The 1153433-nt window shown below is 38.1% G+C and overlaps 12 protein-coding genes and 2 long non-coding RNA genes across 63 annotated transcripts; 9 read left to right on the top strand and 5 right to left on the bottom strand.

Moving 5' to 3' along the window:
* Positions 1-4026: 4026 nt before the first annotated feature.
* Positions 4027-17945, top strand: SGO2 (shugoshin 2). The gene is made up of 9 exons (XM_026707763.2): positions 4027-4281; positions 6394-6549; positions 7795-7970; positions 9920-9997; positions 11846-11934; positions 12122-12390; positions 13335-15164; positions 17466-17577; positions 17697-17945. The coding sequence occupies exons 1-9, from the start codon at positions 4032-4034 to the stop codon at positions 17830-17832; spliced, it is 3096 nt and encodes a 1031-aa protein (XP_026563548.2). The 5' UTR covers positions 4027-4031; the 3' UTR covers positions 17833-17945.
* A 1756-nt stretch (positions 17946-19701) lies between these two features.
* On the bottom strand, positions 19702-41403 carry IDH1 (isocitrate dehydrogenase (NADP(+)) 1). Of its 3 annotated transcripts, none has more exons than XM_026707769.2 (10): positions 41242-41403; positions 40693-40885; positions 35396-35523; positions 31650-31941; positions 31167-31272; positions 27322-27499; positions 26574-26725; positions 23032-23172; positions 22350-22512; positions 19702-20454 (listed from the first exon to the last, which is right to left on the bottom strand). In XM_026707769.2, the coding sequence occupies exons 3-10, from the start codon at positions 35515-35517 to the stop codon at positions 20361-20363; spliced, it is 1248 nt and encodes a 415-aa protein (XP_026563554.1). In that variant the 5' UTR covers positions 35518-35523; positions 40693-40885; positions 41242-41403; the 3' UTR covers positions 19702-20360. The 3 variants fall into 3 exon arrangements, with proteins under 3 accessions (XP_026563554.1, XP_087775776.1, XP_087775777.1); XM_087919650.1 differs by lacking the exon at positions 41242-41403 and adding an exon at positions 40983-41189; XM_087919651.1 differs by lacking the exons at positions 40693-40885; positions 41242-41403 and adding an exon at positions 39301-39387.
* Positions 41404-43876: 2473 nt separating this feature from the next.
* On the top strand, positions 43877-152746 carry PIKFYVE (phosphoinositide kinase, FYVE-type zinc finger containing). 5 transcript variants are annotated; one of them, XM_026707762.2, is made up of 42 exons: positions 43877-44064; positions 59934-60115; positions 61062-61250; positions 68066-68181; positions 69394-69565; positions 70308-70515; positions 77691-77780; positions 82489-82624; positions 84325-84482; positions 85078-85189; positions 87278-87425; positions 87976-88143; positions 92310-92372; positions 94786-94915; positions 98703-98883; positions 99383-99457; positions 101299-101406; positions 102724-102864; positions 104284-104410; positions 105712-106871; positions 108364-108464; positions 109767-109838; positions 115009-115180; positions 116825-117003; positions 117250-117363; positions 117976-118084; positions 118610-118764; positions 119164-119254; positions 121738-121798; positions 122110-122265; positions 125523-125643; positions 126927-127022; positions 128753-128836; positions 130264-130355; positions 132064-132228; positions 138473-138532; positions 142499-142675; positions 142873-142976; positions 145639-145767; positions 147857-148118; positions 149673-149747; positions 149953-152746. In XM_026707762.2, the coding sequence occupies exons 1-42, from the start codon at positions 43982-43984 to the stop codon at positions 150066-150068; spliced, it is 6438 nt and encodes a 2145-aa protein (XP_026563547.1). In that variant the 5' UTR covers positions 43877-43981; the 3' UTR covers positions 150069-152746. The 5 variants fall into 5 exon arrangements, with proteins under 5 accessions (XP_026563547.1, XP_087775779.1, XP_087775778.1 ...); XM_087919653.1 differs by lacking the exon at positions 87976-88143; XM_087919652.1 differs by lacking the exon at positions 132064-132228.
* A 5564-nt stretch (positions 152747-158310) lies between these two features.
* Positions 158311-219536, top strand: PTH2R (parathyroid hormone 2 receptor). The gene is made up of 13 exons (XM_087919649.1): positions 158311-158923; positions 170289-170394; positions 181374-181487; positions 181583-181704; positions 182658-182755; positions 184590-184776; positions 188176-188329; positions 194352-194412; positions 203112-203178; positions 207292-207386; positions 211255-211393; positions 213537-213578; positions 218670-219536. The coding sequence occupies exons 1-13, from the start codon at positions 158867-158869 to the stop codon at positions 219072-219074; spliced, it is 1647 nt and encodes a 548-aa protein (XP_087775775.1). The 5' UTR covers positions 158311-158866; the 3' UTR covers positions 219075-219536.
* Positions 219537-292586: 73050 nt separating this feature from the next.
* Positions 292587-547225, top strand: MAP2 (microtubule associated protein 2). 25 transcript variants are annotated; one of them, XM_087919625.1, is made up of 19 exons: positions 292587-292694; positions 340615-340665; positions 358890-358962; positions 399222-399290; positions 453204-453491; positions 481981-482094; positions 483358-483435; positions 496019-496261; positions 503247-507080; positions 507279-507485; positions 508334-508468; positions 514052-514113; positions 517224-517400; positions 518577-518727; positions 520084-520427; positions 534386-534478; positions 535617-535698; positions 540906-541018; positions 542595-547225. In XM_087919625.1, exons 5-19 carry the CDS (start codon positions 453230-453232, stop codon positions 542808-542810), a joined length of 6111 nt encoding a protein of 2036 aa, XP_087775751.1. In that variant the 5' UTR covers positions 292587-292694; positions 340615-340665; positions 358890-358962; positions 399222-399290; positions 453204-453229; the 3' UTR covers positions 542811-547225. The 25 variants fall into 25 exon arrangements, with proteins under 25 accessions (XP_087775751.1, XP_087775762.1, XP_087775761.1 ...); XM_087919636.1 differs by having other exon boundaries at positions 453201-453491; positions 481984-482094; XM_087919635.1 differs by having other exon boundaries at positions 453201-453491; positions 483361-483435.
* A 21375-nt stretch (positions 547226-568600) lies between these two features.
* UNC80 (unc-80 subunit of NALCN channel complex) lies at positions 568601-754381 on the top strand. 3 transcript variants are annotated; one of them, XM_087941060.1, is made up of 66 exons: positions 568601-568992; positions 571685-571733; positions 582481-582637; positions 583499-583803; positions 585706-585829; positions 590022-590095; positions 590557-590687; positions 596738-596999; positions 597829-597963; positions 600243-600459; positions 601752-601871; positions 602533-602801; positions 606176-606574; positions 607847-607978; positions 611764-611911; positions 612244-612392; positions 612877-613046; positions 615038-615139; positions 615695-615903; positions 616274-616380; positions 622841-622997; positions 626973-627145; positions 633935-634147; positions 638968-639139; positions 642457-642587; positions 643358-643523; positions 651080-651283; positions 652760-652860; positions 655957-656154; positions 656728-656835; positions 659185-659323; positions 659983-660164; positions 663424-663555; positions 668389-668575; positions 670920-671051; positions 672780-672923; positions 675581-675681; positions 677555-677641; positions 679475-679658; positions 680855-680949; positions 681648-681737; positions 686140-686241; positions 687078-687258; positions 687748-688016; positions 688236-688370; positions 689831-689969; positions 694677-694773; positions 695423-695593; positions 696756-696848; positions 701702-701737; positions 702072-702290; positions 707768-707968; positions 710849-710972; positions 713711-713836; positions 715116-715239; positions 716314-716520; positions 716690-716874; positions 717182-717347; positions 718711-718890; positions 721943-722081; positions 723582-723638; positions 735788-735869; positions 736095-736206; positions 746008-746219; positions 747524-747592; positions 748840-754381. In XM_087941060.1, exons 1-66 carry the CDS (start codon positions 568901-568903, stop codon positions 749110-749112), a joined length of 10146 nt encoding a protein of 3381 aa, XP_087797186.1. In that variant the 5' UTR covers positions 568601-568900; the 3' UTR covers positions 749113-754381. The 3 variants fall into 3 exon arrangements, with proteins under 3 accessions (XP_087797186.1, XP_087797130.1, XP_087797248.1); XM_087941004.1 differs by having other exon boundaries at positions 642457-642590; XM_087941122.1 differs by lacking the exons at positions 651080-651283; positions 723582-723638 and having other exon boundaries at positions 622841-622937; positions 638968-639103; positions 642457-642590.
* Positions 754382-755826: 1445 nt separating this feature from the next.
* RPE (ribulose-5-phosphate-3-epimerase) lies at positions 755827-801311 on the top strand. Of its 6 annotated transcripts, none has more exons than XM_087942015.1 (7): positions 755827-755980; positions 759906-759985; positions 761825-761964; positions 764623-764757; positions 764928-765014; positions 800238-800281; positions 801198-801311. In XM_087942015.1, the coding sequence occupies exons 1-7, from the start codon at positions 755859-755861 to the stop codon at positions 801208-801210; spliced, it is 621 nt and encodes a 206-aa protein (XP_087798141.1). In that variant the 5' UTR covers positions 755827-755858; the 3' UTR covers positions 801211-801311. The 6 variants fall into 6 exon arrangements, with proteins under 6 accessions (XP_087798141.1, XP_087798100.1, XP_087798204.1 ...); XM_087941974.1 differs by lacking the exons at positions 800238-800281; positions 801198-801311 and adding exons at positions 794307-794397; positions 796117-796212; XM_087942078.1 differs by lacking the exons at positions 800238-800281; positions 801198-801311 and adding exons at positions 794883-794998; positions 796117-796205 and having other exon boundaries at positions 755827-755969.
* KANSL1L (KAT8 regulatory NSL complex subunit 1 like) lies at positions 767563-816510 on the bottom strand. Of its 10 annotated transcripts, XM_087941378.1 has the most exons (17): positions 816316-816504; positions 812513-812595; positions 808318-809423; positions 801141-801282; positions 798031-798225; positions 796078-796199; positions 793878-794082; positions 790874-791024; positions 789540-789650; positions 787957-788091; positions 782799-782917; positions 781157-781281; positions 778360-778414; positions 775132-775241; positions 770724-770889; positions 768699-768993; positions 767563-768615 (listed from the first exon to the last, which is right to left on the bottom strand). In XM_087941378.1, exons 2-16 carry the CDS (start codon positions 812519-812521, stop codon positions 768754-768756), a joined length of 2991 nt encoding a protein of 996 aa, XP_087797504.1. In that variant the 5' UTR covers positions 812522-812595; positions 816316-816504; the 3' UTR covers positions 767563-768615; positions 768699-768753. The 10 variants fall into 10 exon arrangements, with proteins under 10 accessions (XP_087797504.1, XP_087797608.1, XP_087797732.1 ...); XM_087941482.1 differs by lacking the exon at positions 812513-812595 and having other exon boundaries at positions 816316-816510; XM_087941606.1 differs by lacking the exon at positions 812513-812595 and having other exon boundaries at positions 787957-788073; positions 816316-816500.
* Positions 816511-816549: 39 nt separating this feature from the next.
* LOC113441002 (uncharacterized) lies at positions 816550-832254 on the top strand. 2 transcript variants are annotated; one of them, XR_015739533.1, is made up of 3 exons: positions 816550-816858; positions 820055-820332; positions 832082-832254. It is a non-coding gene; the product is annotated as an uncharacterized LOC113441002 (long non-coding RNA). The 2 variants fall into 2 exon arrangements; XR_015739530.1 differs by lacking the exon at positions 832082-832254 and having other exon boundaries at positions 820055-822645.
* ACADL (acyl-CoA dehydrogenase long chain) lies at positions 818969-847907 on the bottom strand. The gene is made up of 11 exons (XM_026707753.2): positions 847338-847907; positions 843376-843537; positions 842230-842367; positions 839657-839821; positions 838479-838545; positions 831701-831865; positions 829331-829432; positions 827627-827740; positions 825603-825730; positions 820953-821039; positions 818969-819867 (listed from the first exon to the last, which is right to left on the bottom strand). Exons 1-11 carry the CDS (start codon positions 847418-847420, stop codon positions 819774-819776), a joined length of 1305 nt encoding a protein of 434 aa, XP_026563538.1. The 5' UTR covers positions 847421-847907; the 3' UTR covers positions 818969-819773.
* Positions 822916-827755, top strand: LOC148127902 (uncharacterized). Its single transcript, XR_015739540.1, has 2 exons — positions 822916-823391; positions 826281-827755. It is a non-coding gene; the product is annotated as an uncharacterized LOC148127902 (long non-coding RNA).
* Positions 847908-855336: 7429 nt separating the features above from the next.
* On the bottom strand, positions 855337-885223 carry MYL1 (myosin light chain 1). Its single transcript, XM_026707782.2, has 7 exons — positions 884978-885223; positions 868712-868739; positions 863266-863409; positions 861709-861882; positions 859373-859450; positions 856475-856529; positions 855337-855748 (listed from the first exon to the last, which is right to left on the bottom strand). Exons 1-6 carry the CDS (start codon positions 885098-885100, stop codon positions 856501-856503), a joined length of 576 nt encoding a protein of 191 aa, XP_026563567.1. The 5' UTR covers positions 885101-885223; the 3' UTR covers positions 855337-855748; positions 856475-856500.
* A 23418-nt stretch (positions 885224-908641) lies between these two features.
* On the bottom strand, positions 908642-946504 carry LANCL1 (LanC like glutathione S-transferase 1). Of its 3 annotated transcripts, none has more exons than XM_087940807.1 (10): positions 946381-946504; positions 946141-946234; positions 943180-943297; positions 927271-927478; positions 921196-921331; positions 920141-920287; positions 917326-917508; positions 914109-914285; positions 912901-912973; positions 908642-911971 (listed from the first exon to the last, which is right to left on the bottom strand). In XM_087940807.1, the coding sequence occupies exons 2-10, from the start codon at positions 946219-946221 to the stop codon at positions 911895-911897; spliced, it is 1200 nt and encodes a 399-aa protein (XP_087796933.1). In that variant the 5' UTR covers positions 946222-946234; positions 946381-946504; the 3' UTR covers positions 908642-911894. The 3 variants fall into 3 exon arrangements, with proteins under 3 accessions (XP_087796933.1, XP_087796891.1, XP_087796977.1); XM_087940765.1 differs by having other exon boundaries at positions 946414-946504; XM_087940851.1 differs by lacking the exons at positions 946141-946234; positions 946381-946504 and adding an exon at positions 944163-944216.
* A 67258-nt stretch (positions 946505-1013762) lies between these two features.
* On the top strand, positions 1013763-1151322 carry CPS1 (carbamoyl-phosphate synthase 1). The gene is made up of 37 exons (XM_087923032.1): positions 1013763-1013785; positions 1015028-1015172; positions 1015721-1015810; positions 1016382-1016438; positions 1017995-1018087; positions 1023752-1023841; positions 1024832-1024960; positions 1033628-1033734; positions 1037504-1037645; positions 1038513-1038590; positions 1044551-1044649; positions 1046675-1046770; positions 1048681-1048870; positions 1050083-1050240; positions 1053401-1053529; positions 1060077-1060221; positions 1061082-1061292; positions 1062943-1063141; positions 1069444-1069620; positions 1072207-1072325; positions 1099161-1099302; positions 1104436-1104501; positions 1107296-1107359; positions 1108332-1108513; positions 1109651-1109845; positions 1110300-1110367; positions 1116452-1116527; positions 1123435-1123512; positions 1125110-1125217; positions 1126956-1127045; positions 1128675-1128845; positions 1131307-1131381; positions 1136494-1136592; positions 1142637-1142696; positions 1145571-1145683; positions 1146382-1146511; positions 1150755-1151322. Exons 1-37 carry the CDS (start codon positions 1013763-1013765, stop codon positions 1150851-1150853), a joined length of 4293 nt encoding a protein of 1430 aa, XP_087779158.1. The 3' UTR covers positions 1150854-1151322.
* The last annotated feature ends 2111 nt before the right edge of the window (positions 1151323-1153433 follow it).

Raw genomic sequence — 1153433 nt, 5'->3', positions numbered from 1 at the left:
ATTCATATTATTTAAATAATGAATAAAAAGATATAGTAAATATATAATGATAATGTAAGAGAAAAGAGGATTTAAAAACTTTGTTATTCTTTGTTATTCTTATACATTACTTTAAAAAGTTTCGATGGACTTCTGGTTGAAATAAAAAAAATAAAAAAAAATCAAACAAAATATGATAAATCAGTAAGGGAATGAGACCATTTTAATCCATTTTAAGAGTATTTTTAGAACAGAAACTGCCTTAAATGCATGGGTGGATGACCTTTGCCAAGTAAAGAGTGGGGAAGTTCAGTTGCTGATTGTCTTTATGCTCTTAGCAGCTTTTGTAATCATATTATGGTGGTTTGCTTCTGGCAGTTAATATATTACTCTGCCATGCTCCCCTTTCCTAACAATATGGTTGATAAATTCATTACTCTGCAAAATATGTGTATTGCTTTGTTTCTAACAAAACATACTGTAATGATAACAACACTACCGATCTTTTTTCAGGAGACATGCAACTATTCAGTAGTACAAAATGGAGACTTAGTACGGACTATTCATTATACATATTGTCTGATTGTATTTTATTATCCAATCAACCTGCTTCATTCATAATTTTCATTCCATTGGCCCTAATTCATCAGCTGAAGAGTTTGTAATGGGTCCCAAAAAAATGGGAGTAAAGAAAGAGAAGGGCTATATAAAGCATAGAATTTTATACGGAAGTAAAACTCAGATTTGATGGAATGAAAGTTCTGTGTCTTTAACTTTACATAAATTAATTTACATGAGGTATACTTAAACCTAAAGTGGGGTGGGGGTTAAATGTTTTTAGGATCAAGCCTCAGATAACACATCTAGATTGCTGCCTCTATGACATCAGACAACCAAGATTATCAATTATATAAGACAGAAAAAGAGTATGCAACCAAATGCAATGAGGCAATTAATCATGGCATTTATTTAGGTCCTAGTGCAGGGGTGTCAAACTCATGGCCTACAGGCTGGATGTATCACGTGCTAGTCAAGGGGGGGAGTTGTGATAGGTCACATGACATGACACCATGAGTTTGACATCCCTGTCCTAGTGGGTTGTATTGCCTTATTAAAAATCAGGTCTACATTTATGTGTTCCTTGATTAAATGGTCTTTAGAACCGCCTCTCTTCCAGATTTCAACAAGATGAAATTCTCCCATTAGCATCTTTACCACATGAGGACCCAGGCACATGCAATTAAATATAAAGGGAGAAAAACACAGAAAAGTAATTTCCCCCATTCAACCTGTTAACACATATTTTTAAATATTTCATCTTAAATTTCATCTTAAAAATATTTTTAAAAAGAACAAAAACAACTTTAAAAAACAATGGATTGAAACTGACTTTTTTGTTCTTAAAACAGAAAGGTAGTAAATCTGCAACACAATTCTCTCACATTCAATTGCATTTCCACTCAGAAACTACATTTAGGATTTCAAGACACCTGCTTGATTAAGAAAGCACAAAAAGAAAATTAAGCAATTACAAACATATTGTTTAGAAAGCAAAATGGGGGGGTTGAACTTCCCCGAAGACGGACCGCTAACTGCAATCGTCTGTGGCTTTGGTCCATGCTTCTTCATCGGGAGACCCTCGATCGTTAAAATTTGGGGCAGAAGCCATCTCATAGGGGTGGCGGAGGAAGGGGAGACCGCCAGCCAGGTAGAGGGAGCTGCATATCCCCTCTCTGGCTTGGAAAACATCCCCCCCCCCCCGAAGACATCTGAAGTGGTGGTCTAAAATGGCCACTCTGAAGGAGAAGAGTCAGCTGGAATAAGATTGTGCAGGAGAGAGAAAGAAGTGGACAGCACGAGAAATGGGATGATTAGACGCTACAATTAAAGGAAAGGTATCCAGGATTAATCTTTAAGAAATTTTAAGAAAGGAATTAAAGCGGTGAAGATAAAGGAGGGAAAAAGGTGAAAATTGTTTTTTAAAGTTGTGGGGCTTTGAATCGAGAAAGGTAGAAGCTGGAAGAAGCCATTTAACTAATTTGGATAAATATACTTTGACACTATATAGGCACTAATAAGGCTGGACTTGAGAGTGTCAAAGGGAAAATTTAAATACTAATTGGAGATTTGATTTTTTTTCTTGGAAGATTGTGGTTTGAAAAGCCCTGAATAGATGAACAATAAAAAAGGGTGAAGATTTGCTATAACAAAGAGTGCCATCTAGTGGTTAAATTCAACTTGTTCTTTTTTTTAAAAAAAGATACTGTTTCTTAAAAACTTTAAGGAATATTGATACAATAAAAAAAGTTTTCGACCTGGTCTGGTATTTCTCACTCATACTGGCCCCATCTTTTTAGGCCCATCTGCCCTATGCCACAATCATAAGCATCTATACCTAACAGTCCCTAACCCCTATTAGGAATCAGGCCAAAACTGGAGGCAAGTGGCAGGTGATCAAGCAAAACTAGAACCATCCCCCCACCCCAATTGTCTTTCTCAAAACCATTTCCTGATGGCAAAAAGATTAGAGGCTGCTGCTATAGAAGGTACTAACATAGAATATGGCCTCCCCTCAATGGTCACATTCTTCATTATTCAGGGAGCAAGCCTGAATATTTCTTTTTGAAAGTCTTGCCTGTTCTCAAGATAAAATGTGTAAGAAAGGAAAGGTCTTGAAGATGTTCATCAGCAACTGGCATTTGGTCAGGTAGATTCCTCATGGGTTCAATCTTTGCTACACCTAAGTATTCTATTTCTAATGTTTATTTTTAGATGTAAAGTTAGTTATGTTTACATGCCCAGATAAATAGACATTATTTGGTTAATCTGATCCTTTTCTAGCAATGTATTCCACAATCAGCCTTTTTCTTTCCATATTATGTACTCATTACAATACCTTGTCAAAAGGTTGCAAAAGGTGATCACATGACCGTGGGACACAGCAACGTTCATAAGTAGGAACCAGTTGCCAAGCACCTGCATTTTGATCACATGATCAAGGACCGCTACAAAGGTGGTGTGAAAAAGTCATGTCACTTTTCAGTGCCATTATAACTTTGAACGTCACTAAATGGATTGCTCTAAGTTGAGAATTACCTGTATTTCAAATTGTGAAAACTGCAGTTAATTTATTAGAATAGTTCTCTTGGATTATGTTAATCATCTAGTCTAGCTTTCTGCTTAAGTGACCAATTGGAAGCACTGAGGACCCTTGTAAACTTGGACAGGCATTTTTCTTCCAGTTATTCAAGACAGTAAACACATGAACACTACTGTAATACCCTGATGGATCATTAATTTAATCTAGTCCCTTTTAAAATCACATATCTAAATTTGTGGCAGTGAATTCCAGTTTTCACTTGGAAGAGATTCTTAGTACCCGAATCCTGTGTATAGCTTTAATACATAACTGCAATTCATATGGAGTTAAGAACTTCTGTTTTCCTACAGTACACATTATATAGTACTTTATGTCTTCTATCTGCATTTTTAAACTCCCATTACCCTGCCTCCTTTTCCACTGTTTTTCCAAAGGAAAGCTTTTTTCCCCTCAGGACCCTTCCCAATTAAAAATTATGGGTGTCCCCCCTATTTTGCTACCAGTTTTTTGTGCATTATATTACCAATATTGACTTAAATTTTAAAATGGATAATTTACTGCCGTTATTTTTCACAATTTTTTATTGGGATTTTAACACTGTTGTTTTTTAACATAGGCTGGCAAATAAAATTGATTTCGCGGGCGTCCAAAATTCGCACTTTTAGAAACACTGGCCTAATGAAACTATCACTGCGTGCGTCTTGTTGCATAGGATATATAATGCTGCGGCGGTTGCATCTGATCTATACTGGAGGATCTCAGATCGTTTACCAGAAAATCTAAAAAAATAATGGGATCAGGTCTGCAACCTAACTATGGCAGTCTTCCAATCCTTCTGCTCCGAATACAGGGAGAAGCGCTGCGAATGTCCGCTTATTCCTTTTGCATAGGAGCTCCGAGTTGGGGACGCCCACTTTTTGCAAACCGCTGTACTCCCGAGGTTTGCAGGTTGATGACGGCTGTCACCCGCAGCCTCCCATGCCACAGAGGGAGGGGAGGGCTGGCTCCTTGCGCTGACTCCCGGAGCGAACCAGTCACTGCGCTTATTTCCTCCTCCCGAGATAGGACCGTTGCTGAGGGCGGCAGGGGAGGAGTCACGTGGCAGATTTCAAATCAACAAACGGCAAAAACCGGGAGCCTCCGAGTAGAGAAGTGGCTGTTTGCGCCTGTAGGGCAGCCTGTAACCGAAGGGGAGCCGACAGGCGAGTAACCGGCGACTTCTTCCAACATTTCCAGTGGGGTTGAGTCCGTTTCAAGATGCCGAAGGGAGAAAAGGAACGGGTAGACCCGAAAGGTTTTTTTGTTTTTAATGAACGCCGGTCAGGGTAGCGTCTCTTCCTCAGATGGCGTGGGAGAAAATGGCGACCCTCTTTCCCCAGCCGTCTGCACAAACGAGGTTTTTTGACCATTTTAAGATGCCGCGGGGCGCTCGATTGGGAAGGGTGGACCTGATATGCCTGTTGGGGCAACTGTTGCTGCCGTGGCCTCGATCGTTCGCGTATATTTATCTCAACTTCTTTATACCTTTTTATACTTCTGTGTCTGCTGCTGAGAAGGCAAAGTATTTCGCTTAACTTTATCTAAGCCAGGGTTTCTTAACTTCAGTAGAATAATCCTAACTATGTGGACCAACTCCCAGAATTCCTCAGTCTGGGTTGCAATGTCAACTCCCCATTGATTTATGTTACAAAGCTCTAAGCTAGGGAGTTCTCAGATGATAGCAGGAAGCTTTCTTTTCTACCATCTAATGGTCATCTGTAAATTTGCAACCATACGCCGTAGCCATGCATCTGAACATCATACCTGTAACATATGGTAGGTTGGGTTATGATTGATCCATATTAGGTTGAAATTCTGTTCAACCTATGTTTTGGAAGGCCTTTCAACTATATTACTAACTTTCCTGCAGACTTTTTATGTGAGAGTGTTATGGGGTTATATTACCTATCACCAGATCAAGAACTTGGGGCAGTGTGCAGGATCTGTGGGTGATGCACATGCATTCATTTAGGGAGGTCTTTACCATATAAGGTGGAACTACTTGGATCAGGGTCCCTACTCGCTTAAAGCTTGTATGTCTTTCTGTAAGGCCAACTATGAAGTGGAAAAGAATTATATAGCTTGTGGCTTGACAGAATCTGAGTTCAAATGAGATCCTTACCAATCTGGTGCATTCCTTATTATTAAGGTATTTACACTTCTCAGAAAAGCCAGATAGGAGCTTTGGGGCAGTGCTTATTAGCAGGTCTTTGGTTGAATAAAGCGAAAGAACTTTACTCTTGTATGTGAATACATCTGTAGTATGATTGGAGATATAGATTTCAAGACCAAAGGAATGCTCTCTGATGTGTAATATTCCCTCTAAAATCAATACACGGGAATTTAACTTCACAAACAATTTTCTCTCCTTTTTGTTAACATGATCTTAGGTAGTCACATGTGCTCACACATATATTCAACTAGCAGCACGCTAAGAACTATGAGAAGCTATTAAATCAGATGTCTGAGTATATTTTATGAATTAGAGTGGGATATCTTGGTGTATAACTCTACTTTGACCAACTTTCTGGATTTAACTTACTTTGAATACATCATGATACTTTTGTTCTCAAACTTTTTATTATGGCTACGGAATGACCTGGATGTGAAATAATCACCATAATTTATTAAATGTGTTTGGCACCTGATTCCCAACAACTCTGGGTAGCTCATAACAATCAAACATAGAAAGTACAATAAAATCAGTAAAAAAAATAAAGGTAAAAATTGCAAGTGAAAGGTCTAACTCTGAGTGGATATGTATGACTCACTTGTTCTTGCTTTAGAGTTACACCTAAACTCTAAAGAAACAAAATAAAAAGATCAAAATGAAATAATGATTGTAGCAGTGGTGGGATTCAAATATTGTTGCCACCGGTTCAGTGGGCGTGGCTTGGTGGGCGCAATTTGCATGCATGCACACTTTGCATGCACGTGCATGCCAAACGCACACTTTGCACAGGTGCAGAGGCATTGTTACTCGCCTCCTGCAAGCCTGCGCTCTCCCAGTCGCTTCAGCAGCTGCCGCGTGGCACTCTTCTGTGCTGCGCAAAGCAGCTGCGCTTCAAATTCAGCAGATAAAAGTGAGTATGGGAGCCCGGGCAAGCGGGTGGGCCCAACAGCAGAGCGGTGGAGAGAAACGGTTAGGTCTCCACTGCTCATCACTCCTACCGGCTCGCCAGAACCAGGCCAAACCGGTCGAATACCACCACTGGATTGTATACTAGAAAAAGAAGATGCTGTCTGATATTTCTGTTTCTCTATATGCTTGGCAGGACTGTTGGAAAAAATGTTCCAGGAGTGCACAGAAACATCCTCCATGTTCTTTAAAAATGGAGTCAGGGAACGGATGAAAGAAAAGAAAAATGGAGTATTAAAAACAGCAAAGATGAATGCTTCCCTTGCATCAAAGATTAGAACAAGAACAATTAGTAAGTAGCATTAATGAAGAGTTGTGAATGCTGCAAGTCATGATAGGAGAAAAGTGACAGTTTTTGCCATTTTCAAGTGAAAGTGAATTAAATAATCCATTAGAGACATGGTATTTTGCTTCTTGGGTTCTTCACCTTCTCATTTTGAGTGTTGAGGCCTGAAACGGATTTGGTTGCTTGATCTTGAACAGCACCCTCTCTGCAAGAGAAATGCTGCAGAAGCAAGTATGTCTAGGAATATTGGGGAAGGACAATGGTGCACAGGCTACCCCACATAGGTTTAAATATTCTATTTTGGTTCTTAGTATAAACTGAATCTTTTTGTATGACTATATGTGACTGACTTGACACATGCTCAAAGAGACTAAAATGCATGTCTGGGATATCAAATATTACTTCCACCTAAGTCATGCTTATCACAAATTCTGTTCAACAGCTATAACTGATCAAGGTCCTGTAAGAGTTTTGTAGAGTGAATACCTTTTGGGAACTTGGCTTGAAAGAATACTAGAGAGTATTTAATTATATCTGAAGCAACCACAAAGTGAACAAAAGGAAAACTCACTCACTGATAGGAAAAGCTGGCAACCCAAAGTTTAGTTTACTTTATTGTCACTGCACCTCATACAATGAAATCAAACACCATCTTCAGTGCACATCATGACCATGACCATGAAAATAAACACAAACACACGTCCTTCACCCTTCATACATTGAACTGGAAACCCCTGACACACCACACCAACACTGCACTATACAGCAGAATTCAAAGCCCTGGGATAGAAGCTGTTTTTCAGTCTATTTGTCCTTGTTTTTATTATTTTGTACCACCTGCCAGATGGTAATAGTTCAAAAAAAGAGTTCCCAGGATGAGATGGATCTTTGAGAATGTTTTGAACTTTCTTAAAGCAGAGGGAGCTATAAAGCTTTTCCAAAGAGGGGAGAGGGCAACCAATGATCTTCTGGGCAATGACGTTAACCCTCTGGAGTGCTTTCCTATCTGCCACTGTGCAATTGGCAAACCATACAGAGGTGCAGTATGTTAAAATGCTCTCTATGGTGCAGCGGTAGAAGGTCACCAGCAGTTTCTCATTCAAAGCATTTACTACTTAAGATGAGGAAAGTTGTTGGGGAACTTCTCCCAAAGAAACAAATTTCAGAGCTGCCTAACTTAAAATTGGGGATCAAATGTGGCAAAGATAAAAAAATCCCCTAATTTTTGTTTCCCCCTTTTTTTCTGTATAGATAATTCCTCTATAATTAAGGTCTCCCTGAAACAGAACAACAAAGCATTGGCTCTGGCCCTCAATGCTGCCAAGATAACTGCTCAGAAACTTACTGATGAAAAGATGTGGCTGCAGAAAGAAGTAGAGTTGGGTCACTTTGAAAATGCTTGCTTGCGCCAAAAGCTCTCCTCTGTGGTAGGATATTAGCAAAATTCTGTGCTTCTGGAGGAACTGGAATCCTTTTTTGTGTAAAATTTGCACAATTTAGAAGGGGATTTTGAAATTCTAAATCTAGTCTAGATTATTTGCATTCTCACAACCCCACTGAGTAAAAAACTAGAGAAAATATTAAGATAATGTATTTTTCGGGTAAATGCACTATTAAAAATATTGTTGTTACCACAGAATGGTGTAGATCAGTGTTCTCCAACCTTTCTGGCTTGGCAAGGGGCGGGGAAAGGGAATGGTTCTATGCGAATGGCAGGCATGTGTGCTTGCATACACAGCTCCATTTGTAAGCTCTATTTACAAGTGGAGCTACACATATGATGCAAGTGCTCACACAAGAACCCACTGCTCCCTCACAAGAACTGCGTGTTCCCTCACCTGCTGCTTGCATGGCCTGGTAGTGGACTGTAGCCCAGGGGTTGGTGACCCCTGATGTAGATTGCTAAAATCTAGGTTAAAAAAAAACCTTGGTAATTTAATTCCGAACTTATTTTTTTTTACAGTCACGATCTTTGTTATGTCAAATTACAGTACAAATTCAGAAATACCTTTTCTAACTGTTGCATGAAATCCAGTTGCTGCAACTACAGTCAAATTGGGAATATACAGAGGTAGTCCTCGACATACAATCATAATGGAGACTGCCCATTAGGGTTGTAAAACTGTTTTATGATTTTTTTTCCAAAAGGATTTTATGACCTTTTTTGTAGCAGTTATTAAGTGATCTCTGCGGTCCTAAAATGAACCTGTAGTTTCTATGGGCACAGTTTTGCTGTAAATGCAGCGATGTTGCCAAGCACCCAAAGTTTGGTCACATGACTGCTAAGGGGACCCAATCATCAGAACTTTAAATCCAGGTCATAAATCCCCTTTTTTGGGTCATCATAAATTCAAAAAGTCACTAAGCGATCGATTATAAGTTGAGGACTATCCATGTACAATACTCTATTATTAAGGCATATAACTGTTGCTGGCGAGTTAATTTTACAGAAACTGATGAGACTCCCAAATTTTGTCTGATAGATCAGATTAAATCTCAGTTACAGAGCTCTTAGATTATACAATTTACAAATTATGTTCAACCATATCTGGAGAACAAGTTAAAATCATTGCCATTCAAATAATCTTGTTAGACATATAAGCTCAAAAAGGTACAGCTTTATGCGGCTGGCAAACTGAAATGGGTGTACCTTTATAAACGCATCTTTCAAATTTAAAAATACCTAAATACAAAATGTTCAGTTACCTCATGAGGTATTTACTTGAGTGTGATTTGAACATTTAGGTAGAAAGATTAAATATGGAGGGTTTAACCAAGTTCATGAATGTCCTTGTATTTATGATGCTCCTCAGATTGAGGACATGTAACGTACTGCATGTTACTGAATGCCAGCTGTACTATATAGCAAAGTGAGAGATCAATATCTACAGCATATTGAATGAATGATTCATTAGGATCTATACATTAGAATAAATGTAAATGTAGTTAGAACCCAAATATTAATAAGTCTTTATTTGAATAAAACAATATGAGAACTGCATATATGGATTGGCTTGGAAAAAGCTATTGGGATAATAAATACATAAAGCATTTTCTTCTAGTTTTGCCTTTCACGTTAGCTTATTGTGTTTTGATATGGCCTCGTGACTAAGTACATTATTGTTCATATTCATATGATTTCTCCAGATTTCTAATGAAATTTGTGTCATTATAAAAATTATAAAACAATCTATTTGAGAGGTAATGGATTCTTTCTAATAACTGCAATATTTTGAAAGGATATAATGAATAACATTATTTTAACTGCTGAACTGGTGGGCACTGAATTGATCCAACAGCCCAAAATTTTATTCTGAGTATTATTACAATAAATTAAAACTAAAAAGGTCTAAAAAGATTTGTTTGTCGTGTGCAGAAAAAATATATTGATGAACTGCAGCTCTTTATGAACAGCGGCTTTCAAACTGCAATCAAGCTGACCAGATTTTCTGAGGTGAACAAACAGACAATATTTTCAGAATACATTTCTTTGGTTTGTAAACATCATTTAATCTGATTATATGCCAATAAGTCAGTGTTAATTCTTTAGCAGCCACATAGACAGGATGATTTCTTCCTAGACTGACCGTTCAGGTCTCCCAGTAGTGTAACTATTGTTGCTGTAATCAAGTCCTTCCACCTTGTTACTGGACTTTGTCCTTTCTTTTCATCTTTTCCAAATTTAAAGATTTATTTATTTAGAAAGATTTCCCAAGATCTTTGCACAATTTGTCCAAAATATGATAATTTGAGCTTGCTCATTTGTGTCTCATGTGAGAGCTCTGGATTGGTTTACTAACTAAAGTGTTCTCAAGATCCAGAGTTTAGTCTTCTTCAGCACCAAAGTTGAAGAACGTCAATACTCCTTTTCTCTTGATTCTTCAAAATCCAAGTTTCACGAAAACTTGCCTGAATGATTTTAATGAAATAACTTTTCCAAGACTTTCATTGGATTGGCTGAAATGGATAAGTCCTTCTGCTTCATTTCTGCTTCCTAGGCCATTCAGTCCAACTATATTTTCCTCATTATTTCCAGTTTGGGCATTCCACTCTCTAACCACAAACAGAACATCCTGTCTACATGTTCTCTTGCTTTCAGATTAAACTTGACCATAAAACTTGTCAATGTTTTTTTTGTATTAGTGGTTGATAATTATAATAATAAAGGATTGTCTGTGAAGTCCAATTCATATTATTCAATCATTAATTACATTGTACCTACATACTGTCCTTCCAGTATCTTTCCTGACCATGAGAGCAATGCTGTTCCTTCTTTGTTTTTACTACTCAGATAAGAGTAGTAAACAGATTCGAATCCATTTCAATTTGCTGATGCCCAAGGGGTTGATTTCTTTAATCTTTCATTGTGTTGATTTTTTTTAAGGTCATGTATCTTACATTCAATGTTCCCACTGTAATTCTGTCTTTGTAGCCTTAGACTATCTTTTCTTTCAAGGCAATATCAGCAATCAGATGTCCTATAAGCTTTAATCAATTCATAAATCCTCAACTTACAATAACAGTTCATTTAGTGACTGTTCAAAGTTACAACAGCATTGGAAAATGTGACATGACTATTTTGCACATTTACATCCATTGTAGGATTCCATGGTCATGTCATCAAATACAGATGCTTGGCAACAGACTCATTTATGATGGTTGCAGTGTCCCGAGTCATATGATTACTTTTAGTGACCTTCTAACAAGCAAAGTCAATGGGGAAGTCAGATTCACTTAACAGCCATGTTGCTAACTTAACTAACTTAAAGTGGTATATAAGTCTAGGTGCTATTGCTATCTATCACTTTATCTTATCTATTTGCTGGTCAAATACAGAAGTCATTTACCATTGCCTTCTATTGAGTATGGAATTATTCCTTTCCCGTAGTCACAAAAACAATCGTCCATCTCACAGATCTTTCTACACTGTTGCTGCTATATAGGTATCTACTTGCTTTAGGTGACATTATTTAAATTATATATTGTTGTAATATACTACTGGCATTCCTGCTCATCCTTCCCAAGAACATCTCCCTGCCGCAATGAGGCAGCAATAGGGTTCTATGAACATTTAAGCATCATTCTAAAATATACAGATTCATACTTAATATTATGCCAGGATTTGAAAAAGCTACAGTAATTCAATTTACACATAATAGTCATCTGTAGTGGGTAAGTTCATATATGTTGTGCTTAACAAAGCATGTTAGAACTTAGCAATATATATGAACTAGGCTAAACTCTCACATTTGTTGCACAAAATTTAAGAGTTAAATCTTACATGGTCTTTTCTCCCATATAGAACAATTCCTATTCTTCATTGCTGGATGAAAGAGGGCACAATGATACTCATGATATTTCTCGCAGTCAGGAAGAAAGCAACTGTCCTAGGTATGCACAAAAGCAAGTTGTATTGTCTTTATTGAAAAAAAAGATAAGTATATCATATTCATGGGATGTTAAATAGTTGATGATCCTACTTTCTTTCTAAAATAAAGTGGTATCATTGTCATTAGCATTATTTAACAAATATAAAATTAACCTAACTTTGTCATACTTTTTTCTTTTAACTTTCCAGAGTGGCATCAAAATTTATGAGAATTCCACTGTCTCACGTGGATGATGATGGAAATGACAGAAAGAAATCCACCAGTCTCGAGAAATTCCCTTTAGATCCATTGGAATCTGCTTTTGGTGAGACTTGGAGAAGTATGCCTTTCCATGAGGTAAAGAAGTCATTCTCTTCTCTCACTGATAAATTATTGGCAAACTGTGTAAATAGTGATCCAGGATTACATGGAATGGATGACTCTATTTCGGCATTGAATTCAAGCACAATTTTTGGAGGTATGTTCTGGAACAATTTTATCTTGTACTATACCATAGATAACTTTGTATGATTCAAATGAATATTGAATTGTGAAATTATGTTCTGAGCAGCACTTTTATATTAGCTTATTTGTTCTTTGGGATTTATTTCTATGTAATTACATATTCTCTATTTACATAGAACTAAATCCCAAAATGCATGTTCTGCTAATGTCCTGAAGTTAGATTGTAGCTGATGCGTACCTCTTCCTTCTTTCTACAAATGTGTTGTATTCATTATTATCTATACCTTGCTCTTTAAAATGGAATTTAGAAGCATTGTTTAGCTTCAGTTAAATCTAATATACCAGCATACTGATAAGTCCTCAACTTATGACTATAATTAGGACTGGAGCTCCCATTGCTAAGCAATTTTGATTAAGTCAGTTGCACCTGATTTTGCAATCTTATTTGTCGCAATTGACAGTGAATCACCATGGTTGATAGGTGAATCATGGGGTTGCTAAGCAAATATAGCTCCCCCCTTGACTTTGCTTGTCGAAAACTACCTGGAAAGGTCACAATTGGCAATTATGTGATTCTGAGATTCAGCAACCATCATAAATACATGCCAGTTGCCAAGCATCCAAATTTTGATAATGTGATGCAGGGATACTATGATACTTGTAAATCCAAGGACTGATCATAAGTCATTTCTTTTTTAGTACTATTGCAGCTTCCAATGGTTTTAAGCTAAGGACTATCTATAGTAAGTTACTCCATAATCTCCAAAGCAAAGGACTGGGAAGTCAATTTATTAGTAGTATCTGGCTGATATCTGCTGGAAAAATGAGTAAAGTAAAATGATTTTTATTAGATAGAAAGATTTCTTTTTGTATTTTTACCTCATTTAAGTTTTTTGAATGGCATATTTTGGAGTGTGAAGAATTTTTTTTGCCTAATAAATATAGTTATCATTTTAGACAACCTTTGGAATGTGCCACAGAATTCCAGGAGCTGCTCACTTTCTATCCTGGATAAGAATTATCCTGTCCATCAATGTAAGGATACTGCACGATCATACAGTGATAGTATATTGAGTGAACATGTGACTAAGAGAAAAAAACAAAAAACAGGCTTTCCTGCTACACTTGGAAACAACCTAGAGGCAGAAGTCTCAGACATTGACAAGCTGCAGGGGACGAAGGAAACAGAGTATCTTATTAAAGAGAATCTTAAAATCAGTCAAGTTGGTGAACTTATTACACCGAGTACCAAAAGTGAAAGCTGTATAGAGATCAAAGCAAAGGAAACAAAAACTCTAGAAGAAGATAATGCTGAAACAAAGAACACAACTTTTTCTACCAGTCAATCAAAATTTATCTTGAATAATAGTAATAATGGAAGACTGGATATTAATGTTGCAGTGTCAAAAACCAGTGAACTGAACAGTAGTAAGATAAAACTTCCTAAGTCTGCCTGTCATGTGGAAAATTTAGATCAGGATAGGAAGGAGAAATGTAGTTCCCAGCACTTTGGCCAAACAGCACGAAACAGAAGAACCTTTGTGGTGGAGCCAAATTGTATAAATAATTGCACAACACAAGAAATTGAAAAGGGAATATTCGTGGAAAAAATGAAGAATTTGGAAAATCAATCCAAAAGTCCAGAGTCTAGATCATTAACCAATGAAATTCAACAAAATGAGAAAAATTGTAGTTTTAGTATAAAATGCCCTAATAAGACAAAAAATTATAGAAAAACCATTGTGCTACATCCAGGGCCTTCCAGTGATAGGAATGATTGTGCTTCTTTTCAACATAGTAAAGAAAAGACAGGCTTGGAAAACTTAGATAGTTTAGGAAGACGATTCCAAAGACCAGAGTCTAATTCATTAAACATTGTGAATACAGAACATTCATTTGATTTCCAGAAACAAGCTCCTAGTCAAGAAGCTATTTCAGACCTAAATGTAAAGCGTAAATCAAAGAAGAAGGTGTATGAAAATAATGGATCCCATAGATTAAGTGAGATGGAAGAACAGAGTTTAGATAATATAGATTCGGACCTTCCACAATCAGAAATTAAAAAGAAAAAACATAGAGATAAAATAATGAATTTTGATAGGGATATCATACAGAGAAAACATTCCAGTGCCAATGCAGATGTGCTTGATTTGAAAGAAAAAGCTCAAAAAGTCAGTAAAAAAAAGAGAAGTAAATCAAAATGTACACCATTTGTATTTTCAATTTCTTTGGATGATGAAGATAACTTTTTTGAAGGAAGTAAAGTAGTCAAAAAGAACTGTGAAACCTCAAGCACCCTAAACAGTTGCCCTTTAACTAAAACAAGTAGCCATTCAGAGAAGACAAACTGGACTGCCAACAGCAATGAGGCTGGCTTAAAGAAAAAAATGACAACATTTAGCAAGAAAATATGCGTTGTAAATGATTTGGGCAACAAAGGTATTGATTCTGAGCCACTCCTTCAAGATCCAGAGGAATATGAAATCACTCAAACCACTCGGACAAAATGGAGTTTTCTCCAAGTTCCAGACTGTAGCACTTTGCAAAAGCCTATTGTGGATACCAAGACCTTGCCTTTAAATTCTGATTCTTCTTCAGTTGGCCTTTCTAAAATCTCTAGCTATGTTGAAATCCAGAAAAGCCCAGAAATAGATTGCGCTTTGTCAATAACCTCAACTGTCTTCAAGAAAAATATTAAGCAACTTGAAACTTCTGGAAAAGAAGAGAAGCAGCCGATACAAGCCATTCCAGAAACAAGTTCAGAAAATGCAGCCCTACAACAAAATGGTGAGTATTAGAAGGTTGGAGTCAAATGAAATTGATGGTTTAAAGGAGTTCCACCTGGTTTTGCCTTTGGCTTTCTTTTTGTGTAATCAAATATGCTTTCATTTCTGATGACCCTATTCTCCTGCAATTTAGATCAAGATTTTTTCACTTATCGTGATTTAGAGTGCTTCTCTAATTGTCCACTATTGAATGAAAGAATATCCTGGAAAGTAAGAAATTTGTAATACAACAGATGCTTGCCTCTATTCACTCAAATTGTTTCAACATAAATGGTGGATAAACCTAATTTTGATTTCTTTACCATGAATGGAGAGTTTTGGGATTCCAGCAAAAAAAAAACACTTAAAAGCTTTTACTATAAGAATAGCAGAACAAACATGAATTGTATAAATTAATTAATAAATTAATTAAGGTAAACATGGTCTTTATTCCTACACTTATCTTTTACTTTACAAACTATAAGATACAGTGACTTAAGAATTGTCACCTTAATTCTTACTTTGTTTCTTAATTTAACTTTGTTTGTTTTTTTAATCAGATTGTCATTAAAATATTTCTAAAATAACATTACTGGCAGTTAAAAGGCTGTCTACATAGGAACTTTCTACCATGATTAAAAAATCTGAGCAGGTTAACTCGGGTTTCACACAGTTGGCCCTGTAGGAATTGGTTACTGTAAATCTGCTTGAGAGGAGTGTTGGCTAGAAAGGAACATACCTGAACAGTATCCTAAATAAGAAAATCAGGTTCATATTAATTTAAAGTTAATGTTTAACTACAAACTATATTTAACTTGCAGAAGAGAAAGTTGAGAGGGCCTGATATCTGTCTTTAGATATTCACATTGTAGGTTTGGACTAATTTTCACTTCCTCCAAACAGTAAAGAGTTGAACTAATGGGATGAAAGTTCTAATCTGTAGATGCAGATTAGAGATTAGGAATAAGGTATTCATTGATTTACACCATAGTGACCATTCAAAGTTTCAATGGCATTGAAAAAAGTGACCAACTGGTCCTTGCACTTGTAACCAATGCAGCATCCTAATAAATAAACATGATTAAAATTTGGATGCTTGACAACCAGCATGTATTTGCAACAGTTGTAGTGTTCTGAGGTCATGTAATCACCATTTGCAATGTTTCTAGCTGGCTTCCAGCAAGCAGTCAGTGGGGGAAACCAGACTTGCTTAATGATGATTCACTTAACAACTGCACTGATTTACTTAGCATCAGTGGCATAGGAGATCACAAACTGGGCATGACTTATTTAACAACAAAAATTTTGGTCTTAATTGTAGTTATAAGCTGAGAATTACATGTAACTTCTTACAATATGAGCTGTTAGTAGAATAGGTTATCAACATGAGATGGCTTCTTCCCTTCTGAGTGGTTTTCAAAAAGAAGCTGGATAAACATTTTGCAAGGATGGTGTAGTGAATCCTGCAGGGGGTTAGACTTGATGGCTTCTTAAGTAATTTTTTACTCTAGGACCGTAGCACACAGAGCCATTTGTGCAGGCACGCGAGCCCCAGCCAAACTTACCTGCACTGCGCATGCATGTGCCTTCCAGCTGATTTTCTGCCTGTTTGAGGCAGTTTTCTTCCTCCTGGAGGCTCAAGAAAAGCCTCTGCAACCTCAGAAGGCCAAAAAACAGGCCTTCGGAAATACCAGTTTTCAGCCTCCCAAGGCTCCAGAGGCTTCCGTCAAGCCTCTGAGATGACAAAAATGGCCTCCCCAGGGCTCCAGAGGCCCTCCAGAGGCTGAAAATGGGCACTTCCGGTATTTCCGGAAGGCCTGTTTTTCGGCCTCCCGAGGCTGCAGAGGCTTCCCTCGAGCCTCCAGGAGGCCGAAAATCAGCTGGAAGGCGCGCACATGTACAGTGCAGGTAAGGGGGTGTTGCACGTGCATGCTTAGGAGGGGCACATTGCATTGTGGATGCCAGCATGCACGTGCTTTCAGCATACCATAACAAAAAGGTTCACCATCACTGCTCTAGCACTTCTGTTCATCTCCTTGGAAAGAGGTGAAGGATAGCAACTAGTAATACCTTATTGGTAACTAATAACTCAAACCTACTGAAAGCTGTTTGAAAGACCATGGCTATAGAATATCGTATAATCTTAGATACATATACTCAGAAATTATTGGGACTTACTCTCAATTAACAGGCATAGAGCTGTAGTATAGTTAAAAATGAAAAAAAAAATATTTTACTTAATTGTAATCTACTACTGTTTAGTAATTGAATTCACCTGGAAGTATTGACTTATCATAAGCATTTTACCTTATTCTGTTCACAGGGAACAAAGTACTGAAAGATTTGACTAATTCCATTCCTCTTGAAACTTCTCCAATATATCCAAGCCGGCGAAGAAAAAGGGATGTTTCCTATGCAGAGCCTAGCCTGAATAGGTTAGTTTTGCATTTTGTTTCACATAATTTTTTTAGTTGGAATATACAAATTGGGTGCTATTTTCTGGCTATGAAGTCAGTATAGTGTTTATAACAAATTATATGTTTCTTTCCTGCAGAAAACTGAGGCGTGGTGATCCCTTTACAATGACTGACTTCCTCAGTTCCCCCATCTACAAAACAAAAAAGAACTTGACAAAAGGAACTAAAATGTCCAGGAAAACCAAGAACATCAAAAAAGGAAATTCAGCTTAGATTTGGTGATTAGTCTTTAGACAAAGAGTAACACAATTGTTTCCTAAGTATGGCTTTTTAAATTCACCTAGTTTTAGTTATTTCATTTTAAAAATAAAATTCTTTTCTACAAATATGTTTCTCAAACTAGGTCTGTTGAATTACATCAGATTTATTCTATTTCAAGATGCATTGGAAGACCTATATGTAAGTTTGATAAAATGTCAAAATAACATGAAAACTAAAATCAGGTATTCTATCACCTTGCATATCTTTTATATTATTATCATTATTATTTACTGCAATAGAAGTGTGCCTTTAAAGCTTTATACAACAGCAGAGGAGTAGAGTAATCCAAAGGAAAAAGACAGTCAAGATTCATTTTGGTTGGAAAGCAGATTTCATGTAATCACAACTTATTTCCATGAAAAAATACATTATGGAGAAGAGCTATTTTTGTGTAACAGATTAATATATTCAGAGATTTTGGAATAATGTTTCAGTAATTGGTATAAAATTGTTCACTTCTTCAGTCGATAGAATTGTAAATGATATTTTTAATATCCAAATGAATCATCTTCATTTTCAAAGAAAGGATACTATAGTTTAGTTTAGCTTCTACTGTATTTTAAAACCTTGAATGTATTAAGACAGCTTTATTATTTTTTTGAAGTAACTGTCATCATTTTTTAACAGAAAATAGTAACAGGATTTTCCCAGTGGGGGGATGCTAAAATACATCCATCTCAAATCTAGATCTACTTATTCAGAATTTGTTGTGGGGGCAGGTAAACACAATTTTTCAATATGTTAAAAATACCATATTTTTTGGACTATAAGACACTTCAGAGTATAAGATGCACCTAGCTTTTGGGGAGGAAAACTATCTGCCTCTGCCTCCCAGCAATTTGCCTCCTTGCAGCAAACAGCAAATAGCCTGGTCAGCTTCAGCACAGCCTGATTAGCACAAGCAGGCGATTGTTGAATTGGCCTCCCGATGATCAGCTGTTTTCAGGCTGCAGGTATCGCCAATTGGTATCTCCATGTGCCCCATTTTCGGCCTCCACTCATCCCATTTTTGGCCCATTCCAGGCAGCAGGGATTATCCCAATGTATTACTTTCAATTTCCTAATTTTTTTTAATGAAATGGGCATGTGGTGCGTAGCAAAGTATTTCAGTAACACTGTTTCCTCTTCCACCCCGCAATCGTTTAATGTACTATTCTTTGAAAATCGTTCCAAGGAATTAAAAATAGAATAGTTCATTTTGAATACTTGTATGCAAACATTTTATATAATTTACCTAATCCTTTTCTATTTCTGATGTGGCATGTACAACATTATGATAAATTTTCTGGATAAAATGGAGCAAATCCAATGTGTTGCCCGTATACGATTTCTATCTAATCTTAAAAAATTAGATGATATTCCAATTCTATGCTTGGTTGAGAATGGGAACTGTTGGACAGAAAAAGATAAATTTGAACTGAGCATCCTGGAAACTGGAAAGCATGTTCCCACCATGGTATTTTGCCCTCCATGAATGGATATTCTGTGATGATGGCTGTGTACACTTTAATTTGAAAATGTACATCAAATTTTCAGTTCTGTCACAGATCCAACAGCGATGCCTATCTTATAGAAAAGTTGAATGTAATCTGCAGTTCCCAATTTTGTTCAGGTTCCTAGGGAACAAGAGATGCTCATACTTACATATCAAGATGGTACTATTGTACTGTTATGTCAGAGCTAGATCTTAGTCTGTTACGCACTGGGTTAAAACTTGTCCAGCCTTTTAAAACTGAACATTCTATATCCTTTCAGGTGGCAGAATAAATGTGCAAGTTGCTGGATTTTAAGTTACAGTTCAAAGACCACAGGACACAAGGATGGGTATTAGTGTTTATTTCCTGCTTTAAAAACCAATGTTACTGCCAATTCAAATTGGGTGACAAGTTAGTTTGTAATGCTCCATCTTAAGTTACATGTGCAAGCAGGAAGCAGTTTTTCATTCTCTTTAATGAGCTCCCAGATGTAAGGAAATTCAAGGATTTTTTTTCTGCCTGTACTGTGTACAAGGCTATGTCATAGTAAAGATTCCTGTAAAACATTTTTCCCTTCTCCCCCAACAAAAGTAATTAAAATCCTCTTATAACATTACCCATACTAAGCTGGATATTTTTTAATTTCATTAAAATGGTTTGTCAGAAAGATGTTTTGCATTCTATATATAATCTAATGAAAGGATAGAAAGTAAAATTCTTAAAAATGACTTAATTTAGAACTCATTCCTCTTCAACAAATATTATCCTAATTCCTGACCTGGAAAAAGCTATTTTCCATAGAGAAACATCAGTTCTGCTGTTATCTATGCCTTTCCCACTCTTAATATTACGGAAAGCTAGGGGGTGAGAGTTCGATCATTACGACATTTAGGTTGATTTCTTACTTTTTGAAGTGCTACCCTTATTTCTTTTATGTATGTATATATATTGTCATCCATCCATGAGGCAGTTGTCTTTCCAGAGCAAGTACTTCAAGTCCAGCTCTTATAATCTTGGCTGAGAAGATAATTTTGTCTTCAGATTTTCAGCAAGTTTATCCATGAATTCAAATGTGTTCAAATAATCAGAGCGTTTTACACTGTGATTAAAACAAAGCAAAACAATAGTGTAAATTCAAAAGTATAAGAAATGCTCTTAACAAGGTATCTTTTTTTATACAGATAGACCTTGACTTACAACAATTTGTTTAGTGACTGAAGTTACAATGGTCCTGACAAAAGTGATGTATGACCATTTTTCACACAACAGTTGCAACATCTCCATTGTCATGTGATCAAAATTCAGAGGCTTGGCAACTGAGCCATATTTATGATGTTTGTCCTGGGGTTATCTTTTGTGATCTGACAAGCAAAGTCAATGGGGAAGCCAGATTCACTTAACAACAATGTTGCTAACTTAACTGCAGTGATTCACTTAACAGCCATGTTAACTAATCTAACAGCAAATCACTTAACTGTAGCAAGAAAAGTCAAAATGGATCAAAATCATTTGTCTTACTTAGAAACAGACATACATGGATACATATATATATATATATGTGTGTGTGTGTGTGTGTGTTATCTTTCAAATGAGACAGTTACACTAGTAGCTCCTAAAGACTTAAATCTCTATTAAAATATAGAAGAGACATCGGCTGCAACTGATCTTGACAAGGCATTGCAATCATTAGATTTTATAATGTAGTTCTGTCTCCCAATTTTTAAAATGATTTTTATTTATTATTAGTATATTTAGAATAGAATAGAATAACAGATTTGGAAGGGACCTTGGAGGTCTTCTAGTCTAACCCCCTGCCTAAGCAAGAAACCCTACACCATTTCAGACAACAAACTTCCAGTGTTGGAACATTTACAACTTCTGGAGGCAAGTAGTTCCACTGATCAATTGTTCTAACTGTCAGGAAATTTCTCCTTAGTTCTAAGTTGCTTCTCTCCTTGATTAGTTTCCACCCACTGATTCTTGTCCTGCCCTTAGGTGCTTTGGAGAATATCTTGACTCCTTCTTCTTTGTGGCAGCCTCTGAGATATTGGAACATTGCTATCCTGTCTCCCCTAGTCCTTCTTTTCATTAGACTAGACATACCCAGTTCCTGCAACCGTCTTCACATGTTTTAGCCTCCAGGCCCCTAATCATCTTTGTTGCTCTTCTCTGCACTCTTTCTAGAGTCTCAACATCTTTTTTACATCCTGGCAACCAAAACTGAATTCAGTATTCCAAGTGTGGCTTTACCAAGGCATTATAAAGTGTTATTAACACTTCATGTGATCTTGATTCTATCTCTCTGTTTATGCAGCCTAGAACTGTGTTGGCTTTTTTGGCAGCTGCTGCACACTCTGCTGGCTCATATTTAAATGGTTGTCCGCTAGGACTCCGGGATCCCTCTCACAGTTACTACTATTGAACCACATATACTGTACCAGTGCATTTGATTTTTCTTGCCTAAATGTAGAACCTTAACTTTTTTCACCATTGAATTTTATTTTTTTATAGCACCCAATGTTCAAATCTGTCAAGATCCTTCTGTATCTTAAGAGTATCTTTTGGAGTGTTGGTTATTCCTGCCAGCTGGTGTCATCTGCACATTTGATGAGTTCCACATCTACTCCTTTGTCCAAGTCATTGATGAAGATCAGTGGTGGGATTCAAATTTTTTTTTACTACCGGTTCTGTGGGCATGGCTTGGTGGGCATGGCAGGGGAAGGATACTATAAAATACTGTAAACACCTATCATTTCATCTCTGTTAGTGAGAATTAAGTCCAATATGGCTGATCCCCTTGTCTCCTTCTCTACTTTTTGGGAAACAAAGTTGTCTGCTAGGTTTGTTATTTATTAAAACATTTCTCAGAAGCAGATAGGACATTTTAGCCACTCAGAGTCCTTTATGTGAGATGGATGCCCTATACATTAATTAAATAGCTAAATAAATTTTAAAACATTTTATTCTGGTATGTCTCTGAAACGGATCACTTACTTAGGCAGCCCTTTAATGCAAGCAGACAAGTCTTTCGTCATGAAACCAGCTTCGATTGTCTCTATACAGACATCCTCCATGGCTGACGCAAAATTCTGGAGGTCTTTGTTATTATCTAATTTTGCTCTATGAGCTAGACCTCTGGTCCAGGCAAAGATGGATGCTAGGAAGAGCGGAAGAGAAAACTCGATTAACAAAACTGTTCAAATAGACATCTGTATTGCCTACATTATTATTTTTTCTATACTCTCAATCTAAAAGAGAACCTAACAATATATAGATTGTTCAATATGTCTATGGATAATGTTCACTGAAGTAATTCCACTTTGTTCTTGAGCAGATTTTAGAGAGTAGCCTGTGGTTACATAGCCACAGAGGTTGTAAGAATTCTACTTCACATTGAATGGTGCTCATCACATTACTGTAACACCAGTGAAATAATTAAGATTGGTGAAAGATTGCTTCAATTCCAGAAGAAAGTCTGGCTTCTACATTTATTTCAATTTAACACCATAAATTATGTAGCATGTTATGTAACATGCACAATGCAAACATTCCATTTTTTTTCCTGTAATCTGATAGGTCCACAGGATTAATTTTATGATTTCAAGGATTCATTGGAGTTAGCTGTAACATTTATTTAAGACACTAGGTTAGACTGGGAATGGTACAGCCCACTTACCTATGGGATTAGTGGAGGTCTCTTGGCCTTTCTGATGCAGGCGATAGTGACGAGTCACTGTGCCATGAGCAGCTTCAGCCTCAACAGTTTTGCCATCTGGGCATATCAGGACACTTGTCATCATTCCCAAAGATCCATAACCTAGATTGGAGAATAAATTAGGCAATTAGTGTACTTGAAAATGTATCGCTCCTTGTTTGATAACTGCCTTGACTCCGAGCAGCTTTAAGCAGAGAGACACAACTAACCTGACCACTTATTTTTATCTAAAATGCTAGGCAGACTACCAATTTGGGGGGAAATGATTATGTGGCATTACTGATAACTGTTCTTGCTATCAAATGGAAAGTGAACTTTTTTACAATTTCATTCTTAAGGATTTAAAAAAAATATTAATCTTTTTTATTTTGCATTTAGTAAGAGCTAATTTAGATATACAGTTTTCCAATGCAAGGATAAAAAAATTGTTACACTAAATCTGGTTTGATTCAAACAGAAATGTGATGTGTGCTTTTGGATTTCACATACAAATTGTATAGAAAGAAAAATACCTTTGAAGTAAGAAGTGAACAAATTTGTTATCACACAATAATTATGTGTTAACCCCCAAAGCAAGTAGTCTTAATTTCACTTGGAAGATGTAGCATATAAACTGGGCTTTAAACATTAATAAATTCAAAGGAACAGCAGCAGTATTAGAGAAGAGGCGATATAGACCAAATGCTGAATTTTCAGCATTTATATTATTCTCAAAAAAGATCAATTGTAAAACTATAATTATGAGCTGAAGTTGCCTAATAAATTATATACAAAGCTACTTCTCTCAAGACATCTGTAAACTTCCTGAATATAATTGAGTAGTTTAATGGCCAACATTAGGAAAATCATATGGTTGCCCAGTAATTTTGTACTACATACTGCCATTCCTTCTCTTTTCAAACAAGGCTAGCTCCTTAACTAACAGTGACATACAAGTAGTCCTCAATATACAAGAGTTTGTTTAGTGATTGTCCAAAGTTATGACAGCATTGAAAAAACTGACTTGTGACGGTTTTTCGCACTTAAACGTGCAGCATCCTCATGATCATGTGATCAAAATACAAATGCTAGGCAACTGACTTGTGAGGGTTGCAAAAGTGAGGGTTGCAATAACCTTGGATCATGTGATCAACTTTTGCAAGCTTCTGGTTAGCAAAGTCAATGGGAAAATTAGAGTCACTTAACTATCTTGTTAAGTCGTGTTACTAAACAACAAATCAGTGCTTCATTTAATGGCCTTGACAAGAAAGGTGATAAAACATGGCAAAATTCACATAAGAAATTCACTTAACAACTGTCTCTCTTAGCAACAGAAATTTTGGGCTCAATTTTGAACATCGAGGACTGCCTGTATTTGGAATTATACTGTTAGTGAGAGCACCTATATGTACAGTATTACCTTCCATCCTTTTACAAATCTGAGTAAGATAGTTGAAGTTCTGGAGTATACTGCAGTTGAGCACCATTGCCTAGGTGGGATGATGATAATCTACATCAGCTGTTTGCTAGTGCTTATAACTTATTTGCCTTTCTATGTAATTTAAGTTGCCAGAAGGTGGCACTACCTAGTTAAACCTAGCTGAGGTTAGATAGAGAGAGATAGAGAGATAAGATAGAGAGCCTGATCATTCTTTGGATACAAGTCCTAAGGTTATAGGCCAGTGATGGCTAACCTTTTCGGCATCAAGTGCCCAAAGCACGTGTGCATCCCCAAAACACAATATGTGCATGTCCCCCGTGCATGTCCCTCCCCGCGCATCCCCTGCACATGCACACAGAGACCTGAAGATCAGCTGCCCAGTGGGAGGCATGTGTACGTAGCAGAACTGAGCTGAGGCGATGGCTCACGTGCCCACAGAGAGGGCTCTGCATATCACCTCTGGCATGCTCACCATCACGAGTATAGGCTATATAAGGAAGCTGAAAAAAGCATTCCAGATTTTGACAATGGCTATCTTCAAGAATACTACATGGACATACCCATGTTGACATCAAGAATGAATTTTGAATTGAAGGAGTTTACATTTCGTATAATTTTAAAATGAAAAGCAGATGCAGGCCAGAAGTTCTCTCTAAATCTCTAATAGGCTCCAACACTTATTTGAAAGCCATAAAGGGAAATATTAAATTACCTGGAAATAAATTATATTAGTTTATGTCATCAAGTTAACTTAAAATGTCAAATATTCTTTGGAATATAATCTGGAGTCAAAGCATTAATTCTCACCTATTGAGAATACTGTACTTCTGAAAGTAGACATACAACAGTTACATTCTCTCAAATTCTTTAATAAGAACTTATTCATTCAAGATTATTCTATTATTATTTGTATATTTAAAATGTTAGACTTTAAGGAAATAATGGGGACAAAATGTTCTAATGTGAAATAATCCCTAGAGTCCATCAAATCATCAAACCCAAGACAGTAGCAATGTTTACAGAAATTGAAAGAAGCATGTTTAGAATTATTTCTTTGTTCTTAATATTTCAAATTTCTAGGCCATCCAGTTTCAACAACTTTGGTTGGCTTAATATTTAAATTAACAAAAACTCAAAACCCAAACGTATCATCTGGAGCCCACCCTCCCCATGACTCTCACCCAAGGCCTAGAGAAAGAGCCTGCCCTCTGGAATGAGGATCCAGAATGAGGTTCCCCCTAAAATTCAGGTAGATTCCAACTTGAATTCTAGAGGGCCTTAAAAGCCTGGATCTTCTAGATCAGGGGTGTCAAACTCGTGGCCTGTGGGCCGGATGTGTCACGTGCTGGCCATGCCCACCCCTGTTTAGCGAAGGGGGAAAAAGTTGAGCTATGTCATATGATGACAATGTGTCATCATGAGTTTGACACCCGTTTTAGATTTTGGATCGGGGTGGTTGTAGCCCTTGCTGGGTATATGATTCCTGTTCTATATATTGAGTGGATCTGACATTTGTGTAATGTTTTATGTTGAATGTTACTTATATATTGTCTGCTATTTTGAGTATCAATCTGGAGTTGAATAATACCTAAATTTAATGAATCAATACATTAAAAAAATAATACTCTTTTAAAGGCTGGCAAGATAGATGCCACTGAATCTGCAAGGGATACTATTCCAGAAGGTAAGTACTACAATAGAAAAGGAACAGAGAAGTCCCAATCACCTGGGTACTACTAGATGTATTGCTTAATTGATGGCATCATGAGCAAAGTAATCTACCGGATCTTCCAGTATTGGCAGAAAGTATCAGAAACAGTTGCTTAATAACCAGGCCCTATGATTTGTGAATTGGGAGGGCAGAAGGAAAGAAGAAAAGCTCTTACCTTCCTATCTAGCTTTAGTCTAGGCATTTGGTTGGCCTTTGCTGAAGTACTGCATTGAGCTGACTTACAAGACAGAATTAAAACCTAACAAGATGATTCTGCTTATATTTGTAATTATTCTGGCAAGTTATTCTATGCAAACCTATACATCTCACTGGTAATCATGCTACCAAAACAGACAGAGGCATTAAATATACCTTGGGCAACTGAGTCAGATTGTACATCACCATCATAGTTCTTGCATGCCCAGATAAATCCTCCTTCAGACTTTAGGACTTGAGCCACCATGTCATCAATCAGTCGATGCTCATACCAGATGTTTTTAGCCTCAAACTTTGACTTGTACTCTCTGCAGGGGAAAGAAAACTGAATGTTATCTGTGTTTGTCACAGGTCTGGCCCTTCTCATGCTTTTGAAAGTCTTTCCATAAAAAGAAAGTAAAAGAGGAACTTTAAATTCTTTCACTACAACATTTTCTTTCTGCATTTAGTGTCCTCTGGGAGATGGGCATTTTATCTGAGCAAACAACTTTTTTTCCAATATAGTGAGAGCTGTTTAAGGCAACTAAAGACTGGGAAAATAAAGGGAATGCAGAGGGATGCAAAGAAATTATATTTGTGTGTTATCAGGGAACTGAATGGGACAGTTTAGGCACCTGTATATCTTATCTACTGTATCGAGGGTTTTTAAAAACAGAGTTTCCTTATGAGCAGTCCCACAAAAGTAGTTTTCTTAATTTTATATTTGTAATTCCCTTCCGTTCATAGTTTAATGTGCACAATCGGTTCAGTATCTTCTGCATTAAATTTTGAAGAATTCATTTAAAAAAAAACTTCTGAGAATAAAATTTCAAACTCAGGAATTAGTATTAGGAAAGCTTACAAAAAAACAGTACATTTTTAAAAGAGGTAACCTTGCAAGTGGAAATACATAGTAAAATATTACTTGTCATAGATTTCCTGAAAGATATCCTTAAAACGCCCATCATATTTTTTCAAAATGGTGTTTTTGGTGCTCATGTAGAGAGGCCAGGCTTTAGACAATGCCATCTGGAAAGAACTGTGGGCAAACTCCCTGATGGATTGGTCAAGGTTATACATCCCCAGAGCCACACCTCCGCAGCCTGTATCACCGAAAAGAGAAGCACGAAGTAAAGAGGGACAGCATATAACAAAACTTTTGCTTCCTAAGAGTTCACAGAGTTCACAGACTTTTTTTTATTTCATATGAACAGTATTTTCAAGGGTTGAATGATAACTAGTTCATGTCACTATTAGCTATTAGATGAAAAAAAAATGTCATGTAGCCTAAGGCTCCAAAAAGAGGCAACAAGACTCCTTACTGCATGTAATACCAAGTTGCTCACTGATGTTCATATCCATTATTAGTGTACATATTATTACATTAGCCAGGAAACCACAGTGCTATTGCAGAAGAGTGTGTCAATTTACCAGCTCTGTTGTAGGACATGCTCGCATGCTTCCCAAGGTGCGCCACAGGAGGCCGAACTGTCTTTGCACCAGAAAGAAAGAAGAGTGGCTCTTCATGCAGCATTATCCAAGCCCCCTACCTTCCCAGAGCCATCTTATAACTGGGTGCCACAACGGGGAAGATTCAGAACTGGCAGGAATCTGACTGCTTGTATGGAGCACCAACTAGTCTCCCCACCAAAAGTGATACCTATTTATCTACTTCTATAGAATATTTTTATGAACTGTTAGCCGGATAGGAGCTGAAGTGAGTGACAGGAGCTCACCCCGACATGCAGTACTAGGATATGAACCACTGGAACACAGATCATCTCCACTGTCATTAAGCTACTGAGCAACCGCGCCTCCCTTCATATTCACGATTCCAAGTCAGAAAGAATGAAATAAAAAGTATAGAAATTACAATTCACTTGCTTGTCATGTGCAATCTTTTTAATTGGCTAAATTTGCAGCTAAGAAACATCAGGCCTCTCATTTCCTCTGAATCGGTAGCAAATTATGAAGTACATTTGAAGCCACACTTGTTTTGGTCATTTGTACCCTGTTGAACTTCAAAAGGAACATGCTACGACTGAGCAGAATTAGAACTACCAGTAATATGAAGAAAGACAGGCCCATGCTGAGCAAAAACCTGTTTCTAAAATTATGCAGAACAGATCACACACTAAGCCAAGAATATAAGTAAAAAAAAGACTTACTGTATTCCTAAACCAATTCCTATCTGGCATAATAAACCTATACTGTACTTATTCATAATGCTATTGCAATTACAATGGTTGCAGCATCTTGTGGTCACATGATCGCTATTTGCAACCTTCTCAGATGCTTCCAATAAGCAAATTGGGGAAGCTGATTTTGCTTAATGACCATATGATTCATTTAACAACCATGTGATTTGCCTAACAACTATGGTAAAAATGTTCCTAAAATCAGATCTAGTCATAACTCACTTAGTGACTGCATTGCTTAGTGATAAATATTCTGATCCAAACTGTGGTTGTGTGGAGAATTATTTTTATTTTGTGATTAAAATATGAAGTTTCTGTCTTTTTTATTTTTTTCACTTTGTATTAGTTTTTATTCTAGAATCTTTAATAAAATTACAATGCAATAAAATTAATAAATTAGTGGCATCTACAAAGAAAAAAACTCTCTAAAATATTCATAAAATAACAAAATTCAAAGACAAAGTCCAGAAATCAACATTGCTATAGCAATATGAACAAAGGTAGCAATTGAGAGCAACACTGGTCTATATTACAGGAATACTGTTAGAAACTATTAGGAATTACTACCTGGAAGCTGTTAAAATTATGGATGGCCTCTAATTGCCAAACTGAGAAGCGTGTAATTACTTTGGCTGGAAATGAAATACAAAGGATATAATATAAAATATTATATATAAAATATAATATGCCTGGAATTTTCAGTCATGCACCAGCCTGTACTTGTCACTCAGTACAAGTTGGCACACAGCATACAACTGCTTATTCATGGCTCGACTGTAAATCAGTATACATACTAGAGCAATTTTATTGGCTGTACCATAGCCATCAGTTGTTCATTTCTTAATGCATATTTTATTAAGTTGCACAGATATGAAACATTGTATGTCTATCAGTTAATACAATCATATCCTGCTGATTAACGGAAAAATATACAGGAAGCGTGAAAGGAATTTGGCTCACAGATGATATAAATCAAGTGTCTTATTTATATAAAGACCTAATGCAACAAAACAATTCTATTATTTCACACACAGAATCTGTAGTATCATTCGCAACCTAAAATACACTTGGTCATCACATCAAAATAAGGAATCTGGTCACAATGTTGTGGATAGGTGAGTGTAAGCCTTCAAACTGTCTTCAAGAAAGATTTTGCAGGTTATTATTACTACAATACATATATAATGTAATATAAGTCACCCTGGATGTTCTAAGTGTTCTAAGTGAAAGTGTTCTTACTCAACCAAGTAAGTCAATATTATGTTATCTATGGCCAACACTGGCCAAAAAACTCTGTAATTCAGAGGGGATTCAGAAATGGAAGACTCAGAAATTCCTTGGATATCACAAGAGTACTCTCTTATCCAGGCTGTTAAACTTCCTAAACTGCATAACTTTTATTAAGACTTTTGTAAATCATGCATAAGCTATGAAACTTTACGTAACGTATGTAGAATGTGAAACCAATATTTTAAATGGTCGAAAAGTTGGGGATCTCAAGATTACCTTTGTAATTCTTCCTACAATGCCTCTCCTACCGCTCCATTTTATGACCTGTTTCTACAGAAATATACCTCTCTCACTTCAGAGTTTTCAGCATTTCAAAGGAACCTGATTATGAAGATTCTATTTGTGCCTATTTGCCAGTTTCCAGATTTATCTCTAAAGCATCCCTTCCCAATCAATCTACTTTTAATGTAAGACAGCTTTCACTATTTCCAATCAGAGATCAGGCTTGTTCAGTATTATGGGAACTGGAGTCCCACACATTAGAAGATATATTGGGGAAGACTCTTTTAAAAGGACCTGGAAAGCTTGCGAAGATTTCCTTTACCAAGCATACATTAGAAAACTTCAGTATTTGCTTCTTTTCTTCTTTTAAATATAGGCATTGCAGAATAGTATATGAATTGTGTACATGAATTGTAGAAATTCTTCAGCTATATTTAATTTTGTTACATTTGATATGGCTACCCACTCCAGAAGACTGCATGATTTCTATAAAAGTAAGGCAGATTTAGATGCAATAGGTTTCACAACCATTGTTGCAACAGGTTTCACAATCACTGAAGTCAGTTTTATAACTATTTGTGCAACATTGACGTAATCTTGGATTACTCTAATTTTTAACTTTTTCCACTTAAAAAAAGGGTTGGGATAGTGAAAAGGATAGGAGAAGCAAAGTGATAACAGAATCTATTAAAAAATCCAGGAAAATTACTTTCTGTACATTTTTATGCTGATTACCAAGCACCGGTTTTATGAGAAAGCAACAGTGAGATTTCTTATCCACCCAAATTCATATTGTTATTAATTCCTCTACATTTATATTTTCAAATTAGCAACTGGGAAATTGGGCAAACAGTACTTTATAGAGGCTTACATGTAATTGATGCCAGTTGCTAATCTCGATTATGGACCCAACTTCTTCCATTATTTAATAGTTTAACCCACAATTCATAGAAAAGCTTACAGGAAAATAACTGATTAGTTTATTGTCATTTTTTATAGCCTTCACCAATTTTCCACAGACAGCTATTTTTTGATCAATACTTTAATTCAAAATACCTACTTTCAAAATTATGGATCAAATAAGTTACAGGTTTGCCTCCATCCACTGGTGTGTACGTCATCTCTACTTTTCCAGGACCAGGAACCACAAAATCTGTAGCTCTGTACTACAAAACAAAAAATGGAGTACCAGTTTTAATCAAACGTTCTTCTACACAGAACCTGTCATAATAATGTACCATATCTATTTGGAAACAATTTCTATTGCTATGCCCTGAAGATGGCTTCCTATAGTGATACCGTCAACTTCAAAAGTATTTTGAAAGCGGGCTCAAACTATTTTAATCATTAGCCAAACCTGCAGTTTGCTACTCATCTATTCTAACATAAATGCCATTATATGCATGCTTTATAATAATATAGTACTGTAAACCAGATTGCATTTTGCTCCCAAATACATGTATTCTCTAATCAATATTTCTAATGATGGTAAAAAGTCATGTAAGTTAAAAGATAAACATAAAATATTGTTCAAAATACTCACTTGGTCACCATAAGCATGGCGGCCAATAATAATGGGTTTTGTCCATCCAGACACTAATCGAGGGATGTTTTTGCAGATAATGGCTTCTCTGAAGACAGTACCCCCCAAAATGTTTCGAATGGTTCCATTAGGTGATTTCCACATCTGTTTTAGCTTGAACTCTTCTACACGCTTCTCATCAGGGGTGATTGTGGCACACTTGATTCCTACATTGTACTTCTTTATAGCTTTAGCAGCTTCCACTGTCACCATGTCATCTGTTGCATCACGATTTTCAATGCCCAAATCATAGCTGCAAAGAAAATCCCCAATGAATGACATTTAATCATAACAACATAATCACTTCATTTATGCATGGCTCCATCTCCCAGATTTATACCTTACTAAGAAACCATTTTTAAAGTATCCCTGGAAAGGAGGCAAGATCTGGACACAGAAATCCATGGAGAAATCCAAGATTTAAGCCCAGGAAAGCCAGAGCACAAGTAAGCCTATTCAAACTCCTATCTAAGCAAGTGGCAAAAGGGAATGTCTTCCTTTTCCAAACATTGGACAAAACAGCTTTGTTAAATCAGTTCCAGAGCAAAGATTGCCACAGGAAGCTGAGAGAGAGAGATGGAGCTTTTCTGGCAAAGAAAAGCTGATGTTTGATCTGCTAGGTGCATCAGGTCAACCTGGATTCCTAGTTACTTTATGGGCAACTCATAATAATTATTGAAAGACAAAATCTCAGTGGTGTCCAACAGCCCTTCAAAGGAACTGTATTGCATTTGTATTGCAAGTGGACTGAAAATAAAGAAGTATCTTAACAAAAACTGTGCTGCCTTTATCTACTGCCTTTATCTCCAACCTTCAGACTGATTTGAGAGAATACTGCACAATTACTCAGTAGAGTCAGTAACTTTAATACCCATACAGCCAGTTGAAGCAGGTCAAGGTTTAGAGACAGATGGGTTTATTGCATTGCTTGTATAATAATAGAGGAGTGGAGTGGAAAAAAGGATAGTTTGAATTATGAGTCAAAAAAGCAAAAGAAATAATCTCTCTTGTGTTATTAACAAGGGTAATTTATTCAAATATTTTAAGATCTAGACTGCCTCTTGGGTAACCTTCAACAATTGTACAGGATCTTATACTGGTTATACTTTTAAAACACTGAAAACTGTTTTAGAAATATTACAAATAATATTTAAAGCAGAGGCTTTTGTCTTTGGATGTGAATTTATTTTTCTGCTGTCTCTTAATCTACAGTTCACATTACATGAAAGTTTTGTTTTCATTTTTATTACTTGTAAGCAACCTAGAGTTCTTAAGGAATCAGATTGCCTTAAAACTGAATAATTAACATATCACCAACGAAGACATATTACAACACGAGGCTGCCTTTGAAGGGTATTGAAAACTACAGCTGATCCAGAATGCAGCAGGATGGACAATTTTTGACACATTTTAATACCTCAAATACCAAGTGGTCCTTGACTTGTGACCACAATTGGAACTAGAATTTCTATGGCTAAGTAAGGCAATTAAGTGAGTCATGCCCAATTTTACAACTTTTTGCCACAATTAAGTGAATCACAAGCGAACCATGCAGTTAAGCTTCCCCCATTGGCATCATTTATCAGAAGCTAGTTGGGAAGGTCACAAATGATCATATGACCCAAGGATGCTGCAGCCATCATAAATACATGCTGGTTGCCAAGTGCCCAAATTTTAGTCACATCTGTCACACTGCTGTGACAATCATACATTTGAGATGAGGATCAGTCATAAGTCACGTTTTTCAATGTCATTCTAACATTGAATAGTTCCTCAACGAACACATATAAGTTGAGGACTACTCCCAGATGGCTTCTGGGTGCAATTCAAGATGCTGGTTGACTACAAAACATAGGCCTAAGCTATTTGTGGAATTGCCTCTGTCCCATTGTTTCTACCAGCAAATGGGTCAGGTGCTTTCTAAACAATGTAATCATGTTAGACTTCAGAGTCATCCCTTCTATGCAGGGGGCCTTTCCTCAGAGATCCAGGTGTCCCTGATCCTGTTAGCCTATTGTAAGGTACTGAAGTTTTCCCAGGTGTCTCAGTCAGGTGGTAAGGTGAACTCTGCTACTGTGATGTGCATTTTCTGTGATTGAAGCAATTTGTTTTATCCTTGGTGTCATTGCTTGTAGGCTGTGATTTGTTTTAACACTTGTACAGTGCTCAGAATCACTGTTATGAGTAGTCATATAAACAATTTAAATAAAAACTTTAATACTGAAGTTTATTAGTGCCACATACAAAGTAAGCTGCAGAAAATTTATGTAAATGGTCAATTTCAACAAAACAATACTGGAAAACATCACTAATATATACACCAAATTCTACATAAACCAATGTATTGCCCTAAATTGTATTGGTTAGTATGTTTGCCCTTTTAAGAAGAAGGCAAGGAAGAAATAAAAATATATTAGCTAGGCTCCACTATGTCATAGAAATCAGACCCTGGTAATATTTTAGCAGGTTCAAGTGCTTGCAAAACAGCACATCTTGTTAGACAGGCAATTGCCTACCTTCCTTTTGCCTTCTGGGAACAAAGTATGAGAGAAGTAGGGAAAAGTTCAAAATGTTCTGGCTTTTGTTTATGGCTGACGCAATTAAAAGAACTTACTGTCCTTTTATCAAGGAGGCTCCTTTAATGGCCTTGATAGCTAATAGAACAACCAATTGATGAAATGCCATGTGATGTCACCTCTGCCACTGTAGCTTCTGAGAGTTTATGGAATATCTGAACTACACGTAGTCCAAAAGAAAGGATGCAGGTTTACAACTCTCCACAGTTAACTTATATTACCTTGCCTTCTTTGAATTAGCAGAAAATGATATTAGCATGAAAGCTTGTCAATACCTGACTTTTTTGTGCTTATTTTTCAAGTCACTGCAGTTTGCTGAGTTTCTTCTAAGTTAATGGGTTACAAAGCTTAACAGAATTTACACACCTTCAGGCTGCCTTTGGACTTTATGGGAATAAGAGGAAAAATGGTAACTCAATATGGATAATTTAAATTTAAACCTGTCACAATCCAGTCTGGGATGTAATGAAGGCGATGTATTGGGAACATGACAGAAAAAAATGCTGTTGCCAGGATATGTCTCTGTTACTATTAGGTGCAAGTGGAAAGATCCAGGCAAAGAAACCTTATCTATAGGATAATCTATAACATTCAGAAGAGCTACTCAAAATTAAAATATGGCCCAAAGAAATGAACAAAACAGTAATCATCTAAAAGCTAAGAAAATCAAAGGGAGGACACCCACAGACCTCCTAACTTGTAAGGTGGAGGGAAAAGCTTTTATTAAGCATCTATTTTCCATAGTGCAGTGATGGAATCTATTACATTTCTCTGCTGGTTATAGCACTTTAAAACATATAAAAACAAATGGTGACCATTCAGTTAATTTGGTTAATTTAAAGCCACAAGACAGCCTTTGAAACAGCTGGGCTTTGCAAGAGCATCTGAATGAATGCTGGCAATGTGAAAACATTCTTATCTTCAGACCAGTTGTTCACGTACCTGAACCTTCCAGTTTTAAAATAAAGGTTTGGTTAAGGGAATGTCACAATTTGAAGAGCAGGGAGACAGTTTTGAAAATATACATATGGAATAAAGTGTTATTTCTTCAGACTTTTTCAAGTACCAGAACTAACACTTAATAAAAACACATGTAAGCTGCATTTTCCTCATAGTCGAGAAGATATGTACCTGTGGAGATCCAGGTCCACAAAGGGAAAGATCAGCTTCTCCTTAATCAGGTCCCATATCACACGGGTCATTTCATCCCCTTGCATCTCAACCACAGAACCTCCATTGATCTTTTTAGACATTGTAAGCTAATGGAAAGAAAACACAGGAATTTCTGATTCATCACCAGCTCAACTTTTTAATTAAGCCCAGAATCTGTTCTTAAAGCAAGTTAATTCAGTATATGTGTACATGTTTAGTACTTCTTCTATACACTTCGTTGTATCCCCCATCCCACAATATCGACCCTAAATTTTTACAGTTTCTTTGAATGAAAGATATACATGTGGATATAAAATTATGATATAGGATATAAAAGAGCAAAATAATTTTATTCTTCAAAAATTATTGGAGATATATGGAATGTAGTCACAAGGAATCTGTTTCAATAAGCTATGCAGTGAAAGACTGTGATTTGAGACTTCCAAGTACAAACAGATCCTATTTGTATATCATCTCTAACGGGATCAATAAGAGGGGGATAATGTGTTATGGAAGATCAAAACTAGTCCAGTCAACTAGCTCTGAAAGTTCGTGAGTAGACCACCCCTGAATTTCAGTTGGATGGGTCTGAGACAATTCATGTCCTAGAAATCAAATCTACATCAGTTGCATGTAAAATGAGGTTACTCAAATTGCTTCCATTGTGCTAGAGACAGAAAAAAAAAAGTTGATGCAAAAGTTGGGAATTGAAGTTGAGAAGAAGAGGACATCTTTGATTATGTAAAAAGACACCCAAAAACAAATATGGATGGAACTTAAAAATTGGAACTTAACATGAATATTGAAATAATGCAATAAAATATGAACTGAATGCTGGCAAGGAAAAGCATTACACCGTCAACTTCTACAAAAAAAACAAGGTGAAAATGGATAAAGATAAAATGGCTTACAAAGGTAACATTAAAAAGAGGCTTGATTTTTGCTGCTCAAGAATAAACTATTTAATGCAATCAAAGTCAGAATTGGAAAAAATTGTCAAATTAATTCAAAGTCAGATTTTTCAAAAAAAAGCAAAAAAAAGCCCAACAGATCATATACTCAGCTGGAGCAAGATCACAAAAACTGATTATAAACAACAAAATACAGTCACCAAAATGATTCACTGGAATATCTGTAAAATTATCCCATACTAAGTAATGAAAAATTGGTGGGAACACATAGCTGAAAAGTAATAAAAATGAGCAGGTTAAAATATTATGGGATTTCTAAATACAATGTGATAAAGCCTTGATTTATATCACATCAGATTTAACTATGGTTGAAAGGAGGAAAGTATGGATACATGAGGTGACAAGACCAAGAAACAGTAGATTAGAAGACAAAACTGAAGAAAAACATAAAACATCAACATCTGAAAATTGAATGATTATGGCATAAACCAACCAAGTTAGACCCCGTGGTTATTGACACCATATGAATTTTTTTGGATAATACTTACAAAATATGTGTATTGATAAAATTTCCATCTGTCAATTACAAAATGCCATACTGGTTGAATTGTCACATATACTATACCAATACATTTACAACATCCTGTGTTTTTAGGAGGAACTCAGAGTATGAAGGCCAACACTAGCTAAAGAATTGGCAGCTGTGATTTTGCATTTTTGTATATATAAAAGTAATAACATTTGCTCAGGTCCTTGGGAAGGCCTAGATAAGTGAATTAAAATGCAAGATCCAGTCTAAATATCTGGCTGACTAACCATAGATAATTTCAATGTGTATGCCTCCCTAAGCAACTCTGGGTTAAATAACTGTTCCTTTATTTACAGATCACCTAGTAGCTGAATTATATTACAGAGAATATCCTGAAGCTTCATCTGGTGCACATATGCACATAGAGTACATGTTACACCTCTGCTTCATGAGCTGCAATGGTTATCAGTTTGTTTCCACAAACATTTCAAAGTGCTGGTTCATGGCATGGGACTGGGTTATTTAAGGGACTACGTCTACACAATTACACCTTCCCAGCCTATCGGATCTGGTAGAAGTGGCTTCCATCTGTGAAGAAGTTCCATTTCACGGGACCCAGGACATAGACCTTTTCTGCCATGGCATCTGTTCTCTGGAACATCATCCCCTAAGAGATGAGATCTCTACCACCTTTCTGGAACTCCTTTAAAACCTGGTTATGTAAAAAAGCCTAGGAATTGCAAGGAAATGGTAATTTGATTAGTTGGTGTTTATAACCTGTTGTCTTAACTTTTTATACTAATATTAATTTTTGTACTTGTACTTTGAGATTTTTATGATTGTTTTGTATGACATTGTCACATCTGTAAGATGGACAGCCATATAAGTTTAATAAATAAAATAAAAATGCAGAGCTTGTTCTGATTGACACTACCATACTCTGCATTTTGGAGAAGCCTAAACATTTGTACTCCAGGCACCTGCTTGTATAGCCAGCACATTGTTTTCCTTTCCTTTCCTTAATAAAGTGTATTTGGTTGCTAAACAGACCCCTTCTATATATTTACTTTCTGAAAATGAGACTCTTCAAAGGAAGATATTCAAGGAAATAAAATGCTCCTACCTGCCCCTTGACCTTAGTCAACAAAAGCATAGCTTTAAAATGTTCTGTGGCCAATCGATAATCCCCACAGGTATTTGCTTATGGGTGTTGGTTATGAAAGAGCCATGACTTGGCAATTTTACCTTCAGAAAATATCTAACACTATGCAAGAGTCAATGAAAGAAGCACATGCTGTAGTCTCCACTCTAAAATTACTTTTTGTAGTACTATGCAGTAGTACTACTGTACTGTTTGGGCTAGCTGCTAGGCTAAAGTCTAATCATATGAGTATATAAGAATAGAACATTCCAAAATAATCAAAGTGGCAGAAATACTTACTGTATTGCTGCAAGATACATTTTACAAAAATATTTTAAAAAATAATTTTCCTTATGGAGATGTTTGAACATGAAATCAAATAAACTGTTAAATGACACTATTAAATTTAAATCAGATTGTCACATAGAGATTATGTGATAAACTATGACAAAAACGTCATTGTGAAGCAAAGTATTCATTCTGGCATAAGCTTTCAAGATCAATGTAATGAAATGGCCTCCAGTCCATAAACATTTTGAAGTGCAAATGTAACTCATCATGTTCATGTTAGAGGAACATTATATACAATAGCTCAATTTGCTGCTTATGCCATTAGTCTTGTAAACTCGCAGGATTCTTCTTTTTCCCCATGTAATGTATACATCTCAAACTAGACTGATGTTTCTGTCATATATCTGTATGTATGTGGGTATATCCATAATGATTATCTTTTGAAAGCAGAATACAACTAAATTTCATTTTAATGTATGCTGATTAGTGTAATTTAAAGTGACAATAAAGTTTTTATTCTATTTGCATATTTTACTAAGCCATCATTCGACCATGGCTGGTTCAACTAACTATAACTATCAGGGCGCAAAGCTGCTTAATCAAGTCCAAATGAACCATAAAGTGGCTTACTGAAAAATGTAAACCTGATTACAGGTACTCAATTTCAAACAGTTCATTTAGTGACCATTCTAAGTTACAACGGCACTGAAAAAAATGACCATTTTTCACACTTTACAACCATTGTAACATCTGCATGGATGTGATCAAAATTCAGACGCTTGGCAACTGGCTCATATTTATGACAGTTGCACTGTCCCAGGATCACCTCCTACAACCTTCAGACAAGCAGCCAATGAGGAAGCCAGATTCATGTAAGGGCTGTTACTAACAACTGCAGTAATTCACTTAATAGCTATAGCAAGAAAGGGTGGGAAACGGGGCAAAACTCAACAGCCATCTCACTTAGCAACAGAAATTTTGGGCGCAATTGTAGTCATAAGTCGAGGACTACCTGTATAGGTTTTCATTTGCCTGGGGAAATAGTATCCATCTGCAAAATAGGTTCTCCTTCCTTGTGTCCACCCTTAAAGACTTAGTGCATGTCTGGGAAAGGGATTTGAAAAAAAAGGGAAAGGTGTTGCAATTAGAAGAGTGCTTGCATAATGTTGGATGTTGAAAAAAACCAGTATTCTGAAATCCATAATTAAACAGGCCTTATTGTGTAAAAGGACTAAGAAAAAAAATTGTAGGCAAGATTATAGTTCTCAGAGATATTTTACATATTTTTCATCATTACCTTGCTGCAGAAATTGGATGTCAATATATGTCACCTCACAGCAAAATCAGTACAAATGAGCAAGGCTATAGAGTCTTCGATAACTGGCTGCTTAAAATGATCCTTTTGTTTCCCGGGATTTTCTACCATTCTTTCCAAAACTACTTCTTTATGTATATTTAATAAAATAGTAAAATCAGTGGACATCAATAAAAGAAACCTTAAATATGCCACCTTGAATTATATAAAGTGGGATATAAATCTAACAAACAAAAGAAATACACTTAAAATTAAAATGCTGATTTTGTTGGGCAGCATCCAGCCACTCTCTTATCTCAATCAAACCAAAATTGGGACCAGTTGTTTTGAACATTTCCACTTCACATTTTCATGGCCACATTTGTAATGGAATCGTTGGTTACCAAAAAACTAACCTAAATGCAGAATACCATAATGTAATTATGATATAAAGCCATTATCTTACACAGAGACTTCCAAAACTCAATCGGTTAAGGAATAAAGCTGAAATTGATTTTATCATATTGAATTTAAGACAATTTCTGAAATCATTTAATTGTGAAAATATTACTATAACTATCCCACAGTTCTACACATAAATCAGGATTAGATTAAAAATGTATCCATTTGGCTCTCTTATTCTAGGAGCAATGTAGTTGTTACAACATGCTATAAAGGAAATAGTCCACAATCAAACTTAACCAGACCAATATAACACAAAAGGTGAAAAGCTTTCTCAGCCATTTTGACTTCTACAATTTTGAGAGTGGGGACAAAGAGTCAACAGGGAAAAGCAACTGGAAACAAGAAAATTCTAACACAAATAAGAATTTTGTACAGTATATGAAAGAGGCTTTTCATGTCATTTAAAAAAAAAAACTGTCCAAAGCCGCAGTCAGACACTAGATAATTGCAGTAAAAACCGCAAAAAGGATCGTCCAACCCTATAATAGCATGTTAATTTTTAAACTATTTGAGGCTTCAGCCTTACAATAATCCTTGCCAACCTTTAAAATACCGCAAGACTCGTTGCTTTTACACTAAGCATTTGGAGCCGAGTAATGTATGCACCCCAAAGAAGTGCCAGGCGAAGAAATAGAGGAGACTCACCTCTTTGGGCAGATAGGAATCACTGGGCGACTTGGAAGGCTTGGAAAAACAGGACTGGAAGATCCCAGGACGAGGAGGTCTTGGGTTGTCACTGCTCGTCTCGCTCCCAGTGCCACGGTCGAACTCTACGCCTGGGTAGCTGCTGCTGCTGCTGCTAGCACTACCGCCGTCGTTTTTACTCGGGGCGTTGACTCTGCAATAGGTCAAAACAGAAGAGCGGGCTGAAATGAAAGTCTGCTAGGGTCACACCTCCTCCCGGTCTCGGTAACGCCCACAATAAAGCCTGATACTTCGTCCCTCCTTTACTCTCCAGTTGCCCAATGGAGAAAACGAGGAAAACCGCTTCGCCAATGCGCTCTTCCCACGCGCCTGTCACGAATCAGTGAAGGAAAATGACTGGAGAAGCTTTTTAAAGGGGCGCGGGGGGGCTACCCGGAATAAAGAAGAGGAGTAGAACAAAGGTGATGTTATCATATTCCCGAGGATAGATCGGAGACAAGGACGGGGGTGGCGCGCTAAAATGCAAGCTAGATATTGCCGCGAACACACATGCATTTTTTTCTTGCTCTGTCTTGCCACCACTGACAAGCGTAACCTGTCGCCTGGGCTGAGTCGGACGGGTGCGGGATTGCAAATTGAGGATTTCGCAGAGAGTCTCCGTCTTCTGAAGGTTTAACAGAACAACAGCGCAGGCTTCAGATCCTTGAAATGGCAGGATTTGATGCAAAGAGGAAGCTTGACTGCCGTTGCTCTTTGATCTTGACCCTGATTGGTCGTGAGCGAACAGAAGTTCTCAAGCACAAGCAGAGAATCCGCTGGGCTTTATTTTGACATTTGCCTACTTTTCTACATACAAGAACGCTGAAAGCTTTGCACTCAGATAGCTGGCCTCCTTCCCGCAATGTGTCATTAATTCGTCCCCATGCAAGCCAATTTGTATGAGAAAAAGGAAAGCAAGAAATTAATTAAGGGGTGTCATGGGAAGGAATCACATGATTGACTTTCCAGAAGTCATGTTTGCTTGTCTAACTACATATTCAGGCCTCAGGAAAAAGCAGAGCGCAGTTTCTCAGCCTTGACAGCTTTAAGATATGTGGACTTCTGTGAACTGAAGTCCACATATCTTATAAAATTGTCAAACACTGAAGCAGACAATGCAGAACATTGACTCCTTCCTTGTAGATGTGGAATGGACATCAGGTATTATCCCTATAATTCTGAAGTGTTAATGGCAGCAAGTTTTCCATGACTTCATAAGCCTATTCTTTTATATCAAGGGTCTTCAAACTTTGCAAGTTTAAGATTTGTGGACTTCAATTCCCAGAATTCTTGAGCTAATATGACTGGAGGAGGAATTCTGGGAGTTGAAGTCCACAAGCTTTAAAGCTGTCAAGTTTGAAGACCCCTGATTTATATAGACTGGAGAACTGAAGAGTGCTGCTATTCAAATGCCCCAAATTAGCTGGGTTTTGTGTTCAAATTGGACCTGTCCGACATTAGCTGTGGGTAATTGGCTTATAAGATTTCACAGACGATTGTGGGAAATGCATTAGGGCTGAATTACAGCTCCCTGCATCCTACGGTTTGATATTATATAGCATCGGTTTAACCGATGCCCTATTCTTTAGGAATTCATCTATGAGGTATCTATGATAAGTTGACTGATTTAGATAAAATTTTGACAGGTACTGATGAAAAAGTAATCAAAAAACTTTATGGACATTTGCTAGAGTTTAAATTAGAGGAAGAACAACTAAAAGAAACGATTGCGTGGGGGAAAAATTTCGGATATGGGATTGACTTAGATAAATGGCAAAAATTGTGGTCTCAAAATTATAAAATGACAGTGTCAACTGCATATAAAGAATATTTGTATAAGATGTTTTACAGGTGGCACTTACCCCATGAGAATTGTGAGGATGTGAGGATGTTCAAGAATCAATCGGATAAATGTTGGAAATGTCATCAGATACCTGGTTCATATTACCACATGTGGTGGACATGCTCAGATGCAAAAAGATATTGGACTATAATCCACCAATGGTTGGAAAAAATGACAAAACAACACATAGACTTTAAACCTGAGATATTTTTATTGGGAATTATACCAGAAATATATTGTAAAGAATCAAAATATTTGATTGTAAATGTTTTAACAGCGGCTAGAATTGTATTTGCTAAGAACTGGAAAAATGAAAAAATACCTATGCAGGAGGAAATTATTAAGAAAATTATGGACTGTGCCAAAATGAGTAAATTGACATTTGAAATTAGAGAACGAGGATAAGCAATTTTATATGATATGGGATTTATTTTATCAATGGTCAGATAAAAAGATATGGTAACAAAATAGATTAGTAAGCCTTATAATAAAAGTTAATAGATTGATAAAGAATACAATATAAAATTTATAACCATTGGATGAATGTATAAGATTAAATCATAATGAAAATTAGAATATCTCGTATAAAATGATGGAAAAATAGTTAAATGAACGTTTAATAATTGATATTAAATAAACACAAGCTAGACCGATAAGGTGAGTATATAACTTGTGAGCAATGGTAAAAAAAAGGATAGCACAAAAGATTGTAACCAACTGACACACTGTATGTATATAATTGAAAGAGGGTTTTGTTTTTTTGCTTTGTTCGTATGTTTGTTGTAAAAAATAAAAACTTTGGGGGAAAAAAGGAATTTATTGGATCAATTGTCACTAAGAAACTAAATCTGAGCCTGGGGTGCATATTTTACAAAGGGAGACGTGCACATCATGACGGTATGTTCTCTGTTGGCTGCCTCAACTTTCTTCCTTCAACATACACGCGAGCTGACAGTGACGGGTTCTTATGTCATCGCTCCCTGTAATATTGCTCTATGATTGGACCACCCGTTTTGCTGCGGGGGGGAGGGGGGGAGAGAACATGGTCGCATTGAGAAGCTGCAAAGCTTGAGACCCAGCCCCTTCATCAATGAGTATTGGTTCCCCCTTTCTCGTACACACTAAGGGCGTTACCGCTCATTATAGTATGGTACACTCGAGCTGAAGAACATAGAAAACTTTGGTTGATGATTGCAGGGTCGTTGATTAATCCCTGTGTGCGGTTTGTTCCGGCATCAATTGGGCTGCCTGCGGGCGGCCGGTGCAGATGGCGCTGGAATAGCTCCTCCTCCTCCGCTTTGCTTTCGCGGTGGAAGAAACAGGAAGTGGATGGTGAGGAAGGAGCGCGTCCAGGCCGGGTCAGCTGTTGTGTTTAGCCGGGCGTCTTGACACCCTTCCCTTCCTTTGATGGTATTGCCTCTCGGAGAACAGAGCGCAGAAGATCCGTGGCGGGAGACGGAAAGAGCCTGCTGGAGCCTACCGAGAGGCGGGTGAGAGGCGGGCGAACAAAGTGATTTTTTTCCTTCGCGAGGAAAGGAAGTGGAAAGGCGAAGGGGCGGGGGGGCTTTCACGTCGCCTCGTAGTTTCCGTGTTTTTAGCTTTATGGGTTTCAGCCTGTCTTAGATCCTAAGCGTGAAGCTGGAACGTAGCCATAATAGTTCTTTTTTTTAAAGCTCGTTTCTGTGCCCTTCCGTCTTTTCTACTGCGCGGTGTGTAGTAGTTCATTAAACCGGATTTGGGGATGGGAAAGTTAGCCTTTGCGTCCTGCAGGGCGTATCGAGGCTCTGGGGGTGGGGGGGGTGGGGAAAGATGGCACGAGGTGTTGCTCCCGCGAAGGAGCAGCCGTCGCGTCTTCTCTTGTGGTTTGTGGGGAAAGGAAGCCTCCCCAAAAGCTTCTGCTGAAATGAACAATTGCAAAATAGAAGATTGTTGCATCTTTAGAAGTTGTGCAGTGGAGAGAACATTTTGCTCGGTTTGAGATTTTGCCCTTGTATGCTGAGGTGCCTTGAAAGGTGTAAGAACCCTTATCTTTGCCAATTACCGTAGGTGAATGAATGAATGAATGAATGCTTTTATTACAGTCACTGATCCGAATGGCAATAAATTGCTCCTATCTATTCTGAATTGTACACTTTTGGAACTAAGGGTGACTGATACACAGTACATTTCCCAATAGTTTTCCAATGTTGGGCTTCTATTGGGATAGGCTAGTAGAGACACTTTGATTTAAAACAGGGTGGAACTACAATTGCATAAGGGATACTGAGAAAATTTCAGGTCATATTGCACCCACATTCTAATGAAATGTGTAAGATAGTGTTCCCTTTTGAATTGATAACTGGATACATTAAATCTAGGATGCTGTTACCCTGATTTAGAATAGAATTCTTTATTGGCCAAGTGTGATTGGACACACAAGCAATTTGTTTTGGTGCAAATGCTCTCCGTGTTCATAAAACAAAAAAAAATGCATTCATCAAGAATCATAGGTATAACAATATTAGTCAAAGGGTACAAATAAGCAATCAAATCATACTAGGAAACATAATAAGTGATCAAATCAAATCAATTTATACTTGTAAAGAGTCAATAAAAAAGGATACAAGCAACAAAGTTACATTCATGCAATCATAAGTGGGAGAAGATGAATTGTAATAGTAATAGTAATGCAGACTTAGTAAATAGTTTGACAGTGTTAAGGGAATTACTTGTTTAGCAGAGTGATGGCGTTCAGGAAAAAACTATTCTTGTGTCTTGGTTGTTCTGGTGTGCAGTGCTCTATAGCGTTGTTTTGAGGTTAGAAAGGTAGTATGGGAATCCTTCTAGAAATAAAACTCCCTGAAATCCTGGTTGTTAGCATTATTTTTAAGAAATGAAACAGTTGACATTAATTCAGTCTGCATCTGACTTTTTCAGGATAAGAGGCTGCGTGAGAATTGTGTTTTACTCCTATTTTCAAATGTGATGAAGGAACAAATAAGTAGGAAGTGAATTATATTTTCTTAATGGATGCTCTTGTGTGGCCAATCCATGCCAATTTTATGGTTTTCATTAGTCACAAGATACTGTTTATAACTAGTCTCCAACATTTAGTATATATTTCAGTACAGTATTATGTATAAATATTACTTTGATAATGCATTGATAACATAATATCCTAAGACTTCCTGTTTCAAAAGCATTTTGGGTAGAAATGGAATGAATAAGAGATTTTGCTTGAATATGCTGCAACACTTGAGAAGAGAGGGATGTTTAAAAATAAAAGAATTTTATAAAAATAAAAGAATAAGACTAAGAGACATTAAGTCCAGTTCTCAGGGTCTGACAAGCAAGCAGTTACTTTTTCATAGAAAGTTTACAAGTAAAAATTTGATAGTGGTTGTTATCTCGATTTATCCTAAAGCCAGGTATGAAAACTGCTGTGTATAGGACATCTGTGACCATGTTTGCATGATATACTAACTCATGGTTAAATGATCCATAATTTACTGAATTAGTTAATTAATTAATTAACCCACAACATGTTAAACCCAAAACTAACTATTTTGGTTCCAAAACTCATTGAGCACAAAGAAGTCAACTACACTTTAGCTAGTAAATTGGAGGGTATGTTTGGCTGTCAAGATTGCTAGAAAGTGGTAAATTTATGGAAGTTATAATTAAAATTTGGAATTATGCAAGCTGCATATTATTTTCAGAAATACCTTTTTTTCATCCTGGCCTTGTTGGTTAGATGAAGAAAGAGGAAATATGGATTATCCGTTTGCTGTGAGAAGTAAGCACATGCAAATGAACAACAACACAGACAGTTCTATTGTTAGATGTTTGTGATGTAAATTGGATGGAACCTCTGGTTAAAGGTGCAGAGTGTCAATGTTTTTGACTCTTGAATTAAATTATTTTACCTCTTAAAGTACAAAATCTTTTGAACAAGAGTTTTTAGTTAATGCTGCCTGGTTAACTGACATTCAGTATGTTTGTATATGTTTGGAATATAATATACTTTTACATGTGGTATTTGTACTATACTTATGGACTCTGATTATGAATGTACAATGTTTTGGATTTGATTCCAGAAAGATGTTTCAGAATGTCTGTAGGCAGGGCATGAATGTAATGCTTACTGTCCTTTAGTTCTTTAAAGCAGTTGCATCTTTTCCCAGGTTCTCATGGCAACTTTAGGGAACAGCTGAACAATCCTGGGAAAAGAGGCTGGTACTTTCAGGATAAGCCCTACATTTATGTTCTGAAGTACATTTTTAGAACTTAATAAATGTTGCATAGCCTTATACTAGTTTTGGCTTGTTGTTGGAAAAAATCTGGACAACTTACTTAGTTATGGACAAGGAACTGGAAAATTATTCTGTTCAGAAATGGTTTTGAACTGTTTTTCCTCTACATTTTTATCAGGTTCAAAAGCCAAGCCTTTGTGTACTTGCTGAAGATCAAGTGTGTGAGAGACTGTAGGCCTGACTTTGAGAATCTAGAAGGGATGAGTCAACCAACAAGGAGGGACTTTTAGAAAGGATTACTCAGTCCTGAGAAACAGAAAAGTGTAATTGTTTGACATAAGATAGGACAGAGAGTCATTCTGACTTTCAAGATTTCTTTTATTTTACTGTACTTGACAACAAAAAACATTTCTTGAAATCAACGCTGTGTCTGTTTTGGCCTTGCCTAACTTGAACGGCTGACATTGTAACCCTAACTAGCAGTTGTGATGATGGAAAATCCTATGGTGGCTATTTTCTGGAAAAGAAAGGGACCTGGATGTTTTTTTGGAAATATTGCAGTCTGTCAGCCTTTCCAGGTAGACTAGACAGGAAACACAACCAGATGAGCTAATTCTACTTTATTGTAAGGCTACATTAACAGAATCTTGCAAATCAGGCAGTACAGATCCTCCACCATCTGTTTTACAATATGAGAAGTCTGGGAGGTTCCTTTCTAAGTTTCTTTCTCTGCCTGTTATACAGTTGCTGGCTATGCCCTCTCTTGTCTATGTAGCATCTCCCCATCCCACCCACCTCCCTGCGTCATTCCCTCATACCATTACATCATCTTTGAGTTGAATTGTTATTACTTTTTGGCTTACAACCCATCTTTCTGCCTACATTGTTTTGGAAACTTTATAACATTCTTATAGAATTAACCTGATTTGTAACATTCTTTTGCCCATACTACTCTCTGAACTAGTCATAGTTTTGCTTTTACATTGTCAAATGGTAACCTTTTATTTCCTTAATTCATACTTGGAAACATGAAACATGTCTAAACTATTAATCTGTAATTGAGTAAAATCTGGATCCAGGAAAAGAAATATCTGCAAATGTTGGGAAACTAGCTTATTTTCAAAATGCTAATGGGATTGGATAGTCAGGTGGCATCAAAATATACTTGACTCTTGGTATCTGCATGAAGAAATGCTCACCACCTCGACCTGCTTTTAGCAATAACTCATAGCTTTTCAAAGACATTGTCTTTCCTGTTTTCTATTTCTCGATATAATATCATACATAATACCTTTTTCTGGTCTATCCTCCACTTGAATGTACATTTGTGAGTTTTTGTTTACTGATAATTACCTCCTGAAAAGAAATTGTTCTTCGGAGAAGAATGTGAAGTTTCTTGAAGGTAAGATGCTAGAACAATTCAGGCACTTGCTTGTTAAGGAGTCTGCAATTTGCAAATGATTCAGTGATTTGTGCTTGGCTAGATGTCCTGGTGCTCCATAATAAAAATATAAATCAAAGTCTCTTCTCTGTTTCTCCAGCATGCTGATTGAAGAATCCACACACATGGGTTGATTCATGCTTTTCTGCCCAGAGAATGAGTCATCAATCTTTGCCAAGCCTCTTCCATTTACATGTCAGGACCCCAGTCACGACTCAGTCTTGGCCCTAGAGAGTTTTGGTAAAAATTAGCTCCGTGTTTCAGAAGAAATAGCTACAGGCATGTGGATTCTCCAAACAAAGCATTCAAGTTGGCAAGGGGACTGGACGACAGGCTTCTTAGGAAGCTCTAAATCATTGCTTCACAAAGCTAGAACAACGGCTTAGGTAGGCGCAGAGTCCCGCACTTCAGCAGAGCCAGCAGATAACCAGGGCCCTAACAGCAAGGTGCTCTCAGAACCAACCATAATGCAGCAGGATATTCCCTGTCCTAAGCTGTTCCTCGTTGTTGTCCAGAGACAATAGAGTCAGTCAGGTACCTTTCCCACCCCAAGGGGAAATGATTAAAAAATCTTCAATATGGCTCCCCTCCTCTCAGAGGCACTTCAACTACCAGCTTTGGATGAGCCATTGGCCTCCCTTGTCTCTCCCTCCACTGTGTCTGGAGACACAGTGGAGACCCTGAAAGCTGAAGATAAAAAGACATAATTAAATTTCCACAGAACACATCAGGCCAATGCATGGGCAGTCAAGGCAGCTGCCGCCTCCTCCTTTTTCACTACCGTGTTTCTCATAAAATAAGGCCAGGCCTTATTTTTTTTTTGACCCCCCCCAAAATGGCTAGGCCGTCTTTTGGGGGGTGACTTAATTCCCCCCCTTTCATCCTCATCTAAAGCACCCCGCGGGCAGCCTCACCACCAGCCACTCCTAACGGGTGATCATGGCGAAGCTCAGAGAGCTCCCTACTCCCACCAAACACCTTTGCTGCAGACCCAAGACCTTTGGCACCTACCGCTGTTGCTTTCCCTTTTGCCCATTCCGCTGCCACATTTGGAGCTTCCGTGTTTGGAGTGCCGCTGCCATTTGGAGCACCGCCGCCACGTTTGGAGCCGCCGCTTCCGTGTTTGGAGCTGCCGCCGTGTTTGGAGTGCTGCCGCCATTTGGAGCACCCGCGCCACGTTTGGAGCTGCCACTTCCATGTTTGGAGCTGCCGCTGTGTTTGGAGTGCCGCCGCCATTCTCCCTCGAGCCGCTCAGAGCATCCAGAGAGTGGGAGGTGCTTCTGAGTCCTCTTTTCACAGGCTGAGCTTCAATTGAGGAACGCTCCGCCCCCTCACGTGGCTCCATGCAGCGTTCCCCAGTTTTTGCTCAGCCTCGGAGAGACAGGCTGTTCGCAAAAAAAGCTCCTTGGCTGACTCAGGTTTTTCTTCCTGTTGCTACTGATTTATCGATCCTGCAAGTAATTAGGTTTGCTTTTGCCTTCCTAGCCCCTGTGCAAAGGGTATCGACCTAGGGGGAGGTTTTTCCCTCGTTCCTAGGGGCTTGAGCGGGCGGGATCGCAGCGCTTCGTGCGAGCCCCCCCCCCCATCAATCTCGTCTCTGCCTCTGCGACGCCTCAGTGGCTCGCTAAATTCGCGCCCAAGGGCGCTGCTGGTTTTCCCCCCACCTGAACGCCGACCTTGGGAAGGGCTAAATTCCTCCTCACAGTCCCTCTAGGCACGCTGAGCTAGCCGGAGGAGCCCTCCCTTCCGTCCCGAGAGGCCCCGCTGGTAGCTCAGCTTGCGGCCGCTATCTTGGCTCCGCCTCGTGGTTGGGCACCATTTTTCCTTATTCTTGAGACGGGCCTTGCCCTTACTCCGCTGTGGTGGATTCAGCTCCCATCTGACCCCTTGGGTCATGAGCTCTACTCCTGGGTGCTAACTCGACCAACCTGCTCTAGCACGTTCGTTGGCCTCCCGCAGCTCCACTCGGGGCGAAGTTCAGCAGTCCCCTCCCCCTCCAGTCTTTGTCTGGAGGCCTACTGCTAGGCCTCTCTGTTACAGGCCTCAGGCGTTCATTTGGCAAATTCGGTCATTTACTCAAGCCAGCCTTTGTTTTTCTGGCTTGCATAGTTGCAAAGTCCAAAAGAAGAAAGAATTTGTTATTAATATTCAATCTTAACGACTATCATAAAAAAATAAAAAATAAAATAAAATATAATAATAATAATAATAATAATAATAATAATAATAATAATAATAATAATATATACAATTCCCTTTGTATATTCATATCCTTTGGCTATCTTCAAGTAATTTCCTCCTGGCTTCATAGTATATACTAAATTCCAAAAGGGGGTGTGGGCCAGCTCAGAGATCACCCGGCCTTAGTCGTAGGCCGAACTCTAGGCGAGCCAACCGCCTCTAGTGAAATTTTTACATTTTCATTTATTAAAATGGCAGATGACAATTCCTCTAAACGCCCTTCTTTGAAGGCTAAATCGAAGTCTTACCACTTGCGCAGGCAGGCTAAGGAACCTTCCAAGGCCTCTCAGCGAGACGCCTTAAGGCGCCATAAGGCGTTGGAAAAGGAGTTTGATGGGCATTCCAGGGAGTCACCCCAGGTGCCTCCAGCCCTCCCTCCTTCCATTCCCTCCACCTCTACTCAACCCCCCCTCCAGACCTTTCTTCCCGATCCAGGCGCAGCTCCCCTCAGGGTCATCAGGCCCCGGGACCACCGACCAAATGGACTCCTGAAGCCACCTTCACGCCTATGGCCGCTGGTCTGCGCCAAGAGGATCCTTCCACAATGGAGGTTCCAGCTCACATCAAAGCATGGATGGAACTGGCTATCCGCCAGGGTATTGCGGAGGGGCTGCAACAAATGTCCAGACCCGGCTCCTCCCCAAGAGCCCCCAGACACGAGTCTCTGTCCATCAGATCCCTTCCAAGATCGGATCCTCCTATCGGTCAGGTACTCTTACAGAGGGATAGCCCTCTTCTGGAAAGGGATCAAGAGGAGGAGGAAGGGGCCTTTGACTATCAGGGAAGAGGAAGAGGAATCCCAGATGGGATCTTCCCGCTACAGCGAGCCCCTCCTAGAGGGAGATCTGAGCGAGGGGGAGATGTCGGAGGATGAAGGCTTTCCCCCGACCAACCTCCACTCGTGGGGCTGTTCAAGCCTCACATGTTCAAATCCCTTCTGTTTAAGGCCAAAAACATTTCTGGCCTACTTCCCCAGTCTCCCTCCGCCCCCCCTCCACATCGGAAGCCCCAGAGGACTCCATATTCAAGCAACCCGTGGTGGAGGCCGAGGTCATCCCAGCCCCACCCATTTTCTCAGACCTTGTGGCAAAGCAGCTGGCTTCTTCCGGGGCCCCCCCTGCGCCCTCCAGCCAGGACAAGAGATTCTTCAATCTCGACTCGGACTTTGCTAGTCTATTAGACATCCCTGAGGTAGATCAGCCCATTGTGGGCCTAGCATCCTCCTCCACCCCCAGTGAGGCCCTGGAGGCGCTGAAGCCCGAGGACAAACGGGCAGAACTGGCCTTACGCCGTGCCCACCTATCCGATGCTTGGGCCATTAGATCAGCCACGGCCACCTCCTTCTTCACCAGGTCCTCAATCCGGTGGCTTCATCAGTTGAAGCAGCACGTCCCCCCCTCCAACGTACGTGCACATCAGGATATAGCCAAGCTTGTAGCAGCAGCGGAATTCTCAGCCAACGCCACCTACCAATCAATGAAGTTTTCCTCTAGAGCTATAACCTCCCACATTACGGCCTGCCACCTGCTCTGGCTCAAACACTGGCAGGCGGACATTAAAAATAAAGTTAAACTGGCCACCGCTCCCATTAAGGGAGACAAACTGTTCGGCCCAGCCTTAGATCCCCTGCTGGTTGAGGGCCGCAGTAAGAAAAAATTTCTTCCCTCCCTCTTTCAGAGGTCAGAACCAAGAGGCCCTCAGCCCTTTCGGAGAGGCTCCCCCGTCCCTTCTATCAGCCCCCCTTTCCGCCCAGATACCCGAGACCCCCTTCTTTCCGATCCCAAACCCAGGATCGAACTGACACGGGCGACAGAAACAGAAGGGGCGGCAACTATAGGAAACCCTTTAGGGGATCGGGGGAAGACCCTTCCGTTGTCCCAGATAGTGTACGTTCCTCCCTTCCCATTGGTGGCCGCCTCAGACACTTCGCCGCCCAATGGGATGCATCCACCTCCGATGGGTTAGAGACACCATCAGGTTCGGTCTCGCCCTTGAGTTTCAGTCCGCCCCCTCATGACATCTCCCCCCTCAAGGGACCCCGCCAAATGCCAACTGATGGATGCCGCCATCCACCATCTCCTCGACATTCAGGCCATCCAACCCATTCCCCCAGCCCAGTGAGGGCGGGGATTTTACTCCCACCTCTTTGTGGTCCCCAAACATTCTGGGGGATGGAGAGCAATTTTAGATTTAAAACGTCTTAACCGTCATTTAATTCAGCGCAAATTCAAGATGCACACTTTGCAATCTATCCTCTTGGGTACCAGGCAGGGAGACTGGCTATCCTCTATAGACCTTTCTGAAGCCTATCTACATATCCCAATCTGGCCCTCCCACCACAAATTCCTCAGATTCTGTTACAACAACCTTCACTTTCAATATGTGGCCCTCCCCTTTGGTCTAGCATCGGCCCCGAGGACCTTCACTAAGGTCCTCGCGGCTCTAGCAGCTCACCTCAGAAGCCCTCCCGTATGCCTCCATTGCTATCTGGATGATATTCTCATCCTCTCCTCCACCAAACGCCAGGCAGAGAGGGACACCAGGGCTACCCTCTCCGCCCTCCAAGCCCACGGATTCCTTATCAATTGGAAAAAGAGCCAACTGGCTCCCTCCACCCGAATTACTCACCTGGGGGCCGTAATCGATTCGGTCTCAGAAAAGGTCTTCCTCTCCTCAAAGAGGTTCCTCAGTATCCAGAGTTTGGTCAAACAAATCAGGCCCCTTACTTGACCTTTCCAAATTGTTAGGTAAGATGGTCTCATGCATTTCCATTGTTCCCTGGGCCTGTTTTACACAGCAGATCCCTGCAGTGGTTCCTGCTTCCATTCCAAAGATCCGGAAGAAGCAATTCGAAATCCAGGGTCAAGGTACCTCCACAGGTCCTCACATCCCTCCTCTGGTGGACCAACCCCACCATCAACAAGGGCCATCTCTTCAAGGAGCCCCAGAGGCTTACCCTTACCACAGACGCCAGCTTATCCGGATGGGGCGCTCACATCAACTCTCTCACGGCACAGGGCAGATGGTCAAGGATAGAACAAAGATGCAGCATCAACTGGCTGGAGCTTCACGCCGTCCATCTGGCTCTGCGAAACTTCCTCCCTCAGGTGCACAGACGTCATGTCCTCATTCTCATGGACAATGTCACGGCCAAGGCACACATCAACAGGCAAGGGGGCACCCAGTCTATTCAGTTGATGAGGGAGGCCGAACGTCTCTGTCGTTGGGCAGAGTCCAACCTCCTCTCATTAAGAGCAGACCATATGTCTGGAGTTTCCAACATCCAGGCGGATTGGCTGAGCAGGGCCAAGGTGGACCAGGCAGAATGGCGCCTCCACCCATCCCTGTTCAGGAGGCGTCCAGAATCTTTGGTCTACCGGTGGTGGACCTTTTTGCATCCCCGTCCAATGCGCAGCTTCCCAGGTTCTTCTCCAGGTACCCGTCCCTCGGGTCGGAGAACCACAACGCGCTATGCTGCCCCTGGCCCCCAGGGCTCCTGTACGCCTTCCCCCCCTAGCCCTAGTGCCCAGAGTGGAAACTCATACTCGAGAAGGCGGATCTGCTGCTGGTGGCCCCCTATTGGCCCAGGCGCCCATGGTTTGCGGACCTCCGCAACCTTTCAGTAGCGCCCCCTTGGAGAATGCCCCCGGACAGGATCTCCCTTTCTCAGGGACCCCTTCTTCATCCGGACCCTCAATGGCTCCAGTTAGCCGTCTGGAGGTTGAGCGGAACCGTTTAAAGAAAGAGAAGTTCTCCAGTCAGGTAATTGACACTATCCTGGCCGCCAGGCGGCCCTCAACCACACGGATTTATGATGCCACTTGGAATGGCTTCTGCAGGTGGTGTCATAGGTCCCAAGTCAACCCCCTCTCCCCCTCTATTGCCCAGGTTCTGGATTTCCTACGAGAGGGCCTGCTCAAGGGGCTTTCCCCTAACACCCTGAGGTGGGAAGTCGCAGCCCTGTCAACTGTTGTCTCTTGTGACAGCTTTGGTTCCCTCTCCCATCACCCTCGGGTCAGGGCCTTCCTCAGAGGTGCCACCAACCTGTGCCCTCCAACCGTTCACAGATACCCTACCTGGGACCTCAACAAGGTCCTCGTTTCGCTCACAAGGCCCCCGTTTGAACCCCTAAGGGAGTCCTCCCTTCAATTTTTAACGTTTAAGGTAGTTTTTCTGGTGGTCATTACATCTGCACGGCGAGTTTAAGAGATCGCAGCCTTATCGGTTAGGAAGGACCTCTGCGTGTTCCACGCCGACCGGGTGGTCCTTCGTCCCGACCCTACCTTCCTCCCCAAGATCAATTCAACCTTCCACAGGTCACAGGAATTGGTCCTACCAAACTTTTGCCCCAGACCCTCGAGGGACAGGGAAATTCTTTGGCACACCCTAGACATGAGATGGGCCTTGCACATCTACATTAAGCGCACCCAACCCCTGAGAAGGTCGGAATCCCTTTTCCTTTCCTTTCAGCCCAGGTCATTGGGGCTCAAAGTATCCCCCTCAACCATCAGCCACTGGATTAGGGCAACTATTTCCAAATGCTACCTATCACAATCCCTCCCCACACCCAGTGGAATCACCGCTCATTCCACTAGGAGTGCAGCTACTTCAGCAGCCTGGGCCACACAAGCCCCAATCGCTGACATTATGCCGGGTGGCCACCTGGGCCTCCCCATCTCCCTTCATTAGGCATTACAAAATACACGTATATGCCTCAGTGGAGGCTTCATTTGGCCGACGAGTCCTACAGAGGGTCATCAGTGACCCGGAGGGGCTTCCGGCCCAGACGGAGTCCCTCCCATAGGACTGCCAAGCTTTGGTATGTCCCACTCTGGATGCTCCGAGCGGCTTGAGGGAGAATGGGCGTTGGTTCTTACCTGATATGCCCTTTCTCGGCGAGCCGCGAGGAGCATCCAGCCTCACCCTAATTTCTCTGTCTGGTGGGGGAACTTGTTTCAGCCAAGGATCCACTAGTTCGCTAGGATGAGTACATAGTTTTTCCTTCTTGTCCTCTCAAAAACTGGGGAATGCTGCATGGATCCACATGAGGGGGCGGAGCGTTCCTCAATTGAAGCTCAGCCTATGAGAAGAGGACTCAGAAGCACCTCCCACTCTCTGGATGCTCCTCGTGGCTCGCTGAGAAAGGGCGTATCAGGTAAGAACCAACGCCCATTTTGAGCACCGCCGCCGTGTTTGGAGCTGCCACTTCCGTGTTTGGAGCTGCCGCCGTGTTTGGAGTGGCGGCGGCGCTCCAAATGGCGGTGGTGCTCCAAACAGCGGCAGTGCTCCAAATGCGGAAGCGGCAGCTCCAAACGCGGCGGCAGCTCCAAATGCGGACATGGCAACTCCAAACAGCAGCAGTGCTCCAAACAGCGGTGGGGTTCCAAATGCGGAAGCAGCAGCTCCAAACGTGGCGGCAGCTCCAAATGCGGAAGCGGCAGCTCCAAACGTGGCGGCGGTATGGGCAGAAGGGAAATCAACAGCGGCAGGCACTGAAGGTCTTGGGTCTGCCGCAAAGGTGCTTGGCAGGAGTAGGGAGCTCTCCGCGCTCTGCCATGATCTCCCATTAGGAGCAGCTGGTGGCGAGAAATTGCTGCCCACGGGGCGGTCCTAATGGCAAGTCCCCCCACTCTTCCCCCCATTTTGCATGTTTTAAACTAGGCCTAAATTTGGAGGGAGGGGCTTAATTTGATTTTATACCTAGAAAACCCTGCTGGGTCTTCCTATTGGTGGAGGCCATATTGTTGGAGAAACATGGTAGGACATCCTTACTCTCGCTTCAACAATTGCAAATGGAAGGGAAAAAAACTATTACATGAAACTACTTTGGGAGCTTAAATAGACAGGATGAAATAGAGAGGGGGAAGATAGATCAATACCTTAAAAAGAAAGGATTACGTACAATTACAGAGGAAAGTAGAGAAATGTTAAATAAGGAAATAACACAGATTGAACTGAAAAAAGCAATATATAAGCAGAAAAGTAATAAAACTCCAGGACCAGGCAGAATCCCAGGGGAATACTATAAGACTATGTTTGAAACAATGGAACCCTTGATGTTGGAAGTATATAATGAGGTACTGTTAGAAGCAAAATTGCTGAAATCATGGTTTGAAGCCTATATCACCCTAATACCGAAAGAAGGTATTGATCATCTACAAATTCAAAGAGAATTAGAAAAGGAAACAGAATTGCAAATTGCAAACAGAATTAAATATCTAGGAATTTGGCTGACAGCAAGATGTTCATCAATAACGGAGGATAATTACAACAAACTAATGAATCAGACAAAGTTTTGGAAATGGGAAAATTACAACTATCATTAGTAGGAAAAATGGCTTCAATTAAAATGAACCTGTTACCAAGATGGTTGTATCTATGCCAGATGATGCCAGTAAAATTAGATATTTTTGGAGGGGGCGGAATTGAATAAGGTGATAACTAAATTTGTATGTGCTGGGAAGAAGCCCCGAATAAAGTTAAAATTACTATAGGACAGTAGAAGTAGAGGTGTCTTTGGAATCCCTGGCTGAGAATTATACTATCACACAGCAGCACTTGCATGGATTAAAGAGTGGATATCCCTAAATAACAAGAGAATAATAACTTTAGAAGGACATGACCTACAAATAGGATGGCATGCCTTTCTATGGGAAAAAAGAACAAAACACATTCACACTTCCAAAACCACTTAATTAGGAATGCATTATTACAGATCTGGGACAAAATTTAAAAAAAAACCCACCACATTGGCTTTCAACAATGGAAGCAATGATTTATCCTAATATATTAGATATAACCAAAATGATTAGATATAACCAACTGCTAGACAATCAAGGAAGATTGAAGACGAACCAAGAACTGAGAGAAGAGGGAATAATTATAGATTGGTGGCCCTACCTACAACTGCAGACAAGGTACAAAAAAAGATAATAGATGAATTTGGGATAGATAGAGAACAACAGCAAATCGACAAATTTTATTAGAACCAGAAGAAAAATGTATGATTAAAATGTATAATTACCTACTTAAATTTGATAGGGAAGAGGAAGTAGTCAAAGGAACAACGATAGCCTGGGCAAGAAATTTTGGTTATAACATACAATTAGAGGAATGGGAAAAACTGTGGAACAAAAACTATAAATTAACAATGGCTGCTGCCTATAAAAACCTTTATAAAATGTTTTACCATGGGCATCCAGCACCAGCAATACTGGCTAAAATATACCCTAACATAAACCCAGAATGTTGGAAATGTAAAAATAAGCACATTTCATGTGTGGTGGTCCTGCCCTAAAGCAAAAAAAAAAAAATTGGAATAAAATAAGGAAATGGTTGCAAGAAATTACGGTCTCCAAATAGAATGTAGGCCTGAAATGTTTCTTTTAGGGATAATTAGAGGGGTATTTAAGAAAGAAATGAAATATATTATAATACATGTACTGACAGCAGCAAGAATAATTTACGCACAAAATTGGAAATTGGATAGTATCTCCACAGATAGCATGATAATAAAGAAAATAATGGATTGCGCAGAAATTGTCAAATGCCCACTAGAATTACAAGATAGAGAAGACATGGAATACTATGTGGTATGGGGAAAATGGTACAATTAGTTAGACTGTAGAAATAAAAAATAATGTAAATATATATATATATATATATATATAATGATTTAAATGGAAATGTTGATGTCACATCATTGCAAAGACTGTAAATATGTTGTTTCTATATGTGTTGTTGTTTTATGTGGGTTTTTTTAATGTGAAAAGATTTAATACAATTATTTAAAAAAAAAAATATTCTAGGGAAATGTAAAAACGTCCATCCATCTGTCCGTCCATCCATTATCTGGTGACTATTGGCACATCCTTAGCCAAAAAGCATACATACGTTGACACTGTTTGAGATTATGTTGCAATTTTATTCCCAGACTTTTGACACAGAAATAAAAATGGTTGTAGCAGCTATTCATTTGTACTGTTAAAATGGACTGAACTGAAATCTGATTGGAATCATTAATGAGAAGAGCTTCCTTTGCAATATGTTATACTATGGTTTCTGTTTTGCTCATAGAATCAGAAACTGGATAGCTGCTGCAGCTTTTAGATTCAATGAAAGTTTATGTGTGGGGTTGTGGCTTGTAATTATAGTAATTATTTGCAAATTGAAAGGTAAAGGTAAAGACTCCTCGCAGTTGAATTTGAGTCCTGGTGACTTCATGGATGTATATCCATGTATATCCATTACATTACATTAAATTTGATGATGTAAAAGTAGTTTGCTGCTTCAAACTCAAGGTCTGCGGGCTGCTTAAATCTGGCCTGTGGGACTGGCCTGGAAATATCAAAGGAATAGCATGTGGTGCCTCTGCTGGCCAAACAGGCTTCATGGAGGCCTCACGAGGCTGCCACTGGCCCATTTTTGTCCTCCCCAGCCTCCAGCAGCACTCTGCTGGCTCAAAATGGGCCTTGCATTCAGCCTGATTTAAATCCACATTTTGTCTAATGTTACTGTCTTGCCTAATCTGATTGATCGATCATTTATATATTTTATTTGCTGCCTGTTTTGTTTCAAAGTGACTCAGGACAGATTTAATTTAGATTATTACCGGGTGGATTTTTAGAACCTTTTTTTTTTTTAAACTGACCATGTCCATTTCCAAATTGCTAGTCTAGATTATGTGGGTCTCATACTTTGCTTCAAAGTAAATACATTAAATAGGCCATTATCCATGCTGTTCCATTTATTCATTTTATTCAATTTGCTTATGATTGGTACATTGTTTCCTTGCTCTATGTGTACAGTACCTCTGCTGGTAAGTTGTGCTCTTTTAATACATCTTTAAAAAGTTGAAGAGTACTTTATTTGGGAGATTATGCTGTGCCATTTAATACTCTTATTTCAATATGGCTTTTTAGTATTATTATAATCATTATAATAAAACATTTGAAAGTACACCAGAAAGTACATCTGATAATACTGTGGAGGATATTTCTATGGGTTGCCCAAGTACTTCTAAATTCTACTTTACTATTGGAACTCTATACCTTCCTCCCTATTGATGCTAATACCATTTACTACAGTATAAACAATTAATTTTATTGTGCCTGTATACTAACTCCCTTCACAGACAAAAGCTAACAATCTAGTTTTTATTAGTTTCTCTCTTCGATTTTCCTCAGAGGTTGCTCACTCCTTTTTATGCTTCTATACCGTGTATGTATTATTAACCTTCCACATAGGTTTTCATAGTACATAAGAGGAAGCATGTAATGCTGTGCTTGGATTAGTTTTTTTCCTTTTGATAGGAAAGTGAAAAAGATTTATTGAATTCATGCTTATGATATTGTAGATTCATAAAAGTCAACTATCATTGGACTTTCATAGACTTTTATTGAAATAAAAATGAGTGAAGTAGTAAATCTGCATTTTCATTTTTTAGGATTCATGAAATGGCTACAGATGACAAAACGTTTCCCACACTGGAATCTGTGAATGATTTGCCTTACTCTCCTGGCAGCCCATCTCACCTTACACACTTCAAACCGTTGACTCCTGACCAGGAGGAGCCTCCATTTAAATCTGCATACAGTTCTTTTGTAAATCTTTTTCGCTTCACTAAGGGTACGTGCAAATTATCTTTCATGGTTTCATTTCTTCATTATAAATGAGGGCTTATAGTCACTTGTGATTCTGAATCAGCCTCCCTCTATTTGGTGACTTCCAGAGTTATGAAATACTACTAGTATTAGCCCTTGGGCCGAAGCCCAAGAGTTCTGTGTTCCTTTCCTTTCTCTTCTCTGGAAGAAGAGGTTAGAAGTTCTTTCCACAGGTAAAAATGTCAAATCAGTCCTTGAGGTCAATACCTGACCATCATCAAATATGATATGGCAATATGTGGCAGAGCTTCTCAGCAGTAAACAATCTGTCAAGTAAACAAAAGAGTATAATATCCCAGCTCTTCTAAAAATTTTTATGATTTTTATGGTATTTTTTGCTTAGCATCCCATTATTTTCCTCTGCCTGAATTATAATTTTTAACTGGCTGATATATGTTTGAGTTTGAAGAGGGAAATGCTACCAGCTTGTCCACTTTCTCACTTGGTACATAGATGCAGAACCAATTACGACGCTCCCAGCACCCTTTCGCAGTTTCTGAAGCTCTTTGAATAGGAATAAATGTTTTATTCTTTTCTCTGCGGACAGTTTGTAATGCTTGAACAAGCAAAATGAATGCTTTAAACTTGAAGAGGCTTAATACACCAATTTTTGCCCTTTAAGAACTGTAAAAATAACCTCAAAATCAGGTACATTTTTCCCATGGAGGGGCTTATAAGCAAAATGTGTACCTTAAATCCTTGAAAGTCTTAAGGTATCTACTTTATTTCTTAATTGCCATCAAATCAATTGGTGATCAAATTTGCCCTTGGCTGCAGGATAAAAAATATAGACCAATGTATAAAAGGTTGAAGGCAACTGGTTATATTTAAAAATTAAAGAAAAACTTGTTATCTTTCAGACTAGTAGAAAAATATAGCTTTTTCACAGTCTAATAATTTTCCTTTTCTAGATGATGGACGGCTTGCACCCTCTGTTGAGAGAGCAGAGATTGGAAAGGGGGATCATCAGCAGACACTGAATGCAAATTGGTCAAGCCCAGAACATTCCTCAAGATCGCAGTCATTGCGGTCATCCCCCATAGCTTACAAAAAAACACAACCGGCTGGGGAGCTGCAGCGACGTTCTTCTACATCATTAGGTAAGAGATTGAGCTTGAAAAGGAGCCTCTTTTGTAAACTTTTATCCTCCTCCAAAATTTTTCAAATATTCACTCTACATGTATATTTCAGGAGCCCTGTAATTCAGTACTTGAAAAATATCTATTTTTAAACTCAATAGAATAGAAAATTGTTAGTTGAGAAAAATCTAACACAGAGGGAAGCTTATATAGATACCTGTCAGGTGCAAAAGAACAATTGTGAATGACCACAGGTGACGTTCCAATTAAACAGGTATTTATCTGTCTGTCTATTAAATTCATTTGCTGCCCATCTTACCACAAGGCAATTCTTTATTGCTCATACCTATGCACAGGAATATTCCCCATTAAAAGTTAGCATCTGCTGGAAGTTAGATGAGACTCAATGGAATTCAAGGGTTGGACTTAGTACATTTGTGACTATGAATTTTAGGCTGATTCCCTGTTTGACCCTGTCATCAGGCTCTTCATCTCGTACAATATCCTGATTAATAACATAATAACAGAGTTGGAAAGGACTTTGGAGGTCTTCTAGTCCAACCCCCTGCTCAAGCAGGAGACCCTATACTATTTCAGACAGGTGGCTGTCCAGACTCTTCTTAAAAACTTCCAGTGATGGAGTACCCATAACTTCTGAAGACAAGCCATTCCATTGGTTAATTGTTCTCACTGTTACAAAATTCCTGTTCTAGGTTACCTCTCCCCTTGATTAGTTTCCATCCAATTTTGTTACGGTGCATGGTTTTTATAATGTGACAACATTAGAATTGAATTTTGGGAGAATAATATATGTGTATGAACAAATAAAGACAATGCCATACTCATTTAGATCAATGGCCTTGACTGCCTTTTCTTACTGTGTAATAGAAGCTGGTTGTATGAATATTCATTTTTTTTAGAATGCATAAATATATATGTTGGTTAGTAAATGAAACTAAAAATGATGTGTATGATTTATATATAGGATACCATTTTGATTTAAAATTAAAGTTCATGCTTCTAATTATATATATGGAAATGTTGCCAATGAAATCTAAGATAGTTAATTAAATGTTATGTAATTGTAAGTGACTGATTTCTAAGTATGCATGGTGTATGGTTTCTGACATGGTTTCAATTATAAATAAAAGATTCTTAATGTACAACATCCATTGGCACTCTAAGGGGAAAATAGCTTTGTTTTAAGGAGATTCAAATAATTCCCATGTTAAAAGAGCAAAAAATTCCTTGGAACTAGATAACTTCATTTTGAATAAGAGACTGCTAATTTACATTATATCCCACAGTTGCATTTAAGGCAAACTATTATTTGCATTTAAGGCAAACTATTATCACAATCAATGGTTTGAGGTGGGTGGCTATCCAAATGGAGGGATGGATGAATAAAAATAAGCATTTAACTTGATTAAAGGTAAACTTTTTAAAAAACGTTGAAAACATACTTAAAAGCTCATAGCTTCTCCTATCTGAAAATGTAAATCACCTTAGCTTTCAAGTCTTACCTAAGTAAGAATGTACTTTCCTTGCTAATGGAAGCAAGACTGATAGGAAACTATCCAGCTTCCTCCTTTGGCAAGGGGGAAGCCACTGGAGAGGGCTCCTTTTTTGCTCCAATCAGACATGTATTCCCTGGTGCATGATGTTGACAATTCATATACCATGATGACTTCATACAGATTTTAAACAGCATGAGGAATAAGACATTCCATAAGAAATTTGGTGTGGAACAGAATAGTAATCCTTAAGCAACATCTTCTGGAATGCCTTCAGCTCATTTGAAAGCCTGAAGAGTATCAACAAGGCTGTGCATGTCTCCTACCTTTTTCATCCAACAAGATGGCTAAAACAGTACCCCAAATCTAGCCTTAAAGCTGTGATGAAATACATTTTGAAAATGAAGCTTAGCCAACTTTTCTGGAGTTTGAAGGCAACTACTCTGGAATCTCCTCCTGAAAGAAGTTAAGAGGCCAAGGGCCACTTTCTTAGGAACAGATTATTTCTTCTTTCAAGATTGTAGTTCCAGTTCCCCGTAACAGGGGAATTATCTCTGTGGTTGGCCATCCTCTCTTATTAGCATTAACAAACTAAGCAAGGTAATGGTCACTTAAACACATGACTGTTGAATTTGTCCAAAGAATGTTTGTTATTCTTTGGGCTCTATCATTGGAATTCATCTAATACCATCCGACAACATATCGTTGTGCTTTGATACAAATTAAAAACTGGTTTGAGGCACACAGGTCATCTTTTGATGGATTTTAATTGCTGCTGTGGAAAACCTGGCAGCATTGTGTATTGTACCAGGATTAGTATCTGTAAGCAGCAAGGAGGTACAAAATTATCTGGGTATTTATATAGCGTTGGTGACATGAGTTCCAGTATGAATATCTCTATAGTACAGGCATGGAGGAGCACATGCACTGTGGTTTCTGTGTGTCCAGAGTCACAGGGGCATTGTCTCTCTGGATAGGGAATTTTGATGTAGTGCTCTTCAAGGACAGCTGAGAGAAGGGTGTGAAATTGTTTTTATCATTTCAGCTACCTTACCAAGGTCCATGAAGCTCAGTTTTTATCCAAGGTATCGTACAACTTTCAAAATAATCACATTAGCAGTTAGGTTTTCCATTCATATGAAGGATAAAAGATTATTATGACCATTAATTACCTGAAGAGTTTCTTCTACTCTGATGATGATTTAACTTACGTTTGGCAAATTTCAGTCCCTTTGCTATAGAGAGATGTCTGCAGTGATAAGCTGAGTTCATACAATGTAGTAAGTCACTGCTTTATGATTTGCTGAACACATGCAACACATTATAATGTGCCTTAATTCAAATATAATGCAAAGGCATACTTTATTTATAAATTACAGTGGTACAGATCATACATAGTACTAATCCAGAATCATACAATTTTTGCTTTATCCATCCCAGTAGATTTGGCAGAGTGAGTGTACTCCAAGTCTCTTCAGTGAAATATCGTTGCTTGGCAGGTCTCATAATCAGAATCATTCCTTCTCTGTTGTGGCACCTATTTATGGAACAGCCTCCTCCACCCCAACCCAATACAGATGGGACTGACTCTTTTAGCCTTATGGAAAGCAGAAAAGATTTCCCCCCAGCACTGGGATCAGGATGTTGGTGGAAGTGGCACAGTATGATTAATTGATACAAGTTTTACTAGGGCCTCAATATTGTTTGCTTGTTTGTTTTTGTAAAATGGTTTTGTTCACCTGTCAAAATTCCTATTTGCCTATACTGGTGGCTACATAAGTTTGTTAAATAAATAAAATGTAGTTCTGAAAGCTTTTGATTAATGTGCATTCTTCTGTTGCTATTTGATAAATGCTTCTAGCAAGAATAAAGAGTATTTGTGCTGTTTTAATATTAAAGCTTTTGTTCAGGGGACTTTCTAGGACATGCTCTATCATGTGGGGCCTGATTTAGCAGATTTATAAGAGATTTCATAAGCCCTCAGTCTGGCCTTTGTGTTCTACATTTTGGGCAAAAGCCACAGTTTCCTACTTTGTTGGTTCATGATGAAAAAATGTTGTATATGTATAACATGGTGCTCTGTAAACACACTCTCTTTTTTTGCTTCCAGATTCCTTTGTATTAGAGATCTGAGCATACAATGTGATTGCAGGTCAGCAGTAACTGGATTACTAGCCCTATACTAACATTGTACTATGTAAAAGGAAAGATAGATGAGGAACGGTAGCTGCAGTTAGTCGATCTTTATCTTCTTATCTTATCTCATCTAATCTTATCTATATATAAAAGTGAAATAACACTCATGCATCATCACAAAATCTCCAGAACTGTAAAGCCTACAAACTTGAAATTTGGCACGTATATTCCTTTTGGCTTCTAGGTTCTCACTAAGAAAGGATTTTTCTAAATGAGAGCATTAGCATTTCATATATTATTATTCACACGCTCTGATGGTACAGAGTTCTACTCCCCCTCCCCACCTGAAAAGAAATCTGTTCCAAATGCAAAACACAAGCAGAGGAGAGGAATTTCAGTTTCAGTTTTAGGTTCACAGCAGCAACCAACTTTAGTACAGAACAGTTGAGCTAAGCCACACCCAGGCTCCTTGCTGTCTCCTTACTCACACAGCAAATACTGCTTCAGTTTCCAAACAGCCCTCAACTCTCTCACACACTAACAGGATGCTAGCCAGATGAATACCGATGGATGCTGATAGGCAGAGGCACAATTTTTTCTCTTATTTTCCTCCTCAAAAACCAAGGCCAATCACATAGTTTTGCAGCGAAGCATGGGTATAGAGCTAGTTCAGAATAAAAAACACTAAAAACATTTCTTCATTATCTCAGCACATGGGCAGATTTACCTCTCAGGAACTGAGAGCAGTTGTGATTTCTGGATTGTACAGGGGTCTCTCCACAACTGCAGCACAATCCTGGCAAAAGACATACAGTATGGAGTTGCCAACAACTTTAAGTATGTTCCCATACAAGCTCCAACACATTTTTAAAAATTGAATCTAAAGCATTGCACAGTCCTAAGACCCAGAGATGGCTGCTTTAGTGATATCCCAGTTTGTCTACCATATAATTTTAACGGCAGATAATCCTTTATTTTTGCCAAACTTTTAGATATAGTCTTGATCCTATAGTGCTGTCTGTGTGGTTTTAGCTTATTACAATATTTTATACATTACTTATGTAGTGTTTGTATTGTTTTCATTAACTAGTCTTTTGATCTTTTAATAAAACTCTGGAAAGTGACATTCATAATAAAACAAGCACCTGTTATGGCACCTGTTGAGTAGGTACTGGTAGTTCTTCAAGGTACAATGTAGTTGTTCCTTACATAGACCTTGATTTTGATGTTTGTTCTGTCATAAATTCCACTCAAAACTGAAAAGCCTAAGAAATTTAAATTATCACACTGGAAGGTGTAGCAATGCAATTTAGGAATGTTGACAGAAATCATCCATTATCAGCCAGAGAAGTGGCACCATGCTTTTCCTCAGGACTTGGCTGGCAAATAGATTCTAGCTGGAGATGGCTGTTAGTAACACCTCTGGCACAGCTTACAAAGACAAACCTTGTTTCTTGCTCTTCCAAAGTTGGGAGCCTGGCCATTATACAGCAACAGTTATTGTGCCTGTTTTTTGGCTGTGCTGCCAGCATTCCACATAACATGAGTGGTATATAAAGCAGTGCATTCAGCACAGCCATGTTTGTTCTGCTGTACAAGAGAACAAAACAAAATGCTTGACTAATGGAGAACTATGGAATTGGTAAGAAACTTGAGGCACTTTTCTTTTTAAATATGAAAGAGTTCTTAATGGGGAAATGCAACAAAGAAAAGGAGGCTTGCAAAACTGGGGAATCTGTATCCATATAGAATAGACAGAGAATAGGAAGATCATTGTCATTAAGGAACTTTGATAAAATGCACAAAATCTTTCTCCTGTAATATGCTGGTGTCGCTGTTAATATGTGGCTGGCTGGTTGATTTAGTTCAAGAAATTCAGTGGACTAACGGAAGGTTAATTAATTGCTATAATGCTGCATACAAAGCCACCATTGTGACTAAAGAAAATGGATATCAAGTAGCTGGCTTTAAAGCAAGTTAATATTTTCTCCCTGAAACTCAGATGAATAGCTTCCATGGACTCCTATGCTGCTAAAGTGCAGGTTTGAGGCTAAACTGTTTAGGTTTGTGTGCTTATAGCCTTGATTTCAAAAATATTTCTAAATCTTTTGATCTATCCCAGTCTTTTTTCCTCTTTTTTAAAGTGCTCAGAATTGGTGAGGTCTTTTCCTATTTAGCAATTAATACAGTGTCTGTATTCTAACTCTCAAGACAAAGCAAAATAATAAAATTTTAATAGCAAATGTTGTATGATGTTAGCTGACTTTTCTCTGCAATATTTATTGTTCCAACCCTCCTTGAATCAATAATCAGAGATTTTTGCTGACTTAGCCCTAGGGAGTGAGATCTAAGGTTTTGATGTTCATAATGGCACACAATCAATCAATGGATCATAAACTTGTAAACACCTATCAATACAGATTGTAATATTTGGGATATTAATACTAGTTCTTTATCTACAGCACATATATTTTTTTGTTTAATAACTTGGTTTCAAATTGGGAATCTCATTTGCCTTTTGTTCCTCAGACTTTTATTGTTATTTTGGGAAAGAACCCAAATAGACTTGTAATTATTCAAGGTATCTCAGTCCTTAATTAAAATAAGGAAAGCCCAGGGCTGTGGATAAGGTGAAAAAAAATCTTCAAAGAAGGAAATGGCTGCATCTGTATTGTTGCTGTGAGAATGGAGCTGCATGGAGTCAGTTGGGGTCAAGCTCAACTTGAAGATGACTTTTTTTTTTGTAAATCTGAAATATTCATGGTTGAAACCAAATGTTGTGTTTCTGAATTGCATTTTCTGGAAGTGAGGTCTGTTGAATCAATACAGGTTTCTTTGAAATAAATAAATGTGCCAATTTATAACATACAACTTTTCTTTGAACTGACAAATGCTTTTTATTGGTTTGTCTCTTATTTATTTAAAGATGATTGAATTGGCTATTTGAAAATTGGCTATAATTGAAAATGACTATTTTTCACAAAACTTGGCTTTGGATAAGATACTCTGGATTACAGGAAAGATATTCAAATTCAGGAAGTTAACCACTGCCTTGATCTTAGTTTGAAAAAGAGAGAACTGAAGTTAAAGTTTCTGTATATAACATGAAGGGAAAGGGATTTACGTTCATTGTCCGTTCATTGAGAACCAGGATCTCACATGGCAACTATTGTCTTTTGCTTCCAGACAGTCGAAGAAAAGATCCTCCTCTCAGTGGTCATGATCCTAGGACAGCTGTTCAACTTAGAAGCCTCAGTACAGTTTTAAAACGCCTCAAAGAAATCATGGAAGGAAAAAGTCAGGTATTGCTTTATGTCTGATTTAATAGTTTTTGAGTAATCCTGAAATCAGTTCTGTGTTGTGTTGTGTTTTTTTTTAATAAAATCCCATTTTGTACTTAGAATTTGTATAGGGAATTATGGAACTCTGCTACTACTAAATATATTTTCAAGCAATGGAGTAAGGGCTGTCTGCTAATTTTGACAATAATAGCAAATCAGTTTTCATACCTTTCCAGTGTGATATATTGGGTTTCCTTCTCATGTGTGAGTTGGAAAATTTTCTTTTCTCTAAATCAAATCCTACTGCTTAATGATTAAATTGAGAGCATTACATAAGTGAAAATGTTTGGCTTGGGTAAACTATGCAGGGCATAGTTTTTTAAAAGAGGAGCAGTACAAATGTATTACTATATTTTTCGCTCCATAAGATGCACTCCTCCCCCCCCCCCACCCCCCAAAAAAGTGGGTGGAAATGTCTGTGCGTCTTATGGAGCAAATATTGCACCACAGACTGGGCCACAGCGGCAGAGTCCTTTTACAGTGTCAAACTCACTCTGGGGGTTTGCCATACCTGGGAGTAGGGGGGCGGTAGCAACAGCAAATGGCAGCAGCGATCCCCGTCACCTGGAACAGCTGATTGGCGGTATTCTGGGAGGCTGATCCAATCGTCGACCAGCTCCTTGGCGGCAAAGGCTCCAGAATTCCCCAGTGGAGGCAGCAATAGTGGCGTTTCCGGTCAACCAGCCCACTGATCGGCAGAGCTACCGGGGGGGGGGCTGGGATCCAACTGTCGCTTAGCTGACTGGTGGTGGGCACAATGGAGCGGACCCCTGACGAGCCATGTGCTGGGGCTACAATAACGTGCTGAAGCTGACCAGACTATTTGCTGTTTGCTGCAAGGGTGGCAGAGGCAGATTTTTTTTTCTTGTTTTCCTCCTCAAAACCTGGGTGCCTCTTATGGTCAGGATCATCTTATGGAGCGAAAAATATAGTAATTCTCCATTATCAATTTTATAGCAACTATGAAGATTGGAGAATTTTGACACCTTATAAACAAGCTTGCGTATGGTCATATTCTGAATCTAATTTGAGTTTCATACTTCAACTCTATTCAATCTGTAAATCAGTATTCTAATTTAATTTTGGATTTGTGAGATCTCATGGTATACATTCAGAAATAGAAAGAACACTGTGAAACTGTTTCCTTGACTAAACAGCAAATTTCTTCCATAGGACAGTGACCTCAAACAATACTGGATGCCAGATAGCCAGTGTAAAGAGTGTTACGACTGTAGTGAAAAATTCACTACTTTTAGACGCAGACATCACTGTCGGTTATGTGGGCAAATTTTCTGTAGCCGATGTTGTAACCAGGAAATCCCTGGAAAATTTATGGGTTACACAGGTAAGATGAAATGTAATCAAACATCTAGCTTTTGAGAAAATGAAGAAATGTTCCTTCTGCTGGAATTGGTGGGTGAGGCTGAATTTCATATTGATGCAAAACATAATGGGTGAAACAGCTAGTAAGAATTCATGAGCAGTAATATCCATACTACCCCCAGCTGAATACTAGGAAGATTTTTGCAGTGAACCCATGGATATACAACCATATCATGCCTTGCCATTCCTGGTTTCTCTAGACACAATGACACTTTCCAGAAATTGTCAGGATAGTCATCCATCTTCTTTCTTGATCTGCAGCTGTTCTTCCAAGTAATTTTACTGGGTTGAAGAATGGGTTGCAAGTATGGAAAGGCCAGGTGAACTGAAGTTCCGTGTGCTGAAGCCAACATTCTGATTGCAACACTTTGGTTAAAGATTAGCATGGCATGTGGGTGGAGTTGAGGTTGTCCTTTTGCTATGAAACATGTTTTACTTGGTTGTCTTCAGCTCTTGTATGTATTGCAGACCGTGGTGCATGCTGTATATGCTTTCTGTTCAAAATCTAGCTCACATTCTGCGTAGTGGTATTGATCTCAATGTTTACTTTAGGTTCTTGATACAAATGGATGGGTACAAGGCATGATAAAAAATTATCCTACATTTGAAATAAGGCCAATACAGTAGGAACTACCTGTTTTTCATGTCACAATTTTTAAAATAAAATCTTCAGATTAAAAAGCAATCTCTTCTATTTTTCATAGGTGATCTGAGAGCCTGCACTTATTGTCGCAAAATAGCCTTAAGCTATGCGCACTCCACAGAAGGTAACACCATTGGGGAAGACTTGAGCGCTTTATCTGATTCATCAAGCTGTTTATCTGTATTGGATCCTGGGGAACCCCGTACTCCTGTAGGTAGCAGAAAAGCTAGTCGTAATATTTTCCTGGAGGAAGATATTGCCTGGCAAAGGTATCATATTTACATGTTTAGAAAATCTGTTCTTTGTTCAATCTTACACTAATTTTATAACCCCCAATTAGAAAACATTCTTTGGACAACTTTAGTTATCAGTTTGGCATTCTTTAGCTATGCACTTGAACATTATTTCAGGATGCTATGTCCTCTGTCAATAGTATGCAATTCCTATATTATCATATTGAAAATTGGTCATATTTCAGTCATCCCCCAATGACTTTTCTGTGATCCAGTGTTGACATTTCTCATCAATAAAATACTGTCACAGACCACCATCTTGTAGCCTGAGACGTCAGTTCTGTTACTTTCATTCCTTGGAATTGAAAATTCTATTTTTCAACAACACAGAACTGTATTATCCACCAGCATATTTATCATGTTGTTGCACTGAAAATTGGAAGAGGTCTATGAGCATATATGGGTAGTCATCACTCAGCATCTATCTTTTCGAAGTTACAACAGCACTGAAAAAATGGTCCATGAAATACAGCTATTGCAGTGCCCCTGTGGCCATGTGAACAAAATTTGGGCCCTCCCTATTTACAACCACCCTCCCACCACTGCTCCCTCCAGATGACCTTGTCTCCCTCTGTTAGGCTTATCATTCTGGTCACATCCAGGGGAGGAGCTGTGGAAATGTCCTGTGAGCTGGTGAGTGAGAGTTAGAGGCAGCTGCTGTGGACAGGCACAGGAAACAAATGTGTGTGCTATGGCACAGTGAGCCACTATCAGCCAGTGCCTTCTCCTCCATGCTGTAGTGAGAGCCCAGGATGGGTAGACTCCTTCTTATGACATCATTAAGCTGAGTCTGTACTTGTATATAAAAAGCCAGCCCCTGGGAAAATCTTTGACTCAGCTTCTTTAAGTCACAAGCTGTATCTCTGAAAGCGTTAGCGTTTTATTCAGTGATTTTCTACAGAAGCTACCTTGCTTCAATCAGCTCCCGAGGATTTGGGCAGCTGCAACTTCAGGAGAGGGGGCTCCGTTCTCCTGCAACGTTGGGATAAATGTTTTCCCAAGCCCTGCTAGGCAAGCAGGGAAGCGTCTGAGACCTTCCCCATAGCCTCAGTTTGTCCGATCATAAAACTGATTGGCAAACTGATAACAGAGCCAGCCAGCTGATCGTGTGGGAGGCAGTCTCTTCCTTCTCTGGCTAATCTGATTGCTCGGGGCTCGCAATAGCCTAAGGAGTGAAATTCACTTCTCTGAGCCATCGACGAGCAGCGGCCATCTTGGAGTGCAGTCTCTTCAGACACGAGGTGAGCAGCCATTTTAGGTGGCCTGGTGGCCATTTTCAGGGCTCCAAAAACCCAATTCCACCCTCTGCAATCCTTAAGCACTTTTGAGAGCCATTCTCTCAACGCTTGAGCCTTGCTTATTTTAAAATGGATCAGGACAGTCTCATACAGAGCTTCCCCCCCCCCCCAGTGGAACAGGCCCTCCAACCCACTAAAAGGAAAAGATGCAGACAACGTACTGCTCAGAGGGAAGTGGCTGCAAAAATCAGAGCTAAGGCTCTAGCCCCTAAGAAGACAACTCAGGCTGAGTTGAAGGCAGAGAAACGCAGACATACAGCTCTAGAGAGACAATTTAACAAGACTATTCAACAAATGAGACGGCAGCTACAACAGGCTTCCCAGCCAGCTGAACATCAGGGTTTCCAGAGAAGCCCCCCCAGGGGAGGGGAAGTTGTTCATGGAGCCTTTGGAACCTCCCCCCCCAGGTCTGGTCCCCTGAGGGACCAGATGAACAAGTAGATCGTCAGGATTTCAGCAGGTCTGGGCCATATTTCCAGCAAACCTCTGGGTCCTATGCCCCCTCTCTTCCCTCTAGAGTTCAGGCCTCCCAGATCAGTCCAGAAGCTACCTTCACTCCCACTGCAGCTGGCCTTCGGCCCTCCACTACTTTGATAACAAGCCCAGGGAGATATAAGATGTTGTTTCCTTAGCCATTAGACAGGGATTGGCTGAAGGTTTTCAACAGATTCTTCCTCCTCTGGAAAGGGTTCAGGCCCTTCTCCTTCTCAGTCTATGGCTTCCTTACCTCTACAATGAGATTTCCACAGACCCCAAGACCTCAGGATCCATTCTTCACAAGCAGAATGGAGGGAGTATGAAGGGGAAGAAGGTGCCTCCACGTCTGAACACAGTTGCTCCTCTCGTTCAGAGTGCAAAGAGGGAGAAATCTTTCAGAGGAAGAAGACTCTCGTCCAGATCAGCCCTCCTCTGCATTAGTCTTTAAACTAGCCCTCTTTAAACCCTTACTTAGCAAGGCCCTGGTCACTGCCAACTGTCACTTGAGGAAGCAGCACCTGCATCGCAAGGGGAACCCTCCAGGCAAGGAGACTCGTTCTTCTCCAAGCCAGTAGTACACACGGACGTTTTGCCTTCTCCCCTTTTGTTTCTCAACATGGTCAAGGAACAGCGCGCTTCCCCTTTGGCAGGTCCTCATCCATCATCTTTGGACAAGCGGTTCTACAATGTCAGCACATCCCTAGCCAACATCCTTGCAGTGCCCTCGGTAGACACTCCGGTTGTGGCATCATTCTCCTCTTCTGGCATTCCCACAGAGCCAGAGGATGTCCTTAAACCAGAGGACAAGCATTCCGAACAGACTCAAGCGCCAGCCACCAAGCAGCTGCATGGACTGTTCGGGCTTTGACCACTGCATCGTTTTTCACGAGGGCATCTCTACGGTGGCTGCACCAACTGCAGGACCAATTGTCTGCCTCTGACCTCAGGTCTCATCAGGACCTTAACTAAATTATAGCAGCGGCGGAAGTCATTGCAGATGCCACCCTCAATTCCGCCAAATTTGCATCAAGGGCCATGGCATCTTCGGTGGCAGCAAGAAGGCTTCTCTGGCTCCGAAATTGGCAGTCAGAGTCACACCGCAAATGGAAGCTGGCCTCTGCCCCCTGCGCAGGAGACAAGCTTTTTGGCGAGGCTCTAGAGCCGTATCTCATCAAGACCAGAGATAAACGTAAAATTCTTTCGTCCTCGGGGAAAAAAGCTAACTATCGCCCAGCCTGCCTTTCGGGCAGAGTCCACCTCCCGCTTTCCTCGGCCACAGAGGGTGTATTTTCAATGCCAAGATCAATGTCAAGAACCACCTGGCGGACAACAACCTTCTGCTGGTAAACGGCCCTTTCGGGGGAGGGGGTCATGCCTTCTGTCGCTCTAAGTAATACCTCGTTCTCCCCACCCATCGGAGGTAGCTTAACCTTCTTTGCCTCCAAATGGGAGGAGTCAATGACGGATGCCTGAGTATTCAACACTGTTAGTTCAGGGCTACAATTGGAATTTCTATCATCGCCCCCAGAAATTTTCTTGATTTGTCCCATTTCACGGGACACTTCAAAGAGAGCCCTTATGAATTCGGCCATTCAACACCTACTCGACATAAGGGCTATTCAACCAGTTCCCACCTTACAACAGGGACGTGGATTTTACTCTCGTCTTTTCATTGTTCCCAAAGCCTGGGGGGAGTGGCGAGCCATCCTTGACCTAAAATTTCTCAATCAATTTGTCAAATACAGGCGATTTAAATGCAGACACTGCATTCTATCTTAGCGTTCAGGAGGGCAACCTCCTCTCTTCCATTGATCTCACGGAGGCTTACCTCCATATCGCCATTTGGCTTCATCATCGCCAGTTTCTGTTTTTGTTACCAGAATGCCCACTTCCAGTATTGAGCCCTTCCCTTCGGCCTCTCATCGGCTCCAAGGATCTTCTCAAAGATTCTAGCAGCATTGATGGCTTCACTCTGTTCTGTTCCAGTGAGGATCCAGTGCTACTTGGACAACATGTTGATACTGTCCTCCTTCCACTCGGCCCATTGGGACTTACAAATTAAGTCTTGCCTCCAAAGCCACAGGTTTCCCATCAACACCAAAAAGAGCCATCTCTCTCTCCCACAATCAAATTGCAACACTTGGGAGCAGTCATCTACACGACTTTGTGCCAGGTTTTCCTGTCTCCAGATCGTGGAAAAAGTCTTGGAGAGATATCATCAGCCAGATTCAACAACAACAGACTCTTCCCCTGTCGCTGCTGTCCAAACTACTGGTGAAGATGGTCTCCTGTATTGCCATCGTCCCGTGGGCACAGCTTCACTCCCGAACACTCCAATGGTCCCTGCTCCCCTTTCAACGAGCAGGAACCAGCCACTCATCAATCAAGGTCCTGCTCTCTCAACATCCCCGGCGGTCCCTCAGTTGGTGGCTCTCCCCGTCCCTCTGGAAGGGGCTCCAATTCAAGGAACCAGACAGGCTAGTAATCACCATAGATGCCAGCCTTCTGGGTTGGGGCTCCCATATGGAGGGTCAGATAGTTCAAGGGGTTTGGTCCAGATCAGACAGCACCCATCTCATAAATTGGTTATAGCTCAGAGCTATCTCTCTGGCTCTCAAGCATTTCAGAGCCTCGGTGACCGGCTCCCATGCTCTCATGTTGATGGACAATATGACTGCAAAGGCACATGTCAACAGATGGGGGGGAACAAGATCCAAGGCATTTATGAGGGAGGCAGAACGTTTGGGGTTATGGGCAGAGAAACACCTGCTGTCAATCTCAGCGAATCACATTTCTGGAGTTGACAATTCCCAAGCTGACTGGCTGAGCAGGAGTTTAGTCGACCAGGCAGAATGGTCCATTCCTCCGTCCCTATTTAGGGATCTTTCCCTCAGATTCGGAACTCTGGAAGTAGATCTCTTCTCCACTCCTCAAAATGCCCAAGTCAACAGATTCTTCACCAAGTTTCCTTGCCAGGGAGCGGAGGGGACCAATGCTCTTCATTGCAAATGGCCCACGGGTCTCCTTTACACTGTTCCCCCTCTTCCCATCATTCCAGCAGTCATACGGAAGCTGTTGGCGGAACGAGCAGAGCTAATTATCCTGGCAGCCTGTTGGCCAAGGAGGCTCTGGTTTGCAGACCTGGTCAACCTGTCTGTGGCTTCCCCTTGGAGGATCCCGGCCCATCTCATCTCCCTGCACCAAGGGGCCCTGATCCATCCGGAGCCCCAGTGGCTCAAGCTGACTGTGTGGCGCTTGAGTGGCAGCGGCTAAGGGAGGCTAATTTCCCAGAGGGAGTTATCCTCACCATCCAGGCGTTTCGCAAACCTTCTATGAGGCGCCTCTATGATGCCACCTGGAGGGTTTTCTCCCAATGGTGCCTCAAGGAGGGTCTCTCCTTCCTCAGCCCAGTTGGCAGAGGTTCTTAGATTCCTTCAGGATGGCTTGGAGAAAGGTTTAGCCCCCAATACCTTACGTCGCCAGGTAGCGGCTCTCTCCTCAGTTCTTTCATGGGGTTCGCTTCCTTGCTTGTCCCATCACCCCTTGGTCAGGAGATATTTGAAAGGGGCTTCCAACCTACACCCTCCTGTGGTGCACAGGTATCCTTCAGGGGACCTTCACTTGGTTCTTAATGCCCTTACGAAGCCTCCCTTTGAACCCCTTAGAACAGTGTCTCCAATTCCTAACTCTAAAGGTAGTTTTCCTCGTTTCTATCAGAAGGGTGTCAGAACTGGCTGCCCTTTCTATCAGGCAGGATCTTTGCAGCTTTCACAATGATAGGGTTGTTCTCCGTCTGGACCCCTCCTTTGTCCCAAAGGTTAACACTTGGTTCCACCGGTCCCAAGACATTGTTACCTGACTTCTGTCCCCTTCCTCACCATGACTTAGAGCACAAGTGGCATATTCTAGATGTCAGCAGGGCTCTTAGAATTTACATCAAGCGCACTTCCCCTTTTAGAAAGACAGAAGCCATGTTTGTCTCCTTTTCCCCTTCTCACTTGGGGAGCAAAGGCCTCTTCCCCTACTATTAGCAGGTGGGTCAGGACGTGCATCGCACAAGCCTACAAAGCGGTGGTTCGTCCAGTACCCCGTGGTCTAATGGCGCACTCTACCAGAAGTAAGGCCACTTCAGCTGCCTGGGCCACCCAGGCATCCTTGGAAGAGATTTGCAGAGCGGCCATGTGGACATCCCTGTTTCCCTTAATCAGACACTACCGTCTGGATTCCTTTGCCTTGGCGACGGCGGCCTTCGGCAGACGGGTTCTTCAGTGAGTGGTTCCACCATCGGAGTGATTGGCCAGATGAGGACCCGCCCGTGGACATGCAAGCTGTGGTATGTCCCATCCTGGGGTCTCATTGCAGCATGGAGGAGAATGGGCATTGGTAAATTTACCTGTGAACACCCTTTCTATCTATGCTGCGAGAGAGCCCAGCCCCTCCCTTGGTTCGTCTGGAGATGGTAAGGCATGTTAATGTATTGGATTGTTTGCTTTCAGAGACACTTCTTCAGTCTGTCAAGTATCTTCGTCAAAGCTGGGGATTCTCCCGGGGCTGGCTTTTTATGTATACAAGTACAGACCCAGCTTAATGACGTCATATGAAGGAGTCTATCCATCCTGGGCTCTCTTGCAGCATAGATAGAAAGGGCATTCACAGGTAAATTTACCAACGCCCATTCTTTCTCACCTTATTATTTCATGTCAGCCTTTTGTGCACAAGTCAGAGGGCTGCAAGCACAGCCAGCTCTTTCTTTTATGCTGGCTTTCTTTTGTATCCCAGCTGGGTCCTTTTGTGAAAGAAGGCTGGTGGGAAACAAGGCTCTGACTCGTCTCCTAAAGTGGAGGCAGTCCCCTACCTTCTTTCAAAACTGGCTTGGATTTGCCTGGGTCCTTGCTTAAAGACCGTGTGGATTTCAGTCAGCAGCAAGTGGGATTGCCACAACTGCAGTCTCTAAGCAGGCGGTCATGTGACATTTCACTTAATGATTGCATTATTTAGTGTCCAGATTTGCAAGAACTAATTAGGGTTATTAAGTGAGGACTACCTGTAGAGACTTCTTTGCCTTGCAGCATCACTGTTGCTCAGTTTCTTGGCAAAAGATTTTATATAGTGTGGTGCCTTACCTCCTTTTCCAAAAGTACCAAAGTTCCCCCCTCCACACACAGTTTTCCAATAAATGGTATTAATAGCTATAAAATGTCATACCCATGAATTCTGAAATACAGATTATCCTCGACTTAACAACAACAGCAACACCCCTTCCTTCATTTTTGGGGGGCACAGAATGACTTGCTTCTTCAGCCTGTGCCATTAGTCTTTTTAACTTCTCTAATGCAGTGCTAACTGATGCTTAAATGTAATATCCTTAACTTGCAGCTTGATTCACCCAGATTCTTCATCCTCTGCCTTATCAACACGTCTTGGATCAGTTCAGGAGGAAACAGGAAAGTCTCCTGCACGGAATAGGTAAGTGATACAAACAGAGGTCACCCTCATACTAAATAGTATGCTTTGAAGCAGCGTACTGCTGACTGTGCAAATAAACAACATAATCCCTGAATAAAAAACACATTAGTACAATATTGGAATAACTGTATATCTTGATGAAAGTGTCTCCATGAGAGAGTGCAGACCTTTTGTCTTCTGTTCCAATACAGTGTATTATAATAAGGTTTATTGTTTGAACATAAGTCTATCAGTCTGGCCTCACCATCATTTCTTTTCAAAAACAGACTTCCTGAGGTGACACCCAATGAAATGCCTCATGGGGGGTGTCATGTTTTCCTGAAAATAAGACCCGGTCTTATTTTCTTTGACCCAGAAAAAATGCTAGGCTTCTTGGGGGGGTCTTAATTTTTTGAGGTGCAGGAGGCGGGGAGCGCAGTCACTCATGGCTGCTCGGCCTCTTAATCACGGCCCATGGATCACCTGAGCCAGCAAGAGCAGAGAGTTTTGTCTGGGCGCTTGGAGATGTTTCCAGCATACTCTTGCTAGCCCCAGCCCTGCCCTTGGCACCAGGCAAGCTCGCAGCCAAGGGCCACTCTCTTCCACAGCTCACCTTGTGGCTCTGGAGCAGGTGGTGAACACAGTTTGCGCTCTGCCAGGCCTCAAGTGTTGCCCAGGCTACAATGAGGCAGAAAGTCATGTGGCCCGTCGGAATTGGCTTCCCCCCGCCCCGCCCCACCTCTACCCAGCTGCTGCTGTTTGAGAAAATTGACAGTCAGTTTTCGGGTGATTGACAGGCAATTCTGGAAGATTGTGGGAAGCATGTACTTACAGGAGAGAGAGAGAGAGAGAGAGAGAGAGAGAGAAGTGGTGGAGGGGAGTAACAAAAATTACAGGCAGTGCTGTTTGAAAGGGTTTCCTCTTTATCCATCTCCCTCTCTCTCTCTCTCTCTCTCTCTCTCTCACACACACACACACACACACACACACACATATACACACACACACACACAGAGAGCGCGTTCAGCCTCTCACAGTAACAGGATTTGCAGGCAATTCTGGAAAATTGTGCTTATGATAGATAAGCACATGTTGCTTGAGAAAAGGATGATCAGCAGGAAATTGGGAGGGGGATTTTCCTGCCTATTGCTCTTTTCTCAAGCCCAGCAGATGCATATCCCAGGACTAGAACCCTGAAGGCTTGGAATGGAACCTTTTTGGTGATTGGTGGGAAAATGGAGAGGGGGATTTTCCTGCCAGTTGCCCTTTTCTTACATGACATTTGATGGCTTGAAAGGGACAGGCTGCACTTTGCTTCTACCAGAAGTATACACTTGCCACAATCTTCCAGAATTACTTGCCGAGGGAGCGGGGAGCCGATTCTGACAGACCACGTGGCTTTCTGCCTCATCTTAGCAGCAGCCTGAGCAACACCCAAGCTCCAGGCCTGGCGGAGTGCAAACCGTGGTCTGCACCTGCTGCAGAATCACAACGTGAGCTGTGGAAGAGAGTGGCCCTTGGCTGCGATGTTGCCTGGTGTTGTGGGCAGGTCTAGGGTTAACAAGAATGCCTTGGAAACATTGAAAACATCTCTAGGTTCCTGAGGGGTTCCCGCCCCTCACTGGCTCAGCTGATCTACAGGCTGCGATTAAGGGACTGAGCAGCCATCAGGTGACCAGGGAAGGAAAGGGCTGCCTCCTATGCTGGCCACGATAAAACACTTCACTAGGGCTTTTTTTTTTTTGAGTAGAACTTATATTAGGACTGCCCCAAAATATCTGGCTAGGACTTATTTTTGGCCTAGGTCATATTTTGGGGAAACACGGTAATTAATCCATAAGATATTTAAAAATCAATTTTATCATTCTACTACTATTAATTTTATTCCATTAAATTCTACTTCTAGTTTCTAAATGTTAAACATTCATAAATTATTTTCAAAATTATAGCCATTCTTAGATACCCAAATCATGAATCAACTTACAGATAAGCAAAATAACACATTTTCCCTCCCCCTGTTGTTTGTTTCTGCCATCATCACATTTGCTCTGGATTCATGGTGTTCTAAAGACCTTTATGACACTGAAATACTAGGATGGGTTCATCATATGATCTCATTGATTCTTATTGGCTATATTGCAAAGGGTGTGTATACTTATGAGAGTATAATACTTCACTTGAGCTGGGATAGTAGTGCTTTGATGAATTACTATATGTCAGCAGTAGGATGGGAATTATATTTGTAGTTCTAACTACAAGTAGTTCTAACCATAGAGAACAGTTGATTGACAAGAATAGAGTCATTCTGTATTGATTTTTGCTCTCTTTATAGCACAATATCATGCAGACCTAATTAGTATAATATAGATATAGTTATAATGATTGCTGTGTCTTATTTATCAGTTTTGTTTTAAAACTTCCTTTTTGATTTTCATTCTTTTTATATTTCTTATTACATTTGGTGTAAATCTTACATCACAATTTGAAGACAGAAAACGTGCCTAGGGAAGAGTATAAAATCTTCCCACTCATACCAAACTTTCTGCTTCCCTCCCTTCCCTATTCTCAATTTATTTGGATTGTAGAGATGTTCTCTTTACATAGTGAAAGCATTATCCTGGCCAACATTAATACAAGTAATTTTCAAAATATTGCTTCCTTAGGCAGAATCCCTCAGGAGCTCTTCCTTGTCAAAGACAAATCATGGTTATTTGACAGAATACATGTATATCAAATTTAAGTTGTCTATAACTGAATGGAAACTGTATATTGCAAGTCTTTGAAAAGGATGCAACAGTTTGAGAGAATTTACTGTAAGCAAATTACTTGTAGTTGGTAAATATCAGTATCTTATAAATAATTTCAGAAACTGAATGTTCTCTGCAAGAATCACTTCTCAGTCAATTTAAATAGCTATAAATATAAAAGTAGTGGATGTAATTAGAAATGCATTGTTAGAAAGAGAACAAGCTAGGATAAAGATCACCAGCCTCTTTGGAGCTAATGGGCACATTTGGAATTCTGAAAGTGTGTGGCTCTTACAGAATGGCTGCTATGGTAAGTAAGGCCATTCACAAAGGCAAATTTGCCAGAAAACAAATTGATGAGCTTGATTTCAATTGGCTCTTCTAGCTTTTAGGATGGTCTTAGCTGTCTTTTTGGGAATGATGTGGGTATGCTTCCCAAAAATCCTGCCCCCCCCCAAAATAAATCACATACAGACCTCAGAAACACTCTTTGGATAAAGACTAGAACACTGCTTTGCAGCAGGAGAACTTTTTATGTAGGTGTTATTCCTTTAATATATTACAGTTATTTACTTTCCAGGTAATGTTGCTCAACCTACAGACCTCTGCATGCTCAGAGTCAAGTTGCATGCATGCTTATTCCTAAGTCTTTCTCATTCATTGTTCTGAGTGTGAGAGAGATGTGGTTTTTGCAGCAATTTAGAAATGAACTGTTTAGGAAATACAAAATGTAAAATGGCAAAGTACAAAGAAAGTAAAGTTGAAGGAGACATTATCTCCCTACAGGAGGGCAGCTGTTGGATATATCATTTGAGATTCCATTTTATGTGTGAAGAAAAAAATAGCTGTGAACTAACACAGCTATTCTGGCTGGCATTTCTTGAAGCACAGACCATTTGAGAAAAAGGTTTCCACAATATGCTCTGCTGTTCCCTTCAGCAGTTTTCATAAAGCTGGTAAAATGTTTCATACCCATTTGTTTCCTAGTCCAGATGAATGGAAACAGATTTTAAAATGGCTGATCTGATAGAAAGATATTTAACATTAAAAAAAATAGTAATTGCTTTGAAACTGTTGTATTTTCTTTGTCTACTTTTGGTATGCCCACTGCTTTCTTTAAGGACAGTATGCTTGGTTTATTCTCTGTGAAGTACAAAAAATAAAAGTTGTGAATTTTAATGATATCTTAAGCTAATCAATTGTCTGATGGGGTATTTATCTCATTATTAATAGCAAGAGTAATTATGGACAGTTGAGGAAAAAAATGCTTATGCTCAAAGATACGCAATAGCCTCCTGCCTTGCACTTTGTTCTTTTGCTTCCTGGCTTCTTGTCAATATGCTGAGATTCATTCAAAACACATTACATTGTCTGTAATTTCTGTAATGTCCATCCTTGTAAGATCAAGCCAGAAAAAATCTCTTCATTTGAACCAGGTAGCCAGCATTTCCTAATTTGAGAGAAGGTGTGGTTTTGTTAACTATTTATTAAAAGAAGGGGATCAGCAAGAACACCATGTATAGGGATGTGGATATTGATGCTTATTTTCCTGACCTTTGTACATTCAAATCTCAGCCCCTGTATTTGAAGACTTAGTATTAATAAAGCAGGGATTACAGGGAGTTCAAGGTGAAATATGCTTTCTAGATTGAAGATCAGAATTCAGTTCTGATTGTTTTCTATATGATTTGAAGCTAAGGAAAATTTGGGGCTCAATCATGGTCAAAAGTCAAGGACTACCTGTACTGAAGTTTGGCAGCATGAAGCCACATAGACTAAATCAAGCAGCTTAATTCTTATCATTTGGGAAATCAAGAAAGGAGAAATTTATATGGCAAAAAATAGTTTCTAGCCCTTTAAAAAGTTCCTGTGTTCGGTGTGTTTCATTTGGTGAAGTTTTGCCCTGTTCTGTTAAACGTTAATTTTAAAGTACAGCTGGAGTGATCTGAAGATTACAAGCATTGTTCTGTTCCACCCACCAGATCAGCTAGCATAACTAACCTGTCTCTGGATCGATCGGGGTCTCCCATGGTGCCTTCTTATGAGACATCCGTCAGCCCACAAACTAATCGAACCTACATGAAGGAGACCAGTGAGGATGAACGCAAACTTCTTCTGGTACAAGCCAAGCTTTTCTTGTATCTTGCATCCTTGCAACAGAAATAAGTAACATCTTACTGCTGTTTGTGGTACTTGACTTCTTAAGTTTACCTGTTTTATATTGTCCTCTTGTGTTTTGCATTACTTTTTGGCACCTCACTTTTCCTCAAAGGATATGCAGATTATGTCATTTTATATCATTATAATCTTAAAGTTTGAAAAACTATTTTCATGAGATCATCTACTTGTGAAGAAAGTGTATGGTCTTTCACCACAAGACAATTAGCATTAGTTAGAAAAAAGAAAAGCCTTATTTTTAAGAGCATATATTTAGGTAGGCCTAAAAACATAGCTATGCAATTCTGAATCCCCTTTGCAGGGGAAGAAATAAGCAACATGTATGTGCATTGCTTGTGCAATTCTTAGTTCTTGGTATGGTATTTTCTTTACATAGTACATAGTCCAATTTAACATAGGAGCTTTTGCATGAAATATTTTTTCAATTATTTAAGGATTAACTCCAAACAGTCATGAGAGATATATGAATTGATATTTCTCATGGCTTGCAATTGCTTTTGTTGACACAACTCTGAATTTTGTAACTTGTGATTTATTTATTTATTTATTTGTCTGTGCAATCATTTGTATACTGCCTTACTTAATGGATTCACCTTGGATGTTCTGTTTCTTGTGCAGGTCAATTTTTGATGTTGCAGGGAACTCCATTTCTGAACTCCCTCAAACATGTTAGTGTTAGAAGATATATTTACTAATATGATATGCAATGTGTTATAGTGTCTTCTATGCAAGCCTGAATAACTTACATCAAAATCCTGCTTGTTCTTTGCCAGGCCTAAAGAACAGAGAAAATGCCATAGGCACAATCTCCAGATTGATTCCTGTGGTGGCCTGCATAATCAAAGATACATAGCCATAAAAAAGAATATATAGGCTATTAACCCTTAGATTGTTTTAAAACACTGCCACATTGCAAACCTCCCCACCATGTCCTGATAAAACAAAATCCTTCTTTTAAGCACATGCAAACTGTTCAATTTATCAGTAGCAGAATTTATCTTTTTTTAAAAAAAAGAGGATTGATTCTAATTAGTAGGTTGAGTTCTCTGGAGTTTGATTCCCCAACTGCTATAATTTTCTTCCTTTCTGAAAAATGTTTGTATGTAGATATACACCAGTGAAAGCAAGGAAGCGGATGGAGTAGGTAAAAGAGAAAGAACTGCTTTTCCATACATTTTAAGTGTTAAAAAATAAAGCAGGGCAAAAGATTTGACGACAATGCTTGTGTGTGTTGTGGAAGTACATAGGCACTCTATAATGCCAGCACCCATACCAGTCACGTTGTCCAGTCTAATTCTAAAAACCACAAAATCTTCAAAAAGGTTCTTTAGTTATTTGTCTTAAAAAAAAAAAGAATCAAGAGACTTTGCATCACAAGCTCTCTGGAGTGTCAGAAAGCCAACAATCCATTTTTAAACATTCTCAGTCAGAAGAATAATGATTAAAATTCTGAATTAAATAAAATGTGCATTTGTCCCTTGTACAAACTGTCTGTCTTAACAGTATATCCAGGAAAGGGGAGGGGCAAGACAAGGAATTTTGTAAATCACTTGGAACAGCGTAAACAGCACTCCTCAAGACAGAACACTTAAGCCCTCTAAATGTGTGCTATCTCGAAATGTCATTATTTTGTCTTCTAGGACTCAGTTCAGTTAAAGGATTTGTGGAAGAAAATATGCCATCACAACAGTGGGATGGAGTTTCAAGATCATCGTTACTGGCTGCGTACCCACCCCAACTGCATTGTTGGGAAGGAACTGGTCAATTGGCTTATAAGAAATGGCCACATCACTACTAGGTACTGGGGTCTTTCATAAGTATGTTCAGTGTTTGTTGATGTAGGTTAGTAAGATAAAAATAATTGGGCTTATTCCAATTCAGGGGTTCTGCAAATGTAAAATTATTCATAATTAAACTCCAGTATTTCGTATCCAGTCAAACCCACCCTTCCCCATACTACTTATTTTTTATCTTTTTTGTTCTCGATCTATGCCTGCTGTAGTAAATTCTTTTGGGGATCAACTTTTAGATAAGAATAATTGTTTTGATCCATTAATTACCTTCTAGTAGTATATTGTTAATGAGTCAGAAAATCCTTTGTATTTATTAATCTCAAATAGTCCAAATAACATCTGTCAGAAACTGAGGATTGTGTGATGATGATTCAGACAGGTTACTAGTCCAGCACCTTAACTAATTCACCAAACTGGTTGTTGGGTTGGCTGTCCTTTGGTTGGAAAAGGGTTTCTGAAGCTCACTTTTAAAACCATCTTAATCTTATATCTTCTATATGAATTATTTACTTCTGAGCACTGTAGTCAGAACACATCTCTACAGTAAGCTGAAAACTCATGTATTCATTAACATGGGGTTTAAAATGGTCTTATTTCCAGAGCTCAAGCAATTGCAATAGGACAGGCTTTAGTAGATGGGCGTTGGCTGGATTGCGTCAGTCACCATGATCAAATCTTTAGAGATGAGTATGCACTCTACAGACCATTACAGGTATGGATTTCTTTTGTGAAAAAGTTAGGTGTGGGTTGGGTAGCTTGGAAAAAACTGTGTATCATTGTCTTGTGGCTTTGGAATCTTTTGAGCCAGAAATTTCAGAATAGCAACTTTTGTAGTTTCATAATGACCTTTGCATTTCATTTAACAACTATTCGGAAAGTGTGTCCATTGGTTCTTTTGAAAACGCGTGTGAAAGCAATTTAATTTCTGATAATTAAAGAAGGAAAATAAGAAAAATAAGGATAATTTCTGCCCAGAGCAACTTTTCCAAGTGAGATGTGTGGCATATAAAATAAATGTATGTACAAGTGAACTTATTTACCTAAAGTCAAGAAATAAAGTTAAAAATTTATGGAACCTTCATTGAAAAAAAGGCACTTTCCACGAATTTCAGAAGAAAAATCAACGGAGAGATATTTTTAAAAAATAAATCAAGACTTTAAAAAAAACTCTGAAAGCTTTAAATATACTGTAGATATCAAACATGTAACCGTTTAGATCAGCCAGTCTGCAAAACAGCCTTGTATGGCTTGCCGACTTTTTTTGAAACTAAATTAACTCTACACCCACCTAACATTGCTGCCACTAAAAGGGATCTGCCACCACTTTGAAAGATTTGCTACCAAGCACCTCTAATACTTCCAGGCCTCATCAATGCCACCAGCTCCATTGCTGCTGCTGATTGGTGTGCCAGCTATTCCTTTGTGGTCTACAATTAGTTTTAATTTATCAATGCAACTCTTTCCTTTGATCTAGTTTAGACTTCTTTGTCATATACAGGAGGCAGGCTGATGATAGAGTTATTTGCTCAATGAACATTTTTGCCACCCTGTATTTAATGACTGCCTACAGTTGTAAAGAGGTAATTCGAAACTCTATGTATTATAATCTATTTCTTGTCTGTCTTTTGAAATCAATAAAATAAAATAACTTCAGTAGTAGGGGGAAAATATAAAGCTTTTTTTTAACTGCCTGCACATTTGGAGAAAAATAAGGATAACTCACATTTCCAGTTTATACCAGGATTATTCCTTATCATAAATATTGCTTAATATTTGTTCCTAGAAATTCTTTCTCTTCTGTCTACAATAATGTTTGCTTCAGACTTGCATTTGTAGAATTCATCTGTGATGAGGTTAAAATTGACCTTTTAGATGCAACAGATTAATGTCATTTTTGTTTGGTTAGCTAGAAAATTACTCAATTAATGCGTATGTATCTGTCCTCTGTTGCAAAGGTTAGTGTACTAAACTTGAAGCAAAAATTGAGTTTCAGCAAAATTACCTTGACTTGATCCCAATATTTCCAAAGCTGTTATCTGAATTGTGTTGCAAATAAATATAATAACTTTTCTGTAATATTATGATGGTGACCAATCATTAGTAGAGCTATATTTTCTAAAGAATAATATGTGACTGAGTAGGGGAGTGAGTTACTGACTTTCATTAAATATCTTTATGCCTGTGAGAGAGGACAGTAAATTAAACAAACATGTAATGGAATGAAGTGGCAAAAACTAGGAACTCTAATGTATGTTAACACCACATATGTGTCTGAAAGCATGTATTTCAAAAACACAAATTCTTTGGGCTGTCCATTGGGTGGGTGGTAACATTCTCATTTTCAGGGATAGAATTTGCATGGATTTGTCATCATTTGAATTTCTGGTGAGATTTATTAGCATGGCAAAAGATTTTCTCCCCATTTAGAATAGCAGGGAAGAACTTTTAAGAGCAAGAGAGTTCTGAAAAGAACAAAAGTTTGACAAATTATGATTCCTTGTGCCAAAAATAAACTTCCTGTTTTGTGGATCAGAAGGCTGTTACTCATCATTGGTTCCTAACTTTATTTGCATATACTGAAAAACAACTATTGATTTACTTTTTTTGTTTCTCATTGTTTTATTTGTGAGTTCTGATTTTATCAGAAAAATGTTACTTAAAATATATTTGAAAAGATACTCTTACTCGTTTTGCTCATTTTTTTAATTTCCTCTGCAAATGTCCTATTGATCGTGTTAATCTCGTATCTCCATTCTGCATAATTCATGTTCTAGTATTTCTTCCCTCATTAATTTTATAGAGCACAGAATTTTCTGAAACTCCTTCTCCAGACAGCGATTCTGTTAACTCCGTGGAGGGTCATTCTGAGCCATCATGGTTCAAAGACATCAAATTTGATGACAGTGACACAGAGCAAATTGCAGAGGAAGGAGATGACAACCTGACTAGTGAGTTTCTGCGTCTGTCTTTTGAGGATTCCATTTTAGCTGCTAGTCCCATTGCCACTGCTTTCTGCCTGCTCTACTGTAGAAGCAAATGCTTTCCCCCCCTAATCCTTTTATGCCAGTTGCCTCCAACTCCTGTGTCTAATTCTTAGTATTACAACTCCCATTAGGAAAAATGGGATTTGTAATCCAATTGATCTGGAGGATACCAGACTGAGAAGATTGCTTAAACAAATGCAGCATTTTCTGTACAGTCAGCTAGACTGTTTTAGTTTTGTTTTCAGGCTTTAAATATGTATAAGGTGTTTGCAGTATATCTCTGTAGCACGATGGTCTCATAAAGTAAATGGTTCTCAAAGACCATCAGAATTTTAGAAAAGCCATGAAATACAAGTGGATGAAAGTACTGTCTTTTTTTTTTTTGCCTTCTCCAGCAGTCAATTTTGTGTAATTAAGATAATGTCTCTCCTCTCCTTGATATCCTCCTGAAACCTGTTGTTTGCACCCACCCTCTCCTCCCTGTATTTTTCTTCTCCTCACTGAAATCCAAAAGATTCTGCCAGCCCTAGCAAGCGTACCTCAGTCAGCAGCTTCCAGTCTGCCATGGACAGCGACTCAGCTGCTTCCATCAGCCTGAATGTGGAGCTGGACAACGTGAACTTCCATATCAAGAAGCACTCCAAATACCCACATGTGCCCCCTCATCCTGCTGATCAGAAAGGTAGGAGGTAGCTGCCACTTGGAGTCGCCCATAAGAGAAAGCAAGGCTGATGCCTCAGTTCAGATATGCCCCAAATAACCCTGTAATCTTTTCACAGTTAGGAAACTCCTGTTTTTCATTTTTACAAACAACAAGTGTTGCCTATGCTATCAGTGAGTTCTTGCATAACTCCTCTGACAGATGCTTTTTCTCCTTGGAGCGTAAGAGTTTTGATGAACATCTACTGTGAAGACAGCAGATATAAACACAGATCATCCTAGATATAGCTATGACAGTCCTATTTTGGGTAGAGTATTGAGATAGAAAACACTAAATTTAGATTTAGTCTCATAAAATTATAGTGTTAAATGGAGTATTTTAGAGTTTGTTCAGACCAGTGCAGGAACCTGAATTTCCTTTTCTTTTTTCTGTCTAAGACAAAATGCTTTGGGGTATTTGATCTTTCCTTTCTTAAAAGAACAGAGAAGACATTGTCATATATATTTTCCAGCTATTGAGTAGCTTAATCCAGGCCTCTTGCATGTTGCAAGCATAAAGCATTTTAAACTTTGATTTTCTTTTAATTATAAGAATGAAGGCAATGAAGGATCTCCCCTTTAAGTTCTTAATATTAATATTTATTTATTAAATTTATTTATGTATTAAATAAATACTTAACATTTATTTAAATGTTAAATAAATACATTATTTATTAAATTTATTCAGAAGATAGGTCAAGATCCAGATGGATCTCAACAAACTTGAACACTGGGCCCTGTCTAACAAAATGAAATTCAATGTAGAGAAAAGTAAGGTATTATACGTAGGCAAGAAAAATCAAATGTACAGGTACAAATTAGGTAAAACCTGCTCAACAGCAGTAATTATAAGAGGGGTCTTGGACTCCTTATGGACAATCACTTAAATAGGAGCCAGCAGTGTGGCAGCAGCCAAAAAAGGCAACACAATCCTAGGTTGCATTAACAAGGTCACGTGAAGTATTAATACTGCTTTATGAAGCCTTAGTAAGACCATACTTAGAATACTGCATCCAGTTTTGGTTACCATATTATAAAAAAGATGTAGAGGTTCTGGAAAGAGTGCAGAAAAGAGCAACAAAAATCATTACGGGACTGGAGGCTAAAACACATGAAGAACAGTGGCAGGAATTATGTATGTCTAGTCTAGTGAAAAGAAGGAGTAGAGGCAACATGATAGCAGTGTTCCAAGAAGATGCTACCAACCTATTCTCCATGCACCTGAAGGCAGGACAAGAAGCAATGGATGGAAATTAATCAAGGAGAGAAGCAACCTAGAACTAAGAAATTTCCTAACAGTGACAACAGTTAACCAGTGGAACAGCTTGCCTTCACAAGTAGTGGATCTTCTGCTTATGCAGGGGATTGGACTAGAAGATCCTCAAGATCCCTTCCAACTCTATTATTCTGTTAAATTTATATGCTGCCCACCTCACTGCTAGAGGGACTCTGGGAGATTTACAAAATGATTTTAAAAAATCGAGATAAGGATGAGCTTTTTGTCTAATCTTTTCTTTTAACAACTTTGCTTCACAAAAATCATCAGAGGATTCTGTTCTCCTAAAGAAAATAAAATAAAAAGGTAAATTTTCCTGTGCCCATGCTAATGACAAAAGCTAACAAATAACCTTAGATATTGTAATTCAATATTTGATTCTGCTGCTTCATGCATGGAATAACAACACTGTTCACTAAAATTAATACTAATAATATCGGTTCCCGTGAATGATTTTCATTTTTCTAATATTATTGCATGATACTAATATACCAAATGTTTTTGAAAATATTTCTTGGTTTTCATTGGAAGGGAAAGGAATTTTGCTTCTAAGCAGAAAAACCTTGGCAACTCAGTGGGAAATGTTACAAAAATGTAACTTAGTCATTTATGAAACCAACCCAATCTCTGCCTGGCACTTTGTTCAAGCCCTTGAATTTTATGCTGATTGGGACATTAACTGTGACTCCAAGTATTTATCGTTTTACTTATTTTGTTTATATCTCACCTTTATTATTTTTATAAACATCTCAAGGCAGCGAACATATCCAACAAATTGTGCAAGGCATATATGAAGATTTAGCCACTATTTGATTACCACTTTCTATTTTAGTAAGAACTATAAGTATTTTGGAAGAGTGCTATTTTGGAAGATAACTCTGTTCCAGCAATTACTTTTTTTGAAGCAAGGAATGATTCCTGATGTGGGGTGTACAAATTTGAGGGAAAAAATAGGAAGAACATATAAGAAATAGAAGTAACCTTCACTTTGTATTTCAGAGTAAGTCTATGCAATATATAGCAATGATAAGAATATGCAAGCAGTTGAATGATCCTTGCTGTGTAGAATGATGAGCTGTTACAGCATGGCATCTTAAATATCCAGCCATTTGTAGTTGCTTCCTTAGCAAATAAATTTCTTTGAAACTAATATAAGGCTCTTCCTCCCCAACACTGTTAGTTGCTGGGCAGAAAGTTGTGATATTTGATCAGTAAATCAAATGAATATTTGGAAATAAGCCCAGGCTTCCAGAAATAAAGCAAAACTAAGTGGTATGGCAGATAATATCTTGGGAGGATAAAAGCAGTAGCATCAATCCCATGCACTAATAGCTATTTTGCAATCGGCCATGCCATTTGTGACTAGGCAAGCTACCATAGCAGTTATGTTTGAGAGCATCTATGACAGAACTCAGCACTTCAAATGTATTTATAATTAAAAAGATTGCCTACCTCTCCTGAAAACAACATGATGTAAAGACTTGTTCTCTTAAGAGAAGATTTTTGGCAGAATATTTATGTAAGTAATTTGGAATTATGATAGATTGACAAGTTCAGATCTCTAACTAAAATATTGCTTTTAAAACTATACTTTGTAGAATATTCCATAGTTACCTGGGTTTATATATCATGGTTCAAAAGCTAAAATAATACAAATAGGCATGATTATATTTTAAATTCTTTGGCAATCAGTTCATTGTGTCAGAAATTATGTTGTGGACCATACATCTAGTTCTAGGTGGCTTGGCAAATCAACACTTCCTCACTAAAAGTTTTCCAAATGTAGTTTGCATATGCTGTATGTCAAACTTCACCCTGAGTATTTAGGATAACTGGGAATTGTGTTTGAATTGTGTTGATGCTGCCTTTACTTCTAGAATCTTAATAATGGTGTTAGGGACCATTTGCTATGGCTCTCTAGCAATGTACAGTATATACTGCCTCATAAACTCTCTTAAGTGTAAAGTGTACTTGGGGTTCAGCAAAATCCCATTCCAGAGAAGGAGCAGAGGATCACAAATATGTAGAACAAAATGAGGGCTTAAAATAGGATTTAAGCTGTCTTTTTGTAGCAGTATATCCTATTTTATACTAGATGTATGCATATATGGTATGCAAAAAAACCATCAGTCCCATTCAGATCTTTGAAATGGTGAACAAAGAAAGAAGAACTAAATGGAAGTCTGAAGTAATTGAAGTGGGCAATGAGCTCTCCCTTAAAGCTGTCTTTCCTGTTGTTTGAGATACCAGCGTAGCAACTTATGTAGGAGAGGCATTATTTCTTTTAATCATGCTTCTGGCAGTATTTGTCCTATGAGAAAGAGCCTGTGCGTGACAAGGCAAGAATACAAATTTGCTGTGCCAGTTCTCTCATGGAATAAATTATCCTCTTGTAGAATGTCAAGTCCAAAGATGGCTGGGTTTTTGTGTGTGTGTATTTTTGCCCCCAGCCATTAACTGAGGAAAAAGTTGAGTAACTGAGTTGTCAAGGGAAGTAGGGAATGGATATGAGGAATGTTTAACACATCTCTTGTCCTAGAGATGGCAACCAAGAATCCACTTTAAAAAGATAAGACAACTCCTTGTGTTGTTTAAATACTTGCCATAAAAGAAGTTAATTAAGCCTCACTGGAAAAAGATTTTTATTCAGTATCTTTTTCATAACGTACAGATTCTATTGAACGATAATTTAGTATTTATGCTGACACAATGAAGGAGAAAAGAATGAGACAAGTTCTCTCAGGACAGGCTAAATACATGACTCACGTTTCTTATTAACCTCCTAGAATGAATGGGTGTATATGGCATATAATAGCATACAAGCATAACCTGTCTTTTCTCCTCCCATTTCTCTATTTTCTATCTTCATTCAGAGTATATGATTGCTGACAATGGAGGACAACAAATGATCTCAATAAGTGATGCTTTCATCAAAGGTAAGTTGAATGTGAAAGGGATGCCCCCACACCACAGAAAATGGGATCTTACAACATTGGTGAATGTCTAATTAGTCTCCCCCCCAAGTGTTGTGAATACAATTGGAGTAAAGACAGTCTTACCTGTGGAAGTCTTTCAGTACTTAAAAAAACCCTGCCTTTCCTTCTGGCTTCCGTTTTTGGCATTTGTCTTTGAATCTAACTAGTTTTGTTTTAAGCCTAAAGCTGTAAAGTTCAGCTAATGTTTTAACACATTAACTATGTTTACTCTGTTGAACAATTCAATAAACTTTATAGCTTGCTAGGTTTCATCGTGTGCTATTTGAACAAATATAAAGCACTATCTTAGCTTATAAGAAATTTTCCCATATGAATTAAATTTACTATATTTAATCTACAGAATAATGAAAATAGCAGACAAATCTTAAAAGCAGAAAATACTGGTGTGCTCCAGGTCTTTACAATCATAATAGGTTTTTAAAGTTTTAAAAAGAAACTTTTTAAAAACAAACAATATATATTGAAATAGTTTTGGGATTTATTCTTTTAGTTTACTTTCTTATATGTAAAACAGAAAGAGAGAAAAGCACACAAAACCTATACAAGATTTCATTCGGTCTAATTTTAATAAATAATTAAATATTGACCTCATAATATCATGTTTCTCACAAAATAAGGCCAGGCCTTATTTTTTTTTTGAGCCCCGAAAAAACGGCTAGGATGTCTTTTTGGGGGTGAATTAATTTCTCTCTCCCCCCCCCCCGCGCACCAGCACCGTCTCCAGCAACAGTGTCTGAGTTGCTCCTGCTTTTCCCCCGTCCCCGTAACAACAGGAGAAAAAAGATTTTGAGGTACCTGGGAGCGCCACGCGCTGCATTTTGGTTTAATCCCGAGCGGCTGGGTGGGTGTGAGAAGAGCCGAGTGAGCGTCTCTGCTACTGCTACACTTGGTGCTCCAGCCTCGGGCTCTGCAAGTTTGCAAAAGTCCTGGTGTGCAGCCCATTCCTGCATTCCAAGCGCCCAGGCCGAACTGCAGCTGTCCTTCTCACCAGCGCTATCACCAATAACAGCGGCAGCAGCGGCGGGAACCATGGAAGCGTTTCAGCTGCTTCTCGGGTGGGGGAGCCACCTCTGTAACTTCCACGGTTCTCACCGCTGCTGCCGCTGTTGTTGGAGATGGCGCTGGTGAGAGAGGGACAGCTGCAGCTTAGCCTGGGTGCTTGGAATGCAGGAACGGGCTGCGCACTGGGACTTTTGCAAACTTGCAGAGCCCGAGGCTAGAGCACCAAGTGTAGCAGCAGCAGAGAGGCTCACTTGGCTCTTCTCACACCCACCCAGCCGCTCAGGATTAAACCAAAACACAGCGTGCGGCACTCCCAGGTACCTCAAAATGTTTTTTTTTTCCTGTTGTTACGGGAACGGGGGAAAAGCAGGAGAAACTCAGATGTTGTTGTTGGAGACGGCACTGGTGAGAGAGGCCCCAGCACCGGTGGGAACCGTGGAAGCTACGGAGGCCTGAGAAGCAGCTGAAACACTGCTGGACATCCATGCCGCCGCCACCTGCCTGCTGACCCGGGTAAGGGAGGGGTAAGGGAGCCCTCTGTGCTCCACCATGGTGTTAGGAGTGGCTGATGGTGAGGCTTAGCTGCCTGCGGGGCACTCCTAATGGCAAGTTCCCCCCGCCTCCCCCCCCCCCCAATTTCTCATGTTTTAAACTAGGCCTAAATTGGGGGGGGGGTTAATTTCATTTTATGCCTAGAAAACATGCTGGGTCTTTCTATGGGGGGGGCGTATTGTTGGAGAAACACGGTATTCTTCTGTCTTTCCATTGTGTTAATAGATTGTATAAATGAAAATTGAACTTCTATGTATAAATCTAAGATTGTAGATCCAGAGTAACTCCTATCTTTTCAGTCTGAAATAATTATATTAGTTTAATTTTTTCTTGTTCAAATTCAGATGCTTTTAAAAGTTGATTTTAAGGTTTATTTTTCACATTTCTGAAAACTGATTTTGATTTCACATTTATAGAGTTGATTTTGCAATAGCTCATGATCAATGCCTCATGACTTTAAAAAAGACTGGAGTTATCACAAAATATAATAAAATATAGTAAAAAAATAAAATAATAAAATATAATAAAGATGGAACCAAGCACCTATGATAATATCAAATAGGTCATAGTAATTTTTCATGAGGAGAAGTGATACATTAAGTGCAGTTTTTCCCCATATTTAGGACTTGTGGGAGAAGACTTCTTTAATCTTTGTCTGACTCCAGAATACAGCAATTTTTCCAATAATGCCTACTCTCCAACTTTGCAAAACTATACAAGATGAACTGGTGATCAGTATTTGGTGCACAAATTAATATGCAAATATGCAATTCCATCTCTATTTTTGTTTGTTTTTTAGAGTCACTTTTTAACCGAAGAGTTGAAGAAAAATCCAAAGAGCTTTTCTTCACACCCCTAGGCTGGCATCACAGCAATCTGGATCTGCTGAGGGAGGAGAATGGGGAAAAACAAGCCATGGAGAGGTTGCTGTAAGTTGAGTGAAGAAGAGTGAAACCTGGAGAATATTTTAACTTTTGAGCGTAGTGACTACAGCCCCCTAGTGGCACCAATTTACAGAAATTTATTATATATTGTATGAGAAGTAGAAAACAGAAAATCTGTTCTTAATGTCTGTAGTGTGGAAGGGTTGAAAAGAGTTTAATACTAAATACATTTTCTAAAATTTGTTTCCTATATTAAAAAAAACAAGTTCAAAGAAACTTTTCTATATCAGACTAAAATGTTTCTCATTACGATCTTGCAGAAAGAGAAAAGTGGTAAATAAAGAAATGGATTGTTTTGCTAAGAATGAGAAAATATACAGACTTTACTTAACTTTCTCCCCTGACTCAACTTTCAGTATAATCCCAAAAATAATATAGATAGTCTTTAGGATAGGACTGGTCATTTAATGGCTTTCAAATTTACGACAGACCACCAAAACCTACATACAACCCCATTTCAAAGTCATGATGGCTACAGCGCTGCTGCAGTCATTCACTCTTACCACAGACTATAGGTGCACTGCAGTGCCCCCAGTATCCCCCCACTCTGCCAGGATGCCACACTTGGGCCTGCTGCCCATATGTCCATCACCATTGCATTTACCTTTTGACTTCATGTTGGGGAAGGAGGACGGGCCACATGATTCTGCATCGTCATCTCTGAATCGCTGTTGCTTCTTGGAATTGTGCCCTGCAACTGGCGATAAAGCAGTCCATTTTATTTTATTTTATAAATTTGCCAAACATACAGGATAACAAGTGTAGGTATGAACATAAACATCTCAAAAGAAGTAAATACATGTAAATAGGGACAGTAAGACAGGAATGGCAGGCACGCTGGTGTGCTAATGCATGCCCCGTTTACAGACCTCTTAGGAATGGGGTGAGGTCCATGGTAGACAGTTTGAGATTAAAGCTGTGAGAGTTTGAGGCTGTAACAACAGAGTCAGGTAGAGCATTCCAGGAGTTGACCACTCTGTAGCTGAAGTCATATTATCTGTAATTGAGTTTAAAGCAGTTTACCTTGAATTTGTATTGATTGTTTGCCCATGTATTGTTGTGGTTGAAGCTGAAGAAATCGTTGACAGGCAAGACATTGTATACTATGCTTAGACCGGACTGCAGGTAGCATAGTTCCAGATTGTCCAAGCCCAAAATTTCAAAGCATAGGGAATTCTATTGTGGGTAGAGGAGTGGAGTACTCTTCTCGAGAAATACCTCTCAACCCGCTCAATTGTGATAATGTCCAATATACAGTGTAGGTTCCAGATGAACGAGCTGTTTTCAAGAATTGGTCTGGCAAAGGTTTTGTATGCCGTCGTTAACAATTCAGTGTTACTGGAGAAGAAGCTTTGCAACTTAACAACTCTTAATGCCTTTTTGGCAATGCTGTTACAGTGAACTGTGGGGCTTAGATCGTTTGAGATGAGTACTCCTAGGTCCTTGACAGAGTGAGGGTTGCCTGTGAGATGGTTTCCGCCCAACTTGTATTTGGTGTTCTGATTTTTATTGCCAATGTGTAGGACAGAGCATTTATTAGTTGAGATTTGGAGTTGCCAATTACGCGACCATTCTGACACATAGTCAAGATCACTTTGAAGGGGAGCAGCATTGTCAGTGGTGTTAAATAATTTTACGTCATCAGCGAAAAGGATGCAGCTGCTTTTAATATTGTTGCATAGGTTGTTGATGTAAAGCAGAAAGAGTATGGGACCTAAAATGCTGCCTTGCGGGACACTGCTGTTAACTGGTGCCGGATTTGATAGGGCCTTCCGTATTTTGACCATTTGTTGCCTATTTGACAGGAACATGGCTATCCACTTGCGTAGGGATCCAGAGATGCCATAAGAGCTTAGTTGCAACAGTAGTTTGTCATGCACCACTGAATCAAAGAAGTCTATGTAAATTGTGTCTATTGCTTTACCCTGGTCAAGATGTGTGGTCCAAATGTTTCTGCAGGTGTAGGAGTTGCAGGTTACAGGGCAATTTTTTCTCTCAAACCAAACTATTTGTTAGAAAGTAGGTTGTTTGTTTCTAAGTGGAGGGTGATCAATTGGTTTATAATTGTTTCCATGACCTTACAGGTGATGCAACACATTGAGATTGGTCCATAAATTTCTACGAGACTGGGGTCTCCCTTTTTAAAGATAGGTATGACCGTGGCTAGTGACCATAAGTCAGGCAAGGAGCCGGTTCTGAAAGATACCTCATAAATTGTGCATTGAGATTCATCTAGGGCAGTGGCAAGTTTTTTCAAGTAGGTACGTAATCCATCAGGGCCAATAGATAAAGATGGCTTTAGGTTACGTAGTGCCTTTTCAACATTATCTGCTGTAAAGTCAATATGTAGTAAATCGTTACAATTTGTTGTGGTACGACTAGGAAATGGGGGCAACAGCCATTGCTTTCGACAAAGATTGAACTGAAGAATGTATTAAGGAGGTTGGCCTTAACAGCTTCATTGATACAATCTTCCCCGTGAGGCCCTTTTAGGGGTGGGATAGATTTCAAGTCTTTTAAGTTTGGCATTTACGAAATTATAGAAGGCTCGGGAAGAGTTCAAGTTTAACAGCTCTTCCTCCTGTTTTTAATGGTGATTGGTACATTGTGCCTTTATCTGGCGGCATAAAGTTTTGTAGCAGTTTTAAAAATTAGCTATGTAGCCAGTTTTGTTTGCTCGCCAAAGAGACTTTTTCTTGGATTGTAACTTTCTTATTGTAATGGGTAATTTATTTTTATTACAAATGTTATTGCTGCAAAAGGTTTCTGCAGTACTGTGCAAATCATATTAAAGCAAAATGCAGTATTCAAAAGTGCCTGCAGTCCTGTACAGATCTTATTAAGGCAACAAAATGGACCCCTTTTTTCTCCATTTTGTGAGTGGGACAAAATAATGTTTGCTTCTGGAATTGTGCCATGCAGCCTTGCGATAAAACGATCTATTCCAAGCACTCTGGAAGCCTTCAGAGCTCTTCAAAAGGGACAAGAAGTGTGTATGGCCTGATGGGATGGAAATCAGGCCTAAAACTTGGAGGACCCAGTAAGAGTGGGAAAAGGCCTGTAGAGACCTAAGGGGCAGGAAGCAGAGTACAGGTAGAATGTGGGAGGTCTTGGGAGGACCATTGCAGGTGGGCCTGGCCCTATACTAGGCCTCCAAGGGCCTCCCCGAGCCCTGAAGTACTCCATAGTCTGCATAGCGGCCTGCACTTTCACTTAGCAATTCATTGGGGAATGTAGGATGTTGGCATTGTTATTGAGATGCTTCATTACAATCATATTTTGAGGACTATCTGTATTAAACATACCATCTGAACTTTGAGATCAGTGCAAGGCAGAGCACTTGTGTTTATCACTGCTTGGTTACTGAAAGAGTTATGGTTTATTTCTATGGAAATAAACCTATTTGTTACTTACCTACAATTAATGTCTCACCAAGAACTTATAATTCCTTTAAAAAAAATTTTTTTTACTCTAAGCCAGAAATATAAAGACGTTTTTCAGATAAATGGTCTATATACCAGATATTAATATCTAACGAAGTCACATATTTTACATAGACTCTTGAGCACTTGTTTTCACATTTGGAAGTATTTCTCCTGAAGCTACATACATATTTTTTTTCTACTGTCCAAGTTTTTGCAAATTTTGAGCATTTGCAATTGACATTTGAAGTTCACCACTGGACAAAAAGTACATATATTTGCACAGGATCTGCCCCAATATCTGACTGTAGTTCTCCTCTCTCTTGAACCTTTATCATGTTTATCTGCAGCTCTGCTAATCATAACCACATGATGGCTCTGCTTGAACAGTTGCTCTACAATGAAGCATTGTCCCTCTCCTGGCGTGATATAATTGTGCCAGTGGTCTGCCAGGTGGTTCAGACCGTTCGACCTGATGTCAAGAACAGAGATGATGACATGGACATTCGCCAGTTTGTCCATATCAAAAAAGTGAGTTTCTGTGTGTGTTTAGAACTGAGAAAGAAGAAAGGAAGGGGGACCTGCTTTGAAAAGATGTCCCTTCTTAATATTATTTGTGCTGACCTATTTGTGACATAATAATCCAACTATACTCCTATAGCAGGGATTTGCCTACCTTTCTGTTTTTCACTGTCTAGTCATGTAAAACAGGACAGAGTAAAGCATCAGGCTGGCTAGTTAATTAACTCTATTTGAGAATTTGATCATATTCATCCTACCTTAAATCTGTACTTTACTCTGACATAATTTTTAATGTGCCATTTTATGTATTTAACTTTATTGTATTCTTTCTCTCTTCTCCCAACTATCGATATAATTGTGTTGACTACTGCTTCATTCCTAAGAAAGCTGTCATCCACAACTCCCATTTTCACCAGTCAGTATGGATAGGAGAATTAGTTTGTTTCCTAATTTAAATTTGAAATTAGAAAATACAAACATAACATAATGTTTTATTATAATTTTGCAGATTCCAGGTGGAAAAAAATTTGACTCGGTAGTGGTGAATGGCTTTGTATGCACCAAGAACATAGCACATAAAAAGGTATGGGAAAAACATTTTTATATAATATGTGGGGGGGGATAGAACTGTGACATTATGAATGTCCTATGCAATTCTTAACAACACAGCATCTTTTGTTCTTATTATTACACTTCGACACAGTTCTGTAAAAAAAGTATTTGTGTCCGCCCTTTTTCGTTGAATTTTTGGATATGATGAAATGTCACCTAGAGCCTGAAGCAGCAAAGGCATCTCTAAATAATGCGACTATCATCTCTGTTTGGCAGTTGGGATAGTGGAATGCAGCATTTGATTTCTGCCATATATGACACCCATTTTTTCTATAGAACATTTATCCATGAGTCTGAAGAATCTCACATATGCTTTTTGATGTATTTTTGATAAGCATCGATTTTCCTTTTAATGAGTTGTGAGCATTCTGTGCTGAAGTCGTGAACTCTAATCACAGTAAGATAGATCGCTGCAGATACCTGGATTTTGTTCCGGCTTCTTTGTGACTACCTGGAAGATTTTATGCTACTCTCTCAGAGTGATTTTGACAGTATGGCTCCTTTTGGGAAGATTCAATATTGTTGTATAAACTGTGACTTTGTGGATGTGACTGAGCGCTGGACTTAAATTTTACAAACTTTTTTAGACTGATGGAGATCAATTACTTTTTTGGTAGAGAAATTTACTTTCAGTGGATTATGAAGTGCTTGCAGAATCTCTGTAGGAAGAACTTATCTATGATGAAGGGGAGCCAACATTTGTAAGAAAAGCAGAATAACAGAATAGGAAGGGACCTTGGAGTTCTTCTAATCCAACCTTCTCCTTAAACAGGAGACCCTGTATTATTCCAGAGAAATGGCTGTTCAAACTCTTCCTAAAAACCTCCAGTGATGGAACACCTAGAATTTCCTGAGGGAAGCCATTCCACTGATTAACTGTTCTCACCGTCAGGAAATTTCGCCTTAGTTGTATATTGGATCTCCTTGATGAGTTCCCATCTGTTGTTTTGTCTTGCCCTTAGGTGCTTTGAAGAATAGGTTGACCCTCGCTTCTCTGTACTGTCTCTCAAATATTGGAAGACTGCTATAATGTCAGATCTAGTCCATCTCTTCATTAGATTAGATTTATTCTTGCAATCATTCATTGTATGTTTTAGCCTCCAGTCCCATTATCATCTCTGTTGCTCTTCAGTGCACTTTTTCTAGAGTCTCAACAGTTTGTTTAGCGGTACTAACAGTTCACGTGACGTTGATACTATTTTTCTGTAGATGCACCTTAGAACTGCATTGGCTTTATGGTCACCTGCAGCACACTGCTGGCTCATACTTAAGTGATGGTCAACTAAGATACCTAGATCCATCTCACAGTTACTGCTATTGAGCCAGGTACCACCTATTCTATACCTGGGCATTTGGCTTTTCTTGCCTTATTTTTCTCACCACTGAATTTCATTTTGTTGAATACGGCCCACTGTTCAAGTCTCTCAAGATCCTTCTGGACTTTGAATCTATTTTCTAAAGCATTGGCTATTCCTCCCAGCTTGGTGCCTGCAAATTTGATAAATTCACCTTTTATTCCTTCATCTAAATTGTTTATGAAAATGTTGAAGAGTACTGGGCCTAAGAGAGAGCCTTGGAGTACCCCACTGCATGCTTCCTTTTATGTAGATACAGTTCCATTAAAGACTATATTGAGTGTGGTTGATCAGCCAGTTATGAATCCATCTGATGGTGATGCTGTCTATCCCACATTTTTCTATTTTGGAAGTTTCAAACTTTACCTATGTGACAATGCGCTACAGACTTGTTTTATTAACATTGCAATACAACCTTGCAGAGGAATGCATTTAATATTTTTTTATCTAATTCCAGATGAATTCCTATATTAAAAACCCCAAAATCCTTCTGCTGAAGTGTTCCATTGAATATCTTTACCGAGAAGAAACAAAATTTACATGCATAGATCCCATCGTCCTCCAGGTGAGAATAGTTTTATTTTGCTTGTCCTATTATTCAAGTTAACATTAAATCAAAACCTAATCAATTAGTTTGTTTATGGATTTTTGAGGTTGGTTTTAGTAACATTTTCTTTGTGCTCGACTAGCTGTTCTTAGGCTCTTTTAGAAACTTTTTGGCTGTGTGCAATAATAATAATAATGTTTATTATACAATTATAAATACACAGTAATATTTTTGTAGCTCATTATATTTGGGAATTTTACAGGAAAAATTTACAGGAAATAAACACTTCTGCCACCACCTTTCTTCATAACAAATTTGATATGAAAAGCCAATGCTGTGCACTTTATGTTTCACATGTGCTTAGAAAATGTTCAGTAAATGATACTGATTTTAACTCTTCTAGAGTTCAAGAACATAGTATTCCAGCTCCTGCCTACCTAGCAGTTTTAAAGCATACAAACGGAATAGATTAATAAGTTACCACTTTGGTGGGAAAATAACAGTGTTCCATGTGCCTTTGGTGTATAGCCATGGTGGCCACATGACCATAGAAAATATCCTTGGACAATGCTGGTTTCTTTGGACAAGAAATGGAGATGAGTACTGTGTTCTAGAGTCGGACACGACTGGACAGGGAAACCTTTACCTTTAGTAGTATTCAAGAGCTCTGTGAAGTATTCTCCGAACAATTTTATACATGTTAACTCAGGAACACATTATGGGGTTTGTTAAGTTTGAATGGGACAAGAGTTCTAACAATTAACATATCAACTATGTGCACACTTGCGTACACATACATTTGATTTTAAAGTCTACATAAAGCTAGTCTTTATGTAACCTATTTATATACGGGTAGATATTTTATATTATTCGGCCAGTTCCAAAAAGGATAGGAAAAAATAGTGAAAAATATTTCTCATGGTTTTGAGATTACACGTGTGAGAATCTGTAAATATATTTTCAATAATTTAATTGTGAACCAAAAATGAAACAATTTTTGAAGCATTTCTTCTCAATCTTAAAAAGAATGCGTCCTAACATTTTGAATATACAATGTTTTTAATGAGTGAACTGAAATTTTAGAAATGTACCTGATTTTTTAAAATTTATGATCCAATTATATAAACTGTTGTATGCACAATTTAGATGATACGTAAATTATGATGGTGCTTACTTTCCTCATCTCTCCCATCCCTTGGGAATATCCCATAAAAAAAGAAAAAAACTCTCAAGTTTTTCAAGTTCAATCTTGAAGAACTCCAGAAATACTCTTAATTACCCTTTCTGATTGTGCAATGCTCGGTGTATGACTGCAAAGTCTTTTTTATCATTTAGGAAAGGGAGTTTTTGAAAAACTATGTCCAGCGAATAGTGGATGTCAGACCTACTTTAGTCTTGGTTGAAAAAACAGTGTCCCGTATTGCTCAGGACTTGCTTCTGGAACATGGCATTAGTTTGGTCATTAATGTTAAGCCTGTAAGTACTAACATTTTAAATTGTATTATGATTGTGTACTTCAAAGTGCTTCCGCATTATTAAAAGCTCATACATCTTAAATACGATAAAATATAATGAAATGTATAGATAAATCATTATTTTTGTGTGAATGCATATGTAAATAAATTTTTGTATATTTTTGATAAAAAGAATTGTAATGCTTTCATTTATTGGATGGAAAAGAGAATTTGTATAAAAATGTTTAAAGGCTCTAGAAAGGGATTGAACCAAGAAGTAAACATTAAACCCCATAAAGTACCCCATAAAATATTTTTCCTTTTACAGGTCTATTGTCTTGCCATTCTGCCATTTTTAATGCTTTGTTCTTTCTGACATTGACACAAGGCTAAATGTTTTATGTGTTAATATATCAAATTTATATATCCCCTCCCCCATTCCTCAAAAATCGTATTCTTGTGATATCACTTACCTTTGTAAATAGATCTCTTGTTTTTGTCATTTTTTCCCATTTGTCTGTAGTCTGAATCCAAATACACTTTAGCTTTTTTCACTTTTAGTTGGAGGTCTGTATTAAGTTCTCTAGTTTCTCTAGATGTCTAATGTGTTCTTCATTTTCTTTTCTTTCTTTTTTGTGATGTAGTTTCTGGCTTCCTCTTTTACAATAATTTAACCTCTTCCCATAATTTTTCATATTTTCTGTCCTTTGGATCTTTGAATCTCTTTCTAAGCTTCATTTTATATTCTTCTGGAATGGGTTCTTCATTATATCTCATTTGAATTGGATCATTTCTAATCTTTTTTAGTTTTATGAGTACTTCTATGATTAGATCTGATGTCTGTGGAGATTCTCAGTCATGCAGCTCATAGTTGTCTCAAGGGTGCTTTTTCAAGAGGCAACTGACTTCTTCAATTTGGATGAGAAGCTAAACGTCTTCCCACCCCCCCAAAAAAAACAAAAAAAAAACAAACAAAAACAAAACAAAACCACACAACCCAAGAAAATCCAGTTGCCTCTTGAAAAAGCACCTTTGGGACAATTAGAGCTAATGGTCTAATACATGGTCAGGACCCAGCAGTATTTTGCAGTTCAGCAATACCTAAAGACCTTAGGCAGAGAATGTTTATACAGGGCTGTAAAATGGCTATGCCAATAAAAATACTGGAGACTTTTGAAAATGGAATCAGAAAACAATACAGGTAGTCTTCAACTTATGACTCTTCGTTCAGCAACTGTTCAAAATTAATATGACTCTTGAATGAAGAGAATTATAACCTCTGCTCAAAGTTATGGCTGTTGCAATGCCCTCATGGTCACATGATCAAAATTTGGGTGCTTGGCACTTTATGTTCTTGGGAGAAAATGTGGGATATAAATCTGATGAAGAAGAAAAGACACACAAAGCCAAAAGCAGTCTTTATCTTATTCATGTTTTGCAGCATGTTCTGGATCGAGTAAGTCGGATGACCCAGGGAGATGTATTGATGTCAATGGATCAGTTGTTAACCAAACCGCACCTTGGGACCTGCCATAAATTTTATATTCAAGTGTTCCAGTTACCTAATGGTGAGTAAAGCCAAGAAGTTCTGTTATCCTCTTAGGTCTGTCTGTCTAGAGCAGTGGTGGCTAACCTTTTTGGGCTCCCATGCTGAAAATGCCAGCACCCAGAAGGCAATACGTGCTTCCCTCCCATGCCCCCTGGCATGCATGTGTGATCCCCGCATGCACTCTGTGTGTCTCTGTGCATGTGCATGAGATCCCCCACCCCCTGTGCGTCTGAGCATGCATGTGCGTCTCCCACTCATCCTCCGCGCACACGCGCCAGATACCCAACAACTGGCTGTTGGGTGGGTGGCGCCTTCCGGGCGACCATAGGTTCGCCATCATGGGTCTAGACTAATATGAAGATATAATAATTTTTATATGATTGACAACATTAATAAAACATTGGAATTTATGCAGTGCTTTTCTTACACCCATCTTCTAAAATTAGGACAAAATTCTTATTTGCAAGTAGCAGACTTAAGGTTGAGAGCATTGCTCTCTTCTATTCACCAAGCCCTGTTTGCAGTAAGATATTAATTAGGTCTTCTGGTTCAGCCTTCTAATCATTATTTTCATTAACTGGTTTTATTGAAATTATATTTACTCTTCTGGATTTTTATTTTTATGTATCTCATTTTCTTCTCCATAATGACTTGCATTTGTTTGACATACTGTAAATACACATTGACTCACTAAAGCCTGTTTAGTACAAACTCAGAGCACAGACTGTTATAAATAAGAAATGTTCAAAAAAGACGTGCTTACTCATCTACCACAGTTAAAACAAAATAATAAAGGGTAACATACAATGTGACAAAATATTTCATGGATCAAAAGCTCACTTTGTCAAAGGCATAAGTTTGTGGAAGTTAAAAAAATACAATTCATATGAAATACGCAAACTAAACGGAACATGCTAAAAACCAGGAAGCCCTTTTCAGTAGCTGCATCTTCTGCTGTATTATTCTTGCAGTTTTATGGGAAGTTAACCACACATTATTTTGCAAAACATTCATGGTAGAACAAGTGACGTTACATAAAGATTTCTATTCTCTTTTACTTGATGTGTATTTGTGTGTGTATTTATATTTCATGTTATTTTCACAGTTTAAAAGTATTTGTTCAATCTATAAGTAAAACTCTGGAACTTGATGGATTGAAAGATATAGTGGAAATCAGTTGCATTTCTGATTTGACTGTGTTTTGAATACATTTTGAATCATTAATAACTTTAACTAACTTATACAAATTGACCAAAGCACCACCCTATGTAGAGAGAGTAAGCGCCATTATGTAGTAAGCATCATTCTCTTCTCTTTCAGAGCAAACCAAAACTCTGATGTTTTTTGAAGGTTGCCCTCAACACCTGGGCTGCACTGTCAAGCTGCGTGGTGCAGGAGAGTATGAATTGGCTCGAGTGAAGGAGATCCTTATTTTTATGATCTGTGTGGCCTATCATTCCCAGTTGGAGATCTCTTTCCTTATGGACGAGTTTGCCATGCCTCCTCAGTTGAATAAAAATGGTTCCTTCCAGAGTCTGATGGAAGAACACGGAGAAGAAGATGGCCAGCAAGATCTACTGAACAGAGAATTTGACACAGCAGGAAAAGAGGCTGAGGCAACCTCAGATAAGCTGCCTGTTATAACTGAATCTATGTCTCTAGATGAGATAGGCTCTCTTGAACAACGGACTTTGACAGAAGAGGATGACCAGATCAATGGTGATTTAGAAGAGGCTCCTCCTCAGAAGCAGCAAGGGTATTATCTGGTGGATTCGTTATACAGAACAAAAATAATTTCTGAAGCCCTTTTACCTCTTGACTTGACTGAACAGCAACTAGGAATCTTAGATACTGAACAACTGGAAACTCTAGGGGTAATTAATGACTACCAGGAACCTAAAAGTCAGGCCAGGGAGTTTAGAGATCCTTTGCAAGATGACACTGGGTTGTATATCACAGAGGAAGTGACTTCCTCTGAAGATCGCCTCAAAACTTTTTCTTTAGCATTTAAGCAAGAACTGAAGGATGTTATTCTCAGTATTTCCCCAGTAATCTCATTTCATGAGCCATTTCTGTTAACAGAGAGAGGCATGAGATGTCCCACTAGAGAATATTTCTCAGAGCAAGTTTTTTTTTCTCCTCTGCTCAACAAGGAATACAAAGAACTGGATATCAGAAGGAAGAAACAATTGTTAAGGGATCTCTCTGGACTACAAGGGATGAACGGAAGTATCCAGACCAAACCTATCCAGATTCTACCTTCCCATGAACTTGTTAGCACCAGAATTGCTGAGCCTCTCAACAATAGCTCAAACCTGGCTAGAATGGTTGCTGACTTCCGAGCCAGAGGAGGAAGGATTGTGCAGAAAAATACAGACCCATTTGTTCAATCTAAAGAAGCATCAGCTGTGAAATTAGGAGTCAAGAGTGAAGATGATGAAAATATGTTCATTCAGAGTGAATCTCTATTTTCTCAAAAAGTGAGTGAATATTCTAAATAGTTTGGTGGATTCCGGAAACCTAAGAAATAAACTGTTCTAAGTATCTTTCAAAAAGTATTGTTTTCAAGAATGTTTGAAATTAAATTCTATTCTTGCCCAACTCTCTTCATAATGTTTTAATCTTGGTTTGGTAAGAGTTAGGATTAGAGTGTATTGTAGCAAAAGCTTTGTTTGTACAGGTAGTCCTCAGGTTTTGACAGTTGGGGCCAGAACTTCCATTACTAAGCAATGTGCTTATGAATTTTGTGGTGGGGTACACAGGTACCGCAAGTAGGTTATTGGGCGCCTTGGCAGGCACTAGGGAGCACAGATGAGTTTGTAGGAGATGTGAGTGGCCAGGGCTGCTATGAATTATGAGATACTTGGAATCTTGTATTCTAGTCTCCTTGGGAAAAAAGGTGGTGGGAGATGCCCTACAGGAGTGATTTGTGACCTTCCCTGCAGGCATCCTCATATAGGAAGCCAGCACAGAACATCACAAGTAGCAATCACATGACCATGGGGGCATTTATGTGGATTGATGGCTGCAATTATGTGGATTGGTCATGAGTTCCCTTTGTTCAGCGCCATCATAATTTTGAATGGCTGCTGAACAAGTGGTTGTAACTCAAGGATCACCTGTAATGATCATCTCCTCAGAATGCCTTTTGCTCCTTGTAAAAGTATAAGGCACCTCAGAACAAAGATGCTGAAGAGGCATTTGGCTGAATGGAAAAGTATCTCAAGAGAAAAATATAGTATGTATATGATAGTATGTTTTGGTACTACGTTCTGTACAACTCTAAGGACCTCTCTGGAGCTAGTGAAATTAACTTATGTGGCTTTTTTATTCCAATCCAGACTGGCTTGTATTTCAAAGATGTTGAAATTTCGCTCAGTTGAAAAATAGCAAAGCATTTTGGTCCCTTTACAGTTTCTAAAAATAAACCTTGAATGATGGATCCCTATGTTCATCATATTAGACAAAGAAAGAGTTTAAATTGAAAAAGAAAGTGTAACATGCATGGCAAGGGGGTGAGTGCTGCCAAAGAAATGGAGAGAGACATGAAGCAAAGATTTCACATACATTTAAGAAAGGAATTGTGTGGTTCAGATATCTTAAAAGTTTATCATGTTTGGCATAGCATTATCCCAAATTGTACTCCTGCATTTCTTTCACCTGTAAATATTTAATTTGCATAAAGTCAAATTAAAATACTATTATAGGTATAATAAATTGTGTAGCTATGTTTCATTTTCTTGTCTTGCACCTTTATTTAACTTTTTCTTACTTCTTTACTATGCTTGGTATATTATTGTTTACCTTGAAAGGCATGATGGGTATGCATATAGGTATGTAAATATTGATTATGATTTATGTGCCATCAGGTTGGTGTTGATTCTTAACAACCATATAGATAGACCTTCTGTACCCAATCTGGCTCTTCAGATCTTAACATAATAACTGTTTTACATTTACATGTCTTCCCAGGTGGACTGTCTTAGCTGTGCAAACCATCAGAGACTGTGCGTTTTGTTCAGTAGTTCTTCAGCCCAATCCGGCAATGCTCCAAGTGCCTGTGTTAGCCCATGGTATGATACTAACTTTATTTATTTTAATTACTTAAATGTGTGCCCTAAATATTTCCTGTCTATTTGATGGAGAAATAGAGAATATTCCTTAGAGGCCTGTTACTGGTTTCTAAACATGCAGCTACTTACTACTACTATAACAACAACTACTACTGCTGCTACACAACACATTTTATAATCCTGGGGGAGAGGCCTTTTTGAGACCCCACCTTCTTTTTTCTCATCCTATGCTTTTATTTCTCCCCCTCCATGGTTTTGTGTCCATTGAATGGTCCATCAGTGACCCAAAGAACAGGACTTCAGGGGAACTCAAAACACTGGGCAGAGTACAATTAAGAGGCGTAAGAGAGCACCCTCTTCAAGAATTCCTCATCAGCAGCTACCCTCCAGGTGCAGCCAGCAGAAGATCCCTGTTCAGGGTTGGCCAGTTATCCATATTATTCTCTGTGAGAGTACCACACTTGCAGCAACAACAAGTGGGCGGTGGTTTTTGTATCAATGTGTTTCCCTCCCATCTCAAGGACAGGAGGAAAGTCTATTGCCATCACTGAGTGGATGAGCTCAAATATTCTTTCCAAACAATGTAGCAGTGAATCAGGTTAACAGTTTTGCTCCTGTCCCCACTACCCCAAAGTCTGATAAAGCACTTAATCTTCTCCAAAGGATCATATAACACTGAGGATGGTGCTGCAATTTCAGTGCATCTCATTAAAATCAAAACTGGAACAGTGTTTTAAAAATTTGGAAAGATAGGATTCAGCAAATTTAAATTCTTTCTAGGATACAGACATATTTTTGTGCTACTTAAAATATATATTAGCAGTTTGTTGAACTCACACTTTGCAGCATTCTTTTATCTATCTATTTTATTTACTAACTGCTTGGATCCTTATGGACCCTAGGCAGTTTGTGTTGAATGAATGACAGACCAGTATGCAGTTGTAGTGATGCAATTTGCTGCTTCTATCTTCCAAATCATAAATATGCAGCAGCTGTGTTTGCCCTCAGCAAATTAATTGAATAACTGAATTTATATCTTGCTATAATCTCACAACTGTTAACTATTTGATTTATTTGGTTTTGTTCGTTTTATTGGGCTTACATTGCAAAGAAGCAAGAGAAAAACAGTAATTGTCTAGGGCCAAGAGGGTAATGTTTATAATGAATAGGAAATCAGTTAAATTCTGTAGAGCCATATTTTTTTTTGATATTTGGAAAAACAATAAAAGCTTCTTGCATGGAGGAAATGTCCAATAACTCCAATTATTTTAATGGTAACTGTTATGGTTTCCATTTTTTTAGGATGGTAGTAATGGAGTTCTATGGGAAGAATGACCTCACTTTAGGAGTATTTCTAGAAAGATATTGTTTCAGGTAAGAATATTTGATTTTAAACTATCATGAAAATAGGCTCAGTATATATAGGGGATTGTTTCATTTCATTCTTTTATGAGGTTCCAGCCATGGTATATTTCTGATGCAATAGCGCACTTCATTTTGATGTAGTAGTGATATTTACCAGGAATGTTTTTATTTAATTTGCTTCATCAATCTGGATTTTTATTAGAAAGATAAATGTGGCTATTTTATCATGTTCCTAGGAAAAGAAATGTGAAAATATACAACACAAAAATAAAATTAAATGATGAGATAAAATACTAACATACTCTATAATAAAAATGTCACATATGCTACCATAATAGCACCTGTGCAAGTGTAAATCTAAAGTAGTATAGTCTGTGACTCACCTAATATCAGATAAAGCAAAATAGCTGATATGTATTAACACTAAGTGATGAACAAAACAGAAGTGGCTATTTCTATTACCAGTTATGTCTTAATTTCATTGCAGCAAGACAGAATTTGGGTACTACAGAAAAAAATAAAAAGGATCCAAATCATCTAAAAGATGGTTCACATAAAAATTGTCTGGGCTTCCTGGAAATGTACATATTAGGAGCAAAATATAAAGGGATCTGATATCCCTGTAGAATTTACAATATAATAATACATATGAAATTATTTTGATCATGGGCAAGCTATGCTCAATTAATGATACTTTGCAAAATATATCCCTTGCAGCAATAACAGATAATCAGAGTTGGAAGGGACCTTGTAGGTCATCTAGTCCAACCCCCCACCCAAGCGGGAGACCCTACACCATTTCTGACAAATGGCAGTCTAATCTCTTCTTGAAAATCTCAAGTGATGAAGCTCCCACAACTTCCAAGGACAAGCTGTTCCATTGGTTGATTGTTCTCACTGTCAGAAAGTTTCTCCTTATTTCCAGGTTAAATCTCTCCTTGTTCAGTTTCCATCCATTGTTCCTTGTCTGGCCTACAGGTGCTTTAGAAAATAGCTTGACCCCTTCCTCCCTGTGGCAGCCCCTCAAATATTGGAAGACCTCTGTCATGTCTCCCCTGGTCCTTCTCTTCACTAGACTAGCCAAGCCCAGTTCCTGCAACCGTTCGTTGTATGTTTTAGCCTCCAGTCCCCTAATCATCCTGGTTGTTCTTCTCTACTTTTTCTAGAGTCTCAACATCTTTTTTATAATGTGGTGAACAAAACGGGATGCAGTACTCTAGGTGTGGTCTTACTAAGGCTTTATAGAGTGGTATTAGTACTTCCCTTGATCTTGACTGTGTCCCTCTGTTAATACAACTTAGGATTGCATTAGCTTTTTTGACTGCTGCTGTACACTGCTGGCTCATATTTAGCTGGTTGTCCACTAAGACTCCAAAATCCCTCTCACAGTTACTACTATTGAGCCTGGTTTCACCCAGTCTATATGTGTACTTTTGTTTTTTCTTGCCTAAGTGTAAGACTTTACTTTTCTCTATATTGGATTTCATTTTATTAGATATGGCCCAGTGTTCTAGTCTGTCAAGATCCATCTGGATCTTGAGCCTATCTTCTTGAGTGTTAGCTATTCCTGCCAGCTTAATATCATCTGCAAATTTGGTAAGTTCCCCTTCTATTCCCTCATCTAAGTCGTTAATGAAGATATTGAAGAGTACTGGGCCTAAGACGGAACCTTGTGGCACCCAGCAGCTTACTTCCCTCCATGTAGACTTAGACCCATTAAGGACTACTCGTTGAGTATGGTTTGCCAGCCAGTTGCGAATCCATCTAGTGGTGGTGCTGTCTATTCCACTTTTTTCTAGCTTACTAAGAAGTAGGTTGTGGTCTACTTAGTCGAATGCCTTGCTGAAGTCTAAGTATATTATGTCCACGGTATTTTGCTGGTCTACTAATTTAGTCACTGTGTTGAAGAATGAAATAAGATTGGTTTGGCATGATCTGTTTTTAACAAACCCATGCTGACTGCTAGTTATTATTTTACTTGTTTCTAGATGTTGGCAGATCTGTTTTTTTATTATCTTTTCCAGTATCTTCCCGGGTATTGAAGTTAGGCTGACTGGTCTGTAGTTTCCTGGGTCTGCTTTTTTTCCCCTTTTTTGAAGATGGGAACCACATCAGCTCTTTTCCAGTCCTCTGGTAGTTCCCCGGTGCTCCAGGATTTTTGAAAGATATGGTGAAGTGGTTCTGAGATGACCTCTGCCAGCTCCTTTAAAACTCTGGGATGTAAGCCATCAGGCCCTGGTGATTTGTTTTCATCAAGATCAGACAGGTGTTCTCTTACTATTTTTTTGCTTATTTCAACTTTTATTTCTAGTCTATCTTTTACAGTTATGTTTTTGGTGGGTTGAGCTATAGTTTCTTTTTGCCTGAAGACAGATGCAAAGAATGAGTTAAGCAGTTCTGCTTTCTCTCTGTTGCCTGTTACTTCCTTGCCATCTTCCTTGCCTCTTTAATGGACCGACTGTTTCCTTGATTTTTTTCTTGTTATTTATATGTTGGAAGAAACTTTTTTTTATTATCTTTGACTTTTATTGCAAGTCTTTGTTCGTTCTGAGCCTTTGCTATCCTGACTTCGTCTTTGCAGATTCTGGCTATCTTCTGATATTGTGCCTTAGTTGTATGTCCTTCTTTCCAATTTTTGTACTTGTGCTTTTTTTCTTTCAATTTGCCAGAGAGATCTTTGTGCAGCCATGCTGGTTTCTTCTTGGATTTCTTGTTTTTCTTTCTCAATGGTATTGTGCTGGTCTGGGCTTCTATGATAATACCTTTTAGAGTTTCGCAAGATTCTTGAGTTGTTTTCCCCTTTAGGATTTTCATCCATGGAATCTTTCCCAAGTTCTCTATGAGTTATTGAAATTAGCTCTTTTAAAATCCAAGACTCTGGTGTCATTATGTTCTGTTGCATGTGTTTGTGGTATGTTGAATTCTAGTATAGCATGGTCACTCTCACCCAAGGTTCCTGCAGTTTCAACTCCCTCTATCACTTCTTCTCTGTTTGTAAGAATTAAGTCCAGTATGGCTGTCCCTCTAGTTTCACCCTCTACCTTTTGGACAACAAAGTTGTCAGCTAGGTTGGTTAGGAACTTATTTGATTTCTCACTTGGTGCAGAATTAGTTTTCCAATTGATATCAGGATAATTGAAGTCTCCTGTTACTATTGTTGTGTTTCCTGCATCTATTTTTTCTGCTTGATTGGATGGCCTATAATATACACTTATGGCCATGTCATTCTTTTTTTCTTTTATATTGACCCATATGCATTCTAGGAGGTTTTCATCTTTGGTTTCATGCATTTCTGTAGCAATAAAGTGGTCCTTTACATACAGTGCAACTCCACCTCCTCTTTTATGGGGTCTGGTTTTTTTTGAATAATTTGTATCCTTCAACCAATGCAGATGGTAATATGTTACACCTGGCTCTGAGAAATGCTATTCTCCAATTGGAGAAAGTTAAATTTGTTGGAATCTTGCTGGTTCCCAAATACTCTTATTTATCCAATTTCTGGCATTTTGACCAGCAGCCTATTAACTTTGGCATGAAATTAGGAGCAGAAGTACAGAAAACTCATAATGCCAAATTCTTTTGTTTCCAGGGAGAAAGGAAAATTGTCTATAAAAACTGGAGAGATCAGTATACTGTAATTGGAAAGAGTTAGATTTTCAACTGGTAGTTTGTCATTATTCCCCAGGCTTATGTTACCTAGGAAGGTCCATAGCTCAGTAGTAGCATACATGCTTTATATATATGAAAGATCTGTGGATCAATTTCTAACATCACCAGTTTAAACAAAAGCAAAATATAAACTTTAATGAAGTTTAGGCATTGTTGCTATTTGAACGAATGTTATTAAAAATATGGACCCTTACACTGATGTAGTGTGAAGTCCAAAATAAACATCCTGTCAGTTTTTTAAAAATAATGCTTATGTTCTGATTTAAATAATGTTCTGCTATTTTTACTCCTTATGGATTTTTAAAAATTATTTCAGATACTATTCAATGGCATGGAAATAAACTATAATTATAGCAGGGTAGTGTAAAATACCAGTTTATTGGGGTAAGTTTAAAAAGAAATAGTAAGGAAGAGATTGTAGAGGTGTACAGGTAGTCCTTGATTTGCGACCCTGATTGAGCTTGCAATTTCAACCATAAGTCGTGGCAGTTGATAAGCAACTCATCATGTGACTGGCCCTAAATTTGTGACCTTTTTGTGACAATTGTTGAATGAACATGATTGTAAAGCAAATGTGGAGATCACAGAACGAATACAGAAGTTATGTAGCAAATCCATGAGCTGCTTTTTCCCAGAAACTGGAGGTAAATTCAGGTTTCTGGAAAAAAATGTAAATTGCTGTTACAGGACTGTAGGATACTGCAAACCACCATAAATGCTGACAGGTTGGTGAGTGCCCAAAATGCAGTCATGTAACTGCAAAGGGGAACTGGACATCAGAACAAATCTGGGTCATAAGTCGTTTTGGGGGCGGGGGTCTGTTTTAACTTCAGCCAGTTGCTAAATGAGTGTTTGTATATCCAGAAGTACCTATAGAATGAAAACGAAGAAATATAACGCGAGACGTGAATGTTCCATGCCATGGTAATACAAGTTAACCATTCATTTCTTTAGAAGGAGTAAAAATAGAATCGAGCAGGATTTCTCAAAGTTTCTCTGATCATGGATTACTAAATAAATATTTGGAAAATGCAGGACCCCCCCCCCCCCCATTTTTTTCATCTTTTAAAGCATGGGAGTTCTTGTTTTTCAGTGAAGAACTTACATTTTTGTATGCCTTCCCAACTGTCCATTTCAAAAGGCTCAACATTGTAATGCAAAATTAAGTATTTATTGACCACGAGACTTAAGTGGGCTTTGTGCTGTCCACCTGACTAGCAATGAACAGGAAGATATGCTAATGGAGATTGTGAGCAGCTGATGAATGAACTGATGAGAGAATGAAGGATGTGATGGTTTTAAGAACCATTGCTATAGAACAGGCATGTCAAACTGGCAGTCCACAGGCCAGATATGGCCCATGAAGGCCATGCCCACCCTGGCTCTGCAAGGGCAAAAAACTTCCCAATATGTCACTATATGGGCTATGATGCGATCGGTTTTGACACCCCTGCTATAGAACATCAGACTAAAAGAACTAAATTTCTCACAATTATTCTTTTGCTTGAAGGCCCTCCTACCAGTGCCCAAATATGTTCTGTGAAACACCAATGGTGCACCACATCCGTCGCTTTGTCCATGGACAAGGCTGTGTACAGATCATATTGAAGGAATTGGACTCTCCAGTGCCTGGTTATCAGCATACAATTCTCACTTACTCCTGGTGTAGGCTATGCAAGCAGGTAAGAGGAGATCCCAGTTGTATTTTTGTAAGGTCAGGTAGTTCATGTTGGAATTCAAATGCTGGCAAATTTACAAGAAGAGGCAGAAGTTGAGGATAGTGGAGAGAGACAAAGTCCATTTTAAATGCACTACAATGCCACTTTTAGAGCATTAATTCTTCTCTAAAAGATATTTCTAGATTTGCACAAGACAATTAATTACAATAAACCTGGGTTTATTCAGAATATATAGAATGTATTCTTTTAAAATCAAACAAAGCCCCAGCCTCCTGTTTTGTAGCATTTTATGAGTAATGTTGAAAGGCATTTAGTTTCATAAAATTTCATGTAAAAAAATCCCACCTGAAAATAAATGAAGTTAGGAAATCTGAGTATAATAACAGCAGTGCTTTGTTTTCCTACAGTGATCTCATTGAGTGCAAATATAATATTATGTCACCTTAGTTCTTAAAACAGGCATTATTGTTATTGTTGGTTGCACAATCAGCTAGATGTTTAGACTGGATGGGGCATTTTTATCCATCTGTCGTGTCCTTTCTAAGGACCTGGGATAGGCAGATGTTCTTAGATGGTGTTAAAGGATATGAGGTGTTCCAAGTAGCTTTACTTGAATACTATCGGCATTGACAAACTCAGCTTTGCCTTTTGCAATTGACTGATGATGAGTTTGTCAATGCCGATGGTGTTCAAGTGGTGCTTCAGTTGTTTTGGGATTGCACCCAAGGCACCTATTACTATTGGTACTATCTTTGCTTTCTTTTGCCACAAGCATTCTACTTCTATTGCAGGTCTTTGTATGTTGTGATTTTCTCCAGTTCTTTTTCTTCTATTCTGCTGTCTCCAGGTACTACAATGTCCACTATCCAGACTTTATGTCTTTCTTATCAACAGTTATTTCCAGATTGTAATCTGGGAAGGACAGGGAAGGACTAAGATGGAGGGGGAATAGCCCATCTAGGAATAAGCAGTGAAACAATGGAGAGATTTAGTCCAAGAATTTTCTAATGCAAACTTTATGCTTTAGAGCAGCATCCTCCATATAGTCTTCTCCAGACATGCTTGGCCTCCAAATCTCATTTAAAGTCCAACCTATCTGGAAGGCATCTGTTTGGAAAAAGCTGCTCTTATGCAATGGAGCTCTCTGGGGAATAACAATTTTGGTTGTTATGAGCAGGAGATGTTCAGTTACCAAGTGGGTGAGAAAGCTTGCCGTGGCTTAAGTTATTTGCCCTTTAAAAGGCTCTATATCAGGGGTCTCCAATTTAGCAACTTTAAGACTTGTGGACTTCAACTCCCAGGATTCCTCAGCCAGCTTTGCAGAAAGATAGGAGGAGGATAGCCAGCTTTGCTGGCTGAGGAATTCTGGGAGTTGAAGTCCACAAGTCTTAAAGTTGCTAAATTGGAGACCCCTGCTCTATATGACAGATTAAGTCAATAGTTTCATTTCTTCTATGTAATGCCATCCCATCTGAATATAGATTACTCCTAATGTTTTCTTGGCAGCTGCCAGCATAAATTTAAGATTAACTGCTTGTTTGCCTTTGTCACATTCAAATATTACTGAAATACAAAATCAAATTGGTTTGAGTGGATCTGGGGGCAAGCCAGGAGTTCCTGGGTATAAAATTACAGTAATTCTTCTAGGTAACACCTGTGGTTCCACTTTCCAATGATTCGTGGTCTATGTCCTTTGCCAAATACCTTGAACTCCGCTTTTATGGCTATCAATACACCCGAAGAGCCAATGCTGAACCATGTGGCCACTCCATACATCATGACTACCACCAGTATTTTTCCTACAATCAGATGGTGGCATCTTTCAGGTAAAAACTCTCAATTACCCCTTTTTTAAAAACAAAGCATATCTTTTTAGATACCTTCTGTCCAATATCATCACTGCTTATATTGTACAGGTTTTAAATAACTTTATTTTTATGTAGACATTTCTTAAAAGCATGCTGAATTAAGTATGATCAGTTCTTTCATTAATATTAAAATCTATTTACTGTTCACATGGCATGATGTTTGCAGGCCTTAAGTCTCAACCTTGTGTTTTGTTCTCTTCCTAGTTATTCTGCAATACGGTTATTGGAGGTATGTGTCCCTCATCCTAAGATCTACATCAAACGTCAAGTACCACTGAAGATTACCATGCTTCAAGATCTGAAAGACTTTTCTCAGAAGTAGGTTTACATCCCCACCCCATGTCCCATTTGAAATTTGTGTTATGACTCCTTCATTGTCCCGATATTGAAGGATAGCAAGTAACTGCATTGTGCACTTAATGCTATATGCAGCAGACAGTGGGATGATCACCTCACAGTCTCAAAACTAAAATATAACATTGTATTTTTTCCCCTTGAAATTCACAGTGTTTTCTGTAGAGCTTTTCTAGTGTTTTGCTAGTTGTACTATGCTTCTGGATAGAAATTGAAGAGCTCCCTTTTGCATGAACAAGTTACAGTTTGGAATTTTCTGGCAATACCTATTAACATATACATTCAAATCAGTTGAAATTGTTAGCAAACAGTAATAATCTTTTGAACAATTATCTTTTGTATTATTTATGATTTAAGCTACTTTATGTGTTCCCTCTGAACATTCATTGAACAAATACATAATAAGAAAATTATACTTGTTAAGTGTTTCTTGGCCTAATATAGACCATTAGGTTAGTTTCTTTGAGAAAGTGCAACTTGCAGTACATTGGATAAAATTCTTAAGGAGAGCTTGTAAGAGTGCAACTTCTGAATGGTTTCGAGTTTGGATTCAGAGTATGCCTATTGTTGTTACAGGATATCTCAGGTGTACATTGCTGTTGATGAGCGCCTCACTTCTTTGAAAACAGACACATTTAGCAAAACAAGGGAGGAGAAGATGGAAGATCTCTTTGCCCAAAAGGAGGTATAATGCACTGCATGTTTATAGGAATTGAAGTTCTTGTTCATTACAGAAGGCATAGGATACATGAAGCTAAAGAAAGCATTACACCCCTAAGGTGATAATTATTCTGAATCCAACATCAATCCAGTTTTCAGTAATTGGAAAGTAGTGTGGACAGGGCTGAGTTGAAACTGAGGTACCATATGTAAGTAGAAGTCATCAGTTGTTACCATGCTGCTGAAAATGTAACTTGTTCCTATTAAGGATTCTGCAGAAATAGGTATTCTTTAACTCATGGATGTCAAACTCGCGGCAACACGTTGCCATCACATGACATATCATGACGTTTTTCCCCTTTGCAGAGTGGGTTGGGCATGGCTTGCGCATGACGCATCCAGTCTGCGGGCTGCCAGTTTGACACCCTTGCTTTAAAGCAGTAAGCTATGAATATTTGATTGATGTTTGGCAGCCCCTTGGAAGATAGTGCTGGATAGGAATGAACCACCATCTGAGAAAAGTCAGTGTGGGCTTGTTTTTCTTTGATAGATGGAGGAAGTGGAATTTAGAAACTGGATAGAGAAAATCCAAGCAAGGATGCTTTCTTCTTCACTTGATACTCCTCAGCAGCTGCATTCAATTTCTGAATCTTCAATAGCCAAAAAACAAAGTCTCTGTGAGATGTTGCAAGCATGGAATAACAGGTAAGAGAAGGAGTGCTTCCTCAAGTGGAAAATTAAGGATTATTTTTTTCCTACTGGTTATTCTTCTTCCAGATAGTTGGTTATGAGTCATCATTGGATTTCTTTATTAAAAATACACCGATAGCGTAATAAAATATGCATTCATCAGACATTTGGGACATTTTGAATAGGCTGCTGCATTGACTGCAAAATATAAAAGAAGGACTATATTGTCAGTTCAGTGTGGTTTTCAATTAACAATCTAATAAATATGACTTGAATGAACTCCAAATAAAAGGCTTGTTTGTCTTCTTAAGGTTTGTTCTCTAAATGGTTTATCTGAGGGAAAAATTGGTTTCTTGTTAATATGATTTTTGTGACACTAGATATAGCAGAATGATAATATGAAATCTGTTATAGGCTGCAAGATCTCTTCCAACAAGAAAAAGGGAGGAAGCGCCCCTCAGTGCCACCGAGTCCTGGGAGATTAAGGCAAGGTGAAGAGAATAAGGTAATGGATTTTGTTAATTGTGATTACATATTTAAAATTGCAGTTGTAAGTAGGAGTAAGCAGTACAAATACTGTTTACTCTTAGTAAATAAAATACTGTTCATTTAAATATTGGCATTTGCATACATTATTGTAGTGCCTGAAACAGCATCCCTATATTGATTTTATTTTATGTATTGATTTTATTGTATTGTATTGAGAAGAGTCCTCCACTCTCCTACTCACAATAGAATACCTTATACCACCAGACTTGAAATTTTGGGCTTAGACAACTTAGAACTACGCCGCCTTCGGTCTGACCTAAGTATAATACACAAAATTATCTGCTACAGTGTCCTATCTGTCAATGACTACTTCAGCTTCAAACAATACATGAGCACAAAATAGATACAAACTTAAGGTAAACCTCTCCAAACTCGATTGCAGAAAATACAACTTCAGCAACAGAGTTGTCAATGCCTGGAATGCACTACCTGACTCTGGTTTCTTCCCCCAACCCACCAAAACTTTCACCTTGGGCTGCCTACTGTTGAACGTACCCCATTTTTAAGAGGTCTGTAAGGGGCATGCATAAGCGCACCAATGTGCCTACCATCCTTGTCCTAATGTCTCCCTTTTATTCGTACCCATTTCACGTAATAATAATTTTCTAGTTATATTTGTTATCTAATACATGCGTGACAAATACATAAAAATAAATTGCTAATTTAGAAAGCATCTGTTTCTAAGTGCATAAATTAGCATAATAAATCTAGAATAAAATTAGGTTCTGTTGAATTCTTCCTACATGCAGGAGGAATTTATGAAAACCTGCAATGCTTTTTATAAATTGCCAAACTGCAGCAGAGAGTGCATGATGGTTGCATGACTTTGGATTACTTTGGTAAGAAAAAGTTTGAGAATGCTTTAGAACTATTTATAATTCTACAGTACTGATCTATGGTGTGATCAGAGCTTCATCTCTGTCTTATTAATAGAAATTGTTGTTAAAACAATATAAATAATATAAAACAATGTAGTGTTCATACTTTCATTAACGTACTAAGCCAAAACTCACTATGTTTGTTAGAAAACAAATGTGGAAATCTTAGGGGAATGAAGGCAATAAGTTAAATAAAATATTCTAATTGTTGAGATAACAATCATGTCTGCTCCCTCTGCTTTCGCTATTTAAAAAAAAGATGGGTTTCCATAGTCAAGAGTTTTATCTTTATAACATAGATATGTTGAATTATGTCCTGATCAGAAGAGATCTTTGCAGACGTATGAGTCTGAAAAGGACTACGAAACCATTGCCAAAGTCTTTGGCCTCCATCAGTGCACAATCAGGTTACAAATGAAGAAAATGAAACCCCATTGATTCATTGATTCCCAGAACAGTCATTCATCACAGGGCAAGGCATTCTACACACCAGGAGACTGCAAAATACTCAGAACAATGGTGAATGATTTGTAGGCCCTTCTTTTATTGTCTGATATCCATGTTCATCAAGATGCTAATGAAACAGTGTTCTGTGGATAGATGATATGAAAATGGATTTTTTGTCAAATTTTATTTGAAAAAAGTAAAATGTTAATGAAAAAAGTAAAATTACAAACTATTAAGCATTAAGTGTCATTTCTTGGTTTGGGATTGCTTTGTAGTCTCAGGATTGATTGGTTTATTGAGATAATAATGAATTCTAGACTCTACTAGGAAATTCTATAGGATATTGTTACAGCATCTGTCCCTAAGTTGATGTTTAAACAGACATGTGTCATCCAATGTAATAACTATGCCAGCTTCAAATATTTGCAATAGAATAGCTGAAGCAAAAAAAAGTTTCTGTTTTGAAATACTAGAATTAAGATCCCTCTTCTTAACCCAAGTAAAATATTGCAGCGTGACCTGAAGTATAGGCATGTATAACAATTCAAAAATGTTATTGATTTGAATCAGTTCTTTAAAAAAGAATGGGCTAAAATATTACCAGGTTGATACGCAGAATTGATCAACCAATATAGGAAATGTATGATGTCATTGCTGCTGAAGGAAGTATAATCAGTTACTTAATTTGAAGTTCTACATTTTTTTAAGAATGGTAGTAAATGTTTTCTCAATGTGTTCAGTAAAGGTGTGACAGTATATTTATTGTAAAGATTGTTCATTTAAGCAGAATATTTATTAACATGACTTAGATGAAGAACTACAGATCTCATTATAAATCACAGTATTACAGTGCCTCAGTTTCTCTGACAACTATTGTACTTTTTCATTGAATGGAGATGAATATCCAATTACATTTCTTAAAATGAGAGATACTTCATTTGTTCTAGAAAAACACCAAGAATAAAAGTTTTGTCCATTTCTTTCTTTCAGGAGATTGCATGTTTTCATGTTTATGTGCATTGAGAAGGAGTGGTTCGGTTTTGTTTTTTAGCAAAATGGTATTGATTTGGAAGAAAAATTCTCAATATAAAAGAAGTAACTCTTTGTTCTACAGATCAGTTCAATGGATGCATCTCCTCGTAATGTTTCTCCAGCACTTCAGAATGGTGAGAAAGGTATGCTGCATATTTAAGAAGACATGCCATTGTATGTTTAGCTTGTGTGTTTGCAGCTTTTCCATTTTCTATATGGAACCTGCAGCTTAAGAAAATCTAATTTTAATATTTATGTTGAAATATTTGAAAAATTAGAAAAAACACCTGGCATGGTTTTCAAAGAGTATAAATGCTAATGAGTGCTTGTCCTAGTATCCATTTATCTTATTTCAATCTGTACTAAAACCCTTTTTGGTGGTTTCTTAAAGCCCACATACCTTATTTCAAAGGCATTCTAAGAATGCTCCAATGTCTGTATTTTTCTTCCATAGAAGATCGTTTCTTGACTACTCTGTCCAGCCAAAGCTCCACCAGTTCTTCTCTACTCCAGCTTCCTACTCCTCCAGAGGTTGTATCTGACCAGTTAACAGGAGGGTCCACCTTTGCCAATGTTGTCTCTGATCCAGATGCAGCTGGCAGCTCAGAAGGTATCAGTGGGGTCTTTCTCTCTTCACTCCTGCTTCTATGAAAGTCTAGGCTACCTTGGATGTCTGGTTTAGTTTACATCTTATTATACTTGCTACTTTCAAAACTATCTGACTAGAATGACATTATAAGAAATTCCATGTTTGTTTATTGCTCAAAATACATATGAGGTCATTTGGCTCAAAAAAAAATTCACATTAATTTTTCTGCTGAACTTATTAGATAATCTTGTGAAAGTTTCTCTTCCCTTGTCTTAGTCCCTTCATTTGCTCTAAAGAATATAGAAATACAGGGTTGCTTTTGGAAGTACAGGTAAAACTCAAAAAATTAGAATATTGTGCAAAAGTTCATTTATTTCAGTAATACAAGTTAAAAGGTGAAACTAATATATGAGATAAACTCATTACATGCCAAGCAAGATAGTTCAAGCTGTGATGTATCATAATTGCGATGATGATGGCTTACAGCTCATGAAAACCCCAAATCTACAATCTCAGAAAATTCGAATATTACATGCAATCAATAAAACAAGGATGGTACATAGAGCAATATCGGACCTCTGAAAAGTATAAGCATGCATATGTACTCAGTACTTGGTTTGGGCCCCTTTTGCAGCAATTACTGCCTCAATGCAGCATGGCATGGAAGCTATCAGCCTGTGGCACTGCTGAGGTGTTGTGGAAGACCAGGATACTTCATTAGCAGCCTTCAGCTCTTCTTCATTGTGCGGTCTCATGTCTCTCATCTTTCTCTTGGCAATGCTCCATAGATTCTCTATGGGGTTCAGGTCAGGCGAGTTTGATGGCCAATCAAGCACAGTAATCCCACGGTCATAGAACCAGGTTTTGGTGCTTTTGGTAGTGTGGGCAGGTGCCAAGTTCTGCTGGAAAATGAAGTCAGCATCCCCATAAAGCTCGTCTGCGGAAGGAACCATGAAGTGGTCCAAAATCTCCTGGTAGACGGCTGCATTGACCCTGGACTTAATGAAGCACAGTGGACCAACATCAGCAGATGACATGACTCCCCAAATCAACACAGACTGTGGAAACTTCACGCTGGACTTCAAGCATCTTGCAGTGTGTGCCTCTCCATTCTTCCTCCAGACTCTGGGTCCTTGGTTTCCAAATGAGATGCAAAAGTTGCTCTCATCAGAAAAGAGGACTTTGGACCACTGAGCAACAGACCAGGTCTGTTTATCTTTAGCCCAGGTGAGACACTTCTGACATTGTTTGTTGTTCAGGAGTGGCTTGACAAGAGGAATACGACATTTGAACCCCATGTCCAGGATCCATCTGTGTGTGTGGTGGCTCTTGATGCACTGACTCCAGCCTCAGTCCACTCCTTGTGAAAGTCCCCAACACTTTTGAATGGCCTTTTCCTGACAATCCTCTCCAGGCTGCGGTCATCCCCGCTGCTTGTGCACCTTTTTCTTCCACACTTTTCCCTTCCACATAACTTTCTATTTATGTGCTTTGATACAGCATTTTGGGAACATCCAACTTCTTTTGCAATTACCTTTTGAGGCTTTCCCTCCTTATGGAGGGTGTCAATGATGGTTTTCTGCACAACTGTCAGGTCAGCGGTCTTTCCCATGATTGTGCTTCAGGAACCCTTTGCAGGTGTTATGGCTTAATTAGCTGATTAGAGTGGGACACTTTGAGCCTAGTATATTGAACCTTTTCACAACATTCTAATTTTCTGAGATTGTAGATTTGGGGTTTTCATGAGCTGTAAGCCATAATTATCTCAATGATGACAAATCACGGCTTGAACTATCTTGCTTTGCATGTAATGGGTCTATCTCATATATTAGTTTCACCTTTTAAGTTGCATTACTAAAATAAATGAACTTTTGCACAATATTCTAATTTTTCAAGTTTTACCTGTACATGGACCTTGAAGGCTATAATAATACAGTGTGGATCACGCACTATTACAGCAAAAGGTTTCTTTTTGAACTATGTGATAACCTGGGGTGTGGCACAAAGGCAACACAGTCAGATAATCAGTAGGAGTCCCTTTATTAGCTCCAACTTTGCCCCCAATGTCCTGGTTACCTTCTGGCTAGAGAAAAACACTCCCAGGAACAGCCTTTGGCTTCAGAGGATCAAGTCCAAAATGTGGTCAACAAAAACTGTAACTATAAGTCCAGTCAAGGCAAAATGAGGTTCAGCCGGGCAGGAGCAAAGAATTCCAGATGTGAAGGCACGGCAATAACTCAATGGTTGGGATGACACCAGAAACACAGATAACCCAAGATAAACTCATGTTTGCTCCCAGCAGCTGCTGCACTCAGCATGCATTTCTTTTAAACTCTCATTCCCAGGTGTGTCTAATGAAGGGAATCAGGGCCCTTTCCTCCCCCGTAAGCCATGCAACCCACGTTACTCTCTTCTCCATTCCTCCCTGCATGCCCTAGGATGAAGAGGGGGTGGGTCTGGGTCTTCCTCTGAACTCCCTCTCCCTTGTTCTATTTCCCCCCTGCTCTGCCCAGCTGGACTTTGCCCTTCCCCAGCTTCCTCCACAGCCAATGGAGCCACTCCCACTCCCTGTCAGCTGTTTGTCTTCCTCCTCAGATTCAGACTTATAATTAAAATGAAGAGAATATGAAGAAATCAAGAGCTCTTCAGAACTTTGCTCCCGTGCAGTGTAATTAGTGTTCCTGTCTTATTTTTTCTATGACAACTACCACCACTATTCTGTGATGTGGGCTGGCTGAGAGACAATGACTGGTCCAAATTCACCCACCTAGCTTTTGGGCCTAAAGGAGGATGAGAACTCTGAGCCTCCTGGTTTCCAGTCCAGCATCTTAACTACTACACCAGACTAACTTTCATTATCTTTTCATTTGGGACTAGAAATTTCTGATTACACCAGATGGAGCAGAATTCTCCAACTGGTATCTTCAATTTGTGTTGCCCATTATAGAATTGGTTAACATTTGTAAGGTTCTGAATACAGAAAGAGAGACAGATTTCACAGATTGTCCTTTTGCAATGATCATATTCTAGAAATCTGGCCTTGTTTTTCTCAGAACTACAGAACAACAACTAGTTGTTGTTGTTGTTATTGGATTCTAGATTGATAAAGGTTCATAGCCTTATTGACCATTTTCCAGAAGCAGCAGTATATTTCAAAATTATTGAAGTTATCAATTTGAGACAACAAATTATCTCTGTAGCACCCTAAGAATCAGCATTTTAAAGAAAACTTGGAACTCTAGTAATATTAAAAGTTGTACCTTCCTTTTTTTTTCCAGATGTATTTGATGGGCATTTGCTGGGGTCTATGGATAGTCAGGTGAAAGAAAAATCCACCATGAAAGCTATTCTAGCAAATCTGTTACCTGGAAATAGCTACAATCCAATTCCATCCCCCTTGTAAGTAAAATCAATTTTAGAAGGAAGATAATTTCTGTACAAGGTTTTTTTTGTGTGATTGTTTTGTTCATATTGCTCCTTGGTTGCAAAGCCTGTTGTCATGTGAAAAGACAGTAATATTTAATTCATTGGCTTGTATAAGGTGTAATATATTTCTGTGGAGTAATAGTTAATGTAGAATTAATTATTTATTAGTCCCACGGGGACCTTAATATTAGTTTAAGAAGAAAAACTGGTGTTAACTGGCTGTGTTGTGGTGTGTGTGAGTGTGTGATTTTCTTTTTTGGATTTTTATCCTAGTTTGGAATTGTCCTTTCAGTGAAACATTAGCATCAGGAAGTAAAAAAAAGAACAATTTTATCCTAATCCAAATATTATAGCTAATGTCATAGCTAAATTAAAAGTTATTTCATGTGTTAATTGTAGTTGGAATTTTATTGGTCTGACTAATAGTGAACTTTTAAGTATGTATGTTAAGAGGAAGTTTAAAAAAATGTATTAAAACTTTTTTGATCTTAGAAATATTTTTAAAGAAAAGTATGGTGTTTTAAAATGGATGGAAAAATAGTATTTTCCCTTTAAGGTTAAAGAATAAAGAATGAATACAGTGAATTTTGTTGTTATAAATGGTGATGGTTTATGAAGATTATTAAGTGCAAACAAAAATATATTATTTCCACAGCGAGGAAGAAAAAGCAGAAATGGTTAAATTTGAAGAGGGGAATATATTTAATTATGTTTTTTGTTTGGAAATCACTTTTGGATTTTGTGGATATGATGAAAAAAAAATGAAACTTTGACTTTGGTTTTGCCAATTAGATAGATTTGTTGTTATAGAAATGGCCAGTATATATGTGTAAATATAAAAAAATTGAGACTGTAATGTTACCTTCTACTGTGCTAAAAAGAGTCTAAAGTCAACGCTCCCTCCCTTGTATCTCATATTTTCTTCCCCCCTTTTTTTCTCCTTCCCCTAATTTCCTATTTCTATTTTCCTTTATATTTTATACTTGGATAAAACAAAACAAAAAATCATAAAGGCCACCCCAATTGGCTTTATTGCTGTATTCACTTGGAAGGAGCTCTGTATTTCTTCTTCTTCCAATAATTTACTTTTAAGAATATAGTGAAAGAGGCCAATGAGGTTCTTCTGCTTAATTTTCTGGTTTTTTGGGGGAGGAATTCTTTTACATTCAATGTTTTCTTGCATCTGAGAAATCTGTGACATAGACTTGCTTGTTGTAAACAAACAATATGCTGTGATTTTTGTGTTCTTAATGTAGTGAGCCTGACAAGCATTACTTAATGTATGAGCACGAACGGGTTCCTATTGCTGTCTGTGAAAAGGAACCAAGCTCCATCATCGCCTTTGCTCTCAGGTAAGTTGGTTTCCTGTTTTGATCCAAGAAATCTTTTTCAACCCAGTGGTTGCCTGCTGGGGATTATGGGAGTAGAAGCTCAATAGATTTCTTTTTCTATATTCAAAAAAACAAATTCTTTACTTGCTTTGGAGTTTTTAAAGCACAGAGCTAAATAATTTGATTCATCCTTGTTTAATTGACTGCTGCTTTTACCCTGTCCAACCTCCTTTGAAAGCTTTACCAAGAGCACCCTTCTAGACTCCACCAAAGTATTTCTGACTGGGGGGGGGGCAATTTGGCCACTGAAGTTCACACAGCTCTTTCCTTTGCCATTTCATCAAGGCTGGTCATCTTTCATTCAACCTTAACTATTTTCTTAGAGCTGACTGGTTTTGTACATGTTAATATAATATGCTTTATGGAAATCTTAGTTAAGTTTGGTTTTAGGGAATAAAGGATAAAGCATTTGACTGTCCTCAGTGAGGCAAGGACTTACTATGTTCATTAGCATACAGATATTGTATGTTCCAATTGAACATTTTATTTCATTTCTATTGGACCTTGAGATAGTTTGTCTGAAGAACAAGGCATAATAAATAAATAAAAACCTTACATAGCCTGGAAATAGGATCTGCTGCTTCTTGGATCTATTTGTTGTTATCCTTCAGTGCTTTATAACACGAGCTCTACTAACTTTCTTAGTGCCCCAGATGATCTGTTTCCTTTTGGTGGGTCAGTTTAAGTGCTGCATAGTATAGCTGCCAGATTAGATTAATATTATTTGATTGGGTCATTTCCTTAAATAATATTTCATTTGTTAAAAGGCTGATAAAATTGGAAATGGAGAATTTATTCATGCACATTTCTTAATAAACTCCATGCCTTGAGTTGGCTTGACTTTTGTTAAGCCTCTCTTAATTATTATACTAGGAGAAATATGGCAACCATTTCTCCAGAGAAAGACCCTGTGTGTCTGCAGTTTTTAAATCATATATTTAAATTGGGCTTCAAATGTTCTTTTAGAAATAGGTGGATATGAACATTTCGTATTGATCATGTACATCTTTATATTTGAACACGTATCTTCTAAAGTTTTCATAAGCCATTTCTGTTTATCTACATGAAAGTAGGCAGGGCAAAATGTTCTTGTCTCATCTGCACATCAGCACTGATCCTAGACTGATGTTACAGTCTAGTATACCCACAATTCCTGACGACTTTGGAAATTAAGCATTTTTCTGAAGCTGTCACAGAGGCGGTTTTCTACAATTGGGAACTCAGGCTTTGTCACAGCTCCTTGAATTCTGCTGTATTCTACTGAAGGCAAGGTGCTTTTGCACCATCCTCTAGATCTTTTGGAATGATCAGACAGGTCGCTTTGTTATCTCTGGTCTACAATCATTGGGAAGACTAAAGTACTTATTCTCCCTGCCCTCCCCTCAAATTGACCAACTTGATGCCCTTTCTGTCATCCTCTTTCAGCCGATCCAGAGAAGAGAAGACACTAATAGGTGTAAGCAGAATAATTGCTTGAGTATTTACATTATAAAAACATGGCTGTGTCAAAATTCCCTCTGCATGTTCTCCGATGCCGGAGTATTACCTCCTGAAGTTGTACTAAGTCTAATTCAACCAAGAAACAAGTTTATTTTCCCAATAATACTTTAACTATTTGTTTGCATGGTGCCCACTCATACTTTAAACTATAGAATCAAGCCATTTGAATAAAACCTCTTGTTTATTTTCAGTTGCAAGGAATACAAAAATGCCTTAGATGAATTATCAAAATTATGTTTGAAGAGCAGTGTTGACGAAGGATTTCAGTCAAACAGGTAACAAACTCATTTCTCTCTTTTAGTTGTACGCTCAATTAGGACTCAATAAGAATAATTCAGATCCTCCTGTAGCTTTGATAATTGCCGGCAGAGGGTCTTTTTGGTTGTTCTTTCAAATCAACAACAGTGTGTTCTACTTGATCCATTGAGTTTCTTTTGGCAACATATACCTGAAATATGCAGACTTTGAAGAGCACTTTTATGGATTTCAAGAGCACTCTAAATTGCAGAACATCCAGCCATCCTTTGAATTTGGCTGGAAATTCTGGGAGCAGAATTCCAGCATATCTGGAAAGGCATGAGGTTAAAAAAGGCTGATCTAGATTCTTACTAACATTTTCTCTTGATATTGTATTATATAAAATTGTGCTATTTGCATAATCCAGCATTCTGTTTATATGTTCAATATAGCTTTAGCTTCTGGGATTTTCCAGGAGATTTACTGTATGAAGCTTTGGATTGTTACACATACCAGTGCGTTCAACCTATAATCACTCGCTCAACTTGCTAACAGCCCTGGTCAATAGCCACGCTCAAATCACTTTCTACCAAACATTAAGACATAACCAGTTTTTTGGAACACATAGAGATCCAGTGAACGTTAACTAACAGCAATGTTTATGTACATTTTATGTATAATGTACATTTGCTCTTTCCCACCCATCCACAGATATACTCACACTTAATCTACGTTCTCAACTAGGCTTCCAGGTATTAGAGGACAGAAACTGCCATGTTTGAGTCTAAAGATGACTCAAAGAGTGGGTGGGCTTCAGGATCTCTTTCATCCCCCAAAGTCCTTGCTTTATTGATCCATAAGACAGGTACCTTCTCTTGCCATACTGATTTACAGGTCCAGTAGCCGCTGATAAGATTTGGGCAGGGATTTCATGTGCTAAGGCCCACCTTCCTTTGATAGGCCTTAGCATATGGTCTGGTTTTTGTGACATGCTTTCCTTTGTTTTCCTTAACAAGTTGATTCCTTAAACAAGCTTCCTGACTTTTGCTCACTCTGCTTGTTTGTCACTTTCATCTTTTAGGTATGACAGGTTCAGACTAGTGTCACTATAGCAAATTCCTGGAAGCCTGTCTGTGGATTTGTTGACAGCTCTTTATTAACCAAATGAAACCTGAATTTCAGAAGCAGCATTCTAATAGCATTCATTCTCAAAGGCAACCTCTTTGGGAGCAAATTTTCTCTTTTTGTGGGTTTTAGAAGGCATATATTGGAAAAAGTATACTAGCTTTTAGAGAATCATATTCTAATCCAGCAGAGTTGTTTTTATGTCCACTAAATTAAATATGACCCATATATATGTAGGATGGTACTTCCGTAAAATTTAGGCTTCTGTATTTGATTCAATCACATTTGCATCAGGTGGTTTTAAGTAAATTGTAGCCAAAAAACTATTTTTGATTTCCAGTGTGGCTGAGAGCAGAGTGAAGACCAACAGCCCAGTTCGACTACCTGAAACGAATGTGGGGCAGGCAAGCCAAACAACTGAAGCTGAACAGCGTAAGAAATTTCAGATCCATTTATCTGTCTTACTGCAGGACTCCAAAAACAACTTGTTCAAATTAGATCCTAAAAACTTCAGTATATCGTTGCTCAGATTTATCTAAAGTTCTGTTCTAACCCCATAACAAATCTAATGGAAATATTGTTTCAATAAATTTAATAAGATCATTTAATAAAATCAATGAGACCTATTCATTCATTAATCTCAGAGTTTGTGCTAAAACTACAATTCATCACATAGAAATGAGGCCTTTGAATTGAACTTGGCATCTTTCTTTTTTTTTTGCAAAAATATCTTTGCTGTTGCCTTCTTTTAGGTGGTTTTCCAACTTCCTGGTCTAATCTACACTGTTGGTTGTCTGATGATCTTCTATATAAGTATTCATCAGATCCAGTTTTGCTTAGCTTTTTTAGATCAGTCAAGGTTGACTAAATACTGCCCCCTGCTATAATTAATCCACTTTTGCTTTAAATATATGCTACTAGTATTTTAATGCATTCTTAGAAAAACTGTTATCTACTGGCTCAGTTCAGGAATCAAAATTAAAGGATCTCCTGCAGATCCTTCCCTATCCTATCCTCCCCTCGAACCCATCCAGTCAAGGAAACCAACCGTCTTTCTTGATAATTAGTTTCATATCTCAAACTGCTTTTATTGCTAGGAAGTTTTCCTGATGTTCATTTGGAGTCTGTCTTCCTATAACTTCCCACAAATATATGTTAGACAATAATGTATAGAAAGAATTTCAATGTACTATGTGCTATCTCATAGGAATAGTCAGAAATTTGTATCTTAACAAAATCATTATTAAGGAACAACAGTAGACCAATTCAAACAGATAATTTTCCAGTTTCTGCATGAAGTCCTGCAACAAGGGACTACCCTTCCACATAAATGATTTTGTTATTCTTACTATTAGTAAATTTTGGCTGTATATGAAGCCCTTTGATCCAATATTACCCTTCTTCTCAATGATGGCCTGTAAGTATTCAAAGGGTGCAATCATATCATTCCTTTGTTGCCATTTTGCCAAGCAAAATCAGAGTTGGTGTTTTCCTCTTTCTTTTATGGGACTTGCTTTTCATATTTCTGCCTATCTGGGAGAAGCCTGCATTAGGGAGAATTTCTTCCCTAAATGGAGAGTATTTATTTGTTTACAGTAGCAAATCAAGTGTAAGTTTAAGTAGTCCAGTTCAAAGGCAGGATCTATGGATCAAATCCACTGCTCAATGGTGATAAAGATCTGTGCAGTCCTAATGCAGTTTAATGAGTCAAAGTTTGAACAATATATGTATGCTTCCTTTTTATTTCTCTTTTTGAATGAATACATTTGAGTCATATCTGATCATTTAATCTGCACTGTACCAGGAACAAGCCAGGCTCCTCGCCTATCAGAAGGATGGTTTCTTGATTCAAATAAGATGGAAACCAGGATAATGAGATATTTTGTGATTAAACCAGAGGTTACATGTTGTTTATTAATGTGAGATAATAGATGATCTTTTGTCACTGGTGTTTGGTAAAATTTAATCCTGAACTTTTAAAAAATAGTGTTCTTGCCTAACACTTCCATAGAATTTCTCCAAGCTGCTATGAAATGACACGGAGCAACTGTTAATCACTTGGCTGGAATCACTTGGCTTGATGGCAGAGTAGATAATGAATGAGCCTCCCCAAAATGTTTTCTTGTGTTCATGTCTTTAGCAAAGAAGCCATATGGAGTTCTGTCCTTCTTCCGTGGCACAGGAGGGAAAAGTCCAGATCTGTCGTCTCAGAAAAAGGAGACCTTGCGTGGAGCTGACAGTGCCTACTATCAGGTTGGGCAGACAGGAAAAGAGGGGGCAGAAAACCAAGGAGCAGAAAACCAAGGTACAAAATATAGAAATGTCATTCTTGCTTTCCTCTTCCCCGCCCAGTATTCCTAGATTAATGAAATGCACAAAAGTTTCCATCTTCTGAAAAATGATATGAATAGTAGCAAAAGTTAATTGGCGGGGGAGGAAGAGGAAAATACATGGTTGGGATAAACAGGACCACATTGACGTCCAAAAGCAAAAGCTTCAGATCTTTTTCAAGACAAGTGGCAATCTTTTTCAATTTGGATTGCCTTTCTGATTTTTTCCTGTCCATTTCAGTCTGAATTATTGATTTGCATTGTTTGTCACTGAAAACAAGAAGGGAGGGAGAAGAAAAATTGCTCTCCTTTTCAGAAGGAAAATAATTTAGCAAACTGGCAGAAGATCTGGCACCTCTAGTGAAGCTGTGTCAGATCCAAATGAGAAAGAAAGAGAAATTGAAGTTGCTTTAAAAACTCTTCAGTTCTTGCCCCTTAAAAACTATTTCCTATGATTTACAAATGTTCAGAATGACTGAATTTATGTGGGCAAAAAGTACATCATTTGAATCAGAAATGTCAGGATTTGACTCATATTTTATGCTTTAAAACACAAAAAGGTGGAGTTGAAAAATTAGGCAGATTAATTCACATAAAATGAGAATAATTTTAGATTCTAGTATTTTTTTTGCTTCATGTTAGTTTCATTTAATAACAGAAGGCCTACAAAATTGATTATAATTTGCTAGGGCTTTGTGTTTTATTTATTAATTGCTACATTTAATAAATGTCTTTTGGGATTGGAGGAAATAAAGTTAATGAATGGTAGGTTATAGCACTGATCCAGTTTCCTTCATGTTGTTAATATTGGCCAACCTAGCAACTCCTGAAAAATGTAATAGTTCAGAAATTGTTACAGTGGTGGGATTCAGGCAGGACGGCCCAGTTTGTGCAAACTGGTAGTAAAAATTCTAGCTGGCCCCTCCCCTCCCACCCAGCTCAGTCACTCCTCATCTTGTTCTTGCTCCCAGGGGACTGCAGGGAGACCTACTAGGCTGCATGACTGTGAGCCGGGAGGTGGCAATGGAACAGCAGCCCCATCAGCTGCGAGACTAATCAGTCATTTCAGTCAGAGCTTACAACTTCGGGAGATCTTTTTCACCCTCAGAAGTTGGAAGTCTGATTGAACTTTTTTAAAACTGGTAGTCACATGGTCTTCTTTTGTTGCCCTGCACACAGGAGCTGAAAAGCAGGTTAGTGAGGGAATGGTGGTTGCTCTGGAATGGGGTGGAAGTGAGGATTTTGTATTGTGATTGGTTATAAGTACCGTATATACTCGAGTATAAGCCAAGTTTTTCAGCACATTTTTTGTGCTGAAAAAAAACCCCTCGGCTTATACTCGAGTCAGATTCCCTCTGAAAAAAAAAAATGGTGTGGAGCTCCGGAGCTGGGCAGCCGCTTCCCTGCTTCCGTGTTTCCTTTGCAACTTGTAAGCATGGGGGTAATCGGAAGCAGAAAAGTTCTTGCATGAGGATGTATTGTTTTTCTTTATTTAACTGTTTTTTTTGGGGGAAGTCCCACCGTCATGTGAGAATGCTCAGACATGAAATCTATCCGCCTGAAAATAAGTGTGTGTGTGTGGGGGGGATTTTAACAGAGGGAAGACATAGGGAGAAGGCAAAAGTGACAGAAGATCCTTCAGGGGAAACCGAGGGGGAGACTCACCCTTGGTCCAGATGAGCCCCCTTCCCCGCCCCTAAGGAAGCAGAGGCAGCCAGCAAGGGCAGGCAAGCCCCGCTTCGCGGACTCTGTCCGTCCTCGCTCCCACCCACCCACCCAAAGCCACGAAGTCCCCCAATCGCGCAGCCCAGAATTGCCCTCCCCTCAGGGGGCAGCAACGACGCCCGGTGTTTCCTGAAACAAGAAGCTCCGCCGTGCAATGAAAGCGCCCTGGCTCTAGGCTCAGAAAACAACGCGAGCCGAGGTGGCTTCGTTTCCTCAGCCCTAGCTGCTTTCAGTCCGCTCGGGAGGAAGAGGGGGAGGAGGAGGTCGTGGCAGCGGCTTGCGATCTCAGAAAACAACGTGAGCCGAGGTGGCTTCATTTCCTCAGCACAACATCCTCAACAACATCCACAACAACGTGAACCGCTGCCACCACCTCCTCCTCCCCTCCTCCTCCCGAGCGGACTGAAAGCAACTAGGGCTGAGGAAGCGAAGCCACCTCGGCCCATGTTGTTTTCTGTGATCTCAGAAAACAACCTGAGCCGCTGCCACCACCTCCTCCTCCCCCTCCTCCTCCCGAGCGGACTGAAAGCAGCTAGGGCTGAGGAAACGAAGCCACCTCGGCTCGCGTTGTTTTCTGAGATCGCAGAAAACAACCCGAGCCGCTGCCACCACCTCCTCCTCCCCTCCTCCTCCCGAGCGGACTGAAAGCAACTAGGGCTGAGGAAACGAAGCCACCTCGGCCCGTGTTGTTTTCTGTGATCTCAGAAAACAACCCGAGCCGCTGCCACCACCTCCTCCTCCCCCTCCTCCTCCCGAGCGGACTGAAAGCAGCTAGGGCTGAGGAAATGAAGCCACCTCGGCTCGCGTTGTTTTCTGAGATCGCAGAAAACAACGCAAGCCGCTGCCACCACCTCCTCCTCCCCTCCTCCTCCCGAGCGGACTGAAAGCAGCTAGGGCTGAGGAAAGCAAGCCACCTCGGCTCGCGTTGTTTTCTGAGCCTAGAGCCAGGGCGCTTTCATTGCACGGCGGAGCTTCTTGTTTCAGGAAACACCGGGCGTCGTTGCTGCCCCCTGAAGGGAGGGCGATTCTGGGCTGCGCGATTGGGGGACTTCGTGGCTTTGGGTAGGTGGGTGGGAGCGAGGACGGATGGAGTCTGTGAAGCGGGGCTTGCCTGCCCTTGCTGGCTGCCTCTGCTTCCTTAGGGGCGTGGAAGGGGGCTCATCTGGACCAAGGGTGAGTCTCCCCCTCAGTTTCCCCTGAAGGATCTTCCGTCGCTTTTGCCTTCTTATGTCTTCCCTCTGTTAAAATCCCCCCCCCCACTTATTTTCAGGCAGATAGATTTCGTGTCTGAGCATTCTCACATGACGGTGGGACTTCCCCCCCCCCCAAAAAAAAACAGTTAAATAAAGAAAAAACAATACATCCTCATGCAAGAACTTTTCTGCTTCCGATTACTCCCATGCTTACAAGTTGCAAAGGAAACACGGAAGCAGGGAAGCGGCTGCCCAGCTCCGGAGCTCCACACCATTTTTTTTTTCAGAGGGAATCTGACTCGAGTATAAGCCGAGGTTTTTTTCAGCACAAAAATGTGCTGAAAAACTCGGCTTATACTGAGTCAATAAGTTTTCCCAGTTTTTTGTGGCAAAATTAGGAGCCTCGGCTTATATTCGGGTCGACTTATACTCGAGTATATACGGTAAGTAAGAACCAGTAAAAGAGGAATGGAAAAATCCCTCTCTGTAGATTAGCATTTTTCAGTCTAGGCAAGTTTAAGATGGGTGACCTACATGCTGCCTTGGGAATTCTGAGAATTGAAGTCCATGCACCTTAAAATAGCCAAAGTGGAGAAGCATGGGTCTACACTGCAGTTTAGGATTTTCAATTCCTGTTTTATTTAGAGTTTGGTGCAATTAAATAAATCAGTTGTGGTTTCCTTAACAAATGGGTATTAAAGAGATATGAACGAGTTTTTGTGAGAAACTGAAATTAAAAGTTGATCTGGGCTTTGATGATTAGATATGGGAGTATGAAAATAATGTACACAAATGTTAATCTTAGAATAAGAGTTTGATATGTACTAAAGAAAATTGGAAGTCATTCTTTTTCAGTTTTCCTTTTTCTGACATTTTCACTCTTTCTTTCCTGAGCCTTTTCTTTTTTTCAAATCTGGTTTTTATTTGTTTATCCCTTAGCTTTGTATTTTTTTTTTTTGATGTATGAAGGATCAAATACTCAGCCATTATAATTCTATATTCCTTATTTACAGAAATCTTATCAAAATTAAGACTGAAGTCCACTGGGAGCCATCTCATATAACACAGGCTCTGAGTCCCTCTAACCAAAAAGTATTTATCGATAGAAGAGAATATTTGTAGCTAAGGGTTGAATTGTGGGGTCCTTGGTGCTCTCTGAGCTTGATGGTTTTCTTGCAGATGTTTCATTACCAAACTAGGTAATATCATCAGTACTAGAAGGGAGTGGAGTTTGCTTTTATTTTCATATGCTAGTGGCTTACCATGTCAGTGTTGATCAATTGCCTCACAAACAGTGTTTTGATTGGTGCCAGGTCTCTACAGCCTCAGGCAGAGAAGGGTTATTCTACACCCCTCCCTCAAATGTTCTTTAAAATACAGAGTTTTCCAGCATTCCTTTAGGAACCTCCAACATGCAAACTGGATTCTCATCCTAAAATGAATCTCTTTAGCTGGAGCTTCAAAATTTTCTGTTTGCTGGGAAGATATGTAGTTAAAAATTAGTCTACATTTAGTGTTCATCTGACTTTGGGTTCCAACTTTAGGTGACATTTATGGCTGCTTATTTTGTTTCTACTACTAGTAAAGAAATGAGTGAGAAATCATATTTTTTATAATTATTCCTAAAGTGGTGTGTGTGTAAAAGGCAGCACTGATAATAACAGCACAAGAAGAGGCACTGAACACCTGATCGCAGAAGATTTACCACGCTAGATAGAAGCTAAGGGGTCAGTGTCTCTCAGCTGAATGGACTTTAACTCCCAGAATTCTCCAGCCAGCCATCAAGGAGTTTCCACAGAAGATTGTGGAGAATAATAAGAGCTAAGAATCTGTGGAAGTTCTGGATCCAGAAGGACAGGCAGGCATTAGATAATCAATCAGAAAGTCGTCTTGGCTAGGAAAGATTTTTGTGCCAATATTGGCACAAAATAACAAACTCTCTTGGTTTGTTAATTGTATTTCCATTTTAAGTGTTTATTTTTCGATGAAAATATCAGCCATTCTTTTATATATGCAGTGTAACATCTTTTTTATAGACTGTCATTTTCAAATCCACTTTCAGCTCAGTCTGTCTTGTCTGGTGAAACTTGTTCCTCTTCTATAACATCTTTTAAACTCTAACTATAGTGTTAGACACTCTTAAAAGTAACTGAATATTACTGATATCCGCTCCTCGCCCTCTTTCTTCGCTTGCCAGTCTTTACCACTCACTTAATTTTTGGTAAGTTGCTCTGTCCAGGGACTGTGTGACACACACACACACACACACACACACATACACACACACACACACCCATGCTGACAGTGAGAGCAATCAACCCATGGAACAGAAGTTGCCTTCAGGAGTTGTGGGAATTTCATCACTGGAGGCTTTCAAGAAGAGACTGGACTGTCATCAGTCAGAAATGGTGTAGGATCTCCTGCTTGGGCGGGGGTTGGACTAGATGACGTAAAAGCTCCATTTGTTTTTCTGTTAAAATAAAGAAAGGGGAGGAAACTGGAGCCCATACTGGCTGACCTGGTGTCAGGACAGCTGGGCCTCTCCCACCCCTTCAGACAGAGTCTACTTGACAGGTGGAAATTGGTCCGGCGAAGAAAAGCAGACTGGATTATTTTAAAATAGCTGAAATTCAGATATTTTTTCTCTTCCCAAATAAAGTTCGGCTGTTGTTTGGGGTGTTTCAGAACATCCGGCTGGACACAATCCTACTTCATCGCCTACTCTACACATAGGGACTATTCAGAGGGCTGAAAAAACTGATTTATGACTGGTCTTCGTACTTGCGACTGGTCCTCACATTTATGACCATCACAGCATTCTTAGCAACCGTGTCACTCATTTCACAACTGTGGTGCTTCACTTCACCATGGTGACAAGATAGGTCGTAAAATGGGGGTAAAACTCACTTTGAACAAACGTCTCACTTAAGCAACAGAAATTTTGGGCTCAGTTGTGGTCGTGAGTCAAGGACTGGCTGAGTTTTATTTCCCTATACAAGGACTATTCAGAGGGCTGGAAAAAGTGAATATAGCCACGCCCACAGAACCGGTAGTAAAAAAATTGAATCCCACCACTGCATAGTTACCTATCTGTCAGACTAGATAAAGCACTCTGTTCAGGAGTAAGGAAACCTGGGATCATTTTTCTGAGAATGTAAAGCATCTTTCTCCAAATTGCTGCCTTTTAGATGTGTTAAACTAAATTTCCAGAATTACAAACCAAGTCAAGGTATCGGGTTAAGAAAAATGGCCCTAAAAGATTGCGTACTTAGTCGACTTTTCTTGTTCATATTTTTTTCAGATGAAATAGAGGGAAGTGATGCACAAAAGAAGCAGCTTGGAAATCCACATGTTGAACTTCGTAAGTAGATAATAAAACAGTATATACTACAAAGTCCCTTGTAAATTATATAGTAACTATAAATTCACACTGTGATCTTGACCATGTGATATCAAGGTGAATTCAACAGACCCTTGAAATTGAGATGGAGCATATATATTTTTGTGCAGAGTAGGTCATTTTTCTGTAAGATGTCTTTAGTTCATTATGTCACTGCTATTTATTCTTATTGCCACAAGGAGTCAGAATACTTAGGTGTTTCATTTACTAACTTTGCTCAGGCTGTGTTGTTGAATACAATATTCCAGTATTCAGATCTTCCTTTCCTCTCTCCATTTTCATGAAATGTAGCCCATAAGTGATTTGAAATGTATGTAACACATTATATTAGACAATGTGGAACAGAAGTATGTAGGTGCTAGTATGCTAACAAGATAACTATGAACAAGTTACACCATCATCAAAACTCAGAATAGTAATTGAAGACCTTTTAAGGAAACAAAAAGTCCTTCTCTCCATGTGGATATGCATACTTGCACAAGACACTAAAAAGCAATCTCATAAAATTCATTTTACAGCCATTTCAGAAAATATTATAGATAGTCCGTAGTTAATATTCAGCAAGCTTTCGAAATAATGGTGGTGCTGAATAAATGGTACTTAAAACTGGTCTCATAAATTATGGCCATTGCAGTACTCCTGTGGTCTGGATGTTTGGATGCTTGTCAGCCCATCTACACTTATGATCACAGGGGCATTTCAGCTCCCTGTTAGGTACCTTACACAATGGCACTCCTCAGTGGCAGAGGCACTGAGACTAAAATATAGGCATGGGAACTTCAGAAGTCTCAGCCAATTGCTACCACACACCAATTGCTACCACACTTCAGATCTTGCTCCACCAGTGACACCTCAACCATGTATCACAGCCAGCCCTCACAGCACAAAGCCCACACATTCTGCAGGCCCAACCAGATCCACCCTGACATACTTCATAACCTTTTTTCCTAGCGTTAACGAGGTGTGCCCTGACTACTGGCTTGCCAGGCCTTATACCCAAGTCATTTGTGGTGTACTTCAGATAGCGTATAATTAGTGAATTCTCTTTTTGCAATGCTTCAGAAGGTTTCTGAGGCCTTCTGAAATTTCACAAGGAGGCTGCGCACAATTTGAAAAACAGCACTGTGCTATTTGAGAACCATTTGGAGAAAAGCTAAGAAGAAAACGAAGTCCTTCTCTCCTGCAGCCAACACAGATAAGCATATATTAACACCAGGCAAACCATCAGGCAGAAAAGAATACCCTAATCCAGGAACTACTAGGAGAAACTGTACCCCACCAACACAGGCAAGGCAAGCTATTGTATATAAGTAGGGAGCAAACCCCACACTCACTCACATGATTATATTTCCAAATCATTTCTAAAAAATGCAGTGGAGTAAGAAGAAAAGGAATGAGTACAAACAGTTCAGTTCTGCAAATACTGAGATTCCTTTTCATACTTTTTAATTGCAATTATAATAAATGACTATGTATTATATGACAAATAATACTTTCCCCCTTCCATACTTGGCCATTTTTTCATGAATAAAAGGAACCTCAGGTCTATAGCTCAATCACCAAAAACATCTTTTGCCTGAACAAAGTCCCAATTTCCATAATCTCCTGGAAAAAAAATTCTTCTGTAATCCTGGCAGGCCATAACTAATCCATTTTAGAGAATATCGGGTACATGCATCAGTAGACTGAGACAGTGTAAGACAACTTCCTAAAGTTCCTATGTTTTTTACATTTTGCAATCTTGTTTCTTCCTCTTTAAAAGTTTAGGCCTTGCTGCTGTGTAGTGCTAAAATAAATAACTTGTGGATGATGCTTTGCAGTCTTACTGGCAGTGTTCTGATTCTTAATTGTAACTCCAAGCCTGTATTCATTGTGTTACATTTTTTTGAACAACTAAAGGTAGTTCACTAGGTGCATTCTATATATTATACATTCTTCCATTCCTTAATAATATTTTATGCATGCTTCCCAATAATTGAATCATTTAATTTTCCCCCAACTATTCACAGCTTTGTGTTTCCTTTGACTGTAGGAATATGTAATCTGTATTAGTACCTAAAACAGTGTTTCTATTTAGCTTGATCTAACCTGCCCACAGCTGTTTTTCAAAACTGCTTTTATAAGGCACTGTAGATTCCAATGCCACCAAACTCTTTGTATAACCAGGGGTGTCAAACTCAATTTCATTGAGGGCCACATCTGGATTATGGTTGACTTTGGGGGCCGGGCTGTTCATAGCCAGGGCAGATGTGGCCAGCTACTACTCCCTCTACGCTCGCCCTCCTTAGACAGGTCGCGCGGGAAAGCAAAGTGTGTGGGTCAGAGAGAGAGAGAGAGAGAGAGAGAGGAGGAGGGCTCTCCAAACTCTCTTTGTGTGTGTTTGTATGAGAGAGAAAGAGTGATATTCAGCCAATCTTCTGGCAGCAGTGTGGGCGGCAGGAGCCACCTGAGCAGTGAGGTAGTGGGGGGTGGAGTACGAAGCAAGGCAGGGCGGTTGAGTGGAGCCCCCACCACACACCCCACCAACTTACTTGAGCGCCGTGCCAGCCAGGCACTGAAGCGCCGCAACTGCCGCTGCAAAGAGAGAGAGACAGAGAGTGGAGGGGGACTCTCCAAATTCTGTGTGTGTGTGTGTGTGTGTTTGTATGAGAGAGAGAGCCTACAATCCCTGCTTTAGTTGGAGCATTTAAGCTGCTGGCAGGGGCAGGGGAAGAGGGCAGGAACCGTTTTTCTCCTCGTCCTCCCCACTGAAGCAGTGGCAGCCACCTAATGATTGCCCCCTCCCCAATCACCAGTCAGCACCGCCTGACCTGCTCCCTGCCTGGCCAGGTGGCACAAAGCCTCACTGTTCTTCTCCTCCTTGTTCTCCCTTCCCAAGCAACAGCAGGCTCCGTGGGACAGGGTCTCATTCCTGTCCCAGCACAGCGAACTCTGGCGGGCTGGATGTGGGTGTGAAGGGCCTTGGCCCCACAGTGCTTGCTCAGTTGAAGACTCCATTCAGCCTCCAAACAGCAAGGCTGGCCCAGATAAGTGAGCAGCGCACCAGGGCCATGGGCGGCATTGGTTCCTACACCCAGCCAATTCTGATTCCACGGCCAGCCTTATTGTTTGGAGGCTGAATGGAGCCTTCAGCCGAGTGAGGAAGCACTGCAGAGCTGCCCCACCCGCCCCGCCCCACTGAGGGCCCTTCAGCCAGGTCAGCCAGGCCAAACTCTCACACACATACCCGCCACCCAGGGCAACCACATCCCTCTTCACTAACATTTCCAACTCCTTTTGCCACCGCCTTGTGCAGAGCAACTAAAGTAGTCTGTGGGACTACAGTAAAAAAAAATACTTCAGACTTTCCAACTTCTCCTTAAAAAAAAAAATCTCATGGGGTTGGAAGGTCTGAACTATTTTTTTTAACTGTAGTCCCACAAGCTACTTTAGTTGCTCTGCACGCGGCAACACATGGGCTTGTGCACATGCACGCATGCCGGGATGGCGTGGGCTGAGCCAAAGTGAGGCGGAACGGATCCTTACAGTTTCCAGTATGGCCATGTGGGTTGGATTTGGCCACATCATGGGCTGGATTTGGCCCACGGGCCTTAGTTTGACACCCCTGGTATAACAATGAGATAATCTTTAAAAAGAAGAGAGTGACTAGATTGAGATTTTGGGTATGTATTTAGGTTACCTGGAGTTTGAAATTTGATTATTTAAAAAAGGGAAAATATAGCTATGTATTTGTTTCTCTCTTTGTATACATACACTCACATACTGCAGATTGCTATTGCGCAGTTGAAATAAAAAAGTTCTGATGAAGAATATAGATCATCTCCCAGTCTGAGTTAGGAAAATAATGTAAGCATCTCATCTAGAAAATGGAGCTTCCTTTATTTAATTCATTAAAAAATAAAATATTTATTTTGTGTGTTTTTGCAGAATTCTCTGATGCTAATGCCAAGTTTTACTGCAGGATTTACTATGCGGGGGAGTTCCACAAAATGCGTGAAGTAATTCTTGGAAGTAGTGAAGAAGATTTTATCCATTCTCTCTCTCACTCACTGCCTTGGCAGGCAAGAGGAGGGAAATCAGGAGCTGCTTTTTACGTGACGGAAGGTAGCTAACTTCTCAATACCTGATGGACATGGGCTCTTCCTTGTTAAGGCATGTGAACTACGACTCTAGCTATCAGTAGCTAGAGGTAAAACTTGAATCAGAGAAATGGTGGTACCATTTTCACTGATGACGTTTGAAGGAATTGCATAGTTATGTCTTCGTAACTATGCAACAAATCAACATATTTTCTTCTTTAGATGACCGATTCATCTTGAAACAAATGCCTCGCCTGGAAGTCCAGTCCTTCCTCGACTTTGCCCCGCATTACTTCACATACATTACTAATGCAGTTCAACAAAAGGTAACATTTGTGTTACAAATAAACAGAAAAATGAATTGATGGACAAGATGGGCACCCAGATAACTAAAAAAAGTAAAATATTTAGCAATCTGGTTAATAGCAAGATACTATTAAAGAAAATTATTATCTTAAATTAATACAACAAATAAAGTTAGATATGGAAAAATCTACAGTAGTCGATGGTAGGAAGAATTGCTACAATAAAAATGAATATTTTACCAAAGCTATTATTTTTGTTTCAAACAATTCTGATAAAAATAGAAAAAAAGTTCTTTGAGGCTTTAAACAAATTGATTTTGAAGGGTTTTTTTGGCAAGAGAAAAAAGCAAGAATAAAACTGAAAATGCTACAAGAAGCTAAAAATAAGGGGGAATTTGGGTTACCCGATTGGGAACTATACCACCAGGCCTCAGTGCTTACATGGGTGAAAGAATAGATAAATTTGAGAAACAAAATAGTATTGATTTTAGAAGGACATGTTTTACAATTGCGGTGGCATGCATTTATGTGGTATGGGAATAATAAAATACATAGATATTTTCAAAGATATTATATTAGAAAAGCTTTGTTTTCAATATGGGAAAGAATTAAAGAGAAACATTACATGAAAATACTGATCTGGCTATCCACAATGGAAGCACTAATACATCCAAATGTTGTTGAACTGGGAAAAATCACAAGATATAAAGGTATCCTAAATGAACAAGGGGAATTAAAATCGAAACAAGAACTGGAAAATCAAGGAATTTTTTGGCTTGGTGGCCACTCATGCAAATACGTGGCCACCAAGCCAAATCAATTCCTTGATTTTCCAGTTCTTGTTTCAATTTTAATTCCTCTTCAGAACTAGACCAGATATTTTTAGGGACAGATAATAAATTAATAAAAAAATATAGCTACTTATTAAACTTTAAAATGGAAGAAGAACAAGTAAAAGGATAGTATGGTCTAAAATTTTTGGATACACTATAGAATTGGATAAATGGCAAAAACTTTAGAAAAGAAATTATAAATTGACAATGTCAACAGCCTATAAAGAAAACCTTTATAAAATGTTTTATAGGTGGCATTTGCCACCAGCAAGAATGGCAAAGATGTTTCAAACATCTCCCAAATGTTGGAAATGCAAACAGCTACCTGGTTCTTATTATCATACGTGGTGGACTTTTTCTATGGCAAAAAAATATTAGTTAAAAATAAAACAGTGGCTAGAAGGAATGATAAAACAACAAATAAACTTAAAACCAGAAATATTTTTGTTAGGTATTCTACATATTTAATTTTACATGTGATAACAGCAGCAAGAATTCTGTATGCATAAAGTTAGAAAAATGAAAATATACCTACAGATAAAAATGTAATTAAGAAAATATTAGAATGTGCTCAAATGGATAGATTAACTTTGAAGATTAAGGATAAGGAAAAAACAGAATACTTTTTAACTTGGGAACTATTTTATCAATGGTTTGAAAATAGAAGTAGAAGTTAGAAATTTAAAAATGAAGTATGTAATTAAATAATGAACGTTGAATAATTAGGATAAAGAAATATGATTAATAGACTTTGGAAGATAATGGTGACAAATGTGATGTTTATAAGGTTTGACATTAACATAATTATATGATAAAACTGAGAGACAGTACCAGACAGTACACTGCCATTGTGGATATGGACATTTTACATATAACAAAGGAAATTGCATCAATAATAATAATAATAATAATAATAATAATAATAATAATAGCAAAATCACGCAAACTGACCACAAAGATAGACATGATCGAGTTGCTAAATTAATCCACTCGTCATTATGAAAAAATACGCCCTACCTGTATCTGAAAAGCCATGGGAACATAAAGTAAAAAAAGCTGTCGAAAATGAGATGGTGAAGATCTTGTGGGACTTTTGAATACAGGCAATCACCATTTGGAACACAATACGCCAGATATCATAGTTGTTGAGGGCCGAAGTGTACAATTTTATTGATATCGCTGTACCAGGAGACACCAGAGTCAAAGAAAAAGAACTGGAAAAAAATCATGAAATATCACGACCTGGCCATCGAAACTACACAATTATGGATGAAAGATGTAACAGTGATACCCATTGTTATCGGGGTACTTGGTACCATGTCCAAGAACTTTACAAAACACATCAAGAGATTGCAGCTTCCTGCAATAACACCAGCGGAATTGCAAAAACAAAATGCACTACTTGGAACATTGCATATTTTAAGAAGATACTTGGTTGATACCTAAGACGCTGACAGCAACCTGTATCAACCATTAGCACCAGTCACTGGTATTTGTAATACATTTTTAAATGTTTAGTTGACTGAGTTTCTTGTTTAATGAATAAAAGAGACAATAAAAGGTCAGATTTGTGGAATATTTTATCCCTTGCCTTTAAAACCAAGAATGAAGCATCAGGATTAAATAGAAATATGGGACAGAAAGAAACAGCTTGTTTACTTATTTACTGACTTATCTTTGAATGACATCAACTGAGAGTGCTTTTTGAAAAAAGACATTGGTGACATTGTATAGTTCTTTGTATTTTTTTTAACTTGTGTCTATATTCTCTCTTACTAAATCTAGGTAAACATTTGCATTGGGGAGTAGAACCTTGAGCAACTGATGAATACATTAACACTTTGTTTCAGAAACCCACAGCTTTGGCCAAAATTCTTGGAGTTTATCGAATAGGCTATAAAAACTCTCAGAACAACACAGAAAAGAAGCTTGATCTGCTAGTCATGGAAAACCTCTTCTATGGCAGAAAAATGGCTCAGGTGAATAAGTGTTCTGTTACAGAAATGGAAAGTGTTGTCTTTCTTCTTGGTTGCTGTGTTTTTTCCCACCGAAAGATTTAATAAGACTATTGCTTTCAATAGCAATGTTATATTTGAGAATTTTGCGATATTGAGAATACCGGCAATGTTTTGCTCTGCATCTCCACCGGGAAATTTTGTTCCAGTTTAATTGTTTTAATGGGAAGTTTTGACGTGCCCTACCTTGATATAGTGTATTAAAAGTTTTATTAAAGTTGCTTATCTACTGCTTTTTGCATTGAATCATTAAGTGGTTTTTACAAGGGCAACATCACTTAGAATATATTAGGGTAATCCATTCTGGAGGTTACCAATGTATGAATCATTCTGGCCAAATTTTCTCTGACCAGGAAGGGGCAGAGTTGGGATACCATTCTAAGTTGACAGTCAGCATTCCTAGATATAAAGATCACCTGCTCCTCTAATGACAATGCGGGATTTGAGAATATTCCTAACTGCAACTGGGTTTCTGCAGAGGAATATGTCCTTCACTAAAGCAGACCATTTTCTTAATTTCTGGACTCAGGAACCACTTACCCTTAGTTCTTTTGTTAGGTTTTAGTTTTAGTTCTTCCAGTTCACTATTGCAGTTAAGGACAGATTGGCTTATGCAAGGCCTCACCTCAATCAGAGAAGTAACTCTTACTATGATTAGCATATCCTCCAAATCCTTTAATAACCACATCACATGGCTTCATGTAGACCTGAACAGCACTAGAAAGAGGATGATTCTTTGAGATTCCCCATAATAAGATTGCCAATACTGTTCACTGGAATCCCTCACATAGAGAGGAATAGAAATACTGACTGAAAGTGCCCTAAATCTATGGGATGTTCTGCAAGAATACCTTGAGAAGTGGTAGAATTGAGGTGTTATATTCTCTGCCCCACGTCAGAGAAGGTCAAAGTGACCAAAGCCTCTTCTGCCCTGTAACCAGGCTGGAATTCAAGGTAGAATAGATCTGAAAACTCAGTTTTCCCCAAATGGGCATGTAGTCAAGTTTACTGCTGCTGTATAAATTGAGCAACGTTTGTATTCCTTTGGGACAGAGAGTTTCTTTTCTTTTCAGGAAGGTTCATTCAGTTGCCCCTTTAAAGGCAGCAGCCATTATCCCTTCATGAAATGATGCATGCAGCAATCCATGGACAAAGGAAAACTTGATCAAATAAATCACTACAAGCATCTGGGTCCACATTTTTAGACTGAAAAAAGTGGAACTGATCTTATGAACTTGATCAAGCAGGCATTGAATACTTGGTTCCTGGCTGCCACCTGTAACAATCACAGTTCTATCCTTAAAATGTTCTGAAAATCTATCCTAGCAGAAGTGTGACTATTGAAAAGTAAAATTGACTGGAATAAACTGATCCCAGAATTATTTAGAACAGTTCTGTTGAATCACTACTTGAGGCTTCTGGTGAAAGCAGTGAAGCAATGAAATAAGCCCTTTTTGCTGCCTTCATTACCAAAGAGCAAGTAGGATTATGGGTACAATAGCACTTTCCCACATTGAAGCAGGGGTGTATCTGCTCCCTAATTATTGGTAATTGCAGAACACTGAAGGATGGACTGAACCAGTCTCCCCATTGCTGTGGGGGAAATACTGTAGATGCCAGGAATCTAATTTTTACCAAGAAATGTTCTGATCATTTTATCAGTGAAGACATAAACATAACCAGTACTGATTGTACTGATAATCTAACAGAGATTTAAATAAGCTCTAAATGAAGGATTTTGCGGTACCAGAAGTAGCCATGTGAGCTTTTAGTTTTTTTAGACAGTTGTTACAATTAGTACAATATTAAATCTAACATGAGTGGGAATTAGATTTATTTATTAAAATATTAAATTTACACACTGCTGTTCTCACGAAGTTATGCTTTTTAAAAATTTGCCAAGCTTATAAATTACAATGTCTGTAATATGTATAGTACAGATTTTTTAAAATCACACAAATTAGCCAGAAATTAGTTTTGCCTTTTGAATTTAGAATTCTGAAACAAAAAGCTTCATCTGTTAAATTAATATATTGTTTCTTTTTACTATTAGGTTTTTGACCTGAAAGGATCTCTGCGAAATAGAAATGTGAAAACAGATACAGGAAAAGAAAGTTGTGATGTGGTTCTGCTGGATGAAAATTTGTTGAAGTTGGTGCGTGATAATCCCTTGTATATCCGTTCTCACTCCAAGGCTGTGTTGAAGGCTTCCATCCACAGCGATTCTTACTTCCTCTCCAGCCACCTCATCATTGATTATTCTCTTCTCGTAGGCAGGGATGATACTACTAATGAACTTGTTGTTGGAATTATTGGTATGTTACCTTTGTCTGCAAATTACCAAGATGTGATTGTCCATAAACAGTTGATTTACATAAGGCGTATTATTTGGATTGGCTGATACTCTGCTTAGATCAGTTGTGGCCTATAACTTGACTATCTCTATTACATCAAAAAGTGTTACAAGGAAAGTGATGGAGTGAAAAATAATTCTCTAGATGTTATGTTGTAAACCAGTCTTGACAATACTTCAGTCAAATATAGGTAATCCTTGACTCACAACTGAAATGGAGCCTGCACATGACACAGAAGTCATGATGGCTGTTAAGTGAAATGCCCACATGATCACCTCCCGACACACATCCCCATCCTGCTTTTCCTAATACAGTCATTAAACAAGTAAATCATGAAGCAGAGCGTGAATTGCCTCAGGCCCTGAAATAAGTCCTGGAAGGTCTAGCACAGGCCCTGCCCTAGGCCTCTCGAGGCCATCCTCAATTCCTGAGGCATCCTTTGCTCTTTATTCCACCCCTTGAGGTCCCCAGAGGCCTTGGTCCTGCTTCCCATCCCACCAGACCCTCCCACACACACCCTCACTCCATGACACCTATTCTGGACTTGTCTTTCAAAGATCTCTGGAGCTCCGGAGATTGGGTTAGTGAAGCAAAGAAAGCCGCTCTGTTGCTGGATCATGTGGCACAATCCCAGAAGTGGCTGCCATTTTCCAAGTGGCCATAATTCAATGCAGATGTCCCAAAAGTGGCCACTTCTGGGATCATGACACCTAGTGCAACAGAGCAACCTGTCCTTCCCTAACCCAAGCTCTGCAGCTCCCGAGATCTTTGAAAGGTAAGTGAGGAAGAGAGTATGGGGCCTGGTGGGATATGAAGCAGGCCCAAGGCCTATGGGGACCCAGGGGGAGTGTCACTGTAGGGTTGCTGCACTCAGCTGTAAGGGCAAACAACCTTGGGGGTGTTGCAGTGGCCATAAGTTTGGGACTGAGATGTCAGTAGCTTTGGGGGAGGGGGGTGCTAGGTGATTGTAGTTAGATTATAGCAATGTACTCAAGATCTAGCTTAATAATATACATTTTGATAGTTTGTTTCATTTAACTCAAAACACATATTTCTTCAGTTAACATTTGTTAAATCCTTCAAATTCTGGTTCTGTATATCAAATTCCTTAGAGCCCACTCTTTACAAAAAAAAGGTAGGCGTTAAATATCTGAATCCTCAATATAGAACCCTGAGGAACAGTCTCCTTGTGGTGGCTATGTTGTAAAATGGAAGTCTTAGTCTTTCAGGGTTGGGTTCATCTTTGTTGTCCATTGAAAAACATGTTTTATTTTAATGAAGGGCAGAAGAATGCACTGGAGAAAACTTCTCTGAGTATCCCTTGAGTATAATGAATTGTTACTGTATAAAATGTATAGTTTAAGTATAATTTATACTTTAAAAGGCATTTTGGCAAACTACTAGAATTTGATTGCAATCTCATAACGCCTAGGAAAAGACAATAAATGTATCCTATTTTACCAAAGTGTTCTTTGTGTAATTACCTAATGCTATGTACTTTTTTAAAAACATTAGATTACATTCGCACATTTACTTGGGATAAAAAACTTGAAATGGTGGTGAAGTCAACAGGGATCTTAGGAGGACAAGGTAGGTCCAAAAGGTTTTTGTAATCAATATTGATAGCATTTTCCGCCTTTCCCAGCTGCCAAATGCTAGATATTTTAAAGTATTCTTTATTATAACATTTTCAAGGATCTTTTGCATACTGACATAATGGTTTACCATGTTAAGCTACTGAGATTATGAAATATGTGCTAATGTCTAATGTCTTTTTCTTCATTTGCATTATTAGGTAAAATGCCAACTGTGGTGTCTCCAGAATTGTACCGTACTAGATTTTGTGAAGCAATGGATAAGTACTTTTTAATGGTGCCAGATCATTGGACAGGCCTGGGCCTGAATTGCTAAGATAAAGTGGTGCAATGGAATGATTTCTTCTGATTTAAAAAGGATATAACAGAAGCCTGTCTTTCTACATTGCCATCCACAGCTTGCCTCTGATAACAACTCCTCAAGGGTCTTCTGCAACAGCCTTCACAGCTAGGCTTTCTTGCCATGTGAATTTGTCCTTGAGATGTCATCACTGCAGTGGAAGAAACATTCAGTTCTCTGAATCAGAATGTCACTTTCACAAAACCTGAAGTAGACAAGTCTGGGACCAAGGGGGAGCTTGCCAGAAATTACATGACCTTGTATTGATGCACTGAATAACTAGTGGCTTTTGTGAACAATCGAAACAATGGTCTTAATAATAGGGGGCATGCTGTCCTCACTGATTGCAGATCTGATACTGTTGTCTTTAATCATAAGGAAACAAGTCAGCCTGTTAATAGTGCTGCCCTTGTGATAGGGGTTTATTTTGTGTTATTGTATATTGTGTGATTTGTTATGCACTGGATTTATTTTGCAACTTTCCTTTGAGCAGTATTTTGATTATTTTAATCATTTCATACATCCCATAAGGTCATTTGAAGCCCCCCTTTTTAAAAATGTTGTACAGTTTTTGTGTGGTCTGATATTTTATCGGAGGGCTACTTCTCTTTTTGAATTCTAATTTAGACTTCAAACAAATTTCAGAAAAGTTCAGGTTCAAATATTTATGTATCCCAAAGGTAAATTTTCTCAAATGGAACCTCCGTGGTTGAGTGTCAAACGGTCTCAAACCACTAGGTGTTACTTTAAAATATGCCTTTAACTCTATTGCATTGTCTCTTTTTGTCACAGCAAAATATTGGGATGTTTTTGATCAGATTTTGTTTTAATTCAGTAACCAATAGCTACCTGATAAAAACATTATCCTAGTTTCATTTTAGCACCATTTGAGGAATGTACTATTGATGTTGCTGTGCTGCACATACTCAGGTTGTATTAATAAATTAGGCTGTTAAATCAGTAGTTCCTTTGGCACCACAAAACATTTGCAGTTGCTCTGAACAAGAAAGGATGCAGGGTGGGTGGCAAATTAGATTTCATGGTAAAGATTTGGGTACTTTTACAAATTGAGATTAAGCACTTTTTTAGTATTTTTTTTGTAAATACAAAATGTTTACTACATTAAAACAGATGTGCCATTAAGGAGATAAGATTTGTATCCTTACTGATTGTCTATCTTTTGGGTTGAATCCAAGTAGTTGGTTGAGTTGAGGTAGGTTTTCCTTTTTGATTATGCTTCTAGTTGCAGCCAGGAGCCTTAAACCTACACTGTTTAACATAGCCTAGAGAAAGTTACAGCATTCCAAGAAGTCATTACATTCTAGCTTAGAGACAGTTGATGATGCATGTGTGGACTAGGTTGTAGATTGGATTTTTCATAGGGAAGTTCAAATCTTAAATCTGCTTTTGTGGCTAGTCTTGTTTAAATGAATGTCTGAAATAGTAAAGATTTTTATATGAAACCAGATAATAATTTGAATAAATTAATGTTTATAACCAAGTTTTTATTCTGCTTATATTCATTTTATTTATTTATTTATTTATTTAGAACTTTTGAGCAAAAGTCATTAGCTTTGATATCGATGAAAAAACACATTCCTTAATTATTCATTACTTAAACAGCAGTGTTAGTATTTAGGTGGTACAAAGTAATTTGAAACAAATGTTTTGCCTGACCTTAAAAAACAAATATAGTATGAAGTGACTGTCTTTTGCTAATTATCCAGAGGCTGGAATATTTGTATGCAGTTGTGAGTAATGAATATGCATATTAATATACAAGTAGCAACTGAAAATATTATATTCCAATGCTAATGTATCTTCCTTGCCACAATTGAAGCACAGAGATATACACCATACACATACATTTGCCCTATTACATAGTATATCCAGCTGATGTAACTTCTAACAAAAGTTAATGGTGATTGGAGTTCTGTATCATAGAAAAATATTCAGGAGCACCTTAGCTAGAAAGCAAAGCAGGTTTTTTATTTTTGTAATGAATTCTGTTGAAGATTGTTCATAATATTTCAAATTCTGTTAATAATGTCTTCTTTACATTTGAAAAAAATAATAAATGCCATTCATTTTTATCAGAAATTTGTGTGGTAGGCCCCCCAAATCTTGATACGTTATTTAATTTATGACTTAATTATGATTTAATTAAGGTGAGGTGTTGACATAGTATTCTGGAAGCAAATATTTTAAACAGTATTCAAGTTGTGCTCACTCTGATGTGTTCCTTTTAATTTTGATGTGTATATATTTGTTGTGTCTTTTGTGTCTAATTAAGTCTACAGTTGTGGGAAAGATATACTTTATTAACAATTCTGTAAGCAATGGTAAGAACGGGTTATGTGCATATCACACAACAATAGGTGGTCCATATTGCTGCAACCTGGGTATTGGTATGGGCATTAATACACTCCCAAAAAGTATCTGTTACAATTAGGGAAAATAATTGAATCAAAATGTTAAAAATTATCATGTTAACCATTAAATATTTTCAGATTATTTAATGTATATAATGTGCATATTTTTATCTTAGTTGAGATGTGTTTTTTATGACTCTGATATGTTAAGCTATTTAAATACATTTTCTCCATTTACAAAATTATGTATATAGAGAGTAACAATAAAATAATCAAAATATTGTCTATTGTGCTCATCTGGTTTATTTCATCCTTGCCTCAAAATACTAATGTTGGCATTGTAACATGAGAAGATTGATTTGAATCATTTATGTACTAAAGTTATGGATAGAGATATTGCATAAATTTGTTTGCTATATCTTGCTATACAGGGGTGCAAATAGACAACTACCCGCTTCACCAGCTCCAAATGTCTTAACAAAATTTCAACTCAAATGTATAATACATATTTGGAAATAAGTAAGAAAGGGGAGGCACAGACTGTATTTAACAATATAAAGCCGCATAATGAATGTATCCATTTATTGCATAGGCGTTTGGGGCATGTAAATTTTAAAATGCTAAAACGTACAGTAGAGTTATCTGATGGAATAAGGTTAAAACCGTGTGATAAATATTTGCGTTGTAATGTCTGCTGTGAAGATAAGAGTAAAATATTGCCTGCAAATAGGCTAAATGGTTTCAAAACTAAAGAACCTTTAGAAGTAGTATTTGCAGACATTATAGGTCCAAAGAAACCCAGTATGGGGGGTGCTCGATATATACTGAGCATTATGGACCATTATTCTAGATATGGGTTTTGCTACCTAATGAAAAGCAAAACTGAAACATATCAACATTTCTTCGACTGGTTAAAATTTGCAGAAAGAAAGACTAAACGGCAATTGATAACCCTAGTGACAGATAATGGTACGGAATTTGTTAACAGCAAATTCCAGAATAGATTAAAGGTAGCTGGAATAGAGCACAAGAAATCTGCACCATACAGACCACAACACAACGCATTTATTGAGAGAAGAGGCCAAACACTACAGGAATGGTTAGAACAATGTCAACTGATTCTGGATTACCTGATTCTTTGTGGGGGGAGGCCACAATGTGTGCTAATAACATATTGAACAACGTTGTTAACACAACTACTGGTGAAATACCATTCACCATGTGGCATGGCAGGAAGCCTGATCTGAGTTACCTGCACACATTTGGTGCACCAGCATGGGTGCATATCCCTACACAACTCAGGCGTAAAGGGCAACACAGAGCTAAACAATTATTCTTCGTTGGTTACCAAGCAAACCATAGGGCATATAGATTTTGGGAGAAAGGCACATCTAAGGTGTTATGTAGTGCCAATGCCCAATTTCTAGAGCACGTAGGATGGGATAAGTTAGAACAGGATAACAGTAAAGAAGTAATTATTGAATCCTATAGAAATCCCATTAATTATCCCTGTAACTTTAAGAATAAAGTAAAGAGACAAATACAGGCAGAGATAGAGCCCATAAAGGAAGAAATAGTACCAATAGCTGAGCAAGCTGAGGAACATGAACAGGTAGTAATTCAAAAAAGTCCTCATACTAGCCCAGCAATTCCCAGAAGAACTTCATGAATATCTAGACCGCCTGATAGATACCAGGCTAATACAGTGTGCCAGATTAATAAAGTTCCATATACTGTAGATGAAATAAACATGTATCCTACTAAAGATAAGGAAAGTTGGTATGCAGCAATGAATAAGGAATTAAAATCCTTAAAGGATATGAAAGTATATGAAAATGCGAGATTACCTGTTGATATAAAACCCATTGGCTGCAAATGGATTTTTAAGATAAAAACTGAAAAAGATGGTAATATAATCCATAAGGCACGATTAGTAGCCCAAGGTTTTAGACAAGATGCCAATGACTATGATGAGGTATTTGCACCTAGCCTTAAAGCAGCAACATTAAGGGCAGCTTTAGTGTGGGCAGCAAGTAAGAAATATATAGTCAACCATCTAGATGTAGAAACTGCTTACTTGCACGCTCCACTAAGACATACTGTATACATGAAAAACCTATTGGATTTAAAGGTGAAAATAATAATGATTATTGGTTGTTAAAAAGAGCCTCTATGGTCTTAAACAATCAGGCTATGAATGGAACCAGTATATTGTAAAGGAACTAAACAATATAGGGTTTAAAGCTGGTTTAGCCGATCCATGTCTATTTAAAAGGGAGACAAATGGGAAAATATCATTATTACTATTATTCACAGATGATATTGCTTTGATTACAGAAACTAATGATGAAGCCAATAAAATAATAGCATCATTAGCTAAGAAAATAAAAATCAAGCAATTAGGGAGATAAAGAAATATCTAGGTGTGAATATACTGAAAACACAGAAAGGTTTTAAGATATCTCAGGAGGATAAGATATCTAAATTGCTAATAGATTATAAGATGGAACTTTGTAAGACTGCAAAGACTCCAATGAGTCAGGATATTTGCAAAATGGATACTCAAAGTCCCAAGTTTGATAAGGTAATATATCAATCTTTGATTGGTAGCTTATCATACATTAGCAATTGGTCAAGGCCAGATATTGCTTATGGTGTTAATCAACTGGCACGACATAATAATGATCCACTTCAATGTCATTGGAAGGCATTAAAGAGAATTTTAAGGTATCTTAAAGGAACATTACACCATGCACTGTATCTAGAACCAAAAGGTGATCTAATACTGAGTGCTTATGCAGATGCTAGTTTTGCATCAGAAAGAGACACAAGAAAGTCGACTTCAGGAACAGCCATAATGCTGGGTAAGACATTAATAGGTTGGAAGTCAATAAGACAACAGCATATAAGTTTGTCTACTATGGAAGCAGAATTCTCCTGTTTGTCGTTATTATGTACTGAATTAATCATGTATAAGCAGATGATGAATGACATGGGATTAACTGTAAATTATCCTATAATTGTACATGAAGTTAATCAGGCAGCAATTCAAATGGCCACAAATATTGCAGTAAAAACTAGGAGCAAGCATACAGATTTAAGGTACTTAAACGTTAGACAATCTGTAAAGAGTAAAATGATACAGCTGGAGTACTGCATGTCGGAGGACAATATAGCTGATAACTTTACTAAAGCCCAAGGTGCCATTAAGCACCAAGAGAGTTGTGTAAAGTATGGTTTTAGATTGTAAGGGTATTGTATATTTATATCACCCAAAAGGGGAGAATGTTGGGTATAACATTGATACACCAACTAAGTTTGGGTGAATAAATATATAAAACCAAGGTTTGGGTGTTTGTAACTTGTAGCTTTAAGCACCAAACTGCTTGTAATTAACTAATTAAGGGTGCGGTTACAAACGGCAATAAAAGGCAGTAAGAGAAACGTAACCTCTCTCTGCTTGTTTTTGTCTGCTTGCTACTGTTTGTTTGCTACTGTTTGCTACAACTGTTTGAATACCTGAACGAAAGGACTATTTCATTGATGTGCTGATATCCTGTGAATACTCAGCGTTGTCTTCAAAAGGAAAGGTATCAGAGGAGAAGATATCTTTACAAGCAGATAAGGATATAGAACTGACTAGTGAATGAACTAAGTTACTGAATGAATATATTTGTGAATGACATATGGACTGATTGACAATGTTTAAACTCTAATTGGATTAAACAACTATTTAAACTACAAAAACAGTGTTTGTCATCAGTGTGTGTAAACTCTAGGGCCCTTCCTCTCTCATTTGGCTGCCTGGCTTGACTGCTGCTGCACATTCTGTTTGGGGGTTTGTCCCCAATCACTAACATACACTGAGCTTATGCACCGAAGACAAATTCCTTGTGAGTCCAATCACACTTGGCCAATAAAGAATTCTATTCTATTCTATTCTATTCTATTCTATTCTATTCTATTCTATTCTATTCTATTCTATTCTATTCTACTCTACTCTATTCTATTCTATTCTATTCTATTCAGCTTGCCAACCCCTCTGTTGGCCACAAAATGACTGGCAACTGGAGCACTGTTGCAGTTGTCTTCCTTCTATTAGAGCATCTCGTGTGTCATAGAAGCAGATCTTCTAATCTAAAGCATAAAATCAGGAATTTGCATCTGATGAAGTGAGCTGCAGTTCATGAAAACTTATGCCTTTTAATGTATTAATTGGAAAAGGTGCTACAAGAGTAGATTTGTCACCGAAGACTTAAATAGTTTTCTTATAATGCCTTCATAGGCATACAGAATCTACAGCTCCCAGAATTCCCACTTGTTGTTTTTCTGGGAAATTAGTAGGAAAGCTGCTATAATATGGGTTTTTGTCAGTTTTTCTCTGCTTCTTTGTGTGGAGTCAAAGAAAACAAAGAACTTGTGCTTAAATAATATATCATAGTTTGGGTTCTGCATCATCCAAGCCTAGAAATGTGGTTGATTTAGTTATGATCCTAATTATGATTCGACTTGTTCTGAAGAGTTAGTTTTCCAAGTAACAGGTTGTCGGATGCCAACTGAAGCTTCTATTGCTTGCTATTTTCCTCTTCTCTGGATTTGTTGGAAGAAATGTCCATCTGGATTCAGTTCCAAGTGGGGAGAAAGACACTGGAAACATGGAAGCTGTTTGGAAAGATAGTTTAATGGTGGACAGCAGGACCACATGAATCCAGGTCCTGGGCAAAAAAAAGGCACATGAGGGAGAGAGATTTATACCTTCTGTTGGGCTTTGAACTTGCTTCCTGTTCCTGTGGCAAGAAATGTATCCTGATTGGTTACTCCCATGGGGCCATGCTTGGGGAACTTTGTAGGTTGTCTTGAGTTGGTTGAATCTTGCTGAGTGCTGTAATGAAGGGGCTTTGGGCAATTCTTATTATGGCTTAATGGCTTTGTCCTTGTTTGGATCCGAGTAATCCCATCACCCTGGAGCTGAAGGTCTTTTATGTTGTCTTTTGTCTTTCTGGGGCTATTAACAAAGGTGGAGGCTGCTTTCCAAGAGCATGTTTCTCCTTTTCTCATCCAGGGGGGTATAATCTGCCTTTTTAATATTTCCGAGAATATTTCATTTTTCTAGGAGGGGTAGGGAAACCTGGCTCTTTTATCACTTATGGACTTCAAGTCCCAGAGTTCCTGAGTGAGCCATAAAAGGTTCCCCATCCCTGGCCTACTGGTTTTTCAGTTGTGGGGGAAATCACTTTTTGACTTGAATGGGACTGTTCCATTCAAGTCAAAAATTAATTTCCACCACAACTGAAAAACCAGTAGGTCAGGGATGGGGAGCCTTTTATGGCTCACTCAGGAATTCTGGGAGTTGAAGTCCATAAGTGATAAAAGAGCCAAATTTCCCTAGCCCTGTTCTAGGAGAAGGGTGGGTTTTAACTTTCTACATTCAATCCCAATCTTATCAGCAAAGGTGTTTTTATTTTAAAAATTCATAGGCTAGAAGCCCGACTCCTTCAGCTCTAAAAAGGGATGGATTTGGCTCATGTAGACCAAACCGGGCTTTTTTGTTGCTTTTGCTTCAAACTCCTGTGTCGAAAAGGTCGGATTCGGTGGGAGCGCTCGGATTCCGCTCACAGCGACGTCGATGGAATCATTCAGCTCCTCTGCAATCTCCTCCCCGTTCACCACGTTTGTTTAATTTTTTGTAATGCGCTGTGTGGCTCTGCAAGTCCTTTTCTGTCCGGTCTCGTTATGTATTTGCCTTTTCACACCATCCTTATTGCAGGATGGGAAAGGGGGATTAGCAGTAGATAGGCCGGGGGTGTGTGTGGATTAGGTAGCTGGTCTCCCCAGGCCCGCCGTCTCCCCTTCCCAGAGCCAAAAGTGAGGCTGGCAAAGGGAGCCTCCCTGCACCTGTCTTCCTCTGCGCTCGAGGAGTTCGGGAGTGGGTGGGAATTCCGTTCCAAGAGAAAGGAAGGATTGCCGCTGCCTTGAGTGGCGAGAGCGTCCCGCGTGGACGCGGAAGAGTCCGGGTCGATCATCAGCCCCGAAAGCGAGGCAGGAGTCGCTAAGCAGCTGGCCTTCCTCCACGCTTCCCGCCGCTAGCTCAGCCCTTTGCCTGACCTCGGCTCTGACCACCTCTGGCTGAGTGGAAAGGGAGAAGCTCCGTCCGCGACTCTCCGGGCGCGCGTCGCTTCTCGCCTCTCCTGGGGAGCGCCGGTGCCCGGGAAGTTCGCCGCGGTTTGTGTGGCTCAGTCCACCTCTGCCGCCCGATTTTGGACGCCTCGGGCGACAACAACGTTGCTCCGCCGCTCAGCTCTGCTTTTGCTTCGCAGCTGGATTTCCCCCCTGCTATTTAGCTCCTTTTCCTTGGAGCCCTTTCCAACTTTCCTCAGGGTAGAGACCAGAAACGACCCGAGGATGACCGCCGTCCTGGCATTCCTCGCGGTGGGCGGCTGTTTCCTGGCTCTGGCAGAGGTAAGGAAGCCCTGGGAACGCCTCGAACTCCTCACCCGAAGCGGGTCTGTGGGGAAGGGATTGCGAGGGAGCGCTGCTGGGTAGCGGGCGAAAGCATTTCCCTTAAGACACCCCCGCCCGCCCCCTTGGGAAATGGGTTGCGCGAGCCTGCCGGTGGTCAGGATCGGGGTGCAGTAATGGCCCCCGGTTCAAATGTTGGGACGATTGCGGTAGCCTGTGGCTCTGAATCTCGGAGATGAGCCATTTCTCTCCCCCTACCACCACCACCACCACCCCAAAGCCCCTCAGAGAAAGAAAAAAAATCTTGCTAAACTTTTTCCGAATCAGTTCTCCAAGTACTGTTATATCTCCACCCAAAGGAAAGAAAAAACAGCAAGTGAACTCCAGCATCGGTTTCATAGCAGATCAGTTCTAAGACAATTAAGGTTGAGGGTTTAATGCCACTGGCCCTGTTTATTGTTTTGCTGAACTTTGGCCATTTATCTGAAACCTCCATGCTTCAACAGCTAGGAGGCCAGCACACTAAGTGCATGTGTTTCTCTCCTTATAAAGAACAATTTTAAATCCGTGTCAGGTAAAATCAATGCTGTTAGCTAATGACACATGACTTCTCCAAGTTTAAGATCGATTCCCTATAATTTACTTTCCTTCAAGTCCAATAATGGTTGAACTATGATCTTTGGAGCTTCAGTCCCTTCTTAATCCTGTCTGGTGGGGTTTATTCCATTTCCACTGTGCTGCAAATTGCTCCTGTCAGTTCACTTCCCCCATAGCCAAAGCTGTTTCTTTCCAACAGAAGAGTAGCTTTGCTTCTTTGGGGCTGGAAGTGGAGGAATCTCTTCTGTATCACAGGTTGCATTTCATTCTGACCATGTGCTGTTTTTGGCTGTGGCTGATTGTTGGCGCAGGTTGCAGGGGATAGACGTAATGAAAGTATCTTCAAAGAGAAAGGTGCAAGAAGGGGTTCAAGCAACCACAGAAGAGGCAATGCATGTAGAATAGCCAAAGCAAGGGGGAAGATCTGAAACCCGGCCTGATCTTTATCGTGAAACACGATTTTTCTGTGAAACATTACACAGGCTTGTCTGAAACATTGGAGAATGAATGATGTGGTAACATCATCAGCTCAGAATGAGACACGCTTCAGAAAAACATGTTGGGAAAAACTGAATGAAACATGAAATTACTTTAAAATCTTATATACATTCTTCTGGAATTATACATGTTTGTGAGACAACCTTTTTGTTTACTCCAGCTAACTGATTTCATGCAGTTGTTGTGAAGATATAAATTACATGGATTTATTTGCAAACAGCTGGTTTGTAAAATGCATCTTTTAATAAAAAAAATCTAAACAATAATTGAACACGCGATAGGTACATTTCTACAATATGAAAATACCTAAAAATACAAAATTGGTAAACAATATTAGCAATGTCAGCAAAGTACCTGTTATGGAATACATTTTTGTTATGATGGTGAAATCTTTGAGCAACAGTCCTAATTATACTTATTGGGGAATAGAACTGGACTAAGTAAGAGGCATTTAAGAAATATATTGTTACTATTTTATATACTACATAATAGAAACAAATATTCATCTACTAAACCTGAAAGATTGACTTTGCGGGCAGAAAGAAAAGAAATGTGAACCATATATCACCATATTCTCTTTTCACTCAGATTCATCCTTGTTATGATCACCTTTATCCGCCTTTTTTCTCTTTTCTCCCCCTTCCATTTATCACATATTCACTCTCATCTTTAAATCTTTCTTTTTACTGTCTTCAGATTTTTTTTGGGGGGGGGGGTCTGGTAGGAACTAGTAAAAAAAAATCTAAAAAATGGGTCTGTTTTCCTGAATAGCAGGGATGAGCTGTGCTTGTGCAAGAGATCATTTTTAAAGAGTTTACATCCTTAGCTTTGAATTAGCTAGAAAAGAAGAGAAGGAAGAGGGAAAAATGAAACATGGGTAATAAGAAAGAAAAGCACTTAGCTGGTTGATAAGGCCAAAGACTTCTAGTATGCCTTTGGCATAGGAAAATAGTATTCCTCTGGAATCCTTGCCAACTTTGGTTGGTCAGTGGAAAACACTTCATTTTCCCACATTTTTTCCTCTATCGGATCTTTCTAAAGTTTGTACATTTTTCTAGTACCTACAGCTGCCAAGCAGCTAATCTTGTGGGGGAGCATTCTCCAGTTTGGCTCCTCCCAATTTAATAGCCATATAAAAGACCCAGGGCAGCCCAGCCCCATGTAATCAAGCAGTTGGTGGTTCTGCCAGAGCTAATTGTCCATGGTGCTTCTCCTCCACAGAGCCCAGTCTGGCAGGAGAAAGTGTGTGTGTAAGATGACCCCAGGAAAAAGTTGGTGGTGAGAGAGATGCCTGTGCTGGCAAAACAAACAAAAAGTGAATTCCTTAGTGAAGTGGAAGAGCTAAGAAGAGACTTGAGCTGGGAGATTCATATGCATGAGGGATAGCAAAGGTTGCTATTTTTCCTTTGGTAATTGAGAAACAATTTCTGATTTTGTCATTTCTCGACAGGATGATATGCCTGCTACATTCAGACTGCTACCTATTGTGAAAAGGTACTAATGTTTAATTAGCATGTACCCTCTTCTTGCCTTGGTTGAGCTCTGTATGTACAACAAAAAACCTGGGCTGAATGAAAGTATTAAAATCAGAACTTAAAACTGTAGGTATCTATAGAAAGATGAATCAGTGCTGGGTCATTTCCTTTTGAAAACTGCAGATATTTAAGGTAGGTAGATAGCAGCAGTTTTTATTACAGTTTGATCTTGCCAGCACAAGGTCAAAGAGAGCTTTCTTGGTTTAGGGGGATTTCTAGTGCTAGCTGAACTTTTCAACAAGCACTTAGAGATGGGTAAGAGGAAGACCAGACACGTCATTTGGAGTGGGTCTCATTGCTAAACATTGCTGCAGGAAATCTGATTCCATTCAACCTCTTTCTTGGGTTAGTATTGTAATAATGCTGCTTGTATTGAATGGGCATAATGGCTTAGTTGAATTATTTAATATTAGGAAAAGGACACACAAGTAGGCCTTTTCTTTTGCTGCTTGATTTAAATCTGGTGCTACTGTGAACTGATATGTACTCACCTTTGATAATTCTGCATGAGTTCAAGACAATTAAAAAATTGTGTGCATGGAAAAACAGAGGATATCACCAGAAAAGATGCACACTGAGCATAACAATCAATAATTAAGTCATTACATTCCAAGAGGTACCACAGCATGTATTACTTTACAGGGTTTTTTTATTTTTCCAATTTTAAAATTAATCAGAGAGCTGAGCCACAAGTTCAATTTCAAGTAGAGATTAAAGTTATAAATACATGCAACAAATTCCATTCTGAGATCTCACCATTCAAGAGGGAGAATCTTGGGTGGCGTGTCCTTCACTGACGGACCGAAGACCATGATCGTGCATGGCTTCGATCCATGCTCTCCTGTCGGAGGGCTCTGAACATCTGTTCTTGGGGCCAGAACCACCCTGTAGAGGTGGTGAGGAAGGGGCAGACATCCACCCTAAAGAAGAAGAGCTAATCGGGACAAAGATCATGCTGGAGTGGTGAAGAAGAAGACAGTGTGAAAACTGGGCTAACCAGGCACAACATTTGGATATAAAGGTACCCCGGAATTAAAATCTTAAGAAATTTCTAAGAAAGACAGTAAAAGCGGTGACCAGAGAAAATGGGGGGGGGGGGGAATTGACAGCTGAAAGTGACTTTGAACTTTGAAAGGAGAAAGCCAGAAGAAAATACCTGTTTAAATTGGATAAATACATGATTTTGGCACTAAATAGGCATAATCAAAAGCTGAACTTGAATGTGTAAAAAAAACCCCAATAACTGATAATTGGATTTGTAAGATTTTTGAAACTTAAAAACCCTAAATAGAGATAAGAAAGTGGGGGAAAAAGAGGTGGAATTCAGATATAACAGAGAGTGCTACCTAGTGGTAAAGAAAAATTTTTAGTGACACTTTAAAAAATCAATGCCTGGTTCTGTCAAAAGTGGAATTTGATACAAAATAAGAGAAACTTTGTTACAATAAAATAGAAACCGTGAAAAGTGAAAATACAGAACATTAAAATAAAAAAAAGAAATATGAAGAAATTACTCTGGGACTGTTTGGTGATTTTGGCATAAACTGAAATTTATGGATATTGGACTATTTGATGAATTTGGAAAAATCTTAAAGAGGAATTAATAAAAGCTGATCATTGGAAATAAATATAAAAGATGCTGGTTGAATTAAATTACTGGACAATTGGTTTGGACTTAAAGATTAAAGAAAGAGATAAAGAAAATATGAAAGAAGTGTTTAAAAATGGCAGAAGTTTTCTTGGAATTAAAAATGGAACTAAGGAACATAAAAGAAATGCTACATGAAAGAGGTGAGTTGTGCTGTCTTGCCTTACAATAATTAGAAATGGTGATTCTGGAGTATGAAGAACAATAGAGTGCCAGAAGAGGAGGAGCTGACCAAAGAAGAAGCCAGCTTCAACGAATGATTGGAGCAACGAACATTAAAGCAAAGGGGAAAAAGAATGGGAAATAAAACTTGGAGATTTGAGGAGGCAATAAGAAGGGAAATGTCTTGAAAGCCAAACAAAGTAAAAGGAAACAGCAGAAACGGGAATTACAGAAGAAAACTTTAAAGAGGGAGGGGGATAAAAATTAGAGTAAGAAAGGGAGGGAAAAAATGAAAGAAAAAAGAAGTAATAAGAAAAAGGACCAAGAAATAAAGAGATATGGAAATTGAATAAAAATGAAAAGAAATTGTTTAGTTAAGAGACATAGAGATAATGGGTAGATAAGGATTAATAAAGGGGATTCTGCAAGGTGATATGGTGTAATATAAATGCATTTGAAGTAATAAATTACTTAGAAAGTAGGAAAATATAGATTTTTAAAATGAAAAGATTGGAACTGATTATCTTCTTTTTTGTTAAATTATACACAGAGATAAATGGAATAAATGTGAAAAAGAGAAACTATGATAAGTATATTGAATATGTTTAATAGATTTAAGACTATAGTTAAAATGAATCATGAGGATTGTTATAAAAAGATTAACATCAGTTTTTACAACTGATTGAATAGATGAATTAATTTGAAAGTATAAATGATCTAATGTAATTGAAGGGAAAAATACCATGCGGAATCTGGCCTAAAATGCATATGTGTTATGTAGTTGTTAGGAGATTATTGTTATTAATTTTTAAGGTGATAATTAAAAAGTGACTATATTGTGATAAATTATTATTATGAATTAAAGAGGAGCTAATTAAATGATGTATAAAGTAAAGGGGTGGTACACTCAAAGGGGGGAACTTTTTTAATTATTTGAATTAGGATGGAATTTTTGGAATAATGAAATAAGAATATGCGATAAATTTGCAAATGTGACAGATAAAAGTATAAAGTATAATGAATATGAAGATATGAGAATTATTTAAAGTAAAAAGAAATGTTAAGAAATGAATAGAAAATATATAAAATAAGTTTGAAGAATATAAGAATTCATGTGAGAAAATTTATAGAAAATATGTAATGTAAAGATATGATATGAAATCAAATGTTAAAGATGAATATGTAACCGAGGTCATGTTTGTATGGAAATATGAAAACCTGGAACCATGCTGTTCACTAAAAAAGATGTTTTCGAAATATAAAAAAAATTAAAAAGTTTTTACAAAAAAAAGAGGGAGAATCTTAAGGGAAACATGACTCTGATGTTGCTATTAGATCCATACTATTATGTTTTACATTTTCTTATTTTTGAATATCCTGCAAAAGGCAACTGGAAACACACAACACACACACACACACACACAAAGCACCACCTTCAGCAGACATAGGAGCAAGATTAAGGAGAGGAAATACCATGGCAAGAAAAGAACCTGCATGGAATGTACCACTGACTACTACTACTCCTACGGCTGAGGAGGCAGACATTGGAAGATGCTATCAGTCACTGGAAAGGGCTGGACTTAAGGACTAAAACAGTAACATCATGGAAAAGAAATATGAGCAGTTGGAGAAGTATCAGGGCCTGGAGGAAGCACTGGAGAGGATGTGGAAACTAAAGGCCAAAATGGTTCTAGTAGCAGTCGGCACACTTGAGGCTGCGACTCCAAGCAGAGAGAATAGTTCCAACAGATCCAGTCCCTCTTTAAAAAGACAATGGAAGCTCTTCACCCATTTCTGGCTTAAAAATGCTTGTTTTAAAAGCCTTTTTTTTTTTACTATATGTGAATTTTCCTCCTTTTTTAAGAATCTGAAAGAGGCCCTTTAAATTTGAAGCAACATATAAAGAAAAGCTAGGTCTGAATAGAGTGTTATTTATATGTTTAAATGTGAATCTGCAGGCCAGCAGACTTCATGCAGATCTAGAGCAATGGTCTAAATGTAGAGAAGACAAGGGAGACTCTTGCCTTGTGATATGCAAGGATATATCACCCTTGTCACCCAATTTTTATCCTTTGCCTTTAACAGACTTAATGCCCCAGGATAAGATTTCCATATCTGGGCTCCAAAAAATGTGGACAGCCACAAGACAGCAGAAAAGAGACTGTGTTTTCTCCTGTCTGCCCTGTCTAAGTAGCTCCTGTCTCTGTAGCTTTGCTGCACAAGTGCAGGGAACCCTTGCAGAAAAAGAATGGTGCAGACAGAAGGCAAGAAGAAAGGAAGAAGGCAAGAAGGAAGGAAGAAAGAGCCCCAGTTGCTATGGATCCCATTCCTGGCTGCTCTCTTCCAACTCTCACCTTCTTCCTGTTTATGGAGGAACAAGAGGGGAGAGAGAGTGAATTATTTTAGTGCTGTCTCCCACCAAAGATCATCACTGCTCCTTTCAGGATTTGATGCTATTGTATTTATTTCCAGAGCTGAGCTCCTAAGAAAATCAAGGTTGATGGTTTTTCATTCCTTTCTGCTGGCATCCAGCCTTCAGAAAACAACTTAGATTCATCAAAATCCGGGGCTGCTATCAATATATCATCCATATAATGATAGACTAAATAGGAAGGAAATTTATTCCGAAAGGGTTGAAGGGCATTATCCACAAAATATTGACAAAGTGTAGGGAAATTAAGCATTCCCTGAGGCAACACTCGCCAATGATATCATTTTGTGGGCATGCTATTATTAAAAACTGGGACAGTAAATGCAAATTTTTTTTTGTCTTGAGGCTGCAAAGGTATAGTAAAAAAGCAGTCTTTAAGATCAACTACCAATAATTTATAAAAATTAGAAATTAAGTTAGAATTTGGTAGACCACATTGTAAAGGACCCATGGGTTGGATACATTTATTAATTTCTCTTAAATCCTGAAGGAGACGCTATTTCCCATTTTTCTTTTTTATAACAAAAACAGGAGTAATCCAAGGACTAGTAGAAGGTTCTATATGACCAGCAGCCAATTGTTCTTGAACCAATTGTTGTAAAGCAGCAAGTTTTTCCCTTGATAATGGCCATTGTTCCACCCAAACCGGTGTAGAACAGAGCCATTTAAGAGGAAGAGTCATCATCAAGAATCAAATGGGCATTAAGAAGAGAAAGGATATAACAGCCCCAAATATTAGTATGAATATCTAGAATGTATGGTTGTAGGAAAAAGGACTTACCAGCAGATGTTTTAACATTAATTTCTTGAACACTCTGCCAAGCAGCTGTAGAACCTCCTATTTCCCACAATGAAGAAACTGTCATTTTTGGCCACTGTACTGGCCACTGTAAAGAGGAGATCACAGTAACATCGGCTCCAGTATCCAATAACCCTTGAAATGGTTGTTTATTAAGGAAGAGCGTTAACAAAGGATGAGAGGAGTTCAGCTGATGAAGTAAGCCTACAGATAAAGAAGTTGATCCAAATCCTGCATCCCCACGATTACCTATACCAGGAGATGGATTTTCATATGGAAGAAGAAGCAATTGAGCAACAGAAGAATTACAAGGAAGAACTTAAGGAAGATTCACCCAAATCTGAATCATGAGAATACCAGTGTAATCTGAATCTATTACACCAGGCACAACAAAACAGCCCTTTTTGTGTGCAGAAGAATGAGGCAAAATTAAGCCAACTAATCCCGAAGGAAGAGGACCTTTAAATTGAGATGGAACTATTTTAACTTCCATGAGAAATTTAAACTCAATTTCCTCTTGAATGATTAAATCGATCCCAGCGCTACCGGCTGTGGCTGGGGAGGAGTGAGAGAGACTGCTGGAGGAGTCAGAGTGATGGGAAAGGCACGCTTTGGATTCTGGGTGGGTGCCACACCCATTGGCAAGTTTCCCGACTGAAACCGACATTGATTGGCCCAATGAAATCCCTTTTTACAAATAGGGCACTTCTTAGAAGGATGATTCTGAGGCATAGAAGGTGTAGAACAACAGTCCTTCTGAAAGTGGCCAGGCTTCTTACACTTAAAACAGTTACCAATTGGTCGCTGTCCTTTCTGAATAGCAGCTGCTAACATATGCATTTTATAAGTTTGTGATCCAATATCCTGGCAGACTCACAGCATATCTTTCAGAGTGTAATGAGCAGTAGCCTTTAATGGCTGTAAAGCTCTTTTACAATCTGCATTAGCATTTTCAATAGCTAACTGGCGAAGAAGTTCACCAGCAGCTTCCTGAAGATCAAACTGCTGTCTAATTGCTTTGGACAGACACTCAACAAAGTCAGCATAAGGCTCATTGGCATTCTGTTGAATGTTTGAAAAATTTGCTCTAGGTTCTCCTGCTTGGGGTACCTTAAGAAAAGCACAAAAGGCACATTCAGAAACAATAGTTAACGTAGCTGGAGGAAAAACAACTTGAGCAGGAATTGTACCAAATGGTCCAGAACCAAATAGCTGCTCAACTGTATTATGCTCCTCCCCCTCCTAAAGCAGCAGCTTGAGCATGCCTCATATATTCACTCTCCCAAACTACATATTGCATGGATGTTAAAATCATGCAAAATATTTGCTTCCAATCTTCAGGGATCGTTGTATAACCATTTTTTATTCCTTCTACAAGTCCTCTTGTAAAATTACCACTAATCCCATAGTCTGTAACTGCCTTTTTGATCTGATAAGGCAGACCCTCCCATTCTGCTACTTGCAGTCCAAGCTGTGGCCCCTGACCAGGACGATATTGTACTGGACAAACAGACAGTAATTCTGCAAGTTCTGTTCCTGAGACAGAGGCATTCCTTTTACAAGTCTCTACCATTTTCTGAAAAGAAGACTGAACAATAGAGTCAGGAGGCTTTTGCCCTGTATCTGCAGGAGTTGAGGGAATTGAAGAAGGGGGACAAATGACAGCATGAGTATAACGTGAAGGTGGAGGCGTACGATTTATTGTAGCCCCCATGATGACCGAGTCCATCATATTGGGATTTGCCTGGCTCGACAAGTGGGTCCCTACCAGCAAATGGGAAGATGGCTACCAAAAGATCATAATAGACATTGGCCCACCTGACAGGGGCCATCCATCCAATTCTTTCCAGCCATCAGAAGCAGCTGCATCCACCAATTAATGAGTACCGAGGCATTGGGTTTTGCTGTTATGTAGCAGATCCCTGCTTTGTTGAGTAATGCATAATGGGTTTCAGACACTTCGGAAACCAGTTAGTTCTTGGTGAGTTCACACAAATCAGGAAATGCAAACTGACTTTTTTGAGGAAGGAGAGAGGCAATTAACTGAAATACTCTTGCAGAAGACATAGCTTGTTAAATGCATAATACACTACGTTTTCCCATTATTTCTATACCAAGAAGCCAACAAGTTAATAAATGTGAAGTTCTTTGAACATTTAGGCCAGGATTCAGAAACTTTTCCTTAATGTGGACCATTATATCTTCATTATTATCATCTTTTGAGGTTCAACATAGAATCCTCAGCGAGCATATGGTACCTGTGGGCACTGGAGTATACATGGTTTCCCCTATTATATCCATAGGATCCCCAATTTATGATTTTTTAATTAAAAGAACTAAAATTTCCTTATATTTGGGGCATATTTTTGGTGTGGCCAAAATCTAATATCAGAGACTTTCTAAGCTGGGAACTACAAGACATAAGGAAAGAATTACACTGAAAGTTAATGGCATTATCAATGTTTCTATGAACTAGATAAAATTATATTTGATTATAATTTTTCCCATATGAATGGGAGGGGAGTTTCTGATTATTTAGCATATTGATAAATGATAAGGACACCTATGCACTTTTTTTGTTTTTGCTGAATTTAATCTTTCCAACAATGTTTGAGAAAATTAGCAGTAAGGACCATAAACAATCAGGACTTCTTAAAAATACTACAAAACTACAAAAACATTTTTCCTGAAATGTTTTTGCAGTTTTGTATTTCTTTATAACATATAGATGGGACCAGTGGTGGGTTTCAAAAAGTTTTCCTACTGGTTTGGTGTGAGCGTGCGCTTTGTGTGCGCGTGTGCAGCATTTGCAACTCATCTTCTGCTGCAAGCCCTGTGTGTAAAACAGCTGACGTGCAACAATTGGCTGTGCTGAGGTTGAAAAGCAGGAACTAAAGGTCAGTATAGAGCTGGAGAGGGTGGGAGGGCCAAGCAGCTGATTTTCGGAGCTACCGGTTCAGCCAAACCAGTAGAATACCACCACTGGATGGGACAAAAGCCCATACATTCTAGTACTGTATTAAAGTGAAACAGGAATAAATAATTTTGGGGAGATACGATCAAGATCCTTATATAGGCGAAACACTTTTTTTTCTCCTAAATAAGAATCTTGAGTATATTTTTCCAAAATTATTTCTGTTTCATCTTAACTTTAGAAACTGATACCAAGTGGAATGTTAGGTAAGAGAAAGAGTCTCACTTTCTCAGGATAAAGTAATTCAAACAAAAGAAAAAAAGGGTATGGAGGACATAACTGTGATCAGATTTTCATACATAGGGTCATTTTTTTCGCCACACTCAATTTATAGCATACCCTCCCTGCTGAGATATAACCATAATTCTGTTGGAACTTTGTGCATAATTTTATTCCAGCATGCCTTCAGTCTTTCAACTGAAGTTTAATTTTAAAAGTCTCCACAACGCTTAATGGCCCTTAATGGCCCTTAATGATATTACTTGAACTGTTTACCCGACCATTTAGTTTGGTCTTCTTGTTGTTTTTGCAATCGATGTCACTGTATATCCCCTGGGGTCCATTAGAGCAGGGGCAGGGTATCAATACTATATAATTAAATGCATACTGTGAACTTTCAGAATGGGTGTATTAAAAACTCTTTTCCTTCTTTTTTGTATCTCTCTACACAAAGAAATGTATTCATCACTCACTTGATTTCCACACGGGTTTTCTTTATTAGGAGGAATTGGATAATACCATTACAATGGAGGATCAGATTTATCTCCTTCTGGAGGCCAAAGCTCAATGTGAACAAAACCTCACAGCTCAGGTACAAGAAGAAAGAGGTGAGGGTATTTTAGTAGTTTAATTTTTTTCTTATTCTGACCAATTATTTTAAAATGTAGAAATGGATGGAATGCAAGAAAGCATACCCTTATTGTTTGATGTATAGGCTTCTGTGCTGAGAACATGGATGTTTTCATTACCCTCCTGTCTAAAATTCAGGTACAAGGATTGTTTAAAGTCTCCTGATAGCAGCAACTCTCTCTGCCCCAACCATAATATTCTCCTGGCCTGCCTGCAGCATTGATGTCAGCTTTAATCAGGGATGAGCCACAGCTTTGCCATAGCTTTCCTTCCCAGAAGCAAGCGTCTTTTAATTCCTTGTCTGCAGTCCCCATCTGCTGTGATCTTGGAGCCCAGGAAAATAAAATTGGTCAACTCCAATTTCCAATAACTCCATTTCTTCCCCATCTATTTGCCAGGAATTGAGAGGGCTGGATGCCATGATCTTAGTTTTCTTAATGTTGAGTTTCAAGCCAACTTTTGCACTTCTTCACCTGCATCAAGAGGCTCTTTAGTTCCTCTTCACTTTCTGCCATTAGAGTGGTATCATCTGCATATCTGAGGTTGTTGATATTTCTCCCAGCAATCTTAATTCCAACGTGTGATTCATCTAGCCCTGCCTTTCTCATGATGTGCTCTGCATATAAGTTAAATAGACAGGACAACAGTATACAGCTTTGCTGGACTCCTTTCCCAATTTTGAACCAATCAGTGGTTCCATGTCCAGTTCTCACTGTTGCTCCTTGACCCGCATATAGGTTTCTCAAGAGACAAATAAGAAGGTCTGGTACTCCCATCTCTTTAAGAACTTGCCACAATTGAGAGTTCCGGTTTGTCAGGCTTCGGAGGCAGCAGGAATTCACGTCTGTGCACAATCCCTGCTGCGCTCGCTGCTGGAGTGCCTTTGATCCAATTGGATTAGGAGGCTATAGTTATCCTGTAGGGATAACTGAAGAGAGGAGAGATCCGGGCAGGGGTCGGGACATATCGCACCCCACTTTCCCAGCCGGCTTAACTCCCTTTTCCAAAGGTGGTGGAGTGGCGGTCAGCAATGGCTGCCACAAAGAACCTCTTAGCCGGACAAGTTGTGTGCAGGAGGAAGTGAAGAAAGAGAAGGCTTTTGGCTGAACCGGGATGACAATTAACATCTGAATACCCTGGAACTTTGGCTCTTTAAGTGATATATTGTTTCCCAGAAGATTGTTAAGCTGTGGTGGAAAGTAAAGGGAAAGTTTTTTTTTTTGTTCTCCTCACTTTCCTTCCCCAGGGAGACAGCAGATGGAAATCAGAAATACCCGCTTTGGCAGCAGAAGGTACTAACTTTGAAAATTAAAGCCAAGGGGACATTAGATTTCTAAACACTGACATTTAAAAATTAAAATCTTTTTGCTTTAAGTGGGAAGGAAGAGAAGTAAATGACTTATACCAACGTTTGTTGAAGGAGACTGCTTGGAGTTTTATAAGATTAGAGATTAAATTGCAATAAAACTTCCAAAAAATACCTTGGAATTGTGTAATTGAATTCTACCCCAGGAAGAGAAAGTAGAAGAAACTGCTAAATGAAACAGACTGTGCTGATTGTGCTGACTTTGATTGCTTGATGACTTTGGGACTTTTGTGAATTATTTTTTGAAAGACTAAGAAAACATTTGGATTGTTTAAAAAAATTTTCACAATGGTATCTGTTGAAGAACTGAAAATGCAATTTGAAAAATTAAAAGAAGAGGAAGAAGAAGGTAAGGGTTCCTTTGGATCTATCCTTTGCTTCTTAGAAATGGCGATTTCTACTTATCAGGAAATGCAACAAGAAAAAGGCTGGGATGATGATGAAGAAGCCATCTTTAATGGACATATGATTTTAAATGAGAAAGAAAAGGGCAAAAAGGAGAAGAAAATGAAGAATTTAAGTTCTAAAAAAACAACCAAGAAAGGGAAAAATAAGGTGAAAAATCGATATAATGTCAGAAAGCAACAGAAAAGAGGAATACAACAGAGAGGGGAGACTGAAAGGCTGGAGATTGTGGGGGGGTAAAAAGGTTAGATTTGACAAGGAAGGAAGGGAAAAATGAAGGGAAGTTATAAAGGCTTAAAACAAGATGCTAATAAACAGGGTTTTTTTAGAGATAAAGGGTAAAACATAATCTAAAAAGAGATTCTGCAAAAGTACACAAGATTGTATTGTAGTATTTGTATTTGAAATATGTGTTAATAGAATATTGTAGGGAATGTGTAATAGAGTTTAATTAATTAATTTTTTATGGAACATTATTTTTAATATACTATAATATTATGTTTTATATTTTAAAATGTTATGTAGAATGTACTAAGCAGAATCAGAATAGAAACTATGTATTATTTTAAGTGTTAAATTTGGGGGGAAAATAGAAAGGTGTCATACTTCAACCAGTGATTACAGGAAAAAGTTTGTGTTAAAGAGAAAAGATAAATGGATAATTGAAAAAGAACGGACAAAAGATACAAGTATAATGATTTAAATTGAGATAAAATAAATAAAATAGAATTAAGAGAGTGAAAAGAGGGGAGAAGACATATGGAAAATATAGAATGTTAAATAAGATATGAAATAGTATATAAGGTGAGCATGAATTTGATTTATGTATGTATAAAAAGTTATAACCCAGGGTTAAGCCGCTTTCTAAAAAGAAGTTTTATGTTTTTATGTTATGTATTTTTTTAGCTTATGTTTGTTTATCGAGGATTAATGGTGTTGGATAAGAACATATGAAATAGTAATAATATGAAATATAGTAATATAAAATACATGAAAGTATAAGTTTAATGAATAAAATGGAACAGAAATAAAGGAAGAAATAGTGAGAAGTTGGAAAAGAGTAATAAGATATGAAGTTGAATATATAAGATGCATATTAAATTGTGTGTGGAAACGTGATAATTTAGAATTATGTTGTACTTAAATGAGATGTTTTATTTGTTTTGTTAAGCAGTTTTTTAGAAAAGATTTTCTATGTTCTTATGTTTTATGTTTTGTTTGTCTGTGTATTCTCTTTGAAAAATTAATAAAATTTGTTACAATAAAAAAGAACTTGCCACAAATTGTTGTGATCCACACAATCAAAGGCTTTAGTCAATGAAGTCAATGAAGCAGAAGTATATGTTTTTCTGGAACTCCCTAGCTTTCTCCATGATCCAGCGTATGTTGGCAATTTGATATTTAGTTCCTCTGCCTCTTCGAAATCCTTCCTGCACTTCTGGTATTTCTCGATCCGCAGCTTTTAAGCATAACTTTGCTAGCATGTGAAATGAGTGCAATGGTGTGGTAGTTTGAACATTCTTTGGCATTGCCATTCTTTAGAATTGGAATATAAACTAACCTTTTCCAATCCTCCTGAGTTTTCCAAATTTGCTGCCAAATTGAGTTTAGAACTTACTGCATCATCAGCTGGAATACTGTCATCTCCACTAGCTTTCTTGTTGCTCAGATTTCCTAAGGCCCATTTCACTTCATATTTTAGGATGGCTGGCTCGAGGTTAGTGTCCACCCCATCATGGTTTTCAGGGATGTTAAGCTCATTCTTATATAGTTCTTCTGTGTAATTTTGCCACCTCTTCTTAATCTCTTCTGCCTCTGCTAGGTCCCTGCCATTTTGGTCCTTTATCATGCCCATCTTTGCATGAAACGTTCCCTTCATACCTCCAATTTTCTTGAAGAGATCTCTGGTCCTCCCTATTCTATTATTTTCTTCCATTTCTTTGCACTGTTCATTTAAGAAGGCATTCTTATCTCTTCTAGCTATTCTCTGGAATTCTGCATTCAATTGGGTGTATTTTTCTCTTTCTCCCTTGCTTTTTGCTTCCCTTCTTTCCTCAGCTATTTACAAAGCTTCCTCAGACAGCCATTTTGCTTTCTTGCATTTCTTTTTCTATGGGATGATTTTAGTTGCTACCTCTTGTACAATGTTGCGAACCTCCATCCATAGTTCTTCAAGCACTTTATCTATCAGATCTAATTCCTTAAATCTATTTGTCACCTTTACTGTCTATTCATCAGGGATATTATTTAACTGATACTGAGTGGCCTAGTGCAGGGGTCCCCAACCACCGGTCCCCGGACCGGTACCGGTCCATGGATCATTTTGTATTGGGCCACCTATTGGGCGCTTGGGCGCCGCCATCTTGTTTCGACGGTGCTTGAGAAAGTGCTCCCGGGTGAGCTTGTCAGTCGTCGGTTGGAAAGCGGCATTTGGGTGCTGAAGGAATCCTTGCACCTTAGTTTCGTCGAAGAGTGGGGGGGCAGCTTTGAACAAAGAGCTGTCCTGATGGCGGTGGAGTCTCACGTTACTCAGCAGGAGATTAAGAAAGAGCCCGAAAAGCCCATCGACTGCGAGAAGGTACAAAGGAGAAGTTGGCGGGGAGAAGCGGGGGACAGCTGGCTGGCCGGTCGCTTGGCTCGCCTTGCCTTGGTCGTGCGTGCTGATGCCAGTACTGGTCCGTGGATCATTTTCTACATTTTGTACCGGGCCATGGTACAAAAAAGGTTGGGGGCCACTGTCCTAGTGCTTGTTCCTACTTTCTTCAATTTAAGCCTAGATTTTGCAATAAGAAGCTCATGATCTGAGCACAGTCATGGATTTATGTTTACTGACTGTAAAGAGGTTCTCTATCTTTGGCTGCAGAGCACATAGTCAATCTGATTTCTGTGTTGACCGTCTGGTGATGTCCATGTGTAGAGCTGCTTCTTGCGTTGTTGAAAAAGAGTGTTTTTTATGACCATCGTATTCTCTTTAGAAAATTCTATCAGCCTGTGCCCTGCTTCATTTTGTACTCCAAGGCCAAACTTGCCTGTTATTTCAGTTATTTTTGTTATTTCAGTTATCTTTTGGCTTCCTACTTTAGCATTCCAATCCCCCATGACATCATTTCTTGGTGTTAATTCTATAAAGTGCTGTAGGGCTTCACAGAACTGGTCAATTTCATCCTCTTCAGCACCAATGGTTGGGGCATAGACTTGACTACTGTGATATTGAATGGTTTGCCTTGGATTTGAACTGAGATCATTCTGTCATTTTGGGGATTGTATCCCAGTGTTGCTTTTCCTACTCTTTTATTGACTACTCCATGGAAGGCTACTCCATTTCTTCTGAGGGATTCTTACCCACAGTAGTATACCTGATGGTCATCAGAATTAAATTCACCCATTTCTGTCCATTTTAGTTTGCTGATTCCTAAGATGTTGATGTTCAGTCTTGTCATCTCTTGCTTGATCACGTCCAGCTTGCCTTGATTCATGGATCTTACATTCTAGATTCCAATAGAGAATAAATCTTTATAGCATCAGACTTTCCTTTCACCACCAGATGCATCCACAGATGAGTGTCCTTTCAGCTTTGATCCAGTCGCTTCACTCTTTCTGGCGCTACTAGTACTAGCCCTCTGCTCTTCCCCAGTAGCATATTGGACACCTTCCGACCTGAGGGGCTCATCTTCCAGCGTCATATCTTTTTGCCTTTTGGTACTCTCCACAGGGTTTTCATGGCAAAAATACTGGAGTGGGTTGCCATTTCCTTCTCCAGTGGATCACGTTTTGCAGAGTTCTCTGCTATGACCTATCCGTTTTGGGTGGCCCTGCACGACATAGCTCATAGCTTCATTGAGCTACACAAGCCCTTTTGCCACAACAAGCCAGTAATCCATGAAGGGGCAAATATAGACATAAGAAATAAATAAGAAATGTGGAAAATAAGCAAGATCACGTGTTACTTTCTATGTAATGTTGAGATGCAATAGCTTGCTACTACAACAGATAATATAACTATTCTATAATAAATGTTGTGGAGCGGCGTAAGGAAGAGGCAAGAGCCAGAGTGAACAATGAACAGGCTTTATTACAGGGAATAAAGGGTTGCCGCGTCTGCCTTCTAACTAGCAGGTTAGCTGGCGGCAACGGGCTGGCTCTGCTTGACAGCCGGCTTTTATAGCCAGCTGTCAAACGGAGCCAGCCAATGGGAGCGGCTGGTGCTCCCGCTCAAACAGCAGACCTGGTTGGGGACTCCAACCAGTTCCAAAGACATAACACTCCTTTCCCCCAGCTGGGCACATGCGTAGTCCTTTAGGTAAGTCGGTTGTCTGCGCTGGCGACAAGAATGTCGCAACCCGGGTAAACTGCTGGCTGGCGTCAAGTCCTTGCCCCCGGGAATTGCCTCGGAGGTTGTTGGGGAATGGGCTAGGTCAGGTGTGGTGTTCTGTGAGTTCGGTAAGTCCCCCTGTTCGGGCTGACCTTGGTGAGTCGTTAGGTCCGGCTGGCAAACAGGTTCGCTTGGCTGTTGGTTCGGTGTCTCTAGTTGGAAGCTCGGGTCCTCCAGCAAACTCTCCTGGTCGACGGGGTAGACCGGGTCCTGCAGGGAGCTTCCGTCTGAGCAGACTGGTACTGGCAGGGAGTCCTTGGTGCTGGAAGGTTGGGCTGGGTCGGCATCAGTCGCACTTCTCCATCGCCTTCTGAGTTGGTCCACGTGTCTCCGCCACAAGCGTCCATCTTCCAGGAGGACCCTGTAGGATCTAGGACCTGTGACTGACACAACTTGACCTGGTACCCACAAAGGATCCCCTGCATAATTCCTGGCGTACACCAGGTCATGCAGGACAAAGTCCCTGACCAGACTGTCAGACCCTAAAGGGGCGTCTGTGCAGTAGTGGGGATGCAACCTGTCCAGGGTGGTCCTAAGGCGTCTCCCCATCAAGAGTTCGGCAGGGGATTTATTAGTAGTGGTGCATGGCGTCGTATGTTGGCTCAGAAGGTAACGTGACAGTTTAGTGTGCCAGTTTTCCTGGCCAAATCTGGCGAGTGCCTCCCTGGCTGACCTGACTGCCCTCTCAGCCATCCCGTTGCTAGCGGGGTGAAAGGGGGCTGTAAGTATGTGTCTGATGCCCAAGTTAGCAACGTACATACTGAACTCACATGACGTGAACTGCGGGCCATTGTCAGACACCAGCGTGTCAGGGAGTCCATGGGTAGCGAATAAGTGGGTCAGAGCCTTAACTATTGCTTGAGTGGTAGTCGAGGGTAGCAGGGCCAAGTCTATCCATTTGGAGTAGGAGTCCACTACCACCAAGAAGGTCCTGCCATGCACCGGTCCAGCCAGGTCGATGTGCAGGCGAGACCAAGGGGCACTAGCACTCTCCCACTTGGTGGGCATGGCAGCTGGTGGGGCAGCCCTGGTTTCTTGGCAAGGTTGGCATGAGCTTACCCAGCTGGCGATTTGGGCATCCATGCCGGGCCACCAAATGTAGCTGTGGGCCAGAGCCTTCATCCTTACGATGCCCGGGTGGCCCTCGTGAAGCACCTTTAGGATGGGTACACGAAGAGTGGCTGGAATGACTACCCTTGTACCCCACAACAGACATCCTTGTAGCTTCGATAGTTCCTGCTTACGGGTTTTAAAAGGAGCAAAGTCAACGGTACATTGAGTTTCCGGCCACCCCCTTCCCACCCAGTCCAGTACCTGGGCAATTATCTTCATTAACTTCAAAAATGGCGTGAACCGGTGCTGGGTCTTTGACTGGGACTGGTAGGGGGCAGCGACTAAGGGCATCGGCGTGACTCAAGTTTTTGCCAGGTCGATGCACCAACTTGAATGAGTAAGCGGCCAGGAACAAAGTCCATCTGGTCATTCTAGGTGATAGTACCTGCGGGGTTTGCTTATCCCCTGATAAGAGTCCCAGGAGAGGTTTATGGTCAGTTACAAGTTCAAAATGGTGCCCAAACAAAAATTCGTGAAACTTTTTAACTGCAGCCACCGCAGCCAGGGCCTCTTTATTTGACTGTAGTTCCTTTCTGCCGTAGAGAAGGTCCTAGAGAAGAAGGCAATTGGTGCCTCGGAACCGTTGGGAAGTCTGTGGCTTAGGACAGCCCCAATCCCAAAAGGGGATGCATCAGCCGCTAGGACCAGGGGAAGTCGTTGATCAAATTGAATTAAAACTGCATCCGATGTGAGTAAGGATTTGACTGACTTGAAAGCATGGGCTTCTTTGGGTCCCCAATGCCAGGGGGATTCTTTGTCTAACAGTCTGTGTAAGGGTTTAGCGATAGATGCTTTGTGCGGGAGAAATGAAGCGTAAAAGTTTAGTAGCCCCCGAAAAGCTTGGAGCTCCGTCTTGTTAGTTGGTGTGGGCGCCTCATGGATGGCCTTTACCTTGGATTCAATTGGATGGATGCCAGAGGCGTCTATCCTATATCCCAGAAAGTCCACTTGCCTAGTGGCGATGGCGCACTTCTCCCTTTTAAGTTTGAGGCCATGCTGCCTAAACTTCTCTAGAACCGCTCTGACCCTCTGTATGAGCTGAGATCTGTCAATTGCTGAGACTAAGATGTCATCGAAATAAGGGACAACCCCTGGGAGACCTTGGAGAATCCTTTCCATGAGTGATTGGAATATACCCGGGGCTACACTTACACCGAATTGGAGGCGTTTACACTTGAATGCCCCTCTATGTGTGACTATGGTTTGTAATTCAGCTGTCTGATCATCAACAGGGAACTGTTGGTATGCCTGGGACATATCTAACTTGGCGAAAATGGTGCCGGGTTCGAAGGTGTGTAACAGGTGTTGAATAACAGGGACAGGGTATGCGCTGACCTGCAGGTAACGGTTGAGGGTGGTTTTATAGTCTGCGCAGATTCTTAAACTGCCATCTTTCTTGAGTGGGGTGACTATGGGGGTCTCCCATTTGGCAAAATCAGTTGGTTCTAACACCCCTTGCTTTAGTAACTTATCTAATTCTGCATCTAACTTGGGACGGATGGCGAAAGGCACCCTGCGCGGCTTAAGGCGCAGAGGGATTGCCTGGGGGTCCACAGAGAAGGAGATGGGGGTGCCAGAATAGCAACCCAGCTCGCTGCTAAACACATCAGAGTAATCTGAAAATAGTGCATCTACGTCAGAAGTTGAGACAGCATGGATCCCAGTTACACTAAGGCCGAGGGAGGGGAACCAATCTAGCCCCAACAGACTGGGGAGGGCACCATTAACAACCACTAAAGGCAAATGGCCTTTAAAGGCTTGGAATTGAACTAAAAACTTGCCTTTCCCGAGGACAGGGATGTTCTTGCCCTGGTAGTCCCGCAGTGTCAGGTGGCATCTCTGTAGCTGCTTCTGCGACAGTCTGGGCTGGATCTTCTTTAGGGTTTCCCAGGAGATGATTGAAAGTGCAGATCCCATGTCTACCTCCATCCTGCAGGGTTTACCTTCTAGGGAAACAGAAATTTTGATTTTATTAGGAGTCTGGGAAGTATGGTTAGCGTGGTAGCAGGTATAGCAGTCCTCCACTTGCCTTTGGGAATTAGAAGGTGGTGGAGGTCTTTGAGGCAAAGTACGCCCTGCTTGGCAGACTCTAGCGAGGTGACCCTTCTTTTGGCAGTTCAGACAGATGGCATTCTTAAACCTGCAGGATGCCCTAGAGTGGGAGCCTCCGCAGGTTAGGCAAATGGGAGTTTGTTTGGGGGCGAAGTTGTTTCTCTGCCCCGCTCCTACCTGTGAAGACCTCTGTTGCTTTAGGCGGTTAATGTCTGATGAGTCTGTGGGGTCTTCTTCATTGAGCACTTCCTCTGAATGGATGGTGGAACTGCTGGGCTTTAACGGCGTACCTTGAATTTCAGCTGCTGATTGGGCAGAGAGCTCAGCAGCTTGGGCTTCCTCCATGGCTAAAGCTAGGTTCAAGTCCTTTTTTGCTAACAAACGTCTTTGGAGCCTCAGGTCTCTAACCCCACAGACGATCTGGTCCAATAACATGTCTTCTAAGTAGTCTTTGAACCCACACTGCAAGGCAGCTGTCCTCAGAGCTGCCATATACTCGTTGATTGACTCTCCCTCCGCCTGTTTTCTGATTCTGAAGGCGTATCTCCTGGCTATCTGAGATGGTTTTGGCGAGTAGTGGTTGGAGAGGATTTCTTGGAGTTCATCCCACGGTACGCTTCTGATAGCGTGAGGGGCGACTAGTGCTGTAGCGGTGTCAAAGACTGCAGCTCCACAATAGCTGAGGAAGTAGGATTTCTTCCTGTGTTCTGCAGCGTCTGCTAAACCGATGGCATCAAGGAAATAGCTGAAACGATTTTTGTATGAGTCCCACGTTTCCTCGGTTGGTTTGAATGGTGGGAATGCTGGATTAGCATTCATTTTGAAGATGCAGGGTTCGTCCTCTTCAGTCGTATTTCGAAATTCACGGTCTTAGAAGAACGCTGACGGTTTGCGCTGACAGGCGGTGACTGTCTCTCTAGGCTACGGAGGCTTTTTTGAATTTTGCGCTCTTTGTGAGCGCCGGCGGCTGCGGCTACAGCGCCCGTGGCTTCGCTTTCAGTGACTACAGCTCAAAAGGCTACGGAGGCTTTTTTAAAATTTCGCGCTCTTTGTGAGCGTCGGCGGCTGCGGCTTCAGCGCCCGTGGCTTCGCTCTTCAGTGACCACAGCTCTTTTGAAAAACACGTCTGGCTAGCCTTCGACCAAATCCCACCTTCGTCGCCAGTGTTGTGGAGCGGCGGAAGGAAGAGGCAAGAGCCAGAGTGAACAACGAACAGGCTTTATTACAGGGAATAAAGGGTTGCCGCGTCTGCCTTCTAACTAGCAGGTTAGCTGGCGGCAACGGGCTGGCTCTGCTCGACAGCCGGCTTTTATAGCCGGCTGTCAAACGGAGCCAGCCAATGGGAGCGGCTGGTGCTCCCGCTCTGGTTGGGGACTCCAACCAGTTCCAAAGACATAACAATAAACATATATACAATCAAGTGAGTGTCACAATTATTTACCAAAATGAGCTAAAGTGCCTGCATTTTTGTTCCCCATTGTTCATAGCTTCAGTTTCTGAAGTGGAAGGTATTCTCTCTCATTCATCAGTAACATTTTCCAGCTAATTTGGATAAAATATTCTAAAAACATTTTTCATGTGCTTTTTAAATGAAATTCTTCAAGCAGTTCCATGGCTTCTCTTCAAAGCTACTTTCTTTCATTTTTCAGCAGGAGAGGAGTGCTTTCCAGAATGGGATGGTCTAATCTGCTGGCCCAGGGGGTCAGCAGGGAAAACCTTAGCCATGCCTTGCCCTTCTTATATCTATGATTTTAATCACCAAGGTATGCTCCTTTCCCTTTTGAATCATTGACCTTACATGATACTAGGGAGAGAAAAAGGTCTTCAGAGTAATGGAAATGTTAATTCTTTCTTATAGGTATGGCCTTCCGTCATTGTAATTCAAATGGAACATGGGCTTATGTGCACAGTTTAAACCGAACATGGTCTAATTATTCTGAGTGCCTCCATTTCCTGCAAACAGAAATCAGTCTGCAAAAGGTATGGACTCTTACTCCAGATAAGGAGAAGAGGAACAAAATGGGCTATTGCAGAAATATTGGGCACTTAAATATCTTTTATGATACATGATGCTGTCCAGTGATGGGATTCAAAAATTTTTACCACTGGTTCTGTGAGTGTGGCTTGGTGGGCATGGCATGGATTTGTGGGTGTGGCTTGGTGGGCGTGGCAGGGGAAGGATACTGCAAAATCTCCATCCCCTCCCCACCCCACTAACCTGCTTTCCAGCTCCATTCTCCTGTGCAGGGCAACAAAAGAAGACCCAACCGATCAGTTGGGACTTGGGAGGCAGAGAATAGATGTGGGCAGAGCCAGTCAGTGGTGGTATTTGCCAGTTCTCCAAACTACTCAAAATTACCACTACCGATTCTCCAGAACTGTCAGAACCTGCTAAACACCACCTCTGATGGGACATTATGGGACAAAAAGAATTTGACTGGTTATATCTTCTTTTCTAGGTCCCTTAGTTATTTTCTTTTTTGTTACAGAAGAGATCTGGCACATGCTCAGAAAAACAAAATAGAAATTAAATGTCTAACATACTATTTCCTGAGAAACTTTGCCTTTATGTGGTTCTTTAGAATATGACATCTTATAAATGAATTTTGAAATTAGGCTCTGATCACTCAACAATATTAAATAACAATGGGAATCCATGCATAGAAATTGTGTGCTCTCCAAGAGTTGATCAAGGCTGATTTTTGGTGCTGGCTCAGGGCTCTCTCCCTATACAAGAAATTAGTAGACTAGCTTTGAACATTGCAACTGTAGTCGTTGAGTGCATTCCATGCTCAGTTCAGTTCTGTAAAAATATACATTTAAGAAATTATTGATTTTTAAGATGAAATAAATTAAAGATAAAGTCACATCTAACAATTCTCTACCCAAGTAAAACTGATATTTAGAAGTTCTTCTGCTGTTTTCTTCTTCAGAGGAAATTCTTTGAACATCTCTCTGTCATGTACACAGTGGGATACTCCATTTCCTTCTCCTCTCTGGCTGTGGCTATTTTCATCATTGGCTACTTCAGGTGAGTGATTTACTAAGGTAGCAGCAAGTGGAGCTAGGCCAAAAGCTATGTAGACATTGCATTCACAACACACAAATACAAAGACACACAGAAGCACATCTCACCTTTATCCTCATACCATTACCTGATTAGGTTTACTCATCAAATTGAATCAAAACACGGTTTGCTTTTCCTTGATATGAAACGTGAATCCAGACTTTGTATTTCTAAGTCATGATTTATGACTTAATATGTGATTGGTGGTAGTTTATGCAACAGACCATGTTTAAGGCAATCTATGGCTTAATATGATGCAAATCTGGTCTCTTTTTTCCTTTCATTTTCTCAAAATATTGCATTGTAGAGAGAAAGAAATCAAAGCTTAAGCCATGTCTTTGAACAAGCAGAGGTGATACTGAGCGGGGACCTAATTAGGTGATAGAGAGAGTGGGGCAAAGTGGAAGGAGCAAAGAGATATTTATTTCGTTTTTTTATTTATAAAAACAATATTTTTATAGTTATGAAAATTTATATAGCAAGTTTATAATGGTGTAAAGCCCAAAGCAGAGATAGATACGTCAGGGGAAAGGGCGTAAACAGACGAGATGAGATGACTTGAGTGGGATGCACAGAGAGGCTTTCTGAGCTGATTGTGGCTTGTAGGCCACTGATTCATAATTTCTGCTTTAAATGAGCTCTAAAAATCATCCCCCCATTCATCTGCAATTCATGGTCTTCTGCTGACATTGATAAATGAAACAGGATAATAAAATCGAGTTTCATGGCTTAGAATTAAAACCTATATTCAACAAAATATCTTTGATGAAAATTCATTTCTTTTTCTTACACACACACACACATGCATGGTAAATTACAATTTGAAACAGTAAAAAAAATCAGAAAGAAGAAATGGGTATATCAGTGTTTATGAAGATGAAATCCTAGGATTCTGAACAAAAGAAGTCTGAAAAGGATTAACCTTATTCTCAGCTCCTTCTGCGGCTGAAATATCAACCTCTCAAACACTGCTTAGCACCAAACTTCTGCAATTACAAACAGTCGGGATTCACCCAATACACTAAACTTTTATTTGCCTCAATGATAGGTTGTTCAATAAACCATGGTAGATGGGATCACATATCATTCCATCAACTCCAAGCCATGATTTACAAGCACCAAGTGCTGGGTTGAGCATAAACTGGAGCATTATGGATTATTCAGCAGAGTGTCTTTTTTTCGGAGACGCTATATGCTCTCTGAAAAGACATAACGACAGAGCTCAAACTCAATACTTCCTCCTTAAATTTATGTGTGTAAAATACATCATTTTACAGTTAAATCATTTCTGGAAGCAATGTGAAATATATAATCCATGGAATAATTAATGGAGAAAATGTTTTTGTGGTAACAGATATTTTTGATTTAGAATATAGAAAAGATTGATCAAATGATCTTGGGCAAAAATAGTTTCTGCTTTTAAAAGAGCAGGCTCATTGAACTGTATTATGCACATATCCTTATTAGTTGTCCCTGTTCAAAATTGCCATTTTGTCTTTTTTTTTTTGTTATTAAGATTAATACAGCCACTTCACACCCACAAGACTATGTGATGCCTGTTGACCTGGCTCTTTTTTTTAAAAAAAATCCAAATTCAAGAAGAAGACTAAATAATGTCTTATAGGTATTTATTAAGATATCAAAATAGAACTACCATGTTCAGAAATAGTGCGCTTTTAAGCAATAGATGCCAGAGACGAAAAATAAGGAAGAGTTTTAGTTTTACTGCCTCATTGGAAATAGACACTAAACAATATGATCCTTCTATGTCCCTTAAAAAGTTTTTCCCCCAAACTAGGAGGCTCCACTGCACCCGGAATTGTATACATCTGCATTTGTTTGCCTCTTTCATGCTCAGAGCTACCAGCATTTTTATTAAAGATAAAGTTGTTCATCCTCATTTTGGAGACAAAGATTTTGACTCACTACTCACAAGTGACCTACAAAATATTATACAGACTCCGGTAATGGACACATCTCAGTATGTAAGTATTGCTCTCTTGTTGTTTTTCAGTGTTTCCCCAGTCATAAAAACTATTAATTTCAGGGTCAATGTCTGTTCCATGAACAGTCCCAAAAGTCATTCCTGGTCCTTTAAGTGATGCATTTCAACAGACCTAAAATCAATAGTTGTTAGTTTCTATCCATGTGCTGAGTATTTCCGTGTAAATATATGCCTTTGTTTAAAGTAACTTAGGATCAATAAATTTTAATGGCAATATCTGAGAATATATATTAATTTAAATTGCTTCCCAATTGAAAATACAGGGATGGGAATATAATTAGCCAGAATTAGTGAAAGTAAATGATAACCTTTTCTTGATTACATATTACATAGATTGGAAATGCCATCTGTCCTGACCTCCTCTAGCATTTTTTAGCTCTGGCTTACATGCTGGAGCATCTGAAGAGTCTTTGACCCATCTTTGATTGGAACAATAGCAGAAACCCTTTCTTTGCTTGTAGCTAATCTGTCCAATTTATACAACATCTTGTACCGATATTTCTGTTGGCAATACTTTTTGGCAATAGAGTAGAAGAAGATCAATTTAATAGATTTTGAAATGGATATATCAAATATAGGGTGGTTGTCTGAATTTACACTGTTCAGAAATCAAACTATGAGGTCTGCTTTGCTTGATTGGATTATCATGCTATAAAACATTGAGGAGTTCAATGCTTGTGTTGGGATATACAGAAAGCTACTTCACGTTAGCCACATTTTTTCCCCCAGATTGATGAATGAGCTTTGTCTGCTTACGTGTACATTTGTGAACTGAACGTTAACTTCTCAATGGATATTTGTTTTTTAAAGAAACAAGTCTCTGAATATATAGATAGATGCGGGGGGAGGGAAGGGAGGGAGGGAGGGAGAGAGAATATTTGCCTCCCAAATATTTTGGGCTGTATTTCTCACTTTTGGGGGCTATCTGGGGTTAATGGTAGTTGGTACAATATAACTTGGTTGCTCATTATTGCTGCCCCAGTGAACTATTTTATTTGTTTAGTTTAGTTTGTCAAGCATGTATGAGAAAACAAGTATAAGTATGAACATAACATATAAACATGTAGGTATAAACAGGTATAAAGCACAACTATAATGACGTGGGAAAATACCCAAACAAAGCTGAATACCATACATGCCACCAAGTACCCACCAATACCACCAAGTACCTGCGAAAACAAACAGGTATAAATATATACATAATAAATGAGTATGAATAAATGGGAACAGTAGGACAGGGACAGTAGGCACCCTGGTGCGCTTATGCACGCCCCCTTACAGACCTCTTCGGAATGGAGTGAGGTCCATGGTAGACAGTTTAAGGTTAAAGTTTTGGGGGTTTGAGGATGTAACAACAGAGTCAGGTAGTGAGTTCCAGGCATTGACCAGTATGTTGCTGAGGTTGTATTTTCTGCAATCAAGTTTGGAGCAGTTTACTTTGAGTTTGTATCTATTGTTTGCCCATATGTTATTGTGGTTGAAGCTGAAGCAGTCATTGACAAGTAGGATGTTGTAGCAGACAATTTTGTGTACTAAGCTTAGATCAGACCATAGGCAGCATAGTTCTAAGTTGTCTAGGCCCAAAATTTCAAGTCTGGTGGCATAATCTATTGAGAGCTGAGGAGTGGAGTACTCTTCTTGTGAAATACCTCTGGACTCATTCAATTGTATTAATGTTCGTTATACAGTGTGGATTACAGGCAAATGAGCTGTATTCGAGAATTGGTCTGGCGAAGGTTTTGTATGCCCTGATTTACAGTTCAGTGTTACCAGAGAAGAAGCTTCGCAAAATTAGGTTAACAACTCTTAATGTCTTTTTGGCAATGCTGTTACAGTGAACTTTGGAGCTTAGATCTTTTGAAATGAGTACTCCTAGGTCCTTGACAGAGTGAGAGTCATCTACAAGGTCATATCCGCCCAGTTTGTATTTAGTGTTCTGATTTTTGTTGCCAATGTGTAAGACAGAGCATTTATTGGTTGAGTTTTGAAGTTGCCAATTGTTCGTCCATTCTGACACATAGTGTCAGCCTTCAAGATTTTCTCCCTTTGCTTTGCATCTTTCGGCTGTCATAAGTAACTGGGGGAGGAGGGAAGAATGGTTATGGGAAGTGAGCTGGAGGTGCTACAAACCAGAATTGTATAAGCTGGGAGGGGTAGATTCTTGCTTAGGCTTCTATCCTATACTATGCGCAGCTGCAACTCTTTATCAAAATAGATCAAGGTCAACGGACAGAGGCCTCATCACCACCTGGAGATGCCCACATGATAATATACACAACTTTTAATTGGATGAGCCAATTGAACTATTGGGGATGGGAACACTGCCATTACTTTGTATATGTGATTTATGTGCTCATTTTCTCAGATCAGAATTCTTTCGTTGCTACCACTTGATTTCCAGTAAAAAATATCTTTTCTCTGATTAATGGAGTCAAAGTATTTCTTTCTTGGATTTTGAATGGAGCACCAGTTGACATATAGTCAAGGTCGCTTTGTAGGGCAGCAGTATTGTCAGTGGTGTTAGTTTTACATCATCAGTGAAGAGGATGCAGTTGCTTTTAAATGAGGTCATTTATGTAAATTAGACAGTGGCTCCTAGAATGCTGCCTTGGGGGACTCCGCTGTTAACTGGTGCAGGGTTTGATAGGGCACTCCTTATTTTGACTCCTTGTTGCCTGTTTGACAGGAATGCAGCTATCCATCCCTAAGAGCGCAGTTTTATCAGTAGTTTGTTCTGTACCACTGAATCAAAGGCTTTGCAGAAGTCTATGTAAATTGCATCTATCACTTTACCCTGGTCGAATTGTGTAATCCAAATGTTTTTGCAGTGTAGGAATTGTAGATTACAGGGCAAAATTTTTCTGAAACCAAACTGTTTGTTAGAGAGTAGGTTGTTTGTCTCTAAGTGCAGGGTAATGGATTGGTTGATGATTGATTCCATGATTTTGCTGATGACACAACATAAGGAGATTGGTCTGTAATTTTCAACTAGGCTGGGGTCTCCCTTTTTGAAGATAGGAATGACCGTTGGCTAATGACCATAGGTCGGGCAAACTGGATCTAAAAGATATCTCATAGATTGTGCTTAGTGGTTTGGCTATAGCAGTGACTATCTGACTATCTCAGACAAGCAATATTGGTAACGAATGGGGATGTTTTTCCTATTTAATTCTCTTATTTTAAAGAAATAAATTTTATAAAATTTAGATGAATTTTAAATATGTCTGAGAAAACAAAAAAAAAAGGTAAGTAGCTCTACTCTTAGTTTTAATGCCTCACTATATCTATTTAATGTTTTTGACGATGAAGTTAGTAAACTGTTAGATTTAATTATTTTCCCCAATACACTTCTTGGACATTTTTTGTTTTTGATCAATAGGTGTGGTGCAAGATTACTGTGGTGATGTTTATTTACTTCTTGGCAACAAATTACTATTGGATCCTGGTCGAAGGTCTCTATCTCCACAGCTTAATATTTGTGGCTTTCTTTTCGGAAACCAAGTACCTATGGGGTTTTATCTTAATAGGCTGGGGTAAGATACACTGTTTTTCATTCAAAAATTGGTTTTCTTTAAAACTGAGATAATACTGTATCTACTCTAAATTTAATTCATTGGAAAGATATGTCATTATAGTGGCCCTTAATTATATTATTGTATTCAGAAACAAAGGTTGGAATCAATCATTAATGTAGTCTAGATCAATATGTTGCATTCATTTAGGCAATTTAATTTTTGCACATTCACTCAGAGCAATTCCAGACTACCATATGTCAAGTAAAAAGCCTAAATTAGTTGTTCTTAGGTTCCACTGAAATTAAAATTAAAACTCTCAGTAAATATCCCATTAATCTAAATGTGATGTAAGTTCCTATAGGATTGCATTTTAAACTTTAACATTTGCTTTCATCTCATTTTGAAAATAAGCTTTTATTAGGTGTTGGGTGGTGATGGTCTCTGAGTTTGGCTGTTTTCTTGCAGATGTTCTATTAGCTGGTTAGGTAATATCTTTAGTGTGCACTGATGCTACCGAGCCAGAAAAGAAAATGTTTGAAAGTAAACGATCAAGCTCAGAGAGCACCAAGAACCAAACAGTACAAATCTGAGCTTCATAGATTGTTTTCTACTGGATATTCTATTGTCAGAGACTGTGCTTGTTCACAAAAGAATATCACTATCACTCATATAATGTATCTAATAATTTTATTAAAGGAAATAATGAATCAAAGTAAACAATGACTTATATCTCAAGATTTTATAAAGTTATTTTTTCCGTTACGGTCTGGACAAGTAATCAGAATTCATTTTAACTGAGATAAGCTAAGATCTTTTGGTTTTGCTGGTAAGATAATATAAAAATCATTACAACTATAAACAGAATAAAGTTGTATCAATTATGTTTGCTAATCAAGATTTTGCTATCCTCTTGCATTTTTCTAACAGAAAGAGAAATAAAGAAATAATACGGCCCATCTTTCCATCCTTCTTATAGCTAGCTTAGTCCCATGCCTCTGTTCATTCCATTCATTTTTTAATATAGGATTTGAAAACCAAATTCGGATGCTTGTAAACCTTAAATGCTGCAAGGACAAGAAAGTCCAAATCAAAATGTATTTCTTAGTTAAAATAAGATGAACTAGTAAATGAAATTAATATGATTAGTCAGTATATCTTTAAGTTCTGCATTTGCCACATTAAATATTATAGGTTAGCTGTAATGTTTGAAAAGTCCAAAACTTTTGTAGGGGATGGAATGTGATCATGTGTCTATCCACTAATAGTAAATTTAAAAGTCAGTGAAACACTGGTGAATGTATTTAATAGTGGCATTTTGCCCTTCATTATTAAGCTTGGTTTTAGACCATAAGGTAAAAGAGCTACAAAAATCAAGAATGTACATTGAATATTGTCCATCTAGGAGGGAGACAGGATCATCCAGTATTTTAGAACAAAGCTTTGAAGTCTTCTGGCTGATCTTGTCTCAGTTCTTTCCAAGGTTAAGGACTATCTTCTTTGCTTTGGATTTGGAATTTTATTGTGTAATTGGTAAGTGGAAACTGTTTTCAATTTAGGTTTTAAATACATTACTTTTTATGAAACAGATAAAACAAGATTCATAGATACATAGAATCATAGAATCATAGGGCAAGAAAAACTTTGGGGGTCTTTTCATCCAATCGCCTGCCCATGGCAGGAGACCTTATACCAGTGATGGCAAATCTTTTAGGGACCGAGTGCCCAAAAAGGTAACGGTAAAGGTTCCCTTTGCACATACGTGCTAGTAGTTTCCGGCTCTAGTGGGTGGTGCTCATCTCCATTACAAAGCCGAAGAGCCAGTGCTATCCGAAGACATCTCTGTGGTCATGTGGCCAGCATGACTAAAAGCCAAAGGTTACTGTTACCTTCCCACCAAAGTGGTCCCTATTTTTCCACTTGCATTTTTACATGCTTTTGAACTGCTAGGTTGGCAGAAGCTGGGACAAGTAACAGGAGATCACTGTGTTACGCGGTGCTAGAGATTCAAACCGCTGAACTGCCGACCTTTCTGATTGACAAGGTCAGTCTAAGCCACTGAGCCACCACGTCCCTTTTTTTTGAGTGCCCAAAATGTAACCCCAAACCCACTTATTTATCACAAAGTGCCAATTCAGGCAATTTAACCTGAATAATGAGGTTTTGTGAGGAATTTCAATCACTCTTTGACAACTTGACTTCTCCCTGATGGCACTGGATTTCTTTAACAGCACAATTCAGGAATGTTGGGAGTGTAGTGCAGTAGCCTCTGGAGGGCCATCACATCCTTATTCCTTCCTTCCTTCCTTCTTCTTCCTTCTTCTCCCCTCCTTCCTTCCCCACTTCTCTGATTTCACCTTCCTTCCTTTAATCCTGTATATTATGGTTCATTATTGTTAGTATTTATTAAAGAATGCTGTGTAGCTTCAAAGCTCTCAGCAAAAACAAAAGCAGCTGTTGTTTGTGGCTGAAGCTATCCCGGGCTGTTATTTACACACACACACACACACACACACACACACACACACACACACACCTATTTTTATTTCACTTTCCCTGGGCTCTTGCAAAAGGAATGGCATCTTTTCCCCATCCCTGCTTTTAATAAATCCTAAAAAAAAACCTCAGCCTTTTAGCTACTATTATCCCAACTTACTATTATCCCCCTCCTCTTAAAACAAGGCTAGGGAAGAAAGCCGGGAGGGGGGAATTTAAGGGGGAGGGAAGAAAAGACCCAGGCATATCCCTGTCTGAATAGCCTCCCGCCCAGATTTCACCTGATTTCCTATCTGATTCTCTGACAAACAATCCTCACCCATGTTTTTGGACTGGACTGCCGGGTCTTTATCTTCCCCATTTATTGGATTTTTATTGAGTCTTTATTGAGTCCCTACGCCAAAGAGAAAGCCACCTGGGCTTCTCCTCCTAGAAATCCCCCTACCCTTCTCCCTGCTCCCTTCTCCCTAGCCCCACTCAATACCACTTCAGGACAGAGGAGTGTGCACTGGAAATGCATGTCAGGATGACATTGGAGCACGCCTTTTGACCCTCTGGCGCTTGATGCGCAATTCTCTGTGCTCCTCCACAACTCTCTTGACCCACAACTCTCTGTGTTCTGTTAGGACTGCTCCCCCACCTCTATGCTGAGGAGGGGGGGGAGCAGCCCTGACGCCTCTGCTGCTCCCCCCCCCCCCATGGCCCCAGCTACTGCTGCCCGGCTTCCTCAAAGGCACAGTGCATTTCAAAGGTGGCAACTCATGTCTGGAGGAGCTGAACAGTTTCCCACTGTGAGAGCTGGACCAGGCCTCTCCACCATCCAACTTGCCAATGGGGGCGTTTCTGCTTGGTGCTCAGTGGGGGAGGGGAGCACTTCCCCACACTGCCCCTTTCTTTCTCTTGGTCCTGCTGACAAGGGAGGAGGAAGGCCAGGCTTGGAAGACAGCTCCTGCCCCACAAGATCTGCCCCTGCCATTCTCTCCCAGGCCTCTTTGCTGGCAGCAACAGCAAATGTATCACGAAGAAGGTGGAATCCTGTTGCCGCACAAAGGCAAGTACAGGGGTACTTTGCTCCAGCTATCGCCACCGCTGTGACAAGGTGACAGCTTTTTCATCCCTCTGCCACGACAGGGCAACAGGGAGCCACAGCAGAGGGGTGAAAGAGCCGCATGGGTTGCATTGTGGCTCCGCATCATAATGGGCTTCAGGAGCAGGATGGGACCCTGTCTCCAAGAGGTGGTATTCAGCAGGTTCTGACCAGTTCTGGAGAACCGGTAGAAATTTTGAGTAGTTCAGAGAACCGGCAAATGCCACCTCTGCCTGGAGATTTTATAATATCCTTCCCCTGCCACGCCCACCAAGCCACGCCCACAGAACTGGTAGTAAAAAAAATTGAACCCCATCACTGCCGTCTCCCCCATTGTGAAGCGTGCAAGTGAAAAAGTTCACTCAATAAATTCCAACTTCATGAGATCTTTTTCTTTTGTGAGAAGTTAGAATTGACTGGGTGAAACGCGATGGAGAAACATGATTGGAGCGACTGCACACGTGCCCACAGATAGGGCTCTGCGTGCCACGTGTGCCATAGATTCACCACCAAATGGTTGTGTAGTCTTTTCTTAAAAACCTCCAGTGAAGAGCCAACCACAATTCTAGGAGGCAAGCTGTTCCATTGACTAATTGTTCTCACTGTCAGGAAATTTCTCCTCAGTTCCAGATTGGATCTCTCTGGAATGAGCTTCCACCCATTTGTACTCCCAAAGTTGTGAAGGAGCCAGCAGATGTGATCTCAGAACCACTGAACAAAATCTTTCAAAGCTCTTGGAGCCAGAGGATGGAAAAGAGTTGATATAGTTCCAATTTTCAGAAAGGGGAAAAAGTGGAACCAGGAAACTAGAGACCAGTCAGTTTGACATCAGTACCTTGGAAAATTCTAGAAAAGATAATGAAGCAGCAAATTTGTGAGCACCTGGGAAGGAACATGGTGATTACTAGAAGCCAGCAATGAGTTTGTTAAAAACAGATTGCATCAAACAAACCTTACTGCTTTGTTTGATAAAGTAACTAAATTAGTGGATCAGAGAATTCCATTATCAATTTTTTTTTTCATAGGAAGCCCTAAGAATGTAATGGATGTTTGGGAAGTTTTTGCTAAATCACTCTCTTCAAAGTCTTGCTTAGTGTTATACTACTTTAAATATTAGTGCTATTTGGTATTCTCTATGAATAGAAAGTTCTTTCATTCAGTAAATGTCCAATTTCATTAACCAGATACAGCCCTGAATTTCTATGTCATTATTTCCTGTTAATTTTCATTTTGTGTGTTACATACCATATTTCTTTGATGTACTTATGTTTTTTCTGGTATAACCTGATTTTAGCACTTAATATGGATTATCACTGAATTATTAGACTTTTTCTATTCTATAAATAAAATGAACATTTTAATTACTTAGAGAAAGATCTATATAAAAATTAATTTGTTACCATACATGAATTTTTATTTCCAGAAAAAGCAGTCTATTCAAAATTGTACATCAAACTCTAGACTCCTTAGATCAGATCACTCATGCCATAGGGATTTTGAAGGCTGAGACAGAAGCTAAACGTTCCTAAGTCAGAGACAGCTGTAATGTAAAACACACAACAACTGCTAGGGTCCAAGGCGTGATAAATTTCTGAGAGCATAAAGTTCATCAGGGTAATTGGAAGATGGATTTTATTCAGTTTAATTTGGATAGTATACGTTATTGGGCTATAGTTCAAATAATTATTGCTCACTAAATCAAACCCAAATCACTATTGCAAAACATAGGAATTTTTCTTAACAAAGTGTGGTTTGGCAAATGGGACCCAGACACATCCAAAAATTGTTATTAACCTGTATTTTTAATATGACAAGAAACATTAAATCCATACTGGAACATAACTGTATTAAATCTATTCATGTTAATTCAGTTTCAGTATAAATTAAATCAAATTTGGTTTTTGTCTCAGTCCCACTTGTTGTATCATACCCTGAAAGTCAGATGGAACCCCCATGCCAGAAAAACATTGTGAACATCTGACCTAGAGCTGGTTCCTCTGAAACAGCTCTAGGTCAGATGTTCCTTTACTATTTTAAGGCTAGTTGGAGGTGCTACTTCTTACAAAAGGGTGTGTTGCAGTTGCTCTCTACACTGAGTGACAGTCAGCCTTTTTCCCTGCACAGATTTCATTGGAAGTGACTAACATTGCAACGGATCACTCTCCTCCTCTTCTCCCTCTCCTTTGTACCTTGTGGGTAATAAATATCTGTGCTCAGAATGCTAATCCCTTGCAAATGCTGAGTGTTAGAAGCACCCAGGGCTATGCAGTTGTTTTGAATAATGACCTCTTGGAAGTTCTACTCCACTGAGCAGAAGGCCCTTTGTTCTCTGGGGTAGCCTGCTCTATGCAAATGCTTCTGTTCCTTTTCTTTCCCCGGGGGAAAAAAGGGAATATTCTATTTTTATTTCATTTCTCAAGAAAAATTCAACAGCAAGCAATCCATTTTTCATATTTATAGGTTTCCCAGCTGTCTTTGTAGTGGCCTGGGCAGCAGTCAGAGCAGCAATGGCAGATGCAAGGTAAGTGGACATAAGGACAATAGCTATGTTACTGGTCCTTTCCAGACACTCTGTGGGGAGAAGGGGAGAGAGACAATTGTTCTGAGGGTGAATGTACACAAAAATAAAAGGCTAGTGGGGAAAAAAATTGCAGTGCATATTTCTGGAGAGCATTGATATATATTTCAAGCTGAGAAAGGTGCTTTTCCAGCCTGTCATCTTTTTACCATGAGTCTTCATCGAATCATCCAGCCTTTTACTGGAAGTCATGCATGAAATGCTGCCCCAGCCTAAGAGATTGTGATCCCTGCTATGCATGCATGCACACACAAGTAGATTTTCACAGCAATTAATTAATATATTTGCAACTTCCCTGTTGCAAAATACATTTGATTTTACTAAACACTCCTTCAATCCTTGTGCCTTATGGTTCAGACTTTTTGTATCTTCTCTGATATTCAAAGTTATCATAATAGAATATGCAAATATTTCAGAATTAGATGATGCTCTCAGTGGGGGTAATAGTTGTCAGGAAACGTCTTTTTTTAACAATCCAAGATGAATTATTCCAAGGAGGCTAGAGAGTAAATTGGAACAATAACTGCACAGTTGTACGGACTGTAACATTTTGCCACCTACAGTCTCTTAGATAACTTCCAACGAATGTGTGAATCACAATCATGAATAAAAAAAAATAGACAAATATATGAGATATGGAATAGAGGTCTGAATAGAGGTACTTAGGTCTGGCAGTCTGAAATGTATTAAGAAAAAAATACATGCTTTCTATATATAGACATGTATTGATTCATGCAGTATATTATTTCATACTGATTCATGCATTATATTACTTTTAGTTGGCTATTTTGGCATATTCTAATCACTGTATGGTAGTGGTGGCCTGCCTCAGAAAGGAGTATGTTCATATTTATCCTTATCTAGATCATCTTCTCATTGGTCTTCACCAGGATCAAAACCTCGGGACTGATTTATCTTTCTAGTGAATTGGCAGAGCAGTACAAGAGGAGACCAATCTTATAGAGCTTGTCAGGTAAATTTAGAGTGCTGAACAAATACTATTACTAAACTCTGTAGTCTGCAGACATTTTACAACAAGAACAGGCTCCCTCGTCCTTTGATTCAGGTATATTTTTAGGCAGACATTGCTCAGGGGATTCACATGACAGTCCTCATTTTGACTGTAGTGCAATGGTCTTTCTATCTCTAGTCATAATAGGTGTGGAACCCACTCCATGAGTTAGTCAACATGGCTGTTAACCAGTGGTGGGATTCATTTTTTTTTTTACTACTGGTTCTGTGGGTGTGGCTTGGTGGGTGTGGCAGGGGAAGGATACTGGATAATCTCCAGTCAGAGGTGGTATTTGCCAGCTCTCCGAACTACTCAAAATTTCCGCTACCGGTTCTCCAGAATTGGTCAGAACCTGCTGAATACCACCTCTGCTGTTAACCTCTGAAGCTGGGACACTCATTGAATGGTCAAGATAGCACAAGGGGTCTGGTATGCCATGGAAGCCAAGCACAATATACATTTTCTAGAACCTCTAAGAATCCAGTTAACATTGGCTGATCTCTAGTTATTCCACTTAGATCAGGGGTGTCAAACTCGCAGCATCACGCTGCCATCATGTGACGTATTGCGACTTTTGCCCGTTTGCTAAAACGGGTGGGGGTGGCCAGCGTGTGATGCATCTGGCCCACGGGCTGTGAGTTTGACATCCCTGACTTAGATCAACAAGTTTTTGTTCTTATAGACCAGAGGTGTCAAACTTTTCCCCTTATTTTCCCCTAAATTCAGATTGGAGAAATAAGGGTGCAAATGGGACAATTGGACAGGTTTATGAAGGTTTGTTTGTCTTGGGAAGATGAGTTTCATAATTTATTTATTTCTTGAAGTCCATACTTGGTTGAAAGTTATCCATAGCAATGATCTCCAGATATAGGAGGACTTGCATTTCTTGTTCTTATGGGTTTTAACTGATTGATGTTCTGGAAGGAGTCACAGCTCAGTTTTCGAAGACTGTTGTAACTTCATCTTTTTTTTTACATTCTTGGCCAAAACACTCTTGAGTGTGTTTTAGTAAAAGATATTTCCTCTACTGTAGGAAAATAGAACAAAGATACATGTGTGTGTGTGAAAATGCTATAGACTTTCTGCTATAAATCCTGAGAGTGGTGATCTCATGAGTGTTCTCTAATGTGTTGGCATGTTGTCCATTGAACTGAAAGTAGGTAGTGAAACAAAGGTTGATGAGTTTCATGAATTTGGGTATTTAAATATTAATCTATTTGGTTAGCTTGCTGTAGTAGATTCTTTCTTCCCCTCTATGAGATGTTCAAGCTTTTTAATGAGTTCTTTGGCTAATTTATAAGTTGGAGTCCTGGTAATGATAAAATTGGACAAACTAATATGTCTGTATTTTGCAGCCTCAATGAAGTACGGAAGATTCACTGCTTTTCATCTACCACTGTCCTTTTGTGATTTGATCTTTCTTGGTGAGGTTGTTGACAGTTTTTGTTATTTACTTGCTCAGTTTCTATATTGAGTTGGTATTTACTAGGACGTAAGTTTCTTTGCCCCTCACTAGTTCTTTGGCTTTCTGTATGCATTGCATTCTGTCCATGATATCAGTGCTTTAGCCTTTGTCCGCTAAGAGGGTAGTGAGGGTAGGTCCTTCTTTGGAGTTCTAAGGGCTTCTCTGTGTTCTGTTTCAAAGTGGCTCTGTTTCTATATTCTTTTGAGTTGCAATACCATTATATAATTACGTTTTCTTGACTCTTTGTGGTAAGCCCTGTAGTTTTGAATGCTGTTTCCAAGGCTGCAACTATTATATTTGGCATCCTCTATTTTGTAGATGAGACCTTTTGGAAGATACTATGTTTTGTGGTGGATAATGGGCTGCTGGTGTTTTATTTAGTCTAAGGTGAACATCCATTATCCATTAGTTGTACCTTTCTTTAGCTGCTTTGCTGAGCTATTTTCCACACAGTTGCAGAGTTGTAACTGGCATTGGTGGGCAAATATAATAACAGTAATTACTATGAATGCAAACATAATTTAATTTTAGAGATATGTAGGGGTTTTGCACATACACTGTTTGCAACCACATGACACTCATTTAAAACCATCCAGTCTGGAGCTTCCCAGGTTAGTTAGGTTTGGCATGCATGTAAGAGTTAATTTTAATAAAGCAAAGATTGCATCTTCTGTAAAACTAAAAAAGCATGTCTGGATAATTAATCAACAGCATAGACACAAAGCTGCAGTGAAGTTGGATTCCTCTTTCATTAATAAAGAGGTTAGATGCCATTGTGTAAACCAGGGATTGCCAACCTTTTAGACCTCAGGGACCACCAAACTCATAATTTTAAATCCCAGGGACCACTAACCGGTTCTGTGGTGTGGCCTAATTTGTGGATGTGGCTTGGTGGTCATGTGACTGGTTGGGCATGGCTTGTATGTAAATATTATAAATATTTATATAAATATTGATTTTTTTATAAAAAAGAGCAACTTTTACCCAAATTCAGGCAAAGCAGGCAGGCAGATTGAGTTGCTCACAGAATCATTCAGTGATCTATCTATCTGCCATTGGCTAGCTCAGTCTGCCACATAAAATTTGCATGCCGTGAGTCTGCACTGAATAATAGAACCTTCAATCCTAAGGGAGGTTCGGCTGTGCTTAAAAGCAGAGCTGAAGATCTAAAGACTAGCAAGAAAACAAGAAATCCAACCATTTCCAGCTTCCTAGCTAATCTAAATCTCCCAGCATAGCAGAATAGCTGATGGTCAGAAAAAAAAAAAAGGAAAAATAGCAATTTAGCAGGCAAGTTTTCCGGGTAAGGAGTGAGTGGGCGGGGAGGGTTCCCACGGGCCATGTGGGTGGTGCAGCCTTGTGTTCCTGTGCAGCCTGGATTAATTGTTTTGGGGGGTGCTCTGGGGGTGAGATTTCTCTGCATCCCACCCAAATTTTCTCATGGCCTACAGAGAGCCACGGCCCACCGGTTGGTGACCGCTGGTGAAAATCATGTTTGGTTATGGGCTGATTTGCCTTCTCAGGAGAGAGAGCTTCTCTTGCTTACATAAAAACATTCTTTGATTCATCTATACATACTAATAGGTGTTTTTGTGTTTTCCATTTAAACCTTTACTTATTAAATCTACTGATAAGGTCTTCATGGCTTGTTCCTTGCTTAAATTCCAATTGCTATTACTTTTAAGGAATTCTGATAGCAGCAGTCTTTAAATATAGGGGTGAGTTTTCACTCACCCCTAGTGGGTGGGGAGGGAATGGAGATTTTGCAGTATCCTTCCCCTGCCACGCCCACCAAGCCATGCCCACAGAACCGGTAGTAAAAAAAATTGAATCCCACCACTGGTCTTTACCATTCAGCATCCTCACCTAATTTATGTGTCTGATAGGTATACAGTCGCATGTTGCTGAAGACTGATAACACTTCAGCCAGTCTAAAACCTTTGCCTGATCTCATCCAAAAGCTTCATATAACTTTTTAAGAATGTGGGACATCAGATAGAATGTCACAGGAATCCACCAAAAGGTTCTGTAGAATCTGTTTAAAATGGTCATTAATTCTGCCTTTTGAAACTTTCTCCTAAAGAAAAGAGTGAAATAATTGCATCCAGCCTTCAAATATTGTTCACTAATGATGCTACCAATACACTGTAATCAGAATCATCAAAGCTGATGATGGGTCTTGGAGAATCTTCAAGACTCTGTTACTTAATAGAGACCTTCTATCAGAGAAAATCAGGCTATTTTTGGTACCAAGCCTAGATAAAAAAAAAAATGAGTCCATGTAATTTGCTCCACACAAAAGTACCTGGAGGAAAGAACTTGAGATTGGATAAATAGTTACTGTCTAGAATTTCTTAAGGTGCTGGCCTAGAAACCAGGAGATTGTGAGTTCTGAGAGGGTGACTTTGGCTGGCTATGCATGAAAGCCAGCCAAAGTCACCCTCTCAGCCCATCCTTTCTCCCCTCACCAGGGTTGTTGTGGGGAAAATAGGAGGAGGAAGGAGTATTATGTATGTTTACTGCATTGAGTTACTTATAAAACTAATAAAGGCAGGATTTTAAAAAATCTAATAAAACTGCCAGTTTTAAAGCATCTGGACCCATTCCACATTACAAAACAGCATCTATAAGTCTAATCGGTCAGTTCTACCTGGTTTAGTGAAATTACTGGAATCAGTATGGATAAAACTGCAGGTGGTTTAATCTTATATAATCCAAATGTCTTGTTTACATTCCCTGGCATCATGGGTGGGATTCTACTGATTCTATCCGGTTCTATAGAACCCCTTGTTAACTTTCTAAGCAGTTCGGAGAACCAGTGGTTAGAAGCAATCTCCTTTTGTTTTTTTCCACCCTTATTACATTCTTGGCAGACAGCTTAGACTTACTGTCTCCGGAGCTTTTGGGGCTTGGCTTTCTTAAAGGGGAAGGGTTGTTTTAAGATTTTACACTGCTGTTGGGAGGAAATACTTCCCTGGACAATCAGCACTTTGAAGAAATCATTGAATAATGAAGCAAAAATTTTAGTGACAGGGAACCAGATGAGTGATATTCAGCAAGGCTTTTTGGCTAGCTAGAAGGATTAACATTCAAACATGAATTTACATACCCTTTCTGAGTTTTGGTCTAAAAGTGGTTTTTGGTGAAGGTTAATTCTGTGCTTGGTGAAGTTTAATCCTGTGTTTATTGATGGGATAATTTTCCCTATTCAGCTTCAACAAGCAACAGTTACTGTTGCGATTTAATTATTTGTATTGTGTTTGGATTTTTTCTTGCCTCATGGTTTCTTTTTTTTATTTGGGGAGGGGGATCTTCCTTCACTGCTTTAATACTATCTGGCACTGTCCTTTTGGGTTATACTTCCAAGAGGCAGGATGCAAGCTTAGCACTGATTTTTTTACTGCCTTTCTGGGGGGCATGTGACCTTTCCTTAAATCTGGGTGATTTCCTTAGGATGTCTTGTGAGGTGAGTGAGATCAGCTGGTATTTTAAATGGTGCAAATGGATCTAAGGATTGCTTTTCCTGGGTCTGCTTTTTCTGGAGAGCTTAAATGACCTCTCTGCTAAAGGGTTTCACTTTATGAGCAAGAGTTGGCTGCTTGATAGTTATCACTGCATTTTAACTATTTTAATTCCTCAAGGTGCTCTGGCACCCTGCCTGATTTGTAACTCTGGCTTGCAGGTATTTTTCATCTAATGATTGGTATTTAGGGCAGCTTTTTGCAAGCAAAGAAGCTTTTTGTATTTTTGTATAGGTAATCCTTGACTTACAACAGTTCATTTAGTGACCATTCAAAGTTACAATGGCACTGAAAAAGTCACATGACCATTTTTCACACTTATGACTGTTGCACACTTATGATAACTGCAACTGTTGTTCTTGGTTCTGATCTGGTTCAATAGCTTGTGATCCAATGTAAGAGGGATGTTGTGGAACAAAGAGTGAAAGGGTGCAGAAGTATTCATCCATAATTGAAGGTTGGGCTCCTGAGGAGAAGGAGCATCTTTGGGACTGAAACTCATGTACTGTAGATACAATAAGAAGCATCATGTCGGGCTTCACTGATCGTGCCCGACACATTGCCAGCCACCTAACAGGGAGTGGGAGATGAGTCTCCAAATCTGCGCCTCCTACCCGACTAGCTGTTCCCCTCGCTGAAACAACACGGGACTGTTGGCTGTTCCAGTTATAGCGTGTAATGATGTGGATCCATTGCAAGTTCCTGCCGAACTATCTTTAATTGCAGGGCGCGAGGATTGTATTGCATTCCAGCGATGATGGGGGGAACTCATCTTATTGTGGTTTCCTTTTCTTTGGCTTATGAGTTAGCACTTCGGGGTTAGGTGTGTTCTGGGCATCGGATGTAGTTGCGATTAGGATTGCGGGGCAGTGGCGTGTGGGGTTAATTAGTTAGGCGGATGCTAGTTTGGGAATGGGAAGGGGATGGGGAATAAAAGGCGCTGAGAGGCATTTGCTCTCAGCGCTGGCTTTGCTTGGGATTGCCGTTGTTTGCCCACTGGAAGAAAACAATCTACAATAAACTACTTTTCACCAAACCTGTGAGTAAATGTGTTTGTTGACTGAGTTTCTGGATTCCCGAAATAGGGCTTACACATCAGTTGGGTCTAGGAAGGGTCACCAATCTGAAACGTTAAAGGCTGCATAATTCTGCAGCCCTCAGTAGGGTGGTTTCTTCTTTCTTTCTTTCTTTCTTTCTTTCTTTCTTTCTTTCTTTCTTTCTTTCTTTCTTCCTTCCTTCCTTCCTTCCTTCCTTCCTTCCTTCCTTCCTTCCTTCCTTCCTTCCTTCCTTCCTTCCTTCCTTCCGTCCTGTTATTGCCTTTCTTCTGGGCTGTTCTTATTCTATGATACTGTAGAACTGGGGTTGCTCTGAGCATCTTCTTGTTTTTAAGCTGCCTCATTTGTTTCTGGTGATTGCATGTATTTTTTTTTAAAGACCCTGCACAAAAATTAAAAAGCACAGTCCCTGCCTGCAGGCTTATTCTCTGATAGGCAGAGTACAATAGAACAGGGCCAAACTGGGAGAATCCCACCCCTGTGTGTGTGTGTATGTGCGTGTTTCAGGTGGGCTTCCTAGCTTTAGAAGGAGAGAGGGAAAGAGGAAGGGACAGAAAGAGAGGGAGAGAAAGAAGTAGAGGGGGAGGGGGTAGAGAGAAAGTTGAAAGAGAAAGAGAGAAGAAAGATACAAGAAAGAAAAGAAAGAGAAAAGGGAAAGAAAGAAAAAGGGAGAGAGAAAGGAAGTGAAAGGAAGAAAGGGGGATGGAAGGAAGGGACAGAAAGAAAGAGAAAGAAAGAAAGAAAGAAAGAAAGAAAGAAAGAAAGAAAGAAAGAAAGAAAGAAAGAAAGAAAGAAAGAGAGGGAGAATGGAGAAAGTGAATGAGATATATGTATGGATAGATAAATACATGGAGGGAGGGAGGGAGGGAGAGAGAAAAAAAGGAGAGGAAGGAAGGACATAAACCCTGGCTTCAGAAGACTTTGAAGCAGCACAGCAATCTAGGGCTGGCCTGCAAGGGATCTCGGAGGTCATCTAGTTCAACGCCTTGCTCCAGCAGGAGATCCTTACAGAATCACAGAATAGCAGGGTTTGAAGGGTGTGTGTGTGTGTGGCTGTGTGTGTGTGTGTGGCTGTGTGTGTGTGTGGCTGTCAAAACACCAAAAATATAATATAACATTATATAAAATATAATATAAAACACCAATTCTAATATAAAATGAACAACTAGCCCTAAAAACACATATAAGGTGACTGGGCTCAGAATAAACTGTACTGAGGCTCCACACATTCCTCCACACATATTTTTTCAAACTTTAGCAGCTGGACAGTCCTCTATGTGAACCCTCTATCTTCCATCCCAAAACTAGTCCAACTAAGAAAAAGAGTTTATTATTAATTATTTCTGAAAATTGCACCTTCGTTTTCTTATTTTTTGTGGACTCACAGCAAAGATGGGACTTGACATATTTATTTATTCTTCTCCATGCCTGCCTTCATTTACAAAAGATGAAAGAACCCGAAATCGTTTTTAAAATTCTGAAACTTATTCTGTACACTCCAGAATGAATCTAATATAACAGAAAATTAATATACGTTGAGGCTGTTTATTCTTACCCTGTTTATTAAAAATAGATTATTGATTTCACAGATGCTGGGAGCTTAATGCTGGAAATATAAAATGGATATACCAAACTCCAATTTTAGTGGCTATTGGGGTAAGAGTACTCATATATAAGTATCTAGTAAACATTGAACCTTATTGTTGTGTATATTAGCATCTGCAAGATGCTGGATGGTAACAGAGTTCAGAGAAGAGCAAGATGATCCAAGGCCTGGAGACTAAAGCATATGAAGAACAGCTGCAGGACTTGGGTTTGGCTAGTCTAGAATTAGTGGTGACATGATAGCGGTATTCCAGTATTTGAGGGGCTGCCACAAAGAAGAGGGAGTCAAATTATTCTACAAGTACCAGAGAGCAAGACAAGAAACAATGGTTGGAAACTAATCAAAGAGAGAAATAATCTGGAATTAAGGAGAAACTTCCTAGCAGTGAGGATAATTAATCAGTGGAACAGCTTGACTTCAGAAATTGTGAATGCTCCATCATTGGAGGTTTTTAAGAAGAGACTAGACAGTCAATTATCTGAAATCATACAGGTTCTCCTGCTTGAGCAGGGGGTTGGACTAGAAGACCTCCAAGGTCCCTTCCAGATTCCTATTCTATTCTATTCTATTCTATTCTATTCTATTCTATTCTATTCTATTCTATTCTATTCTATTCTATTCTATGAGATATAGAAAATGACATCTCTTTCTTACCATCTAATGATCATTCATATTTTTGCAGCTTAGTTATGATAACCCTAGTATTTATCTATAGACAATTGCAAAATAATGTTATGTATAAAATGAGATTAGCATCTCTACCCTCTATCCCACATCATTTCATATCTAAGCCATGTGACACCTGATCATCCTTATTTGTTATTTTCTCATTTGCATATTATTTTAACAACTCAGATTGTGACATAGAAGGCAGACACCAACCATTTCCCCACCATTCAGCATACTTACAACTCTTATTTCAATAGTTTAAATGTCCCTATGCTATTCTTTCAAATTTGTTGAGTCCTATAATTATATTTACCCATTAGAGAGAGGACATTTAGTTCAGTGTTTATATGCTTCTTATGCAAATCTTAGGCTCAATTCTTGGCTCCTCCAGATTGGATTGGGAAAATGCCTCCATCAGCAGGCAGACAATAATTCTGAGTGAGAACATCTGACTTCACTTAAAGGTAGTTTTCTATGTCCTTGTTTTCAAAGAAAGTCTGAAAGTTGAAGCCCTTTATCCTTTTCTAGTCTTTCAAGGGAAAGGAGAAGAGAGTGGTTTAAAACTGTAACTTTATTGCAATCAGATCTGTTCCGCAGCTACAGTATTGCTGTTTTTTAAAAAATTTAGGAGCTTGCTCTCGTTTGATAATTCCTCTTCCATACCCCTAGACAGTTTTTCTCTGTGCAAGAAAGCATTTTGGCAAAGAACTGAGCAATCACTTTTATTGATGCTTTTCTTTTTGTTGTACTTTATGGAACAAGAGATGACATTTTATGTCACCATCAGGAGTGAGATGCTGTGACTGCTTTTGATATGTGAGAACAAAACACTCCTCTACATATGTGCCAAGTTATTTCACTGCTTTTTTATTCTTTTGAGATGCTTGAATTATTTCAACACTGAACTCTACATCCTTTCAAAGCTGCCACTTTAAATTGCCTATTGAAAGATGCAATTACATTTCCCCCTTTTAAAATAGTAAAAGATTAAAATATGTTGTATTTCTTAAAGTCCTATTTTGTACTTTTAAGGTGCAAGGTGCATTGTTTTGTGGACTTTGTACATTGCTGGTGCATTTTGGGGGATGAATCCTGTTTCACCATCACTCCTCTAGAACAACTTGCTGCGGCCAGCTTGTCACAACCGACTCACACTGGCTGATTCACTCTGAGATAATCACCGCAGGATAACTCAAGAGAAAGACAAATTAATTGCAGCAGGCCTTGTCCTGCTTTAGATTTTAATCTTCTCAAATTAGAAGTTCTCAAGGTTGGGGTGAGCTGCAACTTTACTTCTACTCTTTAGTCATGTGCTGCAGCGAGTCGTCCTGTGGTGAGTTGGCCACAGTGAGTTGTCCCATTCCTATCCCTGTGTGCCTGTTCCTGGTCTGGCTCACTTAGATAGCAGGGTAACTCAATACTGTTGGCATTCCTTGCTTTCTTGCAATTGATTGCAAATGGAAGTATAAGTATACTGGATTTTTTTACGCAGCTCTAATACAGTGATGCATCATTTATTTTTTCATAAGACTCTTCCATCTTTGCTCCTTTCCAGTGCTCAGTGTGAAGTTCAGAAAAGATGCATTTGGCAACTATGTTATTATTTATTATAGAGATCAGAGACTTAATAATAAAGGAATTAGTTTAGGAAGCAGTTAAATAAATATGGCTGTCACTATCTTGGCCAGTTTTATTCAAAAATATGCAGACTCATGTATTTTTCAACCAACTTCTCAGAAGTTGTGTAATAGCTTAGATCAAAATTGGAGAGCACCTAGAAAGGTGGGATACATTAAACAAATGTAATAATATTGGAAGTGACTAGATATAGATTCTGGACTTTTTATACTGGTTCAGCTTTGCTGCCAGTCATCTTGACAGTTTTATGTTCCAGGTAAAAGAAAGGGTTGAAATTATTGCATTACTGCTTCACACAGGAAGGCAGTGGTGAGGATGGCAGAAAAAAACCATTGGTAGGTAGTTCACTTCCTTTTATCCAGGACATAGCATATAAGCGAAGCTTGAGCAAGATCTACAGTATTGTCTGGGACACTATATATATCCTCTTCACAACCTGTTTTCCTTGTTACCTTCTGGGAGGAGACTTCATCTAGATTCAGAACATCTAGATTCAGTCACACTTTTATTCCATATAGTATCAACCTTGTGAACTGTCATGTTTCCTCATTCCATGATGTATTCAAAATGGACAGTGATCAGAGGTGGTATTCTGCAGGTTCTGACCATTTATGGAGAACCAGTAGCAGAAATGTTGAGTAGTTCGGAGAACAGGCAAATACAACCCCTGACTGGCCCAACCCCCATCCATTCTCTGCCTCTCGAGTCCCAGCTGATCGGTTGGGTCTTCTTTTGTTGCCCTGCACAGGAGAACAGAGCTGGAGAGCAGGTCAGTGGGGTGGGGAGGGAATGGAGATTTTACAGTATCCTTCCCCTGCCACACCCACCAAGACATGCCCACCAAGACATGCTCACAGAACCGGTAGTAAAAATTTTGAATCCCACCACTGACAGTATTTAATATTGAATAAAATTAGATTAGATGAATAGAGTAGAGTAGAGTAGAGTAGAGTAGAGTAGAGTAGAGTAGAGTAGAATAGAATAGAACAACAAAGTTGGGAGGGACCTTGGAGGTCTTCTAGTCCAACCCCCTGATTAGGTAGGAAACCCTATACCATTTCAGACAAATGGTTATCCAATCTCTTCTTTAAAACTTCCAGTGTTGGAGCATTTACAACTTCTGGAGGCAAGTTGTTCCACTGATTAATTGTTTTAACTGTCAGGAAATTTCTCCTTAGTTCTAAATTGCTTCTCTCCTTGATTAGTTTCCACCCGCTGATTCTTGTCCTGCCCTCAGGTGCTTTGGAGAATATCTTGAATCCCTCTTCTTTGTGGCAGCCTCTGAGATATTGGAACCCTGCTATCATGTCACCCCTAGTCCTTCTTTTCATGAGACTAGACATACCCAGTTCCTGCAACCGTCTTCATATGTTTTAGCCTCCAGGCCCCTAATCATCTTTGTTGCTCTTCTCTGCACTCTTTCTAGAGTCTCAACTTCTCTTTTACATCCTGGCAACCAAAACTGAATTCAGTATTCCAAGTGTGGCTTTACCAAGACATTATAAAGTGGTATTAATGATCTTGATTCTGAACGTGATCTTGATTCTATCCCTCTGTTTATGCAGTCTAAAACTGTGTTGGCTTTTTTGGCAGCTGCAGCACATTGCTAGCTCATATTTAAATGATTGTCCACTTTGTGCAAGTATATATTTATGTATATATAGCATGTGTGTTATGTATATGTTTGGATAGATAAACACTTTCTCTTGACAGCAGGCAACAGAATTTCATTTTTAATGTGGGCCAGTGTGCTCACAGGAAAAAAAATGATAATAAAAGTTATCTATCTTATCTAAATATGTCCTCAAAACATTTACCTCTAAAAAATGGTGGAATAAAACAATTCTGTTTTACAGCTGAACTTTGTCCTGTTCCTGAATACTGTGCGAGTGCTGGCCACAAAAATTTGGGAAACTAATGCTGCTGGCTACGATGTCAAAAAGCAATATAGGTAAGATGTATTTCCAGAAGCTGTCTCTACTAGAACTGATTTGATCAGATCTGATGTTTTTTGACTTTTAATGAAGAAGTCTTCTATTTGGAAATACCTTGGTTATCTTTTGCCTACAGAAAATCCAAGTTAGACACCTGAAGGACTGGTTGTATAAAAAAAAAGGCAAAGATAATTTCCCTACTTTCTCAGATAGCTGGACTAAATACTGTATCATGAGCTCAAGGTATAGGAGGATTAGCATTAAGAAAAACTTGTTGTTTAAGATAATATAGTAGCCTCAGTCATGGATGTTCTCAGGCAGAAGACAGGCAAAAATCCTCTTCCCTGAATTTTCTGCATCATCTAAAAGGTTGAACTGGATGGTCTACATCACAGTTTTCTAGAAGTTCTGGAAAAATATGCACACACAATGTCTGTGTATATATGCATCACCATGTTTTCTGTTGGCTTTAAAAACCCATTTAGGGATACAAATTGCTAGCAGGCTTTGTACACCAAGCTCTGTATGAAATTAAAAAGAAAGTGTCAATGTTTGGGGATGTGGAATCATTTTTGACTCCTGGTATTGGCTGCAGAATTTGATTTAAATCTGGACATTTCAATGTTTGACATACTTCTTTCTGATTCTCGTCTTTCTAAAAATGATTACAGAAACAGTATAGTAACACAGTGAAACATATATTCTATAATCAATTTATCTTTCATTTTATTCAACTTCAGGGGTATTTAGCTCTACGTAATTTTTCCACACCAAAGTGCAATTATTTCTTAGCAATTCTGCCAATGTGTATTGTTTCATAAAAGCTTTTCTTGAATATTGTAAATGATTTATAAAAAGAAAAAAAGGAGCACACTTTAACAGGAAGAGGAATCAATACTGTCTTCATAGAATTACTAATCTATGACTTAGGTGGATCTAATTTATGTTGAGGTGCTGCTGAATCGATTAACCCCAGGAACATATTGAAGCCAACTGATGTCCTAAGCACAGCCCTTCCATTGCTTCACTGATGAAATATTATGAGTTTGGTGATTTCCTTGCAGATGTTTCATTAGTAAATTAGGCAATATCATCAATGCACTGATGATGTTACTGTTCTGACCTAGGCTTCCCCAAAAAGCACTAAGCAGACTTTTTGTTCTTTTATTAAATGAAGGTGAATTTCTTGCATTCACATTCAGCCAAAGGCCTGGCAAACAGTCTTTCAAGGGTCTAATTAGGAGCACAAACCTTATCTAGCTTGGAGAGCTGCCAAGTGAATATTTTCAAATGCTGTGCTGACAAGGAAGAGTCTCTGAGATTCACAGTCATCTTCACACTGCTGCAACGAATGAACTAATTGTTTCCTGCAAAAGCGCCCTCCCCGTTTGCTCCTCTTTTAATCCCTATGGAAGGGGCCATTCACCATTCACCTGTGGCCTTATTCCCACATCAACCCTTAGTTCATAATTGTTCTTTTCTTTTGGCAGCTCTGCGCATACACATGTTCGGAACCGGCTCCAGCTGTCCCCTGCCTCACTGCTGTCCAACTCCGAAGGCAGCTGATAACTACCAGCCTGCCGTGGTCCCACCCCTGCTTCTGATGCAGAGCCCTCATCCGAGCCTTCCTCAGCCTCCAGGACTGAGGTTCCTCCCCAACCTCCTCACTGTCCAACTCTGCTGCCAGCTCTGCTAGCCGCCAGGCCACAACAGTTACCTAATTCAGTAATAAAACCTCTGCAAGGTTTTATCAAGCTCAGAGAGCACCAACGCCCCCATAGTTTAACCCCAAATTACAGAGGTCTTCTTTTATGGGAGACTTTTGAATCAGTAAATGCTGAACAAAATTTGAATGTGGCAGGGAAAGAATTAAGGGCATGATAGCTGGGAGAATAAAACTCTGTGGTGCCGCTTCCCTTCCTGCTCTAAGAACGTACTTATTTTGCATAATAGTTAATGCAGGACTAATTAAACCACAACTGCAATTTCTGACAACAGAAGCAGTCTTCTAGCAAATAAACCTTTTATTCATCTAGCTCTGCAGGATTTTAGACAATGGTCTTTACTAGTCTCCTCTAAAAAATATAATCATTGAATCTTCTGCATGCAAGGAAGCACTTGATTTCTGAATGATGGCCCTTACCATAATTGCTCAAACAATCTGCATATTCCTTCTTCTTGTTGGCCTATCTAATAGTAATCATATTTAAGTCAGTTTTACATGGAGATTCATGAATGTGTTAGATTACTGGCAGTTAATAAACTGGTAATTCCATTATCTGAATTTTCCAGTTGTATTTGATGAATAAAAGGGAATCACTACTCAAAAGAGATGATGAAGACATCTAAAATTTATTCTTACAATACCTTGGCATGCTGTGTCTCTTTTGACCAACTAGAAAGCAGCTAGCAACAATTTTAATTAAGTAGTTTCACAGATACAGAAAGGACATATAGAATGAGATGCAGACAGATTGTAAATCTATTTCATAATAAGGTTTTCAAGTCCTGTCATGTTAACTATTAAGATCTGTTTGTCAGATCACAATTCACAATCAGGTTGAAAATAGTACACCAGAACTAATACTTACAAAAGTATCCCAGGTCCTCATACTGATTAAACATTCCTCCTACACATACACCCTGCACACAAATAGAAATAAAAAGATCAAATTAATATTAACCCAGGACAAGCTGCTGACATGCTGTGCTTTTTACACAATGTGTTTTTGTAGTTCACCAAACTTTATAAACTGGAGCTCCCAATTAAAACTAGAAGTCTTTCGGTGTGTTGTTACTATTTTTTTTAGTCTTGCTATCAAGTTAATTAAAGCCAGACATTACAAGGGTGGATGGATAAATATGATTTACTAAGTTCCATGCTGCAAACCAATTACTCTTAGGGGAAAAATATGAAGCAATGATATAAGCCATATTTAACTATGCTTGTCTGATAAATAAAATCAGAGGTAAAGCAAAATAAGCAGTAATGTTCTGAATGGTAAACTGCTACTCTTGTTTCAGTTCTACAAAAAAGGAAATGTACAGGAAAAGATAGTCCTGAGATTATAGCAGTAGGAAGAATGACAAGCATCATAACAAACAACTCTAGAAATATTCTTCCAGCATCAAAATGAAGAATAGAAAACATTTGGTCTGTGATTTAACCAGACTATCCTATAAAGATTTCTAGGCTCTGAGTGAGATCAGCAAGTACTCAAGGTAGAGCAGGAGTCCCCAACCTCTAGGCCCCAACCTCTAGGACTACTACCAGGCCTTGAACCAGTGGTGGGATTCAGTTTTTTTTACTACCGGTTCTGTGGGTGTGGCTTGGTGGGCATGGCAGGAGAAGGATACTGTAAAATCTCCAGTCAGAGGTGGTATTTGCCGGTTCTCTGAACTACTCAAATTTTCCTCTACCGGTTCTCCAGAACTGGTCAGAACCTGCTGAATACCACCTCTGCCTTGAGCCTTTCAGAACTGGGCTGTGGAAGTGGTGTGTGGGCAAGCACATGCGCATGCATCCCCACTTGCACAAGCAGTGTGCGAGCACAGTCGATTTGTGCAAGCGGCAGGCACACGTGCCTGTCCCTTGCACAAATGAGTTACACACATGTGTGCGCTTGCCCACTGTATATGCAGAACCATTTCCTCTCCTCCCCCCTTCATTGATCCGCAAAGCCAAAAAGATTGGGGAACTCTGAGGTAGAGCTTCCATAGAATTGACTCTGCTTTTTCCAAATTTACACATTCGGACATTCCCCTTTGGCAAACACCCTTTATAGCTAAGAAACCTGGAATGTGTAAGATTGCAGGTTATGTCATATTCATCTTATACAACATGTGACAGTCTCATAATTATAACTTCTCTTAACTTTCTTCCAGAAAACTAGCAAAATCCACTTTAATTTTGATCCTCGTCTTTGGTGTGCATTACATTATCTTTGTGTGCCTACCTCACACGTTCACGGGGTTAGGCTGGGAGATCCGGATGCACTGTGAACTCTTCTTCAATTCATTCCAGGTCTGGTGGCATGGTACTACTTTTTTATTTATGAACCACTCAAATGTTCAGTTACAAAACTTGGGCCACATTGCCATATTGCTTGCTGCAGGGCAAGAGATATCTAATGAAAAGGAATGGCATGCTCCAAAATTCAGCAGTAATTGAAAAACAAATTATACTTGTATTGTAAGCATGCAATTTAGTCTGCACAAATTTCTTAAACTCTGAAAAGTAACCCTAAAGTCCTCTGGATAAGACTAGGAACAGAGATGATTCCAAAGGCTTCTTATTTTCCTCTTTTCTGCTAAAGATGCTGCATAAAAGAAGCACCAGCTTTCCCATAATTCTCCGATGTAGCTAGCTTTTGATCTTCCAGTTTGACCATGGGAGTTGGTACGTATTTGTAGCAAAATTGATTACAGTTCTTAAATCCCATACCATAAGACATCTGTTTGCTTCTAAAGCTCTACAATATCCTTCTGTTGTTTTCTCAAAGGATTGGCACAAGAAAGCCCTGAAAAAATATTTATTGGTGGAGTTTCTTTTGTAAAAATCTTTTCTATGTATCTGGCGATCCAAAACTCTTTAGCAGTATTTGCGCTTAAAATCTTTTGCATTAAAGATGTGAAGTCTACTGAAACAATATACTGTAGTTCTTGAAGAAAAAAAAATACAGCTTCAGCATAGTGATCATGCCATAACATTTAATGCCTTCCAATCTCTGTTGCATGAATGAAAAATACAACAATCCTGGAGGAATAGAATAGAATAGAATAGAATAGAATAGAATAGAATAGAATAGAATAGAATAGAATAGAATAGAATAGAATAATAACTTTATTGTCACTTTGAATGTACACTAAACGGCATATGTTAAAATGAAATTTTGTTGCATACAGCTCCCAAAGGGTCATCACCTTCAATACACACTACATGAAATAAATACATACTTATGCATATATTCACATATATTATATGACACAGAGAAATTATTATGCTCCATCAAAGTCTGCCAATTAAATATATTTTGAAATGAAATGTATTTATAACATTTCAGAATCTCTTCTGTTTCCTCTACATCTTTTCCATTGCATCATCTGATCATTGAAGATCAGTTTAAAATTATTTTTTGAATGACAGAGTGGAATGATATCTTTAAGAAATTACCTCTTGCAGATCAAGCTATATTCTTGCTGAGGTTTTAAATAAATCTAAGAACTCCTAGTAACACATTGCAAATATTGTACACATTCTATCTTAAAAGAATGAGATTATGTGCTTGCATTATGCTACAAAATTTATTGAGTCTAGTTTCCCCAGGGTATTTATAAATCCAAAACCAATCTTAGATCTCTCACAATCTCTTTCTATTAATGTTTGATCATTATACATTCAAAAATAAAAATAAAACCCACCCAGACAGGGTGATGGGAGTCTGTTACCCACTTTAATGAAAATGTTAAATTTACATTATAAAACCATTACTAAATCAATCATAAAAATTTTTAACACTAACAGCAGAACTAACTGTAAAACTCTACTGCTACCATAATATGGTAGTAAACGTGAACCCTAACACCAATATTGTCCAACCCTTAACTTAGCATTGTTTTAAACCTTGCCAAACTGTAACACTAATTTAATCCTAATAACCTTAGATTTTGTTAGCATTACAGTTCAGCTAACCTTAATCCCAATTTTGCTCTAACTAGACACAACAAATCTAGCACTAAATCTGAACCCAATCAAAACTATTTAATCCTATCCTCCTAATCTTAACTCCAACCTGAGCCAAACCTACTTGTAATTCAACCCTAAAATTCAGCCATAAAAACAAATACCAACTAAGCCTTAAATCTTACAAAAACTTAGCACTAAAGCCCAACTGTAACTTAACTCTGTTGTCAATACTAACCATAAACTTTAACACTTACATTAGCTATAACTTTCCAATAATTAATACAATAATCCTAATGCCTAATGGTAGTCATAATCCGGATTCTTTAGTCCTTATAACAATACTAACCTTATCCTGGTGACATAAATCTGGCCCCTGCTTATAGGTATAGATTTCATTGTGAAATATATTTATTTAGTTTATGGTTCAACGTAATGATAATTATGTTCCTTTTAAAATTCTTATTCTCAATTCTACTTTCAGGGCTTTTTTGTCTCTATCATCTATTGCTACTGTAATGGAGAGGTAAGTTTCTAGTAGATAATGGATGTGCAGTTGGTGTGTGTGGTGTGTGTGTGTGTGTGTATTTTCATATTTATGCACAGGGATGCCATGGATTGCCCCTCTGTCTTTCTCTCGGGGGAGTGGGGGGTTCTTATCCTCCCACCACCTCCATGTTACACTCTCCCAACAGTCTTTTCTCCTGTATGGAGAAAATTCATCTGTGTCTCTTTATTTCAAGGGGATGTGCACGGAAAACTACCTCTGCTTGCAGCTATCCTTTCTGTAGCTAGCAGAGTGGCTGGGGTGTATCGTAGGTTACATTTATTTTCAAAATGAGTCTGCTGAGCCCCACAAATATGCATTGCTTAATGTTGATTAAGATCAAGGAGCTAATATTGGAAGTAAGTGAAAAGGAAAATATTAAAGAACCTGCAGGATTTAATTCATAATACATTTTTCAGGCACAACAAAGGGGGATATGTTAGAACTATAGAGGTTTATTTACAGTTGGAAGGGAACCATAGATGTCTTCTAATCCAACCCCCCTGCTCAACCCTATACCAGTGATGGCTAATCTTTTCGGCACCGAGTGTGGGAAACTGAAAGGTCCCTGGTACATGTGTGTACATGGGAGCACCAGAAACCGGAAGCTTAGCTTTCCAGCGCACGCATGCTCACATGCGAACACTAGAAGAACAACGGGCGACAGCTAGCATGCCCAGAGAGATAGTTCTACATGCCACTTCCAGCACACATGGTATACCACTTGCCCTAGACAAGTGGTAACCAAGCACCCACAACTTCTGAAGGCAAGAGCTGTTCCATTGGTTGCTTTCACTGTTAGGAAGTTTCCCCTTAATTCTAGGTGCTTCTCTCCTTGATTAGTTTCCATCCATTTTTTTTAAGACGTTCCACCATCTCTGATTGGATGGTGGGGAATGGAAGGATTTACGTATACACCTTGCAGACAGCTGGATAATTGCATTCTTTTAGCGAGTCATTAAAGTCACCTGGAGGTTTATCTTGTCATCAGGGTCAGCTAAGTGGTGAAATTGGTATGGAGCCATTTTGGAATTGTTGAAAGGACTGTGTTGTAGATTGGAAACAGTTGATGTTGTATTCCTCCCCCTCTGTTAAGAGAAGGCTGCTCAGTTGTGACATAGATGGCTTCTGTTCTTCATGTTTTAGTCTCCAGGCCTTTAATTGTCTTACTTGTCTTTGCTGTTTTTCTCTGCACTTTTCCCAAGTCTTAATATCTTTTTTGTAATTTGGTGACCAAAACTGAATGCAGAATTCTAGGGGTGGCCTTACTAATGTTTTATAAAGCAGTATTAATACTTAATGTTATCTTGACTCTATCCCTCAGTTTGTGCAACCAGCGGTAGCATTTACTTTTTGGGCTGCTTGATTCATGTTTAAGTGATTGTCCATTAGGACTCCAAGCTCCCTCTCACAGTTATTCTTTTTGAGCCAGGTTTTGCCTAATCTGTACTTCTACCTTTGGTTTTTCCTGCCTAAGTGTAAAACTTTGCTTTTCTCCACATTAAATTTCATATTGTTGGATGGAAACAACTTGGATCCATCCATGAAATGAAACTGGAAAAAGCCAAGGTTCAACATTTGCATGGATGCCTGTTTCTTTCCAATTCTCTACCTCTTCTCCAAACTGGGATGGATTTCTTACCTAGTTGAAGGCAATTAGGGAACAAATACCATCTCCTCCAGAGAGGGCAGCAAAAGAACAAAGGCAAAACAACGCTGGCCTCTTCTAAAAGCTCACCTAGAGAAGGGAACTTTTCTGTTCCCAACCGGTTGCCTAGAATGAGAGTTTCCTGGGTGATGAGCTACAAATATTCTCCTTGATTAGTTTTCCAGGTTTTGCTTGTCTCTGCCGAGTCTCTAGAACAGCAGGTTTAGGTTTGATCTTTCACTTCAGAATTCTGGGAATGTTTCCTTCTTCTTTGCTGCAGAATATATTAATTTACCTGAAATAAATTTCTTCCTCCCTGACTGTAGAACAGTAAACAGAAGCAACTATGTCATTTGTCTTTGTTTCAATGATTTGTATATATGCATGTTCATGTCTGAAGAAGCAGATAATTACAGGTTCAGAATAGATTTCCATAACCGTATTAAATCCAAATTATTCATGCTTAGAGTACATTTATTTAAATCAATGGGATTTGTTAGTTACAAAGTTACATAGCGCAAACTATATTTGATTAATGTCAGCTAGAACTTTCTCTGCATGAGCGGGAGATTATATATGGGTTGCCCTGACTCCTAGCATTTATTTATGATTATATTCCCAATGAAATGTTGCCATGGAAGGTAATAGCATGCTTTGTAAGTCAGGTATTATTGCATTTATTTTACAAAGAAAACCCTAAACAATTTAAGTAATAAAAGGTGAATGATGTCCATCTTAACTGAGTGGTCAAGTAGAAGAATAAGTGGGAAGCAAAAGTATGCATCAGAATCTTGCTTATGATTCAGCTCTCACTTTTAAATACCTGTTCACTTGGTTAATTATCTCTTCAGATTTATTTTGGGTATAGAAAGGAAGTTGAGAGGTCTGACTAACACATTAAGTATCAATCTTAGTATCTGCACCCAATACAAAAATTTATTCTTTTGGAGACTTGTAATTTTTCACAGTCACTAGAACCAATATATACATGTAACTTTTATTCTGGAACATTTCTTGTTTTGCTTAAAATCAATTCTAATCCTCATGCCAATGGGAATAGAATTGAAATTAATTCTGTCAGCAAAGCTTGTGCTCTTAGCAACTCTTTGTTTTCCCATGATATGTGCTTTTAGTACTGCTGCTCCATATTCTTTTAGTTGTAGTCCCCTACTACCTATTACTTATTTTTAATTATAATACATTTATTATATTTATATCCATATTTCCTCTACAGAAATGGTTAGTAAATATATTCTTCCAATTCATCCACAACAATAACTGTTGAATTATTGGCTAAGTGATAGTAACTGGTCTAAAAGCATCCAGATAATGTTTTGGTTGAGGAGAAACCTGAACCTGGCCCTCCTTAGTCCCAATCCAATACCTTAAGCCAGGGGTGTCAAACTCAATTTTATTGAGAGACAGATCAGCATTATGGTTGTCCTCCATGGGCTGGGTGTGTGTGGCCAGGGGAAGGGGCAACCACTTGACTCACATGGGTGGTGCCTGTGGGTTTGGGCAGGATTGGGTCTTGCCCTTGGCCTGTGCATGGAGCATGTTTCCCTTGTGCACCTAACTGCAGTGGTGGATGCACATCAGGGGTGCTCCACCAGCAGTCCCTGCAGGAAGCAGGGGAGGGAGCGGCATTTCCCTATCTGCTACCAGACCAATATGCAGCACCTGGCTGGGCTTCCCTGAAGTGGGGCGTGGTGCGTGGTAGGAAGCGTCTCCAGTCCTAAGCCTGGAGGAAGAGGACCTTTGAGTCCCAGACACCAGTTCAGACAGTGCCCTGCCAACTCGCCTGCTCACACGGAGGGAAGCCCTGTTATCCCTAAGCTGCACCTTCTGGGAACACCGGCCGAGCAGGGAATTTGGCTGCAATCCTCAGCTTGGAATGGAGATATGGAAGGGGGGGCGGTTGTAAGACAGAAGGCTACCTTCAGCTCAGGGAAGGGATCACAGCCTTGGGAGCTCCATCTGAAGGAGCTGCATCAGTCGGGCAGCACCCCAAAAGTGCTCTGGAGCTGCTGCTCACAGGACAGGGTGGGGCTCGGCTTTCTTTACTGAGCAGCCCCAGTGAAGGAGGTGCATCATTACAGGTCTCTACTCCTGACAGCTCCTTGGTAGCAACTCCACCACTGCCCTGCAGACCCAAACTCCCGTAGGAGATGAAACGGCCATCTAGAAAGTCTGAGTAGAAGTGGTAAAAGCACGCCCATTCCCAGCAGTCAAAAGGCGGCCACTGTGAGCAAGGAAAGCTTAATCTGCATCAGTACTCTGGCTGCCCAGCAGAGATGGGGGGAGGCATGCGATCCCTGCTGGACTTGGGCGGCCATAGCGCTGATGAGATCAAGCTTTCCTTGCTCACAGTGGTCACCTTTTGCCTGCTGGAAATGGGCATGCTTTTACCACTTCCGCTTGGCCTTTCTAGCTGACCGCTTTGCCTCCTTTGGGCTGGGTGGACCTGGCAGCGATGGCAGCAGCCTACTGGACCTGCGCAAGCTGCTGGTGGCTTTGGTGGTGCCAAAGTGCATTGGATGCATGATGGGAACACATTCCACCTGTGGGACAAGGGCAAGATCCACAAGGGGCCCAAGGAAATGACTAGTGGCGACCTGCTCTCCAACCGCAAGCCAAAGGGGATGGGATGGAGCAGGCACGTCTGGTGGTCCACATCTCATGCCTCCCCCAACTCTACTGCCGCTGCCATGCCAGTTTCTTGGAGGGCCAGCTACAGAGTCCCTGCTTCTGGACATCTCCCCCCACCACGCACACACACACCTGAAAGGCTGGTAAGGGCGGCCAGCCTGGAAATAGTAAGGGACTGGCCAGCATCATTTTAGTCCTGCCCTCCTATCCCAGCGGGCGCGCGTATCACTTCGCTCGACCCATGCCATCCCAGCAGTCATGCATGTGGACAGGATGCGGGTGCATCCTGGAAGACGCTCATGGGCCCGCCTACTGTAGGGACAGGCCTGTGCACATATATACTTGCCTTCTCCTGTGCACACATGTGCCTGCCGGGATGGTATAGGCTTGGCCTACGCGCGTGTGCACCTGCCACCTCCTGCACACATGCATGCCCACCGGGATGGGTGGGGCTGGGCCTATGCGGCTGTCCTGGAAACAGTAAAGGTCCAGCCTGTGTCACTTTAGGACCTTTACTGTTTCCAGGAGAGCCACACAGGTCAGCTCCAACCATGTCATGGGCCTGGCCTGGCCCACAGGCCTTGAGTTTGACATCCCTGCCTTAAACAGTGTGCAACTCCAGCAAACTGTACATTCCTGTGGAAGAGTACAGCATATTCAGTTGTAAATATAATATTAAAGGAAAAGCTTAATTTTAAGTGAAGGTGAGATAAACTCTTCAAAACACTGGCTTCTTCCTGGCATTCTGATCTGGATATTTTCTATTTCTTTAGGTGCAGGCTGAGCTGAAGAAGACATGGGCTAAGTGGAACTTGGCCATGGACTGGAAGAGGAATGTTCCTTGTGGGAATTCTCACTGTGGTTCTGTCCTCACTAACATGACTCAGAGTATCAGCATCCAGGCTCAGATGGGTGCCAGCTCCCGTATGAGGCTGGTTTCCAGCAAGGCATGCAGGAATGGCCCAGGACAGATTGATGCCCATATAAATTTGCCTGGGTATGTTAGGAGCAACTCTGAACATGATTGCATGCCCCGGTGGGCTCAGGAAGAGGCTGATGAAGAGGAAGAGAAGAGGCTGGATGGTATTTCTCTCAACAAACCTTCTAGACTTCAGAACAATCATGCATGTTTTCTTGAGGAAGAAGCAAACCAAATGGAAATAGAGGCCTCACTTTAAAATGTTGGGGTGCAGGCAAAGGATTAGAAATGTGAAAATGTCATCACAACTTCATATGAGTTCATTTCGACTGACCTAATTCAGATGCATGTACAAATTTCTTAGTTGGAGGCTTTCTCCAACCAGCAATGTATTCAAAATCATTTTGAGTGAAGATTATAGTTCTTCAACATCTGAACTCTGATTTCTTCACAATGATTTTTTGTTGCATGGTATTCTTGTGTTAGCAAGAAGCAAAGATACTTATAATGATAAATGTAGAGTTATTTTGAGTCAACTGACATTTAAACAAGAACTTTCAGAAGCAAAAAGAACCTATATTTATCAGTGATATTCAGTAACTTTAAATCTTAATATAATTTTGACTTGAAGTCTTTTCCTTTCAAAATGAATATTAATAAATCCACACGTCTATATTATATGCAGATTTATGATTTTTACTCATGTTTTTATTTAAAAATGTATCTGAATTGAATTTTCTTAATTGTACTAGTATATATTTTTCTTCCATTACTGCAAGCTCTGCCCCTTCCCCCTCCATCCTATCAGGTATCCTCATACTTTTCCACAAAGAGTAATGTAGTAATGTAGATATTTTAGCCACAAAGAGATATAATGTTAAGTTATTTATACTGTTCTCTTTTCACAGTCTTTGTCTACTCCTTAGCAACCTTGCCTTACTATTCAAGGAACAAATTATTTACTTGCAATCCAGCATTCCACTGAAGTATACCAGCTAATATACAATATACTAAAAACAATGCAACATACAATCAAATAACATCCAGATGATCCTGTCTTGGTTAGTCTTTGTTAAAGGCTTGGCTCTTCCCTCAAGTGTTGAGGCCAAATTGTAAACTGAACCTGGCATGGATGACATTTTGACTATATATTGTAGTCTCAAAGGCCTCAGTTACCCTGAAGTGTTTTTTAAAAAGTTGATAATGTCAGATGTGCCTCCATTCAAAACCCAAGAAAACCCCACAACTCCATATTTGTAGAGAAAAGCTACTTTTATTGGGTATGAAGTGATAGCAACAAAAGAAAGCAAAATCTGAGACAATAGGTACGAAAATTACATATTGAAAGTTATCCTAAGTTCCCTCTCCCAAGGGTCCAGATTGGATATCTAATCTGAAGTGCATATAAGTGTCATGCGAGGTACATCTACAGGTGGGTGTTCCCTCATCTGGTATGCCAAGATGGTTGACCTTGGCTGGGCAGAGATAAGTCCATGCAGCTGCGCAGAAGCAGGAAAGTATCCCCCCTCCTCTTGGTTCACACAAGAACCACTCTACTTTCCACTCTCCAGCAAACTTCCCCTCCCAAATACCAAATTCCCCCTCCCCCCATTTCTATGGCAGACAACAGTAAGCAAGCAGCATGAGGTCTCATGAAAGTGTCATGGAGGCTGACAGATATATTGTGCTTTACATTTTTGTGTTTTGAGGTACCTAGTATCACCAAGTTGAGTTGGGTGACCAGACAAAATTTACAAACAATATAGCACAAATAGAAAATACAAAATGGAATATAGACCCCCAAGTGGCAATTAATATAGAAATGATAAAACCAATGAATTCTCTCTCTCTCTCTTTCTCTGTGTGTATGTATGTATGTGTACACACACATACACTTTTAGAAAGTAATTCCAAGTATACTTCCAGTTATTAGTGCCTTTGACTTTTCAAATGGGCACACATTTAAAACTTATTAATTTCTCAAATAAAAAAGCAGCAAAATCTAAAATTTAGTGCCATTGTTATAAGTTAAGGACAACCTGTATGAATTATTTTGCACTATAAAAAGTTAGGTCTTGCTTTTAGTGAAACACTTTACAGGAATGGTCTCTTAAGATTTCAGTGACTTCATTCAAAATGTACAACTATTTGTCTTGAAATGGTACAGGATTTCCTGCTTGAGCAGAGGGTTGGACTAGAGGACCTCCAAGGTCCCTTCCAACTCGGTATTCTGTTAGTCATTTATCAAGATTACTCAGAATAAACTTTAGCTCTAATCTGGGTCAGTGACTAGGACCAAAGATTTAGTCTTCCGCGCTTTCAGATTTGTGCTGGAGCCCATCATAAGGGAACTTCTCTCTAGCAAAGTGTGTGCTTTGGGCTGTTCATTGTGTGGCATTTACATGGTGCCTGTTGTGTGTGGCTTTTTAGGTGTTGATTGGAGTGTTGATAGCTAGGTATTAAGTCTATTGGCTGTTGTTTCTTTGTGCTACCAAGCCCTCACCTCTAAGTACTTGATAAGCTGGTGGTAAATTAACACTCCTGTTGACTGACAAGGGGGCTGTTTTCCAGGCTTCAATCACTTCCCTGGCTATTTTTGTGCCTGCTCATCCAACAATCTTAGTAGCTCCAAAATTGAATGTATTCCTTGTTCATTGCAATGTGAGGCTATCAATTAGTTAGGATCTCCAGCACATGTCTCAGTGGTATTGTGCTGCTTACCAGCCAGTTGTCTGAATTGGTTGGGACTGAAGCATGTGCCAATGTTTGGGGTGAAGCATTTGCCCCCTAAAAATACTTCTGAGAAATCTTACTGATCAAAAGGTAAAAGTGCAAAAAGTGAAATAATTTCAACAGTGCAGCCTAGTCATATGCCTCTGGTTAAGTAGAGTAGCTATATGTGACTAAAGATGTTAATCCTTCTTCCCTTCTTTGGGAGATAGATCAATCTCACCTCATTTTAAAATAATAAAATAAAATAAATCAATGTGTACTCAAAAACTACGATAGTAATCAGGACTGGAAGAGAGTTCCTATGGAATAGATGGGAGTAGCAGGGACCCTCTTTCCTGGTTTGTTTCTGGTAAATGGGTTTCATTGTTGAAATGAGATTTGACTTACTAATATCTTACCTTTTAATGCCAACATGTCAGGGTATGAAACAGAAATGAATTTCTTATCATGTACCTCATATCCTGTATTCCCACTTGAGTTTTGTCTCTAAGTACAAATCAAGAAATAGGTTTAAATAATGAGAGCTTGCTGAAGATGAAGTGGCATTTATCTCTGTGGAAGAAATATTTCACAAGCATACCAGTAAGCTGATGAAGTGGCTGTTATACATGCTTATGTATATTTTTTGCCAATTTCAGTTCCTGGAAACATTTTGCTTACTAGCTGACATAGTGAAACTGTCATTCATAGGGAAAAATACTCTGAAAATTCGGCAGTTATTCTTCTGTCACTTAGTTGGGTGAATTGATTGTTACCATAATTCTTGTTTATATTCTAGTCTCTCAAGAAGCACCAATTCTCATAGCAAGTCTATTAATTTTTCTGTAAATCCTTTAAAATGTAGCTTTATTAAAATTTGGGGTACATATTCCAACTATCATAATCTTGATGTCATTCAAATTAATTTTCCATTTCTTCAAATATTGCCACAATCATCAGTCAATATTAATTTTTGTTATAATTGTGAATTTAATTTATTTTTATTTATTAAATTTATTTGCTGCCTATATTGATTTAAAATGACTCTGGGCTTATGTACAAAACAATCTTGTTTTTCTTACTTGCCCCTATCAAAATAAATTTCTGTCTCAAATTTTTATAAATCAAATATTTTGTATCTTTTTTCATATGTATGTTTCCTATAGATAAATTACAAAAGGAGGGCTGTGAAAATATTTACAGACCCCTCACATCCCAGACATAAACTGTTTCAACTCCTTCCCTCAAGATGACCCTATAGAGCACTGCACACCAGAACAACTAGACACAAGGACAGTTTTTTACCAAACACCATCACTCTGCTAAATAAATAATTTCCTCAATACTGTCCAACTATTTCAAAAGTCTGCACTACTATTACTGTTAACCTTCTTATCACTCCTTATCACTCATCCACTCCCACTTGTGACTGTATGACTGTAACTTTGTCGCTTATATCCTTACAGTTTATATTGACTGTTTCCTAGTATGATTTGATTGCTTATTGTACCCTATGACTATCATTAAGTGATGACTCTTGACTCTCCACGAATGTATCTTTTCATCTGATGACTCTTGACTCTTCACGAATGTATCTTTTCTTTTATGTACACCGAGAGCATTTGCACCAAGACAAATTCCTTCTGTGTCCAATCACACTTGGCCAATAAAGAATTCTATTCTATTCTATTTGTTTTATTTTTTTCAAATAATAGAATATAATTGTTTCTTTTTTTGTGATATTTTGCCCGTTTATATTCCATTGTACACATTTAAAATCCATATTTATGCTCTAAGTTTAAAAAAACGATGTATCATTCCTTCTGGCCCATTTGGATTTCTTCCAGTTCTTTAAACCTTTCAAATATATTTCTTACCCCTAGGACTAAATTCACCCCAGTTTTCGCGTGGCTCTGAACGTTCTTGGATACATTGCTGAGGATTCCCTCCCAGTGATGCTAAATATATTCCTACTTACTTCATGGAAAATTGTATATGGAACACAGCCTGGGTGTAGAAGCCAAACCCAACTAACTGTTGGCTATAGCCACCTTATCTGTTCTGGCAGAAGCTCCCCAATTTACTGTTCTCTGTGGTTTGAAGGGCTCTAAATCAGGGCCCTTGACTCAGCTAAATGATGACTTTTACTAATCTGGGATACTTAGATTGAGAACAGAAAAGCAGGGCCAAGGACAATTCCAATAGTTCCGGTGCTAGAACTAACCCAACAGAGCCTGAAATCTCTTTATTTTCCATGCATTTTCCATTTCGTTTGCTATCAACTCTTCTTACTGCGCTTCAAAGACAAACCAGTGGAGTCATATTTCATTGTTCCCGTTCTGCTTGGATGTTTGATAGGAACTGTTAAAATCATATAGTTTTTAAAATATTAATCTGCAAACATAAACACAACACCCTACTCTTTTGCTTCTGAAGCCAAACTACGTAAAATGCATTATTTAGAATCTGTAGGTAGAAATTTTTGTGCGTTTACCAATACTGCTGATACTATTAATACTTTTAAAAATATTTTCAGACAGTTCATCCTGAAACTGAAGACATTACCTGTTTTTGTTCTTGAAATATGGATGATTTTATACATCCACAGACTGAACTCAAAATAGTTCTGAAAACTGCTTGACAGCTTTGCTAGAACAGACTGTTCCTGATCCAAGGAAATCTAATCAGTCCTTTAAACTGTAATATGACAGTTTTCTTTTGAGGATGATATTTGAACCTTTTTAACAATTATCAATATTCTCTATTAACTAGCAATATGGCAAAACGTTTCACACAGAATAAATGGGAATAAGTCTAAATAACTTGGCAAAAATATTTCTATGGAAATCTTAAAAAATAGTTTTTGTTTTCATGTTCTGCTAAATATTTTGGGTTTATTTTGTGGATTTGAATATTTCACATTGTCTAATGCAACTTAATGGTGACATTACTAAATTGTTGAAAATACCCATGAATCTCTTGGGAAAAATAAATGTTATAAAAAAGAAAATAATTTAAGAATTGCTATTTATTAGGCTACTGTAAGTGAAATTAATAATTAAGATACAAATATTCAATCATAGTCATGATAACGAAATGGTCAGCCATATACATTGTTCATATAAATTCCCAGTTTCTCCCTTTAAAATTTGCTACTTTCAAATGAAACATTAAAAAAAGCATTGGGAAAATCTAATAATCTCCTACTCAACTGAAGATGACATTGATTATATACCATTGTACCAGTTACACTGAAGAACTATTACTGGTCACCTCTGAAATCTTGACAAGTGATTGGTCCTGAAAGTTCAGTACTAAAGGTGTCAAGATCTAACTGGACAATGTTGGGTAAGAAATGAAAAAGTAATTCTTATTCTCATAAGAGACTGATTCTTTGGAATAATCTTTGTTGTAAAATGATGAGTTACCCTTAATTAGCTAATCAGTTAATCAATTTTAAATGTATAATTTGCTTTAGAAGAATTACAAAAAATATTTGCCCAAAATAGCTATTTGACTTGGGTTTTATTTTTATTTTGAATGTTATAGAGAAATATTTTTTAGAAGTTACAAAAATATTTTTATTGACAATTACTTCAATGGATGGATATGAATGGAAGTTTTAAAAGGTTGGTTCTTATATTGGGAATGTAATATATTAAGTTTTGTCAAGCTCTTACCTCTCATTGACAGACTACTCTTACCATGGTGACCAGGTTCTTGGAAGTTAAGATTTAAAATGTTTTTAAACTGTATTCCAGAATGTTGGCATTTGTTTAGTTTTAAAGAAGTTTAGATTAACCGTGTTTATATTCATATCAAAAAAGATTATCATGTGCTCCTACAAATACATTTGTATACAAAATACCAGAATCAACTCTTATATCATTTTATGTATACATTTTTAAAATTATATTAATCCAGTAAAATAAATAGGTCTCTCTTCTCATGATTTACTATGTTTGTATGACCATCAATCCCAACCATATCTAAACTGATCCAACAACAGCATCAAATTATACATTAAAGTCTATGAGCACTACTAAATAAAATATGTGATATCTTTATATTCAGATACTTCCCAACCTCAAAAGTGGCAAGCAATTTAAAGAGATAGAATTACATTGCTTTTCTTCAAATTACAAAAACAAAACCCCAAAACAACCTTTGCTTAATATTTTCTGTGTAATGCTTTATGCTTCATCAATTTTGAGCCAAATAATAAGAGCAGAACTGCTTTTTGGATGCAGCCAAAGATTCCCTTCTGTGCAGTTACCTGGGAAACTACCTAGAAGGGCAATGTGAAATAGTTCAACTTATTCAGAGGGCAATGGTTAGGAAAAATTGCAAATTTAAGTTGCTGAAATTTATACTGTGAGTCAGATAATGTTGCACTGGAGTACCGCTCCTTGTCTCAACATCAAGCATAAGCAGGTCAGCCATTTTAGCAAACAAGCTTGTACTTTATTGAAGATTTCAGAAGGAGTTTGAGTGGATTTATTAGGATTTATTTAAATTACAATTTTTTAATATAGTTATTATTATTAATCAGGATCTTTAAATACTAACATATTTAGATTAAGCTTGCATCTGCGGTCTGTGCCTTGCCTGCTTTAATTCTAGAATACAGAGATTTATTTGCATACTTTCTATTTTAATCAGAAAGCTAAGAATTCATTCAAAAGCACCCAGAGACACTTATAACCCACTGTCCCCAATACCAAAGACCAAACACTACCTTAAGCCCCTTTACTGAGCATTGCCAAAAAGCTGCTTCTTCCAAATGCATGTGCAATGGTTATCCAACTATGAAAATTCCCTCTATTTTGTCCCTGTTGTTGGTTAGCATGCATTTTTGTTTGTTTATTTGGCTTTTATTATTCCTAGATTTATTTACCGCTCACTCACTTGCCCCACCCGCCCGATGCTTGCTCAACCTGCCTGCCCCACCCACCCACTGCTTGCCCCATCCAGTCATCCTTCCCCTCCTATGTGGCAAGCTGGGTCCTTGTGGCTTGTCATTCCAGCCTTCCCACATGGTGCCTGCGCCCCAACTGAGCAGTCCTGATGTTCCTGCTCTCACAAGTAAGCCTGTGAGTCATGCTAGCCCCTCCCCCACCACCCCCAGACTTTGCTATCCCCTTTCCTACCATCCCTGGACTTTTTCAGGCCTTCCCTGCCATCCCCAGGCTCAGCTGGCTGACTAAGCCGGCATGGCTCCATCCCACACGGTAGTTTCCCAGCTTTCCCTACCACATGGTGGCCACGGTGCAGCGAGGGCAGGTGGATGTCCCAGCCCGGGACTGTACATGTGGTGCACAATTTTCAGCAGCCCCGCACCGTGGGGAGAGGGGGTGCTCCATGGCCCCACCATCACTGCCTCCCACAAGAAAGTGAATGGCTAGAGGTCTTTAGGAGGGAGGGCAGGCGCTCCACGATGATGCCCATTTTCTTCCTTTTCCTGCCGTCCACTGCTGCCTGGAGCTCACCGAATTATTCAGTTCATCCCAGACCAGGTGTATGTGTGAGAGAGAGGGGGGAAGGGAGGGAGGGAGAGAGAGAGAGATAAGAAAGAAAAAAGGAAGGAAAGAGGAAGGGAGAGAAAGAAAAAGAAAGAAAGAAAGAAAGAAAGAAAGAAAGAAAGAAAGAAAGAAAGAAAGAAAGAAAGAAAGAAAGAAAGAAAGAGAAAGAAAGAAAAAGAAATAGGAAGACAGAGGTAGGTGTGTGTGAGAGTGAGAGTGAAAGAGGCAAGAATGAAAGAAAAGGGGAAAAGAAAAAGAAAGGAAGAAAAAAGAGAGAAAGAAAAAGAAAGAAAGAAAAAGAAATAGGAAGGAATGTGGGGGGAGAGAGAAAACTCTGTGCTATTATTTTTAATTGTTCCATTACTTATCATGTGTTAATATTTTACACTGTCCCTACACCTAGAGTGATTTTACTGCCTTTTTTGCCCAGGGCTACCACATATTTTTCAGGGATTTACATACATTCAATGTCTAGTCCAGAGCATAAATATGTGTGTGTTTATTTTGTACATCAGGTTGCATAAGTCCAACTTAATATGCTTTTCCTAGTTTGTGATATTTTGTATATATACAGAGAAAGAAGCACTCTTGTGATCTTTGACTTTTAGGCTTTCTGCCATAATTACTGTTTTGAATAATATGCAGGTTGTATTACACAGTTGGCTATTTTATATGTGAAATTGTAAAATAAATTTGAGTAGAGATCCTGGGAAAGTGTCAGAATAACAAAATAACCCTTAGAGGGACCTTGGGGGAACCCTATACCCTTTCAGAGAAATGGCTGTCCAGTCTTTTCTGAAAAACTTCCAGTGATTGAGCACCCAGAACTTCTGGAGACAGGCAGTTCCACTGGTTAATTGTTCTCACTCACAGGAAGTTTCTCCTTAGTTTTAGGTTGCTTCTCCCTGTTCAGTTTCCCTCCATTGCTTCTTGTTTGCCTTCTGCTTCTTTGGAAAATACATTTCTTTGTGGCAGCCCCTTAAAAGCCTGTTGCCTATCACACTCTTGGGTAAAGCAGGTGAGCCATTTCCTCCTCTCAGTGGTCCATAAAAGTACATCTATAGTATGCAGATAATAAAGTCAAAAAAGGTGAACAACATTTTTACAGAACTATAGATAAGTTGAGGCTGGTTGTGACAAGGAATGGCTGGGAGGGGAGGGGCCAGGTGACGTGAGTGACATTGAGTTGGCCATGACCACCCAATCACATGACCACCAAGCACACCCACCCAGTCACATGACCACCAAGCCATGCCCACCAAATAAGCCATGCCCACAGAACCAGCCCAATCCCACCACTGTTGATAATGTTATTTGTTGTCACTAAGTCCTTTGTCCTTTCCCCCCTTGCCTCTTGTTCATATCTTGCTGTTTCTCCACTTGCTTTTAACTGCTTTTGTCCTGTTTTGGCAGCTAAAGGTCAGCAAACATAACTCACAAAGACCAGCTGAAAATCATTATATTGAAAGATAATACTATATTATATTGAAAAATAGAACAGAGCAGTTCAGAATTCCCAGTAAGTTATAACAAACCAGTAAACAAAATTCTTGAAAACCTCCATTGTTTATCCTCAGCCACACCATTTTATTTCCTATCTATCTATATTTGTTTTATACACACACACACACACAAACCAAACCATTCTTACACACACACACATGCATACACACACACCTGTTGAATGTGACCCAAAAATGGACCACCTTTACCCCAGTCCCAACATAATTCTGTCTGTGTTGTCTATTTCTAAATGGAATTGTTATATTCAGATTGAATTTTGAATTCAACTTAACAACAGAGAAGCTAAATGAACAACAGTGACTCATGATGCACTGTAAGTCTCGGTCTTCAAACTGAAAGACTCTAATAGGCAGCAGTGTGGAATTTCTAGATAGCCACCATCCTTTACAAGTACAATATATTGTTCACATTTTACATATTTTTATGAGGAGATCCACACAACACAAATGTTCACCATTTCACAATATGGATTTGAAGTATTTCAAATCTTAATAATCTAATTTATTGGAAGGGACATAAAGTAGCAGGTTATTCTGTTGCTCCAATGGAAACAGATATTGAATTTAAAATGAACCTTCCTCCACTGGATTCGAATTTCCCACTGGGAAGTGATGCCGGTGCAGCACAAATTTGAACGGAGCAGTTGCTGAAAGCAAGGTCTTTATTGTTGTAGGAAGAGAGTACAGGCGGCACAAGCGGCAGCATGGACACACATTCCTGGGCTAGCACCTGAACTATGTGTGACTGGATGATTTTATACCCTTTTATCCTTTGAATTCTGATTCTCATAGCTTTGTGCTGTTCGTGTTAATGTCTCTGGCTTTGTGTGATTCCTGCACTTAATGGTTTCATTCCTGTTCTGCTCTTTGTGATTCTCCTGTCTGGAGGGCTGGTAAGGAAGTGCCTGCTAGTGTTTAATTGTGTTTATAATTTAACCTTCTATTTGTCCCATATGTCTTTCAAAAGCTGATATTGTGATCGATCCTCTTTGCTTCCCCCTTTGCATTGTGGCCCATTTCTTCCTGTATCTGCATTTCCTGCTTTTCCTTTTACTATATTGGAATGGGTTAATTACTCTATTTTGTTTTTCCTTTTGGGCTATCTGTTTCTATAGGGGTTTTCTAGTGATTCTCTATTCTAATGTGTTTTGGTGCTGACTCTTGAATAGCTTTCTATTTTAATATGTTTGGAGCTACTTTTGAAATAGTTTCTCATTCTCAATATGTTTAGAGCTGTAGTTTCCCATAATTTAAATAGTATTTAGCTATAATTTTTGTTTTTCTAGAAACTTCTAATGATTCTCTTTCTCAGTTTTAAGGTTTTTCTTATGGTCTCTCCATGTTTCCTTCCTACACAGACACATATGTACATATGCAAAAAACTACACCTGAGGTCAAAATGTTCAGGTGCCAAATCCAGTGTGTTGACTACCAAGTAGGATACTTGTTAGGGACTGTTCACAATTTGATCCATGTATTTCTTTAAATACATTCTTCACAATGTCTTTTTAATACGCATAATATCAAATTCTTATGCATATTTCCCTTTCAGCACCTATTCATCTGGATATGTACAGGAAAATCTTGATTCTCTAGATGTCTAAGGCTAGATTACAGATACAAAGGATGGCATTTAATTTGGGCTTCATCTGCAAACAAGGGGCAAAATGTGTTGTTTCCCAAGCTGTCCAGAAATTGATGGTTGTCCATTCAGATGGACTAGTTGTGGTAAAATTGAAGTGGATTCAGAGCTGTTCTTGCAAAAGCCTCTTAAGCGTTGGCTAAACAAGGCTAAGCAGCCAGCTGATGATTAATTTTCAAATCTCAGGTCCATGCAAATCAAATGCTAGGGAATTTCTGGAAGCCTGGCATTCAGACAAACCAGCCATGAACGGAGATGCTGCAATGGTTGTGAATGAGATGACCGCTCTATGTCAGTTTTTCCAGAGCTGTTGTCATGAATGGTCACTAAATGAATGGCTATAAGTTGAGAACTATGTACATTATATATAAATAGGAAGCAAACCTTCAAACACTGGCACTGATGCTTTCAATAATCTGTTGGAAGTTACGATTCTCCTCTCTTCTAGGAAAACAGCCCCCACCCTTTGTCAAGTAGGCTATTAAAATAGCTGGAGTCAGCTTACTTTTCACAATAAAGGAAGGAGAAAATTACAGGCATGAGATGCAGAGAAAAAACCCTACAAACTAGCTAGGATCCTTTCCCATAGAAATCAAATAGATTGCAAGCTACAAAAAACTTGTGAAAAGCAAACAGCATAACAGGAAACTCAGGATATTGCAACCAGGTGCAAACTGATAGCTACAAAGGATCAGGGAAAAACTGTTTGGACTATAAACCAATTACTCCTACCAAGATCCCAGGAAGAGATCCCAATCTCAGACAGGAATTCAACACACACAAACCAAAGACTTCACTTACAAATCAAAGAACCTGAAGTGTATAAGAGATAGGTTTTCCTACTCACTTATTAGATTAATCCTAGGAACGCTGTGAGATTTCTTACCTGCCTTCCTATTAATAAACTGATTCTGACTTTCAACGCAGCTGACCAAATCATTTTGCATTTCTCCTAGTCAAGAAATTTGAATCCACAAAAGGAAAGAACTTTGCCTATTCCTTAACGGGCAAGGCTTCTTTTTTCCTTTCCTCAAATCAAAGTGTTGGGTAATGAAATGTCTGTAAACAAAGAACTGAGCTCAGAGAGCACCAAGGACTCCCCATTTCAACCCTATGCAGCAGAGATACTCTTCTGTTGGATCTCATCCTGCAAATACAGAAATGAAGAAATTGCATTTTCCACAGTGTTTCCTATGTGGCAAAATGATGGTGTTCTTTCATTTTGTTCAACAACTGTAATATTGATTTAACTTGAATTCTTGGTACCTTATGCTTTCTTGTATTTAAATTACCTGCTAAGGGGGCACAATAAAGTATGACATCTCCTTACTCACCAGTGTGTTCTTCATTGTCTTTAGATTCTCAAAGAATCTGGCATGTGGCTACTGCCTGGCATTTGGTAAAAGACACACATACATGGACACATAGACACAGAAGATTTATCATCTCAAATGTATTTGGTTTGAGCAAGCAAAAACTGACAACCAAACAAGGGAGCCACCCAAACAAATTTACTATTCAGAAGCAATTGTGCCAAAGGACCAAGACATATTTTTCTGTGACCTCAAGCAAACTGAGTTAAAATCACACCTTAGGCATGAAAGATGGTTGAGTGTCTTTGGGTCAAGCAGTTGGAGACTGTGAGTTCACGTCCTGTCCTAGGTATCAAAGGCATATGGGTGTCTTTGGCCAATCAGCAGGAGACACTGAGTTGTAGTCCTGCCTTAGCATGAAAGCTGGTGTCAGGTTACAGAACTTTTCCCATTCAATCAACTAGAATGAACTTCTGGAAACATATCAAAAGGAATCCTTTATTGAGATGAGACAATTCATGTAGGGGGTCAAAAGCAGCGTCTAAGGTCTCTCAGGCATACTGGGACAGATAAGGGAGTTTAAAACCCCTCCCCTTATCTTGATGTGTATTTAGTAAAACAAAGAGCCAACATGTTAATTCCCAGCCACCCCACTTTTTAGAACGATCTTTTTCAGAGTTTCCCAGGACACATCTCACTGTGGAATTTTTATGGTCTCTTCATCTCCTGGCTGTCTCTCTCAGAAATGATAGGTTCCTGTTATGACTCCCCTTCAAAATTCAAACAAACAAAACAGAAAGCAGCCGTTTCACAATTAAATCAAACGGAAAGAAGTCTTACAAGATAACGGCTGGCAGAAATCTCAATCCACAGCATAAATCTTTACTCTGTCCGGCAAACCAGTCCTGGCAATAAATCTCCAGTCTCAGAGCTTCTTGCTGTAACGTCCTCACTCAATAAGTCACTTTGTTCCTGGCAAATTGTACCAGCCCAGCTGTGTCGTTTTATACTCATTGAGGCAATGTGCTAATTTACTGACTCGCTCTCCTCCTTCGCTCCAGCTGATTTTGCCTTCTCAACCGTCTTCTGTTCCTTACATTTAACCACAAATTTTCCAAGTTCTCATCTCCACTAGAAGACTCTTGTGGTAATATATTTTATTCTGTGGGTCCTTGTATAGCTTTGCATAGATCTAGGGACTAAAAGATGCCTCTGGTGGGGAGGGGCATTTCCGCCTGCTATGGGTGTTTTTGTCCTGTTAGGACCTGCGAAGCTTAGAGGACCAGATATGTCGGTGAAAGGTCATAGTATATAGCTGAGCCATTCCCAAGGGAATAGCTGAGCCATTCCCATGGGAATTTCCGCAGATGTATATTCTCATCCTGTTTATTCTCATCCTATATATCCTGTGGAAATAACATCCTGTTGAGGTCACTTGTTCTCTGTATATGCATTTTGTTCTCAATAAAAGCTGGTACCTGGGTCTACTCGGGGCTGGCATCAGCTCAGACGTTTTCCCTGCGTCTCATTTCGATTGTCAGTCCACCACAAGTGGTGACCCCGACGTGATAGTTTGGAAGGCTATACGTTTTGGCGTGATAGCTTGAAAGCTATACGTTTCCCGCATCCCATACTCATCGTCGCGGACGTCGACTGGGCCCTCATCTTCTTCGCTGGACGGAGATAGATTCTTTTCGTAAGTATGGGAGGAGATTTCTCGAAGGCTCAGACAGGGCACATTAGGGAAATGAGAGAAATCACGGGGAATAGGTTTAAGTTTGGAGTTCATAGTAGAGGACATGAAGTAGGAAAGAAAGAAATTGAGGACTTATTACAGTATGTTTGGAAACATATTCCGTGTTATCCAGAGGGAGGTAGTATTAAAGTAGAGTGCTGGAGAAAGATAGGGAAATTTTTGCACGAGGAGCCTCGTGCCCCTTCTTCAATTTTGTTAACCTGGAGGGTGGTTATGGATGCATTAGCTACTCATGAACAACCGCTCCTAGCACCCCTGAAGAAGGTTTGCCACCTTACCATGCGGTGCGTATATTGCCACCGACAGCACCTCCAGATAAATCCAGAGGACTGTCAGGCACTGAAAATACTTTGTCAGAAGAGAAGAGTTTGCCTTTAAGAGTTCAAGTAGATGCAGTTACTGCAGCTATTCAGGAAGCAACAAATAGAGGGGAATTATCAGGAGATGATTTGGTAGAATTTGGAGTGGAGATTCAACTTAATCCAATAGAAATTGGTGTAGATGCTGCTTTAAATCCACAGAGAGTATGGAAGCCTCTGCCTCTCAGTGTTTTAAAGGAAATTAAGCAAGCAGTAAAAGAATATGGAGTTAGATCGCCATTTGCTCAGGCATTGCTAGAAGCAGTCAGTTATGGAAATAAAATGATTCCAGCTGACTGGAAAGCTCTGTTAAATATGATTCTAACCCCAGCTCAATTTTTGGTGTTAGATCAGAAATGGAGACAGCTGGCAGTTCAGAGGGGAACAGCAAATGTTACTGCAGATCAGCTTTATGGAGCTGGTGATTTTACAACAGTGGAACGACAGCGAGATGGAATGCCAGAAGAGGGATTCGTTCTTCTCCCACAGTTAATTTTACAAGCCATAGGGGTTCTCCCTGATGGCGAAGGTGGTGAGAAGACCTTTACTAACATCAAACAAGGAAACAATGAACCCTATGAAAATTTCATTAGCAGATTGAAATTGGCTATTGAAAGGCAAATTGACAATCAATTTGCCCGAAATGAATTGCTTTTGAAATTAGCAGTAGAACAGGCAAACGCAGACTGTAAAAAGATCCTGAATCCGCTTATCGCGAGCGGAGAGCGAGAGATCGCAGATTTGATAAACGCATGTAGAAAGGTGGGGAGTCAGACTTTTAACATGGAAACTTTAGCTCTGGCTCTGCAGGCAGGAAATGCTAAAAAAGGGACTTGTTTCAATTGTGGGAAGCCTGGACATTTTAAAGCGCAATGTCGGGCTCCTGGAGGGGGTCAGAGTCAGCAAAAAAGGAGATTATTAGGACAGGGTGTTCGTCCTAAATCAGTGTGCCCGAAATGTAAGAAAGGATACCATTGGGCAAATCAGTGCAGACTTCATTCTGAAGGAAAAAACTAGGAAGCGGGGATCAGGGCATTCTCCCTACTCTAAAGAGTGAAGTAATGTCCGAAGGGTTGGAGCCACCAGAGAGAGATAGGAATCAAATATGGTCACCAGCTACAAAAGGTTCAGCAGGAATTGATCTTCCATTAGCTGAGGATTTGGAATTGGGATATCCACATGTAGTTTGTTTAGGGTCAACGGATTTCTATGGACCGTTGCCTCCGGCTTCTGTGGGTCTTCTTCTTCCTAGATCATCAGCTCATAAGCGTAAATTGTTTGTGGTTCCTGGGGTTATTGATTCGGATTATGAGGGTCAGATCAAAATTCAAGTTCATTCACCTGTTCCTCAATCTTTGAAAAAAGGGGATTGTTTTGCACAGCTTTTAGTTTTGCCATATCTGTCTTTGGGGGAATCAGATAGAACTCGCCAGGGTGGATTTGGATCTACAGATATGTTTAGTGAGTCTAGTGTGTTTTCCATCATGCAAAATGTCAAGGCTGATCAGAAACCAAAATTAACTCTTTTGGTTGAAGGCAGACAGTTTATTGGATTGCTGGACACTGGAGCAGATGTTTCGGTGATTAGCGAAAGTGAATGGCCTAGGGAGTGGCCGACAGATCCTACACCGTCTGTTCGAGGAGTCGGAGGACTTCAAGACGCACGGGTTAGTAGGAGGATTCTTTCTGCCAAAACAAAGCAGGGAAGTGCTATTGCACATTTCCAACCGATTGTTTTGCGCCTTCATATTAACTTGTGGGGCAGGGATTTGATGCAACAGTTTGATACAACAGTTGTCATTCATGATGACTGAACACCCACCTGTGGAGTTATTAAAATTACAGTTACTCCAGCAGGAGCCAGTTTGGATAGATCAATGGCCTTTGACTAGTGAGAAATTAGTTCATTTACATGAATTGGTTCAACAACAATTGGAAAAGGGACATATAGTGCCTACCACTAGTCCTTATAATTCTCCAGTCTTTGTTATCAAGAAGAAATCTGGAAAATTGAGATTTCTTCATGATCTGAGGGGGATAAATTCAATTTTAAAGCCTATGGGCCCACTACAGTGTGGGACACCTAATCCTAATTTAATACCTGATGGATGGAACATAAGAGTGTTAGATTTGCAAGATGCTTTCTTCTCCATTCCTCTGCACCCTGAAGATGTAGATTTGTTTGCTTTTACTATTTTGAGTATAAATCAGGGGCAGCCCGCTAAGCGATATGCATGGACTGTCCTTCCACAGGGAATGTTAAATAGTCCTACCATGTGTCAAATGTTTGTAGATTGGGCTTTGCAACCTTTCCGGAATAAATTCCCGGATTGGAAGGTTTATCATTACATGGATGATATTTTAATAGCTGCTAATATTTCTGATGCTGCAATGGATTCTGCTGTCATTCTTTTAACTGCTATACTGAAGGAGAAAGGGCTGATAGTCAGCCCTGAGAAATTGCAAAAGGAATATCCCTTTGCCTATCTAGGTCATAAATTATTCTTGAGTCACATTACACCTCTGAATTTGGAATTTATTCTTCCTGATCCTTTAACTTTGGTAGGTTTACAACAATTTTTGGGTCATATAAATTGGATCAGACCGTATTTGGGTTTAACTACTCTTCAATTAAGTCCTTTGTTTCAAGCTTTGGCTAGTGCTAAGCAAGCATCTGACATAATAACCCTGAATAAAGAACAGAAAGGGATTTTGTCATTGATTGAGCAAGCTTTGAGTCGAAGGTGGACAGATAGATGTTTGCCAGATTGTCCATTATCAGTGATTTTAATCTCAGAACGAAGAGCTACTGCATTGATAGTTCAGGTAAAAGAAAAAACAGCTTTAAGGATTCTGGAATGGATTCATTTGTCTCATACACCATCGAAATCCATAAATTGCATCACAGAACAGCTTGCTGATATTTTTAATCGTGCTCGTCAGCGCTGCAAGGCTATTGCTGGTATGGAACCAGTAACATGTTATGTTCCTTTTTCTTTAGCTACCTGGGAACAAATGATTTGCAATAGTGAGTTTTTGCAAGTTTTGGTAGATTCTTGGCCAGGGAAGTTTTCTTGTCATCCTCCAGCTGATCCTAGGTTATCTTTGTATAAATCAGTTAGAATTAATCTAGCAAATCTTTTTGTGACTCAGCCTATATCAGATGCCCCTACAGTCTTTACTGATGGAGGGAAAGTTTTTGGTGCTTGTGTTTGGAAAGATAAATCTGGAATTTGGCATACAAAAGTGACATCAGAGCAGAAGTCTGCCCAGCAGGCAGAACTTGCTGCTGTAGTTTTGGCTTTTCAAAATTTTCAAAATCAGGATTTTAATCTAATAGTGGATTCCTTGTATGTATATAATTTGTTACCCTTTGTAGCAGGTTCTTATTTGTCTCCTGGAATATCACCTAATATTCTACGTTTGCTTTTGTTGTTGCAAGGATGTTTGGAGCAGCGTGTGAATGTGTGTTTTGTTGTCCATATTCGTAGCCATAGTAATTTACCTGGAATTTTATCACAAGGCAATGCCAAAGCTGACAGTGCTGTAACTTCAGTTCTCACTGTCCAGCCATGGGACAGCCATAGTTATTTTCATCAAAATGCTAAAGCGTTGGCACATCAATTCAAGCTTACTGCTGCAGAAGCTGCTGCCATAATTCAGCAATGTCCAACTTGTTCAAAACAGGGCACGGCTATTCCTATGGGAGTCAACCCCAGGGGGTTGAAACCTTCAATGATTTGGCAAATGGATGTTACTCAGTATCCATCATTTGCACCTTGGAAGTATATACATGTGACAGTGGATACTTATTCAGGATTCCTAATGGCTACTCCTCAAAGAGGTGAAGCGGTTAAACATGTCATCAATCATTGCATTAAGACATTTTCAGTTGCTGGTACGCCTCAAACTTTAAAAACAGACAATGGTGCAGCTTATCGGAGCACAGTCTTTGATCAGTTTTGCAAACAGTGGTCTGTGGAACATAAATTTGGAATTCCATACAATTCCACAGGACAGGCTATTGTGGAGCGTTATAATGGCACGCTCAAGAACATGTTAGCTAAATTAAATAAAAAAGGAGGGAAGCTCCTGGGGCTTCCGGCAATTCAAGATCATTTAAATCTTGCTTTGTATACTTTAAATTTTTTAAATTTGTCTGGTAACCCCCTGCGAGTGCGGCCAGCAGGCATTTTTCTTCTCCTTCTACAGATGCAGTGAGGCCTCGAGTGTTGGTGCGATTCCTTCCGGATCCGGCATGGGTTCCCGCTGAGCTGATTACGTGGGGACGTGGTTATGCAGCAGTAGAACATCTTGGTCAAATTCGTTGGGTTCCTGGTCGATGTATTCGGCCTGATCATTCACAGGCGTCTTCGCAGGTGCCAGTGAGGGAGGTTCCTGATTCTCAGGATGGCATTTCTGTGGTTCCTGATTCCGTACCTGTGGTTCCTGATTCTCTTGATGCCGGCAATCCAGGCGTGGCGCTGTGAAGGCTGGGAAAAGATGACTGCTTATCTGAGATTGCCAACTTGTATGCAGCAGGTTCCTTTGGGGAATCAGACTAAATTAATCTGCAAACAGCGGCATCCTTTGATTTTTCCAGCATATTGGTCCTGGCATAAGGGTCAAGACATTCTTTACTCGGGACCTGATAAGGATATTATATCTTCAACCTGTGCTACAACTCTGATCCTGTTTAATGTTTCTGTTTCAGACTATGGACAATATAGATGTCAATTGGAGTTACCTAAGTTACCCTACACAGACTCTCTTTCCATTCGTCTTATGCCTCCACGGACTCTAATACGGAGGCGGAGAACTGCTATTATCTCAAAAACTAGAGACCTTGGTGATAATTTATGGAAAGAAAATTCCTACATCAAGGACATTCGGATGGCAGCTAAGGGTTTAAATGTAACTAATTGTTGGCTTTGTATGCATGTGCCTGGGTCTGGGAAAGGTGGAGTTTTGTTACATGGTATTCCTTTGAATGAGCAAAACAGTGCTAATTTTGATTATAATGATTTTAAACATTGGCTTTACTGGGGTCCAGACCCCGAAAAGTGGAATCAAACATTGTTCACAACAAAGGTAACTTTCACTACCAAAGCATCGGTTTGTTATTACCGCCCCCCTGTAGGGACTCAATCTATTTTGCTGGGAAATACCACACCCTGTAAGAAGGTGATTCCTTTGGAAGGAGGATGTATGAAATGTGTAAAAAGCATTACTAGTAAGAGCAACTGCATAAATCGGACATCTTCTACGTTATCCAAGGCTTTGAAAGTTTCCCGTGACTGTTGTGTAAATCGGACAACCACTAAGAGGCCTGACATTGGTCACGGGGCATATGTTCTCTGTACTTGGATGTGGCTAATGTGGGGTTGGGAAAGTCAGGCCTCCAATAATATCTATCATAAGCATTTAAAATACTTTCCTCTTCCGGATGGGTTATGGCTGCTATGTGGGGATACTGCTTATCAACAATGGCCAAAGGATTGGTCTGGGGTGTGTACGATTGGGCATGTCATCCCAGTAATATATAAGTTAGACCAACTGCCCAAGGCCCGGATTCGTAACAGGAGGGAGGTGGATTCGGGTCTCACCACGGGAGGGTGGTGGTTAACTCAACTTTCCAGGGCGGCATTACCACCTTTGGGAGTGGCTATGAATTATCGGGATCTGCATATTTTAAATAATTTCACTGTTGCTATGTTTAATAATACTGTTAAGAGCATTAAGATGTTAAATGAAGAAGTGTCTGAAATTCGCCAAATTACTTTACAAAATCGTTATGCTTTAGACATAATATTAGCTGCTAAAGGAGGAGTTTGTGCCTTAATTCATTCACATTGTTGTATTTTCATACATAATTATGAGCCTAACATTACAAAAACTGTTCACGATATGGAAGACCGCATAGCTGAACACGAAGCAGGAAAAGATGGCTTTGATAAGTCACCTTGGGCTTTGCTATGGGATTGGCTTCCTGACAGCTCATGGTTACGTTCATTGCTTCAATTAGTTGTGACAATTGTTATTATACTTATTATGTTATGTTGCTGTATTCAATGTATTCCTAATCTATTTCAAATATGTACCTCAGTTTTTCAACGTATGGGACCAAGTCGCGAAAGTCGCGAAGGAACTGTGTATTATGCCACTAAAACACCCCCTATCTTTGAATAAATAAAAAAGGAGGGAATGTGGTAATATATTTTATTCTGTGGGTCCTTGTATAGCTTTGCATAGATCTAGGGACTAAAAGATGCCTCTGGTGGGGGGGGGCATTTCCGCCTGCTATGGGTGTTTTTGTCCTGTTAGGACCTGCGAAGCTTAGAGGACCAGATATGTCAGTGAAAGGTCATAGTATATAGCTGAGCCATTCCCAAGGGAATAGCTGAGCCATTCCCATGGGAATTTCCGCAGATGTATATTCTCATCCTGTTTATTCTCATCCTATATATCCTGTGGAAATAACATCCTGTTGAGGTCACTTGTTCTCTGTATATGCATTTTGTTCTCAATAAAAGCTGGTACCTGGGTCTACTCGGGGCTGGCATCAGCTCAGACGTTTTCCCTGCGTCTCATTTCGATTGTCAGTCCACCACAGACTCTCTCAAAACTTCCCTGTCAGCCATTCCCGGCTGTTGAGCAGATAAGGAACCAGAGGAGGTCAAAGGTCCTGACAATTCTAATACATCAGGTCTGTCGTCCTTTGTCACGTCCATCTCCTCATCCTGGTTACCAGTCCAATCACTGAGCCATGCCGGCTCATATTTTTCTGCCATGACCTCCTCACTTGAACTCATATCAGTCACAGGAGCTGAATCCAAGCCCGGAGCCACAACAGGTTCCGGCTATCTGGGTTTCACCTCTCCATTGTATCATGTGTAGGTTATACAAATGCGATATAAGACTAAATATATTCAAGTTATATCAAGAAAGATATCTTTATCAGTCTCCCCCCACTTTTCTTCTTCCATTGAAGAAATGACAGATACATGGATCTGACAGCTGGTTTGGTGAGTTTGTGCCAAACACCATGTAACCAAATCGTTATCATGTGATCATGGGGATGCTGCAGCATATTCTCCATAAGCAAAGCCCTGTTCATCCATCCCCTCATAGTCCTCATGTTTGCAAAACCATTAAATTGCCATCTCCACTGAAAAATCGCAGGTCTTGTGCCTTGACATAATGTGCAGGGAAAATACTATGGATTTTAGAACATGGTGCAAAAACACACACTCTATGTATATTTTAACAAAAAATCTTTTGACACACTGATCTATACTCTAGTTCAGAGGTGGGAAACTGGTGAAGTTGGCAAGGTTTCTTCAATTGCCAAAAATCTCCTCATGGTTTGGGGAGATTGTTCCTATTCTAATTGTGTGCCCCCCAGATAAACAATTCAAAATATGATTGCGTTCCTGTAGCTGATATACTATCATCCATTGTATCACTTCCTAAACCATCTACTTTGTTATGGAGAATTGTGCAGATCAGACCAATACATTTATGTTTCTTAGCAACCAAAATAGACAATCCTGAGAAATCAGCTCAGTATTCTTTTGGTCAAGGAAACAAGAGCTGCTCCTGATCTCTCCAAGCACTGAGCATCTAGATTACCAGGGATAATACTAAACCTTGTGACCTTGTGGCTTCCTTTGGGCTCTTCTGGAGAGAAAGGTGTTGAGTTTAGCCTCTGTAAGGCTTAATATGTTTATTTTGTTTTAAAAGAATGCCCATAGAGTGGGGAGAAACCAAGACGAAAATTTTGACTTTGAGCTCTCCAGCGATGACTTCACTGCTTGTGTCCCATTGTGTTCCTTCGAGTACAGAAAAGTGCTGCTCAAAGAGAAATAAATTCTAATTTATGTTTTTCTCTGTTGGGTAAAGTAAAAGAAGATGGGACATTCTTTCCATATCAATCCAAGGTGGAAATAAAGAAGTAGACTGAGATTCACTTTTGTAACTGCAATTTTGCTATGGGGGTCCTTTAGGGATCTGACAAAGGTTTGCCTTTTTTGCCTTAGAGAATCTTATTCAATCACAGGCAATGAATGTGAAATTACAGCGTAAGTCTAGATACATGTAAGCATGTATGCAGGGAAAACCATATATTCATACTGTACATGTAATACTGTACAATTGCTTTCCACTCCTTTATTTCATTGTGATGGCTATAGTAATAGCTTTAATCTCCATTTTTCACACACTAAGATTTCTTTCTGCCTCCTCTTATCAAGTAGCTAAAGTAGAAATTCACAAATGTTAAATGGTGAAAGCAATGTCCTACATTTACTTTTCATACTCTGAAATTCTATTCAGTCTTTATTTCTATCTGGAAATAAAACACACACTACCGAGGGGAAGGGAAACACACACACATGAAATTTTATTCATCATTGGTCTGAGTTTATTGAAATTTCTGTTGGTCTAAGACATGGGTTTGACTATTCTCAGCTCCTACCCCATAATATCAAGAATTCTAGCACTTCCCACTCCTCTCCCCCCTCATCCCCCCAAGTTCCCATTACTCTCAATATGTCTACTATTATTAGGCTTAAGTCAAGGATTCCACTGTGCCTTCACTCATTTCCAGAGAAATTGCTAGCAAGACAAGTTAGGAAATGTCAGGAAGAATTAAACTTGGCAGACTTTGTCTCTTAAGAGATGTCATGAACATTTTTAACAATGTAACTCTGCAGACCTTAATATTGTTATCCTACATTTTAACCCCTCACTTTCTTCTGTTTTTGTTCCTTTTGACCAGCTGTATCCTCCAAATACTATATTCCTCAGTTGCAATTACAATGTAATATTTGCTTTCCTATTCTAGGCAATCAAGTTCATTGTACTTATTTCCCATATTCTGAACATTAGTATTGAGACAATGAAAACCATGACCTTAATAAAAACATACAGTTTTATTTTATTATTTATTTGATTTTCATTCTATCTTTATTACTTTATAAGCAATTCAAGATGGCAAGCATACACAATCCTTCCTCCTATTTTCCCCAAAACAAGAACTCCGTGAGGTGAGTTGGGCTCAGAGGGGGAGGGAGGGAGGGAGGGAGAGAGAGAGAGAGAGAGGAGAGAGAGTGATCCAAAGTCACAAAGCCATGTTTCATGGCTAAAACAGGACTAGAATGCACAGTCTCCTGGTTTCTAGCCTGATGCCTCAGCCATAGGCAAAACTGGCTCTGTTACTCTCTATTACAGTTACTCTCTTGCATATTCTGTAGAGCGCAAATATTTATCCAAATTTCTTCACTTTGGGATTTGAACTTCAATCTGCCTCAGGATACTATTGCAGCCTTCCAACTAAAGGTGCTATGTTTCAGCAAAACACTTGCAGAAGACCTTGCAAGATGTCATAAGTCCATCATTCAGGCAACACAGGCAAGGAACCAGTCCCAGAAATGTATTGACTTCGTTCTCATAGTCTTTCTCAGTCACCTGCAGGGTATTTCTTTCCCTTTCTAGCCCTGTTCTGTGAATAGATGAAAACATTGCCTAAGCCCCAAATTTTTCAGATTTCTTCATAAAACTTTCAAGTCAAAGTTGGTATCGTTCTTGACAAAATTATTTGTCCCTATGTGAAAGAAAAGGAGGGACCACGAGTTTGACAATGAAATGTTCCTAGGATCATTTGAGAGAAGTATTGGCTATCTCACTGAATGTTCCAAGGGCAACTGACAAATGACAAATACCGTACAATTCTAAGTAGCTGCAGGAAGAGTGTAGCATGGGAAAACACAGTTTTTAACCAATTCTCTAGTAAGAATAATCTTTGAAAGATTACTATAGAAAGAGTAAGAATAAATTATTCATTATTTTTTCTATGGTAATCTTTTGATGATTACTACTGGTATATAAGCAAGGGGAAATCAAAAAGAGATGTATTACTCCACATCTTGTGAGATTACCAGGAAAGGAAAATGATTACCTGAAGCAATCATTCCTCTATCATCTGTCTGTCTATCATCCATCTATCTATTGATGTATGTATGTATGTATGTATGTATGTATGTATGTATGTATGTATGTATCTATCTATCTATCTATCTATCTATCTATCTATCTATCTATCTATCTATCTATCTTTATCTATCTATATCTATCTATCATCTAATATATCATCTATCATCTAATCTATCATCTATCATTTATCATCTCTCTCTCTCACTCACTCTCTCCCCTCAATACCTGTTACAGTAGATATTTTTTAAAAAAGAGAATCAAGAAGAAAAGGAAAATAGAATAAAAAAAGAATAGAAAACAAGATTTATAAGCAATATAAAATTAAATAAAAATGACATAAAAGTAAGTTAGATTAATGCTGCAGTTTGAAGTTATCTTATATCAATTTGAAAATTCAGAACATGGTTAAAGTCGAATTGCCACTCAAAGGATAGCCAGTATAATCTGAACCATCAGTCAGAATAAAGAATGTTCTCCTTATTTAAAGCCTCAAACAAGAATATATTAAAGTTTTGAGAAATCTAAAGTTGGGGTATCACATAAATAGCTTCCAAGTGGAATTAATTTTTGTATCAGAACTATTCTTCGTATGGAATTCTGGTGGTGCTTCCATCGAAGATGGGCCAGAAACCGTGATTGTGTGCAGCTTTGATCCATGCTTCCCCTGTTGGAGGGGTCCTCAAGGGACCGGATTCATCTGACCCACCTTGAAGGGGTGGGAGAAGAGGGGGAGACCACCAGCTGGGTCGAGGGGAGCCACATCTCCCCTGCCTGGCTTGGTCTTCCCCTGGAAGATAGGGAGAAGCGGCACTTTAATGACTCTCCTGAAGACGAGAAGCTGCCAGAACTTAAGTGTGTGCTGGAGCGGTGAAATGGTGAGCGGCATGTGATCAGACAAAAGAACTTTGAATGTTTTTTGACAACCCCGAAAAGCAGAAAGAAAGAGCCCTCATTTGGAAGTGTGATAGTGGCGAATGGGAAATAAGAGGAAAATACAAGATAAATAAAAAACCAGAAATAAAAGAACTATATGAAAGCGGAGATTAAATTCGGAATAATATACAGAATTGGCACTAATTAGGCATTGGATAAAATGCTGGACTTACCTGGAGTGGATAAAATTTAATGTTAATACAACGGAAAAGAGAATAAAAAGGGACTTTGAAAAGTGGAAGCGATATAGAGCACCATCTAATGGTTAAAGATATTTTCTCTTCTATATTTTTATGGAAAATTACTGGTCGTATAAATGTGTGAAAGAGAAAAGAAATGAAATAAAAGACTACTAGTATAACAATAACTCTGGAAGTCTTTAAAAAAGCAGGGATTGCAGCAAAGTATAAATGAATGTAATATTTTGGGATTGTTTGGTGTTGATTGTGACAAGAAAACAGAAGAAAGTGAAATTGATAAATGGCAAGGACCATAGCAGAAAAAATTGACTTTTAATAAAATAAAGAATAACTCAACAGATTAAAAAAATGGAAGAAATAAGCAAAGGATTGAAGTCGGAACTGCAAAGAGAAATGTAAAAGGAATGTTAAAAGAAAGAATGAGACTATTGGATATATTTGTAGGCAAAGTAATGGCAATGCAGTTCGTAGAAGAACAAAGAAACCCAGAGAGGAGGAGTTAAAGGAGAAGCCCAGATGAATATGGAGAACAAGAGCCATTTCCAAAAGACATAAAAGGACCTAAAACTGAGATATTGATGGCAGAGACAACAAATAAAAGAGAAAACACTCCCAAGACTAAGCAGAAGAAGAAGGAACTCTACAAGAAGAAACCCAAAAAAAGAGAACAGAGAAGGGCGGGGGAAAACATGGCTGATAGGCAGAGGGAAATAAAAATAATATTAGAAGGAAAAAAGAAGACAGACTGAGAAACCCCACAAAAGGAAAAGCTGGCTAAAATTAAAAGAAATGATAAGGTCAAGAGATTTAGAGATAAGGGTTAGGGATAGTATAAGGGGAATACCACATGGGAATGTATATTGGTATTTTTCCTTTCTTTTTACTAGAAATATAGACTGGGGAATTTCAAAGTTTAAAACTTACTGGGAAATACCCTAAGATATTTTATATATATTCTCCCGTGTAAAATTGGAAGTATCTAGGCAACGTTTTGATGAAGTCTCATTCATCATCTTCAGGCTTATGTCTTCAGCTTTGTGCTTCTCAGAGTAATGTGAGCTTGCAGCTGCTTCTTCCTTTTAACTGCTGGTGGGGGTGTGACTTGATTGGGTGGGGGCTTGGCTGTGTTCTGATTGGGTGGGGTGTGTTCTCATTGGCTGGGGTTTGGCTGTGTTCTGATTGGCTGGGGGGTTGGCTGTGTTCTGATTGGCTGGGGGTGTGTTCTGTTCAGGTGGGGGCTTAGTTGTGCTCAGGTTAGTCTTAGTTGCTGGGGGATTTGAGCTGGTGAGCTGTGATCCTGCTATTTGGCTTCGCGTTCATGGTCGTGCTGCATCTTCATGGTGGGCGTCAGTTTGCTTCATGTATGGGTCGGAGGGGTTGGAAGCAGGCAGTGATGCAGCTGCGGTGCAGCTTCTGGTCCGTGGTCATGTCTCATCTTCTGTGTGGGTGTGAGTCTGCTTTCTATGTGGAAGTGTGGTGGTAGCATCTTGTGTGGCCCTCGTGGGTCTGGGTCTGGTGTCATTCTTCATGTTAGGTACTTGTCTGTTCATGAGGGTGGGTTTCCAAATGGCTGGTAGGCGGGAGGTGTCATCTCGTTTATTCATGCTGTGTGGGCGTTTTTCTATCTCTATGGCTTCTCTGATTATTCTGTTGTTGAAGTGTTTGGTTTTGGCGATAGTTCTGGTATTTTTAAAGTCAATCTCATGTCCTGTGGCTTTGAGGTGTTGGACCAGGGAAGAGGTCGGTTCTTCTTTTTTGATTGAGTTCTTGTGTTCTTCAATGCGTGCACTTATTCTTCTGTTAGTTTGTCCAATGTATGTGATGGGACAGGCGGTGCAAGGGATTTCGTATACTCCTTGGTTTTCTAACTCAATTTTGTCTTTGAGGTTTCTTAGGATGGTGGATATTTTTCTGTTTGTGCAGAATGCTGTTTTAATGTTGTGTTTTTGGAGGATCTTGCTGATTTTGTCTGTAGTGCCTTTTATATATGGGAGGAGGGCTTTGCCGTTCTCTTGTTCTCTGTCTTGGATTTTGGTTGGGGTTTCTTTTTGGATTAGGTGGGTAATCTTCTTTCTTTGGAATCCATTGGCTGTTAGTACATTAGTGAGAGTGTGTAGTTCAGTTTTTAGGTGTTGTTCGTCGGCTAAGTATTTTGTTCTGGAGATGAGTTTCTCGGCTGCGGAATTGATCTGTGCTGGGTGGTGGTGTGAGAATGCATGTAGATAGTGGTTTGTATGTGCTTTCTTCTGGTAGATGGTGTGTCCTAGGGAGCCATTGGATTTTTTGTATACTAAGACATCTAGGAAGGAAGTTGATTGTTAGCTTCTGTTTCCATGGTGAATTGTATTTTGGGGTGTAGGCTGTTGAGGTGTGTGAGGAAGTTGTTCAGTTTTTCTTTCCCGTGTGGCCAGATTATGAAGGTGTCATCTACGTATCTGAGCCAGAGTTTGGGTTTGTGATCATATTTTTCTAGAGCTTGTTTTTCAAAGTGTTCCATGTAGAGGTTTGTGATGACAGGTGAGAGGGGTGATCCCATGGGTGATCCTTCTATTTGTTTGTATTTTTGTCCATTGTAGGTGAAGTATCTATTGGATAGGCAGTGGAAATGTATAATGAGAGTACTTTATTATGATTAAAAGTAGGGGAATGAAAAATTAATAAATTAGATAGGTCGGGGGGATATACCATGTGGATCCTAAATATATTAGTTTTGTTTTACTTTTACTCTTTTTAAATTGTTTATTATATACCGGTCTAGAGAAAGCTAAAGATGATAATGATGTTTAATGCAAAATAAAATAGTAATGGTAAGCTGAAAATGGAATAATAGGGGATAAAGAATTGAAAACATATGTGTGGATGAAATGATATAAATATTGAACCAATGAATTGAAATATGAAATGGAAATTTATTTAAAGGTAAGTGGAATGGATAATGACTTGAGGTAATGTTAAGCAAGATAGGTGGAAATATAATTATGATTATGTATAAATGTTGTAATCTGGAACCACGTTTCTCACATGAAGAGATGTGTAAAAAATAAAAATAAAAAGCTCTTTAGAAAAAAAAAAGAACTAATCATCATATGAGGGTATTTTTGACATTGACTGAAAATTCCCACAATTTAATTTGCCCTTTTTCTATAGAGGGCATTATACATGATTAACACAAAGAACTATCTTCATGTATGATGCCCAAAAATCAGAATAAGTCTACAACACCTTTGCAGATTAACATTCTGCACTGAAAGGCATAAACTTTCATGATTTACAGCTCATTTAATCAGATGCATGGAGTGGCTAACCTATGTAGGTGCAAATAGTGCTTGCATCATTTTTCTAATGGGATGGAAACAATATGAAAGTACTTGTAGTGTGCCTCATATATATACTCCACCTGCATAACCGCCCTGTTTTCCCATTTCTTCCTTTCATCCCCTCTTAAATCCTACATTAGTTTAGCCTTTCTGTGCACATGGTGAAATGGGACACAGGCCCACAAAAGCCCACGCTTTTAATAAAAATTTGTTTGATTGATTGATAATCTAGATGGTTATTAAAGTTAGACAGTTGGCTTGATAATATAGTTTGAAATTTGATTCTGCCAATCTATCTTATTTCTTAAGGATTGATAAAATTTTAAGATTAATCTTTATTTGACAATACAAAACTAGTTGTTTGTATCTGCCACTTGTTCAATATTTTCTCTTCATGTCCAGCTGCCCACTATCCCCTCAGGTGGGATTCAAATTTTTTTACTACTGGTTCTGTGGGCGTGGCTTGGTGGGTGTGGCAAAGGAAGGATACTGTAAAATCTCCAGTCCGAGGTGGTATTTGCCAATTCTTCAAACTATTCAAAAGTTCCGCTACTGGTTCTCCAGAACTGGTCAGAACTTGCTGAGTACCACCTCTGCTCAGAACACAGTATCCTCCAAACAGATCTGAACTATAAGAGAAACAATGTTAATCAGTTAGAATTCTTTGCAGTCTTGGAAGCAACATTTAAAACTATAGGACTTGCCACAGAGACCCAAGAAAACACGAGGGAAACAATTGTACCATAGAGCAGAAGAACACAGAACCAACTCAAAGCAGAGAACAGAACAGCCCTCAGAACCCTAAAGGAAAATCAGTCCATCACCATCCTCCCAGAAAACAAATGCCAAACTGCTATATACAGAAAACCAAAGAATTACTGGAGGATGAGAGAGAAGTTGTGTAAAAATTCAGACGAGCACAAGTGCACTTTGGCAAGCCAGAACAACAGAAAAAGGAAACCGATCACCATCTTCCAACAAAATGGGATGCAACTCTATCAACAAGTAACTAACAACTCAGTCCACTACAGCACAACCAACATAAGCTGCAATAACAAACAAAAAAACAGCAAAAAACCCTCCAAAAATGACCAACAAGCTATTACAATCATAGCTCACAAATAAACTATATCTCCCTAAAACATCTAAAATAAATAAAAGTAAATCAAAACAGCCAGTAGCTCAAAAAGGAAAAAAAGGAGTCATCTGGTATACAGAACTATAATAGTCACTATGCAGGACAAACAGGCAGAAAGCCACCAGAATACAACTCTTTAATCTCACAAGACAAGAACACATTTGACCACAATTTCAACTGGGAAACTTTGAACATCCTATACCAAGCCAAATACAAAAATTAGGGAATTCCTGGAAGTTTGGAATTCAGACGAACCAGCCATCAACAGACTCATAGAAATAAGCCATATTTACACACCATTCAAAGGACACAAAAAAGTCAGAAAGAAACAGAAAGACTAGAATGCACCTAGATAAGCAGACAAACAATCAAACAGAAAACAATAATCAAAGAATTACCAAGGAGAAAAATACTATTCACTGGCACTGACAGAGCAAGCTATTGTATTGCAAACCTCATGCTTTCCAGAACTGATGGTACTACCTAGCTGAGTAATGAAAGTTCTGCAAGCAAACAACTGAGTTCAGAGAATACCAATTTCAACTATGAGCTACATAGATTATTTTCTATTGGAACAGTTTTTTTTCAGTTGTGATTGGAGTCATGTGAAAACAATACCTCTCAAAAATCTCACTAAGTTTAGCCATAAATAATTAAAATAAATAAAAATAAATAAAATAAAATAAAATAAAATAAAATAAAATAAAATAGAGCAGCTACCTGCAATGAAGGAAAGGTTTAGAACGAATGAGATTAATGAATTTGAACATGAAGGATGGATGCTAAAATGATTTTAAATTTTGAAAAAAAATCATTTTCTGTTTTCTGTAAATGAAAAGCTTTGAAAAAGATTGTTGACATATTTGGCAAAAATACTATAAATCCTCATAAGACAAATATCATAAACAATTAGCTGTTTTGATTGAATATTCCCTTAATATAGGCTGGAGGGAGAAAAAAAAGAGTTGGAACAAAGGTGGTATTCAGTAGGTTCTGACCAGTTCTGGAGAACTTGTAGCAGAAATTTTGAGTAGTTCGGAGAACTGGCAAATACCACCTCTGACTGGCCCCACCCCATCTATTCTGTGCCTCCCGAGTCCCAGCTGATTGGCTGGGTCTTCTTTTGTTGCCCTGGATAGGAGAAGGGAGCTGGAAATCAGGTTAGTGGGGTGGGGAGGGAATGGGATTTTGCAGTAACCTTCTCCCAGGAGTGGGGAGGGAATGGAGATTTTACAGTATCAAGATCTCTACTTGTAGAGAAAGGGAGATTTATCTCCTCTCAAACTGAATCAGAAGAAAAGTTCCTCTCTCTGGCACTAAGGAGAACATTTTTCTCCTAAGCCATATAAGAAGCAAATTTCAATCTGTTTTTTTTAGACAGAGAAAGATAGAGACTCCCCCTTGTGTCTCCTTGTCCCCATAGGTTTGTAACCAATTTCAGGAAAATCAATGAAATATCTTAGATGGACAGAAGCTGCTATATTTTGGGACACGAGTATGGAGCAGAAGATAGAAGAGGATTATGTGTAACAAAGTTCGGAGGCAAAACCCTTCATGGTAAAAATGAAACCAAGTGGGTGGATAATTCAAAATAATGGGTGTGGCCAGGACAGAAATCAAAGGAGCTGGAAAGAAAGAAAAGGGAAGTAGTTGGACCAGGGTGATTATCAAGATAAAGTAAAATGACTGAAAAGCTATATGGGAGTAGGAATAGAGAGCTAGATATGAAATGAAATTTGGATGAATGACTGGAAAACTCCATATAGAAAATGATAGGAAAATAGAATGAAGTGATGCTGGAAAAAATGTATGATTGAGAAGCAGTGAGGTGGATGATCCAAACCAGAGCAACAGGGACAGCCAAGAGAGACCCAACTGCACTGGAGAAATTGAACTCTTCTGTGGTTTTAATGGAAAATTAAAGAGTTGTTTGTGATTAAAAAAATTAGCTAATTCAATTTCACTCATAGTCTGTAATTGCTTAATTCCTACCAAACTATTTTCAAGCAACACAGATGCAAAGCACTTCTAAAAATTATATTCACACCCTAGCAAGAGAATGTTATTGCGAACTATTATTAATGAGATGTTTTGCAAATATGTAGTCTGACTCACCATTTTACAAATTCTTTTCAGAGAAAGATAATTAGATGAACATTGCTAATTAAAATGCATATAGCTGAGATGAAATATTTTAGTGATCCTGTACAACATTGTTTTAAGAAATTATAGAAAATAAGAAACTATTTATTCATAGTCCCTAAGAGCTTTCTTTGAGACAGTACTATGAAAATGTAAAAAACATGATTTTTTTTTAATGTTGATAAATCATTAACTTTTGGAATAGAAGTACAATCTACTTTGCATCAGGAATCTGAACAATTACCGTAGCATTGTCTTTTTAAAATTAATTTTTAAATTTTAATACATAAACATTTTTGAATACAGCGTTTTGTCCGAGTCTGTTGTTTACAAAGAATAAGAACCATAGCTAGTACTATAAAAATATGGTCCCATTTTCTAATGAAATAGTTATATACCATCTCTGTTTTTAATAAAAACATTCATTGTTTTCTTTCTCTAATTTCTACCCCTTGTCTTTAACCAGTCATAGAATTTATTCCATATCAAGTAGTATTCTGAGTCTTCTTTTTCTTTAATTTTTAAGGTTAATTTGTCCATCTCAGTACATTCTAAAATTACCTCCTCGTCTGGCGGGGTGTTCTCATTTTTCCAGAATTTTGTATAGCTAACCCTTGCTGCTGTCAGTATATGTAAGATTAAATATGCAGGTTCTTTATCATAACCCTTTGGGATTATGCCCAGCAAATATACTTCTGGTTTCCAATCTAGCTTCTGTTTATTTTTTCCAGCCAGTTCTCTATTTTCTCCCAGTGTTGTTTTTGCTTTGGTGCAAGTCCACCACATGTGGTAGTAAGTCCTTTGGTTATGATTACATTTCCAGCATTTTGCACACAAGTTACTAAACATTTTTGCCAATCTTGCTGGTGGTAGATGCCACCTATAAAACATTTTATATAAATTTTCTTTATATGCTGAAGCCATTATCAATTTATAGTTCCTATCCCATAATTTTTGCCACCTCTCTAATTCCATATTATAACCAAAATTTTTTGCCCAATCATTGTTTCTTTGACTTGCTCCTCCTTCATTTTGTACATCAATAGATAATTATATGCTTTTTAAATCAGTATCTTATCTAATGCTGTTAGTTCTTTATTTAGACCCATGTTTTAACATCCTTCTCATATCTTTTTTGTATCTGGAGGTATGGCCACCAATCTAAATCCACCCCTTGACTCTGAAATTGTTGTCTAGTTTTCAAGTCACCATCCTTATTCAAAATATCTTTATAGAATACATTTTTTTTCAAAGTTGATAAGATTTGGGTATATTAATGCTTCCATGGTGGAGAGCCAGACTGGAATTTGCATATAAGGTTGTGTTTTAATTTTTCCCCATACGTTAAGTAGTGCACCTTGATAGTGACCTTGATAGTGACCAAGGTCACATAGTGACCTTGAAAGTATCTGTGTACCATACTCTTGCTGTATCGTAGGAAAGCATGCCAGCCCAACTGAACATCATGTCCCTCTAATAATAGTAACCTTCTATGTTTCAAAGTTACCCATTCTTTTATCCATGCCAAAGCTGATACCTGATAGTAAAGTTCCCAGTCTGGGAGTCCAAAACCCCGATTACTTTTTGCTTCCTGCAACATTTTAAACTTTTTTTTTAAAAAAAAAACAAGTTTTATTCAATTTTTCACATTGCAAATACTAAAAAGCTCTTTTAAGTGAACAACATATTTCCAGGTCATCACTTTTACATGCAAATATGACAATAGTTATATATTCATTTTTTACATTCAAATTCCTCTCTTATCCAATTTTAACTTAATTCTATTATTACCTCTTCCATTCCAACTTTTACAGAAAAGAAGAGCAAACAAATTAGTCCTGATCTCTAATATTAATCTCAATCTAAACATCCTCTAGTTTCATTTCAATTATTTCAAATATAGTTCTTAATCATTAATATTTCTTTTAAGAATAAAAATAACAATATGTGTTTGCCTAATAAATAATAATAATCCAATAATAATAAAAAAAATTATCAATGTCTTTCCTTCCTCTTAATAATCTATCTTAATTTTTTTAATACTCTTCTCATTTAAATAGTTCTTTTATCTGTCGGATTTGCCATTTCATCGCATATTCTTTCCATAGTTCTAGATTAATACAAGCTTTTACACAAGAGAAAAAAAAACCGGTTTGTCGGCTTCGGTGACAGCAGGGATTCGCCTTCTCTGCGATCCCTGCTGTGCTAGCCGCCTTGGTGCCTCCGATCCTGACGGATTTGGAGGCTAAGGCTGCCCTGTTGGGGCAGCTGAAGAAAGGGGGGATCCGGATGGGGGTGAGGGGCATCGCAACCCCCCCCCAGCTGGCAATAACCCCCTTCTCTCAAGACGGTGGAGCGGCGGTCTTTTATGGCTGCCATAAAGAAGCCGGCAACTGGATAAAGAATGCGCAGGAGGAAGAAGGAGTTTTAAAACGAAAGTTTTTTCTTGGTCGAACTGGGACCTTAAGGACATATTTAACACCTGGGAAAGTATTGGCTTGGAAGCTATAATGTTCCCGATTGATGTTTTCAGCTGCGAAGAAAAGTGACGAAAAGGGAAGTTACTCTCCTCCTTATGGAATTAACAAATGGTCAAGGGAAACCAGCCTTTTGATAGAAGGTAAAACCTAAACTCCTTTGTTATAAGTGGGAAGGGAGAGGCTTGGGAAAACAAATCTTTACTCTAAGACTTTGCTGGAGGAGATGCCTTGAAGATAAAGAGAATAGAAATTAATTCTAAGAAAGATTTAAAGCACAGATTGGACATTTCTTCTTTCCCTAATTTGACTTCACCCCTAGAAGAGAAACTGTAAAAAGAAGAAGCTTGTACTCTGCCTGGACTGTTTGATGACTGTGGGATTTTGGGACTTTTGGGAACTGTTTTAAGTTTGGAAATAATTGATTGGCTTAATAATAAGAAGAGGATACAGAAAGAGAAGAAGAAACAGTTCAAAATGGCTCTATCTCTTGATGAACTTAAAAAACAATATTTAAAAATAAAGAAAGAAGGCAAAGATGTTATGGGAGAAGCCCTTTGTTTTCTAGATATGGCGCTTGTCATGTGTCAGCAAATTAAACAACAGCTGGAAGAAGCCGAGGAAGAAGAAGCCATTTTTAATGAACTAAACGGTGTGACTAAGAAAGAAAGGAGAAAGAGAGGAGCGAAAAGGAAGGACTTAAGAAATAAAAAAAATGTTTATGAAAGAGAAAAAGAAGATGCAAAAACAACAGAATGCTAGAAAGCAAAAGGAAAGAGGAATGCAACAGAAAGGGGAAATCAAGAAGGCAGAGGTTTTGAGAGGAGGGGGTAAAAAGTTTAGGCGAGCTAAGAAGGAAAGGGAAAAGGGGGAAAAAAGTTACAAAGGTATAAGACAAGATGGAGAAAAGGAAATTTTTTTTAGGGATAATGGGTAATATATGGGAATTTTTTTTTTTTTTTTAAAAGGGGGATTCTGCAAAGTACACATGAGTATTGTAATAGTGGTATTTGTATTATAAGTAGATAATCAGAACTTTTTAAGATCTAATAAAAGACTAAAATATCAAGGTATAACTTTAAAAGGTTTAATAATGAATGATAATAAGTTTTAATAAAATACTAAAGGGAATGTTTAAAATATTAGTTTAAATATAGAGTTTAATGAATTAATGTGTTGATTGTTATGGATTTATTATTGTAGTATTGGTTTCTGAAATAGTAGAATGTACTAAGCAGAATCTGATTGGGATTTAGGTGTTATTTTAAATTTTAATTTAGGGGAATGATAGAAAGGCATCATACTCCGATTAGTGATTCCAGGGGAAACTATTCTTTTTTAAATTGGAAATGAGACAGATGTAAATGGAGAAATGGACAAAAGATATAAAAATATTTTTCTTTAAAGCAAGATTAAATATATAAAACAGAATTAAGATGAGGCAAAAGTGGAGAGAAGTTATATAATAGATATAGAATGGTAAATAAGATGGGTAATGGTATATAAGAAGAGCATGAATTCAATTGAAGTCCATACAAAAAGAGGTAATCTGGGGCCAAGTTACTTTCTAGAAGAAAGTTTTATGCTTTTGTGTTTATGTCTTATGTGTGTGTTTAATTAAGAATTAAATAATAAAATCTCGGAGGAAGACTAGATGAGAATAATTATAAACAAGCCAGAGGAAAATATAAATGTGATGACTGAATAGCAGATAAATTAGAAAGGAAATATGATTGAATAATGATTAAAGAGAAACAATGTGGAATTTGGTAAAGGGAATTTACGTGTTTATATGGAAATGGGATAAATTATAAGTACGTGATATAAAGCAATATGTTACCTGCCTTGTAAAGATCTACAATGGAAAGAGGTTTTATGTTTTTAATGTTTAATGATGTTTTGTTTTGTTTGTTTGTTTGTAAAATCAATAAAACTTGTTTTTTTTAAAAAAGAGAACAAAAACCATAACTTTACCCCCCTTTTACTAATTTGAGTGTGTCACCTCAGTGGTTAAAATAATAATAGTCATTCCCTAAAGAAAAAAAAAGAAAACTACATAACAATATATATCTTTTCAATCGGATTCCACAATGTATTTTCTCCCTTTAATTATAAAATTTATTTATGATTTCAAAACAAAGATAAGAATAAAAAATAACTAATCCTGGTCACTGATATTAATCTCATTTTTAAACATCTTCACAATTCATTTCAATTAATTCAATTTATTTAATAGACATTAACATTTCTTTTAAGGATAAGGATACAAATATACATTCATCTAATAAGAAATATCAGTGTCTATCCCTCCTTTAATAGTCTATATTACCCTATTTTCTAAGTATTTTATGATTGCAAATATATTCTTATTACCCCTCATCTCCATGTGGAATACCCTTTTTTAATTTATTAACCATTATCTCTATGAAAGCAGTTTCATTTCATCATTTTATAATTCCCATATTTCTTTATTTCCTGGTCCTGTTTCTTATTGCCTTTCTTCCCCTTCATTTTCCTGAATCTTTTCTCCTTCCAGTTTGTATTCCTCTCTCTCTTTATATCTTCTTTTCCCCTTTTCTGCTGTGCCTTTGTATCTTTCCTAATTTCACAGGTATTCCCCTTTTTAATGACCTTCTTAGATCTCAAATTTTTAACCTCCCTTCTTTTCCCACTTCTTTGTGGTGTTCTTTGTGTTAATTGTCTCTAAGATGGCTTCTCCTTGAACTAACTCCTCCTTTTCTGAAGTGTTTTCTTCTTCTTCTTCAGTCGCCATTTCCATAGCTTCTAAGACAGAGCAAAGTGATTCACCTCTTTCCTGTAGTAATTCTTTCATATTTTTAAGTTGCATTTTTAGTTCCCGAAGAGATATCATCATTGCACATTCTTATACCTTGTAATTGTTGAAATCCAGAAAAAATGTTTATTTTCCTTCTTTCTTCTTCAGGTTTTCTAGATTCACAATTATTCCAGCCCAGAGCCTATACCAAAATCACCAATTAGTCCTGCAATCAATCTTTCCTTACTTCTTCTTTTATTCTAGTTCAACTTTCACTTTCTGAGATTCTTACTTTATTGTTTCAGTATTTCTTTAACATTGAATCAACTCACAAAGAAACAGGATATTTTCCCTCTTCTTTAAATTTAAATTTTTGTCCACAGGATGGCACTTCCATTATACAAAGTCTTCACCTTTCCCCCCTGTTTTTTTATTCAGGGCTTTTCGAGCCTCAATATTCCAATACAATCAAATCTTTAGTTTGTATATTTGTCCCCCCTTATTTTATTTTTTTTGACAATCTTAAGTCCAGCTTTAATTTATGCCTGTTTGTTGTCAAATTATTTTAATCCAATTTAGTTAAGTAGCTTGTTCCAGCTTCTTCCTTTCCCAGTTCGAAGCCCCGTTTAGCTGTCAAAATTATTTTTCTTATTTTTTTCCTTCCATTTGTAATTCTGCCGCTTTCTTTTCTTTTCTTTTTTTAAAGTTCATTGTTAATTAATCCCGGGGTACCTTTTATTTGGCTGTTTCACCCAACTGTCCCAGCTCATATGCTATCCACTTCTTTCTTCACTCCTGCACAAATCTTAGTCAAGCTGAGTCCTCCTCTTTGGGGTGGCCATTTTGGACCACCACTTCAGTCGTCTTTGGGGGGGAAGCCAAGCCCAGAGGGGGAGATGCGGCTCCCCTCAATCTGGCTGGCAGCTTCCCCTTACTCCACCGACCCCACGAGGCAGCTTCAGCCCCTAATCGCAATGATCAGGGCTCTCCAGCGAAAGAGCATGGGCCCTAGCCACGGATGATCGCGATCTATAGCACGTCAACGAGGAGGGCTCAACCCAGAAGTCACATTTTAAACTTTATTCTGGCTTTTTTTTACTTTGCCATGTGTATTTCAGAATTGTTCTGTTTAAATCATCAAAAACTTTATTCTCTAATCTTATCGGTATTGTTTGAAATAGGAAAAGCAATTTTGGCAGTATATTCATTTTCACGGTGGCTATTCTCCCTATCATAGATAGTTGAACATTCTTCCATCTTTCTAAGTCTAGCATTGTCAAAGGCCTGTATAAGGAGTATCTGGCGACATAGATTTTTCCCAGGATGATCTGTCCTTAACCTGATTTTTCAGGTTTTCCAGCAATGGACTCATCACCACTGTAACTTTATTGACCAAGCTGCTTGTTGTAGTTGTTGATATCTTGGTTTATATGAGGAATTTGACCATATGTAGCACATCAGCTGGAACAAACCTGGTGATATTTTTTCTTCCCAGTGGCAAATTAAAAATCACACACTGCCTCTTAAGTTCCAACCAGTTGCTGCAGTATTTACATGCTGAATTTTCACAATGGGTTAAGCTACCAAGACTGCAACAAAATGATCCTGAAAGTAATGACATTATAAAAGAACTGCTAGTAAAAAACAGTGGTGGAAACAGTCCTCCTGATCCATGACAATAACCTTGCTACTGTATACAAGCAATTGATTTGCCACTTAGTTGTCAGCTGTCATCATTACTTTAAGCAAACACTTTGGTAATTGCTTGGCTTGACTTTATTAAACAATTCTCTTCTAGAAAATGTATTTGTGTCCCAATTAGCTAAAAAGACTTTTCACTCAAACAGTTTTGGGAAATCTATAGAGGATAGTTTAACTTGACTCTGCTACTTGCAACATGAGCAAAAATATGCTTTAGATGAAAAATCAAACCTTTTCCCCTACTTTGTATTATCAATCTCATGAAACTGTATCATTGTCTAGCAATTCAAATTATTTGAAAGTGATTCTCCTATTTTTATTATAACTTATGCTAAAGCAGTATGTAAAATACACTTAAAAATCTAAAACTATAAAACAACATTCATTTAATGCAATTATAACAGCTTATTAAAATATTTAAACAAGGGCAACAAGGACAACCAGAGGAGACCTAACAGCATCAATACACTTAAATTCTTAGGTGAGTCAATAAATTGTCAACTAGAACTGAAAATATATAAAGCCTTGGGTCTCTCAAATATTGAAAAGGGAGGAAATTGCCCAGCTGTGTCTGTCTGTCTGGAATGACTCCTCATGGATTGTCACATAGCAAATTCTTCAAAACATCTATTAAGAAGGTAAACAAGCATCTGGGCTGATAGGAGAAGCATCTATTAAGAAGGTAAACTAGCATCAATTTGGTAATGCATCAATCATCAAAATCCTAAGCTTTCTGGAACTTTCTTTGTGAGTACTGGCCCTACTAGCTAGGCTTTGTAGAAAAGTGGCAGTCATTGCAGCCCCTTTAAAACTTGCATAATCTCTGGCTGATAGGCTGCTTCCTTCTAGGTGCATATTGTCTGCCTCAGAAGCATTTGATCTAAGGGCATTTTTCTAATCTAGTTCTGAATTTACCAGCACCTGGACCATTGGCTTTAAATTTTAGATGAAATAATTCTGTGGAGTCCTTGGTGTTCTCTGAGCTTGGTTATTTGCTTGCAGATGTTTGATCATCCAACTAGATAATATCAGTACAAGGAAAGGTGGACTTTGCTCCCTGTTTATATACAGTAGCTTGTCCAGCCAGTGTTGGTGCAGTAGCTGTAGTTCCTTGATTAGGGTATTGCTTTTTGTTTTGCTTAATTGCCTGGGTTTTATCTGAATTTATTTGTTTATTGTTGCTGGTCGGTGGGGGTTATTCTAGTCTTTTTGTTCTTAGTTTTTGTTGTTATTGTCTCTTTTGTATGTTATGTAAAGCAAACAATCACACTCAGAGTATCAAGGACTCCAGAATTCAACCTTTAGTTAAATATAGTCCATTCTATTAAGATAGTTATAAATCCCATTAACAGTTGTCATATTAAATACCTTTTGAAGGACTACAATTCATTTGAACACCACCTTTCCCCCCAAATGTTTAGGATTTAGCTTCATCTTCGCAACAACTGCAATTACAAACATTGTAAAGGCTGCTATTTTTTAATATTACACTGTATCAAGAATTCAGGTTGTAGAGTTGTTTTATTACTCAAAATTACTGATCAAGACTGGCCTAGAATGTGAACTCCAGAATTGTCAGTTCTAAAGGCTGCTTCCTAAATTTTATTTATATTTATTTATTTACTTATTTCATTTTATTTTGTCTAAATCTTACAATACAATAGAAATAAGAATAAACATAAGTTTAAATATAAGAAATAGGAACTAATGATTGGGGACAATAAGACAGGGACAGTAGACTTGATTGTGCACTTATGCACGCCCCTTACAGACCTCTTAGGAATGGGGTGAGATCAATAGAAATTAGTTTGAGGGTAAAGGAGTGGGGGTTTGAGCAGGTGACAACAGAATCAGGTAGTGAGTTCCAGACATTGACCACTCTGTTGCTGAAATCATACTTCCTGTAATCAGGTTTGGAGTGGTTAACATTAAATTTATATCTGTTGTGTGTTCTTGTGTTGTTGTGGTTAATGCTGAAATATTCATTAACTGGTAAGATATTGTAACATATGATTTTATGTACTATGCTTAAGTCCAGTCTTAGCCGGCATAGTTCAAGGTTGTCTAAGCCTAGAATCTCAAGTCTGGTGCTGTAGGGTATTCTGTTGCGAACAGAGGAATGTAGCACTTTTCTGGTAAAATACTTCTGGACTCACTCAGTTGTATTTATGTCTGATATACAGTGTGGATTCCAGACAGCAAAGCTGAATTCAAGTATTGGTCTGGCAAAGGCTTTGAATGCCCTAGTTTGCAAATCAGTATTACCAGAGGAGAAGCTTCGTAAAATTAAATTTACAACTCTTAAAGCCTTTTTGGCAATACTGTTGCAGTGAGCTTTGGCACTTAGGTCATTCGATATGAGAACTCCAAGGTCCTTGATAAAGTGAGGGTTATCAACAAGGTCATGTCCACCAAGCTTGTATTTGGTATATAGATTTTTTTTACCAATGTGTAGGACAGAGCATTTGTTGGTAGAGATTTGGAGTTGCCAACTGTTAGACCATTCAAACATATAATCAAGGTCTTTATGACAATCTAAATGACAAGAGTTATGGCAAAGTGAAAGGCCAAGATTTGTATTTCAAAGACTAATGTGGATGGCATCTGAGTCCCACACTGTTGCAGTCTACCCACTGCCAAACTGACTGGATTCTGCTGGGCCTCACCACTGTCCTTTGCTCTTTCAACTGGTCTTTCCCCATTTCCTAGAGAGAGTGACTACAGTGGCAAGTAGGAGAGATTGCTGCTGCTGCTCTATTTCTTATCTTCTTTCTTTTCCACTTGTCAGATTTCTTCCTGGCAGGCAAGATGGCAAACATGATAAAGCATACCAATAGCAGCTCCAAGAAAGAAATGGGTTCACTTCCCATCCCCAGAAGGGGCTATGCCCAGCGGTGGGCTTATATTGCTGATTAGCACATTAGAGTTGAGTAAAAACATTCTTGAAACATTTGTTGTAGGAAGCGAAATTGGGAGATAATTGTTGTCCACTCTTCTCCAGGGAAGTTGATATTTTCCAACCATTCTCAAGAGGATTTATAATTAGAAGCAACGAATGACTTCTCTGACCTACTACAAAATAGAGAAAATTATAAGAGATACAATTGTTCAACAATAATGGGGTCTTCATGTTTTTGACATTACAGGAAAAGAAAATCCAGTACTATTGCTTTAATGTAAGGTCAACTTTAGCACTGTATTTGAAAGGTGCCCCGTGTATGCTTAAAACTCTTAGCTTTTATTTGGCCTCTGATGATTCAGTTAAACACAGAAGTTTCCAATAGTCTGATTCCTTGTTCCATTATTTACAATAGGCTTATCTGGAGTAAGAAAAGCAGCAGTGAGGATCCAAAACCTTTCCTCTGCCTAGCATAATGAGCAAGTAAGGTGGCACTGAACAAGAGGGAGGATTGACCAGGGCAGCTGTAGCTTTGTCACAGCAAGCCCTGCCATCTGGATTAGCTCAGGAGCTTTTCTGTACGTCCCATTCCTACATCCACCTCTTTCCTACAGCCAGGCCAGGGGTGGGATTCAACCGGGGTTACTACAGGTTTGGTGACTACGTTTTGCCTTTGGTGAGATTTTCTGCTATATTTTTTATTAATGGAAATTTCCTATCATGCATTTTAAGAACGATGAGAATTCCTGTACCAAATGACAGTAAATGGAAGGTGGCTATAGAAATGTTCTCACTCAGCTAAAAATGTTTCTTCCCAGTATATAGGTTTTGCACAGCTAAAATGATAGAAAAGTAGAATCATAGAGCTGGAAGGGAACTTGGAAGTCTTCCAGGCCAACCCCTTACCCATGCTGGAAAATTGGGTGTTCAACATTTTCTTGAAAATCACCAGTGTGGAGCACCCCATCTCTGAGTGGCAAGTTGTGTGGCTGATTAATTGTTCTTATGGTAAGGAAAGTTCGCCTTAGTGTCAGCTTGGATCATCTTCTGATGAGCTTTCATTCATTGCAGAGGTGGTATTCAGCAGGTTCTGACCAGTTCTGGAGAAACAGTAGTGGAAATTTTGAGTAGTTCGGAGAACCGGCAAATACCACCTCTGACTGAAGATTTTACAGCATCCTTCCCCTGCCACGCCCACCAAGCCACGCCCACAGAACCGGTAGTAAAAATATTTGAATCCCACCACTGATTCATTGCTTCATGTTCTGCCCCTGGTGCCCTAGAGAATAAATCATTTCTCTCTTCTCTATGACTGCTCCTTAAGTACTGGAAGACTTATCACCTCTAATCTTTCTCTTTGTTATGCTAGACATACCCAGTTCCCTTAATCATTCATTGTGCAGTTTAGCCTCTGCACTTTTTATCCCTCATGTTGCTCTTCTCTGCACTCTGTCTAGGGTCTCAGCATATTTTTTGTATTGTGGTGACCAGAAATGGATGTCATATTCCAAATGTGGCCCCCTAATACTATATAAAGTGGTATTATGACTTTTCATGATCTTGATATGATCCAGCCTACAACTGCTTTGGCTTTTTTTGGTAGCTGTAGCACACTGATATAGTAATGGTTCATGAGCACACCCAGATCCCTCTTACTACTGTTGAACCAGGTACTGTGTGATGTCTACCCAACATGCATCCCTAGATGCCTCTCCAGAAGCTAGTTCAGAGGAGGATGAGCTGGCAACTGAAGGCTACAAGCCAGGAATGGAGGGACTGAGCACAGGGCTGAGCTAGAGACAGAAGAGGCTCAGCTGCAGCTGGGAAACCCAACCCTAACCCTTAAATGGAGATAAAGAACTACCTCCTCCCCAGGGGTGGGATTCAGTTTTTTAAACAACCAGTTCTGTGGGCGTGGCTTAGTTGGTGGGTGTGGCTTAGTGGTCATGTGACTAGGTGGGCGTGGCCAACTCGACACCACTCATGTCAAGGGGCGCTTCTCCTCACCTGGCCTCTCATGATAGTGGGGATGCTGCAATGGTCATAAGTGTGAAAAATGGTCATAAGTTACTTTTTTCAGTGCCATTGTAATTATGAATGGTCACTAAATGAACTGTTGTAAGTCAAGGATTACCTGTACAAAAATACAAAAAGCTTCTTTGCTTGCAAAAAGCTGCCCTAAATACCAATCATCAGATTAAAAATGCCTGCAAGCCGGAGTTACAAAACAGGAAGGATGCCGGAGCACCTTGAGGAATTAACTACCAAGCAGCCAACTCTTGCTCATAAAGTGAAACCCTTTAACAGAGAGCTCATTTAAGCTCTCCAGAAAAAGCAGACCCAGGAAAAGCAATCCTTAGATCCATTTGCACCACTTAAAAATACCAGCTGGTCTCACTCACCTCACAAGATATCCTAAGGATATCATCCAGATTTAAGGAAAGGTCACATGCCCCCCAGAAAGGCAGTAAAAAAAAAATCAGTGCCAAGCTTGCATCCTGCCTCTTGGAAGGATACCCCAAAAGGACAGTGCCAGACAGTATTAAAGCAGTGAAAGAAGACCCCCTCCCCAAATAGAAAAAGAAACCATGAGGCAAGAAAAAATCCAAACACGATACAAATAATTAAATCACAACAGTAGCTGTTGCTTGTTGAAGCTGAATAGGAAAAATTATCCCATCAATAAACACAGGATTAAACTTCACCAAGCACAGAGTTAACCTTCACCAAAAACCAGTTTTAGACCAAAACTCAGAAACAGTATGTAAACTCATGTTTGAATGTTAATCTTTCTAGCTAGCCAAGAAGCCTTGCTGAATGTCACTCATCTTGGCTCCCTGTCACTAAAATTTTTGCTTCATTATTCAATGATTTCTTCAAAGTGCTGATTGTCCAGGGAAGTATTTCCTCCCAACAGCAGTGTAAAAATCTTAAAACAACCCTTCCCCTTTAAGAAAGCCAAGCCTCACAAGCTCCGGAGGCAGGAAGTCTAGGCTTTCTGCCAAGAATGTAATAAGGGTGGAAAAAAAAACAAAAGGAGATTGCTTCTAACTACCGGTTCTCTGACCTGCTTAGAAAGTTAACAAGGGGTTCTATAGAACCAGATAGAAACAGTAAAATCCCACCCTTGCTCCTCCCCAGATCAGAAAGCACATAGGGCTGAGAGGAGGCAGCCAGATTATTCACATGGAGGTAGCCTTGTCCCTCTTGATGAGTTGCACCAGGAAGCAGTTATTTAGTTCAGCAAGGGGAGTGAAATGATGCCGGGAACATGTTCATTTCTTTGCCATGTGTTCTTGCTTTGAACTTTGGACTGTGTCTTTTCAGCTGTGGCCTTGCCCTGCCTTGCCTTGTGGCCTTGCCTTTGCCCTGTGGATTTGCCTTTGCCTTTGCCTTTGCCTTGGAACTTGTCTTTGCCTTGGAACTTGCTTTTATCTAGTGAACTGGACTTGCCTTTGCCTTGAGAATTAGTGTTAGCTTCATTTGGATAGAGTCTGTGGAACTCATTGGGTTGAGCTGGTACTGGCACAGGGAATTGTTGGGGAATATGAATTCAGACTCGGAGCCTTAATAAACATTCCTTATATCTGGTGTGTGTGTTTGAGTGTGTGCGAATGGGAGAGCAGGACAGCACATACTGCCTATTCTATACCTAAATATTTGGTTTTCCTGCCTACATGCAGGACCTTATTTTTCTCACCACCGAGTGTATTGTTGGATAGAGTCCAATGCTCAAATCTGTCAAGATACTTCTGAATCTTGAATCTATCTTGCAAGGTGTTAGCACCTTGATATTTTCTGCAAATTTAATGAGCCCACTTTCTACCCCCTCATCTAGATTATTTATGAAAATGTTGCACTTGGCCCAAGACAGAACCTTGAGGTACCCTACTGCATGCTTTTCTCCATTTGGCTGTAGTTCCATTGAGGACTGTATATTGAGTGCTGTTGGTAAGTCAGTTGCAAATCCATCTTGTATTGATCCTGTCTATGTCTCTTTGTACTGTCTTATTAAGGTTATGCTCTACTTTGTCAAATAACTTACTGAAGTCTATGTATACTGTATCCACAGAATTTCCTTGATCCAGTAATTTAGCCACTTTATCAAAGAAGGTAATAGCAATAGAACTTAGACATCTATATTGCTCCATAGTGCTTTACAGTACTCTCTGAGCAGTTTACAAATGTCAGCATATTGCCTCCAACACTGGGTCTTCATTTTACCAACTTCAGAAGGATGGAAGTCTGAGTCAACCTTGAGCTGATCAGGATCACATTTCTGGCTGTGGACAGAGCTAGTCTGTAATGCTGCAGGTTTGTTTGGCACAATCTGTTTTTAACAAACCTATGTTGGCTTCTAGTAATTGCCTTGTTGATTTTTAGATGCTCACAAATTTGTTGCTTGATTATTTTTTCTAGGATTTTCCCAGATGTTGATGTTAAGCTGCTTGGTCTTTGGTTCCTTGATTCTACCTTTTTCCTATTTTTGAAAATTAGAGCTACATCAACTCTTTTCCAGTCCTCTAACAGATCCCCTGTACTCCATGAGCCATGAAAGATTGTGTTCAGTACCTCTGAGATTACATGTGCCAGCTTTTTTCATGGCCCTGGGATGTAAACCATCTGGTCCTGGCAATCTGAATTCATCTAAAGTGGATATATGCAGGGGTGGGATTCAAATTTTTAACAACCGGTTCTGTGGGCATGGCTTAGATGGTGGGCGTGGCTTGGTGGTCATGTTATTGGCTGGGCGTGGCCAACTCAATATCACTCACATTGAGGCACGCATCTCCTCCCCTGGCTTCTCATGACTGTGGGGATGCTGCAAGTTGTAAGTGTGAAAAATGGTCATAAGTTTTTTCAGTGCCATTGTAACTTTGAATGGTCACTCCACACAAGCAAAGTACCAGCAAAGGAGGAGGAAAAAACTCCAGAGAAGTTCCAGAGACAGGAAGTCTAGTCCTGCCAAGAATGTAATAAGGGTTAAGGGAGAGGCAGTTTCTGTAAGCAACAGTAGAATGTTTCCTTCCTGCCTTCCTTACAGGATTAGGCCAGTAATTTCTTCTAACAACTGGTTCTCCGAACTGCTTAGAATGTTAACAACCGGTTCTAGCGAATAGGTGCAAACCTATAGAATCCCACCCCTGGATATATGTTATCCTACTAAATTTTTTGCCTATTTTGACCTGTATTCAGGGGTGGGATTCTCCCAGTTCAGACCAGTTCAGCCAAACCTCTTGTTCCAACGATCAGCTGGCTCTGAACTGGTTCGCTCTGAGGAGCATGTGGGTCTTCCTGCCTACCCGCCCCTGCTCTTTCCTGTGCTTTATGTCTTTTTGTTAGAGCACAGCTGATTTGCGTGGCAGATCGGTTTGCCACGCCTCAGCTGTTTTCTTTAGCTGTGGAGCATGTGCACGGAGTGTGTGTTTGGTGTGTTCATGCTCACAATGCTCACGCTCACTGAACCGGTTGTTATATCAGTTGAATCACACCCCTGCCTGTACTGCTGTTCTGTCTCCCACAGGTTGCCCTTGATGTGTGGCACTATTTTTCCTTTTGCATGAAGACAGATGCAAAGCAGGAATTAAGAGTCCTAGTTTCTTCCTGCTGCCGGTCACCACCTTGCATCTTCTCCCATTAGTGGACTGATCATCTCCTTAACTTCCTTTTTATTCCTTATATATTGAAAGAAACATTTTGTTATTTTTGGCATTTGTTGTAAATCTTAGCCCTTTAGTAAATACATGATTTAAAAATAACTCAGGTGTTCCATTTTCCAGTCTGGAATTTTCATAAATGAGATAACAACCCCAAACATTAATATCCATTCCCATGAAAAACAGGAAAACAGCATTCTTGAGAGGGAAGGATGGAGAAACACAAGTGAAAATGTGGAATTTACTGTGTGCTAAGGAATCTCTGAGATGCTGTAGAAGGCAGTCAATTTCTCCTATTGGGCAGTCATTCCCAATTTTTCTGATCATGTATAGATTGACGTGTGGATTCAATAACGTAAAGTAGAGGATTATTTTGGATAGCAGGAATAAGTAACAATGACTATGATCTCTTTCTCCTTCAATCACATCTATTTCTGGACAAATTCCAAAGCTGAAAAGAATGGTGGAGTGCTCAAAAGAGCAACATATTCCTCTTGCCTACATTGATAATTAACTGTTATCCCCCAGTAATACCTTCTCTGCAAGTTAGTTGGCAGGCTATTAAAGCAAGAAACTTCTCTCATGGGACTGGTACAGCTATAATTCATTTCTGGTACAAAGTTCTATACAGAAAAAGATTATATTTCGCTGTGAGAAATTCCATTAGAAATTGAGTTTAGAAACCCTACTAAGATCCAAACGTTTGCAGGACATCAATTATATACAACTTAGGATAAAGCAAAGGTTCTCAACCTTTGCATTCATAAAATAATAAACTATATTTATGCAAGCTGCTTCCCTCGTGTCTAAAACTAATTATTTTGTTGAAGTTAGAATTGGGCAAGTAATACATATACCATGAAAATCAGTTTATCTATCCATGCATTCATCCATCCATTGACCTCAGATATAAAAATGTAGATACTTGTAACTGTTTTATAAAATAAATTATTTCACTGGAAATAAGCAAAGGAAAAAAAAAGAACTAACATTAGTGTGATTGTTTCTGTGCCATTAAATCATTTTGTTTCCTACCCACTATATAGATAGATTTTCTCCATGGCAATCTGTCCCTGACCTGGTCTTTCATGTCTTTCAATGGTGTACTCCCAAGCTGCTGCAAGGGAGTCAATCCACTTTGCTGCCGGTCATCCCTTTCTTCTCTTTCCTTCCACCTTTCCCAGGATTAGAGCCTTCTCCAGAGAGGTATATAATGTATCTAAAATAGAGTAATTTGAGCCTGATCATTTGTCCCTCAAGTGAGAACTTTGAGTTGATTTATTCAATGAGCCCCTTGCTTGCTTTCTTGGCTATCAGTGATGTTCTTATGAGTCCTCTCCAAAACCAACTTTCAAAAGCATCAGTCCTGTTCTTGCCCTGTTTCTTTAAAGTCCAATGTTCACTTCCATCGAGTGTCATTGGGCATATTGTGACTTCCACAATTCTGTTCTTTGTTGCTAAAGACACATTGTGACATTTGAATATCTTTTCCAAGTACTTCATAACTGCTCTGCCAATACTAGTCTATTTTTTGACTATTTGTATCTTTACTATTGATGGTTGATCATAAAAAGCAGAAGTGGTTCATTATTTTATTATTCTTATTGTCAATGCTAAGGCTGGTTATTCTGCCTTCTGTTATTAATTTTATCTTCTTTATATTTAATCTGAATCCCATTTTTTCCACTGGGCTGCTTGACTTTTATTACTAGGGAGTGCAGATCCTTTGCATTTTTAGGTACCAAGATAACATCGTCAGCATAGGGCAGGTTATTGATGTTTCTTCTTTCAGTTTTATAAGCCATACTAATTTTCCAGACCAGCTTATACAGCATTGAATATTTAGGTTGAATAAATAAAGGGAGAATATGCAGCCTTGTCATATACCTTTGCTACCATAACTTGGAGCCAGTCTGTTTCACTGTATTTTGTGTGTAAAGCAGTGGTGGAATTCTACCAGTTTGGTCCAGTTCGGCCTAACTGGTAGCTCCAATGATCATCTGTGAGCAAACCGGTTTGCTCCAATGATCAGCTTCTGGGCCCTCCCACCCACCACGGCTCTATACTGAACTGTCAGGCTACTGAACTTTTCCCATTTCAATCGACAAGAACGAACTTCTGAAATCTAGGTGTTTCAAAAGGAATCCTTTATTGAGAGGAGACAATTCAAGTAGGGATTCAAAAGCAGTGTCCAACGTCTCCCAGGCATGCAGTGATAGATAAGGGAGTTTAGGACCCCTCCCCCTATCTTGATGTGTATTTTGTAAAACAAAGAATCAATGTGTTAATTCCCCCTCCCCTCTTCTGAGAACGATCTTCTGAAGGGGTTTCTCAGGAAACGTCTCCTGGCTGGAATTTTTATGGTCCCTTCTCTTTTGCTGTCTCTTCCAGAGGTGACAGGTTTCTGGGACATCTGGTTTCAGTCTCTCAGTTGTATATCAAGTGTAGGTTATACAAATTCAATGTAAGATTTAATATATTCAAGTTACATCAAAAAAGGATTTCTTTTACCAGCTTCCCTCCCTGCTTCTTCTTCCATTGAAGAATGGCAGATACACGGATCTGACATGAATTTTATTTCCTGCTTTTCAACCTCAGCTGCTTCACATGGCACACCCAATTGCCATACATCAGCTGTTGAAGACACAGCAAGAGTGCAGGATTGCAGGAGAAGTTTAGTAGGAAACTCTCTGCAGACGGGCAAAGCATGTATATGACGCACGCATGCACAAGGTACATATGTGTGCGCAAAGTGCGCCCACCAAGCCACGCCCACAGAACCAGTGGTTAAAAAAATTGAAACCCACCACCACTGTAAAGTATTTTAATAGGAAGTATTGACTTGTTTATTTTTGTGTAATTCCTGAAACATAGGTTTCATTTTAAAGAATTATAAGCATGTCAACCTCTATGTTGATCCCAGTGCCTTACTGCGTAAGATCCCAATATAGCACATTTAAGGGAGGCTCCAGCAAATAGCCTATGGTTCTGCCGCCATCTTCTGGAAATTCACAGCTTCTTCAGGCTTGAGAGAACTAATTATGTGGTTTCAAGCATTGGAGTTAGCTAAAAGTATTATCCTAAGGAATTGGACAAGTGATATTATTCCAGATGACAAGAAATAGTTGTTGGAAATGTATGATCTATCTGTTTTCAAAAAGGCAGTATTTTCCAGTAATCAAAGGATTCCACAATGTGTGTTATTATGGCATAGATATTATGATATCTTACAATAATATATTGCATTCTTAATATGATAAGAGTGAAGTCATTAGTAAGCCAGTGACTACTGATGAACATAATATATAAGATATCTTTTTTCTTTCCCTTTGTAGTTTATACTTTAATTTTTTAATCTATTTTTCTATAATAACATATATTGTTTTGTTAAAAAGAGATTTTTTTTAAAAAAAGTAATGTTTTTGTAAACAGCTCTTTAATATGCTGGGAAGTGACTGGAATTGCTTCCATACTTCATCTCTCAATTCCCTGCTGTACAGATCCAATAGATGTGAGAGAGGTCATTGTGATGGATATCTCTGTATGTCCCAACCCCCCAAAGTTCTAGACCTACAGAAATATGCATTACAATGACCTTTCTCATACCTGTTGGATGAAAAATAAAGGTTTTTTTATTATGTGTAAGGAAGTAGGATATTTTTGCATATCAAATACCATGAAACAGCACAGTTTAATACAACAGTACCCATAAAACCCATGTACAATGAGTAATTGGGACAAAGAAGAAATGTGTGTTTGTATGCACAGATATAGATAATTAGACAGATATAAATGATGCAGAAAATGTGACCCCCTTCTTCAGCTGTCTCTCAAAAAGAGCCTGTTCAAAATTCACAAAATACTCACAATATCAGCAATCCAGTATTACAGTCCACAGACATAAATTAGATGTAGATCCCTCTTTTCAATGCTATAAAAACATGCTTTTGGCTCTGCTTCTCATAGGAATTTTTCATAACCCTCCATATGCCAACAAATTTGATATAGCTGGTATATAGCCAAATAGAACACACATATTCTTAATAGCCATGATTGCAAAAGCATGTTAAAAATCCTGATCTCTTCAGATAATAATGTGAAAATGGGACATATAGAAAAACTTTGCATTAACATTCTACTTGTAATTCCTAGTTATTGAATTATAAAGTACCCTTCCCGAAAAACTGGATAAAAAGTTTTGTTGTACTAAAAAGCCTCTATTACTTGAATCCTGCTATTGTTGATTTTAAAAAGCATAGGACTATCCAGTTCATTATCCCACATATCATACACATAGTTTATAATTGTCTCTTTTAGCTGCTGATAAAGACAGGTAACACATTTGATTATATCCCATTGAAGTCATTTATAAAAAATAATCTTTCAGGCTACAAAACCATCAGAACACTCAGAAGCTTTAGAAGCAAATGCTTAAGCAGATTAAGTTGCAAACAGCATGCTGATAATTTTAAATACTATATTATTTCCCAGCATACGATAGTGATTAAGATATCTGCCTAGGGTTATGGAGACCCAGGTTCAAACTGACCCCCAACTGTGAAATTTTGCTTAGCTACTTTGGGTCACTCAATATCTCTAAAACTTTTTTTAGCAAGCTTGCTTTAATTGGAGGAGAGAATCTGGTGGGTGAAATGAACAAATAAAAATGGGTGCCATGATAAGGGGGTCCATACGATAGGTACAGTCAAAAATTTTCAGATAGATTTTGCAGCATTCCGTGGATATTTATTTGTTATATATCTTTCTCCAGGAGTTCAAGGCAGTTTACAGAGGGAATCTCCATTTTACTTCCACAAAAATAGCCCTGTCGGGTAGGCTGATGTGATTGGAGCATTCTGTGAGGTTTCAGAACTGGGGAAAAAAATCAGCGCAAGACTTTATTTCAAATATTTTTGTCAAATGTTTTCAAACAGTTTTGTACTCTTATTAAGAAATAATTAAAATGAGCAGCAAGAACACTTTCATTTCTTAGCTTCACTTGGCAAGCATAACTAATCGTATTGCATTCGACTGTGGGTTTCTCCCTCCTCCCAAGCTGATAATGTAGCTAAATGGTTTGACTTTCAAATTACAAGGTGAATTTTTTTTATTCACATTTTCAGTCTAAATCAATTCTATTTGCAGAATTTGATTTGAGTTTATGTGTGGGTAACTTACCCATCCTTTGATTGAATGATTATGTATCTATATCATGTGCTAAAGCTTTTTGTGTGTATGTAGGCCTTTGAGTCATTTTTTTTCCCAGTCCTAGTGGACTGAATTAGTGGATTAGCCCCTGTGGTTTTCTTGGCAAGATTTTTCAGAAAAAATGCCTAGCACTGAGAGAGAATGAATGTCTCAAGGTTTAGGCTTTGTGTCTAAAGCAGGACTAGAACTCATGGTCTCTTGGTTTCTAGCCTGATGCCATAACCACTACAGGTAGTCCTTGATTTGCAGCAATTCATTTAACTGTTCAGAGTGGATGGTGCTGAAAAAAGTGTCTTTCACTTTCAACCATCACAATATTTCCATGGTCATTTGATCAAAATTTGGATACTTGGCAACTGGCATACATTCATGACAGTTGCAGCATTTACAGGTCATGTAATCACCATTTACAAATTTTCTAAGAAATTTCCAAAGAGCAAAATCAATAGGGGAAGACAGATTTGCTTACTAATTGAATGATTTGCTTTAATGACCTCAGTAAACTCAAAGAGGAATTGAATTCTAATAACATTCTCTATCTTCTGATAATAAATACCCACCAGTGAAAAGCATGTAGACCAGGGGTGGGATTCAGGCAGTTCGGGATGTTAAATAAATTCCTGTCAAACAGACAACAAATGGTCAAAATTGGGAGTGTCCTATCAAATTCTGTACCTGTCAATAGTGGTGTCCCCCAAGACAATGTTCTAGGACCAACTCTCTTCATACTCTACATAAATGACCTCTGTGATCATATTAAGAGCAACTGCGTTCTTTTCGCTGATGATGTAAAGCTGTTCAATACCACAGACAATACTGCTACCCTTCAAAAGGATTTTGACTATGTATCAGAATGGTCAAACAAATGGCAACTTCAAATCTCAACAAATAAATGCTCTGTCTTACATATTGGCAAAAAAAAAAATATCAGAAAATAAAATACAAGCTGAATAGTCAAGATCTTGTTGATGATCCAAGCTCTGTAAAGGACCTTGGAATACTCATCTCTAATGATCTAAGTGCTAGAGCCTACTGTAACTACATAGCCAAAAAGGCATTAAGAGTTGTTAACCTAATCCTATGTAGCTTTTTCTCTGGTAATATCACACTACTAACTAGAGCATACAAAACATTTGATAGACCAATACTCGAATACAGCTCATTGGTCTGGAACCCACATTACATATCTGATATTAACACAGTTGAGAAAGTCCAGAAATATTTCACAAGAAGAGTTCTGCACTCCTCTACTCATTGTAGAATACCTTATGCCACCAGACTTGAAATTCTAGACCTAGAAAACCTTGAATTACGCCGTCTTCGGTCTGATCTAAATATGGTATATAAAATCATACATTGCAATGTCCTACCTGTCAATGAATACTTCAGCTTCAACCATAACAACACAAGAGCACACAACAGATACAAACTCAAGGTTAACCGCACCAAACTTGATTGCGGGAAATACGATTTCAGCAACAGAGTAGTCAATGTCTGGAATACTCTACCTGACTCTGTAGTTTCTTCCCCAAACCCCAAAAACTTTAACCTTAGACTGTCTACTATTAACCTCACCCCTTTCCTAAGAGGTCTGTAGGGGGCGTGCATAAGCGCACCAACGTGCCTACTGTCCCTGTCCTATTATTTCTTTTATTTTTTTTATATGTACCCATTTCATGTATTCATAACTATGTATATACTTGTACCTATTATCTTGTAAGCAATTGACAAATAAAATAAATAAATAAATAAATAAATAAATTTACATCTGGTTCGCCGAACCAGTAGTTGAACCAACCGGCTGGCCCTGCCCACCCCACCCCGCCCCTCCCAGGAGTCTCCATGTGGCCTGTTTTGGATGCAGGTAAGTGCAGGGTCCGTGTGGAGGCTCTGGAAGGGTGGAAAACAGACCTCCCGGGAGTTCCGGAAGTCTGGAAATGGGCTTTTTTCCGGCTTCCAGAGGCCCCCCAGAGCCTAGGAGACGCCGTTTTCACCCTCCCAGAGGCCCAAAGGAAGCCTCCAGACTCTGGGGAAGGTGAAAAATGGCCCTCCCAGAAGTTCTGGTAGGCCACGCCCACCATGGCCACGCCCACTCAGCAACTGGGCAGAGAACCGGTTGCTGGGATTTTTTAATCACACCCCTGATGAAGACCATTTGGGGAATTGCATGTCACTTAGACATGGCAAATTGCTCAGTGAACTGAGCCGTTGGCCTTTAAAAACACACACGAGGATGAGAAAATTAGAAGTTGAAATTCATGATCTTTTAGAATTTACAAATTCCTTAAGTGGGGAGGCGGAGATGAATGATAGATGTCCAATAGCAACTATACTTGCAGACAAAACTACAGTAATAGTTATTTTTAGAGCTTTATGAAGGAGTTAGGCAGCACTGCACCTTGAATGGACTACAACAATGTGCTTTGGGGAGCTTGCAGGAAACTAAGTACAATTGGCTTGTCAGCCCAGGCCAAAACAGGCCCCATTAGGAAATCCTAGAGGGTACATGCCCTGTCTCCTCCCTAAATTTGTACCCATGCCCTCATAAAGCATATTCTAGTAAATCAAGGTAATAAAAAAAAACCAGAGGCTGGAGTAGGGAGGGAATTAAGCATTTAAGAAGGCTTGGGGACAACCTAGTCCATTCTGCTTATTGCAAGGCTTATTGACAAAAAAGTGGAAGGACAACTTTTAAACAAACATGTTACAGTTGTTTTGTTACAGGAGAAAGATGGATTGCCTAAATTGGAACAGGTTGGACATAATTGTATGAAGCAGATCATGCATTATAATTTCTAATTCAAAGATCAGAGAGTCACATGGGAAAATCTTCCAGATATTTGTAATTTATAGCATAAGGAGTACAGTAGATGGCAGGACAATAATATGAAGCTTTATTTCATATTAGAAGAAATGGGCTTTCTGATCTGGAAACTGTGCATGAAATGGAACTTTTTAAAAATTCCTGTTGGGAACTTGGCCAGATTTTACAACCTGGATCGAAAAAACAGTTGGGAGTTTGCATAATTATGTAATTCCCATTGTCATGATTCCCATTAATATGATATTATTATTATTATTATTATTATTATTATTAGTCAAAAATTGAAAAACCTGAGAAAATGGCAACTACTCTGTTTTGGAAAGACCTGTATGAGACTGAGAAATGTTACAACAAAAATGCTGGGTGGATCGAGACGAAATTCTCCAAGAAGAAAATGGACCAACTGGAAATAACTACTGAAATGATAAGCAACAGAGTGAAAAAAGTCAAGAACTGGACATTGCCTGGCAATGATCAACTGCCTGGCTTTTGGCTCAAATACTTGACCAGACTGCATGGAAAAATGGCTGAACAATTTAATGAGATGCTGCAGACAGGAAACACCAGTGAATGGTTAACAGCTGGGAAAACCTACTTGATACAGAAGGATGCATCAAAAGGGGCAGCACCTGCAAATTACAGGCCAATAATGTGTCTGCCAACCATGTTCAAGCTGCTGACCGGCATCATAGCTGACAGGATCCAGGACTACCTAGAAGCAAATAACATCTTGCCAGTAGAGCAGAAAGGAAACAACCGAGGAAGCAGAGGCACAAAAGATCAGCTCCTGATCGACAAAATGATTCTAGAGAACTGCAAAAGCCGAAAAACAAATCTGCATACAACTTGGATTGATTACAAGAAAGCATTTGATTCACTATTGCACAACTGGATCATCAAGTGCCTGGATGTCATCAGAATATGCAAGTGCATTGGTATTTTCACTGCAAATGCAATGAAGCACTGGAAAACAGAACTGTTTATTGGAAGTGAAAGCTACGGACTGGTCAACATCAAAAGAGGGATTTTCCAGGGTGATTCTTTGTCACCTCTGCTGTTCGTCATCGCCATGACCTCCCCTGTCAACAATTTTACAGGAAATTAACCTGGGTTATCAAACTGCTAAAAATTCACAGAAAATCTCTCACCTGCAGTACATGGATGATCTGAAGTTATACAGAAAATCAGAAACTGAAATCCAGTCACTGACTAATACAGTTCGAATTTTCAGCACTGACATCAGCTTGGAGTTCAGCCTGGACAAATGTGCCACAGTGGCACTGAAGAAAGGAAAAATCATAGGAAGTGATGGAATTGAAATGCCCAATGGACAAACCATCAAGTGCAACCAACCCGAAGCCTACAAATACCTGGACATAGTGCAGCTGGACAATATCAAGCATGGGCAAATGAAAAATGTGGTCAGCAAAGAATACACACAAAGGGCCAGAAAACTTCTAAAATGCAAACTGAATGACAGTAATACCGCCAAGGCTATAAATACCTTTACCATACCCATCATCAAATATACTGGTGGGATCGTAAACTGGACACAGGCAGAGCTGGACAGCCTGGATAGGAAAACAAGAAAACTGATGAGCTGTTGCAAGACAATCGCTCAGACTAACTATAAACAATGTCCCAACACAGTCGCTCAGATGGTCCACTAGAACTCAGATGGTCCACTACCATCTGCCTATAGCAAAGAACTGGTGGGATCATGAGCCTGAAAAAGTGGTTGAAATATGCATGAAAAACTACTGTGGGACTTCCGAATACAGACTGACAAAGTTTTGGAACACAATACCCTGGATATCACGATTGTGGAGAAGAAAAAAGTGTGGATCGTCGACATTGCCATACCTGGTGACAGCAGAATCGACAAGAAACAACTTGAAAAAGTCACCAGATATCAGGACTTGAGAATTGAACTGCAGAGACTCTGGCATAAACCAGTGCAGGTGGTTTCAGTGGTCCTTGGCACACTGGGTGCTGTGCCTAAAGACCTAGGCAAGCACATAAAAACAATTGGCGCTGACAAGATCCCCACTGATCAGCTGTAGAAGGCCACCTTACTGGGATCTGCTCGCATAATTCGCTGATACATCACATAGTCCTAAACACTTGGCAAGTGTTCGACTAGTGATTTGTGATACGAAACCCAGCATAGTTATCTCATTTGCTGTGTATACTATCATTTTTGTGTATAATAATAATGTAGCTTTTATTTTATGTACATTGAGAGCATTTGTACCAAGACAAATTCCTTGTGTGTCCAATCACACTTGGCCAATAAATTCTTCTTCTTCTTCTTCTTCTTCTTCTTCTTCTTCTTCTTCTTCTTCTTCTTCTTCTTCTTCTTCTTCTTCTTCTTCTTCTTCTTCTTCTTCTTCTTCTTCTTCTTCTTCTTCTTCTTCTTCTTCTTCTTCTTCTTCTTCTTCTTCTTCTTCTTCTTCTTCTTCTAACTTATTTTATTCAAATTCATAAAATATTTCATTGGTTCATGTCAAAGGAAGCAGGTGTCTTTCATCCTTCCTGAAGAGACAAACCTTATTATTTCATAGACTGCAGCATCCTATCCAGCTGGTGAGGGATAGGGACTGCCTTTTAGGATGCCACATAGCTTATACTGTGTTTGCTTTGGATCACAAGTTATGAGTGTTTCTGAGCACTTGGGAATTTAATTGTTTCTAACTAATTTTTTAAAATCATTTGCTTATTTTCCTATTGTTGTTATTCACTAAGAGTCACATTTTGAGTGTGCAGAGTTATAAAGCCCAATAACAAACATATTCCTTTACTCTCTAATCCCTTCTATCTTAGTTGTAGTGGTAGATTCTGATGGTGTTGAAGGAAGATCATCTCCCATCACTAGCTGACTTTGATTCATGAAATGGAGAGAAAAAAAACATCTCTTTCTTTGACTCAGACAGCAACTAAGTGTTTGGACCAATCCTGGATGACATCCAAAATTCCAGTTTCTTCTTGTTGTTTTGTTGTTAACAGCATGATATTTAGCAATATTTTGAAGCTATTTAAAGATGATAATTTTCAATAGCAAATTATTGCAATAATATGCTGCCTGGAAAATCATACCAGATCTGGTCATGCAAACGGTTTGTTTATATTTATGCAGATTTATATATTCCTTCTTATCCCTAAATTGCTGAGTGTTTAACAACATTTCCAAAATCATTTTAACCTTCAAAAGGTTTGTGTTGCATAAGTTATTTTAGGATTGTGAGATGGGAACTGAAAGCAAAATAAATGCTCCTGGCCAGCATTCTCACTTGGAAGGAGACTAGCTAGGAACAACAAAGAACTGTTGCCTTGCGTTCTGCACAAAACACAAAACCATGTATCTTAGCTTCTCTTTCTATCCCTGCTTATCATTCTGTAGTTGGAGAGAGAACTATTTATTACTTATTAATATTTATTTCAATTATGTGGTTATTTGCTGGGGGCTTTGCTCTAATGTTATCTGACTTGCATGTAAAGCAATGTTGTCAGCCACGGGAACCTTTAATGAGCAAGCCTGTATCTGAAATTTAGTTAAACATTCACATTGCAATCTGATTGATTAAACTCCCAATTGAGCCAATCAATCTTTTGAGGTTCATTTATAGCTTTATCTCATTACAAAGGAATCAGTTGCCAGGTAACCCTGTGCCATCTTCAAATCAAAACAGAGTGAGTTTAACTATCCAGGTGAACCAGTTTACTATCACTTATGGGCCTGCTTGTCCTGTTTGAGCTCATCCTGGCAGCCTGAGGGTAAGGGCAAGATCCCTAGAAATATGGTGTCTCTTGCTGGTATGGCTGATGACACTATAATTGGGCGAGATGCTTAAGCAAGAGGTGATTACAGATTAACAAAAGTATTTTGAATGAACTGATTGTTGAGGATTGTGATAGTAATTTGCAACCAAACAGCCTCAGAAAATGGACAAAGAAAATGTAATATATTTTTCAATGTACAGCAACCTTTCCAATGTCTTCCAAATTCATATAAATGTATGCCTTTCTTCCACTATGAGCGGCACAATGACTCAGCGTTAAGATGTTGGGCTTGTTGGATGGAAAGCCAATAGTCTGTGTTCAAGACCTGAATGTCAATTGACAGGATGAGCATTCATCTTCACCTAGCTCCTGCCCACTTAGCAGTTCAAAAACATGCAATTGTGAGTAGATAAATAGGTACCATTTTGGTGGGGAGGAAACAGTGCTCCATGGCCACATGGAGTCATCAATACCCAAAACAGTATGAAAAATTCTAAGTCCAGCAGCAAACAGAAAAGGAAACACCAAAAGAAATGGCTATGAAGGTCAGTTACTTAAACTATTAGGAATAATATTCCAAACATCTTGCATGGCCATAACAGATAGGAAAGGAATGATGTTGAAAATATTTTCTGCCATAGGAGAAGCACTCTGGCAAAATAGGAAGCAGAAATTCTGTTTGTTTTGGAGGCCTGCTTTAGAGGAGATCTGATGGATCCTATGTCCTCAATTAACTTCAAAATAATTACCTGTAGCCCAACTGTACTGGAATTTCTATGAAATAATAGTCCAGATGATCTTGAAGAATGTATATTGTCTTAATGAGGGGTTGAGGATGTCATCTGAAGAAACTGCTTTGAAAAAACAATTGATTCTAGAATACAAGTTCTTTCTGTGGACATTTTATTATTGGTATTGTTCCCTGAATCTGTGCCAAAAAAATCCTGTCTCACATGCAGTGCTTCAAAGAAAAGTGCACAGAGCTACGGTCCTTCCTTAGCTCACTGCAGGTTCTCATACAATCTCAGTTAATGAGGGATAGATCATTTACAACAACAAACAACACAAATGCTGTGGCACAAAGAACAAAGAAATAGTGAGAATTAGACCAGTTCGTATACAATGATTTCTACATAAATGTTGCATCAGTGTCCCAGTAGCCTTTGCAGAGGGAATGTTGAATTGCTTTGCATGGACATTATTTTAGATTCCCAGGCACAGCAAGGTATAAACTAAATGTGCAGTTTTATCCTAGTTACTATGAAAGAACGTCACCTGATTTTTAAAGCAATCTTACTATTAATTCATTGGTATTTTTATAAATTCAATATAAATTTCTCAGAACTAAATTTACTTGACAGTCTATGAGATCTATTGTTGGGGCAGGGCCGCCGAGAGGATTATTAAGTGCTGGAACAAGACTAATATGGGCTCTCTCACCTACACATTAACATGACCATGAGGGTCTCCCCACCCCCTCCCCACCATCCTGTGAGAGGCTTGTTAAAAAAAAGGAGGGGGGCTGCCAGGGGAGCGAAGCAGATTGGGAAGTGGTGGAGGTAAGCACGAAGTACGGAGAAGCAACGTTGGAGTCCGCGCAGCCCACAAAGAGTTTTTTTTTTTTGACTGGGAGAAGAATGATTTACTCTAGTCTATACAAAGGAAAGAAGAATGATGCTTCCCTCGCCCGCCCTCCCCTCTCCTCCTCCAGTTTATCCTCCTGTGTTTTAAAGCCACCTCTTGCCAGTTAGCCTTTGGCATGGCTGGCACGCACAGCTAAGCTAACTAAGCTAACAGTGGTGCCTCTTTCCTTTTGGCGTGAAGGATTTTGACAGGGTGAGAAGTGGACGTTCATTCTTCAAGAACTGTGGAGAAGGGGAGAAAGAGAGATGAGGAGGTGGAGGTGGAGGAGGGGTGATCATTGCTGCCACTGCTGCACAGGAAGGACATGCTTTTGTTAGATGGGCGTGCAAAGGAAGAACCAGGACCAGGGTATTGCAGAAAACTCTTTATTTCAAAGCGCAGGAAAAAAAAAGTGGCAAGCCGTGGCCAGCGCTGGATTTTTATAACAGTGCTGTCCAACATTTCAGCCACTGATGGGGCTTCGTTATTCCCACCAGTGGCTGAACCAATGAGTGGAGTCTGACATCAGACTCTACTTTACGTACAGCATACATGAATATTTATGAGGCATCATTAAATACTGTATTTAACACCTTCCTTCGTTGCTGTTTGCCCTCCAATGAGTTTAATTGATCCAGCTTTGGAGTGTTTTCCTCACAGCTGCGAGCCACCCCCACTGTCCCCCACCCCCACCCCTGCCTGGGCGCGTCCAGGTTGACACTCCATCCTGCTGTTTTTCTTTTTAACAATTTGGTTTTGTAATTTTTTAAAAAATTTCCCCTTCATAGGGCCCTGGAACACAATGTACCGGCTGAACCCCGCTCTCCTCAGGCCTGGTTGAGGGAATGGGGAGAAATGCACAAGTATGGAATGAAGCCAGGCATCAAGAATTCTGGCTAATCCTTTCTGTATTGAAAGGACATATTTTCTTTATTTCTCCTTTCAGAAGAAATTGAGCTGCATTAATTAAGTGGATGCACAAGTAACACTGTTTAATGAATTTCTATATTGTAGAATTGTATGACTTCAGGCGGTTTACCATAATAAAAGAGAACAATATACAATATGCAAAAAATGAAACTGAAATAATCCATAAAATTAAAATTTAACTAAAGACCACAAAATTGAAATAAAAAAAATTCCCTAAAAACACCAACTTTGGGCATCATCAACATACAGTAGCTAGCCTTAAGTATCAAAAACCCTCTGAATCAGTGCCATCTTTATTGTTCAACAGACAGTTGAAGGACAGAAAGCATAAAATTCTCTGTGACTGGAAACACTATCTTCAGGTGATTTTAGCCTCACAAGATACACCAGACCCAGGAATAAACTACCCAGAAGATTAAAGCCACTTTTATTAAGATAAACTATAGTAACAGAATCTTACAAGTCTGACTGTGCTTATCCTTCTCCCCCTCTTATAATCATGTGAATTAGGGGGTAGGGGTACCTATGTTTTAATATCCATTATTCATGATTTGGGCTTAAGCCATGTTTTCTCTTCTTGTTGCTTTGGAAATGAATCTCTGCCCTTTCTGTCAAGGCATTGCTCTTCACTCTCTGCAGGTGCCCACCGAGCTCAACTTTCTCAGGTTGAGGATAGATAACCCCTCTGTGGGATGATTCTGCTTGGAGAAGGTGGTTCTGAAGGTTCCCTAGGAGCCAAACTATGTAAAACTTCAATTTAATCCTAAAGCTGTTGCTGTTTTATGACTGTTTGCTTGGGTCTAATTAATTCTTTCCTTCTACCTTCTCTTCATCTCTCTTGAAAAATAATAAACTTTGTTGTTAACCAGAATATCAAGATGCTTGTATAGACGTTTCTGCCAGCAATGCAGAATCACGATTCTTGTAATTTCCTCAATGATACATGCAACAACTTGATTTGGCAAACAAAGACAGTGGATGCCTCCTGGCCCTGGGTGTTTCTCTCAAAATCATTAGCATAAATTCAATCATTGAAGTTACTTCAGTAAAATTACATTGGTTTGGCTCATGGTAGAAATCTAACCTTGTTTACTTTTAAATAATAAACAATTAAGAAGGTACTTCATTTCACATAAAACAAGGCAGTTTGTATTTTTAAAAAAACAAATATGGAAATATATTATTTGTATTATAAGGAAATTTAAATGAGCTGGCAAAAACTTACTTTTCTTTGACTGTACATTTTTAGAATAAAGATATTAATACAACTTCTGCCAACCATTAATGAGAAAATATCCATTATCATTACAATTGGATAATCAGTCATTTATTATACTGTTATCACATTTGATAATCACATGAAATGCACAATCAGGCATTATGATCATGAAGATTATAATACAAAATAAACCATATTTAACCTAAAATATTTAGGTACATTTTACATACTAACTGAAAATTTATGAATGGCACACAAATTTGCAAAGAGACTTGGTTTAACTGCTGCAATTTTTGAGGGATTCTCTCAGTAACTTTAGGAAACTTCCCAATTCAACTTAACATGTCTTTTTTTGCCTTAGGATTCCTTCTGCACATATGTAGATTACTCTTATATTATTGTGATGCAGACATTACTTTAAAATCAGTCATAGTTTTCATCCTTTTTTTCTTGTATTTTTAGCCAGTTTGACTTTTTAAGATGGGGTTTTTTTTTTGGAACACCAGGTACACTATGATTCAGTTGTTAACTGACAAAGTATTGTAGCAGGTGATTTGATCTTGGCAAAGCTAAATGGTGATTTGATCTTGGCAAAGCTAAATGGATTTGGACTATAGACCAGAGTGGTAAAATGAAAGGACATTTGGAAGAAGGCAGTAGCAAATCATTCCTGCATTGTTATGAAAACAGAATGTAAATTGTTTCATGGCCACTGGATATCAAGCTTTGGAATTATTATTCAGTGTTAATACTTCCTTCCTTTTCCCTCCCTTCCTTCACAATTACAAATAATATGTATGAAAGAATCTTGGATTTTCTTTCCACTTGATGTACTTACTGTGCTCTCTCTCTGTCTCTGTCTCTGTCTCTCTGTCTCTGTCTCTGTCTCTGTCTGTCTGTCTGTCTGTCTGTCTGTCTGTCTCTCTCTCTCTCTCTCTCTCACACACACACACAGGACTGTAGGGGAAAGTATGGAAAGTAAGGCACCAATTTGGACACATAAATTCTATTGAAAACTGGACGTTAAAAGCTATCTTCCAAAATTTTCATTTAGGCATAAGATTTAGATTTCAGAGGTGGCCCTAGTGCATCAAATTTGGTTATCCAAAGCATTAAGCAAGTCTGCTCTATGTGATGTGGGCATCTTTCCTTCTAATTTATTTAGAAGCCCTACTAGGTAGGCTTTCCTCTCCTTTGCTTTGGGATTTTAGTTCAGCTACTCTGAGGAACAGCTAGATGATCTGGCATTGCGCTCATTCTCATTGAGGAAGAGAAATTTGTGCCCTACTGTCCTTTTTCTGTGGGGAAAGTGCCATCTTTGCAATAGCAGTTTGCACGACATCTCTGGATAGGGATCTTGCTCTTTCTGCCTTGCAACTGACTTGACTGCCAGAGCTTATGTATCTACTCCGGAAACCCCAGTTTTCCATTCAGCTGATAATGTGAGAGTGGCCCAAGCAGAACTGGTCATTTAACATTATCTGCCATGTTGGTTTGGGAAGAACAGTCATCGCCAAACGGTGCCTGTATCAGCCACTCAACAGAAGTAGAAGGGAGGAGATAAACAAATAAAATAAAAGCACAAGACACATTGCATCTTTCCTTGGAGAGCTCCATAGCAGACTCTGTTGTTGAGTAGCCTGAAACAGATTTCAGTATCATCCAGCAAATGTCGGGTTGTTTATTTATTTCTTTTTTTGGCCTTACTGCCTGGACGGGGAGAGAAACTCAATGTCTTTCCTCCCTTGATTATTAATGTAAATTGACAAACCTTGGACACTCTGAACGGCTGCCATTGACTCTGCTGTCTCTTGGCTCAGCACTGGAAACAGCATTTTAGATTCAGTGAAATTAAATCCTGGATTTTATTTCCCAAACACGTGTGCTGATTGGATATCATTGACCTTTGGATTAACACTTCTGGGTCTTTCTTCAGTTTGCTTATATTCAATTATGGGAATTCTCAGAAATTTTGGTAATTAATATTCCTTTACAACCAAAGAAACAACATAAGACTTGTTTTCACTGCATGCTCTTGACTTTTGAGATATAACAATAATAGAGACATCCATTTATTAACAGACTACTGGATGCCTGCACTAGTGTTTCCATGGAAACCCACCAGCCTGCAAAAGCCTCCACAGATGTTTTAAACTGTAAACATCAAATAGCACCAGTGAGCTACACACACACACACACACACACACACAAATATCACTTTGAGATGCACTCCCCTCTTTCTGACACCTGTACTTTCTCACGATAACACCCTTATAAAAAGCTTTCATCTGGTATTCTGCTTTGCAAATTTCTGAGTTGGAGGAGGCATTAGAAATTGTGTACTAATTTATTACATCCCACAACTCACATGGCAGAACATTTCCTTGTAAGCTTTTCCAGAGGTACACACAAAACCACTAAAGCAATTATGATAAAGATCATGACTTTTTAATCTATACTTCCCAGATCATAGTGGAAAAATTTATACAAAAAGTGTTAAGCTGAAAATATATTTAATATATTGAAATCTTACAATGTACTCACTATACTGGAAGGACACAAAGAGAATCTGAATCATAGTTTTCAGGAAATGTACGTTCCAACGAAGTTACAAGTACATAATAACAAAAACATGAAGAGGAGGCAAGTAAAAAGAAATAAGAACATTCCATGTTAATCTCTGTTTCCATTCTTGACTAATCATCTTCGTCAATACAAGGTGACTAATCAATTTGTGTTATTACTTTCTACAGCAAAAGTTTATCTCTTGGAAGAGTTCAGTGGCTTGGACAATTGGGAGCTCCAGTACATTCATAGGCAGAATATATATCTCTGCTAGCAAAGAAAGAATGGCACATTTATTGCAAATATAACTATCCAAACTATTCAGTCCTTTTTCTGTAAGTCTGAAGATATCAGACATGGGACCTAAAACTCTGATTCCTCCCCCACCCCACCCCCCGGCTAGGTCAGCTCAGCAGTACTGAATTGGTTTCTTGTCTACTGTTGATTTAATTTAAAATTGGGCTTATAATTACTGTTGGTAGCCTTTTTGGTCCTATTTCAGATGTCCAGTTGTTAGTCTTCTTTCTCTCTCCCTGTCTTTTTCTCAGGCCTCTTCTGCTCCATTCGTTCATTTGTTTATTTATTTATTTAATCAAACTATTGGCTGTTCATCCGACCATAGGGTAGTTCTGGGAGGATTATGTGTGTGTCTGTCTATCTATCTATCTATCTATCTATCTATCTATCTATCTATCTATCTATCTAAAATGTATGGTATTCAGCTTTGTTCGGGTATTTTCCCACATCATTATAGTTGTGCTTTTAAAGTTGTAGCAACGTTTCGGTAGAATCTTGGCAGAATCCCAGATGAACACAATACAGAAGCCTGATGATGGCAGATGAGATTCTGCCGAAATATTGCTACAACTTTAAAAGCACAACTATAATGATGTGGGAAAATACCCGAACAAAAATGAATACCATACATGTAAGTACCCGCGAAAACTTAAGAAAACATATATATATATGTTGTGGCTTGGAGGTTTGAGCCTGCTTTGTCAGAGGTCGAGGACTTGGACAATGAGGAAGAGGAGGATTTGGCTCTGAGGTTTGAGCCTGCTTTGCTAGAGGACGAAGACTTGGACGGTGAGGAAGGGGAGGATTTGGCTCTGAGGTTTGAGCCTGATTTGTTAGAGGATTTGGAATTGCCTCCCTCCCCAGGACTTTCCTTCTCGGCAGGACCTTCCTCCCTGATTGTGCCTCAGGTGTCGGCAGATAATCAGGAGAGCGTATCAGAGCCTCTGACCGAGGATCAAGCTGAGCAATGCTGGCTTGATGCGAGGCAACAGCGCAAGCGAAAGTGTAAGTTACAACGTAGAAAGAAAGGACGAATCAGAGACTGAGATGAGGGACTGATACGCCCCACAAGGATTAAAAGTGGGTGTGTTCGCTCTGAGAACTTGTTCGGGACAATGTGTTATTTAGTGAGATAAGCTTCAGAATTATCCTGTGTGTGGCGACAGCTTGTGATTTATGTTCCTGCTTCCTTATCGGACTTGGCAGACAGCTTGCGTGAGACTGCCAAGAATGTTCTCGGCTTAAGGAATTTTAACCCTGTAACTATCAGACTTGCCTGCTTATTTGTGTTTCAGTTGGAAATTTGGACTTATTACTTTGTTTGTTCAGGTGAGACATTATATATATATAATGAGATGAGATTCTGCCGAAACGTTGCTACAACTTTAAAAGCACAACTACAATGACGTGGGAAAATACCCGAACAAAGCTGAATGCCATATATATACACATATATATACATACATACACTAAACATAAATAAACAAAAACATTACAATCTGAGGACACATGGGGAGGGTGGGGGCAGTGTAAAGGGAGGTCACTTGTTACCACTTGATCAACCACCTCCACTGCACTGTTCCTCCACTGGGGCCCCAAACCAACTGGCAGAGCCCGGTCTTTAGGCCTTTACGAAAGGATAGGAAGGTTGGAGCCAACCTCACGTGGTGGGGACGGGGGAGAAGTCCCAGCTAGATATACCTTCCTTGATATCTGAGAGAAAAAAGCTGGGCTAGACTTTATCCCTGGAGTTTCCCTCTTTGAATATTTGCTCTGTTGAGCCATTTCTTTTCATGATTCTCCACTGGCACTTTGAAATAACAAAGAGCAAATTCCCACTGGACAATTTAAGAAGAGTGAGGCCTCCTTCTGCCAATTTTCCTGATAGGATTCCTGCCCTACAGCCAGCCTGCCTTAGTTCACTGCACTATTTTACATATGCTTCTCTTCTCAGAAACTGGCCAGCTTCAGCACTGCTGCTGGGACTTGGAAAGAAAAGCAGAAAGTCTCGAGTCAGAAGCTCTCTGAGTAACCTGGACAAGTCATTATCCTGACACCAGTCTTTTAATCTTTATTATGGAATGTGGATTAAGTTTACTATAGTATTTGGCATATTCTCATATGTCTGCACTGAAGTGAGAAGTCTGAGTATAGCTGAAGCATGTATGCACAAATAATTCTCACTGTACAGACTAAGATACTTCTAAAAAACATTGTCCATATACAGATGGGGTGTGAAACTGTTATTTTAACAAAGTTATAGTTATACAAAACACCCACAAGAGGTTCTTTGTTAAACAGCCATGTTTTATTCATAGTGTTTTATCAGGAGCAAACAGATAATACTTCGTTATACTTTGAAAGTTTTCATGTATTCCCACCAGTTGTCTTTCTTCTTTCTACAGAAATCTATTGAGAAGGTATAAGACTGAAACAGGAGCATTACTGGTTGGGGAGGTAAAGAAAAGGCAAAAATGAAATATAGTAGGGCAAGGTAAATGATGTTTCTTTCCTTCATTATTCCTGCCTTCTCACCCTCCCTTTTTAAAAAAAATTAAGTGTTTCTAACTAATGAAATAAAAATATATTTCAGTTTTTAAAGGAATGACATCTGTTTTATATTTTGCTTTTTGGAGAAAGAAATTGAAAGGTTTATTGCTGTTGTTAAACCAGAAATTTGAATCAAGGGCCCCATCAATTTTTTTTTTTAAAGAGCCATAGTTGGTACTGATTGAGGTTATAGTTTTCTCTTTCATTTCAAATAGGGAGGAATTTATGAGCCAAAAAGGCTGGGAAAGAAATACCGAGTCTTCTCTAACTAATGCTTGCTAGTTCGAACAAAGATTAGAATCTCACCTGGAAGGGAAGCAGGTGGGAAAATATTGATTATAAGCATGAAAAAACAAGCTAGCAGGTTTTCCATCTGCACTATGAAAATGACAGAGTCTGCAATGAAATTGACAGATGGCGGGTTGGGGATGGCAGGGGGAGGTTGTATGTTCTAAAGAGAAAATTTTTGATAAACTATTGTCCATTTTGCAATCATCTTTACTTATATCTAAGCAGAGCAGCTAATTTTACCTGTGTACTCTGTGCTTCAAAATTTCCATATGGATTTTCCCTATGTGTGATTTAGTGAAGAAGGACTTTGAAAATTGGGATGGAGAATGAGGTGTGGGAGAGGTCAGACCTGTTAACTCAGCTTTGTCCTGCCTAATATGTAGATGGAAACATAATTCATATTCCAGAAAGACTCCAGGCTCTTGAAAAGTGCCACATTTTTAGATGTCCTACAGCAGAAAAGCAGGGAAGAACCTCTGCATGAGAAGCAGCAACATGAAAGTATGAAGACCTGTTTTGTGATATAAAACAGATATATTTAGATAAAATTCTGCAGCTATCAACACTGAAATTGCTTGGTAAATTCAAACGATACACAATCAGTCACCAACAAAAATAAGCTTGATTTCCTAAATGGCTTGTTATAAAGTATCAAAGCTTTATCTCCTGGTGTAGCCATATGTATTGCTTTAAATTGTACATATTGCTTGTACAGAAATTAAAAGTATAAATTAATTTTATACTTTTAAACAGAATGCCAAAGATTTGGAAACCCAATCAAACATGGCTGCCATGTCAAAAGATGGGCATTGGGCCAAGAACCCAAAAGAAATAAAAAATTTGGTCTCCAATCAAACAAAAATTTGTGATGAAGTGGCCTATTTTTTTTTTATTGAAAAGGATTGTGGTTGCTCACATATATGTAACCCATGACAAGCCTATCACTGCCGGCACCTCCTCCTGTCGTTCTTTGCCTTCTTCCCAAGAAAATGGTGATGGCAGAGATGGAGGTAAGATAGTAATGGAGACACCTCTCTTCTAATACAATTTGAAAAAGGGCCCTTATAATTCCTGAACCAACATGATTTCCTTCTGCTTATGTTATATAGCTTCTCCCAGAAATGCAGAATCATCAGCCTAACTCAAATTTTCTCACAGATAGCATTAAATCAACCCACAAAAGGCCAGATACATGTCTGCTATACCTCTGTAACACTCTGCTATCAAATAAAACTATTCAGGCATTAGGCACAATATACTGCAATAAAATAGTGGTAATGCTCTGAACTGTGTAGATGATATATACCCGTGTACTTTATGAAGATCAGTTTCATTTTGAAGATCCAGCCATCCAATTTATAATTAAAGTACTAATATTTAGATTAACAGAGTTGGAAGGTACCTTGCAGGTCATCTAGTCCAACCCCCCCCCCCCCCCAAGCGGGAGACCCTACACCATTTCTGACAGGTGGCAATCCAATCTCTTCTTGAAGGTCTCAAGAGAGCAAGCTGTTCCATTGGTTGATTGTTCTGTCAGAAAGTTTCTTCTTATTTCCAGGTTAAATCTCTCCTTGTTCAGTTTCCATCCATTATTCCTTGTCTGGTCTTTGTGTGCTTTAGAAAATACCTTGATCCCTTCCTCCCTGTGGCAGCCCCTCAAATACTGGAAGACTGCTATCATGTCTCCCCTGGTCCTTCTCTCCACTAGACTAGCCAGGCCCAGTTCCTATAATCGTTCTTCATGTTTTAGTCTCCAGTCCCCTGATCATCCTGGTTGCTCTTCTTTGCACTTTTTCCTAGAGTCTCAACATCTTTTTTATAGTGTGGTGGCCTTAAGAACTCTGAATGAGTGTAGCAATAAACTGGTGGGCAGCAATAACTGTTCTTTTTCTCAAGAAAATCTTTTAAAATCCAGAATCTGAGAATTTCCCTGAAAACCCTGAAAAGGCCTGTGGGGATAAAAGAGACCTGGAGAAATGAAAAAATAAAGTAGGCATCAACGAACCTTTTAGGACTTGCCACAATAGACAAGTGCCACTAGATTTTGATGCAGGTGTTTATTTGCTGTATTCGCATACTGACAGATTTAACAAAATCTCCTTGGGAGGTTTGCAATGTTTAGCCACTTACCAAATCCCACTTGGTTTACAAGAATCTCTCCCTCAGGTTATGAAAATATACCAGCAGAAAGCAGAAATTTGGTGAGAACCAGAGATTGGACCCATTAAGCTATTTGTTTATTTTATTAACTGAGTGGCCCTAGATAAGGGACCTCTTAAGTGAAACAGGCTTACTCCTAGGGAACTGGGGGAGAACCGTGGCCTTAATTGAGGGCATATTGACATATTCAACAACATGCCATCAGCCAGAATCTGAAAATAGGATGTTGAAACGTGGCACCTGTGTTGGCACACTGCCATCTCCATGGCAACTGCTTGCTGTAGAGCAAAACCTTGAAATTTGCTTGGGTTTTCTTTGTCTTCAGATGAAGTTTGTCTCTTTCAGTACATATGTGATCTAAGGTTTAGATCTAACATTTAAGGTCTAGAAATCTACAATCAAGAAACTTGAACGTATAAGTAAATATACAAAAAATTGCCCTCCTGCCTTTGTTTTTTAACCCCCTTAAGACTGCCAAAGCAGAATACTGTAGTGACCATAATGCATGCACACACACACACATAGAACAGATTTCAATCTTTCCTGACAGATTGGCAGAATCCATCCTTATGTAAACCTTCTATCTTGCTACCGTTTTTTCCTTTCATGCTTTGCCGCCTTGAGGGGATCTCGCTGAATGCAAGGGAGCAAAAACAGGCCCAGAAGGCTCCTGGGTTCTGGAAGACAATGCCAGTAGCTTCAGTCCCATCAAAAAGAGTTGCATCCCAATCACTGTTGAAAATCAGTTTTTCCTTTGATTTGGAGGGAATAATCGTTGAAGAGACATAGACCAGACCAAGCCTTATCATTGCAGTTCCTACTGTTTCCAATATATTGATTCTTTCCTCCTTCAGTTCACCATGCTTAAATTGTTAAGATTCTTTAACAACTGAAAATCTGGAAATATCGTTGACTCAACAGAGAACCTCTTCTAAGTTGGTAGCACAACCACGGGAAACATTAAATGCTCAGCAGCTCTGGATACAATGTTTTGTCACTACTTCTTTGCATTGCTTTTTTTTTTTTTTTGCTAGATCACACCTATTTTTTAAAAGATAAAATGTGAGATGCTGCTCAGATATGCAGCTGTCTTGACACATTCAAATTGCTTCTTGCAAACTTTTGCTCAGAAAAGTACTGGAGAGTTCAGACATCAAGCTGACAGTCCAGAGGGCATGGTCAGACACCTTCTGCAAAGCCCTATATATATAACTATAACTAAATAACTATATCTATACCTATATCTATATATAATATATAGTATATATAAAGATATAGTTATAGTTATAGTTTAGTTATAGTTATATAGTTATATATATATATAGTTTTATATATATATAGTTATATATATATAGTTATATATATATAGTTATATATATATATATAGTTATATAACTGCTAATTTTGGGGGATTCATTAACACAGCACTGTGGAACACGAGAGAGGATTTTGTAATGTGAAGAAGCATTGTGGCAAGGGAAGATTAGACCTTTTGGCTGCGCCGCCAAAAGATGGCGCTGTACATTAAGAAGGCAGACTTTCGGTCATACGCTGTTCTGCCAAGAATTCCTTATGGATGCTATGCTGCGCTAACTCGCGATTCTACTTGAATGAGCCCGTTGGATTTTCTTCCCGGTGAAGATTGCTACAAACGATCAAGGTCACTCTCCGTGGCGTCCAGTCACCACCCTTGCAATGTGAATGCAACGGTGCTAGCTGGTTGGACGCTGATACTTTAGTTTCTCCCAAGTCACATACATGCTTAAGGACTGCTGGCTGTCAACAGCCACCTGCCGTGAAGCAGGATTCTTCGGCCGGCCATATGCACCTAATACAGAGGCGCAAGTAGTCTTATTTGGATCAAATCGGGACGCAAAACTATCGAGGCTGCTAGAGAAGAGCTCTGGGGAGTGTGTGCTCGCCAACGCCTCCCCTTCACCCCCGCCGTCCCCTGCTGCTGCTGCTGCTGCTGCTGCTGCTGCTGCCGTCACCGCCCACGGCGACCACCTGCGGGTTTCCGCCCGGCTGAAGGCCCGCGCGAAACCTCCGACCGCCGCGTCCAGCACTGCGCCGGGACTGCTTTGCGGCGACTTTCCCCTGCTCGGCTGCCGGGGCCCGCCCAGCGCGGAGCCTGCTCGTTGAGTTGGTGAGCGAGTAAAGCCCGGGAGCGGCGAGGCGAGGGTGGCGCTGCGACGGCTGGGCGTGGAGTAAAGGGGCGAGGGGGCCGGGCCGGAGCGGCTGAAGGGAGGAGGAGGTGTGTCCCAGGGGCTGGCGGCGGCGGCGCGGGCGGCGTCTTCGCTCCTCGGTTGCAGGGTTTGTCTGCAGCTTCTCATCTCCGCAGTTTGTGGGATTCGCCGGAGCAGCTGTCTCGGGTAAGGGCTCCCTCCCGGCGCCTCCTCGGCCCCTCTGAGTTGAGCTCCGGGCGCGTCACGCGTCAGCCTCCCTGCTCCGCCGGGCAGAAACCCAGACGGAGTTTCTCCCTCTCCCTCCGCCCCGCCGTTCCCCTGTTCTCTCTTCTGCCGCCTTTCCTCGGCTCCTATTTCGCCTGTAGGAAGGGTCTCCTCCTGGCCCGGGTGGAGGAAATCGCCTTCTCTAGGAGCCCTCCGGCGGGGTCTCTTTGCTGGGCTCCCCCCCGGGTGGGAGAGGCAAGGCGCAGCGGTTTCCCCTTGGCTGCGGCATTCTTGAAGGGAACCTGTTCGGGCTGGGTCGGGGTGGCGGCAGGCAGCGGCCGATTTCTTTCGATAGCTGAGAGCAAATCCTGCCACCTTTAGAGAAGGTGGAAGGCGATAAGGGAGGACCAGTCGAGGGTTGGTCCTAAGCAGAAGGTCGCGCTGCTGGCCAAAGGATTTTGAGCCGCCTCGGGAAAACCTGATTTGAAAATCGAATGAATAAGGTTCCCCCCCCCCCCTTCTAGCCGGAGAGGAGACGCTGAATTTGGGGTGGTGGCTTTGGAAATGTGTGTGCACGTGTTCTGTTGTGAAGAGGAAAGAACAAAAGAGCTCCGACACCTCTTCTCCCCATCTTGTGACTGTTCAAGGTTTCCTAGGCTAGCAAAATTTGGTATCCAGTGATTTTCCCCTCAGTGACTTACAGCAGACACAATGCCTTTTTAAAAGGTTTTTCTCCCCTCCCTGTAAAAGAGCAACGCAGTTATGCAGCAGCAACATCTCTTTCTCTGACTACCCTTCTTTTGTTTAAGAACAGAAATTTCAAGAAAATGGGAAGAAGGAAGGGGGAAGGGAGTAGATTTTCAATAAGTCCCATTTTCATTGCCTCAGCTGAGAAAGCCTGACAATTTTGGGGCGAGGCTTTGTTGAATCTGTACAATTTTGACCAACTGAGAAAGAGCAGCAATGGGAAGATTTCCAGCTGCAGTCTCCAACTCTTAAGCAAATGTGCTTTGAAGGTGACTGATAACCTTTATCTCCCCCTCCCCCTCTTGAAAAGAGATTAAATTTAATTTTGTCGATTAGGGTATCAGTGAGCCTGGGATACAAATGCTCTTAGGACTGTAACTCATAACCTCTAGTAAATAACTCTGGAAAATTGAAAGGTTTTTCGAGGAAGGACTGGGGGCAAGCAAGCAAACGGAAGAGATCATCCCTCCTTCCCCCAATTTTTCCTTCTATTGAAATGATCAGCCATAGAAAAAGGGATAGCTGAAAATGTGAGATAACCACAGTGAGGCAGTGGAGAACAAAGCTTGGGTGGAAGTGAAACAGTGTGCAAAATGTTTGTGCCTAACTAAGTGTAGGTAAAGAGTGCAAAAATCCTTTGCTGGAGCGGCTGTCTGGTGCAGCCTTTGTCTTTCAGGAAGAACGGTCTTCCAAAGACAGACATCCTGAGTCATTGGTGTACAGGTTTGGGATAGCGTTCACACCCTAGCATTCAAATGAAGGCTGCTTCTATGGAGACTGGCTTTGGGGAAAGGAGGAGGTGTGCCCCTGAGGACTGACAGAATCCTTTCTCCATTCCACCAACTAGCAAAACTGTCAAATCTCTCTCACTGCAAGGATCAAAAGCAAGCAGATAAAAGCCACATTTTCATTCCCAGCTTCCAGCATGTACAAAAATCCATGTACTTTCTGCAAAGATGGGTTTCTGTAATTTGAGTTGTCCGTGTCATAATTTTTCACACTTCATTTATTGTCTTTATATGAATGACATGTCATTCTTTCTGCTTCTCTGGCCCATCTCTCTGTAGACATAGTGTTGATCTATGAACTGACCTAAAAAGTGACTCTGTACATTGTGTCTCTTTTCCTTTTTAATTCCTCTCTCCAGTCTCCCACAGTGACCACTCGGTCTGTGGCAGATGCAGTTTGTTTTTCCATTTAGTGTCTTGCAGAGGAGGCATCCCCATCACAGAACTGATTGGTTTTCTCTGGCTGTTCCGTGGTTCCCTTTAAGTGAAGGCGTGATCTGGAGATTTGGCTCTTTTTCCAGAAGCTGTAAAAAATGTGCTGAGAGAGCATTAGATCTGCGAAACTGGTGGTGCTGACGTTACTTCACAGCTTGCAGTGACAGTGTTCCTCTTCTGAAAGCGGTGCTGCTATGGGCGTCACCCTGCCTGATGTCGAATAGCAGCAACAGGTTCATCCTCGCTTTTCTGGGTTGCTATGGAGCTGAAGCCAGCACACGCATTTATTTCCCGGGTGGTATTTCTCAGGAGGCTGACAATGTTTAGTGCAGATTGTGGAAATGAATCTTCACATGTAGAGCTACTTCAGTCTAGAACCAACACCGAGCTCACAGATTTATTTATTTATTTGAAATTTGGCTGAAGGACAATTTCAGTGTAGTCTAAATAAAAACCTCAAGGAGATGCTGGACAGCGCATTCTGTTCTCATTTCCACAGTGTTTTGTGTGCATTGTGATATATTGTTGACTCATCGCTGCAATGCTATTAAAGAGATAACCAAGCAGTCACATGGCAAGCTGCCAACCCCCTTTTCATGATCTGTGGTTTTTGTTCAAACCCTAATAATTCAGCTGTACTTATTTGTAAATATAAAACAAAGTGGAACATTAGCTCCGGAGAGTTCAGCTAGTATGGTTTCTTTCGATGCCAACCTCTTCCCACAATATAAATATACAAGAAAATTAATTAAACCAGAGGAAATATAAGACATAACAGGTGGCAGAACTCAGCTGATTTTGGCTGATCTCAGAAAACCTAAGTACGACTGGAACTGCTTAACAGTTTGATGGAGAACACCAGGAAACCCCAGAGTGCAGAACAGGCTGGGAAATTGAAGAAAATCCAAGAGAAAGATAGGCAAAACACTTCTGCTTTGTGCAAAGAATATAACATGGAGAAAACCACATAACCACAGGAGCTGAGATAGACTGGAGGAAGACTATACCTTTTTAAATATACCATACATTGCACCCCAAAGGGACTTCAACATGTTGCTCTAATTACCCTTCAGTCTTCCCAGTTGGAGTCCTTTCTGTACTGTGTGCTATTCCCAGAATCCCCAGCTAATGTGGGCTGCTTTTCATTCTGTCTCATAAATCAGGTGATAATTAAGAACTGTGTGATGAAAAGCTTAATAACTCCTTGTTGATGCAGCCATCCAAGGACTTTTGTCCTTATGCTTGATTAAATTATGCATATATTAATGGGTGTACACCTCTCAAGTAGAGCTGTGTTCATTGTAGTTCTTGATGGCAAACAAGGCGCTAGGCGCATTGTCTTCCCATGCAGAGAACACAATCTGATTGTCATCAGCTCCCTCTTCAGCCAGAGCTCTGAGTTACCTTTTCTTCTGCAGCACCAGGGGGCGCTCTCGTAGGCACCCAGCCTGTCCTCTGTCAAATGGGAGTAAGCCCCAACACACCCACCCCCTCACAAGATTTGTATTGGGCAGAGGAAGCCTGCATGGCTGCTTGTGAATGGGGTGGGTGGGGATTCCGAAGCCATCTGTCTCAACCCAGCAAAGGGCTTTCAAGGGGAGCTTAATCACCAGCTGTGCTCTTTCACTGGGGGGAGTCGGTAAAATGGCAAGTTGACCGTAATGAGCATAATTACCTTTCAGGGGCTGTAAAAAGCCAAGAACCCAGGTTTGTGGCTTATTGATATAGATTCGTACTGCTGCCCTTGACAGAAGCTCTGAAATGATTCATTTTCCTCACTTTGGTTCATTAAGCTTGAGTCAAAAAAAAAAAAAATGTTCCGGTGATTTGAGGCATGGAGGAGAAGAAAGAGAAAGTGGCTGTCTTTCTGGTCACCCAGATGGAGTGGCATTTCTTTTTTGGACTTCCAGCAGTCTTTGTCTTGGAGAAGGAGGAGTCAATCCCTGGCTGATTTTGAGCCAGTCCTTTTAGCCCAGCCTACCTCACAGGGTTATGGTGGTGATGGGATTAGGAGGGGGAGGGAGTGCCATGTATGCTATTTTGAGCTCTCGAATTAAAGGCAAGATATAAATCTAATATGGCACAAAGTTATTTTCAGTCTCGGCCATAGTGCAGATTTATAAATATAGCAGCTCACCCTGGTCATCTGTGGTACATAAGACTTGCCTGTGGTAAGTAAGGGATTAAAAAGTCATGCAAATAAATGAGATCATGCAGGCTATTAAAAAATCTGGGCTACTCCTTGTGCACGTTTGGAAGACTGTCAGGATGTTTTCAATCAGAGATTGCACAAGCCCCATAAGGGCTTGTTGTGGCACATGCACAGAGTCCCAGATTCAGCTTCCGTTTGAGGAACATCAAGGCTGGAGAAGATTTGGCTGCCTAAGAGATTGGAAAATTGCTGCTTTTTCCTGCAGAGATTCTTGGTTGGATAGATCAGCAGCCTGCTTTGGTATAAGGCAGCCCTAGGCACTTGTAGCAAACATGTTTGGGAACAGAGAAAATACCAGCAAGGCAAAAATGATTTGATATATGGTAAAGAGAGTGAAAGGGGAGGAGCAGAAAGAAAGGTCACCTGCATGGGATTCTGATGCTTCTGAGATAGTCAAAATAGATTTGCCAAGGAAGTAGAGCAAAGGAGCCCAGAAGAATTGGGAGGGGCGGGAGGAAGCAAAACAGCCATCCACAGGACAAACCCAGAAAAAAAATGCTATGAACGAACTTAATCTTCAGGGACAAAAATCTCTACTGTTTTGATGCCATTGGCCAATATAAAGCAGTGATGTCTCTCGGTAAAATAATGGTGAATTTCTTCTGTCATTCTTTTTGTTTCTCTTTTGGGAAACATTTTTGGGGGGAGTGAACCATAAAAAGACATGCCAGGGACTACACTCTAGGTAGAGACTAGTATGAAGTGGAAAATAAATTTGATTGACTATAAATTCAATAAAAAGTAAATACTATTTCTGTGATTATTGCCAATGAATTTAAGTTCTTTTTCAGCCATATTAATAATTAGAATTTGGTGGTAACTTTGGGAGTGACTGGGGGAGGCACACCCACAACTTTTGGGGCCATGGGATTTGCACTCTTCTTATAAAACCATCTTAACCCAGCTCTTTGCTATTTCCAAGCTGGGAGAGACTGTGATTCAGAAATCTCAGCCGGTGCCTTGGCAATGCCAGCAGGGATCCGGCTTGTTTGTGCTATGACAGCCCAGGGTGCTGTTTCACAATTGAGGCTCTCTAAATACGCACTTAAAAGAGCTCCTTTCTTTAGTGATGGTGGGGTGGAGAGTGTTTGATATTAATCATGAGGATTCCAGGCAACACAGTCGTGGTTTTTTTCTTATTTTTTTCTGCAAAGAACATGTTGTTCTTTTAGTTTGTCTGGTCTCATGGCAAGTAAATACATAGAAATTAAGCAGACAATTGTCTTTTTTTACATACTTCATTTAAGTGGCAATATCATGCAGACTTTCTTGCTAGCAAGTTGCATTGAACAGAATGAAACATTCTTTTGAGTAGATATGAATATGATTGCACTATAAATAACTTCTGTTTTATTATTAGTCAGATTGCATCTTTAACATCCATTGAATTCGCTTAATGCAGTCCTCATTTTTTAGCTTGCCCTTTTCAGGATTTTCAGGGGATGACTGGTATCTTGCAGGTTAAAAAGCTTCAAAATCTTTTTCTGGGATTCTTTAAAAATAAATATTCTTTCTTTCTATTGTTTTATATGCATTAAGCCTATTTGTTTCTCCGGGGAAACTGCTGGCAAATTACATTACCAGTCTATCTTGTGAGTTTTAGTGATATAATCCTGTGGAGATAATGAGAGTCATCACAGATTTGTTTAAAAGTTATATGTACACAATTGCTACCCCTTGTTTGACACATTTCTCTGTATGTGTAGATGCACAAAAGCTAGGCTGGGTTTCGGAACAGAGTTTAGTTATTAACAACACACCATCTGCTAAAAAAATAAGGAAGCTGGCAGACTAGACTTTTAGTTCAGATAAATCTGCAGTCTTTTAGCTTTCACTGGAGGACAGCTCTGCTTACATTACTGTGTTGATGTGATACGGGTTTGCAGTTGTGAGTTGTCCCTTCTGGTGGCAAATATTAGCAGGTGGCTGAAGGATGGAGTATCTCTGGAGGAAGAAGAGGAGTGATTGAAGTCCTCAACACTTTGGGAAAGTTCCATATTGAGCAGCCCTTGAGTTTGGGTTTAAGTCACACTTTGTGTCTTTCTCCATCCTTCGATCTAGGAGATTCCCTAATAGAAAATGTACTTCCTTGTTACAGAAGAATCTTTATTTACTGAGCTGATTGAGAGAGAGTGAATCCTAAAGACTCGGTGCTGCTTAATGAGTGCAGTGCTCGCCTTGATTCAATGTTTCAGGAAGTGGATCACTTCCATGCAGGTAACAGTGTGCCCCTTTCATGCTGAGGTATAAAGAACCTGAAAGCACTCACTCTCCCTGAGAAATGGTCTTGGCCTTTTGTCAAACTGAAGCACTAAGAAGCACCTCATCTTATCAGTTATGTGGGCAATAACACAATTAGTGCATAGGAGTTTTCAGCAGGTTAATTCCAAAAATACTGTATCTGTTTTGTTTTAATCTAATTACTATATGCAACCTGGAGTCTGGGAAGTTGGATTGTATGTAAAATATGTCTAAAAATAAACAGGCTTTCTAACTATTGATATACTTACAAGGCCACAAAACCAAGGTCACTTTATTAAAACTACAGCAATAAATAATGAAAAAAAAAGTTAAGTTCTTGTGAGGACCCTTTCGATTGATACATATTTTACAGCAGCAATCTTAGTTTTTTTATCTCTAAAAAAGCAGCATTAAAGTACTTATGCTGTTGCTGATATCTCTGAATATATCTAAAGCATTATGCTGGTATTTTTCCTCTGCTTGTTTACTAAAATAACATAGGTAGCAATTTAAAACAAATTAAATCTGTCTGTACCAAGCAAGCAGGCGAGCAATTGATAAGTTTTCTCATGAATTCAACCTTAACAGAAAAAGAAAAAAGAAAACACACCACTGCCGTGTCTCTAGAGAGCCCTTCCAATGTATGAATGAATGGTAGTTATTCATGGTAAGAGTTTAAGAGTTTATTGATTTAATCAACCATACTCTAATGAGGGATAAAACACCGGCACATTTTTACTATTCAAGGCTCAGACTGATTATATATATTCAGACTACAAAGTGGCTGTGTGTGTTCCCTTAAATAGGCCTGATTGAGTTTAACAGGACTCACTTTTTTGGTGCTTTTTGAAAAGTTGTCTTCTACTTAGGTCTTCCTGGTGTTGAAATGCTCAGGCATAATACTTAGCAATATGCGAATAAGACACAAATCTCCTCAGTAGTGTTCTCCTCAGTAGTGTATCACTAAGAATAAGCCCCACTGATCTAATAATTGTAGGGTTGCCACTTGTCAAGATGGAGACCCTGGTAGATAGTCCAGATGTGCTAACATTTACCTCCTCTTGTAGCTGTTTTTATAAACAGGCAATTAACTGCCTGGCAAGAGAGATGAAATACATAAGTAGAAGATTGAATCTTATGCTTGATTGCTTCTTTTTTAGATAAAGGAAGGTGACAGGGATAAAATTTAATTTAAACTCTGCTTTTTGAAAATAAGCCATGAGTGTTGGTTCTGTTTTGTCCTTGGTTTTTCCCAATTGAGTTCTCAGTCTTCTCTGTGTCATATTTGAGCCCTTCAGTTAATTACTGGGTATTGATCTATATGTTGTAGAAATGGGAAGGGGGGCCACCACTATTACTTGTGGCATAAACCTAATTCCAACTTTCATTCTGAAATCTGAGATATGAAACAAAAAGTGTAGACATTCTTCTCACTTTGTTTTAAGAAATAGCTCTCTTCTTTTTCAATGTTTTTTTTTTTACTTCTGAATTAGCAATCCTAAGGAACAGGATATGTATGATCAAGAGAAAGTACCTCCATATCATTTTTCATAGAAAACATTTTCTTACCTGCTGTGGTGAATAATTATTTTATTGGATGGCAGGGGTGAGGGGAAGGAAGAGATCAGTCTTTGGGGACTGCTGTGCCTGTGTAACACAACTTCTGAAAACCAAAGGTAGGAGCAAAGTTATGAATCCGTAACCATTCTGTGTCAGTTCTTAATTTTTCAAAATGATGTTTGAAAACATTTCAGAAATGTATCCTGTTGTTTGATTTGGTATGTAGTGCCATTTTTTTTTCATGACAGAAATGCAGCATACCAATCTAAACACAGTAATGTCTATTATTTTTATTGCTGTAATGTATTTCGGTCACAACCAAAGACATATAAAAAAATAAAAACAGGTAAATATATTATAGCAGTCCATACTAGGTGTAGAAATTGCAATCTAACTATAGCTCTGTCCCACAAAGCCTGAGAAATCTCTGTGTAGCTATCCAGATTGTCCTCTGCTTTGGATTGATTTCTTTTGGACTCAGGGCAGGTCCATTCAGTGATCTTATTTATTTAGAAAGATAATCAGACACTTCTGAGTAAAAGTTCCAGTTGCAAACATAAAATATTCCTAAACATCTATTATGCCACCTTCTTCTGTGTGAGTTCTCTGATGTCATTGACTATGACTCCACCCCCACACTTTTTTTAAAAAAAAAATGGGGAGATGGAATGAATTAGGAGGTTTGATCAGGATCATCATGGAATATCATGAAAAGTTGTGGAGGAGACTGCTTGTTGTCCCTCCTCCTTCCTTGGGTAAAGCAAGCCATGAACTGGGCCATGAGTATTCAGTGTCTCTAGGTGTCCATGGAAGGAGGGACATGCATATTTTTCTTGCAAACAGAACTGGGACATACAATAACTATCTGCAAGTGAGATCTTTTCTCCATCCGGATGCTGCTCACTGTATCCTCAAATTGTGGTATTTCCCTATGTGTTTGAATAAGGCCTTTGCTTTCCTTAAGAAGGCTGTAATGATCAAATGAGCTAATTTAAGAAAAGCTGAAAATACTGAATGCACACTTTGCAAAGTGTACTGCAGCAAGAAAAGTGAAGTCAGATGAAAGCCCACAGATGTCATAAAAATACCAATTCCTGTATCATTTCAGCTGAAATTCAATGTTGTCAGCTAGTAAAGAGTCATCTCTTGTTTCGTTCAGGAATATGCCTTTAAAAGCCAGATGGATCAGGGATTTCCAAAACAAGACAGTGAAAGTATTAGAACCTTTTCCAGAGAACATTCATTGTTTAGTAAAAACTGGTTCTGTGTTGTATTAAGATATATATTTAAAATACTGTAGGTCCTTGGTAAAAATGCTTTAGTATCTTTATATTTTTCTCTCCCTGCAACTTATTTATCCACTTATTAATTATTGTGCTTCTATTAAACTGGTAGTAATCTGTTTAACTTCATGAATCCCTTCATGGATTACTGCCTTGTCATGGCGAAGGTGCTTGCGTAGCTCAGTGAAACTATGAGCTACGCCCTATAGGGCCGCCCAAGACAGATAGGTCATTGCAGAGAGCTCTAACAAAATGTGATCCGCTGGAGAAGGAAATGGCAACCCACTCCAGTATCTTTGCCATGAAAACCCCATGGAGAGTACCAAAAGGCAAAAAGATATGATACTGGAAGATGAGCCCCTCAGGTCGGAAAATGTCCAAAATGCTACTCAGGAAGAGCAGAGGGATAGTACTAGTAGAGCCAGAAAGAATGAAGCGACTGAGCCAAAGCCAAAAGGACACTCAACTGTGGATGCATCTGGTGGTGAAAGGAAAGTCTGATGCTATAAAGATTTACTCTCCATAGGAACCTGGAATGTAAGATCCATGAATCAAGGCAAGCTGGATGTGGTCAAACAAGAGATGACAAGACTGAACATCGACATCTTAGGAATCAGCGAACTAAAATGGACAGGAATGGGTGAATTTAATTCTGATGACCATCAGGTATACTACTGTGGGTAAGAATCCCTCAGAAAAAATGGAGTAGCCTTCATAGTCAATAAAGCAGTAGGAAAAACAGTACTGGGATACAATCCCCAAAATGACAAAATGATCTCAGTTCGAATCCAAGGCAAACCATTCAATATCACAGTAGTCAAGTCTATGCCCCAACCACTGGTGCTGAAGAGGATGAAGTTGGCAGGTTCTATGAAGCTCTGTAACACCTTCTAGAATTAACACCAAAAAATGAGGGATTGGAATGCTAAAGTAGGAAGCCAAAAGATAACTGGAATAACAGGGAAGTTTGACCTTGGAGTACCAAATGAAGAAGGGCACAGGCTGGTAGAATTTTGTGAAGAGAATATGATGATGATAGCAAACACTCTTTTCGAACAACCAAAGAGACGACTCTACACATGGACATCATCAGACAGCCAACACAGAAAATCAGATTGATTATCTTATTTGTCTCTTGAGAAACCTATATGCAGGTCAAGAAGCAACAGTGAGAACTGGACATGGAACCACTGATTGGTTCAAAATTGAGAAAGGAGTTCAGCGAGGCTTATACTGTCGCCCTCCTATTTAACTTATATGCAGAGCATATCATGAATCACAAGTTGGAATTAAGATTGCCAGGAGAAATATCAACAACCTCAGATATACAGACTAATGGCAGAAAGTGAAGAGGAACTAAAGAACCTCTTGATGCAGGTGAAGGAGGAGAATGCAAAAGTTGGCTTGAAACTCAACATTAAGAAAACTAAGATCATTGCATCCAGCCCTCTCAATTCCTGGCAGATAGATGGGGAAGAAATGGAGGTAGTGACAGATTTTATTTTCCTGGGCTCCAAGATCACCGCAGATGGGGTCTACAGCCAAGAAATTAAAAGACGCTTGTTCCTGGGGAGGAAAGCTGTGGCAAATCTAGACAGCATACTAAAAGGCAGAGACATCACCCTGCCAACAAAAGTACACATAGTCAAGGCTATGGTTTTCCCAGTTGAAATGTATGGCTGTAAAAATTGGACCATAAGGAACACCAAAGAATTGAGGCCTTTGAACTATGGTGCTGGAGAAGACTCCTGCGAGTCCCTTGGACTGCAAGGCGGTCAAACTGATCAGTCCTAGAGGAAATCAACTCTGATTGCTCTTTAGAAGGCCAGATCCTGAAGATGAAACTCAAATACTTTGGCCATCTAATGAGAAGGAAGAACTCACTGGAGAAGAGCCTAATGCTGGGAACGATTGAGGGCAATAGAAGAAGGGGACAACAGAGAATGAGGTGGATGGATGGAGTCACTGAAGCAGTCAGCATGAGCTTAAATGGATTCTGGGGATGGTAGAGCACAAGAAGGCTTGGAGGAATGTTGTCTATGGGGTCATGATGGGCGGGACATGACTTCGCGACTAACAACAACAAATCTGTTTCATCTAATTCTTCCTTTACTCCCTTCTCTTAGAAGGCAGAGACAAATGTTGAGTTGCTTATCATCTGGATCATGCTACAACCAGCTGTGCATAGTCTTGTTTCATATTTTGTTGAAAACATTTAGCATTTTTGTTTATTTAAACAGTATCTGTACAAACTGAACATCAATCACTTTATATTGTGTCATATTATTAGTTCATTTGACTAACAGCTCATGTATTTAAGATGTTTGTATACAATCCTTTGCAAAAACTTATTCCAGGACAGAAATGATTAATAAAATCACAGTGATTTACTGCACTAAAATAAAATACAAGTCTGTCTAGAACAGTGATGGCTAACCTTTTTGGCACCAAGTGCCCAAACACATATGTGTGCATCCCCCAAATGCAATGCACGTGCACCCCACGCATACCCCCTGCACATGCACACGTGACTCCCCATGACCCCCTGCATGCATGCATGACATCTCACACCCTCTGCACATACACATGTGACCCCTGCACATGCCCCCTGCCCCCCATGCATGCACAGCAGAGACTGGAAGACCAGCTGGCTGGCGGGCAGTACATGTGCACGTATGCGGTGGAGCTGAGCTGGGGTGACAGCTTGTATGCCCAGAGAGAGGGCTCTGCGTGTGACCTCTGGCATGCGTGCCATAGGTTCTCCATCATGGGTCTAGAATAAAAATACCTGTTGGTGAAATATCAAACTTATTTAAAAAGAAACAGAAACTCAGTCAAGAGATATACCACGCTCAACTTGCAAAATTGAACTATTGAAGCACTTTCAAGAGCCTTGAGTTCCTTAGTGAGGGTGTCACAGCTGAGTGGATCATGTAATTCTCCTCTCTCTCAAGACACTACCTGTCAACAAAGCATGATTAGGACTCTTTCCAAAATGGTATAGGTTGGTGTATACTACAAGAGGAATTTTGCCGTAAGGATATTATATAAACAGCAATATTTTGAGCTATTCTTAAATGTACATAACACAGGCAAAGTTTTGACACTCTTAGTAACCAACCTTTGCATCAGCCTAAACATGGATAGCTAGAGGTATTTCTAATTGGCATTACCAGCAAAGTTTTCCATAACAAACTGGACCAGGAATAACTATACTCCAGATTTTATGGAAGGTGCACAACCAGAAAATGCTGTTTTCCCATTATTTAAACTCAAATTATTCACCAATGGCATCTCTATCTTTTCAAAGTGGAATTGTATTGATCTCCATCCAGCCCTGTACTGCCTCTAGAAAGTGTCACACCTGATTCAGACAAGATTGAAAGAGACAGGCATTATACTGCACAATAATATCAACTAGTTTTCTAGTTTTCTCTTCAATAGGCTAGACATATGTAGCTCCCTCAACCGTTCATCATACAGAACAGTTAAACACATAAATGCCTCTAGACCCTTTATCATCTTTGTTTCTCTTCTCTGTACACTTTCCAGGAACTCAACATCTTTTTTTGTATCATGGTGACCAGAATTCGGTGCGGTATTCCAAGTGTGGTCTCACCAGTCCAATATAAAGCGATACTATCACTTCTCATTGTCTTGTCTATCCCTCTGCTTATGTAGCCTAGAACTGTATTGACTTTTTTTGACAGTTGCAGCACATTGTTGGCTCATAATTAATTGATCTTCCACTAGGACACCTAGCTCTCTTTTACTTCTTTTGAAGAAGGTACCCCCTATTCTAGACCTGTGCATTTGGCTTTTTCTGCCCAAGTGCAGACCTTATTTTTCTCACCACTGAACTGCATCTTGTTACTTAGGGCTAGTGTTCAAGTCTATGAAGATTTCTCTGAAACTTGAATCTGTCTTCCAAAGTGTTAGCAAGTCTCCTCAGCTTGGTGCTTTCTGCAAATTTGATGAGCTCTCCTTCTATCCCCTCATCTATATTATGAATTTATTTGCTTCAATTGCATGTTAACCATTCACTTACAAAAGCCATTTCATAATAGCATCTACAAGCTATTATAATGTAATATGACATTGTATATGGTCTATGATGCCCACTTTCAAGTAGGTCACTCTGTCACATAGGAGAACCATTGAAAATGTAGTTAAGCAGAAGAATTGCTTTAAACAATCCTGTCCTATGAATCCTTGTTGTTGTGTGATTATTTTGATGCTATTCTTTCTTTTCTTTGAACCTACAATCTTAAATTTCTGGTCAGTTCAAGAGATTTCTGTGCAATTATATTGAAGAAATTGTGAGCTTGGAGATGCTGTTGTCTTGCAATTCTCATCAATTCCTAAAGCAGCCAATGGGCATGTAATCTTGAAAATCCCAATATTTAGTCATAGCTAACATGATATTTAGTGATTAAGGTGTTGAACTGAGACTGCTGAGACTTATTTAGGGAAATAGGTGTGGCAGTAAAATGAAGGGAAACCCTCCATTTAAATCATTTTGAGCTCCTGGAAAAAAGGCAGGATATAAATTAATAAATACATGTATTTAGTCATATATCTCAATGCTGTCTAAACTGACTCCAGTTCTCAATTTCATAATAAGATTATGATAAGCTTCTTGATTCTTCAGGAATCTTTAGTTCCTCTGCATATGGATCTCCAGAAGAACATTACACCTTGAAAAATAAGCAACAAAAGTGGTACAACGGGATCAGAGCAGGGGTGTGATTCTAAGAGTTCGCACCTATTCACTAGAACCGGTTGTTAACATTCTAAGCAGTTCGGAGAACTGGTTGTTAGAAGAAATTACTGGCCTAATCCTGTAAGGAAGGCAGGAAGGAAACATTCTGGTGTTGCTTACAGAAACTGCCTCTCCGTTAACCCTTATTACATTCTTGGCAGGACTAGACTTCCTGTCTCAGGAACATCTCTGGAGTTTTTTTCCCCTCCTTTGCTGGTACTTTGCTTGTGTGGAGTGACTATTCAAAGTTACAGTGGCACTGAAAAAAGTGACTTATGACCATTTTTCACACTTGTGACTGTTGCAGTATCCCCACAGTCATGAGAGGCCAGGCGAGGAGATGCCTGCCACGATGTGAGTGATGTTGAGTTGGCCATGCCCAGCCAATAACATGACCACCAAGCCATGTCCACCCAGTCACATGACCACCAAGCCATGCCCACCACCTAAGCCACACCCACAGAACCAGTTGTTAAAAATTTTGAATCCCACCCCTGGATCGGAGTTACATCTATGTTTGGTACCGAAGACTCAAAGGCTTCCTTACTGTGGCAGAAACATATAAAGGTTGTACTGCAAAGGCTACACTGATTCTGATATAATTTTGAAAAATCAGACTCTCCTGTCCTCAGGACAATCCAGAAAGGGAGGGGGGGGGAAGCAGAATATTCCTCCTCTCTGATCCTTTTCTACCTCCTTTGGATCATTTTCCAGCCTCCTCTCCAAAATGTTAAGTCTCCCAGACACAAAACATTATTGATTAACTGAAAGCAGGTATGTATACAAGAAATCAGGAGAAACTGAAATATTTTATAACTCTGAAAATCTGCAAGTTTGGAGAAAAAAAGTCTTCCTCATTGAATAGTCATGCCTTGATGGTTCATATCTTAGAGGCTCTTTCTCTGATATAATGTGATTTTCCAGTGGCTGGTTAGATTCCCTTCTGAGCTCAGGAGCCAGGTATGAGAGCAAGCAATAGAAGGCCTATACCATTGAAGGAGGAAGCATAGGATTATGTGAAATGACAATAACAATGTTGAACATGCATTAATTTGCTCAGTTCCTTGTGCCTAGCAGCTAATCTTGAAGGTTTTTGTCTTGCTAAATGTAACTCGAAATGAAAATCTATCCATAACTATCTGAAAATAGAGTGAAGAAAAGAGGTTGTATACGGTTGCATCTTTTCTAGTTCATTAACCCAGATGAGACTTTGTGAACTGAAAGGAAAGCTGATTTTTATTAGTGTCTCAATCTATCAATGGATCCATGCATCTGTCCAGATCTGCTCCAAAGGACTAGGATTTATTTTGGAAAGCATAGGAGGCTTCTAAGAAAGGAAGCATTGTCCCAAAGCGATTCTTCTCTTTTTATGCTTCAAAAAAGCCTCATGTTGATCAGAATCCCATGATCTGTATTAAACTTCAGACTTTGCCTATAACTCTGAATTGTTCTGATTCTGTTCTGTGCTGTGACTTCTTTTTAAATTACACTTTTAATTCATTGTGTCCTAAGCAGTGGATCTATTCTGTCCTCATCCCCAAATAATCCATCATTAAGAATGAAAGGTTTATTTTAGACCATAACTCAGGGGTGGGCAAACTTTTTGGCTCCGGGGCCTCATTGTCTTTTAAAATTTGACAGACGGGCCGGGTCAGCACAAGATATGATACATATAAAAAACTGCAAAATCTCCGCAAAATCAAGTCACTGCGCCTAATGCGCCACCTGGTGTCGAAATGCCTGTCATTACAAGTCAAAATCAAATGAATGCAATCATTCAATCATTCACATCAAACCTTAATTCTGTACCAATCTTCGACAGGCCGGATTAAAAAGACCAACGGGCCGGATGTGGCCCACGGGCCATAGTTTGCCCACCCCTGCCATAACTGATAAGCCACTAGAGAAGCATTGCCTTTTAAAAGTACATTCTCTTAAAATCAGGTCGGTCCTGGAATAGTGACAGTAAAGTATTGATTTTGAAAAAAGCAAAAAGAAGACCATTTGCCTGGGTCTTTAAACTGAAAGGAACTGATTTCCATAGAGTGATAAGAGTGCTCTCAATCAGAAAGGCTAAAGCCCCAAATACTGGATAGATAGATGACTACAGACATGTTTAGAGCCACACCTTTGTTCAGGATTTATTGAATGGATAACAGGTTTAGGGGGCTAGAATCACATACTCAAATTCCAGTTAATGGCAATTCAACCAGATTGATTTATAAACCTGAGCCTCAGTCTATATTCAGTCTGCTTAAAAAACACAAGGGCTCAGAGATTATTACCAGGGTTTCGCTGAGCAATGTGTGCTCTTTGCTTCTAGCAGCAGTTGAGATCCTGATAATCTTCCATGCAGAGCTGTGGGTGGGCAAAAACTAGTTGCAAGATGTTAATAATAATAAACAGAAAATGAAATCAGCATTTTTCCTCTTGGGCCACTCATCTTTTGTTGTGTCATTCTGAACGGTTCTTCTAGTTCCAGAATCAGCCATTACAGATTTGTTTGCCTTTGCATTTGCATCTGAAGAGTTTATTGGTTCATAATATGCTCTGTTGAGTAATTTTCTATCCACTTGTGTCCTGTTGCCTGAGGAGATGTTTTGACAAATTAGAGCAACTTTGCTCTTGATACAGTTCCCTTAGACATGTATAAAGTGGCAAAAATATGTGTTGCCTAAAGAAAGCCCCAGGATATGAATTGTGTGTACGAAATATGAAATTGAGATTGGTTTTATTTGCTTAAATTACCAGAAGAACCATTTTCTAATCCTTTTTTAAGCCTCAACTTGTAACCTGGTTATTCAATTTCCCCCAATCTCTTTATTTTCACTCTTCTTTATTTCTCCATCTTCTCATCCCAGTCCTTATAAAGGAGTTGATCACCTTAGTTTTTATGTTATCTTTCTATCACATTCATATTCCACTACAATCAAATTATTCTCAGCAGTTAATATTGTAGGCATAAAAAATAAAGTAACTCAAAACAAGCAAAAAAAAAAAAAGGTAGCCCAATCTGGTTAAATTACCCTCTAAAACAATTCCTTTTTCAACAACTTTCTGAATTCAGAAAGATCGAAGGCCATTCTGATCTTCACCATGATGCTGAACTAGAGAACTAGCAATAGGGACTTCAGCTAGGAAGCAGTGCTTTCTGCTTATGCCCCCTTTATCTCTTGAAATTGGCACCAGGGGCATCTTCCCTACAGTCTGGAGAGGGATAAAGATGTGTATTACCTATATGTTGTAAGTATTGCTTTGGTGGCACAGTAGTTAGAGTGCAGTACTTCAGGCTACTTCTGTTGACTGTCAGTTGCCTACAATTTGGCAGTTCAAATCCCACCAGGCTCAAGGTTGACTCAGCCTTCCATCCTTCCGAGGTGGGCAAAATTAGGACCCAAAATTGTTGGGGGCAATCTGCTAACTCTGTAAACCACTTAGAGAGGGCTGTAAAGTGCTGTGAAGTGGTATACAAGTCTAACTGCTATTGCTATTGCGATATAAACTCTCAGATGATCTCACCCAGCAGCTTCATTTTAAAGAGCAAGGAAGAGAGGATCAATCTCTGCAGCACCCCCCTCCCCCCAAAATCAGGGATCATTGGGCAGACCTCTTCTCTAAGAGATTAAAGTTGACTGCAAAGAGGGGAATGGAATCTCTGCAAAAGAATGTCCCTAGATTCCAGCTCCAGAAGATGGTCTGATAAAATCACATTGTTGATTGTATTAAGAATGGAATAGAACCTTGGAGGCCTTCCAGTCCATCCCCCCCGTACTATTTCAGATAAGTGACTGTCTAGGAGTCTCTTCTTAAAAACCTCCAGTGATTGAGTACCCACAACTTCTGCAGGCAAACTGTTCCACTGGTTAATTGTCCTCACTGTTAGGAAGTATCTCCTTAGTTTTAGGTTGTTTCTCTCTTTGGTTAGTTTCCATCCATTGTTTCTTGTTCTGCCCTCTGGTGCTTTGTAGAATAATTTGACCCCCTCTTCTATGTAGCAGCCCCTCAAACACTGTACTACTGCTATCATGGCACCCCAATTTTTTCTTTTTCTTAGATTAGTCAAACCCAAATCCAGCCATCGCTCTTCATATGGTTTAGTCTCCAGACCTTTGATCATCTTAGTTACTTTCCTCTGAACTTTTTCCAAAGTCTCAACAGCTTTTTTGTAGCATAGTGACCAAAAGTGGTTGCAGTATTCCAGTTATATTCCAAGAGCCACTGAGAAATGTAAAAGGCTGCTCATCCAACCTGTGATAAAGGTTTTAAGAAAAACTACCAGTGCTGTCTTAATTCCAAATCTGAGCCTAAACACGGATAGAAAAGGATCCAGACATTTCACTTCATGTAGGGTGCTCAATTTGATCTGCTATGGATTTTCTCCAAATAGAAGGTTAACCAGACCCATGGATGCAGGCAGGATCTTTTTGGAAGGAGTATGGAAAGTAAGGAAGATACCGCTACCAGTTCTGGAGAACTGGTAGCGGAAATTTTGAGTAGTTCGGAGAACTACCAGCAAATACCACCTCTGACTGGCCTCCCCCCTATCTATTCTCTGCCCCCCGAGTCCCAGCTGATTGTCTGGATCTTCTTTTGTTGCCCTGCACAGGAGAACGGAGCTGGAAAGCAGGTTAGTGGGGTGGGGAAGGAATGGGATTTTGCAGTAACCTTCCCCTTCCATGCCCACCAAGCCATGCCTACCAAGCCACACCATGCCCACCAAGCCACGCCCACAGATCCGGTAGTAAAACATTTTGAATCCCACCACTGGACAGAAATATGCAATAAGCATTACGTAGGCAAAAGGGACTGAAACATTTTTTTGAAATCTGGAGGGATGAGATAACATTCAGAACTGGCTTGGGCAGACACTGCTCTGATTCATTGGGTGTAAGAAGAGGGAGGAGGTGTTGAACAATCAGACTTGCAAGACTCTGTTATTGTAGCCAGTCTTAATTATATTATATTAGCTTTTCTGGGGAGTTAATTTCCTAGTGTGGTCTATGTAGTGGACTGACAAGAGACATGCTACATGCTCTTTAAGAGCTGCTGGCAACCTGTCTCCCAAGGCTGGCATTGACAGTCTCTTGGATCTCAATAGTCACATTTCCTCCATGAAGGAGCCAGGATGGACATGGAAACATTCTACAAATCACAGAAGATAACTTAGAGAATATCCTATTCATGCCCTCAGAGTTCACAGGCCCATGAGGGCCCCAGATAATATATCAAAATAATGCCTCAATCATAATCAAAAATTCTGCTCAAGATTGTGGCATATCTGAACAACTGGTATCAGCAAAATGCCAGGTGCACATTGGTCACAATAGTAAGGTAGAAGATTTTGCACTGACTTTTCCCTAATATGGAACTATCTGCCCTAAACAAGGGCATCGGACAACAGCCCATCAAGGATGTAAAGAAGAAGAAGAAGTAACAATGATTCCCTTTCTATTATGAATTTTTTTTTCTCCACCAACATTCTAGGTATGATTTATATTTCTTTGTTTTGCAGAGGTTCTTAGTAAATTAAGGCACTAACTAGAATTGGTTGCTTGAGAACAATTTCACCCAATGCTTGGCTCGGTTCCCATTCCCAGTGGCTCACCAAAGCTTTGGGAAGTTTTGCCTGCCTGATTCCTGGGGAATTCTTAAGCACCTTCTGGAAACATAAACTGTCTGAATAGGTCTGTGCGCCCCATAGAAAGTCCCACATAGCAGCCAGTGTTGCCACGATCAGGACATTATCTGACCATAGCAAAAAAGGGTTGAAAAACTTCTCCATATCCAGATCACATAATATATGTCCTAAGATATATCCGCTTACATGTATTGTGCCAGAGATTACCTGAGCAAGCCTATAGTTGTAATGGAAACCATTAACTTCCAAGGCAAGGTACTTGAACTCCTCTAGCATTGAAATTTGGGGGAACTCAACTTCCAGTTTGGAAACTAGATCCAGAAATTCAGAGAGAGACCCTGCTGAGAAGCAGAATATCTCACTTGTCTGCACAACCCAATTTCATGCATGGTCACTCACACCCTGCTCACACCCAGTCATGGCATCAAGGTGCTAAAGAACACAAAATGTATGGCAAATTTCAGAGACATTACCACCTCATTCCACCTGGTTCCAATAATACATGCTAGAAGTTATGACAGTTCTCACTGAAAAAATCCATAATTCATGCCATGTCTTTGAAGGCTTTTCTGAGGCAATTCATATATTTGCAAATACACTTTCAGCGAAGCAAAATATCGACAAAAGGCTACAATTTCTTGCTTCCAAAACTACACTTATTGTAGAACTTCTAATGAAGAGTTTTCTATATGAGTGAAATTGACTGAATAAAAGTTATTAACTAGGGGTTGGTGTCAATATCCAATTGATGAGTATGCAGAAGATAAACCTTATTTACTAATATGACTAATTTCCACAGGACTACCATATCTAGTGCGTTCTTGGGAAGAATGCTGAGTCAGGAGGTTCTTGGTCTAGTCCAGCAAGCAGTCTATATGCAGGATGCATTTTGCAAGCAGTCCAAATGCAGGATCATTTAACACAGGCTAGATAGTTTTACTTTAGAGACACTGAATATTCTCCTTCATAAACTTCAAATAAACCTGTGAATGAAGAGATCCTGCTTTGTGGCCCTTTTTTAAGGGCATACTATTTAAAATTGAAGTTAGCCAATTCTGTTTCTGTAGAACTAGGAACATTGGATACAGTTAGGAAGAAGATTGACAGACTTTCATCCTCTTAACACATTGTTTAAAATAAATTCTATGTTACATTTGTATATTAATCAGTTACCAATAATACCTTGTATTTAGTGTCAGGAGAGCATTAAGTCACAACTGCAACCTATTTTTTTCAGCAGGATTCATAGTCACCGAATCTGGCAATTATAAACAATGCAAATATGTGCCTATAAAAATATATTCTTACGTCCTAAGAGGTCTGTAGGGGGTGTGCACCAACGTGCCTACCGTCCCTGTCCCTATCCTATTGTTTCTTTTATTTTTTATTTTTCTTATATGTATCCATGTATTCATAACTATGTTTTTACTTATACCTATTATCTTGTAAGCAATTGACATAAATAAATAAATAAATAAACCTTGCCTTCTCTAAGAAAAAAAGATGTAATTAACGGTGTGGGATTTTTCTTTTTGTTGTTGTACAAAAAGGCACACTTTTTTTTGCCAGATTTCAACCTGTCCTATGGTTCAAGTCTTCACCTTTCACTCAGAGTTCTTCAGCCAAAGCAAAAGAAGTTCAGTTTAAGGGAGAGGGTTCCCAATTCATCCCTCCATCCCTCCATCCCTCCATCCACTGCATCAGGGACTGAATCCCTATAGTGCTTATAGGATTTAATGACAATCTATCTTTCTCTGCTGTTGTTGTTAGTTGTGAAGTCATGTCCAACCCATCGTGACCCCATGGACAACATTCCTCCAAGACTTCCTGTCCTCTACCTTCTTCTGGAGTCCATTTAAGCTCACACCTACTGCTTCAGTGACTCCATCCAGCCACCTCATTCTCTGTCGTCCCGTTCTTCTATTGCCCTCAATCGTTCCCAGAGTTAGGCTCTTCTCCAGTGAGTCCTTCTTTCTCATTAGGTGGCCCAAGTATTTGAGTTTCATCTTCAGGATCTGGCCTTCTAAAGAGCAGTCAGGGTTGATCTCCTCTAGGACTGACTGGTTTGATCGCCTTGCAGTCCAAGGGACTCGCAGGAGTCTTCTCCAGCACCATAGTTCAAAGGCCTCAATTCTTTGGCGCTCAGCCTTTCTTATGGTCCAACTTTCACAGCCATACATTGCAACTGGGAAAACCATAGCCTTGACTAATATGCACTTTTGTTGTCAGGGTGATGTCTCTGCTTTTTAGTATGCTGTCTAGATTTGCCATGTCTTTCCTCCCCAGGAGCAAGCATCTTTTAATTTCTTGGCTGTAGTCCCCATCTGTGGTGATCTTGGAGCCCAGGAAAATAAAATTGGTCATTACCTCCATTTCTTCCCCATCTATTTGCCAGGAATTGAAAGGGCCGGATGCGATGATCTTAGTTTTCTTATTGTTGAGTTTCAAACCAACTTTTGCACTTCTTCACCTGCATCAAGAGGCTCTTTAGTTCCTCTTCACTTTCTGCCATTAGAGTGGTATCATCTGCATATCTGAGGTTGTTGATATTTCTCCCAGCAATCTTAATTCCAACTTGTGATCATCTAGCCCTGTCTTTCTCATGATGTGCTCTGCATATAAGTTAAATAGACAGGGTGACAGTATACAACTTTTCCGGACTGCTTTCCCAATTTTGAACCAATCAATAGTTCTGTGTCCAGTTCTCACTGTTGCTTCTTGACCGGCATACAGGTTTCTCAAGAGACAAATAAGATGGTTTGGTACTCCCGTCTCTTTTAGAACTTGCCACAATTTGTTGTGATCCACACAATCCAAGGCTTTAGCATAGTCAATGAAGCAGAAGTAGATGTTTTTCTGGAACTCCCCAGCTTTCTCCATGATCCAGTGTATGTTGGCAATTTGATCTCTAATTCCTCTGCCTCTTTGAAATCCTGCCTGTACTTCTGGTAGTTCCCGGTCCACATACTGCTGGAGCCTAGCTTGTAGGGTTTTGAGCATAACTTTGCTAGCATGTGAAATGAGTGTAAAGGTGTGATAGTTTGCACATTCTTTGAAATTGCCCTTCTTTGGAATTGGAATGTAAACTGACCTTTTCCAATCCTGTGGCCACTGTTGAGTTTTCCAAATTTGCTGGCAATTGAGTATAGCCAAGGGTGGGATTCAAATTTTTTAACAACCGGTTCTGTGGGCATGGCTTAGGTGGTGGGTGTGGCTTGGTGGTCATGTGACTGGGTGGGGGTGGCTTGGTGATCATGTGACTGGGTGGGTGTGGCCAACTCAATATCACTCACATCGAGGCACGCATCTCCTCGCCTGGCCTCTCATGACTGTGGGGATGCTGCAACGGTCGTAAGTGTGAAAAATTATCATAAGACACTTTTTTCAGTGCCATTGTAACTTTGAATGGTCACTCCACACAAGCAAAGTATCAGCAAAGGAGGGGAAAAAAAATCCAGAGATGTTCCTGAGACAGGAAGTCTAGTCCTGCCAGAATGTAATAACGATTAACGGAGAGGCAGTTACAAGACCAGAATGTAAGGAATGCCTTCCCTACAGGATTAGGCCAGTAAAGTGGAAAAAAACAAAAGGAGATTTCTTCTAACAACCAGTTCTCCGAACTGCTTAGAATGTTAATAACCGGTTCTAGCGCATAGGTGCGAACTGGTAGAATCCCACCCCTGAGTGTAGCACTTTTACTGCATCGTGTTTTAAGATTTTGAATAGCTCAGCTGCAATACTGTCACCTCCACTAGCTTTGTTGTTGCTCAGACTTCCTAAAGCCAGTTTGAGTTCAGATTCTAGGATGTCTTGCTCGAGGTTAGTGACCACCCCATCATGGTTTTCAGGGATGTTAAGCTCGTTCTTATATAGTTCTTCTGTGTAATTTTGCCATCTCTTCTTAATCTCTTCTGCCTCTGCTAGGTCCCTGCCATTTTGGTCCTTTATCATGCCCATCTTTGCATGAAACGTTCCCTTCATACCTCCAATTTTCTTGAAGAGATCTCTGGTCCTCCCTATTCTATTATTTTCTTCCATTTCTTTGCACTGTTCATTTAAGAAGGCATTCTTATCTCTTCTAGCTATTCTCTGGAATTCTGCATTCAATTGGGTGTATTTTTCTCTTTCTCCCTTGCTTAACGCTTCCCTTCTTTCCTCAGCTATTTGCAAAGCTTCCTCAGACAGCCATTTTGCTTTCTTGTATTTCTTTTTTGTGGGGGGACTGTTTTAATTGCTACCTCTTGTACAATGTTGTGAACCTCTGTCCATAGTTCTTCAGGTACTAATTCTATCAGATCTAATTCCTTAAATCTATTTGTTACCTCTACTGCATATTTATCAGGGATATGATTTAGTTCATACCTGAATGGCCTAGTGCTTTTCCCTCCTTCTTTCAATTTAAGCCTAAATTTGTGCAATGAGAAGCTTAATGTTCTGAACCACAGTCAGCTCCTGGTCTTGTTTTTACTGACTGTATAGAGCTTCTCCATCTTTGGCTGCAGAGCACATAGTCAGTCTGATTTCTGTGTTGACCTTCTGGTGATGTCCATGTGTAGAGCTGCCTCTTGCATTGTTGGAAAAGAGTGTTTGTTATGACCATTGTATTCTCTTTAGAAAATTCTATCAGCCTGTGCCCTGCTTCATTTTGTACTCCACGGCCAAACTTGCCTGTTATTCCAGTTATCTTTTGGCTTCCTACTTTTGCTTTCCAATCCCCCATGATGATAAGAACATCATTTTTGCTGTAGGGCTTCATAGAACCGGTCTATTTCATCCTCTTCAGCAACAGTGGTTGGGGCACAGACTTGGACTACTGTGATATTGAATGGTTTGCCTTGGATTCGAACTGAGATCATTCTGTCATTTTGGGGATTGTATCCCAGTACTGCTTTTCCTACTGCTTTATTGACTATAAAGACTACTCCATTTCTTCTGAGAGATTCTCGCCCACAGTAGTATACCTGATGGTCATCAGAATTAAATTCACCCATTCCTGTCCATTTTAGTTTGCTGATTCCTAAGATGTTGATGTTCGGTCTTGTCATCTCTTGCTTGACAATGTCAAACTTGCCTTGATTCATGGATCTTACATTCCAGGTTCCTATGGAGAATAGATCTTTACAGCATCAGACTTTCCTTTCACCACCAGATGCATCCACAGCTGAGCGTCCTTTTGGCTTTGATCCAGTCACTTTCTTCTTTCTGGCACTATTAGTACTAGCCCTCTGCTCTTCCCCAGTAGCATATTGGACACCTTCCAACCTGAGGGGCTCATCTTCCAGCATCATATCTTTTTGCCTTTTGGTACTCTCCATGGGATTTTCATGGCAAAGATACTGGAGTGGGTTGCCATTTCCTTCTCCAGTGGATCCCATTTTGTTAGAGCTCTCTGCTATGACCTATCTGTCTTGGGCGGCTCTATACAGCGTAGCTCATAGCTTCATTGAGCTACGCAAGCCCCTTCGCCACAACAAGGAGGTCTTTCTCTAGACCATGAAGGAGCTCTTTCTCTAGAGCAAGCTGTTTGGTTCTGAGTGCATCTGATGCTTCGGAGCCCGACAGCTCACCAGGATTTGGTGAGAAGCTTTGACGTTGAGCTGTGGGTGCCATCGGCATTGTCTTCTTCCTTGCTGCTAGCCGCCCGATGGCAGACTGTGCTGGGAGTTGCGCTGTGATGACATGGCCAACACGATGCTGATCTGAACCTTGGCACCTGCCGGAGGCTTGATTTGTCAGCTGGGCGTTTGCTGGCATATCTGCAATGGCAGAGACTTCGATTTATGACAGATCGACATGGGAGTCAGCTGGGAACACATGGGTGGGGGTTGGCGAATGTGAACAGACTGGGGGGATAGTGAAGGTGGCACAAGGTGGGAATTAGTTATGGCGATGTGGAATAGAATAGGGAATTAGGCGTTACTATGGAGAACTGTCATACAGGAGGAATAATGGGTTAGGCGGAGCCAGGAATGCAGCTGCGTGTAGGCGTGGGTGTGGCTGGTGTAATAATAAAAGGGAACGGGAGTAGGAATATTCAGCGCTACCCTTACCTGGCTTTGAGCCATTCTTGTTGGGAAAGAGTGTTTGTTGTTTGCTTATCATAGAATAAACCATCATTGGCCTACAGAAGAGCTTGTGTCTTTGTTCACTTTGAGGCAAATCTTCAAGACTCAAGGACCAGCTGAGAGAAGGTTATGAAACCCAGACTGAACATTTCCTTGCAAGTAGAATTTGAGAATGTTTAATGTGCTACCTGGAGCAACATTGAACTACAATCCAGTAACTGATGATCCTTAGAGTTCTGGTGATGATCCTACAGAATCTGGAATGACACATTTGTTTTTTGGGGTTTTGGCAACCTCCTTGGGCAAGACAGTCTCCTGAATTATGCTATCAGAAGGCTATTGGCATTTTCGAACTTCCTGTGAGTCATTCACATGCTGGATCTTTGAAATTTCTCTGGGATTGGAGTGATCTAGTAAGGAAGATGGTAGGATACAATAGATAATATAAAGTAAAATGAGAACATTTTCTATAGCAAGTTGGGCAGTTAGCAACATATATTTTAACAACTGCACAACAGATTAGAATTAGTTATATAAATACAACTTTAGGATTAAGAGATACTTGTTATTTATTCTTGATTATATTAGAATCGGTTACTTTATTTTTTAGAAAATGTTGCACATGTTTAATTGTCAGAGGTGAGTCATTTTAATTGTAGTCTATCTATTTTTTCAGATTGTACTGCACTAAGAAATGTATTTTGGACAGAAATAATTTATGTATCTATTCAGAATTAAGTTTTGTTCATTTGAATGAAGCTTACACTGAAGGAAATACATACTGGATTTCTAACTTTTTTATGTTAATGACATACAAAAGTTTGTTAAATTTTTCATTGGAATATGTGTAAATATTTGAAGCTTCAACAGAGTTTACTTCATTTAGTTGATTTAAATTTTTAAAAGAAAATATGGAAGATACAGAAAACTGCTGCCCTAATGTAGATAAAATTGCATCACCTGCATAATAAATAGTGCTTCTTCGATCCCTAACCTGAACAGAGTTAATTACAATACTTTTTATCTATCTGGTATTATAGCCATTCTAGTTGCTCAGTTTCACTTATTTTTATTTATTTAATATTTTACTAATATTTTATTAATTCCTTCCTTTATTTCGACCATGTGACTGTTTTGTTGCTTGGCTCTTTTAGCAGCAAGTGGGAATACCATTAGTAGCATTCTTGTTTTATCTGGGTTTTTTTTGTCTGCTCCTGTATCAGTAAATATATTTACCTGAGAGAATTCAACTACTTTGTCTTTTCTTTTCTCTCTTCTTTTTCTTTTCTTTTCTTTGTTCAGTTATATATTACTGCTAGGCACCTCAAGCAAATTGATGCAATAGAGAAAGTTTTTGGTGCAAATGCTAAACTGAATAAGGTATTGCATTATAATCCTGAGATTTCAGAGTAGGATTCAGAAATGCAGTTCACATAATGCAGATTTTTAGAAAATGTCATTGGAAGATAAAATGTACACTAATGCTGAAATATATATCTATAAAAAATGAAAGATGTATCAATATGTTCTCACTCAAGTTGTCTCTACATATTTAATACATTGGATGTGGGACGGGAGATGCAATTGTTAATCTCCCTTTAGAGTCAGGCCTAGGATGTTGGGCAGTCACTGTAAAATGTTTAAGGTGAATAGTTCACTATGTCAAAGAAAGTAATTGCCCCTTTTTACTGCTTGGATAATTACCTGTTGGGAAAAAAGGGAAAACCTCCTACATTGAAATTTCTGGTAAGAATACTGCAGTGTGCTTTGTTACCACAGAACACAGAGCTATACAAATGTACCAATTTCAGCAGATCCGCACATGAAATGACTGTTTCATCATTCCAGCTCAAAACCTTTTGGTAGCCAACCTTATTTCTACCCTATTTCTGATATCAACTTGACTGTGATTATTAGAAAATACAGAGTGAATCATAATCCTCTTTGTTATATTAGAAGTTACAGTTTGGTGACAAAATTTGGATATTCTGAGAGTTTGGATATTCTAAGGTTTTGAAAAGTGCCTAGAGTAACTACACCCTTAATTAATTCCCCATTTGGACACAATTGTAATAGCACGCAATTCCTAACATGACACACCAGAAGGAGAATATAGAAGTCTGCCAAAATATATTAACCTAGAAAGGCAGTTAAATAGGCTGATACATTTAAGAACTTTTTCATTTCCACCTGGTGCTGGAGAGTAAAAGCAATTCAGTCTCAGCATTTGGAAAGGTTGGCAGGTAAAGAGAAACTGGCATTGAACAGCTAAAAGAGAATGTATTGCTAGTATTTTTGAATGCTGAGGAAGGTGGCTGGGAAGCAGATAAGTGAAATTTGGGTAACCAACATGAACAAATACAGAATAATTGGAAACAAAATGACACACAGAAGACTCTAGGGGGTGACCTAGTGGTATGACAGCAGTCACACAATTGTTAACTGCCACTCTCCAGATGTGGTGAAATTAAATAAGGTGTCTTCATCCCCAGCTGGCATTACCCAGGTGGGATAAAAAAAGTCAGGGTCTGAACTCCACCGAACCTAGAGGGCAGCAGGTGGGGGAAGGCTGATTGTGAAAGTCAAAAGCCCAGATGACTAGCCATGTCCTTTGTGTGTGTGTTGGGGAGGGGGGAGAAATACTGCCATATTGAACATAAAGTACTGTCAGTGGAATTCAGTTGAGAGTAGGACATGCCTTTTCATTTGTTCTTATTAATCTGTATTTCCTACACAGGCAGATTTAAAATTAATACGAGCATTGGAGCAGATGGCCCTGCTTTTGAAACTGATGGGCATTATATTTTGTATACCAATCTGTTGTTCCCTAGCAGCTGCCTTTTTAGGGTGACTAGAGATTAATTTAAGAGAACATGTGTGAAATGCTGCAGGTAATCTAGTTTACCATGGCCTAGTTCCAAAACTTCTGGATATGTGGGGAAAGGGAGTAGGGAAGATGCTGAAGACAATGGCCAGGGAGTTAACTTTGCATTTATTGTTCAGGTTCAAATTTGGCCTGCCAACTAAATGCATCTCGAGCAGAGAAACTAAAGTGAAACTATTAATTGAGAAAATATTAGAACTGGCCTGGCTAGTTTAATCTCTTGCTGTCCTCTTAATTTTTAAATAGCAATCATTCATTATTTCAAAGAGCTTTTTAGAAGTACATTTGTGAACAGCTTAATTCCCTTCGGTTATGATTTCTGAAGTGTGATTCAGTACATTTCTCTTTGTTGGGAAAGTGATGGAAAGGGATTCAAGATAATACTCTTTAAAATGCCAACAGAATTTCATGGTGAATAATATTTTTCTTTGTTAAAGTTTAATGCTGCCTATCAAATGCAGTTATGCATTCTCTCTCTCGGCTTTTGCGTGATCAAAGAAGGTGAATCTAATAAGAAGGTGGAAGCGATGTGGTTGTGTATGGCTTCCTTTATAGCCCCTGCCTTTCTTCCCATTCTGGTTTGGTGGAAGTATGTTTAGAACTAGCCTGTTCATGATTTTTATGAGAGGCGTAACATCTTGGTGGATACCCCAGGTATTCTGCAAAGCAGGACTCTCTCCAAGCTACCTTGATGTGAACCTTGTGCATTCTATCTTGCAATGCAGTGGAGAGGCCAACAACTTGACAAGGAAGTTTCTTGATGGTGACAATACTTTGTTGGTTAGTGTTAACTGAACTCCATAGTAAGATGTCATCTGCTTTCTGTCCTTTTGTTTCATTGGGATATTCTTAAAAACCTCCAGTGATGAAATACCCACAACTTCTGAAGGCAAGCTGTTCCACTGATTAATTGTTCTCACTGTTAATCCTTAATTCCAGATTGTTTCTCTTCTTGATTAGTTTCCATTGTTGTTTCTTGTCTTGCCTTCTGGTGCTTTGGAAAACCCCTCTTCTTTGTGGCAGCCCCTCAAATATTGGAACACTGCTATCATGTCACCCCACTCCTTCTTTTCTCTGGTTTAGCTATACTCAATCATTCTTCATATGTTTTAGTCTCCAGGCCTTTAATCATCTTAGTTGCTCTTCTTTGCAATTTTTCCAAAGCTTCAGCACCTATTTTGTAATGTGGTGACCAAAACTGGATGCGGTATTCCAGCTGAGGCTTTATTAAAGATTTATAAAAAGGTACTAATACTTCATGTATTGTGATTCTATGCCTCTGTTTGTACAACCAAGAATTGTATTAACTTTTTTGGCTGTTGCCACACACTACTGACTCATATTTAATTGATCATCGTTTCTTTCATTGGCTTCTTAATCTAAAAAGAGTTAGGAACTGCATCTACTCTTGAGGATAATTTTTCTGCAGAAATTTTCTACTGCTTTGCTTTTCACATTTTCAGTTTCTGAAACTATCTAATTTCCTAATATTAAATAAATTTGAAATGGATTAATTTAATGTCAGGTATAACAAAAGCAGTTTAACAAAAATCAAAATCTGCTTTTGTTCTGGCATATTGCTCTATAACTCATTGTTTTGATTAAAAAATTAATCCAGTGAAGGGTTTCAGTGCATTTATTTTCTTTCCATAATCTTTAAATCATACCTAGCATTGATTTATCGTATTTTCAGACTAAAGCAGTGCAGTTTATATTTTCAGTAAGTTCCCTTTTTTTCATTTATCTCCTTTTAGGCAGTATTTATGTCCTCAATTTTAGCAAAGAAAATGTGATCATCAATATGTGTTGGTATATATGTTATTGTTGTGGTTCGCCAGCAGCCTGTGCAGATGGCAGCAGAATCGGACAGTGGGGAAGAACGGGGAACAGTCAGGGAGTCTGGACAGGACTCAGATGAGGGTCCTGCGTCCAATGCAGAGATGGGGCCAGGACCATCTGGGAGTGGGGTGCTGACTCCGGAGCCTCTGGACTCTGGCAGCAGCGAGGCTGAGGATCAAGGGGAGCCTGTTCCCAGTGTGCATGTGTGCAGAGCTGCTAGAAGGCAAGAGAAGCTGAGACAAAAGGGGTGACACGGGAGTAAGGCTTGGAGGTGATAGCCCCTCCCATGAGGTATAAAGGACAGGCAAAGGTGACAAAACCTTTGTAGGAAGCAAAATAGTTTGTTCTGTTCAGATTAATCCTTGAAGCTCTGTGTAGACTTTGTACTTTGGTTGGTTTTTTATAATTCATTTGGCACTCTAGTTGTTGGCAGCAATTCAAAGGACAGAAAGCTGGGTGCTTATCTTGAAGGGCTGTTTGGCACTCATTACTGGCTGGGAATGAAAATAATTCCCAGCGTTGAAATAAAACAAGAGTTGTTTTAACTGAGCATGTGCTTAATTACAATCTTGGAAGCCTTGGTCAGAACAGTTATTTGCTAAGAATTGTCCAGGGCTATTAGTAGTTTAATGAGATTTTTATTGGCTCCCAATTTTTGTATCTTATTATCATCCCATTTTATCTCTCTTTTCCCTCACCTACGTACCTACCTCTATTTCAAGATAGCAGGCATACTTAATACTCCTGTCTCTTATTTTCCCACTACAACAACCTTGTAAGATAGGGTGGACTGAGAGTTACTGGGCCAAGGTCACCAGTTGGCTTTCATGGCTAAGCGGTGTGTGTGTGTGTGTGTGTGTGTGAATTCACCACCTCCTGGTTTCTGGGCCAGCAGTTTATCACTATATCAAACCGGCTCTGAATTGTTTGCTTCTTAACTGCTTCCCAAGCAGAGTTAATAATTCAGATAACTAAGTGAAACCTATGAAAGTTCTGATACCAGATAATATTCCTGCAGCCTTCTTAGAAGACCAAACTATTAAACTTCAAAGTTGACTTGCAAAGTATAATTACTGTGGCTGGAAGCTAAACATTTATTGATATCCTAAATTGTAAGATTGTAGTTCTAAAAAGAACAATGTTAGGAGATTACATATTCCAGGACAACATGCATTTTTTGGATAAATTTTATTCTATATATATATATATATGAAGTAAGAGAAGACTAAAGTACATTTACAAGGCAGAAAAAAATGTAAAAAAAAATATTTGCACTACAACATTTCATGTCCTAGGCAGAGGGGTAGTCTTACTTTAAACACTGCTGAGCAAGCTGTTCGGATTCATACTCCTCAACCATCCCTGTTTTCACAGCTAGGGGAGAATGTGGGTGTAGGTGTGGTTGGCTATCCAAGAATATAGAGAAAAAATAATATGTTGAAAGGATATTCATTAATAGTAGCCCTACCCATATGATCCTCTACCAACCAGTGCATCCTCTCATAGGAAAACTTGTTTATTAACAGTGGGAGCTTCCATTGGGGCCTGGCCACCCTTTCTCTAAAACATACATAATACGTATATATTAATATATGCAGATCATTATATATCACATGATGCTCATTAGAAATAAAATGCTATCTAACCAGTGTTGGACCAAGCACTGGGCCTGCAAAATTAGGAGATAAGTTTTGAAACATCATTTGTCTATGTTGCATTGCATTTTAGTTCACTTCCCCTATCCAAGATAGATGCAATTTAAGTTTTATGCAGCCTTTCTTTTGGTATCTAGTTTATCTAATGCAAGCTGACAACTTCCTGAACCTGGGCTTCTTTTCATTGATGTCAGTGATTTTAGTGGGAGGAAAAACCAGATTTTTGCAGATAATTGTTTAGATTTACTAATCTCCTCAAGTCTGTTACAGTTCCTAACCTAGACCTTACATAATGCAGAAGCAATACCCAAAGAATGTGGGTGGAGGGAAACAAGACAAGGAGTGTTTTTGAATCTTTGGCAAACATGGCTACAACAAAAACACACCAGATCTTGTCCTGTTTTCATTATTAGTCTTAACATTATTAGTCTTAACATGTATCATTAAGTGTTGTACCTTATGATTCTTGACTCTTGACGAAGGTATCTTTTCTTTTATGTATACTGACAGCATTTGCACCAAGACAAATTCCTTGTGTGTCCAATCACACTTAGCCAATAAAGAATTCTCTTCTCTTTTCTCTTCTCTTCTCTTCTCTTCTCTTCTCTTCTCTTCTCTTCTCTTCTCTTCTCTTCTCTTCTCTTCACTAGAACTTTTTATTGGAGGTTATTGGAAATGATTCTAGAGGTGGGAGGGAGAACCTCATGCTTCCTCATGTTCCCAAACTCTTGAGCCTATCAAGGACAAAGTACTCAATAGTACCAAAGGCCATTGAGAGATCAGGAGGGCCAAGATGGATCACCCTACCTCAGTCCTGCCTTAGTTCATTCATGAGTATGATCAATGCCACCAATGTACTTTGTCAAGACCTGAAACCCATTTGGAAGAGATCCACACAATCTATTTCCTGAAGTGCCCTCTGAAGCTGGAACCCAACCATCTTCTCAAAAGCCTTCTTCAAAAAGGAAAATTTGGATACACACCAGAAATTGTCCTGTGCTGTTAAATTCAGTGATGACTTTTTGAGGAGAGAGCAGACTTACATGCAAACAGAAGTACCCTCTTGCTCACCTCTCCTTGGATGTATTCATACATCACTTCCTGGGCAACTTTAACAAACCAGGAGGGACTTAGTTCTAATATACAGACGGCCAGGTTTATAGTTCTGATGATCCTGTCTACTTTCTCAGACCAACACTAACTCTTCCTAGATAACCTCACCAAACCATACCTCATCAAAGTCATGAATTATTCCTACACTGAGATTTATTTGCTTCTGTTTAGGATTGCCATCTACTGTAAAATTAACATGCCATACTCATTAGCATTGTAATACAGCTTTATTGAATTCGTGGTGTCTTACGATAGTAAGTGGAGATGGTTGGATTACCTCTTCTGAACTGACTGGTAGGATATTGCTTCAGATTTCTTCTTACCCCTGAGAGCTGCAATGAGTGGAGGCTGCCTTTTGCATGATAGCCTCAGAGTGCAGGGAATGTCCTGCCCACTCAAACAAGAGAGCAACATCATCTGATGGTCAACATAATCTGGGCTGCTCCTCCTCCTTTCTGCTGGATAAGAACTGAAATGAGGAGCTTTATCTGATTTTTTAGATTTGAGTTGCTAATTGTTTTTCCTGCTCAGATACTGAAACTGAGGCAAATCTCACACCCACATTTCTTTTGTCAGCTTATGCAGAAATGGTTTTAATTGGTATGTATTTCCTTATAGGTAGCATCTAAAATATGGGCATGATGCCCAGAGTACTGTAAACATAACCAATGCTTTTTGTCATCCAAAAACTGGAAATAACACTAAAGCTTGAACAAGAAACTGTGTCAATATGATTATCTCAGCCATGGAGTGCATAGAAAACCATAATTATACTTGCTGTTCTCCACGAACCAGTTGTCTGAAAGTTATTATTAAATACAATTTGCTCTGAAAGTAGCACATTTTATATTCTGGCTCCTCCCTCTGTGGTTGTAAAGTACGCATTTGATCCTTCGTTGTTAAAAGATCAGGTTGCTTATAGTATTGTCAGTTTTAAAGTTGAGCCAAAATACTTATGGATTTAACTTTAGAGTGCTCATGGCAGCTTCTTAGAAAGCCAAGTATTAAGGGAGATGAAATAAAAAATATCGTTTCACTTCCCTCAGTGCTGTTATCAAGAGTGGGTACATCATAATATCACTCTGTCAGTTTAAGAATTGCATCTTTGTTTCTGGATCAGTTTGAAAGGATCTCATATTAATTTCCCCTTAATTCCTGAAGGCTGATACTGCAATGGGGAGAAGTAGTATTGATAAATGTTCATACGTGAGTATCCTTTTCTCATGTGGTTCTGACAAGGGAGAGAAAATAGGTAGGGCTGTCTTATCTGGCTGCAAAAATCCAGATGACTATTAAGTCATGGTGGTTGGTAGCCAAAGAAAGGCTACTAAGGGTCTGGAATAAATCCTTTGAGGAAGATTTAAAAACTTAGGCATGTTTAGCTTGCAGAAGAGAAGTTGAGAGAGTACATGATAGCTGTCTTCAAATACCTGAAAGTCTGTCCCGTTGTACAAGGTTCAGACTTTTTCTGACTTGCTCCAGACCGTAAGAGTAGAAATAACATGAAATGTCAAGAATGTAGATACAGATTAGACATTAGGAGAACATCTTGGCAGTAAGAGCTGTCAGCCAGTACAATAGGTTATCACATGGAGTATCTTCTTCTCCTTTATGGAGGTTTTCAAAAAGAGGCTGGATAGTTTATTATTGGGAATGATGCAATGAATCTTACAATGTGGAAGGTGTTAGACTTGATGACCTCTTAGGTCCCTTTCAACGTTATGGTTCTATGTCAGCAAAGGAACAGAAGACCATAACTTGTTGTTGTTTTCTAGTAGTGGATTTCTGCGTCTTAAATATAAAATGCCTAGACACGGTTTCAGTGACATCCACATCATTTCATTTATAGCAGGATCTTCATCATGGTGGAGTAATATTGAAAATATTGAAGATGGATATTTCTAATTTGGGTTTTCACGCCTTTTAATGACATTGTTCTGCTATATTTAGCAATACCTTTTTGTTTTCATTTATTCTGTTACCTGTGGTTAGCACGGAGAGCAGAAAAGAAGTGTTTTCTCTTTACTATTTGCCTTTGTTTAATTCACCTCTCGTTATATAGGTAGTTTCCAACTGATTTGTTCAGCGATCATTCAAAATTACAAGTGCTGAAAAAATAACTTTATAACCGGTGTCCACATTTACAACTTTCATAGCATCCTCCGTCATATAATCACCATTAGAGTCAGCATACATAGTCTTGTTCCTGACCTGTTGTTTTTCGGTGCTGAGTGGAGAGATGGTAGAGGAAGGGATTACAATAGAGTAAGACATCACACAGTGGGGATACACATTGAAAGAATACAGTGGTGCCAGCAACCTTAATTACACTTGGAAGTATGGTAGGAGTTGTGAGTACACTGTGCAAACAGTTCAGAGTATTCTCCGTCGTGTACCTGCTTACTCTCGAGTCATCCTCTCCTCTCCAATCTCTCCACTCTGCAAGGGGAAGGAGAGATTAGAGAGGAAGGAATGATATGAGAGTAAGCAGGCACACAATGGGGAATGCATAGGGCTTTTAATGTAGTGTGGTCAGGGTTGCCAGTGCCTCTACATTGCTTTCAATGTGTGTTCCTCATTGTGTGCCTTCTTCTCCAATGATCATGAATATAAATATTAATTCCCTTACTGCTAATTATCCCAGTATCCAGTTAGAGTGAGCATTCCAAAAAGTGGAGTGGTAAGGGTGGGAGAATGAATAACACAGCCACTGTCATACTACTCACTTAGCATCCACTTTGCTGAATGACAGAGCTACTGGTCCCAATTGTGGTTACTAAATGTGGATTATCTATATTCCATCCATGTATCATTCTGTGGTCTGATGCTGACTGGCAGAATCTTCCAAGGAAAATTCCAAGCACAAAAAGAGAACCACTTTTAAGAAATCCAGGAAAACAACATAAATCCATTTCTGGCCTGGTGATTTAAACTCACTCAAAGTGAAAATACATTCTTGGACCAATGGCCCATGTTTCTATCAAACTTTAGTCCTGTGTCTTATCCTGCTGATCTTAAATAATGGTATTTTGGACTATACATCGATATGTTAAAGAAGATGAAGACAAAAAGAGAGATCAAGAATTTCACCGGTTTTGTTTGTTGGTATTGTATTATCTTAATTAAATAATTAAGTAATAAATAATTGCAGATCTGGTGGGCTATGTGCCTCTCCTTGTTGGATAAACTTTTTATTCAATTGCATTGAAGAAATTGCAATTCTTCAGCTGGCTTCATTTAAAAGAAATCTTATTAAAAGTGTATCTTTTGCACATTAAATAAAACATTTTTTATTAATGTGCTCCCAAAACCCACATGTAGGCCGGAGGAGCAGACAAATAACCAACCAATTTAACATGTATATTGCTCATAAACAATAACGTGGATCTTTGCCATACCTATTATTTTTATAATATAAAGTATATAATGAATATGCTAGTTGATCTCATATTCAAACATAGATTAATTTATTAAACTTTATGTGATAAGAGAAAAAGTATTTTAGATGCTTGCCACAGCAGGTAAAAACTTGAACTGGTTTCATAGTGTTATGGTTATCAGGTCTTTCTTGAGCTGCTTATTGGTAAATCTATATCTTTAGATTTCCTGGTGATTTGTTATTAAAGAAACCAAACTAGTATGACCTTGTTTAATTTTTTTGAGATTAACCATATGTGACTAGCTGTTGCAATTTGCTGTAGACCTAATTAGAATTTTGAGAGGCAATATAACCATCAAACAGAGTAATTCAGAGTTGAGGTCACAGAAATTCAACTTTGATTCAAAATTATCACAAAATATTTTGGAAATAAGCCTACTAAGGAAACAATGTTTAGTGGATAATTGGCAATGTATAGGTTAAGCTTTCCCATTAGTGCTTGGTCATTAGTGTGGTCAAACCAGTCATCTATTCAATTTCTCTTATATATTTGGAAGAACCTGAACCAGCCATCAGACTTAGATTTCCCAGGTTCAGCATCGTAGTTTGTCTTCCATTGGTAGGGATCAATATTGTGGTTTTTATTATCATGGATTTTCCCATAACAGCTTTAATATTTGCTCCAAATTGAGAAGCCTGCTAAGATGCACATTGAAAACATTATTAACACATTTCTTTCACTTCACTAATCTGGTTATCCTTTGAAGGATCTATATAATTAAGCACAAGGAAGAGTCATAACTTCTGAAGAACTGGTCCTATTAATTATCTCCTCTGAATTTTGGAGTCCTTCATTTGTGTGTTTGTGTGTGAGATTCTTGTTTTTAGTTCATTTATATTTTATCTCTTCACAACAACCAAAATATGTAGTGTAGCTGTTGAAATAAAAATAATGTTCATAGCTTTTTAAATATAGATTTGGTACAAAATGTTAATTTTTCTTCTTCATGATTTCCTATCCTCCATAAATTAAAGTGCAGCTAGAAAATTTTGCCTAAAGGGCATAATTAGAAAGAAAACTGAAGAAGAAAGAGGTTGCCATCTGCAGAGGTGGTATTTAGCAGGTTCTAACCCGTTCTGGAGAACCGGTAGCGGAAATTTTGAGTAGTTCAGAATACCACCTCTGACTGCCCCCACAATCTATTATCTGCTTCTTGAGTCTCAGCTGATCATCTGGGTCTTCTTTTGTTGCCCTGCACAGGAGAACGGAGCTGGAAAGCAGGTTAGTAGGGTGGGGAGGGAATGGGGATTTTACAGCATCCTTCCACAGCCACGCCACACCCACAGAACTGGTAGTAAAAAAAATTGAATCCCATCACTGGCCACCTGATTCTTCAACTGTTGCTGATTGTTCCTTCTTATAATACTTTATCTGGAAATGAAAAAAAAAGCAGCAGTGACTCATTAAAACGGCTTTGCAAAGAGATAACCTGCTAGCATGAGTAATCCCTTTGAAGCATTAAAGCAGTTGTTTCAATAGAAAGTTTGTATTGTTACTTTACCTCACATTGTAAAATAAACATTGGTATATAAGTAAATTTGAAATAATAATGTGGGAAAAGTACATGTTTATTTCTTTCTCTTCCTCTTTGTCCCTTTATCATCCTCTGGAATGGTGATGATTATGCAGCAATTTACAGATCTCCTGAATGCCAGAACTGTCAATTTAAACTGTGTAATTATTTTTAATGATTTGTTTCACATTCTGGTAGAGCAAAACCCCAGCTGTTTCTATGTACAGAATACAGAATAATAGAGTTTGAAGGGACCTTGGAGGTCTTTTAGTCCAACCCCCTGCTCCAGCAGGAGGCCCTATGACAAATGGCTGTCCAGACTTTTCTTAAAAACCTCCAGGGGGGCACCAGAGGTGGTATTCAGCCAGTTCTGACTGGTTCTGGTGGACAGGTAGGGAAAAATTTGACTGGTTCGGAGAACCAATAGGGAAAATTTTGACTGGTGCCACCTACCCGCCCTTGCTCTTACCTCTCACCTCTCCTATATTCTGCTGTTTATTAGCTCAGCTGATTCATGCGACAGGGTGGCAAGCTCCAAACTGGTAGGGATTTTTTTTGAAACACACCACTGTGGAGAACCCACAACTTCTGAAGGGAAGCTATTCCATGGATTGTTCTTAATGTACTTACTCATTGTTCTAGGCTGCTTCTTTCCTTGTTTCCATAAATTGTTTCTTATCTTGCCTTCTAACGCTTTGGAAAAAAGGTTGACACCCCCTTCTTCATCTTCGTGGTAGCCCCTCAAATATTGGAACATCATGTCACTCCTAGTCCTACTTTTCTCTTGACTAGCCATACCCAATTCTTGCAACTGTTCTTCATGTGTATTAGCCTTCATAATCTTTGTTGCTCTTCTCTGCATTCTTTCTAGTCTTAATACACTTTTTAATATTCTGGTGACCAAAACTGGATGCAGTATTTCAAATGTGGTCTTACCAAGACATTATAGAGCAGTAGTAAAGCCTTCTTGTGATCTTGATCTTTTAATGCAGTCAAGGATTTCATTGGCTTTTTTGGCAGCTGCCACAACTGCTGGCTCATATTTAAGTGACTGTCTACTAGGAATTTAAGATCCTTCCTACAGTCACTGCTGTTGAGCCAAGTTTCACCTAATCTGTACATTTGGTTTTTCTTGCCCAAACCTAAAACTTTACTTCACTTTACATTGAATTTCATTTTGTTAGATAGGACCAGTGTTCAAGTCTGTCAAGAAGATCCATCTGGATTTTGAGCCTATCTTATGAGATATTGGCTTTTCCTGCCAACTTGGTATCATCATCTGCAAATTTAATGAGTTCCCCTTCTATTCCTTCATCTTAATCATTTATGAAGATATTAAACAGTACTGGGCCTAAAACAGGATCTCGGGGACACCTCATTGCTTACATCCCTCTATATAAATGTAATTGCATTAAGAACTACATATCTTAATGCTTACCCCAAGATGTACTCAAGTATATCATCATTCCAGATGTATCTGTTAAGATACTAATTTTAATTTCTAATTAAAGGCTTAACCAATATGAACAAGCCTTAGTGCTTATGCTTAAATTGATAATTAAAAAAATAAAAAAATCAGTTGGGATGCATACAGATAGACATAGGAAATATTTTTTAGGCTTCAACTGTAATCTTGAATAAATGGTACTGTGAGAAAGCCAACAATTGTAGTCTCCTTTATTTTTATGCTATTCTCTTTTCATTAAAAAAAAAAACCTCTTCAACAATTGAGGAACTGAACGTCTTCATATTTAAATGGATGTTTCTCATTAGAGCCAATAATTAAGCCTTTGGTGTATTAGAAGGCTGTAAATGAAAAGAGTGACATTTATATGCTTTAGTCCTTTTATTTGGATACATTTGCTGAGATGCTACTTTTTTTTCATTGTAGCACATGCTTTCACTCTGTTCACCTTCCCTGCTCTTCCCCACATTTTTTTTCCTGCTGATTTTTCCTGCCTCTTTTAGCTAGGCTTCTCCCTGTGCTGACTTGGGAAAGAGATTCTCATTTAATGGCCCATTCAGGCTACCACAGGACACGTCCAATGATACGTCGCCTTTGAGACATGCTATTTTAGATCATGCTCCTGCATGTTTATGTGCATCACAGTAGGGTCTTCCAGGGCCTTTGTGATTGTTTCTTGCTTCTTCTGATAGGCATTTCATCAGTTATTTTTTATAACCATTTGTATTTTCAGCAATGTACTTTAACATACTTTAAATTTTTTTGTTGAATTTGGATTGCTGATTCTTTTATTTTCATTTTCCCCACTTCAGAAATTATTTGAACTCAACTATTGTTTTTAATGGTCCTTTTGGCTTTGCTGCTTTTCCTGGAACAATTTTATTTCGGGTTGCTTGTGGTTTTCAGATTCCATGAGAAACTATGTTCTAGTTGATCCCCTGATACAGTTTTTAAAATATTATCTAAGCAACCTCACTAAACAACTGACCTCACATTATTGTGCTTTCAGCTTTTGCCATGAGAAATTGTCCCTTTGGTAGAACTACCATACCATATCTACTAGGCTTTAAAAATCTGACACTGCTAGATTTGTTTCTGTTTGCTACTTTCTAGTGGTTGCTATATTTTGGGTGACACGAGTATGTGGGAATTCTGTGATGGTCAGTAATAGGGTTGCTGCTCTCTGCGGAGGGATCATTTCTCTAGGATTGCTACAACACTGTGTCCACTGAAAGAAAACCACTTCAGGTTGTTGTCTTAAAGAACTCTTTTATATGGTAATCTTCTGTAAGTAGAACATGTATTAAGTAGTAAGTCTATCAAAAACATGAATCCTCCCGCATTGAAGAAAGCAATGTGAGATCCATTTTGCATAGGAACCTCTCACCTAAGCTGCTTAGAAACCAGGTTGTTCAATTTTTCTATTATATAATGAAGTAAGACCGAAGCTTTTCAGATGATGGGTACAGTTAGACTTTGAGGAACATGCTATGGGTATTCACAGCTACTAATAAATTATGTATTTACCAGAAGGGAAAATGATCATATTCTTTCTGTTACTCCTAGGCCTTCTAAGTCTCTCTGTATCTACCTAATTGCCTGCCTGCCTGCCTCTGTATTGCCAAGCAAGACATTGAGGTTCATATACTCATCATTTAATTCTCTAATAGGAGCCTCTTTAAAGCTTAGAGTCATTCTTATAAACTAAAGAGATGCTAGAGTTGATACAGCATTCCAACTTTCAATTGTATTTTTTTAAAAAATAAAATAAAGCTAAACTATGAAATAAAGCAAAATATGGCAGGTAATACTCAAAAGTAAGATGTTATTTGGTCTGACAAGCAGTTGAGGAAAACGTTTAGTAAAGTAATCCTATTCATTTTGCCCTTCTTGAACTTTGACTGCATCCTCAAATCTTTTCATATTTCTTTCATATTTTCATCTGCTTTTAAACCTTCCTTCTATAGAAGCCAGCAGTTGGTTATGCTTGTCCACTAGAAGTATCATGGACTTTTCAGGCAGGGGTATCATTTCATGGCTTTGGGCATCATTAAAAATGTTTTAAGAGCATTAGTTTAAAAAGAATAAAAAATAGTTTCTAAAATAGAAAAAATTAAAATGGCCAAGCCATTATGAAATGTCACAAGAGTCCATTATCTTGTGTCTTATATACATATATCAGAATATTTATTTCTCCAGTGTGCTGAGCAGAGAATCCAAGGAATGGGTGAACTCTGCTCTTCTGCTCGGAGACCGAGTCAGTCAATCTTTTGGGCATGCCTCCTTTGCCTGCGTATGCCCAGTTTTGACTCAGTCTTGGCTCAGAGGAGATGCATGTCCCTTCGAACAAAAGACAGAGTTTCATGCCTTGCATTCTTCGGAACTTAAAGTAAGATCATGGCATCACATTAGCCTTCGTAAAACAGCGAACAGTGTGGCTGGCTCCCCGGGCCTTCCGACATAGCACCTCAATCCAGCTCAGAAGGACTGAGCCTTTTTCCTGCCTTTAGGCAGGGGGGACTAGAACTTCATTCCATCTCAGATTAACAGAGCCAAGGTCCCTGGCACCTTCCCGCACCCAGCGGAGGGGATTAAAGTCACTACCCAGTTAACTCCAGTGCATGCTACTAATGGAAAGTCACTGCCTGATTTACTCTGGTGCAAACATTAGCAGCAAAGTGCAAAACAGCGAAAACAAGCCGTGGCAGCAAGGTTCATTGTGTCTGCCTTATTGAATTAGAAGTTTGGATTGTGAAAATGGTGGCTCCTGACCCATCAGGCAGCCACAAAGAACCGGGCGTCTAGGCATGCGCAGGCAAAGAGGCATGACCAAACAATTGACTGACTCAGTCTCCGAGCAGAAGAGCAGAGTTAACCCATTCCTTGGCTTTTCTCTCAGCACACCGAGAAGGAGCGTATCAGGTAAGACCAACACCCCTTTCCATTAAACATAGTCATTAGTAAAATTCTCAAATGTTTGTTTATATTATTATATTTGTACCATGCTCTAGAGCAGATTTTCTTGTGGCACAACATTCTAGTAGCATACTCTGGACACTCCTTTTGAAAAGGCATAATTGAAAGTGTTTAAGATGGGTAGGTCTTTCAAAAACTCAGTGGGCTGAAATGTTTTTGAAAGCTGACAACTCACTCAGAGAAGCTATGATGATTTTATGAGTCAGAAGTATTGGCATGGACTGTATTTATTATAGAAAGCCATGTCTCTGTTTTGTATTGGATGTGAGTTTCAAATTGAGTCAGTATTATAAATATCTCAGTGTGAGTGATAACTAAGTTACTGAATAGGAAAGGGGGGGGCAAAATCAGCTATATGATACATTAAGCAAATGCAAAAGATTTTATACAATATTTTTTACAATTGAGAATACTTCTATATTAATAAGAGTTTGCATGCCTTTCAGTATCTACTGTGGCACTAGTGCTAATTAAACATTACCTGATAATTCTATTTACCCTTTTCTGTTAATTAAATGGGAGTTTTGAACTACATCTTTCTAAGGTATAATAAGAGAACTGTTTCTCAGACAACATTACACTTCTATTTTTGGGCTGTTTGTTACATGTTTTAAATACAATGGTATATTTAAATACTCAGTGTGTTAGAGGGAATTGTTGAAATATAATAGGTGCCAGAAGACACTTAGACAACTAAGTGTACAACAGTAGACAACTAGACACTTGACCTGGTTTAAATCATATTTTGCAAATGTTTATAGAAAATTCTCTTTGTTCACTTGTTCAAAATGTCTGAGATTTTAAGGATGAGTGTAGGATAATTGATATTAAAATCTTGTAACATCTTAGTATTTATCTGAATTGTGTCATATTCTGAATATGAGGAATACTGTATTATAGTCATTTTGTGTGTTCCTAGATCTTGTGTATCAGAAGATTATGATGTGGGATAAGATAATTATATCCATGATATTTAATACCATCGTGAAATTCCTGCATGCAATAATCTAAACATTTGACTAAATGTTTGTCTAAATATGTGAATGATATTAAATTCATACTTCTCTTTTTTAAAAGAAAACTTTATTAAAGATAAAAAACGCTATGTACAATACATCAAATACAACTTTACGTTGCAGACAAAATCTATATATACAAATACATAATAGATAAACATATAAAACATATGTTTCTGATCAACTAAGATGGTGTGATTTTTTATTGGTAATAATTTTACTACTATTTATTTCTTAATTTGATAAACATTCTTAATTTAACCACTCCATTCATCAAAACCATATCTTTTAATTTCCTGGTTTTTTCTCTTTAATCCACTTATACCATTTATCCCAAGCTGTATCCCAATCTTGAGTCTTCCTTATTCCTAAGTTTTTGTGTGAGTAGGTCCATTTCAGCGCAGTCAAGTATTTTCTGAGTAATCAAATTATTTGTTGGCATTTGTTCGCTCTTTCAGCATTGTGCCAACGCAATTCTTGCTGCTGTGATTATATGGAGAATTAAATATTTCATTTCGTTTGCATAGTCCCCTTTTAACATTCCCAACAAAAATATTTCCGGTTTAAATTCTAATTGAATACTTGTAATTTCTTTTATCCACAGTCTAATTTTTCCCCAATATTTTTTACTTTTTGGGGAGAGCCACCAAGTGTGGAAGACAGTGCGCCTCGTTTGCTTACATTTCCAACACATCGGACTCATGTTTGGGTAAATGTTAGCTAACCTTGAGGGTGACAGATACCACCAGTAACACATTTTATATTGATTTTCTTTATAGATCGCCGATTTTGTTATTTTGTAATTTTGATTCCAAATTTTTCCCAATCTTCCAAATTAATATTGTGCCCTACATTCCTTGCCCATGCGATCATTGGGCCTTTAACTATTTCTTCCGCCATTTCATATTCTAACAGGTAGTTATACATTTTTGAGATTAATTTTTCATCTGTTCCCTCCAATATTTTATCTAATTGATTTGGTTTTATCTCAATTCCAAACTCTTCTATGTCTTTTGTATATCTTGTTTTGAGTTGTAAATATGGCCACCACTCTATTTTCATCCCTTGCTCTCTAATTTCTTGATTCATCATTAATCTTCCTTGGGAATTTAGTACATCATAATACCTATTTTTTCTTCCAGTTTCTAATGCATTGGGGTGAATCAATGCCTCCATGACGGAAACCCATCCTGGAATCTTCATATAATGTTTGTGTGTAATCTCTTTCCCCACTTTTAATAGTGAACATCTAATTATATGCCTATTAAAGTGTGTATAACTTTTATTTCCAGGGTTCCACATGAAGGCATGCCACCCCGCTTCCAAATCATGCCCTTCTAGGATTAAAACTCTTTTGTTTCTCAAATTAGCCCAGTCTTTAATCCATGTTAAAATTGCTGCTTTATAATATAGTTCCTAGGCAGGGAGTCCAAATCCACCTCTGCATCTATTATCTTGTAAGAAACTTAATTTTATTATTGTTTTTTTCCCCTGACCAAATAAATTTTGTAGTAATTTTATTTAATTCGTTAATTTTTTTAAATCTAATTTAATAATAATAATAAATAATATTCTTGGCATATTCTTCTCATTTCATCTTAAGACCAAGGAGGCTTATGGAAATCTTAAATTGCTGGTGGTTTTTGTGATGGAAACAGAAAGTAAAATGAAAAAAAAACCAGATCAGTGGATGGAACTGATACTTTAGGGGATCTGAATGAAGAGATCTGGGTGGTTTTGAATGGGGAAATTGAAGAATCATGTTTAGAGGAGTACTTGCTTGGGATACTTTTGGACTTTACTCAAACCATGAAAGAGATGGTAAAGTGAATTAAGCACTGTGAATGGTGAGTTTATCCGATAAGCTATGGTCATACTTAGAGAGTTGATATCTTGCCTTAATTACTCATAATTCAGCTAAATCTATATTAAACTAAAGTATTGTGTTTTACATAGATCTGTTTCTAAAGAATGCCTGGAAATTTTATTTGGTATAATTCAACTATTTATATTGTATGATGATAGAAGTTAGAACAGTATATGTCACATCAAAATATTAACTGAATTGACTGCCAGTGCATTTCTGTGCCAGGTCATGGTGGAAAGTTGTTCCTGTTCTTCTTTCCCCACCCCTTTTAAAAATATCTTTTATGTTTTAGTCTTGACTTGTAATTGATTTAGGATGAATTTGCCTGATGGTAAATCTAATTTAATGTTGGTTACAAGATTGAAACCAAACTTTCCACAATTAGTCAGTGACTAAATACCTTTTAAAATACTCATCCTAATATGTGACCTATAAATACTCTCATATTTTGATTTTGATTGAATGGGTGTGTGTAGCAATCTGGATTCAAAGGGGAAAGGATGTTTTGGAGCATGGGGAGGTGCATGGGTTTCCCCTGCTGATGACCCTGAAAGAATACGTAACCTCCTGGGCAAAAGTTTCAGGAACCTGAAGCTTTTGAATTAAGGAAGGATAAATAAAAGTTTGCAGGCTACATTTCAACAAGTTACAACAAATTTGAAGGTATAAAAATCAACCCTCTTCAATTCAGATGTTAACATTTTAATGCACATATTATAAACTAATAAGTAACTCAATTTATAGTTTTGGATAATTGGTGTCTCTTTGTATATGTATAATTAATTCACAATTTATCTGTAAGATACATTTACAGAAATAATTGTTTTAGAAAAATATATGATCTAACACAAAATATGAGAGTATAATGGTTAAGGCACTGAGCTAGAAACCAAGAGTCTGTGGGTTCTGCTCCTGCCTTGAGCACATATCAAACCACTTAAAGCAAGTGTTAAGAAAACTTAGTTTTCTTAGAATTAGCTCAGATAGTCAAAACTGACTTGAAGCCCCGCTCAACCCAACAAAATATCTCTCGCTGTACTCCATTCTCCCCAGATATAATATAATTGGTTGCATAAGGTCAGCCATTTCTTATCAGAATCATGAATTGCTCCTTTGCAGAAGAGTTTGTGAATTTTGGTGTGATAAATTCCTCAGTTAGAATCAGGGAATAAATGCATTTACACGATAAACAATATTTGTTTGTTTGTTTATCCACCCTCTTTATTATTTTTATAAAAGCAGTGAGCATACTTAATATTCCTTTCTCCTCTTATTTTCTCCACAATGAAAAGTCTGTGAGTTCAGTTGGGCTCACAGAAAGTACGGTAACTGGTCCAAAGTTAGCCATTATGAACAGCAAAACCAGACTTTGAAAAAAAGAGTCATATGTAACTTGCTGAATATCAATGTAACTTAAACACCTCAAAAATTTACTACAGTACAATAAGCTATAAAATCTTAAAGCAATACAGCTAAAGTTTTTAAGTTTAAGAATGTTGGACATAAAAATTAATATAGCAAGGCATTATGCAATTGGGATAAGGCAATTAAATGGTTATGTAGAACAATAGAATAGTAAAATTATTGACCTAAACCATAGAGCTATTATGATGTTAAAATCCATGGAAAACTGTAAATAATATTATTATTGTCAATTCGTAAAGCATTCCTCTGCCTGTTTTAGAGTTGCCATAAGCAGGAGGGGGAAAAACCTGAAGGAGCAGTACGGCAATTAAAACCAGAAGTACATTCCATGCTTATCTTACAAAGATTATAGCCTAGGCACCGGATCTTCTGCCCACAAAAATCCTTCATTGGAAAATGTGATTGATGAGGCTCAGCCCATGAACATGCTTTGTTGAAGAATCTGATTTATGACACACTCAGGGGGTAGGGAGAAACAGGGTCACAGGTAACTGTAAATTATGTGTGGCAGAGTTGGTTTCATATGGGTCAATGCCAACATGTTGCTCCAAATAAACCTTTTGGATTCTTTTGAAGATTGGCTCGAGGCTCATGATTTAATTAGGGCAATTGCCAGAACCCTAACAATTATGATATCTAGAGAAAATGCAATAATGTATGATTTAGAAACTAAGAGTTAAAATCCAACTATAATAGCTATTTATTTCTATTATTAAAATAACTCTGGCAATTGTTAATGAATAAGAGAAAAAATAAGAATCAATTAACAGCAAGCACATAATATATTGTTAGAGGACTAAATGATTCAGCTTAGATTTTGGCCAAATCTGATATACTTTCCTAATTGATAGTACTGTAAACATTTAGAAACCCAAACTAAACGTGTAGTAAGAATATAATGTTGGACTGTTGGTTTGGTTAAACTATAAAATAATTTCAAATTCAAACATTAATGAAGAATTTTGTCCTCTTTTTTAGACTGCAGAAAACTAGAGTGAGATATCAACTGGCTGACGAATCCACTTAAGGGTCAGTATTCTGTTTTGCGATTGCTAAGATGAACGCTGTGCAATTAAACTATTATAGGGAATCCAGATTGTCCTAGATGTTCTTACAAGTAGTACATTCTTATATCATATGTTCAAAATAAATGGTAGATACATGTGTGAAAAGGGCATAGGGACGCTGTCCATATATAGTTAATCTTATGTTCCCAAACTAGGGGAAAAAACTCCCACTAAGAGTAAATCATGAAAATGTATCGTTTTATTGTAGATGTTGAAGAAGTTCACTAACAGATCTATTAGATGCTATTTTTGCAATGTACAGAAGGGGGATGAAATAAAGAAAAGTTGTTATCCATTGGCTAAATTTAGGGTGTTTATCTGAGTATATGTACAGATAGAGAGATTACAGCTACAGTTAAATCAATTGTTTTGTCTTACACAATACTTTACATTTCATAAACTTAGAGGAGAATTTAGGATTTAAAAAAAGAATATTTCACTTTAGAATTAAGATAAAGTGATGAATAATGCATAGTTCTAAATAAAACTATTATTTAATGTATCTGTATTCTGCATCTTACACTAATTTATCCTATTTAATTTAAGCATCAGTGAGGTAACCAGGGTACATAAATGACATTTGAAGGGCTTCCTAGCTGATGAAGCAGCCTAATGATGCACAAGATGAATTTGACCAAAGACCTCCTTGATTACAGCTGCCATCTACTTTTTGAATAGGAGCTGCAAAGGAGAAAACCCCAGATTGCACACCAGTTTCAACTGGGAAAGTACAACCCATCAAAACCAACAATGGAAATCTCTCTAGGGGTGTAAATATCTGTAGCTATTCAGGCTTATCAGGATTGAACCAAAGTCTATTTCTTCCCATCCATACACTAGGTCAGTACTTCTCCAGCTTCATCTGCATATCTCAGTGTTGAGATGGTGAGCTTCTCTCAGCTGAACTCACCTTGCAGAATTGTTGTGGAGAAAATAGAAGGAGGAAGGACTGTAGTGTGGGTTTGCCTCCTTGAATTAGTTATAAAAACAAAGGTGAGATATAAACAAATATAAACAAATAAATAAATCTTATATTATCAACAGAGTGATGATACAGATGACCTCATGCTGTAAATAAGAGGAGAGAGAGTATCAACCCCTGAGACCACAGGTGATGGGTGCTATTTCTTCTCTTCCATCAAGGCCTGTGATAGATTGCTGAGGAAGGAAATGAACCACACAGTTCTGTACCTCTCATTCTCAACTCCCATAGCCAGTGTAGAAAGATACATTGGTGAACAATATTGAAAGCCATTGAGATATCAAGAAACACAAGAACAGTTGCATCACCCCATCTCAACTCCATCTAAACTCATCAACAAGTATGAATAGTGATGTCTCCATACTAAACCTGACTGAAAAGGTTCTAAATACTCAGTTTCATGTAAGATTCTGTGCAGCTGCCATTTGACTGCCTTTTCCCTAACCTCCTCCAAAAAGAGAAATCAGAAATCGGTGGATAATTATCCAAAATGAAGGGTTCTAGTGACAACATTTTAAGTAATAGACCCAAACATTACATATTCAAAATAGGTGATGCATACATGAGTGAAAAAGGCATACTCTGGTACAGTCTGTCTACACCAGGTGTGTCCAACCTTAGCCTTCTGGTTGCATGCAGCCCTGGACAGCTAGTATTGTGGCCTCACAAGATAGTAAAAAATACAAAATATAAAAAGTTTGTTATTTATATATACCAACTATTCTTTTTATCCAGTCCAGCAAAGGCAAGCCAAAAGGTTGGACAACCATGATCTAGACCAGGGATGTCCAACTCAAGGCCTGCAGGCTGAATTCGGCCTGTGGGGTGCTTAAATCCGGCTCGCGGGGCTGGCCTGGGAATATCAAGGGACTGGCCCACGGTGTCTCTGGTGGCTAAAATGGGCTGCGTGCAGCCCCCTCCATGCCTCATTTTCACCCTCTGTGGCCTCCTGCAGCACTCTGCTGGCTGAAATCTGGCTGAAAAACAGGCCCAAAATAGGCCGAAAAACAGGCCCCAAACCGGGCCAAAAATGGCCCCAAAATGGGCCACATGGCCCATTTTTGACTAGCAGAGTGCTGCAGGAGGCCATGGAGGGCAAAAATAAGGCTCAGGCAGGGTTGCATGTGGACCCCCTGAACCCCATTTTGGTCGGCAGGGTACTGCAGGAGACATCCATCATGCCCCCTGCCACTATTCCTCCCTCACCAGCCCACAGAGGAGAATTACAATGCTGATCTGGCCCTCGAAGAAATCTAGTTTGAAACCCCTGATCTAGACCAAACAGCCTCCAGACACACAGTATCTTCATAGTTTTACCTCTCCATCCCTATTAAAAATGGAGTATAGAATAGGGTATATATAATCAGTGTACTGAACCCTGAACAGATGAATGAATCCATTTAACAATTTCAGTTTCATGTAGGTGTTAAACATTCCTGGATTGTCTCTAAAACAGAAACCAGAGCATTGATATGTTAAATATTTATATGCTCAGAAAATGGATAAAATTTTTAACTGTATGTATTTGATTTCTGGTGACTGAACAATTGTAAACAAATGGTTGCCACCTTGATCTACCTTTGATAGATTAATGGCTCTGCCAAGAAGGTGCCAATGGTCTTCTTGAACCTTCATTCTGATTATGACTGGCATTTGATATAATTTCATTTCAAAAGTTATACAAACAGAGATTATAAGAGATTAGTAAATGAATAAATAAATGTGCAAATGAAAGAGGCTAAACCTGATTTGAATATAATTGTTATAAAGGTATGAAAAAACTAAGAATGAAATGCAGGTCTTGAATTACTATTAAAATACATTTAAATATAAATTGAAATGCTGAACTAATGATCTTCTAAAATTCCAAATTGTTAGAATACCATTAAGATGTTATGCTACAAATGATCAGTCTTTCAGTTAATTTTATGGTAGGATTTCATAAAACTCAGTTAAAAGAAAATCAGTCTTCCTTTCATACAGAAGTATTGCATGCTATAAGCTGCCAGAAATAAAGTTAAATACTCCATTTTATAGCCAAAAGCTAAGCAAATAAGCTTTTACAAACAATAGTACAGAATTAGTAAAAATAAATTAATTGCACATTACAGGAATTACAGAGTATACAGTGCTAAAAAGTGGGAATTAAATTATGCCAAACTGTTAGTAACAAGCCAACATACAAGCTAATCTAAATATTGTCATCTCCAGTTATGTAAAAATTTATGTCACTATTCTGGATAGAATCAGTTTTGAGTGACAGAAGTAGAGATGTGCAACATTTTTTTTTAGAATCGGGGGGCGGGGGGAATTTCAGCTAAAAAGTGTAGAATACTTGTTATGGCACTCTTTTTTTAAAAACACAATAAAATAAGTTTGGCATTCTCTATCAATCTCCATCAGCAAGCGTACATATGCTTCTTCAGTTTGCCTTGTAATATTGCTAAGAGAAAAAGACCAAAACTTTCTTCTGTAATCCTCCCAATGTATTTTGGAAATAGAAATGAGAGAGGTAGAAAAAGACAAGCATCTCTCTGAGAGATATATCTCTCTAATTTTGTTTGAAAGTGTAATTTATTGGTGGTCTATACTCTGTTTGATACTTAATTACTATTATGGTTTGTGATAACCTAAAGAGAGAGCCTTAGAAAACACAACTTGAATGATTTGGTCTGATGGAGATGATCACAAAATGTATATAAAGATAAGCCAGACACGCAAACAAATAAAAAAATATTCTTCAGCCAATAATTGGTAGTTGCTAACCAAGTGTTTTTTCTAATCTCCAGTTGTCAGTTGTCATTTCTGATATACCTATCTTGCTATTTACTCTCAAATATTTTTTAAAGCCCTTAAATTGGTATTTAAAACTTCTTTTGCTAAGAAGAATTGAAGGAAACTCATTTGGCACTGTAAAATGTTTCAATCCAAAGGTTTCTAATAGCTGAAAAGCACTTAAGAAATGATTTCCAAAAGTGATTAGAAAAAGAAGCATGCAAACCCAAATTTTTTTGAGTGGAACAACTGTGGGTAGGCTCACATCCTCTCTTATCTAGAGAGGAATTATGAAGAGCTGGTCTACTTTTTAGCTTTTCTTTCCACTGCAGTTGTTGGCTCTGTTTTTAGTGGAGTTGTCTTCAGTTCACAATTTCTTCCTTAGAAATTGGATGATGCATTTTTCATGGTGTTTTGGTTAAAGATTTGAGGGTTAGTATATCCGTATACTGTATATGGTACTTAGCAAAGTCCTTCTTATTCAATTACTTTGATTTTGTGCCCTTTTTTATATAATTAGTTGAGTGAGGGTGCCTCATTTTGATTTTGGGTTATTTATTTTTAAAACATTGAATTTAATATGCTTCATTTCCATGTTGGTAATTTAATGTTTTCCTTGGTTTATGCTACTCATGTTCCATGTTCCATGTTTCTTTGTAAAGTAAGGAGCTCCTCTTTCAATCCTGGCAGCTTCACTGACCAGACTTTTTTGTGGCTTTGCTTTGGCCATATCCTCAGCTCTAAATCAAATGAGGAAATTCTGGACACTTATCTAATACCCAGATAATTAGTTTACTTGACCCGGGGGTGAGATCTTTCATCTGTCTAAATATTACAGCCTTGTCTGTAAGTAAAAAAAAATTGGGGGGGGGGAGAGAATAATATAGGAATAGGTGTCCTATTGTCCTGTAATGTTAATTTGGAATCCCCCCCCCCTAAGTGAATGGCCTATCCTTTCATCTGCAAAACTCTAGCTGTCCTCATTCTTGCCAAGAATGACCCTTATTTGTGTGTTTTGTTTGTATCCCGCTTCTATTGTTTTTACAAATAATACTAAATGTTCAATGCAGTGAGCATATCGACTAGATCTTCCTCCTCCTCTTTTCTCCGCAGCAATAGCCCTGTGAGATGAGTTGGGCTGAGAGAGAGAGAGAGTGACTAGCTCAAAGTCACCTTAGCTTTCCCTTCTCCTATTAATCTTACTCGAAAAGATGATCTGCAAGAGTTCACATTGCCATCAATGTGATGAGTTTAGTGGAACTAGTCAGCCCTCCTGCTGTGTTAAGATGTTCATCCTCCAGGAGGGTAAAAAGGTTTAACATAAACAAATAATAAATAATATGCATATGTGTAATTTCTCAACTGTACTCCATCTTCTCAGAGAAGCCATCTGATGAGTTTCCTAAATTGTCAGACAAAAGAAAAAAAATCTGGCTAGGAGAATACTTTACTAAGAATTATGCCTGTATTTAAACCATGAACGTAAGTCTGATTAATAGTTGGGTAGAACAAGGCAGGAACATTGAAAAGGTATTTTTTCTCTATTAATTTTGCTGAATATCCTATATTAATAATAGTCTGATAAAATGTAGGTAATTGAGAAGATTTAGATTGAGGTACAATACGGTACAATATGGTACAATGATTAAAAACGATGTAAAGTTAGTATGTATATCGAACATTTCATTAAAAGCAATCAGATAATGACCTTTGAGACTTGTGTGAAATTATTCATTAATTTTAATAGGAAATATCTCATGACTTTTGCACACACATATACAACAATCTGTCATATATATTTATTTCTGAGCAGTTGGAAATTTTCTGCTGATGTTGATAACTTTATTTTGACATAGGGAAGTTCAATATCAGAAAGGCTATATTTGGCTTGTGTGGATATTTTCCTCTCTATTCTTTCTTTGGGATGTATTATTCAAGGTGGTCTTCCTATTGGGTGAGGGTGGTGTTTTTTTTTAATTAAGGGACAAAACACTTCAAAAAGAAAAACATGTCAACCAGGGGTGGGATTCAAAATTTTTAATAACCGGTTCTGTGGGTGCGGCTAGGTGGACATATTTAGATGGGCATGGCCATGTGACTGGGTGAGTGTGGCTTTTTTTGTATCAACCCCCCCCCTCCCATTTTTTTTGCCTCCTGGGCCTCAGGGAAGCCTCCTGGGTGAAGCAGTAAGACAGCGAGGGGGATACTGGCACAGCTGATCATTGGAACAGCTGATTGTCAGGAGGGGAAAAATACCTTAAGGAGTGACTGGGCGGGGAAAACACAGTCAGCAATGTCAGGCATGCGCGCGATGTTGTGCATGAACGATAAGGACTGACTGAGCAGGGAGGGGAGGGGCGGGCAGAGAGGGGCGGAGCCAGCCAGGGGCATGATTTGCCAGTTCTCCAAACTGCACAGAATCATAACAACCAGTTCTATAGAACTGGTCCAAACCGGTAAAATCCCACCCCTGCATGTCAACAAATAGTTGAAACACATTCATGTATTACCTATAAACTAACTTGTAAATGTATCAGTATTCAAGTCTCTCTATGAAGTGAACACTAGAAAATAAAAACAATTCTCCCCTAGTGAGAATCAAAAAGAAAAGGTACATAACTATTTGATTGCTGTATATATTCGTTTTTACCTTCCAGAAGAAAATCAGAGGTTTTGTTTGTTTGTTTTTTACTTTGGTTCTGTCATTGAATGTTGATCTTATTTTTTCATTGATACATCTTGCAATTTTGTTTTGAAGTGTTGAAACTTCACAGTTTAAATAATGTCATATAGAAAAAAGGAGTAATAAAAGAAGACAAAAATGTTTTTATTTTTCTTGTCAAGTGTTAACTGCAGCAGTCATTAATATGGTCTAACTTCCTGAATCGGTAGCATTTCAGATAAAAACGCTACAAATGCAAAAGGCAAATTGTACTGGCAGCTTGATATACTGTACTGCATAAATTGAGTGTATAATCATGGATATTCATACTAAATTAAAAAAAAATCAGAGGACTACAAGATACATAAAATCTTTTCACTCAGATTAATCAAATATGCACTGGGTTAAATTATATATATTTGAGATGAAATCAGATAAATGTAAACTTATTTAATATTTTCCAGTCATGTCCCCAAATATCTGTTTAAGTATTTTATTGTTTATGAGTTATGTTTGGGTCTAATAATATTTTTGTTTGGTTATATTAAAATATAGTAACAAATAGTTGCCTCTTCTTTTGTTAAGAATAATGTTTTTATTTATTGCATCATATTATGATGAAAGTAACTCATATTACTAAATTCAAGGAAAAAAATTCAAGCCAATAATATAATTGAAAATTAACTCTATTTAATAATAGGGTGAAATGTTCTATTCACTGTTATCAGTTCTTCAGATTTATTTATTTTTAATAAATTTATGTTTTTTAAAAAACAACATAGCTATTAGTTATGAGAACTGTTTCTGCTTTTTAAGATTGGAATTTGCCCACCATTGCTTCAGAAGTTCTGAAAATAGTTCTGTGAAAAGAAGAATAAATTAAATGGTCCTTTTACCTCCTGTTCGGCTCAGGAACTATGTAGAAGTCTCATAAAATGTTATTAACTTGACTTAAAAGCATCTTTTTTTCTTTTATTGAGCATATAAATAAATAAGCAGGAGCAAGATAGCTGCCCTTAACCTTATTTTTAAAGATCCCCGTAGAATATTTAAGCCTTGGAATGTAAGAAACAGCTTCTTCCTTAGAAACAGCTTCTGATCTTGCAAAAGAAAAAGTCTAGTACTGTATCACAAACAGATGTTATAAGTCCTTGGTTGATTTCAACCCCCTCCCCCCTTATATTGAGGGTACCTTAGGATGGTGCCTGCAGGAATGTTCTGGTCAGCAAACTTTGCATTCTATTCTATAGTATATACAAAATATACTATTCCAGATGTATAAATTAAGTCCTTTTGAATGGAGAGTTTCAGGAAAGGTCCAAATGCGTTTTACTAATTCAATATTCATAATTTTAATCCCACCATTTACTTAATTCATATATTGCTAAGAATGAAAAAAAAAAAAACAGAACAGAACAGAACCTGGGGACTAGAACATAATAACATTTGCTCATGATTTAATTTGTAGCTCAGTACTCTATCTAAAACTCCGAACACAGCTAAATCTTTCTCGGGATAACTTTAATTATACTGCATATTAATACTTCTTATGTCATATCATATATAATTAAAGGATAAGCGTTACCTGTTAGAAATTCGCAATCATTGTTTCAAACTACCTGTGAGGTTAATTTGGTTGCTCACTCCTGAGTGCAGAAAGCTTCGTTTCCCCTTTCAGAAATAGCCAATGGGCGGTGCTAGTCACAGTCAAGACTCAAAGGGGACTTATAATGTCCCTCTTTCATTTTGGAAAGATACTTTGTTCATCCAAGGCTTCCCTGTGGTGCATTTTTAAAGGAACCCTTGTCATGCCTGACCTACTTTCTGTCGTTATAGTCATACAGTTAAATAATCGCCATGCAAATATGTTTTAAACATTATGTGCAAAAAAAGATTCCAGTTTCATAATAATTTTGATTGTTCTTTCCTTATATGTTTTCCACCTCTACACATTGCTCTTTTTGAAATGTTGGAACAAAAAATATGTCATAACAAATAAGACTTGGCTGATTTTTAGTTATATCCAAAACACTGTAGAATTACACTAGTTGATTACTTGTATGGGAAACCATCAGAACATGGGTTGTAGGCTACCTTGAGATTTTGAAAAAAACATAGTATAGTATAGTATAGTATAGTATAGTATAGTATAGTATAGTATAGTATAGTATAGTATTATATTGCGTTGCTTTTCCTAATAATCCTTAACAAGGATGTTTTTTTTGCTTTTTTCTCAACTTCTATTAAACTTATTTCTATTTAGTTAAGTTATCCAGTGTGACCCCAGGATCTAGTTCTTGGCCAATTAGTGCCATCTGAGATATTATTCAGCAGATACAAAGTTGCAATTATCCTTACAATGAATTTTTGTGAATGCTAAAGAACAAAAAAAGTGAAAATATTAGAACATTAAGTCAAAGCTATTTTTTTCTTTTATTGATTAAGGAACTGGGCCTCAGAAATATTTTCAAAAAGAGAAGAGTGTTCAATACAATATATGTATTTCAGGGTTGAGCTGTGGAGTCCTTGGCGCTCTCTGATCTTAGTTGTTTGTTTGCAGACATGTTGTTACCCACCTAGGTAATACTTCAATTAGGGAGTGGGATTTGCCCTCTGTTTTTATATAGTAACTTGCCTTGTCGATGCTGGTGGGGACGGTTGTTTTCTCTAGCCTTGTGACTAAATGTTTTTCTTTTATTGAAAGAACATGCAAACTTTCCTGTTAAACACAGAGAACATTAATTGCTATTTGTTTTGCTTTCATGAAAAAAATGAATAAATAAATAGCTTTGATCAATTTCAATGTAATAAATTAATAGATTTAAATGAAAAGAGAAAAATACTAGATATTTTAAATAGTGCTATGCCTGATCAATAATATTTAAGTGTGCCTCCCTGCATTCCTTAAAGGAGAGTGAATGAACTGTGGCCTGCAGTTAAGTAGTATGTAATCCCTCTGAGGTGCTGGACTACTTTAGGATTCGTTAATCTGCAAACAGAACAAAATGGAATTTATTTCTTAGTATTAGAATGGCAATATGTAAGAGAAGAGCTAATTGTATGAAAAAGTAATAATGCGATTTTTTAAAAAAAATGTTCTTGGATTCATTCAGATGAACCTTTATTAATCAGATGAAGATATACTGTGTGCATCTGTGTTTGTCCACCTGTGTTGATGGAGCAAATTCCTCTCACCTACTTGCACTCCTACCTGCATTCATTATATCTGCTCCGGGACTTTGGAACTCTTTCCAGAACAGATTTGGAGGACAGCTGAGAGAAAGGCAAAGCCTTGTTAGTTGGGCAGAAGTCAATTGGGGCTAGAGGACAATATGTCTGGGTTAGCTGCAAGCCTGTCCCAAGTTATCCACAATATACGTTCTGGAAAAAAAGGCTGATTGAAAGATGCTGTTTAGTTTTGCTTATTTAACATGACTGTATTTACAAGTAGGCAGGGAACATGACAAATGTATCTTTTACATAAGTGACAAGAATTCTTTAGTTATTCATTTATGTGCTTTTTTAATGGAAAGAGCAAGCATAATTGCTCAACGTTGCTTATATTTTCCACACCAATTGCTTATAAATTCCACACCAGCACTGACTCCTACTTCTCTCCCACTCCCCACTTAGAAAGTATGAAAGAACAGGCATCTTCTTTAAAGAGCTCACTAGACTAGAGGAAATCTGTGAGAAGGGAAGAATGTTTCATTTTTTTTCAAGGAAATAGTCTAAGCCGGACAGGAGAATTGGAGGGTTAAGCCCAAGGCATACCTTCCTATTATATAGATGCACCAACTAAATTAAAGGCAAACTTTCCTTCATGTTCAGGGATCAAAATATTGGGGGCAAATCTTAGGAGAAGTTGCTATTTTGGCAAAAGATCTTCTATGTAGTCAACATTCAGTTGTGCTGAACTTTGAGTGCTAACTGCATATAGAAACCCAAACCAATGTACTGCTGACAATTGGAGGCAGGGAAATGAATTCCTTAGGAAATTCATCTTTGCAAGTTCTTGGCTGTTTCCATTCAAATTATCGTTAAACTGGCAGCACAGGTACAATTACATAGTTCAGTGACTGTTCAAGGTTACAGTGGTACTGAAAAGAGTTACTTATGGTTATTTTTCATACTTACAACCATTGCAGCACCCTCATGGTCATGTGATCAAAATTTGGACACTTGGCAAGTGGCTCATACCATCTGTCCACAAATAAACAGGGAAAACTAGAGACCCTCATTTAGAAAGACAAATATAGGTGAAAGGCATCATTGCTGGGAGGATTATTTATGCTTGTACATACTGTAGCATGGGAAATAATAAATTATATTTTTAAAAAACTCAGACCCAAAAGAAATAATGAAGTGTTATACATGGAGAGAAAGCATACTTTGCATAAATTCAGGAATCAGAACCTAGTAATTCTGTTTAAAATGTGAAAGAATAAAAAGAGAAGCTACCATGGCCATGTATTATAGATTACCTATATGGATAGAAAGTATGGATGAGGCCTTTCTGAATCAGATACCCACTGTTTCTAAGAGTTTCTATTTATTTTATTAATTTATACAATTTATTTTTATGTTATTGAATTTATTAAATTGTTATTTTATTGTGATATTCCTCCCATTTCTGGTTTTCTTTTCCCTCTCCTTCCTTCTTTCTTTCTCTCTCTCTTCTTTCTGTCTCCGCATTTTCTCTCTCATTTGTTTCTCTCTTTTTCCTCTCTCATTCTGTTCCTCCATCATTTTCTCATTTTCTATCATTCTCTCCCTCTAATATTTTCTCTTTTCTCTCTCTCTCTCCTTCTCTTTCTCTCTGTCTCCTTGTGGCTGTTCGTTACTCCTTTCTTCCCTGAAGACAACACGGCCGCAAGGTTCCTCCTTTGAAACACACTACACCTTTGAGGAAGCCAGGCAGTGCTGGGTCCATGTGGGGGGCAGTGGAGGTGTCAGGGCTTCTGCCTCCTCCTCAGCAAGCTCGGCCTGGGGGAGCACGAGCTGCTGCCATGGCTTTCCCGAAGACAACCTCATGCAACCTCCTGGCTGGCTGTTTCAGGGCCAGGCTGGCACACACGAGCGGGGATACCCTCCTCAAGCAAGCAGAGTGGAGCGGAGCGATGATTGAAAAGAGTCCTCTGGGGAAGCTTTAAATTTCACACGGGGGTCTGTCACTGCCCAAGGATGCTTTTCAATCAAATCACTAGTCAGCTGCAGGAGTAAAGAAGCTCAGGATAGCGGGAAAAGGGAATTGGCCCTGCCTAATCTCACACACATGCCCTGGGGATCAATCTCAGAGAAAGCTGGAGTGCCCTCACTGAAGACACTCGCCCATCAGCCAGTCAATCTGCCCACTCCGCTCATTTTTGCTGCCCTTTGGCCGAGCACGGCTACTCACTCATACACCCTCCCAGCACAGCAATAGCTAGCCAAGAGGTCATGTGAGGAGGAGGGTCACCTTTGGGAAACTGCCAACACGGCTTATGCTCACTCCTCATCTGCGGAGCCCCACCAGATCTTGTGTTAGCAAAGTTGGCGCTGTCCTCATGTCTCAGACCGGGAAGGAGGTCGCATGACTGGGTCGGCAGGGAGCCGCAGGAGAGGGATCAAAGAGTCACTTCTGGCTCGTGAGCTGCAGGTTGCCAACACCTGGTTTAAGAGCTGCAGTATCAAACTTTTATCCAGATTATTCTGAAAATGCAAATCTTTGCATTGGTGTTAGGTTGCACCATCTGTCAATGTGGTCTAAGGGTGCTATAATCTTTTGAGCTGGCATTAGAACCTAGAACCTAGAAGTAAATGTTTAACCCAGAAGGTTGTGAAAGTACAAGGAAGCAGATTCAAGCTAGACAAAGAAAAAAATTTCTGCTGCATCAGTGAGTATGGAGTGGCATAGAAAGTTATAAATTCTTTACTGAAGGTTCAAATAGAATCTGAGAGGTCATCTGTTAGAGATGCTATATAAAATTTATTTTGAACAGGTTTGGTCTAGATCGGGGATCAGCCACATGCGGCTCCAGAGCCACATGCGGCTCTTTGGGCCCTCTCCTGCGGTTCCCTGTTAAATGATCCCACTGGTGACCCCACCTCTTACCCTCCCCTCACAGTCACTCCTCGCCTGAGAAGGGAAGGGCAATGGCAGCAGATGGAGACACACTCCGTATTCCAGAGTGGGAGTGAAGCACCCCTCTACTTGCCTCTTCTTCTAGCCCTTGTTGGTGCTGCGCACACCTCGGCTGCTGGGGGAAATGCATGACATTCTGCCCCAAGACACTGACCTGACCTGGCTTGAGGAAGGCTTCTGCAGGCTTTGCAGGCCGAAAACTAGCTCCGTTTTGTCACTTCCTATTTTTCTGAAAATACCAGAAGTGACGAAACAGGGCTAGTTTTTGGCCTGCAAAGTCCGCAGAAGCCTGCAGAAGCCTTCCTCAAGCCTCTGGGAGGCCAAAAATCAGCTGTAATGTGCAGTGCAGGTAAAGGGGCAGCGGGGGTGGGTGGGTGGGTGTGGATTGTGTACGCATGCGTAGGGGATGTGGGGCCACACGCATTGCCTTCTGGATTTTGGCACATAAGTGCGAGCGTGCAAGCACGCACACAATTTTTGGCACAGGAGCCCAAAAAGATTAGCTACCACTGCTCTAGAACTTAATTAATATAAAGTTCTCTACCCATCAAAAAAATCTTTATTTTTTGCTTTAAACTGAAGATAATGATGAGTTACAGATAAATACTGCATTTTAAAAAATGGGACATAAATTCTTTTAAAATTATCTTTTACTGTTATTTGATCAAAAGAAGAAACAAAGAAAAGAAATATATAAGGCATCTCATATGAGTATATATGTATTCCGAGTTTTACAAAAAAGTTTTAATAAAAGATAACCACATTTTATTATAGTTGTTCACTTAGTTGCAAACAATATCACTTCTTCAGTTCACAGGGCCATAAATTTATCTTTCCAAAGTTGAAGAGTACACCTCTTAATAAGGTTGCAGAGAATATATTTTTGTAGTCCACTCTCAATTTCACTATAGTATTTATGTAATGCAAAAGATTATGGACATCCAAATCTATTAAAACTCAACCTTAAAGGCAAGTTTATACAGGTAATTATGTCTTCTTCCTTCCCATAGAGAATTTAACATATTTTCAAAAATGTGTTTGAATGAATTACATCTCCAAAAACACAATGAATTGCTTTTGCGTACAAATCTAACAGACTCCAATAAATCAGATTTTTGTTGATTGCAAAATAATTCATAGTCTAAGATCTTCTGTAATTTTTTAGGTAGAAATTGAGACTCCTATTCTTTAGAGTAGACAAAATAAAGATCTCCAATTCCTCATTACAGTCTGTCTCTGACATATACATTGAAATACAAGTAGTCCTCAACTTATGACTCCAATTGAGCCAAAAATTTCTGTTGCTTGGACAGTTGTTAAATGAATTTTGCCCCATTTTATGGCATTCCTTGCCACAGTTGATAAGTGAATCACTGCAGTTGTTAAAGTTAGTAACATGGTTGTTAAGTGAATCTGGCTTCCCCACTGACTTTGGTTGTCAGAAGGTTACAAAAGATGGCTCTGGGACACTGCAAGCGTCATAAGTATGAACCAGTTGCCAAGCATCTGAATTTTGAACCTGTGACCATGAGGATGCTGCAATCTTGTGAAAAACAGCCATAAGTCACATTTTTCAATGCTGTCGTAATTTAGCAGTCACTAAACAAATGATTGTAAATTGAGGACTACCTATAATTTATTAAAATATATTTATTAAAAATAACGTTTCTCAGGATTTGGTAATTCTAGTAATTTAGATGTCCCTGAAATTGAAAATACTAGTGATGCAAAAGTAAATTTTAGCAAAATATTAATTTAGCAACAAGGCAAGCTAATAAGTCTTAGAGACTTTGTTTTACCACCAATCCACCAGATTATTGCCAATTCTTAATAAACCAAAACTATCACAGAGCATTTGCTCTGGCTAGATTTTGTGGACTCCCTCTAGCGGTCATAGATGGTAAATATCTATAGATTCCCTCCCACAAATGACTTCCCCCTGACTTCCATGCCACAGAGAATGTCCTATTGTTCTGCAATTTCTATTTCTATTTGTGTGATGTATTAATTTGACCTCTCATGAATGATCTCCGAGGAAGATACAATCATTAGTACCTCTCCTACTTCCTAACTAATCACAAGATCATTATTACCCATAATATACTATCTCAATTCTATGGCAGTAAGGCAGCAGATTTTATCTGTCAACATTGCATTTTTTCCTCTCATTTTTAAAATCCTTTTAACCTTTTTTAATTGAGATGGGCAGCACACAGATCTAATAACTAAATAAATAAATAAGATATCTTTATGATCTATGGAGAACTTTATGTACAAATGCACACTTGTCTAGTCCTAGATCATAATAAACTTTACCTGCTAAATATGTATAAAGATGCTATGGAAAATATATTTTGAGTGAAGCCATTCAAAATTTGGTATAGTCAGAAGATGTGTCATCATTGTCAGCCATTCAGTCATATCCGACCCTCAGCGTCTTTGTGAATCAGCCCTCTCCGTGCCCCTCTGTCGTGCCCTGTCTCCTTCAAATTGACCATGATCATGTTGGTGTCATCCTTTATAGTATCCAGCTAGCAGGATTAGTGCAGCCCCTTCTCCTTTTTCTGCTGATCTCTCCTAGCATGATTGACTTTTCAAGTAAGTCAGCTCTCATGACTTGACCAAAGTGCGACAGCTTCTGTTTGTCTTGGCTTCAAGTGATATTTTTGCTGAGGTTCAGTCTAGGACTTCTTCGTTATTTTTGCAGTCCATGGGGTGTGTAATAATCGTCTCCAGCACCACAGTTTGTCTTTTTCCTATTTGCCTTTTTCAAAAGTCCAAGTTGCACAGCCATAAGTAGCAATTGAAAAAATTATTGTGTTAACTAATCTGCATTTGGTTGTGAGGCTGATGTCTTTACTCTTCCAGATGTTATTCATTCCATTCATGTATATAATTCAAAATTTGGAACCCAGGAAGTTAGATATCCTATAAATAACTTCAGGAGCAGGGACAGCATTGCCCTGAAATTGTGGGCCAGGGACCAGGTTCTGGGTAATGAACATCTCTTCGGAGGAAGGATAGATAGTTAGGAATTACTCATTAGTGACCTGGAATTATTGCTGCTTCTTCCAAGGAAACCACATGAATTGAGTTTCTTGTGATCAAGGGAAAGTTGAAGATTTACAGATGCAAACTCTTAATAGACGTTTGACCAGCAAAAACCTTAGTTTCTTAATCACCTTTGAACTTAATTTATGACTTAAGAGAGATATTCCATATGGCAATGAAGATCAAAGTGTCTTCTTTTTGAAATTAAGAAAGGAAAGAAAAAATGGCCATTTTAAAGGATTTTAGCTTAAAAACAAAATGCTTAATGAAAAGGTCCCCCAAAAATAAAAGGGATAAAAGGGGCAGTGATTTTTTTTAAAGAACATAAGATTTTTTTTTTCTGATGAAAGTCCCTTTGAAAATAGCCATAGTAATTAGACTAACAGATTGGACCTTCCTGGGAATGCTGATTGCTTATTATTAAGGACAGGAGATAATTGGTAGATTTTACAAAACAAGATGATATGAGGTAAATTATGAGAACTGTAACTACAGAGAGATAATTGGGACTAAAGTGCTAAAGATAGAGATAAGAAAACATCGCTTTTTACATTCACCAAGTAATCCACATACTTTCAGTTTAGCACAATGGCAATCACAAGAAAAGCTGGTAAATTAGGAGAAAGACTCAGGGACTCATTAGAACAACTTAAGGGTACAGTTTGAGGATTTCACCAGAGTTATTGCAGAAAATGTTTGAAGAATTTGGCAAAAAGATGACTGCAGTGGTTAAAAGGAAGTGGAAAAGGATTTGCTAAAATTAAAAAAATTAAAGAAGTAGTTAAGAAGATTTAAGAATCTATAGGTCAGTTGGGTACAGGCTTAAAAGAAATTACTGTTCTAAGAAATTAGAAGTTTTGGAAAATAAGAAAGTATAATTAGAGAAATGGAGAAAGATTTGGATAACTTGGGTTTATTGGAACTGAGAAAAAAAGAACTTTGCTGAAGATTTAGAACATTTTCAGAACAACATGGAGAAAATATTAGACTCAAGTTCTTAAGTGTCTAATTTTTTGGATTGGGAGGAATACGAATTGATTTGCAGAGATTGATAAGATTTATAGTATTAATGTACATTTTGCAAAATTGACCTTTGCTAAAATTTTAGCCTAACTAATGTATGGATTATAAATGCTAAAAGAATATAAATAAAGTAAATGTTCCTAAAAATGGAAAAAGAATAATTATTTGGAAAAGTTAAAACAAGATGTGATTTGTTTACAAGAAACTCATATTAGGAAAAATGTAAAATATTTAAGTCATAAAATCTGAAATTTCTTTCAGCAGAATTGAAAAAAATATGGAGTTGTTTTGTATATAAATCCTCAACTTTTGTATTTATCCTCAACTGATGACCGTAACAGATATTTGGGGTGGGTGTTAATCTTATGCAGTTGGGTCAATGGATAATATGTGGTTAAAAGAGTTGCAATTTATATTATGTTATGACCTGAAAGATTTTGTAAAATGAAGCATGTAACATTTATTTATAATATAAAATGTTGGTATAATATGACAGAGAAATTATCTAGAAAGTATTTCAAATATTTATTGAAAATGTGGACAACATGAAAGGGACATTTTATCATACTTGGTAGACATGTAAAAAAGCTAAAAAATGGATTCGCATACATTGATGCAGAGGATTTTAAACATTAATAATTCAATTGATGTCAGAATATTCCCTTTTAGGGCTAATGTATAAACAGAAAAAAAGGCACAGAAGATTATTTCACTATGTGATAACAGCAGTGACATTATTATATGCAAAAAATTGGAAAGATTCAACACTACCCACCATGGAGAAATTGATAAAATTGATAGATCTAGCTGAGATGAATAAATTAATTTCTTTGATTAGAGAAAAGACATTGTTTACATTTATTGGTCACTGGAAATCTTTTTTTCCCTATATTTCTATCACTTCTTTTCTTGCAGTTCTTTCTTTTTATCTTTCTTTTTTTTTCTTTCTTTCTCTCTTTTCTTCCTTTACATTAGTTTTAATAAAAGTTTAATCAAATTAAAGTATATGTGTGTGCATTTGTGTGTGTGTGTGTGTGTATACACATGTACACACATGTGCATACATACAATGCATATATAAAAATATATTGTAAATATATATCTAGTGTAAAAAATATAAATCTTTGGTATAAGTTTTAACTTAGACCAATTACTAATTCACCCCTGTGTACTAATCTAATGCATCAAGGCTGGAATCAAAGTATGAAGTTCAGGAATAGATAACAAAATATATATTTTATTAAATTTACTATCTATGTTTGAATGCATTGCAGGAAGAACTATGGATATTATTATCCTGCCTAAAACAGATTTTGAGAATTTTAAACGTATGTTAAGCATCAAAGAGAAAATTCAACATTCTTTATCAAATGAAAAAATGGATGAAAAGCCACATTGAGCTTTGCTTTGGAGTTGGAAAGGCATATACAAATTCTTGTCCCATTTAATAAATTATCTGGGAAATCAAAATATAGCTATGTATGTATACATGCATGTATGTATGGTTCTATATACTGTCCACAGATTTTATCAAAAGGACTCCAACTTTTGTCTATTTCTTTTCCCCAGCCAGCCCTGAGAGAGTTTTAGGTGGAGTATATCCTGGAATCTCCTCAGTTTCTGATAACAACCTACTGAAAGGGTAAGCAGCTCCCTTGGGCTGATTTTCACTTCAAAGTAATTCTCAATATGGATACGATGGCATGAGCATATCAATATTTATTAGAATTTTCAGGTTCCAATTATACTTAGAATTCTGGAACAAGATTCAGTGGCATATCATTACTGTAGCCCTAAAGTTATGAAAATGATGACTGGAGAAAATTTAGTTATTTCTCCAGTCAAATCTGTAAGACATTTTCACTAGAATTCAATTTATTTTTTTTTGTAGTTCTATAATAAAGAGTTATAGATTTGAATATTCACCTGTTAAACTCACACAGTATGTTTTAATATTTTAGAGTAAGTGGCAGAAGAGAAAAGTACTGTATTGTAAGTTGTGAAAATTGAACACATATCCTTTGCCTGAGGTAACATCTGTTAACGGAGGCTTATCAAATTAGAATTTCTGTTACATGCATAGATACGTATATTGATATTTAGACACATTATGCAAGTATGACTCTCTTTCTCCACAACACTCTTAATGCATAAATAATTGCTTAGCTGCAGCCGAGAAAGTCAAGCAAATGCAGGGAGGACAAAATAATAGCTTTTACTGTAACAAATGCATAAAGGCAAATTCCTGCATTTAAAATTTTGTAATACTAATTGTTTATATTGTAATAAAATATTGTAATAAAACTAGTTGTTCATTACACACTAAAATCCACAGGGAATTAGGAAATCAGCTTATGTATTGCTATACAAGTTTCTCAAGACTTGTGTTGAGCAGAGTTGCCAAACCCCAGGCTCATCTTTCTGTGTAACTTTGACATGAAATCATATAAAGTATTTCACTTCACTGAATAATAATAAACCAAACAGTTATAATTAGCATGTGTGTACATACAGACATAATTGTATGAAGAAGTAGACCTGAACAAAAGAATCACTGCTCCTTTCTACTCTTCTTATGATCATTTTCAGCACATTCTATCTAATGTTACACAGTTTAGATTATCTGAGATCACTTCAGACTGACAATTTTTACCTCCAGTAATAATGCATTTCATGGATTTATTCCACCATCTCTTTAAATTAACTTCATTCATGCTTTTGAGTATCTGTTTCTTAGCTACATAACAAAGACTATGGTACAGTTGTCAATTAATCAAGGTAATCCTGTCTTTATACATGACAACCAAACCATGTTTGAATTTGGATAACATGGAAAAGGAATGAATAACATCTGTAATACTCCCTATTCTACAAGGACACAAAAAGAGTATGTAGGTCCTGGCCATAAACAGGCTTTAAAGTAATACTTTTTGGCAACAATAGTGCAACAACAATAACAACAACAACAAAAGAAATGGTGCAAAAACAAGTAAAAAGGTCCTGGTTTAGATGGGCTGCATGGATTCTGGTTGAAATCACTAACAAATTTGCATGCAAGATTAGCAAACCAGATGAATCAGGTTCTGGAAACCTCAGAAAGTGAAAAATGGTGAACAACTGGAGAAGCCTTTTTGATTCAGGAGGATGCAGAAAAGGGAAATAAACCTGAAAATTACAGGCCAATTACTTGCCTGCCAACAACATACAAATTACTTACAGGCATTATTGCAAACCAAATTCATGGATATCTAGAAAACAAGGATTTGCTGCCTGTAGAACAGAAAGAACGCTGCAAAAATTAAGAGGAACCAAAGACCAACTGATGATTGATAAACTGGTTTTGAAGAATTCAAAGAAAAGATGAACACATTTGTTCATGGCCTGGATTGATTATAAGAAAGCATTTGATTCTGATCCACACGGCTGGATTGAGAAATGGTTAGACATTTTTGAAATTAGCAGCAACATCCAGAAATTCCTGAAGACTTCCATGAAGCTATGACAAATTAATGGCAGCATTAAGCATACAGGAACAGCAGCCCCTTCTTCCTCTCTGTCCCCACTGCTGGGCAATCCCATGCAAAGAAGGGAATGGCAGTGTTTGCACACAGAAATGGCAGCACACAGGAATGGTGCCCCCTTGTCCCTCTCTCTCCCCACTGCTGGCGATCCTGTGTGAAGAAGGGAACAGCAGCATTAGCACAGAGGAGCGAGAGCACACAGGAACGTCGCTTTATTCTCCCTCTTTGTCCCTGTTGCTGGGTGATCCCATGCGAAGAAGGGGGCTAGCAGAGAGGGGAGAGTATGAGGTTGCTGTTTCTGGGACAAGGGGACCCGTGATATGTTTGGGTCTGGCTCACCCAGCTTCTCTTTCCTCATGCAGCCAGCTAGATCAGTCCCCTGCAAACTCCATCTCTTGGCCGAAGTTTTGCACTCCACTCGCTGAGGCAGAGGAAGGGACTGGTATGGACAAGCTAAGTGTCTGAAGGACCCCATCCCATCATCAGGAGTCCTGGTGCCTCAGTTTCTCAAGCTGGGTTTCTCAGAAAACGACAGACTATGCAGGGGGCCTGCACCTATTTATTAAGCTCCCGGATTGGCTACAACACAAGTGTTCATTCTTAGCTGTATTAGCTGTGATGGACAGCAAAACTAGAACTGATTCTGGACATGGCTTCCAGGTCTGAGCCAAAGCAGTGGGAACCAAGGGCTGCCTTGGGTGCCACTAAGGTGCAAATGTACCATGATGAAGGTGAAATGGGCAGCGTAAAGGCAAGTTGTGCTTCGCTTCTGCACACTAAGGTTTCGGCTATTGATACTGCCTCTTCAGCCTGCCTACAATGCCCCCCCTTTCCACCATAGCACCATTACCTTTAGGGAGTTGCTACAGTCTCAAAGATCACAGAACATGAGAAAAGGCAGCCATGTGTGCTGCCACTGCGGTTCCAGACGGCTGCCCTGGGAGTGAGGGGAAATAAAGAGGCCAGTCAGCATACCAAAAGGTTCACTGTCTTGCTTTGCTCTCCTGCCTCTGCTGCCTTTTCTCTTCCCAGATCCCCTCATCTTGCAGCCAGCTTTCTCATTTAGGGAGCTGCTGCAGTCTCAAAGATTGGGAGGGCTGCATGGCAAGAGAAAAGGCATTTCACTTTGCAAGAGTGGAGGTGGGAAATCAAAGCAAACAATGGTTTGGCCTGCCGGCTGGCCTTTTTCTTCCCCTTCATTCCTGAAGCAGCCCGGTAATACTAGGCTGTGGAAGCTTTACAGTGTTCCTGGGACAAGGAGAGTGTGTTCCTGCTTCCAAAGGGCAGGGGGTGGCTGGGAGGCCAGGCACTATCGCAACCTGACTGGGCAGGCCGGCTCAGGCCGGCTGGTGGAATGTGATCATTCCTTTGCTTGTGGTCCCCGGGGGACTGGCCAGGAGTACCTGGTGGGCTTGGGCTAGGCTGGGTGGCTTGTGCGGCAGCAGGAACCGCGGCTTGGTGGGTGCTGCCAGGCCTGGATCCAGAATTAAATGCAGAAAACAGCATACCATGGGAGGGAGACCTACTCCGGACCTGCCCGTTCAGCCAAAGACCGCCCCAGGGGCAACATGGCAAATTTTGGCCTCTTTTTGGGGCCAGCTCTCAGCTGCCACACATTTACCCTCACCTCCACCTTGGGTCCCACATCCAGCCCATGACAGGGCAACTCACCACTTCCAGGTAGCAGGTGAGCAGGCGGGTGACCCTCCAGTGAGAGCACCATGCTGGGGTGCTGTGCGCCCAAGACCAGGTACTTTCTCTTGGGCCTCCCTCCTGGAGCCAGGCCTCACCATGTCCCTGTCGCAGCCCTTTGGCTGAGTGTGGCAGGCTCCCTCCCCCACCATCAGCCTTACCTTCTCAGGCCGGACGAAGAGTGGCCACATGAGAGGCAGCTGGGCAAGGAGTGGAGATCGGCCGTGTGTTCGAGGCAACTAGAGAGCAGTAGCAGCTATGCCATGGGTGTGATTCTAGGCCAAAGTGGGCAAGGTGAGATAAGTAGTGGGAGGAATGGGGGGGCATGAGGGGGGGCTGCTAATGATGTGATTATCTGGTTCTCTGAACTGCACAAATTCTTAATAACCAGTTCACTTGAACTGGTCCAAACTGGTTGAATGCCACCTCTGCTTAGGAGCTTTCGAAGCTCCTGACATGTTGCACAACCAAGTCAAGGAAGCTACTTCATCAAAATACATAAAGTTAGTCTAGAGAATCTTGAGATTAAAGCTGGGTGTGGAAGAAATACTATAAAGGCAATTAACACCTTGGCAGTGCCTGTAATATCTGGAATAGTAGATTGGTCTCAGCTAGAATTTGATAACATAGATAAAAAGATAAGAAAACTAATGACCAAGACTTCTGGTTGACGTCGCAGCAAGAACGGCTTGGAAATTAGCAGGCTCCGCCAAGCCCCGCAAAATCCAGCTGGCAACTGCTGTCGGGAAACCCTATGGGGTCAAAGCCACCTTGTAGGGGCAGTAAAGAAAGGGGAGGTGCTTTGTGGACCATGAGGAACCCACAATTTCCTTGTTAGCTTAGGCCCGAAGCACACTCTCCTCACTGGCAGCAGGGACAATGGCCATTTTTGGCAAGACAGCTGAACCATATAAGATTTGAGCTGGAATGGTCCATGGATAGAGCATTGAAATTGGGTGAGATAACTTCCAACTCTTACTCTAAAGACTTAGCTTGAATACAAGAATTTCAAAAAATAATCTCCAAGTGCTAAGAAGGCAGCGATTAGACACACGGAGAAGACTAAAGACTGAAAATTAAGAGGCAAAAGAATGCCTGAAGGAAGCTTTAAAATATAGAAAGCCTGGAAAAAAGCTTAAACAATCTGAAAAGTGATTTCTGGGAGAAACTGTTTTTTCTTATTTGTATCTTTAAAACCACTGGAATTATCAGATAATCAGCTGTTTTTGACATACTGTTTAATGTTGGAATTTGGAGCAGGAAAGCCATCTACTGGAACAAGAGGAGCACTACAGTGTGAGAATTTTCAATGAAAGTGAGAAATGTCTAATACACATAACAGAAGAATGTAAACAACACCTGGAAGGCAGCCTGACCTTGATTCTATTTTAAAAGATGATTTGGATATTTTGAAATAGCGAGTTTCTTTTCTTTTTTGAAGATTTTTAAGAGGAACTAAATTTCAAATAACTAAATTCTGTTGAAACTGGTTATTGGATTGTGGAATTGAAAGACTGGAGGAAACCTAGTGGATTAATTTGGATTTGGATTATTAATGCTTTTTGACAGAACATTTTATGAGGCAAAAGAAGAAATGTGATAGAAGAGGAAAGAGGAAAAATCAAATAAGACTTTAAAATTTGGGCAATTGGGAAAAGAAATAACTGGAAAACCAAAAGGTTGTAAAATACTAAAGAACTTTAAAGAATATAAATTTAGGGGATTTGGAGGTATAACTATGGGATTGACTACATTCTATTAATAATTGGCTCTTTTGGAGTTTTTAAATATTGAGACGCATAGAGGTATATTGAGTAATATTTATTAAATTGTTACAAAATGGATTGTCAGGGGATAATAGAGGGATATGAAGAAATAATTTTGATGCTCAAACGCATGCATGAAACTATAAAGAACAATAAAGAGACAAGGGATTGTTTAAAGATAAAGAAATGAGTGTAGAAGAAGCCTCTCAACAACTTGGGGAAAAAGATGAACATGATATTCAGAAAACAGGTGAGAAATTGGAAGAAGCAGTTGAAGAGAAAAATCAAAATGACATGCAAGAAGAGAAGGATAATGAAGAGAAAGGACTGATAAGTAGGAATCAAATAGATAATTCTTTAAAAGTTTATAATAAAAAAAAATCTCATAGACTGATTATTTACAACATCACATTCGAGTTACCAAAATCATACATTGGAAACTTTGCCAGAAGTTTGAGTCTGAATGGGGCAAAAATTACTGGAAACACCAAATTGACAAAGTTTTTGAAAATGAGCAAATCAAGATCTTTAAATGACCATACAACAAATAAATTTGAGATACAAAAAGGAACGAGGCAGGGATGTCCATTATCACCATTATTATTTATTTTGACTTTAGAGGCACTAACAAGAATAATTAGGAAAGAACCGGAAATAAAAGGGCTAAATATAAATAAAGAAGAATATAAATTACAAGCCTTCACTGACAATTTGGTTTTTATTTTAGAAGAGTCGTAAAATTCTGGACCAAAATTAATAGAGCAATTAGAGGAATTTGGCGAAGTAGCGGGGCTAAAAATTAACAAGGAAAAAACCAAAATACTTACCAAAAATATGACAAATGTACAAAAAGAAAATTTAACAATGATAATGGACATCCAGACAACAAATAAAATTAAATATTTGGGAACTGTAATTTCGGCAAAATGTATAACCCTCAAAGAGGACAATTATACCCCATTAATTTTAAAAATAACTGAAGATTTTAGGAAATGGAGCAACTTAAGACTTCCCCTTATGGGGAGAATTGCGTCTCTAAAAATGAACATATTGCCAAAATTATTGTTTTTAATTCCAAAACGCTCTGGTAAAATTAAAGAAAAACTTCTTTGGTCAATTGGATAAGCTAGTATCAAAATTCATATGGCAGGAAAAAAAGCCCAGAATTAGACTGAAATTGTTGCAGGACGCTACTAAAAGAGGAGGACTTGGCCTACCAGATTGGGAAATATATTGCAGAGCGGCCATTCTGATCTGGGTTAAAGATTGGATAAGTGTTAAAAACAAAAGAATATTAACATTAGAAGGATATAATTTATAGGCAGGGTGGCATGCCTTTTTGTGGCAGGACAAACATCAAATTCATGGTTACTTTCAAAGGCATAAAATTAGGCAGGCCTTACTAAGTTAAACGGCAAATCTACGTTGAAATACCAACTTGGCTATCTACACTACAAGCGTTATTGTACCCACATTTATTGCGTCGAGGGCAGGTCAATACATATGAGGACATATTAGATGAGAAGGATGATTTAAAAACAAGATAGGAGTTGAAAGATTTGGGATTTGAGATAGAATGGTGGGCCTATTTACAATTACAGTTGAAGTATCATGAAGATATGAAAGAATGGGATATTAGTAGACAGAATTAGATAAAATATTATTAGGAACAGATGAGAAATTGATTAAAAAATGTACAAAGTATTATTGGAATGTAAATTGGAAGAGGAAAAGGTGAAAGAAACGAAGTTGGCCTGGATGAAAGATTTTGGATATGGTATAAATTTGGAAGATTGACAAATTTTATGGGACAGGAGTAGGAAAATTACCTTGGCGGCATAATATAAAGAAAATTTACATAAAATGTTTAACTGATGGCATATCCCACCATCAAAAATAACAAAAATGTACCTGAAATTATCCCCTAAATGCTGGAAATGCAACAAAGAAATCAGAACATACTACCATGTATGGTGAAAATGTGAAAAAGTCCAAATATATTGGCTGAAAATCAGAAACTGGTTAGAAGAGATGTGTAAAATTAACATAGAGTTCAGACCTGAAATTTTTCTGTTGGGAATCAATGTGGGGAAATATAATAAAGAGATTATATATTTAATAGTTCATGTGACTACTGCTACGAGACTAGCTCTTGCCCAAAGATGGGAAGGAAACGATATGCCAAAAGAGATGGAAATAATTAGAAAAATTTGGTCATGCTCTGAAATGGGTAGAGTAACTCAAGAATTAAAAGATAAGACTGAATCTGACTACAAAATTTGGGAGAAGTTTTACCACTGGTTTAAAAAAGAAAGGAGTAATTGTATTAATGATGATTAACATTTATGTACATATGTAAATTTGTATTTGTTTTTAAATGTTTTTCTGTTTGTTGTTCATTCATAAAATTTAATTTAAAAAATTAAAAAAAGATCCTGGGCGACTTTCAGATCCAAACAGACAGATACATACAGTATCTGACATCACTATTGAAGAAAAGAAAAAAAAATCTGGTTCATTGATATTGCAATACCAGATGATGCATGAGGACAGCTGGAAAAAAATAACAAAATATTGTGATTTGCAAATTGAAGTTGAATGATTATGGAGGAAGAAATAGTAACAATTGTAATAGGAGCCCTTGGAGCAATACCCCAAAAGTTGCCTAGATACATGGAAATTTTGAATTTATTAGAGTTTAAAATCCTGACTTTGCAAAAAAAAACAAAAAAACACCTTACTTGGAACTGCCTTATATTCAGACACTACCTTAACAGTTTTTAGGACCTTGGCTAGGACTTGAACTGTTAAGTTTTTACCAGTCCCAGACTGTGAATCGCGTTGAAGATTAACAACAACAACAACAACAATAATAGAAAAAACTCAGTTTTTTCCTGGAATTATGTGTACATTAATGTTTGAAAAGTGGCAACTGAGATTAGGAGACCCAGTATATGATGACCTCTGATTCAGATGAACATCTGTGAGATGGGTAGTATCTAAATTTAATAAATAAAATAAGTACTCACCTTGGAGTCAGCTGGATTTGGGAGAACGATTCAGGAATTGGTTTTAAAATATCTTTATATTTGTATAATGTGAAATAACAAGAGCCACTTTACAAATTACTGTATGTTGTTCTGTCTTTTGCTACTTCAATGACACACTGTTTTCTGGAGGCCGTCATATTTACTGTCAAGGTTTTTCAGCCTTCTCTTTTCCCGGAGGGCTAGCTATGCTAGTCTGTCACAATAAAGCAAACAATACTACTGGCACAAGTAACACAGCTTGGCTCTTTTTAAAAAAAAATAAAAAAACAATCTTCACTAGCTGCCAATATGATGAATGCTTTTAAGAGAAGAGCCTTCTAAGGTTTTCATCCAACTGGTGATTTGGAATGCCATTAAAACTGATGATTCCACAGAGCTTTGAGAACACGTGTAAGATTTGGGGGCATCTCCTGCCCTGGGTGTAAAAACTGCAGTTGTTTTGTGAGGTCTTTTTGCTTTGTCATGCATATTATTTTTTCTGCTTTTATATTTGAATGTTTGCATTTTGGAAACCACAGAGAGTCATGTTTGGATTATAAAGACATTTAGTTGATGGCAAATAAGTATGTAAAATGTGGAGGTACATACAAGTGTGAGGGACAAAGTCCACACTAAACATTTAAGACATTATCTTAAACATTCATTCTCTCTTTTCTTTTTAAAAAAGTTTATTTCTTATAGATTTAGCATTGTGTATATGTGTGTTGAAAATAGAAGTATATTTCTCTTAAGGCAGAATAAATGTGGAAAAAGGAAGAATCATCTGTTTCAGAAAATGTGAACTGCCACTTCCAGTATTTCTCTTCCAGACTGGAAGAAAAATATTGTGGACACAAATTAGTCTCTGTTCTTCCAGTTTCGTAAATTGTGAATTTAAAAGAGGTAGCAAATCCTCAAGCTTTGCTTTAAAACCTACCTACCTACATATTGCATCTGGGGAGATGGAGAGACCAAAAACAAGCTTACCTATTATTAAAGCCATGGAATTAGAGGCTCTCAGCAAAACTTGAGATTCCCTTCTTGGCCACTGCAGTCATTCACTTCTGATCTCACATACTGGTGGCTTCCATTAGGTACCAAAAAGATTTTGTTTAAATCTCATTATATCATGTTCAGAACCAGGCTTTGGAATCAGTAGTTCATTGCAGTGAATTATATTAGCCTTGTCTGCATTTGAAAGTTAAACAGGATTAAGCTGGGTTAGTACTTAACGACAGACTTCAAATGAATATTAGTATTGATAAGCAGGCTAGGAACTTGAAATATATCTAGGAAGAAAGAAAATTGCAACTACATGTACATTGTTGCAAAGAAAACTGCATGGATGCTTTCATAAAGTCCTCAAGAACTGAGCCTACATTGCTGTATAATTTCAAAATTTATCATAGGCGATCAAGTAATGGATGCAAAATACTTTTTCTAGATAATAGACATATAATTTCAGGGAAGTTCTTGGGTATTTGATATATTTAGATATGCTAGGCATTGGAGCTGTAAACCATTAGAATGTTCATTTTTTGATCTGAAGGTAACACTGGGCTATTTTTACTACCAAGGACAGTTGACCAATTTCCCAATCCCTTCAGTCGTTGATTGGGTGGGTGACCTACTGTATAGGCAAGCAGGGACTTCATGCCTTAGTTTCTTTCTGGAAGCAGCTTCCTTTTATCAGTGGAATAGAAATTGGCATCTTTCCTGGCATCAATATCTGAGGACAAGCATAAAGAAGCACTGTAGGCTCTTGCTCCACTGAACTTGGTGTTACATGCACTGTAATTTGGAGGCTACATAATGTTATAAGCAGAGTTGCACTGTTCAGATAATGTAATCTTTCAGTTTACCTATCAGATAGCTCTGAAGAGTTCTTCCTTATGAAGCTACTTCACAAAACAATACGATTCTTCATCCAGCACGTAAGGAGAAGCGTTTTCTGACTCTTGATGCCAAAGGAGACTCACAAGTAAGATGCAATAGTACTGGATTTCACTGAATTTATTGCAATTCAATTCACTGAATGTTACATTTATTTCAATTCCCTTGGTTCTGTTTATTTGAAGGTGAGTGTTAAAACCTGTTATGTAAACTACAATTGAAATTGTTCCCTAATGTCTGCTAGGCATTCATATATTCCAATTTGGAACTGCTCCCTAAAAGCAATATTTACCTCAGACTAGTATTTGATTTATAGATGGCTCTCAAAAGATAATTTCTTCTCCTTTAATGTTCTTTCTGTGCATTGCTTACAAGTATAATCCTGAATTGTCAAGTTGAAATTTTGTAGTTAGGCATTGGATGGATAAAATTGAATCTTTGTCCAGTCTAATTTTTACTGATAAATTAAATTGGAAGATAGCATATATAGATGAAATGATAAATAAATCATAAAGTTTAGTTTTAAGGAGCAATTGGGGAGGAAGCTAAAATTCTTGTTTCTCTAACATAGAGGTAAGAACTTTCAAAATCATTCTTTGGTGATTAGTGAAACTATTAGTTTCATAGTAACTATTCATAGTAACTCATAGTTATGCATAGTTATGCACAAAATTTGATCTATTTTGGGGGCGGTGGAAGCTTGCATTTTCTATTAAATATGATTCTTTGGTTCATCTCCTTTTTCCACTCTGCCAGTGACTCATGCAGTATAGCTCCCTGTGTAGTATTTAGTTGCTCTTTTGGCCCATACTGCTAAAAGTGTTACTTGTTTCCTTTCAAACTATGCTGGAAAACAGGTTTCACTTGAACTAATTTTCTCAAGTGATGAATACCAGCAAGCTAAATGGCGTCTCTGTGCATGCTTTGAAAGAGATTGGATTATGGACAATCTCACTGTGTTCAAGGAGGAATAGAAGGATAGTGCAGTCCCTTTAACTGTATTTTCTATCTTAGGCTTGATTGAAATGTTCAGTTAGGGCAGAACTGAGCACTCATTTTGAAATCTAATACTTTGCCAAAACACATCTCACACAAAATGAAAACAGGAATAGAATTACTAGACTGGAAGAGTCATTATTCGTAAGGGAGAAGCCCCATGGTTAGCACAGGGGCATCCCAACACTAAAAAAAAAGTTGGGGAGAAAGAACAGACTAGGCATTGATATGATAGCAGAAACCCCTCTGAGAGACTGTCAAGGTTCTAACTAACTAACAAACTCAAGCAAATCAGAACTCTGAGACTAGGATCCTTCTCAAAGCTCTTCTTTACTGAGTACATCATATTGGCACAGCTTCAAAGGAAAACTAACTCTAAGTCTTTCCCACAGTTTCAGTATAATTAAAATAGGAAAGAACCCCATCCCCAAGTGTCACAGGTTACGTTGGCCAATTGGGTTAATTGGCGGGCTCTCCAGGCACTCCTTCCCCAACCTTATCCATTGCCAGTAGAGATGATCTTGGTTCTCACGAGAAAGCTCTCTGTTGTGTCTAGTCAGGCATTCCAGCCTCCTTCCCACTTCCCCCTGCTGCCAGGTTTGGTTTGAAGTTGACCGAAGTCTTAAGAAACTGGACTGAGTTTTGGTCATCCACTTCTGGTCTCTTCTAGACTCTATTGCCAACAGCAGACTTTGACAAGAACAATACTCAGAATTCTCAACAAGAGTGTTGGGTGTGTATCTGTGTTTGAGGTGAGTGAGTGTGTGTCGGAGAGTGAAAGAGAGAGGGAGGGAGGGGGAGGGAGAGAGATCTGGGTTGAGCTGCAAATCTGATTGTTTCTATTTTTTATTTTCTTTTATTTTCAAAACTACGTGCATCAGATATATAGATTTTACACTGTTGCAGAATCCTAAATAAACCTAAACACTAATCCTGTGTCCCTCACTGTTCCTCCCAATTTATTTTTGATTCATACAACAGTCATAATGAAGTCTTTCTCTATTCTTAAATATATCTAGCTGAGTCTTCCTAATCTCATTTTGTTACTAGATACCTTCTTTATCTTTCTGTCTAATTTTTTTAAAAAAGTGGTAGAAATGATGCTTCAGTGTCAGGAGATGGTACTAGCAGACTGTGATGTTCCCTTCTTGCTTAATGTGTGACAACTGCCCAGTGCCGCCTGGAGGCAGCCTCAAAACTGAAATTATAAAATAACTAAATAAATGGTCTCTAAGTCTTATTCTGTAGGTATACCAATTGTGTATTAATATTACTTCCCATAGAGAGAGAAAAAACTGTATCTTTGCTAACTGGGACAGAGCAATATAGCAGAGGACTTAATAGGCAGTGTCAAAAACCCACAGAACAAATACAAAGAAACTTTAAGACCCCATACTTTTCTTAGGGAAAGCTGGCCACTGAGCCATCAGTAATGATTGTATGGAGCTCAGTCTCCATTTTTTTGACTATGACTTAGCCTGTTTCTAGCAAGTTATCTTCTATAGCCAATAGCTCCCAGATATGTGCTAGCAACTCCAGGCTAGCAGCCCCCCCACTTCTCCCCAAAAAAGACAATTTAGAGGAAGGACTGCATTTAGGAAGGGATAGATACCCCAAAAAGAAGACTCATACTGTGCCTTAGATAGTGTTGGCCTTTATGGGTGGTACCTTCACTCCATGGTATATTGACCACACCTACAATAATTTCTTTACCAACCCCCACCACCGCCACATCTATGAATTCATAGACTGACATCAGAAAGAGAAATAAAATTTCTGTTTCATAAAGCATGTAAACTAACTCCCAGGATTAATCATTAGCATGAATCCCTGAGCAGCCTCTAATTAATCCCAAATCATCAGTTGACATCAAATGGCAGAGAAATTTAACATGCTGGAGCTGTTTCCACCAAAAGGCAAGGGTGTTCCTTTACTTTTTAATTCAATAATTCAGACTCTCTCATCTTCTAATCATCACTCTCCAATGTTATTCCAGCCTTGAAATATGCAGGCGGTGTATTAATTTTGTCTGTCTCTCAGGTGCAAATGAGAAGGACATTGAGGACATTGGCTTTCTTTTGCCTAAAAAAAACTTCCTTGTAATAAATTATCAAAACTGCTAGTGTTTGCATGACACAACAGTGTAGGAGTCCTTGACTTGCAATTGGTCACTGGACAACTGTTCAAAATTACAATGAACCTAAAAAAAGCTACTTACAATCTGTCTGTGCCGCAACCCACCCTCCTCGTCATGTAAACTGTGGAAGCTCCTGAGGCAGGTTCTTGCCCTGTTATCTGGGAACGTTTGACCCTGTTCCTCCTGAAGGAGTGGACAGGATCCTAGGTAGTATGCGCACAAGCACCTGTGTTTTAGACCCATGTCCCTCCTGGCTTGTGACAGATGGGTGGATTCTGGCGGTGATTAATGCTTCTCTACAGAAGGGGACGGTGCCCGAGCACTTTAAGGAGGTTGCGGTCCACCCTCTTCTTAAGAAACCATCGCCGGATTCTACCCGGTTGGATAATTTCTGACTGTCTCCAATCTGCCCTTTTGGGGAAGGTTGTTGAGAAGATGGTCATGCAACAGCTCCAGAGGTTTCTGGATGAAACAGATTATCTCAACCCCTACCAGTCAGGATTCAGGCCTGGATTTGGGACAGAAACAGCATTGGGTACACTTTTGGATGATCTCTGGCAGGACCGGGATGGGCGTAGTGCATCCATCCTTGCTCTACTTGATCTATCGGTGGCTTTTGATACCACTGACCATGGGATTCTCCTGGGCCAGCTTTGGGGGATGGGAGTGGGCAGGCCTTGTGCTGTCTTGGTTCACTTCCTTCCTCTGCGGCTGCTCTCAGTGTTAATAGGAAGGGGGAGATCCAGCCCTCGGCCATGCTTTACAGAGTTCTGCAGGGCTCGGTACTCTCTCCGCTCCTGTTCAACATTTATATGAAACTGCTGGGTGAGATCATCTGTCACCATGGACTGAAGTATCACCAATATGCTGATGATACTCAGCTGTATGTCTTGGCCTGTGGTGAGTTAAGTGTTGCTGTGTCCTCCCTCTCACAGTGCCTGGATGCTGTTAGGGACTGGATGGGGAGCAACAGGTTGAAACTAAACCCTTGCAAGACTGAGTGGCTCTGGGTTTGGGGTTTGTTGGCTCAGTGAGAATTGCCACCTTTGGTCTTGGATGGGGTGGCACTACCCCAAGCAGACCCTGTGTGTAATCTAGGGGTTTTCCTTGACTCACGATTCCTGCTTGAAGAGCAGGTGGTGGTCGTGGCCAGGAGGATCTTTGCGCAACTGCGGGTTGTGCACCAGTTACGCCCTTTCCCTACTCACAGTCACTCATGCCCTAGTCACTTCCCATCTTGACTATTGCAATGCACTCTATATGGGGCTTCCCTTGAAAAGCATCCAGAAGCTCCAGTTGGTGCAAAATGCAGCAGCCCGCATGGTTTTGTACAGACCCCAGTATGCACATGTGTCACCTCTTCTGCAGGAGCTGCATTGGTTGCCGATTTGTTTCCAGGTACAATTCAAGGGGCTAGTTGTCATCTTTAAAGCCCTTCATGGCTTGGGATCAGGTTACCCGAGGGAACATCTGTTGTTGGTCACATCTGCCTGACCCATTAGAGTGGGAAGGTAGGGAATGTTGCGGGTTCCATCCCTGAGGGAGATACACCTGGTTGGACCCAGAAGAAGGGCCTTGTCCATGGTGGCTCCTTCTCTCTGGAATATCATTTTCCCAGAGATTAGAATGGCCCCCCTCTAGCACTCTTTTGGAAGGCACTGAAGACCTGTTTTGCCAGCAGGCCTGGGGAACCCAGAATGAGATGGAGCCCATTAAATGGCCCTGCTATGGAGACTGCAGTTCTGTTTTTACAACTCCAAAAATTGTCTTGGAGCAAGCCGATTTAGTGTATTGGTTAAGGAATGGACTGGAGTGGGGAGGTGCTGATTCAGATCTGTCTTCAGGCATGGAAGGTGATGGCAGTTTGGGTTTGGGGATTTCTCAGTCCACTTACCTCACAGAATTGTTGGGAAAATTTGGAAAAGGGAATTCTCTATATAGTTTTAAGCTTGTGGGTGGAATGGTAGTATAAAAATCAAACAAGCCTGTTGACATTACCAGATCAGCTTATGGATATTTACTTATTTATTTAAATTTATTGGAGATTTAATCCAGTGTATTCTGGATGGCCCACAAAATAAAAAAGACATAAAAACAGCTGAAGATATTAAATCAACAAGCAGCTCAGACTAAAATTCTCTAACAATAAAATCCAAAAAACAAAACAAGGTCCTTAATCAAATTGCAAACCTGAATTCCAGGGCCTGGATCCAAAGCCAAGTTTTCAAAGCTTTCCAGAACTGCAGGAGACAGGGCCATGTTCTTATCTCTGTAGCGTTGCTTTTCTAGAAGATGGAGGATGTAGCAGAGAAAGTAAATTTAATGGGTGGCCCTGGAATACACACCATACCCCTGTGCAATCTCCCCGATCTGCACAATGTTTCTCCTACACCTCCACACACTCATCCTGACCTGCATGTGCCTCTTGAATTGACCTTCAAAAAAACACCAAGGCGCCATTGAAATGGTGACTTTGAGTACAGCTTGGCCACACCAAGACACATCTTTGATAATATTCTATATAAACATTTAAAAACATAGAAAAACACTACCGTGTATTCTAAAATTTGTACAGTCCATTGTTCTAGTTTACCCCTCCACATGTGTCCATGTGTCAAAGCATTACCATTTTTGGCAAGGGAGATCTAAGTCATTTACCAAAAGAGTCTACATTCTCAGTAGTCTATAGTTTTGGTACAATTTCTTGCTATTTTGCTAACTGAAAGTGGGATGGGGGATTTTTCAGACACTCAGCAAGTTCATCCGGCCTTTAATGTTCAGGATGAGCACATGCTTTTTTAATTCAGTGAGCAGGTTAGTTCATTTCAATAGGCCTAACAGATAAATACTTGATCTCCTGAATCAATGATATCTGCCTCTCTTGTAGCAATTACATCAATTTGAAGGAATCCTGTAACTGAGAACTGACCTCCTTTCCAAAAGTCCAGAAAAAGGAAGTGTTTTGATTTGAGGTCACACTTTTACCAAAAGTTGCATTGATCTTTATCTTAACCAACCTTTATCTCAGGGGTGTCAAACTCAAGCGGCCTGTGGGCCGGATGCATCATGGGCTGGCCCTGCCCCCATCCAGTTTAGCAAAGGGGAAAAAAGTCCCGATACGCTGTGGCGATGCGAGTCTGACACCCCTGTTTTATCTTTTGATCTTCTTGCCACATGGTTACCATGCTTCTGAAAGCACTTGATATTAAAAGACTGCTAGCCATTTACATTGAAGGGAGGAAGTTTGGTAATTGCAGAGTGATTCAAATGTTTTGCAGTCTCTAACAGTAATCTGCTTATTAAGATAAAGATAAAGAAATCATCTTCTTGCATATCAACTTCCTAAATTTGACTATCTGAACTATAGAGCAAACTTTTAGAATGATAGCATCTTTCCAAGAATAGACACCTGAGAAGAGAGTTATACCTTGAACAAAGATGGACTTGATTCTTTGAGCATGCAAGTGATATGTTTTTGCCTAAAAGCTTAGCTAAAGGTTAATTCCAAAGAAGGACTTTGAATAAGCACAAAAACCACATGTATGAATGCAGAGATAGCTCATCAAAGTCAGAAATAAGCAATATATTCTTAATGTTAGGGACAGAATTTATTTTTACCTATGATTATGTATTGCCAAAGACAATAACCACACAACACAAGTTAGTCCTTTCTGCCAAGAGTGAGTATTTATTCCTAGGATTCTCTGTTGGACTATGTGTAGATGTGTCTGTTGATTTTCAGTAACTCTTCTTCCTCCCTCTGCTTTCCAAGTTTATTTCAAAAATTTGGAGGGCTTTTTGGAGTAGATCTTGAGGAGGGAGTTGTCTGAGAAATGGAAAGTCATCCAAAATCAGTTGCTCATTATTTCACAGATGGATAACTTTCATTGGCAGTGGGGTCCTATTTAGAAGCAATCTGGTATGTGCCTAGGCAACATCCAAGCATTCTGGTTTTTTAGAAATGTGTTTATCATACATTCTTACTGAAAATGTATTTACTGCAAAAGATGATAGAAGATGCCCAATGTTTATGTAGCAAACTGCTACAAATTTCAAAGAAGGACTTTACCATGAACTCTCACTACTGATTTCATAGGGGTTTAGGATAAGAGTATGCCTATAGCTTCCAATTCTGCTTCACCCCCAATTTCCAATATTGTGTACAGGTACTCCTTGACTTACAACCATTCATTTAGTAACCTTTCGAAGTTAACAGCAGCATTGGAAAAAATGACTTATTCCGGTGGGGGGAGCTAATGTACAACTGAACCCATTCATGCAACCTTCTACAATGCTGTAACAAATCTGGGACTAGAACAACTAGTAACCAGCAATACTAGACTTAATAACTGCCTTGATCTCATCTTCTGCAATAGTTTGAATTCAGTTTATGGAATACAAATTAAAGGACCCTTTTCCAACAGTGACCACAATATGATTGACTTTTGTCTCAACATATGTCCACACAAAAATCATCACAACGACAGAATCCCCAATTATAACTTCAAAAAAGGCAACTATGATCTTATAAACAATGATCTCTCATCCCTTGATTGGCAATTTCTATTCACTGGATGCAATACTGTTGAAGCCCATTACAACGTATTTTTACTTGAAGTCAAAAGAGTCATCAAACTATATGTACCAATAACAACTCCAAAAACCAGAAAAAAAAGATTGCCCATAACAAGAAGGAAGCTTCAATCCAAAAAGAAATCATTTAGGTGGAAAAACAAATCCGGTGACGTTGTCAACTTCAAAAGTCGATACAAAAAATGTATGCCCCCAGATAAAGACTGAATGCACCAATTATCACATTAAACAAGAGGAAAACCTTCTATACACCAATTCCACCCACGCTTTCTACAATTTTGTAAACGACAAACTAAAAGATTCAAGGTCCATCCCACCCCTGAAAGGACCAAATGGTAAAGACTGCAATGATGACACTATTAAAGCCAACCTCTTTAACACATTCTTTGGCTCAGTGTTTGTAAACAGCAATGGATCATACCCAGTATTTCCTAGTCTAATCACAGGCGACTACAATGATCTAATACATATTGATTTCACAGAAGACAACGTTGAAAAAGCACTACACAATCTAAAACCATCTCTATCTATTGGACTGGATGGAATATGTGTATACTTCTTTAAAAAGCTATCCACTGCCATAGCCGAACCTCTAAGCATAATCTTTGAAAAATCTTTCAGGACCAGCTCCTTTCCAAAACTATGGTCACAAACCACGGTCATCCCCATCTTCAAAAAGGGAGACCCCAGCCTAATTGAAAATTACAGACCAATCTCTTTATGCTGCGTCACCTATAAAGTCATGGAATCAATTATTAACCAATCCATTATCCTTCACTCAGAGACAAACAACCTACTCTCTTTTAAACAATTTGGTTTCAGAAAAGAACTATCCTGTAATCTGCAACTCTTACACTGCAGAAACATATGGACTACACAACTTGATCAGGGCAAAGCAATAGATGCAATCTACATAGACTTCTGTAAAGCCTTTAATTCAGTGGTACACGACAAACTACTACTAAAAATAAAATCTTATGGTATCTCTAGACACCTGCATAACTGGATAGAAGCATTCCTGTCAAACAGACAACAAATGGCAAAATTGGGAGTGTCAACATTCTGTACCTGTCAACAGTGGTGTCTCCCAAGACAGTGTTCTAGGACCAACTCTTTTCATACTATACATAAGTGACCTCTGTGATCATATTAAGAGCAACTGCGTTCTCTTCACTGATGATGTAAAGCTATTTAACACCACAGACAATACTGCTACCCTTCAAAAAGACCTCAACTATGTATCAGAATGGTCAAACAAATGGCAACTTCAAACCTCAATAAATAACTGCTCTGTCTTACATATTGGCAAAAAATATATATCAGAAAATAAAATACAAGCTGAAAAGTCAAGACTTTGATGATGATCCAAACTCTGTCAAGGACCTTGGAATACTCATCTCTAATGATCTAAATGCCAGAGCCCACTGTAACTACATAGGCAAAAAGGCATTAATAAGAGTTGTTAATCTAATCCTACGTAGCTTTTTCCCTGGTAATATCACACTACTAATGAGAGCATACAAAACATTTCCTAGACCAATACTCAAATACAGCTCATCAGTCTGGAACCCGCATTACATATCTGATATTAACACAGTTGAGAAAGTCCAAAAATATTTCACAAGAAGAGTTCTCCACTCCTCTACTTGTTGCAGAATACCTTATGCCAGCAGACTCGAAATTCTAGACCTAGAAAACCTAGAACTACGCCACCTTCGGTCCGATCTAAGTATAGTATATAAAATTATACATTGCAATGTCCTACCTGTCAATGAATACTTCAGCTTCAACCATAACAACACAAGAGCACACAATAGATACAAACTCAAGGTTAATCACACCAAACTTGATTGCAGGAAATACGACTTCAGCAACAGAGTAGTCAATGTCTGGAATACTCTACCTGACTCTATGGTTTCTGCCCCAAACCCCCAAAACTTTAACCTTAGACTGTCTACTATTGATCTCACCCCTTTCCTAAGAGGTCTGTAGGGGATGTGCATAAGCGCACCAACGTGCCTACCGTCCCTGTCCTATTGTTTCTTTTATATTTTTCTTATATGTATCCATTTCATGGATCCATAACTATGTTTATACTTATACCTGTTATCTTATAATTGCTTTACAAAATAAATAAATAATAAATAAATAAATAAATTTACTTAATGACTATGTGATTCAGTCAACAGCTGCAGTGATCCGCTGTTAAAGTCATGGCAGAAGTCATTTAAAAAAGGCATGACTCACTTAACTGCCTTGCTCAGCAATGGAAATTCTGGTCCCAATTGTGGTTGTGTAATCCCTATAAAATATTAATATATATATTCATGCTGCATTCAAGGTTAAGTATCACACATTGGAAAATGTAAGCTGGTAGACAAACAGTGTTATCTCCCTCTCCAGAGTATCTTCTTCTGTTTAGAAAATTCATTTGTGATAAGACTTTGCTTAAGCTGTTCTTATTACAGGTGCAGCGCAGGGCTGAGTTTGGTTTGCATATTCAGTCTCAAATCTTCAATTCCTTTGCAGTTTTGGTAGATATATTTAAATTATATCTTTTGCTTTCTCTTAAACTAAATCCAGCATTCTATTGAATGCAGAATTCTGATACTGACTAGAACTGCATACTGATTGATGTGTTTTTAATCTTTCAACACATTTTTTAAAAATTGGTTGTGGAATGGAATCCTATTTAGGCAGATTCTTCTCTCTCACTCTCTCCCCAATGCCATGTGCACATGCAAATGTTTTATTGTAAGACTTTGCTTGCATTTAAAAAAATAATTCTCTCATGATTGAGATTGTAGCTGTAGATAGTTAAAACAGCGCAACTGTAAACAATAGAGTGGTACCAATAGACTTGAAAGAATACTAAGGTTGAAAGATTATAGGAGAATATAATTAGTGAGAAAAAGAAAATGGGTGCAATACTTAAAGAGTCCAGTGGAAAATCAAAATAGTGACAGTACAAACAATATTGCTTGAGTGCCACTTTATAGTCTTTATAGTTTAATTTTTATGCATGAAGTGTCAGAATATTTGCACACAAATAAATAATTCTGCAAGATTCATCTACATAATAAACTTCTTTGTATACAATATCATATACTAAAAGTCAGCATACAAATTCAGGAACACTGAAGCAATATTCACAGAAGTAAGATACAGAGGCTCAGAGGTTACAGAGGACAAACCAACTCTTATATACACTTCAGCAAGTCAAAGCCACACTCAGACTCCAACTGTCTCTTATGGGCCCATACAAAAAAAATACTATGTTTCAATATCCAAACATTGGCTGACCTGTTGCCACATCTAATCCAACAGTCCCCATTGGCTGACCTGTTACCATGTCTATTCAAAAGTCCCATTGGCTGACATGTTACCATGTCTATTCCAGTTCATGAAGTACTGTATATATACACTGATATAAAGTTCATAAATTTCTTGGCTTTCCAACCTTCATCTTATGTAGCTATCCTGCAAAGTTTATGCCTCTTCTCTTTTCTCCAAATAAACCAAGTTACATAATTTGGGACAATAAGTCAAACTGCAGACTCACATGAGGTCTAAATCTCCACAATTTTAATCTGAATATTTCACACAAATATTTCAGTGTGAGTCTCCTGTCACATTTTTGCCAAATATGCATTATGTTCTGTAACCCACATCTCGCAACATTATGAACGGTGTAACATATAAAAATAATTTAAATAGACCAATTATTGTGCTCTCCCAGCCCTGTTATTTCAGAAACTGTTCTTAAGGCAAGCAGAAACAGGCAAGATTTCCATCCAATTTGATAATAAAATAACCAATATGTGACCTCACTTTCAATTGGATGATACTAGATTAATTGATCAATATTTAGTTGTTTCAGCCTCAAGCACTCAGCAGTAAGTCAGGGGCTGATAGTCATGGTCTGTAGCTACCAAAAATGCTGAACTCACAATTTCTAGTTCCTGAATATAAGTGGCACTATTTCCTCCCAAATTTCTAATGGAAAAACAAAAAACTTCTCTAAGCCTTTAGAAAGTCGTATCACCAAAACCTGGAAAAAAGGAGAAAACATAAGAAAATAAACTATTTTGCATGCTATTGTGAATCTTTGCTCTGTCCCATGTAGACCCCCAATAACCAAAAGTAATAGCAAAATTTCATCAACGACTGCAAAATATTACTAGTAATTTAAATTACAGTTAAAAAGTTGCATAGGGCTAGATACACTTTTGAACTTATTGTATGATGTATTCTTTTTTTAAAAAAATGTATGTTTTATATTTTCCATGCATTTTAAAATATAACTTGCAATCCTTCCATCGACCAAAACTGACTACCTACTGGCTAATTTAATAGTAACCTGAAATAATTTGCAGGGGTTTTAATATTCTGCTTGGATTCCTGAAAGTAATGACCTAATCTTTTCAGTTTGCCCAGAAAAATATATACCTATTTGTAAGGCTTTGAAGGCTGAGAAATGCAATACTAAAGAAGAAATGACTGATTAATGCATTGCTGTTTCAGTCAGTGATATAAGAGGTCATGAAGAACAGTGAGAATGTGCAGTGTGGCTCTAAAAGTTATTAGTAACCCACTCAAGTACAATCAATTATTGATCCAATAACAAATACATTTACTGGGTTCCTCTATGATGTGGCACATTGCTGCTATGACTGAAAAAATAGAAGGGGAACTTACCAAATTTGTGGATGATGTTAAGCTGACAGGAATAACTAATACCCTAGAACAGGGCTGTCAAACTCCTGGCCTCATGGGCTGGATGCGTCATGTGCTGGCCACGCCCATGTCCAGTTTAACAAAGGGGGGAAGTCTCAATACATCACGTGACCACTGCAATGACGATGCAAGTTTGAAACCTCTGCCCTAGATGATAGGCTCAAGATCCAGATGGATCCTGACAGACTTGAACACTGGGCCCTACCTAACAAAATAAAATTCAGTGTACAGAAAAGTAAAGTCTTACACTTAGGCAAGAAAAACCAAAAGTACACATATAGACTGGGTAAAACCAGGCTCAATAGCAGTAACTATGAGAGGGATCTTGGAGTTTTAGTGGACAACCAATTAAGTTCCCTTCCAACTCTGTTAATCTGTTAATATGTTTTGTTTATCTGCAAAGATAAAATATCAAATATCCTGGAGGGCAACGTGTATATACTGTACATTCTCTGGCTTTTGGGGGCCACCAGTGGCCATGCAGAGATTAAATTTATGGACAAACAGCAGTACAGTAATTTTTATTAGATCTGTGATGACATTGCTCATAACATAGCATACAAGATGGGACTATCAGATGATTTCCACAAGCTGTTGTTATCAAAGTTTCTTGCCAATCTTTCTTTTGTTAAAATGACAAGGTCACTAAGAGAAACCAAAATTAGGGACTACAATTTCAAAGTACTATAGGCTTCTTCTATGGAGACAAAACTGAGAATTGACTTCTGTGAAATAATTTCTATGCCCTCTAAATACAATGGACAGGAATGTATTTTTGTGCACTTCTGGATTCTTCACTCTTGGGCAAGGTTTTTTTTTTTATTCCTCCTTTTTAAATATATATTCAGTACATTTATATTATTTCCCCCCCTCACTCCTGATAATATTAAAGAAAACTGATACAGGCTTAACCATGGTAACTGGGGTGGAAATTTTCATCTCTAAACAACGTGGTTTTAAAATACAATATCATAAGATTGCATTGCTTAGCTACAGCTATTATTACAGAGGACCTCACTTGACTGCTACATGGGAAGAAGTGGGAATCCAGAAGGTTTTGCTTATGATGCTGAAACCATATCCCAGGCAAGCAGACGGATGGGCAAAACCTACGGGGAGGCTGATGGTCACTACAGAATATGGGCATGTGGGTGGGTTCCATGGACGGGCAGTATGGAGCATCAGATTCCCATTCTGCCCGAGGTTTCTCTGGAGAAAAAGGGCCAGGAGCAACTTGTGACCTCCTGCTGATTTTACCATTGACTTTGCTAGTAGGAAGCTGGCTGGAAAGGTTGCAAATGGCAATCATGTGACCATGAGACACTGCACCTGTTGTAATTGTGAACTGGTTGCTAAGCACCCAAATTGCAATCATATAACTGTAGGGATGCTGTGATGGATGAAGGATGCTTTGAAGCCTGTTCCTTAGTCTCCTTTGTTCTGTGCCATAATAATTTTTAATGCTGAATAAATGGTTGCTATGCAAGGATTATCTGTATAAATCAGATCCATTTTGGATCTATAATTTTGTGCTGCTTCTGAGAATCTGCCTAGGAAAGGATGCAACTCTATAGGCAAATCCTGATTAAATCAAATGATTGATAACAGCTATATCTTAATAGAAATTTAGGCTTATTGTTGTTTAGACTTTAAGTTCATGATACAATGGAATGAATTTAATGAATTCTCCAGTTTTTGACATTTCTGTTATTAGTATATCCTTATAATAGAAAAGAAGTAATTAGTTTTCTTTTCATGTAGTAGATTAAGCAATTAATAAAACATAGCACTATCTTTCTAGAAATACAAATAAGACAAATGAAACCAGCATGTACTAAAATTATTTCATGATTTCCTTTGATATGAACTGCAGAACTTGAGGTTGGACTCAGTTCAGGCTAAACTGAATAAGAAGTCAAGTAAGTTATATGTAATTTGAATTTAAATTGACCATACTAATTAAATAAAAATGACTGCCCAAACTTCCTAAATTGTTAATCTTTAACTTTAAAACAAGGAGAGCATTTCTAAAAAGAAAAAGAAGATTCAGCTCATTAATGAGATTACACAATAAAAGGGCACATAGCAATTTACAAGAGTTACCATTTTATTTAGACCTGTCATGTTAAAGCATATAAAAGTAATAAGTTGTTTGGGCTGCATTCTATAACATAATCTCTGCTTCATTATTTGATACAGCCCCTCTGTGCAGTTGTTGCACCTTCTCGGCTGGGCTTTCCTTAGTTGATTTACCTTTGGGAATTCTGTGCTATTTCAGAAACCGAGTATTTGATATTTCCTCAGGTCTCTTTGGCTATCAATTGCAGTTTTATGGGCTTCATTTTGCTTTGGGTCTTAATCCTCTAACATTATTTCTTCCTTTTTGAGAAGGAATCAGCTTTGCTTGGCCCTGTTCCCAAGTGCCATTATATTTAGAATCCATGTTGCCCTTCTCCTGGCCAATATATGAAGACGGAGCTTGCATTCCATGGAAGACAAGTAGCTTCCTTGCCTGTGAGACTCTATAGAGCTCCTTTATGGCTGCACCTCACCATCTTCCCTTTCTCACATCATAAATGTAGATCAAGGGGACTTTGCCCACAGCAGCCAATTCTGTATGTTCTGACTGGGGCTAGAACAATTTATGGAGTAGCTTGCAAGAATTTCATACAAATTAACATACTATGTTAAATATATTATTCTTTGGCTATTAAAATATTCAGAACACCCCTGCATAATTTGAAATCTTGTATGTATTATTTCCATGAATGCTGCTTATTATTGTGGAAAAAAGATAGCCAGAAGAGGTCTCAGAAGAGAGAGAGAGAGAGAGAGAGAGAGAGAGAGAGAGAGAGAGAGAGAGAGAAAGAAAGAAAGAAAGAAAGAAAGAAAGAAAGAAAGAAAGAAAGAAAAGAAAGAAAGACAGAGAGAGAGAGAAAGAAAGAGAAAGACAGAAAGAAAGAAAGAAAGAAAGAAAGAAAGAAAGAAAGAAAGAAAGAAAGAAAGAAAGAAAGAAAGAAAGCATTTGCGTGATTTAATGAACAATCTAATCAGACCAACTCAAATCTTTTATGTCAGTCATAGCAGACCTGTATCTTTTCTTATTGCTGTAGAGTCCTACCAAAAAGAGAGGGCCTCAGTTAGTAAGGGGATAAAATATGTTGGCCATAAAACAATCTAAGTGGTTCAAGAACAGGATTAGATTACTTTGAAAAGTTTGAATGAAATTTGTCCAAAATGAGATGAGCAAATATGATATGGGAAGAGAAAACAGAGGGATGGGAATATCTATGGAGATTCTCAGTCATCCAAGTCATAGTTGTCACAGAGGTGCTTTTTCAAGAGGCAACCGGACTTTCTCTGTTTTTCTTTGAAGAAATTTCACTTCTCATTTCAGAACTAAAGAAGCTTCTTGGATAAGAAGCAAAACGTCTTCAAAGAAAAACAAAGGAAGTCCAGTTGCTTCTTTAAAAAAAGCACCTTTGGGACAAAAAAAGGATGGGAAGAAAAAGCAGGATTTTATCCACTGATTATTTTTCAGACTGATACCTAAACTGAAAGATTTTCTTACAAACCTATCCTATTTCTCTTTCTTTCTCCCATAGGAACCATAGAGATGGTTAAAAGTGAGAGTTTCTGTAACACGTGGTTGTTATTTAACCACCATTTGTTCAGCTATTGTTCAAACTTGCAATAGCCAAGTGGTAGTTACATTCGGTCCTTGACTGACACAGCATCCTACAGTCATGTGGTCATAATTGGTGATCTTCCTTGTTGGCTTTCCACAAGCAAAGTCAATGGGAATGATTGCAAGAAATTGCAATCATGTGACATCCTGCTCAACAGTGTGGCCTTTCTTAATGACAGTAACTGGAAAGTGCTGGAACATACTATTGTTAAGCAGTAAGGCCACATGGCATTGTGCTTTATGACCACATCACCTCATGAGGAAAATTTTCATTTCAATTACCATTGTTAAATAAGGACTACCTGCATAATCTCCTTCATAGCATAAATATTTCAGTTAACAGATAACAGATAATCAGAGTTGGAAGGGACCTTGTAGGTCATCTAATCCAACCCCCCACCCAAGCAGGAGACCCTATACCATTTCTGACAAATGGCAGTCCAATCTCTTCTTCAAAGTCTCCAGTGATGAAGCTCCCATAGCTTCCGAGGGCAAGCTGTTCCATTGGTTGATTGTTCTCACTGTCAGAAAGTTTCTCCTTATTTCCAGGTTAAATCTCTTCTTGTTCACTTTCCATCTATTATTCGTTGTCTGGCCTACAGGCGGCTTTAGAAAATAGCTTGACCCCTTCCTCTCTGTGGCAGCCCCTCAAATATTGGAAGACTGCTATCATGTCTCCCCTGGTCCTTCTCTTCACTAGACTATCCGTGACCAGTTCCTGTAACTGTTCTTCATATGTTTTAATCTCCAGTTCTCTAATCATCCTGGTTGCTCTTCTCTGTACTTTCTCTAGAATCTCAAACATCTTTTTTATAATGTGGTGACCAAAACTGGATGCAGTACCCTAGGTGTGGTCTTTCCAAGGCTTTATAGAGTGGTATTAGTACCTCACTTAATCTTGATTGTATCCCTCTGTTAATACAACCTAGGATTGCATTAGCTTTTTTGGCTGCTGCTGCACACTGCTGGCTCATGTTTAACTGGTTGTCCACTAAGACTCCAAAATCCCTCTCACAGTTACTGCTATTGAGCCAGGTTTCACCCAGTCTATATGTTTACTTTTGGTTTTTCTTGCCTAAGTGCAGGACTTTACTTTTCTCTACATTGAATTTCATTTTGTTAGATAGGGCCCAGTGTTCTAGTCTGTCAAGATCCATCTGGATCTTGAACCTATCTTCTTGGGTGTTAGCTATTCCTGCCTGCTCTTCTGCAAATTTGGTAAGTTCTCCTCCTATACCCTCATCTAAGTTGTTAATGAAGATATTGAAGAGTACTGGGCCTGAGACAGAACCTTGTGGCCCCTCACTGCTTACTTCCCTCCATGTAGACTTAGACCCTTTTTAAGGACTACTCATTGAGTACGGTTTGCCAGCCAGTTGCGAGTCCATCTAGTGGTGGTGCTATATATTCCACCTTTTTCTAGCTTATCAAGAAGTACTTTTGGTCTACTTTGTTCAATGCCTTGCTGAAATCTAAATATGTTATGTCCACAGTATTTTGCTGGTCTACTATTTAGGCTATTTAGTCACTATGTTGAAGAATGAAATAAGATTGGTTTGGCATGATCTGTTTTAACAAACCCGTGCTGACTGCTAGTTGTTTCTTTACTTGTTTCTAAATGTTGGCAGATCTGGTTTTTTTATATTATTATTTTTTAATTATCTTTTATTATCTTTTCCAATAACAGTATCAGTTTTCCCCTCACTAATACATTTAATGCTATTTATTGCCCATGGAATTTCATTCTGGTTTTATGGATTTTAATGAGAAGAAACACGTCTGGAAATGTGCTGAATTCAATGCATCATTATTGAACTGTGGTTCTATAGGAAGATGTCAAAACATAGTCATAGTTTTTTGCTGTGAAAAATGGAACTTGTCCAGCCATTTTGTCCATTGTGGGTATTGGTGGTGGATTTTATTTGACTTGGATCACGAATTAGGAAATATAAAATAAATGCTAAGCTTTTGTTACTTGGTTGGCTGTGAAATATTACTTTCTGATGAAGATAGCTCTCTCAACCATGACATTTTTGCCTTCTTTTCAAAATTAAATGGTATTGGGCTTTAATATTTTCTAATAGTTATCCTGCAGGCTCTTAATCTGTATATGCATTTTTCTTTTTTTCCTTATCCCTATATGAATGGCATATATGTGCACACATATGCATGTACATGTCTGTCTCTCTGTTCATCTGTTATGTCTAAATTTGTGGGAAGCAACTATCACTTTATGACCAGGGGTCAAATCATACATATGCATACTGTGGGAGACAAATGTTCTACTCGTTCGTTATGTTCTGAAATGTTTATTGGGCAGAGCAGATGAATCAGAACAGCCTGATGATCATGAAGCATAAGGAAATAGAAAATAGAAACCAGACCGTTGCATTTTCCATGGTGTGAAAAACCATGGGGCATAATAAAGGACACTATTTATATCAGAGGTGTTGGTATCATTAGAATAAGATGAGCTTGGAGCTTTTGTAGAAATGAGGAATTTATAGAGTCAAATGATAGTAACATCTCCCATTGTATTATCAGATGTTACATTCTGATTGTAATAATAACAGTATGATTTACAATGTTTTCTTTATCCTTCCTATGCTACAGCTTTGGGAGGATATAACTCATAACTTTGATGATTTTGGTGGGTCTCTGCTGCATTCTTGTGGCCAAAAGCCCAAAAATCATTCTAGCTGTGTATGTCAAGAAAAGACACATTGTTGCCTCTAGCTCCAAATGTCTTAGTTTCTCATTAAAATGAATCAGCTGATCAATACATAACCTTGTTTCATGCATGTCTCTGTTTAAAGGTATCTTATTTAATGCAACTATTTCTTAGAAATAATTTAAGAAGTTATGGAAAAAAATTAAACTAAGATCAAGCATTTAAAGTTTTATAAAAACATTCATAAAAATCTTCCTTCAGATTCAGCTGTAGGATGTGTGATGGAGTAGTGGGGTACTGTAGGGTCAAACCTTTTGACCTTGGCCTGTACCATCAAAACCAAGAGAGAAGTTGATGGAAGAGGAAGACATTGATGAGGGTAGCATGTTGACATCTGGCAGTTCTGCCTGAGGTGCTTGGCTTTTGTGATTTGTTGATGGTGTCGGTGATTTTCCCTCCCAAACTTGCTTGAAAAAAATACACCACCCTTGTCTGCTTGGCTTTTTGCCTCAAGTCTTTAAGTGTCTCTGGGTAAGAGATGAACATGGTGGAAATTAGGAACTTAAATTTGAGGCTGCATTCAAACATAGGGTCACATTTTTCCATGTCATCGATCCCCTCCCCCCAGACCAAATTGCATTCTAATATTTTGGTAGCTGTAAGAGGGACAATTCTTGGAGTTTCAGACTGACTTTAATTGCTGTCCTCATCATCATTGACTCTAATGCTCTCTCCTCTGCCCTCCCAGGTAAACCAGACAAGAAACGAGATTAGCAAACTAATTCTACTGTATTGTAAGGTTGTATTAACAGAATCTTGCAAGTCTAACGGTATAAACAACTTCCTTTTCCACCTTTAACTGCTTGATCCATAAGGGCAAGTTCCTTCCGAAGTTTTTTCCTCTGACCATTAAGCCACAGGGTGGGGGTGAGGTGCTTCTGTCTCTCTTGAGGATTGTTTCTTAAGCAGCCTGTCTTCCCATCTTTTCTCAAGGTCATTCCCACATTCCCTGATATGCCTTGTTTTGCCACCTCATTCAGATCTTTGTTGTGAGCTTTACTGCCTTCTCTGCCAAAAATTCTTCCATTTCTTCTTCCTTCAAGTCATTGAAGCCTTCTCCATATTTGCCATGCAGTATGCATGTGGTTTTGACACTTTTCTTTATATTTTTTTGACACCTTCAAAGCATTTAAATTTTTTCATGCAGTCTGGCCCAACCTTTTTCCAACCATAGCCCTCTCCATGCCCAGGTTGTCCCAGGTTGTGCGAACATAACCAATAAGGTTGTGTCAACATAACCAATAAGGTTGTGTATGATGCTTGACTTCCATTAGTCCAACATGGTGGTTTCCTGGTAAGGATCAAGATCCGTGCAAACTTTCCTGTAAAGCTCCCTCATGTAGTGCACCTCAAAAGCTTTCATTATGCCCTGGTTGAGGGGTTGAATGAGAAACATAATGTTTGGGGGTATGAGAACTTCCATATTAGGGTGGACATTTTTGAGTTTGAATGATGGACTGGGATGTTATCCAAAGCAAGGTGTTTTGCCCTACAGAATAGGATATTCAGTTTCTGGACTGAACTAGTTGTAGAATGAGTCCCAGAATATTTCTGGTGTCAGCCACATTTTTTTGTTCAATCTGCAATGGTATTTTGTTCAAGTTTTTCCATTTAGGTTTTTGTGGGTTTGGGGCTCTGTATCAGGGGTGGGATTCAAATTTTTTAACAACCGGTTCTGTGGGTGTGGCTTAGTTGGTGGATGTGGCTTGGTGGTCATGTTATTGGCTGGGCGTGGCCAACTCAATATCACTCACATTGAGGCACGCATCTCCTTGCCTGGCCTCTCATGACTGTGGGGATGCTGCAACAGTCGTAAGTGTGAAAAGGGGTAATAAGTCACTTTTTTCAGTGCCATTGTAACTTTGAATGGTCACTCCACACAAGCAAAGTACCAGCAAAGGAGGGGGGAAAAACTCCAGAGAAGTTCCTGAGACAGGAAGTCCAGTCCTGCCAAGAAAGTAATAAGGATTAATGGAGAGGCAGTTTCTGTAAGCAACACCAGAATGTTTCCTTCCTGCCTTCCTTACAGGATTAGGCCAGTAATTTCTTCTAACAACCGGTTCTGCTTAGAATGTTAACAACTGGTTCTAGTGAATAGGTATGAACCGGTAGAATCCCACCCCTGCTCTGTATGTCATTAAGAGTTTGCACTTAAAGTCGAACTTGGCATTGGCACAGAATAACAAGGTCACATAGTCTTTGAATGATTTAAAGGCAGGGGCTTTGGATTCCATTTCTGTTGTGTAGTTTCATTTGCCAACATGCTTGTAAAACAAATAAGTTTCATCAGCATTAAAAACATGCTTTTTCACATAATCCTTTTCCTGCATAACACTTGCTGGATATTTTTAAAATTCTTGCACATCCTCCTGATGTGCAAAATCTGCCTCGTCTGCAAGTTTAACGTTTTTCATGCTGTATCACCTAAATGTGTGAGCCAGCCGGCTCTAGCCTGTCCTGGATAACATGACCATAAACTTCTTTGACTTTCAGACTCCGAATAATGTTGTCTTCCACACTTTTTTAAAAATTGGCCATTGTTTCATGAATTTACAAACGTAGCCACTTTTCTATCTTTTTCCATAGTTTCATCACATACTATATATGTTACTTTAGCAAATTCCAGAGCAGACTTCCAGGCTGATCAACAAATTCCCTTTCTTTTTCTGGATGTACCATATTATTGATTCATTAACATAGAACTCATGGTCAACAGCATTATAATTCATGCCTGAATGAAACTTAACTACCTCACATATTTTTTCTGTAAAGCATATCACAGAGTCTTGGGCTTAGGAACACCACAAACAATACTGCTACCCTTCAAAAAGATCTTAACTATGTATCAGAATGGTCAAACAAATGGCAACTTCCAATCTCAACAAATAAATGCTCTGTCCTACATATTGGCAAAAAAAAATCAGAAAATAAAATACAAGCTGAATAGTCAAGATCTTGTTGATGATCCAAGCTCTGTAAAGGACCTTGGAATACTCATCTCTAATGATCTAAGTGCTAAAGCCCACTGTAACTACATAGGCAAAAAGGCATTAAGAGTTGTTAACCTAATCCTATGTAGCTTTTTCTCTGGTAATATCACACTACTAACTAGAGCATACAAAACATTTGCTAGACCAATACTCGAATACGGCTCATCAGTCTGGAACCCCCATTACATATCTGATTTTAGTACAGTTGAGAAAGTCCAGAAATATTTCACAAGAGTTCTCCACTCCTCTACTCGTTGTAGAATACCTTATGCCACCAGACTTGAAATTCTAGACCTGGAAAACCTTAAATTATGCCGTTTTCAGTCTGATCTAAGTATGGTATATAAAATCATACATTTCAACAACTTATCTGTCAATGAATACTTCAGATTCAACCATAACAACACAAGAGCACACAATAGATACAAACTCAAGGTTAACCGCACCAAACTTGATTGCAGGAAATACGACTTCAGCAACAGAGTGGTCAATGTCTGGAATACTCTACCTCAGGAGTCCCCAACCACCGGTCTGCGGACCAGTACTGGTCCATGGAACATTTCCTACCGGGCCGCCAGTTTGCTGGGTGCCGCTATCTTGTTTGATGAGAAAGTGCTTCCGGGGGAGCTTTTCCGGTTGGAAAGCGGCATTTGGGTCCTGAAGGAATCCTCGTGCCTTAGTTTCATCGAAGGGAGGGGCTTCGAACGAAACTAAGGCACAAGGATTTTTTCAGCACCCAAGGCAAGGCGAGCCGAGCGACTGTCCCGAAGCTGTCCCGAAGTGAAGCCCATTGACAAAGGTACAAAGGAGGAGTTGAAGGTGGTGAGGAGAAGCAGGGGACGGCTGGCTGGCTGGTCGCTCGGCTTGCCTTGCCTTGTCATGCGTGCTGATGCCGGTACCGGGCCGTGGATCATTTTGTGATGCCGGTACTGGGCCATGGCACAAAAAAGGTTGGGGGCCACTGCTCTACCTGACTCTGTGGTTTCTTCCCCAAACCCCAAAAACTTTAACCTTAGACTTTCTACTATTGACCTCACCCCTTTCCTAAGAGTTCTGTAGGGGGCGTGCATAAGCGCACCAATGTGCCTACTGTTCCTGTCCTATTGTTTCTTTTGTTTTTTTTATTTTTCTTATATGCATCCATGTATTCATAACTATGCATATGCTTATACCTATTATCTTGTAAGCAATTGACAAATCAAAATAAATAAAATAAAAATAAAACACTAGGCAAGGGCACATTTTTAACAAGTAAGATCATCAATATGAAAGAAGGCCTTGCTCGAACTCAGTTAGGAACATTGGGAGCATAGGATAACACTTGTGGCTGGATTCAAATGTTTTAACAACTGGGTTTTCTGCCCTAATGACTGGCTGGTGGGTGTGGCTGGATGGGCATGGCCAGTGTGGGCGTGGCTAGGGGTGTGTGACAGCACTCAGCTTCTGCAACACTCTGCCAGCCAAATGTGGGCTTTGCTCTGTGACATCCAGATCCAGCAAGCAAGGGGTGTGAACTGCATAGAAAATACACATTTCTTTGGTTATGAAGAAATAGCCCCAAAGTCAGATATCCACTAAATGTAGACTGACTTTTAGCTACACACCTCCCCAGCAAACAGCAAATTTTGATGCTCCAGGTAAAGAGGATTCATTTTAGGATGAGTATCCATAGTTTGCATGTTGGAGGTTCCTAAAGCTGGGAAACTCTGTATTTTAAAGAACATTTGAGGGAGAGATGTAGAATAGTCCTCCTCTGCCTGAGGCTGTAGAGACCTGGCACCAATCAAAACACTGTTTGTGAAGCAATTGATCAATACTGACATGGTAAGCCACTAGTATATAAAAATAAAAGCAAACTCCACTCCCTTCTAGTACTGATGATGTTACCCAGAGGTGGGATTCTATCAGTTCGCACCTATTCGCTAGAACTGGTTGTTAACATTCTAAGCAGTTCAGAGAACCAGTTGTTAGAGAAATTACTGGCCTAATCCTGTAAGGAAGGCAGGAAGGAAACATTCTGGTGTTGCTTACAGAAACTGCCTCTCCATTAATCCTTATTACTTTCTTGGCAGGACTGGACTTCCTGTCTCAGGAACTTCTCTGGAGTTTTTTCCCCCTCCTTTGCTGGTACTTTGCTTGTGTGGAGTGACCATTCAAAGTTAAAATGGCACTGAAAAAAGTGACTTATTACCCTTTTTCATACTTACGACTGTTGCAGCATCCCCACAGTCATGAGAGGCCAGGCAAGGAGATGCGGCCTCGATGTGAGTGATATTGAGTTGGCCACACCCAGCCAATAACATGACCACCAAGCCACACCCACCAACTAAGCCACACCCACAGAACCGGTTGTTAAAAAATTTGAATCCCACCCCTGATGTTACCTAGTTTGGTAATGAAACATCTGCAAGAAAACCATCAAGCTCAGAGAGCCCCAAGGACCCCACAGTTCAACCCTGAACTATAAATATTCTCTTCTATTGATAAATACTTTTTGGTTAGAGGGACTCAGAGCTTGCCTTATATGAGATGGTTCCCAGTGGATTTCATTCTAAATTTTGATATGATTTCTGTAAATAAGGAATGTAGAATTATAATGGCTGACTATTTGATCCTTCATACATCAAAAAATATAAAGCTAAGGGATAAACAAATAAAAACAGATTTTAAAAAAAGAAAAGGCTCAGGAAAGAAAAAGAGTGAAACTATAAGAAAGAAAGAGGAAAAGAAGGAAAAAGAATAACTTCCAATTTTCTTTGGTACAGATATAAGTAAAATATACATATATCAAACTCTTACTCTAAGATTAACATTTGTCTACATTATTTCCATAATCCTTTATTTAATCATCAAAGCCCAGATCAACTTTTAATTTCAGTTTCTCACAAAAAGTCCAGTAATGCTTCATATCGTTTTAATCACTTTTTGTTAACGAAACCACAACTGGTTTATTTAATTGCACCAAATTCTAAATAAAACAGGAATGGAAAATCCTAAGCTCTAGTGTAGACCCATGCTTCTCAACTTTGGCAACTTTAAGGAGCATGGACTTCCCAAGGCAGCATGTAGTTCACCCATCTTAAACTTGCTTAGACTGAAAAACGCTGATCTACAGATAAGGATTTTTTTCCATTCCTCTTTTACTGGTTCCTACTTACGAGTAATCATTATGCAAAATCCTCATTCCCAACTCACCTCACAATAAAGATAAAGCAAAATCCCCATTCCCAACTCAGGCCTCCTGTACCACCCTGTAAGCCATGCCCCATTTGGGGCCTGGAAGGCCTCCTGCACCACCCTCCTGGAAGCCAAAATGGGGTGCGGGGGGAGCTGCACGATGCAAAACGGGGTGCAGGGGGGACTCCTGGGAGGGGTGTGGCAGGATGAGTGGGGCCAGCCAGAGGTGTGATTAGCTGGTTGTCCAAACTGGGCAAAAAGTTAACAACTGCTTCACCCCAAACCAGTGAGAACTGGCTGAATCCCACTTCTGGGTGACCCCAAGAGTATTGATTTGTGTGTTATAAATAAATGTTAACAAATAGATGAATTCACAAGTCAAGAATATGCAAATAATGAAGACTGACTGTAATGGACTGTGGGAAAAATAGGGGAAGAGATGCTGTCTAGGAAACTGACAAGAGAGGGAAGAACTCCCAGTGGCTTAATAGTCAGAGAAAGAAATTTAGGAAGGACCCGTCCCCCCATGGATCAAGGAGCTAAAAGTGATGGTGGGAAGTTTTGTTCCTTCAGACTTTCAACATTCTATTAATGTAACCTTATGGTCAAGTAGATTTAGCTAATATAGTCATGTTTCTTGTCTGGTTTAACCAGAAAGACTGACACTGACTGGAGCTGATCTCTTGCCTAGTAATCTTATTTCTGACAGTGCCATGATTGCAATAATATTTATTAAGTTCCTCAAAGTATTTTTTTCTCCAGTTTTATCGGAGTTGTTTGAAATAAGTATAATAATCTTGGCAATATGTTTATTTTTATTGTAGCTATCCTGCCAATCAGTTATAGTTGCAGATTTTTCCATTTCTCCAAATGTATTTTAATTAATTTATTATTTATAATAATTATCTTCCTTGTTAGTTACACATCTTGCTGTTAAATTAATCCCTAAATCCCTAAATATTTTACTTTCTTTGTAATTTGAATATCTGTTCTCTTCATTAACTCTTCTTTCTGCATTTCTGTGAGATTTTCAACTAATATCTTAGTTTTCTCTTTCAATCCTGCCTTTCGCCATATTCCTCTATTTTTTTTTTATTATTTTAGGGCCTGTTTTTAATGGATCTTCCAGAATAAAAACTAAACCATCTGCAAATGCCTGTAACTTATGTTTTTCTTTTTTTATTTCCAACCCTTTTATTTCTATATCTTGTCTAATATTTCTATTTAATTCCTCCAACGACAATATAAATAATAGGGGAGACAAGGGGCATCTTGTTATGTACCTTTTTTAATAGCAACCTTTTCTGTCATATCTCCATTTACCATCACCTTTGCTGATTGCTTATAGCAGGGGTGCCCAAACTTGGCAACTTTAAGACTTGTGGACTTCAACTTCTAGAATTCTCCAGCCAGCTGGCTGGAGAATTCTGGGAGTCCAAAAGTCCAAAAGTCTTAAAGTTGCCAAGTTTGGAGACTTCTGGCTTATAGTATATCGCAGTGGTGGCTAACTTTTTTGGGCTCCTGTGCCAAAAATTGTGTACATGCTGATGTGCGCAGCACCCAGAAGGTAATGCGCCCCCCATGCCCACTGTGCATGTGCACGCAATCTTTCCCTGCTGCCCCATTGCTGCCCCCTTACCTGTATCTAGAAAGATCAACACCATTTAAGAGATGCATACGTGTTTTGAGAGTTGCTGAGATGTTTGGGGCAACCCATCTTCCATTTTCAGGATGCATGGCCTTGAAGACTAGCACAAACTGGTTCTGTTCCTCCCTGGTCTTCATCAAGCTGTCATCCTCTCCTCTTTATTTCCCATCACACCTCCATACATGTTTATTGCCTATTTTTCCCCCTTCTCCTCTTGAGGGCAGGATGCCAGCAAGGTGATAAGATGAAGATGGTAGAACTGACATGACCAAAGATGAATTGCAAAAAAGGAAGATAAACGAAAATTACAATAGCAAAGAAGTCCAACAACAATACAACAATAAATGTCAACATTTATCTTGTATACAACAATATACAACATTTATTTATTATATACAACAATAAATGTCAACATTTATCTTGTATTGTCCAACAACAATGAATGTTGTATTGTTGTTGGACAGTACAAGATAAATGTTGTCTCTATTATTACAACAGCAAATGATGATCCAGGAATTTATAGAACAATCAATCAGATATCAATACCAGAGAAAATTCATGTATTATTCAGCAATATGGTTAATAAGTGGGGTAAATAGGTAAAGAAAATAAAATGACTTGGGATTGACTGTAATAATACCCTAGAAGACAAAAATGAAATTTAAAAAGATCTTTACTCCTTAGATAAATAAAAACAAATGAAATAATATAATTAAATTTAACTGTACTAAGAAATTAAATGTACAATATAGGATGGGAGACTACACAGTTAGTAAAAATAATTGGGAAAAAGATTTTTGAATAATAGCCAATTAGAAATTGAATGGCAGTCAACAATGTAATGTGGCTACAAAAATGCAAATGCAGTTTTAGTCTGAACAATTTCTAAATCACAGGAAATAATGCTTCTATTTTATTGGTAAAGGTCCGAAGAAAAGAGCAATTGGAACAGGTTCAGAGAAGGCAGGTGAGAGCGAGCAGGTGATTAGAAAAATAAATTCTGTAAAAAGTGATGAAGAAGTGAGGAGAGAACACTTTCAGTATCTGAAAGGATGTGTTGGGGGTTGGGGTGGGGAGGCTTGATCTATATTCTCCAAGAGAGGAAGGCATGGAATAATAAATGTAACTTGCAGAAGGGCAAATGTTGTTTGAATGGTAAAGAAACATTCACAATAGAACATTGTGAAGAGCAGGACAGCAGTGGAGGCAAGCATCTTGAGATGTTTAAGAATTCCCCTCCCCTGGGTATGTCAAGGAAAGATTGGGCTTCCATTGTTGGAGATGCTTCAGTCTGGATTCCTGCATAGACCAAGATTTTCCACTAATTCCCTAAATCACTCTTTTCTGACTCAAAGAGGAAGAAATCCATAAAGACTTGATACTAGGAATTTCATTTAACCCTCTCTACCTCAGCATCAATTCCAATGGAAACACCCCCCCCCCACTCAAATACAGACATGGACATATTTTGCCCTTTTATCTTTCTAAACCCTCCCCGCCCCCCAATGTGAGTTATGGTAAGGGAAAAGTGGGATGAACTGAAATCTGTATATTGTACCAGAAATGATCGGGGAGCAGAAACCTCTTAGCTGTACAAATGCTGTTTTTGGAAAAATAGACAATATTTCAACCCCCTGATTCTTATGTTAGTCACTAAAACATTAATGTAGTTCGCTTATACACATTTTTTCTCAGAAGATGCTTTAAATAAATTGGAACTGACATTCAGAAAGATTTTGTTGTCCCAGTTACATTTTCTGAACTTTCTGAAATGTAACAAGCCCAGATACTGTATACCTAAAATTTGACAAACTGTCTTCTGTGTTTTGGAGATTAATTGCAATTGTAGATTGCTAGCCTCACAGTTGGAATCCTATGGATATTACTTACGTGGGAATTAATCCTGTTAATTTCAGTGAGATTTGTAAGTAAACATTCAAAATAGATGGTTGTTAGTTTGGGGAAAAAAAGAATATCTACAGTAGTCTGTTGAGAACTATCTGTTGCTCATTCTTAATATTTATATGTACCTAACCTGTAGTGATTTGGTAGGATAGCTCACACGTTAACTCTGAATTGTCATGCAACAATATGCAATTTAAAATGTGTTTGTGTAGGATATTTCATCTAGTGTTTGCAATCCCCAGCAGAGCTCTTTTAACTAATTTAGAATGTTTGTATCTATAACAGTGAGCTCCTCTTTATTATAGTAAATTAGTGCACTTTGTACTAGAGGTATGTGATATTCTTTTTTCAGATTAGAGCATTGGTGATACATGGTCTTATACAATATATTTTTGGTTATAATTAGTGTTGTTTCTTTATGAATCAAAGAGGGAAAATAATGGGAAGGTGCAAAATGAAAAGAAACCTTTTCACAGAGGGAAAGATGACAGTAGTACTGCACAGTGTAAAATTAAAATATATTTAAAATTTGGACATCTAAAATTACATTTCATAAGCCGTATTGTCTTTGTATGCAGTTTTTATTTGATGTGCAAAAGAAATCCAATTACTGGCTTTTCTGAGATTTTGGGGCCTGATCACTCAGTTCATGTTTCGGTTTGGTGCAATTAAAATCCCAATCAGGCACTCGGGACCCTTTCAAGAACCTGCTTTCACTGAGGCGAGTGCAGTTCCCTTTTGTAAATGAATAATGGCTGAACTGGCAGCCTCGCCTTCATTCTGGAAATTTCTGAGACCAGCAAACTCCCTCTGTGTCTTCCATGCGGCCTCTTCTCCGTTTCCTCACTGTGGGGACTTCATCTGATATGCGGTTTTCTTCTTCCCCGATATATATACTGAAGCTACAAGCTGGTGGCTGGCAGACTGTGTCTGTCTGGAAAAAGACTGCGAGCTCACGGATGTTAATGCATGCATTGGGAGAATAATTAAGCTGCAGTTATTTAAGGATATACCTTTGTGGCGTTTCAACACAGAAGCTGGTAATGTTTTTACCCCCTTTGTTTCACCATGAGCTTTGTGTCCATCCCTTTGGAAATACCTGCAATATGCTGCTTTACTGGAACCCTTCCTGCTGTAAGAATCTGCAAACAGCATCGGTTCAGACTCTTTGTAAAGCAAGGAGTGGATGCATATTTCTATTACATGGAGTTATGTTTTATGTTTGGAACGGCTTGGTAGATTTTTGCAGGCATTGTGGATCATTGTTGTTTTGTTGTGGGTTTTTTCTTTTTCTTTTCTTTGGTTTAGTTTAAATAAATTGGATGCATGTTCAGATGTGGAACAAAAGGAAAGACCTTTTCAAGGTAACCATTTTAATTGGGGTTTGTTCTTTTGCAGGCTCTCCAGCTTTTTCTTTCTAACGTGACATCACCGTTGGGTTCGACTTGGTCACGTACAAACAGTAAGGTATGACATACTTTTCACCTGTTCACATTCATGCTGGGATATGAGTGCTTCATTTGCAGGTGACTTTTTGCACCTGATTTTTCATTCTTTATGTGGGGCAAGCGTATGCTTTTCTTGGATGTTGTGGCATAGTCCTGGAGTGCCATAAAGAGTCATTAGTGATAGCTGCATTCTGAAAAGTATGCAATTATTTCAGTTCTTGGAACCGTGATGAAATCAAAACCATGCTTTACTGGATCACTAATCAGAACCACCAAGATAGAATAGAATGAAACTCCCCCCCACCTCTCTTTTTTGCTTATGTTTTGAATCACCAAAAAGAAATTATGGGGTACAATAATTTTTTCTAAATATTAAGGTGATTCATATAAACGAATACATAAGATATTACATATCTTGGCTTATTCTGTTAAGCAAAATTTCCAGAAGGAAAAAAAAAACTTGTTTGTTTTGATGTGGTTATAACAGAAAGATGTCTATATCCATGTCGTTGAATGCTATATATTATTTTATAAATATACCGGTTACATGAGAAACAAAACATAGCTCCTTTTTATTAATTTTCATTCTTGAAGTCATTCCATAAGGATCCATATTTAAATGTTTGTATAAAAGCTGCAGAACTTTTTTTTCCCCTGGGCATCCACAGGGGACCAACGTTCATCGAGATTTCATTCATTTTACAATCATTTGCACGATAGACTGAAAAAAAGCATGGGTGGCTTTTATTATAATTAGAATAAAAGCATTTTGCAAATGTTTTTTTGGTGGGGAGGTCATTAGGCTAGACTATTCTTGTTTATTGAAGACATGTCACCTGGATACAATTGCTAGAGTATCAAAGTTAGCTGTAGCTTTCTGTTATGAGGCAAACTAATATTTACAGTAGATCATGCCTGTTATGGCATTCAAACGGCATGCATGCTTTCAGCTCATGTATATTGTATATTCTTAGGCTCCATTCTAAATTCTAGGCACCATGCTCCATCTCCCAGAAAACAAACAAACAAATAAAAAGCAAGTAGATTTCAATATTAAGTTCTACTTCTTGTATTACCTTTCAGTGTTTTTGCTACTTAGTCCTATCACCCATTGCTTTCAAAGCGTATAGACTTATTAAGCTGCCTTCTCTTGTATCACAGACTACTGGTTCCTGGTCTTAGTCTGACTGTAGGATCTTTGGCAGAGTCCTTTCCAGGCTTCTGGTCAAAAGGGCCCATTTGAAATATGTTCACATGGTCTTCCGACAGCACTGCCTCTTCGGCTTTGTAATGGACATGAGCACTGCTCCCTAGAGCCAGAAATGACTAGCACGTATGTGCGAGGGGAACCTTTACCTTTAGGGCAAGATGAGCTACCTTTTGAAAATTTAGAAGATAACTCATTGTAATTTTGCTTAAATAGCCCATTCTCTTTAATGGAATTTATTCTTGGGTAATGGTGGTCAGGATTGAAAAATGTCTGCCCAGTAAGAATATATTGAAACTGAGTATGAAGTGGGGTTGAGAAGAGATGCAAAGTATTACATTATATTCTACCACAGTAACAAAAGTAGGATAAAATGAAAAAAATAACTGAATCAATTGCATATTCAGAGCCAGTCTCATGTGCTTATTGAGGACTAGTAGATATTTGAATAAAAACTCTAATTATGTATAACTGAAAAGAAACATAAAGATATATGCTAGAGTTATTGCTACTGTTCTAATTTTTATATTGTTTGAATATAAATTACTATATTGCAGAGGAGAAATATTCCAAAGGACATTTTTTTCAATGTTGTCTAATTTCTATTCTTGGATTAATTTGCTGTTTTTTAACAATAAAATGGCTCATATACTTGAAGAAAGGAAATCAAGCACAAATCTATTTGCTGGCCAGAATTAGGGGAATATTTGACAGGTGATATATTAATATTCATAATTTATATATAATATATATATATATATATATATATAAAACTTGGTAGAATCCATTCATTCATAACTGTCCAAAGAACCATACATTCTATAAAGCAGGGGTATCAAACTCATGTTGTCGTGGCAGTGTCACGTGACATATTGGGACTTTTCCCCTCTTTGCTAACCTGGGCATGGGTATGGCTAGTGCGTGACACATCCGGCCCATGGGCTGGGAGTTTGTTGTTGTTGTTGTTGTTGTTGTATTATTATTCACAAAAAACAACAGTGTACACAGCAAACAAGATAACTATGTTGGGTTTCATATCACAAATCACTAGTTGAACATTTCCCAAGCGTTAAGGACTGCATGATGTATCGGCAGATTATACGAGCAAATCCCAATAAGGTGGCCTTCTGTAGCTGACCAATGGTGATTTTGTCAGTGCCAATTGTTTTTAAGTGCTTGCGAAGGTCTTTAGGCACAACATCCAGTGTGCCAAGTACCACTGGAACCATCTGCACTGGTTTATGCCAGAGTCTCTACAGTTCGATTTTCAAATCCTGATATCTGGTGATTTTGTCAACAGTCCACACTTTTTTCTTCTCCACAATCATGATATCCAGGATATTGTGTTCCAAAACTTTATTGGTCTGTTTTCGGAAGTCCCACAGTAGTTTTGCATGCTCATTTTCGACCACTTTTTCAGGCTTATGATCCCACCAGTTCTTTGCTATAGGCAGATGGTAGTTGTGACACAAGTTCCAATGGACCATCTGAGCAACTGTGTTGTGACATTGTTTGTAGTCAGTCTGAGAGATTGCCTTAAAACAGCTCAGTATGTGATCCATGGTTTCATCAGCTTCTTTGCAGATTATTTATTATTATTATTATTATTATTATTATTATTACTTTTATTATAAATTTATTGAATGTGTTTTCCCTCGCAAATACAGGGATGTCTGGTACTCTCAATTAGTGAGGGCTAAAATTTTGCCTACGTCCATTTTTGGATGCATTTTTTATAAGAAGTGATAACACTTCCCCTGTGTGTGTATGTGCATTATTCCATTTATGTCCCGACTTTCTATTCAAGCAGGTACTCAAAGTGGCTAGCAATGATTAAAAACAATGATGCAACTGTTAGCAGTTTATTTATGGAACAAAGAAGTTTATATCTCTATCTCTCTATGAATATGTTCCATCCATCTGACCAGAGATAATATACAGTAGAGAATTTTATGGAACCATATCAATCAAACTTACATGTTTGACTTCAGATTGGCCTCACATTACGCAACAATGTCATAAAATTGAGAGCCAGCATGGTGGAGTGATTAAGGCACTGGATTAGGAGTGGAGAAAGACAAGTTCTAATTCTTCCTTAGATGTGGAAGTCAATTGGTTGACTCTGAGGAAGTAGACCCTGCAACTATGCAGAACAAGCGCTAAAAATAACAATAATGTCATAAAGTTAAGCAGAGGCCAACAGATCCTGCTGCCTCAACCTGAATACACTATCATTAATGCTGTTTTTTTAATTCTCTCTCACTCACTCCTCCCTCCTTCCCTTAATTGTCTGCATGAGAGCTATGGTTTACAAACTTAATTGATTTCAGATTGGCCCCAAAATGTAATATTCCAGAATTTCTTAGCTGTGAAATGAGAATTATGAAAACCTTTGCAGAAAATAGAGGGGACGGGAATTATCTTTAAGTCTCCACTTCATTTATGTTGCTAATTACTTTTCAAAGCTTCTGAAATAAATACAAAGTATGGCACTTAACGCTTAGGGCATAGTTTGCTGTGATGTGCTGTAGTGCTTATGGAATGGGAATTAGGAAGTTGCATGTTTTGTTGACCTGTGTTTTGGAAGGAAAATGTGCATTTCTACCAACTGTATGTCACCAGCTGCAGGTGCTCATAAAGAAAGGCAGGTACACTGTCATGCAATTGACAGTAAAGTAATTGGCAAAATGTCTTTGTATTCAAAGTGTGTTAAATTGCAAATGGGGCTTTCTTGAAGAGCTGTGAAATAAATCCCAGAACCTTCCTCTCAGTTAGCCTCCTTCCATTATCATCAGGCAGTTTTGCACCATTTTGCATTTGCATTGCTTCAGCATATCTTCTAATTCCCTGGCTTGATTTATAGTTGTGGTAATATTTCTTAAAAGAAAATGTTGAAATTAATCAGTTTTGCTTTGTTTTTGCACATTTACTTTCAAAAGGGAAAAGCTAACATAGGATCTTTTATTTTTGAACTTGGGTGAGAGTACTTTTTAACAGTTTAAACAAAATATGCATATATACCTCAGTAATTAGATTATGTGTTAATTGTCATAAAACTCTTCTTCCAGCTACCCAATATTTTTATCCAATAAACTAGATAGATAATTACAATAATAATAATAACTGGATGGATGAATAGATGGATGGACAGATGGATAGACAGGACTTTCATTATAGCCATAGACAAAAAGAAAACAAAGACCACCATTGTAAAATGCTGCATAACTATTAGGAGATACAGCTCATAGTAAGGTGGAATTTACAGATAATTTGTCAAGGAACAAAGTTGGTAACGTCATTAAAATAAACCAGCCTGCCCTGGGAATTGGGGATGAGAGGGGAGGTCAATGGTAAAAGTGTGTCCTTATAGAATTGATAGGAGAATAAAACCTGGACTGTAGTTCCTACTGCACCTGCCTCATAGGGACACCAAAGGGAGTTTCCTGTACCTCCCTCCCTACATTTTTGTGAGGAGAGACTTGGAGTGATACCAAGGATAATGCTCTTCTGAATTTCAGAAATGTGATCTAGTTGAAATAATTGGCTGGTTAGTGAAGACATCACAGGATCAAGCTGCATGATCCAATTGTCTTCTATATCTGGAATTCTTTGCTTCAAAACTGAGTTGGCCTCCTCTAGCCACATAAGACAATGTTTAGATTGAAAGATTCTGGTATATAGCTCATACTCTACCCACTGTACTTAAAGGACAAGGAGATGTAAATGAGATCATTGCTATGGTCTGATATGTGGACTAATAATACAGGCTAACTAACAAGGTTGTTATGGGGAAAACAATCAGTAGTGTAACTTAGATAATATATTGAATAAACATAGTAAACACATTTCTGTTATTGTGCTACAGAGAGTTGGTAAATCCTACCTGTTTTACAGAGAAATCAAAGTGTTCATGTGGAATCTCCCTTGGTCCAAACTCAATAGGGCTTAACTGTTGTTGTTGCTGCCAATCTTTGACTTCAGGATAGCAGTATCAATGCTTCTTCAGCTGAACTCTTGCTGCCTCACTTATTTTTCTGGCAAGGCCTTCTGGCAAGGCCTTCTTAAAAGTAATCCTAAAAGTGCTGCTTTGGTGGTGCCATATAATAATCCTGTAGCAGAGATTTGTAAATATTGTTGAAGAAATCTCTTACCTTGTTATGTTAATGATAGTTTGCAATTTAAAATCCAATAGATCACATCAGCTCAAACCTGGTGACTTTATCATATGAGTGACTGTTACAATGGGGAAACTCTTAAATATTGATTTGTAAACATTTTCAGAATATATTATAGTAGTTTGGGGTGGTCTGTTGTGTTCTAGTCCTGACTGGCCATTCTATTTCTAGCACATTTCACAGGTTACTTGCCTCCCCAGTTGGTGGCTAGTTTAATATTTTTTCCCCTTTGTTTTATGCCACAGCCAGATGGTTGCATTAAAATGCAATCTGGCAGTCTTTGTGATGACAGAAAAATATGCTGGCAGAAAATGTGTTGTTCCAACTCCCAAGTTTTGTTCTTTTGGGTAAAGAGGCCAGTGAGTTGTCCTGGGACAAATTAAGGGCAGTGACTGGTAAATTCTGTTGGTTTCGCTTCTTTAAAGTGTGGTGAAGTGGCATATCCTTTCATATTATCAGGTTTAGCCATCTGTCAATTGCCCAACCAGCAAGACTTTTGAGAGAGTGCTAAACCCATATCCAAAAATACTGTACAAGCTTGACTGACAGTGGCAGGCATGAAGAAGGGATGAAGCGGGAGGGAGTGATTAATCCATAACAAGCTTTGTCCTCAACTGTTCTGCAGGGCAATGACAGTGCTAGCAATGAGTGGCCACAGCTAGAAGCCCCCAGAAATAACCTACAAAGTAGAGTGGATGACAGCCAGCAGAACCTATCTCTCTTTCTTGGGTTCAATCAATCTTCTGTGCAAGTATATCACTCTCTGAAATGTTTAAACTCTAAAGGTTTTAAAAATCAAGTCTAGCAATCTTTTAAAAGAGTTCTAACCCATGTACATGAGTACCTGACAAGAGCTTCAGAAAGTGCCAGTCAAGCATTACATGGGCAGATCCCTCTCTGTTGGCAGTGTCTGGTCTCTCCTACAGGTTGTCAAGACAGTGGCAGCAACTGCAGAGGAGGGAGCCCGAAACCTCAGCAGATTAAAGAGCCCTTTTGGTGCAATGGTTAGAATATAATATTGCAGGGGTTCGATCCTGACCGGCTCAAGGTTGACTCAGCCTTCCATCTTTCTGAGGTGGGTAAAATGAGGAGCCACATTGTTTACAGCAATATGCTGACTCTGTAAACCTCTTAGAGAGGGCTGTAAAGCATTATGGAGTGGTATATGCTATTGCTATTAAAGTAGGAAGCTCTTGTGTCTGACCACATCATGTCATGGTTAGAAGAATAAGAAAAGGGTTACTTTAAATCAGAATGGCAAAAGACTACCTTACACTGCCATAACTATGTCCTAGGGATGAGATAAAGCCAGAAGCAGGCATGTATGATTGGTGGTATTGAAATTTGATAAATGAAATAAACAAAGCATTGTGATAACTTATCACATAAAAACTGAACATATTTGTGCTGCAATTAGAAGGACATGAACCTTTAATCACTCTTTTTCCTGAATATAATGATATACCATGAGGTAATAGTCAGGGGCTGTGTAATGGCATCCGTGCCATTGATTGGTAATGAGAATCATAGTGCAAGAATATATTTTTCTGAATATGTGCTTTCCTTCAACTCTATTATTGTGTTCCCCCAATTAAAAAAGGAGGGAAGTCTCCTTTGTGCCAGGTAATACATGAATTTTTGTTTTAATTCTTTGACTACAGGTAAGATGCTGTTTTACAGTTTGTACAGTATACAGTAGTTTATCTTCCAATTTTAAAACAATTAATTTTTCCTTTTTATCCTAATTACTTGTGATTTTCTTTTTTGTTTGCTGATCTATGTTCAAATAAAAAATTATCAATTGATAAAGAGGAAGAAAATACTTCTTTAGTAGAGAGTCACCGTCTTCACTAAAAGAATCTTCCTGGCTTCAGCTCAGCTTTGACTAGGAAGAGTAACCATTATTGTTGCAATTACTATCCTTGGTAATTAATCTGAAGAAGTTCTGTTTAGCTGAGTTTGTGGTATAGGATTTTTCAGAGCTGAAGTTAAAGCATTATCACTTAAATACATGTTCAACCTAATCAAAAGAGACAATTAAGATAGAATGTGTTTCTGATGTTATTCACTAGAGCCACATTGTTAGACAAAACGTGAGAACAAAAATAGCTACTTGGCTTATATGTTGAGCTTCAGTCAGGAGGGAGCCATTTGTAAGACAGATACCAAGCTGATACCATACCAGTTCTTAATTCTCCAGATGTCTACAGTATTATTACTGTATGTTAAATTGCTGCTGGCATCTTATTTCTTGAAACTGCTGACAACACTGATTTTAAAATGGTTTATACTTTGTGCATTATAACTTTTAAAACAAGTTACTAGAGTGCCTGACATTTTTCCTGCTGGTTATTTTTCACCTAAGAAAGTAGTAGATTCAGATGAGTTCCAGAAGAAATTTACATGTTTGTTTTTTCTGGAGATTTGGACAGCAGTTGAACTGAGGCCTTATTTTTTACCTGAAATGAGTAATTGGGCTCTGGGTTAAATTGATCCTTATGTGGTCTGTCCCTATTTGTCAGTCCTGGAGGCACCTTGAAACTCTGGGAGATTAATAACAGAAGAGATGCCTATTAGAGGATGGCAAAGAGTAAATTCAGGTGAATGTGTATAAGAATAGCAATAAGGACATTGATATGCATTTATTTTACATCACTGAAACTGCTGCAGTCGGGTGAGTCTGTGCAAGGGGAACTTATGTTACCTGACCTGGTAACTTCTGGAAGACGTGGTCTTTCAGACTGCTAACCCAGCCCTCTGTCCTTTGGATCCATGTCCTTCCTGGGTTAGCAAAGGCTGCTTGAGAAGGGACATCCAGCTTCCTCCATGCAGCAGTATAGTTCCTCCTATCTTGAAATTAGTAACATTTTCCTTCCTCAAGAAGCTATATCTGAGCACTATGTACTGTCTGATCTCCAACTTCCCTCTAGGAAAGAATGTTGAAATGATTATTGGATTAATGCTTCAGAGCACCACAGAGGAAGCAGATTTCAGTCAGGTTTTAGAGACATATTATTGATAATCTTTGGCAGAACCAGGATGGTGGTGGTGTTACTGTCCTGCGTCTCCTTGATCTCTCAAAATCTTTCAGTATCATCAATCATGCTATACATACTTCTGGATCAAATCTGAGGATTAGTTGTGAAGTCATAGTTTTGCAATCATTTTCTTTCTTTTTCCAGGGCAAATTCCAATTGATGTTGATAGGGAAAGATATCAAACCTGAGGCCCGGGGATTTCCGGTTTGCAGGCTTTGGCGGCGGCAGGAATCCGCAATCATGCGCGGTTCCTGCTGCGCTCACTGCCGAAGTGCCTCCGATCCAGCCGGATCTGGAGGATATGGTTGCCCCGTAGAGGCAACTGAAGACAGAGGAGATCCGGGTAGGGGCTTGGGAGTATCGCAACCCCCCTCCTCAGCCAACTAAACTCCTTTTTCCCAAGGCAGTGGAGCGGCGGTCAGCAATGGCCGCCACAAAGAAGCCTGCAGCCGGGTAAGATTGTGCAGGAGGAAGTTGGAGAAAATGAAAGTTTTTTGGCTGAACCGGGACAACAAGGAATTTTTAAATACCCTGGAATCTTAATTGTTTGAATGATACATTGTTCCCTAAGAAGACTGGAAAGCGGCAGAAGAAAATTGATAGAGAAAGTTTTTTTTCTCTCCCTCTCCCTCCCCATGGAAATAGCTGATGGAAATCGGAAAAACCTGCTTGGGCACAGAAGGTAACTAAACTTGAAATTTAAAGCCAAGGGGATAAAACATTTCTGAACATTGGAATTAAAAACTAAAATCTTTTTTGCTATAAGTGGGAGGGAAGAGGTAAAGAACTTACTTTAAGATTGCATTGAAGGAGACTGCTTGGAGTTTATAAGTCCAGAAATAAAAGGCAATAAGGCTTCTAAAAAATTACTTTGGAGCTGTGTAATTGAATTCTACCCCAGGAAGAGAAAGTATAAAAAGAAGAAAGTGCTAAATGAAACAACTTATTTTGATTTGGATTGCTTTGTGACTTTGGGATTTTTGGGAACTACTTCTTGAAAGATTAAAAATATTTGGGTTGCTCTTAAGGAAAAAAAAGGCATTATCTGTTGAGAAATTGCAAATGGAATTTCAAAAGCTAAAAGAAGAGGAACAAGAAGGCAAGGGCTCTTCTGGATCTATTTTTCACTTTTTAGAAATGGCGATTTCTACCTACCAAGAAATACAACAACAAGAAGGCTGGGATGAAGGAGAAGAAGCCATCTTTAATGGACAGACAATTTTACTTGAGGAAGAAAAGAGAAAAGGGGGAGAGAAAATGGAGAATTTAGAACTTAAAAAAGCAACCAAGAAAGGGAAAAATAAGATGAAAAATCGATACAATGTCAGAAAGCAACAGAAAAGAGAAATACAACAGAGAGGGGAGTTTGAGAGATGGCGGGGGCAAAAAGGCTAGAATTGATAAGAAAGAAAGGGAAAAAGGAAAGAGAAGTCATAAAGGTTTAAAACAAGATGTTAAAAAACAGGTTTTTTTCAGAGACAAAGGGTAAATTATAATTTAAAAAATGATTCTGCAAAAGTACATAAGATTGTATTGTAGATTTTAGTATTTGAAATTGAGTTAGAAAACTGAAATATTATATGAGTTAATAATGCATTAAAGGAAATATATTAAAATGTTTAAGATTTAATAATAGAGTTTAACTTTCTATGGAATATTGTTTTTACTATCTTATAAACTTAATTTTTTTTCTTTTATTATTCTAAAATGTAATATTTAGAATGTACTAAGCAGAATCAGTATGGAAAGTATGTATTATTTTAAGTGTTAAATTTAGGGGAAAGATAAAAAGTTGTCATACTTCAACCAGTGATTACAGGAGAAATATTGTATTAGAAAGAAAAGATAAATAGATAATTGAAAGAGAACGGACAAAAGATGCAAGTATAATTATCTAAATTGAGATGAAATAAATAAAATAGAATGAAGAGAGTGAATGAAGAGAGAAAATATATAGAAAATATAGAATGTTAAATAAGATATGAAATAGTATATTAACTGAGCATGAATTTGATTTATGTCTGTACAAAAAGATGTAACCCGGGGTAAGCCGCTTTCCAAAAAGAAGTTTTATGTATTTATGTTTTGTGTTTTGTTTGTCTAAAACGTTAGAAGAATGTTGGAAGAGAATAACGAAATTGTATAAGACAGATGGATACAATGAATATATACAATTCAAGGTAAAAGAAATATAATTGAATAGAAGGAAAGGGAGAAATAAAGAGAAGTTGGGAAAAGATATGAAGTTGAACAGATAAGATAAATATACATATTAAACTGTGCTTGTATGGAAATGTGATAATTTGGAATTATCCTGTCTTTAAATAAGATGTTTTATTTGTTTTTCAGACAAGATGTCCTATGTTATTATATTCTACGTTTTGTTTGTTTGTGTATTGTTTTAAAAATTAATAAAATTTGTTTATAAAAAAAACAAAAAAAACCTGAGGCCCATGACTTATGAGCTTCCCCCACCCCCCACCCCCAAATAGGTCATAGGGTTCAGTGTTCTCATTTCTCCTATTTAATATCTACATGAACCTTACATCGGGTGGGTCGGGGTGGTATCAGTATATCTTGGTTTATATTTATTTCTGAGGGACAAACAACTAAATGAGCAATTGTTTTATATCAGGGTAAGAAAAAAACCTACTGTCCAAATGTCTTTCCAAGTTAATGCAACATTGATGATATAATGTTAAACAAGGACCATAGGTGACATGAAGAAATATTTTAAAAGGCATGTTTTTACTGATATTAATTTATATATATATGTGTGTGTGTGTGTGTGTGTACATAAGTACGTACATACATATGTACACACACACACACACACATATTCTTAAGTTTTCGCGGGTACTTACATGTATGGTATTCAGCTTTATTCGGGTATTTTCCCACATCATTATAGTTGTGCTTTTAAGGTTTTAGCAACATTTCGGCAGAATCTCATCTGCCATCATCAGGCTTCTGTATTGTGTTCATCTGTGAGACCACTACACACACACACACACACACACACACATATATATATATATATATATATATATATATATATATATATATATATATATATATACATACATACATACATACATACATACATACATACAGTAGATAACCAAAGTTAACAGCTGGCTTCTAGCAGTCCCTCCACCTCTGTAGTTTGGGTGCATTATCTCTGCTATTTCCTTGATATTAGTGTACATGCCGTCACTGTATTTATTCCTGTGTTAATGTGGAAAACAATCCAGAAGACATGCATTTGGATGTGTATATTGATTTGAACGTGCACGAATGAACAGGTATCAGAGATAAATAGATAGTCAGCCTACATAAATAAACCTACAAAATGATCATGGCTATAAATCTGTTCACTTGGCCGATTTTCAGGAGTAAATGTATTTTTTTCTGCTCACTACTTCAACCTTTACTCCCTTCCAGATTATCAATGTATAAAAATATTGACATTCAATATTGTAAATGAATAAAGCCACTTGTGAAACATATTACTGGCTAGCCAAACCTTTGGCATTAGATACTCCTTAAAAGACTTTTAAAGGGGCTGTTTAAATGATCTATTTAAGAAAGCACTGTAGAACACTGTGAGCAGTTAAAATTTTTATGTTGCCCATTACATTTATCCATCCATGATAAATACATTGAAAAAAGTAGGTATCTCTCAACTCAGTTTGAGATTAAAAAATGTTTTCTTTTAGGAGGGACCTCAAAAGGTCCTAATTTCACTAGCTATATTTTTTTTAAAATCACATGGAAGTGAAATGGTTATGGGGGGACACTGTTGAATTAGTTTGATCCTTGACCTCTTTGTCTTTTGCTCGCTGCTCATGTGGCTGACCTCCAAACCATCCACAGTCCAGACAGATCTAGATTACCAATAAATAGCATCCAAGAAATTACAAATAACCTTTTCTGTCACTTAGCAGTCAACAAGTTGAACAATTGAATGGTTGACTTTGAAGAATAGTGTTCGATAGGGTAGAAATTGGGAACCAGGAAAAAGGGAAAAATGCTGTGTCTGGAGTAACCAGAGTGTTTTGCATGACAACTGGTGGAGACTTTACACATGCTGGATGACATTGGGTGGGGCTGGCATTTCAGCTGAGTAAACCAGCAGTTGTGGTTCTTATGTTGCCCATTAAAGCAATATGGTAGAAGTAGAGCACAGCTCCATTGACAGTGAAAACCCAATGGACGGTACCAAAAGGCAAAAAATTATGATGTTGGAAGATGAGCCCCTCAGGTCGGAAGGTGTCCAATATGCTACTGGGGAAGAGCAGAGGGCTAGTACTAGTAGCGCCAGAAAGAAGGAAGCGACTGGGTCAAAGAAGACGGAAAATTCTAACAACAGAACGCTGCTATCACTCTGCTGATCATCAGAATGTCCACCCACAGTCAACCAGAACCTTTTGATCCAAAAAAGCATGACTGGGTCACGTACATGGGACAATTTCGAATGTTTTTAGAAGCAAATTCACTGCAGGATGCAACAGAACAGAGGAAGAGAGCTCTAATCCTGGGATATTGTGGAAATCGCCTCTACAAAATGGTTAGAACCCTAGCTACTCCCAAAGATGTGGAAACAATGGAATGGAAAGAATTACAGAAGATGTTAGAAGAACATTATGCTCCCGCTGCATCGTCACTGGCTCACCGTCTTGACTTTTACCGCAGAGAACAGAAACCAGGTGAGACCATAAATGATTACCTTACAAACCTATGAGTTATTGCTGCGGGCTGTGAGTTTGAAAATGTGGAAATAACTTTAAGAGATAGAATTGTAGTTGGAATGAGGGACCTGAGATTGCAAAGGAAGCTGATAACTAAAAAGATCACCTCTTTAAAAGAAGTAATAGAGGAAGCCCGAGCAGCAGAAATCTCAGAAAAACCAGCAGCTAAAATTGAGAAATCCGAGAGCGTTCACTCAGCATGGGGGACAACCAACAAATATCAGGGAGAGGGGGAGATTGGAGAACTCTCCGAAGAAGAGGAGGAAGAAATACGTAGAGTAAAACCTGATAGAAAATCAGGGCCCCAAGGGACGAACCAGAGACCCCTATGGTGTGCAGGCTGTAAAGGGAAGCACCCCCGGGCGGTTTGCAAATTCAAGGATATAATCTGCCACCGATGTGAGAGAAGGGGGCATATTGCTGAAGCATGCAGAGCAAATCTGCCAGCATACCCCAGTCAGAGACAAGCAGGGTTTCCTAATCATCCACGTGGCCCACAACAAAGGGGATTCCAGAGACCTCCTCATTCAAATTACTGGAGGGAAGAGAATAGAATGGAGAAGGACAGATACTATGAAGACACAATACTGGGGCATTCTGATCACCATAAATCAAAGAAATTCAACATCACAGTGATAATAGAAGAAAAACCTTGTGATGTGGAAATTGACTCCGGATCCTACATATCTATGGTGTCCTGGACAACTATAAAAGAAGCAATCCTTGGCAAAACTCGACAACAACTAAAACCACAATGTTTAATACTAAAAGATTTCCAAGGGAACAGAATTCCCGTGTTAGGAAGAGGAATTTTTCCAGTAAAATTCAGAAGCTTCACCGGTGAATTGCCTTTAACCATCGTGGACAAAGAAGTACCAAGCCTCCTCGGAATAGAATGGTTTAGAGCCATAGGAGTCGAGGTGACCATCCACACCACGCAAGCGGAGGAGCACAATCAAATGAGATAGGACCTGAAGACTGAATTCAAGGATGTGTTTGACGGAACCCTAGGCAAGTATAAGGGGACCCCTATTTCCCTCAACCTTGATCCAAAAGTTCCCCCTGTCAGAATAAAACCAAGGCGAGTCCCTTTCACCTTGAGACCCAAAGTGGATGAACAATTAGATAAACTCATAGCCAGTTGATCACGCTAAGTGGGAAACCCCTATAGTCATTCCAGTTAAGCCAGATGGGTCAATCAGAATCTGTGCTAATTATAAAATTTCAATTAATACTGCATTGCAACAGAGCGCATACCCAGTGCCAGTTGTACAACATCTATTGCATTCGATAGGAAAGGGGAAATTTTTTACCAAATTAGACTGGCTCAAGCCTATTAGCAGTTACCTGTGGATGAAGAAACAGCAGAAGCTCAAACCATTGTAACACACAGAGGTGCTTTCAAATGCAAAAGACTGCAATTTGGGGTCAGCTTAGCCCCTGGACTATTTCAAAGCTTAATGGAACGCCTACTACAGGACATTGTGGGGGTGGTACCTTATTTTGATGATGTCCTCATGGCAGCAGAGAACAAAGAACAACTTAAACAAAGACTAAGGCTAGTCTTGAGCAGATTTCAAGAAGCTGGCCTTAAACTCAAAAAAGAGAAATGTCACATAGCAGTACCAAGTGTTGAATTTCTGGGATATCTAATTGATGAGACGGGTATACATCACACTGATAGTAAAATAAAAGCAATTAAGGAAGCTCCCACTCCAACAAACAAAACAGAATTACAAGCTTTCCTGGGACTTTTAAACTTTTACAGTATTTTTCTACCACAGAAAGCAACAGTTGCTGAACCACCACACACAGAAGTCCAACAGAACTTTTAATGGGGCAGAAGTTAAGATCAGAGCTAGATAGATTACACACACTCTACAATCCAAGCACACCCGCAGATTCGACAAGTAAATGCAGATATTTGAACATAGGTCAATCAGCTCAGGGGGGTGGGGGGTGGGGCATGGGTCCCTGCATGAATAGTGCAAGTCACAGGCTGCCGATCTTATAGAGTAGAACTAGAAGATGGGAAAATATGGAGCAGACACATAAACCAACTCCGGGGACTATTGGAACGGCATCTGAATGACCAGAAAACCTCAGAAACAGAAACACAACATAGAGAGGTAAGACCAACCCTAACAACTATAAATACTGAAAACACAAGCCTCCCCACTCTAGGGTGGGCCTCAAACTCAAGTACACCGCAGGATAATTTAGCTGAAGGGGGGGAAATCCAGCGAAGAAACTCAGAGCTGTCGGGACCAGCCCCGCCCCTGAAAAACCCTGAGGCTGGCTGTGGAGTGACAACAGACCCAACTAGTCAGGTTGCCACGGCTGGGGGTGTGTGAACTACTGGGGGGGGGGGTCCAGTTGCACTCACAGGGGTCCTTCCTACTTATGTGATTATGTCTGTGAGTGAGAGCTGATCGGATGAATGCTTCTTCCAGGAAGGGAGGGATATTAGATATTCAATGGGGAAAGTCAGTGATGTCAGACTTCCCCCATTGGTTCATTTTCCAGGCGGGAAAATGAACAGCCGTCAGTGGCTGAAATTGTGGACAGCAGCCTGTAAAAAGAACAGCAGGCACACCGGGTGGCAGTTTTTTGTTCAGAGCTGAATAAAGAAATCCTTTCCTTTTACCGTTGTCCTGCCTCTTCAATCTAGCCCATACCTAACACAAAGAAAGGTGGCAAAGATAACAAACGTAGATGGGAAGAAAGAAGAAGATAAGGGGGCTTCAATCACCTGCCTGAGTAAAGAATAGGAGGAAATGGGGATTTATCTTTTAAGTAAACATGATTAGAACTGAAGTGTCAGGCCTTTCTCTTGCAATCCAATACTATTTTCCAGATGTCTCTAGTTGCTTGTTTCTTGATTAAGAAAAGGAGTGAAAATTTAGAACAAGAACACAGATTATCTTAAAGGATATGGAAAATATAACCTATTTAAACGTTCTGAAAAATGAATGACTGGATAAATTGAATGAATGAATGAATGATTACAGAAGGAAACTAGCTAAAATCAGTTATGACTAGGACCATTTTTGTTAGGAATTTTAGAGTCTCACTAGGCTGGTTGTAGATGAAGAATGAAGATCTCTGCAGATTTTACTTATACAGTGAGAATGCACTGAAAAATAAGCCTTTTGATTCATTTGTACACAATACTTACACGCTTAGAGCCCATTCCCAAAGGCTCTAGATAGATAACAAAATATGGTTTCAAAACTCTTAGACACCAAAATGCATATAAAATTCAAACCCATGTAAAAAAGTTTCACATAATGCTGACTTTATCTGCATACTGGCTGGATACCCATGCTTCACAATGAAACTATGTGATTGGGCTATGCAGGAGCCCGGGCTTTCCTTCTTCCCTTCCTCCTTTCCCATCCTTTCCTTTCCATCCTCCCTCCTTTTCCTTCCAAGCCTCCTTTCTTTACTCCTTTTCTTTCCTCCTTTCCTCTCCCTTCCCCTCCCTTCCCTTCCTCCTTTCCTTTCCTTCTTTCCTCCTTTCATTTCCTTTCTTTCCTCCTTTCCATTCCTTCCCTTCTTTCCTCCTTTCCCTTCCCTTCTTCCTTTCCTTTCTTCCTTTCCCTTCCTTTCCCTTCCTTTCCTTTCCTTTTTTCCTTCTTTCCCTTCCTCCTTCCCTTCCCTTCCTTCCTCCTTTTCTTGTTCTCCTTTCCCTTCCTTTCCTTCTTTCCTCCCTTCCCTTCCTCCTTTCTTCTCCTTTCTCCTTTCTCCTTTCTCCTTTCCATTTCTTTCTATCTATCTATCATCTATCTATCTATCTATCTATCTATCTATCTGTCTGTCTGTCTGTCTGTCTGTCTGTCCGTCCGTCCGTCCGTCCGTCCGTCCGTCCGTCCGTCCATCCATCCATCCATCCATCCATCCATCCATCCATCTATCTATCTATCTATCTATCTATCTATCTATCTATCTATCTATCTATCTATCTATCTATCTATCTATCTATCCGGCAAAAGTGTTGTAAAGTACAATCCTCCAGTTGTTGTCCCAAAGGTGCTTTTTTTTCAGGAGGCAACTGGACTTTCTGGTTTTTTGTTGAAGATGTTTTGCTTCTCATCCAAGGAACTTCTTCAGCTCTGACTGGATGGTGGGTAATAAAAATACTACAACCTGTGATTCCAAAGTAGCTTCCTGTTGGAAGTGTAGTTTGCATCCTTTTAGACTAGAGAGTCGTTGAGGCAATATGGAGGTTTGTCTGTGTCCTTGGGTCACCTGAGTGGTGCAAATGGCTATGGAGTTACTAAGGTAATGGAATGTGAGGCAACTGGCAATTGGAATAGAGTTCTCTTCAGGTGGAGAGGGGGAGTAGAACTCCTTAGCATCAGAGCATGTTAATTACTGTATTCAGAAATACTAATGATCTGATGGTCACTTTGAAAAATCCTTTCTTAGTGAGCACCTAGAAGCCAAGAGGAACATATACGCCAAATTTCAAGTTTGTAGGCTTTAGGGTTCTTTAGATTTCATGATGCTGCGTGAGTGTTCTTTCGCTTTTATATATATGTGTGTGTGTGTGTGTGTGTGTGTGTGTGTGTGTGTGTGTGTATCTTTGGTTGTTTGGGTTTTCTCCGCATAAGATTGAAGTATCTAGGCAGCGTTTGATGAAGTCTCATTCATTATCTTCAGGCTTGTGCGGCTCTGTGCTTCTCAGAGTGAGAAGCACAGAGCCAAGACACAAGCCTGAAGATGATGAATGAGACTTCATCAAACGTTGCCTCAGATACTCGAATCTTACGCCGAGAAAACCTGAACAACCAAAGATCCACATACAAATACCGCAGAATCTCAGAAAACATATCTATATCTATATATGTGTGTGTGTGTGTGTGTGTGTGTGTGTGTTGTGTGTGTATGGATGGATGGTATTCAGCTTTGTTTGGGTATTTTCCCACATCATTATAGTTGTGCTTTTAAAGTTGTAGCAACGTTTCAGCAGAATCTCATCTGCCATCATCAGGCTTCTGTATTGATACAATACAGAAGACTGATGATGGCAGATGAGATTCTGCCAAACGTTGCTACAACTTTAAAAGCACAACTACAATGACGTGGGAAAATACCAACAAAGCTGAATGCCATACATGTAAGTACTCGAAAACTTAAGAAAAAAAAATATATAAATATAAATATAAACTTTGAAATAGTCAACCCTATAAAATCTGACTGGACAAGTAGCTGAATGCCAGAAGATACAGATAACTAGGACAGAAGGTATATAGGACAAAATTTTAAAGATGACAACCAAGACTCGAAACTAATAGCTCTCTGGCAACTAATGGCGCTCTGAAGCAGAGGCGATCAAGTATTATCAGGTCATAGCAATGGCTGCTGGGTCTACTGTATCCTGCACTAGTTGTATGGTGCAGATCAGAGGTGATATTCAGCAGGTTCTGACCAGTTCTGGAGAATCAGTAGTGGAAATTTTGAGTAGTTTGGAGAACCAGCAAATATCACCTCTGACTGGCCCTGCTCCCATCTATTCTCTGCCTCCTGAGTCCCCGTTGATCAGCTGGATCTTCTTTTGTTGCCCTGCACAGGAGAACAGAGCTGGAAAGCAGGTTAGTAGGGTGGGAAGGGATCCTTCCCCTGCCATGCCCATCAAGCCACACCACGCCCACCAAGCCATGGCTACAGAACCGGTAGTAAAAAAATTTGAATCCCACCACTAGTGCAGATATTCTTTAAAGACATGTCCAGGTAATACACATTACAGCAATCCAACTGGGAAATGACTAGGGCAGTGATGGTGAACCTTTTATGGACCGAGTGCCCAAACTGCAACCCAAACCTCATTTATTTATCACAAAGTGCCAACATGTCATTTTAATCTGAATAATGAGATTTTGTGATGAATTTTAATCACTCTTTCACAACTTGATTCTCCCTAGTGGCACTGGATTTCTTTAACAGCACAACTCAGGAATGATGGGAGTGTAGTGCAGTAGCCTCTGGAGAGCCATCACATCTTCCTTCCTTCCTTCCTTCCTTCCTTCCTTCCTTCCTTCCTTCCTTCCTCCCTCCCTCCCTCCCTCCCTCCCTCCTCTGATTTCACCTTCCTTCATATAATCCTGTATATTATAGTTCATTATTAGCAGAGGTGGTAATCAGCAGGATCTGACCAGTTCTGGAGAACCTGTAGCAGAAATTTTGAGGAGTTCAGAGAACCAGCAAACACCACCTCTGGCTTGCCCTGCCCTCATCTATTCTCTGCCTCCCAAGTCCCAGCTGATTGGCTGGGTCTTCTTTTGTTGCCTTGCACAGGAGAATGGAGCTGGAATGCAAGTTAGTGGGGTGGGGAGGCAATGGGATTTTGCAGTAGCCTTCCCCCAGGAGTGGGGAGGGAATGGAGATTTTGCAGTAGCCTTTCCCTGCCATGCTCACCAAGCCATGCCCACCAAGCCACACCCATAGAACTGGTAGTAAAAAAATTTTTAATCCCACCACTGAAGAAGAGACCCAGGAAGATCCCCCTCTGAAGAGCCTTCCACCCAGATTTCAACTGATTTCCACTCCGATCGGACTCTGGACTGCTGGGCCTTTATTTTCCTCATTTATTGGGGGAAATTGGATTTTTATTGGGTCTTCCCCCCTCCCCACACCAAAAGGAAAACCAGCTGGGCTTCTCTTCCTAGAAGCATCGCTACCCTTCCCCCTTCCCCTTCCCCTGATCCCTTTCCCCCTCCCCCCTCAATCCCCCTTCAGGATAGAGGAGTGTGTGCTGGAAACACTGTTGGAGTGACATCAGAGTGCGCCTTCTGATCCTCCAGCACTCGGCCGACAACTCTCCGTGCTCCTCCAGGCCTGACTTGCTGAGGAGGGGGGAGCAGCCCTAATGTCTCTGCTGCCCCAGCCACGGCCCCAGCCATCGCTGCCCAGCTTCTTCAAAGGTGCAGTTCATTTCAAAAGCAGCAGCTCGTGTCTGGAGTGCCAAATAGTTTCCCGCTGGGAGAGCCAGGCCAGGCCTCTCCACTATCTGACTTACCAATGGGGGCGCTTCTGCTGGGCAGCCACTCCTCTCCTGATGGGATTTTGTGCTCGGTGCTTGCTGGGGGAGGGGAGTACTTCCCCACACAGCCCCCTTCTCTCTCTTGGCCCTATCAATGAGGGAGGAGCAAGGCCAGGCTTGGGAGATGGCCCCCACCCCGCAAGATCTACCCCCACCATTCTCTCCCCACCCTCCTTGCTGGCAGCAACAGCAAATTCCATGACGAAGGTGGAATCTTGTTGCCACGCAAAACAAGTGCAAAGCAAGCACTTCGCTCCTGCACTAAGGCTCTGGCCATCACCACTGCCATGACAGGGCAACAGCTCTTTCATCCCTTTACTGCAACAGGGCCACAGGGAGCCACAGGAGAGGGGTGAAAGAGAAATATGGCTCACATTGTGGCTCTGCATCGTAATGGGCTTCAGGAGGAGGACGGGACCCCATCTCCCACATTGGGAAGCGTGTGAGTGAGAAAGTTCATTCAATCAATTCCAACTTCACAAGGTCTTTTTCTTTTGCAAGAAGTTGGAATTGATTGAGTAAAACACGATGGAGAAACGTGATTGGAGCTGGCCTAGGGCAACAGCGCACAGGCCCACAGAGAGGGCTCTGCATGCCATGCCTGGCACATGTGTCATAGATTCGCCATCATGGGACTAGGGCACATATGACCCGATGCAGAGCCTCCTCGTTCAAGAGTTGATGTAACTGTACTAAAGCCCTCCTAGTTGCACTTGCCACCTGCTTTTCAAGCAGGAGCTATGAGTATTGGAGAATTCCCAATTCTGAATCATCTCTTAGCCCAATTAATAAGAGGCAAAGATGATATTTCCTTGGAATTGTTAGAGACACATCACAAAATACAGGTTTCCAGATTCTGCCCCAGTGTCATTGAGTCATTGAGCCACGGTGGCACAGTGGTTAGAGTGCAGTACTGCAGTTACTTCTGCTGCCTGCCAGCTGCCTGCAATTTGGCAGTTCAAATCTCACCAGGCTCAAGGTTGACTCAGCCTTCCATCCTTCCACAGTGGGTAAAAGGAGGACCCAAATTGTTGGAGGCAATATGCTGACTCTGTAAACCACTTAGAACAGGCTATAAAGCACTGTGAAGCAGTATATAAGTCTAAGTGCTATTGCTATTCTTAAATTAGCGCAACTTGGTTTGTCCAATGTTTCAAACAGGAGTAAACATACATTGGTTTAACAAAGAAGACAAACATTTAAAGAGATATTTGGCATTTTCAACAATATTTCAGTATGTTTTTGAAAAGAATGAAAACCCACAACTTTAAAGCAGGGGTGGGCTGCTGGGGGCTCACAGGGGCTCAGGAGAACCCCTAGCTAAGACTCTGCAGAGCTCGGAGATCCCCCAATAATCTCAAAAAGACTAGAATAATAAACCAACACCTTTTCCAGGCTTTTTTTCCTTTCTGGGCATTCAGCCAAGAGCATTTTACACCTCATAAAAGTGTCAAGTTAGATAAAGCACTTGTAGAGGGAGAACCATAGAGAAAATCAGATAACACAGCCACTAGCCTCTGAGGGGATTAATTCCCAATAAGAATCACATAACTCACCAGAAACTCTTGGAGTCTTAGTGAAGACTCGAAGATCCTCCTCACTGTCACTTCTATTAAGCCTGGTTTCACCTAGTGTTCTATTTAAGTATTAAATGCACGAAATAATAAACAACTTTTTGGTATATTATCTTTTTTTTTAGGTAATTAGAGCAAAGAAATGACGTCGAGTTGGCCACATCCACCCAGCCATATGACCATGCAGCCACATGACCACACAGCCACGCCCACCCAGCCAGTCATTAGGGCAGAGAGCCACTTGCTAAAATATCTGAAGCCCACCCCTGCTTTGGAATATATTGGAAGATAAGTATCTTCCAATAAAACACTTATTTCTTTAAATGGATAATGTAGTACTGAGAGCTACTGTAATATTTAATTGAAAATTAAAGTTTCAAGTAAGTAGATCTACTTTTTAAAAAGATGCCTAGATAGAAATAAAGATAGAGAGATAGAGATATGCTTTACATGCATTATCAACATAGTTCTCATACTAATATCATGAGATGAAATACTGGTAATATTAAGTATTTTAGTTTCGTTCCTTCTCCCTTTCCTCCCAACTGGCTAGTATCCTTGACTAAAATGCATGGAAGGCTTCTAAGTTGCCATCTGGCACTTAGTTGCCATCAGGTTTTTTGATATAATATATACAATATTCAGAAAACATAGGAAAAAAAACCCCATAGAATCATGGAGCTGGAGTAGACTAGCTGAACCCCCTGCCTTATACTAGCCCCATTAAATAGTTGTATCAGGAAAGAGGCTGATAATACAGAGAGCTTCTCAACATCTTCATAAATAACCTAAATGAGAGGAATAGACAGTAAACTCATCATATTTGCAGAATACACAAAGCTGAGGGGAATTGCTAACACTCTGAAAGATATTCAGAAAGATCTTGGTAGACTTGAGCATTGGGCCTTATCCCATAAGATTCAGTGGTGAGAAAAGTATGTCCTGCACCTAGGCAGGAAAAATCAAATGGCATGGGTGCAGAATAGGTGGTGCCTGGCTCAACAATAGTAACTGTGAGACAGATCTGGGTGTTCTAGTGGACCACCACTTAAATATGAGCCAGCAATCTACCGCAGCTGCCAAAAAAAGCCAATGTTGTCCTGGGCTGCATCTGTAGAGAGATAGGATCAAGATCGCAAGAAATGATAGTGCTACTTTATATCACACTGGTAAGACCGCACTTGGAAGACTGCATCTGGTTCTGGTCACCATGATACAGATGAGATGCTCTAGACACTGTAGAAAGTGTCTAGAGAAGGGCAAGTTGATAAGGGATCTGGATGCTAAATCATGTTGAATGGTTGAAGGAGCTAGATACTATTTAGCCTATTGAAGAAAAGGATTAGGGGAGACATGATAACTACCTTCCAGTACTTGAGAGGCTGTCACAGAGCAGAGGGGATTGACTTGTTCTTCAAAGCATCCCGGGTGAGGGGGACAGGACAAGAAATAATGGGTGGAAGCTTGTTAAAGAGAAATCCAATCTAGAAATAAGGAGACATTTCTTGACAGTGAGAACAGTTGATTAGTGGAATAGTTTGCCTCCTGGAGTTGTGGTGCTCAATCACAGGTTTTCAAGAATAGACTGGACACCCATTTGATGGGGATGGTATGTGGTCACCTGTTTTGAGTAAAGGTTGGACTAGAAGACCTCCAAAGTACCTTCCAGCTCTATTATTCAGGTTCAAGCCTGCTGCTCACTTGCTATTCACAGAAGCCCCCGTCTGTTGAACTTCTTTGCTGTCCAGGAAGTTAGACAGGGGCAGATATGACATGGCAGAATCTTGGGCACTTTTTAGACTAAGGAATCCATATCAAATACATCTGACTATTGAGATAGATGTTGAAGAGAATGTCTGCATTCAATTGACGGAGTTGCATGTAATATATTATTGATAATTTGCTGAAGATGAAACATAACTGGGCCAAAAAAAGAATCCAGTTGTAAATCCTTGAATATTTAATTGGGGGTAGTCAGAGGTTTAAGGCAGTTAAAAAAGCAAGAAGAGTGATTACACCATACATTACCAGTTAAGCTGTGTTTATGCTTCTCCATGGACTTCTCTTCAGAGAAAATAAATGAACATGGATATGTGAAAAATCAGAATTGGGAAAAGCAAATGAGTTCCAACCACGATGCAGTTTATTATGGAAAGTCAGCAAGGGTAGGAATACTTAATTTGAAGTGGCATAATTGTTCCTCTCCACATCATACAAATCCCAGTGAAGAAGGTTTTAAAAACCCACTTACTTGGATAATTGGCCTACTGTAGTTTTTTTTTTTTTTTTGCAAAGAGACTTTAAGAGCTCTTTAGCACTGACTTTTTTAAAAAACAATTATCTTTTTCAGCTAGGGAGAGCATATCCAGCACAGTTTCTGGAATTCTTGATAAATACCAGGCCCCATATTTTCTTCTGGATAATAAAGTAATGATAACCATTTTGGTATAGTGGTTAAGGCACCAGGCTAGAAACTAGGAGACTGTGAGTTCTGTTCTCCTAGTTCTTGGACATGAAGCTGGCTGGGTAATATTGGGCCAGTCACTTTCTCTCAGCTCCTAGGAAAGAGGCAATAGCAAACTGCTTCTGAAAAACCTTGCCAAGAAAACTGCAGGAACCAGTCCAGTTAGTGTTCAAAAATTGGACAGGATTGAAGAGAAATGAAAAAAATAGTAATATGTTGCACTTGTGTTTATGTGGGTGCACTTCCTTCCAGGGTCTTATCTGGATATGTTAATACATATTACCTCTTGTATTGATGTTTCCCCTCTCCCATCACGGTGTTTGCTTCTGTAACAGATGTGCAATGTGAAGCCCATTCTGGGCTTCAAATGCTCCATTCAGAGTCACATGACCAGGAGGGAGATATAGAAGTGAACAATTGGCAGCATTTCCAGCTGTTATCAATTACCTATCCCATAAGGCTGCCCTGGGCAAATATGGAGAGGCAATATTTTCCTCTTTCCAGCCCATTTTTAGATTTGATCTTTCATTTGCTAGTTTCTCCAACCATCCAAATTTGGACCGTGTTGGTTTTGGATGAAAGATAGACAGACAGACGGATGGATAGACAGAATGCACAGTCCCTTTACATAATTTATGTAAAGGTCAACTCCCTCTGACCTGAGCCCAAGTTTTCTTCTGACATTTAGTTATATCTGTTAACTTTTCTGATTTCAGTGATCCAGTGAAAAGGTTGATCCGAAGCATAAAAATGCTACAAGATAGTAGAAGTAGAGGCAGACTTGGACTCCCAAAATGGGAACTTTATTACCAAGCAGTACTATTATGGGTAAAGGAATGGATAAATTTGAAAAATAAAATAATTTTGGCAATTGAGGGCCATGACCCCCAAGCAGGGTGGCATGTCTTCTTATGGGACAAAAAAAACCAAGACACATTCATACTTCCGTAGACATTTGATAATAGAATCACTACTGCAAACTTGGGAAAAGGTTAAAAGAAAACATTATATGAAGATACCAAAATGGGTCTCACCAGTGGAAACGATATTACACCCAAATATGAGAGATACAAGGAAAATGGTCAGCTATGAAGAACTATTAGATAATCAGAGGAAGTTAAAAATGATTGATAAATTAAAAGAACAAGATATAATTATAGATTGGTGGTCATACTTACAAATTCAGACAAAATTTAGGAAAGACCTAGAAGAACAAGGGATAGAAAAGGACTTACAACAACTGGACCAAATTTTGACAGGCAAGGAGATAAAATTTATAACAAGAATGTATAACTATTTGTTGGAAGTGGAATTAGAAGAGGTAATAGTAAAGGGATCAATGATTGCCTGGGCAAAAAATGTAGGGCATAATATAAATTTACAGGATTGGGAAAAATGTGGATTGATAACTGTAAATTGACATTGTCAACAGCATTTAAAGAAAATCAATATAAAATGTTTTGTAGGTGGCACCTAGCTCCAGCAAGACTGGCCAAAATGTATCCAAATACAAAAGCAGAATGTTGGAAGTGTAAACACAAAGAAGGAATGTTCTTTCATATGTGGTGGCAGTGTCCAGAGATCAAAAAATATTGGAGGAGGTACAAAGATGGTTATTAGAAATTACAGAGCACAAATTAGAACTCGAACTGGAAATATTCTTATTAGGAATAATTAAGGGAAAAATTGAGCAAGGTCATCCGATGCATCATTATACATATCATAACTGCGGCGAGAATAGCCTTCGCACAGGGATGGAAGAAGGAAAATATACCATCTGAAGAAGACTTGACACAAAAAATAATGGATTGTGCGGAACTGGATAAATTCACAATGGAATTAAGAGGCAAAGATGATTTGGGCAATTATCCGGTTTGGGATAGTTGGTACAAATGGATGGAAGATAGAAATAAGAGCTGATATTTATATATAAAAGGAGAGGTATGTATTAATAACAATACGAGCAATGTTAATGTGAATAGAGATTTGTATTTTTGTTTTTAAAAAATAAAATATTAAAAAAAAGAAAAGTTGACCCAGGTTTCATTTAAGATGGGATTGATAAGCAATCATAGCATTGACTATTACTCGAGTCTAGTGGAAGGCTATGAAATTCAGAGTCCATTGGAGTCGGGTGACTAATAAATTCAAATAAAGAAAATAATGTGACAGAACTAACATTAGCTGCTGAGAAAACAAATAGTAGTATGGATGAATCCTAAGCATTTATTACACCTTGCATCTCAAGATGTCATTCTTTTAAAAAATATATAGTTTAGTAATCTTGATGAAATATTATGCCATGTGGTAGATACTACTGCTGAAGACAAGATTGATCCCTACAAAAGATAAAAAAAATAAATGAAAGCTAAAGGGATGACAACCAAAATCAGGCCCAAGCTTATAATGTTTTAGTTTTTAAATTTTTGCAGCACTGTTTTAGAACTCTGCATATATATGTTTAGCAGTTCTGGGGATTTGCTTATACTTTACATTAGGAGAGGTGTTGAGTAATTTTTTGGCAACAAATTCAGGTCAGTAGGTTTATTTGTTGGCATCGTCTTCTCTCTTACTGCCTGTCTGCCTTCTGTGCTACTTTGAAAACAAGGTTGCTGAAATAAACAAGAATGTTTCCCAAGAGTAGACAGGCATTGTCAAGTAATGATAGGGTTCTCATCCAAATATTCACTAAGCCAAAACACAGCTGATGTTTCACGACACCGTCCTCACAGCTGCAAGAACATCCTTGTGCAGTAACATCTATTCTGATGGAGACCCTTCTTGACCACAATTATTTAAACTGAGGCTTCCCATGAAAAGATGACAGCCTTTAGAGTCTAAAGTTTAGACAAATTGAAATGGAAGTATCATATCGTTTATTGTTTTTTTTTTGTTTAGTGGTTTTGATGCATGGGGTGGTATTTCACTTTCAGTCATCAAAAGGTAGAGTATGATATTTTTTTGCAGATAACATATTTCTATTTCTATCTGAAATATCTATTTCAGACTCATTGCTTTGTTCTATGTTTTAACAACGAATACTACCTGTCCAGTAGTGGGATTCAATTTTTTTTACTACCGGTTCTGTAGGTGTGGCTTGGTGGGCATGGTAGAGAAAGGATACTGTAAAATCTCCAGTCAGAGGTGGTATTTGCCAATTCTCTGAACTACTCAAAATTTTCACTACCAGTTCTCCAGAACTGGTCAGAACCTGCTGAATACCATCTCTGTACCTGTCACAAATGTAATTGAACATTTGATCTCATATTGATGAGTTACAGGAAAGCAAAAATTATTTTCACCCAACTGCCAGCTTTGAACAGTTACCTTACTGATTCAGCTTTAATGTGATGTGCTTGTTATTGAGTAATGTGTTGTGTGATCCTTCCTCAAAAAGAAACCCTGGTTCATAAATCATAATTCACAAAGACTTGAACAATGTTCACTTTGGATCAGCTAAGTATTTGAATGAATATAGTTCAAAAATTTCATTGTCTTGAAAAGGATTGAAAGAAATATTGTGTGTATGATTGTGAATAATAGAATTGGAAAGGACCTTTGAGGTCTTCTCATCTAATTGCTTATGTACAAATTGAATTCTAGGCAACTAATATATTTGTTTTTAATTGTTGTTTAAAAATAATAATGCATTCTTGATGATTTCACAGATATTTTCATGCAATTTCCTTGCCAATAAGATGTGCCATAACTTAATTTTTGTCTTATAGATTTCTGAGCCCGGGCAAGGTTGTCAAAGTACTGCTATTTGTTGAGGTCTAAATTTGATGTGCACAAAGAACTAGAGTGTCAAACTTGATTTCATTGAGGGCCAGATTAGCGGGTTGATCATGGTTTGATCAGATCATGGTTTCCGGCTGCAGTTGTAGCCTGCTGGTCCCTCAGCTGGCGCATTCTGCGGCTCCAGAGCCCGCTGTCACCACTGGGCTGGCTGTCCAAGCAGGAGGAGAAGGAGGCACATTATGCAGACTGCTGGATGCGCTTACTCTGTCCCACTGGCAGTTTTGGCTTGTGGTTGGAGAGCAGGTCACTGCTGATCATTTTCTCAGCCCCTCGTAGGTCTTGCTCTTGGCCTGCACACGGAGCATGTTCCCCTCGGGCACTTGAACACACCTTGGCCCTGCTGCAGACTGCTGCTACCTCTTGGCAGACCCTCCCAGCCCGAAGGGGACGAAGTGACCAGCTAGAAGGGCCAAGTACAGGGGGTAGACATGCCCAGGCCTAGCAGGCAAAAGACCCACATCGAGCAGGGAAAGCAAAATCCCCATCAGTGCCATGGCTGCCCAGGCCCAGCAGAGTGGGGAAGTTTGCGATGGCTGCCTTTTACCTGTTCTATCATCTCTACTTGGCCTTTCCAGCTGGCCACTTTGCCTCCTTCGGGCTTGGTGGGCCTGGTGCTCTGGGCAGCAATGGCAGCATTCTAATGGACTTGCAAGAGCTGCTGGCAGCCTCGGTGATGGCAACAGCCCACAGTGGGGCCGAAGTGTGTCCAGTGCATGAGGGGAATGCAGTCATGTGAGGGGCAAAGGCAAGACCTTCAAGGGGCCTTTGAGGAATTGACCAGTGGCGATCTGCTCTCAAACTGCAAGCAAAGCAGATGGGATGGAGTAGTCAAGCCGATGGTGTTTGGCAGCAGCCACACACCCCCAACCCACCTTGTCTTGGCCTGCGGCAGTGGCAATAGCCACAGGGAGAGGTGCAGGGGGAAGCCTGCTAGCCTGCTGAAGAGCTTGGTAGCCTCCTGCATTGTCCCAGCCATGTGGGATCCAATGGTCCGCATCACATGTACCCCCCTGACTGCCTGCTGCTGATACCTGCTTCTTGGAGGGCCAGCCTGGTGGTCACAGCGAGTTGTGGAGCCCGTTGCCAAACACCACCCCTCGCACGTGCATGTGCACATACATACACACACACACACACACACACACACACACACGAAAGGCCAGCGAGTGAGGCATGGAGACATGGTGCAGGCATGGCATTGATCGGCAACCTGGTGGTGGCCATCTGGGCTGGACTGCGGCCAGTCTTAGATCTGCGTCACTATCTCTGCCCTGCTCCCTGGGCTTGTGCATAGAAGGCAGCAAGTGCGCAAGGGCTGGTCTCCTGGGTAAAAAGGAAGCACTCAGAATGCAATTCCCAGGGATGCCAAGTCTGTGCACTCGCCGCTCCCTGGGCGCATGCCCAAGCAGCGGGGCTGAGGCAGTGCTCCAGATCTAAGGCTGGCTGCAATCTGGCCTGGATGGATGCCACCAAGTTGCAGATCAGCGCCTGGTCAGCCTGGGCTGGGCCGAGGCCCCGCAGGCCAGTCCTTCAATGTTTCTCAGGTGTACAGTCTAACCACCTTGTGGGCTGGATCTGACCTGTGGGCCTTGAGTTTGAAACCCCTGAACTAGACCAATATTTGCAAGAACTTTGTTTTTAGATTTGTTGGTACTCCTGTACTTGTTTGTCAAAATGGTAACAGCAGAAATGAATGAAATATATTGATTTGTTTTTTAAAAAATAATTATCTTTAAGTGCATTCCTAAAATAACTGAAGATAACAAAGTATCTAAAAGCAAATAATCAACAGATTTTTCAAAAGTAAGAACTTCCTCATATGAAGCTTAAAAGAAAGAAAGAATATATTCTTGAAATCTGCAAACAAACTCTGGTAATTACATGTGACAGAATTGTAAATTAACCTGATAGTTTTAATTAGAAGGTTCTCCGTTCTATTTCTTTGTTACATTTATAGCCTACTTCTCTTTGGGTTCAGAGAACTTCCTAGGTCCATGATGGCGAACCTATGGCACGTATGCCACAGGTCGTACACAGAGCCATTTGTGCAGGCACGCGAGCCTCAGCCAAACTTACCTGTACTGCGCATGCGCGTGCCTCCCAGCTGATTTTTGGCCCATTTAAGGCTGTTTTCACCCTCCCGGAGGCTCAACAGAAGGCTCTGCAGCCTCAGGAGGCTGAAAATCGGCCTTCCAGAAATACTGGAAGTGCCGAAAGAGGCCTGTTTTCAGCCTCCCAAGACTACAGAGGCTTCCCTTGAGCCTCCAGGAGGGTGAAAACGGCCTCAAATGGACCGAAAATTAGCTGGGAGGCATATGCACATGCAGTGCAGGTAAGGGGGTGAGGTGGGGGTGTTGCACACGAATGTGGAAGGAGGACGGGGTGCATTGCATTGTAGGTGCTGGCATGCTTTCAGCACATCACAACAAAAAGATTCACCATCAGTGTCCTAGGTTCTCCTGTCTTGTTCCCTTTTGCCTTCCAGGTCAAAAGGGGGTATGTGGGGAATTAGTTCCTATATAAATTATAAACCAACATGTGTCTCTATATGCAGATGTTTAAGCCATAAATATGAGTCTCAGTTATTGCTGGTGCAAAATGTAGTTTGCTTTATAGTATTCAGTGGTAATAATATGCTTTTGAAGGAAAAAAATTGATTTTCCAAGACATCAAGGTGTCATATTAGTATTTCTGCAGAGCACCAGCCCCTGCTTTGCTGAGGAGTGCAAATTTTAAAAAGATCCAAATTATCAACAAACATATTAAACATTTGTGAAGGTCTTATTAACCTAGAGATAAATACAAATAACCTCAGTGGATTCAGCACTGGAAACTTATTTCAGACATGATGAGGAAGAAACATTCATGATTCAAAGAAAGATAATCTATGGACACTTGATTATTGTAAACATTTATAGTCTCTCTCTGCATCATAAATGATTAATGATCATTTAGTGGCTGGTCTATCATTCAAGCAGTGAGTTAAGAATGATTCCTCTTGTCATGATCAGAGAAGCAACTCTCAGATTCACCCCTGCCTGAGGGGCTATAAAGCAAAGTGCATTGTTATTTTAAAAGGTTGTAATTCTAATGATAACTCTGCTACATTGTTCTCTATAAGGCATTTATAAATGCTGCAGCATTAATTATAAATCCAAATTATCCCCCAGCCCTTCATATATATTATGTGGGCTATAATTGCAAAGAGAAAGCATCATTTATGCAACAATCAGTATTTTGGTTTAGAAAGTCTGTATGGTGTGAGCCCATTTCAATGCACAAGTGTGTGAATTTTACTGCATAATTCTAATCTAGCTCCCATATGACAGTCAGCCAGAAAGCAAATAGATGCTTGACTGTTCTTTCAAAATCCTTCTCATTGAAATGTGTTTTTCTCTGTTGTTTCCCAGTGAGAGGAAGGATTAAAATCAAAAGAATACCAAAGAATCAATTTGGTGCAGAGGTTAAGATGGTGGACTAGAAACTAGGAGATTGTGAGTTGGCTCCTCCCTTAGTCATGAAAGCTAGCTGGGTAACTTTGGGCCAGTCGTTTTCTTTCAGGCTGATTTCACAGGATTGTAGTAGAGAAAGAAGGTAGGTTGAGTTGTACAAAAATAAAGCTGGAGGTATAACTCTAAGAAATAATAGCAAATCCTGGCAACAAGTTGGGGTTGGGAGCGCAGAGTAACTTTTGAAGTATCTGTGGAATGAATCACGGTTGAGCCCTTGTAGGTCCTCCCAGACCTCTCTCCCTGGATAGCCTCCTGGCTTTCTGTCCTAGCATCACCATTTCTCTGGTTCATCTGATCAGTCCATCCCAGCAGCCACTATGTAAAAGGGTGAGTTGCAGTGGTGGGATTCTACCAATTCAGGCGAACTGGTAGTAAAAAATGCTACTGTTCGGCCAAACTGGTGTTTCTCTTTTTTTTTCCTCCCGACAATCAGCTGTTCCAATGATCAGCTGTGCTGGGTTCCCCCTTGCTGTCTTACTGCTTTGCCCAGGAGGCTTCCCTGAGGCCCAGGAGCGTGCGGGTGTGTGTGTGCTGAGGCTTTCCTGAGACCCAGGAGCTCAAAAAATAGAGCGCAGAGCCTCCCCCCCCCCTCCGTTTTTTGCCTTTCTGGGAGGCTATTTTTGCTCCCAGGAGGTTTTCCTGAGGCCTAGGTGGCCAAAAATGGAGCGCAGGGAGGGGCCATCCTACCCCTGGTGAATCATACTCTCAAAGCAAGGCAGTGGTCACAACATATTCTCAAAATGGCAGTGGAGCCCCTGGTGTAAAATGTCTAGTGATAGGGCTTTCCTGGGTAATCTATAGAGCTCCCTAATAGATTTCTCTGCACTTTTCCTCACAGGCAGTAGGCCTGCTATTGCATGAGATTCTCAAATTCAGCTGTGTTTTCTAAAAGGAAGCACACTACTGGCTAACACATTTCTCTTCCCTTCCCCCCACCTTTTTGACTCCACAGTCAGATGTATTTTCAAATTGGCTGTTTTGCAAGAATTCTTGATTATGCTACATCCTGCCATCTAATTATTTTGAAGGGCTTAAAAATATTTTTTTATATTAGAACTCTTTCCTACAATGTTAGGACACTTGAATTGTGCATGTGTAAACCAGGTCATAGGGTAGATTTATTCTGATGGCCAAAAAGCTGTCAGTGTCAGTGTACAAAGAATGGTTGTGGAACAGGTGTCAATCAGCACAGTTTTACAAAACAAGTGTTGCTTCATTTATATAATATACAGTACAGTATACTTAATTACGAGCTTGCTTTAGGGAAGCTTACAAGTGTTAATCTCTGTTTATGCTAATAAAATAACTGGACCAGACAAACCTCATTGTTTTTCTATTAGCTGGATCATTTGGAAGTTGCAGACATTACAATGGTTTGATTAAATCTATGTCCAGCTGCCATCCCTACAGCAAATAGATACCATATAGCTACTTACACATGTCCCCTGAGCTAAACAATGCTGAATTATTTCTGCTGCAGTACAGTCTACTAGGAATGATGGCAAAGCTGCTAATGCTGAAGGCGCTTGGATGTCTCTACTGCATTGTTGATTCAGTTAAGGAGAAGCAATTTGTTTGAAAATTCCTGCATCATAATAGAAGAATGTTGCAATCCATGTGTACTAGAGCCTCAGCTCTAACCAGTTCATTTTGAGGAAACAAATGTTTTCATTGAGAGGATTTGAGAGTGCTTTTAGGAGAAAGGGGGAGAAGCATTCTTATCTAGAAACTACCAGGATACTGTCCCAGCCCTGCTTTTCTGAGGGGGGCACCCGGGCTGTGCTTACCTGGATGTTCTGCTGCTAGAGTGGTTGGGAGTAGGCCAAGTCAGACGAGCGGGAGGCCGCCACACCTTAGGCCCCAGCAAAGGCAGACAAGTAGGCTGGGCCACATGGTTGAAGCAAGGGAGCCAAAGAGCAGCTACAGCTATGCCGCAGTATAACTCTAAGGCACCAGCCAAGGCGTGCAAGGCTAATAATTAGTGGTGGGACAGGGTGGGTGGTGGGTGGGGCCAGGCAGAATTTTTAACTACCAGTTCACCTGAACTGGCCATCCTGGCTGAATCCCATCACTGTTCTACCTGGCCTTTCTAGCTGGCCACTTTGCCTCCTTTGGGCTGGGTGAACCTGGCACTCCGGGCATCTATGGTGGTGGTGTAATGGACCTGTGCAAGATGCTGGCGGCCTCGGTGGTGCCAAAGTTCATTGGATATGTGAGGGGAATGTGAAAGGCTTGTAAGGCAGCCATCCTGGAAATGGTAAGGGGTCGGCCAGCATTGCTTTGGTCCTGCCCTCTCATTCCGGCGGGCACATGTGCCACTTTACCTGGCCCATGCCATCCCAGCAGGCACACGTGCACACAAGATGTGGGTGCACATGTGCACAGACCCAACCCACCCCATCCTGGCAGATGTGTGCGCGCCCGCCTCCTGTAGATCCAGGCCTGTGCATACGTATGCTTGCCCCCTCCTGTGCACACGCATACCTGCCAGGATGGCATGGGCCAGGTCTGTGCATTTGTTGCCTGCCTTCTTTGCACACACGTGCTTGCCGGGATGACATGGCCTACTGGGATGACATGGCCTGTGCACGTGTACGCCCGCTGCCTCATGCACACATGCGCGCCTGTCGGGATGGGTGGGGCCAGGCCAGGCTGAAGTGATGCAGGCCAGACCTTTTCTGTTTCCAGGACAGCCACGTGGGCCGGATCTGACCACATTGCAGGCCGCACTTGGCCCGCGGGCCTTGAGTTTGACACCCCTTTTCTAGCATCATAACGTACAATGAAACTAAGGTATAAAAGTTATTTTTATGGCATACTAATGATATATTTTATAATGATACGTATAGATTTTGAAGAGGAGAAAAATATAGAATTTGGACAGTCACGTTGGATGTTCACGTATCAGGCGTAGACATTGCCTTCTTCTCTGCTTTATAAACTAATTTTACATCCAAAGAGAAGTAGAGGAGAGGATGAATGAAGCCTCCTACACTTTGTGCATTTATTTATTACATCAATGTGTATGCTCACTACTCATTGCACTCTAGGTGGCTTGCAGCTGGTCTGGGAAGAAAAATGCTTGACTTGATGAGAGTTCAGTAAGTTCAGCTTCTACTTTTGATGCTTTTTTGTTTTTTTGTTTGCTTATAAAATATTTCTTCAATCCCTTGCCACAGGTCTTATTGATACAGAGAATAAAGAAGCATGACTGCCTTTTCACATCTAGTTTATCTATCAAAGTATTTAGCAGCAGTTTTTGTTACAATTTAGAATTAAATGTTTATGTACAAAGTGAACATGTGGTGAAGAACATGTATATATTTGTAGCTAACTGGTTCATGCTTAAATGGAAGTCTGTGTTATTTATTTATTTAATTGTTCTGCTTTATAGTTTTGGTAGCCCACCACATTGTTAGTCTCTGAATGACAGAGTAAAGTGTAAAAAAAAAATCACATAAAAATTAATAACCACCTCCCCAAAATAGCTGCCATTAAGCATTCAACTCTCATTAAAACAATGGTAAAATAGTGTAGTTTTAACAGCTTTGTGAAATGCCTGGAAGGAGGATGGGGCACATTCTTTCCAGACAGGTAGTTCCAGAGTGCAGGGGCCACAAGAGAAAAGGCCTGTGGCTTGTACATCCCTCTGGCTTCATATAGCATGGGATTCTTATCAGGCCTTCTCATATTGTTCTTAGGCAGATTGGCAAGGTAATGTCTGGTATAACCAGTGCTGTGTTATACAGGGTTTTGACAAGCATCCTAGAACTTGGTGGTAACCAGTGCAACAACTTTAGCAGCAATATTATCTCCATGGTGAAAGGTTTATCTATCATAAATCCAGCCATTGCATTCTGGATTAATTGTAGTTTCAGTTGCCTCCAAAGGGAGCATATTAAGGTAATTCAAATGAGTGGTGATAAAAACATGATTTATAATTGTCAAAGCATCATAGGGTTGCAGCTGGGCCACCGGACAGAGCTGGACAAAGTCCTTCCTTGCCTTTGCTTCCACTTGCTATTTGAAAAGCAGTTGCATGTCCAGGCAGATGTTAGGACATGAACTGTGTCCCTCAGGGCAGTGTAATCCAATCTAGTGTCCCATATCAGGTCCAATGTTCCTGGATGTCTATTGACAAAGAACAACTTGATCTCGGCAGTCGGAACTTATTTCATCCACTCAGACCCTGATTGCCTCTGGAAATCTCCATGGCATCTACAGTTCAGCCAAGGATGGTAATGTTCAGCTGGTATTATGAATATTACTCTCTTTTTCCCTTCTTCCTGCTTGAGATCTAAATAAATTCAGGCAACTTGTGTGGTCAGAAGTTATCATGGAAAGCTAGAAGAATTATGCCCAGCAACCCTTTTTCTGGATGTGATCTGTGCTAGTTGTATTCTAGAAGGTTCTGATGAGTATTTTTTGCTATACTAAAGATTCTTTGGGAATAAAAATGTTTTTAAATTTCAGTTTTATAAATTACTCTGAATTAATAATTAGTTCTGTGGTGGTTGAGAAATATTATCAAGAGATAATTTAATTACAAACTTGTCATTATGTATTTTTCCATTACTTATCCATTAAGATTATTCACTACTTTTCCATTATTTTTCTCAGAAAAGAGTTATGCATAAATAGGGAGTGTACAGTATTTCACTCTGTGAAGAGGGATCTTTTTCCTATGTCAGGCTTGAGTGATATTCCTCCCTAGTGTTGCCACTAGATATGTTTGGGCATTATCAATAACACTTATTTTGTGATTAGTCCTTAATAATTCAAAAGAGTACCCATGGTGCCCTCCTTTTTTCCCTTGGCAAATCATCAGATGAATGTGTTATTACAATCCCATGTTACATTACTCATTAACCCAGAATGTATAAAATTAGGTAACGGAATGAATTCCAAATTTATTAGGCTTCCGAGAGTATTTTGCAGACATGCACACCTGGAACTTTATTACCTTCCAGAGTTTTTTTAAAAAAACCCATTTGTAATTTTTGGTCTAGATCTCTGTGCTAATAATATTTCTACCTATACAAAAGATTACTGGATATACATGAATATTATTGTGTTGACAATATGTACTGGTTAGAAAGTGTTCTGACTGCAAAATATTTTCCAGCAGAAAGTGTTCAGTAAAATAAAAGCTGTCAAGACATTTCAGCTGCCTTGTACTGCAGAACATTTATGGTGACTGGGAAAATACTGCAATGCAGCACATATATAGTAGGACTAGCATTTTCCAAAAGGTTAGAAGATGTTCCCCCTCCCCCTCCCTTCCCAACCTGTAGGTGGTATTTTAATCAAGTTCTCATGGCAACATAGCAATTTAAAAGGATTGTAGCCAACAGAAAACGAGGCTTTTATGTATGTGCTTGAGGTGGGGAGTATTAAATCAAAACATTTGCAACGGTTATTTGTGGTTGCAGATCTTCTGTGGTTGAAAGAATGCCAAAAAGAGATTTTCCATTATGTGAGTAAATTCAGAAAATTTATGACATTTTTTGATGACATACCTCAATTGATGACATTTTTTGAAGAAAGCCAGGTTGCTTTATTTGTGTTTCTAAATATCCTCCCTCCAGATTTCACAATTCCAGGATAGGTTGCTTTGGTGGCAGAGCAGTCACAAAGTGGTCTTCCAGCTTGCGTCTCTGAATTGCCAAACGGTATTGCAGTAGAATAAAAAACACCTGAATTTCTCCTCTTAATAAATATGGCTAAATTTGACATCGTATTTGTCTGTGAAACATGGCTCAATGCATTTCTCCTTGACTCTATTACCACAGTAAGAGACTATCATATTTACCAATCAGATTGTGAAATCTGTAGAGGAGGTGGTGTTGCTACCTTCTATAAAAAGTCCTTACATCTAAAAAACATCCAAGTTTGCTCTTCCTGAGACCATCACCTGTGAACTGTCCTTAAATATCACATTTCGATTCTTACTATGTTACAGAGCACCTGATTATGACATCGAACATGTAAACAAGCTAAATTCACTACTAACACGGGCAACATCCTGCCCACACACCTTTATCTTTCTTGGTGACATCAATTACCGCACATTAACTGGACCCTAAACGAATGTAAAACTGAACCCATACATGCAACTTTCTACAATGCTGTAACAAACCTGGGACTGGAACAACTAGTAACCAACAATACTAGACTTAACAACTGCCTCGATCTCATCTTCTGCTTGTTTGAATTCAATTTATGGAACACAAATTAAAAAACCCTTTTCCAACAGAGACCACAGCATGATTGACTTTTGTCTCAACATACGTCCAAATAAAAATCAACACAACGATGTAATCCCCAATTATGACTTCAAAAAAGGCAATTATGATCTTATAGACAACGATCTCTCATCCCTTGATTGGCAATTTCTATTCACTGGATGCGATACTGTTGAAGACCATTACAACATATTTTTACTTGAAGTCAAAAGAATCATCAAACTATATGTACCAATAACAACTCCAAAAACCAGAAAAAACCAGATTACCCATAACAATAAGGAAGCTTCAATCCAAAAAGAGATCACTTTGATGGAAAAACAAATCCGGTCACGTTGCCAACTTCAAAAGCCGATACAAAAATTTATACCACCAGATAAAGACTGAATGCACCAATTATCACATTAAACAAAAGGAAATCCTTCTATGCACCAATTCCACCTGCGCATTCTACAATTTTGTAAACAACAAACTAAAAGACTCAAGGTCCATCCCACCCCTGAAAGGACCAAATGATAAAGACTGCAACAACAACACTATTAAAGCCAACCTCTTTAACACATTCTTTGGCTCAGTATTTGTAAACAGCAATGGATCATGCCCAGTATTTCCTAGTCGAATCACAGACAACTACAATCATCTAATACATATCGATTTTACAGAAGACAGTGTTGAAAAAACACTGCACAATGTAAAACCATCCCTATCTATTGGACCAGACAGAATATGTGCCTACTTCTTAAAAAAGCTACCCACTGCCATAGCCGAACCTCTAATCATAATCTTTGAAAAATCTTTCAGGACCAGCTCCTTGCCAAAACTATGGTCACAAGCCACAGTCATCCCCATCTTCAAAAAGGGAGACCCCAGCCTAGTTGAAAATTTCGGACAAACCCTAACCCCAACCCTAATCCTAACCCTAACCCTAACCCTCCACTTAGAGACAAACAACCTACTCTCTAATAAACAAGTTGATTTCAGGAAAAAACTATCCTGCAATCTGCAACTCTTACACTGCAGAAACATACGGACTACACAACTCAATCAGGGCAAAATAATAGACGCAATCTAAATAGACTTCTGTAAAGCCTTTGATTCAGCGGTGCATGACAAACTACTCCTAAAACTAAAATCTTATGGTATCTCTGGACACCTGCATAACTGGACAAAAGCATTCCTGTCAAACAGACAACAAATGGTCAAAATTGGGAGCGTCCTATCAAATTCTGAACCTGTCAACAGTGGTGTCCCCCAAGGCAGTGTTCTAGGACCAACCCTCTTCATATTCTACATAAATGATCTCTGTGATCGTATTAAGAGCAACTGCATTCTCTTCGCTGATGATGTAAAGCTATTCAACACCACCGACAATACTGCTGCCCTTCAAAAAGACCTCGACTATGTATCAGAATGGTCAAACAAATGGCAACTTCAAATCTCAACAAATAAATGCTCTGTCTTACATATTGGCAAAAAAAATCAGAAAATAAAATACAGGCTGAATAGTAAAGACCTAGTTGATGATCCAAACTCTGTCAAGGATCTTGGAGTACTCATCTCTAATGATCTAAGTGCTAGAGCCCACTGTAACTACATAGCCAAAAAGGCATTAACCTAATCTTACGTAGCTTTTTCTCTGGTAATATGATACTACTTACTAGAGTAGTGGTTCCCAAAGTGGGCGGTACCACCCCTGGGGGGATGGGATGCCTTGGGGGGGCACTAAGAGGCAAGGGGGGCAGCAGGGGGACATTCAAGGCACCAGCCCTGCAGGTTCACTCATTGACTGTAGCACTCCGGAGCCAGCGCCTCCAATGCAGAAGCGGTGGCAGGTTACGTGCCTCCATGGCCGTGTTCGATGCGCCGCCCCCCCCCGCTGCCTCTTAGCATCCCCAAAGGGGCCGGCAGAGGGGCGCTAAGAGGCAGCAGGGGGGCAGCACATTGAACGCGGCCACGGCGGCATATTACATGCCACCACTTCTGCATTGGAGGTGTCGGCTCCGGAGCAGTGCTACAGTCAATGAGTGAACCTGCAGGGCTGGCCGGTGCCTCAAACACCCCTGATCTGATGCATCAGATTGAATGAGGCCTAGTTGAGACTGAGGCCCTTTTCCACATTGAAACATCTTTGCCAGCACATTGAAACCTCTTTGGCTTCTATTAAAGGTTTTGTGGATGAAACATGGTCAAGACTATTAGGAAGCTCTCACATTTTGTTGAGGCTTTAAACAGGATCCATTGGACCAGATCTCCACCCTAAAAATTATTTTCCCTCAATGTATTACAGTGCCAATTCTGAAGAAGGCAAAACCAAAATGTTCCGGTAAATTACAAGGAGAACACACACACACACACACACACACACACACACACACACACACACACACCCTTCTATCCCTGCTGGAGCAGGTGATTGGACTAGAATAGATATCTCATTATCTTTCTCCTCCCTCCCTCCCTCCTTCTTTATTTCTTTTTCTTTCTGTCACTTCCTTCCATCTCCCCTTCTTTGTCTGTCCTTTTTTCTTTCTTTCCCTTTTCTCTTTGTTTTCTTCCTCTCTTTGTCTCTCTCTTTTCTCTCTCTCTTTCCCTCTCTCAGGCTCACCCCTATAGATCAGGGGTCACCAAACTTTTGGACCTCAGGGACCACCAAACTCATAATTTTAAATCCCAGAGACCACTAATATGAATTTTGACTGACGGTGGCTTTCTGGCGTTGGTGGGGGGTGAGAGAGAGATCTGATCCAACCTCTCTCTCTCCCTCTCTCTCACACACACAGGCAGGGGTGAGATTTAGACCCCTGATCTAAAGCTGTCAAAACTCCAAAAACAGGTCAAGTAGCTCTGAGGAGGCCAGTCATAAATTAGAAATGGGTAAAAGTTGCTCTTTTTTATAAAAAAAGTCAATATTTACATGCATGGTGTGTTGTGAGTTAATTTTCTGAGTTTGCCTGCAAGCAAATTTTATGTGACAGACTGAGCTAGCCAATGGCAGATAGATTGATCTCTGAATGAATCTGTGATTCTGTGAGCAACTCAATCTGCCTGCTTTGCTTGATTTTGGGTAAAAGTTGCTCTTTTTTATAAAAATTCAATATTTATATAAATATTTATAATATTTACATACAAGCCATGCCCAGCCAGTCACATGACCACCAAGCCACACCCACAAATTAGGCCACACCCACAGAACCGGTTAGTGATCCCTGGGATCTAAAATTATGAGTTTGGTGGTCCTTGAGGTTCAAAAGGTTGGCGACCCCTGGTCCATACTATCCTTCTACATGGAATGCAAAATTTTGTATTTGAGGGGGACGGGGGGGAGAAGACAAATGCATCATGTTTGCATATGACTGATTGATTGATTGGTTGTGTGGCATGAAAATCTGTCTCTACCTGATCTTTCAGGTCTTCCAACAGTGCACTCATTATCACTATAATTTAGTTATCTATTTTTCTGTGATTGAGTTGTCATCTTTTTCTTTCTTTCTACCTTTCCCAGAATTGGAGCCTTTTCAACAAGTTAGGTATTTGCATAATGTGTCCAAAATAGGATATTTTGAGCCTGGTTATTTGTACCTTGAGTGAGAATTCTTGATTAGATTTTTAAAACGATTTGCTTGTTTTTTGATTGTTGGTGGTATTCTCAGGCATCCTTACTTTTAGCCACTGTATAATCTTAAAATAAATGTAGTATTTATATATGACTCTTCATGGTCCACTACATTTCATTTCAGAATATTGTTATAAAATCTATCCTACCATACAAGAACATTTCTAGCTACAGCCATGCCTACTTGTAAAATCATTCTTCCTTTTCAGTATGACAAGGCATCTCTAATATTCATGAAATAAAATGGATCCTATTTATGTCTTTCTCTAATCATTTTTTTTTATCAAATAGTGATATTTATTTCTAAAAATTATGTCCCTTCCTCCAGGCTTATGAAATACAATCCTGAGTGGCTCATAATCAATAGTAAAATGAAGACAGTAAAAATTAAATAATAAAATAACCAGAAACTCCCAGCACACCCAACCACAACACACCTCATGCATCCAGAAAGACTTTTTCTGGGATCCAGCCTCAGACTACGTACAGTCATGTTGGAAAAGTCATGATTTTGCAGCTCTTTGGAAGGCTAGCATAGTAGGTGCCCATTGGATTCCTGGGAAATATTTCAAAGAGCAGGAACCATTAACCAGAAGAATAATTATGATAAAAGATCTGTTACCTAGGCAACAATGCATAAACATCTTCTGGTCTATTTTATAGCACTACATAGTAGGATCTGTCGATACTGAAAGGAAGGGAAGTAGAGTGCACTCACCCTAGTGGAATGGACAGTTGTGATTATAACCAGGGTCTGTGTTATTTAGGGCTGTAAAGGTGATAATCTTAATACTCTTTATAATGAAAATGTTTGTAATCTTGTCCTTCTTCCTGATCCCTAGATGATCCCTCAGTTTCTGTTGTTTATTTTCTTGATTCAGGTGTATCAGCTGCATTTCAGCTGCAACTGTTAAGAGGTTCTTGGCTGTCTGCCCAGAGCTATTAAGTGGAGTGAGAGGGAGGGAGGGAGGGAGAGAGAGAGAGAGAGAGTTCTCTTGCACTATTTTTAGTTGGTTCTCCTGCATAAGCAATTAACTAACGATTCTGGTTTGAGAATTGGCTGAATCCTACCTGTGGATGCATTGCAGTAATTTGATGAGTTGTGAGTGACCATAAGCAAGGCCTCCCAGTCCAGGAATGGGAGCCATTGGCACACAAAATGAATCAGAGACTTTTAGCCATTGCTGCCTTTTCTCCTTGAACAGGAGCCACAAGTCAATGAAGATCTCCAAATTACAAACCAGCCCCAATTGGAGGAGTGTACCCCTGCAATGGTCAAAGATGACCCCTCATCAGAATCAGAAAAAAGAGAAACCAAAACACTTTGTCCTGTTAGGGTTGACTCTAAATCTTGCTAGACTTATTTATCACATAGATAATAATATCATTATTTGATGTGATAATTATTTTGGACTTTGACTTGCCATGAAATATATTGTAGATTTCCTATTAAATAAAAGCTATGTTTCATTGAAAAACAACAAGTATCAATAATGTGTATATTAACCTCCATGTGACTGTTTAAGCTGTGAGGTACTTCTTTTATTTACTAAATTTATGTCCCACTTTTTACAGGTCCTCAAGACAGCCTAGACCGGGGCTGTCAAGCTTGATTTCATTGAGGGCTGCATCAGGGTTGTGTTGACCTTGGGGGGTGGGGTGGGGGGGGTGGACTTGACAGGGTGGGCATGGCCAGCTCAGCGTCACTCATGTTGGGGGCATTTGTGGTGGCCTGAGCACTCTGCCAGTGCAAATGGGCTCCTGAGCTCCGTTTTTGGCTGCAATGGCCTCTTATAACCTTCTGCCAGCAAAATCAGAGCTCAGGCGGGCTGCCTGTAGTCCTTGCATGCTCCAATTTGGCTTAGATGGCCTCCTGCAATCTTCTGCCAGGGAAAACAGGGCTCAGGAGGGCTGCCAGCGGCCCCCCAAGCTTCGTTTTCACTGGCAGAGGCACCACAAACTGTTCCTTCGTTTTTTCCAGGGCAGCCCAGTGGGCCAGATCTAAGCACCCGGGCCTTGAGTTTGACACCACTGACCTAGACACTGTTGAGATAAGAGTTACCCCAAGGTGTTTCCTGTGGCTGAGGATGAGTATTGAGTCCTCCCACTATCCCAACTCTTTAACCATTATAACACACTGGTCCTTTGTGCAAGATATAAACAACTTTAGATATTCCCAAGCTCCGAACCAGCTGCTGCTATGACCAGCAAGAGTGAAAGCCATCAAGCCATTAAAAATGAACTATTTAAGAACTGATGGACAAAGTAAAAGGTTCATGCAATCTAAGGAGACAGGGAACCAAGTGCGTGATTCTGACCTAGTCATGTCAGACTGAAAGTGTGACAGGATTTCAACTGACAAATGCTTTCATATTTGAACACAGTCTTTTCATTGAATTAAGTGTGCAGAAGCTAAGAATAATCTTTCATCCAGAGACAGCCCCTTTGGGTAGGAGCTGAGGTTATCAATGGGGCAAACATCTCATTTTCAGTGAGTAAGAAAGTACACTAGATTTCATTCAAAGCCCTGCAGCATCTGTTTTCAGACAGACGTCATTACTATTCAGCATCCCATGAGGGGGTTACTGTTGTAAGTTGGAGCTGTATAAGCTGTATTCATTGCATTTCTGTCATTGAAAAGAGAATTCCCCAGTGCTTCTGCTTTCATTAGAGTACTTACCTGTTCACTATTTACATGTATGCTGCCATGCTGTTCATTAGCCCAATAAGGGCAATATTTCATGCAGTATATTTTTATGTTTAGCTCTGAATGTTAGTACAGTACTGTAGTCTGTGACATGCTGTCATTCTGTGCACTCTTCCCCTACACCTGCAAGAAATGCAGGCATCAGTAATTTGCTAATGTTTTGTGTACAGTACATGAGCTTCAGCTTGGAAGCTGTTTTTGAGTTCAGAACAAATGGGAGTACAGTTTGTCTCTGATCTTTTGTAGAGATTTTCTTTCGAAAGTTTAGAAATTGGACCAGACCAGAAAGAAAAATATTGAATAGGTTAGCAAATGCCTGCTTTATTCCATAAAGTTAAAAAAGGCTGGGAGAAATCTTATAATGAGGAACAGATTCAGATTATGTTTTCTGGGCATTAGTGAAATAGTAAAAGATAGATGTTCTAGTCAAGCTTAGCTGTGCCTGAATCTCTTAAATAGCTTTGGTGAAAAGCTTATTAGCAAACAGATGCTCAAATGTCATGCCCAGAATTTAGCATTTATTATTGTTAGAGTTCTCTATTGTTAGAGTTACAGAACATTGTCAGAAATGAACTGAAACAGAATTCTTCAAACTAAAGTTCACTGTAGTAATGTCCCATTTGTTTGGACTGGATGAATGCTGTCCATCTTTGGATTGGACTGTTCTTGAGTAAAGAGGTATCTTTGGACCTTAAAGGCTGTGAGCATTTGGAAAGTCTTTCTTTCTGGGCCATCTCAAAACGTAAAGATTTCCACATATAAAGAGGAGAAATGTGATGCAGAAACAGAACCCAACCCTCTTTATAGAATGGTACCTTTTCTGTGAAAGCAGGGCTTAAAATATAGGGCATTCCTCCTTTTTTTTCATGTCAGAAGCACCCACAAATTATAGACATATGACATTCCTCATAGAAATGTATTTGTCTTTAACAAATCTTAAGCTGCAGTTCCTAAGCCTTCTATTTTAGTGAATACAATGACGCAGTGCTCCTGGTTAGCTGCTTTTTTGCTTAGGTTGTTCTAGAACCTCGTCAGATCTGGCTTCAGATCCTGATGCAGGAATAACAATAATATACTGTACATTCTTACTAATTGTTTTCTACCTGCTCTGCTCTAGGTCTGTAAATAAGTGAGAAGAGAGCCTGTCCTCAGTCTCCTCTCTATCTTCAATATAATCTAACACTAAGGCCAAGGTATTGTAGTCAATATAATCTAACACTAGGGCCAAGGTATTGTAATTTCTCTCATCCTGGAATCAGATTTTTCAGCCCTTCTTCAGTCTTTTCTGACAAAATATGGAAAGGCATCTCCTTCCAAAAAGCCATCCTGCATTGAATCATCCCTGCTTTTTTTTAATACTTCATAGAAAGAACATTTGATCATGTCAGGTTTGAAGCAGTTTATTTAGTAGAAAGTTCAAAGCCATCAAGATATCTCACTGTTCAAATGTAACAGCCAACTACTCTGTGTTTGTCTGAAATGGGCAAGAAATGTGACATTAACAGGCATTTCTGTTTTATTTCTCCAGGCTGAACAAAGGCATTACAGTGTTTACTGCACACTACTCTCAAAGATCTTTTTCTCTTTTTCTATTTCTTTTGTTTGTTTCTTTTTCAAGTACTTTTATGTGGGTTCAGTAAAAAAATATGAACCTGTGGGTTAACACAGAGGTGTATAATAAATTATACAATGCATCCCATGAAAGTAATCAACTATAAAATCACATTTTAATAAGATCATTAGCAATATAGCCCTCTCCCATTCTAGGTATAGCCATCATTCTGTCTGTCTGTCTGTCATCTAATTTATATAGCCTTCCATCTCAATATCTGCTGGGCAGCACACAAGCATTTGAACCAATATTAAAAACTTTGTTTTTCTATAGTACAACCATTTAAAAACAGAAAAAACTATATAAAACTATATAAAACTGTATAACAAAATACTGAGCCAAGGTAAATCCACCCCTCCTTAATATCAGTACAATCACTGCATCGGCTCGACCCCATTCCTAGGTCCTCATGACTGTGGGTAAAGCTATGTTTTGAGGGCCTTGCAAAAGGCTAGCAAGGTCAAGGTCAGTCTGCGGTCTGGGGGATGATGTTCCAACAATAGTCAAACAGAAAAGACTTTTTTTTATCCAACATGCCTGAAACACCCATTTTACCAACCTTGTCTAAAGGTTAACAAAGATGCAGATTTTACTTCTGGGGAAGCTAATTCCACGAAGGGAGTTTTGGCAGAGATTGCTTTCCAGGGGGCTGAACAGCATCAAAATAGCAGGCAGATTTGGGTGATTGAAGATCTATCTTTTCAACACATATTGTTTGAATTGCATGTATGTAAAAAGGGGCAGGACTTTATCACTCCTGCTGTTCTTGCTGTTTTAACAGGTTGATCCCAAAAATACCTCTGTGTGATTTTGTTACATTTCACAGAGGTGTAGTTGTTAGCGTAATTTCTGTATTCACACTTTTCTGATGGGCAAATTCTGCTTTGAATTAATAGCCCCACAGTTATCCAGATTCCAAGCCTTTATGTAGGACTTTGTACGTTATCAAAAGCATCTTGAATTGTACCCATAAATAAACTGGCAGACAATGCAGTTCTCAGAGTACTGGTATTAATACGTCCATGTAGAGAAATTCTCATTAGTACACAGACAGCTGCATTCTGCACCAGGTGAGGTTTCTAGGTGATTTTCAAGGGCAGAATTCATGATGGAAATCCATTCTGATAGTGACAAGAATAGAAATGATAGTTGCTGATGCCTCCTAGTCCAAGAAGAGAAGCTAGTCAAAGAGTACTTAGACAACAGTTTCTCCATCTGCTGTTGAAATTTATTGACCCCGCCCCCCCATCAACACTGTTCTGTAATTCATTTTCTGCATTAGCAGCCACTCTGTCTTGTTTAGATTGGTCCTCAATCTACCCTTCCCCATGCAAAGCAATGGATTGTTGATACGATGTTTATCAATACAGAATCTGAATTAGTGTTTTTTGAATTAGTGTTTTTTTTAGGGGTAAAGAAGAAGAATTTTAAATAATCTGGTAAATTTGTGATTCTGTTGTGTTCTGTTTCTGATGCAAGTTTCCAGACACATTTTTTCTCATTGTTCCTCATCTTAATTTTAAGTTTCTGTGAAACTTTGCATTGGCAATTCAGTTATATATGCATAATATTTCTTTTGGCTTTGTATAATAGCATAATTTAAAAAATTAATAAAGATAAACTTGTGATTAGCATTTAGATATCCTTTTAAAAATGAATATAATTGATGTTTGAAAAATAAGAAAATATTTAGGATGTTGAAGAAAATGTTAGATTAACAGAGATAGAGAATGTCAGTGACAAAGAATAAACAAATGAAAATTCCTAGTACCACTCAAATTTTGGAATTTTATTGGGATGAATTGTGATGTAAGAAATTAAAGGCAAATGTGTTTCCTATTGACATAAATCATTTTGCTAACATTTTAGGGCTGTTTTAACCCAGGTTGGAAGTCTTGGGATGATTTGAAGTACAACTCAGAATAGCCCTCGATGCTTGACCATTCCAGCCAGTTTTTCTGGGATATATACATTTAGAATCCTACATAACCTACTAATTTCAGAAAAAAAGTGTAATTCTTAGTGTAGGTTTTATTGTCTAAAAATCAATTATATAGAACATTGTATTTTATAATATACTATGAAATATGTATATATCATCTAAATGCACTCAAATATTGATATCTATTCTGACATTTTATAATCTGAGGTTTGATTTGTTCTTTGGAAGGAAGTTCTGTCAATTAGGAGTTTTCATCTGGTCTGTGTAGTACTTCAATAACTGTCTTTCTCTCTGCCTGAATTGAAGCTTTTCTCACCATTATAGTAGTGGCCAGATTAAGAAATTTCCAATTAATTATGAATCAAGTGGTTCAGGAGACAGTCCTTTTCATTTATTCATGGTTACCTAATAGTAGGATGAGGCAAAATTGTATTATTCTATTTCCAGGCTAAAATAACTTTTTAAATTTTAAAATCAATAGTTTTCTTCTTTTAAATCAGTACTATATACTTCCTGCTCTCCAGCTGCCCTCAATCTCCCACATTGCCTGTGGTGGAGAGTCTCAGCACTGTTTCCTTGGAAAGACACCCAGAATGGGTTGAAACTTGCTAGACAGATGGTCTTGCAAGTGCGAGAATAATAATTAAAGCATTATTACATGCACTTGTGGGAATAATAATTCAAACCTTCCTCACTAATTCCTTCAAGAAATAGAAATAAATGTCAGTTGAACAAGGTAAGAGCTCTAAATAAGTTTGACTGAATTAATACAGGCCAAAAGAAGGGGTTGCAAATCAGAGAGAGAGTGGTAGGAAAAACTTGCCCAGATGATTGCTGGCTTTTCATGAAAAATGTACTCAGGGCTGCACACAACTCCCACAATGCTTGATAACAACAAAGATCCAGGATCTGGGCTCATACAGCACAAATTTGTGACAAGACTGCTTACTCATGAACTTGTTAAATGAGAACATGAGATCTTCCTCTGACCTATTGGATTGCAACTCTGATTTTTTTTTACTTCAGCAAAGCTGCAGCTTTGAATCAGAATAATACCAGTAATACTACCCTGAATATCTGCCTTCTCCATATATAGTACATGAAAATTAAATTTAAGATTAAATGTTCATTTGACAGTAGCAGGCATTTTGAACTTTTGAAAATTGCTCTAAAAATCTTATTTTTTACACACACACGCGCACACACATGGAATATGCAAGCCATGCATAATTCATGTGTTTGGGGCTGAAAGTAAGTACAGCTATGATGTTTGTCCCAGTGGTGGGTGTTAGATCGGGTAGATCGGTTCCAATCAGAGATGCGAGACCAGTGTACTTCAAGCTCTTTATTTCATTGAATAGACCTGTACAAGATCTTGGAGCCGCGGCAGCCCTTCATATAGGGATTGCTCACGGCTTGTCGGCCAATGACAGTACTTTGAATCTCCCGCGATCGGCTCGGCCAATCGCGGTTGATTCCAAGTAAGCCAATCACGGTTGTTGAGTCGGCCAATCAGAATGCAGTTCGTATGGACCAATCAGAATTTACCTTTTGGAGTATGTTAATACAGAACAGTGGGATTCCATTTTTTTTATTGCTACTGGTTTTATGGGCGTGGCTTGGCGGGGGAAGGATATTGTAAAATCTCTTATCAGAGGTGGTATTTGCTGGTTCTCCGAACTACTCAAAATTTCCGCTACTGGTTCTCCAGAACTGGTCAGAACCTGCTGAATGCCATATCTGGCTTGTCCAGCACTTTATTTGCTTTTTTAAGCCAGGGAGTTCCTGAGCCATTCCGAGATTTGCTGCCAGCTGCAGATACAAACATGTGTTTGTGCCCACTTCAGGGACTCAGAGTCAAAGTCTGATATTTCTGCTTAAAGTATTTGGCATTTCAAGTGCAAGTAGTCCTTGGGGAAATCTTGTGATCTCACTTAGTGTTCTTTAGGCAAATCATTGCAGATATTAAGTGAGACATCACCTGATTGTGACCTGCAATATCACTTCCACATTCTCCATTAATTCTTAACTAATTCTTAATTAACAATTGTTGGAAGCTGGTTATGAAGCACCTAAATAGCAATCCTGTGACTGTAGGATGCTGCAACTATCCTAAATGCATGTCCATTACAAAGCACCCGAATCAGAGGTGGTATTCAGAAGGTTCTGACCAGTTCTGGAGAACCGGTAGTGAAAATTTTGAGTAGTTCAAGGAACCAGTAAACACCACCTCTGACTGGAGATTTTACAGTATCCTTCCCCTGCCACGCCCACCAAGCCATGCCCACAGAACTGGTAGTAAAAAAAATTGAATCCCACCACTGGCCCAAATGGTGATCACATATCAATGGGATGCTACAATGATCATAAAAGTGACAATTGGTTGTGAAATTGTTTTTTTAATCATCATAAAATTTAATGGTCGCTTAATAGGCAGTTGTTAAGCGAGGACAGCCATTGTATCTTTTAAATGTATGGTTTTTTTAATTGATCATAAGCTATGCTTAACACAAATACAAATGCATGCTTAATCTTACATGCTTTTTCCTGAAATGAAGCAACTAAGAGGGCAGAGAATAATTTTATACATATTGTGAAATTTAGAAAAATATAGACTAGATTAGATTGAATAATATATTCAATGGCTTTGTAGTTTCTTTATCTTGATATAAACTAGTTTTGCATCAAAAGTTTCATGTGCTAAGTCTGCATTTCCCCCCAAATTTATTCAAAAGAAAACACCTAGAATTTACTAATGGGTAACATTTATATTAAGAACCAAATGATCTCAAGTGGTTAAGACATCAGAGTAAGGACTGACTGGGCAGGGATGGGCGGGTAGAGAGGGGCAGGGCCAGCCAGAGGCATGATTTGCCTGTTCTCCGAACTGTGCAGAATCATAGAAACTGGTTCTACATAAATGGTCCAAACCAGTTGAATCCCACCCCTGACTGTCTTGTAGAAGTCATGTTTACACTAGCATGACAGCAAATGATCAGTGTCTGCGAAGAATATAAATCTTTCCAGTCAGAACTGAAGAAGCTTCTTGGATGAGAAGTGAAATGTCTTCAATGAAAAACAAGAAAGTTCAGTTGCCTCTTGAAAAAGCATCTTTGGGATAACCATGACCTGGATGACTGAGAATCTCTATAGACATTCTTTAATTTGTTCTTTTTCTATTTTTGATCTTAACAGAAGTTTTTATATTTTAGCAAATACATGTTCATATCGGTACATAATTCCATTTTAAATTTTGTTACATGTTATTCTATACCTGGAAGCTTTTAATCCACATTAAACTTGCCTTTTAATTGTGCATAAAAAACCGTTGAAAAATTAATCCCTCTGCAGCCAATTGTTCTCTTGCTTTCATCTCCATTTTCCTGTGTTAGCAAGTCTTGATATTAGCAAGTCTAAATTTTTTTCTTTGCTTGCTTTTTCTGTTCTATAAGATGCTTCTTGTGCTAAGGCCAGTAAAACTACTTTTAGGCACAATCTGGATTTACATCTGTTCCATAATTTATATCTGGCCATCATTTTTATAGCATAACTTCAGGATCTTGGGCAGAATTAGACTGAGGTCCTTCCCTCAAGTTCTTATTTTCTTTTTATTTTTACTTACTGAAGCCCTCCATCTTCTTCAGAAGATACATAGCGTATCAGAAGCAGCATTAAATGCCACAGAAGTCATACAGTCTTGTCTCTAGGCTCACCTTTTGAAATCAGGAATAGACGTGATTCATAATTGGATTTTATTTTATCAGGGATAAAGGAAAGCAAGATACATATAAATCCTGAAAAATAAATTTATAAAGAGAATTTGTGATAGTTATAAAACAATTCGCCTTTGCCCATTTTTAGTTTTAACAGTTTTATGTGCACTGCAAGGTCCATATATTAGCGGCTGTACTTCCATTTGAAAAAAAACCTGAGGAAACCAAAAAAGATACAGGAGGCACCAGGACAATCATAGTGCTGTAGGTAAAGAAGCTTCATATGTTCTTAATATATGAATATCTGTATTTCTATTTTTTCTACTTTGCTACAAGGAGATTGTGTGATTTTTCCCCTCTCTCTATCCAGTCTATATCTAGACTGAAATAATTGGCCTTTTTCTTTAAGTATTTAGTTACCTGCAATTGAAGGTACCCAGAGCAAATCTTAAGCCTTGCTCCTGGATCACCACTTAATTTGATGAAAAGCAGAAGTTTTGCTAATTAAATTGTATTTCTGGATTTCTGTTAGGATTATATATACATTTAATGTTGTTTAGCATTGTACAATCTTTAAAATTCACATAATTACAGTATTGATTTCATTTGGGAAGCTTGGCATTTTGCAAGCTTTCTTTTAATAATATGGGCTGCTTTGAGTTAGTTTACATCAAAAAGTATCTGCAACAAAAACCAGATCCACACACGAAGGTTCAGTGTAACTGATTTATTGGTAAAGGTCTATGTGCAGGATTCTTCTCAACTAAAGGTCAGCACCAGGTTAGCGTTAATAAGGGTCATGGGGAGATTGGACAGATCATTTGTGGCTACGTAGTGATTCTAGGCTGATCCCTCTTTTCTCCTCTTCCCTTGGCTCTGCCGGTCGTTCTCCTATAAAATGAAGTACACAGACAAATTGTGATGATGATAACAGTTCATCATCCATAAACCCTATAAATAGGGTTTTTTATTTTACTTCTTGAATAATGGTATTGCAACAAGTTTCATGTGACAGAGTTCACTCTTTTGCACAACTTGTACAAAAGCCCCAGTTTCTATTGCTCCTGGACATCATAGTCTATAACTGTATTGGTTGTTTTTTTAAAGATAGGACTCTAGCACTGTATCACATTGTATCATAATCATAGAGACTATAGCTGCATGGCAATGTATGGGCTTTGCATGCTGAAGGACCTGTATTACTACCTATTATCTTTAGCTTTAAAAAAGGGTTCTTGGAACTGAATTAGAAAAGATCTAATTTCTGCAGTTTTGGATAGCTGCCAGAAAAAAAGAAACAATACTGGTCAAATCAGACTCTTGGTGATTCAGCATAAGGCATTCTGTTTGTATTCAAGTAATTGCATTTTGTAAGCAGAAAAATGTAAACCATTTGAGATCCATTGGCCTAAATAAACCAATATATTTCTGAATTACTACTATAGCAACTTTCTATTGCCCCAAAGATAGTAATCATCCTATCTAAATGCTAAGCAGTTGACTCAGTTCAACTACCTCCCCTTAGTCTTCCTAAGATTAACAGCGAGTAGTAGTGGGCATTCAGGCATTTCAAAAAGTCCCTTAGCTGTAAGATATAGTACATTGTATTATTCCACATGATTGTTAAAATAACACAGGAATAAACTTTCAACTTATAATATCTTCAAACTGCTTCCTTGCAGTATTACAAATGGAGCCAACTTCAAAAACCCAAAGACCTGGGCTATTGGAATGCTTGCTTCAAATTCGATTGGGGCCATATTGGGTTGGAACTAGAATTAGTATTCTTTTTTATTTATTTATTTGTAGGTTGTATGTGTATCACTGTTCAATGACCATGGATTCCCTCTTTTTTTTTTCCCGATTCAGCACTGGCAACAGTGCTTCCAATGAGGAATTCAAAGTTTAGAAATCAGAGTGTCTCACCTGGTGAGAGGTGTCACTCCAACATATATGTTATTTGGCCATGCTTTGTTTTAGATTCACAGAAATTGATGATCCAGAGACTGGAACTCCCTCCTACATTATCTATATAATGTTGAACCCATACTGCAATTTGAAAAAAATAAATAATATCAAAACGCAGTAGCTCAGTCTTATTCAACCATCTACAGGCATTTAGTAATGTGACTGTAATATGGTAGTAATGACATGCCATGGATTTGAGTGCTGATGGCTGAAGGCTTAAACTGGGAAGACTAGCATTCATTTACAAGTCAATGAGTGATGTTGGACCAGTTATTCTTCTTGTGCAGCCCACTAAACAATGAGACTAAAATGGACAGCCTTGCATAAATTTAGTTGATTGTTTATTAATTAATTCTTACTACTGAAAAACTAATTGCTGTGCATGTTACTATATTGAAGTCAAGTATAAAACTTTCAATATATATATTTTTTCTTCATATCCCCAAGATAGTGCTTTCTTACTCATTTCTCTATCCAACCATGTTTCAGTTTTTTTCAATGGGTGGGAAAGAACGTCTGCAGCATGTTTCAGTTTACTAGTGATTTCTCTTTCCCTTCTTAGTAGAAGAAAAATTATAAAGGACAAGAAGTATGGCAGATGATAGGAAAGATGAAGCTAAGGCACCACACTGGACTTCGGGTCAGATAGCAGAAGCTTCTTCACATCCACATGCCGCAGAGATGAAGGAACAAAGTGGCACAGGAGAAGGACTGGTCAGAAGTTCTAATGGGTTTCCATACAAAGAGGATGAAGCTGGAGAATATGGTGCACTTGGACCACAGAGTTCATATTCCAGAACCAAAGAAAATGGAATCAATGGAGAACTAACTACAGGAGAGAAAGACACTGCAGGTAAATTATCAAAAGACTACTCTTTTGTTCTTGAAATTCTTGCTTTTACGGGAGAAAGCATTGCAGAGAATATTTTTCTAGGCAATAGTATCCTAATAACTTGAATCAGTTTAGGCTGCTGCAGGTAACATAGTTATATTGTTAAAAAACACCTGTGCAGGGTATTTGAATTGGGATCCAATTCAGAAAGTAGGAAGAATGCACTGTACAGAAAGAAAGGTGTTTACATATAGTTGCTCTTAGGTGTAGTCTTTAGTATTTTCAGGCTAGAAAGCCAATGAGATCTTAACAAGGACTTATGGTACTATCAAGAGCTGACTGTTTCCTAGTATCATTCGATTGCTTATTGTACCCTATGACTATTATTAAGTGTTGTACATTATGACTCTTGATGAATGTATCTTTTCTTTTATGTACACTGAGAGCATTTGCACCAACACAAATTCCTTGTGTGTCCAATCACACTCGGCCAATAAAGAATTCTGTTCTGTTCTGTTCTGTTCTAGTCTAGCCTAGCCTAGCCTAGCTTAGCCTAGTCTAGTCTAAACATTGGGCTGAAATCTTAATTGCTGAATAGAATCAAGGTCTAACTTAAACAAAGTCATGCTTCTTCCTTAAACTCTAGTTTTCGGAGTGCAAACAATGGTAGACTTTATAAAAATGAATTCTGTGCTACTTGAAAAATTGTTTTATAGCAAAAAAGAAATGGATGTTAGTGTATCATTATAGTTATAAATGCAGCTACAGATATTTTTGTTGCATTTATAATAGAATTAACTGAAGTATACATTGATGAATACATGGCCTGATTTAGGGGGCATAGGGGAATGATATTGAAGGTCAGGAGGAAGAGCCTCTACCAAAGCAAAGGTTGGATAAGAGGTTCAATTCAGGTCAAGAAATTAATTTGAATAAATGCCTCAGGTCCCTCCCTAGATCACAGGAAAATAATGTTAGATAGGGGGAAGCACATTCAGACTAGCAAGAGTCTACTGCAGGCACTGTTGGTGTTAAATAAAAGTAGTCCTCCCCTATATGGAATTGGTTTCTTAGTCTTTCCACCTTGCAGAGTCAACACTTGCTTTGATTAAAGCCTCAGCAGACATTTACTATTAATGGCAATACTATCTGATTTTCTTTTAGTAGTTCCAGATTGCCTTACTTACATTCTTCATGAAACAAATTTATCAATAAATGATAACAGATCTTAGTCTATTCATGCAACATACTGCAATCCTGGCATAGATGTTCTCCTTCTGCAGAGGCAGATCTATCTTAGTGCCTTCCAACCTTCCATAACAGAGCTCTATGAATAAACAGATATGGAGAACATATTGTCATAACAGCCCCTTGTCTGCTGCATGCTGTTTTTAGTTTTAGCAAAAGAGAACATTTTTAATGGTGGGGTACATCTCATATACTTTTGGATGTGGAGGCCAGGTTCAGGAGGTAGATAATAATCTCAGGCTAATTGTTTGGTTTGAGCTCAATAACTCTTGAAGTTTGCCATTCTGAGGCAAAAAATTGTTTCATTGTACTCAGAGATATACAAGGGGTTTTGTTGTTGTTGTTACCATTTTTTTTTTCAACACCCCAACCTGCCTATGAACCCCCTAATTGCACTCGTAAAAGGCATCAGACTCTTGTCAGGGTTCCAAAAGATGTTTAATTAATTCATGAGCCAGGAATGTTTTGACAGGTCTATTGAATAGGGCTTGACAGCTGACAGGAATAGGGCTTTTCTTTGAAGTACTATATTGCCATCCTAAAAAGTCAATGAAATCATTCATTCCATGGCAAATGTTGTTAGTAATTACAGCAGGAAGATTTCTTGCCTTTAGGTGTTTGGCAATTATACAGATTCAAGCAGTTTGATTGCTTTCCATTTGCTTCCTTATTGTTGTTAATGATAAGCTTAGTTGCCGTTACAAATCCAAATGCAAAAACAAAAACTTAACCCCGACGTAAGTATGCTCAGTTAGAAAAAAAACTAAACTATATTTGATCTAGCATTTCATGTAGTAAGATATAAAATATACGGTTCTTCAACATAAGAAAGAGTGCTTGATGCACTACATCCAAGCAGGATGGAATGTTTTAGCCATCAGGAAGAAGAACATTTTCTGAAGAAGAAAAAAAGTACATCTTGGAGAATATATGTGAGCAGGAGAGCTAAGACCTGATCTTCAGAAATTAAGAGGAAATTCTGATGAATGAATTACGTGAGCCTCCAAAATTTGAGATTACACAGTTAAAATTATATTTTTTGTCAATGGCTTAATTTTAAATAAGAATAGAAATTAATCCTTTCCAACAATGGGAGATTTTTGTGTCATAAAACAGCTTCAAGGTGTATCATAAGATATATTACAGCAGCAGAGGTAGAAGAATTGGCATGTTAAAGCACATGCTCTGTGTGCATGAAAGAGCAACAGTAAACAGCAGACATGGGCTGATTTTAGAAAGTATTTTTCCAGTGAGTGGGAAATAACTTTTCTATGAATAGAAGAAGTTTTTTGCTAGTTGAGAGGCATCATTGGATCATTAGTATCATTAAAATTATTAGTAACTTATAGAAGCCAATAGTCAACTGGAAAATTACATATTACTCAATTGAGCGCTATATTTTTGCAGCCCCAAACCCAGGGGTGGGATTCAATTTTTTTAACAACTGGTTCTGTGGGCGTGGCTTAGTTTGTGGGCATGGCTTGGTGGTCATGTTATTGGCTGGGTGTGGCCAACTCAACATCACTCACATCGAGGTACCATCTCCTTGCCTGGCCTCTCATGACTGTGGGGATTCTGCAACAGTCGTAAAGTGTGAAAAACGGTCATAAGTCACTTTTTTCAGTGCCACTATAACTTTGAATGGTCACTCCACACAAGCAAAGTACCAGCAAAGGAGGAAAAAAAACTCCAGAGATGTTCCTGAGACAGGAAGTCTAGTCCTGCCAAGAATATAATAAGGGTTAATGGAGAGGCAGTTTCTGTAAGCAACACCAGAATGTTTCCTCCCTGCCTTTCTTACAGGATTAGGCCAGTAATTTCTTCTAACAACCGGTTCTGCTTAGAATGTTAACAACCGGTTCTAGCGAATAGTGCAAACTGGTAGAATCCCACCCCTGCCCAAACCACTATACTATGTTCAGTTTGACTACAAAGATAGATAGATAGATAGATAGATAGATAGATAGATAGATAGATAGATAGATAGATATGTTTTTTATAACAGAATACATCTTTTAAACAGTGTACACTAAGCACTGTAAATTCATCTTTCAAATATAAAAAATAAGAGTAACTTTTAAAAACTTTACATTAATATTTTGTAAATGGATAGTGACCAGTGTAGAAATATATTTGTTTAATATAATGTGAAATATATCTGGGGGACACTCCTTATAGAAAACTAGTTAGGTATATATTTGAAAAACAGTAAAATATCCCCCCGCTGGGAAGTTTTTTCTGTATTATTTCCTTGCATTTTCTTTATAATTGGAAATAACATTTAATCTTAGTTTATTTTTATTGGAGCAAGCTGTCAATGAATCATAGTGTAACTTGTCAGGAAGTTTCAGCTGAAACTAGGACAGGGGAACAATTGTAGATGATGACTTTTGGGTTGGTGGGTATGGTAGCCTTAGTCTCCTGTACTCTTCCTCAAGTAGTTTTATTACTATTAAAGTGGCTGCAGTTTTGTATCAATAGGTCTTTTCTGCCTGCACTATTTTATAATGATGGGTGCATGTTTGACTTGATCTGTGTATGTGTAGGTTGTACGTAGCATTGTGAAAGTGCTGTCACATGGTGAGTCTAGAGTCCCTCTTTAGTGCCATTTTACCAAGGCTATCCATGCAAAGTTTATTTTCTTCTTAACACATTCCATTGTATGTCTTCAGGGCATTATGTTTTGTAATACGATTTTGAGTTTATGATTAAGTATACTTTTTAAAAAGGTAGTTCTATTGGAGTTCTGTAGCATGATTAGAACAGTGCATGCTGTCTTAATTATATAGCAATAACAATTCAAAACTATAACATACATCCTCTGCTACTGTGACTCCACGTAGATTGTTTAATAGAATAGAATAGAATTATTTATTGGCCAAGTGTGGTTGGACACACAAGGAATTTGTCTTGGTGTAAATACTCTCAGTATACATACAAGAAAAGATACATTTGTTGAGAACCATAAGGTACAACACTTAATGATAATCATAGGGTACAATAAGCAATCAAATCAAACTAGGAAACAGTCAATATAAATAGTAAGGGTACAAGTGACAAAGTTACAGTCATACAGTCATAAGTGGAAGGGGATGGGTGATAAGGAGTGATGAGAAGATTAACAGTAATAGTAGTACAGACTTTGTAATAGCATGCACTGTTCTAATCATGCTACAGAACTCCAATAGAACTACCTTTTTGTAATAGTTGAACAGTGTTGAGGGAAATTATTTGTTTAGCAGTGATCGCTTTCAGGAAAAAAAAATATTCTTGTGTCTAGTTGTTCTGGTGTGCAGTGCTCTATAGCGTCGTTTTGAGGGAAGGAGTTGAGACAGTTTATGTCTGGGATGTGAGGGGTCTGGAAATATTTTCACAGCCCTTTTTTTGACTCGTGCAGTGTACAGGTCCTCGACTGAAGGTAGGTGGGTAGTAATTGTTTTTTCTGCAGTCCTAATTATCCTCTGAAGTCTGTGTCTGTCCTGTTGGGTTGCAGAACTAAACCAGACAGTTATAAAGGTGCAGATGACAGACTCAATAATTCCTCTGTAGAACTGTATCAGCAGCTCCTTGGGCAGTTTGAGCTTTCTGAGTTGGCGCAGAAAGAACATTCTTTGTTGTGCTTTTTTCATGACGTTTTGGATGTTAGGTGTCCATTTTAGGTCATGTGATATAGTACAACCTAGAAATCTGAAGGTTACTACTGTTGATACTGTGTTGTCTAGTACTGTAAGAGGTGATAGTATGGGAGAGTTTCTTCTAAAGTCTACCATCATTTCTACGGTTTTGAGTGTGTTCAGTTCCAGATTGTTCCGGTTACACCACAAGGCAAGTTGTATAACCTCCTGCCTGTATGCGGATTCATCATTGTTTCAAATGAGACTAGTCACTGTTGTGTCATCAGCAAACTTCAGTATTTTTACAGGTGGATCGTTTGAGATGCAGTCATTGGTATATAGGGAGAAGAGAAGTGGAGATAGCACATAGCCTTGAGGGGCCCCTGGGCTAATTGTACAGGTATCAGCTGCCTAGCTTCACCTGCTGCTTCCTGTCTGTTAGGAAGCTTATGATCCACTTAAAAGTGTGTTCAGGTACCGCTAGTTGGTTTAATTTACTTAGAAGAATGTCTGGAATGATGGTATTGAATGCTGAACTGAAGTCTACAAAGAGGACCCTTGCGTAGGTATGTGGAGATTCAAGGTGTTGAAGGATGTAATGCAGCAGCATCTGTCGATCTATTGCTCGGTATGCAAACTGCATGGGATCTAACAGCGGATCCATGATGGTTTTCAGATGGGACAGCACAAGCCTTTCAAAGATTTTCATAACTACAGATGTTAGAGCAACTGGTCTGTAGTCATTCAGTTCCTTGATGGAGGGCTTCTTTGGCACTGGGATGATAGTAGAGCATTTGAAGCAGGAAGGGACACAGCACATCTCTAGTGATCTGTTGAAGATTTGGGTGAAGATGGAGGCCAATTGGTCAGCACAGACTTTTAAGCAAGAAGGAGTTATCTTGTCTGGCCCTGGTGCTTTTCCTGGTTTTTGTCTGTGAAATAGATCTTGCACTTTTTTTCAGTGATCACCAGAGGTTGTGAACCCAATGGCTTGAGGCCAGTTGTTTAGTTTAGTTTATTGTCATTGCACCTCGTACAACGAAATCAAACACCATCTTCAGTGCACATCATGACCATGAAAATAAACACAAACACACATCCTTCACACTCTACACATTGAACCGAAACCCCCAACGCTGCACTATACAGTAGAATTCAAAAGAGCTACTGCCCTGGGATAGAAGCTTGTTTTTCAGCCTGTTTGTCCTTGTTTATATTATTCTGTACTGTCTGCCAGATGGTAATAGTTCAAAAAAGGAGTTCCCAGGATGAGATGGATCTTTGAGAATGTTTTGAATTTTCTTAAGGCAGCGGGAGCTTTAAGCTCTTCCAAAGAGGGGAGAGGGCAACCAATGATCTTTGGGGCAATGACAGTAACCCTCTGGAGTGCTTTCCTATCTGCCACTGTGCAATTGGCAAATCATACAGAGGTGGAATAAGTTAAGATGCTCTCTATGGTGCAGCAGTAGAAGGTCACCAGCATTCATTCAGTTGTGGTTTTCTGAGAAGTCTCAGGTAGTATAATCTCTGCTGGCCCCTTTTGACCAGTGCTGCAATGTGAGCACTCAAGGTCAGATCCGCTTTTATGGTAACACCCAGAAACCTAAAACTGGCCATTTGCTCCACTCGGTCTCTATTGATAAGCAAGGGCTGGAGGTCTGATCTGTTCCTTCTATAGTCCACTATAAGCTCCTTGGTCTTATTGGTGTTGAGAACCAAGTTATTGTCTCCACACCATGAAAGCAACCAGTCCACCTCATCTTGGTAGGCAAACTCATCCCCCACACCCCGGAGATGAGTCCCACCACTGTTGTATCACCTGCAAATTTAGCAATAGTATTACTAGTATGAGTGGGAAGGCAGTCATGCACTTAAAGAGTATAGAATAAGGGACTCAACATGGAACCCTGTGGTGTACCAATGTTAAAAATAAGAGCTGAAGAGATATGATTATCTAATCTGACCCTCTGTGAGTGGCCAGACAGGAAATCCATAATCCAAAGGCAGATTGAATGAGAAGGTCCAAGGTCCAGAAGTTTAGACACTAGTCTATGTGGAAGAATTGTGTTAAATGCAGAATTAAAATCTACAAAAAGCATCCTCACATAGCTCCCCCGCTGTTCTAGATGAGTCAGAGCAGTGTGAATAGTGATGGCTATAGCGTCCTCTGTAGATCTATTTCTTCTGTATGCAAACTGGTGTTTATTAAATGTATGTGGAAGACCAGAAATGATGTGCCAGCAGACCAATTTTTCAAAGCACTTCATGATGATAGGAGTGAGTGCCACTGGTCTGTAATCGTTGAGGTTATTGATAGGGAACTTCTTTGGCAGCGAAACAATGGTGGAAGCCTTCAAACAAGATGAAATAGTGGACTGGGATAAAGTCCGATTGAAGATCCTGGTAAAGACTCCAGCCAACTGATCAGCACAATCTTTAAGCACACAGCCAGAGATACCGTCAGGACTGGCAGCCTTTCTAGGGTCCACAGCCCTCAGAATACACCTCACCTCCTGTTCCTCCACAATGAGGTGGGGGCTACAATTGGCTAGTGGTTGTATTTTATCTGTCTCTGATGTCTCCACTTCAAAGCGAACAAAGAAATTATTCATTGTAGGAGGCTTGGCTGTTGTTGGTGTGTTTGAGATGGGCATTGTGGAGATAGGTGGCTGTAGTTTCCTTTCAGACCTGCAGTAAAACACATTCAGGTCATCTGCTAGTTGTTGATTTCCTTCTGCCTGGGAAGGAGGTTTGCTGTAGCCAGTGATGTTTTCTGTAGCCAGTAAAATCCCAACTTTAGAAGCACTTGGTAGTGCAAAGGAAATTTATTTCACATATTTCCCACATGAGTTTGTTTGTGACTGTTATGGTATGTGGGAATGACTTTGGGAGAAAGGAGGAAAAGCTGTGGCCTAGACCAGAGTTCCCCAACCTTTCTGCCTTTGCAGGCTGAAGGGGAAGGAGAGAGAGAATGATTCCATGTGAGCGGTGGGCAAGTGTGTGCACACATGCAACTCCATTTGCATGAGCATGCACATATGCAGTTTCAATTGTACAAACATGTCTGCAGCTCCATTTTCATGAGCAGTGGGCATGGGCGCCTACTGCTTGCACAAATGGGGTGCGTGTGCAGATGCTCACCCGCTGCTTGCACGAGTGGGAATTGGAGTGTGCTTGCCCGCCACTTCTGTGGCATGGTTCTGAATGGCTCTAGGCTGGTAGTGGACTGCGTCCCAAGGGTTGGGGAGTCCTGGCCAAGTCAACAGACTGACCTGATCAATGAATTCTGAGACTGAAAGAGGGGCGGTGGTGGAGAAAACACCTCAGAAGGGACTTCCTTTTTTATTTTGTGCCCTTTTCGGAGCGTAAAAGTAAGGAAGGGGAGAGGTCCTTTCAAGCATGCAAAATTCTTTTAATGCAATCTTATAATAAATATAAAACTAGTATAGGTAGTCCTCTACTTAATGACAACAATTGAGCCCAACATTTCTGTTGTTAGGTAAAGTAGTTATTAAGTGAGTTGTGCCTCATTTTACTACCTTTCTGCCACAGTTGTTTTAAATGAATTACTGCAGTTGTTAAGTGAATCTGGCTTCTCCCACTGACTTGTATTTGTCAGAAACCATCTGGCAAGATTACAAATGGTAATCGCTTGATCACAGGACAGTGCAACTGTCATAAATATGTGCCAGTTACCAAATACCTAAATGTTAATCATATGACCATGGGGATGCTGCCAAGGTTGTAATGTGAAAACTGGTCATATGTCTCTTTTTTCAGTGCAATTGTAATTTTAAATGGTCACTGAACAAATGGTTGTAAATTGGGGACTACCTGTAAATCGTAATCGGCTTCTTTTCTGCACTTCCTCCAAGGCTAACATCAATTTTGCAAGTCTCAAGGCACCCTTTTCTTCCTTCACCTTTGTTCTCCCAAATCTAGGGAGGATCCCTTCTGAGGCTTGTTCTTCACATTCTCATCTTCCAATATTCTTTTACAATTTAACTAACATTCTTCTGTTTAAATGCTTTATGACTGACATGACAGATTTATTTTTCCATGGAAGAGTGATTTAGGGAGAAGTCATTTTCATATCCTGCAGTAGACTCTTCTTTATGAATATATTGAAATTCTTTCTAGTGAAATTGAATGATCTTTAAATTATCCATTGGATGATGTTTAATTTAATTTTTTAAATTAAATATCATCCAATGGATAATTTAAAGATAATTTAATTTTCCGTTCAAGCATATTGGCACATTGCATTTAAAAGTCTAAGTAATATGATGCCATATGATGAAACATCAATTTCATTGTATATGATTATTTTAAATAAATCAAACAAAAAATATAGTTCAAGAAGCATTTTATGGGCCATAGATGAATGCTTCTTCTTGCTGGTCGCAATATGTTTTTGTATCTAACCTCTCAACACTGATTTATTATTTTTCTTTGGTTCATCTCTCTTGACAATATCTGCAAAATATTGAAGATTGTGAAGTCCACCATTTGCAACTTCAATTCCTAGCCACCATGCCCAACCAGCCCTATTACATCGATAATGCCCATGTAAAAGAGGGAAGGATCTCCTATTTTAAAATAACATTGTATCTATCAAGTAGAATATAGATGAGCTAATCAGATTTAATATTGCAGAATACCATTACTTTCCTTAAAACGAGCATCAAGAATTGAGAATATATTTAGCTCCAAGACTGAACTGAGTAGCATAATACTGTATTTTGGGATCAATTAGAGATAAAAAGGTTTTACATCTTGCACTCTATCAGTTCACTTATCAGCTGTTTTCTCTTTATAAAATTACAGCAGCTACTCAAAGTTGCTCTGTACTTATTTTGAAGAGATTTAGGGCATTAGTATTGTCATCTAACATCTCGTAAATTTGGCTTGATTTTTTTTCAACACATTGTCCTTTGTTACGTTTTAAGACGGTTATTCTTTAAATATCATCCTGATTTGAGGAAAAGTGGACTATTTATAATTTAAATATGTAAATAATATTCTATGAATGAAATCAAGTTTTTATCATTTAGGACTGTGATTCCCTAAAAATCTTCAATAAATAAAAGGCTTCTCAACAGGAGCTCAGAGCTGCCAGACCTGGATTGTAACAATGCTGATGACAGGTAGTGATGATCATTGGCAGCAAAAGGTTAAGAGTTTTCTGCATCTCTTTGAAGTCATCTAATGGTTGCCTGGATTTTTGTAGCCCATGTCTGATGGCATTAATCCTGGTATCATTCTTCTACTTCATGGAAGAGTGGAGCATGAGTGCATAGTGAGTAGTTAGGTAGCACCATCTTCTGGACAGGGTCTTCAATTCTCTTGTTATTTTTGCTTAATCAGGTTTTTGTTCTGGTCTTTGAGGAGTGCAACAATTAAACCAAATACATTTATGTATTTATGTAAATAAATAAAAAATACTTTTCAGATTTTTCACCCTATTCTCTATACATTCTTGAATAGTTAGTTTGTACTTTACACAGACAATGTTCAAGGGCAGAAAATAGATATTCTTTGGCCAAGTGAACTGACTTTATATGTAGCTACAAATCAGTGGTGGGATTCAATTTTTTTTATTACTGGTTCCTTGGGCGTGGCTTGGTGGGCATGGCGGGGGAAGGATGCTATAAAATCTTCAGTCAGAGGTGGCATTTGCCAGGTCTCCGAACTACTCAAAATTTCTGCTACCAGTTCTCCAGAACTGGTCAGAGCCTGCTGAATACCACCTCTGCTACAAATGGATTCTACTGCATGGGCTGGATTCTAATATCTTTATACCAGATTCAGTGGCTTCTAATAATACAAGTTTTTATTTGACAGTTAGACAGTAAGTGAAATTTTCCCATAGTGAACTTGAAAGGTTTAGTTTATTCTAGGAACATTAGTTTCATATTCTTCTACTGTGATATTTGAGAATGTGAAGCTGCCTCCACCAATTGTTAGTGATAGTAAAACAAAAAACAAAAAACTTAATGCTGGATGAATTCAGAAGTGTGGCTCTAATTTACTTACTTACTTCTAGGAATCAATCATGTATTTATTTATTCATATTTAGCATATGATGTGACATATACTATACAAACAAACAAACAATAAATAAATCCATTTATAAATCCTTTCTAACTTTCTATATCTGTGAGGGTGTTTAGATATCCAGTGCTGGTAAGCTTGGCAATGCTTTATTCTGTTTTTACTGCAGCATTGCAAAATTTGTCATATGATTAAGTTTAATTGGCATGTTTAGATTAGAAAAATAAAGGCTTGTACTTTATGATTAATTGAGAACATTGTATATTAAAGATCCATGCTTTTACAGTTGATATTTTACAAAACAATAAATAGGAAACAACTTATTTAGGCAAAAATGACTTGTTGGTTAGCTAAGAGTAACTAATACAGTAAAATTCCTAATTTTGTTTTTGTTCATTAAGTCTGTCAAAACTGAAATTTTGGGAATAAAATGAATATATGGTATGTTCCCAATGTCAGAATCGTCTTCTCATCCATATAAAGGATGAAAGCAGTACCACTATCGGTTGCAGATTATATTTACTTCTTCACATTGTGGCATATATATATATAATAATCATGCTTGATATTTTAAGAATATTGTAAAATTATATTTTGGATTAAAGATGTTTTAGCTTATCTATACTTGTAGACACCATTCAGAAGGAATCAGAAAACACCTATTAACATCTGCAGGAAACTTACACATGCTTAATACTGATACAAAGTGTGAATATAAAACTTGATACAAGGATTGGTTTACTTCTTCTAAAAGTGAATATATTTAGTAGTAAATATTTGATAAATGTCTGGACCAGATTACAGTGCCTAGTCCTCAATTACAATGTAGAGAACTGGGATGATCATCAATTAATGGATTAATTCTTAACTGTATCTCCCTCTATTATATGGATTAAAGTTGTTCATGTAAGCAAGATGATTTATATACTGTAAATAGTATAATGAAGAAATATAATATATAAGTGGATCCATAATATAGCCATTTTTTATTTACTTGGTAATAGCAATTCATCATAAGTTGCACAGTGGTCAGTGTCTGAGAATGCAAAATTCATGCTTATTTATAGCTGTTAAAAAATGTTTATGACATTTTTGAAGTGAAATGTTTATTTATTTAAACATTTTAAGCACAAGCATCCAAATTGCAATCATATGACTGCAAGAATTGGACTGCAACAGTTGTAAGGATGAGGACCAATTTTAAATCAGTGTTGTCATAACTTCAAATAGTTGCTAAACAAATGGTCATAAGTCAAGGACTACCTTTCTTTTTTCTTGGAGTTTTTGTCTGTCTCTTACTACTGCCATATAATCCTGGGAAAAGATGCAACAATTTTAAAAAGTTTCAGAAAGACACTATGTTTATGTTCCTAATTATTATTATTTTCATATAAATGATGAGTATGTGAAATGGTTCACATATATTGTTATATATACACTCAAATCTATCTATCTATCTATCTATCTATCTATCTATCTATCTATCTATCTATCTATCTATCTATCTCTATCTCTATCTATCTATCTATATTTGAACATAGATCTTTTTAACATTTATATTTTATTAGTTTTACTAATCTAGGTGTTATGTTAATATATATTGCTAGTCTGTGTATGATATGCCGTCAATAGATAGATGGATGGATGGATGGATGGATGGATGGGCAGGCGGGTAGGCAGGCAGGCAGACAAACAGACAGACTGACTGACTGACTGACAAATGTATTCCTAAGCAATTGTTTGGAATCAATTTTAAAGAGTTATATAGCTTTAATGCATCCTGCCCCACACTCTGTCCCACATTCTTCAACATGTCAGTTTTATATTCATGAGACAGGTCCAAAATTAAATGTGAATTAAATGTTTAGTTGAGTTTATGTAGAATCTCTCTTCAGACCTGCCATGTTAGAGATGACGTCCTCTGGAAAGTTTGAGATTGGCTGTTGCACATTCCCCTTCCTGCTCTCACACCATTTGCACCTCTGAGTCACGAACCATAGCATTGTATTGTTTAAATTGTCACTCATCAAAGAGGGCTTAAAATTGGTTAGTCCTCAATTTGATGGTGCCGATATAATTTGGGATTCATTTAGGATATTAACATCAATGGATTAAACAGTCTCTAAAGTTGTTTAAAAATTGAGTGACGTGTTAGTACTAGATGTGGACCATGAATACAGTCAGAAGAATGCTAGTTAGAAATCTAAAAATTCAACAATTCAAATTGTAATCTTTTCTTTATTTTTGAAGGCTTCCCTACGATAATTAATAATTTTTATTTTTTTGTTACTTTTAATAAGTGGTACATGTAGTCCTCACTTAACAACCATTTGTTCATCGACTGTTCAAACTTACTATGACAGTGCTGCATAAGTGATACCTACAATCAGTCCTTGTAATTGTAGCTGTCGTAGCTTCTGCACAGTCACGTGATCACAATCCAAGTGCTTGGTGCCTGGCTTGCAGTTATGACATCACAAGGTCCTGTGGTCATATGGTGGTCATTTGCAACCTTTACTGCCAGCGAAATCAATGGGAAACTGACAGGATATCACAAATGGTGACCACATGCTGTCACACTTAACAATATTGTGGGATTCATTTTAACAACAACAAACAGGTTAGTGCTGCAACTGCCATCACTAAGCAGCATAGTTCATGTGACATCTACTTTATGACCATGTTGCTTAGCAGTGGAAATTCTGGTCCCAATTACAGTCATTAAGTGAGGACTATCTGTAATATGCACAGTGAAAGGTCCAAATGATATATGATGCCAGTAGTAACTCTACTGTTTTGATAATATGTGAAGTGGTTTTCTCTTTCTAGCTCCTCTAACAGTTAGCAATGAATGAATTTAATAAATTCAGTGCAGGAGGCTCTAGTCTAATCTATAGATGTGTATTATAAAATATTGTTTAATTTTTGTTCTTGTTTATTTAGATACCGTTGGAACTAGATTAAGTTGGAACTAGAGGCATGAAAGCCAATTAAATGAAGATGTTTATAGCTTCATGTCCCTGGATTAAGAAATCCAATTTAACAGAAGCCATGACTTAATATGATTTCTGAATTTATATGTGTTTGCAGAATAATTCATAAATGTATATACAAATTTAAGCATTAAATTATTATAAGAAACTGATTTCTAAAAATATTTTAGAAATAATTTTTATAATTTTGTTGAGAGGGGATTCACTTTCCATTTATCATTTCAGAAATAAAGGATTCTTTTTAGTTTATAGCAAAACAAAGTTTAAACAGTTAGCTAGAAAAATTGCTACATTTTTTATTCATATTTTTGTTGACAGGCAATACATTCATTCCTGGAATAGTTCTATTTTGAATGAAACTGACTCAAGAGATTTTATTACTTTTTTTGTTTCACTCGCTTTTTTTTTGTTCCTTATTCTTTATTGGTAGCCATAGACTTTTAGGAAATTCATATTTCCAGAAGATGTTGGTAAGATATTATAGTCCTCTGCTATTTTGTTATCGTCTTTATAAACTCAATTTTTACTAAAGGCATCTACATTTGTCCAATTTTTATTTCTTGAAAGCCATCAGAAATTAAAAAGATTGTTGGGTATCTCACTTACTGCCTCATTTCTCTGATTAGTTATAAACACCTATGGTGCAGGGTTAATATCAGAGGTGGTATTCAGCAGGTTCTGACCAGTTCTGAAGAACTGGTAGCGGAAATTTTGAGTAGTTTGGAGAATTGGCAAATGCCACCTCTGACTGGAGATTTTACAGTATCCTTCCCCTGCCACGTCCACCAAGCTACGCCCACAGAACCGGTAGTAAAAAACATTGAATCCCACCACTGGTTAATAAGTAGCCATTCTAGAATCATAGAAATATAATACGTTCCGAGTTAGAACTGAAACAATGAAAACAACCATCTACATAAGCAAGCTGTTGCCATTCCTCATCTGAATGCAGCTTTTCTCTTTGGTGTTGCCATGCCAACATTTCAGTGAGCTGTCTGAAATTTCAGTTTAAGCTCCTCTGAGATAAAGTAGGCAGAAAGAGAGCTTATTTAGAATTCAAGAGCAGACCCATGGCCAACTGCATTGTCTCTTTGACTAGTCAGAGGCGACTCAATTTGCTCAACAAAAGATGCAAAGCATTGTTTTCAGCAGTAATGGCATATGGTTGAAAGACAGTGGATGGATGGATGAAGCTAAGAAAGAAAGGGGATTTCTTGTCAGCATCATGATTTCCAAAGGTTTACTCTTCCAGGCTTTGGACTCGTGCTGGAGCCCAATTTATTGCCATGCATAACTAAAGTAAAACATTCTGGATTACTTACCTTCTCTCTTCTTCTTGAGTTAAGCTTCAATTCTTTTAGCTTTTTTAATATAAAAAGGGAGCATTTACTGGGAATATATTGAATATTTCAAAATTATGAGAAACGAAAGACCTGGAAAAAAATAGAAGCCTATGATTAAAAAAAGTGTTCTCAGATCTATCGAGAGGCTTAGTTATGTACCAGGAACTTTTACATTCCCTGAATCAGACCTTCACTTTGGAAGGAATCTGTTCATCAACTGCAAGAGTTTGATCCTTAAATAACACACTCTAGTTGCACTGAGATTAAAATTTCAGAATTCAAAGATGAGGAAACTGGAGATTTAATGTCCCAACAGATCTGGAAGATGTTAGGCTGAGTAAAGCCTTGCCATAGGAGAAAATGACAGCAAGTGTGTGTTATGAGATCACACTATGGCTTGTGATTTGCATCAGATACAGTATAAGAAAGTAAGTGTGATTATACTTGGTGGCATAATCACACACTTCAACATTTTGACAGCATCATTGGTGGTTATGGATGCTGCTGGTACTCTGTCTTTTCTCAGAAGGATTAAATATCAGGAAACATTTCATTCAATAACAAAGAGGACATTGGGGAATTGCATTAAGAATTCTGGGTAAAAATACTGTATAGGAGGTGGCCAAGGCAGGTGATATTCCCAATTAGATTATTTCTCTCCATTCCCTAGATTTCCTTGAAGTCTTCCTGCAGGCCTTTTCAGAAATAATAGAAGCAGCAGCATGCATCTCTGTCATTCCTGTGAATTAATAGTTTGTGTCTCTATGTTCTTCTTCTGCCTGTGTCAGTTATCATCTGAGCCTCTCAGAAGCCATGGTGGTGCACACAGTGGTTAGAATGCAGTATTGCAGGCTGATTGTGCCCATTGCCAGGAGTTCTGTCTGGACCGGCTCAAAACTGACTCAGTCTTTCATCCTTCCAAAGTCAGTAAAATGAGGACCCAGATTGTTGGAGGCCATATGCTGACTCTGTACATCATTTAGAGAGGGCTGCAAAGCACTATGGAGCAGTATATAAGGCTATTGCTGTTGCTATGGTGGTCATAGGAGAATGGCAGCACCCATTAATTGGCTTCATTTCAGCCAAGAACTACTTCAGTTAATGAAATAGGGGCTATACATGTGTATATGTCTCATTCACACACACAGCTCATTAAAACTTTGAACACTTTGAGCTTGATTTATGCAGAATCTGCATTTATGAAAAAAATTCTAGGCTGATTATAAATCAGTAGAAATAAATCATTTCTGTATTTCTAATGTATTTTCTGTTTGATCAGAAAGTTGGTTTGTTTTCTGTAGTTGTGAAGAGTTGAGTAAAAGACTGTGGTATATATCATAGAAATTATAGAAAACCAGGAAAATTATATTTTTATCCTGCTTTTCCTCTTAGAGCTCAAGCTGCTTATATGTAAATCTTCCATCATGTTATCCACACTGCATCAGCCATATGAGTTTGATGGATTGAGGGGGGAGGGGGAATTTCCTCCTTTTTATATTTCTATTGTGTCTCTTATATTGTGTGCAGAATCAAAATTGTTTCATTCTTAGTACAGTCCTCAGGAAATATTATAATCAACAGTTGAGGATTTTCAATTAGATAAAAGTTCATCATTAATGGTAAATAAGCAAAAATTGATTAAAATGGATGGAATTGAAAGGCTAGTTGGAAATAAATTATGAAATCTTGCATGAAAGGATAGTTACAAATTTCTAGTGAATAACATTAGACATATTAAAGTCAAAGCCAGTATATTCAAAAACTATTTCCTGAAATCCAAGCCTAACAGTGGAAATACAACCTTGGGCAGTTTTGTTTCCTCAATACTCTGGACACAAGCTGAGCTAAAAACCCCAGATTAAAGTCTTGGAAAATAGTGATGATCAATTGTGCACTACACCCATGTAGTGATATTGACAGGTTGCTCTTGCTATGAATGGAATGCTGCAAGTGCAGCAAACAATTGAAGAAGCAAAAAGAACCAGAGCTGAATATACTACGGGTAGCTAGGAAGATAAACTATATGATCTAATAAAGGAAGGTGTATTGAAAAGCAGTGTAACTAAAGATGTACTCAGAATGAGCAGCTGGTGCTGTGAAGGCAAAAATGGCAAAAGAGGCCATTCTGTGGCCAGCATTTTAACAAATATAGATCAAGTGAATGCAGAAAAAGATAGTTGCAGTGATATCAATAATGGTTGGCACATTTGATGCAGTACCAAAAGATCTGGAAAATCACTGAGACATGATAGGAAAGGATAAAATCTCAAGTCAATCACAAAAAGTTGCATTGTTTTAGATTTTTCTCTCTTTCTGTGAATGTGAATGATTATCTGTAAGGTAACAGAGATAGTAATTGTCATCATTCTCCGCCTCCTCCTCTCCCCCTCCCCCTCCTCTGCTATTCTCAACAATTGTGCTGTCCAGATAGTGCATATCAATCCTTTTTAAATATTTACATGTATGTACATACATACATACATACATACATACATACATACATACAAACATACATACACATTACAATAAGTGTGCTTAAATGAGCACATTTATAAGAACAAAGAAATGTCCAGGATTAGTTCTATGTTGAGTTGCTTTTTAAAAAAATCAAATGAGTGAATGCAGTATCAGCAGATATTCTGGAAGGAAGATATAAGAAACCACCCTATGAAGATTGGCTTTCTCCTTGAGGGATCAGTCCTATGGAAATCATAACTCTGTTTGTCCTCAGTCTTACAAGGATATTTGAGTATAATATATATCCTAAGTAATTGTTAAGTTTCTGAAGCCTTCAGATTCATTCTGTTTCCATTATATACTCTCAGAGAAGGATGATTTTTCTCATTAAATATCTCTTAATATTGTTATATAGCTTGTAGAATCTGTGGTGAAATTGTTGCTTCCCTCCCTCCCTCCCTCCCACCATCTTTGACAACGTTCATAGTTTAGGCATTTTCCCAATTCTGTGTTTGGCAGTTTCTTCAGCTTTCTCACTGTTCTCACTTTCCTCCATTCTGATTATGAAGAATTGTCAGTTTTATCTCCCATCCTCCCCTCCTCCCATCCAGTGGTTTGGATTTTGCAGATTCAGAAAACACTTTGCTTCCATCTAGTGGTAGCTCAGATTTTGGCATTCCATATCTGATATGCCACTAAGAGAATGGCTTTCAGGTAGTCCACTCTGGTGGATATTAAAATAAAATTGGGAACATTATGCAAAAATCTTTAGGCCATCGGAATAAAGACTTCAGTTTTTCCCACCAGCTATCATGGTGATAAAACTAAGGTAATGGTTTTTGAGAACCAAATCATTTTGTGCAACGTCCATAAATATCCAGAGGGCCAATTTATATATATATATTTGAGTGTCAAATCTGATAGGGTTTTTTTTTTGGTGCAATGAAACTCTTGCTTCTTTCTTTTCTATATTTGTGAATTATTGCACAATGCAATTCTTAGCAATCTGAAAGAAAAAGATTCAATTATGCTAGTGGAGCCCAAACAAATATCCAGGAGTTATGCAGATGGTGCAATATCGTAGGGCTAGTGGCATTAGCAATGTCAATATGGCGATGGAACCCTGAAGGGAGAGAAGGCATTATGCCTGTCTTTCATGTCACAATTTTGCTAAAAGAATATGTTGTTCTCCTCTGACAGAGAATTTGTCAATCAATCTCCCAAAGGAATACTTATAGCTTTGTGTTTTCTGCCATGCTAGAGCATCCCTTCTGGTGCATTTTGATATTGTTTCTATGTAGTATCAGAATACTTGAGATTCAGATATTCCTTTTAATAATCCTAGAGTTTGAATTTATTACATTACATTTTGGAATGTATTGTTAATATGAGTAAAGAGAGAGTTCAGGATAGGAGCCTACCGGTCAGTATTTCCCATCAACGAACGTCAGCCCTTTGAGGTAATCCAGACAAGAAACTAAAATCATGAGTATTAACTTTAACCCTTACTGTAATGTTACAGTAACAGAATCTTGCAAGTGCACCAGCACCTCCCACTTCCCCAGCCTTTACTTTCTTCAGAACTAGGGAGGGTCACTTCTGAGAGGCTTTCTATACTCCCATTCCTTCTGTGGGTTGAGAGGTCTCTTGTCACACTGTTGCCTGGGCTGCAATTTTATACGTTCCATTTTAGATTTTGTGGTATTGCACTTAGTGGGCTGATAACCACTGGGACCTTCATGGCCAATTTACACCATAGTCTTTCCTCTTTGCAACCACACTTAAGTCTTGTGTGTTATGAGCCGAGTCTTTATCAGTTTGTATTTGGAAATCTCAGAATATTTTACCCTAATCATTTTCAACTAGTTTTAAAATTCCACACTGAAAGTTTTCATTACTGACAAATGATGATTTTTACAGATCTTTCAATGAATCATTCTGTATTATATTGTTGTTTATAATCAGTTTGTGATCTTCTTGCCCACGCTGAGTATCTACTGTTTCATCTGCCTTTTTGCATACTCTGCACTTTGAATCATTTAATGACTTTTCAAAGGAAGCTTAAAAGGTGAAGAGGATATCATCTCAATCCCTCAAATCCTTGAATGAAGGAGGAGGATGGCATAATAAAGATCTGTCCTGAAAGAATCTGTTGTCTCTAAAATCATGAGTAAACAGGATTTGGAGTATAATCTTGGTAGTGGTGAAGAAATTGTAGATGTGTTTCTGTGCATATGTTAACTGAACCTTTTTTCCCTAGATCAAGGGTGTCAAACTCACGGCCCACGGGCCAGATGCATCATGTGCTGGTCCTGCCCCTCCCTGGTTTAGCAAAGGGGGAAAAAGTCCCAATACATCATGTGATGCTGCCATTATGACACAAGTTTGACAGCCCTGCCCTAGATGAATTTTACTTACACTAAATTAATTTGAAATTATTTCACCTCAGCTGCATTTTCTCAATAATACCAATATTTTATCTGTGTAAAATAAGTATGGTGTACAAGTTGTTGTAGGAATAAGATATAATGAAGTGTTTGTACTGACTTCAGAAGAGTCCTTAAAAGAGTAACATCTTCTACATGAACCTCATTTGCTTTGGATTATTATAAGGGGATGCTTTAAGTAGGACAGCAATGACGAGAAGAAAAGGAATCTTGATAGTCTAACTTACAGTGCCACAAAGCCAATAAATGTACATTTATTTATGAATCATTCCTTGCTGATGGAAACAGTATCAGACATAGAGTTCTCCATTACCTGGCACATAGGTAGGTAGGTAGCCCTTGACTTATGATCACAATTGAGCCCAAATTTTCCACTATTAAACATGACAGTTGTTAAATGAGTTTTTGCACCACTTTGTAAACTTTCTTGTCACAATTGTTAAGTGAACCACTGCAGTTGTTAAGTTAGTGACACAGTTGTTAATTGGATTTGGCTTCCCCATTGAATCTGCTTGTCAGAAAGTGATCACTTCTGGCTGTACCTCCATCGCAGTTGGAGCGAGGTCCACAATCATCCGCGGCTTCATCCTGAGCTCTACTCATTGGAGGGTCCCAATTGGGACCAGAACCACCCCAAAGGGGAGAAGAAAGGAGGACCACCTGACAGATACAGGAGAGTCGCATCTCTCCTCCCTGGCAAGGAAAAACCCCTCTGAAGACGAGCTGTAGCAGTAGCCAAAATGGCTGCCATGAAGACGGGAGGCAATCTGAAAACCTAAGACTGTGCTGGAGCAAAGAAGCAGTGAATGGTGTGTGGACTGGGTGAAAATATGTTGAGCTACAAAAGGTAACTCCGATAAAAATAACAGGAAAGAGATCTCAGAATTGGACTGGCGGAGATTTTAAAGTTAGAGAAGAATTTGGGAAATATAAAGAATTTAATTTTTAAAACTTAAATAGAAGGGAAATAATTCAAAGAGAAAACTTTTATAAAAAAAGAACATAAAATTGGAATTGGTGACTGTACAGGATTTGGCATTGGATAGGCATTACTTAAAATGCTGAAATCAACTGTGAAAAAAAAAAGAAAATAATAGCTAACATTTGAAAACATTGGCAAATCTGATGAAGTTTAAAGAAACAGAAGAAAAGGTGGAAAGTGAAAACTAGAATAAGCGTGCCACCTGCTGTTAAAAAAATCCTGTAGATCCCTTAAACCTTATGACCTATTTAAAGTGTGAATATAAAAGAAAATAAAAGGAACTGTATTACAAGATCCTAGAAAATTGGAACATTAAAATTAAAACAGTGGAGGAGTATATGAAGATACTACCCCTGGATTTTTGAAAAGGAATAGACTGAATAAACTTGGGAAATAAAGACTTAAGGAGATTGGACTTATAGATCGAAGAATAATGCTGGTTTAAATAAAGACTGCAGGACAATTGGATATTGGGACACAAAAATAAAATCAGTAAAATAAAAATGAGTGAAATATGAAAAGAAATAGTGTTGAAACTTCAAACTATAAAAGAAATGATAAACAGAAGCTTGGACTTATGGAATAAAATACAGAGCATGGAAGAAAATTCAGAAATGGCGATGCAAACTACAGAAGAACAAGGGATGCAGGAGGAGGAGGAGTTAAACAAAAGAGAAACAGGGCAAAGAGAGCAACAAATAAAACAAAAGGACAAAAAGGAAATCAAATTTAAAATGTTGATGATTGATGTAATAAATCAAGGGGAGAATATTTTGAAAGTAAAGTAACAGGAAAGGAAACTACAGAAAGAAGATTTGGAGAGGGTAGGGGTAAAACCAAATATCCAGAGAAAGAAACAGTGGAATACAATAGCGAAAGGAGGAATGAGTAAGAGAAAAAATGAACCCAAGCCAGGAGTAAGTAACATAAGTAACATAGTAAGGAGTGTAAGAGATGATGGTTGAAGAAGGGAAGGATAAGGATTCCACATGAATGGCTGTTTTATTAGTTAAGATATGTAATTATTGATTTTGATAGATCTGAAATTAATACTTATCATAAAATTATTATTAAAGATATATAAAATATTAACTAGAATAAATCAAGGATTAACATTTAATTGGAATAAATATGGAAATAAGAATTTACTATGGGATTATTATTTAAGATATATAATTGTTTAAGGAATATACAAGAAAACCCATACGATAGTATGGGGAAGGAAATGCCATGTGGAACCTGATGGAGAACATATATGTATATGGTAAAAGATAAAAATGATTACATTGTTATTAGAATATATAATTTGTTAAATGAAAAAAAAGATGGAAAGTATGATTCGTGTAATGTAATGAGATTAGAGAGGGACTTCGTTTTAAATATATAATGGTGGCAAAATTAATATGAAAAAGGGGATAAATATTGGATAATATAAATTAAGATGAATTTAGGAATGATTAATTGAATGATATAATTTGATAAAATTTGCAAATCTGATTATCACAAGAATATGTATAAAAATGATATCAAGAATGTAGAGATTGATATAAAGTAGCATATGAGAATAATGAATGAAAAAAATGGTAATAGGTAATAATATGAAATCAGATAAAAAAGTTAATAGTTGGAATATGTAATTATGGTCATGTTTGCTTTAAAATGTTAAAGACCTGGAACCACACTGTTCACCCAAAGATGTATTTAAAGAAATAAAAATAAAAAATGTATTGAAAAAAGAAAGTGTTCTCATGACAGTTGCCAAGTGTCTGAATTTTGATCATGTGACCATGGAGATGTTACAACAGTGTGAAAAACGGTCATAAATCACTTTTTTGAGTGTTATTGTAACTTCGAATGGTCACTAAACAAATGATTGTAACTTGAGGATTACCAGTGTTCCAGTGAATCTATTTTATTGAATGCCTCAGGAGATAGCTGCCCCTGATCTTAAAGTGTATATTCAGCTCTGGCAACCCCAGAAGTTGCTGTCCATGTATTGCTTAGATTCCAAGATCAAGTGCATCCATCTATTATAGCATTCACTGAAATAGATTTCACTAGAGAGGCATTAATGTGTCTTCTGATTAATTTATTGCTTTCTGGGTAATCACTTTCTATAGGGTTAGTATGGGGAGGGTACAGTAAAAATAGTATCTATTTGCAGTTTTTACCTCGGATTACCTAAGATTGCAAACTTATATCTCTATATATCTAGCATGCCTCTATATATTGATATTGTCTCTATATAAATATGGAATTCATGAGTAGAACTTTAGTAGTTGAAAGTCATTGAAGGCTGATCTCATAATTTCATGGTTTTTTTCTGCTTGCATTAATCTTATTTAATATTAAATTATATCATTCTCTAAGTGAGATCACAGTCACACAGTCCCTAAATTTGATATAAAAATGCAATACAAATAAATTACATCAGGATTTTTTAAAATTTAATTCCAAGTTACCTAACATTCAGAGTATTCAAAATATTGAATGTTTTGATGGTATTGCAATAGAATCCAGTTCTGTTGGTTATCTATGTCAAGATGCTTAGATATATTATTGGGGGGGAAAAGTTCTACCATAGATTTGTCAAGTTGTTTACATGAAGGAAGTAATGAGTGTTCTTTATTTCATAGTTTAGAAATATATTTAGCACATGCACTTAACTAATAACTGAATTACTCATTCCTTTTATTGTCTAATTTCTACCTTAACAGCTATTAGAGTTGTTGCTAAGGAAACTGGTCCCTGCTGTGAAATTCTCCAAGAAGCATTTGAAATTTCCTCATATCACAGCTGCAGTATAGCTAATTGCTTCATTGTCTTCTGCTCCTGTTCCTCATCTAAAACATGGCTAAATTGGCAGAAGAGAGGGGGGGAAAAACCAGTATTTCTCTTTGGGCCAGCTGAATCTTTCCAGTATTTGACCGCTTTCAGAATATGTGATGGGACTGTCATTTTGAATCTACCTTTGCTGGCTTCAGCTGATAATTAAATGGATGGATGAATAACTGACTGACTGAGTCACCCAAGTATCACTCATATACTTTAGAGGAAACAAATATTCACCACTCTGCTGTTACGCAGTTCTTCCCCAAACTGGCTCTAATAGGATAATTAGGCTGGGCAGAGAAATATAAAGAGGCAATTCCCCTCCATCTTATACATTGTTATTCCACACAGCTAGTTTGACCCACATTTTCTCTCCAGCTGTTTCTGGCTCTTTACTATTTCTTTAAAGATTTCATTGATACTTTTGTAAATTACGGATGATAGTACTTTTCAGGATGGCAGGATTTAGTTTCCTTTATGATTTCTCTTAATTTATAAATAAATAAGATAAAAAATGCTTAGTATTTATAACTTAAAGCAAACCACCAGAAAGTCTATGTTCCTTCATCAGCTTTTCCGAAAAATCACCAAATCTGATGTATGCTTGCAGAGAGCAAGCAATTCAACAGTATTTGCCTTTTTTTCCAATTAGTCTTTCATTAAGTGCTCTACCATTTATTATTTTTAAATATGGTAGATTTCTTGCTTACAGGATCTACAGCTGGAAAGCCTCCAAGAATTAATATGCCATTTTTTACTCTTTTATAGTCAGGGTGAACCACATCCCTATAAGCTATACAATAATCTATATGTGAAATGTGGTAGAGCAGCATAGGGAATAAGCTTGTAATAGCATCAAATAAGTCTCTTCCCCCCTTTTGCTCAGAATTTATAGTTATATTCTAAAGCAGTGTTTTTTCAGACTAGGCAACTTTAAGGTCTATGGACCAATTCCTATGCTGGGTCTCAACAGGTCTTAGAGTTGCCAGGTTTGAAAAACGCAGTTATAAAGATACAAAGAAACTAGCAAGGGTAAAGTGGTATGAAATTCATACCCACCTACCTTCTCATTGAATTTTACTAGATTTTCTTTTTAAATATCACTAAAATCCTTTTATATAATAAGAGCTAAGTAGCTACCTTCCCCAAATTTTATTTAATCATTGGATCCTGTGCTTATAAGATCCATTAGTACCAAATGTCCTGGTTTTGTTTGGTAGCCATTGACAATAAAAAGAAAACGAAACAATAAAAATGTGTTTCTGCTGCATATGTTGCTAAAATGTCCCTCACAATAATGTTATAATTTGAATTTTAATTGATTAAAAATGGCAATTTATTTTGTTTTATTTGGATGGTTTATATTAAATAAGATTAAATAAAAATATAATATATTAAGAAACAAAACTGCTTCTCCAGTACCACTACAGCCTGCAACTTTCTCCCCATCTCTATTCTGACTTGGGTCATGAAACATCTCAGTTATTGGAAACTGGACATGGCTGCAAGGCCAAAGTGTGATAGTGGAATAAGTAACATCTTAGATAATTGCAACTAGTACCCAAAAGATATTTAGTGATTTGGGATTGCAAGAAGAAAATCAAGAAAATTGAAAGCCATGCTCATAATAACTCTAATGATGGTGACAGGAAAAACAGCTGCAGGTCATGACTGCTGCATGAGTTAGAGGCATAATATTTAGAATGAAAAACAAACAGAATCTGAAGAAACGGCAATGACTATTTTTATTATATCTGATACTGAGATCTGGAGTGTACTGGCCTTGTACGCTCTATTCAGTCTATTTATTATTTCTTCTATCTCAACTGTTGTTACAAATTGTTTCTTCTCTTCTTAGTAGGCAATGCACTAAAAGACTGAGAGCCCACCACTGCAACAATTACGTAAATATTGGACTATTCACCCCCACACCCCCAATTTCTCTGCCAGTAAACAGAATTCTGAGGAGTTGCAGTTTGCTCAGGGTAACAGAGTGGTATGTCTGCTGTGGGTTTGTCCAAGGCAGAATTTTCTGACAGTGGCAAGGACTGCCAAATTTCTCTGGTATAGAATAAAGCTAAAGCTATTCTGCTAGATCATCCAAGGGGCAAAATGTTGATAGACAGTAAATCCTCCCTGACACTTCTTTGTACACTTCCAAAACCATTCGCATCTTTTCCAATATTAAGCTCAACTTAAGAGAGTTTGAAAGTCCCTAGCGCTGAAAGTTCAGCAACAAATACATGCTGTAGAGAAGATTGGATGTATCAATTGGCTCCAGATCTTACCTCATCTCCAATTGTCATATCCATGTTACAAACTTTATTAAAAGAAAAGAAAGCTTCAACATTTATTTCCAGCCATGCCTAGAATCTCAGCAGAGTGTGAGATGATGGCTGTCAGTTTTTGATTGAGCATCTATCACTCAGCTTGATTGCAGTGGATGCCTTCCAGTGTGGATTGCAACTGCAGCAACATACATTGCCAACTGATAAACGAAGGAAGAGGTTAGATACTTTCAGGCATACATATGGGCATTTTATTTCGTTATGTATGACCCATTACCAAGCCTGTTTGCAAAGTATCATCACTTTCTCTGGGAGGACAAATGTCAAGTCATGTAGGTTTTCCAGGCAGAGACAGCATGCTTTGTTAAACAAGAAAGATTGCTTGTCATACTGTTAAATCGGCCTTGAAGGTAATAGTTATTTCTACTGAGTTGAAGCTAAATTCAGCATCAAGGACTCAACTTTTAACAATGATGGATTTTTTAAAAAAACACAGCTGATATCCCTTGACAGGATAAAGAAATTAAAGAAATATCTTGTCTGCTGAACAGGGCCAGTGATTCTGTTGCTAGTAGTTGTTTTCCCAAACTAAATTGTTATTATAAGATATAATACCTTAGAAATTGCTATATGTAGGAATTGCTATGAAGAGAACAAACTGGTAAAATCACACCAATGACTGGGAAAGATGATGGAGTATTGCAGAATGTTGCAGTGACTTGGTATAGAAGGGGATGTAGATTTCCTGGTTGGGAATGAGGAGGGTGAGGTAAGAGTTCCTACCAGTTGAAAATTACCCACTCTGCAGATCCAGAAAAATTTTTCTTTGCACCATTTGTATCTCAAACAGACAAGTTAATAGTTAAATGGCTTCTCTTCCCAAACCTGTGCAAATACAGTACACGCATTGTGGGGACACAAAGAGGTGGCACTAATCATAAACTGGACCAGGATTTTTAATTTTGATGTAAAAAGGATTTCAGGGAATAACTAGACACAAATGTCTCAGATAATCAAAAAGCTGTTGCAAACTTCATGAATGAGTAAGGAATTGATGTTATTTGGGAACTCATAAAAGAATTAGATTTAATAGAATAGTACTTTATCTTGAAAACATTTCATTGGCTGCCAATAGGCTTTGAAGCCCTGAATTGAGCTTTTGAGGATTGCTTTAAACCTCTGTATAGCTTGGGCCTGGATTTGTTTATATGTTTAACAGAGACAAGATGCTTTGGGTCCTCATCCTATAAAAGATCAGAGGAGACCCAGAAAATAACACTCATAGCTGTAGCTTCCTCTGTCTGGACTTCAAAGGTCAATTAATTCCCTACATTTTTAGTTTTCCGGAAACAAGTCATGATGTTAGGGTTACTAAGTATTATAGGGGAGGAATTTTTTTTCACTTTGAGTTTTTTTAAGGGTCTTCTTCCTAAATAAAATCATAGTTAGTACAAGTAGTACATAGTTCGACAACTGAATCTGATTGAAATCTCTCTTCAGTAGACAAATAACACAATTGGGCAAGATGGGTGGGTGATGGTAAAGATGCAACTAACCTATTTGATGAGATGGTTGACAGGTCACTTCATTCTAATACTAAGCAGCCATGCTTTTATTTAACCTTGAACCTGCCTGCATTCACTAACCAAATCCCAGAACCCTAAGAAAATGTATGTACATACTTTTTTAAATTAGCAATTAAGTCTATTCAGTACTAATTGCTCGGTAGGGATAATGCTTTCCTTCCACAGATCAAGTTCTAAATAAAGAGTCTTCAATGTTGCTGAACAGCAGTTCCCAACAAGCAACAAATAGGAAGTGGAGTAATATCTGAAGGATTTAGGTTGTCCAGCTGAAGTACAAGTACTATTCCTCAACATTTTAAATAAGTCAAGCTAGTCATGGAGGCTAGAATTAATAATAATTATATGTGGAAATTTGACAGACAGGCAGACAGATGATTGGTAGATAGATAGATAGATAGATAGATAGATAGATAGATAGATAGATAGATAGACAGAGAGACAGACAGACAGACAGACAGACAGACAGATGTAGACAGTGTGGTGGTTTTTTGAGAAACCAGCAGTCCTAAGTTAGCAAAATAGGGTAAGTTGAACATAAGTAAAGAGTGCAAAAGTGTTTTCAAAATTGCAATCTAGATCCAAAATAATTGTATGTCTTTCTTAATTGCTTCCTATATCATTAACATGCTTTTGTTTGTCTTGTTGCTAATCCTCCACCTGTCCCAGAAGAAGTATCTGCAAGAATAGTCCAAGTAGTAACTGCTGAAGCTGTGGCAGTTCTGAAAAGTGAACAGGAAAAAGAAGCTCAGCTCAAAGATCAGCCAGCACAATTACCTTTAGGTAAAGCAAATGATCTTAGATGTTTGTTTGTGGTGTGTTAGAAAACAAGAAGTTGAACTACAGCTTTCCCATTTTTAAAATTTGTGTAGTTTATTTCATTTTTAAAACCTGAGAGCTGACTCACTTAGAACTATTTTGCAGCTTTTTAGAAAAGGTAGAGTTATGTCACAGTCCAATTTTTGATGGCTTTGTATATGGATAATACAAACTTCAAAATAGGATATTTATTCTTTATGTAATTTTTCAACTTTCCCAGTGATCAAAATAAGGGGGCAAAGAATAAAAAACCCAGTGGAATTAGTGATTAAAAAGTTAAATTGGAAGTGAGGAATCTAGGTTCAGGGCTCTGTTTGGTCATATTGCTTGTGTGGTTACTTTGGACCAATATACTGTATCTCACAGGCTTGTGAGAATAAGGTTTGGAGTCTTCATATGTAATACCTTGAGTTCCTAAATGGAAAAAAAAAATGGGTTGTAAATGCTTCTGTATATAAATAACAAAGGTTGTACTGTTATACATATTCATGCACATTCATAAATCGATTGACTGCCAATTTTTAATCAATTCTCCAAACCTCTACAAGTTTAAAAGAAAAGCTTCCTGAGAGTTGGGGACTTGTCATAAATATTAAGAAAACAGAAAATAGAACAGGAATAAATTGAAACGGGTGTCTGCTTTTAGGAACAAAACATTTTTTGTGAGCAGAAAGCTGCAATCACATTCAATTAATTTTATGCTGAAACTTAAGCACGTGTTTAAGCTATCTGTCTGTCTGTTTATCTATCATTATCTATCTAAGGTGCTAACAAGAATAATAATTTATGAACAGAGATACCATTCCTTTATATATAGTAGATTCATTTTCCTATGGATTCAGCTTTAATCTGCTTATTTTAACCATTGCTATATACATCACAGTTGTATGAATATTGCTAATATTCCTATATTACATAAACAAGAGTAAAAAGATGTGATACATTATTTTAAATCCTGTTTAAAAGTGGTTTATTCTATAATTATGTAAACTGGTCAAAGAGATGCTTAAGTTTGTACTTGTTCATAAATGCACGAGTTTGAATGTCCTCTTATTTGAATTGAATTGATACTTGATTGTACAACATTAAAAACTCTTGAGATTCAATTGAACTCATGAGATTCAATTTATTGGATGCAGACTCAAACAATGGAGTTTGACCGCAGTAGTATATTTGGGTTTCAGATTAATTAATAGATATATTTTCTTTCTATTGTTTAATCACTAGCAGTTGAAGAGACAGCTAACCTGCCTCCTTCTCCACCCCCATCACCTGCGTCAGAGCAGACTGGAACCCTGGAAGAAGGTAAGAACTTCTTTGGGTTGCATTCACAACATAGGTGCATTTTTAAGAGGAGAAATCCAGGGACCCTGATGAAAGAGAAAGAGAGGTAGGAGGAAGATTCTTTAAGTCTTAACTTATTCATTGAATAGGTGGGGTTTCAGAAAATAACCGAAAGTATATAACAATGCAGGCTTAATATAAATTTGTGTGTGTGTGTGTGTGTGTGTGTGTGTGTGTGTATTTCTTAAGTTTTCGCGGGTATTTACATGTATGGTATTCAGCTTTGCTCGGGTATTTTCCCAAGTCATTGTAGTTGTGCAACTACACAACTACAAAAGCACAACTACAATGATGTGGGAAAATACCCGAGCAAAGCTGAATACCATATATATATGTGTGTGTGTGCGTGTGTGTGTGTACGTGCACATATATATTTAAGAAATGTCAATGAATATGAATTATGTGAATTTTCTTTTTATCCTATGTATATTGTAAAAGGCCATGCTAGTTTTCAAATTTCAATCAGAAAAAAAGTTCATTAGATGTATTCATACTGATCCTGTGGTGAATAATGTTCTTTAAAATGGGCTGTTCTATCCTATTACTAACCACACCATTCTTTCAACATCTGAGCCAGGCAAGCTGCATAAAGACACAGGCTATCTAGCTGAAGAGGATGCTAAGGTTATATTTTAGCTATAAGAATGCTTATATTTCTAGAAGTTTTGACAGATGAATTTGAGAGTTAAGTAGGTAGAATGTTTTTTTAGCCTTTTATTACCACGTTGCTAAAAGTATTCTACACTGAATTTTTTTCCTTTCCAACTTGTTTCCGGTTTATTTTTTGATACAAAACCTGTCTGGTATATACTAAAACTGAAAAAGTGATTAGATTTTGAAATATTCTATTTGTTTCAGGTTTATATATAAAGAAGAAACAAATAGTATTCTGTTTGCTTTACTGTATTTGCACTTATTCTGTGAAGATACGTTTACAAGGAACTTATAGATACAGGAATGTCATAGAGAAAGTAGTTGGCAAACTAAATTATCTTCTGTTTTTATATTTCATTTGGGATCAAATAATCTTGCAACTACTTTTCACTTTTGTATATCCATAAGCTAATTTATTTTTGTGACTAAGTCCATGTGGAGGAATGGCTCTGAAGCACAAGAGGAAGAGTGGCTAGAAAGGCAACAATTGGATAAGAGGGTCTGGAAAGCAGGTCAAGAAATTAGTTTGAATAAATATCTCAGGTATGCTAATTTGCTAATTCTCAGTAAGATAAAGTGAAGGAGAAGAAGCACAGTCATACTTGCAATATTTACTTACTATAAGTGTTACAATAAAAATAATACTGACCTATATGGCTTTGGTTCCTTAGGCTTGTCTAACTTGTAGGGCTAGCAGTTCATTGGAGGTAAGCTTGCTTTTATAGGTTTAAAATGTGAGGTTATGATGAAACTGTTATTTCTATTTCAGCCTCAAGTTCTCAAATTGTGGGCTTGCAAACAACATAGGTGGGGACTACATAATATTAAAGAACTGGTTGTGTTTGTGCAAGTACAAGGGGAGCTTGTTCTATGGGTCTGGTTGTCTGTCAAAATCATTCTTAGTTACAGAAGCACTGTGATTTCTAGCTGGTTTACTAACAGCTAGTGACTTCTGGTAGGGTGTGTGGCACTAAATCTGAAGTCTTTCGAATATCTATGAAAGTGCACATATTAGGAAGGGTCAGTATTTGTATCCGTTAATTAACATTTGTTGGCAATAGAATAGGATAGGATATAAAATCAGTTATATTAACATAATTATATTAACCTACTCACTTGTAGAATTTTTATCCAAGTTTTTAATCATGTTTATTACTATGATTTTATTTGTTTATTTTTGTGATTTCATCAGTTATACATTTTAAATCACATTAATTTTAATTTGAATGAATTATAAGTGTCCCATTGAAATTAAGATGACTAATTTTGCTTCATTCATATTTCTTTTAACAGAAACTTGTAACTGGATACTTTCACACCTATAGAGATCAATCTATATCTTTGTTGTCTTTTTTGAAAAAAGAAACAAGTTAAAAAAAATCATCTAAGCAATATCATTATTAGTTCTGTGTATAAGGTGGGATGCAAAATTTGAGTTTTGTCATGTCAAACATTGTTTGATGAGGTAAAGAATTGTTGCATTAGATAATACTTCAATAATATGCAAATTTATCTTTAAATATATTGATTCATATTGATACTGATATTGCTAAACTAGAACGATTAATTGATAGTATTTATATTTCTATTATTATTTTACTTTAAAATGAGGGTGGATGCTGTTGAATGTCATTTCAGTTATCACTAAATTATCTTTCTTGCCGTTCCAGAAATTGTCCAAAAGAGAGCCAAGTGTGTATTGAATATATTAAATATAACCAGGTTGGAAAAACATGTGTTACTCAATTAGCTCACATGGAAATGAATGACCTTTTCTCTACTATTATTTCCATGTGCACTTAAATTATTACATAATTTCCTTTGGCTCAGTTTCTTATGCTAAAATACTATCTAAATTACTCCTTTGGCTCAAAGGAAGGGACCTTCTTTCTCTTGACATTTAATACAGTATGCCAAGTTATTGGTCTGTATTCAGATGAAACTTCAACTGTGACCATAAAATTGGCTTTGAAAAGTGCTGTGGCTTTTCCAATAATTTAAGTTTGTATAACCCTATAGCTGATTAATCTCCAGGAGTTTTAAGACTCTCAAATGTCAAATGTAGTTTACTTAGTTTTTTAAAATGAAAATTCCTGGGTCATTGTGACTCAGTAGATGAAGTTGTTCCTAAGGTTCCAACTAGTAACTTGAATTCATTATTTCTTTTTTAAAAAATATCTGTATACTGTAATAGTGAAAATTATGCTTGCAAAATTAAGTACAAGGTAAGAATATTTGTTAGGAACCATGGAGCTATAATTCAAATATATTCAGGCTGTGTTTTAAGATCATACCCATTCTCTACCTCAAGCTGCAAAAAAGCAGTCTATACATTTGTAATTTCTTTCCATTATGAATACATATTGAGCCATTTCCCGAAAATTCAAAAAAAAATAAATCAGCATGAGCACTTTTATTAGTTCTATTAGTACAGGCAGAATGAAGTCCTGCTGTATATAGCAGCAATTGCTCTTTGGTAGCTGTGATAAATTTCAGCCAGGTTAGATTAAACTGTAGAGTTTGAGTTATGTAAGTGGTTGTTAATGTCCATATAAGCTAGTCCTCACAGTAGTAGTGCTGAAAGATAAATTTATTTCCAACAAACAGAGGAAGAAATCAAGCAATCTTTAAGACTTGGAAACCTTGGAACTCTTGTAAAAGTGCCAGAAACATTGACAGAAAAAAGGTACATACATGGAACACAAGTGAGTACATAAAATGGGTATAGTCATTCACCTTTAATATGTTCAAAAATAGATCCTCCCCATCTCTATTCAAACAGGATGTTGAAAAGCATTCTGCTTAAAAAGCATCTCCCATCTTCAGAATATATTTTAAAATTGTTTCCCTCAAATACAGTTCTTCCTTCTTTAACATGTATTTAAAATTCAACCTGGCAAATCTATCTCTCTTAAAAGAAATCAGCTGAAGGGCTGGAAGCTGCAGTGGTTTGTAATACGGTAGCTGTGTGGGGTTGGGACCGTTGCCTGTCAGTGGTGGCACAATGCAGTGTTGCAGGCTGATTATGCAGATTGCCAGGAATTCTATTCTCACTGGCGCAAGGTTGAGTGAGCCTTCCATCCAGAGGTGGTATTCAGCCAGTTCAGACTGGTTCAGGAGAACTGGTATCAGAAATTTTGAGTAGTCTGAAGAACCAGCAAATACCAACTCTGGCTGGCCCCGCCTACCTGGCCCTTGTTTTTTAGCTCAGCTGATTTGCACAGCAGAGCAGATTGCCGCACCTCAGCTGAGCTAACAAACAGCTAATCTCACCAGCGCTGACATTGAGGGCGGTCTTTGAATGCTGCCCTGCGCAAAGCATGCTCTCATAGAACCAATCGCACCACCAGCTGGCCCCGCCCTCTCCACCCTATATATCTTGCCTTTTCACCACTAGCTAATCTCTGTGCCTTGCCTCCATGCCTCACCTGTTCTGATCACCAAAGGTAAGCATGGCACTTGCTTGCCCTTTGCCTTGGTCGGGGAACATGTCATTCCTCTGCCTGCTCGCTGTTTGCCTCGGCTGGGTTTGGGAACATGCCATTCCCTATCTCCACCCTTGCCCCGGAGCCTCTGCTCACTCGCTGTTCAACTTGACTGGGTCAGGGAACATGCCATTCCCTGGCTCTGGCCTTGTCCCAGGGCTCTACCCACATGCCTCCGCCCCCTCTGGTCTCAAACTATGGCCCCACAGGCTGAAGCAATTTATTCGGCCTGCAGCCTGCTGCACTAGGCTGAAGGGCCATAGGGTGCGGGGGGGGGGGGAATGCAGGAGTGCCAAAGAAGTTTGGGAATGGACCGGACGGTTCTTCTTGCCTTTAAGAAGATCCATCCGGAAAGTGTTGCAGCAAAGATCTTGCCGCCACTTTTTCCATCCCTTGCCACCAAGGCCTTGCTTGCGGAAATGCTCCATGTGTTCTGTGGATTGGTAGTTGCTTCTTTCTGCTGCTGCTCTTGCTGGGAGAGCAGACTGCAACTTAGCAGTTGTCAGTCACCACTTTGGGTCCTCTAAGTCCCATCCAGAAAACGTTGCGGCTGAGAGAAACAACATTCAACATAGCTGCTTCTTCTCTGTGCTGCTGTGCTTTCCGGATGGGACATAGAGGATCCAAAGTGGCAGCTCACAGCTGCTAAATTGCAGTCTGCTCTCCCAGCAAGAGCAGTAGCGGAGAGAAGCAGCCACTGCCCCGGAGAGCAGAAATGGAGGGGAGCAGGCCCCAAAAGCTTGCTTTGTCATGCGGAAGCTGTGCATGTGCTCATATTTTTGGTGAACCGGTGGTGGGTTTATTTGAAACCCACCACTGCTTCCATCCTTCTGAAGTTGGTAAAATAGAATTGAATAGAATGAATGAGCTGGAAGGGACCTTCTAGTCCAGACCCCTGCTCAAGCAGGAGAATCTATACTATTTAAGATAAGTAACTGTCTAGACCAGCGGTCGGCAACTGGTGAGCCGTGGCCCACTGGTGGGCCACAAGAAAATTTTGGTGGGCCTCAGAGAAATCTCACCCGCAGAGCACCCCCACAAAGCAATTAATCCAGGCTGCGCAGAAACACAAGGCTGCGCCACCCGCATGGCCCACGGGAACCCTCCCCGCCCACTCACTCTTTAACCGGCAAACTTGTCTGCTAAATTGCTATTTTTCCTTTTTCAAACCATCAGCTGTTCTGCTGTGCCGGGAGATTTAGATTAACTAGGAAGCAGGAAATCGTTGGATTTCTTGCTTTCTAGCTAGTCTTTAGATCTTTGTCTCAAAAGGTTGGCGGCCCCTGTAATAGATTACCCATCATCATCAGAACTGCTGTTGTTTGATATGGGATGGATTTCCCCTACTTACTGTCAATTTCTGACAAAAATGTTCCTCTCCGTGTAAGTCAACTAAGATATCATTTGAACAGCTTACAATTGCGGAAAAAGATTTCTGTTGCTGAAACTCTGAACATGAAGTCTGTCCTATCTGGGCTGCGAAAATCCCAGCAATCACTAGATGGCAGCAAAGGAATATGGAAGATTCTCAATCTATGTTGGACTGCTTTAAGATAACATTGATAACCTTGCCTGATCAATACAGGTAAATGATCCCCAAATCTCCATATTAATTTTATTGTTTAGTCATGTGACCACATCAGTGAGCAACAAAACATGTTAAAACAGGAATAGGATATATAAAATCACAATAAAGAAAAATCTGCATTAATAAATTAGTAGAATTTCATTACACCAATCTATTCTAAATGTTCTATCTTTTGGATAATCTTTGATATGAAAGAGGGAGTTCTGCTGGTAATATTCATGTTCATTCTTTGGAAGAAATATGATAGCAATTCTGATTGTTTCAATATTTCTTAAATTTTAAAATATGGCCTTGCTTCAAAGTCAAGGTAACAGTGAAATAAGGTATTGTATATCTTCAGTAGCTTGAATGCCATCTATGTACAACCTTTCTGTGAAATCTCCCATTCCTTACCATGGAATCAAGCTGTTAGAAATGTGCTCTGGAAAAAACATTCTTCTACGATATTGCGGCATATGAATTGTTCAATACTTTTATTATATTTTGCCAGCCATTTCATTGATTTAACAAATTTAAGAGATGCAATATTATCTTACACAATGACATTTAGAACTGCTTGAACTAGAGATTAGAGAGAACAGTACCTAGAAATAGTATTTGTAAACGGAGCAGCCCAAGTACAAGGAGACTTGTTAAAACCTATTCTTCAAAGCACAACTTGGTAAATGAGTATGAATTCACTGATAAGAACTTCTGCTTCTAGTGAAATACTTTGATCATAAAGTGATTTTGTATAAAAGATATTCCTAGCTTGGCCTCAGAAGCAGAGATTGGAGTAAATTTATATAGCTTCAAGATGTATTTCAGACGAGAGGACTGATTTCATTTCAACAAGGGAACATTGATGAGTCCTCATAGTTCTGTACCATATGTTATCATCAGAACTGTTTTAGCATTTATAAACTTCGTTAATTGGAATTGTGGATAACTCTGGTTAATGAGTTGCATTATTGAACTAGTGCTGGTTGCATCCTTTAGTGAACTCCTCTTAAAATGTAGAAGCCAGGAACCTGTTTTGAAAAGATAGCTTTTGATGCAGATAAAATTTTATTTGGTGTATATGTTTCCTTTCCAGACATCAATTATATCTGGTCTGCCTCTTTCCATATATGACTATATTAATCTTTCTCTTAATAATATTCAGAACATTGATTTCACAACAGCAGATAGATCTATGACCCTACCTTGGTGTGGGACATTTATACCATGATATCTGCATAAAACAAGATGTTTTCATGTTTGTCTTTAACTTTTGGCATGTGCACTTCAGGACATCAATGTAGCAGCATAGGAGCCAATGCACACTGCTAACTGACCCTTTCAGAGCTGCACATTTTTCCAGTTAAGGAATCATTCATATTGGTACAAATCCTTAGATAGAAATTTGAATATAAATTATTTTCTAGATATACAAGATGGACAATAGATTCCTGCAATTGCAGGAATACCATTGTACAATTGAAAAGAGTTCGTAGTAATGGTAGAAACCACAGACCATTTCAGACAAATTATTGTCTAATCTCTTCTTAAAAACTTCCAGTGTTGGAGAATTCACAACTTCTGGAGGCAAGTTGTTCCATTGGTTAATTGTTCTTACTCTCAGGAAATTTCTTCTTAGTTCTAGGTTGCTTCTCTCCTTCATTAGTTTCCACCATTGCTTCTTGTCTTGCCCTCAGTTGCCTTGGAGAATAGTTTGACTCCCTCTTCTTTGTGGCAACCTCTGAGATATCGGAACTGCTATCATGTCACTCTTAGCCCTTCTTTTCATTAACCCAATTCTAGCAACCATTCTGTATATGTTTTAGTCTCCAGTCCCCTAAACATCTTTGTTGCTCTTCTCTGCACTCTTTCTAGAGTCTCAGCATCTTTTTTTTACATCCTGGTGACCCAAACTGGATGCAATATTCCAAGTGTGGTCTTACCAAGGCATTATAAACTGGTATTAACACTTTATGTGATATTGATTCTATCCCTCTGTTAAAGGAGCCTAGAACTGTGTTGGCATTTTTTGGCAGCTGTAGCACACATTGAATGAGGTACCACCTATATTGTACCTGTGCATTTGGTTTTTCTTGCCTAAACATAGAACCTTACTTTTTTCACAATTGAATTTCATTTTGTTAGATAGCACCCAATGTTCAAGTCTTGTCAAGATCCTTCTGTATCTTAAGCCTATCTTCTGGAGTGTTGGTTATTCCTGACAGCTTGGTGTAGTCTGCAAATTTAATGAGTTCCCCATCTATCCGCTCATCCAAGTCACTGATGAAGATGTTGAAGAGTACAGGGCCCAAAACAGCCTTGGGGTACCTCACTGCATACTTTCCTCCATGTAGATGCAGTTCCATTGAGAACTGTTTGCAGAGTGCAGTTGGTCAGCCAGTTTTGAATCCATGTGGTGGTGATGCTGTCTCACCCACATTTTTCTTTCTTATCAAGTACTAGATAATTTTGTCACCTTGTCAAAGAATGCAATAAGATTTGTCTGGCATGATCTGTTTTTGACAAACCCCATGTTGGCTTTTGGTTATGACTTTGTTTGCCTCTAGGTATTCACTTATTTGTTGTTTGATAATCTTTTCCAGAATCTTCCCAGGTACTGAGGTTAGGCTGATAGGTCTGTAGTTTCCTGGCTCTATTTTAAATTAAAAATACATTAAGATTAAAAGGCATGTATCGGTAGTGAGCCGTGCTCAGCTGCTGTTCTCCCAGTGATTACACAAGCAACCCAGATATTAAACAGGTTTATTTATATGGCCTGCGTTAGTCCACAGTATGCTCATCTTTCCACCAATTCTTGAATTGCTCCAAAACATTAAAAGACATAAAAAATCACACTTAATTATATTTCATGTTTTAAATTCATTTAATACAGTACATTTCATCTATCCTTATCTTTTGTAGAATCCTTGTTTATTTAGTAAATGAATAAATTAGAGTCACCAAATGTGAAGCCATTGCATTGATATTAAGCAACAAAATAAGCAAAGCAATGCATGGGAAATTGGGAACAGTAGTCAGAAGAACCACATATGGTAGAAACCTGGAGACTTTTAAAACATCCCATTTATTTAGCTCATCAGAGTTGGATATGCCTTTCAGTTTGCAAACCACAGTATATGGCAAGTGGGCAGCTTCAGTGGGATGCAAATGGTAATGCCTGCCGTTTCACTTGTTTGCTCAGAGTAGAGTTGAAAAATCACTTTTTCCCAGGCCAGAAATCAAATTGGACTTTTAGTGGCAACCTGGGTTCTCCTAAATCTGTGGAACCAGGGCAAAAAAGCATCAGGAAGTAAAGTTAGACTGCATCTGAAAAGACCCAGGTTCAAGCCCCGATCAATTTCAAAACTTGCTGGATGACTTTGTTTCGGGCAGTTTCTCTCAGTTCAAGTTAGCTCAGAAGATGGTTGTAAAAAAACATTAGGCGAGGCTGTCATTGGCATTGCTTTGAGAAAAGTCTAGAGATGCCATGTGATTTATATACTCTGTTGACACTAGGCAATATATATGCAAAAAATAAATGCATGCAAGAATACTGTAATAAGAAAATGAAAATATGGGCAAAGTGAAGGAAAAATTATGTATGGTTTAATGATATTTAAGTTTAAATATAATAAAAAATATATCAGTTTAGTATTGATAATAAGATGACTGCTCATATATTTAGTAGTCTTCCAATCTGGTCTCATTAAAAGTTACACTGCTGTGACCATTTTTGGAAGGACTCTGAGGAATACATTTAAGGCCCTAAAACCATGTAGACTTGGACCCAGCTTTTTTTTTTTCATCTACAATTCAAGTGTAATTCATCTTGTGGCTATCCTACCAAAAATGGGTGGGTACTACTGCAGTAAATTCAAAAGAAAGAGAGGGAATGAGTCAGATCTCTTTTGGGCCTAATTCAACAGGGCCTGCAGCTGTAGCTTCATTTTTCTACTTTCATAGCTTAGTTCACCTATCTATAGGAACAAGTGGATATGTTTGTACTGCTGGGGGGAGTAAGGTACCTAATACAATTTTAATAGAACTGAATTGAATATTGTGTTTAGATTTCAGTTGCCAAGATTTCATGAATGGTGGCTGATCCATTTAGTCAAATAGAGTTAGGCATAGTGATCCACAGGCAATTTGTCTTTTTGTCTTTGATACACTCTGTGAGGCTAACTGAGAAATAAATAAGTTGAATGAAAAAGAGCTTTTATTTTAAGCATATATATCTTTGAATAAAAATTTGAAATCAAAGGGTAAGTTGCAAGTTAAGAACTACATTTTCAAAAGTATTAATTGTAACTGGAAGACATTTTAATTGTTTTCTCTCTACCAGAAATTAGCTTTATTAAATTGTTTAATTCAATAGTCTCTAACAGCAAATTAAATATCCCTTTGTGTAAAATTATTTGCTGTTCAGCTACTATCCTAATAACGATGGTGCCAGAACAAACTTAATTCATGCTGAAATACCATTTTACTACTGTGAAATGTTTCATGGAACAGGCATGCTGAAAGTTTCCATTCACTTTTTGATCATTTTAACAAAAGATAATGGACAATAGTGGATAAAGCAGGTATAAAACACTTGAATTCTCTTCTCTCCCCATATAGCTGGCATTAAGAGGCTATATGTTTGTATCATAGACCAAACAAGCTGTAATACAGAGGTTTAAAAATAAGCACTGAATTGCTTTTTATAATAGTTTTCTTCAGATACACTCCAGGTAAAAATCTTGAAATATTAGAAATTTCATTAGCAAACAATGACTGGTTTTAAAACTTCAATAGAAATCAGAGTCACAGTTTAATATCCCATATATTGCTTTCAGGCTAATAACTGGCAATTATTCTGAAACATTTAAAACAATATCTATTTCATTAGACTAGATATAATCCTGCTGGTTATTGTGCCATGACAAACAGCTCTCCCTTGTCTAGGGACTGAAGGGTTATGACATATATCTTTCCCTCCTTCAACTTACCAGTGAAATATAAGTTGCCTCTTGAGCAGGGGTGTCAAACTTGCAGCCCCTGGGCTGGATGCATTGAGTGCTGGCCCTGCCCCCACCCGATTTAGTGAAGTGGGGAAAAAGTCCCAATATGTCACATGACCATATTACTTATGGCTGATCTCACAAAAAATGCATCCTTGCTAATATACTTGTTTGATTAATTGGCTATACAGATCAGGTGACCCAAAGCTGGAGGGTTACTTAGAGATGCCTGTTGAATCTGCCTTTTGTCAAAAAGCCAAAATGCACATCATGATGTTGTAATATAAACTCCGCCTCTTACATATAAATGTGATATCACAATGCAGGTACAAAAGGGGCAGGCTTTGTGTCCTGATGTTGCAACAAACATTTCATTATTTGGTCCCCAAGAATATGAAAGAGAGAAAAAGAGAGAGGCAGGCTCTTCAAAGGCTATGTCTTTAAACTTGCATTATATTAAATAATCTTCAAGAAAAAAAGTCCTGCAAATTCTTTTTTAAACATTTGTTTGAAATTAATTTTCTAACCCTTTTGAACTAAAGCTAACACTCCTTAAGATTGAAATGTTATCCCAAATAGTATATTTCCAAGGAACAATAGCCCGATTCTACTCAGCTGTGCATTTAGCCTTGCCTTTATGTAATTTAGTATCTCATGTGACAGGAGTGGACTTTTTTCTCCATGCAGTACTATTTTTAAAGAAAATTTCATAAAAAATGTATGCTATTTTAACTCCTGGCTATTTTAAAAAAATAATTTTTGTAATTTTCTTAAAAGCTACAAGTGAGAATAAAGAGGTAATACAAAACATAGAAAATATGAATACAAAAAGACTAACTAATCCAAAACAATATTTTATATGTAAACATGAAAAGAATAAAATAAAAATAGAAAAAGCAAAAATAAACGACATTGTCTATAATACAAATGTGTTTATATCTTAATGACAATTACTGCATGTAAATTATAGAACACACACCTAAAATAAGAGGGTTGAAATATCCAGTAATACTAAAATAGTCTTAATTATATAAAATCTTGCCTGAATAACTTCTGTTACTTTATTGCCTATGACAAGATTGAAAGAATACCATAGGCTTGCTAAGACCCATCCACTGCATTTTTTTTACAACATTTGAATCTCAGTAGAGCAGAAACAGAGATATCTGACTTTCCTAACTTCATCTCACATCATAATAGGTTTTTGAAGTAGTCCTCATCATTTTCTCTGTGGAAAATATCGAGAACGGGTACAGCTGAAGATGTCCTGTTTTGAATTCTGGCTCATTTCATGTGTTAGCCGGTTCTAAGATTACAATACTTTCATTTCTAAAATGCAGTTTTAGAACCCATATTTTTTCAATAACCATATCCACCAGGAAATCACAAGTCATTTTCAATTCTGTCTTTTTTACTTGAAAACAAATGCTTTGTTTAACTCTCTACATTGTATCAAAATGTTCTTAGCATTTGGGGCTATTCTGCAATGTTTCTTCCCCATTTACCAATACAAAATGAATACTATAGTTCCAGGTTATTTTAATTTGGGTAGCTTCTAAACCAGAATGATCAAGTGGTTTTGATCTTTGATTGTAAAAAAAAGACCATATTTTTAAGATAAAAAAGTAATATGTTAAGGTGTTGCAAGCCATAGAAATTAAACCATTTTTTAAAAAGCAGTGTGTACCAATTTTATAGTACTTGAAAAAGGTAAACGTATATGTAAAGCTTCCATGTATGTTTAATATGTGTATAGACCATATAATATCTATTAATCTTGAAGCTGTTACCTCATTTTTCCATACTTTCCTTCTCCTTCCTGCTCCCCAAAGAAGAAGAAGAAGAGGAAGAAGAAACAGTCAAAGGTCCCATGGCTGATGACCCCAAACCCGAGGCTCCCCTTGATGAGAAGTATGAGAAAAGGAGTGAGCCTGCTGAGCCTTTGGAACAAACAGAGGGTTTCTCAGAGGCCCAGCAGGATTCCCTTCCTGAAGATCAAGTGGATCATAATGAGGAAAATATAATCCTCATTGGAAAGGAAACCTCAAAAGCAAAACTGCCTTCCTCCGGTGAGGAAGGTATGCCTGCATTAGGGACTTGCATGTCTTGGCTGCATAGGAGCTGCTCTTCAGTTTTCTCCCCATTCTCTCATTGGCTTTTCTTCCCTTGATTTGTCCTCATGTTTAATGCTCTTGTTATTATGCTTGAAGAGTGTGCACATGGCAAGCCAAAAGCTGTGTGATGACATGGTTTCCCACCACTGCAGTAGATTTCTGACTTTTTAAGGAGTGTTTTCTACTCGTGATACCATTTGCAGTACAGCCAACCTGATATGCCATCCCGTGTCCCTTCTTGTTGCAGATGTGTTTGCCAGTCACATTGCTGATATTTGTGTCTTTCTCTTTATATATATTTCATTTCATTTTGGTATGGAGGTTCATCTGTTTTTCATTTCAAGAAGCAAACAGATTAACCCTGACTATGGCATAAAATGCTTACTTTGTAAAGTTTGTTTGTGCTGTGCAATCTACTTTTGCTTATGCTTTAATACATTCTGCCCCAATTTCCCTAAGGCTATTATTGCTGCTTATATTATATTTTTACCGTTCATTGCAGCCCATCATAACACTTGTTTGCCATTGCCAGGATTTTGAGTTTGCATCTGTTTTATCCTTCTTTCCAGCTGTCTATCTGAGTGGAAGTCCCAGTGGGAGAAGAAAATTCACATGAATCATATTGGATAGTGAAGGACTAAATATAAAGCTCATAAGCTCATACATTTTATTGACTTATATTGCTATTCTTTCTTTTTTTTTGTAAATTTTATTTGAGTTTTCACAAAGAGAAAAAAAAAATACAAATAAAACATCTTTTTTTGAAAGCAACATAATCCCGGGTTACATTTCTTCGTCCAGACACAAATTCAGGTTCATGCTCAGTTTTATATTCTATTCCATATCTTACTACTATTTTACATTTTCTGCATAGCTTCTCCCCTCTTTTAATTTTCTCAATTTTATTTTAATTATCTCAATTCAAATCATTGTATTTATATTTTTTGTCTGTCCTGTTTCAATTATCTATTATCTTTTCTCATTAAACAAAATTTCTCCTGTAGTTACTGATTGGAGTATGACGCCTTTATATCTTTTCCCTAAAGTTGTAACATTCAATATAATACATAACTTCCATTCGGATTCTGCTTGGTACACTCTTAAAATACAGACTGTATTCTTAAAAAAAGAAAAAAAATATAAATGTATATAATTAAAACAACATTCCATTCCAAGTCAATTCTATCATTAATATTAATATTCCCTTCCTAATTCAATTTTCTCATTTATTTTATTTCACTTATTTTATTCACAAACATTTCACTAAATTACACTAAATATTTTATCCCTCATTTTAATCATACGTTGTTTCCAATTTTCTAAAGTTATTTCTATTACTAATATAACAATACAATCTTATGTATCTTTACAGAATCCCTTTTTCAGTTAAATTTTCACCCATTATCTCTAAATAGGTCCTGTTTTTCTATATCTTGCTCCGGTCCTTTGTAACTTCTTGTCCTTTCCTTCTTCCCTCTCTTCTTCTCTCTCCCCTTTTTACTCCCTTGTCTCTCTACCTCTATTTCTCTCTTCTGTATTCCCCTTTTCTGTTGCTTTCCAGTATTATACTTATTTTTCAAATTATTTTTCTTTTCTTTGGTTGTTTTTTTTAAGTCTTAAATTCTTCATTCTCTTTCCCCCCTTTCCTTTTTCTTCCCCACATAGAATTACTTGTTCATTAAAGATGGCTTCTTCTTTGTCCCAGTCTTCTTGTTTTGCAGTCTTTTCTTGTTGTTTCTCGTAGTTCCAAATCTCCATTTCTAAGAATTGAAAGACGAAGCTTTGTACTTTTTAAGTTCCATTTTCAATTCATCCAGAAGTGGTGCCATTGTATAAATTTTTAAACAACCACCCGATTGATTTTAGTCATTCAAATATAATAACCAAGAATCCAAAGATCACCAAATAATCCAAATACACGCAAGCTGTTTCTTTTTTGCTCTTTTTTTTCACTTTCTCTTCCTGGGGTTACTATTTAGTTGCAAAGTTTCATTTAAAATGTATCTTTTAGAAGTCTTGTTGAAGTTTTACTTTAGATTGTTTTTAATTCCAGGCAGTCTCCTCCCTCTTCCAGATCCTGCCCTTATTCTTTTTCTCCCCCTTCCTGCTTATGAAAAAGAAAGTTTTTAATGTCCAGAAATCTTTATTATTGCTTTGGCATTTTGTTTTATTTTCAGCTTAATTGCCTATTGATGTCAAAGCGGATTTTTCCGATTTCTTATTTAAGTCTCTTAGTTGTCAGTATAGGGAAGGAGAGAGAAGAAAAAAAAGGGCAAACCTTTCCCTTTTCACTTTACTTCGCTGCTTCCGACACTTCTTTGGGAGCGATGTTATTTTTTGTAAGTTTAAATTCCAGGGTACCTTGGTTGTTGCTTTTACAATTTAACCCAGTCAGCCAAAACTTTCACTTCTTATCTTCCTCCTGCACATTCTTTTCCGGTCGAGTTCTCCTTTGTGGTGGCCATTTCTGACCACTGCTGCAACCACCTTCGGGAAAGGGAGTAATGGCCAGCTGAGGAGGAGAGATGCGGCTCTCCTCGACCCTGCTGGCAGTCTCCCCGCTCTTCACCACCTCTATGGGGTGGCTTAGCCCCGAAACCAGCTGGTTCAGGGCGCTCCAGCAGTGAGCCCAGACAGAAACCGTGCACGATCGCGGATTTCTGTCTGTCGCCAAAGCCCTTCAAACCGGAAGTCAACTTATATTGCTTATTCTTAATAAACCAGAATAAATGTGTTCTAGATATATATATACTCACATTTCTTTGCATGTAATAACACAAGCCCTTGAACAAATAATGGTGTACTGGTTAAACCTAATTTTCAGTCAAGGAATATTTGTGGGAAGTCTAGTTAAGACTCTCATAGCTGAACATATATCATAACAGTTGCAACTGTTACAGAACTAACTTTGCTTCTTCTTACTTCATTAAGGATTCATCATCCTTTGTCTATATCAACGAACAGGTAAACCAAACTAGTTGTGATAGGGAACATACATGAACATAATCTCAAGTAATGAGAATTATGTGATCAGGATAATTTAGTTTAGGATTCCAGCACTGGAAAGGATTAATGTTCTCTTCTTCCACATGACTTTTCCTTGTTTACCTTTCCCCTCCATAGGTATTTGGCCCCTTAATTTACTGTTAACATTTTTTAAAAAATGAAAGTTTCTGATCATTGATGAATCTTCACATAATTTGTGTCAAAAGTGACTTATCTAATGAAACATACAATAAAATAATAAGTTATTTTATGAGTAGTCACTAAATAAGACAGGAAGAAATCGTACAAATGATATTCATTTTCACGTGCATTAAATGAATTTAGTTAATTCATTTATTCCCTTAAATCAAGGGAGAATTTGAAATTAATTGTCAAAGATGATAGATTCCCAAGCAGACTTGGTAAACTTGAAAACAAACTAGCTTATCTTTGTGAGACCATTCAATGGAATACTTTTGAATAAAAACTATTCAAAACTATTCAAAAATTTGCCACAGTCACTTATATGATCTAAATTGTTTGTAATTTTCCTAGAAAAGAATTAATGGTTGGAATGAGGTATAGTAGAACGTTCACTGAAAAATCAACCTTTAATGAAAGGTATAATAATAAAAAATAGGACATAGGATAACAAAAAATTGGAATATCCAGTGTCTATCATATGTTTACAACATTGTGTAAGACTATGGTGTGTGTTTACACAAAGAGAAAATGAGAGGGGAAGGGAGGGAGGGAGAGAGAGAGAGAGAGAGATGGATGAGAGATGGCTTAACAAAAAACACTTGAAATAATTCAAACATAGGCCTAGATTTTGGGGCCATTAGAAACCAAGCAGAACCTTGAAAATTAAGATAGGAGGCTGGCACTTTGCTATGTGTCATCTTATCTCTCACTCTCAATCTAATGCATATATTTTAATTTGGAAAAAGGAATTGGCAAACATCAAGAATGTCCATTTGGCACAAGTTCTCTGGGTTTTTAGTTATGAAACTTTCCCAGCTCTATCTGCAAGAGACAAGGATTGATCCTGGGATATTTTGGATACTGACTTATTCGTCTTGGAAGCAATGAAATCTATTGGAAATGTAAATAATAAAGATCCAAGGCTTTCTCCTACCATGTGCTTTGGGGTCACAAAAATGTCCTGTGCAGAGCATTTGAAAGAGCATATTTGAAAGGACATTAGTGCAAGAAAAGCATTGAACTTTTGAAGCAGTTGTGCTCTGGAAAGCTCTCGTGGCTGCTTTGAAGGCTGTCCCTAGATGATTCTACTTTCTACCTTCATATGCATGCATAGCTCTTTTTCCCTAGCAGCCCTAACAGATATACATGTAGGTGCAGAGAACTAGAGGCACCTGTTGAAACAATAATGACAGCTTCCCAAATGATGCAACTACTGTACTTTAATGCTTTACTTCAAAGTATTTTACTTGCACCAGTATACTTTATGAATTACTTCCTTATGAATGCATTGCTCAGGCATTCCATTCTATTATTATTTAATCATAGATTTCTAAATTGTTTTTTTCTAAGGCAGAAATTGTTCCCCATTATGGAAGATTCAAAACAAAGCAAGCAATTTTTTTTCTTTTTCCCAGGCAATATATGTATGTCTTTTCTTAGTCTTTTGTAGAACTATCCATCCACTGCTAAAAAGTAGGTACCAGCTTCCTTTCCAACTGGAAGCAATATATTTTTGTTTTGAAACTCAGCTTCCAGAGGGATAAGAAGCTGTCTATCTTTTTTTAAAATAACTGTTGGGAATCTAGGCATTATGATTCATCAGGGAGTTGATCTGTTTCCTCCACTACCTTATAAAATCCGCAGAAATTAATGGGTTTTACTATACAAATGAAGCAAGTATAATTCTTCATACAGCACACCAATTTCATTTTCACAGTCATTGATTCTAAACTGCATTTAAAAAAAAAATAATCTGCTCATTGAGAATAGATTGTTCAAGGACTATTGCAATATAGTAGTCAAAACTGCCAGACTTAAAGATGATTCATGGTTCATGATCACATTTCTAGAGGTATCAATCATTGTTGGAGACAGAATTCTGGACTGGACATTGCTTCCATCAAGCCATTTATCTCAGGTGTTCATCAGCTAGAAGAAACTTTTTTTTTCCAGTTCTGACCCAGGAGGCTACTCTGCATATGGAAGCTAATTTCCCAGTGTGGAACTGATTCTAAGAATTATATTGTGTGGCTTTAAACTGCTTTATTTCAGTGCTTTCAGAATGCTGTTTATTATTGCAGCTCTTTATCCCGAGTCTGAGGAGTTTAAAAAAATCATTAAAGAATTTCAGTGTTGCAAAATGCAATTTCTCTGGGAAATAAATCAAGGGCAGAAGATTACAATTAGAAATATGAGAAATCCTTTGGATGGTGGTAGTGTTTTTCCTCCAGTTTTCTCCTTTTAGAAAAGTTATTTCCAATATCTTGCTGCTCAGATGTATTGGATAATAACTCATATATATTTTACAACCCATACTTCCTAACCAGCTTTGCAAATGGAAAAGTTCATTGAAAAGGATGCTACTAACATTTGTATGTTTTGCAGCCCAATTCAGATGCCTCTTTGATCCCTGGGCTTGCCAGTAATTCTGAAGAAATGTGTACATTTTTAATTCTTTCAAAATTAATATGCCTTTTGCTGCATACTGAGCTGAAATGGTTCCTACTGAAATAATAAAGAATGTAATGCCAAGGTCAGATCTGGTCTTTAAATATGTATAAATGAGTAGCCATTATTACAACCTTATTTGTGTGTGTGTGTGTGTGTGTGTGTGTGTGTGTGTGTGTGTATTGTACGCACAGACACACAGACACACACATCCCCAATAATTGATTTGGGAGAACTTCATAAAATGTTTTGAAAAAGCACTATTAGGGTTGTGTTTGCTTCAAAAATGATTTGGAATTACTGTTTTATACCTCACTCAAGTGCAAATACAATGCTTATTCATTAGGACACAGTTGGCTTTTTTCAGCATACCATTTGAGCCCCCCAAAAAGATGTGGTTACTACTAGAAATATTTTTAAAGACGCACTTCTTTAAGAACTTGATTATATAAAATTAATTGATTTATATTTTCTTCAGGTGTCATGAAAGTCCAAGAAAAGATATGCATGCTTGAATGAATAGCAGTGAGGTATTGTTCTTGGGGTTGAGAGAAGTATAGAACACTTCTTCTGAGTCACTATCAAAGTCTGCAATATTCATACAATAAATGTTTTATGTGTAATATACACAAAAAGTAATAATTGAATTCCATTATTTTTAAATGTTAAATGTTCAGCTTCCGTTTTTCAGCAATGTTTCAGAGTTGCAGTGCAATGATTTTGTATGAAACAGTTACAGGTATAAACATTCTATCAGAATCTTGTGTTTCTCAAGAATAGTTTTATGATACTATAATTTTTTAAAAAAATATTTAAAAGGCAGCTCCCTCGTCTCCCAATTTGTGTGAAAAGTTGATTGGTATATCCATTTCAGTTTTACCATGATTTGATCAGAGTCAGACAAAAAGAATAATGTCATTAAATAGATATAGGACTTTGAGTTTTAAATATAGCACATATGTGCATTCGCATATACAAACATAATTATATTCATATTTGTTATATTCCAGAACATTTTCTCAACTTCATTGCATGGTAAAGTTTTCTAAGATGAAGTTGGATTTATTTTTAATCTAATAATAGTACAAATATAACAAAATACAGCTAGGTTTATCAATATAAGATTATTAATAGTGTACTGAGACAATAAAACAATAATAATCAGATCTCTAATTAGTTTTTCTAGTTGCATGTAGCCATATTTTTATGATTTTGCCATGCTGCATTATGCTATAAATTACTTTTCTCTTTTATGAATGCTTTCTGTAAACTGTTCTAAAATCCAATGCAACAACTACAGATTTACTTTCAGCCTCGAAGATGGAAATCCATGGACAGGAAGGTACGAGCCTTTTCGCAGCTACACCCTTGAGCACCAAGGAAGAAGAGAAAAGAAGTAAACCTAGTGAGCACTCCGTCCAAGATGCCTTAGTTCCACAGCCAGCAAAAACAGAGACTATAGAAATGAGAGAACCACAGCCCACAGGAGAAGAGATGACAGTCCCCTCTTCGTTGGGAGAAACTTTGGATGCCACTCTGCAAAAGAAAGAAGAGAATGCTTCCACAACACAAGAGCAAAGAGATTTGTCAACAGAGTTGCGTAAGAAAAGTACACTAGATGAAAAGGCCACAGAGACCCAGAAACCTGCGACAGAAGCGTCACCCTTGGAATCTAAAGATGATCAGATGACTGTTACAAAAAATGACTTTACCTCTCCTGCAAGCATTGGTTCTTCTTTGCCCTCAGAATCTGTAGTGGACATAGGCACAGTAACAAGTGCCTTTTTTCCTGAAACCTTACCAGATGTTCAACATACATCTGAACCAGAAGAGAGTAGCAAAACAACTCAAAAGTCTGCTATTACAGAGATTACCAAAGACCTTTCAAAAGATCAAACAAGGAAGAAAGAGCACATAAAAATACAGGAAGAAGATTTTGCAGTGGTGGCTACAAGTCCCTCACAAGCCATTGTAGAACAAACTCCAAGCCGTGTTCCCCTTTGGGAAGAAGAAAAAGATATGACTGAGGATGAAAGTGATGAAGGTACTGAACGGTACTCCATGTCCAGTAGACAGAAGCTCAGAGAATTGGATGATCAACCTTTTGCTGTATGTGACCAAAAACCAACTGTTCTAGGTAAAGAAGTTATTGGAAAAGACATTGATCCTAAAGAAGCAAAGGATGCATACAAAGCAGAAGACTTGGGAATAACTGGGAAATCAACGACATGGAATATTAAAAAAGATGAGAAAACACATGGTGCTGAGGTCATGGCAGACCAATTCAGTAAAGATTTTTTTCCTGAAAAATATGAAGAACGTTTGGATACTGCTGCATTGCATGAAACAATAGAGAAAGCCCCATCTGAAGCACATAAAGAGTCTCAGGAAGACATACATTCTGAAAAAGAAGGGAAAGGTAAAGTGTTTCCTGTTACAGATACAGATCCACACCAAATGAGGATAGAAGAAGATAAATCAGGTATGTCTACATATTTTGAAACTTCCACTCTTAAAGATGAAGTTATCAAGAGTGATAAAGTACAGCAAGGCAATGATTACTATGAACTGAGTGATTCAAAAGACCACATTTATGATATTTACCATAAAAATTCCCTTGTATCTAAAAATGAGACTGATGACTATCAGTCAGAAGCACACCAGCAGCCCAGTCCACCTGCTCATGAAATTGGATACAGTACCCTTGCCCAGAGTTTCCCAGAAGATGATGCTAAGGAACCTAGTTCTCCTCCAGAAAGAATGTATACTATTGACCCAAATGTGTATGGAGATAAGAGAGAACTCCACAGTAAAAATAAAGATGATTTAACTCTCAGCAGGAGCTTAGGGCTTGGTGGAAGATCCGCTATAGAACAGAGAAGTATGTCAATTAATCTCCCAATGTCCTGCTTAGATTCTATAGCACTAGGATTTAACTTTGGACGTGCTCATGATCTTTCACCTTTAGGTTCAGATATTTTAGATACAGCTAGTGGAGATGAAGGTGATGATTACTTGCCCGCCACCACCCCAGCAGTAGAAAAAGCTCCCCACTTCCCAACAGAAAGTAGGGAAGAAGCAGAAGAAGCAGAAGAAGCAGAAGAAGAAGAGGGGATAGAAGAATCCAAATTTAAAGAATCCGGAGAGATTCCGGTGGAGTCTTTATATGAATCGTCTTTCCTAGCTAAAGATTATTACAAAAATGGGACAGTAATGGCTCCTGACTTACCTGAAATGTTAGATTTAGCTGGCACAAGGTCAAGAGTAGCATCTGTGAGTGCAGATACAGAGATAGCACAACAGAAATCTGTTCCTTCAGAAGTGGTTGTTGAGGACAGCTCTGCAGACCAGCAGCTTATGACTGGTGAAAATCACATGACTCTAAAAGCTGACAGTCAAGTAGAAGATTTAGGCTACTGTGTTTTCAACAAATACACAGTACCATTACCATCTCCAGTTCAGGACAGTGAGAATTTGGCAGGAGAAAGCTGCTCCTATGAGGAGAAAATGAGGAGAGGTGTAGTTACAGATCTCTCATTGATAGAAGTGAAGTTGGCAGCAGCTGAGAGATCCTGTGAAGAAAAAGAGGTCTCTGAGGACTCCACAGTTTGGGGCCAGGACTTTGAACAAGAGAGAAAAGCTATTGATAAATTAGATACTGTGTTAGAAAAAAGTGAGGAACAAGCTGATGCTAAAGATATATCTTTTCCTGAAGATAGTGAACCTGAAATAAAGCTTGGTTCAGAGCTAGTAGATGTTAATGACAAAACTCTAGTCGAGCCAGAAAAAAAATCTTCATTAATTAAAGAAGAGGAAAATGCTATTGATGTTGCTGCAAATATAGATAATGCAGAAGTGTCCTGCAAACCAGACTATGATGCTATAAAACATGATATGGATTCTGCTGCTCGGCAAGTAGAACAGGAGTATCAGAGTAAATTAGGGGGTCATATCACTGAATTAGTTCCAGAGCAGAATAAAGAAGATCCAGAAAAGATCATATTACATCAAGAACCTGATCTATGTGCACAATTGGAATCTAATCATATGAAAGATACAGCTAAACTATCTGAAATTGAAATTAAGGAAAAAGGCCCTAAGCCTGATCTGGTGCACCAAGAAGCAGTAGATAAAGAAGAATCATATGAATCAAGCGGAGATAATGGTCAAGTGCAAGAGGGATTGTCTGGAGAAATTTCAAAGCCATATGAGGACAAAATACAACGAGAAAGCCCATCTTTACCAGAGGATGAACATGCAGCACCGTTTCCATTGGGAGAATCTGCTACAGAAAAAGGTATATCGAAAGTTATTCAAGAAGAAACAACAGAAACTCAAATGGAGAGCATAATAGAGCATAAAGTAGATCAGATAGATAATGTGGCGATAACTGGCACTGACAATGTTGAGAAGTTACCCCATGATTTAAAATATGAGAAAGCAAAAGAAAAAATGGAAGAAGAAAAGGAAGAGATTAAGCAACTGGAAGAACAAGAGGAAGAAGTAAAACAAACAAAAGAGGAAACCAAGCACAGGGAAGAACATGAAAAAGAGATTAAAAATGTAGAACAACATGAAGACATTAACCATGTGAAACAACATGAAGTAGAGATTAAGAAAGATGAATATGAAGAAAAGACTGTACAAAAAGAAGAGGAGGAGATCAAGCAAGCAGAAAGTCAAGTGGAGGAAAGAGATCAAGAAGAGGAAATCAGTAAGCAAACGTGTAAAGAAGAGGACTTGGAAAGACCCAGTGAAGAAGTATGTAAAGCTATCCCTATGGAAATACCTGAGCTCAAAGGAGTAATAGAATCTGTTGTTACAGTTGAGGATGATTTCATTACAATCGTACAGACAACCATTGATGAAGGAGAAGCCAATTCGCACAGTGTTCGTTTTGCTGAAACTGCACAGGCTGAAACAGGCGGAGAAGGTTTCTGTACTGAAGAGCCGGATATGGAGGCAGAGGTTATTGCTCATGTTGAAGCAGACTCAGAAGAGAAGTCTTTGGAACCTCCTGGCTCAGTTGAACAGGAAGAAATCCCAGTAACTGATTACAAGACAGAAATATATGACGATTATAAAGATGAAACAACGATCGATGACTCCGTCCTGGATACCGACAGCATATGGGTGGATACACAAGGTGTGCCTTATGCTTTTTCTTTCATTCATTTTGCTTTCAATATACTATATTAATAATTAAAAATAATTAATGATAGTGCAGTCATGAATGTTATTAAAATAATATCAGCATGAATCAACCAAATTGTTAAAAGATTATATCCCAGCAAAGTACAAATAACTAATCCTGTTTTTGTTATAATTTACTCTGATCCTGCAGATGATGATAGGAGCATCATGACAGAACAGTTAGAGACTGTTCCTAAAGAGGAGAAATCAGAGAGAGAATTGCGGAGACCATCTCTTGATAAACATAAAAAAGAAAAACCTTTAAAAACTGGGAGAGGCAGGATTTCTACTCCTGAAAGAAAAATAGCTAAAAAGGAACCTAGCACAGTCTCCAGAGATGAAGTGAGAAGGAAAAAAGGTTTATATAATACTTGCTCTTTTTCCTTTTATGCTGTACTGTGGGTTGCTCATCTGTATACTTTTTCATTAAGGACATACATTTGTGCTAACAGTATGACATATGATCCATACTACTTCCATCGCTTCACTTTTATGCTGGTGGTAATGGCAAATAAACATACAAATTTATCTTCTAAGATTCATTAATATTGTCAGCATCAAATTATCTACCCTAATAATATTGGTGCTGAGTATCTATGTAGCAGTATTTCTACCTCATTAATTATCATGGTTTCCATGTGAGTACTCTCAAGTCTAATCTTTACTAAAAAAAGAGAGAGAGAGAAAGAGTTGTCAGTAGGTATCCAGAAGACTTCATTTGATTTGAATCAAGGTAAATGTCCAACTCTCTGAATCAAACCATATCAGTCAAACCACAGCTAGGTTGGGAGCCTTCAAAACTGAATGTCTCACAAGGGTCTTCTGATACTTAATGTTTGTCAACTGCTCCTTTCTTTATATAGCTTCATAAGTTACCCAGCATTCAGGCTATCTGAATGTTCAGACAGGGGAATGGATCAGAATGACACAGGTACAGATTGGAATAGAAAGAATTTGCTTCCCCAGCCTATTAAAATGATATATGCATTTTTCGTAAGATGGTGTAATTTTGGAAGGGATGTGTATTGATAGGATGACAGAACCGGTGAAAGATCTAATATCTTAGATCATGTGGGCATTGGTACAGGCAACTCAGAGTTAAATGGCTAAGTCCGCACCAGCAGCCAATATGTTGATTTGTTGAAATATATTTCTACTTACAGTTTTTTTATTTCTGATTGTATGCTCTTGTTTTCTTGTCTATAGCTGTGTATAAGAAAGCTGAACTTTCTAAAAAAGCTGAAGTTCAGACTCACTCTCCCTCCAGGAAAATCATTTTAAAACCTGCTATCAAACATACTAGACCAACTCATCACTCCTGTGTTAAGCGGAAGCAGACAGGTGACTGTGCTGTCTTGAATTTATGCAATGTGGCTGGCAAACATAGACATTACTATTCTCATTATTATTATTTGTAGTCTCATTGCTCTATTGGCTGCTATAATTTTGATTTCAATTTTTTTCCTCTCTAAGAGTTTTTCAGCTCTCATGAATGATACTGCTTTTTTTTGTATCGTACTCTTTTCATTTATTATTATTATTATTCGGAGGCCATGATCATGAATGCTTACCATGCTTGGACTTCCCAAGTTCTGTAGCTGTTTATTGTTGATAATAGTGTTGTATAAATCTCTCTATTTTGTTTTGTTTTGTTTTTCATTTTTGCTCTGTTCTGGTGGGAAAGTGCAAATGGCTTTGAACCATGTTTTACATTTTTCCTTTATTCTTTTACTGTTTTTCTTCTCATGCATAAGTAATAATTGCGACATTATTCCACTTTGTATTTATATTGTGTACCATAACTCTTTCAAATTTGTGGGAACAAATTGATTTGTTTCCTAAAATTGTTATGTATTAAAGCACGGAATCTGAAACAAATAGCTATTTTTGAACAGAAAACCTTCCTAAATATGAATATTTTCTTATAGTGAAAAACTTAGAAAATACAGGAAAAGAAAATGAGGGACTACTTGCAGCTAATTATACACCTGTAATTATTATTAAGATAGGAGCTTTTGTAGTTGAAAAGATTAATGTAAATAATTCACAAGCAGCAACATTTGTGCAAATCTTTTTCAGGACAGATTTGCACACTTGTCAATAATTGTGTTTGGGTGATGTGCAAAAATTGATTGAAATATGCATCTTGGAATTACATGTTTGGTCATGTATGCTTTTTATTGCAATCAAAGAGGAGATAACAGAATTACAGTGCAAATGAGATAATGTTACTAATTCCAGGAAAATATTTTTCCTGACTATTCCAAAATATTTCTTCTCTAGTGTTTCTGTGGATATGGAACTGGAATGCCAATCCATAATTTATAGATGAAAAAAATCTTGTTAACAGATTATATTAATGCATCTCCAATCTATGCTAAGTAATAATTTAAAGCCAGAGAGGTTCTGGTAAATTCATTCGTCGTTACCTTTACTGACAAAAAGCTATATTTTATAAAATTACAGTATGAATTTGTCCTTACTGGACCATCTGTAAAAAACTATAACTCAGTCATATATTATCATTTATTTCATTGCAGACTTTTTGTGACTAATGCATATTTCTCTTGATTGAAGAGATTGATAGTGCAATATATATAATTCGGATATCTAAATGACACTGTCTGGATTCCAATAATTGTAGGTCTTGACTCTTGGTGTTTCATTTAGGTTGCATATTTTCTTAAAACTATTGATAAAATAAACCTGAAATCATGATAGATTAAACTGGCAAACCTATTTTTTTTTTAAATTGCATGAGCCTTCTTTCTTAAAAGTTCCAAGAAGTTTCTGTGGTAGGTGTTCCCAACCTGTGGGGCATAGCCTATTTATAATTGGGCTATGTGAGTGGTAAGCTGGCACATTCTCAGCCCCACTCGCAGTCTGTCCCTCACACAAATTAAGCTGTGCACACACCTGCCTGCCTGCCTACCCCTCACAAAAAACCATCTCTTCTTGCCCCCTCCTGTGCCAGGCCACCAACCCGGAAAGGTTTGGGAACACTGCTCCATGAGAAGCATCCTGCCCCCCTATGTAAAAACAAAAGAGGACTCCTTTATCTTTAAAAGTCTTTTGCATTGTTTTGTTGTCTTTAAAGAGGAAGGTAGTGGGCAATGAATGTGCCTTTTTTCCCTTTCTTTGGTGTAAGATCCATAGGTTTCCATATTCAAAAGTAGGAATAAATACCAACTAAATTTCCTATGAGGACAGCATCAGACAAAATGTATATAGCAATGACAACAGAAATATCTGTCCTTCACACATTTGTGGCAGAAGTAATTCTGCAATAGCACCTTCAATTTCATCCACACTTGGGACTGGAATCTTGGTATTGAGCAAAGTGGCCATTAAACAACAAGCCCAAGTGACTGCTTCGTTCAAAGACTCCCAGTTGTAGTCATTAAGCATTTCCTAGGTCAGTGTGAAGTAGTAGTCCTCTTGGCAGGGAGCCCTTTTGCTCCCAAAAGTTTTTGCAGCTCAATGAAGGACTTTAGCTCCACACCATGTACAGAGGAGGATTCTTTTGTGAGGCTGCAGGAACAGAGATGAAATCTTCAGGTTGCCATGATGTTCAGAATTTCAGCACCATTTCTGCAGCCCACATGAGAGCTTCAGCTTTTCTCTGTCCCCTCTGCTTGCAATCTTCCCGGTCTGCTTCCCAAAATTCACTTTCTAGGGAAACTGTCATGGAATTTTGCAAATGGTAATCACATGTTTATGGGAAACTTTTATTTCATATGGCTTTACAGGCTATAAAGTACCCTTTTCTCAGCTGTTGTAACTTTGAATGGTCATTAAACGACTGTAAATCCTTGTAAGTCAAGGATTAGTTGTACATTATATAAAAATCAGATCATTGACTCTGAATCAGGACATTTTAGTACATTTTAGAGATAGACCTTTGCCTACTCCCTAAAGTGAAAAACTCCTAATAGTGTATTGATGTTGCATGACCACTCTTGTTTCTATATGACTCAAGCCAATCTTGGTTTTTGCATTAGGACTCAGTTCTCAGTTCCCAAAGAATTGTGAGAGAGTAATAGAAGACTTAGTTCTAAAATTCCTTCTGTTGTGTCACTTATTGATCAGAATGAAGAATTTACTTCTCAGAATGGAAAATCGGAAATAGAATAATTAATTACATATATTTCATTTCAGTTAAGTGATTTGTTTTATTCCAAGCAAAACTCAATAAATAAGAATAATGATAAGGAAATGATGGATGTGATTGAATATGACACAGCCTCATTCTCTATAATTTTCATGACACTAATTGTCTACTTTGTTTGTTTTATTTTCTGGGAGAAGCAGGTAATTTTTTTTGAATTACACAGTTTCAAGAATGTTGGCCAGATAGCAAATCTATTTAAAGTTATCATCTCAATGTCTGTAACCTTTTCAAAATGCTAGAGGAATAGAACAAATTTATTTTTAAATAAACAAATTATATCTTTTGTATATCTTTTATAACTTTTTTTTAAAAAAATTCTTGTTTCTTGTAATATGTTAACTGAACTCAAGAAAATGGTTCAAGATCCTGGCATGTTCTGACTAAAGTTGAGTTAGCCATAGTTCCAACACAATAGGAGCTCTCTTCCTCTAGCTTATGCTCACAAAGGATTTCCCATAAGGTGGAATAACTGTAAGGAGACCAGGGGTGGAGGTTCAAGAAAACTAGAAGAATCTGCTACTGATCAATAGCTTTTTTTTTTCATGGAAGATTGACATTTGTGAATTAGGTCAAACTCAAGTGTACTATTAAAGCAAGGCTTGATATAGTATTTATTTTCAAATAACCACATTGACTTCAAATTGTGTATCTTCAAATTTACTTTGAAGACTGAACTGATTTGCAAATCCAAAACCCTTCAAAATATTTTCAGTTTTATATGAAATCTGTCCCATATTTGCCAGTTCTATTAATTACATATTCAAAAGTTCCCTAAGGAGGTTTTATTTCTGTAGTTGCAATTCCAGGCATTATAAATTGGAAATCTTTCCCACTGAATCTACAGATCTTCTTTCTAGCAGAGTAAACTAGATATATGAAACTAGATATATGACGTGCAATGGTAAAACTTAGATTTTGGATAAGGCTACTTCATGCAAATACATATGTAGTACTTGTTTGTTTATATCTTTTTTATATACACAAAAAGGGCCTACTTTGAAGAAACCACATTGACCTTAACCATTGCAATACAGTAATATGAATGCTATCATCTGATCCTTATCTAAATTTGTATTGCAGTTTTTGGTTGGTTGAAAAAGTAAGGCTGTTTTTCCTTTGTGACATCACAACATCCATATCATAGGACAAACAGAAGTAGCAGTTTAGGCTTTGAACTGGGACAAACATGTATTAGGCTTGTCTTCCTCATCTTAAATTTCATGGTGTGTGTCCCAGAATTAAACATGTTTCTTGCATGATTAAACTGTTAATCGAACTCCAAGGGACAGGGTGAAGTCATGATCCAGGTTTATTGTTCAGATGGAAGAATTATTATGCTTTCAGGTAAGTCATCAGTAAAGGCATTTTCCCATTGTTTAATAGCTGTGGATCACTGATACATGATTCAATCAGAAGAATCTATTATGTGGAAGGGTGCGTAGGTGGGTAGTTGGAACCAGTAGTAAAACTGAGAAAATATTATGCAAGCAGCTTGTAATGAATATATCCTGCAAATACTGACAACTTAACTACACTATTTTATTTTATTTTTTTCTTTTAATATATTTACCAATACTTTTTAAATGTGACTTAAAGGTTTAATTTGATAATAATGTAGTCAAACTGATAATAGATACTTCCTTGCAAACCATGGAATGTTCGGCCATCCTGGACCCTGAAATAATTCCATGTGTAAGGAACTCCATCATATCTCTAAGGCACTTATGTTGTAAACCGTGCTATCTGCTGCAGTTGTGTTCTTTGAATTTGACTGCAAGCAATGAACTGGTGATGATTAATACAATAGGATATGTTAAGCTGGGCGCAGGTATTCAGACTGCACATAAGATGACTAAAGGGGTGAGGAGACGATGCATGCATACTGCTCCTCTGTATCTTCTTGTATCTCTTCCCAACGTTCCTTTGATGATGATGAAGATCTAAGACTATTACGTTTGACTTACCTGAACACCATGGAAAGCATACATGGAACCAGAAATTATAGAAATGCTTTCCATGCCCCTTCTCAGCTCGGAGTAGGAAGTTTGGAAACTGTTCAGTGAGGAATGTTACACTCAAGTTTTGCATGTTGACTCATGCCCAGACTGTCCTTTTCAACGACAGAGGAGTAGACTGAACATACATGCAGAGATTTTCCTATATGTACAAATTCCACATCCTTTACTGCTAACCAAAAGAATGGAATATAACGGTTGGGCTATGTATTTATTCACTGTTTCTTTAACTACAGTTTTCTTTATGTTTGTAAATTGGTTTATGTGCAAACCATTTAAATAGCAGATAACACAGTGGAAATAAAAGTCATCGTGTCCTATTCTTTTATTTTAATATTCAGTCTTGCCCTCCTTTGTAATGCTGTTCCTAGAAGATGCAGTACATACATATAGGAAGTGGTTTTAAGTCATGACCAAATATTACTGGTACTAATATGTTTTAAAAAGTGATGGCCAATGTTTTCAGATCATTGTTACTTGTTTGATATAATGCTGTCAATACCACATCATTCAAACCTCATAATTTTCTTTGCAATGCTCCAATGGTAACATTTTTAGAGAACATTGAGAAGTGTTATTCTTTAATTTTCCAGTTGCAATTATTTTTTAATTACCAAAAATTGGGCCAGTAATTAGTTCATTATAAATACTGCATGGCAATTTAAACTGAAAATGTTAAAGGTTAAATTGAAGTTATGATTTTAAAATGTTAACCCTTTTCCCCTTATTTTCTAATAGCTGCTGGTGGTGAAATAAACCAGACGCCTGGGGTGTTTAAGCAAGCAAAGGAAAAACTTTCGGTGGGTGAATTTGCCTTTATGTGTTCTACAGATCTGCATATTTTGAATATTTGGTAGTTCTATTACGATAAATAACTTAAAAAACCATTTGGCAGTTTTAAACAAATAGTTTCTTTTTGACTCACTTTGAAATTAATCATAGGTTAAAATGTTCTAATTGCTGTACTGTGTAAAATTACATACTGACAGTTAGAAAGATATTAAGCTTTCTATTTTATGTTCTAGTTAATCAGATGCAAATCTGAGAACTTCACGGCACTGCTTTCAATCTATCAGTCTGATTCATTCTTGTAAGAGAAAATATTAGAATCTCTATCTGATCTGCTTTCTGTATGTTTAAAAGCCAGTATGTTTGCTGCTCTGCTTGGAGAGAAAAAAAGGGGGGGGGTGGCAAATCCAAAGTTCAGCCAATCACTGAAGCTGGGACTGAATGCTAATCAGCTAGATAAGCAAATTGACACCAGGAAACTCTAGTCAGTGCCCCTGAGTTATAAGGCAGCTGAAAGTCTGGGTGCATGGACTCTCAAGACATTACGCAAAATCTAAATGAAAATATAAGAAAACTAATGCTGTCATAGCCTCAGGATGCAAAGAAAACTTGTTTTCATTAGCATAAAATAGGAAATCAGCACAATGAGCTACCAGCAGTAGAACAGAACAATATTTTTATCACCCATTGTTAACTATAACAAAGGAAGAAATCATTTATGTTAGTGGGAATGCACAAATACGTTTGACTGCACTTTACCAGATGTGGTAAGAACCATTCATAGTACTCTGCTTTCCATGATTATCCTTTGTTCAAGACCATAAATCAGTTGACTGGTGATGTACAACTGGGAGATTCTATGAAGTGCCATCTTTTCTTTTTGCTTCCTTTCTCCCCTTTCCTGCGAAGAGAAAGATGGGAGGAGCAGAATATCTCTCTTAAACCATATTTGTTCTAACAAGAAATGCAGGAGGAAAAGGGATGTGGCCAGAGTTGAAATGCTTTCTCCAGACATATATTCTGTTTTAGTCTTTAGGGAAGAAAAATCCCCTCCAATTTAAATGTACCTGTTTATGAGTTTTGCTGCTGGAATCATACAACTGGATGAAGTGACTATCTTAGTGCAGAAATTCAAATCAAATCATAAGATGTGACAGAACATAACCAAGGAAAGGGCCCCTATCAAACCCAAATCACCAGACCTTCTATCTGAGACCACTTGCACCATTCTCCAAACAGAGCGCGGCCTTGTCCAAATTGCATGTGGTCCTTGTGAGAAGGCCCCAAACAATTTGGACAAGGCTGCATATACTGCCTCATGAAGAGCCATCCTGGGCACACTTCCTCAGGAGTGGGAGGAAGAAAATGGCAAAGAGCATCTGGGAGTGGTAGGGCCAGTGGAACTCAGGGCAGCCAAAGAGGCACAGAGGATGGGGTGGGGGAGAGGTGAAGTGAATCTAACATGCACATGTACATTTGCCTGTTTGTATTTAATACTTTTGCTCACCCACTAAAAGTATCTTTTTCCTTTTTATCCAGAGGCCTCAGCCTTCCATAATTGGATAGTTAAAAAATAGTAATTTGCATATGTCAATAAAAAAAAAAATCTTACACTGCTGTCCAATTCGTATCACTACTTGAAGTGATAAGTTCAAGTAGCAATCTTGCTCCCTGATTACCTTGTCTTCTTTGAGCACACTATCTTAAGATGGCAGGGAATAGATTAAGTAGCATTGTAAAGGAGGTTATATCTTTAATAATGACATTTAATAATTGTTTTTTCCTATTTATTGTTTTATTTTAATAATTATACACTGCACAGAATCACTTTGTGTAAAATGGGCAGCCATATAAATTTAATAAATAAACAGGTTACAATTCTTGGTCTGTGGCTGGGAGACTTGAGTTCAGTGAACTTCATAGAATTTTTCTGAGACAAATATGTACAGGATTAAATATTAGATTCATAAACAGTTCTTTTTAATTTCTCAAATTTTATATGCTTATTTGTTGTTTACATCCCCCTACATCATAATACTAATTGTGCCCATCAAATCCCATCTCTCTGTTCTACTTTTTCAGTATTTACTCTGTGTTTTTAGCTTTATAGACTAGCATAACTGTTCTTCTTGAAGGTGTTTACAATTGCATGTTTTTGGTGCCCAAATTATTTTCTTTAACTGTAATTCTAACCTAGGCCTTATATCTATATGGATTTACAAAGGACACATACATGATTTACTTTGATTGTATATTTAAAACTGAAATGAAGAATAGCATATGGAATGCATCTGAGTGTGATTTCAGGTGAAAGGTTTCTGAAAGGAAATTAATAATTTTTATTTTTAAAAAGACAAATAGTGCCTTCTGTATTTTGTTTTGCAATAGAAAAAGAATCAGCAAAAATGTTAAATGATATCATAAGGCTTCCATAATTGGCTTTGTTAAAATTAGTTAGATGTGAAGACTTTGTAAGGCCAGGACTATATTCTCTCCAGCATTAACAAGATATAGCAGTTTGTCTGTGACTACTGCAGTTAATAATGAATAATGCATAATGTTTTAATTGCAATTTCAAAGTAATATTGTCCACTAAGATCCTAAACATGAACTCAAAGTACTTATTGACTTATTTTTATGAGATCTAAAAAACCTGTATCTTAAATAGAATTATAAAAAATATGAATATAGGCTGTATTTAACTTGAATGAAGTCAGTGCAAATCTAGCCTCAGCCTGGTAACTGAAGGAATCCTGATTTGGATATCAATACTCTTTGGTGAATACTATAACTGAAAATTTAGTCTTAAAACCTGGAAAAATGATAACACTAAAAATAAAAAAATGGAACGTTAGCACGGGCCAGTGACAGTGTAAATTAGCTGCAGAAAAATAGATGTCAATTTTTGAAAAATAACCATTATATCATTAGTCTTCTTATGACTTGAACAATGAAATCACTTTACTTTAAATGTATGCTTCCTTTAATGTAAGAACAATAATACAATACAATAATTATTTTTAAAGTTCTAATTTGAAATCTGTTTTCCATATTCCATACATTTGTTTGTCTCATTGTTCATCTTCCCATTACATTTTTCTTTTTGTTTTCCTATAATTAGACTTCTTCTTTGTCAAAGATTCCTGCCTCAAAGGTTAGAGCAAAGTCATTGCTTCCTCCAAGACCCAACTCTGCTTGTTCACTAATCACCACTAAAAAAGTTGTTTTGCGCAGTAAAGACAATTATATTGCATGGCCCTCTTCAGCGGGCCCAAGGGACTATTCAAAAACAGCTCAGGTAAGGTAGTTGAGGTAGAAGAAGAATAAATGCCCACATCTTTAATTTTTTTCCTTCACTACTGAATATGGATATCTCACCTTGATATCCCTTTTCCCAAATGAAAAAGAAATGCAGTATATTAGAAATATAATCAAATTGGTTCATGATATCAATAGTTCCAATGGGTCACTTTTCCTGATTAGCCTATAATGTCTATAAAAGAGAATTAATCTAGTCATTCCTTATCATAGATCACAAGTGATGATACTATTCCCATAACTATTTTTGAAAAACAGTACAAGAGAAGGTAAACAGGAAGAATTGTAAAGGCTGATTTACAGATTCTAGCAGGCAAAGCAAGCTTCAGAATCCAAAGAAATGCCAGGGGTAGAACTTGTGAGGAAGGCAAGATAGAGCTGAGTTGTGATTTCATAGGATGCCAAAATATGGGATTGGTTGATAATAGCTAATATTAAAATGTAATTTATAGATGATAAAAATAAATTTGTTTTAAAAGCTTAATGTATTATTTGATTCTATTCAATGATTACAAATTTCATTTGGTAGTTGTCATTTTATGAACATTCATTCAGCAAATCATTCAAAATTATGACAGTGCTGAGTGAATGGACATACAATTCCTGACTGAACTTATGACCATTGTAGCACCCCATAGTCACGTTATCAAAATTTAGGTGGTTGGCAGCTTGCTCACCCTTGGGAACACTGCAACTGCTGCCCACACACCCCCAACATGGGCTGGGAGACCTCAGCTGCCTAGGCCCATTGAGATGCAGAAAATGTATGCCCTTGCCTAAAAACTCTGGCTTTTCCAAATAATTTTTGTATGTCGAGAAGTCACTTTGCCTGTTTCCAAGTACTGAGTGAGTGGTTGTTCTGTTTAGCTTCAGAATGTACATCTATGTGTGTGTCTATGAATGTATGTTCACAGCAGAGACACGAACTTTCTTTTTTGACCTTAAATGCAAATAAAATAAGGCTATACTGATGCAGTCATAGCCAAATTCAGTCAACTTTCTGCCCTCAACCTTGGAATACCCTTTTTCCTCAACAGCTTCTGTACTATTGTATTATAGTGTTGCTTTAATGGCTTGAATGCAAACAAAGTTAGGTTGGAGCGGAATATACCAATACATGTTTAAAACCAAAATGCTTCCTATTTTTTTGCATTAGGATGGAATAACCAAGAGTCCTGAAAAGCGCTCCTCTTTACCAAGACCTTCTTCCATTTTACCCGCCCGAAGAGGTATCTCAGCAGACAGAGAACGAGATGAAAATTCTTTCTCCTTGAACAGTACCATCTCATCTGTACGACGAACTACGAGTATGTCTCTTGCCTTATAATTCAGAGTTAAAGTTGGAGGTGAAAGCTCAGGGTTAATCCACTAATTTGACTTAGTGGACATTTTTGAAATTTTGAAAGCATCTTATGAATAATCTTACAACAATTATGCTACAATGAGTCCAGACAGTCTCAAAAATTCCCATATAGTTCTAGAGCACTATTCCCTGTAAGTTTATAAGATGCAATCTTTTCTTTTGGCTTAGACACCTAGAGTCTATGCAAGACCCAGAAATGTTTCTGGAAATAAAATAATTGCATTAAAATTACACTTTTTTGCAATATGCTAATCTCCATTTATTTTTTTTAAACTAAAAGAATCTGATGAGATGAGATGAGATGAGGCGAGATGAGATGTGATGAGGCGAGACAAGATGAAACATAGAGTCTGTCTGATTTCAAAAGAAATGTTTCTGGATACATTGCCATGTTGAGGAAATAGGTTTTAGACCAGAAATGATATCAAATTAGATAGCAACTACTTTCTGCTCAGCTGTGTTTCTATTATAAGAGGAACATGTTATATACTACCAGATAAGATCAGATAAAAATTCTAGATATATTACAAAATATGAATTCTATGTAATTGGATACTTTTTAAAAAGCTAGGAAAATTCTGTGTTTAGGAAAAGAGAAAAGTTTACCAGAAAAAACATACTCCCTAGACACATCCTAAGTTTCTATTTGTATAGTTTATATCAGTTCCTTGAAATATTTGATAGCAGAATTTTAAAATATATGGAAAAGAATGCTTTGCATTTTGTAATATATAGTGTTTTTGATTTAGGAAAAAAAATTCCCAACTTATGAAGAGATTTTAAATTTTAAGCATAATCTTAATTTAGAAATACAAGTAGGGCTATTGAATCTGGACTGCAAAAAAAGATATCCACTAATCATGAGTGTATCTTTTTCCTATCATCAAATGACAACCAGGTGTTTGCAACCCAAAACTTGTGCTCATAGGGAAAGATGAAGCTAGAAGTAGGGAGCACATGGAGATATTATTGGAGATAGAAATCTGCATTAAGCCTCAACTCTAACTCTCTTTTTCATTTATTTCTCCTTGGGGATCATTAAGCTATGAAAGATATAATTGCAAATATCCAATATTATTGATTTTAACTTGCTTTAAATCCCAACTGGTTTGTACTTCATGATAATCTTGTCATTTAGTGAAACATTGTTCAATTTTAAGTCTCACCCTGATCTTCAGAAAGTTTCAGCAAAGACTGAATATTTTTGTGATCAGGTTCTTTTATGAACAATTAGATGCCAGTTCTCTCTAGGAAATGATATGAATATCATAGAACAAACAGAATTCTGTTATCAATACAGGATCAGAGCCTATTCGAAGCCGAACTGGAAAAAGTGGTACATCAACTCCAACTACTCCAGGATCAACTGCCATCACTCCTGGAACCCCACCTAGTTATTCCTCTCGCACTCCAGGAACACCTGGGACCCCTAGTTATTCCAGAACCCCACATACACCGGGTACTCCCACATCTGCAATTCTGGTACCCACTGAGAAAAAAGTTGCTATTATACGCACACCTCCGAAATCTCCAGCAACCCCTAAGCAACTTCGTCTGATTAATCAACCTCTACCAGATCTCAAGAATGTCAGGTCCAAAGTTGGGTCAACAGACAACATCAAGTATCAGCCTAAAGGGGGGCAGGTAAGGCTTTCATTTAAGTACATTTAAAAATAGGATTAGGGTAGAGAAAGTTGAGAATATGCCGTATTGATTTGAAGGCATTCTTCATTAATTACTGTAAACTTCTAATTTTATTCTGGTAGTAATTGGCACCTAATTGCACTTCTTGTTCCATTTGTTTAGCATTTTCCCTAGAAGTATATTTGAATGTATAAGGAGTTAGTATCCTTTATTAGAAAAAAAAAGCCAATTACTTCTGATAAACTAGAAAGAAAATCTGCAGAATTGAAACTTCCTTTAAACCTCACTGATACACTTCTAGAGACTGAAGTTAACCACTGAAATGTTTTAGTATTGTAATCTGATTGTATTGTAATAGCTTTCTGAAATACATTGGTATAATTTGCCTAAAATACAAGTTGTTCTTTATTTCTTGTGAAATTTTAATTTGTTTTATTTTGTGGAATTGCTTTTAAATGAGGGCTACCAGATTGGAGCTACAAATATCTAGACATTCCATAAATGGTAAAAATGGCAGAATGTGTATACACTTAAGATTTCACAATTATTTATATTGAATGATCAAGTGTGCCTTGTTCATCAAAAACAGAGGTCTCCGAACTTGGCAACTTTACAATTTGTGGACTTCCAGAATTCTGGAAGCTATGCTGGCTGAGGAATTCTGAAAGTTGAAGTCCACAAGTCTTAAAGTTGCCAAGTTTGGGAATCCCTGATCAAAAACAATTTCATATTATGATGCCTGTTTTATTCAGCCTCTCAGAAAAATGTCATGCAGCTTCATATTGCTATGATAATATTTTCTATCTGCCTGTTTGGGATGCTTTCATGCGAAAATATCTGATTACAGCATAGAAGGATTAAGAAACCGAAGGAAGTATCCAGGGGTAGGATTCAAATTTTTTAACAACTGGTTCTGTAGGTGTGGCTTAGTTGGTGGCTGTGGCTTGGTGGTGTGACTGGGTGGCCATGACTTGGTGGTCATGTTATTGGCTGGGCGTGGCCAACTCAATATCATCAAAGGATGCACGCATCTCCTTGCAAGGCCTCTCATGACTGTGGGGATACTGCAACAGTCATAAGTGTGAAAAATGGTCGTAAGACACTTTTTTCAGTGCCATTGTAACTTTGAATGGTCACTCCACACAAGCAAAGTACCAGCAAAGGCTGGAAAAAAAACCTCCAGAGACATTCCTGAGACAGGAAGTCTAGTCCAGCCAAGAATGTAATCAGGGTTAACGGAGAGGCAGTTTCTATAAGCAACACCAGAATGTTTCCTTCCTGCCTTCCTTACAGGATTAGGCCAGTAATTTCTTCTAACAACCAGTTCTCCGAACTGCTTAGAATGTTAACAACCGGTTCTAGCGTATAGGTGCAAACTGGTAGAATCCCATCCCTGGAAGTATCTACTACCATGAGAGTTCTGCTACAAATACAAACCTCCCAATACCCAGCTGGCTCAATTTGAGAGTTGCATATATACATTGCCTTCTTCCAGATTGGGTTAGCTTCCTCAAGTTCTGCTGGGAATGGAAAACACAGTTGGTTAAAGACAAGGGTGAGATTCAAAAATCCCAGCAACCTGTTCGCTGCCTGGTTGCTGGGTGGGCGTTAGCTTACCAAAACCTCCTGTTTCCAGCTTCCAGTGGGCTTCCAGAGCCCTGGGAAGGCCGTTTTTGCTCTCCCAAGGGTCCAGAGCTTCCCCCGGGCCTCTGGGAGGGTGAAAATGGCTTCCTCCAGGCTCTGGAGACCCTCTGGAAGCTGGAAACAGGCCTGTTTCTGCACTTCCAGAAGGCCCATTTTTCCCCCTCCCAGAGCCTCCGTGCAAACCCTGCACTTACCTCCATCAAAAATGGGCTGCGTGGAGACTCCTGGGAGGGGTGGGGTGGGATGGGTGGGACCAGCCGGTCGGTTGAAATACCGGTTTGGTGAACCAGATGTAATTTTAACATCCGGTTCACCTAAACCAATCTGAACTGGTAGAATCACACCCCTGGTTGAAGAGCATTAAACACTGATGTAATGCCTTGAGATCAGCATCATGCCTCAAAAGCTCTTGGGTCAGACTTTCAGTTTTTTCAGGGTTTTCTCACTTTCTGATTCTCCAGATTCTAACTATTTGATTTTACTGATTTACAAATACAAATATAATTTGCTCTCTTATCTCAGGTCTTTTCTTGATCGTTGAGATAAGAAATTGAGGTTCTCCACTAGTAGTGAGGAATGTATTGCATTGATCTATATTTTAACATGTGGTAAATTTCTCTGTGAACTACACTGCAAACTGTAGCCAAGTTTCATGTAATTGAATTTTTCTATTTGGCAAAACTAAGCTTGTCCTTGTTATTCTTGTTTCTCTGTCCAGTTATGTATTGGACCCTTAACGTGTCTATCTATTGCTTTTACCCTTTCCCTTTAAACTTTTATATTTCACAATCCAATGTAATATATATTTAAATCAAGTCTAAATTCTTTCAAGTTGTCTTTATTTTTTTCAGACTGATTTTGATATTCAAAAATTAAAACAAATATATTTGTATTTTTGCAAATTTAACAGAAGAGAAAGTCAATTAATCTCTCCCTTCAAGCCTTCAAGCTGGCATTTAGCGAACGATCAGTTTCTTGCCTGAGTTTCCACTGATTGACAAATATCTTTTCCTCCTATCCACAAAATCAGAATAAAATATTATGCCACAGCAGATGATCCACAATCATTTTGATAGAAAACACAGATAGCATACCATTGTTTAGATTACAAAGCATAAATCTGGATAGAAAAGTCATCATTGGGTAACTTAAGGCACTTAAACATTTCTCTGAATGACTGTGGCCATAGCAACATGTTACTAAGGTGAGTGGGAGAGGAAGAAAGAAAGAAAATAATTTTTTGAGCAATATTTACACAAACATGAGGACATTATAGCCTCTTTGAAGTTGCTCTTTTTTCTTGTGCACTATGGAATAATAAAACTGAGCATAGAAACTAAGAACAAGGTTGTATGACAATTGTCTCTTATACAAATAAAGTATCCCCTTGGGTTGCTAAATTAGCATTGTGGCAAATGTTAATGGTTAAAAATACCATAACCACATTAGAAAGAGCTTTAGAAGAAGGCACATATTTCCCATTACGGATGGGAAAGCTAGAGCTTTAGGTGTACAGACTGCACGTATGGTATTGTATTGGGATTACTCCAGTTGACTCAAAGTGTCCAAAGGGAGGTTTTCATCCAGAAGAAATAATTAGGGAGAGCCATTCTCCCTGTACATATAGCTGAAGAGATGACTCTACATGGCTGCAGAATTTACTATACCCTTCAACATGGTGATGGCATGCAACAACAAGAGTGATAGCATCAAGGGCCAATCTGACATAAGCTGCAGTGATGACAGTGAAAATAAGTAATCTTGGTGTGCTGAAGAGACTGGACCACCATGTATCAGTTTGGAGATCAATGACATACCAAGACAACCAACCTGCATCCTTTGACTATCATAGGAGCTCTTTGGGATAGTGGTCATTTTGTCCATCTCCTTCACTCTGCACTCTGGACATGAAAATTAAAGGATCTTGAGTGTCCAGTGTGGCAGCCAAGTTTTTCTGGTATCATTACATCTAAAAGACTAAGGAGCAAACTAAACTAGTGATAAAGATATGGGGAGATGGGGGTTTCTTGTCCCTTCTTAGGAGAGAGACTGAGAGGAGAGGAGAAGAGTTTCTGGTTCATTCTGTTGGTAAGGGTATAAGAAAGGTTTTTATTTCTTTTTTCAAATTGTCACCAGGTACCTGGGTGAGCCATGAGATAGTGTTGGTATGGATGGATGGAAGGGAGTAGATAGACTGGCTGGCTAGGTTTTGGTTGCAGAGTGCTTTGCAGGAGCATACCAGATCACTCAACTATTTTGAAGGAGCATTAATTGAGTGTACGATGACTTTTGACCTGGAGAGGAAGAGTGATAGATAAAGCAATGGACAATATGAAGGAAGTAAAGGCAAGCAATGACATGACAGTGTGATGGGCATGGGGAGACATCTGACAGGAAATGGGGATGGGCCATTCATGGGGAAAGTAGTCTTCATGCTTGGTACTGATGCTTCATTCCAATCACTTGGGGCCCCACCCAGAGTCTTGGTCTTTGGAATTTTGGAAAAAGTTCTTTCAGGCAATAAGGATTAAGTTTCAAGAAATTAAGAAGTATCTAAGATTATGTGGTGATGCTTCCTTGGTGTTAGATATCTTGGTTGTGACTTCCCTGGCTATTCAAATGAACTGTTTTCCTATGAACTGCTTCCATAATCAGTTTGTGGAAATCAAGAGCATTCAGCTTATCATTTTCATAATATGAGCTGAAATAGACATGTCAAAAATAAGTATAGCAGGGAGGAAAATTCAATATAAACTGATATGACAACTAACCGTCTAAAGAGAGCAGACATGCTATTTTAGAGTGTCATTGGGAGATAAACTTGTTCCTTTCGCCAGAGGCATACACTAACCTAGGAATGCACTGACTAATGCACCCTTTTTCTCCTTAGTCTAGAAATAGAGTAATATTGTTACAGCCCTAACAACTGGAAGTGCTTACATAAACAGTAAGAAGTTGTTTGTTAATAAATCAAAATATAAATTTGTACAGTTCTCATCAGTAGCTAGTCAGTTAATAAATCTTATTTAACCTATCTCTAGCAAGAGATATCAGCCTATGCATACATATTAGTCTGCTTCAGTTAGTGCTTTTATACAGCATAACTATCTGATGACAAAAAATGAATTTTTGAAAAAGCTTGAAATGGCTGGAGACCTTTTATTTTATAATCATGATCACCTATAATAAAAATAATGAAGTAAGATGAGGTTTCCCCAATTGTTAACTGAAAAAAAAAAACAAAGGCATTTCAAGTTCTGTTAGTTTTCTGGAAGAAACCATTCTGACCTTCCACCAAAAGGATGGCTATAACATGCAAAATGGCAAAGGAGAGAGAGGATTGATAAGCCATCAGTTTCTTAATCAGGAGAAAGCTATCTTTTGCTCACAGCCTGTTCTACTGCTAGTCAGTTTATAAAGTTTCATTTTTACTGGACGTAATCACCAAAAGTTGCTGATAAACAGCTTAAAGCACAAAAACTTCAGTCCTGTGACTGAAGTTCTAGCTTTTCTGCTTTGCTAATATTGTAATTTTTTTATAATGGTATGATTTAAGACAAAAAAACAAAATGAAGTGCAATCCTACCACCAACTTAGTTATGGTGGTCATGTAACTGGCTGGGCATGGCCAACTCAACATCACTCACATCGAGGCACGCATCTCCTTGCAAGGCCTCATGACTGTAGAGATGCTGCAACAGTTGTAAGTGTGAAAAATGGTCATAAGTCACTTTTTTCAGTGCCATTGTAACTTTGAATGGACACTTCACACAAGCATTGTACCAGCAAAGGAAGGGGAAAAAAAACTCCAGAGACATTCCTGAGACAGGAAGTCTAGTCCAGCCAAGAATGTAATCAGGGTTAACGGAGAGGCAGTTTCTGTAAGCAACACCAGAATGTTTCCTTCCTGCCTTCCTTACAGGATTAGGCCAGTAATTTCTTCTAACAACTGGTTCTCCAAACTGCTTAGAATGTTAACAACCGGTTCTAGCGAATAGGTGCAAACTGGTAGAATCCCACCCCTGAATGGAATATTCATAAAACACCTCATTCTAAGAGAATAAAAAATATTGATAATATAAAAACCCAATGACCGAGTTGAAAATCTGGTAAGTTTTTTATGATGAACTCAGTTTGGTGAGTGAAGGGAGTTTAGCTTGACATTTTTTCATCTATCGGTAGTTTATCTACCTGTGAAAAGTAGCTAGTGGAAATTAACTTTGGAATCTGTCTTAAAATATATATATTAATGTCAATGTAATATTCATTTTGATAACATTAATCTTGACCAAAGACTTAGAGTTTTAATCATCAAGCTATATTTCCTGAAATTGCACCTATGCATTTAGAGATAGTAAATTCAATAGGTTGTGATATATTTTGAGAAAAATACAAATCCAAACATTTTGAGAACCAATATAAATTGTAGATCCAATGTCTTGCAATGATATATAGCTATAGTGGATCCTAATGCTAGTAAATCAAGTTTGTTTCAACTAATAGTATAACTAGAGTGTAAATACATTGCTGTTTATAAAGCAATAAACTGTGCTAATGACATTGTACAATTATCAAGGAGAGTCATAATATCTGCACGTAATAACAATTTATATTCTATATTGAATGCAAACCATACAGTTACTATCTTGAGATTGTCTAATAGAAATAGCCAGTGGTTTAAGAACTAAATTGAAGATTAAAAGAGACAAGAAGCATCCTTGCTGAGTGCAATGATATAACTTGACAGGTTGAGAAACAAATCTATTTGTAATAACTCTAGCTTTGGGGAAAATATATTAGTTTTCCAGGAAATTAATAATTTGCTATTCAGTTACAAAAGCCCCTAACTGATATAACCCTGATAACTGACAAATTCAGCTTGGATAATAGCTCTCTATCTGGAATTCCTGTTTTAATTTTTTGTCAATTTTCTTGTTTCAAATAATAATACATTTTTTTGCAGCTTTCTGTCAGATTCTCAGTATTTCCAGTCAATATATTTCAGAGAGAATTGAAATTGTTCTTTGCCTCCAACTTAAGCTTTGCTCTTACAAATACTTGATACGATTTGTCTGTGAGATTTCTAATATATAACAAAAATTAATCTTTAGTCATCTTTTATTTTATTATTTAGGGGAAAGTAATCATAGAGTCTTAAATGTATCACAGAGAATGCATTTATTGGTAGAGCCCTAAAAAAGAACGAACTCCATTTTTAATATGTTCTAGCAAGAGAGAATGTCTTAGAAGAAAAATACTCAAATATCATGTAGAATTATATAATTGTTAAATTTCACAGTTATCTTAAAAATGAAGATGTGTAGTTATTAATGAATGTAACCACTGTGCTCTCAGCTTTGCTTTCTCCCTCATCGTGGCTAGTTGAATGTAACAATGTCCTGACATTCTGTATTCCCTAGCTATCCTTCTTATCTTAATATTTGTTGCAGTAGTTTAAGAAGGTGAGAGATGGAAGAAATTGGTTTAGCATACACCAGAATTGTAATTTGTTTAATTTGCACTTCCTTAATCTATACCTGAACAGAAATGCAGCTGTGCTTCAAGAGCTTTATTTTTCCAAACTTTGCAGTTCATTCTTCTAATTTAAAAATGCATTTGAATTCCACCTAAAGAAGAGAACCCCCTCCCCATTCACATTCATAGCTAGTATGTGATGTCAGATAAAATTACATGATCTCCAGTTTAATATTTTGAGAAAGATTCAGAAAGACAACCATAGAGCCTTAGAATCATAGAGTTGGAAGGGACATAAGAGGTCATCAATAAAGGTCAGCTGCACATCTTTACTACTCCAATGGGTCTTTGTAACACTTAGGGATTCTACCAGAGCTCTTCTGTGGCATTGCTCTGCATTCTAAAATACCACATGGGTATTTTGTGAGTTTTTGGATAGTGCTCTGCATTTTGAGCCTCATTCCATTGGCAATGTCGCGTTCTATAACTTTCAAAGGAAATATGAAATCAGCAAAGACAGCAGAAGGGAGCCTGAAGGTAGCGAATTAATATTGAGAATTGTGTGCCCTTGTTTCAAAGAATGATCCTTGAGGTATATATGATTTTTCATAAACTTTCTGCAAAACTACACACAACTCAAAATAGTGTAGTGCAAAGGAAGCAGGAGAAAATATGAGCATATAACATTTTTATATTTTTGAACTTTTTGTTTAAAATCAAGATCCAGTAATTGTGTAGGGTTTGTTTTATTTTAATTATTTTTCTATATTATCATAATTGCAATATGCACAAGAGCATTTATATTCTTATACTGGCCGTTTCAATTTAAATTTACCATACATCCTGATGGGTATGCTTTTTCCCATTTATAAAACTGATAAAATCATTCCTAGTAGAGTTAGGATTTCCCACCTATATTTTTATAAGAATCTTTAATAAAGACCAGTTTCCTATTTCTTGTGTGAAAGGCCTGTGCTTATTTGGAACAGGGGTCCCCAACCACCGGGCCGCGGACCGGTACCGGTCCGTGGATAATTTAGTACCGGGCCGCAAAGAAAATAAAAATAAAATAAAAATGGCGGCTTTCTTCGCCTTAGGTGAATGCTGCTGGGATCAGGGATCAAGGACACAAATGAAAGAAGGGGAGGGAGGAAGCAACCAAAGCCTCTCCTGCTCTCCGGCTCAGCGGCTTCGGTTTCCTCCCGCCTCGTTCCTCTCTCAGTCGCTCTCTCTCGCTCCTCCACCAGCCCAGGAAGAAACTGCTTCAAAGAAGCCGGCAGGGTGGCTTTTCCTGTCGGCGCAGCTCCTCCGAAGCGCCCGTTCACCCCCACCCCGCCGCCCGCGGTTCAATCCAGTGCTCCGTTCTGCCTGCCTTCGTTTCTGGTTGTTTAGGAGTAGCTTTGGCCGAGAATAATAACTATTCGCCTCTTTTACTCAGCCAAAGCTGCTCCGAAACAACCAGAAACGAAGGCAGGCAGGCAGAACGGAGCACCGGATTGAACCGCGGGCGACGGGGTGGGGGTGAACGGGCGCTTCGGAGGAGCTGCGCCGACAGGGAAGCAGTTTCTTCCTGGGCTGGTGGAGGAGCGAGAGAGCGACTGAGAGAGGAACGAGGCAGACACCTGAGGGATGAAGCTGAGGGAGGGAGGGCTGAGAGGCGGGGCTTCTCAGCCATCCTGCAGGGACTTGTCCTGAGCCTCCCTGAACTTGGTGGTTTGCTGGCAGAAGTTTTATTACCCGACTAGGTAACAACATCAGATATTATCTAGTCAGGTAATGAAGCCTCTACAAGCAAACCACCAAACTCGGACTCCTCCCCTCCTTGAAAAAGTCGTTCCCCCCGTCCTTGAAAAAGTGTTTCTGCGTGAAACTGGTCCCTGGTACAAAAAGGTTGGGGACCACTGGTTTAGAAGATAACCACTTGTGTCAAATTGTCCTTGGCATCTTTTATATCTAAATAAGATATATACTATGTATATACATATCAGAATTTTTGATGAGTTGATTGTATAGTGCAGGTTTTTTTGTTATTGTTGCTGTTTAATGAAGTAGAAAAAGAAGATTGCCATTTTTTAACCAACTGCAAGATTCCATTGCAGTCATTTGGGAGAATAGAGACTTATAGACCTTTTGATAAAGAGATGTAGTAAATGTGGCATAAAACCAATAGGAAATTTCATTTTATGGCTTGGGTACTCATTAGCCACCTTTCTAGAAATGTATTTAATAATTCAGTGTTTGATTTGTGCCAAGGACACTTTCAAAATCGGTATCTTATCTATTCCTGAATTACATGGAGTAAGAATATAGTGATCTTGATTGTATTTACTTATGAGGCTGGGGAAATACAGGTCTAAGAGCTGCTTTCAGAAAGATTTCCATCCTGTAATCTCATTTAGGCATTGCTGCTTTCCCTTGGAAATGAGGGCAATGCCAAGCAAGTATTCTCTTACTGCCTCGTTGTGTAAATCCATAAACGGAAAATTCAGGGTTTTTTGTTTTTTTTTGAAACACTGGTCACAATCATGTGTGCAGAATAGATTCAGACAAGGACATGCTTTTTCTCTTGGCATTATAAGGTAGAAATTTTATTCAGCAGCCATAAAACTAAAAAAAAAGACACCTCAACCTTAGAATTTTGTTGAAAATCTGCGCCACCTTGTGAAGGAAAGACACAAAGCTTAGTCAGTTATAAAATAAGTTTTAAAACATGTATACTTAAATACATACTTAAATGTTTTGGAACTTTTAAATACAACTTTGTGTCATTTAACTATTTTCAAAAAGGTTTTTATATTGGCAGCTTCAGAAATCCTGCTTGTGTTGGGGAAGAGGAATTCAGAGAAGCTTCAGAATCATAGGAAAGATACAGCTGTGATTTCAAGGCATGGAAAATCAAATGGGATAATAAATCCAAAGTTCGTAGTTAGAGATAGTAACAGAATTGGAGAACAGAAGAGGGGTGTTTTCTGAATGTTAGACAAGTAAAGTAAAAACTAGCCTAGCGAGGGTGCTTCTCTAAATTTCTCTTCCTAAGAAATGGCTAGAGTAAATTGATACATTTTAAATGACAGAAACTATTTTGCAAAGGCTTTCATGTTGGGGTGGGCTGCTGGGGGCTCGCAGGGGCTCAGGCAATTCCCTAGCTAAGATTCTGCAGAGTCGGCGAGCCCCCAAATCCCACTCCTGGCTGGCCTGGCACAGCTCCGTCCACCCCTGCCCCACCCCACCCCACAGGAGGTGGAGAATGAAGCTGCATCCGGGCGCCCATTGCCTTCTCTTGCTGCTCACCCTGGGACTTGGTGCTTGGGACGCCCAGGCTGCAATGGGTGCTCAGCTCCCTTCGGATGTCCCAGAGGGGAGAGTGGGGTGGGGGGCAGGCGAAGACGCCAGTCCAAACCGCCTGGGTGGGGCTGAGCCGGGCTGGGGCCATGGGGGGATGAGAGGAAGCCTCGCTTTTGCCTCTAGGGGGCTAGAATTCAGCAGTGCGTGTTTGAAATCACTTTTGGTCCAATAGAGTGAACTTTTGTTTGTTATTTATTTTCAGGAATGAAAACTCAGCCAGATGTTTGTCTTGCACCTTTCCCTAAATATCGAATGACATGAATGAGAAATTAGTCATCTCATTTTATAGGCTAGTTTGTGATATGTTTTTTTTTCTTTTAGTTTGGGACCACAGACTGAAATGATGTAACAATGCTTAGCTACTCCTTAACAAGTTTTGCTTTCCCCACTCTACCCACCCATTCCATGTGTAAGCCCTGTCATTTGTATCTCTGTTAATGCAACTTAGGATTGCATTGGCTTTTTGGCTGCCTCTGCACACTGCTGGCTCATATTTAGCTGATTGTCCACTAAGACTCCAAGATCCCTCTCACTGTCACTGCTATTAAGCCTGGTTTCACTTAGTCTTTTATTTAAGTATTAAATGCACGAAATAATAAACAACTTTTTGGTATATATAATTTTTTAGACAATTAGAGCAAAGAAGCGATGTTGAGTTGGCCACACTCACCCAGTCATATGACCACCTAGCCCTGCCCACCTGAACACATGACCACCCAGCCACGCCCACCCAGCCAGTCATTAGGGCAGAGAGACCCTTGCTAAAAAATTTGAAGCCCACCCCTGCTTTTCACCCAGGGCTTGCCTTCACATGATTATTTCCATCCATGAGTAACTAAATCATGTCCTATTTATGACTGGAAACACTTTCAATGACACTTATTCTTTTTTATATAAAGATTTAGGCATGTAAAACAAATGCTAATTTATATTTGCTATAGTTCACTTTCCAAATAGAAAATTTGCTTATTCACAAATTCATCTATCCTATTTATGTTCCCAATTCATAGTCTAGCAATACTATGCTTGACTAATAATATAATATATATCATACATTATATTGTATCTATAATGAATTATTATTATTATTGTTGTTGTTATATAAAAATCTATGAGGAGATGTCAGCAATTTGAAATACTTTGAAGGAAGAAAAACTAAAGAACGAAAAGTTTAAAAATAGTTTATGCAAAAAAATACAACCTGGAGAAAAAAACAATAATGGAAATCATGGAAGAACTAAAACAGTGTGTAATAGCAACGGTAAATAAAATAGAAAGATACCAAGGACGAATAAAACAATATTGTGAAAATGTCCAGTTCAGAAAAAACCAATCCTCTTTTACCGGTCACCTGATGAAAATCGAGTCCAAACTACTGTTCACCCATGTAAAGAAAAAACTTTGAAGTTTTGGAAAGAACTGTGGGAAAACCCAGTGGAACACAACGAAACTGCCTCCTGAATTAAAGATATTAAAAAACAAGCAGTACAAAACAAAATGCAGAATATTGTAATAACAACTTATATAGTTGCAAAACAAGTAAAAAAGGTCAAGAACTGGAGTGCACCTGGCCTGGACAAACTGCATGGACACTGGCTAAAACACCTGATCAATCTCCATTACCACATGGCCACTCAATTTGACAAAATGCTTCAAAATGCAACAAGCAAAGAATGACAATTAAAAGTGAGAATTTTATTATTGAAAGACCCTTGAAAAGGGATGTATGAAGATTTCACCCTTGGACCATTTAAAAGATTAGATTGATTAATTTCGGGACATAAAGATCCTTAGATATTTAACATTGTTTTTTTAGTTTGAAAAGTGGCTTTGATTTGGATAAAGGACAGTTGGACAATTGGCTGGGAAGAAATAAAAGAAACAAGAACAAAGAGGAGTGACATTTGCAAAGAAATTGTGTTGGATTTTCAGGAAATAAAATATACACTGGCAAGAAGATTTGAGAACATTTTGAATTAAATACAAAACATGGACACAAAGCTGGATATTGAGATACAAATGATAAGAAGAAAGCAGGAGGACCAGGAAGAGGAGGAGCCAACTGAAAGAGGAACTAAAAATAAAAAGGATATAAATATAATGATTGATCTAAACCAAGGGGAGAGTAGTATAAGGGAAATAAAACAGGAATTGGAATTGCAAAGAGAAACCTTTGGGAGAAAGATAGGGGTGAGAGTAGATAACTTGGAAATGAGACAATGGAACATAATAGAGAAGGAAGAAATGTTTAAGAGGAAAGGTCAAAAAGTGGTAGCTAGAAATGGAAATATAAGAGAGGAATATGGGAGACAAACTAAGAAGCAAAAAAACTAAAGCTTTAATGTGAGTAAGAGATGATGGTTAAAATAGAAAAGCAAAACATTGTGAAATATTATAGAAGACAATGAAAGGCAACATTTAATAAAAATATAATATTATTAGAATTGTATAAATTGTTAAATGTAAGAATGATGAATTATTGTATTTGTATTAAAATGTGACTATAAGGGGGATTTTTTCTTTTTTACATATAATAGTGGCATACTCAGAAATTAATAAGGGGATAGATAATAGAAATTGATTATTAAATATATAATTGGTAGTAAAAGGAGTGAGGTTAAAAACATAGAGATTCACATAAAAATAACATACTGTAATATTGAATAATTAAGATTAATAGTTTAATAATTATATGTATTAATTTGAAAAATTGTCAATTATATTAAGTAAGAGGAATATTGTCATATTTGTATCAAAATATAAGACATTACGGAACCACACTGTTCACACATTGATTTTTGTTGTACTAAAAATTAAAAAATATAATAATAATAATAATAATAATAATAATAATAATAATAATAATAATAATAACAACAACAACCTAAGGATAACAATTCCCAAGATTTTTACATTTTTCCACAAAATTGGGCAGGCCATCATTGGGGAGTATTGTGGCATATCCTGATGTTTTTCCAGTAGAGCAGCATTCCTCATGCAGCTCGCATAGGAACATTCAGGGAATCATCGTTTGTGATGTCTTCTTCTGACTCTTCATTTTGATACCGTTGCACATTTTTGTAACCCAAAATTTTCCTGAACAAATCTTTCTGTCTTCTGGGCCGACTCTGAGTGTGTCTTGTGTTCCATCTTCCATACAAGTTTATTCATATAAAAACATGACATAAAACTGTCCATTGTTGTTGTATCATGATATTTTATAGTGAATAGCAATAATATAGTGATACGTTGTTCATTAATTAATGTGATTATTCTTTGTTCACATATTCCAGCAACTGATTTTGAGATGTACACAGTATATATAACTATATGGACCATTTTTTAGGAAGATAGTAGATTTGTACAAGATGCTGGTTGGTTAGCCTGCAATCGTGCAAAGCCAGACCTTACAGTATAGTTTTGCACCCTGATTTTCAGGATCATAAAAACCAAAGAATATACTTAATAGTAAGATAACCTCCAATTCCTTTTAGGTTAGGATTTTAAACAAGAAGATTGATTTTAGCGATGTACAATCCAGATGTGGTTCAAGAGATAACATCAATCATTCAGCAGGGGGAGGAAATGTAAGTAGAGTTAGTATCTTACATTGTTCTCCAGGTAACTGTGGAGAACCCATGCTATAAGAACTAGCTCTTTAATCCTCTACAAGATTGCTTCTCTGCTTGCTAATGCTTCACACATTAACTTGGTCTAGTAATGCATCAGCTTTGTGTGCTGAGTGGTATATCCCTTTTCCCCCCCAAAATCAGAAATTCTTAATTTCACTCAGAAGGACAAGAGCCAGGTTTTCTTCACAAAGCATCCTGTTCTACAAGCACTGATGTAATGACGTTTTGTTGTAGTTCTTCTGAACTCCATCGTTAATAAAGTTTGAACACAAAATGGGGAAAAAAGAGTTTTACAAGTCTTGAGTTCTGAAGAAATAATGATGTCAACAGAAAATCACTATTGCTTGATAAAAATGTCAGGTGTATTGTTACTGATTCAAAGGTAAGAGAAATGGATTGATCACCCATTGGTCCTAATCTTACCAGATGGCATTCATAGCCACTGAACAATACATATTAACTCGTTATAAGATGATTTCACTTCACAGTAGGAGACGCATGACTCCTACATAGGGCTATCTTAGGAATTATTTATCCAATTGTATGGTTTTACCCTTTCAACAAACTTATTCCAAGCAATCTAGTAAACACCTCTTAAATATTTTGACATTTTTGACATGTCAAAATTATAAGACAATATTTCCAATAATATTTCTCAGAAGCTAAGGAAGTTTATGAAATAACCTAGGAAGAGAAAATTGTCCTGAACAGAAAGTTGGGCAATGAAAATAAAACATCCTTAATTATGTAAGGAAAATAGAAGCTTTAAAAGACACACTTCAACACACAGCACTGAGGTAAATCTTACCTTCATCTTTAAAAATAATCTCACTTTCCTGATTAATAACCTTACTTATTAATGAAAGAGATTTTTAAATGATTCCACTAATTTACTCTGCCAATGGGATGTTTGCTGTATTAACCTGGATATCATTCCTTTCTTTTTCCCATTATTACTTTCATGTATTGTGCATTTTTCAAACTAGATACTTACCTTTTCTATTTTTGTCTTCTTCCTACATATATAAAATGCATATTTTTCTGTATCTATAGCTCTCTATAAACATACATATATTTTGTATATTTTAAACAGGTGCAAATTGTAACCAAGAAGATAGACTTGAGTCATGTGACTTCTAAATGTGGTTCCCTGAAGAATATCCGTCATAGGCCAGGTAATGCTAAGATTTTCCAGAGGGGAAATGGAATTCTGTAAACTCCAGCATTTTGATAAACTTTTACAGTTTCATTTCTAGGCACTCTGATTTCAAAATCATGTCTGGATTATGGGGGGAAACTGCATCCTCCATTTCCCTAATATCTGGTCTGTTGCCATTGCTACATGGCAGGGTAGAAGGAAGAAGAGAAGGAGGTCTCTAGCAAAGCCTATCTATTACCACAGCCACATAAATAAGGTGGGAAGAAGATGAACAGCACAAGGGAAACTCATAACAAAAAGCCTCGAGGGAGTAGATTGGTCATAACTACTTCTCAGTGCATTCTCTGAGGAATTTATGATTGTGAAACTTTTAAACTGTTTCCTGAATTATGTCCTGCATTACATCATTGAATACATGGAACTAAATTAGAGAAAGGTTGACTACTGGTAATTGGTCAAATGTGTGCTGAGAAAATCATATAAACAATATACCAGGATATTCACAAGTTGTTGTTTTTTTAAGGAACTTTCCCCTTTCTAGTAAAACCAGATAATTGCAGATAAATCATTGGAATCAAATTTACCAATCCTTTTAAAATAGATAAATCAACATAAAGTAATTGGTTCTACATCTTCTAACATTAAAAACATACATATTGCATATATTTAGCATTGCAGTGATTTAAACTGTAAATTATCTATCTACCTACCTACCTACCTACCTACCTACCTACTGTGTTTCTCACAAAATAAGGCCAGGCCTTTTTTTTTTTGACCCCCCCCCCCCAAAATGGCTAGGCCATCTTTTCGGGGGTGACTTAATTCCCCTCCTTGCATCCTTGGGTGGGCGGGCAGCGACAGCTTGGATGTTGACCTCAGCGTTGGTGGGGCACTTCGTATCGGGAGACCTTCCTCCACCGTTGCTTTCCCTTCTTCCCATGCTGCCGTGGCGTTTAGAGCAACGCCACAGTGTTTGGCACAGCCATGTGCGGCCAGCCAGGGCTCCTCCCTGCAACGGGAGCCTGGCGAAGACACTCGGCTTCAGGCACTCCTGTCGCCGCCTTCCCTTTGCCTTTGAAGGTAAAGCCAATTATTTTAAAAACGCCGCCCTACTACAACAAAGCCTCCCCTGCCCGAGAGGGCAGCCCAACCCCACGTGGGGAGGTTATTCTCCTGGGGCCGCAGCGCAGGATCGGCCCACCTCAGAAGAAGCACCCAGCCACCATCCCTGCCTGGCTCCGGGCAGAGCGTGAAGAGCTGCGCCCAGCACAGCTGACAGGTGGGCCCTCCTTCCCGGCAGCAGCGCTCTCTCCAAGGCAGTGAGCGCCTCCCTACCGGATCCTCTGCTCATCCCGCCAGACCACACCAGAGCCGTGCAGGCTGGGCAGAGCCAGGAAAGCGAGCCACAGGTGCGTGCCTGCCTGCCAAGCAAAAGAACCGGGCCGACCTGAGCTTGGCTTCCTTCCCAAGTCCCTCCAACGCGAACCCGAAGGGGCCACCGGGAGAGGCTGCCCGAGGCAGTGATAGTGCCCACCCGTCCGCAGACAGGGAGGCGAGGTAATGGCAGCCCTGCTTCCCTGGCCGGCGGAGAGAGCCCGAAGCCACCCATCCTTTCCAACCCTCGCCCAGCCCGTCCCCGTCCCCATGCATTTCCAAATGCGCCAGCAGCTCCAAACGTTGCAGCGGAACAGGTATCAGGCAGAGGCGCTGACTCGGAGGGGCTCAGCTCGTCGCCTTGCCTCCCTGTCCATGGATGAGTGGGCGCTATAACTGCCTCAGGTGGCCTCTCCCGGTGGCCCGTTCGGGTTCACGCTGGAGGGACTTGGCCCAGCTCTTTTGCTTGGCAGGTGGGCTCACACCCGCGGCTTGCCTTCCCGGCTCTGCCCAGCCCACACGGCTCTGGTGTGGCCCTGGCGGGATGAGCGGAGGGTCCAGCGGGGAGGTGCTCACTGCCTTGGCGAGAGCTCCGCTGCTGGACAGGAGGGCCTGCCTGTCAGCTGCGGCTGGGCACCCCAGGTGAAGCTCTTCACGCTCTGCTTCCCTGGCCGGCGGAGAGAGCCCGAAGCCACCCATCCTTTCCAACCCTCGCCCAGCCCGTCCCCGTCCCCATGCATTTCCAAATGCGCCAGCAGCTCCAAACGTTGCAGCGGAACAGGTATCAGGCAGAGGATGGTGGCTGGGTACTTCTCCTGGCGTGGGCCGATCCTGCGCTGCAGACCCGGGAGATTCGCCTCCCCACATGGGGTTGGGCTGCCCTCTCGGGCAGGGGAGGCTTTGTCGTACCGGTAGTAGGGCATCATTTTTAAAAGAATTGGCTTTGCCTTCAAAGGGGAAGGGAAGGCGGCGACAGGAGTGCCTGAAGCCGAGTGTCTCCGCCGGGCTCCCGTTGCAGGGAGGAGCCCTGGCTGGCCGCACATGGCTGCGCCAAACACTGTGGCGTTGCTCTAAATGCTGCGGCAGCATGGGAAGAAGGGAAAGCAACAGTGGAGGAAGGTCTCCTGATACAAAGTGCCCCACCAATGCCAAAGTCAATGCAGGCAGCACCATATCCGGGTATGCAACAAAACTACTTCCTAACGGCAAGCCCCCCCCCCGCCATTCCCCCCATTTCGCATGTTTAATATAGGCCTTAATTTTGGGGGAGGGGCTTAATTTGATTTTATGCCGATAAAACAAGCTGGACCTTCCTATTGGTGGAGGCCGTGTTGTTGGAGAAACACGGTATCTATCTATCTATCTATCTATCTATCTATCTATCAATCAACGAATCATCTTATTTATATCATGGGGCACTTGTAAGTAGTCTTAATGGCTTAGTTAAAGTTAAATAGTTAATAGTTAAAAATATAGTACACAGAGACCCCAAACCAATACCTGGCATTAACACCTCAATGCTCTCCTGAAATACTCCATCTTCAGCTATTTCTGGAGGACAGTTAAAGTTGGACATAACTGAATCTATTTAGTATTTTAGTATTTATTTAATTTGTCAATCGCTTACAAGATACAGGTATAAGAATAAATATAGTTTTGAATACATGAGATAGATACTTATAAGAAAAATAAAAATAGGACAGGGACGGTAGGCACGACTGGTGCGCTTATGCACGCCCCCTACAGGCCTCTTAGGAAGAGGGTGAGGTCAATAGTAGACAGTCTAAGGTTAAATCTCATGTAGGTAGTGTTCCGGAGGTGGGGGGGGATGCCTCTAGGCTCCTATCTATCCTCCCCAAAATGGAAGACAGTCAGCCACTTCTCTTGGCATAATTCAAGTGGCTGTGAACGGGAGAGAAGTGGCCCTGCACATCACCTGGCACCAAACTGTAAAGGCCTTTATATGTTAAAGCTGGCACTTTATACGGAGTTGGGAAGCTAAGAGGAATATGGGAAACATCCAAGGTTACAGACTGGTAACCAAAACAAAGAGTTGTTTGAACAGAGACATAAATATATACACGCAGTCTATTCAGAATCATCATTTCCCAACAAGTTACTGGGACCACATCAGAACTGGAGATGTTGATACACCACCCTGTTTAGTTTTCTAGTGTTAGTGGTGAATGACTGCCCAACTCTAGCAACTTGCATATATACATTCTTCTTGGAATGACTGAGAACACATCTAAGTTAAATAGTATGGGGTACATATACACACACACACACCCCTTACTATTTAACTTAGATGTTTTCTCAGTCATTCCAAGAAAAATAGAGCTGATGTCTTTCCCAAAGTGATTAAGGGTAGAGTTAAAGGCACTCCCCCACACCCCCCTGAAGTAAATAGATTACTATGTAAAGGTGGTTGAACCAAGGTAAGAAACCAGTGATTCAGAGTATTCAGGGACATTAACGGAACTCCTGTTTGAAATTGCTTTTAAAGCAGCCACACTTTTTCCGAGAACCACAAAGGCAACTTTTTGTGTTAAAAACTGATGTAGTGCATAGCCTAACATCACCATTCTTTCATCTTGGCAGAGAACCTCTTTGAAACCTGGAATTATTGAAGACCAATAAAGAAACTGCATAATTTTATTTTCACAGTACAGAAAAATCATTTATTAGTGCAGCAGTTTGTTTACACAAACTCATTAATCTCTTGTATTTTAATGATAAAATTTAGATTATGATCGAAGTATAAAACTAACTGTATAGTTTACATGAGAATTTTGCTTTCTTAATTTCAGGGGTGGGGGTGGGGAATCTGTTTCTCCTGAAAGTTACATTAGTTGCATTGCTAGCATTGTGTATAAAAAAACTTGCAGGAAGAATATCTTTCATAGCAGTAAAATACTAAAATATTCAAAGAAAAATTATTTTAAAAATGGCTATACTTCAGTTCTTTTAAAAGGAAGGACAGATGTTTGTCATGAGTGTTTCCCACTATTTTTTTCTGGGTGCTTTCCAAACAATGTTTAAATGGAACTAAGCATATGTTATCCAAAATCATTCCGAGCAAAGATCTTTCACTGGTGTCCTGGCCATCTGGGAGGTAATTGGCCAATTCACTGTTCCTGCTTTTTGTTAACAGAGAACAGCCTAGTCCAGAGGTTTCCAACCATGGCAACTTTAAGACTTGTGGACTTCAACTCCCAGAATTCCTCAGCCAGCTGTGCTTAAAGTTGCTAAGGTTGGAGACCCCTGGACTAGTCCAATCAGGATCATAGCAACCTAGTGTGGTTGCAAGGTGTACTCCAAAAATACCCAGAAGCTGTAGAGGCAGTGCTGCAGAAGCACTTCAGTTTTATGGTGGTTGAAGTTAAATGACATGCTGAAGTATGGCAAAGGTCACATAGTCTTAACCAAGCCATTGCTATAATACGTAGGTAAGGTTTTCCTTATTAGCCACAATGAAACTCATGGCCTGGGATTAGAGTGCAGTAAATCAAACTACCAACTGATTTAGTATGTTATACAAATCTGTGAAAATTCACCAATTCCTATATATCTCAGATTCCATTTTCATGGCAGATATATCTCATTTTAGTTAATAATAGCCCTATTTTCCAGTCATAAGGCCCACTGCTATAAAACTTTTGTCTACAATTATGTGGAGTGTGTGTATATATTTATTTCTCTTTTGTCATGTTCTCATCATATACTAAATGATTTTTTTCTGTTTGACGTGCATAATAATCAGTAACACAGTAGGTTTAAATACTATTTAAATCCTAGATCCAGAACTGTGCTCTTTTAAAGTATTTTTCCTTCCCCCATAACTTATAGGAGGGGGTCGAGTGAAAATTGAAAGTGTGAAACTGGATTTTAAAGAAAAGGCCCAAGCCAAGGTTGGGTCACTTGATAATGCTCACCATGTGCCTGGAGGAGGTAATATCAAGGTAAGACATCAAGGGTTATAGACTTGACAGCTTGTCAATATATTAATTTAATGGATTATCTATTCTTTTATTTAATATTTTGGAGTTATTTAATATTCTGGAGTTCTTCAGAGTCCTACAGGTAAAAATGACAATGATTTACACAGAGATAGAGATTGCTACTACCTCATAGTGTCCCCCATGAGGCTTGAGTTAATGCTTAGCTCTTCCTTCAGAGGAGACTTGCAAGAGCAGGGAGATTCCCAAGGGTGAAAATCCCATCTTTATGCCATATCCAAGCTCCAGAAATTTCCTGCTTCCTCTCTGAAGTCAAGACTTTACACTGTTACCACTGGTTTATGTACAAAAACTTTCAGACTTTATCTTCATTGCATGTTTGATTTTGTTTCTGTCAACTGTCCCAATTGGCATATTCAAAAAAAGAAACTCCCAGCTCTTTAGGGTAACCAAGAGTAGCTTTATTGAAAAATCCATCTAGGCACAGCAGAAGCAAAGTCAGTTCTGGGATTTTTCCTGTGAAAACCTACATAGCTAACTCCCCTTTTCCGTTATGGCCCACCCACAGTTCATAGTTCACCAATAGAATTCAATTCTTTTGCTTTGGGAAAAGCTGTCTGCTTTGGCCAAAACATTCTTAATTACTTGGCCTTGTTAGATAACGTCTTTCTGGCAACAGACAGTTCACTTGTATTCCACAGCCTCTCTCCACCCTTAGGAATTCATACCCTCCCCTCACCCCATCACTGTTTGACAAAGCTGTGAGCAAAAGCAATAGGTACAGGTAACCATGGAGTCGAGCCAGGTTTGACAGTTCGTTTTTTGTTCCTGAAATCATTACAATTCTTTTTTGAATATTCCTAATTTTTTTAAAAAAATCATATGTTAAATACAGAATTTTAACAGAAATTGATTTACTTGTCTCTCTTAAATCTCCCCGGATGTGGAGGGGAACATTTTTACTTATTTATTTTTTATGTTCATATGAACCTCATTGCTTTTTTGATCTCTACAAAGCTGAACTATATGGTTCTCATTAACTACATTGTATTTGCTGGACTAGCTGGAGTATTTGTTTTATGATTTAAACAAAAAAAGTTAAAATATTATTTAAATCAACGTTTCAATATTTTAAAAAGGAGTATACAGAATGCCCAAAGAATACAAATTATCTTTTAAAAAAGTATTTTAGCCCAGGGAATCTGTCAGGAATGAATCTGTCGTTCAATTAATTTGGAAAGTCCTGATCAACAAAACTAAACTTATACCGCAACATTTCCCACTAGATACTTAGACATATCTTCATTTTCATTTAAATTTATTTAAAGAGAAATATGAAATGACTGTGGACAGTTCTGCAGTGGGAGATTTCTGGTGATGAAATTAGGACATCTTCATAAAGAGACTGGGCAAAGGACACAATTATAATCTGCTTTTAAAAGTTTGACCAGGAAAGATTGCCACCCAAGAAAATATTGAGAAAATTTTTCCAAGGAAAATAAAGTGAAATTGGTCTCAGGGGAGCTTCACACCTCTATAGTTCCTGCATTTTATTTTTGTACCTTTCTTCCTTGCACAGATTGACAGCCAGAAACTCAATTTCCGAGAGCATGCAAGGGCCCGTGTGGACCATGGCGCTGAAATCATCACCCAATCTCCTGGCCGATCAAGTGTGGCTTCCCCTCGGAGGCTCAGCAACGTGTCCTCTTCCGGCAGTATCAACCTGCTTGAATCTCCTCAACTTGCCACCCTGGCTGAAGATGTTACTGCAGCCCTCGCTAAACAGGGCTTATGAATTTGCTTTGTTAGCAGTGTTTGAAGTTACAATATTTAGGCATGATTTCTTGCCAGGAATGGGCTCTGAGCAGGTGTTAACATTCATTCTTTACTATGTCTAAATTTAAGTCACATCCCAAGACTGTAGTAATCATAAAATAAAAACTGGGGGAAAGATCCATATAGATGCAGAAACTGGCCTGATTTCCAATTACAGCAGGAAGATTTTGGCTTTTCTATGGGTACAATTGCAGTATATTACATTGGACAATTATTGTTGCTCTGCTCTGTCTTGCATGGAGTATGTACTGTAATAACAATGCATTTTGACCTTCCATGTGCCTGAAGGCCATCCACTACTTTTTGAAGAGCCTTGTTCAATCCCTTAAGTTGCTTATTTGACCGGTTTGTTGATGGATGGAATTAAGAAGCATCTCCACTTGTAATTTATCAGCAGGTTAATTTAAACAGGAGAGTCTGTGGACCATGCAGAAGGGCAAATATACCGATGTCAACACTTCAGAAAGGGTGGGGTTATTTTATATACATGGGTAGAAGAAAGAGGTAATTAAGTTATTAATGTTGTGGAAGTTGGATGATTATGTCAGTGTATAGCTGATTACAATAAATTATTTAACTAATAATTAAGTAAGTAGCGGGGGAAAATCATGAGCTGTACTGGGGAAGCAACATTTTTTTTCTTTTTTAAAACAGTTACCGAAATTAAGCTATGGAGTTATGTCAGATTAGAATATTAGTTAAGCATCTAGGTTTGTGTCTTCACTACTGGTTTCATGTCCTCTCCCATCTGTTTGATATAGTTATATATATGTATATGTGTGTATATATATATATATATATATATATATATATATATATATATATATATATATCCATTTGTAATACCCCCTCATACTTGAATATTCTAATCCTTTATTCACAGTATCTGTGTCTCTTGCACCCTTTGGTGTTGCAATTTTAGGTCTGTAAAAGTAGATGTTAGCAGGGATTTTATTTCCCTATTAAACCTTTTACAAATACAAAAAAAAAAAGATTGTTTAGCATGAAACTGCTTTCTGTAACATCTCAAAATGTAACCCTGTTTTAGTGCCAGATGCGAGTCTCTTCTGTGATACTAGAAAACGTCTTCTTTCTTTCTACCTATCTTTGTTTTCTTTGCCATTACTAATTTTATGTCTTACTTATCTTTCTTCCTGTTTTCCTGCCTTCCTGCCATCCCTCTCTCTCCAAAACTCTAGTTTTGAATTCAATATTTTAAAAATATCATTTAGAATAATGATTTTTCCTATGTTAAAAAACACTGAAGTACAAGTGATATTTTTAAATTATTCATTTTTTCTTTTGCTAAAGTTGAAATTCCAAGAAACAACAAGGAGTCTTCTCAGAAGTTATTCTATTTCTACAAATTTCATCTTTGCATTGATGTACTTGGACACCTCAGTAGAACAAGGCTCTGGAGAGTTGCATTCATTACATATATTGATTCCTGATATGTAAGCTCCCTAGGTAGGATAACCAAGATGATGGACTAATAATCTTCAGAAACAATATAAAAAGTATATGACAGTGTTTCTAATAAGAGAAAAGGCACTTAACTTGGAGTGTATAGGATTTCCACCATTACTACATGGAAATTAAAAAGATACGCAAGATGGTCTGGTAATGTGATGCATAAGTGGACCACTGTCTACTCATGTAATATATGCTAGTTTTGACTATGTGATAATTGTTCCCTATTTTACCCTGCAGTTTTATGGCATTTTCCTTAAAATCACCTATATTACATTTGCATGTTCTCAAGCTGACCTGTATGTAAATGGTTCATTTAGGATGGCTTTGTGTGTTGGAAGCTGTTGGACAAGGGCTACCTCTTAAACATTTTAATTTACCTAGTGTGTCTCAAGAATGATGCTTCAATTATTTTCAAAGAAAAACAACAATGCAAACAAACAAGAGGCTCATATCATCATAATAGCTAACAAATTTATCACTGCATACAATCTCATAAGATGCATGGAGCTGGCTCTCATTAGATGAATTTATTAGGTGCACAAATGTGATTCTGTGCACTTCTCTGGAATTGTTTTGTAATAGCTATAGGATTAAATTGGATCCTAATTTTAAAATAGAGCCTTTAATGTCAAGCTGTTATTTGTAAATGAATGGAAACAAGTATACCTGTATACTTGTTCAGATAATATGAGGATAGACTAATACATAAATAGCCTGGTAGGTTATATCTTAGAAGCTGCCTCATGTTAAGATCCTACTGCTTATAATGCAGTCATGTAGGCTTTTTCTTTTAAATTTAGCCTGCAGTCAAGAGGACTGTTTTGGTCTGTGATTGCAATGATATTTGGAATAACTCTACGAAGTTTAAACACAATATTGATTACAGATACAAGAATACCCCTGCTGGATCAGAACAAGAGAGCCAATCTTGCTGTGGGCTCTATGCCGCTGCTTTAAAAAAAAGTCAAAAGTCAAAAACAGCAGTATTTTTAATGAAATGTTGTCACTTGGACGCTGTGCTGTGGTTCTTGCAGAAGTCTCTGAGTTTTTATGTCTTTTTTCAATCTTAGAGAAAAGAGGATCCAAGGCTTAACTGAGCCTGAGGTGGACAATGCTAAGTGTCAGCCAGTCAGAACAGTGTTTAATCTGTGACTATTTTGTAATCTGCTTTTTTGAGATATAAACACATTCTAGATGATAAAGTTGCTTACCAAGCATACGTGTCCAAAGTCGTTAATTCCATGTTACAGTTTTATCTTATCTTGAAGCTAAGTCCTTGTAATCATATTTGTCTTTCCATAGAAAGAATAGCAGAAGTTGATGAACTTATACAAGTTGGAGAGCCAAAAGGGGACCATGCTATAATATAAGAAATGCATGTACTATGTTACAGGACTCTAGATTTTTACTGAGGACAATGGCGGGCATTGCCTAGTTAGTAATCCCATTGAAACTTTAACTGCCAACCATAGGCTTGATTTAAAAACTAATGACACAATGTAAGCTCTTTAAGGGACATGGTCACACAAAACATTGGATCATCTCTGCAGAAATTCTTTGTTTGCACCCTATTAAAAATAATTAAAAGTTGTTAAGGCATGACACAATAACTTTGACTAGTAAGCTCTGTGGTCAAGTATAATAATCTATTTACCAATTCACAGCAAATTTGAGGGAAAAGTCTATAACCAAAACAATGTATTAAAGCTAACCCATAACAAGGCAGGATCCCCTCTCTCTTCTGCCTACAATACTGTAATGTTGTATGAACCTAGTTACGGAGGCAGTGATATGCTGCAGCTGGAGTACCAGTTTGCCAGAATTGATCATTAAATTTTCTGGAATTTTGCAAGCCAGATAAGAGGAGAGTAGCACTGCAATGCCTAATACACTGATCAACTGTTTGGTAGCAGCTAACAAAGCCAGTTGTCACACATTGATGAGCTTCTCACTACATAAAGGGTACAGAAAAGGGTACGGAAGCTGTTCCTATCAACTCTGGCCCAAGCCAGCAGTAACCATGCTTACTGTATGGTACATGTGTAAATGTGTGTGTGTGTGTGTATCTGTGCACACGCACACCCTACATGATGTACATTTATAATTACAACTTCCCCTTCTTTCTGGCTATTTGCAAATGAATCTCTTTGCCAAGAGAATATGCAAGAAGGATCAATATGTATTGTCACAACAGACATACTAGGGGTTTTTCTATTTTACTAGGCACTAAAATTGCTTCCAAATATATTAAGAGTGAAATAGTAAACGAAATTATCAGATAAATGCAGGCTTGGGATTTATGATGGACATCTGAATGCAACACAACACATACTGAATACAGTATTGCTGCTCCCTAGAATGGGGAAAATGGGAGTTGCTGGGCCTCAAGAAGACTACTGTGCAAAGTTGGCTGGTCATCAACAGCTTTTTTTTTATCTAAACAATTCTTGAAATGGTTACTGGGAAAAAAATAACGAATTGCTTCTATATTTTTGTGGGGAGAAACCCCAGGAAATCAGCATCAGCACAATTTAGAGGAGACTGTATTGATCACTACTAATAAAATAATCAAGCAAAGTTCCTTATATAAAAACTATTATTTTGCATATCTGGTAAGGACAAACCTAGCAATCACTTCAACTTTAGCAAAGAAAAATACAAAATAATTTTCAGAGTGCTGGGATTTTTCCTTTCTCTCTCTTTCTCTTTTAAGATATAGTGTAAGCTGTGAGAAAGCCTGTGGAATTCTTTTGTTTCTGGCAATTCTAGAGCCTGTTATCATAAAAGAGGCATTTCTTGAATGACTGGTGGTAGGTAGTTCATGTTTTTCAATCCAACTTGCAGTTGTATTTGTTGCTGTATAGTGATTGTTTTGCAAAATAAAATCGCTTGTCATCAACTTGCTTGCATTCCAAGTTTCTGTTTCTCCATTATGTCAGAGTTTTCAGCAATCCAACCAGCACACAAATAATAAATTCAGCAGGATTCATTTATAGAAGAAACCTCTTTTTATACAATAATACACTGCTCAAAAAAATAAAGGGAACACTTAAACAACACAATGTAACTCCAAGTCAATCACACTTCTGTGAAATGAAACTGTCCACTTAGGTAGTAACACTGATTGACAATCAATTTCACATGCTGTTGTGCAAATGGAATAGACAACAGGTGGAAAGCATAGGCAGCTAGCAAGACATCCCCAATAAAGGAGTGGTTCTGCAGGTGGTGACCACAGACCACTTCTCAGTTCCTATGCTTTCTGGCTGATGGTTTGGTCACTTTTGATTGCTGGTGATGCTTTCACTCTAGTGGTAGCATGAGACAAAGTCTACAACCCACACAAGTGGCTCAGGTAGTGCAGCTCATCCAGGATGGCACATCAATGTGAGCTGTGGCAAGAAGGTTTGCTGTGTCTGTCAGTGTAGCGTCCAGAGCATGGAGGCGCTACCAGGAGACAGGCCAGTATATCAGGATATGTGGAGGAGGCCGTAGGAGGGCAACAACCCAGCATCAGGACCGCTATCCCCGCCTTTGTGCAAGGAGGGACAGGAGGAGCACTGCCAGAGCCCTGCAAAATGACCTCCAGTGGGCCACAAATGTGCATGTGGCTGCTCAAACTGTCAGAAACAGACTCCATGAGGGTGGTATGAGGGCCTGATGTCCACAGGTGGGGGTTGTGCTTAGAGCTCAACACCATGCAGGACATTTGGCATTTGCCAGAGAACACCAAGATTGGCAAATTCGCCACTGGCGCCCTGTGCTCTTCACAGATGAAAGCAGGTTCACACTGAGCACATGTGACAGACGTGACAGGGTCTGAAGACGCTGTGGAGAACATTCTGCTGCCTGCAACATCCTCCAGCATGACTGGTTTGGCAGTGGGTCAGTAATAATGTGGGGTGGCATTTCTTTAGGAGGCCATAAAGCCCTCCATGTGCTCGCCAGAGGTAGCCTGACTGCCATTAGGTACTGAGATGAGATCCTCAGACCCTTTGTGAGACCATACGCTGGTGCGATTGGCCCTGGGTTCCTCCTAATGCACGACAATGCTAGACCTCATGTGGCTGGAGTGTGTCAGCAGTTCCTGCAAGACAAAGGCATTGATGCTATGGACTGGCCTGCCCATTCCCCAGACCTGAATCCAATTGAGCACATCTGGGACATCATGTCTTGCTCAATCCATCAACGCCACATTGCACCACAGACTGTCCAAGAGTTGGGGGATGCTTTAGTCCAGGAGTGGGAGGAGATCCTTCAGGAGACCATCCACCACCTCATCAGAAGCATGCCCAGGCATTGTAGGGAAGTCATATAGGCACGTGGAGGCCACACACACTACTGAGCCTCATTTTGACTTGTTTTAAGGACATTACATCAAAGTTGGATCCTCCTGTAGTGTTTTTTTCCACTTTAATTTTGAGTGTAACTCCAAATCCAGACCTCCATGGGTTGCTAAATTTGATTTCCATTGATAATTTTTGTGTGATTTTGTTGTCAGCACATTCAACTATGTAATGAACAAAGTATTTCATAAGAATATTTCATTCATTCAGATCTAGGATGTCTTATTTTTGTGTTCCCTTTATTTTTTTGAGCAGTGTATAAAGTATGATGCATGTATACAATACCCATGCAGCAGAAGCCAGAACCAAACTCAGAATCCAGAAGTCATAATCACAGAAGCAAAAGATTGCAAGAACAAACCAACTCATATATATACAAATCAGTCAATCTAAGCCACGCCCAGGTACCGAGTTGTCTGAAATGGCTCACAACAGATCCTGCTTCTTAGTCACCAAACAGTTCCCATTGGCTGACTTGTTATGGATATCCCAGCTCATAATTTCTTACACACTGACACTCCTCCCTTTATGACTAGAATAGACATAAAACTGAATAACTTAATATTCTTCCCATGGTGCACTCCACTCAATGGCTTGGTCATTATATCTGCCAGATTGTCTTCTGAAGAACAGTGAAGCAAGCTATATTTGATGGCTTCTCTTATATTACAATATTTAATGACCACATGCTTACTTCTAGTTTTCACTCTGTCACCTGTTGCCATTTTAATGCAAGCAGCATTATCCTCAAACACAGTTACAGCTTCCTTTACCTTTATGTTTAAATCCTTTAGCAGCCGTACAGGTGAAACTTGAAAAATTAGACTATTGTGCAAAAGTTCATTTATTTCAGTAATGCAACTTAAAAGGTGGAACTAATATATGAGATAGACTCATTACATGCAAAGCAAGATAGTTCAAGTCGTGATTTGTTATAATTGAGATTATTATGGCTTACAGCTCATGACAACCCCAAATCCACAATCTCAGAAAATTAGATTACATGCAATCAATAAAACAAGGATTGTACATAGAACAATATAGGACCTCTGAAAAGTATAAGCATGCATATGTACTCAGTACTTGGTTTGGGCCCCTTTTGCAGCAATTACTGCCTCAGTGCAGCATGGCATGGAAGCTATCAGCCTGTGGCACTGCTGATGTGCTGTGGAAGACCAGGATACTTCATTAGCAGCCTTCAGCTCTTCTTCATTGTGCAGTCTCATGTCTCTCATCTTTCTCTTGGCAATGCTCCATAGATTCTCTATGGGGTTCAGATCAGGCGAGTTTGTTGGCCAATCAAGCACAGTAATCCCACAGTCATTGAACCAGGTTTTGGTGCTTTTGGCAGTGTGGACAGGTGCCAAGTCCTGTTGGAAAATGAAGTCAGCCTCCCGGGATACGGGGCTTCAAGGATTGTATTGAAAGAACTCAGGTTGTATTTCTTAGAAAACTTCTGGGTCTTCCTCCTTGTGTTGGTTTTGCTCCGATGTACCTGGAACTGGGCACTCGATCAGTCAAATGTATGGCGTGGATTAACACCTTTAAATGGTAGTTTTGTGTGCTCTTTCTGGCAGTTCCTGGTAGCTACCTCTCCCTGGCATTTGCTGACTCTCATATTTCTCATTGGGAGAGGGAGCTGATGAAGAAATTACACCTGCTAGGTTTTACGGGGGATGCCCTGGGAGATTATGGCATTAAGGATGCCCAATTTAGGGTAGTCCAACGGCTTGTGGACATTGACTTGCAATATCTACGAGCCAGAGCTAACAAAACTTGCTCCCCTCTGATCTTCAGCCAATTTAATAATTACAGACTGAGGATGGCTTCCTATTTTTACACTCTAACCATTCCCAAGTATAGAAGAGCTTTCTCCCTAGCTCGCTTTAATGTTCTGCCCTCAGCACTACTGGATGGGCGATTTAAGAGGCTCCCAATTAACGAGCGGCTATGCCCCTGTGACAGAGCTGAGGTTGAAACTGTGGAGCATGTCCTTTTATATTGCCCTATGTATAATGCAGGCAGATCTAAGTTACTGTCTCTCCTTGAAACAGACCCTTCTAGACCCAATGTTAGTAATTTGTTCTTATGTTGTCTAGGGGATGACTCCTCATACATCACTTCTCAGGTTTCCAAATTTCTTTTAAGAGCTGTAACCATCAGAGGAGAACACTGTAATTCCCCTTAGTCAAGTTTTTGATGACCAATTGTTCATGATTAATTTTCCCATGTTCTTCTTTTGTTGTACTTGTCTGTGACCGCAAATAAAGTATTATTATAAGTCAGCATCCCCATAAAGCTCGTCTGTGGAAGGCAGCATGAAGTGCTTCAAAAATCTCCTGGTAGATGGCTGCATTGACCTTGGACTTAATGAAGCACAGCAGATGACATAGCTCCCCAAATCAGCACAGACTGTGGAAACTTCACACTGGACTTCAAGCATCTTGCAATGTGTGCCCCTCCATTCTTCCTCCAGATTCTGAGTCCTTGGTTTCCAAATGAGATGCAAAAGTTGCTCTCATCAGAAAAGAAGACTTTGGACCATTGAGCAACAGACCAGTTCTGTTTTTCTTTAGCCCAGGTAAGATGCTTCTGACATTGTTTGTTGATCAGGAGCAGCTTGACATTTGAAACCCATGTCCAGGATCGGTCTGTGTGTGGTGGCTCTTGATGCACTGACTCCAGCCTCAGTCCACTCCTTGTGAAAGTCCCCAAAGCTTTTGAATGGCCTTTGCCTGACAATCCACTCCAAGCTGTGGTCATTCCTGCTGCTTGTGCACCTTTTTCTTCCACACTTTTCCCTTCCACATAACTTTCTATTAATGTGCTTTGATACGGCACTTTGGGAACATCCAACTTCTTTTGCAATTACCTTTTGAGGCTTTCCCTCCTTATGGAGGGTGTCAATGATGGTTGTCTGTACAACTGTCAGGTCAGCAGTCTTTCCCATGATTGTGATTCCTACTGAACCAGACTGAGAGACCATTTAAAGGCTCAGGAACCCTTTGCAGATGTTATGGCTTAATTAGCTGACTAGAGTGGGACACTTTGAGCCTAGAATATTGAACCTTTTCACAATGTTCTAATTTTCTGAGATTGTGGATTTGGGGTTTTCATGAGCTGTAAGCCATAATAATCTCAATTATGTCAAATCACGGCTTGAACTATCTTGCTTTGCATGTAATGAGTCTATAGGTTCACCTTTTAAGTTGCATTCCTGAAATAAATGAACTTTTGCACAATATTCTAATTTTTTGAGTTTCACCTCTATGTACCAAGTTACCTCTGAACAAATCTCAGATACAGCAATAAATGCTGCCTCTGCCGTAGAAATGGCTACAGTTGTTTGTTTTCTGAACTTCCAAACAATTAAAACTCCTCCAAATAATACCACAATCCCAGAATTGGACTTTCTGGTTTTTACATCATTGGCATAATCACTATCAAGATTTCAATTTTAATTCTTCAGAGAGCTGTATTTAAAGACCCAAATTCACAGTTCCCTTCAAATACCTGAGAATCCTTTTTACAACCATCCAATGCAATTGCATTGGTACAGCAGTAAAGTGACTTAAGATGCTTACTGCACAAGCTATGTCTGGTCTAGACCACTGTGACAGATATAACAAGCTCCCTATTGCAGACTGATATATCTCTTGATAGCAGGCTTCACTTTTGTCCTCACCCAAATTGTTATGAAAGTCTGAGCTCATAGGCGTTGGAACAGAACCACCCATTACACATCTTTACTTCACTAGCAGAATACCTGTCAAGTGAAATCCCCTTGTTCCATTGCTCTGACCTGTGTGGCATTGACTGCTTCTGTGTTTCAACCCTCTTTCTTGCTTCATATCTGAGTCATCATCTTCTCGTGACTCCTTTTCTAGCTTTTTCAGTTTCTCCTCCCTGAACGCTGACATTGTCACTAAGTGAGTTACCGTCACTAAGCGGATCATTCCAAAAATTGGCATCAATTCTGTTCCAATTTTACTCTGCAAAGCTAGCAGATCTGGAAATCACTTTACTTTTGCTCCCATCGCTAAAGTGATATCTCTTTGAGCCAGGCTCATAGCCCATAAACCTGAGCTTTCTAGCCTTTGGTTGACCTTTTCTCCTGATTGCTTTTGGAATATGCACCCATGCATTGCTTCCAAACATCCTTAAATGTGCCAGATATGGCTTTCTCCCATATAGCACTGCATATGGAGTATTATTAATTGAGGAACTCCAAAGCCTACTGATTAAATAATAAGCAGTCAACATGGTTTCACCCCAATATGACCTGCTCAGACCAGAATCCTCCAGTAGTGAGTCATTCATTGTTTGTAAGACTCCATTTCCACCTCACAGCTACACCATTCTCAGTTGCTATGTACGGATTAGTGCATCTGTATTTTATTCCTAACTGTTCCAACCACTGTTGAAAACTTGCTGACATGAATTCTGAACCTCTGTCAGATTGCAGCAGACATACTTGTTGTTTATATCACCTTTCTACGAAACTTACCCATTGCTTAGATTTCTGTAGCACCTCTATTTTACTCTTTAGTAAATAGCAGAACCCAAACCTGCTGTAGTCATCTACCATGACCAGTGTATACTTTGCTCCTCCCAAACTGGCTTGCATTGGCCCAACCAAATCTGCATGTAGAGCTCTTGTTGCCTGCCTTGTGCTAATCTTGCTTACTGGAAATGCATTGGACTTTGATGATTTACATACTGCACAGTCCAAGTATTCCTTACACCCTTTTAAGTTTGACCCTTCTCCAAACTGTTGCATCTTTTGGAAAACTCTGAAGCTGGCATGGCCAAGCTTCCTGTACCAGAGATAAATGCATGAATCAAGTTGTGCCACATTTTCAAATGTATGGGCACATTGAACCTTTTGTCCCTGCAACACATAAAGATTATCCTGTTTTGTGCCCTGTGCACCTACACTCCCATTTCTTTTTATGAGTCATCTCCCATTGACAAATGTGGTCTCAAACTCTTGTTTGTCTAGACTGGAGACACTCAGTAAATTATGCTTGATTTCAGGCACACATAATACTTTTCCTCCAGACAGAAATCAGCACACTGCCTTTTCTTGTGACTTTAGCTTTCTGGCCATTTGCTAAAGCTACAGTATCTCCTCCAGCTGGATCCATTCTGAAAAACAATTTAGAATTATTAACAATTGTTTGACTTGCCCCACTGTCTATTAACCATTTGTTTCTGCTATTACGATAGCTAACTTTTGCAACATCAGCTTGCTTATCTGTTGTTTTTCTTCCTTGCAAACAGTCTTTCTTTAAATAAGTCTTATCACCACAGATGAAACGTAGCCTCTGCTTCTGTTCTGTTTCTTTCTTTGTAGAAAATCTTTGCTGGGCTGTAATCCGATCTCTTCTATTACTTTGGTCTTTGCAGACATCCTGTCCATTGCTTTTCTCTCTCTGCTCCTTGGCCCCCACTTCAGGAATTTCTCCTTGTGGCTTCCTCTAAAATAGCATTTGTTTTCTTCAGAAATCAAACAGGCTTTAAGGGCTTCCATTCATAAGTCATGTTCTGGTTTTCACTCAGAAATGGCTGAAACAATGTCCCACATTTCATCGAAACTATTTAACTCCAACAGCATCTTCTGAGATTCAGGAATCTGCATTCCATACTGTTCCAATTCAATAAATAAAGTCTGCATGTGCAACAAATGCTTCTCCACACCTCCTGCTTCTGCCACATTAGCAGGAATATCTGGTACTGCCTATATTTTGGAATACAGAGTTTTCAGATAAAAGGAAGCCCAGGCTTGACATCTCAATTATTAGATATTTTCCCAGAAACTGTAGTGCAAGAGAGCAGCAGTGTCTTGTCACCTAGACAGTAACTTGCTGGTGACACTGGACAACATTTTTTTCCAGATGTTTTGCTTCCTCAAAACCTTTTGGTGATTATGGTAGTAATCTTCAATCTGAACACAAGTATAATTTTGGAATGACTGTATCATATAGGAATCTTGAGAAATATGAAATTAACTATTAATTACTATAATGTAATTGATTGCATATTATTTCAACATGCTGTATGAGCACAACAGGACTACAAGTATTTTGATTTTCATTTGTATTCAGTGTGCATTTCACCGTAGTGTCCCAAAATAACTACAATTGATGGATTCCAATTTCCCTGATACCATTTTTCCATTGTGTCAATGTCCTGGTGAAACCTTTCACCGTGTTCATCACTGGATGACTAGATTTTCAGAAAATAAGTTCCAATGCAGAAAATGAATTTTCAGTGACATGTTGCACTTCATGATCTTCTATGCTAGAAAAAGTTTATCAACCAGTTGAATGTAGTTTGGTGCTCTGTAGTTGCCAATATAGTTTTACTAAGAGAGCTTTGAACCATTTGTTGCTGGTGACTTATCTGATCAGTGGACCCAAAGAAAATATCTTCCAAGTGTCTTCCAAGTTCCTTTGAACCAAGATTTAAGATCAACAGCACATCTTACACTATAAATGTGAGGAATGCAGGTCTTGTCTTGATCACCAGTCTTAACAACCACAATACAGTTCATACATGTAGAGGCTGAAGAAGCTGCTTGGATGGTCAGTGAAACATCTCTGACCAACAAGAAAACAAGTCCAGTTGCCATGATTCAACTACCAGACAATTCTACCTGGACGACTGGGAATCTTCTTTGACATACAGTTCATAACTGCTTTTAAAGCTTTTCCAGACAGCATCCATTCACAGCCTAGGCATGCCCAAACTGTATCAATTTTACAGATGTTATGCAATAGGCCCTGAGTGCATGTCCGGATATGCATGAACCACACAAAACATAATGCAAGTGAAATTTAGTAAGCTTAAAACAGAAGGTTTCTATAAAACGGTACAAGGTAGATTACATTACAGATTATTTTCATCATTTAGCAGGTAAGACTTTCGTGTGTAAGTGTTCAGGAAGCAAAACCTTTGTTGTCCAGTGTAATTCTTTTTATATCTGGATCCAAAAATGATTATATAGAGAATTGGTGGAATTTTGAGATTGAATAGTGGTTGGGGTTATAGGTGAGTTCTTCTGGTAACTCTTTCCTACCATTCCTCTTTATTGTATTCGAATCTAAACCGTATCAGAGAAGAAAAAGACAACACACCAATCCTTTTTTATTTTGGAAAAGACCCCACTTTTATGTCTAAGTGAAAACTGACAACTGAGAAGATCAGATTTAAATAATCAAGTTGCACGTTCTGCCTATATGTCCATCATTCTCAGGTTGGGGTGGGAGGGAGAGGGAATTATTCTTGTTGGAGGTAAATGGTTTTCATCTGGGGTACATGAGAATTTGGCAGCTTTAATACATTCAGTAGGTGGGAAGGGGGTTTGGGGTGCCCACAAAATAGATATGAACAAATGGTGCCCAGTTCTCAAATTCTTTTTGAATTAAATAGGTCCAAACAAGCCCTTTCAACAACCGAAAACAATTCCAAACTGGTTCTTTAATATAGGATTTTTTTTCACATCAGTATGTTCTGTTTGTGTTAAGAGAAGAATGAGATGAACAAAAGAGGATGTTTTTGTAGAGAAAACTTTCATAGACATACTTTACAGGTGCTGCAAAAATGCAAATGCCCATTAGATGATAGCCAAGATGGTTTCCTGCATTCTTTTGTGCCCTCTTGTGGTTGGCTGAATGATACACCCAGGCTTTTTGCCTGCCTGAGATAGTAAAAATGGATATTCTTTTAGAAGTGTTTTGCTAAAACAGCTACTTTTCAACAGATACCTGAAGAACAATCTGAGTAAATATCTAAGAAACCTTTATGTTTTAAGAGATATAACCTGTTCCACTTCCTAAAACTGCTGAAATTATCTGCTCCTGTGTTACAACACATTTTCTATTCCCTATTTTTAACATGTTTCTGGAAAGTTGGGTAGTGTACAATTTAAGCAACAAAAGCATTTCCATCCTATCACTTCTTTGGCATTTACGATTTACACTGGTAAAAAAACAAGACAAATTGGTGTTGTTTACAAGAGGTTTATTAGCAATCCAAGGCTAATAAAATGAAGGGATCTTCATGTAGCCTGCCTCAGGACAAAATTATCCTCATGGAAGATCCAGATCTCTTGCTTCATTTTGTTTTCAGTTTAAAACATTTATGTGGGGCATCAGATTTAATTAAAATGGTGCTGACTAGGATTTTATTTATTTATTTATTTTGTCAAACACAATATAATAGAAATAAGAATAAACATAAATTTAAATACATGAAATAGGAACTAACAATTGGGGACAATAGGACGGGACGGTAGGCACGATAGCGCGCTTATGCACGCCCCTTATATGAATATGTGTGTTATCTTTTTGCCTTGTTTTAATCTTTCCTCCTGCCCAATAAGTGGGTGATATTGTGTGTGTGTGTGTGTGTGTGTGTGTGTTAGAGAAGGTAAAAAGCACCCAAAGACAGCTTATCAGTATCATTTCTTCACCTCATTACCATCTCTGTACACTCTCATGGAAACTCATGCAAACATCCACATGTCTTCCCTCCAAAATGTAGAATCACAAAAGACCCTTGATGCACTTTCAGAGTTAAAATGCATCTTGTTCTTGCCATATTTACTGCAAAGTAGATGTAATGTGGAGTTTCAGCCACTAGATGATGCCATATACTGAATGGAGATCTCAGCCATATAGCTGATCTTAATGACTTCAAGCAATAAGGTGGTTCTGCTCAGCATCCATTTTAACTTGGCTTAATTTCTAAAACAGAACCAGGAAACAGGATAATTTGATTTTGATAAAATATATTTTAGTGAAATAATATAAACTGATTTTTCCCCTGTACTTTTCTTGCATATAGATAGAATCTATCTAAGACTCAATTGTCTGGCAGCTATTGTTTTCTGCAGAGACAAAATGGTAAGAAAAAAAATGGCAGGCTTGAAAACATGAACCAAACCCTTGTGGTTCTATCAATGTTGTTACACACACAATACGAAGGGTTGGGACTCTGATCATGTTGTTGCAACTACCATCTTGCCTTTTTGATAAACATACATGCACATTGCAGATGCTGGTGATAACAAGTGAGTCATTTTGGAGAATGCACAATCCAAATCCTTATGGAATATATTTCAAGGGAATAGGCATCATTAAAGTTGAGACTGGCCTTTGGCTGAGCATTTTTGCATGTGGGCCAAGTTTATCCTTTTTTGAAATGATTTGGTCTTCTCATATTAACTGATACTTTTAACTCTAGCTGCGGAAAAAACACCCACTTGCCAAGAAATAGAATTCTAAAGGCTTTTCCACTGAAATGATCTTGCTGCCGGGCTATGACCAAGACACACTTGCACTGGGGCAATGATACTGGACATGGCAGGCCAAAATGAGCAGGCCTCCTTGCCAAGAGACATATTTGCACTGTTGTAAAATTAAAACCAGCTCAATACCTCAATCATATCACAATTCCCCATTTGGAGGACCATTAACTTTAGCCAATGTGAATATTCTTCCTACCTAAGTCAGAGAAAGAAAAGTCAAGAAAAGCTCTAATTAGGCAATTATTCAATGCCCTGCCAGTGCTATCAAATGAATAACTCCCACCCTCCTATATCAATAGCCTAAGCTCATCTCTATTTGCTTACCAAGGGGTATGCAGATTAATTTTATTTATAATTCCTATGCTCATCTAATGGCAGTTATTTTGCACTAAGGATGTTCTTGTTGGGCACTGGCAACAAGTGACAGATCTTCAGACATTTTACTCTAAATTAGCTCTTGTCCTGATTCAGCAGACGATTTCCAGATGAGACTTACCTTTTTTGGGATCTTTAGTGTGAGCAAGAAGGAAGCCTCGAACTGATTGGAGGCTTCATATGTGCACTCTCAGTGATTCCTTCTTCTTCTGGCCTTCCAATTTCAAGTGTTTGGCTGGTCCTTTGAATGCCTGCACAACTGACATGTGTGTACATGGTGCTTCTTTCCAGCCTAGGAAGCACTGATTCCTGCCTCATCACTCAGGTTCCCATGAATATTAGCTCCCAAACTGTTTATTGCCTGATTAATATTTTGCACTCAGATTAGAAGCATGTTGCTCTTTTAGAATCCGTGTTGTATGACTCCTGTATGTTGCATCAGATAAGAGTCTAGCTGCCACACATGTGGCACTAGCTGCATTACCCTGAAAACAAGCTCATATGGACTGATCTGAGTATAGTACTCCTTTTTTTAGGAATACCTGCAATTGGCAACCAACCCTGTGTCAGCAAAGCAACCTCAGCTTGCTGACAGAATGCTACATTAAAGATCCTCCCATATTTAAAAAAATGTACTCAGTTGCTGATTCCATAAAACCTCAAAAAAAACAAAACCATTTTCTTATGGATTCAGTGTTACTTCAGTGATTCTCATTTGGGGGAAGGTGTTGAATCATGGAGACAGCATTCTACTCCCAGCACTGTTGCATCTGATTCTGACAACAGAGAAATAGAACTGTCAGGAATACCCCACTTCAGAGTCAGCAGTTCCATGTATGTGTTTAACATAAAAATTCAAGTATTTTCTAACTGAAGGATCCAAAGGACAAAACAAATTTCTTCAAAGCTTTCTCTGTGATCATCTACAGATAAAAATAGAATACCCGCTGAGCAGGGGTGGGATTCTACAAGTTCGTACCTATTCGCTAGAATGGGTTGTTAACATTCTAAGCAGTTCAGAGAACCAGTTGTTAGAAGAAATTACTGGCCTAATCCTGTAAGGAAGGCAGGAAGGAAATATTCTGGTGTTGCTTACAGAAACTGTCTCTCCATTAACCCTTGGCAGGACTAGACTTCCTGTCTCAGGAACGTCTCTGGAGTTTTTTCCCCTCCTTTGCTGGTACTTTGCTTGTGTGGAGTGACCATTCAAAGTTACAATGGCATTGAATGACCATTTTTCACACTTACGACTGTTGTAGTCATGAGAGGCCAGGCAAGGAGATGCATGCCTTGATGTGAGTGATATTGAGTTGGTCACGCCCACCCAGTTACATGACCACCAAGCTATGCCCACCACCTAAGCCACGCCCACAAAACCAGTTGTTAAAAAATTTGAATCCCACCCCTGCCCCTGAGTTGGTGCACTAAGATATCATGATCAGTACTGTCAAAAGGCAAGCATATATCCAGAAGGATCAACATAGTTGCTTTCACCCTGTTTTTCCAACAGAGCTTTTTTATTTTTCATCTTAGCCCTACACTAAACTATCAAACTAAAGTTGTGCTTTCAAATCTGTGTGAGTCTGGATGATTTCCTCCAAGAGCATCTGGGATTGTATGGTGACTCTGTTTTTTTAATATTTTGCCTGAAAAAGGAACATTTGGAAATGAGTATAACGTTTTGGAGTTCAGAAAAAAAATCTCCTTGGAAAGGAATGCCATCATTTACTCTTGACATAATAAGACATTCATCACTCTGGGATCAGTCTGGTTTTCTGCAATCCGGCATGCACTTGATGGATTTATTCCTTTGCCCTGCAAATATTCTTTTCATATCCCTTAATTTAATGAGATTCTCAATAACCTTCTTTTCGTCTGATTTGATAGATGCAATGATCAATGATTCATCCATCATGTTTTTTTGGGATGGTTTATTTATTTAGGTTTTTAAATTCAAATTTATTATTTTTACAAATAACTCAAGATGGCAAATATACCACTACTCCTTCCTCCTCCTATTTTCCCCACAACGACAACCCTGTGAGGTGAATTGCACTGAGAAAGAGTAACTGGCCCAAAGTCACCCACCAGCTGGCTTTCATGCCTAAGGTGGGACTAGAACTCACAGTCTCCTGGTTTCTAGTCAAGCACCTTTACCACTACACCATGCTGGTCCTTTTATATTAGTTCACACTTATTCACCACAAAAAAATTGTTCCCATTAAGGGGGCTAAACAGAAATACAAACAAAAGGTAGAGAAGGCAGATAGTAGCTCAAGAGGCAGGGCTACAACCTCTAACCAACTATAAGTGCAATATGATGAAAATAGCCAATACTGATGCCCTGCTGGTGGAGGAGCTGAATAGCTTCTTCCCTCACTTTGAGGTTAAAAGATCTGTCTCTGTGGCTCTCTAATCTTCAGCCACTCAGCCTGCATGAACATCAAGTGAGAGCTGTGCTGAAGGCCGTAAATCCCAATAAAGCTGCAAGTCCAGAGGAGGTGCTAGGGAAAGTGGTAAAAACCTGCACTGACCTGTTCTGTATATGTATTTGCATTCTTGTAAACCTGCACTTCTGATTGGCTAAACGCACAGCACTCGAATTGGTCGAGTGTGCGGCACTGATTGGCCATTACGAAGCAACCGCGATTGGCCGAACCGATCGCGGGTGATTCGAACGGCTGTCATTGGCCGTGGTGCCCGGCACCAGTTCAATATAAGCCGCCGTGCTCCAAGCCGGCGGCCAGATCCAACTTAAATAAAAAGAGCTTTAAACCAGTCAATGCCTTGCGTCTCTTCTTGGGACCAATCGACCGACATAACACTGGCGACGAAGGTGGGATTCTGAAGCAAGACCCACATCACATGTGGCACACGGAAAAGCAACCGGCAACATGGCCATCAGCACCACGCCACCCGCACCCTTCAACCAAGCTGCCGAGGACTGGGAATCCTACATCGATAGATTCCTCATGTTCTTAGAAAGCAGCAACTTGAAAGACGCAAATGGGCAGAAGAAAAGGGCCATGTTCCTGACCCACTGCGGGCCCGCAGTATTCAGGATGGTGAAGGCCCTCGCCAAACCCCTCGATGTAAAAGCAATGGACTGGGCCGACCTTGAGCCTTTGTTGCGAAGCCACTACGCACCCGCTGTGCCAACCCTCATCTGCCGGCACGACTTCTACCGGCGGGATCAGAGGAAGGGCGAGAGCATCAGCGACTTCATGGCTGATCTACGGGACCTCGGGGGCCTATGCGGGTTCACCGACCTGGACGAAGCCCTGCGAGACTGTGTCGTCCTCGACCTCAAAGACCCCGTCCTGCAAAGCCGGCTCATGGCGAGGGGCGACATATCCCTCACCGACGCCCTCACCGAGGCAACTGCAGTGGAGGCAACCAGGAAATTGGCGGCCCGCATGCAACAAACGTGGACCGCGGATTGCCCCGCAACAGCCGAGACGACCCTGACCCCCAAAAGCATACCAAGACCAACTGCCGAGCAACCACCTCCACACATCATGGCGGTCTCGACTCCCTTACCGACTCTGAGGACGAAGAGGAAGACATCCATCAGCTCCAGATGGAACGAGACCGACGCGAGCGGCGAAGTCGTAAGTCAAGGTTCCAGTGCGCCAGGTGCGGCGGTGACCATCCACGGTCAGAATGCCGGTTCCTTGATGCAATATGCTGGCACTGCGACAAACGGGGCCACATCACCAAAGTGTGCCGGTTCAAACGGAACCACAGCCCCCGGCGTCAAGACAGCAGCCCGCGGAAACGAGACGGCACCCCCCCCCGAGGAACAGAGACCGAAACACCGAGAGCCGATGGAGCCGGGAGGGAAGAAACAGGCATTTCAACGAGGCCCAACAATGAGAAGAAACCCACCAGATGGTCGTTATCGGCCATTCTTCAAACTGGGATGGCTGGAAGGTCCATGTGGAGGTGGGCATTGAAGACCAACCATGCAAAATGGAGGTGGATTCCAGATCCTACCTCTCCATGGTCGCATGGCGGGAAATCAAGCGCTTGGTGCCAACCATCCATCGGCGCGAACTGGAGAGCCACAAACTCATCCTCAAGGACTACCAGGGGAACTGCATCCCCGTGGTAGGAATCAGACATTTTAAAATTACATTCAAGGGGCACACCGAGATACTTCCCTTAACCATCGTGGAGAAGGACCGCCCTAGCCTCTTGGGACTGCAATGGTTCGCGCCACTGGGAATAGAGGTGACGGGCACCAACCACATTGCCGAGACGGACTGGGAGGAGCAGCTCGCAAAGGACTTCCAGGAGGTTCTCGACGGCAGCCTAGGCAAGTACTGAGGGGCCCCGATAACCTTCAACCTAGACCCTGGTATTGCCCCGATCTGCCTCAAACCCCGGCGAGTACCCTTTGCACTCAGGCCCAAGATCGATGAGCAACTAAATAAGCTCATCGAACAAGGAGTACTCGAGCCAACGGACCATGCCAGGTGGGAGACCCCTATAGTCACCCCGGTAAAACCAGATGGGTCAGTGAGAATTTGTGGTGACTATAAGGCCACCCTCAACCGCGCGCTGCAACAAAGCGCTTACCCCATCCCAGTGGTACAGCACCTTCTGCACTCACTGGGGGGAGGCAAGATATTCGCCAAACTCGACCTGGCACAAGCTTATCAGCAACTGCCGGTCAATGAGGAAACCGCAGAGGTGCAAACTATAGTCACCCACCGCGGGGCTTTCCGCTGCAAGAGGCTCCAGTTCGGAGTCAGCGTAGCCCCGGGGGTCTTCCAAAGTTCAATGGAGAGGCTACTCCAAGGCATCAAGGGGGTAGTGCCCTATTTTGACGGCGTGCTGGTGTCAGCGGCCGACCCAAAACAACTGGAAAGCCGCCTGAGGGAGGTGCTTCAAAGGTTCAAAGACGCAGGGCTAAAAGTCAAGAAAGAGAAATTCCAGCTGCGCACAGAAAGAGTCGAGTTCCTAGGGTACCTCCTAGACCAGAATGGGATCCACCCAACAGAAAAAAAAATCAGGGCCATCAAGGAAGCCCCTAGACCAAGAAATAAAGCCGAGTTGCAGGCGTTTCTGGGACTGATTAACTTCTATAATGTTTTCCTGCCCCAAAAGGCAACCGCGGCGGAACCGTTGCATAGGCTGCTCGACAAGACAGCCACCTGGAGCTGGGGAAGGCGAGAGGAAAACGCATTCAACCGAACGAAAGACCTACTCACATCGGACACTGTTCTCATCCAATACAGCGAGACACTACCACTAACAGTGACATGCGATGCAGCACCTTTCGGCGTTGGGGCCATCCTCAGCCACACTCGCGCTGACAGAAAGGAAGCACCCATCGCCTTCTTTTCAAGAACCCTCTCAAAACCGGAAAGGAATTACAGCCAGCTGGACAAGGAGGCCCTGGCAATCGCCGCGGCCGTAAAGAAGTTCCACGAGTACCTTTACGGCAGGACCTTCTCCATCATCACAGACCACAAACCGCTGCTCGGGATCCTGGCAGGGGACAGGGCCACCCTGAACATCCTATCTCTGAGAATGACAAGATGGTCCGAATTCCTTGCCGCCTACAATTACCAGCTAGACCATCTCCCCAGTAAGTCAATCTCACATGCAGATGCATTGAGCCGCACTCTGTTACCCGACCTGGATGCTGACCCAGCACCCGCTATGTCCACCCTGAGCATAGAGACCTTACCCAATCTCCCCCTAACTGTGTCAGACATTGCCCAGGAAACCAATAAAGACAAATGTCTGGCGCGGGTTTTAAACTGGGTAGAGAAAGGGTGGCCAGAAAAGGACGACGATGAACAGTTCAGAGCCTTCTGGAGCTGCCAAATGGAACTCTTTACACAAAAAGGCTGTGTACTGTGGGGAGACAGGGTCGTTATCCCAGAAAATCTACAGAAAAGAGTCTTGGACATGCTGCACGAAGGGCACCCAGGCATCGTCAGAACAAAAGCCCTGGCCAGAAGTCACGCCTGGTGGCCAGGGATGGACAAGGAGATCGAAGCCTGGGTGGCATCATGCAAGCAATGCCAAGAATCCAGACCGATCCCTCCCGCCGCCCCAGTCCTGGAATGGGAAACCCCCAGAGGGCCATGGTCCAGGATTCATATAGATTTCGCTGGACCCACCAAAGGACACACGTTCCTGGTGACAGTAGATGCTTACTCCAACTGGCTGGAGGTAAGCAACATGAGAACAACCACCACAGAAGCTGTCATCAAGGAACTCAACAAGCTATTCTCAACCCACGGCCTCCCAGATGTAATTGTATCTGACAACGGGCCCCAGTTCACCGCGCTACCCTTCGAAAGATTCCTAGCGGAACGGGGGATATGGCACGCGCTGACAGCGCCGGCTCATCCGGTGGCGAATGGGAGGGCAGAACAAATGGTCCAATTTACGAAAAAGACAATTAAAAAAATCGAAACCGGGGAAATACAGGACAAAATCAACAGGATGCTATTCATACAACACATAACCCCGAACACAACAACGAACAAGAGCCCGGCAGAGCTGCTTATGGGGATAAAGCTATGATCACCACTTGACCGGCTGCACCCCACATACAACCCGGAAAAATCGTCCGGCTCCTCCAGCAAGCACCGAACGTTCGCACCAGGAGACGCGGTATATGCAAAGAACGTCACAGGGGACCCACTCTGGATACCGGCAATGATAACCCAGGTAACGGGTCCCCGCTCGTACCGGTTACTAACGAACGACGGGCGAGCATGGAAACGACACATCGATCAGCTAAGATCGAGAACCACCACGGGAAATACAACCGACATGCAATTACACAGAAATAGAGAACCAGGAGCAGAGGGGGAACACCAAGGCACCAACCAAGAGGGGAGGGAAAACCCCAAAAAACAAAACAGACAACCCCATCAAAAAAGAAACCAGGAATACTCACCAACCGAAGCACCAGGAGATGACCCGCTCGAAGCCTCGCCTGGAAGAAGCAGCCAAGCCAGCTCAACCAGCCCGGGGAGCCCAAGCGGGAGCAGCGAAGCCAGCAGCTCGACCAGCCCTGGTAGACCAGGAGGGAGCTACGGCGAGAGGCCCGACTCACCCTTCCAGGTGGTTCCATCGACGAGGCAGAGAGCAACACAGACCCCAACCGAACCGGCCGGCGGCCAAGAGACAACTAACCTGCGCAGGTCCAGTAGGCAAGTATGGAGCCTCGCCTACTTATGGGACTACGTCACGTAGGACCAAACCAAGAGGGGAGGGGTGTTCTGTATATGTATTTGCATTCTTGTAAACCTGCACTTCTGATTGGCTAAACGCACAGCACTTGGATTGGTCGAGTGCGCGGCACTGATTGGCCGTTACAAAGCAACCGCGATTGGCCGAGCCAATCGCGGGTGATTCGAACGTCTGTCATTGGCCGCGGCGCCCGGCACCAGTTCAATATAAGCCGCCACACTCCAAGCCGGCGGCCAGATCCAACTTAAATAAAAAGAGCTTTAAACCAGTCACTGCCTCGCGTCTCTTCTTGGGACCGATCGTCCGACATAACATGACCAATTAACAGGGGTCCTGACAAGGATTTTTAACATCTTCCTGCAACTGGCTAGAGTTCGATCATGCTTGAAAGCAGCCACAATCATCCCAGCTACGAAGAAAGCAGCCATAAACAGCCTGAATGACTATAGACCCATTGCACTGACATCTTTAGTGATGAAGTACTTTGAGAGACTGGTCCTACAACACTTCAGGTCCTGTCTTCCACCAAATTTTGATCAATACCAGTTTGTTTATAGAAGCAATGGGTCAACAGGGGATGCAGCCACCACTGCTCTACATACTGCATTGAGATACCTTGAGATATCTGGGAATTATGTCAGAATGCTTTTTATAGGCTATAGCTTGGCCTTTAATACCACTTTACCAGGCATCCTCATTGAAAAGCTGACTGACCTGAATTTCCCTCCCCTCATTTGTGACTGGGTTAAAGACTTCCTGATGGATCGTTCACAAATACTAAGGGTTGGGCCCTTTACATCCTCCACCCTGAAGCTTAGCACAGGCTCCCCTCAGGGCTGTGTGCTCAGCCCCTACCTGTACTCGGTGTATACACATGACTGTATATCCTCTAATCCATCCAACATCATAATAAAGTTCACAGATAATACAACCATGCTGGGTCTTATAACCAGAAGGGACGAATCATCAAACAGGGAAGAAGTCCAGAAGCTATCCACATGGTGTTCAAAAAACAACCTGCATCTAAACACTAGCAAGGCAAAGGAGATGTTGCTGGATTTCCAGAAGCAAAGAGAGGAACCTGCCCCACTGTATATCAAGGAGGGATGTGTGGAGAGGGTTTCCTCTTTTAAATTCTTGGGAGTTCTTATTAGTCAAGACCTCACCTGGAAATACAACACATCCCTGGTGGTTAGGATGGCTCAACAGAGACTTCATTTCCTTAGAGACCTGCAGAAAAATCAGGTGGAGCAATGGCTGATGACTTCTTTCTATCAGTCCATGATAGAAAGTATCCTTACATAATGTATAACAACAGTATAGCATGCTGGTTTAACAGCCGCGGACAGAAAGGCACTATAGACAATGATTAATTTGGCACAAGAAACCATTGGTTGCCCTCTAACACCACTTGATGACATCACCAGGTCCCGCTGTTTAAGCAGAGTAAGGGAGATACTTAGGGATGATTCACACCATGGCCAGTGTCTCTTTTCACTTTTACCATTGGGCAGGAGACACAGAAGTACAGCCAGCCGGACAAACAGGTTTAAAAACAGCTTCTACCATGGGCTGTCAGACTCCTAAACACAATATAGCACCACTAACAGATTAATATGACGGATTTCACTGGTGCCAATGTAATGTGTAATATGTATATACCATGATATAAGATCATACACCAGAGTAATATACCTGTTGCACAGAATATGACGTACATATGGAAATGTATGACTAGTTTTTTTCCTAACTACTTGTATAAGGATTATTCCTTATATTATTCATGTTGTCTTGTATTGTTGTATGGACTGCACCGGTAGAGGCTAAACCAATTTCGTTGCATACATGATGTACTATGACAATAAAGGCTTTGAACTTTGAACTTTTAAAAAAGTCTCTAAATCCCTAATCAAGAGATAAAACTCAAATGATAGAAAATTCAATTATATTAGAATAAAACAGATTTGTTGGTTTATTTCTTTGTTGGTTGGTTGTCTCTCATAAAATCTCATAGTCTTTCTGTGGATATCTGGGGTTCCGTAGAATATAGTTTGAAAAGCTCTGCCCCACCTATTGCAGGGTAGGGAGAGACAGGGCTACGGGAGAGAGAAAACATTCTCATCGGAGTCCTGGAGAGCTGCTGCCAAGTCACAAGGCTATAAGGCCAGGAAAGCTCTCTAAATGTGCAGCTGTCCTACTTATTTATTTTTTATTTTATTTATTTTTATTTGTCAATTGCTTACAAGATAATAGGTATAAGTAAAAACATAGTTATGGATACATGGATACATATAAGAAAAATAAAAGAAAAAATAAAAGAAACAATAGGACAGGGATGGTAGGCATGTTGGTGCACTTATGCACGCCCCCTACAGACCTCCTAGGAAAGGGGTGAGGTCAGTAGTAGACAGTCTAAGGTTAAAGTTTTTGGGGTTTGGGGAAAAAAAACGCAGAGTCAGGTAGAGTATTCCAGACATTGACCACTCTGTTGCTGAAGTCGTATTTCCTGCAATCAAGTTTGGTGCGGTTAACCTTGAGTTTGTATCTATTGTGTGCTCTTGTGTTGTTATGGTTGAAGCTTCATTGACAGGTAAGTCATTGCAATGCACTTCACAAGGTTGCTGTGGGAATAAAATAGGAAGAGGACTGTTGTGTACTGTGACAGTGATACTGGTTTGCTTCAATTTCGACAGATACTTCTGATTAAGGAGGAATTTTCAGCATTTACTTTCTTTGTCTTTTTTCCCCAGAAATATGACTCTATCAGCAAGTTAGTTGTTACTATTAGCCCACTTCGAGCCAAGAGTGAAATATTACGCATATACACGAACTCAGTTGCTGAGTCCCTTGAAGGAGCCATTCTGGGGAACGAATGAATTCGAGTTTATGGTTGTGAAGGATGGAAATTCGAGAAGCCCTTGCTGCTCCTCAAACTTTCCACTTCAGATCGGAGAGTTTGCCACCCGTGCGTGGCGCCGCTCCTCCCCATCGTCGCCTCCCTCCCGCCCCGCCCCGCCCCGCCCGCGTCGGTATCCCCTTGACACATCGCGCGCAGGTCCCTTCGCGCTAGTTGCTGGCCACAGAAGGAGGTTCTGAGGGAAGGGAGTCATGCGGGGCGGGGGGCGACTATCCTCTCGTCCTTGGCTGCCGCCGCCGCCGCCGCCACTGCCGCTTCCCCGCAAGCTGCACTGATTTCTCCCCGCTTGGCTGCGGCCGCTGTTTTTGCAGCCATTTTGCACCAGAGGAGCCGGAGGCAGAGGGGGCTGCGGCGGCGGAGCAGAGACATGGGCTAACAGCTGTTGCGGCACAGGAACCAGCACCATGGTGAAGAGGAAAAGCTCAGGAGGCCAGGACCAGGAGAGCGGCCGAGGGGTTCCGCTGCCTATCCAGACCTTCCTGTGGAGGCAAACCAGGTAAGGGAGACTAGGGGGCGCTGCCGGCTAAACCTCGCTGGGATTCAAGGGCTGGGATGCAAGGAAGAATTGCGGGCTCTTCGCCCGGCTGTAGGTTTTTGATTCCAAGAGACCGAAGCCAGGACAATGAGAAGCGACCTTTTCTTTAAATAGTCAGCTCTGCTTTAGAGGGACAGTCATTAGATAGCAGCAGAGATAAGAAACCTCGGACTCTTTGCTGCCCTCTATTGGTGATCTCTATTTGGGCGCTGAGTTAAGATACATCCATGCTCTCTCCTTTCTCTCAGCCTGCACCTGAGGTCTCTGCCGGCCAAGTGCCAGCGCTGCATGCCATGAAACCACTTCCTCAATGACCTCTAATCAGTCAAGGTTGCAGCAGGTGTCAGGGGATGTTGTGCTATCTATCCAAAGAAACACCAGAAAATCCATTTTGCAACTGGAGTCAATTGCTAGCATTGCACAAGAAGATGCAATCGGGGAAACTGTAATTGACCCCTGGAAAATCATCTCAAGTCCCACAAATAACTTCCCTCCTCCCATCTTACTCCCCAATTGGGCATGTTTGGAATTGAAGCTTCAGCTTCCCATCTTCACGAGAGTTGAGAAAAGCCATACAGTAACCATTACTAAAATGGTTCAGCAAAAGAATAAATTATCTTATTGTATTAGTTTTAACTGTCTGTATACATGCATTGTCTATCTATGAACATCCCTTCTTTCCCAGTAAAATTGAACATTAACATCCTATGGAAACTCACCCCCAAGTCATTAAAAACTATATTTACCTATAATAAAACATCAACAATGGCAAGATTAAACTACAAGTAATTCTACCATGTCTTAGGGATGTGATTTCCTGGTGTCTTCCATCTGACATAAATGCAGTTCAATAAAAGATTAGTTGATTCACCTAATGTTTATGATAATGATTATGTATGCACAATTTAAAGGATTTCATATAATAAAAGTCACTATATAACAAGCACTTTATATTTCACAACAAAAACCTCAGCTGATTCTTGCTGACAATGGTAAGATAAGATTAGTTTATTGTATATATAGTATATATCATAGAAGACAATAAGGTTGAAGGTCTCATGGCTCACCTCTTCCATATTTACAGGCTACAACTTTTCAGACTGTAGCCTGTGGACTGATCAGTTCTTTGTGTCATGGTTAGTAGGGATGGAGACATGGATGGCATTGTGTTGTTGGAGGGTAGACAAGATCATACTTTGGGTACCATCTAACTTTATCATTCCGCTCCCTCCATCAGACTTGATTCAGATGTTCATCATCATTTTCGAATGTTGGTGGGGTACTTGATTATTTCTTATTTGATGAAAAATAAGTATTACACAAATTAACTCAATTCAGGTGATTCTTTTTTTTTTTAAGGCATATGATAAACATCTTAGATAGACAGCTGGATTATTATTCACTTCATGCTGCTGACATTTTTGAGGGCTCTTGCAGCCCCTGTCCTAATTATTTAAAATGTAAAGTGGCTGCAGAAGAAAATAAAATAAATTAAACAAAAGGCAATCTCAGAGCTGGTACTGAGTATCTTGGGGTCCTGACATTGAACAACTTTACCAGTTTGTCATGACAACCATTTTGGGAATGGGCAAGCACCATCTTATGGCAACCAGCTTACTTGAGCATGCACAACACATGCTCAAAATCTCCACTGTGCTTTCAGGCTGGTAAATCGGAAGCACTACTGTCCAATCACATCACTTGTTGCAGATTTATTAATGCTACTGGTTCCTCCTCATGTAGAACCTGGAGAACCCAAGGATTCAAATTATACCTCTTATGGATAGGGTTTTTTTTTCTTTAACTGCAGTCCCATCCCATATCTATCAAGAAATATATCATGTACAGGAAATGGCATTGGGCAGGAATATGCAACTTTCTTGTGGGCAAGAAAGAAAAAATGCTTTTCACTTTCAAGAGCACAGGGGGATATAACTAGTGATGCCATTATAATTTGGACTGATTATAATATAAATATTTAGCCTTTGGAGGAAGTGGTTAACAGAGCTAAATAGGTATACATATTTTGCACTGTTCAATCCGTCTGTTAAAAATGTTGGCTTTATTTTGGCAGGGTGCCTGAGGATTTTTAACCCTCTGCTGTATTTAAGGCATCCACTTAGCATCTAAGATTCCCTCTCTGGGATCCTAAACTTTATTTAAAATGGGTGCTGGAGCTCATATATCAGGTTCTGCACTTATGGTGTACATTTGCTTATTATAAGAATTGTATCTTAGAAAATGTTCTCCATAGCAGACACATAGAGATACTTGCTAGCTTTATAGCACGGGATTTCAAGAGCCCTGGTGGCACAGTGATTAGAATCAATCTTGCTGCCTAATTCTGTCCACAGCCTGGAGTTCAATCCTGACAGGCTCAAGATTGGTCAGGCTTCCATCCTCCCAAGGTTGGTAAAATGAGGACCCAGATTATGGGGGCAATATGCTGACTCTGTAAACGGCTTAGAGAGTGCTGTAAAAAGAGCTATGGCAGTGTATAAACCTGAATGCTATTGCTAGTGCTATTTTGAAATGACACTATATATTTCTAACTAGTCATCAATTTAAACACACATATACACTTATAATAGCTCAATAATTGTGCCAATTATACCTAAAATCCTGTTTTAACAACATCTATGTCTTTTTTCAGTGCATTTTTGAGACCCAAACTGGGAAAGCAATATGAAGCTTCTTGTGTGGTATGTGATTTTTGATGTTCTTGATTTACTGATGTGCATGAATTGTTTGCTTCTAATATGAAATTCAGGAAGCTATGTTCAACTCAGTGGGCCAGACATACTACTAGTTTCACTACCAATAGTTAAATGTTTGATTGAGGCAGGTTAGAACCATGGTTTCTTCTTTGAATAGCTTTTTACTACAGGTAAATTTTATTTTTTTCACAGTGATACTTGCAGGAAGAATACATATATAATAAACCTGATCAAACTGCATTTGTCCCAGAGAAATGTATGAGAGACAACATTAGACATACATTGAATGTTATTGACAACACAAATCCAAACAATCAAACAATGCCTGGGATCTTTTTGTAGGCAGAAAAAGGTTTTGACAATCTAGAAAAGTCTTTTATGTTTGAAGTTTTGAAAAAGATGAATTGTGGCTCCAACTTTTTAAATAGCTAAAAAGCATTTTTAAATGGAAAAATGCTGACTAAGACATTAGCAAAATATTTTTTTATTAAATAACATAAAATATATGATTTTTATTGGAACAATGTATCATGCCAAAGGGGACAAACTAAAGCTGCCCCATCTTGTTCATTACTTTTACTAACAATATAATCATTGGCAATGAAAATATATTAAGAAAATAAAATTTCAGAAGTTAAACTAGCAATTCAAAAACATAGACTGAAATTAAATTTGTCTTGCTTACTGCTGCTATCAAAATGAAGATTTAATTTTCTTTTACAAAGGATTGAAAATAATAGATAATGAACTACATATACTACAGGAAGACAAGATCATGTTTAAAATTTTACAAGATTGGAAATAGAATTGAGTAGGATTGAAATAGGACAATTTGGGCTACTGAGTGAATTGTAATGGAGAGGCAATTTGTTGTATTCTTCATATTTTTAAGCAGTTTATTGTTTAGTGTGAATTGTACAATGAAATCTTGCTCTTGAATGCACTCATTCTTGAAGCTGATTTAATGCCTTGTATTAACTGGCTTATATATAAATGCTTGCTTTAAAATATAATCCATCTCTCTCAAACATTCATTGGATTATTTTCATCTAATTGGTAGCCTCTAAAAGAATAATAAATAGATTCATTATTTTGCTCCTTGTATTCTTCTTTTTTCTAATTTCTCAAAACTATTCACTATACACTGATAAAAGTTGTACACAGTTTCATAAAAATATATATTTGAAAATATTGCACTAAAAAGCATATTTGGGCTAAATTGTGTTTAAATATATAAGGGTATTGTGTTTAAATATATAAGGGCAGGAAAAATATATATTTGAGGTATTGATATATTGTGAATAATTTTGCAAATTTCAGAATAACATGTAAATTGTAAGAAAAGACAGGAAAAATTGATATACCAGTTACTGGGTTTTTGCTGATTTTTTTAAAATCAAAAAATCATATAAACATCTTCCTCTTAAGATTTTGGTAGCCTCTTATATTGTTCTTTGAGCAATCCAGTAACATGGTTTCTTCATGTTTATTTAGCTTTTGGCTACTGCCATATTTAGAATCAAGCTCCCCCCCCCCCAGGAATTTACTACATTTCAATTCATCTAATATAATTTAGCCAAGAATAAAAGATCTGGGAATAACTTGAATGATTTAGTTCATTTGGACAAGAACTCACTATCCAGTTACTGGATAGAACTCTTACTTCATTTCTATTTCCAAATATGGAGCCAGAAACATTTGCCATTCACTATAGATTCTTGGGTGTTTTTATCCCAGTGAAATGGAAGAAAGCTTCAGATACTAACTGAAAAAAGTCATGGAGGAGGAGATGTGAAGGCAATGGCTGGCCAATTGACAAGAGAACTAGGGCTGGGGACTAAGGGAAGGAGGATAGAGCAAACTTTCCAATTAAAAAGAAAAATCTCTGAGCAAGAAGCCACACTTCCACATCTGATCAAATTTTAGCAAGCTAGCGTCCATAGGATTTTAAGCACAGATCTCACTAGAGGAAACTTCAACAAGAATTCAATGAAACTCCTCTGAAATTATAGAAATCTGAAGAGTAGGAGGCAGAGAAAATTGGTATTTATTTCTACCGGTAGTTGTGAAGATTGACTGGTCTGAGGTATCTGATCAGATCTGCTTCAGAACAGATATTTAACAGGGCTGTGTAGCCTGAAAAATGATGAAGTTAATTTATTAAAATAAGATGAAAGTCTTCTGTTGGAATATTCGGCCCTTTCCACATTTGCACATAAGCTATTCTGGCTGCTGTTAGAATATGTAAAGTTATGCAATTTATCTTTTTGGGGGTATTGGTCTTTGATTATTCCCAATAAATAGAATTCTAATTTGAGTTCAGTTTGGTGTCCTGTGATTCCTTGTATCCAATCTTTAATTTTGTTCCAATAGATCTTGGCCTTAGGGCATAGCCACCACATGTGGTTAGAAGCTACCGTCGACTTTTTGGCATCTCCAGCATTTTGGGCTAGTATTTGGGTATATTTTGGCTAGTCTTGCTGGGGCTAAGTGCCATCGGTAAAACATTTTGTATAAATTTTCTTTATATGTCGAGACTGTTGTTAATTTATAATTCGTGCTCCATAATTTTTCCCATTCCTCTAAATCTATATTGTGTCCGAAATTCTGTGCCCATGCTATCATAGTATTTTTTACCATTTCCTCTTCCATTTTGACGTCTAACAGGTATCTATATGTTTTGGATATTAATTTTTGTTCTAGTCCAATTAAAATTTTATCTAATTGATTTTGCCCCTTATTAAATCCAAATTCTTCTGAGTCTGTTTTATATCTGTTTTGAATTTGAAGATATCGATTACAATTCCCTGTTCTTTAAGTTCTTGATTTGATTTTAGTTTCCCTTGGGTATCTAATAATTCATTATAATTTATCATTTTCCCTAAGTCCAATCTTTTCGGGTGTATCATGGCCTCCATGGTTGACAACCAACGTGGTACTTTCATATAATGCTTATTCTTAATTTTCCTCCATGTGTGTATGAGTGAATCTCTTATTAAGTGTCAATTAAAGTAGGCATGTGCTTTGCCTTTTTTCTCCCACAGGTATGTGTGCCAACCTTCCAGGAGGTCATGACCTTCTAGTGTTAATATTCTCTTATCTTTTAATTTAACCCAATCCTTGACTCAATTTAATACCATTGCCTTATAATAAAGTTCCCATTTCGGTAGCCCAAAACCACCTCTGCTTTTACTATCCTGCATCAGTTTTAATTTAATGCGTGGTTTCTTACCCAGCCAGACAAATTTGGTTGTTATTTTATTTAATTCAATAAAAAAATGTTTTTCCTAATTTTATTGGGATCATCTGAAAGAGATACATCAATTTTGGTAAGATATTCATTTTTAACACTGCAATTCTGCCTAGTATTGATAATTGTAGTTTTCTCCATAATTCCAATTCTTTCCTAATTTGTTCAATTAATTTAGTATAATTGTCCTCTTTAACTGACAAACACCTAGTGGATAGCCATATTCCCAAATATTTTATTTTTTTTCACTCTGTAGTCCCATTTTATTTTGTAGTTTTATTTTCTGTTTTGCAGTGCAATTTTTGACTATCATTTTAGTTTAGTTTTTATTTATTTTTAATCCTGCAACTTCTCCAAATGTTTCTATTTCATGAAGTAGTATGTGTCCATTCTGTATTGGTTGTTCCTCTATGAATACAAGGTCGTCTGCAAATGCTTGGACTTTGTATTCTTCATTTCTGATTTTGATCCCGTTTATTCTTGAATTTTGTCTAATTGTGACAAGTAACACTTCTAAGGATAAAATAAACAGCAGAGGTGATAGTGGGCACCCTTGTCTCACTCCTTTGCCTATCTCAAACTCATCCGTACGGTCTCCATTCAGTAACATGCTTGCTGTTTGGTTGGAGTATATGGCTTGTAGTGTTTTTTCTATATTAGTGCCGAAATTCTTTTTTTTTAATTTGCTGTAGCATAAACTTCAAATTAAGATTTTTGAAGGCCTTTTGTGCATCAAGAAATATTAATGCTGCTTGCTTTTCAGGATGTGCTTTGTAGTATTCGATTGTATTTAACACTATTCTAATGTTTCTAATTTGTCTATTTGGCAGGAAGCCATTCTGGTCCGAATATTTATTTATTTGTTTGTTTGTTTGTTTGTTTGTTTGTTTGTTTGTTTGTTTATTTATTTATTTATTTATTTATTTATTTATTTATTTAATTTATATTGCCGCCTATTTGCCCATGGCGACTCAAGGTGGCTTACACAATATAAAATCATATTTAAAACAAAAAATAAAAATAAAAACAATAAGAACTAACAAAAAGAATCAAATAATATAATCTCACTTAGAATTGGTTTCATTCTTTCTGCTAATATTGTCATAAATATTTTATAATCTGTGTTTAACAGCAAAATTGTTCTATAGTTTGAAATCATTTGTTGATCGGTACTTTCCTTTGGAATTAAGGTGACGTATGCCTCAGACCAGGACTTTGGTAGTCTAGCTTCTAATAACGCCTCATTATATAAAATCTGCATTTTCAAATGAGGTCAATACATTACTTAGAAGACTACCAGCTAGCTTCTCAGGAAAATAAGTTATGATTCACAACCAAGATGATTCCTGATCTAGAGAAAGCAGAATAAAAATTTAGAGATTGATGAGTACTGCTAGTTTTTGACAAATGCAGAATATTATAGGAGTCATTTTTCCATATTCTTATACTTTTTCTAATTGTTATAGTTTTCTTCTATTTTATCTTCTCATAGTTTGAGCATATCTCCTGGTCTCCAGCAGAGAGAATATTGCTGCATACAAACTTTGTCATGGACATGACCATCATATCAAGTGGGGCTTTTAAAGTAGAAATGTAACATTTATTGCCTGAGCTACCAGCTGTATATATTAAGCCCTTTAGGGTTGTCAGGATGATCTGCCCTATTTTCCAGGACTGTTGTTCTTGTAATTTTTCCTTTAAAAAAATATATATTTTATTAATTTTCCAAAGTTTAAAAACATAAAATAAAACTATATGCATTGTTATCAACATCAAGATATCTTTTACATTTCCTTACATTTTTCAATATATGGTTACTTATTCCATTACCATTACATCTTACTCTTGTTACAAATCAATATATTTCATCTTACACTTCAATCTTTTCTATAACATATATACATATTTACATACTTCCTCATTCTTTTCCTAATTGTCATTTTCTTTTCTTTTTATTTCTAAACCACTCATACCAGGCATCCCATGCTCTATAATGTTTTGAATCTTCTTTAATTTTTAATTTCAACGTTAGCCTGTCCATCTCTATCCAGTCTATTATTTTCTTTATAACCATGCCCTCTGATGGTATCCTGTTCTCCTTCCAAAGTTGCTCATACGAAATCCTTGCAGCTGTTAATATATGTAATATAATGTACCCATCTTTTTTACTGTATTCTTGTAATTTTTTCAAGGTCAGAGTGATATAACCATAACCAACGAGGATTACATCAGGGTTTTTTTAATTGAGTATATCCTATGCATTTTTATGAGTTGCCCAGCTAAAGTCACTGAAATATGTGATGGCGCACTATTTTTAGAATATCACTTTTCTATTTCTCATATTTGTCACTATAATTACATCATTTAAAGGTCAATTGCATTTCCCAACAAGAAGGATATTCAGAACTGTGCCAGTTGCAAGGAGAGTGGCAGTAGACCTAGGGCAGTATAATCAACGCTGCAGTCCTCAGATTGACTTAAACAAAATATGATTAATTGAAGCTTAAAGGATTGTGCATGGAACTTTATAAAAATTTGTCTCATAAAAATTGTAGTTAACTAAGTCATCAATTGTTTTTCTGTCATTATTTTCTTAAGATGGGAATAGAGATCTAAACTGATGCATTTAATGTCCAAGCCATTGCTAAGAGATTTTCTGGAAAAAAATGTATAATAGTAGATTGATGGCTTACAGCTCCTATGTTACTAAAACATACAATTATCTGTTTCTGCTCAATGTTAACAAGTAGATAAAAAGATAATCTCTTGCAGTACACATTCCTTCTACCAGTGAGGTAGTCATCACTGCAGGGTTTTTTTTTAATTTTAAAAAATTAAAGTATCACTGCAGGTTTTTAAGAAGAGACTGGACAGCCACTTGTCTGGAATGATAGTCGCCTGTTTGAATAGGGGGTTGGACTAGAAGACCTCCAAGGTCCCTTTCAACTCTGTTACTTTGTTATTCAGGCACTGAATCCAACATATGGGGACACATTTATTCAAGGGGAGCCCACTAATTTCTGAGTAAATGGTTCTGCTGTTAAACTAAATATGATTTTACCCCATCATTCAATCAGAATTTGCCATCCTGTAATTTAAATCTCTTTCTACATACATTGCTTCTTTGATTCTTTGAGTTTGATTTTCTTATGGGTAATAACTTTTTTGGTATTTGAAGAATGCTATCATATCAATGCCTCCCCATATTGTTGTTGTTTTCTCTCTCTTTTAAAATAAATTTTATTAAGTTTTCAAAATTTAAAAACATAAAACTTTATACATTGTTATCAACATCAAGGCATCTTTTACATCTTCTTACATTTTTCAATATATGTAGTTACTTATTCCATTATCATTACATCTTACTCTTGCTATAAATCAATATTTTTTATCCTTACACATCAATCTTCTCTATGCATATTTACATATTTACATATTCCCTCATTCTTTTCCTAATTGCCATTTTATTTTCTTTTTATTTCTAAACCACTCATACCAGACATTCCAGGCCCTGTAGTATATTGAATCTTCTCTGTGTTTTAGTTTCATTGTTAGCCTGTCCATCTCTATACAATCTTTTTTTTTTTTAACTGTCAGATCAGTGGAAGAAGAAAAGGGGTGGGGAGGAGGCTGATAAAGAAATCCTTTTTTGATGTAACCTGAATATATTTAATCTTACGTCGAATTTGTATAACCCACACATGATACAATGGAGGGAAAAAAGCCAGATGGCCAGAACTATCACCTCAGAGGCACAGCCAGGAGATGAGAAACCATAAAAATTCCACAGTGAGATGTGTCCTGGGAATCTCTGGAAAAGTACGTTCTAAAAAGGGGGTGGGGGGAAATTAGGTATGCCCTGTGAAACTGTGAAAAAGATTGTTCCTTACAAAAGGGGTGGGGAGGAATTAACATACTGGCTTTTGTTTCACTAAATACACATGGAGATAAGGGGAGGGGTTCTAAACTCCCTTATGTATCCCTGTATGCCTGAGAGACCTCAGACGCTGCTTTGAACTCCTACATGAATTGTCTCATCTCAATAAAGGATTCCTTTTTGATCCCTTTTGATACGTTTTCAGAAGTTCATTCTAGTTGAGTGAATGGGAAAAGTTCTGTAGCCTGACAATAACCATACCTTCTGGTGGTACCTTTTTTTCTTTCCAGAGTTGTGCATATGAAATCCTTGCAGCTGTTAATATGTGTAGCATGATCTATCTATCTGTTTTATTGCATTTTGTGTTATTATACCTAATAAAAAAGTTTCTGGATTAAGTTCAGTTTTCTGATTTGTGATTTCTTCTAGCCATTGTCTAATTGTATTCCAGTATTTTTTCACTTCCTGGCATGTCCACCAGGTATGGAAATAAGTGCCCTTTTCTTTTCCACATTTCCAACAATTTGGGTTTGAATTAAACATTTTTGCTAATCTAGTTGGGGGTGAGGTGCCATCTATAAAACATTTTGTATTGATTTTCCCTGTATGCTGTAGACGTGATTAGTTTGTAATTTGATCTCCACATTCTCTCCCAATTTTCCAGGTCTATATTATGGCCAACATTTTTCGCCCATACCACCATTATTTCTTTGACCACCCCCTTTTCCATTTTGAAATCTAGTAGAAATTTATATATTCTTGAAATCATTTTCTTTTCCATTTCTTGTAGGATTTTATCTAATCGATGCTTTTCCATATAGAAACTAAATTGTTCTTTGTCCTTTTTATATCTCGCCTGGATTTGCATGTATGGCCACCAATCTATCTTTATATTTTGTTGCTGTAGTTCTTGTATTGTTTTTAATCTTCCTTGTGTATCTAATAAACCTTTATAATTTCTCTTGTCAGTCTGTGCTCCATTCAAAATCCAAGAAAGAAATACTTAAACTCCATAGATTAGGGGAAAGAAATCTTTTACTGAAAATTGACGTGGTAGCTTCAGGTAAAATTCTGAATCTAAGAAATTAGGCGCGCAGATCACATATACAAAGGGATGGAATTGTTCCCAACCCCCAAAGTTCAAAAGATTCTTCCAATTAGAAGTTCTGGATATGGTCCTGTGGGCATCTTCAGGTGGTGATGAGGCCTCTGTCCGTTGACCTTGACATATTTTGATAAAGATTTGCAGTTGCGCAGAGAAAGGAAGGCTAAGCAAGGAATAGAAACTTAAGAGCAGGAATTTATACTCCCCCCAACTCCTCATTTATACAACACAAGAATGTAACACCTCCAGCTCTCTTCCCAGACACAACCCCTCCCCCTTACTTATGGCAGCCGAAAGATGCAAAGCAATAGAAAAGATCTTGAAGGCTGACATCCTCTTTTTTCCCAGATCCATTGCATTTGGGTAGATTTGTGCTTCCATAGTTGACAACCAGTACGTTATTTTAGTATAATGATTCTTTTTAATCTTGTTCCATATCCTAATTAATGAATCTCTAATCATGTGTCTCTGAAAGTATGAGTGTTGCTTACATTTCCCATCCCACAGAAAACTATGCCACCCTCTCTGCAAATTGTGACCCTATATCGACAATACTCCTCTATTTTCCAGGTTGATCCAATCCTTAATCCATACCGTAGCAGCTGCCTGGTAATACGTTTCCCAGTCAGGGAATCCAAAGCCACCCCTTTCTCTTTTATCCTGCAGTAATTTCATTTTTATCCTGGCTTTTTTCCCATCCCAAACAAATTTGCTTATTATTTGATCTAGTTCTCTAAAAAAAGTTTATTGGTACAGTTTGAAAAAGCGATAGTATTTTTGGTAATGTAGACATGTTAATTGCTGGAATTTCCCCCGTTGTTGTTTTCTCAAAGCTAAATACTTCAATAATCTTTTCTTAGAGAAAGCATACCTACCCTTCCATCATTGTTTGTAGATGGAGTTCTAGTTTCCTGATCATATTAGTTATATTTTTGTGAACCTGATCAAGTTTCCTTGAATCCTTTTTAAAATATGGTTTCCAGAATTGAATACAATTCTTGGTGTTGGGGGATCAAGTGGAACTATTATTTCCTGTGACCTCGAAATTATATATGTTTTAAAATGTTCTTTTTTGCATCTACATCATTTTGCTGGTTCATATTCAGTTTCTTTGCCTCTAAAATATTCTATATAGGGGAACTCATCACTACTCCAGTTTACTTGACTATCTTAAACCATTTTATCAGATTTGTCATCCATCATTTTTAAGTAAAATAAATATCTAGCTGTTTTTGAAAAATTATCAAATTTGTTGAATGGGAATTGACAACAAATTAGAAGCTGACGGCTGGTTTCTTGAATATAGCAGCTCATGTCTATTTTTCACTTGGCAATTTGATCAAACTGAATAAAATCAAAGGTACACAGTGTGTTACAAATCATATTTATTAGAAAGTTACAATTTTCAACAATGCTACATCTCCAATACTTTCCCATTATTGTTACTAAGCTTCATTTTGAGAGCTATATTTCTTGTTAATATTGCTTTTTAAGTTTTCCCCCCACTCTAGTCTTCCTAATGTTACTTGTTTTTTTCCTAATCCCATCTAATTATTGGAAATTACTATTCCACATATGACCTGAAAATAGATGCAAAATCTGTGTTGCAATTGAATGAGTTGTCTTGCAGTTCCTTCCAATCACAGTTTTAACAATGTCCAATAAATCTTCAAGTGACTTTTGAAATAACTATACAAAAAATATCCACTGATGACAGGATTAGAAAGATTAAAGAAATGAGTCAAAACATTATTCAGTGGAATAGCTTGCCTTCAGATTTTGTGGGTGCTCCATCACTGAGGCTTTTAAAAAAAGACTGGAGAGCCATTTGTCTGAAATGGTATAGGGTCTCTGGCTAGAGCTGGGCTTTGGACTAGAAGACCTCCAATATCCTTTCCAACTTTGTTATTCTGATATTCTGATTTATTGGGGAAAATGACCCAAGCTACATATCTGTGTATGGTAAAACATATGAATCTTTAGGGTTATCTGTTCATTTGAAGGGGAAATTAGCACCAGATTTGTTTGTAAGTCTCTCGGGGTAAGCAACGCCACCATTAAAATCTTTCCTGCTTAGTAAAGACCTTATCCTTTAGAAATATTCTTGACCGAACAATAAAATATTGGGTGCTAGCATAAGACAACAATTGAGGAAGCATAAAGGCTGTGATGATAAGACAAGCACTCAAGCATGGATAATAAACAAATATACCACTTAACACATAGAGCCATGGCTCCAAAAGCCATGATCCAATGAGTTCTCTGATGTACTTACATGAAATTTAAATGATAAATGCAACCGGTCTATTCTTTGCTGATATTTGCTAGATGTCAGCAAAGAAACAGCAGGGCAAAATGTCACATGAAAGATCTGCCTCAGTAGATTCTTTTAGTAAGTGTATGTGTCACTCAAAACAGCAAGGTGCATAAAAAAAGAAGAATATAATAAAAGTTTCAAAAACCTAAACTAAAGATTTTTTCTCCTCTCATTTCATTTTAGTCCTTTGAAAGAGTTTTGGTTGAAAACAAGCTGCACGGTCTTTCACCAGCTCTTTCTGAAGCCATCCAGAGCATTTCACGCTGGGAATTGGTTCAAGCTGCCTTACCCCATGTCCTTCACTGCACAGCCACTCTGCTTTCTAACCGGAACAAGTTAGGTCAGTGCATATCTGAGATTTTAAAAACAACTGTGTGTTTAGACATTACAGTATATTATCAATTATTATTACAGCAGACTAAATAACAGTTCATATTAAAGTTCTGTGACTTGCATTTCAGTTCCATTAGAAAGGGGGAGGGAAGCAGGGAGGGAGGGAGAGTGTGCTTTTATGCACATTTGCTTTTACGCAAATTATGTCACAGTAAACTGTGAGGGCAAGATTAACTGCTGGTTGTAAAGGAAAGGGACTGCAATGATGAAAGGAGAAGAAAGGCGTCTTAAAGGGTTTGATCATGGAGAGCCTTCTCATAAGGAGTGGCTTGGTGGACCATGGAAGGTGATAGAAAGAAAGCTGGATTTTAAAACCTACATGATCACACTAAAAATATTGTCAACTGTAAAAGTCCTGAGGAAGTCAATAATTGCTTATATTCTTACAACAGAGATTAAAATATAACTAAAAGCATGTTTTCAATTGAAAAACACATGTCTTATCCATCCATCAATACAATGCAATGTAAAAAGAAGATAAAGTCCAAGAAACATTGTTTAGATAGATACCTTCTGAAATATTAACTTGTTTTTATCAGGGCATAGAAAAAAATGAGATGTCTATGTTTTAGCTTTATGAACAACCTGAAGTAGAACAGTTCATATATTACCCTGTCAGATAAAATGTAATAGCCAAGTATAGTGTCTTTTTAGATGATCGACATGGGCAACAAAAAAGGAGATTCATTTAGCTGACTGCTGGTTATGTACAGTAGCATGTGCTTGGTATTATGGTAAACAAGTTGAGCAGACCTTCTTTTTGGGCTGTGCCATCTAATCAGGGTACTCACAATCTTTTTTCATTTAGGACATCAGGACAAACTTGGTGTTGCTGAGACAAAACTCCTTCACACTCTACATTGGATGTTGCTAGAAGCACCTCAAGACTGCAGCCATGACCACTTTGGAGGATCAGGAGACAGAGGGTCAAGCTGGAGAGGAAGCAGCAGTGCCTTTATCCACCAGATTGAAAACCAAGGATCTCCAGGGCAATCAAGATGTAACAGTACCAATGAAGAAGAAGAAAACAGCAGAAGGAAGTTCTTTCAGAATTCAATGGCAACTGTTGAGCTTTTTGTGTTCCTGTTTGCTCCTCTGGTTCATAGGATTAGAGTAAGTGCCTAAAGTGGCTGTAAGGGCTATAAGGGAGATGGAATATCTGGCTATCATAAATAACAACTATTATTTGAAAATCTGTTGTCTTGGTGTTTGATGGATGTAGTACGTGGTATACAAAAAAATTTCTAGTATCATGTGTCCATCGATGTTGCACTCATTAGGGAATTTATTTATTGATTATTTGATTTTTATATGGAAGAGTGTGAGATGATTACAAGATTTTCCCTTTAGTACAAAGAGTCAACCATCTGGCTTCAAACTCATCTAGCTTCCAGACTTTCTGCCTGCCATAAATAGAATATCTTAAGAAAAAGATGGTATTGTTTAGAGAGTCATTGAGGCTATGTGGAGGTTTGTCTGTGTTCTTAAGGTCACCTGAGTAGTGCAAATGAGTGTGGCACCTTCTTGGAACTTCTGATAGGAGTTGTGCCTTCTTCATGATGTTTTCTGCCCTGTGTCCCTTCACTGTGAACACAGGCACAGGCTATTGGGGATGAGACTGTGTTGTCTCCTTCTCAAGCTGAAGTCACAATGAAGGAATAGAGGGCAGAAAACATCCTACAGAAAACACAACCCCACAACACAGTCCTTTCAGCAGTTCCAAGAAGGTGCCACAACCATTTGTGACCCTGAGGACACTGACAAGTCTCCAAATGGCCTCAACACCTCTCTAAAAGAATGCAAATGACCAGCTGTCTGCAAGGAATATACATCTTTCCATTCCCCACCATCCAGTCAGAGCTGAAGAAGCTTCTTGTGAATAAGAAGCAAAATGTCTTTAAAAAAAACACGAAAGTCCAGTTGCCTCTTGTAAAAGCACCTTTGGGACAAAAATATGGTAACATTACTGGAATTATGATCTTGTTTTCCACAAACAGTGTCTTGCCATTCTTGCATTATCTCTATAACTGAACTGTGACTACTGTTGCTCCTTCCTTATTATCAAAACTAGTTATCATCTTTGTACAAGACCCTGTTTATTTCTCCTTGGGCTCATTGAAACTACTCGTATGAAGACTTCAAAGCCTGCTGAGGACTATGAAAAAGCCATGAATTTTTTTTCTCTTTTTCTTTATTTTTCCTCTAAAGATGACTCATTCTTTTCCCTACTGAGCCTTAGTCATAGCTGAGGCATTTAAAGTGACAAAATTCCCTTCTAGTGCTTCTGATCATGTTTTCTGTTTCTGGTTTAGAGGGTGAAGGCTATGCAACATGGCCGTGTTCACTTGACACAATTAGCAATTCCAGGATGTCCACAAACTCCCACATGCAATTAATTGATCCACCGATTACCTCTTAAGTAATCTTCCAAACTTCCAAACTTCTTTGTTTTTTCTGAGCCCTAAAGAAGTTCAGCAAGTGGGTCTTTTATAACTATTCTATCTCTGCTATTGTTCTGCCTTCTTCTCCTTCAATGGAGCTGCACAGGAGATTAAAAAGGGTAGAAAAGACTGAGATGAACACCAATTCTATGAAACTCTAGTGGCAATAGTGGTCCCACACTTCTTTCATTTTTAAGCAAAAAAGTATTGCTTTCCAGGGAATACATTGCCTGTATTGAAAAGACTTTGCCAAAATATGAGCATTACAGGATCCACATATTTTTTTCTTTACTGGACTACTCTAACTAAAGTACAGGAGTGGTGGATTAATCTTGCTTCACCTTAATGTTTAATTTTTGCTTAAATTCTAATTACATTAATTTTTAATTAGATTATCTAATTAAAAGACTAGCTAACCTGGCCTTTTGCTGAGGTCAGATTAGCACTTTATCAGAGTGCTAATTTGGAACCATAAACAGTATATATGTGGGGGCAAATAATCAGCTTTAGAATTGGAAAGTTCTACACATATATCCCTTTTTCTTAGAATAATTTGCTGTATTCTTATTTTTAGGAATCTGATCTGACCTTTCGTCTTGCCAGTGGCCTTGTCATTTGGCAGCCAATGTGGGAACACAGACAGCCAGAAGTCACTGCCTTTACTGCACTTGTTAAACCCATCAGGAATATAATCACAGGTTTGTGTGTTTGTGCGCATGTATATATGAGAACACACTAAAACAAGATCTTTTCCATCTATATGTACACTGTAGTTATTATGACCGTTGGATCAGTATAGATTTACAGTAGTATCTGCATGCTTCTTTTTTTCAAGGATGGTAGTGAGAGAGGCTTTCTATTGCCTGCACTGTTTTTACAAACAGAATTCTTAGCACTAATAGTCAAGCTATTCTGTGTCTCCATTTTTAATATATCTTTTCCTGATAACAAGGAAGAAAAAATTGTTGAGAAAACTATCTCCATTTTTTTTTAAAAAATAAGTCTAATGATAGAGGATAAACTAGAGGATAAACTTTTGAGATTTTAAAATATAGGTGTCCTTTAAAATCTAACCTTGAGTCACATTCTTTTTTTCTAATATAAATTTTATTTGGGTTTTTACAAAAACATAATACAAATAAAGCATCTTTTTTGAGAAAAGCATGATCCTGGGTTATCACTTCTTCATCAAGACACAAACTCAATTTCATATTCATCTTTGTGTTCTATTCCATAGCTTATTACTATTTTAACATTTTCTCCATAATTTTTCCCCTCCCTTGGTTTTCTCAACTTTATTTTTAATTATCTCATATCTAAATTCAATTATATATCTTTTTCTAAGTTTCAGTGTCTTTCCAATCATTATATTTATACTTTTGTCTGTGCTGTTTCAATTTCATATTATCTTTTCTTATTAAACAAATTTTCCCCTGTAGTTACTAATTGAAGTATGACACCTTTATATCTTTTAATTTTATACATTCAACTCTTATTTAAACTTCAATTTATGCCTTTAAAATTATAACATTCAATATAGTACATAACTTCCAATCGAATTCTGCTTGGTAAGATACTCTCAATCTTACACAGGAAAAGACCCGAACACGCCAAGACCTGCATATACATACATACATATATACATACATAATTTTTTTCCCTTAAGTTTCGCGGGTACTTACATGTATGGTATTCAGCTTTGTTCGGTTATTTTCCCACGTCATTATAGTTGTGCTTTTAAAGTTGTAGCAACGTTTCAGCAGAATCTCATCTGCCATCATCAGCCTGATGATACCCGAACAAAGCTGAATACCATACATACATACATACATACATATATTAAATAAAACACTCATTCCATTCCAATTCAATTCTATCATTAATATTAGTTAGAAGCTTAACATCTTTAACATTTCTGTTCAATTGAATATCATACTTCCTTGTGAACACTTATAAACTTTCCATAATTAATTCTTTTTTTCCATATTTCTCTTCACTTATATTTTTATAAATCATTAATAATAATTAAAATGTTCCCATCCTTTCCTAATTTCATTCTCATTCACTTTATTTCATTTATTTATTAACAAACATTCCACTGCATTACAATAATTATTTTATCCATCATTTTAATCATACATTGTTTCATATTTTCTAAAATTATTTCTATTTCTAATAAACAATACTATCTTATGTACCTTTGCAGAATCCCTTTTTCAATTAAAATTTCACCCATTATCTCTAAATAGGCTTATACTTTCAATCCGTATACATTTTCCCTGTTTCTCTATATCTTGTTTCTGTCTTTTATAACTTCTTTTCCTTTCCTTCTTCCCCCTCTTCTTCTCTCTCCCCTTTTTACCTCCTTGTCTCTCTACTTCTAATTCTCTGTTCTGTGATCCTCTCTTCCTAATATTGTAATTATTTTTCAAACTATTCTTTTTTTTTGGTTGTTTTTTCAAATCTTAAACTTTTCATTCTCTTTCTCCCCTTTCCTTTTTTTCCCCACATAAAATTACTTGATTATTAAGGATGGCTTCTTCTTTGTCCCAACCTTCTTGTTCTACAAGCGTTTCTTGTTGTTTCTCATAGTTCCAGATCTCCATTTCTAAAAATTGAAAAAGAACCTCTTCCTTCTTGTGCATCTTCTTTCTGTTTTTTAAGTTCCATTTTCAGTTCTTTTAAAAGTGATGCCATTTTAAACACTTTTAAACAACCACCCGATTGATTTTAGTCACTTAAATCCAATAGCCAAAAATCCAAAAATCACCAAATAATCCAAATCCAAAGCTGTTTCTTCTTGCTTCTTTTTTCCACTTTCTCTTCCTGGGGTTCTATTATTTTGTTACAAAGTTTCAGCTAGAATGTATCTTTTAGGAATCTTGTTAAGGTTTCACTGTAAGTTCCTTTTAGTTTCAGGCAGTCTCCTCCATTTTTCCAGATCCCGCCCTTTTATTCTTTCCTTTTCTCTCCTTTCCTGCTTTTAAAGTTTTTTGAGTATCCAAAAGTCTTTATTATCCCTTTGATATTTTATTTTCAGCTTAAATGCCTATTGATGTCAAAGTGGATTTTTGTCAATTTCTTACTTAAATCTCTTAACTGTCAGTATAAGGAAGGGAAGGAAAAAAAAAGGCAAATCCTTTCCCTTCCCTCTCTCCTTCGCTGCATCAAGGTCTTCTTTGGGAACAATGTTATTTTTTATAGTTCAAATTCCAGGGTACCTTATGTTGTTGTTTTTTCAGTTTAACCCGATCAACCAAAACTTCCTCTTCTTATCTTCCTCCTGCACATTCTTTTCCAGTCGAGTTCTTCTTTGAGGTGGCCATTTCTGACCACCGCTGCAACCACCTTCAAGAAAAGGAGTAATGGCCAGATGAGGAGGAGAGATGAGGCTTTCCTCGACACTGCTGGTGGTCTCTCCCCTCTTCACCACCTCTACGGGATGGCTTAGCCCCAAATCCAGCTGGCTTGGGGTGTTCCGGCGGTGAGCACAGATTGAAACCACATACGATCACGGATTTCAGTCCGTCGCCAAAGAAGCTCAAAGCGGAAGTCCACCTTGAGTCACATTCTGAGGATTTTTTGACACTAAAGTACTAAATTACTTGACATGTTGTCCCACTCCTAGAATTTGACAGGGGACATGTTTTACATTCTTTATGTACTCATACTAATGGCATGAATATAGCTTTGTTGAAAACCTTGGCAGAGTGCAATACTGTATGTGAATTCATTTGACTTAATGGAATAGTGGAATAACTGTATTCTATAATTCATTGATTATAGCAGTAACATGGAGCTCTCTGGCCTAGCTACTCCACGAACTTCCAGAAATATAGAAGACCATAAATACTGTCTTGGTTGGCTAATATTAATGTTGAAAATGAATCAGAAAGGGGCCCCACATTTCATACAAGCAATAGGTTTTTGTTCAAATCCATTGCTTGAGTAGGTAGGTGGCAGGTGAACTTAAAGCACATGGGGCAAGTCTAGGAGTACAAGTTCTGCCAATCTCTTACATGCTGTAGTATCTTTCATCCATAGTCATCGTCTTCTTCCTAGCATATTCCTGCAGATGCAGGGTCTGCTTTTCGGATCATTGAACACCACTTTGCATAGTTAGCTGCATCTCTGGGGCACAGGCCTATGGCTTGCATGTCTTTGTTGATGGTGTCTTGCCGCCTGCAAGGTTTTGGATGCCTGCAAGGTTGCTGGCCATTAACTTCTAGTTGGTAGGCAGTCTTTGCCATGGTGGAAGGTGCTGCTCTCTGGACATGTCCATACCAACAGAGCCGGGTGTCTCTCATCTTCTCTGTAATCCAAAGTAGCTGTCTCATTTAGCCCAATGGCAGAGAAATATAAGAAGGGCCAAAAATGGGAAATATTAGGAGGCTATCAGCTGCTGTCAAAGATGATGTCCCAGCATCTTAAGCATAGTATTAATGATGTAATGTAACTTATAATCATAATAAAGATGTTTCCTAGCTTCACCCAAAAAAGAGACAACCTTCATATGCAGTGAGAGCCAACTTTTATTTTTTATGGTAATGCTAATGAGGCCCAGAACTATATCCAACAACTTCCCTCCTCAAAATTCCTAGTTACCATAAATCACTTCTTATATATCTTTAAGAAGCTAAGAATTGCACCTACCAATTTTAATTCTGATCTCATCCACAATACTGTCTGCCCAATGTTTACAAAAAGATGCAATTAGAATTAGAATCTGTAATTCTAGATTCCCCAATATATAGTTCTATATTGATTAGAGAGGATAACTAGTTACTCATATATGATTAAGAGTGGGTCATTTAAAGTATAGTCTGCTGTCAGAATTGCTAAAGATTGATTCATGAAGCTTCTGTACTAATAAGTTGTTGAATTTGACAGCAAAGAGGAGTTCTCCAATCAAACACCAGGGTCTTACATGTGAATCTCCTAATTTGGATGCTGGGCATACAGAGGTAATGAGGGTATATTGTTTTGGAGGAAATAATAGGAATCAATGGTGGGAGTGGGGTAAGCTGACAAAACAAGCTTCCAAATAGAAATTGCCACCTGGGCTCAATTAAGTGTACATTAAAAATGGTAGTTCTGTTGTAGCCCTTTACAAAATTTTAAAATGGCATTCTCTTGATGGTTTAGTTTTTTTAAGTGATATATAATATTTATAAGCATTCAGAATAAAATTGTATAAGCCTTTACCTGCAAATTATTTTCTTTCCATGTCCATTTGTTTTCATTTTATAAGGTCTAAAAATAATTTCAATTTACCTCTAAGACTGGGAGATACAATTTTTCTTCCATCCTAACTTACAGAAACTTTCAAGACAATGTCTTGCTTGAACTTGTAGTCACAATGGTATTGATTCCATGGTGCATCTACACAATCTGCATTTTAACCTTGTTTCTCCCTGGCCTGCAGATAGTATGTGAATCAACAGAATCAGACTCTATTCCACCAAGACAAGCCTTCCTGGGCTGCCACCGTGGAAATTCCATTGATGGAAGCATTTCACCCCAAGCCTCCCAAGAGAAAGCAACTCCCTACCCTCGGTAGGCATTCTTCTGCAAGGTTGAAATTTGTCAGTTTCAATTCAATTAGTTCAACATAGGGTAATTTACAAAACAGAAAGACACTTCTATTAAAGAGAACCAGTGTGGTGTAATGGTTAAGGCACCAGGATAATTTTATGTTCCTTTGCTTTCCTTTATTCTATATCATCTTTCTCTCCAAAAGTCCTACTGGAAACCCTAAGATTATAACATGTTTAACGTGCAAGTTTTTCATGGCCGTTTTTCATTTTCAGCACAGATTGATGTAGTACAGTAGTACAGTTGTATCCAACCAAGAGTCCTACTAGGGGCTTTGGACTATAATATTTAGATTCCTCAATCCCCTAGTCATTGTGGAATTGTAGTCTTGGATACCTTAGAACACTTTGTCATACTTCAAAAGCTGAACAGAAAACATTTTGTTCATAAAATTCTTTAAAAAGTAAAGATAATAGTTCATTTGGTATGAACTGGAGAACTTCTTTATATAGAGAGCCTGAAACAAAACATATGTAAGTGCTTAATTAGCCAGCGGATGCCTTATTTGATAGGGCAAATGTATGACTTTATTTGGTTCCAGACTTCATAGTTAACATGTTATTGATGACATTGTAGAAATGTGGCACTTGTAGCTTACTAGTGAGAAGTCAAAAGATGTGCCTTACATATAGAGAGAGGAACAGCATGTGCACATACAGATGGTTAAAAAGAAACAGGAAATCAAATTGGTATTTTCTATGTGTTGGGTCCTTTCTACTCTCAAATATGCAGGTTCAAAATAGAGCAAGGCATTCAGTCTCTGAAACTGAGCTGAGTGGTCACTATGGCAATGAAGCTGCAGGCAGGGTCTCTAACCTGCGTCATTAATTTCTCTTCATTTGCTGAACTCATTGATCACTCCAAACGGAACTGGAGAGGGTGTTGCCTAGCAACAAGCAAGAACAGAATATATGTTGTTTGCTCTACTTACTGATCCAACTTTTCTACAATTATTTCTGTCCTTGAAGATAAAATTCAAACAATCATTACATCCTGGCCTTTGGGGAAAGTGTACAATCGCTGACTCAGTGAGCTTAGTGTGCAATTAAAATTAAATAGAAATTTTTTTTTATACATTTTAAAAATTGCTTTAAGGGGGAAGGGGAAAGAGAAACAGAAGCGGAAAAGCGGGGAGAAAGGGACAAAAATAATTTAGAAAAAAATCAACACCACTAACTCAAACCAAGTGACTTCTAGACCTACGTTGTTGTATTTAATGCAGGAGACAGAACAGAGCTTTTGATAAAAATGAAGCCAAGACCTTTCACAGAATTCCAGAGGATAACTTGCTACTTGTACTAACAGAGGCAAGTTACCTGATTGCTTGTGTCCCATAGAGAGAAAGAAGTCAAAATATATGTCAATGATAAATCTCTTTGAAATAACATAAGGATATTCACCTAGAAATGCTGTTGTAGCCCTTTACAAAATTTATTGCTTCCAGTAATTTAGCTGAATTTTTTTCCATCTATTTATGCTCATTTTTCTTTGAGCTAAGAATCTGATATATTTACAAGAACATTTGAAAAAAGTTTCACTGAAATAATTATTTGCATATTTAAAAGAATCCAAGCAATAAATGGAATGCAATTTTTATAAATTTCAATAGAAACTTAATGGAGTTTGTAGGAAGCTTCGAAGTATATGGCAAAATATCATATATTGATAGTCCACTCATTAACTGTTCAAAGTTGCAACAGAACTGAACAAGGGGAAGTTATAACCAGTCCTCAAAGTTCTGACCATTTCAGCAAATCTTCAGTCACATGATTGTGATTCAGCCACTTGGCAACTGGCTCACACTTACAACAGTTACAGCATCCTCTGGGCTCATGAGTGCCATTTGTGACTTTTCCTGCTGGCTTCGCACAAGCAAAGTACATGAGGAAGCCAGCAGGAGGCTCCAGTCCTGCTGTTGTTTCTCCTGAGGAATTTCATACTCCATTGAAACCCTTACCTGTCTGCACTGTAATTTCACACCTGTTTGCAGACCCATCCATATAGCACCTGAACACACACCCGACATTTCTTGTACAGGACTCCTGCCACTTTCTGTTTAACAATCCTCACAGTTCTGGGATTATGATGGCAATGGGGAGTGCTATGATTACCATCACTAAGCAATATAATCATGTGACATTGTGCTTTATGACCACATTGCTTAGCAACAGAAATTCTGGTCCCCGTTGCCATTATAACCACCTAAGGACTAAGTGAATTTGTCATGCTATTCAATTAACTGAATACTTCATTAAATTGCCAAATAATACAATGATAACAATAGCTCTTATTTTCATAGATTTAATGTTATCTTTTCTTTCTTTAAGAAATGCTTAATGGTGAATAAACAAGGCATCAGGCATAAGGTTAGGAAGAGATATATTGCATAAAAACACATTAATTTCTTCAATATTGACTAAAACCATTATGTATTTTATCCTGGTAATCCTTAATAGTAGAGATAAGGCGACATTGTTGTAACCAAGTTCCATCTAAGGTGTATAGGAAATAGGTAAACTTTTTAACATATTGCTGTTACATGCATTTGTTTATTTATATTGTGGACCACAAATTTGTTGTTGTCTTGAGAAACATTTTTTCTGCACAAGGCCTGTCAGAAATTAGAACATTGAATGTAATTATTTCAATCAACAGTTATCTGATCTTTCAACTTGCTCAAAAAGCCTTTGCTGAACAATTCATTAGGTATTCTGTTATAGGGGCACAATAGGAATCATTCTTATTTAGCACAGCTAAAAGTTTTGTACAATTCTGATGCAGGTAATTTAGAATGTCTGCCTTAAAGGTTCCTTAGCTTTCTTCCCCAAATAGTCTCACTGTTACATTTTTCTTACATTTTTGTTTCTCTGTGAAAGATAATATGACTGTATATTTAGCTTACATTCTATATATGGGGGCGGGGGGATTCAAACTTTCTTTCAACTGTATATCAGTTTGCATCTCTTTCATAAAAGTGGATCCTTTAACAAATCATATAGTATCCCCCCATCCCAAAATGAGATGACTGTTTCTTACAATAGTCACAATTAATACTTATATTTATTTGCAGATCCATTTAATGTGTAAGATATGAATAAATAAGCTAGTTGAGAGCAAGGTAGTTTGTAGAGTAGTTTTCCAAGCATGCATAGAATGGCATAATCAGGGTAAATTTGGGCTCCAGTTGCTTGTGGCATACTAGCTGAAATGTACCACTTTGACTAATATTGTCCATACCATTATCAGAGACAGAGATACAACAAAGTTTAGTAACCTGCTTTGTGGCTTTTCTATCATGGTAAAAAACATTGTGTGAAAGCTCTGGTTGACCAAAAACATGAGGAGAGGAGAGGTCAAATCGTTGGACTTAACTGGTGATAACTAAGCCTTACAAATGATTAAAACTTGGATTAAAAGAGTACATTGTAAACAACATTAATTAATGAAAGGAAATGGAAATAGATATGTTGAGCATCTGTGAAACTAATAAAAAAGGAAAGATGTAAGAGATCTGAATGATCATGTAGCATTCAGAAATACATGCTAGGAAAGAAAGGTGTATGTGTAATTAAGAGGGGGAAATGTCAAAATCTGTGTTAGGAAATATGAATTACTGTCATCTAGATTGTTATGGGAATGTATGAAAACAGGAGTCCATATGTCAGTGAGTCACATGATATGCTGCAATGAAGTGTGATAATAGAAGAACAAGAACTGAGCAACATTGTGGGTGAACGTGTTCCCGGGAAAATATATTGCTAGTGACATGAGTGGATGGGCAGGATCAAAATGATAACATTCAGAAAATGTGAACAGGCCATTTGAAGACCCTACAATGAATGGTGATGAGTTTAGTTTTAACTATATAGTCTAAAACATAACTGTATTTTGGCACATATAGGAAAAGGAGATATAAAGCTAAAAGCATTATTGATTTAATTGTTTATGATGAATGACTATGAGAACTAATGAAGAATTCAAGTGTGGTGAGAGGTTTGGAATGTATGGAAGACAATTTTATTGCAGTGTTGAAAATGGATTTTGGAGGGAAATGAAAAATAAAGGAAAGGAAAAAAATGGAAAAAAGAAAAGTGAAAGAAAAATACTTACAGGGATGGAGCTCTGTATATTAGGTTTGTGGTTACAATATAATTTTATATATTTGTATAAAGGATTAGAAGATAGATTTGTCTCCTGTCAGAACAACTGGAAAGCAGGCAATAAAGAAAGAAGACGTGAAAGCTACCTGAAACAGAGTGAAAAAAAATGAAGCAGAGTGCGTCAGAATTATGTGGAGCTAATGAGAAGGATGAACGTGTTTGGTGGCATGGTAAAATGAAAGAAACTGAATGAGGGGAAAATATCTACAGTATATGTTGCTATAGTAATTTATATATGTGAGGGGGTTGTAGGTGTGTGTGTGTGTGTGTGTGTGTATTGCTGCAAAAAGCAGAATGAGAGAAAGAAATTGTATCTTGTGTAAAGAGAAAGGGTAACAGCTAAAAATGTAGTCAAAGAAAAGAATGATTTAAGATTAAAAGGGTCAGGAAAAAAGCAGCTCCGTTTTGTAAGAGTATGAAGCATTGTTTTGTAAGTGGATGAGTGGAGCCACCTGCAGAGTGAACATAATTCAAAAGAAAGTAAAGTGATGAAATTATTGAAGTGGAGGAATGCCTGAGGGACTATTCTATGGAAATATGTTAGAGTAAAATTACAAATATCAGCAATAAACCTGATGAAAAGTAATACATGCTGTGAACCTTCTGAAATATGATTATGATAACAATATAGATACCATTATTGGAAAAATGTTATAATATGATGGTTTGTTTACAAAATTGTATCTGTCCCTGACAATTGGAATAATTTTCCTGTGGTATTATTAGGGTTCATATAGGTGTGCAATTTCAGTTAAAATGGACAAAACCAAACTAGATTATGGTAGCACTTAGAGGATCCTTGTTAGAATACAAATGCTCTTGAAAGTGTATGTTTATCTGCAGAATATTCATTAGATGTATTTTACAGTATACATAATTTCACATTTAACATATTTTTCATTAGATATATAAACAATGTTGAAAGCAGTAATCCATTAACTGGTAGGAGAAGCACTGATGCACCAATGAAGCATCAACTGAATTGATTAAACACTTTATAGAGAATAGATTATTAATCAGTTTTCAAACACACATGCTTAGAAGAAGGAATGCCTATAATTGCCTACTCTTCAATATCCTCATAAATGACTTAGATGAGGGACTAGAAGGGGAACTCATCAAATTTGTAGATGACACTAAACTGGCAGGAATAGTCAACACCCCAGAAGACAAGCTCAGGATCCAAAAAGAAACTTGAACAATGAGCCCTATTAAAAAAAATGAATTTTAATGTGGAGAAAAGCAAAGGTATTAGTACATATTAAGTGAGAACTGGATCAAAAACAGAAACTGTGAGAGGGACCTTGAAGTCCTAGTGGATGATCACTTGAATATGAGCCAGCTGTGTGCGGTGGCAGCCAAAAAAGCTAATTCAATCCTGGGCTATATAAATAGAGGCATAGAATCAAGATCACATGAAGTAGTTGTACCACTTTATAAAACCCTACTAAGACCATACCTGGAATGCTGCAACCAATTTTGGTCACCATACTACAAAAACGATGTTGAGACTTTGGAAAAAATTCGAAGAAGAGCAACTAAGATTATCAAAGGCCTGGAGACTAAAACATATGAAAAATAACTGCAGGATTTTAGGATTCTTCTTCACACTCCTAAGTCTTGGAATAAAAGCTACATTTCATATTAATCAATTTGTGTTTTTCTAAACAAGAGGTTTGGGGTCACATAATATACCACATTTGGGGATTGTCTGTTAAGACCTTGCTGATATTAACAACTCTATCTCTATAGGATGAAGAAACAGATTGTTATCTGAGGGCCCACATCTTGATTGCTGCTTGAGTCCTCAATTGATTGGATTAATGTGCTTCTTTTTGCTCTTCGTAACAGAGTGTCTTTGGTGATCCCACCATGCCAAAGGTCCCGCTATGCCACTTACTTTGATGTTGCTGTATTACGATGCCTGCTTCAGCCACACTGGTCTGAGGAAGGCACACAATGGTCCTTGATGTATTATCTCCAGCGGCTGCGCCACATGTTAGAAGAAAAGCCAGAGAAATCATTTGACCCAGAAGCCCCACCATTGCCAAGGCCACGCAGTAGTTCCATGGTGGCTGCTGCTCCCTCACTAGTCAATACTCACAAAACACAGGTAAAATCAGGCAATTGGGTGACTAATAAATGAGTCTCCATAGGCAAATAGGCAGCAATATAAATCCAATAAATAAATAATATTTCTAGTTTTAAACATTAACACTTGGTCAAAAGTTCTGTTGCAAGTTAGGATTGAAATTCAGATTTAATTCTGCATTATTGAATGAAGTACTCATTATTACCATTGAAGTTCTAGATATACATACTGAGCTTTAGTTATTGTAGATTGTTTATGTGTCTTTACTTTGTGGGTGCTTATGCTAAAAGAACCTAAATAATGTGAGAAACAAAAGACCATGGACATCATTATAATCATAAGCAAGTACAGGAAGTATTGATTAGTATTTTTCTATATTATCAAACATGAGAATCAATGAAAAACCGAGAGAGAGAGGGAGGGAGGGAGGGAAGGAGGGAGGGAGGGAGGGAGGTGCAAATAAGCAGATATGTAGGAACAGCAACAATTTTAGCTAAATATTGAAGTCTACAGAACAATAAGACTTTTAAGAAAGAAGATCTGATATGATGATCCCAAAGTAGCCAGTGAAGACCGTTCTTTGTACTTTCTAGAAAACACTGCAAGATTATAGAGAGAAAACTGCAATATGGACAGAAGCATGTCTGTTGTGATAGGAAGTAGTTAGCACTGGAAATGTTAGAGTATGACTAAACTAAATATTTTTTTTATTCATATTCAAAACATTACAGTTCAAGCACTACAACAAGGTTCCAATTCTCTATTATTCAAAGGAAACAAATGCTGACAGTGTTTACAAAAAGACTGTTTTACATTCTTGTGTTTTTCTTATCTTTCTTGGGGAGTGTAGGATCTCACAATGAAATGTAATGAGGAAGAAAAATCATTAAGCACCGAAGCTTTTGCCAAAGTATCCCTAACTAACCTGAGGAGACCAGCAGTTCCAGATCTCTCCTCTGATTTGGGAATGAATATATTTAAAAAGGTAAAACTATAATGTTTTAAATACTATTTGTGATCCCTAAATGATATATCAGAGTGCTCACAATATGATTAGGTGAGACAACCCAAGAGCAAATACAGTAAATAGGTTTCTATTTAAATATAGTGGTTTTATCTCTACAAAAAAAATATATACATACAAGTGCTTTGAGACAGGCCTTGAACAAACAGTAGTCAGTTATTTACAGCATGGAAGTACACAGAGAGAGAGATACACCCCAACAGGGCCTCTCTTATAATACAGCCTCTTAAAGTGCTAGCAATTAAATAACCTTGCTGACTCATTACTACCATTGCATCATCATTACAGCATTCCAATATTACAGCAGCTGGTCACCTATTAAATCATCATTACCCTGACACTCCTCCCATTTAAAGCTGAATGCTTTAACATATTCATGTTGTTTTTTATCTCTATTATGTCCACGCCTCCTGCTTTGGTTTCTACTCTCACTGCTACAAACACAACTAGTACCATTACTACTACTGCTGCTGGAACTGAATTTCTTTTCCTAATGGCTCATTAGTTTTCATTATATCTTGCTTACCATCTCTTGGTTGAATACCTTCACTTTCTCTATCCAGCTCAGTCTGGTTTCTCTGTCTGCCTGACATTCTCTTTAACTTCAACTTCCTCCATTTGTCCTGTTCTGCCTTAGGCAATGACAACTTTTCTTGGTACTTACAGGATTCATTATGAATACTACCTACTCTAACCCCACTTGCAGTGAACTGCTCAGGAAGTATACCTTTATTGCACCTTTCAGGTCTCCTAGGTATAACTCTGTTCGTTTGCCTTGAGTTTTTCCTACTCACAGGATACACCCTGGATTTTGCCTCCTTACAAACAGTGCAATCTAAGTATATCTTGCACTGCTTTGGCTTTGGCTTGCACCCCTCAGCTAGGTCTGGCATCTTCTACAGTACTCTGCAACTCTCATGCCCCAATCTCCTGTGCCATAAATGTACACAGTCATCATGTGTATGAGCGTTCATACGTGTTCATGCACAACCATGCTCCTGCCTTCCTAGAATGTACAGACCATGCTTCTTAACCCTTTGTACATGACTTTTTCCATCTTTCCTGATGGAGTACTGTCCTCCTGCAAACAGTATTTTATACCCTTGACTGTCTAACCTGGAAACACTCTGAACTGGGGAAATAGTTAAGAACTGGTTTGCCTGAACCAGTGCGAACCAGCTGAAAACCACGTCTACACATAGCCTAATACAGGGGTGTCAAACTCAAGGCCCGGGGACTGGATTCAGCCCATAGGGTGCTTAGATCTGGCTCATGGGGCTGCCCTAGAAAAAGCAAAGGACTGGCCCACAGTGCCTCTGCCAGGGAAAACAGAGCTTAGGAGTGCTGCATGCAGCTCTCTCGAGCTCTGTTTTCACTGGCAGAGGGTTGCAGGAGGCTGTTGCAGCTAAAATGGAGCTCGGGAGCCCGTTTTCACTAGCAGACCGCTCGAGCCACTGCAGGCACCCCTGACATGAGTGATGTTGAGCTTGGCCATACCCACTCTGATCATGCCCACCCCAGCTCCCCAAGTTCAAAAATGACCCTGATGCAGCTCTTAATGAAATCGAGATTGACACCCCTGGCCTAATATTTTCCAGTCTTATTGGCACCAGCTCCATCTTATATAATAAACATATATTCCACTGCAATGCCATGGTCACTTCTGTATTTTATGACACCACTTGCATCCCTAACCCATTCTCCATCAATCTACAGTCCAACCGTTTCTAATGAGCTAAAATTCACTTGTTATTCTATTATTAATGCAGCATAAATCTTCTCCTAGTTTGGTTACTTTAAATTAGGATTGGGCAAATTGTGGCTCAGAAGTAGCTGCAGCCACATATGTCCTGATTAGTCAATCTTCAGTCCTGTATCCAGTCCTTTTGAAATAGAAAATACATGAAAATAAAATATCCATTCTCCAGAGAAACTCAGTATTTTTAATGGCTATGAGGTAACCTAATACTGTGAGATCTTCAGCCTTCTGGGAAAAAAATAAGCCTGTTTCCAGGTCACCTAAATGTCGCCTTCCCCTACTCTGGTTAGATTAAACAGTATAGGCAAAAAAAAGCAAACTAATTCCAGGTTATTTTTAAGGATCTGAGCCTCAGAGAAGAGATTTGTTGTTTGTTTATTACATTTATATTCTACCCATCTCACTATTGAAGCAACTCTGAATTCTTGTTTCGTGCTTTCTTCAATTCCCTTATGAGATTTCTTCTACATTTTTTCTGCAGTTCAAGAGCCGCAAGGAGGATCGTGAACGCAAGGGCTCTATTCCTTTCCACCACACAGGGAAGAAAAGGCAACGGCGAATGGGAGTGCCCTTCCTGCTCCATGAAGACCATTTGGATGTATCACCTACTCGAAGCACATTCTCTTTTGGCAGCTTCTCTGGGATTGGTGAAGACAGGCGTGGCATTGAGAGAGGAGGATGGCAAACCACTATTCTAGGTGAATAAGAGGCTCTTACTAAAGACAAGAAATTTTTCTAATAAACCAGAATTTTCTACTGGTTGTGAGCATCAGTTACTTGTAATTACAGAGTGTACACAATGATGTCCATCTACTGATAACAACAGGAACAACAACAACGAATTCTTCTTTCCTGTTTGTACTATTTGTATTAATTGTACTGTTCACACATCATCCAATCTCCTCTGGAGAATTAAGGGATCATCAGCCTAGATTGGAGGAGAAATGAGGAATAAAGTAGTGAAGGTGGTAAAAGATTGAGGGGAAATCTCATTAGGCAGTTAAAAATCCATTTACAACATTTAATGCCACCCAACATAAGTTATTAATTTAATCTTATAAGAATCCCATTTGTTATATGTTATTACTTATGCAATTTTTCTTTTGATCCTACATATTTGTTGTTTGCTTAGTCTGGATAATTATTCAATCATTAATTATTTTCTGCCCACTGGAAGGAGATTGATCCATTCTAATCAAACTGCTAAAGCTCTTAAGTCAATAATCACTCTGCATTACAACTAAGATATTCATTTTCTTGGTCTCTTCATCTTACATGAAAGAGAAAGACATTTTCATTTTTATAGTACTTTCTCACTTATTCATATACTTTGTAATAGCAAATGCAGTGGCTAGGCTCCTCGCTGCAGTTTTGCTGCCACTTCCAGGATTTTTCTCATCTGTAGATGCCCAGTCATTTCCAGCTTCTGAAGCTGCTTACCCCAGTACTTTTAAGAATTATAATCCATGAAAAGAAAATAAGATATATGACTTCCCATCAAAACGAAAACAAACACGATGAGCCTTAAAACTGATGTGTTAGAATAAAAAATATATATCAGCAAGAATACAAGGCCGACTAATCTTTCCTACCCTTCACCCCTACCGACTGATTGGCAACAGACTGAACAAGGGAAAAATCCCATATTATTTATAACTGGCTCCTGTTGAACCCAGTTCAGAGTAAATGAGATTGCCAACTTTGTTTAACCCATCACTTCAACCAATTGACTTCTGACCCGTGCCTCATTCAAAGTCTCTTTAATCAGTGGACATTATAATGACCTGAAATTTGTATTGTGACAATCCACAAAGGTACAGTCCCTATGAATCCCAATCGTATTTTTTATTTTAAATATTATGCAGTTTGCAAATGATTTCTGAGTAAATGATAGAATAGTAAGATGGGGGACAACAACATAAATAAAAATAAAAATAAAATGATGGTGTAACACTAACTGGACAATGCAAGTCTCTTTTTTCTACTCCAGGGAGATTTACAAGGCGAGGCAGCTCTGATACAGCTACTGAGATGGAAAGTCTGAGTGCTCGGCATTCTCATTCCCACCATACTTTGGTTACTGACCTGCCAGATCACTCCAACAGCCACGGTGAGGTGATATCCAAGAGCATGAGCAAGTGATTTTTCAGCACAGTATTCTTGAAGAAGCCCAGATGACAATTAGTTAGAGTTAGAATATCGGTACATTAATTCATTTTTCTCCTATGAGAAATCACAAACTTTTGTATTACCCAGGATTTTTTTCAGGATTTGTGCTTACATCAGGTTCCAGCTATAAGTGAGTCTTCTTATTACATCAGAAGAGGGCAGTGTTGCAAGAATTACTGTAGATAAAGATGATATATTGTTTGAACTCCTAAGTTTGTATGAACAACTAATATTTGCAATATTAATGCAATATCAGGGATTTTCAATTCAATTGTTTAGAATGCGAAGGATATGTGTTTGTGTTTTATTTTTATAGTTACAATGTACATTGAAGATGGCATTTAATTTCGTTGTACAAGGTGCAATGACAATAAACTAAAATTAAATTTCCCCAAATGTTGCTGATCTTACAAGGGTTCCAGAATAGACCAATAGATTTTTCTTTCTTCTATTTAGTTCTGCTTATAGGTGGTTATTTGCTTAATTAGTTGTGAATAATAGTTGTAATGTTCCAGAGCTGAATACTGTACTTAAATGAATCAGCTTACATCTTAATATCAAGTGCTCTGTCCTATGAACTAATATCTGATGCTCTCTTGCAGTACGATCCCAAATTTCCACCATCACGGTGGCCACCTTCAATACCACACTGGCCTCTTTCAATGTAGGCTATGCTGATTTCTTCAGTGAGCACATGCGCAAGCTTTGCAACCAGGTGCCCATACCAGAAATGCCCCATGAGCCTCTGGCATGTGCCAATCTCCCTCGAAGTCTGACAGATTCTTGCATCAACTATAGTTGCCTGGAAGATACAGATCACATAGATGGGACCAGCAACTTTGTCCACAAGAATGGCATGCTGGATCTTTCGGTAATGATCATGAAAAAGGAATATTCTTTTCTATGCTAGTTATTGTAATGATGGCAATCAAAATCCCTTAAGTTTGCAGTCTTGTTCCATTTCAGCCATGCATAAAGGTCATTCACATATTTTATTTTATCCTGTGTTATGCCTTAAAATTTTTGTTGCCCACATTGCAGTTGAAAGATGGACTAGGTTAAAAATGCAAATCAAGAAGTTCATTTTCCTATTTCTCAGTGAATAGAAGTATAAATTTTAGTGCCACTGACTGACCAGCAGGCTTAAATCTTGTTGGGTTATTTTCAAACTTCAGAAAGTGGTCAAATAAAATTGCCATCTTACTGGAAGGGGCTAATTTCTAAACTCCCATGCATGCAGAATCTTTAATTACAGGGGGGGACTACATTTCAGTGAGAGCGACTTTACATTAATTTATTGGTATCCTTTAGGAACCAGCTACACAATGCTAAGCATTGATCTTTTTCAGGATATTGATAGAGAAAGAGAGGCAAGATACTTAGGATAGAGATGAATATCTATAAAACCTGGAGACTGTTAAGTATGCCAACATACTATGTGTTCAGAGATTGACCTTTTAGAAATATCATCTTGAAAAGATTTTCCTTCAGAGGGCAGAGAAAAACATGAGCATCATCTATATTTGACTTAATTGTAGCCTATTAGGTGTATTAAATGGAGTAGAAATACAACAGTAGGAACATTTGAATTATGGAATGCTAGTGTTCTTGATTTTAAGAGCACTAATTTGTCAAACAGTTATCAAATCAATGATAACTAGGCTCCTGCAGCAGAAGATAATGGGAAAAGAAGCCAAAGATGAGTGGAATTTCCCAAAAAAGTACAGTAGCAAACAGTTCCAGATTGGGGGGAGGGGGATAGAATGCAGCAGAAGAAACCAAACCAGTTGCACAATCAAGAGGAGAGATTTATGAGGTGAAAAATGAGACAATCATGCAGAAGTACATAAAAGCAACCCTGATTTGAAAAGATGATGCAACAAAACAAAAATCACAACAAATCAAGGGTAATGAATTATACTGGGGGAAGACGTTTCCATATAATTTCACAATAAAAGAAGAACATTATACCAGCTATTCAGTGGGATGACAAAAAGATAAAAACTAACAAAGAGAAAAAGTAGAACTATGGAACCCTATTTGGCATCTTCTTTGAGAACAGAATATGCATCCCATCAGATCATTATGAAGAACTTGTTGGAAGAGCAGAATTTCAATTCCAGATTGATGGAGAAACCTAATCAAGGAATGGAGTTCAAATTTTACAAAGGATTACGGTACATGGAGATTGAAGGAACTACTGTTAGACCTTTGGACCCAGCCTCCAGAATGGATGAGAACATGAATATAGCATCTGTATGTGTTCTGCATCTTTTCCTGGGATGTCACCAATTGCAAGTTTATGGAGATCCCAAGAAAAACAGCTGCTTTATACTGTTGTTAACATGTGCTACATTGGGACTCCCATGTATTCTGAAGCACCTTTTGCAGTCCTGGATCCAAAGTCCTAAGCGATATGTTCAGCCTTGACTAAAGACAACCATATGGGGATATTTAGATTTAGATGCGGGAATAGAAGAGAAACTCATCAAATTTGCAGCCATCCTGCAGATGGCTGGCAGAAAAAGCCAACATGCCAGAAGATAGGCTCAAAATCCAGCTGGATCTTGAAAGACTTGACCATTGGGCCTATCTAACAAAATGAAATATAATGTAAAGAAAAGCAAGGTTTTACACTTAGGCAAGAAAAAACAAATGTACAAGTACAGATTAGGTGAAACTGGCTCAGCAGCAGTAACTGGGAGAAGGATCTTGGAGTCCTAGTAGACAAGCACTTGTATATGAGCTAGCAGTGTGCTGCAGCCACCAAAAAAGCCCATGAAATCCTAGACTGCATTAACAGAGCTATAGAATCAAGATCACACGAAGTGTTAGTTCTGCTTTATAAGGCCTTGGTAAAACCACACTTGGAATACTGCATCCAGTTTTAGTCACCACGATATAAAAAATATACTTGAGACTCTGGAAAGAGTGTAGAAAAAAAGCAAGAAAGATTATTAGGGTACTGGAAGCTAAAACATATGAAAAGCAATTGCAGGAATTGGGTTTGTCTAGTCTGGTAAAAAGAAGGAACTGGGCTGACATTATAGCAATGTTCCAATATTTGAAGCTGCCACAAAGAAGAGGGGTCCAGCTTATTTACCAAAGCACTGGAGGGCAGGAGAAAAAGCAAGGGATGGAAACTAACCAAGGAGAGAAGCAACCTAGAACTAAGGAAAAATTTCCTGACAGGGAGAACACTCAACCAATGGAACAGTTCGCTTTCAAAAGTTGTGGGTGCTCCATCATCTTTTAAGAAGAGACTGGACAGTCAATTATCTGAAATGGTATAGGATCTCCTGCTCTAGCAGCGGCTTGGACTAGAAGACCTCCAAGGTGCCTTGCAATGCTGATGTTCTATGAATATGAGAATAGTGTTCGAATATCTGAAAGGAAATCTATTATCCCATGATGTATGCCCCAGAATAATAACCTCCAAACACAGAAAGGCAAATACTGTTAAGAGTTTGACCAAGGAAGTACAGGTAATCAACTTACAACAGTTCATTTAGTGACTGTTCAAAGTTACAGTGGCACTGAAAAAAGCAACTTATGACCATTTTTTACACTTACGACCATTGCAGCATCCCCATGGATTTACATTTGGATGCTTGACAACTGACTCACATTTATGATGGATGCAGTGTTCCGGGGTCATATGATCACCTTTTGCAACCTTCTGACAAGCAAAGTCAATGGGGAAACCAGATTCATTTGACAGCTGTGATATTAATTTAACAACTTCAGTGATTCACTTAACAAATGTGGCAAGAAAAGTCATAAAATGGGGCAAAATTCACTTAACAAATTTCTCATTTGGCAACATAAATTTTGGTCTCAATTGTGGTCATAAGTTGAGGACTACCTGTAGTAACTTAGGAAATGGTAAGCTCCCTTGACTAGGTGTGTGGAGATAGCCATCTTTCAGACTAGGGACTTGAAAATCTACAGTTTTATCAAATTGTTTTTGTTTTATATTCTTTCAGCAACAAACTGCTTTCTAACAAAGGCGGATTTGTTTTAGATCAGCTGAAAAAGCACTGCTACCAGAAAATTGAACTGGGTCATGCTTAAGATGGCTTATATAAATGGTGCACACATTCACCTGCTATTATGCTATAACTGAACATGTCCCCTTGTTATAGGATATCACATTTAGACAATTTCTTTAGAGACTGCAGTCAGGTTTTTGCAAACTATGTGAATATAGTGTTGCCTGCAATATCTAACATTTCTTCTTTCAAGGTGGTTCTTAAAGCAGTTTACTTGGTCTTGAATCATGACATCAGCTCCAGAATCTGTGATGTGGCCCTCAATATTGTGGAATGTCTGCTTCAGCTTGGTGTGGTACCCTGTGTGGAGAAGATCAGAAGGAAAAGTGAGAATAAGGAGAATGAGACCAATGAAAAGAGACAAAGTGAAACTTCCTTTCAACTCAAGGGGGCTTTGACTACCTCAGCGTCTGGATTTGGGACTGCTCCAATAACTGGAACAGGAGATGGCAGTGGAGAAGGAGGAGGAGGAGTTGGAAGTGCTGCTGGAGGAGGAGGAAGTGGTGGAGGAGATGGAGGAGATGGTGGTGGAGGAGGAGGGGGAGAAGGTGGAGGAAGATCTTTTGAAAAGAATGATAAAAAGGAAGACAAGGTATGTTGAAGCTCTCAGAGGCTCATTGTTTGACTGAAACTGAATATGGGTTATATGAACACAAAGAAGAATTATTCAAGTCATTTCAGTGTATGTAGCATTCAGTATAAGATCTTGATCTTATGGTTTAATTTCCTGAAGCAAAAATTAGAAGGATGCTTTTACACTCCCATCTTAATTTGAAGAATTTATTCTAGTTAAATATGTACGACTTTTGCAATAATAGTATTTTATTAGTATTAGCATGAATAAAGTTATAAACTTTATTGTGAGTTACAAACAAGAATACTTGCTTTTGGAGAACTGCATATTATTCTGAGTTCTACCAAATTAGCACTCTTGCAAAATAAGTTTCAGCAAGCTAATACATGATTTGCAACTGGTGATCAATTGCCCTCAATGTATAGTCCTCTGTGGATCTACATTTAAATGGAGTGAAGGATACGGGTTTCACTTATTGGCATCCAACTGGGAAAGATCTTGTGATGTGATGAATAATTAGTACAAGTGCCAAATTAATAAATAATTGCTAGGAAGAAGACTAATTCCATGTTGGAATTCATTAGGAGGCAATCTGAAAACAAAGCTGTCTATAATGTTATATCCTTACAAAATGCAGTCATATGTGGAATACTGTATGAAGTTCGATTAACCTCAAGGTGAGAAAGATTAGACCACATGAAATATGTATGCATGTAGCACATTGTTACTCAATTTTCCAAGCTGTCATGACAGCCAACAACATAGACAGCTTTAAGGGAGGATAAGAAAATGTAGATAAGACCACCAGTAACAATAGTACATCCAGGATCAAAGGCAGGTTACTTTCTAGAACTGGCTCTTGTAGAAAACAGGTGTGCTTTGTGAGGTTACTATGTTTATATCCTCTTAGTATCTTCCCAGAGGCATCTGGCTGACATTTGTGAGAAGTAGATGCTGGATCTGGAATACATTTGTACTGTGTGTTCTTACTTCGTCCAAGATTGTAAAGAATAAAGGGAATTACTTCTCTCTGAATTTCAAAGTCTTTTGATCAGACCAAGGCAACCTATCCTCATAAAACTGATCGTTTTGTTTACCAGTATTAAAGCTATCTCCTTTAAAGAAACATTTAAGCCTTAAATGTTATCATTTGTAGAAAAAAATTTCTATGTAAGATTTATTCTGGTAAACTGGCACGTACCAGTTTGATATTATTTTTCTGATTCTCATCGTAAACTGAATAGCTTTCTCTCTGGTCTTTCTGGTTTCTTCAAATATTATGCTGCTAAGGATGAAAATACCCCAGTAAGCACTCATAGGCTGGCTCTGACAATGCTGATAAAAATTGTGAAGTCTCTGGGCTGTGCATATGGCTGTGGAGAAGGTCATCGCGGACTCTCTGGAGATCGTCTGAGACATCAGGTATAAAACTGCAGAAGGATGGAAAAGAATTTGTTTCCAAATCTCTTCCCTTTTAAATCCATAATATTTTGATACCATGGATTTTAATAGCCGTCCAGTAGTTAACTGTGGAGCCTGTGCTTAGGGTGTATTTGGGCATATTCCAACATCCTGGTTGTCATGGTTCTGATAATAGAAAGACAACTATGGAAAAAAATTCTAGTGTTCAAAGCATATCTACATTAGAGAAATCATTTTAGCTTCAAATCAACCATGAATGTTTAGAATAATGTGAATAGAGATAGGGCAAAAGAGAGGTCCTTTAGATCTAGGAGAAAAGGACAGGTTATCAAAGGGACCCAATACCACAAAGATAAGAATCAAGCACACTCTTATCAGAACAGCTCCTACCATAACAAGGAAGTGAAACAAAAAACTTTAACAGATTAACAGAGTTGGAAAGGATATTGTATGTCTTCTAGTCCAATCCACCACCCAAGCAGGAGACCCTACACTATTTCTGACAAATAGCTTGGGAAGGATTCAATGGATGAGAATCCTCAAGGGGAAAACAACTCAAGAAGCTTAGGAAATTTTGAAAAGTGAGATTATAAAAGCCCAGTCTAACAAAATACGAATGCAGAAGAAAAATAAAAGAAACCAGCATGGCTGCATAAAGAACTCTCTGATAAATTGAAAGACAAAAAGGATAAGTATAAAAAAAGGAAAGAGGGGCAAATAACTAAGGCAGATTACCAGCAAATAGCCCGAGCCTGTAAAGATGAAAAGATGAAGTGAGGAAAGATAAAGCTCACAATGAACAGAGGCTTGCAACAAAAGTAAAAAATAAATAAATAAATAAAACAAAACAAAAAAAAGCTTCTTTCAAGAAAAAACAAGAAAAAAGTCAAGGAAACAATTGGTCCATTGCTGGGAGAAAGTGGCAAGGTGACAAGCAACAGGGAGAAAGCAGAACTAATTAACTGTTTTTTTTGCACCTGTCTTTACACAAAGGGAAAAAAACAGTCCGACTTATCAAAAACAGCACCACAAAAAACAGAATAGGAACACAAGTTAAAATAGGGGGGAAATGGTAAGTGAACATTTGTCTACCCTAGACTAACTCAAATCACCAGGACCAGATGGATTACATCCCAAGGTTCTGAAGGAACTGGCAGACGAGATCTCAGAACCACATAAATATGTCTTTCAAAGATCCTGGAGCACTGGGGAACTGCCAGAGGACTGAAAAGAGCTGATGTAGTTCCCATCTTCAAAAAAAAAGGAAAAAAAATAGATCCAGGAAATTACAGACCTATCAGTTTGACCTCAATACCAGGGAAGATTCTGGAAAAGATAAGCAATAAATCAGGGAACACCTAGAAGCAAACAAAGTAATAACCAAAAGTCAACACGGGTTTGTTAAAAACAGAGCATGCCAGACTGGTCTTATTGCATTCTTTGACAAAGTAACAAAACTAGTTGACCAGAGGAATGCTGTCAATATAATTTACTTGGACTTCAGTAAGGCATTTGATAAAGTAGACCATAACCAACATCTTCATCAGTGACTTGGACAAGGGGATAGATGGAGAACTTATCAAATTTGCCGACGACACCAAGCTGGCAGGAATAGCCAACCCTCCAGAACAGAGGTCACCAACCTTTTGGACCTCAGGAACCACCAAACTCATAATTTTAAATCCCACAGACCAGAGACCCTGGGAAAATCCCAAAAAAGTCTGCAGGAAAATTCCCCACCCTGTTTTCCTACAGATTGATCATTCTTTATTTGGGATTGCAGGATAACGTCTCTAGTTCCATTCTCGGGGGGAGAGAGAGAGAGAGAAAGAGAGAGAGAGACTTTTGGCTTCATGCAAGGAAAGCAGCAAAAGCAACAGAAGTCTTTCTCCCAAACTCTACCAAAAATGAGTCTTTGTGACACTTGTGCTGGTGCAGCCTCTTGGAGCAGGTTGCCTTGCAGGGTTCCAAAGACTCATTTCTGGCAGAGTTTGGGGGAGAGAAAGAAAGACTTTTGCTGCTTTCCTTGCGTGCAGCCAAAAGCAGAAGAAGAAAGAAGTGGAAAGAAGCAGCCCGGTGGCCAGGTGAGGTGCTTGGGGTGAGTGGGGCAAGTTCCCCCATCTGCCTTTTCCTCCCTCCTCTCACTACCTCGTGTTGTTCGCAATGCAAGCAATGCAAACCTTGTGTTCCCGTGGGCCATGTGGGTGACACAGCCTTGTGTTCCCGCATAGCCTGGATTAATTGCTTTGTGAGGTGCTTTGGGGTGACATTTCTCTGTGGACCACCAACATTTTGTCACAGACCGCCAGCAGTCCCCAGCGATTAGGGGCCTGGAGGCTAAAACATGAAGACGGTTGCAGGAACTGGGTATGTCTAGCCTAGTGAAAAGAAGGACTAGGGGAGACATGATAGCAATGTTCCAATGTCTCGGGCTGCCACAAAGAAGAGGGAGTCTAGCTATTCTCCAAAGCACCTAAGGGGAGGACAAGAACCAGTCGGTGGAAACTAATTAAGAAGAGAAGCAACTTAGAACTCAGGAGAAATTTCCTGACAGAACAATTAATCAGTGGAACAACTTGCCTCCAGAGGTTGTGAACGCTCCAAGCTGGAAGTTTTTAAAAAGATGTTGGATAACCATTTGTCTGAAGTGGCATAGGGTTTTCTGCCTAGGTAGGCGGTTGGACTAGAAGACCTCTAAGGTCCCTTCCAACTCTGTTATCCTATTCTATTCTAAATGGCAGTCCACTCTTCTTGAAAGCTTCCAGTGATGAAGCTCCCACAACTTTTGAAGGTGAGCTGTTCCATTGGTTGATTGTTCCCACTGTCAGAAAATGTCTCCTGATTTCTAGGTTGAATCTCTTCTTGATCAGTTTCCATCCATTATTCCTTGTCTGACCTTCAGGTGCTTTGGAAAATACCTTGACCCCTTCCTCTCTGTGGCAGGCCCTCAAATATTGGAACACTGCTATCATGTCTCTCCTGATCCTTCTCTTCACTAGAGAACCATGCCGAGTACTTGTAACAGTTCATTGAATGTTTTAGCCTCCAGTCCCCTAATCATCTTGGTTGTTCTTCTCTGCACTTTTTCTGGAGTCTCAACATCTTTTTTATAGTGTGGTGACCAAAACTGGATGCAGTATTCTAGTGTGGTCTTACTAAGGCTTTATAGAATGGTATTAGTACCTCCCTTGATCTTGATTGTATCTCTCTGTTAATGCAATTTAGGATTGCTTTGGCATTTTTGGCTGCGGCTGCACAATGTTGGCTCCTATTTAGCTGGTTGTCCACTAAGATTCCAAGATCCCTCTCACAGTTACTGCTATTGAGCCTGGTTTCACCTAGTCTATATATGTATTTTTGGTTTTTCTTGCCTAAATGAAGGACTTTTCTCTATACTGAATTTCATTTTGTATAGATAACTTGATTTCATACTGTTGCATTTAGTCATTAAAAATCTAGTAGCCTGACCTAGTTTCTTATGTTAACCCTTGTTGCTAAATAGCTGCATATGCAGTTGTCTTCTAAATTGTAGTGCACATGTATTAAATTTTAAATACTTGTATCTTATCCCAAAACCTTTATTCTTCTGGAAGCTTTGGCTCCAGTAAGTCACTATATCAATAAGCATAGGAAGATAATTGTTTAAATCCTCTCTAGTTATTTTGTGAAGTTCATTGGGTACTGTTTTTAATTACTCAGGAACTAACAGGTTGAATTTACTGTGGTTCTCTGTAATTATCACCACCAGGACCTAATTTTGGCATTCTTAAAACCTTTCTTAACAGGCTCAGAACTGCCTTACAAAGTTATATAAACTGGATAAGATGCAGTTTCGTCAGACAATGAGAGATTATGTGAATAAAGATTCATTGAACAACGTGGTGGATTTTTTACATGCTTTGCTAGGATTTTGTATGGAACCAGTTACAGACAGTAAGTATAGATTGTCATCCTTAGTATTAAGCTTTCCTGAAGATGTGTGCCTGAATGTATTAATTTGTTTAGGTGCAATGTGTGTGTTTAATTTTTTCTCTGTTTTAATTGACTGAGACATGGGCACTTTGCCTTCACTCCATTTTTATACTGCCAGGTTCATTTCCACCCCTCACCCCCAATGTGATTTTCCAAAGAAATAAATCCCTCCTCTGGATGGAGAATGCTATTGCAGATTAGGAATTGCTGAGTTCAGGTGTTACACATGTATAGCTTATTGTTTTTCTGAAATTTAATAACGCAGTTTAACTGTTTTATTTTGCATTTTGTAGACAAGGCTGGTTTTGGAAATAACTTTACCACCATGGACAACAAATCTACAGCCCAAAGTATTGAGGGCATTATCGTCAGTGCTATGTTCAAATCTTTGATCACTCGCTGTGCCTCTACTACACATGAGCTCCATAGTCCTGAGAATCTGGTAAGGGCATCTTTCCTGTTCACTAAGTTATGACAAGTTTTTAAGTACTATCTTTTCTATTCCCAATATAAATTGTTGAATTGTGCCACCTTCTTTAAAAAAGGGGCGGAAAGACAAAATATAAATTTTTTAAAATTATTTTTTAAAATTAATAAATGTTGACAGGTGAATTTTGGAAAATGTCATGCAGTTCAGTAGGATACAAGAGAACCAAATTTCCTTTGAATTTGTATCTAGTCATTAATTTGACTTGAAAAAGTCATCACTGTGTTGTTCAAGATGGCAATTCTTTGACCTTTCCTTTCAATATTTTCAGGAAGTTTATATTAAATTCATTGCTGAAATTTATTTCATGGTTTCAAGGCCTGAAACGTAGACTCATTTTCTTAAGAAAACAAAAAAAGAAAGTGTTTGTATGTTGGAAGCCTAACAAACTGTCTCCCCGCTCCCTCCTGCCCCGAAAATGACATCCTGCTGGCTTCAGGGTTTATACTGTGACATCCGACAACTGGTACAGTTTATCAAGGAGGCTCATGGAAATGTTTTCAGAAGAGTAGCTCTTAGTGCTCTTTTGGACAGTGCAGAAAAGTTGATTCCAGGAAGAAAAACAGAAGAAAATACTGAGCAAGAACCCAAACCACCAGGGAGTAAAAAGTATGTATCTGGACTGGAAAAGCCATTAAGACGCTTGAATGATGTACTAAGGTCGGCCTTACCCAGACTTGTCAACCTTGCTTTTGGGAAGAAGATGATTCATGCAAATAAATACTATTTGCTCTCAAAATCTCCCTTCTCCAAAGATGGTTTTATGTTATTCAACAACTATAGATAGCAAAAAAGTGTGCTTTAATTGCATTCAAATGCATGGGATTAAAGCAAAGTTAAGAACTGTGTTCAGGTTACTCAGCTGAAAAGTTGTTCTACAAAATATTATTTTTATGGAACATAGGAGGATAGGATACTGGATTAAGTAGATATCTCAGTCATTTATCTATGAGGAGGGATGATCTGCTTCATGACCAGAGGTGGTATTCAGCAGGTTCTGACCAGTTCTGGAGAACTGGTAGCAGAAATTTTGAGTAGTTTGGAGAACCGGCAAATGCCACCTCTGACTGGAAGTTTTACAGTATCCTTCCCCTGCAACGCCCACCAAGCCACACCCACAGAACTGGTAGTAAAGTTTTTTGAATCCCACCACTGTTCATGACAATATGGCATATGCTGTACTCAGGTTATGGGTCCATATTCTCTGTCATGGCTGCAATTCTGCTTCTAGCTTCACATCGGATCTTGCAAGCTGGACATTTTCAATGGGGACAGAGAGGGGAGTGCTTGGAATGTGAGGGAAGGACGGGGTGGGGTTGGGGAGGGATGAAGCTGTGCCAGCCCTGATGCTGAGTCGCACCAATCCAGCATAAGGTCAGCCAGAAGAAATGCAGAGGTGGTGAAGGGGCCATTTTCAAAACAACCTGAGAACTTCTAATAGGACATTGACTGATAACAGGGGTTGGCCAGGGAAAAAGGGGGAACTTAATTGCATTGTTTTCATACCAAGCCATCAGATTCTGCCTTGTAAAAATCTGTAATCATTTTGTTCTTAGTAAAGTAATACTCTTGGAAAAAAAATAATGTGCCAGGAGTCTTTCTTTGCTAACTAATTCAAGTGAGATGGATGACATTACCATTTTTTTTCTAACAACTGTTTCATACACAACCTTTTCTGATTTACCCATAATTGTATGGAATTAGCCCTAATATATATAGTCGTCAATGAACACTATACAAAAGCCTGATGATGGCAGATGAGATTCTGCCGAAACGTTGCTATAACTTTAAAAGCACAACTACAATGACATGGGAAAATACCCGAACAAAGCTGAATGCCATACATGTAAGTACCCGCGAAAACTTAAGAAAAATATATATATATATATATATATATATATATATATATATATATATATATATATATATGAAAACATAAGAAAACATATGTATGTATGTTTGTATGTATGTATGTATGGTATTCAGCTTTGTTCGGGTATTTTCCCACGTCATTGGAAAATACCCGAATGAATACCATACATGTAAGTACCCATGAAAACTTAAGAAAACACACACACACACACACACACACATATATATATATATTTCTTATGTTTTCGTGGGTGTTTATATGTATGGTATTTAGGTTTCTTCGGGTATTTTCCCACATCTTAATTTTTGTGCTTTTATTATAGCGACGTTTCGGCAGAATCTCATCTGCCATCCTCAAGCTTGTGTATTGGGTTCTTTTTAATCTTGTGTGTCAGGTTTAGCAGCCATTTTTTGTTTGAATTTGGTGCTGGCTTTCTGCTTTATTTGAATGGTTTTTTCCTCATCTTGATTGGCTGGGAGTCTAGGTCTGTTAAATTTAATGAGAAGCGTTCCTGAATTTACATTAAATAAGCACACTTACAAATTAGATAATCAATTTGATATATTTTCATGCCATAATTGATATGTACCGATGGGAGATTGCAAGAATAAAATTTACCTCATCTTTCTGTTTTAAAAGTAATACTCTTAAAAATAATATTGGGAAGCTAAATAGGAATGAATACAATATGTTATTGTTCCTCTGACTAGTAGCTTTGTCCTTGTAGATCTGAAGTAGGAAGTGTTGTTATTGATAAAGGACAGCTGTCTTCTGCTCCTGATGAGTGTCGCAGCTATATCTCAGGTCGTCCAATACAAACTCCTGAGCAGTAAGTAATTTGATCAATAAATTTCATGTTAATCAACAATCAGATTACATTCAAGCATAATTTAAAAAGCAAAAACACTGTTCAGACTTGAATCAACTAGTTTCCTAGTTTTCATTGTAGCAATGTAAACGTTAGCTATTATAGCTGAGAGAAAAGGATTCACATAATAATTATATGGAAGTTATTTCTCAACAACTCCTGCTCACTGCACTGCTAGCAGTAATAGAATATTTTATTCTGCCTAGCCTTAGGCAAATCATATTCACCATCTGAATACCTTCCTAATTTACCACATACAGATTATTACTTTATTAGTAATATTATATACTATCAGCATAGTGCTTACTATCCTATTTTATAAGGATTACAAAATACCCTTAAAAATATTGAAATTTTTTAGTAAATCGCTTTTATGATAATAGGTTTATGGCTTATTCCCTCTTCTAAAATTAGCCGAATAACCTGGGCACAGGGCGAGATTAAAAGAGAGAAGGATGCTGTCCTATTCTTTTTTCCATTCTGCTAAGTTTTACTAGCCATGTAATTTCTTCACAGTGATGAACAAATGCAAGGAGCAGTCTTAGGCCGCAAGGATTTCTGGAGGAAAATGTTTAAATCCCAGAGTGCCGCTAGCGATACCAGCAGCCAGTCGGAGCCAGACACTTCAGAATGCACAACTGCACACTCAGGAATGGCCACAGAGAGGCGTTCCCGCTCCCGCTCCAGACGGATCTCCCTGAGAAAGAAACTCAAACTCCCACTAGGTCATTCAATTATTGTTTTGTTAGATGTTGTGCCTTTTCTCCAGGAGCAGGTAGGGATTTATCTTCTTTTTTAATCCCGTAACATCAGCAATGAAAATGATGGAGATTGGCCCAAAGTCATCCAGCCAAATTTCATAGAGGGCAGACTTGAACATGGGTATTCATTGATTCTCTCCACACAGGAAGCCTTTTACATGAAGATGTCATGCTATTCTGTGTCTTTGAATTTCCCCCCATCTTCCTTTATATGACTCCAAATATTTTGTTTTAGATGTTAGGAATTGAGTCCTTAGTACCAGTAATTAGAGATGTACATTATTCAACTAGTAGAGTCAGAAAGATATTCACACCTATGCTTTCTGTATTACAGGGAACTGGCTGAAACGTTCATCCATTTCTGGTCTGGCAGATGGTGTAGAAGACCTTCTGGATATTAGCTCTGTGGATCGTCTCTCTTTCATCAGGCAGAGCTCCAGGGTAAATGTGCAACCCTTTCTACCATCACTCTTTTTTTAAAAAAACTATCTAATAATAAATGTACAAGTTTATTTTTCTGTGTATCCATACCTATATCTTCAACATCTATATTTCTTTCTTCCTGGACTAAAATGGTCACTTCATATTGATTCTAAATCTGTGCATTCTTCCAAGTATTATCAGTCTTCCATCTTAAAGAAACGAGTAGGACCATGCAACCTTTCACTTTCATTTTTTGCTGCAGAGTCCTTTCACATATACATACACACTCATCAATATAACAAAGAGAGCAGAAGAATAGTTTCCACACTTGTGTCATACTTTCAGTAGATCTGCACAATACATTTCAATAAAGGGAGGAACACTTATTTCTGAAGGGGGAAAATAACTCAACCAACCAGTCAACTGCAAATTTTCATTTTTAACATACACAGAAGATATACAAACCTATTATTAAGTGGCAAAATATAACAAAACCAAAATAAATCAGTGGGGAGATCAAGGCCCTGCTACCCCAATGCTATTTTAATTATCCTATAAAAGAGATTTGAAAAGGCCATTGACTAGGAAATAGTCTATAAAATAGAAAAGAGCAATAGGTTGCTATATGTTTATGATGTTTGCATGCAAATAAAATTTGACCATGGGGCTAAAATAGATTGGAAAGGGAAAAATATATAGCCCAATTGATTATATACTCTAGAGTAATAGAACACAAACAACTTCTCTTTTCCCAATTTGTCACATCTAATTGGAAAACACTATGGGCACAAATTCAGTTTTCTACTTTTAATAATTTTAAAATAACATTTCTCATCAAATTCAAACTAAGCTGAAGAAAATAACAAATGTGGAGAAAGAGGAGGGCTGAAAAAAGGAGAGTGAAACTACTGTATCTAAAAATTTGCACAGAAGGCTTTTAACATGGTTAAATGGAGTTGAGCTACATCTTCAGTTGCACTTTCAAGCATTTTAATTTCCCATCTTTATTCTCCACATTGCCTGTTCCGGACTAGCAGGCTCGAAAGCCTGCAACTCTGATTGGCCCGCGAATAGCAGATCGTGATTGGTCACCGCAGACTGATGCAATTGGCTAGTAAACGGGCTGCCGCGATTGGCCCAGCCAAGAGCGGCAAACTCAAATTGCCTTCATTGGCTGCCTAGCTGCAGCCAGCCCTATATAAGGGGCTGCTGCGGCTGGGATTCTTTGCTCAGATCTGAAGTCACTAATAAAGAGCTGTTGTTGCTATCTGAGTCTTGCCCCCGTTCTTGAACCATCCTCCCAGATCTAACACTGGCGACGAGGATGGGATGCGGAGGCAACGAAGTCTATTGATTTTGAACTAGCTGAAGGAGCACGTGGCTGACAGAGCGCAACGACGGCGACATGGCCAACAGTGCTATACCACCCACCCCGTTCGATCCAACTAGCGAGGACTGGGACTCATATATGGACAGATTTCAAATGTTCCTAGAGTCCAACAACCTAAAAGTTGCCACGCCCAGCAAGAAACGGGCCGTTTTTCTAACCCATTGTGAACCAGCCGTTTTTAAGATGGCTAAAGCATTAGCGAAACCAGCTGAAGTTAAAATGATGGATTGGGACACCCTTGCTCCCATCCTGCGCAACCATTACGCCCCAGCAGTACCAACTCTCATTCGCAGACATGAGTTCTATCAGAGGGACCAGCGTGAAGGTGAGAGCATTGGGGATTTCGTGGCAGACCTGAGGAACCTGGGCGGTTTATGTGGCTTTGCCAATCTCGAAGAAGCCATGAGAGATCGCATCGTCCTTGGCCTTAGAGATCCAACTGTCCAGAGCAAGATCATGGCCAAGGGAGACATCTCGCTTGCAGATTCCATAGCAGACGCCACTGCAGCTGAAGCCACTCGTAAATCAGCAGCACGAATGCGCTGAACCAGCGGAACCAACCGCAAACCCGCCAACGATGCCTGGAAGCCTTCAGACAAGTACACATCGCCCACCCATCATGAAGATGTAGAGTCATCCTCAGACAGTGAGGAGGAAGAAGTCCACAGACTCCGGACAGAACGTGAGCAACGGGACCAGCAGGGTCGTAAACCCAACTACCAATGTGCCGGATGCGGGGGAAACCATCCTCGATCCGAATGCAGATTCTTAGACGCCATGTGTCGTTTTTGCGAAAAACGAGGGCATATTGCGAAGGTATGCAGAAACAAAAGAAATTCCAGCCCCAGACGGAGAGGGAGCAGCTCGAAAAGGAATGATGGCAACTCCACCACACAGAGGGACCGCCCTAGCAACCAGTGGAACCAGTACAGCAGACCCCAACGGTTTAATGGCACACCCCGACGAGAAGAGGCTCATCAAACCATCACCATCAGCCACGCTTCATCGCTAGATGCTTAAAAATCCATGTAAAGGTCACCATCGAAAATAAACCTTGCATCATGGAAGTCGACTCTGGGTCCTCACTATCCATGGTATCCTGGAAAACGCTCAAGCAACTGTTTCCCAACATCTGACGCCAAGACCTCAGCAGTCAAAGACTCATACTGAAAGATTATCAAGGCAACCGGATTCCAGTCGCAGGTACCCACCATTTCCAGGTCTCTTTCAAGGGACATAATGCAATTCTACCACTCACCATTGTAGACAGAGACTGGCCAAGTCTATTGGGCCTTCAGTGGTTCGCACCATTAGGAATCGGAATGGCTGGCATCCATCATACGGAAGACAATGACTGGGAGGCAGCCCTCGTCCATGATTTCCGAGAAGTGTTCAGTGAAAACTTAGGCAAGTACAAGGGGTCCCCTATTTCGTTTAATCTTCGCCCCGACATTGCACCCATTTGCCTAAAGCCACGCCGAGTTCCCTTTGCTCTCAAACCCAAAATTGATGAGCAACTGGACAAATTAATTGCACAAGGCGTGTTAGAGCCCATTGACCACGCCTGATGGGAGACACCAATTGTCACCCCCATAAAGCCTGACGGGTCCTTGAGAATCTGTGGTGACTACAAGGCCACCCTCAATCACACGCTGCAGCAGAGCGCCTATCTGGTATCAGTCGTTCAGCATCTCCTGCATTCACTTGGGGGTGGCAGAATATTCGCAAAATTAGATCTGGCCCAAGCGTATCAACAGCTGCCAGTTGATTCCAAAACTGCAGAAGCCCAAACTATAGTTACACATCGTGGTGCATTCAAATGCAACAGGCTCCAGTTTGGAGTAAGCGTAGCCCCAGGCATCTTTCAAAGCCTGATGGAGAGACTATTACAAGGCATAAAAGGGGTCGTGCCCTATTTTGATGACATACTAATAGCAGCCCCAACAAAAAGTCAATTAGAGAAATGCCTCAGAACAGTCCTACAAAGGTTCAAAGATGCTGGCCTCAAGGTTAAGAAGGAAAAGTGCCAGCTATGCACAGAAAGGGTGGAGTTTCTTGGCTACCTTCTTGACAAACAAGGAATCCACCCTACAGAAAAGAAATTGGCAGCTATCAAAAATGCCCCAAGACCCAACAACAAAACTGACCTCCAAGCCTTCCTGGGACTTATTAACTTTTATAACATTTTCCTACCCCAGAAGGCGACTGTTGCTGAGCCCCTTCATAGACTACTCGATAAAGGGGCCTCCTGGATTTGGGGACGTTGGGAGGAACATGCCTTCCAGCAAGTAAAAGACCTCCTTACCTCTGATGCAGTGCTAATTCAATATAACGAGACACTCCCCTTAACTGTTACTTGTGATGCCTCACCATTTGGGGTGGGGGCCATCCTGAGCCACGTCCTACCAAACGGCTCTGAGGCACCAATTGCATTTTTTTCAAGAACTCTATCAAAAACAGAAAGAAACTATAGCCACCTAGATAAGGAAGCCCTTGCTATTGTCTCTGCGATTAAAAGGTTTCATGAATATGTATATGGGAGACCATTTTCAATTATCACAGATCATAAGCCATTACTTGGCATTTTGCTGGGCAACAAACCTAGCCCACACATTCTCTCCCCCAGAATGATGCGATGGTTGGAATTCCTAGCTGCTTACGACTATCAACTAAAATATCGCCCGGGGAAATCTATTCCTTATGCTGATGCCTTGAGCCGCTCACCACTACCCGAGCCACAGGAAGACCCAGCTCCCACGCTCCCAGTACTACAAATCGAGACAATTCCCTCACCTCCGCTAATGGCCCAGGACATTGCCTTTGAAACCAAAAGAGACTCTTGTTTGGCACGAGTTCTTGGCTGGGTGGAGTGGGGATGGCCAGAATATGAATCCAAGGAAACCTTTAAGCCATTCAAAAACAGACAGACAGAACTTTTCTCACAAAGAGGGTGTGTTTTATGGGGAGACCGAGTCGTCATACCAACTAAACTACAAAAAAAAGTCCTACAAATGCTACACGATGGACACCCGGGCATCGTGCGTATGAAAGCGCTGGCAAGAACTTACGCCTGGTGGCCAGGTATGGACAAACAAATTGAATCCTGGGTCGCCTCTTGTAACAGATGCCAGGAAAACCACTCAGCCCCACCAAAAGCTCCACCAGCAGAATGGGAAACACCCAGGGGTCCGTGGTCACACATTCATATTGACTTTGCAGGACCTACTAGAGGCCACACTTTCCTAATAACTGTAGATGCATATTCTAACTGGCTTGAGGTCAATAAAATGAAAACAACCACCACAGAGGCAGTCATCAAAAAATTGAACAGACTCTTTGCCACACACGGCCTACCTGATGTCCTGGTTTCTGACAATGGGCCCCAATTTACTGCCTTAGCCTTTGAACAATACCTAGCGGAACGTGGCATCCGACACGCACTCACATCGCCGGCTCATCCAGTGGCGAATGGTAGTGCTGAATGAATGGTTCAGTTCACAAAGAAAACCCTACAGAAAATGGAACAAGGTAATATCCACGATAAAGTCACTAGAATGCTGCACCTAACAGCATGACTAACAAGAGCCCAGCTGAACTCCTGATGGCCAGGAAACTCAGATCGCCTCTAGACCGCTTGCACCCTGCCTACACCCTGGAAAAGACCCTGGGTTCCAGCAGCAAGTATCGCGCCTTTAAGGTAGGAGACCTTGTATTTGCAAAAAAATTTTCTGGGGATCCCCTCTGGATTCCTGCTCAAATAACTCAAGTCACGGGTCCCCGCTCCTACTGTCTACTCACCACTGATGGCAGAGCATGGAAATGCCATATTGACCAGCTATGCTCTAGACTGACCACAACTTCCATCCCTGACCCCAGCCTCGACACCAGGGGGGGAGGGGAAGCCATGAGCCCAGAAATAGAACCAACACCTGTTCATTCAGAACTAACCCCGAGATCACCACACCATGGCTTGCAATGCTCACCAGCTGTAGTTGAACCTGGGCAGACGAATACTTCACCAAGAAACAGCAGCCAAGCAGGTTCAGCGAGCCCGGGGAGCTATAGCGGTAGCAACGAAGCTGAGGACTCAAACACCCAGGGGGCATCAGAGGAGAGTCCCAACCATGGCACCGGTTCACCGTTCCAGCTAGATCCAGCTAACAGTCCACCTGAACCCGAATTTGAACATGGACAATTGGAATTGCGTAAGTCAGGTAGACAGGTATGAAGACCTGCCTACCTACGAGACTATATAACTCCACCCCTTAAACGGAACCGAGAGGGGAGGGGTGTTCCGGACTAGCAGGCTCAAAAGCCTGCAACTGATTGGCCCGCGAATAGCAGATTGTGATTGGTCGCTGCAGACTGATGCGATTGGCTAGTAAACGGGCTGCCGCGATTGGCTCAGCCAAGAGCGGCAAACTCAAATCGCCTTCATTGGCTGCCTAGCCGCAGCCAGCCCTATATAAGGGGCTGCTGCGGCTGGGATTCTTTGCTCAGATCTGAAGTCACTAATAAAGAGCTGTTGTTGTCATCTGAGTCTTGCCTCCGTTCTTGAACCATCCTCCCAGATCTAACATTTTCAGCTGATTGTAAACTGCAAAGAACCCAAATATGAAAATATGGACTTTATAGGTTTTACTGTTTTATTGGAGCTAAAATTTGCTTTACTAGAAGCTAAAACTTTCTGGATGAGAATTTTCTGAATAAGCAAAGCAATAAAATAATTCAAAAAATATTGGACCCCATAAAGTATTTCTACAGGAGAGAAAATGAAGCCACTGACTAGTTTTCTTAGCCCACTGCTTATCTCTCTCTTCATTGACTAGTTTTCCTTAGAAGTCATGAGATAGAAGAATAGATATATTAAGCATTAAGGAGAGAGGAGGGAGGGGAAAGAAGGAAGGTTGTTTTGCTCCTGTTTCCTACTTATTCAACTGTGATTCCCTCAACATGGTTCTCTTTATGGAGATATGGGCTTTAAAATATTACTAATAAAGGAAAATATTTATTAAGAAGAATGTTTTAATGTTTGATGTTTACATCAGCAATGAAAAAAAATGAAATGATGCTTCTTTTAACATTTAGGTAAAATTTACTAGTGCAGTGAAGCTATCAGAAGGTGGGCCTGGAAGTGGCATGGAAAATGGGCGTGAAGAAGAGGAGAATTTCTTCAAGCGTCTTGGTAAATGGCGCACCTGCCGAAGACATCCATCCAGGCTTCATCACACAGAAGAAAAAGATGGTTAGAAATCAGGGTTCTGTTTCTTCAGTCCTTTTTTTTAAACTTTAAACTTTTTCTTTGTTCCTTCTTTTTTTAAAAAATTATCTTCTTTCTTTAATTCACCCTTTACCTTTAAAAACATATTTCTGGACTCAATTTTGTTTTCTATGGCTTTATATATTTGTGGCCACTACTTTTTTCATTTCTTCTTATGTCATTTTTTATTTTCATTCAATTCTAGCCAAGAAGGAAAAGCATATATGGGCCAATGCATTTAGATAAAGCAAAATTGACCTTTCAAGAAATCAAATCCACTATTTGGAAAATTTGGAACAACATAGTATGCTAATATTTCACTTAGCTCCTTGATGTGAAATGTTGGATGTTCCCACCAGCTTATATTCCCCATTATTGATCATCTACATTTTCAGTAAAATTCAGCACTGATGAAATGGAAAACCCTGTACAAATGTGTTTTAATTATCTCTTTTCTTCTGTGTTTGCTTGTCTTGTGTCTTCATGCCATTTCTTATAGAGATGCGGTCCTTCATTCTTAGCAAAATTATGAATGACATTGAGAACACTTATATAATAAATATGATTGATTACTTTGTTATTTCTAAGAAAACAAGTTTTTGCCTCCAAAGAAGGTTAGGACTTAACTTCTTTCCAATATTTCAGATATGCATATGTGAGCTTTTCGTTACCAAAGAAACAACCTTGCATCTTGTTATTTTCCTGTTTTTGCATTGAAAAAGGGACACGGCATCCCAATGTTGTTTTCACAGAACTTTACATGACCCAACATTACATATTGCTTATGCTTCATTAAACATGGAAACGATGTTACTACCTCATTTAGTCATTGCTCCATCATAAAATGCCTTTCTATATGAAGAAAATGATGTTTCAGATGAAGACATATGATGTGTGATTATTGGCATCTTTTAATATGTTAATCGAAGTATTTGGGCTCTTTCTGATTGCAGCTATTTCTGGGTATCCTTCCATACAGGTAGCCAGTAGAATAATTTACTTTTCCCCCCCATAATTTAATAGCAAAGCCTAATGCCATTATAAGCAATGAGATCTGAATATCTTTGCAGTTTCAATGAAAAAAATTAGATGGTTTTTAGGCAGGGAATGAATGCATATTATAATTCATATCATGATTACTTTGTTTAAAGTCAAGCATGACTGTAGAATATGGTATAACAGACCTCAGACTTCAATTTGCGATATTATTTCAAATATAAATATTTGTATTTCAACATTCAATTTGTAAAAATGTACAAAATCTGTCAGTTTTTAACATGGAACAGCATATCCAATAGTGATGAAAATATCATTTTGTTTGGCTTTTGATTATGTGGCAATATGTGACAATAGGAGCTAATTGATAGTTTTAGTTCACAACTCAGTAGCATGCAATATAAAGATCTTACTGATGTGCCAAGGAGTAACTTGTTTTAAAATAAAATGTAGAGGGAATACATATATTATGCAAACTTCCTTAGATTAGGTTCAGATCAGCATGGCAGAATATGAGTAACCCCAGGACTGCAGCCTTAATTATAAAATTATAAACTCTTACTCATTCTTATTCAAATGTTAGCTCATAAGTACAATAGTTATAGTACAGAAAACTGAAATAAACCAAGGAACCCCAGGAATGAGTTTCTACATCATTCACTGAGTGAGGGAACTGATAGAAATGGAACTGAAATCAAATTGAAAAAAAAAAGAAGAAAAGAATGAAACTATATGCTCTGATTCATTTTTTTTAAACTGTGAGGGATGAAAAAGTTATTTCCTGAATTACTGCCATTGTGGGTAATTGGTTATCTCCTTCCTATTAAGTAGAAAGAATTGTAGAGCAGGAGTGTCAAATTAGAAGGGAGGGAGGGAAGGAGGGAGGAAGGAAGGCCTTCACTCTAAACCAGGGATGTCAAACTCAAGGCCCGGAGGCCGGATCCAGTCTGCAGGGTGCTTAGATCTCGCCCATGGGGCTGCCCTGGAAACAGTGGAAGGACTGGCCCATGGTGCCTCTGCCAGTGAAAATGGAGTTCGGGAGGCCAGCCCTCCCAAGCTCTGTTTTCACTGGTAGAGGGTTGCAGGAGGCCATCGCAGCTAAAAATGGAGCTCAGGAGCCCATTTTTACTGGCAGAGCGCTTGGGCTGCCATAGGTGCCCCTGACATGAGTGACGTTGAGCTGGCCACACCTACCCTGGCCATGCTCCCCCCCACCCCCCAAGGTCAAACACAACCTTGATGCGGCCCTCAATGAAATTGAATTTGACACCTCTGCTCTAAACTAAGATGGGCAGGTTTGGTGTCATAGGTGGCCACACTAAGTGAAAGAATTGCTTAGAATTTGGTCAAACCCAAATCTGAAGAACTGGTGAAGTGCTAGATGACTGAAGAAAAGCAAATGTCCACATTTTCAAAAAGGGGGAGAGGCATATCACAAAACAATTTAACATGAATGCCTGGGAAGATTCTAGAGCAGATCAATCCTCAAGCATCTTGAAACCAATGCAGTAATTACTAGAAATAAGCATATGCTTGTCAAGAACAAATCTTGGCATACTAATGTTATCTCATTTTAAAAATAAATTAAGCAGCCTTCTTAAAATATTGTGGGAATCTATAGTTAAAATTTACTTTGACTTCAGCAAAGGATTTGATAAAATACTGAGGATGTAACCACCTGAAGATGTATCACAAGCATGACCTGAATAAAATGATAATGACATGGATACATAGTTGTCTTACAAACTGTACTCAAAGAGTATTCATCTATGTTTCTTCATCTGATTAAAAAGTAATGAACTTCTGCAAAGATCAGTCCTCTACTTTTTATACTCATTAATGATTTGGATAAAGCAGAAGAAGCTTTTATGAGATGTGCAAATAATATAAAATTGGAAAGAATTAACAATAAATCAGAGAATCTAGATAAGTTAGAGAAGGGTGCAACAAAGATGACCAGAGACTAGAAATTAAGCCACATGAAAAAAGATTTAAGGAGTTGAGTATGTTTAACTTTGAGAAAAGATTATTGAGGGAGATATGATAGCATCCAGTGTTTTTAAGTAGAGAATGGCTATATGCTTGGAATGCTTACATTTTGATTTCTGCATTGAACAGGAAGGTTGCCTCTTTCAGTCTTATGACTCTATGAATCAGTTATGCAGGAAACAACACAGAAAACAACACTTACCCAAGTTGAGTTCTTTTTATAGATTACAAATTTTGACTCATAACTGAACATGGGTATTAGCTTTCGTTAATATTTTTTTATTTTCTGTTTTATATGTGTGATGGTTTGTTGTAATTTTGTCTTATTCCCTCATGCTTCCTGAGATGGATCTTTCTGTTTTAAAATGTGAAGCTATTTTTTTAAGCATGAAATCATTATAACAATCAGTTATAATTGTGCCATCCAGATATATTTATTAATTACCCGAATCTTCTGTTTTTCCGTAAAGGATCTTAAGTTTGGTACATGTCATTCCTCATTTTAATACCAGCCATGCAATCTAGGTTATCTTCAAAAGTGACATAATCATGACTATTCATAAATCCATAGAATATGGGCTCAGGTTTCAAGATGACTCCTGATCTCAACATGCAACTTCTTTGAACATCCTGATACCTCTTCTTGACAACCTGTGAACTTCCTGCACATTTAGCAACACTTCTCTCATTCACTGCCCCAAGGGTAGACTAAGCATAATGTCCCAAGGGGAGACTAAGCATTTTCTCTGGTACTAGGTGAGATGAAACATGTCCTAAAGACTCCATAGAGTTTGTTGCAGTCATAGATATTCTGAATATATGCCTCTCTCATTCTGTCACGCTTGATGCTCGAGGACAAATTAATAGGAGACATTTGCTTCAGAATTGTCAGTAGACCCAATGAATGTTTAAAACATCTATGGGGGATTTCTCTTTCCCCTCCCTCCCACCTTCCCTTTTGGATCTTCTTTTAAGGTTGCCAGACTTATGAAGATCATCTGACTTCCAGCCAAGAGGGAAACAAAAGCAAGAACGTGGTGAATTTGGGAGCCATTCGGCAAGGCATGAAGCGCTTTCAATTTCTCTTAAACTGCTGTGAACCAGGAACAATCCCCGATGCTTCCATCCTTGCAGCTGCTCTTGATCTTGTAAGTCTCTATGCACTTGTTTATGGGTTTTGTTTGTAATACTGAAGAGTCTGGCTTGTGATGGATTATGGTAACTGCTGAGAGAGAGTAAACTACTAGAGAAGGATGGGAATACTAATGTTAAGTACAGTGACTAATACATTATTTTTTATCCATCTGTAATTATGTCTTTCATTTTATTTGGATTTATGCTATGCTTAATGAAAACAATTCTTTTCTAATTCAAGCTCCACTTGTCACAACTCCACTTACTAAGCCTCTTATACAGTTATGTCATTTGTAACTCTGGCTACAATAATTTCACAAAGTTCAGTTGATGTATTCAATCAGTATCAATAATTAACCTAAACCATAACTAGGAGTCTCAAGTTATTCTCTGGGAGGTAAAGGGATAGTGATTTGAGGAAGTCTTCACTATATTCTGTTTTATGAGTTATTTATAGTCTGGGATTTGTGGATCCAAGAGGTAAATAATCCATAGCCTGCATAGATTGGGATCCAAAGAATCATTGTGCAAGCTACTTTTTGCTTTTCTCTCATCTCATCCACTATTAATGCTCCTCACCAATTGCTGATTTTACAGTGATTGCCATTTAATATAGTATTTTGATGTTTAAAACTTTTGGTGTTGCATGATATATTTTTGTAAGTAATTCTACCTATGCAGACATGTTCCCAATCACTCGCATCCTCAAGTCAGTAGTTACTCAGGGATACTTTTTGACTTATTTTTCAAGTTCTATTAGAATGTAGTTAGATATAGTTTATTTGGCAAGACATTGGGAAAATAAGGTATGAATTTTCTCTTTTGTACCCCAATTCATCCTGACTGTACTTTTATAGCCTTCTGTGTTATTGTACCAGTAGTCTCAGATTTCAAGACTTTACAGTAAATAGTATAGAGAAAGCTGTTGTATAAAATAGTAATATAGATATGCTGGCATGTCCCAACCCTTACCCATAAACAAAAGAGAAACCATTCTCTATCTCCCCCTCACTCCTTCTTCTTATCTAAGCCATCCTGAATAGCAGCACTGGAGGCCGGGCCTGAAGTTAAGGCCTAAAACCACTACTGCCACTCAAAAAGCTTGTCTCAGAGTATTCTAGGAAACAGTTTGGTCTGCGATTAAGGCACCAAACTAGAAAACAGGAGATGGTGAATTCTAGTCCCACTTTAGGCATGAAAGCCAGCTGGGTGACCTTGGGCCAATCATTCTTTCTCAGCCCAACTCACCTTACAGGATGGTTGTTTGGGGAAATTAGGAGGAGGGAAGAGTATTAGTTATGATATGAGTCATTCCATGTCAAGTGGTCTGATTTCAGAAAGTGTCCTCCTTGACCATCACAGATTTTGATGAAATTTTGTGTAAACATGCACACATGTACCCAATGAACATTGGTAAAGTGTTATATTTCCCAATGCAATACTTGTAGAGATATAGTCATTTGTGAAAGCCAGTGAAAGCCTTGAGCAGCATTTTAGACAACAAATATCTAATTCTCCACAAAATCCATCAGTGCAATCAGTTCAGGTTTTTTTAGGCCAGGTTTCAATGACTTCAAATATTTGCTTTGATATTTTGAAATGAAGTGATGGCCAGTCAGTTTCCACATTTTGCTAGCAAGTTTTTTGATGAAGCCATCAACAGTGAGAACATGATGGAGATCGCTCATGAGAATATTATTTTATTTAATAGAGCACAAAAAGAAGTATAAGATGGCCAAGTTTTGTATATCTCAACAAAATATTGCCAGAGATATTGTGTCTCAAAGTTGCCGGAACCTCAGAGTCATCCTGTAGAAGGCTGCAGTATGGGGGTCAAACAAATGACTACATCTCTGCAAGTATTACATCGGCAAATGTAACACTTTACCAATGTTCATTGGGGACATGTGTGCATGTTTACACAAAATTTCATCAAAATCCATGATGGTCAAGCAGGGACCACTAGATCACTTGACATGGAATGACCCATATTTCCTGTCTTGAGTTGTTTAGAAAGACAGGATAATAAACAAACAAACATCCCTCCTAAGACACATGAGTCTTGGGAATGGCACTGTTCTGTCCTAGGCTTCCCCCCAAAGCACTAAGCAAACTCTGTATCCCGGCAAAACCTCTTTTATTAAATGAATGTGAATTTATTGCATTCACATTCAGCCAACGGCCTGGCAAACAGTCTTCCAAAGGTATAATTATTAGCTCAGACCTTATCTATTTTGGAAAGCTACCCGGTAAATATTTCCACGTGCAGTGCTGACAGGGAAGGGCTGGGCTGGGCACAGTGTCTCTAGGTTACGCAGACAGATCTTCACAAGCCTGGAATGAATGAATGAAAGAATGAATGAATGAATTGTTTCCTGCAAAAGCCCCCTCCCCTTTTGCTCCTCTTTTAATCCTTACTGGGAGGGGCCATTCATCGTCCACCTGTGACCTTACTCCCACATCAACCCTGAGTTCTTAATTGTTTCTTCCTTTTGGCAGCTCTGCGCATGCGCAGGCTGGGAACTGGTTCCAGAAGCTTCCCTGCCTCACTGCTGTCTGAGCCCGAAGGCAGCTGATGACTGTCAGCCTGCCCTGGCCCCATCTTTGCCTCTGACGCAGAGCCTTCACCTGAGCCTTCCTCAGTCTCCAGGACTGGCCCAGGCTCCTCCCCAACTTCCTCGCTGTTCAACTCTGCTGCCAGCTGTGTCAGCCGCCAGCGGGCCACAACAGGCACAATGTTCCTGTGGGTCAGCACTCCCCAGTTTCTGCTGCAGACCACTTACCTTCAGCAGTCTTTTCTTACTGTTGACAGGCCTCTCTGGTGCCTCTGGATCACATGAGGCCTTTGTTCTTGAAGGAGAACTGTACTATCTCCGAAAACTACACAAAAGAACGGCCCGTTCTCATAAAATTTTCAGAGGCTTCAGAGATTGTGCAAGAGCACAGCCCATTCTCCTGCAGCCTTCACAACTGCCAAAAATCATGTGAGAATGAGGCATGCTTTCTAGAGTATTTGTGGGGTGGCATGTCATCTTTGACAGTTGCCATAGATTCACCATATTCTCTGGACATTCAGTCTTTTCGTTTGAGGAAAGCAACTAGACTTTCCTCCCTCCCTCTTTCTCTGTCTTAATTTCATGTTGCCTTCTACATGTGGACAGCCATAAAGAAGCATGCCAATATCTATAAAGAGTTTCCAGAAGATTCACTGAGGAAACCCTCTGCAAATCTCCTGGTGTGAAACCCCTCCCCCCCCCGATTTTTGATTAATTAATATTTTTCTTAGAGAATACTTTTTTGTGATTTAGAACCTTGTTTTCAAGTGTCTAGGAGAATGTTCATCAATAGGAGCCTCATTGGTACAACCCACTCTATGAAGAAGCAACAGCAATTATTTGTGAGGGGCAGGAGGGAAATCAAATACTCACATGCCTAATCCCCCTCCTTGTATGTACAGGTGACATCTTACAAGTTGTCAGAGTTTGTAGCAATCCAGCCAACACACAAATAAATAATTCAGCAGGATTCATTATATAGAAGAAACTTCTTTATATACAATAATAAAACAGGATGCATACCCCAGCAGCTCTTGCAACATGGTAGAGAGAAGAAGTAGCAAATACAAGTAGTCTCAAGCAAAGAGACAAACAAACTCTCATATACACAGAAGAATTAAGCTAAGCCACGCCCAGGCTCCAAGCCTTCTCACATGGTTCACACAAGTCCTGTGTCTCAGTCACCAAACAGTCCCCATTGGCTGACTTGTTGCTATGGCTATTCCAATTCATGAATTCTTATACACTGACACAAGTATCTGAAGAGAGTTAGTGCTTAAGTGAAATCCCTATGAACACATTACTTCTGGAATATTGGTATCCCTGATTACATTATATTTGTCCTTTCTTTGTGCAATGCAAAATAAGTGGTTCCACATCCTTCTGGCTTTTTATGCATATACCTAGGAAATGTCAGCAGGAGGAATTAACACCCTCTGGCTTTAAGTTTTCAAGGGAACATGTTACATAAGGAGACAAAGATTTGTTTCCCAAAGTCCAAGTCCTTGTGTTTTCTCTATAAGCACTTTCTGTGGGATCCCTATATCCACCCAGAAAGCTGCTTGTTTCATTCCGAGCTGATTCTCATTAACTCCAATGAATGCTGTAATTCTCTCAGGAACTACATACTGTAAGTCCACATATTCTGAAGCATGAATTGCAAATTATCTTTAACTTTCCTACTGACAATCAACTCTGCCCCCCCCCCCCAATTCTGAAGTTTTTCTCTATCCTTTGATCTATATGTTCAATTAATTATTTGGATGCTTTTTGCCATTATATGAAGCTGTCAAAGAAAATGGTGATTTTATGTTGTTACTGTTGTTTTCACCATCTTTAAGCATTGTACAAATACTGGAATAGCAGCAGGAGGCAGCTATATAAGCAAATTATGAGGACGATGTGCATCTTATTTTGAATTTTGCAGCCATGCGTTGCTTTGTTTCTGTGGACAATGAAAGTTGTAACTTATGGTTCTTTTCAGCTATGCAGCTTGTGGCTAATTCATTTATCTTCATTTGTGATGTGTTTCTCTGTGGTGTGAATTCATCCTTATCCATTCTGTCAAACACCTTCATCTTTTTCTTGCTGCTTCTTCAGATTGCTCTGGGCATAAGGTAAGCTACTGCAATGCCTTTGCATAATGTTCTGAGATTCAGCATGTTGACTCTCAGTGTAATGTGGATAACATTTGTTTCATATGAAGCCAACAGAAAGCTATGTCATGGATCCTCAGTTGAGACAAGGCTTGAAGCATTAGATGTATATGAAATAGCTCTTGCAATAAAGGTCTGAGTTGCTGAGCAATAAAGCCGTTTAGAGCTATAGAGAACAGTCAAGCATTCCAATCAAAACCATGTTCAGTTGAACAGAGCTGCCTACCTCTTATTTGATAGAAAAAGCACACATCACTCCCTCACAGTCCACTTTGGATCTGTGGGAGATAGATTTGCATTCAGAGTTCAGATTCATTTTCTCCATTTAATGTTAACATTTCACATTACTTAAACTTTTAAATGCATAAACATTGGTAGTTGCAGATTCGATTGTTGAGCTAATATGGGCTGGCTCAATGCAGAATTCGGGTTGTATAACATAATAGAAGAGTAAATATAAACAATAATTAATTTTATATTTATAAAAATATAAACATAAAACTCACTCTTCGCCTTACTGCAGTTAAGGAGGTATAAGAGAAAAAGATCTTTTGTATTTGCTCTTGTTTGCTCCAATGAAATTAGTTAATATAAAACAAGAACCCCACCATCTTTTTTGCAGGGGTGGTGGTGGAATCAGCTTTTTTGGAGGCAAGAAGAAAATTCTTATGTCAATCAGGGAAGCTTCATGAAAAAAAATGCAATGATTATTTACAGTGTGAGTTCATGTTTTAATTAAAGAATACTGATTCACACTTGGTAATAGCTACATAAAAATTCAGGGCTCATCATTTTGTTTGGATTAATTAACAAAGAGCTGCAGCACAATGAGTACTGTACATGTATGACACTGGATTATGTGATTGTTTCGTGTGATGTGAATAAACCCTAGTTTCCTCTTCTCCCCATGTTTGCTGGGTAATTATGTATTGTCTTGTCTGTGCCATGGTTTGAATTGCGCTCCATTCATTTGCCAATATAGAATTTACTTGCAAATTCAATTTGTGCAAATTTTGGAAAAAATATCCTTCAGTTTACAATTTAATCTAAAGTGACCTAATTTGTCTTTCCCAGAACTATACACAAAATAGAATGTGTAATACTTTAATACCAACATTTTTCCAGATTGTTATTTTTTGTTTTTGCTTTATGAATAGGAACAAAAAGTCATGCTGAAATGTGCATAGTGATGGAAATAATGTTCCAAAGTTGATTATAACTGAAGTATTACTTGAAAATGTGTATGTTTTGGAAAGTATGTACAAAAATGTATATATATGCATACAAAAATGCAAATTAATTTTCATGTTACCTTTAATTAATTAATAAATGCAGACATGGGATATTACAAATTAACTTTCATCAGAGAGATTAGTTCCTCTGTAATAAAAGAAGGAAGGGAGAATAACCAAAGTAGCTTTTGTTGTACTGATCAATTATGAATTGGTATTACACTGGAATAAACTGATCTAATATTTCATTATCAAGGAAGTGGTAGCTCAGAGGTGAGTCTGAAGTACTACATGTATTAGAGTTAAATCCCTACAAAAAAAGTTTAGATGATTTAGGAATAGTTTGTGAAATTCTCATTTTTATAGAGTTTCTTATATTTCTTAAAACCAAATATATTAAAGTTTGAAAAATTTATTTATTTTTACTCTTTTCCTTGATTTATTTTTAGCAATCTCATTATATTTAGTATAAAAATTGTGTAAAAATGTTAGCATATTTTTAGTGTCCTATCTTTTAGTATCTCTTGGAATGCTAATTATCGTTTTAGAAAATATTTTTTTCTTGCAAAAGCCTTGTCGCATAACACATTGTGTTTTACAGCTTAGATGAAGCCATTATTGTGTACCTCGTATCAATAAATTTTGAAGCATTCCTCAATTGGCAAAAGAGCCTGTCCTTAACTGACAAAAAGCCTGATAGGTCCAAGCCATCTATGATATTTGCTTCATTTACATTTGCTTGAAACAGCATTGTATATATTTTATTTTAAAAAAATTAAAACCTGACTCCCTGAGTCTTTATACTGTTTTTTTCAACCTGCTAGCTTTCATCTTAAGGATATTCTGGTAATACATTTTAGGAGGCACCAGTGGTGGCGAGGGCTGCCCTTTTCTTGGAATGTGCTCGCTTTGTGCACCGCTGCAACCGGGGCAACTGGCCAGAATGGATGAAGGGGCATCATGTGAATATTACTAAAAAAGGCCTTTCTCGTGGGCGCTCTCCAATCGTGGGGAATAAACGAAACCAGAAGTTACAGTGGAATGCAGCCAAGCTCTTCTACCAGTGGGGGGAAGTAAGTTTCAGTCCTTCCCACTCACTTTCCCTCCCTCATTTTCTTACCAGTCAGCAATATCAAAGTTCTGCTCTGAATAATCCACGGGGTTTCTGATTTATACTAATCTATTTTCTTACAGTTTTGTTAGACACACATTTGATGTAGCCTAACAAGGTTACTTAAATGATTCCACTTTTCTGCATGAAAACTGATCAGTTAAAATCAGTGGCTCTGGTTCTTTTCCAGGTTTTCTACTATTAGAAAGAAACAAGATTTGTTCATGGCAGGTTTTGTCATTCTAAAAGTTTTGCTTTTACTCCCTTCTCCACAGCAATGAAACAAACTCAAATTTCTGTTTTATTTAGTAAAATATTCATAGAGTTACAAGTTGCTGTCAAAAAACTCCACTGATCAGAGTTAATTAAAATGCAATATAAAACTTTGGTCATTGCTTTTGCCATAGGCAAGCCATTTGTTATTGGGGACAATAACATTTATCAGAGCTGTGGAAAGGATTGCAGAAAAATGCAGACTTCCAAGGAAGCAATGACAGACTTAAAATAGCTTTGTTGAGAAGAAGCCAATGGCCGCAGTGGAACAAGGAGCCAGCAAATGGATAATCTCTTCAGAATCTTTCTCCAGATAAAGGAGAGAGCCTGGGATTGCCCACAAGTGCTCCATGTGATGACTCCCTTCGAGGAGACCATAATATATCTTTGGCAGGTTTTAAAGGTCTGGCAGCTGAGGCCAACCCTTCCTTGCCCAAACCACTAGGTTTGCATACTTCTTTTCTTAATCACTTCTAGAAATGGCTTCTTAACAGCTTTTTGGATATTAAGAATCTTCAGAAAGGCAAATTTCATTACACTTGGTGCATTCCCTTCAATTCTGATGAAAGAAGTTTTAGGCAAGGACTCCCCCCCATATTTTTGCAAATTTTATTTTGAAAGTTAATATACAAAATAAAGAAAACAGAAAAAAACAAACTAATATCTTCAAACGCTAATAATAAAAATGTGTGTGAAATAAAAAATGACAAATAGTGAATATATTATTTACACTGACATTAAACAAAATGCCCATCCTGGTTGAATGATGAAAAATATATTGAAAACATATTTTACATTTTCCTCTCCTTACATAACTGGTCTACAAATAAGTATAAACTTTTCCATCTATATTTAGTAAAAAATTCTATATTACATAAAAATATGTCCATGATGTGGAAATCTATCTGTTAGTCAAATCCATCTGTTCACAAAATAAAAACATAGTCAACAAGTAACTCCAAAAGTAAAAGTAATCTTCAAAGCCCTCTGTTATGTATCTGTTATTGTATTTAACCTGCAGAAAGTCCACAAACGACTTCCAGTCTCTTATAGTCTCATCTAAAACATTGTCTCTAATCAATGCAGTTAATTTCACCATTTCTGCCAGTTCAGTCAATTTTTAAATCCATTCAATTGGTGTCCTCTTTTCTTTCCAATACTTAGCATAAACAATCCTCAGAACCATTACCATATACTGAAGCAATGTTCCAAACTATTAATTTTTCAATATTCTATTAATTTATTCATAATGCCTAGAAGAAAGGCTTCAGGTTTCATTAGTACTTGTATTTTAAATATTTTCTTTTGTCATTATTATATTTATCTGATATGATTTAGCATACTTATAAGACCAAAACATGAAAAAGTGTACTTGGAGTTTGATTACATTCCAGCACTTGTTAAGAATGGCACTATTCATTTTCGCCAATCTTTCCAGAATCAACTACCAATGATACATCATTTAATGCAAGTTTTCTTTTAAACTGAAATTAAAAGTAAAATTTAAACCATTGGTTCATATATTTTCCCATTGATCTAATGTTATGTTAGAACTAATTTTTTTGCTCATTTTACCATATGATTTTTAACATTTTCCAGATTCATTTTAACTAACATTTTATAAACTAGCAATCAGATCCAGAGCATGAGTTCCTTCTCAATTCAGATTTATCTCCTGCAAAAACAAAAAAATTTAAATCAAATTTAAATCTTTCAAAAATTCTATAATAGTTAAACCAGTCACAATTAAATTTTTCACATGCTAGATGTTCTCTTTTTTTTAACCTTAGGTCCCTCTTCTTCAAATATCAATAAATTACAATATATCATCCATTTAGATTCCAGTAGCATCTCTTTTCTGTTGGGGACTCCTGATTTAAAAGAAAGCTCTTTAATCAATATCAGTATAGTCTGAAAAAGAAATAACATTCTAATATCAATGACTGAAATTCTCCCCATTAATGACAAATCTAATTTTTCTGTGTAAATCCAGCTTTATCTCATTCCACATTTTAACATAATTATTTTTAAATAACTTAGAATTTTTATTAGTAAGAGTCAGTCCAAATACTTTAGCTTTTTCATAACTTTATTGTCAATTTTTGTTTATTTTCAAACCCGCCACTTTTCAAAATGTTTTAAACTTCCTCATAGCATATTTAATATTCTTTAAGAGTCTTGCAAAATCAAAATCAAGTCATCAGCAAAGGCATGAAGTTTAAATTTATGTGCTTTGATTGTAATCTCTTTACTCTGTTGTCTAATATTCCTATTTAAGAATTCCAACATCAAGATAAATAATAAAGGAGATAGATGACACCCCTGTCTTGTTCCTTTCTAGATTTCACACGAGTCTTTCAAATCTTAAATTCACCATTATCTGAGCCTTCTATAGTGTATAAGTGGACATTAATCTCTGGAAAAAAAAACAAGTCCAAAATGCATCTTTTCAACTACTATAAACATAAAATCCCAGGTCAAATTGTCAAAAGCTTTTTCTGCATCCAAAAAAATAATGAAATCTATTTGTCACTGTGTTGTTGTAAATGCTCTATTATGTCCAAGACTATTCTCACATTGTCATTTAGTTATCTTCTGGGTAGAAAACCTTATTGAACTTCCTTTATGTAGTCTCATAAAAGTTTTTTAGTCCTTTGGTTAAAATGGATGTCAACAATTTATAATCATTATTAAGAAGTGAAATTGGTCTGTAATTTTTCACAGAAGTTAAGTCCCCATCCTCTTTGGGTATCAAAGAGAGATGATGGGTTTTTTCCATGAGTCAGGCATAGAATTTTCTTGTAAAATAGAGTCCATTAATTCCTTCATCAGAAGAAGTAGATGATCTTCAAATATTTTATAAAATCCACTTGATAGGCCATTTGGTCCTGGAGCTTTACCTGTCTTAACTCTTTTAATTGCCCATTTACATTCCATATTAAAATCTTACAATCCATCCATTATAATAAAGAAGTTTCAGGTATTTCAACTATAGCTTCCATTTCCACAACCTCAGATTTCTTTTTATCTTTTTCTTTAAGGCCAAATTCTTGTGGTAATTGATTCTTCGGCTTTTGAGAAATAATGCAATTCAGAACCATACCTTTCCTGAAAATCTTTGGCTACTGAATTTAGTCTAAAGCATTGAATTCTAAAGATAAAGATGATCCTTCCAATTTATCTCAGCAAAAAAGAATGTTATTCTGCTTTATAAGATCTGTCAGGAAGGAATATTCTTTATGTTTCCTTAATATTGTAGTTGGAATTTCTCTAAATATTTGCATCTATTTCATTAAAATCTCATTGGTAATGTTTTTGCATTACTTGTTCTTAAGTAGATTTTCTTACAAATTGAATCATGACATTTCTTGATAACTGTCTTTGAATTGCACATACTTAATTTCATAAATGGACTAAGGGGCTAGGTCAATTTGAAGTAAAAATTTAAAATTAAATATAAGAAGCCTTCCTGTGGGAAATTGCTGTTGATTAGAAAAGAACATGATGAGAGGACTTTGAACATTGGACACTAGGGAAAACCATAAAAATCTAAATATTATAATAATTAAAGGAGAAGAGATCCAACAATAAAGAATGGAGCAAGATAGTTTAATATTGGAAGAATTTAAGGATATTTGGGGACAATGCACTAAGAAATTACTCTTAATATTATCTGCTATTCTAAAAATGGATTTAAAAGATGATATAGAAGAGGAACAACTTTTATTGGATAAAACTTTGGAGACGCTATTTAAAGGGATTAAAGATCAAGATTTTTAAAAGCAAAGGAAAAGAATACAAAGTCGGATTATTTGATCAGGGATAAAATGTATATATTGCTTCTGGTAGTTTTTAATGGATTTTTCTTTAATGAGGCTTTAAACATTTGTTTAAAAATGTGGAAAAAAGGGAACTACTGTGGTAGTTTCAGAAAAAGTGATAAGTTACTGTAAAAAACAAAGGAATATAAAGTTGGTTTAACTCTTAAGGGATTTTGCTGATTACAACTGAATAACAAAGCTTTAAAATTGTTTATAGGTAAGAGATGAGATATGGGAAGAGGTCTTATATTGCTGTATCAGAGGTGATAAGTTTCTGAAAATGTTTATGCTTGTCTTGATTGAAGCAGAAAGTCATTTCTTCATATATTTCTTTTTTCCCTTTTTTCCTCTTGCGTGTTTTATTTTTCTCTTTACTTTTTATATTTTTCTTAGTTTGTATTAGTTTTTTTAACTTTGAATCTGTAACTTTTAATAAAAATTATTATACCCGGTATATAAAAAAGGAAGCATTAGAGCAGGATGCTAGAAGTTAAAACATTTTGAATATCGTAAAATATTATATAAAAGCTCTACTTGTTATGTTATTTTTCCCAGGTCTTTTTAAATGACATAATATAATCAACATAGATACAAAAGAGGTCTTTATTTGCAAACTTGAACATCATCATTGAGATTTTCTCCTTTAAAAAGCATTCATGACCTTTTCTTAATTCCATACTTTTGGCAGGCAATTGGAGTCCGTCTCAATGAACTTTGCCATTCTGAGAGTGAGAGTCCAGCCAATCTGCTGGGCCTCATTTATGATGAGGAGACCAAAAGGAGGCTGAGAAAGGAGGATGAGGAAGAAGACTTTTTAGATGACAGTAAGGAGACTCCCTTTACTACAAGAACCCCCACTTGTAAGAACCTCTCCTTTAGGAACACTTATTCTTTTTTTCTTTCTTTTTTTCTTTTAAAAAAATCCTTTTTTCCTTTTTGGTTCCCTTTCCACCCAGTGTTTCACCCCATTTCCTCTTTTCTTCTTCTTTGACTATTTGAATTTTGCTCTAATGTGTTATGTAGTAGTTTGGTGCATTAAAAACAAGAAGGGGAAGAAATAATTAAATATGTTGCCTTTTATATAAATAAAAATGTAGCCACCTGCAGAATCTTGTGAACCTAGTTGGGTTCATCTTCTTATCGGCATCCAATAATTACTTCCAGTAGCTCAGTAGAACCTAGGTAAACTTATAAATCAGATAGTGTAGACTTCTACTTGAATCTGCACTGACTGTTTACTGGGGACTGCAAATGTAGACCTGAAATTCCAATTTCCAATATGATCCATTTTTGTTTTTTAAATTTATTTTTAAAAAATTATGTGCTCAGAGCAGTGCATATAAGAAAATCTGAAGATTTATAACAATAGTGATAAAATATAAATTTATTTATTTATTTAATTGATTTATGTTGCTGCCTACCCACCCATAGTGACTTAAGGCAGCTTACACAATGTAAAACCATATTTAAAACAAAAAAATAAAAATAAAAAAACAATAAAAACTAACAAAAAGAATCAAATAAATAAATAAAATACAATAGAACAAAATCTGGAAAAAAAAAATCCCCCCTCAACTCCCACCTCCCAACCCGATGACAGCAGATCACACGAGCCATTTGATGGGCTGCATCCCACTCTGGGTTCCCCAGACCCGCTGGCAAAACCAGATCTTCAGTGCCTTCTGAAACAGTGCTAGAGTGGGGGGCGGAGAGAGTACTGAGCCCTGAGGAACCCTGTAAAGCAGTGGGCGAGGGCTGGATCTCTCCCCTCCTATCAACACTTTATATATACTTTATTATATTGCATTAATCCAAATTGTGCAGAGGTGAGATTTCACAAAGCCTCAAACTACCCATTAAATGTTTGCCCACCATGAGAAAATATGCCCCAGGTTTGTGAGGGTTTCAAGGTTTTTTTTAAAGTGCTATGCATGATTTATGCTTCTGCTAGCCATCCTATTGTCTTCTAACTCCACCAGAACTTGTAAAAAATCAGTCCTTTTAGATGGTATCTGTCTGTTAAATGGAAAACTAGAAAACAGGCTAAATGAAAAGATTTAAATTGGAGGTCAAATATTCATCTGTGGAAGTTTTTTTTTAATGGTAAACAGATTCTAGAAAAAACGTTGCCTTCAAAATGGGGGACTACCACATTCAGAACTCACAATAAAAAGTTACTAATACTTCCATGTCAGAAGCACCAAAGTGCTTTCATGGTGAAAGAATTTGCTGGGGCGCTCGCAGGTGGGGGGGGCTCCTTTTGCATCCCGATGAAATTGCCACCAAAGTGGTACCCATTTATCTACTAACGGAGTTGGAGCATGAGACGGGAGCTCACCTCACCCTGAGCAATGGCTCTCAAACACTGTGTTCAACCTTATGAGCCACCACACTCCTTAGTAAAGGAATTAATTGTCTATCTTGATTGGTAACCGTGGTAGTTGTAGACGAACACATCTGCAAATCATGAGGTAAAGGAAATTTATGCTTTAATATTATGTAATGTAACAATTAGTATCACACAATTATTTAAAATGGCAAGAAGACTGTATGATAACACTTTTATAAATCAGCACAGACAAGTAGAACATGACACTACAATTGACAGCAAAATGTCTCAACAAAATGTAGGTCAGTCTAGCAGAACAAAAATGTTTCAAAATGTCATCTACATGTTTGTCTATTGTAATACATTGATTTATATGTGTGTGTATTTGTAATGTTTTTCTTCCCCTCTAAGCATGCTATCCATTAGAGTTTCTTGTGATTTTGTTGGATTTACTTTGTAAATATCTAAGTCTAGAACATCTAAGCCATCTAATATTTGGATAGAACAGATTGTGGGCATCATATTTCAGTTACCAAGGCCTGGCAATATATTGGTTCTTAACCTTGCTCATATACAGCCTGGACCCTTTAATCTTTGTCAGTTGTCTAGAATTATTCTGTTAGTTGTGTGGCTAAATAAATATTTAAGAATGCATATGTATACATGTACATGCATAAGGACTTTCTATATCTTGCTGCAGAGTGCTCACAGTGAAGGAATTAGAGAAAAAAAAAGAATTTGTAAATCAGAGAGAAATGGGACCTCTGTGACTGTATTTTAATTCTGTCATTCAGAAGTTCTGTAACATTTCATAATATAGAGAATCAGCTCACTTGCTATTAAGATACACAGTGTCATCATCATGTCCTGTTGCACTTCTTATAAAGCAATGCAGCACACAGTTAGACGTATTAGTTACTTAACAACAGTTTTAGTAAAGATTTTATCTGAAAAGAATTATAGCTTGTCCTAGTTTGTTATACAATTGTAGGATGACTATGAGAGAATCTTGAAGAAATTTAACTCTGTATTATCTAGATCTCAGATATGAAGAATTTGCAATTTCAAACTTGAAATTTCAAATTGCAAGCTTTCAAACTTGAAAGTAGGAAATTTGGTGAAACCTACCATGGTTGTTCAATTTCTCTAAGGTGAAAATATTTACAGGGAATACATCTACAATAATAAAAGTATGGTGAAGTCCTTTATTTTCATCTAAATTGACAGAAGTTTTGCTATTGTTTAATCAGTTCTTCAAAGAAATATTTTATAATTGTATCAAGTATGTATCAAGGCCAAAATTAAATATGACATGTAGCTTTTCCCCCTGTAATTTTTCAAACAAACAAAAGTTGCTATTTTTCTTTCATGTAGCAGAATTAACAATATAGAGAACAGCAGGGGAAGTTCAGGATTAATCTGCTACCAAATAAATCACACTATTATTCCTCTCAAACTGAATCTCTGGAGAATGTGTTAGTTAAAGGGGAAAATAATGGAAAAATAGTATAAGAGTGTGTAATTTCTAAAACAGATCTGAATTATGAGCTGAAGAGTTCTTACGGAGACTTCATTTATAGGAATCGTGTCTTTGAGATCAGTGCAGTGGTGCTGTTGTAGAAGTATCATAAATCACAGTGAATATGAAACAATACCATAGTTAAATGTGACTGTCACATTTCCCTTCGCCCCTCCAAAAATAGAATAATCATACAACATATTGTTCCATACACAGTTTGCATTATGTACTATGTCTGGTGGTGTCCATTTTTTTAGAATGATTTTTTTCTTTGCTGCTATTTTTTTGTAAGAGAACATATATATTTATATGTATATTTTCTTTTTTAGGTACAGTAAATCCCACCAAATGTTGTTGTCCTTTTGCTTTGAAGATGGCAGCATGTCAGCTTCTTCTAGAGATCACCACTTTTCTTCGAGAGACCTTTCCCTACATGCCCAGGCCACGTACTGAACCTCTTGTGGTAAGTGAGAGAGAGGGAGGGATCTAGGATATAAAAGGATAAAGTTGCAGAAGTGGGGAAGATCTGGGTAGGGCAGGAAACCAAAAATCAACTGGGTAGCTAAAGAATGTATTGATGAGACAGAGTTAAAATATGCTATCCAAAATGGCCAGTGATTTGGTCATAGGTTTTGTGGCGGGGAATGATTTCCCAAGATGGATATATGGCAATTTAATCCAACCATTCTTGACGTTCTTTAGTTTAGATACACAGAGGTCTCTTTAGGGGCAGTATGTGGTGGCGAGCAAAATATAAAAGCAGATTCTTACTGTTGCTCTGAAAGCTCTGCCTATTTCTATGTGCTTTGTGAATATCTCATGCTCATAAAAAAGAGACTAAGCTTATGTCACAATGATGTAATACTGTTTTTGTAATATTGACAAAAGTTTGGGACCTTACTTGGTAATATTTATTGCAGCATGAAAATCACTGAGAACAAATTGGATTTTTTGTTGGCTATTCCTATTTAATCTTTAAAGTAACTTCCCCTGAAAATATTTTATGATAGAATTATAAGAGCAGCATATAAAAACCAGTTATAAAGTCAATGATTTTCAGTGTAGCCTACTTCCTTCTTGTGTTCATTGCAAAATAGTAAGATAAAATCTAATGCAACATTTACATTTCCTTCTCAATTTGAACTTTCTTGCTTCAGGAAAAAAACTTGAAAGCCTGTTTTATTTATACACTTGCTTGTCATACACTTTTATGGTTATATAATATTATAGGATCTGGAGAGTTGCAGGCTACGTTTGGACCCTGAGATGGATCGACACAGGTATGAGAGGAAGATCAGCTTTGCTGGGGTTTTGGATGAAAATGAAGATTCAAAAGATTCCTTACACAGCAGCAGTCATACCTTGAAGTCTGACACAGGTTGTGAAGAGAAGAAAGGTTTGTTATCTACTGAAGCTTTTGCTTTATTGCAAACTCTAATGTCACTGTGCACAGCATGTCCTTATTTCCCTCAAAATAATATTAGACTACACTAAGCTGAATCAAATACAGTTGCATTTAGATGTATTTTTGGTACTTTAGTTTCAATGCTATCAGTTCAACATTTGAACACTGGTAAGACTCTTATTTGGGTGGAATTGTTGTGCCTTGATATAGTCTATCAGACAAACGCCTCCTCCTCCATCCTCATCTTACAGAGTTGTTATTTTTAATTCTCCAGTGCAAATTGCTGTAAAAGAGTCCTTGCCATGAGATTGATCAATTAAATAAATTAATTACCTCTGTCAGTTTTTAGAGTACTTAAAATCATATTTGTCTGTGCTGGATTATAGACAAACTAAATAAGTAGTAAGTAGACATTGCATCAATATATTAATTATAAAGTCCTTTAATTAAGTACTTTAATCATTTTATTATATATATATATATATATATATATATATATATATATATATATATATATATATATATATTTCTGAGGTTCTCGGGGTATTTGTATGTGGATCTTTGGTTGTTCGGGTTTTCTCCCGCGTAAGATTCAAGTATCTAGGCAACGTTTCGATGAAGTCTCATTCATCATCTTCAGGCTTCTGTCTTCGGCTCTTGCTTCTCAGAGTGATGTGAGATTGCAGCTGCTTCTTCCTTTTAACTGCTAGTGGGGGTGGGACTTGATTGGGTGGGGGCTTGACTGAAGATGATGAATGAGACTTCATCGAAACGTTGCCTAGATACTTCGAATCTTACGCGGGAGAAAACCCGAACAACCAAAGATCCACATACAAATACCCGCGAGAACCTCAGAAAACAAATATTGCACCTCTACGGGGAGGAAACCCACCATCTGACCAGGACTTACAAAAAACTTGAAGTCCAAAGAGCTTCCATTTTATGTGACCTTGCATTCCTATGCAACTGCCGAGATCAAAATTTAATTCCCACAAGCTTCCAATTGAAATTCCACACCAACACAGCAGCCACCAAACGCATCCTAAAAAGAACAGAATTGGCCCTAATCAGAAATGAACTTCACACAAAAAGGTTTCTCCTAGACCAAATCAACAAAGATCTCCTCACACTCCACCTCAGACTCAGCAACAAGATTCACCCCCTACTTTGGGACAAATCCAAACAACTCGCTGTCTGGAGAGCCGAAACACAGACCACCCTCAAGACAGACACACACACCAACAAACTCAGGAAACTACAACAACGCCAGATACCAACTCCTCCCCCCCCACAGCCACACATGAAACAAACAGTGCACAACATCTCAGACAAGATCCTCACTGAAGCTGAAACCAAGGTCCTTTCAAAAGGATTCAACTTTGCTGTCGCTCCCAAACACATCCCCACAGAAACCATCATATGTGGAGTTGAAACCAGCCTGACCAAAACCAACCCTGACGATGCTAACAAAATCAGACACGAAATCACCAACATCCTCTGCACTAGCAAACCACCCAAAAGCAACTTATCCAAAGAAGAACAAACTGCACTACTTAACCTGAAAGAAGACACCAGCATAATAATCCTACCAGCAGACAAGGGCAACGCGACAGTGGTTATGAACACATCTGACTACCAAACCAAGTTAACCAACCTACTCCAAGACCCCACATACAAACCCCTAAAGACAGACCCCACCACCTACCTAGAAAAAACTACCAAATCCAAAATAAAAGCCTCCCCCATCAGTGAAGAAATCCAGCAAAGAATCATACCCAGAGAGAAATCATCCAGATGCCCTAAGCTTTATGGTCTCCCCAAGATACACAAAGAAGGAACCCCACTCAGACCAATAGTCAGCTCCATAGGCTCACCTCTACAAAACCTGGCCAAATTTCTCGCCAAACAACTACAACCCTATGCAGAATCCATCAACTCACATGTAAGAAACTCATTCCAGTTCATCGAGATCATAAAGAAACAAAACTTACAACCCAGCGACCTACTAGTAAGCTTCGATGTCATATCCCTCTTCACCCAAGTGCCAATAAAAGAAGCCTTGAGAGCCATCCAAAACAAATAACCCCCCCCCAAGCACATCCTAGATCTGACCAACCACTGCCTATCCAATACATACTTCACCTACAATGGACAAAAATACAAACAAATAGAAGGAGCACCCATGGGATCACCCCTCTCACCTGTCATCGCAAACCTCTACATGGAACACTTTGAAACACAAGCTCTAGAAAAATACGACCACAAACCCAAACTCTGGCTCAGATACGTAGATGACACCTTCATAATCTGGCCACACGGGAAAGAAAAACTGAACAACTTCCTCACACACCTCAACAGCCTACACCCCAAAATACAATTCACCATGGAAACAGAAGCCAACAGTCAACTTCCCTTCCTAGATGTCTTGGTATACAAAAGATCCAATGGCTTGGGGGGTGTATTTGTTTTGGATGGCTGTCAAGTCTTCTTTTATAGGCACTTGAGTGAAGAGGGATATGACATCGAAGCTCACTAGTAGGTCGCTGGGCTGTAAGTTTTGTTTCTTTATGATCTCAATGAACTGGAATGAGTTTCTTATGTGTGAGTTGATGGATTCTGCATAGGGCTGTAGTTGTTTGGTGAGAAATTTGGCTAGGAAACCCGCCCTCATTAACAAACGAGTACCTAACATGAAGAATGACACCAGACCCACACCCACGAGAGCCACACAAGATGCTACCACCACACTTCCATGTAGAAAGCAGACTCACACCCACACAGATGATGAGACACGACCACGGACCAGAAGCCGTACCGCAGCTGCATCACTGCCCACTTCAAACCCCTCCAACCCATACATGAAGCGAATGGACGCCCACCATGAAGATGTGGCATGCCCACGAACGCGAAGCCAAAAACAGGACCACATCTCACCAGCTCAAATCCCCAGCAACTAAGACTAACCTGAGCACAACCAAGCCCCCACCTGAACAGAACACACCCCCAGCCAATCAGAACACAGCCAACCCCCCAACCAATCAGAACACATCCAAACCCCCAACCAATCAGAACACACCCCACCCAATCAAGTCACACCCCCACTAACAGTTAAAAAGAAGCAGCAGCTGCAAGCTCACATTACTCTGAGAAGCACAAAGCCGAAGACACAAGCCTGAAGATGACGAATGAGACTTCGTCGAAACATCGCCAAGTTACTTCCAATTTTACCGAATAACCAAAGATCCACATACAAATACCCGCAAAAACCTCAGAAAACAAATATCTATCTATCTATCTATCTATCTATCTATCTATCTATTCGTAGATTTTCACGGGTACAGGTATGTAGGTCTTGGCGTTTTCGGGTCTTTTCCCCTGTAAGATTGAGAGCATCTTGGCCAAGATGCTCGCAATCTTACATGGGAAAAGACCCGAACATGCCAAGACCTGCACACACACACACACACACACACACATGTATATGTATATGTATATGAAATAGCCAGAGGCTCATGTATATACATTTAAAAATAATTCAGTATCTTGCTAACTTGAACCAAAATTACAATATGCTTAAAACTCATCTGCCCTGTGGCTCTTGTTTGCTAACACCAAAATGTGATGTGTAATTTCAAAGCTTACATTTCCATGTTTACTACAGGCAGTAGAATATTTATCATTGTAATGCCATCTCATGCATAAAAACAACCGCTACAAAACTATTTTAATATTTAAGAGTTTCAATCCAAAATAGAGTCAGTAGCTACTTAATGTATATTGTAAATAACAGCCCAACCTATCAGTATGACAGAGTATCTCATAAAGTACACCATTCTCTTTCTCAATATATATATTGAGAAGACAAAATAGTAATGGGATATATTCAGTTATATTTGGACATTTAAGTTGCATAAACCTGCCATAGCAGCACAATTCTCAATACAGTTATGCGAAAATAGGAATCAGTGGTACATGAAAGTGGTTGGGAGGGAAAGACTGGAGATATTTTTTAGGAAGGTACTAATTTCATCAACAGAACAGGTAAGAATAATCTAAAACTCTTCATATTGAATGTTTATTCATTTTATTTATTAAATTTATACTCCATGCATCTCACCATTAGAGTGTCTCTAGGTGGCATACAATCCATGTCCTTCCTGGAAGTTGCTGTACAGGTAGTCCTAAACTTACAACATCAGTTGGGACTGGAATTTCCATTGCTAAGTGATGTGGTTAAGTGAGGGTGTGCAAGAAGTGCCAGTCAAACAGATGCTTAATGAATGATTGTAAGTCAAGGACTGCCTATAACATGTGACTTGGTACGTCCATATGAGAGAAGTGCCTCTGGTGATGTGTATGTATATGGCAGCCCTTTTTTACTGGCTCTAGGTACCTGTGCATTAGCAATGTCTGACAAATATGATAAAGCTGCACCAAATATTACTTCCTCCATTTAACTGTGCCCATATGAATGTATCTCTTGTTGCCCATTCTCAAGCATAAATTTAAATAAGATATGGTTTGCACAGAAAACTTATTGAAACTGACGAAGGAATATTTTTTGAAGTAGAATATAAATTCATTTCATTTTAATTTATTGTTTTATGTTATTCTGTTCACATTTGTTAGTGGTTTAAAAGTATGTTGCGTAAAATTGGCTCATAATTAAAAAATATATTTCTTGATCTCTGTGAAGTGTTAACAGAATTGTATATGTTTTATCTATGTCTTCCATTTTCATAGATATTAGTGATATCCTTAGTTAAAGCACTAACAGAAATTAAAGCAAACCTGGATGTTTATATATATATAACTCCCAACATTTAATTATTGATTATGGCTTATTACACTAATTAACTACAAGCATCCAAGAAGATGTACAACCTTAAAAACAGAAATAACAACAATTAAACTTTAAATAATGCAATATAATAAAATAAATCAGGCAGTGAAAACATAATACAAATATATTAAAAGCATATTAAATATATTAAAAGCACAGTAAAAGTAGTGTTAATGATTTTGGGAAAAAAAGGGTTAACACATTTTCCCTTATAAAAACTTTGCTCAAAAGTTAATTCTATATTACGTATGGCATAGGTGAATTTTCTAATCAAGAACAGATTGTAAATGTTGGGTTGCTATATGTCTTAAAGGCAATGGAATGTGACCAAGTAGACTTTTTAAATGATATATTCCCATTTGATCGAGGTCATTTTGGGTGGGATATATTAGTATTAAAACTACAGATATGGATGCAAATATCATACAGGAGCAAAGGTTTTATTTGTAGCTTCCACAAAAATTAGAAAATCGATTTGAAAACAATAAACATTGCCCCCTTTTATTTCTTTATTAACTGAACATTAGGCTGAAACAATTGATCAGAATTAAAATCTGTTATTGATTGCATCTATTGACTATTGTAGCTAAGTACAGATTAAACTGCTGTGCTGATTTTTAACAGATCATGGAACTAAAATCCTGTATTCAGAAGACAGATTTAAATAAGTTAAATAATGAACTCCTCTTTATTGGAAACTATAATTGATATGGCACCTGCATTTAAAATAGAGCAATGAATGTTCCTTAAGAATGCCCAAATACCTATTATTGACAAAAGAAATCTTCTTTGTTGTAAAAAACCAATATATAATTAAGCTCAACAGTATAAAGCAAGTTACAAATATATGCATAAAAAGAACCAGTATATAAAGAACAAACTTCAATAATTATATGTTACTAGAAATGTGCCAATGGAATTGTTGTGTTTGGCATTGTTTAAAACAAAGTTTTCATTCTCTCTCTTTTCAGGAGGGGGGTCAGGAACAACAACAACAATGTATTTTAAAGAATTTTTAGAATGGATGAAATACAAATCTATACACTCCTATCCAAAATATTTGTACACTTCAGTGAAATTTCTATGAAATGCAGCCTAAATGATACTGTTGCTGTTTTACATAATAAATTATTCTCCTTCTTTTCATTCTTCCTCTATTCTTTTTGCTCCTTCCTCTCCTTCCAGCTTCTGTAACTGATTCTAATACGTATTACTGATTCTAATATGTATTTTAGAAGTAGTTTTCTATTACAGGAATCCTTTGCCTGCATTTTGGTTATAATTTAATCATAGAAACAACAACAACATGCTTGTAGCACAAAAAAAATTACAAGATGCATTGAGGTGTAAGTTTTTTAATACCAAGTAGATCTTTAAAAAATTATTCTTAATTCATGCATTCAATAGTCTAGTCCCCAGAAGCTTATTCCACAATTTATCTCTTATCCTTTAATCCACTGTGCAAAATCATTCATTGATCTTGCCAGAGGAATAATATGATATTTCTCTGATAGTTTTTTACACAATGTGCTAGTCAATAAAATTACCTCCCCATGCAAATACAAATAAAATTTCCAGTTAATCATATGTTAAAAGTGATCACTTGCAAAGAAAATTGTGCATTCACCATGGCAGAGTGCAAATGTATAAAAATCAGGATTTCCTCCCTCCCCAGCTGTTTAAAAACCTAGATCTTAACAAGAACCTAGATCTTAACAAGTTTAGATCTTTCCTATTTCATCATTGCCCTTTCTTCTGGCCCCAAGAGACAACTATCATTTATTTGTATTGTGACTTGTGCTGTGTGTTCACTTTTAAATAGATGTACAGCTGAGTGTTGCAACATTTGGACATGCATATGCCCATGTACTGCCTTAGAGCTGAGTGGAGAACAACATGCCAGTGACTGGTGCTTCAAATCATTCCATATATTCGTGCTCATTACACACACACACACAAACACACAAACACACACACACACGTACACAGATGTCTTTAATGCCTGAAAACTTCTGAACTGTCTGAAGAGTGGGACCACATGTTGTTGCTTTTTCTGTAGAATTCTGTTGAAGTTTAATGTGCAAAGACGACGATTTATACAAGGTAACATTCAGAGTGGATAAGCAAATGACGTGCCTAGTTTAAGCAAGCAGGCTACCTACTATATGCTTGCTACATGGTTGAAAGTTATGATTCTATCACAAAACGTGGTCAGCCTTGGGCTATCTGGAGAACAGTTCGGTCATCAATCAGTTCGGTCATCAATAGCCAGTGATGAGTGTCGATTGAACAGCAAAAGTCTTAATAGCAAACATGGAAAGATAACTGTTTCTCTATGTAAACACGAGCAAATTGTTTGGCACTAAATATAGATTTGTGGTTTAGCTGTGGTGTTTCCAATAATGCTGATTGTAAAGTATTTGAATTACACTAATGACTGGATTGAGGTCTAATATAATATGAGTAATAGATTTGTCTTACCTTTCACTAAAGCATCCCATATGGGATAATTTCTAGAGCCATCTTGGTGTTGCTTTGGAGGGAGCCTCTTACTGGTCTTCCTTTAAAAAAATAAAAGGCATTGAAATGCAGACGGAAGGGGTGGGAGGGTGAAAAATATAACTTTATATAAAATATACATCATTATACTTTAAAATGGGGGGAAATAAGGGGGAAAAAGTCCTCTTTTATTCTTTTAATACAGTTCCCAGCAGGAAGATCAGGATAGGAGGCTCCCGCTTGCTCCAGATTAAAGGAACCCGCAGTTTCCGGGTGAAGAGAGGGGGTTCCCTGTCCAGCATTCGCCGGGCCGGCAGCCTAAAGAGCACCAAGTTATCCCGTCAGGACTCAGAGTCTGAGAATGAGGAGCTGCAGCTGTCCCACAGCAGGGACACTGTCACTGACATAGGTAACACAGATGAGCTTGGTTAAAAAAAAAAGGGAGAGGGATCCTGAGGTAGCAGCATCCTTAGCTTAGGAGATCTAGGAAAGGGGCTTGGAGGCTAGGCAGACCTCCCATGGCCCAGGCTTGACTCAAGAGTTTCCTTTCTTGCATGGACTTCACATTCGGCAAGGACAGAGCTTGAACCCTGCCGATACCTTTTGAAATAGTCAGTGCTGCTCCACTCAAAGAATGCCAAATTTTAAAAATAGAAATGTTTGATGTGTGGACTCTGTACAGGCATTTTCTTGACTGCCAAACAAATGCATGCTGTGAATAGGAAGGTATATATAAAAACAACATATATTATATATCGTAGCATATATAATATATATGGTATTGTATATATACACTCACTTTTTCTTTCTCTCACACACATACACATCTCATTGCAATAGTATGTACTATGCATATACTTATATATACAATATGCATATATTTTGCTTTCTATGAGATAAATATATGTGTACTTGTCAATCTCCAAAATATTTGTTTCCAGAGATTTATTTTAGAGAAGAACTCAGAGACAGATACATCCTAGACCTGAACCTCTTTTCCCTTTGTGGGTCTCAGTGGTATTGCCCGTGCTCTTTCTCTTCTGGTAGACATCCAAGTCAATGCATATTTGCTGTAAGGGTGGGGGAAGGATGTAATTGAAATACTGTCTTTTTTATAGCCTCAGTTCAATCCTATGCATATCTTCTGAGAAATCTCTCCCATTGAATTCAGTGGTGCTAACTCCCAAGCAAGTGGATATAGGATTGCAGCCATAATGTTACAGTACAGTCAACAAATTGTGTGCTAAACTTCTGTCTGATTGGAAGGCCCATTGACCATAAGTGCACGCAGGAAACTCTGGGGTCTAAGAGAGCATTCCTCTGCCTTTGTTCTCAAATGTCCATCAGGATTTCTCTTTCTCACCCCAGTGTTCTATAACCCCTTGATGGGATCTAACAAGGCAGTAATTGTAACAAATTGCTGCCATTGCAGAAATATGTGTATTATCTTTCTTTAATATGGAGCCCAGTCAATGCAAATCACTGAAACCAACAATAGCCAGCAGCATGATTATGCAAGAATTTTGTTTCTACTTACTCTCCCTCCCCTCTTCCAGAAAAGGGAACAAGGTTTATCCCTGATTAGTGGTCATTTCCATGGTGACTATAAATTATGCTTGTAATGATCAATCTAGCTAATAATTGGGACATGAAGAAAGGTTGGAGGTGATATTTTATAACTCAAATTCCTTCCTGAAGGGCTTGGCCTATTAGGAATTGTTATGCTTCTGGCATATTATTCTGTTCTCTCTAAAAAATATAGGGGAATAAAATCAATTGTTCCAAACCCCTGGTCTGGTTTACAAGCATATATATTAGATTCAAAATTTGGAGTTAGCATCAGAAGGCAACTATTTTTGGATGTGTGTGTGTTTTTTTTTTTAAGAAGGAAGCCCTTGGAGTGCAAGTGAACCTAGTATAGAACCTGAAGTGCTCAGCAGCACTGGAACAGAAGATAACTATCACCGGAATATGACGTGGCTACATGTAAGTAGATATTATTATTGTTTCCCTGGAATTATATAATATTCAGAGTTTGTCATCAGAACAGAGGGAAATTAAAGTTGTTCTTTTTTATGAATAACAAGGTTTCAACTGCTCAAGAATTTAATTTAATCCAGAAAATGTCAGTTGTCCAGTTAGTGAACCTAAAACAAGGAAACACTCTGGAGAGTTGAATTCCCAAAAGTAAAACTTTATTAGATATACTATATTAGTATTGAAGAAACAAAACTAGTTCTGGTGTTCCCACTTAAATACTTGCCTAGTTAAACAATAGCTTTCTATTCTCTCTCCCCCCCATCCCGGGTGACCACACTGTCCAATTATGAGACATCCTCTTGTTATGGGAACAGTCCATCTCTTTCTCAAGCCCCTGCAGTGGTGACCTTGATGGTTTCCATACTCTCATGATTTCCATATACATTCTCTGCATTCCATTTCCCCCTTTCCTCCCCACAGTTCATTGGCAAGTTGAAAAGCATTAGGGTTTGAAAGAAGCAAAGTTATTTAATCTTGAAAGAAACATTCAGAAGCAGCATTAAACAAAAGTAGGAATAGAAAGTGCTGTACAGTAGATATTCTCCTAGGCCAAAACCTCATTTTTACTTTCTTAAATATTCAGGGTTGAGGTTTGTTAACATTTTCGATTGACTGAGAATACTGCAGTTGTTCAATAATAAAATTATCCTCCAAATACAACTTACCTAATAATTGTGCACACAATGTATATGAACACAAAACATAGTATTTTGTTAATTGCAGTGCATTTGTTGGATCTTTAACCAGGATAATGTTTGGTGGACTTCGAAGTTCAATCAGAATGGATAGATGAATAGATAAATAATGTGATTAAAACAATGCATTTCCAATGTGTCTAAATCTTATACCCTGAGCAGAGGTGGTATTCAGCAGGTTCTGACCAGTTCTGGAGAACCGGTAGTGGAAATTTTGAGTAGTTCAGAGAACCGGCAAATACCACCCCTGACTGGAGATTTCACAGTATCCTTCCCCTGCCACACCTACCAAGCCACACCCACAGAACTGGTAGTAAAAAAAATTGAATCCCACCACTGACCCTGAGCCAAATTAAGATGATTTAGAGGGATTCAGATGTCCCAAGTTAAAAGTAGTTTTCCTCTGATGTAATCTAAAATCTTTCAAGCTCTTGTACTTGTTTCCTGGCTTAGTAATAACAGCATACCACACAGTTTTTCCAAACATAAATCCAGAAGTCAAGGGAATAATTTAGACAGATTATTGAACTCCTGAGGCAAAGCACAAGTGGTCCAATCTAGCTATATTTACAAATCTCCATAGTGCTCTGGCCCTGATCTGTAATGGCTGTTTTTATTAAAGTTGTTTCTTGGATCATCTGATGGCAGGGAGGGGGAAGGAGAATTCAGAATTCCTTAAATTCAAGGTGTATTTTGTGATCAAGCAAATAGAACTAATCAAATATAAAATTAAACTTTTGCCATTTAAATAGTGAGTTGATATATTAGTAAAGAATACAATCAAATTTAGTACAAAATAAAATATGGAAAACTAGTTACTTATAGTTTTCCTACAGTTGCCATTTGATGCCCTCTGCAATTAGATACTAGGATCAAACAGAATATCATTTTTCAAAATACCAGCACACATGATTAAACTTTAGCTTACTATAGGACAACCCAAAGATTTTCCTTGGAGGACAATGACATCAATATATTTATAATTATAATGTTATATTAGTACTCTTTAGTTACTTAGCTCTAAGATCCCTATCAACTAGATGATATAAATAGGGAACTGCAAAAATGAATAAACAAGTGAGCAAGAAAATGGAAAGAAGAGGGAGAGGAAATGTAGATAAAGTTTTCCCTCTCCACTACTCTCATATTATGCTTCCTGAATCTTCAAAGTAATTAATTTGTCTTACATGTCCAGGATTCATAAAACCAACTGTCATACCCCTGTCGGAATCTGATTTGGAGCGAGAGGTTGAACAGCTGACAAGGAGTGGGAGTGTGGCTCCATTGGCTGTGGAAGAAACTGGGGAAGGGCACAGTCTGGCTGGGCAGAGCAGGGAAGAGGTAGAGCAAGGAAGAGGAAGACCCAAGCCCTTTTCATCCTAGGGCATGCAGGGAGAAGGGAGCAAAATGAGTTGTGTGGCTTACGGGGGAGGAAAGGGCCCTGATTCCCTTCATTAGCTGCAGCTGCGAACAGTGTTTAAAAAGGGAAGCTGCACACAGTAAGTTGTTGGGAGCAAATCGTGAATTTATCTGGGATTGTTGTGGCTTATTTGTGTTCCTGCATCTTCCCAACTGTGTGACCGTTGCCATGCTTTCAGGTCTGAAAGTCTTTCTCCTGCCCTGTCAAGTTAATTACCGCAGCTTTGTTTGTTTGGATTTTTAGTTACAGTCTGTGTGTACCTTGTTTTGGACTGAATTTTCTACAGTTAAAGGCAGTTCCTGGGAGAGTTTTTCTCCAGCTGAAGATAACCTGGACATTGGGGGCAAAGTTGGAGATAATAAAGGGACTCTTCTTGCTTATTTGACTGTGTTGTCTTTGTGCCATGCCCTGGGTCATCACACCAACCAAGAAGAAGCAATCACAGCTGCTCAGCCAAGAAAAATTGGGTGTAGGAGGAGAATCCTGGAGTAAATATTATTTCCAGAAATGAAATTTGATATAGACAACTGGCAGGGATAAAATTCCTGTGCTTAAACTAGGCAACTCTGAGTAAAGTGCAAGTTTATATTCAAACTCTGTCATGGCCTTTGGAACAAAGGAAAAAGTTATTGTTTGTTCTCACTTTGCCCTGGAACATTTCATTGAACAATGAAACTGAACAAATATGTTTAAGAATTAAGATTAATGAGTATGAGATATTTGCTAGATCTCTCATTCATGAGTTAATTGTCAGAGTTATGAAATATTAATTTGAAGAGGATGGGAAAGGAGACAAATAGTTTGAAAATATTTCAAAGATTTTGCTGTCTATGGTTTCTGATATTTAAAAAAGGTTGTTCACATATTCTTCTCTTGGCACAAAGACAGGACTGCAATTCTATAAATGTTCATACTTTGTGTTTCCAGGTGATGATACTTCTGTGCAACCAGCAGAGTTTCATTTGTACCCATATTGATTACTGCCACCCTCACTGCTACCTCCACCACAGTCGTTCGTGTGCACGCCTTGTCCGGGCGATCAAACTTTTATACGGAGACACTGTGGATTCACTTAAAGAAAATAACTTACTAAATGGTGTGGCCAGAGGCAAAAAACAAAAAGAGGTAAGAGGTAATGAATAAATACATTAATTACTCATTTTTCAGCTGCCTAGACATTTATTTTACACTGTCAAACCTGATTGCTACACTCTCTCAGGTGAATAGAAGCGGGAGGCGTTTCTAAGAACTGTGTTTAATATAGGATCCTTCCTTAGTGAAACAATGTATTTTTATTTATTTATTTATTTAATTTGTTTGCTGCCCATGCTGCCACAGTTTTTTGATACTGGGAGCAAAGGGGCAAATGAATGAGGAAGCAAGCTTCATGACACAGCAAGCTTCATTCTTTTTGGGCATATATCACAATGTTTTATAAATGTTGTGACGAATGAAGCTGGCTTCAAATATTTGTTTCAACATTCTGTTGAGGTTGTTAAACCCTGTGAAACCTGCATCATTTTGGAAATAGGCAAAGAAGGAAATGTCAGCTTCTCTCATTATCAGTGGCTTCTGGTCAACAAGGAAAGCTGCATTAGTTACGTGTATTATTGTCAGAAACATCATGGTATCCCCAGTTTCCACTAATGAGCTAACTTTTGAAAGCGCTCAGATTTATTTAGGTCAATTGTTTTTCAGTGTTCAGACAAGTCATGCCTCAGAACACCATCCCTGAAGAAAAGAGTGATGGATTCTAATCTTGAAGGAAAAAAAGACTCTGGGATGTTGAAATACATAAGGCATCAGGTAATGTGAATTTCCATTACCTACAGGAATAATGTACTAGTGGAACACTATGTTTAGCCTTTGATATACAGTATATATGTGCCAGGCAGGGCTGGGATTCAAATTTTTAACAACAGTTCTGTGGGCATGGCTTGTTGGTCATGTGACTGGGTAGGCAAGGCTTGGTGGTCAGGTGACTCGGTGGGCATGGCCAACTCTAAGTCATTTGCGTGGGTGTTGCCTGTATGGGCCAGGAGGAAAGAAAGATCCAACCTGTGCATTTGGGTATGTGTGAGAGAGAGAGGGTGGGGGAGGGAGGTTAGTTTTTTAAAAAGAAAAGAAAAAGGAAATCCTGCTCTGAAAAGGGAGTACCCTCCCAAGAAAACAAAGGAGTTAAAAGCTTATTTACTTACACTTTAAAAAAAATAATTTAACAGACATTAAAAAGCAATTTCTGTTTCACTTTCCCAGGTTCAAGTCTCTGCTTAACATATGTGATATGTTAACATATTTATACCCCTCTATGTTTTTAAGCACTAGTAATTCTCTATTTCATTAGATTTAAGAAAAGCACTTACATTAAGTTAGTGGCAATTTTCTATATCTCACAGGCAATGAATTAGTGTGGAACTACTTTATAATCATCAGACATAAACTTTTGGTCTATTTTTAATTCCATCTGTCTTCTGACACATCCTCATTCTTAGATTCCAAAGTGGTTTTCCTTTTCAGAAATTCTCCCAAAACTTGTTTTGTATTTTGAACAAATGAATCCCATAAAGGGAAGGTATCTTTAGGGCGTCTCCTGATCTTAGCCTTCAGACTGGCTATCATTGAGATAGTTCTTCAGATAGCCTTGAAATCATTTAAAGTTTAACATCTTAAATTGTTTTTGGCAATCACTGTAAATTTTATAACACATCTAGCAATTTAACTGCTGTAATTTAATTAAATTTCTGGAGATTCAAATGCAGCACTGCATATAACACATTGCATAGTCAGTTAATATGTAATTAAGGAGTAGGTGACTCCTGCTAAATCTTCTAGCTTAGAAGTAGTTGCCACTAGGTGTAATTGTGTAGTTGCATTCTTTTCCAGCACTGTCACTTGAGAATCCAAACATTATTGAAAAGTAAGAAGTATTTCCAGATCATTCAAAGGGATTATATAATATATATTCACCTAGAATAAATATCCCAATCCCTGAACATCATACTTATTGATTAGTTCACTTCTGCTTCAGCATTTTCTTCATTAAAGTCAGGATTGGCTAAGTAGAAGAAAATAATATACCCTAAATGTCACTCACTAGATCAGGGTTGAGTGGGAGCCAGTGGTGTGATTTGCCAGTTCTCCAAACTGCGCAGAATTGTAATAACTGGTTCTACCAAACCAATCCGGTATTGGTAGAATCCCAGCCATGGTGCCAGGTAGAGAAACTCTAGGGAATCTTAAGCCTGTGAATTGCTCCTTTGACTTCTGTTTAATTATCCATGGTGTCTGTTAATACTGTACATGTGGTAGAATGTTGCCAATGCACAGTTTGCATCGCATGAAACATATGATGGAAACATGGTTCACCTGCCTTACTGCCTTACACTGAGGCACATAGTGCCTAGTAACATAGGTCTCTATGAAGTCTATCTCAGCACTATGGGAATGTCACATTTTACCTTGATTTAAATGAATTCACTGTTGATAATTCAGATGATCTAATGTATCTATTGGTAGTCCTCAATTTACTACTATAATTTATCCCAGAATTGCCATTAAGTCATGGCTGTTCTTAAGTTGGTTACCACTTGACTGTGCCCAATTTTATAACCTTTTTTGTATTGGTCATTAAGCAAAAACTGCAGTTGTGAAAAGAATGCTATAATTGTTAAGCCGACCCATTTTCTTCAATAGCCATTTTTGTTAGAATTGGAAGTAAGCACCAAAAATCAGCAAAAACCACCAAAAAACACAGTCACATGACTGCAAATGGCCATAAACACAGTGCAATGGCCAGGAACCAAAAATGTGATCAAATGCCCTCAGAGTATATGTATATATTGCCATCAGAACTCCAGAACCTGGTTGAAAATAATTCTGTGGAGGTCCATCATAACTTTGAAGAGTCACTAAGTGAGGACTACCTGTACTGTAGAAGCTATCTAGATAGGTGTTCCCCAATTTTTACTTGCATTGTCTTCTTGGATCAGTTTTCTATAATCTTTTTAAATAATAGATTATCTGGCATCACCTGGTCTCTGTGAAGAAGCTGCAGACTTCAGCACTCTTACTGTGTGTGCTACATTCCCCTCAACAGGGGAATATGTTTGTGAGGGCCCTATTTTATACTATTGAGTGTATGGTTTTCTTTTGCAGGTGATGAGCCTGTCTCCAGCACCACTTTCACTGTTAATCAAGGCAGCTCCCATCCTCACAGAAGAGATGTATGGGGACATCCAGCCTGCAGCATGGGAATTGTTGCTCAGTATGGATGAACATATGGCTGGTGCAGCAGGTAAGAGGCACCTTTCACATTCTAAGAATGCCCTCAAGAGTGCAAAAAATCCAATCTTAAGGATTTGGAACTATCATAGTAGTTTCACCCAGCATTGGCTTCTGAGGATTTTTGATCTAATGCTACAGAAATCTTCCTCTGATTTTGAGAACCTTGCCTATGCAGCCCATGTTTATATGCGCTGCCACCTTGTCTTCTCTTCATGATATTTCCCCGCTTGAAATTCAAAGACAATTTCCTGCTCCTTTTGTTATCAAGTCTGCTCATAAGCTTAATATGTGCTTTCACCCAGGGGTGGGATTCTACCGGTTCAGACCGGTTCAGGCAAACTGGTAGTTCTGGTGATCATTTGGCCCTGCCCACCCACCCCTGCCTTAGTCTGTCCTTTATTTCCGTGTTTTGCAGCTCAGCTGATTTGCGCGGCACAGTGGATTGCCGCGCCTCAGCTGTTTTACTCACCAGGGCTGCAGTAGAAGGTAAGTATTAGAGCTGAAAATGGGCAGTTTTCAAACGCTGCACGCGCTCACCCAACCAATTGTTATACTGGTTCAATCCCACTAGTGCCTTCCACTTCTCAGCTTCAAGTACATCAGTAAATAATAATGCTTCCAGACTGTAAGAGCGGGGGAGATGTTTCATGGAATATTTGCTTCCTACAGCTGCCATGTTCCTTCTGTGTGCTGTGAAAGTACCAGAGGCAGTTTCAGATATGCTGATGTCTGAATTTCATCACTCGGAGGCAGTGCAGAGACTGAATGCCATTCTGAAGTTCCACACCCTCTGGAGATTTAGATATCAAGTATGGCCTCGCATGGAAGAAGGAGCTCAACAAATCTTTAAGGTGAACAATAACAAAAACCCGCTCAATAATTATGAATAGAATCAAAAGGACTAGAGATGAAAATTTGAGCTCTGGTGTCTTGAATCAACTTCCACAGAATGAGGGAATAGCTTGATTGCAAACCAGATCCCTCAAGATATAGACATGATATTAGCCTGTATCACATAACAATGCTCTTAATTATTTCCTGGCCAAATATAAATAAATGGTCTGATGTTCTATCTCCCTAGATTAAAATCCGTATGCAAAATCTTTATGATTTAATCCCAAACTATGTAATTCAAAATCTGCAGTCAAGTTATTATCAATAGATGGAAACATTTGTAGTTCAGGGTTGAACTGTGAGGTTCTTGATACTGTCTGAGCTTTGTAATAAACTGGGTAACATCATCAATGCTAGAAGGGAATAAGGTTTGTTCTCTGCTTATATACTAGATGCTTGCCCTGTCAGTGTTGGTGGGAGTGTTCCTGATGGTTCTTGGATAGGCTATTGTTTACTGTTAACTTGTCTGTCTGAGTTTGTAGTTCCTTCTTGATTGCTGGTCTAATATTAATCTTGGCATTAATGTCTGCTTATTTGGGGGCTGATTGCTGGTGAGGAGGTGTTTTGGTCTTTACCTTTGTTATTGTCTCTTTTGAATGGTAGGTAGATGTCAGTGGTGGGATTCAATTTTTTTTACTACCAGTTCTGTGGGCATGGCTTTTGGTGGGCGTGGCAGAGGGCGGATACTGTAAAATCTCCAATCAGAGGTAGTATTTGCCGGTTCTCCAAACTACTCAAAATTTCCGCTACCGGTTCTCCAGAACTGGTCAGAACCTGCTGAATACCACCCCTCTGGTAGATGTTATTTATCTCTATATGCCTGTTGATGATTGATTGGTCTGAATGCCAGGCTTCCAGGAATTCTCTAGTATTTTTTAATTTGTCTTAGTCTAGGATGCTTACCAGCTGAAACTGTTCATATTCTGTGAAATTAAAGATTTCATCATGTTTTCTGACTGCCAGTTAGTGTTCATGGATGCACTCTGCTAGTCTTCTGTCTGTTTGACCTACATAGTGACTGTTACAGTCCTTACACTGTATATCATAGATGAGTCCTTTTTTGCTTCCGGGGCTGCTGGGTCTTTGGGTTTACTTAGAATGTTTTGGAGGGCTTTAGTCGGTTTGTGTGCTAGGATGATGCCATGTAGTTGTAATAGCCTGTTGGTGGTTTCTGAGATGATCTCTTAGAATGGCATATCTAGCAAAATGGTTGTTAAAATTAACATTTACCTTTTAACTTTGTCGTACCATAAATAACTGGGCCATCCAAACCTTAATTCATGGCCTTCTAAAACAAGTAGCCTCTTGTTCTGAAGGTTCACCCACTCTTTTAGCCACCCCAACAACAAGTATCAGAATACTGCATTCTAACCACTGTGCCACCAATTTTGCCGTCAACTCTGAATAGAATTTAATCTAGTTGAGTACACCACACCTGTCATAAAGTTCTTCTAGATTCTCTGTTCTCCTTCTTGATTTTTTCTGGTGACTGATTTCACTCTTCTTTTTCCTTTGTAGAAATGCATGGGGAACTAAACTTTTCCTGGACAGTAGTGCGAAAATTATAAATAATCAGTTATGATCTTGCTCAATTGTTGGGAAAGATAAAGCAGTGTTTTGTAAGCTGTAGAAAGCACTAGAAAAAATATTGCATTATTGAATATATATCAGAAGCCTTAACAATTGACTTTAAACAAGTCAATTTTTAAAAAGTTTTGTTTTATTAGTATAATATATAAAAATGATTTCAGTCAGCGTGCTGTCTGTGTACAATTATTTTAGGCAATCATAATCAATAACATATATCACAATAACATTAATACTGTAGTAACAATAATATTTTGTTTGTCCATGTTAACAAATTTTCATTTTAACATTTATCCTTTTTATGTCCCTTTCTTTCTAACTTGTGTTTTTGTTGTCTAGCAAAATAAAGTTGATTGTTTAAAGCAGTTTCTGTCATAGTGAATCATAGAAATTCTCTATTTTCTATGCTATAATGAATTTCTGAGAAGATTTAAACTAGTTGGAACTGATAGGCAAATTCTAGTTTTTAGAAGCACTGAGAGTGAAATTCTGGTATATCATTTTTGAAGAATGTTATGAAGTAAATTGCACATTGTAATCCAAAAAAATAGCCTGATTCCTTATAGTTGTTGAAGTGTAAATGAAGCCATTTAAAGGCTTCTTATCATATCCCTTTGAAAGTAGGCAAAGTAAAAAGAAAAAGGCAGGCACAATACAGATTTCAAGAATGCTTTTTATTTTTGTGGGATGAAGTAACACAATCTTGAAATTCTGTCAGAGTTTCTCTCTACAATATTCTCTATGCTACTCTTATATCAAGGAAAATCAAGGTGGGAGTAATTTGAGTTTCTTTTTCACCCTTTCCTCTTTTTCTGGGCTCTAAATTTCCCTTGTTAAACACCTCGCTCATTCCCTCCCCCTCCCCAAGGCCAAGTCTACATTCCTTCACATAATTTGCAGATCTATTGTTCTCCCATACAAATGGCTATTTTAACCCTATAATTTATAACTGAGAGGAAATAATATATCAGCACTATGTTTGTCAAGGCATATGGTAAGATGATATAATGAAAGAAAAATGACTAAATTCTTTGGCCTTCAAAGCTATATTTCCTAATACTGATACGTTTTCTGGATGCTCTATAATGAGAAAAAAAGAAAACCAGTACATAACTTTCTGGATATATACCAAGGCCTGTAAACATTGTCATCCCTCCTTGACAAAGCTAATTATCAAAGCTAATTTTTCTATTATTTCCAGCAGTTTGACAGTGCTTGGACAGTTTGCTTAGATAAGAAATAGTTTGCTCTGCATTTCATTTATTTATTACAATTAAGTTTTAAAAAATAAAGTAATCCTAACCCAACTACCAAAACATCTAAAAAAGGAATTACTTGAATTTCTATTTTATTATGTGAGGAAAAATTGTATTTTGTAATTCTTCTTTATCTCAGGATAGAATTAAATATTTTAACATTTTTATTTTAACATTTTTATATTTTAACATTTCCTTTATATTTTATATTTTAACATTTTTTATATTTTATAATATATTTTTTATATATATTTATATTTTAACATTTCATTTCATATTTTAACATTTCCTTGTTCCTGGAAAAAAGCATTTTCAGGAGAGATGTACAAGAGTGATTTCTATCATATTGAATCTTTTGGACTTATTTTTACAGATTCCTCCACCAAGTATTAACTTCACCCTACCCTCTCCAGTGCTTGGAATGCCATCTGTCCCCATGTTTGACCCTCCATGGGTTCCCCAGTGCAGTGGGAGTGTGCAGGACCCCATCAATGAAGATCAGTCTGTAAGTAACTGTAGTAGAGGGTGAAATCACAGAGAAACAAAAATATAAGGCAGATTAATAAATCCTCGAGGCATCTATCCTCAAGGGATCTCTTAGAAATAAGATTGGCTGTCACATGCTTAGTCTTTTGTTTCTTAATATGCAATTTAATAAATTCTAATAAATGCTTCTGGAACTGTTTTGGTTATCAGCTTTTTATAGCTGCTCTTGAATACACAGATCATTTGTCTAATTGAGTCTAGGCATAACAATCTAGAACAGCATTACAAGAATTTATTCTTTTCCTCATACAGAGAAAATGCTGCAAAATCAACCAAAACTAGCTAATCCAAAATTTACCTTTAGGAATCTGTGGCTCCTTCTCATATGTCTGTATGATAAGTGGGATCTGGAAACAAAACTACACTAACATTATTTTTTTAAAAAATATTGGTTTTTAAGACAAACATAGACAAACAAAACATAAAAACATCAAGCCTTCTTCCATATATATACATACAGTATGTCGGTTGGTTTACAAATTGTTTTGTCCTTCCATTTCGTAGTCTTCAATTACAATTACATTGTATATATTCTCATATTTTCAATCAAGTATTAAATATATTAATATCATTGTTAATCAATCATTTGACTATACTTTTGTTCATTCATGTTTTACGAAATAATCATATTTTACTTAAATTGTTTTATGACAGTTCATATTATCATCTCAAATCTATCCTACAATCATTTTGTAGATATAATAAGAAAAGAATACATCTTTATATATTTATTTTTTTCTAAGAATCTACATATTTCATTACCATGTTTTATTTTCTAACCATTGACAGAATAGATCCCAGATTTTATAAAATTGTTTATCCTCTTGTTCTCTAATTTCAAATGTCAATCTACTCATTTCAGCACATTCCAATATTTTCTTAATGATTTCCTCCTGTGATGGTATTTTCTCATTTTTCCAATTTTTGGCAAATACAATCCTAGCCACTGTTAATACATTTACAATCAGGTATTTCAATTGTTTACTATATGTTTCAGGTAAAATTCCCAATAAAAATATCTCTGGTTTCAAATCTATATGCTTTTTTGTCATTTTTTCCAACCACGTGTGGATTTTAGTCCAATATATTTTAGCATCCGCACAAGTCCACCACATATGGTAATATGAGCCAGGTGTCTGATGACATTTCCAACATTTCTCCGATTTGTTCTTGAACATTCTTGCTATTCTTGTTGGGGGAAAATGCCACCTGTAAAACATCTTATACAAATTTTCTTTATATGCTGTTGACATTGTCATTTTACAATTTTGAAACCACAATTTTTGCCATTTCTCTAGATCAATCCCATATCCAAAATTCTTCCCTCAAGCAATCATAGTTTCTTTAACTTGTTCTTCTTCTAATTTAATTTCTAATAACTTTCCATACAATTTTTTAATCACCTTTTCAGACTGGAACAGACTGGAATTTTCAAATAGCATTGTCTTTTAGTCTTCTCCCAGTTTAACCACAGAGACTCCCGTATACAATGTCTTGTAAAATACTCCTGTGATTTAGTTCCTTTATACCATAGAAAAGCATGCCACCCCAACAACAGATCATGTCCTTCTAATGTCAACAATCTAGTGTTTCTTAATGTTATACATTCCTTAATCCACATCAAATTTGTAGCTTGGTAATACAACTCCCAATTAGGCAAACCAAATCCTCCTCTTATTCTAGCATCTTGCAAAAGCTTTATCTTTATTCTTGCTTTCTTTCCTTGCCATATATATTTCCACACAATTTTATTTAAATCTTCAAAGTAATCTTTTCCAAGCCTAATTGGAATTGTTTGAAACAAATATAAAATTCTGGGTAGTATATTCATCTTTATTGTTGATATTCTCCCTATTAATGACAGTTGTAAATTTTTCCATTTCGCCAAATCTAACGCTATCTGCTGCTTAAGTTTTGATATAATTATTCTCTTTTAATGTACTGCATCTTGCTGTCAAATGTATCCCCAAGTACTTAATCTTATTCGTGACCTTAATTTTCAATAGATCTGCCAGTTCTTCCTTTTGTCTTGATAGCATATTCTTTGTCAAGATCTTTGTCTTATCTTTGTTTATTTTCAAACCAGCCACTTTTCCATATGTCTCTATCTTTTCTATCAATTTTGAAGCTGTTTCTAGTGGGTCTTCTAGAATGAAAACCAGATCATCTGCGAATGCTTGCAACTTAAATTCTTCCTTTTAAATTTTCATCCCTTTTATATTCTTTTCATCTCTAATATTTCTGTTTAGCACTTCCAAGGTTAACACAAACAACAGAGGTGATATTGGGCACCCTTGTCTTGTTCCTTTTATTATATCAATAGAGTCTGTCAGTTCTCCCTCAATCATTACCTTTACCATTTGCTTATGATATATAACTTCTATTGCTTGAATAAATTTTTTAGCAAAGCCCATCTGTTCCAGTTGTAATAACATGAATCGCCAATTCACATTATCAAATGCCTTCTGTGCATCTAGAAATATCAAAGCCATTTGTTTTCCAGGTGGTGCCTAGTAGTATTCCAAAGTGTCCAAGATTACTCTCATATTAATCTTAATTTTTCTCTTGTGTAAAAAATGTGTAAAAAATCCAGCAATGAGAAAAAAAAATAAAAAAATATTACTTTGACTTCCTGTTTAAAATCGCCGCTTAATCACTTCTGTCAAAACTTTTACAGATTCTTTCTTTTCCTTAGGGTGTCCTTTCAAATCTTAAAGGAAAGAAAAAATTCTCTCCAAATCGGCACACTTTCTCTTTTGGTTCTCTTTCGTTTCGGAGCTGTCCTAACTTCAGCAGCTTTAATGGCTGCCTCTTTGCCTCTGGCAAAAAGAGCTTCTCCTGGATCTACCAGGGACTTTGCGGTGTCCCTGGGATTGACAGGATGCACTCTTTACATGCACCATCTCTTCGGGACGGTTTAGATCCATTTGGACCATCCAGGAGCAAAGATATCGGCAGCGATCTCAGACCTCCAAGATCGCATGCCATATTGTCGCGACGCCAGCTCCGCCCTCCCAAAACTACACTAACATTATTATCTGCTCAGGAAGACTGAAAGTCTAATAATTTATGAAGGGAGATTTCACAGGATGTTATAAAGAAGATAGCAATTGCTTGCATATTGTTCAAATATTGCAGTGAATTGCACTTCCAAATACTTCATCTGAGAAAATAATTGCCATCTGCCCTTGTTTTGTTACTCAATGTATTCCAAGCAGGGATGGGATTCTCCCAGTTTGGACTGCTTCAGGTAAACCCCTTGTTCCAATGATCAGCTGGCTCTGAACCGTTCGCTGTGATGAGCATGTGGGCCCGCCCACCTGCTCCTGCTCTTTCCTGTGCTTTATTTCCTTTGTTTAGAGCACAGCTGATTCACGTGGCAGAGCAGCTTGCTGCGCCTCAGCTGTTTTATTCACAGAGGCTGCAGTTGAAGGTAAGAATTAGAGGCTTTTTAAAAATGTGGAGCACGGGCAAGTGAAGCACATGTGCATGAGTGAACCACACGGTCATCGAACTGGTTGTTACACCGGTTGAATCGCACAACTGTTTCCAAGCAGTGGTGGGATTCAAAATTTACCACCACCGATTCTGTGGGCGTGGCTTGGTGGGTGTGGCTAGGTGGTCATGTGACTGGGTGGGCATGCCAACTCAACATCACTCATGGCATGGGGGGGCGGCACTTGCTGTGAGGGACGTCAAGTTGGCCACGCTCATTCAATCACATGACTGATGCTGCAGAGACAGGGCAACTGCCTAAGTACATACCTTCCCCCTTCAATGCACATACTTCTACACATTTTACATGTTTAAATTCACAACCTAAAATAACCAGACTGCTTTTTAAGTATGCCCACTTCATAAAATACCCATTCATTAAGAGAGCAAGAAGCAAACCAGCCTCTTTGCCCCCAAACCCTTGGAAAGGGTGCTATCACAATGCGGGCCAGGGATGAGACAGTGGAGATCCGCAAGTAGGTCACCCTGCCTGATGGGTGGCAGCCTGTTGGTGACAACAACACAGAAGCTCCGTCTCTCTCCTGCCTTTCAGACATCCAGCAACTGCCTTCAGCTGCAGAGCGACAAATGGCCAAATAATCGTGCTCTCTTGCCTGGGGATGAGCATCTCTAAAGCCTTACTTTTGAGGAGATGTGTACTGTACTGTTAAGAATCGGATATACATACAGCCCTTTTATTCTTTTACCAAATTAATTTATGCCCAGGGAGGGTTTGAGAGCAGAGAAAAGGGAGGAATAAAAGAGAAACAAAGGTTGAGACAATTTAGAAGTTGGTTCGTCATCCCCATTGAAATGATCATTATCAAATAATATTTAAAGAAAAAAATTCCTCCGGCTTCAGACATGTTATATTTTTCAATCATTTCACCTTTCAGTAAATAGTTTTCTATCTGCTTCATTCCAATAGCACATATTCTATTTAATTTCCCAAATAGTTGTCCATATCCCGCTCATGTCATTCCCAATTCAACATTTGGTGAAACTCAGTTCTCATTATTTTTGTCAGCTCTTCACTTATTTTTCCCAAAATGGGATTAGATAACCTGCAAATCTCAAGATCACTCAATATATATTACACACACACACACACACACACCCTTTGTATGTTTTCATTCTTTCCATTGGTGTGATGGATGATAAATTCTGATAGTTGATATATTATTTACAAAAATAAACCTGAGTTGTGTTTGATGAAGTAGTATTCAAGTAAGCAAGTGTCTTTATAAAAAAAATAAAGCAACTTTTTCCAATGTCTTTTTTAATGGTTTGATTGCAGAAATCATTTTCAGCCCGGGCAGTATCACGTTCTCATCAACGAGCAGAACACATTCTGAAGAACCTGCAACAGGAAGAGGAGAAGAAACGTCTGGGCCGAGAAGCTAGTCTCATCACTGCCATACCTATCACCCAGGAAGCTTGCTATGAACCTAGTTGTTCTCCAAGCTCAGAGCAGGAGGAAGAAGGTGCACTCACTTTGTACTCTGGAATGTGTTCTTTGGCCTAGAGAGTTCTCATATATAGGTGAAACTCGAAAAATTAGAATTTCGTGCAAAAGTTCATTTATTTCAGTAATGCAACTTAAAAGGTGAAACTAATATATGAGATAGACTCATTACATGCAAAGCAACATAGTTCAAGCTGTGGTGTGTCATTGTGATGATGATGGCTTATAGCTCATGAAAACCCCAAATCCACAATCTCAGAAAATTAGAATATTACATGCAGTCAATGAAACAAGGATTGTAAATAGAACAATATCGGACCTCTGAAAAGTATAAGCATGCATATGTACTCAGTACTTGGTTTGGGCCCCTTTTTCAGCAATTACTGCCTCAATGCAGCGTGGCATGGAAGCTATCAGCTTGTGGCACTACTGAGGTGTTATGGAAGACCAGGAGGCTTCAATAGTGGCCTTCAGCTCTTCTTCATTGTTTGGTCTCATGTCTCTCATCTTTATCTTGGCAATGCCCCATAGATTTTCTATGGGGTTCAGGTCAGGCAAGTTTGCTCGCCAATCAAGCACAGTAATCCCATGGTCATTGAACCAGGTTTTGGTGCTTTTGTCAGTGTGGGCAGGTGCCAAGTCCTGCTGGAAAACGAAGTCAGCATCCCCATAAAGCTCGTCTGCGGAAGGAAGCATGAAGTGCTCCAAAATCTCCTGGTAGATGGCTGCGTTGACTCTGGACTTAATCAAGTACAGTGGACGAATACCAGCAGATGACATGGCTCCCCAAATCAACACAGACTGTGGAAACTTCACACTGGACTTCAAGCATCTTGCAGTGTGTGTGTCTCCATTCTTCCTCCAGACTCTGGGTCCTTGGTTTCCAAATGAGATGCAAAAGTTGCTGTCATGAGAAAAGAGCACTTTGGACCACTGAGCAACAGACCAGTTCTGTTTTTCTTTAGCCCAGGTAAGATGCTTCTGACGTTGTTGTTCAGGAGCGTCTTGAGAAGAGGAATATGACATTTGAAGCCCATGTCCAGGATCCGTCTGTGTGTGGTGGCTCTTGATGCACTGACTCCAGCCTCAGTCCACTCCTTGTGAAAGTCCCCAACACTTTTGAATGGCCTTTTCCTGACAATCCTCTCCAGGCTGCAGTCATCCCTGCTGTTTGTGCACCTTTTTCTTCCACACTTTCCCCTTCCACATAACTTTCTATTAATGTGCTTTGATACGGCACTTTGGGAACATCCAACTTTTTTTACAATTACCTTTTGAGGCTTTCCCTCCTTATGGAGGGTGTCAATAATGGTTTTCTGCACAACTGTCAGGTCAGCAGTCTTTCCCATGATAGTGCTTCTTACTGAACCAGACTGAGAGACCATTTAAAGGCTCAGGAACCCTTTGCAGGTGTTATGGCTTAATTAGCTGATTAGAGTGGGACACTTTGAGCTTAGAATATTGAACCTGTTCACAATATTCTAATTTTCTGAGATTGTGGATTTGGGGTTTTCATGAGCTGTAAGTCATAACGATCTCAATTATGACAAATCACAGCTTGAACTATCTTGTTTTGCATGTAATGAGTCTATCTCATATATTAGTTTCACCTTTTAAGTTGCATTACTGAAATAAATGAACATTTGCACGATATTCTAATTTTTCAAGTTTCACATGAACACATACACCACATAAGAAGGGCAATTTTTTTTCTTATATTTATATTATCAGTTATTTCTATTTCCTAGAGCTGCAATCAGCCATTACTGGTTAACAGAAGATGCAGAGCTGCAATCTTTCTCCCTAGGTTTTTTTTTGTTTTTGAAGAAGCAACTTAATATCCCTATTCTCTAGGTTGAAAAAGAATAAATAATGCCACTGAAATTTAACAGTGCAATTTGGGAGCAATGAGGTTAAGGCACCAAAATAAGGCACCTGCAGACTGCAGGTCTGGAAATACCTATCCCTATTTTAAATCATTGGTGGTCTGATTGCTTCAGACTTCCTTAATTGGTTTCTGCTATTGAAGTACCATAGGACATATAATATTGTATTGTTAGATGTAAGTCTAGGAAGAGCTTCAAGGACCTCTGCAAATTTGTTAGTATCCTTGCAGATTTTTGGTTTTTTAGGGAAGGACAAATGTCACTGTTTTGTCAATGACCATGATTCTGCTGTTGGAAGACCTCTAAAAATATATGTGGGAGGAACTGATACAAAATAATTTCATATACTTTTATAGATACAATACAATAAAATTAAGTGTTTTATTCATTATTATATAATAAAATGCTTTTCATTGTTGCTGTAAATCAGCAGACTACATAAATAAAAATGTAAACATCTTCTATTGATTTTATCAGTAGAAGAAGTCACCAACTTGGCATCACGCCGTCTGTCTGTGAGTCCATCATGTACTTCCAGTACATCACATAGAAACTATTCTTTTCGACGTGGGTCAGTTTGGTCAGTGCGTTCAGCAGTCAGTGCTGAAGGTAAGGGGCTTTAGATTGGAGGTTAATTGTCTTATGATTCTTATTAATTCTGCCTTAATTTTATTTCTGTGTTAAAATGTCTTGGAAAAGATACTACTAGACTCCTGTTTTTTTGCCACTATAGATTAACACAGCTGTCTTCCTACAATATTTAAAATATGTTGATCTTCAACGAGAGGATTCCTAATTCTCGTTATGATGAGAACTTTGTTATTCAGGGAATCATCTCCAGTTAAATCAACAATTTTTATAGTGGATATTATTTTAAGCTCCAGTCTGGGTTGGTCCAAGGTTTACTCTTCTGAGCTTTCAGACTAGTCCTAGAACTCATTCTCAGAAAACCTGTCTATAACAGAATGTGTTAGACATTCTGTTCTCTCTAGCATTCTGTTAGAGAGAGAAGTTCCCTGAGGATGGGCACCACTGCAAGTCCAAAAGCTCGGAAAACTAAACCTCTGGTCCCAGTGATTAACCCAGATTGGATCTTAAAATAATATCCAAATTTTTAGAGTTTACAGCATAAATTCACATCCAGAAAACACACAGACTGATTCAGCAGGATCATTAATTTCTTTATAAACATATTAACATGAGTAAAGTTTACAATACCATTTGTAGATTCTTTCAGTATAACACAACACAAACAGCAAGCAGTAGCAGCTCAGAGCAGAACTCTAGTTTTAGCAAACAAGCAAGTTAATTTCACTTTCAATTCTTAGCAAAGCGCACAGAGCCACACCACACCCAGGCTGTCAGCTCTCATTGGCTGGTCTGTTGCCATGCTTACTTTGTTAACCATGTCTCTGCCAGTTAATGAATATACTCTGACACATGTTAAAAATTACTGATCTAAATCGGATCTTGCAAGATTATCATGGACATATATATTTGTCTTCATTTGTGATATTATTTGTGATATTATTTTAGAACCTATTATTTTGTGTACCATTTAATGTGGCAGTTGATCTTTACATTAAAACAATGTCTATGTTGTTGTGCCAGATCTGTTCCCGTGATTAATGTTGTTCATTTTTGGTTGGTTTCTTTCACAGAAATAAACTTGATAAAATCTATATATGTAGCTTATATAAGCAGCTAATCATATAGAAGAGTACAAACATAGCTTTAGGATGATATATGAATCAAACATTAGAAATAGTGACTCTGTTTTGAAAATTCTATCCCTTTATGAGTGTTTAAATAGTTTTGTCAGTAGATGCAAAATTGATATTCATTTGATGAGTGGACTTGAGGTAATCTGTCTCTTATTCAGAATGGGGTTTCTTACAACCAAACCAGTGATGGGTTTCAATTTTTTTTATTATGAGTCCTGTTTAGTACAAGTCCTGTGGGCATGGCTTGGTGGGTGTGTCCTGGCTTGGTGGGCATGGTTTGGCTTGGTGGGAGTGACAGGGGGAGGATACTGCAAAATCTCCATTCCCACCCCACCCCACTAACTGGCTTTCCAGTTCTGTTCTCCTGTGCAGGGCAACAAAAGAAGACCCAGCCAATCAGCTGGGACTTGGGAGGCAGATAATAGATGGGGGCGGGGCCAGTCAGAGGTGATATTCCAAACTATTCAAAATTTCCAGTACTGGTTCTCCAGAACTGGTTGGAACCTGCTGAATACCACCTCTGAACCAAACAGTAGTTATATAGATAAACAGGAGTAGCTATAGATGAAATGTAAGAAATTAATTTGGACTTTACTTCCACATCTATTTTTAGATGAAGAACATACAACAGAGCACACACCAAATCATCACGTGCCACAGCCCCCACAGGCAGTGTTCCCTGCATGCATTTGTGCAGCTGTACTGCCAATTGTTCACTTGATGGAAGATGGAGAAGTACGGGAAGATGGAGTAGCCGGTACTCTTTTAGTTTAAAGTTTTAGTTTAAAGTTTTGGAATTAAAAATATCTCTACTTCTTTAAACAGCAAGCATTGTCAGCTAATCTTTGTCTTATACACATACACTACTTAAGTTTCAGATTCCATTAGAAAATGTTACTTCAGAACACTTTTCAGCAATTCTTTGAAGCAACTGTGTCTTTTCTTGGGATCACATAGCAGCTGCAGAGAGGAGATGCAACATTCAGATGACTGTGCTCAATGAAATATCTTTCCCAAATTATTCTTCACATGCTGCACAATCTTTATATACATAGACAATGTCTGTACACAGAAGTACAGGTGAAACTCAAAAAGTTAGAATATCGTGCAAAAGTTCATTTATTTCAGTAATGCAACTTAAAAGGTGAAACTAATATATGAGATAGACTCATTACATGCAAAGCAACATAGTTCAAGCTGTGGTGTGTCATTGTGATGATGATGGCTTATAGCTCATGAAAACCCCAAATCCACAATCTCAGAAAATTAGAATATTACATGCAGTCAATAAAACAAGGATTGTACATAGAACAATATCGGACCTCTGAAAAGTATAAGCATGCATATGTACTCAGTACTTGGTTTGGGCCCCTTTTTCAGCAATTACTGCCTCCATGCAGCGTGGCATGGAAGCTATCAGCCTGTGGAACTGCTGAGGTGTTATGGAAGACCAGGATGCTTCAATAGCAGCCTTCAGCTCTTCTGCATTGTTCGGTCTCATGTCTTCCATCTTTATCTTGGCAATGCTCCATAGATTCTCTATGGGGTTCAGGTCAGGCGAGTTTGCTGGCCAATCAAGCACAGTAATCCCATGGTCATTGAACCAGGTTTTGGTGCTTTTGTCAGTGTGGGCAGGTGCCAAGTCCTGCTGGAAAACGAAGTCAGCATCCCCATAAAGCTCGTCTGCGGAAGGAAGCATGAAGTGCTCCAAAATCTCCTGGTAGATGGCTGCGTTGACTCTGGACTTAATCAAGCACAGTGGACGAATACCAGCAGATGACATGGCTCCCCAAATCAACACAGACTGTGGAAACTTCACACTGGACTTCAAGCATCTTGCAGTGTGTGTGTCTCCATTCTTCCTCCAGACTCTGGGTCCTTGGTTTCCAAATGAGATGCAAAAGTTGCTGTCATGAGAAAAGAGCACTTTGGACCACTGAGCAACAGACCAGTTCTGTTTTTCTTTAGCCCAGGTAAGACGCTTCTGACATAGTTTGTTGTTCAGGAGCGTCTTGAGAAGAGGAATATGACATTTGAAGCCCATGTCCAGGATCCGTCTGTGTGTGGTGGCTCTTGATGCACTGACTCCAGCCTCAGTCCACTCCTTGTGAAAGTCCCCAACACTTTTGAATGGCCTTTTCCTGACAATCCTCTCCAGGCTGCGGTCATCCCTGCTGTTTGTGCACCTTTTTCTTCCACACTTTTCCTTTCCACATAACTTTCTATTAATGTGTTCTGATACAGCACTTTGGGAACATCCAACTTTTTTTGCAATAACCTTTTGAGGCTTTCCCTCCTTATGGAGGGTGTCAATGATGGTTTTCTGCACAACTGTCAGGTCAGCGGTCTTTCCCATGATAGTGCTTCTTACTGAACCAGACTGAGAGACCATTTAAAGGCTCAGGAACCCTTTGCAGGTGTTATGGCTTAATTAGCTGATTAGAGTGGGACACTTTGAGCCTAGAATATTGAACCTGTTCACAATATTCTAATTTTCTGAGATTGTGGATTTGGGGTTTTCATGAGCTGTAAGCCATAATGATCTCAATTATGACCCATCACAGCTTGAACTATCTTGTTTTGCATGTAATGAGTCTATCTCATATATTAGTTTCACCTTTTAAGTTGCATTACTGAAATAAATGAACTTTTACATGATATTCTAATTTTTTGAGTTTCAACTGTATACACAGTCAGTATAATACAGTCTATGTGAGAGAATACATATGATTGATAAAATTGTTAACAAAAATTCTATGTGGGTTCTTTTTTTATCATCGTCCCTCTTCAGTCAAAAGTTTTATTAAAAATTTTTTATTTAAGTTTGCATTGCCTGATAGTCTAGTAAAATTTGAAATCATTTAATATTCTCTAATAATCTTTAGTGCGGTTTTCCATCTTCTTCAATATTCTGCATAGTAAGTTTTACTGTAACACTCTACATATTTTACCGCTTTCCCAGATACTGAATGAGGAAATTTAACTTATTGCTCCCAAGTTATGATGTTGCTGAAAATGTAGTGACAAGTTTTGCTTTATTACCACAGATACATTATCTTAATGGACAGAAGGGGTGTGCGGTCTTGTTTTTTGTTCCAGTGATATATTCTTTGAAGACATTTGTGCCCTTTTCCTGTTTTAGACAAAAGGGCAGAAAAAAATATCCCCCACAATAATAAATGTGAATTTATAGGCAGTTATGCTTTCCATATAACTGAGTTCTCTCTTTCCATTTCTATTGAGAGAAATATACCAAGGTCATACCCTTTTCTGAGCCATAAAATAGCATGTTTGTATTTGGTTAAGTATCCACTGTCATGGGTAAACAGTTTCTTTCCATATTAAATACTACTATTAGAAGGCACTTTTTATCCAGTCAGATCCAGACAAGTTCTCTCCTTTTGTCTCATATAGTGAGTGCAGTGGCTCAACAAGTCTTGTGGAACTGTCTCATTGAAGATCCATCCACAGTTCTTCGACATTTCCTGGAGAAACTCACTATCAGTAATCGGCAGGTAAAGGTTCCGCTTTCCATAAACACATGTATAAGAACTCAGTCAAAACCCTCTTCCAGGGGAGAGTAACTTAAAGTCCCAGGATATTGTTTGTTTGTTTGTTTGACATGTATCCCAATCACAATCTAAGGACTATCAGTTGTTTCTATAGTATATAATATAACAATCAAAACATCCATGATATATCTCAAAGATAACAAAAAACAGAAAAATAAAAGTAACAGCAACAAATAAAAAAAATGAAAACAAGTAAAAGATGGCATAGTTTTTAGTTTAGAAAAAGTGCTTACTTTTTTTTCAACATCTCCCTAATGGTCAACAGCAATGTCTCAGCCAAATATCCACAGGGAGACTATTTTATGTTAGTTCACCCTCCCTCACCTCTCAGAAGTGTGGGACCAAAAATAGTTTCTTCCTAAAGGAACTAATGAGTTAGATTTATTATAGCAAGAGTAGGCACTCTTCATGATACCCAGGTGCCATGCCACGAAGGGCTAAATAGTCAACACCAGCATATTAAATTGTACCCAGAGACCAAATGGCAACCAATGCAGAGTTTGCAGAATCAGTATTACAGTATATACTTGCAGCACCAATTGGCAATTTCTGAGTAATTCAGAAATTGAGGGTAACTCATTTAAAGTACTACATATTGCAGTACTCCATCTGGGTAGTAAAGTTGAGTCATTCTGTACTAGAAGGATTCCAGAAGGATTCCTGTATTATTAATCAGCTCCTTCACCTGCTTCTTAGTGAATGCCCATAGAGATAATCCTGGTGTTGACAGAAAACCCTAATGTGCATATAGCAACTTCATCTCATTTGGATGGAAGAAAACAGCTACAGTCTGTTCTTTTCCATCCAGACCCTCACAGCCTCTAGACATCAAGGCATGACATTGAGAACAATTCTCTTGCAACACAGTGGCAATATAAAGTTATTATAGCAACTATTATAGTTGTTAAAGTGGTGGTGGGCAAAGACCACCATTGTTTATGTGTGTGTATCTTTACAAAGTCATTGAGACTTCTCAGGTCACCCAGTTGTAATGTTTAATGTAACAAATGGGGAAAATATTAAAAGTAATCCTGTACTAAATAAATTGCATTTAAATTAAATTTTATCCTGGCCCTGTTCATATTGAAGCATGGCTTCTAACAGGTGGAGCAAAGATGAAATCTGGCCCTTGGCAAAAAAACCCCAAACCCCAATGTGTTCCTGTCTTAGTTGGAACTAACAATAAAGAATAATTTATTAAGGGATGAATAGGTCTCAGATTTGTACTGCCCCCCCCCTCCTTTTGCTTCATCAGCATAGTTGCAAGGAAAAGATGAGGAAAATATATCTGTCTAAAATTCACTTCAGATTAACTTGACTGAATCCAAATAAATAGCAGTGAATCTTTACTATGTTTTATTGAAACAATCCAGCTTTAAATTTATGACTTGTAAATTATACTTGTAATTATAAACCATGTTTCACATTAACCAGATACAACTGAGAGACTTGTATTAGAATTCACTGCATTCAGTTTAAAATGAAGGCAGCATCTCTGGTCTCCTGCCAATGCCAGAGAAGGATGCTCAAGGTTCATTCAAGTTAGAGACAAATTAGTTAATATCTAATACAATAAAAGAACATAAGGAGTTCCAACATTTGAAGATAAGATTAGACTTTTATCAGACTAGGGTTCTGTTCAGATGTTCTGATTAAGTTTTACATCTCTCCTGTATGAAAAAGCTCTCCTGTGTTATTTATGGAGCAACATTCATAATACTGCAACTTGTAAGGATTTTAATTGTATGTTACCTTACAGTACAATAATTGATTCCTGTGCAAGTAGTGAAATTGACTGCTTCTGCTCTAACTGCAGGATGAATTGATGTATATGCTGAGGAAACTTTTATTGAACATTGGAGACTTTCCTGCTCAAACGTCCCATATCCTCTTCAATTACTTGGTAGGTTCTTCGGAAACCTGGGCAGAACCCAAACTGTAAGCATTAATGATGCCCTTATCCAAAGCACAGGCAATTGTGAATTTTGAATTAATCATAATTAGTGTCACATTCGAGAAAGAAATATACCTCCTGCACAATTTTTCTTATAGTCAATACGTTTTCTAGGTATTTGGCTTTGATTTTCTGAAGATCAAAAATGTAACTAAATTTCTCTAGTGTATACATTGAACTTTGGGCAGTTATATTTTGAACCATTAATGCTCAGCTTCATCCAGTTGCTCTGACTCTATCCCAAATAGGGATTAGGTAAACGTAAAGGTTCCCTTCGCACGTATGTGCTAGTCGTTTCTGACTCTAGGGGGCGCTGCTCATCTCCATTACAAAGCTGAAGAGCCAGTGCTGTCCAAAGACATCTCCATGGTCATGTGGCCAGCATGACTAAATGCCAAAGGCACATAGAACACTGTTACCTTCCCACCAAAGTGGTCCCTATTTTTCTATTTGCATTTTTACATGCTTTTGAACTGCTAGGTTGGCAGAAGCTGGGACAAGTAACAGGAGCACACTCTGTTATGCAGCACTAGAGATTTGAACCGCCAACCTTTCTGATTGACAAGCTCAGCATTTTAGCCATTGAGCCACCATGTCCCTCGAATAAGGATTACAGGGTTGTAAAAAGGAAGGGTTTTTTTAATTCAGCCATTTCTTCTTGCTGAAGAAGTTACTCCTTGTGGTAATCAATCTATGATGTGTATTTCAGAGTTAGCATGTACCTTTCCAAAAAATATTATTTGTGTGTGCTGCCACTCCTATTTCATTCTTAAAGTTAAGATCAAATCTGAAATGCTCAGAAGTGGATAATATTTTTATCCTAACTTCTTCAAGAATTTGGAGCACAAATTAGATGTACAGAAAGCTTTGAAATCTGTATAAAGCATACTACCTCCTTTTTCTGGTTTACTGCCTCTATTTGTCTCACAGAATAATAGAATTGGGGAGTGGGAAAGTAACATAAAGATCCAGCTCTCTGCCATGCACAGGAAAACCAATGAATCTACCTTCAGCAGTATCTGTTCATCTCTTCTTTGAAACAATGAGATGGGCAGTATATAACATTTAATTAATAAATCAAATAAATAAAAATAGCTGTAATTTTTGATATTGGCACAGTTATATACACCATTTTTAGTAGAATTTAATAGTTTCACAATTGTCATATGATCAGATTGCCTATCATGTTTTCTTCACTCTTCTTTGAAAAATTAGCAGTACACACTGTGAAACTGGGGAAAGTTTCTACTTTTCATAAAGTTGGATTTGATTGATAAAAATATTATTTTTTTCATTCTGCTGGGAACCAAATAAAATGGTTTTTCACAATTGTACGTGCAGAGACTACTGAGAGGAGGCTTTGAAGCAACTTAATTAAACTAGAAAAAGATGTGGTTGTGTCAGTCATTTGGTGCTTTGTTCCCATGTACTGCAGAGCATCTCTTTCAAAGCTTTAATGTTAACCTTGCCATAACATTTTCTAGCATTTTTTTTGCAGTGGGCTTTCTTCATTTGAACTTTATGGAGAAGGTAAAAGTGAGATTGATATTATAGGTGTCTTCTAATTTTTTTAAAAACTCCATCATGGCATTTTAATTAAGTTTGTAAATTATTCCATATTTTCCTTTGATATGAATGGCCACCCAGATTTTCAATGCACAAAATAAAATTACTGACTGAGAAAGACTGGCTCTATCTTATACATATTCATATTTATCACTAGCTATCTACTTAGCTTCTTCTGTAGATTGGAATAAAAATTGTGTACTTTATGATTCATAGGTGGGACTGATCATGTATTTTGTGCGCACACCATGTGAATGGGGCATGGATGCCATTTCAGCCACTCTGACCTTCCTTTGGGAAGTGGTGGGCTATGTAGAAGGACTGTTCTTCAAAGATCTCAAACAAACTATGAAGAAGGAACAATGTGAGGTGAAGCTTCTGGTTACTGCTTCAATGCCAGGTATGGAAGGCATTATTTTTATTTGCCTAGGGGTTTTTTTCTGGCATTTGATCTTTATTATGTAATAATAATAATAATAATAATAATAATAATAATAATAATAATAATAATAATAATAATAATATATTTCTGCCCAGTCATTTTCTAAATTCACCAACATAGCCTGAGTAAAAGGGGAGAGGGGATGTAAATCTTAGACTCAGTATAGGGATTTTTGTCTGTCATTGACATTCTATATAAAAGGGAAAGTCTGAAAGAGATTTTTAAAGATGTGTAAAAGATTTGTTTTATTTTTGGCTTCACATCAGCATTACCTTTAAGAAATACACCCTAGTAACTAAAATATTCATGAAATATTTGGTGAGAAAGTGATGGTCAACTTCTTCAGCTGTTCTTTACTCCTCCAAGTCTATTGGGCAAATTGACTGTATCAGCTGTAATATGCTGTGATCTATGCTTATATATGGAATTGATATTATAGTTCACCATCCTGTGTGATAGTCTTTGAGCCTTAATGAGACACAAATAGTCTAAGAAAATGATTTGTGTTAATTGATATAATTTTGTCATTGGCCAGACTACACAGTAAGTGCTGGATTATCTCCAAGAGTTTCACATAAAAAGCTCCATGAGTTGCAATACATATCTTGCATAGGCTCCTTAGCATGAACAAGAAAAAACAGATAGAAAGTCTTCCCTTTGATTTGAAGGAGCAAGCCAAACAAACAACCCATGTTCTTGAAAATTATATTCTGCATTAAGTCCCCATGGTTGTTTTTTAAAATCCCCTCGATTTTAATAGCAATAAAGAATGTTATACATTTAGCAATTACAGCCTGAATTGGATTACCGTCTCTTCCTAGCTATATCCACATGCTTGAAGAAAGAGGTCTGTACATGCATGAAAGCCAGCATTGCATAATATTATAATACTGGACATGGTAAGAGAGAGGGAGAAATTTTCAGTGAGGCATGAGGCTTGCCTAAATATCCCTGTACAATATAGTCACTCCTTTTCAGCTGAATTATACTGTACAGAAGCAAAAATGATAATAGAATAAGAAACATCTAAAATGTTTTGAGCAACTCAGAGGAAGGCTAAGACATAAAGCAATTTATTTTTATTTATCCAGGATTCCAAAAGGATGGTGGTTTTTTTTGTAAACAAACATTTTATTGTATCAATACTTTTAAAGGTACCAAGACTCTAGTAGTTCATGGCCAGAATGAATGTGATATCCCAACCCAGCTTCCAGTCCATGAAGACACCCAGTTTGAAGCTCTTTTAAAGGTTGGCAAATTATTAAAATAATTTTGACAAAAAAAGTTGTGTTGGCTGCATTTTCCAGTCTTCCAGTATTAAAGCTCCTTCAGTAACCTCCTTAGATTGTGGGAGAAAAATTGATCTGGAATAATATGCAGTCCTGAGGTCCAGTACCTATTTATGAATTATGTCTTTACAGAATTATCTATTGAAAGCCTCATTTAGCAGCTTTTTTACATCTTAATATGTGAAAAGGTCATACATGTATTTCTCCTATAATATTCATCTTACAAATTACCTCAGATACACAGTAAACAAGGCAATTATATGGGTGACCTGTCATCAGTGACTTTGCTGAACATTTAACAGTTAATTAGTTACTGGACTTTCAATTACCCAACAGGCTCATTTCCATAGGACTACTATATGAAATAAGCATATTATATCACTTTCAGTTGTGATTACCCTAATTCAAGATGACAGTGGATTTAAAAAATCCTGTTACAATCATAAGTGGTATCACTAATCAGCTAAAAAATGCCTTAGTAGCAGTGCAAGGCTTGACAGCTTATTTTTATTATTTTTCATCTTTATAGGCAGGGAACAGAGATATAGCCACAATTACCCCAGGAAAATACTTTTAAAATAAATATCTTTTTAAATTGAAGAACATGTGATCAACCAATCAACCAATATTACCTTTTGTTTATGTCTTTATGTGTTAGGAGTGTCTGGAATTTTTTAACATACCTGAATCCCAGTCTTCCAACTACTTTTTAATGGATAAGCGGTGGAATCTTATTCATTATAATAAGGTGAGATAGTTTTATATTCTCATGTTACTTATTAATTGTAATTGAAAATCTTATCAACAAGTGACATTTTGGATACACTAATATGAAAGTTTAATATAATCTAATAATAATTTGTATGGGTCCTGAAAGTGTGGGTGCTCCAATACTGGGAGTTTTTAAGAAGAGACTGGACAACCATTTGTCTGAAATGGTATACAGTTTCCAACCTCAGCGGGGGATTGGGCTAGAAGACCTCCAAAATTCTTCCCGATTCTTGTTCTGTTCTGTTCTGTCTACTGGAAGTAAGCTCCATTGGACTCATGGGTGGTTATGTCTGACAATGCATAAAACACTCTGAAAATATACTTATTTTATTTATTTATTTATTTATTTTCATGTATTTTCAAAATTTGTGTGTTGTTTCAGTCATAGACTCTAAGTGGCTTACAGGGCAACAATAATGCAAGAATAGGAAACGATGACGAAACTAGCAGATTAGTGATTAATATTAGAAAAGGTAAAACCCTCTGATAAAAACTTACTGGGTAATCTTCTTATATGTTGGAAATAACACTTATTTCCCAAAATACTTGTGGAATAGCAGTGTTTCAGTTGTCCTCCCAAATATTATAAGGGAATGAACTCCCCCAATTTCAAAAATGGGGCTAGAGAAGGATTACCACAGAAATGTATACTGACTTGCAACATCATATCATTTGGTTTGCATTGAATGAGCATATTCTCTATTGGATTTTGAAAGTACCCAAGCCCAAACCATATCTAGCTTTATAGGTAATAATCAGCAGATTTTTGTTTGTTTGTTTAAATAATTAATATAATCTCCCATCTCATAGCAGGGACCATGATGGCCCCAGAAGGCTTCTGGGAAATTTTAATAGGTCTGTGTTGTGTATAGAATTGGTTACTAGAAACTGATCTCCCAGTGACAAAGGATTGCTAGGAATTCCTTGCTCCACCACATCTAATACTAATTGTTTGAAAATAAATGCTGGGTCCATGGAGTAGAGCCTTTGATGATCTGAGAGTAAGCCTATGACTGTCATGGCAGCTATGAAATTCTAGTTCAACTCTAAATTGCTTATCTCTGGTCATCTGGGTTGGATGGCAGAGCAGATTTTATATATTCCTATTATGTTTCTACTTACTCTCTTATTCCAAACTTTAAAAAGCTCAAATTACTACATTCTTTGTTGGTAAGAAAGTTGTTTCAGACATCTAATTATTTTGATCTTTTATATCTTTATATCTTTAGGATATGATGACCAAAACCATATACAATATTCCAAATATAATTTCACCACAGATAATAAGAGCGTTATTATATTTGCAGTTCTATTTTCAGCTGCTTTCCCAATGGTTCCAAGCATAAAACTGTCTTTTTTAAACACCCTTTCTTGATCAATCACTAGTAATTCAGACCCCATTCCTATTTCAATGAAGCTTGGATATTTTTGCTAATATGCATAATTCTACAATGAATTGTCTGTCATTGCTTCACTCTGGAGAAGTTCTTGAGAGGGTTCTCACGGTCTCTTTTGTATTTCACCACTATAAATACTATGGTATTATCAACAAATGCAGTACGCTACTCAGGTCTCACTTTTTATACCATTTCTATATTGGGGGAGGGGGAACCCATAGATTAAACTATAGAATAACAGATTTGGAAGGGACCTTGGAAGACTTCTAGTCCAATCCCTTGCTTTAGCAGGAGTCCCTATACCATTTCAGACAAATTGCTGTCCCGCAGGGGTGGGTATCAGCCAGTTCGCACCAGTTCGAGCGAACCAGATGTTAATTTTACAACCAGTTCTGTGAATCGGTAGTTCCGACAACCGACTGGCCCTCGTCACCCCACCCCATCCTCCCAGGAGTCTCCACGCAGATCGTTTTGGATCCCAGGTAAGTGCAGGGGGTGCATGGAGCCTGGGGAGGTGGAAAACAGCCCCCCCCCAGAGGCCTGTGAAGGGCGAAAATGGGCCTATTTCGGGCCTCCGGAGCCTGGGGAGGTGGAAAATGGGCCCCCCACAGCCCATTTTTACTCCCAGGATGGTGGAGGAGGCCGACTAGGCCACACCCACCATAGCCATACCCACCCAGCAACCAGGCAGAGAACTGGTTGTTAAATTATTTGAAGCCCGCCACTGCTGTCCAGTCTCTTCTTAAAAGACTCCAGTGTTGAAGCACCCATAACTTCTGAAGGCTAAACCATTTTACTGGTTGATTGTTCTCACTGTTAGGAAATTTCTCCTTAATTCTAAGTTGCTTCTCTCCTTGTTTAGTTTCCACCCATTGTCTTGCCTTTTGGTGCTTTGAAAAACAGGCTGACCCCCTCTTCTTTGTGGCAGCCCCTCAAATATTGAAACACTTCTATCATGTCTCCACCAGTTTTTCTTTTCACTAGGGTAGACATACCCAATTCTTGCAACTATTCTTCATATGTTTTAGACTCCAGGGCCCCAATTATCTTTGTCGCTCTTCTCTGCACTCTTTCCAGAATCTCAACATCTTTTTTATATTATGGTGACCAAAACTGGATACAGTATCCCAAGTGTGATCTTACTAAGGCATTATAAAGCAGTACTAATACTTGGCATGATCTCGATTCTATCCTTCTATTAATGCAGCCTAGGATTGTATTGACCTTTTTGGTAGCTGTTGCACACGGCTGGCTCATATTTAAGGGATTGTCCACTAGGAGTCCAAGATCTCTCTTGTAGTTACTGCTATTGAGCCAGGTTTCACCTAATCTTATACAGTTGGTTGACACCCCCCTTTTTTTCTTTTCTTTTCTTTTCTTTTTTTCCTTTTCTTTTCTTTTCTTTTCTTTTCTTTTCTTTTCTTGCCAAAGTACTTTTCTCTACATTGAATTTCATTTTGTTAGATAGGGCTCAATGTTCAAGTCTGTCAAGATCCATCTGGATTTTGAGCCTGTCTTCTAGGGCAGGGGTCCCCAACCACCGGGCCGCGGACCAGGACCGGTCCCGGTCCATGGATCATTTGGTACCGGGCCGCAAAGAAAATAAAAATAAAATAAAAATGGCGGCTTTCTTCGCCTTAGGTGAATGCTGCTGGGATCAGGGATCAAGGACACAAATGAAAGAAGGGGAGGGAGGAAGCAACCAAAGCCTCTCCTGCTCTCCGGCTCAGCGGCTTCGGTTTCCTCCCGCCTCGTTCCTCTCTCAGTCGCTCTCTCGCTCCTCCACCAGCCCAGGAAGAAACTGCTTCAAAGAAGCTGGCAGGGTGGCTTTTCCTGTCGGCGCAGCTCCTCCGAAGCGCCCGTTCACCCCCACCCCGCCGCCCGCGGTTCAATCCAGTGCTCCGTTCTGCCTGCCTGCCTGCCTTCGTTTCTGGTTGTTTAGGAGTAGCTTTGGCTGAGAATAATAACTATTCGCCTCTTTTACTCAGCCGAAGCTGCTCCGAAACAACCAGAAACGAAGGCAGGCAGGCAGGCAGGCAGAACGGAGCACTGGATTGAACCGCGGGCGGCGGGGTGGGGGTGAACGGGTGCTTCGGAGGAGCTGCGCCGACAGGAAAAGCCACCCTGCCGGCTTCTTTGAAGCAGTTTCTTCCTGGGCTGGTGGAGGAGCGAGAAAGAGCGACTGAGAGAGGAACGAGGCAGACACCTGAGGGATAAGGCGGAGGGAGGGAGGGAGACACCTGAGGGATGAGGCTGAGGGAGGCAGGGCTGAGAGGCGGGGCTTCTCAGCCATCCTGCAGGGACTTGTCCTGAGCCGCAGAGACAGCCACGGGCCGCCGCCGCCGCCCAGCGCTCAGTTTTGAAGGCGCTCCTCAGCCCGGCGCAGTTCCTGAATCTGCAGCTGAAACCCTCCGTTTTAAATGTCCCAATAGAAGAGAATATCTGTCGCTCAGGGTTGCAATGAGGAGGCATTGGCGCTCCCTCAACTTGGTGGTTTGCTGGCAGACGTTTTATTACCTGACTAGGTAACAACATCAGATGTTATCTTGTCAGGTAATGAAACGTCTGCAAGCAAACCACCAAACTCGGACTCCTCCCCCTCCCCCCCTCCTTGAAAAAGTGTCTCCCCCCCCTCCTTGAAAAAGTGTTTCTGCGTGAAACTGGTCCCTGGTACAAAAAAGGTTGGGGACCACTGTTCTAGGGTTTGGCTATTCCTGCCAGTTTAATCCCATCACAATATTGATCCTTGGGAGTTCACACAATGCATATATCACCAGTATGAAAGCTGACAATTTCTTCTTTTTTTCTCTTTCCTGTTTCTTAACCAATTATCAACCTATGTAAAAGAGAAACCCAGAACAGAGAAATTTTTCTCCTCTACTATATCATTATGACTGAAAAGTATGACTATTTCTGAAAATGCAATTGCTAATGTGCTATAATTCATTTATAAAATAAAGGCTTTTTAAAATTATCCCACAGACCTATGTCCGTGATATTTACCCATTTCGTAGATCAGTATCTCCACAACTGAATCTGGTACACATGCATCCAGAAAGGGGGCAAGAACTCATTCAAAAACAGGTATGTTTATAGTAAACATCACAATGATGCATCCTCACTAGATTATCACATTGGTGTATGATTTGGAATGGTCTAAAAGATATTTTATGGTGCAGAAGCCACAAGCTTGTTCATTTCTATACTTTTGGCGCAAGATATTGTAAATATACTATAGCTATGACAAAAATATTTGAATTGAATAGGGTATTGTCTTATCATGAAACTGGGATTCCTAGACGTAGCTTCCTGGGACATTCTCTTGAATTTGTGGGTGCATAAATTATGGTAGTTCAAAGCAGTTTTGGGATGTACTGGTCCATTTATCTCTTAATTTCCACTTATTTCATTCAAAAATATGCTTAGAGTTAGGATGGATAAACTTGTGCCTGATGAGTCATTCCCATTACTATGTCGAAGTATTGCTTGGATATACGTTTTGTGCTAACCCAAAGCTGTTTGTGAGATGTAGTAGCTTACAATCCTATTGCTGAAATATACACATTTGATGCATATATTCATATTCATATAGTCTATTTTTCAAAATATAAATAAGTTAAATTAATTAAAACATGACACTGTAAATTAAATTAATGAAATTACATTAACATGGTACTTTGACAGCCCAAACTACTACTATGCAATTGCAATGTAGTCTCCTGGCTACTTTAGCAACACCATACGCTAATAAGAATAATTCCTTATTGCTCTAGTTTGTGCCTCTCAGATATCTTTGTACTATGAACATTCTCCTCATAAACAACTGTGGAGCACAATGTATGATCACTTGATAACAATTATTTTTTTGGATTTGGATCAACAATTGTTGTAATCATTGTCTGGCTGGTTTTTTTTTTTAGGTATTTACCCGTAAATTAGAAGAAGTGGGTCGAGTGTTGTTTCTCATTTCTCTGACTCAGAAGATTCCTGTGGCTCACAAGCAGTCCCACGTGTCTTTGTTGCAAGAAGACCTTCTTCGCTTGCCTTCATTTCCCCGTAGTGCCATTGATGCAGAATTCTCACTCTTCAATGATCCACAAGGTACTGCTATGTCTCCCTCAAGCTGAGCTTGACTCCAGGTGACTAAATAGACATTTTTTTGACAGCAGTAAGGAACTGGTTTACCATCATCCTCTTCTAAGATTGTTTTACTTTCCAATATAGGCTGTAGGATTTCCTGTCTTCATCCCCTACAAGTACCAACCAGGTCTAACTATATGGAAAACATTTTACCAATACTCTACTGAACCACCAAAATGAGACTGGTTGCTTAGATATAATTAAATGTCCATAGATAGAATCGCCATAATTGTTTAATGGTACTGAATGGGTTTAATATGTGATCAGCAAAATAGAACAAGAATCTATTATCTCTTTGAATAACCAAAGTTAATTAATGCAGCAAGCCCTATTTTAATACTTTAGTGTATAGATACCTCAGGAGATTTTTTTTTTAAAGGAAGCTCTGATATTTCTCTTTAAAATAAGCTGCTGCATTTTATTATGACATTGCTCTCTTTGTTCTCTTAGCTGGCAAGGAACTCTTTGGTCTAGATACACTTCAGAAAAGCCTATGGATTAAATTGCTAGAAGAGATGTTTCTGGGAATGCCCAGTGAATTTCCCTGGGGGGATGAAATTATGCTGTTCCTGAATGTATTTAATGGAGCCCTGATCCTACACCCAGAGGACAGCGCACTGTTGAGGCAGTATGCTGCTACAGTAATCAACACAGCTGTACATTTCAACCACCTCTTCTCTCTCAGTGGTTACCAGTGGATCCTTCCCACTATGCTGCAGGTAAGCTTAAAAAAAGAAAACTAAAAGCTGTACAGTAGTCATTAGGCTATCCTGCCAGATCAAACTTTCCAAAGGATCCATTGATCTTATCATTCATTGCATCCCTTTAATTCTTTATTATGGCTGCTCTGAGTCACAGTGCAGCTTTTGAAGATGACCCTTCAGCCTCTTGGTAACAGATGAAAACTCCTAAGGATTTTCTTGTTTCTTATTTCCCAGGTATATGCTGACTATGAGAGTAATCCACAGCTCCGCCAAGCAATTGAGTTTGCCTGCCGTCAGTTTTACATTCTACATCGTAAGCCTTTTGTGCTGCAATTGTTTGCTAGTGTTGCTCCACTTCTGGAATTTCCCGTGAGTGTCAACCAACTCCTGCATGAAAATTGTTTTCATTATTTTCTGACCATGCTGAAAATGCAATGGAGGTATAATAATATATTTAAAGAATTGCAGTGTTCTGCGCAATTCATTGACCCTTGTGTTTCTGCTCAGAAAAAGAAGCTGCTGGAAAATCAGTTCATGAGTTTAGGATTATTGAGTTTGACAACCACACTAAGATTACTGTCAACTTTACTTGCAACCTCCTAAGGAGCTACAAGCCATAGCATGAGAACAGCCAGACAACAACAACAACAACACCAGCATCAACAAAGTCCTTCAGTGGGTTGGAGAAATGATACATGGTTTATACTGGTTTATCCTACATCCACCCTGCATGCTCTTTTCCCACTAACTCTCTTATGCAGAGAAGCTTTAGCTTCCTTTTCTGAACCCACCTTAACTTATTCCTTGAAGGCTTGCTCACATTTTCAGCAGTTCTGGTCTCCTGTCTAGAAAATTCTCCCCTCCAAGGCTGACATTCTCCCATTAACAGAACATTAATATTGCCCTGCACATTCAGCTTTTTGTGGAGAGACACGTCTGTGCATACATTAAATGGTGTTAAATACATTTATAAATAAAAATCTTCTAATGCTGTCATTTTTTCCTAAGCATGCACTAGTTAAAGTGATTATTTGGACATGACAGAAAAGGCATAGTTCTGAGTAAGTGGGAATGATAAACCGTCACCTTCAGCTTCACATCTCAGTTTTTGACATTTAGAAATATTTGGGCCATGAAGACTATGTTGTACATGTTAAATGGGAGTTAAATTGTGAACATTCTTCAGAAGATGTTCATTTGATTGTGCAATATATAGATACTGTTTTAGAATTTCTGAAATTACCTGCTGACCTTCTTAAAACATTACCATTAATAATGTTTCTGAATCCATTAAAATTCTTAATGAAAGCCATCACGAGGAAGCATCCTCCCGATGGCAAGTAAACTGACTTTGGCACCAATAATAATTTCATTCTTATAGCAAAGAGTATCTTCAGGGCACAGTATCTGGGAAGATTGTGGCTGGCAATTAAATAAAATAATATTTTTTAAAAATACCAAATGAAATAATTTGTTCCATGCACCATTAAGGTTGCCCGCTCATCACCTTGATTTTAAACAGCTCATTTCACAAAATCAGACCACTTTGGGATTTCTCAGACTTTGTAATAAAACCCTCTGTATATAGGGATTAAAATCTGCAACTCTTGTATAAAATTTTCACATATCCAAAACTGGTGTTGCTTACTTCAGATGACATAAACGTTTGAGTGGGATATAAGTGGTTTTCACTGGATATTGATATCCCTTTTTAAAAAACATTGTGCATCCTTTTAAAAATTGTAAGCCTCCCAGGGTCTTTTTGGAATACGGCAGCCTTAAAATCCAACAAACAAGTAAATAGAACAACATTGCTTTCTTCACTGCAGGATGCTGCATACAATGGACCCAGCAAGGGAGTGTCTGCTCAGTGCCTGTTTGATCTCCTACAGTCCTTAGAAGGAGATACTTCTGACAACCTAGATATTCTAGAATTGGTAAAAGCAGAGAAGCCTCTGAAATCACTAGGTATTTTCAATTTATTTTTTAAAAAATTGCCATTTTTCTTGTGAAATAAATGTATTTCTGCTTTCATTTTTCTGATAAACTAAAAAGTTAAATACAAAACTAATTTTAAAAGTTTTTTTTAATGGTCAGGATCATACTTGGGGTGGGATTCAGCTGGTTCGGGCTGGTTCGGGCAAACTGGATATTAATTTTACATCCAGTTTGCTGAACCAGGAGTTCTGAAGACCAGCTGGCCCCACCCCACCCTGCCCCGCTCCTCCCAGGAATCCCCATGTGCCTGATTCTGGCTCCCAGGTAAGTGCAGGGAGGCCTCTTAGGCCCAAAATGAGGCATGGGGGTGTGTGGTGTGCCCCCCCATGCCCCATTTTGGCTCTCCTTAGGTTCCAGGGAGGCTTCCTAGGCCCAAAATGGGGCACGGGGAGAGGTGGTATTCAGCAGGTTCTGACCAGGTCTGGAGAACCGATCGTGGAAATTTTGAGTAGTTTGGAGAACTGGCAAATACCCCTCTGACTGGAGATTTTACAGTATCGTTTCCCTACCACACCCACCAAGCCACGCCCACAAAACCGGTAGTAAAAAAAAATTGAATTCCATCACTGGGCATGGTGGGCGTGGCACCCCCCACCATGCCCCATTTTTGCTCCCAGGAGGCTCCAGGGAGGCAAAACAGCACAGCAATCGAGGGCTGGAAGGGACATCTAGCCAACCGCCTGCTCCAAGAGCATTGTTAAAGTGAGTTTCTCTCTTTTGACCTACCCAGTCATGTGACCACCAAGCCACACCCACCAGGCCACACCCAGAGAACAGGTTGTTACAAAATTTGAATCCCACCTCTGTTCATACTATGTTACTTACACTATGCAGGATCTTCTTGTCTGCCCCTATTCAATAAATGAGAAGCCAGTCGTTGATTTAAACCCTATGATTTTCCTCCACAAAGAAACACCTTTTACAGGTAGTCCATAACTTACAAAAGTTATTTAGTGATCAAAGTTACAATAGCATTGAAAAAAAATGATTTATAACCGTTTTTCCACACTTGCAACCATTGCAGCATCCCCATGTTCACGTGATCAAAATTCAGACACTTGACAGCTGGCTCATATTTCTGAGAGTTGGCAGTGTCCCAAAGTCATGTGATCACTGTTTTGTGACCTTCTGATATACAAAGTCAATGGGCAAGCCAGATTCGCTTAATAGCTATGTCACTAACTTAACAACTGCAGTAATTCACTTAACAACTTTGGCCAATGTCTCACTTAGCAACAGAAATTCTGGGATCAATTGTGGTCATAAGCTGAGAGCTACCTGTATTTTAGTTTTAAAGAAACAAAATTCTAAAGAGGTCCAAACTGGCTTACAATTGTATTATATCATTATTTCTATCTATATTCTTGGCCTTTGTATTTTTTTACTTTATATTCTTGTATTGTATCTTGTTTTCTCTCTATATTTTCTAATGTTAAAAGTTTTCTTGGAAGTAACTCTCACTATGTTTTAATGAATTTTCCTAGTTAATTTTACTGTGGAGTCACATAATCAGAGTTGGAAGGGACCTTGTAGGTCATCTAGTCCAACCCCCCTGCCCAAGCGGGAGACCCTACACCATTTCTGACAAATGGCAGTCCAATCTCTTCTTGAAAGTCTCAAGTGATGGCGCTCCCACAACTTCTTTTTTTTTTGTAAATTTTATTTGAGTTTTCACAAAGAGAAAAAAAAATACAAATAAAACATCTTTTTTGAAAGCAGCATAATCCCAGGTTACATTTCTTCATAAAGACACAAATTCAGGTTCAAGCTCATTTTTATATTCTATTCCATATCTTATTACTATTTTACATTTTCTGCATAGCTTCTCCCCTCTTTTAATTTTCTCAATTTTATTTTAATTATCTCATCTCAATTCAAATCATTGTATTTATATTTTTTGTCTGTCCTGATTCAATTATCTATTATCTTTTCTCATTAAAAAAAATTTCTCCTGTAGTTACTGATTGGAGTATGACGCCTTTGTATCTTTTCCCTAAAATTGTAACATTCAATATAATACATAACTTCCATTCAGATTCTGCTTGGTACATTCTTAAAATACACATTGTATTCTTAAAAAAAGAATTTTTTTAATAAATGTATATAATTAAAACATTCCATTCCAATTCAATTCTATCATTAATATTAATATTCATTAAAGTCTTAACATCTTTAACATTACTTTTCAATTAAATATCATACTTCTATGGGAACAATTATAAGCTTTCCATAGTTAATTCCCCCCCTCTTCGCTTATATTTTATAAAACATTAACTAATTAAAATGTTCCCGTTCCTTCCTAATTCAATTTTCTCATTTATTTTATTTCACTTATTTTATTCACAAATATTTCACTAAATTACACTATTTTATCCCTCATTTTAATCATACGTTGTTTCCAATTTTCTAAAGTTATTTCTATTACTAATATAACAATACAATCTTATGTACCTTTACAGAATCCCTTTTTCAGTTAGATTTTCACCCATTATCTCTAAATAGGTCCTGTTTCTCTATATCTTGCTCAGGTCCTTTGTAACTTCTTTTCCTTTCCTTCTTCCCTCTCTTCTTCTCTCTACCCTTTTTACCCCCTTGTCTCTCTACCTCTATTTCTTTCTTCTGTATTCCCCTTTTTTGTTGCTTTCCAGTATTATACTTATTTTTCGAGTTATTTTTCTTTTCTTTGGTTGTTTTTTTAAGTCTTAAATTCTCCATTCTCTTTCCCCCCTTTCCTTTTTCTTCCCCACGTAGAATTACTTGTTTATTAAAGATGGCTTCTTCTTTGTCCCAGTCTTCTTGTTTTGCAGTCTTTTCTTGTTGTTTCTCATAGTTCCAAATCTCCATTTCTAAGAATTGAAAGACGAAGCCAAAAGAACCCTTCCCTTCTTGTGCATCTTCTTTGTACTTTTTAAGTTCCATTTTCAATTCATCCAGAAGTGGTGCCATTGTATAAATTTTTAAATAACCACCCAATTGATTTTAGTCATTCAAATATAATAACCAAAAATCCAAAGATCACTAAATAATCCAAATACACTCAAGCTGTTTCTTTTTTGCTCTTTTTTTCCCCACTTTCTCTTCCTGGGGTTACTATTTAGTTGCAAAGTTTCATTTAAAATGTATCTTTTAGAAGTCTTGTTGAAGTTTTACTTTAGATTCTTTTTAATTCCAGGCAGTCTCCTCCCTCTTCCAGATCCTGCCCTTATTCTTTTTCTCTCCCTTCCTGCTTATGAAAAAGAAAGTTTTTAATGTCCAGAAATCTTTATTATCCTTTTGGCATTTTGTTTTATTTTCAACTTAATTGCCTATTGATGTCAAAGCAGATTTTTCCGATTTCTTATTTAAGTCTCTTAGTTGTCAGTATAGGGAAGGAGAGAGAAGAAAAAAAAAGCCAAACCTTTCCCTTTTCACTTTCCTTTGCTGCTTCCGACTATTCTTTGGGAGCAATGTTATTTTTTGTAATTTTAAATTCCAGGGTACCTTGGTTGTTGCTTTTACAATTTAACCCGGTCAACCAAACTTTCACTTCTTATCTTCCTCCTGCACATTCTTTTCCGGTTGAGTTCTCCTTTGTGGTGGCCATTTCTGACCACTGCTGCAACCGCCTTCAGGAAAGGGAGTAATGGCCAGCTGAGGAGGAGAGATGCGGCTCTCCTCGACCCTGCTGGCAGTCTCCCCCCTCTTCACCACCTCTACGGGGTAGCTTAGCCCCGAAACCAGCTGGCCCGGGGAGCTCCAGAGGTGAGCCCAGAAAGAAACTGTACACGATTGCAGATTTATGTCTGTCGCCAAAGCCCTTCAAACCGGAAGTCTGGTGCTCCCACAACTTCTGAGGGCAAGCTGTTCCACTGGTTGATTGTTCTCACTGTCAGAAAGTTTCTCCTAATTTCCAGGTTAAATCTCTCCTAGTTCAGTTTCCATCCATTATTCCTTGTCTGGCCTACAAGTGCTTTAGAAAATAGCTTGACCCCTTCCTCCCTGTGGCAGCCCCTCAAATATTGGAAGACCGCTATCATGTCTCCTCTGCTTTACTAGACTAGCCAACCCCAGTTCCTGCAACTGTTCATTGTATGTTTTAGCCTCCAGTCCCCTAATCATCCTGGTTGTTCTTCTCTGTACTTTTTCTAGTCTTAACATCTTTTTTATAGTGTGGTAACCAAAACTGAATGCAGTACTCTAGGTGTGGTCTTACTAAGGCTTTATTGAGTGTTATTAATACCTCACTTGATCTCCATTGTATCCCTCTGTTAATACAATTAAGGATTACATTATCTTTTTTGGCTGCTGCTACACACTACTGGCTCAAACATGTTTCTTCAAACCACAGTCTTCAGTGGGGTTAAGTGCCAGATAAATGGTAATAGGACCAGTCTGATTAGGTAATCCCATCCATATTTATTTAGAAGCACTGTTAACTTTTTTTTAGATGAATGTCTATGCAAAATGCAGTCTTAAACTCTAAAGTAAAATGAATCTTAATAGAATTTATGAAATATCACTAATGATCCATTCTATTTTGATACAATGTATAGGCATTGTACAAATGTAGAGATAGAGATTGAACACGAATTAGTTGCCTAATGCAAAAAACATAGATGTTTATTGATTTTATCTCTCATGACACAATATTTCCATATTGTTGATACTCTGTTATGTTCTATTTTGTAACTATTTCAGATTTCTGTTACGGCAATGAGGACCTGACATTTTCAATCAGTGAAGCCATCAAGTTATGTGTAACAGTTGTGGCATATGCACCTGAGTCTTTCAGAAGGTAACAACTATTTCTTGGTTAATTGCCAATTACATTTTCAAACAAGTATGAAAACAATCTGTTATTCAAAGATTTTTCTTTTATTTATTCTTTCATGAAATTCATGAAGTTTTTCTCTATGTCTAATGATTAGAAGAATGTCATTACTGTTTCCAGGTGCAAAGTTTATTCTATCTGGCCTTTCAACTTCTACCTATGGTCATTGTCTCCTCAGTGCTTATCCTTTCTCAGGCTTAGCCATAGAACCTAGTTAGATGATGCTTGGCTTCTCTGACTGACAAAGAAAAATCACTTATTGCTGGTTGCTTCAACCACACCCACATTGGAAGCAAACATCTCCCTCTTTTTGCCTTCTCAAACTGTCTTGCCCTTTAACATTTTTTTCAGTTATTTCCTGTTTTGTTTTATTACATTTTTTGGAAGAAATTGTTATTGTTAACCAAAAAACTAAGATTTTTTTTTTTGCAGGTCCAAAATTGTTCTGGCTTTGATGCTGTCCTAATATTCACAAGAACTAGTCACCAAGTATTGTGCACAGTCCCTTTTCCTGCAGACAAAACTGGGTTTTTCCTGATTGGAGGGGTATTGTATTTCTGGATATAATCTCACATTGATAGCATTGATAGTTACATGATGTACATTGTTTCAGTCTTCAGATGCTGATGGTCCTTGAAGCTCTAGTGCCCTGTTACTTGCAGAAACTTAAGAGGCAAACCTCCCAAGTGGAAACTGTGACGGCTGCTCGAGAAGAGATTGCTGCTACAGCTGCTCTGGCGACATCCTTGCAAGCACTTTTGTACAGTGTGGAAGTTCTTACTCGGTGAGCTACACCACCTACTTACCATGACCTTGCAGGATCCAAGGGGGGGGGGGGGAAGATGAGAATTTTATGTTCCTGTCGATGGTGAAAACAATTGAATGCTGTTATATGTTTGTATAATGCATGTATATATGTACAACAACAAGAATTAAAATGGGCAATATTCACATCTGCATTATAAAATATAGAAGGTTGCATTTATCTGTTTCAAAATTAAAAGCTCACTAAATCTATTTCACTGAAAATTAGACTGGGAGCGAGGGAGAGTGTCAAAGTAGAATCTATCTGATGAATTTTAATCACAGATTAACAAATGCAGATTCAACATCTGCCATCCAGAATTTATTTTCCTCCTTTTTCGGAAGGTAATGCAATGACATTTAATAAAGATAAATGCACATAAACAATTTCCTAGGTTGAGCTTGACTCTTGAGACATGTATGAGATTTTCATTTTGGAATTTCCTATTTGTGGCATGATTATTCATTTGTTTGTTTACTTATTTAATTCAAACAATGTCCTGTATCTCCACAGTTTCCAAGTCTGTCCCTCTTAGATTTTTCAAGATCAGCCAAAAAGACTACTATAACACAAAAAGACTAATGATGATGCATCAATAAAAACAAAATTTCCACATCAAAAGAAATAACAGTTCTACTTTATTGTTTTATTTATATGGTTCGACAGTATCATGAGTTCTTTATTGATTCTGGAGTCCTTACATAAAAGGAATGAGATAATTAATACTTAAGGCCTATGAAGAGAGATTGAAGGAACTGAGACTGTTCATCTTGAGAATATTGAGAGTAAGGACGTGGCTGTGCTCTTCAAATACCTGAAAAAAGATTATATTTGAAAAGTCAAAGTTTCTGTTGTTTCTGAAGGCAGGACATTGAATAATAGATTTAAGAAATAGGTTGGCTAATTCCAGTTGAAGCTTAGAATAATTTCCCAGCTCTAAGAATCATCTGGCAGTGAGGTCAGTTGATGAGTAAAGTGGTGAACTCCTCTTTGCTGGATGTGTTAAGTTGAGGCTCAACAAGTTGAAGCTTTAATTTTAATTTAAGCAGAAGAGACCCAAATAGCTTTTCCAGTACTAAGATTCTTCTATTACTGCTACTTCTACTAATTACCGTACTGCTACTACTACTGCCATTAACAGGCCAATGACTGCACCTCAGATGAGTCGCTGTGATCAAGGCCATAAAGGAACCACTACTGCTAACCATACTATGTCAGCTGGAACAAATACCAGGTATTTAACAGAGGCTGCCCTACAACTTATTGTTGAAACCTTAGTAATACTAATGCTTTTCCATAGTCTATATATTGTACAATACTGCAAAAGAAAATGAATGTTGGGACAGATAGGGATAGAATGTAAGACTTACCTTATTAGATCAAACCAGCAATGATTATTGGTTTTGTTTTTAGCAGAAGCCAGCTCAAAACTCACAAGAATTTAACACAGGACACATGATAGAAATGACAGCCATATGTCAAAATTTATTTCTATCATTTAGTAACCTGAAGTGCAATTCCTATAAATATAATCTCCCCATGAAAATATGCTTATATCCAGAGTTTAGTAAACTCACTGCCCTGGGGTGAGAAGAATCAGATTACTATGCAATATGACAAATGAAGTTAGTCTTTTTTTATAATAAGTTTTTTATTTTTCAGTTTCAAAAATACATACATTCCATTTTTTTAAATCAGTGTGTCATCCGGGCACAAACTCCTTTATGCTACATTTTTCACCATTTACAACTTCTTCGCATTCATATTTCTCTAAACTTAGAATTGAGATACATCAAACAGCTAAACAATATACAAATCTTCTCATGATAGTACCGTATTAACATTACATCCCATTATTCTTGTCATAGGTATATTAACAATTATATTATGGCTATTTCTAGCTTATCTTATTTTCTATTCTCCTTTATTCTTCTTCATTTCCAAATTCCTTTTTTATTTTCTAACCATTAATAAAATGTTTCCCATATCATATAGTATTCAAAGTGGAATAGATAGCACCACTACTAGATGGACTCGCAACTGGCTGGCAAACCGTACTCAACGAGTAGTCCTTAATGGGTCTAAGTCTACATGGAGGGAAGTAAGCTGCTGGGTGCCACAAGGTTCCGTCTTAGGCCCAGTACTCTTCAATATCTTCATTAACGACTTAGATGACGGAATAGAAGGGGAACTTACCAAATTTGCAGATGATACTAAGCTGGCAGGAATAGCTAACACCCAAGAAGATAGGCTCAAGATCCAGATGGATCTTGACAGATTAGAACACTGGGCCATATCTAACAAAATGAAATTCAGCGTAGAGAAAAGTAAAGTCCTACACTTAGGCAAAAAAAACCCCCAAAAGTACAGATATAGACTGGGTGAAACCAGGCTCAATAGCAGTAACTGTGAGAGGGATCTTGGAGTCTTAGTGGACAACCAGCTAAATATGAGCCAGCAGTGTGCAGCAGCAGCCAAAAAAGATAATGTAATCCTAAATTGTATTAACAGAGGGATACAGTCAAGATAAAGGGAAGTACTAATACCACTCTATAAAGCCTTAGTAAGACCACACCTAGAGTACTGCATTCAGTTTTGTTTACCACATTATAAAAAAGATGTTGAGATTCTAGAAAAAGTACCGAGAAGAGCAACCAGGATGATTAGGGGACTGGAGGCTAAAACATACAACGAACAGTTGCAGGAACTGGGATGGCTAGTCTAGTGAAGAGAAGGACCAGGGGGACATGATAATGGTCTTCCAATATTTGAGGGGCTGCCACAGGGAGGAAGGGGTCAAGCTATTTTCTAAAGCTCCTATAGGCCAGACAAGGAATAATGGATGGAAACTGAACAAGGAGAGATTTAACCTGGAAACAAGGAGAAACTGTCTGACAGTGAGAACAATCAACCAATGGAACAGCTTGTCCTCGGAAGTTGTGGGAGCTCCATCAGTTGAGACTTTCAAGAAGAGATTGGACTGCCATTTGTCAGAAATGGTGTAGGGTCTCCTGCTGGGGTGGGGGGTTGGACTAGATGACCTACAAGGTCCCTTCCAACTCTGATTATCTGTTATCTGTTATCAATTTGCTCTTTCTCCTTGATTGCTGGTGTTAATCTGTTCATCTCTGCATAGTCTAATATTTTCCTAATTACCTCCTCATCTGTGGGGATCTCCTCACCTTTCCAATGTTGTGCAAATACAATTCTAGATGCAGTTAGCACATGCATAATTAAATATGCATCCTCTTTATTATGCATGTCTGGTAAAATCCCTAACAGAAATATTTCTGGTTTTAACTCAGTACATTGTTTTATCATCTCTTCCAACCATGTCTTTATTTTCATCCAATATTTCTTCGCTTTACCATGCGTCCACCACATATGATAGCTGGATCGAAGTATCTAGTGACATTTCCAACATTTAGCTGATTTGTCTCTAAACATCTTTGCCAACCTCATTGGTGCAAAATGCCATCTGTAAAACATCTTATACACATTCTCTTTATATGCCATTGACATCATTAATCTATAATTCCTGTCCCACAGTTTCTGCCACTTATCTAATTCTATCATGTAGCCAAAAATTTTCGCCCGTGCTATCATTGTCTTCTTTACTTGTTCCTCTTCCAATTTTATGCCTAGTAAATAACTATACAGTTTCTTTATTAGCCTTTCTTCTTTTTCCTGTTAGCATTTTATCTAACTCTGTTAATTCTTTGTAAAAAAACCCTGTGATTTGACATCTTTCTCATATCTAGACTGTATCTGCACTCGTGAATACCGTGTTATATTGATCCCTAGCTCACTCACAAATGAAGTTAGTCTGAAACTGGACTGAGGTTGTAACCTGCAGCTGCCTAAAGAAATGGTCTGAGTCCTTCTCAATGCACTTCATGGCATACTAAGCTGGGGCAGAAGATAGAAGTAGGGGAACTTCTGAATAATTTTAAATGTGATGGCAGAATACGCATACATTTTCTCTACATCTTCCTGTCCACTTCCACTGTCCAGGATGAAGATGGAACCATTTTATCTTGCCTTCACTCCTCTAATTCTGAGTAATTCTACAGTAGGAGCTTTTCAATTGACCTTGTGATGTGTTTGAGACATAGGGCTTCTCTCACAGAGTGGGTAGGATTCTGGCAATACCAAACTTCAGGTCATCCCCCCAAGTCTGCCCTAGCATGTCAATAATTGTACATAGGGCAGTTCTCCATGGTGAGGAAGTTGTTTGATCTTGTAAAATATGGGAAACATTCTTTTTTATTAATCTACCTTAAGCTTTTGCTCTAAGCTGAAACAGATGATGGAGTTGCTCAGGAAGAAATATGTGAAAATCATCTTCTTTTCCATCTGCCCATTGGAAAATATATGGAAATTTACATTAGTTTAAACAATATATCATAATTGGATAACACTCATGAACTTAAATACTGTTGTTAATTACAATGGTTGGAAAACCACTGCTAGACTTCTTTATGATTTTGTCTAGACTTTTAAATAACATATTCCTATCCTGGTAGCTAATAAATATTTATGCATATGAGGCAATCAATTTAATGATTACTGCATAGTAACCTTAAATGTAATACCTGGAGAAAAGCCCTCACACCTTTTCTTTTGCTGAAATTTTATTTGGACTTTCTTCCAAGTATGTGTGCTTCAGTGACATGCTACTGTTTGTATAGACATGTTTCCCCATTAAAGAGCAAAGCTCTTTTCTTCTGGTGAACAGACCAAGATACTGTTTTCCTCTGTGCTCACTAGATACGTCCATATTCACAGCTAAACATTGGCAAATATAATCAGGGGTGGGATTCAAATTTCTTAGCAATCAGTTCTGTGGGTGTGACCTAATTTGTGGGTGTGGCTTGGTGGTCATGTGACTGGCTGGGCATGGCTTGCTGACTGGGCATGGCTTGGTGGTCATGTGTCTGGCTAGGCGTGGCTTGTATGCAAATATTATAAATATGTATGTAAATATTGAATTTTTTATTAAAAAAGAGCAACTTTTACCCCAAATCAGGCAAAGAGGCAGGCAGATTGAGTTGCTCACAGAATCATAGATTCACTCAGAGATCTATCTTTCTGCAATCTGCTACCTAAGTCTGTCACATAAAATTTTCTTGCAAGCAAATTCATAAAATTTGCTAGCAAGCAAACTCACAAAACTAACTCACAACACACCAGAGATCTATCTTTCTGTAATCTGCTACCTGAGTCTGCACTGAAAAATAGAAGCTTCAGTCCTAAGGAAGGTTCAGCTCTGCTTTTAGATTAGCTAGAAAGCAAGAAATCCAACGATTTCCTGCTTTCTAGCTAATCTAAATCTTCCGGCACAGCAGAACAGCTGATGGTCAGAGGGAAAAAAAGGGAAATTAGCAACTTACCAAATACAGGCAAGTTTGAAGGCGTGCATGCCAGATAAGAAGTGAGTGGGAAAGGTGGGGGGGAGAGACCAGCCAGTGGCATGATTTGCCAGTTCTCCAAACTGCACAGAATCATAACAACTGGTTCTATAGAACCAGTCCAACTAGGCAGAATCCCACCCGTGAATATAATACTAAATAGAGCTGTGTGTGTATTAAGTCCAAAATATGTAGGTTTAAACAGAGCTATTGCTATCTCAAAGAAATGTGCAAAACACCAATCTAGCCTGGGGTTGGTTCACTGGCTTTCATGCACATCAGTAGTGGGATTCAGTTTTTTTTTACTAATGGTTCTGTGTGGGTGGCTTGGTGGCCATGCCAGGGGAAGGATACTGTAAAATCTCCAGTCAGAGGTGGTATTTGCCAGTTCTCCAAACTACTCAAAATTTCCACTACCGGTTCTCCAGAACTGGTCAGAACCTGCTGAATGCCACCTCTGCTGCACATACAGCACCACATCCAAATATGACTCTTATGCAAGATGAAGTTGCTTTATATACAGAACAGGTGTTATCAGGAGAGTGGACATGAAGAGGAAAGCATCCCCTCATTCTTCCATTGCTACTGCATGTATTGTATTTGATCTAGATCAAAGTGTACCTTGCCTTATGATGTTTGAATTCCTCTGTCCTTGTTTTTGTCTTTTAAATTCTAGGTATCCAGAGCAAGGGGCCAAACTGCATTTTATCAGGTACTGTAATATTGCCACCAGCCTCTTTCTTTAGAATTTGTAAGACATTCCTTTAACACAATCTTTCTACTCTCTGTTCCAAACTGGGCTATGTTTTGAATGACTTTATACCAGAGATTCCATGTCAGGAGAAAACAGCCAAAAGTCCCTTAAGTGCCTTTTCTGGCTGCTTCTCTCATGAGAAATATCGAGCAATTATTTTCCTGCAAAGGGTGCCTTTCCTGCAAAGGTACATTCCATCCGCAGGCAGGATTCGTGTCAACGATATCACATATCAGCCCATTCTTGTCTCTTGATTTACATATTCTGCATTTCCCCTGTTTGTTATATTTAGAGAAAACCTTCATTTGCTAGAGGAAGGCCAAGGTATCCAGCGGGAGGAGCTAGATGAACGTATTGCTAGAGAAGAGTTTCGACGACCTCGTGAGTCCCTATTGAATATATGCACTGAGTTCTACAAACACTGTGGCCCCCGACTGAAGATTTTACAGAACCTGGCTGGAGAGCCCAGGGTGACTTCTTTAGAGCTGCTGGATGTTAAGTCTCATATGAGGTATTATTTCTGAATGTCTGTAAATATTTGACTGTCCATTAGCAATAAGTGTGTATGGCAAGTATGCACTGTAATATACAAAACAGAATTTTAAGTTTCTTTCAATTGTAAGTAGAATAAGATTTTTTTCTTTTCCAAATTATTTCAGGTAATATCATAAAAGGGGAAAAGAAAATTTGATCTAAACCCTTAACAATAAATTCACAACAATGGAAAAGCTGTTCAGGTGTAAACATCTGCAGTGTCATCCATTAGTTGAAATGTATAATCACAAATATTGTCATTTCTGTGTGTAAAACTCAGCTAAGTATATTTTCAGAAACCATTCAGCATGTATTTTTTATTATTGCATTATCAGCCTGGTTGGCATTTATATTCAGTGAAACCTCAGGTTGCGACTGTAATCCATTCCAGGACTATGGTCATAACCCAATTTGGTCGTGATCAGAAGCATGACCGACGGCGCATGTGTGGACAAAAGTTTGCGCGGATTGCACATGCATGGAAGGGGAAATCAGTGCAGAAAGGGAATCTGCTGCGGCCAGGTTTGTTTGCCTCCTGATTTTTGAATTGTGACTTGATTCAAAAATTGGGTGGAGTTTTTTGGTCGAAGCTGATTTGGTCGCAAACAGAAGTGTTTGCGACTTGAGGTTCCACTGTTTATGACTTTTCTTATCCCTGAAGACAGATTTTTGGAAGATTGTCAGGAATATATAACCTGCCACTCTAAGATATAGATATTTTTTTGCAGAAATATATTTAGATATAGAGGTGATTGTTGAAGAATATGGTTTTCATTTCAGCCGTGATGATCCTTTCCCTTTCCTTCATAGTTGTAGAAAATAAGATCCATCAGTCTTGATTCTGCCTTCTGGGAAAATTGAGGCTATCAGTTTCAGAATTCTTGTGCTGATTAAAAATAAAAGGGATTATTTCTTTCCTTGATTCAATCCATCTTCAGTTTATGCATTTTCAATCAGTTCCATCTCTGAGTGGAGCCTTAGTGACAGATCTTATTTACAGCATCCTTTAAAAAGCCAGGAGGCCACAATATTAGCAGAAAGAATGAAACCAATTTTGAGTGAACTTATACATACAGACCAGAATGGTTTCCTGCCAAATAGACAAATTAAAAACAATATTAGGACAGTACTAAATTTGATTGAATACTATGAAGCTCACCCAGAAAAACAGGCAGCTTTAATTTTTTTAGATGCACAAGAAGCATTCGATAATTTCAATTGGAAATTCATGCTATCAAATTTAAAAGCTGAACTGTGGCACTAATATAGAAAAAACTTTACAAGAAATATACTCAAATCAAAAAGTATTATTAAATGGAGATCGCACTGAAGATTTTGAAATTGCAAAAGGAGTGAGACAAGGGTGTCCATTATCACCTCTGTTATTTATCTTGTCTTTAGAAGTGTGGCTAGCAACCAGGCAAAACCCAGAGATTCATAGAATTAAAATTAGAAATGAGGAATATAAAGTTCAAGCATTTGCCGATGATTTGGTATTTATAGTGGAAGATCCAATGAATTTGGGACCAATATTGTTGCAACAAATAGAAAAATTTGGGGAAGTGGCAGGATTTAAAATAAATAAAAATATAACTAAGATGATAGTCAAAAACTGTACAACAAAACAGAAAGTAGAATTAGAAAACATAATGGGAATTTGGATATCACCCAGATGTTCATCATTAAAAGAGGACAATTATGTTAAAGTGATTAAGCAAATCAGAAAAGAATTGGAATTATGGGCCAAATTGAAACTGTCTATATTAGGAAGAATAGCAGCGTTGAAAATGAATACTTTACCAAAACTAATACATCTATTCCAAATGATTCCAATTAAATTAGAGAAATCTTTTTCTACAGAACTAAATAAAATGACATCCAAGTTTGTCTAGTTGGGCAAGTGGCCACGTATTAAAATGAAACGATTACAAGATAATAGGAGCAGAGGCGGTCTTGGACTACCAGAATGGGAGCTTTATTACCAGGCAGCGGTGTTGAGTTGGATTAAGGATTGGGTTAAATTACGAGACAAGAGAATCTTAACATTAGAAGGACATGTCCTCTTGATAGGTTGGCATGCATTTTTGTGGGAAAACAAAAGTAATATACATACCTATTTCAATCAACACCTAATAAGAGACTCATTGATTACAATTTGGGAAAAAATCAAAGGTAAACACTATATGGAAATCCCACAATGGCTGTCAACCATGGAAGCCATAATACATCCAAATAGATTAGACCTATGGAAAATGGTAAGCTATGAAGAATTATTAGATAGTCAAGGGAAATTAAAATCAAACCAAGAACTGAAGGAAAATGGAATTATAATCGATTGGTGGCCATATTTGCAAATTCAAAATAAATATAAAAAAGACTCAAAAGATTTTGGATTTGACAAAGGGCAGAACCAATTAGATAAAATATTAATGGGACTGGAACAAAAACTTATAACTAAAATATATAAATATTTATTAGACTTCAAAATGGAAGAGGAAATAGTCAAAAGTACAATGATTGCATGGGCACAGAATTTTGGATACACTATAGAATTAGAGGAATACTATTGTCATTTGTGGGGGTTTTCCTAATCTTACAGTATCTTGCATCAATTCCATCTTCTCCCTGATTCCTTGTTATATCTTCCTTAATACATTGAAACATCAATAATATTTCTTTATAGACTGCATTTGTTTTCCCCTGCTGAGACATTTTGTGCTGATATACTACATTGATCACTGCTCAATATTCCACCAAAATTTCAATATCCCAATTGTCCAGAAACATCAAAAACACCAGTATTAATAACATTTACACAGTCATGGAACTGTTCCTCAAAATCCCCTAAATTTGCACCCTCTAAGTTTTCCAAATTTTTAAGTCTTATTCAATTTTTCTTCTTTCTTCTTTTGCCTCATAGAATGTGCTGTCAGATTATCTTAATAATCCAGATTGGCCCACCAAATTTCCCCAAGTGTCTTTAGTCCACAAAGTCAAATATTCAGTTTCAGACATTCAGAGATGTTTCTTTTTAGTTGTCTTCAAACGGTTCACTAATACTTCCAAGCAGCCAAAACTCCAGTAGATATGAAACCAACATAAAAAGGCCTTCCGGGTTTGCCTTTCTCTATTTTCTTCTTTCTCCTCTTTGGTTTTTTTGTATTATCCAATAATATCAATATAATATTTGATCAGTAAATGGCACCCCGACTCTAAAATTCAGTTTTAAACAAAGCAAAACTGGGGGGAGGGGGATAAAAAGCAAAGTTCCTCTTTCTTTGTACAAACTCTTCCAATAATCAAGCAATATTATCCATAAATTAAATCACTTTTCACACTACTAACAGTTCCAGTCTAGTCCTTCTCTATTTTAAAGCTTCACAGTCTTCCCTTGACAGTTTATTTCACCTTTAGGTCTGTAATCTTTCTCGATGTAATCGCTTTCTTAACATTTGGGTGAGTCTTTTTTTTAGGAATTCTTTTATTTGGGTTTAAGTCTCTAGTATAGAAGTTGAACGAAATGAGAATTTTCTCCCTCTCTTTTAGACAAGAGGGAGCAATCCCAAATATATTTTTTTTCAATCTGCTAAGCAAATTCCTGTCCAACAATACATACAATAAGGGACCAAACCAGTGGTGGGATTCACATTTTTTACTACTGGTTCTGTGGGCGTGGCTTTGTGGGCATGGCTGGGGAAGGATACTGTAAAATCTCCAGTCGATGTGGTATTTTCCAGTTCTCTGCTCAAAATTTCGGCTACCGGTTCTCCAGAACTGGTCAGAACCTGCTGAATACCACCTCTGGACCAAACACATTTCGAAAATAAAGAGAAGTAACTATTGTTAGGCCTGAAATTTAGGTTCTTCCCCATTGCTATATTTTACTCCTTCCCTTTATCCTCTTCTTCCTTCTACTCTTGATTCCAGCCAGGGAGATGAGATTAGCAAATCGTGCCATGGCCAAAAGGGCAAAAAATATATGAGGATAAAGAGAAAGCCAAAACTTATTCCTTATGGTAATAATGTCTACAGGGAATCTATCTCTACAGTTGCCACTGCCTCTTCATATTCCAAAGGAGACATTGCCTCTGTCTTCCCAGAAAGGGGAACTGAAGATCCTGGGAACAAGGGTCATTGATACTTGAGAAGATTGTACTGTATAGCAATTATAATGCATATGCATTTCTGTTATTAGAATAAGCTTTCTTGAATTGGATAATAGTAAATATTGCAAGAGATATGCTCTGATTAAAATTAACTTCATGATTCATTCAGTTTTCCTGAGGGGAAAACATTCTTTTGTTTTATTAACGGATTAGTGGATAACACTGATTTTGTCTTCTAATATTCAAAATATCAGAAATGTCTGAAAAATAGACAGGTAGATTTAATTATGTTTAAAATAATACTAAATCACATGTATATCATTAAACAACACAATATGATAAAACTAGGCAAGTAGGGATCACTACTATGGCAACACACTAACATTCTGCTTTAAAATTTGGTGCTATTACACTGTTCTAGTATTTTTCCCATCCTTTAGATAATAATTTTATATAGTATTGCATATAATATATAAAACTAAGAAATGAATACAGGTTGTCCAACTTCCAACCATTCGCTTAGTGACTATTGGAACTTACAACAACATTGGAAAAGTGATTTATGAACGTTTTTCCCACTTATGACCATTGCTGCATCCCCATGGTCATGTGGTCAAAATTTGGATGCTTGGCAACCACATGCATTTATGACAGTTGCATTGTCCCAGCCAGAATCATATAATCACCTTCTGACAAGCAAAGTAAATGGAGAAGCCAGTTTCACTTAACAACTGTGTTACTAATTTAACAACTGCAGTGATTCACTTAATAACTGTGGCAAAAAAGGTCATAAAATGGGGCAAAACTCACTTAACAACTATCTTGCTTAGAAATTCTGGGCTCATTTGTGGTTGTAAGTGGAGTGCTACCAATAATAAGGTTCCCCTATCTAATAAATCTACTATGCAACAAAAATATTAAGAATGCAGTATGGATATAAGAAATACTATTATTTATTTAAGCCATTATATTATATAGGTACATATATGCATGACTTATTTAAATAAATATTTTTACATTTCAGAAAAATGTTTAATACAGAAAAATATTTCATAATGTTAAATATTTAAGGTCAGACGTCCTTAGCCCATTGTGTCTTCCTGATATGTTGGATATCAAATTCCTATATTATTTTGCTATCATAGTCTTTAGGTTGCCATGTCTCTAGAGTGCATCAGAATGAAAAGGCTGCATCAGACAGTGAGAATCACCAGTGTGATGATCAGTTATCTTTGGGGACTATGTAGCATTTATTTATTGAGAGTGAGTTTTTCCATTAAACAATATTTCATCACTTTCTCAAAAGTGACAAAATCCAGATTTTTCTCTTAATGAGCAATGGTTTTAGATTGGCAGAGATTGCACATTCCCTTTTGAAGCTGGCACCTTATGATACCCAAACCATGGAGAGCCGAGGGCTCCGCCGGTACATCATGGAAATGCTGCCCATCACTGACTGGACTGCTGAGGCAGTGAGACCTGCCCTTATCCTCATCTTGAAAAGACTGGATCGTATGTTCAATAAAATTCACAAGATGCCTACTTTGAGGTAAGTGTGTTTGTCAGAAAACTATAGGATCAGTTTCTGAATTTGCAAGCCATGAAGGAAGGATGTTATTGTTATTACTATTATAACTATTACTATTATTATAAGGTATTATTATTGTTGTTGTTGTTGATAATGTTCGCTACACTGAATTCTTATAGTAAATATTTAAAAGTATATTTCTTCTATTGGCATATAGCCCTGTGATCATATTCGGAAACGATGTCAGCAGAAATGCAACCTTTTGTAAAAGGTTGCAAGAGTCTGATATATCTTTTCTGCTTTGGTAAATTCTAAAATTGTATCAAATGATCCACTGTGATTTTAATTAAAAATATACATCAGTAAGTTCTATATCTCATGTCATGAAACATTTTTTATAAAGACATATATGTGTAACGATGACAGCTAGGAAATGGTTATTTGTAATGATGTTTTCTGTAGTATACTTCTGTCTCCATTAAACTAGCTTTAAATGAATCAAAGAACATTCTTTTCCTTCCAAAAATAATTCCTAAAAGACATTTTGAATAGATGTTTTTATACCATTTTGCTTAATTGAGGCCAGTATCCATGAGCAGCACAATCAACAGCCTTCCTTGTAGTTAATTGTGTGATCCAAATTCCTAGCATATTTGAGCTATATTAGCTTACTTTCACCTCAGTTTAATAACTTGATTCTGTAAAAATACCAGCAAGTTCTTTAGATAGCTCCTACAAAAATATACAACAGATACATACTAGAATAACAAAGAACTTGGAACAGGCTATGTAAAATTTAAGGTAGCCTTTGAAGTTTATTTGATCAGATTGAACTAGGCCCATAGAAATGTGCATCAGTACCTATTTTTTAGACTTTAAAGGTTTAGAATCTTGTTTGATACTCTCTAGGTATTTTAATTAAGAGAATGCATTCTTCGGTCTTTGCATATTAAGTAAAATAAACAACACTCTTTTTTCTCATTTTATTTCCTGAAAACCTTTTCATAGGTCAAAATAAATTGTCAACAGAAATAGTTGTATATTCTTGCTTGCTGTCTGTCTAATTTTAAATCAATTTTCCAACCCTTGAAATTTTTTAATTGTTCATTTCCTCACTACTTTTAGAAAGTGCTGTCTCATTAACAGGACAAACATAATTTCTAATTGCCAATTCAGCAAATCTGCTCACTATAATGATTTTTTTTATCATAGGAAAGGACTGAGATATACAGATATTGGCTTGGTGCAAGTAATCATTCCTGGCTTCACAAAACATGGCTTAAAAATAAGCAGCAGGGGCTGAGTCTTCCTTCTCTCCAGCCCACACAAACCTGAATATGTATGAAGTCTGAGCTCCCTATGCTTTGCCCAGGATAATCTTGTTTGCAATATCTTATCATTATTGCTTTTCATGGTTGTCTCTATGAAACACATTATTGTCTCTATGAAAGTTCCTTGGAGAATTTTAGATTTGTCTATATTTCCAAGTCTATTAGCAAACCTTTGGCTTTTTCCTATGATCAGCTTGATCTCAGAATGGTAGCTACATGAATGAATTCTGTAAGAAATAAACAGATTTTTGGTACTTCAAATTTCCTGACTTCTTTTTAAGCATTGATATGAGAAGGAATTCAACTACTGGTAAACAAGGGCTAGAATTGCAATATAAAAGCAAGTGTAATTCTGTTTTCTCTTCATATCACTGGATATGAAACACTAATATTGTCTTGACATTCATGAAATAGTGGGGTATTAGTTTATTTGTAGAATATCACAAATACTACATTGATCTCTAAAATTTAAGAATGTTCCCAGAAATGTTCTATGCAGTTTACCACATTATCATCCCTGAAGAAAAATATTTCGCATCACAATTATAGTGTTCTCAGTCTACTTCCCATTTTAAAGCTACCCTGTAAGGTGAATGCATTTTATGATTCTTCATCCAGTGATAATCCCATACTCTTGTCTAATCTAGCCTGTTGAATATCTGTACCCAACATGTGTACAAGTGGTAAAGAATTTGCTGAATTTTAAGATAAATATTTCAAAATTCCAAAGGATATCTGTTATCTTTTTCTGGATAGCCAAATTCATCATTTTTTTCCCAAAGAGAAAAGAATTTAGATCTATTTTTCCAGAAATCAAATAGAAGTAAAGCATTTAAGAGCTGGACCAATTATTCTAAATTCATTTTCAAATACTTCTCTGCAAATTTTCTGCTAATGTTTAAAAAGTTGAATTCAATAAAGCAGAAGTAAATCATGGATCATTCAGCCAGGGTGTCTGTCAGTATTTTATGAAGAACTGACCCAAAGAGATGGAAGCGAAAGATCAGCTACACAACGACATGCAACCACTGAACCCATGGGTCTTTGGTAGCATGTAAGTAATTCAACAAAACAAAAAATATCCCAGTATGGACAAATGAGAAAATCTGTTTCGAGTCTCAAAGAGCTTTATTTAAGCAAACACTGGAGTTCAATTATTTATTATAAACAGTGATATTGTTGAGAGAATAAAACCTGTACACCTTGAACTGAATTTCTCAGAATATTCAGAGCTTTTCTCAGTACAGAAAGGCTGATTATAAACACCTATCTCCTAGACATTAGAAATTTGCTTCATTTGCAAGGTTACATCTTTATAAAAGTAAGGAGTGTAATACGCCCATGCTCATTTTTCCCTCACTCATTTATGTTTTGCTGTTACAGGGTCACTTTTTTCTACAATGTTTTTTTTTTATTCCATTATCCTTCAGAATAGCAGGTAAAATGATCACACTGAGGTACAGGTTATTGCCATCTGAGATCTTTATCTTGAATTTTCCTTGGTGTTCCTATTTCTCAAGTCGCCTTTTTGTGAGTTAACCATTTAAAGCCGCTTACTGTTGTATTCTAGGAGACAGGTTGAATGGGAGCCTGCCAGCAATTTGATTGAAGGGGTTTGTTTGACACTTCAGAGGCAGCCAATCATATCCTTCCTGCCTCATCTTAGGTCACTGATCAATGTCTGTGTCAATCTGGTGAGTAAATAAAATGGCAAACTCCTTCCCAATTGCCAAGCTCCCTTCTACAAACTCCCTGTTCAGCACTGCTAGAAAACATCCTTGAATAACATTAGACATAATGAAGTACATTTTCAAAGTGGTGCATGGGGAGAGAATGAAAAAGAAACCCATAGTCCAATGACTGGTTTTGGCTACTTTCCACGCACCACTCTGAAAATCCACTTCGGCATGTTGCGCTGAGAGTTGAGGGCTGCAAGTTGAAGAGTGGGGTGGTGGATACTGCACACGCCTGCATATACCTAGCAGAGGAATTGGAAAGAAGTGTGGGACCATGGAGACATTATTCAGCCTCACCTTGTAAAACTAATGCAAAAGAACATTAACTATTAACTCAACAAAATTGTTTTGCCATTTGTAACATTCATAGTTTAAAGAAAGTTTGGGATGTCTTTGTACGATGTTCAGATCCTTCTGTCTCTTTAACATGGATGTTTCTAGATTGCATTAAGGAGCCTCAGTTTGACCTGGTATGCCCTTGACATACATAAAGCTGCTATAATTACAGCTGACTTGAAAGACAATTCAACAATTGATAAATCCTTCACAGGTGTGATACCTCTTCAATTGAAAAAAAATGAAAGAAGCTAGAATACTTAATGTAACAAAAATGCCAATTAAATAGGAACTCAATGGAGAAAAATAATTGAGTTTTTATAAGGTTAAAATGAAAGCTAATAAATTAGAATAAGTTCCCTATATACCATGCTGGTTTAACTACTTGGCATTTTCATTTATCTTTTGAAATGATTTTGATTACAGTCTGGAGGATCGTAGAATGCAGGAAATTTAGGAAACTCAGCTGAAGTCAAACAAACAATAAAAACAAGATGTTGAATTATACTGACTTTTGGTCTGGTACACCAGGAGCTTTATTATACTCTGGGTCAAGAGTATACAACTTTCATCAGCTGAAGGACCATACTGAGATTTGTGGCACATGTCAGTAATTAAATTCAAGAACGGAATGTCCCAAGATCCAAGTTGGGGAGTCTTAGGGATGAAATGATGTTAAAAGGTACAAGTGTTGTTTCCCATTTTCAGCCTTAATTCGTCCAAGCTTCTAAATAAATCAGGTCAGCCTTTCCAAACCCACCCATTTTGAGATCTGCAAAAGGAGATGCTCATAAGCACATATCTATCTACTGTAAATAGCTTGAAAGTTATCACAACTTATCTGCCCACTGAAATAAGATTCTCCTTCAAATATGATTGCCCATATCCCTGTTAGTGTTTTGAAGACCTGATTCTTTGTCCAGGCCTTTAGAGAGTGTGATTAAAGACCTCTTTGTGTGGGCTTGTTATTTCTCCTGTCTACCTGGCCATCTTTTATCCCTATTCTTGTTTATTATTGTATTGTTTCATTTCTTCTTATATTGTTACTTATTGTTATTCTTTGCCCAGAATTGTTAGGGGGTTGGGCCAGTGGTGGGTTTCAAATAATTTCACCACCAGTTCACTGAAAATGTGAGCGTGCGTGTGCCCGGCTTCTGCGCATGCGCACGTGGCTTCCACCACACAGCGAGGTTTAACTAAACAGACTTTCAGGGCCCACCCTGGTCCCCTCCATCTCTGCTCTCCAGGGCAGCGACTGCTTCTCTCCGCACTGATGGGAGAGCATCTTGTGCAATTTAGCAGTTGTGGAAGAAATTAGTGCTTCAATACAAATGAGCACCTCCAAACAAATATTAATAATTAATCCAGCATTTAAAATTGACCAGAACAAGATGTTTGTGTAGCTGAGGTCTCGGGTGGGGGAGGTGTCAAAAAGTGCCCAGGATCGTGTAGTTGTGCCAAGATGATCATGTAACTGAAGTGGTGCCCATTTTTATCATATGTCATATGCATGTGATTCATGTAAAAAAAAAAAATCAGAACCCTTTATGCTGCCTTTACAACTTTTTGAATTCTCCTTCTACATGTTCAAGCCAAAAACTTAAGAAATCTGTAACAAATTATATAATTTGTCACTATCAAATTCCTGAAAAAAAATCCTATACTTACAGCAAGCAGTTAGGTCACAGTATAAGTTTCAATTGCTTTGAGTAACCGTTTCACCATTTGTTTTTGTTTCGAGAAGGCTTTGGTCATGGCCTGAAATTATACTTGGCATAAATTCTATGTTAAAATCTTAGATACAGGACATGCATTGAAATCCTTCCTCTATCCCCGTGCAACTTTAATCCTTATTCAAAAGAAGAATCTGAACATTATATGAACAATCATACAAGTGAGTCTGAATATTGTGTTAAACTCAATCTGGATCAGACTCAGGACATTACCCTGATATAAGGAGATAGTAACTCAAGTCAACTAGTACAATATTGATGATTTCAAGTACATGTTTCCATTGAGTACAGTAACTACATGGCATACCCTCCATCTTCACCTATTCTACCAGTACAGTGCTGGTTATTCAGGGCTAGTACTGGATACATTCTTAACTATGCTGATTTTCCTTGTGCCTTCCGTCCAGTCCTCCTGCTAATCCTGTAGTAGTGCCTTTTCCTTCCCATCCATCTCCTGCTAGAACCACTCCATTCCCTTTATGACCCCAGCTACCGCAAGGCATGTGGAGGGCCCTGAGCATCCCAGTCTTGCGCTATCTGAAGTATGTACCTCATTAACATTGGAGGGTATGGCATGGATGGAATTGAAATAGTTGGTCAAGGTGATGTGCTGTGTTTGTATTGCAGGTGATGGGAGTAGTAGGACCTTCCAGTGTGGCTGATGGATTACCCCTTCTTCATCTCAGCCCTTATCTCTCGCCACCTCTACCCTTCAGCACAGCTGTTGTCCGGCTTGTAGCATTGCAGATTCAGGTGTGACTGCCTTGCCTGTTAAACAGGCTTTGCTTCTTATGTGGTCGAGACACCAGTTCACTGGTGCTCTTTTGTTTTCTGCGAAAGCTGGGCAAAAACTGTGAGGCATAGTTCATACTTCCCCTTACTTAATGCTGAAATTTCGTAACATAGCATTTAGCAACCCTCCAAGTCTTTAGTGGGTGTCAATTTAGCATAATTTCATTGAGTCACATTGGAATTGTGCAGATTGAAGCCAACCAAAGATTTCACATGAGTGAAAACTATATTTCCTGACAATATAGACTAGCATTATTTATTTTTGCTTCTTAGATGAATAATAAGAGCTACAAAAGTGCTAAAGCAATAAGTCTTTTGTAGGTTATGAACTTGAAAGGCTAAAGATAATTTCATAGAAGTGCTTTATATGAATCTGAAGATCAGGTATTTTTACATTCTGCCTTTTGAATATTCTATATAATTTCAAGTTTGCATATCCATTTATTAATTCTAGAAGATATTGCTTATCAGTTTACTATCCCAGATTTCCAGAACTTAATTGACAGTTTCTCTCTCTCTCTCTCCTTCCCTCCATCTTTTACTCTTTCAATTACTTAAATATTAAATATTTATGTCATACAGATGAACATAATCTGGGAGTTACGTCTGTTAATGGTTTTAAAAATGGTTCATTATCAAGTATACTCTTAATAGCCTAAACTTTGTGGAGTAACCTGAGATGCTACACTGCATTGCTCCTACTTGGAAAATGCAAATTTTGTGCTTTGTTTGTGGGGAGGGGTTAGTTCTTCATTGATGCTAAAATGAGAAGGAAGAAGATGTGACATTTTTTTCCAGATGTAGGCTTTCTGTTCCGGTTCCATATCTGTCCAATCTTTGGCATTTGGCAGAATCAGGATCAAAACAAAATGATAGGTATGGTCTTCCAAATGTACATTTTCAGAGAGATATAGTGAATTCTTAAAAATGACTAAAATACTTTTCCTTGCATTTTTTCTAGATTTTTTTTTATTTCAGAACTTTTGGTTTGAGTTGACATAGGTAATTATCAGTATACTATCTGCATCATTGAGACTAAAACAAATAGGTCCCAAATGAGACCCAAATCTTGAATGTTTAATCAATTGATTATGTTGAAGCTAAAAATCAAATGTGGTGAACCTATCCTGTAATATATTGGGTGAACCAAGTACCTGTGGATCCATTTTTTTTTAAAAAAAATGCTGTTTTAATCTACCAGTTTTAATTAATATTTAATATTTTTATTATCACTGCACAGGCTTTAAAAGAAGATTTTCCCTTAAGCCATGTGATCTCCCCATTCACCAATCAGGAGAGAAGGGAAGGAATGCTTTTAAATCTACTGATTCCATTTGTGCTCACAGTAGGATCAGGAAGCAAAGGTCTGATTAACAGAAAGAATATTTTGTTTTCCCCTCCTGCCTGCCTCTCTGAAACAGCAATTGTGTGCATTGTTATACCTTCATGTTTTTTTGGGCACAAGCATTCTTTCTGGTGTATTGTCTGTAGCGTTCGTTGAGGACTTGGATGAGAACCTTGGTGTGTTGTAGTGTCCTTCTCTCATTTCAGCTGTGTTTTCTGAATTAAATCTTTGACAGAGGAACTCCCCTTTTTGAAATCACCACATGACAGAACAGGCCGGACAAAGCAAAAATTCACCTATATGTAAGAAAAAATGGGGACATACAAGAAAAACACACAGCTTCTATATAAGCTACTCTTCCTGTATGGTTTAAACTCTCTTATTTAAAATGTCTGCAGTACACCTGATTTTGTTCGAAAGGGTTCATTCATATTTTCTGGCTGGGCTCTGATCTGCCACCTGACAGTTTATGTGAGAGGGTACAGCTTAGTCCTTAGGGCTAAGGCCTGTATACATCTCTTTGGTTAGCAAGCCCAGAGAGAATATGGTAAAGTCCAGCATGAGCCTCAATTCTTAAAGAATCAAAACCGAATAGTGTAGGAATGAGAAGAAAGAGCATGACTCCTTTGTCCTGTCTTGTTGTGTTTGTTCTTGAATAACTTTGTCTTTTGCTTACAAAAGGAAAAGGTAGAGAAACTTCTTTTTTTTTTTAGCATATGGTATGTGTTAACCAGGGATCACTGAGGTGGCTGGCTGCCTCTGTGAAAGGAATTTTTTTGGGCGGTGTTATCTTTACCCGTGGGATGCCTGAATGCCGGTGGGCATTTGGGGGAGGCTCCCTTCTTGTCCCTATGCAGTTTATTCACTCACAGGAATCGAGCCGCCGACCTCAGTGGTGCGCAGACTCAGCATCTTACCATGTGAGCCACTGTGGCCCCAGTAGGGGCCCCAGTAGTGAAACCACATGATGGCACTCAGTATGGAAACTGATTGTGATTTACAGAACATTTATGTGTCATCATGTGGTGTTTGAATCTTTTATAGGAATCAACGCCTGATCTGCTCTTTGTCTTTTCCTTTTGATATCATGCAGACAGCCCTTGGCTGGAGCAGCCTGAAGTTCTCCTGCTGCTCCAGACAGTCATTAACATTTTACTGCCACCTCGCATTATTAGCACTTCACGTAGTAAGAACTTCATGCTGGAGAGCTCCCCTGCCCACTGCTCCACTCCAGGGGATGCAGGAAAGGACCTGCGTAAGGAAGGGCTAGCTGAATCCACTAGTCAAGCAGCCTACTTGGGTGAGTGAGCATTTCTATCTGCAATGAAAATTGAGATCAAGCTGATCGGATGACAATGTTTTCCTCCCCAAAATAGTATTTTCCAAATCTTGAATGTGCAAGTATGCATGGGTTGTTATTACGAAACTGTTGTTTAATTTTTCGGATTTATTTGTCTCCTTTTTTTTAGCTTTGAAGGTGATCCTTGTTTGTTTTGAGCGACAGCTTGGTAGCCAATGGTATTGGCTGAGTCTGCAAGTCAAAGAAATGGCTTTACGAAAAGTTGGAGGGCTGGCCCTATGGGATTTTCTGGATTTTATTGTACGCACTCGAATTCCTATTTTTGTACTTCTTCGACCCTTTATCCAATGCAAGGTAATTTACTATGATATTAGTCATAATTTCTTTTTGAAATGATATTGCAAACAGGATTTATTATTGTTCTGATAGGGACAAGACATTTCTTTGCAATAAGGTGGTTTTGCTAGTAGGAGCAATACCCCTCAAATCCAGAAATTCAGTTTCAAAAGTATTGGTTTGCAAATTAGTATGCCTGATTCACTTTGGGTTTATAAAAGATAGGCCTCATGATAATGGCTGAGAATAGTTGTTTTGTATGTGCATTAATAGCAAGTAAAATTTCGCAGTCTTCATGGCTGTCTCCTGTCATTGTTATCCTCAGTTGCTAGCCCAGCCAGCTGAGAATCATGAGGAGCTGACTGCCCAACAACACATTGCTGACCAGCTGGAGCGTCGCTTCATCCCCCGCCCTCTCTGTAAGAGCTCTCTCATTGCAGAATTCAATAATGAACTGAAGATCCTCAAGGAGGCTGTGCATAGTGGATCAGGTGAGGACACTGGTGGGAAAGGGAGGCTGAAAGGGGAGGGAACAGGGAAGGTTTGATCAGAAAAGAACATCAATGCCAGCATCACACCAAACCCTAAGTGTTTTTTCTTCTCATCAAACTCATATTATAGAATGAGAAATCTGAATTTTGATAAATAATGTAGGAATCCTCGTTCAAAATTATAAGCAGTTGTAAACTTGAATTGTGATAGTGATTGAAAGATTATTTAGTAAAAAGTAAGTAGTAGCAAATTACAAACTAATTACATCCACAGCATACAAGGAAAATCAATACAAAATGTTCTACAGATGGCACCTTCCTCCTGCTAGATTGGCGGGAGGAAGGTGTTTAACTCAGATCCAAATTGTTGGAAATGTGGAAAAGAAAAAGGCATTTATTTTCGTACCTGGTGGACATGCCAGGAAGTGAAAAAATATTGGAATACAATTAGGCAATGGATAGAATAAATCATGAATCAGAAAATTGAATTTAATCTGGATTAAATTCTGGATTAAATTAGGTATAATAACACAAAATTGCAATAAAATAGATATATTATGTTACATATATTAACAGTTGCAAGGATTTCGTACACACAACTCTGGAAGGAAAAAAGGGTTCCACTGGAAGGCATGGTTATAAAAAAAATAATAGATTATACAATGGACAGATGATAGATTATAGATTATACAATGGACAGATGATAGATTATAGATTATACAATGGACAGATGGACAGGCTAATGATGAAAATAAAAGACAGAGAAGTTTCAATTTATTGTAGGGCCTGGTATGCCTGGTATGAATGGTTTAGAAATAAAAAGAAAATAAAATGACATTTAGGAAAAGAATGAGGGAATATGTAAATATACCATGGAGAAGATTGAGATGTAAGGATAAAAGATATTGATTTATAGTAAGAGTAAGATGTAATGGTAAAGGAATAAGTAAATACATATACTGAAAAATGTGAGGAGATGCAAAAGATGTCATGATGTTGATAACAATGTATAAAGTTTTATTTTATATTTTTAAAATTTGGAAACTTAATAAAATTTATTTTTTAAAAAAGAAAGATTATTTACTAAAAAGTGGAGTTTAATTTATGATCCTGGGAGAAAAATGTGTGATGGTTACTAGTGGTTATTATTTCCAATGAGGCATTCTTAAGGATGGTGAGATTTTTTTGCTATCTCATAGGAGCATGAAATTAAACTAAGTACATTTCAAAAGAAAGCTGCTCCTTTCTTTATCTTTATTACTGTTATTCCTTCACACTCTTCAATTGATGGGTTGGAATCATATGCCTTTTCTTTTGCTTTGATAACATTATTCCACTAGCATGATCGTCATTCATGTTTTAGCTTACCAAGGGAAGACCTCCATCAGCACCGTGGGAACCTCCACCTCTGCTTATCGACTGAGTCTTGCCACTATGTCCCGCTCCAATACTGGCACTGGAACTGTTTGGGAACAGGATAGTGAGCCTTCTCAGCAAGCCTCTCAGGATACTTTAAGCAGGACAGATGAAGAAGACGAGGAAAGTAAGTATTCGCTAACTTAGGCATGATTTTATTTATTTAGTTAATTTCTGTAGTTACCCATTTCAGTCCAGTTGACTCTGATAGGTAGTTATCAACTTACAATCATTTGTTTAACAACAATTCAGTTACAATAGCCTTGAAAAAAGTAAGAGTTATGATCTATACTCGCTCTTACAATCATCCCACCACTCTCATGCAATCATGTGATGATTGGCACATTTATGGCTGGCTGCTATGTCTGCAGCCACATGATTGTCATCTGTGACCTTTTGTGCCAATTTCCACCAAAAAATACCCATTAGGGAAGCCTTAATGATCATGTAATTTTTTTAACAACCATGGTTAAACAACCATTATAAAAATTGTTTTAAAATTGGGTCAGACTCAACTTACAACAGAAATTCCTGTCCCAATTATGGTTCCCCCCCCCAATAAGTTTTTTATTTTTCAGTATTTTGTGGACATTGCATTGACTGGGTCACATATTTTTTAAGCAACAGTAACAATAAAATAGCTATGTGTAATTCTAATCTTCCAACTTGTACAACTTCAACAATGCTAGTCACTTTTCATAATCCATTTCTCATTTCCCCACTAATTCATTTAAACATAAATAACATTTCTTTGTGCCCTGTATTTATAGTCCCTAAATACTATTATTTAATATTTTTGAGAATTATTCATATTTCCACCATAACTTCAAATATTAACAATATTTAATCAATCCTGGAAGTGTATCTCAAAATTCCACACAATTGTCTCGTAGGATATTCTGTTGAATGACATTAATAATCCAAGTCCAAGTCCAAATTAACCCAATAGTCCAAGTCCAAATTAATCCACTAGATTCCTCTAGTCTTTCAAATCCACAATCCAATAGCCAAATTTAATTAAGTTTAGTTATTTGCAAATTAGTTCCTTTTATAAATCTTCCAAAGGGCAAGAAAAAAAAGGCTCAGTAAATGTTCTCAAATTATCCAAGTTGTCAACAGTAGAGTCAAAGTCAGGCCATCCTCCAGATGTTATTGGTTCTATTCTGTGTATTAGGCTTTGTGTGTGTTGAAATAACTTTCATTAAGTATGTTGCAGCTTCTTCCAGTAGATGGCTCTCTTATCCTAAATCCAATGTTAAATAGTCTGTCAAAAATAGTTGATTTCTGATTAAATCCAGGGGGTTTAAAAATACAAATAAACCAGATAATTTCTCCCAGAAATTGCTTTTCAAATTATTTGAGCTTTTTCCAAGCTTTCTATATTTTATTAGCTTCTCTTGGGCTTCTTTCACCTCTTTGTTCTCATTTTTTTTTCTCCGTGTGTCAATTCACTGCTATCTTAAGCTTGGGAGTGATCTTTTAATATTCTTATAGTTATTTCAAATCTTTAGAGTAGAAATTGGTAATTATCTCACCCAGTTTCAATGCGATGTCCATACACTGCTCCAGCACAAATGTTGTGGTCCCAGTTGTCCCAGCTTCATGACTACCAAAAAATGGCTGTTGTCCCTGCTGCCATTCAGGGAGAGCTTGCTTCGGACCTAATGAGGAAATTACAGGTTCCTCGTGGTCAGCGAAGTGGCTCTCCTTCCTTCACTGCCCCCCCACGACGACTATGACCCCATATGGTCTCCTGACAGCGGTTACCAGCTGGATTTTGTGGGGCTCAGCAGAGCCCACTATTTTCCAGCCGTTCTCACCACGACGTCAACTGAAAGCTCTCAATTATGGTCTTAAATTGAAGATTACCTGTAGTGCACATTTGGCCTTGCAATTCAGCCTCCTACTCAGTTAGGAATTTTTATGCGTAGCTGGAGTGTTCCTCTCTGGGGAACAGACTTGGCAGCAGACTTCCTGCTTATTTTTCTTTGGATAGAACTTTTCTCACCATTGGGCTCCTGTGAATCTAGCTAAAAGAAAAGATGCCAGGACATTAAGACCCAGGATGGCAGAAATCAAAGGAGTTCTCCTCTTTTCCTTAAATCAAACCCCGACACTTCATTCTTTAGGTGACTAGCCCAAGTAAGTGTTTATCCACATACAAGTAGTCCTTGACTTATGATCACAATTGAGCCCAACATTTCTGTTCCAAAGTGAGACATTTGTTATGTAAATTTTGCCCCATTTTATGACCTTTATGGCCACAGTTGTTAAGTGAATCATTGCAGGTGTTAAATTAGTAACAGGGTTGTTAAGTGAACCTGGCTTCCCCATTGATTTTGCTTGTCGGAAGGTCACAAAAGGGGATCACACGACCCCAGGACATTGAAATGGTCATAAATATGAGTCAGTTCCCAAGCATCTGAATTATGATCACATGACCATGAGGATGCCGCAACAGTTATAAGTGTGAAAAATGATCATAAATCACACACACATCTGCCAAAGCTGGCAGGGCAAGCCTCTATAAACAGGGTGCAGACATTACACTCACTTACATTGATTATGTTTCTTAGTTGGAAAATAAAACACCTGCAAACAACCAAACAAGCTAAGCCCACATGCTAAATAAATGACAGGTTATAATGGCAAGAGAGATGGAGAGTCCCTCTTGAGTCTTGGCAGCCATGACAGGCCTGGCATTGCTAGCCAAAGAAATACCTACAGAAGAAGTTTTCATCCCGACAGGCTGATCCTTGAAGGACTTTCATTCTTCCTTCTGTACAGGCTGTCTTAACACACGGGCCTGATGGGCACTTGCCTGTGAGGCCCACGAGCATAGGGGCCCCATACTAATCTTTGTATGTTAACCCTTCAATGCACCTTGTATCATATGAATACAGCAACTGTATGGCTTACTGAATATTATTTTATAGTGTTTTTCAAGTCTCATGTATTGTTCAAATGTTTATCATGTTGATTAGTTGTTGCTGCACAGCATGTTTTTAATGTTTCAACACAGATTTTGTTAGAAGTGCCAATAGAATAAATATATGTTTAATTTTATGGACCATTTACATTTTTATTCCTGAGAGAAGTTGTTGTAGGGGGCCCAATACACTGCTTTGCCCAGGGCCCATAATACTGTTAAGACAGCTCTGCTTCTGTATTCTTTTCAGATGATTCAGTAAGCATGCCCAGTGTGGTAAGTGAACAGGAAGCATACCTTATGGGTACCATAGGGAGGAGGCGATTCTCCAGCCATCTCTCCAGCATATCTGCACCTCAGCCTGAAGTGGGGATGTTACCCAGTCAAAGGTAATGTGGGAATGGCCTACTTTTCATTTCCTGATATTTTTCCCAAGAACAGAAATTACAAAAGTGTAATATAGCTTGCAAGTCAGAGATGTTGGGGTGAAGACCAGACAAAATAAAGCAGACCCAGTCCTGGCTTTTAACGAGGGTTTGCAAAAGAGATATATTTAGTTATCATTCCCCCAGAAATGGAGGAATACAGGAATAGTTATTCACAAACTAGTAAAGCAACAGCTTTGGATTGCAATGATTTATATTCACAATCATTTTGCAAGTATTAGAGATCCCTGTAACACCCCGCCCCCCCAACTTAATTAAGATAACTAACTGACATGGATTTAAACTGGTGATATATCCCTAACAGTGCTTGGGTAGATTTTTCTTAGATAGTTCTGAACAGTGAAAACACAATACAGGAGATGAAACTTTATAAAACTAGGCTATCAATTGGAAAACAAATTGGTCTGAATTCACTCTGTAGGCTCTCATGATTGCTTTTCTCATTGCTTAAAAACAATTTTATTAGAATTTTAAAAATATCACAGAAGAGCCAAATATCTTCTGTGGCTCATCTCCTTTGGAAACAGATATGGCTGTTTTAATTCCTCACAGAAAGCTGCTCGTTGCATTCTGCAGGCCCTCTTCCAGGTCAAATCTACTACGCTGCTAGCAGTTGTCAGTCTGTTTCAAATAATTTTGGCTTTAATACAAAAGAAATCACGTTTATCTTGCCTTTAATATTTTAAAAAATCAGTAAAGTTCTGCTATATATTCTACTTATAAGCTGAAAAAACATTTTTCTGATTGTATTTGGGAGGGGGAATCATTAGAATTACAAGGATTTATCAGTTTAATTAATTTTTGATTCCCAACAACTGAGAAGTGAAACAGATAAGGTTTGAACATTTTTTGAGTGAAGTCCTGTTTATATAGCTGGATGTCTCGAAGATCCCATCATCACAAGAAAGCATAGACTTGCTGAGGATATTTTAATTATCTTTCCAAATATACAGTTGGGAGATCAGAGGATTGGAAGTTCTTCTACGTCCTAGGGTTGGATAAATGTCATACTCCATATATCCTCTCCAAATAAGGCTTTTTGGCATCTCCCACCTCAATAATTAAGTTCAATGGCTGGGAAGTAGAGGAAATTGGAAAGCTCAAAATGCCTGTTTATGGCTACGAAAAGAAAGATGGTTTACTACTATGAATTGTATTTTTCACTGAGACTAGATGGAAGTTAGTCTCCAAATATATTGTATAAATGTGGAGATTCATTGCATCACATCTTCTCTATGCAGGAAGCTCTTTAGACTGGAGGAAAATTCGTCTTTCAGTTTTTTATTTGCTTCTCTTCAGTGAATTAGTGTTGAGGCCAATTTGCTCTCCTTTATTTTCTCTGCTATCCTTCTGATACTTATTTTCTTTGAACACAGAGACAATTGCATGCTTTAAAAACATATTTTCTTCCTTAAATGCTTCACCTCCTTGCCCATCCTGCAGTGAACCCAATGTCCTCGATGACTCCCAGGGCCTGGCCGCTGAGGGCAGCCTCTCTAGGTACCGTGTTTACCCTACTGTATGTCAGTGTCTGTGCTGGGAACAGTCTGCTCCCTATCTTCACTGTCTTTCTTCCATCCCGATTCTCTTTTCCTCCATTTCAGTTTCTTGTTCTTCACGGATGGTTAGGCCTGCAAGACAAAGGTGTAGCAACCTGAGCAAGCTGTAAGCTCTGGCTCCATCAACCTCTATTGGCAAAATAGAATTCAAAAAGCGGTGTGGAGCAAAGCTGCCAAACCATCTAGTTTATCTGTTGGAGCAGTTCTTTTCTTGTCTCATTCCCATTGTATTTTTGACCATAGGAATATATGAAACATTTATCACCCATTACTAACAAATATATTTCAGGTACATGGTGGAGACTTTTAAAAATAAAGATGCTTTCAATTTGTTCATACTATTAACTAGTATGTTAATCTTGTATACGCATTAGGTTAGTGTCCATATAGATTAATCATAACAATATGGCTGTGCAGAGTTAGCAGCTTGTGCTTGTCAGAATTACATTAGCTCTTTTTGTAAATGGCTTGATTACAATGCTGTTTTATACTACAGCTAGTCCTCAACCCACCACCAATTCCACCAGTCCTATTTTGGGTTTACTTACTTACAACCCAGATTCAAAGTTCTAACAGTTGGCCACCCACAGTAACATGATTAAGCTTCAGACATTTGGCAATGTGGCCCATTTACAGCCATTTGCAAAGTCCCACGGACCCATAACCAATGTTAGGACAATTCTGCCAAAAACTGCCATTTACTTCCAGTTTTCAACAAAATCACACCCATAGCAAACCATTGTTTCACTTAACAACCATACTGTTTGCTTAACTGTGGTGTTCACTTAATGACTGTCATGACTTACGACCATGACAGGCAGACTCCATCATAGTCGTAAATTGAGGACTACCTGTATGAAAGTGGATTATCTGGATTTTACTTTCACCTTCTAAAGCAGGCAACTATTTATTCTCAAGAAAGTGAAGGGGGGAAAAAAACCCAAGAAGAACCTTGTTTTCAGCTCTTGTTCCTTTTTGTGTATGCCTGTAATAGTTATAAATGTAATGCTTCTGGTTACTAAAGAGAGATTGCAGAAATAAGTGGATGTAATTGGTTAGTGTAATATCCTTATTGTGATTACAGCTTCAAGCATTAATCAAACCTTAACCCATTTCCCCAGCAAAAAAAAAGAACATGTTCTCTTGAAATCTGACATCTGGCAATGTTTTTCTTAAAATTAAAAACCCATTATAAAAAATTGTATCTGTTGTGTGAAGACTGCTCCTTCTTTAATACTTGGTCAGTCAGGCAATAAATTAAATAAATAAATTAAATAAATTAAATAAAGTAAATTACTTCTTTGCTTTAATTTATCATTGTTTTCAGATATTAAAAACAGGAGATTACATATCATTGGGTTTGCCACATCAATTATTCTCATAATTCACAAAGATCAATGTATTTATGTTAATTTGCCCTAGCCACATGAATCAATCTTATGGTCATGATGTGAAAACATATGTTGGAGAAAAAATATACTTTTATGTATAGAAAGTAGGAATTTAAAACATGAATCAAACATCCTGATGTGTCTGAACATGTATTAAATGAAAAAAATGAAATAAAATAAACTTATCTGAAGCCTCATTGACTTCAGTAGCATAACTTTCTGGACAGATATATAGGGTGTTCCAGAAATAATACAGCTGTCAAAATTTGGGAATAAATCTGAATATTTTTTTAAATTAGTAACTTTGTGCAGGAGATTATGATAATGAATTTATTTACTCTGTAACTACTATATTATTTCTGTGAAATCCAATGGATAGGATTGCATTTGAAGGATTTTTTTCCAAAGGCAACTTAACTCAAAATAAATATAAACCACATTTTCTATATGGTGAACAACATGCATAGGATTAATTAGAATGGATTTTTTTTTAACCATCAAGCAATAGTTGGCATTGTATAGATGATCAATTAATAAAAAGTACTTAGAACTTATAAATTAGTAATATTTCATTGTGTTATTAAATCAGTATGCTTAGGAATAGTACCCCCACTTATATGGAAGGTAACTACTAGGATGCTTATGTTTACATTCCATCTTTAAATTTTTAAAATGAAATAAACAACCTGATGAGAATTTTAAAACATTAATATTGAAATATTAAATGAAAGAGAGCAACAGATGACAAAAAGTATTAAAAATTGTCACCTGAATTTGGGTAGAATTAGCTGTGGGAATTTTTTTCTAGACAAAAATCTATTTTCTCCAAACTTGTTTGAAAGTTGATAATACTAGTAAAATTTAAAAGACAATATAGAGGGCCCTATATTGGATTGGCTTATGTATGGAGCAGCCCCTAAGGATATATTCAACTCAGCATCTTTGTTTTATTGTTATTCTTAGCATCATTTATTATACCATTATCTGCTTAAATTCAATTTCAAAACAAAACAAAGTAATGGCTTGCAAAGACCACAGTGACTAAACCTGAATAAGTATCTGAAGGTATGATTCTACTATATAACACTAGCTAGCTCGATAATCCTCTATAAGTATAGTTGTAACTGCTCTCTTACAAAGAAGTTGTCTTCCTCAGAAACTTAAGCTGGGGAAAATACTAAATGACAGTCATTTGCACTGTGTAATCATAAATATTAAGGAGTTGTTAGTTCAGTTAAGATGTTAATAGAGTGAAACAGGAGCAATTTTCCACTATTCATAGCTGGTTTTCAGGTTCAGCACTGGTGTAGAAAAAGGACCATACCACTTAGCTAGTTTATGTATTAAATTCTTTGCATTTCAAGTTTATTTAAATCCGGACAATTAATCAGACATAACAATATCAATATGTGCCCCATCTTTTTCCCATTTCCACCACCTTTGGAATTGCAGGCAGTACTGGTATTAGTCAGGAGAGCAAACTATTTATTTATTTATTTAATTTATATTGCCGCCTATTTGCCCGTGGCAACTTGAGGTGGCTTACACAATGTAAAACCTTATTTAAAACAAAAAATAAAAAACAATAAAATAACAAAAAGAATCAAATAAATTAATAAAATCTTGGAAAAATAATAATAATAATAAAATAAATAAATAATCCCCACCCCCCAACTCTCACCCCCCACCCCAACAAAAGCAGATCACACTAGCCATTTGATGGGTTCCATCCCGCTCTGGGTTCCCCAGGCCGGCTGGCAGAACCAGGTCTTCAGTGCCTTCTGAAAGAGTGCTAGAGTGGGGGGGGGGCATTCTAATCTCTGGGGGAATGATATTCCAGAAAGAGGGAGCCACCATGGAGAAGGCCCTTCTTCTAGGTTCCACCAGGTATATCTCCCTCAGGGATGGGACCTGCAACATTCCCTGCCTTCCCGCTCTAATGGGTCGGATAGATGTGACCAGCAAAAGACATTCCCTCAGATGACCCAGTCCCAAGCCATGAAGGGCTTTAAAGGTGACAACCAGCACCTTGAATTGCACCCGGAAGCAAATCGGCAACCAATTTAGCTCCTGCAGGAGAGGTGACACATGTGCATACCAGGGTCTGCACAAAGCCATGTGGGCTGCTGCATTTTGCACCAATTGGAGCTTCTGGATGCTTTTCAAGGACAGCCCCATGTAGAGCACGTTGCAATAATCAAGGTGGGAAGTGACTAGGGCATGAGTGATTGTGTGTAGGGACCATTGGTCCAGGAAAGAGCGTAACTGATGCACAACCCACAGTTGTACAAAGGCCCTCCTGGCCATGACCGCCACCTGCTCTTCAAGTTCAGGAAAACCCCTAGATTATGCACAGGGTCTGCTGGGGTAGTGCCACCCCATCCAAGACCAAAGGTGACAATTCTCCCTGAGCCAACGAACCCCAAACCCAGAGCCACTTGGTCTTGCAAGAGCTTAATTTCAATCCATTGCTCCCCATCCAGCCCCTAACAGCATCCAGGCACTGCAAGAAAGAGGACACAGCAACACTTAACTCACCAAGGGCCGAGACATACAGCTGAATATCATCAGCATATTGGTGATACTTCAGTACATGGTGACAGATGATCTCACCCAGCGGTTTCATATAAATGTTGAACAGGAGCAGAGAGAGTACCGAGCCCTGTGGAACCCTGTAAAGCAGTGGGTGGGGGCTGGATCTCTCCCCTCCTGTCAACACTGACTGAGAGTGGCTGCAGAGGAAGGAAATGAACCAAGACAGCACAAGGCCTCTCACTCCCATCCCCTGAAGACACCCCAAGAGAATCCCATGGTCAATGGTATCAAAAGCCACCAAGAGGTCAAGTAGAGCAAGGTTGGATGCACTATCCCCATCCCGCTCCCTCCAGAGATCATCCAAAAGTGCGACCAATGCCGTTTCTGTCCCAAATCCAGGCCTGAATCCTGACTGGTAGGGGTTGAGATAATCCATTTCATCCAGAAACCACTGGAGCTCTGCATGACCACCTTCTCAACAACCTTCCTCAAAAAGGAAAGATTGGAGACAGGTCGGAAATTATCCAACTGGGTAGAGTCCAGCGATGGTTTCTTAAGAAGAGGGCAGACCACAGTCTCCTTAAAGTGCTGGGGCACCGTCCCCTCCTGTAGAGAAGCATTAATCACCACCAGAATCCACCCACCTGTCATCTCCTGAGAAGCTTTCACAAGCCAGGAGGGACATGGGTCTAAAACATAGGTGCTTGTGCGCATACTTCCTAGGATCCTGTCCACTTCCTCAGGAGGAACAGGGTCAAACCGTTCCCAGATAACAGGGCAAGAACTTGCCTCAGGAGCTTCCACCAGACCAGCAACCGCGCCGGCATCTAACTGGGAACGAAGTGGAGTGATTTTGTCTTCCAGAAAATCCGCAAATTCCTCAACGCACCCCTTCAGGTGGACAATCTCTTCCTTCCCTAGGAGGAGACGGCTCACCTTAAAGAGGGTCACTGGGTGATTATCTGTAGACATTGCTTACTTGATTGTTGGTCTGAAGTTGACCTTGGAGTTAATCTATGCTGATCTGAGTGCTGATTACTGGTGAAGAGGTGCTGGAGTCTTTTTCTCTTTAGGGCTGGTTGATTGTCTCCTTTGCCTAGTCTATAGATGTTGTTAATGTGACAAAGAGTATGGCCTTGATCATCAGAAGGATCTGATATCAAGGCAATGATCAGATAAACAATACTTGAACCCAGGCCAAGAAAGTAATTTGGGAGAACACCTCAGACACAAACAGTCCCCCCAATTCTCCTGAAAGTAAAAGAGGGAGGAAAGGTAGTATTCAGACTTGCAGGATTGGTGGCAGCCATATCAGATATACCAGACTAAGAAACACTTTGCAGATCTAAGATATTTTTATTACTGCTTTATTACTTTTATTATAACAGCTTTAGTATCAGAATTCTGCAGCTCTGGCCAGGTATCTAATACATGTGCATCAATTCAATTTTCCATACAGTGAGTGCGGTATTACTACTGTGCATTTTCATCAAAGGTGTTCTGTCGCCAGACAAAAGAGACTCGAAGACCGGAGTTGAATTCAGCTCTTTATTAGTAACCAGTAACTTCAACTAAAGTCGAGCCGCGGCAGCCCTTTTTATAGCGGCTGCTAGCGGCTCGCAACCAATGGCATTTATTTAAACTTCCCACCGCTTAGGCAGCCAATTCGAAACTGTCATCATTAACCAATCGTTATGTTGCATTAACTAACTAATAGGAATGTAGTCTTAGAAGTCTCTATTTGAATACACTACACCCCTCCCCTCTTGGTTTGCTCCAATGTTACGTGACATAATTGCGCAGGTAGGCAGGGCTCTTGTGAGTCCTAGTTGACCTGCGCAGTTTAGTCCCTATGTTGGTCTCCACCGGTTTGGACAGGCCTGCTGTCCTTCCCGTTCTTCTCCTTGGAACCTCCTGGAAGGGTGCCTCAGCCATGCCGCTCCCTCCGTGCCTTGTTGGGTTGATTGGGTTCTCGCTGCGCACTTGGTTGGTTGGACGGACGGTGTGGTCTCCTCGCATTGTGTGCAGGCAGGTAGAGTCGGCTTGACTGCTTCTTTCCTGAGGTTCCTTCAGTTCTTTTTTTTCAAAGTCTTCTAATGGTAAGTGATTTTTATTTCTTTTCTGGGTTTGCTGTTTCCGGTTGGTGTTTTGTAACTGGATGATTTTCATTTTCTTTATTATTAAAGGGTTCCCCCCCACTCTGGATTTTTTATTATTATCTGGGGGTGTTTGGGAAAATGTTTGTTCCGCGTTTCAGGGATCATCGGGGTCTCGTTCGATGTGTCACGACCGTAGTTGATCGATGTGTCATTTCCATGATCTACTGTCAGCTGTTTCTAGTCGGTAGGAACGAGGGCCAGTGATTTGTGTGATTGTTGCCGGTAACCACAATGGTTCTCCGGTAAGATTTTTTGCATATACTAAGTCGCCTGGTAAGAAAGAACGGTACTTACTGGATGAGTCTGGTGGCTTTTCGGGGTTGTAAGTGGGGTGCAGCCTATCCAAGTAGGAATGCAACTTTCTTCCCATCAATAGTTCAGCCGGGCTCTTGTTTGTGGCCGTGCATGGTGTTATATGTTGGATGGTGAGCATGGTGTTGATTTTTTCTTGCATATCATTTCCGTCAAGCTTTTCCAATGCTTCTTTCGTGCAACAAACCATGCATCCCGCTCTTCCGTTCGCCGCCGGATGAGCTGGGACTGTCAAAGTGTGTCGTATTCCATGTTCTGCTAGGAATTGTTCAAAAGCCAAGGCTGTAAACTGTGGCCCATTGTCCAATACTACTACATCTGGTAGACCGTGGGTGGTGAAAAGTTTTAAAAGTTGTTTGGTGACAGCTTCTGTTGTTGTTGAATTCATGATGACGACTTCCAACCAGTTGGAATAGGCATCCACAATGATTAGGTAAGTATATCCTTTTGTAGGGCCTGTGAAATCCATATGGATTCTTGACCAGGGGCCTCTGGGTGTCTCCCAGTCAAGAACCGGTGCTGAAGGGGGGGGGGTCTGGATGATTGGCATTTGTTACATGTCTTAACCCAGGTTTCAATGTCTTTATCTATTCCTGGCCACCAAACGTAGCTTCGGGCCAGGGACTTCATCTTTACCATGCCAGGGTGTCCTTCGTGTAACATGTTTAGCACATCTTCTTGTAATTTTTGATGGACAACCACCTGGTCTCCCCACAAAATGCACCCTTTTTCAATTGATAATTCAGTTTGCCGGTTTTTAAAAGGTTTAAAAGTCTCAGTTTTTATGTTCTCCGGCCAACCCCGTTCCACCCAGTTCAATATTCGGGCCATCAGTGCATCTTTAGCTGTTTCCCTTGCGATGTCCAATGCGGTGATGGGCCAATTGGAATCGTTTCAATTTGTAGGGTCTGTGTGGTGGGAACTGGATCGTCATCGTGAACTGGTAATGGTGAGTGGCTTAAAGCGTCTGCGTGGGATATGGCTTTCCCTGGGCGATAAATGAGTTTGTAATTGTAGGCTGCCAGAAATTTTGACCATCTAGTCATTCTTGGGGACAGGATATTGGGGGTGGCCCTGTCTCCGGCTAGGATTCCCAATAGCGGTTTGTGGTCGGTAATCAAAGAAAATGTCCTACCGTATAGGTATTCGTGGAAACGTTTCACCCCCAAGATAGCTGCCATGGCTTCCCTGTCCAATTGGCTGTAGTTCCTTTCGGTCTTGGACAGCATCTTGGAATAGTAGGCGATCGGTGCTTCTCTGCTGTCTGGTAGTGTGTATTGTGCCTATGCTGAAAGGTGAAGCGTTGCAGGTGACAGTTAGAGGTAGTGTGTCACTGTATTGGATCAATACAGATTTTGATGTAAGTCTTTAATTTTTTGGAACGCTGTTTCCTCTTGGTGGCCCCATTTCCAGTTGGCTTTTTTATCGAGAAGTCTATGCAGTGGTTCCGCTACTGTTGCCTTCTGTGGCAGAAAGACATGATAAAAATTAATGAGTCCCAAAAATGCTTGTAGGTCTGTTTTGTTTTTGGGTCTGGGAGCTTCCTTTATTGCTCGTATTTTTTTTTTCGTGGGGTGAATTCCTGCTTCATCAATAAAGTATCCTAGGAACTCGACCTGGTTTGTGGCAAGTTGGCATTTTTCTTTTTTAACTTTGAGTCCTGCTTCTCTGAATTTTGCCAAAACTGCCCTTAAACGGTCTTTTAGTTGTTTTTTGTTTTCGGCTGATATTAGTACATCATCAAAATAGGGTACCACCCCTTTTAGTCCTTGTAGGAGGCGTTCCATTAGGCTCTGGAAAACGCCAGGGGCCACGCTTACACCGAATTGTAATCTATTACATTTAAAAGCTCCTCTATGCGTTACGATGGTTTGCGCCTCTGCTATCTCAGGATGAATGGGTAATTGTTGATATGCCTGCGCTAGGTCGAGCTTCGCAAAAATCCTTCCTCTCCCTAATCAATGCAACAGGTGTTGGACTACCGGAACGGGATATGTGCTCTGTTGCAATGCATGGTTCAGGGTGGCCTTATAGTCACCACAGATGCACACGGACCTGTCAGGTTTTATAGGAGTCACAATTGGGGTTTCCCATCTGGCATGGTCGGTTGGCTCTAGCACCCCCTGAGCAATTAGCTTGTTTAGTTGCTCATCAATTTTTGGTCTTAGTGCAAATGGTACCTGTCTGGCTTTAAGTCTGATGGGTGCTACATTCGGGTTTAAGCTAAATGATATAGGGGTCCCACGGTACTTGTCTAAAGTCCTGTCGAATACGTCATGGAATTCTTCCATCAGGTCTTTTTCCCAGTCCGTCATGATGATGCTGTTGATTCCTGTCACTTCGATTCTGAGCGGTTCGAACCATTCTAACCCGAGCAGGCTGGGGCGATCTCTGTCAATGATGGTTAGTGGAAGAATCTCGGTGTGTCTTTTAAATTCCACTTTGAAATGTCCCAATCCCACTACTGGTATCTTGTTACCCTGGTAGTCTTTGATGATCAGGCTCTGTTCTTCAAGTTCTCTACATTTTATGTCTGGTATCAAACTTTTTATTGTGTTCCATGATACCATTGATAAATACGAACCGGAGTCTACTTCCATTTCACATGGCTCACATTCTGTCAGAACGTTGATTCGAACCTTCTTGGTGTTTGTTGTTCTGGCCGTCCCAATAGTGATTGTTTGATGCGTTTCTTCCTTTTCGTCAAGCCATTGATTTTTACCGTCTCAGCTCCAGCAGCTTCCGGTTGGCCTTTCTTTGTTTCTGGAGGGGGCTACAGCCCTGTCCCTTAGGACTATAGCTCTTTTTGTTTCAGCAGACCCTCGCAATGTGCCACCATTTCTCACAATGCTGGCATGTGGCATCTAAGAATCGACATTCAGACCTCGGGTGGTTTACGCCGCAACCCGCACACTGGAACTTGGGTTTTCTACTTCATCTCTCTCTCCGGTTCCTTTCTGTAGAGTAGAGCCTGTTTACCTCCTCGTCTTCGTCTTCTGAATCGGTTGATGATTCGATGTCCTCATGGTGAGAGGTTGTGGCAGCGTGCTTTTGGGCTCCTTCTATTTTCTTTTCTTTATTCATGCACAGACTGTTCGTTGTAATCATCTGTTTCATTTTTACTGCAGATTTCTTTGCGGCTTCAGCGGCAGTTGCTTCAGCAATGGCTTCGTTCATGGTGATGTTGGGTCGGTTTAGCAGTTTGCTCTGTAGGGTTGCGTCTCTTAGTCCAAGGACTATGCAATCCCTCATGGCTTCATCCATGTTGAGGAACTTGCATGCTCCCCCAATGTCTCTTAATGCTGCTACGAAGTCTCCAATACTCTCACCTTCTAGTTGGTCGTGCTTGTAGAACTCATGCCTTCTAATGAGATTGGATACAGCTGGCGTGTAATGGTTTCTCAACATCCGATTTAGGTCTGGCCAGGCAATCTGTTTAACGTCGTTTGGTCTTGCTAATGCCTTGGCCATTTTGAAGATAGTCGGGCCACAATGCATTAGGAATACGGCTCTCTTTCTCTGGTCAGTGATTCCTTGCAGTTCGTTGCTTTCTCAGGAATCTGTTAATGTATGACTCCCAGTCTTCTTCGGCTGGGTTGAACGGTGCGGGTGGTAAATTGTTGCCGGCCATCTCGTTGGTCCTTCAGCTATCATTGCCACGTGCTTACGGTCTTTGTCTCTTCAATCCCACCTTCGTCGCCAGTGTTCTGTCGCCAGACAAAAGAGACTCGAAGTCCGGAGTTGAATTCAGCTCTTTATTATTCAGCCCTGAACCAGTAACTTCAACTAAAGTTGAGCCACGGCAGCCCTTTTTATAGCAGCTGCTAGCGGCTCGCAACCAATGGCATTTATTTAAACTTCCCGCCGCTTAGGCGGCCAATCCGAAACTGTCGTCATTAACCAATCGTTATGTTGCATTAACTAACCAATAGGAATGTAGTCTTAGAAGTCTCTATTTGAATATACTACAATAGGTATTATTTTCAGGTTGCTGGCTACTATTAGAGAACTTTAAAATCTTGGAAAAATTTGTATCAGTTTGTATTGTCTTTCATAATAGTCTGGTTTCAAGTTTTCATATTGCTATTTTCTTAATTGAAGAAATATGGCCTGGCTGATTAATTTTGTTCCAAGACTATTTGTCACATTCAGCCCAGATTTCTCTTAGGCTTGATTATCACTTATTATTAATTAGTATCCACCTGGAGTGGAGAGGAGGCCTACCTTAAAGCTAGGAGAAATAGATGTAGAATTCTTCATGTGCCTTATGCATTGACTCACCACGGCATGTTTATGGAACAGATGCTGCCAAAGTATTGCAAAATGATGGCATTTTATATATTTTTTTATTTTCTAAAAACCAATAAATATAATAAAACATCTGATAATAAATCTGATAATAAACAGCCAGATTGTTCTAGTTACTGAGCTATCAAGCTAGAAACCAGGAGACTGTGAATGCTAGTCCCACTTTAGGCATGAAAGATAGCTGGGCAACTTTATGCCAGTCATTCTCTCTCAGTCCAGCTCACCTCACATGACATTCATACTTCTATTGCTTATTAAATGGTTACATTACAAATAGGGAGATATAGTAGGGAGACTAACTAAAGAGGCCAAAAGCATAAAAATAATGCATGCTATCATAAGAATTTGTTTTGAATATTAAATTGTATATAGGCTTACTAATGGCATAGGTAAAGGTTGAATGATATGCATTTATCCATTAAAAAGCAATCTTCTGGTTTGCAATTAGGATAGGAATTGATTGTCTTCCTAATATCATTTTCTTTCATTAAAATGCTGGCAAGAAAGCAAATAGATTGATCTAGTTTTTTTTTTTAATGTAAATATCCAGTTTTGGGATCTAGTTTTTAATATACACAAAGTTTAAAAATAATTGCTGTAGTAAGATATTCCTGACTTTTTCATTATGAAAGTATATGAACTCCTTTTATCATTTGTTACATCGGTTTTTTAAAGAATCAAAATATGCAATTGCTTTTTGTGCCTAATTTTGTGCCTAGTATTGATTGTGAAAGCTCTGTATAAGACCTTACTATTTAGGGGACATTTTTGGAAACTCTATTAGCTCTTTAATTCCTTCACAGAGTTTAAAAGTGGGGTATAAATAAGATGATAAATAAATAAATCCCAATTATTTTTTTCTGAGGTGTGCTTATTTAATATGACTTGAAAGTGCAAAGATATGTTTAGTGTGGTAACTTTTTCCCTAAGTCCTGTGCCAATCCTGTGAGTTAAACCTTTGTCAACTGTGTTCATCATTCATTTTGTTGTGTATTGAACTCCAATTATTTAAAACTATGGCATACCTATCAAATCTAATTACAAAGAAAAAAATTAATATTTAACATCTGCAATACAGTGTTTAAAGCTAAGGCTTTAAAATGGCATCCTCATTATTGTCCTCCCTTGATCTGTTATGTCAAAGAAGGGAGAAAATTGTGGAATGGAAGTCATCATTCCTTGGCTAAAAATAAACTTCAGACAACGATAGGATCTTCAGTGCCATTACTCTTCCTATATAACTTAAATAGTGTCTCATAACCTTCAAAGATGGTACTGTATCTTTGAAGTGACTGTGTCATTATTGTTTAACAGCATTTGCAAAGAATTCTTTCTCTAGTCTGTACTATTCTGTAGTCATGCTCACATTCTTGACATTTACACAGGGTAGCGAGTGTGCAGAGTGAACCTGGACACCACAATCTCCTTCTTCAGCAACCATTAGGGAGAAAAAGAGGTCTAAGACAGGTGAGTTCAGAACAAGGTTGTACTCAATTGGATGAAAAAAATCTATATAACTTGTTAAGGGAATTTGTTAAGAGATTTTATATTAAGGAATTTTGTGGACTTTCTGAAACAATAATGATTTCTGAATTAGGGCATGATATGAATAGATGGGAGATAAATACTGATGTAAGTATTTGCAAATCTCAGAATTTCCTTATCTAATTCAATTGCACCCATGCTTTCTAGCTAAGGAGGCCTCTGTTATCACGCCAGAAAACCCAGACTGAATCTCACAGCCGTCACGGAGCACGACTTTCAACAACACGTAGAAGCATACAGCCCAAAACAAAATCAACTGGTGAGGAAACTTTCATAGTATTCTAAGTTTTAAAAAGTTACTGGTTTCCACCAGTGGTGGGATTGAATTTTTTTTACTACTGGTTCTGTGGGCATGGCTTGGTGCGTGTGGCAGGGGAAGGATACTGTAAAATCTCCAGTTAGAGGTGGTATTTGCTAGTTCTCCGGACTACTCAAAATTTCCACTACCGGTTCTCTAGAACTGGTCAGAACCTGCTGAATACCACCTCTGGTTTCCACATATATTAATGCTAGGAGTAGGGAGGAGGCTACTGGGATTGCATTATCGGCATGCTTTGCTTTTGCTATAACAATGTGGGATTTGGGGGAGGGGGCTATTAGATTAGATTAACAGAATTGGAAGGGACCTTGTAGATCATCTAGTCCAACCCCCCGCCCAAGCAGGAGACCCTACACCATTTCTGACAAATGGCAGTCCAATCTCTTTTTGAAAGTCTCAAGTGATGAAGCTCTCACAACTTCCGAGGGCAAGCTGTTCCATTGGTTGATTGTTCTCACTGTCAGAAAGTTTCTCCTTGTTTCCAGGTTAAATCTCTCCTTGTTCAGTTTCCATCCATTCCATCCATTCCATCTGGCCTACAGGTGCTTTAGAAAATAGCTTGACCCCTTTCTCTCTGTGGCAGCCCCTCAAATATTGGAAGACTGCTATCACATCTCCCCTCGTCCTTCTCTTCACTAGATTAGCCATGCCCAATTCCTACAACCATTCATCGTCCCCTCGTCATCCTGATTGCTCTTCTCTACACTTTTTCTGGAGTCTCAACATCTTTTTTGTAATGTGGTAAACAAAACTGGATGCAGTACTCTAGGTGTGGTCTTACTAAGGTTTTATAGAGTGGTATTAGTATTTCCCTTGATCTTGATTGTATCCCTCTGTAAATGCAACTTAGGATTGCATTAGCTTTTTGGGCTGCTGCTGCACACTGCTGGCTCATATTTAGCTGGTTGTCCACTAAGACTCCAAGATCCCTCTCACAGTTACTGCTATTGAGCCTGGTTTCACCCAGTCTATATCTGTACTTTTGGTTTTTCTTGCCTAAGTGTAGGACTTTACTTTTCTCTACATTGAATTTCATTTTGTTAGATATGGCCCAGTGTTCAAGTCTGTCCATCTGGATCTTGAGCCTATCTTCTAGGGTGTTAACTATTCCTGCCAGTTTAGTATCATCTGCAAATTTGGTAAGTTCCCCTTCTATTCCCTCATCTAAGTCGTTAATGTAGATGTTGAAGAGTACTAGGCCTAAGACGGAACCTTGTGGCACCCCACTGCTTACTTCCCTCCATGTAGACTTAGATCCCCTAAGGACTACTCGTTGAGTATGGTTTGTCAGCCAGTTGCGAATCCATCTGGAGGTGATTCTATCTATCCCACTTTTTTCTAGCTTCCCAAGAAGTAGGTTGTGGTCTACTTTGTCGAATGCCTTGTCGAATGTCTAAGTATATTATGTCCACAGTATTTCGTTGGTCTACTGATTTAGTCACTATGTTGAAAAATGAAATAAGATTGGGTTGGCATCTATTTTTAGCAAACCCGTGCTGACTGCTAGTTATTATTTTACTTGTTTCTAGATGTTGACAGATCTGGTTTTTTTTTAATTATCTTTTCTACTATCTTCCTGGGTAATTTTTTAATAAAAGTTTTTTATTTTTATAATAACAACAAAAGACAAACATATAAAACCTTCTTTCTGTTTCACAGTGTGTCAATTGGGTACATATTTCTTTGTGCACAAAATAATATTATCATACAGATTTAACTTGTATATGTTTATAATCATTCTAATCAGCATTTTATATCGCATATATCACTTATTCTATTACCCTTAGCTTTATAATCATTGACTTTCAATAATATATTTCAAATTCATTTTCTTACTCTAACTCATCTATTTATCAATAACAATATATTATACTATACTTATATAATTCAATTCTTTACTCTTCTATCCAGCCATTCATAAAATAAATTCCAAATTTTATAATAGTCTTTTTCTTCTTGTTCTCTAATCGCTATTGTCAATCTACTCATTTCTGCACATCCCATTATTTTCTTAATTATTTCCTCCTCTGTCGGAATTTTTTCATTTCTCCAATTTTGTGTAAATACAATCCTAGCTGCTGTTAATATATTAATAATCAAATACGTTAACTCTTTGTTATAACCCTCAGGCAGAATTCCCAGCAAAAATGTTTCTGGTGTTAAGAATTTTATCACTTGCCCTTTCTATGCAAGTGACAGAAAAAAACGGATGTGATGTTTTCTTTTCTTTTTTTGTCCTTTAACTTTTCCAGGATAGGTAAAGAAACAGAGGAATCCACCAATCACAATGACTGTTGTAACCATTACAACACCAGATAGAATACTAGGCCATTACCAGGACGTAAATAGAGTAAGGGGATCAAATCTGAAAAGGGGTTTCTGAAATTGGCAATATTTCTACCTGGCTTTATGCACATTAGACAAGCAGTGTAGAAATGGCCAAAGAGAGGGATCTGACTCATATATAATTTATATGGCTCACCCTCCCATCATTTTTACAAATGAAATAAACCCTTCTCTACATGAATTTTAAATTTTCCAGCATTATCAGCTTCAGCTAGAGTTCTACAGTCTTCACAAACCAGAAGAGTTCAGAATCCACTAGCAACTAGCACTATATTAATTGGAAATGTTTTGAGGATTTTGAGGGTATTTATTTACATATTTTAGAGTTTGTGTTGCTTTTCCTTATAATATCGGGGTTTTGTAAATCACCATACAAAAATAAATGGGTTATAGGGAGCTAGCGATGCATTTTATTTGGATGAAAAGTATAATGTGTTATTATTTCTATTTTGGGGTTTTTTTGTTTTGTTTTTGGTTATTATTTTGACTGGTAGCTACTCAGGGGCAGTGCACACCCCTATTGTCCAGTCTTATAAAAGCCCTTATTGGCTGACAGTGTTTTGTGAAAGCTGTAAACTCAAAAATGCTAAGAGTATTTTAATACATATGCTAAGAGTATTTTAATGTTCAAATAAATCTGTAGTATGGAAGATAATCTGGAAAATTAAATTTGCTTAAGGTGTGTTGTGGAGGGCTACATGACAGCTGGCGGTGTCTTTATTTATTTGCAAGTAGGATGCCCACTGGATAGTGGCATATGCATACAAATATGATTGTAAGGATGATCTATTAAATGGGTAAGCAAATGTCTGAGAGAACTTCTCTTAGATGTGTTAGCTCTACAGGATCTCTTATCCTTAATCTTTCTTTTGAATTTTTGCCTTTTCCTAATGGCCTATCTATACCCTTAATGTTGTTATTTCTCTCCACTCTTCCCTTAAATCTGATTTGCCTGTAGCCCATCTAATTCCTTGGGACCTGTGAGCCCTCTCAATATTTTGTTTCAATTTTATCTCACTGGAAATTCATGAAATCATCATCTCTGCTGGCCACAGCCTCTCATTTCTAAGAATATTCCAGGGAAGGGAATGGGAAAGCTTTGGCATTATTTTCCAGCTATCTAAAAAAAAGTTTTAGTATTTATAAAAAAGAGAAAAGTTGAAAAAGATTTGTTAAGAATGTAGATGAACAAAAAACTCTGACAGGTGCCAAATGTCAGCCTTCAAGATTTTCTCCCTTTGCTTTTCATCTTTCAGCTGTCATAAGTAATGGGGGGATGGTTGTGGGAATTGAGCTGGAGGTGTTACAAAGCAGAACTGTATAAACTGGGTGGGGATACATTCTTGCTTAGGTTTCTATCCTATGCTATGCGCAGCTGCAACCCTTTATCAAACTATGTCAAGGTCAACAGACAGAAGCCTCATCACCACCTGGAGATGCCCACATGATGATATACACCACTTTTAATTGGATGAGCCAATTGAACTATTGGGGGTGGGAACGTTGCCATTACTTTGTATGGGTGATTTACGCGCCCATTTTCTCAGATTCAGAATTCTTTTGTTGCTACCACTTGATTTCCAGTAAAAGATATCTTTTCTCAGTTTAATGGAGTCTAAGTATTTCTTTCTTGGATTTTGAATGGAGCACCAGCTGACATTATTCTGAATCTCCACATTACCATCCCACCCAGAGAATTAATAAATTTTCTTCCGAGGGGGTCTGAACACAATGTCAAATCCAGCCAGCGACCAAGAAGATCTGGGAGCAACTGGAGGACAAGATTCTCTGCTGCTAGAGGAAGCAGGGGAAGCCAACTTGTTAGCAGAACTAAATCTTGGGGGAAAACCAGCTGTAAAACCCAAATGGTCCCTGGGAGTCGGTTGGAAGGATCCTGAAGAAAAGCCTTCTCCAGGAGTGATCATTACTCGTCGGCGTGGAAGAGAGGAGCCATGGCAAGAGAAGGAAAGAAAGAATTTTTTACTAACTCAAGCCATGCATCTTCTAAATGAAGCTATTGGACAACCTCAAACTGATCAAAGGTATGAGGGAGAGGAGGGGGAGGCAGCCCCAGCCAAAAGAATAAGAGCAGCCACCCCCATAAATCAACCTGGGCTAGCGCAACAGGCAATAGCAGCCCAGGGGCCCCCAGCGGGAGGAGTAATTGCCAGAAGAAATAGAACTCCAAAGGTGCCTCCATTGGAAGTAAAATATGGGGGGAATCCCAAGGAGTTAGGATTCTTCCTGGCACAAGTCTGGAGCCATATGGAGGAATATGGAGGGGATTTTTCCTCAGAAGCAGCTAAAGTTAGATGTGTTACCAGGGCTCTGGAGGGAACATCTGCAAAGTGGATGGTGACTTTGCATAATGATAATGCCCTCAGCTGATGAATTATGACCTGTTCATGACTGCGCTGCGGACCAGGTTTGAAGACCCTCTTGCTGAACGTAAGGCCAGAATTAGGATGAAGACCATAAATCAGGGGTGGAGATCAGTGGCCGACTACACCCAGGAATTTAGAGAGCTGGCATGTCATATTCGAGGCTGGTCCCAGGGATCCCTGATAGAAGCTTTTAAAGATGGGTTGAATGAAGATGTATATCAAAGCTGTATTGTCAGAAGAGACCCCAGTGAGTTGCAGCTGTGGTACGTGCTGGCAGCAGAGGTTGAAATTGATGTGACCCGAAACAGACACCGGGGGGGGGTTGGTTGGAGCAAGTCCTCCCCCAGCAGCCCTCGAGAAGCCTTAAAACCTCAAAAGGGAGGAATGGCGGCAAAACGCAAGACTACTGCTTGCTTCTGATGTGGGAAGGAAGGTCACTGGCCTGCAGATTGCTGTGCCAAGCTAGAACCAAAGGGGGCACCAGGAGGAGGGAGAAAACCTGAAAAAAAACCCAGCAAAGCCTCGCAAAACGGCGCTTAAAGCAGAGGAGGTTGTAGAGATCGCCCCTCTGAAAGGAGAGGAGTGGGGAAGTCCAACCTCTTCTGAAGAGAGTGAATCCAAATCGGAAGTCGACTCACTGGTAAGTCCAAATAAGGGCCCTATGACCATTCCAGTGAGATTAAGGGTACCCACGTCAGGAGCTAGAAGAGCTGTGGTCATTTATCGATAAGAATTTGGAACGTGGTTTCATCCAACCCGCTAGACCCCGGGTAGCAGCCTCAGTATTGTTCCGTGAAAAGAAAGATGACTCCCTTCATTTATGTGTTGACTACAGAAACCTGAACGCTATTTCAGTGGAGAATGTGTACCCCCTCCCCTTGATGAAGGATAGGTTGGCCCATTTGGCCAAAGGGAAAATTTTTACAAAACTCTACTTGAGAGAAACATACTACCAGGTTTGAATTAAGGAAGGGGATGAATGGAAAACTGCTTTTAACTGCCCAATGGGTTGTTTCCAATTCAACGTTCTTCCATTTGGTCTACAGGGGGCCCCTGCAGTATTCATGCAAATGATCAATCAGGTGTTGCATGAATATATATACAAAAGGGTGTTGGTTTATCTTGATGATATTCTTATCTACACAGAGACTCGTGATTAACTTGTGAAACTAGTGCGGTCAGTTCTGGAAAAACTTTGAGCTGCTGAGCTGTATGCAAAGTTGTCCAAGTGTGAATTCCACCTGGAAAAAAGTGACTATTTAGGTTATCGCATCTCACATGATGGCATAGAAATGGATCTGGGGAAGGTTCGTGCCATTTTGGAATGGGGCCCTCCCCGCACCAGAAAACAACTTCAACATTTCTTGGGATTCGCTAATTTTTACCGTCAATTTATCCCTGCTTTTGCTAAGATTGCAATGCCTATCACAAATCTCCTAAAAACCAAAGGGGAGGTGAAACCGCAGCCAAGGAAACCCCTGGAGTGGTCCATGGAATGTCAAGCCGCTTTTGAAAAGCTGAAACGACTGTTTGCTGCTGAACCAGTACTCAAGCTGGGCATGGATGCTCCTTTTGTAATCCAAGCCGATGCAAGTGACGCAGCAGTCAGGGCGGTGTTACTACAAGCAAACGAGACGGGAACTCTGCAACTGTGTGCATATACTTCCCGTAAACTAACTGAAACTGAAAGGAGATGGGCCATCTGGGGAAAAGAAGCTTTTGCAGTTCGTTGGGCTTTGTTAACCTGGAGGCATTTCTTAGAAGGGGCAAAACATCCATTTGAGATGTGGACGGATCATAAAAATTTGGAAGCTTTGAAAACACCTTGGAAGCTGTCTCCCAAGCAAGTTCGCTGGGCGCAGTACTTTAAGCGCTTTAATTTTTCATTGAAGTACATTCCAGGGGAGAAGAACTTCATGGAGGATGCTTTATCTAGATTACCTCAATATAATAGTGCTCACCAAGAAGTGGTACAACCGATTGTCCCAACAAAACAGTTGGCAGCTCCAGTGGTTACCAGAGCCTAGAAAAAGAAGAAGGTTGATTTATCAAATGATTTGACTGCACAGTTAAGAGATGCTCTAAAACTTGATGATTGGTTCCTTGCTCACTCAAATAACTGTACAGTTAGAGATGGATTGGTATGGGTGGGGGCCAAATTTCTCAGCGAAGCTGAGAAACCAAATATTACAGCAAGCTCATGACTCTAAAGCCGCTGGTCATTTTGGATTCGTGAAAACCTTACACTTGGTTAAAAGGCGATTTTGGTGTCCTACCTTGAAAAAGGACATTGAGACTTATGTAGCTAGTTGTCCTATCTGTGCCTCAGCCAAACGGCCTCCTGGTAAACCAGCCGGCTTACTACAAAATGTGGCGAGACCAACGGCTCCATGGAAGGAAATCTCTATGGATTTTATAGTGGAATTACCTGAAAGTGGGGGGAATACAGTTATTTGGGTAGTAACTGATTTGTTTTCCAAACAGGTACATTTCATACCTTGTCTGAAAATCCCATCTGCAAAAACGTTGGCTAAACTGTTTATTTTACATATCTACAGGTTACATGGGGTTCCTGAACGCATAATCTCAGACAGGGGTGTCCAGTTTTACCTCAAACTTTTGGAAGGAGTTCCTGAAGTTATTGGGCTCTGCCCAGGGCTTAAGCTCCGCCCACCACCCACAAACCAGTGGGGCTTGTGAGAGGACTAACTCGGTATTGGAACAATATCTTCGATGTTATAGAAATTATCAGCAAGATAATTGGGCTGACCTATTGCCATTCGCTGAGGTGGCATATGATAATTCGGTACATAGTAGTGGTACATAAAGTGGCTTCAGGACAAGACTTTGTACCCATACCCAAGCTTCCACAGGAGAAACCTAACCTTCAATCATTAGATGAATGGATAACACAGCTCCAGCTTACCTGGCCGGTTACCCGTAAAGCATTAGATGGTGCTCATCAAGCTCATAAAAAATTTGCAGATAAAAAGAGAACTCCACAAAAACCATATCAAGTGGGTGACCAGGTCTTTTTATCCACCAGATATTTGCAGACCACACAAAAGTCAAAAAAGCTTGTACCTAAGTATGTTGGACCTTTCTCAATTGAATGAATTGTGAACCTTGTGGCAGTCCAACTGAAATTACCAAAAACTCTTCGACAGATCCACCCTGTTTTCCACATTAGTTTATTAAAACCTGAACATACCTCCGACTTGAGACCAACTCAGGTTGATCCCCCTGTACCACTGCTAATTGAAGGTGAACAACATTTTGAAGTTAAAGAAATTTTGGATTCTCGAAAACGAAGGGGTCGACTCCAGTATTTGGTTGCTTGGAAACATTTTCCTCCTTCCCAGGCTGAGTGGGTGAATGAGAAGGATGTTAGAGCTCCTACACTTATCAAGGCATTTTGTACTAAATATCCTGATAAACCCTAAAAAATTAGTATGTTGCTGTTACATGTATATTTTCTATTACCGTGTATTTTTATCTTTTTTAGGACTAATGTCTCTTTTCTAGGAGGGCCAAATGTCAGCCTTCAAGATTTTCTCCCTTTGCTTTGCATCTTTTGGCTGTCATAAGTAACGGGGGGAGGAGGGGGGAATGGTTATGGGAAGTGAGCTGGAGGTGTTACAAAGCAGAACTGTACAAACTGGGGGGGGGTACATTCTTGCTTAGGTTTCTATCCTATGCTATGCGCAGCTGCAACCCTTTATCAAACTATGTCAAGGTCAATGGACAGAAGCCTCATCACCACCTGGAGATGCCCACATGATGATATACACCACTTTTAATTGGATGAGCCAATTGAACTATTGGGGGTGGGAACGTTGCCATTACTTTGTATGTGTGATTTACACGCCCATTTTCTCAGATTCAGAATTCTTTTGTTGCTACCACTTGATTTCCAGTAAAAGATATCTTTTCTCAGTTTAATGGAGTCTAAGTATTTCTTTCTTGGATTTTGAATGGAGCACCAGCTGACACCAAGCAGATTATCCCTGATTATTTTTTCCTTTGATTGTATTTCTATTTCTGCGGTCTCTCTCTCTCCCTCCCTCTCTCCCTCTCTCTCTCTCTCTCTCTCTCTCTCTCTCTCCCTCCCTCCCTCCCTCCCTCCCTCCCTCCCTCCCTTCCTCCCTCTCATAAATTATGTTCATAGATTGCATTCCATCCAGTAGTAGGATTCAGCACTAGTTTGGGTGAGCCAGTTACCACCACCCTGCCCCAGTTATTAAAATGGATCCTGGGTGCTACACTCCAATGGAGAAATTGGCAACAGAGCGGCCAGTACAAGGAAAGGAGAAGGCTGCTTTCCCTCTTCCTTCTCCCTGCTCCTTTCTCCTTCCCTTGTACTAGCCACTCCATTGCCCAGGATCCATTTTGATAGTGGGGAGCGATGGCGTAATTTAACAACCAGTTCACGCAGGGTCAGGTTGGCCGTTGTGGGATGCTTGTCCCACATGTATGGCAGAGCTGGAAGACAGGGTTGGGCAATGCATCCCATGACCTGACCCTGGGTGAACTGGTTGTTAAATTATTTGAATCCCACCACTGATTCCAGCCATACAAATATTTCCCTAATAGTTTTAAATATAGACACAATTATGCATAAATAAATATAATAGAAATCACAGCAGCAGCAGCAGATAGAGGCAATGTTGTATGTAATTCTGTACCCTGGCCTTCCAGACCACTGACTTCAAGCAATTGTAGACGGAAGATACATAGAGACTTGTTGCTGTGAACAGGTGGAGTCCTTAAAGTTCTGTGAAATCCCCAAGGTCCAAAATATGGCAACCTCTGACTAAATGAACATTTCAGTTTCAAGGAAGTTCCTGGTATCAATTTCAATTTGGGATGGGAGGTTTGATGTAAATCTATTTAGGTAGTAGTTTCAGGAGCTCCCTTTTAAGATTAGCAACTACTTTTGTTAATATAATGATGACACATATTCAGATTCTTTTTTGATCCTTATGTATCTATTGCTGCTTATTACTTGCAGTGGATCAAAAACGATCTGTAACCTTCACTGAAGCTCAGTCAGAAGCATCATCTTCAAAATCTGATCCTACACCTATTCCAGCCCAGCAGCTACAGTGCAGCAAAAGGATCAGCCCTGCAGAAGGTAGCAAGCAAGCAACCAATAAATCTGTTGTGAAGTCATCACCCACAATTATTGCGGCAGGTCTCCATAGTCAAATCTCTTCTCACCAGGTAATTTAATAAAGCAGAAAAGCATGCTTGCTATTTCCAATGGAATATGCCCTTTAATGGTTGCAAGTACAGTTTGTACCATATTTTTCTTTACATGTTAGTCTTTGGTTTCTCATATGGTATTAAGCACAGTGTATCTTTCTAATCTCTTATTCCAGCTATAGACAAACGTATTGCTATCTGGATGTTCTATCTTACAGTTCCCACAATTCCATCGCTTTATGGACCTATGGGAATTGGATTGTCATCTGGGAAACTCTGGTGGCAGTTTAGAGTTTCTATACCACAAATAACTGTATGTGTAGCCTTATTAGTTGGGTACTAGGTTCAAATTGGGAGTGCTGCTGCTGTACTGATCTCCCCGCTGTTCAGTGGTAGCAGTTACTCAGTCTGATTCTGGATCAGCAGTGAATTTTAAACATGTTTTTAATAGGAATGGAATCAGAGGTGGCCTGGCAGTTCATAGCTCCCATGACAATGGAACCAGTACCTGATCTTCCAGGGCCAACTTATGCAATAGACCATATGCTAGAGCTAGGATATCTGATTCAGGATAGATGTAATGTGAGCTGAGGTTTGGAGAGGTTGCAATCTGTCTCCTGTCATGATCAGATCACTCTGTGCTGTATCCAGGGTTACTAAACTCTGCAGGGAGGATGAGTCTATTCAATCAGTCCATCAAATGGGATAGCTATTCTTGGCTTCCAGAGGTACTTGCGATGTTGCTTGGGCTGTAATGGGAGTTCCACAGAAATATGATTTGCCTGCTAGACTAGAAAGAAACAACAGTTTTGGACAAAACTGAGCAACCTTTCCTAGTTCAGAGTGCAAAGGAGCTCCCGAAACAAACCAGGAGAATCTAGAGCAGAATGAATCAGGCTGAAAATGCACAAGAACTCATGTTCTAGCCCAGTGCTTCCTGGTTAAATTATCCCGAATTGGATAAGTGTTTTTTCTCTGAGTAACAGCACAAATGGTGCTGGAAAGTATAGAAAGTAAATATCATTTTACTAATTTGTAAGCATTTTAATAATACCTAATCTGAATGTTGTTTTGATGCAGATATAATAAATGTATTGCATGTATTGAATGTTATTTGGTGTTTATGCATACCAAAACAGATGTATGAAAACAAAATTTCATATTTACCTGACATAACATTACCATACTGCAGATTTCCTTTCTTTTGAAATATAAGGAGTCATTTTCTTATATGGAATAAAAAAGGGAAAACTCAAATAGAATTATTTTGTATTAAATGTTGAATGTGCCTTGATTGACTGACTGATTGATTATATTTATAGCTCACCTTTTCTTCAGGAGCTCAAGGAAGTATACATGGCTCCACCTTATCAGCCAAACAGCCCTGTGAGGTAGGTTATTGTGGACTGGGGAGTTGAATATATATCTCCCAGGATAGCTAGTTTTTAAAAATACATAAACATGAGAAATGTGTACTAAGTGAACGGGAATACTTTTTAAAAACCCAGAACAGGTTGGAATTTACAGAGTATTCAAATATTATTAATAAAAAAGCTCACTTAATATTATATAAAATGATAACATAGTTTTTTAATTACATGTCTTTAAAATCTGTTTTTTAAAGTGACTAATAACTTCTTTTGCTTTTTGCCATAAAAGATTTGTTGGAAGGCTAAATGACTATTAATGATAAGCATGTCAAATCAAAATTGGAGAGGGTACACCTTTATTTCTTATGCACTTTTAAATTCTGATGTTATTAAAGAAGAAAATTTTATGTAAAATATAACATTCTGCTTTGGAGGTAATGACATTTGTGGCAAAAGTTGTTGAAACAGTGAGAAATATCTGTGACAAATATGGGGCAGGTAGGGTTTTATGCAAAGCGAAAAGATTGTGGTAACAACTAATAGAGTGGTGAAAGGCAGGAGAAAGTGTATTTCACTTTCAGGGAAGTGAAAGTCAGGGAAACAAGAGAAGATAATTTTAATAATGGGAAGTGGGAAATAGTAATGTGAGTTAATAAAGGATTCTGTTCTTTGTATTTTTTTAAATAATATTTTTATTAAATATTTTTTTAAAAGAAAAAATAATTCTAGAAAAAGAAAAATCAAAGAGAAAGCTGAAAGTGAAAGAAAAGAATAGAAAAGAAGAAAGATACAAAGGCAAAGAAATCTTCTTTTCAGCAGTTTTAAGTACAATCATAAATTACCTGTTACTCTGATTACAATATAACTCTCTTCTTTCTATAGTCTGTAATTCCTAATCATCAAAACTATAAATCACAAATTCATTTTTTTCTGTTTCACATAAAAATTTCCAAAAAGGAGTTTGCTACGTGTGGAAAAAGATAGCCTCTAATTACAATAAAGTTTCCATCTATCTGCCATTCTATAGTGACTTGCATTACCCAGGCTACCACTATCTCAAGGGAACTCTTGGACAATTCCAGATATAAGCTACCCATAGTTGTTTTGTAGAGGGGTGTGTGTGTGTGCGTGCGTGTGTTATTGTGATAAAATATTATGGATCCATATTCATAGATTTATTGGCTTCCCAGAATTCCCCTGTGGTAAGATGGTAGGCCAATGAATTTAATAAATAAATAAATAAATACATCCACTTCTATTCATTTCAGATTGAGACACTTGCTTCTGGAAAGGATACAAAAAACGAGGAGGATTCAGAGCAAAAGCCAGCACTTGCTCATAGTACTTCTCCAACTACACAGCTTTCTGACGCTGAGGACTTTACAGGCTTAGAAACAACCAGTTTATTGCAGCATGAAGATACCGTGCTTCATATAAGTGAAGACAATGGGATGGAGAATCCCCTTCTTTCCAGCCAGTTCAACTTCACACAAGTTGAGATGGGGCAAACTGATGTTGTCCTGGATGAATCACATGTTTGACTTGAAAGAAACAGAAGTACAATAGAGGAAGCAGAGACTTTCCTCTAATCTCCATAGCTCTCTATAAGTAATGTAAGTTAAGAAAGAGCACTTTAAAAACAATGAGAGATATCTCATATCTTATTGGCGGGTTAATATATTTCATAATTTGTAAGTAATGCCTTTGGAAGATCTAGTTCAGTGGTGGCTAACCTTTTTGGGCTCCTATGCCAAAAATTGTGTGCGCATTTGTGTGCTCGTTCTCGCATGCCAGCACCCAGAATGCAATGCACATGTCCCCCCCACACCCCCTGCACATGCACCTCACAGCTGATTTTTTGGCTGGTTTGAGGCCCTTTTCAGCTTCCCAGAGGCTTGAAAAAGGCCTCTGCAGGCTTTGCAGGCCAAATAATAGGCCTGTTTCATCACTTCTGGTATTACAAGAAGTGATGAAACAGGCCTATTTTTCTCCCTGCAAAGGCTGCAGAAGCCTTCCTCAAGCCTCTGGGAGACCCAAAAAGGCCTCAAACTGGCCGAAAATCAGCTGTCAAGCGCTCGCATGCGCAGTGAGGTAAGTTTGCCTGCAGCTCGTCTGCCAGCATAAATGGCTCTGCGTGCCACCTGTGGGACACGTGCCATTGGTTCGCCATCACAGATCTAGTTAGACTCAGGACACACTGTAAGATTGAAGAATAACTTGGAATGTTCTTAGACACAGAACTTATTCATGACATTGGAATTTTCTGCTTCTTAGACTCTCCAATAAAATATTACATTAAACATGACAGGCAGAAAATGAGCACGATCTTTTAGAAGGCAGGCCACCTTAATATCTTAAAGTTTATTTTTGTAATCTAGATGGGAAACAGATACACAGAGTATATTTATCGCAAACCTTAATAGCAATCATGCTACAGGAAAATTTCATGACTCTATATTTCAATCAGCTATAGGACACAATTTATTTTCACACCTATATAAGTCTGCAGGTGTTTGTGAATCTGTGAAAAAAACATATATGCATTATTTCTCTGTTTGAACTGTATATCCAATGGATGATTTGCAATCTAAATGAATATGAATGTAATCATTAATGTTTAAGTAAATAGTAACCTTTATATTCTGATGTCATGTTGCTATAAATTAATAACTTTATTTAGTTAATGTTTAAAGGTTCTAAATTGGATGTAGTATCAGCCATACATATAGCCTATCATAAGAAGCAAAATTTTAATTATAAATTAACTGGGGGTGGTTTTTGGAAGCTATGCAGCAAAAAGATTTGGCAAAATTAAAGTTTTTACTGTTCTTCTTAACTCCCATTGCTTTAAACCAATCTAACCTCTACATGCTGGGGTGTGCTGCTTTCACTGTTGTTATTGTTAAAGTTAATATAACTGTATACCACTTTTTAAGTGTTGCTAAATCTATGATTTGATTTAATTCTATATTGGGGTTCTCACTGGCTTTGGAAGATTGAAGAATCATTTTTCAAGAAACATACTTCCTTTTGTAAATTTATATTCCTTATATTTACTGAATGATTGTATATAAAGTGAATAAGAGTTTAATGGTAGTCAAAAGTATTTTATGTTTATGTGCATTATGTAAATATGTATGTATGTATGTATGTATGTGTGTGTGTGTGTATATATATATATATATATATATATATATATATATATATATATATATATATATATATATATATAAAAGGTTTAATGCAGCCTTCCCTAACTTGGGGCCAGCTAAAGATATTGGGACAATTTCCAGTCCATGAAACACCACTGTGTTGGGGAAGCTGGTTTATGATGATAGAATGAAATAGGTTTTACTACCTTTTTTATCTCAAACTCACAGTAGTACTTTCTGCTTGTAATAGAAGTGTGTTGGATACATTTGATCCATGGGAAACTTGTGCAATTTTTTTTCTTTAAAAAAAATCATTTTTCTTTTTCTCTTTATTTATTTATTTTTTGTCTGAGTTTCTGGTTTTCTGCCTGTGATGAAGGTTTCAGATTAACTGATGGACACTGAATATCTATAATAAGGAAGTGACTTTGCAGCTATCGAGTACACATGTGTACAAACATTTTACATAAATACTTATCAGTAACAACTTTCTATTTGAAGGAAATAAACATGTATTGCTATATGTGCATTTATACATATGTTGATATAGCTGAATACAGTTCATGTTGAAAACTTCTAGTTGAGGGAGAAAATTTTTATATAGGGCATGCATTTTTGTAGCATGCATGCTCCAAATGTGGTTCTTTGTCGTCTTTGAAATGACCTTGAAAACAGATAATAGAATAACAGAGTTGGAAGGGACCTTGGCATAGTCCAGATAAAGTGACATAAGCAACTCCTTCCATCATATGTGTGAGGTCCATCAATCCAACTATGTGTGTAGGACTAGGGATGAAAAAAAAACCATGCTGGGTGGGTGGGGGGAGTCGTTTCCATTCTGGGAGATGGAAAGATTGATTTTGTGGCTACTACCATGTTTTCCCGAAAATACACCCTGCCCCAAAAATAAGCCCTAGTGAAGGGTTTTTTGGGGGGTGGGTCTGATATACGCCCTACCCCCAAAATAAGCCCTAGTGAAGGGGGTGGGCATGGCCAGCACAGAAGGCAGCCCTTCCCCAGTCACCTCATGGCTGCTCAGCCCCTTAACTGGACCCGCAGATCAGCTGAGCCAGCAAGGGCCGGGAGCTGCCTCTCATTTCTTCTCTCTGTTCTTTTCAAGTGATCAAATGTCACTTGAGAAAAGGACGTACATCCCAGGAATGCAATGCTGAAGGCTCGGGATGTGTGTTTGGGATATCCATCTGTGTTGAGCTTGAGGAAAGGATGACAGGCAGAAAAATCCCCCTCCCCATTTTTCTGCTGTTCACCAAAAAGGCTCCATTCTGAGCCTTCACTATATCCCAGGATTGCAACAATGATGGCTCGGAATGGAGCCTTTTTGACGAATGGCAAGAAAATGGGGAGAGGGATTTTTCTGCCTGCCAGTCTTTTCTCAAACAGCACAGACTACCAGCTTCGTGGATGGTGGGATGGCCTGGTGTGACCATCACACTGTTAAGTAAGCAGTGCGTGGGGCGTGTTGCTGGGCCTACTGCTTTTTTTGTGGCTGCCATTAACAGAAAAAGGGGCGCAGTGGGTAGGGTTGCTGGAGCGGCCACGAGGCTGTTCTGCATGGATGGCAGATGCGACCATTAGGTGAGAGCGTATGGGGCACATGGGGAAAGTTTCTCCACCCTTTCTTCCCCTTAGACTTATCTTCTCACCTCGTGCAGTCTGCACTGCAAGCAATGAGGAGGCCAAGCAATGTGTGGAGTGTGTTGCTTGGCCTCCTGCTGCTTTTGCGGCTGCAAAAGTAGCCATGCTTGCTGGAGGCGGAGGTCTGAGCGGTATCCACAAAGCAGCTGCTTCGTGGATGGCCTGCTGTGACCCTTCAGGCAACTGGCGCAAGGGACCACTTGCCCCCCTGCCTCCTCCTGGTACATGGGGGAGGAAAATGAAGACATCCCCCAAAAGAAGCCCTAGCCATTTGGGGGGGGGGCGGTGTCAAAAGAAAATAAGACCTGGTCTTATTTTCAGGGAAACATGGCATATCCATGGCATTCCCTATCTTTTCAATTAATTGATTTTCACTGTAAAATGTGAATATACCATATTAAATGAAAGCTAAGGAGATGAATGTTGATTGTTCTATTAAAACAGTCAAAAGGAAATGGGAAGAGGCCATCAATACTGAGGAATAAACACACTAAAAGACTTTTCACCTAATCCTACAAAGCTCTAGAAACCTCTCTTGTGGCTACTGTAAAAGGTATATCTCATATATGTATGAATGCACAGAACACAAATAAGACACATTGAAAATAACATTTTAGGAACAATGATGACTGTGAATCTCTGTATCAAAGTCAGTTATTACATTTCATTTTTAGTGTGACCCAGAGTAAAGTACTGAATACATTTTAGCAAGCCATAATAAAACCTTAAAAATATGCCTATTGTAATTTTAAGTTGAAATTTAAAATTACATTATTGTAAAAAAAATAGCCTGAAATAGCTATGATTGCTCAAGCAATTTACTGATAGAAGCGTGTGTTTTTCTTGTGCTTTTTTAGTTGCATTGTACTAACTAAAGGCACATAGAATTGTACTCAACAAGAATTTATTGCTTTCCTCCATTGCTATACTGATAAATATGTATCTGCTATGAAGAAACTTAATTTTGCTTAGTGTTAAGAGGCCTTATGTGTGAATAGTGTTGTTTTTAAATGTGTTGTTTTAGATTTTTATATTAACATATTATTGGCATTATTAAAATATTATGTCCCTTTCTAAAAAACCTGTGATATCAAGTTATGAAATTACAGCCATAATCCCAAGTTTCCTGTAAATTCCTCCTTCAACATGTGCCTCCCAATATTTTTTCAAGCAGTGCCCAATCCTTGTCCAGTTTTATAGAAAGGGAACATTGTCTTGCTAATTTATATAATCTCAGCATATATATGTGTGTTTTTCTTAACGTGACCATAGCAGTGCTGAATGTTGCAGTATTCATGTTTATATATACATGCATAAGAATGCCATCAGATATGTTTGAAGAATGCTGCTGTAGGGTTCCCAAGAAATATTAAAGCTTGGTTTGATTATAACTTCTGTAGAATTTTACAATTTTAAAAGGAAGAATTGGCATTCAAAAATATAAATTAGCACTGTCTTCAGAGACAAATAATTTTAAATGTCCAAAACAGCTTTATCTGCAAAGATTTCAATTTAATGAATACTTTAATTGCCAAAGAAATTCTGTATTTCAAAATATTTACCAAGGGATAAGGTATAAAATGTTTCCATTGTTTACAGCAATGAATATGGTTAATAAATGATCTCAGGATAATAACAGGAATGTTATCTTTGCATTGATATATGCTATATTTAAGAAGTGAAAGAAGGGCTATTTTGCCATAATTAACTAGTGAAAAATATATTGAAATTGAATGTTTATTTATATGAATCTTAAAATCAATCTGTACACATTAAAAGCTAATTTTTAATTAAAAATGGAAATGAAACCCCACTTGAAAGTTAAAATAAAATTTGTTTAAAACTATGAGATCAAGAGATAGAATTAAACTGTTAATAGATTTGTAAAGTGCACCAGATGACCAAAGATGAAGGATAAACTATAGAAATGTCTGAATTAAGTTTATGAAAGAGATTATAATAGTTTGTTTGAAAATGCATAAATAAATTGTCTACAAATACATCATTATGCCTGAAGATATTTTTGTACTTATGATGGTGATAAATAATTTTAAGATTTATGTGACTTCCACGCATGGGGCTTTGCACAATCCTGATTCTGCTTAAGGAAAGGTATTTTATGTGTACAATTCAGACAGTTCCAATTCTATTGAATTCATAAAAAATTAAATTTTAACATACCATAAGCTTAAGAGAACAAAACAGGATGAACAAAAGGAAGAAGGAAAAATAAAGCATAAATTAAATTTTTTTGAAGAATTTAGTAACACATTTTCCACTCCCCTTTTTTTCCAGCCACTAAGCACACATTGAATATTTATGCTATGCTTTTAGTATTTAATATAAAGCACTGGAGATCTTTGTTCTGTTTAAGTCATTTAATGTTTTTAGTTTCTTGACTCTTTCTAGAAACCATTTCTACATGTTTAAGTCTGCCTTGTAATATATTCTTCATAGGGAAGCAATTTCTGAATCAGTTTTGTCACTGTTGAATATTAAACTATTTTGATCTCCCAATCTTGTTTTGTCAGAAGTTTCACTTTTCCAGGATTGGGCTCTATCAGCATCTACTTTAATCAGTTGATCTTAGCCAAAAGATTGTGATACTTTTCATTTATAATTTTTGGAATTATTCCCAATTTAAAAATTGTTTCAGTTCAAATTTAAAATTTATTTATTTTTCCTGAAAATTATCATGTATACTGCCGAATTTTTATGAAACAAATAATTTTGACACACTCCCCTTATCTAGACTGATGATAACCTAGACAATGTGTTTGATGTTGATATAAGTGCTTCATGTTTTTCCTATTCAGATGCTAGAAAGTTTGCAATTGTATAGAAGACCATCTTGGAACTAGATGAAGTCTTTTGGTTGCTAATGTTTGAATATATGCAAAACGCCAAAACCTCAGTTTTCCCCCAGTAGATTTCTTGGAACTGACACAATTACTGGTGATTTCGTAACTGCACATAAACCAGCAAGATACCCAGTATATCCCATCGCAGACCAGTATCTCTTGAGACTTGCTATCTTTCTCTCTTGAAACTAATCTTGACATGCGCACCATGCATATCCAGATTTAGATTTCGAAATTAAGTGTCCGCAACGCAATTGCAATTCTTTTCACTATTCGCACGGAGAAGACAAATAAGGTGGTCGGTTCGTCCTCCCTTTTGGGGCTTCCCGAGATCTAAACAGCCTGAAAGGCCTAGCAATAACTGGCTCCACATAAGACGCTGACCCACAAATCAAGGTTATTAATTTTCGGGATTCCCCAGCTGAACCAAGTAGACTAATTCACGGTTAACGTTTTGCAGGTGAACTCCCCTGACGCCTAGGCGCCCATTTTCAAAGCCAGACCTTCAAAGAAGAGGAAAACTACATTTCCCAACAAAACCGCCTTCCGCGGACCGGCGAAGGCCGAGTTCCTTCCGGGTCGGTGTGAGTTCCGCTTCTGGACCTCCGAGAAATAGTTATGGCGTCGGGGTGCCGGATAGGTCCTTCCATTCTGAACAGCGACCTGGCGGCTCTGGGAGCCGAATGCAGGCGCATGTTGGACTGCGGCGCAGACTACCTGCACCTGGATGTAATGGACGGGTAACTCGCCTGAGGGCCGGGGACAGGGTCTCTCCCTCCCTCGCGGAGGCGGCCGACGCCTGTCAATCGGCTCGGCTTTGTGGTAGTAGTAGATGAAGGTCGTGATGGGGTGGGGTGGGGGGGAGGGCGAAGAGGTTGCCCTTCTGATTGGTTCTGGGCGGCTTAGACACTTAGGCTTATATATACCGCTCCATAGTGCTTTACAGCACTTTCGGTCAGTCAGACGACATCTTCGCTGTTTTGTGAAACAAGCAGCACATTCCTGGCATGTTCAGTGCCAGCAGGTTTATGCTGGGATGGAAGGGCGGGGGGGCTGCCTGTATCATAACAGCCCTAAATCACGTGAAGAGCTGCGGAGAGAGGAGGGGTCTTGCCAACTGATCGTTAGCCATGACAGTCGGTACTATCATCACTTTGCTTGGCTACTTTGTTTCCAGGAAAGCAATATTTTGTTAGCAGTGCTTTGTTAGGGTGTGTGGAACTTGAGGGAAGATAATGCAGACTACTTCCTGGAAGCATTTTTGGGTTACAAGCCCTCATTCAGCCACTGTTCAAAGTTATGACAACCCTGAGCAAAGGGGACTTAATGAACAGCCTGCAAAGTTGCAGCCATTGCAAGCATCCTCCAGTCATGAGGTCATCATTTGCAACCTTCCTTGCTGACTTGCCACAAACAGTCAATAGAGAAGCTGGCAGAATGTTGCAAGTTGCTTTCACTGCTTTTTCATCCACCCACCTGTAGCACCTGGACTTGCTCCCTAGTGCCTACCCATGGCACTCATCCATACCTCTCACCTGCTGGATTACTTTTCTGGGATCTCCCGGCCCCCCCTCTTCAAGCAGACTGCTCAATTGTTGTGGCTAGATGAACTGTCATGTAATATTTAACTTTATGGCCACCTGCAGCTGGCATACAAAAATCAAAATGCCAATCCTTTCTAAGTTAACTAATCTTAGGAAAGAAAGTGTGTAATTGGGCTACAGTACATCTTTGTACTCAAATAAACTAGGATAAAAGAGAACTTTTAGTTTTGAAATACCTAGAAAACAAGTCAAATTGTTTAATATTTGGCCCCATATTTTATTTTTTTTATTATTGTATCATATAAAGTCCATAGCACAGGGGAAACGTGTATTTATTTAGTTTAGTTTTAAAACAAACTAATAAATGAACAAATCTTTTATTAGTCAAATATTTTGCTATGTCCCAGGCTTAGAAATCCCATGCATTGATAAAGTCCAAATTGTTATACAATTCAGATTCATATCTTTGAATCATATTACTCTTCCCAGAACCATAACAATAAATGTATGGATATTAAACCAACACTGGCAATAGAGGCCAAACCCGTGTCATGTGTATCTCCTCCATCATGTTACATATTCAATATAATGGAGTTGACAGCTAATATTCTTTGTAATGTCCAATAACCAGGAAAAATACTGTGTACAATTATTCTGCCTGTAAGATCTTCAGGACCTATAACTAGTCTTCTGTTAAATAATATCTATTATGCACTGTGTGCACAATTATTAGGCAAGTGAGTATTTTGACCATATCATTTTTAATGCATAGTTCCCAGTTTGTATAAACTTGAATGCTTAGTGGATACAAGCATATCAGATGATGTATATTTGTGTAATGAGGGAGGGTATGGCCTGAGGAGATCAACACCCTATATCAAGGTCTACATAATTATTAAACGGCTTCTTTTCCTCAGGCAAAATGGGCCCCAAAAGAGATTTAACTGACTCTAAAAAGTCAAAAATTGTAAAAAGTCTTTCAGAGAGATGCAGTATTCTTGAAATTGCTAGGATATTGATGCATGATTACAGAACCATCAGATGCTTTGTTGCAAATAAGTCAACAGCGCCACAAGAAATGTGTTGAGAAAAAAAAGACACACATTAACTGCCAAAGATTTGAGAATCAAACATGAAGGAACCAGGGACCCATTATCCTCCAGTGCGGTCATATTACAAAACTGCAACCTTCCTGCAGTGCCCTAGAAGTATAAGGTGTTCAATGCTCAGAGACACAGCATTGTAAGGAAGTAAGGAAGACTGAAACCTGGCCACTACAGAATTAGACACATCAGTTGAAATGGCAAGACTGAGCCAGATGAAAATCTGAAGACAGATTTTTCAAAGTTTAATGCACTGATGAGAGTGACTTGACAGACCAGATGGAGGGGCCCGTGGCTGGATCAGTAAAGGGCACAGAACTCCACTTCAACTCCTCAGCAAAGTGGAGCTGGGGTTTTGGTATGGGCTTGTAATATTGATGAACTAGTTGGATCTTTTGGGGTTGAAAATGGACTCAAACTCAATTACCAAACCTGCCAATTTTTAGAAGACACTTTTTTCAAGCAGTGGTGCAAGAAAAAGTCTGCACCTTTCAAGAAGACCATGATTTTTATGCAGGACAATGCTCCATCGCATGCATCAAAGTACTCCACTGCATGGCTAGCTAGTAAAGGCCTTACAAATGAAAGAATGACATGGCCCTCTTTTCACCTGCCCTAAACCCTATTGAGAACTTGTGGGCCCTTCTTAAATGGAAGATTTACAGTGAAGGAAAACAGTACACCTTTCTGAACAGTGTCTGGGAGGCTGTGGTTGCGCAAAAAGTTGATCATGAACAGATTAAGAAACTGACAGACTCCATAAATGGAAGGCTTATGACTGTTATTGAAAGAAGGATGGCTATATTGGTCACTGATTTTGTGTGTGTGTGTGTGTGTGTGTGTGTGTGTGTGAAATGTCAGAAATATTTATTTGTACATTTTGAGTTGTTTTATTATTCTCACTTTAACAGATGCAAATAAAAGAGGTGGGCAAATTTTCATTTTTTTCATTTAGTTGCATGACAATTCTGCACACTAATAGTTGCCCTATAATTGTACACACATAGATATTCTCCTAAGAAAGCCAAAACTTCACTTTTACTTTCTTAAATATCCAGGTTTGGGATTTATTAACATTTTGGATTGACTAAGGGCACTGAAGTTGTTCAATAATAAAATTAATCCTCAAAAACGCAACTTGTCTAATAATTGTGCACACAGTGTATTATAGCTCTTTATTTCAATTAACTAATATTCTAATTGTCAGTAAAATATGGTAAAATATCTGTTTCGAGTCAATCAAAATATATTTCAGTACTGATAATTTCTTAGGACTTTTAGATGCTGTTGATGCATGTGAATTAAACTATGGAGTCAGAAAACATTTTAAATGTGTGTACTGCCTTTCCTCAGTTTAGAGGAAAGATTTCTCTTGCAATAGCTCAAATAGTTAAAAATAAAATTGGCAAAAAACTGATGTAAAATATTAATAACTCTATTAGCCATGATTTACAAAGGAGAGAGATCTACCAAGTTTGGGAACTGGGTATCTGTATCTTACAAACACATTGCAAAATAATTACATTAAAACTCAATGGAATATAGACTGATGATATATATAATTAAAGCTGTAGATTGTACCTATATAATATTGTGAATAGATTACTGAAAATAGGAGTTGCAGTCCCAAACTTCTTTGCAAGTTGCAGTTCCAAACTTCTTTGTCAATATGTATTTTAGAATAAAATTCAACATAGACAGATCTCATTCTGCATAGGGTGATTGCCTTGGTTTCCAGTCCTTGAGTGGCATTCTGCAGGTGGCAGTGCAAGAATTCCAAGCTTGCCCCCCTTAACCCCTCCCTCCAGTCTGGGATTCCACCACCAATATGAACTGCTGCCATTGGCTGAAGGTCCTTTCAGTGCTAAGGATCTTTGCTCTTCAGTCAAAACAGGCATTTTATTAATATTTAATGAGTACATTAATTGCTAGTTAATTATGTAATATTGTGCATACACTGAAATAGTCCAGCAAAAATTGTTTCACAGTGGATTTGTTATTTTTCCCCATTTGGATAGGCATTTTGTTCCAAACATAACTTTTGGTCATCCTGTTGTAGAGAGCCTTCGGAAGCAGCTGGGTCAGCAGTCCTTTTTTGGTAAGCTGTTATTCTTTATTAATTTTAGGTTAATGTTAGGTTTTGAATTAGAATTATCCTCTTCTTACTTCAATATTGTTTTGAGCTGTAGAATTGTGCATAAGATGTGGAAGAAGTGCCATCTGAAGTTGGTTTAAAGCATCCAAAAGGCTGTTTTTTACAATATGTTAGCATATCTGAAGAGCCTCTCCTCGAGGCCTTACAGGAGCCATGTTATTTGAAAGATTCAGAGGTTGCCTTTTCCTTTTCTTGTATATGACTTCGCTTCATGAGGGCCCAGGGACTCTTCCCCATACAGCTATACAAGCAGAAATACATGAGGCAGCCTTCAAGGAAGCTATCTTAACTCTTGCAGCAGATGGTACTTTAATAATAGGTGATTCAGTCTAGCACACCTTTGAATGTTTGCATGTAAGGAAAACGGTGACAATACAATCTATTCCTTTGCAACATTAGTGTATGTTAGAGATCTCTGCTAATATGTGCTACTATATATATTTTGTTTAAAATGTGGTGGACATATCAGTTTTCTTCGTTACTACAGTATGAAAGAGAAGGCTCAAACAAATTGTTCCTAAGGTGAGGGGATTGCAAAAAAGTGAAATGATTTGGATTTAGGGGTTTGCTGTTTATAATCAATATTGTATTTAATATTTTGTTTATTCTGTTAAATATTAATCTGAGGTAAGTATAGTACCAGTGGGCACAACAATCATGACGGCCCATTTTTAAATCTAGCAAGACTTGTTGCCCCTTATTTACTTAAACACACAGGCACTCCTTAAACACATAAGCACTCCCTTTTAAAATGGATTTTAGTAAAGCAGTATTGCTGCAGCTTCTGACATTCCCAGACTTACCTTTCTCTTTCCTAGTTGTTTCTGGAGTCCATTTTAGAACAGACTTAAAGGAGGGGCAAGAAACCTTTTTTCAAGGAGTAGAATTTTACTATTTTAAAAAAAAACTTCTGGGTTGCTTTCAGCTCTATTTTTATATTCCATGGATATGCAGAAATTAAATGATACTAATATGGTGGTTACGGCTCAGCCTTTCCTATTGATTATAGCACAAATTGAATCATGATTGATCATATAATTAATTACTTGTTTAAATAATTAAAACACTTCTTGGAGAGCAAGCTTTGCTGCTGTAGTGGGTTCTGGGGTTCTGCATTGGTCAGGACCAGTGGTGGGCTCCTGCTGGTTCGGGCTGGTAGTTCCACCCCTGCCCTATCCTGTCCTATAGTTCCATCTTTCTCAGCTCAGCTGATTTGCACAGCACAACTGTTCTACTTACCGAGGCTGCCCTAGAAGGTAAGCTGTTGAGATTCAAAGTGGTGTTTTTTGAATGCTGCACACTCACAGAACTGGTTGTTAAACCAGTTGCAGCCCACCACTGGTCAGGACTTCTTGGAAAAGAGGAAGAGGCCATAAGTTGAGGTGGTAAGGGGTTCCCCTCACTAGATGGCATGCCGGTGGCACAAGCAAGGGTTGTGAGCAGCTCTAATAACAACAAAACAAGGTGTCCAGGCAAGTATCATTGCCATCAGAAATTTCGGAATGATAGGTGAAAAACATATTAACAAGTTTTTTTTTTAATTTAAGGCATTAGTAACCCCCAAAACAGATTGATATGTTAGTATTTGAGGGGGAAAGCCTACTAGATATGTATGTACATGGGTACTGAGTGCTAAAAGCTTACCGCTGGCTCCTAATAACTTTTATATCCAAAAACCGTGACAGACAATGTTTTATACATTGGGACTGTCCTCTGGTTGAATGATTCAGAAAACATGCAATTCAGTAATTTGTGCTTCTGATCTTATTTTATTCTTTCTAGATATGCATATGATGGTTGCTAAACCAGAACAGTGGGTAAAGCCTATGGCTGTAGCCGGCGCAAATCAGTATACCTTTCATATAGAAGCTACTGATAATCCAGGGGCCCTCATCAAAGATATAAGAGAAAATGGAATGAAGGTGAGAGATTTGGAATTGTTAAAATTTAGTAACTCCTCTTTTCAACGAATGGTTAGCACCTGCTTTGGGGTAGATTAAGGGTCAGTGGAGTTCAAGAGAAGGGGGCCTGGACTTAGTTCTGTTGTGGTTACATAAGGATTCTAGGCTGATCCCTCTTTTAATACCACTCCCAGGTTCTGCCACTCCTTTTCCTACATTATATCTCTGTTAATACTCTTATTCCTTATTCCTTTAAAATACCAAAAAAATATACATTGTATTACAGAAATCTGTTTTTCCCCTTCTGTTTAGTTGTATCCAATTCTTGGAGACAGCTTGGACAGGTTCCTGCAGTTTTCTTGGCAAGATTTTTCAGAAGTGGTTTTTCTATTGCCTTCTTCCTAGGTCTGACAAAAGTAATGGCTCAAGGTCACCAAAAATGACTGGTTTTGTGCCTAAGATGAATCTAGAACTCATGGTCTCCTTATTTTCCATTTATGTTTTAACCACTATAACAAATTGGCTGCTAAGGTGTTACACTTTCAGTAAAACAATCCTTAATCTCGTATAGCTCTGATGTCACATAATAGACTTAGATCTTCTATATTCTAGGGCAATGTTTCTTATATCTCTGATTGATGAGGCACTTTATTTTTCTAGTTGCCTTCATTATGTTAATGTGGGAATTAGTTCTAAACCAGGGGGATCAAACTGGATTTCTTTGAGGGCTGGATCAGTATTGTAGTTCTCTGCAGGTTGGCTGAGGGGAAGGGTGTGGGAAGAGATTGGATGGGTGCCTACTGCAGCACCCTGCTGGCCACAACGGGGCACGCATGTCCAGCCTGGTTTGTTTTTGCCTGTACGGCCTCCTGTAGCACCCTGCCAGCCAAAATGGGGTGCATGGCCAATTTTCCCTAGTAGAAGCATCACGGGCTGGTCCTTTGCTATTTCCAGGTTGGCCCTGTGGGCCAGATTTAAGCACCCTGTGGGCCTTGAATTTGACACCCCTGATCTAAACATTTTCTAATTGATAGGAATCAAAGCTCAGACCAGGAACCATGCAGAAAAAAATACTACACTTTGGCCCAAGAAAGTTAACTGCCAGTTTTCCTGCAGAAAATTTCTGTTTGACCGGAACAAACACTTGAAACTTTTCAACGTTCCATCATTCACAATAACTCAAAACAAGCCTTTTACTTTACTTCCCAGTTGGTTATCTTAGGCCACAAATGTAAGTGAACAGTAGTCCCTGCTTGCTATTTATCATCTGACCTATAAAAAGTTAGAAGACAATGATTTTGCATGTCTCATTAAAAGCCACAGAATTAAATCCAACAGAGCAAACAGCACTAGAATCACTTTAAGACAGCTCATGAATAACTTGGCAACTGCAAAAGTACACTTCTCTACTTGTGAAAATTATACATCAGTATAATTCTGCATTTGTACCACAGAACAGTACCTGTAACATATAGGTTACGTATTGTATACTTTGGAAACTGAATTTCTGAAAAGGGAACCTCAACAAGAGTACTCTAGAATGTTTACACAAAACATTTCACCCTGATTCCTGTTCTCCTTTTAGCTAGCTCCAGCCCATAGCAGCAAAGATGAAACCAATTTACCGCATGTCTATATGGTCTGAACAGTTTAGAACAGGGGTGTCAAAGTCAAAGCCCACTTGCCAGATCTGGCCCATGGGATGCTTAAATCTGGCCCGTGGGGCTGGCGTGGAAATAGCAAAGGACTGGCCCAGTGTCTCTGGCAGCAAAATGGCCAGCAGGGTGTTTCAGTAGACCATCCAGATAAAAAATGGGGCATGGGGGGCCTCAAGCACCCCTTGCACCCCATTTTGGCTGCAGGAGGCATCTATCCCATCTCCCCCCTCCAGCCAGCTCGCAGAGAACTACAATACTGATCCGGCCCTCGAATAAATCCAGTTTGACGCCCCTTGTTTAGAAGGACCCCCCTTTCACAAATGTCAAAGTACTCAAAGCAACATGTATTGACATCCGTACCTACACCCTTTTGTCTTAAACTTGGAACAATGGATTTTTTTCTTTGAGCCCAAACACTAAAATACTTGGAAATCATACACTGTGCACATACATACCAATCACTATAATGGGTGACACTGTTTAATCACAAGTTTATGACTGATGCGTCCATACAATTCTGAACTCCTGAGTACATTAAGCAAACATTAGCTTAGTACATGTTGGCGAATCTTTTCGGCACTGAGTACGGAAATGGGAGCGTGCGCACAGGACAGTGCTGGAAACCAGAAGAGCAGCTCCCTGGCGCACATGCATGCGCTAAGACCAGCTGGCCGGCACTCATGTGCGGTGGAAACTGGAAGCTCTTCCAGTTTCCAGAGCTCCCACACACACAAAGACCAGCTGGCCAGTGCACCCCCGAACCCAGAAGAGCAACGGGCAACAGCTAGTGTGCCCAGAGATGGCTCTGCGTGCCACTTCCAGCATGCATGCCTTTGGTTCGCCATAACGGGCTTAGCAGTTTTACATTGGAAGTAATCTACTTTTTTCTTTGCCATTGGAAAGTTTATTTGACAGGGCTTTTTACTAATATATGTTGGGAATAACTTTGAATTTTTTTGTTTCTTTTCTAAAAGATTCAGGATACAAGTTGTTTTAATATTTTGGTCCTTTTCTTCTTTAGGTTGGTTTGGCTATCAAACCAGGAACCACAGTAGATTTTTTAGCACCATGGGCCAATCAGATAGACATGGCTTTAGTTATGACAGTGGAACCTGGTTTTGGTGGACAAAAGTTCATGGAAGATATGATGCCAAAGGTAAGTTTGCCAATTATTTCAAAAATCGCAGCATTATGAAAAAGTAATGGGACTCTTAAACATTTTAATTGAGAATGTTCATACCATATATTGATGTCTACTTTTTGCATATTATAAGAAAAATAATTAGTGCTCCTGTTAATTGATGTTCTTTCTGCATTGCTAATTAGGTTCACTGGCTGAGAACTCAGTTTCCTTCTTTGGATATTGAAGTAGATGGTGGCGTAGGGCCAGATACTATACATAAATGTGCGGAGGTAAGACTAAGAGATAGTCCATATTAAATGAAAAATTGTAATTACTGGAACTTGTTAGGTCTAGGTAATCCAGTTTTTTAAATCTCAGTTTAATATTAAACTCTTTTTTCATTCTGATTAAATATAGAAGTAACTTTTTCGCAAAGCATTTGAGTATTCATTTGTGGTTTTGACAAACCTTGATGCTTCTTGCTGATTAGGAGTAATAAGGAAAGTATAATTAAAGGTGCTGATCTGGCTAACTGCTGTTCGTTTTCCATTAGAATGTATACATATTTCACAATTTTCTACAATTTATTATTGCTTGTTTATTTTAAAAATTCTTATGCAGTGTCATGGCATTTGCTTTTAGGCAGGTGCAAATATGATTGTGTCTGGGAGTGCTATAATGAAGAGTGACGACCCTAGAGCTGTGATTAACCTTCTGAGGAATGCCTGTTGTGAAGCTGCTCAAAAGCGTTCTCTTGATCGGTAAAATCAGGTTGCAGCCAGACCGGTTGCGTTTTACTGTTCTCATTATGGCTCGGTTGGGATACCATTGTGGAATAAACAAGAAAGACATCAACTTTGGAGGCTCATTTTATGACCAAAAAAACCCAAGCACAATACACAGTAAGAGTGTCTTGTGATTTTGGAGAAAATGCTCTGCTTGCTCCTTGATTTCATGCAGCACTTTGTCATGGAAAAGATTTTTTTTTTAAAAAATACAAATGTGGTAATTCCTTAAAATGCTAAATAACCCTTGAATTGGAAAAGTTTGAAGGGTAACTTGGCTTTGATGAACAATTATAGGTCTAATCCACTTTAAGAATAAAAATGGGAGGGTAAATATGAGAAATGGAAGGATGGAAATGGAGCAGGAAATCTGCTTCAATGTTCTGAATATGAAAATAACAGCAAAAGTTGCAAACCATTAAAAAGATAAGATCATGAATATATAATCTGTAAAACTTTTAAAAATTGTAATCAGTTATAACTGTTAACATGACAGAAGGAAAAACTATTAAATACTTTGAAAGTAATTTACATTAAATGTTTCAATTTAAATGTATTTCCTAGAATCCACACATTTCTTGGTTGTACCCTCAGCCTGAAAAAGAGTGCATACTTTGAGGAAATGTTAATTATCATTCAGCTTGTATACGTTATTTGCAAATTGAAAATAATTTTTGTTTTTTTAATGCATATGCACACCCTTTTGGTTCCCAATTGATACAGATGTTTCAGAAATTTCATTTTAGTTATACAGTACTTTATACTATAAAAATAGTTAAGAAAATGTTATGATTTGGTGCCTGTCAAATGCCTTTTGAACAAAAAACAGTCTTCCAGTCAAAACTGGCATATCAAATTACGACATTTCTATCATTTTCTTAAGAAAAATATGATAATGAAGACAAACATTGCAGTTCTCTTTTCAGTGGAATGTTTGACGTTAATCTCTTTAATTGCTTTTATTGAGAATATATTTTGAAATTAAAAAAATAATTTGATCCATTTCCTGCTCTTTTTATACTGACAAAACAAGTGGGAAACAGCGTTAAAGAACGGGATGAACAGATTTTTTTAAAAAATGTTTTTGTTGATCCTTGTATCTTGACTTGCATAAAGAGTAAGCTGATGAGTAGAAAAGCAAGAAAATATATAGAGTTTCTGTTGTTTAATTGAACTAAAATAAATATTTTTTACTCCAGGTTGGGCAGATGAGGTAGTTAAATGCATACTTTTTTGTTGTTTTTGAAACTGATAGCAAACATTTAGGAATTCTGGCTTTGGTCAGGGACTCTTATTTAATCTGCAAAGGCTGCAATCCAGTACAAATGTGGCTAAGAGTAAGCCCTATTGAATTCAACAGAATATTTGATAAAACATAATAAATTTGACTAGGAAATTTTGCATATGTTAAAAATAATGCAATGTAATGGTTTATATAGGTCTTTAAATTCTTTAAAATAACTAAGTAGAAGTTAGCACACATAAAACAGGCATCTATAATAGACCAAGCAATGTATATTATGAATTACAAATCCTTCACTTGTCAGCAACTGTAAGAACAAAAGATTTTCACAAGGAATTTATCACTATGAAAAAATAACTTACCAGAAAAAAGAATTTTATCTTTCAAATGATCAAAACCCACCTTTTAGCCAATATTAATAAAGATGTAAATCGGAATTAGCTCTGTTTTAAGAGTGAGAATCAAATCAACAAAATAAAAATCTTTTTTTAAAGAATGCATGTTTTCATTTTTCACATTTTGGCTGGATACTCATATATTAGAAGTCATAGTAATTTATATATTAAGAAATGTGAGTAAGACGATAAACTGGAAATGAAGTTGACCAACAAAATACAGATTTTGGCTTTGGCAAGCAAATCAGAGTGGGGGGGATGTCATTTCATATTCATCACAATTATGTAAAACATTTGATGCCAAGCCAACAGTATCTCCCAATCATGATTTGTCATAGTTAAATACAAAATACTAAAGGGATTCTATATGTTCATTTTTTGATACATATTTCAATCCATTAACATCACACTGTAGTATAGAGAAATAACTTTTAATTTTAAAACCTTGCATTGAAAATTGGCGTATCAGAGGCAAGATTCAAAGTTAATTTCCTGGACAAAGTATTTAAAAAGCTAAAACCAAAATATATAGGAAACTACAATCTAACATAGGCTGTAGTGTGAAAAGGCAACTTAACATTTTTATATTAGCCAGTGTACTTCTAATCCGCTGGGGACAATGAAACACTAAAATTTGGCCATCTACCCATTAAAGTTTACTTGACAGTTTTAAAAAGCATACTTAATAATAGTATGTTAATAAAAGCCATCAATAGTTCCTCACAGAAGAGCTATCATCTTGAATTGGTAGCAATAAATGCACACAACAGTCCTGTGCAATATCTATTCACCTAGCATTCCCTGGTGGATACAGGTAACATTGCAATGCAGCATTTTGAAATTTGTATGAGAACTTTTTCATCTGTCTTATCATTATCTAAAAGAGCTATTTCCTTGCTCATAAAGCTTATATTTAAATGTTCTCTTTTCCATGTATATTTAAAGTTTCTAAGATACAAAAATGGATGCTCATAATCCGCTGATTGTAGCACATATATAGTGTTTGTAGGGATACAAAAGAGTTAAATAAGTAAAAATACTGCTTAAATGCAATAGAAATAGTAGATTCTCTTACTTCAGAAATCTGAATTTCTCAGATACTTCTAGTACTTACCTTTAAAATAATTGGGGGGGAGGGGGGAGAGAGAAATCCATTGAAGTATAGAAAATTAAATCATTTAAACTGACTATCTCATCTGTAGTTTTAACTTGCCTAGCCTAATGAATGCAAGTATGTGTTTCATTTATAAATTTATAGATTATTGATTTCTTTTACCACTTGCTATATGCAAAGATATCTTTTGCTTCATTGCAATAAGTAGACACTGCATATTTGATCAAGATGGGGCAGTGAGGTTACAGTTTAAGAGCATCCACTTTTCACAGGTATATTAGTCCACCGGACAGAAAACATTCTTCTTGGGAATTCAGATAAATATAATAAATACCTCTTGCATTCTCATCCTGCCTGTAAAAAAAGTCAAAAAATATATTGTAAATATAAATATTATGAAGAAAATGATTGCTTGCATGAGCATGAAATTATATTACCTTACATCTTTCTTCCACTTGATTTACTTTTCTAAATAAGTAACTTTACTTTCTGTCACGTCTGTTTTTTCCCCAAGTAAATTTGGTGGTGGTCTTCCACTTCAGAGATGATGGAACTCTCCTTTTGTGGCTGATTATCATTCAGAAAACTAAATGCCGTGTATGGATTATGGTCAGAGTCTCTAAGAACAGACATATCTGAACATTCTTGATGAACTGCTGGTGGACATTGGGGTATTAAAGCTTCTACTTCTTCATTTTTTAGTGGAAAAGTCCGCTGTTTCCAGAGAAGAGTCTGACAGAGATGAAAGATAAAAGGCACTGAAATAAACTTTTAGCAAAGTGTGTCTCTTAACCTCTATTTTTAAGATTAGTCACATCCACCCATGCCAGTACTTGCAGATAGGAAGGGGGAACTGCCTTAATTTTTCAACAGATGTTGGAAAGAAAAGAATTAGAAATGCAAATGGCTGCAGATATAACTGCTGCGCTAACTGGATGCCCTGGAAAAGAAGCAACTACTATGGTGAGGCTGCCTGGAAGCCTTTTATAATGCCTAAATAAGTTATTATAAAATAACAACTTGATTCTTCTTCCCTATCCTGGTCTTGCTAGGAGATGAGTATATATACATTTGATAAAAGTTGTGATTATTAACAATTTACTTCTCCTTTCCCATTTGCATTCAATTTGTTCCCCCTCTCTTCCCTATCTTACTTCACTTCACCCCTTTCCATTCCATTACCCCCACCTCACCTCCTTTTTCGGTGTCTGCCAGAATGGAAAGGAAGATGTGCTTGTGTATATAAAAGAAAGAGGAAAAATATGGCCACATATATTGGAAATCAATTTTGGAAGTGTACTTTTTCTGCAGGCCATTAATTTAATTAGAAACAAATTGTGATTCTCTTATTAGTTCTAGGGCGTGCAGCTTCAAGCCAATGTCCATATTCAAGTTTTTCATACCATGTTTCCCCCCAAATAAGATATTTTTTGCCACAAAAAAGGCACCAGGTCTTATTTTCAGGGGATGTCATCCACTTACTAATCTCACTTGTGCATGTCACCCCCGGCCTCCTTTTCGCTAAGAGGCCTTCAGGAACTACCACTTCTGTGGCCGGCAAGGCTTTCCTGAAGGCCTCTGCAGCTGGTAACAGAGCTCCGGATCGATCCAGATTCTTCTTCAATGCAGAAGAAATGGGCCGGCAAGGCAGGTGTTAGGGTGTGTGAGGCCTGGCTACAACTGTCCAAAGGTAAGTAGTAGGTCAGCTCCCCTCCCCTTCCTCCCAGCTTAATTTTTACCAGTCTACTCTGGAGTGGATGGGATCTTAATTAAGGTTTATTTTGGGGATAGGACTTACATTGGGCGCACGTGTAAAAATCAAGCAAGGACTTACTTTCAGGGTAGGTTGTATTTTCGGGAAAATGGTATATAAATATGAAGGAAGAAAGGAATCTCCAAAAGTGATTTTAACTGGAATTGGTAACTAGATGACAAGGAAGAAAGCTGGGCACCGAGGAGTTTTTTTAACATAGTCTTTTTAAATGAAAGAAGTTCAAGATTATTTTTGGAGTAGATATGCTATATATCTTGTACAAAATATTTGCAGTGATTCTTAATTCTGATACTGGAAACTCTAAAATCACATCATTTGCATCAACTTAAAATTTACACAGTGACAAAAGTGTTATTTAGAAGGTTAAATTAAGCAGCTTGGGGAAGCTTCATACAATATAATCTAACATACTACCCCCAAATAAATAAATAAATTATTGCAATGAAATAAATATGTATTGAGTTGCGTTTCTCCAATGCATTAAATAAATTAAATTAAATTAAGTGTTCTAGTATATTAAAATGCTTTAATGAACAATAACACAAACACTTTATAACACAAATGATCTAAGCAGGATTTTTTTTAAAGGAAATTGCTAAATAGTTCAGTTTGGTCCTTTTAACTGTTCTCCAATAAACTCAACAATAATTACATATTTAAATTGCATATTCATTAATGTGTGCATTACCATTGATATTTTTTTTCCTGAAGACTGTGATGTTCCCAAATATTGAGAATTACAGGCTTCTGAAGTTATGCCTGCAGTGTTTTCCGAAATATAGGTTGTTAAATTAGAATTTGCTTGTTTTTCTTTCAGTGATGCATCTTGTTCCTCTAAATTTCTGCTATATGACCTATAATGAAATAAAATAAGCTCTAGTTTCTTTCAGTAACAATGATCTGATGAACAATAAGATGATGGAAGAAGAATCTCTAAAATCTCTAACAATAAATGTAATTCTAAAGGGAACTTTTAGGAAACAAAAACACATTTTTCCACTGTATATAAAATTTTTAATATTTTTAATCAGTCTTTTTAATGTTTTATTTGTGGAACAATCTATAGTCTTTCTGTGATTCTATCTGTCCTACATCTTTTAAAAATACTTTTACTTTCATAGTAAAGGATGAATATGAAAGATTGCTGAAAATGATGAAAGAGAAGAAAGCAAAGATTGTGTTTTTTGATTTCTTGGAATCACAGTATGAGAAAGGTGCCAAATGATCCAGTGTAATAGAGATAATCCCCATGCGATCAAGTCTGTGGAACATATTTTTCATATCTCTTCCGTTTGATTTGATTCTATTGACTATATTATTGCTAAAAGGAGATGGAGGAGCTCAGTTATAATATAAAAGACTAGATATGACTAGAATTCATCATAAACTGTTCCTATGTAAGCTTCAAAGCCAGTCAATTTATATGATATAATATTGAATATATATCCACCATTTTAAAGAAGAACATCAGGAATAGCTTTGAAGTCCTGAACCACATTAATAGAGAATTATGGAATGAAATTAAATAAATTGTTAAGGATGAATGTGAAAGGAAACTGCTGAAAATGAAGGAAGAAAAAAAAGCAAACTGGATGTTAGAATAAACTGGAAATTGGCAAGAACAGAAGAGAAGCAAATCCAAGAAAGGGGGGGGGGGGGATCTCCGAAAAGAATTTAACAAAAGAGCTTTTAGAAAAGACAAAAAGCAATATTACAACATCTGTAAAGATACTGAAGATGGAAACAAATGTGGGGGGAAAGGAAAACTTTTGAAATACAGCATAAATTAGACAGAGATGTCAGCATCTAAGATATCTTAGAATATATTCCTTACTTATAAGAACCTCTAGTACTAAAATATGAAGTCAGATCAGCACTCCAGTCATTACCAAGTCTAGAAGTTATATGAACTGATGGAATACTCATGATGAACATGGCAACCAAAAGAACATAAACTAGTCAATTCTAACCAAGCTATGCCAGCAAATCTGAAGAAAGACATGGGGGCTAACCAAGTGGAAGATGTCAATCTAGATTCCAATACTAAAAGAAAGATTTAACAGACTGTGCAAATTATCGTACAATATCTGGTGGCCTTTTAGGGTTGACAGGTACTCTTGGTACCAATCGTGAAAGTCTGGAGGCTACTTCTGGCGCCCTTTCACAGTTGGAATGGTACTCTTGCTTCCACGGCGTCAACGAGCATTGGGAAGGTGTCGGAAAGGGTGTTGCGTAGGCATATGCCCATGTAGAGCGTCTTAGTGGATGTCTGGTGGTTGCTAACGGCCATTTAGGGTATCCTAATGGAAGTGTACTGATTGCCGGCAGCCTTTTAATTTGGAACCGCATTCTTGTTTTCAATGGTGCTAAAGGGCGTCGGAAGGCAGTTGGAATGGATGGTGCTAAGGCATTTGCCTGTGTTGGGGTCTGTATCCGATGGACACTGACAATTCCTACGATCCCCATCCTAGTGGAGATTTGATGGCCACTGGGCCATTTACAAGGCCAACTGACTCGGAGAAGAGAAAGTCACGTGGGGCATTATCTCCCAGCAAGAGTAGGATCTCAGCCTCCGGATCCAGAGCGGGGAAGTGATGAGCCAGGTGCTGTAGGTGAGGCGTGCTACTTATGACCTTAGGTGTTGCGATCTGACTGCGGTCGTTCGGTAACCCATCTCATTCAAACACAGGCGGCAGTGGGAACCAGGAACTTCCATCCAATGACTCTATGCAGAATCCAGTAGCTCTCCTCCCTGGCATGCTTCTTGGTCCATGGCACGTTGATACAGTGAAGTTAAGTTCATTCTGTTGCACCTCAAAGATGTCGAAGAATATGGGTCTTGCCAGGGTGCAGGTGCTTTGAGTATCTATCTGCACGTACATTTTCACAGCATCTTCAGGGTGTCTTTCAGGATACACTTTGGCTAAACAGATGGGAAGACACGAAAGAGGGCATGGTGAGTTGGCGCACAGTGCTGTGCAGTTGACATTCATCCTTGGTTTTGACTGCGGTTTGTCCGACTGCCGAGGAGCCCTGCATGCTTCTGTGTTACGTTGAGGCTCCTTGTCCGAAGTTAATGACAGCATTGAAATAATGTTATGGCCAGTCCTGTCATTTACAACCATTACAGTGTTCTCACAGTTACAATTGCCATTTAGGCTTTGCAACCTGCACACATTTCCAACTGTTGCAGTATCCACAATCATGTGATACCCACTTGCATGTTTCACAGCCAGCTTCTGCTAAGCAGAGTCAGTGGAGAAGCCATAAATAAAATTGCAAGCCACACTCTGTGCCATTTCACTTAACCCCTAGTGACTTCCTTCATGACTAACTGGGAAGTGATATAAGTGCATTCTGGTCAAGTGATATTTCACTTAATGACCACTTCACTTAGTGATGGTGTTCCTGGTCCCAGCTGTGGTCGCTAAGCAAGGACTACTTGCATACAAGAAATAAGCAGAATGGCAGACAATTACTTGATATGAACATCATTCTTGGAGGAGGGCCATTTCTGGCTTAAACAGTTTTTATACTTATAAATATATATTTAGGGTTGGTCCCCCTGCAGCGAAAAGATAATAAAGATATCTGTCCTGAGCATGAACAAAAGCATCACTTAGGAATCCATTGCTTTCAAGAATAGACTGGACAACCATTTGGCCAGGATGTATAAGTTGTCTTGAGCTGAGGCTTGGACTAGAAGACCTCCAAGGTCCCTGCCAGTTCTATGATTCTGTTTCTGCTGTAGTCATTGTGGTATTAGGCATTTCCAACTGAGAATTATTTATGAAAGTCATTGTAGACATTTTGAAAAAAGAAATGTCTTTCTTTCTAAAAGAGGCAATTGCGAAGAGTGAGGAAAATACAGAAGATGGAATAGTTCGTATGTGAACAAGGAGATGCAATTTTAGACATGTTTTTTTTTCTAGCTAGCCATGAAAGGCATGCAACCTCGGCCTGGTAGGCGTTCAAAAGAGTTCTTCCAATAAGCAGACTATAAGTCAGCCTCTGAAGCTTCACCCAAAGGCCAGGTAACCTGAACTAATGAAAAATATCATGGACATAATCCCAAAGACGGAAAAATTAGTTAGTAGCCAATTGTCTGAAATCCATAATGGAAGAGTGTAAATGCCTTGCAACCAATGAATGCGAATCAGTTACCTGTTAATGTCCCCTCAGTACCCTACAGAACTGTTTTATCAACTGACCAATGAGAAATGTCTATGGAGATTCTCAGTGATCCAGGTCATGGTTGTGATTACATCTTTCTTTGAGCCTTCCTGACAATTTCCCTGTCTGACATTGGTAAAACTACAATTTAATTACAGTCTTCTATTTTTATCAAACATTACTGACTAGATGTCAAGAGATGGACAGATAAATTATCATTTGTTATTATGGTACACTTATCTCCTCTACCACTTAAATAACATTGTCATTCATTCATTCATTCATACAAGTATTACATAGAGAACTTGTAGAAGACTGCATTCACACAACCCAATCATAATTTTTGGCAAAATTGGGTCTTTAAACTTGCAGAGATGTCTGGTATTGCTTTCATCCCTTGATCGCTCCAAAACTGTTTTCCTTTTATAAAAGGCAAGATCTGGAGAAATCACATCCAAAAGCATGCATGCTGGAGGGGGTAATTTGGGTTTTTTAAAAAATTCTTCACAGTTTTTGAAGATTCTGACATGGAGCTCTGCCCAAGAACATTAATCTTTTGAGGTAGCACATATGACCAATCCAGTAATGATTTGAACAAATAATCAGCCTATTAATCACATTGTTAAAGCTTTATTCACACATATTTTAAGCGTGTAATGTTCAAATAGGCGGCTTGCCCTTTCCCTTTAGTATGGGGCAGCTTCAGCTAATCCTACAGTTCTTACAGTAAGACTTAGGTAATTATGCTGACACAAGCATTATATTTGCAATGGTAAAGGTAAATTGTGATTTGAATAGTAGTAAAGCAAGATTCAAATAGCCCCAATAACATAACTAGTTTTATAAGAGAAACCTGGCTGAAGAAATTGAAACTACTAGCAATCAACAAAATGTAATTCCAATATCTTTTAATTTCAACCTGCCTATTCCTTCTAGGACATCGACACTTTTCCCACAGTGACCACCGTGCTCTTTCTTTGTCTTCATATTTTGAATGACGTGCAGCATAGACATCATCAGACAGATCTTCTGCCTAAGTATTAGAATACTCAGATTGTAAATCTTATTTAATGAATGAGAACAGTCTTCTCACAAAACAGTTATGGATTCAGCACTCTAAAAATAAACTCTACACATGTACTGTGTAATTCATTTTTACTAAACATGGAAAAACATTAGAATAATCCTAAAATGACATAAATGTAAAAGTTACTCTTAAGAATGTTATATTTAATACAGCAGAATCCCATTTTAGGACTGAGCATTGCTGAGAATCTGGGCCAACGCAAGAGTGAGCAATACATACTTTGTTCTTATCTTTCTCCCCATCTACCACCACAGCCTCTCTTTTCAGACACTCCATAATGATTACATGAATGAATACATACCTAGCCTGCTCCATTCTTGTTTTTAAAGACCTAAATGGACTGGAACTTTTTTTCTTACTCTGATAAGATGGTAAAACAAAAATAATACAATTTTGCTGGTTTTCTTCCATGGAGATGAGAAATTTGCTTCTCTACGTCCTATTAGTTCACCTATTAACTTGATGGCGGCCAATGCCATGACCTTAATATCCTTCTGGACTCTGGCAAGAGTGCAAGATGAAGGTATTATGGAGATCAGTGGTGAGATGCAAAAATTCTAACCAAGCTATGTGAACTCGACATCATTCACGGCCAACTCAGCATCACTCATGGCACCATGTGATGTCCACTTAGTCACATGACCAGGGCGTCAAATGGTACAGAGACAGGGCGATTTCCTATGTTACTTCCCCCCCCCCCTTCCATCCTTGGGCTGACAAAATAAAAACCCATCTAAAGATCACGACTGCCTGGCGAATGGGGTTTTGGGGTGGGTTTTTTTTTTTGCTAGAAGCCCCTCAGAGATGCACTATATTTTTATGGAACAATTTCTGCACCACCAAATCTTACTGTACCTCATTACTGCGGCGCTGCTTGTTGCTGCAGCGGCTGTCAGACTTCCCAAATAAAGAACCACACCGGCTCAGGGCGACTGTGGGGAGCAAGAGGGGAAGCCAAGGCACTTGCCCTATAACAGCCAACTTCGTGCTCTCTTGCTCCCGTTGCACGCTTTCCCACTCCGGTTCAGCGCTCCTGATGAGTGCAAAGAGTGTGAAGGGAAGCAGACACCATGCCTCTGGGGAAAAGAGGTGGTGGCAAAGCCCTGGCTGTCACCCGGGAGGGGACCGCAGAGGGACACCCCCCTCGCCCTCGCTACTTTTGCTCTCGGCTTCTTCCATGGGGACTGAGGAGTGACAATGAGCAATTGGCAAAGTCTTCCAAAGAGAGAGGCCTAGCGTGAATTAAGGGGGGGCAGTGTGGGAGGGGGTGCTTCGGTGTGCAGTGGGGATAAAAGAACAACTGTTCGGTCTCTCGCCTACGAAACTGAGGATGGGAATCTTTCCAAGCAAGCCACAACAAGCAGCAGAAGAGTCTAAAACTTGGGCGCTCTTAAAGTTGATCTTGAAGAGCTGGAAGGCATTTCGTTAGATCGCCACCAAACTCATGGTTGGGAGAGGTGTAGCCCTTGAATACACAAGAAGTCTTGGGCAAAGTTCTTCCAAAGTTCAGCCAAGCCTTCTCCTCCTTCTCAGCCTCAAATATACACATACGTCATGGCATCAGAGGGACTTGCCTATGCACCGGCTGTTCTCCTGGCCGGGTCTGGCCACGAGCAGCACCAGCAGGCAATGGGATGCACATGTGTGACTGGCATGAAGAACAGGGCGGCAACGGGACTTCAGGCCTCTTTTTCAGCCTGTAGTTTTAGGTAGTTTTCAGCACAAGAAGCCTCCAGCCACAGCCTCTTTTTCAGCGCAAGAAGCCTCCAGCGGCCGCCTCTTTGCCAGCCGGAACCAAGCCGGCAGCAGCGGCTGGAGACTTCTCGTGCCCAAAACTACTGGCGAAAGGCAGCCAAGCCATGTTGCGTCCCTCCCACCAAGGCAATCCTTCGGAACAGAAGGTGAGCGATAAGTAGAAATCAAGGCTGCTGTGGTGATGGAACTCTCATCTTGCTCACTATGTGCTTGGACTATTTCATCACAGTATGTGGGATCCCAGGTGCAACTCACAACTGCTTTGCATAGCAATAGAAATTCTGGTCCCAATTGTAGTTGTAAGTTGACAATTTACCTCTATACATTTGGGCTTTTGGGATTATGGGCAGTCATCATAGGAAATCTAGGTATGGCGATATTTGGCCTTTTTATTGTGTGATTTATATGCATATTTGTTCACTATCTATCACAATTTGGACAGGCTATAAATATCGTTAACAAGCAAACAACGAACAGGGATGATTAAAAATCAAGGTGCAGTTGACCCTGGTCAGTAAATTTGTGGACACCTGTCCAAACCAATGCTATCAGTTGACCCAATTTTAGTAAAAACTCTCAAAATATTTTTCCAACATATTTGTCACCCATCTTCAAACAAGAATTATACTTTTTCTTCTGCCTTTTGTGTGTAATTGTGTGTGTGTGTGCATGTGTTTGTGTGCCTTCAAATCATGCTGACTCCCTGCATTTCTCCTGGCAGTATTTTTGGAAGTGGTTTGCCATTGCCTTTTTTCCTAGAGCTGAGGGAGAGGGTCTGACCCAAGGTCACTCAGTTAGCTCTGTGTTAAGTCAACATTAGAACTCATGATCTCCCAAGTTTCTAGCCTGATGTCTTAATAACTATACCAAACTGACTCCCCTCTATAGTTTTAGATAAAAATAGTCAAAAGTATTTATAATTTTATTATAAAAATTATTATTATAAAATCTATTTTATTCTTCATATAGTTAATGGGTGTTAGTATGAGGGAAACGTTATTCCTTGAAATGTGAAGATAGTTATATCCTTTGAAAGACTTGTGGTAGCTCCAAAGACAGTTCCCAGGTCTCTGAATATGCAGTTGTGCATATACAGCTGCTTCATTTCACTTGTGGCTCAAGTACTGTATGTTAATAACTGAAGCAGCCACCCAAACCTCCCAAAGGATATATCTACTTTCATGCTTTGCTCATACTAACATGCTTTCATTTCAATGCTTTCACTATCCTGATGTATCATAATTTATCTGCAAATAGAAATATAAAATTCCTCACTGTAAAGCAACAGCAAAACATAAATAGATCTTACCTTCTCTTCATCCTCATACAGTTTTTCTAAAGGCTTTAGGCTAACTATTCTCCAGCTGTTGATAAAAAAATAGTTTGAAAATAGTTCAGATAAAACAAATCTAATTCATTATGGAAAAATAATTTCTACTCTAAACACTGCAAATAGACAATCACATAATTGAATTCTTTCTCACAGTTAATGTTTTATCTGTTTCAAAGTCATTGGCTTTGGCATAATTTAAATTAAGGTAACTTTCTCTTTTTATCTTATCAAATCATTTGTGCAAATATACCAATGTACTGTGTTTATTTGAACATTAGACTGTGTCTTCTTATGTAAGAGTCAACCCATGTTCAATAAGATCATGATTAAAGGAGGCTGATAATTTTTTCTGTTATCTTTTGGAAAAGATTATCATAAATTTAAAATAACTTTGCTTTTGGGTGAACATAGTATCGATTCTGCATAGTGCTACATAGCTACAAGTTTATTAACAGCCTGTACAAATGAGCAACATATTCCCATTTTAAACAAATATTTCTCATCTGTGTTTTCTCTTTTCTATTCTTCCATCAGAATTCTTGTATTAACCAAACAGTTACCTTTGTATTTGGTTCATTTTCTTTCCTTTTTCTACGGTAGCTAAGGTAGCAATGTCCTGATAGACTAGATAGTTTCATTGACTTGCAATGAACGTCAATAATGACAAACAAATGTTGTGAATGTCTGAAAGCAGAGACACACTGATTGCTTCTGACAGGTGCTTAAGTGTAGTTATCACAATCCACTGGTATATGGTTGAAAAGTGGGGAAATATCTAGTTGCATGAAAAGGTTTGGGAGTTTTTGGTCAAATTGTATGTTTTAATAAACCCCTTTGTTTTTTGTTTTTTTTACAAATGCTTCATCCTTTCTCTTCCAGATATATTGTGCAGTTGAAATCAATCAGTTTAATTTTGATTTCATTAGTCCAAAGTATCTTATCCAAAAAATCTCAAGCTTAGAAATATATACTAAGGTTACGACTATTGCAACTAAATCTGATAAAGATTTCCTTCTGATAACTGTGGACCACTGTTGGAAAAGTAATGTTATACAGTGGACCTGTAACCAAGTATTCCTGTAACCAAGTATTCGTTCACCTTTTCAGGAGGAAGTTTGTGATCTGTATTTCAGGTGCTGTTTAGCAGTTCTAAATAGCACAGCTTTTTCTCAGTTTTCTGGATTCTTCCATTCCATTTAATTTCCATTTCTTAATAATATTTCTTTCAGTTGAAATAAGTAGAAACGTTTAGATAGTTAGATATTTTGTAGCCCTCTACTGCTTTTCAAAAGTAAATTATTTCCATTTTTAAATGGTCAAAAATTTGCTTAAAAGACTCCATGATTGTTAAAAATATTTAATTATTTTCCCTAAGCCAGGGGTGTCAAACTCAAGGCCCGCGGGGTGCTTATCTGGCCTGCAGGGCTGCCCTGGAAACAGCGAAGGACTGGCCTGCAGTGCCTCTGCCAGTAAAAATGGAGCATGGAAGGGCCGCCATATGGCCCTCCCAAGCCCCATTTTCAGCTGTGATGGCTTCCTTTGCAGCCCCCTGCCAGAGAAAATGGAGTCCGTTTTCTCTGGCAGAGGGCTGCTGGAGGCTGTTGTGACCGAAAATGAGCCTGGGGGTCTGGCACACACCGCGCACCCGAGCTTTGTTTTCGCTGGCAGAGTGCTCGGGCCACCATAGGTAGCCCCAACATGAGTGATGTCAAGCTGGCCATGCCCACCCCAGCCAGAGAAGTCAAACACAACCCTGATGTGACGCTCAATGAAATCGAGTTTGACATCCCTGCCCTAGGCAAACATAGATCTGATTCATTTGCCATTAGTAACTTAATCCTACTAACAACTTTACAGAAAAGGATGGCGACAGCTGAATGAATCAACTTGGAAGGATATCCAAACTTTCGTATATGCCATAATTATGTAGAAGTGATTCAGCTTCTGTTCCCTTGGGGATTTATTAAATGGTTTCACAAGGAATGCCTAAACTTTTAAATGCAACTGGACTTTTAAGCATTCATAACATTACTTTAACATGAATATATGTAGTATGATGGTGTCAAATTCTGAATTTATACGGCAATAATGAAACATAAGCATTTTACTTTAAACATGTACAGTTTAAACATTTGAATATTTAAGAATTTTCATCTAAATTAAGTATCTTAATCTTTTGTGCCTAGCGCAATATTAAATACACAGAAAATACATTAATGTTGTATGATTTGATCAACAATAGAGTTTATTATCTTTAGCAATACAAATCCCACAACTTTTCTGAATTAGCCTTGCTATTAATCCATGAGATAGGTCTCTAATATATTTGTTTTACAGAAAAGAAATTTAGATTTGTATAAACTTATGATCTATTAACCAACATAAGACATCTGTAACAGGAATCAAACCAGTGGTGGTATTCAGCAGGTTCTGACCAGTTCTGGAGAACTGGAAATTTTGAGTAGTTTGGAGAACCGGCAAATACCACCTCTGACTGGAGATTTTGCAGTATCCTTCTGCTGCCACGCCCGCCAAGCCAAGCCCACAGAACCAGTAGTAAAAAAAATTGAATCCCACCACTGAATCAAACCCAATTGAAAGCATTAAGAACAAATCCCAAGAGCTGTGTTATAGGCACTATATCCATTTCCGTAATAAGAAGTAGCATGACTAGACCTTTCCACAATATTGTCAATTGTCTACAAAATGCTTTCTATCAGAACTAAGTTTTATATAATTTGTTTATATTTAAATTCAATAAAATTTCAAATACCTTGGGGTAAGAATTTCTTTATACTGAAGTTTCTCCAGTTTTGATGGTGCAATTAATGACATAGGAACAACAATATTGTCTATGTCATAGGAATATTCACTTCTCAGTCTCCGCCTTGAATTGAGCTGTTTAAAAATTGTTTCATTAAATGACATTAAAAAGCTATATGAAAAACAAATAATTTTCAGTGCATATATTAGTAAAAATACTGAGCTTTCAAACTCAAATAAATGCAATAATTTCCACATAATATTTTCTTTTGAAGCTGGCAATGTTTTTTGTTGGTTTTATAAAGTCATATTTATTTTGAATGTATAAAATTGTGGAGAAATAATATTGAATTGTTGAAATTGTAATTATTAGGACAGTAAATCTGATATTGAACTTGTATCTAAACTAGCCCATACAATTAAAAATGAAATTACACAAAATGATAAAAACTGAAAGCATTTTTAAAATGTGATTATAGTTGCTTAGATAAGAGGGAAAAAATTAAGACTTCTAATCACTGAGGTGCCCATAGCCTGGCAAACTTCCCTTAAGTGACCATCACACTGAACTTCCCCAAGGAGTGCAGTTCTTTCAGGGCAAAGTACAGGCTTCTAGTCACAGCATCTTTATTTTTCTTCATTTTACTATCTAACAGGTGACTAAGGTTTTTCTCAGTAGGCCAAAGCACTACAAAAAGAGAAGATTTTTTAAAAATTCCATTTCTTGGTAAAGATTGTTGAAAGACTTGGTGGGACAGCTATGAAGATACTGGATTAGGAAAACAAAAACCCAGTTTCAGAAGATCACGCAGGGAAGACTTGGAGAGTGATATAGACAAGAAATGAGAGAAAGAAAAATGGAGAAAAGGAGGCAGGCAGAGAATCACCATCCCCTTTTAACAACCCCATAATCCCTCGTGGGGTAGAGTCTGGGCAACTGAATTGAGCTGAGTGTTTACTGGCTGGATACCCTTTCCCATTGCCAATGTGGAGGTTTTTTATCAGCAGATATATTCCCAGTGTGCCCATAGAGAGAAATATCTGCCTCTACCTGGGATTGAACTCGCAGCCTCCTGATTGTGAAGCAAGGGCTCCACCTCTAGGCTACCACACCACTCAGGCAGGCAGAGAATGTTGGGTTGATTTTAAAGAAAAAAGAGGCAGAAACAATTTGTGCATTATTTCAAAGACCCGTACTAATGTTTTCAACCTTTTGTGACATTAGGAAGATGCCACAGAAAAATGTTCAGGGCACTTTTTAAAGGATTATAGACTGTTCAAGGCCAAGATTCGGCTTCTGAATCAGACCCAGATTCTGTATATTCTGTTACAAAGGCCTTAGGAACAAAAATAAATTTTAATTGGCCTTGCTATTAAATGATGTGATATAATTTTAACAGTCACTTGAGCAGATACATTCAGAAATCCAACCTATATTTAATAATATTTACTTTTAAGAAATATGCTGAAGCATGAGAGATGATTTAAAATTCATTAAAAACAAATAGAAAACTTCATTCCTAACAACTAAAAATTGCTGTCAAGATTCATCATTACAGAAAAATGCCACCGCCCCATAGAAATTTAAGAGAGTTACTCAAGTATTTATTTATTTTTTTGAAAATATAGGCAATGTGACAATATTATCATACCTGTGATGAGATACTGTGAGATCTAGATAACATGTCAACATTGGATGCTGCTGTAAAATTACTATATGACTCCTGTCCTTCATGCTGAAAAGACAATGCTTCACAACTATCATTTTCTCCTGCCATGAAAAGATTAAAAATATCAATTAATGAACAAAATTCTAAGTAATAAATATACAACATAGATACTTCACAGGAAATGCAAAAGCATATCTAGAGTAGAAAGTAGGTTAGCAATGCAGCTATGATGACTTTTTTATCCCAAATAACAGAACAGAATAAAAGAGTTGGAAGGGACCTTGGAAGTCTTTTAGTCCAACTCCCTATACCATTCCAGACAAGTGGCTGTCCAGTCTCCTTAAAAGCCTCCAGTAATGGAGCAACACAATTTTTTTTTTATATAAAAGTTTTATTTGGGTTTTCACAAAACATAATACAAATAAAATATCTTTTTTTTTTGAGAGCAGCATGATTCCAGGTTATCACATCTCAGTTACATATTCATCTTTATATTCCATATCTTGTCACTATTTTATCCATTTCTCAATAATTTTTCCCTTCCTTTACTTTCCTCAACCTTATTTATGATTATTTCATTCTTTTCTAATTCAAGTACATATCTTTTTCTAAATTTCTATATCTTTCTAGTCATTATATTTGTACTTTTGTCTGTCCTGTTTACAATTTCATACATTCTTTTTCCATCATCATCCGGAAAGGGAAAAGAAAAAAGCAATTCCCTCCCCTTCCAGGCATTGAAAAACAAGGTTTCCCCTATGATTACCAAGTAGAGTGTGTCACCTTTATATCTTATATTTGTTATCCTTTCAAATCCCATTAAACATTTAATTTATGCATTATACAATCATAACATTCAATTTCTAATATCTATTTTATATCATATAACTCTTATCAACTGAATTCCGCTTGGTACTTTCCCTTAAAAATACACACTAAATTCTAAAAAAAGAAAAATTATATAACAATAATGAATAAAATGGTTATTCTATTCCAATTCATCCTGACAACTGATATTGATTTCATTGTAAATCTTACATTTCTTTTCAATTGTATTTTATAAATCATTAAGAACAATTAAAGTATTTTCATTCCTTCCTCTTATTCCCTCTTCTTTTACTTTTATTCCCTTTCCCTCTTTATTTCATTTAATTATTAACATTCCATTACATAACCATACCAGTTTTGTCTTTCACTTTAATCACCTATGTTTCATATTTGCTAGCTCGTTATTATTTCCAATATAACACTATCTCTTGTACCCTTGCAGAATCCTCTTTTAATTTATATTTTTAACCATTATCTTTATGTCTTTTAAATAGGCTAATACCTTTAATCCTTGTACGTTTCCTGTTTCTTTATTTCCTGTTTCTGTCCCTTATAACTTCTTTTCCTTTTTATCTTTCCCCTCTTTTTCTCATCACCCTTTTTGTCCCCCTCTCTGATTCTCCCCTCTGTAATCCTCTCTTCTGCTTCTTCCTAATGTTTTATTTACTTTTCAGACTATTCTTTTTAGTTGTTTTCGCACATCTTGAATTTTTAACTCCTTTCCCCCACTTTTTCCATTTTACCCCACACTGAATTGTTTGGTCGTCAAAGATGGCTTCTTCTTGTTCTTCAAGCCTTTCTTGTTGTTTTTCATAGTTCATAATCTCCATTTCTAAGAATTGAAGTGTGAAGCCAAAGATCTTCCTCCCTGTTGCGACTCTTCTTTCATTCTTTTTAAGTTCCATTTTTAATTCCTCAAGGAGTACTGCCATTTTAAGCACTTTTAAACAACCACCTGATTAATTTTAATTCAAACCACTAAAAATCCAACACCCAAAATTCCAAAAATCACCAAATAATCCAAAACTGTTTCTTCTTGCTTCTTTTTTCCACTTTCCCTTTTCGGGGGCTCTGTTATCTTGTAACAAAGTTTCAGTTACAATATATCCTTTGGAAGTCTTGTTAAGATTTCACAGTTAATTCTTTTTATTTCCAGGTGGTACTCTCTGTTGTTTACAAGTTCCACCCTTTCTTTTTTCCTCCACTTTCCTCCTTTTGAAGGCGTTAGAATATCCAGAAAGTCTTTATTTTCCCCTTGACACTTTAATTTCAGCTTAAAATTGCCTGTTAGTGGCAAAGTAAATTAACACAAATGTCTTACTTAAATCTCTTCTTTTCAGCATTCAAAGACAATTGCAACTGTCCATGTGAGAAAGAATTTTTCCCCCCCTTTTCCCTCTCTTCTCCGCCGCTTTAAAAATCTTCTTTTAGGAATAACACTCTTAATAATTTTAGATCCAGGGTATCTTGCTTAGATGTTATCTCTGTTTAGCCCGGTCTGTCAAGCTCTCCCTTTTGTCTTCCCTCCTGCTCAATCTTGTCCGGTCAGGTTCCTCTTTGAGGTGGCCATTTCTGACCACCACTGCAACCGCCTTCAGGAAAGGGAGTAATGACCAGCCAAGGAGGAGAGATGTGGCTCCCCTTGACTCAGCTGGCAGTTTCCCCCCTCTTCACCACCTCTACAGGGTGGCTTCAGCCCTTATTCAAAGGATCAGGGCGCTCCAGCGGCGAGCATGGATCGAAACCACGCATGATTGTGGATTTCGGTCCGTTGCCAAAGAAGCCCAAACCGGAAGTCGCAACACAACTTCTGAAGGAAAGCCGTTCCATTGGTTTATTGTTTTCACTGTTAGGAAATTTATTCAATCCTAGGGTGCTTCTCTCCTTGATTAATTTCCATCCATTGTTTCTTGTCTTGCCTTCTGGCGCTTTGGAAAATAGGTTAACCCACTCTTCTTTGTGGCAGCCCCTCAAATATTGGAACACTGTTATCATGTCACCCTTGCTCCTTCTTTTCACTGGACTAGACAAACCCAATTTCTGCAACTGTTCTTTATATGTTTTAGTACTCGGCCCCCTAATAATCTTTGTTGCTCTTTCCTGCATTCTTTCCAGTCTCTACATCTTTTTTCATTATATGGTGAACAAAACTGGATGCATTATATTTCACATGATCTTGATTTTATCCCTCTGTTAAAGCAACCTAGGATTGTGTTGGCTTTTTTTGTGGCTGCTGTACATTGGTGGCTCATATTTAAGTGATTGTCCTCTAGGATTCCAAGATTCCTCACAGTTCTGCTATTGAGCTAGGTTTCATGTAATCTATAGCAGTACATTTGATTTTTCTTGCCTAAGTGTAAAACCTTACTTTTCTCTACACTGAATTTCATTTTGTGGATAGAGCCCACTAGATGTATAAATATGGAAATATTCACTCATTACCACAAAATTGGTTGTCCATACTACCATCAGTTTTAGACCTTGAGTCGTATACTGTACTAAAAGGAAACATCTTTTTAATTAATTTATTCAAACTTTTAAGCAACCTTTACTTTTTATTTTTTAAAGCAACCTAGAACTAAGGAGAAATTTCCTGACAGTGAGAATAATAAACAAGTGGAACTTCTTCAGAAGTTGTGGGTGCTCTGTCACTGGAGGCTTTTAAAAAGATACTGGACAGCCACATATCTGAATGGTATAAGGTCTCCTGCCTGAGCAGAAGGTAGGACTAGAAGACCTTCCAACTCTGTTATTTCTATTCCATTGATAATGATTTTATGTAGAACCTATACAAAAGGTTCCAACAGACAGTATCGCTAAATTATTCAATTGTTTTCTTTAATTTCTTTAATTAAATGCTATTTTAGTTCATTGTGCTCTTTATTTCTGATTTAGGAAATGAGACAGCATGGTCCAGAACTTAAAATAACAACTATGTTTTCATGTGTATTCACATGAAATTCTGTCCAGTACCTTTCATCTTTGGAAGGGTTCAGTAAAATTAGAAATATTAACCCTGCCACCCTACTATTAACTTTTACATGTAAAATAGTGAGTAAAAATAACAAGGTCTTCTGCTCATTCCATTCTCATTCTTGAACCCCATGTACATTCCAATTTAGAGATACTTGTCAGGAAAAGTAAATTCACAGACCATATTGTTTCTTGAAAAACGACAAATAATCAACAATTTCATTTATAATACTAAAACCAATACCAGTAATTTATTAAATCTCTATATTGCCTTTCAACAACTTTTTAATGGGATCCTGTTAATGCATGTTTAGGAAGATTACATAGCAGAAACCATCAGTATGACAGAAAAGTGAGTGAAGGGTGCTTTCCCAAAACTTAACAGGTCTGTTGAACTCTGATCATATTAACATTGTAATGGGTGCAATAGCTTTAGCTTGAAAATGGAAGGATTCAAATATTACTGTCATTGGACATAGAGAAAACTTTGTTCGACCCATGGAAGCATGGGCAATATATTTACGATTCATTTTGATATTTCTCAAAGGGTTGCATCTTGGACAAAGATGTTATATATCCTAATCAGTGTTGTATAGCCTAATGAATTATATAATGTAAATGAGTACTATGGCACATGTAAATGGATCTCTTTGTTCACTTATAATTGGACATAAGTTTTAGCTTCACACAAAGGTTGAAATAAACAAACAAAAGTTTCCCCTTGAGTTCAAATAGAGAATTATTATTTCGCCCTATTGATTTGCAGTCATGGCTTGTTGTTAAAGTTCTTATTAATTTATTTTACTAGTGAAGATACATTTCCCCTACCAGAATAAGTCCAGTCCAAATTCCTCTGGGCAGAGTTTTAAGTCTCCAATGTGCCTTATGCTTTGAATCAGATATGAAAGTAGAGATCAGACTCTGGCTCTAATTTAACATTGGTTAAAAAACGTGTCTTACCACAGGGTCTTGCCCTCTTGAGGATGTCATGGAACTGTCACTAAAAGAGTTCCCTTGTAAGGAAATTATAGACAATTTTCCTCCACAAAAATATTGTACTAAAAAGCAGCTATGTTCGAGAGATGTTGCTCATTAACAATGACATGTTTCTCATTGTAAATGTAGAATGCTAAATTGATTCAGTTCTTAAAAGTATCTGTGGACCACTGCATAGGCTATCTTATAAAATGTGCCTCATAACTCACAGAATTAGATCATTTAGGATATAGAATAACTTATATCCTGGAAAGGTGTGGTACTCTTTTTTCAGCAGTGCTGGCAGGTTCATATTTAAAAAACCCTATCCAGTTTAATTGTATCATGAGTACTATGTACTTACCACACGTTTCACTTAAATGTCTTTTCTTCCTTCCCTCTGAGAACAGTTCAGATACTTTTGCCATGCTTTGATGTTTAGAACTGGCTTCATATCCATGGCTCAACTGTTGAAGAGGAGCTTTAATTTGATTAAAAACTGGGATTAAAAAAAACATATCTTTAATATGGTTCTTTTTCTATTTAAATCACACAGAAAATGTTTAACTTTTAGCAGTATGCTTTTAAGACGTTGAATTATTTTAAGCCAAAAATACATCAAAAGTGGTCAATGATTTCAGTCATAATTTATATATGGGCACAATTTATATATATATTCTTTGCTGTAAAATTTATTAAATACAGAAGGTCATGTAGAGATATATTTTAAATCAAACTGACTTAAGTAACTTAATTTATAAATTGATAATACTATTTTAGTATTATCAATTTATATATTTGAAAGATGATTTGTTCACTAATCAGGAAAATTCTTTAATAGCAACTTCTAGTAAAAAAAATCTGGTTTGATATATTCATTAAGTGTAGAGGAAGTACAAATGAGACATGAATAAATCTCATTTTCCGAAGGTGCATACAATATAAAAGATTTGGTCAGACCTTTTTCTGATGCATTTTCATCACAAAAATGAAATGATAATCTCAGTTCAAAGCAAGCAGATTTCGCAATTGTATTAAATATTAGCTGGATACCTGTGCTTCGCGATGAAACTTTGTGATTGGGGTATGCAGGATAAATTCGGTTCACAATCCTTGGCTCAGTGGTGGTTGGTGATTGAAACACATAAGGGTTTCTTTTCTTTTCTTTCCTTTCCTTTCCCTTCCCCTTTCCATTCCTTCTTTCCTTCATTCCTTTCCCCCTTCCTTTCCTTTCCTTTCCCCTTTCCATTCCATTCCATTCCTTTCATCCATCCATCCATCCATCCATATCTATCTATTCAGCAAAAGCGTTGTACAATACAATACTCCAACTGTTGTCCCAAAGGTGCTTTTTTTCAGGAGACAACTGGACTTTCTGGTTTTTCTTTGAAAATGTTTTGCTTCTCATCCAAGGAGCTTCTTCAGCTCCGACTGGATGGTGGGTAATAAAAATACTACAACCTTTGATGCCAAAGTAGCTTCCTGTTTGGAAGTGTGGTTTGCATCCTTTTAGAGAGTCGTTGAGACAACTTGGAGGTTTGTCTGTGTCCTCGGGTCACCTGAGTGGTGCAAATGGCTGTGAAGCTACTAAGGTAACAGAATGTGAGGCAACTGGCAGTTGGAATAGAGTTCTGTTTAGGTGGGGAGGGGGAGTAGAACTCCTTAACATCAGAGCGTGCTAATTACTGTATTAAGAAAGACTAATGATCTGATGGTCATTTTGAAAAATCCTTTCTTAATGAGCACCTAGAAGCCAAGAGGAACATATGTGCCAAATTTCAAGTTTGTAGGTTTTACGGTTCTGGAGTTTTCATGATGCTGTGTGGATGGTATTTCGCTTTTATATATATAGACTAGCTCTTATCAATCAAAAATATAAAAACAAAGGAAAAACCAATGAACTACTGAATTAAAAATAGTTATTTTATACTTTTTTATACTGCATACCATTAAATGGAGACATTTTGAATGCTAAACCAAGAGCAGCGCCTTCAAAAGTGTCACCTTTGATTTCATATTTCTTGAGTAAAGTTTTAAAATGAACATGTAGAGGAACATCTGCAAAAAATATTTAAATAATAATTTCATTTATTTATTTAAAACATTACATACATAGCTTCCCATCTTATATCTAGCCTTGGGTGGCTCAAATTAGTAATTAAATAAAATCAACAATAAAACAACATGATACATAAATATATTAAAACTGTAAATATTAAAAACCTGGCATCAAATTTTCGCTTACAAACCATGTTATTAATTGTATCTCTGTTTATCTAAAACAAGCACCATATTGTTCATCTTTAAATGTCTGAAGAGTCTAACAGAGTTCAACACATAGCAAAAACAAGAGATATTGTCATATTGTGTACATTTCAGCAGGTTTTAAAATTTATAGATTAAAATTTGCAGGAGATATGATGAAAATCTACATCACATAAATAAAGGCCTTAACCATCCTAGCACTTCCTCAAGAGACTGTTTCTCCAAAGGCAGAATTAAGCTAGTACTGATCTAATGTCTTTATATTTGCTTTTATCAATGCTTCATCTGTCTAAGATCAGCAAACAATCAACTAACATTGTTGAAATTGATCACATATTGTTCAGTAAGTATGATTTTTACTTGATACATCAGAATTACATTTTTATCTCACACAATGGAATCCATAAAGTATAATTGCTAGTCCTCACTTATTTATAAAATTATGGCCAGTTCTTATGCACTGGGTTCAGATCAATTATCAACAAGATCAATAGGTTCAAATAATAGTAATAAATTACTAAAACCTATGCAAAGAAATTATGGAAACTGTTCAGTTTTGAGATGACTGAGGAGGATATGACAGCATTTTTTCTGATGTTGCATCCAGATTTTGACACATATTCTCTATCAGCCCAGCGACTGAGACTACAGAATAAGATATAAAAACTGAAATTTGCTTTGAACATTGGGAAAAATAACTAACAATAAAAACAATTCTATAATGGAACCAATTAATTAAAAATGATATGAGTCCTTTTATTGGAAGTGTTCAAATATAGACCATACAAACTATGAACACATCAAAATAATTACTTTGCAACTGCTTTCCTAGTCCATGATTCTTACACACCAGATAATATTTGTTGATTGAACCATGATTTTCCAGTACACAGACAAAACTAATTAGAGATTTGATTATCATAACAATCAGCTTTAAGAAAATGTTCATAATGATTTTCACACTATATTAAGATTTTTAGAATAACTATTCATGCCATAGCGGGTAACAAACTTACCTGAAGGAAATGATAAAACAGGATGGAATGAGGTGTCTAGTTCCAACATGAGTTGTTTGTGTATACTAGAATTGGTGCTAAACTCGTAACTACTTCTTTTGCTGCTTGCAATCTCTTCTGTATTATACAAGGTACTGCCCTGATGCAAAGCCTATAAAATGGCATATAGATTTGAACAAATGCGATATTGATTTGACCAATCCTAAACAAACCAAGCTAAAACTGAAATCAAATCCAAACAAACTTCTTCAATGACATAGTTCTACTAGATTTTGATGGGCTATATTTCCCTTAAAAATGAACGGTTCATTGTTTGGGGTAATTTGTGCTAAACTTTTTTCTTAAATAATGACATTACAATGAAACTAAACTGTTCTAACTGTATCTGTTTTCTAACAACAGTGGATTTGGCCACAATTATCAAGCAATACATCTAACCTGAATGAATATAAAACAAATTATTAAATTAACTTTTTGTTACTATATATGCATACAAGTTTTAATAAAAAGTCATATATGACTGCATCATGGCTCCCTCATCACTGTAGCAGCTCCCTTACAATGATAATAACACATAAATTTGCTGTTAAAGTTAATGAAGTTCATGTTCTTATATCTTTTTATGTGGGGTTGAAGTATGGTGTTTAAAACATGTATTACCTTTACAACAAACACATTTGTGTCACTTGAGTACATTGGATATAACTAAAAGGACTCTAAAAGCTATCATTGTTAGAGCTGAGTTGGGAATACACTGTATATGTTTTGTTACTGATTTAAAAATTAGAGGGTATAAAACTTGGTGGAAAATTACTTTTAGGGAGATTGATATTCTCAAAATTATACTTGATAGAATAAAGTTCAATTAGCATTTATAACTAACTAACAAGTTGTATCAGAAGTTGTGGGCTTCCTATGTCTTGTTTAGCTATGTCTGGACAAATTAAGAAACTGATGCACAAAGATGCTCAGTAAAGTTGATATGCCAAGATGGATAAGCTACCACAAACATAATTTTGAAATTGAAAAATATATAACTACAAAAATGCCCAAGTATCTAAGAAGGATATTTAGCCAAGTGAGATTTTGAACAACCAGAAACATTGGTACAATATGGAACGTTAAGTTAAATCTCTATCAAGATTTTCAATCATTCAGGTCAGGGTTGCCCCAAAGGTGCTTTTCAAAAGCAACTGGACTTTCTAGGTTTTTTTCCCCTTGAAAATGTTTTGCTTCTCATCCAAGAAGCTTTTTCAGTTCTGACTGACCGTTGGGGGAATTGATGGGGAGTAGAAGGAACATTCTATTCCCCCACCATTCAGTCAGAACTGAAAAAGCTCCAGTTGCCTTTTTTAAAACACCTCTGGGTTTGGTTGAATCCCTTATCATAAATGTACATGTGTTTGAGGTATAGGAGAAACTGAGGATATAATATATATTGTATATTATTTGAATATTAGTTGTTTCCATGAGACCCATATCTCAGAACATATTTTAAGTGCAGAAACAATACAAATATTACAAATAAAATGCCCCCCTTTTTGAATAAAACAGTGCAATTGAGAGCCACATATGTCAATATAAATGAGATAAACTATAAAGTGATAACCTATCTATTTTGGTCGTAAGGTGGGAGAACTTTAATTGAAACTCGTTAAGTTACAAAGCCCTCAACCTGGATCACCCCAATGCACACATTAAATGAATGTAGGGGTGAATGCAGGGGTCATTAAATGTGTACGGGTGTCTCAGGGACACTTGCCTGCCTCCCCCCCCCCCCATAAGGGTAATGCAGAAGGAGCTGCTTTGCCTTGTTTGAAACCTGACCTGGAAGGCAAAGCTCTCTTCAGCCTCCCTCTGCATTGCCCTTTTAACACTTGAATCCTTCATTGTCTGTTTTCCATGTTACCGCACCAGCTCCTGTTTCTCCCTCTTCCTTTAAAAACTTTTTACCAGGAAATATAGAAACTGCAAAGCACAAACCATGGCTCATTATACTGTTTTGAGTTAAAAGAGGCCATACAGAAAGGCAGAATGCGGGGAAAATGCTGCTTTGCTGAGATCAATTTCCAAATGGCTGCTCCATATGGCCCAGTAAGAATGGCACACAATACTGAGTTCTACAGATTTCTGCAAGGCAAGCAAGGATTGTGAGGGGTGGAACGGGGGAGGGGAAGGGGGGGGAGCAAGCCCAGTGCCTTTGGGGACCTGGCAGGTCAAGGATGTTGGGGGAAAGTGATAGATCAATGTGCTTCAGCGTCTCTGCAACATTATGAAGTTGCCCGATCATTTGTAAATACAAATAACCGGATAACTTTTGTAAAATTCTTATCTTCTAATCATGGTTGTACATTGCTTTTGAGAGCTCTGTTGTAACTTTGAACAGTCATTAAATTATCTGTGGTACCTTGAGGATTACCAGTATTGTGATATGGCCTTATAGCTAATCAGTAAAATATTGTTATGGACAGATTTTTGTGTTTCATGGAAAAAAATCATCCTAAGAATCAAATTGTTTTTTAAAAAGTTACACAGAATCTGAGAAGCGATAAAATGCTTCTAAGCTGATAAATAAGATTGCTTGAAGAATTTATGAAGAAGTAAACCATTTTTTTCCTGACTTTTGATTTAAAAAAATGAAACCAAAAGTTAGGAATGGTGACTGCAAAACAGAAGATGGTTTCTGAGACTACCTTTATTTATAACAACTTAAATATCTTTTGGACAGAATTGCATGTAATCTTCTGCAATATATGCCTAATTTTGGCTTTGCATGTTTGATTCTTACTTTAAGGAAGTACAGAATAATATGAATAACATTTGTTCTTTCACTGAATCTAATTAAGATATGACATTTGTAAGACACATGAAAGTCTTATGTACAGCCAGCCTCACATTTATCCTCCATATTCAAGGCTCTCACAAAAAGAGACATAATATGCAAAAATAAGATATATATATAAATCTTAACACTATATTAAAGAAAATGGGAAAATATCTGCACCTGGTTATTCAAAGTAAAAGCTGTGTTCATTCTATATGGCTTTCTCCTCTGGAAACTCAGAAGTGATCTAGTGCGAGCAGATGTGCTCATTAGAGCAACCGTAGGTGTTTTCAGTTTCATCTTTTCTTTCCTCCTTCTCTTTGGATGTTGTTGATCAGCCAGGGAACTACTAGAAGACGAAATTTCTTCCTTGTTCTCTGATTCTCTGAAATATACTTAACTATTATCCCAGGTTGTGACGAATATTTAAAAAAAACCACACTACATAATATTAACTTACAGTTAATATTAATTTAAATATATTAATGTAAAAATCTATAGTTGTATCAGAATTAAGTAACTGATTTTATGAACTATAGCAATTGTGTTACCATACATTTTAAAGTAATATAAAGAAGGGAGTGGGCTTTTCTTTTGTCCCGAAAACAGGACAAGAAAAAATGCATTGAAAACAACAGGAAAGTACATTCAAGTTGGGAATTAGTAGCAATTTCCTGATAGTAATCAGCTACTATAACAGGTAAGTAGATTCAGGTTGGAAATTAGTAGTAATTTCCTGATAGTAATCAGCTACTAATAGTTTGCCTCATTAAGTGCTAAGTTCCTCTTCACAGAAAGTCTTCAAACAACTGTTGAACAACCATAGATTCAAAATATTTTAGCAGATGCATTGAGCAATTGTTGGACTACAAGAAATAATTTCCAACTCTAAGGATCCATGACAGTTGTTCTTTGGTTCATACATTCTTTTTTTTTACTTAATTAATATATGCATAAATAATATATGTTGTTCAGATATATTGCGTTACATTCCAGTGTGAATAGTAAAACATGAGATTTTGAATCTTTGGATACAAAATAATTAATTTCAGTGCCTCTAGTTTCCTTCTCCCATGAACAAATTCATCCATTTTCTACACTGGGCATGTCCACAACGTACTTGAATTTGGTGCTAATTCCCCTTGCTGAGTCACATGGCTCAAAGTGACTTCCCACTCCCCACAGTTCTTGGCATCAAAATGGTCCCTCTTCTTAAGTTGTGAAAAAGCCACCGGAATAAAGAAGCAGATGACTCAAAAGAAGGGGTCAAGTAGTCATATGGTCAAAAAGAAAATCAAAAAGTAAGAGGATTTGGATTTTTTCCCTTCTGTATAGGGATTGTTCTTGAACTTTGGCAGCCAATGAAATTCTTTGGTATCTAATTAGTTTAGTAAATATTACTTATTTGAAGTTTTGGGAATTCTTCTAAGTTTTCCTGAATAGTTACTTCTGCTCAGGGCATGGGTGTCACATTGTAGTCATGTGACATATTGTGACCTTTTCCCATTCGCAGAGATTGGGTGGGCGTGGCCTGCGTGTGACACATCTGGCCCACGGGCCACCAGTTTCCCTCCTGGCTTAGGAAATAAAGCCTGACATGTGTAAAGTAATGACAAAAAAGGCCCTAACCACAGATTGTTTAAAAATCTTGAGGCCTGTTCTTTAATGATCAATCACAGTTAACAGGACCACATATAATGAGGGCCACCTGTAATCTATACTAAGGGTAGGCAATGCAGTGCTTGTGGGCACCAATATGCCCATATAAGTCTTTTGCAGGTGACAGATTCCTGTACCACCTGCTTTTTTTATTTACTGAAACTAAATGTATAAGTTGTCATGATGTAAATTTAAAGCGCAAAACTCTAGCATCATCATTATTTACAGTAATCCCCAGACTTTGGTTTGTTATACTGCTCATTCTTGAAATGTGTCCATTACACAGGAAAGAATGTTAATCAAAAACTACTCAATGACTGCATATCTCCAGGCCCTGAATTATTGGATAACTAATTGGAGTATTTTTTAAAAAAATATTTCCCACCTTTATTATTTTTATAAATAATTCATGGCAGCAAACATAACTAATACTCCTTCCTCCTCCTATTTCCCTTGTAACAACACTCTTGTGAATTGGCTTGGGCAGAGACAGAATAACTGGCCTATGGTCACCCATTCAGCTTTCATTTATTAACATTTTTCTATTATTTGAGTTCCTTGGAAACAGCAAATTGTAAAAGTGAATCTTTTAGTATCTTTTGGGGGAGGAGGGGAGTTATCTGATGATGTTTAGTCAAGGTAATGCTGTCATTTTATATATATGCCCATATATGCTAAACTTACCCCAAGGTTAACCTTTAGTTTTTGAAGTGCTACCTACCTTAAGGAGATGCCATTAACCAATTCATTCTGTTTACAGGTTTTTGAAGAAAGTGAAGATGATGTTGGAGACAGATTAAGGGGAGCAATTAAACTGCTTATTATTTCACTCAGCTGAGCACTCTGAATGGTACAGGAAGAAAAAATACATTCAATTTAATATACTATAAGTACTTAAAACCAGTTGTGTCCATATTACACCTAAACTCCATGCTATATAACTGAACCTTACCAATATCAAGAGTTAATTTGAATTTTTAAAATGCCTTGCAAAATAAGACCATATCAAATTCAAATCCTAAGGAGATTTATGAAAATTTAGAAGACATTGATATATGCAAAATCCAAAACAAATTAAAACTGTGGTGTCCATGTTCCTTACCCAGAAATAATCACTGATATCTTGAGGTGGCAATCCATTATGGCTGCTAGCATATGATTGATTATTAAGGTTGTTTTCTGATACAAGCATATTTGAACAGTTGCTAATCTTAAATTGAATACTACATGTAAAGTTCAAGGAAAGCCAAGGTCAAGGATTGTAATTCTCTTTCTCCATAAATCTGAAATATTTCTTTTTGTGCTAATGAGCATTTTACCAATAAAAGACCTTCAAAATGGTATAAGCAGAAATTATATTTCATTCTTGCAGAAAATTAATGAAGACATAGAGAGACAAGTACAATTCAAATCTAGAATCTTCCTTAAAACTCCCCTCCTACTGATACATTGCCTGTTAACAATACAGGTAGTCCTCGACTTACGACATTAATGCATTCTGCCCATTCATGCTGGAAGTTGAGGAGTGTTAAATGAAGCACCTAACTAACAACTCCATTCTTGCTTTCCCCAATGAATTTGTTAAACAAATGCACAGGTTGTTAGGTACAGCATGGAGTGACTCAGAGATGGGGGAAACCAAGGGAGACCTAGTGCAGGCACTCCCAGGAGGCCTCCCCCTCCCTCCAAGATATCCTATGGCCTGCCCGTCTCCTGGATTCTCCAAAGCCTTATGGGCCTCCTCCATACCCCACCTCATTACCATTCACTTTCTTACATTTTGACGAGTTCAGGAAGTCAGGATAGAGAAGGCCGCTCCCTCGCTGGACCATGTGGCACAATCAAGAAGAAATCCAGTCACTTTTGTTTCCGTTGCAATCTTTTCCTCTCCAGCCAGCATAAACTACTATTTCTTCTTAGCTCTACCAGTGCTAGTTTTATGCCAAATTGCAGTGGTTTACTCTGGCTTGGGAGGAAAGGATTGCCATGGAAACAAAAGAGATCAAATTTCTTATTTTGTTCTATCAGCGCAAGACTGGTGTAAAACTAGTGCTGTTAGAGCAAAGAAGAAATCTGATCTCTTTTGTTTCCATGTAAATCCTTTCCTCCCCAGCCAGGGTAAACCATGATTTCTTCTTAGCGCCACTAGTGTAAAACTAGCATGGCAGAGCTAAGAAGAAATCGTAATAGTTTATGTTGACTAGAGAAGAAAGGATTGCAACAGAAGCGAGACTGGATTTCTTCTTGCTTATGCCAAATGGCCCAGCAAGCAGCCTTCTCTATACTGACTTCTTGAGTTCATCAAAAAGTAAGCAAGTGAATGGTGACAAGGGAGTGAGAATGGGGAAGATGGTAAAGCAGGCCAACATACTGGGTTCTGGAGGCCTCTGAGGACCTGGCCGGGCAAGGTGGGAGGGAAATAGGTGGCTGGGTATGCTGCTGGGGGAGGAGAGGGACTGCAACATTTGTAACTTTGAAATAGATTTGTATTTAGTATTTGGGGTGTGTGTTGTAACTTCAAACGTTCATTGAATGGACTGTCGTACCTCAAGGATTATCTGGATTGTCACCACTTTTTCATCTGGGAGAAATACTTACAAAAGTATAAGTGTTTTTATGGATTATGAGTTAAAACATAAATGATTGAAAAATTATTTGAAATATGAAAAAATACCTGTTTTTCAATATTACGAAGAAGCAAAGTTGGACTGCTGGGTGACATTTCAAAATCATGTTCTGGCCAAACATCCTGCCTCTGTAGGAAAGTTTGTGAATTCCCTATAGAATTCAATGCCTCTTGATCTGGTAATTGTGTACGTTTCTTCAAGATTTCTTTTGGGACTGAACATTCTTCTAAAATCACCATTCCCTAGACAATAGTAAATGAACACAATCAGACTGATAATCAGAGTCACCTTGTAGGGTAGATAGGCTACATAAAAATGAATTAAAATAAATAAAAATCTGAAATGTAACACTTAAACTCCCCAAAATATTAATTGAAAGCTCCACAGAAAAACTAGGACATTGCTGGGGCAGAAGAGTGATATAAAATAGCTTCATATTTAATTGCATTAACTAAAATAGCAGGAAATAGTTATAATCTGTTCCATATAATCAGTTGCATTAAATATATATCTTAGTTCTGTTCAAACTTCAAAACCAATCAATTTTGAACACGGACCTTAAGGGACAACCAAACAACCTGTTCCTTACATAGAAGTCTTATTATATTCTAAATTGTTTTGCATAGGATTGCCTATATTAAAACTATAATTCTTCATTGCTTTTCTTACTGATTTACATGCATATTTATATCTTTTTTTAACTGCCAATATCCTTAGTGATCAGTATACATACATTCAAGATAACCCTTAGTTACTGTACTTTTTTCCTGGGACAATTTAAACTGGAAAAGTGATGCTGAAATAGCTCTGCAGCAAGATATCTTTAGTTGGGCAATCCACACAATTCTAGTGAAAAGCAGAGCCTTTCAGTTAAACTCAACTCCTAGTGACTTTATGGATATATCCATGCAATTTTCTTGTCCACAGATATAGTTTGCCACTGACTTCCTCTACTCAATCTAATGCAGTTTTTCCCTGAAAATAAGACCCAGACTTATATTTTTGGGGGCTCCAAAATAAGCATTAGGGCTTATTCTCAGGGAAAGACGATATCAGGGTGATCAGTGTGACTGGGCATCTCACTCCCCTGGTGCACAGACAAGACATGGTGAGCACGTAGGGGCCGACAGTGTCCAGTAACTGCTGAGGTCCCCCAGCCCTTGGTCGGTGCACTCTGGGGCTGCACAGCCTGCATAGCGTGGGTGAGTTGATTACCTGTCCACGTGGAGGCAGAGATATGAGTGGAAAGCAGGTGATCCTGACGTGGTACACAGGCCGCAGCTAAGCCAAGAGAAAGACTCCTGTAGCTGCCCAGCCCCTCTGTCCTAACATCTCTTGGCTTGCCTGCAGCCCACACAGCACATCCAGATGCCCACTCCGGCCCACCAACTCTCGGCTTTCCCATGGCCTGCACAGAGCATGTGCCTCCCCCACCTCTGCCTGCTAATTAACTCACCTACATTGCACAGGCTATGGTTGCTGCCGGACACCATCAGCCTCCACTCCCTCTGCAACTCTGGTTCTGGTCACACCCACCCACACACCCCTGGCTGATGACTAGGGCTTATTTTTGGTGCAGGGCTTATATTAGGAGTATGCTAAAAATCAGGCTATGGCTTATTCTCTGGTTAGGTCTTATTTTGGGGGAAACATGGTATATAATGGCTGATATACACTGGAGTGTCTCACTAAAGAACTAATCAGGCCTGAACCTCCTTTGCTTCTGAGCCAGATGAAGACAGCCAGAAAAAGACACACTTTTTTAGCTGGGATTTATTTTATTTTATTGTTTTTTGTTTGCTGATATACAGTAATATTCAAACTTCTACCACTCTCAGGAAAAAGATGGAAATCCTGGGAAGAAAATTTTCTTACTCTTCCTCTGGACATATTGATTATATATAAATACTGATACCGTATTTTTCAGAGTATAAAGCACACTTTTTCCACCCCCAAAAGTGGGTGGAAATGTCTGTACATCTTATACAGTGAATGTTGCCGAAGTCACGCCCACCCGCTGGCCCCCATCCTTTAAACTCTTTCTCCCAGCAATTTGCTTCCTTGCAGCAAACAGTCTGTTTCAGCTTCAGCACAGTCTGATTAGCAGAAGCAGCTGATTGTTGGTTAAATCAGTCTCCTGACAAATATGCTGTGTTGAAACTGAAACAGGCTGTTTGCTGTTTGCTGCAAGGAGGCAAATTGCTGGGAGGCAGAAGCAGATTTTTTTTTTCTTGTTTTCCTCCCCAAAAGCTAGGTACGTCTTATACTTTGGAGCATCTTATATTCCAGAAAAATATGGTAAGTATTAGGAATTAAATGACTTTAATTTTTTTTAATTCTTCCTCATGCTTTTACAGTAAGTTAAAAACTGAAAATCTAGATTTACTGTAAGTAATTAGTTAGGAACCAAAACATAATGTAAGATGTTGGAATCAAGCTGCTAAGTATATAAAACTGTATTTCTGTTTCTCTGTGTTTCTCCATGATTTCTTATCAAGTACTCCAGAAAAAAATATTATAACCAATGCAATTATAGCAACTAAACATAGAATTAAAAATGTATAACTTTTCAAGGATCGCATTACAAGTTGGTCCTTATTCAGGCTATAAGCTTTTCCATTAAACTTTGAACAGAAGGGATATAATTTCACCATCATCAAATCCAATATCTACATTTCAGATTATTCTTTCGTTTGTCACAGGGTGCATAAAAATCAAAATCAGATTTTTAAAATTTAAATCGGATTTTATTTTTATCAAATTTATTTTAATAAACTGCTTTTGGAATAAAAATCTATCTAAAGATAGTTTTCTATTTAAGATACATTAACCATTTAGTTTATTCAGCGTGAAATGGAGCTTAGTTATGTAGCATGAGGCTGTATATTCTGCAATATTGGGACTGTCAGTGAGTCAACATCAGGTCAGAGGAGGAGCCATTGCGGGACAGAGATGACAGTTGATCTTTAAAAATTATGATTTAAATCGAATTGATTTAAATCAAGTCTTTTTACTAGTGATTTAAATCGTGATTTACATCAAATTCACCAAATTGTCATTTTAGATTTCTCAAAACATTTCTGTATAGAGTTCATGGAAAATACCTATCAACATTTTATTCAACATTGAATAAATACTTTTAATTAATTAATAATACCTTGGTGGCACGAATCTGTCTGTGAAGGTCAGTAAGTTGTTGAATTTTGTATTCCAGCTCAGAAATCTGATCCTGAAGCCATGTCCACTGACAGCCAACTTTAGCTCTTTCTACCAACCATTTCCAGTCAGATCTACAGTTACTGAGAAGATAGAACATTGATTAGACAACAGAAATGATTTTTGTTCATTTTATAAAAATAACTTATGTATTCTGAATCTTTATTTGAAAACCACAAGTCATTTAATAAATTAACTGTGCCTGGTTATTTTTAAAAATTCTGCAAGACATGTGAGTTTTCACATTTAAGAGTAACACATCTATTTTTAATATAAATAGTTGGTTTATACTACCGTAGTCTAGACTTGAGACTACATATATATTCTGCATTATTATTTTGATATATATCCCATTTTTCAAACACTAGTACATTCATGAGTGCTTATCTCTGGGTAAAATTTTAGATGATAGGCAGTTGATTAGTATGCAAGTATTTCTTATGAACAAAGATAGTAAGGAGTTTGGAGGTTAAACTGTACACTGTACAGAACTAGATATGTCTAGTCTAAAAGTACTGGGGAAGATATGATAGCAGTCTTCTAGTACTTAAGGGGATCTCACGGAGAAGAGTGGGTTGACCTATTTCCTAACGGCAGGACAAGAATTAATGGAAGATCATTAAAGAGAAATTTAACCTAGAAATAAGGAGAAATTGGCTGACAATCAGCATGATTAATTAATGGAGAGGCTTGCCTCTAGAAATTGTGGATGCTCTATCACTGGAAATTTTCACCAAGAGATTGGACAAGCACTTGTTCAGAACGGTGTAAGGTCTCCTGCTTAATATTCTATGTTGATATTCTACAGTATATTCTTATTAAAGGTAAATTAGCATTTCTGATATAATTCTAGATCAGTTAAATATGAGCACTTGATAAGCTTAATTCTGATTTCTATTATACAATTCTTCAGGCTATTATTTATTATATTTGGTTTTTTGCATTAGGTAAGTTCTTTTCATTCTGTTCTGACCCAAGCCTTGTTCGAATCAAACAAACACAAAGTATATATAAAAACAAACCTTTTTAATGCGGTGCTGTGAATTCTGTTCATTCACAGCCAAGAGTCATTCAAAACTAATTGTCCCAGATAAGAGCCAGCCCTTTCAAGGTTGCAAAAGGCTGCCAAGGACAAAAGACTAATTGCAGATAAATATCCCAAGCCAGAAGTTTCCAAAAACAAACCAGAGGACAAGAACTCAGAGCATAAAAAACCTGAAGGCTGGCTTTTATCCCTTATAGAAGGGGCCATCACCTTCCAGCCTTACTCCTGAGTCGCCGTGCTGCTTCAGCTGCTCTTTCCTTCGAGCAGCCCTGCACGCACAGGCTCCCCAAATCCCTCTTCATCATTGGTGCAGACTTTACAACCTCCGATAGTCCTGGCCCCATCCCTGCATCACATGTAGGCACCTCCGAATCCTCGCTGTCAGAGACCTCAGCCATTCACACCTGCTGCCGGTGAACCACAACACATTCATTTAATATTTTATTATTGTTCAAGCAGTAAATTTCTATTTTTCCTAATCAGAGCACATTCAGGCAATACACACAATGAGAACTGTTTAATCTCACAATACATTGACAGACTCGACATAGTTTTAGTTTGGAAGCTGTGAGCATTCTACACCAAGCTAAATCCAAAAAAACAGGAATCCCTGGAAGCTTGACATTCAGACAAATCAGCCATTGGTGGACACCTAGAGATAAATTAATTTATACACCATTCAAAAGAGCTAATAAAAAAGAAGTATAAAGAGTACAATACATCCTTTCCTGTAGTCAACATCTAGAGAAACAGGGATTATCAGCAGAAAAACAATCAATTGGGCAGAAAACAATACCCTAATCAAAGAATTACCAAGCAGAAATCTTCAACCTCACCAACACAGACAGAAAAATTATTGTATTCAAACAGGATTCCACAGTATAAGGCCCCCCCCCTCCCTCTCTGTGTGTCTGTGTGTATCTGTCTTGTCTGTCTGTCTGTTGGAATTACTGTTTAAAATAAATATGTTTATTAATAGAAAAGTATTCTACAATTAATGTAATACTTGCAATTTAGAAAGCATTTTGGAATTTATTACAAACAGATGCCAAATATATCATTTGGAGAGAAAATTATACATTGGAGCTAAAATGATACAGGGGCTAAAATCCATCCATAAAAACATCCAACTCTAATCCATCCTCACCTATGGAAGAGTATGGAGTGGTATTGACTTTAGTGAAACCTTTGTCACAGTTGTTGTGTGAAAAAGTAGAACAGAATACAATGTAGCCTGAGTTACTATATAAAAGTGGGATATAATTCTAACAAATAAATTTAAGAAACAAGCTTGTTACTTGGTTATAAATGAGCAATGTATTAGAATTTAAATCTCAATGTTACTGAAAGCCAAAACATTAAAACAAAGAAGCCTTGAAAACACATGACTTTAACACAGTTGGCTAAAATGACAAGCTGAAAACATAGATAGCAGTAAAGAGAATGTGGACTCAAAATGACAAATATATTCCAGGCTGTGAAATGTAGTGCCTCTTACAGTTCTAAATTCTGCTGTACGTAATGGTAGCGCAAACCTTAAACCAGTTCTAGCCCAAGACAATAATAATTAAACATCAAATTCAGAAAAAAAAAAACAGTAGAATATTTATAGTCCATATGCAGCCTCCCAAACTGTAAAGCTTTAAAAAGAAATTACCAAATTGTAATTTTTTGACATTAAAGAACATTGTTAAATATACGGCTAGGAGAACAATTACATTAACTGTATTTAATTTTAACATGTGATTATTTTCCCAATGCAGAGGTGGTATTCAGCAGGTTCTGATCAGCTATGTATGACAGGTAGCAGAAATTTTTAGTTTGGAGAACCAGGAAATACCACCTCTGATTGGAAATTTTACAGTATCCTTCTCCTGCCATGCCCACCAAGCCACACCCACAGAACTGGGAGTAAAAAAATAGAATCCCACCATTGTCTCAAACATATTAATTATGAAATCAATGTTTTATTTTTATTGGGAATAAAACATAGCCTGCAGCACACTACTAAAAGAAAATCTAAAAAATATTCATAGTATAGGCCAGTGGTGGCTAACCTTTTTGGGCTCCTGTGTCAAAAATTGTGTGTGCGCTTGCACATTCGTGTTCGCATGCCAGCACCCAGAAGGCAATGCACACCCTCACATGCCCTACGCATGCGCGCGCAATCTCCACCCACTACGCCACCCCCTTACCTGCACTGTACCTCACAGCTGATTTTCGGCAGGTGTGAGGCCTTTATCAAATCCCAGAGGCTTGAGGAAGGCTTCTGCAGGCTTTGTAGGCCGAAAACTAGGCCAGTTTCGTCACTTCCGGTACGTCTGGAAAAACAGGACGTGATGAAACGGGCCTAGTTTTCTGCCTGCAAAGCCTGCAAAAGCCTTCCTTAAGCCTCTGGGAGTCCGAAAAAGGCCTCACACCTGCCGAAAATCAGCTGTGAGGCATGCAAATGCATAGTGAGGTAAGTTTGCCTGCAGCTGGTGTGCCGGCACAAATGGCTCTGCATGCCACCTGTGGCATGCGTGCCATAAGTTCACCATCACGGGTATAGGCCATAATATTTAGGAGTGGAAGAATGTATTAAATTGGAGAACAGAATGTGACAACTTATCATAGCCTTCAAATCATTAAGTTAATGATTTTCATGCAGTTCTTTGGCTTTGGTATGCATGGCAAGGTGCCGAAGCTTGCAGCTGTAGGAAAATCGTTTTTTTGTGCACTAATGGGAAAAGTATTGCTCTGGCAGGGCATGTGATACAGATCCTAATCATGGCTAAAACCACCTTTGCTATTGGTGGTAAAAACACACAAGAGGTGTTGACATTATATCTAACAATGACTGAAATCATCACATGATAAAACAAACAAGAGTGGCTTCTGCTGTTTATTTTAGTTCCCCTATTTTAAGATGCGGAGAAAGTGTCATTCTTCTTAATCCAGTGGACTTTCAAATTGTATATTAATGAGGCTTTCTACAAGAGGTTTTAGGGCGATATTTCTCTATAAATTTTAGACAAAATGATAAAACAACTCTATTTTCGTGAGAGTAGATCTCGGTAATAAAGATGTATCCTAACTGGATTGAAGTCCCATAAAGAGATTCAGAATAGCAGGGTCTAATTTATAAGGTAACCAAACTTTTTTACAATGAAAAGGAGGACACAAATAAATTGAAGAAAAAAAACAAAGCCATTTGCGCACGGCGCACTCTTGCATGCAGCACACTCTTGCACACGGTGCACTCTTTCACATGGCACACTCTCTCAAAACAATTCTCCTGTGTGGAGCACATGTGTCTCATAATTGCGTCTTGCCGCACTGTACCGAGCCTTGATGAATCGTTATGTCAAATACAAATACGTCACATCACACACAACGGATCGGATCGGTATCGATCAAATACGGAGATTTACAGATTAGTCTTCAAATATCAAAAAGGAGGACATGTAGGAGGACACTTTTCGAAGGGAGGACAGAATTTACAAAAGGAGGACTGTCCTCCCTAAAGGAGGACGATTGGTCACCTTACTAATTTATAATGTAGAAACAGCATTTTGGCATACAGATAGCACCTATGGGGAACACCTTAAACTTCCAAGGACTATGGAGTAGCTGAAAACAGCAGATATGTAAGCCTAGGAAGAGATTAACTATATTTAATTACTTCTGCTGCCCCTTGTATATTGGTACTTGCAAAATATTTGCAAGTACTTTGTTACCTCCATTAGTAAATCATGAAGTGGAAGACACTACAGCATTCTTGTCTGTGGCAGTGGGCAAACTGAGATACTACCGTATAATGTGATCCTTCTATTAGAATGTGTGCATTCTCTTTTATATATAGCTCATGTAAGATATCACTGTATTATTGGCCATATCTAGCATGTGTTGTAGAAAAAAATATTTTTTTTCAAATAATGCTTTTAAAACTTGCAGTAAGTTACATCAAATTTTTATTATGTTCTGGTAAAATGCCAAAATATCTAAATAATCTTAGAACTAGAGTATGATTAGTCACCACCTGAATAATTTTTGGAAGGAGTATGTTATTAATGTGATATTAATATGCCTTCAAAGTACTCAGATATCTTCTACATAATAACTTATAATTATTAACTATTCAGTTCTATCTGTCACAACAACCAACCTTCACTTTTTACTTCAGACAAATTATTTGTTGGATATTTAGGTTTTCAAAAATTGAGCAACAATCATTATCATCTCTTTGTTTTAGAAACTCTTATTGTAGACTGAAATGTTTGGCACAGAACAAATTACAGTGGTACTTCGGTACTCACTGTTAATTGGTTCTGGGAGACGCAATGAATATCAAAAACAATGAATACCAAAAAAAAATTCTGATAAGGAATAATATAGTGAGTTACAAGGCAGAAAAACATTGACAAGTTCTAGCTTGTGCACTGAGTACCAAACAAACAATGAGTACTGGGACAAAGTGTTCATGTCAAAATGCGCTGAGTATTAAATTTGATGAGTTTCAAAGCAGGTACCACTGTAATTCAATCTATCCATTAAACAGTTGGATAATTTTAGGAGGCAATGTCATGTTCTGAATTTTTTTTTATCTTGGAAATTCTTCTCCAGATGATACTGAATATTTATTTCCATAATTCCTGGGTATATGCCACCAATATAAAAGAAAAGAAATACATAGTTGAAAGGTCACAAATTCTACACCCTATACTTCAGTCTTTCTGATACTCATTGGTATTAAAAACGGCTAACAAAACTAGTCCCTGCAGTTTTTTTGGCAAGATACATACAGTAGTTTGCCATTGCTTTCTTCTTAGAGCCAAGACAGAATGACTGGCTCAAACTCATCCAGCTAGTTTCATGCCTAAAGCAGGACTAGAACCCATAATCTCCTGGTTTTTGACTTGATACCATAACCACTCCACCAAACTGTTTCTCAAAAAGATCAAATGCCTTTTGGGAATCAAGTACATACTAATTTAAATAGCTAGTACAAAATTAGATAACTGGATCTACTATATATATGTTGGCATAAAATCAGAACCAGATTGTGTACAAAACACCTATTTATTGGACAAAACACTTACCTAATGGAAAATTTTGACATTCCCAGCATAACACATATTAGGCATGGTTTTTTTTTTACATTAAACCATTTTAGTAGCTATGTAAACATAGCTTAGAGAACTGGCAACTGTACTTTGCTTCACGATATGCTTAATCCTAAACTAAAATTAAGAAAACATACCGCTAATTGTTTTGCTTCTCAATGCACTATGTAACATTACATCTTTTAGCAGTTCTTAGTTCCCATCCATCCATTCCAGAATCAGTCTTGAAGGACCATTTATAAGTCTAACTCTATAGAAATCAAAGCATCCCGTACTCATGGTCCAAGCCTTACTTGAACACTCCCACTCCCAGGAGCTCTTTATTTCTTAGGATGTTTTCCTGTAATTTAAATACATTATTTATATCCTATGCTCTGAAACAATGGAAAACAGATCTCAATAATCTTGTATCATTTTCCTAGTATCTCAATATTATTCTATTACATTTCCCTTAGGTTTCAATTTCTGAAAGCTAAACAATTCTTAAATTATCCTGATTAGGTCTGAAGTTTCTAGTCTCTTGATCATCCTTGTTTTTTTCTGAATCTGTTTCAGTTGTCTGACTCCTTAATAAGTCAGGCCCTGGTTTAATTCTTACGATTTTCTGTAATATAACAACAAAAATTCCATTATAAGTAGAGTGTGGTGGGAGAAATGGGTATCTGAAAAGAGTAAGTTATATGAAGGTTAAACAGTGAAACTCAATTAGACAGAACCATAAATTCCCTTCATTCAGTATATTTACTCATCTTCCCCACTGAATACCAAGGTTTCATTCATTGGATATAACTTTACCATTTAGTAAAATTGCCTCAAAATATCTGCATATTTTAATATTTTAAATGCATATAGTAATATTCATTAATATAACTTATACAGATTTTAAGTATGAAACATGGGCATTGAATTTGAGTATATAAAACCGTTAGATCTGTAGCACTGATATTTTGAAATGCTTTAATGCTTACATTGGCAGAATTGTTTTGGAAATCTGCTCATCGTCATCTTCACTTGAGCTGCTACAAGTTGCTTCCGAATCCAAACTTTCTTCCGCTTGAGACAGCAATTCTTCTGTAGAACAAGCAAACAGCTTGATTTCATCAGGTGCGGTACCCAAATTAGAGCATGTGTCTTTATTCCTACCAGCTTCTAGGGTGTTTTTAACTTTAACCATAGTACATTTTTCATTGTTTCCATCCAAAAGATTGTTTGTATCATGAGAAGCTTTCATTCTCTGTAGCTGATGTTTCACAAAGCATTTCATCTGTTGGTCACAATGTTTGACAATATGCTTTGCTAACAAAATTTGCAAGTGTTTCTGACTTCTTTTGGCCCGGTTTAACAAAGTCTGTTGCTTGCTTACACACTGAAGTAACCGAAAATTTAATTCCTGTTCTTTGCTGCCAGGATTGCAATTTCTTGTTACTTCTGGGGCATCATTGAATATTTGATGGAACAAACCTCCTTTTTTTGTATTAGGATTAACAAATAAAGCCTTGCCATAAAAACCATTTCTTCGATACCACTTATAGTTTGGAAACTGCTTTTCTTCTGTGTTCTTCAATTCAGTTAAGTGTAAATCCAGTAATCTCTCTGTTTTCAGAAAGTTTTTCCTTGTTCCTGATACATCTCCTCTAACTTGTTCTCCAGATTCTGAATTAATACTCTGATTAAAACATGTATTAGTGCTGTTACTTACAGGATTTCTCAATTTGGAGCAATTATGCTCTTCTAAGTTCTTCTGGATACAATTGTTATTGTTTACACTGAATGTTAAATTAGGATTCATTAATAAAGAACAATGTTTAGATGACTGGGGATCAAAGTATTTTAAGTTAAAACAATCAATATTGTGGTTGACTTGAGAAGCAGGAAACAAAATAGAACAAGAAAAACTTGTAGCAGAACCATCATTTATCTTCTCTTTTACTGGTCTAGTACTTTCCATTGCTATTGTTTCACTGGACTCCATCTCTCTTGAAGGTAAAGAAGATGATAAATAGACACTATGACTTTTCATTGTTTTCTCTTGGACAGCAGGTGTCATAGCTGTTGTAAATTGCTTACAGCAAACCTGTAATAAAAGGAAACAATAAGTAAGACTGTCAAATAAAGTTGTGGAATTTTAATTATAGCAAAAAAAAAAGATGAATAATATCAGAAAGAAGTTCAACAAATCCAGCTTTTGCCAACTTGGGTACCCTCTATATTTCAGGGCTTCTATAATCATCAACAATAGCCAGGCCGATTGAGTAATTCTGGGAAATACAGGCCTAATTTCTAGATAGCATGTTTGTAGGATGTCTCTTCCATGACACATTCTGATATTCACCTTTCTACTGATTTCCTTCTGATATAAAAATAAGGACTAGAGTTGCACATGTTTGTAAACTGAATTATATATTATTCAAAACTGAATGCTGTTGACTATGAAAAGTCAAAATTTTTAATGAGAATCTTAATACTTTGCAATCCTAAATACACTTATTAATTACATGAATGCATATATACTTATTTCTAGGTAAGCTTGAATATTTTACCGTAACTACATTATTAAACTTATTTATTTGGAAGAATGTCCAATTGAAATAAATTATTTTTTCTTAATACATTTGGACAAGATTAAAAAATAATATTCTATAATATTCTGTGACATACTACAAAGTGTTTTAGGATAATAATGATGCTACTAACACAAAGCATATTTGTAAGTTGTAAGCATATATTTTAAAAAGATAGGATCAAAAAGATTGCAACAACATTTCATGTATAATCACTTTATGACTGCATTACAAACTTGTTTGTTTATTTATAAAATACCAGCTTATGGCAAAGAATATAAAGAAAGGGGAGAAAGGAAACCACTGACATTCCCCACCCTCATAAAATTTAGTATTAAAAGACTATAGTCAATTTTCCGCTAGAACTGTTAAAAAGACATTGACTTCAGTAAGACAATCTCAAAATTTTAAAAAGTGTGAGATATCTTATTTAGAAGACTACTTCAGCTTACAATACTTTTTTAAAGCTCCAATTTCATAATCAGAATGTTACTGGGAATCTGAGAAAGAAAACAGTCTCAAGTGGGAAACTTGCAATATTGCTTGCTAAGATCCAGCAACCAGGTTACACATTAGAACTGATACTGTTGACATACCTTGGCAAGGAAATCACCTAGCTGATTTACCCTAGTAAGAAACTGTAGTAAGACCAAACCTGCAATTCTGCAACCAATTTTAGTCACCATACTACAAAAAAGATGTTGAGACCTTGGGAAAAGTTCAGAGAAGAGCAACTGAAATGATCAAAGGTCTGGAGACTAAACCATACGAAGAGTGGCTGCAGGTTTGGGGTCTGGGTAGTCTAAAGAAAAGAAGAATTATAGGTGACATGATAGCAGTATTCCAGTATTTGAGGGGCTGCCACAAAGAAGAGATCTAATTATTATCCAAAGCACCAGAGGGCAGGACAAGAAACAATGGTTGGAAACTAATCAAAGAGAAAAGCAATCAGGAATTGAAAAGCTTCCTAACAGTGAGGACAATTAACCAGTGGAAGAGCTTGCCTCCAGAAATCGTGGGTGTTCCATCAATGGAGGTTTTCAAGAAGAGACTAGATAGCCACTTATCTGAAATAGTATAAGTTCTCCTGCTTCAGAGGGGCAGACTAGAAGACCTCCAAGGTCCCTTCCAGCTCTGCTCTATTCTATTCTATTCTATTCTATTCTATTCTATTCTATTCTATTCTATTCTATCCTGAAAGCTAATCATTATAAACTGGACATTATTTGGAGAATATACTGATCATGAAATTAAAAGAAATATTTGAGAAAAATCAAGTTTATTTAAGAGAATTTTAATATTTTTAAAATCTGTATAGGTTATTATGGTTATTATGACGGTGAGAGGAAAGGGGAAAAGATGTAAAATAGGATTCTCTGTCAATGGATGAGAAAAGCACTGCCTAGAGCTTGGAAATCTTATGTATCTCTCATGATGCTTAATCTACAGACATATTTCTAACCAATTAAAAAGAATACAGACATACTTGAGGGGAAACTGGCATAAAATAACCATTTTGCAACAATCCAAGCATGATATATCTAAAATTCTTCATAAATAAATTCCAAATTCCATAGCAACAAAGAGAAGTAGTAGTTCCAGCACTGAGCACCAATGGCTCAGAACAAGAAGGGCGGCCTGACGCACACTTTTGACACACATGCAAAATGATAGACCAACATGCATAAAGTATTTTTCAGATTTAACAGACATTAAGCCCTCTTGTCTTTGTAAAATACAAGTTTTAAGCTTTACATAGTCATAGACGGGGTAGCTGCAGAAATGAGTGAAGTCTAGCATTTTTATCTGAAGATGACTTGTCTACTAGAGCTTACAATGAAATTATAGTAAAATTATATAATAAATTATTCATTCATTATTTTAGATATCGCAAAATTTGAGTAGTCCCATGCGAAAACATTTTAAGGTCAAATTGTTGCTTATTCATTTTTATAACAAGAAGGAGCAGTTGTTGAAAGTTGTGGTTGCCAAACTATGTGCTCATATGGGACCATAGGATATTTTAAATTGTTGAGGGAAACTCATCAATACTAGACATCTCTTCCACGCATGGAAGGCAGCTGACATCCTTTGGAAGGCTGCTCCTTCACCCACTAGAGATGAGAGGGAGCTGATTTTTTTTAAAGGAATTTCAGCTCTTGAGAGGAGACAGTGAAGAATGCCTCAGATGGGTGGGGAAGCCTTACACAAGCCGTGTTATGAGTGTCTTTTCACTCAGGGACTGAAAAACCTGCTTGGATTTTGACAGGGAGGACTTTCAGCTCCTGAATGGAGAGAGAGCGCAATAAGGAAAGAAGTGCAGGATGTCTCAAGGGTTGGGGTGAGGCCCTGGGTTGTCCAGCGCAGGCAGCACACAACTATCTTTCCCTTAAGGAGTGAAAATCCCGCTTGGATTTTGAGCTTCTGAGTGGAGCTTCCCTGGTATTCCTCATTCTGAGGGGCATTCTGGGGTCAATTTTTCTCTTGCAGCCACATCCAGGGAGGTTGCCTATGATTCCATGGACCTTAAATTTCTTGATAATATTAATAAACTTGGTCACAGATACATGAAGGTCTTTGGGGAACATTTTATAGCCTTTACCTTTACCATGCTCGGCTATTACCTTCTTCCTTTCCTCCTCAGGCAACTCTCTGCTTTTCTTTCTCTTGTCCATGTTCACTATGCTGCACACAATGATACAAAATGCTCGAGTGAACACATCACACAAACTAAGATTTATAATCTCTGCCAATACCAATATCCATTTGGTGTCAATGATCTAAAAGCTCTATGAAAATAAGGGATTAACTTGGTTTCAATTAACTGGGTCACAAGAAATTTGATAGGAAACCTTCACTTTGAAATACTAATAAGAATAATCTTAATAAAGTGGATGGTACATATTCTTTAATTTTCAGGAATCAGAAGTTTCACTCAATTTTTCTTTTAATGTAGGTAACGATTAGTTTAAGGTTTTTCAAAGTATGTTTTGTGAAACCCTAGCATTCTCTCCCTTGCATCTTTGCTTAAGAGTGCAATTCTGCTTGGATTTTGTCTCCCTTTTATCTCTAGTGGCTAGCTGAAAAATCAGCCTTCCAAAGGATGTCTGCTTCCTTCCCATGGACCCAAACTGGATTCCAGAGCCTGAAAAAGTTTGACAACTCCTAGACTATCTGACACACAATTTTTGAATATGTTGAATCACAAATTATAATACTTCAATCAAGACCAAAGGCTGATGAGATTCTTGGAAAAATATTCAGATGGTATCAGAAACAACAAACAATACTGGCCATCTATCTGATTATTTCAACATTTATGAAAATAACAGCATTACAATTTATTACTATTGTATCTTATTTGGACTTAACTGTTTATTTCATCCCCTGTAGATTTTTGCATATGTTATTGACATATTCCAGAATAGGGAAGTGAGCATTCCCCTATTTTTAAGTATGACACCTTTATCTTCAAAATAATTTTCACTTTTTAGAAGACAAAACTGAGATACTAAGTAGAAAGATACACAGGTAGCCGACAACTTACAATTATTCATTTAGTGACCATTCAAAATTACAATGACACTGAAAAAACTGACATGACCAGTTTTGACATTTATGACTGTTGCAGTATCCCGATGGTAATGTGATCAAAATTTGGATGCTTGGCAGTTGGCACTATCACATGACCCTAGCCAGCTTCCGACAAAGTCAATGGGGAAAGTTATTGACTTTATGACTGCAGGATTCATTTAACAACTGCAGTGATTCACTTAATCTGTGGCAAAAAAGTTCGTAATTTGGGGCAAAACTCACTTAAATACTGCCTTGCTTAGCAACAGAAGTTTTGAGCTCAATTGTGGGCATATGTTGGGGATTACCTGTAAATCAAACAAAATTAATTTACAATTATATTATAATAGTTATACTACTTTTCACATATACTAGTAAAAGTCATGTTAAAGACAGGTTGAAGATAAAAATTTGTCAGATCAAGCTATGGAATTTCTACTTAAGCAGGTTAGGTAGTAAATTGTTAGATATCTATTTTAACCCTTAGAGGAATGCTGACATTCAGCATATGTGCATAAATAAAAACACTAGTTCAAGACAACATTATCGTATTGGATAATTATCAAGTCCCATATTTTAAGGTAAACTCAAGTTACATATCCAGCAAGTTATCTACTGAAATAGAGTAACACATAAAGCAGATCAATTCACTCAACAAATACATATTTTAGCATATAATTTATGCTATTATTATTTTCACTGTATTTGCTAAAATGTAGAGTTTCCAGAATAATAGAATTTCCCATTTGGAAAGAATACAAAAGCTGAAATTCAAACCTGAGTGATATTGCCTTATTAGCAATATGATTCTAACAAACTAAAGAATCCAATTGAACACTGATTTACTTCTGGAAAATTAGTATGTTTTTCACTCTTACATCATATTTTTAGAATTAGTTGGCCAAATAAACAGGGAGAGAGGAAGAGAAAAAAGGAAGGGAGGGAAGGATGAATATGGAAAAGTAAAGAAGAAAGAAGACATTTCTGACCCTCCCTGTCAGTATCCCCAAAGTCAAAGGTGAAGCTGGCAGGAAGTCCAGAAACGCTCCTCCCCCCAAGCTCCCAGTGCTGTTTCATTTGCTCACTTATAGTCATTCTGTTTCTCTGTTTATATAAGAAAATATCTCTGAAATAATAACCCAACATGTCATAGGTTATCTAGTTTAAACTAAGTATGAGTTGTCATTTTTAGAATATCCACAGGCTACATGTATGCTACATCCATGCCCCTTATATGCAACAGCAACCTTTTTTCTGTTTTTGTCTTCATGACATTGTTTTCATCTGACTCCCACTCTATGCCTGCATCTCCTTAATCATCCTTAGTTACAACAGTGTTAAAAGTAGCCTTTCCCCCTGTACCTTGATATTAGTTTGACTCGTATTCTGGTATACTTCATCAATCATTGTTAGTGGCAAGTCCTGTGATATTTGGGAGCTGAGATCAGTACTTGTTAGTCAATAAGGTTGGTTCAGAAGTGCCCTCTGTTTTGATCCTTGGTGTTGTTTTCCAAAGCCACTGTTTGAACACTAGGACCGGGTTCTCCCCCTATATCCACAGGGACCCAGTTTGGAGGGCTAGACTGGTCCAAATAGAAGCTGGTCAGCAATGGTGACAGAGAGACTTACACACAGTGAATAAGGAGAGTAGTCTTCTTGCTGCTTCATGGGGCAGCAACTCTCTATCCACACTAAATCAGCAACCAAAAGGATCCTAACTAAATTGGTTCATATAACCAAGGGTTAAAACTCCTCCAGATCTGGGAGCCTTTCAACCTAACCTACTTGAACAAATCCGGAGGAGTTTTAACAGTTGGTTAATCAACCAATTTAGCCATCTTTCAATCCATATCTCCCCTGCCAACCCCAGCTCAATCTCACACCAAGGAGATGGGAAGCAGGATATTTTCCAACTAGTTGGTGATATTTGGTGGAGAGGAACAAAGCTGGGAGGAATCCACCAATTCCTGTCCATAAATGAGGGAAAACGTGCATAAGGTAGGATAGGGATTACATACAGGGACAGCATATTATATGCAAGTATTTTGTTAGCTGAAAAGCTGGTGGGTAGTTCTTTAATTAGGCTGCGTTTAAGAATACGCTTAATCTATTTTCAAACAGCAGCAAAACACCCACTTTTATACATTCCACGTTGCTACTTATGAAGACCGATAACTTCAGTCAAATGGAGATAAGCCTCAGCCGACCATCACCTGAAATTTTTAAGTTTCTCTCTTCCCCGTAGCCAAGATAGAGCTGAATCAGGCCTGATACCCTAACCCTAACCCCCCACAACCCGCTCCGCAGACTCTTCTAAACTAGGAAACCTCTAACGCTGCTTCCCAAACCTGAGGCGCACTCTTGGCTGTCCCCCGCCTCTCCTTCTGCCTCTCTGTAAAACAAAACAACAAAAAACGGCCCCCTTCCTCGCGCCCCCGAATCACGGCACTTTTTCCGCCCCGCCTCCGTCCCAACCCCGGGCGCGAGGCTGCAGCCCTTCTCCTCCTCCTCCTCCTCCTCCCCCCTCATCGGGCCCCTCCCCCCTACATTCCTTGGGCGCCGCCACGCCCTCCCCCCCTCCCCCGGCGTCCTCCCCAATCCCGCCTCCCGTCGCCCGCATCCCTACCGCCTCCGTCCTCTCCCCGCTTCAGTGCCGTTACGGCGCTGCTCAGAACTCTGCGGCTGCCCGGGGGTCGTTTGCGCTTGCCCTCGCGCGTCCCAGCGAAGGCGGGAGGAAAGGAGAACGCCGCCCGGAATCAACCGTCTCTTCTCAAATTCCCGAGGCAACCGTGAAAAGCAACAGCCCCCACCTCTCCCAAAGCACCGACTTGCCTGCCAACTCCGCCTGTCCGTTCACGGGCTGCTTCTCTTCCTCCGGTTGCCTCAACTTTCGCAGAGACTCCAGTTCACTTCCCCAAAAACAAAAGCGGCGGTGCCCTCCCATCCAACTTGGCGACTTCACTCAGTTCTCGCTTTCCCCCAACAGGCGCTCCGATCCAAGTAAGTTGCCTCAGCAGCAAACAAGCGGGAGCGGGCGGGAGCTTGGGCGGGGCAACCGAGGGCTCTGCTCGGACTCGGCCGCCTCAGCCAACCAATGGAAAGCCAAGAAGGGCGGCCCTATGCAAAGCACCCTGCGGCGGGGTCTTCAGGATTCTGGGAACGCAGCCGATCTCTTCGGACACAGTTTTGAACTGGAGCCTTGTCCCGCCCGGCGCTTCGCCCGACTACTCCCTTGTAGGTTTCATTGTGCGCTGGAGTTGCGCATTCGTGGATTGGGGTACTGAGCGGACATTAACTTAACACGACTTAACGTCGTAGCCAAAGCACGAGGTAGAGTTAGCAGCGTTGGTCCATTCCTCTTCCATCGTGTCAAATGTAAGAACATACTTAAATACTACTGACTGACTGATCGCTTTTCTGGCTCCTTCAAAAGGGCTGGAGGGTAATTATGATGAAAACTCCGCGACCGACTTTTTTTAATCAACAGCTTTGACAACGATGTGCTGTTCCGGAGCATGCAGATTCTACAAGCACCATTTCTAGATATAATGTTCTTGTAGAGTGCTGTGTCCTTAACCTATTAAGAGTAAAGATAGCATCCCAGCTAGTTAATATAATAGAGGGGGCATGGTAGTTCTTTGCTGATACAGAAAAAATAATTGTAGAATTTTAGAAATAGTATTAGGAAACAGACTAACATAATTTCATTGAAATAGTCCTGGGGCATTTGAAAATCTGAAAAACCCATCGTGATATCCATAAAAGCTTATTTATTTATTTATTTATTGAATTTATATTTTTTGCCTATTTGCCCATGGTGACTCGAGGCGATTTACAGAATGTAAAACCATATTTAAAATAAAAAATAAAAAACAATAAAACTAACAAAAAGAATAAAATAAATTAATAAAGTGCAACAGAACAAAATCTGGGGAAAAAATGCCACATTAAATGTGGTCTTTTAAGTGCCAATGCGAGTGTATGGTGCATTTCAAAGAGGCATGAAATTCTGCTGCATGGTTTTAGCTATCCTGGCATATTTTCAGAAAACAACTCTATTAGGCGTGTTTTTATGAAAAGCTCCCAACTTTGCTACTTTCTTCAGAGCACAGAGGAAAGCAAGAGAGAATGAGCTGTATTTGGTTTGATATCAATCAATAGAGAAGACTTAGTTGAGGAAGTAGCAGTAATGGGTATTTTTGGAGGATAGTAATCCTGGAGGTCTTGATTTTGAGGGAATCTAAAACTGAGTATCATATGCTGTACTTTTAAAAATGAGATTTGATTAACCTCAAGCAATAAGGCCAGAGACATGTACAGGACAGTCAACAAAATCAAAATGGTGGTCAAAACTGGGTGATTAAAGCATCCTTTGTTATGTTGAGGCTATGTATGCGCACTTCACATTCAATTGCCCAGTTGCACTTGCTATTTTTGACTTTGCAGATTATCTCTGCAGACATCTCTAAAAAAACAAAAAGGATAGATGAGATACACAATAGTTCCTAATGAAGGAGGTTTAAAAGTTCAGTGAGGTGAGAAAGGTACAATAGAAGATGCCAATTGGAAATCCAAAACAGCTTAATGAAAATCTGAACATAAAAAGGGCTCATACACAAAATAGAAATAATATCAGGTTACAAGCGAAGAGAACAGATGGATTGCCCAAACTATAGGGCTAAATTGCATTCCAGAATGTTTTAAGTTCTGGCTGAGCCTCTATATACTATCTTTGAGAAATCCTAAACAACTGAAATGCCAAACAATGGAAGAACAAACTTTCCTTTCCAATATCTGTTGGGAGGCATGTCACCTACAAGGGGGAAGTGGCACTGTTTTCAAGATTACTTGTCATAAACTCCATGAGTTTATCCTATCGCCTTTAAAGCCAACTATGTTACTGGCTATTGCCATGCTTTGGGAGCAATTAAATACACATGCAAATTATAATTTTGGGGAGGGTTCTTTTGGGTTTCTTCCAATCAGCTTTACTGGATGACCTCTTTTCTTTCAGTTTTCAAATGATAAAAACTTCTGCCCACTTTTCTTAAACCTAGCACAATTTTATACACTTTATCTGTATAAAATACTGAAGGTTTTTAAGAAGAGATTGGACAGCCATTTATCTGAAATGGTATAGGTTTTCCTGCTTGAGCAGGGGGTTGGACTAGAAGACCTCTAAGGTCCCTTCCAATTCTGTTATTGGGGTTTTTTTTTGAAGAATGATGAGTTTTAACATCTCATCAGATACACTACAGAACTTTAACTTTCATTAAAAATGCCTTCTATTTTTATTCAGCTTTTTTAGATCATTGAAATGTCCTCTGTCCAACTACAGACTACCAAACATTCTAGCATGTTCATATAAAGATTCTGACCTCCCTCCCCCAAACTTTCTACCTTTATTATAACTTATTTTCAAATCTGGACACTAAAACTGTACATAATATTCTATATTCACCCACATTATGCATTTGTACAAAGATTAGAATTTTGGCTATTTTATTTTCAGTTCTTTTCCTAATGACAGGACAGTTGTGAAAATGGCTTCAATACATTTTTCTTGGTACAGACCTCTTGGATCCCATCAGTGTAAATACGATTTTTTTTGCCTCATACATAATCTTACACTTAATTATTTAATATAATTATTAAAATTGCTGTAAGAAAAAATTGGATGTGATAACTAATACTAAGAACACTAAGAAAAAATATAAAATGTTCCTAATAGAATAAAAGTGATGGAATTAATTAAAAGTGTTTCACTTATGAAATAAAAATCAACTGTGGATATTGTACACAAGGATATCTGGTTTAGTAATAGTACTTGTAAAAAAATATTAGAATAGTAGTTGATCACCAGCTGATTATGAATCAGCAACACATTCTGGGTACTGAAAAAGTAAATGCAAATTTTTTGGCTTTCTCAATAGACCTATAATTATATTTTGTATCAGTTCAGAAAATTTTATTTTCCTTTATTATAAGATTATATGTAATATTTAAAAAGAAAAAAGAAAATATATTAGAAGTAAATTCACATTCCATTAGTTCAGAAGTTTGAGAATTATTAAAAATACAACAAAGTGTCTTGCATTGTTCAGTGTGAATTTATATAATCAAAGACAGACATGGTTTAATACTGAACATTAAAGGTCAACCTGAGAAACAGTTTTTGTTATTACTGTTTTAAAACTTTTAAAAGATTATCCCATTTCTTCAGTTAATCATATACTGGGATTTTGTTTTTGTGAAATTTAATTTTCCATCAGGTAAAATGGCATTGCAATCTAATTGTTGCTTACAATATCTCTTGCAATGAGTTCTTTCATTATTTCATTGGTACCGCCATAAATTGGCTGAACACGAGAATCCACAAAAGATCTGGAAAAAGAAAGATAATGAAGCATATGAATTAGCCATACCAATACTAATAAATAGAAATATCTGTCACAGGATGTATCTTTTCCTACCAAGGTATACTCTTAACAATTACCTTGTTAATGCTGATTGGTAGCTTTTGAGAAAATATGAAATGCAAATTTTAACTTTCTGCAATCTTGTTTTCTAGAATGTTTCTAAGACCTATATGACCCAAAGCTTCTTGAGAATAAGGATGACAAGTATATTAAAACTCAAAATGGAGAAAAAAGAGGTATGATTCACATTTGCTGCTCAGCAAAAAGACAAAATGGAGAAATTCTGGCTCACCCAAAAGTAGAGAAGAAAAGAAAGAAAAATAATTGTAGCAAAGCAGTTAATGGTGAAAATACAAAGAACATTTTGGGGATGACTTACAATCAGACATGGTGGAGAAAATCAAAGAAATGACAAGTCAAGCTAAAACAGGTGGTATGAAAATCTTCATGAAATTCTTCATATATTTAAAATACGTATGTTACTTATCAAACCACATACAACATTAAATAGTTGAGCTTTCTTTTTAAATTATAATAAAACATATAAAATCTCTCTTTTATGTCAAATGTTAAGGCTGGGAAAGAAAATCAGGGAAAATGCTATGTGTTTGTGGGTTATCTGTATTTGCAAAGTGATCCAACCAGTTTGTCCTCTTGCAAAATGGATGCGATAACTGATCACACTAACTACAGGAATAATTTTGTAAATGGACACATTTCCCACATCAGGTATTTTATGATGTTAATCACAAGACCCAAAATTCTACTGATCCCAAGAAATCTACAATATTTAATTATAGGACATCAATATAACACAGATGTTAAACAACTACTTAAAATAACTAACATAAAATAAAATTAAAATGGACATAAAATTAAAGTGGAAAGTAACAAAGGGGCCATAAAGTTGTATATAAAGGGAACATACTACCTGAGCTTGTTGCTCACACTGTATGAGCTGACTGGAAAAGTAAAAGATTCCTGAAAAATTTATGCTAAGTTTGTTCAACTAAACTGCATGACTAACAAAATAAAAAAAATGTAACTTACTTTGCAATTGGGTACTCCCACATATATCCCCATCCTCCATGAAGCTGCAAACACTGAGTAGCCACATTGTTTTGGAGATCAGAAGCCCTTAAAGCATAGGTAGATAAGTCTGTTTCAAAACTAGTTGAAATTATTACTTCTATTTATCTAGCTGCATTATTTTTACAAAAACACATGAGAAGTTTTAGCAGCTAGCAGAAATATCTAAGCAATCATACAATAATAATGATAAGTTATAACTAATGATAAGATTCAAAATCTCATTTTGGCAATGGCAATTGAACAAAAGGTTTTTAAATGTAGGATTAAATTTAACAAGATGTTCATTATACATAAATGTTCAATACAAACAATTTAGGTTTACCTTCTATTGAAAATGTTTTCTACATCGGTTAACGTATGGAAAAATTATCTGTACCAAAATAATTTTCTATTCAGTAGTAAAATCTCCATATCACTATGAATGTAGCTAAAATCACATTCAACTATGTAAAAGAGAAACAGCTTTAAGAATGATACTTTAAATATTACATTGGAGAGCAAGATAAGCATGTTGTGAATGGCAATACCCAAAAAATATATCTAGGTAAACCCATAAATAAGCATTCTGCACATTGCTGGAAATGTTACTAAATAGGTATGTACAACTGCAAACAGATGAATGATTTCCTTTTATTAAAGCTAAATATAATTGCTCTTTCAGTCCAATATTATTTTATATTACTAGATGTTTCCCATCTGGACTTTAACCTTTGGGCTTATTTTAGTAATTTTTGTAGGAGACAAAACATTTCAGGAAAAAAAGTTTATGCTCTTTCCCTTAATTTTATACAGGTAGTCCTTAACTTACGACAACCATGGAAACAAAAATTTCTGTTGTTAAGTGAGATATTCATTAAGTGAATTTTGTCCCATTTTATGACCTTTCTTGCCACAGTTGTTAAATGAATCACTGTAATTTTTAAGTTAATAACAGGGTTGTTAAGTAAATCTGATTTTCCGAATGACTTTGCTTGTCAGAAGTTTGCAGAAGGTGATCATATGACCCAGGACACTGCAACTGTCATAAACATGAACCAGTTGCCAAGCATCTGAATTTTGATAATGTGATCATGGGGATGTTGCAATGGTTGTAAGTGTGAAACTGGTTATAAGTCCCCTTTTTCAGTGCCGCTGTAACTTTGGTCACTAAATCAACTGTTATAAATCAAGGACTACCTGTACCTTACTTCTTTTACCCATGCAGTTAATTTAATTTGGTATCTGTACACAGTATTCCCTTGGATGTGTTCACTTTGGTGAAACATATGTTAATATGTAACAGCAAAAGTTTCCAAGAGCTGTTTCTGGCTAATGAAAAACAGAACTGTAAGCAATCTAGCTAAAGCTGTCTTATGTAACAATGGATGGCTTTTCCAGTCAGATTTAAGAAAAAAAAGTGTGTGTGTGTGTATGCATGTGTGTAATATATATAAATATATAGAATATTCTATTTAATACACCGTTAAACAACTGTTTATTTCATTCATTTAATAATGGATCTAATAAACATTTAGTTCATTCATTTTGTATTGTTATAGAGATCAAAGTTTTAATATGAGTCATTTTTCCCAAGAATCATTTAGAATATTGACTTTTGTCAACACAATCTTTCCTAGAAAATCAGCCAATAATAAAGTTCAACTGAAAGCTTGCCGATTAATCATCCTTCTTTCAAATCAATCCAGTACACTAAATCAATGTAATATCCTATACTTAAATAAAGACCCCCAAAGTATTTTATTTAAAAATTAATTCAGAACTGCATTGCATTCTGGCATGTAGCCCGAATCGTTCCAGCTTTTTAAGATGCATTTATAATATAACAGAATAATAGAGTTGGAAGGGACCTTGGAGGTTTTCCAGTCCAACCCCCTGGTTGGAGCAGAAGATCCTATGTCATTATGGGCAAATGGCTGTCCAATCTCTTCTTAAAAACATAATAATATTAAAAACATAATTTAAAATATAGTTAAAATATAATAATGTATTTAGGATAAACCATTAATTATGGTATCAAATTATTTAAGGATAATGCATTTCTCCAAACCAATGTCCCAGAAACTGCTATTCTTTATCGAATGCAGTATTTTTTATATATTACAAATGCTGTTCTGAATGGCATTATGTAGGTATCAAAACAACTATATACTATGAAATAGCCAGAAAAAAAAAATCCTACTGTACTCCATATTTTTGTACTTTACAGTGTTAATCCCCTCTCCAACTTCTGATCTCCTTTTGTTTTCCTGCAGCAAAACTAAAATCCACAAAGCTGGAAGGAATCATTGAGCTTCTTTCCTTCTGTTTTGTGCAGAACTCCAAATTCAAATATCCACAACAAATAACTTTTGAGCTTCAGTTTGAACATATATAGAAACAACCACCTCTACTCAAAAGGTTAGCAATTTTTTCTTAACATTACATGGGAATATACCAGCATATAATTTAAATCCATTAATTCATGCTGTGCCATCTTAAACTATAAACAACGGGTTCTGGCCTTTGCTATATGACACCCTTTCAGGTATCTGAAGAATGCTATCAGTTTCTTCTTCTTTAAGGCTCAGCATCTTTCACTCCTGAACCCTTCAGAACCAAGTTTCTAGGCTTCAAGCCTTCCTTGTTGCCTAGAATACTTTTTTTTTGTGATAGCCATATTGCTGGTTTCTCTTTTCTTGAATTGTCTTCTCAGTTCTTCAAAATTAACAGGCTGGGCCTATTTTTGCTGGTATCATCTGCCCTCTTATGAATTAGCAGAAAGGAATAATTGTCAGTTGATTTGATATAATATGCGGTGACATCCCTAATCTGTGCTCCTAGCAGAGAGAAAATTTCAGAAACCAGTGGATCTGATTAGCACATCTGCACAGTGCAGGTTAGGAAGAGATTTGAATGCATGGAAGAAATCACAGGTCGGGGTGGGGGGGTCTGCAATGGAGTGCACAAGAGGTATAGTGCAGGGAGGCTGGACAAGGATTGAATAAATGCATGGGAGGTGTGGTGTGGGAGGTTACATGAGTGCAATTGAGTATGCAAGAGATGCCATGCTGATCAAATGTGAGGAAGTATGTAAGAGGCACTGTGTGGATCAGAGGGGGACTGTGCAGGTCAGAGAGGATATCTAGGGGTATGCAGGAGGCATGGCAAGAGTTGAGAAATGTGCATGGAGTTGCTGGGTGAAAGCATACAGGTGGGTGAGTGATTTACTCCAGCAACTTGCAACCTTCCCTGCTGTCTCCCCCATTTATTTTCTGGGGAAGCCAACAGGAAAGGTTGTAATGTTAACATGGGGCACTTGGAAACCAGTTGTAAGTGCAAATGAATTGCCAATCACCTAGATTTCAATCACGAGACTGGTGTGTGCTGGAACAACCAGAATTCTAGGGCAGGGACAATTGTAACTACGGTTCACTTGGCACCATTGTAACCTTGAACTATCATTGAATGAAGGGTCATATGTCAAGGATTACCTGTATACCAAAGAATTTGATGCATCTCAGTGTTTGAAAGTGATTTGTGTGTGTTTCTAATTATTTCCCAGCTGTTGGCAAATGCTGTGTGTCTTCTTTAGCCACACCTATCTGGAAAGCAAGGGTAGCTTACTAGATTCATGAGCCTCAACAGTCTATGAATGTGTGAGTGAGAGATCATAGGCCAAACGTGCATGTTAACGACTCCACTTTAAAAGTTCATGTCTACACATATCAGCAAATCTAAGTTTTCATGTTCCACTTCCTTATTAATGGGAGAAATCTATTTTAATTTTTACAAAGGTATCAAGTAAAACATGGGTTCAGAGTGAGATACAGCTAAAAAAGATGCTTTGTTGGGATGCATAAATAGAGGCATCAGGTTTGATCATCTGCCCTAATCAGACCCATTTGGAATACTGAGTGCTGTTCGGGATGCCATAATTTTAAAAAGACAATGATAAATTGGAACAGGAGGGCTACCAAGAAGGTGAAAAGTCTGGAAATCAAACTGAGAAACAGTTCAATAATCTGGATACGTTTCACTTGTAGAAAAGACAGCCAAGGGAGATACGAAAGCAATCTTCAAATACCTGAAGTTCCAACGTACAGAAAAGTGAATGGACTTATGTTCCATTGCTCCAGTGGGCAAGACCAGAACCAATGGGTAAAAAACAAGGAAGGAGTTTTACACTAGACATTGGAAGGATTTTCTTCAGAGCACAAGTTGTCAGCCAGTGAAAGAGGCTGCCACACAATATAGTGGTTACTCTTTCACTAAAGTCCTTCTATAGAGGCTGAGCGGTCATGTATTAGAGATGCTCTGATGGATTTTGTATTGAATAGGGAGTGGATAGGATTATTACTATAATCCCTTCCAGCTATGATTCTAATGAAATTCTGTTTAAAGCAAAACCAAGAGTGCTCAGTTAAGGCCCCTTATGCATACTGTATATACTGACATATATTGTGAGTGAAAGCAACAAAATAGAACTGAAAATAGGGTAACCTATTTGAATTTTCTGCAGAAGGTTTTTGTTCCTACAATTCTTGAGTACAGTATGAGTTTATATTTATTGTCACTGTTCAGATTTTGAGAACATACATATGACATTAAATGCTTATTTAACAGACATACCAGTATTTGGCCATAGATGCAGTAGCAGAATCCAGGCATTTCCGTGAATGAAGATCAATACAATTATCCAAAAATGTCCGACTTACACAAATCTGTGTTTTCAATTCTGCTAACTTGTGTTGCACAGTCTTCCAATTGAAAAAAGATACAATGTGTTATCTTTCAATACTTGCAACACATTATGAACATCCCAATTATATCTCCATAATAGTTGGCAATATTTTGCAAAAACTACTCTTTTATGTTTTATGTTCAAATATAATGTCCATAGAAATTCAAAATTTAAAATATATTCACTGGCCCAAAGCAAAGTGATATTTTAATCACATTGAAACTATGTGAAAAAACATTTTAATCCTTAATACTTACAGGTAGTCTTCAACAATTGAGCCCAAAATTTTCATTGCTAAGCAAGACAGTTAAGTGAGTTTGGCCTATTTTACAACCTTTCTTGTCGGAGTTATTAAGTGAATCACATTGTAGTTGTTATATTAGTAACACATTATCTGGCTTCCCCACTGACTTTGCTTGTCAGAAGGTCATAGAAGTAGATCACATGACCCTGGACACTGCAACCATCATAAATAGATGCCAGTTGCCAAGCATCTGAATTTTGAGCATGTGACCATAGAGATGCTGCAAAGATCATGTGAAAAATGATCATGTCACTTTTTTCAGTGCCATAGTACCTTTGATCGGTTACTAAATGAATGGTTGTAAGTCAAGGACTGCCTTTATTTGATGCGGAGCGGAACCCCACCACAATTCTTTCTTACTTCAGTAGGTACAGTATTAGTTATATATTAGACTGTGAAAGAATGTTATCTCTATGAAGACTGTTGTATTATTCAGTATCACCAATGGTAATAATAATGAATCTTTTTCAAAATCCTAGTTTAACTTTAGTTTAGCAACACAAAAGCTTTATAACTGTAAATTTTAACCAGGTCAGTAAAACTGATCATGAACAAAAGCATTTTATTTCTAATTAATCTTGATAGTACATCAGCTTTGTACCTAGAAAGAACATCAGTATTTATTTTTCTTTTTTCCTATTATACTTATAAAATTGAATTAATTTCATATGAAGAGCAATTTTATACAGCTAACTTTTCCTCTATCTCTGCTTTTATCTGCTATCCAACTCCCCTCTAGCACTGTGCTCTGCTCAGTCCCATCTCCTCCCCCATGTTGTTCTGACCAGCTATTCTCATTGTCTCCCAATGTATTTCCTATTTAATATGCATTCTTCCCTCCAACAAGTTCATCAAAAAGTAATAAATCATTTTTCTTTTGAAAAATATTTTTACTGAGCATGTTTCAAAAGGAAGTGCAGCTGCCTCCCTTATTCATTTCCCCAAAGAACACCTCAGGAGTGTCTGAAAACTACTAATTATTTCTGAAATTGGATTTCTTCTGCTTTTCTGAGTCAAGAATTTGTAAAAGAAAGTAAGTCCACACACATATTGATATTATAAACTGGCTTAAAGCCTTCTCCCCATCCCTAAGAAATCTAGAAATGAAAGTGTTATTATACAGAATTATAAACATAGATTTCCACCCTCAGCAATTATAATACCTAGCACCAGGAGGTATTTAAGGCATGCTTGCAAAGAAAGGATATAATTCTGGCTTTCAACCTCCTTTCAAAATATCAGCAATCCATCTATTTATTTTTTAGCTGTTAGTCTAATGCATAAGGATCAGATATAACAATGCACTTCATAGGAATATTTCTATTTTAAAATGATAAACTGAGAAACTTCAGAGTGTCTCCAAGTCATTTTCTAAAAGAACAAAAAGCTGGATATAATCTGCATACATGGGACAAAACAAAACCCCAGGAGTCCTAGAAACCATAAGGGCAAACAGGGGCCCTCAGCTAGAAATCAAAAGGAAGATTTCTAGATGTAAATTTTTCATCAGATGATCAGGCAACCAGGTTTGCACCCCAAATGGACAAAAACAAAAGGATTTCAAATTTAAAAATATTACTGAGGAAACAAATATTCTCAAGTTCTTACTTGTAAATGTGAAATTGTTTTCCCAAAAGCTTTTCGTTGTTTAACATAACTTCTTGTTTCTTCAAACATGAATTCACAGCTAGCAATCGCCATATCACCGATCAAGAGCCTTTCCTTGACAGAGAAGGGGGAGAAGACATTCTCAGACATGTTCATTATTAAATGGAAAAAAATATCATTATTTCTCTATACATTCTTCTGTTGTATCGTCCTCGTCTTTGTGTCTCTGGCTTTAAAAACCTTTCTGGTTTATAAAGATGTATATAGGTCTAAATCAGCCTTGTTAATTACATCAACTGTAGATTTTAATTTCTGCTTTGAGTCCACTTTTGTGTCTGGTATGTTAAATGTTAACAGGAAAGAAAAGCTCTCAAATAATTTGACTTGCCCCAGATGCAATTGTAATATTTAATATTCTGGCCTGTAACATCAACATACATTTTATGCAGGGTAAAAATATGTAATCTTTATGGATGGTGGAAAAATTCAAAATTGCTCTTAACTGGTACTGCTATTTTAAGATACCAGTCTGAAATTCAGCCTGTTTGCAGGTTAATGAATATACAGCCCAATGTGGACATATTTTGAATAGGTACTAAAATAATTGAGAGATGAATCTGTGATTGTGGTATGCAGAAGTTTTGATCAGCATATGGAAGTCAGGAGTGAGGAGCCAACAGACTTGAAATGTACATGATATTGAGTCAACTTTGACTCTCTACCTAGTGCTACTGTGTAAATGCATATGAACCTCTTGAACTGTTGAATATGGTTGGCATTCTACATGAAAATATAAATCATATCCTGAAAATAATACTCCCAAAGGAAAGATTCAGATAGAAATACTCAAAAGGCACTTCCAGTATTATACCCCTTCCAGGAAAAAAATTATTAGAGAGGAAAACAAAAACAATGTAGACAAATACCTACCCAAATAGAACTGAGTGAAGTGAAATATTTTGAATAATTAATTATATTTTTGTAGGTACTGAGAGAAAAGGGCCCTTTTTAACTGTTTTCAATAACTTTGTATTTTAAATTGGTGACAGAAAGTGTAACCTGTGAGATGGGGGTGAGACATTCTACCAGAGAAAAAAATGCTAAAATAAATTACCACCTCTCCTTTGGAGTTTTCAAATATGTCTTGCTTTGGATTCAAGACAGGCTCAACTGCAGCCTCCTAAACCTTCAATTTCCTCCCCTTTGAAAGCTAATGACAGGGAGATAGCTTTTCCTGACATTACACAGACTTCATGTTTCTATTACTGAAGTCCACAAAGAGAGCACTAAGGCAGTGATTCCCATAGAAAGAGGAAAAGAAAGACAGGGGAAGGCCCTAATAAAAAGCAGGGTTTGCTTCTATAAGTATCTGTACAATAGTTACAGAACAGGAATGAGATCTGATACATATTTTAATATTGAAATATTAACGTTGCTAAGTATATTCCCCAAATCTCTCTCACACATATTACATCATGTTATATAAAAGCTGCTAAAGCCCTGAAAGAGAAAATAACAATGCAATTCTGGGTGCAAAATTTCCACCCTGAAATCAGTAAGTGATAGCTGTCAACATCTTGCATAGAAGCTTAAATGTCCTCCAGCATAATCTGTTGCTAGCAGATAGTTGCAATGACAAATAAGTCCTTTGTGTTATTCTTTGATATGGTTTCATATCTCAGCATAGTTCCATGTCTGTCTTACCTGAGGAAGCTCTGACATTAGATAATAGAAACCTTTGTTCTCCTGGCCAAGTAGTGCACTGGCAGGCAAGCGGACATCTTCAAAAAATAGCTCAGCCGTGTCCTAATTTTAAATAACAGAGTCACATATTTGCCAGTGTACCTTAAACCCTGTATCATAATGTTTCTCTCTTAAAGAAGTGCCATGGGCACACAAACACATTAAAATAGATGGAGTAAGCACTTACCAATGTGATTACTTTCCATAGCCAAATTCCAAGGTCTAAGTAACATATAATAGTGGAAATCAATCTTTGTTCTACTTTGTATTTATTCTGTTGTCTTATAATGAAGGACGCAAAAAATCTCATTTTATCACAGATAGGACATGGAAGGCAATTAGTATTTCTACATCTTTGCTTTATTTTCCCAAAAACCCAAGCCCTTGTCCTCCACCTTTGAGTGATAAAATATCCTGCACTTCTTTTTGAATGCACTCACTCTCCTTTCCTCTCCTCCCCTCCCCTCCCCTTACCTCTCCCTTTTCTATATTTGAATGGAGCAAAGCCATGAGTAGCCAAATCTTCCTACCACTGGATCCAGCGGAGAAGTCATGTTGGGTTCCATAGCTTATTAAGAGAAAGCTCACAGGCAGGCATTCAGTAGGTGAAAAACACTGTTATGGGGACCATTAAGATTAGGACACAAACTTCTGCAGCCATTTGCCAAATATATTTAGCTTGCTATCTAATGGATAGTTGAAATACACTGCTCAAAAAAATAAAGGGAACACTTAAACAACACAATGTAACTCCAAGTCAATCACACTTCTGTGAAATCAAACTGTCCACTTAGGTAGTAACACTGATAGACAATCAATTTCACATGCTGTTGTGCAAATGGAATAGACAGCAGGTGGAACGCATAGGCAGTTAGCAAGACATCCCCCATAAAGGAGTGGTTCTGCAGGTGGTGACCACAGACCACTTCTCAGTTCCTATGCTTTCTGGCTGATGGTTTGGTCACTTTTGAATGCTGGCGGTGTTTTCACTCTAGTGATAGCATGAGCCAGAGTCTACAACCCACACAAATGGCTCAGGTAGTGCAGCTCATCCAGGATGGAGCTGTAGCAAGAAGGTTTGCTGTGTCTGTCAGTGTAGTGTCTAGAGCATGGTAGCGCTACCAGGAGACAGACCAGTACATCAGGAGACGTGGAGGAGGCCATAGAAGGGCAACAACCCAATATCAGGACCGCTACCTCCACCTTTGTGCAAGGAGGGACAGGAGGAGCACTGCCAGAGCCCTGCAAAATGACCTCCAGTGGGCCACAAATGTGTATGTGTTTGCTCAAACAGTCAAAAGCAGACCCCATGAAGGTGGTATGAGGGCCCGACATCCACAGGTGGGGGTTGTGCTTACAGTCCAACACCGTGCAGGACGTTTGGCATTTGTCAGAGAACACCAAGATTGGCAAATTCGCCACTGGTGCCCTGTGCTCTTTACAGATGAAAGCAGGTTCACACTGAGCACATGTGACAGACGTGACAGGGTCTGGAGATGCCATGGAGAATGTTCTGCTGCCTGCAACATCCTCCAGCATGATCGGTTTGGCAGTGGGTCAGTAATGGTGTGGGGTGGCATTTCTTTAGGGGGCCACACAGCCCTCCATGTGCTCGCCAGAGCTGGCCTGACTGCCATTAGGTACCGAGATGAGATCCTCAGACCCCTTGTGAGACCATATGCTGGTTTGGTTGGCCCTGGGTTCCTCCTGATGCAAGGTCAATGCTAGACCTCATGTGGCTGGAGTGTGTCAGCAGTTCCTGCAAGACGAAGGCATTGATGCTATGGACTGGCCCGCCCGTTCCCCAGACCTGAATCCAATTGAGCACATCTGGGACATCATGTCTCGCTCCATCCACCAACGCCATGTTGCACCACAGACTGTCCAGGAGTTGGGGGGATGCTTTAGTCCAGGTGTGGGAGGAGATCCCTCAGAAGACCATCCGCCACCTCATCAGGAGCATGCCCAGGCATTGTAGGGAGGTCATACAGGCATGTGGAGGCCACACATACTACTGAGCCTCATTTTGACTTGTTTTAAGGACTACATCAAAGTTGGATCAGCCTGTAGTGTTTTTTTCCACTTTAATTTTGAATGTAACTCCAAATCCAGACCTCCATGGGTTGCTAAATTTGATTTCCATTGATAATTTTTGTGTGATTTTGTTGTCAGCACATTCAACTATGTAATGAACAAAGTATTTGATAAGAATATTTCATTCATTCAGATCTAGGATGTCTTATTTTTGTGTTCCCTTTATTTTTTTTGAGCAGTGTATATTTCTATTGAGTTTACTACCCATACTTAGTAGAGCAATTATCTGGGACTTACCTGTGCTTTAAGTCCTATTTTTTCAAGCTTACGTCCTTTAACAAAGCCTTTCATACCATTTTCTACCAGGAAAAGGCTAATTCCATGAGCAGGGGAACGGGCCTCACGGTTTGTAACAGTCACAACAATAACCAAATCCGACATCCAGCCATTTGTAATAAATACCTGCAACAACCCAGAGAGATATACTTGAATTGTTTTTTTGTAATTGGTTTTTTTTTGCCTATTAAGGACTTAATCCCCTAAAGTCTGCCATTCCTTATTAGTTCTTGAATTCATTTCTTACTTTGAGGTGAGTTTTCCAGTTTAAATAATCACCCTTTGAAGTCACAGAAAAGACACTCAAAGATAACCTAAAAGATTCCCTCCCTCTATTTTTAGGTAGAACCCAGAGGTGGTATTCAGCAGGTTCTGACCAGTTCTGGAGAACCGGTAGCAGAAATGTTGAGTAGTTTGGAGAACCAGCAAATACCACCTCTGACTGGAGATTTTACAGTATCCTTCCTCTGCCATGCCCACCAAGCCATGTCCACAGAACCGGTAGTAAAAAAAATTGAATCTCATCACTGGTAGAACCCTTACAAAATTATCTGGTTGCCACAGTACCAAAGTAATCATACATAAAAAGTGGTGGTGTTTCAAATGCTCTTCAGTAAACAAAAGAAATGTGGCAAAGCTGGTACAGTTGAGGTAAACTAGTATCACAGTCAACAAGATTGCTTCTCAGTATATTTATAAGTTAGGCTGGCAATGCAAAACAGCCACACTACCTCAGTCATAATTTTGGATTGCCACCATGGATTTCAGTCAACCAGATAATAAATCACAATGTAAAACAACAATTATGCAAAAAAAACCCCACCTTTCATCCATTCTAGTTTTTCCCATTAAATTTTACTTCTATTCAAAAATCTCATACTGTGATTCTGCTTTAATTAAGCAATTAACATCAATTAATAGCAACCAGACACATTTAGATTATTTTAGCTCCATTGTCAAACTCCACTGGGGCATATATCGTCCTCATTTTAGCAACACCAAAATTTTCTTCAGATAATTGTCTGAAGCAAAAAAAAAGTTCTTGCTAATACACAATCTTACTGCATGTTCCAAGAAAACAAAATATTTATTTATTTACAGTATATCACACATTTCTGTTAGCCGCTCAAGGCAACATACATAGTCCTCCTCCTCCCATTTCCCCCACAACACTGCTGCTTTGAGGAAGACTGGGCTAAGAAAGCAAAGGGCACAAAGTCATCCAGGGAGCTTCTGGGCTGAGGGCAGACCAGAACCAGGTTTTCTGCACACATAATCCAACCCTTTAACTACTACAAACTATATATTCATTTATTTATTTTGATGTCTTTTGTTGTCAGTCTTGATTTCTGGTGCCTGCCTGAACTACTCCCTTGCAGTTTTCTTGCCAAATTTTCATAAGTGATTTGCCCTTACCTGCTTGCTAACACTGAGAAAGAGTAACCGCACAAGGTCACCCAGTGGCTTTGTGACTAGAGTAGAACTAGATTTTATGGCCTCCTGATTTATATCATGGTGTCCTATCCATTCCACCAAACTGCTCAACAAGCTTAGCACCTATTCATCCAATGAAATCAGTAACTTTTTTGTATCACATATTAACTGCTTTCCAGTGCATTCCAAATGACACAGAAATCAAAGGCAACTAATTTTGGACAGATGAGGTGGACATTAATTTCTGTGTCAGTATTTCACACATGTTTATCAACAGATAACACCATATGCTCTTCTAAATTTGAGCACAATGACATTGTCTCCAGACCAGTAGTAGTTTCCAAGGCTGTTCCTCCTGGGGGATTTCAACCTCCAAACTCAGAGGAGGGTTGAAGCATAATATATAAGTTTGTGACCTCCAAACTTACCATAGGTAATTGTGGCCTTGATGATACGGTTGGGCACACATCAGACCTGGTTTTTAGTTTAGTGCAGATAAGACATCTGAATATACTTGGATGGATAGTTGCTCTTTACCATGGTCAGATCACTTCCTTGTCAAAGTGAAAATCTCAGCTGACTTGAAACTCAGAAAGAGTGGCAGACCCATTACTTTGGATTGCCAAGGCATTTAATGGATCCAGATGGTTTCCAGGGAGCTCCAGAGGGGATTCCCAACAATTTGGTGGGCAGTTTTGTCTCATGCCTGCTCAGCCTGTGGAATCCAGAGATGTACAATTGCCCCAGCATGGCTTCTCTCCAGTTACAATCCCAGTGAGTGTCAGCCGCACCATACAAAGCAAACCAGGGAATCAATTCCTGAGGAAGGCTAAAAGAATGTTTATCAAGTTTTGGTATACTACAGAGTTTTGAAAGTCTGGTTGAGCTGCATTTCCTCCCCTTTCTTATATCCCAGTGAATTAGGCAGGCATTAGTCTGGGCCACTTCCAAAAGCCAACTTTGCTCTGGACTTCTAAAATGCTTAAGTAATAGTTTTGCTTAAAAAGTAATACTTTTGCTTAAGTAATAGTTTCTGCATATATCCAGCAAGGTCATCTTCCTTATTCGCTACAGTGAGCAGTTTACTGATGAGCTAAGGGAAATGAAAGAGATTCCTGGAATGATGCTGGCATAAAACCAGAAGTGGACACAAATGAAAACCGATAGAAGCTCATGTCTGAGCCTACACAGTGATAATAAGAATGCAAAACATTAATTCTCTCTAAAGCTTATTGGGTCCACATATTTCCAACAAGCAGAAAAAGAAAAATGGAAAAGAAGCCCTCACCCTTCATCCCCACCAAGCACAATCAACATTAAAAACCTTATCACTCTCTCTTAAAATGCAACCAAACATCTCTTCATTCCATACTTCATTCCTTACTCCAATTTCTATATATCCATCTCTTTAAACTCATCTCTTTCTATTAAGCAGTAAAAGTCCAGTAAGGGTTATTAGAAATATAAATATTAAGACATATTACAAATTATATTTATTACACCCAGTCTGAATCCTTCCTTTCCATCGGAAAAAAAATCCCCATTTCCTCTCTTTGTAATCAGTCCCACTCAAAAAATAATTAAACCAGCATTAACCATTATCATCCAATCTTAATGAAGATGCTGTTAAATATCCTTCCAAATAGCAACCCATTATCTTATCCCTGATCAAATAAATGAGGGCCTTTCCTCAATTTTGGCTGCTATGACAAATATGCACCTTGAACAGGATATCTAGAAATAGCGTCTGATGCCCTGATCATTTGGGGATCACTCAGAAGCTACAACTAATTCAACATGTATTGGCAAAGTTCCTGACAATATAATCTAATTACAGTAGAATTGCTATCCTGGCTGCTTATTAGCTTTTGAGTCCAGCTGAAGTGCTGATGACTACTTTGAAAGCCCCTAACAGCACTGGCACCAGATTATGTTATACAAATCATGCCAGAATAGAACCTGCTCAGCCAGTATAAACACTTAGAGGGGCCAATTGGGGGTCAGTCATACTCTGAAAGATCTATGGTGAGTGGATCACAACAGGCCTTCTCAGTGTTGGCCCCTATTCTTCGGAGCACCCTACCCCAGAAAAGAGGATATCTCCCTCCCTCTTTGCATTTAGGAGGCAAATTAAAACTCTGTTACTCCAGTGGGTATTTCACCTTTAGTTTGTCCTGGTGCTTCTTGAACACTTAATTTTAATTTGCTTGGACACTGTAGTATGTCTTTAACTGTATATACTAGTTGTGTGGTTCACTGTCCAGAATTGATTTGAGTAGAATATAAATACAGTAAATAAATAAATCATACCATATCGATGTCAAGCATTTTTCTCAAGGTATATAATACTAAGGTGGATTTATTTAGTGAAAATCACATTCCCTTATTTTGGGAATATTTGCAGTGCCTTCTTTATCGACATTGTTTTCACTTTCCAGAGGTCTACTTAGCGAAGTAGTAGATAGGAATATGTGTTGAAATTTAATGTTTTCAATATTTCTTCCTTATACTGAATCCACTAAAACCTTCTCTGCCCCATTCTCCACCTGCAGTTCTGCATTATGTAGTCCATACTTTTACTTTGAATTGATGGAAGAAATCATTATGGAAAAATGAATGAACCAATTACAGAATTTATTAAATTTTAAAATTGGATATGATAGGAAACTGAGATTGGAGATGAGTCCTTGTTCCACTATTTTCTTACTTTAAGATTTGGTTATAACTTTGGAATATATCATGTGTTAAATGACTCATGAAAAGTTGGCCTGCTTCATTCCTCTTTCTAGTCATTTTAAATTACATGTAGGTGAAAGGATATAAAATATAGATCAACTCTAATATTTTTATCCCATTTTGTGTTACTTGAATTTAAATTTGTAAACTTTTGCAAAAATCCTTATGTTGTCAAAAAAAGTAAACATTTTACAAATCATATACAGGTGAAACTCAAAAAATTAGAATATCGTGCAAAAGTCCATTTATTTCAGTAATACAACTTAAAAGGTGAAACTAATATATGAGATAGACTCATTACATGCAAAGCAAGATAGTTCCATCCATGATTTGTCATAATTGAGATGCTTATGGCTTACAGCTCATGAAAACCACAAATCCACAATCTCAGAAAATTAGAATATTGTGAAAAGATTCAATAATCTAGACTCAAAGTGTCCCATTCTAGTCAGCTAATTAAGCCAAAATACCTGCAAAGGGTTCCTGAGCCTTTAAATAGTCTCTCAGTCTGGTTCAGCAAGAAGCACTATCATGGGAAAGACTGCTGACCTGACAGTTGTGCAGAAAACCATCATTGACACCCTCCATAAGGAGGGAAAGCCTCAAAAGGTAATTGCAAAAAAAGTTGGATGTTCCCAAAGTGCTGTATCAAAGCACATTAATAGAAAGTTATGTGGAAGGGAAAAGTGTGGAAGAAAAAGATGTACAAGCAGCAGGGATGACTGCAGTCTGGAAAGGATTGTCAGGAAAAGGCCATTCAAAAGTGTTGGGGACTTTCACAAGGAGTGGACTGAGGCTGGAGTCAGTGCATCAGGAGCCACCACACACAGACGGATCCTGGACATGGGCTTCAAATGTCGTATTCCTCTTGTCAAGCCGCTCCTGAACAACAAACAACGTCAAAAGCATCTTAGCTGGGCTAAAGAAAAACAGAACTGGTCTGTTGCTCAGTGGTCCAAAGTCCTCTTTTCTGATGAGAGCAACTTTTGCATCTCATTTGGAAAGCAACGACGCAGAGTCTGGAGGAAGAATGGAGAGGCACACACTGCAAGATGCAGTGTGAAGTTTCCACAGTCTGTTGATTTGGCGAGCCATGTCATCTGCTGGTGTTGGTCCACTGTGCTTTATTAAGTCCAGGGTCAACACAGCTGTCTACCAGGAGATTTTGGAGCATTTCATGCTTCCTTCTGCAGACAAGCTTTATGGGGATGCTGACTTCATTTTCTAGCAGGATTTGGCACCTGTCCACACTGCCAAAAGCACCAAAACCTGGTTCAATGACCGTGGGATTACTGTGCTTGATTGGTCAGTAAACTCGCCTGACCTGAACCCCATAGAGAATCTAAGGGGCATTGCCAAGAGAAAGATGAGAGACATGAGACCGAACAATGCAGAAGAGCTGAAGGCTGCTATTGAAACATCCTGGTCTTCCATAACACCTCAGCAGTGCCACAGGCTGATAGCTTCCATGCCACACCACATTGAGGCAGTAATTGCTGCAAAAGGGGCCCAAACCAAGTACTGAGTGCATATGCTTGCTTATACTTTTCAGAGGTCCGATATTGTTCTATGTACAATCCTTGTTTTATTGATTGCATGTAATATTCTAATTTTCTGAGATTGTGGATTTGGAGTTTTCATGAGCTATAAGCCATCATCATCACAGTGACACACCACGGCTTGAATCATCTTGATTTGCATGTAATGAGTCTATCTCATATATTAGTTTCACCTTTTAAGTTACATTACTGAAATAAATGAACTTTTGCACGATATTCTAATTTTTGACTTTCACCTGTATATATGATTGCACCCTATCAGCTTTCTGTCTGAATCTCAAATCTCAAATACATAAGCCAATCTATTTTATTTTCACAACACTTGTAAAATTGGTAATTTTATAACAACAGTACTACCAATTGATAGCAAAAATGTACTATCAACTGGTAGACAATTTTCCTTCTTGGTCTCCTGAACAATCTTATCAAAGAAAAATAAAAGCAATTTAAACAAAACTATCCTGCAATTTGTAAACAACAATTGCATTTAGCAGTATCCATTTTGACATTTTCTCTGAATCCTAAATATACTCACTCACCAGGAGGAGACAACATTTTTTCCCCTTTTATATATGCCCCTACAGTCAAGTTTTTATTTGCCTCTTTGGTCTCTCCAGGCAATTTCTACCAGGGAGGCCATTCTCCTGCCAATTCTTTTAAGCTGTGAAATATCTGAGCAATGGTTACCCTTTGCAGACTAGTCATGTTACAGCATTAAAAGGCCAAATTCTTCAGATGGTTTTATAATGTTCCCCAACAAAAGAAGGACAGAAAAGCACTTGCTAAGTTGATTGAGATTTCGAGTCATGCTGTACAGTCACCATGTTACTCTGGCAGCAGGAGTCCTCGTCCAAAATGGAAAAGGTGATGACCTGGCACTGCTTGATTAAAAAGTTGTAGAATACCAACTCCATAATTCTCAGCACTGATCTCAAATGGCTACGTTTACTAAATGGCTATGTTTACTAAAATGGCCAAGTTTACTAAAATTAAAAGAATGTATCACATACCTTACTGCCATTTAGAATCCAATCACTGCCATCCTTTTTTGCAAATGTTTTCACACCCTGCAAATCACTAAGAAGAAAATAGTTCTTACTAATGCAACATAGCAAACGCACAATGTTTAAAGTCTCCCAGCCTAAAGAGGAATTGCAAATGACTTCCCACAGTGATTCTAATTTTTTTCTTTGATGAAGGCCTTTTACACTTATTGAAAAAATCTGAAGGCAATCACAGAACTTGGGGATTGACCACACAGTGCCTGTGGGGATGTATGGGACCTGCAAGTCTCCAAAGTTAAAAAAAATCATATACATTTGATAAAAAGTAATTTTGTGAGATCATTAATACTTTAAAAATGTTGGCATCCTCAGTTGAAATGCTGCAAGATTTTAAGAACATCAACACCTCCCCTGTCCCCCGAAATTATTTTGGAGTAAATAATTGTGGATTGAATGCATACATAAGAACATGTTTCACAACTTGCAAGAAACTACCAAGCTTGGGATTGGTACATTGGGCTGCATTTATCAGGAACAAACTTGGGCTCCATCCAATGTTTCTACTGTGAAAATAGGAAATAGAAAACGTTGTCTTCCTGGTTCACAGTTCCATCCAGAATTTTGTACTGACCAGAATGCCCACCAACTTTAGACTTTATGTAGAAAGGGAAGGCAATATTTTTCAGACCCTCAACTTCCAGTATCACTACAAGACAATAGGAAGCCTGCTGCTAACATCTCTAAAGATAGTGGAACCCAAGCAAGTTGGTCCAATTGTTTTAAATTTTTGACTGTTCAGAGGGTTTTAGGGCTGGAAATGAAATATTTGGCCTTGCATTGGCTTAACTCATCTCCAGCATAATTTTTCATTTTTGTGCCAGGAATTTGCCAGTTTGTTGCAAAATTTGGGAGTCTATTCTTGGCTCATTTGCAAGCTATGGAGGGTTAAAGGAGATAAATGGAAGTATAGTTCCACATATTTTTGGTATAATCCACCGCTTTATAATCTTGGGTTGTTCTGGGAATTGCAATGTGGTAGTGGGGAGGAGCACAAGCAACCTATCACATTTGCACCCTGCTAGGAAAATTTATTAGGGATCTTATTAATGCTCACAAGTCTGCCTCAGTGAGAATTAATAACTAAAATGTATGCCAAAGACTGCATTCTTAAAGAGCGTGCTTACCTTCCAGCTCCAGGTTCTGTCATAGCTATTGCACCAATACATCTGCCTGCTGCCATTTCTGGAATGAACCTTTTAATCTGCTCTTTTGAACCATAGTTTGCTATATAAGGCATCACAATATCAGAATGAAGACTAAATCCTGGGCCTGAACAATTAGCATACATCCTGGAAAGGGAAAATATCAAAAAACCATCAAACCAGATCTGTACCTGAGTTTTCTTCAACTACAAAGAAGAAAATTATTATCAAATTAGTCTTACAATGTCATATTTTAGATCAGCTTTTTTTTCCAAACTTTCAACCTGGAGGGACCCTTGAAATAATGTTTAGATCTTAGGAAACCTTCGCATAAAAAATGCAAAAAGTATGAAACAATACAATCACTTCTAATCTATACAATGCATATTTTACATTATCTACAACAGCAAATTGTCAGGCTGGAATGGCAGCTGAATCATAGTGCATATAAATTCTCACCACTACACGTGCTAGCATTGCATATAGTGCAAAATTCAGAAAATTGCTAAAAAAAATTGAAACAGTACTTTTTTCTTCAGAAACCATATCCTAAGTAACTGAGCTTGAACTCACACAGCTTGCCTTGTTGTGTGTCATGCTGTATATTATGGAAGCATTCCTACTTTTATTTGGTTAGATTACTGCTAAGAATATACGGTCCATTTTTCCATTGCTGCATATTTTTCAATTTTAATCTCCCAAACATTGAACTTAGTGGTTTCATAATTGCACTGTATCACCAACATAACATTTCACTTTGTGCTCCCCTCCATGAATTTTGCTCCTGTTTATCAACTTATCTTTTTAGATCTTGTTGGCTAAGACTTTCAGTGCAATTACAAATAGTAAAAGGGAGAATGAACATCCTTGTCTTGAGCCTTCGCAAACTGAAAGACTTGTGGAAAGAGTTCCATTCACTGTGATCTTTGCCGTTTGGTGTTGCTATATCATCTCCGCTCAGGTTTTGCATTCTATTCCAAGATTCTTTTTGTTTAAGGCCTCTAGTAAAATAGTCAATTCCACAACATACAAGCCACCATGGCTTGATTCACACTCACACTAACTTAAAACCAAATGTGACCAAATGTGTTATGCACAAATACTTTTCAGCTTAAGAACAAGTGTTTGGATGGATTTAGTGAGGGAAATATCTTCAGCTGTGTTTGTTTTTTTAAGGATTTAAGATTGCAAGGAAAAGAATGAAAAATCTAGTTATTGCTTTGGCTTGGAAATGAAAGGGAGACAAACAAAGGATGGAGTCAAACACCCAGTGTTGATTATGACCATCCAGTCTTTCTTATCCAATAACACTTGCTTTTGTTTATTAAATCAATCTCCTTAACTTTCTCTGAAACTCATACTTCTTGCCTATATCTGTCTCTATAATGCAAGATAAACTCCTAGTTTTCGTTGCTAGCAGACCAATATGGATTGCAAAAGGGAAAATGTTGTGGAGTGATGAGAAAGGAGTTCAGCTGCTTATGGCAGAATGAAGGGACCGATGCCAAGAAAAAAAGGAGAGAGGTGTTTGTTCTGTGACCACTTTGGGATCTTGTATTTGCATGTAACATAGGCAGACATGAAATTCTTCCGATTAAAATCGGAATTCTGATTTTTGGGGGAATCAACCCCCCCCTTCTTCTCCTCCTTCCCCTCCCCTTGGAGGCCCCGAGTCAGGAGTTGCTACCGCTGGCGCAGCTCCACATGGCTCCAGTCCCGCGTTGCCTCGGGAAGGGAAAGGCAAAAAGGAAGAGCCGCAGCGGCGCTTTGCAACAGAGCAGCGGCACCAGAGCAGACCAGCCGTCTCTCTGTCTGACGGCCTTGGCCAAATCTCTGCCTCCCAGTGCACTTGGTCCTCCGCCCACAGGCTTCCCCAACCCCTTGCAAGCGGGTTTTCCGCCCCAGCCCGGCAGGGTCCTCGCTGCCTTCCCCTCGCCTGGCCGGCCGGGCTCCTTGGGCAACCCGGCTGCCTTGTGCCGAGAAGCGTGCTGCCAGGCGGGGGCCACGCGGCGCAGGGCAACACGTCACCGCCCGGCCCTGGCGAGGGAAAGCAGAGGGTGCTCCCCGGGCGGCAGCCTCGGCCCCGCCACCAGGGAAGCGGCTGCCCAGCTCCGGAGCTGATCCACACCTGACCAGCTGGAAAGGAAGGGTGTGTAGCGTTGGTGTTGTGTGTGCGATTTCTTGGCGCGCGGCGCGGGGTCTCTTTTGGCCGGCCCTGATTTTTTTTTCAGAGGGGAATATCATGCCTGCATAGGATGGAAATCCTGATCCAAGGAAAGGAGAGAAGAAAGGCAGCAGCAGAGGTCTGTGTAAAGTGGCAACAGTGACTATAGTGGAGATGAATGTGGAAGAATGCTCTTGAAATACTAGTGAATTTATCACCATGAAAATTCCTATCCAATTTAGGTTTTGCCTTTACTCAAAATATGCCTTTGTTGTCAATGAATTATTTCACCATGAAGACCAAATTTTAAGATATAGCTATCAGAGGAAATAAGGAGAAAAAAATAGTAATTATAAGAAAATATTATAAAGGAAAGAAAAGAAAAACATACTGCTCTTCCCAAACGATTGCTGAAGACAACAGATCCCCTCCAATGCCTCCATTTTCTTCTGATATATTGATACCAAGCAAACCCTGCTGTCCGGCTTTTTCCCAGAGCTCTCTGCTTACTTGACCAGCTTTTTCCCATCTACAAACAAAAAACAAAAACAACAAGTAAAATTGTGGAATTCTCATAATTTATTTAGTAAAAATGCAAAATTGATTATTTTGGGGGAAAAGATATTTAGAATACAGCATACATAAAAAGACTATATACATTGGACAAGTTTACCCACTGGACTAAGCCAAGTTTATACCGTTATTTGTTAAATTCATAGTAACTTGCTTGAAACTGCTGGGATTGCCATAGCTAAGCAGTGCAGTCATATGATATTGCGTTTTATGACCACATCATTTAGCAATAGAAATTCTAGCCCTAATTACTGCTAAACATAGGCTACCCCTAATATAAAGAAATGATGTAAAAAATAGTAGATTTTTAAAATCATCCACTATGATGACCTCTATGTTTGCCTTAGCAGAAACAGCAGTTTGGAGTTAAAGTACATCCCAGTTGCATAGTCACGTCACTTTACTGATCTTAAATCACTGGAATACAAAAAAATCCTCCACCAATCAGATCTCACCCCCAGCTGAGCAAGAGTTCAATGAAAACAAGATGAGGAAAGTCTTCTGAAATTATTTCAACCACTTTTATCAGCACTGCCCTTTGGAGCCATTATAGAAAAGGTTCCAAATTCCTGCTGAGCAATCACTGGAGAAACAGAGTGTGTTTAGATGTCTGCTGAGATACATAAATTGTTAATTCAGTGAGGCTCATGTAATTGAGAAGATTAGTTAACTTGCCTTATATCATCTAATTAAATTTGATGCAGCGTTAAATGTGAATGTATTTTCCATTCCATCCCCCATTTTCAAGACAGCAGACACAATGCAATGTAATTGGGCCTATAGCGCCTGGGTGTATGCATAAAGTAAAATCTTTTTTTTTCAGAGAAAACCACTGTTATTAACCCTATAGAAACTCTTACATTAATGTTATAGTTCTCCACCAGGGCTAGTGGCATAAAATCAAGGATTATTTCAAACATGAGAAAGAGAAAATGAGAAACGGGATTTTGTGCATTTAACTTACTCTCCATGATATGGTACCACAGCTTCCTGGAAGAATTTTCTCACACTTTGCCGGAAGATGTCATGGTCTGAAGAAAAGATCCTTCTAATTCCTATGTCCATTAATGTTTTAGCTGAGGAGGGTTCAGAGCGTGTTGACTCATTATTTTCAGTCTGAAGGTTTCTTTAAAAAATAAAATTAAACATAATACTTAAAAAGTCATCATTTTGTTTAAATTCTTTCTGTTAAATTTATATGTACTTCCAAACAATAAATGTATGTGTACTTCCAAACAATAAAACATTTTAAAGTTTACTTTTGTGGGTTTATTAATGTTTTGAGGTTTTTAACCTTTCAGTTCTTTTTATTTTCATGTTTTGGTGAGGTACTGACAAAAAATATTGCAAGCTATGATTGACAAACCTGTTCCTTTCCAGTTTTCCTCCACCACCTACCACAGGACAAAACTATAATCTTGCATAGCAATTTAAAAAAAAGACTGACAAAGTTTTAAGATAGTAATGGAGCTGAACATTGATAGATATAAGTCATATTTTATCATCATATTGCTGCACTATTTAGGGAGTTTGAACAGCAGAACTCAAATTAACTTAAACCGTACTTAAGACTTTGCTACTTTTCATTTTTTTAAAAAACAAACTTATTCACATATCCAGTGACATGAAGTGGACTGTACAGAAGATTATTCCCTAATAGAAGTTATAGTTAGTCCTCAGTTAACAACAGTTATTTAGCTACAGACATTCAGCAACAGTTTGAAGTTACAGCAGCACTGAACGAGCAGTACATACGACCAGTCCTTAAAGTTCTAGCATCCCCACAGTCACACGATCGCAACCTGGGCACTTGACAACCAGCTCACACTTGTGATGATTGCAGTGCTCCGCAGTCATGTGATTGCCATTTGTGTCCTTCCCTGCCAGCTTCCTACAAGCAAAGTCAACATGGAAAGGAACAAGGAAAGTTGCATGTGACATCACAGTTTACAAATACATTGCTTAGTGACAAAAATTCAGGTTCCAAGACTGTCATTAACCAAAGACAATCTGTATGTATAAATTACCAGAAGATTCTTTATTGTTTTTCCCTAACAAGTTTACCTGTCATAAATCAACACAGCTTGCCCTATATACCAGAAAGTAATGATGAAAACTCTAGCAAAACATATGATCTATCATCATCATAAATGAGCACTGATATGGAATAAACCTAATGCAATTTGGATATATAAACTTCTGTTAAGAGTTTCTCAACAATTAACATTCATCTTGAGCCGAAATTAATGTTTTTAATCTGAAAGTTAATAAAAATGGGAGGAAAAAAATCAGATAGCCTTCAATAGTAGATCAAAGACAGAGTCATGGTAGCTGATCAGTCTCTTAAAAGACACAATCTTCCTGAACTGCAGGCACTCCTTTGCTGAGAAAACTTGAACAAGTAAAGATTATTTGACATAATGTATTTTGGTGGAGTTTGCAGCTGTATCTTAATCCTGCTGTTTCATTACCTCATATATCACACATAAGCACCAGTGAATCAACACAACACACCAAATACTAAAATTACACAAGCTACATTTGCACAACACAGGCTAAACTGCATTTGGCTACTTTGTAATTTGGTATGTCATAACAAACTTATTGTTGATTTTATTTATTGTTGATTTTATTTGTTAAATTTATATGCCACTCATCTTGCTGAGGTGACACATCTTGCTCTGGACAGCTTACAATCATATAATTAAAATACGATATTAAATCTTAAAATAATAATTAAAATCCCTGTATTTAAAATTCAGTTAAAACTCAATTAGCCAAGATGGGAGTAACGTGTGCATGGGGTGGAGGTGGTGTCTGACTAATCCTTTAACTGCCTCCAAGATGCCATTCCCACAATAGAGCCCCAGACCAACTGGCTGAGCTAGGTCTTCAAGCCTTTGAGAAGGCCAGAAGAGTGGGGGCAGCTTTCATCTGGAGGGGCAGGATGTTTCAGAGGGCAGGTGCCACAGCAAAAAAACGCTCTGTTTCTGGATCCCTCTGGCTGAATTTCCTTGGCTGATGGGGTTCACAGCATGCCTGTTATTGCTGGTACAGTTAGGGTGGGATAATCCCACTGGGATAAGATTGTTCCTTGGAGACCCCCTGCCCCCCCAAGGATCTTCAACTACCCTCAACTTTGTTTTGTAGCATGCTGTCCATATTGCTAAAAACTTTCACTTTTGATAATCATTTTTTTTCTAAAAAGGCTATTTATTTGAATAGCAGTGCCTTCTCTGGAACATTCTAATAATCAGGAATTCTCCAACTTTTTAGGACAATGATACCCTAAAGTAATAAACAAAATTGTATGATGGCTCCCCACGAATGAAATTACTATATTTGCACTATGATTGGGCATTAAACGTTACACTTATTTTAATGATTCAAATTTGATTCATATATCACACAGATCCTCAGATGTTTGTGGTACTCTAACCTCCCACTGAAGCTTGCACAAGCAAAACAAGAAGCAAAGTTTGGAGCAAGTTTTAACAGCACACCTGTTTTGCAAATTGGGAGTGCTGACAAAACTCACTCCTACTTTGCCTGGATGAGCCCACAGTTGACTTGCACAAGCAACATGGGAGGAAAAACTCAGAATAGGCACTCCCATATAGCATGCAGTTAGGACAAATATAAATACTTGGTTTGCCTTCTAATAAATATAACTATCTAGTATTTATAATTACATAAACTATAAACTGTGTAATGTTTAAAACTATTGTAAATTAGCAGAAGGCCCAAAAGAAAAAGGAAGGAAGGAAGGAAGGAAGGAAGGAAGGAAGGAAGGAAGGAAGGAAAGAAAGAAAGAAAGAAAGAAAGAAAGAAAGAAAGAAAGAAAGAAAGAAAGAAAGAAAGAAAGAAAGAAAGTTGCTTGTGCAAGCTTGATTTTTGAAAACAATGACTCCCAGTTGCTTGTAGCCCCACAGAAGGATCTGATCCACAGTTTGGGTACTCCATACCTAACCTTTTTCATTTTTGGATATAATTTTTCCTCCCCAGTTTTTCTCAGCTCTTTACTACTCAATTCCTGAATTCCTCTTCATCCTTGATCTTGTATTAAAGGACTTCTGAGCCATCACAATAGTTTGCTTGAGTTTTCTACTACTAAAATGGTCATGGCTTCAAAGAAATAGGTTCATTAGCCAGGCTGCAGAACCACAGAATATCTCCAAAACATATACGGAGAACATTTATTATTATCTAATATTATTATTAGTATCGCTCAAAAACCAAAGACACACTACCAGCTCCTAATTGTAATCAGATCATAACAAGGCCAATTCCAATCAAAGAGTCCTGTTCCCCAGATTTACATAAAATAGAGTGTTTCATTATTAATATGAAAGAAGATAGGCTTTACTGTTTTTTGCCAGCTATATAATAATAATTGCTAGTGATAAAACAATCAAAGCTGGAAACATACCCAAATCTAAGATCCCTACTAAAAGCTGTGCATGTCAAATGATGAAAATCTCCTGCCAGGTCAATTCATTTTGGGCAAATGTTGAGGTTACCTGTTCCAGGCTGCAAGAATGCTGCCGACTATTAACTGATAGTGGAGTTAAATTTGGGGTATCTATTTGTTGAACACTAATAGTCATCCGGAATCTTGCAGCGCACCTCCCTCCTCTCTTCTTGTGTTTGATCTACGGCCACAGATTTTAATAAACTTCCTCCCTTCTTACTGCCTCTGTTTGCCGTTATATTTTAGGAAGAGTGGGGGACAGAGGGGGAAGTGTCAGGCCTGTCATAATTGGGGCAGTGTTAAATGTTAAAAAGTGTTAGTTAAATGTACTGGGAGGTTAGATGGCTCTTTCGCTTGGAAGTAACTTTTCAGTGGAACTGCCACCCCCTTCAGCCTTTTTAAAGTTTATTGCCACGCTTTGTAAAGCTGTTCCCAGGCGACAAGAGAGTCCTTACCTCACCAGGATCCTCCTCCCTCCGGGACAGCAGAGAGATCTCAACGCCTGGCTGACCAGCACCTTGCAGACGGACGCGGCCATGTTGCTTTTAATTGCTTCCTTGAAACAGTTACCGTAGTTTGCTCAATGTCCTGGAGCCTCGTAAACCAGCCAGGAGAGGCGACTCTTTGCAGCTTTTATGGGTGGGCGGAGAAATGGAGTTGACAAAAGAAACTATTTCTCCGAAAACATTGCGCGGAATGCCGCGCTAACGATTCAGTTCTATAGCTCAGGCAGTTCTCTAAAAAAAAAAAAAAATCCGTCGAGCATAAATAAGAGACGAGTAATACTGTTACGGAGAGCAAAGCCCTTTGATAGCGCCTTGCTCATTGTTGCTTCCCACGCTAAAACCAAACTTACTCAATAAACAGTGCAGTGTTGCAACTGGGGTGAGGGAAAGCAATAACTTAAGCATTTCACTATCAAATGGTTAGCTGCACGGTCATGTTCCAAAAAGCTGTTTCCACAGAGAATCGGAAACCAGGAATAATTGCACTAGCGCTGGATCTCATAACACTCCTCAGACCCTTGATCCACATGTTGCAACCGCAATGTAAGGTGCCTTCAAAGGCTCAGAAGCCAAGCCTTATGAGAAGAGCTATCAATCATTCTTATAGAGACTACTTCTACAGCAGTTCATAGAAATCTGTTGAGTTCCCAGCACAAACCTACATGTCAACCTCTGACAACTGTCAAATGGATCCAGAATAAAAATAGGAATGCTTGTGCACTGCACTAATCAAAACTCTTGCCATGAGAAGGTGGTGGAATGGAGTTCCCTGAGGTTTAATTTGCACAGAAAAGTTATTCTAAACAAAAGCTATGAAAATAATGCGAATGAAAGCCTTTGTATGATAAGTGGTCATTCAGTTATTGCCAGAGTGAAAATGATATTGTCATAAATTGGCCCAGTAATGTCCATTTGATGTTTTTCAGCTGCTGAGTCTAGCCAAATTGCACCAAGCACAAGTCAATTCAGCTGGGACTGATGAACCAGAACAAGGACAGCCGGAGCAGCAATTTAATGCCTGTTTCTGCAGATGGGCCTCCTTGGGTGGGCCCAGCAGATCTTGAACTTGTTTTGTTGTATTTCCAGTCTCAGGTTGGGAATAAGAAGTAAGTAGCCTCAAACTTGCCCTTTCCTACAAATGACCAGTCCATAGTGGGTTTATCTTTCAGGGTCATGATTAAGAGGTGCAATTATTAGCCACTGATTGGATGCAGATATTGGAAAGAACTAACCCAACACTGTGGTCCACAGCCCATGCTTTATGATTAAGTTGTCTGTGTCTGTGTAACCCATTTCTCCATCAGTTTGATTTCTCCAGCCACCAGCATTTAAACACTTGACTCTGGGCAGTTTACCAGGATTAAAACAGAAGACCTAACAATTTAAAACAACAACAAAAATGACCTGGATAAGGGTTAAGGGGGGGGGACATTATTAATAATCATCACAATAAATCCCAGAGGGGGTTCATTAACAAGAAACATGTTTTCAGGACTCTTGTAAAAAGTAAGAGGATTGGGCATTATTAAATTAATCACTTCCGTTCATATAATTCACTGAGCCATAAAGTAATCCTGACTAGTAGGGCAGGACCATAGGGGGACAAGGGACAACATGATGCATGCAACATCATTTTGATGTTATTTTGGCTTCTAGCTGGTTTGCAATATTAGACAATCATATTTTAGTCTGATATGTTGTCTACATCAGAATTCCCCAACTTTCTGGCCTTTTGGACTGGGGGAGGGGAGGTAAGAGGGGATGGCATGCACAGCTCCATTTGTGCGAGCACCATCCACATGCGCCTGCTGCTCACACAAATGGAGCGTGCATGCACACTCTTGCCTGCTACTTGTGCAAGTGGGGATGCCATCGCACACTCACCCATCGTCTCTGCAGCCCAATTGCAAACACCTCATGGCCCACGAGTCAGCTACAGCCCAGAAATTGGAGACCCCGAGTCTACACCGATAAAAGGAGAGTATTTGTAGTTCTGAGTTGAAATGAAAGGTTCCTTGATGCTCTTTGAGCTTGGTTGCCTTTTTGCAGATGTTGCAGAGCCTTGATGATGTTACCTAGTTTGGGTAATGAAATGTCTGCAAGACAACAACTAAGCTCAGGGAGCATCAAGGACCCCCTCAGGTTGACCACACTCTTTAAGAAGCTGTTTGGTCTAATGGTTGAGGCACCAGGCTTGAATCCAGGAAACAGTGAGTTGTAATTCCACCTTAGAAATGGAAATTGACTGTGTGACTTTGGACCAGTCACTCAGCCCATGATTTCAAGCTCGGTTGGTTAATTTCTGTCAAAATCAATGGATCAACCCCAAAAAATCTTCTACATAAAAAGGACCCTGCACTTTGGTGGTAAATCACTAGGAAGAAAAAAATAGTGGGGGTGGGGGGGAATGTTGCCTAAATATCTGGAGTGGCTTGCTCAACAAAGGATTGAAACAAATTATGATTTGGATCTTTCTCTCGAAATGCTCAGTAGGCTAAAATGTATTTGTTGCATCAGCCCAGTTGGGGTGGTTAATTTATTAGTAATTACTAATTCTAATTATTTCAATAAACTTGGGATCATGTATACATAGCAAGCATGTTGTATACATGCAACCTCTGATTTTTTTAGTCTAGACAAATGGACCACTAGATGGCAGTGAAAGAATACTATATAAATTATTGAAGATTGAAGCCTAAGACACCCAATGGCTCCAAAGGCAAAGATGTTTGGGTTGGGGAGAGAGAGAAAAAGAGAGAATCAAACCTAAGAAATGGTTATATTATTAAAAGTCTCACTATTCAAAGTGATATTTCTGAGAAAAACGGGGTAATTGGTATCATTTTTAAACACAGATTTTAATATATTAATGAACTATTTAACAGTAAAAGAGGATAACCTATATCCAAAGCTTGCCTGCAATCTCTTGTATTTTGTTACAGTTCTTCAAAATGGGTCTCTCTTTCTCTCTCTCATCCCCCCCTCCCTCTCTCTCATTTCCTTGAATGGAATGTTCCTCTCCTCTATTTTCCTAATGCAACTATTTATTTATTTACATTTATTTATTTATATCCCATCTTTGTTACTTTTACAAATGACGTAAGATAGGAAATACTGTATATCTAAACATACTTTCCTCCTATTTTTTTACACAATAACCTTGTGCGGTGGAAATCATCTCCTAGTTTAGCATTTAAAACAATACTGGCAGCAGCACATGTGCTATCCTTGCATTAACTGAATTTGGGCTCGCATTAAATGCGCTGTGGTATCAATTTATAATTCTCACTAAATTGAATATCACACTATTTAAAATTGCACTAATCGCAACATATCTCTACAGTTTCTCCTGCTTTCCATTTTCTCTTCATAATAACAATGTGACTGGGAGAGCCATCTTATTACCCTTATTACTTCCTCATCCATGAAAACTCACTGAGTGACTTTAGGCCAGTTAACCTCTTTTGTTTTAAACTCCCTAAGATTTTACTATGTTGTATTAAGTAATACATTTGCACAGAATATTGAGCAATAATCATTATCAACATTCAGCTTTATATGTCAACCAGCAGTTTGTTATGATAGAAAATTTTATCTATCAGTTATTAGGAAGCAAAATTTCCTGAATATTATTTACAGTTTATACTAATGGATCAAATATTTATATATTAAGTACTCTCTTGTAGAATTTGCACCCATCACTCACTCATTACCTGATCCCATTACCTTTTGAATAAACAGCTGGTTGACTTTTGGCCAATAATTTTCTCTCAGCCCAACTCACAGGGTTTTTGTTCAAGGGAAAATAGGAAGAGAAAGGAGTATTATTTATGTCTTGAGTTACTTATAAAATAATGACGGTGGGATAAAAATTTAACAAATAAATAAACAAGCAATCATTATTGTTAACATCATCATCCCTCTATTTCTCCTAAAAGATCCTGGCTCACATATGAAAATGAATGAACTATAAAACTTTATTTTAAAGCAACTTGCTTTTAATGCAGACCAGGTGTCACATTATGCAAGTGAAAACAAAGTCCAGTTTTACTCAAAGCATGCTCACACGTCATAACATGTCAGTTGTTAAACTAAAATAACTTGCAGTTCCTGCCTTACATATATTAAAATTGTGAAATAGCTATTTGCACCAGTGGTGGGATTCAAAAATTTTTACTACCGGTTCTGTAGGCATGGCTTGATGGGTGTGGCATGGCTTGGTGGGCGTGGCTTGGTGGGAGTGGCAGAGGAAGGATAGTGTAAAATCTTCATTCTGACCCCTCTCCAGGGGAAGACCCAGCCAATCAACTGGGACTCGGGAGGCAGAGTATAGATGGGGGCGGGGGCCAGTCAGACGTGGCATTTGCTGGTTCTCCAAACTATTCAAAATTTCTACTACCGGTGGTCAGAACCTGCTGAATACCACCTGATTTCCACTCATTATGAATCACAGTTGCATTCAGTTAAAATATAAAATATTTTGAAGAGTTTTTTTCAGAAGGATTTTTTTCCCCAATAAAATAAAATAAAATTAGGACCAGAGATGAACTTGTAGTAAATTACTAGCAGAAATAAATAAGCCGTAAAGCAAACAAGCAGTCTGGAGGATTGGGAAAGTCTCTCCCTAGAAAGGAAAAGTAATATTTCTCTGGAGAGCACAATGGAGGACACCACTTTCTGCTGGTTTCTGCTGAATGTTGATATAATGGCCAAATTTGGTACAGTGCAAGGTTCTATTTACATAGCATAGTTGTTCTTTCAATCAATCAGAGTAGAGCTAGAAGGGAGGCTTGGAGGTCTTGTAGTCCAACCCCCTGCTCAAGCAGGAGACCCTAGACCAGGGGTATCAAACTGAAGCCCTGGGGGCCGGATCCAGCCCATGGGGTGCTTAGATCTGGCCCCCAGGGCTGCCCTGGAAATTGTGAAGGACTGGCCAGTGGTGCCTCTGCCAAGGAAAACTGACCTCATAAGGGCCACACACGACCTTCTTGAGCTCCGTTTTCACTGGCAGAGGGTTGCAGGAGGCTGTCCCAGCAGAAAACGGAGCTCGCGAGGGCCAGGCATGGCCCCTCAAGCTCCATTTTCTCTAGCAGAGGATTTCAGGAAGACGTCAGAGCCTAAAACAGATCTCAGAAGCTGGTTTTTGCTGGCAAAGTGCTCGGGCCATCACAGGCACCCCTGACACAAGTGATGCCATGCTGGCCATGCCCACCCTGGCCACGCCCACCCAGCCCCCTGAGGTCAAATGTGACCCTGATGCAGCCCTCAATGAAATCGAGTTTGACATCCCTGCCCCATACAATTTCAGACAAGTGACTGTCCAGTCTTTTCTTAAACCTCCAGTGATGAAGCACCCACAACTTCTGAAGGTAAGCTATTTCACTGGTTAATTGTCCTCACTGTTAGGAAGTTTCTCCTTAATTCTAGGTTGCTTCTCTCCTTGATTAGTTTCCATCCATTGTGTCTTGTCCTGCCTTCTGGTGTTTTGAAAAGTAAGTTGACCTCTCTTCCTCTTTGTGTCAACCTTTCAAACACAGGAATATTGCTATCATGTCATGCTAATCCTTCTTTTCTCAAGACTAACCATACCCTGCAACTGTTCTTCATATGTGTTAGTCTCCAGGTCTTTAATCATCCTAGTTGCTCTTCTCAGCACTTTTTCCAAAGTCTCAACATCTTTTTTATAACATGGTGACCAAAATTAGATATAATATCCAAGTTTGCACCTTACTAAGGCTTTATAAAGCGGTCCTAAATACTTCACATGATTTCGATTCTATGCCTCTGTTTATATAAGAATTGCATTAGCTTTTTTAGCTGTTGTCCCATGCTGCTGGGTCATATTTAAGAGATCATCCACTAGGACTCCAAGGTCCTTTTCACAGTTACTGCTTTTGAGCAAGGTTTTACTTAATCTGTACTTGTACCTTTGATTTTTCCTGCCTAAGTGTAAAACTTCGCTTTTCTCCACATTTGCTCCCTCATTGGATGTTGGCCTTTCATTGGATGTATAGATGAGAACGTCACATGTGCGCCTTGTTCTTTAACTTTCTTTTCTAGCTGTTTGTAATCTGTTGATATTGTTTTTGGATTCATTGTTATGTCATTGGTTTCAAGATAAAGGAGAAGAAAGAGGTAATCCATAGGTTTGATTATTTTAGTACGGTTCTCAGCTACATCTTTGATTTTTGCTCTAGGGAGACAACATATCTCCGTAGATTGACTGTTCGGTCTGCAGAGTATAGTTTCTATTCCCCAAAGAATCGGATTTCCTATCAGCAATATTCACACTTTATCCTGAAGCTAAGAAAACAAACTGTTTCTTTTTTATTTCAAACAAGTTTGAGAAGGTTTGTCTTTTCTTCCTCTCACCGAGTATTTAAATTGTTGACAGACTGAGAAAAAGACAGATGCAGAGATGAATCTGTATCCCACCTGCCAGGGTTATAAATAGGAGCAGGGATGGGCTCCTTAAAGGAGAGAGTGACATGGAAACCAGACACCTATCCAATCTCTAGTGATTCATACCTAAGGCTTATCATCATTTCTCAAACCCCACTTGCTTTTGCACCTGCCAGCACTTGAGTTATGGCCATTTCATATGGAGATATTAAATAAGGTTCAGTCAGACTAGACTGGTAGAGAACAAATTGATGCTTGACTAGGGAATTAAGGCAGTTTTATTATGTGCCCATTGGAGCAAACAAGTGTTATTTTAGAGATCACGTGAACACCAATAATTACATAGTCTTATTTAATTGTTCTATTGATTAGATCTGCACAGATCTGCATAAGCATCTAATTATCTTTGACCCCACCCCCATGTCTAATATATTAGTTCTCCCGTACCTCAATATTCATGGTTTTTCTGTTTTAGTTTCATCACTTGGTTTTTGATAATTGTTTGTTTCTATTCAATGGGGCCTTTTCACAACACTTATTGCCAAGAGTATTCTGGAAGAATATTGTGATATTTGGAAAAGCAGGTGGCAGCCATTAGCAGGAAGGCCTTAGCATAGTTTAATCTTATATGTCTGTTGTATCCATTCCTGGATCAGAGGGGCTGCTTATGGTTACTTATGATCTGGTGATCTCCAATAATCATTTTTCCGGGAAAGAAAATGATTATTTACTGGCATCTATTTAATTTAAACATTCACACAAACGCAACTCATAAATCTATATTCCTGCATATTGGAACAAGTGCATATATAGTTACTAGATTTTAGAGCAACCTCAAATAGCAGCACAATATCCCTTCTTTCACAACAATGTGCTGTGGCATGTGCTCATGCCCTATGCACTAATGATAACACCTAAGAGCCTTCAGATCTGCTTACTTATCTAGCAGAGCACTGTGTGTATGACACATAGACATGTTAAAATGAAGCAGACACATATATGCATAGAGCAGCTGTATTTAAAAATAAGTAGTGGTTCAATAGCAAATTCTGCTTCATCAACCAATTTAAAAGTTAAATTATGAATTTGAAAGTAGAGTTCAGGGTCACCTGTTTTATGAGGTGCAGTTTAGCTTATAAACCCCCAGTGGCTTGGTCAAACTGTTAAAATATGCTATTCAACATGCTTATGTATATATTGCCAGTTTTCCTGTTGTTTTCAGATCTTATTGTTTCTGATTTTTGTAATTGTCATTGGTAGGAACAATTTTCTGTAGAACTGTGTTTCCATTGCTGTGCTTTCCGCTCCCATTTCTGTGAATCACACAGACCCATGCTTATTCTAAAAAGAAATTTTAATTGCTGTTCTTCAGTTGACAGCCACCTGCCCTTCCATGATGACTGAAGACTACAGGCAGATCATACTTCAGAAGCATTCTTGGATAAGAATTCAATGTTTCCAAATGGGAAACTAAAGCCATCATACTATTTAAAAAATCTTCCAGAAATCCCATTTTGATTCACATTCATCAAACTATTCAAGATAATTTTTCTCATAAAACTTTATTGTATGGAATAAAACATAGAGAAAATAAATTAAGACTTCAATTATGTTTTAATTGGGATTTACAGAACTGAAAATTTCCAGCCATACACTGACCACAGGGATTTATTATTAGATTTCCCCTCCCAAAAGAATGCACGCCGACTTCATGGCAGACAATATGGAAAAAAGATTATTGGGCTTGACAGTTGGCGGTGAAGTCCTTCGCAGTTGCCTTGGCAAGTGTTTAATTGGTTGAGTGTAACAACTTTGGGATTCAGCAGATTTTCTTGCTGATGATTTCAAAAGGGAAGGTTGAGAGGCATAAATTATAGTCCATTTAAGTTCCAGGGTGACATTACTGAATGGAACAATGGTTTCCTAGATACAGATTTCAAGTAACTGATGATCGTGTTCTGTTAAAAAACAAAAATGAGTTATAATCATAATTATAGGCAGAATTTGTATTTTTAACAGTAAAGAAAATAACTGTGTTTTTGCTCCTCTCTCAATCTTTGCTTAATTCTTTTAAATGTGTAGGAACTGAGGTTGATAACAATTTATTCAAGGCCACTTATAATAAGGTTGGAATCATTAAGGGGTATCATCCATGAAGTAAAGAAATGTGTAATAGATTAAAGCTGTAGCATTTGTATCACAGGAAGTTATTCACAATCTAGTCTATATTGCCTGGCTGGCAGCCATTCTTTTAGGAATAGAGGAGATGGTTTCCTGCTGTAGGAACAACTTCTATTGTTTCCTTTCCCTTGAACCCACCAGTTTTCATTAAAAAATTGGTAACTGAATGCTTATGTTTGATTTCCCTCCCCACCTTATCCTTTCTTTCGTGTTATCCCTCTTAGCCTATAAGCCCGAGGAAAGGATTCTCTTGATCCTTGTTGACTTGTCAGCCACTTTGAAATTATTCTTGGCTGAAGAACAGAGTGAAAAGAGTACCAGAGACTGAATATAAGCTACTTTACTTCATCTTGGCTTTAGAGAGAGACTTAAGAACTGCTATCAGTGGAATGTTACTTTGGCCACCTTGTGATCTATTCATTTACTTGTTGCATTTCTCTTACACCTTTCCTCCCCAAACCATCACCTTATCCAAGAGAGGCATGCTGAGAAAAGGGACTTACCAAATTATGTGTCTTGAAAAATCCATTTAGATAGACATGATGTGCCTCACAAATGCTGTGGAACAATACAGAATTAGTATACTATGATGAGAGAAGTCTCTGTGATAAAAATGGGCATGGATTAATTATTCTGCTCTTCTTGGTTTGCATTTTTTTATGTTGAGACTCTGTGTTTGGGTTGTTAATACACAATGACAAACTTTGGTGATCCTCCTTGCCTCCCTCCTGTGCATGAATAAAATTGTTGTCACTGCTTTTATCTATGATAAAACTAACAGAACTAGGCAGATCAGACCAATCTGAACTAACAACATTCACTCCACTAATGATCCGCTAATATTTTAGAATAATAAAGCTACCCAGGTAAAAAAAGATGTGATCATCCCCATTATCAAACTGTATGTTGGTATATGAAACTTGGTGTTTGGGATTTTTTTAGTCTAGGAAAAAAAGGTAGAACAATCATAGCCATCTCTCCAGGCAGGTTTGTCAAACTGGATTTCTTTGAGGGCTGGATCAGCATTGTAGTTCTCTGTGAGCCAGCCAGAGAGGTGGGGGGAGATGGGATGGATGCACCCCCCACGCCCTGTTTTGGCTAGCAGAGTGCTGCAGGAGGCCATCCAGGCCAAAAATGGGGTGTGGGGGGGATGCACACGCACCTGACACCCCGTTTTGGCTGCCAGAAGCGCCATGGGCCAGTCTTTTGCTATTCCCAGACCAGTCCTTTGCTATTTCCCAGATATAAGCATCCCTCAGGCTGGATTTGATCCGCAGGCCTTGAATTTGACACCCGTGTCTCCAGGAATCTGAATGTTCTTATAGTTGTATAGAAATGCCAGCAAAAGAATTACCAGTGTTCTGGGTACTTTATTCATGTAGGTTTTAGTCAACTCCATTCATTGTCCATCTTCATCTCACTCACTGAAAACTTTTGATGCATTTGTCCAAACCAGTTGTCCTTTCCTAACATTTTTTTCTCCTTCCAATAATGTGACCTGTCTCCATAGCTATGCTGTCAGGTTTCCAAGTGATGAAATCCATTTAAAAAGAAAATAACAATGGCTATACACATGTCAATTTCAAGCTTGACATATGCTTTTCTTTTGGAAGCTACCTGCATGGTGTTTTCCCTTGATCATTGTCTTTTAGCTGAAAGGAAGATGTTTCTCAAGATTTCTCCCCATGATTCCAGCAAACACATGACTGGTATGTTACTGACAGGGTGTTTGCCAATGTGCCATGTGAAGAAATTATGCAATTGTAGGGAAGGGTTTCATATGCACAAGGAAGAGTCCTGAACACAAAGTAAGATAGTATGGCAATCTTGTCAAGTAAACCTGGAACTTCTGTACTGAGTCGGACTAACTACTATATGATAACAAAGGAAATAATTCCAAGTTTGAGGAATTTGAATTGTAATCATGAATAATGGCCAGAACTCAATGTATGTGTATATTACACACTAACACAGTTGAATTTCTACAATTGCATAATGTAAATATATATAAAAGCAGTCAAAGGCAGCAAAGTCATACTATTTATCATGAACTGAGAACACTGAAGCAGAGGTAGGAGCAATAATGCAAGGCTAATGAAAACCAAGATTATTATTTTTTTTAAAAAAAGAAGTACTACTTGCCAATCTCCAGCTATTTTTTAACTATTGGAAATAAAAGTCTACTGCAAATCTCTCTGAAGTATCTGATCTGCTTTATATTAAACTTCTAATTTTTTTTTAATCCATCAGAAAATAAAAAAGCTTTATTTACAATTAAATGAGTTGCTACTTTGTTTTGGTTTTCTGTATTTTCTTTGTCTTTCAGTGATATTATTATTGCATTTTCTTGTCAGAGTAGAAAAAAATTCACTGGCAAATATGCCAGCTACAGAAAATGACAATGCAGCTTGTTAGATCTGCAAGTCAAATGTTGTGAAAGACACATTGAAATTTGTTCTTCAACCTCCGACCTCCACTACTTCATGTTTACAGTTTTTTTAAAAATTGTATTTGGTTTGTCAATTGCTTACAAGATAATAGGTATAAGTAAAAACATAGTCATGAATACATGGATACATATAAGAAAAATAAAAGAAACAATAGGATAGGGACTGTAGGCATGTTGGTGTGCTTATGCACAGACCTCTTAGGAAAGGGATGAGATCAATAGTTTATATTTCCCTGATACAGTGCACTACAGCAGAGAAGAAATAAAGGGTAATTTGTTATAACAAGAAATTCTCCAAGTAAGCATGATGTTGTACTTTTAAGTCACAAAATATTACTATCATCATGACAGGAACAAAATGGAGTCTGCTTTTGCTTTCCTCATACTAAATACATGTTGTTAGTTATAGGGCCCGAAACAGATAAATATTGTATTTGTCTTAGATTTTGAGAGGGGTAATTTATTTTTAAACTGAACTATGAAGATATTCAGAAGAAACAATAAAAGCCTCCATCTTCAGCCTCAGTGACTAAGATGCAAATTATTTGCCCCTTCTCTCATTCTGTGCTAGTCACAGGGCATACGTTAAAGGTCTTTGTACCCTCCTCCACTCTGTTTTAGTTATACTATAGAATCTCTGATCATATTATCTAAACTGGAGAAGATGTTTCACCTCTCTTTTTTGCCCAGCTCTACAAGTAAAATAATCTTACCTTCCTTTTCCTTCACTTCCCATCTTTCAATCTCAATCTCAGTCTCTCTCTCTCATGCATACACAATACACAAAGATTATCTGCCCTGTGTATTATACTATCTATTTTCCCTGGCCCTAATGGAGCACATCATGACAACTTTGAGAAGGCCTTTTCTTGAAAACAGAAATTGAATATTTCTTCAAGAAACCCCACTGGCTTCTTTCAAACACACCCATCTATCTTCTGCATACCCTTACCTTCATAGTTGATGCAGCCATTGGAGTCTTCCTGCCCTTTCATCAGTTCTTCTACTTCTTCTTCCTTCATCTTTTCACCTAAACATACAGAGAAAAGAGCATTAATAACACAGCTTCTTTTCCAGCTTGCAACCTCATAATATTTCCCTTTACTCACAAAAAGAATATAATTAAATAGATGACTTTTCCTCTGTTCCTTGTATAGTAAAATGAGCCAATCTTTATTTTAGTATCTGGAATAAAATAGTAGGAGAAATACTGGGGTCTTAAAAGGCCATCATTACTGAATATTTCCCCACTGCCTTCAATACTTCAATTCAGTGGGCTCCAAGGTTGGCCATGGCCTCATTCACTATAGTGTTGTAAAGGCCATCTTGAAGAGATATGTAGGAAGAAACAATCAGATAGTTTAAGCATGGGGAGATGTGACCATGTAAGGTAATGCTGGAAGGTTAACTAATAGATAAATGTTTGCATTAAATCTCAAGCAAGTATTAGTTGGCAACAAACAGTTTTCACCCTTGCTTCAAATCCAAGGAACCACATGGCTTCACTATTCACTGAGTGGAAGGCTGCCTATCAACATCCATCCCTGCCTCTTTTGCCTACACCTCTGCCCCCTGAAAAGCTTGGGAGGAGGGGAGGATATCCCTGATGGTACTACCTGAAAAAATTAACAATTGAAGATCATTTTTTTTCTAAAAGATACATCTTGTTCCCCTTACTCCAAACTGAGTTACCATTTTCATAATGGGGACATTGATATTCTTTGACCTAGCCAATTCCAAGTCATTGTGCCCTTCAGCAATTACTGGAGTAATTTGAGATCCTCATTTAGGGAAATAATAGCCATGCTATATCAATGTGGAGATATTATTCTACATTTAAAACAAGCACATACACACAGAGAGAGTAGTTTGGGGACTGAATTCTCCAACAGCTGCGTTCTAATTATGTTGGCCTTTTCCGAAATAACTCAGAAATCAATTCCATTTGTATCCCTAAGGCAATTACAAGTGCTTGTGTAGTGAGTATTTTTTCACAAAACTCTAAGCAAATATCATCGTTTTTCCTCATTGAAAATAATAGTTGGTGCAGGAAAAGGACAGGCAGAGCCACGAGGAGGTAGCTTTAAAAGGTATCAGTTTATTCATTAGACAGCCACAAGTGAACTATGTACAACCTCCCTTTTGACTGCCATTGACCCTTATCTAAATCTAACCAGGTGCTGACCATTAGTTGAGAAGATTCTTGTGCATAGGCTTTGAGCAATAAATCAGTTAATTTGAACCTTCACATGTGGACCTGGTTTTTCATGCCTGACATTTGGACATTAATCAAATGATGATATTTTTGCACCAGTCTGCTGTTCTCCCGGATGAATGGTTTTCCCAGCAGCAAATGACAGGCAAAAATTGCAGCTATCCCATTTTTTCAAGAACGCCTGGGCAGATTGGTAGCCCAGTTTTCTTTGTAACTGTTGGATTTTACATTTGTTTGGCATTACCAAAATACGGTGTTTATTTATTTACACAGCAGCCTATTTAGGGTTAGAGCCTCTAGAGATGGATTGTGGGAAGGAAATGGAAAAGATAAATTCATAGAAAATGCATGCCTGAAGCTGCCCCATGTTTGCCAGACTGCTCTATAGCCTCTCATGTCTGTGCCCCTCTACATTCACATGCTGAGAGCAAAATGTTAGCCTTCCTTTTTGAATTCAGAGGGCTCAGCCTAACCCAGTTAAGGACAAATATCTGAGTTTAGGAGAGGGGAATGGTTTTTGCTATGATACCAACTTGGAAGTGTTTCACACAACTCACTGGCAGTCTTTCTAGGTACACCAGACCAGAAACATGACCAGATGAGCTAATTTTAATATAGAAAGCCACATTAACAGAATCTTGCAAGTCTGAAAGTACAAATCTCCCAGTGTCTCCTTTACATCCTGAAAAGTTGTGGTGGAGGCGTGTCCCTTCTGAGCCTCTTTCTTCACCCTTGTTCCTCTATGGACTTTGCCCTCCTTTTTTCTGATTGTTCTCCAGCAGCATCTCTTCACCCTGTTTCTCAAAATCTTTCTCACATACAATTATACATCCTGATTTTTTTCAACTCGTTAAGCATGTTATATAAATAAATCCTTAGATTAAAATTACAGGGTCAGTTTAATTTGTTTGTTTTTTTCCTTTAGTCTTACCCTTCATTAGAGAACACTTTATTTTTATTCTGCTCTTGACTCAGTTAGGATCTTCTTTGAATTTAATGAAGGCTATGATGTTTAATTTCTAATGAAATTTATGTACAGTTCTCTTACATATAATTCCTCTCCCAGCACTTACCAAGAGTGGCGAGGACATGGCGGAGTTCAGCCCCCATGACTGTTCCATTGCCCTCTTTGTCAAAGACACGAAGACCTTCAACAAAGTCTTCAAAGCCACCTTGATCTTTATTATTGGCAGCTGCCTGCAACATGGGCAGGAACTCGTCAAACCCAATTTTCTTTGCATTCATCTCTGTGGAAGAATAACACAATCACTGTGTTGGTAAGTGCATGTTATGATACGTCTGTAACTCTTCTTATGAAATACCAAGTAGAGATTTACAGTAGATTAGTCCCACCAGCAGTGATATTATCCTGCTTTTGAAAATTAATTCAATTTAGAACGTCAAAGCTCTTGAGGAAAGAGAAACATCTAAGTATTTGCTTATGGCTATGTCTATCACCTCAGAAAGCTACTTTCACAGAAAATAGACAAGTTTGTACTCAATTAAAGTAGGGTGTTTTTTTTAATAAAATTCTTAATTTCATAGTTGTCACCCACAGCTCTGTTTCCAGGTAAATAAAATAGACAACAATTGCATTGCTAGCACAGAGGATATGTAAGTTGATTGAAATACACTGCAAAGAGGAGTGAGTTATGTAGGATGAGTAGTGGATATTTTATTTGATTAATACTGTATGTATGTATTCAGCAGATCTGTGGTGGGGTTATGTATTTTCTTTTCTTTTTGTATATTTGTGCAATACTGTCAAGCAGGTAAAATCATAGCTTCTGGTATGTCACTGACTCTTCTATAGTGATATTCTTATTTACTTGTATTAATAGTTCAGTATAATGTATTTCTTTTATATTTGTTTGTTTATTTATTTTAGAAAATTTATGTTACACGGCGACTCAAGGTGACTTACATGAATATAAGAATGTTACCTTTGTAACCTTCTTGGGACTCAAAACAAAATGCAGTAGATTGTTCGTTAATCTCCGATCCAATTATTGCTCAAACCCTGACCTAATTAATCTAAAAAGGCAACTATATCTTGTGTCTTCAGCCTCCGCCTTTGTCAGATGTTCCACTCTTCATCATTAACGGTATGCAAAATTAAAAGAATGAAAATCTACCCAGATGATGCTCACTTGAAGATAAGGGGTAGACTTGTTGAGTTAAAAATATTATAGCAATTTGTATGTCCTTCAGCATAAATACTGTTAATAAGAAAATCATTTATGTACTGTTTAAATGATAATTTAAGAGTATGTAAAAACCCAACACTGCAATACTTCTAAATGTCAATTAACTGCATTTCAAGCCCATCCCACTTACTTTCTTAGGCTTTCTCCTAAGAGTAACTCAGAGGAATTTAGCTCTACTTTGCCGAATAAAAAAAAATCTCTAAGCAATCTCTACATTTTCTAAGTTTTCTAGTTCCCTAGTTTAGAGGGACAAATGGAGGAGTAGATAGCTGAATGCAAAGATGCAAGTGTGTATGTGTGTATTTGCTTGTGTGATCAAGCTAGTCTTTCAGAAATCAATATACTAAATTTCAGACATTCATTTAACAGGAAAATCTTTGGGAGGATATATTTTGATTAGGGTGGATCACAAAAAAGATTTACCCTCATTGCTGGGGTTGCCCAGGATCTTCTTGATTTCAGCATTCGTTGGGTTCTGTCCAAGAGCGCGGATGACATCTCCAACTTGGCTTAGAGTGATTTTGCTTTCCCCGGTCCTGTCAAACAGGAGGAATGCCTCCTTGAAGTCTATAGAGAATAGAATGTTGGACTTACTAGAGGAAAACACTGAATCCATAAAGTAGCTATAAGCAATGTTTTTTTTAAAAAAATAAAAATCCCAGCATGTTGGAAGTGCAAAAAGAAAGAGGGTACTTTTTATCATATGTGGTGGTCTTGTTCAGAAGGCCAGAAGTACTGGCTTAAAATTTAAAAATGGTTGCAAGAGATCCTTAAGGGACAAATAGAATTGGAACCAGAATTATTCTTGTTAGGGATATTTTTTAAAAAATGTGGAAAAAATATAAAATATATAATATTACACATTTTAATGGCTGCTAGAATTGCATACACTCAATGTTGGAAGCACAATTATACACCATCAGATGAACTGATCACTCAAAAAATAATGATGTGTGCTGAGATGGATAAATTAACCCTGATGTTACGAGAGAAAGAGAACTCTGAATATTATAGAATTTGGGAAAAATGGTATGATTGGATTGAATTAAGACAAATGGAAGATGAAAGAATTAATGATAAGCAACCTATAGATTAATAGTTTACATTCACATAAATTATATATATTTGTAAATAAGCACAAAATAGAACTTTATGAAATAGATGTCACATACTGTTAATGTCATAATATGTATATTTTTTGGTTCGGTTTTTAAAGATACAAAAGACCAATAAGTTTATTTTTAAAAAATCCAGATTCTCTGCCACCACATCCAGTGGCATCATATTTCAATAATTTTACCTGCAATCTTAATGTTTTGTTTTGTGCGGTATTTTTCTCTATTCACTCTCTCTTCCCCCTCCCTTCTCCCTTTTTTCCCTTTAGGAGCTAAAGAAGTCTCTTAGCTGGGACACAAAAATGATAAGAAGGTTGTCATTTTCAAGAAAAATGGGTTGGATGATTGAACTAATATGGCCAGTGAAACATTAACCGATAGCATATTCCATGGTAATCTATGTTAATTCTTCTGTAAACTTCTGTAAACTTTTTCCTTGTTTCTCTCTATAAGCAATTCTGTGATTTGGAGTCCTTTTGAATTCATGAAGTAATATTTAAGTAATTTCACATATAACCTCAATTACTTAAATTAATTAAGCACTACTTAATATTGCTTTACCAATAGGCAGTGGTGGGATTCAAATTATTTTACCACCGGTTTGGTGGGTGTGGCTTGTTAGGTGTGCTTTGTGCGCATTGCACGTATGCACAGCAAACACACACCTTGCACGTGTGCAGAGGCTTTCCTACTGATCTTCTCCTACACTCCTGCATTCTCCGTGTCTTCAACAGCTGACGCATGGCAATCCGCTGTGCCACGCAATGCAGCTGAGCTTCAAAAGCAGAAAATAAAGGGTAGTATGGAGCCAGGGCAGGCAGGCAGGCCCAGCAGCTGATCATCGGAGCAAACCAGTTTGCTCCCAGATGATCTTTGGAGCTACCGGTTCGCATGAACTGGGCCGAACCGGTAGAATCCCAGCTCACCAAGAGATATCTGATATTTTTAGACCGATGCAACTATAAAGCTTTGAGCTCAGTGGCAAACTGTGCCTCAGTGTAGAAATGCTAAATATCATTATTTATGTAAATAATGAGAGATAAATTTTAGAACAAAATGTCAAAAAGAGAGTTTAGGATTTGATCCATGGATATTTCTGAGAAGTATTTGCTCTATAAAGAATTGTTTCTATGTTGAAGTCTTTGGGTATTGCTTGGATAAAAAAAGATCTAAAATGCTGTTTTTTACATCTTCTATATAATGACTTCCTTCGCCTAGAAACGAAATCCAATCGGAACACAATCATGAGTAATTCAGAAGTCATTTTCCCATCAACCAAGTTCCTGTCACTATCATCAACAATTTTATCAGGTTTGTCAATATTCCAGATATCACTTTGTGTTAAATTCACTTATCTTGATTAGGTTCAGTTTGATCATTTCTAGATTAGTAAAGTGAGTGCAGCTGGTCCTTGACTTACAATCACAGTTGAACCCAAAACTTCTATTGCTATGCAAGCCAGTTGTTAAGTGAATTTCCCCCACTTTACAACTTTTCTTGCCATAGTTGTTAAGTGAATCACTGCAGTTGTTAAATTAATATCACAGTTGTTAAATGAACTTGGCTTCCTCGTTGACTTTGCTTGTCAGAAGTTCACAAAAAGTGATCCCATGACCTTGGGATACTGCAACAGTCATAAATGCATGCCAGTTGCCAAATATTCAAATTTTGATCATGTGAACAAAAGGATGCTGAAACAGTCTTAAGCATGATAAACAGTCATGCCACTTTTTTAGTATGGTTGTAACTTCAAACAGTCACTAAATGAATGGTTGTAAGTCGAGGACTACCTGTACAGTATTTGATTTTTGGAATAATAATAATATACTGTATTAACTATGCCATTGTTGCATATGCATTATTTTTCAAACTAACTAACATTTTTGTAAATTCACGGTAAAACTGAATATAATTCCCATTCCTGCTAAGGTCTTCAAACATTAGAGTGCTTCCATGTTAAAATACAAAATCATTTGTGTCTGCTCCAGTTCTGAATGACATGGTAAATGGCAAATCTCAGTAAGAAGTACGTGATGATGCTGATCACACAGTTGCCTTTAAAGGCTTGCAAACCAAGTTTTGCTATTATGGGTAGTATATTTTGTGGACCCAGCCAATGATTTTCAACTGCAGTGGTGCATATATTTATTAGACATTTAAATAGAAATATATAAAAACACTTTCTAAATCACATGTGTCTTCAGGAAGGAAGGAAGGAGATAATTATTTGTGTAATGGAGACAAAAGAAAATGAGATAGGAGTATATCCTTATCATTCACAAATCTAAACACTGTTTTCCAGTGTGGATGTTATCAGTTAGAGATGTGAGAACTCTCTTCATGTAGAGCAGCTCCATTGCCAAAGCCACATTTGAGCTCCACTCTGACACCTGATTCCTAATGAGACTACTCCTTTTCCCACCTCCTTTTTCTAAAGGACAGAACTTCTGAACTGGATTTCAGAAAAATAGATGTGGCCATGACCAGGCATCTAGCCTTCCCACATGTGTCTGAAGCAGCTTCTCCCATGAATTTCATAATCCTATGAAAAGGGCAAAGTCTTCCCGACCTGGTGTGGGATAAACTCATGCAACTATTCGAACAGTTAAGGGCTTGTCATACAGCTGCCACCTGGAAATGCCAGGCATTGAATATTGATCGTAAAGATAAACAGAATCACTGAAACAAAAGATATAGGATTAATATTGATTCAGTTGGGTTAGTATATGATCAAGTATGCAGTCTGCATTAATTTTTCCTAGATGCTTTGTGCTGCTATTTTAGGGTTTACTCTAGCCCTTCTTATTACACTGTGCAAAGGAGCTTCTTTGCCCTCTTCTAAATTGCTGAGATAGGACATATGGCTCCTAGACTGTAACTCAATATATTTGATATTAATCCTATCTGATGTGTGGGGCCTATGAAGTCTCCTGTTCCCAGATCCTCTCTTCTTACAGCTTATAAAAAGTTGGCCTTTTAGAGATGTAGAAGGAAAGCTACTACATACTTCAAGGTTTATATAGTAGTTATTTGCTGGATATCACGAACAGAACTACCCTCATTACTATCACTGGAAAATCTAATCACCAGTATCTCTCTGTCTAGTAAATGTAAACACCACTACAATACTATTAACAATAGCCAATAAACATATATAGTGAGAAAAAAACTTGAAAATGTCTGCAAGCCAGCCTCCTTATTGTGCATATAGTGGGTTGTTACTGTATAGCAGGCAGAATAAATGATATTTAAGCATATTCTGAAACTTTAAAAATATATTTGCTATTGTTGTAGTTTGTTATCAGAATAATCATCACAGCAAAACAGATGGCCATTCATAAAATATTTGCTCTCAATCATTTTTCTCTGCTTTACACTAAGATATTACAGCACAGATTATTCTCCCTTTATCCTCCATGAAGCTTAAGTTTCCATGAAGTTAAAATATTGCTTTTACAGGTGACAGAATTAATGTTGTTTAGAAACAAAGCTTAATTCTAAACTTTCAACAATAAAAACAAAAATGATCTAGAAGTAAATATTCTTAGCGTTTCTCCACTTTTTAATTTTTTTCTTAAAGTAAGAAATTGATTACAAAAATGGCAACTGATCATTTATATTACTGTAATCTGAATAGGGATAATAATCTATTATAAATGCTCACTTACTAAATTATGTTCCTAAAAATCCTCCTCATTCATCACACTTCACTTGATATTGACTTAAAAGTTAATACAAATTGTCCCAGTAAATTCATGCTAATGAACTAAAAAGGAAGGTTTTAACCTGAGTATACTTTGTAGCAGTACAGATTTTGTAAGCAAATGCATATGTGTATATTAATTGTAATAAAGGCATATTAAGATAAAGTAAAGGTAAAATCATTAATTTTACTACAACATGACCATACATATTATACAGAAATTAGTAATGACTCTATATATGTTGCCTGCTGCTGTTAAATTGAAAGCTGGAAGACCACTTGTAATTATATTATTATTATTATTATTATTATTATTATTATTATTATTATTATTATTATTATTATTATTATTATTATTTATCTAAGCATTATGTTTGGCAACACAATTTATTTGGCAAAGTATTTCTACAAAGGTACATTTGATGGAAGAGTAATGTTGCAATATTACATTGAAATCTGTTTGAGCAAATACTCTTAGGATGGCAGCATTAATGGTAAAAAAGATGTCTTGCTTTTGACTGAATATTATATCCCTGAATAGAAATAAATCTGCTCTAGAGCTAGTGATTAAAATTAAGCTTTAAAGCAAATGTGGATTCATAAAACAGAACAAATTTTTTATTTTGAGAAAAAGTATCACCAGAATTAGGAAACTATGCAACAGTTCTGCTACATGAATGAAAAAAGCATTCCAAACCAGTCCTTATTTATGAAAATTAATGTTATATCTTAAAAATTAGATGGAGGAAAGTTATACTTTTTCTCCAGTTATACACCATTCTTTTCTAAATATTCACAAGTAAGAAATTATGTATATTTTTCATATATTTAGTGTATAGCATGCTAGAAAAAAAAGGTTTGCCTTTCTTGGCTTTGCTAACTTTATTCCATCCACTGTCTCATCTTGGGAAGAACTATGAGGAGAGTCGAATGACAGGTTTGGTGAATCCAAATCAATAAAATTCCCTATTTATACCAATGCACACTTTCTAATAGTACTTTATGTGAAAATGTGTCTGCCTCTGTTTATGCATTTTTCCTGAGAACTCACCATCCTGTTGATCCTTGGAGAATTCGATCTGTTAGAAAAAAATTAATCATATGACAAAAATACTTTTTGGAATTCATAGCATCCAGCTTGCTCCATGAAACATCTTTCCAAGATGCAAAGAAAAGGACAGTTTTTTCTTACAATATCTGAGATACTATTAAACTGCTAATGAAATAATACATTCATAAACCAATGAGCATGCAACATTTGTTATCACAATATTAAATTGCAATAATATTCAATAATGTTCCACTTACCAGCAATTTGATCAGCACTGAAAGACTGCATTTGGCAACAAGGAGGGAAAAAAAGGAAAATACTAGTATTGTTGGAAAAAATTGCACTGACAGACAAAAACTATACATATCCTATAGCTGATGGCTACATTCAAGAAGTAGCAGGCCAAGGATGCACTCTACTCATGACAAAAATATCAGTGTTACATCTTTCTATATGTAGTGAGAAACATGGAAATGTAATATCAATATGGTATGATACATATTACAAATCAAATAAATTGCTGCTTTCCATTAGTGAACACAAGGTAAGAAGCAGCAGCATTACATTGAAAAGAACTATGAAAGTAGTCTTAGGGAAGTACAAACTTATATTTACTTGTAGCAATAAGTCCCATTTAATTAAATGAGATTTACTTTTTTGCAGACATCCACAGGTCCTTTTAGATAGAGATTTATCTGCTCTATATAAAACAGCTTGCTTTTATGATGGTTCACTGGGATTCCTACACACAATAATTTTAATACATCTGAGTTATTAACAGCAACTTGCTATAAGGTTGTGGGAAATGTGCAAACTAATGAATGAATCAATTCCTAAATAACCCCAATACAATACATAAATGTAACTGTAATGTACACACAATTTGTATGTTACACATCTACTCATTTCAGCCTGATTTTGTTGGGCCAATTGCCCCATTAAAAATCTCACTAAATTGATTTCTGGACTGCCTTATTACAACTAGCACAATGTTTGGAAATTATAATGTTACATTAAGTCATTAGCTAAGCAGAACTTAATTTCCTTGCAAACCCACCATGACTGAGAAAGCTGGAAGGGAAGAGGAGGAGCAGGAGCAGCACTGCCGTCAGACTTAGCCGCGAGGCGTCTGAATCCCTGGGAGTGGTCCTTACTCCCTGTGCTTAGATCTTTTTATTGAACTGAAGACAGTGACATCAGTGGGAGGATTGGGTGCCAAACTGGAGCAGCCACTCCCCCTTGGAGAGTTCTTTAGCTTTCTTAGGGCAAAGAGAAGGAAGGATCCATTTCTTGATGAACCTCTGGCATAGACTATTTTTAGGACACTGCAGAGAAGATAGGGCGCTGTTCACAGTTTCACAGGGCTGGAATCTTGTCAGCATTTTATCACTCCACAACATAAATGTGGAACACATCTTGAGTAGTCTACCTCTTTATTTAAGGGACTACTGAGTGAACCGGAGAGATAATAGATTGGCAGTTTGGTTTGACTTTTAATATTTGTATTCAATATTGAATTGGATACGTTTATTCTGGAGAACTGCAATATTGACCAGTGCTATAACAGCATTCTTCGATGCCCAAAGGGCTGTGACTTAATAGTTTTCTGCTGCCTTGGAAGACTGTGGCTAGTGCATTTAAAGGGATGAATATGGGGAACCATGTTTAGAAAGAACATGGAGAAGGAACAATTTGATATGGGATACCCATTTCCTTGATTGCTCCTACTCTTCCCCATACCGAAGGTCTGTCAGTCCTTCCTAAAATGGACTTGAGCTATGTGTATAGGGCCTTATAAAGACTTCCCCAAGTCTCATTGACTTCCCTCTCACCTTCATCACCAAATAGAATCATACCTGTAGAAAGCACAAGAGGTTTCTTGGTGGACTAATCTAAAGACTGGTCATTGTGGTTGGTTATCTGGGACAAAACCTAGTAGGTTCTCAGGCCTTCTCTTTAGAAACGTGAAGTTGAATTTCTGGGCTAAATTTGAACACAATATGAGTACTGCATGCTTATTTTATCAATCAAGTGGAATGGAGTGACAAGAGCTGGTATTTACTCTGAAAGCAAACACTAGGCTGGTTCTAGTATGGTAAAAAATCATGTCAAATGAGGTTTTGTTCAAAATATATGCATTTTATTGATGGATGGATGCATTTAATTAATGCACAGCTTAATTTTAATCATAGGTGAGAAATTTACAGGTGATAAATCTAATCTTTGCAATGGTTTGCTGGATTAGAAAAGCAACATGAGAAAGCAACTGGTTCCTAGTATATTAGGCCACATTAGAAGCACTATGTGTAAAGTAACAGAAATCTAATCCTCACTCTAAGCCCTTTTGTTTTAAAAAGAAACTTCCCACATATTTTCAGGAACTAGGCAAAACAGCAATAGCACTTTGCTTCATCATTCCTACATCCCATTCCTGTATTTGAATAGATGCGTGAAATGTTAACAGTTGACTAAATACGCATTCTTATTGGGACATAATGCCAAGCTCCAGTATCAGTGATAAACATAGAACTAACGTTGGTTATATGTTGCATTTAGCTCCCAGTATAGGCATAGAATAACAGAGTTGAAAAGGACCTTGGAGATCATGTAGTCCAACCCCCTGCTCGATCAGGAGAGTCTATTTCACATATTAGCCTCTACCTAGGATCAAGCTCACAGCCTCCTGATTGTGATTTTAATCCTTTCGTGTCTAAATGCATACACAATGCCTGGCATTAATTAGGAAACTATAGCATGGTTTACCATGTAATATGAATATGCCTATATTCTTTATATGTATGGAATTCTTTATATGTATCCCCAAGCAATGCAAGAATTGGTTTAATGGAATTAAATTAAGGCTCCCCATTTTTCCTAGGCTCAGGCTGAAAAAGCACACATTAATGATGTTTATGTTATCTATAAAATCAAATATGCAAATTGAGTAATTATTTCCAGTTACAAAATAGATCATTTTAGCTCTGGGTAAGCAAATCTAAGGGGTATGCTTTCAGTTTGGCAAGTTCTGGAGTTCCACAAAATGAAACAGGTTCTTGGCAAGAAACCCACATCAAACCCAGAGCATCATGACACTCCAAGAGCAATTTGGTGATAGGTAGGAGGAATATCTACAGGTAGTATCTACAGGATCCCCAAAGCTTTGAATTCTCCAAGATAGGTCTGGAAGGAATATGTCAGGTGATTGACACATCTATCTTCCTAATTCTGAAGAGTGTGAAAAATTAAACTTTTTAAAAGGTACAGACTCTTTAAAAACTAATTATTAGTTTTTCTAAGCAAGTCTTCAACTTATTTTTCTTACACTGATGAGGATTCATTGAGAATTACTTGAATCTCCAAACTTCAAACCTTTCCATGAAAACTAAACACACTTTTGATGGTTTTCCAAGCTCATCATTAGGAGTCTGAAATTCTTCATTTCCCAAATCTGATTTCTGACATATATCATGCAAAAGTTGGGAACTGACACGTATCATTTAAAGTAAAAGTTCAAAGATAAACAGAAGCAGTAATAAAGATTGTCAAGTCTAATTTTCTAGGCAGAGTGCTTTTCAGTATAAATATTGTATTTCAAAATAAGTTAAGTCCATTTGACTACTTGTCACACTTCTCTTGCAGATTCTGTCACATGGGATTTGGTATTCTTATGGCTCCAAGTATTCTTCCAGAAAGTAATCAGGGATAGGAACTAGAAGCAAAATATTTCCTTTTAAACAATTTACTTACATTGCTTTTGTCAGCCTTGAAAATTTCCAGAAGCTATCAATTAGTAGCTTGTATGTCTAGTACTTGAACATGGAGAGGCAGACCAAGCGTTAAAGAAAACCATTTTCACTAATGTTCCATTTTATTAATAATCATTTAAAAGGATGCTAAGAATTGCCTGGGAAGAAATAAACCTTAACTTAAATAGATTCATTTACTTTTTTACAAAATCATTTTTGGTTGCCACAGTAACAAACAGAATGTTAAACAGAAGCTGTTTAAAATAAACCAAAAAGGCCTTTGCTTTCTCTAATGCAGTGACTTATAATCACAAAATATCACATTTATAGAGGAAGAACAGTATATTAATCATCCCTATTCTGGCTAACACATTTTATATTACAATCCTCATTTTATTCTATCATGAGTTAATTAATGAATTCAGCAACAATCATAGCTATTAATGAATGAGGGAGGAGCAATATTTGGAGAATTCTGTGCCAAGTAAATAATTAATTACCAAGTTTTTTATGTGCTGAGTCACAGGATAAGATCTCCACAATAGGAAGGAAGGAAGGAAGGAAGGAAGGAAGGAAGGAAGGAAGGAAGGAAGGAAGGAAAGAAAGAAAGAAAGAAAGAAAGAAAGAAAGAAAGAAAGAAAGAAAGAAAGAAAGAAAGAAAGAAAGAAAGAAAGAAAGAAAGACTTTGGATTGAATGCTATTGAAATGGTAAATGCCTATGGAGATTCTCAGCCATCCAGATCATGGTTGTCCCCTAGATGCTTTTTCAAGAGGCAACTGGACTTCCTTTGCTTTGAAATGGTATCATTGCAGAGAGGGGTTCTGAAGAAAGAGCATTCCATAGCCAGGTCACTGCCATAAAAAAGAGTGACTCCCTGTACTGCAAGAGGCCTGTGGTTGAGCCTCAGCAGATTGAAAGGCATTATATTGGCCTTGACTCATCATTCCTCTTGTCCTGCTCACTCTATGGCTGATGCCACCAAAAGCCGCAGGGAATATTAGGCTGAGTTGCCTTTAAAGGAGACTGTATTGACCCCTACTGGCCATAACAGCTGATTGCAGGCAGATCTTGCTATCTGCAGGTCCAGTTTTGAACCTCAGAGGAAAAGCGAGTGCTTGTTGGAGAACATAATTGAAAAGATAACTCTTAGGAACAAATTAATCATAAGAATAGGACTTCTGAAATTCGTAAAAAGAAATCAGTTGCTTTAAAGCAAAAAGGCTGTGTTTCTTTTCACTGTGTTTACAGTAGCAGTTGGGAGTGAACCTTGATGCACCGGTTCTTTCTCAAGTAAATTGCTTCTTAGGCAATAAATGAATAGTCAGTTGTGCTACTTTGCTATTTATGGTTGCTATATTTCTTGCTAACTTGGGCTGCATTTGCATGGCACACTAGTTGGCAAGGTTCATTTGACATATCCATGCATTAGCTATACTGCCCAGATTTCCGTAATACATAAAGTACCCAAACTAATAGAGACCTTTCTAGTCTACAAGGAGGATGAGGGAAAGCATGATATAATGGCTATCAATTTTGACATGTTAATATAATTTCTAGTGCTTTGTGCTATTTAAAACAATAATATTTTTGTTCAATATTCAGTTATAAAGTCAAATATTCCACTTAGGAACATATTTAAAGTTCACTGTTAAGTATGTCCTTATTTCTAAGGTTAGCAACAGAGGCAGCAGCATCTAATGCAATTTCCCCAAAAGTTTGGTTTTTATTTTGCAAAGGTGCTAATTATTACTGGCCTGTACTGGGCTGCTAAGAGCTGGGCTAGTTTACACAAGGAAAGATCCACCTTTTTTCTGACCAAAATTTCCTCACGTGAACATTCATACAGTTGCCACTGAAAATGGAGACTTGATCGTAATAGATTTGCTAAAATCACAAAAATATAGCATGAGTTTTTATGTAGGTACCGGTCTCATAATATAAAAAACCCTGTACAGAAGAAAATAATTTTGGGGAGTGACCACTACCACTGTGAACACCAACATTTCCTACAACTAGCCATCCATACTAGTGGAATGAATGGAAATATTTTACCGTCTAATGGTTTGTATATTTTTAGTAGCTCAACCTACAGTCAAGTAGCACCTTAAAAATAAAATCTAGAATGTTCTACTTACTGGCAATAGTTGTATACCAGTAAAATAGATCTTAAACTAATAGCCATCTAATGCTATGTACAAAAGGATCCCACATGTTTACATCATCCTGGACTCTTAGAGACCTCAGTGTCAAGCATCAGAGATGCAAACATATTGTCGTTATCAACTTGACAGAAAAACTGGTTACGCTCTGTAGTCCCAACAGCTTATTTAAAATTTGTGATCAGGTTTGAGTTCTAAAGAAGTGTTACTGAACCTTCAGATCAGTTTCACCAGTCTTGGATTAAGTGGCAGCCTCAAATGCTACTCAGGTTAGTTAGCTTCAGTTTCTTCCATTCTTTTTTTGTCAGATTAATAGAAAAGTTCAAGGTCTGATTGTTGATGCCACCAAAATGATATGATATTATATTCTATAATGATGTTGCAAAGTTATGGTGTTAGTGCCATATGAATTAACAATTCAAATATTAATCAATTCAATACAGAGAATCAATACTCATATATATCTATATATTCTGGAAGACTCTCTTCTAGTTACCTGAGTATCTTATCATATATCTTAGCATGATTGTATTTTCAGGACTTAAAATATTGTTTTGTTGTTAGACTAACCTTTTTCCTCTTCTTCGCTATTATGAATTGTCCGTCAGTGCAATTTATTTCCTTACCTTCTCTCCTTATGCCATTTGCTATTCATTCAGCAATGACCTGACTGAGTCATAAATGCAACAGTTAAGAAAATGATCAAAATAAGCAAAGATCCATTGGTACAATCGCATGCATAAATATTATTCTGCTTCAACTCATATAGATTATCAAATACCATGCAAAAGCTAATGCAGTGTTTGCTTTAAAAGAGTCTTTCCTAACCAAGTTGTCCCAGTTTATATGATGGACATGAGTTTAAGGAAGATTACTTAAAATTGTGCTAACATTAATCAAGAACAGCCTTCTGCTGTCACAGTGCTTTCTGATATTAGACTATAATGTCCATATTCTACAGGCAAACCACCATTAGCTGAAATCAATGAATTGAAGGCCAATATATGTGGAGGCTGCTGGATTGGAACAGCTGACTTAGAGATTTAATTGTGAGTTCTCACACAGATGTTATTTTATCTAAAGTGCTGTAGGAGAAAAATGCCCTTCAAAGATAACTTCTTCGTTTTATGGTGTTCAACTATGCATGGCATCCTTATTTTAAAAATAGATCTCACAGTAATTTTATACATATGTTCCAAGGGACAAATGCCATCTAACACAATAACCCAAAGTAATCTCATCTATCAGGACTTAGAAAGTGTACTTTCTATGTTAAGTAAGTTAAGTAATCTTATGTATCAGGACTTAGAAAGTGTACTCTCTATGTTATTATACCTGTTTTCTGGAAAAGCATCCAACAGTGGTCCATATGTCTTCATCCCGATGAAGTTCAGAAAAATCACTGAAACCTGGCTATTGTCCCAGGCCTTGGGAAAGGGTAGGGTGCTGAGATCCTGTTGGATTTCCCCCCCTCTATTATGTACCTATTTGGGGGGAAGCGGGGACCTGTATATTCTATGTTCTTCTTACCGTTGATTCTTGCTTGAAAAGTTGAAAAGTAACAGATGCTTACAGACAGAGTCTAAATGTATTTCATGGTGCAATGGTTAGAATGCAATATTGCAGGATAATTCTGCCCCACAGCCAGGACTGACTGACTTAAGATTTACTTAGCCTTCCATCCTTCCAAGGTTGGTAAAATGAGGACCCAGATTGCTGGGGGCAATATGCTGACTCTGTAAACTGCTTAGAGAGGTCTGTAAAGCCCTGTGAAGTGGTATATAAGCCTAGATGCTATTGCTATTGCTAAATATATACATACATATACATAAACACACATATGCCTATGCATTAATCACATTATTTCCTGTAAAGCAATCAATTTAATTTCAACCACCAATTTTTCAAAGGCTACTTCATGGACTCATTGCACTGAAAACTATACCCTCAAATGCAATAATAGGAAATACAGAACACTGTTTTAGGTGCTGCCAACAATAAAGAATTCTGAGCTTCCAAGACTTTTGATATGTGGGCATTTGCATCCTGTTTTATCCCACCAAGGAAATTGAGTGACATACAGTAGTTTGCTCAAAGGGATCTGATAAGTTCACAGCTGAACTGAATGCTGAAACCTGAACTTTCAGATTTCCTGCTGGCTCTGTTAGCAAAGCATATCTCAATTCCCAAGTGAAGTATCTGTAACTTAGTGTTGATTCACTTTGAATATCTTTCAAAACTATCAAGCTACTTCATGGATTCAACAGAATGTTTGAATTGTTACCTGTTATTAGTCTCAGATCAGATATCCTTATAGCAACCTGGGTATATTAAAAATTATTTCTGAATTCTGGAGAAGACAAGGCAAAGTTCAGGAAAAGATGGCACCTAAAATCAACTATTTAATTATTTATATTGATTCTGGAGTAAAAAATGAGTTTTTCTCTATGAGTCTTTATGAGTCTTAATATTATATAATCGCTATAAAGATGCTTTTTCGCTTTTTAAAATATATATATTATTTTTTAATGTATATTTTCCTTTATCATACATCATATTTCCATTTCTGCAATGACTGTGTACTGTCTATATCATGTCTTTTTTGAATATACATAAAATTATACACCCTAGTTTTAACCATTATTCTCATAAATATACAATGTAATCTTTTTGGATATACATAATATACATAGTATTGTATGCCATAATTATAACCATTATTCTCATAGTTTTACCGTATAGTCTTCACCTCTAGTCACTCTATACACATTGATCTATAGTCAAGTACAATCTAGTGGTGATATTACTTATAGTGTGTATATTTATCTATATCTATATACATGTATTTAATTCTATTTTGTTAATCTTCTTTTATTATAAAATTACTAAGTTCTGCATCTGTTTTTCTAACCATTTTTACCATAAGTCCCATGTTGAATAATACTCTGTTTCCTCTTTATCCTTAATTTCCATCGTTAACCTGTCCATTTTGGTGCATTCTAATATTTTCTGTATTACCTTTTCATCTATAGATATACCTTCATTTTTCCAATTTTGTGCATATGTGATTCTTGCTGCTTTTATTACATGTGGCATTAAGTATATAATTCTTTTGCTGTATTTCCCCAGTAGTATACCCAGTAAGAACAATTCTGGTTTTAAATCGATTTGTTGTGCTATGATTTCTTATAACCACCTTTTAAATCTTTACCCTGTATTTTTTTGCCATTGGACAGGTCCACCACATATGGTAGTAGGATCCCAGTACCGGTTTACATTTCCAGCACTCTGGTGATATGTTTTGGAACAATTTTGCCATTCTCGCTGGTGGCAAATGCCATCTAAAGAACATTTTGTAAAGATTTACCTCGTATACTGTTGACATTGTTAATCTGTAATTTCTTTCCCACAGTTTTTGCCAATTGTCTAATTCTATGCTCTATTCAAAAATTTTAGCCCATACTATCATGGTTTCTTTTACATTTTCTTCTTCCATTTTAAAGTTCAATAAGTAATTATAAATTTTCTTTATTAATTTGTCATCTGTCCCTAACAATATCTGGTTCAATTCTAGGGGTTCCTTATAAAATCCACATATTTCTGCATCTTTCTTATATTTTATGTTTGTATTTGAATATGTGACCCCCAGGCCAAGTCTATTCCCTGATTTTTTTTAGTTCCCTTGTTCATTTAGGATATCTTTATATCTTACAACTTTAACCAGTTCTAAAGCACTAGGGTATATTAGCACTTCTATCGTGGATAACCAGACTGGTATTTTCATATAATGACTGTTTAATTTTTTCCCATGCTGACAACAGAGCATTCCTGATGTAGTGCCTTTGGAAGTAACTATGTAATTTACTTTTCCTGTACCATACAAATGCATGCCACTCCGATTGTAACTCATGTCCTTCTAATGTCAATATTCTTCTGTTCTTCAAATTTATCCACTCTTTCATCCATATGGGCACTGAGGCCTGATAATACAGCTTCCAGTCCGGTAGCCCAAATCTGACCTTGTTTTTCATGTCTTTTAACATTTTCAATTTGATTCTTGGTTTTTTACCTTGCCAGATGAACTTTGAAATCAATTTATTTAAGTCCTCAAAAGAATTTTTTTTCCTAGCTTTATTGGGAATGCTTGAAATAAGAGAAGCAATTTCGGTAGGATATTCATTTTTGTTGTGGTTATCCTTCCGACCAGTGACAGCTGCAGATTTCTCAATTTTTCCAAATCTGTCTTTATTTGATGTATTAATTTAGTGTAGTTGTCTTCTTTAATGGATGTGCATCTTGCTGTTAGCCAAATTCCTAGGTACTTAACTTTTTTACTTGTCTGCATGTCCATCTTTTCCATCAATCCATTTTTCTCTTTGCTTGTAAGATACTTTGTCAATATCTTGGTCTTTTTCTTGTTCATTTTAAGTCCTGCCACCTCACCGAACTCTTCTATTTTCTTTATTAATTTGAGTCCCATTTTTAGAGGCTCCTCCAAGATAAATACTAAGTCATCTGTGAATGCTTGTACGTTGTAGTGTTCTTTTTTTAATCTCCAAACCTTTTATTTCTGGGTCTTGACTGATATGTCTAAGCAAGACTTCCAAGGTTAGTATGAATAGAAGAGGGACATCCTTGTCTTGTGCCCTTGTTTATGTTAAAGTTTTCTGTTATTTCTCTGTTTACTATCACTTTCACCATTTGAGTGGAGTATATTGCTTGAATCATATTTACAATGTTTTCACCAAAGCCCATGTCTTTCAGTTGTAATATCATAAACTGCCAGCTCATATTATCAAAGACTTTTTGTGCATCCAGATCAATGCTAGCTGTTTTTCAAAGTGGGCACAAATCCTTTCCTGTCCCTTCTTGCATGCTCAAATGCAAAAGGGGAAACATTTCTCCTTTTGTTTTGTTTTTAGTTTATTTTGCTAGCCCTCTGCCAGCAAAAACAGAGATTGGGGAGGCCACATGCACCCTCCCCCCCGAGCTCCATTTTCACTGGCAGAGGGCTGCAGGAAACCATTGTGCCCAAAAACGGAGCCCAGAAAGGCCACATGTGGTCCTCCTGGGCTCCCTTTTCACTGGCAGAGGCTCTGCGGACTGCTCCTTTGTTCTTTCCAGGGTAGCCCTGTGGACCAGATTGAAGCACCCCGTGGGCCTTGAGTTTGACACCTCTGTTCTAGAGTGTAATAATTAAATTTGAAACTATATATTAAATAAAACAACTATAGAATTTATTATAAAATAAAAAGAATAGGACACTGAGCTTCATTAACATACACACTTCTACCAACTCTCTAGTAAATATGGATGTATTTTAGCACACAGTCACAATTGCTGGCAGAAATGCCAGAGGCAAAATAATATTTCCAAGAATGGCTGAGTACAATTCATAGTATTTGGTGTCAATGGATTATCAATATTCAATTAGTTTGAACCCTAATCAATAGATGTCACTTGTTGCAGAAATTAGGGATTAGAGCTACTTCAACTGTGTTAAAAAAAACACAATGTGAGAAGCAGATGAAAAATTCTCAACCAACTTCTAAGTTGCTTCTGATTGTTTGAAAAACCCTGAGTTAATCCACACTTGATGTCAAATATTGTTTTAGGATTGAAATAGTTTTTTGATAAAGCTGTTCAAAATAGATTGTCAAAAGCCCAGCTTCACCAATTGTAAGGAAAGTGTGAGACTAGACATAGCATACTGATTTCTCAAATTTAAACCTATTTAACTTGCTCAGGTTTCCTGGATGATCAGAAATAAAGGGAGCAGTAGACTTGTTATATACTCTAAGAGATGTTGATGATGAAGGTCATCATCAGCACATGAACAATTATTCATAAAATCTGAAGAACCAGGAATATTGGTAGCCCTTGACTTACAACTATAACTAAGCCCAGAATTATAAGTTGTGGAGTTAAGAGGGTCATTGCATGATTGCACCTGATTTCATAACCTTCTGTGCATGATCATTAAGCAAACGTGGCAGTCATTAAGTAAACACATTGTACCCAATGGGTATTTTTTTTGTCTGAAATTGGAAATAAATGTTGGTAAATTGCAATGGCATGACTAAGGAAGGCTGCAAATGGCCATAAATGTGGGCCAATTGCCAAGCACTCAAAATGCAACCATGTGACTATGGGCCGCAGACATCAAAACTTTAAATCCAGGTCATATTTACCTTTAGGGAGATCCATTGTAATTTTGAATAGTCACTAAGTGATCTGTCTTAAGTCAAGGAATACTATATTTTCAGGGGTATTAGTGGTATATAATAATAAGAGCCATGGTGGTGCAGTGGTTAGAATGCAATACTGCAGGCTACTTTTGCTGACTGATGGCTGCCAATTGACAGTTCGATTCTCACCATCTGCAGGTTGATTCAGCCTTCCATCCTTCTGAGGCTGATAAAATGAGGACCCAGATTGTTGGGGGCAATATGTTGACTCTGTAAACTACTTAGAGAGGGCTGTAAAGTATTGTGAAGCGATATCTAAGTGTTATTGGTATAATATTCAAGTAGTGCAAACACTGTACTATGTTACTTATTAATAAAGTGAGAGGCCGGAAAGCTAGATTCTAGCTTTTTCTCCCAGCTCACTGCCAAAGCCGTTCCCCACAAACTCTATTGCTACATTCTACAGAATTGCATCAAGGTTTCTAAGATGAAATAAAAGGCTATTTTCAGGACAGAACCTATTCTGTGTCAAAGGTTCTTGATTTAGTTCCTCCACATAAACCCAAGAAAGACTCATATCTAAACAATAATCAGGAAAGATTCCTGTTCAGAGAACTCATGGGTATCTACTGTTGACACCAAAGGGTTAGTGTATCCCTCTGCTGACATGTGAATTTTGGGAGCCCAGTTCTGGTGGTCCTACTTCTTATATGGATCTTTTAAAGAGAATTGATCTATGTCACATTTGAAAAATAACAAGGAAAAGTACTGAACTGAGCTGCATCTCAGGTCTGCTTGATTTTTGGATGTATTCATTATCACCATTGTAGAGTACCCTTGAAAGCATCTCCATAGACATATAATTAAACATTCCTGATGTTTAAGATCAGAAAAATGTGTAATATGAAATAATCCTCAATTTTATCCAGCAAGTGGTACTAGAAACTAGCCCCATTCAGAAAAAAAACCCTTGCAAGCAACAAAATGCCTGTTTGATGGAAATGAAATTCAAATATAAGAAGGTATTAAGTATTCCATATAAAAATGAAAATAATTTAAACTATTTGAAATATTTTCTTCCGCTCATGTAACATTTTATTATATCTGTTTATTCTTTTAAAAATGTGAGCTAGAAATTAATAATTACAATTTCTAGTGAAATAACATTAACTATTTATATAGAGTTGGCAGGGACCACAAGGAGCACCTAACCCAACCCTCTGCAATGTATAGGAAAACCACCAAAGATGCAGAACTCATAACTTCTGTAAGTAGAATACGGAGCAGAATAACAGAAATAAAAGAAACAAGCTTGGAGAGCAAACCACTACCAAAAACAGAATAACAGTTGGAAGGGATCTTGCAGATCTTCTAGTCTAACCCCATGCTCAGGTTAGAGACTGTATACCATTCTGTTAGTAAATATACTATTCTGTTGTACAAATATTACCAATAGGATGTTTTCCTTTACATTTAAATGTAATATAATATCTAAGAAACATGAGGGTCACTTACCTAAAGGAAAGCTGCAGAAGCAGAATAAAATAGTGTAAAGGTTCAGTTAGATCCATCCTATCAAGGGTGAACCTCTCACAAAAGCTATATTCTCAGCTTTCAAAACTAAGATCTATGAGAACGAGATGGTGACTTTAGTCTGACCACATTTAGTCTGAATGGAAAGGTCCCTCGAATTCTCCTCATCTGATTTAACCTCAGCCAAACCCTTTACTTGTAGTAATGCTCTGAGTAATGTAAGTAATGAAAGTGACAAGCATTTTATTCATTTGAGATGGTTGGTTCTTGGATTTGAAAGCAGTCCTCAGATCTAATCCTTGGAATTACAATCATCTCAGGGGGTGACCTTGGCCCAGTGAGTAGATTGAATTTTCAGTTTCAGGGATAAGATTACACAACTAACTCATAGAGGTATTGTGAGGATAGGATATGAACTACTTAAGTAAAAATATATATGGAGAAATACTTTGGGCTGTGATGCATGAACAGGATATGTTGGAAACCATCCTGACTTGTTTCCAAAGAACTATAGTATGAATTCATTTTACCTGTAAATGAAAAATCCATATTTTTCACATCTAGTTTTATTGGAAACTAATTATCTATTTATATATTTAAGCCCGACTCTTTAAGAAGAAGAGCGTTCATAGTTTATATAGGCTTTTTGTTTTGTACATGGGATTGAAAATTTGGATTACATGGACTTTTGCTTGGAAAAGAGATGACTTTAGGTAAGTAATTTTCTTCCTGTCTCAGCACCACTCCTCCTTGTACATATAAAGCAGAAAGGTAATAGCAATTTCTCATTTACAGAGTTGTCATATTCCTGAGAGAATGTTCACATAGTACTTCCAGCACTTGAAACAATGTACAAATATCACATTGTAGCATAAATGTTTGCTTAGTTTGTTTTGATCCAAGTACACTCCTTCAACATAAATAAGAACGTGGTTTTTATAAGCATGTGTGCATGCTCATGCAATGTAATTTGGTAGAAGATAAATCTTTCTTGTTCCCATCACTGTGTATTGACCTATGCCCCTAGAAAAATTCACCCTAATTAGAAATATACTGTCCAATCTAACAGAAAAGTTCTGTGGGGTGCAGCATGACTGAAATTATAGCATTCCTTTTTTCAGATGATAAATATACTATTAGTGATGTTTGTGTAAAGCTAAATTCAGAAATTTTATTTCATTCTAACGCATTAACACATAAGCTATTAAACTAATGTAAATCACTTTTGCAAGAGACCAAGTCTGCATTCTTCTTTATAATCCAGTATGCAAGAGCAAATCCAATATTAAATAAAGAAAAAATGCCTGAGTTGGGCCAGCTGTATTTTTTCAGTTCAATTTTAGCGTTTTCCTTTTTAAAATATCCAGTGGCTCTAGTATGAGTTTCTTCAGTGAACTATAAATCATTACGTCTGAAAACCTTTTGGAAAAATTAATTTGTATTTAAGATTAATCATGACATTAATCGTGACATCTATTAATGTTTATTTTCAGGAATGTAATTATAAAACATAACTATCCATCTAAATGTGCTAGAATATATTAGACAGATAGGAAGGTTCATATGAGAACCTAAGAAAATTCTTGTTACCCTTTCCATCATTTCCCAATCTACAGGTTTCCATATTAGGTAAGATTTCTTAGGTAGAGTGTCCTAAATTGGAGTCTGATAAAATCAAAATGCCAGTCAGTGGAGAACGACTCTGGACTTAGGGTCACTCAAGGAATCTATCCAGCTAGGCTCTCTCTGGCTCCATTCCAAAGATAGACCTTCTTGCTCGCCAAACATTGCAAGACATGCTAGACTGTGATAAATCAGATAATAACTACGCTGTATAAAGATTTATTTCACCATGCAAAATCCCAAAGGTAGTTCATGCTAGCCTTGAAAACAAAGAAACCACACAGAAATATTAATTAACCACTTCAAAGCAAGATGCAAATTGTGAACAAAGGTAAAAGTTGTAGTCACTGAAACATTTCACTGTACATCCATATGAGCATCCACATTTCTCCCAATTTAACTATGAAAAGTATTCAATTGGGTTGCTATTTTTTCTTATGGAAAAACATTAAATATCTCCAGAAATAATCAATTATAAGTTGCTCACTATTGTATATAAAATGAGTTCTGGATGAATTTTATGAACAATAAATATTCATTAGATATAATTTTATTGATTAAAAAAGCCACTGAATTTTCTTGGTAACATAAGTTTTATTCCACCATGTAGGCTCATGCATATTTAACTGAGGAAAAGAATAAAGCAGAGGCCAAATTGAAATGGTTTAAACATCAGTATTTGTTAAAAACAGTACTGTAATTTGCTACTAAGATAATTTTTCTGTACAGTTAGGTAAGCTAGTGAAATATGGCATTTTGTTGTAGCTTACAAAACAAGACAAATCAAAATATTTTTGCGGTGTTTGTTTGTGTGTGTGTGTGTGTGTGTGTGTGTGTGTGTTCCTGCAAGAGAGGGAGGAAGGGTCTTTTCCGCTGCTAAATAAGTTCCCCGCAATGATAGCAATGATCACAAGCAATAGATAAACATCTCCCAGATCTGAATTTGGGTTGATGTAATTCTCTTTGCTCTTTGATGGAGGATGCTTTTCAGTGACCACCCAAGTCGATCTGTTTACCTTGATGGTGGAGAGATCAATTGCTGGTTCTTTAGGTGGTGCTGGTGCTGGGGCAGGGGCTGGTGCAGGAGCTGGAGCAGCTGCGGGGGCAGCTGGTTTCTTAACGTCTTTCTTTGGTGCCATTTTCTTTCCTTTTCTTTTTTAAATTAAAAAAAAAGGTCCCACCTCAAAAGCCTGGAAGAGATTCCTGGGTGAGGAGCAGTGAGTGGTCAGGATGACTCCAGCCCAATGACTTGGAGGTAGACCCAGCGTGTTAAGCACCATAAGGGCATATATATATTTCACTTAGTGCCTAATACAATCTTGACACTTGCAGCTGGATTGGACAGCTTGCTAGTCAAGGGGGATGTCATTCCGAGACAGGCTATAAATGGAAGATAAGAGGGTCACAGCTTCGTGAGATTCAAGGGAACTTCAGTGCCCTTTAAAAAAGGGGGAAAAACTCCTGTGCATTTTTGCAATAGATGGAAAGGAGGGGGAATATGACAAAAACAGTTCCAATCTCCCTGGAACTTTGACTGACACCTGTTTTATTCCGGAATGACAGTTTTGCTGCTGTTAATCTTATTTTTCATGTCTCTGTGTCATTGTGAGTAGGATTGAATTTCCAGATGGAATGTTGGCTTTAAGGATTGGGAAATGATCACAGGTTTCTCTCCTCCTTCCCCCTCCCCGCCCCTCATTTTCTTCACATCATGCCCCACCTCTCTCCTTTACTCCTCCTCTATTTCTTTCCTTTGCAAGAAGAAAGTGTTGATCCAGCGAAGAGTTAGAGGGAGTGTTTAAAAATAAAAGTAGACGTATAAGGAAAGCCTGTTTTGGTTTAGCCACAGTGTCTTTCTTTCGCCAGTCCATGATTCTTCCATCTGTTCTTATTCTTCACATATTCAGCGCACAGGCTTGACAGTAATGTTTGATCTAAAAGCCAAAAGCTCTTCTTTTTTATTCAGTGTCGGGTGTTATTGGCTGACATAACCAAGTCCAATCTATACAAGCAGCAAATAGCTATCTATTATTCCAGAAAAGACTGGAGATATTTTTTCGTATCTGTAAAGCAAACTAGCTCTCATTCAAGAACAGTCTTCCTTTTATCTCTGATTTGACAGCCATTTAACAACCTCCTATTTATCTTTTCTCATTTCCAGTTCCAGAGACATTTCCTCTTCTTTTCCTGAGTAGGTGAGTCTTTAAGCTTTGATTAATCACCTCCTTTTTATTCAGAAAAGGAACCTGAACCCTATTTTTTGCTGCTGGAGAAATAACTGCTAGATCCAGCATATTTCTGAATCCATAGCCACCCATAGGTTCATTTGATACCTTATGCTGAAAATCATTTATACAGATTTCACAAACCCAGCATTATATTTACATAATAATAAAGGTATTAAAATGTAAATGTATATACTATTTTTAATATCTCTTTATAAGTTGGAATATAGTCAACAAAGAATTCATCCCAGGCTCAGATTATCCTACATACACTATTATGTGAAGGCCTAGTTTTCCGAAGAAGGCTCTAATGCTGGAAAGGTAGAAGGGAAGGGAAGAAGCAAGATTGATGGGCTCAGTTACGGATGCAATAAATGGATTCTTGAAAATCCTGAAAGATCAGGTTAGGGACAGAACACCCTGTCAGTGTGGTGGTGGCTAAGAGTCTGCACCAAATTGATGAAACATATGAATGAATGAATCAATCAATCAATCACAACTCATCCAAATTGTAAATAAACATCTTTAAAACAACTTTCCTTCAAACCACTAAATTCTGCTCATTAAACACCACCCTCCCCACACAGTTGATATGTGTTTGACTTTCCCAAGGACCTGTGTAAAACATTTTAAAGAACAAGAAAAGTTAAACATCATGCAAATGACAAAATTGGACTTGTCTGTACACACAGACTGAATAAAATCTTACTGCAATCTTTTCAGTCATCAGCTGACTCCTGACAGCTCATTCCAAAGGTCACATGAATAGCGTAATTACTCATATGAATGAGTAATGAAAGTGGCGGGTAGTCTGTGAGATCAATGAAGGGCAAAATCTGGAGTTCCAACCTGACATAGCATATGAATTTATGAATTTAATGGTGGATTATTCCACAAACTATGATTAAATAAACAGTGGAAAAGAAGGATGAGTGTATTTAATTAAAACCACCTCTGTCTTTCCACTCTCAATGACTAATGTTCAGCTATCATCTGTACTCTTAACTGTAATCTAGTGATCAGTCAGAGCAATGTTTTTCAAAACTTGCCAACTTTAAGATGTGTGGACCCCAGTATCTTATTGCCAAGTTTGAAAAATAATATCCTGGTAATCTGTAACTGACAACATTGTGGATGTGGACAAAGTCTGCATTTTTAAGCAGATGTGGATAAATTGCTAAGATGCAAACATGTTTAATCTGTCTATAGCAATTCAAAATTCCTATTTATTTCTCTGGCAGGCTGCAAATAACTGTACTGAAAATTATGCACCGGAAGCTTTCCCATTGCTCTCAGAGCAAACACTGCATTGAGAAGGAATAATATTGCATTTAGTGACTGACTCTCTTCATGACTTGATGTATTTCAATTTGCCAGGATTGTCTGTCAGAAAGTTCTTTAAGTTTTTGCAAGCTCATACTTGTGTCATCAGTAGAAGTAGCCACCTTGTCTTTCACCGGCCACTTTTTAAAATACTATCAGTGTTCCCAAACATCACAATTTTCTCCAGTGACTCTTGCCTTCACACTGTGTAATCAAAATATTAGCCAGGGTACCCCCACAGTGGATCTGATCATTTACAGAGCTCTAGTTCAAAGCAGATTGTGTAGTTTTGAGAAGGGGAGTCAAAGAATCATAATAGGAGGTGTTCTTTACAATTTAGGCATCCATAGTACTATTAACCAATATGAATCAATAATTATGAATAGCTAAAATAATTAGCTGCAGGTAAAGAATTGACTGAATGAAGAGTAAAAAAACTAATATGGAACTTGCAACAACAATAACAGATTTAAACATGTGCATATTTAGAACAAGTGGCTTGGTTAAGGCACAATGCTAGAAACTGGGTGACCATGACTTCTAGTTCCACCTATGGCAATAAGCCAGTTGTTGTGTCCTTGGGCCAGTTACTTTCTGTTGATCCTAGGAGACCACTTCTGAAATTCTGCTGAGAAAACTTCAGGGGCTAGTCCCGGCAGTCTCCAGGAGTTAACAATGACTTACTCGCTCCCATAATACAAAGTTTAGGCAAGAATTTAACAAGCAAGAGAAAGTTAAAAAAACAAAACGAAAACATTTGTGTATTCAGTATGGAACAGTTCCCAAGCTCTGTTGAAACACGTAGCATAGAGTGTGTGGATGAAGGAGCTCTGTGCTCATTTTGCCAAGAGGAAGGACACCAACTGCTGTGCTGCATATAGCCAAGGGCTGACTTTGCAATTGTGCTTCATTGCCCTCTCCCTCAAGGTTTTCTAATTCTGTCTCTAAGGAGTAACAGTATCTCTAGGTGATCATCCGACAGGAATGCAAATTATTCCTTCCAGGCTTCTGAAGTAGCCTCTCAGCCTTTCTCAAGAGAGAAAGTTTTAGAGTTCTGGCAGTTGTTTTATATTGTAGAATGTAGAGTTAAATCCAATGCCAAGATTCGGGAACAAAGGACTAAGATTCCACTGAACTAAATTAACAAATTTAACTATGATTTTGCTAATGGGCAGGATCTGACACATTTCCAGTGATAGAATTAAGAGATTTATTTTAGAAGTACAGTTGAAGTCCTTTTTTAGACACCAACGTAAATACTAGCCTTGCATGAAAAGAATAAACCTATGTATAATTTCCAAAGAAACACAAGACTTCTTGGTTTGCTTACTTTTCAACAATTATTTTCCTTTTTCTCAAATCATTTAGCACATTTTTATTAAGGTTTCTATTAAATAGACTAAACAAATAAAAAACCTAATGCAAAAATACAACAAAAAAGGAAAAAATATTTAGAAAGTGCAGTACCCAACAAAAAAAGAAAAAGAAAATATAATGAGAAATTTCCCCCTTCATACCCAACAAGTATATTCAACATTAATGATTTATCACTATCTCTTAACACAACTAAATACCTCTTCATTTCATATGTCACCCCATCTCTAAATCTTCAGCTTTTTTTATTAATCAGCAAAGATCCAGCAAAATTAATAACATTACCTAATAACATAATTTCTTCTTTAATTTAGTCTAAATTCCCTTCATCCCTCTCTTAACAATTAAGCATTGCAACAAAAATAATCTCAAAACTATCAAACATTACCAGAAATAATAACCCCTTATTTAGAGATAAAAATTAATCTATCACACTATTAGACATTTGCCAAACTATCCAATTCAGATAAACATTAATCATTACCAGAAATAAGGACTCATTATTTAACCTGCCCAGGTTAACAAATAAATAGTAATAATAATTAAAAAACCTGTAGTCAGTTTGTATTTTTCCTTTTACCTTCCAACCATACTGAAGTCCCATAAATAAAAATCCTTCTTTTCCACTGTTTATTTAATCATAGTTTGTGGAATAATCCATATCATCTCTCAAAATTCTTATTATTTTTCAAGTCCGCTTGTAATTTCCATGAAGCAAGTCCAGTAAATCTTATATTTTTATTTGAAAGGATAGTCCACAACCCCTTTTTCAATTTTTAAGCAATCATCCAATTTAAAGTAACCATCTTGGGCTTTGGTAACCAACCTTCAAAGTCTTGTTTCATGAATGATATGTAAACATGACAGGTTGGATTTTTTAACTACAGAAAAGGTTCATTCTAATTAACCTCAATGTCTTTCTTTAAGTGAATTTCACAAAGCCTTAGCATTTATAAAACCTTCCAGAAACAACTCTGAAATCACCTCTTTACTATATCTTACAAGAAAGTACAGAAAATAAAGACCTCATGGTGACTTTCTTTCTTTTTAGGCAAATTGAAGACAATTTCATCCAGCAACTGATACATTTGTGATTCCAAAGGATTTTCAATCTTAAAGAAGCAATAAAAAAGTAAAACTTCAAAGTGATTAAAAATATGAGATTTGGTCCAGTGGTGGGATTCAATTTTTTTACCACCAGTTCCGTGGGCATGGCTTGGTGGGTGTAGCAGGGGAAGGATAATGTAAAATCTCCAGTCAGAGGTGGTATTTGCCGGTTCTCTGAACTACTCAAAATTTCTGCTACCAGTTCTCCAGAACTGGTCAGAACCTGCTGAATACAACCTCTGGTTTGGTCAAGGTTGCATTTATTTGTCAGAACATGATGGAACCCATTCCAGCTGATCACAAGTGGCTGAAAAAATAAGTTTCTGCTGTTTGCTCACAAAATCAATTATCCCAGGTACATATGGGCAATAATCAGATCTCTCTTCCAGAGAGAATTTTGGCAGTCCAGATCTCACATCCAGGTGCCTTTTTGACCAATGTCCCACAAAAAATGTGGACATTGGTTTTCCTCACTTCAGTGGAAGTTATTTTCCCCTTCTTTTTTCCAAATGTTCAATTAAAATCATTCAGATCCTCAAATCAAAACTTATTTGTAATATGGATACTGCTGGGCAATATTTATTTGCCATTATTGCCAACTAGATTCCTGATAGTTTATAACAGGGATCCCCAAACTTGGCCACTTTAAGACTTGTGGACTTCAAATATGCCATGCTGGCTGGAGAATTCTGCGAGTTGAAGTCCACAAGTCTTAAAGTGGCCAAGTTTGGAGACCTCTGGTTTAGAACTATATCGACTGATATATTAAAATACAACAAAACCATAATTCCTTGGGAGGGGTCAATCAATTGGCCACAGTAATTAAAAGCTGTCTGAAAAAACCCTCTTAATTGTCTCTATGAATGTCTTAATGGAGAGCACCTCAAGAATCTATAGGGAGAGTATAATATAAGAATATAATAGAATAAATACTATGAAGCAAATCCTGGAAAAAAATGGCAATGGTCTTTCTTGATGCGCAAAAAGCATTTGACAATGTTAATTGGCAGTTCATCATGCAGCAATTAAAAAGCATGCAATTTGGCAACAAATTTATCAACATGATCTAAGCAATTTATTCAACACAGATGGCCAGTGTAATACTAAATGGTGATAGAACAGAAACATTTAAGATTACCAAGGGAATAAGGCAGGGATGCCCACTGTCACCCCTATCTTTATCCTTACTTTGGAAAATCTTTTGGAAAACATTAGGAAAAATGAAGAAATTAAAGGGGCTTTAATTAAAAAGGAACACTATAAGGTACAGGCCTTTGCTGATAGTATAGTATTTTTCCTGGAAGATCCAGAGGATACTGGAGTAAAATTAATAAAGGAAATAGAGGAATTTGGCAGTGTCACGGGACTTAAGATAAATAAAAGCAAAGATATTGATTAAAAATTTAAAGGACAAGAAAAAAAAGAATTAGAAGAAAAATTGGGAATGCAAAGTGTGAAAAAGGTAAAATATTTAGGCATCTGGCTAACATCAAGGTGCTCTTCAATTAAAAAAGATAATTATGATAAATTAATAATACAAATTTAAAAAGAATTGGAAATGGGGAAATTGCAATTATCACTTTTTTTTATAAAGTTTTATTGAGTTTTAACAAAACAAATAAAACATCTTATTTGAGTACAGCATCGTTCTGGGTTATCACATTTCCATACAGATACAATTTCATATGCATATTCATCTTATGTGTTCAACTTCATATCTTATTACTCTTTTTCCAACTTCTCACTATTTCTCCCTTTACTTCTCTTAATTTTCTTTTATGGTTATCTCATTTTCTTCTTATTCAATTGTATTTCTTTTACCTAAATTTCTATTTCTTTTTATTCATTGTACTTATACTTTCGTCTGTCTTGTTTACAATTTCATATGTAAACAAGATTTCTCTCAACATTCTTAAGAAGCAAAATTCCCCCTATGATTGCCAATCAAATGCAACACCTTTAAAACTTACTGTTATTATATGAAATCTCATTAAACATTGAATTTGTGCATTCTAAAATTATAACATTCAAATTTCTAATATCTATTTTATATCATGTAAATCTCATCATTCAGACTCTGGTTGGTACTTCCCCTTAAAAATGTAAAAAGAAAAATTCTAAAAACATAGCAAAAACAATATATATGTATATATATATATATATATATATATATATATATATATATATATTATATGTATATGTATATGTATATGTATATGTATATGTATATGTATATGCATATGCATATGCATATGTATATGTATATGTATATGTATATATATATACACATTAGTAAGCAAATAGTTATTCAAATTCATTCTAGTACTGGTATGAGCCTTGTAAATCTTTCACGTTTCTTTTCAATATCTATCAATCTTTGAGAACAATTGAAATGTTTCCCTCCCTTCTTCATTATTACTTAACTGTTAATGAGCATACCATTGGATAGTCATACAGTTTTATCTTATAAATTATTTACTATTAATAAGCAAAATAATTATTCAGATTCATTCTAATAACTGGTATAAATTTCCTTAAAACTCTTCAACATTTCTTTTCAATATTTTATCAATCTTTAGAAATAACTACAATGTTTCCCTCTCTTCTTTATTATTGCATTAATTATAAATAAACATACCATTACATAACAATACAGTTTTATCTCATAGATTTACTTATTTCATTTTTAACTCATTACAGTATTCTACTGTCACAATACTATCTCTTGTACCTTTGCAGAATCCTCACTTTTAACTTAATTTAACCATTGTCTCTGTGTTTTCTAGCTGAGCAAATACCTTTCATCCTAGTACGTTTCCCCTTTTTCTTTATTTCCTGTTTTTGTCCCTCATAAGTTCTTTCCCTTTCTATCTTTCCCCACTTTTTCTCATCCCTTTTTTTATACCCTTCGCTCTCTAATTTTCCCTTCTGTAGTTTTCTTTTCTGCTTCTCCTTGCTGTTATACTTCTTTTTCAGACTATTTTTCTTTTTGGCTGTTCCCTTTGATCTCAAACTTTTAACTCCTTTCCCCCCTTTCCCCTTATTACCACACTTTGCATTATTTGATCATTGAAAATGGCTTCTTCTTTGTCCTGCCCTTCTTCTTGCTCTTGAAGCTTTTCCTTTTGCTTTTCATAGTTCAGGATCTCCATTTAAAAAAATTCAAATACGAAGCCAAAGTATCTTCCTCCCCTTTCTGCATCTTCTTTCTGTTTTTTTAAGATTCATCTTCAATTCCTCCAGGAGTGATGGCATTTTAAACACTTTTGAACAACCACCTGATTGACTTTAAGTAAAAACAGAAAAAGAAAGAAAAAACTAATGCCAAAAACATTTTTTTAAAAAATCACCAAATGATCCCAGACCGTTCCTTCTTGTTTCTTTCCTTTACTTTTCCTTTTGATGGGTTACTGTATCTTTTAATAAGATTTCAGTTACAATGTATCCTTGGTAGTCTTTTCAAAGTTTCACTGTCAATCCTCTTTATTTTTCCAGGTGGCACTCCATTTTTACATTATTCCAAGTCCAACCCTTTTGCCTCCACTCTTCTCCTTTTTAGGGCTTTAAAATGACCAAGAAAAAATCTTTATTCTCCTTTTGACACTTAGATTTCAGCTTAAGGTTGCCTATTAGTGTCAAAACAGATTAATATAAATTTCTTTCCATACCATTTGTAATTGTCAATATAAAGGTTTAAAAAAGGGTTTTTAACCTCCTTTTCTCTCTCCTTCACTGCTTAAAGATCTTCTTTCTCTAGGTACTTTTAGATTCAGGGTACCTTGCTTAGATGTTCTCCGTTGTTTAGCCCGGTCTGTCCTGCTTTCCTCTTTGTCTTCCTCCTGCACAATCTTATCCAGTCGAGTTCTTCTTTGAGGTGGCCATTTCTGACCACCACGTGCAACCACCTTCAGGGAAGGGAGTTTAGACCAGCCAAGGAGGAGAGATGTGGCTCCCCTCCACTCGGCTAGCAATCTCCCCCCTCTTCACCACCTCTACGGGGTGGCTTCAGCCCCAAATCCAAAGGATCGGGCGCTAAAGCGGCAAGCACAGATCGAAACTGCGCACGATCACGGATTTTGGTCTGTCACTGAAGAGACCCAAACTGGAAGTCCACAATTATCACTTTTAGGGAAAATTGCAGCAGTCAAAATGTCAATGTTACTATACTAAAATACTATATCTTTTCCGAACTGTACCAATAAAATTGGATAAAAAGTTTTTTGGAGAATTAGATAAAATAATAACTAAATTTGTCTGGGTGGGGGAAAAAGCTGGGATAAAAATGAAACTATTACAGGACAAAAGAGAAAGGGGTGGCTTTGGACTTCCTGATTGGGAAATGTATTACCATGCAGCAGCTATGGTATGGATAAAGACTGGATCAATTTGGAAAATAAAAGAACACTGTTGATAGAAGGTCACGATTTATAGAGCGGGTGGCATAGATTTGTGTGGGGTGGGAAAAGCAAACATCATGCATATTTTCAGAGACACATGATCAGAGACTCACTAATTCAGATATGGAACAAAATTAAAAAGAATCATTATACCAAAATACCATATTGGTTGTCAACTATGGAAGCACAAATATACCCAAATGCAATAGATCTGGAAAAAAAAGGAGGAGTTATAAAGATTTATTAGATGCACAAGGAAGGTTGAAGATGATACAAAAATTACAGCAACAAAACATAAACATAGACTGGTAGCCATACATACAAGTTCAAGCAAGATATAAAAAAGACAAAGAACAATACGGATTTTATATGGAAAAACACAGATTAGATGGGATTCTACAAGGAATGGGGAAAAATGATTTCAAGAATATACAAATTTTTACTAGATTTTAAAATGGAAGAGAAGCTAGTCAAAAAAACTATGGTGGTATGGGCGAAAAATATTGGCCACAATATAGATTTGGAAAATTGGGAAAAAATGTGGGGACTAAATTACAAATTAACCATATCCATAGCATATAGGGAAAATCTGTATAAAATGTTGTACAGGTGGTACCTACTCCCCGCTAGATTGACAAAAATGTTTCATTTAAACCCTAATTGTTGGAAGTACAGGAAAGAAAAAGGCACTTATTTTCATATCTGGCGGACATGCCCAGAAGTGAAGAAATACTGGAATACAATCAGACAATGGCTAGAGGAAATTATAAATCAGAAAATTGAATTTAATCCAGATTTTTTTTTATTAGGTATAATAACACAAAAATGTAGTAAAAAAGATAGGGGCATTATATTACATCTACTAACAGTTGCAAGGATTTCATACGCACAACTTTGGAAGGAGAAAAGGATACCATCAGAGGGCATAGTTATAAAGAAAAGAATAGATTATATAGAGATGGACAGGTTAACGTTGAAATTAAAAGACAAAGAAGATTCAATATATTATAGAGCCTGGTATGCCTGGTATGAGTGGTTTAGAAATAAAAATAAAATAAAATGGCAATTAGGAAAAGAATGAGGAAGTATGTAAATATGTAAATATACCATGGAGAAGATTGAAGTGTAAGATGAAATATATTGATTTGTAACAAGAGTAAGATGTAATGGTAATGGAATAAGTAATCATATATTGAAAAATGTAAGGAAATGTAAAAGATGTCGATGTTGATAACAAAGCATATAGTTTTATTTTATGTTCTTAAACTTTGGAATATCAATAAAATATTTTTTTTAAAGAATCTATAGGGAGAGATGGCAGCATTACTAAAATAGCATTTCTGTTGATCCTGTCCCAGACACACAAGAGAGGGTGATCAACTTCCCACATGGTATTTCAACCTGGCTGACTTAGACTTTATTGTCACTTTAAATGTACACTAATCAGCATACATTAAAATAAAATTTCATTGCATATAGCTACATTGAAATTTCATTACATGCACATACATTGACCATGAGCCACCTGAAGTTGAATCTTAATAAAATCAAATTGCTGGTGTTAGATAGAGCAAGGTTTCTGGGGAAATAGTTGCAGGACGTTGATGGTGTTTACCTGGCTGAGAGTTGTGTCCAAGGTTTGAAATATGGATGTTACCTTAGACCAATCACTTATTATGCCACCTAAGGTGAATGAAGTGATTTTCAGCCTGACTTTCTGTAATTTATTTTATATGGGGCTTTCTTTAAAGCAAGCCCAGAGACTTCAGGCACTGCAGAATAATGTCCAGGGGCTCCCAAAGTTCTCTTTGATCACCACCATGATTCTGTAGCTTCATTGTCTTCCTGTACTTCAAGGTTTTATTAATCTATATAAAATTCTTTATGGCTTGGAAAATGCATGCCTTACTGATAATCTCAAATCTGCCTCCTCCTGCCTACTGAATCAGTTGCAAGTGAGAAAAGCTCTAGGTCTTCTGTAACATTGATGGGAATCCAGTGAAGTGCACGCTCAGCAAACCAGTTGTTACACTGGTTGAATCCCACCACTGGGGAAGGGGGAACATTGGAAGAATATCTGAAGGACAGTGAAGAAGATGCACTGAAACTAGTACATCACAAAGGTTGACTGAGTGTTAGAGAGATCAAACTGAGCTACAAAAAGACCAAATGAAGAACAGAAAAGCAACAAAGGCAAAATATTACATGCTCAATATGTAAAATAGCTGGCAAAGCAGATGACAACAAGACTTGGCAATGGTTAAAAGCAGGAAAATTGAAAAAAGAGACAGAAGGGCTGATTCTCACTGCACAAGTCTAAGCCTTAAGAACAAATGCAGACAAAGCCAGAGTTGAGAAAACAGCAACAGACAGCAAATGCTGCTTCTACCCAGAAGCTGAAGAAACAGTGAACCACTTGGTTGGCTGCTTCAAGACGATTTCACAGATTGACTACAAATAATGGCAGGACAAAGTAGCAACAATGTTGCACTGGAATATCTGCAAGAAATATTTGCTGGCAAGCAAGAATCTGGACCACAGAATAGATAAAGTAATAGAAAATGAAGAAGCTAGAGTGCTCTGGGACTTTAGAATTCAGCCATCAGGCACCTGCCACAAAATGCCACAGCATTAACAATTGTCGATAAGAAAGACAAAGTCTGGATAGTGAACTTGGCAATACCTGGAGAGAGCAGAATAGAAAATAACGAACTGTACAAAAATCACAAAATACAAAGACCTGCAAATAGAAGTAGAACGACTGGCAAAAGAAAGCAATGATAGTACCAATGGTAATAGGTGCCTTGAGTGTAATCCCAAAACAACTGCTGCCCTACTTGAACATCATCATCAGTGAGAAAGTCACCATGAGTCAATTGCAAAAGGCAGCTTTACTTGAACATTTACCTATCCCAAGTCCTCAGTAAGGACTGAAAAGGTAGATAAAAGTACCAAATCCAGTCTAAACATCTGGCTGACTATGTGACAAACCATAATAATTTCTCATGCCTACTTACACTTTTGGACAAATCAACAATCAATACATTTGTGTGTGTGTTTGTAATTCACATTTTGCTGAACTTTTCAAAGAGAAAAAGGTTTAACTTGATAGGCCTCATGAAATAGTTCTCACTGGCTGATTTAAAATCTGAGGATTACCATGCACAACACTAATTCCGGTAGATTTGCCTTTTCTATGTGTCTAAAAATAACAATCCCTTTTCATATTCTTGCAACTGCAATGTTCCACAGTCCATGCATTTGCCATAGAGTTTCCCTATACTTCCCCACAGAATACAATTGAGATGTAGTAAAATCTATTTTAAACCAGCTCTCTACCATGAAAAGTTTGCAATTAATAAATTTCATAGGGATTTTTTATATAAATGTTAAATGTTGACATCCACTATATTCGATTCCAAAGACTGGAACACATATCTTCATCATTAATTTGGTTTCTTTTTCAGTATGTGTTTTATTTTTATTCATAAACATTTTGAATACAGTGTATTGTCAGGGCATATCATTTACAAAAAAGCAAAAAGAAAACAAACAGAAATATTAACATGTGTACTACTACTAATAATAATAATTGTGTAACAGTAATTTTAACTAGATTTTGTTTCTTCTTGCATTGTTTTACTTGTGTATAGGTCTTATACTCCTAGCTGCTCTTATTTTCTGGGTTCTTTTGTTATTGTTCCTTCCTGCTCTGCTCATTCTTTTTTCTCCATTTCACTCTCATCTTGTTGATGTTTTTCTTTCATCATTGGTACTTCATTGGTACTTCTTGGCCATTTCTTCTCTCATTTCCTGTTCCTCTTCCATGTTAAAATGGCAATCATAGAATTCCATTGTTTTGTCCAATTAGTCTAGTCTATATCATTTTTCCTGCCAGGTAACTAATATTCCTTCAGGTATCAGCCATCTGAAGTTTACATTGTATTTGATCAACACTGAAGTCAAAGGAATCTGTTTCAAGACTACCAATTGTTTCCCCTTATATTGCAATGGTTCATCTCTTGCCTTGTTAAGTATCTCATCTCTTATTGATTTTTTCACAAATCTTACATGTCCTCATGTCTTCTTGCATAATTTGTGTGTATTCTGAAGATTTCATCAATTTCCATTTCTTGCTTATCTATTCCTAATGCCTTCGCCAACAATTCTTCCATTATCTCTAGTAAGTCTTCCCCCTTCTCCTCTTCTATATTCTGGAATCTCAGCTAGTGAGTGGCTTTTTATGTTTCCAACATTATCACAGTGTTTTCTAGCTCTTTGCTTCTGTCAGTTTATAATTTATGTCATCCACTCTTTTCTCTACTTGTTCTGATTTTTCCTCCATTTTCTGGATCCTTTGCTCATTTTTTGTTATCATTTGTTGGAATTTCTCAAGTTTTTCATCCATATTTTGAATTTTTTGTTTCATCTCTCCCATATCATTTCTCACTTCCCCTATGTCTTTCCTTATCTCACTGTGATGTTTTGTCATGGACTACTGTGACTCCTGGAGCGTTGCCAATACCTCATCATTAATTTGTGAGTGGAATGAAATGAAATGTTATTTACATGTTTTTTAATATCACTGTTGTGAACCCTGTTGCATATTTCTAAGAGTTTTAGTGGTATAGTATTATTATTGCTGTTGGTCTTTTGTGCCTTACTAAGGAAAAATGAGGTAAATATTTTAAATGATGCACAAATGATGAAAACTTTAGAAACTGAAATCGAAATTAAATGGCAAGAGTAAGCAGCAAGATTCTGCACCTTCTCCTCCAGATGGCGGTGAGTATGTGTGAGGTGGGAATGAGTACCTACATCCTTTTAAGAGATTTCCTTGCTTGAACAGATCACTGCCATAACAGTTGAAAGGGTAAGGAAGACTTGGTCCCTGATTACATTCTGTGCTCTGGAGAAAGAAGCATTTAGTTCTACGTTCCTAAGGAAAATGCAGGATGGGAAGCAATCACTCCTTTCTCCAACAGATGAAAGGTGCCTTAACTACTTCCCTAAATGGGGTGGAGGTTAGTCCTGCTCATTATTTTATCAAAGATTCATAACAGTTTCTGGAAATAAGCTTGAGTAGCTTAATATATTTTTTAAAATTCTTTTGGGGGCCAGTTTCATATCTTCAGTCCTAATGCATGGCTTGTTGAAATGCCTCCTTGAAATGCCCATCCCAAACACCTTATTTAGCAGTGGAGTCAAATGGCATGTGTCTTAAGAATGTCATTCTGCTTCTCATGTATCTTATGAATTCTGAGGTCATCAGTAGAGGATGTCCATTAACTAAGACTGAGACTATAAATCTTAGATAATTAAGCAGCACTCAAAATAGGATGAAGATGGCCTCTGCAGACTGGGTCAAAGAGTTTTAAAGTACACACAGACACACATAACGAGGCTAAAAAACACAGAAGACAAGATGTTAAATAATTTAAAGTTGAGAAAGTTACACATACACACCAACCCACACAAAGCTGCATATTCTTGATGTATGCATGAAACACTGATGGGAATTTTCAATTAAAGATTTCTGAGACCATTGCAGTTTTCATCGCATTTTCATCCACTGCTTCTCAAGGTACCTTTTTCTTAGTGATCTGGATTTTGTAATCCATTAATACTTTGCAGCCTTAAGGCTATTATTATAATAAAGTCAATCTTAAATTGCCCATGATAACAAATTGCCATGCCGAATCAGATGAACTTTGCATATAATTCTATACAAATGTATGAGCTAATGTTGCAAATTAAGGAAAAAATTATTCCATTAGCATGATTAGTGAGATAACCACAGCAAAACCATGCATAAAATAATTTTTGACAAAGTTTTTTTACTTCTCAGAAAATCCTGTCTAATTCAGAAACCATATAACAGTATACCTATACAACTGGGACTCATTCAAGAGATTACCTAACCCGTTAACTATAGATATTAATTTCATACCAAGAACAACTGAGGTCACACTAGCTTTTCCAGGCTCATAAAACTTCTGAGCAGGTTGTTCTGTCTCAAGAGTCTGATACAACTTAATTTATAGAAAGAGATACAGCAAGTTCTAAGAGATCTATAACCAGTACTGCTTAATGGCCAAACATTTCCCCTACAATCTTAGAAGTATGGACATCGGCCTGTCACTAGAAACTAGTGGCATTTTTTTTTATTGATTTACTAGTATGCTGTGAATCAACACAGACTCATGGTGGTTTATAAACAATCAACAAAACCAACTGTGACATTAAAAATATCCCTAATAAATACATTAAAACTACCAATAGCTCAATGAAGTTACAATAATGTTTTTCCTTCCTGACATTTTCCTTGCAAAGAAAAGGAGATGGGGTTGCATTATATGTAAGAGATCACTCCATGCTTACATAAATGCGTAATACCAAGGACAAAAGCCTTCTTGAATGTATTTGGGTGAAAAGTAGAGGAACAAGAAATAAAATTTCTCTAGACATCCAATCAAGCAGAGAGATGAACTTTTTTCTAATCAGTTATCTAAGGTATAGAAGAAGCACTTAATTGTAGTAATGGGGGATTTGTAATTACCCTGACATCAACTGGGAGACAAACTTTGCAGCAAGTAGGAGATCAAACAGGTTCCTTATGAGCCTAGCTGACAATTTGGTGTTCCAAAACATAGAGGAAACTAGATGTCATCTATACTGGATTTAATTCTTACTAATCGGAATGAAATGATAGAATGGTTAGAAGTTGTAAGAATTTTGGGGAAGAGTATAACCATATCATACTAACAGGAGAAAGAGAAGGGACCTTGGAGGTCTTCTAATCCAAACCCCTATTCTATACCATTTCATGCTAACGGTTGTCCAGTCTTCTTAAAAGTGATGGAATACTCACAGCTTCCAAAGGCAAGCCATTCTACTTGCTTATTGTTCTCATTGTCAGGAAGTTTCTCCTGAGTTCTAGGTTGCTTTGCTCCTTGTTCAGTTTCCAACCATTGCTTCCTGTTTTGCCCTCTGGTGCCTGTCTTGCCTCCTTGTTCTTTGCGGCAGCCCTTCAAATTTTGGAATACTTCTGTCATACCATCCCTAGTATTTCTCTTCAGTAGATTAGACATAGCCAATACCTGCAACTGTTCTTAATGTTTTAGCCTCCAGCACCCTAATCACTTTACTGCTGTTCTCTGCACTTGTTCCAGAATCTCAACATCTTTTTTATATTGTGGTGACCAAAATTGGTACAGTATTTCAAGTGTAGTCTTACCAAGGCCTTATAAAATGGTACTAACACTTCAGATGATCTTGATTCTATCCCTCTGTTAATGCAGCCTAGGACTGCTTTGGATTTTTTTGGTGTCTGAAGCAAATTGCTGGTTCATATTTAAATGATTATCCACTTGGACTCCAAGATCCCTCTCGTTGTTACTGGTGTTCAGCCAAGTTTCTCCTAATCTGTACCTGAACATTCAGTTTTTCTTACCTAATTGTAAAACCTTACTTTACACTGAATTTCATTTCATTAGGTAAGTCTGTCGAGATCCATCTGGATCTTAAGCCTATTTTCTGGGGTGTTGGCTATTCCTGCCAGCTTGATGTCATATACATACTTGATGACTTCCCCATTCTATTCCTTCATCTAAATTGTTTATGACAATATTGAAGAGTACTGAACCAAAAACCTTTGGGTACCGCACTGCTTACTACCTGACATGTAGATGTAGTTCCATTGAGGACTACATGCTGAATATGATTTGTCAGCCAGTTACGACTCCATCTAGTGGTGATGCTGTCTAGCTTATCTAGTACTAGATATTCTTGATCTTACCTAGAACTAGGTTGTGTTTAACAGATTAACGGAGTTGGAAGGGACCTTGTATGTCATCCAGTCCAACGCCCCACCCAAGCAGACCATTTCTAACAAAGCAGTCCAATCTCTTCTTGAAAATCTCAAGTGATGGAGCTCTCGCAATTTCCAAAGGCAAGCTGTTCCATTAGTTGATTGTTCTTACTGTCAGAAAAAGAAAATCCTTATTTCCAGGTTAAATCTGTCCTTGTTCAGTTTCCATCCATTATTCCTTGTGTGGCCTTCATGTGCCTTGGAAAATAGCTTGACCTTTCCTCTCTGTGGTAGCCCCTCAAATATTGGAAGACTGCTATCATGTCTTCCCTGGTCCTTCTCTTCATAGACTAGCCAAGCCCAGTTCCTGCAACCGTTCTTCATGTTTTAGTCTCCAGTCCCCTAATCATCCTGGTTGCTCTTCTCTGCACTTTTTCTAATATCAACATCTTTTTTATAGTGTGACCAAAACTGGATGCAGTACTCTAGATGTGGTCTTACTAAGGCTTTATAGAGTGGTATTAGTACTTCCCTTGATCTTGATTGTATCCCTCTGTTAATGCAATTTAGGATTGCATTGGCTTTTTTTGGCTGTGCTGCACACTGCTAGCTCATTTAGCTGGTTGTCCATTAAGACTCCAAAATCTCTCTGAGTTACTGCTATTAAACCTGGTTTTACCCAATCTATATGTGTGCTTTTGGTTTTTCTTGCCTAAGTATAGGACTTTACTTTTCTCTATATTTAATTTCATTTTGTTAGATAGTAATTTGTTTTGTCAAATTCCTTATGGAAATCCAAGTATACTATGTCCACAGCATTTTGCTGGTCCACTAATTTAACCACTTTGTCAAAGAGTAAAATAAGATTTGTTTGGCATGATCTATGTTTGACAAACCTGTTTGCTTCTGGGTTATAACTTCATATGCTTCTAGGTGTTCACAGATCTGTTGCTTACTTATTCCAGGATCATCTCAGGTATTGATGTCGAGCTGATCCAATGTTAAATGCAGTGGTAAGGAAAGTAAGGTCCTGCATTTAGGCAGGAAAAACTAAATGTACAGGTATAGAGTACATGGTACTTGGCTTAACAGGAGTAATTGTAAGAGGCATCTAGATGTCTTATGGACCATCAATAATTTGAGCAAGCAGCGTGCTGGAGCCGCAGTCCTCATGAGACCACACTTGGAATACTGCATCCAATCCTGGATGCCATAATACAAAAATGATACTGAGACCCTAGAAAGAGTGGAGAGAAGAGCAACAAATATGGTAAGAGGTCTGGAGACTATACCATATGAGTTAAGGTTTTAGACTAGGTATCTCTAGCCTAACAAAGATAAGGTTTAGGGGGGACATAGTAACTAACTTCAATACTGGAGGGGGAAGAGGGGATTGACTTAGTCTTCAAAGCACCTGAGGGTAGGACAAGAAGCATTGTGTGGAAGCTTGTTAACTAAGGAGAACTTCCCTGATAGTGAGAACAATTAATCAATTGAATAGTTTGCCTTAGGGAGTTGTGGGTGCTCCATCACTGGTTTTCAAGAAAAGGATGGACAGATATTTGCCCAGACTGATATAAGGTCTCCTGCCTTAGGCAGGGGGTTGGACTAAACCTCTGAAGTCCCTTCCAGCTGTACAATTCTACGTTCTATATTATAATAAGGCAGTGTCCGAGTTCCTTTTTTCTTTCTTTGTTTCCCCTCACGGCTTAAAAACGTTTCAGTAAACTTGGCACTGTATATTTCCATCATCTTCCTTATTTTCTGCAGGCTGCAATTGGTGCTCCACAGAATCTGGACAATCTCTTCCTTGTTCATGGCTTCCATCTGCCCATTCAGTAGTTGCTTGAGTCCAGTCTCAACCTGCATTATTCCAAACTACAACTTTGAGACATAAGGAAAAACCTTCTATTGGATCTTTGGTACAGTCGAGGGTGGCAACGTATAGCTGGATATCATCAATATATTTAAAACACTAATGTATACACTGGCAAATAAATTCTCCCAATGGTTTTGTGATATGTTAAGCAGTGGTATGAATGAGTACTATATGTATGAAGGGCCATAAGATTGATGTTTCCTACCCAATCACTACCAACTGAATAATCTACTAAGGTAGTAGTAGAACCACTTCAAATCCCTCAGACGCACTCCAGGAAGACCCCATGATCAGTGATGTAAAAAGTAATTGAGTAGTTTTGTAGGACTAGAAGACTCTAAGCTTCCCCCCCCAAAAGGCTCATTGATCAGCACAACCAATTGTGCTTCTGTTCTATGTCAAGGCCTCAATCCTGTTTGAAATGGTTCAGATTTCCTGGTACAGATTTCTTTAGGATACCTTGTCATTGTTTGTATACCACCCTTTTAGTAACTTTACCCTAAAAGGAAAGGTTGGAAACTGGATAATGGTTGTCAAATATAGTTGGATTTGTGACTTACTTTCTTTGAGGGAGTACACAACAGCCTCTTTCAAGGTTGGAGATATCACTCTCTTATAAAGATGTGCTAGGAAACCTCCAGTCAACTTTGTTTCCATTTTTTTTCTCAAAGGAGTCAGGAGTAGCTGTCAAGGTTGTAAAAGTTATACAAGAGAAAACCCTGCCCATTTCATCAGAGTTCACGGGCCAAATGGAATTTCAGATGTCACACAACTTACCTCATCACATGATGCCCAAGAACAATCAAGATTGTGCTGAATATGAATGATTTTGTTGGCAAAATGCTGAACAATGTGAACAGAAAAGCTGGCTGGAATCTACTTGTTCACCCCTCTGTATCAGGGAGTTAGTATTCTTAAGGAAGACAGAGTCCTCTGATGCAGTAAGAGAGAAGTAGAGACACTTCCACCCCAGTGAAGGCCCAAACCTGAACATAGACTGTATGTAGACTCAGATTCACTTTTTCTTCTTCACCAGCACTTCAGTGTCATTATTATGGCTTCATACTTACTTGGTTTACAATATGTAAGGGATATTGGTTTGCAGAGGCCATTCAGGGGCAATCATGCTGAGAATCTGGGTTGCTTCTTGTTGCCAATTATCTTTTCCTAGGGAAAAGCAATCCATCCACTTCCTTGAAAGGACAAGGGAAGACCAACATAATTGATCTATTCACCCTTGCAGAGGGTGTAGTCAACCTCATTTAGACCAAGTAACTGACCATGGGAAAGGCTAGGCTCTCCATTTTCAGATCATACAACCATTGTGAGCCAAAACACATTGCTCAACATCCAGCTATCTGATTTTAGTTTCCTGGTCTGAGAATTAGAGAGCTCAGAAAGGATTAGTACAGGGGTATCAAATTGGCGGCCTGTGGGCCAGATGTGTCACATGCAGGCCCCAACTCTGTAAATGGGAAAAACGTCACGTATCAGCACCATGACAAGAGTTTGACACCCGTGGGTTAGTATAACAAATTAGAAGGAAGACCACAGAAGCTCAGGAAAGCTCCATAGTAAAAGGAACAGATTGCTCTGTTCTGCATGAAACTCAGTTAAACGAATCTATCCAGTAGAGTTCAGAGTCCTTTTGGAGCAAGAAATTATGTTACACAAATACTGATTTTCCCCTCCATTCAAAACTACCCAAGACTGCTGAAGGGAAGATTTAACTATTTTAAAATGAAGACAAATGCTGGAAATATGAGACTGAATCTGATTATGCCCAATAGTTTTAAAGCATTTGTCCCAGTTGTGCATTCTGTTGCATGCTGAATAGCAACTGGCTCCAACTAGAATTGTTGATGAGGTGGAGGAACAGTCCATCATGGTTTTAGTTACAGTCACTGTAAAAACTGACAAATTGTAGCTGCTGTGAACAACATAGACTCTGCCCAATCAGAACTTGAACCACTTGCTGGAAATTTCTGAGGCATGATGAAATCTTTTCAAGAAATGTCAGGGCTTATTTATTTGCTCATCCAAGAATCCAAGATTCTTTTCATCCAAGGTCCCCTATGTTATTACCCATATTCCTTTCTAGTGTTTTTCAGACAATTGAGGATCAATATAGACATTCATTTTGGGGAAACCAATTCAGTTAACTTTTTAAAGGGTAAATGTCTATAAGCCTCTGGTTCATGACATGTGGCATAGCAAATACTTGTGGAGATCCATGCAATTTCTCTTCTGTTCCAATTATACTAAATAAATTATATCATATATATATTGATACATACACAGAAACCAAACTCTATAAATATGTGCAATTATGAGGTAAAGGGTCAAATAAGGTTAATTAAAATCTGCAAATGCATAATTTTCCTTATTTTTGTATCAGTTTTGCGTAGTCTCATCTATGTGGATTTTTCTCAGCTGCTTCATACATTACCCCAGAAGTTTTGTGAGATATAGCTTCCCCTTAGTTGCTCTAGGTCAGGGGTGTCAAACTAATGTTGTCACAGCGTTGTCATGTGATGTATTGGGACTCCCCCACCCCCCTTGCTAAACTGGGAGTGGGGTGACCGGTGCGTGACACATCTGGCCCCTGGGCTGGAGTTTGACAGCCCTGCTCTATATTATATAAGGAACATTCTTTGCAATAACTTTTTCTTCAAGTAGAATTCCTTAAAGGTACACATCTTCAGTAGATTCAGGAGCAGCACCCTCCCAAAAGTGGATTGTTCTACAGTCTTCTTCCAGTTCCTGTATTAGCGATCATGAACAGTTAGATGAACATTTAACCACGAAAGATTCCATTTCAAGTATGCTTCTATATTCCAGTTTACTGTTAAAAAGAACTGGGATATGTTCAAAAATGACAAAAATAAATGATAAAAGATCAAGAAATTCTGGATGCAATAGAACTATCTTGCCATTGAAAGATGAATCAATGCATTTTGTCTAATTATTGAAGAGATTCAGTAATTTGAATACCATTAAAATAACTAAGCAAATATATGTTAACATCTGACAATATATTTAATTATCTTTGAAGAGCATCCTAGTGACCATCTGCAAAATGGCAGTATAATTAAAATTAATTAAAACACCTTTTGATTTCACAATAAAAAGGGCCCAGCAGAGGTTATACTACCTGAGACTTCTCAGAAAACAACTACTGAATGTAAAACTGCTGGAGACCTTCTACCACTGCACCATAGAGAATATCTTAACTTACTGCAACTCTGTATGGTTTACCAATTGCACAGTCAGCACTCCAGAGGGTTAATCAGTGGTGAGATTCAAAAACTTTTACTACCTGTTCTGTGGGCGTGGCTTGGTGGGCATGGCCATGTGACTGGGTGGGTGTGGCTTTTTTTGTAGCCCCCACCCGTTTTTGGGAGCTTCCTAGCCACAGAGGAGCCTCTGGGTTTTTTTTGCTCCCCTAAGGCTCCTCTGGGGCTCTGGAAGCTCCACTTTGGGAAAAGGAAGGCTCCTCTGGGGCTCTGAAGAAAAGGAACAGAGCATGGGAGAAGCATACAGCACCCCTCCAAGCTCCACTTTGGGAGCTTCCTAGCTTCAGAGAAGCCTCTGGGGGGCGTTTTTGCTCCCCTAAGTCTCCTCTGGGGCTCTGGAAGGCAAAAAATGGAGGGGGGGGGGCTGAGCTCCTCCCTCCATTTTTTGCCTTCCTGGGCCTCAGTAAGGGAAATCCCGGCACAGCTGATCTTATCTACAGCTGATTGTCGGGAGGGGAAAAAAAGAAATACTTTAGATGAATGTCAGGCAGGAGGGCGGGGTGAGCGAGCATCGGGCGGGAGGGCGACTGGGTGGGGGGCATGGCTAGCTCGAACTTACTACCAGTTCGGCGACCCATGCCAAATTCTTGTTACCGGTTCACCCAATCTGGCTGAATACCACCACTGGGGTTAATGTCATTGCCCAGAAGATCATTGGTTGCCCTCTCCCCTCTTTGGAAGAGCTTTATAGTTCCCGCTGCCTTAAGAAAGTTCAAAACATTCTCAAAGATCAATCTCATCTTGGGCACTCTTTTTTTGAACTATTACCATCTGGCAGACAGTACAGGATAATAAAACAAGGGCAAATAGGCTGAAAAACAGCTTCTATCCCAGGGCAGTAACTCTATTGAATTCTACTGTATAGTGCAATATTAATGCAATATCAGGGATTTTCAATTCAATGTATAGAATGTGAAGGATGTGTATTTGTGTTTATTTTCATAGTCAATCTACACGGAAAATGGTATTTAATTTAGTTGTATGAGGTGCAATTACAATAACGTAAACTAAAAACTTACTAATTAATATGTTAATACAGCCTCCTAGTAGTTAAGTTTAAAAAACATTAAAAATGTTCCTTTATTACCTTAAAGTGAAACTAATTTCATACATTTATATGTGTGTGTGTGTATACATATATACATACATACACATACATACATATACATATACATATACATATATATAAAATCATAATCTTCAGAAGATATTTAAAGCTTGGCTGTCTGCCTCCTCATGCCAAGTAAAAAAATGACAGAAGCAATATTTGTATATGATGCCATTTTCCTGTTTAATATCCATGTTTATTGATATACTTTTAACAAGGGTAGTATGACTTAAAGATGTATGATTTGAGGTTACATAAATAAAAAAACCTTGAATTTATCAATATCTGTAAGGCAACAGATTTGCTGAGTGGAAGGTACATCAGAAATTATTACTGTTTTATAACAGAAAGACAATTAAAGGTGACGTGTTTTCACCTTTGGCATAACAACTGGCTCTTTATCAACATAATGATCAATATTGTTCCATATGATTAAAGTTTAATATGTTTTTAAATTTCTTTTTAAGTACTTTGTCTTTTTATCTTTATCTTTTTATCAGCATATTAGTAGTAAAAAGCATTGAACTATAGTGCCATCTATTGGCAGTTGGAGACATACAATTAACACATAATATTTGAGCAAGATACTAAAATTGCATTGCCTATGTAATTAATAACTTCTGTATAAAACATTTATACATTTACATTAGATATGTTATTTCACTATAGGCACATTGAGAACATAAAAATTGTGAACCTGTTAAATCAAAACATGCAATTTACTTTTATCAGACAGTTATCCCAAGAGCAGCAAACATTCACTATGTTATAATAAATTATATTACATTGTAATAAACATATTTTCACCTGTTGGGGGATTTTTTAAAGATGCTAATAACATAATTACTGCCCCAGAAGAGACCAGGGCAGGGATCAAAGGAATTGATTTTCTCAAGTCTCACAACTTGAAGCAATAATTATCTCTGCCTATAGTTTTCATGGGCTTCAAACTATCTGCTGGCATAAATGTTCTAAATGAGATCATACTTTCATCTAAACAAAAATTAGTCATAGCAAAAACAGTTTTTATTCTGTCAGCCTCCCAGAGTCATATATATGAGGTGGATGGCCGTATAACTTTATTACATGAACAAATGAATCAATATGCTGACAATCCAAACTGCCACAACTTGCCCCCTGGGATAAAAAGGTGTAGCTAAAGACACAAATATTATGGCAACCCCCTGATCAAAGGCTGATTCCAGCACAGTTGATCTCAGAGCAGCGGGAGATGTATTTTTCTCCCCTCTCCTAATTGTTTGTGGAGATTCCTTAGGTACAAACAGCAAGGCCTACTCTTCTGGCTCATTGCTTTGCTCCTTTTTGATCCCATGAGGGCAGCCTACTGGTCTCAGCTGCCTTGGGCCATGCTTTCCTTCTCTTCATGCACCTCATTTATGGGTTACATTATTCTATTCTCTCAGTTCTTATCCCACTGCCCCATTCCTGCTTTTTAGTTCCACAATCATGAATGAGAAATCTTGTTTCTTCATTCACAGCTTGATTAAAATGTATCCAAGGGTGACTTCCCTTGCAGCTTGTTATTGTTAATTCCATCCCCTTTTCTCAAGGGTAAAGAGCTGGCTTCATTTTTTTCATATACGGCAACTCCATGTTCTGTGATCTTTATTTGCATGGCTGCACAGAAAACAAGATGGGCATATCCTCCCATCGAGCTTGATCATAGAAAAACTTAAAAGTAGCAAAATCCAATCAACTTGACTTACGTCAGAAAAACAGAAGTAGGCCACACTTTGTCGTATTTATATGTGAGACACCATATTGCTTATCCAAAAAGGGAGTGGTGGGATGTCTATGTATGTTTGCATGCATGAACATGGCAATAACACCTTATTGCTGCAGCCCCCCCCGCCCCATCACTATATAACTATATTCATATGGTTATCAAAAATCGAGGCTGACTTGGGGAATTTTTTTACTTGTGTAGTTCATTTTTAATTTATACCAGCACAATTGTATTCTGATCATCTGTAGAATTTCCTTCCTTCAAAGGGCTATTATGCTCTCTCTCTTCCCTTTCTCTCTATCTCTCTGTATGTGCATATATATTTTACAAAGAACATAAAATTAGGTATTTGTCCAGAACAGCTTTAATTCAATGAACCTTAACAACAAAGCAGACTACAGTATGTTCCAAAGGCTTAAAACTAATTATCCACATAAACAGAGCTTATACAGTATCTAAAAATCAAATGAACAAGATACTTTTATTAAGATGATATCCAACATACTGAATACTGCTGTCTGGAAATAATGCTGAACACATCCAGGTAAGTGTCGTCCACCCCGCCCCGTCCACCACCACCCCCGAATTCATATTGGTAACTATTGCAGTCTTGCAGTAATTTATGCCACTATAAGATGCAAGAACTACAGAACAGTCCCTTTTAATCATTTGGAGTCAGCTACCTCTCTCTTTTGTATGAAATGTATATTTCAGTATTTGCTTTGAAAGATCAGCCAGGTGCTAATCTAACTATGTGAGAAGAATTATTTCAGCCTTTTTTAAAGCTGAAGTATAGTTGACATTTTACTTTAACTCAAGCTAATACTAAGCCACTGATAAATTCTTTTTTTAAATATAATAAATGTATTAAGAGTTTACAAGCTACACTCAGTGATATGTGGCTCTTTGCAAAAAGATTTCAGACAGGTCTTATGCGATAAACCACATTGCTCTAATCTGTCACAGATAAGAAAAAATGCAACGATAAATATATCAAATATACTCAATTCCTGTTGGAAATGTGCGATAAACCAGGGATCTCCAACCTTGGCAACTTTAAGCCTGGAGGACTTCAACTCCCAGAGTTGAAGACCTCCAGGCTTAAAGTTGGCAAGGTTGGAGGCCCCTGAAAGCATTAATTGAAGACAGGAAAATTCATCCAAGAGTTATATGCTCGGTGACAAGTTGCTGATAAATCAGCAGTGCATTTGTTTTAACAACAAACATGCAAAGAAATCAGAAGGATATGTTTCAGAAATGGCTCTGATAAATTTTGTGTTAGCCATATCCTTTGGTGTGTCTTGGAAGTCCCAACACAAGGAATATTTCTTGCCAGATAATAATTTCAAGATCTGTCCTATAGCTATCTAAGCAAGGCAAAATAATTGACTGCAAAATATATATTTTTTATCTTCAAAAAATCATTAGTCAAGTTGCAGCCCCTTCAGTAAAACAGACAAAACTATATTATGTGAACCTAGAATGCTTACAAAAAAAGCTAGTAGTTTTTAGAAGTAGATCAGATGCAGAAGAGAATGTAAACATTAATACTCCTCCTTAGGGTTTGAATTTTCTAGCCAAGAAATGAGATAATAGCCTACTTAATCTGCCTTTTCCAAAGAACCAAAGAACTTCTTGTCAGTATTTAATATTGGCTGAGAAGGAATTTATAGTTCAAAAGCTGGGAATCTGGCTTTGGTCGGTATCAGAAGATCAGCAAGAAAATATATTGTTCCAGCCATTCCTGTAAAAAACAATAACAGACAAGCAATAATTATGCTTAAACAGATGCCTGGCCTTGAATTCCCAGAACTATTAGCAAATATCCATAGTATCTAAAGAAATCTGGGAACTTAAGTTCAGACATCTGCAAAGCACCTAGGTTGGAAGAAGAAGACTGCTTTAGAAGAGCAGACATTTATTTTGCAATGATTTACTTATAGCAATAGTGAAATAGCAAATGTCTAGATGTAGTAACAATTTCTGCGTGAAAAATAAACTGAAAGTGTTGCAAAGTGATTGTTAGATGGGTGAAACAGGATAGTTTTTGAACAATTAATTTAATGTGTGCCATTAACTAACCAAAAATCTTACGGAAGGACATTATTTCTCAATATCTGCAATACTAGGATAATACAAAATATTTCCAGTATTTATGTGTTGGTGCTAATTATAATCAATTCCAATATGGTATAGAAGAAGGACAGAGAAGTCCATATTATATTTTTAATTATTTTTCTTTTTGTCAGTTTGACTTTGAGGTCCTTAAATAGTTTTTCTTTCTGTTTCAGTTTGTCATGGATATGCAAAACCCATTTTAGTAAGGTGAGACATCCTCTCCCTCAAAAAAACCCAAAGACAACCCATTTTCCTGCTCTAATATAAGCCTCATTTAACCAAGGGCACTTTTAGATGCGTTGGGATAGCTATATACCAGCATTCTCAACTAATAAATAATCCCTATGTATCTGGAGAGCAACAGATGCAGGAAGCTACATACAAAACAATATAACCTTCAGTTGCAAATAATTTGATTTGGTCCACATGTATGCTATTAGTAGCTTATGCAGAAATTTGAGTGTATGAGACCATATTTCAGTTACCCAATCCCAATTGTTATTATCGTTAAAAATATTAAGATTCTGAAGACAGGAAAAGTGAAGTGACTATTACCTTCAAAAAGGGAAAAAGGAGTATCTGGTGTCCGACATCCATGTTGCCCGTAACTTAAACACCATTCTGCAAACTAAAAAAAAAAAAATACGCTTTTAAGTAATTAACTAATTTATCTAGTATAAGTTAAATTTTTGTAGGATTCATTTCTTACAGTCTTCATTAATTCTGTGCACAAGATATATCTTAAGATATGTTAATACTGAAAATGAATCATGGACATAGAGAATATTTAAGAGCTTTACAATGTATTTGCAGATGTTTTGTAAGTATTTTCCAAGCTCCTTTTGCAAACATTTTAACAGCTACAGTTTAACTGGAAAAACTCAAAAAATGACTGATTAAAAAAAAATCAGGCTGGGCTTGGGAGGGAAGAACCACCTTTTGGCACAAATCAAAGCCTTCTGAGCCAAAAGCCAAATAGAAGCATATATACAGGACAAGAAAGCTTAGGGTAGGCAGATTAGACAAGAAGGCTAAGGGAATTTTTCACATTCAGGCTCCTAACCCTGATTACTCTTGAGCTTTAAGACGGGTGGGCTTCAAGCCTTAGAATTCTGGCTGCGGAATTTGAGGATTTAAGTTCAATTAACCTAGAATTACTAAGATTGATAAACACTGTACTAAAGGATCTCATATCCTCCAGAGAAGGTTTTATTTAAGATTGAAAGGGCTGTAGAAAATAGGGCAAATAGTAAGTCACCTCTTTCGCCTACAAAGGCATAGAATATTGACAATGGCAACTATAAAACAGGCATAGGGAATCCTGACAGACAATAAATTTCAATTACTACCACCACCAAAATTCAAAGCCTGTGACTATATAAGGAAAAAGAAAAACAGGTAATCTCACTTCTATAACTAATATGGAAATGATAAGATTGACAAAAGTGGCTTCTGTATAGGAAATTTGCAATATCAACAACTTTCCAATGGTAAACTGTGTTTTGCATATTTGCCAAAAAAGGTAAAAAAGGTAGCAGTTCAGAGGTTCTGCAAATCCAAATCCCAAGCAATTTGTTACCTTTTCCCCAACAGTTTAAAGTTTTTTTTTTAAAAAAATCCAGATAAAATAATAACAGCCCATTTTCCAGCCTTTCAAGGCAAATAATCGAAACTGCGTGAAGTAGTGATCTACATTTTGTCTGTCTAGTTAATTTTTCTGCAGGCCAAGTTACACCTCTTGTCCCATATAAACATGTGCTCACCTTGCAAGCTCTGTAGAGATATTTCATGTCTTGAGTAAGGTTGTACAGTGCCAGGAAGGCATATGCATTGCCTGCAGTACCATGGCACAGCCCATATCCTTTTTTCAGCAACCCCCACTGCCATATCACATCAGCACATTGCAAGGCATCACTAAAATACTTCTGTTCCCCAAACACCTGAAAAAACAAGCAGCATTTTGTTCTCTTATTGTTGGCAGCTTCTTCTATCATTCAAGGACAAAACAGAAAAGGCTCAACATATTCTTGTTAATTAGTAGCTATTCACTCGCTCTTTGGGACAAGAATGGAAAGTGTAGGAAAAACTGAAAAATATGATAATAAAAGCCCAGTCAAACACGATACCATTGAAAATGAAAAATAAGAAATTCAAGAAGAAACCAGCATGATTGCACAAAGATCTCTCTTATAAACTGAAATATAAAAAAGGATAAGTACAAAAAAATGGAAAGAGGGACACATAACTAAGACAGAATATCAACAGATAACCTGAATCTGCAAAGATGAAGTCAGGAAAGCAAAGGTTCAGAATGAACAAAGACTTTCAAAAGAAATTAAAAATAATAAAAAAATTCTTTCAACATATAAATAACAAGAAAAAAGTCAAGGAAACAGCCAGTCCATTAAAGACAAAAGATGGCACAGAAATAACAGGCAGTAGAGAGAAAGCAGAGCTGGCTGCTTGGCGTCATTACAACACAGTCATAGAGAGCGGGCCTCCACTAACCTAGACTGAACTCTTTTTGTTGAGGGGCCCTTAAAAGGGCTAAAGTCACCTTGGAGGGGTGACAAAAAAAGGAGGAATGCCTTGCAGATCATGGAGAGTGGCAACTCTCTTGCTTGATCAGGGGCTTATCCTCCTATCCAACAACAAAGAAGAAGAGAGGTGGCCATTATGGCCGCCATGAAGCTCAGACTACTGAAGAAATATTGAAGTGAACAAGGGATGATGGATAGAAACAGAACCTCCACCAATATAAGTTTTGTGTTATTAAGACTTAGAATAGAGGTAGGAATTAGTAACAAGGATATTAGCACTAAAGATACTCTGATGTAATGCCTTAAAATTAGTAGAGGAAAGGATTAGAAGTTGAAAGATTATTGTGTTATATACCGCTAAATAATAATAGTAAGGTTAGTACGATTATTAGTATTGTGAAATAAAATATTGGGAAAATCAAATGATGAGGGATTAGATATATGGTGTAAATATTATAATATTAACAATGTTAATTGTAATATTGTAATAATTGTTATTATAATAATGTGGAAATTGTGCCAAAGGGAAAAAAAAGAAAAATTAACAAGAACTGAAATACTAAAATGGACAAGAGATGAAGGATAGAAATAGAATATCTATCATTATAAGATTTGTGATATTAAGATATAGAATAGAGGTAGAAATTAGAAAGGGGGGAAATATAATTATGCATATTTCTATATAATATGTTACAATAAGTAGGTAGGTAAATGGACCAGAATTTGAAAGATGATTGTATTATGTACAATATCATTATAATGATGTAAGATTAATGCCACACTGTTCATATATTTAATATTTATATATATATTTAATATTTATATACATATTTAAAAATAAAAAACTTAAAAAAAGAGAGCAGACCTGCTTAACTCATGCATGTCTTCACACAAACTATAGCCCAACCTACCAAAATCATAACTGTAAAAGGCAGCTAGAAATAAAACTTAAAATAAGCAATAAAATGCTTCTAAGATAACACCTGTTTGACATTGATGAATATAAATCACTGGGACCTGATGGATTACATCCCAGAGTTCTGAAGGAGCTGGCAGATGCTATTTCAAAACCATTGCATCATATCTTTAAAAAATCTTGGAGCACCGAGGAACTACCAGAGGATTGAAAAGAGATGTTGTGGTTCCCAGTCTTCAAAAAAGGAAAAACAAAACAGACCCAGGAAATACAGACCAATCAGCCTAACATCAATACTGGATGGGAAGATACTGGAAAAAATGATAATAAAACAGATCTGTGAACATCCAGAAACAAAGTTATAACTAGTAGATGGATTTGTAACTGGCTGACAAACCATACTCAATGAGTAAGCTATTAATGGTACTACATCTACATGGAGGAAAGTAAGCAGTGGGTACCACAAGGTTTTGTTTTAGACCCAGTATTCTTCAATATCTTCATAAATGACTTAGATGAGGGAATAGAAGAACTCATCAAATGTACAGATGACACCAAGCTGGCAGGACTAGCCAATATTCTAGAAGACAAGCTCAGGATCCAAAAAGATTTTGACAGACTTGAACAATGGGCCCTATCCAACAAAATGAAATTTAATGTGGAGAAAAGCAAGGTTTTACACTTAAACATGAGTCAGCAGTGTGCATCCACCACCAAAAAAGCTAATACAATCCTTAGTTGTACAAACAGAGGCATAGAAGCAAAATCATGTGAAGTATTAGTACCACTTTATAAAGCCTTAGTAAGATCACACCTGGAATACTTCATCCAGTTTTGGTCACCACATTACAAAAAAGATGTTGAGACTTTAAAAAAAGTGCAAGGAGCAACTCAGATGATTAAAGGCCTGGAGACTAAAACATAAAGAATGGTTGCAGGATTTGGGTTTGGCTAGTCTAGAGAAAAGAATGACTCTAGGGGAGAGGATGGACATGATAGCAGTATTCCAGTATTTGAGGGGCTGCCACAAAGAGGAGGAGGTCAATTTATTTTTCAAAACACCAGAGGGCAGGACAAGAAACAATGGATGAAAACTAATCAAGGAGAGAAGCAACCTGCAATTAAGGAGAAACTTCCTAACAGTGAGGACAATTAACCAGTGGAACAACTTGCCTTCAGAAGTTGTGGGTGCTTCATCATTGGAGGTTTTTAAGAAGAGACTGACCATACACTTGTCTGAAATGGTATAGGATCTCCTGCTTGAGAAGGGGCTGCACTAGAAGACTTCCAAAGTCCCTTTCAGCTCTATTCTGATTCTTCTGACTTGTATAATTTTCCTTGAAAAGATCTCTTGAGCAATAAATGGAAGAAATGTCACTACCAGCTGTCACTATAACACAACAGTAAGACCATCAAAATGCATGGCAGGGACATCTAATACCCATTTTAATTAGAACAGAAATATTAAACAATCTGACAGGAAGGGATAAAACCTTGTTTGGTTGCCTAATTGTTACTACCTACCTTATAGGCCTGAAGGAGCATGTAGATAACACCGGGTGCACCATGGCACCAATGGACCAGCAAATCTCTGTTGTCTCCGATGCAAGGGGGGTAATTGCCAGAAACAAACTTTAACTGACAGATGTAATCCACGCTTGGCTTCACCAAGTTATGCAACTTTGCTTGACTCACACCAAGACCAGGCTGAGATAACAAAACACACAGGATCTTAAATCAGTCATAACATGCTACTTCATCTATGTTTTAAACATGGCTTTAAAAATACAAAAGGTGCAACTGCCCCTAAATTGTCTAACTCTGGAGGGGACAGTAAAATATTCCAAATATTACGTTTAAGATATGCATGCTCATGTTCTCAATCCCTAATAACAAATTAAAGTGACAGCAAGATTTTATTAAAAGGGGCGTTGGTCTTACCTGACATGCTCCTTCTTGGTGTGCTGAGAGAGAATCCAAGAATGGGTTGTCATTTGCCTTTCTGCCCAGAGACTGAATCATCAAACTTTCAGCCATGCCTCTCTTGCCTGTCTGAGTCCCAGTTTCAATGAAGGCATAGCGTAAAAAAAGTAGACGTCTTTCCAGTGTTGATTCTGGCCACTCCTGGACTCTGGACCAGACAGTCGCCAGGGCAGGGTTGGATTCTCTCTCAGCATACCGAGAAGGAGCATGTAAGACCAACACTCTTCTCCAGTGTGCTGACGAGAGAATCCAAGAATGGGACATACCAAAGCTAGCTGTCCTAAGGGTGGGTAGCAGTCTAGTCCTGAGTCCCCAAGTCTGTATACACCTTCTGGAGCACCCTCCTGCCGAAGGCTGCTTCAACTGAAGCAAAGGTGTCCAGTTTGTAGTGTCTTATAAAAGGGATGGGGAGGACCATGTTGCTGTCCTAAAGATATCCTCGATAGAGGACTGTGTCGCCCAGGCAGCCATCGTAGCTGTGCTTCTAGTTGAATGGGCTGTCACATGCCTGGGTACTGGAGGAGCCTGAAGCTCATAGGCCTTGGCGATGCACACCCTTATCCACCAGCCTATGGTCAATGATGTGACCTCTGTTAACCATTTAAAATGGTTGGAATGACACTAACAGGGGTTCTGTTTTTCAAAGAGAGGACATTCTCTTGCTTTATATCCGGAGGGCCCTCCTAATGTCCAAGGTGTGCCATTTCTTCTCCAGGGCGTGCGATGGGCCAGGCAGAAGTCAGACAATATTATTTCCTGAGCTCTGTGGAATCAAGAATTCATCTTGGGAACAAAGGAGGGGTCTAACCGCAGAACCACCCTGTTCGAGTGGAAGATGCAAAGGTCCTCTCTAACTGAGAGGGCTGCCAGTTTGGATATTCGTCTGGCTGAAGTGATGGCCACGAGAAGGCAACCTTGAAGGTTAGGAAGCGTAGAGTGGCTGTCCGCAGTGACTCGAAAGCCGCAGAAGTGAGGGCTTGTAGTACTTTGGACAGATCCCAGGTGGGGTACCTGTGTACCACGGGAGGTTTTAGATTAGCTGCACTTCTAATAAAACTGTGCATGATCGGGCGTTGAGCGAGGGATTCCAGATCCCCATGTTAGCATCGTGGACAGAGCAGCCACTTGTCTGCAAATGGTGTTAGGGGACAGTCCCTTATCCAGCCCTTCCTGTACGAAGCCCAGGACCTGTGGAACGGATATTGAAGTGGGATCAATGTGACTCCTGGAGCACCATCTACAAAAGGCTCTCCAGGTCAAATCATAGATTCTATTAGTTGATGGCCTCCTGGAAGCCTGAATTGTCTGTATCACCTTCATGGAGAATTTGTCCTTCCTTGGGATACTCCTCTCAAATGCCAGATGGTCAGCTAAAGCCACTCTGGCTCTGGGTGGACCAAGACCCCCTGGCTGAGGGAGATTGTGTCCTGAGGAATCTTCCAGGGTTGGGATACTGAGAGGCTGACCAGAGATCTGCATACCATGGGCATCTGGGCCAGTGGGAAACGAGAAGCAGGATTTCCACCCTCTCTGCTAACACCTTCTTGATTACACCTGGAATGTGGGGAAGAGGGGGAAGGTGTACAGTAGCCCTCAGGGCCACGGGCTGCAGAGTGCATTGATCCCTACCACCCCCAGTGTTGCAAATCTGGTGAAGAACCTGGGCAACTGGGAGTTTGCTGGGTGGCGAACAAGTCCAGGATTGGATGGCCGAACCTTTCGGATAACTTCTGCCCTGATGGAGAGAAGGTGACTCTCTGCCCAGAGTCCTAATTGTTCCGTTTCACACATGAGGAACCTGGAATGGGTGCCCCCCCGGCGATTACCCCCTGGTGGCTACATTGTCTGTTAGAAGTAGGCTTAAATTTTGATGACTCAGTGTCTGGGCAGAAATGCAAATGTCAACCCATTGTTGGATTCTCTTGTCAGCACACTGGAGAAAGGAGGATCATAATTCAGAAGAGTACTATCAAGTCATATTCAAAGCAGAAGAAAAAGGTATCATCATTTACACAATTATCTGAAGAAGCTAGCAGGAGGGGAACCAAAGCAAACTGATCTGACCATGATAGCTTTTTCATTTTCTCAAGTTTTAACTTAAAAAGGTGTCAATTAAAACAATTGAGTTTATTACACTTGTCTTATGTTTCACGTACTGCTATTTAAAACTTTAAAATACCCTACAGTTTTGGCTTATGGTTGTAACATTTGTACATAGGATATAAATTTATGTGGAAAAATAATATTTGCCTCATTTGGAAATACAGAGTTTTATTTTACAATTTGTGCCACATTAATGGTGATGAAATCTCTGGCTATATCTAAGACATACATGAATGGTGAGAATGCCTCTCACCTGCAGCAGGTAGTAATAAATCCCTGCTAGACCATGGGCTGCTCCTACGTAATACTCCTGGTACCATTCATACATGAGTGGACTCTTAGCTGTGAAGTTCCGCTTCTGTGCCAAATTCTCACCGGATGCCATAACTGTCTCACAAACCTAGAGGAAAAATCAGAAATAATAATGGCTATGCTTCAAAATTTCATAGCTGGCATAAATAAAAGGGGAAAAGCATGATAATAATCTATTTTAGGTAGGATGAACTTTTAAATTTTCCAGTATCCCTCCATCAAGTTTGCTAAGAAACTGCCACACAAGAGTCTCACAGATAAAATGATTACATTATTTACATCTCTAATCAGTTCACAGGCAAGTGGGATTTGAACAGATAATTTTCTTAACTTATAATCGTCATGTTAGTCGATATTTAAGGAACAGTGTTGTGTTTTTTTTAAAAATGAGAGAAGTTACATGTAGGAAACAATATTTCCAGGCCACCCTTCCCCTCCAAAAGGAAAAAAAAGGGAAAAAAGGGGGACCTTTCCAAATCTCATAAGATTTTGCAATTATACTCTTCAAATCTTGAGGAATTTGCCAATCTTGTGAGATCTGGAAATCTTATGAGATTTTGGCCAATTTGTTTTTTTAAATAGGGTTAGCAGACATTAGAAGGTTGCATTATTAACTATGGAAGGAGTTTCTAGATACAGGTAGTCCTCGACTTTCAACCATTCATTTGTTCAAAATTACAACAGCACCAGAATCTCCATGGTCACATGCTTGGCAACTGGCATGTATTTATGGTAGTTGCAGTATCGCAGCATCCTGTGATCATTTTTCGTGACTTCTGACTAGCAAAGCCAGTGGGGAAGCCAGATTCACTGATCAACCATGCAACTGCTGATTTATTTAACAACTGTAGTAAGAAAGGTTGTAAAATGGAGCAAAACTGACAACAACTGTCCCGCATAGCAATGGAAGTTTTGGGCTCATTGTTATAGTAAGTCAAGGATTACCTATATTTGAATAGCTCAAGATACAAAAAAAAGAAAAAAAGGATAGAGTACCTGTTGGATGTGATTTTGAGAGATCTTTTCCCCTCCAAAATGTTTGTTCACAAACAGCAGAGCAGATAAATACCCCATACGTCCATAAAGCATTTCATCAGGGATACGTGGATCTGGTTTGGGCAGATGCAATAAGCTTGGAGGGGAAAAAAGTTCTTTTAGACTTTATAATTCAATGGCAAGGAAAGTTCCCCTACCCCCAATCTGACAAGGCTTTCTAAGCATGTTTAAACTGTGCTTTAGTTTATTTTAGTATGATATTACATTATAATTACATTACACGTAGTCCTTGACTTACGATCACAATTGAGCCGAAAATTTCTATTGCTAAATGAGACATTTGTTAAGTGAGTTGTGCCCCATTTTACAACCTCTTTTGCCACAGTTGTTAAGTGAACCTGGATTTCCCATTGACTTTGCTTGTCAGAAAGGGGATCACATGACCCCAGGACACTGCAACCATCATAAATGTGAGCCAGTTACCAAGCAACTCAAGTGTGAATTTTGATGATATGGCCATGTGGATGCTTAATTATTGTAAGTGTGAAAAATGATTATAAGTCACCTTTTTTTAGTGATGTAACTTCGAATGGTCACTAAATGAACTGTTGTAAGTCAAGGACTATCTGTACATTACAATATCCTTATTTATCTCTCTTCAAAAATATGTATAATATTTCCCACCCACTGGTGATGGGGGTGGGGTGGGGGGTCATGTGACAATCACTCTGTCATTTTGAACTCTTTTTTTGTTCTGAACTGTTTCTTGCTCGTTCTGACTACATTTTTTCCTCATAGTGCACCTAATATCTTTTTCAACCTTACTTTCTGCAGTACTTATTTTCTTCCCACCCACAACTTCTTTTGCTTATTAAGCATCCATTTTCATAATTCCCATATTCATTTGGTTGAATTTATACACTTCTATGGTCAGGATAAATTCTCAGTAGTTTACAATATAACAACACAACATATAATAGAATCATGGGCAAAAACAAGAGAAATACAGAAAGCCACCATATCTATCTGAAATCATTAACAACAAACCTCGGGCTTCAATTGCCCTGTGAAAGAGTTCAATTTCTAAAGGCTTCCTAAAAGATGCAAGGTAGATACTACATGAACCTCTGAGATTTGTGGGAGGCTGCTGCACAAGATGGAAATTACCACAGAAAAAGGTGGTATTCCAGAGGTGGTATTCAGCAGGTTCTGACCAATTCTGGAGAACCGGTAGTGGAAATTTTGAGTAGTTCGGAGAGCCAGCAAATTTCACCTCTGACTGGAGATTTTACAGTATCCTTCCCCTGCCACGCCCACCAAGCCACGCCCACAGAACCGGTAGCAAAAAAATTTGAATCCCACCACTGTTCCTATCCCTCCTACTTCATATGTAGAGTAAACCCTAAGCATCCTCACCTTGGAGGAATGCACCATAAAAGTTGGTTTTACACAGAAAGGGATATCTTGAAGACACCTGGGAACCAGGCCATTCCTAGAGCAGGCTGCTGGATTTTGAACTATTTGCCAACTGTAACAAACTCCAAAGGGAGCCCCATATGCAATGCATTGCAGTAGTCCATACTAGTGGCAGATAAAGAGTATGAACCACTATAACAAGATCCTCCCACTTCCTGTATGGTTGTAACTGGTACATTAGCCAAAACTAGACAAAGCCTCTTCTGGCTCTGATTCAAATCGGAGCATCCAGAAATACAATTCTGCTTCCTATGGGTAGTGTTTTAAGACAGGGCTCCCCAACCCCCAGTCTGTGGACTAGTGCCGGTCTGTAGTATGCCAGCAACTGGGCCATGTAAACAAATGAAGCCCCATCTGTAGGATTCAGGCAGCACACAAAACCATGCCCCTTCTGGTCCATAGAAAAACCTTTCTCCGTGGAACTGATCCCTGGTACCCAAAAGGTTGAAGGCTGCTGCTTTAAGAGACAACACTATTGCTGATCACAAGGAACAAACTACTCCTCTGTGCTCAAGTTTAATTTTTGTATATTTTGGTCTCCCTAAATCACAATGGAATCCAAACACTGAGACAAGACTTCAAAAGTCAGTAATGAACTTATGCTAGTGGCAGCTGAAGTCAGAGGTTTCTTAAGGTGGTAGCATACTATACCCTCCTTCGACAGGCATTACATATGTGTGTTATGTATGTGTACACTTTTGAGAGCAGGCAACAAAATTTCATTTTTAATGTGTGCCACTGTGTCCACAGTAAAAAGAAAGAAAGAAAGACAATAAAGCTTATCTTATCTTAAATTACTCATTCCTGAAACAAGGCATTGAGCACGTTCTAGCTCTAGCCTGTTACAAGCATTCTAAACCCTTAAAGCAGGGGTCTCAAACACAATTTACCTGGGGGCCGCTGGAGGCAGAGTCTGGGTGAGGCTGGGCCGCATAATATTATACTTTATATTATACTTTATATTTATATTATACACTAATATTATACTTTCATATCACGGTGGGGGCCACAGGATATCATCCTGCGGGCCGCAATTGGCCCGCGGGCCACAAGAATGAGACCTCTGCCTTAAAGGAACTAGGAGAGTCCCCACTGGTGGCAGGAGAGAGCATGCCATAATGTAGCCTATTGACTTAATCTACAAGTCAATGAAGTAAGAATAAATACTGTCAGTTTATTTTCCTGTCCTAGAAGAAACTCCTTCACTTAAGGAACACCCTACACTGAGCCACCCTAGAACACAGATAGGAGGTTAGGTGAATAGAAATCTCAAGGAGGCTTGTGTTATATATTTTGTGTGTAGACTTGCTACAAGACTATACTGGAGAAAGTGAAAAAATACTCTATGGAGAAGAAGAGAGCGGAGCAAAATTTCATGGTGACTTGTAAGAATTTCTGACTCATAAGCAGTAGTAAAGTAATACTCTAATCCTTCACATTACATTACACCCAAATAAAAAAGCTTGAAATAATTAGGAGTGAATTGTCACATGGAAAAACGTGGTATTCAGTTCAACTTCACAACTGAAGACAAACTATGTTCAGATGACTATAAATTGGAGGGCACTTCTTTTGCACCAGAGAATTTACAAAAACAAAGTAAAATCCCACAAACCAGAGTAACACCTACAGCAACATATAGTAAAAAAAAGTTGTATGTATACTGTCATCAGTTGTTCATATTATAGATTTCTACAATGTAAAACAAATATTATATTTTAGTTTATATAAAAAAAACTATGTTGGTTTTCTACTTTGAATCACGTAGAAATGCAGTAATATCATACCTATATAATATTGCCTTGGGGTACATTTAAAATATTTCCCATAGGAATTTAGAAACATGTTGCTAAAAAACTAAATGTAAAGATGCTTAACAGCTGAGCGTAAACAGAACAAAATTGTGAACCGGCAAAGGAAAGAACAAGAAAATAAAACCTTTCCTTAATGTAGAGCTTCCAAATCTCCCCAATGACATCTCCAGTGAAGGAAATATGAATTGTATTTTATAGTGTATACAAATATCTTTCAGCAATAAAATAAATTGCAGGGAGACTAACGTAAAATATTAGGCCTCAGGAAGGAAGGGAGAGAAGCAATAAAAATAAAAATGCTTATTTGGATAATAAAAAGATTATGTGTATCATCAAAGAGGCAATTTACACTGCTCTGGATAGTGACAGAATTAGAGTAATTACTAACATGTCATTCACATACTAAGAGAGAATTTAGGAAATGAAGGGTCCTTGGTGCTCTCTGAGATTGCTTGTTTTCTTGCAGGCAATTCATTATCCAAGCTAGATAACATCATCAGTGCTCAGGATTTAGGAAATGGATGATTAAAATTTTACATACACTGGGAAAATATAGAGAATTAAGCATAATTGATTAGAAAATCCAAGGATAAAATGAAACCATTGCTATCTTTAATATGCAAAAAAATCTTTGTGATTAAAAGCCCATTTTTAGTTGGTGGGAAATAATGATATTTATACAAACAAACTCAAGAGTGTTATTCAAGTTTTTTAAACTCAGTTTTAAAGCAAATATTTGGTATCTTAGTCAAGGTAGAGCCTTCAAGGACAATTATTTTACAATTGCATGCTTTATTCCAATAATACCACTAGAGGGCACTATGTGATTAAACTGAATTTTCATTCTGAGAATAGAAGTTAAGTGTGGAAGAAACAAAAGAAAAATTTCCCAAATGAAACAAAGAACAGAACTGAATTTAAATACTGTTCTGATGGAGAATGTGTCTTTCTCCAGTTCTGTTCATTACAAGCCAGAGTCATATGAGACTATGCAAGCTGCCAAAATATATTTCCAGAATTTGGGACAACAGAGAAGGGGGATAACTAAAATCCCTATCTTTTGAAGAGAGGAGGGGAGGGGAGGAAGTCCAGCACAAAATGACAGGATATAAGTTGCAGGCAGGTAGAGCATACACTGAAGAGCATAATCAAGTAGCTAGCATTGTGTATAAACATCTGCACAGTGTATGGACTATACCAGGGGTGGGATGCAAATTTTTTAACAACTGGTTCTGTGGGCGTGGCTGTTGGTGGGTGTGGCTGGTGGTCATGTTATTGGCTGGGCAGGGCCCACTCAATATCACTCACATCAAGGCATGCATTTCCTTGCCTGACCTCTCATAACTGTGGGGATGCTGCAACAGTCGTAAGTGTGAAAAACGGTCATAAGTCACTTTTTTCAGTGCCATTGTAACTTTGAATGGTCACTCCACACAAGCAAAGTAGGGGAAAAAAACTCCAGAGAAGTTCCTAAGACAGGAAGTCTAGTCCTGCCATGAATGTAATAAGGGTTAACGAAGAGGAAGTTTCTATAAGCAACACCAGAATGTTTCCTTCCTGCCTTCCTTACAGGATTAGGCCAGTAATTTCTTCTAACAACCGGTTCTCCAAACTGCTTAGAATGTTAACAACCGGTTCTAGCAAATAGGTGCAAACTGGTAGAATCCCACCCCTGCACTAGACCCTCCAAAGCCAGATGGGAGATTTCACAAAAGGTGGTGAAGAATAAGAGGGCTAAGATCCTGTGGGACTGATCCAAACGGATAGGCAGGTATTAACCAATAAACCAACACTGTGTGGTTGTAGGCAAGGACCAGAAGACAGTAGTGATGTTAGATGTAGCAGACCCAAGTGACAGCAGCACCAGGAAGGAGTAGGAGAAGCTGGAGAAATAAAAGGGTCTGAAGAAGGAATGAGACTAGAGAGTATGTGGAAAGTAAAGGCCAAAGTGGCATCAGTAGGGCTGGAAACACTCGGACCTGTAACTCCTAAGCTGAAGAATGGCATCAATAGATTCCAGGAACTTCAGAGCTGTATGCCTACAAGAGTGCAATGCTAGGAAAAACTAAGATGCTATGCAAAACCCTGGTAGAGGACCCAATTGAGGAAAACATATCACCCATAGGGGTGAGAAGGGAAACATACAACGAACAGAGGGTATTTAAACCTTCGTGGGTAACTATAGTACAAGTACAAAAAATGTACAATATGCTTTCTACATTGAAATACATTTAAATTAGCATCAGAATTTCATTATAGATATAAAACAAATCTTACTTATGGTTGCAACAATCCATAAAGTGTACATATAGACATTTTCATGCCGATGACTTTTATAGAAACCCAAATAAAAAGGTGAACTGTGTATCAGATGTGCAGTCAAATTATCACTGTTCATATACCATTGTTTTAAACAATAGAGACTTGAATAGTTTAGCAGAATATAAATAGGAAATACAAATTTGGATGAAAAAGAGTTAGCAATGAAACTTTAAATTCAGATAATTATTCAAGGAAAACTATGCAATTTACCAATGTTTTCTCCATCTAGTCTATCAAAATTAATCATTCTAAAAATGAATGTACTTCTCTTCCTAAATACTATAATTTAGTTAAGAATTAAATGACTTATTCATCGTCCTATTATATCTGAAATAATAGATGTTGCACTCCAAAGATCAACCTTCTGGTGGAAACAGCTTTTCTTCCCCGTAAGTAAGGCAATATATATCATGGAGAGTTTAAGGTGTCACTGACCATTTACTCAAATATTTTGAGACATTACCGAGCAATGCAATCTTCTGCTTGCTTGTCATTGTGTAGTTTATGATATACAACTGCAGCCATGGCCAAAGGTCCAGCATCACCACATAAGAAAGTGATTGATCGCTTGGTCAAGCAACTAAGACTCTTCTTTATGTATTCTTGAGCCATCTGAAGATAGGATGGATCTCCATATACCTCATGTAGATGAAAATATAGCAAAGCAATGCCTGAAAAAAGAATTACAAATTACACTATTATTATTATTTAACCATTAACAACTAATAATAATTTCATATCATTAACTACAATTGCCTTGACTTATGATGGCAACTGGAACTGGAATTTTGGTCGTAAGTTGTGATGGTCATATGACAAGGTACCCAACAAGATCAGACCTGATATTATGACAATTTTTACAGTGTTAAGCAAACCATGTGTTAAGCAAATTACATGGTCTTAAGTCTAAATCCATGCTCCTGAATTCATGGTTTTTGATTTCTTTTACAAAAAAGCAGTAACCCCCTCATATCCAAAATTCTTCCCCCAAACAATCATCGTTTCTTTAACTTGTTCCTCCTCTAATAAAATTTCCAACAAATAACTGTATAATTTTTTAATCACTTTTTCATCAGTACCTATCAAGATCCTGTCTAAATCAGTCAATTTATCATAAAATCCCTCCGCTTTAGAATCTATAAGATACCTTGAATGTATTTGCGCATATGAAAACCAATTCATCTTTATGCCTTGTTCTTCTAGTTTTTGCATTGTTTTAAGTTCACTCTTTTCATCCAATATTTCCCCATATCTAACTGTTTGTTCCTTCTCATATATTATAGGATAAGAAAAAGCTTCAATAGTTGATAACCAGACTGGGATTTTCAAATACCATTTTCTCTTAATTTTCTCCCAATTCAACCATAAAGACTCCCTTATATAATGCCTTCTAAAATAGCCCTGCGATTTAGTTCCCTTATACCACAGAAAAGCATGCCATCCCAGTAATAAATCATGCCCTTCTAGTGTCAACAATCTAGTCTTTCTTAATGTTATCCAATCTTTAACCCACATTAAATTTGCAGCTTGGTAGTACAACTCCCAATTCGGAAGGCCAAAACCTCCTCTAATTCTAGCATCTTGCAGAAGTTTTGATTTTATTCTGGCTTTCTTACCTTGCCATATAAATTTCAACACAATTTTATTTAATTCTTCAAAGTAATCTTTACCAAGCCTGATTGGTATGGTTTGGAACAAATATAAAATTCTGGGTAAAATATTCATCTTGATTGTTGAAATTCTACCTATCAATGACAATTGTAGATTTTTCCATTTCTTCAAATCAGATGCTATCTGTTGTTTAAGTTTAATATAGTTATTCTCTTTCAATGTAGGACATCTTGACGTCAAATATATCCCCAAATATTTAACCTTATTCGTAACTTGAATTTTCAATAAATCTGCCAGTTCATCTCTTTGTTTTAATAACATATTCTTTGTCAAGATCTTTGTTTTATCTTTGTTTAATTTCAAGCCCGCCATCTCACCATACATCTCTATCTTTTCCAGTAGCTTTAAAGCTGTTCCTAGAGGATCTTCCAAAATAAAAACCAAATCATCCGCAAAGGCTTGCAATTTAAATTCCTCCTTCTTAATTTTCATTCCTTTTATATTTGGATCCTCTCTAATGTTTCTATTCAGCACTTCCAAAGTCAATACAAATAACAAAGGTGATAATGGGCAACCTTGTCTTGTGCCTTTTCTTATATTAATAGAATCTGTAAAATCTCCCTCTATCATCACTCTTGCCGTTTGTTTGTCATATATGGCTTCTATTGCTTGAATAAATTTTCTAGCAAAGCCCATCTGTTCCAATAACAAAAACATGAATCTCCAATTCACATTATCAAATGCTTTTTGGGCATCTAAAAATATCAAAGCCATTTGTTTTTCAGGGTGTGCCTCGTAATATTCCAAAGTGTCCAGAATTACCTTCATATTATCCCCAATTTGTCTCCTTGGCAGGAATCCATTCTGGTCAGGATGAATAAAGTTATTTAGGTATCTTTTGAGCCTTTCTGCCAGGATGGAAGCAAAGATTTTGTAATCTGCATTCAGTAAAGAAATAGGTCTATAGTTCTTAATTTGTGATGGATCGGCCCCTTCTTTTGGAATAAGTGTGATATAAGCTTCTGACCATGTTTTGGATATTTTCTTATTTAACATGGCTTCATTCATAACTTCTAACAGTGGAGTGCTCAAGGATTCTTGTAATGTTTTATAAAATTCTGCCGGGAGCCCATCTGGGCCTGGTGCTTTTCCATTATTCTGCCTATTAAATGCTTCCGTTAGTTCCATCATTGTTATGGTACTTTCTAACATTTTTTCAGTCTCTTCAGATATCTTAGGTAGGTTAGCATTTTGTAGATAAAGCTTAATTCTTTCCTCATCAAAATCCTCCTGCTTATATAATTGTCCATAAAAGTCTTGGATAATTGTCTTTTTCTCCTTATTACCATAACACATTTGGCCTTGATCATCTATTAACTGTACTATTTTCCTAGATTTTTTCTCCTTTCTCAATTTGTATGCTAGCCATCTACCTGGTTTGTTTGCATCTTCAAAATAGTTCTGTTTAGCACTTCTAATTTTTTGTGCCAATTCTTCTTTCTCTGCCTGACCCATCTTATGTTTAATTATATCCATTTTGAATTTAATATCTTTTTTCTGTGGCATATTCTGCAATTCTTTTTCCAGTTTTTTATAATCATCTTCTAAAGCTTTAATAGTTTGCCTCTTCCTAATATTCTTTTTCTTTGTATAATCCATTATTAATCCTCTCACATATGCCTTCATTGTATCCCAAACATTCTGCATTGAAGTATCTTCTTTTTTATTTTCACTGAAAAAGAAAGCCAATTCTTTGCCCATCCACTGTGTAAAGTCTTTTTCCTTTAAGATAGCGTTATTTAATGTCCATCTAGATCTTCTTCTTTGTCCTTTCCATTTAATTGTCATAGGATTATGGTCTGCCCATATACCCGTTTCTATATTTATTTCTTGAATGTTAGATATTAGTTCTGATGAAGTCCAAATCATATCTATTCTGGACCATGATAAATGTCTATTTGAATAAAAAGTATATTGCTGGGTTTTACCATTTCTTTCTCTCCATATATCTTTTAAATTTAATTCATCTACCATTTTAAAAAGGATTTAGGGAGAGTCTTTCTATTTTGTTTTAATGCTGTCGCTGTATAGTCCAATTTATTATCTACAATTCCATTAAGATCTCCCATCATAATTATATTGACATGGTCCAGTCCAATTAATTTCATATGTAACTTTTTATAAAATTCTTCTTGTTTATCGTTCGGAGCATAAATTGCAACAAGTAGTGTTTTTATATTGTTATCCACTATTTCAACCATTAATACTCTTCCATCTTCATCAGTATAGACCAATTTTGCTGCAATAGTTTCTTTAATGTACAGGACCACTCCTCTTTTCTTACAGTTAGTCAAGGAAGTAAAAATTTTCCCCAGTTTTGGTCTTACCAATAATCGTTGATGTTGTTTTTTAATATGTACTTCTTGTAGGCAAATTATATCAAATTTTAACTTCTCTAATTTATAAAAGATTTTTCTTCTTTTAATAGCTGAGTTCAATCCATTTATATTCATAGAATTTGGATATGGGATTGATTTGGAGAAATGGGAAAAGTTGTGATCTCAAAATTATAAAATGACAATGTCAACAGCTTATAAAGAAAACTTGTATAAGATGTTTTACAGGTGGCATTTTCCCCCGACAAGAATTGCAAGAATGTTTAAGAACAAATCTGAAAAGTGCTGGAAATGTCATCAGATACCTGGCTCATACTACCATATGTGGTGGACTTGTGAGGACGCTAGAAAATATTGGACTAAAATTCGCATATGGTTGGAAAAAATGACAAAGACACATATAGACTTGAAACCAGAGATTTTTTTATTGGGAATCTTACCTGATATATATATAATAAAAATTTGAAGTATTTGATTGTAAATATATTAACAGCGGCTAGGATTGTATTTGCTAAGAACTGGAAGAGTGAGAAAACTCCATCAGAGGAAGAAATTATTAAGAAAATATTGGATTGTGCTGAAATGAGTAAATTGACATTTGAAATCAGAGAACAAGAAGATAAACAATTTTATGAAGTTTGGGATCTTTTTTTATCAATGGTTAGATAATAAAACATAATAATAGAATATTCAGATTTAGCATAAAAAAATTTTTTTTTTCTTGATATTATCTTTATAAAACATTATCAAGATAGATTTGGTATGATCTTATGATTTATTGCAAAATAAACTAAGTAAACTATAGTTATCTCGTTAAAATATGAATTAACAAAATTATAGATAAATGATTTTTTTTAGTGATGATATTAGGTTATACAATTATTGATGAGCTATTATATGAGCTATTATGCATTATAATTATATTAGTGACTAGGAAATGGATGCACAAAAAAAGTGGTAAACCAATTGATGCACTGTATGTAAATTCATGAAGAAGGAGGATATTTTTTTGTTTTTTGTGGTATGTTTATGTTGTCTTGTTGTTAAAATAAAAAAAAATTATATATAAAAAAAAGCAGTAACCCCCCCCCCAAAACAGCAGAAACCAGCAAAAAAACAGCCAACCTAATACTGTCACTATGATGCTGCAATCAGTCGTAAATGAGCTGGTTGCCAAGTGCCCAAAATATAATCATGTGACTCTGCAAGAGAGGAATGGTACAGTTTATGATGGCTAGATGTTATTTACAGGTCGTAAAGCATCCTTTCCAATGCCATTGTTAACTCTGAAAAATCATTAAATGGCGGTCATAAGCCAAAGACTACCTATAAAATTATATTGCCTATTAAGAGAAAGCCTTTTTAATTGCACAGTAATACAAAACAGAAAATCATGTAATTACAGTACTAGCATTTTTATGATAATCCCAAAACAGAAAATCATTTTGAAAATAGGGAAATACGTTAAAGTTTCAGTCTAACCATAAATATCCATCGTCATATATTTGAAAGATAATTTCTATGTAATTTTGGGTTAATATTCTTAAGAGATGGACAATCTATTCCTGACAATCATGGTTACCATATACATAATACTCTTGTGGGGATTTTATTGACAGGAGCTTATACTTGATGCATTTTCATCTCAGATGCTAAGGCCAATAATAGACATAACTTTTAAACCTAAATTTTTAATATTTAATACCCTGGACAACTTTGATCATATCACATTTCTAAGTCCATTCATCAACTGTAGAATGACCCAGGGAGATATAAGATACGTACGGTCAATGAGAAGCAGAGTAATGTAAAAACAAAACAAAACAGAAAACAACCAAACCCTAACTATGTATAACAAAGAGAAAAAAAAGAGGAATGAGCCCATGCTCCCACTTGGGAAATATCAATTAAAGGATAAGGAGTTGCTTCTTTTTATTAAAAAAGAAATCCATATCCAAGTTTAACAACAACAACAGCAAAAATCATTATTCGGCATTTCTAACTTTGTGTCAGTGAGAGTTTGAATATTTTATGTATAACTTTGTTTTATAATTCTTACATTTTCAGTATCATGATTTAGTTACCGTATTTATCGGCGTATAACACGCACAGGCGTATAACATGCATTCCCTTTAATATGCGGCGGGCGCAGTGTCACGACGCTGCGCCGCCGCTAGGCACTATTGGGAACGGGACATCGGCGTATAACACGCATACATCATTTGCCCCCTATTTTCAGGGGGAAAAAGTGCGTGTTATACGCCGATAAATACGGTATGTCAACTAATTTTCAGAGACCAAAATAGATCTAGATTCATATCCAAATACTGACGAAGACTTGGAGGCTTTGGAATAATGGACTTCTTTCATTGTAGCCAAAATGCAATGATAATCCTTTATCGGAAAAAACACTAACAGAATCAAGAATGATCAGCAGAAAGTAAGAATTATAAACCTAGCAAGTCATAAAATGCTAAAGTCAAAAAAGGGACAGTGATTTACTGAAAAGAATGCATTAGAAAATGTGGATTATTGCCAGTAAAAAGGAAAAGCTGATAAATATATTAAGTACAAATGGAAACATAATTAATGTTAGTCTGAAGTCTTCAAGGAAACAATTGCATTCTAGAGGCATCTTCACAAATAACCCTGTAGAAAAGTACATACAGTAGTTCCAGACTTTTCATTTTTTTTTCAATTTATAGTGTACTTTCAAATTCATTAACCATTGCTAAGAGGATGCAGACCTTCGTATTTAAGCTTATATTTAAAAAAAATAAAAAAAAATAAAGGGAAAGAAGAGCAGCTTGCAAAATTACTTTCTCTTGCTCATCGAATATTTTTAAATTGAGATCGTTTTCTCATTCTGCATAGGTAATCTCCCAAGCGTCATACTACAGCCAATTCAATTATGCATGTATATTAAGCACAAATCTCCATTTCCTCCTGAAGCTAATAACCTTGTCCACTCTCTAGGCAGTTTCTGTGGTAGTACTACCAATGAAGACCATGAAAAGGTATTTTATCGTAATTCTCATCTGTAATGCTATGTACCTGAAACTATTTTTAAGAAGGCAATGTCTTATTCTGGATATCACCATATTTCTATGAGCTAATTAAGTCACAGCACAGAATCAAAATTTTAACAGCAGCATGGAATAAGCCATGTTTCCACATTTCAATTTGTATGATATGGAGTCTGCATACTTTAGGGCTAGATGTCACTTTTGGTTGAAGTTTGCAGATGAAATGAAAAATGGGCTCAAATAGAAAACTAGGCAAGGAAAATGTATTATATAGGCCTGTGAGAATAATTGACACTCCAATACTCAAAACCTATCACTATCCAGATTTTTGCTTTTTCTGAGTCTGAAAGTACAAACTGTTGACCTTTTGTTTTGTTTTTCTTGAGCAGCTAATTTCTCTTGAATTGGTATAGTACAATGTAGTAGTTTGTACTGCTCCCCTATCCAAAGAACCGTTTCTTGTGCAATTGTTTACAGAAAGCTTATATCAAATGAAAGCATAAGAGGTATATACAAAATATAATTTCCAATATATATTTTGCCAAAAGAGGAACTAATTAAAAATATCCACTAAAAACCACTGAAGACGCAAATAGGAATTGCTTTGTACAGTTTTTGGAGTTGGCAATATAGAAGAAACCACTGTATATTCAGATTTTTACTCTGAAGCATACATTTAATTTGCTGATTTTTAGATAAAAAGTAGAGATAGAAACTGATCACTATTTTGTTCAAGGCTCAATTTAGAAGACAGATAACTGCAATTGAACCAAACTTAACCAAGCAGAACTTAAATTTCTGACATGTTACTGGTTCTATTTTCCTAACAGGAAACATTTAAAAATTATAATTAAAAAATGGGATACAATTTGCAGAGCGAGTATATGCTTGTAAAAGAATAACTTTTTAAAAATTCTGATTTTTTTTAGAAGACCTGTTTATAAAATTTTGGAATTAATAAAATGATGCTTGCTGGCATGTGGCAGGGGGAATGAGCAAAGTTAACACTAAAGAGGCTATATTATTACTCTATCAAGATAAAACCTGGCTGATCTGCACAGATCATTTCCCAGCCTTTTCTGTGTATGGCAGAGAGAATTCTATCCATTTAAAATTCCCTCTCTATAGAATTCTAGCATAACAATTCTTCAAGCTTTTTATTGATTCTACAGAACTACCCATTTAACAAAGCTGCCTGCTTGGTTAGTTAAACGGCTGATGGAAACACATAGCAAGCAAAGCCCTATACTGCTGACATTGCAACTCCGCTAGGCATCTAGCATAGGGGGCAGAACTTTCAAAGGTAAGAGCCAAGGACTGGATTTTAAGGGGGGGCGAGGTAACAGAGGAGGCCTTACCACCTCTAGGAAGGCCAAGATTTGGGAAAACCTTTGGGAACTTTCTTGCTTTTAAAACAATCCATATTGATATGGTTTAATATACTACACTTCTTGACATCAAAATGGAGGGAAACACACTTGTTCAACAATCATAATCAGAGGACATTCCAACATTCCAAGGGCTACAAAATGAAAGTCTGCAGGTTGCCCACCCAACCTATGATGAGGAAGAAAGCAGCTTTTTAATACAGATGCCTACTGCTTGGTAACAATAAGATGGGAGGAAACGGTAGAGTTAAACTTGCTGTTAAACTTCAGTTTTAGCGTATGTCTAAATGGCATCAACTTCTACAAAAGTTTTCTTCCAGTATTATTTATTAGCCATTATATAAGTGTCAATTGTTTTCAGATTGCCACAGAATTAACTACATGAAAAGATACTCAACAAGCTTTTCTTAGGTAGTTAAGAGAGAAGAGTTATTTTGGTCCAATTCATTTCTTGTAACCTGAAATCATACTGAATACCTTAGTAAATCCAGAATCTTAGAAGGCATTGGGTATAAAAAAGTGAAGAATATATCCTATGGTAACAACACATTTCATTTCATTGGAAATGGCCAGGTTTCCAAAGAAAAAGGGTAAAACAGAAAATAAATTTGACCAGTGGGATTTAGGAAGAAGGCCTTTTCTGCTGCTGCTCCTGCATCGTGTAACATCTTGCCCTTAGAGGTGAGGAAAGCGCCCAATTTCTTAGCCTTCCACACAAAGGGATCAAAACTTGCTGGGGGACACATTATTTTAATGTTAATTTTAATTTCATTGATTAAATTGTATACTGCTCTCAGACCCTGAGAGAGAGAGATGGTTAAGAAGTATGAAATATAAATAAATAAATGAGATACCGTGTTTCTCACAAAATAAGGCTAGGCCTTTTTTTTTTTTTTTTTGAGCCCCGAAAAAACAGCTAGGATGTCTTTTCGGGGGTGAATTCCCCCCCTGCAAAGCGCCATCTCCAACAAGAGCATCTGAGTCGTTCCTGCTTTTCCCCCGTCCCCGTAACAACAGGAAAAAAAAGATTTTGAGGTACCTGGGAGCGCTGCACACTGCATTTTGGTTTAATCCTGAGTGGCTGGGTGGACGTGAGAAGAGCCGAGCGAGCGTCTCTGCTGCTGCTACCCTTGGTGCACCAGCCTCGGGCTCTGCAAGTTTGCAAAAGTCCCGGTGCGCAGCCTGTTCCTGCATTCCAAGCGCCCAGGCTGAGCTGCAGTTGTCCCTCTCTCGCCAGCGCCGTCTCCAGTAACAGCGGCAGCAGCGGAGGGAACCATGGAAGTTACAGAGGCAGCTCCCCCACCCGAGAAACGGCTGAAATGCTTCCACGGTTCCCGCCGCTGCTGTTGGAGACAGCGCTGAGCGAGGCGCCAACGGGAACTGTGGAAGCTACGGAGGCCTGAGAAGCGGCTGAAATGCTGCTGGACATCCACGCCAATGCCGCCTGTCTGCTGACCCAGGTAAGGGAGGGGTAAGGGAGCCCTCCGTGCTCCACCATGATTGGCTGTTAGGAGCGGCTGATGGTGAGGCGTAGCTACCCGCGGGGCACTCCTAATGGCAAGTTCCCCCCGCCTTCCCCCCAATTTCGCATGTTTTAAACTAGGCCTAAATTTGGTGGGAGGGGCTTAATTTCATTTTATGCCTAGAAAACATGCTGGGTCTTCCTATTGGGGGGGAGTATTGTTGGAGAAGCACAGTAGAAGCACTGAGATTCTAAAATTAGATTGTAAAAGCCTCATCTACTACAATACCACTGAAAATAAAAAAACAAGCTTCATAGAACCCTCTAATTAACTGAGAGACAAAAAGGACAATACTGGAAGCAGTATTCCAAATGTGATCTTACTAAGGCTTTATAAAGCGGTACTAATACTTCATGTGATTTTGCTTCTATGCCTCTGTTTATACAACAAAGAATTGTATTAGCTTTTTTGGCTGCTGTCACACACTGCTGACTCATGGTTAGTCCACTAAGACTCCAAGGTCCCTCTCACAGTTACTGTTTTTGAGCCAGGTTTTGTTTAATCTGTACTTGTATCTTTGGTTTTAATAAAAGTTTCTTTCAATATATTAAAAAAACAAGAGAAAAATCAAGGAAACAATTGATCCACTGGGAGAATATGGCAAAGAGGTGATAGATGGTAGGGAAAATGGAACAGCTTAATTAATTCTTTCCATCTATCTTTACAAAAGAATTCAACCTATCAAAAGCAGTACTTGTGGGAGACACAATAGGAATGCAAGTCAAAATAGGTGTGAATTAGTCTTCCAATATTTGAGGGGCTGTTACAGAGAAGAGGGGGTCAACCTATTCTCCAAAGCACCTGAAGGCAGGGCAAGGAACAATGGTTGGAAGATTAAAGAACCATCCAACCTAGAAATAGAGAAATTTCCTTAAAGTGAGTACAATTAATTAGTAGAACAATTTGCCACCAAAAGTTGTGGATGCTCCATCAAGAGACTGGGCAATCATTTGTCCTGAATTACACAGGGTTTCCTGCTTGAGAAGGGGTTGGACTAGAAAACCTCCAAGGTCCCTTCCAACCCTGTTATTCTATTCTATTCTATTCTATTCTATTCTATTCTATTCTATTCTATTCTATTCTATTCTATTCTAATTTTCTATGAGACAATTCTACCCTTAACGCAAATCATTTAATATTTTGTATGTCATGTTTATGGCATGTGTCATGTATGACATAAAACATGTGTCATGTATACGACATGTTTTGTACACTAGATTTTGTATGTCAAAACAAATCCTTTAATAAATTCCTCCATTTTACCAGCTGTATTCAAGAAACTCAAATTCTGCTTAAAAAAACCTTTTTATTCAACCTGTCTAAATGTAGATTTTTGTTACTTCCATAAACTGCTCCAATCCATTTTTAATTAAACATTGTGGTTTATTGATTGGCTATATGAACTGTTTAAAGTGTGATTGATTAACATGAGAATGTGCCCCCTCCTCAAATGAGCAGACATTTTTTAAAACTTGATTTTCAATAAAAATACTTGCAAATGCCTCCTCCCTCCCTCTCTATATGGGCTTATTTACAGTGGAAATTTACATAAGTATTGGCTATGATTTCTTTAATTAAGCAATAGATAACATTCATGTTTTATTACCACTACAATATGAGTACAGAATATTGTTGAAAGGAACCATGCATGGGCACATATGAGTATGAGAATCCAAAATAGTAGTGTAGCATTTTCTTTTTTCTTAAAAAGAAAACTTTATTAAAGATTTAAAAAACACTATGTACAATACATTGAATACAACTTTATGTTACAGACAAAATCTATATATACAAATACATAATACATAAACATATGAAACATATGTTTCTGATCAACTAAGACAGTGTGATTTTTTTTATTGGTAATAATTTTACTACTAATCGTTTCTTAATTTGATAAACATTCTTAATTTAACCACTCCATTCATCAAAACCATATCTTTTAATTTCCTGGTTTTTTTTCTCTTTAATCCACTTATACCATTTATCCTAAGCTGTAATATATCTTGAGTCTTCCTTATTCCTAAGTTTTTGTGTGAGTAGGTCCATTTCAGCGCAGTCAAGTATCTTCTGAGTAATCAAATTATTTGTTGGCATTTGTTCGCCCTTCCAGCATTGTGCCAACGCAATTCTTGCTGCTGTGATTATATGGAGAATTAAATATTCTATTTGGTTTGCATAGTCCCCTTTTAACATTCCCAACAAAAATATTTCCTGTTTAAATTCTAATTGAATACTTGTAATTTCTTTTATCCAGTCTAATTTTTTTCCAATATTTTTTACTTTTGGGGCAGAGCCACCAAGTGTGGAAGAAGGTGCGCCTCATTTGCTTACATTTCCAACACATTGGACTCACATTTGGGTAAATGTTAGCTAACCTTGAGGGTGACAGATACCATTGGTAACACATTTTATATTTTCTTTATAGATCGCCAATTTTGTTAATCATTTTGATTCCAAATTTTTTCCCAATTTTCCAAATTAATATTGTGCCCTACATTCCTTGCCCATGCAATCATTGCGCCTTTAACTATTTCTTCCGTCATTTCGTATTCTAACAGGTAGTTATACATTTTTGAGATTAATTTTTCATCTGTTCCCTCCAATAGTTTATCTAATTGATTTGGTTTTATCTCAATTCCAAACTCTTCTATGTCTTTTGTATATCTTGTTTTGAGTTGTAAATATGGCCACCACTCTATTTCATCCCTTGCTCTCTAATTTCTTGATTCATCATTAATCTTCCTTGGGAATTTAGTACATCATAATACCTATTTTTTCTTCCAGTTTCTAATGCATTGGGGTGGATCAATGCCTCCATGACGGAAACCCATCCTAGGATCTTTGTATAATGTTTGTGTTTAATCTTTTTCCACACTTTTAATAGTGAACATCTAATTATATGCCCCGCTTCCAAATCATGCCCTTCTAGGATTAAAACTCTTTTGTTTCTCAAATTAGCCCAGTCCATGTTAAAATTTCCGCTTTATAATATAGTTCTCAGGCAGGGAGTCCAAATCCACCTCTGCATCTATTATCTTGTAAGGGGCTTAATTTTATTCTCGGTTTTTTCCCTGACCAAATAAATTTTGTAGTAATTTTATTTAATTCGTTAAAAAATTTTTTTTATCTAATTTAATTGGAATATTTTGAAAGAGAAATAATATTCTTGGCAAGATGTTCATCTTAATAGTCACTATTCTTCTTAACATTGATAATTGCAATTTCCCCCATTTTTCTAAATCTTTTTTATTTATCATACCAATTTTACATAATTATCTTCTTTTATTGTTGAACATCTTGCCGTGAGCCAAATTCCTAAATATTTAATTCTTTTTACAATTTGTAAGCCCATTACCTCTTCTAATTTCTTTTTTTGTTTCTCTGTTAGATTTTTGTTATCATTTTAGTTTTATCTTTATTGTTAAACCTGTCACCTCTCCATATCTATCTGTTTATTTAATTTTGGTCCTGATTTTATTGGTTCTTCTACAAAGAATACAAGGTCGTCTGCAAATGCTTGGGCCTTGTATTCTTCATTTTTAATTCTTAATCCTTTTATCTCCATATTCTGTCTAATTTTTCTCAACAAAATTTCTAGTCGTGAAAAAGAGCAGAGGTGAAAGTGGGCATCCCTGCCTGACTCCCTTTCTATTTGGTCATTTCTCCATTGATTATTATCCGGGCTTCTTGGCTTGAATATATTGATTCTAACATTTTTTCAAATTTATCTCCGAATTTCATTTCCTTTACTTGTTGCCTCATAAATTCCCAATTTACCTTGTCAAAGGCTTTTTGAGCATCGAGAAAAACTAGTGTAGTCTGTTTTTCTGGATGTGCCTCACAGTATTCCAGGATATCAAGTACTGTTCTTGTATTGTTTTTAAGTTGTCTTGTTGGAAGAAAACCGTTTTGATCAGTATGTATATATCTGCTTAGTATTTTTTTTGTCTCTCAGCCATTAAATTCATAAATATTTTGTAGTCGGCGTTCAACAAGGAAATTGGTCTATAGTTGTTTATATGAATGATATCTGCACCCTCCTTCGGTATTAGTATGATGTATACTTCTCTCCACGACCTTGGTAACTCTGCCCCTTTAAGTATTTCATTATACATTTCTAAAAGAATTGGATCAAAAATTTCCCCCTAAATTTTTATAAAATTCTGCAGGTAAACCATCTGTTCTGGGAGGTTTTTTTGTTTACTAATTGTTTCTTTTATTTCCTCCATAGTAATCTCTTCATTTAACCTTTTCCTTTCTTCTTCTGTTAGTATTGGAATATTTTCTTCCTCTAGATACTGTTTAATTCTCTCTTTACTCATATTTTCTTGTTTATAGAGTTCAAGAAAATATTCCAATACTATTTTTTTCTTTTCTATATTATTTTGTATCTTTCCCTCCTTATCTTGCAATTGCTGTATCCATCTCTTCTCTTTTTCCTTTCTTAACCTATATGCAAGCCATCTTCCCGGCTTATTTGCATTTTCAAAATAATTTTGCTTTACTAATTTCAGTGCTCTTTAAATTTCTTTCCTGTTCATATTCGATTTATGTTTAACTAACTTACATTTATAATTTGCTCATTTTCTGGTGCTAAGTGTGCTTGTCTTTCCAATTTTCTAATATCATTCTATAACCCATTACTTTCTTTTTCTCTTTCTTTTTTCTTTCTAGCATTATATGCAATTGTTATTCCTCTTAGATAGGCTTTCGTTGTATCCCACAGATTCTGTAAAGGGGTGTGTTCTTTTTTATTTACATCAAAAAACATTTCTAATTTTTTAAATTTTGTTATATATTCTTTGTCTCTCAGAGTCTGTGTTCAACGTCCACCTTCCTCTTTGTTTTGATTGACCTTTCCATATTACTATTATGGAGTTATGATCTGCCCAGATATTTGGTGCTATTTCTATTCATGCATGGGCACATATGAGTATGAGAATTCAAAATAGTAGTGTAGCATTTCCTACAATATCAAGTTTCCCAGAATATCCCCTCTCCAATAGACTACTACAGTAATCAGTACTGCTGGTAAGAATGTGGGATTAATCCTGACTGAAACTATGCAAGAGGGTGAATGAGGTTTAAACATCACTCCTTGCTCATTTGGTTTGCAAAATGTTCCTATCTCTAATCAAGTACTTTAGAAAAAAGGGGGGAAAAAACAGAATTGACAATTTAAGATTTCACCAAAGCTGATACATAAAATGTAATGTTTCATTCAAGTATTAATCATTTAAGAATAGTGTGCGCTAAGGGAAAAACGTAACACTGAAGCTATTTTAAACACTCGGCTTAAAAGCCTAAGGAAGTTTCACTGAATGAAGCATATTCTAGAAAGTAAAGGTTGCAAAATTATTGGGCCTTTATGTTCCTTAATGTCTATGGCAGTGCTCCTCAATCCTGGCAACTTTTAAGATATGTGGACTTCAACTCACAGAACTACCCAGCCAGCCTGCTGGCCTAAGGAAATGCCCATGCCACCAGTAGACTGAAACCAAAATTGTGCCACCACCTCAAAACAAGAGAACTGAAAATGTTTTGTCTCAGAAGAAGACATAAAGAGAAGGCAGTAGCCTAAAAGAGAAAGAACTTAATGTATTGATCTGAGTCAAATATTGTTACAAAGTGGTATACATTAAAAGAACAATCAACTAAAACAGCATCAAGGCTCAATTAAAAACACAAACCATTAGATGCATACATCCATGCTGGAGCTCCCAAATGTTTCCTGCTTCCAATGCGTGGGGGAGCATACACACTGTGCTAGATCTGATGGGGCCTGCAGAAACCACTGGAAAGAGGAAGTCCTTGGTTTCATGCCTGTGGGGCTTTAAAGTGACTTTGAATTGCTACTGTGAACCATTGCAGTTCATATAGCTATTACATGAATCAAGACTGTACAGTACAGGGTTTCATTTTACTAAAACTCAAGCCCACAATAGTCTATTCATTAATCATGGTTAAATGTGATGTGTGCAAATACACTCCTAATATATTTAAAAAGAATAGTGAGAAACTGGCTTATCAAAAAGCAACGAAACAATAAACTAGATTAGAATTCTAGTATAACAACACAGAGACATCTTTGATAAGGCAGAAAGGATGGCAGCCATTAACAATCGACTGCAACAACAGCAAAAAGAGGAAACTTTAAAAAAAATATTATTTCTCTGTCCAAAGAATTACTGTAACATTCAGGAATACTTTGGAAATTCGAAAGATAATCCACCCTGGAAAAAAAAAACGGATAGCTTACAAATCCCTTGATAAATAATATTTGCAGGATTCCCCAAGTCTTTCCTTCTTCAAGACAAATTCAATCCCAGCAGTATAATAAGACCATATGTTCTCCAGCCATTCTTTAAACATTCAGTTTAAAACATGCTATTTAACATTCACATTTTGCAGCACTCCCATCCTACCTGCCCAGCCAGTATAACAAGTACAGTCCCTGGGGTCGGCAGATTTCAGACCTCTTTCCATCTGTTGGAGAAGTTCCTTGATTTTATTATTCAGATGCTGACTGAATTCAGGAGTGAGCTGTAGATGTTAATAAAAACACAGTGGTTATGTCTCAGCAGACACATTGTCACTTATCAAGATGTGCCAGACTAAATACTTTGAAGTGCTCTATACTTTTAAGAGAACCATCTTTTTAGAAGTATAAAGGAAATAAACAGCTGCCAGACTGGAAGCAGTAATTTAAAAAGGGAAAGAAGAATCCAAATTCATTTTTATAGAAAACCCTACTATTTCAGCCACTTTCTTCCAAGTGATTATTAAGGATTTAACCTTAAATATTTAAAACTGTATTTCTCTCCCCTGGTGATACATTGGCTATCCATACCTATTACCTTGAGGTTATAGCCAGTGCCATACTTTCCCCTGAGGGGACCTTGAAGGCTTCTCAAATTTTTAAGAGTAGATTCTGCTAGATGATTGCTATTAGACAAATAGGACAGAAATAGCATTGTACAATATTACCTGATAGTCTGAGCTGACTCACTACAATTCTACCACATGGAAGCTTTTGTACAGGGCACTATAGATTAATCAACATTTGTTGTGGTAAGCATAAAAAGCTTGAAGGAGATATCCATTTCTTAATGCAGTCAAGTATTTATGGAGGCTCTAAGCCTAAAAACCCTTTCAGGTTTGAAACTTTGTGATGAACACTGGCAATATATAGAAGTACATACATAATGTAAAGATTGAAATGGAAATGGAAATTACACATGAGTCATTATTACAGGAGATCCCTGACATGGAGATCCATCCTGTTTAAAGACCTTCAGCAAAAAAGAGCCCAAGGTAGTTTGTTCCGTTGTTGAATTATGACTATCAATTTTTTTTTACCTCATATAGAACCAAATTCCATCTCCTTGTAAACTCATTATTTTTTTACCTGTACTCTGGTACAACTCTGAAGATTTCTGTTAACCATCATTTTAAAGAGAAATGATTATTTCTCTTTGATACTCTATTTATGTTTATGCAATTACAATGGTGATGAAAAATTAACTTTGTGGCCAATCCTCATAGGTCTGTAAAGAACAGGAAGGCTGAAGATTAAGATCACAAGCACTGTTGCTGCATCAGTTAGCTTTGTTTAATAACCATGTTGCAACCATGTTGCAACTGTGGTTGCTAAATGAAGGCCATCCAATTACATGCAAAACAAATACAACACAACTGATACATGTGCTTATAATAACTGGTTTATTCATCTTGAAGCAGAATACATTTTTCCTGAAGTGTTAGATATATAAAATATAATAAATGGAACCATTTAATCAGTAAATATACACATCCATATATAATAGCCAATATTCATACAAGGAAGACTTGGGTAAAAATGCGTCTCTGGGAGGCATCTGAAACAGGTCCAAGCAGTTACTGCCAAACGGTAATCTACACAATAACACCATAAAAAAGGATTCTTCTTTTGAATGTTGTGATTCTTTGGAAGGTAAGTGTGAGATACCAAAGTCTTCTCCCAAATTAGTTAGGCCTTTATATGTCAATAATAAGATCCTCAAAGCTAACACACAGTCAGTGAAGAATCTTCAGCACTGCTATATAAACTTAATAGCTAGACTCAACATTTATTGGTTCCCTTGACACTCTTCCACCTAAATTGCCTGCCATTTTTTATGATTTCAGAGATATGGCAAACACAATGCCGTTTATAACATACCTGGGTTTTTACACTCATATTTGTGGATAGCACAGCACATATTTCTCCACAGCATATTAAACACATTTCTTTAGCCAGAAATCTTATTGTGAATGTGTAGATTATCTCCTGAAAAGCTAAACCCTTTGCCAAATATTCTGCCTAAGGGTGCTGACAGCGTAATTACAATTCAGAGTTCCTGGCTTTCTTAGAGGTATTCTCATGCCACACCCTCAAAAACATGTTTTAATCCGAGTTTCATAATCAAGACAATCTCAATATTTAGAAGGCTGTCTTAATTGGGCTTTGAAAGAAATGCCATGGTTCTGATTCTATGCTTTCCATGTATGAGAGTGATGTTTTTTGTTTCTTCATAAAGTCATAAAGCACTTAAGAAAAAGAATTCCATTATCCCATTAGAAAAAGAATTTCTGCTCCCAATCAACTTAACCCAATTAAAGTAATTGTATTTTTACCTCACAACTGGCATGGCCTATTAATATAGTTAAGTCAATGAGCACCCTTTTTAAAATAGTTTTTCCGTGATTCCCATCACCACTGGAGTCATCAAAGAATATTATGGAACTGTATTTCTGCACTACACTACACTAAGATTTATCTTTGTTCATTGAAAATGTATTTAAACTTAACTCACAATATTACCTGATTTGGGGGGGGAGGGGCAATGTCTTTACAGAGCTTCCTTAAAATCACTGAGAATTTCCACCTGCTATGTACCTGAGTATTGAAACCCCCGCCCCCCCCCCCCGTACAAACACCCACAGGATGCTATACAAGGGTGGGCATTACATAAACAGAAACCACACAATGGTGTAAAATAATGCATATAATTTTGGAAAGAAAAATAATGGATTTCTATTTTTAACTAGGAGCTGTAGGAGAAGCAACTAGGAATATTTTTAAGTACTTCTTTTTGACAAACTCCGTCCTTGAATTCAAAGTAAGATTAACGACCTAGCCTCTGGCAAACGATGTTTGAAAAGGTCTTTATGAAGGCAAGACTGAAACAATTAAAATGGCAGCTTATTTACATTTATCATACAGCTTTTAGCCGTTGTTAAGAGAAAAAAAGCCCTAATAATGCATTCTTCTTCCCTTGCGGCTGCTACCAAAATACACACTATTTTTCAGGGAAAAGAACCGCTTAAAAGGAGCGGCAAGAAGAAGCCAAAATCCAAGCACTCACCCTCCCTGAAGAATCAAAATATCCTGCGGCCAAGGATTTGTCATAGTCTGCGAAGGGATTCGGAAAAGCCCTCTCAGCCATGGTGGCACCAGGCCTGCGGGGGGAGAGAGAGAGAGCCACTCAACTCGCCGCCCACGCACCCACAGACTGCTCCGGCCTCAATCGCAAGCCACCGCGGGCATTGCGGAGTAGGAGCAGCGCCTACTGCTGCACCCCTTGCAAATACCGCTCCCGTCTCGCCCGCCCCCAGAACAGCAGCCACCGCTGCTCCACCTGCCAGGAGAAGAAAAAGGGGCGGCGGGCGATCCCGACCCTGCGCTCAACCCAAACAGCAGCACAAGCCCTCCTTTGACTTCCGGCCCACGCCGCCCAATCGGCACCTCGGGCCTCTACTCCACGCCGCCGGATTCTTAAAGGGGCAGGCACACTTTCAGGCTGACGCTCTCGCGAGCTGATAGGGCGACGGGCCCTTCTGCTATTCTTCGCCGAGCAAGCTGGGCAGCACCCCGCCCCTCGTCGCGGAGCGCCCCCACCGAATCACTACGGTTGTCCTCCGGACCTTGCCCGCGTTATTGTATTTGCAAGAGCGGCTCCCTAACGGGACTTCTTCGACTCGGATTGAAAGCCTCCAGCTCCTTCTGCATCCCCCAAGGACTCTGCAAACTTTCTGGGAGATAAGAAGCCGGGATTTTTTTTTCCTACCATGTCTGGCATCTTGCAGAGAAACCGATATTAATCATGAATTCAGATTACGGATTAAAGTGCAACGCTAATATTGGTTATTATGGCGTTTTAATTTTTTGCAAATATTTTTTTTAACTTTTCAGCCGTTTGAGATGGACGGGAATATAAATCCATTAAATAAATGATTTAAAAAGTCTGTTTTTTAAAAAATAAAATAAAATAGCTCGCCTATAGATTCACATACTAAATGCTCATTTATTCCAAAACCTGCAATTGGTCTATTTTGCTCAACATGCTGAACAAAATCAAACCGTATTAGCATATAATTCAGTTGAGTGATGCGGTGGCCTAGAGGTGGAGTTCTTGCGTCATAATGAGGCAGTGAATTCGATCCCAGATAGAGGCAGATATTTCTCTCGGGGCACAATGAGAATTTAGCTGCTGAATAAAATTCCGCATTAGCGACAGGAAGGGCAACTGGGTGAACACTGCTCCATTTTGCCCAGACTCTACCCCTCAAGGGGTCATAAAAAGGAGATGATTAGCATGTGATTCAGTTCCTCCTGCATATCGCTACCAACATTATTACTCCATATGAACCTCTGAAATTTTTTTTCCTGTATTTCCTTACTTCGGTTTCACTTCAGACCATTTCATGGGGTTTATTTTGTTGGAAGAAATATCCTCCTGGGTTCAGTTCCAAGTGGGGGAAAAAGACACTGGAATCATGGAAGTTTATTGATGAACAAGAAGACATGCCTTGGAGCTCTTGGGTGAAGAAAAGGGAGGAGATGCTGAGAGTGCCTGGGTTTTATGCCCTCTCCTGGCTTTGAACTTCCAGGGACACAGGAAGAGTATCCTAATTGGTTACTGTCAGAGGTCATAGCTAGCTCTGTAGGTTGTCCATGTGCAAAGTTTGGTTGAATCAGCAATAAGGTTGCTGGATGATGCAATGAAGGGGCTTTGGGCAATTCCTATTATGGCTCTATGTGAAGGAGGTAGTTCTTTGTTATGGTCTTAATGGCCCATTAACAAAGGGGCTGTCAGCTGGTGCTCCATTCAAAATCCAAGAAAGAAATACTTAGACTCCTTTAATCAGAGAAAAGATATCTTTTACTGGAAATCAAGTGGTAGCAACAAAAGAATTCTGACTCTGAGAAAATGGGTGCGTAAATCACGTATACAAAGTAATGATAACGTTCCCACCCCCAATAGTTCAATTGGCTCATCCAATTAAAAGTGGTGTATATCATCATGTGGGCATCTCCAGGTGGTGATGAGGCTTCTGTCCGTTGACCTTGATGTAGTTTGATAAAGGGTTGCAGCTGCGCATAGCATAGGATAAAAACCTAAGCAAGAATGTACCCCCTGCCCCCCAGTTTATACAGTTCTGGTTTGTAACACTTCCAGCTCACTTCCCATAACCATTCCCCCCTCCTCCCCCCGTTACTTATGACAGCCAAAAGATGCAAAGCAAAGGGAGAAAATCTTGAAGGCTGACATTCGGCCCTCATAGAAAAGAGACGTTAGTCCTAAAAAAGATAAAAATAGAAGGTAATAGAAAATATACATGTAACAGCAACATACTAATTTTTTAGGGTTTATCAGGATATTTAGTACGAAATGCCTTGATAAGTGTAGGAGCTCTAACATCCTTCTCATTCACCCATTCAGCCTGGGAAGGAGGAAAATGTTTCCAAGCAACCAAATACTGGAGTCGACCCCTTTGTTTTCGAGAATCCAAAATTTCTTTAACTTCAAAATGTTGTTCACCTTCAGTTAGCAATGGTACAGGGGGATCAACCTGAGTTGGTCTCAAGTCGGAGGTATGTTCAGGTTTTAATAAACTAACATGGAAAACAGGGTGGATCCGTCAAATAGTTTTTGGTAATTTCAGTTGGACTGCCACAGGGTTCACAATTCGTTCAATTGAGAAAGGTCCAACATACTTAGGTATAAGCTTTTTTGGCTTTTGTGTGGTCTGCAAATATCTGTTGGATAAAAAGACCTTGTCACCCACTTGACATGGTTTTTGTGGAGTTCTCTTTTTATCTGCAAATTTTTTATGAGCTTGATGAGCATCATCTAATGCTTTATGGGTAACCGGCCAGGTAAGCTGGAGCTGTGTTATCCATTCATCTAATGACTGAAGGTTAGGTTTCTCCCGTGGAAGCTTGGGTATGGATACAAAGTCTTGTCCTGAAGCCACTTTAAACGGAGTAAACCCAGTACTACTATGTACCGAATTATTATATGCCACCTCAGCGAATGGCAATAGGTCAGCCCAGTTATCTTGCTGATAATTTCTATAACATCGAAGATATTGTTCCAATACCAAGTTAGTTCTCTCACAAGCCCCATTGGTTTGTGGGTGGTGGGTGGAGCTTAAGCCCTGGGCGGAGCCCAATAACTTCAGGAACTCCTTCCAAAAGTTTGAGGTAAACTGGACACCCCTGTCTGAGATTATGCATTCAGGAACTCCATGTAACCTGTAGATATGTAAAATAAACAGTTTAGCCAACATTTTTGCAGATGGGATTTACGGACAAGGTATGAAATGTACCTGTTTGGAAAACAAATCAGTTACTACCCAAACAACTGTATTCCCCCCACTTTCAGGTAATTCCACTATAAAATCCATAGAGATTTCCTTCCATGGAGCCGTTGGTCTCGCCACATTTTGTAGTAAGCCTCCTGGTTTACCAGGAGGCCGTTGGGTGAGGCACAGATAGGACAACTAGCTACATAAATCTCAATGTCCTTTTTCAAGGTAGGCCACCAAATTGCCTTTTAACCAAGTGTAAGGTTTTCACGAATCCAAAATGACCAGCGGCTTTGGAGACATGAGCTTGCTGTAATATTTGGTTTCTCAGCTTCGCTGGCACATATAATTTGGCTCCCACCCATGCCAATCCATCTCTAACTGTACAGTTATTTGAGTGAGCAAGGAACCAATCATCAAGCTTTAGAGCATCTCTTAATTGTGCAGTCAAATCATTTGATAAATCAGCCTCCTCCTTTTTCTGGGCTCTGGTAACCACTGGAGCTGCCAACTGTTTGGTTAGGACAATCGGCCGTACCACTTCTTGGTGAGCACTATTATATTGAGGTAATCTAGATAAAGCATCCACCATGAAGTTCTTCCCCCCTGGAATGTACTTCAATGAAAAATTAAAGCGCTTAAAGTACTACGCCCAGCGAACTTGCTTGGGAGACAGCTTCCGAGGCATTTTCAAAGCCTCCAAATTTTTATGATCCGTCCACACCTCAAATGGGTGTTTTGCCCCTTCCAAAAATTGCCTCCAGGTTAACAGAGCCCAGCGAACTGCAAAAGCTTCTTTTCCCCAGATGGCCCATCTTCTTTCAGTTTCAGTTAGTTTACGGGAAGTATATGCACACGGTTGCAGAGTCCTCGTCTCATTTGCTTGTAGTAACACAGCCCCGACTGCTAACATCACTCGCATCGGCTTGGATTACAAAAGGAGCATCCATGCCCAGATGCTTGAGTACTGGTTCAGCAGCAAGCAGTCGTTTCAGCTTTTCAAAAGCAGCTTGACATTCCATGGACCACTCCAGTGGTTTACTAGGCTTTGGTTTCACCTCCCCTTTGGTTTTTAGGAGATTTGTGATAGGCATTGCAATCTTCGCAAAAGCAGGGATAAATTGACGGTAAAAATTAGTGAATCCCAAGAAACTTTGAAGTTGTTTCCTGGTGCGGGGAGGGGCCCATTCTAAAACCATATGAACCTTCCCTGGATCCATTTCTATGCCATCATGTGAGGTGCGATAACCTAAATAGTCAACTTTTTCCTGATGGAATTCACACTTGGACAACTTTGCATACAGCTCCTCCAATCATCGTGGGGGTTCCATTTCTGGAGCCAGGGCAACCCCAGTATTAGGGGCCGCTCCATCCCAGGAGCCACAATAAAACACAAAGCCTCTCTATGTTTCCCCATCGTCATTTCTATTGCTTCCATTATGAAATGTGCAGGGCCGCCCCAAGCTATTGATCCATCCAATTGGCAAAAGGCGTTTTTAAAGTCTTTAGCCTTAAGCCCATTTTCTCCACTACCTCTGAGCTGATTACGCACCTTGTGCACCCAGAGTCTAACAAGGCCAGCATTTCTCCTTTGGCTCCCAACGTGGGTACCCTTAATCTCACTGGAATGGTCATAGGGCCCTTGTTTGGACTTACCAGTGAGTCGTCTTCCGATTCGGATTCACTCTCTTCAGAAGAGGTTGGAGTTCCCAGCTCCTCTCCTTTTGGAAAGGTGATCTCTACAACCTCCTCTGCTTTAAACGCCGCTTCGCGAGGCTTTGCTGGGGTTTTTTCAGGTTTTCTTCCTCCTCCTGGTGCCCCCTTTGGTTCTAGCTTGGCACAGCAATCTGCAGCCCGGTGACCTTCCTTCCCACATCGGAAGCAAGCCGTGGTCTTGGGTTTTGCTGCCATTCCTCCCTTTTGAGGTTTTGAGGCTTCTCGAGGGCTGCTGGGGGAGGACTTGCTACAACCAAAAAAACCCCGGCGTCTGTTTCGGGTCAGATCAATTTCCACCTCTGCTGCCAGCACGTACCACAGCTGCAGCTCACTGGGGTCTCTTCTGGCAATACAGCTTTGATATACGCCTTCATTCAACCCATCTTTAAAAGCTTCTATCAGGGATCCCTGGGACCAGCCTCGAATATGACACGCCAGCTCTCTAAATTCCTGGGTGTAGTCAGCCACTGATCCCCGCCCCTGATTTATGGTCTTCATCCTAATTCTGGCCTTACGTTTAGCAAGTGGGTCTTCAAACCTGGTCCGCAGCGCAGTCATGAACAGGTCATAATACATCAGCTGAGGGGCATTATCATTATGCAAAGTCACCATCCACTTTGCAGCTGTTCCCTCCAGAGCCCTGGTAACACATCTAACTTTGGCTGCTTCTGAGGAAAAATCCCCTCCATATTCCTCCATATGGCTCCAGACTTGTGCCAGGAAGAATCCTAACTCCTTGGGATCCCCCCCCCCCATATTTTACTTCCAACGGAGGCACCTTTGGAGTTCTACGTCTTCTGGCAATTACTCCTCCCGCTGGGGGCCCCTGGGCTGCTGCTGCCTGTTGCGCTAGCCCAGGTTGATTTATGGGGGTGGCTGCTCTGATTCTTCTGGCTGGGGTTGCCTCCCACTCCTCTCCCTCATACCTTTGATTAGTTTGAGGTTCTCCGATAGCTTCATTTAGAAGATGCATGGCTTGAGTTACTAAAAAATTCTTTCTTTCCTTCTCCTGCCATGGCTCCTCTCTTCCACACCGACAGGTAGTGGTCACTCCTGGAGGATGCTTTTCCTCAGGATCCTTCCAACCGACTCCCAGGGACCATTTTGGTTTTACAGCTGGTTTTTCCCCAAGATTTAGTTCTGCTAACAAGTTGGCTTCCCCTGCTTCCTCTAGCAGCAGAGAATCTTGTCCTCTAGTTGCTCCCAGGTCTTCTTGGTTACTGGCTGGATTTGACATTGTGTTCAGACCCCCTCAGAAGAAAATTTATTAATTCTCCGGGTGGGCTGGTAATGTGGAGATTCAGAATAATGTCAGCTGGTGCTCCATTCAAAATCCAAGAAAGAAATACTAAGACTCCTTTAATCAGAGAAAAGATATCTTTTACTGGAAATCAAGTGGTAGCAACAAAAGAATTCTGAATCTGAGAAAATGGGCGCGTAAATCACACATACAAAGTAATGGCAATGTTCCCACCCCCAATAGTTCAATTGGCTCATCCAATTAAAAGTTGTGTATATCATCATGTGGGTATCTCCAGGTGGTGATGAGGCTTCTGTCCGTTGACCTTGACGTAGTTTGATAAAGGGTTGCAGCTGCGCATAGCATAGGATATAAACCTAAGCAAGAATGTACCCCCTGTCCCCAGTTTATACAGTTCTGGTTTGTAACACTTCCAGCTCACTTCCCATAACCATTCCCCCCTCCTCCCCCCATTACTTATGACAGCCGAAAGATGCAAAGCAAAGTGAGAAAATCTTGAAGGCTGACAAGGGGGACATACGTCCACACAAAAATCATCACAATGACAGAATCCTCAATTATAACTTCAAAAAAGGCAACTATGATCTTATAAACAATGATCTCTCATCCCTTGATTGGCAATTTCTATTCTCTGGATGCAATACTGTAGAAGACCATTATAACATATTTTTACTTGAAGTCAAAAGAGTCATCAAACTTTATGTACCATTAACAAATCCCAAAACCAGAAAAAACCAATTACCCAAAACAATAAGGAAGCTTCAATCCAAAAAGAAATCACTTTGACGGAAAAACAAATCTGGTCACGTTGCCAATTTCAAAAGCCGATGCAAAATTTTATGCCACCAGATAAAAACTGAATGCACCAATTATCACATTAAACAAGGAGAAAACCTTCTATGCACCAATTCCATCCACCCTTTCTGTAATTTTGTAAACAACAAACTAAAAGACTCAAGGTCCATCCCACCCCTGAAAGGACCTAATGGTAAAGACTGCAACGATGACACTATTAAAGCCAACCTCTTTAACACATTTTTTGGCTCAGTATTTGTAAACAGCAATGGATCATGCCCAATATTTCCTAGCTGAACCACAGCCAACTACAATGATCTAATACACATCGATTTTACAGAAAACAATGTTGAAAAAGCACTACACAATCTAAAACCATTTCTATCTATTGGACTGGATGGAATACGTGCCTACTTCTTAAAAAAGCTATCCACTGCCATAGCCAAACCTCTAAACATAATTTTTGAAAAATCTTTCAGGACCAGCTCCTTGCCAAAACTATGGTCACAAGCTACTGTCATCCCCATCTTCAAAAAGGGAGACCCTTGCCTAGTTGAAAACTATAGAGCAATCTCTTTTTGCTGTGTCACCTGTAAAGTCATGGAATCAATTATTAACCAATCCATCATCCTCCACTTAGAGACAAACAACCTACTCTCTAATAAACAATTTGGTTTCAGGAAAAACCAACCATGTAATCTGCAACTCTTACACTGTAAAAACATATGGACTACACAACTCAATCAGGGCAAAGCAATAGACACAATCTACATAGACTTCTGTAAAGCCTTTGATTCAGTGCTACATGACAAACTACTCCTAAAACTAAAAACTTACAGTATCTCTGGACACCTGCATAACTGGATAGAAGCATTCCTGTCAAACAGACAACAAATGGTCAAAATTGGGAGCGTCCTATCAAATTCTATACCTGTCAACAGTGATGTCCCCCAAGGCAGTGTTCTAGGACCAACTCTCTTCATACTCTACATAAATGACCTCTGTGATCATATTAAGAGCAACTACGTTCTCTTCGCTGATTATGTACAGCTATTCAACACCACCAACAATACCGCTATTCTTAAAAAAGACCTCGACTATGTATCAGAATGGTCAAGCAAATGGCAACTTCATATCTCAACAAATAAATGCTCTGTCCTACATATTGACAAAAAAAATCAGAAAATAAAATACAGGCTGAATAGTCAAGATCTTGTTGATGACACAAACTTTGTCAAGGATCTTGGAGTACTCATCTCTAATGATCTAAGTGCTAGAGCCCACTGTAACTATATAGCCAAAAGGCGTTAAGAGTTGTTCACCTAATCTTCCATAGCTTTTTCTCTGGTAATATTACACTAATAACTAGAGCATACAAAACATTTGCTAGACCAATACTTGAATACAGCTCATCAGTCTGGAACCCGTATTACGTATCTGATATTAACACAGTTGAGAAAGTCCAGAAATATTTCACAAGAAGAGTTCTACACTCCTCTATTTGTTGCAGAATACCTTATGCGACCAGACTCGAAATTCTAGACCTAGAAAACCTACCACTACGCCCCCTTCAGTCTGATCTAAATATAGTATATAAAATCATACATTGCAATGTCCTACCTGTCAATGAATACTTGGCTAGGTGGACGTGGCTAGGAGGGCATGGCCTTGTGGGTGGGTATGGCTTCTTTTTTTGCAGCATCCCCCTGTGCCCCCTTTTGCCTTCTGGGCCTCAGGGGAGCCCCCTGGGCAAAACAGTAAGACAGCGAGGGGATCCTGGCATAGCTGATCGTCGGAACAGCTGATTGTTGGGAGGAAAAAAAAAAGAAAAAATACCTGGGTGGTGACTGGGTGGTGAGAATGCAGCCAGCGATGCTGGGCATGCATGCGATATTGCACATGCGCGATAAGGACTGACTGGGCGGGGAGGAGTGGGGTGGACAGAGAGGGTTGGGGCCAGCCAGGAGCACCATTTGCTGGTTCTCAGAACTGTGCAGGATCGTAACAACCGGTTCTATAGAACTGGTCCGGACCAGTAGAATCCCATCCCTGCTTTCAAGAATGGAGCGACATCTGTCAAAGCACAGATCCTTATCTAACTCATCAAGTTAACTTATCTGTTTGTATGAGGAAATGCATAGATTCCAGCTATAGTTCTTCAAATGTTCTTTTTTTGTTATGTTTAATATAAAAGCATGTTGTGCTCTAACAGCTATTCTTATCCATTGTGTCACATTTACTCATTTTTTAAATTTCCTTTAGTATTTCACATTACTGAGAAGTTTAGCCATGATGGCTACTATACACATCTAATCTGTTTTCTTTATTTTTGTTGGCATTTCTTGAGTGACTGGTGTTTTGCTTGGAAAACAGTTCTATGGATAGGGACAATTAGGAGTAAGAGGATCTTCAGGGAACTATCTTTATTGTAATACAAGTTTTTCAACTAAAACATAAAATAATTGTTTTGTTGCAGTTTGCAAAGCTTGGAAACTCCAAATAAACATAAATGCCCTTTTGACCAAAAAAATCACTATCATAACCAGCCAACACTTGACAATACCTTTTAATTGGCTACTCTAAAGTTGCAATGAAAAATCAGAACTGATCTTGAGTCCTCCAAAATAAGCAACACAAAAGTTAAAGAATGACATTAGTTCTCCTCTTGGTATTTCTGTTCATCCTGTATTTATATATAACTTCTAACTATAGCTCAAAAATATGATATTTCTAATACTTAATAGTTTTGCTTTGATGCAGTCAGTTGGGTCAACTAGATGAAAACCTCCCTAGGGTTCTCTTTTCTTAACAGAGTCAATCTAACCTGAAAGTTGTTAGTTGTGATCCTGCCTTGAAGTCTCTGTTTTTAACATATTTCAATCTATTATAAATAAATTCAGATTTGATATTTCTACAAAGTGTGCAGCTTTGTTCTCAAAAATCTACATGTATTTAATAAAGCTACTTGATCTGAGCTGTAGACATCCAGATCCATAACCCTTAGATGGCAGCAAAGTGATTCTGAAAAATTCACTGCTATCTTTTGGTTATCCAATTACAACCTAAATCTGGTTGCTCTCCTTGATGATTGGCTTTATATTTTCACATTAACTCATGAAATGATTTGCTAGGTTCTTGTTCTATATGCTTCTGAATCTAATTACTGCAGTTTGTAAACCTTTGTTTATAGTTTGTTAAAAAAGGATAGATGAAACAAATCATAATTTATGTTATTCTGTTTTTTTCTCTTTCCCTGATTTTCATTAGTATCCACTAATGTCTTATTGAAAAATGTATATTAGAAAGATTGTTCTAATATAAAATATAAAAAGATACCAAAAGTACAAAGAATTCTGATATCCTGGACAAAATTGATTAAGGGTTAATTAATCTGAATTATAGCAGCAGTAATAATAGACTTTATTACGATCATTGACCAAAAACATAAAGTAAAAAAGTTCTGATATAATGAGTAAAACTCATAATAAAATTTAAGTATAAAACAAAAATGGTCAAAATATGATGGTACAAACACAAAATAAAACTTAGCTTAATGCATAAAAATAAAATAATGCTGAACATTGATCAGACAGCAATGACTGTAAATAAAAGGATCTGGTTGGCTAGGATATTTGATTGGAGGGGTAGTTATTAATTTCACTTGGCCAATTTTTAAATCAGGGCAATAATTTGGAAAAACATGGGCTAATATTTCATTGCAGGAACAGAATACTTCCCAGTTGACAGTTGGCAACTCAGCTCAGTGTCTCATTTGGGCCATTACCAGCATACCTTTCAAAATTAATAGAATTATCAATAAACAGAGAATGAGAAGGCTGAATTGGGTCTCATGAGAAGGAGAATTCCATGTTTTGGTACCCTCCCATTTAAATTAGTTTCAGGAAAAGAAAAATCTATGGACACTTTGCCCTTTCTTATTTCTTTGATTGACAAGCTCTCTGTCTCCTAAATCGATATCTCCTAAAGCAACGGTGTGAACTCCAGCTTTATCCTGGATAATTTGAACTAAAATATATGTGTTTTACGTTGGCTACTAGGAATGATGCACATTTGCTTAGTGCAATTCTTTGTAACTGATTACAGTATTAAAATCCCCCATTTTCTCAACGATTCAGAGTTTGCAAAATAGTATCGATGCTCACTCATAAGTTTTTAATATAAAATATTTATGTTGACTAAATTTATACACTGGACAATTCAATTTTTGTGTGTTTTAATTTGCTGTATGAATCTAGCCTTAATAGGTTTCTGCAGCATATAAAATCAGCCCTAAAGATATCAGAGATTAAAAAGAGTTTTATTCCTATTGAATTAGTAAGAAATAGTATGCTAAGACAGAATTGCCTGATTGCAACTATATAAATCTGATTTATAAATAAATAAAATAAGTGTGCAAAATAAAAATAATATGCAAAATAAAAATAATCAAGATTGATTTTGTTTTAAATTGGCTATTATTTATTTTTATAATATAACTATATAGTGTAAGAAAAAGGATGAAAAAACACAGAAGAATTTTAACATTTTAAAACAGAAAATTAGCAACACTTCTACGCCACCATGACTTTCATCTTGCAGGCATTCAAAGGCAATTCGCTGATCATCTGTGATTATCCCCTAACTTGCTGACTCTGTAATATTGATGAGAATTCTGCATGAGAAGTCCATGCAATGTGTATAAAAGCATAATGTGATGCCTTTAGGTTCTGTGCATTAGCCAATTCTAACCCACCCATACAAAGAAAAGGAAGAACTTCTGTGAAGTTTAGGATAGGACAAAAATGTAAAAAAAAAATCCTGCCATTTCTCTACTCTTGGTTCTCTAGCTCAGGGGGGCATTTCTGCAGACATTTCTTCCAGAATGTGATAAGTCAATCCTTCTGGATTTCATAGAAAGCTCGGTTCCACTAACCTGGGATTTTTGGGCTTTAACTTTTAGTTCACTGCTACTAGTTGCTGTACTTTCTTATTCTTTGGTTCCATACATATTCAGAGCTGGGTTATCTTTTTCAGATGCTAGATACCAACATGTGACTTTACTGCTCATACTGTCAAAACACTGCTTATGAAAGTGGCTGAATTTTGTAAGGTAGCTAAATCTCTTTAAGACATTGGCATTCTGACTGCAAATCCAGCAAGATTTTTTCATTCTTTCTTGAAATCAGTGATAAGAGGAACCATCTCATAACATTTGATATTCTCAAGATAGTTGAGCTGTGTATGAAATGTTATTTATGTTTATTTAATTTGGAGGACTCACAGTTGGTAGTGAGAGATACTATGTAGACTAGAGCATGAGTGTCCAACTTTTGGCTTTTCTGGGTCACACTGAATGAAAAGGGTTGTCTTGGACTGCATATAAAATAAATAATTTAGTTAATTTATATAAAAATAACTAAAATTGCATAATGATGTTAAAAGTTTACAGTCTTGTGGAGCCACATTACTAGCTGTCCAGGGCCACATGCTAGACAAGCCTGATATAGAACATAGAGCTACGGATCTGAATGGTCCCTACTCTATTCCTTTTAGAACATCTTAATTCTTCCAAGATTTACTATGAAGTGTCCTGTTGCTTCATGAATAAAACATGTTTTGGCCTGGTGAGCTTGCTATAGCTTGGTTTTGACTTATAAGGTTGTGTGAGCACAGTCATATATTTAGTTCCATTCTTTTTCCACAGGAGCCATTTCGCTCCTTTCCTATTAGCAGCCCTTGGAGGTTTTGTCAGTGGAGGGCAGTGTAGATCTATGTCTGAAATGACCTGGTAGTCATAACCCTATATTTGGAAGGAGCACATGAGAGTCACATGAATTTTCAAACATGCAAGGTTGCTTTATCTACTAAGTTACAATTCCTCAGTGGGAGGACACAGATAAATTTGTTAAAGAAAAATTCAGCAAACATTTCAGCTGAGTTAGTAGATTTTCCCCCAAGAGAACATTTTACCAGTCAATCAAAATTTGCCTCCCTTCCCAGTAAACAGCATATTATATGTTGTCCCATTTAAACAGTTGTCTATTGCCTAAGGCACATCTCTGCCTGCTCTGTATTTATATATAAGTTAAACCAACAGGCTGCATGGATATATTTATTGTGAACCACAGCTACAGATTTTTGTCAGGCTTATCTGGGGCAAGAACAAAATGTTGCCTTTTTTTCTCTTCAGCAGAACATGGGAAGGGAAACATAGGTGGCCCTCGATTTACAGCAACAACTGAGCCCAAATTTTCTGTTGCTAAGCAAGAAGGTTATTGAGTTTTGCCCTGTTTTAGAACCTTTCTTGCCAGAGTTGTTAAGTGAATCATTGTAGTTGTTAAGTTAGTAATATACTGTAGTTGTAAAGTGAATCTGGCTTCCCACTGATTTTGCTTGTCAGACGGAGACAAAAAGGGATCTCATGAACCCAGGAGACTCTAACCCAGAGGTGGCATTCAGCAGGTTCTGACCGATTCTGGAGAACCGATAGTGGAAATTTTAAGTAGTTCAGAGAACCGGCAAATACCACCTCTGACTGGCCCTGCCCCCATCGATTCTCTGCCTTCCGGGTCCCTGCTGATCAGCTGGTTCGTTCATTCATTCATTCATTCATTCATTCATTCATTCATTCATTCATTTATGTTATTTGTCAAGCAATTATAAGATAACAGGTATAAGTATAAACATAGTTATGAATACATGAAACGGGTACATATAAGAAAAATAAAAAGAAACAATAGGACAGGGATGATAGGCACGTTGGTGCACTTATGCACGCCCCCTACAGACCTCTTAGGAAAGGGGTGAGGTCAATAGTACACAGTCTAAGGTTAAAGTTTTTGTGTTTGGGGAAGAAACCACAGTGACAGGTAGAGTATTCCAGACATTGACCACTCTGTTGCTGAAGTCCTATTTCCTGCAATCAAGTTTAGTCGGTTTACCTTGAGTTTGTATCTATTGTGTGCTCTTGTATTGTTATGGTCGAAGCTGAAGTATTCATTGTCTTGCACAGGAGAATGGAGCTGGAAAGCAGGTTAGTTGGGTGGGAAGGGAACCTTCTCCTGCCATGCCCACCAAGCCACACCTACCAAGCTGCGCCATGTTCACCAAGCCACGCCCACAGAACCAATAGTAAAATGTTTTGAATCCCACCACTGCTCCAACCGTCATAAATACATGCCAGTTCCCAAGCATCTGAATTTTGATCACATGACCGTGGGGATGCTGCAACAGTTGTAAGTGTGAAAAATAGTCGTGTCACTTTTTTCAATGCCACTATAACTATAAGTGTCACTATACAAATAGTTGTAAGTTACGGATTACCTGTACTGTGTAAAATGATAATCAAGTCATTGTTTTGTTTATACAGAATCCAGAAGGCTATTCTGAATATGGAGGTGAAATACTCAACTCTCCATCTCCTGCCTGCTGCCTGCCTGTTACTTGGCAGATCAAATCCTACCAGGCTCCAGGTTGACTCAGCTTTCCATCCTTCTGAGGTGGGTAAAATGAGGACCCAGATTGTTGGGGGCAATATGCCGACTCTGTAAACTGCTTAGAGAGGGCTGTAAAGCACTGTGAAGCAATATGTAAGTCTAAATGCTACTGCTAAATGTAAACTTTTATAGTCATTTGCTTAAGAAATCAATGTTTATTTATTTAACAAATTTGTGTGGTCTCCCAACTCACACATAGTTGAGTCCAGATGATTTATAACATTAAAAATCCCAGCCCACTCCCACTCCTATGGCAGCAGCAACACAATAAAATCAAGCAGTTGATCAGCTCCATCTCCATCTCCATTTCTGGTGCCCAGGCATACCAACAAAACCACACCTTCAGGGCCTTTTAGAAAAGCAACAAGATGGGCCACCTGTATCTCAGAATGAAGTTCCACGGGGAAGGAGTCACCACCAAGAAGACCCTTTTTTGTGATTCCACCGGATGTACATCCTTAATCAATGGGATCCACAACATACCCTGGCTTCTCATCCTGGTGGGCTGGGTGGCTGTACTGTGGGGCAATGTTGCCTTTGTTCCTAGAGTCATAAATACCAGCATAAGCTAGCTACTACTCCAATACACATGGAGGAAAATACCAGAGAAAGTGGGCATTTTCTTTAATTGTCCCAACAAAGTCAAGGAAAACCACCTTCAAGTCAAGCTGTTGATTTCATGCACTCATTCATGCAGATTTAACTCTAACCCTAACTGTATTAACATTGCATTAACTGTAATAAATAAATAGTGACATTTATTATGGTTCATGAAAACTAACAGAAAGATACATTTATGCTTGTCCAACTCTGAAACACCTTTTATTTATTTTAAAGTGTACAAAGTTCTGAGAACACATGGTTTAAAATACCTCATGCCCCTTCTCTGGGTATTCAGAGGGGATTAAAAAAAAATCAAGGTGAAGCCACAACCGAGTCTTGCCCCTTGACTCTTGACTTCCCTACTTCCCTCTCTATACTTCTTGAAAAGATTTGTCCAGTCTTGATAGATGGTTTATCTTTTTTATTTGTTTTTTCTCTCTGGAGAACCTCTTATACAGAGAATGAAATCTAGTGGAAGAAAATTCTTGGTGACTTTCCATAATATGTTTCCTCATCAGGTGTCTTTGTAGACATGCTGGTTGACATGATTGAACTATTGACAACCAATGCCTATGTATTTATGGTGTAGTCAAGGTGAAGATTGTAAATGCTTCTAGATGGAACAGCAAACAAATGAAGATAATTCTTCATTGAAGCTTTTTAAGTGCTTAACACCTTGGCTTAAGAAAAGAAAGAAAATAATACAAACCTTGAGCAAGATTTGGGAAGGATATATTATTCTTAAAGTGTCAAAATAAATGCAAAAGATATGTCAGGATATTTCTAAAAAAAAAGGCCTTTTGCATAAAAATGCTTCCAACCTCTAGATTTCTTAGCTGAGCAAAGTCCTTGTTTCTAAGATAAGCCAGTATCAGGAGGAGAGGGTCATTAAAACAAAAGGCATTCTTGTTTAAATTAGTTGGTATTGCAGGCTGTAATGAGGATTATTGTGTTTATCAAATTATGTTTATCAAACAAAGCAAAAGGTGCTAGAAAACAAAAAAGTTTAAGAAAAAATAGAAAAGAAAGATACAGGTAGTCCTCAATTTATAATAGTTTACTTAATGACCATTTGAAGTTACAAATGGCACTGAAAAAAGTGACCATTTTTCACATTTATGGCTGTTGCAGCACCGCCATTGTCTTTGTTACAAGGATTACCTGTACAAAGATGTAGCTTCCAATATTCTTTATAGCAGTCATATGCACAATTCTGTTTTAACAGAGTGGAAGGGATCTTGGAGGTCTTCTAGTTCACCCTCCTGCCTGAGACCCTGTACCATTTCAGACAAATTGCTATCCAATCTCCTCTTAAAATCCTCTCATGATGGAGCACTCACAACTCCTGAAGGCTTGCTCTATTGTTTATTGTTCTGTCAGGAAATTTCTCCTTAGTTCTAGGTTGAATCTCTCCTCGACCCAACCTTCTGTTTTAACCTTTATTTCTGAAATTACAACATAATACTCTTCTTTCTATAATCTACGCTGTCTAGCTAAAAAAATAATTCAATAAACCACAGGGGGGCTGTGGGTGGGAAATGAAGATAACTATAAGCTCCTATAAACTCCATTGGTTCAGAGGTAAGAGTTGATGCAAAGTCATAACCTTATCACATTTATGAAGCTGACGTAGCAAGCGGCTTTTGTCTCCATTCAATACAGTGCATTTCAACACAAATTCATTTGACTTAATTACATTTGACAAGTTTTCTCAGATTTCAGAAAATATAATTGTTCACTTTAAAAGCATTTTAATTTCTCTTATTTTGCTTAATACTGTAATGGTTTTCTTTGTGTGCGCGCGTGCCTTTCAGGTAACTATCTGGACTGGTCCCTGCAGTTTTCTTGGCAAGGATTTTCAGAAGGGGCTTGTCATTGCCTGCTTCCCAGGGTTAAGAGAGAGGGACTGGCCCAAGGCCATCAGTTGTCTTCATGTCTAAGGGAAGTGTAGGAATCAGTCTCTGGGTTGCCTTTACAAGTGCATCAAACTGGCTCTGCTTATTATTACTTAATTCCTATTTTTAACAGTTTAAGGCAGGGGTGTCAAAATGGATTTCACTGAGGGCCACATCAGGGTTGTGTTTGACCTCAGAGGACTGGGATGTGGTGGCCATGGCCAGCTCAATATCACTCATATGGTGGTCAAGTGCTAAGGCAGGACTTCCCTGAGACCCTCCCTCACTCTCATTATAATCTCCTTCCTTCCTTCCTTCCTTCCTTCCTTCCTTCCTTCCTTCCTTCCTTCCTTCCTTCCTTCCTTCCTTCCTTCCTTCCTTCCTTCTTCCCTCTCCATTCTCCCTTCTTCTTCCTTCCCCTCTTTCCTTATATTTTCCTTCCTTGCTCTCTTCCCATCTTTTTCTTTGTCTTTCCCTTTCTCCTTTCCTGTCCCATCTTGCATGCTCAAATGCAAAAGGGGAAACATTTCTCCTTTTGTTTTGTTTTTACTTTGTTTTGCTAGCCCTCTGCCAGCAAAACCAGAGCTCGGGGGGCCATGCATGGTTCCCCATGTTCCGTTTTTGGTCATGATGGCCTCCTGCAGCCCTCTGCCAGTGTGGCTCCCTGGGCTCTGTTTTCATGGGCGGAGGTCTGTAGGAGGCTGTCCAGGCCAAAAACAGGGTGCAGGAGGCTGTGTGACCCCCCACCCCGAGCTCATTTTTGCTGGCAGAGGCACCACGAAATGGTCTGTTGCTATTTCCAGGCTGGCCCCACGGGTCAGATCTAAGCACCCCACGGGCCAGATCCGGCTTGTGGGCCTTGAGTTTGACACCCTTGGTTTAAGGGCAACAGCGATACGATTTTAAAAGATAAGACAGATTGGAACACAGGGCTAAAATGAATAGGTTGGAATTAAATAGGCAGAAATATACAGGACTATATCTGCATATCTGTATTTGAGAAAAGACTGGACAGCCACTTGTCTGAAATAGTATAGGGTCTCCTGCTTGAGCAGGGGGTTGGACCAATATCGCTTCCAGCTCTATTCCGACTTCTGATGTCTGGGTAGGAATATGAAAGGCATACATATAGGGTGAGGGAGATCCAGTTTGACAGTAGTAGGGCAAAAAAACTCTAGGTGTCCTGGTTAAACACATTTCAATATGTGCCAGCAATATGATACAGCTACTAAAAAGGTCAATAGGGAGTACAGGTAGTCCTTGACTTACAAACATTCATTTAGTGACCATTCAAAGTGACAGTGGCACTAAAATGTGACTTATGACCATTTTTCACAGCTATGACCTGTGCAGTATCCCTAGGATCATCACATTTAACAACTATGACAAGGAAAGTCGTAAAATGGGGCAAAACTCGCTAAACAAATGTCTCACTTAACCGCATAAATTTGAAATTGAAAATTTGAAATATTGTAATCAGTTCTGGGCACCACGATTAAAAAAATGTAGGAATAATTTGGAGCCACATTAAATGAGGGCTGCTAAGAAGGTAAAGAGTCTAGAAACTAAGTTTTACCAGGGAACTGTTAAAGAAGGGATTTGACTATGTTTAACCTATAAAAGTGATAGCTTAAGCTATCTTAATATAGATATAGATAGCTTAATATCACATGCAGCTCACTGACATAGCTGTTTTCCTGTGCTTTCCTTCCTTCCTGAAGCTAGGAGAAGATAATAAGAGAAAAACAACCTACTCTCTAATAAACAATTTGGTTTCAGAAAAAAACTATCCTATAATCTGCAACTCTTACACTGTAAAAACATATGGACTATACAACTTGATCAGGGCAAAGCAATTGATGCAATTTACATAGATTTATGTAAAGCCCTTGATTCAGTGGTACACTACAAACTACTCCTAAAACTAAAATCTTATGGTATCTCTGGACACCTGCATAACTGGATAGAAGCATTCCTGTCAAACAGACAACAAATGGTCAAAATTGGGAGCGTCCTATCAAATCCTATACCTGTCAACAGTGGTGTCCCCAAGGGCAGCGTTCTAGGACCAACTCTCTTCATACTCTACATAAATGATCTCTGTGATCATATTAAGAGCAACTGCGTTCTCTTCGCTGATGATGTAAAGCTATTCAACACCACAGACAATACTGCTATCCTTCAAAAAGACCTTGACTATGTATCAGACTGGTTGAACAAATGGCAACTTCAAATCTCAACAAATAAATGCTCTGTCTTACTTATTGGCAAAAAAAAATCAGAAAATAAAATACAAGCTGAATAGTCAAGACCTTGTTGATGACACAAAGTTTATCAAGGACCTTGGAGTACTCATCTCAAATGATCTAAGTGCCAGAGCCCACTGTAACTACATAGCCAAAAAGGCATTAAGAGTTGCTAATCTAATCCTGCATAGCTTTTTCTTTTTCTACTAACTAGAGCATATAAAACATTTGCTAGACCAATACTTGAATACAGCTCATCAGTCTGGAACCTGCATTATATCTCTGATATTAATACAATTGAGAAAGTCCAGAAATACTTTACGAGACAAGTCCTCCACTCCTTTACTCGTAGCAAAATACCTTATGCCACCAGACTTGAAATTTTAGACCTAGACAACCTAGAACTATGCTGCCTTTGGTTCGATCTAAGTATAGTACATAAAATCATACATTACAATGTCCTACCTGCAATGAATACTTCAGCTTCAATCAAAACAATACAAGAGCACACAGTAGATACAAACTAAAGATAAACCGCACTAAACTTGATTGCAGGAAATACAACTTAAGCAAGAGTAGTCAATGTTTGGAATACTCTACCCGACTCTGTGGTTTCTTCCCCAAAACACAAAAACTTTAACCTTAGACTGTCTACTATTGACCTCACCCCTTTCCTAAGAGGTCTGTAGGGGGCATGCATAAGCGCACCAACATGCCTACCGTCCCTGTCCTATTATTTCTTTTTTCTTATTCGTATCCATTTCATGTGTTTATTACCATGTTTATACTTATACCTTTTGTCTAATAATTGTTTGACAAAATAAATTAATAAATAAAATAAATAAAAGTAATATTGGTATTAATCACATAATCTTGACTCTATTCTTAATGTGCTGCTGACTCAATGGTTTCCCTGTGTGACATTAGAAAGACAGTGATTGGTAGTTTTCCCAAGCTTAAATTTGAATGTTACCAGCTATAAATCACCATACAGAATATGTGCAGGGGTAATGGTAAGGGCTGGGCGATCTTTTTTTTTTTTTTTACTGTTGACCTATCAACCTAATGGCCAGTGGATGGCAGCAAGGAGTTGGCATAGATTTGTGCAGCTCTGACAAAGAAAGGGAATTTCAATGGATGAGATGGAGAGTATGGGAGGCTCCAAGAACCATACAGTTTTTCCAAAATTATTCTTGCATTTCAACATTTTGACTAGTAGTAGTGGCAGAGTTAGAGTGCATAGTACTTCATAAAGGGTCAAGAATTTTTGTAAATTCTTAATTTTTACAAATCTCTAAATTTCTTTCTTTAAAAAAATATTTTTTCAAATTTTAAAATTTTTTCAAATTTTATTTTTTTTCAATTTTAGATTTCTCTTTTAATTTTTTCAATTTTCAATTTCTTTTTTCAATTAAAAAATTAAAAACAGTTTATTTATTTTAACTCTTCAGAATTAATAAAATTCTTAATGATCTAAGAGAAAAAAAATAAACTGTGGAAAAAGAGACAGACCCTTCAAAACAGGGAAGATAGTGATGCATTTTTCAAGATAGAGGAGAAAAAGGCCAAGAACTCTTGTAACTATTGTAAACTGACACTTCACAACAAGGAAAAGATTTAATTTTTAGAAATTTTTAATTTTTTAAGAAACAAACAAAAAGTCATGAAAGTAGATACTGACACTATAGTGACTTGCAAAGTATGCCATATATTTCAGCTTATGCCCATTGAAACTATGTATCAAATGTAAACTACTTAAATTAATAAAAGAAAAATAAAGGGTCTAGCCTAGGCTTGTCCAACCTGCGGCCCGTGGGCCGCATGCGGCCCAGGTCGCCTCGTAATGCGGCCCAGTGCCCATCCCAACCTTCATGCTAGAGCCAGCGAGGAGGAGGAGGAGAGGCAGGTGCAAGGCGAGCCCCATGCCAAGCAGCAACAGAAAAGGCAGGCGCCGTCAGAGCGCCACCTCCTGCTGTTGCTGCCGCTGCCGCTTCTGCTCCCGCCACCGCTTCTTCCCCCACCGTCGCTGCTGCTTCTGCCCCCGCTGCTGCTTCTGCCCCCGCCGTCGCTGCTGCTTCTGCCCCCACCGTCGCTGCTGCTTCTGCCCCGTCGCTTCTGCCCCCGCCGTCGCTGCTCCTTCTGTCCCCGCTGCCGCTTCTGCCCCCGCTGCCGCTGTCCCCGCCGCCGCTTCTGCCTTCCAGTCCTGCCTCATCCAGCCGGGCCATTTGCAGGAGGAGAGGTAGGTGCGAGGTAGGTGCTTTCTCCCCCCCACCCCCGCAAAATTTGGCCGGAAAATAAACTGTGATAAACCGTGATAAAAAAACAAATAATTTTTAATAAATAATAAATAATAAAAACATCTCACTAACTTCATTTCCAAATAAATTTAATATGTTAACTATGTTTTCTATGGTTTTTTTGGATGATCAGGTATCGTTACTGTTATTTTATTTTATGTGCGGCCCAAACCAAATTTTCATCTTCTAATATGGCCCAGGGAAGGTGAAAGGTTGGACATCCCTGGTCTAGCCACTCTGAAACTCAGTGAAGAAAGTGAGAAATCCCAACTTAAACAAGAAGACTGCAGGAAGTGTTATGGAAACATGTCATTTTTAGAAGAAAACAACAATCTTCTTTCCCAGGGAAAACACTACTTTCATGGCAGAATATCCACAAAGAGCTTTAAGCTGTCTCAGCCAGGGCCAGGTGGAGGCTCTATTATGTGGACATGTCCTTAGTAAATGGTGAGAGGGACATCTTCATGTTGCAGTAAGCACTGTGTGTAGATCAGACACATAAGAGGGAGCTCTCCTTTGTTGGAAATTTTCAAATTGAGTCTGGCTAATTCTGTGTCATAGATGCTCCCTACTTTTCAGAACAGCTTACACTAGGTGACCTCAAAGGTAATTTCCCTAACCCTAACCCATCATCCTTTTAATATGTGGCAATATAGATAAGGAAACATATTTGCAGGTGTTTTAATTTTATCTAAAGACTAGACGGAATCTTGGGCTACAAAGCTGGGTACAAAATTTGGGGGAATTTTTATATGTTATTTCCCCAATGGCCAAAGGGTGAATGCTTTGAAAGGGCATATAAGATTGGCTTTACTCATGTCCAACTATATCATTTGGCATCATGAAAATAGCATGGACAGAACAAGGCCAAATACAAGAAATGTGGACATGGGAAAGAATTGCTTACTTTTCACTCAATACAATATTTTGACATTTCCTTCCCCTACTTTATATATGAAGTATTAATTCACTAATTAAATCAACAAATATGGCTGCCCATATTGCAAATTTGACTCTGGATGTCTAACAACAACAACAAATTTAAAAAATGACAAAAAAAACCCCTATAATGGTTGCTGGGATCAAACTCAGTAAATACTCAAAAGGCACAATATACCATTGGCCATTTAACCTCCCAACTCCTAGCCCTGGAGCCCATCCAAGTGTTAAACCTTTTTAGAAGGTCAGAGCATAGTCAGGGCCAATCTAACATCAGGGAGGGGCATGATGTTCTACAGGGCAGGAGCTGCAACAGAAAAAATACATGCCAATCTGGTCACACTGAATGGAAAAAAAAGTAATAAATACTGTTCTCAAATAAGAATGTCTGATTGTGGCCCTCTGAACTCCTTTCTAAATCAACCCATGCAAGAGAGCTTTGGGTGTTAAAGTGCTTATTTCCTGTGTCAGCTGATTCCACTAATCCTATTGGCAATGGAGTTTGACCAATACGTTGGTTCATTTTCTTCTGCTGAAGATAACAGAAGGGTCTTATCTTTCTTGCGCCTGGAAGGAATACTGCTCCATGTCCGGGGAAGAACCATCAGCTACTAATAACAAAAAAAAATATTTGAACATGGATTTTATTTTACTAACCTTCGAAGGAAATAACACCTAATGTACATAGCTAGGACATTTCCAAGGAAGTGGTGATTATGTCAAGTTAGCTATTAAATGATTATCTGTTTCATGATTACAAAACTAGTTCTTGCCTTTTGTTCTGTGTATGCAAATAGGAAAATATGTTCAGTTGTCCTGAAGGTGGATGGGTAATTCCACTTGATAGAGGAAGGTGATTCTATGTACATAAACCACAGCTGATTGAAGTTTTCAAAAATGTTTCAATGATATGTTCATGTACAAAGCAATTATTTGTATAAAATAGTGAGGCCATCCTACTAATTATAATTTGTATAAGAATATTTTAAGACATACTAGAAATGTATATAAGTTTTCATATCTGTGTAGGCAACTCTGCTTTAACCCTAGAGAGTTGGAGACGAGTATGGAAAATACATTATAGGATTTGGAATGATGATACAGGAGTACCTCACCTCTTACAGACTTTTAATGTTTGAACACATGTTTTGAAGTGTTATTGCGGTTATGTCAGTTGACATATCCTACCTGAATTATATATACTCATTTAGAAATAGTAACATTTGGTTATATAAGGGAATTATGCATGTATTAAGAATATAATATCAGCAAAGCATGGGTTATTGCTGTCTTGCTTGAAACGAACAATTATTTTCTGAGTAAAGCTAGTAAATATGAAAAATTTGTTATCTGGCCTGAAGGCAAAAGTCTTTAATTCCAAGTTCATGGAAATTATTCTCAACTGCCTAATGCACACTATAGTGTATGTGAACTAAAAATAGGAACACTGGATCAATTACTTATTTGTTGGTTTCTTAACTTTTTAGTCATTTTCAGTATGCTTTTCACTAAAAGTATAAAATTGGAAAATGATCCTACTTTGGACAGTTAATGTGCAAAGACCTACCTTTCTGGAGAAAGTTCCAATGTTGGGAAAAGTGGAAAGGAGGAGGAGAGGGCAAAAAGATTTCAGTGTCAGTAGGTGCAAGAAGACCTGAAGGACTAGTTTAGAGAGACATCATCCTGGATGAAATCTATGTATGTGATTGCTAAGAATCAACACCAACATGATAGCACATAATCAATCCATTTGGAAAAGGCTATTTAGGCCACTGAATTCAACTTGCTGCTCGGATAGGTTTGTGTGGATATTTATGTGTATGTGTTTGTATGCATAGGAGACACTTGACTTGTTATTTTCTGATTACTATGTTTATACAGCTTTCTTGGTATCATTACAGAAGGGTTTTTCACTACTTTCCTTTGTTTTTTGGCTTTTTGACTTCCTAGTCCTGCCAACAACTCTAGAATTTCTACATAGTTTCCCATTTACTAACTAGTACAGGAATCCAAATTAAATGTTCTCTAAGACAGGGGTCGCCAACTTTTTGGACCTCAGGGACCAAAGTGGTCCATGGGATTTATAATTTTAAATCCCACGGACCACTAATATGGATTTTGACTGATGGTGGCTTGCTGACATTGGTGGGAAAGTTGGTCCCATATTCCAGAGCTGCAGTAATCACAGGACTGGCTCTGAAATATTGGGACTGGACTGTGTGGGGTTGGAAATCTCCATCACAGGAGGTGGCTCGTGTAATGTGCAAAGTTGCAGGTGGTGCAACATGCAAAAAGCAGCACAGTCCTCGCTGGCCAGGATGAGGTAATGGTGCTGTTGCGGCAAGAGGGGAACAGAAGCACAAGTGGGCCGAAGCAGTGATGGAGATGGCTGGAAGGTGCGGGAGAGTCATGTTACTTGCATTTGTGCAGCATCAGCATTCCATCTTTGCTTGAGGAGCCCGGCCAAAGTTTCCCACTTTAACTCCCAGAGACAGGAGTTCGGCCAAGCTATCTGCAAAACTGTCTCTCTCTCGAGGAGCACTCGCAGAAGCAGTGTGGGAAACTTCAGCCGAGCTCTTGAGAGACAAGAGTGACTCTGGCTGCTTGTCTCTTCGTGTGATCCTCGAGAGAAAGATGGTTTTGCAGGTAGCTTGGCCAAACTCCTGTCCCTGGGAGACATCCCAAGCAAAGTGGGGAGCAGTGGTGGCAGCATTCAGGCCCTACAGGAAGTGCAGGAGGGCACAACATTTCCCCATCCACTACCAGACCCTACATGTGGCACCCAGCTGGGCTTAACTGAAGGGGGGCAGGGTAGGAAGTAGTCTCCCAAGGCTGGAGGAAAAGGGCCTTTGAGCCCCAGGCACCAGTTCAGGCAGTGCTCTGCCGACTTGCCTGCTCACGCAGAGGGAAGGCCCTTTATTCCCGAGCCACGTCTTCCCAGAACAGTGACCGAGCAGGGAATTTGGCTGCAACCCTCAGCTCAGAACAGAGATGTGGTGGTTTAATTATGCCCCCCCTCTTGCCACAACAGCAGGGTTACCTCGTCCTGGCCGGTGAGGACTGTGCTGTTTTTTGCATGTTGCACCACCACAAATTTGCACATTACACGTGCCACCTCCTACAGCGGAGATTTCCAACCCCACCACGGGCTGGTCCCATATTCCTGAACTGCAGTTGGTCATCCCAGAACTGCTCCGAGATGACCAAAAGACCAGTCCTGTGACTACTGCAGCTCTGGAATATGGGACTGACTTTCCCACCAATGTCAGCAAGCCACCCCGTGATGGATGTCCCTCCCCCCCCATTGGTCTTACCTTCCAGCTCCAGCTTTCATGGCTGTACTCAAGGTAAGATCTGTGCTCAATTGAAGGGTCAGGGCCAGCAGGTGGGTGGGCCATGTGGGTGATGCAGCCTTGTGCTCCCACGCAGCCTGGATTAATTGCTTGGGGGTGCTTTGGGGGGACATTTCTCTGTGGACAACCAAAATTTTCTTGTGGACCACCAGTGGTCCATGGCCTGTTGGCAACCACTGCTCTAAGAGATGGCTATCTGGCCTCCACCTGAACATATTCAGTGCAGTTTTCCCTATGCAATTAGTTCCTCTACTTACTTGCTCTCTTTTGGCTAGGAAGAGCATTTTTTGCCTGATAGTCAGTGATACCTTTTCTGACATTTAATCCAATGTGACATTCTTTCTAAAAGTATTATAATGATCACTCTTGGTCTTCTCTTCTCAAGGCTAAACTTTCCCAGCACCTTCAATCTCTCTTCACAAGGCAGTTAGTCCTCTAGTCATTTTTGCTGCCTTTTTCTAAATGTTTTCCAGTTTGTCTGAAGGGGGTGTTCAGAACTGTGCATAAATTTGAGAAGTGATCAATGCAGAGCAAAGTGAAACTATTACTTTCTGTGATTTGATGTATTGTAGTACAAATGGCATTTTTTATTTTTTCTTTCTTTGTTTCTTTGGCAGAAACATTACTGACTCATGCATTTTGTAATCAATACTGTTCCAAGATATTTTTCAGGAGAACTATGCCCAAGCTAGGAGAACTTTGTCTCTGTTAAAATTCATTTTATTATTTTCAACCCAATTCTTTAACCTGTCAAAGTCATTTTGAATTTTATTTCAGTTTTCCACGGTATTAGCTATATCATGTAATTTTGGTCTATTTGCAAGTTTTATAAGCATTGCCTTCTGCATTCAAGACATCAATAAACATATTGAAAAGTAAAGGGTCTAGGATTTAATTCTGCTACAACCCACTCAGTATTTATTTAAAACTTTTATATAGCTTTCCATCTTATGTCGAACTCTGGACAGCTTTCAATCAACAATTAAAACAACATAATTAAAAATGATATAACATGAATCTATGAAAACCATATACATTGAAAATTGGTACTGAAGTTAAATTTCTAGCATCGTTATTAAATCTTCTCATCCACCTCCCTCTAGTGTTCCCAGTGCTTGGGGGAAAAGCCAGGTCTTCACTGCTTTATTGAAGGCTAGGAAGATAGAGGCCTGCCAAACATCAAGAGGAAGGGTGTTTCAAATAGGCTGTCACAGAAAAGGCACACTCCTTAGATCCCATAAGATGGCTATGTTTAAGGGAAGGGACTACAAGCCTGTAATACTGAGTCCAAGGAGAAATAGAGATAGAGATAGATAGATAGATAGAGAGAACCACTGCCTCATTCTGGGCAGGCAGTACGACCACAACAATGAAAACTAAATAGTAGGGCCATAATGATACTACTAACAAAAGTACATTAGTTGCAAAGAGCATATGATCAAACTGAAGCCAGGAAAACAAGCAGGTCTTTCTTTTAGGCTGAAAGCCAGATAAATCCTACAATTTAGAAACATATTGTAAGGACAACTTCCTGAGGATTATATCACAATATATATTTGCGAGTGATTTGCAAGAATATTTGATCTTAGCTGCTAAGCAAATATTGAATATTCAAGCGTCAAACCACATAGGTCATATGCCAGTATAAGCATAGTGATTATTTATTTAGCACTATTTATTATGGTTTGTATGGCATTCCAACTAGTTCCAAGCAATGTCCAGAGGCCAGAGAATTAAAAATAGTGAAGTCAAACCTTAACACCAAAATGCTGGTGCCATTAACTAGAGGCAAATCCAAACTCAATGGCCTCCAAATGTTCTATCCAGGAGCCATGTTTTCATAGCTTGTGCAAACTTACCAGAGAGCTGATGATCTGTATGCACTGTGGGTAAACAGATGCTCTTGACAGATACCATTGTTAAACCTTAGGCAAAAGACCCTAGAACATTTTTAAAGTACATTATGTCCATAATTCCAGATAATGCTTAGAAGTGGTGACACCTCTCTGGTTCACTAAATTTTAAGTAGTAGGAGAAGGGACAGCACAATCATACAGCAAGATTCTACTATGACAGCCAATTTCAACAGAATTCGTTTTATGCATCCTATGGAATTGATTTCATGGTCTTGTCTACCAAAAGGGGTGGGCAATAGTGTAATGCTTTCAGAAATAAGCCTTAATGTCCATGGATGCTTGTTTCCCATTCCAGCTATTAACATGTGGCATTTTGCATAAACTACAGTTTACAGATCAACTTCAAAGACAGTTCTATGTAGAACTCCTTCCAGTAAACCAGCATAGAGGAAAACACTGCATAAATAACTGTGGCAAAGTTGTTCCTTTGAAGGAACAAGCCACGCTGACAAAACAGCCAAAGCACTTCAATCTCTGACAGCGATTTGAACCCCCATGAATAAATGTGGGTCTAGGATTACCCTGGATTATGTGGTTGCTTCATCTGTTTATGTGCACAGATGAAGCAACCACATAATCCAGGTTGCTTCATCCATAAGTGCAATGTCACCTGGAGCAAGAAAACTCCTTAATTCATGGATAAAGTAGTCATCTATCCAATGTTTAACTCAGTCTAGAAGGTCTGCTAATCTTGGGCCCAAATATAAAACAGTGGATCAGGTGAAGGGACCATCTACACCATCTACTGGCACAGCAAGTGTAGCATGCTGTGTAAAATACCAGAGATCCAGAGACCTTTGCCAGAGACATTCAGCCTGGGTCCCTGTGGGGAGGGATTTGGGGAAACTTTCAATATGTAACTTTCATGCCTTTTGGCTCAGATCTTGCTTTCCTTTTGCTGCTATCATTTCAAACTCAGTAAAAGTACCTCTTCTCTACTTCAATGAAGTTGGGGGTTTTCCTTCTTGGGTTTTGAATGGAGGCGGGCCTGACAGATAGGCCTTGGTCTGGGTTTCAGTTATAGTGTAGATTGTTAGAAAAGCTAATCAAGATGGCTAAACCATAATGTGCTTTGTTTGGTTTTAGATTAGCATAGTGTGTTATTTCAATCACTGTGTTTTATTAACAATGGTTTATAGCACATAGATGAGCTATAATGGGAGTGATTTTTGTGTAGGTTTTTTCACCCAATTGTTGTGAAAGAGCTCAGCTGGTCAATAAATCCTCTCTTGCTTTCTGAAAAGGCTCTTTTTGCTTTAAGCAATGTCTTTGTATAGTCCAGGAGTTTACAAACTCTTCAGTTCATGGATCCCCTTTATGAAATTCAAGATTGTTCATTAATCCCCAAACATTTATTACATGACAATAATTTAATAAAAAGTATTTTAACTAGTAGCACTATAAATAATAACACCATTAACTCCATGGATAGACCCATTAACCCTTGGGATCAATACTGATCATTTTGGAGTATCCTGGAATAATTCAGGGTATGTTGCATATGGACTATCATTTATTTAGCTCAGTAGCCTGGACTGGCTAGAACTAGTTTTGCAGCTCTTCGCAGAAGAAAAAGAAGACCCAGTAATGTTAAGAAAACAATGTTACTGGTATGAGGCTGTGTAAAGATGACTTAGGTGATACCTGGGGAAAAACAATTCACACTGAGAGAATTTAATTATGCCTTTGGAGTATCTCTTAAATTATATATATTTGTTTTAGGACAGTGATAATTTTTATTTTTCTGGAAACTGACCTCTTGATATATGCAAATAATCTAATCTCATGATCCACCGTCATGCCCAAGCCTTGCCTAATTCATTTGCTGTGGGTCATGTGACTTCCTAAAGTTACTGCTATCAATCTGAGTATAGATATTATACAAAACCACTGATAGTGATTCAAAACAGAACTATAAAAATGAAGTTTTGTACATTTGTTTGTTAATAATAAAAACAGATGATACCTCTTAAAATATTAATTTTAAGCCATTTCCTTATAGTAGAACATACAATGTGCATAGTCAAATGTATTTGGAAACTTTTTTAAAGCACTCTTTAGAGATGGGTCTGCTGTAGTTCAATTTCTTTAGGATCCTTCCTTCCTTCCTTCTTTCCTTTTCTATATCCATTCATCTCAGTCAATGACTATAGGCTGCTTACAATTAAAAAAATATACTACAATCAAAACACGAATAACTTTTTTTTAAAAAAATAAAAACAATTATGTAATTTAACACTATAAAAATGATGTGGTAACCATTATTTATAATTTGTTTCTAATGACCTCCCTAACTTACAAAACATATCTTTGAAGAGCAGCACTCACTTTGACTTGGCTTCTGAAGTCTAATAGTGTTCTTCTATGAACAGGAAATGATGTGGTGGTGCAGCAGCTTAATGATGCTGGAACTGCCAGCCAGAAATGATCTGCATTTCAGCGGTTTAAGCCCAGCTCCATGAGATAGAATAGCTCTTGTCACTTGATTCCCACCCAGCATGCAATATTGAGATGGATACCACTTTGGTGGGAAAAACCTAGCTGCATTCCTGTGTTTAAGACCACTATAAGAGCGTATAAGATGGCTTCCAGGTTGAGCCCTCCTCACTGACGGACTGTAGATCATGACTGTCCGTGGCTATGGTCTGTGCTCTTTCATCGGAGAGCCCTGATCATTGCGATTAGGGGCTGAAGCTGCCTTGGAGGGACAGTGGAGTAAGGGGAAGCTGCAGCCAGGTTGAGGGGAGCCACATCTCCCCTCCTGGGCTTGGTCTTTTTCCCCTGAAGACGACTGAAGCGGTGGTCTAAAATGGCCACCCCGAAGAGGAGGATTCAGCTGGACTAAGATTTGTGCAGGAGGGAAGAAAGAGGTGGATAACATCTAAACTGGGACATTTGGATGAAACAACTAAACAAAAGGTACCCCGGGATTAAGGTAACATTGAACTTTTAAGAAAAGAAAAGTGAGCGGCGGAAATACAAAGGGACAGGACAAAAATAAGAAAATAATTTTGACAGCTAAGCGGGGCTTCGAACCAGGAAAGGAAGAAGCTGGAACTGAAGACTTAATTAAATTGGACTAAAATATTTTGGCAATAAACAGGCATAAAATAAAGCTGGACTTAAGATTGTCAAAAAATAATAATAATAAAATTTACAAATTGGAGACTGGATTATGCTAGAATATTGAGGTTCGAAAAACCCTAAATAAAAAAATAGGGGAAAAAAGTGAGGACTTTGTATAATGGAGATAGCCATCTTTTGACAAAAACTTGAATTCAAACAAAAGGGAAAGCATCCTGTTTCTGTATGAAATTGTGTTGATATAATATTAAAGAAATATTGAAACAAGAATCTTAGAAAGTGAAAGCTGAACCAGAATAAAGAAAGAAGCAAGGAAAGACTGATTGTGGGATTGATTGATGCTTTTGGTATAGACCCTGGGCTGGAACAACTGAGAACTTTGGAAAACTGGAAGAAGAAAGAAGGAAAGTAAAAGCATTTTTTGTGGACTCCAACAATTATAAAATATAAGAGTGTGTAATGATGATATCTCTTTATGAATTAAAAATGGAACTTAAAAATATGAGAGAACTACTACAGGAAAGAAGTGAATCACTTTGCTCTGTGTTAGAAGAAATGGAAATGGTGATTGAAAAACAAGAAGAAAGAATTTTAGAGGAGGAGGAGTCGATTCAAGGAGAAGCCATCTTAAATAGACAATTAACACAAAGAACACTACAAAGATGAGGGGAAAGAAGGAAGGTTAAAAAGTTGAGATTTAAGAAGGTAATCAAAAAAGGGAATAACTGTGAAATTAGGAGAGGTAGAAAGATCCAGCAGAAAAGGGGAAAGGAAGATATCAAGAAAGAGAAAGATATAAACTGGAATGAGAAAAGATATGGGAAAAAGAGGGGGAGGAGAGGCAGTAAGAAACAGGTGCATGAAATAAAGAACTATGGAAATAGTAAAATGATGAAAAGAAATCATTTTTTTCAGAGATAATGGTTGATGAATTAAAAAGGGGATTCTGCAGAGTGAAAAGGGGTAACAAGAATATATTTGCAATTAAAAAAAATACTTAGAAAATAGGTTAATATAGATCAGTGGCCCCCAACCTTTTTTGTACCACAGCCCGGTACAAAATGTACAAAATGATCCACAGACCGGTACCGGCATCAGCACGCACGACCAAGGAAAGGCGAGCTGAGCGACCGGCCAGCCAGCTGTCCCCCGCTTCTCCCCGCCACCTTCAACTCCTCCTTTGTACCTTCTCGCAGTCAATGGGATTTTTGGGCTCTTTCTTAATCTCCTCCTGAGTAACACGAGACTCCACCACCATTGGGACGGCTCTTCGTTCGAAGCCGCCCCCCCCTTCGATGAAACTAAGGTGCGAGGTTTCCTTCAGCACCCAAACGCCACTTTCCAACCAACGAACGACAAGCTCACCCGGAAGCACTTTCTCAAGTGCCATCGAAATAAGATGGCGGCGCTCAAGCAAAATAGGCGGCCCAGTACAAAATGATGCACGGACTGGTACTGGTCCAGGGCCCGGTGATTGGGGACCCCTGATATAGATTATTAAAGGAGGGATAGATACCGATAACTTTTATTAGATGAATATATATCTTTATTTTTATTTTCAAAAGAAAAGTTAAGGTTTATTGAAGAAATTGTAATAATTGAAATGGATGTGAAGATGTTTAAAAATGAGGTTAATATCAGTGACCAGAAATGGAATAGACAATTTTTTCCCTTTTACTTCCTTTGAAAGTAGAAATAAAATTAAGGGGGGAAAATACGTTGCGGAATCCAAATGAAAAGATGTAATGAGTATTATTATAACTACTTAAAAATAATGGTTTATTGGGAATTAAGATGGGGGAATAAAGGTATATTTTAATCACTGAGGTGTCACACTCAAAGCAGTAAAAGGGGGGAAACCTATACTTGTTTCTTTTTGTGTGGGTGTTAAAACTTGTATTAACTTAGAATCCATAGAAAGAATGTGTGATGGAAAGCAAATATGACAGATTACTTAAATTAATAAGCTAATACAGACTATTAAAAGGAAGGAGAGACATTGATAACTTTTTTTTATTAGGCAAACATATATTGTTACTTTTATTTTTAAAATAAATATTAAAGGATTATATTTGAAATAATTGAAATGGAACGAAAAGATATTTTGATAGAGATTAATGTAAGAGACTAGGATTAATTTGCTTGTTTCTCTCCTTTCAGAAAGTTTGAAATGGAAAAGATAATAGTAGAATTAAGTATGCATATATGAATGTATAACTATTGTCATATTTGTACGTAAAAGTGATGACCCGGAAATACGTTGTTCACTAAAAAGAGCTTTTTGTTTTTATGTGAAAAAATAAATAAAATTTGTTTTTTTGTTTTTTTAAAAAGAACGTATAAGACTATAAGACCAAGCATTTAGTTGCTAAGCTATCATTGGACCATTTTTTTAATTAGTGAGAATTCTGATCGCCAAATTGATCCTGCACAGAGAATACCCATCTGCCAAAGTCTCTTGAATATAAGCAGCTCAGAGTTATGAGCTAAAGCAAATGATGAAGAAGAGCTAAACTGCAAGAGAGAGCCCTTAGAAGTATTTAGAAGTTGGTCCTTCCTGTTGAATATTTCTGTGCTTTAAGCAGCCATAATGATCCACAACTGAGTCTCTGTGGAGGCGGTTTTTATTCGAAAGAAGTCTCATGCTGAAAGAGCATCTACATTAGCCACTTGACTTAGTAGCTTCTTCTTGGTTCATTTTCTAGACTCTGTAAATTATCTTTCCCAGTTCGGAGGCTTTTCTGGTAATGAGCATGGACCTACTTTCAGTACTTCTTTTATGTCCTATTGATTACATGTTATAAGACCTTAACATTGTTTTTGCCACTCTGACCCTCTTGTACTGTTTGCTAGTACTATTCCTTTTTTTCAAATTTTTTATTTGTTTTATTTATATAACATATAAAAAATCTATTTCAATTAAACTGTGTTGTCTGGGTGCAATTATTTTTAGGAAATCATAATCAAAATGTTTAAATTAATATTCATCACATTGATATTAATTCAACAACAATAACAATTACAATAATAATATTTTACTTATCTACCTTAACAAATCTCCTTTACAACCTTAATCCTTTTTGTATCCCCATGTTTCTAACTTCTGTTTTTATTACCTAGTGTTTGCTAATATTTTTCATGCATGAAACAGGATAGTTATTTGCTTTGTTTTTCCCCATTCTGGAAGAAATCTATCAACTTTCACATGGAAATAAATATGAGCTTCAGAACATGAAGATGATAGAGCCAATTTCTTTATTTAATGTTTAAATGCAGATCATATTATGGACCTGTGTTGAATAGGTTGTGGAAAAATAATTGAAATGCTCAGTTTCCAGGAAAGCTCAATATAATTTTCTTCTTGAATTAGACATTAACGATACAGTTTTTCTTGCTGGGTGTTATCTGGTAAATGGTTAGCTTTGTATTTAGTTGTAAGCAAAAGTTACTAAACTGTTTGAGGAGTTTGTCCAATTAAGCACAAACTGAATATGTCTCAGTTATTACATTATTACTGAAGAGGTATTGAGCTTTGTATTGTTATGAGGTTATAACAAGAAACTCCACAATAGCTTCCCTTTGACCAATAAAACACAATTCCTGTACTTATAAGAATGCAAAATTATACCCTTAGGGAAATGTTCGATATGAGGAGTTAAGCTGATGAAAAGCAGGTTCTGTCATTCCTCTTCTTGGTGTAGCTTAGACTTATATGAGTTCATGTATTCAGGCTATTTGTAACTTCCTATATTTTCGCATTGCTGCTTCCATTTTGAAAAATCTCTTTTCTCCTACTCAAACACCCCATAATTTCTTAAGGTGAAAAATAAGATATAAAAATTTATCTTTTTATTGGTTAACTTGGAATCTGTGCCACAATATGTCGTCTATTTTTTCAAAACATAATTAGAATTAAGATCCTGATTAGATGCTGAACTAAGTTAGGAACTAAATGTAAATAGAAAGTGGATACTGGGTTGAATTCTTGAAAAATGCTGAATAAAATAGCTTTAAGTTAACCCTTCAAGATTTCTTATATTCTTAGATAAGATATTCCCCAAATTTGCAAATTTGACATATCTATAGAACTCAGCAAGAATTATGTGATTTTTACATCTTAATAATTTGTAGCAGAAGAAAGCTGATGCAACACACCTCTGCACCTCTACCTGGTTTCCAACAGTTGGAGTTTGTTTCATAGTTTTTCTAGGATTCACCTTTTCCCTATCTGTGTTTATATTTCTGTAAGGATTGTGCTGGACCCTCCTCTAAGGAGGAGCAGGGAAGGAGGAGTCAAGCTGAAGTTTTTTAATGGAAGATTGGGTAAAAATACAAAGCAAAAATAGCATACTGTGCACACTTGTATACAATCCATCCTGGGAAAAAATAATCACTGACAAGATGACAAGAATGCTGAGAACCTACAAAATTGTGAAAACTTTGAAAGGACGATTTGGTGTTGCCCATGGAGCCATTCAACATAATCAGTACTTTTCAAGAATTGGTATCCGATCACTCTCTATGAAGGTAATTGCAACTTCTCATTAAACATTTGACAAATTCTTTCGCTTAGTGCAGTGTTATGTGCTGAAAAATTCTTTGCTGCAGATAATTTTTCTTAACACAAGCACAAGAAAATTATTGAGCAAAACTAGGCTTCCAAGTTCTGATTTATTAGAGACTGTTGACTGCAGATGTATTGACTTAACAAATACTAGTGTGCACCCAGAGTTTTAAACTATAGGCTAAATTATTTTGAAAGGTGAAGGTTCACAGATCCTGTTTAAATGTATAGAACTATGTAATCTGGACACTGTTGTTGAAATAACTGTTCTTAACAATAGGTTTAAAATTAATGTGCAATTATTAGACATCAAAGATTACATTTATGAAGTTTGTATATACTCCTACACCATCTAATACTAGAAGACATGCTTATAGTTTGCATTTTTTTTCTGATAGATCCTGGATGTTCAATTCACGGTAGCACATGAGAATGTTCTATGGACAGCACAGAGAGTTTGGTGATTAAGAGTATATTGGGACAATTGCCAAAGTTTTGTCCTTGGGTATGATCTCACATATAATCATTTATATAATATGAGTATTTATGAGATAATATGGCCAATCTGAAATTATGAAAGTTAGTAATTGGATTAGTGGGAAAAGAAGTCTGCGTTTCACTGGTGTTAAACTTGTTTCTGCTTTGGGTTATTCCACTTCCACGTGATAAAAGTCTCAAGTCAGTAAATAACCATAAGCATACCTATTTTTTCTATTATCTCACCCTTGCTGAGAAATTTAGTCAGGATTGAAGCCTCCCTAGTCCTCCTCACTCTCTTCTTTATCATCCTTATCCTTGTAGTCAGCACTAACTGGGGCCCTGAGGCAATATGCTTGTGTAATCCCATTATTGATTTTCTAAATTGTCCTTCTCAGATGGATTACCTGTCTCAGGGCTAACTTCTGTCGTTGTTCCTACACATGGTCAGAAAACAGTTTAAAAGCCATAATACTTGGAGGTGTTGTTTGCAAAGCACTTTATTTCTTTTTAAGGGAACTAATATATTTTCCCCCATTTTCTTTTAGTAGTGAAAAGATATATGGACAGAATGCTTATCTGCTTCCCTTTGAAAAGAAAGCACTAGAAGTTTGTGGTGTTTTTAAATATTTGACTTTATTTGCAAACCTATAAGGTGGTAACCAATGTTAATGTTGTAAGTTAAATTGACAATTCCCTATCAGGTTTTCAGAGAGACAGTGAGGCTCCATAGTGTTTCTAAAGTTTATTTTATTCTTTTAGTTTGTTTCATTATTTCTTTTCACAGACCTAGATTGTACATCCTTAGCTCACAGAAAGACAGGAACGGAAAGATCATGTCCCTACCCATATATTTTCTAATAATTCTCAAATGTTCAGCAACATCTATGGTAGCTGTGGAAAGCAATAGACAATATCCTTAGCTGTATTTACCAGGACTACTTCTGGCTCCATTTTTTGGCACAGACTACCAATTTATTGTAATATCAGTTTATACTTACCCAAATCTTTCAGTTGCTATATCTTAAGCCAACTAAAATATGGAATAATTTTGTTTGTACACAAATACATGTAACAAACTAGTTCATTTATATTATTGTTTTATTGGTATGATCAGTACAATTCAGCAGATATATAATCTTACTTTTTTGAAGGTCAAATTTATCGGCACTTTATGTTTTAGCTACATTGTTGTTATATTATTACATAGCCTTAATACTAGGATTAGCATATTTTTTCATCATATGTGAATTTCCAGATTGTGTTACCTTTACATTGTAAATTATTCCTCCTTACCACTTTCTCAGCCACAGTGATCTGTTGCATTATTTGGACTTCCATGCTTCTACCATCTGCAAATTTCTAGAGACAAAGGATGGAAGATGACATTAAAAGTCATGGCCTCAGTGTTGCATGGGGAAAGCATTAAAGCGATTGCTCAAGCTGAACTCTGATTTCTTTACCAAAATTAAGAGTGCTAAACATTGCAATGGGTTAATAAATTTGTTGAGAGAAATGGTTTACAAAAGTTAGCCTGTCTTTTATCCAGAGGTGGTATTCAGCAGGTTCTGAACAGTTCTGGAGAACCGGTAGGGGAAATTTTGAGTAGTTCAGAGAACCGGCAAATACCACCTCTGATTGGAGATTTTACAGTATCCTTCCCCTGCCATAACCACCAAGCCACACCCACAGAACTGGTAGTGAAAAAATTCAAATCCCACCACTGCTTTTATCTATCATATTTCACTGGTGAGTGTTTTTGCCCCTTCAACAATTGCCCAGCAGGATCTGATTATTAGCATATATGTATTTAAAAAAATCAAATATGGCTGAGGAATTGATAAAACAAGTTAATTAAGAAAATATTAAAACAAAAAGAGAAAAACAACAAAACTTAATTGGAATTACTTTTTCGAATACCTAAAAAATTGAGATCAAAGGTCACCAAATGTAGGATTCAGAGACATAGATGGCAGAAAAAGACCTCATCGGCTTCATTGAGTCTGCCCTTTGAGTTTAGTTGTTGTTATTGTTGTTGTTGTTTAATTGTAGATTAAAATTTCTTCAAGACTCTTTGCCCTTGGATTCATTTTACAGCCAATGATATTTTCTAGTCTTTTATATACGGTGTATGTATTTTAATTTTTTAGTATCTATTTTAATATTTTTACAATGTTTAATCCTGCTATTGGATTATTTTATATATCCTACAAAACTGACAACACAACTAAAATGTCATCAATTATTCAACACTGTTATATAATCTTTCTGATTTCACTTCAGTCAAAGTGAAAGACTAAATATTCATTGCCACTAGAGATGTTAATATGTACCAACTTTATTACACACTCTCCAATGAATCCAGAAAGCCTAGAGTCTAAGGGATCTAGTGCCATGCATGAAATATTTTTGTTGATTTTTTGGATGATTTGCTGATATAGGGCTAAAAACAATATAAAGTTAACAAGTTGAACCATCAAATTCAGTTCCCAAGTCTCCTTCACATATATTTTAAACAATTTTAAGATAGTTTTGAAATCATATAAGAAATAGAATTGGAAGTGTTTGAAACAGGAATAGTAATTTTAATTACAACTATTCTGAGGAGCAATAATAAAGAAATTGCCATTATTTAAAATTTCCTTTATCTTTCACAAGAGTCATAATTATATGATCTTGATTAGTACTATTAGAATTAGAATTAGAAGAACTTTATTGTCATTGTACAACTACAATGAAACTGTGGATGCACCCCAGCAACTGTTTGCAATATAATAAAACCAAAGCACTTAAAAATGAAGATAAGAAAGATAGAGTATTATTATTGCTAATAATTGCTCTTAAGCATCTAAATCCATCTGAGATATGTTCAGTAGTTTTGTGAAGTAATTTTTACATTTCTTTATAAGTTGAATAATACCAAGTGATTTAATAAAATTGACTTCTCATCCTACTGCTGTATGAAATATATTCAGACTGAATTGTTATTTAGTAAATCTCTAGGATTTGAAGCAAAAGCAAAACCACATTTATTGCATTATATTTTTTCATTTAAGAACTTGAATATATTTTTAATATTTCCTGATAACTTTATGATGAGTCTGACATAAGAAAATAGGCACGCTTGTTTTAACTCCCTTTTTTGTCCATTAATATTATTCCTATAGCCAAGTAGGAGAATTATGTCTTCATACCATTTCCAGATACAAACATTTTGGAAAGTTGTTCTATCAAATACCTTAATAACACCCAGAGAGAGTAAAACAAGCTATCTTTTAAAATTAACCTTTATGTTTGAAATGAGTGAAATAAGGAAAGGCTGAAGGCAAGAGAAGTTACTGAATAGAGATGAAAGAGATAAAGACATCAGCCAATCGGCACTTTTTCATTGACCTTGCTTATCCTACTCAAGGGATACGAAAAGGACAGTAGAGACTTTAAGGAAAGGGGTAGAAGGTCCACATTGAAAAGAGGGATTCTGTTGGGTATATGGATACACCAACCAGGTTTGGGTTGAATAAATATGTAAACCTAGGATTAAGTGTCTTGTAGCTTTAAGCAAGAAACTGCAATGTCATTGTGGGTGCGGTTGCAGGCAGCAATATAGGTAGGAGGGGAAATGTAATAGACCCGGCTTCTGGATGCACCTGGTTCTGTTCCTGGTCTGCTGCCTGCTGGAACGTCTATCTGCTTACTCTTGGAGGCTACTGTGCCAGATACCATTTCAACTGAACACAAAGACTGTTTGCTTGGTGAGCTGAGGATTCAGCATTGTCTTTGAGAGAAAGGTATCGGGAGGAGAAGACTTACAAGCAGATAAGGACATTGTATTTACTGTTAAATGGACTTGATAACTGGATGGATATACTGGATAATGATATATGGACTGAATGACACTTCTTAATCTCTGTGTGTATTAAATAACTATTTTAAAACCACAAACAGTGTTTTTGTCTCCAGTGTGTGTATACTCTTGGGCCCACTCTCTCTCTCATTTGCCTGCCTGGCTTGACTGCTGCTGCACACTCTGCTAGGGGGTTTATCCCCAAACACTAACATTGGTTATGGGCCCAGCAGTGTGCACAGTCTAGTTAACCAGGTTATAGCAGTGAGAGCTGGTGTGAGTTGCACATTACTGTAAAGACAAACTGTTTGTTGAATAGTTATTTTTCTCAAGAGAAATGGCACAAGTAAATTTGCCAAGTCTGTCCATGATATCCAGATTAGATGGAACAAACTATGTTTCATGGTCAATGAAATGTAGTTTACTTCTACGAAGAAAAGGTTTGTGGAACATAATAGTAAACCCACCAGATGTATCTAACTTAAATCCTAATGATGAAGAGGATTATAAACTGATACAGGATTATGAACGTAAGAATGAACAGGCTTTATGCATCATAGGTCTCACCCTGTCTGACCAGCAACTCATTCATATCCGTGGAGTGGAAAATGCTGCAGACTGCTGGAATAATCTCAGAAGGATTTATGTTCGAGACAGTGTAGGAGCTCATATCAATCTTACACGGAAACTGTTTAGAACATATCTTGAGATAAATGGAGACATGTTGACTCATTTAAACTGTATGAAAAGCATTTTTCAACAATTGCAAGAAAAAGAGCTTATCTTTAATGAGTTGCAACAAGTATACATCATATTGTCTTCTTTGGATCGAAGCTATGATGATTTTGTGACTGCATTAGAGGTGTTGCCAAAAGACAGTTTATCAGTAACTGAGATAACCGGCAGGCTATTAGAAGAAGCCAGAAGAAGGTTTGAACGTGACCAGCTGAGGGAAGATAAGACTAATAAAGAAGAGAAATTATCTGCAAAGCTTGAGAGAAACCAGCTGTGTAAAGTAAAGCACCCGGAAGAAGAGAAGTTATCATCAACGGCATACACAATTAAAAAGTGTTTTAATTGTGGAGGCAGAGGACATTTGGCAAGATTCTGCAGAAAAGGAAAAAGCCAGAATGTAAAGAAGCCAAAGAAATCCTTTGAACTGGCCATGTTTGGCAATTGTCATATGAAGAATGATTTATGGGTGGTGGACAGTGGTGCATCCCACTGCATCACGAGAGATAAGACAAAGTTTATAAAAATGTCTACAAGCTCTCAACGTATATCACTTGCCAATGGTTGGCACCTCAAGGCCAAGGGTGAAGGTATTGCTTATTGTCCATGTTTAAACTAGAATATAAAAATGTTATATGTACCACAGTTAAAAATGAATTTACTTTCTGTAACAGTATTAGATAAACTAGGATATGTGGTTACTTTTAAGAATAATAAGTGCATACTGGAAAGAGATGGCAAAAAGGTAACTGCAGCTTTAAATGGAGCATTATATGTCTTACATGACAGTAAGAAAGGGGAGGCACAGACTGTATTTAATAATGTCAAGCCTCATGATGAATGTATCCATTTATTGCATAGACGTTTGGGGCATGTAAATTTTAAAATGCTAAAACGCACAGTAGAGTTATCTGAAGGTATAAGGTTAAAGCCCTGTGATAAGTATTTGCGTTGTAATGTCTGTTGTGAAGATAAGAGTAAAATAATGCCTGCAAATAGGCTAAATGGTTTCAAAACTAAAGAACCTTTAGAAGTAGTATTTGCAGACATTATTGGTCCAAAGAAACCCAGTATGGGGGGTGCTCGATATATACTGAGCATTATGGACCATTACTCTAGATATGGGTTTTGCTACCTAATGAAAAGCAAAACTGAAACATATCAACATTTCTTCAACTGGTTAAGGTTTGCTGAAAGAAAAACCAAATGGCAAATTATAACCCTGGTGACAGATAATGGCACGGAATTTGTTAATAGCAAATTCCAGAATAGGTTAAAGGCAGCTGGAATAGCTCATAAGACATCTGCACCATACAGACCACAGCACAATGCATATGTTGAAAGGCGAGGCCAAACATTGCAGGCAATGACCCGTACTATGTTAACTGATTCTGGGTTACCTGATTCTTTGTGGGGGGAGGCCACAATGTGTGCTAATAATTTATTAAATAACGTTGTTAACTCAACTACTGGTGAAATACCATTCACCATGTGGCATGGCAGGAAGCCTGATTTGAGTTACCTGCACACATTTGGTGCACCAGCATGGGTGCATATCCCTACACAACTCAGGCATAAAGGGCAACATAGAGCTAAACAATTATTCTTCGTTGGTTACCAAGCTAACCATAGGGCATATAGATTTTGGGAGAAAGGCACATCTAAGGTGTTATGTAGTGCTAATGCCCAATTTCTAGAGCACGTAGGATGGGATAAGTTAGAACAGGATAGCTATAACGAGGTGATTATTGAATCATACAGAAATCCCATTAAGTATCCCTATAACTTTAAGGAAGAAGTACAGGAAGAATTAGAGCCCCTAAAGGAAGAAATAGCTGAGGATGAGGAACAGGTAGTAACTCAACCAAGCCCAGTAATACCCAGAAGGACTACACGTATTTCTAGACCGCCTGATAGATACCAGGCTAATACAGTGTGCCAGGAAAATAGAATCCCAAATACTGTGGATGAGATTAAAAGATATCCTTCTAAAGAGAAAGAAAAATGGTATGCAGCAATTAATAAAGAATTGAAGTCTCTGAAGGATATGAAAGTGTATGAAAACGTGAGATTACCTAGTAATGAAAAAACCATTGGCTGCAAGTGGATTTTTAAAATAAAAACAGACAAGGATGGAAACACAATCCATAAGGCAAGGTTAGTAGCCCAAGGCTTTAGACAAAGTGCAAAAGACTATGATGAAGTATTTGCACCTAGTCTGAAAGCAGCAACTTTAAAGGCAGCATTAGTGTGGGCAGCAAGCAAGCAATATATAATTAACCATTTAGATGTGGAAACTGCTTACTTGCATGCTCCACTAAGACATACTGTTTATATGAAAAGGCCTAATGGATTTAAAGGAGACAATAATAATGATAATGATTGTTGGTTATTAAAGAAGAGCCTTTATGGTCTTAAACAATCGGGCTATGAATGGAACCAGTATATTGTGAAGGAACTGACCAATATAGGGTTTAAAGCTGGTTTAGCCGACCCATGTCTATTTAAGAGAGAAAAGAATGGGAAAGTATCATTATTATTGTTGTTTACTGATGATATTGCTCTGATAACTAAGACTAATGATGAAGCAAATGAAATAATTGCATCATTAGCCAAGAAAATAAAAATCAAGCAATTAGGGGAGATAAAGAGATATCTAGGTTTGAATATACTGAGAACACAGAAAGGTTTTAGGATATCTCAGGAAGATAAGATATCGAAATTGCTAATAGATTATAAGATGGAACTTTGTAAGCCTGCAAAGACTCCAATGAGTCAGGATATTTGCAAAATGGATACACAAAGTCCCAAATGTGATAAGGAACTGTATCAATCTTTGATTGGTAGCTTATCATATATTAGCAATTGGTCAAGGCCAGATATTGCTTTTAGTATTAATCAGCTGGCACGACACAATAACGATCCGCTTCAATGTCACTGGATAGCATTGAAAAGAATCCTAAGATATCTTAAAGGTACATTACACTATGCACTGTATTTAGAACCAAAAGGTGATCTCATATTGAGTGCTTATGCAGATGCTAGTTTTGCAGCAGAAAGAGATACTAGAAAGTCGACTTCAGGAACAGCCATAATGCTGGGTAAGACATTAATAGGCTGGAAGTCAATAAGGCAACAGCATATAAGTTTGTCTACTATGGAGGCAGAATTCTCCTGTTTATCTTTATTGTGTACTGAGTTGATTATGTACAAACAAATGTTGAAGGATATGGGTATAACTGTAAATTACCCTATAGTTGTACATGAAGATAATCAGGCAGCAATTCAAATGGCCACTAATATTGCAGTTAAAACGAGAAGTAAACATACAGATTTGAGGTATCTTAATGTAAGACAATCTGTACAGAGTAAATTGATACAGCTGGAGTACTGCATGTCGGAGGACAATGTAGCTGATCATTTTACTAAAGCCCAAGGTGCTATTAAGCATCTAGAGAGTTGTGAAAAATATGGGTTTAGAATGTAAAGGCATTACATATTTATGTCACCCAAAAGGGGAGAATGTTGGGTATATGGATACACCAACCAGGTTTGGGTTGAATAAATATGTAAACCTAGGATTAAGTGTCTTGTAGCTTTAAGCAAGAAACTGCAATGTCATTGTGGGTGCGGTTGCAGGCAGCAATATAGGTAGGAGGGGAAACGTAATAGACCCGGCTTCTGGATGCACCTGGTTCTGTTCCTGGTCTGCTGCCTGCTGGAACGTCTATCTGCTTACTCTTGGAGGCTACTGTGCCAGATACCATTTCAACTGAACACAAAGACTGTTTGCTTGGTGAGCTGAGGATTCAGCATTGTCTTTGAGAGAAAGGTATCGGGAGGAGAAGACTTACAAGCAGATAAGGACATTGTATTTACTGTTAAATGGACTTGATAACTGGATGGATATACTGGATGATGATATATGGACTGAATGACACTTCTTAATCTCTGTGTGTATTAAATAACTATTTTAAAACCACAAACAGTGTTTTTGTCTCCAGTGTGTGTATACTCTTGGGCCCACTCTCTCTCTCATTTGCCTGCCTGGCTTGACTGCTGCTGCACACTCTGCTAGGGGGTTTATCCCCAAACACTAACAGATTCACTGGAAAAGATCTCCTTCCCATATGTCAACCACTTGTCAAATGTTAATCAGTGAGGGAAAAAGAGGTAGCAGTGCCAGGTCTCAATTACAAATGGGAGGATGAGATGAAATGGCAGTTGCTGTGGTCAACAGGAAACAGAAAATTTAAATGGGTCCATCTCAATGGAAGGAGACGACTGGAGAGGAGAGACAAATCACTGCCTACATGAAAACTGTTAGTGGGGATTTGTAGGATTAAGATGCTTTTCTTTAAAAAAAAGTATCATACAGTCAGACAGGAAGAAGCATCCTAATCTCTAGTAACAGTTCCAATGAATGTATACTGTTCCGGACTAGCAGGCTCGAAGCCTGCAAACCTGATTGGCCCGCTGATAGCTGATCGTGATTGGTCGCCATAGACTGATGCGATTGGCCAGTAAACGGGCTGACGCGATTGGCCCTGCCAAGAGCGGCAAACTCAAATCATTGGCTGCCTAGCCGCAGCCAGCCCTATATAAGGGGCTGCTGCGGCTGGGACTAGTTGCTCAGATCTGAAGTCACTAATAAAGAGCTGTTGTTGCTATCTGAGTCTTGCCTCCGTTCTTGAACCGTCCTCCCAGATCTAACACTGGCGATGAAGGTGGGATGCGGAGGCAACGAACTCTATTGATTTGAGCTAGCTGAAGGAGCACGTGGCTGACAGAGCGCAACGACGGCGACATGTCCAGCAGCGCTATACCACCCGCCCCATTCGATCCAGCTAGCGAAGACTAGGACTCATATATGGACAGATTTCAAATGTTCCTGGAGTCCAACAACCTCAAAGATGCCACGCCCAGCAAGAAACGAGCCGTTTTTCTAAGCCATTGTGGGCCAGCTGTTTTTAAGATGGCTAAAGCCTTAGCGAAGCCGGCTGAGGTTAAAACCATGGATTGGGACACCCTTGCTCCCATCCTGCGCAACCATTACGCCCCAGCTGTACCAACTCTCCTTCGCAGACACGAGTTCTACCAGAGGGACCAGCATGAAGGTGAGAGCATTGGGGATTTTGTGGCAGACCTGAGGAACCTGGGCGGTTTATGTGGCTTTGCCAACCTTGAAGAAGCCATGAGAGACTGCATCGTCCTTGGCCTCACAGACCCAACCTTCCAGAGCAAGATCATGGCCAAGGGAGACATCTTGCTTGCAGATGCCATAGCAGATGCCACCGCAGCTGAAGCCACTCGTAAATCAGCCACTCGTAAATCAGCAGCACGAATGCGTCGAACCAGCGGAACCAACCGCCAACCCACCAACGATGCTGGGAAACCTTCAGACAGGTACACATGGACCACCCATCATGAAGATGTCGAGTCATCCTCAGATAGCGAGGAAGAAGAAGTCCACAGGCTCCAGTCAGAACGTGAGCAACGGGACCAGCGGGGTCGTAAATCCAACTACCAATGCGCCGGATGCGGGGGAAACCATCTCCGATCCGAATGCAGATTTTTAGACGTTTTTGCGAGAAACGAGGGCACATCGCGAACGTATGCAGAAACAAGAGAAATTCCAGCCCCAGACGGAGAGGGAGCAGCCCAAAGAGGAATGATGGCAACTCCACCACACAGAGGGACCGCCCTAGCAACCAGTGGAACCAGTACAGCAGACCCCGAAGGTTTAACGGCACACCCAGACGAGAAGAGGCTCATCAAACCATCACCATCGGCCACGCTTCATCACTCGACGCTAAAAAGATCCGAGTAAAGGTCACGATTGAAAACAAACCGTGCATCATGGAAGTCGACTCTGGGTCATCACTATCCATGGTATCCTGGAGAACACTCAAGCAGCTAATTCCCAACATCCGACACCAAGACCTCAGCAGTCAGTGACTCATACTAAAAGACTATCAAGGCAACCGTATTCCAGTCGCAGGTACCCGCCGTGTCCAGGTCTCTTTTAAGGGACATAATGCAATTCTACCACTCACCATCGTAGACAGAGACCGGCCAAGTCTGTTGGGCCTTCAGTGGTTCGCGCCATTAGGAATCGGAATGGCTGGCATCCATCATACCGAAGATGATGACTGGGAGGCGGCTCTCGTCCACGACTTCCGAGAAGTGTTCAACAAAAGCCTAGGCAAGTACAAGGGGTCCCCTATTTCATTTAATCTTCACCCCGACATTGCACTCATTCGCCTAAAGCCACGCCAAGTTCCCTTTGCTCTCAAATCCAAAATTGACGAGCAACTGGACAAATTAATTGCACAAGGCGTGTTAGAACCCATTGACCACGCCCGATGAGAGACACCAATTGTCACCCCCATAAAGCCTGACGGGTCCATAAGAATCTGCGGTGACTACAAGGCCACCCTCAATCACGCGCTACAGCAGAGCGCCTACCCAGTACCAGTTGTTCAACATCTCCTGCATTCACTTGGGGGTGGCAAAATATTTGCAAAATTAGATCTGGCCCAAGCGTATCAACAGCTGCCAGTTGATCCCGAGACTGCAGAAGCCCAAACTATAGTCACACATCATGGTGCATTCAAATGCAACAGGCTCCAGTTTGGTGTAAGCGTAGCCCCAGGCATCTTTCAAAGCCTGATGGAGAGACTATATTACTCCACCCCTTAAACGGAACCGAGAGGGGAGGGGGTGTTCCGGACTAGCAGGCTCGAAGCCTGAAAACCTGATTGGCCCGCTGATAGCTGATCGGGATTGGTCGCCATAGACTGATGCGATTGGCCAGTAAACGGGCTGCCGCGATTGGCCCTGCCAAGAGCGGCAAACTGAAATCGCCTTCATTGGCTGCCTAGCCGCAGCCAGCCCTATATAAGGGGCTGCTGCGGCTGGGACTAGTTGCTCAGATCTGAAGTCACTAATAAAGAGCTGTTGTTGCTATCTGAGTCTTGCCTCCGTTCTTGAACCATCCTCCCAGATCTAACATATACTTTACTCAGTACTTCAAGAATTGCATTCTTATTGGTCATTGGTACACTTTCCTTTAAACAAGCCTGAAAGAAACTTACCCGATTTGTATTGTTCTTGATTTGTAAGGCTTCAGAACACATTGTTAGAACATAGAAAGTGGTTTTATTTGTTCTGATACTTCCTCTTTGTTTCTTCATTAAAGGAATCTTTGTGAATCTACCAAGATTTCCTTGGTTTTAGAGTACATTTTTAAAACTGAAGCATGAAAAACCTATTGTCTAAAGACTAAATTTAACCATAGGTTCTTTCCATTTAGAAAGAGGAAGAGAAAACCACTCTAGATGGGCAGCCACATTGCTATGTGCTGTGTTGTATTCATATTACTGGCATTAATTTTAAAGAATGTAATATATAATTTTAAAAATTTTTGTATAACAGTAATAAGAGTACTTTAGTATAAAGATTAGTATAAAGAGTCCATATTACAGTATAAAGATTAGTGCACTGCACATGTCAATTTCATATGCAAGGAAGGGCAGCTCAGTTCAGCAAACATGCTTCTGCAGAAGACATTTTAGCCATGTGGAAACCACGATCTCTTTTTCATAGAAAACTGGTTAGCCTGTATAATTCGTTTTTAGTAATTTGTAAATTAAGACCAAATGGATTAAAAATGGCACCATATCAACAGAGAGATTCATAAGGTCCACACTTGCATGTTAAGGAAAAATAATTGCTTCAGCAGTGCTGCATAATCAAGTCTGTTCTTAAATAATGATGATGCTAAATCAGAAACATGAAAGCATTTGCTTGTCTAGAAATAGCTAAGGTGCTGTACAAGGCCCTTTGGGCAATGTAATAATAGGATCAAATAATGCAACTTTTTGCTTGTTGACACCAATCAGAATTTTATAATACACTTGTACATCTGGATTGTAGTTATTCAAAATAACTACTATTGATTTCAAAGGGATTTTCTTCAGGGAATAGTGCTGCTAACTCAGAAGAAGGATTTAGAAATTAAATTGGTGTAATTTTCATATGTAGGCAAAGGAGAGTATAAGAGAGAGAATCTGGTCATGTGATGGTCACTGTTGATGAAAGTGAGTGGTTTGAAATGGAAGCTTTCAAAATGTAAGGCCGCTAGATCAAAGCCAGATAATCTGAGGCTGCATGGAATTTGTGAAAGTAATGGCTGCAAACCCTGAAAAACTCTAAATTTTGCTACTTGATCACAGTATAAAATGTGACAGAAAATCAATAAATATATAACTGGACAAAAATGGAATTAACTGTATTTTAATACTTAATTAAATATAAATGTAATACAAAGTCATGTGATTAATTTTTTTTTGCCTTGATTCTACTTTGCAATGTAGTTCCTGGCCTGCTTCTCAAAGGATCTTTGCAACCCTTGGCCAGAATTTTGCACCTTGCCTTAGAGTACATAGAACAAGAAAATGTGTGGTTCTTTACATTAGAAAAATATGGGAATGCTCTATGTAGTAATGCAAATTTTGCCTATTTTGCCTAACATGTTTTAATTATTTAAGGAGAAAGAAGATAACACATTCACCACATCCTTGATTAAGAACAATGCATACAAATTAAGAATTTATTTTTGTGTTATTTTTTTCCTCACCATTATTTTTATCAATAAGGCAATTAACATAATAATACTCTAACCTCCTCCTATTTTCCCTACAACAATCACCACACGAGATGGGTTGAGATGAAAGAAAGTGACTTCCCCAAGGTCACCCAGCTGCCTAAAATGGAACTAGAAATCACATTCTCCTGATTTCTATCCTATAGCCATTCTTCCCAGTGAAATATATCTCGCTGTCTTGCTTTTGGACAGATTAAATGAAGTCAAGCCAAGGAATAAGATACATAAGCTTCTCTAGAAGCTGACATATACGTGTCAAACACATTATGCAACATTTCAACAAAAATTAAGTACTGTTACATCTGAAGGGTTTGTGCTTGTTGTAAATATGTGGCAGTCTCATCTTTGGCCAGCTGGAGATTTTGAATTATATCTTTCCAACTCATATAAAACCCCTCATGTGATTCCTAAATAAAATATGATTCATGAGTACAAATGTGAGACCATATCAAGGGAAAAAGCTGTGAACAGGTTTTAAAAGTTTTATTCTATTGGTTTTATGAATGACAAAAGCAAAATGAAACAGCAAACTACAAAATGTGTATGAGTATACAGCCCAAATTAATTCACCATATGATTTACTCTTTACTGTAGATTATAGACCATAATCTGCCATACTGGTCCAGTATGGCTTGGTAAATATCATTGGCCCAAAGCAACATCTGGCTTTTGGGCCTAAAGGAGGACCTTTCCATTCCTAGTCTAGCACTTCAACCTCTACACTATACTGGCTCTCATATACAGGTGAAACTCGAAAAATTAGAATATCGTACAAAAGTTCATTTATTTCAGTAATGCAACTTAAAAGGTGAACCTAATATATGAGATAGACTCATTACATGCAAAACAAGATAGTTCCATCCATGATTTGTCATAATTGAGATGATTATGGCTTACATGAAAACCCCAAATTCACAATCTCAGAAAATTATAATATTGTGAACAGGTTCAATATTTTAGGCTCAAAGTGTCCCACTCTAATCAGCTAATTAAGCCATAACACCTGCAAAGGGTTCCTGAGCCTTTAAATGGTCTCTTAGTCTGGTTCAGTGGGAAGCACAATCATGGGAAAACCACTGACCTGAAAGTTGTGCAGAAAACCATCATTGACACCCTCCATAAGGAGGGAAAGCCTCAAAAGGTAACTGCCAATCCTCTCCAGGCTGCAGTCATCCCTGCTGCTTGTGCACCTTTTTCTTCCACACTTTCCCCTTCCACATAACTTTCTATTAAGGTGCTTTGATACAGCACTTTGGGAACATCCAACTTCTTTTGCAATTACCTTTTGAGGCTTTCCCTCCATATGGAGGGTGTCAATGAGGGTGTCAACCTTTGCAGGTGTTATGGCTTAATTAGCTGATTAGAGTGGGACACTTTGAGCCTAGAATATTGAACCTGTTCACAATATTCTAATTTTCTGAGATTGTGGATTTGGGGTTTTCATGAGCTGTAAGTCATAATCATCTCAATTATGACAAATCATGGCTTGAACTATCTTGTTTTGCATGTAATGAGTCTATCTCATATATTAGGTTCACCTTTTAAGTTGCATTACTGAAATAAATGAACTTTTGCACGATATTCTAATTTTTTGAGTTTCACCTGTATATTATTTTTGTGTCAATCTCCATATTCTAAATGTCCCTCTTTTTATTACGAATAAAATATTATTAATCATATTTGTAGTGTTTAACAGACTTATGTAATTTTAATAATAATTCACAAATTTATATTGAGTTATAATCTTCCATTATTTATCCAATTCTGATTTTTAATTATGCCACTATTATATTTAAAAAAATCCCCTTTCTAATCATGTTACAACTTATTTAATACAAATAAAATATTATTCATATATATGTTTGACAAGTTATATAATTCTAATAATAGTACAGTTGTTTTTATTAAGTTATAATCTTTCATTATTATCTTATTCAATATTTCAGTATGTTATTCTTATGTCAATCAAATTCTACTTATAATTCATTTTCCTAAAAATAGAATGTTAATATTCATTCAACAATCTTATATAATTTAACTAATAATACACACATTTCTTTTAAATTGTGTTCTTCAGTTGTTTGATTATTCCATACTAGCTCGATATCCGTGCTTCGCTACGAAACTATGTGGACAGGATTAGTTTTGGGGGAGGAAAATAAAGGGGGAAAATTCTGCCTCTGCCTACCAGCATCCATCAGTATTCATTTGGCTAGCGTCCTGTCAGTGTGTGAGAGAGTTAAGAAACTGAAAGTGTATTTGCTGTGTGAGCAAGAAGGAGATAGCAAGGGGCCTGAGTGTGGCTTAGTTCAACTGTTCTGTACTAAAACTGCTTGGTTCTTTGAAACTAAAACTGAAACTGAAACTCCTCTCCTTTGCTTGTGTTTTCCATTTGGAACAGATTTCTTTTCAGGTGGGAAGGGGGAGTAGAACTCCTTAGCATCAGAGCATGTTAATAAGTGTTGTGTTCCACCGGCAGCCTGCAGAGTCAGCAGCAGAATCCTTGATCAGAACAATAATAATATAGGAAATACCAATGCTCTGATGGTCATTTCAAAAACTCCTTTCTTAGTGAGCACCTAGAAGCCAAGAGAAACATACATGCCACATTATAAGTTTGTAGGCTTTACGGTTCTGGAGATTTTGTGATGATGCATGAGTGGTATTTCACTTTTTTTATCATAAATTTTATTAAGTTTTCAAATTTTAAAAAACATAAAATAAAACTTTATACATTGTTATCAACATCAAGACATCTTTTGTATCTCCTTACATTTTTCAATATATGTATTTACTTATTCCTTTACCATTACATCTTACTCTTGCTATAAATCAGTATCTTTTATCCTTACACACCAATCTTCTGTATGGTATATTTACATATTTACATATTCCCTCATTCTTTTCCTAATTGCCATTTTACTTTCTTTTTATTTCTAAACCACTCATACCAGGCATACCAGGCCCTATAGTAAATTGAATCTTCTCTGTCTTTTATTTTCATCATTAGCCTGTCCAGCTCTATACAATCTATTATTTTTTTTATAACCATGCCTTCTGGTGGAACCTCTTTTTCTTTCCAGAGTTGTGCATACAAAATCCTTGCAGCTGTTAATATATGAAACATGATATATTTATCTGTTTTATTGCATTTTTGTGTTATTATACCTAATAAAAAAGTTTCTGGATTGAATTCAGTTTTCTAATTCATGATTTCTTCTAGCCACTGTCTAATTGTATTCCAATATTTTTTCACCTTCTGGCATGTCCACCAGGTATGGAAATAAGTGCCTTTTTCTTCTCCACATTTCCAACAGTTTGGATCTGAGTTAAACATTTTTGCCAGTCTAGCGGGAGGAAGGTGCCATCTGTAGAACATTTTATATTGATTGTATGCTGTAGATATAATTAATTTGTAATTTAATCCCCACATTCTCTCCCAATTTTCCAGGTCTACATTATGGCCAAAGTTTTTTGCCTCCTCTTCCATTTTAAAATCTAGTAGAAAGTTATATATTCTTGAGATCATTTTCTTTTCCATTCCCTGTAGAATTTTATCTAATTGATGCTTTTCCATGCAGAAACCAAATTGTTCTTTGTCCATTTCCCAGTCAGGGAGTCCAAAGCCACCCCTTTCTCTTTTGTCCTGTAATAGTTTCATTTTTATCCTGGCTTTTTTCCCATCCCAAACAAATTTACTTATTATTCGATCTAATTCTTTAAAAAAGGTTTTATCCAATCTTATTGGTACAGTTTGAAAAAGATACAGTATTTTTGGTAGACATTTTATTTGCTGTGATTTTTCCCAGTAATGATAGCTGTAATTTCCTCCACATTTCTAATTCTTTTTAAATTTATATTATTAATTTGTCATAATTATCTTTTTTGATTGAAGAGCATCTTGCTGTTAACTAAATGCCTAAATATTTTACCTTGTTCACACTTTGCATTCCCAATTTTCCTTCCAATTCTTTTTTTTGCTTATCTTTTAAATTTTTAGTCAATAATTTTGTTTTGTTTTTATTTATCTTAAGGCCTGTGACCTTGCCGAATTCCTGTGTTTCCTTTATTAATTTTACTCCTGTATTCTCTGGATCTTCCAGGAAAAATACTATACTCTCAGCAAAGGCCTGTACCTTATAGTGTTCCTTTTTAATTAAAGCCCCTTTAATTTCTTCATTTTTCCTAATGTTTTCCAAAAGATTTTCCAAAGTAAGGATAAAGATAGGGGTGACAGTGGGCATCCCTGCCTTACTCCCTTGGTAATCTTAAATGTTTCTGTTCTATCACCATTTAATATTACACTGGCCATCTGTGTCGAATAAATTGCTGAGATCATGTTGATAAATTTGTCACCAAATTGCATGCTTTTTAATTGCTGTATGATGAACTGCCAATTAACATAGTCGAATGCCTTTTGCGCATCGAGGAAGACCATTGCCAATTGTTTTCCTGGGTTTGCTTCATAGTATTCTATTATATTCATTACCTTCTGGTATTATTTTTGATTTATCTATTCAGTAAGAATCCGTTTTGGTCACTATGAATGATCTAGTTCAGGGTTTTTTCAATCTTTCGGCCACTATGAACATAAATATTTTATAGTCAACATTTAAAAGGGATATGGGCCTATAATTTTGAATTAATTGATGGTCTGAATCTTCTTTTGGGATCAATATTATGTATGTCTCCCCCCATGACTTGGGTAACATCTCTGTTGTCAGCACCTCATTGTAGAGTTCTAACAATTGCATTTCTAATTTTTCTTGGAGCATTTTATACAGTTCCCCTGGGAAACCATCCGGTCCCAGTGTCGTATTGTTTTTCTGTTTCAGGATTGCTTCTTGGAGTTCTAGTAGTTTAGATTGTTCTCCCTTTATTTCCTTGTGTCTATGTGTATTATATGAAATTGCTTAGCCCCTGATGTATGCTTTAGTCGTGTCCCATAGGTTTGGAATTGATGTTTGTTGTTTTTTATTTTCTTTCAGAAAGAACTCCAATTCTTTTTCCATCATCTTGACACATTCTTTTTCTTTTAGGATCTCCTTATTTAGCATCCATCTTCTGTTCTTTTTCAGTCCTTTCCAAGTTATTTTAATAGGATTATGGTCGGCCCATGTGTTAGTTTCAATTTCTATTTTTTTTATATTACGCTCAATTTCCACATTTGTCTATAACATATCCAATCTTGACCATGATGTCTGTAGTGCTGAATAATAGGTATATTGCTTTTTGTCTGGATTTCTTTTTCTCCATATGTCTTTTTATCCTAATTCTTCCATCATTTGATAAAATACTTTTAGTAATGTTTTCCTTTTCCTTTTTCCCCCTGGATTTTCATTATTATAATCGGTTCCTAAACTTGCTATTGCATTGAAATCACCTAGCAGGCATATGTTCCTGTTCTACTAATTTTCTGTATACTTTAGTATAAAATTTTTCTTGTTTCTTGTTCAGTGCTTATATCGCTGTCAATAACATTTTCTTATAGTTTATATAAACTTCTAATATCAGGATCCTACCATCCTCGTCTGCATATACCTGCTTTGCTTGTAAATGTTTCTTAATATATATTGCTATCCCCCTTTTTTTGTTGGGCTAGAGATACATATAAATCTCCTAATTTTGTTGCTTCTAACAGCTTACTTTGATGTTTCTGGATATGTGTTCCTTGAAGGTATATGATGTCTAAGTTCAATTTCTGTAGTTTAGTTATCTTTTTTCATCTTAATTTGTGAATTTAAACCGTTGATGTTAATGGAAATCAATTTGATTTCTTCCACCATCTTACTCTGTAGTTGTTACTTGTTGAAGCTTGTTTGCTCTTGTTTGGTGTCTCGTTCTTACGCCTTCTCTTTCTACTTCTTCCTGTTCTCTTTCTTCTTGTTCTATTTCTCTTTCCTCCACCCAACCTTCTTCTTGGCTCCTGGTTTTTACTTCCTCATTGCTGTTCTGGTCTTCTCCTGATACACTTCAAAAAATTCCGTAGCTTTTTCTGTACTATCTATTTTAAATTTCTTATCCTGCCATGATATTAACATTCCCTCTGGGATGAGCCATTTGAACAAGATGTTATTCAGTTGGGTGGTCAGGAATCTATATTTCTTTCTGTGTTCCCTTATTCTTCTTGGAATTTGTTTCAATGTGACAATTTCTGTTTCCTTAAATATCAGTGGTTCATCTCTCATCACTTTGTATATCTCATCTCTCAGTTGTTTCTTTGAGAATCGTATATGAACCTCTCTTGGAAGTTTAAAATGTCTTGTATAGTTGGTATATATTCTATATACCTCATCCATTTCCCTTCGAACCTCTTGGCCCTCTTTTTGTAATGCTTCTGCTATGAGATCTGCCATTAATTTGGGCAAGTCCTCCCCCGTTTCTTCTATTCACAGAGTCTCGATCTTTTCTTCTGCGGCAATCTCTCTCAGCTGTCAAACTTTTCTGTTTCCTCCTCTCCCTTTCACTCCGCTATCCCCCACCAATTAGCCGCTGTATTCACTCTCTCTGGAGACTCCCTCTGTCAAGAATCTTTCACAGGGCTCTCTTCTCTCACCTCTCAAAAACTGTCCCAGTCTGTCGTTCTTCTTCTGATGTCTTGCATTAATCCACTTTCCTGCTTCCCGATCGCAGCTGGCTGTCACAGCTTCGGACCCGCCGTAGATGCAGGGTTTCTTTTGCACTGGATTCAAAGGGCTTCCCCTCGTCGCAGTGGAAGGTTGCTTTCCTCCACTCTGCTCCTAGATTTCCCCTTCTAATTTGTGTGTCTCTCCAAGTCTTCATGATGCCTCTGAGAGCTTCCAAGCATGAAAATTCAGATATAGGATTGCAGAGATCGCTTTCCTGCTCCGCTCCGCTGTGACCTCACGACTGGAAGTCCTGGTATTTCGCTTTTATATATATATAGATAATATATTCAAAATTACCTTCATTAAAATTCTAAATTCCTTTGTTATTCACCTTATAATGTAAATAATATAATTATATATTATAATTCCATTTATCTCCCTTTCTCTAACTTCTAGCCCTTTTTTTATTATCCATTGTCTCACTTGCATTAAAGCTTTAATTATTCATTTCTTAGCTTGTCTCCCATATTCTTCTCTTGGATCTTTATCTGTATCTGTTACCACTTCTTGGCCACTCCTTTTAAACATTTCTCCCTTCTCTACCTAGTTCCACTGTCTCATTTTCAAGTTGTCTACTTGTTCTAGTCACTCTCCCCTTAGAAAACCTCCCTGCAATTCCAATTCCTGCTTAACTTTCCTTAAAATACTCCCCCCTTAGCTTATATCATCAATCATTGTCATTTTTATTTTTATCTCCTTTTTGTCATTTCTTTTTGTTTGTTGTTTTCTCTGTTGTTATTTTTTCAGCTGCTCTTTTGGTTAACTCCTCCTCTTCCTGGACATCCTGTTTTCTCTTTGTCATTTCTGCCTTAATTTCCAGCTCTACATCTATTCTCTGTATTTTATTCCGAATCTCCTTGCATCTTCTTATCAAAGTATCCTTCATATCCTGAATTTCCAACACAATTTCTTCCCAAATTCCACTCATCTTTGTTTTTGTTTATTTTATTTCTTTTTGTTCAATAACCCAACAATCTTTTATTCAAACCAAAGCCACTTCTCAAACAAAAAAATCTATGTCCAATGTCCAGGAGTCTTTGTATTCCCAGGTTAATCAATATGTTCTTCTAGATAATCCAAAAGTGGAACGTTCATAGATCCTCCTATATTGAAACTTTCAGGGGTCTTTTCAGTAATAAAGTTTTTCTTATTCTCCCCTTTAAATCTCCCAGAGCCAGGCCTTTCCAGGATTTTGGGAATATGTTGTGCCTTCCTATGATAGCAGGTGGCGCTCTTACATCAGTTTTCACTTTGTCTTGTCTTTCTTATTTCTTGTTCAATTTTACTCAAATCCTCCAAAATGTAGATATATTAGCTTTTTATGTAAATGGTTCCTATCCTGTAAATGCCTATCCAAAGCCAATGTCTGTCCAATTTAAAAGTCCAATTTTCTGTTTTCTTCCTTTCTCTTCTGTTTTAGAATCTTAAGATTTTATTCACAGTGTTAGGTCGCTGCTACTTTAAAGATAGTTCTGAGTCTCTCTTTTTCTGAAACTTCTTTTTTGGAGTTGCACTTTAAATAAATCACCCAGTTCCAGACTGTTCACTGACTCCACTCCAGCACTCTTCTTGGATGTTAAGCTGTCTCCAGCTGTGTAGCAACCATCTTGGCTGCCTTTTCTCCTCTTCATGGCATAGAGGGCAGAGAAAGCCTGGGGCTCCACAAGGGGGTTGCATTCTCCCCTGGAAACTCTCAGGATCCCCCTCCTTTGCTTCACTGCCCCTCCAAGATGGCTTTGCTTTTTATAGAGCCAATGAACAAGGAGAAGCCAGTGCAGGGATGGAGAGCTCCATTCCCTTGTGATAGTATCACTGCAATGTCACTTCCTCTGACCGCCATGTCTCTTTTCTGTTCATAATTTGATAGGCCTATTTGGTTCACTGGTTCCCTTGAGGTTATAACTACCATCCTATCCCCAGGTTGGACAGGATCCCAATGTCAATATTCTTAAATTTGCAACATACGTTTTTTAATTTTCAGATTAAGCATCATATACATTGACCAGGATTAGGCTCAAGAAATGTCCCACAATTCTTTCCTGCACAAGCCATTGTCTTTCTGCAAAGCATCAATACGGTCTGCATTTTTAGCAACAATATTTATTACTCTATTACAAACAACCTTGAAGCACTTGTTATGTTGTTTAGGCTTTATTGTTTTTAGTGTTGCCTTTATTGTACTGCATTTCTATTATTTATTTGACCCAATCTCCCATTTCACCTGAGGAAGGTTATTTGTTTTGTTTTAAAGTTGACAAAATGGAGTCCAAGCCAAATTCTATTAAGGTATACTTAACTAATTTTATGTGCTACATTGAATTTTACTACAGTAGTATATGCTATTGTTAAAATAGAGTTTTTTCCCCTAACTAACACAGCCACCAAAAGTCTTCCATTTTCAGCTTGTGTACAGATGACACAATTATAAAGAGTAAAATGGTATTACTTAGAAGTAATTATGCACATGTAGATAATGAAATGCTGATTATTATGGACTTTTTCCTCTAGGCACAGACTGCCAATTTGGTGTTGGAAGATGGTACTAGTATGAGAGGCTACTCTTTTGGGCATCCATCCTCTACAGCTGGAGAAGTTGTATTCAATACTGGCCTTTCTGGGTAAGATCATATGATCTATTTGTCATAATACTAGGATAATAAAATCAGAGATAGGCTGCACATACTGTAACAACTGGTTCACCTAGTGCAGAACTGAAAATATGAGTGTGCCGTGCCCCCCCCCTCCACACACAGCTTCAAAAACACGGGGATTTCCTGTGCATGGCAGCTGTGGTGAGTAGAGCGGGTGAGGCGTGGAAAGCAGCTGGGCTGCATGGGTGGGGTGAGCAAGCCCATATATAGGACAGGATATCACCAGGGCAGGTGGGTGGGCCCAGCCAGTGGTCAGAACTACAGATATGGAAGAGCCAGTCCAAACCGGCAGCAGCCCACCACTGAATAAGATGGTATCCACATTAGAATGATATGCTTCCCACCCAGAGGTGGTATTCAGCAGGTTCCGACCAGTTCTGGAGAACTGGTAGCAGAAATGTTGAGTAGTTCAGAGAACCAGCAAATACCACCTCTGACTGGAGATTTTACAGTATCCTTCCCCTGCCATGCCCACCAAGCCACGCCCTCAGAACCGGTAGTAAAAAAATTTAAATCCCACCACTGTTCCCACCCAAAAGTTTGGACAATTATTTCTTTTTTATACCCTTGAATTCTATGTGATCTCAATTGTCCCTAGTTCAGTTTGGTAAATCTCTCTTCCTGCTCTCTAAATTTCCCTATGAACCACAAACTACATTTGGACTTATTCCTTTTAGCCAGAAAAAAGAGAGATACTAATGCAGATGGATTTCAAAAACAGAGGTGGAAACTTAAACCAGCCTAAAGTTGCTCTCTCCTCTAGAAATACTTCCAGAAGCCCCATGATTAACTTCCCATAGTGATGTTTAATTCAGTCTCATCTACAAACATTATGTTTGCTAGGGGAAGTTGTGGCAGGAAGGAACACTGGCACTGGGGAGGTTGATTTTCTCTCCACATTTTCTCCAAGGAGAGGTAAAACATCCCATTAAGCTTATAGCAGCAGCTTCTGGTGATTTCCTCACTTTTCTTTCATCTTTTCAATATGAGAAATTTGGAGAGAGGCCTACTCAAATTGCTACAACACAATCAAGTAATGACTCACCAATGGGTTGACTTTTTTCCAATTTCCTAATGAGGGGCTAGAGAAACAGAGCACTATAAACTTTTACTTCCTAGTCATCTACAAGGGCTATTTCTCTATGACATGTTTATTTGTTATTAGTTTAACCAAAGTTTATTCAGTCTTTTTCATTGTTGTGATACAACCAGAATTAGCTATATTGGATTTAAATCTTACCAACAGGCATAAAATTTTAGAAGGGGTTGAAGTTGCGGAAACTTTGGGAGAGAATTACCATATCATACTGGAATTTCAGGCACAAATAATCAGACAAAGTCAAATTAGTATCTTGGACTTATGAGAGCTGACTTCAACAAACTTAAAGAACAAACTTCCTTGCTGTGGAAAATATATATATTTCTGTTTGCATCTAATAATCTTTTTATGTATCACCATTTATATTAACAAGGTTCACTGTATTCATTTGATTTTACAGGGAAAAATACTCTTGTTTTACATCCTTTTTAAAATGCCAACCTTTTCTTTAAACACATTTCTAAAATCAAAACTTTCTAATACATCTTTTCCTTTTAACTTCTTAACATACATACTTTGAAATTCAATATTAAATTTAGTCCCTCCCTCCAAACTATCCTCATAGAATAATATTTTTTTCTTTTGTATACATACCTTTTAAAACTCTATTTTTTCTTTAAACTAATGCATCCTTTTCTTTCACTTTCCCTTAACATGGATACTTTCCAATACATTTTCCAATAACATTTTGCATACTTTAGGAATTACTTGGGATATGTGTGTGTGTGTGTGTTGTGTGTTGTGTGTGTGTGTGTGAAAGAGAGATACATTTAATTTTTTTTAGATTAGGACTTTCTTTCATTTACAAATATCAAACAGGTTAAAATCCATCTTAATTCAGTTAACTCATTAAGTTTTAGTCACTCCTTCCAGCTTGTCTTTATGGAGTAAAATCTTTCTTCTCTGGAAAGTTTATCTAGTAATTATAAACTTCCCTTTTTTCAAGGATTGCTCAACCTTGTTAATGTCCTTAAAGAAAAAATCCCAAATGTTTCCTTTTAAAAGTTGCAGATTTTCTTGAAGCTCGTCTTTCAGTTGTGTTGAGAGATTTGTATTTAAACTATTGTAAGAAGAGTTGTTGTTTAACATGTTGTTCCCAGCATTGTCTACATCTGTCCGCTATGATAAATAGCCAGCTTCTGGTGCAGCCTATCAAGAAGGGTGAGACTTTCTCCTCACAAGCAGTCTGGCTGACCTTCTCTGCTCCTGCCTTTTCTCTGCACTACATGTTCTTGGATCAGGTGCAGAAGGCAGCAGTTCCTCCTCCTCCTCCTTGCTCACTGGCTGAAGTTGCATGGTTTTCCCACCTGGAGCCTCAGCCAAATCCCTCAATGACGGCTGCTCAGAGCCATCGAGCAACTCAGCTCCTAATGTGCCAGAAACTGGTTCATCCTCCCCTGATCTAGAGAAGTATCTGGGGAAACATCCAGAGGAGTCATCATAGTCTCTGTCTTCAAGTGGATGGAAGGGGAAGTCAACAAATTTGCAGATCACACCAAGCTGGAGGAAATAGCCAACATTTTAGAAGATAGACTCAAAGTACAGAAGGATCTTGACAGTTTTGAACACTGGGCCCTACCAACAAAATGCAATTAAATGTGAGAAATGTGGGGTCTTACACTTAGGCAAGAAAAACCAAATGCAAAGGTATAAAATAGATGGTACCTGGCTCAACAGTAGTGATTGTGAGCAGAATCTAGGCATCCTATTGGGCTACCACTTCAGTATGAACCAACAATTTGTTGCAACTGCTTAAAAATAAACCAATGCAGTTCTAAGCTACATCAACAGAGGGATAGTATCAAAATCATGTGAAGTAATAATACCACTTTATACCTCACTGGTAAGACCACACTTGGAGTACTGTACCCGGTTCTGGTCATAAAAATAGAAAAAATGCTGAGACTGATAGGGAATGCAGAGAAGAGCTCAAAGATGATTAGGGATTTTTAAACTAAACTGTACAACAAATAAATGAGGGAACTAGGTATGTCTAATCTGATAAAGAGAAGGATTAAAGGGTGACATGATAGCTGCCTTTCAATTATTGAGGGATATGACAGAGGACTTTTCTCCAAAGCTCTTGAAGGTAGGACAAGAAGTAATGGGAAAATTAACAAGTTGTCCTATTTTCTTCAGTTAATTTCTGACACAACACAGATAAACATGCTTTAAAAGTAAACATTCAGGGCTCAGAAATATAATAGTAATCTTCTCATGTAATGTTACAGCAGATTTTTAAAACATGGTGGAAGTTTGTTAAAAAGAAATCCAATCTATAATTAAGAAGAATTTTCCTGACATTGAGAACAATTAATCAGTGGAATGGCTTGCTTTCAAAAATTGTGGTTGCTCCATCAGTGGAGTTTTTCAAGAAGAGATTAGATAACCATTTTTGTGAAATGGCATGGGTTGGACTAGAGACCTTCTAGGTCCGTTCTGACTCTGTTATTCTATGTTCTGTGTTTTGATACTGTGAATTGTAACTAACTATAAAGAAGTACTTCACACCTCTTGTTGACAATCTTGTGATTCAGTGTCACCTGAAGCCAGACAGTGTCCTAATGAAAATTAACAAGTTGTCCTATTTTCTTCAGTTAATTTCTGACACAACACAGATAAACATGCTTTAAAAGTAAACATTCAGGGCTCAGAAATATAATAGTAATCTTCTCATGTAATGTTACAGCAGATTTTTAAAACATGGTTGTACACATGGGTGGGATTCAAATTTCTTAACAACCGGTTCTGTGGGCGTGGCCTAATTTGTGGGTGTGGCTTGGTGGTCATGTGACTGGGGTGGGGGAGTGGCTTGCTGATTGGGCATGGCTACGTGGTCATGTGATGGGTGGGTGTGGCTACATGGTCATGTGATGGGCGGGCGTGGCCATGTGGCTGGAAACCCAAATTTAAGTGGTTCTCACTTAATGACCAGGTGCTCGCTTAGTGGTCAATTGATTAGCAAATGCTTTTTGCCAGTTTCCAAGGCCTGGGGAGGCCCAGGCAAGGCCCAGGCAGGTGGCCATGTGGCTGGCAACCCAAATTTAAGTGGTACTCACTTAATGACCAGGTGCTCACCTAGTGGCCAATTGCTTAGCATGATATAAAGATTAATACAAATTGGAAAGGAAAGACTGCAGAAATTGTGCACAAGTGATTTGTACCAACCAACACACTATGTAACTGAAGATGGTTTATGTTTTATGTTTTTGTTTATGTTTAAAAAAAACACTTTTATTTAAAAAAATTCATTTATGTATGCATGCAACTTCTTGTTACATTGATCTTGCTATACATTGATTTAAGCAGAAACAGATAATGTATAACATCAATGTAACAAGAAGTTGCCTGTCTCCCTTTTGGTAATTTGTTTTTTTTATTTATGTATTTATTTATTTTTTTACTATCTGTTTTTGTTTTTATTAATCATAAAAACAAAAAAGATACTAAAGAAATAAACACCTAAATAAAAATTATTTTACTATTCACCTTGATGTTTCTTTATCTGTTTTACTAAAGAGGAGGTAGGGGACCAGGCCAGCAGGAGCTGCTGCTTTGCCTCCTCACTACCAATCAGTGGTGGGAAGGCAAGGCAGCAACAATGGAGGGCCGCGGGTGAGGGAAGATGGGGGCAGGTGACTGGGACTGGCGGCGGTAGGTAGATGACCAGGTTGGAAGATCATACCTACTGATCCGCATCTTCGGAGGCCAGCGACAGGGTAGGCAATCTGGGTGGGCGAGGACGGCTAGCGCCAGTGGCGGGAGGCAGGCAGGGCAAGGCAGGACGGCTGGGTGAGGATGGTTAGTGGTGGTGGCAACTGGGGCTTGTGGCTTGCCCTCACTCAGCAGGGCGGCAGAAGGCAGGCAGGGATGGACAGCTGGCTGACTGGCTGGCTCAGCTGCTGGTGCTGCTGCTGTGAGCGATGGCACCATGTGGGTACATTTTTTTAATTAGCGCAAATACCCTATAAGTAGGGGCGGGGCGGGTGGGGGAGAATGAGAAAGGGATTTTTGCGCATACGCAGTAAAAAACCTGTTTTTTTAAAAAAAACCTGTTTTTTTAAACTTTGGAGTGGCAGATACGGGCAGGTGCCAGGGCAGCAAAGGGAGGGGTGGGCGGGGGAGAATGCGGAACGGATTTTCGTGCATGCGCAGTAAAAAAAACCTGTTTTTTTTTTTAAAAAAAATGGTTTTCTTTTACTTTGGAGCAGTGGATAGGGGTGGGGGCCAGGGCAGTGAAGGGAGGGGCAGGCAGGGGAGAATGAGGAAGGGATTTTTGTACATGCGCAGTAATAAAAACCGTTTTTTGGCCCGTAGGAGTGCTGGAGAGCGGCGGGGCCAAGCAGGGGTCAGTTTTACCGGTTCTTAGCACTACCGGTGACGTTAACAACTGGTTCTATAGAACTGGTGCGAACTGGTAGAAACCCACCCCTGGTTGTACAGTTAAGTTATTCAAATACAAAAATAACATCATGTTTTAAGCTTGAACCAGGACAGTATTTCCATATCTTCCAAAAGGAGCCCATTCCAGATTTTTAAATTGTCTGAAATAACAGCTCTTCACAACCTAAAACTAATATTGAAATTTTTCATTTTTCCCTTTCCTCTTTGTAAGCAAGGGGAAATAATTATGCATACATATATGTAACATGTACCTGTGTATGAGAAAAGGGTTGGGAATGGATAAAAACTGTAAAGGTAGAAATAAAAGGGAAAATTTGAATAATCTCCTCTCTTTTTTCATCCAGCCAGTGAACCTATTTAAAAACAAAGCTTACTGTTATTTTTAAATAAACCATCTGCAGTTGAAATGGTTTAGAAGAGTCTTAGTAACCAAAAGGGTTAAGAGGATGTTTTTAGGCTGAGTAATGGAAAGTCCAAAGAAATTTTTTTTGTGAAGTGAAAGCAAAGTGTATGCCTTTAAGTAACATTTTTAGTGAGAAAAGATGCTACCAGATTCCTTCTGATTGTTTCCTACCAAAGACTAAGCTAGCTGTTCTTCTACATTGACTATGAGGGAAATGTGGATGGAAATATTTGACTGAAATTGACGAAAATGTTGCTGCCAAGCCCCCTTTCAGCTCAATAATCCCTCAAAAACAAACAAACAAACAAATAAATAAGGAAAAAAGAGGAAGGAATATGTTTTTCATAGCATTTAGCAGCTTCCCCCCTTATCGCACTCCATCCAGGTTTTTTTGATTGCCTAATTTAGCTGCTGTGAAGCAACCTCCTTTCCTCAGCACATTGATTGTCAGGCTCAAAAACATTCTCTCTCCTGCTGCTCTTCACCAGACTTCTAAGCTGTTATTTGGGTTAGCCTATTTAATTGCTTTTCATCTGAATTCCTAATGAATTATTTTGATCTTGATTTATGATCTCTTTGGCTGTTCACCTTTGTCTGCCTTCACTTGCCCTCTTTTATCTAATAATATAGAGCTATTGTCTGTGCCTTCTATTTTTTCATATCTCTGCCAGTTGTATCTTTAGTCTATTTAGTGTTTTATTGTTTTATTCATTCTTAGTTGATTCTAAAAAGGGATTTATAACAAAAAGCGATTTAGTTAAATGAAATATTTAAAAAATTGAATACTTTTTAAGTGGATTATTTGCAAGGGAGCAAACAATGCAAAATGTAGCTACTTTTCCAGACAGGGTGGATTGGGGAAATCTCCTTAGAACTTACCTGCACTGCCTAGTTGCCCTGTCATCAGAACAAGACCCCAACTATCTTTGGAGTGTAGAAGTGACAATGTCAGCCTTTACTCACTTCCATGTCCTTGAAATTTGACCTCCAAATGTTATGGTTGGAAAATAATTTCCAATTATAAACTTATGCACTGTTGAACATTTCTCATAAAATGCTGACCTTCCTTGCAAGCTAACCCTACAATTAATTGCTGATTTTGCAGACAAACACCTGCTTCTGATCTAAGAGGTTCTAAGATCTTCCTTTATGCCACCAGTGGTAAAATAGCACAGTAGCGTTGGGTAATATGTAGAAGGTACATACACACACACTTTTTTCCCTTTAATCTGCAATGAGGCTTCAGTGCATGGTTCTGCTACTTGTTTTTCCAGTTGCATGTAATTTGGCTTTTAACACATCTTACTCTTTTATCTGCCACCCTTTTAATTCAACCAATATATGAAAAATTGGTTTAAAATGATCTCTTATAATGACTTTAAATCAATCTATCATCTTACTCATTAATCTTGCTTGTTAATCAAGGAGAGATGCTTATTAATGGGGAGCCAGTTTGAGTTAAGGCTCCAGTCTACAAACTAGGAGGTTGTGAGTTCTGCCTTAGCCATGAAAACCAGTTGGGAAAACTTAAGCCACTTACTGTCTCTCTGCCCAAACCACCTCACAGGAGGGTTGTGGGGGAAATAGGAGGAAGAAGTATTGGTTATGTTTGCCACCTTGAGATATTTGTAAGAATAAAGGTGGGATATAAACAAACAAACAAATAAAGTATATTCAAAATATATTTATCATCTTCCACCTTTAAATGATATATGTTCAACCCTGCCAGTTTTTCTATTTCTTTAATTCTACCTATTCTATGCTTTAGAAATATTTAACATGATGGATGAGTTCTTCCATCTGGAACAGAACTTTTGAAATACTGCAACTTAAGGAAACCCAGACCATCAGTTTGGGAAGATAATTAAAGCATTATTGCCACATTCTGTACAAACTGCTTGAAATCTGTGAAATCATCACACCATAGAAAGAGCCTTTAGTACTCTTACTGTGATCAGTAGCAATTACATTAAAGTACATAAATTTGGTTGCAAGGTTTTGCATCTGAAAATAATTATTTGTGCTTCTTTGACATGCTAAATACTAGTTCTTTTAATATACCTGCCAGTTCACAACTGCTTCATATAGATCAGAATGATGGAGAGCACTACTAATTTTTCTACTGTGATAGATGATGGGTAATATATTTTGCTGCATCACCACTGCCAAGTTGCACCAGAAGGATTAATTTCCCTTCAAGATGATGGTTTATTGGCAGAAATGTTGTTTGCAAACTATGTGTGAGCTTGTTTTCAAATGCATTTGCTCCTCTGCTCCCCAAAATGGATCTCAGTTATACACAGCTTCTCATGAACCACTCACTGTATTCAGAATATGTCTTATAGGAATCAATGTCAGAGTTCCAGAGATTATGTGAAAGTACACCCTGCCAATTTGGAGGATGGCCAGCAGAGCTTGCATGAGCTGTTGAAAAGCACCCTTGGCACAATATAAATCCTGTGCTACAAGTAGGGCTCAGCTTATAACCATTCATAACTATTCAAAGTTACAGCAGCATTGAAAAAAACTTATAACCAGTCTTAGCACTTATGTCCATTGCAGCATCCCCACAGTCACATGATCAAAATTTGGGTTCTTGGCAACGGGGCTGTATTTATGATGGTTGCAGCATCCTGCAGCCATTTGTGATCTTTCCAGCCAGCTTCCAACAAGAACAGTCAATGGGGAAAGCCAAATTTGCTTAATGACCCCACGAGTCACTTAACAAGCTGCAGTGATTAACAAGCTGCAGTGACAATGACAAAAAAGACTATAAAATTGAACATGACTCACTTTACAATTGCCTTGCTTAGCAATGGAAATTTTGGTCCCAATTGTGATCATAAGTTGAGGATTACCTGTACTGAGGTCACATAGGATAAGCCTAATGTGGCTGAATGTGACAGGGGGTTAATACCAAGGCTAGAGCAATCTCCATTAGAAAGAACATAGAAACTGGAGTATAAAGAGGTATGTGATCCAGCTACAAATTGTAAAACTATATTTATTCAAATAAATATGCCTGATCTGTTGGTCAAATCAGAGAAACTCCTTGTGAGAGTTCCTTGCTGGGCGTGAGCCAAAAGCAATATATTTCAAATAACTCTAAATAATTGCAGAACTGGCTGCAGTTATTAAGGAATATGTAAGTTGTGCCGGATAACCCTCCCACTAGTATTTTGCCGATATGGTTACAAGCCACAAGTTTAGGAACAAGATGTCAAACTGGCGGCCTGTGGGCTGGATGCGTCACATGCACTCCACACTAACCTCAGCTCCATGAAGGGAAAAACTGTTCAATATGTCACATGACGGCAATGTGACATGGTGATTTTGACACCTGTGCTGTAAGGCATTGTGTTTCCCTGCTCTTCAGATCATCAATATTCAGAAAATATTTCGCCAATCTTTTGGGGCCATGCTTGCAAAAAGGCTGACGTTCCCTGCATATATAGAGACTTAATGCCTTTTTTAATACTGGATTTCATAATATTAATGCAGGGAGATACAAAATTCAACAAATTTTAAAAATCATTGATGGGTATATTACATTCTGTAATGATTTGCTTTACTGAAATACTTCTCTGAAATATAGTAACAAATTAAAAGTAGAAATACAATCGTGTAGCCATACCTTTATTTCAATAACTCTTGGCCCAGTGTCTATAATTAATAAAATAGCATTCACACTTAATAGGACACTAGGTCCGCAGTAATAATTTATGTATTTGAAAACTGCCCAACTAACTTCAACAGTATTACTTTATTATAATCCTCCAGGGTTACAAAAATCATTCATTAAAACTAAGGACCTAATTTGTTTTAGTTATTGGCAAAATCTGCATATCAAAAATTATAAAACCATAGTCTGTCATATTTCAAACCAATTGTTTAATCTGACACATCATTTCTCTCAAGTGATTAATACATTTAATTGTTGATATCAGCCCACAACCATTCTGGATTAGTTAAAGTGTTTTCTTGTGTGCAACAATCCATCTTTTCAAGGAAAGTCTACATTCCATAAAAATGCCTCTTGCAATTTGCTGATATTTGAGAAATAATATGGCAGTTCAATTATATATAATTTAAATAACAATACCTAAAGATTTGAAAGGGAAATAAATTTTATTTTGCCTGTGTAAATAATCCTGAAGAATGCTGGTGCATTTGCAAAGACACCAAGAATACTTCATTTTTAAGTATTGTGATATATATCCATATAAAAATGAAGTTCATGAGTTGGAGGGGAACATTTCTTAGTAGCTATCACTTGCACAAAATGTTGTATCAGACTGAATGGGAATTTTCCCTTTCAAATCTTTAGGTACATATTGTACGTAAAGACAATTAGCTGACTACAATTTCTTTCATCAGCCAATGTATCATAATTAATAGCCAAAATGGCAATATTTGACTTCCCCACTCCAATTTAGAAAGTGTTAATATTCCCAGCCAAATCAACAGTTCAATAAAGCAGTTAATCTGGTTTCTTATATTCTATCTTCCAGCCTGCTGATCTGGCAGGGGGTATTAATTTTGTGTGGATTTTAATCTAAAAAAATAATTTCCTATTGTGCTAAATCCAGCTACACTGAAAGTCTGACTGACCCCAGCTACCATGGGCAGATCCTCACACTGGTCAATCCCATCATAGGAAATGGTGGTGTCCCTGACACAGCTGCTTCAGATGAAATTGGCCTCAGGAGATATTTGGAGTCTGATGGCATCAAGGTAAGCAAAAACAAAAACAACCCCCCCCGCCCCTAACACCTTATTCAAAACCTCCTTGTTTTATTTAAACAAAAATTCCTGGTAGTGCCATTACAAATAGTCTTTAACTTGCAATCATTCATTCAGTGGCTGTTCAAAATTACAACAGCATGAAAAAATGACATATGACTATTTTTCACACTTACGATCATTGCAGCTTCCCCATGATCAAAATTCTGACACTTACCAACTGGAATATATTTATAACAGACGCAATATCTTGGGTCATTTGATAAACTTTTGCAACCTTCTGACAAGCAAAATCAATGGAGATGCCAGATTCACTTAACAACATGTTGCTAACTTAACATTGCTTGTTCAAATGCAGCTTTGCGTGCTCACGTGCTTGCCTGCTGCTTGTCCCAACATGCCACGGCGCAGTACTGGGGGTTGGGGACCCCTGTTCTAGAGCATGCCCTTAGTAAAACAGACTTGGAATTAATCCTTCACTGCTAAGCATTATATTAAAACACTTTTAAAATACTTTAAGAGTCACATTTTCTTCATAGGTTTCAGGCCTGCTGGCACTGGACTACAGCAACGAATACAGTCACTGGCGGGCAGTCAAGACTTTGGGTGAATGGCTGAAAGAAGAAAAGGTGAGGCAGCATATATTTTCTATGGAAAATATTTTTATAATGTTAATAGTGATTTGTGTTTTATTGTATTGTAGAAATCAAAGAAGACTTCTCTTCTCTATTCTTATTTTACTAGATTACAAAACAACCTGGAAACTGCATACTTCAGCAGACATTTGCAAGGTTTTTTTAAAAACAACAACCCAGAGTTTTTATCCTCTCTCCTTATAGCAATGGGAAAGAACATAGCTTGATATTACAATTTCTTTCCTGGTTGTATACAGAGTTCAGAATCTTTGAGATAAATTATGGAAATTGTGTTATCAGTTCAATTTAACTTTATAAAGTACACTTCCCTTTAAACCCTACCTTCCCTAAGAAGTCCATTTCCTAGCATTCTTTTAACAGAAATATTGGCAAGTCAAAAACCTACATGCCTTCTCTTGTGTTACTGATCATGTTGATGTTATGTTATCTATTATATTTGTAATAAATGAATTAATTTAAATAATTAGGTGGAATTACCAGAAATTTCTATTTTTAATTTTTAGTATGCTAGCATTTGTTGTTGGTTTTTTTTTTTTTTTTGCAGATACCAGCTCTTTATGGGATTGACACCAGGATGCTTTCTAAAATAATTCGAAACAAGGTAGATAAAATGAAGTTATTGAAAAATCCTTGTAGATGGTTTCTTATAACAAAACTTTCCAAATTATTTTTGGATAAATGAAAACTACAAAATAGTTCCCAAACTTTTGACTCTCTATCCTCTATTGACACTTTTCCTGAGATAAATTGTCAACTTGCTTTTTCCTTGAAAACTGAAAAAACATGAAATCCCCAGATTAAAAAAAAATGCTTCAAAAGATTAAACTGAAATAATTTAGCACATAAAAATAAAAATCATAAATTTCCTTCAAATATGAAGTAAACCATACCCAAGACTTTTAATATTGAATTTCAAAATGGTTCTTGCTCGGTTTAAGCTAAGTTGAACTCTTTCACCTACATCAGTTATACCTGGAAAAACAGAATAGTTTTTTCTGTTTCTTGATACCTTTAGTTTTTTAAAAAACTAGAAATAATTGGGCTTTTGGACAGAATTCATGGCAAATATAGATAAACAGTGTTGGAAGGGATCTTGTAGGTCAGGGGTGTCAAACTTGATTTCATTGAGGAACGCATCAGCATTGTGTTTGACCTTGGGGGGATGGAGTGGGCATGGCTGGCGTAGGCATGGCCAGCTTGACATCACTCATGTTGGGGTGCCTGTGGTGGCCTGAGTGCTCTGCCAGAAAAAACTGGCTCCTGAGCCCTGTTTTAGGCTGTGACTGCCTCCTACAACCCCCTGCCAGAGAAAATGGAACTCGGGAGGACTACACACAGCTCCGGTTTCACTGGCAGAGGCACCACAGGCCAGTTCTTCACTGTTTCTAGGGCCATCCCCTGGGCCAGATCTAAGCACCCTGTGGCCCAGATCCAGCCCCTGGCCCTTGAGTTTGATACCCCTGTTGTAGGTCATCTAGTCCAACCCTCCACCCAAACTGGAGACCCTATACCATTTCTGAAAAATGGCAGTCTCGAGTGGCCTATAGTATATACCTATGAGCACGTCATCCTTTTTTCCTTTTATATTGACCCATATGCATTTTTGTCTTTGGTTTCATACATTTCTGTAGCAATGTAATGGTGCTTTACATACAGTGCAATATACATATACATACAATATATTACACATATTTTTTCTTCTCTTTAAAGAATGGGTCATGGGAATTATATCACCTCAGATCATGGTGGCATTAAGCCGCCTTGGTCTCTCCCCCAACTTTCCCCCCCAAAAATCTGAAGAATTTGGGATTTTGAGACAATTCAATAAGATTGGTGTTATGTCTGTGACAGATTATTTCTGCTCCTTATTTCAGTTGTCTTTAACTTATATATAGTAATATAAAGTAAGGCAACTATTTTAACTTTTAATAGATTTTGGGCGCTCTACATAAGCACTTAGTACTGACTTGTTGAATGATTTTGAGCATTATTTTTTCTGGCTTTGCTGTGATTTATGTGAAGCTGGAACAAAGATGATGTTTTCTTTGCAATGGGAGTCATCACAAAATTGCTTTGGAAGTTTGGGAAATAGAAAGCAGTATGAAAATGTCCTTTGTCCTAGATATCTGATAACAATATATTTTTTTAATTGAACAGGGAACTATACTTGGAAAGATTGAATTTGAGGGTCAGCCTGTGGAATTTTTGGATCCAAACAAGAAAAACTTAATTGCTGAAGTATCAACAAAGGTAAATATTCCATTCTCAGTCAGACATTGTAGAAGTACAGCAGTTCCTTCTGTGGTCCTACTTTTAATTATCATGATGAAAATTTAGAAAGCAGTGTATATTGTTTGGGATGAGCCAAGTACCAGCATGGGGCCTCATGATTATGTGATTAGAACAGGTCTAATTTGGAAAGAAGGCCAGGTTATAGGTTCTCATAATCGGTGTATGATGTTTGTTTCCTCTGAAATGAATTATCTTCATCCTGGAAGTGGGGGAGAATTTCTTCAAGTTTCTTGATAACTTGGATATGAAGGAAAGATGTCACAGGGAACTTTTTCTGTTATTACTACACAATTATAAAATTGTTGGGAGGTAAATCTTTTTAATCAGAGGCTTTTGTCTTTGTCATGATGGACCATTATCTATTTTATTTATTCACTGTTTTGTTTGAAAAGAAATATGATAGATTTTATTCATGTCCTGCATAAAATTGCATGTCTTTAATGAATGGCTCATTTTCCCAAGCCTCTACAAAATGTACTTGACAATCATGCAAATCATGCATGCAATCACATGTGTAATATTACTTCCAAGTTAGAGAGAAAGATTACATCAAGCCCAGTTTCCATTTGGTTAGATTTATTACAGTGAAAAGAGCCAAATCTTACTTTCAAAAATAGTCTGTTGTTTTTAAAAAATAAAATGAAATTTTACTAAAACATTCACTTCTGAAAACAATTACTCTGGACTTCTTTGAATTTTGCAATTCTATTGAAGATAATGCAAGACTAACTAAATGAGAAAATTTATAGGGCAAAAGGAAATTCAAATGGATCAATCAACATCTTTGTTGCCCTTATAAGGGTCTTCCAGATGTTTGTATATTAGCTGTTTAACATAAGCTAAGTAGTTTATGATTATGAAATGGTTATGTTGATGCTGATCTGATAATTTTACTTATTTTATCTCAGCTGCCAGTTTTGTGTTTATTGTTAAGTTATTGTTTATGGAATTTTTAATGTTATTAGTCACCCAGTCATGGTTTAAGTGGGCTGCCATATAAACTGAAATAAATAAGCAAACAAGCAAGCAAGCAACATCCTAGGGAAAATCAGCCTTACACATGAATTTAGGGAGGGAGGGTATGATTTGGTTATATCTATTCATGCACCTGTTTAGAAGACTGATCTAGCATGGGAAAGGAACTTATACATGCTGAAATATTTAGTGAATAAACAACCTTGTGTGGATTTTGGAGTAATGAGACATGTCAAAAACTGAAAGATAATGTTGTTATATTAGTTTTGGAACTACAAATATTAATTTCATTTGCATAAATATATGGACTTAATAAAACCTTCAAAAATCACTAGAAAAACCAACAAAATTTTGTTTGTTTATTTATTGCAATAATTTATATACAGGATTGCCTTGTCCTAGGACTGCCATACTAATTGCAAATTTTGTGTGAAGTATTCTCCATTATGTTAACTTAGAAAAAGACAACATGGCAAAAGGGAGGCTTATTGCCAAGGTCTGTCCTGCCAAGCATAATGAGATAAACATTTTTCAGAAGGTAAAGAATGGTACAATACAAATTTATAGGTGTACATCCAAAATCTGAAATAATTACTGTTTTTTCCCCAGAACACAAGCTTACTAATTTCTCAATGAAATCAGATGAAATTAATTAGAGCTCCAAACTCAAATTAGTAATTTTTCAATTAATTTTCCTGAATTAGAACAAATCCTGTTCTCATTAATTGTCCTTTCAATTCAGTATGCCCCATGCAGCAAAATTCTTCATATAAACAGTAAACAGTAAGCCGTAACTGTGTGATATATTTTGCATTATCATGACAGAAATTAAAGTAGCCCCCAACTATTCTGAAAAAAAATGCAGATCTATAAGTAAGTGTAAATGTTTGTGACATAGAATTCTATTTTTTCAAAGTGATGCAAATACAGCTGTATACAGAAGTATATCAATTATATATTTTTTAAACAAGCTGGGATAACAAGCTGGTTACTTTGACATTTTCAGTTGCATAGATGCCATTTGTGAGGTTTAGTTTCCATGATTTTCAAGAAGCTTGACTTAGGTACTCCTCATAAAAAACCCATTCAAGAACATTCAGACTGAGTCTTCAGTTACAGATTTATATTGAACTTGAAATGTGCCAGTTCATATAATTTTTAAAGCGAAGTCTTTCTCCTTTTTCCATTCTCCTGAACAACATGGCATCTCCTCACATTGGTTTTTAACCTTAAGACTATTGCACCCAGAGATGAGCATGTTGGAATGAGTGAAGTTCTAAGAACATTGGACAGCAAAGGGGCTCAGTTCACCCAATAGGATATACAGCTATGGGTATGAATTTAATGTTTTCCCAAATAGCTAGCTGGATTATTTATGTAGAACTGATTTCTTTTGCCAGGTAAATGACTGTTCTATTTGGTATCTTTTAAAAAATACTTAAAGGGTATAAAATGAAAAGAAGACTCATTGAGATCTAAAAATATATTCCAGTTTTAACTATTTCACAGAATTAATTATCACCTGAAGTGGATGCTGTTGATAATCTGTGCCAGTGCAAAGAATGAGTGCTAAAAAGGCACTGACAATAGCAGGTGTAGATGCAAGCTGAACAGAACTTCAGTGATCCCATTATCTTTACAATTTTATTTTATTTTATAGAGTTATAAAGTAGCATCACAAGCGAAGCTGACAACAAGCTATTCAATTATAGCACACAATGATCTTTGTTTGTTTATATTTAGAATTTAGAATTATAAGTTTGTCCAGCTCAGCACTTCCTCTGTCAAGAAATAGTTTTCATATAAATCAATTTATGATAACATTTAAGAATTTTTATTATCAATAATAGGTTAGAAGAGTCTGATAATATTTTAAAGGAGGCAATAGGCAACTCTTGTCAGAATATATTGAAACTATGGAACAAGTTATTTAATTTTCCTTATTTCTTTTTCTGCATTTTCAGAGTCTGGGGACTAGAGTAAATTTAATAATTTCCTTGACATTTCAAAGGGCTGAGGTTATTTCCACAGAGTATGAATGAAGGTCAGGTTAGACGTGATAGAGGCTTGCTTGTGTCTTTTTTTCCTTTTAATCTGGTTACCCATATATGAAGTTTGAAAGTTTTACATCAAACAGTGTGAACAGAGCAGGAGTAATAAATCTTAGTGCTCTCTGTTTTTTTGCATTAAGTGGTAGTTGTCCCTTGCTAAGTAACATTTGAAAAAAGGAATGTTGTGTGGTATCTTCTTGAACTTGTATTAAAGGCATCTCTTGGAGGTTCATGACATTAATGGTCCAAGTCCATTTGGGTAATTTCCTGCATATCAAGGAACTAAAGATTTCAGCCAAAGATGTAAATGTAAATTATGAAAGAACTGTCACAGTAAGATGCCTCTTCTTTTCTCATGATAGGAACTATAAAGGGATGGGTCTGTAGTTGTTGTCTAGGAATCATTGAGATCTCCTCTGGCATGTAGCCTTGGCATTCCGGAGATTGAAGTTGCTGAGAAGCTCTGTATTGTAGAGTGCAATAAAATTCTGGATGAGGCCAAAAATTTAAGTTGCAGAGAAGAATTCTGCTTTAGTAGTTCACATGTTCTTTTTAGGTCTGCTTCTTTCTTTTCCTCTGAGAAGCTTCTATTTTCCTCCAGAATAGTGATAATTCACCTGTGAAATGATTCTGTTAAGAGATTATCATTGTTTCATGAAGCCTTCCAGCTGTGAAATATCGGTGTGCCAAAAGAGCCTGATTAAAAGGGGGTTATTAAACAGATAAAAATAGTTTGTTCAGCAGTAGATCAGACATGGACTTTGGGAAAATGTGCACTTAAAATCACAGTTGTCTTAGGTCCAATGGATTTGGCGAGGATGAGGAATGCTGACTTGCTTATTGCTGGAATGGAAACAAAATATAGGCAGCCTTAAGAACTACCAATAATTTGTCAATTGATCTTTATAAATGTGGGAGCAGTAAGGGTGAACATTGAGCATCTGATGGTAATTTTGCACAAAGTTTCTGAAAGAGCAGGATTCTATTTATAACCACATCATCATGATTAGAAGATTATTAAAACATGAACAAAAACATAGAATAGGATTGAATGAATTCCTTTTTACTTTTCTCCTAATACTAGAAGACAGCCACTCAATGAAATTAACATTGGGCAGTAGATTCAGAAAAGCTTTTCAAAGAGATTTGTGTTTGTGTGTGTGTGTGTTTTGCACATTACATAATTTCTACAAAGATGTAATGATATGACGGCCATAGATGCATAAAAGAGATAGACGGCTCTTCTAAAGCCTGGTGCCCACCAGATATCTTGAATTACATACCCTGTTACCTGTAGCAAAAACACCTACTTTGGTTGGAGCCAAGAAAAGTTCTAACCAAACATAAAGTTGATGGGTTGTGGGTGGAAAGAAGTATAAAGGAGGAATACACAGCATTTTAGTTAAGGATATGTATGCTTACATAGCTGACACTATGCTTTTTATTCTTTTAACCTGCTCTGGAAAGAGGAAGTGGTAACTCACATAAATTAAGTTAAATTTTAAAACGGTATGTTTGAATATCTGAAAAGAGTTTAGAATGGGGGATACAGGGAACCTTCATGTCCTACTCAAGATGTGGATCTGCATAGCCAATTCCAGTGAAGACAAATCTGATGTAGATGGCTCCTCATTCTCAACCAACAGGACTCTACTTTCATTATTCATGCTAAAAACAAAAGTTAGCAGTTTAAAATATTGAAATATGATATTCTCAGTACTACCTTCCTCTGTAATTACATAGATCTTTGGGGCATTTCACAGGCTGAATCAGTAGGTAATGAAATGAAAAAAAGATTGAAGAAACTGCTTGGAAAATCACTTCTGCTTCTCACAGTAGCTTCTGCTACTACTAATTCTATTACTGGTTCTCCTTCTCCATGCCCTCCTCCCTTTTGTGCCAAACAGACTACAGTTGAATTTGACTCTCAGAAACAATACTGTAATGAACCATTCACACCTGTATGGTTCTAATTAGTATCACCCAATACTAATTGGAACCATACAGATGTGAATGGTTCATTACAGTATTGTTTCTGACAGTCAAATTCAACTAAAGGAAGAGATTAATTTATACCCCTATCTATACCTGCCTGTATAAAGGACCTCTCAATATGTATGTAGCATCCTAAGGCATACAATGGGGCATCTTTCCTCAGGTTGAGGAAGCCTACATTCTTCCAGTATTTGAATTAAGGCTTCATTGCTGGGAATTCTCTGTGAGATGCTATAAGCTTCTTAAGAGAAGAGAACTAGAATGTACATTACATTGCAGAAGATGATGAATTTCAGGGAATACTGATTCTCAATGAAAAAAAAAAAACAGATAAATTCAGGAGAAATTCAGATAAAGCAAAATTCATCAAATGCTTTGAATTAAGGTTGACTCTGGTCTAACCTGTTTATTTGTTCATCCGATTTATATAGCTACCCATTTCACAAATATGACTCTGGGTGGCATAAACAACCAGTCCGATCAATTAAACAAAAATTTTAAAAAGAGTTTGATTTGATGTGAGTTATCTGCACCTGATGAAAATCTCTAGCTAACAAATAAGTACACGATAATGTTTTTCTTTTTCCTAACATATGTGAAGGAGGTCATAATATATGGCAAAGGAAATCCAATCAAAATTGTAGCTGTGGATTGTGGCGTGAAGCACAATGCTATTCGTTTGCTAGTAAAGGTAAATCAACATGTTTCTTAAAAAAATATTGATTCCTTTTCTATGTATCTGTGATTTATTAGTGTGTTCAGGACTAACTGGAAAGCCCGGCTTGCTAATTTCTGAAACAGCTTTTTATTGATGTAGTAGCAATCTGAAATACTGACATTGACACATTAAATTCTTATTGAAGTTGTTTGAATGTGTGTGTATTTGTATGTGCATATGCACACATTAATAGGGAGGGGAAGGCTTCTTCTTATGATGGGTTACCACACTGAAAAAGCCAACAACTGCAACTACTCCAGAAATGTGCTTTACTTATGTGAGGGACTCATACTTATATACAATGTGTTTTCAGTTTATTTTATCCTGAAAACTTTCAAGATTAATTTATTTTAAAGACTTTATTTTAAATATAGCTATATCTTGTTCAGTGACAGCTTTAGACAGTGACAGTTTGCAGTTACAATGGTGATGAAACAATCTTTGGTTTCAAAATCAACTTTGATACCAATCCTTTTATTGATGACCTTTGCAGGTCTGCAAAGCAAAGGAAAATGAGTAAAATTGCAGTTTCACTTAGCTACTGCTTTGCCTAATGACTGAATTACCAGTCCAATTGTGGTCACTCTTTATTTGAGAACAATTAAACCCATATTAAGCAAGGGCTACCTTTTTGTATATAGTTAACATCTATCTCTAGTATACAATTAATCAAGAATTCTTTATGGAGAAATGGTCTAGTAGTGGGATACTATTTAATACTGTTGTTATCTCTGAAGGTGAATATTACATTCAATTATTTATACTTCAGAGACAACCACAATGATTAAGAATAGAGAAAACTCTCCTTTTGTATTTGCTTGCAACCAACCAAAGCTAAGGGTGCTATATTGGAATGGTTTTTTCTCATGTTCAGACTCAAGAATGTATCCTATTAGCAGCATTGCATATAATCTAATTAATTGCCTAACAACTTTTGATGTTGTCCATCTTCTTTTGTTGTAGAGAGGTGCTGAAGTTCATTTAGTGCCTTGGAATCATGATTTTACCTCAATGGACTATGATGGACTTTTCATTTCTGGAGGCCCTGGTGATCCAACCCAAGCACCAGAACTAATTGAAAATGTCAGGAAGGTAAAGAGTATATATTGGAATAAATGTTTTTGTTACGATGCTGTTGATTTACATTACCCATGATTTGTTTCTTTATTTGCATTTCATTAAAATGCTATCGCTGAAATAAAGATGAAAAAAGTGGTGGATTAGAGCAAAACACGATAAAAGGAGACATGAAGGCAACACATTAGAGGACATTAAAAGGAATAAACATTTAAAAATGATTTTTAAAGCAGAAATAAGGAAAATAACATTGGCTTACTTGATCAGAGGTAAAATATGTTTTCTCTAGCAGTGTTAAATGACTTTTTCTTGCCTAGGATTTAGGATTTAAAGATTCGGTTATAGATAAGATATGAAAAGAAGATTTTTTTGTTTCTTAGAGAAAGTAGTATGCTCTTTTCTTCTTAAAATTGAAGGAAACTGTTAAACTTGTGAAGGAGTTTCTGAAAAGAGATGAAAAGAAAATGATAAGAAATTTAACTCGTGATAGTATTTGAAGGGATTAAAGATCAAGATTTTCAATATGTTCTTTCTAGTAGGTCTTAATGGAATTTTTATTGATTAAGTTTGAATGATGAGGCTTAAAATTGTTTATAGACATGAGATGAGATATAGGAAGAAGATTTGTTTGCTTTATTGTTTTATTTTTAGAGAAAAAATGTTACTGTGTTAGAAAAAGGAAACATGAAAAAGATTTATTTAAGATGTATAATACATATATGTATATTATATGTATGCATGTGTGTATGTATGTGTGTGTGTGTGTATATATATATACACACACACGCATACACATACATATAAACATAATATACATATATGTATGTATGTATATATATATATATATATATATATATATATATATATATATATATATATATATATGGATCTTTGGTTGTTCGGGTTTTCTCCGCGTAGATTCGAAGTATCTAGCAACGTTTCGATGAAGTCTCATTCATCATCTTCAGGCTTCTGTCTCCAGCTCTGTGCTTCTCAGAGTAATGGAGATTGCAGCTGCTTCCTCCTTTTAACTGCCAGTGGGGTGGGACTTGATTGGGTGGGGCTTGGCTGTGTTCTGATTGGGTGGGGTGTGTTCTCATTGGTAGGGGGTTTGGCTGTGTTCTGATTGGTTGGGGGTTAGCCGTGTTCTGATTGGTTGGAGGCGTGTTCTGTTCAGGTGGGGGCTTGGTTGTACTCAGGTTAGTCTTGGTTGCTGGGGGATTTGAGCTGGAGAGTTGTGATCTGGCTGTTTGACTTCTAGTTCGTGGTCCTGCTGCATCTTCATAGTGGGTGTCGGTTTGCTTCATGTATGGCTCGGAGGGGTTTGAAGTGGGTAGTGATGCAGCTGCAGCCATTTGGAAACCCGCCCTCATGAACAGACGAATACCTAACATGAAGAAGGACACCGGACCCACACCCATAAGAGCCACACAAGATGCCACCACCACACTTCCATGTAGAAAACAGACTCCCACCCATTCAGAAAATGAGAAAGCGACCATGGACCAGAAGCTGCACTGCAGCTGCATCTACCCACTTCAAACCCCTCCGAGCCATACATGAAGCAAACCGACACCCACTATGAAGATGCAGCAGGACCACGAACTAGAAGCCAAACAGCCAGATCACAACTCTCCAGCTCAAATCCCCCAGCAACCAAGACTAACCTGAGTACAACCAAGCCCCACCTGAACAGAACACGCCTCCAACCAATCAGAACACGGCTAACCCCCAACCAATCAGAACACAGCCAAACCCCCTACCAATGGGAACACACCCCCACCCAATCAGAACACAGCCAAGCCCCCACCCAATCAAGTCCCACCCCCACTGGCAGTTAAAAGGAGGAAGCAGCTGCAATCTCCATTACTCTGAGAAGCACAGAGCTGGAGACAGAAGCCTGAAGATGATGAATGAGACTTCATCGAAGCGTTGCCTAGATACTTGAATCTTACGCGGGAGAAAACCGAACAACCAAAGATCCACATATAAATACCCGCTGAGAACCTCAGAAAACATATATATATATATATATATATATATATATATATATATATGTATATGTATATGTATATGTATATGTATATATGTATATGTATATGCATATGTATGTATGTATATATGTATGTCATGAAGCCTGATGATGGCAGATGAGATTCTGCTGAAATGTTGCTACACTTTAAAAGCACAACTATAATGACGTGGGAAAATACCTGAACAAAGCCGAATGCCATACATGTAAGTACCCGTGAAAACTTAAGAAAACAAATATACATATATACATACATACATACATACATACATACATACATACATACATATATATATTTGTTTTCGTAGATTTTCACGGGTACAGGTATTTAGATCTAGGTGTGTTCGGGTCTTTCTGCATGTAAGATTAACAGTATCTTGGCGACGTTTCGGCAAGGTCCCACTCGCCATTCTCAGGCTGGTGCTTTTGGCTTCGTGCCAGTGCAAGCAGTATGTGATCGGAGCTGCTGTCTCTCTATAAATTCTGGTGGTGGGGGCTGGTGTGCTGGGCTGGTTGGCTGTGCTGCTGCCTCTTGATTGATTGATGGAGTTGATGTTGGTATAATGGGCTGTGTGATGGCCTTGTGAGTTTTGTTGTGGAGATATCCTGGATCTTGTGTTGTAATCTCCTGGGTCGTTTGTTTTGTAGTGATCTTTTTTCCATTAGCCTCTCATGTTTTAACGGCTTGGGTAATGGGTTGTGGGATGGGCTTGCGAGTTCTTTTGTTGTGGTAACCTGGGTCTTGTGTTGTAATCTCCTGGGTCGTTTGTGTTTTGAGCTCTTTTCCATTAGCCTCCTGTGTAGTAATGGCTTGGGTAATGGGTTGTGTGATAACCTTGTGAGACTTATTGCTGTGGTATCCTTGGTCTTGTGCTGTGATATCCTGGGTCATTTGCTGTGTTGCAACTTCTTGAGTTCTTGTGGTGTAATTTCCTGAGTTTTCTGATGTGATATCCTGAGTGGGTGGCTGTGATGTAGCATTCTGGGTTTTAGTCTGGCTTCAAGTTTGGGGTCTGGGTCTGTGTTCTTGGCATGTGTCAGCTTGTTTGGTTTTGCGGTCGGGGGGTACAACAGCTGGCGAAGCAGCCGTGGTCTGTTTTCTGGATGGTGGTTGTCCTTCATTTATAGGATGGGTTTGGGCCTGGGTCTGATGAGGGGGATTGACCGCTAATCAGTTTCAGCTCTCCAAGTTGTAAGTTGTTTTATCTTGTCCCAAAATAGAGGGTGGATTTTGCTGCTCAATTCCAGGTGTAGTGTTAGCAAATCTTTGTTTAACTGATCCAATTGGAATCTCTTGCTGTGGAGCTCGTTCCTGAGTAGAGCCATTTCAGTTCTTTTCAGGATACATTTAGTAGCTGCTGTGCTGTGATGAAATGTTAATTTGAAGCAGGTTGGTGTTGCATTGTTGTCTCTGCAGCTGCATAGGAATTTGAGGTCACATAGTATTCCTGCTCTTTTAACTTCCAGCTTCTCATAGGTTTTGGTCTGGCTGTTTATTTCCTCCCCGTAGAGGTCTGATTTTTGTTTTCTTAAGTTTCGCGGGTACTTACATGTATGATATTCAGCTTTGTTTGGGTATTTTCCCACGTCATTATAGTTGTGCTTTTAAAGTTGTAGCAACGTTTCGGCAGAATGTCATCTGCCATCATCAGGCTTCTGTATTGTGTTTGTCTGTGGGTCAGACTTTCACAGCCGTTTCAGTTTTAAATTTGGGGCTAGCCTACTGCTGTGCCAGAATGGTTTTTTCTTCATCCTGATTGGTTGGGAGTCTTGGTCTGTGTTTATTGGTCTTGGAGTTGGTGTGTTCTGCTTGATTGGTGTTCCTAATATCTTCTGTCTGTTTTGTGGCCTTTTTTGTCTTGATTAGCTGGCAACATTGTGTTCCTGTATTGGAGGCTTTTAGTGCGGCTTGGTTCCAAGTAAATGGACGGCTATCATTTATTAGGAAGCTAGGTTTCATCTGGGTGCCTGGTTGGGGTGTGTTTGAGCTGGAAGTATTGGGGGGATCTGTTTGTGCCTAGGTGTTTGCCTGGCTTGCGATGTGGAGATATTTTTGTTTGTGAGTGCAGGCTTCCAAATAATTGACAGTCTGTGGAATCATCTCTTCTATTCATGCTTTCAGGTCTTTTTTCAATCTCTATGGCTTCTCTGATAATTCTGTGGCTGGGGTTTTCTATAGTGGCTAGGGTTTTGGTGCCATTGAAGTCAATGCTATGACCTGTTGCTTTCATGTGTTGGACTAGTGAGGAAGTGTGTTCCCTGACTATGCACCCTGACCAAAGTACTGACAGCCAACGGCTTCCACAAAAGCAAAAATATAGGCCTGATCCACAAAAACACACTGAGACATAATAGAGACCTAGAAGATGAACAGATTTATGGAACAGCTGTCCTGCCCTACGTAAGAGGTACAATAAACAAAATCAGATTGCTTATTGTAAGATACTACACAGGCATCACATCAAGACTGCCTTCAAAACAAATAGAAAAATAGCAGTCATCCTAAGAAACCCCAAAGATAAAATTGACCTGGAAAACCAAGGCATATATGAAGTCCCCTGTGCATCATACCCTGCCATATACATCGGACAGACCAATAGAAGAATAAGTACCCACCTTGATGAACACAAAAATGCAGTAAAAAAGCTGGAACACACTTCCTCACTAGTCCAACTTTAAAAGCACAACTATAATGACGTGGGAAAATACCTGAACAAAGCTGAATACCATACATGTAAGTACCCGTGAAAACTTAAGAAAACGTGTGTATGTGTATATATATATATATATATATATATATATATATATGTTTTCTGAGGTTCTCGCGGGTATTTGTATGTGGATCTTTGGTTGTTCGGGTTTTCTCCCGCATAAGATTCGAAGTATCTAGGCAACGTTTCATTTTAAAGGAAGAAGCAGCTGCAATCTCACATCACTCTGAGAAGCAAGAGCCGAAGACAGAAGCCCGAAGATGATGAATGAGACTTCATCGAAACGTTGCCTAGATACTTCGAATCTTACGTGGAGAAAATTGACAACCAAAGATACACACACACACACACACACACACACACACACATATATATATATATATATATATATATATATATATATATATATATTCTAATTAGATTAATTTCTTATCAAAAGTTAGAAAAGGTGATAATTTATTAAAAATCTTTGTACTTGGCTTGATGAAGGGGAAGTTGTTTAGTGATATCTATGGTTTATACTTTTTCTTCCCCCTTTTTCTCTCTATACTTTTTCTTTTTTATATTTTTGTTAGTTTGCATTAGCTTTTTTATCATAAAACTTCAATAAAAATTATAAGAAAAGAAAAAATATACATAGAAAATAGAAAACAGATTGCAAACCGAGACAAATTTGCCCAACTAAATTTTAGAGTAGAACAAAGAGACATGAGTTATAACTAAAGAAACTGAGGGTAATGAAGGGGAAAAAAAGAGATATTCAAGTTTTTTAAAAATAGGGAAGTATTTTTGCAAAGATGAGCACAGTTAAAGGCAAAGATATAATTTACAAAGAAGATTTGGCACAAATATTATCAGCAATGTCCAAAATGATCCCCCAATTGTTCATATCTACTAACTTTTAATTATTGAACTAGAATCACATTCTGGAAAATGACGTCAAATGATGGTAGAAATATTGTTAACAATATTTGGCATTGCCAAACTATTTAAAACTGCAACATTTTATAGTTACTCAACATTTGTAAACAAGTATGGAAAATCCAGTAGAGGCAGGGTTGGGATTCAAATGTTTAACAACTGGTTCTGTGGGTGTGGCTTAGGTAGTGGGTGTGGCTTGGTGGTTATGTGACTGGGTGGACATGGCTTGCTGGCGATGATATTGGCTGGGTGTGGCCAAATCAACATCACTCAAATTGAGGCGCGAATCTCCTCGCCTGGCCTCTCATGACTGTGGCGATGCTGCAACAGTTGTAACTGTGAAAAATGGTCATAAGTCACTTTTTTCACTGCCATTGTAACTTTGAATGGTCACTCCACTCCACAAGCAAAGTACCAGCAAAGGAGGGGAAAAAACCTCCAGAGAAATTCCTGAGACAGGAAGTCTAGTCCTGCCAAGAATGTAGTAAGGGTTAACGGAGAGGCAGTTTCTGTAAGCAACACCAGAATGTTTCCTTCCTGCCTTCCTTACAGGATTAGGCCAGTAATTTCTTCTAACAACCAGTTCTTCAAACTGCTTAGAATGTTAACATCCGGTTCTAGCAAATAGGTGCAAACTGGTAGAATCCCACCCCTGAGTAGAGGTCAAGGAAGTGGGAAAGTAACAATTTATATTCTAAATTTATATTTAAATGGCCACTGTTAAATTAAAGAATGCTTGAAAACTGAACAATTGCATTTAATTCACACGTTAGTAAGTTAATTCTTTAAGATCATGCGATCCAGTTTTCAACAATAACTGCCAGAAGTGCAAATTGGATTCAGAAGAGGAACCTGAGAACATCTAAGGCCACATTGGTAATATCCAAGGAATAATACAAAAGACAAGGGGTATTAAAAAAACTAGATACCTGTTTTTGTTTTACTGATTACTTCTCACTGTATCCAGGGGTGTAAAACTAGCGGTCCACAGACTGGATGCATCATGTGCAGGCCACGCCTATCCCGGCTCTGCAAAAGCAAAAACCAGCACGATATATCACATGACCTGATCGAATTTTACACCTGTGGTATAGACCACAACAAATTGGGAATAACTCTTCAAAATATGACCATGCAAACCATTTCTTTTGCCAACTGAAGAATTTGTAAGATGATTAGGAAGCAATAGTTAGAATGGAGCAAATGGCTCAATATGTTGATAGGAGTAATAAAAGTTGCAGGCTGTCAGCATGTTTATTTAACTTATATGTAGAATATATCATAAGAAATATAAGATGAGAAGAAATAGAAAGTGCAGTTAGTATTACCAGGAAAAATATCAGTGAGCTCACATATATTGGTGATTTATCACAGTGGCTGGTTGTGTGGAAGATAAGGTTTTTTTTGTTGAAGGGCAAGAATACAGTACAGAAGCTATATTGCTGCTAAACATATTTGTAACAACCTGTAAGATTACAGTATGTCAGTAAGCAATGCCAACCCAGTAGAAGTAGACAGAGAAGAAGGTGGAGTAATAATAGATTTTATTTTCCTAAATTCACAAGGTATTTTAAATCAGCAAATAGCATTCTAAACAACTGAAATATAAACAAGAAAAAATGAACTTTTATTATTTGGATAAATAGTCAGAATACTCAAGTGCACAGATAGCGCAATAACAAAAATTGTATTGCCAAGGCTATGATTTTAACATAGGATTATGAAAACCATATCATCAGAAAGGGTGATCAAGGAAGAACTGTCAGAGTTTGCAGCATATCCGACTAGCACACAAGTAAATAGTTCTGCAGGATTCATCCACATAAGAAAAACTTCTTTATATACAATACCATACAGCAGAAGTCAGCATACAAAATCAGGAACACAGAAGCAATATTCACAGAAGCAAGTCATTACAGAATAGAGAGATACAGAGGCCAGAGTTACAAAGGCCAAACCAAATCTTATATACAGTTCAGCAAGTCTAAGCCATGCCCAGCCCCCAAACTGTCTCTTATGGCCCCATACAAACAAATATTATATTTCAGTTTTCAAACATTCTCCATTGGCTGACCTGTTACCATGTCTGTTCCAATTCATGAATTATACTGTCAAGAATGAATGCCTTGTGATGCTAGAGAAAATTCTTGAGAATACCTTGTATCACAAAAACAATTAATTGAAAGCACTAATAATTAAGCTAATCTTGAGTACTTTGGAAAATATTTGAAAAAAAACCAAAAGCAATGGAAAAAAAGGCTGAAAGATAAGATAAAAAGAGGTTAAGAAAAGGCAGGTTTGCTAATACTATACTGATAACATAAACAGGAGCGTAGAAAAAGACCAAACAGCAATTACTATACTGACAGATAGGTCTGGTAAATTGATGTTCACTGGATCACAAAAAGCTGGAACTAAATGAACAGCAAATGATCCTTTTCAAAAATGTATTTTCAACAGACCAAATCAGCAAATAAAATTCTAAACAACTAAAATGTACATAAAAGCAGGGTGATTGAAACATGTAGCACTAATATGACAAAACAATACAAGCTCTAATCTGAATGGTTGCTAAATAGCATATTAATTGATACTGCACTGCAATTGCTTTTAAACTCACAATACATGCATTTTTTTTAATATCAAGTTCTCGCATCCTATTTCAATAGTGGTGGTGGGAGCATAAGAACTAGCCCACTTCAAATTAGGATTGTTTCCTCTGCTGCTTCTACAGACCTCTGCATGAAAATGTATGAAACAATAGCCTTCTTTTAAGGCAGATTTTCTGCATCTCTTTGAACTAAAAAAGGTGCCCTGATGCAATTTTCCTTCCCATAGTTATTAAATATGTGCAAATTACTGTCCAGGAAGAAGCTGGCAATTTCATTTTAAAAAGGGGATTGTTTAGAAATCAATTTAAAAAACTGTCTGTAACCAGAAAGAGGTTTTTTTTTTTTGTTATCTCTGCAGGTGTAAGCTCATTTTTAGTCATTTTTGATAGCAGTCTTTCCTATCTAGGTTCTTAGAAATGATCGCCAGGAACCTTTGCTTGGAACCAGTATGGGGAATCTCATTACTGGATTGGCAGCTGGGGCAACATCCTACAAAATGGCCATGGCAAACAGGTATGAGACATAATGTGCACAACTTCAGGAACCAAGAGACAGGAATGTCTTTAATGATCATCCAGTACCAATCTTTTTGAGAGAAACTCAGCCAAAGTATTCCATATTTACTAAAAAGCAATTTATGTACCTTATGAGAATCACATCTTTTGCTACTTACTGTACATTGTTTTTTTCAAAGCTGGTTTCTGGTCTAAACTTGCTATTCTTTTATGCTACAGGTAGTCCTCAATTAACAATTGTAATTGGGAATGTGAATTCCATAATTAAGTGAGGCAGTTGTAAGACTTGATGTCACATGATTGTGCTTCCAGTTGTAGTTGTTAAATGAAGTTGCCTTTTGTGACTTCTCCATTGACTTGTGGGGACCCTGAGAAAAGTTATAAACATGGATCCTTTGACTGTGGGATGCTGTAACTATCATAATTGCGAGCTGGTTTCCAAATGCCTGAATTGCAATCATGCAATGACTGTAACCTAAAAACCCACTGTAAGCCTCCTCATTCAACACCATTGTAACTTCGGATAGTTGCTGAGCAAGAGGTTGTTAAATGAGGACAATGTTTACTGGCCAGACAGAAGTTCCTGAAACTCTCTTGTCAAACTCTCTCCCTGTAGTAAGACTAGAGTGGACAGACCTGCTGGAGGACAGAACTAGTAGTATATGATAGCTCTATAGAGGCAGAACAAGGGTTCCAAGAGCACTTAAAAATTACAGTTTGAACAACACTTTTTCTTTTATAATATAGGTTTTACTCAGTGGTGGGATTCAATTGTTTTTTACTACCGGTTCTGTGGGTGTGGCTTGTTTGGTGGGCTTGGAGGTCATGTGACTGGGTGGGCATGGCCAACTTGGCAAGATGGTGCGGCACCTTGCTGTGAGTGACATCGAGTTGGCCATGCCCACTCAGTCACATGACCGATGTTGCAGAGACAGGGTGATTTCCTATGTACCTTCCCCACTTCCTCTGCCTGTGGGCTGACAAAAAAAAAAGCCCAACTAAAGATCACGACTGCCTGCCAAGTCTGCCTCCTAAATGGGTTATGTTTTGGGGTGGTTTTTGTTTTGTTTTTTTGCCAGAAGCCCCTCTGAGATAAATTTGCAATGCCAAATCTTACTGTACCTCATTGTTGCAGTGCTGCCTATTGCTGCTGCAGCCATCTGCGAGAGCAAAAGTAGCAGCACCGGGGGCAACAGGGGCATGTGATGGGTCCCTCCACAGTCTGGGTGACAGCCAGGGCTTTGGCACCTCCTCTTTTCCTCAGAGGCGTGGTGTCTGCCTCCTTTCATACTCCTTGTGGAGGGACACACATGCCCATCACCCCCGCTGCCACTACACTTCCCCTTGGTTCTTGGCTTCTTCCATGGAGGCGCTCTTAAAGTCGACCTTTAGATGGTCCCAGAACATCTGCCCGCCTGCCCAGTGCCCATCTTCCCAGAGCACGCTTTCTTCCTTCTCCTGGTAGATACGCCTCTTCCACTCAGCCCAGCCAGCCAGCAGGTGGCCACATGTCCCAGGGCTTCTCGCCCCCCTTGTCACGAGATGCCTGCAGCTGCTGCGTGCTTTTTTCAGTGCAGCTGCAGTCTAGCAGCCACACCAAAAAAGGCATGCCCTGTTCTATGTGCTGGGCCAGGCAAGTCTGAGCAGCCAGTGCAGAGAACAGGGTGGTGCCAGACCATTGGAGAAGCGGAGTGAAGCCAGAGATCAGTAGCTGCCTCTTTCGCAGCGCAAAACTCTCCCCAAATTGGCTGGGTGGTCTCCTCTTTCTCTGCCTGTTTATCTTGTATGGCCGAGGGGGAGGAGACCAGCCGGCCAAAGGGGTGGCTGCTGGAAGTGATTCTTTTTCGGTTTCCAGCATCCTCTTTCGGGCAGAAATCCTCCCCCAACCAGCCAGTTGGTCTACTCCTCCTCGGCCATACAAAACAAATAGGCAGAGAAGGAGGAGATAAGCCAGCCGATTCGGGGAGGATTTCTGCACTGCGAAAGAGGTGGCTACAGATCTCTGGCTTCGCTCCGTTTCCCCAGCAGTCCAGTGCCACCCTGTTCTATGTGCCAGTTGCTTTAACTTGCTGGGACCAGCACGTGAAACAGGGTGTGCTTTTTTTCTGTGCGGCTGCTGGACTGCAGCATCTCATGACAAGGGAGGTGAGAAGCCCCGGGACATCTGCCCACCCACCTGCTGGCTGGCCGGGCTGGGCTGGAAAAGGCGCATCTGCTGGGAGAAGGAAGAAAACATGCTCCAGGCAGGCAGGGAGGTGGGTGGGCAGATGGCCCAGGGCTGGAGCGGCTGCACACATAGTGCACATGTGCAGCAGACCTGAGACATCCGCCTGAGCTGCAACATGGCCGCCATGTGGTAGGGAAAGCCAGGAGAGTGATCGGGGCAAGTGATTGATCAGGCAACCGGGTGACCGGATTGGGGGTGGGGCCAGCCAGAGGTTACCACCGGTTCAGCTACCCATGCCAAATCACCGCTACTGGTTCACCTGAACCAGTGTGAACCGGTTGAATACCACCTCTGGGTTTTATTTAGCGACAAATCCAATTTACCAAAAATCTACAGCCATTTTAGTCAGTAACTTCTACCCTGTAGCATTTGCAATTACCCTTTCCCATTCAGTGCAGTAGCCATAGCAATAATTGGCCCCTTCACTGCCAAAAAGCAAATAATCATGTAACAGACATCTAGTGAAGAAGTTGCTATGACTTCAGAAGCTCATCTCATGGATCTTGTGTAGTTTCCTTCTGTTATATACTGAAATCTGGGTTATTTAAAACTTATCATAGTTAATTGTGTTGGCCTTTGAGGAAAAAAGTAATAAAGATTACAAAGACAAGTGAATGACCAGAATATAATTTGGAGCAATAATTTTATTTTATATTTAACATTTTTCCTGGAGAGCAGTAGCAAACAGTAGAATTTTTGGCCTTTAAATATGATTAAATATACTGCTCTGCTGCAGAAAGATATTTCCACATATTTATTCTACAATACTATTTCTCATTCAATTTATTGAAATTAAAATTCCTTTCAACAATGTATTTCAAAAGAAAACATGGAAAAATTCTCAGATGTGAAGCGTGGTGTTCTTGCCCTTTGGTTAACAAAGTCACCACAAGAATCAGGTGCTCTCCTGTTTCTCAGTGAGCAGCCATTTCTGTAGGGAGATGCAACTTCCCATTCTTGGAAAGGAAAATGTCACCAAGGAGCTTTTTAACAGGTTGCTTAGTAGGAGAGCCAGTTGGCCTAGTGGTTATGGCATCAAGTTAGAGGTTAGGCAGTTGTTAGTTCTACTCATCTTAGGCCCAAAGCTAGTGGGCGTCTTTGGGCCAGTCATTCTCTCTCAGCCCTAGGAAGCAGGCAAGGGCAGGCCACCTCTGAAAATCTTGTCAAGAAAACTTCAGGGGCTATCCAGGTAGTTAGCAGTCACCAGGAGTCAACACTGATTCAAAAGAACCCCCCTCCCCCAAAGTGTGAGAAACAGGAATGCTTCAGAATAATGGTAACAATGTGATTTACCATTTATGTAATCCCATCTTCTTTTACTTCCTCCAATGAAATAACCTCAAAAACAGCACTCAAAAGAAATGTGAATGAAATTCTCAAGCAACTTGAGAATAAAGTAATAAAACAAGCTCTTTCACAAAGGAAAATTGCAAAGCAAACTTTGACACAATGTCAATTAACTCTGGTCATCTTCCCTTGCTTTTCGCTCCCCATGTGTGATTTCCTTAACAAACAATTCTTTCTCTCCCTGATTCTTCAGAGGACAGAATCAGCCAGTTGTGAATCTGTTAAATGGACAAGCTTTCATTACTGCTCAGAATCATGGATATGCAATTGATGGCAACTCTCTCCCTTCAGGCTGGAAGCCTCTGTTTGTGAATGCAAATGATCAAACCAATGAGGTAAGGCTTCTTTCTCTGGGTATCTGATGTCTGCTCATCAAAGAACTGGCTAGCATCAGTATTGCTTGGATTATCAATCCCATGAATTCTTAAAGATTGTTTGCCCACTTTTCAATGAAATATTTATCTTTGGTAAATTACTGGAAATTTTATACTGGAATTATATAGAGAATACAAGGCAATACTTTTATAGGGACCAGTCAAAAATCCAAAATGGCATCTAGTCATATGATTTCCTATTCATCTGCATGTATGTTGGAAAGGGAAAGGGAGGGAGAGGAGAAAATGCTTCTGGACATGGTGGTAATCTCTCTGTAGTTAGCAAAAGCCTTCAGTTGAAATAGGGGCATTTTACAGACAGAGCATGTTTGATAGAAACTGAAGTTGCAGCAAGTCACGAGGAAAGAAAGATGAAGTTATTTCTGTTTCTTTGAAAGTTATTCAGAAGTGCAATTTGCATTCATTGGAACTCAGAGACCTTTTCTGGAAAAAAGCTGGTAGTATTTCTCTTAGTAAACCAGGGTTTATTTTTAGATTCTGGACCCAATAGACATAGGTGATTGTCCTATAATAGAAGTAGGATGGGGTAATATTTCTGTTAGGGTTGTATGAATGACAGATTCAAGACTTATGCAAAACTCAGTAAATCTTACGGATACTGTGGTGTTCATTTCAGGGATGAATCTACTGTAAATGTTCACTAGAGTTGCTCATCTGTTTCCTGGACCAATCTGAAGATACATTTCAGTTCTACCTCAAAACTGTATCAAATGCTTAGTCTTGACTGTATATTGCTAACAAGAGTATTTTACAATTATTTTTGTTGTCAGGAAGAAGACTAACATTACTTATTTTTTTATACTGCAGGGAATTATGCATGAAAACAAGCCAATCTTTACAGTGCAGTTCTATCCAGAAGGCAATCCAGGGCCAACTGACACTGAGGTATTTGATAGGGTGATTAGGAGAAAATAATACAATGATCAAACATCAGAACCTTATTCCACAACAATTCCTCCCATCTGAAACCAGAGGTTGCATATTGTGTACATTCAGCTTCGTTCAGGTCATGCTTATTGCCTGAACAAAGCTGGTTCAAAACATTTTGCATAGCATCCTTCTTTAACATCAGAACATACATATTAAAAAAAAACAGGTAGCAACATTCTATTACTGACATTGAAACATTTCTGCTGCATAGATTACTGCAATGTGCTCTGCTTGGGATTGCCCTTGAAGACCACTTTGACAATCCAACTTTTCAAAAGTACAGCAGTGTGAGCAGTGATGGGCATACCTTGATATTTTGTGAATTACACAGGTTGCTATTTTGCTTCTGGGTGTGATTCAAGCTGCTGGCTTGAATAACCTCTACATGGCATTTGGTCTGGTTGCTTAAGGGACCACCTGCCTCCTATACAGAATCTGCCTGGTTGAATCAATCTAGCAGGGTTGGCACACTATGGGTTCCTTCAATTAAACAATATCATCTCTCAGAGCCCTGGAATTATGCCTTCTCTGTCCAATTAAAATAGCATTAGGATCTCTGTGTTCCGCTTTTCTGTGACAAACATTCAATCAATTTTATGGTTGCAATGTTTTGCTGGTGTTGGCTTATCATATGCACAGTCTAATTAAAAGAGTCCTTTTTTTTCTGGAGCATGAATTTCATTGGCAATTCTTCATTACTAGACACATGACCATGGCCATCTTTAAAAAGTGTATGCAGATTTATATTCTTCCAGATACTTGAGACATACTTTTCTGAAATCAGAAGACTATCAATCTTGTTCATTTAATCTGAGTGGCTTTTCCAAATTCCCTTGGCTTTATCTAAATGCCTTAAATTTACAAAAATTGAGTTACTGCCAGGTAGATCATCCTCACTACTCTCCCCCACCCACCCAGTTCCAAGCTGTTTGTTCTTGTTCTGATTATGACAAAATGAGGAATGAGGCATTTGAAAGTTTATCTTAGAATAGGCAACCACGTCCAGATTAAGAAATGTGGAAAAAAGTGTTCCAAAAGGTCTCCCTCTTAATTAACCCACTTTAACTAAGAATGGAAATGTATTCTGACATTTTTTCAGGTTTCTATATTCACCCCAGCCTAGCAGTAAAGATATTGTCCTGAAATCTGGTCATCCTTGCTTCATTGGATTTGCCAGCTACATGTAATTTGACACTGGACGTCTCTTTTTTCTGGGTCTAAGCCAATTTTTTGAGACTTCAGGAGAATTTTCCACTTGGATGACAAGAAGGATGACCATGAAGTATTAGTACCACTCTATAAAACCTTAGTAAGACCACATCTGGAATACTGCATCCAGTTTTGGTCACAACATTGCCAAAAAGATGTTGAGACTTTGGACAAAGTGCAGAGAAGAGCAACTCGGATGATTAAAGACTGGAAACTAACCAATATGAAGAACAGTTGCAGAAACTGGATATGGCTAGTCTAGAGAAAAGAGGGACTAGACATGATAGCAGTATTCCAGTGTTTGAGGGGCTGCCATAAAGAAGAGAGGTCAACATTTTTCCAAAGCACCAAAAGGCAAGATGAGAAACAATGGATAAAAACTAATCAAGGAGAGAAGCAACCTGGAATTAAGGAGAAACTTCCAAATAGTGAGGACAATTAACCAGAGGAACACCTTTTCTTCAGAAGTTTGTAGGTGTTTTGTCACTGGGGATTTTAAAGAAGAGACTGGACAGCCACTTGTCTCAAATTGTATAGGGTCTCCTGCTTGAGCAGGGGGTTGGACTTGAAGATTTCCAAGCTCCTTTCAGCTCTATTCTGACTGATTGATTGAAGGAGAATTCTGGCCTTAACTTTCCCAGTCCTGCAGTAGTTTGCTTGATAACAAGCTATTTACATGATTGCAAATGACCAGCAAAGACAGGCCTATAATAAGAAGCAGAGCAGTAGACATTGGAGGAAAACCAGCAGCAGTGAGAATGGAAAGAATTAGGTTTATTTTTACTACCTCAGGCAAACATACACAGCAGCAAGAGATAAGAGCATTTCAAAAATATAGCACAAATACCAAAATGGAGAGGAATTGCAAAGGTTTGATCAAATAACAGGACAAAGGAGCAGGGGTGGGATTCTACCAGTTCTGTCCACCTCTGTAGAACCGGTAGCTCTGAAGAGCAGCAGACAGCATACATAGAACCGGTTCTATGTCTGCTGATGTTTTGGCCCACCTGCCCTCCCGTGCTCTTACCTGACCTTTATTTCCTGCTTTTTCAACCGTAGCTGCTTTGCGCAACACAGCTGCAGTTGAAAAAACAGGGGGAAAAAATGCTTTTTCAACCACTGCGCACCTGTGCACAGTGCTGCTCAGCTGTCCAGGCAGCTAGCTGACAACGATATACACGCATGTGCGTGCAAAACGCAAAATCACCAAACCAGTAGTTACACTGGTCGGATCCCACCCCTGCAAGGGACTACTAAGAACATGGCAATAACTGTGAAGCAACCAGCAGCTGGACCAGAAGAATTATTTATAGCAACCAGCAATTGTAAGAGAGGGTGTAAATATTCCATATTGAGCCTGTTCCCAGCCCACAATGGAGAACTATCAATCCTCATATGAACAGTAGCTCATGTGTTCTTCTCCCAGAACCTGACCTTACTGATTCTATGTTTCTCCCAAGATTTGGATTCAGATCAGAATCTGGTCACTTGACCTGGCAAGGCAGGAATTAGTTTTACAGTATCAGGGCTACTAGAGCTCATATCTCCTGATGAACTTGCTTCCTCCTAAGGTATTACCCAGCTATATCTAAAGAAGTATCTTAAGCCAGGGGCAAGACACAAGTGGAAACTTTACTGATTCCCATTTTCCATAGTCATTAGCTTTATTTCCCAATCTTCTCTTATTCCAACCCTTATTTTTCTTTATAAAACTTTGCCTTATTATTTAAGTTTTTGGAGCGCAGCACTATTGGTGGTTTAAGCCATGGGTGTCAAATTCACATCATCACGTAACATATTGGGACTTTCCCCCCCTTTGTTAAACTGGGCAGGGACGTGGCCAGCATGTGTTGCATCTGGCCTGTGGGCTTAGTTGTTGCTAAGATTATAGTTCTATGTAATACTTTATATTAAACTCTACAGTTCAATTTGTATAGGTAGAACGGGGTCCCAATTACTGATCTTTGTGAAAGAAATGCAGTATATTTCTTACTGTCTTTCTTTCCCCTTGAAAAGACCTATTACTTTTCAAATGCATTTTGAACACCTTTTCCTTATTGAAGTTGTAGAATTATGTAAATGAATTCACATGCACATTTTCTTGTTCTCATATTTGAAATGAAGCTTAATCCCCTGCCTGTGATTTGTCCTGGTAATCCCATGAGCAATATGTTGAGTAATTTGGTGAGTGTAATAAGAAAACAGCTTCAGAATGTACAAGAAAGGTAAAAAAAGGACCTAATAGTGTTCATTGGAGTTATTGTATTCAAAAGACATTTTAGAAAAAAGATCATTTTAATTGCTTACTGACTTTCTTGCTTTACTGAAAAAATATTGAAATTTATCAAAGGCAAGGAATAAATGTGCTCAATGGAACAGAAAAAAAAAACCCTTTATAAATGTTGAGCTATTCCTTCAGCCTGAATTTGGGGATCTATGTAAGACTGAAACTTTATGTGGGGAGGGCAGGTAGATGCAGATGTCCAACTTACAAGGGAGGAAGAACAATGTGTTTAAGGAAGCATAAGTAACATTTCCCCTCATCTACCACTCTTCTCTGCAACCCTCAAACTCAACCGTTTCCTCCAGATTTAGAAATAAGAATTAGACATACTTTCTTATCAATGTGATTGTTACCAAGCTAAGAGGAACAGGCAAGAGAGAGTAAAGAACTTAACAAGGAAGTAGACCTGGAAAAGTTGGGAAGCATCTCTGACTACCTTGACATTCAGATAGAAGAAAAGAAGTGAGAAAGTTATCTCCTGAAACAAACACGGAAGATAGAAGATTTAACAGATTTAACAGATAATCAGAGTTGGAAGGGACCTTGTAGGTCATCTAGATCTTGAATTCTTAAGGCTAGCTGAAGCCATCTGCCTCAGAAGACCTATGGAAAATTACTTCCTAAAACAAAATGGAATGGCAACAGAGGAATGACACATACAGGATATATTCAATTCTCCCAAATGAAGAAAACCTACCTTCAAAACAAAATATATAGACCCAATCACCACTTTGTGCAAGATGCTCAAGAAAAGGAACTCGGTGAACTAAAATACTGTTCACTAAAAGAGATTCTGGCAGATGCATTCACTAAACCTTTACTCCAAGATCGGTATGTCATCTCTCAATAAATTATGAGAATTGTGTTTGGTGTATGAGTCAGTGAGAAGAGATATTAGAGGCCCAAATCCAGGGATATCAAATTTTCAGTGCACTTTATGATCTACTGGCCATAGGCAGGATATAGGTAGCTAGGTTCCACTTTATCTATCCCTGTAATACGTCTCTTTTAAAATTAACACTATTTCTATCATAAAACATGCTTTACTAATTCTTGGTCAACTTTCATCCTCAAGAAACTCACTACACAGAGGACTTTAACCTGCAAGAATGAAGTGAATAAATAATGCAGTAAATTCAAGCCTGGGAAATACAGCTAGGGAAAATTTCACAAGATTCGTAATGGACAACGACATTTCTTATTTAGTTTAAACTTCTGAGACAGATTGTTATTATACCTTGGAAATAAACAAAGAAATTAAAGATTTGCTTCATGATATGAGCAAGCCAATGTTATTGGCCAATAAAATCCCACACAATTAAAATCCACATTTATATGAGACTCTGTCGTAAATCAGCAGTTGAAGATCCTAAATGGCATTTCGATTTTCATGCAGATTATATGAGAAGTGTGCATTAAATTTCTTAGAACCTTGGTTGTTTTGCTTGCTTGGGATACAATGCAAAGAATTTATGTATTAATTAACTATTAATTAAAGTAATTAGGTTCACAACCTAATTATCAAGAGAATGCTAATGATACTAAATAGCAAATTCTGGAGGGATAATTTTGCTGGCTTGTTAGGTTATTGTAGTAAAAACATTCAAACCCACATAACAATTTATATGAAGCGCTTTTTTATGTATATTCATTTGGGAAAAAAATTCAGCATCTGACTTTTTGTCAAACTGCTTGCTCTGATGTCCCAAACTGACCAGAACTGAGGAAGCTTTTTGGATGAGAAGCGAAACGTCCTCTGGGAAAAACAAAGAAAGTCCAGTTGCCTTTTGAAAGAGCCACTTTGGGGCAACCATGTCCTTGATGACCGAGAATCTCCATATACATTTGTTTGCTTTTATGTTAAAATACTTGAGAAAAAATTAGTTAGGATAAGTAATCTGAAGTCAGATTGTACATGTGGAAGAAGATGATTGAGAAATAATAGAGGTTAAATGTAATGGACCGAAATTGTGCCCCCTGAATGTCTTGTGTGGGTATGTTTTTGTTTTTTGTTTTATAATTCTTTTCCCGACCCTTTGGTAATTTAAATGAGCCCTGAACCTAGATCATCTCTCAAGAACAGGGCTGAACCATACATTGAAATGGGCAAAGAAAAAAACCTATAAGATTTAGGAGAATTGCATAACTTAAGCATGTTTTATCAGTCAGAAACATCTTTAAAGGAGGTTATGTTTAGGATTGTTTTAGATCTGTGGATCCACAGTATAGCCAATAATAATTTGTCCTCCTTTACCACACAATTTAAATAGTTCTTTTAGTGTAAAGGGTCACACTTTATGCAACATGAGAAATACACACTAATTGAAGTATCAGTGATAATTCTAGAATTCTATTCAAATGAGATGAACAATCAACATGGGTTTTTTTTGAGACTGCTATACTTTATTGTTTATTTTTCTAGTTCATATTTGATTCATTTATCTCACTCATCAAGAAGGGAAAAGGTACAAGCATTCCTTCAGTGCTGCCCAAAACCACAGCTGCAACTTCAAGAGTTGAGGTCTGTATATTACAGGGCTTTATTTTATCTTTATCTGAAATATTAGCCATATTGATTATTGCTGTTATTATATGAGCTGGGTAGAAAAATTACTAGTAATGTGCATAACCAAAATTCCTTGCTAAAATTGTCTTGATTTTGTTATACATGAAACTTACATTAACACTAGTTTTGCTCCAAATGATTATTAATATGATGGAGTTTGGAATGCATCCTTTTAGTACATAAAGGAGATTTTTTATTGGTTTATAATCTATTAGACCTTCATAACTTAGGACACATCTTCTTGAGATTTAATCTGAGCCACTGTTCATCATGGTTCTGTTTTAGAAGTTGCCTTAAATGGGAAGAATTGTCTACTAGTCACAAGAAAGATTTTTGCTTATATTCCAGAATGCAGCAATCAGCCTCTTCTGAGCTCATGGAAAAAGAGTTTCCAGACTAAAGAGTTCATTTCCACCATCGTGGAGACATTCTGATTTAACACATTTTATTTGTTATTCCATTTTATCTCCCCATCCTATTTGTACCACAGACTTAACCATGCTGCAATCTAGCAGTCTGGCATGAGAATCATAAAGTCTAACTTTCCAGCCCCTTAAACATAGACTGTGTTCCTTTGAACAAAGTTCAAATTCATGGTTGGCATCCATCAGTGTTGTTGTAGCTTAGGGTTGAACTGTGAAATCCTTGGTCCTGTCTGAGTTTAGTAGTTCATATGCAGATATTTTGTCACTAGGTAGCATCTTCAGCGGAAGGCTTTAGGCACTGAAGATGTTATCTAGTTAGGTAATGAAATGTCTGCAAGCAAGCTCCAACATGAAACAAAATTAGTGATTTGAGGCTGGAATATTTTGAGATTAAAACATGTTGCATACTCATATTGGATATGTTCCCAGTAAACTGATTTTCACTATAGGAGGTTAATTCTGGATTTTGTCAAGGGAAGTGACAAACAATGATTTTTATGATTGACAGACACCATAAGGGATGTTTGCAAGCTTACTATCTGGCTGAATGTGCAGCTTTGCAAATACTTATTTTTCAACTTAAGAACTTTCTTATAATTTGTTGTTAGTTTAAGCAATGCACCATGCTAGGCTATGCTTTGGGGGGGAGGAGAGCAGGGACAGCCCCATCCACTCTAATGAAGCAATCCAAATAACAAGAAGGATTAGTTTGTAGGGAGCTTTCCATTGAAAAGGTACACTGTGTAGCTTTTCTAGATCACTTGAGATTAGACCTTCAAGCAGGGGTGGGGTTCAAATTTCTTAACCAGTTCTGTGGGCATGGCCTAATTTGTGGGTGTGGCTTGGTGGTCATGTGAGTGGCTGGGTGTGGCTTGTATGTAAATATTGTAAATATATATGTAAAGATTGAATTTTTTATTTAAAAAAGAGCAACTTTTACCCCAAAGCAGACAAAGCAGGCAGGCAGATTGAGCTGCTTTCCAGAATCACAGCTTCACTCCTAGATCTACCTTTCTGCAATCTGCTGCCTGAGTCTCCACTGAAAAATAGAAGCTTCAATCCTAAGGAAGGTTCAGCTCTGCTCTCAGGCCTCTTCTCCCCCCCAACCCCTGAATATCACCCCTGACTGGGCCTCAGGGAAGCCTCATGGATGGAGTCGGTGGGGAGAGGACGAGCCAGCCAGTGGTGTGATTTGCCGGTTCTCCGAACTGCACAGAATCGTAACAACCAGTTCTATAGAACTGGTCCGAACTGGTAGAATCCCACCCCTGCCTTCAAGTATTCCCAGCTCTCTAGTTACCCATAGTAGTTACTAATATTTGAAATGCTTGAAAATTAATGTCCTTCTCATTGCAATTACATAATCAACAGAACAGAGTCAAAGGGGATGCATCAATTATTCCTGTTAGAAAGAAAGAAGTTAGGACACAGCTTCCTTGATTTAAAAAGACTGAGAATATATGTGCTAATATAACCCCAAAACATTGACTGAGATAGAAATTGAGTGGATGGATGAATGAATGAATGAAAAACTGATTTTGCTGATTATTTTAAGGTTTCCAAAGTCCTCATCCTAGGATCTGGTGGTTTGTCTATTGGTCAAGCAGGAGAATTTGATTATTCTGGCTCCCAGGCTGTGAAAGCCATGAAGGTAAGAATAAGGACGCTGAAATGCTGGCATGTGCCATAGCCATTCCTACTCTTTCAAACAGGAAGATTTTTTTTCTGCTTTTATAAAATATTTTACACAATATAGAAACATGACACAACTGCCTCTATTATTCACTGAGAATGAACTCTGTCCCCTGAACTTCTAAGTGGGCTCCATTATTAATAAGCATGCAATGAAATAATTCACATAAATGTTTTAAAGTGGTTTGCTATAAATGGTAAAGATGGTGATTGATTGTGAACAAATACAGATAGCAAGTTCAGCTTGCTATCTGTTACTCTGTACTGAGGATAGAAATGCGAAGAATATTTTAAATGATGTGGCAACTGACAGGTAACAGATCTCTGGATTAAGCAGAGCACAAATCACTATGTAGGCTAAGTTTACTGAGATGTTCAGGGTTTATGTATGCTATTACTATACAATAAACATCCAGCAATTTTGGTAATACTTATATTTGGTAATACTTATACTTTATTTTTGCTGCATTACCAGTACTATCTGCAACTTTGTATGAGACCCATATTTGCAGAAGCAGGTAACAGACTTTGAAAGCCTTGAATTATTTATGAAATATGATATCTTACAGGAAATAGTTTTATAAATGGGGTAATAATTAGGTTTCTCAGTGGACATGCAGTTAGGGATAAAGAAATCTTTTACCAGTGTTCATGTTTGGATTTTTGCATAATATCTTTCTAATAGAGAGATTAAAATTATAATAGCACAGTATGAGGTATGGATTACAAAATGTGATTTCATTTTTTATTTTTATGCTTTTGAGAGAGAAAGAGTGAGTGTGTGTGTGTGTGTGTGTGTGTGAGAGAGAGAGAGAGAGGGAGGGAGGGAGGGAGAGAGAAAGAGAGAGTGCCCATTGGATTTCTGGTTGCAAAGAGCAATTCTCCCTTCTGAGAAAATGTGCATGATGCAATATTTTTCATTTCTAATTATTTAATATGAAAGCTAAAGACTTTTGGGGTGTTTAATCTATTGAATCCAAAGCCATTTAAAGAAGTTTAATATTGTTTAGATATTTTTCTGTTACATTTTGTGATGTAACAAGTGAGTTAAAGGTGTTTTTTTATGGAATGTGTGACAAGGGAACTTAGATTATAATATTCAATCACAAAAAGTTCTTTTTACTTCAGTCCTTTCTACTAATGGTCTGCATGGGGTACATTTTTTCCCTAGTTTCAGGAAAACATGTTCATAATTATGAAGGTTGGGAAGCTCTGAATTCTCTAGGCCAAAGTTTCAATGTCTCATTAAGGTTATGCTTGGCTGATTCAACAAAAACATTAATGAGACCCTAAAATTGGCAAAGTGACTGATAGAATTAAAGATAGCATATGGGAAAGGATCATTTCACTGAGGATATGCTATCTGAAGATAGCAAATCGAAAGGGGAAAATGTATTTTCTTAATAACAAAAATAATCTTACTTTCCTCTCTTCTATTTTCTTGCTTTCTATTTTATAGTTAAGAAATATTCTGTTTTCCATTAATCTTGATAGCTTGACCTCTTTCTCACTACCAATTAGCTGTCCAAATTTGCTGCTAAATCAGCCTTTCTAGAAATGACACTTATTCTTGATGTCCTTGCCTTTGGCAGCATGATTTGCACCAGTAATGTAGTCAAGACTGTTTTCATGATAGAGCAATGATAGCTGTACCTAAGTACAGCTGCTATTGCAGACCTTTCTCTGAATTATTTTAATTGTTTAATAGGGCAGCTACACAAAACTTATAAAATGATGTGACTGCTTTAAGGAGATGCAGCCAGCTGCTAGTTGGGCACTCTCAAGTACAGCTGGTTTATTATTTATTTTTAAGCTTACTTTATAACTTTAGATTTACTTACATAAATTCATTTTGTTTTGTTTTTCTAGGAAGAAAATGTGAAAACTGTTCTGATGAACCCCAACATTGCATCAGTTCAGACAAATGAAGTTGGCTTAAAGCAGGCTGACACTGTTTATTTCCTTCCAATCACCCCACATTTTGTTACAGAAGTCATCAAAACAGAACGGCCAGATGGATTAATTCTTGGCATGGGTGGGCAAACTGCTCTGAACTGTGGTAAGTTATGGGATTTCTCTAATGCAGCTGAGAAATTCCTATGCAGGCATTTCTCAACTTATAACCATTTATTTACCAACTGTCCAAAGTTACAACAGTACTGAAAAAACTGACTTATGACTAGCCCTTGCCCTTAAGACCGTTACAACTGGAACTGTGATCAAATTCTGAGTGCTTGGGAACTGGCATGTATTTGCAATTTTTGCAGAATTGTTATGTATAGGGTCATATAGGGCCAGTTGACATGAATGCGCACCAGTTCTGTTCTGGTGTAAGAAAAATGGGAATTAGTTATTTCTACAGTTTTTGTGCTATTCCATTTCCAGAGACTCTGATCAACATATAATATTGATTGAAAATAAAAAAACAAATATGATAATATGATCTTACTCATCCCCAAATGCCTTTCTGAACTTTTTACATCATTCCAAAAATGTAGGGTAATGTGATCACCATTTGCAACCTTCCCAGCCAGTTGTTGACAAGCAAAATCAATGGGGGAAACCAGATTCATTTAGGGACTGCAGTGATTTGCATAACAACCACAAGCAATACAAATTCTGGTCTCATTATGAACATAAGATGAGGACTTCCTGTATCTGTGAGAAAAGGCAACGTAGACCAAATGCAAAACATGAGAAAGGAAGCATTTCAAAGAGACTGTGTCTTAATTAAGTGACTGGGAATTCAACTCTTTCTGGAATCCATGTTTGTTTCTTTGGTTTGCCAGTTGTGTGGGCTTGACAGGTTCTACCATTAAAGGAATGCCACCTCCAGGGACTCCCGGCTTGAGCCTTCTCTGGGACTTTCCCTCCCGATTCAGTTTACTCTCAAATATCTTGACCACCCCCTCCTTTCTACATTTTTAGAGTGATATAAAAATGTGGTTGTTCAGAAAGGCATTTGGGGATGAGTAAGATCATACTATCTGGAAAGGTGCATTAGTTATAATTTCATTATTTGTTTATATTTTTCATATTTGTTTTTAATTCTCTGGGAATAGAATGGCACATAAATTGTAGAAATAACTCCCACTTTTCTTACACCAGAATGGAATTGATGCACATTCATGCCAGCTGGTCCTATATGACCCTATATGTAACATGATGGCCTGCCTTCACTTCCCCATCATAGCTAAAGATTCAGTTGCTAAGGAGAAAATATTTCTGAATATTTGTGAATGCTAATTGTTCCAATTCATTCTGTGTACAGGAGTGGAGCTGTTTAAAAGTGGCATTCTGCAGGAATATGGAGTAAAGGTCCTTGGAACATCAGTTGAATCTATCATGGCTACTGAGGACAGGCAGATGTTTTCAGACAAACTGAATGAAATTAATGAGAAGATTGCTCCTAGCTATGCTGTAGAATCGGTAAATCAAATTTCAAATAATAAATATGGTGATACTTTGAAATGGCTGAACTGGTGGTGTGTCTAAGTGTGGAGGCCATGTCATCCTCACTGTGGGGACAGGATTTATTTCTCATTTCTCATTGTGCTGAATGTATTTTCACTCACAAATGTATACGAAGAAGGCAGGAATAAAGCATATTCCAATGAAGGGAATATATGCCATCCCATTTGCAGGCAAGTCTAGGCTATATTTTGAAAGTTTCCCCTTCTAGTCTATCATTTGTCCCACTGTCTTTGCATGAATAGTGGCTGCTGCAGCAAACTTTGTCTCTCCAAAGAGAGTTGTAAGTTGAAAGGTAAAGGTACACCATGCCATACATCCTAGTCTCTGACTCCAATCTTGGAGGGTTCCATTATTTCATAGTCCTTCATCACAGGCAGATCCACTCAGTTCTGGACAGGGGCAGGGAAGAGGCACCCCCTTCTCTCCTTCATGACCTCAACTCAGTTCTGTTGGTGGTAGAGCCATATAGCTTGATTGAGTGTTTGCAGAACATTAAATACAGAGAAACTTTAGAGCTTAGATCCATTCTGACATTTTACTTGAGGATAATTTTTTTGAGCAAATAACTGCCATTTTTAATATTATCTAAATGCTAACATGATTTAATAGTTAACTCAGAATGGGTTTTGTCCTATTAAAATCCATAGATTATAAAGTAACGAATGACTCCTAATAATCAATATTCATAGAGTATGAATTGCAAATTTATTTCCTCCTCCTCTTCTTCCTCTTCCTCCTCCTCCTCCTCCCCCCTCCACCTCCTTTGCTTCATAATCAAAACTGATTATGTATCTAGGGCTACATAAGTTCTCACATTAATTGAGTTTATCTTTTTATTTTATATTGGTGTGGTCTAACACAGGGGTTGCCAACCTTTTGGACTCATAATTTTGGACTCATAATTTTGGATTCATAATTTTAAATCCCGTGGACCACTAATATGAATTTTGACTGACAATGGCTTGCTGACTTTGATGAGAAAGTCGGTCCCATATTCCAGAGCTGCAGTAGTCACAAGACGGGCCTTTGGTCATCCCAGAGCTGACCAAAGGCCAGTCCTGTGACTACTACAGCTCTGGAATATGGGACCGACTTTCCCACCAACGTCAGTAAGCCACCCCAGGGCGGATTTCCTCCCTGCCATTGAAAAATATGATAGTAGGGATATCCTACTTCCCCCCATGCCTCGTGGCCAAAAAGAGCAACTGACACACCGCACCTGGTTCCCACCGGCCAAGCACTAAAGCTCCAACACTGCCACTGGAGAGAGAGAGAGAGAGGGAGAGAGGGAGGGAGGGAGGGAGGGAGGGAGGGAGGGAAGGATCCAATCTAACCTCGGAGGGCTGGCAGTGATATTCTCTCTCTCTCTCTCTCTCTCTCTCTCTCTCTCTCTCTCTCACACACACACACACACACACACACACACCCCTCACACTCCCTCCAAGGCAGCCACATTCCTTCACTAACCTGCTTTTCAGCTTCATTCAGAGAGAGAGAGAGAGAGAGAGAGAGAGAGAGAGTATCCTTTGATCCCAAATAAAGAACAATTGATTGGTAGGAAAATGGGGTGGGGGATTTTCCTGCAGACTTTTTTGAGGATTTTCCCAGGATCTCTGCAGGAAAATTCCCCACCCTGTTTTCCTACCGATAAATCATTCTTTATTTGGGATTGCAGAATACTGTCTCCAGCTCCAATCTCGGGGGAGGAGGGAGATTTTTGGCTTCATGCAAGGAAAGCAGCAGAAGCAGCAGAAGTCTTTCTTTCTCTCCCCCAAATGAGAAATGAGTCCTAGTGAGACTTGTTGCGCTAGCACAGCCTCTTGGAGTGGGATGCCTTGCAGGGTCCCAAAGACTCATTTCTGGCAGAGTTTGGGGGAGAGAAAGAAAGACTTTTGCTGCTTTCCTTGCATGCAGCCAAAAGCAGAAGAAAGAAGCGGAAAAAAGCAGCCCAGTGGCCAGGCAAGGTATGTGGGGCAAGTTCCCCCCCTCTGCCCTTTCCCCCCTTCCTTCACTACCTCATGTTGTTCGCAATGCAAGTGACGCAAGCCTTGTGTTCCCACGGGCCATGTGGGTGGTGTAGCCTTGTGTTCCCATACAGCCTGGATTAATTGCTTTGCGGGGATGCTTTGGGAGTGACATTTCTCTGCGGACCACCAAAATTTTCTCATGGACCACCAGTGGTCTGCAGCCCACCAGTTGACAACCACTGGTCTAATAGGTTTGTTCTGTGTCCCATTCTTCTCTTCTTTTAGTTTTCCTTTAACTGTATGACAGTGAATTTGTTCACCCCCAGATAAATCATTCCAACTTTGTAATGACTTTTATTTCTAATCACTTCTTTAACTGCTAAAGAGAGTTACCCTTTCTCTCTCTTTTATGGAATCTTTTTGCATGCTCGTTTTAGTTCTGGGTTAATAATATTATTGTAGATAGAAGTGTTCTGTGTGTGCACTTAAGAATTCCTGAGAGCAGATATCTGACTTAAGCATTGATTAGTGAAGCAGGTTTCACAATTATAACAGAAAAGAGATTTATTTAAGAAAAAATAGACAAAGTCTAGCAGTTAGCTAATGATATCCTACCAGGAGAAGAATGAAAGAGCCCATGCTTTATGTATGTATGCATGAGAAGAAAGGCAAAGGCAAGTGAGTAGAAGTTAGCAATTTCTTAGACAAAGAACAGGGCAGAATGATAAAGAAAGAAAGAGCTGAGAGTAAATTCTTAAATCTCTACCTACCATTACCCCCTGTGGTCAGTTAATCATAGGATGATGAAAAGTCAATGTTATTGAATATCCTGAGAGAATTTTTTATCTATTTTCATGAGGAATATATAATATATAATACACAGGAATATGCCAAATTGTTCAATGAAGATTTTTTTAAAAAATCACAATCAACAAACTTAGCTTTCCCAGATTTTTTTCAGGGAAGCTATTAGGGTAAATTTATTTACCATTTTGTCCTAACTGAACATTAAGTATTAACTTAATTGTCATCTACAGACCTAATTTATAGCATGTTATGCAATAATTCAGTGATGCTTAAAGATTTTGGGTGCAGAGAGATTTTCTATCTATTATCTTATTTTTCTGTTCATTTCTGTATTGTGGCAGATAGAAGATGCTTTGGAAGCAGCAGAAAAAATTGGCTACCCTGTTATGATCCGTTCAGCGTATGCCTTGGGAGGACTAGGATCAGGTTTATGCGCTGACAAGGAACACCTCCTGGATCTTGCTACCAAGGTATTGTTCTGGTGGTTCTTTGGTAGTAATTTGGTATCACATCTGAAACTGAGGGCTCATCTTCCCTGAGTCAATTTGGGGCAACATAAACATTTAATACATGAAATAAATAAATCCAAGTTAGAAATCAGGACACAGCAGGCAGAGTCATAGGTCATATGTTGGACAGTGTGTACACTGAAAATTCAGTTTCAGCATCTTTGTTAGTATACTGTAGGAACATCAAACACCATCAGTACTTCCATCTGACGATTAGTGTAAATACACAATATTATATAATAATGATTATACAAATATATAAATAATTATATAATAATTAGCACTTTAACACTGATTTGAATCCATCAGATACTGAAAAAATAGGTCTGTACATTAGACATTACCTCATAGTTACAGCTATTTTATGTTAAATAAGTATATATAAGTATAACTAGACCCTTATAACTGTAATTAATCAAAAAATAAATAACTGTAATTTATAACGAAAGAAATAATTATTCTATAAAATAATATAAACTGTAAAAAAATAAAAAATATATAAAATAAAAAAAATAAAAACTGCCATAAGTATCATAATAAAACATGATAACAAAAAACATGTAAAGTTGGAAGTTATTTAAAAATCATCACTCCAAAGTAACAGCAAACTATGGTTTGAATAGAATGTTCTCATATGATTTTTTGAAAAAAATAAATTAATTTACAAAGGAAACTAGCATTCCTTTTACCCTAGTCCATGTATTTTCTAAGCCAGTGGTCTCCAATCGATGGCCCACGGCCCACTAGTGGCCCATGAGAAAATTTTGGTGGTCTGCAGAGAAATGTCACTTCCAGAACACCCCCCCAAAGCAATTAATCCAAGGTTCATGGGAAAACAAGACTGCGCTGCCCACATTGCCCATGGGAATACAAGGATTGCATTGGAACAACACAAAGTAGTGAGGGAAGGGGGGAAAGGGGGGAGGGGGGGAACTTGCCTCGCCACCAGGCTGCTTCTTTCTTCTTCTGCTTTTGGCTACACACAAGGAAAGCAACAAAAGTCTTTCTCTCCCCCAAATTCCACCAGAAATGAGTCTTTGGGACCCTGCAAGGCATCCTGCTCCAAGAGGGGAGAATTTGGGGGAACAGAAAGAAAGACTTCTGCCGCTTTCCTTGCATGAAGCCAAAAGTATCTCTCTCCCCCTGAAAACGGAGCTGGATATGGTATCCTGTGATCCCAAATAAAGAATGATTGATCGGTAGGAAAATGGGGTGGTGAATTTTCCTGCAGACTTTTTTGGGGGATTTTCCCAGGGTCTCTGTGGACAAAGAAAATCCCCCCAAAAATCTGCAGAAAAATCTCCCAACCTGTTTTCCTACTGATTGCAGAAAACCGTCTCTCTCTTCCCCCCGCCCCCCCACCCACGAGAACGGAGCTGAAAAGCAGGTTAGGAATGTGGCTGCCTTAGAGGGTGTGTGGGTGTGTGAGGGACTCTTTGTGTATGTATGTATGTGTGTGTGTGTGTGTGTGTGTGTGTGTGAGAGAGAGAGAGAGAGAGAGAGAGAGAGAGAGAGAGAGAGAGAGAGGAAAGGAAAGGAAAGGAAAGGAAAGGAAAGGAAAGGAAAGGAAAGGAAAGGAAAGAAAGAAAGAAAGAAAGAAAGAAAGAAAGAAAGAAAGAAAGAAAGAAAGAACATCACCACCAGCCTTCCAAGGTTAGATCGTATCTCTCTCTCTCTCTCTCTCCCTCCCTCCCTCCCGTTTTCTCTCTCTCTCTCTCTCTCTCACCAATATCAGCAAAATTCATATTAGTGGTTCATATTAAAATTATGAGTTTGGTGGTCCCTGAGGTCCAAAAGATTGGCAACTCCTATTCTAAGCAACTAGCAAATTTAGGCTGAAAATTCATTTATTCACCTTTTCATATTGATTTATTTTGCAATGATTATTACCTTTATTGTCAGAGTACATGTGTACAATGAGATTGGCTGAGACTCCCTTCGTGCAACCCCCCAACACAACTCACAGTGAGGACAGAAGTCCCTAACCCAGTCCTAATCTTAGTACACTATGTGATCTTGTTGCACAATGCGCTGGCCCCGCAAGTCTATCATATTATGTTGACATGAAGTTATTTTCCGTTCAGAAGTCTGACAGGCCATGGAGAGAAACTGTTCTTCAGCTTGTTGGTGTGGCTGGTTATACTTCTATATCTCCTACCTGATGGTAGGAGAGTGAAGAAGTGCTGACTGGGATGTGAGTCATCCCTGAGAATTTTCCTCACTCTTCTAAGGCAGTGAGCCCTAATGATGTCATCTAGTGGTCTCAGGGAACAGCCCACGATGTTTTGTGCTGTGCTCACCACCCTCTGTAATGTCTTTCTACCCATGGCTGTCAAGCTAGCATATTACACCATAATGAAATATGTGAGGATGCTTTCTATTGTGGACTGGTAAAAGGAGGTCATCAGTCATTGTTCCACTTTATTCTTTTGCAAGACCCTAAGGAAACGGAGTCTCTGTTGGGCCTTTCTGGCCACTTGGGTTATAAGATCTTTGCTGAGGTAGACTCCCAGGAATTTAAAGGATGAAACTGTCTCCACACAGCCCTCCTTGATGTAAAGTGGGGCGGGTTCCTCTCTCTTCTTCCGGAAGTCTAACACCATCTCCTTTGTCTTGCGGATGTGTAGGTGCAGATTATTTTCTAGGCACCATGAGGATAATTTTTGAACCTCCCCCCGTATGCTGTTTCGTCTCCAACTGTAATGAGACCCAATACCGTAGTATCATCTGCAAACTTAATGATTGCAGTGGATGGGTCAGACAATACACAAACATGTGTGTACAGTGAGTACAGGTAGGGATTGAGCACACAGCCCTGTGGGGATCCAGTGCTAAGCTTCAGGGAGGTAGATGTGACAGACTGTTTGTGGTCAGTCTCTCAGAAAGTCTTTGATCCAGTAGCAAATGGAAGAGGGAAAATCCAAGTCAGTCAGCTTTTCAATAAGGATGCTCGGCAGTATAGTATTGAAGGCCAAGCTATAGTCAATGAAAAACATCCTGACATAATTTCTGGGTTTCTCCAGATGGCTCACTACAGAATGTAAGGCAGTAGCTATGGTGTCATCTGTTGACCTGTTCCCCCTGTAGGCAAACTGATGTTTGTCAAAGTCTGGTGGGAGGCATGTCCTAAGGTGTTGGAGAACCAGTCTTTCGAAGCATTTCATCACTACTGACGTTAATGCGATAGGTCTATAGTCATTTAGACAGTTAATTGTTGTTTTCTTGGGGATGGGACAATAGTCGCTGTTTTCAAGCATGAGGGAACACAGGCTGTTTGCAGGGAGATGTTAAAGATCTTTGTCAGGACCCCTGCTAATTGATTGGCACAAGTCTTTACCACTATCCCCAGCACCCCATCTGGACCTGTAGCTTTACTGGGACTCACAGCCTTCAGTGCATCTCTCACTTGACGTTTGTATAGGGTGAGTGGCTGGGAATAAGAAGGCTGGCAGGCAGAGACTATGGGGTCTGGTATTTTCACCTGGTAGCAGGTGAAGAAGATGTTCAACTCCTTTCCCAATGAGGTGTCAGCATTGACTGTGTTCCTCATGTTGCCCTTATAGTTGGTTAGGTGCTGCAGTCCCTGCCACACTTGCTTCAAGTTGTTATCTGCTAGGTGGTTCTCCAACTTATATTTGCATTGTTGTTTTGCTGTCTTAATGCTTCTTCTAAGGTTTTCCCTGGCCTCTCTCTCTATATCCCTGTCTTTTGCCTTAAAGGCAGAATCCTGGCCTCTCAGAAGTGTCTGTACCTTGGCAGTCATCCAGGGTTTACAATTCCCAAAGACTCTGATGCACATGTCTGTTGTTACACTGTCAGTGCACACTTTGATGTAAGAGAGTACAGCATCAGTGTATTCATGCAGGTCTTGATGTTCAAATACACTCCACTCAGTGGTTTCAAAACAGTCTTGCAGCTGACTGAGAGTACCTCTGGACAGATTTGAACCATTTTCATGACTGGCTGAGTTCTTTTCCTGAGAGGGACATACTTTGGGCACAACAGAGGTGAAACATGGTCGGATGTACCCAGGTGGGGGAGGTGGATTACTTTATATGCCTGTTTCAGATTAGAGTACACATGGCCTAAAGCAGGGATCCCCAACCACCAGGCCCCAGACTGGTACCAGTCTGAGGATCATTTTGTACCAGGCCACAAAGAATGAATAATCGTGATTAAAATATATATAAAAATATGGTTTTGCTTCCGGGTGTCTTATTTTGAAAGACAACCACTTCCGCCCTCACCTAACTTCCGCGCTTGACTCTTTGGCGCGTATTTATCCTGCATCAGCAATGCAAGCTAGCCCTCACAAAATGAGCCAGAAACAGAGTTCACTGGAGAGTTTTTTTGGAAAGGGTAAGTTACGGGTTCATCGCTTATTTATTTACTGTTATTGGAACCTTCACGCCCCTACTCGGTCCTTGAAAAAGTGTTTCTGCGTGAAACTGGTCCCTGGTACAAAAAAGGTTGGGGACCACTGGCCTAAAGTATTCTTTCCTCTGGTGGAAAGTTGCATGTACTACACAAACTTAGGGAGTCCTCCTCCCTTGCTCTTACCAGAGTCACCATTTCTATCAGATAAATGACTCGGCTTGTCAACCCCACTGCTGCATCGGATACAGCTGGGTGTAGCCAGGTCTCTGTGACAATCATCACACAGCTTTTGCAGAGAAGCCTGCTTGCTGCCATCAGCAGCTCTAATTCATCAGTTTTGTGGATGAGGGATCTGGCGTTGCTCAAAAAGACACTTGGCAGCGCTAGTCTATGGGGCTGCTTTCAGAGCTGAGCCAACAGACTAGCTCTACAGCCGTGCTTTTGTTTCCACTCCTTTCGCTTTTGTCGGCACCTCCCTAATGATAATGGATTAATAATCAATCAGTATATTACAAGATTTAAAATCTTAATATTTTTATTATATTTCAGTTGATAGATAATCTTTTGCAGAATAAAGCAATTCTTTCTGCCTAGGGAGTTTATAAAACTTGCTATCTCTGAAAAGGGATGGATGGATCCTCAGAACTGATGGGTTATGTGGAGGATGTCACTGGTATCTGAAAATATGAACAAGGGGACAACCTCAATAGATTATGGAAACACTTTCATTCTTTGAAATTCTCATCCTTTGTAATGGATGAGCTTTCTCAGCTTTAGAAATCTTTGCCTTAATAACAAAAATTAACATAGGGAGGGTTTCTGTCACTGAAAGATCTTAGGATCATAGCCTGTTTGCAAAGGCAAGAGAGACATCTTTACTTAGATGATGCCTGGAAACACTGTTGTGTATTCATGATTAATAGAATCATGCTATAAGAGGTATTATAAGGAAGCGGAATAATATAATGCCCACTTACATTATATACAAAATGACACTGTTAAGTTGTGGCCTCTGGAAATTTAGAATCAGAAAGGAAAGTATTGCATATTTACCATCTGAGTAACTAGATAACAGAAATCATCCCAAAGTAGATTATTAGGCATCTTATTCTAATTTAATATGCAAATAGCTGACAGTTGATTTTTTTTTCAATGCTGGCAAAAGGCTTTCACCATACACCATACAACCAGATTGTGTTGTTAAGGCTTGGGCTCTCTGCCATCTATGATCATTCTACCAGATGGTAAGGTTAGATTTGAATACAATAAGCAGGCCAAATACATCCTATTAACTGGGGAGAAAACTGATGTTCTTTTCCTGATGTTTATGTCTTGCATATTTTTAAATATAAATTATACTATTGAGTATAAAATATCCATTTAAGCTTCAAGGCTGCTCTCTATTGACAGACCTGTTCCCTCTGCTTTTGTTCATGTAAAAGCCATCTAAATAGTGACTGATACATTATCATGAAACTCTAGATCTGGAATGTATTTTGACTAAGAAACTTACTGTGTTCATTAATTTATAGGTATTCCTTGGTTCATGCCCACTCATTCAGCTATCATTCAAAGTTACAACAGTGCTGAAAAAGGGCATCTGCCTGTGCTTTGGAGCACCTTTCCACAGCGCTCTCGTGCTCCCCGCAGTACCCACCCAGTCTAAAGTCTTGGTTGTGGCATTCTTGGTATCCTGCAGCACTCATACATTCACCTATGCTTCAGAGGGCCTGGGTGTAACATCCCCTCATCCACCTGTAGCTTCCACTCACTGCTTGTCTGAGACTACACAAGCACATATTATGGGTCACGTGAATCATTTTTATGTGCCGAAATTTTAATTGGGAGAGATTAGTGTTCTAATAGAGAACCATATAAACTTTATTCAATCACACTTAGGAGATCTAAATAAAAAGGGAGCCTTTAATACATGATGATAAGCAGGTTTTTGGAAAATTTCACTGAAAGTATTGTGCATTTCTTTACGTAGCCCAACTGTTCCCGCAAGGGTGTTTTTATGAATAGAAATGGCCCTTTGACAGCAACTATGTTTCAAGAGCACTAGGAAATGTTAATTTTTTTAGCAAAACTATACAAACGTTGTGACTTTCTCTTCTCTATAATCATCAAGGCATTTGCAATGACCAATCAAATTCTTGTGGAGAAGTCAGTGGTAGGATGGAAGGAAATTGAATATGAAGTTGTGAGAGATGCAGCTGACAATTGTATCACTGTCTGCAATATGGAAAATGTTGATGCAATGGGAGTTCATACAGGTACATCTGCTTAGATCATTGTCATATTGTTATTTAAAACTTTGTCACTGAAGTCCCAAGGCTTAGTTCTGACATCTGTGGGACTATAGTATTGATCCAATGTCCCTAATCCAGTCTTAACACCAAATGCCCCCTTTAACCAAAATGTCCAAGGTTTGGACATTTTGACTTCAGAGATTGCCAGATAGGCATAGGAGAGGGTTGGTTAGTGTTTCAATCATTAAAACAGTCAAGTTGTTTGCAAGCTTGAGTTTTGTTTTGCTTGAGATATATAAATGAAAAAGCTGCTTTAACTATTATAAAAAGTCTTTTTAATGCACTTCCAGATTTCATGAATCACCTCTTTCAAATACTCGCACCAATCTAGCATGCATCAAAGCTTAATCTTGAAAAGATTTGAAATTGTAAGGATTAACTCATTCACCTGGAGCATTATTGCAACAGGTAGATACATATATATAGTAGAATGCAGTTATTTATTACACATCCAGGTTCATGAAAACTATGTGGAATCAAGATACATGGAAACAAAAGATTGTTAAGAGTTGGTCAGCATGTTAGCATCTTTCTACTTAATATTATCTTATAATGCATATTTGTATGTGTGCATGCATGTATGTTATTTGTGTGTTGTCTACTTCCAAAGGCTCAATTTAAATTTTATTTTAAATCGTATGAAATAAATAAATTTGCTTCCAGTACTAAGCACGTTTATTCCCGTGCATTTTAGTTCTGTGCTTGTCTATTAATAATCTATTTGATGGCTTAAAATATGTCTCTAGAATTAATACAGACAAAACATTGCACGGTTAGGCAAAATCATGATCGCTGCTATTCAATTCTTTTTCTTCTTCAATTAGGTGATTCTGTTGTGGTGGCTCCCAGCCAGACCCTTTCAAATGAAGAATTACAGATGTTACGGAAATCAACCATCAATGTTGTCCGCCACTTGAACATTGTGGGGGAGTGTAATATCCAGTATGCCTTAAATCCCACCTCTCTGGAATACTGCATCATTGAAGTTAATGCTCGACTTTCTAGAAGCTCCGCCTTGGCATCAAAGGCCACAGGGTAAGGCTGGAAACAGTAATGGGTGAACAGCTATGTAAAGGAAGCATTTGGATTTAAAAAAAAAAAAGCCTTTGGAAATGTTTAAATACGTAGCCAAACATACAATAATTTCAGTTAAATTCATGTATGCCTTCCTCAAATATTTGATATATTTCTAATTCTGCTATGCAAAAAATAATAATTAAGTGTTTGGAGAGACTTCCCAGGGCTGCATGCAGCCTTCACCCTCAGGCTGTACACTCTCACTAGCGCTGCTTGATTATCAGAAATGTATGTCATGCATGTCGGCTTTGATGTCTTTCCTTCAAGGTTTCCTTTCTTACCTGGAGTGAAAAATTACATTCTATAGGTGTACAAAGTATGCTGTAACCTTTGGGGTTTTTTCTCTTCTTTTTCTCTGGAGTGGAAATGCTGAACACAGCTCAAGCAGACCTTACCAGATACAAGTCTTCCAGAAATCATGTGGAAGCCAGAAAAATTCTGAAGCTCTGAAAAAAAATATTGAGCAAAACAAAGTTCTGCCTGTCTTGAAAAATAAAAAGTTGTCATGGTCTCCATGGTGCTTATTGGACCAAACCTAAGTGGTTTGTGCAGCTGCTGTAGAGTTGAACTGGATCAGTGTTTCTCAACCACAGCAACTTCGTAAGATGTATGTACTCCAGTTCCCAGAATTCCACCTGGTTGAGGAATGCTAGCTGGGGAATTCTGGGAGCTGAAGTTCACATATCCCACAAAGTGGCTGAGAAATACTGAATTAGATGATCCTTGTCACCTTTTCCAACTCTACAATTATGGGATATGCAAGAGCTTTTGATGTATTCTGTGTCCTTTCCCCCCAATATCCATTTTTGTTTTGATTCATTATTTGTGTGTAAATGTACATAGAATAATTTTACCATGTATGTGCTTTTCTAAGCATTAATCAACCATGGTTTTATTTGCTGTATTCAGGATCAAATGAATACTGTATAGTAGCCTAGACAATAACTGTAAGAAATATACATTATACAATGTTTCTGTCCTTCAAACATACTGAAAGAATATAAGCAAAATAAGTTACATCACTAATCTGTTATGAGCTGGGCCCAATGTTTAATATTTATTAAATGAACTGCATTTCCAAGCAGTGAATAATAAACTGAAATATAATGTCATTTAAATAAACGATTCTTAAGTGTTCTGTCATTTAAGTTTTCTACTAATGTTTGGAGGGTCTGAAGATTCCTGATTTGGGCATAAGGTTGGATTAGAAGATCTCCAATACAGGTAGACCTTGACCATTTACTTACTAACTATTCAACGTTAGAACAGCATTGAGAAAAGTGACACAACCATTACAGCATTCCCATGGTCATGTGATCAAAATTCAGATGCTTGACAATTGATTCATATTAATGGCCGTTGCAGTGTCCCAGCAAAGACAATGAGGAAGCCAATTTCAGACTACAATCATATTACAACTGCAGTAATTCGCTTAGCAACTGTGGCAATAAAGGTCATAAAATGGGGCAAAACTCACTTAACAACTGTCTCACTTATCTACAGAAATGTTGAGCTCAGTTATGGTGGTAAATTGAGGATTACCTGAATACTTTCCAACCTATGATTTTGATTACCTATGGAAATATTTCCTTTCGTTCTTAATGCCAGGTATCCTTTGGCATTTATAGCTGCCAAAATAGCCCTTGGGATCCCACTACCAGAAATTGAGAATGTAGTAACTGGAAAGACCACTGCCTGTTTTGAACCAAGCTTGGATTACATAGTAACCAAGATACCACGCTGGGATCTTGATCGTTTTCCAGGTGCATCCAGCAAGATTGGGAGCTCAATGAAGAGTGTGGGTGAGGTGAGTCCAATGCTTTCCTCATTTTCTGAAGAAATAATATTCTTTTCAAAATATTATTATCATTTGGCAAGGTTGAAGATAATGTTGGAAATGGGGAGGGGGAAGAAGATGCAGAAATTCAGAATGTTTCTCAGGCACAGCCTTACTCTAAAGTTACTAGTTTTGTAATTCATGGCAGAGGTAAGATGAATTAAAATTCTTCTTTGATTTGTATTTCTACCCATTAAACACTGCACTTTACATTCATAACCACAATAAACTTCCTCTACCAGCAATAAATAACCTATTTTGGGCTCACGATTGCTCTTGGTGAACTCCTAGCTTGAAAATTGTATTTGTATGTGTGTGTGTATATTCCAACAAGTGGCTGAGGCCAAAATAAAAACAAAAATGTATTTAAATACAGTTGTATGGCTATCCACATATTGAATTATTTCACCTTTATCTAGATTACAATTGATGACCTTTTTGGAGGCATTCTAGATCCATGGCTAGGGAGTTGGAAGCTGTATGAGGGAATACCACCCTCAAAAATGTTTTAGACTATAATTACCACCTGTCAAATTGGCAGGAACCATTATTCATACTGGCTGTTATTTATAAGAGTTATAATCTGAAATCTCTGAAGATTCTCTATGTGAAAATAATCTATGTGATATATCCATGCTTTAAATAATTATACCTTTCTCTCTCCAGAATCTTCCACATCAAAGTTTGTGAGATAACAAGGATTCTTCTTACCTGATTTCTCTCACAAAATTATCAGGGTTCCTAGCAGTGGTGGGATTCAAATAATTTAATAACTGGTTCTCTGCCCTAATGATTTCTTCCAACAACCAGTTCACCAAACTGCTCAGAAAGTTAACAACTGGTTCTCCCAAATTCGTGCGAACTGGCTAAATCCCACCACTGGTTCCTAGGAATAGAGAATTGCTTTCAAAGTCAAAGTGTGTGATGTAAAAAGTAGGAAAGAAAAATATTAGAATGCCGCCCATTATAATTTGATAGTGCTCTCAAGGACAACTTGAGGAAAGGTGACTTAAGCTTTGTGTATGGAAGAAATACTCTTATTAGTTGCACCAGAAATGGTGAAAGGATATCATAACCAGGGGTGGGATTCTACCAGTTCTCACCTATTCGCTAGAACCGCTTGTTAACATTCTAAGCAGTTTGGAGAACCAGTTGGCCTAATCCTGTAAGGAAGGCAGGAAGGAAACATTCTGGTGTTGCTTACAGAAACTGCCTCTCCGTTAACCCTTATTACATTCTTGGCAGGACTAGACTTCCTGTCTCAGGAACTTCTCTGGAGTTTTTTTCCCCTCCTTTGCTGGTATTTTGCTTGTGTGGAGTGACCATTTAAATGGCACTGAAAAAAGTGACTTATGACTGTTTTTCACACTTACAACTGTTGCAGCATCCCCACAGTCATGAGAGGCCAGGGGAGGAGATGCATGCCTCGATGTGAGTGATATTGAGTTGGCCACGCCCAGCCAGTCACATGACCATCCAGCCATGTCCACCCAGTCACATGACCACCAAGCCACGCCCACCACCTAAGCCATGCCCACCACCTAAGCCATGCCCACAGAACCAGTTTTTAAAAATTTTGAATCCCACCCCTGGTCATAACTCTGTGCAAATATCTCTAAAATTCCAGGTTCTCATATTCACTGGTAAAATGGAGTGGTTCAAGCCTATTTGTTTACTGAAGCTTATGATAGGAAAACTTCCTTAATAAAAAATCAATCAGTTTCGTCTGAGGACTAAATTATCACTGACTGTTTCATACACGATGCAGAGCATGGTCTTTCCTTGCATCCATTGGTTTTTTCTTTCTCCCAAAGTAGATTCCTTTGCTGACTAGTTGTTGTAGATTATCTGTTTGCTTATAAGAGCTAGAAATGACACTATCTACTTTTGCAGTTATTTTGCTGTTAATTTTGGAATGAATTGTTTTAAATAGTTCATTCTATGAATGTTATGTTTGACTATTCATTCATTTTATGACAAATTAATGTGGTGAATCATTTTGAGATAAGAAAGTTGACATGAAAGTATAAAGGTAAATAGGGGCTCATGCATATGGTAATTTTTATTTAATAACAGTCCATCAAATACATGAATATTTAACAATGAGGACAACGGAATTCCTTGTTGCTTCCATAGATGAGTGAATACGTTCATGAAATAACTTAGAATATGGTTGATCAGTCAATAAATGTTTGAATTTTGCATTATTTGAATGATTTCCAAACTGCGAAGAATTTCAGCTTTCCTCAGAAATGCCTCTCAGTTTCTGTACTTTTAATAAAAGTGTAACTGCACATCACACTCATACTTCATTCTTGAAGCAAGCAATGACTTTTTCTGTTTTTTTTAATTGCCTATTGCTGCCTTTATTTTTCAATGAGAACATTATCATTCAGTCTATATTTCTATAGTCAAAAATTATGACGAGAAATTTTATTTGGTCAGACTTCCAAAAACTGTTGGGGAAGTGTACTATCCTTACAGAGAATATTAATTGAATCTCTTTTCTGAATTTTACAAGTCAAAAATGGAAAGGATAATTTTGAAAAAATGAAATAAAAGTACTTTGTGTGTTTAGATTGTCATAAACACTTGCTTAGGATTAGATTCTTTCCATTTTCAGCCAAATGTGCAAACAAAAAACTTGGACCAAATGTGGTTGTTGTTTCTCAAGTTATGGTAGTCACAGAAATCTTTAGTTAATTTTCTTCAATATTAGGAAGTATTAGAGATGACAACTTTCTATTTGTTGGCAAGGTATGATGATTTTAGTAAACCCATGTACGGTATCAGATTTTCTTAATATTTTCTTTTTTTATATAATTGCCACATCTTGAATGGTATAGGATCGCCTTTTTGAGGAGTGGCTTGGATTAGAGGATTTTTAGTGTCCCTTCCAACTCTTGTTATTCTGGATTCTTAAGACCTATGCAGAAGGAACACTTTGAATATTAATGACTAAATGGAATATCAAAATTCAATATTTTCACTTGTCAGCATTTTTAAAACTCCCACTTTTCTCTTTTCTTCTAATAAAACATAGTAGAAAGAGCATGGCATTTAAAATTTTAATTTAGGACTCTCTGGAGTAATATTGGTACATTCATCTGTAGGTTTTAAGAAGAATGGAATGTGACATAATAGGTAAACCATGCAGTTAATTCACTAATTATCTAACAGTTTTGCAAAATATACAAATTAATAACTTATTTGCTTGTTGTCAGACTTTTTTTCTGAATGATTTTAAAACATATTCTTTGGCTCTACTATATTGACATTCAAGGCTTTCTTTAGAGCTTTAAGTATTTTTAAAAATCTTCTTTCCTCCTACCTTCATAGAGAAAAGAAAACTTTACACAATGCCATTATGGAAGGCTTTATTGAGCCTAATAATATAATATCTGAACATTTGTCTTACAAAAAAGGGTATGCAAAACTTGTTTATGATGTTTAAATGGGTGTGACAACTGTCTGACTAACAGACTCAATAAAAGCAGACATCTTCTTTTGAGAGCTTTAAAATCCCCAAAGCAAGTCTTTATTGAGTACATCGTTCTGGCACAGAAGAAAGCAAAACCAATTCTAAATTTTCCCATGCAACCCTGCACAGTTAAAAATGAGTTTCATCCTCTCCTCCCATTGGAACAGGTCACATTGTCCAATTAGGAATCAGCCTTTTGTTTTGATAACAGTCCACATCTTGGCAGACACCTGCAGAAGTGTCTTTGGCTCTCACGGTTGAAGATTGTAGCTTCCACATTCCATCTCCCCCTCCCCCCCCCCCAGTTCATTGGCAGGTTGAAAAGCAATAATAGTGAACCTTAAGCATTTTTCAATCTTGACAGGGGCCCTCATTGAAACAGCCCTTTGATATAAAATGAAACAATGTTTGTTTTCAATAATCAGAGCAAAACTGGGTTGTTTTGATTTGTAATAGGGGCTACTGTGACCTTGAATACAGTCCATATCACCAAACAGAAGCAGGTGATCCAGGCAGATAAGTCTCATCTCCAGACATTGCTTGCACTGAGGCAGAACCAGTTGCTTGCAGGAGCCAAGATGCCTAATTGAGATGCATCTTCACTAGTCAGTACAGGTCCAGTTATATCTTTCTTTTACTTTGAGTTCAGATCAGTTCGCAGTGTATCAAATAGTATCAAATATTAGTTCAGTGTAAAAAACAATGTCCATCAAGTTCATAGTCAAGTTGCCAATTGTGGAGGACAAAATTCTGACACATGTTTATATCAGGTGCAGAACTTGGGGAAAACATTTATTTCCAAATATGTCCCCCCACCCCCTTTGGCAGCTTTTAAAATAAACTCCTCATAGAAAGTGATTTTCTTCTTTGGAAAAGGGTGGAGGCAGAAGCAATAATTGAACTTCCATTGTGGATTAATTTCACATTTATAACCAGTGGGCTATTAGCTACACAATTAAGAATACCTTCCTATCTTTTCCTGACTCTGAAAAAGTGATGTAATTTTCTTTTGCAAATTTCAAAACTAAAACATTTTCAGACTTTGAAATGTTGTCATTCAGTTCTATGCTATATTAAGTAAAACCTTTTTGAGGAGTGGGTTGGATTAGATTATATTCATGAAATATCATTGAAAAATGTGTAGTTGCTTTCTTCCAGCATTATGCGTCTTTGGCTTTTCTTGTGACTAGATAGATGGAAGACAAGAACAGGAGACAATATATTTCATTTTTAAGGATCCTAGTATTGTTTCTATTTGGAGTGATAATGTTGGTGGCAGTACATTCTTACATAATTCACACATTGCATTAAAGCCATAATTTGACTCCCAAACTATGGATTTTAGCTAGTCCTAATCATGAATCCATGCTTTATTCAACAACATTTACTTAAAAATTATAGTGTGATGTATGAACCCAACCACTATCAGCTGCTATGCGACATGGCTGTGTGGGGAGATGAGTTACTGTATATTATTAATATGGCTATTGTGTGTGCGGAAGGAGGTTGCTGTTAACTTTTGAATTTAACCAGGCTCTTGAGCACAGGGCAGGGATTAAAATATACAGTATATCAATTGCCCATTTGCATAACTCATTTACCTGGATGGGAGAATTTTGAGTTTTATAAAGACTCTAATCCAGGAATTTAACATGCAAGTACTATAAACACTAGAGAAATCTGTCAGGTTTTGGTTAACTCTCTCCAATCCATTGTGTTGTACACAGTATTTACTAAAGGGTTAAAAGTCCTTCCTTGTTTTAATTAAGGGGAGAACCAAAGACCTAAGAGAATCCACCTCTTCTTCCTTCTAATATTTGCCTTGGGTGAGAAATGGGTGAGATTGGTTTGCCATGGTGCCAACCCTAATTATGCTACTACAGTGTTTAATTTTATAATATTAATTTTGTCAATCAATTTTTAGGTGTAACATCAAAGCTGTTAAATCTCCAAAATTTTATACTGTTCTTTCTTCAGGACATGAGTTTTTGCGTGGAAGTCTGTCAGATCTGTGTATCTGCCATTCTTCAATGGAAGAAAGGGAGTGGGGGTTGGATTCGATACATTTAATTATTTTCCTCTCTATGTATCCTAAATATTCTATTTCTTACATTGTCTGTTGTATAACCTTTTACACCATTTATAACCATTGCCTGGCACTGCAACGATGTGCCTACCATCCCTGTCCTATTATTTCTTTTTTATTTTTCTTATATGTATCCATTTCATGTATCCATACCTATGTTTATACTTATACCTGTTATCTTATAATTGCTTGACAAAATAAATAAATAAATAAATAAATAAATAAATAAATAAATAAATGTTGCCTGGCAAATTCTCACCTCTTGGGGAGATGCAAGGGGAGAAGGGGCCATGTGGATTGCAGCACCAGAAGATAGCCCTGGGAATCTTTCCTTATCTGCTTTCTCAGAGATGCTAGTATAATAACATCTTTACACCTGCGGATTGGTGGAATCCACATCCAACTGTTGGGAGGGGTTTCCAATTCCCTTTATCCTAGTTGCATGCCCTGAGGGACCTCAGATCCTACTTTGAATTTTGGCTTGCTTTTACTTCTCTTCAATAAAAGATTCCTTTTGAAATACAAAATCTATTTCAAAAGTCTGTACTTATTTTTTGAAGAGTGGAGAGGCTGGCCCTTACAAAGTCACTCTATCTTATGCTGCTTCTCCTAATTTATTTTTTAGGTGGCTACTTGAATTTTTTTTCTTGAGAAATTTGAAACAAGAATCTATGCATGACCATGTTAATACTTTCTTTATTCTAGGTTATGGCTATTGGACGGACCTTTGAAGAGAGCTTCCAGAAGGCTTTAAGAATGTGCCACCCATCCATTGATGGCTTCACATCATGCTTGCCAATGAATAAAGACTGGTCTACTGAGGTGGATCTCAGAAGCGAACTATCTGAAGCCTCCAGTACACGAATGTATGCAGTGGCCAAGGTAATGTGAGAAGCAGTTGAATTTTCATCTTGTCTCTAACTAATAGATGAAACTGATAGATAGCTGCAAGATAAAGATCAGCACTTTCCATGTTTTTTTAAACAAAGATAATGTAATATTCATTTAGAACATTTTCAATGTGGCTGAATTCTTGTTTTAATCGATCAAACTATTCATGCCAAACAAGGCCTTTGTTGAAATTATCTCATGGTATATAAATCTCCTGTATTCTCAAATATTTTTGTGATGATCAAGAACATAGGTAGTCTGGGTGGCAGCCTTTATATTAAATCCTTAATAATTAAGAAGCAGGAAGAACAAGCATGTTGTTAATTTTCTTTCTCTGAAATACACTACTTTTCCAATTCCCCTAACCCATTATACAGTCTGTTTATAGCATCAACCTAAAAGAATAGACACTGATTCTTCCAGAATATGGAATTATTCAAATATGTATTATATTCTTTTCTGTTTTGACGTTTCAGCTTTTTTACTTCATCTAGACGGCTGGAACTTGCTGGTCAGAAATCTTCAACAATTGTTATGACACTTAAAGAATGAATTATTTATTCCTGTTGGTGCAATGCCACATTAAGTCTGTTTGCTAGGCTCGTCAAAAATCCTTTAACTCTCACTTTTCTCAAAATCTAACATTTTGAGATGGAAAAGGAGTCTTGACACCCTGCTTTGAAAAAAATGTAGTTACAAACTTTATACTGTTATGTTGCTTTCCTATATTTAAATAGAGGTAAAATAGAGATAGGAGTAAATAATTGCAAAGTCACATTCAAATTACATGATTCATTACCACATGCTATGTATTGGATGATGCTGATTGTTTCTTAAGCTGCCAAAATTACTGCTGCAGGACTTAGATGTTAATTATACTTCTGGGGTATATAGCTTTAAGCTTGATGTAGAGATTTATATGAATGGATGCTCAAATCTCTGCACAAAGAAAATTAGTTTGCTATGAAGAAAATTAGCTAATACTTATTCCTTAGTGGGCAAAAGGTCTGAATAATTAAGTCATATTTCTGTATAGGTTTTAATAGGTGACTATCTTTCTGTGCCTCAGCTGGTCCAAGGTCCTATTTTCCTGGAAAATATTGTTTACAGATTTGTTGGTATCTTAAAATCTAATTCAAAAACTTATAAGTAAGCAACTTTATATAATTTAGGTAGGTATTTATATAATTTTGGGAATTATTCTCTCCCCTTGATTCCTTTATTCATTCGGCCAAAAGATGCTTTGTACAGATGCATGTATTTTCTCAGTTGAAAGGAACCAATTGCTTCACTGGTCGTACAAGATTTCATGAGAAAGAAGAGAATGATGTCAATAGGTTGTTTACATACTTGGCTGATTGGGAAGAATGGTGTTGCTGTAGTGCCTATCAGATAATAATGTTTCAGTAGGGTCTCCTTGAAAATGCTGTTGCTGTAGTGCCTATCAGATAGTAATATTTCAGATAGTAATGTTTCAGTAGGGTCTCCTTGAAAATATAATATCATGATCATCACATTTGTTTCTCTCAAGGAATATTTCCCACCTTGACAAATATGCCAACATATTGAATCACCATCACAGAATCATGCCATATGGGTGCAGCTGGGCCATAATCAGATATGTTGACCCTCAGTGTTGCTAAAACATTTATTTTAGTCTGCATAAGTTGCACTTTATATAGGATTCTTTAAATAGTGAACAAACTGTCCAACAAAGTTGGTCTTTTGCAATCGATCTTTTTATAAGGAACCACCAGGTTCCCTAGAACTCAATTTGAAAGCTATAGACATTGTGTATTTGAAGATCAGTTTTGCGGAAGAAAGCTAATTCTAATTTAAGCTGGTTTGAACTGAATTTTCATGCCCATTCAATTGAGATAGGGAGTTTTCCATTGATCATGTAAGCAAATTGCTGAAGGTTAACATTGTTTCTCTACTTTTCAGCCAGATCCATAACAATAATCATAGGTTGGATTGGTTTTTATAAAGCTGATTCTTAAGGCTTCATGGAACTTACAAATTTTCAAACTAAGGCACAGGAAAACAATTCAACATTTTGTTCTGAAAGCAATATGAAGTCTTTGAATCTATTTAACTAATTTTTATTCCTTACATGATTCCAACTAGAGCTTAAAAATAATAATACAATACAATATGAACACTATGCTGGGCTGCAATTACAATATATAGGCCAGTTTGTATAAAACTTTGAAATGAGTTTTTGAAATGAGTTTTTGAACACAAATAAAACTTTTGAACACAATTTATAACATCTGGAATTAGGATAAAGAGTATGACATTTTAAAGGAAATTGGAGGGAATATTAAGCATGAAGATTTGTTTAATAGAAAAAGTGAAATAAAGCCAGAATTAAACCAGTTAAATTAAATTAATCGATGATATAGACTATAATTAAAAAGTAATCAATATTTATAAACTATTGCCGAAAGTTAGATTTAAAAAGAGCTAAATTTCAGAATAGATTTGAGATAGAAATAACTACTAAATATTTTTATTCAATGCAGTGTTTAGGAATAAGTCATGAAGCCCTGACTAATCAACATCCCTTTCTGATAGGCCTTGAATGAAAACTTCCCTGTAGATGATATCCATAGACTTACAGACATTGATAAATGGTTCATCTTTAAAATGCGTAATATCATGAACATGGAGAAGAACTTAAAAGCTCTTGATAGGTAAGTCTATTAAACTTCCTTTTAAAGACAGCTGAGTATGTTATGTTGTATTATTCTAATGTCAGATAATTGCTTCTGTGAAAGTGCTGGTGAGCAAAAATTTCAGCATATCCCCCCCCCCTTTAAAAATGGTTAACTTTTTTTTTTAATGGTCATGGGAATGCAACCATAAACACATGGTTATTGCTGAGTGGGCTGATTGAATTGCTGCTTCAGGCTCTCCTCTTATAGCAATCCTCTCATTTAGATTACTCCATGCCTTCTCTACACACTATTTGGGATTCAGTTTTCATTCTTGATTTAGTTTCCATCCTGATTCTCTTCCATATTTATGTACCCAATAATGGAAACATAAATGTCTTTATCTTCTTTAAAATGAGTATGAATGGATATCAGTATGGCCAGGCATTTATCAAGGTGTATGTTCCAGTTAGGGTCCACTGTTGACCCATAGCATCCTGTCCTTCACTTCCCTTGACTCCTTCTTTAGTGGTTGTGTCGGACTGAATCCAAAAGGCAGGACAAGTGAGAGGGCAGTTTTGGCACTTCCAAGAAAGATGAATTCATTAATTGAGAGAGATTTACAATGTGTATTGTATTTGTGGTCTCCAGAATTTCAAGTCTTAGTTATAGTAATAGTTCAATCTATCATTTTATGTGGTGCCTTCAAGTCTCCCTTTATTTCTGCTGACTGCTTAGACAAATCCATGCAGTTTTCCTGGCAGCATTTTCAGAAGTGGCTTAGTCCTACAAAGGACTAAGAGTCACCCAGCTGTTCCTAGCTTTTTGCCTTTTTGCCACTATACCAAACTGGCTTTCTTTCTTTCTTTCTTTCTTTCTTTCTTTCTTTCTTTCTTTCTTTCTTTCTTTCTTTCTTTCTTTCTTTCTTTCTTTCTTTCTTTCTTTCTTTCTTTCTTTCTTTCTTTCTTCTACAGTATATTATATAAGATGACTAAGAAACAACAAAAATTGGTTTAAAAAAACAGTTGAATATTTTTCCAAAATATAATATCCACCCATTGATATATAGCATGGTGCTAAAAGCGCTGGAGCCATGTTCTAATCTAGTCCACTAACAATGTGGAAATTCTAGTCATTCCTTGCCTCACTGGAGTCTGGAGAAGATTGAAAATTCAGGTAAGAATATGCGACCTCTTTCATGTACCTTCATTCCCAACCATTAAAGTCTTAATTTTTCAATCATATATCAAAACCAGATGGGCTAAAGATGTAAGATAAAAGGCTTGATGAAGGCTTGTAAACTGCATAAATTGACTTCACATAACATTCAATTAGTTGTTTGCATTTTAGCTTACTGTGTTGACAAACCCAGACCATAATGTTAATTAATTAATTAATTAATGATTCAGTGTAGTATGGTAATCTAGAAAATTGGATTAGCCTAGTAAGCGTTAGTTCATGAGCCATTCGTGACAGAGATAAGATGTGGCAAATGAGAAAGGAACAGGGAATGTAAAGGATCCATTGTGGCCAGGGTGGAGGATAGGGACCAGGGAGGAGAGACAAGTGTCAGAGAAGGCAAAAAACTGCTTCCCCTTTCTTTGCTCCTTGCTATGCTGACAGTAGCTGCAGCTTTGCCCAGGGGCCCAAGAAATGGAGCTTTGCAGCAGTGACCAATAGGAGAGGCAGGTTTATAGAAAGTATTTCATGAGTTTGATATTCTCCTGACCCCAGGAAAACATCTATGGTTACAGGAGAGTTCTGGTCTTTCTAGCAGCCAGAAAAAGACATAGCCATGGAAATAGAAGGCATATAGGAGGAAGTAATCCTACAATGGGCCTGCAGATAACTGACAACCTTCAAGTTCCTCCTCCATGTGATATGGAAAATTCTCTACTTTTTGTGATGGGAAACATCATTATATTGACATGGACATGAGTTCTGCAGCATCTTGTGGTTTTTATCAAAATCTTGAAAGCAGGATCATGCTGCCCTTTCCCCATCATATGTGTGTGACATGATGGCCTGTTTTTATCATCCTGCCCATCCTGTGACCACTCTAATCTAGGCCAGAGAAGCTGTCTAGATGAGCCCCTAGTCTGATATCTTAATCATCTTGCCAAACCTTCTCTTTTGGGACAGCTAAAATTGAAAGTGTATTTAGATAGAAAATAGTATTTTTCTTCTTGAGCATGAATGCACAAAATACAATACAATGGGGAATGGTAAACCAAAGATTAAGACTGTCAGTCAGTGTTCTGCTCTGTTATTGTGGTCCATCTTCCCTTCCCTTTTCCTTTCTTGTATTTTACGGGGCCAAAAGAGGGTCTTTATTGAATTATTGCCTGTATATTTAGGGCATTTTTCTTAACCTAGAGATCCCAATAAATTTTGGCAGCCACATGAGGGCGCCAGAAACTCACATTCTATCAAATAATGCATTCCACGGTCAGGAAGGAATTTGGCAGAAGGTTTGAATTACTGTTATGAAAAAAGGCTTTTCATCTAATCTTTGTTCTGTTCCTTTGACAATCTGTACAATTTTAATTGAGTAGTTTTCATTTTACTCAGAAAGTCAGCTGGAGCTTTAGCTAAGCTTAAGCAACTATGGAAGAATAGTTAGATAGATAACTTACCATGCACACATATCTCAGGTAATTTTCCCTTTAACTTCCATGTTTTGTTACACTCTCTTTCCGATTTCACTTAAAAGGAAATAGCCATATGCATCCAATTACCCATATTTTTGATAAGTTCCATGTCTTTTGATGGACACAGTGATTGATTATAGTTAGCCTTTGTACATACTTGGACCCATAAATGAACCAAAAGCAATTTGAGCTGTTTTTAGTAATGCCTTTTCCATTGTACTAGTCTATAAGATATATTTTAAGGAAAAATAATACTAATATTATTTTCTGCACTGGCACCAGATGTGAGAAAATGAATGAACAATGAATAAAGTACAAGTGCATGCACCAAACTAGGAAGGAGCAAGCTATAGTTAGTGGAGTAGACAACCAGCTTGATGATTTTGGTCAGCCCTTTTGACCCTCTCCTCTATTGCTGCTGCTTAAATTCTATAGCACAATTTTATTAGACATTAATGCTCCTATAAAATGTTCAATTGCTTTCACAGTTTCACAGTTTTGAAAAACTTCTCATTTTGTTACTCACATGTCCTTTGTTAATGCTAGCAGCAAAAGCCCACATAAATATTCACAAACACTTCTGTATGCTAATTTTGTATGCATTTATCCATATATGGACATTTTCTTATAATATTTTGTCCATACTGTTGGCTTCAAATTATATTGCAAAATTCTGGAATTGATGTATTTCAACATGCACTCTGTTTTGTAATCTCCTCCATATCAGAAAGTACAAAAATCATATGTATAAAAATCTTCATGCAATGAATTTCTCAGCCATCCCTATTCTCAGCTGCATGGTGCAATAGAAGAGAGAAGAGGCAAGAGAATAAAAAGCAGCATTATGACTGAAATTATCAGGATTTACAATAATCAGAGGGAAGGAAGGAAGGAAGGAAGGAAAGAAGGAAAAGAAAAGAGGGCAGTATGGAGATATTCTTCTTTTGACTATAGTTTGGCAAACTATCTTAGATTGTATTCAGGATTAATTTCTGTCTTTCCTTCTGTTGCTGCTTTGCAAAAAAAAAAAAAATCTTGGAGGAGAATCTGACAACAGCCCATTCATTTGGTTTAAGCCATAGTGATCCTTAGAGACATGCACTCACTATCCTCTATCCACCATGGCTTATGAGGAGATAATAGCATGAAGGGAAAAATATTTTAATAAGGTGTCTGCATTAGAGCAGTTACTGAAATGTAAAGCAAATATGATTTCAGTTTAGGAGAGATTCCCATATGTAACCTTGGATAGCACTTTTAAATTTAAATTATTGCCAAAGAAAGTTAATGAAATTAATGAATGGCATTTTTGTGCTACCCTAGTGTCCTGCTGATTTCATTCACCATTCCAATCTCACCTTCCTAATTTCATTTTGTACTACCGGTATGTTCCCTGGAGAACTGTTTTCAACATAAAAATAACTTATTATAACACAATCTTTCTTTTAGATCTTTTTGCAATGTTGAAATGTGACTAGAGACGCAATGGCAATTTCCTTATTGCTTGATCTGCATCTCTGTTATATGCAACGTTCTTTCTGTTTATCATTATTTATGTTTGCTTATAATCATGAGTTATGATTATGTTAGAAATGTCTTAGAAACCTGGAACATATAATTCTTTTTTAATTTTGGCAACTTGATTTGTTAGGCAGATAAAGATAATGAAGAGATTAAATATAATGGAATTACAGTAAGAAGAAAATGAATATTACATATATTATGCATGCTTGGCCTGTGCTATAGACGCTTGTTCAGTTATGGGTTTATAGTTCACAGAAAATTGGCTAATCTCAGATGGTCAGTTTGTATCTGTATCTTCTGGACCAAATCTACTCTTATTCCCTAATTTATTTTGTAAGGCAATTATACTCTAGAGGCTTATCAAAATATACAAAGTCATAGGTTTTGTATGGATCACTTGACTGCCATACAAATATAACTTTCATTCTATGACTCCATACATGTATTCCACTAAGAAGAAAATTTTATTACCTCCTGGCCATATTTTTGGAACAAAATTATCCTTTGTATTTCATGCAACTATTGTGGAAATAGAGCGATAATGATACATTGTGAATTTCTATTTTAGAGATAAACGTTTGGTATAACTGCTATATATTCAGAAGAAAACAAAGAGGTAACATGTAGACTAAGTGATTTTTCTTCCTCCTGAGAGTGTGTGTGTGTGTGTGTGTGTATGCATTTAGGAATAGGAGAAATATATGTTTAGAATAGTTGATAATGTTTCCTCTCTGAGATTAAAATATAAAAAGGATAAATATGTGAAATAATTTGAAAGAGGCAAAGAAAGAGAACAAAAGCTCCATCTTCTGTTCCCTCTTTAATAAATGGCTTTTCCTGGGAGATGATGGATTCCACCTGGGCACAACTGAAATATACCTGTGTATTTGTGATTAATGTGTATTTAAGTCATTCTGGACATAGAATCAAGAAAGTATGAATTGGGAAGTTAGAATTAGAAGATTGTTTAAAGAAGAAATATAAGTTTAAATCATCTCTAGAATTTTTCATCCAGCTCCTGTTTGAAAATCACCAGTGAGCTGGGAGTTCATGACTGATTACAGATAATAAGAGTTGGAAGGGACCTTGTATGTCATCTAGTCCAACCCCCCCCACCCAAGCAGGAGACCCTACACCATTTCTGACAAATGGCAGTCCAATCTCTTCTTGAAAGTCTCAAGTGATGGCACTCCCACAACTTCCGAAGGCAAGCTGTTCCATTGGTTGATTGCTCTCACTGTCAGAAAATTTCTCATTTCGAAAATATTCCAATAAAATGGGAAAATATGTACAGGAAAAAGAGTAGTATAGAAAATATAATTTAATAATATAATCCAAGTAGGTAAAGACAGTAGATGGGAATTCAGGATTAGATAATTAAACTGTATTATTAATAGTGGTTAAAGTATATTATGAATTTAAAATATGAAGGACTAGAAATTGTGTGGGATTTTGAGATACACTTCTGGGATTGATTAAATATTGTTAATATTTAGCATTATTATTAACCTTACACAATTGGAATTTTGAAGTTATGGTGAAAATATGAATACTTCTTAAAAATATTAAGTAATGGTATTTAGGGATTATAAATAGAAGGCGCAAATAAATGTATTTATTAAATAAATTTATGTTTAAATGAACTAATGGGAAAATGAGAAATGGATTATGAAAAGACATTAGCTTTGTTGAAATTGTGGAAGTTGGAAGATTAGAATTACACATACTTATATGTATTATTAATGTTACTGTTGCTTAAAAACGATTTGACCCAGTCAATGCAATGCCCACAAAATATGTATGTTTACATATTTTTATATTGAAAAATAAAAAGCTTATTTGAAAAAAAAAGTTTCTCATTTCCAGGTTAAATCTCTCCTTGTTCAGTTTCGATCCATTATTCTTTTCTGGTCTACAGATACATTAGAAAATAACCCCTTCCTTTCTGTAGCAGCCCCTAAAATATTGGAACATTGCTACCATGTCTCCCCTGGTCCTTCTCTTCACTAGTCTAGACTAGCCATGCCTAGTTCTTATAACCGTTCTTCATATGTTTTAGTCTCCAGCCCCCTAATCATCCTGGTTGCTCTTCTCTGCACTTTTTCTCACCATCTTTTTTTATAGTGCAGTGACCGAACTGGATGCAGTATTCTAGGTGTGGTCTTACTAAGGCTTAAGGACCAGCCTCTTCCCCTTTCAAAAAATAAGTATAGACTCTTAAAAACTTTATATTTCAAAAGGAATCTTTTATTGAAAAGGGGTAAAAGCAGTCAAAATTAAAAGCAGGAGCTGAGGTCCCTCAGGGCATTCAACTAGGATAAAGGGTTAGGTTTAGAAACCCCTCCCAACAGTCTGATATAGATTCCACCAATTCGCAGGTGTGAAGATGTTATTATACCAGCTTCTCTGAGAAAGTAGATAAGGAAAGTTTCTCAGGGCTACCTTATGGTGCTGCAATCCACATGGCCCCTTCTCCCTTTGCATTTTCCCAAGAGGTGAGAATTTTCCAGGCATCTGGGGTGCCAGGCAATGGTTATAAATCGTGTAAAAGGTTATACAAAAGACGGGGTAAGAAATTGGGTATTTAAGTTACATAGAGAGGTAAAGTTTATTTATTTTATTTTAGTTTTCTTTATTGTCATTGCACCTCGTACAACGAAACCACACACCATCTTCAGTGCACATCATGACCATGAAAATAAACACAAACACACATCTTTCACACTCCACACATTGAATTGAAAACCCTGACACCACACCAACACTGCATTATGCAGTAGAATTCAACAGAGCTACTGCCCTGGGATAGAAACTGTTTTTCAGCCTGTTTGTCCTTGTTTTTATTATTCTGTACCGTCTGCCAGATGGTAATAGTTAAAATAAAAGAATTAAATGTATCAAATCCAACCCCCCCCTTCCATCGGAGAATGGCAGATACACAGATCTGGCAAAGGGTTTATGGAGTGTTATTAGTACCTCACTTGATCTTGATTGTATTTAGGATTGCATTAGCTTTTTTGGTGGCTGCTGCACACTGCTGGCTCATATTTAGCTGGTTGTCCACTAAGACTCCAAGATCCCTTTCACAGTTACTGCTATTGAGCCTGGTTTCACCCAGTCTATATGTGTACTTTTGGTTTTTCTTGCCTAAGTGTAGGACTTACTTTTCTCTACATTGACTTTCATTTTGTTAGATATGGCCCAGTGTTCTAGTCTGTCAAGATCCATCTGGATCTTGAACCTATCTTCTTGGGTGTTAGCTATTCCTGCCAGCTTAGTATCATCTGCAAATTTGGTAAGTTCCCCTTCTATTCCCTCATCTAAGTCGTTAATGAAGATATTGAAGAGTACTGGGCCTAAGATGGAATCTTGTGGCATCCCACTGCTTACTTCCCTCCATGTAGACTTAGACCCATTAAGGACTACTCATTGTACGGTTTGCCAGCCAATTGCGAATCCATCTGGGTGACTGTAATTGGGAGACAATTCCTTTGCTTAGTCAACCCTTATAGTGAAGAAATCACTCCAATATTCTGTCTGAATCTCCTGCAAAATGATATTTTACTCAAAGTCCACACACTTCCCTTATTTTAAAGAGTTTTCTAGTGTTGGGAAAGTCTGAATTCTTCTTTCCTAAAACTACCAGCATAGCTAGGGATAGATGCTGCCTATTGTCTCTATTCCTTAGACCTCCTTTACAGACATGATTTCTGAGAATTCTTCCTTTTAAAGCTGGCTTTAAGAGGTTCTGTTTTGGCTTTCAAAAATATTTGACTTATCTTTTTTCATTCTCACTGATAAGAACTATTATAATTGATTGCACAGTCTTAGATTGGATTTGGCATTTTATCTACTTGTTGTGTGGACCTGAGATAGGCAAATGTCATTGTTTGATGGTGTTAAAGATGTCATCACAAGATGTAAGCTCTTTCAAGTAACATTGCCTTTTGCAATTGACTTGATGGTGATTTTGTCAATACTGATCAATGTTCAAGTGTGCTATAATTTTTTGTGCCATAGTTATGCTGCTAGGATTATTTCTAGTAGTGATTCAGTTAGCAGAAGCATCAGAGGCAGAGAGATGCAATGAGATACACAGAGCAATGGCTGGGCAACAGAGGGGAAGGCTGGCAGGAAGAAAGTGGCGTTAGTAGTTTTGTTTCCCTCCCTCTCTTTATTGAGATTGAACTGGTTCCAGTCATGCAGGATTTTAATAAAGCAGTTTGCAGAATTCTGATTGATTCACTGCATTAAAGTGGGTTTCTGTTTCTATTCCCAAATTGACTTCAGCGTGGGATTGCTTTTTCAAAGGTTTGCCCAACTCTATTCTATATCTTGTTATGTGAGGAGAGGAAACAATTGGGGTGTGTGTGTGCTAGGAGAATTGCTCAATGAGAAAAAGGTACTAGCTAGACAGAGAAGTTGATGACTATGTGCAAAAGATTATCAGGGAAAAGAAGTCACAATGGGTTGGCCAATTTTATATTTCTGGAGGATTAATAATGCAATATTCATATTCTCATTTTTCCTTATTTTCTCATTTATAAACTAACTTTTGCATGGGGCACTTAGAACTTACACTTGGTTGACCCAAAAGTAAACAATCATAGCAACGATACGGGAGAAATCCTCCAGCTGATTCTGAATAATAATCCCAAAACAATTAGAGCACCATTTGAACACCATTGGCATTGACAGTCATCATGAGTCAATTGCAAAAGGCAGATTTGCTTGGAGCATCTGCCTATCCCAGGTCCTTGTGAAGTATTCATTGATTGGATAAAAATGCCAAATCCTGTCTAGACATTTGGCTGTCTATATGACCCACCATAATAATATGTTTCTGCTGAACAAATAGTTTTCCAGAGTTTCAGGACTTCAATAATTTCCCTACTACTAATTTGTCTTCATTCTTTTATGACTGGGTTTACCTTTGGATGAAATGACATTATTCCTCCTTTATCAACAAAAGAACAGATTTTACACTACTTGTCAATTAGAGGATCCTAATTTACTTAATTCAGATTAAAAAAAAATAAAAGCAAAAGAGGAAAGGGTGTTCTTGTTTTAATTAGAGCTATTAGCAATTAATTCATCTCTTCTTCTGCTTCTGTTAATATATCATGTAAATCAGACTGATGATCAGGTAGCCAGGGTTTAGCTGTTCTCATAGGTTTAAAGGAGGGAAGCTTTGGACTATTGTAATTCTTGTTAAAATACTTTGTTGTACTATATAAGTTCCTTGTAGCTGACATTTCTATAGCAGTTTGTAAATCTGAAGTCTTAGGCCCTTATAGTTGCATGCTTTAGAAGAAAGGAACTTGTTCTTTCTATGAGGGCATGCCAAAAATGTCCCTTTGGTTTTTTAATTTTTGAATAAATTGTGCAGTCTTTTCAGAGATTAGAAGTATTGAAAGACTACTGTAGAAAGGACATGATAGAAGTCTTCCAGTACATGAAGGGCTGTCACAGAGAAGAGGGGGTTGACCTACTCTGAGGGTAGGACAAGAAATAATAGATGGAAACTTAAGAAAGAAAGATCCAATCTAGGACTAAGGAGAAATTTCCTATCGGTGAGAACAACTAATCAGTGGAAGGTCTGCCTCCAGAACGTGTGGGTACTCCATCACCAGAAGTTTTTAAGAAGAGATTGGACAACCATTTGTCCAGAATAGTATAGGGTCTCTTGCTTAAACAAGGGGGGTTGGACTAGAAGACCTTCAAGGTCCCTTCCAACTCTGTCATTCTATGATTCTATATCTACAAGATGTTTTTTTAAAAGGCTAGAAAAGTTTTAAAAGGAGCTATTCTATTCCTTTTTAAAAAAAATAAAGTTTTATTTGGGTTTTCACACATACAAAATACAAGTAAAACGTCTTTTTTGAAAATAGCACGGTCCCAGGTTGAACTTCTTTATACAGACAGAAAACTCAATTTCATGCTCCTTTTTGTATTCTATTCCATATCTTATACTATTTTACATTTTCTATATAGTTTTTCTCCTCTTTTGATTTTCTCGATTTTAATTTGATTATCTCATCTCAATTCAAATCATTATATTTATACTTTTGTCTGTTCTGTTTCAATTTCATGTTATCTTTTCTCATTAAACAAGTTTTCTCCTGTAGTTACTAATTGGAGTATGACACCCTTATATCTTTTAATTACATCCATTCAACTCTTATTTAAACTACCAATATATACCTTAAGTTTATGACCTTCAATATAATACATAATACATAACTTCCAATTGAATTCTGCCTGGTACATTCTTATAATACTCACTATATTCTTTAAAAAGAAAAGATTGTAAATATATATAATTATAAACCCTCATTCCATTCCAGTTCAGTTCTATCATTAATAATAATTAAAATCTTAACATCTTTAACACATCTTTTCAATTAGATATCATACTTCCTTAAAAACACATATAATCTCCATAATTAATTTTTCCCTTATTTCTCTTCACATATGTTTTATAAATCATTAAATATACCTTTTATTACATTTATTTATTGACAAACATTCCACTGAATTATGATAGCTACTTTATCAGACATTTTAATCATACATTGTTTCATATTTTCTAAAATTATTTCTGTTTCTAACATAACCATACTATCTTATGTACCTTTGCAGAGGTACATTTTCCATTAAATTTTCACCCATTATCTCTAAATAGGCCCTGTTTCTCTGTATTTTGTTTCTGTCCTTTATGACTTTTTTTCCTTTCTTTCTTCCCTCTCATCTTCCCCCTCCCCTTTTTACCCCCTTGTCTATCTACTTCTAATTCTCTCTTCTGCATTTCCCTCTTCTGTTGCTTTCTGATTTTATACTTATTTTTCACTCTATTTTTTTTTTGGGGGGGGGGGAGTTGTTTTTCCCAATCTTAAACTTTCCATTCTCTTTCCCCTCTTTCCTTTTTTTCCCCATCTAAGATTGCTTGTTCATTAAAGATGGCTTCTTCTTTGTCGCAATCTTCTTGTTCTGTAGTCATTTCTTGTTTCTCATAATTCCAAATCTCCATTCCTAAAAACTGAAATACGAAGCCAAAAGAACCACTCCCTTCTTGTGCATCTTCTTTGTACTTTTTAAGTTCCATTCTCAGTTCTTCTAAAAGTGGAGCCATTTTAAACAGTTTTAAACAACCACCTGATTAATTTTAGTCATTCAAAACAACCAAGAATCCAGAAATCATCAAGTAATCCAGATAGTCCTGAGTTATATCTTCTTATTTCTTTTTCGACTTTCTCTTCCTGGGGTTTTTGTTGTGATATTTCAGTTAGAATGTATCTTTTGGAAGTCTTGGTGAGATTTTGCTATAAGTTCTTTTTTAATTCCAGGCAGTCTCCTCCCTTCCAGATCCTGCCCTTTTATTCTTCCTCTCTCCTTTCCTGTTTTCAAAAGCTTTTAATTATCCAGAAATCTTTATTATCCCTTTGACTTTTTATTTTCAGCATTAAATGCCTATTGATGTCAAAGTGGATTTTTTTCCAATTTCTTACTTAAGTCTCTTATAGGAAAAGGAGAAAAAAACCCAAATCTTTTCCCTTTTCTCTCTCCTTCGCAACTTAAAAATCTTCTTAGGGAACAATGTTATTGTTTTTTAATAGTTTCAATTCCAGGGTACCTTATTTGTTGCTTTTGCTGTTTGACCCGGTCAACCAAAACTTTCTCCTCTTATCTTCCTCCTGCACATTCTTTTCTGGTCAAGTTCTTCTTTGTGGTGGCCATTTCTGACCACCACTGCAACTGCCTTCGGGAAAGGGAGTAATGGCCAGCTGGGGAGGAGAGATGCGGCTCTCCTCAACCCTTCAGGCAGTCTCCCCCTCTTCACCACCTCTACGGGTTGGCTTAGCCCCGAAGCCAGCTGGCCCGGGGCACTCCAGCGGCAAGCACGGATCAAAGCCTCGCAGAGACGAGGTTTCGGTCTGTCGCTGAAGAAGCTCAAATTGGAAGTTTAGCTATTCTATTCCTTTTTCAGCTCAGAAGCAGTGGTGGGATTCAACTGGTGTTACTACTGATTCGGTGATTATGTTTTCCGCGTGCATGCACACTTTATGTGCATGCACACCAGACACACGCTGCGCATGCATGTAAAAAATCCTTAAGCTGTGCTGCCCAGACAGCTGAACAGTGCTGCGCAAGGTGCACAGCATTTGAAAAGCCTCTTTTTTCCTGTTTTTTCAACCTCAGCTGTGCCGCACAAAGCAGCTGAAGTTGAAAAAGCAGGAAATAAAGGACAGGTAAAAGCCTGGGCGGGCAGGTGGGCCAAACAGCAGCAAACACAGAACCGGTGTCTGCTGCTCTTCAGAGCTACCAGTTCTATAGAGCCGGGCAGTACCGGTAGCATCCCACCCATGCTCAGAAGCATTAAAATATCTCACAATTATGGAAATAATGCCCATTTCTCCCGCTATAAATAAATTGCAACAATTGGAGAATTATTTTGTGGGTTGTGGGTGCTCCATCACTGTGGGTACTCCATCAGGTTTTAAAGAAGAAGTTGGACAGGTTTTTTTTTGTCTGAAATGCTTTAGGATCTCCTGCTTGAGTAATAGGTTGGACTAGAAGACCTCCAAGGTCCCTTCCAACCCTCTTATTCTGTTATAAAGAAAACAAAAAAGAGGAAGGACTTACCAGTGTTTTGTTTTTAATGTATATTGTAATTTTAAATAAAGTATAGAATAAGAATCTTATAAAGCAGGGGTTGATCCCCCCTCCCAAGAAATGGAAAAATGCAAACACAGTTAGAAAAATTGAGAACTAATATCTATTTTCCACTTCTGAAACTATAGTCTGTCAGAAGAAGGAAGATCACTATAAAACATTATATTTTCAAGTTCCTTTGATGTAGCTAGAAAGGCAGAAAGAAAGCTGCCAGTGGATAGAAATTCACTGCTAAGGATGAGAATATAATCCAAAATATTTTTGAACACTACCATTAATAACAGTTTAATGTCAAATATAAGTCAGTGATTTAATCAATAGATAAAAATCATTTTTATTTCCTACCTTCTGGTTACTTCAAACAAACCTGCAAAGGAGTTGTTTTCTGGTGGACTTTCCTTCTGCCTGAGAAAGGGGCCCTGGTTTCAAAACTGCAAAAATAGCTGATCTGGCAAATGCATTTTAGATCTATGTTTACTCTGTGTCCAGGGAGATGGTTGAGCTGACATAAAATCTATCTGCAGGTAAATAAGTGTGACCAGCCTTTTAAAATACCGCTTTCCAGAGCGATTTTGTATATGTATTGCTGTACAAGTACGGAGTGAAAAGTTCCTACCTTAATATCACTGAAAAGTAATTTAATCATTTTTAGATGAATAAGATTAATATTTTATTTCAGATCTAAAAAAGATATAGAATAGGGACATTGCTTGCTCCCATTATTAATTTATTTTAACTTAATTTTAATTGTATGTATGTGTATGTTTTATATAAAATCAATCAATCAATTAGTCAATCAATCATCTCTCTAATAGTAAGTCAGTCTTGGAGTGTTTAAACTCTTCTGTTTGAAGTTCCTGAAATTAATATTTGCATTAGTAGATTATCTTTGCGAAAGCAGATCTACAATTCCTATTATTTTGCATTAGTTAAGTTCCAGCTTCTGTGACAACTGTATTTATTAAGATATTATTCCCAGACTTATTAAAATAGGTAGGTCAGTAGACAAATAGAGAGATAGACAGACAGATAGAGAGATGATAGAGGGATAGAGATAGATATAGAGAGATAGATATATAGATACATAGATTGATAGAAAGATAGATAGAAAGAACATGAGTAGGATATAGTAGATTTTTTTCTTTCTAAATAGAATTTTACTAGACATTTTTGTGAGACTGGTATACTGATGTGTAAAAGGACAATTTAAAAACGAATGCAGTATCTTTTGCCCTGTATGCTTTATGTTTAAAACCTGTAAAAGACAGGTTCTGGGAAACATCTCCCAATTTCCTTTGAAGACAGAACGTCTTTATAGAGGACAGGACGCTGGTGGGTTCAACTGGGCCTGTCCCCTCAAAGAGTGGACTTGAGAATATGTTTTTTTTAATTATTTATTTACTGTCCAAGATCAAATGACCAAATCTAAAATGCAACACACCATTTACACAATCACATGGAACAATATATGCATATGTAAAAGGAAGAAATCTTGTTAAATTATAAATTATAGAAATTATTTCCAAATGACTATGTTTATGATAAATTGTCATGTATAAATGCATTGCCTCTTATTATGGTGATATATTCTCTTTTATATTTTTGGTGCAACATAAGTTATAACTCTACAGTTGAGAGAGAGGGAGAGAGAGGAATCCATAGCAGTCCAATAACACTTTAGTATGTTTTTGTCAGTTTTTGAAATAACTAATAGCACTAACAACAGTATTCAGACTTATATACTGCTTCATAATGCTTTACAGCACTTTCTAAGTAGTTTACAGAGTCAGCATATTGCCCCCAGCAATCTGAATCCTCATTTTACTGACCTCGGAAGGATGGAAAGCTGAGTCAACCTTGAGCCTGGTGAGGACTTAACTGCTGGCAGTGAGCAATGAATCAGCTGCAATACTGGATTCTAACCACCGCACCACCACGGCTCTATTTAAAAGGAAGGGATGCCCCTGGGAATTTTTATTAATGTATTAATTAACTTTAAAATTCTGATTACATAAAGAAATTTAAGGATTAGAGCATAGTATTTTCAATCGTAGGAGCCAAACAGAACCAAACAATTCCAGTTCAAGATACTATAGAACTACTTTGGAAAATAGAAGGATTTTTAAAATAAAACCTTTATTTCTATATACAACTCCATATACTGAAAAAAACCCTTCAGTATGAAGTTTGTAAAGGTACAAAAATTGGAAAGAAAACCCCAGATTCAGACTTTGCAAGATGAAAACAGTAGAATGAAAGGAAGATCAAAGGATCATCAATAAATAATTGCTTTTCCAATTGGGTGTCACACTGCTTTGAAAAAAAATCAATTCTATATCTGCAAATAAGAGAATAACGTATGATTCATCAGAAGGTCCTTGCTGATATTCTTGCTTCTGTATAAAGGGTCCCATTCAATGGAAATAATTTTAGTTTTGTGGAAACAGAGACGACAAAGCTGCTATGATTGCTATGAGTGTGTTTTTGCTGTTTTACATATTTGGAAAATAACAGGGACTAAGTAAAAGCAGAAGCATGTTTATTTATCTTAAGGAGAAAATCTACCCATGTTGTTACTAAGAGTCAATGACAACTTGATGGCATAGGATCAATTGATATATATTTGTCACTTCACCTTTCTCATTTATTACATCAAACATGGGAAAAGCAGGACAAATGATTCAATTATATCCAAATGATATGATAATATAATTATTTGGGGATGATATATCAATCTTATAAATGTCCTAGGCTCATGCACAACTGTATTCACCTGCACATATCTGAAATACATAAACAAAAGATTTTCCATGTTTTCCAATAAGAACATAAGTCTTCAATCATATTGCCATCTGGAGTGTTATTTGCTGAGCTATTCCTGAGCCCCTAGGTACCTTCTTTTAAATATGAACTTTAAAAAAAGGGAATAAACAAAAATAAACTCATGCTTTTATTCATTACTGAGATTATTTGTTAGCTGAAATTGAGATATTGTTAATGATAATTGAGATGATAATTTATTTTCAATAGGGGATGCTAATCCAGCATCTCTTCTATCAGCTAAAATTGGTTCCAAATTATTCAGTCCTGAGCTGCAATCAAAAATTTAATTATTATACAAGAGTTATATTACAGTGTACTCAAGTTAAGAATATAAACACTGACTCAATAATAGCTGATTAAGATGTGAGATCCTAGGAATGATTTTTGCTCCCCTTCTCAATAAATATTTGAGACATGCTGTGATTCTTATTCATCCTTTACTACCTATGAAAACATGTAACTCTATTGGCAGGTTACAAACCAAAACATTTTTCCATAGACTTGAGAAATAGAAAGCTTTCAGGATAATGAAGGATAGCCTTGCATATTAATATCCATGGAAATCTTTGCAATAGGAGTTAGGTGCAGAAGTTTAGCATGTTATATGAAAGAACCATTTCTACAGTTATGGGTGAAAAGCAGTCTTGTGTCTTCTTTTGTCCTTCCACGTGCACACTATTGTACAGGCAGATGTACAGATTACTTGCTGACAAAGTCTACTCTGTGCATTCAAGGGGGGAAGGGGAGGATATGGAAAAAAATTGAGAAACTACTTCCGGTTTGAAATGATAGTGTTACAGCAGTCTCTGAGTAGTTTACAATATCAGCATATTGCCCCCAACAATCTTGAGTCCTCGTTTTATTGAACTTGGAAGGATGGAAGGCTGAGTTAACCTGGAGTTGAGTCAGGGCTGAACTCCAGGCTGTGGGCAGAGTTAGCCTGCAATACTGCATTCTAATCATTGTGCCACCACTGCTCTTAAAATGAAAATGGTCTCATAAGGATTCTAGATACTTTTTTCTACTTTTTGATCCCATCTGATATGTGATTTCAGTTTTTTTTTTTTTAAGTATCTTTTGTAAATATCAGTACCATGTTAAATTATGCCCCCAAACTTTGGAATCTTACTCTTTTTTGAGGAGTCATGGTTGTATAAGATTTGGATTGATGGTAAAATAATAATTCTGAAAAATGGGAAAATAACAATATTTTGATATTTAATATTATAGTCAAGGGATATGCAACTTATCCATTTTTGAAAAGTCAGTTTTATCTACTTGTCAATAAATCACTCAATATATTTTTCTGTGGCATAGATTATATGACATTTTGTAACATTTGATAATATTACTTCCCCCCTTTAGGTTTAGAAATCTATTTGACATTTGATTGATAAGTGACATATATCAAGGATTTCCCCATATTTAAACATTAACAACAATATATATTTTTTAAAAGTATTAAAATAAAAATGAATACTTTTCTGACCCAAAATCTATTCAATTATAGTGATCAATGCCAAAAAAGACAAAGTGAGGACTGTTGTTATTTTACACCTCCCATTACTGTAATGGGCCCTGACATAACCTGACAAGCTGTCTTTTAAATAAGATTCCTCTTGAGGAAAGTAGTTATACCTTGTCTCCTTGACACAAGGAGACCAACAATATTTGCCCCAAATTCATTATCATAATTGCTTATTCTAAAGTGTGTGAATCATCAGAACTGATTGAGTAAATCTACATGAACCTCTGAGGAGCAAATTTGGCAGGAAGAAGAAAGGCAAAAGAATGCCTTTTTTTACTTTTGTCTATCAGTTATTCAAGTTACAAAAATTGAAACTTGAAAGAAAACACTGAGAATCGCAGATCAGCTGCTGTGATATTATAATTTCTCTTTCTCTCTCTGACTTGGAGATAGGTGCATAAGCAGATGCACAGAGAAAATAAGAGAAAGGACATATCATTTGTGGGATCACGTTTCCAAGAATATAAATTCAGTTCCTAGTATATTTATTTATATCTGTTTATAATTTCAAGGTATAATATTGTGCCTATTCAAATTGATTCTGGATAATGTATAATTAAAACCCATATAATACCTAACAAAACAAAAGGACATTAGATTGCATTACATATCACAGTCAAAATATACATCTAATGAACATGCCTATCCCAGAATTTTTGGGGAAAAACCATGGATGGATGGATAAACATGTATATGCAGAGGTTACATTCCCTGCAAATAATTCCACATTGACTGGTTTTCCTTTTCTGTTGTCCCATGCTTTTGCAGTCAAGGGAAGGAGAAAAGCTCCATTTCTGAAATACCGATATAGAAAAATAGATTACTTCATTGATTTCCAGGGTCATACTTGGGTGTGGAAACCTTTTGTGTTCTTGTCATTCCAAGCATTTTGCCTGTTTTACCCATCACTATTCATGATACAGAGTAAGGGACCAATCACTGCTGCAGCTGCCCATCAGTTTCACCTCCTAATAAATTCCTGGGCCTGACTACATTAGACGTGAATAATATGTAGCTCAAAGTTGAACTACATATGAGCTACATTAGACTTTAAACATATGTAGCTCAAGATTGAACTATTGAGTTTTTGGTGTTCTCTGAGTGTGATTGTTTTTCTTTAGACATTTCATCCCAGGGAGAGTGGAATTTGTTGGTTATTCCTATATAGTAGCAGTCTTGGTGTGTGTGTGTGTGTGTGTGTGTGTGTTCCTTCTTAATTGTTTCTTGATCAAGGTAGAGTTTCTTCCCTGATTGTTTATCTGGTGGTGTTTCCTCCTTGTTTTTAATTAAAAGTTTTAAGTACAGAAGTAAAAGATAATGAAAGTGAAAAAGAAAAGTAGGAAAAAAGCATAAAAGATGAAAAAAGCAGGGAAAAATAAGTTTAGAAAGAGAAAATAAAATAAAATCTAAGCAATTCTCACTCATATTGCAACAAATATAAACAAACTCACAATCTCTTTACCTCCTCTTAATTAATTGGTATAAAACTCTTCATCCCACAGCTTAATTCTCAACTATAGGTGAATCGAATAAGTGACATCTTTTCCAATTCAGGTCCAAGCAAAAAGTCCAAGCTGGGCCCTAAAATAATGACATTAATTAACAAATATTATAAGTTGCCATTATAAGTTCCTTATCTTGATATGTCTCCAATACTGAAAATTTTTCTTCCCATACAAATGCATTTATTTTTAAAAAAATTAATTTTAAAGTCATAATATTCAAAATCAAATATTCCAGCATGTACTGAGTCCTTAATCCAAATCCTTGCCTTGTTTTTTCCACAATCAAACCCTTGTCTGCTTTTTGTTTTTGTTTTTGTTTTTTTAATTACAACAGAATTACAGAGTTGGAAGGGACCTTGGAGGTTTTCTAGTCCAACCCCTGCTAAGCAGGAGATTCTGACCATGTCAGACGAATGGATGCCCAATCTCTTCTTAAAACCCTTTGTGATGGAGTGGGAAGGCAAGCCTTCAGAAAATCTTACAAATATATAGTTTAATTTTGTTATATTAAAGATTGAATGCATTTCCAGCGTTGTCATTTTAAAGGTGTCAAACTTTTTAAAAGTAATTAATAGGCAATTTCCAACAATGGCTAGCAAAAGAAATGCAAACTTAATGTCCTTTGAAGATTTGACAGCAGCTAGAGCAGAATAGCAAATTCTCTCATCTCCTCGTTCCCCCATCCTCTAGTGAACACTGCTTTGGAGCAGCTGTATGGAACACAATGTGGGCCATCTTACTTGTTGATCTATTTATCAGCTCCTTGTTCTAAGCCACAATCATTAGCTCCACTCTTTGTGGAGCCATCTTCAGTCTGCCCTCATCCTGAGAAAGCCTGCTTGTTAAAATTCTGACAATGATAATTTTCCCTGAAGAATTCCAGTTCCTAGTTTCCTTGCAGGACACAGCTTTTTAAAACAAATACTTTAAAAAAAAACCAAAGGCTTTTTAAAACACAGTTATACTAAATACTTGGTTATAGACCTGGGTTATATGTTTCAAGTTTGATCATTGGTCTGCTTTCTGCAGTGCCCCGTCCTCCTCCCTTATTAATAATAACTTTGTGAAGTCCTTCAGGGTGGGGTGCTCAGTTGCATATTACAGCATGGTTTGGTATTACACAGGCACCAGTGGATCAGATGAAAATCAGTCAAGCGGAAGAGAAGACTGTACTGCAGAGTTCTGGCTCCCTTCAGTAATTGCAATGCAGCAAGCATTCCTTGAGTCAGTTAATAGATTTCCTCAGTTCCTCTGTGCTAGGTGAAAATTTCCTCATTAAGGAGAATTTATTCCATTTCCTTTTATCATTTATTATTGAAGACGAAATGTGAGTGGATGGAGTTTCAGAGATGATAGGGTAGAATTTTAAACAAAACAAAACAACGCCTTGCAGCAATAAAGATCTGTCCTCGAAGATGAAAAGAGAAGAAGGGCTGCGAGTATAAAGGGAATAGTCTGCATTGTTTATAAAGAGGAAAACACAGGAGGCTTCTCTTTGTTAGAGACTAAGCAGCACCACCTAACCACTTAAATGATTGTTACAATGTGTACAATGGTTGATTGTCTCACTTAAGGACACCTTTTTTTAAGCTTTAAACTTCAAATTACCTTGCTGGGTAAGCAAATATAGAAAATAAAATGGTGCTGACCATATTGATCACTGCCTCTTAGCATCATTAAGGTATAAGTCAGTTACAAGGTAGAAAAAGTGAATTTAGCCTTATTAAGACAGCGACAGGGTGAATATACCTTGCATGTTTGTAAAGAGGTAGTGAACATATGCCATGTAAAGTGTGTGTACTCGAGTTATGCTGATGGAATTCCAGTTTTGGTCAAGTTGATCTGTCTGTATCATAGATCAATATTTGGGAACTGCTTACCTGTTCCAAGCAATTAATTTCCAGTTAAGTGTGTGATTATTTTCAACAATGAAAAAGGTCATGTGATCAGAAAACCCTCTGCCTGAGACTTTGGAGAGTGTTTGGACTGTTTCTGAAATATCTATTTCACTCTAATTTGGACTCTGGCATCGCATTAAAACAAAAGTCTTGAGTCTTTTAGTTTGTTGTTTACAAAATTGTAGATAGTGCGGGTGGAATTGCCGCGTAGAAGGTTTTCTTCTTGTTTAATGTTATAATTGGTGCATTCAGTTTTTATCTGGTGGCATAAATTTTTGTATTGGCTTTTGAAGTTGGCAACGTGACCGATTTGTTTTTCCACCAAAGTGATTTCTTTTTGGATTGAAGCTTCCTTATTGTTTTGAGTAATTGTTTTTTTCTGGTTTTGGGAGTTGTTAATGGTACCTATAGTTTGATGACTCTTTTGATTTCAAGTAAAAATATGTTATGATGGTCTTCTACAGCAGGGGTCCCCAACCACCGGGCCACGGACCGGTACTGGTCCGTGGATGATTTTGTACTGGGCCGCAAAGAAAATAAAAATAAAATAAAAATGGCGGCTTTCTTCGCCTTCGGTGAATGCTGCTGGGATCAGGGATCAAGGACACAAATGAAAGAAGGGGAGGAAGGAACCAAAGCCTGTCCTGCTCTCCGGCTCAGCAGCTTCGGTTTCCTCCCACCTCATTCCTCTCTCTGTCACTCTCTCACTCCTCCACCAGCCCAGGAAGAAACTGCTTCAAAGAAGCCGGCAGGGTGGCTTTTCCTGTCGGCGCAGCTCCTCCGAAGCGCCCGTTCACCCCCACCCCGCCACCCGCGGTTCAATCCAGTGCTCCGTTCTGCCTGCCTGCCTGCCTTCACTTCTGGTTGTTTGGGAGTAGCTTTTGCTGAGAATAATAACTATTCGCCTCTTTTACTCAGCCGAAGCTGCTCCGAAACAACCAGAAACGCAGGCAGGCAGGCAGGCAGAATGGAGCACTGGATTGAACCGTGGGTGGCGGGGTGGGGGTGAACAGGCGCTGCACCGACAGGAAAAGCCACCCTGCCAGCTTCTTTGAAGCAGTTTCTTCCTGGGCTGGTGGAGGAGTGAAAGAGCGACTGAGAGAGGAACGAGGCAGACACCTGAGGGATAAGGCTGAGGGAGGGAGGGAGGGAGACACCTGAGGGATGAGGCTGAGGGAGGCAGGGCTGAGAGGCGGGGCTTTTCAGCCATCCTGCAGGGACTTGTCCTGAGCCGCGGAGACAGCCGCGGGCCGCCGCCGCCCAGCGCTCAGTTTTGAAGGCACTCCTCAGCCCGGCGCAGTTACTGAATCTGCAGCTGAAACCCTCCGTTTTAAATGTCCCAATAGAAGAGAATATCTGTCGCTCAGGGTTGCAATGAGGAGGCATTGGCGCTCCCTGAACTTGGTGGTTTGCTGGCAGACGTTTTATTACCCGACTAGGTAACAACATCAGATGTTATCTAGTCAGGTAATGAAATGTCTGCAAGCAAACCACCCAACTCAGACTCCTCCCCCCCCCCCTTGAAAAAGTGTGTCTCCCCCTGGTCCTTGAAAAAGTGTTTCTGCGTGAAACTGGTCCCTGGTACAAAAAAGGTTGGGGACCACTGTTCTACAGTATTGCATCCAGAGAATAGAAATTGCCAATCAAGGGATGAGACATCGTTGTTTAAAAGGTCATAGTTGCCTTTTTTGAAGTTATAATTGGGGATTCTGTCCTTGTGATGATTTTTGTGTGGACGTATGTTGAGACAAAAGTCAATCATGCTGTGATCACTGTTGGAAAAGGGTTCTTTAATTTGTATTCTGTAAATTGAATTCAAACTATTGCAGAAGATGAGATTGAGGCAGTTGCTAAGTCTAGTATTGTTGGTTACTAGTTGTTCCAGTCCCAGAGTTGTTACTGCATTGTAGAAGATTGCATGTGTGGGTTCAGTTGTACATTTGTTAAGGGTCCAGTTAATGTGAGGTAGATTGAAGTCACCAAGAAAGATAAAAGCGTGTGGGCAGGATGCTGCCCATGTTAGTAGTGTATTTAGCTTGTTTGCATGTTCGATATCATAATCAGGGGCTCTGTAACATAGCAAGAACCGAAATGTGATATTTAAGGACAGTTCACAGATGATGGTCTCAGGAATAGCAAGCTCCTGGGTAACTTGTATGTTTTTTAGATATAGGGACTTTTTATAGAAGATAGCAACACCACCTCCTTTATGGATTTCATGATCTGATCGGTAAACATGATAGTCTCTTACTGTGGTAATGGAGTCAGGGAGAGATGCATTGAGCCATGTTTCACAGACAAATATAATGTCGAATTTAGCCGTAATTAGTAAGAAGAGAAATTCAGGTATTTTATTTACAAGGCTTCTTGCATTGAGTAGCTTGCATTTAAGGCCAGTTGTAGTTAGAATAGAGGTAGTTAGGGCATGCGTGCCTAGTTTTGAGTGATGTTGGATTGGATGGGGTGGGGTTGGATCCGGAGTTGTGGGTTGTGTGATTTTCTTTTGATGCAATCAGCTCTGTAGTCAATGTATAGGTCCTTTTCTCCATTGTCTAGATCAGGGGTCCCCAACCACCGGGCCGTGGACCGGGACCGGTCCGTGGATCATTTGGTACCGGGCCACAAAGAAAATAAAAATAAAATAAAAATGGCGGCTTTCTTCGCCTTCGGTGAATGCTGCTGGGATCAGGGATCAAGGACACAAATGAAAGAAGGGGAGGGAGGAAGCAACCAAAGCCTGTACTGCTCTCCGGCTCAGCGGCTTCGGTTTCCTCCCGCCTCGTTCCTCTCTCAGTCACTCTCTCGCTTCTCCACCAGCCCAGGAAGAAACTGCTTCAAAGAAGCCGGCAGGGTGGCTTTTCCTGTCGGCGCAGCTCCTCCAAAGCATCCGTTCACCCCCACCCTGCCGCCCGTGGTTCAATCCAGTGCTCCGTTCTGCCTGCCTGCCTGCCTTCATTTCTGGTTGTTTTGGAGTAGCTTTGGCTGAGAATAATAACTATTCGCCTCTTTTACTCAGCCGAAGCTGCTCCGAAACAACCAGAAACGCAGGCAGGCAGGCAGAATGGAGCACTGGATTGAAACGCGGGCGGTGGGGTTGGGGTGAATGGGCGCTTCGGAGGAGCTGCGGCGACAGGAAAAGCCACCCTGCCGGCTTCTTTGAAGCAGTTTCTTCCTGGGCTGGTGGAGGAGTGAGAGAGCGACTGAGAGAGGAACGAGGCAGACACCTGAGGATAAGGCTGAGGGAGGGAGGAGACACCTGAGGGATGAGGCTGAGGGGAGGCAGGGCTGAGAGGCGGGGCTTCTCAGCCATCCTGCAGGGACTTGTCCTGAGCCTCCCTGAACTTGGTGGTTTGCTGGCAGACGTTTTATTACCCGACTAGGTAACAACATCAGATGTTATCTAGTCAGGTAATGAAGCGTCTGCAAGCAAACCACCAAACTCGGACTCCTCCCCTCCCCCTCCTTGAAAAAGTGTCTCTCCCCCCCCCGGTCCTTGAAAAAGTGTTTCTGCGTGAAACTGGTCCCTGGTACAAAAAAGGTTGGGGACCACTGGTCTAGATGGTTTTTGAGTTCTTCGCGGAGTTCATGGGAGGGGATTCTTTGCAGTATGGATAAGTCTGGTCTTGAGTGAAGTTTTCTGTGGTTGGGATTGGTTTTTGCAATGGCGTTTATTGTATGAACCAATGTGTGTTTGCTGGACTCATTTTTGCATACAACTCTACAAAATTTTGGAGCCACCGAGCCATTGTTGTATTTGAACTCAAGGCCATCTCTGGTTATTTCAATGATATCTTCAGGAGAGATGTTTGTTGTATTTGAGTTGCTTATGATTTACATGTACAGTTACATGTTACTAAATGTCTATAACTTTATAAAGGAAGTCATTTTTCTTTATTGTATGTGTAGGAATAACTTACGAAAGGCTTTCAGAAGCTTTTCAAGCTCCTTACCATAGATCTAAAGGAGAAAGAAACTGTAAGTGGTGAAGTCTATTTATTTGAAAGTTACATTTCTAAGCAAGGACCGTCTTAACAAGAAGTACAAGAAGCAAAAGAGCTCAAAATCTCTCTTGTTTTTTGTTAAAATGTAGGTCCAAAACAAAGCAAAGTAAAGCAAAACGGGGTAAACAGAAAACAGTTCTCAATTTCTCATATTTGAAGACTCTTGTCCGGTTTTTCTTTGATGTCTTTCAGGCCAAACAAATCCACTTTTAATATTTCATGTAAGCATTGTTTGCAGCCCATCTCAATTCCCTCCCCAGCCTGATTGCTTTCCCCTGAATGTGGTTTTGTCGTTAATATTTTTCTTAAGATGTGGAACTTAAGAGGAATTTCAGTGTAGCTTGTCTAATAGAAAAGAGCAGGAGAATTATTTCCTTTGGTCTGGGAAATGATGTTTTGTGAATGAAACCAAAACTACACAATCTTTTTTAGCAGCCTTGTCTCACTATTTGCTCAATTTCAGATTATCTTCCATTACTTGGATCAGATCACTGGTAGTGCTGCCAAGGAAATTCTGTCTCATGGTTATGATTTCTTGTGCCCTATGACTCCCCTAATAAATTTTCCTGTCTAGCCTGAATCCTGGCATTTCTTGGCCAAACTCCTAAACTCCTACTTAGCTTCTGATCCCAGATAAGAAGAGGCTAGAGCTACACTATTTGCTATACCTGCTAAAAACATTTATAAAATACTGAATAACACAGGCTTCAGAAAATAATATTATCATATTCTACTGAAGATTTTCTTTCATGTTAACAGAGCCACTAATGAGAACACATTGAGAACACCTACTTAATCAACTCTTGATCCGGGATTTATTTTTTAAATTTGTACTTTACTGTGTTATCTATAAAGATATCATGAAAAACTTTATAGTAAATCATGAACTCATGACCATGATTTACTATATTAATAAATCTAAATTGATTTATATATACATGTTATTTGGCATGATTTATTCCTAATACATTTATCTGGCTTCCAGTAATCAATGATTTGTTTCCTAGACAATTGCAGAGACACTGCTTAATAATTAGTTCTAAAATAATGCCTCATTTATAGTTTATCTTTTTTTTAGGATAGAAACAGAAAGAATCTGTCAGCACTGTTATTCTTACACCTTATCTGTTCTACAAGATTTCTTAAAAATTATAGACAGTGTCTTTAAAACACACCTGCAAGCACTTTCATCACCCTGAAACTGCTATTTTACTTTTCCAGTTGTTTCACAATGGAACAGTTGTGCATACTTGAAGTTGGTACCTAAAATGACAATTTAAATCTAGCAATTATTTCAGGCAGAAAGTATGAGAAGTTGGAAACCTTGATTGGTGCAATATTATTAAATAAACCGAGCACCATTTCAGAAGTTTTCATAGGCTTACTTCATAATAAACTGATGTGATTTGTATACAATATTAATATGTGGGTGAATGCACAAATTGTCCTCATATTACAGGTAAAAGTTGCTGGTGGAAAGGGAACCAATGAGAAAATAACAAGATTTTAGCAACCAGGACATGGGAGTGAGGGTGGGTTATATAAAACTGGAAACGGATAATAATATTTTAGGGAAAACCTTTACATATTGTTTAGGATTAGGTAAAAAAATAAGTAAATACAAATATAAAATATGTTTTAATACTGCAACAGATTTAATCAACTCAGACAGAATAAATGAATTAGGAATATTTAAAAGAGATTAGGTATGAGGTAACTATTGGGTATAACTACCATTTCTGCTTTTATTTTAAGAATACAAACTGAATTTTGTAGTGTATACTGTTTTATGATACTTTTTAAAGATTTCTCTTGATGAATAAATAATTAAAATGTATAATAAATATAATCTCTACATTTCTGGAATCAAAGAGTACAATATAACAGTGGAATAATTTCTTCCAGAATTGCTTACTTGTGAGAGATACCCAAGGAAATAGTTTTGAATCTCTTGGCAAGCTGCGTGTCAGACCTGACCTCAGAGAAAATTGTTTGTATCCCAGATAATTGGGTTAGCAGCCAATTATTGTTCTGGATCACATACTTTCTCCAAGGAAACAGCAATATTTTAAGCAGTCAGCAGCTTAAGAGAATGGGTGGGATTTACTGATAGGAAAAGTTTTGAGTTTGGCTCCCGCTCCCCACCACTTTCTCTGCTTTTCACTTTATTCCATGTACATTTCATCCTCCCCTGAGGCTGAAAAATATAGGAGCAGAGCATGAAACCTGTATCCATTATGCATTCTTTTTCATGTTTTATGTTGATTACAGTGACTCTGTTCCAGAAGAAAGCCTGAGGAGAGCCAAGCAGATCGGCTTTTCAGATAAGCAGATTGGGAAATGTCTGGGACTGAGTGAAGCTCAGAGCAGGGAACTGAGAATCAAGAAGAACATAATACCTTGGGTGAAACAGGTATAAATCCATACCTATTAACTTCTGCTGTTACTGCTATTTTGCTGTAAACACTGAAGATATAACACAAACTGGAAGTACCCTGTTTCTCCAACAATACGGCCTCCCTCAATAGGAAGTTGCAGCATGTTTTATAGGCATGAAATGAAATTAAGCCCCTCCCCCCAAATTAAGGCCTATATTAAAACATGCTAAATGGGGGGGAATGGTGGGGGGGGGCTTGCCATTAGGAAGTACTTTTGTTGCACACCCGGATATGGTGCTGCCTGCGTTGACCCCGATACAAAGTGCCCCACCAACACTGAGGTCAACATCCAAGCTGTCACTGCCCGCCCGCCCAAACTTGCAAGGGGGGGGGGGAATTAAGTCACACCCGAAAAGACAGCCTAGCCATTTTTTCGGGGCTCAAAAAAAAAATAAGACCCGGCCTTATTATATGAGAAACACGGTACATACATTTGATAATCATTGGCATTGTTAATTTTTCATCTCTCAAGAATAGTGTTGCTATTTAGAAGAACTGGGTTTCACAGGATATACCCATATTGCCAAATTGCCCTGTTGTGAGAATAGGCCATCAAACATTGCTGGAGAGCAGAAATGGAAGGTGACATCCTCTACTCATCTCCAGCATATAGATTGCAACCTCTAGCACAAGAGTCCCCAACCCCTCACTACTGGGCCATGTGAGCAATGGTCCAGCGCACCTGTGCACAGTTCAAATCGCATGAGTGGTGGGCCGGCGCACACATGGACATGCAGCTCAACTTGTGCAAGTCAACCTGTACACCAGGGATAGTCAACCTTTTTATACCTACCGCCCACTTTTGTATCTCTGTTAATAGTAAAATTTTCTAACCGCCCACTGGTTCCACAGTAATGGTGATTTATAAAGTAGGGGACAAAACCCCTACCACCCACCATGAAAGCTGGAACGCTCACTAGTGGGCAGTAGGGACCAGGTTGACTACCACTGCTATATACACACGTGTGCGCTGGGCCACCCTCAAGCAAGTCGACTTGCCCCGCTGCTCATGAAGCCTGGTTCCCCTGTGTCCCCCCCCCCCAGCCAGGACACTAAACCACAAAGGTTGGGGCCTGCTGCTCTAGAAGGTGTTCTCCTGGCAGCTCAAATGCTGTTGTTCAAATTATCCTCTTCAAGGGGTCTGCACTGATTGTCTAGTGGACACTGCAGCAGAAATACCCTTTCAATGCTTTGTAGCTCTCTAATCTTTACTGAAGTTATTATTGCCAATTTATTTATTTATTAAACTTAGGCAACTCTAGGCAGCATGTAAACATTTAATAAAAAATAGCATATAAAACATTAAAACAATAGAATAGAGGCCATATATTTAAAATTCAGACCATGATGAAGAGGAAGGGAGCAAGTAAGCACAGGAAGGTGCGTCATATCTAAACTATTAACAATCTCCACACCTTCATTGGGAGCCCAGGCCAGTTGGCAGACCCATGTCTTCAAGTCCTTTTGGAAGGTCAAAAGAGTGAGTGCCTATCTTATCTTGGGAAGCCCCATGTTCCAGAGGTCAGGAGCCACAGCAGAAAAAGTCTCTTCTTCTGGGCCCCACCAACCAAAATTTCTTGACAGCACTGTTCCAATATTTGAGGGCTGCCACAAAAAAGCACCAAAAGGCAAGGACAAAAAGCATTGGATGGAAACTAATCAAGGAGAGAAGCAACCAAGAACTAAGGAGAAATTTTCTGACAGTGAGAACAATTAGCTAGTGGAATGAGTTGTCTTCAGAAGTTGTTGGTGCTCCATCGCTAGAGGTTTTTAAGAAGAGATGGGACAGCCATTTGTCCAGAATGGTATAGGGTCTTCTGGAACTAGAAGATCTTCAAGATCCTTTCCCACTTTGTTATTATATTTTATTCTGTTATTTGCTTGAGGCGATCCAGGAATCCCACAGGCTTAAATAGGATTTACACTTCTCTGTCACTGTACCCCGCTGTCTGTGGTTAATGAGACCGAAGAACAGATCAGTTCAGTTGCAGATATTTGTTTTTTTATAAACCAAATTGAAATTGCATAGCATAGTGTTAACTGATACTTAAAATAGCAAATACTGTATATCAATTGCTTACAGTATTATGGCTTTTTTCTTGGTAGAAACATTCACCAGCTAATTCCTGCTCCAATTTTTCAATTTTTGCCATACAGTTTGATTCCTCTCCTTTTTAAAATAAGGTTCCCATTTCATCATTGGCCATGTGAACACTTATCTATAATTCTTTCAAGCTACTTCTACCACTTAACTGTTTCACTTCACAATTTCCTGATTAGTCAATTCCAGCCCCTGTTTTCATAAACAGTTTTCTTTAGTACTCACAGAGGTCCATTGACAGGCTAACTTGTCATTTCATTAAAATTTGTTTGTCTAGAAACATTTAGGCTGAAAGAGAAAAACAACAGTATTACAGGATGAGGTATAGTGATAGGTCTATGTCCTATAAAAGGTAAGACCCCTAAAGCCCAGTTAATAGAACTATTCTGTCATGGAATGTCCTGACTTTGATAAAGGATATTCAAGTGTTCCAGAATCTGACTTCACTTCTCACTTTTGAAAGGCCTATTTTGAAAGTTCTGGTAAAAAATCTACCATTGCTGAAATACCCAGGGCTCATTTTGAGATTGAACTACTTTTGGTGTACATGGAAGAGCCTGTTTTGAATTCTGAGTGACATGAGTCCTTTTCAAGGTCAAAATGTTTCACATTTATCCAGCAAGCCAGCTTCCTGGCTGACTTTGTCCAGTGCTACAAGCCAAGCAGGGTCTGGTCTGCTTGCTAGTGGATATGAGACAATTAAGGGCTGTTGGCTATTCTGGGAAGTTACAAAAACACCCTGGGAAGGAAGCAATGGCAAACAACTTCCATACTGCTGCCAAGAAAACTGCATAAGCACATCTGTTCAGTGTGCTTGAGGGAGCCTTTATATTTACCCAGCAGGTCTAGCCTTTATTTTCAGCAACAGAAGTCTCTCCTAGATAATGACTTCCCTGATTCAAACTGGAAATGGGTGAAAGAATGCATGACTGGAAATAGCTGAAGCATCCCAAGTAGATGTTCTGTGATTTAGCAACTGATCTAACAAATTTTTAAACCAGCCTTCAGTTTTGGGCACACCTAGCAATACATAGCCATAAATAGTAATGTGGGCTGCCATACAAAAAAAAAATCAATACAATTCAATATTTTGAACATTGCTGTTGTTAGCCTACAAGATTTGTCTCCTGTGACTTGTCACCAAGGGATTTTTTCCAAGATAGCCAGCTATCTCTCACATTGTTTAATACCTGAGCATCAGTCTATTTCAGCATGAGATTCTTTCAATCATTCATATTCTTTGTCAAAATAACAATTAACATTAATTTAATGAAATGAAGATCTGCTTCTACGCCCTACTTTGAACTGAGCTATTTCCTCTGCTTTGGTTTTAAGCAGTGAAGTAAAAAAAAAGATGATCCATTTTTCTTTGTGACCATAATATATGTAACTCCTTTTGTCTATCATTTTATAGGATAGTATTTTAAGTGTTCCATCACTGCAGGTTCATTCGGTATTTATTATAGTTGTGTAATATGTTCCTCAGCAGAGGTGATACTCAGCAGGTTCGGACCAGTTCTGGAGAACTGGTAGTGGAAATTTTGAGTAGTTCGGAGAACCAGCAAATGCCATCTCTGACTGGAGATTTTACAGTAACCTTCCCCTGCCACGCCCACCAAGCCACGCCTACAGAACCGGTAGTAAAAAATTTGAATCCCACCACTGTTCCTTAGCTATTGTCAGTCCCACAATTGCTTTCAAAGGTGTTCATGTTGCTGTTCAGCTAAGGGATATTGAAATTCTCCGTGCTTTTTTTTCTTCTTTTAAAGAGATCATTGACTTCTCTTGAAGTTATTGGAGGATCCATGTACGCCTAAAAGCTGGTTGTCCAAATACTGTCCCCTTTTTTATTTCACTTCCATTACATTCTGGTCCCATTAAGGCAAGCATGAAAATTTTGGTGGTGCTCTGGCTTTGCAGCATTGGTGACTGTGCAGTGTTCCTTGAATGAGAAGCATCAATTTATCCTTTGACAAGTCTCTCTCTGTCTTTCTCTCCCCCTCCCTCCCTCCCTCCCTCTCTGTCTGTCTGTCTGTCTGTCTGTCTCTCTGTGTGTGTCTGTAATTTATACAGTCAGAACAAGATATTGTCTCTTACAGAGTAAAGACTGTGTTCTATGCTGTAAGAAGAAAGATGTATATAAAGAGTCAAAGTTACAGAAGTGATATGGACCCCTGAATAACAAGCTGTAGCTGCAGCTGATCATGGCATAAATTTAATGTTAAAACCACCTTTCCTGCTGAGTATTAGCTTTGCTCACCTTACCTGAGAGCAAATCCCATTGAATAAAGTGGAATTCCCTTTTGAGAAATTAGGAATGTATTTATCTACATCTGGCAAAATGATAGCTTATTAGGTTACGTCTGCCCACAGCTTAATCATGTAGACTTTTGAAACTTCTAATCCAGATATCAAGAAAAGCATTTGAAAGTTTCCTCCAGAACTCCTGACCCTGAAAAATGAAATATATCTGTGTGCACTGCAAGGGGAAGGGGAGCTTCTATTGCCTGATATATATTAAATAATAAAGCAAAAAGATGATGAATGGTTAAACTTACAGCTTTTTTCTGCAGAGAAAAACCACTAGGATTTCTTTTAGTTTTGATGTAAAATGAGACCAATGTTGTTGTGGGGAGGAGGGCCTGCCAACCACATTCCAGGCTTATGGTTAACTCTTTGTCCACATTAGACAGTAACTTTGATTGATCCTTCTTGTTTTATTCTTTGAAGACTGTTTTTGGGCAAACCTTGGTGGTCTCCAAAGCCTCTTGTGCATACATATTATCGCATATAGGCATTGGGAAGGAGGCAATGTATTTCAGTCAATGATTAAATTGAAATTATGAAGTTAAAATAATATTTGGCTGAGTTACATGTTGTGTTAGTAAGTACCTGAACACACACCCACACCCACACCCTGGAGGGAAACAGGACAAGCAAAGATTGGTATTGCACAACCCTGACAAATAGTTGTTGTTTTCATACTGACAATTCTCCACTCTTGCAGATTGATACGCTAGCAGGAGAATACCCTGCTGTAACTAATTACCTCTATGTCACTTACAATGGCCAGGTAAGTGCTGTCATTTACTAGGTTATAGCTATTGTGTATTATGATATATTTTCTCCCATTAGTATCTACTGACCTTGCAACTCAAATTCACTCACTCTCTAGTTTACAGCAGTTGGCAGAGGCATAATCCCATTGGACTACAGGTGGAAATGTTTTTCTATTATTTTTATTGAGCAAGTAAAAATATAGCTGAGGGCATTAAAGTCCAGTTGAACAAGAATAGTAGACAGATAAGGAATAAGACTTTATCCATAGCTCCACAGTTTTGTCTTCTGTGAACGACTATACATTCTTCTCTTTGTTGTATATGGCCAAAAAGGATGATGATGATTTATTAAATTTATTTGCTGCCCATCTCATTTCAAAGTGACTCAGGGTAGCTTACAGCCAAAGATCTTAGAGATATAAGTTTTACTTGCTAGTTTGCAGTGTGGAAGATTCCTTTCTTTGGAAAATTTAATCTCTTACTGTCAAATAAATTTTTGGAGTCCAATATATTGCAAGTGCAATAGGTGGTACTGACCCATCTCATTCCATGCTGGTTATTGACAATGAATTCAGGGGTGGGATTCATCCGGTTTGGGCTGGTTCGGGTGAACTGGATGTTAATTTTACACCCAGTTCAGCGAACTGGAAGTTCCGAAGACCAGCTGGCCCTGTCCCTGCTGCCCCCCTCCTGGTTCTGGATCCCAGGTAAGTGCAGGGAGGCCTGCTAGGCCCAAAACAGGGCATGGGACTGTGTGGCATGGCCCCCCGTGCCCCATTTTCATTCTCCTGAGGCTCCAGGGAGGTTTCCTAGGCCCAAAATGGGGCACAGGGGGTTGCAGAGAAAGAAAGAAAGAGAAAGAAAGAAAGAAAGAAAGAGAGAGAGAGAGAGAGAGAGAGAAATGGGAGAAAGAAAGAGGGGGAAGGGAGAAAGAAAGAAAGAAAGAAAGAAAGAAAGAAAGAAAGAAAGAAAGAAAGAAAGAAAGAAAGAAAGAAAGAGGGAGGGAGGGAGGGAGGGAGGGAGGGAAAGGAGAAAAAAGAAGGAGGGAAGAGAAGGGAAAGTGAATGAGATATGGATGGATGGATGGACGGATAGAGGGAGGGGGAGAAAAAGGAGAGGAAGGAAGGACTACACACCCTGGCACCAGACGCAGCTTCAGAGGATGCTTTGAAACAGCACAGCAATCCAGGGCTGGAAGGGACCTCGGAGGTCATCTAGTCCAACCCGCTACTCCAAGAGCATTGTTAAAGTGAATTTCTTTCTTTTGACCCACTCAGTCACATGACCACATAACCACACCCACCAAGCCACGCTCACCAAGCCATGCCATAGAACTGGTAGTAAAAAAATTTGAGTCCTACAACTGAATGAATTGTATAATGAAAAAAGCTAATTCCCTTGGTCTTTGTACAAATGGCTTTGATAAGGATGAATACTTCAAGAATTTGGTAGCATTGGAGGAATGCAGCTGAATGGTTATCGGGTGAATGACAGAGTTTGGCTGAAGGGATAAGCTAACTTCCTTAATAAAGATTCTTTGGGAAGTATTATTTCCCAGTATTACCCTTCTGCTAGCATGCCACCGAACTATTAGGCATACACAAAAATACTAGAGAACCAGAATTCCAAATCAATCTGAGATTTATGTTTGAAAGAGTTTCAGACTGGTAATTAATTATTTGAGGGAAAGGCAACTGAACAGTAAAAGCAAAAGGAAGAATGGAGGCCATTCTTAGATAAAGAAGCTGAGAAAGGTGAGCATAAAGTACTGGAGAATGAATTACCTACCATCAAAGTTAGCAAGATGAGTCAAGACCAGATAAAATGGACATCAGTTAGCATGGGATGTCCCATAAGTCTGTGGCAGTGGAGTTCAGAAAGAGTACAGCAGGCAATAACAGTAACAGACCAAATATTTAGCTGCAATTCCATATGATCTTAAACTATATGTAAGTTTGGTTGCCTCAGTGGCTATGGTTGGACTTAATGCATGACCATTGTGTGTCATAGTGAAGTCTATAGTAACAGACTATGGCTTCTTTTAGGTTATGTTAATTTTAGGCTCTGGTTATCATCCAAACCAGGCCTGAGGTTGGACATTGTTTAACCCCCATTTCTGGCATTCAGGCAGACAGCTACAATAAGGAGCTGCTCCTGGTTCATTTTCATCTTCAATGAGTATGTGGAGACTACTTCTTCTAATAAAAAATTTGGGATAAAAAATAATATTATCTGATCAGAACAGCCTACTACTATAGTACTAACTTAGAAGCAGTTATATATGTTGTTCACACTTCAGACATTGAACTGAATCATGGGTGCCATATGAATACTATAATCAAACCAGCTACTCCAAGAAACAAGCCTAATTTTAGTGTCTCCTACTCATGAGAATTTTAGGTAAGGTCCCCTTTTATAACCCTAAATTCGGCAACAAAGTGGTTAAGTGCATAATAACCCCGGGGTCTTGGGCCTCTATAAACATTCCTTGTGATTCCAGTGTTCCACGAGTCAATACTAATACTAAATACTATACTACAAGATAATATATCACACTCCTTTACTCCTTTATTATGCTATTATTTTTCAGGAAACCCTAGACTTTGTCTTACATGACTGTACCGATATCTTTAAAAGGACCCTATATTAAAAAATAATAATAAAGTAAAGCAAATAAGATCAAATTAAGCCCTTACAGTTTTATTTTTAGATGAAGAACTATGAGCCAGAAATGTTTTATTCCCATGAGCCCAGAAGATACTGCTGAAAACAATTCCTGGTGACTTCTTTTATTGTGTTCTATTTTAGGAACATGATGTAAAATTTGATGACTGTGGAATGATGGTGCTGGGCTGTGGACCATATCATATAGGTAAATCTAGCTTCTATAGCTCTTCCGCTTTTTTCCAACTGAGAAGCTCCTTTAGTTGGTATTCTCTTGTGTAATATCTTTTCTTGTAGTACTTGAATTCTATATGCCAAATAATTGCTATTTCAGTGTTCTCAAGCATTTCAATTTGTAGGTTTAGAATTAAAGAACTGTTTTCCAGATGAAGAAGTTCTAATAATGTAATTTATAAATCCAGAAAAAGCTTGTATGGAAATAAATCTTAAGGATCATGAAGATGTGATCATAGTAAATGGCCAGGGGATCTTCTCTACTTACTCACTTTCTCATATCAATCCTCCCTCTTTTTGATTCATCTGTCTCTATACTTCAGCAGACTTGATACTTATACATATGGCATTAACATTTATTTCAAATAGTGTTAACTAGCATTACTATTTAGTTGGGATTTGAAATGACTAAAACTACTTTCATATTTCATATGAAACATATTTCATTATATGTTTACCACATATTTTGAAGGACAGCTTCTAAGGAATCTATATCTGATTTCCTGAACTGAGTGCACAGTTTATATATATATATCTATATATGAAACCCACTTAGAAATTCCACCAAAAATGTAGAGATTAAATGTAAGGCCAGATCCCATAAACATTTGCCACAAATATGGTGAATACCTGGGCAGAAAATATATTTATTCATGATGTTTTAGCTATGGTTTTAGATAAACATTTTCTATTAAGACGTATAAATAACTTGCAGCCTGACCCATCATATGTTAAATTAATTTTAAGAAGCTGCTATTCAGTGGATTTATTAACTACCCAGAAATTCACAAAGGCATTTCTTTTATCAAGGTAATACATATTGTCAGTGGATATAGGCATGATGTTACAGCTGCAAACTTCCTTCCTCTGACCTTGACATAGCAGTTGCTTTTTAAACCTCCTGCTCAATGTTGTTTGTTAAAAACTCAAATTCTTTTTTGGGCAGGAAGTAGTGTGGAGTTTGACTGGTGTGCTGTTTCTTGCATCCGTACTTTGCATCAGCTCTCCAAGAAGACAGTTGTGGTAAACTGCAACCCAGAGACAGTAAGCACCGATTTTGATGAATGTGACAGGCTTTACTTTGAGGAACTATCACTTGAGAGGATCTTGGATATCTACCAACAGGAGGTAATTCATTTTAAAAATGGTCCAAATATTTTCAATGTAAGGAAGCTCAAGACCTCATAAAATAAGTTAAATCATTGTCAAATCAAAGTTTATTTCCCCTTTGAGCAGGGCATTTCTTAAAGGTACTAGTTTTAGATACCGACATCATATTTTACAAAACATAGTTAATCCTAGTAACTGTTCAGTAATGAATGCCAAATAAATATATAACTGTGGTTCAAAGATGACATATTGCACAATATTTATAAGCTAATTTAATTATTTCACAGTTATTTATGGCATAAATTGTCCTGCCCTTGCTGAGCTTAATTTCAGCCTGTGACAATGAAAGCAATTACACACATGCTTAATTTTATGTTTGAGGACAATAGTGTTGATCTGGATGTAATTTTTCAACTGTGAAATATAAACTTAAGGACATCTCACATGTATGTATACGTGGCATTATAATAACTTCATGAAATGTGTTGACTTTTTGTGATAGTCTGTTCTTTGTTAGGTCTTCTCAAGATTGTTGTATTTTTTTTAATGCAAATTGGCTGAAACAAACAAACATTGCTATGTTTCTGAAAGTTTCTCTAAACTTGTTTCTTACCTGGTTGATTCTAAAAGGTTACAATGCAGTTCATAATACCTGCTCAGTTTTGTCCTTGTTTTCAGGGAAACCAGTGGACGAGTTCTCAGCATGACTATGTAAGAGAGACCATTTACAAATAAGACCAGCTGCTTTCTGAAAAGATAGAGATGTATCATGTACTAGAGATTCATGAATTTTAGTTTCATTAAGAGATGCTTTCTGAGTTTATGTTGATATGAGGATGGATGCACTTAGAAAAACCCAGCTAGCCATAGTCTCATTAATGGGATCTGTTCAAAATGAAATAAGATTTGGTCATATTGTCTTTCTGCCATGCATTTAGTTGCAGTGCTTAGATAAATCAAATAAGGAGCTGCAATGAGTACCCAATCCTTTTGGATGGATTTTGGTGGAGGGAGGTGAAGGATTCTGCCAGAAGCAGGAAGAGTTTCTTCCCTTGCTTCCAAACATTTCAAGAGACCGACTGTTGGTGAAATGAAATGTTGCAATTGTTAGCAAATGTTGTATGTAACATTTTGAATTCTCTGGATTGCTCCTAGGCATGTGATGGCTGCATCATCTCTGTAGGAGGGCAGATCCCAAATAACCTAGCTGTGCCACTTTACAGAAATGGAGTTAAAATTATGGGTACCAATCCACTGCAGATTGATCGTGCAGAAGATAGATCTGTATTTTCAGCTGTTCTTGATGAGTTGCAGGTGGCCCAGGCACCCTGGAAAGCAGTCAGTTCCTTGGTAGGTAGATCTATTTGGAAGCTGGATTTAGTCACTAGCTGAAGCCAACATCCATGACACAATTTTTATCTGCTTAATTGGAAGGTTGAATTTATTCTTTGACAATACTGTACTATAAAGAAATAACAAAAAGCCTCTTTTTGCATAGGAAAATGATTCAGCAACTCCAACTTGTTAGAGGGTTTGACTTAAAAAGGTAGAAAAACAGAATGATTAACAGAATTGCAAGCAATGAGCCTTATTGAAATAGAAAATGTTGGAGGACTCAAGTTTTCTGTAAATACAGTATATCCAAATGCAGTGATATGAAAATCTTCAGGATAGGGAATGTTGAGTTTAATGTTACCAGTATTATAAATACTTATATGTTGTAAGCCACCTTGAGTCACCATGGCGAATAGGCAGCAATACAAATCTAATAAATAAAAATAAAGTATATTTTCTAATTCTTTAGGGAGATGCTGTGGAATTTGCAAACTCAGTGGGCTACCCTTGCTTGTTGAGACCTTCTTATGTTTTGAGGTAAAGCATGTTCTATTAGCACAAGCTGAAATTCCTGCATTGCTTGATTAAACTTTGTGATACTAAGAGTGCCATACTTAGAAACATAACAGTTTTACCATTCAGCAGCTGGACATCTAATGAATGTAGAGAGACTGGTATATTTGTCCTGTTGGCTGCTTGCTTAATAAACTGGAAATATGCCTTTTAGATTTAATGTTCTAATGAAAACCTCAAGATATATTAGATAAAGTATACTTGTCAAACACAAACTCTGAACTGTGCTTATTTTTTTGCTTTACCGATGTAGGTTTTGGATCATCTACTTCCTGGTATTCTCTTTATATCCAGCTAACTCTAGAGTCAACTTGTTGTCCCTGAAACTGTTTTTCTCTTTTGTGTCCTCATTTTCCTCTTATCTTTAATTTAAAAGATTCAGACATATACTCACAAAAACACAATAGAAGTTTTAGGAGGATCAAATAATGTTTCTACTTCCATTTCCGGTAGTGGCTACCTAGATGCTTCTAAAAATCCAATATGCAGCATATAAAGGCAATCATGCTCTTATATCTTTGACCCCAGACATATCTGGCATGCTAAATGACATTTATTCCAAATATGGGCTTTCCATTAGCTACCATAGATGTTAATATAATTTATCCATAAACTTGTGTATGTGTGTGTGTTTATATATACATAGGCGAGAGATTGGACAAATTCATGTACATCTGAGCTAATGATGTTTATTTCCATTCCTTCCTTTTACCATCTTTGCTTCATTTTTTTAGTCCCATTTACCTAGAACTATTCTCTTTCTTACTTTCTACTCATATGCTTCACATCTCTCTGAGCAAATCAGTCTACACCAAGGAAGGCCTTTCAAGATTGCTACTGACACTGTGGTCTACCAGATGGCATGATTGACTGGGCCTTAAGAGCTTATACTGAGAAATTCTGAGGCCTTTTATGGCTTGAATCTCAAGCTGAAAAACAACAGCGTCAAATTGGTTCCTATAAATAGTCCACAAAAATCTCTTTTTCCAATGCTAGGAAAGGATGATTTCTTAACTGGAAAATTGAGTTTTGTAGCTTCAAGGCCCTGGAAGGTACTGGCAATAAAATGATCATTCTCTGTAGCTAATGCTCCAACAGATGGGCTTATTTTGGTTATCTGATCAGGAGCTTATGTGATCTCTCAAATATCCATGACTATGTCCACTGCATAATAAGGACATATTGGGACAATATCTATCATTTCCTTTCTATATATATATATATATATATATATATATATATATATATATATATATATATATATATATATATATATATATATATATATATATATATTAGCTTTAGCCACTAATATCTAGAAAAGCAGCACATTAAATAATAAATGTTAATAAAGTTGCGTATCACTGAAGTTCTACATGTTATCCCTCTTCCAAAGCAGAGATTTATTTACAATATATTATCCTGTTTGATATAAGGCAGCTGTATCCTACATCAAGTTCAAGCGGCCTGCTTTGAACCAAGTTTGTAGCTTTTCCAAACTGAACCAGAACTTCTACACAGCAATCCAAATTAAGGAAGGAATCCTGTCAATTTTGGGGCACTTTGGATCGCTGTAGAAATGCAGAATTCAGACTTTGAAAAATTGCAACAGTTCTTGCATGTTTTCCCAAAAAACAGGATGTGGAGGCTAATTAAAAAAAGAATGGATTCAAATGACTAACAAATCTATTTTCTAATTATATAGAATGATTCTTCAAAGGCTTCCCAGTTATTGTTTTACAGACAACATTTGCCTACAGTGATATGATATAAAGAAGCACACTAAATGGCAACTGCAGTGCCATTTGAAATGGCTATGGAAATCACTACTAGATTTTATACATTATTTTCAAATCAAACTATTTCCTGCAAGGGATCATCTGCAATGCTATGGTTTAGGAATCATCTAACCAATCTTAATGGAGTTCTTCATACTTGTAGCATCTCTTTTTTTTAAAGATCTCACAGAACCCTAAAATGGAAGCTACTGTAAAGAATAGTAGAAAGGGATTCTTTCAAAGTTCAAAATCTGAAGAATATATTCTGAATGTTTGTCCCCAGTATGACTCAACAATTTGACTGTCTTTGCTGTTCCTGCTTCCCATCTGACAGTGAATATGCATGGGTAGGACCACAAAAGACTGTTGAGTGATTAGCCACGTTGAAAAGTAGGCAGATAAATGTCAAAAACAGACTTCCTGACACTTGAAAGAACCTGAATGCTGAAGAATTACCTCTAAATGTCAGCAGTCTTCAGCATTCTGGTAATTTATCATAGCATGCTAGTAACTCATAAAAAGTGAGGAGGGGAAGAAAAATTCACTCCTGTGAATGAAGGTACCTTTGAAACAGCCCTAAGAATGTTCACATTCTCAACCTTCATCTTTCCAGTTTCATTTCTTGCTACCACTTAAAAACAGGTAGCAGAGACAGGTATATCTCCATCATACTGCCATTGAGTTAAACATTTCTTGGTAAAAATGCTCTCTCTACTCCCATTACTATTTTCTGTCCAATACATGTTGTAGCAACTGCTTTTCTTCCAAGACATACTTGACAAAAACAAAGAGAGGCAGTGGCAATGAATTGGATTAATGTGCAGGGATATTCTAAATATCCTTCTCCAAAGCTTAATGCAGCGAAGAGCTTATTCATAGATGAGAGGATTGCAAGAGAAATAGTTTGCTGAGCACAGTTTGCAAGTGCTAATGGAAACTGAGTTGAAGCTTTCCAATAAGGAAAAAAAAGTGAACTATCAGTCTGAAGGAGGCAACCCGGACACTGAATGAAGCAGAAAGAAAATTTAAGCAGGAAAAGGCAGTTTTGCTATAGAGTAACTAGGCACTATAAGGATGTGTCTATAAGGCCTTCATTATTTAATTAATTATGATTCCGGCAGTTACCTCCATTTAAATCATGGGTCTTGAGCCAAACTTCCAAAACTTCAAAAGGATTTATTGGGAGTTAAAATGTCTGGCACTGCCTGGATGGACCTTCTGGGATGTGTTGGTAGCACATCTGGGGCCTCGTTCAGGTCGCACCCTGGGTGGTGGTTTCGGCCTTGATTTTGAATCTGGGGTCACACACGCCGCTGCCCTGTGCCCTAACCCCCCCCCCATCGGTAGCATTTAATTGGGCTTCATGAGAGGATTGGTTTTGGGGCAGATCATGGTGCTGTGTTGTTCCATCGGCTTGGTGGCCCCTGGTCTGGTTGCCCTCTGTCTCTGGTTCTCAGCGGCTTCCTCATGTCGCTAGTATGTAATGCCCCATTGACTTTTATGGCTACTTGGAACCACTCAGAGAGTTGGTTTGGGATGTCCCAATAGGCAATTATTTTGCTAATTTGCTATGACCCGCCCCGGTTCAGGGAAAATTTTAATGGGGGGTAACTGCCAGAATCCTGACAGATAGCCTACTCTGAGACACATAACTTATTGTCACCCTTGACCCTGTTTTTTCCCCACCCCCTAGGTGTATCCTAATTCATATTCTCTAATGGGACACATCCATAGCCAAGAGTCATCAATCATGCTCTCCAATTAGGATTTTGCGCGGCAGAAACTTCAGCCACCTAGTTACTATCTTTGAAAACATTTATGCAATGCAGTTTTGGTTTGCAAGCTGCCGCACTGCTCCCCCCTTCGTTTCTGTTGGCAACTCTAAAAAGACCAAAGAAATATTTTATGAGTTGACAATTAACTTGAAATAATTCAATCAAACCCATTTTTAAACTGGATTTTAAAGTAGTCCAAATATTCCTAAAATGGAAAAGATTAATCTATAGATTATTTAAAGTTGTTTTGAAAAGAAATTCTTATTTCACAAAGATATTTAAAATCCCCCCCGCCCCACTTCTTAATTGTGTTCAATTCACAGAAACTGCCTGGACAAGTTTTCTTAGCAAGGTTTCTCAAAAGTGGCTTACCATTGTCTACTTTCTAAGGCTGAAAGAAATTGATTGGCTCAAGGATGATTGGCTCAAGGTTGCTTTGTGCCTAGGGCTCAACTAGAATAAACTGTCTCCTGGTTTCTAGTTCGATGCCTTAACTACTACACCACTATAAATGACTCTCATTTGACATGTACCTTTAAACTAAATTTTAACTAGAATTGAAACTATTATTTCCGGCTGTACTCCACCTGGACTTAAATAACAATTTTTTTTGTATTCTTATAAGCATTGTATAAAATATTACTTTTTATGCACATTCTGCAAAGTAATAGTTGGGTAAACAAAACCAATCTGCAATGCCAAATCTGTTTTGAATGCCAGTCTTTCTTAGCAGAATATTCCATGGATCAATCAGACAGTTGAATGTGTTGTCTTGAAGTCAGTGATCCATAACGATAATTAAATGTGCTCTTTGTTTGCACAGTTGATTCCAGTGAGATTTTTCCTTGTACTTTTTCCCCAATGATTTAGAAGGAAACTGGAAGTACATTTTCCCACTAACAAATTTTATTAAAAGACATACCATAATTATTTGCAAGCTGCAGCTGACTTCATGAGTTGCCTCAGATGCACGAACAGTTGTGTCCTTTTAATACAGTTTGTTAAAAAAGATGCTATCAGATTCCTTCTGACTTTTTTTGTCACCAAACACTAATACAGCTCTTTTCCTACAAATCTCACAATTATTGTATTCTCCTAATATATCCAGGACTTGCTGCCTCCCAGACTAGCTGTAAATATATTAAGAACATATGACAAGTAACTAATTCTGCCTTACTTAATAAGATTGAACATTGCTGAAATACTATCTGCTAAATTTTTCAAATTCCCAAAATATAAACATAAGTCCTAAACATCACTAATAATAATTTTGGAGGAAATATCCATCTATATTTAACATTTAGAATGAATAATTTTCTTCCTAAAATCTTACATGTTTTAATTTTTATGCTAGATATTTCCTTCCAGGATACCAAACCTGATTTATTGGTTTGGTTAATTCAAAGGCGTTTTAAGACAATTGATTTAGGAAATAAAGATAATGTGCTTTATCTAGAGAATGACAGATAGAACATGATTCTGAAACAGTGCTTTATGAAGTTCATGAAGTTTCAAATTTGTCCTCTTTACAGTTTTAAAAATTCATCTGAACCCAGGGCAACATTTTTCTTACTTTTTGAGGGATGTATTTTTTCTTCTGAAGTCTGCACATTTTCAGCATCTACCATTTTTTTCTTCAAATTTTATTGATTTTTTAATTGATTACATTTCTTAGTGCTTAGTGTTGTCTGGGTATTTAATTTGCTTAAAAATTCTGATTATATTCTTAATTTCCACCCTTTTTTTCCCAACCACTGGTAAAATAGATTCCATGTTTGATAGTATTCTATGTCTTCTTTCTGCGTAATTTTCAATATTCTGGTTTCTCTTCAGATCACATAAATCTTTCACCTTTTTAAACCTTTTTTAAAATGGCAAAACAACTATGCAAATTGCATATTTGGTTTGTGACTTATCTGTCTATCTATTTTCCATAGTTTTTCAGAACCATCACACCATGTGTTCCAGCTGACAACATGTTGAATACAAAAATATGTTGGCAAAACTATGATAATTTATTTTGGCATTAAATTTTCATAGCACAATTATTTTAAAATTGCATTGACCAGATAATATGTAAACCAATCACAAAGACTCAGTGCCCTTAAGTTAGACCACATTTTACAAAGAAGCATTTCTGGCAAAGATCAAGTTGTGTTTGAAAAGACTGAATAAATAAGTTTTGCTAGGAAAGTGTTCCTCAAATTTGGCAACTTTAGGATGTGTGGATTTCAATTCCCCGAATTTCCCAGCAAGGCTGAGAAACCCTGTTCTAGAATATCTCCTATACAGTAGAACGATTCCCAGCTCCTGGTTATTAATCCACACACACACATTTTATTATTCCTTTGAAGTATTTTATGCTCATTCTCATCTTAGTGGTAAATCAGCAATAGTACTTTTTTCTTTTGGAGAACAGTTCTTTCGGCTTTTCAGATCATTAGATACAAAAGGTTTTTGAATCTAAAGCTGTCTTCTTTTATCTTTCTTATTAGTGGTTCAGCAATGAATGTAGTACATACAGAGAAAGAAATGAAGAAGTTCTTGGCAGAGGCAACTAGAGTTTCACAGGTATTACACCAAGTTTTTCTTCCCTTCCCACTGCTACAAGTAAACTGTTAAACTATCCTCATTTTTTGTACATTTGAATACTGATTGTTTCAGGATGTGAGGTAATTTGAACACAATGTAATTATCCATTTCTAATTGATAAGTATTGTTCTCTCTTATCTATATTTACAATGAGTATTGCACTGCGTTTATATCTAGATAACTCACAGGAAACAGACCTGATTTCTAAAGTTTTGTTTATATACTTACTAACATGTTGGTGGTAAATTCTGGAGGGATCATCATATCTCAGTCCAGAGTCATATTCCTGTTCCATATCTGTGCCTCAGAGAAGACTTTAGAAATTCAGGAATAACTTAGCTTCTATTTCTTGTATGCAGCATTCAACAATGCTGTGTTCCTGCTGAGTTGCTTCTGTAATTGTCACTGACATTGATGTTTTATGTATGATAAAGCTGTAGAATTGGTAAGTAATCCCTTAACATGATTAAGATGTCTAAGGATGCTTACCAGCGTAACCAATCTCTAATTACCTGGACATACTGCTTTTGATCTGAACAGAGAAAGCCAAATCAGGCTGGATTATATAATAGTGTATACTACACCCTTTGGGAAATTCTGTTGTGGGGAATAGCTGGAAAGAATTGGAAAATGTAAACATCATCTCCCACTCCCCTCCATCCTGTTTAGAATCTACAGCTAATCCTTTACGCAGTGGAACAAATGGGACCCAGCTTTAGGACAGGGAGGCAATGTTTTCATTTAGAAACAGAAGAGAATTGCAGTACAAAGGTATTTTGCTTCAGGGTTGGCAGAAAGTTCTAATTCAACTGACGAGACCAACCTATATTCTTTCAGGCAATCGATTTTATAGGTTGGTGCTAGTTTGGAAAGTTATGGCTGGTGTAAATCTCTTTAGAGAAAGAACTGGGGAGGGGCTTGCTGAAGACTAGACATGATTAGATGACTTGATGCTTCTTGTCAGCAGGCACCAGGGAAGAAAGGAGCCCTTTCCTACCAAATTTAGCAAAGTGGACATCAGTGGACATCAGAAGCAGAGGCCCCATAGAGTTGGAAACATTCACTTCAGGGGTAGTAAACAAGCAAATAAACAAAATCTCTCTTTCAACTCTGACACAGCGGAAAGATTTGCCCTATTTTAAATATATCTTTAAGCAGATGACAGGTTTTAAAATAAATCACCTCTCTGTCACTGCACCTATCTTGTGGAGCACTTTTGCACGGACCAGCTCCTATGGGCCTTTTGCATGGTGTTAAAGATCCAGATGTTCCCACAAGCATTTGGTTGGAGAGGTTAAGCACCCCTCCTTATCTGATTGCATTGTCTCAGTAACTGGAAGATGAATGGCTTTTTTGCCCCGGGGGATCTTTTAGAGGGATCCTGTTTCCTAAAGAGTGGTCTTAGGGATCACACTGGGGATCCCCAGAGATTCTTTCATCAAAAAACAAAATTATTTCCCAGCCCATGCTGAAAAATAATACAAGATTTAAATACAATCTAATAGTCATGAGAAGCAAATACATCAATTTGATTTTTTATGTGGTAAATATTGATAAATACAACCCAAACAAACAAAAGCTTTTGAGGTCCTCCAAAAATGTTTAAAAATGGAAAGCTGTCTTGAGAGTAAATGTTTAATAAACAGTACGTTAGAGCGTGGTTTTGGAATACTGATTTTATGAACTATGTTATTGAATTTTTTGGTTTTTAATTTGTACATTGTCCAGAATCATCTTAATGGGATATCTGACCAAAGAAATTGTTTATACACATACATATATACATGCATACATAGTAAGGCAGATGATAAAGATGTGTCCTTAAGGCCATTACTGGGCAGAAGATAAAAACATTCCCCTCATCATGGAAATATTTGGACTTTATTTTCTCTTGACAGTACAGAAGGTAAAGATCAGATTAAAAAATAGGCAGCCCATTCTTTCCAAGACTGACCTTTTGTCAGGACTTCAGCTTTCAAAAATGAGCTACCCAGAAGCTTCTATCAAGCCACTTAGACTGGATTTCCAAGAGCTTAACATCCAACATACCAATCACTTTTGGACATCTGGTTCCAGCTGGGAGCACTCTCCTTTTTAGAAAATGTGGTGCTCTGTGTGATTGGCTTAGTGTCACACACTGAATGTGTGTTGAGAATCAGAAATACAGTTAAGATTTATTGAGGGCTCCTTCTGTGCCTGCCTGGCTTCCTGGACCATGAGATTGCCATCAGTGCTTTCTCACCATCACAGTCTCTTGACTGATGCTGCCAAGATTTCAGCTACAGAGAAAAGTGGCAAACAAGAAAATTCTGGCATTATTCCAAGTAAAAGCTGTTAGCAGATATTTCTGAAAAATGATTTGACTACTGGTAGACATTATACAATTCTGAATGATACATCATGAAAATGTATGGCCATTGCAGGGCATCCGTAATGGATGTTGGGACCAGATTTGGGAAGAATATCAGGCTCTTATACAGCAGAATGAGTAGGGAAAATGCCAGATACTGAAGACTCAGCTTACTATGGTTTGAGTTTAAATCTAAATTTCTCATCTCCAACTCAATTGAGTCAAAGCAGGTGGCGGCACCTAGCCAATTTCAACTGTTTTCAAAAGGCTAAGTAGGGTTATCACTTGAAGAGGAGACTACCAGGAAATCCCAGGGATGTAGACTAGCCTAAGAAATATAAAAATGATAAAGGCAATGGCAAACCAGTGGTAAATACTGTATTGTACTGCTGTGGATATGTCCATACATTCACCAGGAACTAAAACAGACTTTAGGGAAAGTTTACTACTGAAGTCCAGAATCTCCCTACCACTGTGCCACTGGGAAAAGAAATTTAAAACACCTTTTCCCTGTATTTCCCTCGTTATTTCCCATGTTGTTTTTCTGATCCACTCCTCATTTCTTCTCTCATCTCTCCTTTGTCCTTGCCTTGTCACATCTCATCAGCATCTTACTTATTCGCAATCCTGCCAAACAGAGGTGGGGAAACCTGGTACCTGGTAGCTTGGCATGGCATATCTTTTATTTCTTTAGCTTTTCCACCCAGATTACTTTCCAGCTAGTTCAGAGAGCTAATTTTCCTATTGCTCTGATTTCTTAACCTGCTTGTTGAAGACAAGTTCATTGTGCATTATAATTCCTATAGTACACCAACACCATGTACCAAAACAATAATAAATTCGTTTCCTAAGGTTGCTTGTGATTTTAATGTTTTACAAAGAGGAAAGAACCAGAAGAGAGGAGAGACTGTAATGAATCTTACTTCTTGCAACCTTTGGCTAATGTTGGCCATGATATCAATTGTGAGTGTTTGTAATACATTTATTAGGAGGCCAAGTTATTGAAAAGCTAGAAAAGCTGAAAAATGGTGCCAAGGTCTGTTCAGGAACTGTGGATTCTAAAAAAGAATGTTGCACTCTTAATAAGTTCTAATCATGTCAGTGAACGGGGGGAAACATTCAGACTCTTTTAGAAGTGAGAAAGTGATGAAACTTTGAACATGGAGAATGGATAAGGATATACAATTAAACAAAGACAAGACTATCATGACACTGGCAAATAAAAAAGGGGATATAAAAGTTTAAGGAAGATTATCAAATGATGATAGAGATGTGACAAGACAGGAAGTGGGGAAAATGCAGAAACTCAGGCAAGACATGACCAAAGCATTGTCAGAAGATATCCTCCTACTCGATGCTAACATAAATATAAGATTGTTGTAACTTATTTTTGCACTAGTCTTGAAGTGTAAGGGGGGGGAGTTGAGGGACGGAAGGAGAGGAAGAGAGGGGAGAGGGAGAGAGAGGAGAGAAGAGAAGAGACAACATGCACAAGAAGAAGGAGCAATTAAAACTGGAATGGTCTACAATACTTATGACGAGGGCTGAACTTTATTAAAACATACAATTTACAAACACATCAACATTTATTGTGGTCTGTTACAAGCTCTTTCCATACTAAACATTTTTCATATTAAGAGAAATATGATTTGTCTTTCTTAGTTCTTCAAGAATATACTGCCCTATCCACTCTTTTATTTGTGTTCTACCTCATGTTCTTCAGTATATTCGTTTTGATTTTAGATGGACAGTTTCCCAAAATAAATTCCAGAATTCAGTAGATTTTGCAGTGGTGTTGCTTTTATAGTGGGCAATAGGAAGTCTAGAAAGATGCAAATAGTTAACACATCAGTTTACATTATTTAAACAAGATGTGTTAACCGTCAGTCCAACAAATGGAAAGAATCTTGCAAGCAAGGTTTTTCTTGGACATCCCAATGTGGGATGTAATATTATAGCCAATTATTCACTGCCCCAAATTGTAATGGATTAGAGGAGACACAAAATGATGTATAAGAGGCCTGTAGTTCCACCTCGCTCTGGTCTCTGGTGACTGAACAGGAGACTAGAGACTCATTCAGATTCAGGCTCCAGGGGAAGATCTACACCCTGAATTATTCTCTGAGCCAGTCAAAAATTTCCCTTTTTGTTGTTAGTTACGAAGTCATGTCTGGCCCATCGCGACCCCATGGACAATGTTCCTCCAAGCCTTCCTGTCCTATACCATATTCTGGAGTCCATTTAAGCTCACACCTACTGCTTCAGTGACTCCATCCAGCCACCTCATTTCATTCTCTGTCGTCCCCTTCTTCTTCTATTGCCCTCAATCGTTCCCAGAGTTAGGCTCTTCTCCAGTGAGTTCTTCCTTCTCATTAGGTGGCCAGAGTATTTGAGTTTTATCTTCAGGATCTGGCCTTCTAAAGAGCAGTCAGGGTTGATCTCTTCTAGGACTGACCAGTTTGATTGTCTTTCAGTCCAAGGGACTTGCAGGAGTCTTCTCCAGCATCATATTCAAAGGCCTCAATTCTTTGGTGCTCAGCCTTTCTTATGGTCCAACTTTCACATCCATACATTGTAACTGGGAAAACTATAGCCTTGATTATACATACTTTTGTTGGCAGGGTGATGTCTTTAATATGCTGTCTAGATTTGCCATAGCTTTCCTCCCCAGTCTTTTAATTTCTTGGCTGCAGTCCCCATCTGCAGTGATCTTGGAGCCCAGGAAAATAAAATTGGTCACTACCTCCATTTCTTCCCCATCTATTTGCCAGGAATTGAGAGGGCTGGATGCCATGATCTTTGTTAACGTTGAGTTTCAAGTCAACTTTTGCACTCTCCTTCTTCACCCACATCAAGAGGCTCTTTAGTTCCTCTCCACTTTCTGCCATTAGAGTGGTATCATCTGTTGATATTTCTCCTGGCAATCTTAATTCCAACTTTTGATTCATCTAGCCCTGGCTTTTTCATGATGTGCTCTGCATATAAGTTAAAGAGGTAGGACGACAGTATACAGCCTTGCCGGATTCCTTTCCCAATTTTGAACCAATCAGTGGTTCCGTGTCCAATTCTCACTGTTGTTTCTTGACCTGCATATAGGTTTTGCAAGAGACAAATAAGATGGTCTGGTACCGCCATCTCTTTAAGAACTTGCAACAATTTGTTGTGATCCATACAATCAAAGGCTTTAGCATAGTCAATGAAGCAGAAGTAGATGGACACAAGAACCGGTGTGAACCCGCTGAATACCACCCCTGCCTGATAGGAATAAGAAGACTGCTGCACAAGTTTAGTTCACAATGTGCATTCAATTACTTGAATATCAATACATCTAGGACCAAGATAGTTCTTTTTCCCTTAAAGAGATGGACTAGGTATAAGTAGAACCTGCATAGGGAACACATAGTTCAGGTTACATCCTATCAATACTTAAGACTAGTTTTGTAGAAACAGATTTTTGCCTCCCAACTCCAGCAGTAAGAGTATAGCTGGGTACACCTCCTATACAAAGCCATTTAATAATTAAAGCATTCAAATAATAGCTGAAGATCTTATCTATTGACTCAGATAGACACCCAAGCTCTGCTTCATAGACCAATCAGCTGCTTGGGCCAATCTACTTTCAAATGCCACCTCACAGTGCGGAATCTCGATCCAATTCCCAGCCCAATCAGATCTGAAAGCCAGGAAAACTTTTAAACAAAGTGTCATTGATGTGGCTGCCCAAGATGATTTTTCACTGCTTAAATATGTTAAGTCCTTGAATTGCTGGCTCAACACAAATCAACCTCCCGGTTAAAGAAGTATTTAACAACCAATATGCCTCAACTTCTTACAAGAGCTTTTTCTAGAGCTTGTTTCCAACAACTAGACTCCATGGTAAGATAGGAGAGGTTTCATGGAGTTCCATTTGAAGAAAGGCTGTGTATTTGTGGAACACCAACTGCTGAAATATTCTTTTTGTCTGCAAACTATATTCTGCAGAAAGGACTGCTTACTTACATTCTTATTTAAAAATTTAAATTTTCTGGGGCACCTGGGAGATACAGTAAAAATTACTATATCATTTCTTACCAACTCTACAGTAGATTGTATACAGGAATTATGGGAGGCAGGCTTGAATTTATCTATGCTTTTCTTCCTTCTTTCCAATGTGTCATGGATCAAAACAGCGTGATGGTGGGAAAAGAAATCTCTGTAGGAATAAAAAATTGAAGGCTACAATTGCCAATTGCACTCATGGTGTCAGGGTGAGGATAGGGAGTGATTGACTTTCCACACAGGAAAAAATTTAATGCAGACTTTGACAGCCAAGTGTACACTAAGGTCTGCATTCCTTTAAAATTAGTGAGATGTGTGTAATTGATTTCAGTTTTGTTACAGTTTTTATTTCCATTTTAAACTCTCTAGAGCCATGAAAGCTTTGTGAGACCAATTTTTTTACTCTTTTTTCTTTTCACTTTACTTCTCCAGTTCAATTAAATATTTCTAAAAGTAGTTACTAACTTGAATACTGAATATATTCTCTCTTTATAACAGGAACACCCTGTTGTCCTAACAAAATTCATTGAAGGAGCTAGAGAAGTGGAAATGGATGCAGTTGCAAAGAATGGAAAGGTAGACACTTTTCTGCTTTGCTTTTTCTTCCCAGGATTTATAAAATGATCATAGAGACACTTGACAAATGTTCCATTTTCAACTCTAGATAGAAGTTCTTTATGGCTAAGCTAAACAAAGGTAGATTGAACAAAGATTTTATACAACCACCTAGCCTTGAGAAATGTTTTGTCAGTAATCTGGTTTTGAGTATGAGCTTCTTTATGAGCTACTTTAAAGATCATATTGCTTGCTCTTGCTTGTTGGAATTACTTTTATTGTTTTCAGCTTCAGCAAGGAACATTGCATTTACTTAACATTGTTTGTAATGCATCGAAAAGCTGTCACCTTTGCTTATTTGCCTTTCATCTTCCCACAGTAAACTGCCGGGTGTAGTGTTCAGTGACAATAATGTTTCCCTTAAAGCCTCACAAAGGCCATTAGATAACTGAGCATCTTTCCCTGCCATAATGTATAGTAGTGCTATACAGATTAGTCTGATAACTCACACAGTCCAAGATATTTATCATTGCCACTGACCATAGCAATTTGATAGAATTCCCTGAATTGTGTGTACAGAAAAAAAAAAAAACCCCACACAATCCTGGTTTAACCCTCCAGCACTGACATTCAGCATTTTTCCTGCTTCTGCTGATCACAGACTTTACAAAACATTGCAGACTTCATTTGCCAGAAAAATTGCACCTTGAATTCACAACCTAACCATTTTTCAGTTATATGATGATCATGTTGAATACTATTCTTTTTCTCACAGTTAATTTGGCAGTTCTCTCATTCCTTGGTCCCATAACTCTCTTCTGCGTAAAGAAGAGCCCTGCTTGAAATGCTCTAGCTTAAGTCACTGAATTCTATTTAGCAGACTATGCACATGAAGTACATAGAACCAAGCCCATTGAACATCATGTCAGGTCTATTAAGGCAGTAACACAACTATGACAAAAAATGGATCTCTGAGCTTTTTGTCTGATGGTGAATCAAAATAGAAGAAAGGAGGAAATTCTTTTTCCAGTCAGGAAAAGTGAACAGAGGCAAATGAAAGAGGCTGAATGAACCCACTAGGTCTCCCATTAATCCTTACTGCTCAATAGTGCAAAATTTATGCAGAGGTATTTTTAGCAGGATTTTGTAAGTGTAGATTGATTATGTTAAAATAGTCAAAGTCCTCTTATGTTGCTCTGACATTATCCATATACAAGAGACTTAGTAGATATATTTGGTAGTAATAATAATAAATTTTATTGATGATAATAAATCATTATTGGTTTTTGAAATGGTCTGCATACATTCTCTGTCTTACGATGCCTGTAAAAATGTCAGTATCATCATAAGAAGAGGGAGGGAATCAGAATGACTCTTCTAAGTTCAAGAGATGTGTGAGATACAAATTCCTTCATCAATTGCTCAGTGCCTTAACCCTTGTGCTAAATTACTTTTCTGAAGCTAGGAGACATTTAGAAAAATAATCCAATTAACCAGATGTATTCATATAATGCATGCATATTTTGGCTTCATAGTAACTTCATCTATTGTAAGTTGCACGTTTAGATCTGACTAAACCCATATAAAATGACTGTTTTTTCTTGGCTCTTTGGAACAGGTTATCTGCCATGCTATCTCTGAGCACGTGGAAGATGCAGGAGTTCATTCTGGAGATGCTACTTTGATGTTTCCTGCACAAACAATTAGCCAAGGAGCCATAGAGAAGGTTAATATTTGGTTAACTATGCAAGATAGAGGGGTATCATGGGGCTAAAATGCATGAACTATTCAACTACAGTATTTATAAGAACATTAAGCCAGCTGAAAGTTGAATAAAGTAGTTGCATACTTTTCTGATAGTATAGCTGATACTGTAAGATTATTTATGGCTACAGAGTAGCATCCAGTATTTCTCTCAGCCTTTTTAAAAGGAAATTGCTAGAATATATTCTAATTTAGAGCAAGCATATTATCTCAGAACCTCCTTCATCAGTCTGATATCCTCCAAGAATACCAGATTTTAATTTCTATAGCCACAGCTCAGTGTGGTAAAAGTTGAGAAATGATGGAAGCTGAAGTCCAATATATCTGGGCACTAGATTGGATAAAGCGACATTATTTGTATTTTATCACTCCATAATATACATCAATTCATAGACTTAGTAGTCTTGCGTATCATCTTAGCTGTCTGATTTTATCTAAAGTTGTAGCAACGAAGCATACAGGCAAATATCTAGCATAGCTATAGAACAGTGTTACAGCAAGTGAACTTTAAGAGCTTTCATTCCTTGGTCCTATAACTCTCTTCTGCGTTGAGAGAAAACTGCAGAGATGACCTCGTGAGACTATGAATGAAGGCAGAGAAGGCAAATGGCATTGGAAAGAAACTTAAAGTGATCCTTCCTTCATTTTCCTTGGTATAAGAGGGAGGAAAAGGAAAACACTGTCAGGTTTTCAAGATTCTCTTCTGTAGCCTCTCTCAGTAGAGTTCCAGTATTTCTTGTGAAGTCCATTTCTTGACCTGGCTTACACTGAAGGGCTGACATTAATCTTGAAAGCCTGGCAGTGCTTTTTTTCCCCTTTCCCTCTCAGAGTCTGCCTCATTTGCAATGGCTTAAAACTCTTTCTGAGTTTCAGCAGTGCAAGAATATAGTGTTCTGTTGCTTTTCATTTTCATTCTCATTCAACAGGGGCTTGTTCCTCTGTTTGAGTGTCCTCCTTATCAAGAGTTAATGCCCTTGCCTACATTTGCTTTTAGGCCTCTTTTTTTTTTAAACTGATAAATCCTTGTCCTTTGCTACTACAGTCATTTAATTTTCATCAAAGGTTGCTACAAGCTTTCACTTGATGCAAAAATATGCCTGATGGTTGCCAGGCAGGAGGATGAACATGGCATAAGCACTGCACATCATAATTGTAGTCTTCTGACAGTTTATCTGCACTTTTAGTTCTTGGAATACAGTGCAACTTTTAATTCGTCTTTGGCAAGTATGAATACAACTTCTTGACTTAGAATGAAATTCTGCTAAGGAGTTGTCTACCACCCTTGCCCCTTCCCCTGCATCCTCCTGTTAGTTCTTGTTGCTTTGCTTGCTTATCATTAAGGCCTTAGACAAACATAGCAGAATAAATTAATATATACTGAACAGATGCTAAGTTTTTAAATTATTTCTGTTTTTCTTTTTGTTGATACAAATTTTGTTTTATGTTTGGCATTACCAAGAAATCAAATATTATGAAATATGGTATGATGTAGCTAAATATGAAATAAAATTAAATCAATATTAAAGGCTTGTAATTAGGGTAAGTGTAATAAGAGCTTTCATTGGATTTATACTCACATTTCTCAGGTTACCTGGGTAAAATTAAACAGTTTTTTTTCTTTTGTTTCTATTTATTTTACCTTTAATGGATTTTTATTATTTGACTGAATTAGTAATCAGGTGTTTTTATGTGCCTTATAGGTGAAAATTGCAACCAGAAAGATTGCTGATGCCTTTGCTATCTCTGGACCATTCAATATCCAGTTTCTCATCAGGGGAAATGATGTGTTGGTGAGGCCTTTTTGAATGTAGAAAATAGTAGATCACAATAATAAATAGCACATTTTCTAAGAAGCCCTCTGTTTCTTCATGCACATGTGACAAAAATCGGTCAAGGCTGTTGTTGCTGTTTTCTGCACAGCACAGACTAGAGGAAGTTGGATGCCTCATACCTGCTTTGTTTGATGCCTCATGGGTGTACAGTATGTGCCATTGATATTCTGTCATTCATTGGTATATAAGACATTTTGTGGTACAAGTTTGAAAGAACGGCTTTGTTTGTCCAGATAATACAGTAATTTTAGGAGAAAGCAAGCTCTGTGGAATTGCCGTCTGTCAGAAAGCATGTTAGCTCAGCACTTGCTTTAAATCAGATCAGTACTAAACAAGATTTATAAGAATATTATAAGCGACTCATCTTATTGGCATGGCAGAAGTTTGACTCTGCAATATACAGAGCTTGCTATTTTGCTATCTTGGGTTATTATGGATTGCTCAAAAATAAATAGGATAGAAGAAAATGCAAAGAGGACATTTGTCTTCCAGGTATTCTTGCTTATGGGATGGTTCAGCTACTACTCTGTTAGATACAATATTAACTGTAGAAATGGGAGAGGGAAGAATATCAGGACTGCAAAGAGCTGGAGAGGGGGAATTTAGTTCTTCCGTTTCTCCCTGATTTTCATGAAAACTACACTTGTTCAGGTTATCATAGACAACAGTAGAGAAGTATTATAGCTGTCTGTTCCTGACTATAACACTTCTTAGGTTTTCTCCAACCTACAGCTAATGTGTGTATTTTTTTAAAAAAATATGGTTGTTGGTTGAAGTCAGTTGTTAAAATTGCATTGGGTTTGTTCCACTACCCTCAGCTCTAATATCTTCCACTAAAATCCAGGAAAGCAGTTTAGGCACTGTCACACCCTCTCTCACTATGGATATGCTGAAGGCCTGCTTCAGTAAATGGTTCCATTTCACAGCCCCCCTACCAGAAATCTATGGCATCAGTTGGAAAAAGAAAAGAAAAACAAATTTATGCTATTGCATGTATTATTGGTAAGCCTGTACAATACCTTCATCATATATAAAGAGCTGCTTTTACAAACACATGTTCTTGCTTGAATATGGCAAGCTGAAACTTCAGAGTGATCACAATGAAGCCAAAGCTTATGACTCAATTCTATTCCTGTCCTTTGATAATCCTTTTGTCACTGTTTTGTATCTTTATTGTTATATACTTCATCTACAGTATTTATCTTCTAATCTTGTTATATTTGCTGGAAGATGTAATTTGTATAGATTTGGGAAATAATAAAAACCATGCTGGAAATGTTTTTCAGTATTGATTAACAATTTGGAGACTATTAGTGAGCATCTTGAATGAATGTAATCTCAGAAAATGCTGGGCATTTAAAACACTTTTGTCCATGATATTACTGTATGTATCCATAGTGAATGTAGGTAAATTCTGTCGTTTTATTAATGTGTGTAGGCAGGAGGCTAGAGGAAGATTGATAAATATTCTAATAATGTCCAGAATTTGTAAGGTTATAAATAGTTATGGGTATAAACATGGTATTTATCTTTCTTCGCAATCAATATATAAGCAATTGTTAAAGATGTTTCCCATCTCTCTTGTAGGTGATAGAGTGTAACTTGAGAGCATCACGATCTATTCCATTTATATCCAAGTCCCTTGGCCTGGATTTCATTGATGTGGCCACAAAAGTGATGACTCAGGAACAAATTCATGAATCCTCCCTTCCTGCATTGACAAATCCTATGATTCCATCAAATTATGTGGGCATTAAGGTATATGTGAAGTGATGTAGAATCATTAGTAATTACAAGTATGTGGCTTATAAATGTAACTTCACAAGGTTAAAATCTTTTTTATCCATTCATTTAATTGGGGAGAAGAAATAGGTAAAATAATCCTCCCCATCGATATACACTGTGCTGAGTACCACATTAAAAACCACAATCAGACTTCCAAATCAAATGCATATTAACAGAGTATGTACATTGAAACAAAGGGTAAGTTTAATGAATAGTATATGACATTTGGAAAATGGATAACTCAGTGTCCCTGTAAACACTCTTCACTCTTAGTAAAATTGCTTCTATCTAAATGAAGCAGGTGTGCACAATCAATATCCCTCTATATAATACACCGTGTGTTCAAGACACTTTGCATTTTAGTTGAGAGCTAATGACTGAAAACAAAATGTCATGAAATATTTGGTAGGTTACGCTATATAATTTTCTTTGTGGGTCAAAATAGGGGTTTACTTTGGAAGTTACAAACTGTTCAAGTTGGTCTCTTGTTTAGTGTTTCATTGAGGATTGGAAACCTTCAATAATAGTTGATGGGCCCTTTTCAGTAAATTACTACCCTTAATATTTTAAGCTGAATGCCAACCTCCAGAAAAGGATAAATTTATCCCTGATTGCTCCCCATTGTGAAATAGGTATTGTAATATCACAGTGATTTGCATGGAAATCCTTCTGTTCTAAACAAAACCTTTCTTAGGAATCCAAAAATGCTTGTAAATGCCCACAGCAATAATAATTATTAAAATGCCAGAAAAAAATTAAAATTTCTGAAGTGTCCCTATGGGAAAATTTGTTGAATCATAAATACATTATTATGAATTTATTTTATCTTCTCCTGCAATGCTTTGATGAGCACCCCAATCATATCTTCTTTCCAGTTTGGAGTTGCTTTATCATCAGAGGAAAGAATCTTCCCCCAGAATATCTTGCCAGAAGGCAGACTTATCAAAAATGGAAAAGTCCATGATATCCTTCCATCTTTTTTCATAGTCACAAAATGGGAGATATAACTGCGTTTCTGGGATGGATTAGCTTGGCAGTTACATCTCCTCTTTCCCCCCTCCTTAATTGTGTCATTCAAAGCAAATGGTGGGAAAGGGCCTGCAAGGAAACCTTCAGAAATTGATATAGTTGATAAATGTCTCAGTGGACAACAGATGAGTCAAGATTTGGATAAAATATGTGGTTTACTCTGTACCAATATTTTGAATGCTATAGTCACAGTCATATTGTTGCCATATTACTGCCTCATTTCTTTGATTATCCACCATGGAATGATGCTAGTATCTGTTATGCATCTGAGACAATGCTGGGCTTAATATATACACCCTATGTATTTACTGTATGTAATGTATGCCTCACATAGACACAGGCACATGGGGATGGATAGTTGGCGTTATCCATTATTAAGGAAGTATAATGGTACAGTGTCAGGATTTAATGTCAGGACCATTTCCCTTCTACCCCCTTTCCCACTATCATTTGCTAGTAGTGGCATCAGCTGCTATCCCTGATTCTCTTTGAGAATAAGTTCAATCTTTGAGGGACAATTTGAGACACAATTGGATTTGTCCAGCACATTCTGCCCTCTGTCTGGGATTTTAAAAAACCCTAAAACTTTTATTTTCTTTATACTGAGAGTATTTACACCAAAACAAATTCCTTGTGTGTCCAATCACACTTGGCCAATAAAGTATTCTATTCTATTCTATTCTATTCTATTCTATTCTATTCTATTCTATTCTATTCTATTCTATTCTATAACTTTGAATAATACACATTCTAAATTGTACTAGAATACATAAAATACAGAGATCCCCCTGCCCAAGGCAGGAGACCTTATACCATCCTGAAGAAATAGATGATCAATCTTTTCTTGAGAACCTCCAACAATAGAGCACCCACAATTCCAGGAGGAGAGCTCTTCTATTGATTAATTCTTTTTACTATCAGGAAATTTCTCCTTAGTTCCCGGTTGGATCTCTCTTTAACAAGCCGCCACCCGTTGCTTCTTGTCCTGCCTTCAGGTGCTTTGGAAGATAAGTCAAACCTTGTCTTTGTGGCTGCCCCTCAAGTACTGGAAGATAGCTGTCATGTCATCCCTAATCCTTCTCCTTGTTACTCTAGTCATACCTTAGATGCTTAGCATATGGTTTAGCCTTCAGACCCCTTATCATCATTGTTGCTCTTCTCTGCACTCTTTTGTATAGTAGCAATGCAGTATTCCAAGTGTGGCATCACTCGTGCAGTATACAGTGGTACTATCACTTCTTGTGATCTTGAGGAAACAGAAATAGAAATATTTTTCCTACTCTTCCAAAATGTCAAACCAGGTTCTGGATACCAAAATGTTGCCCCTTATATCTTGCAGCTTCAGTTTACTGTAGTTGGAGAATTAATGTTGCAAATGAATTCACATTTCTTTCTCATTTTCTAGGCTCCAATGTTCTCCTGGCCCCGTTTGAGAGATGTTGACCCTATTCTACGATGTGAAATGGCATCCACTGGGGAGGTATCAACTTTTATAATGTTTTCTCACAGAGCCCAGTAATTTCTATTGAACTTGGGTCAGAATATCCAGAAAAAGATTCTTGGAGAACAGGCCACCTTTACATGACACTACATGAGTGATATTTTTATTATGAATTTGCTTTGTTTTTGTTTTTTTACTGAATCAATCTTTGAAGTGAGAAAAAAACCCAATTTAGAACTTTTTTATTATCTGAAAACAGCCTTTCACATAAAAAAATATCAAACTCATCTGGCAGAATGTAACTTGTTTGACCACTGGATGTCCCCCTTCGTTAGTGTTTGAGTCCTATCTCTTTAAAGTAGATCTTCCAAAAATTTGGTTTCTCTCTTCTCTTCCCTCCACTCCCAGCACATAGAAGAGCATCAACTTTCAGTAAATATTTTAGAATAACAGACATAATATTTTATGAAATATTTCTTGATATCATAGAATATATAGCCTCAATGGTATAAAATCTACATCAGTTTCCAGAGGCTACATCAGACTTTAGAACATCTTTGTTCTAACAACAAACAAATTGGTTTTAGTCAGTTTGGTTTAGTGGTTAAGGCACCAGGTTAGAAAGCCTGTGAGTTAAGTTCTGCATTAGCCATGATACCAGCTGGATGACCTTGGGCCAGCCACTTTCTCTCAGCCCACCATACCTCTCAGGGTTGTTGTTGAACTTGAATGTGAAAGCAACATCAGGATAACAAAATCTGGGAGACATGTTTATGATTTCTTTGTTAAATCATGATGCATGATGTAGGATGTGGAAAAAAACTACTTCATGTATTCTACAGGAATCTTTTCTATTGTTAGAATCCAAAATATATAACCTTAGGAGGATTCCAGATTTTATTTGGTTTCAGTCAAATATATAGCCCCAAATATGCCTGGTCCAGGAGCAGTCTACTCTTAGCACAATACCAGTACTTGTCTATAGTTTAGGATTGCAAATGGTGTAAAATCACCCAAAGTAGATTCTTCATCATGCTACCCAATGGTGGATGGTGGATTTCATCTGTCTAGGAATATGGTAAACAAGTTCAACATTTGAGCTGAATATTTTCATTAAACTTTTTCAGCTGTTCCAAATTTCCATTCTTTTAAATCTCACTAATTCAGTGACTGCATATTTAGGTTTTTGTGAAAGGTACTCCAAATTGAGGATGGGAGGAAATGAATGTTATTGCATGTATATTTTACAATGTGCAATGTGCACTGCACAGTGGCACTGTTGTCCGGCAGCAGGTGCAGATGGCTGAGGAGAGCGATGACTCTGATGAGGGGCCAGGTCCATCCGGGAGTGGACTGTTGCCTTCAGGGATTGTGGGGGCTGGCAGCAATGATGAGGAGGTTCCCGAGGAGCCTGTGCCAAGTGTGCGTGAGCGCAGGATGATTTGTAGAAGAGAACAGTGGAGCAGCACAGGTGACTCAGAAGTAAAGATGCAATGTAATGGCCCCTCCCTCCAGGGAATATAAGCCTGGTTTCAAAAGGTTTTTGCTTTTGCAGAAAGCAAAAATGTTCTAAGGACTCAGCATTGTGCGTGGAGACTCCGGCTTATTTGAAGAATTCTGTCAAGGCTTTTTGGTTGGACTAATTGGTTGCAAGCTATCTTTTATCTACAAAGAAGTTATTTGTAGGTTAAAGCTGAGAAGGCTTGAGTCGCTGCGTTTGTTTGAGATTTTCTTGCTGATAACAGGGTTGGGTCAGAACAGGCACAGTGGTTAGAACGCAGTACTGTAGGCTACTTCTGCTGACTTCCAGCTGTTGCTATTAACTTGGTAATGGTGTTTAAGCATGATAACAGTCTGTGTTTTGGGATTTGAGTGTCTACATGTATTCAAATAGGGATACCATTGAAAACAATGCAAATAGACTGCCAAGGTTTCTTCCAGCTTTATTATGACTGAGCTACACAGCATCAATATAAACTGGTGCATCTGACTGATATGCAATAATATATACTAAATCAGAAAGAAGAATTTGCATAATTCTACCATTATCATTGTAGTAAACATTATTCAAAGAGAAAAATTACCTGACATATCACATATATCTGCATTATGTGTGTGGTCTCAGAAATGGGCACAGTTTATATTTCCTCAGGAATTTTTCTATACTTGCAACATAGCTATGATTAGTTTTGGCTTGAGTGAATATGGTGATTAAATTTATATGGGAATTAGTTTTAAAGTCAATAAGGACTGATAAAATATTATAAATAAATTAGAGTATGCTGTAAATTGAAATGAAGAGATCATTATATTGACCTTTATGATTCTAAACACATTGACGCCCAAGTGCTTCAAATATGTGATAAACACAGTTCTATTCAATAATAGATTAGTTCCCAAAGTGTATTATAGGATTGCAGTATAATTATAGTGAACTTGATTGAATTACAACATCCATTTTTCACATATAAAGGCCACATGAAATTATAATATTGTATAGCTAATACTAGAATATGTCCTATATCTTTCAAGAATTTTATTATTATCATTATCACTCTTGCTGCTGAAATTGAACTCAAGTCACAACTGCAGCAAATTTTGCTTTGAGGATAGTTAATGGAGAGAAAAAAGCTGATTGCCCTTCTAACTTTTTGAAGGGGCTTGATTTCATCAGAAACAAAAGAAAAAAGGGGATGAAGATTATTTTTCTAAGTGTTAGATAGTGAGAAAGAATATTTTAGTCATAAAGGAGAGATTATTAACTTTTATGAGTTAGAAAGATCCATATTCACAATTGCCATAAAATAGGAAAATTATGAAGGTCTTTCTTGCCAGTGAATAGAAGGTAATAACTCTCCACTGGTAAAACAGTCACTTTATTCTACAAATGCATTTTAAATGAATGGATATGAATAGCTGTAGAAACAGAATGAGCTTAGATTTAAATAGGAACTTCCAACCACTTATAAGTGCCAATAGCAGTAACTATTGAGATAATGTTTCCTTTCCCCTTCTCAATATTTAATATACAAGCTTGATCATTTCTATTTTGAAAGTTGCATAAAACTTAATTATTGGGGCCCATTATATTCAAAATTATTTTTTCTGGGTTTGATATTATATAGCATATTATATCTCCTAAACGATCATGATTTATAAAGTGTAATTTATAGAGCAGTGTAATACATGAACCTGAAATATTTAAGGGAGAGGTAGAAGAGCAATTTGATGTAAAATTTTGCAAGCCAGAACAGTTCCATTAGTAAAGCTTCTGTTTTGTTCCTTTTAGAATATTGCCTGGAGCTTGGTACTTTTTCTGTTTGTCTAGCTCCATTCTACTGCTTTAACAATGTCCTCTTACAAAGGAAACCTACATCCTTACTTCTTTCTCTTCCTAAGGCACTGAAACTATGTAGATAGTGCAGGATGTCTCACTGTTTTAGAAAGAAAATTTATGAAATACTATTGATAAACTACCTAAACTGAGGACATGGCCATGATTTGTGAAATGTTTGCATATTTCTACAATATAATGTACTGTCTAAAGCATTAATGCTTGGCGTTCAGCAGTGAATGATGCCTCTAATCACTCCTTCATAAAAAGATATACTAGCAGGTGCTACTGCTGGTTTCATCATTGTGCAATTGATTTGTTATTCTCTTTTATCAGTTGATTGCAAAACAATACCTGCAGTAAAATTCAAATTCTATCAAATAAAAGCAAAGAAATTGAAGGATAACCCATCACATAGACTATATCAGTAGTCGCCAACCAGTGGGCCAGGGACCACTGGTGGTCTGCGAAAAATTTTTGGTGGTCCACAGAGAAATGTCACCCACAAAGCAATTGATCCATGCTGTGCAGGAAAAAAAAAAGGCTATGGCACTTGCATTGCAAACAACATGAGGTAGTGAGGGGAGGGGGGGAAAGGGTGGAGGGGGAAAACTTGCCTCACGTGCCCCACGCGCCTGGCCTGGCCACCAGGCTGCTTCTTTCCACTTCTTTCTTCTTTTGGCTGCACATAAGTAAAGCAACAAAAGTCTTTCTTTCTCTCCCCCAAACTCCACCAGAAATGAGTCTTTGGGACCCTGCAAGGCATCCTGCTCCAAGAGGCTGGCATGATAAGTCTTACAAAGACTCGTTTCTGGTGGAGTTTGGGGGAGAGAAAGAAAGACTTCTGCTGCTTCTGCTGCTGCTGCTGCTTTCCTTGCATGAAGCCAAAAGTCTCTCTCTCTCTTTCTTTCTCTCCCTCCCTCCCTGAGAACAGAGCTGGAGATGGTATCCTGTGATCCCAAATAAAGAATGATTGATGGTAGGAAAACGGGGTGGGGAATTTTCCTGCAGACTTTTTGGGGGATTTTTCCAGGGTCTCTGGTCCACGGGATTTAAAATTATGAGTTTGGTGGTCCCGCAGGTCCAAAAGGTTGGTGACCCCTGGACTATATAACTTGGAAGGAACTTAAATATCATTGGTTGGACTAATTTTTTGAACAATTTATCAAAATGCACAGAAACTGACATTGGGCATCAACCTTGCTATTTTTTTTATTACTTGTCCCTATTACATCCTTAATTTTCTGGGAGTTGGATTATTGTTTAAATTCTCAGCCACTAATCCTTTAAATCTGGCATATTAAGCTATATGCAAAATGCATTTCATTCCTTTACTTCCAACCTATACTTTTTGTGTGTTGTCTTCAGCTGAAACAGCTTCTCAAATAATCAAGTCTATGCTCCCTAAGCAATTCTGCATTCTTATGGCAGGCAATATCATTCATTTATGGGCCCAGAGAAGCATTTATAACCCTCACTGTTATTTAAGCATTAAGTAGTATCAATGTTCTGTGGAATGTAGTCATGCTTATGAACCAGAGCTGTGCTTGGCATCTACATCATTCATAGATGGATCCATTTAAGTTGCTCCATGGTGTGCTGTTTGAAAGTAACATATTCCTTATTCCTTCATTAATGCTTAATTAAAATATAAGATTCATCTCTGCTGATCTGCCGGTTTCTGGCTGGTTCAAGAGCTACAAATAAGAGAAAAGAGGAAAAATGATCCTTTTTAAAAATGTTATTGTCCTTGATCAAACTATCTTCTTTATCTCTTTTGGCCCTCTTTTTCTGCCCCACCCTCCCCCAATGCCCAGGTGGCTGGCTTTGGAGAAAATGTTCACTCAGCCTTCCTGAAAGCAATGCTCTCTGCAGGGTTTAAGTTGCCACGGAAAGGAATTCTGCTTGGAGTCCAGGTGAGCTGCTGCAGCTTTGAGCAAAGACATGTGATTGTAAAAGAGAGAGGTCAATCTATTTCTGGTTCTTGTTGTTGCTGTGTTCTGTTGCATCATCAATATTTTTAATTGACATAAAAATATTTTTAAAATATGCTTTGCCATAAAATATTCCTGACTGGTAATATTTACCATGAAATGTTTTTGAGCAAAGAACTGTTTCCATCAAATTCTGAGAAGTATACAATTCAAATGCTGTGTACCAATCTATGGATGGTGCAGGAACTGACTTAGGGTAATCTTTTTAAAATATGAAACACTGTCTTAGCAGAATTTCCATTAATGTTCTAAGTAAGAAAGGGCCCACAGTTCAGAGAGTAGAGTATATGCTTATAATATCCTTGTTAATTAGAGTGAAGGTGGGGGTGGAAACCTTAATCCCTGTGAAAAATCATGTCTTTGCTCCAGCTAAGGGGAGATGTATTAGAACTATTAACTAATATTTCAATTATTTCATACAATAAAAGTTAATAGGTTTCCTCCTACATTTTGTAACTGTTATTGTTCATTCAAATGGAAGTTTTTTCTATCCAGAAAAATCCAAATCCTATTTGTTTTAGCATACTAAATAGTCTGGGTTACATAGCAGATACCAACAAGGGCAATAGCACTCCTGAATATTCCCACAGATCATATCTTATCTAAGACTATTTTGACACACCCACATATTTGAATGAAACCTGAGAATACTCATTTTGCAAAATAAAAGTAATCCTCAATCTCCAACCCCCCCTCTTACAAGGCTGCCCACCCCTCTCTTCCTGCAATGCTTCTTCGCTGCCTCAGGGTAATTACAAGCTGCAGAAGATACAGAAGAACGGTGATACATTAATAAATCTCCTCAAGGCCTCTGTGTCTGTTTTCCAAATGATCAGTCACTGGATCTGAGATTGGAAAATGCTAGGGGTCTCATAAAAACAATTGATGGCCTTTTACAATCCTCCTGCTGTGCTCGTAATAAGCTTATACCCCGCATAAAGTCAATAAGAAAATAATTAACAATAATACTGACTTCCCAATCTTGAATGATTACTGTAGACAGCAAGAAAGGATAAGAGAATTAGGCCCCCAACTTTTAGCAACAGGAAACTGACCTGAGAGAAGAGCAAAAACAAGCAAACAATAGGGTCAAATACCTTCTCAAGTATGTCTATAACAGAGGTGGTATTCAGCAGGTTCTGACCAGTTCTGGAGAACCAGTAGCAGAAATTTTGAGTAGTTCGGAGAACCGGCAAATACCACCTCTGACTGGAGATTTTACAGTATCTTTCCCCAGCCACACCCACAGAACCGGTAGTAAAACAATTTGAATCCCGCCACTGATCTATAAGGTAACAGTTCTAGTACAAGAATTAAATCCTTACCATTTATTTACTTCTCTGAGAAACAGGTGATTGAAGGGATAAAAAACTGGGTTCAACTAGCCAATCACTAATGAAAATGTCTATGCATGCTACCTTATAACTTTAAACAGGTTTAAAGTCATTCCCACCCCTGAGAGAATAAGCTCAGGAAGTTTGCTTGGCAATTAATTCATCCTTTAAATGAATTATATTGTCACCCAACCTTGATACGATCGGATATTCCTCTCAAGCAAAATAGTTCATTATGTTAGTCCCTGCTGTTCACTTTAGAGTCATTCAATATTTTACAAATGGGCTAGAAGCAATTCTTATCACTATAAGCTCTGTTGCTCCAGCTGTTGAGCTCTGCCACATATTCCAGTATGCTCCACAGAGCAGATGCTACTGCCCAAATAATAGTGGTCTATCAGTCATTATGAAGGTGCTATGCTTGACCTGCTGATAGAGGATGCCCAGTCAAATTGCTTGCCCTTTTGGCTAATCCCCTAGTGATGATTAATGAGCATTGCATCTACTCTGCATGATGAAAGTATAGGTCTGTCTGGAAATGTCCTAAGGTCATGGGAAGTAGAAATAAGTGTCAGGGTGTGAAATCAACTACATTATTAACTTGCCTTTTTAGTTTTTCTTCATTTAACTGCTTGTGCTTAGGACGCCTCAGGAAAATAAAAGTTAATCCAATTTTAAGGCAGATGAAATTTGATTTTTCTTTTTAAAAAAGCAGTGGCTCAACCAAATTTTAGAATAAAAATGGATAAGTTAGTAAAACTAATGGTAGACTGTATAACTTGTCAGATAGAATTCTGTTATTAATGAATATAAAATGAACCAAAGTTTAATAGCCCGCAAATAGACTGAGCAGAATCCATTAGAATTAGGCAGTTAATAAATGTAAATAAATAAATAATAGGAATAATAATAACAACAATATTGACTTTTATGGCTGATAAGTAACAAATGGGAATGACTGAAGCAGGAATGATAGATGCAGGTTGGGTAGGTTGGTTTTGTAGTGCCATTAGCCATTACTGTGATTACTTTCATGACAGTGGACAATGAAATATCCTTTCCACTTGACTCTCTTATGGTGAGGAATATTTGGTTTCCCTTCAAATATTTTTGAATATATCTAAAAGTGAAATAATTAGGAATATAGGCCAAGTCAGGGAGGTCCCCTTGTATACTTTACACAAAAGCAAGGTGAGCCCAAGATTTGCCAGGAGCAGAAATGGAGACATGTTTTGCTTTACTGCATCAAATTTGAAGTGACATAATAGTACATGGGAGAGAAGAGAGTATATTAAAGTATGTGCCCTGTATTTACAACAAACATACATTGATGCTCTGCCCTGATCTGCTATAAGTATTATTAACCAAAAGGGCAAGCAATTTGACTCAATTTAATTGAATTGGAAGATATTCCCATTCAGATTCCAATAGCAATATCATTTAGACCTATATATTGCCCCATAGTACTTTACAGCATTCCCTGGGCAATTCACAATGTCAGCATATTGCCTCCAACAATCTGGGCCCTCATTTTACTGACCTTGGAAGGATGGAAGTCTAAGAACCTTGAGTCCCATCAGGATCACACTCAAGGCTGTGGGCAGAGTTTGCCTATAATATTCCATTCTAACCATTATATCATCTTTATGTCCTTGATTTTAGATCAGGAATCCCCAACTTTTAATCAACCCCTTTATGAAATTTCAGATTGTTCATTGACCCACCAAACATTTATTATATGAAAATAATTTAATAAACGTTATTTTAACTAACAGTTCTACAAATAACAATGTTAACAACCCTTGGATAGTCCCATTGATCCTTGGGGGTCCATATTGACTACTTTGGAGAATCCTGGTTTAGATAAAGGAAGATGAGGAAAACCTGACATTTAAGAAAAACATACTAGTTGACTAGTTGTTTTATTATCTTTCTTAAATAGACTATTTAGTAAGGTTTATTGAAGACATGCAGCAGCAGTATCCCTGTGGTAAAGTAATGCTAACTGTAACATGTTTACAACATGCAGGAAATGCTTCATCTTTAAACCTTGAGTAATTAGGGTCTGTTCCTGAATCACTTGACAAATATAGAATGTAAGTGCTGGAAGGGACTTTTAAGATTATCTAGTAAAATCTTCTGCCCAATGCCAGGCAGTATATGGTTGAATGTCTGGACAATTGTCAGTTATCCTGTATTAGGCAAACTAGGTATGATATATTGCTGCAGGAACTAAATATGAGCTTGCTGCTTCTGGGTATAGTACAATTGGGGACATGCTCTGAATAGATTTTATAATTTATGCATCAATATTAAAAAAAAACCACTAATGTCTGAGGCATATTGAGAAGAGGTACAGGGATGAGGTTCCAAATAAGATTTTAAAAAGACATCTCTAACTTGTAAAGAGACTGAATTTGTGGTGCTGGAGGAAAGGGTTAGGTTAGGCCACCTTCCGATCAGTGAGCAGGCCTCTGCTACAAGCTGCAGCCTTTGCAGCTGGTTTTACAAAAAGAAGTGTGAAGCTGAAGAAGATGCAGCATGAATCACTCCATTAACTAGACTCTTCAATCCCTGAGAAAAAATGATTTCAGGACAAACTATAATTGGAAGTGCATAAAGATGAGTTTGTTGATTAATCTATATATATAGACGAACACTATATATACAGACGAACACAATACAGAAGCCTGATGATGGCAGATGAGATTCTGCCGAAACATTGCTACAACTTTAAAAGCATAACTATAATGACGGGAAATACCTGACCAAAGCTGAATAATATACATACATACATACATACATACATACATACATGCTTGATTTGCTTGATTTTATATTCAACTTACAGCTACAGTTGTTTAACAAGTGCAGTAGGAAAAGCTAATACTGCTTTTAGTCCGAACTGAACTAGCATAGTTCCACAAAAACCAAAATCAGCTGAGGAGCCTCTATTCATAGGATAATTATACAGTGTATGAAAAGGAAGTTGAAGGAAATGAGAATGTTCATTTTAAAATAGAACCCCAATAGCTTGCAGTTCTAAGCCAAGTTAATGTAACTCACTTTTTAGAAGTGAGTGATTTCTACTTCAGATACTTTCAATCAATCTTGACATCTAGGACAGGTTTGATGACTACTATAATCCTCCTCTCCCTCTCCCTCTCTCAATCTCTTTTATAAGTGTTCAGTAATGTTTGATAGAAGTTTATCATCCTATTATGAAAGTCCAGATCAGAAGGCAGAGTTATTCCAAAGTTGAGAAGCTTCCAACTCCATCGTTAGATATTTATTTTTTCCTCTTAATTTAGAGAGCAGAAATGTCTTCTCAAGAAATGACCCTTGAAACTACAATTGGCTCATTTTCCCTTACAAATTCCTTGCTATACTTGTTAGGGTTTCTCACTGTAAACCTGTGCCAAATCTAACTAGCAGAATAAATAGTTTTTTGAAATCCTCACTCTTTGTTAAAACTCAGGTGAAATGCTTTTAATTTGAAAGTCAGCATCTGCTGCTTTTTGACCTGTTGGTTAGGAAGATCTGAACAATAGTAGAAAGATCTTGCTAAACAACAGAAATAATTCACTTAATAAAAAATAATTTGGATGATGAGGATGACAACAATAATAATGACAACTTTGTATTTCTACATAAACTAGCAGCCATCTTTTATTACAGAGGAGGTCGTAGGTGCCTTCTAGCTCTAACCCTAACCTGCTACCCTTTATATTTGCACCACTGCATTCTCATTATTTTTCACCAGCCATTTTCCACACCAGATAACAATAGTTAACACAAGTGGCCTCTTGGGGAAATTGGAGTTAATAGGTACATAAAGTAGGGCAAGATGTACAGAGACTTATGTGATAAGACATCATAATGGTACATGGTTATGCACATTTTTATGCTAAAAGGGTCAGGCTGGTAGCAGAAACAGTTTTTTGTTGTTGTTAGTAACCTGCATATTCTTGTTACACAGCTTGCTTCATTTGGCACTTCCAGTATAAAATATAGTTCATTTTTAGCCACTTTAGGGTCTAACTTTTATTTGTTTAAAAAAGTAAGTTTCTAGGTGTTACTATAAAGAAGAGAGACCTATACTTTTGTCAGTTTCTACTAAATGTTTCAAATTAAATTTGAGCTTTCCCATGATATAGTCTCTGTTCTTGCCCATTTTTTCTCTTCTCTTCTTCCTTTCTTTAAGTTCCAGGGGTCCAGGGGTGGATGTGTGCTAGACCGGAAAAAGAATTATGAACTTTCCTGAACAAGTGACCAAGCAATGTTCTGTTGTCTAATAATCCAGACTCCCTAGTTATAAGGCCTTGAAAGGCATAGTTTTTTGTTAAGACTCTAGGGGACCCAGCTTATTGGTGAGACATGGACTTCAATTGAGACAGTACTTTTGTACCTTATTAATGTAAAATAGCTTACCATTACAATAAAGCTCATGCATTATATAGCTTTCTATGACATTCCCTTTTAAGAAGAGGCAGATGTCAAAGACTAACACAGAGCTTCTCTATGTACCCTGTAGTAAAAGCAGAGATTTCCTGTATATATTGTGAATGATCTTCACTGCAAACATTGTGGAACAAAAATATTCTGCTTAGTTGACTCTTGTTTTTCTTTCAGCATTCCTTCCGCCCAAAATTTCTTTATGAAGCAGAGCAGCTGCATAGTCAAGGTTTTAAGGTAGGTTATTTGTTGTATGAGAACTCAGGAAAGTCTATACTTGTTAGCTAAGGGCTCATCCAGAATGATTTTGAATTCTACTATATAGTGCAATATTAATGCAATATCAGGTTTTCAATTCATCTGTATAGAAAGTGAAGAATGCGTGTTTGTGTTTTATTTTTATAGTTACAACGTACACTGAAGATGGCATTTAATTTTGTTGTACAAGGTGTACAAGATGTAAACTAAACTAATTTTGCTCTTCTCCCTCATCTCTTCATGTAAAATTCAACTAGTATAGGTGAAATAAACAATAGAATCTGGAAACTTTGGGTAACAATAAGGTACATGGGCAAGTGAAAATGAACACATTTTGGAATTATTCTGTGAACAGCTTCAAATATCTGGTATAACTAGGCTTTCCTGATTTTGGTGATATCCAAATCTTTCCACTCAGAGCACATATCACATGGGCTGAACATGTTTCTTCTATGGCAGATGTTCCACATGTGTTTAGAAATATGCAAACTGCAATTAGAGAAAGGAAAAGCTGTTCTGTGTGGGAAAGCATAGGAAATATTAACAATTTTTTGGAACTTCAGATCTTATAATATGTACATATCATGATTTCATTATTATTAGAAAAACTATATTGGCTAGACTGAAAAATTAGCCTTTCTGACATTTATTTTTGTAAGCAATAATAGAGCACTGTGAGCATTGAGGTGCCCAGTGGCTAAGTCTTTTCTGATACATTTTCACCTTTAAGTAAGAGCCTGTTGCATCAGTTATTATACTGCAAGCTGGCAAAAGCTGAAATGACATGTGCCAAATTTACTTGCAAACTGTTTTGTAAAACACAAAATCCTGATTTGGCTCTTCAAAGTCCACTTGTTCGGGGCTGACATATAGATCTTGGTTCCACAGGCATAAGGGACAATACACTATCTATTCCTCATCTTTAGATTATATTCTTTTCATCCTATAAATGGAATGACATTAGCTTTCTGATCACCTCTGAGTTAAACTGATATCCACCTGGGAATAAAAGCTATACAATAGCATAAAAGTTTTTCTCTCCACTGTCGATCCTTGACCTGAATCGATTGCCTGTTTGAGCCCACAAGCTGGTTGTATTTTGATTCCCACTTTTTAAGCAAAGTGATCAGCTTTCCAGTCTACCTCTCTCAGAAAGTCAACAGCTGGTGGGAATCCATCCAACAATCCCAACAATGATGCAAGAAGACAGGCTGGGAGAATGGCGAGTTTTGACAAGTGGCAAATGGCAAAACCATCAGTTTGTTCCTTACTTTATTCTCTCACCTGAAGAGTCTATGTGATTTAAAACTTCTTGACAACAGTTGTAGATACCCAGATTCTTTCACTCTTATTGAATGGTCTTGTTAGAAAAGATACAGCATAGATACAGATAGCCTTTATCACTTGCTAGATCCTGGAACAAAAACTATTCATGAAGTCTTTCAGTGAACTTTGCCCAACAGCATGAAATGCTTTCTGTTTACACATTTCTACTATTCTGCTAGTGCACACTTACTAAAATTGGAACTGAACCTTTTGTGGGATAGCTGACTTTTCACATTGCTTTAGCACCAAACCATATGAGTAGCCAAAATACATGTAATATGTAGAACTCTCTATTGTATATGTAGCAAGGAGACAATAGGTAGTTTTAAAAGTTTCCGGTCCTTTCCAAGTAGGAGAACAGTGATCTTCTAAAACAGGGGTCCCTAACCCGCTGTCCTTGACCGGCACTGGTTTGCAGCATGCCAGAAACTGGGCCATGCAAACAAGTGAAGCCGCATCTGCAGGCTGCAGGCAGCACACCCCTCCTCTGGTCCATGGAAAACCTCTCTCCACAGAACTGGACCCTGGTACCCAAAAGGTTGTGGGCTGCTGTTCTAAAAGATACTAATCTAATGATGGCATCCTTTTATAATATCCAAATGTCAGAGTTCCAATAGTAGAAGTTATAAAGCAATGCTTTGTTACTAAATCAGCAAAAAAAGAAACTCTTAATCACTGCTGAACATTAGTATTATGGATTTTTCTAGTTTATTTTCCCTTATTTTGTCATCCAGTTTCTAACTGGAGGAGAGATAAACTATGTTACATGGGTTGGGTGCAGGGGTGGGATTCAAATTTTTTAACAACCGGTTCTGTGGGTGTGGCTTAGGTGGTGGGCATGGCTTGGTGGTCACGTGACTGGGTGGACATGGCTTGGTGGTCATGTTATTGGCTGGGTGTGGCCAACTCAATATCACTCACATTGAGGCACGCATCTCCTTGCCTGGCCTCTCATGACTGTGGGGATGTTGTCATAAGTGTGAAAATATGGTCATAAGTCACTTTTTCAGTGCCATTGTAACTTTGAATGGTTACTCCACACAAGCAAAGTACCAGCAAAGGAGGGAAAAAAAACTCCAGAGAAGTTCCTGAGACAGGAAGTCTAGTCCTGCCAAGAATGTAATAAGGGTTAATGGAGAGGCAGTTTCTGTAAGCAATACCAGAATGTTTCCTTCCTGCCTTCCTTACAGGATTAGGCCAGTAGTTTCTTCTAACAACTGGTTCTCCGAACTGCTTAGAATGTTAACAACTGGTTCTAGCGAATAGGTGCGAACTGGTAGAATCCCATCCCTGGTTGCGTCTATGACTTCCCAAACCATATTACAACACCTCTTTTTAAAAAGGCAGCAACTGATTCACCACCCACTCAGGCTGTTGTCATTAAAACTCAACAGGAAGCTTGTCATTGATTTTCAGTTGCTCAATCTCCTACACTACCACTGATTGTTAAATGAAATATTTTTTTTCCTGATCATTACACAGCATAGACACACTCATGCATGTATGTACATAAATCTCTTTCTGCAGCTTTATGCTACACCAGCAACTTCAACATGGCTCAATAGTAATGGCATACCTGCTTCTCCAGTTGCCTGGCCTTCGAAGGAGAAGTCAGAACCCATACTTCCTCCAGTCAGACAGTAAGAGATCCAAAAACTGGTAATATTTACAGTTGGGCAAAACTTTCATTAGAACCAGCTGTGAGAGAAAATGACTTGTAAGCTTTTGACTTTTTTTAGAACTCTTCATCAGAGAGATGGGGTCAATATAGCTGGGTTCGTATTACGTGATCTGCCCGCACCGACTCCTTTAGTATCAAACAGTAACTACTGAGCATTCTGAAATACTATTACCAATTATCTTCTTTGGTAAACTTAGGTGGGTTCCAGACTCTTAAGAGAACGGAGCTCTGGATCAGTTAACACTGCAGAAGCCACCACTTTTCCCCTTTCCTGCCATTCTGATGGATCTATCATCCCAGATTACTTTAAATTAAGCTGCTGTTGTGCCTGTAATGGTTACAGCTAAGGGTTATGGAGTTATGGAGTTACAGCTAAGGGTTATGGAGCTGAATATTTCTTAATGAGTTTGATGCATCTCTACTTTAACCCACTGCTGTGTTTATGTCTCACACTGTTTGCTTTTAAATTAGAACATCTTGAGTTGGACTGTAAGCAGTCAGATTCAAGGTGCTTTAATGCCTTTGGATCTAGCTTTAGAGTTGAAAAAATTACCAACTGAGTACAAAGACCTGTATTGATGGAATTCTAAAAAATGCATTTGATTTACTGGAGATAGCTTTATTTGAGCTCTTAATCTCATATATGCTTCCTTTCAGGCTCATAAAGGATGGGAACATAGACTTGGTAATTAACCTTCCCAACAACAACACCAAGTTTGTGCAGGACAATTACCTAATCCGTAGGGCAGCTGTTGATGGTGGAATCTCTCTCCTCACTAATTTACAGGTATTTATCATAGTCCCATTGAATTGGTTATTGCATCCTACTGAGTAAACTCCAACTTGAAAGCCTTAATCAATGTCTGGCAGCAAATTATTTTTAATGTGGCAAAATCTCATTGATTTAGGATAGGATTGTTCCCCTTTCTCCTTTTTTTTGTAACCTGTATTGTATTTCACTATCTTGTCACCATTAGTTTTAAAACCATTTTGATTTAATAGAGAGCAGACTGCTGATTTTCAGAAAACTCATATCCATAAGAGCTAATACATGACAAAGAGATTGAAATCTGATCCTGAGATTTCTGGTGTTCTCTGCTGGATAGCCTTAGGCAAAACCTTCTCTTTCCCAAGACTTATTCCTTAGCTGCAATACAAACCAAATGACAGCAGCCTATTTAACAGAATTGCTGATATAATTAGAACAAGAGAATGTATGTGAAGCCGCACAATAGCAGCAGGGGAGCAAAGTTATTGCTCTCTGCCCCTTTCTTCATTCCTATGTTCCTGTTGTCTGTGAGAACATTTTACCTCTCTAGCCCCTAAGTGTTTGTCCCCTAGGAAATGCACAGCTCATCAGCATTTCAGAGAGAAAAAGAAACAGAAGAACATTCCTCCCTCTCCTCTCTCTGCATCCTGCCAGTGTTGCTTTCTCTATCACTACTTAGAAAAGGAAAGGACAACATGCGCACTTCCACATAGCACACTTTTTACACTCATATCTCCCCCAAGCAATTTGAAATGGTTTCCAATCCTTTTTGGGCCCCTTTTCTGAATCCTGGGAATCCTATCAGCTTATACTCCTTTTTCAGCTAACCAAAAGGAGCATGCAAGAAAAAAAACACCATAATGCAATTGGTGTTTTGCTCAAACAAAACAATAAAATATTCCCCTCTACTCCCCACAAAGAAGAAATGAAGTAAATTGCTAGCTGTGTACATTATTTACAAATGAACCTGAATGTTTTAATGGGATGAAGTTCCCTTATTGCTCAGCCATAATTCCTATTATAGATCCTATTAAAAATTAGGAAGCTAGCATGATGTGTCATTGGTATTGCAACCAGGCTCTTAATGCAGTACAGTACTTTCAATTTTGATTGTAGGCTGAAATGATGGCAGATGGATCAATATGCTAAAAACAAAATACTGTACACATTTTAGAATAATACAAACCTTCTCAATAGAAACAGAGAAAAAAGAATTAACTCACCAAATGGCCTGATGCTACATACTGTATGTCTCCTTATTTTCTGACCAAAAGAAGGAAAAAATATAACTCTCTTCAATTTTACTCCAGGAAGCCTCCCAGAATGATGAAAACTTGCTGAATGGACAGACAAGATAACTCTGATACGATTGGCTGCAAGATCTATAAAACTGCTAAATGGCAGCATAAAGATAAAAGAAAACTATTTTTGAACTGCCATGAGCAAGATAACAGATAATCAGAATTGGAAGGGATCTTGTAGATCATCTAGTCCAGGGATGCCAATCTTTTGGATTTCAGGGACCACCAAACTCATAATTTTAAATCTCGTGGACCAGAGACCCTGGGAAAATCTCAAAAAAAGTCTGCAGGAAAATTCCCCATGCTGTTTTCCTACCAATCGATCATTCTTTATTTGGGATCACAGGATACCGTCTCCAGTTGCGTTCTCAGGGGGAGAGAGAGAGAGAGACTTTTGGCTTCATGCAAGGAAAGCAGCAGAAGCCTTTCTTTCTCTCCCCCAAATGAGAAATGAGTCTTAGTGAGACTTGTTGTGCTGGCACAGCCTCTTGGAGCAGGATGCCTTGCAGGGTCCCAAAGACTCATTTCTGGCGGAGTTTGAAGGAGAGAAAGAAAGACTTTTGCTGTTTTCCTTGCATGCAGCCAAAAGCAGGAGAAGAAAGAAGTGGAAAGAAGCAACTCGTTGTCCAGGTGAGGTGCATGGGGTGAATGGGGCAAGTTTCCCACTCTGCCCTTTCCTCCTTCCCCTCACTACCTTGTGTTGTCCGCAATGCAAGTGACGCAAGCCTTGTGTTCCTATGGGCCATGTGGGTGGCACACCCTTGTGTTCCCGCACAGCCAGGATTAATTGCTTTGGGGGGTGCTTTGCAGGTGACATTTTTCTGCGGACCATCAAAATTTTCTCACAGCCCAGTGGTCCCCAGCCCACTGGTTGGCGACCACTGATCTAGTCCAACTCCCCACCCAAACGGGAGACCCTACACCATTTCTGACAAATGGCAGGAATAAGGGACCATTTAGTAGGCTCTTATCCTTTTGGTGGCTAACATGATAGGCATAGAGAATGCAGGAATAAATATTTCTCCAATGGGGAAATACGCAATATCAAGGGCAGAAATAAGTAAAAAAAATTAGTTCATCTATATTGCAAAAAGAAAGATTATTTGGATTCCACTAAGCTCATTGGCTGAATTCATCTTATGTTCATCTGCTGAACTCAGTTGATACTGAAGATCTCTTTACATGCTTTGAACTAGCACAGATTCCTTAGGTAGCAAAGACCTAAAATATGTTTCTTTTTTGTGGAAGGAAGGGGTTAAGGGGTTGGGAATCCCATATACATACATAAAAAAATATGTACATATATACCCATATACCTATTTCACCATACCGTTTCTGGGTAAGCAACAACATGCAAATTCAGAAAAGGAAAATTAGTAAAAATAAACTGAAGAAATTAAGGGTATGTGATAAGAAAATGAAAACAGAAAACAAATTAGTTTTGACAATACCACTTATATCTTTCCATATCTCTTCTTTCCTTGAAAAACATTTTGTTTGTTATCCATCTCATAGTTTAACTTGAGCCAGAGAAAACAAAGCCTACAAACAAAAATGTAATTTATATGTTTATTAGAAATGTAGCAAGAAATTGTAGAGAAAAGAAAAAGAAAAACAACCATAAACACTTTTCTTTATAAATTAAATCACAGGCAAACTTTTAATACTTTTTTGAAGACCAAGCTTGGGCAGAAGATTTTAATGGACATTTGCAACATTCACTTATTTATTTAGGCTTATAGCCCCTTTTCTCCAGCAGTTCATGAGGTATACATAGCTCCTTGTCATTCAGTTTTTCTCCACAAAAATTCTCTGAGATCTGAAAGAGAGTGACTGTCCCAATGAACTTTCATGGCTGAAAACAGAATTAAACCAGGAATTCCCTGGGCCTAATCCAGTATCTTAACCACTACAGCACACTGGCTCTCACATCACAGTAGTAGGAAAAGAAAATTCAGAATTACCATCCCCTTTTTGCTTTTGGTCAGAGGCTAAATTCTGGTTATGCACCACTGATATATAGAAGCATAATCCATAGTTTAATGCAATGGTACGCACGGAATGAGTTTAGGAGACAAGGAAAGAGCCACAGCCAAGGCAATGAATGGTTGGATAAGAGACAGATTAGCCCACAAAAGGAATACAGACTTGGCAAACATCTCAGAAGGGACCCTCCCCAATTTCTTGAGCTATAAAGGCAACAGGGGGAGAAATATATTTTCAGACTTTCAGGATTCTATTGATGTAATCTCAAAATAAGGTAGAATTAGTTAATCTGGGTGGGTTTCATGTCTAGAATATTTAACAAGGCTGACATTAAGATATAATTGATATATAACAAATTCTGAATAATTGCTTTATCTTATATATTTTATTTTATTATATGTGTGTTCCCCATTTTGTGTTCAATTTGAACCTGGGGTGGGGTGGGGTGGGGGAGACTAGGTCTTTTGTTTGCTTGATTCAACCTGAATTAAGTCTCTCAGTTCTTAGCAGGTCGCATCTCTGGCTCACTGGGTCTGAGTTTAGTTAGAACTTAAGGAGTATACCAGGAGAGCAAGCTAGAGAGGGAATGGATGGAGGAGCATAACCATAGCAAAAAACAGTAATGGGAAATCACTTCCATACTGTGCCAGGAAGAACCATATAGAAATCACTAAACATTCAACTAAGCTCAAAGGAGACTGTATTTAAACCTTTTGAATGAGTTATTTGTAATAAATGCAGCAAATCAGTCCTTTCTCCTTTAATTCTCCCCCCACCCCCCACCCCCCAGTCATAATGATTATTGTATAAATTGAACACAGAATTATCTTTTGCATTAGCCATACAATAGATTCTTTTAATGGAAAAAATCTGCTGAAAATAATTTCTAAATGACACTTAGATGGAATTTGCCTAATTCTCATTAGTTTGTTTTGTTAAACATTTGTACTCCTCATGGATTTTATGATTTTTAGGTAGCAAAACTCTTCACTGAAGCTCTCCAGTATTCCGGAAATCTGGATTGTAAAAGCCTGTTCCACTATAGATGGTTGAATAGCAGCACTGCAGCATAGAAGAAACCATCTCCCAGCAATGAAGAAATTCCATTCCTGAATGAGATTTTTTTTCTTCTGTAAATCCTAATTTCAGTTAACATCTTTGCACCCAATATTTTATCTTCTGTTTTGGAGCTTTAAGCTAGCAGTTTTCCCAAACTGAATACGTACTGCCAATATGGCAGCAACCATCAACATCATCTTTAGCCACCAGTAGTAGTTGCCACATGCAGGTGATAAGAATTGAGATGACTGTTACTTTACAACAAAGAACTATAAAAAACCCTCTAATTTTTGCCGTACGGTTTATTTGGAATTTTGCAACTTGGATATGGCAACTCAGAATAAAACATGATGATGATTACTCCAACGTATTTCATAAATAAAAAGGTTCTGCTCTGAACTTTATTCCTCTATGGGATGACTTAATTCCAAAGTATCTTGAAAATTGGTTAAGCATGTGAAAAAATAAAATCAGTAACTGTTGTAATTGTTTTAATATTCTAATTGTTTTAATACTTAGCATTCTAGCACAACTTGATCTATTTTGAGGATTTAAATAGATTTATATCTTGCCTATTCTTCAAGAATTCAAGGCAACTTGCAGAGGCATTTCCCATGGCTTTATGTCCAGAGCAATAATCCTTTGAGATAAGTTGTGTTGAATGAGCTTGATAGGTCCCAAACACAGAGAGTTTCTATGACTCCCTGGTCCCAATCCTACATGTTAACAAATAGTCTACACTTGCTTCCTAATCATGTATGACAAAATATAATTGACTTATCATATGTCAGTACCAGTCAGTAACTTGGTTTTTTTAAATAAAAGAAAATTAATATGATGGTAGAATTCTGGAATAAAGCACAGAACATAAAATATAGGGCTGGAAGGGATCTCAGAGGTGTTCTAGTCCAACTCAGGAGACCTTATTCCATCCCAGTCAAATAGTTATCCAGTCTATTTTTGAAATTCTCTAGGGATGGAACACGCACAACTCCAGGAGGTAAGTTATTCGACTGATTTTTTTTACTCTCAGGAAATTTCTCCTTAGTTTTAGGTTGGCTTTCTCTTTGATGATCTTCCACCCATTACTTCTTATCCTGCCCTCTGGTGCTTTGGAGAATTAGTCAATCCTCTCTTCTCTGTTGTAGTCCCTTCAAGTACTGGAAGACAGTTATCATGTCTCTCCTCCCACTCCCAAAACCTTCTCTTTGTTAGGCTAGACCAGGGGTCTGCAACCTTAAACATTCAAAGAGCCATTTGGACCTGTTTGGACCCCAAAAAAACCCCATCGGGAGCCACAAAATCTGGGTGGGCATGGCCAACTTGATGTCACTCACTCCCACCTAGTCACATGACCCCTAGCCACGCCTACTCAGCCACAAACCCTTCTGTCTCGCTCTCTATGTCTCTCTGTATTTCTCTACCCCTCCCTCTCTCCTCCTCTCTTTGTATCTCTCTCTCCCCTCTCTGTATCTCTCTCTCTCTTTGTACCTCTCTTCTCCTCTCTCTCTGTATCTCTCTCCCTCTCTCCCCTTCTCTCTCCCTGTCTATCTTTCCCTCTCTCTATATCTCTCTCCCCTCTTTCTGTATCTCTCTTAGTATCTCTCTCCCCCTCTCCCTATCTTCCCCCTCTCTCTCCCCCTCTTCCCCCCTCTTTCTGTATCTCTCTCCCCCCATCTCCCTATCTTCCTTTCTCTCTGTATCTCTCTCTCCACTCTCTCTATGTCTCTTTCTCTCTCTCTCTGAAAGCCATGGCTGGCAATGACGACATGGCAAGGTGATGCCAGGCCCTTAGTACAGGAGAGAAGCTGCATCCTGTTAAGACCTTCCTTAAGCAAGCGGCTGCCCTCCACACCTGTGTGCTTTTGCTGCACTTTGGTGCTCACTTAAGGAGGGTCTACCTGTGTGTGTGCACCCTCCCAGCCTTGCCACAGCCACCGGTCATGAGATGAGAAGAAGTGGGGAGGGTCACCGAAAGGAAGCCTCTGTTGCAGCTGGCAATCATTCCTCAGCCAGTCCGGATTTCCAGAAAGAAAAAAAATAAAAGGAATATCCAAGAGTCCCAAAGAGAGCTTGCTGGCTTGTCCCAGCCATGGCTTTCCAAGAGAGAGAGAGAGAAGAAATGCAGAGACAGAGAGTGTGAGATAGATGATAGATAGATAGATAGATAGATAGATAGATAGATAGATAGATAGATAGATAGATAGATGATAGATAGATAGATAGATAGATAGATAGATAGATAGATAGATAGATAGATAGATAGATAGATAGATAGATAGATAGATAGATATTGAGTGGGGGGAAACTGGCTGACAGGCAAGCATCTTTGGCGAGGGCACTCCGGCTTTCTCTGAGTCTGACCCCCGGGGTGGGTGGGTGAGGTTTAGTGGAGTCAGCCCCCTCTCCTGCTACCTTGAGCTTCTTAAAGCTATGCCTGGGTGCTGTGGGTCCATCCCTCTTTCCGTCATCCCTTCCTCCTGGATCCCATTCCCATCCCACCAGCCCTCACGTTAGTGAGGCCAGTGCAAGGCATGCCCAGTACCAACAAGCAGCAAGAGTGAGGCACCGGAGAATCATCCCTGGCCTCTTCT

Source organism: Pseudonaja textilis, chromosome 1, assembly GCF_049901715.1.
Source record: "Pseudonaja textilis isolate UNSWEBS1 chromosome 1, rPseTex1.2, whole genome shotgun sequence".
In the NCBI taxonomy this organism is placed as follows: domain Eukaryota; kingdom Metazoa; phylum Chordata; class Lepidosauria; order Squamata; family Elapidae; genus Pseudonaja; species Pseudonaja textilis.
This window is presented reverse-complemented; position numbering and strand designations above follow the sequence as displayed.

Coding starts and splice junctions, on each gene's coding strand:
- SGO2 (XM_026707763.2), top strand. CDS start 4,032: ATGACGGCTGTCACCCGCAGCCTCCCATGCCACAGAGGGAGGGGAGGG. Junction 12,391..13,334: donor TTCAAGCACAATTTTTGGAG/GTATGTTCTGGA, acceptor TTATCATTTTAG/ACAACCTTTGGAATGTGCCA. Junction 17,578..17,696: donor GCAGAGCCTAGCCTGAATAG/GTTAGTTTTGCA, acceptor TCTTTCCTGCAG/AAAACTGAGGCGTGGTGATC.
- IDH1 (XM_026707769.2), bottom strand. CDS start 35,517: ATGTCTAAAAAGATCAATGGAGGTTCTGTGGTTGAGATGCAAGGGGAT. Junction 23,173..26,573: donor ATCTGACTCAGTTGCCCAAG/GTATATTTAATG, acceptor TCTCCAATCTAG/GTTATGGATCTTTGGGAATG. Junction 22,513..23,031: donor GACCTCCACTAATCCCATAG/GTAAGTGGGCTG, acceptor CGCTCTTCCTAG/CATCCATCTTTGCCTGGACC.
- PIKFYVE (XM_026707762.2), top strand. CDS start 43,982: ATGGTATTGCCTCTCGGAGAACAGAGCGCAGAAGATCCGTGGCGGGAG. Junction 117,364..117,975: donor CTGAAAGACTTTTCTCAGAA/GTAGGTTTACAT, acceptor TTGTTGTTACAG/GATATCTCAGGTGTACATTG. Junction 148,119..149,672: donor ACTTGTTGTTGGAATTATTG/GTATGTTACCTT, acceptor TAAAAACATTAG/ATTACATTCGCACATTTACT.
- PTH2R (XM_087919649.1), top strand. CDS start 158,867: ATGACCGCCGTCCTGGCATTCCTCGCGGTGGGCGGCTGTTTCCTGGCT. Junction 170,395..181,373: donor TCAGGTACAAGAAGAAAGAG/GTGAGGGTATTT, acceptor TTCATTTTTCAG/CAGGAGAGGAGTGCTTTCCA. Junction 181,488..181,582: donor CTATGATTTTAATCACCAAG/GTATGCTCCTTT, acceptor TCTTTCTTATAG/GTATGGCCTTCCGTCATTGT.
- MAP2 (XM_087919629.1), top strand. CDS start 453,230: ATGGCAGATGATAGGAAAGATGAAGCTAAGGCACCACACTGGACTTCG. Junction 520,428..534,385: donor ATCAGCCTAAAGGGGGGCAG/GTAAGGCTTTCA, acceptor AATTCCTTTTAG/GTTAGGATTTTAAACAAGAA. Junction 541,019..542,594: donor CTGGAGGAGGTAATATCAAG/GTAAGACATCAA, acceptor TTCCTTGCACAG/ATTGACAGCCAGAAACTCAA.
- UNC80 (XM_087941004.1), top strand. CDS start 568,901: ATGGTGAAGAGGAAAAGCTCAGGAGGCCAGGACCAGGAGAGCGGCCGA. Junction 601,872..602,532: donor AGATCACTCCAACAGCCACG/GTGAGGTGATAT, acceptor GCTCTCTTGCAG/TACGATCCCAAATTTCCACC. Junction 688,371..689,830: donor CTCCACTTCTGGAATTTCCC/GTGAGTGTCAAC, acceptor TCTTCACTGCAG/GATGCTGCATACAATGGACC.
- RPE (XM_087941853.1), top strand. CDS start 755,859: ATGGCGTCGGGGTGCCGGATAGGTCCTTCCATTCTGAACAGCGACCTG. Junction 759,986..761,824: donor GGGTCAGCAGTCCTTTTTTG/GTAAGCTGTTAT, acceptor TATTCTTTCTAG/ATATGCATATGATGGTTGCT. Junction 761,965..764,622: donor TAAGAGAAAATGGAATGAAG/GTGAGAGATTTG, acceptor TTTCTTCTTTAG/GTTGGTTTGGCTATCAAACC.
- KANSL1L (XM_087941258.1), bottom strand. CDS start 814,890: ATGATTGATGAAGTATACCAGAATACGAGTCAAACTAATATCAAG. Junction 789,651..790,873: donor TGTTTTATCATTTCCTTCAG/GTAAGTTTGTTA, acceptor TATTTTTTGCAG/ATGTTCCTCTACATGTTCAT. Junction 778,415..781,156: donor AAAGAAATTCTTACCCCAAG/GTATTTGAAATT, acceptor TTTTATCAACAG/CTGGAGAATAGTTAGCCTAA.
- ACADL (XM_026707753.2), bottom strand. CDS start 847,420: ATGGCCGCGTCCGTCTGCAAGGTGCTGGTCAGCCAGGCGTTGAGATCT. Junction 838,546..839,656: donor ACAGAACCTGGAGCTGGAAG/GTAAGCACGCTC, acceptor TTTTCTTCTTAG/TGATTTGCAGGGTGTGAAAA. Junction 827,741..829,330: donor TAATGTCAGAGCTTCCTCAG/GTAAGACAGACA, acceptor TTCTCTGTCAAG/GAAAGGCTCTTGATCGGTGA.
- MYL1 (XM_026707782.2), bottom strand. CDS start 885,100: ATGGCACCAAAGAAAGACGTTAAGAAACCAGCTGCCCCCGCAGCTGCT. Junction 863,410..868,711: donor CTCCAAGGATCAACAGGATG/GTGAGTTCTCAG, acceptor TATTCTCTATAG/ACTTCAAGGAGGCATTCCTC. Junction 856,530..859,372: donor TGGCTGCATCAACTATGAAG/GTAAGGGTATGC, acceptor ATTGTTCCACAG/CATTTGTGAGGCACATCATG.
- LANCL1 (XM_087940807.1), bottom strand. CDS start 946,221: ATGGCTGAGAGGGCTTTTCCGAATCCCTTCGCAGACTATGACAAATCC. Junction 914,286..917,325: donor TGCTCCTTCAGGCCTATAAG/GTAGGTAGTAAC, acceptor TTGTTTTTTCAG/GTGTTTGGGGAACAGAAGTA. Junction 912,974..914,108: donor ATCTCTACAGAGCTTGCAAG/GTGAGCACATGT, acceptor TTTTTTTTTTAG/TTTGCAGAATGGTGTTTAAG.
- CPS1 (XM_087923032.1), top strand. CDS start 1,013,763: ATGGTGATTTTGACACCTGTGCT. Junction 1,023,842..1,024,831: donor CTATTCGTTTGCTAGTAAAG/GTAAATCAACAT, acceptor CTTTTGTTGTAG/AGAGGTGCTGAAGTTCATTT. Junction 1,146,512..1,150,754: donor CTCTCCTCACTAATTTACAG/GTATTTATCATA, acceptor TATGATTTTTAG/GTAGCAAAACTCTTCACTGA.